Source organism: Sciurus vulgaris (assembly GCF_902686455.1).
Source record: "Sciurus vulgaris genome assembly, chromosome: 11".
In the NCBI taxonomy this organism is placed as follows: domain Eukaryota; kingdom Metazoa; phylum Chordata; class Mammalia; order Rodentia; family Sciuridae; genus Sciurus; species Sciurus vulgaris.
The window spans coordinates 19,111,120-20,264,552 of record NC_136472.1 but is presented as its reverse complement, the minus strand read 5'-3'; the positions used below and the strand labels follow the sequence as shown (position 1 = coordinate 20,264,552).

The window sequence follows — 1,153,433 nt, the reverse complement described above, 5'->3', positions numbered from 1 at the left end:
ATGATGACTTTTATGGGAAAAATTTGATCAGACAAAGGAGATAGGCATTATCTGTCATGTCAAATACTTATCATTTTTTCAACTTGGTAAAATACAAAATCATGTCTGCCAGCATTTAAAAAAACATACAATTCATTGGTTTCAATCTTGGTTATGCTAAAGTAGAAGCTATGCTGCCTATCCTAGGGCACCACTGCACCAGTTAACCATCCTCCATCTTCCTGCCACACTTTCCCCAGCCTCTGGGAACTATTATTCTACTCTCTACTTCTGTGAGAGCTGCTCATTTAGCTTCCAAATATAAGTGACAACAGGTCATTTGTTTGATATTTGCACAATTGTAATGTTTTAGATTAAAATTGGTCTTTTCAGAGCTGGGGCTATACCTCAGTGGGTAGAGTGCTTGCCTAGCATGCACAAGGTCCTGGGCTAAATCTCCAAACAACAACAACAACAACAACAACAACAACAAAAAAAAAAAAAAAGTGGTCTTTTAAGATGATGTACAAACAATGCTGATGTTTTAACCTGATAAACATAACTCTTTCAGAATTGCCACAATTTTTTGGTATTGAATGTAATATCCACTATTTCCACAACCACACTGCTAAAAAATACAGAGAAAAAAATCAAGCCTAAGAAAAAGTGACTGAGACACAGAATGGAGCCTTTAGATTTTAACTCTATCTGTTGAATTTTTCCTATGTTCATTTGATGTCATAAGTAACTTTGGGTTTTTGCCTCAGAATTGTTCAGAAAAATCTAAGTGACTAAGCTATGAACTTCTGTAGTGCTTCCTGTTGTGGTTTGTCTGTCTTAAAATGAGTCAAACCATTGCGATATCTGGAAGCACACCAGTGGAAACAAAGAAATTTTTTTCTCAAATTCCATAAGGATATCACACACGCACGCACACACACACACATTTGAAATGTATATATTATACATATATGTGTTTTGAAGTTTAGGAAAAATATCAGAAGAATCTTGAGGGGCAAACAAAGGATCTGAAATCCAAAAACTTTATCTTTTGTTGCTGAATATAACCCTGGATTAAAAATATGGTTAAAAAAATCTAAAAGTAAATAGCAGAAAGATCAGTAAATAGAGGAAAAGGAATGGGGAAGGGAGGAAAGAAAGGAAGGGGGAAGTACTAGGGACTGAATTACAGCAAATTATATTTCATGCTTTTATATTTATCTCAAAATGAATCTAAAATTTAATCAAAAAGAACAAGAAAAATGTGGTTTATTTAAAGCAATAACAGTTAGAGTATTTTCAAATAGGACTTTACTCTTTTAATTTGCAATAACAATATTTAGAAGAACGTAGGAAAATGTGACTGATATGTACATATATGTATATGTAACTACATCTGGAATTTATTGCTTGATAAATAATTACTAAACCTTATTACTAATAAGGTATTACTACTAGTGATAATGACAATCTTATTGCTAATCTCTCTTTTAGGTCTGAATGTTATATATACATATTTGAAAATTAAAGAAATATAACTTCTTTAGAATAGTGCTAAAAATATTTGTGCTGATAAAACTGATAGGAAGAAAACAGTGGTCAGTGTACATAGTTTTGCAAAGGGAAGCAAACTTCTCAAAATTCTCACCCTCACAGGTCCTGTAGCCACAGATCATGCTGGGAGGGTCCATGAGCAATCTCAGATGTGGCTCCAGCATATTGGAGAATATCGTTACTGAGACAGAAAAGATCCCAGAATGTTCCAGGACTAATACAGACACATTAAACTTATGCCTGTAGGAGAATGTAAATTTATAACTGATATCAATAAATATATAAAGGGTGGAGGGGTCTGGCATATGTAGTACCATTAGGGGAGAGCTTACAATAGGTTACAATTTTAATTTAAGATTCCCCCTTTGGTAGGGTATTACTGCCACATTTGCGAATGAATTGTCCTCAAACTTCACATCCTCTTTCTGTACTGTTCTGATAATGGTGAGTCTTTCATTGTGTTTGTTAATTATATTTAATTATAAATAATTGTCATCATAATAACCAGGTATTTATTGCAAATTAAGACTCACTGTAGTAGTTTATCTTCTGAATTGTAAGACTCTATTAAAATATCAGTACATATGAGGGGGATTTATCATATTTTTATTTCTTCTTTAAAATGTTGCAAAATGTTTTTACCTTATATTTCATTAATTATGGCTTTATTCATAGCATCATGTTACATTAATGTCATGATCTGATTTACACAGACATCTTTCTAATTGAATCTTTCTCATTGAATTCTGTTTTATGTGATATGGCAGCATTTTCCATTATAAAATGTACCTATGTCATTTTGCTTTCATTATATATTTTTAGGTTTGGAAAATTAGTCAAAAAATACAAATGCATTTATGACTCTAAAAATATTTGTCAATTTGCTTTCAAAAGGATTACATTTAAAAGGTATTTTTATTAAAATTGATAATCTTGTGATTCATGTTGTCTTTTACTTCATGGGGTGAATGTGTTGCTTAAAAATGGTGATATTAGTTTTCTTTTTTTCTATTATTTAATTATTTTAAAATTTTTACAGACTACATTTTGGTTCATTGTACACAAATGGAGTACATCATTTTGTTTCTAATGTACACAATGTAGATTCATATCATTTGTGTAATCATACATGTACACAAGGTAATGATGTCTGTCTCATTCCACCATTTTTCATACCCCCCATTTCCTTCTGCATAATCCAAAGTTCCTCCATTCTTCTCTCACTCCCCACACTTCCACCCCCGTTACATATCATTCTCCACAGGGTAAACATTCAGCCTTTATTTTTTTTGTGATTGGCTTATTTCACTTATCATGATATTCCTGTTGACTTCCACTGTGAACCCCACATTCACGATTCCTCTGTAGTCAGCTCCTTGGTCAGACAACTTGAGGCACGGGACTTTGTTAAATGGTACTTTTCTGGTAGACAATGAGGCTTGAATTGTAGGTTTTTTATACCAGAAATTGATCACTGCTTCTCTATTAACTTTTCATTTGAAGTAATATTAGATTAGCCAAAAAGATGCATGAATACAGAAAATTCATGTAGAATTCTCAATTACCTTTAATATTATTACCTTACATTTTCATGAGTCCATTTGTCAATATATGAAATGAATATATGTAAATTTTTATAAGTAAACACCACATTTTATTCATATTTCACTAATTTTGCCACTCTTGTCCTTTTAATATTCCAGGATTCAATCCAAGACAATCTTATTTAAGATAATTAGCATTTAATTATGTAAGATTCTAAACCATGTGATCATAAACCATGAGGCACAGTATATTCTCCACATCAGATTTTTAACATTAATATTGAGAATTACTTTCATTTGGGACAAAAAGGGATTGATGTGCTTATATTCAATGTTTTAATTATGCAGTGGTATTGCTCTTAGACCTCCCAGAAAACACAAGTGGAGTGATGTCTGTAATTATTCGATTACTTTGGGACCCTTTATTCAACTTGCCACTCCATTTGGTTTTCTTTCACAAGGAAGCATCTGAAGGATGAATGGATATGGGTGGGTCTGACTCCACAATAACATATTCAGGGGCTACGATGCACCTTCAAAACTGCAGTGCATAAAAAATTAATATTTCTTTACTGCTAATGAACATTGGTGTTTTTTATTTTCGTGACTTTATCTGATTTGCACAAGAAAGGTATTTATTGATATTAAACTCATAAGTACAAAAATAAACCAGAGCCTTAAAGAATTTTAAGTAACCTGATTCATGCCATACAACAAACAGAACAATCTGTATTTGAACCCATATGCACAACGTCCTCACTCATTTCCTTTCTCTTTCTTTCCTGTATTGGTCCTCGGCTAACATGTACACTTCTGGATGATGCATTGCTACTAATTTCTAATTGATCCAATGAAAAATCAGAGTTTGTTTTATATGTTCTGTTTTAAGCAGCTCTGAAGGTGAAAGTAGAGACTTTGGTCAGGAACCACCTGAGAACACAATATAAATGATGGTTTTAAAGAAAACAAACAAATACTAATTTATACAATGCATACTACTTAGTTGTAAAATGTTTAATTTGTTCTGCTTACTCTGAATGGGAATCATAAAACTTAGATGATTTTTTATTCTCTTATAAAACCCCTTATACTTCAATACATCTATTTTTAATAAACTTACATACATATAAATACAGAAATTTTTATGTAGACACACACATCAGTTACTTCACTGAAACATTTTGGTTATGCATACAGGTGAGAACACATCATTCTTGAAGTTCTGTCTGTGGACTGTGATATCAAGGGTTCAAGGAATTATCCATATGAATCATGGAGGAACTTTCTCCAGGCAAGGCAGCTGGCTCCATTAAGTGAGCACATAATAACTACAATGGGTAAAGGCCTATCATCATAAGCAACATTTCCATACTTTCAAGTTGACCTTCATGATAACCCTGGGAGATGAACAGGTAAGCTATAAATGAAAAACTCTGCCTGACAAGAAAGTCTCATCAGTTTGAAACACTTACCTTGAGTTGTACCTGATCAGAGTGAGTCATATTTTAGTAAACATTGGCAAATGATTAAGCCTCTAGTCTGTGGCTGGCTGCTAACCTGCTAACGTTCTCTTCCTTACCTGTGTGGTTGTTGCTGGTTTGCACTTTTAGGGGATCAGCCATACATTCTCACTCCTCATCATTTGTTAGATTTGCTTCATCAAAGTGCCTCATTCAAACATGAACAAAGAATCAGAGGTTTCAAGATTTATGAGTTTTGAGAGTAATTCTGGAAAGGTCAGGTTGCACTGAAGTCCTTGCAGGAAATAGAAAACCCCCATCCTTTTCCTGTTGATCCAGAGGAAAGGACATGGGTGTGGGGACAGAGGTACTGTGGGTGACATCCCATATGAAGTATCTGTTGCTTGCTTTAACTTAAGTTCTTTAAGCTTGGGTTTCCCATTAAAAAAAATCAAGATAATAGCAACTACAGAATGGCTCACAGCGAATGAGTCCTGAGCTGTGTCTGACCTGGAATACATTACTCAGGGCTCATGATAACACTCAGGAGTAGCAATCAGTTTTTTGCATGGAGTTCTATTGCATATTTACAAGATAAATTAAAAAAAAAAGTTCTACTTGTTACCTGGTTATTATAGAGCAGAATATTTTACCCAAATCTTCCTTTTTTAAAAAAGAAATGAATTAATTCATTTAAAAGCCAATTCATCTAACTTCATTCCCCTTTTTCTAATCAAATGAACTTCTGGGTCAGGGGATGGGAAACAAAAAGATAGTAGAATGAACAATGCATAATTTTCCTATGTTCTTATATGAAAACATGACCAGTGAAACTCCACATCTTGTACAACCACAATAATGGGATCCTAATTAGAATAAGTTGGACTCCATGTGTGTATGTCAAAATATACTCTACTGTCGTGTATATCAAAGAGAACCAGGAAAAAAACTTAATAAATATTAAATAAATAGCCAACTAAGAAAAAGGCCCATTCACGATTTTTAAAGAAAAAATGGTGCAGAAGTTATCATTTTTGAGTGCCTCTTAAGGTGCATATTTTTCTAATTCTTTTTATAGATTAGACTGTCTCCAGGAACAGTTGGCATGCTGGTTTTCATTCCCACAACAGACATAGTTAATAAATCACAGTACTTGTGTAGTTTTGGAAAGTTTCCCAATCACTTACCCTAGAAGTCACTGTTAAATTATCAATATCACGTGAAATTAAAAAAATATATATTCTTTTTCTTTAAACAGCGTGGATGCTTTCCTTTCCCCTTATTAAATTTCTGGCATTTTGAAGTATTCTATAGTTTACACCTACCTCAATTGTATCTGACCTCTGATAACTACTTTCAACAAACTTCTAATTTTTGTTCTCAGTGATAATAGTAAGCAGTAGTCACAATCATAATGAAAAAGTCATAAGTAGCCTGGGATGGGGCATAATCCTCTAATCACAGGGCTAGAGAGGCTCACATCTTGAAAGCAGGCCTCACCAAGATAGCAAGGCCTTGAGCCACTATTGAGACTGTCTCAAAATAAAAAGAAAACAAAAAGGACTAATAAAGTGTCTCAGTGGTTAAGCCGCCCAGACTTCCTTTCCTGGTACCATAAAACAAAACAAACAAAACCATCATGAGTGTATAGCAGCTTGTTGGTGGTGACATTTATAAACTAATCATATTTTTTTTTTATCATACTGCAGATTTGCATCATCAGTTTTACTTTAACCATTTCATTAGAAATCATGACAAACCAAAGCTTTGTAACTGAATTTGTCCTCCTGGGGCTTTCACAGAATCCCACTGTTCAGAAGATAGTACTCATTCTGTTCTTGTTGGTCTACATTGCAACTATTGTGGGCAACATGCTGATTGTAGTGACCATCCTCTGCAGCCCTGCACTGCTGGGCTCCCCCATGTACTTCTTCTTGGCAGTCCTGTCCTTCCTGGATGCCTGCTTCTCCTCTGTGATCACACCAAAGATAGTCGTGGACTCCATTCATGAAAGGAAAACCATCTCTTATGAAGGATGCATGATTCAACTTTTTGCTGAGCACTTCCTTGCTGGGGCAGAGATGATTGTCCTCACAGCCATGGCCTTTGACCGCTATGTGGCCATTTGCAAGCCCTTGCACTATTCTTCCATCATGAACTGGAGGCTCTGTGGCATTCTGGTGGGGGTGTCCTGGACAGGGGGCTTTCTGCATTCCATCATCCAGATCCTCTTTACCTTCCAGCTGCCCTTCTGTGGGCCGAATGTCATTGATCATTTCATGTGTGACCTGTACCCACTACTGGAGCTGGCCTGCACTGACACCCATATCCTAGGCCTTCTGGTGATCGCCAACAGTGGATTAATCTGCATCATCAACTTCTCCCTGTTGCTTGTCTCCTATGGTGTCATCTTGTTCTCCCTGAGGACACACAGTGCTGAAGGGCGGAGGAAAGCTCTGTCCACCTGTGGATCTCACATTACTGTTGTGGTCTTGTTATTTGTCCCTTGCATATTTATATATGCACGGCCTCCATCTGCCTTCTCTTTTGATAAAGAAGTGGAAATGTTTTACACCATCCTGACTCCCTTGCTCAATCCTTTGGTTTATACATTGAGGAACAAGGAAGTGAAAAATGCAATGAGGAAATTGTGGAAGAGATTATTGGTGGTTTCACTTAAAAAATAATGTATTTCAGTATAAAAAATATGATGTAGAGTGTAAAAACATTAGTATATTTAGTTAGACAAACAGTTGCTGTCATGGAATGAGATTACCTAATTCTAAGGCAGAGTTGTCCTGTGTTGGGGAGTGAAAACCTATGCTTTAATTTAATATCACACTTTCACTCAGAGTTACCACTCTATATCTCATATGTAAATGAAAGTTCAATTTTACAGTTTCTTACCTTCATCAAAGATTGGAAGGATTTTAACTAATAACAATGATTTCCATTCATATTATGCATTGAAAAAATACTTTGTGGAAGAAACTATTAGAAATTAGGAACATTTCAAGTGAAAAGAACATTCTTTCTGATGCTGAAATCAGTGATTCCAATGTAAAACTTCAGGAGTTAGGAAAATCAGAGAGAAGAGCTTTCAAGGCATCTGCATCATTTCACTTCTTCTGAATGATGGGTCCGTTACCATCTGCTAGAGTTTGAGTCACTTCTTGAATTTGCGAGATAGAATCTGAAATGCCCCAATTCTGCCTCTATGGGTGGGCCCTTGGATCAGGTGACCACCTAATATCAAGTGACTACAGAAGAATAGGTGGGGCAATTCCAGAGAGGAATCACTAGGGAGAGTCTCTTATTCTAGTACAAAGGCAACCCCTGAGGCAACACCTACCTGCAACACCAGGTCAAACCTGCAGGTGTAGTGAACACATTTTCCCCATGTCCCCACAGAGGGGACAGCACCCAGAGGAACCAGATGTAAAGTATATGTTCTAAAGAGTATTAATTACAGTTTATTTAGTGATTTTCATTTTCCTGATTGAATGTACTTGAGTACAAATAATTCGAGTAATTATCAATAAAGGGATCATTCAAATTTAAAAACTTATTTGGTGGTCATTTCTGTTTTGCTAGTCTCAGGTAGTCAAGTGTCATCAGTAGTAATTGGAAAATCAACAATGACGACATACCATTGAGAGTACTGTGGGCAAAGGTAGTAAAGTATCTTTTCTTTTTCCTCTGTTTAATCTTACAGGCCACCACCACAGTAGAAAAGCATATGATATTACTTTCCTCCTCAAAATAGATTGCAAAAGATACATGTAATTTCACTGATCACCCCAGAAAAAGTTCATGAAAGATTAAATTGTGAGTCAAAACCTCACCTGGACAATGCGGGTGTCCTGCAGCAGACCAAGAGTGTGACAAGGCTCAGACACTCAAGCATGTCTGCTTCACTTTTCCCTTTCTTCACACCTGCCTGTCCTCAAAGCAGGAGGAGCTTCTTCAGGTCCTCTGCCTTTCAAGGTCTACATTTTTTTCAGTTCATTTATCACTCAGAATTAGTTCAAGAAATGTGGACCTTTTAGCTTGACTCCATAAAGCTTCACTTTATGAATCTGTGAAGCCAAGATTTGAAATGTAGCTACAAGATAAAATACTATTCTGGTCAGAGCTCAGTGACCAACACCAAATCATGTCTGATCCATCATGTGCTCAAATTCAAACTTTTTAAATTATTTTGATGCTCAGCATTTCATTGTGGACCCTAGTTATATACAAGGAGAAAATGCACTAATATTCAGTGGGTGGGGTGGAGGGTAAACAAATACTGAAAGGCATCTACCCAAACTTTTTCATTCCCACTAGTTTATTGAGCAACAATACTTCAAAATTGCCTCCAAAACAATGGTAGCTTTGACTTTCCAATTTGTTTTCTGTGTTGATAACTTTAAGCATATTGAAGTACATTCCAGTGTTTTCAACTTTTAGGCCATCTAACTGTTATGCTAATTACAATTTCACCTTTTACAGTTTCTGTAGTTATTCAAAGAGTTTGCAGAAACACATTATGATAATGTAAAAAGTATGAATTTATAAAAAGGTCTTTGGATAGCTGAAAGAAGACAGTACATGTAGAACAAAATCCTAATTTTAAAAATTATTCAGAAATGGTATTTTGTGAAATCATAAGTCAGACATGTTCTTTACTTTGTTCAATGTATGGAATGGTTTTCCCTCCTAAACTTCTCTGTGGCTACCATGGATCATGGCTCACTCTTCCACTGTGGGTATTACTCTGTCTGATTCTCAGATTATCTTTCTTCTATCACTCTTAGTAAAAATTCCATTATTTTCCCTTGGCTCTGACTCCTCCCCTTATCCTCTAATCATTGAAATATTTTTGTTGCTATTATTTTTTCAAGTATGAATATAAACTGACATTCTCTTTGAGTCATCATGAAGATTACATCCATTAGGGTATTCACAAATGTGAAAAGGCAAGTGATTTCTTCTCCTATGTCTCTATGGTTTCTTGGATTTATGTTGGCACCACCTGCATGGTTGGAGCATGCCCTTTGTATGACATGTGGGACAGTATATTAGAGTCACTTCATGGAATTTGAAAACTCATGTTCTCGTCCTGGATCTCTGATGCTCCCTACAAAACTCTATCATTCAGGTTAGCCTGAGCTGTGCATGATAGTTTTAATATATTGTAAAGTATTTTAAAAAAACTGTTGAACTAAAAATGAGAACATGATACCTTCAAGATTATGTGACTCAATAAATATGGACACATTTTAATACTGGGTGACTTTAGGGAGTAAGTTACTTGTCTGGTACAATCTGGGAAGGCTTTTCTGAGGCAGTGGAATTTAAACTAGTCCTTTGTCCACAGTGGAAATGGCCAGTGGAAGTGAGAGCAGAGGAAGTGTTGATGGTGTGAGACACAGAGTGATCATGGAATGCATTCAGGAGAGACAGCAGTGGTCATACAGCAATAGGGATGAGGTCAAGCTCTATGAGGATAAATGGAAAGGCAGATGGTACTGAGAGCTTTGAACGTCATAGTAAGCATCTCAACAAGTGCATCTGAGAACTGTATAGACTATTTAATTTTGTTTACGAATCATTGTAAATTCAAGTAATTCAAATGCATTGAATTACACACACACACACACACACACACACACACACACACACACTTATTTATTTTTGATACCAGGTGTTGAACCCAGGAGTGCTTGGCGACAGAGCCTTATCTCCAACCCTTTCCATTTTTCATTTTGTTTTTTTCTTAATTTTCAAACAGTGTCTTCCTAAGTTGCTGAGGACCTCGCTAAGTTGCTGAGACTGGATTTGAACTTATGAACCTCCTGCCTTAGCCTGCCAAGCCCTTGAGATTATGGGCGTGCACCACCATGCCCAGCTTACTTTTCTTTTTCAAAATCTTATAACAAAGAATCAAACTATTAGGAGAGCTTGGAAAAACAGTGAGAATATATAATAACTGATTTTTTTCCCTTCTTTAAAAAAATAAAATAGGCATCTCAGTAAAGTGCTGTGAGGTTCTACTTAAATCATTCTAGGATCAGTGACTATCATACTGGAATTAATGACATGTTGGCCTGAATATTTGGTCCTTATGATTCTCTTAAAGCTGAGGAAGGATGTTTAGTTTTTATATACCTCCCAGAGAATATTTGAGAGTAAGGTATTTTGAGTCTTCTATAAGAAAGAAATTGGCACTGAGGGATGATATTTGGATGCTCTCCATGCCAGTGTTTATTTAGCAGGGACCACTGTTATGGGTTAAACTATATGTGTCTTCACCAAACAATCTCAATTTTACTCTGAGACTTCATTCATTTTATGTAAGAAATGCTTCTCCCATGAGAATTCATTTTATGTAAGAATACTTTCTCCCACCTCTATACCCACCAACAATTGCTTAGCATAGCATATTTGGCAAAGCAAAGTGACAAAATTGTTCCTTCTGTTCTTGTACACTTTACTTGTGCAATGTACCCTAACCCCATAGAATGTCAGAGAATGTTTGTCTAGATGTTAGCAATCATTCTTTAAATTATACTCAAATAGTGTCATTTTGACCCACTTCCCATTCTACATATGATTTAGATCTCATGATTTTTGTTAGTGATTTTGAATCAGCAACATCCCCTTATGATTAATGTATTGACATGCTCTACTTGTGGTTTTGAACTATAAAAGATGTGCTCTGACCCCTGGAGGGGGTCAAAGAGTGCAGACTTGTAGCCTGCCCTTCGGCTACCAACTAGAGATCGTTTCCATCTCTTGCTTCAAGATTGACTTGGTGATTTGTTGCAATCTTGCCTTAACATCTGCTTGTATTTTGCACTGAATTACTAAGTGCAGGAAAGAAAAAGATGGATATCTTCAGTGGGCCTCTGGCAACTGAAAGGGAGTAAGCTCTTTGTTATGGATAACCTCCAAGTCCAATTGTATGCAATTTAAGTTTGAAAGAAAGATAAAATTCAATTAAATAATTCTGACTGCTTTTTGTTCCCATATGACATAATCAAAACACTATCATTCCATACTCCAAATTTTTTACTTCACTAATTGACAGATATCAAAATTTCATAACCTTGCTTTCATGAACTACACCTAAGAAGACAACTAATTTTCAAGTTTTCCTTCTGTGACCTTGAATTCTGCCTAGAGTTTTCATGATTCTTCATCTGCCCAAGAAAGCATTTTTTTCTTTCTTCTCAAGCCAATATTCTAGATGGCATGAACTTTCAATTCATTTTTTTTATTTACTGAAGTTATTTGGAGCTCTCATTCACACCATCTGATCACTGTGAAAAAACTAGGATGATCTAAGGTACCAATATAAATTATATCACTCATCAAAGGAACATCACGTTTTAAAGCACTTTTCTAACTGTATTATTGATAAGTGAATAATTGCAATTAACATTTTTAAGAAGCAAAAATGTCCTCTTGGAAAGCCAATGCTAATAATCATAATGAATGCAATTGCCCCAATTGTACACAGTGCACAGTCACCTCCATATGTTTTGCACATATTGAATAACTTAGCCATTCTAGAGTCCCTTAAAGGTAGTTTCTAGAATCATTTATTTTCTACCGGTGAAGATCAAGGAATGGGTTGAATGACAGATCCCTGGTGGGAAGTAGGGTGTCCTCTGACAGAAGTCAATGTGGCTTCAGACTCCATGCTAATCACTGAGATAACACACTTTACAATCTCATTTTATTTGCATGTCTGAGCATCTGGTTGGGAACCTGATTATCTAAATTAAAGTTTGATTGGTTTTAAATTAGCTGACTATTCTTTTTCCCTTCTGCTTGCAGTGTGTGGCTGCAGGTTGTGAACAGTGTCAACAAACATCACATAATAGCATGCAGTGATTAATGCCTGAGGAGTCCAAGGAATAATATGGTCAGAATATGTGGTTCTTTCTTAAGAAATTCTAAATGTTACATTTGACATGAACAAGGAAGGAGTTATTATTTGCATTTTCTTACATACTTTGTTCATTTTATTTGTGCCTGTGATCATTATCAAAAAGTTTATGTAACAGAGTTCCTGGAGGACAGTAATCTTGGGCAGCCCAATAAATGATGGGTTTTCTTGAACTGATGTAACATGGAGTTTAATAAGGGTAGTAAAGGAAATTCAGAGGAATTATTTCATCAAAATAGGTTTTTCACAGAAAAGGAAGAGATGATTCCTGGGTATGATGGAGACATGCTGGCTCAGAAGGAAGAGTCTTCTTGTGCTTTGATTCATACCTCCTGTTTGCTCACTGTTCTAAATCTTCATCCATAAATCACTACATCTGACACTGTCTCAAGAATTTTAAAAATACACTCTTCTTTATTCAAATTGTTTATTATCCTTTACATCTTGCTGGTTATATAAGGAGTGTTCCCATAAGAACATTTGGCTGACCCTGCACATCATGGGAGAGGCCCTGATTTTACCAACAGTATTTTTCTGGTGAATTGATTGCCACCCATTCATTCCCCTCCTAATGACAAATTTTTTCACAGAAATTGATCAGACAATTCTAAAATATGTGCAGATGTGTACCTATGTTTGAAAAGCAGCATTGGTAATTAAAAAAAATTATTAGAAGAAATGGAAGACTGGGTCTATTCAATCTCAAAACGTCATTTTTTTGTTTATATTTGCTATAAACTGAATCTTAAAGAATTTTTTAAAAAAGAAGAAAGTATTCAAAAATTAAATGATTTGTCTCTGGAAATATTTTATAATTTTTAAATTTAATGGTAAAGATGGAATTTTAATATGATAAACAGAAGGAAGACCAGTAGGATAGAGGAAGGGAATCCGGGGAGGGAGAGGGGAGAGAAAGAGGCAGTACTGCATTTATATTGTGTCAGAATGTACTCCACTGTTCTACCTAACTACTTTGCACTAACAAAATCATAAAAAAGAAAAGGAATGCCAAAGTGATCTAACTAATAAAATATATTATCCGTGACACTAAATGTATGGGAAAGAATGGAATATAGGCTAAATCATGGAAGACCTAATTGCTACCCCACACCTCCTTTTGTTCACATTTCTCCATTTTCTGACTGAGGCTCTCTCTGTTTCTGCTTCTTTTCTGAGTCAAACTAAAAAAAATAAATTTTTCTAATTCTCCTATTTTTCACAACTGTGCATATAATATTTATTATCTTATCTGCACCATTCTCTTTGTGATTTTATTCCCAAGCTATCCAACTCTATTTTTCTAACGGAAACAAATGAAGCATTTAGCAAAGCAGGCCTAAGACTAAAGTGGGAGTTTCAGTGCAGTTTGAAGTTGAGATGTGTTGGTGGCACCTTATTACTGACTGAAATTCTTGAAATATCCCCCTCACCGGGAGTGTGATTCATGTCAGATAATTCTTCTGTGTCAGCACTCACAAGTAGAATTTCAGTTAAAAGAAAATTAAACTTGTTTCTTAATTCTATGAATGATTGATAAGGATTCTGAGCTTTAATATTCTTTTTCACAAATCACTTTTTTTCTACTTTTTTTTTTTTTCCTTTGGGAGTGAAGAGGAACAAAAATAGGACACCATGCTTGAAGACTGTAAAGTAGCAAATGGTTTGTTGTGGGTCCTCTTAAAAGAGACTGAATGGCTTCCTCTGAGTTTTCCCTCAAGCATTAGTCTCCATGCTGTGTTCCCTGACATCACACAGATCTGCCTTATCATCTCTCAGATTAGAAGAGAAAAAAATGCCTTGACTCTTCAGAAATTGTGTTTTAGTTTTAAAGTCATGGATTCTTTAGATCAGCTTTTTAAAAAAGCAATTCAAGTAATGTATACTATTCATATACTTTTATGTAAAGTTTTTTTCTCTCATACACACTCCTTGCTACCTTAGTCCACAAGCAGTATGCATTTTCTTCAAGGACTGATGAAGGATCTCTTATCCAGGACTCAGCTCTTAAGCTTAGTAATATAAGTACTTTGCCTGAATACTGCAAAGTGATACGACATCCCATCCTCTTATACACTGTACTCTATTCCTGAATAAGAGAGGAAATGAAAACATCTTAACAAAGAGAAGTTTAAAAAAAGAAGGAAAGAATCCTGTTACACAGGGACATAAATGCTTTGTAAACTCCTGAGCAAGTGAAAAGCCACATAAAATCATGTTGGTTAATCAGGGTAATGGAAAGAATTCCAATCCCCAGGGAGGCTGAGAAGCAATTCCAAAGGTTCATGGTTTCTCAGGGAGCCTCTTTAAATTCCAGTCAGAAGCCAAGGCAGAAACTTTTACTTCATTTTTCTTTTTTCCTAAGTCCATCTTGAAGGCCTCAGTTGAGCAGCAGAGGGAACATCCTCCATCTCTACTACCAGAGAAGTCATTTCTCTCTTAGGTGAAGAATGAAGACCTGAAGAAAGAAAGAGCATCATGCTTTGGCCATTATCAGAGTGTTTAAGGACCTGACAAAAGGTGAGATTACTAATTAACACTTCGGCCTTTTCAGACAGGATTTGCAATGGTGATGCACTGCTTCAAAGTGCAGGTGCTGTAGTCGGGTTCTCATGGTTAATGTCACGCACTGTCCTTTTCCTTAGTAACAGTGAACACTTGAGCTAGCTGCATAAACTTTCTGGCCCCCAGATTTCTCATCTTTAGTGGGGATTGTACCAAGATGAATGGATATAGCAGGGGTGAAACGGCATATGTGGAGCTGAGAGGACAGCACTTGACATCTAAGTACACAATGGAGAGCATTCAAATCGTTCTCTTATTTTAATTACTTTCCTTCCTTTGCTTTAGGAACTCCTATGAAAGTAAATCCATACTCAGTCTCATATCTTGAGTAAAAACTGAATAACTTAGGAATTCAAGCGAATATTTTTCTATTACTTCTCTAAAACATCTTATTTGTTCCTTCTAAATACATTCTCATTTATTCTCTAATGATACCCCCATCCTAATGCTTTATATTTAAAGGTGAATATTATGAATTCATGTCAAAGTACAGATGTAGGAACATGGAAAAATTAAGTACTCCTGTGCCAATCATGGGTAGTGATAGAGAGTTTACTATTGCCACAACCACAAACTAACAAATAGCACAGGAAATGACAATAAAGATAAGGGGACTCATAGCACAGAATGGAAGCTTGTGATTTAACTATCTATGTAGTTTGTTAAGTGTGCCTGATGTCACGGATTGCATTGGGCTCCTGCTGCAGGATTGTTCAGGAAAATCCAAGTGGCTGATGTGCAGAACTGCTTCAGGAGTAGTCTTCATAGCTTGACATCACCCTTGCAATTAGCTAAATCACTAAGACAACAGAAAAGAAGTTCAGGCATCTGCTAAGAAGGAAACCAGCAGAGAGAAAGAATATATTTTCACTCACATTTAGCAGAAATGAGAGATCTAGGAAAATGAGCATGAGTACACTGAGAAGAAAGGACCAGCAATCCGAAAAGAATATGCATCTTAGATAGTCAGGAAAGGGAATGTGCTTAATTAGATGGGGCATGTTTCATTAGACAGGACAAGAAAATAATCTTTAATTGGTGAAGAATAATCCTAGATCAAATATATGGAAAATTTAAGGAATTTAACAGAAAAGCTTATTACAAGTAGTATTTTATTTTTAAATTTGTTACAATAATTATTTAATAAGCTATATGAAAGTGTGACTGATATATACATACATGTGCATATAAATTATTTGAAATTTATTGCTTAAAGTACAGTTACAAAAAGACTGCCTGTAATGAAAATCTTATTACAGCTCTCTCTTACAGTTTGAAAGATACACATGTATATATAAATAATAAAATTTAAAACAGAAATTCTATTATTTACAGAGCAATTGATGTTAGAATTAGTTTTGTTGCTAAATAATTTGTTTTGTTAGGAAGAAAAGAGTGGGTAATGTGAAGAGTGGGGCACAGAGATGCCAACTTTACAAGATCACAGCCCAAGGTGGTGACCAGTGCCCACAAGTCATGATTTGAGGGAGCCCTGAGCAATCTCAGGAACAGGACCATCATATTCAAGAGTATACATGAAGGAAGGAGAAACCAAGGCATTTTCAAGGAGAAATGTGGATAGTAAAACATGCTACCTACATCTCAAAGTAGACCTAAACATAATTGATATTGAAGAACACATGGAAGTTAGAGAGGGTGGGTCTATGGTCACTTATGGAAAGTTTTCAATAGTTTAAAATTTTTATATAAGATGCTGGGTAAATAAATTAACCACAAACCTTACCTTCCCTTTTGAACTTCTAGGAAATTTGATGGTAAGATTTTAATCTTGATGTTTAATTCTAAATACTTCTATAATAGTAACAAAAAAATTATCATTGTTATATGTTCCCTTCTAAATTAAAAAGCTTATATTTAAAAGATTTATGAAAGGTCAGTGATTTCCTTTTTCTTCTGCCTCTCAGTATAAAACGCTTTGTGTTGTATGTCCTCATGTTATTAATGTTTTATTCTTAGTATTATGTGATGATAATTTGTAATAGTCATATTTATATGAACATCTTAATTGCTGAATAGGTTAGATATTTCTCAATTGCCATTATTAACATTGGATAATTTTCCAATATAAAATTTCCACTTTTTTTTCTCTTTTCATTATTAGAATAAATTTACATGCCTGGGGTTAGTAGTATAAGCAATACAAGCAAATTAAGATTCTGGAAACATTTACTAATATATTTTTCAGAAGTATTACATGAGTGAATCAATTTTGTTGCCATTTTAGTGTAGGAGTCATTTTTTAATGCATGAGTTTAAAAAGACATTTTTATTTTTATAAATAGTTCAGTTTTATCTCACTTTGTTTATGCAGACACTTTAAAATATTGCTGACATGAATACTCACATCTTCCTTTTGATCTATGCTTTTCATGGATCAGAAAGCTGACACACAGCTATTTACTATGAAACTGGGATTGCTATCTTTTTGATAGAAACACTGAACAGATTTATTTCTTTTTTCTTAACTATTCTGAATAATTATAGATTAAGAGATATAAGATTGTATAGAGGCTTCTAGTATGTTACTCAGTTTCCTTTCATACTGTTTTCTTATGTTACCATGGGTATGTTTGCCAAGATTAAGAGACACTTTAAAATAATATAAGACTTTGATGGACATGATGGTATATGCCTGTGATCTCAGCCACTCAGGAGGCTAAAGCAGGATGACCACAAGTTTGAGGCCAGCATCAGCAACTTAGTGAGGTCCTAAGCAATTTAGGAAGACCTGTCTCAAAGTAAAAAGGCTGGGGTTGTGGCTCAGTGATTAAGTACCCCTGGGTTCAATCCCTGGTATCAGATAATAATAAAAATAATAATAATATGAGATTTTATGTACATTTAGATTATTTACCACTTCTGTACTTTTTCCATAGTAGGATTCCATCCAGAAGAGCACAGTACATTTCAGACAATTATATTTTACATAATTTAAAATCATAAAACTTGTCATAAACCATGATCACACCCTCATGTTAGTATCTGATGAGTATTTAATCCAAAAATGGTATTGCTCTAAGAACTCCTCAAGAAAAAGATAGAGTTCCTTGATTATTTGATTAATTAGGAAATTATCTTCCTTTGAACCTGCCACTCAGTTTGGATTTCTCTGTAGAGGAAAGAGGAATGAAACCAGGGGGGGACTGAGGGCCACAGTAATACATTCAAGGAATGCTAAAGGCATTTAAAGTGTTGTGTATTTTAAAAGTATCATTTGTTCACTGCAAATAATCGTCAAAAGACTTTACGCTTATAAATCAGTAAGAGGAAAAACACTTAGCCTTGTCAAGGTGAGGCAGGAATCAGAGGCAAAGGTTGTCATTCTGCTCTGTGTCCTGGGCTGCGGTCATTCTCACGCCTCCCCACCATCTGTGCTTCTGACTGAATTGATGTTTCTAGTGGATGACTTCACTGGACTCTGCAGAAAATCCATACAGAGAGTCATTTCCTAATAACCTCATTCACTGAGCAGAAACTTGAGGCTTTTCCAATTTTTAGGATCTATGAATAAACTGATCTGAGCCTCAGAAAGATTGGAAGCCAGGTCTGCATTAGTCTGGAGCAGATGTTCTTCCTCATTCTTTGCCTTTCCTGCTTTGGTTCTTGGTTTAGCAGACCTCTGATAAATTATATATTGATCTTCCAGGGTTGTTGTCTGACCCTCTGACATTTTAGGGTTTGCTTACACTCTCATTTCCTTAGTGATAGCCTGTGAGCAGTAGACACAGAACTCAAGGAGCAGACACTAGTGAGGAATGAACTGAAGGCATGGTGACAATGGCTGCCTTCAATCTGACGGAGGACATATGCTAAGGCACACAGTTGTATATGTTAGCTTTATTAATATTCCAAGTTGTTTTTGTTGACTCAAAGGGAAGTCATTATCATTCTTGAATAAGCCCAATGATTGTTTTATTCCCCTCTTTTAACAACCAAAAATACATATGTATGCATATATGTACATATAAATATTCACAGACACAAATGCTATTTGCATTTTAGTTACATGAACAGGCCAGGATAGTCACTCTTTGAAGCTGTGTCAACCAGAGGCAAATGATTTCAAGAGTTGGGAGTATTTATCTGGAGAACTCATGGAAACACTTCCTGTGGGTGAGGCCACCTGGTTTTCATATAAGAACATTTTATCATTTATGTTTTTACATTTCCAAATTTGACCATCATTATAATCCTAGGAGATGAGTATATAAGCTATTTATAACACTTCTATCTTACAATAAATTCATATAAATTTGAAAACATGTGTTTTGAAGAATTATATCTGCTCAGATAAGGTGACATTGTATAAATAATTAACACATAATAAAGTCTCAAGACTCTAAATTATATTCACCCAGTTATTCCTTTTCTTACCTAGGGGTTGCCAATATGCACTTGTAGGTGACTGGACAATCACCTTCTAATTCTTCATGATGTGCTCATTTGCTTTGTCAAGATTCCTCATTTAAACATGAGCAATCAAATAATATACTTTAAATTTCAAGATGGACTGAAACTGTAGCGAGACCATGCCTGCTCTGAGCTTCCTCCTGGAAGAGAAAAAGTTCTATTTCTTTCTCTGCTAATCTTTCTTAAAAGAATTGAATTTTGAAGCTAGAGATTTCTCATAACATGAAATTCCCAGTGAAGAATCTGTTGTTTGATTCAAATTAAAATTTAATTACAAATTATTTTCCAATAATAGGGATCAAAAGACCTCACACAGGTTGTGGCTCCTGAGCTATTGCTTTCCCTCATTGTTCCAGTTATTCATCATAAAATAGACATTATTTTTATTGACCTTTGCTCACATTTTTAAATGATGAATTGCCAGTAAAACCTCAACACTTTGTATATATTTATGAATCCAGAGCTCTGTACTTTTTCATATCTTTCTATTTTATAAAGAATGAATCATCTCATTCAAAGGACCAATTCTTTCCAAAATTTTTTTAAAAAATTGAGGAACAACCATGGTTTTCAAAAGCCACCACAACTATTTCTTATTTCTTTTTCTAATGATAGATGAGGCCGTCCTCTGATCAAGCATGGCAGGTTACTCAACGCTACCTCATCCCATGCCTATGGAAGTTTTGGTTAATAAATAATAGTCTTTTAATTTTTTGTTTTGCAACTTGTGTGTGGCTTCAAATGCCTCTAAATAATTCACAATGGTTTTAAAGATAAACTTTGAAATACAAAGCAACTTCTCCATCAGGTTGAAAATCTGGTTTTCCTCAGTGCACAATAATGTGTCTCCACCTCAATTTTGCCTGATCTACAACAGCCTTCAATAAATGTCTAATATTATGTTCTAAGTGATAAAATTAAAAGCACTCAAGTTACGTTCAAATAATGAAGCACAAACTAGTTGATGACTATATTAAAAATAGCATGAAGCCATTTTTTATTCTAATTGTAGGTTTACATGATCACTCTTTTACCTTCATATTTTCCTTGAACATGATGTAAAACCATAGCATTGTAACTGAATTTGTCCTATTGGGCTCTCAAATATTCCAAGAGTTCAGAAAATGATATTTGCTGTGTTTTTGTCGGTCTACATTGCAACTGTTTTGGGCAACATGCTGATTGTAGTAAGCATCCTCTGCAGTCCTGCACTGCTGGGCTCCCCCATGTACCTCTTCCTGGCAGTCCTGTCCTTCCTGGATGCCTGCTTCTCCTCTGCCATCACACCAAAAATGGTAGTGGACTCTATTCGTGAAAGAAAAACCATCTCTTATAAAGGATGCATGATTCAACTTTTTGCTGAGCACTTCCTTGCTGGGGCAGAGGTAATTGTTCTCTAGGTCATGGCCTATGACCACTATCAGGCAAATAGCAAGCCCTTGCACTTCTCTTCCTCATCACCTGGAGGCGCTGTGGCATTCTGGTGGGGGTGGCCTGGACAGGGGGCTTCTTGCATTCCATCATCCAGATTCTCTTTACATTCCAGCTGCTGTTTTGTGGACCTAATGTCATTGATCATTTCATGTGTGACCTGTACCCATTACTGGGGCTGGCCTGCACTGACACCCACATCCTAGTTTTTCTGGTGATCACCAACAGTGGGTTAATCTGCATCATCATCTTCTCCCTGCTGCTTGTCTCCTATGGTGTCATCTTGTTCTCCCTGAGGATGCACAGTGCTGAAGGGCAGAGGAAAGCTCTGTCCACCTGTGGATCTCACATTGCTGTGGTGGTTTTGTTTTTTGTTCCATGCATATGTACCTATGCAAGACCTCCATTTGCCTTCACCTCTGACAAAATGGTGGCCATATTTTACACCACCCTGAGTCACTTGCTTAATCCTTTGATTTACACTTTCAGGAATCAGGAAGTGAAAAATGCTGTAAAGAAAGTGTGGAAGAGAGTGGTGGTGCTTTCTGATGAAATATAGATGTTAAAACTTGAAAAGTTAAATTTCTGAAATAATAATAAATTTTTTCTCTTTTAAAAACTTGATAGGATTTCCTTTGTATAGAAACATGATAATATTTATATGTATGAAAAAACCTTCACAGGAAATGGTTTTTATGTTCACATGAGTTATCAGATCTGAATGGGCAACTTGATATTTCATATATAAATTCAAAAGAATTGAATTTTACATTTCTTTGAATCTAAAAATGAAAGAAAGAAAGAATAGGAAGAGAGTATACCTACTGATTACTCTCCCTTCTCTCTACTCTTTGCAAAATCCTTACAGAGTGAAAACAAAATATTTTGCACATGAGAAACAGAAATTTATTCATACAATTTCATGTTATAAAATATGGATGACAGTGATCTTAGTTACTGTTGAAGAACAACCAGGACTCAAGATGGATAGAGGGTAAAGACTCACCAAACCTCTACTGTACGACTCCCTGTGTCAGGTGACTTCAGCATTCAGTGTGGGCTGCAGAATTTGAGTCCCTTCTTGTGTTTCCTGAGAGTTCTGCCTATGGATAGCTCCTCTCAGATCAGAAACCATCAGTCAGTTATGGAGGGATAGTTGGGCACACTCCATGTGGGAGTCAGCAATCAGCATTTCTTATCCAAGTAAAGTCAAAGGGAACTGTTGGAACACCTCTATACCAGCAATGCCTTATTAAGGAACATACATAGTGCTGTGAAATGTCCCTCTTGCAGAAAAAATAGTAGCCAAAAGCATCACAAAGTAAAAAGTCAATTTTAAAAGAGGATCACATTTCAATTTGTATGATTCTAATTTTCATAGCTTTGACTACCAAGTGAAAATGATTCTATTTGAACAATTATCAATAAAAAGATAATTTAAATGTAGATACATATGTCATTTCTATTGCTAAAGTTTAGTCATCTCTGGTTACCAGGTAGCTTCTATAACAAACCTATGTACTGAAATATTTCATTCTCTCTGAACCACAGATGTGGCTCTGGATTTGCATTTTGTTTTCCATGTAGATCTGCTTAGGCATGATGACACTCATTCCAATAATGTTGTTGGGCTAACACTAAGTTGGCTCCTTGGAGTTACCAGAGTTATTTAAAGAATTTGCAGGAATACAGTGCCAATGTTAAAAGTGGAGATTCGAAAAAATGTTTCTGGATATTTGAAAGAATAACAGCAGGTTTCTAACTTTAAAAGCGAAATAATTCAGGAGTGATGCTGTATTAACTCATAGGTACCATGAAAACATGACTTTGCTCATGATCTTGCAATTTTTCTCCATTTGATTAGAGGAAAACATGGAGTCCGGACAGTCACCTCCAAGACTCTACAGTTTGGGTGACTGTGACCTCCCTGACTGCTTCTTTCTCACACCCTCTCTCCCTCTGGGCTCCTTTTCTTTCACTGAACACACAGGGACATATCCTAGCTCACAGCCTATGCACCTATTTCTTGACTTGGACCCCTCTTCCATCAGTGTGCCGGCTCACTCTCTTCTGTGATTCCCCATGCATTCCACATCACCTGTGTTTTAAAAGGCAGAACTCTGCATTGTGGCTTTCATTAAGCCCCTTGTCACACTTCCTGTTCTTTGACAGCTATATCACTCTCTGATCCTCCATATAATTTGTATACTTGTATTTTTGTTTGTCTCCTTTCATAAACCCTAAGCTATGAGGAACAAAATTTCTTTCTCTTTGGTTCACTGATGCATCTCTGTCTTATTAAACATACTTTGACTGAAAGAATGCATGATATATCTTCCCTTAGAAAAGTTCAAACCTATCTCTAATATTAATTCATTGAAATGTTGGCAGAGTGCATGTAGTCATTAGCATGCAGATAGTGATAAAAACTACAGTTCATAGTTTAACATAACTTGGAATGGGATATTTCAAATAAATTTTATTTTTAGTTATTTCCTATGTCTATACTAAATTATTTTCTACAAGTCTGTTCATTCTCCATTCATCTCCCATTGCTTTCAAAAATAAAAGTTGCTTTCAGTGATCTGTAGGTGTTTTGGATCTCAATAAAATAATCTATCGCTTCAATTTTCCATTTTATTGGTTAGTTTTGATCTGAACAATTTCTTTATTATTCATTGACATGCTTACCCTAGTAAGAAGTAACATTAAATGACCAAATTTTAGAGTAAGGTCCTAATTCACTCTGAGATTTTACATAAGACAAGTGGATCAAAAGACAAAGAGTGGTCTGGTGCGGTGGAACACACCTGTAATTCCAGAGGCTTAGGAGGCTGAGGCAGGAGGAAAGTGAGTTCAAAGCCAGCCTCAGCAAAAGTGAGACACTAAGAAATTCAGGGCCAAGTGCTCCTGCATTCAATCCCTAGGAACCCCCACCCTCGAAAAAAAAGAGAGACAAAAGAGTGCTAGGTTGCAATGGTCGCAACACACCTGTAATCCCAGGGGCCTGGGAGGCTGAGGAAAGAGGATCACAATGTCCAAGGCCAGCCTCAATAATGTAGTGAGAACTTTTTTAAAAATAAAACATTTTTTAAAATGGCTAGGGGTGTGGTTCAATTGTAGAGAGCCACCCTTGGGTTTAATCCCTGGTACAAAATAAAAAAAAAAAAAAAGAAAGAAAGAAAGAAAGAAAGAAAGAAAGAAAGAAAGAAAGAAAGAAAGAAAGAAAGAAAGAAAGAAAGAAAGAAAGAAAGAAACGACAAAAGAGTACAAATATCAGTAATATCAGTTGTCATCTATTCCGACTTGCATAGTTTCTGTGATTAAATGACCAGAGTTCACTGCCCTCAATCCATCCCTGGCTAGCCCTGGTTTTGCTTTATGGGGAGTTGTTAGGTATCTCAACTCTTCTGTCCACAAGAAATATTTAATGTGCATTCACAGAATTCACTCAGTGCTTGAAGGGGTTAGGTGAGATCATTGATCCAGACTCCTGCCTAGTTGACTGATCTTGTTTTACAGGACAAGAAATCTTACGACATTACTAAAAATATCTTACTACTTTTCTTTAAAGCTTTAGACTCCTAGTTGAGAGATTTAGATTCTAAGCTCGTTCAGTTACTAATGGGTTTTGTCGCCTTGAGGGAATCTTTTCACTATCTCACCTTAATTCCTCATATTTAAGAAGGATTCATAAAAACATAATACCTACTTCTGCACCTTTTTCTGAGTCAGGGATTACTTCTTTTATGATATATCTTGAAGTCTTTATAAAATTGTATACTGGTAAAATGGTAACATTATAAATTTTTCATCACACTCCCATTTAATTGGTGGAGAAATTGAGGTCCAAAAGCTTTAGGTGACACACCAAAAAATGTTCTCAAAATTCTTCCAGTCTGTTTGCAATGAAAAAATCCAGGCTGGCAGTAATATTTTCCCTAAGATGTTTCTCTCAGGCACTTGGATTTGCTGGTTGGTGCTCAGACACATGGGCAAAAGTGTGAAGAATTGTGCAGTTTGTCTCCTGCTTCTGTCCTCCCACCACCTCTCTGGATCTGTGACATAAACCTCATTGTAGGTATTACAGAGGCAATGGCATACCTAGCAGATACATACACTAGCTAGTAAATCACAGTTTCCATCCATCATAGAAAAGTAATTTTGTTATGTCCCAACTGTAATAGCTTATGATCCGATTCAAAAGCAAAGATCTAGCCATCTTCCTTGTGTGGAAGAGAATATATCTTTACAAATAAAAAGAAAAATATGTTAAAAAAATTCAATAATTCTCATCCCTTTCTTCTCTATGCTCTATATTAAAACATAGATGGGAGTGGAAATGGGGTAAATAAATATTATTAGTTGACCTTTACACAAGATTAAATTGAAAATTGAAGAGATTAATGTAGTTGATTAAATTCAGATAGCAGGTAGTGGTAGAGCCAGGGCTCATGGTATGTGGACATCTAACTGGCTTCAATGAATCCCATGGTTCCATAAGAGAGGAACGTAAGTCATAATCACATAAAAAATGAGCAAGTTTTCCTCAGCTGCAATTAATACTGAGTTGAAATTTAACTCCAGTGCCTGCTTTGTCTTTGGACTGTGTCAACTAGGTAACTTACTGACAACCTTTGGGACTGATTGGGAGTTTGGCTTTCTTAGAGCTCCTGAGAATAAAAACTTTAGGCTTCTAAAACCTTTGTGGAATTACTATAAATATCCAATCCAATAAAAAGAAACTCATTTACTTACACTGTTACCAAAGACAAACTTGGAACAAAAGCTGGTTTCAGAGGTTTCTCCAAATGCTGGAATAGTTTGTTCCATAATGTTTTCAAGAACCAAATTAAGAAACTTCCTCCAATTTTTACAACTTTCTTCTTTGCTCCAGGAGAGAAATTGCTGTTTTCATACGACACAGTGCTTTTGGAGGAACCCTGTGTAATACATAATGTTCACTTGTAAAATCTCCTCTCTGCATAGTATCTCCACATCCCATAATTATGATAGAAAGCTGTAACCAGGCTTCATGTGATTCAGTTTCCTGTAAATAAAAGTTGAAGTTTCTTGGAAATCATCTGTTTGCTTAAAAGAAAAGAGGTAAGGGTTTTAATCTCTCTAAAAGGCTCTCTGCACTTTACCTTCTCTAGATTGATTTGATGGAACCTATACTGACTTTTTATCCTATGAAAAGTGGAGCTCCTGGGGAGTATTTCCCAAAAGAACAGTTATGGTGGTCCAGGATTCGTGATACCCCCCTGGCCTCAGCAGGAACCTGTACTATATCTTTAATGGCTTTCTGTTAACAGAAGGTGGAATTAGACATCACCATGACATTGAACCAGCATGGCTGTACTTTTAATCATAGGATCATTTCATTTGAAGAGTTTAGTGCCAGTGGTGGTGTTTCTGGGACAGAGTATATGTTTTTACCCACCTGGAGTTTCAGGACCCTTTGTCTTCCTTGCTCATTATGCACAACTTCCCTTCTCTGGTTATGGCACAAGAGCTTTGAATTGGGTTCGAAAGAAGGAGGCTAAACATTGAGATGAAATCTTGGGTCACAGACTCATTAGACCTCTCCTCTCTAGATCTTCCTTTCTCCTACCCCCTGACTCTGCTGCTCTCTCTTTGCTATCATTCTCCTCTCTGCTACTCAGATTCACTGACTCTCTGCCCTGTCTCCTTTTCACTATTATTCATTAGCTATCTAATTCATGTTTTCATACTTTTCTCAACATGAAAGTTGAAGAACTTGATTTTATGATCAAGTCAGGAAAATAAAAACACCTGGCATTTTCTGATGGCTCAAGATTTCTCTTTTTGAGGTTGCAATCGACATGGAAGATTGTGGTTTGCTATTTTACATGACAGGTGAGGCGGATGCAAAAGAGAATAACTGTTTAGTATCAGCATCCCATTCTTGTTTTGGCTCAGTAAAACTCTCTATGTTACAGGTCACAGTTAATACGCAGAAAAGAACAAGACCAGTGGCCATACTTACCTTGTAAGGAAACATTCACATCTAATGAAATAAGAAAAGTGAACTTTTGTTTAAACCATAAGGTAATGAAACAAGGAAAATATGTAATGTAGAGTATTTTATTCAAGTCAAATCAAAACACATAGTAATATCAAAGAAAAGGAATAGAGGTAGATGTTTTTCTGGACAAAAGCACAGAAGGGTTTTGTGCCCAGATATAATTTGAAATTGTTAAAATTCTAATGAGTAGAAATAAAATTTAAAGAAGAGTAAATGGTATGCTTCACTACCATGGTGGTCCCCCAATCAGAGATATAGCTTAGTTCAGGAGTTTAAGAAATAATGACTGGCTTCAATGATAAACCTGAAGCAGTATTGACCTAAGCTTATGCAAGGATCTTGACAAAGTGCTCCTTGTCCCTAAATCTTTTTTTCCTCTTATTTAAATTAAATCAAAATAGGTTTGCATGCCTGGATAGCGTGGGTGTCCATCATTTGCCCATGACTGTATTTCAAACAGCCTTTGTATGTGATGAGAATGTAGTTTTTTTCTGAAGGTCCTCTGTGTGTTCACCTGATGAAAAGCATTTTTTCTTCTTCTTGTACTTTCTCACTGGTCCTTTTCTCACACCCGCTTTCTAGTTTTCGCTCATGAGGAACCTAATGTATTGAAATTAACTAATAATTAGTTCATTTTCTTTTTTATAATTGTCAGAGAGAACTAGAATTAAAATCAGTTGTAGTTATTATAAAAACCCTAGTTTATCACATTGAGCTAATACTATTTTAGCTGGATGGCAAAGAAAGTTAATTTTTTATTTATATTATATGTGTTTATTGTAGAAGTAAATGGACAGTTTGAATTACTAATTATTAAATAATGATTTTACTTAGAGAAATCCAGTATAACCTTACTGAGTATCTATACATAAAAGGGATATTTAACAAAAACATATGTATATGAAAAATTTGAATAATATATAAAGTTACTTCTGGAGAGTGAGATCAAAAAATATGAATTGTTATCTTGTAATTCACTGTTAACTTTGGTTATTTTATTGTGAAAATACTCCTATACTATAATCAAAATATTTCTAATAAACATCAATGCAAGTAAATTGGAAGGGTATTAGAGTATGATTACCAATTCATTTGAAAATATATACATTTTATGCCTTAGAGATCCCTTTGTCTTTTTTAAATAAAATTCATAAAAATAACATATATAAATAATAAGATATTTGTGCAAAAGTTTATACATGAGAGTTAAAATTTGAAAACAACTTTGAAAATAAATCAAAAATTTATACCATGAAATTTTGAATGTTAATCTATAATTGATAAAATGAATTATTGTGTTATGGATACTCTTTGTGAACGCCAGAAAGTTAAGTATTATAGGATGATTTAAATTGCGTAGAGAAGTGTGCTTATAAAGGAAGATTGAACAAATGATGGGAAAAGGTCTATGTATTGAAATCCTTTAGGTTAATGATTTGGAAAAAACAGAGACGGGCAAATACAAACACTTCTCGAAAACTTGGTAGGAAAATCCACTTTTTCAGTTTTAGGCGTATACAAAGTGACACACTAAGTTTAATGTGTAAGGTGTGAGACTCAATCTAACATGAGTGATGGATTGTTTTAAATATGTAGTAACTTTACTTACTAATTCCAAACTTAATGATTTATTTAAAGATCTCATGTGTGCTGACTGAAAATGAAAGTAAAATTAGGACTGTGTGAACCGAAAGTGGAGGAAATAATTCCATCTTAAAGCAAAACTTGGTCAAGACACTGAAGAGGAAGAATGGGCACAAACTGCAGTGCATATCTAAAAATGTGATTTTACAAGAGGACTTCTCTAATTTAATACTTTGATATGATATATAGATAACGGTTTTAGTAATTGAGATGCATTTCCATTCTTTGCACATTTTTACCATATACATTGGTGTACGAGTCTGTTGGAATCTTTAACTTTTATAAAAATGAAAATTACAAGACATTAAGATGACCTGAGTAAGGTGCTACAACAGAGTCACTAGCTCTCAGACATGGGCGGAGACCACAATCACAAGTACGTTTTATTCTTTTCCACAAAATATTATATTCTTTGTCCCAAGTAAGAAGACCTTGCATCAATGCCTGTGGTTAGAGGGCATCGACTTAAAAATAATTTTATCAACTTTTTACAATACATGAACAAATGGAAGAGTCACTGTATTATGTTGAATGTTTTGGAACTACAAAGATGTGATTGAGTGCAGTCCACTTCTACTATCAAATTATCATTTCATCAATTTTATTTGCAGATAAACCACTTCTCAGCTGTGCCCTTTCTCTACTCACTGTAACCATGGAGTTGAATCACAGTGTGAATGAGTTCATTCTGTTTGGGTTAACACAGGATATTCTAAAGGAGAAAATAGTGTTTGTGGTCTTCTTGTTTCTCTATCTTGCAACTCTGTTGGCAAACTTGCTCATTTTGATGACCATTCGATACAGCTGGACTCTTGGGAGTCCCATGTACTTTTTCCTTTTCTACTTATCCTTTTCAGATTCCTGCTTTTCAACAAGCACTGCCCCCAGATTGATTATAGATGCTATAGCTGAGAAGAAAGTCATCTCTTACAATGAGTGCATGACACAAATCTTCGCTGTTCACTTCTTTGGCTGCATGGCAACCTTGGTTCTCATCCTCATGGCCTTTGATCGCTACATGGCCATTTGCAAGCCCCTGCGATACACAATTATCATGAACCCACAGGTTTGTGGAGCATTGGTGATTCTAGCCTGGGTTGGGTCTTGTATCCATTCTTCAGCACAGATTTTCCTGGCTTTGAAATTACCCTTTTGTGGCCCCAATGTGATTGATCACTATTTCTGTGATTTGCAACCTTTGTTGAAACTTGCCTGTATGGATACTTATGTCATCAATTTACTCATAGTATTTAACAGTGGGGCCATATGCATGGTGAGTTTCATAATCCTGCTTATCTCCTACACTTTCATTTTACATTCTCTAAGTCATCACAGTGCAGAAGGAAGAAGGAAAGCTCTCTCTACCTGCACCTCCCACATCATTGTGGTTATCTTATTCTTTGTTCCATGTATATTCACATATACTCGTCCTCCAATTACATTTCCAATCGATAAGTTGGTGGCTGTGTTTTACACAATTGGGACACCCTTGCTCAATCCTCTGATTTATACTCTGAGGAATGCAGAAGTCAAAAATGCCATCAGAAAGTTATGGTTCAACAAACTCTGAAGCAAGGCAGTGAAGAATGGTAGGCTCCTTACTGATTCTATGATTATTTAAATAAAATTGCATCCATAGAGAAAAATAAATATTCTTATTCTGATGTTATAGTATAATTCTATTTTAGTAGAATGTTTAGTAAAATAAGCAGACTGAAATTTTTATTTTAAGACCACATTACTTGTAGTGATAGAATACCAAGTGCAGCCATATTTGGGGAGCAACCGCTCACACACTTTGGCTCTCTGCATTTATTCACCTGCCCTTGGAAGCTTGGGAGACAGATCTTATTGTTTCTATAATTTTATCTTATACACTATTGTGATTGTGATTTTTATTCTTCATTTTCTTTCTCAAAATGCATTTCTAACATCAAATCTTTGAGGAAATCCATTCTGGCACTCTTAAATCTGTGTCATCTCTTATCTGCCTTAACAATCAACAACTCAAAGTTACCCCAAGAAAACTATGTTCCCAAAGGATCATAAATATCAGATAATTAATTTCTGTTTGATACTTGAGTAGTTTTGTAACAAACTTGAAAGTAGCCTTTTATTCCTCTCATGAACATAAATAGAGTGATCACTTGTTCTTTTAAAATAAGATGAATACTGGTTATAATGCACTTACTGAGTATTTAACCATAATTTCTTTCTATGTATTTATTATTTTTGTTATAATCAATGCACATTGCCCAAATCATTTTGTTGATGAGTTGAGAATCTTTTGTAAAATTATGAGAATTGTAAAGATGATCACCATCATGGAAGACACATAATTGTTAAAATAGTCACAGTAAAGAAAAAAGACCTAGTATCATCATTACTGCAAAGAATGAAGATGTCTGCCAAAGTGAAATTTTGGGCTTTAAAATACCACACAAAGTATATCATGGGAGTACAGTTTTGACTAGGTATGAGGTACGGTCCTAGTGTAAGAGAAAATGTTTCATTTTTGTCTGTCTGGCAGGCATGTTTTCATTTCAGGAAGAACCCTTCAGCCCATATACAGAAATGCCTTTTTGGCCAAATTCTGCTGGTATGAAGTCAAATTCATATAGTATTTGAGCTTCCTATGGACACTCATCTAGAGAAAGGATAGTTCCCAATGACTATAATAAACATTTTGGTGTACTGATTTATCTGTTTTGTAGTGGTTCATTTGATATACATTCTGATTCAGATACTTTTAATGGGTTTTAGACAAAAAGTGTCAGTTTAAGCAGTTGTGAACAATAAAAGGCCACTTTTGGAGCCAAGATGAAAATAATTGCTCTCCTACATGTATGACACTAAACTATGGTGGATGAATTTGCACTGTAACCCTTCAAAAGAATTTGTATGAATCTGGTTCCTCATGGACATTCAAATTCTGTTAACACAGTTTGGAAGATTTACTTAATGCCCATATTCTTTGCTGGGAAAATCTCAAAGTCCAAGTTCTACAGATGGCAAGTTCTACAAGGCAGCAATTTCCTGGATCATGACATCAGCTATCAGCAAATCACTTGCCTTGCTATAGTTTAGCTTTATGATATAAACAGGAGGGAAGATTAGGAATTGAGCACAGGAGAATGAACAAGTGGAAATTGAAATAATGTAACAGAGGAGATCCCCATACTCTGGAAAGCTCCTCTTAGCACAGCATTTGTGGGATGATTCTGTAACATCTTCCTCTGTAGACATATAAACATCTTCACAGCTGCTGAGTTACTGTCACATGCTTGCTCTATGTGCAGTCTTTCCCAGTAAACTTGTTCTTTCTGCAGTCAGAGCATTAAAGTGAAAATCAAATAAATGCAATGAAGTTATAACAGTTGATATCAAATCTCTTAGAAAGAAATAATTGGCCTTTAATATACAACCAGGATGTGGTATGTTTTCTCGTCAACCCTTCTACCACTCTTATATGAGCTCCCATCATCTCTACCTAGATTTGTGCTGATTTGCATAAGAATTTTTAATTATTAATTTTCTGTTTTCATTGAATTGATAATTTCAAAACATATAAAAGCATGATTTGGGTCATCTGATGAATACCTCAATGCAGGTATAATTGCATAATTTGAGCACCTGAATCTGATAGTTGTTACAATGGTGTCAAACACTGCTACATTGTTATTGGAGGGCAAAAGGTGGGCAGGGTTTACTAAAACAAAAATTATACTAACTTAGCCTTACTTAATTTAGTTAACATTCATTTTGTTAATTTAAAAAAATTTACCATTCTTGCTATTTTGTTAATTTTTACATTTGTGTAAGTTATAAGCATATAGCACTTATAATTAGTTTCATATTTCCACCTGTATTATTACATTAATTTAAGTGAATCATTTAAGTTAGAACTGGGGTTTATAGAAAGTGTTTTTTTTTTTCTTTCAAATAATTCTACATGTTACTTAAAAGGAAGAATATCTAGTCTCTAAAAAATAAAACTATTTGTAGTAGAAAAAAATTTGCTTAATAAAAATGTGTATGCAAATAGGAAAATACAAATGAAAAATAAGACATATCTTTATGAGATTATCTGGGCAGTAGAAAGATCTGTGGCCCAGTGTATGATGATTATCTATGGCCCCCTAATCACTGGGTGGAATCAAGATCACCTTTATTAATTATTCTTTTTTATTATATATTATCATATATTACATGTGTAACAATGCAAATAATTGTACATATTTATGAGATACAATGTGATATTTTATTCATATATCATGTATGCATTGGATAGTGATTCAGTTTGCATACTTAGAATATTTATCATTTTATCATTTCTTTGTGGTGAGTACATTCAAATTACACTTTTCTAAATATGTTGAGATATACAATTCTTTACTGTTACTTATATTCCCTGCTGTGCTATGGAACACCAAAAGTTATTCTTCTTATTAAACAATAACATTTCCTGATGATCAACCTTTCCTTCCCTCCACTCATCTCCCTAGTCTCTGGTAAATACTATTCTGCTCTCAGTTTCTAGGGTTCTCTTCCCACTCTTAAAGAGTTAGATGGTAATTTACTTTTGTGATTATTTCAAGAAATTTCCATCTTTCTCATGATTCTCCACCTTGCTGGTTTCAATAAAGCAAAGTACCAGGTTATGAGCTGTCCTTTGGAGTGTACCACACAGCAGAGAAATAAGACCTGTTTATAGTGTTGTGAAAGACCCCTGACAGACCCAGATAACTCCTGCTCAAACTCCTGACCTGGAGAAACTGAAAACATAAATGTAAGTTATTTTAAGCTGCTAAATTTGTGATCTTTTTTTTAATGATATTAAGTAGCAATATTGTATTTTGCTCTGTTCTCCAATTTAATTTTCCTAGTATATTACTAAACATGTATTCTGGTTTAAAATGTGGACCCTTTTTATCTGGCTACAATAGCTAGAGAGTGAGAGACTATCCACAACTGGACATTTATTTTCCCATCTCTCCTCAGTCCCTCTTAATTCCCTTCCTCTACTCCACTGATTCAATAGAACCAATTGTTGCCCTCCAAGTCAGAAGATTAGAATTATTTCACAGTAGAGCAACCAAGAATGAAGCTCTGAATTCTGAAATTTAAGAAATGTCTAACTTTTCTTTCCTTATATCTCTTTTGAAGACTTTCAAACTCCAACATTAGAATTCTCATGGTTAATATAAACCCATGTTCTTATGGAAAAAATAATTCAAAATGTTATGGAAGGAAAGCCATCTCTGCATGTGAGAGACCATATGGGTGATCTAAGTACCCTTCCAGGAGCAGAGTTATTGAATTAAGAGGAGAATGGTCTCAAGTACAGTTCGAGTTCTGTATATACTTAGAGTAGGGATAAACTTCTATCAAAGAGACATGCAATGATATAGTACTTTAAAAAATAAGAGGTCCATTTTTTATTATGCAACAATCCACCCATGTAAATGGTTCAACTTGGCAAACCTTTTCTTCTTCTTCATTTAGGGACCTAGATTCCTTTCAGTCCTTTGCTTGATTTGTTGCATGAACATATTGATCATGTCCAATGTGTTATCATAGCTAGAACCACTAGCATCTCCTGGGAGTTTATTAAAAATGCAGAATCCCAAGTCTTACCATGGCACTGGAGAGGATAATTTGAGTTTAACTCTAAGTGTTCCAGGTGTACTTTGCAGATTGAGAAGCTTTAGCACAGAGCACTGTATTTGTGACACCATCTGTCCAGCAGAGGAAATAAATCCAAGGAGCACACTTCAAACATTTTAGATTTCAGCCTGGAAGTTACGCATTTCTCTTCTATTTATATCCAATTGACAAAACCTGAGTCACAGAGCTACCATTATCTGTGAAGGGATCTGAGGAATATAGACACTCCTCTGGTGGCCATGAATGCTGATACTCTTTGGTTACTGCAAAGGGGGCAATTTTATTTTAGTGGACAAGTAGCAGTCTGCCACAGGCACCTCGCAGCAGGAGCATCTGAGAATCATTTCTGTTCATAATACAATTCAATTTTTGTTGACTCATTATTCTCAAGTGTTATTTTAGAAGACAATAAAAAAATTCTGTGTTCAAAGCTAACATTATAGCAGATTATGCTTTTTCTAAAAGCCTAAAAGTAAGTCCAGAATTTTTCTGAATTCCCAGGATTTGAAGACATTACCTGACTGTTTCTCCAAAAAGGGACTACCATTTTTAAGAGAATATTTTAAATTCATGGTTTAAATCTCTTATAGCAGGATAAATTTCCCCTTTTAAAATTAGAACTCTCATCCCTTAAGAGCCCCTTTCATTAGAGCTTCTTGATCTCAGGTCAGTGATGGGCAGAATCTCCTAGCTTTTCAATTTGTTTTGTGAACATTTGTTTTCTTGCCTCCCTGGTTTTCCTGGCATTGTGCTTCTACTTAAGTGAAAAGTGTTTTCTCTCTCACAGGTCTCATGCCAACATCTTAGAGGTGAGATTTTGTGATTACTTTTAACTACCACTTCTGGCTCAGGCCCCTTCTCCAGTTAGTTTTTCCTCTCAATCTGATTATGCTGAACTCCACTCTTCCTTAGAAAAGTCATCAAGGGCTTCCAGGTCATTGCACCTTGAAGGTGTTGGCTCTCTGCTCACCATCATTCAACATGGTTCTGTTCTGCATCACAGTTATTTTAACATCACAGAGAAGATCCTTCCTATGCACTGGCTCTTAAGTTGACCAGTTGGTCATGTTTCTTGCTCTTACCCTTTAATCTATCTCAGTTCCTTAGTTTAAGAGGCATAACCAATACCTTGCCATAACCATCAAATTCTATACCCATTAATTTTCAGCCACATCTCAGTTACATTCTGCTTCTTCATACTAGTGCCCCTAACTCTGTTTTTTAACCCCATCACAACGTACAAGTCATTGTGCTGCCAACTGCCAGCTTTCAACATTTCTGCTGGAGGGACTTTGAATGGTTGTTGCCTGTGTCTCGATTGTTCCTCCTCCAGATATCCACATAGTTTGCTTCGCCACTTCCTTTGGTTGAAAATCCAAATATGTCTCCTTAATAAATTTTTTACCTTATAGAAATGTAAACATATTCTGGAAATCAATAAATGTCATTCACCATATTAACAGACTAAAAGTTAAGAATCACATGATTATTTCAATAGATGCAGAAAAAGCATTCGATAAAATACAGCATCCCTTCATGCTCAAAACACTAGAAAAAATTGGGGTAGTGGGATCATTCCTTAACATTGTGAAGGCCATCTATGCTAAGTCCATGGCCAATATCATTCTAAATGGTGAAAAACTGAAAGCATTCCCCCTAAAAACTGGAACAAGGCAGGGATGCCCTCTTTCACCACTTCTATTCAACATTGTTCTTGAGACTACAGCCAGAGCAATTAAACAAACCAAAGAAATTAAAGGGATATGAATTGGAAAAGAGGAACTCAAACTATCCCTATTTGCTGATATGATTACATACTTAGAGGAACCAGGATCTTCCACCAGAAAACTCTTAGAACTCATAAGTGAATTCAGTAAAGTAGCAGGTTACAAGATCAATGCTCATAAATCCAATGCATTTTTATACGCAAGTGATGAATGTTCAGAAAGAGAAATTAGGAAAACTACCCCATTCACAATAGCATCAAAAAAAATAAAATACTTGGGAATCAATCTCACAAAAGAGGTGAAAGACCTCTACAATGAGAACTATAGAACACTAAAGAAAGAAATTAAAGAAAACCTTAGAAGATGGAAAGATCTCCCATGTTCATGGATAGGAAGAATTAATATTGTCAAAATGGCCATACTACCAAAAGTGCTATATAGATTCAATGCAATTTCAATTAAAATCCCAATGATGTACCTTACAGAAATAGAGCAAGCAATTATGAAATTCATCTGGAAGAATAAGAAACCCAGAATAGCTAAAACAATCCTCAGTAGAAAGAGTGAAGCAAGGGTTAACTCAATACCAGATCTCCAACTCTACTACAAAGCAATAGTAACAAAAACGGCATGGTATTGGTACCAAAATAGTCAGGTAGATCAATGGTACAGAATAGAGGACATGGACACAAACCCAAATAAATACAATTTTCTCATACTAGACAAAGGTGTCAAAAATATGCAATGGAGAAAAGATAGCTTCTTCAACAAATGGTGCTGGGAAAACTGGAAAACCATATGCAACAGAATGAAATTAAACCCCTATCTCTCACCCTGCACAAAACTCAACTCAAAATTGATCAAGGACCTCAGAATGAGACCAGAGACCTGGCATCTTATAGAAGAAAAAGTAGGTCCAAACCTTCAACTTGTTGGCTTAGGAGCTGACTTCCTTAACAGGACTCCTATAGCACAAGAAATAAAAGCAAGAATCAACAACTGGGATAGATTCAAACTAAAAAGATTTCTCTCAGCAAAGAAAACTATCAGTAATGTGAAGAGAGAGCCTACAGAGTGGGAGAATATCTTTGTCACTCATACTTCAGATAGAGCACTCATTTCCAGAATCTATAAAGAACTCAAAAAACTCTACACCAAGAATACAAATAGTCCAATCAACAAATGGGCTAAGGAAATGAACAGACACTTCACAGAAGAAGATGTACAAGCAATCAACAGATATATGAAAAAATGTTCAACATCTCTAGTAATAAGAGAAACGCAAATCAAAACTACCCTAAGATTTCGTCTCACACCAATTAGAATGGCGATTATCAAGAACATAAGCAACAATAGGTGTTGGCGAGAATGTGGGGAAAAAGGTACACTCATACATTGCTGGTGGGGTTGCAAATTAGTACAGCCACTCTGGAAAGCAGTGTGGAGATTCCTCAGAAAGCTTGGAATGGAACCACCATTTGACCCAGCTATTCCACTCCTTGGCCTATACCCAAAGGACTTAAAATCAGCATACTACAGAGATACAGCCACATCAATGTTCATAGCTGCTCAGTTCACCATAGCCAGATTGTGGAACCAACCTAGATGCCCTTCAGTTGATGAATGGATAAAGAAACTGTGGCATATATATACAATGGGATATTACTCCACCATGAAGAATGATAAAATTATGGCATTTTCAGGCAAATGGATGAAATTGAAGAATATCATGCTAAGTGAGATAAGCCAATCTCAAAAAACTAAAGGACGAATGATCTTGCTGATAAGTGGATGAGGACATATAAAGGGGGGGTAGGAGGGGTTAGCGTTAGGGTTAGGGTTAGGTTTAGGGTTAGGGATAAGGAGCTTGGTAAGAATGGAGGAAAGAAGGACTGTATAGAGGGAGAAAGAGGGGTGGGGGGGAAGGGAAAAAATGACAGAATGAATCAAACAACATTGCCCTATGTAAATTTATGATTTTTAATTAAAATAAAAAAAAAAAAAACCACCTTAAAAAAAAAAGACAGAAGCTGCTTCCTATGTGACAAGTGCTCCATCTCTCCCAAATAAAGCTCTTCTCAGATCTTGGTGCACAAAAAAAAAAAAAAAAAAAAAAAATATAAACATTATCCATTTTATGACTCTCATTTTTCCTTTTCTCTTATAGATTTCAATTATTTTATTACTTATTTACCTAAAGCTTATAATCTACGATGTAATACAATTAATTTATTTTGTTTATTTTTATACACATGAAGATAATTTATAAAAAAAAGTGGGGGTTTCTTGTTTTTTAATGTTTTCTCTTAAATCTGACTCCCTACCATAGTGTCTGACACATAGTGAATGGTTAACAAATACTTGTTTAATTGACAATAATATATGGGAAGTATGTGTGGTGGAATAACTTGTGATCACATGTTCTATAGTTATGAAGAACTAGAAAATCTACATACAATAGATAAATCACCTCTATGGGGTACTGGAAATCTGATAAAGCAAGCAAAACTGAAAGGAAAAGCTCTAGAGAGACAACACTTTCAATAAAGTGAGTTTAATTCTGCAATAGAAAGGAAGTAACTGTTTGTACCCTGGGAACAGTTGCTAATTTGGGGCATAAACCAGAGGTGAAGAATCTGGGTTTTGCCCAGGTACAGGGTCACTTCCAGAGACCAGTCTCTGTCCAGGGACAGAGACTCTCAGGAGCTATTTGAAGGAATTTGGAGATAGAATGCTGTAGTACTTTCCCCCCATTTCTAGGGATCTTTAGGATGCATTGTGGGTTGAATTATATTTCCTCAATGTTAAAATCCTAACTTCCAGGACCTGTGAATAGTATCTCAGTTGGAAGTAAGGTCTTTGCAGATGATCAAGTTTAGATGAGGTTATTAAGATGAATCCAATCCAACATAAACACAACCATATGAAAAGCAGACATGCATACAGATAAAATGTCTTGTAAACAGGAGTATGACATATTGAAGTTATGCATCTGTAAATCAAAGAATTCCAAAGATTGCCAGCAAACCATCAAATGCCAGTAGAGATGTGTAGAAAAGATTCTCCCTCACAGTCCTGAAAGAGAATTATACACTAAAACTACAAAATAAGGAGTAAAAGGCAAAGAACTCAAATATAAATATGAGAAGAATGCAAAATCTAAACCTAGTTCTTTGGAGAGATAAACTGATGATCACCTACATTGCGTTAGTAGTTATGTGGCTGTATAATTTTACAAAACTCACCTATTGTGCATTTGAAAGTGCTACATTTTCTTGTATGAAAATTGTGCCTTAAAAAGTTGATTTAAAATAAAAAAGTAAAAATATTTTTCTATCTAGTTGCTTTCACTTTTCCTTTCTCTACAGACTTCAAAGTATTTCAGAAATCATATAAATTTTAATGAGCAGTTTTCATGTGATTATTTCTATTATGTTATCAATATCAGTAAGATTTATAGAAAATTATTCTTACCTTTTAAAATATTGTTTCTAATGGTAATATTTTCCAGACAAAGGAAGCTAATAGAAGTTAAGAAAAGTAACTACAATCCCAGTAACACAGGCAATGGAAATACAATTCAACTACATCATGTCTATTTGAATCTTTACTTTATCTCAAAGATTTGCCTGCCATGCAAAAAGATTGACTTTAGGAACAAATTCTTTGGTAACTCTAGTAGTCTACACTTCAGTGTGACTTTAAAACAGTACTTGGATGGAACACTCAGTAATTAAAATGGCAGCTGTCCCTGAAGACAGGTCAAGAGTAGAGGCTAACAACAGATACTGCCTATTCACAGCTTTGTCTTGGGTTAACTGGCTCACATTTTGCTGTGGTCCTGGGTTCACTCTGTTAAGTAGCTCATTGAGCAAATCCTTCAGGGTCCATTGGGAAGAGCTGTGGGTTTTGTCCCTATGGAAGCTGAATATTTGTGCATTTTATGAAATAGCTATAAATATTTGATGGAGAAAAAAGAGATGTGTAATTCCCAAGTTTAACTAGGGGATTTTGAGTTTAAGTTTACTGAATTTAGAGATGTTTCTAAACAGAGTAGAGGGTATATTTTCTTTTTATTCTAGAAGACTTCAGAAACAGAAGTAAGAAATTTTCTGCCAACATTTCATATCCTTTGGTACAGTCTAACTTGAATCTTATAGGAAAATTCATCTGTGGATTATCTCCCCTCTCCATAGTTTCTGCAAGTAAAAGCCAGAATGGAAGAATCTGAGGTACAATTTACTTGTTGCAGATATACTGCACAAGATTCATATTCAATGTAAATAAGAATTGAAAAGGAGAGAGCTATATGTTCCCTGTTAGATGCTACCTCTTTATTTTATAAGACAACAAGCCCCACTGAAATATTTGATTTTTCTTCCCTCTCATTTGTGACCAGGTTCTTTGGCAGTCACAGTTCTCTGGTTTTATCTCCTGAGAAAAGTAAAATTCCAGGGACAAATTTTCCCAATGATGAAAAGATCCAATATTTCCAGCTTACATTGACCTCTGCTTCATGAAATAGCATCTCAAGTGCAATTGCAGCTGAAAAAGCACACACAGTGAAGGGAGCAATGGTGTAATATCCAACATCTACAGACTACTTATTTGCCATGTCTGAGGTCAGGACAAGGATAGGGATGCACACAGATCACGTGCAGTTGGTTTGCACTGATACTGATGACAAGGAGTGACTTTAATTCTGATAATACTAACATTGGCTATCTGGGACCTCTCATCTCCCTTCCTTAGTGTCTCCTTTTATAGGGGTTGGGGTAGGGATATGAAATGAGTGGAAGAGTGAGAAGTAAAAATCTTTAGTGAAATCCTAGAAAAAGAATCCTCCTGATTTTACCATGGTTCTTTGAGCATCCTTGCATAGCAGGATTATCCCCCATCTCCTCCCTTGGTAATTCTACTGTAATTCTTGCTCACAATAACCTTCCCTCCTTTGGCTTTGACTCCACCCATCAATTCCTAAACTTTCTACCTCTTTTTCATTATTATTTTTCAAACACCCATATAAAATGCTGATCTCTGAAGACTGTGTCCATTTGATAGGACATATTCCTGAATATGTGAGTGGTTTCATTCATTTCCTGTGTATGGTTTTTCAGGTTTACTTTGGCTCCACCTGGATGGTGGTTGGAGTGTGATTCTTTGAAAGGAAAGGGAGATGGAGTAATAGAGAGGAATTCCATGGAACACGAGTCTTGGGTTCTGGAACTGGATTTTCTCTGCCTGATCTCTGCTCACTTCTATCTCCAGCATACACTGAAGTGCACATAGAACAACAAGGCAACTCGTTTTACAAGACATCAGATAAAACAACAAAAGATATTGAAATAAAAGAGACAGAAGTGTAGATTTAGGAAATGTACATCTCAATACACACACATACACACATTGGTGGAAATGAAGAGTGGAAGTCATAGCACAGAAAATATCATCTGATTGTAAGATGTGGAACATTTGGGGAATGAGACTATTCAGGTTTACTCATGAGGGGCAGAAAGTGTCGTGTGTGGCTGGAGCACAGATGAGCAGAACACTGAGAGGACAAGTGGACAGTAAGATAGCAACGCTGGGCAAGGGTTTTGGAAGCCGAGGTGAGTATATCAACCATTGCATTGGAAACCACAGTAATTGTTTACTTGTATTTGTCAATCAATGTATTTCTAAAATGCCCACTTTTCCTGGAATAGAAAGAAGGCAAAAGGAGAAAGAGATGGGAGAAATGAGGAGACGAGGGAACACCAAATTTGGGTCCTTCTTCCCTGTTGGAGATACAGACTAGGATCTCAGTGAATGCCTGGATAATCTAAGCAAAGGATTCTAGGATTGGCCATTGATGGTATTGGCATGCACAAAATCAAGGACTGAAGTTCTTGGATATAATATCTCTTATAATAAAAACTCACATAGTTTTTTACCCAAAGTGAGATATAATATTTAATCCACTAAAATGTGTGAAACATTTTATTTATAATTTAATGAATACTAAATATTGTACAAAAGGAATTATGGTCTAAATTCTGGAAATATAAAAGTAGTTGTGTTAAAGTTGAGGGAAGATGTTTAATGTTGCTACTCTTCACAGACAATGGATGAGAGTGGGCACTTCTGATCTGTCTCAATGAAAACAATTGATAAGTCTGAAGTCTCTGGCATGTTGTATTTGAAATGCCTTCAGGGCTCTCTTTAGTTTATGGGGACCATGGTAAATATACTTTTATGTTTTACACTGAGTTTCTGAGTGCAAGGAACAGAAACCAGATGTCTACAGTGTGCCTGTAGCATCTTGAAGGAGGTAGATACTTCAGGACAGATAAGCTTTATGTCCAATCATACAATCTTCAGAAACAATAACTGATGGTTAAATTCATGTAAATTACTTAGAGTAATTCTTTTTCTTAGGTGATGATGAATCAATCTTATAAAAAGCTGATCTTACATACTTTATGCTTCCAAGTTTTATACTCTGTCAATGAAAAGATATTCAAATATTGCAACCTAGATTTCAGGGTGCTCTGTTGAAGGACAGGTTATGCTTCCAAGCTTATCTGTAATATATTTGGATTTGGCCTAACTAGTAATATCACACAGATCTCCTTGCCTGAGAAAATATTTTTCTTCTCATTTCCATTAAAATGTGGCTTCATTTCTCTGACCTTAATGTTCTCACTTCTCTGATTTTTGTATCTTTGGATTCCAACTCTTTTTATAACCAATGTCTTACTTTATTTCTATTTTTCTCTCATTCTAGGCCTTATTCATTCAAAATGTGATGTACTTTTCTTCATTTTTTTTATATTATTTAAGATATTTGGAACTGTCATTCCTAGCTTCTAACCACAGTGAAAAAACAGGAATGATCCATAATATTGGCATAATTTTAGTCACTCAACAAAAGAACTTTATGCTTTAAAACTGCTATGCAGAGACTTCCATGCCTGGGAGGCCTAGCTAGAGAACCAGGCCCAGCCCAGCCCGGCCCCTGCCCAGCCCCAGCAAGCAGTCTAAAATCTGTGCTGTGGTTGACCATCTGTCAACACAAGGAGGATTCTCTGCCCAGTAGCATGATTATAACCCACTTGGAGGCCACCGCCCTTAGAGGGCCAGCACCCTTCTTGGGTCACCGCATTATAATATTTCTCCCAGGAATCAGGCTAATGAAGACTAGAATGTTTGAACAGTACTGTGTAGTTTTATTGTAGATTTTTTATTAGTAGTAATGATTATTCCTTTTATACCTTCTATTATTCCTACTTTTCCATTCTTTAATCAATATTTTTCTCACCCTATTTTCCTCTGATCTATCTGTCTCCTTGGAGACACTCTCTCACTTTTCACATGGTAACAAACAATTTGTTTTAATTCTGCTTTCACTATTCCTATGACATAGTACCTCTATACACACAATCCTTTCTCAGTAACATTACATCGTACATTCCTCCACATCCTCTGTCCAGCATTAGAAATTGTGGTCCTTATTGCTAACCTATTGCTTAACCTGTAGATAATAATCAAACTCATAATCTCTGTTTATTCAGACAAAATAGTTAATATCTTAAAAGGGACTATTTGAGTTGAGGATGCACATTGTTTGTATGTTGTACTCTTAATATTGATCTCACACTTCAAGGTGAGGTATTAGAAACCTGCAGGGACACTATAAGTTTATAGAGGGGAAACTGATTTACCTCAGATTTGCAGTCCTAAAAGGGAAGATAGATGAAAAATATAAGAAAACAAGGGAAGAAAGTGTCAAAAAAAAAAAAACTAATGCTACATCAATAAAATCCAATGACAGCATGACAGAAGAAATGTCAGAAAGGGAGTTCAGAATGTACATAATTAAAATGATCAGAGAAGCAAATGATGAGATAAGAGATCAAATGCAGGCTTTGAATGATCACAACAATCAATAGCTAAAAGACCAAATGCAGGAAGCAAAAGATTATTTCAATAAAGAGATAGAGAGTCTGAAAATAAAAACCAAACAGAAATCCTTGAATGAAGGAAACAAACCAAATTAAAAACTCAACAGAAAGCATAACCAATAGGTTAGATCATGTGGAAGACAGAATCCCAGATACTGAAGACAGAATATTTAATAGTGAAAAAAAGTTCACCAAACAGAGAAGATAGTAAGTAATCGTGAACAGAACCTCTAAGAACTATGGGATATCATGAAAATACCAAATTTAAGAATTATTGGGATTGAGGAAGGCACAGAGATACAAACCAAAGAAATGAACAATCTATTTAATGAAATAATATCAGAAAATTTCCCAAATCTGAAGAATGAAATGGAAAAACAAATACAAAAGACTTACAGGACACAAAATGTACAAAATTACAACAGATCTACACCAAGTCACATTATAATGAAAATACCTAACATACAAAATAAAGATAGAATTTTAAAGGCTACAAGAGAGAAAAAGCAGATTACATTCAGGAGGAAATCAATACAGATATCAACAGATATCTCAACCCAGAACCTAAAAGTTTGAAGGGCCTGGAACAAAATACTTCAAGCTCTGAAAGAAAATGGATGCCAACCAAGAATCTTATACCCAGCAAAACTTACCTTTGGATATGACAACAAAATAAAATACTTCCATGATAAACAAAAGCTAAAAGAATTTATAAATAAAAAGCCAGAATTAAAGATTGTCAGCAAAATATTCCATGAGGAAGAAATAAAAAACAATGATGAAAGACAGCATAGAGAAGAACTATCCTAAAAGAATAGTCAAATAAAGGAGAAACCAAGTCAAGTTAAAAAACAAAAATAAGCCAAAATGACCAAGAATACAAATTGTATCTCAATAATAACTCTGAAAGTTAATGACCTAAACTCATCAATCAAAAACATAGATTGGCAGATTGGATTAAAATAAAGACCCCAAAATTTCCTGTCTGCATGAGACTCATCTCATAGAAAGAGATACCCACAGACTAAAGATGAAAGATGGGGAAAACATACCATGCACATGAACTCAGTAAAAAAGCAGGGATATCCATCCTCATATCAGATAAAGCAGTCTTCAAGCCAAAATTAGTTAGAAGGGATAAAGAAGAACATTTCATACTGCTTAAGGAAAGCACAAATCAGAAAAACATAACAATCATAAATATTTATGTAGCAAACAATGGCTTGTCAATGTACATCAAAGAAATCCTTCGCAATTCCAGGAACCAAATAGACCACAACACAATAATACTAGATGACTTTAAACACACATCTCTGACCACTGGACAGATCTTCCAAAAGAAAAAAATGAATAAACAAACCATTCATATCAATAACACAATCAATAATTTAGACTTTACAGACATATATAGATTATTCCATCCATCAATGAGCGAATACACTTTCTTCTCAGCAGTACATGGATCCTTCTCTAAAATAGATCATATGCTATGCCACAAAGCTACTCTTAGCAAATACAAAAAGATAAAGAAACTACCTTGTATTCTATCAGATCATAATGAAATGAAATTAGAAATCAATAACAAAATAAAAAACAAAACAAAACAGGAACTGCTCCAACACCTGAAGATTAAATAATATGCTATCAAATGATGCATGGATAACAGAGGACATGAGGGGGAAAATTTAAAAAAAAAAATCTTAGAGGTAAAGGAGAACAAAAATATAACATATCAAAATCTCTGGGACACTATGAAAGCAGTACTAAGAGGAAAATTCATTGCATGGAGCACATTCAATAAAAGAAGGAAATGTCAACAAATAAACAACCTAACATTACAACTCAAAGTCCTAGTAAAAGAACAAATCAACACCAAAAGTAGTAGAAGAGAGAAAATAGTAAAAATCAGAGCTGAAATCAATGAAATTGAAACAAAAGAAACAATCAAGAAAATTGGCAAAATAAAAACTTGGTTCTTTGAAAAAATAAACAAAACTGATAAACAGTCACACTAACAAAGAGAAGGAGAGAAAAAATTCAAATTACTAAAATTCAGGATGAAAAAGAAATAATCATGACAAACACGAGTGAAATACAAAACATAATTAGAAGCTATTTTGAAAATCTATACTCCAGCAAAGTAGAATATGTCAAAGACATCAACAGTTTCCTAGAGACATATGATCCACTCAAACTGAATCAGGAGGATGAACACAATTTAAAAGGTCAATTTCAAGCAATGAAATAGAGGAAGTCATCAAGTCTACCAACAAAGAAAAGTCCAGAACCAGATGGACTCTCAGTCGAGTTCTACAAGACCTTCAAAAAGAGCTCATGCCAATACTCCCCGAAGTATTCCATGAAATAGAAGAGGAGGGGACCCTTCCAATCTCATTCTATGAAGTTAATATCACCCTGATACTAAAACCAGACAAAGACACATCAAGGAATGAAAATTTCAGACCAATATAATTAATGAACATAGATGCAAAAATTCTTAACAAAATTTTAGCTAATCATATACAAAGATGTATTAAAAAGATAATGCACCATGATCAAGTGGGTTTTATCCCAGGCATGCAAGGTTGGTTCAACATCTGAAAATAATGAATGTAATTCACTATATCAACAGATGTAAAGTTAAGAATCACATGATTATTTCAATAGATGCAGAAAAAGCATTTGATAAAATACATCATCTCTTCATGCTCAAAACACTAGAAAAAAATAGGGATAGTAGGAATATTCCTCAGCATTGTAAAGGCTCTCTATGGTAAGATCACAGCCAACATCATACTAAAAGGAAAAAAAAAACTAAAAACATTCCCCCTAAAAAATTGGAACAAGTCAGGGATGCCCTCTTTCACCAGTTCTATTCAACATTGTCCTTGAAACTCTAGCCAGAAAAATTAGACAGACCAAAGAAATTAAAGGGGTATGAATAGGAAAAGAAGAGCTCAAACTATCTCTATTTGCCAATGACATGATTCTATATTTAGAGGAGCTGGGAAATTCCACCAGAAAACTTCTAGAACTCATAAATTAATTCAGTAAAGTAGTAGGATATAAAATCAATGCTCAGAAATTGAATGCATTTTTATTCATATGTGCTGAATACTCTGAAAGAGAAATTAGGAAACTACCCCATTCACAATAGCCTCAACAAATAAAATACTTGGGAATCTATCTAACCAAAGAGGTAAAAGACCTCTACAATGAGAACTATAGAACACTAAAGAAAGAAATTAAAGAAAACCTTAGAAGATGGAAAGATCTCCCATGTTCTTGAATAGGCAGAATTAATATTGTCAAAATGGCCATACTACCAAAAGTAGTATAAAAATTCAATGCAGTTCCAATTAAAATCCCAATGACATACCTCATAGGAATAGAGCAAGTAATCATGAAATTCATTTGGAAGAATAAGAGTACCAGATTAGCTAAAACAATCCTTAGCAGGAAGAGTGAAGCAAAGGGTATCACAATACTAGATCTTCAACCATACTACAGAGCAGTAGTAATAAAAATAGCAGGGTATTGGCACCAAAATAGACAGGTAGATCAATGATAAAGAATAGAGGACACAGAGTCAAACCTACATAAATACAATGTCCTCATACTAGACAAAGGTACCAAAAACATACAATGGAGAAAAGATAGCCTCTTCAACAATGGTGCCAGGAAAATTGGACATCAATATGCAGCAAAATGAAACAAAACTGGTATCACACTGCACAAAACTCAAATCATAATGGGTCAAAGACTTCAGAACTAGACCAGAGACCCTGCACCTAATCAAAGAAATAGTAGGTCCAAATCTTCATCAAGTCAGCTTAGGACCAGACTGCCTTAACATAACTACCAAACCATAAGAAATAAAAGCAGGAATCAATAATTGGGATAGAGTCAAACTAAAAAGCTTTTTCTCAGCAAAGGAAACAATCAACAATGTGAAGAGAGAGCCTACAGAGTGGGATAAAATCTTTGCCACACACACTTCAGATAGAGCACTAAACTCCAGAATCTGTAAAGAACTCAAAAAACTGTACACCAAGAATTCAAATAACCCAATCAATCCATGGATGCAGGAAATGAGCAGACACTTCACAGAAGAAGATCTACAGGTGATCAATAGATATATGGAAAAATGTTCAGCATCTCATGTAATAAAAGAAATGCAAATCAAAACTACCCTAGGATTCCATATCATCCCAATTAGAATGGCTATTATCAAGAACACAAACAATAATAGGTGTTGGTGAGGATGTGGGGAAAAAGGTGTACTCACATATTTCTGTTGGGGTTGCAAGTAAGTGCAACCACTCTGGACAGCAGTGTGGAGATTCCTTAGAAAACTTGGAATGGACCCACCATTTGACCCAGCTATCCCACTCCTTGGTCTATACCCAAAGGACTTAAAATCAGCATCCTACAATGATGCATACTTTTCACTCTTCATTGCTGCTCAATTCACAATAGCTAGATTGTGAAACAAGCCTAGATGCCCTTCAATTGATGAATGGATAAAGAAACTGTTATATATACACAATGAAATATTACTCAGTCATAAAGAAGAATAAAATCATGAAATACGCAGGTAAATGGATGCAGTTGGAGAATATCATGCTAAGTGAGATAAACCAATCCCAAAAACAAAAGGCTGAATGATCTGTCTGATAAATGGAGAATGGTACATAAGAGGGTGTGGGAGGGAGGCAAGAATGGAGGAAGGAAGGATTGTATAGAGGAAAAAGAGGGTTGGAGAGGGGTTGGGGGAAAGGAAAAATAGCAGAATGAGATAAAATTCATTGCCCTATGTACACGTATGAGTACACAAATGGTGCTAATCTGCTTCGTGTTCAACTGGAGGATCAACAGTTGTACCCCATTTGTGTACAATAAATCAAAAAAAAAAAACCTGTTGTGCAGCTGCATTATGAGTACACGAAGAATTGGAATTGCTTTTGAACACTGGGCAATACATTTTGGAAAGCAGGGTTGAGAGTCACAATGAAACTACTCCAATGACATAGTCCATAGCCACCTTTTCTGTATGGTATGCAGATGTATTGAAGCTTCATAGTAACAAAAAAAAGGCAGATTATCTTATTACTTATGTTTTACATGTCTATTTCAAGGACTTTCTAAGTATCAGACCACTGTTGGGCAATGGCTAGGACTTCAGACTAGGCAGTGTGTCTTCAGACCACGTCAGGCCACAGAGCTAATCCACTTCTAACTCTGGCTTTCAATGTTTGCACCTCAGGGTGGGAATGCGACTTTTTTCAGTGAAAGTTGCAGATCACCTCCTTACTTTATTTTGAATTCTTTACTGGTGAATTCATCAAATAGGAGTTGTGCTCTCTGAAGATTGTTTCTCCTGTTTTAAAACCAATCATGAACTGCCATCCATAATGAATGATCCTATTCACATTTATCTTGAAGCTCACATAAGTTGTTAATGAAAGGGAGCATTTTCTCCCATTCATTTTTTTTTCAGTATTAGAGGCAAAAGATAAATATGAAATTATGTGTGCAAACTAGATAGTTAATACAATTTTTAAAGTATTTTAAGCAAGCAATAAATTAGTTTGGAAAAGTTGACAGACTGAACTGTATAAAAAGGAAACAAGTCACAGAGAAAAAGAAAGAACAGACAGAAGAAAAGCCAAACTGTCTTACTTACCTAAAAATTATAGTGATGGTATGGGGAGATTAATATGTATTCTACTAAAATATCAAGATTGCTAAGGATGATATGATAAAAAAAAGATATATGAGGAGAAGGGCAGTATTCAGAAAAAAAACTGCAAAAAATGTAAAAATTGATAATATATGAATATGATATAACACATTTTTATAGAAGGTATATAACTTATTTTTTAAAATCTAATTTTGGAATAATCATAAAATAATACAATGACTTTTTCTTTTGCAATGTCTAAACTTTTCTGGAAAAGTGATCAAGATTGATACACTGGCCTCACCTGTACATGAGAAAAATGAATATAGAGAGGCACATACAAAATGTCTAAAAAGTTTTGAGGATTCATTAATAGAAATAAGTGTGGTTATTTCCAGAGAGGAGAAAAGAAGATTCAAATAATATAAAGAGAGATGTTAATTTTCTTCTTTCATTGTTGCCTCTGAATGTTTCATCATGATCATGAATTATTCTATAAGAACTATATATTAAAATGAAGCACAAAATATTGAAAATGATTGTGAAGAGTTATCAATAACATTGGTAATCTCTTACATTTGAGTAATAATATTGTACTTGGGAAATTTTTCTAAAGTTATTTGTAGAATTGTTATGAGAGTAAAGATCGGAAAAGGCATAAATATCTCAATTAGCAAATGATCAAATGCTTCTTAAAATATCATATGTGATCATACTATTAAACTAGCAATTATTGTATGAAAAATAAAATAAGAAGAGTTGATACAATAATTCTAAGTCAAAATAATAATATAAAATGGCATGATATGATGATTTAAATCATATAAACTATACATGCTATGAATAAGGACTTGAAATAGAAAAATTACTAGTTTAATTTTGGAACTATGGATATTTTTAAATTGTAGATATTATTTTCAAAGAAAGTGTTCTGGAGAATTCAGGATGTACATGAAACAAACAAAAAAAAAAAAAGAAAAACACTGCTTAGGTTACAAGTACATTAAAAATTTTGTACCATTTCCAATTTATGGGTCAAGAATATCAATATTCTAATGCAAAATATTTGTGTAGAGAATGAGAGTAAAATGTAGTTTCCTTAAATTATGGTGGTCTCAGGGAATTATCCAGACCTTGTTATATTATGAACTAAAATGAACTAATGTGTTAGACACAAGGGGTATAGGTAAATGGTTGTCAAAATAGATTTTTTTGTAAAGCATCTTTCTTCCAGGATACTAAGGAAATGAGAGATAATGGACACAAAAATGAGTGAACTGATCTGAGAGGATTCTTATCAGGTGGAAATTATACAAAATTATTAGTGCTGGTTGTTTTGGAATAGTGATATTTTTTCCAATTTCAGAGTACAGAGTAAAGTGCATTAATACACCATATATATGTGTTTATGTGTGCATATGTGTGGGCATAACACCATTAAATTCCTCTGAAAGCTCAGAAAGCATAGAACAACCATTTGCGTTCATTTTCATACCCAAGAACTAGGCTTCAAAAAATTTAACTCACCAAAGGAAAGAACAAGTTCTACAGTTGTAAATATAGGTAAGAATAAAATATTTGGAGTATAATTTTTTTTTTTAATTCCACAAAACCGAACACTTTTGTTCTGAGACAACAGACAAATGTTAGAGGTCTGGGAATCAGCTTATGAAGATTCATAGGGATTTTCTTTCACTCCACAGGCAGTTGGAGATGGCACAGCATGGAACAGAACCCAGGAATTCAGAAATAGGACCACAATCTCCTCAATATATAATTTCTTTAATCCGTAAATCAAACATTTGTCAACTGCTTGCTGCCCACAGGCATTGACATGGTGATGCATAATGGCAGTGTGACTGAATTCACTCTGATTGGGCTGACACAAGATGCTGGCAAGCAGAATGCAATAGTAGGGATCTTCTTGATTCTTTACCTCATGACTCAGCTGGGGAACGTTCTCACTGTGGTGGCCATTAAAAAGAACCAGACCCTTGGGAGTCCCACTTACTTTTTCCTCTTCTATCTATCCTTTGCAGATGCTTGCTTCTCTACAACCACAATCCCCAGAATCAGCGTGGATGCCCTTTCTCAGAAGAAGACCATTTCCTACAATGAGTGCATGACTCAAGATTTTGCAGCCCATTTCTTTGAATGGAGATATTTGTGCACATTCTCATGGCTTTTGATGGCCATGTGGCCATTTGTAAACCCCTGGGATACACAACCATCATGAGCCAGCATGTCTGTGGTGCCTAGTGACTCTGGCCTGGGTGGGATCATGCATCTATTCTTCAGTACAGATTTCCCTGCCTTTGAGATTGCCCTTCTGTAGACTCAATGTGATTGACCACTATTTCTGTGATATGCAACATTTGTTGAAACTTGCCTGTATGGACACTTATGTCACCAACCTATTCACGGTGTTTAATAGTGGGGTCATATGCATAGTGACTTTTTTTATTCTTACTTATCTCCTATATTTTCATCCTGTACTCTCTGAGAAATCACAAGTGCAGAAGGAAGGCAAAAAGCTCTTTGCACATGCACCTCCCACTTTATCATTGTCATTTTTTGGGGTCTGTGTGTATTTACATCCACTAGTCCACCCATGACCTTTCCAATGAACAAGACGGTGGCTGCATTTTACACAATTGGGACACGTTCACTGAATCCTTTGATACACTGAAGAATGCAGAGGTGAAAAATGTGATGAAAAAATTGTGGTGTAGCAAAGTATGACTTTAATTGATAAATTCTGTATGTATTATAATGTATACTTCCTTTCAAAAGGGAAAGAAAATGTTTTTGAATATTAAAGTATTTTAATCAAGGGGAATCATAGTGGCTAAAATACATAAAATTGCAATATTTATATGTTTTATTTGTAGCAGCTATAAAATTAACACACACTCTTAATAACTTTATTTTATAAATGCATTTCATTTAGGTTGGGAATCCTTCAAGCATGATTTAGAAGTTCCCAACATTGGGATTGATGAATTAAAAATCACAATGTCTACATTGTCATTTAAAAATATCAGCAACAAGAAAATACTCAAAATTTATATGAAATAATATATAGTGAATTGTGTTTTTTAAATAAATTCAATAAAATAAATAATATGATGACTCTGAAGACAAATTGGTTTTGACTTACATCTAGGTAATTGGTTTTGTTTCCTTTGACATTTGGGGTGATGAAGGAGTCTCCAAAGTTCTTTTCAGACTGATATTGTATTTCACTGTGGGATCCTATGACCTAAGGAGGGACTCTGTGATTCTGTGTTCCCAGAGGACTGGCTCTCCACACAATGTGCTCCATGGACTGACTCTAGACACACCATGTTGGGTCAGCCATATAGCACTGATATTACTGTCATCTCCCTATGTGGTCAGGTATGCAGCACCTTTCCCTGTTACTACACAGCAAGAACAGAAATCTTGACAAAATTTTTTTCCTCAATAGCTAGAAACCCTAGATCAATTTATATTGCAGCATACTCTGCTGCACAATATCCAAAGAGATCATTTTGGAAATGATAGTGGGTTTGAAGCATCCACAGATCTCAGGAATGAACAACTTATTTCCCAGCTTCCCAGTGACTGTGCATTTTTACATTGATCTACTGCATGGTTTGGATATGGTTTGAGTGTATCCCTAAGGGTACATGAGCTGGAAGTAAGTCCTTACTATGGAGGTATTGGGAGGTAGTGAAGCCTTGAAGAGATAATGCCTGGAGCAAAGTAATTGGGTTATGGCGGCATCACCATTGGAAAAGACAATGCTGATCTTTCAGAGTGAATTATATCCCACAGGAATGGGTTATTAGGAAGAGAACAAGCCGGATACATGAATCATTCTATTTTCCTATTTCATTATGTAATCTCTTCTGCATAGGCTTCTGCCATTGTGATGCCGTGTGTCATGAGGTACTCGCCAGAATACAAAGAGAGATAGTCACCCACTCTTGGACTTTTGGCTTCCAGAGATGGGAGCTAAATAAATCTATTTATTGCATAAAATACCTATCATAAGGTATTTTTTATAGCATCAAGTCTCATGTTTCTAACTGTTCTTTCTGCTCTTCATCTTTCCTGCTCTATCCTAGAAACATTTCTTCAACATCTCATTAGAATAAATTTTCCAGATTCCTTCTGATGGTCAACATTCTCTATGAATGTTCAAACCAAATAAAAAATTTAAATATTATTTCAATAAAAAAATCCATAAACTGTAGGGTATTGTGTGTATGTGTGTGTGTGTGTGTGTGTGTGTGTGTGTGTGCGCTCATGCATGTGCACATTCCAGTATCTGTGCAGGCTCTTTGTCTTTCAGCTTTGTATTACTTTGATGAAATACCTGAGATAATCAACTTCAAAGGAGAGGTTTGTTCTGGCTTACAGTTTTGGAAGTCTCAGTCTGTGTTTTCTTGGTTCTGTTGCTGTGGGTGTATGGTGACACAGTACATCATGGTGGGAGCAGGTGTTGGAGGAGGACTATTCATGTTTGGCATCTGTAAAGCAAAAGGAAACCAGGGGAAGGAATGGGCTTAAGTCCCAACAGTCCATTGAAGGCCACATCCCCATTGACCTAATGTATTCCACTAGGCCCACCTCCTAAAAGTTCTACCTCCTCTCAATAGTGCCACAGATTGAGACCAAGTCTTAATAACTGACGTTTTGGGTAGTCAGGTAGCACTCACACAGGCCAGAACTATGAAAACCCTACTAGGTAATCTTACTAGTTTGTTAGAGAAAGATAAAATGGGCTACCATTCTGTATCAGTCAGGTGTTAAGCTTAATAAAACAGTGCAGGAAGAAAAGATTGCACAATTTCACTTTGTGTATGATACTGTTAATATCTGTTCCTGAAGTGATATACCATCAGTTATAGCTGTGGCTGTCCTGCCTGTTTTTGCATTTCAGGAAAGAGGTTCATGTTGTAATTATTTACATTATAAGAATGTTACTCTGGCTAATATGTTATGTCCAAAGAAAACTAAAGCAGAAAACAATGAAACAGAAAAAGGAAATATTCTCTGCAAGTTACATCTGTAATGTTCACCAATATTTGAAAGTAAATATTCATGTGTTGCCAATGAATCTTATATGAATGACTAGTAATAATAGTGACATTATGCAGATTAAATGTGATGGTAGGTCATAGAGTTGCATTTACTGTAGGGCAGAAATAAGAGAAATAACTTGCATGTAGGCATTTATCTCTTTCACCTGTCAAATGTTGAGGTCTATGTGATAATTTGGAAAAAAAAAAAGACAGTGAAGTTGAACTTCAGAGCATCCCTATTTAAAAGCCTTCACCAAGAACTTAAATTTGAGAAACAATTGTCTACTTGTTACAAGGGTGTTCTCTGATGCCATGTATATGAACATTGGAAAATTCCAAGGGACATGCAAGTCAAGTGAGGACGGAGATGTGAGAAGGAATGAGAGTCATCTCAGGAAGATGTTCTTGCACAGGTAGAGAATTGGCATGAATTTATCATCAGGGAGAATGGAAAGAGGGCCTATTGACAGTTCTTGAAAAGACCAGATATTGGAGGCAGAAATATCATGCTGGTCACTGATTTAATGACTTCAGAGAATATTTTCCTGTGTTGAAGGAATTGGAATCTGCTAGTAGGACCCATTTTTGGTAGTTCAATAGTAGGATTCAGCTCCAAAGCTTCTTCCCAGAAACTGTTGGCTGCTAGAAGTTATCACTGGGGAATTGATAAACAACAATGCCCATTAGTGTAGAAATGGTTTTGGCAGCAAATATTCTGAATAATTAAAGCATTGCATCAGCCTTGGAGACTAAGGGACCATGTTGGAAAGAGCTATTGACCACAGCTTGCCATTCACCGCAGGGAATGCTCCTTTCCCTTACCAGCTTCTTGAGCCAGCAGCTGAAGCTGGTTTCAAGGGATCTGTAAGTAGGACTGATCTAAAGAATGTACCATTGACATCACCTCAGAATAGCTTATATCCCTAGGAAGGTACACCCTAGGGAACCAATAGGCACATGACTGCAATCCTCTGTATATCAGCAAATTCATCATTTTGGCTTTCTAAATTGTGAAACAGGATGAAAATAAATCTGGGAATAGACAACCACTTTGAATCTTTACTTTAAGTCATTTCTTATGGACAAAAGTATTTGCATAGTCTTCCATTAGAAGGTAGAAGGTAAGACTCAAGGTTCTGAAATGTCATCTGTTTTTCTTTCAGTTGCATAACAAATCAGTAAAAGAGTAAAGACAATACATCAAATTATCATTTTTCAAATGAGAGATATAATCCTAATCAGCTAGTCTTTTGATTCTAAGCTTTGCTCAGGAAAGAAAGAACACTATGTTCTCATATGGTATTCTAAGATTTTCCATTATTAGGCCACTGATAACTTCTGTGAGTCATCTTTTTTTAATTTAAATACATAGGAGGGGTAGAAAATTTCTCATAAATGTGCATGTCAGTAACAGAATAATTGTAAATCCTAAATCTGACTTTCTATGTCATATATTTAAAAGTATTAAAGAGATAGAGGTAAGTCTTTAGGACATAAAGAAAGGATATCTATTTTACTGTTCAAATATTTTAGACCAAATATGACACAGACCAAACAATATTTAAAAATTGATATTAGAAATATAAGTTCAAGTTTTTGTAGATTATTGATTTATACATATATCTAACTAAAACAATAAAAAATAGAGTATTTTTCAAATTAATCATCTTCTTATAGTGTGGAAGTTACAAAATTATTTCACAAATATTCTTTCTCTCTCCCTCGCTCTCTCTCTCTCTCTCTCTCCTTCTCTCCCTCTCTCCTCCCTCCCTTGCCTTCTTTTTTTTAAAATATATATTTTTATTATTTATTTTTTTAAATTAAAAATCGTAAATTTACATAGGGCAATATTGTTTGATTCATTCTGTGATTTTTTCCTTTCCCCCCACCCCTCCCACCTCTCTTTTCCCTCTATACAGTCCTTCCTTCCTCCATTCTTACCACCCTCCTTATCCCTAACCCTAACCCTAACACTAACACTAACCCCTCCTACTCCCCATTATATGTCCTCATCCGCTTATCAGGGAGATCATTCGTCCTTTAGTTTTTTGACATTGGCTTATCTCACTTAGCATGATATTCTCCAATTTCATCCATTTGCCTGCAAATGCCATAATTTTATCATTCTTCATGGCGGAGTAATATTCCATTGTATATATATGCCACAGTTTCTTTATCGATTCATCAACTAAAAGGCATCTAGGTTGGTTCCACAATCTGGCTACGGTGAACTGAACATTGATGTGGCTGTATCTCTCTAGTATGCTGATTTTAAGTCCTTTGGGTATAGGCCAAGGAGTGGGATAGCTGGGTCAAATGATGGTTCCATTCCAAGCTTTCTGAGGAATCTCCATACTGCTTTCCAGAGTGGCTGCACTAATTTGCAACCCCACCAGCAATGTATGAGTGTACCTTTTTCCCCACATCCTCGCCAACACCTATTGTTGCTTGTGCTCTTGATAATCGCCATTCTAATTGGGATGAGATGAAATCTTAGGGTAGTTTTGATTTGCATTTCTCTTATTACTAGAGATGTTGAACATTTTTTCATATATCTATTGATTGCTTGTACATCTACTTCTGTGAAGTGTCTGTTCATTTCCTTAGCCCATTTGTTGATTGGATTATTTGTCTTCTTGGTGTAGAGTTTTTGAGTTCTTTATAGATTCTGGAAATCAGTGCTCTATCTGAAGTATGAGTGGCAAAGATATTCTCCCACTCTGTAGGCTCTCTCTTCACATTACTGATAATTTCCTTTGCTGAGAGAAAGCTTTTTAGTTTGAATCTATCCCAGTGGTTGATTCTAGCTTTCATTTTTTGTCCTATGGGAGTCCTGTTAAGGAAGTCTGATCCTAAGCCAACAAGTTGAAGGTTTGGACCTACTTTTTCTTCTATAAGATGCCAGGTCTCTGGTCTCATTCCGAGGTATTTGATCAATTTTGAGTTGAGTTTTGTGCAGGGTGAGAGATAGGGATTTAGTTTCATTTTGTTGCATATGGATTTCCAGTTTTCCCAGCACCATTTGTTGAAGATGCTATCTTTTCTCCATTGCATATTTTTGGCTCCTTTGTCTAGTATGAGAAAATTGTATTTATTTGGGTTTGTGTCCATGTCCTCTATTCTGTACACATTGATCTACCTGTGTATTTTGGTACCAATACCATGCCATTTTTGTTACTATTGCTTTGTAACAAAGTTGAAGATCTGGTATTGCGTTACCCCCTGCTTCACTGTTTCTACTGAGGATTGCTTTAGCTATTCTGGGTTTCTTATTCTTCCAGATGAATTTCATAATTGCTTGCTCTATTTCCGTAAGGTACATCATTGGGATTTTAATTGGAATTGCCTTGAATCTGTATAGTACTTTTGGTAGTATGGCCACTTTGACAATATTAATTCTGCATATCCAAAAATTGGGTTAGTGGGAACATTCCTTAACATTGTAAAGGCCATCTATGCTAAGCCCATGGCCAATATCATTCTAAATAGTGAAAAACTGAAAGCATTCCCCCTAAAAACTGGAACAAGGCAGGGATGCCCTCTTTCACCACTTCTATTCAACATCGTACTTGAAATGCTAGCCAGAGCTATTAGACAGACCAAAGAAATTAAAGGAATATGAATAGGAAAAGAAGAACTCAAACTATCCCTATTTGCAGATGATATGACTATATACTTAGAGGAACCAGGAAATTCCACCAGAAAACTCTTAGAACTCATAAGTGAATTCAGTAAAGTAGCAGGTTACAAGATCAATGCTCATAAATCCAATGCATTTTTATACATAAGTGATGAATCTTCAGAAAGAGAAATTAGGAAAACTACCCCATTCACAATAGCACTGAAAAATATAAAATACTTGGGAATCAATCTCACAAAAGAAGTGAAAGACCTCTACAATGAGAACTACAGAACACTAAAGAAAGAAATTAAAGAAAACCTTAGAAGATGGAAAGATCTCCCTTACCTTCTTGATACATAGATTACATTTCCTAGACTATGGAAATATATATATTATCCTGGAAAGCTGAATATTGGCATATCCTTCAAACTATCAATTACATTCCTAGGAGACATGTTTAAAATGTTTGTAACTGTAGTTCATAGCTGCTAAATATCCACTGACAGGATATTGGATAAACACGTGTTGACATGATCACAATGGCATAAGACAACTACAGTGAAAATGATTCTGGAACTACATTCAACAACTTATACAAAACTTCAAAAGTTAATCTTGAAAACAAGAGAAATTTCCCCAAATCTGCATACTGCATGGTCAATTACTTAATATTCAAAGTTAGGTAAAACTCCAAAGATATTAATTAATGTAAATTATTTTTATGAATCAAGATAATTATGCATTAATGTCATGGTATTTGTTCTGTTTAGGATGAAGTGGGGAAAAAGTAAAAAGGACTAAATGCAGATTTAATTAGGGGTAATATTTTAAATTTTTTATGATGGGTAATTTAAGCTTACAAGTATCCTTTATATTATTTAAATACATGTGCACAAATCAACAATATCAAATGAATAAAATAAAGATGTTAAAATAGTCTGGAAATGACTGATTTCTACAGAGTTAGTTAGCACTGTTTCTTCTGATCATTGGTTGCTCTGCTTCCTCTTGTGGCTTCATATTTGATCAGCCCTTACGGTGCATGGTAAGAATATAGGCAGACATTTTGGTTTGTCCTCTCAGAGAGAAAAAAGAATGATTTTTTGTCTTTCCTCAGTAACAAACCAAGCGTTGAGTTTGCTTCTCCTTTGGTACCAGATTTACAGTCTTTGGGGAATGTTTTCTGAGTCATCAGGAGTCATAGTCCCATCCATGGGAGATATATACTGAATATGAACAGGTTGTGGTTTCTTAGAGGAAAATCAGTTTTCATTTGTTGAAGAAGAAACTGGACTTCTATTAGGTGTAAACCATCAGGGCTCATTGAGAGAATTTTAACAATTCCTCTTTAGCTATCTCTGTGAAGAAGATTGATTTCATCTACAAGTGTTCAGATATTGGAATTCATCTTTTTTTGATGATGCATTTGAGCACTACATCATGAAAAATATCACACTCTATTGTAGGAACAACCTAACACTTTCAATATTCCATTTTATGTTTCCCAGCTCTGTTCATTGTTGTTCTAAGTAAAATATCTGAGAGGGATTTCAAGAGGAATATTTGTGGTGTCCCCAAATCTGAGCTCACTTTATGTGCTGCTTTCAAAATTAGTACTACTGCAGAAAGAATCAAAAGACTTTATTTCATTCACCATGACAGAAGTAGTTATTCTGAAGAAATAATTATAAATTATCATCAAATTTGCTTTAATTTTGTTTATTTGTTTTATTGGTTCATTCACTTACTAAATAATTGATTATTAATTTTGTACTGTAAGTTACAGTTTGTAAATGCATACAATGATAAATTTGATGGTGTAAAGCTATTGTTTCATAGTTAACAGAATTTCTGAAGAATTTGAGGAACTCAGTAAGAATTCTTTCCTGATTTTCAGCCATTATGGAACACTGTCCTGTTTCAAAGTTCTCTAGTCACTGATCAGTTTCAGTCAGGATTGCATGGGTGTTTCAGACACTAGAACTTACTTGGTGTTATGCAGAAAATTCATGTATTTCTTTGTGAGAATCTAGTTATTTAGATTCTGTGTGGCTACATTTATCGTGACTCTTTGAACATGACTCTTGAGCTACTTCAGGGATTCTTTTAAATGTTGACCTAACCCTTTATTTCATTGTTGACTCTTTTCTCTGATCTCTGTTTCCTTTGAGTGACCTCATTTAATCTCAGAATTTAAAATATCATACACAGGAATGGGTTTCCAAATCAAGTATTTCAATATTGACTTTAAATTCACACTTTTAAAAATACTGCATTGTCTACTAAACATTTTCACTCATGTATCCTGTGCAAGCTGAGTTTCAACTTGCCCTCAGGACCTTACTATTAATTCTAAGCACCTCAGCCTGAGATACCAGTATTCAGCCATTGGAAAGAGCCTCATCATCATTGCCCTCTAGAACTCTCTGGTTTTCAATTCATCCTAGTAGAAACAAAACGTGTATTAAGAGGAAAAAATACAGATTGAGACAATAGCAGGGCTCTCAGTACTGAAGTTACTAAACGTGATCTGAGAGAGCTGCTTAACTTCTGTGAATTTCAGTTGCTCTTGTATGAAATGTTACTGTTAATACCTACCTCATGGAATAGTTATATAAATCAAAAGATGTAATTTATGTGATAAACACTAAACCTATTTTATAAGAGGAAGTTAATATGTATTTGTTGAAGTAAAATTGTGTCAATTAGATTTATTCCGTAAGTGTTTTTTCTTTACTGACATAAGTTAGTAAAACAAATGAGTTTAAAAAAAAATGAGATTCAGTTCTAACTCAGACCATGTATGAGATTCAGTGCTAACTCAGTCCATATGTTATGTATAAACCCGAGAATCCTTAGAAGGACGAGTCTGTAGCCTATAGAATAGAGCCTCTGTTTTGGGGGCACCACTCTGCTTTCTTTGGGTGAAATGTTGACAACATGCTCCAAGCGTATCACAGGCTCTAGAACAGTTTCCCTGAGACAGGCAGTGGCAACGTAGGACTCGGGCGGGAGCAGACCTATTGCTTGGTGGGCTGATTCCTCTTTTACCAGTGGCACTGTTGTTTCTTCTTCCTGTTCTCTATGGACCTCTCCTCCAACACATTCATTATTCTTCTTTTCCTGGTGCCTTTGATGCCTCAGGCACCTCCACACCCTTCTTTCCATCTGGTTACTGAGCATGAGGAGGATTGTTTTTCTTATAGGATTGTTTTTCTTAAGAAATAGACAAACTGAAAGTTAATTTATGATAGCATTCAAGATGCTTTTCATTAACAATTACGGGAAGCTTTAGAAACTTTAAGGAATAATACCTTTTAAGATGGTAGTGTATTACATTATCATGTGTTAATGATTCCCTCTGGAGTGCAGAAAGAACTTTTTTTTCTCTTTTAGTATTCTGTGGAAAGGCTGCTGTCAGAAGGGGATGGCAGATGCTGCTAATGTAGAAATCCTCTAAAAGGTAAGTAACACATTACGTCTGATTTTTGAGTTGAGAGAGTCATTACTGCAGGTTGATTTAATATAATTCAATGCCTTTCCATAGTCTTGTAGCTCTATCATTCCCACATGAGGAAATATAGAAAAGAGAAAGAATAACTCAAACTTTTAAAGGGTCACTGTTAATGAAGGAAATGAACTTAATGAAATAAAAGCATTAGAATAAAATTCATCCCTTGAACCCAATAAATACTTTGTAGGCATCAGGTAGATAAAAGTCATCATGTTGTGTGGAAAGAGAAGGATGTATTCCATGTGCTAAAGTTTATCATGACTTCCTGCTTTCTGAGATGGAAGGCAGGTGGGCAAGATAACTCCTCAGTCAGTGCTGTGGGCACTAGAATCTTGGAAAATATTATGCCCGATAAACATAAAGAAAAGGTTAACAGAGAGGAGTGACCTTGCCATGTTTTCTGGGAGATGCAAACATTTTAATCTCCAACTGATAAAGTTGAATACAGTGCTGTATCTCACAGTATAGAAATATTACTCTGAGAGTTTCTTAAATGACACCATGAGAACATAATTTGTAATAGGTTTACATCTAAGATTTAGTTTGAGAAGCTAAATATCTACTCAGAGAATGTTCAGAGCAAACATGAAAATAGATTAAATACCATATACACTACATGGAAGGAATATAACAATATGACTTTAGTATACTATACAATGCAACATATAATAGCATGATACTTTATTTAAATATCAGTATATGTTGAAGGTGAGAGAAAATATGTCATAGATGTACTATGGGTGATCCTGAAAATACTTTGGGTAAAATTCTTTCCTTTTCTTCAGTGTTTGGCCCTGCCCAGTTTGTTTAACTTAACTCTTCATCTACCCTCCCTCCTTCACAATGCTCCTGTTCTCTCTCTGGTAAGACTTATGCCAGACTCATGGAATTAATTAAACATTAATTTCATGACAGTAAGGCAACCAGATATACAAAGTATAGGTGATGGCATTGAGATTTTGATGGCCTCTGCTCCTCAGCTGGCATCTCTTGACCAGACAGCAGGAATCATGGGACTGAGTTACACATGGAGGAGCTCGAGGAGGGTGGATTATGTCACTCACTCATTTTGCCTTTGGAAGGATAAAGTAGGGTTTCCACCCTCAACCATCTTTTCTGGAGTGCTTTGTTTCACCTGCTGTCCATTAATTATCTCCAACACCAGCACATTATCTGTTGACTATTGTAGCCACACTAAACTTGGCCAATCTTATTTGGTGAACTAAGTTAAGTAAAGAAGTTACTAAAAGATGTGTTATGTCACTGGTACTATTCTGTGTCCAGACCTTTGTACACATTTTGTGTTTGTTTTGAGCATCTGATGAAAGGTGTTACCACACTCCTCTGGGAATAGGGAGAGAACTGGGTCTCAGTAGCAGGTGAATATGAAAAGTGTCACATCTCTCCTTGCATCCCTTAAGGGATATGGGTCCATAAAACATAACAACAAATTCTTAGGATGGATGATCATTTTGTGAGTGTCAGAATTCGAACACCATTTATAGAATGTGGTACTGTGCAGATCACAACTTCTACTTTAGGTTGTCGGGAGAATTCACCATGTCTTTTGACTCTCAGACCTTTAAAAACAATTAGAACAATACTTTTCTCTACCACACATAGTGGTTAGAAAGCTGCAGTAAATTAATGATGTGAAGATATTGTTTAATCAGTAGAGTACTAAAATAATCAGACACATATTACATTTTAAAAGGTAAGATATTTAATTTGGAAGCACTTAATGAGCACCTACTTATGAAAGACATTGGAGAAGATATTGGGTTTGATACAGTGGAGATAAAATGGTGAGAACTCATAGATTTATAGTATACTCATTCCAGGAAGCAGATGCATATACATAATCATGTGTGACAAAAAGGAGATATGAATAAAAGCCTTAGAGAGCAGAAATATTTTCCTTTATCACATGGCCATCACTGAAGGAAGTTTTTCTACAGTTGAATCTTGCAAATCATCATGGTTGAAATAGAAATAGAGTTCCAAAAAGAAAGATGGCTATTGATTATTCATTACACTATTGATTACATATATGATAAAGACTTACAATTTTTATCAAATTAATTAAATCATATGTATTTATGATTCTTAATTAATCTTAAAAATCCATAAATAATTGTGTAAAGTAAATAAGCTTGTTCTTGCAATTTATAGTCTAATGGGCTTGATAACAAATAAACCAAAACCTATACTCAAAGGAGTGGCTAAAATGAAGGATGATTGGAGGTTGAAAATCTCTTACATTTTTATTCCCCCAAGGCCTACCACATTTTCAAGTGCAACCATTTCATGATGGAACCCTCTTCCAAATGAATACAGGAAAGAATTAACTTCTTGTGATAATTATCATAGCACAAGTGTAATGATCAACTCAGATCCTTTACAGTTTAAGGTCATTTCCAAGGAGCCTAGAGTCAAAAGTGGATATTTTGATTTGATTTTTGACATTTCAAGTCTATTGAGAAGGAGAAAATTTATCAAGAAAGAAGAAGAATACACCTAAGGGTAATTTTGTGTCTCCTTTACCCATCACATCCCATACTCTGGCCAACTCACAACTCTGCACACAACATACAGACAGGATGGAAGAGAATAGGGAGGAACATAATGGACCCAATGTGTCTTCCAGATTGCATTTGAATAACTTGCACTTCTGTTTATGTTTGTACTTCCTTTTATGAGTCTTCTACAAGAAGGTCATCTTCACAAGAAGGTTCTAGAGAAAAGGTATTGTTCTTGAAAGTGAAACCTATGATAATATTTTTGCTCACATTAAAATAAATTTTTATTGAAAGAAATGCCATTTCAAAATTGAATAATCATTGATTTTTGCAGGACTGAACAAACTGAGGTTGTCAGGTAGTATCTACTATCCCTCTTCTATAAAACAACATATTCTTCCCTTTTTTTGGATTTCTGCTTTATTTCAAGGACATGGAATGTTCAGACTGGGTAATAAAATCTCTACTGGGCATTATTACAAACATGATCTGATCCTACGTCAGTTGCCTGCTGCTGTTCCTCCAAACCACTCCAGTTCAAAACTTCATATGCTAAAAACTTGAATTGGGACAATATGAGCAATGGAGTAGTCATGTGGTCCACTACCATTTTATTTAAATGTAATCAAGACTCCAAATGCTTAAAGCAGCGTTTCTAATAAAATAGAAAATAAAAATGGGGTATATTTAAGATATTACCAACTATCAAAGAATTTTCATATATGTTAATTAGTATATATCAAGTAGCAAAAATTTTAAGGCACAATAAGGAGAGAGATTATTTAGAGATTGTGTCACTTAGAACATCTTTTCCAGTTGGAGTACCTTGGAGAAAAAGTGCAAAGAGCAGAAAATATCCATTCATCAATAATGTTTATATAAATATGCAAATGATATATAAAATATGTAACATAAATTAAATACAGGGTGACAGTGGTGTGTGGCTTCATATTTCTGTCATGAAACTCAGATAACTAATAAGTATTGAGTGGTACATACATAAAACATGGGTCCTAATATTGACTGACAATGAAAAAAATGAAGTAAATATTAAATTGATCCCTACTGTTTAATTTTACATTAACTGAATTGTCAAAATATTGATTAGAATCTAAACAGCATTTAGATTTAGAAGCTAAACAGCATTTGTATTTGAAGAAGATTATAGAAAGTCATCACATACATAAGAATATTTAAGACTCATAACCAATGAAGTTAACTATTAAAATTGAGGAACGTGTGTTGAAATGACTTATGAGGAAACCATAGACAACTGGCATGGTAGTGCATGCCTGCATCCCAGAGACTCTGGAGGCTTGGATAGGAGATCACAAGTTTGAGGCCAGGCTCAGCAACTTAGTTAGACCCTCAACAAGTTAATGAGACCCCGTCTCAAAATATAAAAGAAGTTTTTGGATGCAGCTTAGTGGAAAAACAAAAGGAAGGAAGGAAGAAAGAAGAATAAAAAGAAAGAAAGAAAGAAAGAAAGAAAGAAAGAAAGAAAGAAAGAAAGAAAGAAAGAAAGAAAGAAAGAAAGAAAAGGGGGGGGGAGGGAGGAAAGAGAAGGGAAGGGAAGGGAAGGAATAAAAGGGAAGGGTAGGGAAGAAAAACAAGGAAGGAAGGGAGGAAGGGAGGAAGGGAGGAAGGAAGGAAAGAAGAAAAATGTCCCTGATGTGAAATACATATTTTGCTTTATATATTTCATAATATCACTTAGAACATCTTTAATTAATTCCTTTATTTTTGGAGATAAACCCTTTCACTTTCATCCCTTTTCTTCATTCATGAAATCATGCAACTGAACAATGTGACTGAGTTCATACTACTTTTGTTGACTCAGGATCCATTTAGGAAGAAAATAGTATTTGTCATATTTTTGCTTTTCTATTTGGGGATGTTGGTGGGTAATTTGCTGATTATCACCACCATCAAGACCAGTCGGGCACTCAGCAGTCCAATGTATTTCTTCCTTTTTCATTTATCCTTATCTGATACCTGCTTCTCTACTTCCATAGCTCCTAGAACACTTGTGGATTCCCTTTCAAAGAAGACCACTATTTCTTTCAGCAAGTGCATAATCCAAGTCTTTACATTCCATTTCTTTGGCTGCCTGGAGATCTTCATTCTCATCTTTATGGCCATTGACCGCTATGTAGTCATCTGCAAGTCCCTGCACTACATGACCATCATGAGCCGCCGGGTCTGTAGTGTGTTGGTGGCTGTGGCCTGGGTGGGGTCCTGTGTGCATTCTTTAGTTCAGATTTTTCTTGCCTTGCGTTTGCCTTTCTGTGGTCCCAGTGAAATTGATCACTACTTCTATGACTTGGAAACCTTGTTGAAGCTCGCCTGTACAAACACATATGTGACCAACCTACTCCTGGTGTCCAACAGTGGGGCCATTTGTACAGTGAGTTTTGTCATGTTGATGTTCTCCTACATCATCATCTTGCACTCTCTGAGAAACCACAGCGCAGAAGGGAGGAGAAAGGCCCTCTCCACCTGCATCTCTCACATCATTGTGGTCATCTTGTTCTTTGGCCCTTGCATATTTATATACACACGGCCTGCAACCACCTTCCCCATGGATAAGATGACAGCTGTGTTTTATACCATTGGAACACCTTTGCTGAACCCTCTGATTTACACACTGAGGAATGCAGAAGTGAAAAATGTCATGAGGAAGTTGTGGAGCAAGAAATTGATATCCGATGACAACAGATGAATATCACTGTATTCTTTATTGACCTGGAAGAAGTAAACAGAGAATATTATCTTTTTATTTTTGCTTAATGCACTAATATCTTAGCTCTTGTAGTTTAGTTCTTTGTGTAAAGCAGAGAGTGTACACACAGAAACTAATGTTTCATGTAGAGCGAGGGGTATCTTGAGGCACAGACAATTGACCCATTGTCTCTGATGTTGCTGATTGCTCAGTCTCTGCTTTTCTAAACCAGCTTGTATCACTCATGGTTTTGGTCTGTGTGTTCATTGCCTCCTTAATGTGGAGTTGTCTGATAGTGTTACCCTTCTATGTAACCAAAGCTTAGATCCAGAATTTGGCATGTTTTTTCTCTCCTAAAGAGTTTCTTTCATTAGATGCTTTGGAGTTATCAGGCCTCATCAACCTACATGTTCTTCCTGACTCAGTGAAAAGTATCAAATTCAAACAATTGTTGAGGTTTCCTATCATAAGGGGCAGTATATATATTTTGGGTAGACTCCCTTCCAATTTTAGGACACACTCTGAAATTTTATGTGTGTTTACCTAGATCCTTCTAAGACAGTGATGGAATGTGGAGAGAAAATTCATCCTGCTGAAAGGGTCCTTCATCTTAGGAGTGTTCTGTTCTTTTGTTGGGGTTGTAGAAATGTAATGATACCTTTTGTAAAATTTACATTTGCCCATAATTTCTTCCTTCAAATTTTGGGGGAGTATTAAGATTTCTCTTGAATCATCATGATTATAACAGTTTATTCATAATAAATGGCAATTGCAAATTGTAGCACATAATATTCCAATTATAGTAGAAATATGTACAAGGGCTAGAAATGAAGAGTGCAATGAGCTGATGATAGCAAAGTTCAAAATATTACAAGATTAATATTGGTCATGCTGCCCCACGCTATAATGCCAGTGGCTCAGGAGGCTGAGGAGGGGGATCCCATGTTCAAAGCAGCCTCAGTAACATAGCCAGGCTTAAAGCAGTCAGCAATACCCTGTTTCGAAATAAAATATTAAAAAGGGAAGGGGATATAGTGATTGAGTTCCCCTGGGTTTAAGCCCCAATATCAAGAAAAATTAAAGAACAGAGGCCACCCCCCTGCCGCCGGAAAGCACCGTGCACAGATACTCTTCAAACAATGCTCTGGGGCACCCTGTACAGTGGCAGAGGGCTTGGCCACCAAAGTCGAGGCCACTGGAGCACAGCCCTAAGATTCTTTTAGAAATGAGATGGGAAAGATGGCGGACTAGAGGGTGAATGTATCTCCAGTTGCTCCAGAACCCAGGATTCAAGAAGGGGAGGCATTGAGAAACTCAGACTAAGATAGAGTCACAGGGTGAGTATCCCCCACCAGGTGAAGCTCGACCAGGGTGGCAGGCCCGGATACGGGCAGCTTATTAGAGTAGGGAAGGGAAGATAGAGTCTTCCCCAGGCAGCCCTGTGCACTCTGGTGGGGGGCTCCTCCCATACGGCCAGCTTCTCAGAGCAGGCCCCCCAGTGAGAGCCATTCTACACAGAGCCAGCTCCAAGCCCTGGAACCAGTAGCAGTCTAGGGGCAGCTTTCTTCGGAAGCACTGCATTATCAAGTTACTCCAAGTCTTCAGGCTACTGAAGGCTGGGAGGTGGTACAATGGAAATCTACAGGGACACTAAAAGCAAATAGAGGAAATCTGCGATATCACAGAGTTCCACTGACATCTGACCAATATGAGAAAACAAGGGAAGAAAATGTCCCAAACAAACCTAGATAGTATATCAATAAAACCCAATGACAGCATAGCAGAAGAAATGTCAGAAAGGGAGTTCAGAATGTACATAATTAAAACAATCAGGGAAGCAAACGAGGAGATGAAAGAGCAAATGCAGGCATTGAAGGAGGAGATGAAAGAGCAAATGCAGGCATTAAATGACCGCACCAATCAACAGTTAAAACAGCAAATACAGGAAGCAAGAGATCATTTCAATAAAGAGTTAGAGATACTAAAAAAAAAAAAAAAACAGAAATCGTTGAAATGAAGGAAACAATAAACCACGTTAAAAACGCCATAGAAAGCATAACCAATAAGATAGAACACCTGGAAGACAGAACCTCAGATATTGAATAAAAAATATTTAATCTTGAAAACAAAGTTGATCAAACACAGAAGATGGTAAGAAATCATGAACAGAATCTACAAGAATTATGGGATATCATGAAAAGGCCAAATTTAAGAATTATTGGGATTGAGTAAGGCTTAGAGAAACGAAACAAAGGAATGAACAATCTATTCAATTAAATAATATCAGAAAATTTCCCAAATCTGAAGAATGAAATGGAAAACCAAGTACAAGAGGCTTATAGGACTCAAAATATACAAAATTAAAATAGACCCACACCAAGGCAAATTATTGTTAAAATACCTAACATACAAAATAAAGACAGAATTTTAAAGGCCATGAGAGAAAAGAATCAAACTACATTCAGGGGGAACCAATAAGAATATCAGCAGATTTTTCAATTCAGACCCTAAAAGCTAGAAGGGCCTGGAACAATGTTTACTAAGCCCTGAAAGAAAACGAATGCCAACCAAGATTCTTATATCCAGCAAAACTTACTTTCAGATTTGACGATGAAACAAGATCCTTCCATGATAAACAAAAACTAAAGGAATTTAAAAAAGAAAGCCGATATTACAGAATATTCTCAGCAAAATATTCCATGAGGAAGAGATGAACAACAACAATGCAAATCAGCAACAGGAGGAACTAGCCTAAAGGAATAGCCAAATAAAGAAGAAACCAATTCATGTCAAAAAACAAAAATGAGTCAAATGACTGGGAATACAAATCATATCACAATAATAATCCTGAATGTTAATGGCCTGAACTCATCAATCAAAAGACATAGACTGGCAGATTGGATTAAAAAGAAAACACCAACAAAATGCTGCCTGCAAGAGACTCATCTCATGGAAAGAGATACCCATAGACTAAAGGTGAAAGGATGGGAAAAAACATACCATGCACACGGACACAGCAAAAAGCTGAAGTATCCATCCTCATTTCAGATAATGTGGACTTCAAGCCAAAACTAGTCAGAAGGGATAAGGAAGGACATTACATGCTGCTTTAGGAAAGCATAAATCAGTAAGACTTAACAATCATAAATATCTATGCCCCGAACATTGGCTCATCCATGTACGTCAAACAAATCCTTCAAAATTCCAGAAATCAAATAGACCACAACACAATAATACTAGGTGATTTTAACACACCTCTCTCACCACTGGATAGATCTTCCAAACAAAAATTGAATAAAGAAACCATAGATCTTAATAACAGAATCAACAATTTAGACTTAACCGACTTATATAGAATATACCATCCAAAAAAGAACGAGTACACTTTCTTCTCAGCAGCACATGGATCCTTCTCTAAAATAGACCATGTTTTATGCCACAAAGCTACTCTTAGCAAATAGAAGAAGATAGAGATCTACCTTGTTTTCTATGAGATCATAATGGATTGAAGTTAAAAATAAATGAAAGAGTAAAAAACACCTGGAGATTAAACAATATGCTATTTTATGATGAACGGATAAAAGAAGATATTAGGAAGGAAATTAAAAAATTCTTAGTGGTACATGAGAACAAAGACACATCATATCAAAATCTCTGGGACACTATGAAAGCAGAAATTAGAGGAAGATTTATTTCATGGAGCCCATTCAACAAAAGAAGTAGAAATCAACAAATAAATGACAACACTACAGCTCAAAGCCCTAGAAAAAGAAGAACAGACCAACAGCAAAAGTAGTAGAAGACAGGAAATAGTTAAAATTAGAGCCAAAATCAACCAAATTGAAACAAAAGAAACAATCAGAAAAATTAACAAAATAAATAGTTGGTACTTTGAAAAAGTAAACAAAATTGATAAACCCTTAGCCACACTAACAAAGAGAAAGAGGGAGAAAACTCAAATTACTAAAATTTGGAATGAACAAGGAAATATCACAACAGACACAAGTTAAAACCAAAACATAATTAGAAGCTATTTTGAAAATCTATTCTCCAACACAACAGAAAACCTCGAAGACATCATCAAATTTCTAGAGACATATGAATTACCTAAACTGAACTAGGAGGACATACACAACTTAAATAAGCCAATTTCAAGCAATGAAATAGAAAAGGTCATCAAAAGCCTACCAGCAAAGAAAAGTCGGTACCAGATGGGTTTTCAGCCAAGTTCTACAAAACCTGTAAAGAAGAGCTCATTCCAATACTTCTCAAAGTATTCCATGAAATAGAAGAGGAGGGAACTCTCCCAAACTCATTCTATGAAGCCAATATTACCCTGATACACAAACCAGACAGAGACATATCGAGGAAAGAAAATTTCAGACCAATATCCTTAATGAACATCGACACAAAAATTCTCAACAAAATCTTAGCAAATCACATACAAAAATATATTAAAAAGATAGTGCACCACGATCAAGTGGCTTTTATCCCAGGGATGCAAGGTTGGTTCAACATCAAGAAATCAATAAATGTCATTCACCATATCAACAGACTAAAATTTAAGAATCACATGATTATATCAATAGATGCAGAAAAAGCATTCAATAAAATACAGCATCCCTTCATGCTCAAAACACTAGAGAAAATTGGGGTAGTGGGAACATTCCTTAACATTGTAAAGGCCATCTACGCTAAGCCCATGGCCAATATCATTCTAAATGGTGAAAAACTGAAAGTATTCCCCCTAAAAACTGGAAGAAGGCAGGGATGCCCTCTTTCACCACTTCTATTCAACATTGTTTTTGAGACTCTAGCCAGAGCAATTAGACAAACCAAAGAAATTAAAGGGATACGAATTGGAAAAGAAGAACTCAAACTATCCCTGTTCACTAATGACATGATTATATATTTAGAGGAACCTGGAAATTCCACCAGAAAACTCTTAGAACTCATAAGTGAATTCAGTAAAGTAGCAGGTTACAAGATCAATGCTCATAAATCCAATGCATTTTTATACATAAGTGATGAATCTTCAGAAAGAGAAATTAGGAAAACTACCACATTCACAATAGCATCAAAAGAAATAAAATATTGAGTTCAATTTCACAAAAGAGGTGAAAGAACTCTACAATGAGAACTACAGAATACTAAAGAAAGAAATTAAAAAAAAAAAAAAAACCTTAGAAGATGGATAAATCTCCCATGTTCTTGGATAGGCAGAATTAATAATGTCAAAATGGCCATACTACCAAAAGTGCTATACAGATTCAATGCAGTTCCAATTAAGATTCCAATGATGTACCTTACAGGAATAGAGCAAGCAATTATGAAATTCATCTGGAAGAATAAGAAACCCAGAATAGCTAAAGCAATCCTCAGTAGAAAGAGCGAAGCAGGGGATATCGCAATACCAGATCTTCAACTGTGTTACAAAGCAATAGTAAGAAAAGTGGCATGGTATTGGTACCAAAATAGACAGGTAGATCAATGGTAGAGAACAGAGGACATGGACACAAACTCAAATAAATACAATTTTCTCATACTAGACAGGGTGCCAAAAATATGCAATGGAGAAAAGATAACCTCTTCAACAAATGGTGCTGGGAAAACTGGAAAACCATATGTAACAGAATGAAACTAAACCCCTATCTCTCACCCTGCACAAAACTCAACTCACAATGGATCAAGGACCTAGGAATCAGACCAGAGACCCTGCAGATTATAGAAGAGAAAGTAGGTCCAAACCTTCAACTTGTTGGCTTAGGATCAGACTTCCTTAACAGGACTCCCATAGCACAAGAAATAAAAGCAAGAATCAACCACTGGGATAGATTCAAACTAAAAAGCTTTCTCTCAGCAAAGGAAACTATCAGTAGAGTGAAGAGAGAGCCTACAGAGTGGGAGAATATCTTTGCCACTCATACTTCAGATAGAGCACTAATTTCCAGAATCTATAAAGAACTCAAAAATCTCTACACCAAGATTACAAATAACCCAATCAACAAATGGGCTAAGGAAATGAACAGACACTTCACAGAAGAAGATCTACAAGCAATCAACAGATATATGAAAAAATGTTCAACATCTCTAATAATAAGAGAAATACAAATCAAAACTACCCTAAGATTCCATCTCACCCCCATTAAAATGGTGATTATCAAGAACACAAGCAACAATAGGCATTGGCGAGGATGTGGGGAGAAAGGTGCACTCATACCTTGCTGGTAGGGTTGCAAATTAGTGCAGCCACTCTGGAAAGCAGTATGGAGATTCCTCAGAAAGCTTGGAATGGAACCACCATTTGACCCAGCTATCCAACTCCTTGGCCCATACCCAAAGACTTAAAATCAGCATACTAGAGAGATACAGCCACATCAATGTTCATAGCTACTGAATTCACCATAGCCAGATTGTGGAACCAACCTAGATACCCTTCAGTTGATGAATGGATAAAGAAACTGTGGCATATATATACAATGGAATATTACTCCACCATGAAGAATGATAAAATTATGGCATTTGCAGGCAAATGGATGAAATTGGAGAATATGATGCTAAGTGAGATAAGCCAATCTCAAAAAACTAAAGGATCAATGATCTCGGTGATAAGCGGATGAGGACTAATAATGGGGGGTAGGAGGGTTTAGCATTAGGGTTAGGATTAGTTTTATTGTTAGGGATAAGGAGGGTGGTAAGAATGGAGGAAGGAAGGAATGTATAGAGGGAAAAGAGGGGTGGGAGGGGTCAGGGGAAGGGAAAAAATAACAGAATGAATCAAACAACATTGCCCTATGTAAATTTATGATTACACAAATGGTATGCCTTGACTCCATGCACAAATAGAGAAAGAACATGTATCCCATTTGTTTAAATAATTTAAAAAAATTTAAAGAAGCTAAATATTGCAATATGAGACAAAATGTGATAACCCTGGAGAATGACTTTAGGCTTTGAAACAGAAATAGTTATATTACATTTATTATATATTTAGTGAGTTATCAGTATGACACAAAAGTGTAGCTTTACCAGGCAAGAAGGAAATATTTAGATGAAAATTATGCTACTGATTCATATCACCTTTTATCATTATTCATTAACACTTCATTCTCTAATAATATGAACTCTAATAATCTTTGAATTCAGTTCATTTCATGTGTATATTTTTATCCACACAGAACATTAAACATAAGTACTTTTGTCTACTGGAGATGTCCATTTCCATTTATAAATTACTAAATTATATTAAGGTTATATGATTTTTACCATTTTGTTACAGAAATTTTAGAATTATTTTTCTCTTTTTTTCTTTTTTGTTATATATTTAGTGGCTTTATTTTTAAATGTTTTTAGTGGTGCATTATCATTATACTTATTAGTGGGTTCCTTTTGACAAAATCATACATGTATGAAATATAATTTGTTCCACCTCAGTGCCTGGGGCTTCCTTCTTTATCTTGAGAAAATGATCATCATTTCTGTGTCTGAGATGGAAATGCTATAGATTCTTCAAAGGACTGTAGTGATAGGTACACATCCCTGCTGTGTAGATTGTGTCAATTTCACAATGTGAAATCAATCTCTCTAGTTTATCATTGTACAGCATCAGTCAGTTTGGCTGTGCTGTTGCAGGATTTGTACCATAGGAGATTCCCATTAAGAGTTAGACCTGATAACTTCTTTACTTAAGACAAGGAAAATATGAAAAGGATGAATATGGAATTTAAGTGATTTCCCATATATACCCCATCTAATGTCTTTTGGAATTGTATTCCATACAGAGATCCCACTTTAACTGTCATATCCTCTACAAACCTATTGTACTACAAACAAGTTCAGTATTTATAATAAAGATGCAAAGAAGATTGAATGTGCAACTTCAACAGTCATTTTGATTGAAATTAGTGCTCTTATAGGGAATAATGAGAATCCGAGAGTTAGAGTGGAAGCATGAATGCAGGGAAGGGTAAGAACTGTGACCTGATAATGTACCTTCCATCCTCTGGATGAAAGAATAGTAGGCTCTTCTCCCTCAAAGGAGAAACAATAGTCTTCCCTTGCCTAGACAATGTTATTGCCTTATGGAAGAATGCGTCACACAGTATTTACTCTCCTTCCAAGCTTCCTCTTATGCTCCTTTTGCCTTCCAAACAGTATCAGAAAAAGTCTCAGAAAGTCAAACAGGAAAGTACAACCTTGCTCTAGGAGAAAGTGACCCATTCAAGAACATTGTAGGAATTAGCCTATATGTCCTGGTTTGAACCAGAAGAGAGCTTCAGCATGGGAATGGATCTTGAAGGTGTTAACACAGGTTGACTGAATTCAAGTCTAGAGATTGAAGAATTTTTTTACCTTGAGGTACTCACTCATAACTTGAGATTGGTGGTTTACCAAGAAAAAGGGATGTGTTCAAACACTGATCCCCAGTACTTCAGAATGTGACCTCATTTAGAGAGAGGGTATTTACATAGATAAATAGATTAAAAATGAAATTGTTAGGGTGGGTTCTAATATAATATGACTGGTTTTGTTATAAAAGTGCAAATTTGGGCATAGGGAGAATGTCATGTGGAGAGGAAAGCAATGGATCTATTATGTTATTTTTCTGTGGGCTGGAAGTCTTGCACAGATCTCACTGGACTAAAATCAAAGTCTCAGGAGGGTTGCATCCTTCCAGAAGTACAAATAACTAAGCCATGTCCTTGGATTTTCCAGGTTCTAAGTGCTTTGAGGCATGGGAGTGCTAGGCTGCAGCTTGTGGCCTCCTAACTTCATCTCCAGAGTAAACATGTTGCATCTGTTTGGCTGTCCTCCCATTCTCAAGCCTCCCTCTCTCTTCTTTCCTTTCTCTTTCTTTCACCTTCTCTTTTCTTTCTTTGGAAAAAAAAGGAAAAGAAGCTTTCTTGCTTTTCTAGAAAATGAGAAACATGGGGGATTGCTGCTTTCCTGTTCCAGAGGCTGTGAATCTGCCTATCAGGGGGAACAGGAAAAAAAAAAAGGTGATTTGAAGACTATCTCTCATGTTTTCAGTTGCAGTTGTAGTTCACTTGTCACTATGGAAGACAGTCATTTCTGAGATCTTGTGGTGCCATTCCCAAGTCTGAATTACTTCATTCATTTCATGGGTGTGTGCTCAAGGACAGATAACTCTGCCTAGGATGGGGAAGAAAGGTAATCGTGTTCCTCCAGAGATGAAGGAGGGGTAGGGAGAGATGATAAGAAAGAAACATGTATTGTTAAAAATAAGTAGCTGTGAAAGAGAAGCAAGGGTTATATTCAAAGCATAAGGTGGACCACTTTTATGTTTCCCCACTCTCAATTTCTACATTCCAGTTCTATGGAAAAATGGGTGATGACATCTTCAAGCTGCTTCCTTCTGAGAAAGAACAAAGTTGGACAAAGTGACACAAAGTCCTTTTCCTCCATCTGGTGGGGTATGGATAGCTAAGGGTGTTTAGCATGAGGGCAGTCCAGGGTCCATGGTGGCAGTTGGTGGGTGACTGGACAAGGCATACATCAGGCAGAAATCATGCTACAACAATAGTAAACAAGGCAACAACACATTCCTTTTTTTTGTAAACAATTAGCACAAAAGCAATTAGTATTTCAGCTAGCATCTGAAAGTCATGAAGATAATAACTCATAATATACCAGTGAAAAACAGATAAAGTTTATCTATGTAGGAGGTTAGGAATATTTGTAGGTCTATGAGATCAGGCTCAAATTGACTCATGAAGTTCTTCTTTCACTTATGTGACTCTCACTGTTAGATTGAACAAACCAGATACTGTGGTAAAATCTCATTTTCAGGTTAATGAATCAGGAAACCAATTTTTCTATAACCTTAATTTTCCACTGTCACGTGAACTAATATATTCACACCTTCCAGGTATTAGATCAGGAACATCTTTGGGACTATAATTTTGCTGACTCCAGTAATCCCACTAAATGAAATAAATATTTTTGGGTTCTCTGACATAGTGCTGAGAAAGAGATTATAAGAGCAGAGTTGTGAGAATGTGAATAGCTAAGACCAGAAACCCCACAAACTGTTTTCCTGGACGGTCCTCTGGACTCTCCCTTATACAATGAAATGCACTGATTAAAGAATCTCAGACTTTTTGAGAAGCTTACTGGGAATAAAAATGATGATACTTATGTATAACTTTGCTCTGTACTATGAACGGGACAGATGGCATTCCAGTAGAGCAGGTGCAGAAGGTTTAAACCTGCTAGACGTAAGGTGGGTATGATCATAGCAATGACAGAAAGACTGAAATGCAATCAAGTGCCTTTTCCTGTAGGGTTGTATGGTAATAGTAAGTAGATTGTACTATTTTTAGGGGCAACGATGATTAGATACAATGGTTAGACACAACCCTGACAGAATGGTTTATGAATTAAATGGATTTTCAGACCTAGAGCCCAATAATTGAATGGTAGGCTGAGTCAACTTGAATAAGGTCTACTGCACTGAAGACATGTAAATATTCTTTTGATCCTTTCCTTATTAGACCTGTAGGGTCACTTTCACTTTTATGATAGGGAAAAGTAAATACTAAGTTTATGAGAGACTGTAAGTTATGGGTTCAGAACTGACAATGCTATCAGGGGACCCAAAATAGTATCATTTTTCTCTCTGTCTAGAGTAAGAAACTGTGATAGAGGTAACAAAGATATGACCCAAACACATCCTCCAATCTGGTGAATGAGTTCTGGGACTTAGTTTAGTTTCACTGTAACACAGGTTTTTTTCCCCTCTTTGAATTTATTTAGAAGTGAACACAATTCTTATTCCTAAGGCATCCTTTAACCTCCATAACAGACAGTCACTTTGAAGTGACTTTTCACCCTGGAAGATATTGCTGACCCCAGTGACACTGTCACAGAAGTGAAAAATGAAGAGGTGACAATCTTGTTCTTATTCCTGCTACGATCAGTTGTCATAAGGTGGTTGATGTTGTGTCTCAGTCACAGATCCTTAATCTTTGTCTCCTACCTTTGGTATGATCACAGAACTTTTGGCACAATGTGAATGCATATTTCTCAATCTTCATAAAAAGTGGGGATAAGATCAGTTTCTTTGTACATAGCATCTACAAAAATATATAGGCACTGACAAGAAACACCAGGAGAGGTTGCAACTTGAAGTACCCATTAGGAACTGGATGTAGTAGGATTCAACGAATCTTATCTTTGAGGGTTAATCAGTATGAACTGTTAAGAACTATATGTATCTAAGAAAATCATAATGCAATAGTAATTCATGGATGAATAAGTGGTTCTGAGTCTCACATTCATTCTGTTGAATCAGTGTCTCTGGCTTACACAGATGACCTCATAGAGAATACTCTGTGGCCAATCGACAGAAGGAAAAAAGGACACTTGTTTGATTTACAGAAAAATCACCACAATATATTGATGTTAATCTATAAAGAACCGTGATGAATCATACTCTGGCTCATTGGCAGTATTGAAGGTAAATAAGCCTAGATTGCAACTGCAGCCCAAGAAGAACATGAAAACTAATGGATTGAACTTTTGGAGATAGTTTTCAGCCACCCTGTAAGCACAAAATGATGGATGCAGATCTTAACATATTCAGAGAAGCCCATTATTCATTTGTGGACTTGGGCACTGTAGGGACTCATTTTCTGGATGTGAAAATGGCCATTGGTTATAGAGGGGATTTTAGTTTTAAAGGGTACAATGATGGTAATAGATATGGAGAAAGAGAAATTCCCAAGATAATGTGGCCTGAAAAAAAAGGGAGTAGAACTGAAGGTTATGCATTGACAGCTTTCATTTCCCAAGACCAATGTTTTCCAGATGCTGGTTGCGGGCAGAGAGGAGGTGGTTTATCACCTGTAAAACAAACAGTCTCCAGGAGGCATTCATCTCCTCCAAAGTAAAACCTCTTCAGATACTGCCCACAATCTTGACCAAAAAATCTCAAATTCCTGAGTGTCCAAGGAAACTGATATGCACACTTGATGACCCCCAAAATAACCTATATAAATCCAGTCCCTTTCCACAGGCTCCATTTCATCCCTAAACTCCACTAAATAAAAAGCTGAGATGACTCATTATGTTTGTGTCCTGCCCAGTTTTTTGTCCTAACAGAGGGTGGTTTAATCATTGGAAACCATGGGCATGCCATTGAGGCAGTCAAGGACTAGTTGTGCAGTTTAAAACTTTAACTCAGGGAGGCAATTGTAAAAGTTGAAACTCATTTTTACCTGGAGGGATGAATAATTAAATCTGGTCCATTGTTTCTTTCCCTGGGATTCATTTTTTCCCAGAGTATTGATATTTACTGTGCTTCCATTTAGGACTAAATTGCAATAGAGGAAGGTCACAGTTCAGAACCCAGCATCTGCCCCCTTCCTTTAGGGTCCATTGTTTTGGGGAAAGAATTTACTGGGAGAGATTAATGCTTGGCTAATTTTGCCTCCCTCCTCCTGAGCTGCACCCTCTCTTCATTTTTTTCAGGGGTGCTGTTTTGTAGGAATATTATTTTCCATAACCTTTCACACCCCAAAAAGACAAATAATCCAAACCAGCTGAAATGCTGCTAAGGATGAGAGAGAAATTTAGAATGGGTGGTGGAAGAGGGAATTCTTCTGTATCATCTATGGTACTGAGATTCACTATGATGGTAAGGAACATATTCTAGACCGAGTTCTTCTTTAAGGTCTCATTTGGAAAAAAAAAAAAAAAAGTGACTGGTCACAATCTAAGGGCATTCTTCTGGGTTACTATCTCCCAAACATTTGGCCACCTGCTCAATTGCAACATTGAATATCAACATTCATCTCATCTTCTCACACTGCCAGTTGCTTTAACCTTCCCTGAAAGAGAACTTTCTCTTGTGGTCTCCATTGTATATTCTGTGGTAAGAACACTCAGGTCCAGAGTGCTCAGACCATGGAACTTCATTTGTACATGCTGGTATGGGATCACAGTCAAGGCGTTTATGAAAAGAAAAGTTATAGAATAGCATCTTTCCCTTCTGTGAATATAATCAATCACCCTAGGAAATAGCAAGTATATGTATATATTGGCATAAGCTTATTTATATTTTAAAAGATTGTTTTATTTTTAGTTGTAGATGGACACAATACATTTAACTTATTTATTGTATTTATTTATGTCATGATGATAATTGAACCCAGTGCCTTATGCTTGCAAAGTAAGCGCTCTACCACTGAGCTACGACACCAGCCCATAAGCTTATTTTAAATTGAGAAATCCTAAGAAGTTAAGAAAGAATATCTCTTAAAGAAAGGACGGGGAAAATATGATTATATTGCTATTCATTTGACACATTTTTGAAAGACTTGAATTTTCAAAATCTATGCATGTGGTTAGGAGGTAATAATGAGCAGTGGAATGCAAACCAATAATATGGCAGGGTCACAGGATTTCTTTAAACTGTTTTTAAAGATAATGAATAACTGAGTGACTTATAGAAAAAAAAGAATGTTTAAACTAACCCTGAGAATGAACAGTGCAAAACAAAGGGGGCAATTTAAAAATATGTCAAAAAGGAAAGACCAATGGGGTTGACTCCTGACATGGTCTACTGAGGTCAACATAAAGGGTGGATTTATGACCATAGGTTTCTTCATGTATCTCAAAAGGAAAAGTTTGTTAATAGTTCAGGTGCACTAAGATGAAATTCGCTTGGTCACTGGCTCCAGAACCCACATGAACGTAGGATTGACTTGTAGATGAAGCACTCTTGAATATGATGCTCACCATGAATTTTCCTAGAGGACCAGAAGGGATCAAAAACTCCCTGGTTCAATATAGAGAAGGAGATAAGCATCTATGGTAAAGACTACATAAGGTGGAACCTAGTTCTCCTGACAAATAGCAAACAGCAATATGTGTAGAAGCAACATTATTACCTTTGTTGTACTCTGCTGGGACACTACCAGTCTCTTCAGTGTTCTTTGCATGAGACTTACTTCACATTCACTTTACTGTCAGACTTGAAATTACATTTTCTTTCACTGGGACACAAGAAGAGAGGTTTGGAGCTTCAGTTCTCCATTCTTTTATGTCAATGTGATCCTTCATACTTTTATACAAATAGATCATCTGGATATGACATTATGTGCCTTATTATTCTGTTTCTTTTATTACATTGTGCTATGAAAAAGAAAACTAATAAATGAGTGCTTTAGGAATTATAATAACTGTTAAACAACATGATGAACTGTTCACAAAAATGTACTTTCTCTGCTGTAGTATGCTGATTTTAAGTTCCTTGACTATAGGCCAAGAAGCGGGTTACCTGAGTCAAATGGTCGTGCCATTCCACGTTTTCTGAGGAATCTCCATACTGCTTTCCATAGTGGTTGCACCATTTTGCATTCCCACAAGCAATGTATGAGTGTACCTTTTTCCCCACATCCTTGGCAACACCTATTTTTGCTTGGATGCTTGAAAATTGCCATTCTGACTGGAGTGAGATGCAATCTTAAAGTACTTTTGATTTGCATTTCTCTAATTGCTAGAGATGTTGAATATTTTTCCATAAATCTGTTATCAACTGTATATCTTCTTCTATAAAGTGGCTGTTCAGTACCTTAGCCTATTTATTGATTGGCTTTGTTTTTTGGTGTTAAGTTTTTTATATATTCTAGAGATTAAAGGTTAATCTGCTGTGATTGTGATGAAGATTTTCTCCCACTCGATAGGCTCGCTCTTCACATTATTGCCTATTTCTTTTGCTGAGAAGCTTTTTAGATTGAGTCCATCCCCTTTATTGACTCTTGATTTAACTTCTTGAGATTTAGGGGTCTTGTTAAGGATGTCAGACCCTAGGCTGACATACGGTTTGGGTCTACTTTTTCTTCTAGTAGGCACAGAGTCTGTTCTAGTGCCTAAGTCACTGATCCACTTTGAGTTGATTTTTATGCAAGGTGAGAGATAAAGGTTTAATTTCATTTTGTTACATATGGCTTTCCATTTTTCCCAGTATCATTTGTTGAATAGGCTATGTTTTCTCCAGTGAATATTTTTGGCACCTTTGCCTAGTATGAGACAACTATATTTATGTGGATTTGTCACACACACATGTAAATGCTCAATAGATGCTTTCTCTGCATCTATTGAGATAATTATGTGATTCTTGACATTGGCTCTATTTATGTGGTGAATTAAATTTATTGATTTCTCTATATTGAACCAACCTTGCAACTCTGGGGTGAAACCCACTTGACCATCTTGCACTATATCCTCACAATACCTAAACTAAGGAAACAACTTAACTGTCCTTCAATAGATCAATGGATTAAATAAGTATGGCTTATGCACACATTGGAGGATTTCTCAGTCCTAAAAAAGAATGAAATTATGGCATTTGCTAGAAAATGGATGGAACCATCATGCAAAGTGAAATAAGTCAATCCCCAAAAGGCAAAATTCAAATATTTTCTCTGACTTGAGAAAGCTAATCCAAACTAAGGTGTGTTTGGGTGATAATTTTAAGAAAGAAAGAAAGAGAAAAAAAGGAAACAAAAGAGGAAATTTTATCAAAATAGATGAAATATTAACAGAGTAGACTGATCCAGCTTGATCATGGTGTACAATTCCCTTAATATGAATTTGAATGTTGTTTGTTAATATTTTATTAAGAATTTCTGCATCTGTTAAAAACAATAAATGCTGGTGAGGATATGGGGGGAATCCTTGTGTATATTTTTTGTGAATTAGTATAGCCAAGTATGAAGTTTTCTCAAAAAAGTTAAAATGAATCTACCATAAGTTCCATCTATACACCACTCTTTAGCATTTACCAAGGCAATATATTTTTAAAATACATGTATATCCATCTTTACTGTAGCATGATTCTCAATAGTGAATTTATGGTATCAGCTTAGGTATGTCCATCAACAAATGGATAGAGAAAATTACACACACACACACACACACACACATATACAGAGTAGAGTTTTATTTAATCATAAAGAAGAATAAAATTGTGTAATTTGCAGGAAAATGGATGGAAATGGAGAACATCATGTTAAGTAACGTAAGGCAGACTTGGAAAGACAAATATTGTGTTTTCTCTCTGTTTTGGTCAGATTTTTTGCTGCTGCAACCAAAAGACATGACATGAACAATTAAAAAGGAGGAAAAATTCATTTGGCACTCATGGTTTCAGAGGTCTCAGTCCATAGTCAGCTGAACCCATTCTTTGAGGCTCAAGGTGAGACAGAACTTCATGATGGAAGAGTGTGGCAGAGGAAAGCAGATGGGGAAGTGGCACCAGAAAGGAGAGGGAGAGGGGGAGGGGGGAGAGAGAGAGAGAGAGAGAGGACCCACTCATCAGGGACAAAATATATGAAGATTTCTCAAAAAAGTTAAAAGAATGAATTTCATTCTTTTTTAGGACTGCACACTCCAAAGGCACATCCCCAATGACTCACCTCCTCTAGTCACATCCTACTGCCTATAGTTACTACCACCCAGTTAATTCTTATCAGGAGATTAATGCACTGATTAGGTTAAGGCTTCCATAATTCAATCATTTCATCTTCTGGATTTCTTGAATTTTCTCATAGATGAACTCTTGAAGGCATCATATCAAAATCATAATATCTACCCCTGGCCTCCAAAAGCTCATGCCCATCTCACAATGCAAAAAATATATTTAGTTCATTTCCAAAAATCCCAATAGTCACAATAACTCCAGTGCAGCATGTAAGAAGTCCAATCCATATGCACTTTACCTGGCCTCCTAGGCCTTTGAAATCTTGGTGGAAGCCTCCATTATCCCCTAAATTCAGCATAATGCAATCCTGAAGAAGCAGCCCCACACAATGATGCCAAGATCTGCCACCATCTTCAGCAGTAGCCAAAATTCCAGGGACCATGGTTTCAGTAACCTCCAAGTGCCTAGGTGGCTGAACATGGTGCAAAAATTTTCTAAGCCCTCTTTGTGCAAGCAGGGTGCCCCACTTGTCTCTGGCCAAGGGAATTTTTACTTTTACATCCTTGAGTTTGAGATGAGGGTGGTCTTGCCAATTCCTGAGATGTCCTCAAGCCATTTTTCTTATTGTCTCAGAGCAAATTCTTTAGTGTTTCTTTAGTAGCTATGTTATTAACAACCACATATTCCTTAGCTCAGTTTTCTGCCCTAACTGCAAATTTCTCAAATCTTTCCGTTTTGCTTTCTACTCCTAATTATCAAAATAAATTTGACTAAAAGCTGCCAGCACTGTCTTTGCCACTGCCTGAATACTATACTGCCTAGAATTTTTTTCTATCGAAGTAAGAAGGCCATCACCTTTAAATTCAGCCTTAGAGTCTCAGGACATGGGGAAAATGTAGACTACTTTCTTTCCATTAATTTTGAGACTCATGGTTTGAGACATCTCAGTAAATATGCTGAGGACTCCACTCCTCAGGGTCTGAGGTGAGGCAGAACATCATGGTGTAAGAGTGTGGCACAGGAAAGAATTTTGGGATGTTGCAGCAGGAAGCAGACAGAGTTAGAGAGAGGAGGAAGAGAGAGAGGGAGAGGGAGAGGGAAAGGGAAGGAGAGAGACAGAGAAATTCCCCTCACCAGGGACAAAATATATACCCTAAGGGAAAGCCCCTAATGACAACCTCCTCCAGTTACATTCTGTCTCCCTATAGTTACCACCCAGTTAATCCCTATCAGGGGATTAATGCACTGGCTGGGTTAAGGCTCATAACTCAAATATTTCACTTTCTTTTTTTTTTTTTAATTTATTTCGTTGAAAACAAATGGGATACATCTTGTTTCTCTGTACATGAAGCAGAGACATACTATCTGTGCAATCATATATCTACATAGGGCAATGGTGTTTGATTTATTCTGTCATTTTTTTCCTTCTCCTCCACCCATCCCACCCCTCTTTTCCCTCTATACAGTCCCTCCTTAATACATTCTTGCCTCCCTCCCACCCCCTCTTATATGTCATCATCATTTGTCCTTTTTTTTTTTGTGATTGGTCTATCTCACTTAACATGATATTCTCCAATTTCATCCATCTGCCTGCAAATGCCAAAATTGTATTATTCTTTATGACTGAGTAATATTCTATTGTATATATGTACCACAGTTTCTTTATACATTCATTAATTGAAGGGCATCTAGGTTGGTCCACAAACTGGCTATTGTGAATTGAGCAGCTATGAACACTGATGTGGCTGCATCACTGTAGTATGCTGATTTTAAGTCCTTTGGGTATAGGCCAAGGAGTTGGATAGTTGGGTCAAATGGTGGTTCCATTCCAAGCTTTCTGAGGAGTCTCCGTACTGATTTCCAGAGTGCTGCACTAATTTGCAGCCCCACCAGCAATGTATGAGTGTACCTTTTTCTCCACATCCTCTCCAACACCTATTGTTGCTTGTATTCTTGATAATCACCATTCTAATTGGGGTGAGATGGAATCTTACGGTGGTTTTGATTTGCATTTCTCTTATTACTAGAGATGTTGAATATTTCTCCATATGTTTGTTGAGTGCTTGTAGATCTTCTTCTGTGAAGTGTCTGTTCATTTCCTTAGCCCATTTGTTGATTGGGTTATTTGTATTCTTGATGTAGAGTTTTTTGAGTTCTTTATATATTCTGGAAATTAGTGCTCTATCTGAAGTAGTATTGTCTCACCTATGAGCTTTTGGAAGATACCACATATTGGAACCATAATATAAATAGAAGCCCAAGGGGAAGAAGGAAAGCATGTAATCTCATGAGTGTATAAGGAAGACCAATAAATTAAAGGAAGGAGATCAGAAGAAGGGGGAAGGAGGGGAGGACAATGGGTAGTGCTGGATGATCAAATTAAACAAATTATGTATATGCATATGTAAGTATGCCACAATAAAACCCACTATTCAGTATATTTAGTATGTAGCAATACAAATAAAGTGGAAAAATCATCTTCAAAGTTTATTATGTTCTCAGTTAAATACAGTTATATGAATAGCTCAAGAAAAAAAATTTAAATTAATCCTTCAAGTAGGGTTTATTTTGCCGTCATCACAAAAATAATGAAGATTTTCTTAGAAATGTTTTTCATTGTTGCTGAATTTCCACTAAGAATGGGCTGTATGATTTGGAGGAAAATATGTAACTTACATCTTCAATATCAGCAAATGGTGTTTGAAAGTCTTAATTTTACTTGAATCCTACCTCTATAATTCAAAATTTAAAATTGATTTTGAAATAGCTCATTATTTCATTATCATATTTTGTACTGTAAATTCATAAGTTCTTCCTATGGATCAACTCTTTATAAAGTGTGACCATTCATTTATTGTGGAAATATAGCTTTTTAGCTACATCTACTTACCTAATTACCTCCTTGTGCTTCTGTGGAAATATTAACAGTGCTATATCATACATGAAATTAAAATATATGTGTTAAAACTAATTTTATAGTGCTTTTAACAATTTCTAGCACATTTTAAAGAATGTTTGAAACTAATAGATAAAAGGCAAGAAAGAATAGATCCTAATGTCACTTGATTAATAGTAGTATGAGAGAGGAAGAGAAGAGGAATTTAATTAAAACAAAATACAGAATTTAACTGTGAAAGAACAATCAAGTGATCTAGAGATGTTTGTCATTGGGAATTCAATTCAATGACCTGGGGTATGGAATAAGGTTTTAGGGAAGGCAATATAAGAAGGAAAAATCTATGGAAATGGGAGTATTTAAGTTTTATCAGTCATGGTAACAGAAGAGGAAGATGATCAATATTTACAATGAATAGAGAAAGGTTCATTTCTCACATAAACGGTCTGAGGACTACTTTTTAAAATTATTGGTCACCATAAACCTATCTTAAATATTTAAAATATTAAGTATTTAATACAATTTAATAATTGCATTAGAAAACCCAAGCAGCAAAGTCATATGAGCTTCTGGTTACTAATTTGTCTAAGAATTACCACAGGGTTTACCAATGGACTTGTACCCCAGACCCTCTGTGCCTTTAACTACCTTTCCCAACTCCATGTGCAGTTTCTTCAGGAGCCTCTATTCCCCTGCATTTAAGGAATGGGTCTTGGTGCCCATTATTTCAAGAGAGAAAGAAAAAGCAAAAGGGCAACACGCATCCGATGTGTCTCTTGCAGTATTGTGAAAAAATTCTCATTCTGAGTACACACTGATTTTTTAAGATATATTTTTTATTTTGAATATAATTTGAGAGCCAGATACAAAGCATGAGGATTTTTTTCACTGCTTTTCTTCTTAAGATGTCTACTTCTTATTAAGGGTTAGAATTTAGAATTTTTTCATTTGTTCTTTTGAATTCAAGAATAAAGATATTGCTTCAAACTGATTGGAATTGAATAAAGACAAATGTCAGTTCTTATATTTTCATCTCATTTTTACAGCTTCCTCAGCTTTGTTTTTTCTTGCATGCCTGAGTCTATGTAAAAGTCATCATTTCAAATAATCACAGCATATGTACCATGATTTTCCTGTTTTTTGAGAACATTTTCCATTTTTCCCCATGGATAAATATTCTGAAAATATAGCTGGGTGGCAACTATTTTTTATAAGTTTTAGATTATTCTAGCTGAAGTCATCATTTTTCATTTTCATGGTTTATCACACAGTTTTAAGGAATCTGTTCTAACAGAAAATTGACAATGAGAATACTATACCAAAGTCTGAATTTCAAATGTGGGACTCCAACCTACATGCTACAAAGGAGGGTAACATAAATTTTTGAATGTTTTTGTTCTATATCTGATAGTAAGAGAAGGCTAAAAATCATAACATTTGGCAGTGTTAGCAAATAAATAAATGATCAGTAAGCAGAATAAAAACAAGAAAATTATGGAAATTCAATTTTGATTAATTGATAAATTTAACTTTCTTTACTTATTTATTCTGTGGGACTGCAGATGGAACCCAGGGTTACAAATCCTGGGTCAGTGCTCTGTCACTGAGCCACGGTCTTTCTTAATTTCTCAAGAGGAAATAGATGCCAATAGAGTTGGGGGGGTGGGCTTTTTCTACGACAAATAATGGTCATGGCAGATGAACTGAGGGTGACTGCTCCTGGTCTTAGTCAATCATTATTCTACAAAATTTTGGCATTAATGTTGATTGTGGTGTTATAGAAGAAAATTTCAGTAGCCACAACTGAAGTTCAAATCATAAAATAAATTACTATTTCTTTTTTTCTAATTTTTAGTTTTTAGTTTTTATGTATTTTTTTACTTATCTTTTAATTTTTTACAGATTGCATTTTGATTCATTGTACACAAATGTGGTACATCATTTCATTTCTATGGTTGTACACAATGTAGATTCCTACCATTCGTGTAATCATACATGTACATAGGGTAATGATGTCTGTCTCTTTTTGCCATTTTTTATACCCCCTCCCTCTCATTTCCTTCTACTTAATCTAAAATTCCCCCATTCTTCTCTCCCTCCCCACACCCCCACCCCCATTATATATCATTCTCCACTTATCAACTTTTGGTTTTTTGGTCTTGGCTTATTTCAGTTAGCATGATATTCTCCAGTTCCATCCATTTACTTGCAAATGCCATAATATTATTTTTCTTTATGGCTGAATAATATTCCATTGTGTATACATACCACAGTTTCTTTATCCATTCATCTGTTAAAGGGAATCTAGGTTGGTTCCACAATCTAGCTATTGTGAACTGAGTTGCTATAAACATTGATGTGGCTGTGTTACTGTAGTATGCTGATTTTAAGACCTTTGGGTATAAAACGAGGAGTGGTATAACTGGGTCAAAAGGTGGAACAAAATAGAATTTGTATATATAAATTCATATGGTATATATGTGTATATATGATATATATATATATATATGTATATATATCACTTCTTTAATATAGAATATAATCTATGAAATAATCTAAGTATAATATAGAGATATGATTTTGTGGAAGTGTTTGATTCTGTTATTCTTATTTATTTAAGAGAGATTCCCTGTAGATATTACATTAGAAGACTTCTCAAATAAATGTGTTAGCTTGATTTCAGTTCTTACATCTGTGAAGTCAGAAATCCTATTATATACCCCGTATTCTGATAACTTTCACTCCAGTAGTTATGAAATTAGTTTGAAATTCTGTAGAAATCTGTACTTGGTGGCGTGGCAAATGCAATGAAGAGAATTTATATTCCAGGCTTCCTTGATCTTAAAAATTTTGAGAACATTAACATTTTTTAATTTAAAAATAAAGGACAATACTTAGTTATTAAAATGCATTAAATTCACATATTTTTACCTATTTTATATGAACATTTTTATTTGTTTTTCACAAGAATCCTATGTGTTAAATCACATTTTCACTTTTTTTATTGATGAAAAAACCCAGGCTCAAAGAGTGATGTACTCTAAGATAAGGTTGTAGCTCAGTGGTAGAGCTACTTGCCTACCTTATGTGAGGCACTGGATTTGATCCTTAGTACCACATAAAAATACATAAATATAATAAAGGTATTGTATTCATATATAACTAATTTTTTTTTTCAAAAAGAGTGATTTTACCTGATTAATTATTCAATGATTAAAAGGTGAACCATACACTGGAATCCACTCAGTCTAAATCAGGCAGCACACTCACCCTCGATGATAGCCTCCCTCCCTCCCTCCTAGATAAAATTATGAATCTTGTTTTAGGAGTTAGAGGTAAATCTTGTTTCCTAAGAGGAAAATTTCTGTAGGCAACAGAAATCAAGATGACTGTTAACCTCACAGGTATTTTCTCCTTTTTCATTCCTTCCTAGAGGAATGAAACTTATTGCAGCAGAGATGGTTTAAATATGATGGTATGTCTCCTCAGTGCACAGGTGTCAGACACTGTCAGTCTTTGTAATATGCCCTGGGAATTCAGCATCCTCTCTGACCTGTTCCAAATTTATTCTCTATTCCTTTAAAACTATGATAAGAGAGAGTGTTAGTCTGACAAAAAAAAAAAAAATAGTCAAACGAGAAATTTATACACTGAGTCCTCAATGTCAGCTATTAAATTACAGAGATCAATCATGGAATTTATTCAAATCCTATTGGTAATTTAAATGTATACTGTGGTGGGCGAGACCTGGGGCCCAGGGTTATGCCACATGCATCCAAGATAGCAACTGGCAGAGAGCCAAAGGGCATGCTGAATGCGCCTTAAGAAAAACAGGAAGTGTTTACCATTGGCTGTATGATAATTAGTTCAGCCGCTTAGTGGGTGGACAGATATATCTTACATGTATGCTTGAGCTCGTGATCACTTGACCTTTAATAGGATTGGATGGAAATATCTGATTACAAGTGCTTATGCATGAGATTGCTTATATATTGAGGGTGTTATCCGAACAAAGTAGAAGCTGCTTCATGAACTTCTGAAGAGTACATGTAGTTTGTCCCGCTGGTCAGCAGCAAGCAGTAGTAGACCAAGAGTTTACTCTTGCTTACACAAAAATCAAATTCAGAAATAAGTGTGTAGTCAGATGCAGATATAAGGATATTGCCTGATTCCTTAAATCAAATATTCCCTATATATGTGTGGGGCACAGAAATGTAACTAACTAGGTATATTACATTTTATATGGTGGTTCATGAAATATAATATTTAGGTATTAGCATGTATATCTACAGTCATTTAAGTAATTAAGGAAACAATGCAGTAACTACTTAGCAACCAGTTATGTAAAGGTTCACTGAATTCCAATAAAATTTTAATGAAACAATATTAATTTAATGTTTAATTATTAATAAAGAAATTTGAACACTATATTTTGATTATAATCCCTTTTGCACATCACCCCTTTAGTTCCTCAGATGTATATGTTTCCTTCCTTACATTTTCCTAATTATTTATAAACAGGTACTCATTGAAACTCCTTGGTATTCTTTACGATTTTGGAACAAAATTGTTATCATGGTTTTTCCACCTATATGTATCTTATTTGCTTTCTTTTCAACAGTATATCTTGATGTTTCATCCAAATTATATTTTCTGTGTAGACTCACTTAACTTTCTACCTATTATTTCATAATAAAATATGTCACAGCTTATATCATCATTCTGTTATTAGGAGATATTTGGATCAATTCCCTTTTTCAAGTGTGAAGAAGGCTTCAGTAAATATTCTTGTGATGTCTTTGTGGAGTGGTTTCACTTGGTCAAAGCGTATTCTCTAAACAATTATCACATTTTTATAGATAGGCTTTTGCATTTTATTTTTACAAGGCTAATGAATGACACAATTATCTCAATGTCATTTAATTTTCTTTGCCATGATGTAATGAGTGGGAGAATTTTTATATATACTATTATGCCATTGAAATTTCCTTTCTGTTTATTACCCAAATTTTGCTGTTTTTTGAAAATTCGGTGACTAAGGTTCATTTTATAGAGATGAAGGAATTATTAAGATTAATTACCATTTTGTCATTATTCTTTTTTTTTGAGAAAAATGAAAAAGATATTTTATTGCTTTGTTAGCAAAGGAAAAATACAGGAGTCTCCTTGTCCGAAAGGCTGTGATTCTGCCCATCAGCAGGAACAGGGGGCTTTTAAAGAGGTGAGTCAAAGGCTACATTCCATGTATTCTCTGTTGGAATTGTAATTCACTTGTTAATTTTGCAGGTAGTCATTTCTGAGGTCTCCTGGTACCATTCTCAAAGTCTGGATTACTTTATTCCTAGGTGGGTGTATATTCAAGGAGACATGAATATGTCTAGGATGGGAAGAAAGGTAGTCCTGTTTCCCTTTAGATTAGGTAAGGGAAGAGATTAGGCAGGAGCAGAAAGAGAGGGAGAGAAAGAAATATGCCCATTTAAAACATAAGTTTCAATGGTGAAGCAACAAGGGCTATATTCAAAGCATAATGTGGACCACTGTTACGTTTCCCACTGTCAATTTCCACATTCCATTTCTATGGAAAAATGGGCAATGACATCTCCAAACTGGCTTCCTGCTGAAATGGAGCAAAGTTGGTGGAAGTAAACCTAAGTTCTTGTTCTCTCTTAGGCAGGACATGGACAGTTAAGGGCATTCAGCACCAGAGCAGCTCAGAGGTCCACAGTGGAAGATGGCAGGTGACTAGACAAAGAATACATTGGACAGGGATCATGCTAAGTCAACAATAAACAAGACAGCAAACATTACTTTTGCAACAATTAGCACAAAAGTAAGTAGAATTTCATCCAGTATCTGAAAACCATGAGGACAATAACTCAGTCTTATCAGTGAAAACAGATAAAGTCTATCAATGTAGGAGGTTAGGAAGATTTGTAGGTCTATGAGATCAAAACACTGATCTGCTCTTATCTATCAAAGATAATTTCTTGTATTTGTTAGGTTTTATTACTTGGGGAAACTAAGTCTTAAAGTTTAGGGTTTGTATCTGTTTTACAGTCTTAAATTATTATTTTGTAACTGGTTAAACTGTTATTTAGGTTACAACAATACAGTTGACACCCTAAATATATGACTAGGTATATGTATGCATCAGAGAACTCTGTCTAAGCCTTGTCTAAGTGTTATGTAAACATTTATAAAATGAAAGTTTATATGTTTATTTACAAGAACCAATTTATGCTGTCTTTTATACATTGCATCTGACATAAAAGGGTCACACTGTCATTTGAAGATCTGTCTTATATCTGTTTGCTTTGACTAAATAAAGTTCTCATCAACACTGTTTCCTAAATGTATAAGAGATTTCAGGCAATCCTTTGATTTTTGTTAACTCATGCAGACCTATGATTATTGTTACCATACACTCTGGATTCTAAATTATACTTTAAAAATTAAACTTAGTTAAATGAAAAGCTTAGGAGAGCACTTTGCCCAGTTGGTGTTTCTCAAACTAAAATTAGGTGCAACAAAAGTCTCAGATTTGTATAAAAATGGTAAATTCAGTTGGTATCTATTATGTCTTTTCATTTTTTATGGCTGGATAAAGAAACCTGCTGTCACAAAGTTATATATACAATTTTGTGTTACACTTCACACTGGAATTAGAATTTAAATGCATTTTAAATAAGATAATAAGGAGCGCCTAATCTGTTTAAAGGTGACATTGTAAAACATGGAATCATTCTGCCACTTTTCCACAAAAAAGAAAGTTATAAGTTTTCTTAGCCTTTGATTCATGTTTCAGATGTAATGTTATATTGTGTTATTTGTGAAGAGTCCTTCCTTACCTGAGATAAGGCCCTGCCTCCCACTTTACTCCATGTTAGAATGACTACAAAACAAACTAGACTTCAGCTCATTTAAAGTTGTGTTCAAAAGAGATGGTGGAATGAGACAGGCATCATTACCCTATTTACTTGCATGATTACACAAATGGTATAAATCCACATTGAGCACAACCATAGAAATAAAAAGTTGTACACCATTTGTGTACAATGATTCAAAATGCAGTCTGTAAAAATTTAAAAAATGAAAAATTTAAAAAGATGATTTTTTGTTGTAAATATTACTGTGATCTCAAACAGTGGATATAATGTATCACCTAAAGATTTAAGAACATTTTGTCACTTTCTTCATATGGAACTCTGTCATATATGATATGTAAGCATAATACATATTTGAATTTTTTGCTTAAAATTTGTCCTATTCTAAGATATAAATTAATTTACCTAATTACTCCTTAAATATTTGTTCTTATTCTATTTGATACATTTACATAGTTCAAGCATCTGAAAAATAATCTTTTGTGACTAATACATTTTAAAATGGAGAGTCAAGTTCTAATATTAGTTACAGAGAAATCCAGTATTTTGAGATGTTATTTTAAACATAGATTAAATCCAGTGTATTTATGTTTGTTTATTGCCTGTGTTTGAGTGATGTCATCTGTATTTCATAACACTTCTTTAATTGTCATACATTTTAATATATTTCAATATCTGAAAAGACATTTTTATTTATCCATGCTGGATATTGACTAGTGCTGAATTTGGGGAATGTACTTTTCAAATTTTACTAAAAATTTTGTCACAATTTTGGTGTTTAAATATTGACTGTATTTATTAATTGGGAACAAACTACCCTTTTTACTACATTTATCTTTCCTAATCATAAACCATAAATATGTTTACCGGTTTTAATCTGTTTATATTTCCACCAAAATTCCATGTTCAAGGATAAGTTTACCTTTTTAGGGATGGTAAAGATCAAAATAATTTTCAAGCTTTTATTGAAAAAATTCATATCACCTTTGCAATTGGATTTTCACAACACTACTACAGAATACTGCCCACCCAGCCTCCCCCAAAAGAAATTAAACTGGAAACTGTTAACTTTATGGTCATAAGTCACTTGTCCATAAAATGTCTAAAGTTCTATTGAAAATCTCTTTGTATATCAAATGCAATTTTTCCAAAACATTTTTCATAGGAACTCATTACATTACAAATGGGATAGATTCCTTGCTGTTCTAATTCTTTACAAGCTTGCTGACAAATTTTCATCAGTCAGTAGGATTCACTTTTTATAAAACTTGGCTTCAGTTTGGCAGTTGTGTGACACATTTTACATCAGGTTACTCCAGGTTGCAGAATGGAAGTAAGAGATGTAGCATGATCATTTGCATCAAATATATTTCCTCTTTTACTGACATATTCCAGGATTTGACAATGAACATGTAGCAAACCTGGAAGAAACATGATTCATTTCAGAGCTCCAAGGCAGTAAAACAGATGAAGTGAAGAAAAATCTCTGAATGCAAGTGTCTCTGCAAGTTTGCTGTTGGCAAAAGAAATGCTAGAAAATCTGACAACAGGACTCACATTATGAGAACTTGAGAACTCCTGGATGAGACAGGAAAATGAACTGGGACAAAAGGAAAAGTCCAGGAAGCACTAACCATTCTGGAGGCCCATACAATGGATCAACCCTCTTCTCCACAGATTGGCTGGTTGCTCTCCCTCTCCCTTCATTTAATAAAACACACTGTTTTAAGTCCTAAAGGGAATTTATGAGATTGCTATCCAGAGGCTTAATATTTGGCATAATGAGTTTGCTGAAATACAATGTCACTAGTCATGACCAAATTTTAAATTTAGCAGTTTAGAAGAATTGAGAATGACAGTATCCATCCTGAAGAAGAGACAACCTATTGGCTTTTTAAACAGACTGGGGATTTCAAAACTCCTATTAAGTAAATTTATGTAGTATTAAGTAATACTGAAATTTCATCTTAAAATTGAACTGAAACCTGGGTTTTGTACTTAAAATATTCACCCTGCTGTTCACGATAAGTGTGAGGGTTTGGAATTCATCACCATCACGATTGATTTTCAATGCTATCCTTATTACTATTGAGTCTGCTGCAATGACCTGCCCTCTATTTGTGAGTAAATATTTATATATTTTATCCACTTCTGTATTCTTAATGCCAATTATACTTGTGGATTCATAATAAACACTCAATATATGTATTTCCTGAACAAACACAAGATTTTGAAAATAAATCAATGATTTCCAAAGGTCTACTGTTTCAGGCATATTATCCTTTCCCTTTAAATAATCAAGCCCATGGAAAAAAATGGAATATGAAAATGTTACTGAATTTATTCTTCTGGGACTATTTACCAATGAGGATGTGAAGGCTACCTGCATTGTGATATTTTCACTTTGCTGTCTTGCAATTCTTTCAGGAAACCTGGCCATTCTTCTCATCATCAGGGGAAGCCACCTTGATGAGCAACCCATATATTTTTTCCTCAGCTACGTGTCCTTCATGGATGTATGCTTCACTTCCACAGTGGCTCCCAAACTGATCACAGACTTACTGGTTCAGTGGAACACCATCTCCTTCAGTGGCTGTGTGTCCCAGATGTTTCATTCCCACTTCTTCGGAGCCACTGAGATCTTTACCTTGGTGGCCATGGCCTATCACTATGTAGCCATCTGTAGACCCCTTTACTCTGTGGTAATCATGAGCAGATGGTGTGCTACATTCTTGTGATGGCTTCTGTCATTGGAACTTCTATCCATTCACTGATGCAGGTGTTGATCATTATTCAATTTCCCGTCTGTGGCTCCAATCAGATAGACCACTATTTCTGTGATGTCTTCCCCCTGTTGAAGTTGGCCTGCACTGACACGAGGCTCTTGAAGATCATAATCATTATCACCACAGGGGTGCTGTCCATTCTGACCTTTGTTGCCTTGGTAATTTCTTATGTCATCATCCTGTCCACCTTGAGGACCTGCTCATCTGAGGGCCGCCGCAAAGCCCTCTCCACCTGTGGCTTGTACATCATGGTTGTGCTCATGTTCTTCTTGCCCCTCATCTTCACCTATGTCCCTATGGCCGATTCTGTCACCGATGACAAAGTGTCTGCTCTTTTTTATACCATGACACCCCATTGTTCAACCCTCTCATCTACACACTGAGAAATGCAGGCATGAAGAAGGACATGAGGAAAGAGTGGGGCCCACAGAGATTGTCGGAAGGGAATTGAAGCCTTGGGGTTGGCGCCCTTGGTCTGATCTTGTTCTCTACACTGAATCAACGTCAGTAAAGAGGGCATGTGCAGAGAGGTGGTATGCATCACCCACAGCAGCACATGGAAGAGAGAAGACTTGTGGCCACTCTCCTTCTGTTGCTTTACATTTCTAAGACTGTACACAAGAGAAAGGAACCAGATGATCTCCAGGTCCTTCCTGGCTCTGACATTCTAACAGTTATTCTGCCCTTCATAAACCAAGACAAAAGGAAAATTATGTTACTGCTATTGATTCAAATTAGGAATGCTGTGTGGTTTGTAAGTTGTGCCTTGTCTTAGAAAACAGGTATTTCAACTGAGACCTCTGTTATAGATACTGAGAATTAAGAACTTCTTTTCTGAGGCTTCCACTGCAATTAAAAACTGACAAAATGTGAAAAAGATGCATCTGTTGCATATTTTAAGCTTTGAAAATAGAGGGACACAATGTAGTTTTCCTATTCACATTGTGATTGATAGAATTTATTGTAAGGGATTATTAATAACTGTAGGTGATATTTTTTTACTAATGAGAAGTTTCAAATTGAGGTAATGCCATTATAAAATTGATGAAATAGGAACTTCTATCACTCTTCCCTCCACAGAAACATTAATCTGAGTGACTGTCAATGTACAAATATCCTTTCACAGGAGTTAAGAACCAAGTGAGATTTTATGGCATCTGAGTGTAATACAGACATTAGAAAAGATGAATTGGAAAAGGCAGACACTTTCCTTCTCTGTATCACCCTTTTTCCCAACCCCAGGCATGAAGAGCAATACTCTCCCAGTCAGAAAAGAAGAGGGAAGTGAACAGTGAACGTGACCATAGACCCCTAGGCGGGGGCTGCTCAGTAAAATCTAGTGCTGTGCAGACTCTTGCAGCATCGGATTCTAGTTTCACTACCTATGGACTAGGCTCCAGCTCATCACAGCACCAGAGGCCCAGAATCTAGGCCTAACTGGGAGATCCTGGGGCTGCCTCACCTCTTGTCCAACTCTTGTAACCTGAGGCTCTTGACCAGTCACATCAAAATACTGACTTTAGCCCCAGGGACTTGAATGGTCCCAGGACCTTAGTTGCCAGGCTGGCTCCCACAATCTCAGTCCTCAAGCAGACCCTTCTGATACAAAGTCCCAGCTGGCACCCCTGGACTGAATTTCCCAGTCTGCCCTATTGCCAGGCTAGATTCTGCAGCCACAGATCCAAGCCTGTCCCACAGAACCAGGATTCAGGCCCACTCCAGCACCAGGCTGGCCCCGTGACCCTGTCCGTCAGGTCATCATCACTGAGTCAGAGTCCAGGACAAACATTACTGACACAGAGTCCAGAATGGCACCCATTTTCTGAACTTCCAAGCCCTCCCTCCTGCCAAATAGGATTCCATTGCCCCAGGTTCCAGCCCTATTTCTGTTCCAGGATCGTCCCCCTGGCCCCAAGCACCACACTGGTGCTAAGCATATAGCTCCATGTTTAATCAGTGTCAGGTCAGTCACCATGGCCTCACACTCAAGGCCTGTCCTGTCACAAACAACAGATTAAGGGGCCATTCTTGTCCTAGTAATTCCCGTCACTGGACCAGCTCTCACAATCTCAGGCCCCAGGATCATTCCTTTTGACCAGGTTTCAGTTAATCCCTGAGGGAACTAGCTTCCAGATCAGCTAACATCAGGCTCTCCTCAGTGGGCTCAGGCTTCAAGCCAATCTTCAAAGGTTCAAGTAACAGGGTAGCACCAGGCTGACCCCAGGCCATATGTCCCCAGTCTCCATACCTACTTCAGCATTTAGAGTTCATGACCTCTCCAAGGCACATAGAGTCCAAGTTAATCCCAGCAGATCTCAAACCCAGGATATTTTCCATAGACTAAAATTCCAGGATCACCCCTGTAAATCAGGCTCCAAACCAGTCACCACAGATTCACAATCTCATCTGGTGATTCAATCTGCAGGACAGGCCCTAAGCACTCAGTCTATAGGTTCATCTCAATGTTAGAAGAGCAAGGCCTAATTTAATACTTAGAAGCCCCAGTACATTAGACTGGCCCCTGTGGACACAGGCTGAAGTCCATCTACCCTGTACATAATATCTCTGTGGGGCCAGGATTCAAAACACATTTCATGGACCTAGATACTAGGTCTGCCAATTCCTGCTTACATTTCCCATCTGATCTTGCAGTCTGTGTGCTTTATCCATGAGAACCTTGCTATGGACTGAATTCATGAATTCAAAACTCACATGTTGAAATCCTAACCCACATCAGGAAGACATTAGGAGATGGAGGCTTTAGGAGGAATTCAGTTGGGAAAGCAGGGTCCTCATGTGTGGGATTGGTGCCCCATCAACAAGAGGGAATTGAGCCTGAATTCCCTCCCTCTGTGCCCTCTGCCATAAGAGGACATGGCAGAGCATGGACATCTGAAAACCAGCAAGAAGTTCTTTCCAGGAACCAAAACAAGTGGCACCTTAATAATGAATTTCCTATTCTCCATAACTGTGGAAAATAAATATTTTAGCCAAGCAATCTTATGTTTTCATTCTAAGAGATTTAAATGACTATAAGTCCTTCATATAGCAATCATATTTGTTTTAATTTCTGGTCTGAAAAAAAACTTACATCACTGCCAATCTGGTTGTTGTTCTACTGTCTACATTGTCTTTTAAACTGTGTTCTTTGTTTTTGTTTTGCTTTGCTTTTACTTTTTATTATGCTGTGTAAATTTTTCTCTATAGGCATATAAATAGCTCTTTAGCACTGTGGTTTAAGTTGCCAGGGAGCAGACGCATACTATAGTCTCAAGACAGGTCTAAGTGTAGCAGTGAGCCTGTTTCATGGACTGTGGTTCACAAGTTCTTCATAGCCCCCCTTCTGATTTGGACTAGATGGCTGAGGGGGCTGGAGTTGGATTTTTACATCTCTAGGTCAGTTTGCTCTGATAACACCCCAGCAGGTTAGCTTGTTAGCTAATTTTTCCTGAAGGCACACCTTGTTAAGGCAGACAGAATTCACTCCAGTATTCAAACTGGTTCCTTTATCATCTTTCTGACAGGAGGACAAGAGAATTTCCTCAAGTTCTTATTATGAGAAATGAATACATTTCCAGCATGTAAAACTCACAGGGGATGCCCCTGAAGTTCATCTCTTATGTACTCAGAGCCTTGAAATATTTCCAGTTAACAGCTGATGCTTTCCTGCATCAGGATTGTTAATGCTGAGATTTCCACCCTGGGTTTTCTCTCTGGTAGCTTGCAATTCCATTTCTTTAATTCTCTCCAATTATGAAATAGTAGTGTGACTTGTAACCTCATTTCTCCTAAAGATCCAAGAAGAGTTAACTTTTAAGATTATTCATATATTTATATTTGTTAGGATAGATTGGAATACCCAGCAGACTGCAAACTGGCTTCAAAATGGCACCTGTCCTTACTGTTCTTTTAGTGTTTTAGTATTTGAAATTATAATGAAATATGATTGTGACGGGTTAATAATAACATGATAAATGAAAAATAAGTCCATTTTGTATAAAATATATTGTAGGCAGAATTATTAAAATATATTGAATTAAAGTAAAACTACTCAATATGTAATAAAAGAAACTTAAGAGGTATAATTCCATTTATACTTATAAGTTGTGCTTTTATTGCATATATTTTTCTGCCATGTGTTATTTAAAATGTATAAAGCATTCTTTATTTTTCAACTTTAAGAAGTCAATGGTATTTAAAGAATTTAGGAAGAAAAATATTATGTGATTACATATATTCTAGTGCTCTCCATTTCTTCCTGGAGTTCTGAATTCCATCTGGTATGTTTTCTCTTCAACATGATGTAGTCCTTTGGTCATGTGTCTCTGTTTTTGATTAGTAGGTAAGGTCATTGTTTTAGCTAGTTTTGAAAGCTGTCTGCACTTAGTACAGGATTCTGTATTGACACTTTTTTCCTTACTTTAAATGTGCTTTTCTTTTGCATATCACCTCCACATTTTCTGATAGAAGTCAGCCATCCTTATTATCCTTGCTCATTTGTACATAATGATACAATATGATTTTTTGTCTCTGCCTAATTTTAACATTAGTTCTTTATGACTTTTTTCAATGTGATGTACCTATTTATGGCTTACTTTTATTTTCCTACTTGTGGACCACTGATATTTATAATCCAATGTGGAGATATTTCAAATATTCCTTCAAATGTATTTTCTGTGCTATTCTCTCTTTCTCTCTCTCTCTCTCTCTCTCTCTCTCTCTCTCTCTCTCACACACACACACACACACACACACACACACACACACACACATAACACACAGGTCTCTACCTTTCATAAGATGAGGTCATTTGATATAGACCTACTACATGTCACTCATCAAGCACAGTTCATTTCTCAAAAAAATTTTCTCTGTAATTCAAAAAATATTTTATTTATGTGCATGTTCTTTTGATTAGGCTTTAACTCATCCTTTATTCTGAATTGTCCACTCCTGCTGGTTATATCATTTAATTTTTACTTATTTCAGACTTTTTTTTCTTTCTAATATATGTATTTTAAGCATAAATTCCTTCTTGGTACTAGGGTTATAGCTCAGTGGTACAGATCTTGCTTAGCATGTGTGAAGCCCTGGATTCAATCTGTAGTATGTATGTATGTATGTGTATATATATATATATATATATATATATATATATATATATATATAAAAAGAAACCTTTCTTAATCCTAATTTAGTTCTGCCCAACAAGTTTTGATATGCTATATTTTCATTTTTATTTAGTGCAAATTTTCATTTTCATTCAGTGTACTCTTTTTGAAGTTGAGTTTCTCCTTGATCTGAGGGAGATTTAGGAGTGTCTCTAATTCCAAGTCTTTGGAGATGTCCAGCTGTCCTTCTGTCATTGATTTCTAGTTTATTTACCCTGTAATTGAACACAATATCGTGCATGATTTTAAACTCCTTAAAATCCATGCACTAATGTTATTTCTCATGACATAATCTATCCTTATTTATATTTTGAAGACAGATGAAAATAATGTTACTCTACTGTTATTAAATTGAGTCTTCCATAGATGTCAAATAGTAAATGGTGTTGCCTTCTATACACCTGGGGATTTTTGGACTTGTTCTATTAATTGTAAAGAAAAAAATTCTTTAAGTGTCTTTTTCTCCACTTGCCGAGTCTTTGATTTTTATATTTTGCAGTCTCTGTATAGGTACACACACATCAGGGTTCTCATGTCACATTTTATTAATGAAGTTTTCAACTACTTACAAAATTATATACTCACCTATATTTATTCAAAAAAATAAAAAGTTATGATTTTGAAGAGAAAAGTAAAACAGGCAAACATAGTAAAGGCCCTTTTTAGATATTTACATTTGAACATGCTAAAATATTCCTATGGAAAGTAGTTAATGCAAAGTAGTTTTAATGCAAATTATTCATAATTTGTACCAGCTTTCAAATTAATGCTTATGAATATTTAACACTTGTCATTATTTAAAAATGGCACACAAAAATTATAGTATTGTCCATTTAATAAAGTCATGTATGTCATCTGTGTTGTGCACTAGGGAAAACTTTGGGACGTTTGAGTGCATCGATGTGTTAATAAAAGATGTACTGATACCAATTTTTTTTTAATTTCCAATAATACATTTTGAAAACTAATAATGAGATCTTAGTCTTTCTGTTGTGAGCACAACTTTTAAAAATATACTTTATTTTTAGAGCAGTTTTAGAGTCACATGAAAATTACACAGAAAGTGCAAAGAATCCTTGATACCTGCACTTGGCCCCTTACAGGGCACTGTGCTTGTAAGGCAAGTACTTTACCAACTGAGCTATCTCCCCAGCACCATTAATTCATTTTTAATGAAATGCACAGATTATGTTGCCAATTCCTTTTAGTATGTAGAGTTTTATGACATACCTCTTGTCATGTATCTACCATTACACTGTCTTGAAAATCTTATGCACTCCACTTTTTTTTTACTCTTCTCTTCCTGAACCCCTGGCGACTACTTACTCTTTTGTATTGTCTTCAGTTCTGCTTTTTCCAGAAGGAAGTTTCATAATTCATACACTTATGGTAAATATTTGTTATGAAGCTTAAAATTCTCCTTTTGGTATAAAAAAACTTTGTTAAAATCCATTCATATTTTTAAATTCATTAACATCACCTGGTTATATATATGTATTTACTTTGCAGTACTGAGGATTGAATCAAGGGTTCATCTACCACTGAGCTACATTCATAGTCCTTTTTCAAAATTTTGAGACAGGGTCCCTCTAAATTGAGGAAGCTGTCCTTGAACTTGCGATCTTCCTATTTCAGCCTCCTGAGTCATTGGGATTGCAGGGATGCACCACTACATCTGACTTAACTACTTATATTCTTAGTTTCTAGTCCTTGTAAGTATAATCATTTTTTATTTGAGTCATCTGAGCCACAATCATAATAACACCATATTATGAGAAAATTTCCACAAATGGAATTAACAATACTTTATGACAATCCCTCAAATTATAAGGAATCATATTAGAAACATAAATTATCTTTTAGAAAATGAATGCATTTATTAGCCAAACAAAACTACTAAGTGTCCTTAAGATCTAAGGAATTCTTCAGAAAGTTGAAATTTCTGTCCATATTCTACCACAATCCCAGAAGGTTCTATGTATGAATCCAAATTATAGACCTGCAAGTATTGGTTAAGAGATTACTAGATTATCTATAAAATCCATGATAACAAGACACTTTTACCATTATTTGCATATCGTACATTCTAATGGTCAGGAAGAACAAATAAGTTATAATCAGATATAACTGGTTTAATTTTCTAATAAATCAGACTATGTGAAAGAATGAGAATCTGCCAGTCTGTGGATTGGAACATTTGGTACAATATTGAGAAGCAGAGAACACCAAGCTCTACTGTAAAAAAAGGCAAGAAAACCTCTAGATAAATTCTACAAGAGATATCAAGTGATATTAGGCAAATGAAAGAAATAGGGTCACAGATGTGAACAATATTTAAGGCACTAACCCCTACATACCTGTTTGTACATCATCCTGTCTCATTTTCTACATACATTCAATTCAAACTAGCCAGTGTCCATGTACACATCTTTTCCTAGGGACTATGCTGATAAATCTGCTATCAGAAGTTAATTTTTTCTAATTACTTCTAGTTTAATCCAAACTAATGAGGACTGAAAACCTCCATTCATCTCACATCATCTGAGACCAGTTTCTTACTCCACAACTTCCTCATGGCATTTTTCACTTCTGCATTCCTCAGTGTGTAAATCAGAGGATTCAGCAAAGGTGTTCCAATGGTATAGAACACAGCTATCATCTTATCCATGGGGAAGGTGGTTGCAGGCCGTGTGTATATAAATATGCAAGGGCCAAAGAACAAGATGACCACAATGATGTGAGAGATGCAGGTGGAGAGGGCCTTTCTCCTCCCTTCCACACTGTGGTTTCTCAGAGAATGCAAGATGATAACATAGGAGAACATCAGCATGATAAAACTCACTGTACAAATGGCCCCACTGTTGGACACCAGGAGTAGGTTGATCACATATGTGTCTGCACAGGCGAGCTTCAACAAGGGTTCCAAGTCACAGAAGTAGTGATCGATTTCATTGGGACCACAGTAAGGTAAACTCAAGGCAAGAAAAATCTGAACTAAAGAATGCACACAGGACCCCACCCAGGCCACAACTACCAACACACTACAGACCCGGAAGCTCATGATGGTCATGTAGTGCAGTGGCTTACAAATGGCCACATAACGGTCAACAGCCATAAGGATGAAGATGAAAACCTCCATACAGCCAAAGAAGTGCAATGTAAAGACTTGGATTATGCACTGGTTGAAGGAAATTGTGGTCTTCTTTGAAAGGGCATCCACAAGTGTTCTAGGAGCTATGGAAGTAGAGAAGCAGGTGTCAGATAAGGACAAGTAGAAAAGGAAGAAGTACAATGGACTGCCGAGGGCCTGACTGGTCTTGATGGTGGTGATAATCAGCAAGTTACCCACCAACATCCCCAAATAGAAAAACAAAAATATGGCAAATATTATTTTCTTCCTCAGTGGATCCTGGGTCAACCCAAGTAGGATGAATTCAGTCACATTATTGTTCAGTTGCATGATTTCATGAAAGAGAAAAGTCTAGTATAAGAAGGTTTATCTGCAAAACATAATGGATTTCATTTATGGTGTGTTCTGTTAAGTTATGAAATAGTTGAGCAAAATAGTTCATGATGCTGTATGTGATTTTATGAGATATTCAAAGCAAATATAACATTAATCTTTGGGTACTGTCCAGATATGATTTCTTAATAAGTCATCTCAACACTTGATTCCTCAATTTGTAGTGATCACTTAGTGGGATATTATTTTTAAAGATGTGCTTAACCTATTGTCTTTCCCATATCTCATTCATTCATAAACATATGAATATGATACTTTCCTACACAATTCTTCAATTACAACTCTTTCTTAGCTTTGGCATAATTCTGATTGATGCTGCTCCTTAGATATTACACCATGTTGTTATCTACTTCATTTTTTCCTTATAAAAAAATCTTAGCAGTATGTCTGCATGGTGCAACACTTAGCATTAGGACTCATTTGATTGCCCTTGGAATTTCATGAAAGAATGTGAAGTCACATGCTACCCTCAAACCCATCTAAGTGTTTCTGTGTGTAAGAGATCTCATATTTATTAAACTTAGTTACAAAAATAGATATGGTTCACAGCTACATAATATGTTCTACTTCTCTCCATTATTTTCCAGCATACATGCCAGCTTGAAAAGAGGAGAAAGAAGCACTTGATCTTGTCAATGATTTTGTTCACCCATCAAGCACCTTTATAATATTTAGTATCTGACATATGAATGAACCGTAATGAATGTTTTTCCTGTTACAGATCCAAGATCCCAGTTTTGCTTCTATTTCTCCCATTTCTGAAAACAGATCTTAGAGCCCTCAGAGTCCCCAAAGACATTTCTAACGTAAAGGGGGGGTTATTCTACTTGACAGTTAAATGTTTTCAAGGTTCAGGTTTTTAACTTAATGTGATATGAATTGGTTATGTGTGGTGGTTACTACTGATCACTTGGTTAGGACCAGGTCATGATCTTAATATTTCAAACCTCACATTTCTGGAGCATACCAGGAAGGCAGAAATCACAGGAGATGTAGCTTAAAATGAGGCACAAAAGTCAGTAACAAATTTTGTTCAATTTCTTTCCATTCCTGATATACTCAATATTCACTCACCTTTCGAATGTCACTTTAAAATAAAGTTTTCACTCATACATTATAGTTGTACATAATAGTTGAGTTCACTTTGACATTATCCCACATTCATGGAATATAATTTGGCCCATTTCAGTCCTCAGTATTTTTTCTTTTCTCCTCTCCTTCCTCCCCACTTTCCTGTCCTCCACTCTACTGGTCTACCTTCTATTTATTTATTATTTTTTTTAATTGGTGCTTTATAAATATACAGAAAGATAAAATTCACTGTGGTATATTCAGATATGTACATATACTTCTTTTAACAAAGAATTCTTTTTCTAAATTTGGAAAAAGAATATTATCATGAACTTTCTAGTCAAGATGATGTTCGAAGGAAAATTATAAGCTGAAATGCTGTGTATTTAAATAAAATACAGAAGACACACTTAACCTATTGTCTTCCCCATATCTCATTCATAATAGCAATAAATTATTTTGGAAGATGTGAGTGAATCAAAACACATACTATGATGAACTAAATTAAGACAAAATTTTACTTCTGCTTGTTTTTTTTTTTTTTTTTTTCTTTTCTCCCTTGGTAAATTTTAATTTCAATAAACGTGAATACATCTTTCTCCAAATCTAAAACACTTTTGGAAAAGTGTCTGACTTAGTTATTTTGAGAGGAAAAACCAAATAAAACCCTTTGTACTATATAACATTGGGCAAGGATTTTAACTACAAAGGACCTGAGTCCTGATACCATAACCATTAAAATAAGCTCATTTTCTCCTGCATATATTCACAAAGGGATTTATCACATATATTGACATGAGTAGTAAGTAGGCACTGGAAGTAAGATGATTTAAAAGTGCCTATCTCTTCATGATTTTAGCCATCATTATCAGTGTGTGAATATGTTTGTGTGTGTGTGTGTGTGTAAATATATAAAACTATTATATCTAACTATTTCCAAATATATGTATGTATATACATGTATGTATTTTGTATAAACAAAATATGTTCAACCATCAAGCACCTTTATAACATTTAGTATTTGACTAAATACTAACTATTTTATAACATCATGTAGTGCATGTAGTGCAGTGGCTCACAGATGGCCACATAGCGGCCAACAGCCATGTATATATATAAAACATCTTTCCCTTTAGCTTATTTATTTTCTAGAGAAGCTTATTTCTTTTTTACTTGTACATGTATTTCAAGATAAATTATGCATACATATGATCTATATGATCTATTTAAGTTTTTAATAATTTTTGGTCCTGGTCCTTTTAAAAAATGTAATCAATAGTATCAGAATAACATTAGTTCCCAGCAACAACTGTGCCCATGAAGCTCATTTCAATCCTTTTATATTCCAGACAACTATACTACATTCATCATGTATTTCTTGATATCTTTGAAAACCTTTTTCTGCAACCCCCAAATATATTTAAAGGTTCTTGACTCTTAAACAAAGATTATTTTACAATCTTCAATACCCTGCAATCCAGAAAATAGGGCACATAGCTCTCAAACCACTAAATATTTATTGAGGTATGTTTTCATCACCTTAGATTCAGCTGCATTGGAAGCATACTGAAGATTAATATGCACATCCTGTGGCATCTTTATGATGGGGAAATGAAAAATCCAAAAGCTAAAAACACAGAGTGTAGGGAATCCAAGCTGATCTTGCTCTTTGCTTTCCAGAAGTGCCTTTCAATTTCCATTTAGTTCACTTCAGGTCTTAATTTCCAAGAAAGATGTCCAAGGCAGCTATTAATAATTATATTATGATGAAGGAAATTCTCACTCCTGCTCTCTGAAACCATTCTTTACAGCTTGTAAAATAACATCACATATCACTGCTTACCACACAAGCTTCCTTCCTAGAATAAGAGTATTGGAAAAATAGGTGTTATCAGGATATTATTCCCTAAGTTCCAAACCAAGACTTGTACAATGTGGTATCTTCCAAATGTTTTTGAACTAACTACTCTTTACCACTTCTGCAAGGCAATTGCATTTGTCACTGTTGTAGTACTGCTCTCATTACAAAACACATTCACATTATTAATTTTTTGGGGTTTTCTATCTATCCTGTATGTAGAGACATAATCATCCTCTTACTTTATAAAGCCAGGAACAAAACAAAACCTAAGATTGATTTTAAATAACTTTGTAAATTAACTCCACAACCCAAAGTACAAGATTTTGAAGTTTGAAAAACACCATGATGTGATGTATGACATTGGGGATGTAAAACTCGCAAAATGACCATTTTAGATCATTTTGTTTGTCTTATTTTTGTTTGTTTTGTTTCTCAAGAAACTTTCCTCCTTAAGGATAAAGTAAGAGGTTTTACATGTCTTCCTGGTATTAATTCATATTTTCATGTTTGTATGTGTGTGTGTATACACAATGGTTTGGAGACAAATGTCACTACTAATAATGCCTGGTGCACACTTTTAATCCCAGTTACTTGGGAGGCTGAGACAGGAAGATCTCAAATGTGAGGCCAACTTGGTAACTTAGGGAGAGACACTGTCAAGATTTTATTAAAAAAAAAAAAAAAAAAAGAAAAAAGAAAAAACTTGGGATGTAGCTCAGATGTAGATTGCTCCTGTCTTCAATCCCTGGTATCATCAAAAACAAGCATCAACAAATAAATCACCTAAGAACTAATGTACTGGCCTCAAATCCTCAGTCAGAACTGGCCAAACTTAGAATGAAAAAACTTGTCACAATGACATTATTAAGCAGATAACCTGTTGGCGTGGTTGGCATCAGAAGTGCTGAAAGGAAGGGAGGCAGCATTGTGTGGAGGATGGAGCGGGGAGGGAGGTAGTGTCAGGGGTCTCCTGTGATTCCTGCTACAGAATCACAGCCAGGGGCTCTGCTGCTCCTTCCGGCCTCTCTCTCAAACTACCCAACCTGGATTCAGTCTGATACATCTGGAAAATCTCTACACTCACTTTATTCTATTCAGAATTTCCTATTCTTTGTTGGAAAACTGATATGCATTCCCATGGTGTTTTATCCCCCATAAGTCAAATTTGGGAGTAATATAATCTACTCTCCTTGAGCTCCTTACTGAATACCATAATTCCTGCTCACTGGCCAAGAGCTGCCCTGGAGAACAGCCCTGTATATGGTCCAGAGCTCATCATAACATTCAGTACCATTGTCCTTTCATTGTGTTTCTGGCTGCCCCAAATATCATCACATCAATATACTGTTATTCCTCTTTGTAAATGCCACAGACAGTGCAGGAGCACTGTGGATTAGCAAGGGTAGATTGGACAACACAGAAGAAATCCAGACATGAACAAATATCTAGGTAAAGGGAAGGCTCTTTATCCAAACTATTTTCAGGAACTTCTTCCTGTGATCTATCTATCATCTATCTATCTATCTATCTATCTATCTATCTATCTATCTATCTATCTAATCTATCATCTTTCACCTTCATTATACGGTGTTTAGTTTATAAAGCATCATCTTGTTTATTTTATGCTTCAACTTATAAGTACCGGAAATGTCTGAAGTTCAAGCTGTGCTCTTTAAATACCACTTAGGAAACTGGCAAGGAATATTAATTGCATACTGTGAAAATCAATATGTATTTATGACCCTCACTCAGAGATGGAAAGGCTGACATTCTTTAGTAGCTTGTCAAAGTCTTTATTTCTTATAGCCATTTCTCTGAGTTCTGATCAGACATAATCTCTTCTCATTTTCTAGTACCCACACACCTACTGAGGATGTATTCTGCCCAGCAACCTAATTTTAAAACATTAACACTTTTTGTAATACATCCTTCCATTTGAAGAAATAGTGCTAAATCTTAATTAAGTTATCTCTTTTCTCCCACATAATGATGACTTTACATGCCTGGTGCTCATAAATTATTAGTTGAGTTTAAAAAATCATCTATCTCCCAATACTTGTTTTTATTAATTTATTTCCTATGTAAACATTAATCTAAAAGAAGCACCATTGTGTTGTTCTTTGTTTTCAAAAATATTTTCCTTTCCCAGAATATATATCAGTACTGTAGTTAGGAGACCTATAGAACTAAAAATTGAAAGTTACATTTTATTATTTTTTCAGGATGTCTCTGTCCACAATGATGGACAAAACTCTCACTTACCTGTTAGAGAAGTCAGGTGTGCTCATTGTATTTCAAATGATAGTGGCCTTTCATAGAAAATTGGAAAGAATAATTCCTGTCTATATTCCAGGAGGGATATTTTAAGACAGAATGATGTAAAGCATTAGTATCCAAAAGAGTATTATTCCCCAAGGCTTCCTGTACTTTGCTATCCAGAGCATCTCAATTGTAATATACTTAAGTTTGGGTTTTCTACTTTAATATAAGAATAGCAAGCAGCCCGACATGGTGGTGCACACATGTAATCCCAGCAAGGCTGAGGCAAGAGGATTGTGAGTTCAAAGCCAGTCTCAGCAAAAGTGAGTCACTAAGCAACTCAGTGCAACCCTGTCTCTAAATAAAATGCGAAATAGGACTGGGAATGTGACCCAGTGGGGGAGTGTCCCTGAGTTCAATTCCCAGTACCCCCTGCAAAAAAAAAAAAAAAAGAAAGGAAAGAAAATGAAGAAAATGGAAGAAAATCCTCCTCAAAATAATTTGTCAGATACAAACAAGAGTTTTGACATATTAAGTGCTTCAGGCTGAACAGAGGTCCAGGGTACAAGAGAAAAATCACCAATGGATAATAAAGCAGGGAAAAAACAAGACTGTCATAGGTGAAAAAGGAAGTGAAAAATCAGGATAGGACTCAATCCCATCCAGTGCCCTCTGTTACTTCATCTTGCACTAAAAGACAAGTTTTCTAGGTCTTGTAATTTATTTGCAAGGTCAGTCTAGGGAAGTTAGTGTTGCATTCTGAAATCACAGGTTCCAAGCTGTGGACTCTAGACTTCCCCCACTACAAACAACAAATTTATAGCAAATATTATCAGGATTAATATGTACATTGAACATGGATTGCAAAATAATTTTCAAATTAATTTCCACTTGTTTTGCCACCTCATGTGAGTAAAAAGACACCTTATGACTAAGATTTTTGTGTTGAAATAATTTTCTTTCACCAAATATTTATTCACTGTTTTTTGTATACTATGCTCTGTATTTGTCACTTTGTATAAGTTGTAGTTTTAATTCACATACATATTCCATGAGGTATAAGTCAACAATAGTTCATGAGAGAAAAGTGAAGGTCATAGAAGTTAAGCAGCTTGCTCAGCTTACATGCTTGTAAATTCAGTAACAAGATCTGCACTAATGATTACCTCATTCCATGGTTTTTACTATTTACACATATCCTTCTATACCATTTAAAATAAAATTAAAAAAAAAAAAAAAAACACAGATAACTACAAAGCCCTAGAACACATTTCTACTGGTTGAGTGATGTAGCCTCAGGCTGTGGAGTTGAAAATCCATAGTAATTTACTGAGGACTTGTTGAAATTCAGGAAGCCATGAGTTATGCAAATTAAAATATTTAGTTGACAGATGAAGACAGAGGAAGGTTAATTTAAAAGTAAGAATTCCTGGGCAGGGCTGAAGAACTGGCTTTGGTAATAATTATTTTAAAATAGTAATTCAAATTATGATATTCGTAAGTTCATGTGAAAAACAATTTGAGATATCAGTAAATTTAGTGACCTTTATAATGTGGAATGACACCAATCTCCAGCCAAAGGGTAATTCTGGAGTGACTACCCACCTTTCCACATGACTGATCTAAAGAGAAACTAGTAATTCTAATTGTCCCTGCATTTAGGAACTTAAATTGTTTGAAAATCATCTTTGACAGAAGCCATGGTCAAAAAATCCTGTATTGGGGTTTAGGAGTGTGCATGCACATGCACGTGTGTGTATGTGTGTGCACGTGTGTGGGTGTTATGAAAGGAGAAGATCAAACAAATCTATGTTGGACTCATATTCCTGTGGTCTATTAAATCTAAGATCCTCATCATGCCTGATGTATCAGTTGTGGGACACCAATGTGAGCACTGGACTTTATTATTTCTCAGGAAACAAAAAGGAAGTGGACACAAAAACAGAAAAAGAAGCAGCTATATTTTCTTTATCCATTCATCTGTTGAAGGACACGTAGGTTGATTCCAGAGTTTAGCTTTTGTGAGTTGAGCTGCTATAAACATTGGTGTGTGACTGTGTCACTGTAGCATGCTGATTTTAAGTCCTTTGGGTATAATGAAAAATTTTACTCCATTTATGTATCATTCATAAAAATGCATAAATGCATTCTACTGTCATGTATAACTTATTAGAACAAGTAAAAAATGAAAAAGAAGATACTTAGTGAAATTAGAAATGGAAGATATTTTTATATATCAAAAGCACTAGTAGTCAAATTAAAACTGAGAAAATAAGCCAAGCATGGTGGCATACACCTATATGCCAAGGTCATCTGAAGGTTGAAAGGAAATAACTACTTTGACCAGGCGTTCCAGGAGAGCGTGGTCAACACAGAAAGACCCTGTCTTAAAAAATAAACAAAAGATCAAACTGCATACATAATGGACTTAAAATCAACATGCTACAGTGATGAAGCCATGTCAATGTTGACAGCAGCTCAACTAACAATAGTTAAATGATGGAACCAATCTAGGGGCCCTTTAACAGAGGAATGGATAAAGAAAATGTAGTATGTACACAATGGAATAATAGCCTTAAAGAAGAATGAAATGATATGGTATATATTAAGTTGATGTGAATGAAACAAGTAAAAAGTTAATCATCAACTTTGTAATACAGATCATATCATTTTATTCTAAAAACCAGCTTCTATCTCTTTAATCTTCAGTCTCTGAAAATATGTTGTATCTTCATTATATTTAAAATAAAACTTTCAATTTGGTTTGCAACATCTATTATCTTATCCTTCTATTTCTTGAGTCCCACAGTTTTGTTATTATAACATCAATGCACTAATCACTTAAATAGCTAAATATCTCAAGGTTTTTCACTAACACATTTAGGAATCTCATAAATAGTGTTCTGTTTGTCTTAATAGCCAAAGTAAACAATAGAGAAAAACAAATTTAGAATATAACAAGTAAAACCTCTGATTAAAGAGAATGTAACTTTTCAAACCCCAACTGGTAGTAAAATTAAATGTGATGCTCTGATAAAATGAATCCATCCCTTGACCCTAAAATGTTCAGGAAGAAGCCCAATACCTTGTTGGAAATCTGTTATAGAGGAAATTAAATACCAAGAACTCTACATTATTGGGGGGTGCTTACAAGTTTGAAGAGTTCTTACCCAACCCGTATTCAGACAGTGTTGTGAGATGTAGCTCACAGGCAGCAAAGCCAGAACTGAGCTCTCAGAAAAACTATAAGCCAGAATTAAGATTTCGGGGAAGCTCCTGTCTATGAATCAGGAACATAACTCATCAGTAAGAAAATCAAATGTTATATTATAGCTCAAAGGTATAATCAGGATTGTGGAAAATAAAAAGACTCTAAAAAGTCTATTAGACCAAGAGTACCTGAATACTCTACCTAGCTCTGACACACAAAAAGTGACTTAAAATTAACATGGTTTGTTAACTAAAAACATTAAGAACCTGCAATATTCAGATGAGATTGTATTTCATATATGTACTTATTCATCAAATCACAACTGAATAAGTATAAGACTTGGCCCTCAGTTCATCGCTTGCTTTCTGATGCAGTTTTAACATGCCACAGCTTTCTCATGGCATTTTTCACCTCTGTGTTCCTCAGGGTGTAGATGAGTGGGTTGAGGAAGCGTGTTCCAATGGTATAGAATACCGACACCATCTTGTCCATGGGGAAGGTGGTTGGGGGGCGTGTATATATGAATATACAGGGGCCAAAGAACAAGACTACTACAATGATGTGAGAAGTGCAAGTGGATAGGGCCTTTTTCCTCCCTTCTGCACTGTGATTTCTCAGTGAATGCAGGATAACAATGTATGAGATCATCAAAAGCATGAAGCTGCTTGAGCAAATTGCCCCACTGTTAGTCACCAATAGCAGATTAATCTTGTAAGTGTCCATGCAGGTGAGTTTCAACAAGGGCTGCAGATCACAGCAGTAATGGTCAATCAAATTGGGTCCACAGAAGGGCAATCTCAAGACCAGGATAACCTGAGCAGTGGAATGTATAAAAGACCCTATCCAGGCAAGAATAATCAAGATGAGGCAGACCTGCCTCCTCGTGATCCTTGGGTAATGCAAAGGCTTACGAATGGCCACATAGCGATCAACAGCCATGAGGATGAGGACAACGATCTCCATGCAGTCAAATAAGTGAAGAGCAAAGACCTGTGTCATGCACTCATTGTAGGATATGACTTTTTTGTAGAGAGAGCATCCACAATCAATCTAGGGGCTGTGGATGTGGAAAAGCAGGAATCAGCAAAGGACAGATAAAACAGGAAGAAGTACATGGGGCTCCCAAGAGACCAACTGCACTTGAAGGTCACAATAATGAGCATATTCCCCACTATGGTCACCACATAAAAAATTAAGAAGATTAAAAACACCATTTTCTGCCTCAGAGGGTCCTGTGTCAATCCTAGCAATGTGAACTCAGTCATGTTGTTGTTTTGCTGCATCGTCTCAGTTGATGTGGGGGCATGGCGGGTTGGAAACCCTCAATCTGCAAAGGAGAAAAGAAGAAAATGTAAAATAAATACTAAATGTTTCCTGAAAATATAAATTATCAGTCATGAAGCAGAAACTTTCCAAGGGGTTATCATCACAATTCTATGTAATTTTCTGAATAAAATTGAATTTCTAGAAGTTTTTTTAATGCATTCATCAATTGCATGTGAAAATAATGAAATATGAAAGTAATAAAAAGGTAGGGCTTCATCAAGCAAAGTGAATAAGACTCTATTAGATTTGTTATCAGAAGATAGCTTCCAATCTTAATGTGTTTCATTAGTTTTCAATAAGGACCTATCAATATTAGGACGGTGCATTGCAAACCTAGAGAAATCTTACATGATTTACTTCAATAGCCTTTCACATTCTTTGATCCTAGAGCTACAATTAAAATGCATAGTATTTTGAGCACTCCAGTGATGATTGTTTAAATACTTGAGATTGTCTTCTTTACCCCATTATATTTACTTGTCCTATATATAGGGCACCTATAAAAAGTTGAATTAAGCCATTTTGTAGATGTCCTACAAAATATTATAGTTTTTGATAGATCTCCTATATGTAAGATGATTGGACATAATAGGTTGATATAATCTAAGAGCACAGTAGGGGAAGACCAGAAGGAAGAAAAGAATAAAGAAAAAAAAAAAAAAATACCACTGTGTGACAATTCAATTAGTCTGGTCCAGCAGCTTCAAACATTTTAACCTCTTGACTAATTTTATTTTCTTAACAGTTACCTCTTGAATTATCTAGTTCTTTTCATTTCCAACTTCAACCCCTATTTAAAACATTTTTTAAAATTAGTCTTCATATTCAATGTTAAATTGACCCCTTTGTAAAATTTTGTTTGGGGTCCTCAGCAAGTATACATATGAAATAAACAGACTCTGAGACCAATATGGAGAACAGCTGACATGAACAAAAACATTTCTCTAATTTAAAGTTTATGAGTACCACTAGGTGTTTAGAAAATCATTTCTGGATACTTCATTCATTAATTAAGCTTTCAACGAAATTCTTAGTACGTATACTCCTCCTCTATCCTGACTTCAAATAAAAGAAGATAGATACAAAAAGGAAAGTAATAATTATTTTCACTCATTAAATACTGAACACATTTTCTTTATTTTATACCATAAATCCCAAATAATATCACCATCAAAAGCAAAAGATATATACCGAAAGGGTAAAATTGTATATATATTCATATATATGTATCATGTTTGACATATGAAAGCATAATTTCTTCAAATACAAATGGATCACACATCAGTCTTGAAAATCACAGTACAATTTAACAGAGGGCAAAGAAAATATTACAAAAGAGATTCTTTTTTATTAGAAAGATTAGCATATGGGTCAATGCTCAATATTATTCACACTTAGTACATTCAAATTAAAATATTAGTTGAATATCTTTTGCACCTATATCAGATCAATAAAGCAATATATGATAACTGTCTCTTAACAAAAGATGTGAAGAAATGTGTAAGAAACAGTCAATAACAACTGTCTTTGGAGGGAGTTCAAGTGCTTACAAGCTCTTAGAAAGTGATCTCAAAGTCTGTAATCTCACGACTGCATGCAGACCTTGATCCAGAGATTCCTTTCCATAGACACAGCCACTCAGGCACAAAGAATCATCTTAGAGCTGATTAACAAATTCAACTAAGTAGCCGTGATCAAAATCAGTACTGCAGCCCTTTCAGTTGTAGTAAACAGAGGAAGCAACTTCAAGAATCATCAAAATGTCAATGAAGAAATCAAGGATACTTTTATGCAGATACTGTAAAGCATACATACAAAATTGTTTCTAAAATACATTGTATATTGTAATTCAAGATATCAACACAGTATTCTCATAGGATGGTACAATTTTAATTAACAGGAAAACATGGCTTGCATACATATACATCCTTATGTAAATGAATATTATTTAAAAGACTACAAACGTATTTGTAGAGGAACACTGCTTTCTTTGGGTTCATGATGTGAGGAGGATCTATTTTTAAATTACTCACTTTAATAATACTTGGAAATATAATCATGCCACAATAAAAAAAAATTAAAAATCTTACCTGAGGAGAGAATGTTATTGATGTAAGCCTTTCACTGATTCCTCACAAATGTCTTCTGTTGTGTACAGGAGGAATATGTTAATTTCAAACAGCACTGAGCTTCAGAAGCTTGAGTACCATGGTGAGTCTGTATAGAGGTATTTGTGAAACTCAGAGCTCTTTAAGTGCATCATAAACCACCACGCTATAGGTTTGCTTCCTCAATTGGATACTTTCTAAGCATATTCTTTAAGGATTCTTAGGAAAAAGAGAAGTAGAAAATATTTTTGGCTTCTGTACATTAAGTAAAATAAAATATGTTCACCTACATCAATATATCTATTTCCCTTATGTATGTATATGGATAGATAAATTTATAGAGGTGAGCATACTAACACATTTGTATGGCACTGTGTGTGTGTGTGTGTGTGTGTGTGTGTGTGTGTGTGTGTGTGTGTTACAGGCACAAGAATGGTATACATTGGAGTAAACTAGTATGATTGAATTAAGAGATTTTCTATAGATACAAATAAATGCTGTTCCATCCCATTCTATAGATAGCTACTATTGAAGAAAAGGTTTTCCTGTATCTCACAATATCCATGATAGCATCTAAAATACCCTAAATATTATTTTTCTTTACACCATACAACCCTATATATCAGCAACCATACCTGGTAGTACCTATTTCCATCAGGAAATACTGTGCCCATTTTTCTTTTCCTTTCCTAAATTTTATTTTATTGGTACTTCTTAGCTATACATGACAGTAGAATCCCTTCTGATGAAATTATACAACCATAGATATATCTTAGTCTAATTAGTACCTCATTTTTGTGGGTGGGCACAATGGTGGATTTTACTTAGTTAATTTCAGGTGTATACATAGGAAAATTATGTTAGATTTATTCTACTCTCTCTCAGAATATCATGCTAAGTGAAAAAAGCCAGTCCCAAAAACACACAGCTCAAATGTTTTCACTGAAAATTGGAAGCTAAACCACCATAAAGGGGAGGAGGGGAAGAGAATGTCAGTACATTAGACAAAGGGGAAATAAAGGAGGGAGGATAGGAATAAGAAAGACAGTAGAATAAATGTAACAATTTTTCTTTAGAAAAAAATGTTTTAGCTGTTGATGGACCCTTATTTTATTCATTTATTCATATGAGGTGCTGAGAATCAAAGTAGCGCCTCACACATGCTGGGTAAGGTCTCTACCACTGAGTCACAACCCCAGCTCTAACATAATTTTTTTAAAACCATGTTCTCAGGTTACATTGTAAAGCACTCCTAGAAAAGACCCTAGAGGTCCTATCCTATAACAAGACCTGGAGTATGTTAGATACTGACTTTCACGTTTATCTGATTCATTTTCTGCAAGTTTAAGTACAAATAATACCAACCTTACCAATTTCAGCAAGGTTAGAATGTTCACTTGCTCTCTTTCCAAAGTAATTCAGAGGCTACTTACTCCAACGAGAATTTGAAAAGCGCTTCTAAATCAATGCCTGATTATTCTGGAATCAGGATGTGTTTGGTCTCAGTAAGAAGTTTGTGTTCCCACCTGCATGCTACAAGGCAGACTGAATTGGCTCCAGATTCATTCAGCACTTTCTGAAATCTACCCACACACAGGATTTTCACTTGGACTTTCCTCACTTTTGCCCTCATGGAGGTGTTTTCATATAAATGACGCAAACCATAGGAGTCATGGGAAGAAATTCCCTCAGAGGCCCCTACCCTCTCAGGAGAAAAACAAGTCAGATGTGATAAAGAACTTACTCTAAAATTTATTTCATATTATAGGGTAAAGAGGTGGCTTATTCTTGTAATTAAAGGTACTAATGTGGATGATAAGGACGCTTTTGACTAGGGGAAAAAACTGTAGGAACTGGATCTTTCTTTCCAATACTATTCACCAATAAAATGATCAGGACTTCTAGAAAGAGTACCTGCTTCCAGATCTGAACTGAGAATGCACTAGAGGAACTGGAGCTTGTTGTAATGGTAGAGTAGAGAGTGAGGATGTGCTGAAACACACACAGGCCCACAGTGACGGGCACGTGGGATGGGGTCATAGGTCAACTCAAAGAGCCTACAGGGGTCAAAGCTGTGAAAATGTAGCAGCAACATGAGGAAACAGTATTGAAATATAACCTGGAGTAAATCTGTGCATCCAAGAGTCCACAGTGTTATATTTGAACAAATAACTAACTAAATAGAGGAGAGGAGAGAGACTTGTTGGAATATAAATTTGAAGTATTTACAGAGAGAAGGTGCCCTGGAAGTTTTAGAGGACACCCATGCCTCTTCTTGTGGGCTGTGCATAGTGACCTCCTTCAAACAAGAGAGTATAAATGGAGGACAAGTGGCTACAGAGGGGAAGGTGATCATGCTGCCTCACCAAATGGGCCAGGTTCCCAGCAAGTGTGAATCTTACTGATAGCACATAGCCACTGATATGATGTGAATAGAGTGAAACTTTATTTGACATTCCTCCCCACAAAAGCTCATAATTCTAGGTCTGAGAAATAGCAGACAAGCAAAGGTGGAGGACTTCAGTTCAAAACATTTGACTTGCTTGTTCCCAAAAAGTGTCAAGGTCATTGAAAACGAAAACAGTGTGCCTGTCAAGCTGTGCTCTAGAAAACATAATGACTAAATCAATGTGTCATCCTGGACAGGATTCTGGAGAGAAAAAGGGCAGGATGTAAAAATCAGAGTATCTGAATAAAGTATGAATCTCAGTTAATAATCATATACTGAGTTATTCGTTTGTTTTGAAAAATACAATAATTTAACAAAATACTGCAATACATCTCAACAGAAGAAATACAAATGGAAAACAATATTTGAAAAAAAAAATGTTCAACATCTTTAGCAACCAGGAAAATGCAAATCAAAACTACTTTGATATTTTATCTCACTCCAGTGAGAATGGCAATCATCAAGAATACAAATAATAATAGATGCTGACAAGAGTGTGGGGGAAAAGGTATATTGAATCAGTGCATTTGACCCACATCAGTGCAACCACTTTGGAAAGTAGAATGGAGATTCCTTAAAAACTAGGAGTGTGAACACCATTGATCCAGCTTTCCCACTCTTTGGTATTTATTTAAAGTAACAAAAATCAGCATACTGTAGTGTTACAGGCATATAAATGATTATAGAAGTGCAATTCACAATAACCAATTTGTGGAACCAACCCAGGTTTGCACGAGCAGATGAATGGGTAAAGAAAATGTGCCATATATGCACAGTGAAGTTTTACTCAGCCCTAAAGAAGAATGAAATTATGTTATTGGGAGGCAAATGGATGGAAGTGCAGATCACCATGCTCAATTAAATAAACCATACCCAGAGTCAAGGGTTGACTCTTTTCTCTTGAATGCGAAAGTTAAGGCAAATTAAGTGGAAAAGTGGGGGAAGGAGCCCATGAAAACAGAAGGGAGATCAGTGTGGAAGGAGTTGTTGAAACTTAGACAATTGCCACTCCCTCACCCCCAAAGGCAATTCCTGCTCTGCTGCTTTCAGTTTTTTGACACCATAGATGATTTTTTTCCTGAAACTTATGTAAATTAAACTATAAATAATGCACTCTTTTTTTGCACAGGTTCTTTCACTAGCAAAATATTTTTTACTATTCATTACAGGTACTGTGTAAATCAAAGTTCCTCTCCCTTTTCTTGTGGAGGTGTATTTTATTCTAAATTGGCTCAATATTCAAAATAAATAATAAACTCAACTCAATAGCAAGAAAAAAGATAACCAGACTGAGAAATGCAAAAAAAGATCTGAATAGACATTTTTTTAAAAAATGATGTTATTGGAGGCTGGGGAGATAGCTCAGTTAGTAGAGTGCTTGCCTTGCAAGCACAAGACCCTGGGTTCAACCCCCAGCAGCCCCCCAAAGGAAAAGAAAAATAACGATGTATAAATGACCAACAAATACATGAAAAATGTGGAGCATCACTAAATATTAGAGAACTTAAAACCACAGTGATGTACTACATCACATATGTTAGAATAGCTTAAATGAAAAAGAAGTAAGGAAAATATTGGCAAGAAGTGATGCTTCATCTTTATATTTTTAAATTTGTATTGCTGGTCAAGAGTGGCACCCTGTTCTCAAAATGACTTACATTCATAATTGGACATTCAGCATTGTAAAGAACCTTATGAAACTTTTTTGTGATTGAAGCTATTCAAAATAAAAATTTAAATGAATAATATTTTTATAAAACATTGGCAAGAATATGGAGAATATGGCTAACATGTACAAAGGAAATCCTTTCACACTGGTAGGAATGTAAATTAATATGGACTTTTTGGAAAATATTTTGCAATTCTCAAAAATTTAAAACAAACTTCTTTGTTAAATTTATTTTAAGTATTTTTCTCAATTAAATTGTGAATTGGATTACACACCAACCTAAACCCATAATTATACACAATTTCAATTGTTAAAGTAAAATTAAACAGTAAATATAAATTGAGCTACCATGTGACCCTGAAAGGTGGTACTGTGTATATATCCAAAGACAATAAAAATTGTATTTCTAAGAGATATTTGAACTCTCACGTTTATTGCAACCCTATTCACAATAGTGAGAGAAGGAATCAACCTAAGTATATATGAAGGGATGAAAGAATAAATAAAATATTATGTATATACAATGGAATACTATTCAAGCCATTTGTAGCATAGTAAGTGATGTAAGTCAGACATAGAAAGACGAATATTGCATGTTCTCACCTATATGTGGAAATAAACAGGAAAAGATTTAGCAAATTATATTCCACATTTTTATAATTACATCAAAATAAATTCTATCATCACGTATAAGAAAGAACCAATAAAAATGTGAAAAAAAAATGGTTCAACATCAACAGCAAAAACAACAAATTCTGAGTAGATTTATAGTTATCAGCAGTTAGTGTGTTGGGGGGTGTAGAGTGGGAAGCATTGGTCAGAAAAGAAACAAGTGATATATATGATACACAAGTTGAAGGCATCCATTGTCCAACATGGCACCTGAAGTTACTAAGGGTGGGTAGTATTCTTGAAAAGAAAGTAGAAAGAAATGTACTGCAAGTTCTCACCTATGTGTGGAAATTAGGAGTTGAACCCAGAAGCAGTGTGTAGGCTACAAAGCAACTCTTAGAAAATCCATAAAAAATTAGATATGTATGTATATTACATATATATAAGTACATATGTATATATAATTTCTTGCCTCTTATCAGATCATAATAGAATGAAATTAGAAATCAACATGATCAAACAAATATAAAAGGAGATTGAACAAAATATTTGAATGATGAATGGATGATAGAGAAAATTCAGGGAGAAATTTAAAAAAAATCATAAATGAGAATAATGATATATCAGTTCCTCTGGGACACTACGAAGATAATCCTAAGAGGATATTGTATAGCTATGAGTCCCTGAATAAGAAAATCATAAAAATCCAAACTAAACTACCTAATGATGCACCTCAATGCCTTTAAAAAAGAAGAAAACTTTAGATTATATAGAGGGAAATGAGAGTGAGGGGGGCTATGAAAAATGGAGGACTGAGACAGACATTGTTACCCTATGTACACGTATGATTACACAAGTGGTGTGAATCTACATCGTGCACAACCATAGATATGAGAAGATGTACCCCATTTGTGTACAATGAATCAAATGCAAAGGTTAGTGTTATAGCTTGGTTGGTAGAGTGCATGCCCAGCTTGCACAAGGCCCTGGGTTCAATCCCCAGCCCCCCCCCCCACACAAAAAAATCCAAAATGCAGTCTGAAAAAATAAAACAATAATTTAAAATCCAGAACTACAGAAGGAGGAAGCAAAGAGTTCATTCTTTGAAAAGGCAAACAAAATTAATAAGCCTTTAGCCAAATTAACCAAAATACAAAAGAATATAAATTAAATTAATAAAATTAGAGATTAAAAAGGAGAAATCAACATAGACAACCCAGAAATTCAGCAAATCATTAGGGACTATTTTGAAAACTAATACTTCAATAAATTGGAAAATATAGAATAAACAGATACTTTTGTAGACAAATATAATTTGTCAAAACTGAATCAAGAGGACATAGAGAACCTAAATAGACTAATAACTTATAATGAGAAACAAGAAGTAAAACAAAACAAAACAATAAAAGCCTTTCAACAAAGAAAACCTGGGACCTGATGGAATCTAAGCTGAATTCAACCAAAGCTTTAAAGAACTAATGCCAATACTCCTCAAATTACTCCTTGAAATACAAAGGGATGGAACACTTCCAAATTCCTTCTATGAAGCCAGTATCACACTCAATTCAAAGTCAGATAAGGACACATGAAGCAAAGAAAACTAATGACAAATATCCCTGATCCCTAATTAACTCAAATGCAAAATTACTTAATAAAATATTAGCCACCTGTGTTCAATATTGTATTAAGAATATTCTATTCCATGAACAAGTTGGTTTTATTCTACAGATGCAAGGATGTTTTAATATATGCAAATCAATAAATTTAATACATCGCACTAAGAGAAGGACAAAAATTCACTTAGTCATCTCAATAGATGCAGAAAAGGCATTTGACAAAATTCAGCACCCATTCATGATAAAAAAATTAAAAAAAAACAAAAACAAAAAGCACTGAAGAGACTAGGGAGAGAAGAAACCCACCTCGACATCATAAAGGCTTTCTATAAAAACAATCAAAGTCAATTTCATAGCAAATGGGAAAACACTGAAAGCATTTTCTTTCAAAACTGAGACAAGGATGTACACTCTTATATCTTCTACTAAATATACTGCTAGAAATTCTAGTCAGAGCAATTAAGTAAGAGATAGAAATAAAAGGATAAAAATAGGAAGAAAAAGAAGTCAAACTATCACTGTTTGTACATGATATGATCCTATACCTAGAAAATCCAAAAATCTCCACCAAAAGACTGCTAGAGCTGATAACAAATTTGGCAAATATCAAGTTACAAAATCAATAGTTTTCCTGTCTACCAACAACTAATCTGCTGAGAAAAAAAAAAAAAAAAAAAAAAAAAAAAAAACAGAAAAACAATTACATTCATAATAGTCTCCAAAAACAAGAAAAAACAAAACAAAAAGAACGCCGAAATAACCATGGGAATAAATCTAACCAAGACAGTAAAAGATGTATATAATGACAACTATACAACTGAAGAAAAAAAATGAACAAGACCACAGAAGATGGAAAATCCTCCCAATTCATGAATAGGCAGAACTAATATTGCTAAAATGGCCATAATACCAAAAACAATAATGCAGATTAAATGTAATCCCTATCAAAATATCACTGGCATTCTTCACAGAACTAGAAATAATAGCCCTAAAATTAATCTGGAAATATAAAAGACCCAGACTAGCCAAAGCAATTTTAAGCCAAAAAAGCAATGCTGGAGGTACTACAATACCTGACTTCAAATTATACTACAGAGCTATAGTAAGAAAAACTGCATGGTACTGACATAGAAACAAACACATAGATGAATGGTGCAGAACTGAAAACAGAGACAAACCAACACAGATAGTCATCTCATTCTTGACAAAGGTGCCAGAAAAATGCATTAGAGAAAAGTTAGCCTTTGTAACAAATGATGCTGGGTTAACTAGTAATCCATATATAAAAGAATGAAACTAGATCCTTATCTCTAACTCTGCACAAAAATCAACTCAAAATGGGTCAAAGGCTTTTGAATTAGATCAGAAACTATGCAGCTCCTAGAAAAATCTCAGTGTGAACACTCCAGCATTTAGTCACAGGCAACAAGTTTCTCAATATAATCCCTAAAGCTCAGAAAATAATACCAAGGAGGGGTTGGGAGTGAGAGAAGAATGGAGGAATTTTAGATTATGTAGAAGGAAATGAGAGGGAGGGGTTATGAAAAATGGTGGAATGAGAGAGATATCATTACCCTATGTACATGTATGACTACATGAATGGTATGAATCTACCTTATGTAAAACCATAGAAATGGAGAGATGTACCCCATTTGTGTACAAGGAATCAAAATGCAGTCTGTGAAAAAATTTAAAAAAATAAATAATTGAAGAAAAAATATTTCAAAAGTTTACGTGACTCCAAGAGGGTGGAAAATGCTATTCAGGGCATGTAAAACCCTAACAGTTGAAGTCCTATTGACAAAGGACTTCTTGGCACTAGAGAAACACTGCTGCCTGTGTCTTTCCTCTGTATCTTTTCCTACTTGCCTGGCAAGAAGAACAGTCTGGGGAACGCTGAGGAGGTAATTCAGGAAAAAAAAGTGCCTGGGCAGAGTGAAATGTCTAGACAAATAACACCAATGTACAGAGTTGAGATTGGGTTTCATAATTGACAAAACTTGAGGGTAAAGAATAATCAGGATATTAATGTTTCCTAACTGTAAAAAATTAAGAATTAATACATTTTTATAGAAGTTTGAGTTGGCTGACTTTTATTCTTTCCCCAGAGTTGTATGGAGAAAACACATGCTAAATTTTTGGCTTCCTGACATTATCTAATTGTATAATAATGTCAAGATTGTTAATTACATAAGGAAATTTTATGGATATGTGAGAACATTGTATGCTGAAAAATAAAACTGTATCAATGAATTCAATTTAGTAAGTGCATAGTCACTTCCTAATTTGTACAAGGATCATTGATAGGAAAGAAAAATGACCCCCCCCAAAAAATAAAGAAAAGTTATAGCACATAATATTCCAGTTCAGTCAAAGAGAAACACAGTACATAAAAAAAAAACTATTGTATGGCATAAGATTATTTGATATAGAGTGAACATAGAGGAATAGTGATATAAGAATATGGGAGAAACCAGATATATTTTTGGCCTGTTGATGGTCTGCCAAATCTTCCTTTATAAGATGATGTAAGGAATGTGAATTATAAGTAAAAACTGTCCCTCCAGCATATGGTAAAGGGAGTTTTAAGTAGAGAAGCTCACAGAAGTAAAGTCCTAGAGGTGAGAGATTTTAAAATATGTTGGAGAACTTAGAGGGACCCAGGATAGCTATGCAAAAAAATTCAAGCCAAGAGAAAAACAGGAAAGAAGGAAAACACATAATATGAGCTTGTTATGCTACATGTCATGTTAAAATTTCCCCTGTTCATCAGAGGGATCTTAAATCTTTATAAAATATAATATTACTAAATGGCATAGATATTTTTCAATGGAGAATCATTACTTGATGGCATATTGCTGAGACACACTGAGAAAAATGCTGATAGGTTATTCTGTTACCCAGGTCTGCCTGAATAACCCAAAGCCTGAACAGAATTATTTATCTAGTGTAGTGAATTACAACATCAGAAAGTCAAACTTGAATCATTATTGGATGATTTATAATCAACCAGTGAGAAAGTCTGATTTTTTACCAAGAAAAATAGAATTTCATGTAAATTGTGGAGAGGAATTGGCATGAACAGAGAGGTGCTTTGATAGAAAATTTCTTGTGTTCTTCAAGTTCAAATGATCACACTTTAAACTAGTTCATCCTTCTCCAATTAATGACTGGATTCTGAATAATGGTAACTTGGTTCTTTGTTTCTTATATTACTAAGGTTCTCCAATGCAATTTCCTAAAGAAATCTTATATTCCTCCTGCAAAGTCTGAAATGATAACCCTCCTGGATCCACAGGGTTAAAGGAAACAATTGCCTTATTGGCTTTAGTTATGAATGTTCCACTCATGATTATACCTTCTGCATGACAGTGTTCATCTCCACATTTCTCAGAGTGTAAATGAGAGAACTCAACATGTTCTCACTACCTGCAGGTAGAATATGACCCACAGATCCATGGCATGAAGCAGAAAACTAGAGTTACAGGCTGAGACAGCTTTATATTTCTCTATAAAGGACACTGTGTTAGGTTATAGTTAAATATGAACAGCAGAGTGCAAACCAATAATAAGGCAGGGTCACAGGTTTTGTTTAAATTGATTTTAAGGCTAATGAACATCCAAATAACTTATGGAAAAATAACAGGTGCACGAGCACTGAGAATTCACAGGGAGAAATGAAGAGAGTCAAGTAAGGAATATGTCAAGAAGGAAAGGTCAATGGGATTAACTCCTGACAGGGTCCACTAAGGTCACTGAAGTTTGACTTTATGGCCAGAAGTTTCTTAATATATTTCAAAGGAAAATTTCTTCAGTAGCACAGGCACACTAAGGTCAGGTTTCTCCAGTCATTGACCCCAGCACCCACATTAATATAGGGTTGACTTTTAGATGAAGCCCCCTCCCCCACCAATAGGATGGTCGCCAAAACAGTTCCAGAGCGGATGAACTAGGGCCAAAAAACGTGAAGGAGTTTTCATCAGGTTGATGAAGAGAGCAGAAGGTGGAACCCAGCTCTTAATACTAATGTGAAATGGCAGCAAATCTGGAAGCATCATTGTTTTCTTTGTTGTTCTCTGCTCAGAGATATTCTCTCTCTCTCTCATTCTTTATTTCAGACTTAATTTACATTCATTTTACTCTCACTCATAGTAAAATTTTCTTCTTTGACTTTTCATGTCTGACTTTAATTTTTGTCTAGATACAAACTTCTGCTCCCCACTCTCCTGTGACACTTGTCTTATGTCAGAAGCTGATAGAACAATAAAAATTATAAGCACCACAATTTCTGAATAAATAATCACCAAGATACTAACATAGCCAATGTCTTTGCAGATATTTCAATGAGGCACCAAATACATGTGTAGTAACTTACATGATTATGACCACACAAAGTGAAACTGAGCACCATGAGAAATAGAGCAATACAGTATCAAGAAGTCCCCCACTAGTCTTGCCTGACAATCAACACTGTGCACTGCTTCTATCCATGATGACCTTGGAGTGCAGCAGCTGGACAAAGGTCACAGAGCAGTTAAAAGCCACTGAAAACAAAATGAATATCTTTATACTTGAGCAAGGGGGTGGTGCAGAGCTGGGGCATACAATAATAATGAGGCATTTCATTTTTTCTTGTAGAAGTAGTAACTTCCTGAATCGTAAGTAGTCCAAGACAGAGGTACAGCAAAGGATCACAAGGGAAAGTTGTTGGAGAAGATAGTACACTGATTATTCGACTCACTATTTGCTAATTTCTCCAAGATGATGAAGTTCCCCATTAAGACTGTCAGGCAAGAAAGCAAGAACAAGAAAAGAACAGTAGCTCTATTTGCTCATTTCCCCACAATTCCATGAAACAAATTCTGTTACACTTAAAAAACATTTCCATGAGGGTGTGACAAGCCCAAGTGTATATGACATATGGCATTAATCTGAAATAATATAAAAAGATGTTTAATACCATTTGTTATATATTGAAGAAACAAGTAGTGAAATAGCATGGTTCAGTTTATTATGCCAAAACTTAAGATATTATGTAGAAAATCTGAGATTTTAAGCAATATATGAGGACATTTTATACCCTCCAAATGTCTATTCCATGTTGTCCAGTAACCAATGGAAATCCAGATGTTTTCCATGTCTAATAGAAATAGTCTTTCTCCATCTGTATTATTAACTATTATAGAACTTGAGCAAGTCCCTGCCCTTCTCTAACCTGCATACATTTTCCTAGAGAGTCCCATTCCTTAGATCCAGATATTTATTGTTCAATTTTTTATAAAACCAGGTTTCCTAATTAGAGCACAGACTATCCCTGAATTATTTGGTAAAAGTTTCAGTGACTTTTTCTCAACATGTTTATCGAGGTTAAGAATAAGAAGACACAGCAAATAGGGAACTGGAGGGAAGGATTGTTGGGCATGTGAATATACTAACACTAATGCTGAGGGTCATACAAAGAAGGCAAGGACAGAGGGACCCAAATCCCATAAAAGCCCAGACCCTGTGTGAGCCGTGCCTTTCTCTTCATGAGGATCTGCTAAGTGTGTGTCCTGGGCACTTACCTCACTGTCTCTAATGAACTCCTAAATGTTACCCTGTGTGAATCCTTTGAAATAATTCCTGAAGGATCACAAAAACTGGTGGATGAAGACCCCCAACCTCAGCTTCTCTCCCTTATAATATCAGGAAAGGAACTTGGTGTGGATACAAGTTTGCTCTGGGTTCAAAATGTAATTTAGCAAAGTACTTTAATTATACATTGAGAATATCCAAATCTCATCTTCATTTATGTGTGGGAATCTGAGGAGGCAAAATACAAAAAGAATTAAGAGATAACACATCATTGAAATTGTGCAAAAAATCTGTAGAACAACTAGAGGATTGAAATTATAGAAAGCACAATTATATTATAAATGTACCCTAACATTGGTGCAGACTTAAATTTCAAGCTTGAACTCAACATATGGACCCAGTCCTGCCATACTTACAGAACATCAGTTAGGTAAATAGAGATCCATGCAGAGGAAGATGCTTCAAAGCACTGCCATTAGAATCTCTGCTAGGAATCCTGTGTACCCCATATTGAAATATCAACCAGTTCTATCATATCCTTTCTTTTTTTTTAATCTTTAACCACATACATGGACATAGTATAAGTATTTTATAGTTAAGAATTTTAAGCCCTCACAATGGACTATTACTCAGCTTTAAAGAAAAATGAAATTCTGGCATTTGCTAGTAAATGGATGGAGTTAGAAAATATCATGCTAAGTGAAATAAGCTAAACCCAAAAATCCAAAGGCCAAATGTTTTCTCTGGTATGTGCTGATAATTCACAATAACGGAGGAAGTAGGAAAGAATAGAGTTACTTTATATTAGGTAGAGGGGAGTGAAGGGAGGGGAAGAGGTATAGGGGAAGGAATGATAGTAGAGTGAATCAGATATTATTACCTCATGTACATGTATGACTGCATGACCAATGTGATCCTGCAATATGTATAATCAGAAAAATGACAGATTACACTCCATTTATGTATATTCTATCAAAACATATAAATGCATTCTACTGTCATATACAACTAATTTAGAACAAATAAAAATTTTGAATTAAGAATAAAAAGAAGTTTCAGGAAAAAAATTAAGCCTTCCTTTATTGTAACAACACCACTTTCAGTTAAAGATTATCATCCCACATGATATTTAAATTTCTGGATAAAGGTGCTAGTGAAGAATGGTTTGCAAAGAAAAGCCTGACAACTAAGTTTGAAAGACAAAACATGATATTATCTTTATACTAATATCATTGAGAAGCGGGATTTATCTTTAGAATCATTAGAATATATGTAAAAAATATTCAGGGGCCATTTGATATGGGCTTTCATTTATTTAGCACTATATCACATTTAAAATAAATAAAAATGTGAAATCAAAAGCAATGTGTTTAACTATGTGATGAATTTAGTGTAAAATATTTAGCTATCGCATATTGAACAATACCATTTTCTAAGCACTCTTACACATTATTCAGATATCAACCCATTTCATCTTCTCCATGACCTGATGAGGCATATATTACTTGTGTTCTTGATGTTGTTCTTCAATAAGTAAATTATAATCCAATATAATGCATGAACATATGAGAACACATATATCAAACTATGTATAATGGGGCACTCATACTTTTCCCACTGTGCTTAAAAATCTTCTCAAAAATATAATGAAAGCTTAAAATCCTAACTTTTACTTTGCTACAATCCATATTTTCCAAAATGTCTTCTTTTGAGAATAAACACATTCAAAAATATTCAGAACTCAAAATTTTGGATTTATCAAGATCATATTTTTAAATAATAATCATTGACAATATCAATGATTTATCCCAGTTAAAATTATATTAATATTATGAAGGAATTTCCCTACTACTAAAAAATATAGTAGTACCCATTTTCCAAGAGGAAGATGGCCCAAGACTCACAGTTCATGCCTGAAAGCTCAGTTAGCACCAAATCCTTACATATCATCTTTCCTATGAATACATACGCAAATTTAATGACTTTTACATTTTAACTAAGCCCTTGTCACACATTATGGTGATAACCTTTACAGTTAGAGGTGAGGCAACAAAAATATAACCCATTTCCTTTTCACAACTTTATAGATAGGCCATTCATTTTTACCCTAGATCTGAGTAACCTCAGCTAATGGTTTGTTTCCTTTATATTAAGTTGAGAACCTTCACATTTTCACAAAAAGGAATAACTTTACTACTTCTTTTGGCATATCCAAATTGTCAGGATCACTACTCTAGCATTGTCTGACCAGTATTAAATAAAACAGGTATTACTTGAGCACAAGCATGTGATACTAGGCCAGTTGATCTGGACATCCACTTACAGGGAGAGCACATACACTGCATGGATTCCTGGAGGAGTGGCGATTCATGCCTTGGACTGGACAGAAAGGGAGGACATGAGAGTCCATCAGGCTGCTCAGTACAGTGTACAATTTATATTATGAATCATTTATTTCTGGAATTTTTCTTTTAATATTTTTAATTATAATTGACTATATGTTACAGAAACCACAGAAAAGGGGACTTCCATAGAATTTATTAATAAACCTATAGATACTATTATCCTGAAGAGAATATGTCAAATTCCTCTTTAAAACAAACATGGAAACAACATGCCCATGCCTATCACCATTTTCTTTAACATAATGCAGCCCTCAACCCACACAAAGGGTCACGAGAAACCTCATATATTAAAAAATAGAAATGACAGTATTTGAGAAGGGCATGATATTTTGTAGAAAACCTAAAGAACTTATAGATATTATTGGAAGCTGCAGAGCAGAATAGTGACTGACCATGAGGTTAATATGTAGAAGCAAATTAAATTTTTTAACATTTCATAACATTTCTCCTTTACCTGGATAATTTTCATGTGTGAAATCTGCATTTTCAGAAATTAATATTTCTTTAGCTCCTTTTTCTTTAATGTTTGTGGCATATTTTTCATATCTTTACTTTTACTCATGATACTCATGTATTGAACTTTTCACTGACGTATTTAGACCACCCACACTTAGAATAAATATTCATATATTTATGTTAAAATATGCCATCTTGCTAATTTTTATTTGATGTATTCTTGCTACTTGATTTATTTTAATCTGCTGTCTTGGATATTAATAGAAACATTTTACAATCCCTTTTATCTAGTAGCTATATTTTATAATTCTTTTAAAGACGTTTTAGTGAATTCCTTAGAACTTAAAATATAATTTTAAATTCAATGATTAAACTATCAGGTAATGTGTCTGCTTCCCACTTAGTTGAAGAGCCTGATAATTGATGATTGCCAGGTCTTTTTTCACTGTCCCAGTGTCATGATATTCCATAGACTACAAGCAAACAATAAGATGTTACACTTCTAAATCAATTATATATAAGGAAAAAAATGTTAGATTGTTGGAATAATGGTTAGAAGTACCCAGTAGTACAGGAATAGGAACAAAGATTACAGACTGTGTCTGTAGTGGGGACTGTGTGCCCTTATTTCACTGTCTCTCTAATAAATTTTTCCCTGTTGCTTGAGACGCTCCTTTGAAATTCTTCCTATGGGATCATAATTATGGGTTTATGTGAATTACACAGGTTGATGTACCTGGGCAGATCTCCTTCTCCACATACCAGCATACCGTCCCAGAATTAGCTATAGAAATTACTGTGTCACTTTGGCTTAAAGGTCTAATTTTCTCTATGAATGATGACTTCATGTATTTTAAGAACAATGCAGGTGTCTTTCATGAACACTCTTTTTAACCTTTCAATTCATATGCTATCAATAATACTATATCGAAAGTTTGAGTTCAAGATGGAAAATCTAAAAACCCCGAAGGTCAACTTATTTGGTCACAGTAAGACAGGAAACAAGGGTGAAAGCTGAAGCTCCTAGCTATGTACTCTGAAAACCACTGTTCTTCATTAGTCTGGGTGCCCTTGGCGAGAAAGACAGGAAAGCATGAATCCTTCTGACCCCAGATGTCCACACTTTGTGTAGATTTCCTTGTTTCTTGTATTAATTTCCAAAGTTTTTATTTTTCAGAATTTTTTTAAAACAAAGTCCTATGGGTGGTTTAGTACAAAATGTATTTAAATAAGATTTTATTTTTCCCTAAACAATGAAATACAAATTTCCTTGTAACAAAAAATGTTATTTTCAAAATACCCACTTCATATATTTAGTCTTGGTCAAATGTCCTGTGTTGTCTTTCCAGAAGAGAAATTTACATTTGGTACTTCTGTTTTATAGTAAGTTGCCAAAAAATAATTTGTCCAATTCTGCTCCTCTGTAAGACCTTCATTTAAATACATTTTTCCCTTTGTTCTTCTGTGTACAGAAACTCTGGAATAGATTGTAAGACTTGCTTTGCCTACTCTAAAACTCCTATATTCGAATTACCATCTGCTCTTACAGTTCTGTAACCAAGTCTCTTCCTTATGTCAATTACTCTGTTTTCTTATAGATGACATTTTTAATTTTTTTTTCTTTTTTACTTCTCAGAGATGCAATAGACATATACATGTCAAACTTTATTCTGCTTTCTCTAAGAAAAAAAGATGTCTTCTTTTCATGATACTGAGATGATTGCTCATTGATTAATATTGTCATGATTTGTCATCATGAAATTTTTATTATTATTTTTTATTTTAACAGACTACATTTTGATTCCTTGTACCCAAATGGGGTACATCTCTTCTTTTCTATGGTTGTGCACAAAGTAGATTCATACCATTCATGTAATCATAGATGTACATAGGATAATTAGGTCTGTCTAATTCCACTATTTGTCATACCCCAACTCCCTCCTCCCTCCCATTTCCCACTATGAAATCTAAAATTCCTCCATTCTTCTTTCACACTCCACCCTCCAACCCCCATTTTATATCATCATCCACTTATCAGGGAAAACATTTAGCCATTGATTTTTTTTATCTTTCTTCACTTAGCATGATATTCTCCAATTCCATTTATCTGCAAATGCCATAACATTATTCTTCTTTTTGGCTGAATAAGTTTTCATTGTGTATATATACCACAGTTTCTTTATCCATTCCTCTGTTGAAGGGCATCTAGGTTGGTTCCACAATCTAGCTATTGTAAATTGAGCTGCTACAAACATTGATGTGGCTGCTTTACTACAGTATGCTAATTGTAAGTCCTTGGGGTATAAACTGAGAGGTGGGATAACTGGGTCAAAAGGTGGTCCATCGGGCTGGGGAGATAGCTCAGTTGGTAGAGTGCTTGCTTTGCAAGCAAGGGCCCTGGGTTCAATCCCCAGCACCGCAAAAATCAAAACAAACAAACAAAAAAAAATGGTGGTCCATTCCAACTTTTCCGAGCAACCTCACCACTGCTTTCCAGAGTGGCTACACCAATTTGCAACTCCACCAGCTATGTAAAACTGTGACTTTTCCCCCATATCCACACCAACATCTATTATTGTTTGTGTTCTTGATAATATGCATTCTAATTGGAGTAAGTTGAAATTTTAGAGTTGTTTTAGTTTGCCTTTCTCTAATTACTAACTAGAGATGTTGAACACATATATTTATTAATCGACTGTATGTCTTCTTCTATAAAGTGTCTGTCTAGTTCCTTGGCCCATTTGTTGCTTGGGTTCTTTGTATTTTGGGTGTAAAGTTTTGTAAGTTCTTTATAAATTTTGGAGATTAGTGCTCTATCTGAAGTACATGTGGAAAAGATTTTCTCCCACTCTGTAGGCTCTTTTCACATTATTGATTGTATCCTTTGTTGAGAAAAAGCTTTTTAGTTTGAGTCCATCCCACTTATTGATTTTTGCTTTAATTTATTGTACTTTGGGAATCTTGTTCAGGAAGTCTCATCCTAAGCCAACATGATGAAGATTTGGGCCTACTTTTCTTCTATTTCATGCAGGGTCTCTAGTATAATTCTCATGTCCTTGACCATTTTGAGTTGAGTTTTGAGCAGGGTGAGAAATAGAGGTTTAGTTTCATTTTATTGCATATGGATTTTCAGTTTTGCCAGCACCATTTGTTGAACAGGCTATCTTATTTCCATTGTATGTTTTTGGCTCTTTTGTCTAATGTGAGGTAACTGGATTTATGTGGGTTTGTCTCAGTGTCTTCTACTCTGTACCATCAGTCTGTCTGTCTATTTTAGTGCCAATAACATGCCAGTTTTCTTACTATCACTCTGTAGTATAGTTTAAGGTCTGGTATTGTGATACCTCCTGCTTAACTCTTTCTGCTCAGGATTGCTTTGGCTAATCAGTTTTCTTATTCTTCCAGATGAAGTTCATGATTGCTTTCTCTATTTCTATGAGAAATGTCTTTGTGATTTTAACTGGAATTGCATTGAATCTGTAGAGCATCTTTGGTAGAATGGTCATTTTGATAATATTAATTCTGTCTTCCAAGTACATGGGAGATTTTTCCATCTTCTAAGGTTTTCTTCAATTTCTTTCTTTAGTGTTCAGTAGTTTTTGTTGTAGAGATCTTTCACTATTTCTGTTGGATTGATTCCTAAACATTTTATTTTTTTTAGGCTATTATGAACAGAGTGGTTTTCCTAATATCTCTTCAGTGGATTCATCACTTATGAATAGAAATGCAATTAAATTTATGTGTATTGATTTTATATCCTGCTACTTTGCTGAATTCATTTATTAGTTCTAGAAGTTTTCTAGTGGAGTTTTCTTGATCATCTAAATATAGAATCATGTCATCAGCAAATAGTGACAGCTTGAGTTCTTTTCCTATTTGTATTCCTTTAATTTCTTTGGTCTGTCTAATTGCTCTGACTAATGTTTCAAGGATGATGTTGAATAGAAGTGTTGAAAGAGGGCATCCCTGTCTTGTTTCATGATTTTGAATTGTGGTTTTTAAAAAACAGTATTCTTTGCATTCTGTGTCAGTGCCAATCTGAGTTTTTCTAGCATGTTTATCATATAGTTAGAAAGCATCTTGGGTTCCCAACTCAATAAATAATAATTTTTTTCAATTTTATGTTTCATTTCCTTTGCAGGTTTAAAAGGTCTTAAACCAATATGTAAAACAATAATGAATTTGTTTTCAGTTTCCTGATTGATTTTATACTATTTTCACAATTTCATGTTGTTTCCCCTATTGGACATTCAGGGCAGTTAACATTTAAAAACTTCTTTAAATAGATTCTATTATACCAAGTTCTGACTACACACAATTCAAATTCTACTTTGGTCCTTAGGAGAACATCCTATCATAAATTAACTCTTGATGTTTAACTTATGCATTTTAATTTCACCACTGCACGAAAATATTTCACTATGTGTTCTGGTACTAAAAATCTGAATTTTAAGTTAAAAGTTTCCTTTTTGCTGTTGGTAATTCACTGTTGAACATAGAAGTGTCATAATTGCTATGGGCCAGATTACTTTTATAATATAGTCCTTTATCAGAGTATTATGTAAAATTGATCAAATTTCCAACACATTTTTGTACAATAGAATTATCATTACATATATCAATTGCTTCAAAACTTCTAAATAACTGTTTTCTCACTGGTAAAGTTTTACTGTTGACATAATTAATCTGTGAGACATTTTCATTTTCTAACTCTGAATCAATCTCTTTGATTCCACATAATCCCTCTTTATTTATTTTTTCATTAGTTATGTTGACTGACACCAGACTTTTCTCATGGCATTTTTCATTTCAGTATTTCTCAAAGTGTAGATTAAGGGATTAAACATAGGAATGATGATAGTGTAAAATAGTGCAAACACTTTATCTTCAAGAAAAGTGGATGCAGGTCTAAAGTAAGAAAAGAGTGCAGGTCCAAAAAATATAACTATCACAGTGATATGAGACCCACATGTAGAGAGGGCTTTACATCTTTCCTCAGTAGAGTGATTTCTTAATGTGAATAATATCACAACATAAGAAATATATAACATCACAAATGTCACTAAGGTAACCACTCCTGAATTACAAGCATAAGGACACCTGTGATATAGATGCTGATACAGGCAACTTTCAGCAAAGGGAAAATATCACAAAAGTAATGATCTATTTCATTAGGGCCACAGAAGGGCAATAGGATTGCAATGGAAACCTGAAGAAAGGAGTGGGCAGCCCCACCAGCCCAAGCAGCTAAAACCAGGAAATTGCATTTCATCCTGTTCATGATGATGATGTAGTGGAGAGGTTTGCAGATGGCTACGTAACGATCAAAGGCCATGTCTGTGAGGATTAGGACTTCTGTCATTCCAAAGAAGTGCATGGCAAAGACCTGTAACATGCAGTGGCCATAGGAAATGGTTTTCCTTGTCACTAGTAGGTCACTGATAAATTTGGGAGTCACACAGGAGGTAAAGCAGATATCCACAAAAGACAGGTGGCTGAGGAAATAGTACACTGGGTGGTGAAAGAGAGGGCTGCATTTAATGGAGATGAGGATCAGAAGGTTTCCCACCAAAAGGGCAACATAGCAGGTTAAGAAGAGAAAAAAGCAAAATATTTGTATGTCTTGATCATAAGAAAGTCCCAACAGAATGAATTCAGAAATATTTCTCTCAGCAAAGGAAACTATCAGCAATGCGAAGAAAGAGCCTATAGAGTGGGGGAAAATCTTTGTCACTCATACTTCAGATAGAGCACTAATTTCCAGAATATATAAAGAACTCAAAAAACTCTACATGAAGAATACAAATAACCCAATCAACAAATGGGCTAAGGAAATGAACAGACACTTCACAGAAGAAGACCTACAAGCAATCATATCAAATATATGAAAAAATGTTCAACATATGAAAAAATGTTCAACATCTTTAGTAATAAGAGAAATGCAAATCAAAACTACGCTAAGATTCCATCTCCCCCCAATTAGAATGGCGATTATCAAGAATATAAGCAACAATAGATGTTGGAGAGGATGTGGGGGAAAAAGGTATACTCATACATTTCTGGTGGGGCTGCAAATTAGTGCAGCCACTCTGGAAAGCAGTGTGGAGATTCCTTAGAAAACTTGGAATGGAACCATCATTTGACCCAGCTATTCCACTTCTTGGTCTGTACTCAAAGGACATAAAATAAGCACACTACAGAGATACAGCCACCTCAATGTTCATAGCTGCTCAATTCACAATATCTAGATTGTGGAACCAACCTAGATGTCCTTCAATAGATGAATGGATAAAGAAACTGTGGTATATATGTACAATGGAATATTACTCCGCCATGAGGAATGACAAAATTATGGCATTTGCAGGCAAATGGATGAAATTGGAGAATATCATGCTAAGTGAGATAAGTCAATCTCAAAAAAAATCAAAGGACGAATGATCTCGCTAATAAGTGGATGATGACACATAATGGGGTGGGAGGGGGGCAATAATGGAGAAAGGAGGGACTGTATAGAGGTAAAAGAGAGGTAGGAGGGGTGGGGGGAAGGAAAAAATAACAGAATGAATCAAACATCATTACCCAATGCAAATGGTATGCTATTGCTCCATGTACAAACAGAAACAACATGTATTCCATTTGTTTACAATAAAAATAAATTGAAAAAAATTTAAGATCTCTCTTTATGAGTTTTTTGATGATAGCTAGATCATCAGTAAGGCATTAAAAATGAACAAATTGTAAAAAAAATTAAATTTAATATTCAACTCTAATTTCATCAAGGAGTCAAATTTCTGCATGCTAATATTCTGACTCATAGATTGCTGAAAACTTCTTAATCTATATTTGTTTTGCTGTTTTTGTTTTATAAAACAATAATACTTATCCAGCTTATAGTGCTAAGAAATGAACAATACATAAGCAAAGTTTCTTTAGTGCTTCAATGGCCAATTTTCTCCTTACCTCATTACAAACTATGCTGAGTCTCTGTTTAGGAGACTTAATTAGGTCATAATTCTACTTTGCATACTTACTTTCTATGACAAAAAAAATTGATTTAAAGATCATTGTTACACATGTAGATATTGAACTACCTAATCTGGTTGTATCTCAATATATCCAAACCTCTGGTTTTCAATAAATAGACTAGATCAAGAGGATATAAGTAATTTCTGAGGACCACTAAATAATACAGATCGATGTGGGTTATCATGTTCAACAACTGTGAGAGAAAGTAGTTTGGATGCTCATCTCTATAGAAAATGATATGCCAGGTAGTAGATTAGCAAAACACCCACGTGGCTTTCTGAATATTTATGTCAACACTTCCTGCATTTATATAAACATGTGGTCCATCATTTTTTATTCAAAATCAGTTTGAAATAATTTTCCTTTGGTTTTAGCAATTAGTGTATTTCTTAAGTCAGGGATCTCTCTCCTTTCTGAATCATTATAGGTGAACAATCCATAGCAGCTTCTAAAATCCTCTATTCTCTATTGTGAGGAACACACTATTTTAATCAGCCTTGTTAGCAGACTTAAGGGATACATGTGACTACAGTCAGGTGTGGAGAATTATTACCGCTAAAACAGATAAGTGTCTTGTCCATGTTTTCCAAGTTCTCTCATTAATAGTGAAAAGAAGAAATGTTTTGCATTCACTCTAAAAATGGCTGAAATACTGGCAACAACAAAAAAAGAGGCAGAAAAATGCATATCAAACTAAGCGAATGGTGAGCTGTTTTGATTCAACTTGCTTTTCTTTAGCAGTAATTCTCAAGTTATTGTTAATTTTTTTAATTATACATTTTCATTTTGCAAATTATACATATATAGAGTAAAACTTATTCTATTCAGGATCCCACTCTAGGGGTTGTACATGATGCACTGTTATCTCAGACATTTTTAAGATTCAGATGTTTGATATTAAGTGAAAAGTGCTGTATTTGCTTTTTTCTCTTTACATTTAGTTATTTAAAATTGACTTAGAAGCTCAAATCTGAGCACTCTTGCCAAAATTCTGAGAGAATTTGATCACCCAGTATAAGCATAGAAAGTATTCAAACAGAATTCTCAACAATTTTATTAAAGGTTTTTTCTATAAAGCAGTAAAATTTTATAAGGAACCATAAAAGCAGAGTTAACATTCATTTTTTCCATATAACTTGGGAACCCTAGTATTTCATAAAACCTCACATTCTACTTCTATAAAAATTATGAAATTATTACATAATTCAGAAATATATTTAGGAATTCAAGAAAAAAATTAAAATGTAATGACATGCATGTTCCTAACCACACATATTAATTTCCATTTTTATATTTTCAAGTGATCAGTTATTAAAATTTTCATGGACACATACACAACTAAATCCATTTTAGGAACAACAAAGGAACTGGGGATATATATACATAGCTTAATGGTAGAACACTTGTCTAGCATGTACAAAGCCCTGGTCCTCTCCCTGGTTTTGGGGAAAAGAAAAAGCAGAACAATAAAGAAAATATCCAAAAATAAATTTAATGAGAGTGATCAGAATTAATATCAATTTTGACAATTCATTATTTCAAAGGATTAAAATTACTCTGAGAGTTTGGTTCTCATAAAATATTTCTTTATGCCATTAGCTTGACTTTTTCTTATACTGTTTCTTTGACAGTGTTGCACAAAAAACTCTGCATTAACTTTTGATTGTGCCTAAGACATTTCTTAGAACTTAAGACATTTCTTTTGAGTTTCTACCATAAGTTACAATTTTCTTCCAGTGTTATCACCAACATCTGGTATGCTAGATAATAACTTACCTTGGTGGAATCAGATAAATTTAGTTCACTTCAGGAAGACAAATGTCTTGAAAATAAAGAAATTATTCATCAATGAAGATGTTCCCGGATTCCCTGGGTTGTTCTTTGATAAGAATATGGAAGAAGATATATATAAGCACCAGAAAAGGACTTAAGATATTTATTGCAGCTTTAAGATTTCACTAGGCTGATATGACCTTTATCATTCTCAACTGGAAATCTGCTTATGAATAATGTACAATTAAAAATAAAATTTATCAGTGAATTTTAAGTTAATTAAATTTTCTCATTCAATAATAAAAATTATAGTCTTAAGAATGAAATGAAATTAAATGAATTAGTCTATCTCCAAAAGCAATTGCATAGATAATCTGTAGACAATCAGGTCTAAGAAATGGTCACATCAGTTTTCAGTTTCAACAGTAAGATACTATTAGACTGAGATATTTAGTCTAATTCTTCCTTGTATGTAAATCTGAAATAAAATGCTAAGATTTGCCAACCAGTAATTCAAACATGCATGTCCATTTTCTAAAATTATTTTGGAATTTTGACATGTTTATGACCTTTTGAAGTGTGCATGGTAATTGGAACTTACATATTCCTTAATCATTATGCAGGCAAGAAGTGGATCTTTAGTCAAAAAACAAAGTATTTTGAATACAACCAAAGAAAATGACATTTTAAGTACTAGGAGCAATTTATTTCATGAATTTCCCTGAAGAAAATTTGGTTCAAAAGAGCATAACATAAACTTTTAATATATTTTAAAGCTCTAAATTCTCAAAGGAATTCTGAAAAGGTCTTCACCACGTGATACTGTCCAATGTGAAGTCCCTGGTGCCTTGAGTTTCTTCTGCCTTTGATCTTGATTCTGACACTGTTTCTCTGGAGTTAACAAAATGTTCCAGTCAGACAATGCGGATCAGGAAACACTGCCTGCTCACTCAGCCAGCTTTTGAAAGAATGAGGAAAATAATATAGCATGAAGTAATACTGAGTTAGCAAGGCAGGCATTTGCAACCCAACTGTAAGTAATATAGGTAATTATCAAGGGAAACCTTCATACCTAGAGTAGATGGGTGATAAAAGTAGTGGCTAGTGAGATCAGAGCTGCCATCAGGTGGTCAACAGGACCTAAACTTGATGGAATATGTGGTTGGGGAGTGGAAGAGGAAAAGACAAAAACAAAAACAGCATTCTACATATGAAGGTAGAAATGGCATAAAATTGAGAACATAATAAAAACATCAGAAGAAATCAACACTCAATGTACAGATAACTGTTATTTTATCACTTTTTTCTCCTATGTCACTTCATACACACAGCTTATACAGGATGAACCCAAAACATGTTCACTGAAGTTCAGTTCACCAGTTCCCCTCCATCATATGCAATTCCATATATTATTAATCTCCTTCACACGTGTAAAATTTCAGGGAGTCTATGTTTATATTTTATCTAGCATAAAATCTTACCTATTATAGAATAATCATAACAACTTGTTGAGAAATACTGCATGATTTTAGTCGGTCATAACATCTAGTGCACACAATAATGTATATTTTGGCATAATTGCCATCAACACTACTGTGCAGATACAAACACAAGTTTCTGGAGATTGAGTGACAGCACAAACAGCTAATGCACAGGAAAAGCACAAATCTGTGTGTTCTTTGGGTGAAAGACACAGGTATTTCTAAATAAATTTCGTTTATTAAATTAATTATTTCTAAATTAATTTTGTTTATAAATTAAGTAACATGAGGAAATTGTAGATTCAAGCACTTCAGGATGAATAATGTGAGAAGACTGTGTGTTACAGGTTGTCATTTCAACAGAATGCCTGACACTGAGCAAGCATCCATGAAGCTGTAGTAGTCATACAAAGAAGAAAATAGCTGTGCATATCTCTTCCCATCACACACACACACACACACACACAGGATGCCCCTTAGGGTTAATGTGCATTTTCTAGAATTTTCTGAGCTATAAGCATATTTGCCAACCAATGGACTTGCTTTATATTTCAACCAACTTGTATAATCTGAGGCTTGGTCATGTCTTTGTGAACATCAGTGCACTTTCCTTTTCACATCTAATGTGTATTCCACTGTATAAAAGTGACATAATTTGCTTGCCATTTCCCCAGTGTCAGATTTTTCAAATTGTATCTATAGTTTGACTCCCATTGATTAGTTGCTATAACAATTTGTGTACCAATATTTTCCAGAAAAATGAATCTTTTTCTTGAGTAAATATGAAGAAGAAAACTGGTTGGTCATGTTGGAAGTGTACATTCAATATGTTAATTAAGTTCCCAAACTGTTCTCCAGAACAGTTCTACCATTTTAAATCTCCATTTCATGGGGTTGTTCAATCTGATCTCCCCACATTCTTGAAACCTCTCATAGTGTTCAGTTTTACTTTCAGGCACTCTACAGAGTAGGTAATAAGATCATAGTGCTTTAATTTGCATTAAAGTTTAATGGTGCTTTCGATCTTTATGTGTACTTTACTCTCAATGTATATATTATATTGGTAAATTAAATGTTCAAAATATTGGCTCATTTTTGTTGGCTCTTTCATTTTCTTGATGGGTTTTCTGATATGTTCATGTATACTGAATAGTTGTTTAGCAGTTATATAATTTTAAAATAGTTTCATTCAATATATAATTTGTTTTTATTCTATTAACAATCTCATTCTTACAGAAAATATTTTAATTTTGATGAAATCTATGTAGCCATTTTTTCCCCCTTTTTAGGATACTTTTGGTATACTATTTAAGAACTCTGACTAATTTAAATTCATGAAGGTGTTCTCTTATGCTTCATTCTAGAGACTTCAGACATTTGCATTTTAAGTATGTATCTGGATTCATTTTTATTATTTTCATACATGACAGGAGAAATAGGTAAAGGGTTTTGTTAGCCACATACAGAAGCTCAGTTGCTCCATCAACATTGTTTGAACAGATGATATTGTCTCACCTGAATTGCCGAAAGACCTTTGTTGAGAATTCTTGGAACATAGATGTATCAATCTGATTTTGAAATTTCTTACCTGTTGCATTGATCTACCTCCCTGCATTTATGACAATACCATATTGCTTTGAGTCCTGTAGCTTTATAGTATATTTATAGTCCTGTAGCTTTGTAGTATATTTATAGTAAATCAGGTAGTCTAAGTTCTTAATTATCACTCTTCTTGAAGTTTTTTTTTATTATTTTTTTTAATGTAAACAAATGGGATACATGTTGTTTCTCTGCACATGGCGTAAAGGCATACCATTTGTGTAATCATAAATTTACATACAGCAATGTTAATTGATTCATTCTGTTTTTTTTCCCTTCCCCCCACCCCTCCCACCCCTCTTTACCTTCTATACAGTACTTTCTTCCTCCATACTTGCCCCCCTCCCTAACCCTAACTCTAACCCTAACATTAACCCTTCCCTCCCCTCCATTATGTGTCATCCTCCACTTATTAGTGATATCATTCGTCCCTTGGCTTTTTGAGATTGGCTTATCTCACTTAGCATGATATTCTCCAATTTCATCCATTTGCCTGCAAATGCCATAATTTTGTCATTCTTTATGGCTGAGTAATATTCCATTGTATATATATATATACCACAGTTTCTCTATCCATTCATCAATTGAAGGGCATCTAGGTTGGTTCCATAGTCTGGCTATTGTGAATTGAGCAGCTATAAACATTGATGTGGCTGTATCTCTGTAGTATGCTGATTTTAAGTCCTTTGGGTATAGGCCAAGGAGTGGGATAGCTGGGTCAAATGGAGAGTCCATTCCAAGTTTTCTAAGGAATCTCCACACTGCTTTCCAGAGTGGCTGCACTAATTTGCAGCCCCACCAGCAATGTATGAGTGTACCTTTCTCCCCACATCCTCGTCAACACCTGTTGCTTGTATTTTTGATAATCGCCATTCTAATTGGGGTGAGATGGAATCTTAGGGTGGTTTTGATTTGCATTGCTCTTATTACTAGAGATGTTGAACATTTTTTCATATGTTTATTGATTGCTTGTACATCTTCTTCTGTGAAGTGTCTGTTCATTTCCTTAGCCCATTTGTCGATTGGATTATTTGTATTGTTGGTGTAGAGTTTTTTGAGTTCTTTATAGATTCTGGAGATTAGTGCTCTATCTGAAGTATGATTGGCAAAGATATTCTCCCACTCTGTAGGCTCTTTCTTCACATTACTGATAGTTTCCTTTGCTGAGAGAAAGCTTTTTAGTTTGAATCTATCCCAGTTATTGATTCTTGCTTTTATTTCTTGTGCTATGGGAGTCCTGTTGAGGAAGTCTGGTCCTAGCCCGACATGTTGAAGATCGGGACCTACTTTTTCTTCTATAATCTGCAGAGTCTCTGGTCTGATTCCAAGGTCCTTAATCCATTTTGAGTTGAGTTTTGTGCAGGGTGAGAGATATGGGTTTAGTTTCATTCTGTTGCATATGGATTTCCAATTCTCCCAGCACCATTTGTTGAAGAGGCTATCTTTTCTCCATTACATATTTTTGGCACCTTTGTCTAGGATTAGAAAGTTGTATTTATTTGGGTTTGTGTCCGTGTCCTCTATTCTGTACCATTGATCTACCTGTCTATTTTGGTACCAGTACCATGCCGTCTTTGTTACTATTGCTTTGTAATAAAGTTGAAGTTCGGGTATTGCGATACCCCCTGCTTCATTTTTCCTGCGAAGGATTGCTTTAGCTATTCTGGGTTTCTTATTCTTCCAGATGAATTTCATGATTGCTTGCTCTATTTCTGTAAGGTACGTCATTGGGATTTTAATTGGAATTGCATTGAATCTGTATAGCACTTTTGGTAGTATGGCCATTTTGACAATATTAATTCGGCCTATCCAAGAACATGGGAGATCTTTCCATCTTCTAAGGTTTTCTTTAATTTCTTTCTTTAGTGTTCTGTAGTTCTCATTGTAGAGGTCTTTCACCTCTTTCGTGAGATTGAACCCAAGTATTTTATTTTTTTCGATGCTATCATGAAAGGGGTAGTTTTCCTAATTTCTCTTTCTGAAGATTCATCACTTATGTATAAAAATGCATTGGATTTATGAGCATTGATCTTGTAACCTGCCACTTTACTGAATTCACTTATGAGTTCTAACAGTTTTCTGGTGGAATTTCCTGGTTCCTCTAAGTATATAATCATATCATCCGCAAATAGGGATAGTTTGAGTTCTTCTTTTCCTATTCGTATTCCTTTAATTTCCTTGGTCTGTCTAATTGCTCTGGCTAGAGTCTCAAGAACGATATTGAATAGGAGTGGTGAAAGAGGGCATCCCTGTCTTGTTCCAGTTTTTAGGGGGAATGCTTTCACTTTTTCACCATTTAGAATGATATTAGCCATGGGCTTAGCATAGATGGCCTTTACAATGTTAAGGAATGTTCCCACTATCCCTATTTTTTCTAGTATTTTGAGCATGAAGGGGTGCTGTATTTTATCAAATGCTTTTTCTCCATCTATTGAAATAATCATGTGATTCTTGACTTTAAGTCTATTGATATGGTGAATTACATTTATTGATTTCCGGATGTTGAACCAAACTTGCATCCCTGGGATAAAACCCATTTGAACGTGGTGCACTATCTTTTTAATATATTTTTGTATGCGATTTGCTAAAATTTTATTGAGAATTTTTGTGTCAATGTTCATTAATGATATCGGTCTGAAATTTTCTTTCCTCGATGTGTCTCTGTCTGGCTTGGGTATCAGGGTAATATTGGTTTCATAGAATGAGTTTGGGAGGGTACCCTCCTCTTCTATTTCATGGAATACTTTGAGAAGTATTGGAATGAGCTCTTCTTTAAAGGTTTTGTAGAACTCGGCTGAGAACCCATCTGGTCCTGGACTTTTCTTTGTTGGTAGGCTTTTGATGACCTCTTCTACTTCATTACTTGAAATTGTCCTACTTAAATTGTGTATGTCCTCCTCGTTCAATTTAGGCAATTCATATGTCTCTAGATACCTGTTGATGTCTTCGAAATTTTCTATTTTGTTGGAATATAGATTTTCAAAATAGCTTCTAATTATGTTTTGTATTTCAGTCGTGTCTGTTGTGATATTTCCTTGTTCATTCCGAATTTTAGTGATTTGGGTTTTCTCTCCTCTTCTCTTTGTTAGAGTGGCTAAGGGTTTATCAATTTTGTTTATTTTTTCAAAATACCAACTATTTATTTTGTCAATTTTTTGTATTGTTTCTTTTGTTTCAATTTCGTTGATTTCAGCTCTGAGTTTAACTATTTCCTGTCTTCTACTACTTTTGGTGTTTGTCTGTTCTTCTTTTTCTAGGGCTTTGAGCTGTAGTGTTAGGTTGTTTATTTGTTGATTTTTACTTATTTTATTGAATGCGCTCCATGAAATAAATTTTCCTCTAAGTACTGCTTTCATAGTGTCCCAAAGATTTTGATATGATGTTTCCTTGTTCTCATTTACCTCTAAGAATTTTTTAATTTCCTTCCTAATATCTTCTGTTATCCATTCATCATGTAATAGCATATTGTTTAATCTCCAGGTGTTGGAGTAGCTTCTGTTTTTTACTCTTTCATTTATTTCTAACTTCAATCCATTATGATCTGATAGAATACAAGGTAGTGTCTCTATCTTCTTGTATTTGCTTACATTAGCTTTGTGGCATAATATATGGTCTATTTTAGAGAAGGATCCATGTGCTGCTGAGAAGAAAGTGTATTCGCTCTTGGTTGGATGGTATATTCTATAAATGTCCATTGAGTCTAAATTATTGATTGTGTTATTGAGATCTATGGTTTCTTTGTTCAATTTTTGTTTGGAAGATCTGTCCAGTGGTGAGAGAGGCGTGTTAAAATCACCTAGTATTATTGTGTTATGGTCTATTTGGTTTCTGAAATTGAGAAGGATTTGTTTGACATACATGGATGAGCCACTGTTTGGGGCATAGATGTTTATGATTGTTATGTCTTGCTGATTTATGGTTCCCTTAAGCAGTATGTAATGTCCTTCTTTATCCCTTCTGACTAGTTTTGACTTGAAGTCCACATTATCTGAAATGAGGATGGATACCCCAGCTTTTTTGCTGAGTCCATGTGCATGGTATGTTTTTCCCCATCCTTTCACCTTTAGTCTATGGGTATCTCTTTCTACGAGATGAGTCTCTTGCAGGCAACATATTGTTGGATCTTTCTTTTTGATGCAATCTGCCAGTCTATGTCTTTTGATTGATGAGTTCAGGCCATTAATATTCAGGGTTATTATTGAGATATGATTAGTATTCCCGGTCATTTGGTTCATTTTATTTATTTATTTATTTATTTTGAGACGATTTGGTTCTTCCTTTATTTGACAATTCCTTTAGGATAGTTCCTCCCATTGCTGATTTGTTTCTTTGTTTTTCATCTCTTCCTCGTGGAATATTTTGCTGAGAATGTTCTGTAATGCTGGCTTTCTTTTTGTAAATTCTTTTAGCTTTTGTTTATCATGGAAGGATTTTATTTCATCATCAAATTTGAAGGTAAGTTTTGCTGGGTATAAGATTCTTCGTTGGCATCCATTTTCTTTCAGGGCTTGAAAAATGTTGTTCCAGGCCCTTCTAGCTTTTAGGGTCTGGATTGAAAAATCTGCTGATATGCGTATTGGTTTCCCCCTGAATGTAATTTGATTCCTCTGTCTTGCGGCCTTTAAAATTCTGTCTTTATTTTGTATGTTAGGTATTTTCATTATAATGTGCCTTGGTGTGGGTCTGTTGTAATTTTGTATATTTGGAGTCCTATAAGCCTCTTGTACTTGATCTTCCATTTCATTCTTCAGATTTGGGAAATTTTCTGATAGTATTTCATTGAATAGATTGTTCATTCCTTTGGTCTGTTTCTCTAAGCCTTCCTCAATCCCAATAATTCTTAAATTTGGCCTTTTCATGATATCCCATAGTTCTTGGAGATTCTGTTCATGATTTCTTACCATCTTCTCTGTTTTTTCAACTTTGTTTTCAAGGTTAAATATTTTATCTTCAATATCTGATGTTCTGTCTTCCAGGTGTTCTATTCTATTGGTTATGCTTTCTATGGAGTTCTTAATTTGGTTTATTGTTTCCTTCATTTCAAGGATTTCTGTTTGTTTTTTTTTTCAATATCTCTAACTCTTTATTGAAATGATCTTTTGCTTCCTGTATTTGCTCTTTTAACTGTCGATTGGTGCGATCATTCAGTGCCTGCATTTGCTCTTGCATCTCGTCATTTGCTTCCCTGATCATTTTAATTATGTACATTCTGAACTCCCTTTCTGTCATTTCTTCTGCCATGCTGTCGTTGGGTTTCATTGATGTATCATCTAGATTTGTTTGCAGCATTTTCTTTCCTTGTTTTCTCATATTGTTCAGGTATCAGTTGACCGCTGTGATAATGCAGATTTCCTCTATTGTCTTATAATATCCCTGAAGCTTTCTAGTATATCCCCTCTTAGCCTTCAGTAGCCTGAAGTCTTGGAGGAAGTTGATAATGCGGGGCTCCACAAGGAAGCTGACTCCCTAGGGGAGGTGGCCTTCCGGTGGGGTATATTCCCTGCTAGTGGGCAGAGGTACCTTCACTTCCTGATGAATAGTCATCCAAAGGGGAAGTAGGATGTGGGCTGATGCAGGACCAGTTTGGGTCTGTGTCTCTGATTTTACAGTCCTTTTGGGAGAACCTCACCCGACAGGGAGGACTCACCCAGTGGGGAGGTCTCGCTGGTCGGTTTCCCTCCCAGAGGTTCCGATCAATTCACAACTACTTCCTGGGCTGGGCAGCCTTCTTCTGCAATGTTCCCAGGGACCCGGACCTACCTCCTCAGCCTGGAAGCCTCGCCCTTCACATATGAATCTCCTTAGGCTGCCTCTCCTCAGAGAAGCTGCCTGCAGACCTGGAGCCTTCGCTCCGCCCCTCAGTTTGTCTGTGGGGCTCTTCCACCAAGAAGCCGCCTATGCCCTGGGACCCTGCTCTGCACTTTTCGCCTGGCTATGCGGCCCCTCCTCTGAGCAGGCACCTGGAGCCCCTTACAATATCGCTTCGAGTCCCAGTGACCCGCCACACGCCTTTTCCTCCAGCAGCCACCTGGTGTTCCCTGCAGTCGCTCTAAGTCCAAGTGACCCACCACGCACCTCCTTCTCCGCCAGGCAGTCACCCAGAGATCTGGTGCGTCATGAGTCCCAGGAACTCACCGTGCACCTTCTTGTCCCGACTGCCACCCGTAGCCCTGGTGCAGTCACTTCGAGCCCAAGCACCCCGCCGCGCTCCTCCTCCTTCTCCAGACAATCCCCCTGTGTTCAGGAGCGGATGCTCTGGGACCAAACCACTCACCACGCTGTTCCACCGGATAGCCGCCCAGAGCCCTGGCGCAGCTGCTCCAATTCCAAGTGACGTGCCGAGCCCGTATTTCTCCTTCTCCTCTGGGCAGCCCCCTGTGTTCAGGGGTGGTCGCTTTCAGTCCAAACAGCTCACCAAGCACCTTCTCCTTTGGGCAGCCTCCCAGAGCCCGGGTGGGTTGTGCCGAGTCCAAGCACTGTGCCGAGCGGCCTCCTTTTCGATGCTCCCAGTTGTCCGCGTTCACTGCTCCAGCGGGGGGAGGGGCGTCTCCCTGGCAGCTCTATTTCATAAAGTTCTCTCTTTTCGGGGCTACCGCCCCGTCTGGGATGCCTCCCCAATGGGAGACACTCCCCTGGCTGCTTTGAGTTGGTCCCAAGTCTCTCTATATCTCCTCTTCTTGAGTCCTGAGTCCTGGAGCAACACGAAACGCAGCCACCCTCTAGTCCGCCATCTTGAATCTCCTCTTCTTGAAGTTTTTGAGATAATTTGTATTTTTTTAAATTTGTTATAATTAGTTGTACATGACAGTAGAATGCATTTACAAATTTTGACAAATCATACATAAATGGAGTGTAATTTCACATTTTTCTGATAGTACACGTTGTAGGATCACATAAACCATGCAGTCATACACGTACATGAGGTAATAATGTCCGTTTCCCTCTACTGTGCTTCTAGCCCCATACCCCTTCCCCCCCCTAATTCTCCTCTACCTAATAAAAGTAAATCTATTCACAGCTAGTGCTCCCTGCTTATTATGAATTAGCATCTGCATATCAGAGAAAATACTCGGCCTTTGGTTTTTTGGGTTTGGTTTATTTAGATAATATATACTTTAAGCATTTCAATACAATGTTAGAATAATATTTTTATTTGAACCCATGATTTTATGCATGGCAGCTATGTGCTCTACCAGTGAACCACTTCTCCATCTCAAACAAGTCCTATTTTATTCAGAAATATAAAAAGACAAGACATTTGATTATTAAAAAGTATTTTAATTCTATAGGCATCTATGAATATCCAGATGTATGACTTCTACAGTAAAGTGTAAATGTGTAACTTTAATTTTGATGGTAATGGACAAAATTAATTTATGCATACTCTGGGTCAACTTTCAAAAGTAGAATTTGAATTCTGTTTCCAATTTCATGACACCAAGTAATAAGTGAAGTTTCCACAATATCTCTGCACTTATTTTTTGACATGTATGTCCATACTTCCCATACATTTGCTAGTAGATAGACATCCTGCCTTCCAAACACGATATCATTTCAACTCTATATTTTATTGTAATCTTATACTCATTTGTTCATGATTGAAAGTAAATTACATGCTTACCCAACCTATATCAACATCACATTTTCATTACAATACAAAGGGGAAATTTTTAGCAAGTATTTCTGTCATTAATAAAATTTTGTGATTTTTAAAATAATCTCATTAAAATGATTTTAGAAATTATTTCTATATAACCATTTCTTCCCATTTCTATATAAACATTACTATAAATACAAATAATGTATCTTTTAGAACTTATGTACATAATTTTTGCTTTTGAAATTTCTAAAATGTATATGAAATATCTTTAACAAACAGAAAATGTACTTTATAAATCTTTTTGATGTGAAACACAGAAAGCAAGGTCAATAAAGTTTAGGACAGATACAACTGGGATGAGGGCAGTTGTGTATAGCTGGAGATTCACTCCTGGACCAAAGACAAGAAAGCTGAACTGCAGGTATCAACCTGTGGAAAGGTTCTGAGAAAGGGATGTGTGTCTCAGCTGACATGCCTCCCAGTCTGTGGAAAGGTTCTGAGAAACAGATGTGTGTCTCAGATGACATGCCTCCCAGTCAGAAACGGTTTCTGGCACCAAAATTTCCTCAGGGCCTTCTTCATCTCCATGTTTCTTAGTGTGTAGATCAGAGGGTTGAACATGGGAGCAATGATGGTGTAGAAAAGAGCAAACACTTTGTCCACTGGAAAAGTGGTGGCGGGTCTAATGTAAATGAAGAGAACAGGCATGAAGAACAAAACCACAACAGTCAGGTGGGAACTGCAAGTGGAAAGAGCTTTGCGGTGGCTCTCTGCGGGGTAAGCCCTGATGGTGCATAATATCAAAAAGTAAGATAGCATCAGAACCACAAAGGTCACCAACCCCATCATGCCTGAATTGGCCACCACCAGGATTCCAACTGTGTGTGTGTCAGTGCAGGCCAGTTTCAGCAAAGGGTACACATCGCAGAAATAGCGGTCTATTTTATTGGGGCCACAGAAGGGTAGGTTGAAGATGAGGAGGCCCTGAACCAAGGAATGCGGAAGTGCACCAGCACAGCAAGCAGTGACTAGAGCATTACATTCTGCCTGCTCATGAGGCTGGTGTAGTGCAGGGGCTTGCAGATGGCCACATAGCGGTCATAGGCCATCACGGTGAGAATTAAGATCTCGATGCCCCCGAAAATGTGCATGGTAAAAAGCTGTGCCATGCAGTTATTATAGGAAATCATGTTCCCTTCTGCCAGCAAGTCTGTGATTAGCTTGGGTGTCACTGTAGAGGTGTAGCACAGGTCTGAGAGAGCAAGATAATTAAGGAAGAAGGGTATTTTCCATGATCCGGTGAAATTCAGGCACAATAGATTTGGCTGAAAAAAATGATAAACCAGCATGAGAAATATTGATTTACCTCAGTATGAATTTCAGTATTATAAAATGAATTCATTTATTTAATCATATTCCTTATATTATGAAGTAATTAGTTCATATGGCTAGGCAAGCTATGTAACTTACCATCATATTCAAGTTGTATTTTATACTGAAAGGAAATAATTTTAATGTTTGGTTTTGCTTAAGGCATAAACAAAGATGTGCAGTCACCCTCTGCATGTTACGGGAAGGTTAGCTTCATGAGAAAGCACGTCCTGTCCTGGAGTGACATGCCTGCTCACAGTTTCAGAACAGTGCAGCCCATGAAGGGCATCCTGCAAGCCAAGGTGGAATCCCATCTTTATTTAAGCTTTTAATTCTTTATTGTAAAATTTTGTTCTTTAAATATTTAGATATTATATCTTGCTTATTAAATGGTCTGATCCCAAGGTGAATATTGCATTTGCTTCTGCTCAGTCCTGATTTTGGACTAGACAACATTTATATTTATCAACAGTGTGGTAAGGAAGAAAGAGAATATAGTACTCTTTGAAGTCCAATGGAAATGATACTTCTTTTGACTTACACACACAGATTAAAAAAATAGTACTTATTAAATATTTAGAGTTGAGAAATGTATATTTCCTACTAGAGGCAGGAACAACAATAATAAAATATTATCAATGGCAATAAGCATACATAGGACTTCAATAATGACTTAAAGTATATTAGTGATTATATGACTAATTATTTTAGTTTTATTTTATAAAAAAGACTAAAGTATTGATTTTAGAAATAATGATTGTGCATATACTGCATCCCAAGGAACATTTTTTAAAATATCACATTTATTTTTAGAGTTCTATAATCAGAAAAAAATCATTTTAAAAATAGCCACAGTTCAGATTATTGATACATTCATTTCCCATTAATTTGGCAATATGTTTTTATACTATTCAGTATACCTCAGATCCTTTCCATGCGTTTATGATAACTTTAAAATTTTGTTTATATAGCTTTGAAGCATAACAATTTATATATTGATGAAAATAATAAAATTTATACTAGGGAAAATTTTATTACTTAATAGGCAGGATGATTTGAAAAACCCTCTTTCTCTCTCTCTCTGATCTTAACTAGATTCTACACCCACACAAGGGGAAAATAATTAAATGACTCACAGTTTTTCCTGTTTCTCTAACATTAATATTCTTTGAAAACAAACTTTGCTATATCAATTTATATGCCTTGTTATCCAGTTCTTTTGTAAACTCTAAACAGTCTTATTTCTTAAAAGATAAGGATTGTATCATTTTTCTGGAACTCCAAAAGGTCTGTTCATGGTTGATTACTTGAGTCTCAGAATATGATCAAAGGATGCATCAGGTAACAGACTGCTTTCCATGTCTTCTTTTCATAAATAAGTGATTTAAGTCACCTGTTAGGGTTTGGGCTTCAGAATCCCCCACTCACAGACCTTTCTCTTCCTATTAATAAGACATTATAGCACAGCCTTCAGGGCATGCCTCCTCGATTGTCACAGAGTCATTCATCTCTATTAAAATAGCCCTCTCCCCACATTTGATTCATCCAGCATACCATGCTTTTGAAACTATAAATATTTGGTTCCTTTCTGTATAGTCATGCTCAAAAGACATCACTTTCTCCTTTACCTCCAGGAAGTTTTACTGGGCTCTTCAAACTATGCAGATATTTATCCCCTTAATCCTCCCTAATACACTCCCATTAATCTCATTATGAACATTTAATTTTGAGCAGCAGGTTGATAGATAGATCTTATTTAATTATTTTAAGGTTGTTCTTCGCAAAGTAACCACAGTGCCTCATAGTGTGTGTCCTTGATGATTTGGAAACCGAATCAGTGTCTGTCATTCTGTGAATTTTGGACTCAGAGGAGAGACCAGGCGAGAGATTTTGCCATCTAATCTGGACCAAGAACTTGCCTGACATTCAGCTACTCCTTTTTGACATGAACATTTCTACTATCAATCTTCAGTGATTGCACAGACTGGATTACCTGGAGTTCACTGGGTTAAAATGCTAATTCTTTTTTCTTTCATTTTACTTTCACCTTTTTCTTCTCTTATTACTATGCATTGAATAGACAATATATATATAATGAAAAGAGAAAAAACAAAAATACACTGAACAATGAAAAGAAAGATGAAAGTGATCATCATTCATGTCAAATGGATTATTATTAAGATCTTGCACAGATCTAGAAGAGGAAAAAAATGACAATACTTACTCTTTAGTTGGTATTGACCATGTCCAAGATGCAGTTTAAAGTATTTCATATGTATTAGGTCAATGATCAAACCAAATACCCAGTGTTCTTTTTATTATCTCTATTTTGCAAGAAAGGAAAGCAAGTATTATTTATAACTTGGGTAAATACTGGCTGACAGTGAGGATTATTTTTGACATATTTTAATTTTTCTTGATGTCTTGATACGAATAAGGTGGTTGACAGGTCTAAATATTTTTAGAATTATTACAGGGATATATTTCCTTTTCTATTAGTTCTTTCTTTCAATGATGTTTTTTGACTCAAAAAGTCAAGGTCAAACTGGTGTTTCCCCCCAAGCACGGAAGTTTTATATAAAGTACAGAACCTCAGTTGAACTAATTATATTTATTTCCTCACTTACTTTTTACCTTATTATCATTTGTACACATCTGATTTGCTCCACCCCAATGTCCAGTATTGTGTGATATTATGGTATTCTGAAACATAATATTTTACACACTACACTTACAGTATATTCATCACAACTAATAAAGCCAGTAGGAAAACAAAAATAAATTTTCACTCTAATGTATTCTTTCCATTTTTTTCAACTGAATTTCTTTTTTCTGTAGATGTTTTCTGCATTAAGTTTTAGTTACTTAGCTTATCTGACAATGTCTTTTTCTTCTCTTTAAGAAATCTTATATGGGACACTGAATAGTTTTGTTATTGCCTTCATGTTCTAAAACCTAAGAAAAAAGGACTACATGATTTGCACATGTGCTGAAGGACTATGACAACATTCAATGCATTTGCCTTAAATATTGGATGGTATATGAAATATTTATAAATGCTTAAAAAGAAAATGCACACATGGAATACCGATAAATTAAAATGTAATTTATACCTTATATGTGTATGGACTTCTAATTTCCTCTCTCCATACTAGCATTTACCTCCTGTCAGCTGATTGAAATTTTACTTACCAGATAATCAATAAGCCCACATGAGGAGTCCTAGCTGTAGGACTTCCCAGTTTTGATTCAAGAAGGAAAATATTCACTATGACTTTCTAACCAAAAGGAAATAAAAGCATCCTCGGCATTTGTACTTAAAAAGTTCTGTGTTTTCTATCGTAAAGTTGCATATCCTTTATGATTTCAGGGATGCAAATGCACATATAAATTTCTGTTTAATTTCCAAGTGTCATTTAAAGTAGATTACCAGGGCCAGAATAACCACAAACCTCTCTTATTTTTCTAAGGCCTGAGACATCTCCCAGAAGAAAAGTTGGGCAATATGCAGTTAAAATTATTTAAATTCTCTCAGGTCCTTAAAAATAGCTCTGCCATGGTTATTAATCCTTTGTGCTCCAAGGAATCTGAGCACAATCAAAGGGTCCACTTTCATTCAATGTTAAGCCCTAAAGTTTGAGTTCAATGTGGAAAAAAATTTTGAGAAAAGAGTAGGAAACTAAGGTCTGAGCAGAGGAAATAAAAAGTACCAGATAAGCCTACAGCCAAGGGAATGAGAAGCAAGTTTTGCAACTCTGTTTATCCCAGGGGGGAAAAAAAAAATAAAAAGAAAAAAAAAGTTGTTTTGAAGCAGGCTACAGATGTACACCCAGAAGACACTTACCATAATTAAGCAGAAACCCCACCATATTTGTGGCATGTAAATTCCTCCTAATCTGTCAGAAAGCTTTTATCAGCACAAACTTTGATGAATGGACGTTGTGGTTGATACGTTCCTCTTTTTTGTAAATCCCAGGTTTGCAGAAAAAGAACTTGTTAAACATCCATCTAGAAGAGGGAATGAAAAGCACTTGTCATGTGACCCTCCTAGCCCCCTCACCCCCCTCACACACACTGGGTATAAAGATCACATAAATTCTATACTCTTGGTTCAGTGGAGAATTTTATTAGGTGACAGCCCCTCTGGACCTTGCAGTCAATAAACTTTCATCCTGAAAATTCTTCAGGTGTCCATCCTCTTCTGTCCCACTTCAGTTTAAAATGTGTTGCTTGTTTCTAAAATGTTATCTCAAATCTGAATGAATGAATTCCTTCATTCTCCCAGTGACAAAAAGTTTTCAGATTTAATCCTCTGTCTTAGCATCCAAGTGTTAAAAGTAATCATGGAAACTGTGGGTGTGGGAGCTAGCCTAGCATTAGGGTCTCGAGATAGGGCAGGGCCCTGGGTCCAGCTAGAGCCTGGGGTCCCGTGGGCTGGACTGTAGGGTACAGTTTCATATATACCTAGACATGAGTGTACACACACACACACACACACACACACACACACACGACCTGAAACAACTTATTGTCCGATTTTGCCAGTTTAGGAATGATGCCTTCACCTCAAAATTATACTTTTTGAGATCCAAACCAGGATCTTTATAGGCCAGAATGGGCAGGGGTCCTGCTGAGTGACAGGTGAAGGTAAGGGTCAGTGGAGTTTTCCTGCCTGTTTGATTGGTTGCTGTGTGGCGCACTGCCCTTTGCCTCAGTTGCTCCACTCTCTGTCATAAAATTGCCCAAATTCTGACCTAACAGTTTTATTTTATGAAAAACATAAAATTGATTTATATGTTCCTCTATATTTCAAGGATCCATTATTTTGTTTTTTTTTTTTTTACTAATCCACTCCAGTCATCCAAACTGTTAGAAGTTGATCTTGGTAGAAATATGTAAGAATATCACTGATGAACACAAATAATATAAGCAATTGAGTCACAGGAAATGTATGTATGCTACTGAATATTTAATCCTTATCCATTAGGTTGTGAAAATTGATATTCACAAGTAATGTTTGAGTGTTACCATACATAGAGAGCTAGAGAGTTTACTATTCTTGCTAGAACGTGACCATTCATAATTTAAATGGTCTGAGACTGGGGAAGCTGAAATTTTATTTCACTGTAGTTTCAATGTGCACTTTACATTGGACTACTTGTGCCTGTCTGTGCTAATATGACACATTATAAATTCATATGGATGTATTAAATGATGTTATCTTCAAAGGTCAATATTACATAAATGATTACATAAATGATTCAAACATAGCGTCTGTATATCAACTCTTTTTTTTCTCACAGCAGGCTGAGACTGATTAGTTTAAAAGTTCATTATCACTAAACTCAACTCTTTACACTTTCCATTATTTTAATATAAACCTAAATAAGTAGATCTTAAGTCATCCAGAGTCTCCCTACTTTGCCTAATTCATGAAATTGTACCCAACATGTTCTAGCCATGAGAAAGATAAGTTCTATAGTTATAAAGACCCCAGTGTCTACTGCCCTCTGGGGCTCCCTGACCCAATGGCTCTCACCTCACTGCTGAGTGCACCATTTAGACATGTGAGCTTCTCTGATCCTCCACTCCCCCAGAGTTCCCTTGTTCTTCTCCCATTCTGAATGCAGGTCCCCTCCCAGTTGCTGAGGATGGTCTCATGCTGGGAGAAAATTGTCCAAAAGCATCAAATAAAACTCAACAAGTATTACTGCCACCTCGAGGTCATACATTCTTTTTTCATCAACCCTGAAATTCCCATCAACACTTCATAACCAATTCCTCTTCATTTTATTCTTCAGTATAAACATGCCTTTGATTATTTCTCAGATATTTTAGAATATGCCCAATGAGTTCCATCATAGATACTACTGAGCAGCTAATTGTAATTTTATAGATTCTACATACCAGTTTTGGAGGAAATGCTTTCTATACAGCAAGCATCTCTCCATTTTGCAAAGTCTTCTATAATGTCTTCTAAACAAGTGTATACTTTTTGTGTGATTTGTGAGACTTAGTCCTGAGGTCCTAAAATGTTTGTTTTTATAGAAAAATACATCTATTTGAAGTTTTATGTTCTGCTGATTGCTAGTATATAGAAATGAATTTGGGTTTTGTTATCAGTTACAGTTATGAAAACATAAAAAAAGTAAAGTGATCCCTTAATGCTTCTTTTAACTTAAGCTATTTTTGTTGGTGATCATGGTGCTTATTTATATATTTATTTATTTTTCATACTGGGGATTTAACCTAGTGAGCTTAAACACTTAACTACATTTGCAGCCTTCCTCCCCCAATTTTTTTTCTTAATTTTGATACAGGGTCTCCCTAGGTTGCTTAATCCAAGTTGCTGAGGCTGGCCTGGAACTTGTGATCCTCCAACCTCAGCCTTCCAAGTTGCTGGGATACAGGTGCAGTAATTTTTTAACACAGTCATTCATGTAAATTGTAAATGATAGTTTATAATACACACATATATAAATTCTTGAAGCTTTTATCTTTATGTACTGAATAGGACTTAAAAGTACAATATTAAATAGAAATGATGACAGAGGTCCCTGACTTGCTTTTGTTAAGTGGAATATTTTCACCTTTCACATTAAATAGTATACTGTTTGTTCATTTTTATATAACCAATACCAGATATAAAAATTTCATCTGCCAACAATTTATATTGTTTTAAAATATCTGTTGAGATAATTACATAGGTTTTCTCCTTGTATATATGAGCACATACTAATGTAAAAAATGATGCATTCTTGGTAAACAAATATCAGTTAAGATGAGTTAGAGTACTTCATACATTGCTATATTAATTTTTCTAATAATGTGCCTAGGATTCACCTCAATATTCATATGTGAGACTGGAGTTACAACTCTTTTTTATTTACTTTATATGATAAGATCATACTACTTTTATTAAATGAAATGAATTTCCACTCTTATTTTCTGAACAAGATTTTATGGTCTTAGAATTGTCATTTCCTGTAATGTTTAATAAAGTTTTATATTAAATAATTGATTAATTTTGTTCTAAATTGACAGATCCACTTTTGTTTTAATTACTGTTTCATATTTTGCTTATATATTGTAATTTATAGTTTATTTACAAGTTCATTAATCTATTTTCAGTGTGATTTCTTATTTCATTTGTTTGTGCATCTTTAATGTCTACCTTGAATCCTTAACATCACTTTTTGTGTCTTTGTAATTCTCCTTCATTTTGTTTTAATATGAATATTTTCATTAATTATACTTCTTTTCTCAAATGTAAATCCATTCATCTCTTTCAGCATATGCATTGTTCTTGAAGTGCTCATGAGTACAGAATTTTTCATATTTTATAATGTAATGAATTCCATGAAGTATACTTTGCATAGTTCCCCAGTAAAATCTGAAGTAACACTTCATAATTGCACATGCAAATTTCCTACAGCAAAATACATGAATATTCACATTCAGAAAGATGCATACATTTTATAAGGAGAATTACTTTATTTCAGCACAGTGTTCCCACCAACACAGATATAATCATTTTTAGATAGGTCTTTTCCTTAGTTTCAGAATGACCAGTTCATATAAGAACTGTGACATTTGTTCATATTTTAAACTGAAAAATGACATTAGATGTTTCTTTCTATTTTGTTCATTCATTCACTTCTTTGCTTTTGTACAATCTATTGGTCGTCATCTAACTTCATATGCTGAATATAACGATAATTTTAGTTTTGATTTTCCAATGTAGCTACTTAATGCTTTAAATTTTTCTTTAGCTCATCAGTTATTGCTTTAATTTTATTGTACAATCATAAATCACACTCTTAGTTTTCAAGAATGGAACTTTCCCGTGCAATAGTCATAGATTTCCAGATTATGAAGGGGCATATGAGCAATCGCCCAGAGGTTACCTTCCTTGGGATTCCAGTGGTAACCAGTACCCTGACTTCTGTTAGAAGTCAGATGACTTTTACCTGTTTTTCAACTTTATATAAATGCAGTTATATGATATTACTCTTTCTGTCAGTCTTTTATTAATCAGTATATTTGTGTCATTCTTCATGTGCAGCTATGTTTCTTCATTTGATGTTCCAAGTAGTTTGTTGTTGGTTGTTCAAGTTTTCCTTCTGCCAGTAGTGCTTTCTAGTGGATCCACATTAGTGTCACCTTCTCTTAACCCTTCCATATGCTCTATTTTCTGAAGGACATCTCTATCTAGTTAGGCTTAGATTAGAAATCAAATGGAGAGGAGGAAAGACACAGGTAAGCACTCAAAATACAAAGTCACATTAAGGAGAACTTAAGGCAAGTATGTGGAAATAGAGGAAAAGGAAACATTAAAAGATAACAATAACATTGCCCAACAAACAAAGGTCTGAACAAATGCTGGAAAGACTGAACTTTGACTCACATTTTGCATGTGCTTTATATGACTTTTTTATAAAACATGATATATCTATGTATAATTATACATAGTTATGGGTACAGTGATAGTTTAATACATATATGCAATAAATCTGAGTAATTATACCATCCAATACCTTGAACATTTATTATCATCTTCCCTTCTAGCTATTTAAATAGCTACAGAAAATAATTGTTCACTGTGGTTACTTTACTGTGCCATTACATATTAGAACTTATTCCTCCTATTTACATGTAATTTTGCTTTTATTCCATACTAGTTCTCAGATTTAGGGTTCAGCTCTAAAGTGAAATTCGAAGATGCCTTTCATAGAAATTACTTCCCTTCCAGAATCACTTGATGGCACCACATTTTCCTCAAGACCTTCATCTCCCAGTTTTTCAACGAGTAGATCAGAGGACTGAACATGGGGGCCATGATGGTGTAGAAAAGAGCAAACACTTTGCCTACTGGAAAAGTTACATTTGCTCTGATATAAACAAAGAGGACAGGCACAAAGAATAGAACCACAACTGTTATGTGAGCACTGCAAGTTGAGAGAGCTTTGGCACGGCTCTTTGCAGGTTAAAACCTGATGGTGTATAATATCAGAAAATAGGACACCATCAAAACCACAAAAATTACCAAAGGAGTCAGTCCTGAATTAACAATTACCAAGAAACCAATTCTGGATGTATCAGTGCAAGCCAATTTCAACAAAGGATACACATTGTAGAAGTAGTGATCTATGTCATTGGGGCCACAGAAAAGTAAGAAAATAGTGAGAAGAAACTGACTGGCAGAGTGTACAAATCCCCCAGTCCAGCACACCAGGATGATTATGTTGCACCTCTGCCTGCTCATGATGGCAGCATAGTGCAGGGACTTGCAGATGGCTATGTAGTGGTCATAGGCCATCCCCATGAGGATGAAGATCTCCATGCTTCCAAGGAAGTGAATGATGAAGAGCTGTATCATGTAGTTATTATAGAAAATTCTCTTCCTTTCTGCTAGTAAGTCCGTAATTAGTTTGAGTGTCACTGTGGTTGTGTAGCAAAGGTCAGAGAGTGAGAGGTAATAAAGGAAAAAAATACATGGGCTGGTTGATGAGCTGAGTGCATGTGATAGAAATCATTATGAACACATTTCCCACCCAAATAGCAATGAAGCAAACTAAAAATAATACAAAGTAGAGAACTTCAATATTCCTGTTTAGAGAAAGTCCTGGGAGAATAACCACTGTGACATTATTCCTATGCCATGGTCCAGTTCAGTAAAAATACATAACAGCCACCTGAAAAGACATAGTGCATAGGTCAATGTGAGAAATTTCATGGAGAGTATGATAATGCTAACATCAGGAGGCTATGTTTCATAAAGAGGATTCCAACGTTGAAAAATGAAAATCATTTTTATTAAAAGTGTGTTATTCTCTTTGGATTATTGTCAGGTTGAGTTTCAAAGACAACCTTTCAGGAATATTATTCAATCTTGACATGATAAAAATAAATACATTCAGTCTAAAAACTTAAAAAAACACAAGCGGAGAGAAAAATAGTAATTCAGTGGATTTAAAAAAGGGGAATGAATGGAAGGGAGAGCGGATGGGAATGGGAAAGACAGTAGAATGAATCAGACATAACTTTCTTATGTTCACATTTAAATATGCAAACATCATGTACAACCACAAGAATGGAATCCTAATTAGAAAAAGTTATACACCAATATGTAGAATATGTCAAAATACACTATACTGTGAAAATATATATAAAAAGAACAAATAAAACATGCTGTTTATGAAAAATTAAAAATCACTTAAAATGGTCAAAAGCATATGTTTGACAAAAGATAGACTTTTAACAAATGGCGTAGTAAAACTGGATATTCATATTTAGAAGAATGGAACTAAGCCTCTCTCACCCTGTGCATGAATAAACTCTAAGTGGATCAAAGTCCTTGGAATTAAACAAGAAACAATGCAACTACAAAAAGAAAACTAGCGTCAATATTCCAACATATAGGCGTAAATACTGACTTCATAAGATGACGCTAAGGAAAAAGATCAAGAATCAATAAGTTCTATGGCATCAAATTCACAGGCTTCTGCACAGCAAAGTAAGTAACGATCAGCATGGAGAGAGTGCCTACAGAATACCAGATTTTTACCAGATATTTTTCCAACATTTGATCGATATACAGAACATATAAAGAACCAAAAAGAATTAACACCAAAAATAAGTTAACCAATCAAAAAATGAGTAAATGAACTACACAGATATTTCACAAAAGAAGAAATATATGAAAAAATGCTCAACATCCTTAATAAATAGGGGAATAAAATTACATCTTACCCCAGTCAGAATGACAATCATCATCAATTAAAATAAAATTGTTGGTGAAGTCTGTGGTGAGACAAGCCTGCAATACCAGCAGCTTGGCAGGCTGAGGCAGGAGCCAACCTGTCAAAGCCAGCATCCGCAAAAGTGAGGCGGTGAGCAACCCAGTGAGTCCCTACCTCAATACAAAATAGGGCTGAGAATGTGGCTCAGTGTTCAAGTGCCCCTTAGTTCAATGCCAGGTCCCTCTCCCAAAATAATAAAAATAAGAATTGCTAGTGAGGATGTGGAGGAAAGGTATACTAATCCATTATTGGTGAGTCTACTAATTAGTACACCCACTTTGGAAAACACTGAGGAGATTCTTCAAAAGACTAGGAATGGAAACATTACATGACTTAAATGCACCACTCCTTGTTTGTATCCAAAAGAAGTAAAATCAACATGTTGTACTGATATGTGAATTCCAGTGCTTTTTACAGCACAGTTCTCAATAGCCAAGTTATGGAACCAGGATAGGTGCTCAAGAACAGATTAGATTAAAAATGTGGTATACATACATAATAGAGTGTTATTCATCCATAAACAATTAAAATACATAATTTGCTGGTAAATGGATGGAACCAAAGAACATCATACTGAGTGGAATAAGACAGTCCCCTAAAATCAAGGGGCTGATGTTTATTTCATATACAGAAGATAGAGAGAAAAAAAAGTTTAAAAAGAGGGACAACATAAGTGTAAAAGGGAGACAAATAGAGCAGAGAAAGGAATCAAGAGGGAGAGAGGCAGGAGGGAATTGGGAGATACTTGGAAACAAAATCTACCAAATTAAGGTCTGTGTATGTACCAATCTACCTCAGTGAATTCCACTCATCTGTATAATGATAATGCACTAATTAAATTAATAGCAATAATACCAGAATTAAGATCAGTAGAGTAAAGCTGTGGATGAGGGGGAGAAAAAAGGAAGGTACTGGAGAAAGAGATTGAACAAATTATGTCAAGTGCATGTTCAAATATGGCAAAATCAACACCACCTACATATAATACACTAATATAAATATTATTATTCAAAATTATTATTCTGATATACAACTGAGTCCTTATAAAGGCAACATTTCAGAGGATTATCAATTCAAATATTGTTTAAGATAGAAGTATAATTCAAGTATGTGTCAAAGTATAAATATTGATCCTACACAATGTGTTTACATATTCAAAGTGTAACAGTAACAGTTTAAATAGATGGATATATTCTACCTCAAAATCACATTATAGTGAAGTAGAAAACAAAAATAAGATTAATATCATTTGTATCAATATATATGCATATGTGCGCACACACACACACACACACACACAGACACACACACAAACACACAGACACACAAGCCTTTATATTACATAGAGGGAAATGGGAGGGAGGAGTGGGTATAAGAAATGGTGGGATGAAACAGACATCATTACCCTGTGTACATGTATGATTACATGAATGGTATGAATCTACATTGTGTAAAGCCATAGAAATGAAATTTGTGTACAATGAATCAAAATGCAGTGTGGAATCAAACTAAAAAGCTTCCACAACAAAGGAAACAATCAGTAACACGTAGAGAGAGCCTATAGAATGGGAGAAAATCTTCACCACATGCACCTCAGATGGAGCATTAATCTGCAGAATATATAAAGAATTCAAAACACTAAACACCAAAAAACAAAAACAAAAACAAAAAACAATGCAATCAAGAAATGGGCCAGGAAATAAATAACATTAGCTTTTAAGGTACGTTTTATGTTTTTATTGTTTCATTATAGGTGTACATACTATTGGGATTCACGTTGACATAATCATTCTTGCATGAAATGTAATTTGCTCCACTTTGGTCCCCAGTACTTGCTCTTTGTCTCTCCTTCTCTTTCTCACTATTCACTGCTCTCTACTCTACTGGTATTCACCTTTAATTAGTGCTTTATATAAATACATAAAAGTGATATTCACAGAATTTTCATGTGTATATGTGGCATAATTTAGTCAATTTCATTTCACCATTCCTGTCTTTTCCATTCCTCCTCTGCCCTATAATCCTCCTCCTCTCTCTATTGATCTGTCCTCTATTTTCATAAGATTTTCCCCCTCCTGTTTTCCCCCTTATTTTGGTCTCCCTTCCACATATGATAGGAAACCTTCAACACTTACTCTCTGTGTCTAGATTAATTAACTTAGCATGATGTTCTCCATTTCTATCCATTTACCAGCAAATGTCATAATTTTATTCCTCTTTAGGGCTGAGCAAAATTCTGTTGTGTGTATATAACACAACTTAATTTAGCCATTCATCCACTGATAGCTAGCTGGCTTATTTATTTTAAATATGATTTCTAAACTAAATAGCAAATAGTTTTTTCATTATTTCCCCTAAAATATGTATTTCTAATTTAGAGTTAGAAATTTTTTCATTTGTTGTCGTGAGTTAAGAAACAAGTATATTCTTTGAAACTTTGATTGAAATTGACTGATATAAATATGTGTGTTCTTTGTGCCCTGTTTTTTTCTTTGTTATTGTTGTTGTTTGTTTTTCTTTTTCTCATTGCTGGAGATTGAACAGAGCCTTATACATGCAAGGCAACTGTTGTCCCACCAAGCTATATCCCCAGTCCTGTCTTATTTCAGTCTGAGTCTGTGTAAAGCCATCTCTTTGAACAGTCACAGAATCATCTATTTTGATTTTCTGGTTTTATAAGAAAAATTATATATGTATATATATATAGAATTATATATATACATTCTGAAAATATATCTAGTTAGCAAATATTTCTTCTATATCTTTTAGATTATTCTACTTAATGTCATAAATTGATCTCTCAATAGCTGACCAGTTCTTTTTTTTTTTCTTATATATTTATTTATTGAGCTGGATCTTGCCATGTTACATAGATTTGCTTGAATTCATGGGCTAAAGTGATCCTCCCTTCACCTCCTGAGTAGCTGGGAACATAGGTGCACAGTACTGTGCCAAGCTCACATCTTGTCTTAGGACCTCTTTGGAATAACAATATTTCACACCTTTTCAGACACCATTCAGGTCTCAGACACTATTTTTAAAGGATCTTATATCTTAAATCATTTTTTCTTTTGTTCTCTGATTATAAAACTAATAATACCTGTTCTTTGAGAAATCAGGAACCACAGGAAAGTTTAAGAAGAACTTAAAGCAAACATTTGATCTGTTCTAGAGAGAACCTCTCTAAGAGTGTTAGTGTTAAAACAAGAATAGGACCTTCTCTTGTCACCTACCCATGTGCCACTGTTCCCTTCTATGGATAGCATCTTGAATCTCTCCAAGGCTTTGGGGATGTGGATATTAGGCTATTGGCAAACTTGACTTGGTAACACACAAGGGTCATGCATCCACATGCACTGGCCCTGTAACAACTCCACATGGAGTTCATGAGCAGAATTTCTTTGTGAAAGTGGAAAGCATTCCCAGGTTATGGATATCAGGGACATATTCAGGAAGTCCTGAAAGGTTGCATCCTGTCTCCTTGAGGACCCTCTGAATCGTGGAGGTCACAGGAAGTGATGACCTATACTCACTTGCTCATCCACTCTTCTGCTCAGGCCCTGTTATTACCCTCCCTGGGGTACTGCTAATACGAAGGGCCACCACTGTCTGATTCTGGGATCACTTGTTTTTAAATTTATCTAATTAGGTGTACAGGACAGTAGAATGCATTTTGAAACATCATATATATAAATGGAGTATAACTTCACATTGTTCTGGTTGTACATGATGTAGAATTACACCAGTTGTGTAATCATATATACACTTAGCGTAACAAGGTCCAATTCATTCTAGTATCCTTCCTACTTCCCCCTGCCCTCCCCTTCCTTCACTCCCATTTGTCTAATCCAAAATACCTCAATCTTCCCTACCCCCCCCCCACTTATTGTGAAATAGCATCTGCATATTAGATAAAACATTTGGCCTTTGGTTCTTTGGGACTGGCTAAGCATGATATTCTCTAGTTTATCCAGTAACTGGTGAATGCCATAACTTAATTCTTCTTTAAGTGAGTAATATTCCATTGTGCACATGTACCATATTTTCTTTATCCATTCATCTGTTCAAGGGCACCTAGGTAGGTTCCATAATTTAGCTATTGTGAATTGAGCTGCTATAAACATTAATGTGACAGTGTCACTATAGTATGCTGATTTTAAGTCCTTTGGGTATAAACCTAGGAGCAGAATAGCTGGTCAAATTGTGGTTCCATTACAGGTTTTCTGAGAAATTTTCATACTGCTTTCCAGAGTGCTTGCACCAGTTTGCAGTCCAACCAGCAATGTATGAGCGTACCTTTTTTTTCCACATCCTCATCAACATTTATTGTTGTTTATATTCTTGATAATGCACTTCTGACTGTAGTGAGATGAAATTTCAGGGTAGTTTTGATTTGTATTTCTCTAATTGTTAAGGCTTTTGACATTTTTTATATATTTGTTGATCAATTGTGTTTCCTCTGTGGAAGTGTCTGTTAAGTCCCTTGACCCATTTACAGATTGGGTTATTTGTTGTTTTGGTGTTAATTTTTTTCAATTTTTATATATCCTGGAGATTAGTTTTCTATCTCAGATGCATGTAGTAAACACGTTTTCCTATTCTGTAGACTCTCTGCATGTTATTAATTGTTTCCTTTGCTGGGAAGAAGCTTTTTAACTTGATTCCATCCCATTTTTTGATTCTTGATTTTACTTCTTGTCCTTTAGGCGTCTTGTGAAGGAAGTCAGGTCCTAAGCCAACATGGTGAAGATTTGGGCCTACTCTTTCTTCTATTAGATGCAGGTTCTCTGTTCTAGTGCCTAAGTCTTCGATCCACTTGGAGTTGAGTTTCATGGAAGGTGAGAGAAAAGGATATAATTTCATTTTGTTCCCAGCAGCATTTGTTGAATAGGTTATCTTTTCTTTGTTGAATGTTTTTGGATCCTTTGTCTAGAGTGAGATAACTGTATTTATGTGGCTTTGTCTCTGTGTCTTCTGTTCTGCACCATTGGTCTATGTGTCTGTTTTGGTGCCAGTGCCATGCTGTTTTTGTTTCTGTGGCTCTGTAGCATAGTTTTAAGTTCTGGCATTATGATACTTCCTACTTTACTTTTCTTTCTAAGAATTACTAGGTTTCTATTCTAGGTTTCTTATTTTTCCAAATGAATTTCACAATTGGTTTTTCTATTTCTACTTAAATATATATTCAATTGAATGTTAATCTCATTCAATGAAAGTGAGCTTCACTTGTTTTAAAAATTCATAGAAATTCACAAACTATTTGTCTTTTTAAAAATTATTTAATGTTTCAAGTGAGGTTTTGTAGATATAAGGAGAGATGAAATACACTGAGGTATATTGATATATGTGCATAGTGTAATTTGGCCAGTTTCATTCTTCACTTTTTATGTTCCTTCTCTTTACCCCTCTATCCTCTCTGTTTGCTTCCCTTGTCTCCCTTCTATTTTTATACAATCATTCCCTTTATTCCCTTATTTTTTTCCTTATTTTGCTTACATGAAGAAAACATTTGACACTTGACTTTCTGAATCTGGTGTGATGCACTTTAGTTCCATCCGTTTACCAGTGAATGTCATAATTTCACTTTCTTTATGGTGAGTAAAACTCCACTGTTTGTCTTTTTACAGGCACCTGGGTTGGTTCTATAACTTGGCTATCGTGATTAGTGTAAGCACATTGATGAGCCTGTATCACTAGAGTATGCTGATTACAGTTCTTTAGATAAATACCAAGGAGTGGGATAGTAGTGCCATGCAGTGTTTCCATGGCTAGTCTTTTAAGGAGTACCCATAGTGCTTTCCAAAGTGGTTTAACAAATTTGCAGTCCCACCAAGAATGTGTGAGTGTATCTTTCCCCCACATTCTTGTCAGCATGTATCATTATTTTTTATTCTTGATGACTGCCATTCTGACTGGAGTGAGATGAATTCACAGTGTAGTTTTGCTTTGCATTTCCTTGATTTCTAGGAATATTGAAGACTTTTCCATATGTATGTCATTTGAATTAGTCCTTGTAAAATCAATAATAAATAGCCAAAAATTTTTTACTTCATTGTATATACATATCTTCACATGTTTTACACAAGAATCATTGTGATATGTTCTGTAATCACTGTTTGACAAGTGAAAGAATTTAAAAACCAGAAAGTTGTGGAACTTAACTAAGATCACACAAAAATGAAGCAATAGGCCATTTATTGGAAACCACATAAGGTAATTAACTCAAGCACACTCATTCCTAATAACTTGCTTTGTTGCCAAACCAATAGCCCCCTTTACTTTACAAGATGAATATTAATCTTAATTTCTAAGAAATGTTATCTTTTAAACTAAGGAATTCAAAGTGATGCTGAAAATCAGGGGCTGATATTTTTTCTTCCTTTTAGAGGCTGTGGTGAGGCAGGTTGAACACTGATGTTCTCTCTCTGTCAAGGTGCCATCCAGTGCAGATTTGACTAACAAACTTGTTGCAGCAGATATGAAAAAATCCAGTAATCAGATGCTTTGAGTAATGTGGCATTTCTGTTCAGTGCACATACATTAGAGGCCCCAGTTTCCCAACTGTACAGTTTGATCAATACTTGCCTTGGATCAGCAAGCTCAATGATACAGTACAAATGTCCATTCTGAATTCATGATTGATACAAAGAAAGCTATATTTGTCTCTTCTGGGTCTTTGGACAAACTGGCATTCAGCTGACCTAGTGGTGCTTGACTGGGTTTACTTCCAGACATCATGGTACGGCTGGTGTTTCAAGGTGACTTTTCCACCTATGCATATATTTAAAAAAATATATTTTTCTGCATGACAGATCACCTTCACAAGTAATCACCATACAGGAAGTAGAGGCATAAGAACAATGAACCAACAAGACATTCCCATTTGTAAACTGCAGACTTGAATTCTGGAGACCCTGATGTGATAAATGTGTTCACTTCTGGGTATGTTTAAATGAGAAAACCACTGGCCTATGGAGAAAGATGAAAGCTCTGTTTACATATTCCAAGGAGAATTGCTTAGAAATGTGTTTACACTAGTTTACATTGCTCTAATGGATAGTTCTACAACCTCCAGTTAGAAGATGAAGGAAGAAATGTTTTCTGTTTGTTCCACTACTAACTAAATTGTTTCACATGCAAAATAAGAAAGATTCTTATTTTTTTAATTAATGAAAGAATCAATGAAAATTATACTTTACTATCTTGTCACAGGAAGGATGGAGCACTACAGGATTGGCAGTCAGTCTTATAATCATGTCTTTGGAATATGATGCTCTTGAGAGTTAGAATTCCATGCTTGTTAAAGTATAACAGAGTCAGCCTATAGGTGTACTTTATATCTAGGTAGTGTAAACAAACCAAGCATGCCTAAGTGATTCTGCACAGCAGCAACAGGTCTAAGACAAAGGACTGGGGGTTTGGTAAACTCCTGCACACAGCATGAGGCAAGGCAGCACAGGCAAGCTCACATTACAGCTTGCTGGGATGCTTGACAGAACGAGGCCTTCCCTCAGCTCCAGCTCAGCCTCAGCAACTGCAAAGACCTTCATCCCATGGCAAGTCTTTACCATTACCTCAGTGTCTCTGTACAGACTGTTTGGCTTACTTAGACCATGGTGTCAGTGACTGCTGTCAGATAAGCTTGAGAAATGTTCCCTACAGTTGTTGTTATTGATATATTTTTCACTTACTTGACAAATGTTTAAAATGTCGAGCCAGAGTAAATTCTGGGGAATCCTCCATGACTCTGAGTTAAAAGGTAGAAAAATATCCTGAGACTCCATTTCTCCTCTTTCAAATCAAACAGGGTTTCCTTGTCTCCACAAATTTCTTCTTTTCTGTTTATTTTCTATTTTATTCTAACCTACAGGAGAAATTCACTATCAAGGTAGAAATTACAATCCCTATGGTGATAATGAAATTAAAAGCCTGTCCTTTCACAAATGAGAAAACCAAAGCTCCTCAGTGGTAAATGATCTATCCAGTATACAATAATGCCATTCCAGAGTCAGGGTTGTGTAAGAGTCCTCTTCTTTCAAACACACAATCCAGTACCGCTTCACTGTAGGAGCTTGAGCTCAGCAGGGACCTAAGTTCATCCACAGAAATACCTGAAGAAGAGCCTGCAGAAGTCACTCAGTCTTGACACACTAAGGACCCCTTAGTGAATGTAGTGACCAGGCTTGGCAGTATTCAGAAGGGACAACATGGACATGTTTTTACTTCTATGATCAAAGTAAAGGAATATCAGATATACAGTTAGCACCATATCCCCAAACAGAGTGCTTCCAAATGTTGATTATATCTTTTATAAGAAGAGAACTAAGAGAATTATTATCCACAAATAAATATTAGCAAAAATATATAAGATAAACTCTTGATTAGTTGTGACTTTTTTAACACTTAGATGTGATTTATTATTCTGTACTGGCTTCCTTATTCATAGTGAATACATTAGATATATAATTGAGGAAAAATGATCAGAATACATGCACTATAACTAGTGTAGGGATGCATGGCAATCCATAGTAGTTACCCATTTTTCAATATTCTAGTACTGTGTTCATTGGTTTATTCTGAGTTGGAAATAAGTGCTGATAGTCTTTCTAATTTTTGCTTTTCAGGTAATGTAATTCTTTTGGGAATTTGGCCTACTGAATCCATTACATGGAAAAAATAAAAAGTAGCTGAGTTTATCTTCTGAGGCCTTTTTCAGAACCCAGAAGTGGAGGAAGTCTGTTTTGTGGTGTTGTCCTTCTTCCACACAGTGATTTTGCTGGGAAGCCTCCTCATCATGCTGACAGTTTGCATGGGCAACCTGTTCAAGTCTCCCATGTATTTCTTTCTCAACTTCTTGTCTTCTTGACATTTGTTATTCTTCATTCAGAGCACCCAAGATGATTGTTGACCTGTTAGCAAAGAACAAAACTGTCTCTTATGCAGGTTGCATGCTGCTACTCTGTGGGGTGCATTTGTTAGAAAGCACTAAGGACCTACTTCTCCAAGTGGCTCTCAAAGCCTCTCCATCTGTGGCTCAGACATCACTGTGCTTTTCCTCTTCTTCAACTATGTCAGGGCTGAATCTGCCAGCAATGACAAAGTGTATGCTTTGTTGACACCATTGTTTTTCCCTCGCATAGCCACATCATTTACACACTGAGAAATACAGACATGAAAGAATGGAACAGAGAGAGAGTTGGACTAAGACAAGCTGAAGGTCATTGAATCCTCTCCTGTTGGAGCTCTTTGCCTGATCTGGTTCCCTACCCAGAATCAATGTCAGCAAACACAGAAGTGCCAAGGTGGGATGTGCTGTCACCCAAAGGAGCAAGTCTTGAGGAGAAAGGACCCCTGGCTGCTCTCTTTCTGTTGCTTTACTTTTCTGAGATTTTACACAAGAAAAATAGACCACACGACCTCTAGGTCCCTCCTAGCCCTGACATTCTTTAACTTATACTGTCCTTCAACATCCCACACAAAATGGGCTTCATGATTCTGTTATCAGGGCAAAGTTTAAGAACTATAGGTCTGCCCTGCTTTAGGAAACAAACATCTCGTCTGAAAAACCTGCTATATGTATAAGGAGCTGCTAACTGACTTCATTCATCAGTTTTCATTGCACTAAAAAAAAAATGAAACTGGCTGAGCCCACCTGCTCCCCCCCACACTGCAGACAGAACCCCCAACACCTCAGACAGACCCTGTCATTGAGCCTGCCTACCTGACCCACTGCAGAAGGACACTGTGCCCGCCTAACAACTAGAAATACTGTAAATAGTAATCGAACTCATCCTGTTAATTACAATAATGTTAAAGTCTTTAGAGGGACACTCTGGTTCAGAGATGCATTTTCTCAGTATTGGGTGTGGCTATTGTTGATCTCCCCTTCAAAGGAGAGGTACTGGAAAATTCAGGATCACATTACACCTGCAGGGGGGAAACTTCAGTACCTCTGATCTTCACTGCTAGAGGGGAAAACACAGAAACAATATGAAAAAAACAGGGGAAGAAAGTGTCCCTAACAAACTAAAATTCTAATTTGATAGCATCCAATGTCAGCATGACAGTACAAATGACAGAAACAGAATTTAGTATTTGCATAATTAAAATGATTTGTGAAGCAAAAGACAAGAAAAGAGAGCAAATGCAGGCAATGCATGATCATTATTCCAGTAAACAGTTAAAAGAGCAAATGCAGGAAGCAAAAGAACACTTCCATAAAGTGATAGAGATACTGAAAAAAAAAAAAAATTCTTGAAACAATAAAGCAAATTAAAAACTCAATAGAAAGCATCACCAACAGAATAGATCTTGTGCAAGACAGAATCTCAGATAATGAAGACAAAACATTTAATCTTGAAAATAAAGTTGAATGAACTGAGAATATGTTATGAAGTCATGAACAGAACCTCCAGGAATTATGGGATATCTTGAAAAGACTGAATTTAAGAATTATTGGGATTGAGGAAGGCACAGAGATACAAACCAAAGGAATAAACAATCTGTTCAACAACATAGTATCAGAAAATTTTCCAAACCTGAAAAATGAAATGACAAATCAAATACAAGAGACTCACAGAACACTAGGTGCACAAAATTACAATGGATCCACATCAAGACACATTATAATGAAAATGTATCATGTACAAAATAAAGATATGATTTTAAAGACTGTGAGAGAAAGACATCAGATTACATATAAGAGAAAAAACTAATACAGATATCAGCAGATTTTTCAGCCCAGACTCTAAAAGCAAGAAGGGCCTGGAACAATATATTTCAAACTCTGAAAGAACATGGAAGCCACCCAAGAATCCTATACCCAGAGAAACTAACCTTCAGATTTGATGTTGAAATAAAATCTTTCCAGATAAACAAAAGTTAAAAGGATTTACAAATAGGAAGCCTGCCTCAGAATATTCTCAGCAAAATATTTCATGAGGAGGAAGTGAAAAACAATAAAAGTCAGCAAAGGGAGGAACTACCCTAAAGGAAAAGTCAATCAAAGGGGAAACCAAGTTAAAAATTAAAAATAAGCCAAAATGACTGGGAATACAACTCATATCACAATAATAGCCATGAATGTTAATGGCCTAAACTCAATAATCAAAAGACATAGACTGGAAGATTGTATTAAAAAGAAAGACTCAACAATATGCTTCCTTCAAGAGACTCATCTCATAGAAAAAGACATCCACAGACTAAAGGCTAAAGGATGGGGAAAGACATACCATGCACATGGACCCAGTAAAAAAGTAGGAATCTCCATTCTCATATCAGATAAAGTGGACTTCAAACTGAAGTTAGTCAGAAAGGTTAAAGAAGGACATTTCATACAGCTTAAAGGAAGCATAAAACAGCAAGGCATAATGATTTTAAATATTTATGCCCCAAACAATGGAGCATCTATGTATATCAAACAAACCCTTCTTAATTTTAAGAATGAAATAGACCAAAATACAATAATAGTGGGGAACTTTAACACACTGCTCTCATGACTGGATAGATCCTCCAAACAAAAACTGAACAAAGAATCTATGGAACTAAATAATACTATCAATGATATAGACTTACTAGACATTTACAGAGTATTTCATCCATCTTTAAGTGAATATACTTTCTTCTCAGCAGCTCATTTATCTTTCTCTGAAATACACCATATGCTATGCCACAAAGAAGCCATTAATAAATACAAAAATATAGAGATGCTACCTTGTATCCTATCAGACCATAATGGAATGCAATTAGAAATGAACAATAAAATAACAAACAAAAAATACTTATACACCTGGAGACTAAACTATATGTTATTGAATGATGCAATTATAACAGAAGACATCAGGGAAGAAATAAAAAATTCTTAGAGATAATGAGAACAATGACACAACATATCAAAATCTCTGGAACACTCTGAAAGCAGTAGTAAGAGGAAAGTTAATTGCATTGAGTTCATGCATTAAAAAAATAAAAAGTCAACAAGTAAATGACCTAACATTACATCTCAAAGCCCCGGGGCGGGGGCGGGGGAAGAAATCAACACGAAAATAGTAGAAGACAGGAAATAATCAAAATCAGAGCTGAAATCAATGAAATTGAAACAAGAGAACAATTAAAAAAATTGACAAAATAGGTTGGTTCTTTGAAAAAGTAAACAAAATTGATAAACTCCTAGCCACATTAGTGAAGAGAAGGAGAGAGAAAACTCAAATTACTAGAATTTGTGATGGAAAATAAAGATCATGACAGACACCATTGAAATACATAATATAAATAGAAGCATTTCAAAAATCTATATTCCAACAAAATAGAAAATATTGAACACATTGACAAAATGACAAACGGTTAGAGACATATGATCCCTCTGAACTGAATCAGGAAGATGTACACAATTTAAATAGATCAATTTCAAGCACAAAAATAGAAGAAGCCATCAAAAGCCTACCAACCAAGAAAATCCCAGGACAAGATGGATTCTCAGTTGAATTCTACAAGACCTTTAAAGGAGAACTAATACCAATATTCCTCAAAGAATTCCAGGAAAGAGAAAAGGAGTAAACCCTTCCAAATTCACTCTATGAGTCTAGTATCACTGTGCTACCAGAACCAGAAAAAGTCTTATCAAGGAAAGAAAACTTTAGACCAATAGCCCTGATGAACATAGATGCAAAAATCCTTAACAAAATACTGGCAAATTGCATACAAAAATATATTAAAAATATAGTGCACCATGATCAAGTGGGGTTTATACCAGGGAGGCAAGGTTGCTTCAACATCCGGAAATCAATAAATGTAATTCATCACATTAATAGCCTTAAAGTTAAGAATCATATGATAATTTCAATAGATGCTGAGAAAACAATTAATAAAATACAGCACCCATTCATAATTAAAACACTGGAAAAATAGGAATAGTAGGAACACACCTCAACATTGTAAAGGCCATCTATGCTAATACCACAGTCAACATTATTCTTTTTTTTAAATTCATTTTTATTGTAAACAAATGGGATACATCTTGTTTCTCTGTTTGTACATTAAGTAGAGGCATACAATTTGTGTAATCATACATTTACCAGGGTAATAGTTTTTGATTCATTCTATTTTTTTTCTCCTCTCCCCACCCCTCCTGCCCCTCTTATCCCTCTATAGAGTCCCTCCTTCCTCCATTCCTGTCCCATTCCCACCCCCTATATGTGTCATCATCCGCTTAGCAGTGACATAATTCGTCCTTTGGTTTCTTGAGATTGGCTTATCTCACTGGCATGATATCCTTCAACTGCATCAATTTGCCTGCAATGCCATAATTTTATTATTCTTTATGGCTGAGTAATAGTCCATGGTGTGTATATATATATATATATATATATATATATATATCACAGTTTCTTTATCCATTCATCAATTGAGGGGCATCTACGTTGGTTCCACAATCTGGCTATGGTGAATTGAGCAGCTATGAACATTTTTGTGGCTGTATCTCTGAAGTACGCTGATTTTAAGTTCTTTGGATTTAGGCTGAGGAGTGGGATAGTTGGGTCAAATGGTGGGTCCATTCCAAGATATCTAAGGAATTTCCAAACTGCTTTCCAGAGTGGCTGCACTAATTTGCAGCCCCACCAGCAATGTATTAGTGTACCTTTTTCCTGACCTCCTCGCCAAAACCTATTGTTGCTTGTATTCTTGATAATCGCCATTCTAATTGGGGTGAGATAGAATCTTAAGTTAGTTTTGATTTGCATTTCTCTTATTACTGAAGATGTTGGACATATTTTCATATGTTTGTTGATTGCTTGTAGATTTTCTTCTGTGAAGTTTCTGTTCATTTCCTTAGCCCATTTGTTGATTGGGTTATTTGTATTCTTCGTGTAGAGTTTTTTGAGTACTTTATATATTCTGGAAATTAATGCTCTATCTGAAGTAGGAGTGGGAAAGATTTTCTCCCACTCTATAGGCTCTCTCTTTGCATTGCTGATAGTTTCCTTTGCTGAGAGAAAGCTATTTAGTTTGAATCTGTCCCAGTTATTGATTCTTGCTTTTATTTCTTGAGCTACGGGGGTCCTGTTAAGGAAGTCTGATCCTAAGCCAACAAGTTGAAGGTTTGGACCTACTTTTTCTTCTATAAGATGCAGGGTCTCTGGTCTGATTTCAAGGTCCTTGATCCATTGTGAGTTGATTTTTGTGCAGGGTAAGAGCTAGGGGTTTAATTTCATTCTGTTGCATATGGATTTCCAGTTTTCCCAGCACCATTTGTTGAAGAGGCTATTATTTCTCCATTGCATATTTTTGGCACCTTTGTCTAGCATGAGAAAATTGTATTTTTTTGGATTTTTGTCCATGTCCTCCATTCTGTACCATTGATCTACCTGTCTATTCTGGTGCCAATACCATGCTGTTTTTGTTACTATTGCTTTCTAGTAGATTTGAAGGTCTGGTATTGCAATAACCCCTGCTTCACTCTTCCTGCTAAGGATTGCTTTAGCTATTCTGGGTTTCTTATTCTCCCAGATAAATTTCATGATTGCTTGCTCTATTTCTGTAAGGTACATCATTGGAACTTTAATTGGAATTGCATTGAATCTGCATAGTACTTTTGGGAGCATGGCCATTTTGACAATATTAGTTCTGCCTATCCAAGAACATGGGAGATTTTTCCATCTTCTAAGGTTTTCTTTAATTTCTTTCTTTAGTGTTCTGTAGTTCTCATGGTAGAGGTCTTTCACCTCTTTTGTTAGATTGACTCCAACGTATTTTATTTTTTCAAAGCTATTAGAATGGGGTAGTTTTCCTAAAATCTCTTTCTGAAGATTCATAACTTATGTATAAAAATGCATTGGATTTATGTGCATTAATCTTATATCCTGCCACTTTACTGAATTCACTTATGAGTTCTAAAGGTTTTATGGTGAAATTTTCTGGTTCCTATAAATATATAATCATGTCATCAGCTAATAGGAATAGTTTGAGTTCTGCTTTTCCTATTCATATCCCTTTAATTTCCTTTGTCTGTTTAATTGCTCTGGCTAGAGTTTCGAGGACAATGTTGAATAGAAGTGTGAAAGAGGGCTTCCCTTCCTTGTTCCAGTTTTTAGGGGGAATGCTTTCAGTTTTTCACCATTTAGAATGATATTGGCTATGGGCTTAGCATAGATGGCCTTTACAATGTTAGGGAATGTTCCCACTATCTCTATTTTTTCCAGTGTTTATTCCCTGGAATAAAACCCACTTGATTGTGGTGCACTATCTTTTAAATATATTTTGTGTGAGCTTTACTAAGATTTTGTTGAGAATATTTGCATCAATGTTCATTAAGGATATTGGTCTGAAATTTTCTTTCCTCGAAGGGTCTCTGTCTGGTTTAGGTATCAGGGTGATATTGGCTTCATAGAATGAGTTTGGGAGGGTTCCCTCCTCTTCTATTTCATGAAATACTTTGAGACGAATTGGAATGAGCTCTTCTTTAAAGGTTTTGTAGAACTCGGCTGAGAACCCATCTGGTCCTAGGCTTTTTTTTTTTTTTTTTTTTTGTAACTTTTGCTGACTTCTTCTATTTCATTACTTGAAATTGATCTATTTAAATTGTGTATGTCCTCCTAGTTCAGTTTAGGGGATTCATATGTCTCTAGAAACCTGTTGCTGTCTTCAAGATTTTCTACTTTGTTAGAGTATAGATTTTCAAAATAGCTTCTAATTATGTTTCGTATTTCAATCATGTCTGTTTTGATATTTCCTTGTTCATTCTGAATTTTAGTAATTTGGGTTTTCTCTCTTTTCTTTGTTATTGTGGCTAAGGGTTTATTGATTTTTTTTTATTTTTTCAAAGAAACAAACTTTATTTTGTCAATTTTTCAATTGTTTCTTTTGTTTCAATTTCATTGATTTCAGCTCTGATTTTAACTATTTCCTGTCTTCTACTATTTTGGTGTTGGTCTGTTCTTCTTTTTCTAGGACTTTGAGCCTTAGTGTTAGGTCATTTATTTTTTTATTTTTTTCTTCTTTTATTGAATGTGCTCCATGAAATAAATTTTCCTCTATGTACTGCTTTCATAGTGTCCCAGAAATTTTTATACCTTGTTTCTTTGTTCTCATTTATCTCTAAGAAAAATTTTTTTAAAATTTCCTTGCTGATATCTTCTGTTATCCATTCATCATACAATAGTTTATTATTTAATCTCCATGTGTTGGAGTAGTTTCTGTTTTTTACTCAGTCATTTATTTATATTTTCAATCCATTACGATCTGATAGAATACAAAGTACTATCTCTATCTTCTTGTAGTTGCTAACAGTTGTTTTGTGGTATAAAATATGGTCTATTTTAGAGAAGAATCCATTTGATACTGAGAAGAATATGTATTCGCTGTTGGTTGGATGGTATACTCTATAAATGTCTGTTAAGTCTAAATTATTGATTATGTTTTTGAGATCATTGGTTTCTTTGCTCAATTTTTGTTTGGAGGATCTGTTCAGTGGTGGGAGAGGTGTGTTAAAATCACCTAGTATTATTGTGTTGTGGACTATTTGATTTCTGGCATTGAGAAGGATTTGTTTGACATATATGGATGAGCCAATGTTTGGGGCATAGATGCTTATGCTTGTTATATCTTGCTGATTTTTGCTTCTTTTAAGCAGTACAAAATGTCCTTCTTTATCCCTTCTGACTAACTTTGGCTAGAAGTCCATGTTATCTGATATGAGGATGGATACTCTGTTTTTTTTTTTTTTTTTTTTTTTTTTTGCTGTGTCCATGTGCATGGTATAATTTTCACCATGCTTTCACCTTTAGTCTGTGGGAATCTCTTTCTATGAGATGAGTCTCTTGCAGGCAGCAAATTATTGGATATTTCTTTTTAATCCAATCTGCCAGTCTATGTCCTTTGATTGTTGAATTCAGGCCATTAACATTCAAGGTTATTATAGAGATATGATTAAATAATCCCTGTCATTTTACTCTTTTTTTTTTTTTTTGACATGACTTGATTTCTCCTTTTTTTTGGTTGTTCCTTTAGAGTAGTTCCTCCCTTTGCTGATTTACATCATTGTTTTTCATCTCTTCCTCATGGAATATTTTGCTGAGAATGTTCTGTAATGCTGGCTTTCTTTTTGTAAATTCTTTTAGCTTTTATTTTTCATGGAAGGATTTTATTTCATCGTTAAATATGAAGGTATGTTTTTCTGGGTACAAGATTCTTGGTTGGCATACATTTTATTTCAGGGCTTGAAAAATGTTGTCCCAGGCCCTTCTAGCTTTTAGGGTCTGGACTGAAAAATCTGCTGATATTCTTATTTTTTCCCCCGAATGTAATTTGACTCTTTTCTCTTGCAGCCTTTAAAATTCTGTCTTTATTTTCTTTGTTAGGTATTTTCATTATAATGTGCCTTGGTGTGGGTCTATTGTAATTTTGTGTATTTGGAGTTCTATAAGCCTCTTGTACTTGGTTTTTCATTTTATTCTTCAGATTTGGGGAATTTTCTGATATTATTTCCTTAAATAGATTGTTCATTCCTTTGGTTTGTTTCTCTAAACCTTCATCAATCCTGATAATTCTTAAATTTGGCCTTTTCATGATATCCCATAATTCTTGTAGATTCTGTTCATAATTTCTTACCATCTTCTCTGTTTTGTCAACTTTGTTTTCAAGATTAAATATTTTGTCTTCAATGTCTGAGGTTCTGTCTTCCAGGTGTTCTATCCTATTGGTTATGCTCCCTATGGAGTTTTTAATTTGGTCTATTGTTTCCTTCATTTCAAGGATTTCTGTTTGTTTGTTTTTTTTCAGTTATCTCTAACTCTTTATTGAAATGATCTCTTGCTTCCCGTATTTGCTCTTTTAAGTGTCGATTGGTACGATCATTCAATGCCTGCATTTCCTCTTTCATTTCATCCTTCAATGCCTGCATTTGGTCTTTCATCTCCCCATTTGCTTCCCTGATTGTTTTAGTTATGTACATTCTGAACTCCCTTTCTGACATTTCTTCTGCCATGCTGTCATTGGATATTATTGCTATACCATCTAGGTTTGTTTGGGTCATTTTCTTCCCTTGTTTTCTCATTTTGTTCAGGTATTTACCCCTGTAATAGTGAAACTCTGGGGTATTTCAGAATTCCTCTATTGACTAATATTGTCTCTGCAGATTTCCAATAACTCACCTCTTAGCCTTCAGTAGCCTGAAGTCTTGGAGGAACTTGATAATGCAGTTCTCCACTAGGAAGCTGGCCTTCTACAGGTGGTGGCCTTCAGGTGGGGTATATTCCCTGGTGGCTCTGAGTTGGTCCTGAGTCTCTCAATACCTCCTCTTCTTGGCTCCTGTGTCCTCTAGCCTCCTGTAGGTGTCTCAGGAAGGAAGTTGCCCATCCATTGATGATGGCAACACCCTCAGAAGTAATTCAAAATGCCTGCACCAGCCTATAAAGAAGCCTCTGGCTAACTCCGTGATGCCAACAGACCTTGGCGTGGTGATTGGGTGGGGTTTTTCAGTGGTGGCATTTGTATTTGGCCTGGTGGTTGGGCGAGTTGGCTGCCCAGCTTCACAAGGCAGGTGTGTTGGGTGCCCGCCTGCTACCTCCACCATGCAAGTGGCCTGACTTGCCTGTCAGTTTGCTCTGCAAGTAGGACCAACCAGTGATGTCTCCAACCTAGGTGCAGGGGTCAGGTGGGATCGCTCAGTTGTGATCTCTGTCCTTGGCCTGCTGGCTGGGTGGGTTATCTCCCCGCTGCTTACCTCTGCAATGTTGGCGGCCTGACTCAGCTGCCAGCTTGCTCCACGACTGCGACCAACAAGTGATGGCACCTGCCAACATTATTCTTAATGGAGAAAATCTGAAAGCATTCCCTCTAAAAACTGGAACAAGACATGGATACTCTTCTTACCACTTCTATTCAACATCATCTTTGAAACACTTGCCAGAATAATTAGAGCAAAGAAATTAAAGGGATACAAACAGGGAAAGAAGAACTTAAGCTCTCATTATTTTGTGATGATATGATCCTATATTTAGAAGATCCAAAAAGCTCCACTAGAAAACTTCCAGAACTAATCAATGAATTCAGCAAAAAATCTTTATAATAGTTCAAAAGGACATTGTTGATAAATGTAAAGCATGGAAAATTTCCCAATCTGTGTGCTGCTCTTAAATTAGAATAAAATTATAGATTAAAAAAATGGATATTACTGGGATACAACTTGTTAATCTTTACATAAAGCATGCATATAGCACTGAATTATTATTATATTTTTTGGGGACCAGGATTGAATTCTGGCACTCAACCACTGAGCCACATCCCCAGCCCTATTTTGTATGTTACTTTCAGACAGGGTCTCACTGATTTTCTTAGCACCTCACTTTTGCTGAGGCTAACTGAACTCATGATTCTCTTGCCTCGGCCTCCAGAGCCATTGAGATTATAGGCATGAGCCTCCACACCTGGCTTGAAATTTTTATTATGACATTCAAACTATTCAAATTAATATCCTCTCCATTCATGGATAGTCTGATCTTGAATTAAGAGCTGGGAAAAGTCTGAGTTTTCATGATTCTGTTTTTTTATGTTTTTATAGATGAACAGCTTGCCTTTATTGTATTTGCCCATTTTTATGTGGTGCTGAGGATGGAACCCAGTGCCTCACAAGTGCTAGGCAAGCACTCTACCACTGAGCCCCAGCCCCAGCCCCAGTTTTCATGATTCTTATTCACCTCCTGCTGAGGAATCAACAGAAATCCACCTGATATCTCCAATAGGGACTGACTCAGAAAACTTCATGAACAAGTGTAACTTTACAAAGTAGCTGGTGAAAAATTGAATACTCTTTTATATGTTTTGATACTGGTGTCTGTGAATCAAAAATATGGCATCTACTACCTTCCCTGGGACATCAGAAAATCATTGTCATAATAATTATTGTTAATAATAATTATTATTTGAAATAATGATCATAATAATATTAAGAGTAATAATATTATTAACAATAAAAATAATCAATTATTTCATGTAAAGGCATAAAACCAAGAGTATTATGTCAAACACATGATATTTATTTATTATATAGTTTTGTAAGCTCAACTCCATTTTAGCTGTTTACTCAACAGTCTAATGTGGGGAAACATATTCAAAACACCTGTTGGTATTTATCAACTCATAGAACTTTTACATTCTAAGAACAAAAAGAATCATCAAGTTTCATTTTCCCAAATCTGTTTCCAGACATTTCACTGATGGCACAGAAATTAACAGGGAAATTTGTTTAAAATGTAGATTCTTGTAGACCTTTAACCTGAGCCTAATTTATAAGAAACTCTTTAAAACAGTCCATTTGTGCATGACAAACAAATGCTCTCAAGGTATATCATGATGAGTTTGCAAAGCATTGACCTAGTCCTTCCAAATTAAAAAAGAAAAAGAAAAAGAAATGGAGGCATATAGAGACCCAGTAAATGAAGTCTAAAGTGGGAAAATCAACATGCAATTGTATCGTTCAAGTACAATACCTAAATATGTTTTTGAATTCAGACATCTTGTGGAATTTTTTAATCTGTTTTACCTTTAGTTCTATAGCTACATCAATACCATATGTCATTTGTAAGTACTATTGTTCTTTCCATGAGTAATGTTCATACTCCACACCCAGTCAATGCCTGAAGCTCAAGAATAGTTAGTAGCATGGATAATAGATTTCAGAAAATGTCAATGAAACAGTGATAGTGGTCATTAGTTCTGTGTACAATTACTAAAGAAAAATAAATTTCAGGCTGTGGCTCATGGTAAGGGCAGAAGACCTGTGTCACTGGAACAAGTATCAATTCAAACAAAAAAGAAATAATTGTCCATGATGAGAATATTACTGAAATGTTGCAAATGAAAAGGGGACTCTTAATTGTAGGTTAATCAGTCCAATCTTCTTATTGTTTGGATACAATGAGCACCAGAGTATGGAAAAGATTCTTCCCAATACCAAATGATGAAAATGAATCATTTGTCTTTTCAGCTTGGATCTTAGTTCTTTGACATTCTGCAAACACCTCCCCTCTCAGTCCAGGTGTATTAGGTTATGTTTTCCCTGTCTTTCGAATACTTTGTATAGGAGAACATTAGCTTTGATATGTTGCTTTTTTCTGTATTCTACAATCCATGCAATATATACATATGAGAGCTTAATATGCACCAGTTCTTCCCTCAAATTTTGTGAATTTGTTCTGATTGTCTTTACTGTACAGAGGAGTTAACCACAGTGGAGAAAATTTAAGGTCATTCAAAAGATCATTTCACTTAAATTATTACTCCCAACTATTTGCCACTGGTCCAAAAAAACTTTTTGCCCCACAGTTTCTTCATAGCAATTTTTACTTCTGCATTTCTCAGTGTGTAAATTAGAGGATTCCACTTTGGAGTGATAATGGTGTACAATGCAGCCACCATCTTATCCTCTGAGAAGGTAGTGTCAGGCCTCATGTACATAAAAGTACAGGGACTGAAAAATATGATGACCACCGCAATGTGGGAGCCACAGGTGGACAGAGTTTTGCATCTTCCTTCCACTGACCGCTTTCTCAGAGACACCAGGATGACACTGTAGGAGATGAGCAAGATCACAAAGTTTCCCAGAGTAATGGTACCACTGTTGGCTGTCACAACAATACCAACAACATAGGTGTCTGTGCAGTCAAGCTTCAGCACAGGGTGTACATCACAGAAGTAGTGATCAATCTCAGTGGGTCCACAGAAGGGTGATTGGACTACCATAGCCACTTGGATAACGGAGCGTATGAACGCACCTACCCAGGTCCCCAGCAACATTTTATTGCATCTTTCCCGGTCCATGATAGTCATGTAGTTCAGGGGTTTACAGATGGCCACATAAGGATCATAGGCCATTACATTAAGGATGAAGATCTCAGTGCAACCAAAGAAATGCACCCCAAAGAGTTGCAGCATGCACCCTGCATAAGAGATAGTTTTGTTCTTTGCTAACAGGTCAGCAATCATCTTAGGTGTTGTCACCGAAGAGTAACAAATGTCTACTAAAGACAAGAAGTTGAGAAAGAAATACATAGGGACTTGAGCAGGTTGCCCATGCAAACTGTCAGCATGATGAGAAGGTTTCCCAGAAGAATAACTGTGTAGAAGAAGGAGAACACCACAAAACAGACTTCCTCCACTTCTGGGTTCTGAGAAAGGCCCCAGAAGATAAACTCAGATACATTGTTTTTTTGTTTTTTTTTTTTTCCATGGGATGAGTCCATATGCCCATCTTCCCAAGAGACAAATTACCTGAAGGACTCAAGAAAAGGACTATCATCATTTATTTCTAACTGAAAACAAATGAATAATTTTAGTTGTTGATAATAGAAAAATTGATAGCTAGTCTTGATTGGCAAACATGTTTAAAATTAAATTGCATCTTTTCCAATTATCTTACTTCTATATAATATTCATTTTTTTCACTTCAGATAAAGAAACAGTGTCCAGAGAGATAACATAAATCCCCTGAGTCTCACTATTTATCAGGTATCTTTTCTCCTTTGCTATGTATTAAGGTTTGTTTCCAAATGAATTTTTTATTTTTTTTAACTTATGATTGATACATATTATTTATACAGAATTACGAGATTCATTTTGGAATACTTACATTTACATAAAAATGCAATTTGATCAAAATAGTTTTTATTTTGCATAAGGCGCTCTAATTTTGAAAGAACATTTGTTTGGGGAAATAGTAATATTTATATATAAGAAAATGTTTTTTGATCTTACAACATGTACAATCAGAAAAATGAGGAATTTTATATCATTTATGTATGATTTATCAAAATGCCTAAATGCATTCTGTGGTCATGTGTAGCTAATTAGAACAACTAAAAAATTAATAAAAAAATTTAAAAAGAAAGTGTATAGGTCTTGAGTCCGTAACCAGACCTCTTGAATTTTAAGCAAATGTTCGCATAAATTTCATCAAGTAAACTAGAACTTCCTCCTTCCCCCCAGATGATCTAACTGACTTCAATAATTAGTTAAGCTGCTGAGTAAAGCATGTTCTGTTCCCTCTCAGTTTGAGTCTGCCACTGTCCTCTCCTCATTAGAGAGGCCAGTGTTAATTTAATACAATGGTGCCAGAACAAAGACTATCTTTCAAAATGCTTAAAAAAATGTTTTTCCTCATTTTTGATGCATAAGTAAAAATGCATGTCCTCACTTTCCTTGCTGAGTATTTCCATGCCTGTTCACAATATCTACTCATAGGTCCTCAAGGACTTGGGACTACAAACTTCCACAGGTTCTCCTTCTGAACTTAGATCTTGACTAAGTGACTGCATAGCCCCTTATTTGATTCCAAGCTCCAGATGTGGTGTGAGGTCATAGAAAGAGAACCAAAATTATAAAAGTTAGACTGAAGTGATGCTGTCGTAACATGGGTACATTGTCTAACTTGCCAGAGCTTCCATCATCTCATTTGTGAAAGGACAAGAGTTTCGCTCTATTACTTATCACTTTAGCACTTATTTCTACTATGAAATTAAGTCACTTCTGTAAGCATGGATTAATCAAAACACCATTTCTCTCTTAACTGGATCTATGTAAAAAAGAGGGGAAAAAGGCATCATTCAGTCCTTTAATGTCCACAGTTTTTGAATGTCCTTCTGGTATTTCAGTTTTATGGGCGTTGCATTAGATCTCCCAGTGTGGAAGAATACAGTATTTCAGGAAGAAATTACCATTGAATACTAATTAAAATTAATTTAAGATGAGGAGGAAGTATAAGTTAAAGAGATGAACATTCAGTGGTGGAATTCCAGGCACACTAGTAGAGATTACTAGTAGGTTTTAGTGGAAATGTGTGTGGAATAATTGTAAAAGAGTTCTTCCTCAAATCAAGCCACGGATGTAAATGTTTCCTCTAGTTTCAGACTGTGCTGCTGAGAATCCACTGAGTTTAGTGCTTACCACTACTGATCTCTGTGTTGCACCAAGCCCACCCATTCCTCTGTTGTGCTTGGCACTTCCACCTTTGGGGAAATTGCAGGTCATTGTTCCACCAAGGCTGTGTATTGGATTCGTTACTCATTACCTTCGGAAGTCATGCCTTCTATTGGGTGTTACAAAATGATGATCGTAATGATCACATTTGCAATAGCAAGAATGTAATTCAGATTTGGGATCAAGCACTTTCCCTGCTTTTATATGTTCATACACCTTTAGTTTTTTCGTTGATCTTAGAAACAACCTGTTCTCCAGTGAGCTTCCCTCAATTTAATGCAGATCACAGCATAGCAAATATCACTTAAATTGGCAAATATCACTTAAATTGCCCGGTTCTGTAGAACAAACCAGGCACATGCACACAAGTTGAGGAACTATTCCTTTACTATCCAAAACACAAGGTCCTAGAGGAAACCTTATCTCTCCTTAAACCAAGCCCCAACCCACAGATGCCTTCCTGCCTTTGCTGAGCATTTGAACTTGACACCACAATGTCCTTTGAAATGATTGGCATTTTCCTATCGTGGCATTTATAACACCCTATCTCACAGTTATTTATAGAAAACCCTTTATCTTATCATTATATAATAACTTTATTCTCCATTTATTTTAGAAAGTGGTGTATTGTATTGCAATTTTATTACAAATGTACAAAATCTAAGAATTTAAATGAATTTCCCTTTCCAACAAATACTCTGTATTCATTAAAAAAAAAAAAAAGAAAGAAAATCTCACCAGTATTTTCTAGCTCTTGAATTTGCTTTATTTTTCTCTCTCCTCCTTAGAAAATGTGAGTGCAGAAGATCAAATTAAAGAGTGATACCTGGGAAATTGCTTTGCAAATGGTTAGCACCAGAGAATCCCAGACATCTTAAATTCAAAAGCTGGTAGAAGTCAGTCTTTGTTGTTCCTGGTTATCTCACCTGCTTAAATCTGCAGTTTCACAGTACTTTTAATAATAAATGCTCTTTTATTTTCTACTTCTTGTGGAGTCTGCTTAAAATTATGGCATTTGCAGGCAAATGGATGAAATTGGAGAATATCATGCTAGGTGAGATAAGCCAATCTCCAAAAGCCAAAGGAAGAATGACATCGCTAATAAGTGGATGATGGCATATAGTGGGGGTGGGAAGGGTTAGTGTTAGGGTTAGAGTTAGGGTTAGGGAGGGGGGCATGTATGGAGGAAGGAAGGACTGTATAGAGGGAAAAGAGGGGTGGGAGGGGTGGGGGGAAGGGAAAAAATAACAGAATGAATCAAACGACATTGTTCTGTGTAAATTTATGATTACACAAATGGTATGCCTTTACGCCATGTACAAACAGAGAAACAACATGTATCCCATTTGTTTACAATAAAATAAAATTTAAAAAAATAAAAAAAATAAACTAAAACCTTAAATTTGCAAGTCAATCAATTATCAGATCAAAATGCTAACTCAAATCAATTAAGCAAACAAATAATTTTTACGATTGTATACCTTCTTCGTTGAGTCTATATGGTTCAATACATGTACTAAATAGTACACACTTAATATCCATATTAAAATATATATGTTATTAATGGAACTTTAATTTTTCTACTCTTTCTTGAAATCCCTATTTGAATATAAAAGGGTTTATTCAATTATGTTCTTGGATTTCTTTGTTTTCTCCTTAATTAAGTCTATGCTGATTTCTGCAGGAAATATGAGGTTCATTTCTGGCCTGTATTGAGATAAATAGTGGTTTTGGCTGTAATTCATTTACTTTTTTTAGAACCTTATACATAATAGTTGGGTTTATTTTGACAAAGAGGTAAATGCATATAGTTTTTTCCGTTTCAGTTCCCAGTATTGTCCCCTCCCCTTCCCTCCTGACTTCTTCTTCCTTCCCCTAATCTATTGGTCTTCATTTCACTCATTTCTTTTTAGGGGTGCATGATAGTAATATGTAAAATTGGAATGCATTGTGATATATTCACATATGTACATAGCATAATCCAGTCACCTTTATTACCCAGTTTTGTTTTGCATTTGTATCAGGAATTGAACCCAGATACAAAACCCCACACCCTAGCCCTTTGGATTTTTTTTTTTTTTTTTCTGACAGTGTTTCCATAAGTTGCTTACTCTGAACTTTCAGACCTCCTGCCTCAGCCTCTGCATTTACTTTTGACTACAAATGATTTGGTTGATTTTTGACCAATCACTCTCTTGCTTTTTCCTTTCCTACTCCTATTATTTCCTTTCCTTCCTACTCGTCCCTTTTATTTTCTCCTTCCTACATTGACCTCACTATCTCCTTCCTTTCTCACACAGCTTGCAAAATGTAAAAGACATCTTGTTCAGACCTCCACTATCCATAGAATTAGCAGAGAAATGCCTAAAACATCAAGAGCATGATGAAGGAGCAGTGTGCCCAGATTTGAGGGAACGCTCAACATGATTAAGTACTGTATAGGTTTCCTATTGCAGCTGCAACAAAGTGCTGCAAATTTAGTAGCTTAAATCAATATAATTCAATGTCTTAGAATTCTCAAGGTCAGAAATCTAAATTTGGCCTCATTGAACTAAAAATAAAAGAACTGGGAATTGCATTCTGTATAAACTGTACATAAAAATTAATTTCCTTAATTCTTGCAACTTCTGAAGACTGTCTTCTTCCTTCCAGGCCTTTCCCCCATCTTTGAAACCAGTGGTATCACTTCTTCAAGTCTCTCTAGGACTCTAACCTTCTCTTCTGCCTCTTTTTTCCACCAAGAAAATTTGTGAATAAATTGGACCCACCTGGATAATTCAGGATAATAACCTTGTTTTAAGGTTAATTGATTACTAAAAGTGGCTCCAATCTGGATCTCTCTTTTTAATGTTCTAAAAACTATTCATATGTTCTTTGAACTACATCTCAGACATTTTTGGGAGTCCACATTCTGCTTACCACAGTTCAGCATTTAGTTGGGTGGTTGGGAAAATCAATCTGCCTTCTTTTTTGCCCACTTTTTTAAAAAATATGGTTTAAGATCTTGGAGAAGTTTAAATATGTTTTTTGGATAAAATGCTAAATATTACACATAAATATAGAATATTAATGTCCATATTGAAGTTCATATTTCACACATGAAAATATGAGCAAGAAAATGATAACAGATGACAGTAATTTCTTGGATGGTAAAAGCCAATTATATGGTAAGGGATAGAGGAATGATAAAAACTATTATAATAAAGCATATTGTCAAGTACGGCACATACATAGTTGCATCAACATAAATGAACCACTCAATTAATTATATAAAATTAACCCTACTGCATCAAGGTATAGAACTTTTCAGCACACCAGAAACCTATCTTATGACCCTTCCTCATCATTACTATATTCCCACCCATAAACCTCACTTTTTTCTGCATGTACATTAATTACATTTCTATGTAAAACCTGAGTAAATAAGTCTTTTAGGTTTTCGGGTATATAAAATAGGCTTTTGAGTTAGGTGAGAGATATGTGTAAGAGTCCACTAGCTAAACAGAGACTTCCTCAAGGGAAGTTCCATGTCTTAAAATATAAGAAGAAATTTTAGAAAATCACAGGTCAGAATTTACATGATTCTTGTCATGAAAAAATCTGAGAAATCATAAAGCAAAGTCTCTGAAAAAGCAGACGAATGGTGAAATGGTGACCTGTCAATTGTTGCTCCTTTTCAATCCTCTGATGACCTAACCCCTATGTGCATCCTGAGCCTCATGCAAATGTTCTATAAGCATTATTTATTCAACTAACAAACAAATGGTGAAAATAGCTTTACACCATATTCACTATTGTTTTAGAGGTTAACTGTTCTGAACTTGGAAATAAGCAACACAGAAAATATGGATAAAACTAAGAAGATGGGAAAGTATCTTGGACATTTGAAGGAAAACAAAAATAAATAAACAAAAAAAATCTTGAGCAGATTGCATATGAAGTCATGTACGAGCTGAGCCTGGAGATGTCACATGGACCCATTGTCATTTGAAGGTTGGAAGATTGTGTTTTATTAAGTGTAGGATAAAAATCCAATGCAAGGCTGCTCTACACAGAAGAGATATGATCCAAACATGATTTCAAAAGGGACAATTGGACTACAATGCCAGAATAGTTTGTTAGGAACCCAAGTTAAAGAACAGAGAATTTTCTGGAAGATATTGTGGTATGTTGGGGGCAGGAAGTATCAAAGCAGTAATGGCAATGATGAAATTAGGAATATTTTGAAGGTATAATCCTTTAAAATATATTGTTAAATAAGATGTAAAGAGTAGTGAAAGAGATTGCACAGGCACTATGATAATGTGAGATGAAGAACACCTAGGGGAAAAAGACATTTGCGGGAAATGAACGACAGATTTTTTTAAATATGAAACTGAGATCAAATTGGAGATGTGACTTCGCTTGAATGTGCAAATTATCTTAAGTGGTACATAAGTATTATACTTATTATGAATTCATATGGAATGCATCTTTCCACCTTTTCATACTCTTGTGAATTCTCACTTCATCCACTTTAAAGCTCAGTTAGGGAATGTTTGCTCTGAGAAGCCCTCTCTGATCCCAGATTGATTAATAGTTTCCATGACCCCTTAGCACATCATGAACATATTTAAAATTGCACTTACTAAATTGAGTTGTAATTTTATGATTCCATTAACATGTTAGCAAACCAACACAGGTAAGAAATGATGTTTTATTTAATTTAGTAAACCCAAAGTCTACCATAGGTAGTTTGACAAAACACAGGTTTATTTTTACCCAGAAAATAAATAAAATACTACATTGAATGTTTCTTCTGGTCTTTTATAAGTTGAAATCCTAATATCTGAAATCTGCATCTGTGAAAAAATAGAAGGAAGAAAAGGACAATGAAACTTGTCCTCTTGGGTCTCTACATTTTGTTCTTCTGCATTTTGCCCATGGTGTGCAACCTCCTTGTGTCCCAACTGACACTGCCAGTAAGACCATGGGCTCACTGGTCTTCTTTCTTGATTTTTTATCATTTAAGCATCTATTCCCCAGTCTTTTCTCCAAAATCAATTTCAAACTTGTTCTTCTGAGAAAATGCCGTATTGTTATAATGATTTTATCTAACTGGATTTTCACAGAGCACTCTTTTGACAATTTCGTCTTTCTTCTCCTTTGAGATATTTCTTCTGTTGGTGATGGCTACGACTGCTCTGTGGACATCTGTAAGCCCTTGCATCATCTGGTTATCAGGAGGCCCTGGGTATGTGCTGAGCTGCTGGTCATGTCCTGGGCTGGAGGTTTTTTCACAAGTAGTTCAATGTATCTTAATATCACCTTAATTTTGTTCATTTATTTTTCACTCTATTTTGTCTTCTGAGTAATTTATCAGCATATAACTTCAGACCATTGATTACTTCTTAAGATACAGCTACTATGTTTTATCCCTCAAGTTTCTAATAAAAATATTCTTTTTCTTATTTATTATTATTTGTATTAGATGGTTTAGATTTTCATGCTCTGAAAATTATCTTATATTTTTATAAAATAAACATAGTCATATTAAATTTTGTGCCTAACTGCAAAAAATGCATTCTTTGTACTCTTTACTCTGACATAGCTGTTTCCAACTGCATTTCCTCCTGTGTTGAGTAATTTTTTACGGAGCATTTATATGGAAATTAAATATTTCCAACTTCATTTTTGTTTTCTTTATGAATGGTTATATTCAAATTATGCCAGAAATAGAAGCCCCTGAAAAGTTCTTATTTTTTATATGATTTCTTTGCACACGCTTGTGGGTGTTTTTGTATGGTGAGAATCTGTTTGCAGGAACACATGGCTTTCTTCCTTTACTGTGAGTCCATGTAGTAGATGTTTTCTAAGAAAACAAATACATAATTTACTCATCTTTATTTAATATGTCAAGCTGCTCCATTTGCTACAAAGAAGATCTTATTTCATAAAACATCCCAACAGTGATTATGTGTTAATGTTGGTAGCATAACTTAATGAGGCATTGCTGAAAATTATACTTTATTTTTTAGCTCCCTTGGCTATATTACACTTTTCAGAACTTTCTTCTTTTTGCCAATGAGTGACAGGCAGGTTGTGAGGTATATGTATACCTCATATCCCATTACATAGATCCTACAAGGGCCAGGGGCTTCAAGTATTTCTAAGTTTCTGATTAAATTCATCCCAGTAGTTTTCCATAAAAAAATAAATACTTTTTTTTGAGTTTAATATCTTTCATTTCATAGCAGAACATATTATGGTAGAGAATCGAAATAAATGCACACTACCTTTCTTAAAATGTTAAGTATTAATTACAATACAAAATAGATAGAAGATGCATTATCAACAAGGCATGTTCCAAAGTGTTCAAAGCAGCACTATACATAATTTCTGTAAAGGGGGAACTACTCAAGTTCTACCAATATGAAAGTGGAAATAATAATCATTATAAATTCATATAATAAGATCATACACAGTATTGAAAATAATTAGATGTTTCACAAATTTAAGGAATGACTCTCACAAATCTAATAAAGACAAGACAAATACTAAAATGCATAATCTGTGTCATTCTTATTTTACAAAGTATATGTACAAGTAAAATGAATTTAGAGATGAAGATGATGGTTACATGAAGTTATTCATTGTAAAGAGAATGAGGAGGGCTTCTAGTATAGTGACAGTTTCTGATGCAACGTGGTTGCTGATTATTTGGTAGTGTTCAGTGTGTGAAAAGTCAGAAGTGAATATTGGTGATACATACAATTGTCTGTATGTTTACGTTGCAGTGGAAAGTTTTAAAAAATGAAAGCAAGATATTGGTCAGCTTTTCAGTATGTGAAGGCATAAAAAGCATAACTTTTTCAACACATTACCATGTAATCTTTCATTTAAAAAAATCATTCATTGTTCATGTAAGCACAGCCTAATGATTAAGTAAGATGGAACAGAGTATCAATAAGAATAATGCTTAATTTGTTGGTGAAGACTTAAGGTAGAATCATGAAACAGATAAGATATGCTCTTTTTTGATCACATTTTTTCTCCAAGTCATGAGAACAGAAGAATTTCAAGAGTGGGTCTCACTCAGGATTGTTTTCTCATGGTACCATGGTATGAAAAGCAGAAATGATTCACAAATTTACTTTCTTTCCAGAACTGTCTGATGACACCAAACTTTTCTCAAAGCATCCTTCATCTCCGTGTTTCTCAGTGTGTAGATCAGAGGGTTGAACATGGGAGCAATGATGGTGTAGAAAAGAGCAAACACTTTGTCTTCTGGGAAAGTCGTGGTTGGTCTAATGTAGATGAATAGTGCAGGTGCAAAAAACAGGACCACAACAGTTATGTGGGAACTGCAAGTGGAAAGAGCTTTGCTGCGGCTCTGCATGGAGTATCCCCTTATGGTATACAATATGAAAAAATAAGAAAACATCAAGACACCAAAAGTCACCAGAGCAATTAACCCTGAATTAGCAATGACTAAGAGACCTATTATGTGTGTGTTAGAACAGGCCAATTTCAGCAAAGGATACACATCACAGAAGTAGTGGTCTATCTCATTGGGGCCACAGAATGGTAAGAATATAGTGAGAAGAAACTGACTGGCAGAGTGTACAAATCCCCCAGTCCAGCATGCCAGGATGATTGTGTTGCACCTCCGCCTGCTCATGATGGCAGCATAATGCAGGGGCTTGCAGATGGCCACGTAGCGGTCATAGGCCATCCCCGTGAGGATGAAGATTTCCATGCCTCCAAATAAATGTGTGGTAAAGAGCTGTGCCATGCAGTTATTATAGGAAATGGTCTTCTCTTCAACCAATAAGTCAGTCATTAATTTAGGAGTCACGGTGGATGTGTAGCAGAGGTCAGAGAGGGAGAGATAATTGAGGAAGAAATACATGGGCTGGTTGATGAGCTGAGTGCATGTGATAGAAACCATTATGAGCACATTTCCCATCCAAATAGCAATGTAGCAAACTAAAAATAATACAAAGCAGAGGATTTCTATGTTCTTATTGTGGGAAAGTCCCAGGAGAATAAATATAGTGATATTATTGCTTTTCTCCATGACCCAGGGTAGATGGAACACATAAAGCACCTGAAATGACACAATTGGTGAGCTTACATTTACAAGTATTTGCTGAAAAATGATCATTGTCTATTTGAGGAACTAAACTAGGTTTAATTATTTTCATTATGGTATCTAACAGAATAAAAGCCCAGTGTTCAATTAAAATGGCTCTCAAGACTCCCTGTGAATACATACTACATTATTTCTATTACCACTTTACAAAGCGCTATCAACTCCTGCCTTAGTAAGCACCAATGCTTTTTTTCAAGTAACAATATAATATTTTATTTGGGTAAAACCTACTCCTAAATCTTAATGAAACAGGCCATAACTCCCTATAATTAATGCTGCTCTGACTTTCTGAGACACAAAATGCATTAAGGAAACAGGGGTAAATCACATAGCTGATGTATTTTTCCTCATGTACCAACTATTTAACTTGTTTTATTAGTGGAATATACATTAAGTTAAAAACTAAGTAAATTTACAGGAAATATTTTAAGATGCAATGATCTTTCTCTAAGAACCTGAAACAAGCCTTAAGAAATATTTTTATTTGATTTCTTGTTATACGTTTTCTTTAAAGTTTTAGTGAAAATTCTGTGCTGACACTTTAAAACACATAAAAGCTGATTCTGATGACTAATTTTAGGAAAGTAACAAAATGTTTTGAACCACCAAATAAACCTAAACATTAAGTCCTAGAAAAGACTGTGCATTGGGTAATGTTATACTAAAGTTTGCCTTCAGGGCAGGATATTAGATTTTGGAAGTCAAATTCCTTGTGATTGGAGGGTATGGATTTTTTCTGAATACGTCCAATACAATCATTTTGTCCAGTCCCACAAACTGTCCAGTCAGTGACAAGCCCATGCAGAAATGAGGTTTAGAAGGAAACCGTTTGTGAGGTAGGCTCTATTTTTTGCATCATATGTATTTACCTTGTGGATCAAAAATTTCATCTGAGTAAAAATAATATGGAATTACATAACTTGAGCAATACATATATTTGTGGCATTCAAATAATAATGAAATGTGAAGCTATTTTGTAAATTATAGTGATATTTGTACAGATGTTATTGAAGCATTGGGAAAAACAATCTGATAGCCTTTACTCTGTCAAATACAATAACATTTAAGAAGATTAAAACATTTTGCATCTAATGTTAATCAATCAGACTCTCAATTTTCCTTTTTCCACAACTTGGAACTTTCAATTTCAAATCAATGAAAATATTTGAGTAGAGGGCATATCATCACCAGTCAGTAAAAGTCATTTCAATGCAAAAGAATTTGATCCTGTAAGCTCACAACATTTTACTGGGTGGTAAGACCCAGTGCTAAGCCACATTATGGATGTTGCTGAAATATGACATGAACATATTATCATCATGTTCCATAAACATGTTCCATCAATTTTAGTTTCTATTATTTTAAATTAAAATGCTTACAATTAATTCTTACCAAATGATCTCAAAATAACAGCCCTTTGGCAGTGTAAATTTTCTGCCCTAATCTTACAATTAATTTCTTAATCAAATTCTACTTACAATTCCTCCACAATTCTCCATGATTCTAGGCAAATTTTGTTACCAACACAGTGAAAAACTTATTTGTAATAGAGGTTGAGTTTTAAAACAAAGGCATTCATTTCCATACAAATTTTCAGAATTAGATAAAGGGCACATTTTTGAGAAATTGGTTTTGATCTTCCCCCATATTGAGCTACAATAATATTTTCCACTAAATAAGAAAAGCCATTTTATTTCATTTGAAGAAAAAGAGTATATTGAACTTATTATGTGATTTGAATTATTCTTCAAAGGGATTTGTAAGCATTTTCATTTTAATAAACCAAATATATAAATGTGATTTAAAACCTATCTGAAATATACAAGCATATACACTCTTAAATAAAATTGAACTTCAAAGTGAAGTAAAATTCAAAATGTTTTCAGGAAAAGGCACCGTATTCATCTATCTTCACTGATCTTTATTGATTCAGGTAATCAAGTCACCACGATCCACAAGGCAGTGGCTGGTGATTAATTTCCCTACCAGACAATTTTTCTATTTGAAAAATAGGTTAGTACTATGTTTTACTACCACAAAGAGTAATTTATGAGTAAAAATAGAATAAATTGGAGTTAAGACAATATAATAATTAATTATAATTTAGAGGCAATCTCTGGTTACATGTCTTAACTCAATCACTAACTTCAGATCTGATTGCAAATTTGATACTTTCTCTTTGAAAAAGAGCTTTTCTTCATTTTAAATACAGGAAAATATATTTGACTGTATAATTGGACTTCAGTGCAGAGAATCAACCTTGAAAATAGATGGGGAAGAGTATTTTAAAGAATAAAATAATGGATGAATGATAATTTCACTGTGCTAACATCAATACATCACAAAGAGAAAGAAATAAAAATTACTTCATGTTTATACAGGTGAAACATAATAACACAACAAGTACATAGTAGCACAACAAGTATTCCGGTCTTAAAAAATGATTTTTCTGACTCCGGAGCCTAAGCTCACAAACATGTCATTATGGGTCCAATTAAAAGTTAAAAATAAATAAATAAATAAATAAATAAAAATAAAACTGTACAGCAACAGTGTAAATTGGACATTAACTCTGCTGCCCACTTTTGAAATGTGTGTACATGTCTAAATCTCAGGCAAACCCAGGACTCCTCCTGAATATCAGTCAGCATTCCATGTTAGCCACCTGGATTGACCTGGGAAATTATAAAAGCGACAAACTTAACTACACAGAAACCAGTCCTAGAAATAACAAATGCAAAGCTCACACACTTCTCCAGGAAGCAATGGGTCTTTACTCCCTCAAGCATGACTACAATGCCAGTTCTCAGAGACAATTAGGGACAGGACCTTACACTCTTGCCCGTAAGTCTCCTCTCGTAAAGTGAGGAAATCAGCCTCCTTGATCTTTAAGAATCCTGCCCAAAATGTTGTGCTCTGCAGAATTCCAATAATATTCTTCTTAGCCAAGGTCTACCACCTCTTTAGAGTTGTAACAGCATGTTCCTCTTTATGTGAGTTCCCCCAAGAGAGTGGGCAGCTTTATTTTGATATTGACCTTACTTTTCTAGATTATAAAACCCCACCACCAATGGATACTCCACTCCTCCTGGAACTTCATGATTTCTTAATCTTAATCAATAGAATTTACAAACAGATCAAGTTTGAAAATGAGATGTGAATTAGTTACGTTTTCTTAATGAGGGAGTAAAACGATATTTTCAACAAATATCACATGTTTATATAAGTAATGGTAAGAAAGAAAGAAAGAAAGAAAGAAAGAAAGAAAGAGAGAGAGAGGGAGAGAGAAAAGAATTTGTGTAGGTTCTTAACTGATTTTGAATATTTTCTTTTCAAATTTTAGTCCTATCTGTTCTCTCTTTACTGAAATGACTGTCATTCCTTAACTACTTAAATTATTTCCTTGTGACTTTTGACTTGACATCTTTAGCACAGGTTTACTGATCTTTCACTTTCTGTTTTTCCCAATTTAGTCATGAACAAATACAAAATTCACATCATTTTGTAACTACTGTCATACGTCACATCACTGCATCAGATAATATACAGGAGGTCACCCCATAAGGAAAGATAAAATTTGAAGCAGGAGTACTTGGTTTTTAAAGAGAAGTTAATCATAGCTTTTAGAGAGCCAAATTAGTCCTGAGTATTATCAGTTTCAAATACAAGTAAAATTTTAGAGGTGCATTATATCCTAAAGGTACATTTTTACTTCCTTCCAGGATTTTGCTTATTTACAGAAAGTGAACTCTTTATACTAACTCACCAGTTAGCATCCTTTTAGAGTCGAGTTATCAGAGCAACTCTACATTGGGATTATAAATATATTGCAAAAAAGACAATTTGCAGAATGTGCTTCAAATCCCATTCAACACAGTACTTTTGATGACTGGGAGGTGCTGTTGATGCAATTTAAGTTCTTTTCCCCATATCCACAACCTGGTCCTCATGTTAAGAAATGATTCTCACCAATTCCCAGGCAGCATTTTATCATGTTCTCTGGGGAAGAAGTGTGTGTTTATGTGTGCTTCAAATATTCCTATTAATGTGAGTTTTCTAGAAAATTACAAACCTGTAGAACTTCCTTTCATTTCAGTTTTACCAAATACTTACCAAAATGCTCATCAACAGTACAGTCAAAAATCCTGTAATTTTCCCCTAGTTTTATATAATTAAAAAAATACTTTTTTGTAACTCTATGCTGAAAACTAGTGTTTATTTCTGATTTCCTCTGTGAGCTTTACTAAGAGAGTAAATATTTAGCAAATAAGCAAACATGTTGCTGGGCACTATGGCACACACCTGTAATCTCAACAACTTGGGAGGCTGAGGCAGGAGGATGGTAGTTCAAAACCAGTCTCAGCAAAAGCAAGGCCACTAAGCAGCTCAGTGAGACTCTGACTCTAAATAAAATACAAAATAGGGCTGGAGATGTGGCCCAGTGGTCCAGAGCCCCTGAGTTGAATTCCTGGCACAAAAGCAAAACAAAACAAAACAAAACAACAGGTAAACATGTAGCAGGCGTGAGCAAAGGGATGGTATATATCTTTAAAACATCACTAGGATCATGTAATTTAGGTTACTTTAGGTTACTTAGGCTTTCTCAGAAAACTGATGCTTTTATGATTGCACAAATTTCTCTGTACCTCTGATAGATCACACTTCCATCATGTACTTTGTTAGAAATTAATATTTCTTCAGCTTGCTTTGGTGTACTTGTGCTATACCATTCTCCATGCCTTTACTTACATTATTGTCTTTTAGTTGATGTATTTAGATCACACACACTGAAGGAAATTAGAATACATTTGGTTTAAAGTCTGTCATCCTACCAATCATTTTATAAGTTATTCAACTCTTTCTGGTCTTTGTTTTATGTAATCTGCTTCACTGATTTTGACTTATTTTAAAAATACATTTTTCTCTTCTGAATTGAATTATTATTTTTGCAGCATTTGACTGTCAAGTACACCTAATTAGAACAAATTAAAAATTAATAAAAAATGTAAGTGGTCTCTTTAGAGATAACAACATTCTTTTATGTGATTATGCTATCAAATAATACACCTACTCTCACGTGATTATGGAATCTTAGAATTTTCCCAATAACTCCCCCTTAAGGATCACTGTGGGAAGCCGTCTTTATGTACCAGAGTCAGACTAGGTTGAGCCATGTGATGCAGAGGCCTGGCTTCTAGGAACTGTGGGGAAGTGTGTGCTGCATGGGAGTGCTTCCCTGTCTCCTGGAATTTTCCCCCTAAGAGGATGGGTCCCCTAATTCCACCCTATCCTGTCCATCACAGAAGAAGCTCCTCCCAGTCCTTGCCCCTTCACCTGTGTCTATAAATAAGAGAGTTGGGCCACTGGAGGTTGAATGCTGTAAAGAGGTCAGAGCGGTATGGCCAGACCGTCACACCGGTAAAAGAGTGTTGGCCCTCGTGTGTTTATTGAGTAGATAAGTTTTTTGGGGTAATAGAGAGAAAAACCACCAATATCCTCCTCCAGCAATCAAACCTTTCCTCCTCCTCTGGATGTGGCAGAGAGGACCCTGACTGATCACACCATTTTTATTTTATCTTTTAGTTCTCACTATATGTAAGCAATATGCTTTTACTCTCATTGCTATAAATGGTCTTCTCTTAGGAGCCTATCTTTCTGAGTTTGACTTTTAGAGCAATTAAAGATAAAAAAAAGGAAAAAAATGGTAGATGCTGAGAAAACAATGTCTAGGATGGATCCTGTAGTACTGCTTTAGGGGCAGAGATTTTAGTATGAATTTATCTTTAGCTCACACATACATACATGCCTCTCTGTCTCTCTCTCTCTCTCTCTATATATATATATATATATATATGATATATATGGATATGTATAGATAGATAGATAAGCAATCATACACATACAAGAAATCAAATATACTTTTGCATACAAAGGTTAGTATACATAAGTATAGGACCTAGTTCTTAATTCTGAGAGGAGTAGAAATACTGTCATCCCATTTAAAACAAGCCTACCTGCCATGTTCACTACCTATCTTTTGGTGGCAAATACCATATTCCAATAACAGGGAAACAGGATTTGTAGGGGAAATGGTTGATTCCAAGACTCCAATAGGGGGAGAAAAAGATGAGTTTTGAGAATCTTGCAATTCTTAAAATTATGTGCTCAAAAAAACAAACAAAAAAAAATGGGTACATATCAATGAAGCAGAGGGACCAACATGATAGTGTTCCAAATGACCAAAGATGGAATAATTAAAGTAACAAAGTAAATAATGTAGCATTACATTTACACCAAAACATAGAATGAATATAAATAAGTCTATACTAATATAAATTAGCAAAGACTAAATAAATAAATAAGAGAGAAGAGAAAAATATTTCAAAATGATGATTCCAGGAATGTATGTATGTATGTAATAAATCTTTCTCTAAAATTATTTCCAAAAAATTACTTCCACCACAGGGTGTGAACTATACCATGCATAGTTCCTGCGTATCTACACTGACTATTTAGTGTGTCAATCCAAAGAAAAGATTAGGTACAGGGACTATAGTAAATTTTACTATGCAGAGACATGGTAAACAAATATTGTCTTAACCAAGTAATAACATTTACATTAATATTGAAATCATGTGAAGATGACATAACAAGTAGGATTTCTAATCTTTTTGGTATTATATCCAAAAAAACATAATTCAGATTGGGGAGTATCTGATCAGTATTCTCAAGATTCTGAGGAATAATAATAAAAAGACAAAAACAGAAGTGATCAAGGTCACTAAATGCAATATGGTTTCCTGAATTGAATCCTGGAATGCAGAGAGGTTATTAATGAAAGAACTGATAAAATCCAAATAAAGTCTGAAATTCAGTTAATAGGAATGCGTTAATGATGTTTTCTGAATATTGACAAATGAACCATGGCATTACAAATTGTTAAGAACTGGAAAAACTGTATAACTGCCATTCTGACTAGAGTGAGATGGAATCTCAGTGTAGATTTAATTTGTACTTCTCTAATTGCTAGAGATGTTGAACATTTTTTCATTTTCATTTCATTTCATTTTTGACCATTTGTATTTTTCAATGAAGTGTTTGTTCTGTTCCTTTGCCCATTTATTGATTGGGTGAGTTATTTTTCTGGTGTTAAGTTTATTGAGTTCTTTGTATATCCTGGAAATTAATGCCTTATGTGAGGTACTCCTGGTAAAGATTTTCTCCCAATCTGTAGTATCTCTGTACACATTCTTGATTGTTTTCTTTGCTATGAAGAAGATTTTCAGTTTGATACCATCCCATTTATTGATTCTTGTTTTAACTCTTTTTTAATTTTTTCCCTTCCCTCTACCCTCCCATCCCTCTTTTCCCTCTATACCGTCCTTCCTTCCTACATTCTTGCCCCCTACCTAATCCTAACTCTAACCCTAACACTAACCCCTCCCACCCCCCATTATGTTAACTCTTTACGCTTTAGGAGGTAACCTAATTTAATCTATGATAAAAATATATAATATATAATCAGTTCACAATGAAAATAAATGTTGTCTTTCTACTTTTTCAATGAACATCAATAGTTCCAAAATAAAATTAAACAAATTTACTATGATCTCTATAGAACCATAGTCAATAATATTTAATTCAAACATTCTGCATATTTTTCTCATTTTATTGTGTTTTCATGTTTGTGGTATTTATTTATAACTTTAAATCTTGCATATGATATTCAGTGTTGTATATATACTTGTTCTTATTAAAATTCTTGCTGTACATTATTTTGCTGAAGGAAGTCCAAAATTGTTGTGAGATAAGAAACAGAGTGAAGATATTTTTCAAAATAATATATTCTAACTTACATAAACAGGCTTGTACAATAAATAACACCATATTTTTATGTTCAGACAATAAATATGTATCCAAAAAAAAATAAAATCAGAATATATAGTGATAAAAGCACACCAATGTTTGCAACAGCAAGAACTAAGTTAGGGAACCAGCCAAGATGCTCACCAATAAATAATGTGAGAAAGAAAAATGATGTATATATACACTTTGGAATTTTACTCAGCCATAAAGAAGAATGAAATTATGCCAGTCGCTGGTAAATAGATGGAACTTGAGAATATTATATCCAGGCTCAGAAAGTCAAGGATCAATATTTTTCTCTTACATGTGGAAACTAGACCAAAATAAGGGGGCAAACACGAATGGGGGAGAATCCCATGAAAGAGAGATGAGTAGGGTAGAGGAAGTGGATAGATGGGGAGGGAGGAGAGATGGGAAGAGAGGACCTGCAGAATGAAATGGACCAAATTATGCTATGTTCATAAATAAATAGATCTCAGTGAATGTCACCTTTATGTACATCCATAAAGCACTAATTTTAAAAAAAATTATAAATAAATGGAAAGAAGACCAGTAGAGCAGAAGAAAGAGAGCAGGGGTAGGGAGCAGTTGAGGGAAATAGGAAGTCTTAGGGACTACTTGGATTAAAGTACTTTCCACGTCTCTAAGAGTATACCCAAATGGATCCTGATATTACATAAAAGTGTAATGTACTAATAAAAATAAGAAGAAAGGTCAAGAATGGTTGGTGTCATTAGGAAAGACTTCCTAAGGGTCAGGACATTTGAATGGCCCAAAGAAAGTTAGGCAGTATCTGATTAAGAAAATATGAAGCAGGTAGATCATTTAGATGAGGGGGGAACAGGAGGATCAAAGGTATGGAAGTAAGGTGCCCACAGTGTGAGTTCAGAAGAAAGGAAATTGCCAATTCACCTATGATCTGCTTGTGAGTGGCGGGGCATGGCTAAGGACAGGGAACTGTTTGTTTCTAACAAAGTTCCTTTACTCAGTTGAGAGGTTCATACGTTCTAACTGAATCAAGAATTTAGAAGTTCAGAAGGTGAAGCAAGTGAAAGTTGTGTCCATCACTAAATTCCTTGTTCAGGAATTGAGGGGGAATCAAAGCCATTATGTGTTCAGAGGAGTCCCAGAAATGACCACAAGACCAATTGTGCTGTTTTGGAATACAGTTTAATTCCTTGCATGAATTTCCTGTGTCTAAAGCAGAGAGGGGCTTTCTTTCATATGCACTTTATTTTATTTTTTCAGTTTCACATTAAGAACCTTATTATGTTGCAAGTTTTACTTAGAGATTTAATACTAAAAAATTACAAAAGTTAGTTGATTTAGTCAAATTGACCTAGTAAAGAAGCGGTAAAATTTGAAATACAATTTTGTACTATAAAACACTTTACTCTCCCCAAAGTTGATCTGGAATTAATCTGAGTGTCCTTTGATAATGGGAACAGAAAGTACCAATTCCTTTTAAATACATCTGGCTTCATCTTGAGTACTTTACCTTGATTCATTTATTATTTTATTAGGAAATTTTTCAATATTTATTCTTCAAGAAAGACACATGAGTTGTTTTATCTATAAACCCACATGAAAATGAAGTATTGCTGTTTTGCTTCATCATGAAATGCAAATCTGACAAAAAAAATCTGTCATTTTCAAAATGTTCCCCTCAAGCATTCAAACTTTGCCAAATGAGCCGTTATGTTGTTTTTGTTAAAGAAAAGAACTTTAAATCAGGCAATATTTTGTTTTCACAGTAACTTGACAAAATAGTAATTTACCAAGTTCTTCTACTAAAACAATTAACATCACATTTATTTTTACACCTTTTATTTTTCTGTGTATAATCACTAGAGTGAGTATTGTATTTACATGTTCTAAAACACTGCACTTTAACTATAATCCTACTCATAATCTTGTTAATTTCATCTCTCTTATTTGCCCTTTCTTCCTTCCTTTCTCCTTTCCTCTCTGTTTTTCCCCCACCCCATCTCTGTCTCTCCCTCTCCCTCTCTTTCTCCCATACCCTTTCATTTTTCCAGTACTAGAGACTGAACCCAGATACTTCACCACTGAATTATGTCTGCACCCCTTTTTACATTTTAGTATTTTAGTTTGAGATAGGGTCTTAGTAAATTACTCAGGCTGACCTCAAACTTGTAACTAATTGTAATTATATTTATAATTTATATTCATATTTATATTTATAATTTATATATACTATGTATTATATATAATTATACTAATTATATTTATAATTATTAACTAATTATTGTCTTATTAATTTCTGAAATGTTATGCTTTACTTATTTTATGCTTTATGAGATTTTTTTAATCTATCAAAAATAGAATAGCAAGGAGTAAGTTACCAACATTTTGAGTAATTAATTTTGTGTTACCTCTGCTAGTAATATTTATCCAATGCTTATCAACATAGTTAATGCTCAGGAATGACTTTAAACCAGAAATTATTATTATTACTATAGTTATATTGATTTCTTGTTATGTGATGAATAGCACTGGAGGTCTTTTAGGTAAAAATATTATCACAAATTAAAGTTCTTTATTTAATTTATAGATAACAACTTCTCCTTTGCCACAGAGAACTTGCATAACATAGCCTAGCCACTAATCTTGTAATGTATAATAAATTATCATGAAGGTTTTCCTCTTTATGTCATGATTCACTGCCCAACATTTTCCTTACTGTATCCTGAATTACTTTCACTCGGGTAACTCTACTCACAGTATCTAATTAAGCTACAAAATAACTACATTTTTGACTCAATTTTTGCACAGTAGAAATAGTGTTAGATTAGTAGTTATATTTTACCTCTAAATCTACTCTCAGCATTCATAAAATGAGACCAATGGTATAATTAAGCACTGAGATCTATTTCTAGCTCTATACTTCTCCACACAGCCCTTTTTTATTTTCAAGTTAGCTATGTGTTTGACACCAGACTTTTCTGATGGCATGCTTCATCTCTGTATTTCTCAAAGTATATACTAAGGGGTTGAACATAGGAGCGATAATGGTGTAAAACAGTGCAAACACTTTATCTTCTGGAAAAGTGGTAGGAGGTCTAAGGTAGATAAAGATGGAAGGTCCAAAAAATAAAACTATCACGGTGACATGAGACCCACAAGTAGAGAGGGCTTTGCGTCTTCCCTCAGCTGAATGATGTCTTAAAGTGCACAGTATAATGACATAAGAGACAAACAAAACCACGAATGTCACTAAGGTAACCATGCCTGAATTAGCAACCACCAGGACACCAGCAGTAGTGGTATCACTACAGGCAAGTTTTAGCAAAGGGAAAATGTCACAAAAATAGTGATCAATTTTATTAGGGCCACATAATGGCAGCTGGATTGCTATAAAAAGCTGAGGAAAGGAATGGACAGCCCCACCAGCCCAAGCAGCTAGAACCAGGAGGTGGCACCTTGCTTTGCTCATGATAATCAGGTAGTGAAGAGGTCTGCAGATGGCGACATAGCGATCGAAGGCCATGATTGTGAGGATGAAGACTTCAATACTTCCAAAAAAATGTATGGCAAAGACTTGGAACATGCAGTTACCATAGGAGATGGTTTTTCTTTTCACCAGCAGGTCACCAATCAGTTTGGGTGTCACACAGGAGGTATAGCAGATGTCCATAGAAGACAAGTGGCAGAGGAAATAGTACATTGGCTGGTGAAATAGAGGGCTGCAGCGAATCGAGATAAGGATCAGAAAGTTTCCCAGCAAAAGGGCGATGTAACAGAGTAAGAAGAGCACAAAACACAATGTTTGTGTGCTCCGTTCATCAGAAAGTCCTAGAAGAATAAATTCTGAGACGTTCCTCTGGTTTTCCATACGTCTCAGTTTGTCTTATAAACATGAGTTTAGTATCTAAAAAGAAAGGACACCTTTGCTGTGGGAAACTTATACACAAGTCATCAAATACAGTCATTCACAAATTCAAAATCTGTGCCTTTAAAATCAGCTTGGGTGAAGAAAAGATCATAAGTATGGCATTAAGTATGGTCCAGACTGTGAAAAAAAAATATTTCCAATTACATAAGTTTATTGTTATCAAGGAGATAAATTTCACCCATTTTCTAATTTTCCTCTCGTCATGACTTTAGTATTGCTATAAACTTTCCTAATACATATTATGTATTTATAATTATGATATGTATTAATGCAGATATAATATAAATATTTTGTATCAGCCATCCTAACATGTATTCCTGGATGTATTTGTATTTATATATAATATAATTGATTTGATTATTTTGATAATATTTTATAACAAAATGAAAATAATTATCAGGTTCATAGTGCTCAAGTGTTAATACGAGATAGGACTTCAATTTTTTTTTTTTTTTTTACCAAATTTTTCCTTATTCTCTTACAACTAAGAGAATTATAATGATATGAATTATTAGTAATAGATGTGTTTATCTGAAACAGATTGATGTAAAACTTATAGTTATAGAAATAGGTTAGGAAACAAATTGTCCTGTCAATTAGCATATCCAAACCCCTGATTTTCAATACAGGAGGCACAGACCAAGAGAATCCAAGTATTTCTCTGGATCATCAGGTACTCACCTGTGGATGTTAGAGGCCTGATATCCTGGTTCTCAAGTTATCCTGATTTAGGCTATTTGCATATTTGATACCAAAGCAGAGTATGGTACTATGCAGGACAGCATAAGAGTACAGGCTTCAGAATTCTCATCTTGGCCCCCAGGGACATGCAAGATGACAGATTATCACACCAGCAAAGTTCTGAAATATTATGTGACTGTATCTAGAAGTTAACAGAACCCAACATTCTTTTTGTCTTTTAATGCTTTTATTTATAACTAAGTGTGGGGTTCCATGTAGCATATCCACACATGAACACAATTTTATTCCTTAGTGACTTCTCTTTCCTTCCTTCCTACCCAAAACCTACCTATACCTTTCAGATCTCCTATTTTTGTTATTTATTTATTTATTATTCCAATCAGTTTGGTGTAACTTTTTATTTTTCAGTTTTAGATAACATGCATTCCTTAAAATGGAATTCTGATTCGTTTTGAGGTCACAGTGGATATTTAACCCACAGTTTCTCCTAAAATCCCATCTTACATTTTTAGGGATCATGCTCTGATGATCACTGCTGTTAGCAGAGGGGAAGGCATGTTGAATACAATCGGGGAGAAGAACTGCTGCCCTAAAACATATAATATTGTCTTGATCAGACTTTTCAATTTTTAAACTACTTGGCATCAAAGTTATGAAAGTACAATATTATGCATTTGCTTCGTATGTGGCTGAAAATGTGTCAACAACATTATAGATGCATGGAGAGATGTAAAATAAACTGGATGGTGAACTGTTTAAATTCAAATAGCATTTATATAGCTGTCAACATCTGAAAATATAAAGACAACCCGTACCTGAATGTTTCTAAGATTCAGAGATTTTGTATTATCCGAACTTTACCCTTATAATTATCTTATTTTCACTATTCCTATAGTTACATAGAGTTAATGTAGAAATTAGAATCAGCACAATCTTAATAATATTTTATGAGAAAATAATTATCCAATATAAGTATAGACACTGTCTAAATTTACTCGCATGAATTGTTATCTGCCTTTTAAAAGTCAGAAAAATTCAACAAGGAACTCAGAACACAGAATTAACTCTCTTCCCTTCTATACCACTCATGAACTTTGACATAATTTTTAATCTCTGTAAACTTTAATTTCTGCACCTATAAATTGGGATATTATTACACAATACAACCTTATAATGAGGAACCCAAGAATTATTATGGAACACCTCAGTCTCGTACATGATTAACAGTCAGTCACACATTAGTTTTATCTTAGGTTGTGTAACAGCAGTTTCTGACATTGCTATGCACACGTACATAAACAAGTTCAGTGAAGAAATAAGGAAAAACATATAACAAAACAGATATAATGAGGGTATTCAGAGAAATTTCCGTTTCAACAACCTATTACTAAAACTACATAAAATTACTGTGAAAGATATCTTGCTGTTGTTCTTTGAGCATTGCTTAACACTAGTCACTAGGCTGAACTTTTTCAGGCATTTTAAATTATACTCAAAAGATTATTTGACCTCTTTGGTAGGGTTGAATACAAATTCTACATTCCTCTTGATTTTACTATCAAGATAATAAGAGTCATTACTCTTGTAGTTTAAGATTCTACTTTACATAACTTCTAATTTGCTACATCTGGTGTCAGAATATGACAGGCAGCAAACTTACCTTAGATGAATCTGATGATTAGAGTGCACTTTAAGGTGGCACATTTTTGAAAGTTGGGAAATTATTTCTTCCTGTTTGGAGATGTCAAAGTTAAACCATCCTGTTCAGCATATGGATAGGCACATAAGCACTAAAGCAGGAGTCAATGAAGTTCACCGCAACTTGAAGATTTTAGTGAAATCTTTGCCTCAACTATTCTCATTCTCATCTGTAGATCTGCTTGTGAATAAAATAGATAACAAGTTTCCATAGTAACCGAATTACCTTATGTTGTAAAAGAAATCATAATGTTCAATAGAGAGGAGGAAGACAATGGCGAGGAAGGGCATGAGAAAGTGCTGGGGAAAAAAATCTACTGTGTTATGCTTGTCCTTCCACATAACTATCACAATGAATCCCACTTATGTATACAAGGATAATATACTAATTAAAATAATGGAAATTGCAACTGATAGGAGATCAGTAGAGTAGAGCAAGTAGATGGTGTGGGGCAAGAACAGGTGAAGGAAAGGCGAGATTCTGGGGAAAGAGAGTGAACAAATCGTTATGTGTATGCGTAAGTGTAATGCACCAATGAAAAAGTTTAAGAAATTATATTCTTTGGAATGAAATTAAATAAAGTACTTTTAAACAGCATGTATATCCTCCAAGGGCACTGTCAATAGTAATTTACAGACCATCAGGACTGAGTTGCTGTCAGGATAGCCTGAGAATAGGTGAGGAAGGTTGATTCCCTACCAATTCTTCTCCAGTCTCTAAATATAATAGCATACAGAGATTTGTAGACTCGTTCAGGTCAATTCTCTCAAATTACTTCTGAATGTTAGCAGTCTTAAATCTTTTGTAGGTTTTCATCCATTAATAACCATTAACCATTAGAAATACAAGCCTCATAGAACAAAAACAGATGTATTTTTAGTTTCTCATGAAAGCAAATGCTATTTTAAGTCCTAGGAGTGATTCATTTTATACCTATTCCTGAAGAAATTTTGGTTCAGAAGAGCAGAATTTAAACTTTAGGATAATGCAAGAATTAATAGCTCTTTGCAAACTCTAAGAATGTATATTCCCAGAGGCATAAACAGATAATCATCAAGTGCCTCTGAGCAACTATCAGAGGCAATGCCCTGGTGCCACTGTGCATTTTTTCACTGTAACTTTACTTTTTACTTACATTTGCCTGGATCAGGCATTGCTTCTCTGGAGAAGAAAATGCTTCTGTTATACAGAGCAGTTCAGGAAATTCTTTCTGCTTTATTTTCATCTGTATTCTAAAGGAAGGAGGAAAACAAAGGCTTGTGGAATAGTATAATGTTAGTTTTCAGAGATATATGAGATGAGGAGGAGAAAGAGCAAAGAGAATCAGAGATAGGCATTTGTAGTTCAAAAAATGGGTTATTATCAACAGTGATATTCATGCTTAAAGTAGATAGTTCATTAAAATCGATGACAAGCAAGGTCAGGACCAAGACCTAGCTTTTCTTGCCAAGAGTTAACATTTATGTCACCCATGTCTATGGAATGGATGATAGAAGTGAAAAGAAAAATGAATAATATGCTATTCCCAATGCACATACCAGGATGGAAAAAGTATATCATTAAGTGCCAACATAATGATAGTGTGATAGGAAAACTGCACTCACTGCATATTAAAACTGTATTCATTTATTTATTTTTATTTATGATGTTGGGGAAGGGTCTTGCTAGGTTTTCCAGGCTGGCTTCAAACTTGTGGTCAACCTGCCTAAGCCCCATGAGTAGTTGGAATGTCATGTGCCACTGTGCCAACTTAAACTGGGCATTTTTTTTAATGGGAATATGTGCAATACAGGACTAAGAGACAATGAAATTCACTGCCACTTTGTATGTCCTTAATGTTTACTTTTGTTCTTAATTGAAATTTTGCTTACATATAATACCCAATAAATCTTAAGTATGCTAAATATTTTATAGTAAAAAATTTTCATATGCTACAAGGTTGTTCAAATCTTTAGAATGAAATTATATAGAATCAATGACAAAAATCACATTCTCACCCAGCACAGTGGGTGGTGGAACTCTCTACAACCAGGGAAAATGGATAATACACTGACCATTAGGTCTCACTGACTGGTTGGATTTGTGTGAAGATCAGGAAATGTTCAGCCCTGAGATCCTCATTTCATCAATATAGCTAGCTCAGCATTGAAATATACAATAAATTTCAGAGAATTACACAGTAATTCAACTTACCAAGATTAGTATCCCCAAAATAATTTGCAAATCTCAAAATGTTTAAAGGATCTACAGGTTTCCAAGAAGAATGGACTTTAAACACTCACTAAAATCAGGGATGAAGGAGAAGTACACATTCATCCATCAGGGAAGCAGGCTGGAAAATCTGAATTTCAATCAAACAGCATCTTAACACAAGCACAGACCAAATGATTAAAAAGTATTTTATATTCATTCACGAACTTCTGCTCATTTTTAAGTCCTAAACTCTGTGTCTACAGAAAATTTGTTTACCTAAAGCAACATATAAACTTAAATATCAGGCCAGAATTAATAGGCCATTGAAAGCTCTAAGAAGTATATTCCTTTCTCATGAGATTTCTGAGCAGTTCCTGGTTAAATCCTTCCAAGCCACTGTCCATGGTAATGGTGCCTGATGCCTCTGTGTATGTTACTTCCACCTGTGGGCTAGTCTGGCTCTGATAGCAGTCCCCTGGAGATTCCATAATACTGTAGCCAACAGGGCACTCTGGACAATTCCTGGTCTGTGCTCTTCTAGCTTTCTGAGGAATAGGAAGGGAAATGCCATAGCCTATAATGGTATTATTTTAGCTTCCAGGAACATCTGAGTTGGGGGTGAACAAAGAGAATCAGAGACAGATGTTTGTATTTCAGACATGGTCTATTACTGACCATAAGTATAGAGATTTGATAGGTCAATAAAATCGATGAACTGCAAGATCATAACTAGTAACAAATTTACTGTTGCCAGAGAATAATATCACTGGGACATATGGTTGAGAAATGGGAGAAAAGGAAAAGGAGAAATTAAAAAAATAAAAACTCCTTTGCTCATACATTGGGCACTAGGTAAAGGATCCATCATAAGGTAAAGATCAGGTGGAATATTCAGAGGAAGATGGCACTCAAAGGGCACCAAAGCTGTATTCTACTTATTCTTTTCAGTGGACATCCATGGTTGTTGAAGCTCACCTTAGGCGCACACACTCCAGTTGGTGTCTCATTTCCAGCAAGACAAATTCGTAGATTTTAAGATTCCTCATAGTTTTAAAACTTTAGAAAATCCAATTGAATATACCTGATACTGTTGGCATTAAACTACTTAGCAAATAATAGTAATACTTTGTTAAGAGATTACTAGGTGATTTACATTAGCCATATATTCTATACTTGTACTTTAACATAACTATTACTAGCTCTATTAGATAAGAACACAGAAGCTTCTAGAGGCTTAAGAGCCAGCTTAAACAGGTAGAAAGCAGAAGGATGATAATGGGTTCTTCTACAGGGTTTACTTCAAGAATTTGAAAGCTAAGGATTACTGAGTAGATGAAAGTTTTTTACTCTAGTAAAAAAAGATTTCAAAACTCTGTGTTGTACAGTTTTTCAACTTCAACATTATGCTCATCAGTAACCAAACTTCACTCAAGCTACTCCATGGAAGATTGCCCCTCACCCCTCTAACCACTTACTTACCCTACAAACACACACTCCAGGATGCCCCTTAGAAATATGAAGGGTGTTGCATTTAAGATTTCAGATGTGGAACTCAACCAAAGTCACATACTTTTTATGTTGTAAATATTTTAATTTCAATGGAGTTCAATATATCCTTTATTAATGGTTCATACACTGAAAGTAAATAAAGGTGATCCTGTCACTAAAGTCAAACACTACTGCCTCTGTGACTTTTCCTTCATGTTGACATGACTATTGAGATGGGAATATTTCAAATCAGGAAAGTCAGTAAAATTTAATTCAGTTATTTTATTATCAATGTATGATCGTTAATGATAGTAGGAGATAATTTAGATAGATACCATTAATAAATGATAAATGAACTTAGTTTATTTAAGAACTAATTGCCTATTTAAGGGTCACAAAATCTTCTACACATAAAGTTCTAAATTTACTTTTAAATTGTACTGCATTATAATTTCTTTCTCTTTTTGAGGTGCTGGGGATCGAACTCAGGGCCTTGTGCTTGTGAGCAAGCACTCTACCAACTGAGCTACCTCCCCAGTCCTACTTTTAAGTTGTATATTCCTAAGATCTATTGTGAATTAAACTTGTACTGGCAGTGAGGCATAAAGGGGTTCCTATTTGTTTGTTTTGTATATAATAGAAAAACATCCAATACTTCTACAACACTGTGTTGCAAAAGCTACTTTTCTTTCCCAATTTGCTGACATAACTTTGCTAAAATTAATCATATAAATTCAAATCTACTTCCAAGTTCAATTGTCATCTTTTCATCATTTTCATATTTTAGAATATAGCATTTATGTAAGAAATGTAAATTCTCCAAATTTGCTCTTTTTTAGGCTGAAGAAGCTAATTTACTTCCTGTGCATTTCCATATAAATAGTATGATATGTTGTCAAAATTATACAAATTGCATATTCAGATTTTATTGAAAATTATTTCAATCCAAAGATTAACTTGAGAATGTTCACAATGTTGAGTAGTCTGGATCATAAGTTCATCTGTTTCTATTCATTAACATAATCAGATTTTCTTAGCAAGGATTTCAGTTGGTAGTGTACATGTCTTGCTTATATTATGTAACCAATGGCTGGGGATGTAGTTTACTGGTAGGGCACTTTCCTAGCATGGGTAAAGCCCTGGATTCAATCTCCAGTACTACAAAAACAAACATATTTAGTAACCATCATTCTTAAGTATTTTATATTGGTGATGACATTTTAACTTGGTTATGGTAATCATTTTGCTATGTTTATGTAAGGCAAACCATCACAGACAACTTAAATATGTACATTTTTAATTCATCTATCATATCTGAAAACATCTAAAAAAAATGAAATTTCTGGTTTTTATTTGCCAGTACAAACTATATGAATGATCTTTGTATGTTGATCTCATCCCTCAAATTCGCATTACAAACTGGAAGTCACATGTATTGAGAAAAACATACTGAAAATGTCTTTAATCACAAGAAATTGATGGTCTATGTAGAAATTCTAAGAAATATACAGGAAAAATCATATAAGTATCCGAGATTGATGAGTCCATAGGAATTCAGGAAGCTCCTCTTTAGTTCTATATTTGAAATATTTTGTAAATGATAACTATTATTTTTCATTCATGTATGGTAGATTTCACCTTTAAAGCTATCTAAAGAGAGGTTAGGAGGATGAAATTATGAACTGGGCAAAAATATAGAAGCCCAAAATCTATGTGAGACCTTGCATCCCTCTGTGGCATATGCAACTGACAGTCCAAGTTCCCTTTGTGAGATTAAACTAGATTGTGGCTCATTGTACAGTAGAAATATCATAACTCCAAATAAAATAGTACTATTTCATAAACTTTAGCTGAAGCAACAAACCAATACACATTTAGCTCTGTGGAAAAATAATACAATAAGGCAACTAAAATCAAGGTATGAATAAAGTAACTAGTCAGAACCAACTTTGTTTTAGAATGGACAGAATATTTCCTGAAGATATTCCAGAGTTTTGCAGTTTTGGGATGGGAAAAGTGAGTAGTTATATGTACCATAAATTCTAAGATTTGAAATGTGAATAAAGGCAATCCTCGGTGACTTTTCCTTCACTTTGACATGACTATTGAGACAGGATTAATTCAAATCAGGAAAGTCAGTGAAATTTAACTCAATTATTTTATTATTAATGTACAATTGTTAATGACAGAAGGAGATAATCTAGACCCTTAAGAACAACACATATCGGTAAATAAAAAGAGAAAATACTACTTTAGGAACAATTTCACGCTTGTTTACTTACTCCTTAACTTATATCAGAGTCAATTTCTAGACAAAATATATAAATTCAAAGAAATGTTAAAATACAGCACATAATCTTCTGGTTCAATCAAATGATAAAGACATAATTCATAAGAAAAAACTAGGATTATTTAATAGATAGCAAATGTACACAGAATACCAATATAATAAGAGGGAAAAATATAACTGATATATAGGCAGGTCTTCAAAAATATTCCTGGAGAGTGGCAGGTGGAGATTATCTCTAAGATGTGAACTCTCCAGCATAGGATCTGAGTCTCAAATGAAAGCAGACTGGGGACATGGTGGGAAGCAGCACAAATGTCTCCTGCTTATTCAGTTAACGATGTGACATCCGAGCCCATACCTTCTGCATGGCAATTTTCATCTCCATATTTCTGAGCGTGTAGATGAGAGGATTCAGCATGGGGGCGACCACAGTGTAAAACACGGAGATTTCCTTGTCCTTGTTCTCACTGCCGGCAGGGAGCACATAGGTGTAAATGCAGGGAACAAAAAATAGAACAACTACCGTTACATGAGAGCTACAGGTTGAGAGAGCTTTGCGCCGCCCTGCAGAAGATCTTGTCCTAAGGTGATATAAAATCAGTAGATAAGAAGCTACTAGAACAAGAAAAATCACAACTACCACCATCCCTGAATTGGCGATCACTAAGATGCTAACAATGTGAATGTCTTCGCAGACCAATTTCAAAAGAGGCTTCACGTCACAAATGTAGTGATCTATCTGATTAGGACCACAAAAAGGCAGCCTGAGCACCATGAGCAATAGGGCAATGGAGTGCCAAAAACCCACCCCCCAGGCCACCACGACCAGCAGGTTGCACTTCCTCCGGTTCATGATGGCCATGTAGTGCAGCGGCTTGACGATGGCCACATAGCGGTCAAGAGCCATGGACACCAAGATGAATATTTCCACACCTGCCAGCAAGTGGGCCGTGAAGAGCTGAGTCATGCAGCTGTTATAGGAAATGGTTTTCCTTGCTGCTGCCAAGTCCCTGATTAGCCGGGGAACCACGGTGGAGGTGTAGCACAGGTCCATGAGGGAAAGGTGGCCCAGAAAGTAGTACATGGGCTGCTCAATGAGGGGACTGCAGGTGATGGTGAGCAGAACGAGGACGTTCCCCACTAAGACCGCCAGGTAACAAAGGAGGAAGAGGACAAAGAAAAGCAGTTCTATCTCCTTATTTGCCCAAAGACCCATGAAAACAAATTCCGTGACATTTTTCTGATGCCCCATGAAGTCAACTGGAATCCACCGTGCACAGCAGAAACTTAATTCGTCTGAAATGAGACAGAACATAGTACATCTTAATAGCCACTTTTCTGTTTTGGAGACTTTTATAAATTATAAAGATATGTAGAAGTAACCAAAGTTATATAGGGTTAATCTTTCAAATCTTTTTAGATATAAATAGTCATTACATTTATAATGATATTTAGTGAAAGCATGTTTTATACTTCAGACTTTTATAAACATTTTAAATGCATTTAACTCTCATGAAAACCCAGGAAGAAAGGTTCTGGTATTCATTTTGCACATGAAGTAATAGAGGAATAAAAGGGGTCTGTTAATTACACAAAATCATTAAATTATTAAAAAGCAGACTAAAGATATGAAACTGGATCCAATGCCAGATTCCACACCTCTAAGAGGCCTGCAACATTTTCCACAGATCAAATGGAACTTCAGCTGAGTACCATCCCTGTAATAAAAGTGGGGGTATCTTTCATCATCTCTGTTATTTTTATAACTTTATCATATTGAAGAAGACTTCTCCTTCTATATTTTTCATATAATTTACCTATGAAATTTTATCTCACTACTAATTCATAAATCCAGTAGAATTAATATTTATTCTTTTTAAAGTTGCCAGACTCTTACTCATAGTAGAAAAATAGCCTGATAATAGTTTTGGTGCCTCTCCATGGTATGTTGGGTCCAAGTTCACGACATGGAGAGGCTGGAAATAAGACCATCTAAGTAGAGGAGCACAGTGTATTACTATATGCAAACTTTACCTTTTCTCTAAGATTTCTGAAGGCACATTTTAGAGGTTACTGCTAATGCACTAGAAACTGTAGGGATCTTGTAATCTTTGGATGACAGTTTGAAGGACCTCATGCACCCTACTTATTTAATCACACCTTCAGGCGATACAGCAATTCTGCTACTGTGCATCTGGGAACAGACAGCAAATACATTGAAATTTTCACCTTTAACCAGGATCTCAATGTCCTTGTAAATAAAAAAAAAAAAAAAATCATTCTTTACTTCAGACTCTGTATTCTTTCAGTAGAATAAGTGAGAGACCATTATGTTTTCATGGGCAGTCCCTCCACAAAGGAGCATGGAGTAAGTGCCCTCTCAGATGCTCTGCTACCTTCTTTGTTGTTGGCACTGAGCAAATCATCCTCTCTGAGCCTCCTTCTGCTGGTAAGCAGAAATGATGCTACTCAATCTTCTTGCTGTATGCTGAAAGCAAGAAAAAGGAGTTCATGTAATAATATGTGATACAACTTCCCAAGTCCACAGAACAGCCCTGCCCTCTGAAATCTTTTGCAGAGGAGCAAACTCGTGTAAAGGGAAGTGAATATCAATATTTTCTCTTGATGTTTCCAGCTATTGGATTTTGTATCTGCCACAAGGAGAAATGTTGAAGTATACATTTTAAACACACATTAAGCACACAGAAAAATGTGTGTTGCTGTGCTCATTTCAGATTCCAATTTTGTGGAAAAATATGTCAATTGGAAAACAAAAGAATTTCTGGATAATTTCTCATTAAAGTTATGGTTACAGAACTGTAGAAAACTAGAATATTGAAATCATAGAAAGTACAAATCTTGCTTCAAAATATTTCCTTGATTTTGACAAAAGCACCAGTATTTTTAAACATTGGTCCAGGACTCTCCTAGTTATAATGATTGAATATCAGGATACTAAGGAACTACAGGGGCAAAGATGCTTCAAAGCAGTACCCTGAGCCTTTTCTAGGAGCCCTCTGAAAAAGCCACCTCATGTTGAAATATCCCAGGTCCCATCCTGTTCATAAATCACTTCTGTTCTTACAATACTGAACTTCTCAACGTCTATGTCTCCGTCTCTGTCTACAAATACATACACACTCTCTCTCTCTCTCTCTCTCTCTCTCTCTCTCTCTCTCTCTCTCTCTCTCTCTCTCTCTCTCTGTCTCTCTCATAGAAACATAAGGGAGTAGGAGTGAAGAATTTTGAGTCCATTTGATCACATACCATTCACTTTAAGTGCATTTTCCAAAAGTTTCTCCTTTACTATGTAAATTCTTTGAGAAAGTATTTTGTGCAAAATTGTTTGCAAAGTTATGTCAACTTCCCTTTGCCAAGAAAAAAAGAGAAATCCATTGAAGTGTCAATCTTCAGAAATGGGTGCATGACTGAGGTCCAGAGAACATGTGGATAGTATGAAACTCCATCACGAACAATTTTATATGTTTTTCTGTTAACTATTTATCATATTTTCAACTATGAAAAATTAAAATGGAAAGATGTAGGCATAATTATTTGATGCAAAATGTTTATGTGGCATAATTATTAATATGTTATGGGCATGGTATTAAATATTTTTCATTCACTTATCTATTATATTTGCCCATGGCCCAAAGAGATATATATTATTGTATTGCTGTCCCTTTTTGCAAATAGGAATATTACAACCGAATTCAAATATGGAAGATTACATCTAATCTATATTTGTATGTTTCAAAAGCTCATACTTTCACAATGATTGTCATGCACAAATTCAGTGGCTTAATAACTTTTCTCTCAAATGAATTCATTCTCTAATTACCATTTAGCTTTTCCTGAATGTCTGTTGTTAAAGAAAACTATCATGGGGCTGGGGGTTTAGCTCAGTGATAGAGCACTTGCCTCACAAGTGTGAGGCACTGGGTTCCATCCTCAGTACCACACAAAATAAATAAACAAAATAAAGGCATAATGTCCATCTACACCTAAAAATAAAAACAAAGAACTAACATTAAAAATATTTCAGAAGAACTTAAAATTAAAAATCAATATTTACTAAAATTCAAGAAAGACTTAGGAAAACTACATGAAAACAAGATAACAAAAATATCCCTGAGAAGATCGAAACTGAAATCCTCCAAATAAGACTGGTAATCAAGAATCAAAAGCACATTAAATGACCATGTATCCAGATGAAATGGGTTTATCCCTGATGTGCAAAAGATGTACAAGACAATGATTTTTGCACACACCAACAGAGTGAAAGCTAAAATAATATGATCATCTTAATAAATATAAAAAATATCATTCAAAAATTCAACTTACTTTCATGATAAATTACTCATATTATTTAGGTATAGAAGGAATACTCCTCAACATTCCATATAATAAATCCTCTCTGACAAACCCTCAGCTACCACTGTCTTAAACTTAAAAAGCTATGTGCTTTTTCTGTAAGTACAAGACCAAGGAGCAGCCCCTCTCTCACTACTTCTGTGAAACAGAATCCTTGAAATTTAGGGGAAAAGAAAGAAAGAAAGAAAACAAAAGATAGGCAAGAGAAGAAGGAAGAAATGGAATAGTTTCTGTTTGTAAAGGTCTTAATCATATACAGCTAGGAATCTCCTAAGATGTCATACAAAAAAAGTCTCTTAGAACTAATAAATGGGTTAGTTCAGTGAAGTTGCAAGACAAAAAAATCATCAAAACAATGGGTCATGTTTCTATACAAAAATACCATGTACTATAGGAGCAAGAAGATTAAAATCATGTGAATAAATTTAACCAGTTGATGAAAAGACATGTGCTTTCAGAACTATAAGATAAAGAAGATACAAAGCAACTAAAAGAAACCCTGTGCTAATGGATTGGAAGAATAATATTGTTGAAATGTCCATATTACCCAAAGCAATCCAGAAATTCAGTGAAATCTTTATCAAAAGTCCAATGGTGTTTGTGGCAGAAGTAGAAAAAACAAACCCTGAAATTCATACAGAACTACAAAGGAGGCCAGAAAGCAAAAGCAATCGTGAGAATTAAGAACAAACCTGAAGGCATAGCACTGCCTGATTTTGCAATATACTATAAATCTATGCCACTCAAACACTATGATGTTGTCATTAAAATATTCACAGAGCCCAAAGAAACAAAATAGAGAGAGCAGGCATAACCATGCACATAACGGTCAGCCAATCTTTGACCAGGATATCAAGAATATACAATACAGAAAGGATATTCTCTTTTAAGTTGTTGGTGAAACTGGATTTTCATACATAAACATGAAAGTGGATCATGATCTTGTACCATTTACAAAAATCAACTTGAAATTTATTAAAAACTTAAATGTAAGACCTGAAACACTAAAACTCATAGCAGAAAATATGGAGGTAAATTTCCTTGACATTAGTCTTGGCAGTGAGTTTTTAGGTATGACACCTACCATGCAGGAAAAAGTCAAAAAAACAAACAAACAAACAAAAAAAAAAAGTGGGACCATAACAAACTAAATTTTTTTTATACATTGCAAAGAAAACAATCACCAAAATGAAAATGCACCCTAGAAAGTGGGAACAGATATTTGTGAAACTTATCTGGAAATGGTAGATCCAAAATATATGGGGAATACTTACAAATAAAAATGAAAAGAAAAATCAGTTTGATTTAAAAAGTGGAGAGAAAGAACTGGGCGCAGTGGTGCTCACACGTAATTCCAAAGACTCGTCCATTCCAGAGACTCGTAATTCCAGAGACGGTCCATTGAAAGTTCAAAGCCAACCTCAGCAAAAGTGAGGCTCTAAGCAACTCCATGAGACCCTGTTTCTAAATAAAACACAAAAAATAGGTCTGGGAATGTAGCTCAGTGGTCTAGTGCCTTTGGGTTCAATTCCTGGTACCAAGAAAAAAAAAAGAAAGAAAGATAAGAAAGAAAGAAAGAAAGAAAGAAAGAAAGAAAGAAAGAAAGAAAGAAAGAAAGAAAGAAAGAAAGAAAGAAAGAAAGAAAGAAAGAAAGAAAGAAAGAAAGAAAGAAAGAAAGAAAGAGAAAGAAAGAAAAATGAGAAATGGTCTTGAAGCAATTCTTCCAAAGAAGATATATTAATAGCCTACAGGTAGTGAAAAGAGAAAACTGCAAAGCAAAACCACAATGAGATGTCACTTCAACATAGATAGAAGGGTTACTGTCAAATGGACTAAATATAATAAGTGTGAGCAAAACTATGAAGAAAAGAGAACTCTGGCACCATGTGAGAGGGAATGTAAATTAGTACAGTCATTATGGAATCTATGTGAAGGTTACTCAAAGGCTTAAAATTAGAACTACTTTATAGCCCAACTATTCTACTACCTGGTATATATCCAAAGGAAATGAAATCAGTATGCCAGAGACATCTGCACTACCATGTTCCATACAGAACGAATTACCATAATCTAAATAGGAAACAATAGCAATATCAATCAGTTGATAAATGGATAATGAACTGTGGTACACATACACAATGGAAGCTGACTCAGCCATAGAAAGAATAAAATTCTGATTTTTGCAACAACATGGGTAGAGCTGGAGATTATCATGTTAAGTAAGATATTTAAGGCACAAAGACAAATTTATGATCTCACTTACAGATGGAATCTAAAAGTCTAGAAATTAAGAGTGGAATGGAGGTGCCCGTGGCTAAGAGAATAGAGGACAGAGAATGAAGAACTGTTGATCAAAGGATGATGAGTAGAGGGGAAGGGGCTGTTTGGGTGTGATGCAGCACCCCAAATTCTGCTAAGAAAGTAGGTCTTGTGTTGGGTGTTCTTATCACAACTATGATAATAATCAACAAAAAGATGAGAGGACATCATTGTAGGAGACTGGCTAGTTTTACAGTATAGAATGTGGTAACAGTTCCATATAGTAATACATTCATCAAATCATATATGTATAGTTTTTGACTCTGTACCTCCTAGAACAAATAAGTGGGAAATAAGTGAAAATACCAAGTGACCAAAAGGCTTAACTTTTCTGTTTTTAGTATGTCCTCAAATGTGTAGTGCTATCTCTTAACCCACACAGGACAGCACATGTGACCCAAAGATAATCGTAATGTAGAACAGTCTGGGCTTCAGGCTATTTCCCAACACTCTGAGAAACAGGAAGAGCAGCATTTGGAGGAAAGTACTCCAACATGCTACCATTAGTTTTTTGCCTCCTCTGCTTTGCTTTCAGGCAATCAACAAAGGGTTTCAGAAATGGTGAGGCATCAGTCAGCAGCAGGACTTTCCTGGACGACATGCGGCATCAGGGACACTGCACCACTGGTCTCCACACCAGGCTCCTGTTGCCATGCTTTCTAAACAAACCAGATTCAGAAAGGGAATGGGGACTCCTAAGAGCTTGTGGTCCAAAGTGCAGGAATACAGTTCCCCACCCAAGAGGGGGTGATTCTCAAAAGTTCGTTCCAGGATACCTGCTCCTCAGACAAAATCTTTTCATGGAAGGTAATTAATCCCTAGGAGAGAAAGCACAGCTACTGGCAAGGAACAAGAGTCTTTGTCAAACCTTAAATACTCACATAATGCAAGAGGAAACACCTTCTATTGCAGTCAATTCATCAAAGCATAATTCATCATGAAGAGAGCACCCACTTGAATATATTTGCTCCAAATGTTCTACCTCCTGTCCTGAAGACCAGAGCTGGGTAATGAAAATCATTTTTCCATAGTGAATCAAGTGAATCCATTCTGAATTCTAACCCTGGGTTGTTTGTGAGACATTCAAGGTTTGGTGTGAGAAGGAAAGATTTGGACTTATAGGGACACTTCCTTAGTATGTTTTGATTTGATGTAGGGTTATCTGAAAAATCTTTTTCAATTCTGTCTTATATTTTAATATTTAAAGATTCTTACTCTAAGCATAGGTCACTCTGAAAATGGGATTGCTTCTGAACACCTATAAACATCATTAAAATCCTCTAAGACTACCAAGGTAAGTTCTTCAACAGAGCTGATGCTCATTATTGTTAGATTTCATGTACTGTGATTATTACTTTTCAAGATTTTTAAATGTGATCATTGTGTATTTCACCTTCACCCTAATTTTTGGAGAGATGATATATCTCATTGACCTGATTCAAAACTCACAAAAATGAAGCAAAGTTCCTTTAGCAACTAAAGCCAGTATTTTACATGAGACACTCTTGTTAACTAAAATAATTCACTGAAGTGAAGACAAAATGTAAATGCATCTCCCACACAAAAGACTTAATGTGAATACTAGATGGTAAAGACATCAGGTGCTGAGTACAAGTAAAACATGGAGAACTCTTTCTGGGATCAATGCCTATGGTTAATATGGTTCTCTGTAGCTTCTACAGAAGTAATACAGGAGATAATTCCTTCTTCACTCAATGTGTTAATTCTGCATATCTGCTAAGTGCATATAGTTCAACATAAATCAAACCCTCAGAAAAATTGTAGGTGTGTTCATATAACAATTATCAGATCAACCTATGAAGTGATATTCTTAATTTTCATTCCATAGATAGATGACATAGATGTGTGCTTTGCCAGGAAATAGCTCAGGAAAGAAGAGTTCTAGGTGGAAAAACCAGGATTCTAAGCAGGTTTCACTGATTCTCAAGTCAAGATGTTGAACCACTGTGATAGTGGTTTTCCAACAGTACCCACAGAATCTTTGATCCACATCATAACAGTATTAGGGAAGGGAGAATAGGGTATGAGGGACAGATGAGGACAAAGGAATTCTTCTAAGAATGCAGAAAGATTTACTTTCTAAACATTTGAGGGTTCAAATGAATCATGACATGGCTATGGGTCTGCTGAAGAAATTACTTCATGTAAAGTCTCTCAGGTAGTATTTAATTAATTATAATAATTGTGTTTATGTCAAAAGAGGATTACTGGTACAACATTTGTATAACATGGCAATATAGGGTACGTAAGTAAAAGCTGATAAGTTGGAGGAAAAAAATAAATAGAATAAGAAAAACCTGAGTTCTTTTTAGCTCTGCCATTTACTTGCTGCTTGTTTTAGAGCAGAACTATTATTTTTTCTGTGTTTTATTATAAGCCAAATAAGTATAAATATACATATAAAGTGAAGGTAGTCAGTACTGACTAGTCTTGCAGTAAGAATTAAATCAACAGGCATCTGAAAAAGCACTTGGGATGCCTGAAGAGTTCAATAAGTTTTGGTTAGCATTGCCATTGGTAAACCACTGTGAACATTTATATCCAAGACCATTTCCTTACCTGTGCAATGAAGTAGTATGTACCACACAGGTTACTCTGAGTATTTAAAGAATCATGTGAGCAAAGCACCTTGTACCATGAAATATAGAGAGCAAACATTGCAAAGTAATGTGGCATTGGCTGTTATGAAGTTCTTGGGTTTAGTCACCCAGCATTATGAATTATTTCACAGGAGCTTTTTCTGCCTACATTTCCATCACTGTTGCACTGCTGTTCTTTACATCAGCTCTCAGGGAGTGTCTGCTACCTGGGGTTTCTGTATCTGGCTTCCACTATTCACTGAACCTTGATCAGCTTCTTCCAGGACACACAGGGGCATTTATAAGAGTAACACCCCAGACTCCCCCTTCCCCAAGTACCTTGCCATACTTGCACTCAAATTCTCAGTTATGATTTGTGGTTTCCCTTTCCCTAAGAATAAAGTTGAAAATTTTTAGATATGCAATGATGGCTCTTGCATCCATCGTCTGCCCCCTTTATGAGCTTCATTGCCACAATTTGATCAATCTTTTACTTATAATTAGTCTCCTAAATATTAGTTTAGTTTTCTACTTTCCACAGAAAAGCCCATGTATTCAGAAGGAAGGCCTCCTGACTTTAGGACTATAAAAGTTTCTCATGCACATGCTTCTTGCCCCATCATCAGTCAGGAGGCATTTGAATTAACTAGAGGATCCCAGAATCAATATTTTGAATCAACAAAATTTATGGAAACAAGTAGTAGAACGCATGAGATTTCACAGCTCAATACAATCCAGCCATTCTTTCTTTATTATATAGAGAAGTTTAACAAATTCAAGGTTGTACTGATGTTTTTCAGGTAATGTAATAAAGTTGCAGAGGGGGTACATGGAGAAAAGGAGCAACGTGACAGAATTTGTTCTTCTGGGACTTTCACAAAACCCAAAGATGCAGAAAATTATATTTGCTGTGTTTTTGCTCATCTACATCATCACAATGTTAGGAAATTTGCTTATTGTGGTTGCCATCATTGCCAGCTCACTCTTGGGCTCCCCCATGTACTTTTTCCTGGCTTATCTCTCCTTTATTGATGCCTGTTATTCCTCGGTCAATACTCCTAAACTGATTGCGGATTCACTCCATAAAAAGAAGACCATTCTGTTCAAAGGATGCATGGCCCAAGTGTTTGGGGAACACTTCTTCTCAGGTGCAGAGGTCATCCTACTTACAGTGATGGCTTATGACCGCTATGTGGCCATCTGCAAGCCCTTGCACTATGCAACCATCATGAACTGGAGAGTGTGCATGCTGCTAGTGGGAGTGTCCTGGATGGGAGGCTTTCTCCATGCAACCATCCAGCTCCTCTTCATCTTCCCACAACCCTTCTGTGACCCTAATGTCATAGATCACTTTATGTGTGATCTGAGCCCTTTGCTCAATCTGGCCTGCACTGATACCCACACTCTGGGGCTCTTTGTCATTGCCAACAGTGGGTTCATCTGCCTGCTAATCTTCCTCCTCCTTCTGGTCTCCTATGTGGTCATCCTGTGCTCCTTGGGGACACAGAGCATGGAGGGCAGGCTCAAAGCCCTGTCTACCTGTGTCTTCCACATCACAGTGATGGTATTATTCTTTTTTCCCTCCATGTTTGTGTACTTGAGACCTGCAGTTCCTTTACCTATTGATAAGGCAGTTGCTGTTTTGTACATGCTGATAACTCCCATGTTAAATCCTTTGATCTACACCTTGAGAAATGCCCAGATGAAAAGTACCATTAAGAAATTATTTACTAGGAAGTTTCTTTCTGTTGGACAAAATATATGCCTTAAGACCAGCATTGATTAAACTGAAAAAAGTGTCAGGATGCCCTTTGAATGATCTCACCAAGCAGCACTTTAAAGACAAAACTCCTGTTCACTCAAAGCTTCTGCTTTGTTCAATCTCATTCATCAATTCATGAGATTTATCAAATTGTTATGTGCATGTATGAACATGCCATACCCTGATTATGCATAATTATAATGTGGTAATATTTTTAAATTTTGCATTGATGGAATTACAAATGTGTGAATAAAAAGGAAGCAACAAACTCAGGACTATGTTGCATGTTGGAAAAATCTACCAAATTAAGACTTTTATTTTTTAATCTTTATCTATGACATTTATTCATAAGCTGTCCTTCTAATAACAACAATATAAACAAACATTTGTATTGATGAGGAATCTTTATAACACTCAAAGGAAGTAAGCAGAACTATTATCCCCTTTGTATCTGAATATGACTAGTTTTCTAGATTATACTATTATTTCCCATGTCACATGACAATGCAATGACAATAAATAAATACATTGTATAAATGTGCTAAATATAAATTTTTAAAAAGACTATTCTGGGTACATTCTGTTTAGTAATTGATTTTCCAAACCTAAAAATCTAATAATTTTTGTAAATATCTCTTATAAACATATATATCACATTTTATAGTAATGCATTTTGGGTAATATTATGGAATTACAGACTATGGTTATAAACCTGAGGGACGTTTAACCTTGAGTAGTAAACAACATAGATTTGATCATGTTTCTGAATTTCCTCACAGTCTTCAGAAAACATTTTGTAACTCAGGTTGTAAAATTATCAATGCTTATAACCCACTAGAATGATGGATCACACAAAAGAAACTTGAATATTGCACAGGAACTCCAATTTTATAATGCACAGCTGGACTCCATGAAGTACTTGCCTGTTAGCTAGCAGTACTTTCCCTGAAGCATCACGACGTTTGGTCCCTAACAAGCAGTAATGATTATAAAGAAACATAAATAAATTTGGTAAAATGAGTACTGGGGACTACAAGAATTTTTTTTTTTTTTTCCTACCCTCAATCTGATTCAGATTCGGGTAGAATTTGAACTTGACCACCAAGAGAAAGCACAATTTTTTTTTATCCTATAGAAATTGAGCAATGACAAAGAGCTTGACACTGACAGTCTCATGATAGGAGAAAAATATTAGACCTTGATATTCTATCAGCAAGATTTCACTATCCTATGCATGTGAGCTATTTATGAATTTTTCATGTAATTTTGAGGTATCATTTCAGTAGTAAAATCTATTTGTCAAAATATATCGCTTTCTCTACACAAAAGCAATTTCAGGATTTTTTTTTTATTCAGTGATTCCTTTGCTCATTAAAAAAACACACTAACTTGAGGAATTGCCCGGAGATGAATGAAAACAAACCAGTTTCTTCCTTCCCAGTGATTAAGATCCATGGAGAAACTCCCAGAAGGGAGTGAAAAAGTACAGCTGAGAGTTAAATATACATGTTAAGATGGACAGAGGGCTATTGAAGCATGTTCATGGTTGACAAAACACACCTCACCTGAAGAGAGGTGTAGATGGTAAAGGATTCCTATAAGGAAATATACAAAAATGGCATATTTTTTCTGGGTAAGGAAAGTGAAGAGGCAAGAGATTGGATCAAATCATCCCTATGACAGGTAATGCTTACTGGAAAAAAAAATACAGCAATCCTTGAAATGAAGGAAACAATAAACCAAGATAAAAACTCCATACAAAGCATAACCAATATGATAGAACACCTGGAAGACAGAACCTTAGATATTGAGGACAAAATATTTAACCTTAAAAACAAAGTTGAACAAACAGAGAAGATGGTAAGAAATCATGAACAGAATCTACAAGAATTATGGGACATCATGAAAAGACCAAATTTAAGAATTATTGGGATTGAGGAAGTCTTAGAGAAACAAACCAAAGGAATGAACAATCTATTCAATGAAATAATATCAGAAAATTTCCCATATCTGAAGAATGAAATGGAAAATAAAGTCCAAGAGGCTTATAGGACTCCAAGTATACAAAATTACAACAGACCCACATCAAGGCACATTATAATGAAAATACCTAACATACAAAATAAAGACAGAATTTTAAAGGCTGTGAGAGAAAAGAATCAAATTACATTCAGGGGAAAACCAATACAGATATCAGCAGATTTTTCAGTGCAGATCCTAAAAGCTAGAAGGGCCTGGAACAACATTTTTCAAGCCCTGAAAGAAAATGAAAGCCAACCAAGAATCTTACACCCAGCAAAACTTACTTTCAGATTTGACGAACAAATAAGATCTTTCCATGAAAAACAAAAGCTAAAGGAATTTACAAAAAGATAGCCAGCATTAGAGAACATTCTCAGCAAAATATTCCACGAGGAAGAGATGAAAAACAAAGAAACAAATCAGCAATGGGAGGAATTATCCTAAAGGAATTGTCAAATAAAGGAGGAACCAAGTCCTGTCAAAAAAATAAATTAATTAATTAAATTTAAAAAATGAACCAAATGACTGGGAATACAAATCATATCTCAATAATCACCCTGAATGTTAATGGCCTGAATTCATCAATCCAAAGACATAGACTGGCAGATTGGATTAAAAAGAAAGATCCAACAATATGTTGCCTGCAAGAGACTCACCTCATAGAAAGAGATAACCATACACTAAAGGTGAAATGATGGGGAAAAACATACCATGCACATGGACTTAGCAAAAATGCTGGAGTATCCATCCTCATTTCAGATAATGTGGACTTCAAGCCAAAGTTAGTCAGAAGGGATAAAGAAGGATATTTCATACTGCTTAAGAGAACCATAAATCAGCAAGACATAACAATCATAAACATCTATGCCCCAAACAGTGGCTCATCCATGTAGGTAAAACAAATCCTTCTCAATTTCAAAAACCAAATAGACCATAACACAATAATATGAGGTGATTTTAACACGCCTCTCTCACCACTGAACAGATCTTCCAAACAAAAATTGAACAAAGAAACCATAGATCTCAATAACACAATCTATAATTTAGACTTAACAGACATTTATAGAATATACCATCCAACCAAGAGCAAATACACTTTCTTCTCAGGAGCACATGGGACCTTCTCCAAAATAGACCATATATTATGCCACAAAGCTAATGTTAGCAAATACTAGAAGATAGAGACACTACCTTGTATTCTATCAGATCATAATGGATTGAAGTTAGAAATAAATGAAAAAGTAAAAAACAGAAACTACTCCAACACCTGGAGATTAAACAATATGCTTTTATATGATGAATGGATAACAGAAGATATAAAGAAGGAAATTAAAAAATTCTTAGAGGTTCATGAGAACAAAGAAACATCATATCAAAATCTCTGGGACACTATGAAAGCAGTACTTAGAGGAAACTTTATTTCATGGAACGCATTCAATAAAAGAAGTAAAAATCAACAAATAAACGACCCATCACTAAGGCTCAAAGCCCTAGAAAAAGAAGAACAGACCAACACCAAAAGTAGTAGAAAACAGGAAATAGTTAAACTCAAGAGCTGAAATCAACAAAATTGAAACAAAAGAAACAATCCAAAAAATTGACAAAATAAATAGTTGGTAATTTGAAAAAAAAAAAAAAACAAAATTGATAAACCTGTAGCTACACTAACAAAGAGAAGATGAGAGAAAACACAAATCAGTAAAATTCAAAATGAATAAGGAAATATCACAACAGACACCACTGAAATAAAAAAACATAATTAAAGCTATTTTGAAAATCTATACTCCAACAAAATAGAAAATTTCAAAGACATCAACAGGTTACTAGAGACATATGAATTGCCTAAACTGAACGAAGAGGACATACACAATTTAAATAGACCAATTTCAAGTAATAAAATAGAAGAAGTCATCAAAAGCCTACCAACAAAGAAAAGTCTGGGACCAGATGGGTTCTCAGCCAAGTTCTACAAAACCTTTACAGAAGAGCTCATTACAATACTTCTCAAAGTTTTCAATAAAATAGAAGAGGACGGAATCCTCCAAAACTTATTCTATGAAGCCAATATTACCCTGATACCTAAACCAGACAGAGACACATCAAGGAAAGAAATTTCAGACCAATATCCTTAATGAACATCGACGCAAAAATTCTCAACAAAATTTTAGCAAATCTCGTACAGAAACATATTAAAAAGATAGTGCACCATGATCAAGTGGGTTTCAGCCCAAGGATACAAGGTTGGTTCAACATCAGGAAATCAATAAATGTAACTCACCATATCAGTAGACTTAAAGTCAAGAATCACATGATTATTCCAAATGATGCAGAAAAAGCTTTTGATAAAATACAGCACCCCTTCTTGCTGAAAGCAGTAGAAAAAATAGGGATAGTGGGAACATTCCTTAACATTGTAAAGGCCATCTATGCTAATTCCATGGCTAATATCATTCTAAATGGTGAAAAACTGAAAGCATTCCCCCTAAAAACTGGAACAAGGCAAGGATGCCCTCTTTCACCACTTCTATTCAATATCGTCCTTGAAACTCTAACCAGAGCAATTAGAGAGACCAAAGAAATTAAAGGGATATGAATAGGAAAAGAAGAACTCAAACTATTCCTATTTGCTGATATGATTACATACTTAGAGGAACCAGGAAATTCCACCAGAAAACTTTTAGAACTCATAAGTGAATTCAGTAAAGTAGTGGGATATAAGATCAATGCACATAAATCTAATGCATTTTTATACATACGTGATGAATCTTTGGAAAGAATATTTAGGAAACCTACCCCATTCACAATAGCCTTGAAAAAAATAAAATACTTGGGAATCAATCTCACAAAAGAGGTGAAAGACCTCTACAATGAGAACTACAGAACACTAAAGAAAGAAATTAAAGAAAACCTTAGAAGATGGAAAGATCTCCCATGTTCTTTGATAGGCAGAATTAATATTATCAAAATGAACATACTACCAAAAGTGCTATACAGTTTCAATGCAATTCCAATTAAAATCCCAATGACGTGCCTTACAGAAATAGAGCAAGCAATTACGAAATTGATCTGGAAGAATAAGAAACCCAGAATAGCTAAAGCAATCCTTAGCAGAAAAAGTGAAGCAGGGGGTATCGCAATATCAGATCTTCAACTCTACTACAAAGAAATAGTAACAAAAACGGCATGGTATTGGTACCCAAATAGAAAAGTAGATCAATGGTACTGAATAGAGGACACAGACACAAACCCAAATAAATACAATTTTCTCATACTAGACAAAGGTGCCAAAAATATGCAATGGAGAAAAGATAGCCTCTTCAACAAATGGTGCTGGGAGAATGGAAATCCATATGCAACAGAATGAAACTAAACCCCTATCACTCACCATGCATGAAACTAAACTCAAAATGGATTAAGGACCTCAGAATCAGACCAGAGACCCTGTAGATTATAGAAGAATAAGTAGGTCCAGATCTTCAACCTGTCAGTTTAGGGCCAGACTTCCTCAACAGGCCTCCATAGCACAAGAAATAAGAGCAGGAATCAACAACTGGGATAGATTCAAACTAAAAAGTTTTCTCTCAGCAAAGGAAACTATCAGCAATCCAAAGAAAGAGCCTACAGAGTGAGAGAAAATCTTTGCCAATCATACTTCAGATAGAGCACTAATCTCCACAATCTATAAAGAACTCAAAAAACTCTACACCAAGAATGCAAATAATCCAATCGACAAATGGGCTAAGGAAATGAATAGACGCTTCACAGAAGAAGATCTACAAGCAATCAACAAACATATGGAAAAATGTACAACATCTCTAGTAATAAGAGAAATGCAAATCAAAACCACCCAAAGATTCCATCTCACCCCAATTAGAATGGTGATTATCAAGAATACAAGCAACAACAGGTGTTGGCGAGGATGTGGGGAGAAAGGTACACTCATATATTGCTGGTGGGTCTGCAAATTAGTGCAGCCACTCTGGAAAGCGGTGTGGAGATTCCTTATTAAAATTGGAATGGAACCACCATTTGACCCAGCTATCCCACTCTTTGGCCTATACCCAAAGGACTTAAAATCAGCATACTACAGAGATACAGCCACAGCAATGTTAATAGCTGCTCAATTCACAATAGCCAGATTGTGGAACCAACCTAGATGTCCTTCAATTGATGAATGGATAAAGAAACTGTGATATATATATATATATATATATATATATATATATATATATATACACACAATGGAATATTACTCAGCCATAAACCATAAAGAATGATAAAATTATGGCATTTGCAGGCAAATGGATGAAATTGGAGAATATCATGCTAAGTGAGATAAACCAATCTCAAAAAACCAAAGGACGAATGATATCGCTAATAAGTGGATGATGACACATAATGGGGGGTGTGAGGAGTTAGTGTTAAGGTTAGAGTTAGGGTTAGGGAGGGGGGCAAGAATAGAGGAAGGAAGGACTGTATAGAGGGAAAATAGGGGTGGGAGGGGTGGGAGAGGTGTGGGGAAGGGAAAAAAATAACAGAATGAATCAAACAACATTACCCTATGTAAATTTATGATTACACAAATGGTATGCCTTTATGTCATATACAGAGAAACAACATGTATCCCATTTGTATACAATAAAAAAAAAAGGCAAGGAGGAAAAATATAATTATGCAGGGAACCTAAATAATTCAACATAGGTGGGGATATTAGTTTAAATATTCATTCAGCAATTGTTTAGTGAAACTGCACACTAAGCTGCTTTGAAGGTAAATTATAAAGATCCAAGATGGCGGACTAGAGGGAGGCTGCATTCCTCGCCCCTTTTTAAATCAAGTTTCAAGTCTGAGACTAGAAAGTCAGAAATGGGCCAGATCTCAAAATCTTGTTACAGTTTAATTGTAAGGATCATGGAGAAAATGCAAGTATTTTTAAGATGGCTAGCGATGCAATTAGATTTTACAATTAGGTTAATGAAGCAATTGGATTTACAGTGAAAACTCAACCTACAGTTTAATAAATGAATTCAGGGAATGAGATCAGCAGCAGAAGAGCAGAAGGCTACTGTCATGATCTGATTGTGAAAGCCACAGATTGAACTCTGATCCTGCTGGTGAAGAGGCAGAGTGCAGTGGACACTGGAATCATGCTCCAATCCCCTCCAAAAGGCCAGTGTGCACCATACCCCGTGACTGTGACTCTGGGCTGTGAACAGTTCGCAGACCTACAATTCTCTGAACAATTACACTAAAGAAAACCGGAGCTTTGGTTCATGGATCTTCTCTACCCGCTTAGACTCCTCAAGTGGAAAGTAAAAGACTATCACAGAAGGGTAAGAATATTGGGTCCCCTTGCCTCCAGGCAGAAAAGGTTTGGAATAGAGTGAATAGTCCAGAGCAGTCAAGGCCCCAGGTTAAAGCCAAATTTACTTTGATACAACATACTTCTTCTTACCTTGTCAGTTTCCCTCAGTTCCTGCTTGTCTGTTACCTTCATAGAAATCCCCACATCAGTTTCTGTGTCTGTGCAACAGAAAATGACAGGGAGACAGACAAGCCAAGGTGAGATTCAGGTTCTGCCTCCCATGACAAGATGGATGAGGAAATTGAGAAGATGGAAGTGAGAGATCTGTGAGTCTTTGCAAGTGAATAAAGCTGCTCTATATTCTGTAGTAGTGTCCTCCTGCTACCAGTAGGTGGTCTTTCCACCTCTGTATAAGGATTATTCAACATTGCCTGAGGATTCTCTCATGGCCTCCCCTGAGGCAGTTGCCCTGAAAGTGGTCACTCTGCTTGGGACTAACCCCACCTCCTTCATTGCTTCTAGACCCATATCTAGATTCAAGTCTAAAGTTAAAGAACTACTAAGTGTGGCTCTGACTAGATGCACTACACTCCAGAAAACTACAAGATTTTTAAAATTTATGTACAAGAGGAATCCAGGAAAATATGTGTAAATGAATATCAAGTGTGGGATAATGGTGGAACAAAGTTGAATCAGGCCAAATTTATAGATGCAAGTTCACAAAGCAAATGTTCTTAGAGTCATGTGTCATAGAGTTCGGAAAGACTCTGTTTGGTTAGTTAGCTACAACAAGGACCAACATGTAGTCCTCAAGAGTGAGCTAAAAATGCTAAGCATCTAAGGATTTAGGATTAGATAGGGAAAGCTTAGAGAAATTGAAATGCACTGTGATTTGTCATTTAAGACTCACCCACCATGGATAAGTCCAATAGATAACTTTTATCACAAGTATGAATAATAGGTTTGTGAGAGGAGTCCTGACATCCTTGAAGATTTTGGTGACTGTTCTTCCCTGCTGGTGGAACCCCACAGTGGGAACTGTGGTCCCTGAACTGGAGAAACCTAGATGCAATGTTAATAATTGGGTCCACAGATGGCAGGAATCAAGTGGCAGCACTCTACCTCCAAGGTCTGGGTGGTGTGGCCACCACTGTGAACAACAGTGTTAAAGAAGAAATCTGAATAATTCTACAAGAAAAATCTATGACCTTGGCTGGTTGATTTTAGGCTTCCTAAAAGTGAAATATAACAGAAACCCTAAAGAGTTCTTACTTGCTAGATTTCAGCAGATAAGTTTTAAGTGAATCAAAGCAAAACTGAATTTAGAAAACAGAAAGTCATGTTCCCTCAATCAACTTCCTGCCTTGAGTCACTTTGCAGATTCAGAACCCCTAAAATGAAAGAGAAGTTGGGTGTGCTTGAGGTAGGAACAGGAACGCTGTCTAAAATTTATGTGAACCTTTCTCCAACCCTTATTTAAGGTACCCTAAAGCCCTTTTCAGGGTAACAGTTCATTAGACAAAGGGAAATAATTAGGTACCTCTGTGACTACTGGACCCCAAATATCAATTGGCACTAATTAAAGAACACCTCAACATTAGTATGGTCCTGAAGAGGAAAGTCTCATGAAGATTAGGAGATGAATGAAATTTTAATACAGCTTTTTCTCTCTGTGTGCTGTGTCCCAGACTCATTTGGTGGTTATTTATGCTTTTATGAAATAAAATTAAGAAGCATCTCCACACTGACATATTGACCTATAGAGATGAAAAGCTTATGGTGGGAAAGTGGTAGCCAGTTCAACTGACTCTATCTAGAAAAATAGGGGGGGGAAAAGCAAAACTTATTTTACATAGTATAGTGTTGCATGAAAAATAAAATTGCTTTCCTGGAGGCATTTCAGAGTTTATTGCCACTATGAAGACCTTGAAAGGTATACCAGGTCTGATTTTTACCACATTCACTTGAACTATTTGTCCTGTATAGAATAGAGATGGTTTTAGCAAACTTAGAGTGGAATTCCATAAGCTTAATCAGAAGGAGTCTCCATGTGTGGCTGTTGAACCAGATATGATTTCCTTGCTTGAAAAAAATTAACATATATCCCTGGTGCCTGATATGCAGCTACTGATCTGGCAAAGGCTTCTCCATACCTTTTGATAAAAGACCATCAGAAGGACTGTGGTTTCATCTAAAAATACCAGCAATGAATATTTTTTCTCTTACCCCAGGAGAAAGTCATCCAGCCCTGTGACATGGTCTGCTATGATATCATAATGATCTTCTGTGGTGTCATAATGAGCCGCTAGAGTGTCAAAATGACCTCTCTTTATGTCATAATGCCTTGCTGTGGTGTCATAAGGATCTGTTTTGATGTCATAATTACTTCCTGTGGTGCACAAATGACCTGTTGTGACATCATAATGACCAGCTGTGGTGTCATAATGACTTTCTATTTAGTCATAATCTGCCATGATGTCATAATGACCTGCTGTGATATCACAATGACCTACTGTGGTCATAATGACTAGCCATGGTGCAATAATGACCAGCTATGAGGTCATAATGACCTGATGTAATGTCATAATGATCTGCCAAGATGTCATAATGACCTGCCATGATGTCATAATCCCCTGCTGTGTTGTTATGATGATTTGTTATCCTGTTCTAATGGCCCATTATGATGTCATGATGACCTGCTATGGTTGAGAGTTCTGAGGCAGGAAGATGAGTCAGCTGGGTTGAACTGTCTTCTGGAGTATTTTGTTTTCTATATCATGGAATCACTAAGGTTACATTAGATAGTGGAACTATGGCCAAGTCATTTCCCAAATGTTGGTTTTATTTCCTCAGCAGGATGAAAACTTTGGATCTAAAATGAAAAATGCATTAGAGCTAAATATGTTTTTTGGATTTATTCTCCTTTTCTTTAGTCATTCAACACATGCCATCCATTTACCTAATATGCCCCAAGTTTTTGCTAGGCACTAGGAAAGACACACGCATGAGAATCTCAGGGCTCATACTCTGCTGTCAGTACAGATAGCAATACATTACATGTAAACCAATAATTTCAGTGACATGTGACTGGTGCTTCAACATTCAAGTGTTGTGTAAATTGGGAAGTATTGGTTTTCCTTAAACCTGTGTTTTCTTATTTATACAATGGAATAATATCTGTGTTACAATATTTTGGGGTGGGATTAAAAAGTAATAAGCAGTGTTTAAAAGGGCCTATGCACTATCCAGCACACAATAAATGTTCAATGCTTTTTTTTTTTTTTTAAAGGCTGATGATAGCAGCAGAGGGTTGAGGTAGCAAGGAAAGGGAAATGTCTGATTTTACCTGGAACTGCAAAAATCTCTGCAGAAAACTAGGTCTTGAAGGATGAGTTTGTAGGTGGTGAAGAGAATTAGAGAGTGGATAATCATGTGAAATTCAGTGTTCTAGGTGAGAATTTTGTTTGTAGTCTAATTAGTTAAGCCGTCTTGAAAGAACACTTAAGAAAGTTAGGATGAGATCAGTTTACGAATTGCTTCATGTATCATGCCAATGGAGCCATCTTTAGATAATAATGAAGAGTCTTCATAGATCTTTAGTGAGAGGAGTAAGACACTCAGAAATTATATATATCTAAAGAAGCAGCAACAAGATGGGATGGACAGAGGATATTTGGTGACCTTGCACCTAAGTAGAATGATGAAGAATCATTGTATATTATGTCTACAGCTATTGGAGAAATGGAAAGACAACACAGCAAGAAAAACAATTCTTTTGCTTCTGGAAAAAGTTGTTATATTTGTGCTACATTAAACTAGTCCAGGAGATGGAATTTACCACTCATCAGTGGTAGTATTTTATGGGAGCTGGCAGCACTAATACATGTGAGAACAGTTAATCTATTGGAGTATGGGAGTTGGAGGGAAATGTAATTCATGAGCATCTGCCTGAGTCTATTTGGCAAGAAATGGTATTGTCAACCTTCAGTTTATCAGCATGTAAAATGCTAAGATCACAGTGTATTCAGAAAGGAGTTTTCTAAAGATCTCAGAAAATGTTTTTGAACTTTTCTGGTGCTCTGGATGATTTTGTTTTTGTTTGGTTCGTTGGTTTTTAAAATCTACATTGCTTTGTTTCACCTTTAAATTCCTTTCTTGGAAAATAAAATATAGAACTTAGTCTAATATTTACCTAGTAGTCTAGTAAAATAGTGCTCCTTTAATTTTTTTAGCAGTGAACCAGTGGAAGAGACTGATTTTGACCATTTGAGTATTGGAATATATATCTTAAATTGCCTTAGATGATAAAGAAACCTGTCTATGCTTGTTTTTTCTTGTAAATGCTGCAGTATAGGTTACAATGCACTATTGTGTTGTAGTGTAGCTTGGTGCTCTGCTGTGGCAAGCATTAGTGTGCAGTCCTGCATTGGGAGTTTGTCCTCATTATGGCTGTATCTGATCACAGTAATACTAATGAAGCCAAGAGAATGAACAGAAATTGATTTGGTCTTTCATTAAATGTTTCACAGTCTACTGGATCGTAATCATTACCATTTGCCATGCAGCTCTTAAAATAAGTAAGACTCAGTCTTTTCATTCTCTGTCCCCGAATAGCCAACAGATTTTAAAAATCTGATAGATAGTGGCATATCTCAGAAGTCATGCACTCAAAATTTTTATTACAAGCTAGGTGGAGAGACAGTATCCACACTTACCCTCTCTCCATTTTCTCTCTTTATCTTCATATTTAGAAATGTCACACATCTTCCCTGCTTTATCTTGGACACCACTCTAACTGTGGTCTGATGTCTACGTCCCCTCCTTCCCTTTCATTCCTACTATTTCTCAGGTTTTTGGATTCTATGTCCAGGTATCACCAATCCCCTTTTCCTAATTTGAGTTCAATATTAAGTATATCATTCTGAATGTTGAGAGTTTCTGACCCGTTTTGAAAAACAGCAAATGGAAAATTACCGTACCACGAAAAATTCCTTTGTACATTTGGTTAAGATGTGTTTTCCTCCATTGCCTGATGAATAATTGTATAATTTCACCTATCATGCATATTCCATTCTATTAAAGAAGAAAATAGATGTTAAAACATTTTCTGAATCTTTGTAGCACCAATTTTATTATAAGATTTAGGAGTGAAATAAATTTATTAAGGATCATCTCTGCTATCCCAAAATATGGGAGAAAGGACAGGGAAGAGCAGGTCAGGGGAAGTGTCCCAGGAAAAACAATCTCTGATGTCTCTCCCAGGTGGTGGTGGAGGGGCTCACTCATGCCCAGGTGGCTCCAGATGTTCTTGTGACTGGAATCCATATGCAGAAGCCCAATGAACTTTGCTCTCCTCCCTCCTGTACCTGTTTAAATCCATGTCCGGCTGATTCTCATGCAAAAATGTTAGGATTCATGGAGCTCCGGAATCTCCTGTCTGGCTTTGTCTCTAATTCAGCTATCCACTTTAATAGGAGCTGCTTTGTTTCTGAATCCGTGCCTTCTGGGCCAATGTATGGCAAGGTGGCATGAAGTCATATATTCTTGGAGTACAGGTGACAAGCTTCCTAATCATCCCCTTTCCAGCCCTTGCTCTTTTTATGTGTAAAACACAGGCAGCTGCAGTTTCGTGATGGGGTTTCCCAGTGAAGAGGGAGTTTTCTTCTGATGATGTACCCTCAGAGGACTTATTTTCTGCTTCCCACCTCCTGTGATCACCCAGGGCCTGGGTGGAGGGACTGTGTAGGGACATGTTGGATGCTATTTTAGAAGTGGAGTTGCTGAGCTTCAGGGTGCAGCAAGAAATGGAAAGCAGGTTTGCTTTTCTGTTGCCCTTCTGCCATGACTGCTGGTTCCTCTCAGCCAACTGATGCCCAGAAAGCAAGAAAGGGAAGGCGCAGAGGGCAGATTCAATGGCACTGCTGTATTGGAGGAGATAGAGAGTGGTAGAATCTGCCTTGGGTAGGCAAGGCCCAACCTCTGGATGTGCACACCTAATTGAGAAACACACGCTGATTGCCCCCTGGGTTGCCTGGTGCTGAAGCATCAGCTATGTAGACACTGCATGTTTAGATCTTCTGTTTACCACAGATACCTAGATGTGGTATGGGCTGTAAGCCATGTCAACCCTAATTGTCATTATTGTGGGGCTGGGTTGTTGGAGAGTAGCTCACTAACTAAATCTGTGGGAATATGTTATGGCAACCTTAAGCACCTAAAACAGGCTTTTCACTTTGTAGATTGAGAGAGATGATTATCAGGATCAAGATACTTTCCAATTCAGAGATATTTAAGCAAAGATGTGAAAGCCAAGTAGAGATTTACCCAAATTACCCATGAGAAAAAGAATTCCAGGCAGAGAAAGCACATAAAAACATTGTCCATATTGTCATATTGTTGTCTGTAAAACTCCTAAATTCTAATTCTACTAGAGGAAGGCAAAATACTTGATGTCTCACACCTGTTTCTATCACACTGGCCAAGCTGAACATCAATTCCTCATCTGTATTGTTTTAATAGCTCTCTGATTGGCCTAAGATCACCAAGGCTTGCTAAAACCTAAATGGCATTCTATCATTCTTAAGCACAAAACATCCCAATGACTCTTCATTGCATTCAGAGCAACAGCCTAAAGTTCTTGAATGTTTGAAAGACACAGATAGAACTGAGGATCCCTGAGTTTTTGATGCCATCTCCTGTGACTTAGCCCTAAACTCATTTGACTTTCTTGCAATTCCTGCACATGCTGGTTATGAACCCATGGTAAGGACATTGCAATGAACACCTTTCTCTATGCCTGAAACACTTCCCACCCACATGTCTGTCTGGCCTGCTCCCTTCCTGCCTTCATATTTCTTCTCAAAGGTCAATTTATAGGCCTTTTGTGACTAAGTCATAACACCTCTTTCAGTACTTCTTTACTACATAACAGTACTAAGATTTCCCTCATAGTACTTATTATCGCCTCAGTTTTGTATTTTTATTTGTATCTTGTGTATTTTCCCTCCACTAAAGGTAAGCTTCATAAGATTAAGGCCATTATCTCCGCTGATCAGCATTGGGTGATAAGGGCTTAGGGTAGTGCTGTTGATAACATCAACAGCTTTTGAGTGAATGGATGAATATAATTGCAAAAATATTTTTGTAACTGAGAGCTTTATGAAATAAATGGAAATACTTTTAGGAGAATTTCTGGATTCATGCTGTATTTAAAAACTCAATAAATTTAACATATAATACTATAGAACAAAATCACAATTCTCACTGGCAGATTAAAAAATCTCACATTCTTTTTAACACATGTGCATACACATACACACATACACACACAACGAACAAACAAAAAAACGGGGATGGAATATAAAAATGTGGTTTTAGTATCAAGTTTCCATTTTGGAGCCTGTTCAGGGATGTTCTTGTTGCACAGGGTTATTTCTATTGGAAACTATTTTTCACACTTTCACTTTCTTGCCCTAATTCTTACTTCTTACAGTTACTCAAGGAAATAAATCATAGTAAACTGATGCGATTCTATGTTCTCTGCCCACTGTGAATAGAAAAGAAAGATTTTTGAAATGATTTCAATCTTTTCATTGACACAAAATAATTGTGCATATTTGTGGGGTATAATGTGGTATTTTGATTTGTGTACACATTGTGTAATTATCACATCATGGTAGTTTGCAAATCCATTTCATTAAACTTTTATTATTTCTTTATAGTGAGTAAGTTCAAAATTCTCTTTTAGCTATTTCTAGAAATACAATGAATTCTTGTCAACCCTGTTCACCCTATTATGCAATGAAACATCATAATCCATTCCTCCTGTCTTACTGTAATATTGAGATTATTGACCAGCCCCCCACCGTTCCTCCCCACTACTCTCCCCAGCCACCAGTAATATTATGTTCCTAACTTCTCTGAGATCAGCTTTGTCTAGCCTTAGCATAGGAGTGAAATAGTTTGGCATTTGTCTTTCTATGCCTGAGTTATTTCATTTAATATAATGTCTACCATGTCTGTCCATGCTGATGCAAATAACAGGGCTCCATCTTGCTTATGGCACAGTAGTAGTACATGATGTAACCATACCACATTTCTTCATACATTCCTCAGTTGATGGACACCAAAGTTAATTTTGTATCTGGGTTATTGTGACTGGTTTGGCAGTAAAGATGAAAGGGCAACTGTCTCTTTGACACATGGATTGCATTTCCTTTGAATGTAATCCCAGTGGTGAAATTGTTGGATCATACAGTAGTTCTAATTTAAATTTTATGAGGATCCTCCATAATTTTTCCATAATGACTGTATTAATTCACATTTCTACTAACAGTGTATACAGACTGAGAGAGATTTGGCTTTTCCACAACTGATATCCTTTCAGCTAAAAGTCTGACTTAGGAACAGTCCTCGAAAAAATAAAAATGGACAGAATGAAAATTTCTTTACATTACCCTTAGGAAATAGTCAACCAAGGCATCTTGCTTAATTCCTTCATGGCCAGTGTGCTGGACTACACAGGTGGATAATATAAATGCAAGCTTAGCCTGTTTGGGGATCACACCTGGTGAGATGATACTAAGTAGAACTGACTGCTGATGAAGAGTGGAGAGGGACAAATGTGGGGAGAGGGTGGTGTGTCAGGCACTGGGCATCTGCTTTTGTACTTATCTTATCACTTAACCACACTCCAACCTGAAGAAGAGCAGGAAACCTAAGTCTCCAAGAAGGTGAGTGGCTTGCTGAAGGTCACTTAGCTAGTGGTTAAACTCAGGTTCATTTGACTCCATGGACCCTGCTCTTTCACCTCCACTCTGTGCCTATACAATAGAAATAGATCTTGAGGGTTTTGAGCCTAAAGATTTCAAAAATAACATTAGCAGAAGAATGAAGGCAGCCCATGTTGTAGGTGAGACATAGCTAAACCTCAAGGAAGGGAGATAACCAGGCAGTGGTGAGGGCCTGGAGCCTGGCGGGGGTGTGCAACATCTGACGATATCAGTCAGACAGGTTCGCCTAACAGGACCCTGGGTGTTGGCAGCCAAGGAAAGGTTGAATATAGGCTTTTGAATCCTACAAGAAGCAGAAAATTTTGAAATCCTCTGTTTTCAGCCTAATAATTAATATTTCTAATGCTGTACTGCGTGTTGGAGACCCAGGCACTAAAGGAAAAATAGTGCATTTTATACACAATGTAAAGGTAATCTGAAATCCTGTGAGTTAGGGTTTCATTTGGATAACCTCCTCAGCTTGTTTCCCCAGAGTGATTTCTCCATGTATGCATAAGTTTATGATTAATGATAATGATGCTGTCAATAATAATTAACATCTTTTGAGCACCTGAAACTAAAACTTTGACCTGTAGTGACATGAAACCTCAAAGCAACTATAGAAAGAGGAAGCTACTTTTATTTCCCATGTTGTCATGAGGAACATAAGGCTTACAGAGGTTTAAGATCACCTCCACATGACACAGATAGCAAAGAGCAGATCCCAAGTTTGCACCCAGGATGCCTGTGTCCAGGAGCCATGTCATCTGAAAGTCTAGATGTTGTTGTGTGCTAGGTATTTGAAAGGAGGAAAGTAGGAAGTGACATTGTTCTCAGGAGGGTATGATGGTAAGATGATTTCTTCCTTCCTTCCCTCCCTTCATCATTCTCTTCCCACTTTTTTTCTGGTCTTTTCTCCCTGCTTCCTTAGGTCTTTAAAATCTCAAACTGGTTTTCTTGAGTGAAGTTGGCATGTTTTCTCAGTCACCAGATGGCATGTACTAAATCCTGGGCACAGCCAGAATCCCAAAGTCTGGAATTCTTGGTCTCAGCCTCATAATTAACTTTCTCTTCTAAAAATCATCCCAATTCTCTCTTCTCAGCTTCCCATCTAGAAATGAAGCTACCATTACAAATTACTATTGAAGATTATTGTGAAGCACTTTTTAAACATCTGCACAAAATCTATGGAGTTTTCAGAGATTTCAAGATGGAATTGGGAGATGGAAAAGCCCTCTGTGTTAGTCAGCTTTTCATTGCTGTTGCAGAAACACGTGAGATGGACACTTGAGATGAGGAAGGCTTATTTTGACTTGTGATTTCAGAGGTTTGTGTCCATGGTAAACTGAACCCATTGCCTTGGACCTGAGGTGAGGCAGAATATCATGGCAGAAGGGCATGGTGGAGGAAAGCTGTCAGCTCATGGCAACTGGAAAGCAGAGACAGAGAGGAGGAGGGGGGGGAGAAAAGGGATGGAGGGAGGGTAAGAGTGAGGGGGGATAAGGAGAAGGAGAGGAAGATCCCTGAAGAAGATAAACCCATACAGTGCACACCCCCAGTGACCTGTTTCCTCCAACTAGGTCCCAATTCCCTGTAGTCCATTCAGCCATAGCTTTTGATAACCATTTCACTTTTGAATGATGACACCTTATCAAGAGTTCCACTTCCCCCAAATTATTCAGCTACTATTACTAAATCTCAGGTCCATATTTCATTCCAAGGGTTAATATCAAATTCCATGCAGTTAGACACAATTACAGAATGCTTCTACTTGAGTTTTCTGGGATTTATTTCTTTAAGACTCTAGACTGTGACCACCTGTGGTGACACAAGTTCTGGCTCCAAGTGACAGTGCAATTGGAAAACTTCTGCCCTTCTCACCCAGAGCTTGGATGTCAATCACTTTTCACAGATAACAATTTCAGGCTCCCCCATCTTAGTGCTTGTGTAAATGCTGAATGCCAAATATTTGATTGGCTTTGAAATTATTGTTGCAAAGATATAATTTGTGTTGCCTGAGTTTTATGTCATAGAAAGTTTCAAATTGCTTTCTTGAATTTCCCTTTTGAAATATCAACATCATCTCATTCTATTTCTCTTTTTAAGTTTTTGTCTTAATCTCTCATCATTTTCTTTGTTATTGATTCCACTATTTGTAAAACTCAAATACTGCATGATGTATGCACTAGTTAGTGCAAGACAAGCTGGAAAGAGTTTAGAAGTTTGGATAGGAAATGTGGCATTATATTAATCAACCCATACAAAAAGAAACAGACTCAAGAAGATCTTAACCTTTATTGAGACAATATTCTGTGTGGGCACTGTGCTGAGTGTTCCACATGCACTATCTCATTTAACACAGTATTGCAAATAAAGCATAGTTCTCAATGCAGGAAATACAATTCCCCACACAGGAGGGGAAGATTCTCAAAACTTCTTTCCAGGATGTCTGCTCCTAAGACAAAAACTTCCCATCAAAGGAAATAATTAATCTCTCGGAGAAAGAGTACAGCTAAAGTCCAAAAAATAAAATCAAGAATCAGCAAATGGGGATGGATTCAAACTAAACTGCTTCTTCTCAGCCAATGAAACAATAACATAAAGAGAGAGACTAGAATGGGAGAAAATCATTACCACATGCACATCACAAAGAGCACTAATCTCCAGGATATATAAAACACTCAAAAAACTTGACACCAATAAAACAAAGAACCCAGTCAATAATTGGGCTAAGAAGCTGAGTAAACACTTCACAGAAAACGATATACAATCAATCAACAAATATATGGAAAAATGTTCAACATCTCTAGTAATTAGAGAAATGAAAATCAAAGCTACTCTAAGATATCACTTCACTCCAGTCGGAATGGCAATAAACTTGTAATGGAACCACCATTTGACCCAGTTTTCCCAGTCTTCCATCTCTACCCAGAAGACTTAAAATCTGAAGACTACAATGATGCAGCCACATCAATATTTACAGCAGCACAATTCACAATACCTAAACTGTGAAACCAACCTAGATGCCCTTCAAGAGAAGAACAGATTAAGAAACTGTGATATATATGCACAATGGAATATTGCTCAGTGTTAAAGGAGAATAAAGTTATAGCATTTGCAGGTAAATGGATGGAGATGGAGAATATCATGCAATGTAAAATAAACCAATCTCCCCAAAAAAACCAAATGTTCTCTCTGATGTGTAGGTGATGATCCATAATGAGAGCCGGGGGAGGAATGGAGGAACTTGGAATTGAGCAGAAGGCAGTGAGGGATCAAGGAGTGAGAAAGATGGTGGAATGAGTCAGACATCATTACCCTAGGTACTCATATGATCGCACAGAAGGTATGACACTATCGTGTACATCCAGATGAATGAATAGTCGTGCTCCATTTGTGTACAATAAATCAAAATGCATTCTGCTGTCATGTATAACTAATTAGAACAAACAAAAATTTTTAAAAATTAAAAAATAAAAAAATGCCAAAAATAAATAAATAAATAAGTAAAAAATAAGCAAATAAACAAAAATGAAATGTAGACTTCCTGGGATGGACATTTATCCGAAGAAGACAAAACTATGGTAAATATCTATATAAAAAATGTGCTCTCTGTTAGTAATCTTTAGGGAAATTGCATATCAAAATCACAGTATCTATGGAAAACTATGGAGGTTCCTTTAAAACTTTCAAAAACTAAAAGTACACTGTACCAAGATAATACCAATACTTAAAGGAATTGAAATCAGAAGCTTACAGTCATGTGCATTCCCATATCCCTTACATGCTATTCACAGTATTTTAGATTTGGAAGAAACTTAAATTTCAATCAACAGATGACTAGAAAAGAGTCTGTGATGTGTGCCTATAATTAAATATCCTTTGGTCATAAATAAGAAGAAAACCCTTCCATTTCCAAAAACATGGATAAACTCAGAGGACATTATTAAAAAAAAAAATTATGCCAGAAGCAAAAATGCAAAGGTTACCACTTACAGGATAAATGTAATGTAGACTGAGTCACAGAATCAAAGGCTGAAATGAGCTGCAGAAGGGGGATGTGGGAGATGTCAGTCAACACCTCCAGCTTGGGTTGCACAACACAAGTAAGTCCTACAGGTCTACATACCAGAGCGCTAATATTGTCGATAGAGTAGGTATGCATTACAGTTTGCTAAGAGGGTAGATCTCGTGTTAGGTGTACTTATCACAATAAAAATCATAAACAAGAAGTTGGGAAGACACTTGCAACTGAGATCAGATATGTGATTGGGGAACTTTATAGCATAGGTTATGATGACAGTTTCAAATGTGTACATGTATCCCTCAACACATCCACTCACATATTTTATGTGTGTACAGTTTTTGCCTGTGAACTATACCTCAAAGAAGTGATTTTTAGAAATGAAAAAGCAATCCACAGGGGGTGTTAACTGGAGATGAGAGGAAATAAAATTAATGTATAGTCTTTGAGAAAATTATATGTGTGTTTTCTTACATATTATGTACATAACAAAAGTCCACATGTTGAAAACATTTAAAAACATACAAGAAGGAAGTCAAAACCAATGCAGTTTAGTTATAGATAGAATCTTCACAAAAGATGGCATATAAATAGTCAGTAAATATATGAAAAAAATTTACATCTTTGGTGATCAGGAAATTTCAATTTAAGCATCAAAATTATGTATGACTATGTATCTTCTAGAACTACTGAATGAAAAATAATTAGCAATACCAAATGACAAAGTATGGAAAGCCTGGAACTCTCTCATTGTGTTTTAAATATCTTTCCAAATTCTTCATGATGACTATTAATCCACATTAACCAACCCATGAGTCCAGGGACAACTTCAATTTAGAGCCTTCTGGGATTCTGGCTATTTCAAAAACACTATGAAAATTAGGAAAAGCAGATTTTGGATCTAAGTGCTTTAAAATAACTGCCATAACATTTAGACATTCATTGCTTAGGATCTCAAGCAATTAAGAATGGGTATTCAGAAATGGCTTAAAACTGATAAGATAGAAGTCCCTCTGTGACAGGCATCATTGGGGAGCCTGGACCACTGGTCCCCAGGCTGAACTTAGGTCAGCATGCTATTTACATGGCATTCAGCTTTCCTAGCAACCCAGGTTAAGACACGGAAATGTAAGTCCCACTAGTTTATGTCCTACGTGCAGGGAATAAGATCTATATTCAAGAGTTGGTGATATTCAAACATACTGCCAGGACACCCAATTTTAAAACAAAGCCATTCCAACAAGGGCATAACTAACTCCTGGGAAAGGATGTACTGCTACAGGCAAGGCACCTGAGGTTTTACAGGAACATCTTTAAATATCCTGTTAGTGTAAGATGTAAATATTCCTTGTTGTAGTTAATGTTTCCAGAGAAAGACTCCTCTTGTGCAGTGACCCACTGAAATGCTTTTCCTCTGCACTTCCCACATCCTGACCTGATGAACCAGAACCAGGTAATGAGGATCATTTCTCCATAATAGTGAATCAAGTGACTTTGTTCTAAATTCAAACCTTGTGATTTCTGTAAAATCACTTTGTACTTTGGTGAGCACAAAGATGGAGACTTATAAAGACACTTTCTTAAAACTGGTTGATTTGAAATTGAATTATCTGAGTAAGTTTATTTTAACCCCATCTTATCTTTCATATTCATAGATGCTTATTCTAAGAGTAATTTATTTGAAGATGCATTTGTGCTTGAACACACTGAAATTTCATTAAAATCACCTGACACTGCAAAGGTAGGTTTTCAACAGTGGTGATACTTACTAAATATTGCTATTTTCCTTATACGGTTAGCTTTCTTTGCTATACTTTGCCGGGGTCCAGCTCCAGTAGGAGTCCATGGGTTCCATACTGGTAAGGGAGCACCGGGAGATAGCATCAGCGATAGATGGAGAATGAAAGACACAGACTCTAGTTCTGGTGCAATCGTTCCCACTTTATTCTGGGGAGGGCTGGGTTTATATACATTTTTCTTCAGGCTTTGATGACAGGCTTGTGACTAATAAAATCAAAGAAATTTCCAAAACATAGGCAGAAATTGTTTTTACCGAAAGATTATGAGAAAACAGTAACCTTACAGATTATCCTTACTTAATCACCAGGGCTTGCCATTGATAAAATAAGCTGGTCCATATCTAGTAGCTACTGTGGGAGGTGCTTTGTGCTTAGAACTTGGGGAAACATTGTTATCTATAAGTTTCTGTGCCCCAACAGGTTCTGGCTGTGCCAGTAAATGCAGTGTTTGGTTTTTAACATAATAAAAACATTCTGCAGTTGTGAGGTTAATCATCACAGGGTTTCAACGTGTGTTTTGTCTCCATAATGTTTTCCTGGAAATTTGTAGAATTATTCCCATCACCTCTAGCAAGATCTTCAGACTGAAGTGAGTAATATATTATTAGGAAAACTCCACAGAATAACATCCAAGCTAGGGAGGCATACACCTGGCTACAATCCTTTTAGGATGAGTCTCTGCAATCATCCTTGAGGGGAACTCTGTCAAGCACTGCAAGGAGAGCCAGGTGCTCCCGCAATACTTGTCAAAAACAGTCACAGAAAAAACTCATCCTTACCCCAAATTTTCAAATAGTTGTAAAAAAGTCATTAACCTAATTTAATATTAGACAATTTTGGACTCACACACAAAAGACCTAAATGTGAATATTAATGGACTCGAGTCATCACTTGTTAGTCCAAGCACAGACAAGTGGGACTCTTTTGGCATCAACTACTATGGATAATAAAGTTCTCTCTGGCTTCTCTAAACCTAATTTTGGAAATCATTCCTCCTCAGTTTGTTGCAGAGTCAAAAGTTTCTTTGCCGTTCCTTGAACTATCAACTGTTTCTCTGATAAGTGGGTACGCAGTTATACGAGTAGCCAGAAGTTCCTATTTGTATCCCCAGCACCATAAAGAATATGTTCATATAACAGTCAATTTTGTAACAAACAATGAGGTGGTAGTTATTCTCAGATAATAGAAGATGATGCAAGTACATGAAGTGGCAGGAAATTCACCCCAAGTAAGAAAATCTGTAATGAGGGTCTACAAAATCACTTCAAGGCAGGAAATGTTCAGAAAGATTTAGATAACATTATTATTGTTTTTTAGAACTCTAAACCTTAGTCTCTGACATCATTTCCTTACCTGTTAAATTTATAAAATAATGCCAACCACAAAGGTTATTCTAACTATTAAAATGAATCATGTGCACATAGCCCTTGGTACCTTGGAATGCATAAAATGTACATTAAATTTTTCAATAGCAGCTATTGTATAGTTATAAGATTTAGTCAGTAAGTATCATAGAATATTATGTAGTATTCCTTTTTTCACTTTCTTTAATTTCCATCATTCTCATGTCAGCTATTTTAAGTACTTCACCTGTGCTTCCTGTTTCTTTCTTCCACTCACTATTGAACCTCACACTGCTTCATCCAGGACACACAAAGTTCTTTGTGAAAATAGTAACCAAGATTCCCCCTTCCTCAAAATCCTTGTCATCTTTCAACCATTCTCAATTACCTTTTATCATTCTCCATTTTCTAACAAAAAAGAACAAAATTATTTACCTGTGTTGAAATATCAATTATACCCATCTTTTACCCCCCATTTTGGACTAGGCTGCTACAATGTGTGTAATCTCTCATGTCAACCCAGGTTTTGAGTCATTTCAGACAATTTAGTAAACTCAGATGGTAGATCACCTAGTGTGTGTACAAAAGTTCTTCATCTGCACGGTATTTGCAAAAACTCCACAGAGGAGATAATTGGAATAATCTTTAACAATTTTGAGTTCTTTATTCCACTTGAGAAAATAAAAAAAATATACAGGCAAGAAAAGAATCAATAAAACATAAGATCCCACAACTTGGAAGAATTCAGGCATATATTAATTATTAGGATGGAGGAATATAAGTAACCGAAGATTATTATTATTTTCAGGTTGTATAATTAACCTTCACATGAAGTTATGGAGAAAAAGAACAATGTGACAGAGTTTGTTCTTCTGGGACTTACAGAAAATCCAAAGATGCAGAAAATTATATTTGTTGTGTTTTTGTTCATCTACATCATCTCTGTGGTAGGAAATTTGCTCATTGTGATAACCATCATTGCCAGCTCACTCTTGGGGTCCCCCATGTACTTTTTCCTGGCCTATCTCTCCTTTATTGATGCTTGCTATTCCTCTGTCAATACTCCTAAGCTGATTAGAGATTCAATCCATCAAAAGAAGACCATTCTGTTCAATGGATGCATGGCCCAGGTCTTTGGAGAACACTTTTTTGCAGGTGCAGAGGTCATTCTACTTACAGTGATGGCCTATGACCGCTATGTGGCCATCTGCAAACCCTTGCACTATGCAACCATCATGAACTGGAGAGTGTGTGTCCTACTAGTTGGAGTGTCCTGGATGGGAGGATTTCTCCATGCCACCATCCAGCTCCTCTTTATCTTCCCACTACCCTTCTGTGGCCCTAATGTCATCGATCACTTTATGTGTGATCTGAACCCTTTGCTCAATCTGGCCTGCACTGATACCCACACTCTGGGGCTTTTTGTTGCTGCCAACAGTGGGTTCATCTGTTCATTAAACTTCCTCCTACTGCTGGTCTCCTATGTGGTCATCCTACGCTCCCTGAGAAACCACAGCTTAGAGGGCAGACACAAAGCTCTGTCCACCTGTATCTCTCACATCACAGTGGTTGTCCTGTTCTTTGTTCCCTGCATATTTGTGTACATGAGGCCACCAGTTACTTTGTCCTTCGATAAAGCAATTGCTGTATTCTATACCATGATAACTCCCATGGTAAATCCCTTTATCTACACTTTCAGAAATGCTCAGATGAAAAATGCTATTAGGAAATTATTTATCAGCAAAACTAATTCAGATAATGAATGATTGTGCCTAAAATTCAGCAGCTATTCAGCTAAGGAAAAGATGCAAAGATGTTTTAGAGCATATCAACAAAATATAATTATGACAAATACTAAACAATTGTTATTTATAAATTTTTTATTAAGAAAGTAGAAATTGGTTTGAAAAATGGAGTCAACCTAACCTAAGATCATGTCATGTATGTTTGGAAACTTTTAATAACTCTGGGCCTGGTTTTGAGCAATAATCTCTGTAACTCTCAATACAGGTAAGCTCTGCTATTTTACCTGTAGGGCTTTTTACATATAAGATACTGACAGAAAGAGACAATTATTAATATAAATATACTGATGATCCAGTAACCACAATATCACTGATTATCAGATCATTCTCTTAACTACTATGATATACTATCACATAATAATGAGGAGAAGTTCCAATAATGATACTAGGGAGCATTTTTTTAGAAAAGATTGTGCTTTGTGTATTTTAATTCCTATTGATTATCTATAACCAAAATTAAATCATTTTCATTCATATCCCTCATAATTTAATGTATCAGAATGTATGGTTTTTTTGTTTTCAATAAAATTATGGTATCTAATTACTTTTGGGCAAAGAACAAGTGGACATTTATTACCCTATTGGACATAGGAAAGATTCAACATTTTTTTTTAGTCATTAGAACTAGGATATTCCTCATGTCACTGTAGGCTGATAACCCATCAGAAACAATAATGAATAAATACAGAAACAAAACAGTTGAATGTCAAGGAGGAACTCCTTTTCATGAAAGGTGCAGCTATAATCCATAAAGTACTTGTCTGGTGGCTGCCAATACTTTCCATAAGTAGCTCAAAGTCTTGCAACTGATGGATACTGAAGAAATGAATAAATGTATAAAGTAACATATAAATTGAATAAAACTTCCAGTAAGAAAAGAGTAATAGAGACTAGAAAAATAGTTTCTACCTTTGTCTCATTTTGACTCAGTGGAAAATCCTAGACAGAATTCAAAGAAGTACCATATTTTGTTTTTATTATTTCATAAACTGAGGAATGAGAAAATCTTGGAACTTTGTTGCTCAGCATATGAAAATAAACTTTACATTGATAGTACTTCAAGAAGATTTTATTACCCTATGAATATGAGCTATTTATGTTTTTTCTGTTACTTTGTGATCATATTTCATTATTTAAAACTTTTTTTTTTAAATATGAAGGTTTGTCTACACACAGAGGGACTTTAAGATTCAATATGTTTCATTCAAATCTTCCTTACCTAATTAATAAGCACATAATTTTGGGTCTAATGTATATGCATATTGAAGGAGGGGATCTGATGCGGTTAAAATGATGATTTACTTCTTCCTTTATAGAATTTAAAATTCATTTAGAGGCTCCTGGAAAGAAGTATAAAATTAATGCTGAGTATTATAAATGTTAAGATGAATAAGATGCTATGAAAATATACAGAAGGGATCCCTAAAATCTGGTGTTGGATCAATAAAGGATTCTTGGAATAAAAGACATGAAAAATGGCACCCATGGTATGGTATCAGCAGAGGGAACAAGCAGGAGTTTGTTCAAAAGCATCCCTAGAACAGGGGATAGAAAACAGTTAAAAAAAAAAAAAAAACTGTATGGAAAAAGTAATCGATTTAACAAGCCTGGGTTTATTTATCTCTTTATTGAAAGCCCACTAGTGCCAGCCACCAAGTGCAGGCAAAGCTACTATAAAGGTAGCTCTTGTAACTCTTCATACACAGGAGACAGAAACAGACAAGATCTGCAAGGGTCTCATAATCTTGATACAGCTTAATGGTAAGGACCATGAGGAAAACATCAGAAGTATTTTTAAGTTAGTGAGTGATGCAGTTAGATTTGAGTTTTATCTAACTACCTCAGATTACAGTAAGAAGAATGTAATGAAGAGGGCAAGATCAGCAGGAGAACAGGAGACCATTGTATAGATCTGAGTGTGAAAGGGTGGATGTTTAGACTCTGGTCCTCTGGCATGGATTATGATAAACTGTTAAATCCAGCTCAGAACCCCTCCATCAGACTAGGGTGCCTGTGAACCAACTACTGAGCCCGTGAACCAGCTACTGTGAGTCTGGGCTGCCAACAGTTGACATCCCTGACACTCTCTGGACAATTACACTAAAGAAAATGCAAGATTCTGCCAGTGCTTGTGACCCACACTGCAGGGCCCTGAAGTGGACAATAAAACACTACCACAGGTCTACAGAAAGCATGGGTCCCCTGTCTCCATGTGAAACCATAGTACAATGCACACTCTAGAGTTATCATGGTCCCAGAATTACACCAGACTTCCCCTGATCTTATCAGCTTCCCTACCCCTGCTTCCAAATGACACCTTCAATAGAAATTCTCATGTCATGTTCTGCATCTATAGACTGAACACTGTTATGGAAAGAGAGAGGCAATTCCCAAATATTTGCTGGTAATTCACAAGAGAATTGATATGTTAGAAAGATAAGAAACAGTATTTATGGGTGAGATCCAGGTTCTGACTTCCATACTAGATGGATGAGGGAACTGAGAAGATGGAACAGAGAACTATGTGACTGTACAAGTCAAAGAGGCTTCTCCATGTCAAGTAGAGTGCCTTCTTACTACCAGTTGGTATTTTCTCCCCACACCCCCTCAAAGGAATATCCTACATGGCCTGAGGAAATTATAAAGGCCAAGTTGCTCTGCAAGACAATATTGTCTCCCATCTCCCTTCTTTACTTCTAGACTTATATCTAGATTCAAGTCCCAGCAGGACCCTAAAAGAGATATAAAGTGTGACCCACGAATAGGTGCATACACTCCAGAGACTTACATGATTTCATCATACAGGAACACAGGGACACATGACATAATACATATTGAGAGTGTGTGATAATATTAGAACAAACGTACACTTGGATCAGGCCAAATTTATTGTTACAGGCACAGTAATCTAAGTTTATTGTTTTACTGTTGCACTTGATAGTGTTAGGAAGGATTCATTTTGGCTATTAGCTACCAGAAGACCAAAAGGAAATTTTCCACAGTGAGTGAAACAGAAATCCTTAGACATTCTGTATCTTAATATGAGGAAGGGACTCAAAAACTTAGGGCAATTGGAATGTAGCTCAATTTACCATTTAAGATCTACTCACCCACCCTGGAACAGTCAAAAACCATATTTTGCATCACAACTATGGGAAACAAATTTGTGAAAGGAAAGCTATTATCCTTAAATAGTTCTGTAAATGTTTTTCCCTGTTGGTGAGATTCTATGGTGGGAACTATAGACCCTGAACTGAAAAACTTAAGTACAAAGTGAGTAATTATATCAAAGGTTTGCAGTGACTAAGTGGCAGTACTCAACTTTCAAAGGTACTGGGGATGTGATTACCATTATGTAAAACAGAGTTAAAGCAGAAATCAGAATAATGTGACTTAGGCAGAACTAGTTGTTTATAATATTGCCAGAAGTGAGATATATAAAAAATGTAATCTATTCTTACTTTGTTTAAGGAGAAAAATTCTGTCATAAGTAAATGAAAGCCAAAATTGAATCACAGGAACAAAAAGTCATAATCCATAAATCAACCTCCAGACTTGAACCAGTCTATAGATTCAGAACCCCTGAGTTGAGTGAAGTGGATCTACTTGAGGTAGGACCATAATATGCTGCCAAAAATTTATGTTTAAATTTTTCTCCCAGTCTTCTCCAAGAGGACCTAAAACCTTATCCACAGCAACTGAGCAGTGCAATAGTTTAGACATTGCTGGACAACTTTACTCTGGTTAAAAACCAATTCATGGACACCCAAAACATCACTGTGGTTTGCCTGTGCAAAAGTTAGGTTGGTATAGGTAAATTGAAGTCAATTACCACAAGCTTAATCAGATAGAGGCTCCAATTATAGCTGTGTACTAGACATGTTTTCATTGCTTGAACAAATTAACATATATACCTGGTCTAGCAGTCAGAAGATCTCATGGAGTTCAGGTGATTAATGGAAGTAATAACTCAGGTTATTTCTTTTCTTGGAGCAATTGGCTATTCAAACTCATTTGGTGGCTATTTCCCCAATCTTGAAATACAAAATTGAATGGACTTAGTACTGGTAGAATCTCCACACTGACATCATAAACTAAGAAGTAAAGAATATTATGGTGGGAATGGCAAAATAGAAACTAGTAGAACTTCCTCTATCTAGGAAAATAGTCCACCAAAAGAAGGACTGTATTAGGATAATAAATACACTATTGCATTACACATATAAATTGGATTCCTGGAAGAATTTCAGAGGTTGCTGTATCATCAAATCTTGAAAGATGCACCAGTAGTGATTATTACCACAAATTAATTCAACTCAACTCTTTGGCCTGTGCAAACAACAGATGGTTATGAGAAAATGTTAGTTCATTGCCATAAGCTTAATAAGGTGGAAGCTCTAATTATAGCTGCTATACCAGATGCAACTTGGTTGCTTCAACATATTAACACATTCCCCTGGTACATGGTATGTAGCTGGTGATCTGGAAAAGTCTTTTCCTTACCTTTCCATAAAGGATCACCAGAACAGTTTGGTTTCAGCTAAAAGGGTGAGCAATGCCTACTTCAGGGGTACGTTCATGCTCCAGAATAACATCATAACTTAGTTCACAGGTATCTTGTTGACTTGTTCTTCCTCAACATATCATTCTGGCCTGTCAGATAGATGATTTGATGATGATTCTATCTGTTACATAAGAAGAAGCAACTACTCTAAACTTATTGTTCACACATTTGAGTGTGAGAGAGAAATAAATCTGACTAAAATTCATGAACCACCTACCTGTGTTAAATATCTAGGAATTCAGTGGTGTGAGTTATGTCCAGAAATTCCTTCTAAAGTGAGGCATAATGATAAGTTGAGGCATCTGCCCCTCATACATGGAAAGAGGTACAATTCCTAGTGGATCACTTTAGATTTTAGAGACAACCTATTTCTCATTGGGATGGATTACATCAACCTAATTACACAGTGACTCTCCCACTCAAAAAAAAAAATTCTAGTTTTGAGTGGGGCCCAGAAGAAGAGAGGACTCTATAATAAATAGCAAATTTCTGCCACATAAACATTATTATTCAGATAATCCAATTGTAAGTGAAATGTTAGTGGTATACATGGGTCCTAAAGATGAATTTCAATATAAGACCTTAGGAACTTTGAACAGATTCTTGGTATCCTTCATTGGTAGCTGTTACACTTTTCAGATACAATTCTTGGCCACGTTCTCCTTTCCATCTCTATATTATAATACCTGATATAATCAATGTATATAGAGGAAAGTTAAGTTTTGGCTCAGAGTTTTGGAGTTTCCAGTCCATTTTTAGTTGACTGCATTACTTTGTCCCTGTATGAGGCAGTACCTCATAGGAAATGCATATAGTATAGAAACAATTGCTTAGATCATGGCTAGGAAGTAAAGAAGAAAGAGAAATAGGTTGGAATCCCATCCTTGGGTATTTATATCAAGTTAAATACCTGGTATAAACATTATACATTATGAAATATGTTTGGAAATATAACAGAGTACACCCAGTAGTATATAATATAATTTGTATAATATTTATCAGTTCAACATAAAATAATATTAAATAAATAAAAATCAAATGGGCAAAACCTTGAATCAACATTTATTTGAATAATTACAATGGTCAACAGCTAAATAAAGAGAAATCCAAGTCAGTAATTCAATAATCATAAGGAAAAGTGAAAATCCAAATCAAAACAAACTAGCAACTCAGTCTTATAGGAAGTATATTATAAAAATAGACCAAAAATCAACAAAACAAATAGAGGCAATAAAATTGTGAAAAGGAAAATATTGTCATTGTTAGTGTAAATACAATATTGGCTCTGTCTCTAGGGAAAACAATGAGGTCACTCCTCTACACTATTCCAAAAAAAAAAAAAAAAATTAAGCTATACATAATCTAGATATGCTATTTCTGGGTATGTAGTCAAATGAATTAAAATCAGGATCTCAAAGTCATATATGCACTTGAGACCATTATGTGTTGTTCATACTAGCCAAGATATGGAAGATCATTGCATAAAGAATATCCAACATTTGTTTATAATGGAATACTATTCAGACTTAAAAAAAGAATAAAATTCTTCTATTTACACAAAAAATAAATGAATGCAGAAGATAATATGTTTAGAAGAAAAGAAGGTCTGGCAGTAAAAGAATTGTATCTGAAAAGTGTAACAGCTACCAATGAAGGATGCCAAGAATCTGTTCAAAGTTCCTAAGGTCTTATATTGAAATTCATCTTCGGTACCCATCTATACCACTAACATTCCACTTACAATTGGATTATCTGAAAATAAAGGAAAAATATTACTTGACATTTATAGAATAAATCTATAATAGTCTGTCAGACTCAGAGAGTGTAATATCAGTGGTCATGAGCTGAGGGAAGGGGAAAAAGAAGTTGTTAATCAAATAATACAGGCCACTTTTGCCATTGTGTTCTGGGCTTCACTGTCATACTTCAGACTTCTGTGTTGCTCTGCTGTGTAGGTACTGAAGATCCCTAGGACTGCTCCTGGAAATGGTGCCACACAAGAAAGAAAGCATTTGACTCTGGATTTTCTTATTTGTCTCCCGTAGCATAATATTCTCTATTTCCATATGTTGACTGGCAAATGCCATAATTTAAATCTTCTTGAGGAGATCCAAGATGGTGGAATAGAGGGAGGCTGCCTTCCTTGTTGCTCCATAACTTTGGTTTCAAACAGAGGAAAACATGTTTCTCTCTGAGGCAGTCTTTGCTACTTATGTATCCCTTGCTGTTTTCCCCTTTTATCCACCTCTGATCACCTGCAATCTGCCAGCATATCAACTAATTTTTGAGTGCAGATTGCTCACTGACTGCTGCCTCTCATCCTCCATTTGCCCATTTGTCTACCTGTTGTCCGCCCATCACCTGCCTTGCACCTACCAATCACTGAATTCTCCCTGATGATCATCCCCAGTAGCCTGCAGACCTCTCACAGACTGCCAGTGGATTGGAAGCTGCCCCCTGTTGCCTGGAAGTTCACTGTAACACTACCTGCAAGTTTGGTTACACGTGGTTGCTGCCATTTTGGGAAGACAGCCAGGAACTGCAGGACCCCTGGCCTGACCAACCCCAACCCACATGTACTCAGCACCCACACCCTGCACTACAGCTCCTCATTTGCTAAAATGTTTGGAAGCCAGTGTAGTATTCTTGGATTATCCTTGAAACAAAAGCTGACATCTTTAGGTGTGGCCAATCCCATCTTGAGACACCTACTGGAGACTGCAAGCTTGTTGTCAGACACCTCTCATGCATCAGGCTACTGAAGGCTGGGAGGTTTGAATAGTATATGACTGTTATAGTGTATATTATGTTTTTCTCCATTTTGAAAATTTTTAAGTTTTTATTTCTTTATTTTTCTCACTCTATTTTCCTTTTGTTTACCTGGTTCCTCAGAGTATCTTTCTCACTTTTCCCATGCTAATGACCGACTTCTTTGGATCCCACTCTCACTCTTCCTATGATCTATTACTTCTATACACTCTTTACTTATCACATTAACTGTTACATACTACACCCCTCCCCATCCTCTTTGTCTCCATTAGAAACTGTAGACCTCATTTGCAAATATACTGGTTATACTGTCAATAATAATTGAACTTATCCTCTCTGTTTATTATGACAATATTGTTAACATCTTCATAGGGGCTATTCAGTTTAGGGCTACATATTGTCTGTATTGGGTGCTGCTAATATTGCTCTCCCTCTTAAAGAAGAGGTTTTGGAAACCTGCAGGGCTACTATATGCCTATAGGGGGAAACTGCAATACCCCATGCACACACTGCTAGAGGGGAAGATATGGGAACAACATGTAAAAACAAGGGAAGAAAGTGTTCCAAACAAGCCAAGATTCTATACCAAGAGAATCCAATGACAGCATGGTAGAAAAAGTGTCAGAAAAGGAGCTCAGAATATTCATAATTAAAATGATTTGTGAAGCAAAGGATGAGATCAGAGAGCAAATGCAGGCAATGAAATAAACAATCGAAAGAGCAACTGCAGTAAACAAAAGATTATTTCAATGAAGAGATAGAGATTCTGAAAAAAAAAAAAACAGAAATCCTTGAAATAGAGGAAACAATAAACAAAATAAAAAACTCAAATAATACAAAACTTTAGCTGCACAACATGAATAAGTTCTAGAGGTCTATACATATTAGTGTGTACGCTTATCTGTACTTTCTTCCATACTTAAAATTTTGCTAGGATAATAGATCATATGTTGGGTTTTATTATCAGAGCAATATTAATAAACAGGAGGTGAGGGACCCTTCTGAAGATAATAAAATAGGTGATTAGATGATTTTATGATTTAGATTGTGGGGACAGGTTCATATATTTATAGCCATCTTCGAACAGCAAGTTTTTTATTTTAATATGTATATTTTTCTGCATGTTAATTACACCTCAAACACGGGTTATTTGAGAAATGATAACGGGATTCTCAGTCTTTTAGTAAATTGTGTGTATATGTGTTTAAACATTATATACATGACAAAGACCTGTATCTGTGATATTGCAGAGTACTCTCAACTAAATAGGAAGAAATTAAGAACAAATACTTTAAAATTATGCAAATATATAAATAGAATTTTCACAAAATATTATCATTAATGAAAAATAAGAATATGAAAGAAATTCCTGAGTTAGTCATCTGGAAATTTTAATTTAAAGCCAAGACAATTTATACTTTTGTACTTCACAGAATGACAGAATGGAAAATAATAAACAATGCCAAGTGACAGAATATGGAGAGATCGAAACTCTCTTTCTGTGTTTCAAGTATCTTTCCAAATTTGTCATGCTGCTTATTATTCCACACTGACCAGACCATGACTAGCTTAGAGCCTTCTGGGGTTCTGTCTTCTTCCAAAACACTATGAAAATTAGGAAAAGCAGTTTTGGAGTTATCTACTTAAAATGCCTCTCATTAAAGCTATGTCTTCACTGCTTCAGCTCTCAAGCAATCAAGATGAGTTTTCAGAAAGGTTTAAAAATGGTAAGAAGAAAGAAGTCCCTCTGTGACAGGCATCATCAGGGAGCCTGCACCACTGGTCCCCAGGCTGAACTTAGGCTGCCATGCTGTTTACATGGCATTTAGCTAGCAACCCATGTTCAGACAGGGAAAGGCAACTCCCATCTGTTTATGTTCTAAGTGCAGGGAATAAGATCTATATTTAAGCGTGGGTGATTCTCAAACATAATACCAAAACATCCACTTCTAAATCAAAGCCTTTCCAACAAGGGATAACTAATTCCTGGGAGAGGATGCACAGCTATAAGCAAGATACCTGAGATTTTATGGGAACACTTTCAATATTCTGATAGTGTGAGATGAAAATATTCCTTGTTGTAGTCGATGTTTCCAGAGCAAGACTCCTCATGTGTGCAGAAATCCACTGAAATGCTTTTCCTCTGCACTTCCTACATCCTGCCCTGATGGACCAGAACCAGGTAATGAGGATCATTTCTACATGGTGAATCAAGTGAATCCATTTTGAATTCAAACCTCAGAATTTCTGTGAAGTCACATTAGGCTTATGTGAGACTAAAAGTTTTAAAGTCATAAAGACACATCCTTAAAAGTGGTTGATTTGGTATCGTATTATCTGAGCATTTTTTCTCAATTCCATTTTATCTTTGACATCAAAATATACTTATTGCAAGAGGAACTCATTTGAAGATGGATTTTTGCCTGAACACACCGAAATGCCACAAAAATCATTTAGAACTGCAAAGGTAGGTTTTCAACACTTGTGATGCTTATTAAATATTGTTATTTTTCATATATGGTTAACATTACTTTTCTATATTTGTAAAATACAGTCATAGAAAATCTCATCCTTATCCCAAATTTTCAAAACACATTCATAATACATTATTAGTCTAATTTAACATTGAACGATTTGAGACTCATAGAGATGAAGCACTTTCTAAAACCCAACTGTCTAGTACTAGGAACTTATTTAGTGAAGACACATATCAATGAAGAACCTAAATTTATCTTGAAGATGGAAACAATATTAATGCAACTCTCATATAGAAATGACCTAAATATGATTATTAATGTTCAAAAATTATCACTTGTTAGTCCAAGCACAGGCAAGTGGGACTTTTTCTGGTGTCAAATCCAGTGTATAATACAAGTCTCTCTGGCTTGTTTAAAATTAATCTTGAAAGCATTTCTCCTCAGCTTGTTGTAGGGTCAAAAGTTTCTTTGTGTCATTTTTCAAACTGTCAGGTCTGCTTCTCTGCTGAATGCATGCACATTTATAAAAGTTGATGAAATTTCCTTTAGGTATCTCCAGAACTGTGGTGTATATATTCACATAACAATCAATTCTCTTTCCAGATGATGAGGTGGTATTGTTACTCTCAGTTTATAGATGATAATATAAGTGTGTGAAGTGTCAGAAAATGCACCCCAAGTAAGAGAATCTGTAACAAGAATCTGCAAACTATCTTAAAACACTTGAAATATTCAGAAAAAAATAGATAATATTATTATTGTTTTTAGAACAGTAAACATTAGTCACTGACATCATTTCATTAACTGTTAAATGTGCAAAATAATGCTGACCACAAAGGTCATTCTAACCAATAAAATGAATCATGTGTGTATAGTACTTGGCTCTTTGGAGTATTTGGAATTATTTTCATGGGAGATGTTTTATGCTTCTTTATTTAGTTACTCAATATTTTACATATTTAGGCACTCATGGATATTTACTTTATCCCTTAAGCTATATTTCAACATTATGTTATTTATTTTGATGTCCAAATTATTTATAGCTTTGGCTGTGATGGGTTCTATCTGTTGACTCCAATTTCCCTGTCATAGATGCTCATTAATATATGTTCATTTTATAATTCCTTACTTTCTGACACTTCATAATGCTCAATCTCAAGAAACCTTGAGATTTCTATTGGGGATTGGTATTAATAACAATCCCAGGACTCTAAACAATTATTGTTTCTTATTCTATTAAATAATGGCACTTTAGTACCTTTAAATTAAATAGGCCACCTCTCTCTACCACAACTTAAGACAAATTAAAGGTTGATTCATTATCACATCTTGTTTGTGTTTCCTAATTGGGAGGGTAGGGACACTTTAGATAAGTCTTCCCACAGACTCCTGTGTTCAGCATCATTTGTGTATAAAGACTCATCCCAGGATGGCACAAAAGAAGGCCACAGCCAGTGTCTGATGCAAAGGAGGCACTTGTGGAAGACAGAATTGTTAGAGACTCCTCTGAGAGCACTACAATATAAGGGAAGAATATGAAAATAAGCATGCTCCGCAGTTGTTGGTGGATATGGGCACTACTCTGTGGGTAAGGAATACTGGGAGAGGGAAATGAGAAGCAAATGAAAACAGATATTGCTGCATTTCAGGAAAATACTTCATGGTTCACAGTGGTGATGATGTTTTCATGGAACACCATTGCATTATATCTATAAGAAATATGAACATATAAAGCCCCCTTTCTTATGTTGTTTCATTGTAATGTACATCTTTCTTATGTACCTATGAAATTTACATGTGTGTATTTATTTGATATTTATTTCTGTTTGAGTGCATGTGGAAAATCTCAGGAAGGCAAGCGAACCTGTAGGTAATGGCAATGTGGTAGTGCGTAATGTGATTAAAGAACACCTGATCTCTAAGATACCCCTGCAACTGACTCGTCATCTCCATCAAGTATCTGGATCATAATGTTGCCCTGGGAATACCACGGTGCCTCCTGCCTACACCAGAACACAATTGTTAAGGCTAAATTTTATGCCAGTGTGAATAGACCTTTTCTGAAGGTAAGAGCTTTATTTTTCATGCATCAAGAATATAACACATTTTCACACAAAAGTAGAGAATAACATGTTAAGTGCAATTAACCAAACTCAGACTCAAAGGTCAAGTGTTTTCTCTTATATGCAGAAGCCCAGAGGAAAATAAAGGAAAGGAGGGGGTGAAACAATAGGAGAATATAAAGAACCAATCAAATATAAGTTAATAGATGATCAAAAAGAAATCAGAGTAGAGAAAAGAGAACCAGAGAGGGGAGAGAATTCATGAAGGACAAGAGGTAGGGAAAAGGGGGGATTGTGAACTGAAATTGATTTTCATGTGTGTATGAGTATGTTGTGATAAACCCAATTACTATGTGTAACTATAAAGCCTTCACAGCAAAGAGTATAACACATTTTCAAATTTTACAATAGTGAGTACTTTTTAAAATTAGATCTTCTGCCAACCTTCTCTTCAACTCAGAGACTGTGAACACTTTGCTGTTTTGGGTACCCTTCTAATAGGATATACATATAGTTTGGTATATATTATTACTATATCTTCCTTATAAGGCAAATTCACTAAGAATTTATTCCTATTTTATATCACAGGCAAAGACAATATATGAAGAGTCTCCAAGTTTTAAATATTACAACACATACCCTGTTCCCAATATGCATTTCCAATGAGATATTGTAATGTAATCATAAAATAAACTATTGATGTAACCATAAAAAAGAAAAAGAAATCAGTTATGTGTGCTTTGGAGGGTAACATTGTGTTCACAGCAGAAGATTATGTTATGTAAATATAGTTTTTATGTAGTTTCTTTTTTTTTCTTTCTTTTCCCTTCTCCAGTATGGCTCCAGATTTCTTAAATTTTAATTTAGAATATTTTTAAAGACCCATGTGTGTATATGATATTTTAACATCTGCATAAAAGCATCATTCATGATTTATTTAATCTCACTGAGACATATGGGCACTAAATTATTACCTATCTCACTGCCATAGAAATGGCTATTAAGAATCTCTTTGTGACCATGAGTGGCTGTGTATATTTTAAATATTTATTATAAATAATATTATTTGTAAGTATTGAAAATTATTGCCTAAGAGATTGTTCCTACTTAAATCCCTACCAAGAATATTTAGGGTTCACTGTTTGACAGACCTTTGACATTACTGTTTATTAAAAAGACATTTAAAAAAAATCACTGTTTTAGTTTGACGACTGAAGATATATCTATTTGAACTTTAAATTTCAATGTACTTGTGAATAAAAATCAAACTTTCTTATGATTCATCCTAATAAGGGAAAGGGTGTCCTCTAAAACTGGTACTTTGCCAATTCTGTATTTGTTCTGCCTTTTTTTTTTAAAAGTTGACCTGTGGAATCCATTTAAAGTTGAAGCAAATATGCTTTCTTCTGGCAAGAGATTTTTTAATTTATATAATCCACTCGGAGTTAATTTTGCTTTTGACATTGGTATTATTTGGAGAACATATGTGACAAGGTTCATAGAAAAATTTATCCCATATTGGTATAGTCAAAATAAATGAATTGCCATTTTATTTCTACCTTTTCTTCCTTGAAGTCAGGAAATGGAACATCTGATAATATCAATTATAATTTCATTGAAAGTTTCAGCTATGACTTGGAGCATTTCCTGCTAACATTTGCAAAAATTATTATTACTTAGTCATGAGCATGAAATTTGGAAAATATTCTGATTGGTGTATTTTCTCTTTTTCCTGTATTATAATGTGTCTCCTGGGGTCTGAAGAAAATCTATTCAAATATTCTGAAATATAAAGATGTAAAAAGAATAATTTAAGTTTGGATAACAATATTATAAAAATATATAGTTTAATGATAGATGCTGGATTTGGACATGAGAAACATTAGGGTATTTTAAGAGGTAAAGTAAAAAGAGATTGCTTTAATTAAAGCAAAATATTAAACTAAGTCTTGATGGACCAGAGCAACTGTCTTATTCATTCATAAAATTTTGTTTATTGTTTTAATTATTTTCCCTTTTCTTCCCTTCTCTTCTCTTCTCTCTTTTCAGGAAGGCAATTTAAAATGTTTAGAATGCCATTTATTAAATGTTCAGAATATTTATTAAATAAATATATTAAATTGCATTAACAGATTCAAGGTACCTTCATTACCTCTCTCTGTTTCTCCCTGTTTCTCTTTCTCTATCCTTCTCATTGTGTGTGTGTGTGCATGTGTGTGTGTGTGTTTGAATGCTTGGACTCCAAGAGAGGCTATCTCAAATGTTTAAACAATAATTATTCTAATGTTCAACATGCTTATTCTATAGCTACATTTTATGAGACTACCAGGTTCAAATAATGTAAAAGTCCTTTGAGGTAAATCTAGCTTAAGTGTATTTTAGATTTGCAAAGCATGACCCTGCCATTGATAGCTTCATGCTGAAGACTAATGAACCTCATTCACTTTGGAAAGTTGTCTACTCATACCAAATCCACGAAAGCAATATTTAATTTGCTTGATGAAGCATTTGCTTTTTTATTACATTTTCTATGTCTTATTTAATTATTATCATATCCAATATGGGAAATGAGTGAAATAGTTGTTAGGAATTCCATATAATCCAGTAAAAAGAATAAAAATGTGACTGGAACCTATTGAGAGTTATCATTAATAGCATCCATTTTAAAGTTGCAATTTTATGACTGAGAATATGTATTCAACTTCAAAATTTAGTATTCATTTCACATTTTTTTTTTCATTTCTTCTTTGCAGATTGTTTCCAACCTGTGATGTCCCCATATCAACTGAAACCATGTGGGAAAACAGTAATGTGACTGAGTTCATATTGCTAGGATTAACACAGGATTCTCTGAGTCAGAAAATGGTGTTTTTAATCTTCTTAAATTTCTATGTGGGAACTGTAGTGGGGAATACACTTGTTATTGTGACCATCGAATCCAACAGGACACTTGGAAGTCCCATGTACTACTTCTTATTTTATCTGTCCTTTGCTGATTCCTGTTATTCAACATCCACAGCCTCTAAGTTAATTGTGGATGCTCTCTCTGAAAAGAAACTCATATCCTACAGTGAGTGCATGACACAGATCTTTGCATTGCACTTATTTGGATGCATGGAGATCTTTGTCCTCATCCTCATGGCTGTTGATCGCTATGTGGCCATTTGTAAGCCTTTGCATTACCAAGGATCATGAGGAGGCAGGTCTGTCTCATCTTGATTATTCTTGCCTGGATAGGGTCTTTTATGCATTCCACTGCTCAGGTTATCCTGGCCTTGAGATTGCCCTTCTGTGGACCCAATTTGATTGATCATTACTGCTGTGATCTGCAGCCCTTGTTTAAAATTGCCTGCACAGACACTTATTTGCTGAATCTTTTGTTGGTGACTAACAGTGGGGCAATTTGTTTAGTCAGTTTAACAATTTTAACAATCTCATACATTGTCATCCTGCATTCACTGAGAAATCACAGTGCAGAAGGGAGGAAAAAAGCCCTATCCACTTGCACATCTCACATCATTGTAGTGGGCTTGTTCTTTGGCCCCTGTATATTCATATATACATGCCCCCCAATCACATTCCCCATGGACAAGATGGTGACAGTATTTTATACTATTGGAACACCCTTCCTCAACCCACTGACCCACACACTGAGAAATGCAGAGGTGAAAAATGCCATGAGAAATCTCTGGCATTCTAAAATGACATCAGGAGTGAGAGCCTCTCGACACAGAGACAGCCACAAGACCCCAAGCCAGCTGAGACCTCTGACATGCAAGCAGCTTCTGGGACCAGGGCTGGGCAGCCAGAGACCTCTCCAGGCAGCCTTGTCCCCCTCCAGCTGCAGGCTTTTTCCATGGGGCGATCCCAGATGGCGGACTAGAGGATGAGTGCATCTCCACTTGCTCCAGAACCCAGGATTCAAGAAGGGGAGGCATTGAGAGACTCGAACTAAAATAGAACCACGGGGTGAGTCTCCCCCACCCAGAGAAGCTCAGTTGGGCAGCAGGCCCAGATTCAAGTGGCTTATTAGAGCAGGACAGGGCAGATAGAGTCTCACCCAGGCAGCTCTGTGCACTCTGGTGGTGAGCTACTCCCACAGGGACAGAATCTCCAGCCTCGTGGAGCAGGCCCCCCAGTGAGAGCCTTTCTGCACAGAAGCAGTGTGGCCAGCTCCGACCTGCCCCGGCCAGCTCTGGCCTGCCCCACTGCCAGCTCCGGCCCACCCGCAGTTTGCTTCAGTGACCAGCACAGGGTGCCAGGGAATTCCCCAAGCAGCCCAGCCCCCTCCGGCGGGAAGCACCTCTCTAGGCTAGCTTCTTGGGGCAAACTGCCCAGTGAGAGCCTGTCTACACAGAGCCAGCTACAAGTCCCCAAGCCAGTGGAGACCTCCAACCTACAACCAGCCTCTGGGACCAGGACTGGGCAGCAAGAGACCTCTCCAGGTCTCTCTCCCTGGAACCAGTAGCGGGCTAGGGGCAGCGTTCTTTGGAAGCACTACATTATCAAGTTAATCCAAGACTTCAGGCTATTGAAGGCTGGTAGGTGATACACTGGAAATCTACAGGGACACTATAAGCCAATAGAGGAAATCTACAATATCACAGAGTCCCACTGACATCTGACCAATATGAGAAAACAAGGGAAGAAAATGTCCGAAACAAACCTAGATACTATATCAATAAAACCCAATGACAGCACAGCAGAAGAAATGTCCAAAAGGGAGTTCAGAATGTACCTAATCAAAACAATCAGGGAAGCAAATGAGGAGATGAAAGAACAAATGCAGGCATTAAATGAACGCACCAATCAACAGTTAAAAGAGCAAATAAGGGAAGCAAAAGAACATTTCAATAAAGAGTTACAGATACTGGAAAAAAAAAAAAACAAACAAACAAACAGAAATCCCTGAAATGAAGGAAACAATAAACCAAGTTAAAAACTCCATACAAAGCATAACCAATATGATAGATCACCTGGAAGACAGAACCTCAGATATTGAAGACAAAATATTTAATCTTGAAAACAAGGTTGACCAAACAGAAAAGATGGTAAGAAATCATGAACAGAATCTACAAGAATTATGGGATATCATGAAGAGGCCAAATTTAAGAATTATTGGGATTGAGGAAGGCTTAGAGAAACAAACCAAAGGAATGAACAATCTATTCAATGAAATAATATCAGAAAATTTTCCAAATCTGAAGAATGAAATGGAAAACCAAGTACAAGAGGCTTATAGGACTTCAAATATGCGAAATTACAACTGACCTACACCAAGGCACATTATTATGAAAATACCTAACAGACAAAATAAAGACAGAATTTTAAAGGCCATGAGAGAAAAGAATCAGATTACATTCAGGTGGAAACCAATACAGATATCAGCAGATTTTTCAGTCCAGACCCTAAAAGCTAGACGTGCGTGGAACATTTACCAAGCCCTGAAAGAAAATGGATGCCAACCAAGAATTTTATTCCCAGCAAAACTTACTTTCAGATTTGACGATGAAATAAGATCTTTCCATGATAAACAAAAGCTAAAGGAATTTACTAAAAGAAAACTGGCATTACAGAACGTTCTCAGCAAAATATTCCATGAAGAAAAGAAGAAAAACAACGATGTAAATCAGCAACAGGAGGAACTAGCCTAAAGGAATAGCCAAATAAAGGAGAAACCAAATCATGTCAAAAAACAAAAATGAGTCCAATGACTAGGAATACAAATCTTATCACAATAATAACCATGAATGTTAATGGCCTGAACTCATCAATCAAAAGACATTGACTGGCAGATTGGATTAAAAAGAAAAATCCACCAATATGCTGCCTGCAAGAGACCCATCTCATAGAAAGAGATACCCATAGACTAAAGGTGAAAGGATGGGAAAAAACATACCATGCACATGGACACAGCAAAAAAGCTGGAGTATCCATCCTCATTTCAGATAATGTGGACTTCAAGCCAAAACTAGTCAGAAGGGATAAAGAAGGACATTACATACTGCTTAAGGGAAGCATAAATCAGCAAGACATAACAATCATAAATATCTATGCTCCGAACATTGGCTCATCCATGTATGTCAAACAAATCCTTATCAATTCCAGAAATCAAATAGACCACAACACAATAATAGTATGTGATTTTAACACACCTCTCTCACAGCTGGATAGATCATCCAAACAAAAATTGAATAAAGAAACCATAGATCTGAATAACACAATCAACAATTTAGACTTTACTGTCTTATACAGAATATACCATCCAACAAAGAACAAATACACTTTCTTCTCAGCAGCACATGGATCCTTCTCTAAAATAGACCACGTTTTATGCCACAAAGCTACTGTTAGCAAACACAAGAAGATAGAGATACTACTTTGTACTCATTCAGATCATAATGGACTGAAATTAGAAATAAATGACAGAATAAAAAACAGAAACTTCTCCAATACTTGGAGATTAAATAATACACTATTATACTGAAGCCAGAATTGGGGACAGGCACTTAGTGTAGAAATAGGGAATCAGGTCAGATCTAGGAAATGGAGGCCATAAAACCATCTGCCTCTGGAAGTTGGAGACTGCTGTGGGAGAATGGAATGTCAAGGACCTGCAGAACCCACTGATAACCAAATTTACCTGACCTTGTCAGAGACTACAGGCAAGAAAATGATGATTAATGCCCCCTGGGCCCTTACCTGCCTGAATCACTTTGGCCCTCCCCTGCCCCATCCGCTTTTCACTTTTTAGATCTCACCTGCAAAACCAAGCCTAATCCCATAGACAGGGAGGAAAGAGATAAGGGGGAAAGAATGGGAGAATAAAACCCATAAAAAGGGCAGGATTTGCTCATCCCATGGATTCTGCCTTTGGGTCCCCTTCTTCCACCTGGGAGATGTCTGCTTTTACTTTTCTTTAATAAAGCTGCATTTTCCACTCTACATTTGCCTCAGCGTGCTTCTCCGGCATTATACTTCAACACCTGAGGAAGCAGGACTCGTCACCGGTAAAGAGCGGTATCAATAGGACGAATGGATAACAGAAGACTTCAGGAGGGAAATTAAAAAATTCATAGAAGTAAATGAGAACAAAGACACATCATATCAAAACCTCTGGGACACTATGAAAGCAGTACTTAGAGGAAGATTTTTTTATGGGGCACATTCAACAAAAGAAGTAGAAATCAACAAGTAAATGACTTAACACTACAGCTCAAAGCCCTAGAAAAAGAAGAGCAGACCAACACCAAAAGTAGTAGAAGACAGGAAATAGTTAAAATCAGAGCCGAAATCAACAATATTGAAACAAAAGAAACAATCAGAAAAATTAACAAAAAAAATAGTTGGTTATTTGAAAAAGTAAACAAAATTGATAAACCCTTAGCCACACTAACAAAGAGAAAGAGGGACAAAACTCAAATTACTAAAATTCGGAATGAATGGGGAAATATCACAACAGACACGAGTGAAATACAAAACATAATTAGAATAATTAGATAATTAGATTTTGAAAATCTGTACTCCAACAAAACAGAAAACCTCAAAGACATCAACAAGTTTCTAGAGACTTATGAATTACGTAAACTGAATGAGGAGGACATACACAACTTAAATAAATCAATTTCAAGCAATGAAATAGAAGAGGTCATCAAAAGCCTACCAACAAAGAAAAGTCTGGGACCAGATGGGTTCTCAGCCGAGTTCTACAAAATCTTTAAAGAAGAGCTCACTCCAATACTTCTCAAAGTATTCCATAAAATAGAAGAGGAGGGAACCCTCCCAAACTCATTCTATGAAGCCAATATCACCCTGATCCCTAAACCAGACAAAGACACATCGAGGAAAGAAAATTTCAGACCAATAACCTTAATGAACATCGACACAAAAATTCTCAACAAAATTTTAGCAAATTGCATACAAAAATATATTAAAAAGATAGTGCACCACAATCAAGTGGGTTTTATCCCAGGAATGCAAGGTTGGTTCAACATCCGGAAATCAATAAATGTCATTCACCATATCAACAGACATAAAGTTGAGAATCACATGATTATTTTGATAGATGCAGAAAAAGCATTCGATAAAATACAGCATCCCTTCATGCTCAAAACACTAGAAAAAATTGGGGTAGTGGGATCATTCCTTAACATTGTGAAGGCCATCTACACTAAGCCCATGGTCAATATCATTCTAAATGGTGAAAAACTGAAAGCATTCCCCCTAAAAACTGGAACAAGGCAGGGATGCCCTCTTTCCCCACTTCTATTCAACATTGTTCTTGAGACTCTAGCCAGAGCAATTAGACAAACCAAAGAAATTAAAGGGATACGAATTGGAAAAGAGGAACTCAAACTATACCTGATCGCTGATGACATGGCTATATATTTAGAGGAACCTGGATATTCCAGCAGAAAACTCTAAGATCTCATAAGTGAATTCAGTAAAGTAGCAGGTTACAAGGTCAATGCTCATAAATCCAATGCATTTTTATACCTAAGTGATGAATCTTCAGAAGGAGAAATTAGGAAATTTACCCCATTCACAATAGCATCAAAAAAAAAAAAAAAAACTTGGGAATCAATCTCACAAAAGAGGTGAAAGACCTCTACAATGAGAACCACAGAACACAAAATAAAGAAATTAAAGAAAACCTTAGAAGACGGAAAGATCTCCCATGTTCATGGATAGGAAGAATTAATATTGTCAAAATTGCCATACTACCAAAAGTGCAATATAGATTCAATGCAATTCCAATTAAAATCCCAATGATGTACCTTACAGAAATAGAGCAAGCAATTATGAAATTCATCTGGAAGAATAAGAAACCCAGAATAGCTAAAGCAATCCTCAGTAGAAAGAGTGAAGCAGGGTGTATCACAATACCAGATCTTCAACTCTATTACAAAGAAATAGTAACAAAAACGGCATGGTATTGGTACCAAAATAGACAGGTAGATCAATGGTACAGAATAGAGGACATGGTCACAAAGCCAAATAAATACAATTTTCTCATACTAGACAAAGGTGCCAAAAATATGCAATGGGGAAATGATAGTTTCTTCAACAAATGGTGCTGGGAAAACTGGAAATCCATATGCAACAGAATGAAATTGAACCCCTATCTCTCACCCTGCACAAAACTCAACTCAAAATGGATCAAGGACCTCGGAATCAGACCAGAGACCCTGCATCGTATAGAGGAAAAAGTAGGTCCAAAATCTTCAACTTGTTGACTTAAGATCATATTTCCTTAACAGGACTCCCATAGCACAAGAAATAAAAGGAAAAAATCAACAGCTGGATAGATTCAAACTAAAAAGCTTTCTCTCAGCAAAGGAAACTATCAGTATTGTGAAGAGAGAGCCTGCAGAGTGGGAGAATATCTTTGCCACTCATACTTCAGATAGAGCACTAATATCCCGAATCTATAAAGAACTCAAAAAACCCTACACCAAGAATACAAATAATCCAATCAACAAATGGGCTAAGGAAATGAACAGACACTTCACAGAAGAAGATGTGCAAGCAATCAACAGATATATGAAAAAATGTTCAACATCTCTAGTAATAAGAGAAATGCAAATCAAAACTACCCTAAGATTTCGTCTCACATCAATTAGAATGGCGATTATCAAGAACATAAGCAACAATAGGTGTTGGCGAGGATGTGGGGAAAAAGGTACTCTCATACATTGCAGGTGGGGTTGCAAATTAGTGCAGCCACTCTGGAAAGCGGTGTGGAGATTCCTTATTAAACTTGGAATGGAACCACCATTTGACCCAGCTATCCCACTCTTTGGCCTATACCCAAAGGACTTAAAATCAGCATACTACAGAGATACAGCCACATCAAGGTTCATAGCTGCTCAATTCACTATAGCAAGATTGTGGAACCAACCTAGATGCCCTTCAGTTGATGAATGGATAAAGAAACTGTGGCATATATATATACAATGGAATATTACTCAGCCTTAAAAAATGATAAAATTATGGCATTTCCAGGCAAATGGATGAAATTGGAGGATATCATGCTAAGTGAGATAAGCCAATCTCAAAAAACTAAAGGACGAATGATCTCACTGATAAGCGGATGAGGACATATAAGGGGGGGTAGGAGGGGTTAGTGTTAAGGTTAGTTTTAGGTTTAGGGTTAGGGATAAGGAGGGTGGTAAGAATGGAGGAAGAAAGGACTGTATAAAGGGAAAAGAGGGGTGGGAGGGGAGGGGGGGAAGGGAAAAAACTAACAGAATGAATCAATCAACATTGCCCTATGTAAATTTATGATTTTTAATTAAAAAAATAAAATAAAATAAAATGACATCAGAAAGCAAGGGATGAATTGAGGGTTCAACCTCATATGTATCCAGATATGATATGACTGAATCTCTATGAATATTAAATATGATCATTTCTGATAATTGTAAGAGTAATATGTACTTACATATATATTTGTTAGTTCTTAATTTTGTTAGTTGAAAAGCCGTATGAATTCCATGGTATCTCTCTTTTTTTCTTTTTATAGAACTAATTTGGAAATTAAATCATGAAGTTAGAGAAAATATTCTCTCTCTGAAGATTCTCTTCTTTTCCAGTCACTGTTGTTCTAGGGCCTGACTACTCTACATTCTAAAATCATGTACCTGATTTCCTTAGAGTTTTCTGTGTTTTGTCCTCTGACTATAAATAACCCTCACATATTTAGTCTGACTCCTTCTTTCCCTTAGAGTTCCTTTCTGGCACTTGTGAACATTAACTACAAGTCACATCAATCTTCACTCTGGTTTGATGAGAAAACATTTATTCTATTAGAGCAGTTGAAACTTATGAGTATAGATAAATAAAGGTCAGTCAGTCCATTGTGTTTTATTCTTCACTCTGTAAGGCATTCCCAGTAAGGTAGCAAGTGTCTTTGAACACTCTCAAAGAAATTAATTGATGGTATCAGAAGAACCCATGTCATTTATGACTGGTTTGTCTTTAGAAAGTTCCATCCTTTTAAATAAGAGTCTCCTTTGATATAAAGTTATTCTAAACTATATATTTCTTTTACCTTTGCTAAACTAATCAAAACATTGTGAGTTTTTTAAGAACTGACTATAAATGGAATTGAGATATACAGGGTTTTTCTCTTTTGTTTGGCTTTTTACAAAATTAGTGAATGTGGGGAAAGAGGTACACTCTTACATTGCTGGTGGAGTGCAAATTGGTGCAGCCACATGGGAAAGTAGTATGGAGAATGCTCAGAAAACTTGGAATAGACCCACATTTTGACCCACTCCTCGGTTTATACCCAAAGGACTTAAAATCAGCAAACTACAGTAACACAGCCACATCAATGTTTATAGGAGCTCAGTTCACAATAGCTAGATTGAGGAACCAACCTAGATGCCCTTCAACAGATGAATGGATAAGGAAACCCTGGTATATCTACGCAATGGAATACTATTCAGCCATAAAGAAGAATAATATTATGGCATTTGCAAATGAATAGATGGAATTGGAAAATATCATGCTAAGTGAAATAAGTCAATTCCAAAAAACCAAAGGTCAAATGTTTTCCCTGATAAGTGGAGAATGATATATGGGGGTGGGAGGGTGGGGAGTGAGAGAAGAATGGGGGAACTTTAGATTATGCAAAAGGAAATGAGAGGGAGGGGGTATGAAAAATGGTGGAATGGGACAGATATCATTACCCTATGTACATGTATGATTACACAAATGGTATTAATCTACATTGTGTACAACCATAGCAATGAAATTATGTACCCCATTTGTGTAAAGTGAATCAAAATGCAGACTATAAAAAAATAAAAGATAAAAAATTAGTGTTCAAGACTTGTAGCAAAACTTCTCTAAATCAATTGCAAATAAAATAAAAACAGTGATTATTTTGAAAGCTAAGTAAAAATTGGAAATACAGAGATACAAGCTATTTTCTCAGACTGAGGAGCAGAAATGTAGAAACTGATGTGAGCCCCAAAATGATATGACCTATTTTCTTTCAAGTGAATGATTTTGATGAAATTACCATGGACATTCAGAAAATATAGCACTTGTGTCTAGAGAGTGGACTCAGGGAGAACCCACTACTGCCGTGGAAAGCCCCTTTCTCTATTTATATTGCTATGTCTCCTTTTTTGTTATTTCTCTATGCATCTGTTACATGGGGATTGTATAGATTCACAAATTAGAATTACCATTGAAATTTTCATGTCCAGAATGGGCAGAAGGTCAGGTGAACCCTGGTTCATTAGAGGTGCAGGTCTCAGATTATACCCTGAACTTTAAATATTCATTGATTTCAGTGTAGAAAATGGTACCACATTTTTAGTAACTGTTACCAATTTGATAACAGTTTATTTTTTATACTGCCCCTTATAATTTAATTGAAAAATTCTTACCACTATTCACCATGTCCTACTGCCACAACTGTTTTAAAGTAAATTCACACATAAAGACAGTAATATACTTTATAGAGTCTGCAATGAATTGATTATGTGGTAAACGCATCTAATCTACTCCTATGTAATACAAGCCACATACATAAAAACACACACACACATCACTGTGAGGCTCATAATGCTTTGCATTTTAGAATAATAAATCAAAATCATAGGTATAGAAAAAAATAAAATATTCTAAAATGTACCTAAAATATAGAGTAAAATGAATAGAAGATTATGCAATAAGAAATAGACATCTAGAGAAAGAAAAATGGATTTATGCAATTCAAAGCACCATAAATATGTATGATTATTATTTGTAATTTTAAAAAATGAAAAAACAAAACTGTTAAAGTGAAGTAAAATTAAAAATAAATCCAGGATACCATATACATCTGATGAAAAATTTCAAAGTGACCAGATCTCTCATATAAATACAGCTAAAACTATGAATTCAAACTATCTTTTCACTTAAAGAATAAGTAGAGAGGTTAATATGTATCCAGTTCTTTTTGTTATTGTTGTTATCATATAATTATGCCTCAGCAAACAGTACAAAGTTTTCTGTTTCTATTAAGAAATTACAAATGAAAATCTAAGGTTTAGAGAAATGTATAAATTTCTTGAGATTGCCCTGCTAATAATCAGAAAAAAGTTTTTATTTTTATTAGTTTCTAAATTATATTTTATCATTATTTATTGTGTTGTTTATTATTATTTATAATTATTTGTACACTGGGGTTGAACCCCGGGGTACTTTACCACTAGGCAACATCTCCAGTTCTTTTTATTTTTAACTTTGAGACAAGGTTTCTGTAAGTACTGAGGGTCCTACTAAGTTGTTGACATTGGCCTCAAATTTGCTATCCTCCTGCCTCAGCCTCCCAGGTTACTGGAATTACAGGTATGCCCCAAAGTGCCTGGCAGAACTAAGGTTTTAGACCACTTCTTTTAGTCTTCAGTGTGAGTGAAAATGTCTATACCCTATTTTATCCTTAATTCAAACATTATTGCAAAAGTCCTAAAAGACTAGAAACTTTAGATGAGCAGTACAGTGATTATAATTAGTGCATATTTTAACTTCAAGAAGGGTAATACAATGTAACAGTAGAACTTTTGAAGTTAGACACCTGAATGCAAATTCTATAATTCTATGTCTATGGTGTCTTAACATCTATGTTCCTTTTTTGCCTTTTTTTAGGTTTATTTTTATTTTAATGAGTGCATTAAAGTTTTACATATCAGTGGGGACCATTGTGACATAATCATATGTGCATGAAATACGTCTTGCTGCTTTTCAGTTCCCACTGCTTCTTCCTTTCCTCCTTCTCTCCCTCTTTCCCCATTTCCCTACCTGTACTCTAACTGGTCTTTCTTCTCTGCATTTATTATTTTTTAAATTGTTGTTTTATAAACATACAATGGTGGAATTTACTGATGCATTCACTTATGCTCATAGCATTATTTGGTCAACTTCATTCTGAAGTTCCTCTTTGTTTCAATCATCTCTCCTCGCCCATCAATCCACTGATTCAATTGCTCCATTGATCTCCCTTCTATTTTCATGGGATTCCCCCGTTTTCATCTTAATTTGCTATAACTTCCACATATGAAGGAAAACATTTGACTCTTGACTTTTTTGAGTCTACCTTATTTCACTTAGAATGATGTTCTCCATTTCCACCCATTTACCCACAAAAGCCATATCACAAGTACACACTTCTTAATGAGTGAGAAAAACTCCCCTGTACATATTTACCTATTTCCTTTATCTTTTAAGAATTGAAAGTAAACAGATTCCTAAATAAATAATCCTTCAATAAAAAAGAAAATCTCAAGAGAATTAAAAAAAAATGAATAAAAATGATGATGTAACAGATCAACACTGGTGGAGTATTGCTGAAACACGGCTGACTAGGAAATGTAGGGCACTAAACACGTGTAAGAAATAATAAAAGTCTGAAATGTATAATCTTTGGATAGTTTTGAGAAGAATTAGACAGTAAAGAAAAAAGAATCAGTACATTTCAAGAAAAGTCAGTAGAAAAAATACAAATTGAATACCAAGGACAAAAAGTCTTTAAAACTAAGCCACGATCCAATGTAGAACACGTCGGAATCAAAACTCTAACCTCGATAAAAATGGAGTTTCAGAAAAAGTGGAGAGGGGAACATATACCAGGTGCTCCAGGAAGAAATATGACATATGTCACTAAAGTGAACAATTGTGTATAGATAAAAACTTTGTGTAATAAAATTGAGTACAGTCAACACAACAATTAATGAAGTACTACTTAGAAAACATATGTTGCCAAAAAAAATATGACGATAGAACATAGCACATAAAAGGGTAACTGGAATCCCACTAGAGTGAGTCTTACATCACATAGAAAGTAGTGTATTTAATCAAAGATAAGAGGTGATTACTTTATATAACTACCACACTTAATTATGTTTCTTCTTTGTTATAATATTTTATCATAATCCCTGACTATATTAGTGGAAGAACAATAAGAACAAGTAAATCTTTAAACCCAGTAGGAAAGGAAGAATTAAATATAAAAATAAAAACCACTATTCAATCGTTCAATAGAATGAAAAGAACAGATGGGAGAGAAAAAAAGAAAGAAAGAAAGAAAGAAAGAAAGAAAGAAAGAAAGAAAGAAAGAAAGAAAGAAAGAGAAAGAAAGAAAGAAAGAGAAAGAAAGAAAGAAAGAAAGAAAGAAAGAAAGAAAGAAAGAAAGAAAGAAAGAAAGAAAGAAAGAAAGAAAGAGGGAGGAAGGAAGGAAGGATGGAAGGAAGGAAGGAAGGAAGGAAAGAAAAAAATAATAGTAAACTCAGATTAAAAAATCTTAATAATAATAATGTTACTGCAAATGTGCACTTTATAATCAGAAATTGTCCCATTCAATGAAACATTTTTTCAGCAAATAAAGCTAGTGCATTACTGCTACACTAACCTGATACATCTCAAAGCTAGGCACAAACCATTCAACACGGATGTTTAATATTTATGAATTTCTACAACAGCCAAAATGAATATAAAGTGATAAAAATCAGAATACTGGGTGGATTTGAGATGTTTTTACTGGAAAAGAGCAAAAATGAACTCCCTGAGTTATTGGGAATATTTTGCATCCTAAATTTTTTAATAGTTACTTGAAAATATTAAAGTAGCAAAACTAACCAAATCATATATTTCTGAGGTCTGCATTTCATTTTACAAAAATTTAATCTCAATAAAATTGTATTTTGAAAACTCACCATACATAATCTCCATGGGAAAAATGTATGCTTAATATATGAATGGGAAACATTTTTCAAAACCAATGAATCAGTGTCAGGACATAAGTATTAACTGAGATTCATGCTGTATTCAGATCTCCTTATTTTTTAACTCTTGCTCTTTCCCTCTCCAGAATCCTGTCTGAGATAACATGTTGATTTAGTCTTCACCTTTCCTTCAACATATCTTGACAGGGAAAATTGCCATACTTTGTTTTTGAAGACCACAGCAATTTTCAGGAATGCAAGCCAGATAATGTGGATGGCATCCTACAACAGCCTGGGATTATGGATGTGGGGAGAAATGTAAAAGATACAAACTCACTTTCATCACATCAGTGGGTGTGTGCTATCAGTGTGATTCACACCTACCAGGAGCCTTGCCCACTTGGTGAGGCACCATGACCACCTTCCCCTCTGTAGCCATTCCTCCTCCATTCCGTACTCTCTTGTTTGAAGGAGGTCACCATGCATACATAGTCTACAAGAAGAGGCATGTGTGTCCTCTAAACCTTCCAGGGCACCTTCTCTCTAAATACTTCAAATTTACATTCATACAAGTCTGTCTTCTCTATTTACTTAGTTATGTTTTTAATTATAACATTGTGGACTCTTGGATGCACATGTTTTACTCCAGGTTATATTTCAGTACTGTTTCCTTCTGTTGCTGCTACATTTTCACAGCTTTGACCCCTCTAGGCTCTTTGAGTTGACCCATGTCCCCTTCCCTCATGGCCATCACTGTGGGCCTGTGTGTTTCAGCACATCCTCACTCTCTACCACTGTAACATGCTCTAGTTCCTCTGTGAGCCCAGGTCTGGAAGCAGATACTCTTTCAAGAAGGCTGGGTCATTTTATTGAACAATAGTATTGGAAAGAAAGATCCAGGTCCCACATGGGTTTTGTTTTGGATTTTGGTTTTTCCTAGCCAAAAGTCTCACATCACACAAACTTGTAGGTTTAATTACAAAAATAGGCCACCCATTTACCTCGTAAATTGAAGAGTCATTCATTTTTCTTTTAATTTTTTTTTTTTTTTTTTTTTTTTGAAGAGTAGTTCTTTATCACATCTGACTTGTCTTTCTCCTGAGAGGGAAGGGACACTTGAGAGAACTTCTTTCCAGGACTCCTATGGTTTGAGTCATTCATATGGAATACACCTCCAGGGAATGGAAAGGTGAGGCAAGTCCTAGTGAAAATCCTGTGTGTGGGCAGATTTCAGAAAGTGCTGAATGATTCTGGAACAACTCAGTCTGCCTTCTTGCATGCAGATGGAAACATGAGCTTCTTGTTGAGAACAAAGACATCCTGATTCCAGAATAAACAGGCATTGATTTGGAAACACTTTTCAAATTCTCACTTGAGTTAGTGACTTCTAAATTACTTTGGAATGTGGGCAAGTGAACGGTCTACCTTGCATAATTTTGCCCAAGTTGGTATTCACTTACTTGTATTAAAACTTGCAGAAAATGAATCAGATTAACATCACAGCCAGTTTCTAACCTATCAGGCCCTTGTTGCAGGACAGGACCTTTAGGGTTTTTTCTAGGAGTGCTTTACAATATAAATACAACTACAAACAAACAGAAAACAGGCAAAGAAGATCCAGATGGAAATGAGAACTATTAGTTATGGTTGTTGATAGATGGAGCTTTAACAGATATATGGAAATAATGTCTATTTTGGGTGTTCTAGGTAATGCTGTTGGCGATGATGTTCCTATTGTTATAGTTGGATGCAGAATCTCTTTCCCTCAGTTACAACTAAGTATAGACTAGTGTGCAACACTATTGATTTATATCTTTAAAAGTCTGTTGAGCTGGGGTTGTGGTTCAGTGGTAGAGCACTTGCCTATCATGTGTGAGGCACTGGGTTTGATTCTCAGCACCATATATAAATAAATGAAAAAAAATAAAGTCTATCAACATCTAAAATAAAAAAAAAGAAATCTCTTATTTCTATGGTGCTTCTTCATGACAACATACACTATTCTTATATCTACAAAATAATTTTAAAAATGTATATATACATAATGCTATACAACTGTTTCAGCATGTTAATCTGTCTAAATGTACCAATGCATACAGATATGGATCAACACATGATGACATATTTTTCAAGTATTGCCAGAATGCATACTAATTTTAAAGTAGGTCTTCCTCACACTTCAAATGTCAAGAAAGGAATATTCTCTCAGAAGCTATAAATATGATTATAATCCAAATACAATACATTTCTGTAAGTATTTATATGTGTGTCACATGTATTTTTCCTATTAACAAATATTTTACCACTCTGAGAATACAGTACTGAAATCATAAATTTCATTTTACAACATATTTTAGAAACAAGTGTGTCTAATATATAATATACACTTAGTTCATGTTTGTGTAAAAAATGTAATATTTGATTCATTCATTGACATTTTGATGAGTTAAAATCGCTTCCTATGTTTTGCTGCCACTGAAAGGACTCCACATGTCTGTATGCCTGAGTGGCTGTGTCTGGAGAGGAAGCTCTGGATCAGGGTCTAGATGCAGTTGTGAGAATCAGGCTTTGAGATCACATTCTGAGCTTGCAAGTACTTGGACTCCCATCAAAGATAGGTGAAACTGTTTCTCACACATTGATCAGCACCATCTGTTAAGAGTCAGTTACCAAAACAAATGCTTTAACCATCCCATAGAGGAGCACAAGACATTCTATTGGAATTGGAATTGGAATATATTAACCTGGGAATGAAATTGAGCATCCATTCTTATGCTTTATATTTTGAATAAAAAAGAAAAAAAACTCTTAAAATTGAATCTTTGCCCTCTGTTGTGTCCTGTTTTTTTTTCTCTTTTTGTTTTTTTAATGACCTATGAAATCCATTTGTATTTGAAGAATTGATGCTTTAATATGGCACATAAGTTACAAATATATTTTATCATTTTTACAAATATCTTTAGCTTGAAAGTATGTTATGTTAGAAGGAAAATAAAAAGGTTTTTTAAACATTTTGCAAATTAAACTGAATATTAATTTCCTTTTTGTGTCTATATGCTCTTCCCTGAAGTTAGGGTATAGAATATGGGAGAGTTACATTTAGTAAGAATTTCTTTGAGAGTTTATGACTAAAGCAACCAGAGATCATTTTATTTTCTTCCTCTATTTCTTCTCCTCTTCCCCCAACCTCTTTCTTCATCCCCTTCTCTCTCTCTCTCTCTCTCTCTCTCTCTCTCTCTCTCTCTTTCTATTTCATGGTACTGAGGATTGAACCTAGAGGCAATCTAACCTGGAACTACATTCCCAGGCCATTTGTTTTGTGTTTTTTGATTTTTTTTTTTTTTTTTTTTTTTGAGGAAGTAGGGCTTTATTCTGCAACATGGAGGAAACATGCTTTGACCACCTGCCACAGACATAAACAGTTATAACTCAGGTACTGGTCAGCAATGTTCCTTGTGGACCGCATGCAGGGCTCTAAAAACTGTTTGGACTTTGAGACAGAATCTCACTAAATTGTTCAGAAAGATTTGGAAATTGAGATCCTCCTGTCTCAGCCAAGTTGCTGGGATTATAGGCCATTGGTACTATACCCAGAACAGAGATTATTGTTTGATTCCCTGGTGCTGCCTGTACCTGAAATTTTAAGGGTTATTTGATTTACGGTGATTGTTCTCCTTCTTCTTCCTTGGTATTAATCCCAGGGTCTCCTTAGGTCTTACAGAAACTTTCTGAAGGACTCAGAAAAATAACAAAAGGGAAAGAATTTAATTTTAAGTAACAAGTATGATTTAAAAGATGAAACCACAGTGTAATAGAGGCTGAATTTACAATTGAAAAGAACTACATAAATTGTGAGGTAAGTTTTATTCAAGGCAAGAGATAAAAATGTCCTATACTGGATCACATTGAACAGTTGGCTCTACACAAGTGTAATTTTATGTCCATTATTTCTGTCTCCCTCTCTTTCTGTGTGTGTTTAAGTTCTATTAAAAAAAACATTATCACCTTTTTTCTATAAATAGGATATCTATGAAAATATAAAATTTTGTAGGACACCTATAAATTTGCTCAAAATTATTATAGGTGTCTTATATGTGTAGGGCAAAGAGATACTGGGTTAAGGATGGCAATCTCAAATGTTTAAAAAATTCAAAATGGGATCTCCAAAATATTGTGTAAGATTGCTTGAATGCTACTACTGGGGTCCAGCAAGGTTGAAGCCCATTGCAGCCAATCCAGCATAAGTGTTCTCTCTGTTGCAAAGCACGACCCTGACACTTACAACTCCATGCTACAGACTGAGGAAACACATTCAGCTTGGAGGGTTATCTGCTCATACCAAATCCACTAAAGCAATATTTACTTTGTTTGGAGAAGCACTTACTTTTTCATTATTTCCCTGTTTCATTCATTTCATATGCAATCTGGTGAATGCATTAAATGAATTCTAGAAATTCAATTATATTCAGAAAATTTCACAGGATTGTGAATGATAACCCACTGGAAAGTTACAGATGAATGACTGAGAAAATATATTTGAACTACAAATTTAGTTATTTTACATTTTCTTCTTTCCTCCAATGCAGAATGAGGGTTTCAAATTTGTGATGTCTGCACATCAAGTGAGATGATGCACCAAAAGAACAACATGACTGAGTTCATATTGCTAGGATTGACACAGGATCCTCTGAGGCAGAAAATTGTCTTTTTAATCTTCTTAATTTTTTATGTGGGTACTGTAGCCAGGAATATGCTCATTATTGTGACCATCAGGTGCAGTCGGTCTCTTGGGAGCCCCGTGTACTTCTTCCTGTTTTATCTCTCCTTTACTGATTTCTGCTTTTCAACAACTACAGCCCCTAGACTGATTATGGATGCTCTCTCTGTGAAGGAACTCATATCCTACAGTGAGTGCATGACACAGATCTTTGCATTGCACTAATTTGGCTGCATGGAGATCTTTGTCCTCATCCTCATGGCTGTTGATTTCTATGTGGCCATTTTTAAGCCTTTTCATTACCCAAGGATCATGAGGAAGCAGGTCTGTCTCATCTTGATTATTCTTGCCTGGATAGGGTCTTTTATGCATTCCACTGCTCAGGTTATCCTGGCCTTGAGATTGCCCTTCTGTGGACCCAATTTGATTGACCATTACTGCTGTGATCTGCAGCCCTTGTTGAAACTCGCCTACGTGGAAATTTATGTCTTGAACCTGCTGGTGGTGTCTAACAGTGGGGCAATTTGCTCAAACAGCTTCATGATTTTGATGATCTCATACATTGTCATCCTGCATTCACTGAGAAATCACAGTGCAGAAGAGAGGAGAAAAGCCCTATCCACTTGCACGTCTTACATCATTGTAGTGGTCTTGTTCTTTGGTCCCTCTATATTCATATATACATGCCCCCCAACCACCTTCCCCATGGACAAGATGGTGTTGGTGTTTTATACCATTGGAACACCCTTCCTCAACCCACTCATCTACACTCTGAGAAATGCAGAGGTGAAAAATGCCATGAGAAAGCTGTGGTGTGTTAAAACTGCATCAGAAAGCAAGCGATGAATTGAGAGTCCAGTCTCTTATTTATTATGATTTGAATGACAAAACATGATCATTTGTGATAATTGTTACAGTAAAGTGTACTTATGTTTCAGGTGCGGGTTCTGAATTTTTCTACATGACAGTCATTATAAATTCTATAGCATCATCGTTTTGCAGGTAGTTAGGAGGAAATGTCTTTTCTCTCTACACTTTCACTTTTTTCCCCAACCCCTGTGTTTCCAAGACCTGCCTATTTATATACACACTACCCTGACTAGTACCTTATTTCCTTTGAATTTTCTTTGCCTCTGACATCAGACCATTAGTGTCCCTGACATCATTAGTCTAACTCTTTATTTCCTAAATTCATTCCTGCAATTCTGAGCATAAGCTGTAAATGTCAAGTCAGTCTGTACTGTGATTTCCTGACAAGAGAGACAGCTATAGCACAGAGCTCTTGAAATTTATAGTTTACAGAAAGCACACGCAGTTCATTGTGATTTTTATTTCCCTCTTTCACCCATTTTTAGTAATGTGTTGACTGTCTTGAACACACACAGGGCAAAGCAGATAACTCATGGAATCAAGAACTTACATTTAATTTTGTCACTGGTTTTTGTGTCAGAAATTTCATCTGTTTGAATTAGTGTTGTATTTCATAAAAATTATTCTAAACTGTATATTTCTTTTACTTTTGCTTGTTAAATCAAAATACTGTTTTTGTCATCTGTAAAATGTAGTACAACAATGTCTTGAGATGAGTATCATACATGATTACTGTATAGGAGTTTGAGCACCATAACTCTAAATCTAGGATAAATAAAAGTAAAACAATGGGACTGAGTATAAGCTCAACTGGTAGAGTGCTTGCATGCACAAAACCCTAGGTTCAATCTCCAGCACCAAAAAAAAAAAGCGAAACAATGGATATTGTTGCGGCTAAATAAAAACTATAAATATAGCCAGGACTGATAGTACGTGCCTGTAATTCCAGTGGCTGAGGCAGGATGATTGTGAGTTTAAAGTCAGCTTCAGCAAATGTGAGGCGCTAAGAAACTCAGAGACCCTGTCAATAAATACAAATTAGGGTTGCAGATGGGCTTCAGTGGTCAAGTGCCCCTGCTTCCAATTCCCAATACCTCAAAAAAAAAAAAAAAAATCAAAACAACACAAAAACTACGAATATGACAGTGATCCAGCATATTTTCTCAAATTGAGAAGAAGAAAAGTAGAAACTGATTTAAAAAAAAAAAAGATATGATCTTTTTTGTTTAAACTTGACTATATTGAAAAACTAAATGAAATTACCATGGGCACTGGGAGAATAGAGCACTTGTGTCAAGATAGTGGGGCCAGGGGGACTCCACTATTGCTGAAAGAAGTCACTTTCTCATATTATTTTCCTTTATATTTGATCTCTCTCTCTCTCTCTCTCTCTCTCTCTCTCTCTCTCTCTCTCTCTCTCCCCCCACACACACACACCAGTACTAAAGGGGTCGAATAGCTTTACAAATTACAATTGCCATTGAAATTTTTAGCACATATTGGGGAAAAGAACAGATGAAGAGGTGTACCTCAGAGGCACAGGTCTTAGTTATATCATGAACATTATAAATACACATTGATTTCCCTGTAGGAAATTGCACCCTTTCTTTAGTATCTGTGACTAAATTCCACTTAATTTTTTAATATGGTGTCTCATAACTTAATTAGAAATCTTTACCAGTATTAACCATATCCTTCTGTCAAAAGTTACTTTCAAGTAATCTCATTCACAAAGACACTCACATACTTTATAGACCCAGGAAATGAACTGATTCTGACATAAACTTCTCTAATGTACTCCTTTATTATACTGATCACAAAAAAATAAAAAAAAACTTATGCACATACCCATTACATAGAGGGTTCATAGTGATTTTCATTTTGTAAGAACAAAGCAAGGTCAAAGGATTAGAAGAAATGAAAATACTAAAATGTGGATAAAATGCAGAATTAAAAGTAGGATTATAAAATAAGAAGTAACTCTGTAGGAGAAAAAAAGGTTAAAAGGTTTATGTGGTTCCATATTACATAAATAGGAATGATTTTTTTTGTCCATTTTAAAAGAAAAGTAAAACTGGGAAAATAACATATTTTAAATTTCTGGGACACCATATGTATTCAATGGACACTTTCAATGAGATCAGTCCTTTCACCTAAATCAGAAACCTAATTCTAATTATCCTTTCACTTGGAGAACAAGTGTTGCTGTTTTTATAATTATGTTTCACACAAGTAACATAAAAATTGATATTTCCATGGAGAAGTTAGACATCTACACTCTAAAGTTCAGAGAAAGTACAGTTTTTGAGCTTGCTCTACCAATGCCAGAGGTTCATTAACAAGTTCTCTAAGTTTCCTAAGCCAATGTGATCAATGCTTCTGTCCTACTGTATCCATTAATTCAAACATAGCTGCTAATTGTCTAAAAGCAGGAACCTCTAGGTAGACAATGTGGTGATCAGGGACTGTGTTTATTCTAGCTTCAAGATCCGTGGGTGAACATCATGTAAAATTGCAAGCTCTGAAGTTGGATTACATGAATCCAAATCCTGGGCTAAAATCTTTGTTTGTAAACTGTATACTAAAATCAACCCTATTTTATTGATTTGTCATGAGAGTTAAAAACTATGGTGCACATAAGGAACATAATAAACAATTTAGTGTGGCTATCTGTTTTTTTTGTAAAACAGAGTTTTCAAATATATTAATGAAAGTTGGTATTTTCAGGTATAAACACTATAGGTATTTACTAATCATATTTTTATTTTATTCAGTGAACATAATTTAATATTATAATGGAAATGTAGCAAATAATAATAGTGAAGTGTGGTGTTAATGTGACAATATAAACCTAAGAAAATACTAAGTTCCTTGGTATTTATTTTTTCTTCTGGTACCAGAAATTGAACCCAGGAGTGTTTAACCACTGAGCCATACCTCAGCCCTTTTTATTTTTTATTCCGACACAGAGTCTCACTAAGTCACTGAGGTCCTACCTAAGTTGCTGAGGCTGGCTTTGAACTTGTAACCCTCCTGCCTCAGTCTCTTAAGGCACTGGGGTTACAGACATGTCCACCACACCTGGCAGTATTTCTTAAGCAAAAAAGAAGGGAATCTTTGGTCAGCCTGGCATATACCCTATACATTTTGCACATAAGGTTTGTTTAGTTGATAAAAGTTTTATATACTTATCATATGAAATAGGGTTTGAAATATGTAGACATTTAGAATAACTAATTTGATCTATTTAAATTTGTGTTATAATTAACTGATAATTTTCATTTTTTTATGAAAACAAATTCTACTGTAAGTAATTTTCAAGAATATTACACATTGTTACAAAATACTTACAGTTACACAATGGATGTCAGTAACATGTGCTTCCTATGTAAAGGAAACTTAATCCTCCTTTGACAAACATGTCCACATCTGTCCCTCCCCCTGCCCCTCCCCACCTGGTAACTCCCATGCTACAGCACTGCTTCTGAGTTCCACTCTTGATTTCCACATGTAGATGAGAACTTGCAGTATTTGTCTTTCTACTTTCTTTTCAAAAATTAAACCCACCCTTAGTAACTACAGGCATGATGCTGGACAATGGATGCCTTTAACTTGTGCCTCATATATATCACTTGTTTCTCTTTTGACCAATGCTTCCTGCTCTACACCCCCTGACACACACACCCTAACCAACTGCTGATAACTACAATTCTACTCACAACTTTTGTTGTTACATCACTTTACTTTTTATTATTTTTTAAATTTTATTGTTTTTATACATGATGATAGAATTTAATTTTGTTATAATTATAAAAATATGAAATAAAATTTGCTGAATCTTTTTTTGTTCAAGCATAGGAAAGATGAAAGAGATAGAAAGGCCAGACTATCACTCTGAGAAACAGCTCCTCACCTCCTATATTGTGTTCTCCCCATATTCACCATCCCCACGTCCTCTCGATTCTTTCTTTTTATTGAATTGTGAAAAACAGTAGGGGAGATGGGATTGAAACTCTATTCATGTTGTGATGTTACCAGCACAACTGCAGATCAATGAACTGGATCATTGAATAGTCAACCAACTTTTTTTCTGCCTCCCTTCTTTATATTGTTCAATTGAGGTTCACATTTACTCTTTCACAGCACTGTTGGAAGATAGGAAATTAGAAAAACAAGTTTTCAAATAATGGAGAGAGAAAAGAGGTGTGTGACCTTGTGGGCATATATGTGAAGTAGAAAGTTGAGGGGTGAAGACCAAGGGCTGCAATGACACACTACCTGTATGCAAGCAGTTTCTGTCTAATGGTCACTGAGGAGCATGGACAATTCGTTCAGTAATCCTCAACTGAATAAAGTGGATGACATAGTTCTGAAACGTATTCTGTACATGGACATTGCCAATCAAAAGGAAGGGGAAGTGCATTCACTACAAAGTGAATTCCTTGATTTTTAATTCAAAGCAGAAGTTAACATATAACTCCAAATGGTTGTAAATTACCCAAAGGAAGCACATGTCCTGAATTAACATGGAGGGAGAATTATTTTTCTTCCTGCTCCTTCTCTTCCTCCTCCTTCTCCTTCTCCTTTCTCCTACTGCTCCTCCTCCTTCTTTCTCTTCCTCCCTTTTCTTCTTTTCCTCCTCTTTCTCCTCAACCCTCCTTCTGCTCCTTTTTCTCCTCCTTCCTGTCTTCATCTCAAATGTGAAAAAAGAATAGTACATTAATTCCATCACTCAGGATTCATAGTGATTTATAACATGAATTCATACTCACACTGAACAGTGTAGTTTAGTGTAAATTAGATAATCAATGTACTTCATATTAAACTCTGTAAATGGTGGTGTATAAACAGGTGGATCGCTGCTTCTCCCTTCCAGAAAAGTGCTACTGAAATTGTGTGTCACTCTCACTGGAGTGAGAATAGAATCTCCTGGAAGGAGATTAGCTCCTTGTGGAGAAGTCACATGAAGTGTGAATTGTGTCTGTGTTTCTTCTGGTCCACCTCAATGTGTGCCATACGTGTAAGATGGATTGGTTGAAGGCTGAACAGTCTCATATGCATGAGACAGCTCCTTAGAGATACAAACTTCTGATCTAACTCCAAATATCTATAGTTCTAAGGTTAGGAAACCTATCCCAACAATACCAAACTGCTTATATATTCAGGGATTGGGTTCTAAGCAGATGTTGAGTTTTAAGCAGATGAAACAGCAAGTGCAAATGGGATACATTTATTCCGTGGGAAGAAAATCAAGGATCCCTTCCTTTGTGAAAAAGAAAGAGAATAATGGCAAGTGAGGTCAGAAATATAAAGAGAAAGTCATTTGTGAATTTGTGGCTTGTGCTTTTGAAGGATATCTCTGAATCCTTTAAAGAACAGAGGCTGAGCTAGTAATCAGGAGGATACTGAAATACAATAGAAAAGGGAATGTGATACTAAGGACCAGGTGAAAATCATTGCACATAGTGAGAAAAATTAGACATATATGTGGTTTGCATGATTGAAGGGAATGTAAAATGATATATCCAATAAAGTGTTCTTTTTCTGTTTTTCTTTTTTCTTTTTTTCTTTTTTCTTTTTTTTTTTTTTTTTTTTTTTTTTTGTACTGAGGAACCACCCTAGGCACTCTCAACCATTGAGACATGCTTCCAGCCCTTATTTACATTTTATTTAGAGACACGGTCATGCTGAGTTGCTTAGGGCCTCACCAAGTTGCTAAGGCTGGCATTGAATTTGCCATGCTCCTGCCTCAGCCTCCTTTGAGTTTCTGGGATTACAGGTGTGCACCACCAGGCCTGGATTCCAATAAAGTCTGACTGCTCATCAAGTAAGTAAATATGCACTTAAAACATATCCCAGCAAACCCATTCCTAGCTATTTGTCCAAGAACTACAGTGTATTTATTACTATAGAATTGCACTTTACAATTTAGGCAGCTTTGTGAATAATGAGCAAGAACTTGAGAAGACTCAAATGTCTATCAATAGAAAAAATGAGCAGACTCCAGTATACATACAATGAAATGCACCTCAGGAAGAAAATGGAGAGAACCACTGATATGCACAATACCTGTAATGAATAGCAAAAAACTATTTTGCTGGTTTAAAAAAAATCTTTCCATAAAAGAGTGCATTATTTATGGTTTCATTTATATAAGTTTCTGTAAGAGGCAAAACTAATCTATGGTGTCAAAAACCTGAGCAGAACAGCAATTGCCTATCGGGGTGAGGGAGTGGCAATTGTCTAAGCTTCAACATCTCCTTCCTCTACTCTGATCTCCCTTCTATTTTCATGGAATCCTTCCCCCACCTTTCCTCTTATTGTGCCTTAGCCTTCACATTGGAGAGAAAAGATTCAACTCTTGACTCCGGTTATGGTCTATTTGACTTATGATGTTCTGCATTTCCATCCATTTGCCACCCAATAACATAATTTCATTCTTTTTGTCTGAGTAAAACTTCACTGTGAATATGTACCACATTTTCTTTACTCATTCATCTGCTGATGGACACCTGGGCTGGTTTCATAACTTGGCCATTGTGGATTGCACATCTATAAACATTTGTGTGCCTGTGTCACTACAGGATACTGGTTTTAGTTCTTTTAGATAAACAACAAGGAGTGGGAAAGCCAAATTGATGGTGATTCCACCTTTAAAGGAGTCATTATTCTGCATTTCAAAGTGGTTTTACTCATTTTCAGTCAAATCAATGTATGAATGTACCTTTTCCACCACACTCTTGCATCTGTATTCTTGAGGATTACCATTCTTACTGTAGTGAAATGAAAGCTCAAACTAGTTTTGATTTGGATTTTCCTGATTGCTAAAGACAGTGAACGATTTTTTCATGTATTTGTTTTCTGTTTGTATTTCTTCTTTTGAGAAGAATCAGTTTAGGTCTTTGCTAATTAATTGATAACATTTTTTTCAAAACAGATGTATCAATTTTAGTACATGAACATTAGCAGAGATTCACACTTAAATCAGATAATCTTATTTTTCCAACCTCTCCTTTTACTATTCAGAATCCTATCCAGAATGACACACTAATTTAGTTATTATGTTTTCTTTAACACACCTCAACAGGGACACTTTCTCATATTTCTTTTGTTTGCAATGACTTTGATACTTTTTGGGAATGCAAGTCAAACATTTTGATCTAAAGTCCTCAATAGTTACTTGCCTGTTATTCCTTAGGCCTGGAATTATGAGCTTTTGTGAAGAGGAATATCAAAAAAGTAAAGTTTCATTTTCTTCATGTCACGTCAGTGGGTGTGTGCTATCAGTGTGACCCGCACCAGATGGGAACCTTGCCCACTTGGTGAGGCACCATGATCACCTTCCCCTCTATATCATTCACCATTCCATACTGTCTTGTTTGAAGGAGGTAACAGTGAAAATCCTGTGTGTGGACAGATTTCAGAAACTAGTGAATGAATCTGGAGCAATTTAGTTTGCCTTCTAGCAAGTGGTGAGAACATCAACTTGTTGGTGAGACAGAAGACATCCTGATTCCAGAATAATCAGGCATTGATTTAGAAGCACTTTTCAAATTCTCATTTGAGTAAGTAGCCTCTAAATTACTCAGGAAAGTGGGCAAGTGAACATACTAACCTTGCATAATCTTGCTGAAATTGGTAAAATTGGTATTATTTGTATTTAAACTTATAGAAAATGAATCAGATTAATGTAACAGCCAGTATCTAACAAAGCAGGCCCTTGTTGAAGGATAGGACCTTTAGGGTCTTTTCTAGGAGTACTTTGCAATCCAAAGTGAGAACATGGCTTAAATAAATTATGCTAGATTCATTCTACTTCTTTCCTATTCCTAACCCTCCCTGACATTCTTTGTCCTTTGTCTAACCTACTGACCTTGTCTTCTCCCATACTCCCCTTTACTGTGGTTTACATTCCACATAACAGAAAAAAAAAATTGACTTTTGTTTTTTTGGGATTGGTTTATTTCACTTAGCATGATATTCTGAAAACTGTAGAATAAATCTAACATTTTTTTCTCTGTATACACATGAAATTACCTAAGTAAACTCCCTCATTGTGCCCACCCACCAAATGGTGTCTTAGTTAATAATATATAGTCTATGCTTGTATAATTTTATCAAAATGGATTCTTGTCATGTGTAACTAGGAAGTACCAATAAACTAAAATTAGAAAAAAAAAAAAGAAAAGAAAAATAGGCACAGTATTTCCTAGGCACTAGTAGGTATGGTTGTTGATAGATTGGGTTGTACCATATAAATAGAAATAATATTTTTGATGTTTTAAATGTTTCCATGGGTATTGTGCAATATAGGAATACCTTTACTTCAATAGTAACTATGTATAGAATGGTGTGGAACAGTATGTTTGTATCTATAAAAATCTTTTAATTCTATTATACTAATTTACTCCAAAGTATAGCATACTTATGCTTATAGCATACACACACACAGATACACACTTTCACACACACAGATACACACACACAGTGCCATATGAATGTATTAGGATGCTTACTATCTAAATTTATCTGTTCATACAAACATGGAAGGAAAATAGATATACAGACATAGATGAAGATATTTTAAATTACTTAATGCATAGAAGTAAAAAATATTTTCTTTATCTCTCTTTCCTAAAGAGATCCCATAAATAATATATTTCAAAAATATCCAATGAATCAAGTGAACCTATAGTTAATGGCCGTGTGGTGGTTTATGAAGCACCTAAAGAGCCCTGAGTGTCATACCTCTATACAGACTCACCTCGTATTCAAGCTTCTGGATCTCAGTGCTGTCTAAAATTAGCACGTTCCTCCTGTACACAGCAGAAGACAGTTGTGAAGAATCAGGTAAGGTTTTTCAAATATTATTTATAGTGGCATGATTATAGTGTATTTTCAAATACTACCAAAGTGAGTAGTTTAAAAATAGATCCTCCTCACATGGATGCAGAGAAAGAAGGGTCCCCCCTACAAATATTTTTGTAGTCTTTTAAATAATATTCATTGATACAAGGATGTGTATGTATGCAAGCATATTTTCCTATTAATGAAAATTGTACTGTCCTATGAGAATACTGTGTTGACATCTTGAATTACAATTTACAATGTATTTTAGAAACAATTGTGTATGTATGCTTGATAGTGTTTGCATAAAAGTATCATCCTTGATTTCTCCATTGACATTTTGATGTTTCTTGAAGTTATTTCCTCTGTTTAACAACCATTGAAAGGGTTGCAGTACTGATTTTGTTCACTGCTACTTTCTTGGTTTTGTTTACCAACTCTAAAATGATTCTTTGTGCTCGAGTGGCTGTTTCTATGGAAAAGGAATCATTGGATCATGGAGTGCATGCAGTTGTGAGTCTGCAGGCTTTGCGATCATTTTCTAAGAGCTTGCAAGCACTTGAACTCCCACCAAAGATAGGTGTAATTGATCGTTTCTTACACATTTCTCCATACCTTTTTAAAAAGACAATTATCAAAGTTTTGCTTTATTGATCTATGTGCAAAAGATATCCAACTGGAATTTTAATCTGAATGTATTAAACTGAATGAAATTGAGCATCAGTCCAAATGCTTAATCATTTTAATAAAAATAAAAATCTCTTTGGGAATATATTCTTTGCCCTCCATTAAATTGTGCTGGGGTTTTTAAGACTGAACTGTGTTCAATTTGTACTTGAAGAAATTATGTATTTACATGTCAAAGGTGATATATATATAAACATATTTATATGTATGTGTATACATATATATTTACCATTTTGGCATGTATCTTTTGCTTTAGACTGTGCTTTTTTTTTGGGAATATATTGTATTTAGTAAAAAAATGAGTGTGTTCAGTATTGAATGAATGAAAATAAATATTAATTTGCTTTTTATATATATCTTCTCTTATTTGAAATCAGGATATAGAATACTCAGGATTATACTTACTAAGAATTCCGCTGAAAGTTTAACTTATGAATGAAGTATCCAGAAATTATTTTCTAAACCCCTAGTGCCACTCATAAACTTGAAATTTAGAGGAATATGTTAATTTATGTCATCTGTTCTCCCTCTTTTTCTCCTTATTGGTCTCAGTGTCTGCTTATATCTTATGACAACTTCCTGAAGACTTCAGAAAAAAAAAATTTAAAATGGGTGAAATTTAATGTTGAATATCAAGTATAATTTTAAAAGAAAAAAGTATTTTAAAATAGAGGCTGAAATTAGAATTTAAAAGAACTAGAGAATTCAAGAAGTAACTGTTAAGGAAAAAAAAATAATCAAGAGGTTAAAATGCTCAGTGCTGCTGGACAAGACTGATTGAATTGTCATACCCTGCTAATTTTTAATGTTCATTCTTTCTTTCCTTCCCCTCTTCACACCCGTTCTGTGCTTAGATTCTATTAACCTGTTATGCCCAATCATATTACTTGTAGAACATCTATAAAAACCTGTATTTTGTAGGAAGCCTGCAAAATTGCCCAATTCAACTTTTTATAGCTGTCCTATTATAGGACAAAGGAAGAAATGGGTTAAGGAAGGCAATCTCAAATATTTTAACAATCATCACTGGAGTGCTCAAAATACTATATATTTTAATGGTAGCTCTAGGTTCACATAATGTTAAAGGCTATTGAAGTAAAATGTGTAAGTCTTCTCTAGGTTTGCAATGCACCATCCTAATATTGATAGGTCCTTAGTGAAAACTAATGAAACACATTAAGCTTGTATAGTTCTCTTCAGATACTAAATCCAATAGTCATGTTTATTTTGCTTAAAGAAGCCCTTGCTTTTTATAAGTTTTATATTTCATTATTTTCATAGGCAACTGTAAATGCATTAAATAAATTCTGGAAATTCAATTTTATTCAGAATAAAATGTGAAATGTAAATGAAGCTGGGAGCGGTGGCCCATACCTGTAATCCCAGTGACTCTGGAGGCTGAGACAGAAGATTTGTGAGTTCAAAGGCAGCCTCAACAACAGCCAGGCACTAAGCAACACAGTGAAATGCTGTCTCTAAATAAAACACAAAATAATGTTGGGACTGTGACTCAGTGGTTGAGTGCCCCTGAATTCAATCCCCCATACTCTTCCCACCAGAAAATTGTAAATGATAATCTCTTGGAAAGTTTCAGGTTCATGGCTGAGAATTTATATTTGAAGTACATTAGTATTCATTTTACATTTTTTTCTTTCCCCCTTTGCAGAATGAGGGTTTCTAATTTGTGGTGCCCCCACATCAACTGAGATGATGCAGCGAAGAACACTGTGACTGAGTTCATATTGCTAGGATTGACACAGGACCTTCTGAGGCAGAAAATGGTATTTTTAATCTTAATTTTCTTTGTGGGAACTGTAGTGGGAAAATGCTTGTTATTGTGACCATCAAGTGCAGCTGGGCTCTTGGTAGTCCCATGTACTTCTCCCTGTTTTGTGTGTCCTTGGCTGATTTCTGCTTTTCACCTTCCACAGTCCTTAGATAGATTGTAGATGCTCTCTCTGCAAAGGAAGTCCTATCCTACAATGAGTGCATGACACAGGTCTTTGCACTTTACTTATTTGACTGCATGGAGATCTTTGTCCTCATCCTTGTTGCCACCAATTGCTAGTGACCAGTCATAAGCCTTTGCATTACCAAGGATCATGAGGAGGCAGATATCTCTCATCTTGACTATTCTTGCCTGGATAGGGTCTTTTACGCATTCCACTGCTTGGGTTATCCTGGTCGTGAGATTGCTCTTCTGTGGACCCAATATGATTGACCATTATTTCTGTGATCTGCAGCCCTTGTTAAAACTCACCTTCATGACTATTGTGTGATCAATCTGCTGTTGGTGTCAATAGTTGGGCAATTTGCTCCAGCAGCTTCATGATTTTGATGATCTCATACATTGTCATCCTGCATTAACTGAGAAACAACAGTGCAGAAGGGAGGAAAAAAGGCCTATCCACTTGCACTTCTCACATCATTGTAGTGGTCTGATTCTTTGGTCCCTGTATATTCATATATACACATCTCCCAACCATGTTCCCCATGGCCAAGCTGGTGGCAGTATTTTATACCATTGGAATGCCTTTTCTCTTCCACTCATCTACACATTGAGGAAAACAGGTGAAAAATGCCATGAGAAAGCTGTGTCATGTTAAATCTGAATCGTAAAGCAAGGGATGAATTGAGATCTAAGTCTTATACTTATTCAGTTGTGCTTTGATGAATAAGTACAGATATTGAGTATGTTCATCTTTCAATATTATGAATGTATTTTACTATCACTGCGTATGTCTGTGGTTCTTAATTTTTTTAGTTAATTGAACATATTAATTCTAAGTCATGTCAGAGATAGAGTATTCAGATAATATTTTTCCAAGACTTTTTAGAGTCTTTTGTCTTTTTATTTTCCACCATTGTGACTACTGCTTTGAACTGTAATATAACATTTGATTTCCTTACTGATGAGTCCTGACCTTTAGATAGGAGCTTCCCTGAAATCTCAATTCTGAATCGTAGTTCTCCTGAGAGCTCAGTTCTGGTGTTTCTGCCTGTGAGCTATATCTCACAACACGGTCTGAATATGGATTTGGTAAAAAGGAAAATATTTATCAAATCCCAACTGTTCAAACTTGTGAGAATCCACCAATAATGTACAGTTCTTGATATTTAATTTTCTCTATAATGGATTTCCAACAAATGTTCCTCGTGAACCTTTTAGGGCCAAGGAATGGATTCAGTGTATCAGGACTTCATGTTTCGTTTCATCACTCATTTATGTTTTAAAAATCATGCTCTTTTAAATCATATTTTACTCATTATATTCTACAAATCTAAATTTGTTTTTCTTTATTGATTCCTTTGGCTATTTAGATCAATGACACACTATTTATGAGATTCGTAAATGCACTAGTGAAAAATCTTGAGATATTCAGCTCCTTAAGTAATTAGAGCATTGAAGTTATAATCACAAAACCGTGTAACTCAAGAAATAGGAAAGTAAAATAATAGATGTTGCAAACTAATCTGAAAGTTTTTTTTTAAGTATACTGAAGATGTGGCATATTTTCAGACTGAAGGGCAAAAATGTAGAACCTGGTGTGAAGATAAAATAATATGATCTGTGTTATTAGAATTTGCTAATGTCATTGAAACAAGTGAAGTGATCACAGGTATCCAGAAGACCCTCATAATGCTTGTCTCTTCAATGAGATTAGGGAGAGCACACAACTGCTCTACGATTGAACTCAGGGGTGCTTTACCACTGAGTTACATCCCCAGCTCTCTTTATTTTTTTTTCTTTTGAGACAGGGTCTCACTAAATTGACTAATTGGCTGAGGCTGGCTTTGAACTTATGATCCTCCTACTTGGGACTCCCAAGCCACTGAAATTATAAGCATGCTATTTAAAAAGTGTTTGCATAGATTATGCACAAATTAGAATTGTTAATGGAATTTTCATGCCCAAAATGTGAACAGCAAATTAACAGCTACATGTTAGTTTTGCAAGCCTTGGGTTGTATCATGAAGAGTCAAAATTCCTAAGTTTCGGTGTGCACCCCAATTTCAGTAACTGTTAATTAGATTCCATCCCTTTTTTAATATATTTCTTCACTAGCCAGGCACAGAGGTGCACGCCTGTAATCCCTGCAACTTGAGAAACTGAGTCAGGAGGATTTCAACTTAGATGCCAAATTCAGCATTATTAAATGGGAAAATATGGCCAATTCTGACCATATCTACCTGAATATCAATGTGAACTCATTATATTACTTTGGATTTTAAGCTCCTCAACCTGAGGCTACATCACTCAGCCAACAGAAATGTATTCTAGGTCTTTCTAGTATTCCTTGCTTTTTGATTTTATCTGGTATAGAAAAATATGGGAAATTTTAAAAACCATGGAATGGGGTGATCATTAGCGCAGATTTTGTTACTGAATTTACTAAGCAGGCAAGCTGAGCAAGCCGCTTAAGTTCTATGAGCTTCACTTTTCTATCCTGAACAACTGTGGATTTCTACATCATGGGATGTGTATGCAACTTGAAACTACAATTTATGCAAAGTGACAAACAACATATTATACATAAGAGCAGTCAATAAATATTTGGTGAAATAAAATTATTTTAACACAAATGGTTTTGTCATGAGGTATTGTTTACTCATATGACCTAGCAAAACAAGTGGAAATTAATTTGAAAATTATTTTGCAATCCATGTTCAATGTAATTCTTAATCCTCAGAATATTTGTTATAAATCCATTATCAGTAACAGGGGATGTGTAGAGGCCACTGCTTGGAACCTGTGATTTCAGAATTCATCACTGACTTCCCTAGCTTGTACTTGCAAATAAATTACAAGACCTAGAAAACGTGTCTTCTGCTGCAAGATGAGACAATATAGGACACTTGGTAAGAACAGAGTCGAGCCCTGATTACTCACTTCCATTTTTACTAATATCACTTTTTTTTTCTCATCTCCCTTCTCTACTCCCTGCTTCCCTATGAATGATGATTTTTATCTTTTCCCTGGAACTTTGTTCAGCCTTGAGTACTTAACAGAATAAAACCCTTGTTTTTATTTGAGTAATTATTGTGAGGAAGATTTGCTTTCTATTCTTGTAGTCAAAGTACAAAACCAACTCTAGTGCACTGCAATTAAGATGCTGACAGGGTAGCAAAGTAGGCAAAGACTTGTAGGTAATACTCTTCTAGATACTAATGCCTTACATTATTCTGTCTTAAAATATCCCCCCTGGAATATAGAAAGGGCTCCCCCCCCCCAGTTTCCTATGAAAAGGCCACTATCAAAACAGGAGGAGCACACCTGACATTAATTCAGAGAATCCTCTAACAGGTGAGTGAGAGACTATTTCCAGCTTTGTGAACAAAGAGTCATCATTACAGAATATCCAGTGTAAATTTGAAATTTAATTCTATAGGTCTCCTGACTATACTGTTGACACATACTCTGGGAAAAGAAGAATTTTGTTTTTAAAGAACCATCTAAGCGACTTCTTTTAGATTAATGTTAATATAGAAAATAGATGAATTAAAAACAAGTTTAAGGAGAAAAATGATCTTTTGAGCTCAACTTATAATTTATAAACACTAGGCATGTGAAAACCATCATTATGTGGGGAAAAGGGGATGACTTAATTAAAATGTACCATGATTTCTAAAAGTGGAAGAATGAAAAAAAAAGTCTGTCAAGGTGCTTAAATCAGGTTTCTGAGCAGAATATGTCCTGAATAGGTGAGTGGGTACTAGAAAATGAGACTTCTTGCCTAGTCAGAACTGAGAGAAATGGGCATAATGACTCTGACAAGCTACTGAAGAATGCCAGCTTGTCCATCTCTGAGTGACAATCTTGAATGCACATTGTTTATCAGTCAAGAATTACTATTCTTTGCTTGTTTCCTAAATGGTATTACAAGAACACAACTTGTAGTTGACACATTTCTGAGACTTATAAGTTGAATCATTATTGCTCAGAGTAAACATGATGATGATTTATAGACTAAACACTATAATGAAGGTAAAAGATGATAGATGATAGATAGATGATAGATAGATAGATAGATAGATAGATAGATAGATAGATAGATAGATAAATAGATAAAGCATGTGAGGAAGTATCTGAAAATATTTTGGATAAAAAGCCTACCCTTTTCCTCAGTATTTGCTCTTGTCCAGATTTCTTCTGTGTGTTGTCCCATCTACCCTTGTTCATGCACAGTGCTTCTGCACTGTCTATGACATTTCCAAAGAGGAATAACTGTATATTGATGTGAATATATTTGGGGCAGCCAGACACACTAGTGCAAGGGCAATGGCACTAAATTTTATTAGCTCTTGGCCAGTGAGCAGGAATCATGGTATTCAGTTTCATAAAGTAAGGAGCACAAGGAGGTTATGGGGGATAAAATATGTGAGTAAATGTCAGTTTTCCCACAAAGAATGGGAAATTTTGAATAGAAATAAAGTAAGTGTAGAGATTTTCCAGATATATAGGCTGAATCAGAGAAGTTGGGTAGTTTGAGAGAGAGGCCAGAAGGAGCAGCAGAGGCCCTGGCTGTGGTCTCCCTCTGTAGCAGGAATCACAGGAGACCCCTGACACTGCCTCCCTCCCTCCTCCATCCTCCACACAATGCTGCCTCCCTTGCTTTCAGCACTTCTGGTGCCAACCATGGCAACAGGTTATCTGCTTATTAATGTCATTGTGAGAAAATTTTGCATTCAAAATTTGGTCATTTCTATCTGAAGATTTGAGGTGAGTACATTACTTCTTAGGTGATTTATTTTTTGATGCTTGTTTTTGATGATACCAGGGACTGAAGGCAGGAGCAGTCTACATCTGAATTACATCCAAATTTTTTTTTAATAAAATCTTGACAGAGTGTCTCCCTAAGTTGCCAAACTGGCCTCACACTTGCAATCTTCCTGTCTCAGCCTCCCCAGTAGCTGGGATTAAAGGTGTGCACCACTGTGCCAGGCATTAAGGACGTGCCTATCACTAGTCACATTTTGTCTCCAAACCATTATGTGTATATACACACATACACACATGAAAGTATGAATTAATCAGGAGGACTTGTTTAACCTCTTCCTTTATCCTTAATGGGAAAATATTCATGAGAAACAAGACAAACAAAAACAACACAAACACTTTAAAAAGATCATTTTGTGAGTTTTACATCCCCAATGTCCTACATTTCAACTTGATGATTTGCAAAGTTCAAAATCTTCTGCTTCGGGTTGTAGAGTTAATTTACAAAGTTATTTAAAATCTATCTATCTTAGGATTTTGTTTTACTTTCTTCCTGGCTTTATGAATTATGAGCATGTTTATGTCTCTGCATACAAGATAGATAGAAAGCCGCAGTGGATTCATGATGTCAATGTGTTTTGTAATGCGAGCAGTACTACAACACTGACAAATACTGTTGCAATTCAGAAGTGGTAAAGAGTGGTTAATTCAAAACCATTTAGAGGATACCTACATTGTACAGGTGTTGGTTTGAAACATGGATAATAATATGCTGATAACACCTATTCTATTTTCCCGATACTCTTATTCTAGGAAGGATGCTTGTGTGGTAAGCAGTAATATGTGATGTTATTTTACAAGCTATAAAGAAAGCTTTTAGAGAACAGAAATAAGAATTTCCTTCATAATAATATAATTATTAAAGGCTGCCTTGGAGATCTTTCTCAGAATATAAATCCTGGGAAGTAGTAGGGAGTAGGAAGGATAGTAGAGTGAAACAAACATTATTACCTCATATATGCTACATGACCAATGTGATGCTACAATATGTATAATCAGAGAAATAAAAGATTACACTTCAGGGTTTCAAGATGGTGGCATAGAAGGTGGCTGCATTTCATGTTGCTCCAGGACTCAGGATTCAAAAGAAGACATATTGAGACACTTGGGACCAACTCAAAGCAGCCGGGTGACTCTCACCCGTTGGGAAGGCGTCCTGGATGGGACGGTGATCCTGGAACGCAGGGAACTTTGTGAAGTAGAGCTGCCGGCGAGATGCCCCTTCCCCCGCTGGAGCAGTGAACTCGGACAACTGGGAGCGTCGTAAAGGAGGCCGCTCAGCACAGCGCTGGGACCCGGAGCAACCACTGGGGCTCCGGCGGCTGCCCAGGGGAGGAGTGGCGAGGAGAGCTGTGTGGACTCAGGACACCGGGGCCTGCCCTGGGGAGGAGGAGGAGGAGCATGGCCACTTGGACTCGGAGTGACTGCGCCAGAGCTACAGGCAGTTGCCAGAGGAGAAGCTGCGCGGCGAGCAGTTTGGACTCAGAACGACTGCTTCTGGACACCGGCACCAGCCCTGAGGACAACGAGGGGGAGGAGTGCGGCCGCTTGGATTCAGAGTGACTGCACCAGAGCTACAGGCGGTTGCCAGAGGAGGGGCTGCGTGGTGAGCTGTTTGGACTCAGACCACTTCTGAACCCCGGGGCCTGCCCGGAGGAGTAGGAGGAGGAGGAGGAGGAGGAGGAGCGAGGCGGGCGGGTCATGTGGACTCGCAATGACTGCTTTAGCGCTCCAGGCGGCTGCTCAGAGGAGAAGGCGAGTGGTGAGTTGTTTGGACTTAAAGTGACACCTCCTGAACACAGGGGGGGCTGCCTGGAGGAGAAGTGTGGTGGGTCGCTTGGTCTTGAGTGGCCGCACCAGAGCTCCGGGCGGTTGCCCAGAGGACCCGTGCAGTGGGTTTCGTGGATTCAGAGCCACTCAGAGCGACTGCTCCTGAACAGCCGGGGGGTTATCTGGAGAAGGAGGAGGAACGGGGAGGGTCACTTCGATTCGGAGTGATTGATTGCCCAGGGCTACGGGTGGTTGGTGGGAGGAGGAGGCACGCAGTGAGTTTCTTTTTCCTCCTAGTGACCGCACCGGAATACTGGGCAGCTGTCTGGAGGAAGAGGTGTGTGGCGGGTCTCTGGAACTCAGAGCGATCGTACGAGGCCCCAGGTGGCTGCTCAGAGGAGGGGCCGCATAGCCAGGCGATTAGGTGCAGAGCAGGGTCCCAGGATCTAGGAGGCTTCTTGGTGGAAGAGCCACACAGAGAAAGGCTTAGGGCAGAGCGAAGGTTCCAGGACTGCGGGCAGATTCTCTGAGGAGGGGCGGCCTAAGGAGATTCATCTGCGAAGGGTGAGGCTCCCAGGCCCAGGAGGTAGGGCCGGGTCCCTGGGAACTTTGCAGAGGAAGGCAGCCCAGCCCAGGCGGTAGCTGTAAATTGAGGGGAACCTCTAGGAGGGAACTGATCAGTGACACCTACCCACCGGGTGAGTCTTCCCTGCCGGGTGAGGTTTCCCCACAAGGACAGTAAAACCAGAGACACAGGCCCAAACAGGCCTTGCCTCAGCCCGCAGCCTAGGTCCCCTTTGGATGACCATTGGTCAACAAGTGGAGGCACCTCTGCCCACTAGCAGGAATTATACCCCACCTGAAGGCCACCACTCCTAGAGAGGCAGCTTCCTTGTGGAGCACCGCATTATCAACTTCCTCCAAGACTTCAGCCTACTGAAGGCTAAGGGGTGATATATATATAGAAATCTTCAGGGACATTGTAAGTCAATAGAGGAAATCTGCAATATCTCAGCAGTCCACTGATACCTGAACAATATGAGAAAACAAGGAAAGAAAATGCTGCAAACAAATCTAGATGTTACATCAATAAAACTCAATGACAGCATGGCAGAAGAAATGAAAGGAAAGGAGTTCAGAATGTACATAATTAAAATGATCAGAGAAGCAAACGATGAGATGAAGAGCAAATGCATGCACTGAATGATGAGATGAAAGTGCAAATGCAAGCATTGAATGATCGCACCAATCGACAATTAAAAGAGCAAATACAGGAAGCAAAAGATCATTTCAATAAAGAGTTAGAGATGTTGAAAAAAAAAACAAACAGAAATCCTTGACATGAAGGAAACAATAAACCAAATTAAGAACTCCATAGAAAGCATATCCAATAGGATAGAACACCTGGAAGACAGAACCTCAGACACTGAAGACAAAATATTTAACCTTGAAAACAAAGTTGAACAAACACAGAAGATGGTAAGAAATCATGAACAGAATCTCCAAGAACTATGGGATACCATGAAAAGGCCAAATTTAAGAATTATTGGGATTGATGAAGGCCTAGAGAAACAAGCCAAAGGAATGAACAATCTAGTCAATGAAATAATATCAGAAAATTTCCCAAATCTGAAGAATGAAATGGAAAATCAAGTTCAAGAGGCTTATAGGACTCCAAATACACAAAATTACAACAGACACAAACCAAGGCACATTATAATGAAAATAGCTAACATACAAAATAAAGACAGAATTTTAAAGGCTGTGAGAGAAAAGAACCAAATTACATTCAGGGGGAAACCAATACGGATATCAGCAGATTTTTCAATCCAGACCCTAAAAGCTAGAAGGGCCTGGAACAACATTTTTCAAGCCCTGAAAGAAAATGGATGCCAACCAAGAATCTTATACCCAGCAAAACTTACCTTCAAATTTGACGATGAAATAAAATATTTCCATGATAAACAAAAGATAAAAGAATTTACAAAAAGAAAGCCAGAATTACAGAACATTCTCAGCAAAATATTCCATGAGGAAGAGATGAAAAACAAAGAAGCAAATCAGCAAAGGGAGGAATTATCCTAAAGCAATTGTCAAATAAATGAGGAAACAAGTTGTGTCAAACAAATAAAGGAATAAAATTTAAAAAATGAATGAAACAACCGGGAAACCAAATCATATCTCTATAATAACCCTTAATGTTAATGGCCTTAATTCATCAATCAAAAGACATAGACTGGCAGATTGGATTAAAAAGAATGATCCAACAATATGTTGCCTGTAAGAGACTCACCTTATAGAAAAAGATACCCATAGACTAAAGGTGAAAGGATGGGGAAAAACATACCATGCACATGGACTCAGCAAAAAAGCTGGAGTATCCATCCTCATTTCCGATAATGTGGACTTCAAGTCAAAACTAGTCAGAAGGGATAAAGAAGGTCATTTCATACTGCTTAAGGGAAGCATAAATTAGCAAGATATAACAATCATAGACATCTATGCCCCAAACAGTGGCTCATCCATGCATGTCACACAAATCCTTCTCAATTTCAGAAACCAAATAGACCATAACACAATAATACTAGGTGATTTTAACACGCCTCTCTCACCACTGGACAGATCTTCCAAACAAAAATTGAACAAAGAAACCATAGATCTCAATAACACAATCAATAATTTAGACTTAACAGACATTTATAGAATATACCATCCAACCAAGAGCGAATACACTTTCTTCTCAGCAGCACATGGATCCTTCTCTAAAATAGATCATATATTTTGCCACAAAGCTAATGTTAGCAAATACAAGAAGATAGAGACACTACCATGTATTCTATCAGATCATAATGGATTGAAGTTAGAAATAAATGAAAGAGTAAAACACAGAAACTATTCCAATATCTGGAGATTAAACAAGATGCTATTATATGATGAATGGATAACAGAAGATATTAGGAAGGAAATTAAAAAATTCTTAGAAGTAAATGAGAACAGAGAAACATCATATCAAAATCTCTGGGACACTATGAAAGCAGTACTTAGAGGGAAATTTATTTCATGGAGCGCATTTAATAAAAGAAGTAAAACTCAACAAATAAACAACCTAACACTACAGCTCAAAGCCCTAGAAAAAGAAGAACAGAACAGCACCAAAAGTAGTAGAAGACAGGAAATAGTTAAATTCAGAGCTGAAATCAATGAAATTGAAACAAAAGAAACAATACAAAAAATTGACAAAATAAATAGTTGGTTCTTCGAAAAAATAAACAAAATTGATAAACCTTTAGCCACACTAACAAAGAGAAGACGAGAGAAAACCCAAATCACTAAAATTCGGAATGAACAAGGAAATATCACAACAGACAGCATTGAAATACAAAACATAATTAGAAGCTATTTTGAAAATCTATACTCCAACAAAATAGAAAATTTTGAAGACATCAACAGGTTTCTAGAGACATATGAATTGCCTAAACTGAACGAGGAGGACATACACAATTTAAATAGACCAATTTCAAGTACTGAAATAGAAGAAGTCATCAAAAGCCTACCAACAAAGAAAAGTCCGGGACCAGATGGGTTCTCAGCCGAGTTCTACAAAACCTTTAAAGAAGAGCTCATTCCAATACTTCTCAAAGTATTCCATAAAATAGAAGAGGAGGGAACCCTCCCAAACTCATTCTATGAAGCCAATATAACCCTGATACCTAAACAAGACAGAGACTCATCAAGGAAAGAAAATTTCAGACCAATATCATTAATGAACATCGACGCAAAAATTCTCAACCAAATTTTAGCAAAGCACATACAAAAACATATTAAAAAGATAGTGCGTCCTGATCAAATGGGTTTCATCCCAGGGATGCAAGGTTGGTTCAACATCAGGAAATCCATAAATGTAATTCACCATATCAATAGAATTAAAGTCAAGAATCACATGATTTTTCAATAGATGCAGAAAAAGCATTTGATAAAATATAGCACCCCTTCATGCTCAAAACCCTAGAAAAAATAGGGATAGTGAGAACATTCCTTAACATTGCAAAGGCCATTTATGCTATGCCCATGGCTAATATCATTCTAAATGGTGAAAAACTGAAAGCATTCCCCCTAAAAACTGGAACAAGGCAGGGATGCCTTCTTTCACCACTTCTATTCAACATCGTTTTTGAGACTCTGGCCAGAGTAATTAGACAAACCAAAGAAATTAAAGGGATACGAATTGGAAAAGAAGAACTCAAACTTCCCTGTTCGCTGATGACATGATTATATATTTAGAGGAACGTGGAAATTCCACCAGAAAACTCTTAGAACTCATAAGTGAATTCAGTAAATTAGCAGGTTACAAGATCAATGCTCATAAATCCAATGCATTTTTATACCTAAGTGATGAATCTTCAGAAAGAGAAATTAGGAAAACTACCCCATTCACAATAGCCTCGAAAAAAATAAAATACTTGGGAATCAATCTCACAAAAGAGGTGAAAGACCTCTACAATGAGAACTACAGAGCACTAAAGAAAGAAATTAAAGAAAACCTTAGAAGATGGAAAGATCTTCCATGTTCTTGGATAGGAAGAAGTAATATTGTCAAAATGTCCATACTACCTAAAGTGCTATACAAATTCAATGCAATTCCAATTTAAATTCCAATGACGTACCTTACAGAAATAGAGCAAGCAATTATGAAATTCATCTGGAAGAATAAGAAACCCAGAATAGCTAAAGCAATCCTTAGCAGGAAGAGTGAAACAGGGGGTATTGCAATACCAGATCTTCAACTCCACTACAAAGCAATAGTAACAAAAACGTCATGGTATTGGTACCAAAATAGAAAGGTAGATCAATGGTACAGAATAGAGAACACGGACACAAACCCAAATAAATACAATTTTCTCATACTAGACAAAGGGGCCAAAAATATGCAATGGAGAAAAGATAGCCTCTTCAACAAATGGTGCTGGGAGAATTGGAAATCCATATGCAACAGAATGAAACTAAACCCATATCTCTCACCATGCACAAAACTAAACTCAAAATGGATTAAGGACCTTGGAATCAGACCAGAGACCCTGCAGATTATAGAAGAAAAAGTAGGTCCAAATCTTCACCTTGTTGGTCTAGGATCAGACTTCCTTAACAGGACTCCCATAGCATAAGAAATAAAAGCTAGAATCAACCACTAGGATAGATTCAAACTAAAAAGCTTTCTCTCAGCAATGGAAACTATCAGCAATGCGAAGAAAGAGCCTACAGAGTGGGAGAATATCTTTGCCAATCATACTTCAGATAGAGCACTAATCTCCAGAATCTATAAGGAACTCAAAAAACTCTACTCCAAGAATTCAAATAATCCAGTCGACAAATGGGCTAAGGAAATGAATAGACACTTCACAGAAGAAGATCTAGAAGCAATCAACAAACATATGGAAAAATGTTCAACATCTCTAGTAATAGAGAAATGCAAATCAAAACCACCCTAAGATTCCATCTCACCCCAATTAGAATGGTGATTATCAAGAATACCAGCAACAACAGGTGTTGGCGAGGATGTGGGGAGAAAGGTACACTCATACATTGCTGGTGGAGCTGCAAATTAGTGCAGCCACTCTGGAAAGCAGTGTGGAGATTCCTTAGAAAACTTGGAATGGACCCTCCATTTGACCCAGCTATCCCACTCCTTGGCCTATCCCCAAAGGACTTAAAATCAGCATAGTACAGAGATACAGCCACATCAATGTTCATAGCTGCTCAATTCACAATAGCCAGGCTGTGGAAGCAACCTAGATGCCCTTCAATTGATGAGTGGATAAAGAAACTGTGGTATATATATACAATGGAATATTACTCAGCCATAAAGAATGATAAAATTATGGCATTTGCAGGCAAATGGATGAAATTGGAGAATATCATGCTAAGTGAGATAAGCCAATCTCAAAAAGCCAAAGGATGAATGATATCGCTAATAAGTGGAGGATGACACATAATGTGGGGGAGGGAAGGGTTAGTGTTAGGGTTAGAGTTAGGGTTAGGGAGGGGGGCAAGTATGGAGGAAGGAAGTACTGTATAGAGGGTAAAGAGGGGTGGGAGCAGTGGGGGGAAGGGAAAAAGTAACAGAATGTATCAAACAACATTACTCTATGTAAATTTATGATTACACAAATGGTATGCCTTTATGCCATCTACAAGAAGAGTAACAACATGTATCCCATTTGTTTACAATAAAAAAAAGATTACACTTCATTTACATATGATCTATCAAAATGTAGACATGCATTCTACTGTCATGTACAACAAATTAAAACAAATTTTAAAAATTAAAAACAAACAAAAAAAGAATGCAAGTCCTGCAGTTAACCAGATGGAAATTGAAAGGCACTCCTAGAAAGGAGAAACCAACATCAGCTTGGATACCCTACACTCTGTGTTTTTAACATTTGGATCCTTAGTTTCCCCATCACAGAGAACCCATGGGATGTGAATATCAACCTTCAGTATGCTTCCAAAGCAGCTGAACTTAACGTGATGAAAATGTAGTTCAGTAAATAATTGGTGATTTGAGAACTATGTTCTCTATTTTCTCAACTGCAGGTTATTGTAGATTACAATATAAGTTCTATTTCAGTGTAAAATAAATCCTTGAAATATACTTGGGGGCACAGGAAATGGTTTTCAAAGATATAAAGGAATACGTGAGGAATGTATTATGGTTTATCTATAACATAACAGGATTGAAATAGGCTTTGGGGCTACAGATGTTGCTAACAACTAAATATTATTCTGATGTTATTGATTACATATTTGAAAAGGACCAAAAATCATTAAAAAGTTAAATAAATCATATGCATTTATGATGCATAATTTATTTTAAATCATATGTGCAAGAGTAAAAAGAAATAAGCTTTCCCTAATAATAGTGATGCTAATGGGACTGATGCTATATATATATATATATGTAATGAAGAATTCCCATTTCATCTTTCTGTATACCTATAAAACACCAATTTAAAAAAAAAAAATATATATATATATATAGATATAGAGGTGATATCTGATAGAGGTGGCTAAATCTTGGAGACATAGGCATCACTTTCACTTTGTCTTACTACCAAAGCCTACTTAGTACTCAAGTGTCAATATTTGCCATAAATCCTTTTGTAAATTGATAAAGGAGAAAATGAGCTTATTGCAATGATTATGGTATTGGGACTCAGGTCCACTGTAGTTAAAATCCTTGATCAAGAGAATATATTAAGAAGGGTTTTGTTTCGTTTTGTTTTTCCTGTCAAAATGAATTCATCAAATACTTTCCTAAGAGTGCTTTTGATTTGGAGAAAATTGTATTAAAGTCTATTGAAATTAAGAGTCACCAAGAGAGAAAAAATATGCAGAAGCAAAATTTTGTGTCAATTTAGTTCATCATAGTATCTGTTTTGATCAACTCACAACTTTCAAAATAACTTATTGGTGTTATGAATGAGATATGGGGAAGACAATAGATTAAGTGCTTCTTCTGTATTTTATTTAAATACACAACATTTCAGCTTATGTCTTTACAGAATTTCCCTTCAAACATCATCTTGACTAGAAAGTTCATGATAAGATTTTTTTTTCCAAATTTGGAAAAGAAATCTTTGTTAAAAGAAGTGTATGTACATATTTCAATATCCTGCAGTAAATTTCACTTTTCTGTATATATATACAGCACCAATTTAAAACAATAAATAAATAGAAAGATGATGAATAGAGTGGAGGAGTGGGAAGTGGGGAGGGAGGAGAGGGGGAAGGAAAAGTACCTAGGACTGAAATGGACCAAATTACACTACATGCATGTGGGATAATGTCAAAGTGAGCTCCACTATTATGCACAACTATAATGTACAAGTGAAAATTTCTTCTTAAATTGACTTTTAAATGGTGGATAATCATTGAGTATGACAGGGATGGAAAGAAATTGATTGAAATTAGTTACTGATTATTGTGTCTCTTTCTAAACCACATCCCCTGTCATTTCTTCTTTTCTGGTGTGCTGCAGAAATGTGAGGTTTGGAACATTAAGATCCTTATCTGGTCCTAACCGAATGACTGGTAGTAACCATCACACATAACCCATTCATATCTAAATTAAGTTAAAAACCTGAACCATGAGAACATTTCAAAATCAAGTAGAATAATGTGCACCCTTTATGTTAGAAATGTCTTTTGGGACTCTGAGGGCTCTAACGTTACTTAGAAGAAATGGGAGAAATAAAAATATAATTGGAATCTTTGAGTTGTAACAAACCATGGAAAAGCATTCATTTCAGTTCCTTCTATATGTTAAATGCCAAATATTTTAAAGATACTTGAAGGCTGAACAGAATCATTTTCAAGCTGGCATATATTTTGGGAAATATGCAGAGAAGTAGAAATATTATGTAGCTATAAATCACACATTTTTGTAAATAAGTTTAATAAGAATCGAATCTATCATACATAAACCCACTTAAGTAATTATATGGGTTTGAGGATACTATGTGAATTTACGTTTTTATCATGAACTCCAATGACAATAAAACATGTCCTAAATGCTGTGTGTTACACCATGCAAGCATACTGCTGTGATATTGGGGGGGGGTGCTACTGGGGATTAAACTCAGGGGCACTCAACCACTGAGTCACATCATCAGTCCTATTTTATTTAGAGAGAGGGTCTCACTGAGTTGCTTATCACTGAGTTGCTTATCACCTTTCTGTTGCTGGGGCTGGCTTCGAATCAAAATTCTCTTGCCTCAGCCTCCAGGGCTGCTGGGATTACAGGTGTGCACCACCCTACCAGGCCTGCCAAGTTTTTGAGATGGAAAAAATAAAGTAAATATCAATGTGGTGAAACATATAAGGAGTAAAATCATTCAGAATTTTGCCAAAGATAAGGAAGAGTTGTATTTGAAGAATTTTGTAGGAAAGCATCATATTCAAATCTTCATTTAAAAATGATATACTACTAAGTCAAGTACTGAGGTTGAGAACCCAAGTGTTAGATGACTTATTAAGAAGTCATATCTGGAAGTTACCCAAAGATTAATGTTATATTGGCTTTGAATATCTCATAAACATACACAGCACCATGAAATATTTTGCTCAAAATATTCCATAACTTAGCAGAACTCACCATAATAGAAATCCATTCTCTTTTGCAAATAGATCATCTCACACTTGCCCCTTCTCCTCATTAATGAAATCATGCAGCTGAACAATAATGTGACTGAGTTCATCCTACTTGGGTTGACACAAGATCCATTTAGGAAGAAAATAGTGTTTGTCACATTTTTGCTTTTCTATTTGGGGGTGTTGGTGGGTAACCTGCTGATTATCACCATCATCAAGACCAGTCGGGCACTCGGCAGTCCAATGTACTTCTTCCTTTTCCATTTTTCCTTATCTGACACCTGCTTCTCTACTTCCATAGCTCCTAGAACAATTGTGGATGCCCATTTGAAGAAGACCACTATTTCTTTCAGTGAGTGCATAATCCAAGTCTTCTTGTTGCATTTCTTTGGCAGCCTGGAGATCTTCATCCTTATCCTTATGGCTGTTGACCACTATGTGGCCATCTGTAAGCCCCTGCACTACATGACCATCATGAGCCGCCGGGTCTGAAGTGTGTTGGTGGCTGCGGCCTGGGTGGGGTCCTGTGTATATTCTTTAGTTCAGATTTTTCTTGCCTTGTGTTTGCCTTTCTGTGGTCCCAATGAAATCGATCACTACTTCTGTGACTTGGAACCCTTGTTGAAGCTCACCTGTACAGACACATATGTGACCAACCTACACCTGGTGTCCAACAGTGGGGCCATTTGTACAGTGAATTTTATCATGCTGATGTTCTCCTACATCATCATCTTGCATTCTCTGAGAAATCACAGTGCAGAAGGGAGGAGAAAAGCCCTCTCCACCTGCATCTCTCACATTCTCATGGTCATCTTGTTCTTTGTCCCTTGCATATTTATATACACAACACCTGCAACCACCTTCCCCATGGATAAGATGATAGCTGTGTGGTTTTCAAGATGACGGCCTAGAGGGTGGCTGCATTTCAGGTTGCTCCAGGACTCAGGATTCAAAAGAGGAGATATTGAGAGACTTGGGACAAACTCAAAGCACCCGGGTGAGTCTCTCCTGTTGGGGAGGCGTCCCAGATGGGGCAATAGTCCCAGAATGCAGGGAACTTTGTGAAGTAGAGCTGCCTGGTGAGACACCCCTCCCCTCGCTGGAGCAGTGAACTCGGACAACTGGGAGCGTCGTAGAGGAGGCCGCTCAGCACAGCACTGGGACTAGGAGCAACCACTGGGGCTCTGGGCAGCTGCCCAGAGGAGGAGCGGCGAGGAGAGGTTTTTGGACACAGAGCAACCACTCCTGAACACTGGGGACCTGCCTGCCCGGAGGAAGGGGAGGAGGAGTGTGGCCGCTTGGATTCCTTGTGACTATACTAGAGCTACAGGCGGTTGCCAGAGGAGAAGCAGTGCGGCAAGTTGTTTGGACTCAGAGTGACTGCTTCTGAACACTAGGGCCTGCCCTGAGGAGGAGGAGGAGGAGCATGGCTGCTTGGATTCGGAGTGACTGCACCAGAGCTACAGGCAGTTGTCAGAGGAGGAGCTGCATGGCGAGCTGTTTGGACTCAGAGCGACAGCTTCTGAACACCAGGGCCTGCTCTGAGGAGTAGACGGAGGAGGAGGAGGAGGAGTGTGGCAGGTCGTTTGGACTCGCAGTGACTGCATTAGAGCTCCAGGCGGCTGCTCAGATGAGGAGGTGAGTGGTGAGTTGTTTGGACTCAAAGCGACCACTCCTGAACACCAGGGGGTTGACTGGAGGAGAGAAGCATGGTGGGTTGCTTCCTCTCAAGTGGCTGCACCAGAGCTCTGGGTGGCTGCCCGGAGGAGGCATGCAGTGGGTCACATGGATTCAAATGACTCAGAGTGACTCAGAGTGAATGCTCCTGAACACCCGGGGGGTTACTTGGAGGAGGAGGCGGAACAGGGCGGGTCACTTGGACTCGGAGTGACTGCCCAGGGCTACGGGTGGTTGGCGGGAGGAGGAGGCACACAGTGAGTTTCTTGGACTCCTAGTGACCGCACCAGAACACTGGGCAGCTGTCTGGAGGAAGAGGCGTGCGGCGGGTCTCTGGGACTCAGAGCAATTGTACGGGGACTCAGAGCAATTGTACGGGGACTCAGAGCAATTGTACGGGGCCCCAGGTGGCTGCTCAGAGGAGGGGCCGCATAGCCAGGCGATTAAGTGCAGACCTGGGTCCCAGGACCTAGGAGGCTTCTTGGTGGAAGAGCCGCACAGAGACATGCTTACGGGTGGAGCGAAGTTCCAGGACTGCGGGCAGATTCTCTGAGGAGGGGCAGCCTAAGGAGATTCATCTGCGAAGGGTGAGGCTCCCAGGCCCAGGAGGTAGGGCCAGGACCCTGAGAACTTTGCAGAGGAAGGCAGCCCAGCCCAGGTGGTAGCTGTAAATTGAGGGGAACCTCTAGGAGGGAAACTGACCAGCGAGACATCCCCACCAAGTGAATCTTCCCTGCCTGGTGAGGTTTACCCACAAGGATGGTAAAACCAGAGACACAGGCCCAAACAGGCCTTGCCTCAGCCCACAACCTAGTTCCCCTTTGGATGACCATTGGTCAACAAGTGGAGGCACCTCTGCCCACTAGAAGGGAATATACCCCACATGAAGGCCACCATTCCTAGAGAGGAAGCTTCCTTGTGGAGCACCGCATTATCAACTTCCTCCAAGACTTCAGCCTACTGAAGGCTAAGGGGTGATATATATATAGAAATCTTCAGGGACATTGTAAGTCAATAGAGGAAATCTGCAATATCTCAGCAGTCCACTGATACCTGAACAATATGAGAAAACAAGGAAAGAAAATGCCGCAAACAAATCTAGATATTACATCAATAAAACCCAATGACAGCATGGCAGATGAAATGACAGAAAAGGAGTTCAAAATGTACATAATTAAAATGATCAGGGAAGTGAACGATGAGATGAAGAGCAAATGCATGCACTGAATAATGAGATAAAAGAACAAATGCAGGCAGTGAATGATCAATCGACAGTTAAAAGAGCAAATACAGGAAGCAAAAGATCATTTCAATAAAGAGTTAGAGATGTTGAAAAAAAAACAAACAGAAATCCTTGACATGAAGGAAACAATAAACCTAATGAAGAACTACATAGAAAGCATATCCACTAGGATAGAACACCTGGAAGACAGAACCTCAGACATTGAAGACAAAATGTTTAACCTTGAAAACAAAGTTGAGCAAACAGAGAAGGTGGTAAGAAATCATGAACAGAATCTACAAGAATTATGGGATATCATGAAAAGGCCAAATTTAAGAATTATTGGGATTGAGGAAGGCTTAGAGAAACAAACCAAAGGAATGAACAATCTAGTCAATGAAATAATATCAGAAAATTTCCCAAATCTGAAGAATGAAATGGAAAATCAAGTTCAAGAGGCTTATAGGACTCCAAATACATAAAATTACAACAGACCCAAAACAAGGCACATTATAATGAAAATACCTAACATACAAAATAAAGACAGAATTTTAAAGGCTGTGAGAGAAAAGAACCAAATTACATTCAGGTGGAAACCAATACAGTTATCAGCAGATTTTTCAATCCAGACCCTAAAAGCTAGAAGGGCCTGGAACAACATTTTTCAAGCCCTGAAAGAAAATGGATGCCAACCAAGAATCTTGTACCCAGCAAAACTTACCTTCAAATTTGACGATGAAATAAAATGCTTCCATGATAAACAAAAGATAAAAGAATTTACAAAAAGAAAGCAAGCACTACAGAACATTCTCAGCAAAATATTCCATGAGGAAGAGATGAAAAACAAAGAAGCAAATCAGCAAAGGGAGGAATTATCCTAAAGGAATTGTCAAATAAGGAGGAACCAAGTCATGTCAAATAAATAAATAAATAAATAAATAAAATTTAAAAAATGAACCAAATGACAGGGAAACCAAATCATATCTCAATAATAACCCTTAATGTTAATGGCCTTAATTCATCAATCAAAAGACATAGACTGGCAGATTGGATTTAAAAGAAAGATCCAACAATATGTTGCCTAGAAGAGATGTACCTCATAGAAAAAGATACCCATAGACTAAAGGTGAAAGGATCGGAAAAAGCACACCATGCACATGGACTCAGCAAAAAAGCTGGAGTATCCATCCTCATTTCAGATAATGTGGACTTCAAGCAAAGTTAGTCAGAAGGGATAAAGAAGGTCATTTCATACTGCTTAAGGGAAGCATAAATCAGCAAAATATAACAATCATTAACATCTATGCCCCAAACAGTGGCTCATCCATGTATGTCACACAAATTATTCTCAATTTCAGAAACCAAATAGACCAGAACACAATAATACTAGGTTATTTTTAACATGCCTCTCTCACCACTGGACAGATCTTCCAAACAAAAATTGAACAAAGAAACCATAGATCACAATAACAATCAATAATTTAGACTTAATGGACTTTTATAGAATATACCATCCAACCAAGAGCGAATACACTTTCTTCTCAGCAGCACATGGATCCTTCTCTAAAATAGACTATATATTATGTCACAAAGCTAATGTTAGGAAATACAAGAAGATAGAGACACTACCTTGTATTCTATCAGATCATAATGTACTGAAGTTAGAAATAAATGAAAGAGTAAAAAACAGAAACTATTCCAACATCTGGAGATTAAACAAGATGCTATTATATGATGAATGGATAACAGAAGATATTAGGAAGGAAATTAAAAAATTCTTAGAAGTAAATGAGAACAAAGAAACATCATATCAAAATCTCTGGGACACTATGAAAGCAGTACCTGGAGGGAAATTTATTTCATGGAGCGCATTTAATAAAAGAAGTAAAACTCAACAAATAAACGACCTAACACTATAGCTCAAAGCCCTAGAAAAAGAAGAACAGAACAGCACCAAAAGTAGTAGAAGACAGGAAATAGTTAAACTCAGAGCTGAAATCAATGAAATTGAAATAAAAGAAACAATACAAAAAATTGACAAAATAAATAGTTGGTTCTTCGAAAAAATAAACAAAATTGATAAACCTTTAGCCACACTAACAAAGAGAAGAAGAGAGAAAACCCAAATCACTAAAATTCGGAATGAACAAGGAAATATCACAACAGACACGAGTGAAATACAAAACATAATTAGAAGCTATTTTCAAAATCTATACTCCAACAAAATAGAAAATCTCAAAGTCATCAACATCAAATTGCCTAAACTGAACGAGGAGGACATAAACAATTTAAATAGACCAATTTCAAGTAATGAAATAGAAGTCATCAAAGGCCAACCTACAAAGAAAAGTTCGGGACCTGACGGGTTCTCAGCCGAGTTCTACAAAACCTTTAAAGAAGAGCTCATTCCAATACTTCTCAATGTATTCCATGAAATAGAACAGGAGGGAACCCTCCCAAACACATTCTATGAAGCCAATATTACCCTGATACCCAAACCAGACCGAGACACATCGAGGAAAGAAAATTTCAGACCAATATCGTTAATGAACATTGAAGCAAAAATTGTCAACAAAATTTTAGCAAATCGCATACAAAAATATATTAAAAAGATAGTGCACCGCGATCAAGTGGGTTTTATCCCAGGGATGCAAGGTTCAACATGCGGAAATCAATAAATGTAATTCACCATATCAATAGACTTAAAGTCAAGAATCACATGATTATTTCAAATAATTATTGAAATAATAGATGCAGAAAAAGCATTTGATAAAATACAGCACCCCTTCTTGCTCAAAACACTAGAAAAAATAGGGATAGTGGGAACATTCCTTAACATTGTAAAAGCCATTTATGCTCAGCCCATGACTAATATCATTCTAAATGGTGAAAAACTGAAAGCATCCCCCCTAAAAACTGGAACAAGGCAGGGATTCCCTCGTTCACCACTTCTTTTCAACATGGTTCCTGAGACTCTAGCCAGAACAATTAGACAATCCAAAGAAATTAAAGGGATACGAATTGGAAAAGAAGAACTCAAACTATCCGTGTTCGCTGATGACATGATTATATATTTAGAGGAACATGGAAATTCCACCAGAAAACTCTTAGAACTCATAAGTGAATTCAGTAAAGTAGCAGGTTACAAGATCAATGCTCATAAATCCAATGCATTTTTATACCTAAGTGATGAATCTTCAGAAAGAGAAATTATGAAATCTACCCCATTCACAATAGCCGTAAAAAAAATAAAATACTTGGGAATCAATCTCACAAAAGAGGTGAAAGACCTCTACAATGAGAACTACAGAACACTAAAGAAAGAAATTAAAGAACACCTTAGAAGATGGAAAGATCTCCCATGTTCTTGGATAGGAAGAATTAATGTTGTCAAAATGGCCACATTACCTAAAGTATTATGCAAATTCAATGCAATTCCAAGTAAAATCCCAATGATGTACCTTACAGAAATAGAGCAAGAAATTATGAAACTCATCTGGAAGAATAAGAAACCCAGAATAGCTAAAGCAATCCTTAGCAGGAAGAGTGAAACAGAGGGAATTGCAATACCAGATCTTCAACTCTACTACAAAGCAATAGTAACAAAAATGGCATGGTATTGGTACCAAAATAGAAAGGTAGATCAATGGTACAGAATAGAGAACACGGACACAAACCCAAATAAATACAATTTTCTCATACTAGACAAAGGGGCCAAAAATATGCAATGAAGAAAAGATAGTCTCTTCAACAAATGGTGCTGGGAGAATTGGAAATCCATATGCAGCAGAATGAAACTAAACCCATATCTCTCATCATGCACAAAACTAAACTCAAAATGGATTAAGGACCTCAGAATCAGACCAGAGACCCTGCAGATTATAGAAGAAACAGTAGGTCCAGATCTTCAACATGTCGACTTAGTACCAGACTTCCTTAACAGGACTCCCATAGCACAAGAAATAAAAGCAAGAATCAATAACTGGGATAGATTCAAACTAAAAAGCTTTCTCTCAGCAAAGGAAACTATCAGCAATGTGAAGAAAGTGCCTCCAGAGTGGGAGAAAATCTTTGACAATCATACTTCAGATAGAGCACTAATCTCCAGAATCTATAAAGAACTCAAAAAACTCTACACCAAGAATACAAACAATGCAATCGACAAATGGGCTAAGGAAATGAACAGACACTTCACAGAAGAAGATCTACAAGCAATCAAGAAAGATATGGAAAAATGTTCAACATCTCTAATAATAAGAGAAATTCAAATCAAAACCACACTAAGATTCCATCTCACCCCAATTACAATGGTGATTATCAAGAATACAAGCAGCAATAGGTGTTGGAGAGGATGTGGGGAAAAAGGTACACTCATACATTGCTGGTGGGGCTGCAAATTAGTACAGCCCCTCTGGAAAGCAGTGTGGAGATTCCTTAGAAAGCTTGGAATGGAACCACCATTTGACCCATCTATCCCACTCCTTGGCCTATACCCAAAGGACTTAAAATCAGCATACTACAGAGATACAGCCACATCAATATTCATAGCTGCTCAATTCACAATAGCCAGCCTGTGGAACCAACCTAGATGTCCTTCAATTGATGAATGGATATAGAAATTGTGGTATATATATACAATGGAATATTACTCAGCCATAAAGAATGATAAAATTATGGCATTTGCAGGTAAATGGATGAAATTGGAGAATATCATGCTAAGTGAGATAAGCCAATCTCAAAAGCCAAAGGAGGAATGATATAGCTAATAAGTGGATGATGACACATAATGTGGGGGAGGGAAGGGTTAGTGTTAGGGTTAGAGTTAGGGTTAGGGAGGGGGGCAAGAATGGAGGAAGGAAGGACTGTATAGAGGGAAAAGAGGAGTGGGAGGGGTGGGGGGTAGGGAAAAAATAACAGAATGAATCAAACAACATTACTCTATGTAAGTTTATGATTACAGAAATGGCATGCCTTTATGCCATGTACAAACAAAGAAACAATATGTATCCCATTTGTTTACAATAAAAAAAAACCTGGAGCATCAAGAAAAAAGAAAAGATGATAGCTGTGTTTTTATTCCATCAGAACACCTTTGCTGAACCCTCTGATTTACACACTGAGAAATGCAAAAGTGAAAAATGCCATGAGGAAGTTGTAGAGCAAAAAACTGGTCTCAGATGACCAGTTTTAATCCTTGTTTGTGTTAAAATAGAAGAAGTAAATCAAAAAATTTATCTTCTATTTGCAGATTTAACAGAATAGTCCCTAGGGGAATGAGAATTCTTTCAGGAAATGACATGTGTATGTGTACACTGACTACTTTAAATGGACTCTGTGTAGAAAAGGAGACAGGATGAGTTGCAAACAAGTATTCAGGGGTTGCTACATTAAATGTTCACCTCTGTGTCTCTTATTTGCCTATTATCTCTTGTAGAATTTATCTAGTGTTTTTCTTGCCTTTTTTCACATTGGTGCCTGGTGTTCTCTGCTAGTAATGTTGTTCCACATGCTCAAATCCACAGAGGGGCACGTTCTCTCTCTACCAAATAGCCTTATTTGTTTGATATTTCAACCTCTTATATCTGATTATGTACCTTAACTTATTTGTTCTTCCTGACTCAGCAGAATGTACCATGTGCAGCAATTGGAAAAGCATCCTGTTATCATGGATTATAGACAATCTAGGTACTCCCCAAACCGATACTTGAAAATATATATACTTTGGACTCTTATCATGTGTTTACATAGAAACTTCAAGAACAGTGACAGAATATGGGCAGAAATTTTACCCTTCCAAAGGAGTATTTTGATCTTAGGGAGACTTTGTTGTTTTCTTTTCTTTGGCTAATAAAGTTATTCTTTTTTTCTAAAATATACTTTGTGCTCCTAATTTGAGTTCTTCTAATTTGAGGGAGTGGTTATCAAAATTGCTTAAAAATTTACAGTTATGGAAATGTGCTCATAATATGGTATTATGACAATTGTGGCACTGATGGCACAAATGAAAAATGGTATATTTACATGTAATAAAAGCAAAGAATATAAGCAGTTGAGTCAGATGTACTACTGCACCCCTGTAATCCCAGTGACTCAGGAGACTGAGACAGGATGATCACAATTTCAAGGACAGGCTTTCATTTTAGTGAGAACCTGTCTCAAAAATTTAAAAAGGACTGTATTGTAACTCAGTGGTAGCACACCTCTTAATTCAACACCCAGTTTTGCAAAGTAAAAACTATATATATAAACAGTTGATGGTAATTAATTTTGAAATATGAAGAGATTTCATCAAAGTACGAAATACCAAAGAGAGAATTCTCAAGTTATTTTTTAACATATATTTACTGTAAGTGTATGAACTATGAATTTTCCCATAGGAAAAGGCAGAACTGAGGAGACTAACAAAACAAAAAGTGGTTTCCAGGGGTTCAGGAGGAGAAGAAAAGTGATCAAGTGAAGCGTGCAGCATTTTCAGAAGAGTGAACTATTCTGTATGGTGCTGTAATGATAGATGCTCGATAAAACCTGTGTCATAAACTCAACCATACAAAGAGTAAAGAGTAACATAATCTGTGAATTTCAGTAAGCATTTATTAATATTGGTTCAACGTCTGCAACAAATGTTCCATATCAATGCAAGAGGCGTTGACAGGGAACTGTAAGGGGCAGAGTGCAGGTATTAAGGATTCTTTGTTCTTTCTGTGAAATTTTCATGTGACCCTAAAACTGCTTTAAAAATAAAGTACAGTTTTAAAAGTTATACTCACAACAGAAAACCCAACTTCCCATCATAGTATTTTAAAATGCATTATTGGAAATTTTTTTCCGAAATTTTGGTATAAGTACATCTTTTATTAACATATTGATGCCCTTGAACCACCCAAAATTTTCACTACAGTGCAAAGCAAATGATGCAAATGCCATTATTAAATGCACAATACTATAATTTCTGTGCACCATTTTTTAATATTGAGAAGTATTAAATATTCATAAGTATTGAATAATTTGCATTAAAATAATTTGATTACTTTCCAGGGGAAGATTTTAGTATGTTCAAATTTAGTTATCTAAAAAGTTCCCTTACTATGATGACTGTCTATTTTGCTTTTCTCTGTCTCAATGAATATAGATGAGTATGATTTTGTAAGTAGTTGAAGACATCAATTATAAAATATAACACAAGAACCTTGGCGTGTATATAACTATATAGAGACTGCCAGATATAAAAATCAAAGACTAGCCTAGTTGAGAAAAAGATACTTAAAGAATTGTTTCTTCGCAATTAATAGAACAAGATCAAAAATCATCAAGTGAACAGAAGGCAACACCATTGACTATTTGACACCTATAGAATGCTCAATTTAACAACATCAGAGTAACACTATTTTCATCTGTCTTCAAAATGTAAACTGGATAGATTATGAGATGAGACATAACATTAGTGGGTGGATTTTAAGGAGTTTAAAATCGTAGACAATATACTCTCCAATTGCAGGGTAAATAAACTAGAAATCAATGACAAAAGGATAGCAGGGAGTTCCAAAGTTTTGGAATAAAGACACTCCTAAATACCCTTCAGAACAAAGAGAAACTCAATTTTAAAAACAATACACTTAATGAAAATGGAAATACAGTATATCAAAACTTGTTGGCCAGAGCCAAATAGGTTTAAGAATATATATATTTTTTATGCTAGGAATTAAACCCAAGGCTTCACACATGCTAGGCAAGCTCTCTACCACTGATCTACAACCCCAATCCCAAGAAGAAAATTTATACTTTAAATACATACATTTGAAAGAAGAAATTTCTGGAATAAATAATAATCAGATAGTATAACCAGCAGTACTGGACAATTCAAAGGAAAGGATCAGTTAAATATTAATAAAAAATATGCAACTCAGTGAAATCCTGACTCTAAATAAAATACAAAGTAGGGCTGGGAATGTGGTTCAGTAGTCAAGTGTCCCTGCATTCAATCCCCAGTACCAAAACAAACAAAGTATATACACGGAAATAAAATATATTTTTTTTAAATTTCAGAGAAAAAAATTATTAACAAATAAACTGTGACTCAATAAATGACAAGTAGAACTATATCAAATGACCTAACCTTATCAAAAGTAGATTCCTATGAGAGAGAGAGAGAGAGAAAGAGAGAGAGAGAGAGAGAGAGAGACAGAGAGACAGAGAGACAGAGAGAGAAAATAGTGCAGAAAATATATTTGAAGGAATGTTTACAATATATCCTTGTTTGATTATAAATATCAGTGGTCAAAAAGAAAGAAAATAAGAGATTACTCAGAAAACTTGAAATGGAACTACCATTTGAGTCACTCCTAGGTTTATACACAAAGGGCTTAAAATCAGCATACTACACTGAGGCAGCCACATCAATGTTTATAGCAGCTCAATTCATAACAGTTAAACTATGGAACCAATCTAGGTACCCTTCAGCAGATGAATGGATAAAGAAAATGTGGTGTATATACAGAATGGGATTACTCAGTCTTATGGAAGAATGAAATTATGGTATTTACCCATGAATGAATAGAGCTGGAAAATATCATGCTAAGTGAAATAGCCAATCCCAAAGAACCAAAGGCTGAGTGTTTTCTCTGGTAGGCAGATGCTACTTCACAATAACAGGAAAGCAGGGTGGCTAGGAAAGAAAAGAGCTACTCTGGATAAGGTAGAGGGGAGTGAAGGGAAGAAATGGGCCAGAGGGGTAGGAAGGATAGTAGAATGAATCAGACATTATTACCCTATGTACATGCATTATTATAGCAGCAGTTTAATTCTACAAAATGTACAACCAGATGACCAGTTATAGTCATTTTTATGTATGATATGTCAAAATGCATTCCATGTATAACTAATTATAAAAAATTTTGTACATGACATTGAGAAACTGGAAATCTAAGTAAAAGGACTAATCTTAAAATTAGGCCAAGAAAAATTCATATTGTATTATATTATATACAAAGGAACAAAGATAATAATGATGGCTTACTTCTATTAGAAACTGGGGAGATGATATTCAAAAGAAAAGCACATTTAACATAAGGAAAAAAACAATGTCAATACAGAATTCTGTATTAATTAAAGACAGCCTGCAAAACTAGCTACAATGACCTTACCTACTAATCAAAAGCAGAGACACATGACCAAAGAACTATACAGTTTGGAATAGAAGACACACCAGATGGAAATTCAGAACTCCAGGAAAAAATAGAGAGAACTAAAATATGTAACTACTCAGTACTTTTCTTCCTGAATTTTTTATATACAGTTCACCACTTAAAGTTCAAAAGTAAAGAATGGTTTGTAAATTTTAAATCACACATGACAAACAAATATGTCAATAAAAGCATAAATTCCAAGTACAAATGGAATTATACCTTTTAAATTTCTTATATTACATATTGAGTAGTTTTCATTTAATTCAATATAAAATTTAATAATTCTAAATATAACATATTTTAAACAAAATGTACTTAATTCTTAACATTATGTTATTTATTAACCATCACAATAATATTTTATTATAATCTCAACGTCTATAAAATTCCAAAAGAACAGTAAAGACAGGTGCCATTTTAAAGCCAAAGTACTCTGGTATCTAGCTCAGCTTGTAAGGAGCTGGGCATCCCCATTCTATTTTTTTATTTATTTATTTTTCTGAAATTTTTTTTATTGATTACATATATTTTTAAATTTATTTTTATTGTAAACAAATGGGATACATGTTGTTTCTGTTTGTACATGGAGTAACAGTATACCATTTTCATATTCATAAATTTACATAGAGTAAGGATTTTTGAATCATTCCGTTATATATTTTCCTTCCCCCCACACCTCCCACCTGGCTTTTTCCTCTATACAGTCCCTCATTCCTCCATTCTTGCCCGCCCACCCCCCATTATGTGTCATCATCCGCTTATCACTGAGATCATTCGCCTTTTGGATTTTTGAGATTGGCTTATCTCACTTAACATGATATTCTCCAATTTCATCCATTTGCCTGCAAATGCCATAATTTTTATTATTCTTTATAGATGAGTAATATTCCATTGTATATATATACCACAGTTTCTTTATCCATTCATCAATTGAAGGGCATCTAGGTTGGTTCCACAGGCTGGCTATTTTAAATTGAGCAGCTATGAACATTGATGTGGCTGTATCTCTGTAGTATGCTGATTTTAAGTCCTTTGGGGATAGGCCAAGGAGTGGGAGAGCTGGGTCAAATGGTAGGTCCATTCCAAGTTTTCTAAGGAATCTCCATACTGCTTTCCATAGTGGCTGCACTAATTTGCAACCCCATCAGCAATGTATGAGTGTACCTTTTTCCCCACATCCTCTCCATCACCTATTGTTGCTTATATTCTTGATAATCACCATTTTAATTGGGGTGAGATGGAATCTTAGTGTAGTTTTGATTTGCATTTCTCTTATTACTAAAGATGGTGAACATTTTTTCATATGTTTGTGGATTGCTTGTAGATATTCTTCTCTGAAGTATCTATTCATATCCTTAGTCCATTTGTTGATTGGGTTATTTGTATCCTTGGTGTAGAGTTTTTGAGTTCTTTATATATTCTGGAAATTAGTGTTCTATCTGAAGTATGAGTGGCAAAGATATTCTCGCACTCTGTAGGCTCTCTCTTTGCATTGCTGATTGTTTCCTTTGCTGAGAGAAAGCTATTTAGTTTGACTCTATCCCAGTTATTGATTCTTGCTTTTATTTCTGGTGCTATGGGAGTCCTGTTAAGGGAGTCTGATCCTAAGCCAACAAGTTGAAGATTTTGGACCTACTTTTTCTTTGATAAGATGCAGGGACTCTGGTCTAATTTCAAGGTCCTTGATCCATTGCGAGCTGATTTTTGTGGAGGGTGAGAGATAGGGGTTTAGTTTCATTCTGTTGCATATGGATTTCAAGTTTTCCCAGCACCATTTGTTGAAAAAGTGCTCTTTTCTCCATTGCACATTATTGTCACCTTTGTCTAGTATTAGAAAATTGTATTTATTTGGGTTTGTGTACGTGTCTGCTATTCTGTTCCATTGATCGACCTGTCTATTTTGGTGCCAATACCATGCTGTTTTGGTTACTATTGCTTTGTAGTATAGTTGAAGTTCTAGTATTGTGATACCCCTGTTTCATTCTTCCTGCTAAGGATTGCTTTAGTTATTCTGGGTTTCTTTTTCTTCCAGACTAATTTCATGACTGCTTGCTCTATTTCTGTAAGGTACGTCATTGGGATTTTAATTGGAATTGCATTGAATCTGTATAACACTTTTGGTAGTATGACCATTTTGGCAATATTAATTCTGCCTATTCAAGAACATGGGAGATCTTTCCATCTTCTAAGGTCTTCCTCAATTTCTTTCTTCAATATTTTGTAGTTTTCATTGTAGAGATCTTTTACCTCTTTGGTTAGATTGATTCCCAAGTATTTTATTTATTTATTTTTTTTTTTTTGAGGCTCTTGAAAATGGGGTTCTTTTTCTCATTTCTCTTTCAGCTGTTTTGTAGCTTGCATATAAAAATGCTTTAGATTTATGTGTGTTGATTTTATAGCCTGCTATTTTGCTGAATTCATTGATGAGGTCTAGAAGTTTTCTGGAAGAGGTTTTTGGATCCTCTAAATGTAGAATCATGTCATCAGCAAATAGTGACAGCTTAAGTTCCTCTTTTCCTTTTCATATCCCTTTAATTTCTTTAGTCTGCCTAATTGCTCTGGCTAGATTTTCAAGGACAATGTTGAATAGAAGTGGTGAAAGAGGGCATCTTTGTCTTATTCCCATTTTTAAAGGGAATGGTTTCAGTTTTTCTCCATTAAGAATGATGTTGGCCATGGGCTTAGCATAAATAGCCTTTAAAATGTTCATTTATGTTCCTACTATCCTTATTTTTTCTAGTGTTTTGAGCATGAAGTGGTGTTGTATTTTGTTGAACACTTTTTCTGCATCAATTAAAATAACCATATGATTCTTATCTTGAAGTCTATTGACATGATGGATTATGTTTTTAATTAACAAATGTTGAACCATCCTTGCATTCCAGGGATGAACCCCACTTGATCTAGGAGCACAATTTTCTTATTATGTTTTTGGATACGGTTTGCCAATATTTTGTTAAGGATCTTTGCATCTAAATTCATCAAGGATATTGGTATAAAATTTTCTTTCCTTGATGTGTCTTTTCCTGGTTTGGCTATGAGAGTGATATTAGCTTCATAAAATGAGTTTGGTAGGATACCCTCCTTTTCTATTTCCTGGAATACTTTGAGAAGTATTGGAATGAGTTCTTCTTTGAAGGTCTTGTAGAACTCGGCTGAGAATTCGTCTGGTCCTGGGTTTTTCTTGGATGGTAGATTGTTAATGGCTTCTTCTATTTCATTGCTTGATATTGATCTGTTTCAATTGTGTATGTCCTCCTGGTTCAGTTTGGGAGGAGCATATGTTTCTAGAAATTTGTCAATGTCTTGGGTAGTTTCTATTTTGTTGAAATACAGATTTTCAAAGTAGCTTCTCATTATGTTCTGTATCTCAGTGGTGTCTGTCGTGATATTTCCTTTTGCATCATGTATTTTAGTAATTTGAGTCTTCTCTCTCCTTCTCTTTGTTAGTGTGGCTAAGGGTTTGTGTATTTTGTTTACTTTCTCAAAGAACCAACTTTTTGTTTTGTCAATTTTTTGAATAGTTTCTTTTGTTTCAGTTTCATTGATTTCAGCTCTGATTTTAATTATTTCCTATCTTCTACTTCTTTTACTGTTATTCTGTTCTTCTTTTTCTAGGGCTTTGAGCTGTAATGTTAGGTCATGTAGTTGTTGACTTTTCATTCTTTTCTGCAATGCGCTCAATGCAATGAATTTTCCTCTTAGTACCGCTTTCATTAAGTCCAAGAGATTTTGATATGTTGTATCATCATTCTCATTGACCTCTAAGATTTTTTAATCTCCTCCCTGATGTTTTTTGTTATCCATGTTTCATTCAATAGCATATTATTTAGTCTCCAGGTATTGGAGTAATTTCTGTTTTTATTTTGTCATTGATTTCTACTCTCAGTCCATTATGATCTGATAGAACACAAGGCGGTATCTCTATTTTTTTGCATTTCCTAAGGGATGCTTTGTGGCATAAAATATGGTCTATTTTTGGGAAGGTTCCATGTGCTGCTGAGAAAAAAGTGAGTCCTCTCGTTGATGGATGGAATATTCTGTATATGTCTACTAAGTCTAGGTTAATGATTGTGTTATTGAGTTCTATGGTTTCTTTGGTTGGATTTTGTTTGGAAGATCCATCTAGTGGTGACAGTGGTGCATTAAAGTCACCAAGAATTATTGTGTTGTGGTCTAGTGAAATTGAGAAGGATTTGTTTGATGTACAGGGATGAACGATTGTTTGGGGCATAAATATTTACTACCGTTATGTCTCTCTGATTTATGGTTCCCTTAAGCAGTATGAAATGTCCTTCTTTATCCCTCTGACTAACTTTGGCTTGCAGTCCACTTTATCTGATATAAGGATGGAAATCCCCGCTTTTTTACTGAGTCTATGTGCATGGTAGGTTTATTCTCATCCTTTCATCTTTAGTCTGTGGATTTTTTTTCCATGAGATGAGTCTCTTGCAGGTAGCATATTGTTGGGACTTTCTTTTTAATCCATTCTGCCCCTCTATGTGTTTTGTTTGATGAATTTAGGTCATTAACGTTCAGGGTTATTATTGAGAAATGATTTGTATTCCCAGTCATTTGGCTTATTTTTGGATTTTATGTTGGCTTGGTTTCTCCTTTGAGTGGTTTTTCTCTAGGGTAGTTCCTCCCTTTGCTGACCTACATTGTTGGTTTTCAATTCCTCCTCATGGAATGTTTGTTGAGAACATTCTGTAGTGCAGGCTTTCTATTTGTAAATTCTTTTAACTTTTGTTTATCATGGAAGGATTTTATTTCATCTTCAAATCTGAAGGTTAGTTTTGCTGGATATAGGATTCTTGGTTTGCAACCATGTTCTTTCAGAGCTTGAAATATGTTGGTCCAGGCCCTTCTAGCTTTTAGATCTGGGTTGAGAAGTCAGCTGCTATCTGTATTGGTGTCCCCCTATATGTAATCTGATGCTTTTCTCTCGCGGCCTTCAAAATCTTATCTTTATACTGAATGTTAGGCATGTGCACTATAATATGCCTTGGTGTGGATCTGTTGTGATTCTGTGCATTTGGTGTTCTGTAAGCCTCTTGTATTTGATTTTCCATTTCATTCTTCAGGTTTGGGGAATTTTCTGATATTATTTCATTGAATAGGTTGTTCATTCCTTTGGTTTGTATCTGTGTGCCTTCCTCAATCTTAATAATTCTTAAATTTGGTCTTTTCATGATGTCCCATAGTTCTTGGAGATTCTGTTCATGATTTCTTACCATCTCTGTTTGGGCAACTTTATTTTCAAGATTGAATATTTTGTCTTCATTGTCTGAGGTTCTGTCTTCCAAGTGGTCTAGTCTTTTGGTGATGCTTTCCATTGAGTTTTTAATTGGGTTTATTGTCTCCTTCATTTCAAGGATTTCCATTTTTTTTTTTTTTTTTAGAATCTCTATCTCTTTGTTGAAATGAACTTTTGCTTCCTGCAGATGCTCTTTCAGCTTATTGGTATTATCATGCATTGCCTGCATTTGCTCTCTTATCTCATCCTTTGCTTCCCGAATCATCTGAATCTTGTATAATCTGCAGTCCTTTTCTGACATTTCTTCTAACATACTGTCATTGGATTTTATTAATATAGAATCTAGATTTGTTTGGATCATTTTCTTTCCTTGTTTTTTCATGGTGTTCATGTATCTTCCCCTCTAGCAGTGCAGATCTAGGGTATTGAAGATTTCCCCTTATAGGCTTATAGTGGCCCTATAGGTTTCCAAAACCCTTTCTTTAAGGGGAGATCAATATTAGCAGTGCCCAAATCAGACACTATGCAATCCTAGACCAAATAGCCCCTATGGGGACAATAACAAAATTGTCTTAGTAAACAAAATGAGTTCAAATATTATCTTTGGTAAAATAAACAGGTTTGCAATAAGGTCTGCAGTTTCTAATGGAGGACAAAGAGGATGCAGAGGGATGTAGAATGTAGATGTTAATGAGATAAGAAAAGAATATGCAGAAGTTCTAGAAAATAGAAAGGGTGATAGTGTAATCAAAAGAAATTGGATGCTAGCATGCAAAAAAGGGAGAAAGAGACTCTGAGGGAACAGGTAATTAAAAGGAAAAGAGACCAAGAAAAGTAAAGAAATAAAACTTAATTTTTTTTAAAAAAAGGAGAAAAAAGAAAATCTAAAGTATAACAGTCATATATTAATGAAACCTCCCAGTGTTCAGTACCCTGATGCATGAGAGGTACTTGACAATGAGCTTCAAGCCTCCAGCAGGGGTCGCAGGATGGGTTTTGCCCCACCCAAAGATCAGAGCTATGGCTTCCAGGATTTTCCAAGATGGCTGCTCTGGCTTTGAATTGTGTTGGCAAATGTGGAGCTGCAGCTCAGGGGTGGACATGGTCAGCTGGAGGTCCTGGAGACAGGATGCGGTTGGTGAGGCAGGAGTCCTGGAAGTCCAGTGTGTTTGGTGTGGTTGTGGGATCCTGGAGGCCGGGTGCAATCAGTTAGGTCTGGGGTCCTGGTGATAGGGCATAGTCAGTTGGTCTGGGGGTCCTCGCGGCAGGGAGCAGTCAGTCGATGTGAGGGCCCCAGAGCAGGGAGTGATCAGTTGGGCTGAGGTATCCTGGAGACGGGGCTCAGGCAGTCTAGCCAGGGGTCTGATGGGGCCTGACTGTTGTCTGAAAATGGCGGCAACCATGTGTAATCAAATCTGCAGGTACTGTAACAGTGAACTTCCAGGCAACAGCAAGCACCTGGTGCTCCACTGTTGGTTGGCAATCAGTTTGCTGACTGTTGTTGGATGATCAGGAGGTGAGCCTTGTGGGTTGGGTGATGGATAGGTGTAAGGCAGGTGATGGACAGACGAGAGGCAGGCAAACGGCGGATGATAGATGCCTGACAGCAATCTGCACTCAAAAAAGGCCCCCATTCTATCTTAACAAAAGTAAATATATGAATAAGCTTAAAAGTCAATTCTTCTTGGATCCATAAGAGAAATAAGGTTACAAGTCACACTATTACTCTAAAATGGGAGAGAGTGAAATAAATGGAATCATAGGCTTCTGCTAGGGCAGAAGGCTCTGCATTAACAATGCTGTTGTAGGAAAGCATCAGTGGTTAACTGGGACATATTGGGAGGCTCAGAGTAGACAAGAGATGACCTTCAGGGGCATCCCCTGTGAGTTTTACCTGCTGAAACACTGAGGAGTTTCCACTTTAAGCATTTGAGGAAATTCCCTTGTCCTCCTGTCAGAAAGATGATAAAGGAACCAGTTTGAATACTGGAGTGAATTCTGTCTGCCTTGACAAGGTGTGCCTTCTGGAAAAATAAGCTAATAGGCTAACCTGCTGGGGTGTTATCAGAGCCAACTGATTGAGGGATGGAAACATCCAACTCCAGACCCCTCAGCCATCCACTCCAAATCAGAAGGGGGCTATGAAGCACTTGTGAACCACAGTCCATGAAACAGGCTCACTGCTACACTGAGACCTGTCATAAGGCTATAGTATGCTTCTCCTCCCTGGCAACTTAACCCACAGTGCTAAAGAGATATTTATATGCCTATAGAGAAAAATTTACACAGTGTAATAAAAAGTAAAAGCAAAGCAAAACAAAAACAAGAACACAGTTTAAAAGACAATGTAGACAGTAGAACCAGAACCAGATTGGCAGTGATGTTAGTATTTTCAAACCAGGAATCAAAACAAATATGATTAAAATGCTGAGGTCTTTTAGTCATTTCAAGCTCTTAGAACATAAGAATAATAGACTGCAGGGCTCAGATATTCATTTCCAAGAATTCTGAAGACTAAGAAAATTATTTTTAAGGTGTCAGTTTACTTGGTTCCTGGGAGGGACCTCTTGCTGGTTTTCAGATGTCCATCTTCTGCCATATCTTCTTATGGCAGAGGGCACAGAGGGAGGGAATTCAGGCTCCCTCCTCTCTTGTTGTTGGGGTACCAATCCCATGCTTGAGGACTCGGCCTTCACAACTGAATTGCTCTTTAAGCCTCCATCTTCTCATGGCATCCTGATGCGGTTAGGATTTCAACATGTGAGTTGTGAATTCATGACATTCCATCCATAGCAAGGTTCTCATGGATAAAGCACACAGACTTAAAGAATAGATGAGATATATAAGAAGGAATTGGCAGGCCTGGTATCTAGTTCCATGAAATTTTTTTTGAATCCTGGACACACTGAGATGGATCTATTGATTATATGCATAGTGGATGGACTTCAGTCTTTGTCCACAGGAGACATTCTGATCTATAGGTGATTCTAATAACTCAATTAGGCCTTGTTCTTCTAAAACTGAGATGAATCTGTGGACTCAGTGCCTATGGCTTGTCCTGGAGACTGATTCTCCAGATAGGATTGTAGGTCTGTGGTGACTGGTTTGGAGCCTGGGTCTACAGGGGTTATCCTGGAAATGTAGTTTATAGGAAACATTCTGTCTTTGGAATCTGCTGAAAAGAACTTGGACACTAGGTATTCTGGATTTGGCATAGATCCTAAATACCAAAGGATCTTGGACCATATACCATCCTGGAGCCTGAAACTGGTATGAGCTAGGCATGTAGACTGGGTACATATAGCCTAGAGCCAGTCTGATATTAGCCTGTTACCTGGACTTTGAAGATTGGCCTGAAGCCTAAGACCACTGAGGCTAGCATACATGTTAGCTGATCTGGAGGTTAGTTACCTTGGGGATAAACTGGAACATGGGCCAAAAGGATGGTCCATGAACCTGAGATTCTGGTAACTGGTCCAGGAATGGGAATTACCAGGACAAGAATGGCTCCTTAATCTGTTGTTTGTGACAGGACAGGCCTTGAGCATGAGGCCATGGTGACTGACCTGACACTGATTAAACATGGGGCTGTATGCACAGCACCAGTGTGGTGCCTGGGGCCAGGGGGACGATCCTGGACTAGAACCTGGGGTCATTGGATCCTATTTGGCAGGAGGGAAGGCTTGGAAGTTCAGACAGTGGGTAACATCCTGGAGTCTATATCTGCAGGGTTTGTCCTGCACTCAGAGATGATGATGGCCTTATGAACAGAGTCACAGGACAAATCTAGTGCTGGAGTGGGCCTGAATCCTGGTGCTATGGGACAGGCTTGGATTTGGGGCTACAGACTCCAGCCTGGCAGTTGGGTAGACTTGGAAGTTCAATCCACAGGTGCCAGCTTGGAGCTTGTATCAGAAGTATCTTCTTGAAGACTGAGTTTGTAAGAACCAGCCTGATGACTAGGATCATGGGACCATTCTAACACCTGTGGCAAAGGTCAGTCTTTTGATGTGTTTGGTCTAGAGCCATGGGCTAGTAGAGTTGGGCTAGTGGTGAGGCAGGCTCCTAGAACTTGAAGGTAGACCTAGACTCTGGACCTCTGGTGCTGTGGTGAGCTAGAGGTTAGTCCACAGGTACTGGGAATAGATTCTGATGCTAAAAGAGTCTGCACAGCACTAGATTTTACTGAGGCAGGGCCCACATAGGGGTCTATGGCCAAGTTCAGTGCTCACTTTCCTCATCTTTCTGGCTGGGAAAGTATTGCTCTTCATGCTTGGGGTTGGGAAAAAGAGTGATTCAGAGAAGGTAAAACTCTTCTTCCTGCCTTTTCCAATTCATCTTTTCTAATGTCTGTGTTCCACTCAGATGTTATAAAATCTCACATGGTTTTGAAACTCTTGTGAAAGGATATATGCACGTTGACAATTGTTCAAATTGATATTTCTGTTGGGGAAGAACTCTAGAAGTTTCTATTTCATCAATTTCATACTCGCAGCCTCAATTTGAAACTTCTGATTAGTAAAAAAGATTATTAAGAATCACTTACGGGTCCACAGGAAGCTTCAGGGACCAGGAAAGGGCAGCCATGGACTTCCTCAAGCAGCCCTACTCCCTCTGGCAGCAGGCTCCTTTCACTGCCAGCTTCTCAGAGCAGACTGCCCAGTGAGAGTCTTTCTACACAGAGCCAGCCACAAGTCCCGGAGCCAGCGGTGAGCTCCGACCTGCAGGCAGCCTCTGGGACAAGGGCAGAGTTGCCAGAGACTACTCCAAGCAGCTCTGCTTCCTCCCGTGGCAGGCTCTTTCCACGGGGTGATCCAAGATGGTGAACTAGAAGGTGACTGCATCTCCTGTCGCTCTAGAACCCAAGATTCAAGAAGGGAAGGCATTGAGAGACTCAGACTAAAATAGAGCCATGGGAGTCTCCCCCACCAGGTGAACCTCGGCCAGGGCAGCAGGCCTGGACAGGGGCAGCTTCTCAAAGCAGGGCAGGGCAGCTAGAGTCTTCCCCAGTAGCCCTGTTCCCTCTGGCAGTGGGCTCCTTCCACACAGCCAGATTCTCGGAGCAGGCCCCCCAGTGAGAACCTTTCCACACTGACCCAGCTCCAAGCCCTGGAAACAATAGTGGGCTAGGGACAGCTTTCTTTGGTAGCTCTGCATTATCAAGTTCCCCCAAGACTTCAGGCTACTGAAGGCTAGAAGGTGATATACTGGAAATCTACAGGGAAACGACAAGCCAATAGAGGAAATCTGCAATATCTCAGAGTCCCACTGACATCTGACCAATATGAGAAAACAAGAGAAGAAAATATCCCAAACAAATCTAGATACTATATCAATAAAACCCAATGACAGCACAGCAGAAGAAATGTCAGAAAGGGAGTTCAGAATGTACATAATTAAAACAATCAGGGAAGCAAACGAGAAGATAAAAGAGCAAATGCAGGCATTGAAGGAGGAGATGAAAGAGCAAATGCAGGCACTGAATGATTGCACCAATCAACGGTTAAAAGAGCAAATATGGGAAGCAAGAGATCATTTCAATAGAGTTAGAGATACTGAAAAAAAAAAAAAAAAACAAACAAACAAAAAGAAATCCTTGAAATGAAGGAAACAATAAACCAAGTTAAAAACTCCATAGAAAGCATAACCAGTAGGATAGAACACCTGAAAGACAGAACCTCAGACATTGAGGACAAAATATTTAACCTTGAAAACAAAGTTGAAGAAACAGAGAAGATGGTAAGAAATCATGAACAGACTCTACAAGAATTATGGGATATCATGAAAAGGCCAAATTTAAGAATTATTGGGATTGAGAAGGGTTAGAGAAACAAACCAAAGGAATGAACAATCTATTCAATGAAATAATATCAGAAAATTTCCGAAATCTAAAGAACAACATGGAAAACTAAGTACAAGAGGCTTATAGGACTCCAAGTATAAAAAATTACAACAGACCCACACCAAGGCATATTATTATGAAAATACTTAACATACAAAATAACGACAGAATTTTAAAGGCTGCGAGACAAAAGAATAAAATTACATTCAGAGGGAAATCAATAAGAATATCAGCAGATTTTTCAATCCAGACCCTAAAAGCTAGAGGGCCTAGAACAACATTTACCAAGCCCTGAAAGAAAACGGATGCCAACCAAGAATCTTATACCCAGCAAAACTTAGTTTCAGATTTGACGATGAAATAAGATCCTTCCATGATAAACAAAAGCTAAAGGAATTTATGAAAAGAAAGCCAGCATTACAGAACATTCTCAGCAAAATATTCCATGAGGAAGAGATGAAAAACAATGATGCAAATCAGCAACAGGGGGAACTAGCCTAAAGGAATAGCCAAATAAAGGAGAAACCAAATCATGTCAAAAAACAAAAATGAGTCAAATGACTGGGAATAAAATCATATCACAATAATAACCTTGAAAGTTAATGGCCTGAACTCATCAATCAAAAGACATTGACTGGCAGATTGGATTAAAAAGAAAAATCCAACAATATGCTCCCTGCAAGAGACTTATCTCATAGAAACAGATACCCATAGACTAAAGGTGAAAGGATGGGAAAAAACATACCATGCACATGGACACAACAAAAAAGCTGGAGTATCCATCCTCATTTCAGATAATGTGGACTTCAAGCCAAAACTAGTCAGAAGGGATAAAGAAGGTCATTACATACTGCTTAAGGGAACCATAAATCAGTAAGACATAACTGTAGTAAATATTTATGCCCCAAACAATGGTGCATCCCTGTACATCAAACAAATCCTTCTGAATTTCAGGAATCACATAGACCACAACCCAATAATACTAGGCGATTTTAACACACCTCTCTCACCACTGAATAGATCCTCCAAACAAAAATTGAATAAAGAAACCATAGATCTCAATAACACAATCAACAATTTAGACTTAATGGACATGAATAGAATATACCATCCAACAAAGAATGAATACACTTTCTTCGCAGCAGCACATGGATCCTTCTCTAAAATAGACCCTATTTTATGCCTCAAAGCTACTGTTAGCAAATACAAGAAGATAGAGATACTACCTTGTATTCTATGAAATCATAATGGATTGAAATTACAAATAAACGACAGAATAAAAAACAGAAACTTCTCCAACACCTGGAGATTAAATAATGCACTATTATATGATGAATGGACAATAGAAGACATTAGGAGTGAAATTAAAAAAAACTCTTAGAAGTAAACGAGAACAAAGACATATCATATCAAAATCTCTGTGACATTATGAAAGCAGTACTTAGAGGAAGATTTATTTCATGGGTCCCATTCAACAAAAGAAATAGAAATCAACGAATAAATGACTTAACACTAAGCTCAAAGCCCTAGAAAAGGAAGAGCAGACCAAAACCAAAAGTAGTAGAAGACAGGAAATAGTTAAAATCAGGGCCAAAATCAATGAAATTGAAACAATAGAAAAAACGAGAAAAATTAAAAAAATAAATATTTGGTTCTTAGAAAAAATTAAAAAAAAAATGGATAAACCTTAGCCACACTAAAAAAGAGAAATAGGAAGAAAACTCAAATGACTAATATTTGGAATAAACAAGGAAATATCACAACAGACATAAGTGAAATACAAAACATAATTAGAAGCTATTATGAAAATCTATACTGCAACAAACAGGAAACCTCCAAGACATCAACAAGTTTCTAGAGACATATGAATTACCTAAACTGAATGAGGAGGATATACACAAGTTAAATAAATCAATTTCAAGCAATGATAATGAAGAGGTCATCAAAGCCTACCAACAAAGAAAAGTCCGGGACCAGATGGGTTCTCAGCGGAGTTTTACAAAACCTTTAAAGAAGAGCTCATTCAAATACTCCTCAAAGTATTCCATGAAATAGAAGAGGAGGGAACCCTCCCAAACTCATTCTATGAAGACAATATCACCCTGATACCTAAACCAGACAAAGACACATCAAGGAAAGAAAATTTCAGACCAATAACCTTAATGAACATCGACGCAAAATTCTCAAGAAAATTTTAGCAAATCACACACAAAAATATAATAAAAGATAGTACACCACGATCAAGTGGGCTTTATCCCAGGGATGCAAGGTTGGTTCAACATCTGGAAATCAATAAATGTAATTCACCATATAAACAGAGTTAAAGTTGAGAATCACATGATTATTTTGATAGATGCAGAAAAAGCATTTGATAAAATACAGCACCCCTTCATGCTCAAAACACTAGAAAAAATTGGGATAGTGGGAACATTCCTTAACATCATAAAGGCCATCTACACTAAGCCCATGGCCAATATCATTCTAAATGGTGAAAAACTGAAAGCATTCCCCCTAAAAACTGGAACAAGGCAGGGATGCCCTCTTTCACCACTTCTATTCAACATTGTTCTTGACACTCTAGCCAGAGCAATTAGACAAACCAAAGAAATTAAAGGGATACAAATAGGAAAAGAAGAACTCATACTATCCCTGTTCGCTGATGACATGATTATATATTTAGAGGAACATGGAAATCCAACCAGAAAATTTTTAGAACTCATAAGTGAATAAAGTAAAATAGCACGTTACAAGAATATGCTCATAAATCCAATGCATTTTTATACATAAGTGATGAATCTTCAGAAAGAGAAGTTAGGAAAACTACCCCATTCACAATAGCCTCAAAAAAAATAAAATATTTTGGAATCAATCTCACAAAAGAGGTGAAAGACCTCTATAATGAGAACTACAGAACACAAAATAAAGAAATTAAAGAAAACCTTAGAAGATGGAAAGATCTCCCATGTTCATGGATAGGAAAAATTAATATTGTCAAAATGGCCATACTACCTAAAGTGCTATACAGATTAAATGCAATTTCAATTAAAATCCCAATGATGTACCTTACAGAAATAGAGCAAGTAATCATGAAATTCATCTGGAAGAATAAAAAACCCAGAATAGCTAAAGCAATACTCAGTAGAAAGAGCGAAGCAAGGGGTATCGCCATACCAGATCTTCAACTCTATTACAAGCAATAGTAACAAAAAAGGCATTGTATTGGTACCAAAATAGACAGGTAGATCAATGGTACAGAATAGAGGACATGGACACAAACCCAAATAAATACAATTTTCTCATACTAGACAAAGGTGCCAAAAATATGCAATGGAGAAATGATAGCCTCTTTAACAAATGATGCTGGGAAAATTGGAAAACCACATGCAACAGAATGAAATTAAACCCCTATCTCTCACCCTGCATAAAACTCAACTCAAAATGGATCAAGGACCTCAGAATCAGACCAGAGATCCTGTATCTTATAGATGAAAAAGTAAGTACAAAATCTTCAACCTGTTGGCTTAGGATCATATTTCCTTAACAGGACTCCCATAGCACAAGAAGTAAAAGGAAAAATTAACAGCTGGGTAGATTCAAACTAAAAAGCTTTCTCTCAGCAAAGGAAACTTTCAGTAATGTGAAGAGAGAGCCTACAGAATGGGAGAATATCTTTGCCATTCATACGTCAGATAGAGAGCTAATCTCCAGAATACATAAAGAACTCAAAAAACCCTACACCAAGAATACAAATAATCCAATCAACAAATGGGCTAAGGAAATGAACAGACACTTCACAGAAGAAGATGTACAAGCAATCAACAGATATATGAAAAAATGTTCAACATCCCTAGTAATAAGAGAAATGCAAACCAAAACCACCCTAAGATTCCATCTCACCCCAATTAGAATGGCAATTATCAAGAACATAAGCAACAATAGGTGTTGGCGAGGATGTGGGAAAAAGGTACACTCAAACATTGCTGGTGGGGTTACAAATTAGTGCAGCCAATCTGGAAAGCAGTGTGGAAATTCCTCAGAAAACTTGTTATGGAACCACCATTTGACCCAGCTATCCCACTCCTTGTCCTATACCCAAAGGACTAAAAATCAGCATACTACAGAGATACAGCCACACCAATGTTCATTGCTGCTCAATTCACCATTGCCAGATTGTGGAACCCATCTAGATGTCCTTCAATTGATGAATGGATAAAGAAACTGTAGCATATATATACAATGGAATATTACTCCACCATAAAGAATGATAAAATTATGGCATTTGCAGGCAAATGATGAAATTGGAGGATATCATGCTAAGTGAGATAAACCAATCTCAAAAAACTAAAGGACGAATGATCTCACTGATAAGCGGATGAGTACATACAATGGGGTTTGGGAGGGGTTAGTGTTAGGGTTAGAGTTAGGTTTAGGTTTAGGGTTAAGGAGGGTAGTAAGAATGGAGGAAAGAAGGACAGTAGAGAGGGAAAAGGGTGGGAAGGGTGGGGGGAAGTGAAAATATAACAGAATGAATCAAAAAACATTACCCTATGTAAATTTATGATTACACAAATGGTATGCATAGGCTCCATGTACAAACAGAGAAACAACAGGTATCCCATTTGTTTACAAAAAAAAAAAAAAAAAAAAAACCTCAGAATCACTTACCGTATCTTCCATCAATTACAATGTGAATAGGAAAACTACATTGCATCACACTCTTTTCAAACCTTAGAATAAGCAACAGATACATCTTTCTTTTATTTTGTCATCTTTTAATTGCAGTTGAAGCCTCAGTAAAGTTCTTAATTCTGTGTCTATAGCAGATGTCTCATTTTAGAAACCTGCTTCCTGAGACAGGGCATACTGACAAACCATGAAGCCTTTCTAATTTGAATCAATATCAGTAACATAATGTTTCTTTTGTCTTGGTTTATGAAGGACAGATTAACTGTTAGAATGTCAGAGCCAGGAAGAACCTGGAGATCATCTGGTTCCCTTCTCTTGTGTAAGGTCTCAGAAAAGTAAAGAAATGCAAGGAGAGTGGCCAGCGGTCTTCTCTCTTCAAGGCGTGCTGCTGTGGGTGATGCATACCACCTCTCTGCACCTGCCCTGTTTACTGACATTGATTCAGTGTAGAGAACAAGATCAGGCCAAGAGTGCCAACCCTGAGGCTTCAAGTCCCTTCCGATAATTTGTGTGGGCCCCACACTTTCCTCATGGCATTCTTCATGTCTGTATTTCTCAGTGTGTAGATGAGAGGGTTGAACAAGGGGGCAATCATGGTGTATAACAGAGCAAACACTTTGTCATCACTGACAGAATCAGCCATGGGGACATAGGTGAAGATGAGGGGCAAGAAGAACATGAGCACAACCATGATGTGCGAGCCACAGGTGGAGAGCGCTTTGCGGCGGCCCTCAGATGAGCGAGTCCTCAAGGTGGACAGGATGATGATGTAAGAAATTACCAAGGCAACAAAGGTCAGAATGGACAGCACCCCTGTGGTGGTAACGATTATGATCTTCAAGAGCCTCGTGTCAGTGCAGGCCAACTTCAACAGGGGGAAGACATCACAGAAATAGTGGTCTATCTGATTGGGGCCACAGAAGGGAAGTTGAACAATGATCAACACCTGCATCAGTGAATGGATAAACGCTCCAATGACAGAAGCCATCACAAGGATGTAGCACGACCTTCTGCTCATGATGACCACATAGTGAAGGGGTCTACAGATGGCTACATAGCGATCATAGGCCATGGCCACCAAGATAAAGATCTCAGTGGCTCCAAAGAAGTGGGCATGAAACATCTGGGACACACAGCCACTGAAGGAGATGGTGTTCCACTGAATCAATAAGTCTATGATCAGTTTGGGGGCCACTGTGGAAGTAAAACAGACATCCATGAAGGACAGGTAGCTGAGGAAAAAGTACATGGGTTGCTCACCAAGGTGGCTTCCCCTGATGGTGAGAAGAATGGCCAAGTTTCCTGAAAGAATTGCAAGATAGCAAAGTGAAAATATCACAGAGCAGGGAATCTTCACATCTGCATTACTAAATAGTCCCAGAAGAATAAATTTGGTAATGTTTTCATATTCCATTTTTTTTTCATGGGCTTGATTATTTAAAGGAAGAGGATAATATACCTGAAACACTAGACCATTGGAAATCATTGATTTATTTTCAAAATCATGTGTTCAGTAAATACATATATTGATTTTTTATTATGAATGAATCAGTATAATTGGCACTAGGAGTAGAGCAATGGATAAAATATGTAGAATATTTACTGTTAAGTAGAATGCAGGTCATTAGAGCAGACTCAGTAGTAACAGGAACAGCACAGAAAATCAATCCTGAATCCCAAACCCTCACACCACGAAAAATAAGGTGAATACTTTAAGCACAAAACACAGTTTTTCAGTTCAATTTAAGATGGTGTTTCAGTTTTACAACTTATTAGTAGCTTTGAAATCTCCAGTGTGTTTAAAAAGCCAATAGTTTGTTTTTCAAAGAGAGGATAGATACTCTCATTCTCAGTTCTTCTAAACTGATAAACTTAAAACTCAATCATGTCTAGTGACAACATACTTTAGCAAACTCATACAAATATTAAACCTCTGGATAACAATCTCAAGTCCTTTTAGGACTTAAGAAAATGTTTCTAAAAAATGAAGGGAGAGGGAAGCAACAGACCAATCTGTGGAGAAGAGGGTTAATCCATCGTATGGACCTCCAGAATGGTTATTACTTCCTAGACTTTTCCTTTTTTCCATGTCCATTTTCCTGTCTCATCCAGGAGTTCTCAAGTTCTCATGATGTGGGTCTGTTGTCAGATTTCCTAGCATTTCTTCTTGCAATAGCAAACTTGCAGAGACACTTGCATTCAGAGATTTTTCTGTTTTACTGCTTTGGATCTCAGAATTGAATCATGTTTTTTTCCCTCAACAGGCTGGCTATATGTTCATTGTCAAATCCTGGAATATGTCAGTAAAAAGAAAAAAAAATATTTATTTGATGCAAATGACCACCCTACATCTCTTTCTTCCTTTTTGCGACTTGGAGTAACTTGATCTAAAAGGAGTCACACAACTGCAAAACTCAAGCCTGGTTTATAGAAGATAAATCCTAATCACTGAGAAAAATTTGTCAGCAAGCTTGTAAAGAGTTAGAACAGCAAGGAAATCATGCCCTTTGCACTGTATGTGTTCCAATGAAAAATGTTTTAGAAATATCACATTTGATATACAAAGAGATTTTCAATATGACTTTAGACATATGATGGAGGTGTGGGTCTAAGTTTCTGTATGAACCTCAAGTTAACAACTTCTGGTTTAATTTCTATTTTGGGGGGTAGGTAGCACTCTCTAGAATTGTTGAAAAAGTCCAATTGCAATGGACCTGAAATGTCATATAAATTTTTTGAGTAAAAGCTTGAAAATTGTTTTTATATATACCATTGCTGAAAATGGAAACTTCTTCATAAACATGGAATTTTATTAGAAATTTTAAAAAAATTAAAACCAATTTACATGATTTATGGTTAGGAAGGATGAGTGCACTAAAAAGAAAACAATTTGTTCCCAATTAACCAATACCATCAATAATTATAAATTAAATTGTGACAAAGTTTTTACTAAAAGTTTGAAAAGTAAGCTTCCAAAATTCAGCACTAGTCAATATCCAGCACAGGTAAATAAAAATATCTTTGCAGATATTGAAGTACATTAAAAATATATGACAAAGAAGTGTCATTAAATAGAGATGACAATGCAAATACAGGCAATAAACAAGCACAGAAATACATTGGATTTAATCTATGTTTAAAGTAACATCTCAAAATACAAGATTTTTCTGTTACTAATATTAGAACTTGAGTCTCCACTTGAGAAGATGCCCTGTACCCACCCAACCCCCATAAAAAAGAAAAGAAAATTTCTTATTAGTCACAAGAAATATATTTCAGATGGTTGAACTATGCAAATGTATCAAATAAAACTAAAACAAATATTTAGGAATAAGTAGGTGAATAAGCTTAGACTAGGAAAAATTCTAAGCAAAAAAGTTCATAATAAAATGTGTAATATACTTAAATATTATATCCAACAAAATGTCATACTGGGAAAGTATTTTAAGAAGTGACAAAATGGTAATAAATCTTTATAACACCTTCATATCTATAATGTGAATCTAAGTCACTCAATTTTACTGAAAGAGCAAAATTTGAATGGGCAATATACAGAAAGGAAATTACAATGGGGTAATAACATATATAAAAATTCTCCCACTCATTAACAATCATGGCAATAAAAATTAAACAACATTTAGATAATAGTTTCACTCATCAGCCTTGTAAAAATAAAATGCAAAAGCCTATCTATAAAAATACGATAATGGTTTAGAGAATAAACTTTGATCTAGGGAAACCACAAAGAATTCACAAGAATATTCACTGAAGCCTTGGTCCTACTTGAAAAAGGGAATTGACCTAAATACCTGCTGATAATGGAATGGGAAACAAGTGGTGATATATTTTATCATAGAATAATAGATAGAAACTTAATTGTCTTAAGTGGGTCGACACAGGACACGTAACTTGGATAAAGCATTAAGAGATATAGTTGAGCATAAAGCAAACAAGATACACATAAATGGAAAAATATGACAATTTTTTTGAATAAATGAAAGGAATACTAAGGAGTTTAAATGAGTACCTGTGTGCTTGTGAATAAAAAGGAAAAAGTATGGAAGGATACATGTACATCTGAGGAATTCAGGGACTAATATCCAAATGGGAATATAATCAAAATAGATTATTTAGATTTCTTTATTAATAATTAAACATGAATGTAATATTGTTTCAAGATTATTGAAATTCAGTAAACCCTTTCTTCAATTACTTAAATGAACATAGATTAAGATGCTAATACCTAAAATTATATTTTATGAACTGCCATATAAAATATAAAATACCTAGGCAGATACATTCCTGTGCCCTACACCTATACAGGGAATATTTGATTTAAGGAAACAGGGAATATCTTTATATCTGCATCTCATTGTACACGTATATCTGAGTATGATTTTAGTATAAACAAGAGTAAACTCTCAATATACTTTGAAATTCCTAATAGGACTTGAAGCAATTTCATGAGTGATCTCTGAAATATAATAGCTGATATGGAGGACTCGATTTACAAATTTCTCTTTGTCTTTTTTTGTCAAACTGACACTATCTCTTAGCATAGTTTCAAATGCTGAATTCTCAGGGTGTATAACACAGGTTATCATTGTGGATGAATGTGCTGCTTCTTTTAGACTAAGTGGATTCCAATATATGATCCAGCCTTAGTGGTTGAATAATTAAGCAGTTTACATCACTCTTTGAGCCTGGGTTTTTCCATCTATAAGAGAGTGGTAATGTTATCTAACACTTAGGATTCTTTGAAATCAAACGAAAATGTTCACATGAAATAGGTAAAGATATGTGACTTTAACACATTATAACTACTAACTAGAATCAGTTCCTTTATTTTTAATTTTAAAAGTATTAATGTTCTCAAAATTTTTAAGACCAAGGAAGCTCAGGATATAAATTCTCTTCATTAGATTTGACATACAGATTTCTACAGAGGTTTGAATTACTTTTACAACTACTACAGTGAAAATTAATTACCAGGATATGGTATATATAATAGGATTTCTCATTTCACAGAACTGAAATCAAGCTAACACATTTATTTGAGAAGACTTCTAATATAATATCTATAGGGAATCCCTCTTTTATAAAGAAGAATAATGGAATGAAAAACTTCTAGAAAATAATATCTATATTATACTTAGGTTATTTCATAGATTATATTCTCCCTTTGTTAAAGAAGTGATACATATATATGTGTATATATATATCATATGTATGCACATTATATATATGTATATCATATATATTTATGTATATACATGTATTCTACTTTTTTTTAAATAAATAATCATTTATTTTATAATTTGAACTTCAACTATGGCTACTGAAATTTTCTTCTGTAAAACCACATTCAACCTTAATGCCAAAATTTTGTGGAATATATATTAGACTACGACCAGGAACAGACACCGTCCTTTCATCTGCCACACACATTATTTAATTTAGGAAAAGTTCACTCCTCAACTCTATTGGCCTCTCTTTTATCTTCAGAAATTAAGGAAGCAATAGCTGGGGATATGGCTCAGTGACAGGGCACTTGCCTACAATCTGCAAACTCTGGGTTCCTTATGTAACCCCACAGAATAAAGAAAGAAAGTCAAATAATTGATCAATTACCCAAAATCAAGAGTTTGCATAATTTTCTTGATTTATTCTGTTCATTGCTCATTTTATTTAATTATTTGTCAACACATTCAGGTGTTCATAATTTTTGGCATTCCTTTTCTATCTGAAAGAGAGCAAAAACATTCAACAGTTTATCTTAGTCTCCTTTGCAGGCTCTAAGAGTCCCAAATTCGAAACTAGCACTTTGCTGCAGTATTCTCATTGTCAACTTTCTGTTAGAACAGATTCCTTAAAACTGTCTGATAAACTATGAAAATTAAAAATAGTTACTTAAGTTAGAAGAATCTAAAAGTTACAAAAAGGTTGCCAAACACTTATATTTTCAGAATATTTATCCAAGAGGGAAAATGTTCTTGAAAAACGGGAGAATAAGGATACATGATGTTATGATCATTTGAAATGATGACTTTTTACATAGCAGATATTTAAGAAAAAGCAAAGGAAGATGGAAAAACAATATGAAAATAATAACTCACATTTGTCTTCATTTAATTCCATTCTTTGAAGCAATAGAATTCAATTCTTGAATTCATAACAACAACAACAAAAAACTAAGTTCTAACCTAAAGTAAGAAGCAAATATCTGATGCAGAAAATCAATGAAAAAGCTCTCATTCTCTGTATCTAGCTTTCAACTTATGTTTAACGTAAAATTGTATCTTGAAATTTCCCTCTGAGAACTCAGAATGAGAATAAGAATTTTGTCACAACACTGAAAGAGAAAAATCAGATGCATAGGGGTATTTTGCTCTTTCTTCCTTCCATGCAATAATAAGTATCCAAGATCACTTCCCTAAATGCATGGAGTCTAAAGCCTCCTAAAGTAGCTGCACAGAGAGTTAGGAGATTTATTTAAAGACACTGGAGGGATCTGGATGCAAGCCCAATGGCAATCCCTAGGGAAATTCTTGGACAAATCTAACAAGAAACTCTCATCACTTTAACTAGTTATTGTTTGACTTTTATAATGTGATTTTTAAAGTATATTAAATTGTTTTAAATATGTGATTTTAAATACTTAGAATAGGTTTTATGATTAGCAACCAAAAATTTTAAAAAGTAGTCATAATATTATTTATGCAGAAAATAAATCTTTATGCATTCATTATATGTGTTAGTAATCTTCTTCTTCTGCTATCAAGGCTGATCATATATTAATAGTGAAGGAATTTTTCTTTTTCTTATCACAGTTGAGGTCAAACTTAAATGTTCCCATTTCCATAAGGTTTTTCCTTATTATATTGCCTTCCCTAAAACCTTATTCCATACCACAAGACATTTCACTAAACTGCCAATGACTAACTCCTCCAGATCACTTGATTGTTCTTTTAGTTAAATTTTGTGTTTTGTTTCAATTAAACTGCTCCTCTTTCTTAAATGACTATTAACCAAATGAAATTAAGATCTACCCTTTCTACCTTTTTATATTAATTGTAAACATTCATTAAAATGCACTGGAAATTGTGAAAAGTCTATAAAATGATTTTGAATTTAATACACATATTTTAATTTTTTGAACTATATAGCACTGTTAATATTTCCACAGAAGCATTGGAGGTAATTTAGTAAGTCAAAGCAGCTCAGATGCTAAATTAACACCACAATAACTGTGAATGCTCACTCTTTATAAAGAATGGACACATAGAAAATATTTACAAACTTTAGTATAAAATATGATAAACAAAATAATGTGCTATTTCAAAGTCAAGTTTAAATTTTGAATCATATGGGTAGGATTCAAATAAAATTAAGATTTTGAAATATGGATCTCTGAATACAAATCAAAAGTTCACTGAGATTTCATCTCACTCTAGTCAGAATGGCAATTATGTAGAATATAAGAAACAATAAATGTTGGTGAAGATGTGGGGAAAAGGTACATTCATACATTGCTGGTGGGATGGCAACTTGGTCCAAAAACTCTGGAGAGCAGTATAGAGATTCCTCAGAAAACATGGAATGGAACCACCATTTGACCCACTATCCCACTCATCACTTTATACACAAAGGACATAAAATTAGCATACTACAGTAAGGCAGTCACATCAATGTTTGCAGCAGCTCAATTCACAATAGCTAAAGTGTGGAACCAATATAGGTGTCCTTTAACAGATGAATGTATAAAGAAACTGTGGTACATATACACAATGGAATATTATTCAGCCTTAGAGGAAATAAAATTATGGTATTTGCCAGTAAATGAATGGAGTTGGAGTATATCATGCTAAGTGAAATAAGCCAGTCTCAAAGAACAAAATGCCAATTTTTTTCTCTGATATGCAGATGATAGTTCACAATAGGGAGTGCCTAGGGAAGAATAGAGTTACTTTGGATTAGACAGAAGGGAGAAGTGAAAGGAGGGGAAGAAGGGGAGAGGATATGGGGATGGGAAGGACAATGGAATGAATCAGGCATTATTACCCTACGTGCATATATAGTACTTACATGATAATTATGTAATTATATAATTACATGAATAATTATATAATTGCATGAGGGGTGTAATTCCACATCATTATTATGGTTTGGATGTGAGGGGTACCCCAAAAGCCAATGTGTGAGAAAGTGCAAGAAAGTTCTGAGGAGAAATGATTGAGTTGTAAGAGTCTTAACACAATCAGTGATTTAATATCCTGATAAAGATTAACTAAGTGGTAAATTAAGTTGTAGAGTGTGGCTCGAGGAGATGGGAATTGGGGCATGGCTTTGGGCATATATTTGTATCTGGCCAGCGTACCCTCTCTCTGCTTACTGATCACCATGTGAGCTGATTCCCGCTGCCACACTCTTCAGCCATGATGTTCTGCCCTACCTCAAACTCTGAGGGATGGAGCCAGCCTTCTATGGACTAAGACCTCTGAAACCGTGAGCCCTCAAATAAACATTACCTCCTTTACATTTGTTCTGGTTGGGTCCTTTAGTCACAGCAGCAAAACTGACTAAAATGATGATGTACCACCAGAAGAATGAGAATTCACACTCGATTTAAGTATGCTATGTCAAAATGCATTCCACAGTCATGTATAACTAATTACAAAAAAATTACCTCATGCAATCAAAACTACAAATCAAACTAATAAGAAATTATCAGTTTTGTCCATAAAAATGTCACAGTATTTTCTGATATGCAGATGCCAATTCACAACAAGAGGGGTGGGGGATAGAAGGTCATTGGATTAGATAGAAGGGAACAAAGAGAAGGGAGGGGGAATGGGAATGGGAAAGACAGTAGAATGAATTGGTCATTGCTTTCCTGTGTTCTGTGAATACATGACCCGTGTAACTCCACATCATATACAACCAAAAAATGGAAAATTATACTCCAATAATGTATAATATGTCAAAATACAGTCTATTATCATGTATAACTGAGAACAAAAAATAAAAAAAATTAAAAAATGCTTGGTCCTCTGGTATTGAAGATATGTTACATATTTTCCTCCAAATTATAGTCCATTCATAGTGGAAATTTAGCAGCAATGTGAAAACATTCCTAAGATTTTAAACATTTTAAATTATGATGTCAAAGTGACCTACATTTAAAAACAACTTAATTTTTTGAACTGTGCATATAAATGAGAACCTAATGAGCTTTGAAGATTATTTTTTCATTTAATTTGTATTGCTGCATAGTAATTACACTGAACAGTGAGTTTTATTGTGGAATATGTATACATTCAAATAACATAATTTGATTAATTTCAATATGCAGCAGTACCCCTTGCCCTTCCCTCCTCCTCCCTTCCTCTGAACTCCTTCCTTTACTCTGTTGGTCTCCCTTCTACTTTCATGAGATTACTTGTTTTCCTTCCCCTCTGGCTTACACTTAGGAGAGTGTTATGGTACCAATATGAGGTGTCCTCCAAAGGCTCATGTGTGAGACAATACAAGAAAATTTAGAGGTGAAATATTTGAGCTATGAACCTTAACCCAAACAGTGCATTAATCCCCTGATAGGGATTAACTGGGTGATAACTATAAGTAGGTAAGGTGTACCTGGAGGAGGAGGTTCATTGGGGGCATGCCTGTAGGTTAAATTATTTATATTCTTTTCCACTGGTGAGGGAGGGGAGTATCTCTCTCTTTCTCTCTCTCTCTCTCTCTCTCTCTCTCTCTCTCTCTCTCTCTGCCTCTCCACTTCTCTCTGCTTCCAGGTGCCACATCCCCAGCTGTTTTCCTCTGGCACACTCTTCCACCATGATGATCTACCTCACTTTGAGCCCCAAATAACTGAGTCGACTGCCTATGGACTCAGATCTCTGAAACCGTGAGCCCCCAAATAAACCATTTATATTTTCTCCCATGTCATGAGACTCTGTTTAAGGCTGAATTTAAAGGTAATGGGCTTCTTAACCAGGTGGAAAACAATTTCTAGGCAGTATAGTAATAAGGCAGTGGCAATGAATGATAATATTGGCAGCTTGTAGCCAAATTCATAGTGATAATCAGGAGCAGAAGCAAACCAGAAAGATTTCAAAAACTCAAAGTTTGGCCAGAAAACTGCAAGTAAAATCGAACAAGAAATATGTGGTTGTTACTGACATTACAGCCACCACAGAAAAACCAAAGACTGCCCAAAGACAATAAGAAAGATGGCTTGAGGAATCTCATGAATTTGCAAGACCACACCCATCTCAAACTTGAAGAAATAAAAGTAAAAATTCCCTTGACCAGACAAGTGAGGCATTCTCCTTGCACAAAGGGACCTAGAAAGATATTTCACCATGTTCAGCCACCCAGGCACTTGGAGGTTACTGAAGCCACGGTCCCTGGAAGTTTGGCTATTGGTGGAAATGGTAGCCAACCTTGGCATCATCTACGTGGTGCTGGTTCTTCAGGATTGCCATACGCTGAGTTAGGGGGTCATGGGGATTTCCAACAAGATCTCAAAGGCCTGAGAGGTCAGGCAAAGTGCATCAGGGTCAGAGTCTCCACAAGCTGAACTGGAACTGTTGAGACTATTGGGACTCTTGGAAATGGACTAAATGTATTTTGCATCATAAAATGGTCATGAGGTTTTTGGTGCCAAGGGTGGAATATTTGATATGAGGTGTCCCCCAGAAGCTAATGTGTGACAAATGCAGGAAACGTGAGAGGTGACATGATTGGATTATCACAGCCTTAACCTAATCAGTACATTAATCTTCTGATGTAAGTTAACTGGGTTATAGTAACTATGAGAGGTAGAGTATGGCTGGAGGAGGTGGGTCATTGGGGTTGTTCCTTTGGGGTATATATTTGTCCCTGAGTAAGGGAGCCCTCTCTCTCTGTCTCTCTCTCTCTCTCTCTCTCTCTCTCTCTCTCTCTGGTCTCTCTCCTCCCTGCCTCCTTCCTTTGCCACATCACCAGATGATTTCTTCAGCCATACTCTTCTACAATGATGTTCTGTCTCACCTGGAGCCCCAAAGAATGGAGTGAGCTCACTACAGACTAAAACTTCTGAAACCATAAGTCCTTAAATAAACTTATCCCCCTTTAAAATTTTTCTTGTCAGGTCTTTTGATCACAGCAACAAGAAAAGCTGAACAAAACAGAAAATATAACTTTTGTCTTTCTGAGTCTGCCTTATTTTAGTTACTATGATGTTTTCCAGTTCCATCCATTTTACTCCAAATTGCACAATTTTATTCTTCTTTATGACTTAATAAAACTGTACTCTGTGTGTGTGTGTGTGTGTGTAATTTTCTCATTCATTTGTTAATAGATACACCTAAGCTGATTCCATAAATTGGCTATTGAGAATTGTGCCACAGTAAAGATGAATATACATGCATTTTTTAAAGAATGTTGCCTTGATAAGTGCTGAGGAGTCATATAGAGATGGATCATAATGTAGCTCCACTTTTTTTTTTAAGAAACATCCATACTTATTTCCATAGTGGCTATACTAATTTACAAAACAGTAAATACAGTTTTCCCCATATCCTCATCAGCATTTATTATATTTAACAGATGAAAAATCCTTAATAAAATATTAGCGAACAATAAAAAACACAAGAAGAATGTACACCATGATCAAGCATGATCAATATACTCTATTGATATTTCCTTTATTTTAATAAATTTTTTTCCTTCTTTTTCTCTTTCTTTCTTTTTCATAATTCTCACTCAGATACATCTTATTTTGATTAGTGTCATTATATCAGATAAATCATTCCATATTTGTGTTTGGGGGACTGGCTTATTTCACTTAGCATGACAGTCTCCAGTACCATCCATTTACTGGCAAATGCCATAATTTCATTCTTCTTTAGGGTTGAGTAATACTCCAGCATGTATGTATGCCATATTTTCTTTATCCATTGTTCTATTGAAGGACAGTTAGGTTGGTTTCATAGCTTAGCTATTGTGAAAAGATAGTGCACCATGACCAAGTGGATTTCACCCCAGGGTTGAAGAGTTGTTTCAACATACAAAAGTCAATAAATGTGATTCAACACATGAATAGAGTCAAGGTCAACAATCAGATAATTATCTCTATAGATACAGAAAATATATTTGAGAAAGTACAGTTCTCATTCACTTTCAATACACTAGAGAAACTAGAAGAAAATTACCTGAACAACATAAGAATATGTATGACAAACCCACAGCGAACAATTTACTGAATGGAGAAAATCTGAAAGCATTTCCTCTGAAAACAAGAACAAGACAAGGATGCCCATTTTCACCACTCCTACTCAACATAGTTCTTGAAACACTAACCAGAGCATTCAGGCAAGAGAAGGAAAGTAAAGGGATTCAAACAGAATGAAGAAGTCAAATTATCTCTGTTTGCTAATGACATTACCCTACATTAAGAAAACCCAAAACACTCTACCAAAAGGCTTCTAGAACTTGTAAATGAATATAGTAAAGTAGCAGGATACAAGATCAATATTCAAAAGTCAGTTGCATATTTTACTCCAATAATTAATCTACTTAAAAATAAATTAGGAAAACAATCCCATTCACATTAGCTGCAAAAAAATTATGAATCAGCCTATCAAAAGAGTTAAAATATGTCTACAATGAAAACTATAGAACACTAAAGAAAGTCACTAAAGAAGACCTTGAAAGATGGAAAGAACTTCCAATGCCCAAATTTACCTTTTTATAACTACAGCAGCCTATTATATTAGAACTCACCCTACAATCTCATTTTTAATCTGATTACCTATGTAAGTACCCTCTCTCTAAATGAGGTCACATTCTAAAGTACTGGGGATCAGGGTGTCAACACACCCCTTTTTCTTGGTTAACAACCAATCTCAAGTCATAAGTGAGTACCTCAATGTAAAAAAATTTTCAATCACTAGACTTAGATTCAGTCCACCTGTGTTAACAACTTCGTGATCCACTCCCCTCCTGAAGCTCTCTTCTGGTTCACACCAGGACATACTGGCTAATTCCTACAATGTCCTTGTATGTGTCACTTTCTCCTAGAGCAAGGTTTACTTTCCTCTTTGATTTTCCTGAGACTTTTCCTGGTAGGCTGTTTGGAATCAATAAGGGGCATAGGAGCAAGCTTGGAAGGAGAGCAAATACTGCATAACAATTTCGTCCAATAGGGTAATAACATTGTCTAGGAAAGGGAAGACTATTTTTTTCCCTTTGAGGGAGAAGAGTCTACTCTTCTTTCATCCAAAGAATGGTAGATACCTTATCAGTTAATGGTTCTTACCCTTCCCCATAATCATGCTTCTGCTTTAATCCTCAGATTCCCATTATATCCCTATCAGAACACTGATTTCAATCAAATTAGCTGTTGAGGTTGCACATTCGGTCTTTTCTGCATCTTTATTTTAAAATACTGAACTTGTTTGTAGTACAGTGTGTTTGGAAAGGATATGACAGTAGACACGTGGCCTCTGTGTGGAATGCAAATCCAGAACACATTAGATGGAGCATATTTTGGAAATCACTTAAATTTATATATATATATATATATATAAATTTATATATATATATATATATATATATATATACCCTTTTTATATTTTCCTTGTCTTAGATATATAAGTAAAGAAGTTATCAGGCATAACTCTTAATTGGAATCTACTGTGTTACAAATTCTGCAACCGCAAAACCAAACTGCCTCTGATGCTGTGCAATGATAAATTAGAGATGGATTTCACATTGAAATTCAAACAATCTAAAAAGCAGGGATGTATACATGTTGCTATAGTCCATTGAAGAATCTACAGCATTCTATTCCCAAATGCAGAAATGATGATCATTTTCTCAAGATGAACAAGGAAGCACTGGGCACTGAGGTGGAGCAAATTATATTTAATGCATATATGATCTTGTCAAAAAGAACCCTCTTTATATATAATGATAATGCAATCTTAAAAACATTTTAAAAACAAAGTCACTAAATAAGCAACATTAAAAAAATAAAAAAAGAAATTCTAAAATTTCTGGGATAAGAATTTGACAAAATGTAATCTTTATAGGATTTTATAATTTATAAATGGCAATAAAAATCCCCAATATAAAGCATATACAAAATATGTTTATTGTTCTATATGTGTAAATATACAAATAAAATAAGCTGAAATTCAAAGATTATTAGAGTCCATGCTACTAGAGATTGAGGTGTTATTGAATAATGACAAAAGGTGATAACTATCTCTGCTACAGTAACATACTTTTCATCTAAATATTTCCTTCTTATGTGGGAAAGCTACTGTTTTGGGATGGACTGATAATTCACTCAAATATTTGATAAATGTAATACAACTATTTGTTTCAAAACCTAAAATTGTTCTCCAGGGTTATCACAGTTTTTTCTCAAATGTTGAAATATTTTTCTTTTTTATATAAAAGGAATTAAATTCAAGGGTGTTCAATCACTGAGCTATATCCCTATCCCTTTTTTATATTTTATTTAGAGAGAGAGGTTGTCAAATTGCTCAGAGCCTCTCAAAGTTGCTGAGATTGCTTTGACCTCAGGATCCTCCTGCCTCAGCCTCCTGAGCCACTGGGATTACAGCTGTGGGACACCACACCTGACACTAATCTTATAATATTTCCAAATTTGCTACCATGAACTCATTGCACTCTACATTTCTAGCCCATGTACATATTTCTACTTTAATTGGATTATGATGTGCTACAATCATAATTGCCATTTGTTATAAACAAATTGTCATAATCATCAAAATTCAAAAGAAATAGTAATACTTCAACAAAATTAGAAGGAAGAAAATTAGGGGCAAAAATAAATTTTACAAAAGGAATCATTGCATGACTACAACCCCAAAAAGAGAACAGAGCACTCCTAAGATGAAGGTCTCTTTCAGAATGATGAATTTTCTCTCCATCTTTCATGACTATCTTAGAAGGATCCAGGTAAACACAGATAAGATTTCAGAGTGTATCCTAAAATCAGAAGAGAGTCTACCTAAAGTATAGATACTGTCCCTTATGATAGGAAACCTCAACAACTATTTGAATTTGGTACTGTTCACTGAGCCAGGAAGAACAAGAAAGTTGAAGAGGCCTGATGAGACAAAAGGATCTAATGAAGGAAACTGCTTGGAAGAGTAACAACATGCCAAGTTCTAGATGTAAGCTTCGGTTACATAAAAGGGTAGTATTATCAGAGAACTCCACACTAAGGAGGGCAGAAAACCCACAGATCAAAACCATAAGTGATGCTAGGTATTTTAGAAAGGCAGAGACACAGCAATCAGTAACATGAGAAACAAAAAATCTTATACACTTCTCTGTACCTCAAGATGCCCCTCCCTCTAATACAACTGACTCAACATTAATTAGTGTCTGTATTTACACTGCCTTCTTTCCAGAAGGAACTAATCCACAGAAGCTAAGGTTTTAGCATATTAAGAAAAAATAAAAAGATAATATGCTCTATTTACTTCTTCCAGGTAAATACAGAACACAATGATATTCATCTTATGTCATTGTAGATCATTTTCTTGCTCCACAATTTCCTCATGGCATTTTTCACTTCTGTATTCCTCAGTGTGTAAATCAGAGGGTTCAGCAAAGGTGTTCCAATGGTATAAAACACAGCTGTCATCTTATCCATGGGGAAAGTGGTTGCAGGTCTTGTGTATATAAATATGCAAGGGCCAAAGAACATGACCACAATGATGTGAGAGATGCAGGTGGAGAGGGCCTTTCTCCTCCCTTCTGCACTGTGGTTTCTCAGAGAATGCAAGATGATGATGTAGGAGAACATAAGCATGATGAAACTCACTGTACAAATGGCCCCACTGTTGGACACCAGGAGTAGGTTGGTCACATATATATCTGTACATGCAAGCTTCAACAATGGCTGCAAGTCACAAAAATAGTGGTTGATAACATTGGGACCACAAAAAGGCAAATGCAAGGTAAGAAAAACCTGAGCTAAAGAATGCACACAGGCCCCACCCAGGCCGCACCCACCAACACACTACAGACCCAGTGGCTCATGATGGTCATATAACGCAGGGGCTTACAGATGCCCACAGAGAAGTCAACAGCCATGAGGATGAGGATGAAGATTTCCAGGCAGCCAAAGAAATGCAATGAAAAGACTTGGATTATGCACTCACTGAAAGAAATTGTGGTCTTCTTCAAAAGGGCATCCACAATTGTTCTAGGAACTATGGAAGTAGAGAAGCAGGTATCAGATAAGGATAAATGTAAAAGGAAGAAGTATATTGAACTGCTGAGTGCCCAATTTGTCTTTTTTTTTTAATTTTAATTAAAAATCATAAATTTACATAGGGCAATGTTGTTTGATTCATTTTGTTATTTTTCTCCCTTCCTCCCTCCCCTCCCACCCCTCTTTTCCCTATATACATTCCTTTCTTCCTCATTCTTACCACCCTCCTTATTCCTAACCCTAAACCTAACCCTAACCCTAACACTAACCCCTCCTACCCGCCCCCATATATCCTCATCCGCTTATCAGAGAGATCATTCGTCCTTTAGTTTTTTGAGATTGGCTTATCTCACTTAGCATGATATCCTCCAATTTCATCCATTTGCCTGTGAATGCCATAATTTTGTCATTCCTCATGGCGGAGTAATATTCCATTGTATATATATGCCACAGTTTCTTTATTCATTCATCAACTGAAGGGCATCTGGGTTGGTTCCACAATCTGGCTATAGTGAATTAAGCAGCTATGAACATTGATGTGGCTGTATCTCTGTAGTATGCTGATTTTAAGTCCTTTGGGTATAGGCCAAAGAGTGGGAGAGCTGGGTCAAATGGTGGTTCCATTCCAAGCTTTCTGAGGAATCTCCATACTGCTTTCCAGAGTGGCTGCACTAGTTTGCAACCTCACCTCCAATGTATGAGTGTACCTTTTTCCCCACATCCTCACCAACACCTATTGCTGCTTATCTTCTTGATAATCGCCATTCTAATTAGGGTGAGATGAAATATTAGGGTAGTTTTGATTTGCATTTCTCTTATTACTAGAGATGTTGAACATTTTTTTCATATATCTGTTGATTGCTTGTACATCTTCTTCTGTGAAGTGTCCATTCATTTCCTTAGCCCATTTGTTGATTGGATTATTTGTATTCTTGGTGTAGAGATTTTTGAGTTCTTTATAGATTTGGGATATTAGCGCTCTATCTGAAGTATGATTGGCAAAGATATTCTCCCATTCTGTAGGCTCTCTCTTCACATTCGTGATAGTTTCCTTTGCTGAGAGAAAGCTTTTTAGTTTGAATCATTCCCAGTTGTTGATTCTTGCTTTTATTTCTTGGGCTAAGGGAGTCCTGTTAAGGAAGTCTGGTCCTAAGCCAACAAGTAGAAGGTTTGGGCCTACTTTTTCTTCTATAAGATGCAGGGTCTCTGGTCTGATTCCGAGGTCCTTGATCCATTGTGAGTTGAGTTTTATGCAGGGTGAGAGAGAGGGGTTTAATTTCATTCTGTTGCATATGGTTTTCCAGTTTTCAAAGCACCATTTGTTGAAGAGGCTATCTTTTCTCCATTGCATATTTTTGGCCCCTTTGTCTAGTATGAGAAAATTGTATTTATTTGGGTTTGTGTCCGTGTCCTCTATTCTGTACAATTGATCTACCTGTCTATTTTGGTACCAATACCATGCCATTTTTGTTACTATTGCTTTGTAATAGAGTTGAATATCTGGTATTGCGATACCCCCTGCTTTGCTCTTTCTATTGAGGATTGCTTTAGCTATTCTAGGTTTCTTATTCTTCCAGATGAATTTCATAATTGCTTGCTCTATTTCTATAAGGTACATCATTGGGATTTTAATTGGAATTGCATTGAATCTATATAGCACTTTTGGTAGTATAGCCATTTTGACAATATTAATTCTTCCTATCCATGAACATGGGAGATCTTTCCATCTTCTAAGGTTTTCTTTAATTTCTTTCTTTAGTGTTCTGTAGTTCTCATTGTAGAGGTCTTTCACCTCTTTTGTGAGATTGATTCCCAAGGTTTTTTTTTTTTTTTTTTTTTTTTTTTTTTTGATGCTATTGTGAATGGGGTAGTTTTCCTAATTTCTCTTTCTGAAGATTCATCACTTATGTATAAAAATACATTGGATTTATGAGCATTGATCTTGTAACCTGCTACTTTACTGAATTCACTTATGAGTTCTATGAGTTTTCTGGTGGAATTTCCAGGTTCCTCTAAATATATAATCATGTCATCAGCGAACAGGGACAGTTTGAGTTCCTCTTTTCCAATTCGTATCCCTTTAATTTCTTTGGTTTGTCTAATTGCTCTGGCTAGAGTCTCAAGAACAATGTTGAATAGAAGTGGTGAAAGAGGGCATCCCTGCCTTGTTCCAGAATTTAGGGGGAATGCTTTCAGTTTTTCACCATTTAAAATGATATTGGCCATGGGCTTAGCATAGATGGCCTTCACAATGTTAAGGAATGATCCCACTACCCCAATTTTTTCTAGTGTTTTGAGCATGAAAGAAGGGTGCTGTATTTTATCAAATGCTTTTTCTGCATCTATTGGAATAATCATGTGATTCTTAACTTTTAGTCTGTTGATATGGTGAATGACATTTATTTATTTCTTGATGTTGAACCAACCTTGCATCCCTGGGATAAAAGCCACTTGATCGTGGTACACTATCTTTTTAATATATTTTTGTATGTGATTTGCTAAGATTTTGTTGAGAATTTTTGCGTTGATGTTCATTAAGGATATTGGTCTGAAATTTTCTTTCCTCCATGTGTCTCTGTCTGGTTTAGGTATCAGGGTGATATTGGCTCATAGAATGAGATTGGGAGGGTTCCCTCCTCTTCTATCTTATGGAATACTTTGAGAAATATTGGAATGAGCTCTTCTTTAAAGGTTTTGTAGAACTCGGCTGAGAACTCATCTGGCCCCGGACTTTTCTTTGTTGGTGACCTCTTCTATTTCATTGCTTGAAATTGATTTATTTAAGTTATGTATGTCTTCCTCGTTCAGTTTAGGTAATTCATATGTCTCTAGAAACTTGTTGATGTCTTCGAGGTTTTCTGTTTTGTTGGAGTATAGATTTTCAAAATAGCTTCTAATTATGTTTTGTATTTCACTCGTGTCTGTTGTGATATTTCCTTGTTCTTTCCGAATTTTAGTAATTTGAGTTTTCTCCCTTTTTCTCTTTGTTAGCGTGGCTAAGGGTTTATCAATTTTGTTTATTTTTTCAAAGAACCAACTATTTATTTTGTTAATTTTTCTGATTGTTTCTTTTGTTTCAATTTCGTTGATTTCAGCTCTGATATTAACTATTTCCTGTCTTCTACTACTTTTGGTGTTGGTCTGCTCTTCTTTTTTTAGGGCTTTGAGCTGTAGTGTTAAGTCGTTTATTTGTTGATTTCTACTTCTTTTGTTGAATGTGCCCCATGAAATAAATCTTCCTCTAAGTACTGCTTTCATAGTGTCCCAGAGATTTTGATATGATGTGTCTTTGTTCTCATTTACTTCTAAGAATTTTTTAATTTCCCTCCTGATGTCTTCTGTTATCCATTCATCGTATAATAGTGTATTATTTAATCTCCAAGTATTGGAGAAGTTTCTGTTTTTTATTCTGTCATTTATTTCTAATTTCAGTCCATTATGATCTGATTGATTACAAGGTAGTATCTCTATCTTCTTGTACTTGCTAACAGTATCTTTGTGGCATAAAACATGGTCTATTTTAGAGAAGGATCCATGTGCTGCTGAGAAGAAAGTGTATTCGTTCTTTGTTGGATGGTATAGTCTATATAAGTCGGTTAAGTCTAAATTGTTGATTGTGTTATTTAGATCTATGGTTTCTTTATTCAATTTTTGTTTGGATGATCTGTCCAGCAGTGAGAGAGGTGTGTTAAAATCACCTAGTATTATTGTGTTGTGGTCTATTTGATTTCTGGAATTGAGAAGGATTTGTTTGACGTACATGGATGAGCCAATGTTCAGGGCATAGATATTTATGATTATTATGTCTTGCTGATTTATGCTTCCTTAAGCAGTATGTAATGTCCTTCTTTATCCCTTCTGACTAGTTTTGGCTTGAAGTCCACATTATCTGAAATGAGGATGGATACTCCAGCTTTTTTGCTGTGTCCGTGTGCATGGTATGTTTTTTCCCATCCTTTCACCTTTAGTCTATGGGTATCTCTTTCTATGAGATGAGTCTCTTGTAGGCAGCATATTGCTGGATTTTTCTTTTTAATCCAATCTGCCAGTCTATGTCTTTTGATTGATGAGTTCAGGCCATTAACATTCACAGTTATTATTGTGATATGATTTGTATTTGTAGTCATTGGACTCGTTTTTGTTTTTTGACATGATTTGGTTTCTCCTTTATTTGGTATTCCTTTAGGCTAGTTCCTCCTGTTGCTGATTTACGTCGTTGTTTTTCATCTCTTCTTCATGGAATATTTTGCTGAGAATGTTCTGTAATGCCGGCTTTCTTTTAGTAAATTCCTTTAGCTTTTGTTTATCGTGGAAGGATTTTATCTCATCATCAAATCTGAACGTAAGTTTTGCTGGGTATAAAATTCTTGGTTGGCATCCGTTTTCTTTCAGGGCTTGGTAAATGTTGTTCCAGGTCCTTCTAGCTTTTAGGGTCTGGACTGAAAAATCTGCTGATTATTCTTATTGGTTTCCCCCTGAATGTAATCTGATTCTTTCTCTCACGGCCTTTAAAATTCTGTCTTTATTTTGAATGTTAGGTATTTTCATAATAATGTGCCTTGGTGTAAGTCTGTTGTAATTTTGCATATTTGGAGTCCTATAAGCCTCTTGTAGTTGGTTTTCCATTTCATTCTGGAGATTTGGGAAGTTTTCTGATATTATTTCATTGAATAGATTGTTCATTCCTTTGGTTTGTTTCTGTAAGCCTTCTTCAATCCCAATTATTCTTAAATTTGGCCTTTTCATGATATCCATAATTCTTGTAGATTCTGTTCATGATTTCTTACCATCTTCTCTGTTTGGTCAACCTTGTTTTCAAATTAAATATTAAATATTTTGTCTTCAATATCAGAGGTTCTCTCTTCCAGGTGATCTATCTATTGTTTATGCTTTCTATGGCGTTTTTAACTTGGTTTATTGTTTCCTTCATTTCAAGGATTTCTGTTTGTTTTTTTTTTCAGTATCTCTAACTCTTTATTGAAATGCTCTTTTGCTTCCATTATTTGCTCTTTTAACTGTTGATTAGTGCGTTCATTTAATGCCTGCATTTGTTCTTTCATCTCCTCGTTTGCTTCCCTGATTGTTTTAATTATGTACATTCTGAACTCCCTTTCAGACATTTCTTCTGCTGTGCTGTCATTGGGTTTTATTGATATAGTATCTAGGTTTGTTTTGGACATTTTCTTCCCTTGTTTTCTCATATTGGTCAGATGTCTATGGGACTCTGTGATATTGTAGATTTCCTCTATTGGCTTATAGTGACCCTGTGGATTTCCATTGCATCACCTACCAGCCTACAGTAGCCAGAAATCTTGGATTAATTTGTTAATGCAGTGCTTCCGAAGAACGCTGCCCCTAGCCCGCTACTGGTTCCAGGGAGAGAGACCTGAAGAAGTCTCTTGTTGCACAGCCCTGGATACAGAGGCTGGTTGTAGGTCGGAGGTCTCCACTGGCTTGGGTACTTGTGGCTGGCTCTGTGTAGACAGGCTCTCACTGGGCTATTTGCCCCAAGAAGCTAGCCTACAGGGTCGCTTCCTGCTTGAGGGGGGCTGGGCTGCTTGGGGAAGTCCCTGGCGCCCTGTGCTGGTCACTGAAGCAACCTGTGGGTGGGCTGGAGCTGGCAGAGGGGCGGGCCGGAGCTGGCCACACTGCTTCTGTGCAGGAGGGCTCTCACAGGGGGGCCTGTCCTGAGAGGCTGGAGGATCTGTCCCTGTGGGCGGAGCCCACCCCCAGACTGCACAGAGCTGCCTTGGGGAGACACTATCTGCCATATCCTACTCTAATAAGCCACTTGAATCCTGGCCTGCCACCCAGCTGAGCTTCACTGGGTGGGGGAGACTCACCCCGTGGTTCTATCTTAGTCTGAGTCTCTCAATGCCTCCCCTTCTTGAATCCTGAGTTCCTGGGTGACTAGAGATGCAGTCACCCTCTAGTCCACCATCTTGGATCGCCCCGTGGAAAAAGCCTGCAGCTGGAGGGGGACAATGCTGCCTGGGGAGGTCTCTGGCTGCCCAGCCCTGGTCCCAGAAGCTGCTTGCGTGTCGAATATCTCCGCTGGCTTGGGGACTTGTGGCTGGCTCTGGGTCGAGAGGCTCTCACTGGGCGGTCTGCCCCGGGAAGCTAGCCTAGAGAGGCGCTTCCCACCAGAGGTGGCTGGGCTGCTTGGGGGAGTCCCTGGCTCCCTGTCCCCAACTTGTCTTGATGGTGGTGATAATGAGCAATTTACCCAGCAAAAACCCTAAATAGAAAAGCAAAAATATGATAAATACTATTTTCTCTCTAACTGGATCCTGTGTCAACCCAAGTAGGACAAACTCAGTCACATTATGGTTCAGCTTCATGATTTCATGAATAATGAAATCATGAAGGGGCAGGTGTGAGATGGTTAATCTGTAAAAGTAAAGGAATTAATAATGTGCTATGTTATGTAATAGAATGTTTTAAGGAAAATTTATATTTCTCATCAATGACCCTCTGACTTTGGTTTCTTTTTGTTTTCTTTTTTCCTTTCTTTTTTCTTTTTCTTTTTTTCTTTTCTTTCTCTTACTTTTCCACTGAGCTAGATCCTAAGTGTTCTTTTTTTTTTAATTTTGAGACAGGGTCTCATTAAATTGTTGAATGTCTAAGTTGCTAAGTCTGGCCTCAAACTTGCCATCCTCCTGCTTCAGACTCCAGAGTCTCTGGAATTACAGGCTTGCACTTCCATGCCCAGCTATGTTTCTTAATAACTCACTTCAGCACATGTTTTTCGATTTTATTAACCAATTCATTGTATTATGAGTATCAAATATTCTTATATATTTAATGCTTTTCCACAATCTTCCTCATACACAAATGATGCTTAGTTTTGACATGATTCTGATCAATTTTTTGCCAAATTAATGTAAATTTAAGAGGTATGGATCAATTTAATAATAACTTCATTATTTTGATAGTCAGTAAATATCAGGACCCATCTTTTACAAACATATGACTAAATATTTATATATATCTGACTACCTCAGAGTTTCATAATACAAATATTAAGCCAAAAGCTAACTGTGACCATATAAAGAGCATTTGGAGTCTCTTGGTTACGTTTAAATGAAATGGTATTGGAGCAAATGACTATTCGTTGTTCATATTGTTCTCATTGAAGTTTTTAGCATAAGATGTTTAGAACTGGAGTGGTTTCGAGGGACATCATCAGGCAGCTGGCATAGGACCAGATCATGTTTGTAATCCCAAGATTGCAAGTAGAATTTTTATTATCCAATCTGAAAACTCCATGTTCTTGGAACAGACCAGAAATCCAGAAAAAGGAAGTTATGTTGTTTTAGAAAAGAGGAATAGTAGATACTACCTGACTTCTTAGGTTTGTTTCTGTTCTGTAAAATCAATGATTATTCAATTTTGAAATGGCATTTCTTGTCATGAAAATTTATTTAAATGTGAGTGATAATATTATCATGGGTTTCATTTTCAAGAGCAAAACCTCTTCTTTAGAACCTTCTTGTCAAACGAACTTAGAAGACTGATATAGGGAAGTAAAATCATAAACTGAAGTGCAAGTTACTTAAATGCAGTATGGAAGACATATTTGGTCCATTATGTTCCTCCCTATCCCCATCTATACTGTCCATATGTTGTGTCGAGAGTTGTGAATTGTCCAGAGCATGGGGTATGATAGACAAAAGAGACAAAAAATTACCTTTAGGTAAATTTTTCCTATATCTTGGTGAATTTTCTTATTCTCAATACACTTAAAATGTCCAAAATCAAATCAAAAGTTAGTCACTTTTAACTCTGCAATCTTTGGAAAGGATCCTAAACTATAAAGAATCTGAGTCGATCACTTGTGATGGTTAATCATCACAACAAGCTAATTCTTTCCTTCACTTGTTTGAAAGAGGTTTCCATCATGAAATGATCGTACTTGAAAATGCAGTAGGCCTTGAGAGCATGAAAATGTGAGAAACTTTGAACCTCCAATAGTCCTTTGTTCTAACCACTCCTTTGTGTGTGTAACTTTTGATTTATTTCTTACCAATCCCACTAGACTATAGATTGCGAGACAAGCTTGTTTGTGTTATACAGTTAGACATGGATTTTTAAGATTAATTAAGGATAATAAATACATATGATTTAATTAACTGGTAAAGGTTGCAGACCTTTATCACATATTTACTCAATAGTTTAATCAATAACCAATAGCCATCTTTATTTCTGGAACTCTATTTCTAGCTATTTCAACCATCTTGGATCTTTAAGATTCAACTGTATAAAAGTTTCCTTCAATGATTGCCAAATGATAAAGGAAATTATTTCTACTCTTAATGGGTTTTATTCATATCTTTTTCTTTCTTTTTTTTCTTACACATATTTTGTATATGCATTTTGTACTCTCCTTCCTGGAATGAGCATATTGGAAATATAACTGTTCTCAGGATACATTTTCCACTGTATCAAACCCAATATCTTATCCAATGTCTTACATATGTAGGTGTCCATTAAGTTTGTAGGTGCCATTTCTAAGTTAAACAGTCTTACCTTTTAAAATATAATATGTATTTGATTATTTTAATACTCTTCTGATTGTAAAACAGATTCATGTCATTAATTTTCTGTGGCTTTCTAACCATTATGTATGTTAGAAAAAACAAATATGATTCAAATATTTTTAAAAGGAGTCAAATAACATGTTGAATTATCCCCACAACCTAAGTAAAACTTGTGGTCTGCACAGTACCACCCTTTATGAATGGTGCTGGGACTCTGACACCCATTAAATGAGCATTCATCCTAAGAATTTGTTGTTATATTTTATGGACCCATAACCCTTTAGAGAAGCAAGGAGCAATGTGACATTTTTCACATCCTCGTGCTACTGAGGAGCAGTTTTCTGGGTATCTATGAACATGACACTATGTCCCCCATAAGAGAGTGGTAATACCTTCTATCAGATTCTCAAAACAAACACAAAATGGGTCACAAACTTCTGGAGAGATAACAGCACCAGTAACATAACATTCTTCTAGTAACTGCTGTGCTTACCTCAGTTCACCAAATAAGACTGGCCAACTTTAGCATGGATACAGTGGTCAAAGCAATAGTCAACAGACAGTGTATGTTGTTGGAGATAATTAATGGACAGGAGCTGAAACAAAGCAATCAAGAAAAGATGGATGAGGGTGGAAACACTATTTGATCCTTCCAAGCCAAAATGAGTGAGCGACATAATCTAGCCTCCTCGATCTCCTCCCTCTGTAACTCAGTCCCATGATTCCTGCTGTCTGGTCAAGAGATGCCCAACTGAGGAGCAGAGGCCATCAAAATCTCAATGTCATTGCCTACACTTTATAGATCTGGTTGCCTTAACTGTCATGAAATTAATGTTCAATTGTTCCTGTTTCCAAGTCTTACCAGAGAGAGAACAGGAACATTATGGAGGAGGGAGGATAGATAAAGTGACAAAAATAAGCTGGGCAGGGACAAAAAAAGAGGAAAAGGGAAAAGTTACCCAAAGTATTTTCAGGATCACCCATATTACATCTATGGCATGTTTTATTTCACTCTCAATATATATTTATATTTCCATGAAGTATTATGCTATTATGTTACATTGTATAATACACTAGTCATATTATTATATTCTTTTCATATAGTGTATATTATATTTAATCTCATAATCATGTTTGCTCTGAATGTTCTCTGAGTAGTTATTCAGCCTCTCAAACTAAATCTTAGATGTAAACCATTTACAAATTCGGTTCTCATGAGGTCATTTAACAAAAAGTCAAGGAGTAATATTTTCTTGTTGTGAAATACAGCATTGTATAACTATCAGTTGAAGATGAAAAAAATTGCATCCTCCAGAAACTTGACCAGGTCACTACTGTCTGTTGACCTTTTCTTTGTTTATCAGGCATAATCTCTTCCAATATTCTGGTGCCTTATTAAGCACTTACTGAGGGGTTATCTTGTCCAGCTGCCTCACATGAAAAGCATTTGGACACTTTTCTATGCTCTGCCATCTCAGAAAGTTATGATAAATTTTAGCTCATGGAATACATCCTTCTCTTTCCACACAACATTGATGGCTTTTATCTACCTGGTGCCTACAAAGCATCTGTTGCATTCAAAGGATAGTTTTTATCCCAATGCTTTTTTCATTAAGTTTATTTTCTTCATTATCATTAAATTTTAAAGACTTGTTTTTCAAAGGGTGTGGGAATGATAGTGTTACAAGAAATATGCAAATATATTAAATTACCCTGAATTAATGTAATAATAACTCTCTCAACTCAAAAAGCAGAAATAATGTGTCACTTACCAATTAGAGGAGTTCTGAATTGGCACCATCTGTCCCCTTTTGAAAGTAGCCTTTGCATAGAATACTAAAAGAAGAAAAAAAAGTTAGTTCTAATTTCAGAGGGAATTATTAGTACAAAAAAATGTAATATATTATATCTTAAAAAGTATTATTCCTTAAAGTTTCTAAAGTTTCCCTTATTTTTATAATGAAAAGCATCTTGGATGCTATCATAAATTAAATTTAGGTCTGACCATTTAGCTTGTAAGAAAAGCAAGTCAAGCCTCCTCATACTACGGAACCAGATGGAAAGAAGGGTGTGGAGGTGCCTCAGGCATCAAAGACACCAGGGAAAGAATAATAATGAATGTGTGTGGAAGAGAGGGTGATAGAGAACAGGAAGAAGAAAAAGTAGTGCCACTGGTAAAAGAGAAATCCACTCACCAAGAAATGGATCTGCTCCCTCCAGTGTCCTAAGTTACCACTGCCTGTCTCAGGGGAACTGTTCTAGAACCTGTGATGCACTTGTAGCATATTGGTAAAGTGTCACCCAAAGAAAGCAATGTGGTGCCCTCAAACCAGAGGCTCTATTCCATAGGCTACAAACCCATCTTTCAAACGATTCTTAGGCACGTATATAACATGTGGCCCAAGGATTAATATATATATACCAAGTTAGTACTGAAACTCATATTTAAAAAAAATTCATTTCATTTGTTTTTCTAACTCATGTCAGTAAAGATAAAAAATCTTAAGGAATAAATCTAATTGATATAATTTTACTTCAACAAATATGATTACAAAATAGACAGTGTTTATAATGAAAATTACATCTTTTAATTTAACTATAAATTTATATAACTATAATTACCCTGAAGTATGTGTAAACAATAGCATTTCTTACAAGAGCAACTAAAATTCACATAAGATAAGCAGCTCTCTCAGATCACATGTTTAGTAACTTCAGTACTGAGAGCTCTGCTATTGAGTGTCTCAATCTGTATTTTTACCTCTTACCACACATTTTGCTTCTACTAGGATGAATTCAAAACCAGAGAGTTCTAGAGGTCCATGATGATGATGAGGCTCTTTCTAATGGCTGAATACTGGCATCTTGGGTTGAGGTGCTTAGAATTAACAGTAAGGCTGTGGGTCAAATTGAAACTCAGCTAGCATGGGATACATGAGCAAAAATGTTTAGTAGACAGTTCAATATTTTTAAAAGTATGAATTTAAAGTCAGTACTGAGAAAACTGACTTGGAAACCAATCTTTGTAAATAATATTTTAAATCATAAATTAGATGAAGTGGCTCAAAGGAAGCATACATTTTAAAGAATCCTTGAAGGAGCTTAGGAGTCACGATCAAAGAGTTATGATAAGATCATGAACATGTATCCTCATGGAACCTGGAGAAATAAACTCCCAGGAGGGAATAAATGAATTTTCTGCATAACACCACATAAGTTCTACTGTCTGAAACACACATGCAAGTCCTGATTGAAGTTGATCAAGACCTAGAGAACTTTAAAACAGGACAGTGTTGTGTAATGGCTGGAAACAAGGAAATAATTCTTATTTTATTCCTTAAATTCTTAAATTCTGCAAGGTATAAATGCATATTGCTCACACCACCAAATTAACCATAGTATGCATTTATAAACTATAACTTAGAGTAGGAAATTAATAATCAATTGTTTAGTAAGTGAAAGAACCAATAAAACAAATAAACCAAATTAAAACAAATTTGATGATAATGTATAATTATTCCTTCAGAAAAACTATTTCCTTAAAGGCAAATGAAATAAACTCTTCTGATTCTTTCCAAACTGCAGTAGAAGTCCTAATCTTAAAAACAGCACATGAAGTAAGTGCAGGTTTTGGGGACACCTATAAATGTTCCTCTAGTAATTTCATTCAGATATTTGACTTAGAAGCAAAAGGAACAGAACTGGAAAATATAAAATGGGATATTGAAGGTGTTAGGTTGTTTCTATAATGGAGTATGATATTTTTCATGATGTACAGTTGAAAGGCAGAATCAATAAGGATAATTAATTCAAATATTGGAACACTTTTGTAGATGCAATCAGTCTGCTTCACAGAGATAGCTAAAGACAAATTGTTAAAATTCATTCAATGAGCCCTGATGGTTTACACCTAATAGAAGTCCAGTTTCTTCTTCGATGGATGAAAACTGATTTTCCTCTAAGAAACCACAACTTCTTCATATTCAGTATGTAGGATTGGGTCATATTATCTCCCATGGATGGGAATATGACTCCTATGACTCCATCAGAAAACATTTTCCCAGGACTATAAATCCAGTATCAAAGGAGAAGCAAACTCAATACTTAGTTTGTTATTGAGAAAAGTCAAGAAAGTCATTATTTTCTCCCCCATTAATAGAGCTTCTGAGAGGACAGACCAGAAGAGCAGAAAGTACTGATCAAATGTGGAAACCCAAGAGGGAGCAGAGCAACAAACCATCAGAAGAAACAATGCTAACTTTAAAATGTCTGTAGAAATCAGCCATTTCCAGACTATTTTAACATCTTTACTTCACTTATTTGTTATTGTTGATTTTTGTACATTTGTTTAAAAAATATAAAGGATATTGTAAAAGTAGTATCCATGCTAAAAACTAAAATATTACCAAAACATATCTGATTTTACTCCTTTTTCTATTCTGCCCCCACCTCATCCTAAAAGTAACCAATATCAGGATTTTAGTGCATAATTATATTGATTCTTACAAATAAGTTAAAACATATTTATATCTTTAGACTTTCATGTAACTTATAATGTTAACTAATTGAACATGCAATATACAGAATTAGGGGAATTGCTTTCATTTTTGCTTTTGGTTTATCAATCAACATTAAGTTGTTAAGTTCTGTATCCCTTGTTGAATGTAGTTCCAGAATCATTTTCACTGTGGTTGTCTTATGCCATTGTGAGCATGTTAACACATGTTTATCCAATATCCTGTCAGTGGGTATTTAATACCTATGAACTATAGTTGCAAACATTTTAAACATGAGTACTAGGAATGTAATTGATGGCTTGCAGGATATGCCAATATTCAGCTTTGCAGTATAATAGACATTTCTACAGTCTAGGAAATGTAATCTATGTACCAAAAAGGGGGGAGAGAGAGAGAGAGAGAGAGAGAGAGAGAGAGAGAGAGAGAGAGAGAGAGACCGAGTGAAACAACTTAAAAACTTCCGCATTATGAGAAGTTACTAAATTCCTCTAGAAGTTACTAAGATTCCTCTAATTTTTGTTGTTTTAATTAGATATATGGATAAATCAGTAATCCACAAAATCCTTGAGCTTATATTTCTTATGTTAATTTTTAAATATCAGTTGATATGTATCATATTTAGCAGAAAATATTTGAGCACTGCATTACACTGATGTCCTTTGTGTCATGAAGACTACAATTATTTATTAAATACATTGAAATATGTGACCTAGAAAGTTAGATTTAGGGTTTGTGATTATCCTATTATTGACAAGCATATTCGTAAGAAATTTCCTTCTACTTCTATATATTTACATTAATAAAAGATTACTTGCATGGATTATCAGAGACATAACAATGAATCTTAGAATATAAGACAAGTTAGTATTCTTTCTTTCTTGAGCAGATCTTAGAATCAAAATTCTAGCCAAGTTAGTGTTAGAGTTAGAATCAAAAGTCTAGCCTAAGTTAGCATTAGGGTTAGGGTTAGGTTTAGGGTTAGGGTTAGGGTGGGAGGCAAGAATAGAGGAAGGAAGGACTGTAAAGAGGGAAAAGAGGGATGGGTGGGGTTGGGGAGGAAGGGGGAAAAATGGCAGAATGAATCAAGCAACATTGCCCTGTGTAAATTTATGATTACATGAATGATATGCCTTTACTCCACGTACAGAGAATCAAAATGTATCCCATTTGTTTACAATAAAATAAAACAGTATAATTTAATAGAAAAAAAAAAGCCTAGCCAAATAGAATGAGATCTCCCATTTGGAAAATGATAAAGAGATGTACTGTCTTTATTGTTTTACTGGTTTGTTATGCAATTGAAAAATAAAATAGATGAATTTTCAGAACATTGAGTCTTACCTGCTACCTTCTAATAGAAGGCTATATGCAGATACATTTGTCTATCAGAAACAACTTAAAGTAAATATTCAAAGTGGTTGTCTAATCAAAGATTTGTCTTCATACTGTTTCACAATTTAAAAACCTAAATGATGAACTTGCTGATATTCAGAAATTTGCAGCCATGTGCCAAGTGGTTTTCTAGGGTGTAATTTCCTAGGGATATAAACTATTCGGAGGCGATGACGATGATACATTCTTTAGATCGGTCCAACTTACAGATCCCTTGAAACCAGCTTTGACTGCTGGCCAGAGAAGCTGGTAAGGGAAAGAAGCATTCCCTGAGGTGAATGGCAAGCTGTGGTCATGGTCCCTTGGTCTCCAAGGCTGTTGAAATGCTTTAATTATTCAGAATATTTGCTGCCAAAACCATTTCTACACTAACAGGTACTGTTGTGTTTCAATTCCCCAGTGATAACTTCTAGCAGCCAACAGTTTCTGGCAAGAAGCTTTGGAGCTGAATCCTACTAATGAACTATTGAAAATGGGTCCTACTAGCAGACTCCAAATCCCTCAACACAGGAAAAGATTCTCTGAAGTCATTAAATCAGTGACCAGCATGACATTTCTGCCTCCAGTGTCTGGTCTCTTCAAGAACTGTCTCTGGGACCTCTTTCCATTCTCCCTGACCATAAACTCATGCCAATTCTCTGCCTCTGCAAGAGCATCTTCCTGAGATGACTCTCATCTCCATCCTCACTCAAGACTTGCATGTTCCTTGGAATTTTCCATTGTTTATATATACAGCATCAGAAAACACCTTCATAACAAGCAGACAATTGTTTCTCAAATTTAAGTTCTTGGTGACAGAATAGGGAAACTCTGAAGTTCAATTTCATCCTTTGTTTCCAAAGTGTCACATAGACCTCAACATTTGACAGGCCAAGGAGATAAATGCCTACATGATAGTTATTTCTGACATGCAGAAATACAACTGTATAGGTTACCATCATATCTAATCTGCATGATGTCACTCTTTTTACTAGTCATTCATGTAAGATTCATTGGCAATACATGAATATTCACTCTCAAGTATTGGTAAATATTACCGATGTAACTTGCAGAGAATATTTTCCTTGTTTTATTTTTCTGTTTTTGTTTCCTTTTGGATACAAAACATTAACAAGATTGACACTCTTATAATGTGAATAATTACAACATGAACCTCTTTCCTGAACTGCAAAACAGGCAGGATAGCCACAGCTGTAACTGATGGTACATCACATCAGGACCAAATATTAACAGTATCACACACAAAATGAAATTGTGCAATCTTTTCTTCCTTCACTTTGTTAAACTTAACACCTAATTGATACAGAAAGGAAGCCTGTTTTATCTTTTTGTAACAAACTAATAATATTACCTAGTAGGGCTTTTGTAGTTCTGTCCTATCTGTGTGGGTGCTATAGGTTTGAGCAGGTGACTCCCCAAAAAGTCAGGTATTAAGACTTGGTCTCAATCTGTGGCACTATTGGGAGGTTGCAGAACTTTTAGGAGGTGGGGCCTAGTGGAATAAATTAGGTCAATGGGGATGTGGCCTTCAATGGAGTGTTGGGACTTAGGCCCATTCCTTCCTCTGCTTTCCTTTTGCTTTACAGATGACAAACATGAATAGCCCTCCTCCAACACCTGCTCCCACCATGGTGTACTGTATCACCACAGGCCCACAGCAACAGGACCAAGAAAACATGGACTGAGACTTTCAAAACTATAAGCCAAAACAAACCTCTCCTTTAAAATTGATTATCTCAGGCATTTTGTCAAAGTAATGCAAAGTTGAAAAACAAAGAGCATGTACATACACTGAATCACACACATGCATGCACACACACACACACACACACACACGCACACGCACATACACAATCCCCTAAATTTATAAATTTTTGAACTTATATAGAGAATCTTCACCATTAGAAGGAATATGGAAAAATTACTCTATTGAGATGTTGGAGATATGTTTAGATATGTTTCCAGGATAGAGCAAGGATGAGAGAGAGGAGAAAGAACATTTAGAAACATGATAATTGATGCTATAACAAAATACATGATGCTAGGTATTTTATACAGTAAACAGATTTATCTGGAAGTTTAAAGTTCCTTATTGGGTGGCTTTATCTCTTTGGCCTCTGGTGAGTGCATCAGGACAGATGGCATCACAATGGCAGAAGCCTATACAGAAGAGATTACATAATGAAAACAGATTCACGTATCAGGTTTGTTCTCTTCCTAATAACCCATTCTTGTGGGATCTAACGTACTCTGTGAAATCAGCATTATCCTTCCAATGGTGATGCCACTATAACCCAAATACCGTGCTCCAGGCATTTTCTCTTCAAGGCTTTACCACCTCCCAATACCTCCACAGTGAGGACCTAGTTTCCAGTACATGCACCCTTAGGGAACACACCCAAGCCATATCCAAACCATGCCCTGGATTAGTGTAAAAATGCACAATCACTGGGAAGCTGAAAAATAAGCTCTCTATCCCTGAGATCTGTGGATGGTTTAAGTACTATTTAAGTAGTCATTTAAGTAGTATTTAAGTAGTATTAAGTAGTATTTAAGTACTAACATTATTACCCAATAATGTTTCCAATATGATTTCTTTGGATTACTTTGCAACAGAATATGCTGCAATAAGTTGATCTAGGTATTTCAGCTATTGTGGAATTAAAGGTAATCAAGGAGTCTGTTCTTGCTGTGTAGCATCAAGGAAAGGTGCTTGCACACCTGAGTACATAGGGAGATGACTGTGATATCAGTGGTATATGGCTGAACCAGCAGGGTGTGTCTGGATTCCATCTGTGAGCACACTGTGTGGAGGGGCAGCCCTCTGGGAACATGGGATCAGAGAGGCACTCATTGGGTCCTAGTAACCCACAATGAAAACACTGTCAGTCTGAAGAGGACTTTGAACACTCCTTCATCATCCCAGCTGTCAAAGAAAACAAAACCGACTGGTTACTCAGATGTAAGCCAAAACCATTTTGTCTTCAGAATTGTCATATTGTTTATTTTATTGAAATTAGTTAAAAATACAATTTGCTATGTATTCTTTCATATACATTTTGAGTACTTTCTTGTTGCTAATATTTTCATATGACAAGTGGATATTCTGTTTTGTTAATTCATCGCTCCTCAATATTGGGAATTTCTAAATTGTGCTTGAAGGATTCCCAGCCTAAATGAAGTAAATAAATAAAATTATTAAGGATAACTTTTGTTAATTTTACAGCTGCTACAAATAAAACATATAAATATTACAATTGTATCTATTCTAGCCACTATTATTCCCCTTGATTAAAATACTTCAATATTTAAAAACATTTTTCTGTCTCTTCTGAACTCAATAAAATTATTAGAATCCCTGCCTGGAGCAGCAGCTGACACATGTAAGCACGTCTGCATTTCAGTTTTGCAACCCATTCTGTAATTTGATACACTCCATCCTAAAATTTCAAGGAAGAAAAGTTACCTATGAACAATGAAATTATTAAACACATTGTACAACAATAGTGTATATAGGAATACACTATTCCATCAAAATTGTTGAATAATATATTCTTCCAGAAATTTGAGATATCATCTTAACTTTATTCAAAATACAATACCTACTTTTTCTAATTTAGGAGTTTGTGTTCAGTTTCACTGTTATGTCTATGCTGGTGATAATACCATGTGTTGGTAATCATTGCAAATTTTTTTAATACAACACAAATACCCCTCCACATTTTTTCATCTATAGTTACTCACCCATGATTTTCAAATTTGTTTTCAATTTGAACAGACTTGTCTAGTTAAAAAAAAATATGTTGATAATTTTACTGGAGAAATTTTTAATGTGTAGATTGACTTGTGGAGAGTTAAGATCTTTAGAATGTTCATATCTTTGGTCACAATGCAGGCTTAGTGACATGAAATGGAAGAATTTCTGGAGCTCCCAGAAGACCTGAACCAGGCTGTGTTTCTAACCCACAAGAAAACTTCATAATTCACAGTGCACCTAGTAGAGCACTCAGACTGACTACCTCAGCTGTAAGAAAAAAACATTGACCTAAAATAAACACTGCTCTAGTGCTGCTTAACAAAGCTTATGAACACTTATAGGAATGAAAAATCTCCAGCAAACAAACAAGGCTAAATCCACAATACCTGGGATCCTAAAAAAACAGACAAGTATGTAAAGAAACAAAATTATATAATTGAAAATCAACCAATCAAACCCAATTAATAACGATAGGATTATAGAACTAGTAAACAAGAACATTAAAGGGGTTGTGATAACTATGTTAAATATTTTCATTTTCATCAAGCACGGTATGTGAAGATACAGAAAATGAAAAATGGACTGAAGTTGAAACACTAGTGATGAAAATTAGAACACCTGAGATGAAAAACATGCTGGACAACAGACTATTGAACCCTGCAAAGTGTTGATCACAGCAACAGAAAAAAATTGGTGAACGTGCAGACAAGAATAAAAATCATCTAAATTGAAAAATAAAGAAGGGTAGAAATAAAGTCTTCAGGAAATTTTTAAACATTCTACCACATGAGTAGTGGAGTTCTTAAAGACTAGGATAGGAGAAGGGATAGAATATATATTTTAAAAAATAATGGTACTCATATTCCTGATAATTGCCATTATAACTAGAGCAAGATGGAATCTCATGTTTATAGCAGCTCAATTCACAATAGCTGAGCTATGGAAATGACTTAGATGCCTTTCTTCAGATGAATGGATAAAGAAAATGTGGTATATGTACATAATGGAGTATTTCTAAGGCATAAAGGAATGACATTTTTAAATTTATTTTTACTGTAAACAGATGTGATACATGTTGTTTCTGTTTATACATGGAGTAACAGCATACCATTTGTGCAATCATAAATTTACATAGGGTAATGATGTTTGATTCATTCTGATACTTTTTTCTTCCCTCCCACCCCTCCCACTCCTCCCACCACTCTTTTCCCTCTATAAGTACCTCCTTCCTCAATTTTGGCCCCTCCCATCCCCCATTATGTGTTATCATCCGCTTATCAGCGAGATCATTCATCCTTTGTATTTTTTAGATTGGCTTATCTCACTAAGCATGATATTCTCCAATTTCATCCATTTGCCTGCAAATGCCAAAATTTTATCATTTTTTATGGTGGAGTAATATTCCATTATATATATATACATATATATGTATATGTATATGTATATATATGTATATGTATATGTATATATATATATACATATATACATATATATATATATGTGGTATATATATATATATATACCACAGTTTCTTTATCCATTAGTCAATTGAAGGACATCCAGGGTGGTTCCTCAATCTGGCTATTTTGTGAATTGAGCAGCTATGAATATTGATGTGGCTGTACCTCTGTAGTATGCTGATTTTAAGTCCTTTGGGTATAGGCCAAGAAGTTTGATAGCTGGGTCAAATGGTGGGTCCATTCCAAGTTTTCTAAGGAATCTCCACACTGCTTTCCAGAGTGGCTGCACTCATTTTCAGCCCCACCAAAAATGTAAGAGTGTACCACTTACCCCACATCCTCTCCAACACCTACTGTTGCTTGTGTTCTTGATAATCACCATTCTAATTGGGGTGAGATGGAATCTTAGGGTAGTTTTGATTAGCATTTCTCTTATTACTAAAGATGGTGAATATTTTTTCATATGTTTGTTGATTGCTTGTAGATCTTCTTCTGTGAAGTGTCTGTTCATATCCTTAGCCCATTTGTTGATTGGGTTATTGGTATTCTTCTTGTAGAGTTTTTTGATTTCTGAAAATTAGTGCTCTATCTGAAGTATGAGTGGCAAAGATATTCTCCTACTCTGTGGGCTCTCTCTGTGCATTGCTGATTGTTTCCTTTGCTGAGAGAAAGCTATTTAGTTTGAATCTATCTCAGGTATTGATTCTTGCTTTTATTTCTGGTGCTAGTGGGGTTCTGTTAAGGCAGTCTGATCCTAAGCCAACAAGTTGAAGATTTGGACCTACTTTTGCTTCTATAAGATGTAGAGTCTCTGGTCTGATTTCAAGGTCCTTGGTCCATTGTGAGTTGAGTTTTGTGCAGGGTGAGAGATAGGGGTTAGTTTCATTCTGTTGCATATGGATTTCCAGTTTTCCCAGCACCATTTGTTGAAGAGGCTATCTTTTCTCCATTGCATATTTTTGGCCCCTTTGTCTAATACAAGGAAATTGTATTTATTTGGGTTTGTGTCTGTGTCCTCTGTTCTGTACCATTGATCTACCTGTCTATTTTGGTGCCAATACCATGCCATTTTTGTTACTATTGCTTTGTAGTATAGTTGAAGTTCTGATATTGCAATACCCCCTGTTTCACTCTTCCTGCTAAGGATTGCTTTAGCTATTCTGGGTTTCTTATTCTTCCAGATGAATTTCAAGATTGCTTCCTCTATTTCTGTAAGCTACATCATTGGGATTTTAAATGGAATTGCATTGAATCTGTATAACACTTTTGGTAGTATGGCCATTTTGACAATATTAATTCTGCCTTTCCAAGAACATGGGAGATCTTTCCATCTTGTAAGGTCTTCCTCCATTTCTTTCTTCAAAGTTTTGTAGTTTTCACTGTACGGATCTTTTACCTCTTTGGTTAGATTGATTCCCAAGTATTTTATTTTTTTTCTGAGGCTATTGCAAGTGGAGTTGTTTTTCTCATTTCCCTTACAGATGTTTCATCGCTTGCGTATAAGAATGCTTTAGATTTATGTGAGTTGATTTTATAGCCTGCTATTTTGCTGAATTCATTGATGAGGCCTAGAAGTTTTCTGGAGGAGTTTTTTGGATCCTCTAAATATGGAATCATATCATCAACACATAGTGACAGCTTAAGTTCCTCTTTTCCTATTTGTATCCCTTTAATTTTTTTAGTCTGCCTAATTGCTCTGGCTAGAGTTTCAAGGAAAATGTTGAATAGAAATGGTGAAAGAGGATATCCCTGTTTTGTTCCACTTTTAAAGGGAATGGTTTCAATTTTTCTCCATTAAGAATGATGTTGGCCATGGGTTTAGCATAAATAGCTTTTACAATGTTCAGGGATGTTACTACTATCCCTATTTTTTCAAGTTTTCCTATTTTTTCTTAGTTTTGAGCATGAAGGGGTGTTGTATTTTGTCAAATGCTTTTTCTGCAATTGAAATAACCACATAATTCTTATCCTTAAGTCTATTGACATGATGGATTATGTTTATTTATTTACAAATGTTGAACCATCCTTGCATTCCAGGGATGCACCACTTGATCATGGTGCACAATTTTCTTAATATGTTTTTGAATACGGGTTACCAATATTTTGTTAAGGATCTTTGCATCTATATTCATCAAGGATATTCGTCTAAAATTTTCTTTCTTTGATGTGTCTTTGCCTGGTTTGAGTATGAGGGTGATATTAATTTTATAAAATGAGTTTGATAGGGTACTCTCCTTTTCTATTTCCTGGAATACTTTGAGAAGTACTGGAGTGAGTTCTTATTTGAAGGTCTTGTGGAAATCACCTGAGAATTTGTCTGATCCTGGGCTTTTCTTGGATGGTAGGTTTTTAATGGCTTCTTTTATTTCATTGCTTGATATTGATCTGTTTATATTGTGTATGTCTTCCTGGTTCAGTTTGGGAGGAGCATATGTCTCTAGAAATTTGTCAATATCTTCAGTAGTTTCTATTTTGTTGGAATATAGATTTTCAAAGTAACTTCTCATTATGTTATGTATCTCAGTGGTGTCTGTCATTATATTTCTTTTCATCACAAATTTTAGTAATTTGAGTATTCTCTGTCCTTCTCTTTGTTATTGTGGCTAAGGATTTGTCTATTCTGTTTCCTTTTTCAAAGAACCAACATTTTGTTTTGTCAGTTTATTTTAATAGTTAATTTGTTTCAATTTCATTGATTTCAGCACTGATTTTAATTATTTCCTGTCTTCTACAACTTTGCTGTTATTCTGTTCTTCTTTTTCTAGGGTTTTCAGCTGTAATGTTAGGTTATTTAGTTGTTGACTTTTCATTCTTTTCTGGAATGTGCTCCATGCAATGAGTTTTCCTCTTATTACCGCTTTCATATTGTTCCAGAGATTTTGATATGTTGTATTGTCATTCTCATTGACCTCTAAGAATTTTTTAATCTCCTCCCTGATGTTTTCTGTTATCCATGTTTCATTGAATAGCATATTATTTAGTCTCTAGGTGTTGGAATAATTTCTGTTTATTATTTTGTCATTTATTTCTACTCTCAGTCCATTATGTTCTGAAAGAACACAAGGCAGTATCTCTATTTTTTCCATTTCCTAAGGGCTGCTTTATGGCATAACATATGGTGTATTTTTGAAAAGGTTCCATATGCTGCTGAGAAGAAAGTGAATCCGCTCATTGATGGATGGAATGTTCTATATCTGTCTATTAAGTCTAGGTTTTTGATTGTGTTATTGCATTCTATGTTTTCTTTGGTTGGTTTTTGCTTGCAAGAACTATCTAGTGGTGACAGCAGTGCATTAAAGTCACCCAGAATTATTGTGTTGTGGTCTATTTGATTCCTGAAATCGAGAAGTGTTTGTTTGATGTAGAAGGATGCACCATTGTTTGGGGCATAAATATTTACTCATATGTCTTCCAGATTTATGATTCCCTTAAGCAGTATGAAATGTCCTTCTTTATCCCTTTGACTAATTTTGGCTTGAAGTCTACTTTATCTGATATAAGGATGGAACCCTCCACATTTTTACTGAATCCATGAGCGTGGTAGGTTTTTTCCCATCCTTTCACCTTTAGTCTGTGGATGTCTTTTTCTAAGAATGAGCCTCTTGCAGGCAGCATATTGTTGGGTCTTTCTTTGTAATCCATTCTGCCAGTCTATGTGTTTTGATTGATGAGTTTAGGCCATTAATGTTCAGGGTTATTATTGAGATATGATTTGTATTCCCAGTCATTTGGCTTATTTTTGGTTTTTAAGTTGGCTTGGTTTCTCCTTTGAGTGGTTTTTCTCTAAGTTAGTTCCTCCCTTTGCTGATCTACATTGTCCTTTTTCATTTCCTCCTCCTGGAATATTTTGTTGAGAACATTCTGTAGTGCAGGCTTTCTATTTGTAAATTCTTTTAACTTTTGTTTATCATGGAAGGATTTTATTTCATCTTCAAATCTGAAGGTCAGTTTTGCTGGGTATAGGATTCTTGGTTTGCAACCATGTTCTTTCAGAGCTTGAAATATGTTCTTCCAGGCCCTTCTAGCTTTTAGAGTCTGGATTGAGAAGTCGGCTGCTATCTGTATTGGTCTTCCTCTATATGTAATCTGTTGCTTTTCTCCCTTGGCCTTCAAAATCCTATCTTTATTTTGAATATTAGGCATTTTCATTATAATGTGACTTGGTGTTGATCTGTTGTGATTTTGTGCATTTGGTGTTCTTTAAGCCTTTTGTATTTGATTTTCCATTTCATTCTTCAGGCTTGGGAAATTTTCTGATATTATTTCATTGAATAGGTTGTTCATTCCTTTGGTTTGTTTCTCTGTGCCTTTCTCAATCCCAATAATTCTTAAATTTGGTCTTTTCATGATGTCCCATAGTTCTTGGAGATTCTGTTCATGATTTCTTACCATCTTCTCTGATTGGGCAACTTTATTTTCAAGATTGAATATTTTCTCTTCATTGTCTGAGGTTCAGTCTTCCAAGTGGTCTAGGCTTTTGATGATGCTTCCCATTGAGTTTTTTATTTGGTTTATTGTTTCCTTCATTTCAAGTATTTCTGTTTTTTTTTTTTCCTTTTGAGAATCTCTATCTCTTTGTGGAAATGATCTTTTGCTTCCTGAAGTTGCTCTTTGAACTGCTTATTGGTATTATCATTCATTGCCTGCATTTTCTTTCTTACCTCATCCTTTGTTTCATGAATCATCTTAATCATGTATAATCTGAAGTCCTTTTCTGGCATTTCTTCTACCATTCTGTCATTGGTTCTATTAATATAGAATCTAGATTTGTTTGGATCATTTTCTTTCCTTGTTTTTTCATGTTGTTCATATGTCTTCCCCTTTAGCAGTGCAGATCTGGGGTATAGCAGATTTCCCCCTATAGGCTTATAGTGGCCCTATAGGTTTTCAATACCCTTTCTTTAAGGGGAGATCAATATTGCAGTGCCCATTTCAGACACTATGCATTCCTAGACCAAATAGCCCCTATGGGTACAATAACAAAATGGTCATAATAAACAAAATGCATTCAAATATTATCTTCGGTAAAACAAACAGGTTTGCAATAAGGTCTGCAGTTTCTAATGGAGGACAAAGAGGATGCAGAGGGATGTAGAATGTGGCTGTCAATGGAATAAGAAAAGAATATACAGAAGTTCTAGATAATAGAAAGGGCGAGAGTGTAATAAAAAAAAATCGGATGTCAGCATGCAAAACAGGGAGAAAGAGACTCTAAGGAACAGGTAAACAAAAGGAAAAGAGCAAGAAAAGTAAAGAAATAAAAACTTAATTTTTTTTAAAAAGGAGAAAAATGAAAATCTACAGTATAACAGTCATATACTAATGAAACCTCCCAGTGTTCAGTAGCCTGATGCATGAGAGGTACCTGACAATGAGCTTCAAGCCTCCAGCAGGGGTCCTAGGATGGATTTTGCCCCACCCAAAGATCAGAGCGATGGCTTCCAGGATTATCCAAGATGGCCGCTCTGGCTTCGAAATGTGTTTGCAAATGTGGAGCTGCAGCTCAGGGGTGTACGTGGTCAGCTGGAGGTCCTGGAGATGGGATGCAGTTGGTCCGGCAGGGGTCCTGGGGGTCCCATGTGTTTGGTGTTGTTGTGGGATTCTGGAGGTCAGGTTCAATCAGTCGATCTGGGGTCCTGGTGATAGGGTGCAGTCAGTTGGTCTGGGGATCCTGGCAGCAGGGAGCAGTCAGTCAATGTGAGGGCCCCAGAGGCAGGGAGTGATCGGTGGGGCTGAGGGATCCTGGAGACTGGTGTCAGTCAGTCCGTCCAGGGGTCCTATGGGGCCTGGCTGTTGTCTCCAAATGGCAGCAGTCACGTGTAATCAAACCTGCAGGTACTGTAACAATTAACTTCCAGGCAGCAGCAGGCAGCTGGTGCTCCACTGGCATTTAGCGATCAGTTTGCTGACTGTTGTTGGACGATCGGGAGGGGAACCTCCTGCGTTGGGTGATGGATAGGTGTCAGGCAGGCGATGGACAGGCAAGAGGCAGGCAAATGGCAGATGATAGGCGCCTGACAGTGAGCAATCTCAAGAGGAATGACTTTATGAAAACGATACAGTGAATCCCACCATCATGTACATCCATCAGAATAGGGTCCTAACTAGAGTAAGATGTACTCATGCTTGTAAAATTATATTAAAATATCTTATGTAATTAAGTATAACCAATGAAGAAACAAATGAAAAAACTGTGACATAACCTAAGATGAACGGAAGGGAGACAAATTAAGATTAAAGTTTTGGTGGATAGGAGAGGTTCAATATAGAAATTAAGTTCAATTATAGAAGAATAATGTTCCATATCTTGCATGACTGAATAAAAAAGAATGGCTAAAGTTTTTCCAGATTTGATGACAACTCTATGTCTATGTATCCAAGAATCTAGCAAATTCCAGTCACAAAAAATGAGAATTACACTCATTTAATCTAATCCCCAAAGATTTCCTAGATTTAACTTTATCCTCAGAACACATTAATGAATTGTGTGAACATTTCATCAAGTTGTGCTTCACTCGTCCAGTGTCATTTGGGATCACATTGATGAGACACACTTTAAATAAATAGCTGAATCTCAAGTGAACTCTGGAAGCTGACTGAGCTACACACTGTAGGCCCATACTCCACTTATTCCTTCACTGTCCTAAAGGACTGTGGCATATCTTTCTCTGAGCTTCTAAAATATGCTGCTGGAGTATGGATCTTGAAGTCCCATGAAGGTCTGTGTATTAAAACCTTGGTCACCAGCCTGTAGCACTATGGGAGGTAGTAGACCTTTGGGAAGAAGGGCATGGTTAAAGGAAGCTAGGTCGTTGGGGATATCAACCTGGAAAAGGATATTGAGACCTTGGCCCCTTACTGTTCCTCTCTTTACTTGACCTTAGCCCATTACTGTCCTTCTCTTTACTTTTTCTATGAGCACATGCTCCTATCTTAAAGAACTGTACTGCCACAGGCTCAAAGCAACAGAGCCAAGTGGCCAAGGACTGAAACCTCCAAAACTGTGAGCCAAACAAACCTTTCCTAATTTCTCAGTTATTTTATTATAGCAATGAAAAGCTAACTAACATATGCTGATTCAAGAAATATTTGAGTAAGCACTGTATGCCAGATAACATTCCAAGGGTTCCTGGAGTCTATGTCCTCTAGCAAGCTTTCCTTGATACTCCAGCTAGATTATCTAATCCTCTCCACTGATCATGTCTTGCTGCCTTTGTTCTACCTCTAACCTTGACTTTAAATAATGCATTATAATAATCTGGTTTTGTTTCTTTGGCCCTTTTTCCCTCTCTCTTCTTTCTCTCTCTCTCTATAATATAGATTTATATATAAAATAATTTTTTAAATTTTTTTTGTACCCCCAGTAACCTATTAAGCTGTTGGCTCTTTGAGGCCACAGGCCACATTTACCTATATATGTTATCTATATCATCAAGTACAGAAATTGGCAATGTAACTCTGAACTCCTCTGCCTCCTTCTATTGGAAGTGCCCTTGCAGCAGGGGTGAGATGCTTCCTTCCTGCTCTAGTGCCCCAGTAGGAGAAGACCTAAAGTGGATGGAATCTCTTGCTAAGTGGAAAGCAGTAGCAGTATCCTTAGAACTGGATGTTGAGCTAAGATTCCACCAGCTTCAGCCCCTCATCTCCTTCCCAATCCATTGGGTTCGTTCTCATCAGCAGGCAATGCCCTCAACATTGAGGGACCTTTATGTTCAAAAGCCCCATGTGGAAAAGCTTATTCAAGCACATGAGTTGTTCCTGTCCTACTGTTTTCCTTTTGGGAAACTTGTTGTTTCCTTAGTACTTTACCCAGATTACTAATGAAGGAAAGAGGAAAGGAAAGAAAGAAGTTAGGCTCTCAAAGTCTTTAGCACAATGAGTGTTTGTAAACATTTGAAAGGAAGGTGGAATGACTCAAGGGAGACTTGAGGCTGTTGATGGACTGCTGATGACTTGGGGAACATGTTCCGACCCTGGCAGAGAAAGTGCACCTGCTCCTTAGTAGTGGTTCAGGAAATAGGTTGCCCATTTGAAAAACTAAGCAAATGCAAAAGCCAAAAGAATATAAAAGAGAGGAATCACAAATACTTCCTATGAGAACTTCATTATCTATGATATGGTCTAAGTAGTTGATGGAAAATGCATTATTTTGCTAAACTCCCTCATGCCTATTTTATGGTTAGAAGTATTTTTTACTTTAATTCAATTGATAAAGTGGTAAGAGGTGAAGAACCATAACACTTAGAATGTCTAAACTTTGCAACCTGGCCTAGAGAAGCTCTGACAATCTCATACCTAGAACATTCAGTGATCCTGTCACATTGTTAAATAAAATGGGAAAAGGGAGGGAAATATAATGCTCTTTTTGAGTGGGCTCTAACTCAAATAGGCTTTTATTATGTTCTTTAAATATAATTTTACAAGAGCTGAAGAAACTTAGTTGTGTTCATCTTTATATATTCAGAGATATAGGTGTAGGTATTTAGTCACTCAGAAGGCAGAGCATTTTGAAGGTAGCCACTGGCAGTTTGATGAGCAAAGAAGGCATCAGTGATCATTATAAGGATTGTACATTTTCCTCCCACATCAAGGATCCTACAATGAGAAAAGAAAGAGATAATTTTGAAAAAGCTTATGAAAAGATCCCAAAGGAAAGGAAAGCATAAATCTGTCAACATCTGCCAGTGCTTTGACAAGTTGAACCATTTACATGGGATTATTACACCAAAAAAAAAATTAACTCCTTACTTTTTAAAGCACTAGGTCATTGCAAGACTCTTTGATAGAAGTCGATGCTTACTATATGTATTTACAAAACTCAAAATATACATGAGATTCTTCTTCTCTTTAAACAATAACTCTAGTACTGTGCAGGTACCTGGATCACAGATATGGTCTTTCACAGGCAGATGATATTCCTTCCAAAACATTTTGAATTATTTTTTGATTAAGAACATTGTTTGATTACCCATGAGAATTTGTAATGTTGGAGTCTGAAATTATTCAAAAGAGATATACAGAAAAAAAAAGTTAAGACATGTCCTCCAGATTCAGTTTGGGTGAATCATAGGTCTCTACAAACCTGTCCATGTCTTTAAGATGCTGCATTTTGTTAGAGTATAGATTTTCAAAAATAGCTTTTAATTATGTTTTATATTTCAATAATGTCTGTCATGATATTTCCTTTTTCATCACCAATAGTAGTAATTTGAGTTTTCTCTCTCCCTCTCTTTGTTAATGGGGCTCCTATACTACAGATCCATAGTAACAAAAACAACACCAAATTAGACAAGTACATCAATGGTACAGATGAGGACACAAATACAAATCCAGTTATCTCATACTAGACAAAGGTGCCAAAAACATACAATGGAGAAAGATAGCCTCTTCAACAAATGATTCTGGCAAGTGACACTAAACCCTTATCTCTCATCCTGCCCAAAAGTCAACTCAAAATGAAACAATTAGACCAGAGACACTGCACCTAATAGAAAACAAAGTAGGTCCAAACCTTCATCATGTTGGTTTAGACCAGACTTCCTTCACATGACTCCAAAAGTACAAGAATAAAAGCATGAATCAATAAGTGGGACAGATTCAAACTAAAAAGTTTTTGCTCAGCAAAGGAAACAATCAACAATGTGAAGAGAGAGACTACAGAGTGGGAGAAAATCTTTGCTACACACACTGCAGATAGAGCACTAATCTCCAGAACCTGTAAAGAACTCAAAAACTTTACACCAAGAATACAAATAACCCAATCAATAAATTGACTAAGGAAATGAGCAGACACTTCACAGAAGATCTGTAAGCAATCAACAGATATATGAAAAACTGTTCAACATTTCTACTAATAAGAGAAATGTAAGTCAAAACTACCCTAAGATTTTATCTCACCCAATTATAATGTCTATTATCAAGAGTACAAGCAACAATAGGTGTTGAAGAGGATGGGGGTGGGAAGGTAAACTTATACATTGCTGGTGGGTTTGGAAATTGGTGCAGCATTCTGGAAAGCAGTATGGAGATTCTTTAGAAAACTTGGACTGGAACCACCATTTGATCCAGCTATAGCATTCCTTTGCCTATACCCAAAGGACTTAAAATCAGCATACCAGAGTAACACAGTCACATCAATGTTCATAACTGCTCTATTCGCAATTGCTAGATTGTGGAACCAACCTGGATGCCCTTCAATAGATGAAAGGATAAAGAAAGTGTGATATATATATATATATATATATATATATATAATATATGAATATTATTAAATCATAAAGAAGAATAAAATTATGGCATTTGCAGGTGAATGAATAGAGTTGGAGAATATCATGCTAAGTGAAATAAGTCAATCCAAAAGAACCAAAGGTCGAATGATTTCTCTGATAAGTGGATGATGACACATAATGGGGGGTGTGGGAGAGGCAAGAATGTAGGAAGGATGGGTTGTATAGAGGAAAATGAGGACTGGGGAGGTGGTGGTGGCAAAAAAAAGATAATAGAATGGGGGCAAACATCATTACCTTATGTACATGTATGATTACACAAATGGTGCGACTCTATTTTGTGTACAACCAGAGAAACGAAAGTTGTACCCCATTTGTGTACAATGAATCAAAATTAAAAAATAAAATAAGATAAATAAAATAAAAAATGATAAAATAAAAGAGGACATTTGTAAAAAACTAAATATTAACCTAGGTGCACCAGATTGAAATTATGAACTTGAAAAAATAGAATTTTAAAAGTCTTTCTGGCCTCCATCCTGATGTGGTCCCGCTCATCAGTGATGAAAAGAATTAAGAGAATATAGACAAAGGTTGTACCATATCCCTCCCTGAAGGAGTTTCCCGAAGAGACAGCAAGGGAGCCTGCTTCCAATGGTCTTCTTGGGAGAGACCCCTCAGGTTGAGTTTTTGTTCTGAACTGGTTTCTCTGGTCTCTTAGATAGCAACCATCCAAATTTTGCCTGGTATTTTGGTGGACAAACTCCAATAGTTGGGAGTTCCTGCTGGCAGCAATTTACATTTTAATGCAAGCTTTAGTGAATATGATTAAAAAATCTTTTTAATTATTTTTTTTCAAATTTGAATATAAGACATTTGATCAGGATGTCAAGACTGCCCAAAGACAATTTGGTTGTCCCCTGAGGGGCCTTTCCAATTCAAAAGTTGGTCATTCTCCTTTGCAGAATTTAGAGAGAGAAAAGATGTCATGCTAGGTCCTATAGTCAGCAGCCCTTCTCTGGAATTCCTGGAAATTGCTCAATATGCATTGAAGGGAAGTACATGATGAATATGAGAGAGACTGACCCATGTCCACACTCAAGGGCAACAAAAAACAGAAAAAGATGAAAAACCACAGAACAAGTAAGGCACCAAAGACAATGATGTGACACTCCAGATTCCTGAACTGAGGGCCTGGGCAACGTCTTGCCAGTCCTGAACTTGGGAGGTAATGCTGCCTCCAGCCTTCCTCAGAGTCACCAGATATAGATCAGCTAGAAACAGACTTAAGAGAGTCTCCAGGGGGTGCGGAAACAGGCAACTCTCAGAGAATTTAGTTCAGTCCTGGGGCGGGGCTCCAGAGATCATGCAGCCTGGGGCTGAAGAATGTCTCTCAGAGGGCTTCCCCTAGGAGCAATGGTGCAGCCTCTCCCCTCCACAAGAGTGTCCAGGTCAGTGGTGAGCAGTGGCTATATACCAGGCAGCAAGGATCTCACTGGGGCCTCCAAATGTTGTGATGAGGCACAATGTAAGAACAGAACGATCACCACCAAGAATTTTGACTACCAAGAAGTCAAAATTTGAGAGTCTTTATTAGCCGTACGGCTATTTCACACAATGCCCCAAAATGGCTATTGGAAGAACAACTCTGACCATAGGTTTGCAGGGGTTTTTATACCATAAGTCAGTACATCAATCATAAGAGTCTGTTCCTATGTTTTAAAATTACAAACTAACATCATGATATCTAAAATCATTAGCAGAAGGGGGAAGGGAGTCAAAATGACCTTACTTAGGTACAAATTCAAGAATGGTTACTAACATGTAGACAATCACTGTTGACATGGTATATTGTTTAGGAAAATAGGAATCAAAAAGTGCCGGAGTCCAGCCCCAACAGGGGTCCATGGGTTCCACACTGGTAAGGGGGCGTGGGGAGACAATGTTGGCGATGGATGGAGAATGAAAGACACAGACTCTAGTTCTGGTGCAATCAATCCCACTTTATTCTGGGGAAGGCTGGGTTTATATACATTTTTCTTCAGGCTTTGATGACAGGCTTGTGACTAATAAAATCAAAGAAGTTTCCAAAGCATAGGCAGAAATTGTTTTTACCGAAAGATTGTGAGAAAACAGTAACCTTACAGATTATCCTTACTTAATCACCAGGGCTTGCCATTGATAAAATAAGCTGGTCCATATCTAGTAGCTACTGTGGGAGGTGCTTTGTGCTTAGAACTTGGGGAAACATTGTTATCTATAAGTTTCTGTGCCCCAACAGGTTCTGGCTGTGCCAGTAAATGCAGTGTTTGGTTTTGAACATAATAAAAGCATTCTGCTGTTGTGAGGTTAATCATCACAGGGTTTCAACGTGTGTTTTGTCTCCATGATGTTTTCCTGGAAATTTGTAGAATTATTCCCATCACCTCTAGCAAGATCCCCAGACTGAAGTGAGTAATATATTATTAGGAAAACTCCACAGAATAACATCCAAGCTAGGCAGGCATACATCTGGCATGCAATCCTTTTAGGATGAGTCTTTGCAATCATCCTTCAGTGGAACTCTATCAAGCACTGTAAGGAGAGCCAGGCACCCCCGCAAAAAAGAGAACAATTTTTCATTGTACAAGAATTGCCATTTTGTGTTGCTAAACATGTCATGCTAAGCTACTGATGATGGGTACAGAGGAGGGGTGTTTTCACAGGAGAAGCATTTCCTACATAACATGGAGTCTCAAGGTAAAATGGAGTCTCTTTAGTCATGTCCATAAAGCCTATAACATTTCCATGGAATCAAATATGTCAAACCATCACACTCAACAGCTCTAAGGAAGCCATATTCCCAACACAGTTCCAAAGGATGTCAATGAGTTACCTAGTTGACCCAGTCTGAAGACAATTGAAGCACTGGAGAAATGTAGTTAAATTTCAATTCACTCTGAATTACAGCTAAAAAAAAAAAAAATATTCCATTTTATAAATTGGCTTAAAATCATCTCTTCTGGAATTACGGAATTCATTGAGGCCAGTTGACCCGGGTCAATGATCTCACCGAGTTTGTTCAAACTCTGAGTGAATTCCATGAATTCTCATTAAATATTTCTTGTGGATGGTACAGTTAAGATGCCTAACAACTTCACATAAAGCGAAACCAGGGCTAGTCTAAGATTTTGTTGAGGACATTGAACTCTGGTCATTCAGTCATGGAATCTACGCAAGTCAGAAAAGATGACAACTGATGTTTGTACTCTTTTGTCTTTTTTTATTTTATTTTATTTTTGTACCAGGGGTTAAACCAAGGTGTGGCTTTCTACCACTGAGTCACAGCTCTAGCCATTTTTTTAATGGTCTAGTTTTAAATAAGTTTTCATGAAATTGGAGAGTCTTGCCTTGAACCTGTGATCCTCCTTCCTCAACATCCCAAGCCTCTGGGATTAGAGATGTGTACCATATTCCCAGAACTCTTTTGTCTTTTGATCCATGTGTGTCTCATGTAAGATCTCAAAGTGAATTAGGACCTTTCTTTAAAATCTGTTCACTTAAAATTACATCTTACTAGGGTAAACCTTCCAATGAATAATAAATAAATGGTTCACATCAAATCTAACCAATAAAATGGACATTTGAAACAATATTTTACTGAGCTCTGAAATATCTACAGATCACTAAGGCTAACATTTATTTTTGCAAAGGTTGGGAGAATGAATGGAGAATAAAAAGTCTTATAGAAAATAATGTAGTATAGATATAGGACATAACTAAAAATAGAATTTATTTGAAAGATCCCATTCTATACTATATTAAAGTATGAGCTGTAATTTTTATCAACATCTTCAGAATAATGCCCACAATAACTATATTCACTTTGCAAACCTTTCCAAGGAGTTAATATCAGAGATAGGTTTAAACTTTTCTAAGGGAAGATATAACATGCATTCATTCAGCCAAAGAATGTTTAGTAAGACAGAGATGCATCCGTGAACAAAACAGAAAGAAATCCCCTCCCATGGAGCTTAGAGTCTATCAAAGGAGACAAATAAAAATACAAGTATACAAATTATATGGAGGATCAGAGAGGGATACAGTTGTAAGAACAGATAGTTGGTGATGAGGAGGCTTAATGAAAGCCACAGTGCAGAGTTCTGCTTTTTAAAACCTAGACGATGTGGGATGAAGAGAGAGTAAGAGAGTGAGCCAGCACAGTGATGGAAGAAGGGTCTAAGGCAAGAAATATGTACAGAGGCTGCGAACTAGTAGATGCCCCTGTGTGTTCATTGAATGAAAAGGAGCCCAGAGGGAGGGAGGTGTGAGAAAGAAGCAGTCAGGGAGGTCATAGTCACCCAATTTGTAGAGCCTTGGAGGTGACTGTCAGGACTCCACTTTTTTCTCTAATGAAATGGAGACCAATTGCAAGAATATGAGCAAAGTCATGCTTTCTTACTACCTATGAGTTAATACAGCATCACTACTGAATCATTTCCTGTTTAAAGTTAGAAACTTCCTGTTACTCTTTCAAATATACAGAAAATTTTTTTTAATCCCCACATTTTACATTTGCAATGTGTTCCTGAAACTACAATGTAACTACAAGGAATCAGCTTAATGTTAGCCCAACAAAATCTCTAGGGTGAATGTCATCATGCCTAAGCATAGCTACCTAGAAAACAAAATGGCAATCTAAAGCCATAAGTGTTGGGAGGAGAAATTGAAATATTTCAGTACATAGGTTTGTTTCAGAAACTACATGGTAACCTGAGATTACTAAATGTTAGTAATGGGAATGACATATGTATCTATATTTAAATTATCTCTTCATTGATAATTTTTCCAATAGAATTATTTTCACTTGGTAGTCAAAGTCAAGAAAATTAAAATCATATAAATTGAAATGTGATTGTCTTTTAAAATTGACTTTTTTCTTTGTGGTGCCTCAGGTTATTATTTCATCTGCTAGGGGGAGAATTCACAGGACTACATATGCACCATAATAAGGTTATTGATGGTACAGTGGTGCCCCAAGAGTTCCCTTTGCTGCAAATGAATAAGAAATACTGATTGTTGACTCCCATATGGAATGTGCCCTCTGTCCCTTTGTAGCTGACTGGTGCTTTTCTGATCTGAGAGGAGCTATGCATAGGCAGAACTGGACCAATCAATTCCTACCTCTCAGGAAATGCAAAATGGGACTCAAATTCTGCAGCTCACACTGAATGCTGAAGTCACCTAACACAGTATGTCCTACAGTAGAGGTTTGGTGAGTCTCTACTCTCTGCTTGTTTTGAGTCCTGGTTGTTCTTCAACAGTCACTAAAATCACTGTCCTCAATCTTTTATAACATGAAATAGTGGGACTAAATTTCTGTTAGTAATGGGAAAAATACTTTTGTCTTCCCTCTGCAAAGATTTTGAAAAGAATAAAGTGAAAGGAAAGTAATCAGTAAGTATTTTGTCTTTTCATTCTTAATTTATTATCATATCCTAAGGAAACATAAAATTCAAACTTTTTAAATTTACATATGATATATCAAGTTGTCAGCTCAGATCTAATACCTAATGTGAAAGTAAACCAATTTCTGACCTTGACATGGAAGACTTTCTATAAATGTATATTATCATATTTCTATACAAATAAATCCTATAAAGTTTTTAATCAAAAACACTTTAAATGCTAATTCAAGAATTTGATTTTTTTAAGTGTTTGATGTCTAACTTTCACCAGAAACCAGCACCACTCTTCCACACTTTCCTCATGACATTTTCACTTCTTTCTTCCTGAAAGTGTAAATCAAAGAATTAAGCAAGAGAGTCAGAATGGTGTAAAATGTGACCACCATTTTCTCATAGGGGAAGGAAGATGGAGGCCATGCATATGTAAGTATGCAGGGAACAAATACCAAAACCACCACAGTAATGTGAGATCCACAGGTGGACAGAGCTTTTCTCCGCCCTTCAGCACTGTGTATCCTCAGGGAGAACAAGATGACACCATAGGACACAAGCAACAAGGAGTAGTTGATGATGCAGATTAACCCACTGTTGGCAATCACCAGAAGGCCTAGGATGTGAGTAAGTGGAGGCCAGCTCCAGTAATAGGTACAGGTCACACATAAAATGATCAAGACATTAGGCCCACAAAAGGGCAGCTGGAAGGTAAAGAGAATCTGGATGACAGAATGCAAGAAGCCCCCTGGGGGTCCAGGACACTCCCACCAGAAAGCCACAGAGTCTCCAATTCATGATGGAAGTGTAGTGCAAGGGCTTGCAAATGGCCACATAGAAGTCATAGGCCATACTGTGAGGGTAACCATTTCTGTCCCAGTAAGGAAGCGTTCAGCAAAATGTTGAATCATGCATTCTTTGTAAGAGATGGTTTTCTTCTCATACAGGGAGTCTATGATAACCTTTGATGTGATTACAGAGGAAAAGCAATCATCAAGGATGAATAGGACTGCCAAGAAAAAGTACATAGAGGAGTCCAGCAGTGCAGGGCTACAGAGGATGATCAGTACAATCAGCATGTTGTCTCCAATGGTTGAGATGTGGACCAACAAAAATATAACAAATAGTATTTTCAGAACTCTTGGATGATTAGAAATCCCCAAGAGGACAAATTCAGTTACAGTGCTCTGATTTTGCATGATTTCCAAGGAAAAGGCGAAGATAAAAGAGCAGTCATGAAAACATACTATTAGGATTAAAAAATTGCTTCAAGCTATTTGTAGTATTATAGTCATCAACTAGTTGGTGCATCATTATGTGAACTTATTTTGAGTGCTTTTGTTATTAATAAGAACATAATATTAGATATTTATTGAAGGCTGTTGTAGATCAGGAAAAGTTAAGGTACAGGTAAATTGCTATATACTTTGAAAAAGACATATTTTCAAAATGGTGGGCATGTTACATTTTATTTTCAAGTCCAGCTTTTACCTTTGTGTAGTACCTGCCTACAGAGAGTTACTGAAAGGCATCCTGAAGCCATACTCAAGTTGCAAACCAGGAGAGACTATTATTTATTAATCATGCTTTCCATAGGCATGGAATGAGACAGTGACGAGTAGCCTGCCATGCTTGACAAGAGGACTACCTCATCTACCATTAGAAGAAGAAATGAAAGCTTTCTTTAAGACTTTGGAAAGAATTGGTCCTTTGAATGAGATGATTCATTTTTATAAAACAAAAACTGCATAGCTCTACTATTCTAGATGCGTAAGTATATACAAAGTGTTGAGATTTTTACTTGCAACTTATCATTTAAAAATCTGAAGAAGGTTAATAAAAATAATACCTGTTTTACGATGAATTACTGGCACATTGCTCAGGATTCACATCTGTGTGGTCTTAATATCCATATTTATTGGAGAAGAATTTATAATTAAAGTTGTTAATTTGAAGCAAATGACAGATTCTTGATTTGTAATTTTAGCTTTAAAATTCAATTATTTTTAAGAAGATCAACAAAGAAATAAGTAGGACTTTTCCTTTTCCAGCAGGAATTTCAGACATGATCTCTATAGTGTCAGTCCATCTTCAGTTTAAGGTATATTATTCCTTTACTCATGTTTGAATGAGGAGTCTTGATAAAGTAAGCAGGGCACATGATGAAGAGTCAGAAGGCAATTTTCGAGCCATCTACAAATGCATATTGGCAATCTCCTTACCTTTCCTAAGTAAGGAAAGAAAGAACTGAAGGAATTGAAAGTCTTGAGACTTTATTTTATGTTAATTATACATTCAATGTGACCCTGTCTAAGCAGATATAATTCTTCAAAACACATTGTTTCAAGTTTAAGTGACTTTATTGTAAGATATAAATATTCACAAACAGCTTAAGTACTCATCTCCCAGAATTATAATGATGGTGAAATTTATAAATGTAAAAATATGAAAGATAAAAGCGTCCCTACTTGAAAACCAGATGGTCACACTCACAGGAATCTTTTCCATAAATTCTCCAGAAATACACTCCCAATTCTTGAAATCATTTACCACTGGCTGACTGTTTCAAATGTGACTGTATCCTCACCTGTCCATGTAACTGAAATGCAAATAGCGTTTGTACCTGTGGATATTTATATGAACATATATGCATACATATGCAGTTTTGGTTGTTAAAATAGGGGAATAAAACAATCATTGGGTTTTTTCAAGAATGAAAAGTGAGCTGATTTTTATGACTTCCTCTTAGAGCCAGCAGAAACAACTTGATGTTAATAAAGCTAACATACACAACTGTGTGCCTTACTTAGCATGTGTCCTCTGCCAGTCTGAAAGCAATCACTGTCACTGTGCTTTCACTTCATTCCTCACTAGTGTCTGCACCATGAGCTCTGTGTCTACCACTCACACGCTGTCACCAAGGAAACAAGAGTATAAAGCAAACCCTACAAGGTGACTCAGTCAGACAACAGTCTTAGAAGATCAATATATAATTACCAAAGCAGGAAAGAAAAAGAATGAGGAAGGATATCTTCTCCAGACTTATGCAGACCTGGGTTCCAATCTTTCTGAGGATGAGACCAGATTATTAATGGCTCTTAAAAATTCTAAAATCCTATTAAACTCATTCACAGGAAAGGATATCTGCATCATTCCTCTGCAGAGACCAGTGAGGTCAGCCACTAGAGACCTCAATGCAGTCAGAAGCACATATGGTGGGGAGGGCTGAGAATGACCTGCCACAGCCAAGGACACAGAGCAGAATGACAACCTTTGCCTCTGACTCCAGCCTCACGTTGACAAGGCTGATAAGCACTTTTCCTCTTACTGATTTACAAATGTAAAATGTTTTGATGATTGTTTGCCATAAAAAAATGATGCTTTAAAAATACACAACAATTTTAAATATCTGCATTCTTGCATCTTGCATTCTTGCATCCCTGCATTCCTTGAATGCATTACTGTGGCCCTCAATCCTACCTGGTTCCATTCCTGTTTCCTGTACCAAAAAAATCCAATCTGAGTGGAAGGTTGAAAGGAAGACAAGTCCTCATGTTAATCAAATAATTAAATAACTCATTTATTCATTACCTTTACCAGGAGGTGATCTAAGACCAATACCATTTTTGGATTAAATACTCTTCAAATAAAAACAAATTTTCTTTATTCAAAGAATGAATTTCCAGAATTAGTCCTAAAACAGCAACAATAAAAATTACAGTGTGCTCATGGTTTATGACCACAAGTTTTATGATTTTATATCATTTAAATGTAATTTCTTAAATGTACTGTGTTCTCCCAGGTTGAATCCTACTACGGAAAAGGGAAAGTAGTGGAGAATTATTTAAATATAAATTGTCATTTTTATTATTATTATTATTATTATTATTATTACTACTTAATATCAAACATTGACTGCAGGGTCACTAAACTACTAAGCCACATCCCCAGTCCTTTTTATTTTTTGACATTCTCACTATGTTGCTTAGGGCCTCACTAAGTTGCTCAGGCTGGCCTGAAATTTGTGATCCTCCTGCCTCATCCTCCCCAGTGGCTGAGATTATGGCATGTGCCACCATGCCCAGCAAAGTCTTATATTATTTACAAGTCTCTGTTGATCTTGGCAAACATACCTACGATAGCATAAGAAAACAGTGTTAAAGAAAATTGAGTGAGTAACATACTAGAACCTGCTATACCATCTTATTTCTGATAATCTAAAATTATTCCAAAGTTGAGCAAAAAGAAAATATCTGTTCCGTTTTTGTTTTGTTTTGTTTTGTTTTATCCAAAAGGCAGCAATCCCAGTTTCATTGTTAATACCTGTATACCACTGAATGACCTACCATGCCTAAACTTTCTGATTCATGAAAGGAATAAATCAAAAGGAAAATGTGAATATTCAGGTCAGCAATATTTTAGGCAGGGTCTGCATAAACAAAGTGAAGTAAAAATTAACCAGTCATAAGAATATTATGTGTCTTTTAAAAATCATGCTTTGGCAGGGCATGGTGGTGCACACCTCAAATCCCAGCTGCCTGGGAGGCTGAGGAAAGAGGATCTCAAGTTCAAAGCAAGTCTCAGCAAAAGCAAGGCCCTAAGCAACTCAAAGAAATCCTGTGTCTAAATAAAATACAAAACAAGGCTGGGGATGTGACTCAGTGGTCAAATGCCCCTGAGTTCAATCCCCGGCACCACCCCTCACAAAAAAAATGCTTTAAAAAATGACTCCTACTCTAAAATGGCAACAAAATTCATCAATTCAGGTAATAATTTCTGAAAAATATACAACTAAATAATTCCAGAATCATAAGTATGCATCTATCGCTTATACTAGTAACCCCCAGCATAAAAATTTATTCTAAAAATGAAGAGATGGGAAATATTTACATTGCAAAATTATTCAATGTTAATATTGTTAATTGAGAAATATCTAATGTATTCAGCAATTCAGATGTTGATATAAATATGACTATTACAAATTGTCATTCAGATGATACTATCAATAAAACATTAATAGCATGAGGACATAAAATAAGAAGCATTTAATAATAAGTGAGAAATGCAGAAGAAAAAAATCACTGACCATTTATAAATATTTAAATATAATATTATAATTTAGAAGGAAACATAAAACAATTAAAGACTTTTTAATTGAAATGTATGTTTGTTACTGTTATAGAAATATTTAGAATTAAACCTCAAGATTAAAACTTAAATATCAAATTTCCTTAAAGTTCAGAAGAATGTGAGGTTTATGTTTAATTTATTTGCAAAGGTGGAACTAACAGGCTAAAATAATCCAGCATCTTATATAAACATTTTAAACTATTGAAAACTTTCCATAAATGACCACACCATGGACATAGCCCTCTCTAACCTCCATATATTCTTCAATATCAATTTTAGGTCTGTATTCTGATGAGGTAGCATGTTTCTCCTAGAACACTCCTCAGCCTCTTCTTCCTTGGTAGTCTACTCTTGAATTGCTGTTCCTGTTCCTGAGATTGTTCAGGGGTCCCTCAAATCATGACTTGTGGGCACCAGACCACCTCCTTGAACAGTGGTTTTGGAAAGTTGGCCTCTCTGTGCCCCCAATATTCACATTACTCACTCTACTCTTCCTAACAAAACTAATTATTTAGCAACAAAACTATTTCTTGCATCGATTGCTCTACAAACAATAGAATTTCTGTTTTAAGTTTTATTATTTATACATATATATGGATCTTTCAAAATTGTAAGAGAGATTGGTAATAGGGCTGTCATTAGAGGTACTATTTTACTAACTGTACTTTAAGCAATAAATCTCAGATAATTTACATGTATGTGTATGTACATATCAGTAACATTTTATTAAATAATTATTACAAATTCAACAATAAATTCAAATCCCACTTGTAATTAAGTTTTCTGTTATTCTTTAAATTTACCATATATTTGATCTAGGATTATTCTTTAGCAATTAAAAATTTATCTTGTCCTAAGTAATCATATACCCTTTCCTGGCTATCTAAGGTATACATTCTTCTCAGATTGCTGGTCCTTTCCTCTTCCCACAGCATAGCTCTGCTGATTTCCCTGTATGTCTCAACATTTATACTCTTACTGTTTCTTAAATGTGGATGAAAATAATATCCTTTCTCTCTGCTGGTTTCCTTCTTAACAAATGCCTGAACTTCTCTTCTGTTGTCTTAATGATTTAACAAATTGCAAGGGTGAGACCAAGTTATGAAAACTAGACCTGAAGCAGTTCTGCACATCAGCCACATGGATTTTCCTGAACAATCCTGCAGCAGGAGCCTAATGCAATCTATGACATCAGGCACACTTAGTAAACTACACAGACAGTTAAATCAGAAGCTTCCATTCTGTATTATGAGTTCCATTGTCTTATCTTTAATGTCCTTCCCAGTACCAGATGCCATGGTCCATGCCTGTAATCCCAGGGACTCCAGAGGTGAAGCAGGAGGATTGTGAGTTCAAAGTCAGCCTAAGCAATAGCAAAGCTCTAAGCTACTCAGTGAGACCCTGTCTCTAAATTAAATACAAAATAGAGCTGGGAATGTGGCTCAGTCATTGAGTACCCTGAATTCAATTCCTGATACCCCCCAAAAAACGTATGATGCTTGATAAACATAATGAAATAGTTGCTACAGTTCTCAGATGCAATGGTTGAAATGTTCTTAATAACTTTCAAAGTTCCTTGTGCCGCCATCTGCCTTTCCATTTGTCCTCCTAGACTTGAGCTCATGCATGCTCCATGAGCTCCTGTCCCTACTGAACACATTCCCTGATCAATCCATGTTGCACACCGTAAACCCTTCCTCTGGTCTTCATTTCTAATGTGGACAGGATACCAATTTAAATACCACCACCTCAGAAAAGCCTTCCCAATTGCACCAGGAAAGTCACTTACTTCCTAAGTATTACTTTCACTATTTGTTTACCACCCTGATGAATATTAGTGGAAGTTCTCCGTGTATAGAACTATAGGTCCACAGTGAAATGTTGGGCATTAAAATAATATAAACATATTTGAATTCAGATGTATGATGGTGCAGATATGATTTGGTGTTTGTCAGCACAATCTGGCCAGAACAGTGTTTTATGTTATAGCTACATTTCAAGTCTTGGCTGCACAGGTACATAAAGCAATGAAGTCAACCTATCTGATCCATACTTCTGGAGCTAGTTCTTAGGAATAAATGAACGAAAAAGGAGGACCTTGAAAGGCAGAGGGCATGAAGAAGCTTCCCAGGCTTTGAGGACAGGAAGGCGTGAAGAAACGGAAAGGCAAAGGGGAAGCACACTCGCGTGTCTGAGCCTCATCACACTTGGTCTGCTGCAGTGCACCCACACTGTCAAAGTGAGGTGTAGACTCAGAATTCAGTTTTTCATGAATTTTTTCAAGGGTGATCAATGAAATTACATTTATCTTTTGCAGTCTATTATGAGAAAGGTAACTAATATATACTCTTCTACTTTGGGGTGGCTGGTAAGATTAAAGAAGGACAAAATGGATGATTTACTTTGAATGCCCATAATACTCAACTGGCATGTTATCAGTGTTTTTGTTTGCTAGGGCAAAGGTTAAACATTTAATTCTCAACAAACTTATCACCTGTGACTCTTGACAACCAGAGACTAACAAAACATTGTAATGACAACAAATATATTCATAACTTGGAATGATCTTTTTATTGATATTTGCTCAAATTAATTATTTGTACTTAGGTATAAGAAGTGAGGAAGATGAAAATCACCAAGTAATCTCTAATTAACCCTCTTTTGAAAATCTTCTTTTACATCTAGTTCTTCTGAGTTCTATTCCCTCTGCAGGGGCATGGGGAAGGTGTGCTCACTACACCTGTAGTTTGACCTGGTATACCTAGTAGTGTGGTATCTCAGGAGTTGTCAGTGATTGTAAGAGAATGGAAGACCTCCATTGCTGACTCCCCTGTGGAATCAGTCCAACTTCTCTGTTACAGCCAATTGGTATGAGGTGTCCACCTGATCCAAGGGGACTACCTGCATAGGCAGGAATGAGCTGATCAGATTCTATGTTTCAAATTCAAAAAGTGACTAAACTTTAACAGATGATATTAGACCCACCATTAAAATGAAGTGAAGTGATGCAGGTGCCTTGAAAACTCCTCTCTCTAATTTTTCTGTTTCCTGATGTTTTACATCAGAATCACTGATTTCATGGTCAGAGAATATGTTCTTTACACTTGAAATGTGTACTTTTTAATATTTTCTTAAACAAAGGTTTTTGTTCTTCAAACTTATGAATGGGAATCATTCTCATAATTTAAATACTTTCTAATTTTAAAAATTCAAGAAAGTATTAAAATTGAACTATCTTTAATTTACATATGAGAATACTGAGTAGGCAACTCCCAGTAAAAGTGTGATTTCCAATTGAAAACATAAGTTTTAACTTCCCATTGGTATAATTTCTCCTGAGAATTATGTAACATCTTTTCATATAAGGGAGATCCCAGAAAGTATCTGAGTGTTCATCTAAGTAAATACTAAGTTTTTTCACACTACACATTATATTTTTGAATTGTTATATATTATGTTTTAATCAGAAACCATCAATAGTCTTCAACAATTTCCTCATGGCATTTTTCACTTCCCTGTTTCTCAAAGTATAAATCAAAGGATTGAGCAAGGGAGTCAGGATGGTGTAAAATATTTCCACTGCATTATCAGAAGACAAAGCAGATGGTGGCCTTGCATATATAAATATACACGGGACAAATAACAAGACCACAACAGTAATGTGAGACCCACAGGTGGACAGAGCTTTCCTCCTCCCTTCAGCAGTGTCCTCAGGGAGAACAAGATGACACCATAGGAGACAAGCAACGGGGAGAAATTGATGATGCAGATTAATCCACTGTTGGTGATCACCAGAAGGTCTAGAATGTGGGTGTCAGTGCAGGCCAGCCCCAGTAATGGGTACAGGTCACACATGAAATGATCAATGACATTAGGCTCACAGAAAGGCAAGTGGAAGGTAAAGAGAATCTGGATGATGGAATGCAAGAAGCCCCCTGTCCAGGACACCACCACCAGAATGCCACAGAGTCTCCAGTTCATACATAATGAAAGAGTAGTGCAAAGGCTTGCAAATGGCCACAGTGGTCATAAACCATGACTGTGAGGATAATCATCTCTGCCCCACCAAAAAAGTGTTCAGCAAAAAATTGAATCATGCATCCTTCATAAGAGATGGTTTTCCTTTCATAAATGGAGTCCACTACCATTTTTGGTGTAATGGCAGAGGAGAAGCAGGCATCCAGGAAGGACAGGACTGCCAAGAAGTAGTACATGGGGGAGACCAGCAGTGCAGGGCTGCAGAGAATGGTCACTACAATCAGCATGTTGCCCACAATTGTTGCAATGTAGACCAACAAAAACATGCCAAATACAATTTCCTGAACAGTAGGATTGTGTGAAAGGCCCAGGAGGACAAATTCAGTTGTGAAGCTTTGGTTTTTCATGATTTCTAATGAAATGGTTGAAGTAAAACTGATCATGTAAATCTGCAGTACAATAAAAAAAAAAAGTTTACATGACAGTTTTTTATAAGTCACACCAACAAGCTGATACATACTCATGAGGTTTTTTTTTCTTTCTTTGTTTATTTTTCTGGGTACCAGAAATGGAAGCCTGAGGTGCTTAAACACTGACACACATTCCCAGCATTTGTTTATTTTTTATTTTGAGACAGAGTCTCACTAAGTTTCTTAGGTTCTTGCTGTGTGGCTGAGGTTAACTTTGAAATTGTGATCAACCTGCCTCAGCTTCCTGAGCCTCTGAAATTAGAAGTGTGTGCTCACGTTGTATACTGCTTATGAATATTTTATTATGATGATGAGAATTACTCATTGAGTTATTATCACTGAGAGCAAAAGCAAGAAATTTGTAGTTTTCAGAGGTCAGATAAAATTGTGATGGGGATGAATTATCCCAAATGCTTCAAAATTCCAGAGCTTTAATAAGGGGAAAAGAAAGCATGCACATATGTTAAAGAAGAATAGTTTTTGTTTCAAGTGACATTGATGAATTAACAGTGACTTCTGGGTAAATGACTGAGAACCATTCTGAAACTATGGAAGGACTTTCATTTACTGACCATGCCTGCAATGGGCATGAAGCAGTGGAGAACAGCATGCCAATTACTACTGGGGACAGTATTATCTATAAAAGAAATAGAAAAGCATTCACTTTATGAGGTACTTCTCAATATTTCTTTAAAAACTTTAAAGTGAATTGACCATTCACCTGAATTTATTCTTTCATTAATAAGAAAAATTCTTGGGAAAGTATATAGCTCTATAATAAGCATGAAACAAGTATAGATTTTTTTTCAATATTTCATTATTTAAAAGTAAGTATGCAAGTTTGTGCAAATAATGATGCCTACTGCTGTGTGTCATCATGACCCCTGAATGAGATATTCACATCCAGTCATAGCTCAGGGCTCACAGTCTGGGATCCGGTCTGTTTTACATGTTATTATCTCAATTTTACTAATGAGAAACTCAAGCTTAAAGACCCCAAGTTCAAGCAAACACAGATGCTTGACATGGGATGTCATGCACAGCACCTCTGTTCCACACCCAAGTCCTTTGTCCTGGATCAGCAGGGAAGGATGAGATTTGCCTTTTCAAGCAAGGACTTCACTGCAGTCTTACCAGTCTATAATTCCTCTAACTCATAAATCTTGAAGTGTCTGGTTCTTTGTTCATATTTGAGTGAGACACCTTGATGAAGGAAATCTAACAAGTTATCAGGAATGAGAATGTATGGCCAATCCCCTAAACATGCAAACCAGCAACAACCACATAGGTAAGGAAGAGAACATGATAGCTATCAGCCACAGTCTAGAGACTTAATCATTTGCCCATGTTTACTACTACATGACCCACTCTCATCAAGTATAACTCAAGATAAATGTTTCAAACAGATGAGACATTTCTTGTCAGGCAGAGTTGTTCTTCTATAGCTTACCTGCTCATCTTCCAGGGTTATCATGACAGTCAAATTTGAAAGTGTGAAAATGTTGCTTATCAATTGTAGTTATTATGTGCTCACTTAAAGAAGCCAGCTGTCTTGCCTTCAGAGAGCTCCTCCATGGTTCACACATATAATTACTTGAACTCTTGTTATCACAGTCCACAGACAGACACAGTTTAAAAGAACGATGTGTCCTTCCTTGTATGTATAACTGAAATGCATCAGTCAAATAGCATATGTGTGTTCATATAAAATTTTCTACATATATATGTATTCACAAAGATTAATAGGGGTTTATGTGAGAATAAAAAACAAGTTGATTTTTATGACTCCCATTTAGAGTAAACAGTACCGATTTAAAATTTTTACTTAACTAATATATATTTGTATGAATTAATACTCCTTTGTCCACTTACTTTAAAGCAATCATTTCCATTGGGATTACAGTTACTTCCTGACCAATGTCTGTACTTTGAACTTCATAGCCACTTAAAGAAAAAACAATAGTATAAAAGGAACTCTCAAAGGTCATTGGATCAGTAAGAAACCCACTGATTACAGAATAAAGAATAGTAATACATCATCAAGAAGTGTATTTCTTAGGCTAGGACCACAGCAGGAAGGCAAAGAAAGGAAATGAGTGAGAATATTGGTGGATATGCATTCAATCTCAGATCCTTCTGTTTGTTCTATGGCATGAATTTGGTTACTTAAAATCCTTAAATTTCTGTAAGCTTCCTGTTATAGTTCTTCTAGTTATGGGATTAATGCCTATAAATAGATTTCTTGTGAAAATGAGATAGTCATAGACATAAAAATACTCATTAGCAGTGAAGAAATATTATTTTAAATATACTGCATTTTGACTATCCCTAGAAGCCCCTAATTATGTTACTGTGTACTCAGACCCATCTGTATGCATTCCTCCTTCACATATTTCATTGTGAGAGAAAACCAAATGGAATGAGAGGGTGAAGACAGGGTCCTAAATTAATCTATAATTATAGACATCTTATCTTTCCACTTCTTTTTTCTGGGTGGTCTAAGAGCAATACCACTGCACAATTAAAATATTGTTGAATGTAAATGAAACAATCTTTTTTTCCCCAAATGAAAGTAATTCACAATATTAATGTCAAAAATCTGACATGGAGAATGTGCTCTGCCTTATGGTTCATGATCACATAGTTCAGAATTTTAAATCATTCAATGGTAATTATCTTAATTAAAAGTTGTTTTCTTGGATTGAACACTGGGATATCAAAAGAACAATAGTGGAAAAATTAGTGAAATATGAATAAAATTTGGTGTGTATTTATAAAAATGTGTCTATGTTTAATTCACACATTGACAAATGCACCCATAACAGTGTAATAATATTAACAAAAATTGAATATTCCACAAGAATTTTCTATATTTATGCAACTTTTTGGTTGGTTAAAATTACCCCAAATGAAAAATTAATAGAAAGAAAAGCAGTGATCAATGTCTGCTTTCAAAACCCTACAATTAATTCCATCCTCATTGTCTAACAGAAATGTGCCATTTAACAAAGACCCATATCTCTAGTTGCCTGACTATGACAAAAAACACACAGGAATTATAAATGTGGGTTCACAGTGGAAGTCAAAAGGAATATAAGAGATACTGATGTCACCATATTTGAACAGCACAAGCCTACAGTGAAATAAAGGACTGAATGAATCACAAGATTATCAATTGTAATAAAAATATCTTTTAAATGTAATGGTGTTGAAAACAAATTGGCAAATACTTTCAGAATGTAAATGTGTTTGTATTCTGTCAACTACTTTTCTAAATCCTAAAAATATATCATGAAGGTAAATGACATGGGGACAGTTCAATCATGGAAAATATCACAGTATCATATGAAAGAATTTCAGCTCAATGTGAAAGATGCCCATTTAATAATATATTTAATGACAAAATGTTATAGAAGGTAAAAGACAGCAACAGATTAAGGAAAAATCAAAATCATTATAATAATTCCCCCCATTGCTATTCACATTTTAAATAGAGTTTTAAAATCCGAAAGATAAAATATTACAGTGAGAGATTCTTAATTTGCTATAACCATCTGGTTACAATTATGAAAATATTTATAATTGAACATAATTATCAAACATCACACAAGACTCTCCATCATCAAAATGGTTCAGGAAGAGGATGTGATGTTGGAAGACCTTTTATTCGCAAAGGTGGAACAACACACTCCCAAAACAGGGAATATTAAATTAAAATTTAACCTACTGTAAACTCTCCATTAATGGCCCTACAACAGGCCCAGCCCTCCACACCCTTTATGCATTTACTAATTTTAGTTTAAATCGGATTTCCCTTGAAGATAAAAAAACTGAAAATGGGCCTCATTTCATTAGATTTGATGTTATCATTTCACCAAATATCTCCTACCAAAAAAAGATGCACTCTAAGAGCTGCTGCTTATTGGACATTTATTCTGGGCCACCTATGTGCAGTGCACTCTAAATGTAATATTTTATTGACTTCCACATCCCTTGACATTTCTATTCTTATAATTCTTGTTCAACATGACCTGAGCTCCTGAAAGTCATGCAATTATACCAAGTGCACAGTTGCTGACAGTTTCATTCTGCGCTCTGAACTAAGGCCTGCCACAACAACCACAATTTCAAGCACTGCATCACAACTTGAAATCATTCATGAAAATCCAAACCATAAATCTCACCATGCATCAGTTATTTTAAAATTCCTGTGATGGCCATCCCTGTGGAAAAATATTTTGCTCAGTGGGCTGTAAAATGTGATGTCTGTATCCACGGGTTTGCACCTAAGAAAGAGGAAGAGACCCTATGACCTCAAGGTAGAGAAAGTCCCCAGCACTTCTCAGGAGCAGTCTCATAAATAAAGTAAAAGAGAGAAGAAAAATTTTCCTCCTGGATTTCCATCTAGATTTTAAAGAGTCTTCCTCATAGGTCAGGAACTTGTAGAAATACTCTTTTGTTTCTCCTCAAGGAGAAATTTTTCATCAGTGTCATGTGCCAAGACACAATTTTCTGTGGTATTTTACTTGCTCATGTATCTGCAAAACTTTTGTCCCAAGCAATTGGAGCTTTTGTTTTCTGTTTTCCTGTCTTTTTGCTCTTGGATTTCTATCTAAAGATGCTTTCATCTCCCACCATACTCAGGAATAGAGCACTGAGCATTTGTGTATAGAATGTACTGTCTTCTGTAGGATTCAGGCTAAATGCTTGTGCATCTAGTAAATACAAAAACAGAGCTCTGTGATAAACTATCCAACCACCAGTTCATATGGAAAACATGTACTACATCAAGGAATATTTATGAAAGAAAAATATTTCATGTAAAATATGTGAAGAGGTATACATTATTTGAAATGTTAGTTTTCTCTCAGAAACTGAGCTTATAAAACACTTATTTTTAAAAACAAACAAAAATTTACAGAGGAAATTGAAGGAACTTTTCTAATTTCATTTATTTGGAAGATGGTATGGCAGATGTAATTAATGTAAAGGAACATAGTCTTTAAAATGATATTTTGGGGAAAACTAGGATATGACTGTTTAACCCCTTTCACGAAGATCCTCATCAACAATTTTCTATTTTTGCAGCATCTAAATATAACATCCTATCTAATTTTATGTCTATTCACCCACCACAGAAGTGCAAAATTTAGGTGATTCATGAGAAATGTTGAGATCTAAAAGAACCATTAATTTCACAGTCTATGGACTTAATGTACTGCATTTCATAATGTGGCCATTGCCCACAGCCTTGCAGCCACACACTGCAATCTACCAGAAGAGAGAGTGGTCGGACAATTTAAAGCCATGCAGAATTCAGTTTGGATAACCAAGTTCTTGTCTAGATTCTGAGACACAGATGAAACCAGACTAAGAAGTGTGTTTTCTCAGTGATCCCTATGAAGTTTGATGTCAAACCACATCCCACTGTCCACCAGGGATCTGTCATTTAACTAGTCCCTTGATCTTCACTTGTAGAACATAATCATTCTAAAAACTAGATTTAAGGGATGCCAGGAAGGCTAGAAAATTCAATGTAGGCAGAGCATATAGAAGATGTGGCTGTGCACCATGTGCTATTGGGGTTATTATATTCATTATGATCATTTGTACTGACTTCCCAAGAGGTAAATTTTATTGTTTAAAAACGTTAATTGCAATTGTTCACTTACCTATAAAACAGATGCCTGTACAACAGCTTTAAAACAAAAAGTTCCTTTTCTGAGTGAAATAAGTTATATTGGTACCATAGATCATCCTAGTCTTTTCAAAAAATCAGAAGGTACAAATGATAGATCCAAAAAACTTAAGTAATTATAAAAGAATTAAATGAATTTAAAGTGCATGACATCTTGAAGATTTGTATGAATATAAAATAAAAATAAAATAGGTTTTTGGTTGTGGAAAAGACTGCTATCTACATGTATGAAAACCCTAGGAATGAGGGAATTTACAATTAGAAAAATGAGACCAAACTATAATGGAAATAAGGAAAACACTTTTCTGGGCAAAAAGTTCAATGTGAAATTTCTAGTTATCCAGATTCCCATGTCATAGTCATACAATGAAAACAATAACAAAACTTGGAATAAGTCATCCTCCTAGCAGGAGGCCACAAAAACATGGTTGTGAGATTTGGGTGCCTTTTGGTTAAGCAAGTATAAAATAAAATCATGATAGAATCTTTTCAAGATTAAGTCTTCACCAAAGAACAAAGGTCATTCAAAATTATTTAATTGAATTTTATTTTATTTTTTTACCTGTTACTTACAATTGAATTTAGAAATCATTCACAATAAAGATCCTATCCCTTTTCAAATGTCAGACACCCACAGAAGACATCCATCTTTCTGTTCCCTGAATTTAGAAACTCAGTGCAAAATATACAAGCAGACTCATTGTGCTCTTCATAAAATAAAGACTGACATGCAGGGATTCCCAAATACCCTCCATCAGTGGCTTTGGACTTGCCGATTTCTTTCTCATTGAAGGCTCAGAAAAGCTTACTATCAAGTGTTATCTGTGGGTATAAAAAAAAAAAAAAAAAGAACTTCACATCTTCCCCCAGCTTTAAGAACATCTTTTTATGTTAACAAACATCAAAAACAAGCTTTGCACGATATTTATTATTATTATAAATTCTATATAAAATGTTGCACACAGTTTAATGGCAGACAAAAATCTCTCTCACTTTCTGTGAGAAAGTCATTGGAGCTTACACACCAGATATTCACAATGACATGTCATAAGTCGTAGTATGATATGGTAAATCCTACAATCCTTTCAGTAGATCCTCACAGGCTTTTATTGAGATGCTTATTTTAATTCTCTAGAGGAGAAAATTCAGATAATACCAATTATTCTTACATTTTCCAATCAGTCCCAGCTTTTCATTTCCTATCACTTGCGAAGTAAAAGAGTGTTGCTGCCCGCAGCAAGAATCCTGCTGTTGCCGCCCACAGCAACAATTCCATGGTAATTAATCGGAGGTGGACTGGAACTGAACTACTTCTATTATCTTTATCTGTACTACTTCCTTGTTTGTTTACTTGTTTATAGTTTATAGAGGAAAAGAGACTTTGCTTACTTTTAGTTTTAGAGGAAGAGAGGATTTGAGAGGAAGAAAGACTTTGCTTAGAGAAAGAGAGACTTTGCTTAGAGGAAGAAAGACTTTGCTTAGAGGAAGAGAGACTGCTTAGAGGAAGAGAAACTTTGCTTAATTTTGGAGGTGCTACTCTTCCAGAGAGGCTATGCTTATCAAAGTTCTACTGCTTCTTCTTAGAGGTGCGTCCTGCATCCTGCGTCCTAAAGGTGCATGCTAGAGGTGCATGCTATCAGAGGTGCTTTCTATCAGAGGTGCTTCTTAAAGGTGCATCCTGTGACCTGCAACCTGTGACCTAGAGATGTGGCTTTAGTCTTTCATCCTGCTATCTGTGATCTGCTATCTAGCATTCTGCAATCTTCATTCTGCCATCTCTCAGAGGTGCTGCTTATCAGAGGTGCTTCCTATAGGTGCATGTCTTATATACCTAAGGCAGCCAATCAGCTTAGAATTAAGTAGCATGGTTGGAGCATGCTGCATGGTACCAATCAAGAAAGCATGAGGAACATCTGTTGACCACTAGCACAGAGGAGACATTAACTAAACAGGCAAAAGTAGGTCACGCTGTGTTAACACTAACTATGCGCCACCTCTTGGCTCAACGCTAGCCACCATCCTAGGCTACCCAAACATGTCTCTGCAAAAGAGGGCAGTTAAAATATGATTCATAAACATAATAAAGTAATTACTACAGTTTTAGATTCACTGATTGAGATGCTTACCATGACTTTTAGAGCTCCCTGCACCACCATCCACCTTTCCACTTGTCCTTCTTGGGCTTGAGATCATCGAAATTGCAGTGTAACAAGTGTTCTCCATCCTGAATAAATTCCCTAATTGCTTGATATCTCACCATCAACCTTGCCTCTGACATCCCCCATCCCACTGTCCATTTGTACTGTGGATACAACACCAGTTTACATATCATCTCCTCAGAAAAGCCTTCCCAGATTTCTCCAAGCAAGTGACATACTTGATAAAGTCTTAAAATGTTTGGGGATATGAGTTGAATCATATAATCTTTTAATGTGTCATTCCCACATTTTTGTTTCAACAGATTTCCTTTATAAGACTTTTTAATATAACTGCTCTGCCCAGCTGGGGTCAAACTGGGTGATAGAGTTTTGTAGGGAGAAATCAGAGATCCAGGGTGAGACCCTGAGATTTAAAACTCCATGGTATGACACTCTAACACACCACCCAACATACCACACAAAGCCACATACTCTAACAATCCAGGTAGAGCCAACATAAATCCAGAAATCATAGATAATTAATTGAGGAAACTACTACCTGTTCACAAAATTTCTTGACTAATAATTATGGAGACAATCTTCAGAATGGCTCCAAGAGAATGTCAGTTTATATTTAAAAAACAATAGTAAGGAAAATATGGTAATGTTTAGAGGATAAGGAGAGGAGTCAGAGCCAAAGGGAAAATAATGACGTTTTCACTAAGAGCTACTCAAGAAAGATAATCTGGGAATCAGACATAGTAATATCTCTAGTACAAGACTGAGCAATAATCCATGGTAGCCACAGAGTAGTTTGGGAAGAGAACTATTGCAAGATAGTAAACAAAGTCAAGAAAATATCTGACTTATGATTTCATGAAGGATTATTTCTGAATAATTTTTGAAATTAGGATCTTGTTCTATATTGTCTTCTTTCAGATATTCAGAGACATTTTTCTAAATTCATGCTTTTTACATTAACAAACTCTATCTCTGAAAACCCTTTGAATAACTACGGAAACTGTAATCGTTGAACTTAGTATTAACACAAGAGTTAGATACCTAAATGCTAAAAGCATCAGAATGTGCCTTATCATGCCTAAGACAATCTACATAGAAAAGAAAATGGAAAGTTAAAGAAACAGTCATTTGGGGGAGAATTTTTACTTATTCTGTTCACCAAACCAGTGGGAATGACAAATGTTGGGTAGATAGCTTTCATACTAGTTTATTCCTCTACTGAATGTTAGCAGATTCTCCCCTTGTATATAACAACAGAGTTGGCAATGAAATGTTCGGCATTAAAATAATAAAAACCTGTTAGAATTGGAGTGTATGAATTGGTGTTGGTTAATTCAATCTGGCCAGAATAGTGTTTTCCTTTGTAGCTTCATTTCAAATCTTTGCTTCACAGATTAAAAAAGCAATGGAGCCAATCTAGCAGATCCACACTTCTTGAGCTAGTTCTTAGGGATAAATGAACTGAAATATGAGGACCTTGGAATGCAGAGGGCCTAAAGAAGCTCTGCCTACTTTGAGGACAGGCAGAGGTGAAGAAGAGGGAACACATGTCTGATTCTTGTTACAATCTTAGTAGGCTAACATCCACAAAGTCCAGCTGAAACTTTAGACTCACAACTTAAAATTTCATAGTCTTTTGAAGGGGTGGTCAGTGAAATTACATGTACCTTTTGCATGTCTGCTATGAGAAAGAAAACTAATATCATATACTCTTCTGTTTTGGGGGTGACATATAAGGTTAAAGACAGGGGAAAAAAAAAACATAATTCCCCCACAGTACTCAACTAGCAGGTCATCAGTGTTGTTTTGCCAAGGGAAACTTTGATATTGTACTCTAAATAAATGTATTGCCCATAAAACTTGACAACCTGAGACTAACAAAACAGAAATGACCACCAAATATGTTTCTAAATTTGAATGATCTCTTTATTCATAATCACATGAATTATTTGCACTTAGGTACACTAAGTCAAGAAAATGAAAATCGATGAGTAAACTAATTAATCATCTTTAGAAAAATCCGCTTTTGCTTCTCATTTCACTAGGTTCTATTCCCTCTGTTGTGGTTTGGGGAAAGTATACTCACCCCACCTGTAGCTTTGACATGGAGTTGCTAGTAGTACAGTGTCTTAGGATCTGCCTTGGTTTGTACTAGTGTATGTAAGAGACTCACATTGCTGACCTCTGTGGAAATGCCCCACCTACTCTCCCAGAGTCCATTGATATAAAGTGGGTACCTGAACCCAGGGGATCACCACCATAGGTAGAATTGGACCAATCAGGTTCTCTCAAAGTCAAGAAATAACTCTAATTCTAACAGACTTCAATGAACCCACCTGTAAGAGGAATTGAAAAGGTGTAAGCTCTTTTATCTGATTTTCCTAAGTCTTGATGTTTCACATCAGAATGACTGATACTAGTAACAAAACATTATATCTTTTTACATCATATCTTATGTTTATTTTCCTGTTCTCTAATATTTTCTTCAACAAGGGTTTTTTTCAAAGCTTTATATGATTGGAAATCATTCTGATGGGCTAAATCCCTTCCATTTTCCAAAGTAAATTTAAGAAAGTACAAAATTGAGCTATCTTTAATTTACATAACAATGACGAGTAGTAAACGCACAGAGAAGGGATGATCTCAAATTGAAAACATGAATTTTAAATCCCTCACATATTAACATCTTCTTTTTAGAAATATGTAATCTCTTTCCATAGAAGGACATTTAATTAATTATTTTGTAGATCAATAATAACTGATTTACTCTTTATATGAATCTTTGGGTAATGTTCTGTGACCTGCACAGCATCAACAAAGGATTCTCAAGTAGGGGAAAGAGGAGAGGAAGAAAAACATGACACAGATATTTTTGCAAAAAGCTGGACCAAGTAGGACACTGCACTTTGATGGAGGAACAGTGATTCAGAACTAGCTCCCCAAGTTTATCAAAAAGTTAAGCTAAGGAGCACTGTAAGTTGTTCCAGGTTTTTAAGTTGTCAGAGGCTTCTTTTTGTACTAAAATGTTACAGTGCTAGAAACATTTTTTACAACCATCCTACCATTGCAGTCTAAGAGTATTCTTCTATAATCCTTCAGTAAACAGGACACCAACTGTTATTGGACATCTCATAACTGTTGGCACCAGAGTCCAGAGTCAAGGCTGATAACATTCTCACCTTTGGCAAGAAATGTTTACCAAGTTTGATTTTTTGCCAACACAACAGATCACCCTATAACCAGGGCTTATTCAGGCTTTATGGTACAGTATTTTATTTTCCCTTAAAAACCACCACCAATCTCTTCCACACTTTCCTCATGGAATTTTTCACTTCCTTATTCCTCAGAGTATAAACCAAAGGATTGAGCAAGGGAGTTAGGATGGTGTAAACTATTTCTACTTCTTTGTCAAAGGGAAAGGAAGATGAAGGCCGTGCATATATGAATATGCACGGGACAAATAACAAAACCACCACAGTAATGTGAGATCCACAGGTGGACAGAGCTTTTTTCCTTCCCTTAGCACTGTGTCTTCTCAGGGAGAACAAGATGACACCATAGGACACAAGCAACAGAGAGAAGTTGATCATGCAGATTAACCCACTGTTGGCGATCACCAGAAGGCCAAAGATGTGTCAGTGCATGCAAGCTTCAGTAATGGGTACAACTCACACATAAAATGATCAATGACATTAGGTCCACAAAAGGGCAGCTGGAAAGTAAAGAAAATTTGTATGATGGAATGCAGAAATCCCCCTGTCCAGGACATCCCTACCAGAATTCCCAGAGCCTCCAGTTCATGATGGAAAAGTAGTGCAAGGGCTTGCAAATGGCCACATAGCGGTCATAGGCCATGGCTGTGAGGATAATCATCTCTGCCCCACCAAACAAGTGTTCAGCAAAAAGTTGAATCATGCATCCTTTATAAGAGATGGTTTTCTGCTTGTACAGGGAGTCTGCAATCATCTTTGTGTGATGGCCGAGGAGAAACCTGCATCTTGTAAGGACAGGAATACCAAGAAGAAGTACATGGGGGATCCCAGCAGTGCTGGACTGCAGAGGATGGTCACTACAATCAGCATGTTGCCCACAATAGTGGCAATGTAGACCAACAAAAACACAACAAATACTATCTTCTGTACAGTAGGATCCTGTGAAAGTCCCGCAAAGATGAATTCAGTTATGTAGCTTTGGTTTTGCATGAAATTTTAGGAAAGGGTGAAAGTACAACAGTGATCATGTAAATCTGCAAGTATGATAAATAACAGTCTCTTCAGATCAGTTCATAATATTACAATCAACAACAGGTTGATGGTTACCATGAGTGTTGTATTGTTATTTTGAGTACTACTTACTGAGTTTTTATCTTTAAACAACACAAAATAGATATATTTGAAGGTAACAGAGGTCAGAAAAAATTAAAGATTGGGAAGAAATAGTGAATACTTCAAAATGTCAGAGTTTTAATAAGGGGAAATATAAGAATCCACATGTGTTAAAGAAGAGTAGTTTTTATACCAAGTACCACCTTGATCATTTTTAGTGAATTCCAGGGTGAATTATTGAGAACCATTCTGAAACTGAACCCAAGATATGAGAAAAGGAGGACTATGATTTATTAACTTTGCTTGTCATGGGTACACAACAGTGTTTACTACCAAGCCAACTATTATCTGGAAATGGTCACATCTATGAAAACATACACTTTAATACAGTCTGAAAAATGATGACTACTCCTCCAATATTTCTTTAAAAATATGAAGCAAATTAGACTTTAAATGAGTGAATTAATTATTTTTATAAGAGGAGGATTCATGGGAAAGTGTCCAGGTTTATAGTACATGTAACAAGTTAATTATGCATAATCCTGAGTTTCCTCCTGATCCCTAAATGATATATTCAAGGCCCATCTTGGCTTAGGGATCACTCTGTAGGAGTCAGTCTTTGTTAGATTTATCATCCAAATTTTACTAATGGGAAACACAAGTTTAACAACACTATGTTCAAGCCAACAACAGATGCCTGATATGGATATTACAGAGAGCACCTCTGTCTCCACACCAATTCCTTTACCATGGATCAACATCAAAAGAATGGGGATTTTTCCTTTCCAGCAAGGAATTTGGTACAGACTGATTTTTCTAGAATTTCTCTTTGGTTTTAAACCTTAAAGTCTCTGATTCTTTGTTCATGTTTGAATGAGGCACCTTGATGAAGGAAACACAATGAATGATGAGAAATGGCAATGTATGGCCAATCCCCTAAACACGCAAACCAGCAACAACCACAAAGGTAAGGAAGAGAATGTTAGCTGTCAGTCATAGTACAGAGGCTTAGTTAGTCATTTTCCAATACTTACTCCAACATGACCCACTTTCATCAGACATATCTCATGATACATGTTTCAAAATGATGAGAGTTTCTTTTCAGGAAGAGATGTTCATTTGTAACTTACCTGTTCATCTCCCAGGGTTATCATGAGGGTCAAATTTGAAAATGTGCACAGGTTGCTTATGATGATGGGACTTTACCCATTGTAGTTATTGTGTGCTCACTTAAAGACGACAGCTGCCTTGCCTGCAGAAATCTCCTCCAGAAATCTCAAGATAATTACTTGAACTCTTGACATCACAGACACAGACAGACATAGCTTCAAAGAATGATGTGCCCTCACCTGTACATATAAATGAAATGTATCAGTGAAATAGCATACGTGTGTGTGCGTAAAACTTTTATACATACCTATGTACATAGATATATAATTATATTGGTTCTACTTACTGATACATGACAGTAGAATTTATTTTGATAGAATTATGCAAGCATGGAATATGTCCTATTCTAACTAGTACCCCATTACTATGGATATACATGATGATGTGATTCATTATGATGTATACATATAAGAACATAGAAAAATTAATTCAGATTCATTCCAATGTGTGTGTCTGTATGTGTGTGTGTGTGTCTCTGTGTGTATATAAATGAATTAAAAATCAATGAATAATGGGTTTTATATGAGAATAAAAATAAACAGTTTCATGATTCCCATTTAGAGTAAGCATAAATGATTTAAAATTTTTATAATTAACTAATATATATTTCTGTAACTTAATATTTTTGTGTTCACTTACCTTAAAACAATCATTTCCTTTTTTGTTCACAGGTTATTTCTGACCAACGTCTGTACTTTGAACTCCATAGCCACTTACAATGAAACACTAATATAAAAGAAACTCTGAAAGCTCATTGGATCAGTCGGAAACCTCTGATTACGGAACAAAGAACAGCAGTCCATCATCCAGCAGTGTACATCTTAGCCTAGGATCAAAGCAGGAAAGACAAAGAGGAAATAAGTGAGAACAACACCAGCCTTGTGTAGGCCTGGGTTCAAATCCACATCCCTCTATTTGTTTTATGAAATGGATCAGATTACCTAAAATTCTTAAAATTCTGTAAACCTCAGGTTGTACTTCTACATATGGTTTCATAAGAATTTGTATTAATAGGGTTTTTGTGGAAATCAGATAGGTCATGAACACAAAAATACTGATGGTCATTAGCAGTGAATAAATAGTATTTTTAAATGCACTACCCTTTTGAATATGTCTAGTAGTCCATGAATATGTGATTGTGGACTCAAACATACTGTGTATCCATACCTCTTTCAGATTACTTTACTGTGCAAATGAAGTGGGAAATTACAAATGAAGTGGGAAAGTGAAGATAGGGTCCTAAATTAATCTAATAATTACATAAATCTTATCTCTCTGCTTCCTTATTCTGAGTGATCTCAAAGCAATATCATTGCTTAAATAAAGTATTGTTGGATATAAACAAATGGATCCTTTTTTTTTTTTTCCTGATGAAAGCAATATTAGCATTAAAACTGATGATGGAGACTATGGTGTAGTCCATGGTTTATGATCACAAGGTTTAGGATTTTAGAACAGTTAATTGGTATTGTCTTGAATAAAAATAATTGTTATGGATCAAATCCTGCAACATCAAAGGGACAATAGGGGCAAAACTAATGAAATATGAACAAAATTTGCTATTTACTTAGAATAATGTATCTACCTTCACTTCATACATTGACAAATGTACCCAGAGTAATGTAAGGTAATAAAGTCAAGGAAAAGTGAGTAGTCCACATGAATTTTCCATCTTTATACAACCTTTTGATTAATCTAAAAGTACTCCAAACAAAAAGTTAAATAGAATGAAATATAGTGATCAATCTCTGCTATCAGAAATCTATAATTCTAGCCTCAGTGTGTGATATTGATGCAACATTAATCAAAGTCCTGTGCCTCAAGATGCCTGACCATAGGGTCAAACAGAAAGCATTTATGAACATGTTGTGTGCATTAGAGGTCAAAAAGAATATAAGGAATCCTGATGCCACTGTTTTTAAGGAGCATGTAAATACACAAAATGAAATTAAAGTTTGCATCACAAGAATGCCTTTTGAAGTTATTCTATTTTTTAAAGTTCTATTCCTACTAAAATTGTAATAAAACAACTTCATTCATGCCATCCTTTTAAAACATATTGATAGATATTTCCAGAATCATAAATGTATTTGTATTCTCTCTACTTATTACCCACGCCCTAAATATTTATTATGAAAGTGAAATGATAGTGACATTTTATAATGTGAAATGCTATAGTAACATATGAACCAGAAACATACCTAAAATATTCAGTGAGAAACACATCTATATAAATCAGACCATTGCATTAATATCACATGATGTAATGAATAGAACAATAATTAATGATATAATAAACAGTGAAACATTTTGCTATATGTTAAGTCAGAAACAGAAAATCATTGCTAATAACCCTCACCATTTATATTAATATTTTAATTACAGCTTACCACCCAGAAAATTTCTAAATGATTGAGACTTTAATTTGCAATAAATATATAATTGAACATAATTAACTAACACAACAAAATACTCTCCACTATGAGTACAGTTCAGAAAGAGGGTGTGAGGATTGAAGATAATTCTTTTGCAAAAGTGGAAACTACATACTCTCATGATAAGGAATCTTTAATTAAAATTGTAACCTATTGTAAACTTTCTATTAATGGTCCTACCATAGATCCAGCTTTCCCCATCCTTTATGCAGTTACTGATATCAGTTTTAAATTTATGTTCTCCTACAGGTAGAAATTTAATGTGTCTATATTTGTCTTCATAAATAGTGTTTTGTAATCACATCTCAAGCAGTAACTTTCAGAAGTATTTATGTATATATATGTGTGTGTGTGTGTGTGTGTGTGTGTGTGTGTGTGCTTATCAGTTGCATTTGCATACATTGTTTCTAAATACTGTAACTGCATTTTAAAACAATATAATCCTATTTGTATTACCACCCCTATAATTTATTTAATCAATTATATTTTTGATTCAGGCTAATTATTCAGAAATAAATTCTCTCAGATTTCAGATACTATTCCAAATGTAAATGTTGCTCCAAGGCTTTTCTTAAATGTCTAATTCTATATGTGTATAATGTATATTTATGTATAGTTATATGTGTATAATGTATTTCAGATGGATATCTTCATATATGTACTATATACATATACACACATATAATATACATCTAAACTTCGGGAAAAATATTCTGTTTCCACTGGTGCACTTCAAGATAAATGCCTGTGCCTTCTTCTCTTTTGTGTCAATGGTTTATTTAGTTCATTTTAAGGTGTAGGCAAAGTCAAAACATCAAATACTAGAGCAGTTTAGAGCTTAGCCACTTAGATTTTTTGAACAATTGAGGCAAGAACCTCCTGCTACTTATGATAGCAAATACAATAGGAACAATTAAACCATTAAATCTAATGACTGCATTCTGTGACTTATTCACTCCTTTTTAGCCTTAATGTTTTTCCCTGTGCTTTTTAGTAGTATGTTGTTGTGGTAATAGTGGATATTACATTTTGTATCAATGAATCTGTGAATGTTCCTGCAAGACTAATGTTCAACATGTTAATATGCCAGTATTCTTTGTATAATATCCAAAATGACCACGTTCATCTGAAACATCAGAGTGCTGCAAATATTAGCAAGCAAATGATAAATGAGATGAGTATTCATAAATGAGTATTCTCATTTATGAACCTTAATAAGTCACACAGAAGACAGATGCCACCTGATATCACAAGTATGTGGAAGTTAAAAGAGTAGTTCTCAAGCAAAGTGTAGAATTCTGGTTCCTAGAGGCTGGGAAAAGTGGAATGGGAAGATGAATAGGGCATGGTTAAATGGGATAGTGGATATGAAGAACAACACAGTGTGTGACCAGGGTTGAGACCAATTTATTGCATATTTATAAAAATCTTGAAGAGTTGATTTTTAATTTTACAAATCAAAGAAAATATAAATCTTTAATGTGACAGATAATGCCAATTACCTTGATCTGGTCAAAATGTTCCCATAAATATTAACAATCATCATGTGTCCATCAAAAATAGATAATGAAAAAATTAATTAAGAAGTATGAATAAGCATCTGTATATTTGGAATAATTCCATGTTCATTGTTTGAAAAACTCAATGAATTATAAATTCTCCCCTCTTCTCATGCACATGATGTGTTTCTAAGTGTTTGGATTTACTTTGAAGATAAAAAGTTGAATATGGGTCTATTTCTTTAGATTTAGCAGTATCAATGCACCAATCTATCCCCCCTCCCCTCCAAAATAACCAATGCACTCCAAGATGTGTTGCTTTTGGAAACTTATTCTGCCTCAACTATGTACTGTGTTCTTGACATATATTATTTTCTTAAATTCCACAACCCTTGACCCTGCTAATGTTATAAATCTCATTAAACATGAGAAGTCAGAGATTGTAAAGGTCATGCAGTTATACCAAGTGCACAATTGCTAACAGAGGCATCCTGTGGCTGAAGTTGACACTACCACAACACCCACAATTTTAAGCACTGCATCACAATGTATAATAATCATCAATGAAAATGCAAACAGTTAAACTATAAATCTCACCATGTGTCAGTTCTTTGAAAATTCTAGTGATGACCATCTCCTGTTCTCCATGGATAAAAGTTCACTCAGTGGTCCCCAAACTGTAATATCTGCACCCAGTCTTCACTCTACATTCAAGGGAGAGAGGAAGAACCTCTCTGGCAGTCACAGTAGCAAATGTCCTCACTGCTACTCAAGAGCTATATTCACCAAGGTCTCTGAAACAAAGAAAAACAGAGAAACAAAAGTTTCCTTCTGGATTTCCATCTGGACTTTTGAGAGCTTCTGTCTTAGTTCATGAACCTGTAGAATTACTGTTTGGGTTTCCCCAGGCTTTGGAAATTTTCCATCAGCACGATGTGCCAAGACACAATTTTGTGTGGTTTTTCACCTGCTCAAGTATTTACAAAACTTTTGTCCTAAGCAATTAGAAGTTTTTGTTTGTTGTTGTTGTTCTTTTCTGTTCTCTTGACTTACTGCTCTGGGGTTTCTATTTGCAGGTTCTTCATTTCCATTCATACTCAGGAATTGAGCACTGGATATTTGGGTATAGAATATACTGTCCCTTCCAAGATTCAGGCCAATTGCTTGTGCATCTTGTAAATATAAAGAGAGAGTTCCATGATAGATCATCTATTCACCAATCCATAGAGAAATGATGTTCTGTTTTGAGATAGAAGTAGCAAGGAGTACTTATTAAGGAGAAATATTTTATGTAAATGTGAAGAGGTATACATTATTTGAAATGTTACTTTTCCTTTCATAAACTGATCTTATAAAACATGAACTTTAAAAACAAAAGCAAAATTTACAAAGGAGTTTGAAGAAACTTTTCACTTAGTTGAAAGATGGTATGGCAGATGTAATTAATGTAAAGGAACATAGCATTTAAAATGATGTTTGGGGAAAACTTGTACCTAGCTCCTCAAGCCCCTTCAGAAGGATCTTCACCAATAATTTGCTATTTTGCAATATTTACATATAGCATTCTATCTATTTTTATGTTTAATCACACTCCATAAAAATTGTAACATTTAAGTGATTTGTAAGAAAAGTTAAAACCCAAAGGACCATCATTTCCATATTCTACAGACTTAAAAGGAATGTTATTTCCATTAATGGAAATTTTACATGTGTTTCCTGACAAATAATAATCACCTAACATGAATCAAACTCCAGACTATGGTGATATTTTTAAAATACCATTCAGCAATTAGACTCTATCAATATGTTCTACAACCCTGATTCTCGCTATTTAACATTCTTATCATTTTCTTATACTGTCCTGATTTATTTAATCTTTCATTGGGTATTATTTGTTTCAGTTAGATAGTGTGCCATATTATCTAAATAGTTTTGCAAGATGAAATACAACAGTTAACTAACTAAAAATATGTTGCACAATGTGAAAATAACAGGGTGAATCCACCCCCCTGAAATTCAAATCAGGAATTAGAAAAAGAGTGATAGATGGAAATCACAGCCAAGGGGATGTGAGGTACAGGGAGAGGAACTAGCAATGTGCCCTTGAGGAATTTGTCCAAAGGTCTATAACTTCCCAATAATCAAAAGTTCCATCTTCACCATTGTTAAATCACAGAAGTCTACTGAGTTTCCAGAGACACAGTGGCTTAGATGTTAGATGAGAGGTGTCCCTGAAAAGTTCAAGTGTGAGACAATGAAAGAATTTTGAGATAAAATAATTAGCTCCTCTGAAACCATGAACCAGAATACACATCTCCTTTTAGTTGGTCTCAGTTCACTTGGTCAGAATAACTAAAAGCTGAATAAAACATGTGGCCTTTGGGTTAATTTTTTTCTATGTTCTGAATGTCCTATTACTTTATTCAGTTTATAGCAAAACTTTTAAAGTACAGTTTTTATGTTTGTTCTGATAACAGGAGATATAGACGTCCACTTAGATTCACATTTTTTTAACAAGGCTGCTGTTCTGATACAGGCTGATATCTATACAAAGTTTAGAGTTGGCTTCTTGATCTTTGTGAAAACCTGTTTGTCTTTGGGGGAGAAATACTAGGGTATTAATTTATCAAAAGTTACCTCTAAAATCTGTACCTCATCTATAGCCAGTTGCAGATAACCTGTTTATATAGTCAGATTGTTTAAAGACTACATATCAGCTATGGAAGTCATCTTTTACTGTTCCCTGTAGAGCCTGTTAATGTTGAAGTGATGTCTCTGATGTTACTTAGCACCATTTACTTCACTCTATTCATGATCCTGAATTATTTATCTAGCTGCCTATATTTACTGACTTCTGATGACTGTCTCAAGGATACTTAAATCATGGTTACAGACACATATCTGATGACTAGAGTACATAAGAAAATGGAAGCAATGATTCTCTTCAGTGTAATGTTAAATCGACTGGAATTTTACAGCACAAATGCAGAACTATGCATCTTCTACCTATGTCTTCCATGGTATTGGCCATAGTTACTACACTCCTCAAGTGTGAAGTCCATTAACATGGTCCACTTTATGGCTCTCCAGATACAGTTAACATCAGGGAGGCTAGGTTGTCCAGTGAAGAATAAAAAATTATGTAACTCAATGAAATATAATGAAAGAGATTTAGATTCCAATCCTGATTCTTCCAAATGCAGATGAATCCAAAGTTAGACCATTATGAGAAAACAGTGCATAGCGTGAAGCCTCACTGCCTAGTCTCAAACTCTTTCCCTGCACAATGGTGGTCTGCCAGTTAACAAGTCCCTTGATACTCACATGTGAAACAGAAATAATAAAATTCTATCATTTTAGGGTTGCTTTAAAGGTTATATTGTCCAGTATTAGCAAAACATACAGATGCTTTGGCTATGTGCTATGAGTAAATATGTTCTGACTACCAAACATACACTCACTAGTGTGGTTCAAAGAGATCAGAATTTTATGCATATATTTGAAAATAAAAGGGGGAATAAATAAATAGAAATGTTAAAGAATGATGGGAGAATTCAAAGCCAATCCATACTTCCCTTGAGAATGAAGGATCACCAGGGTGTAAAATAAGAAAATAAGAAAAAAAATAAATAAATAAACCTACAGTGCAAAGAAGGACAAAAATCCATGAGAAGATTGAGAAAGAAAAATCGACATCTTCACTCTTCTCCTTTGAGCCTGATGTGGAAGAATAAGGAAAGAAATGAAAGATTTAGATTGTGTTCATAATAGGTATTTCATTACTGTTGACGGGCTAGAAGAAACTGAAAGATTTTGCTGTAATCATATTTATTCCAGAAGCCATATGACAACCTGAGATTGACCAGCCTTAACTGTGAGAATGACATCTAAAATGTGTCTAAATTTGAAAGATCTCTTGATCTCTTGACAATTATTCAAATATAATTATTTTTCACTTGGGCACACAGATTCACAAAATCTAAAATCATTGAGTAGATTGAAATGTAATCTTTTAAACAGTCCTTTAATTTCTGATGCCTCTAGATTTACTCATTCTTTGGTGATAGGAGGATTCAGCTCTCTACATCCACAATTGGTCCTGTTTTTGTTTGTAATACGGCATCTCAAAATTTCCCTTTGATTGTACTTGAGTAAGATATATTCATTCCTGACTCTCTCATGAAATCTTCTGCCCCTTTTCTCCCAAAGCCAATTAATTGGTAGAAGAAAGTCACCTAATCCAAGAGAAACTTTTCATAGGTATCACTGGGTAACCAGGTTTTATCTGTCAAGAAATTCAAGGAGTGACTCAAAATCTGTAGTAAATGGTACTGGACCCATGTTAAATGATACAGTTATATAGAGGAACTGCTATATGGAGGATCTATCATTGCTCTTATCTATGCCCTTCCTGAGTTTGAATTATTTTTCCCCCCAGTGTCACTGAGTTCATTGTTCTAAATCATATACTTTTTTCATTTGTTGAATCAAAGATCTAAGAATTAGACCAGAAACTGCAATTGCTAGAAGAAAATGTAGGCCCAACAATCCAAAATATTGGAAAAAGAACTGACTTCCTTAATAAGACTCCTAAAGCACAAGAAATAAAACCTAAAATCATTAAACCAATGGCATCAAATTAAAAAGCTCTGCACAGCAAGAAAAAAGAGCATGAAGAGAGAAACTACTGAATCGGAGAAGGTCTTTTCCACATGCTCCTCAGAGAGGGTATTAATATCCAGAATATATCAAGATCCAAAAAACTTCACAGACACAACGCACACACACACACATACAAAAAAATAAATAAATGAGCAAAACAACTAAACAGACACTTCTCAAAGGAAGAAATACAATTTGTCATCAAATATGTGAAAAAAATTCAACTTATCTACTAATTAGAAAAATGCAACTGAAAACTACATTTAGATTTTATCTCGCTCCAGTCAGAGTGGCAATTATCAAGAATATCAATAATAACATGTTAATGAGAATGTGGCAAAAACAAAACGTACACACCTACATTGTTGATTGGTCTGCAAATTTCTGCAATTACTCTGGAAAGCACTATGTAGATTCCTTAAAAACTAGGAAAGAAAACATCATGTAATCCAGCTATCCCACTCCTTGGTATATATCCACAGGTCTAAAATCAGCATTGTATAGTGATACAGTCACTTCAATGTGCTGGAAAAATTTACAATACCCAACTTGTGGAAACAACCAAAGTGCTGTTCAGCAAATGAATGAATAAAGAAAATGGGGTATACACACAATGGAGTATTACTCAGCCATAAAAAAGAATGAAATTATGGCATTTGCTGGTAGTGAATGGAACTGGAGACTACCCTGCTAAGTGAAATAAATCAGACTCATAAAGGCAAAATGTAAATATTTTCTCTGACATGTGGTAACTACTCCAAAATAAGAGCAAAAACATAATAAGAGAGAGAGAGAGAGAGAGAGAGACAGAGACAGAGACAGAGACAGAGAGAGACAGAGAGAAAATGTAGAACATAGACTGATGGACTAGATGAAAGGGACTGAGGGAGAGGGGAAAAGGATGGGATAAAGGAAGAACAGAGGAATGAGTCTAACCTAACTTTCCTATGCACATATATGAATATAACACAGTGTGTCCCATCAGGGTGTATATCCACAAAACACTAACTTGAAAAAAATAACTAAAAGTAAATAGCAGAAAGATCAGTAGATGGAAGGGAACAGGGAGAAGGAGGAGGGAGGGGAAAGGTAAATACTGGGGAATGATTTAAAGCAAATTATACTCCATGTTTTTTCACTTATGTCAAAAAGAATCTTGCTTTTATGTATAACTAAAAAAGAAACAATAAAAAGGGAAATAAAAGAAAACATTAATGGATAAAAAATACTCGTGCCAGCTGGGGTCATACTCAGCAGTAGATTGCTTGACTCGGGTTTACAAGGCCCTGGATTTTATCATCTGTTCTGCATAAAGTAATAATATTAATAAATATTTTAAAACTTTTTCACTTCAAATACAATGCATTTGTATCCTGAATGTTTAAGGAATTTTGTTTACCCTCCACATGTTTTAAAGCATAGAATCAATAGCCAACAACAACTATCTGACAGGTAATTTTTCTATCCTTTTTTATTGATTACTAGGTTTATATAAGGATAAAATTTATGTTTCTTTAATTCACATAACAGGATATTGAATTGCCAACATGGAATTGATGACTAATGTGAAAATAAAAGTATCATCTCTGACCCTAATAATATTGCAATTTTTATAGAATTGGCATCTCACTTCACAGATAATGAGCGTCCCAAATATTTTGGTTTAATACTATTTTTATTTCTTTATATTTTACCATTTTTTTGTAAAGTCTAAGGTTTTGCTTTTCATTGGAAACCACCTCCAGTCTCTTCCACACTTTCCTTATGGCATTATTCACTTTCTTATTCCTCAAGGTAGAAATCAAAGAATTGAGGAAGAGAGTTAAGATACTGTAGAATATGGCCACCCTTTTGTCAAAGGGGAAGGCAGAAGGTAGTCTTGCGTATATAAATATGCACAGGACAAAGAACAAAACCACAATAGCAATGTAAGATCCACAGGTAGACAGAGGATTTCTTTGGCCCTTCAGAACTGATGATTTTCAGAGAGTGCAATATGACACCATAGAAGAAAAGAAACAAGGAAAAAATCATGAAGAAAGATACACTGTTGGTAATCACCAAAAGTCCAGAGATGTGTCAGTGCAGGCCAACTGCAGTAATGGGTACAATCACATAAAAAATGATCAATGATATTGGGGCCACAAAATGGCAGCAACAGAGCCTCCAGTACATATGGAAGAGTAGTGCAAGGGCTTTAAAATGGCCACATAAGAGTCATAGACCATGGCTGGGAGGATAGTCATCTTTGCCCCAGTGAAGCAGTGTTTCGCAAAATTTCCATCATCCATCTTTATAAGGGATGGTTTTCCTCTCATACAGCAAATCCACAACTATTTTGGTGTCATGGTGAAGGAGAAGAACACACCCAGAAGGACAGGAATACCAGGAAGAAGTACACAGGGATCCCAGCAGTTCAGAGCTACAGAGGATGGTCACTACAATCAGCATATTGTCCACAATAGTCACAACATAGACTGTGTTTTCTGAACTGTGGGATACTATAAAAGCCCCAGAAGAACAAATTTATGATGCTTTCATTTTGCATAATTTTCAAAGAAATGGTGAAAATAAACAGTTATTGCAATTGCACAATCAAAATTTGTAATTATGATAAAGGAACATTTGCTTCATATCAGATTATCATTTTTTTCATTCTCAATATTTCTGTGTACCTAGCTGCACCTTTAACTTTAATGCTTCTTTTGCCATTGAGAACAGAAGTTTAGACATGTATTAAGGATGGAAGTTGAATGTAAAGGTTAATTGGGGTCCAGCTATAAGGGTTAAGAGGAGAGGAATAAAAAGGCAAGCACACAGGATGGCGAAGAGCAAGTAGTGGTTTCCGTGGGAAAGACAGTCCAGTGTTATCATCTATTCCATGGTCATATCAAGTTACCTGGGTTACATAGTACAGTTATCTCTGTACATGTGCAGATCACATAACTTGCTTGCTTCTCAGAGTCCACCACTACCAAAGGTTATTATAATAAGATAACATCTCCAGGCCTCAAGGACAGAGGAATTGCAGAGCATCTCTAAGCCATTCAAACAGTGCCTTTTGTCCTGAGGCATTTACTTGACTAGAAGGACTTTTGTTCCTCTGTATGTTGACAGTCCTGAGATCCCTACACCTCCACTCTTTTGTTTTATTTGGCTTTTGAACAGATATGACTTGTCTTCTGTTTAAGGAAGGTGGAAAGAGAAAGCAATCAAATATTGGCAAAGCAAAGCACAGCATATTAAGGCAAGTACCAATAAACATCTTCCAATGAAAACCTGTTTGATCCATGTGAAATTTAGCAGCCATGAGGTTAAAAATCTAATAAATCCCAACCTCCATCATCTTTTTGTACTTTCTTCACAATATCCTTAAGATGATCCAATTCTCTTTGAATGGGGTTATTATCAGTTAAATTGAAACAACCAATATTGTTAAAATCTTGGCATCCCTTATGATGTAATAACAACAAATAATCAATAGCAGCCCTATTATCAGGACTAGCTTGATGATACAAATTTTAGAGGAATTAAAAATTTCCACTAAGTATGGAGCCACTACCAACAGGGATACAATAACAGAGAACACAATAAGAGCCAGTATCGTTATAGAATTTTGGGTAAGTTTGGCAAACAGAGTTGTGACCAAGTTTTCTGGGGTACATTCTAAACCCATCTAGGCTACCAATTGTTGAGCAGATGTTGTTATACTCTTTATATCTCCCCAAGTCACTAGATGATTAGAAGACAGAGGGTCCCTTGGGCCTTTTGTTCTTATTGGATATTCCTTCTTTGAATCACGATTGTCTTCATCCAAGGTCAAATGGAATTTGGGAATCAGATGGTGAAGTCCTTGATGCCAACTCATCGTGATTGGTCTCACACATCTGGCAGGAATCCAGAACTGTAGGAGTAAGAACAGCATATCCTCTCCCCCATGTAATCAAAGACATAGGGTACTGCCATATTAGATCTGGTGGAACTCGTTGTTTTACATAAATCTTTGGTAGTTGTTCCTTAGGGGTAAAGTGCCTGTCCAAGGCAGAGGACCAATGATGTGTATTATCTTCATACTGTACATTAAGAACATTTATTGTGAACCAGGCAATATTGAGAGCATTATTAATATGAATAAAGCTAATTGTCCTTTATAGTTTTTGTTTTAAAAGGCAAGTTTTAAGCATGCAATGTGCACATTTAACTAAGGCCTTTCCAGTAGAATTGTGAAGAATTCCCTGGGTTAGAATTATATTCCATTGATTACAAAATGGAGCAAAGGCACTAGAAGTATAAGAGGGGGCATTGTCAGTTTTTAAACCATGAGGATTACCCATGGTGGCAATGCAAAGGAGCACATGAGAGATAAAGGCTGAGACCTTCTCTGAACAATGTGCACTGATCCATATAAGGACTGAGGAGTTATCTATAGTAACATGTATGAAGGAATAGGGATGAAAAGGAGAAAAATAAGTTACATCCATCTGCCAAAGGGCACAAGAGTGTAAACCTTGAGAGTTTACAGTTGCCCAAGTAGGGGAATGAAAGGGTGTGCAATGAGAGCAATTATTAATGGTAAAATGGGCCTGTTGAGAGGAAATAGAGAAGGTTTTCATTAAGGAATGAGCATTTCAATGAAAAAAAATATGTGTGATTCCATGGCATCTGGAAATAGAGGATAAAGTGAGTTTATAGCATCATCAGCAAGGGCATTTTGTTCAATAGCTTTAGTCAATTGGTTAACAAAATTAATGGAAGGCTCCCCTGATACTTATCTAATTACAGCAAAGATCTTGGAAGGGTCCAGAGTGTCTGGGATCCTCCTCCATCATTTACAACCTAAGGTTCTAATCTGGGCAATGGCGGCAACAGGGAACTGAGCTTGTTGTTGTAATGTCTCTCTTTGCCTCATGTGAAATAAGTCATCATAATCAATATTTTCATTTCCTTGAGCATTATCTTCAGCTTGAATGTGTGCTCAATCAGAATATTTTTGTAAAAACATTGTATTTTGGGCAGGAGAAGTAAGCATCTTCACCAATGCTTTCCAATCACTTGAACCAAAGCATAGCCCATCCCCAGCCCCTCTATCATATTGAGTGAAATTCTTGTTTCATAAGAATTAGTTTCAAATGCATTTTAAAATCTTGTTTACACTAATATAATAAATTATTTCTTTTTTTAAATTTTTAATTTCTACAGACTGCATTTTGATTCATTGTACACAAAAGGGGTACAACTTTTTATTTCTATGGTTGTATTCACACCATTCATGTAATCATGCATATACATAGGTTAATACCATCTGTCTCATTTTACTATCTTTCCTTCCCCACCCTCTCCAGCCCTATTTTCTCCAGCCCTATTTTTTCTTTACACCATCCATAGTTCTTTCATTCTTCTCTTCCCATACCAGTACCCCTCTCATTATGTATCATCGTCCACTTACCAGAGAAAACATTTGGCCTTTGGTTTTTTGGGCTTGACCTATTTCACTTAGCATGATATTCTCCAACATCTCTTGTAGTTACAGAAATGCAAATTAAACTTGAATACAAACAACAACTAGGTATTGACAAGGATGTGGGGAAAAAGGTACACTATACATTGCTGGTGGGGTTGCTAGTTGGTGTAACCACTACTGAAAGCAGTATGGGACTTGCTTAGAAAACTTGGAATGGACCCACCATTTGACTCAGCTATTCCAGTTCTTGGTTTATACCCAAAGGACTCACAATCGACATACTACAGTGATGCAGCTACATCAATGCTCATAGTTGCTCAATTCACAACAGTTAGATTGTGAAACCAACATTGATGCCCTTCAATAGATGAATGGATAAAGAAACTGTGGTATATATACACAATGGAATATTATTCAGTCATTAAGAAGAATAAAATTGTGGCATTTCCTGGTAAATGGATGGAGTAAGAGTGAAATTACTATTAATCCCACTCTCCAACACTGTCCTTCTTAATTCTTTAAACAGAGCAAAAGGCCATTGGTAATATTCTGCCTGCTCAGCATTGTTTAATTTAATGGAGTAGACAGCAAAGTCTGAGTTTCTCCCTCTGTGGTTTCCTGCCTGAGACATTCAGAAAAACAAGAGTGAACTGGAGGAGAAAAAGTTGGAGGGGGAGGAGAAGGAATGCAAGGAGAGGACTGAGAAAAAACTTCAGTCTTAGAGACTACCAGAGAAGTTTCCAGCTCTGTCAAGGCTATTTTTGAGAGAGCATCTCAACACAAATACCAAGAATGTAACACAGGTATAGGAGCCCTCGATTCCTCATGCAAATTTTTACCTATGTCTTCCCAATATTTGGGTCCTAAGGACCCACTCTCCAGGTACCATGGACAGCAAGAATCTCTTTCAGACAGTAAATGAAGAATATCAACAATACTCACAGTATGTGTAGCCTTAGGAAGCAAGAAAGTTCAGCCCGAAGACAACGTTGAGCATCAGACAGGGAATTCCCCATAGATTACCAGTGGGTTTGGTTCCAGTCAATGAGTGACATGCATCAAAGCCTGTTCCAGGCAGTAAGCTATCCCCTTCTCCCATCAACACATCCAGAATTTTCCCTGCTCAAGGCACCCACTGTAAAGGTTAATTGGGGTCCAGCTATAAGGGTTAAGGAGAGGGAAAGAAAGAGACAAGCACACAGATGGCAAAGAACAAGAGGTATCTTCCATGGGAAAGCCATGTTATTATCTATTCCAGGATCAGTCCAGTGTTATTATCTATTCCAGGATCATATCACATTACCTAGGTTACACAGTACAGTTATCAGTCCAGTGTTATTATCTATTCCAGGATCATATCACATTACCTAGGTTACACAGTACAGTTAGCTTTGTGCATGTACGGATCACATAACATGCTTGCTTCTCAGAGTCCACCACTATTAAAGATTATTATAATAAGGTAATGTCTCCAGGCCTCAAGGACAGAAGAGTTGCATAGCAGCTCTTAGCCATTCAAACAGAGTGCCTTTTGTCCTGAGGAGTTTGCTTGACTTGAAGAACTTTTGCTGCTCTGTACATTGACTGACCTGAAATCCCTACAGTTGGAGATCAGATAGAATTGATTTGGAGATAAAGTATCTGTAATTTAAATTTGCTAGAACTTCTAAATGGAGAAATGGAAGCATCCTCATGTGGTAGAGAAGTTTAATACTTTTTAACTCATATGCCAGCTTTGATAATTTACTAGTGTCTTCCCTAAGTGGTTCTTTGGGAGAGATTATGAAGTCCTACCCATATTATATGAAAATGAGGACAGTGATTGCATTAGTTCTGCATGTCATTGTCATGAAAGTGTTGACTTGCAAGCCAGTCATCGCTGATCTGGAGACCCTCATGTCTATAAGTAGAAGACATATCATTCATTTTAGAAGACACTTATAAATACTATTTATACATCAAATGTTTGTTTACAGTCTATACTGAATTTGGTCCTTCATGAATTAATTCCTTCTTTATATAAGAAAAAGTCCTAGAAAATTGTGTCTTAGTTACACACCTAACACATCACCAAATATTGAGGTCTTTTTTTACTATTCATCTTTCAAAATGAGAACAGAAATTCATGAAAAAAATAAAGCCCAAATCCCAATGTTGTACTAATGACTAAGTGAAAGAAGGCAAGGTGAGAAATCCCATAAAACCTCCTGTTTAGGAAATATTCTAAATCTTATTAATCCTGTTTTCCTGTTAGGAAACACATGCTTCAAGATATTGAGTTTAAATAGGCAAATGATGCAGGATCAGGGATCTTACACAGAACATTTGTCCCCATGCCCAGACCCTTTTAACTGGATCACAGGGAAAAAGGTAAGGATCTTTTCTTTCCATCAGGAACTTCAGAGCAGGGGTGACCTTTCTAGAGTTTGAGACCTCCTGAAACATTAAGGCTTCTCATACCTGTGTGAATGTGGCATCACAATAAAGCAAAGAGCAAACAATGAGTAATCAGTAGGTGACAGCCCAATCACCTCCATATGACATACAGCGTAAACCACAAGTGAGAAAGAGAAGCAGGTGTTGAATATCAATCAGAGTCTTAAGGCCTTCTAGTTCATTTTCCAATGTTTGATGTAATATGCCCAATCTGATCAAGTACACCTCCCCAAGATGCATCTCACATTTATACAACTTTCTTTCAAAGCAGAGATATCATACATAGCTTACCTACTCTTTTTCCAGGATTATGCTGAGGGCCAAGTGTGAAAATGTTGCTTATAATAATTTGTCCATACCAATTGTTGTTTTTCTGTGTTAAAGTTAAAAACCAGCTGCCTTACAGGCAGTTCTATCAGTCATGCAGACAATTAGCTGAATTCTCTTGTTGTTGTACCAGGGTTTGAACTCAGGGATGCTGAACTAATTAGCCATATTCCCAGTGCTTTTTTTCATTGTTTATTTTGAGTCAGGGTCTCACTAATTTGCTTAGAGCATTGCTGAGTTGCTGAGGCTGGCTTTGAACTTGTGATCCTCCTTCCTCAGCCACCCAAACTGCTGAGATTACAGGTGTGTCTCACCACACCCTGTTATTAATTACCTGAACTCTTGATGTCATATTCCCACAGATACACACAGGTTCAAAAGATGATTATGTACTCACCTGTAAAAACTACTGCAACATATCAGGCAAATAACATATATGTGTGTGAATAATTTTATATGTATATACATATACATGATTAAAATATTGTCATAAAGGAATAATAGTGTTTATAGTGAGAATTAGAAAATAAGCTTGGTTTATGAATGCTACCATTAACAAGAACAGTTTTAAATGTTCATAGAACTAACAAATATACAAATTATTACATTACTATCTGTCCTTTTGCTGACTTTAAAACAACCATTTTCACTGTGGTCTCAGGACCATTCCTAAACAATATCTGTCCTATGAACTCAATATTCTCTCACTGTCAGTAAATAAAGTATTCATTATAAAAGAAAGAGTATGAATATATGATCTTGTTCTGGTCAGTTGATTGTAGGCCTCAAGAAGTAAAGAGAATGGAAGTGAAACTAGTGAGAACACTGTCTCCAGACTCATGCAAGCCTGGGTGCATACCTAGGATCTTCTACTTGCTTTGTGGTGTAGACCAGGTTAAAATTCTTAAAGTTTTGTAAGTCTTAGTTCACAATTCTGCATCTGGGTTTAGTTAGAATGTCCATCAATAGGACTCCTGTGAGTATCAGTTTAGACACTACAGGTAGAAAACTTTTTCAGTCAATAGCACAGGGGAAGGTGATGTGTGCTTAGAACAAGCTGCCACTGTTCACCACCCAGAGCAGAAGTGACAATATGCTCATTGTTAATTCCTGCCTCACAACAACCAATGCTGATAAGTGTGCTACTCATTTTCAAATTTGCATTAAAATGTATGGTATTTATTCAGATGTATCAAAAATTTGTTTTTAAGTAATGATAACATAAATGTCCCTGATGGACTTTGAATGTCTTATTTTGCTCTCAGACCCACATATATTCACTCCTCTTTTGACAGATTCATTGTATAAGGAAAACCATATAGAGTGGGAGTCTTAAAGACAGGGCCCTATACTAATAATTAAATAAGACTATCATTCCACTTCCTTCTTACAGAGTGTTCTAAGATCAATAGTACTTAATTTTTTAAATTATTAACTATAAACAAAAAATTCCTTCTATTATCAAATGAAGGGACTTCCAACATTAGTGTCAAAACATTGACAATGGAGAATATAGTGCATTCTGTTTATGATCACAGAGTTTTATGATTTTAAATCTTTTGAAAGATAATTGTCTTGAATACAGTGAGTTATCCTACATTGAATCTTAGAACAGAAAAAGGCCAGAAGTAGAAAATAGTTAAATATCATCATATGTTAAGAGCCATGGCCTTGCCCAGCACCTGGGTTCAACTCCAGCAATGCCCCTATACAACACACTAGAGGTCTAAAGCCCATGCTGCAACTGACCATCTACCAACACACAGGGTCACCTCTGCCAGCTAGCATGGATTATTTCCAACCTGGAGGCAAAAATCCCTAGTGGGACAGCTCCCTTCTTGAAATGCCACATTATCAAGTAACTCTCAGGTATCAGGCTACTGAAGATTAGAAGGTTTGAACAGTAGAATATACTTTTATTGTAGAGTTTTTTATTAGTAATATTATTATGATTATTCCTATCATACCACTATTATTCCTACTTTTACATTCTTTTATTATTTTCCTACCTCTGTTTCCTTCTTATCTATCTGCTTCTTTGGAGACACTTTCTCCATTTTCTCATGCTAACAACCGATTTCTTTTAATTTTGTTATACTATTCCTACAACCTAATATCTCTATAGACTCACTTCTTATTTCATTAACATTACATTCTACACCCCTTCCCATCCTCTTTGTCCACCATGAGAAATTGTCCTTATTGCAAAAACTGGGTTATGCTGTAGATAATAATCAAACTCATCACCTCTGTTTATTAAGACAGTGTGGTTAATATCTTAGTAGGAACTTTTTGGGTTAAAGATGCATATTGTTTGCATGGTGTGCTGCTAATATTGATCTCCCACTTTAAGGTGAGGTATTGGAAACCTGCAGGGACACTATAAGTCTATGGGGGGGGGAATGCAATACCTCAGATTTGCACTCCTAGAAAACATAGATGAACAACATGAAAAAACAAGGGAAGAAATTTCCCCAAATAAATCTGGATGCTATTTCAATAGAATCCAATGACAGCTTGGCAGAAGACATGTCAGAAAGGGAGTTTATAATGTACATAATTAAATTGATCTGGAAGCAAAGGATGATCAGGGAGAACAAATGCAGGCAATGAATGATCACAAAAATAAGTAGTTAAAAGAGAAAATGCAGGAAGCAAAAGATTATTTCAATAAAGAAATAAAGAGATAGAGATTCTGAAAAAAATCAGATATACTTGAAACAAAGGAAACAATAAACCAAATTAAAAACTCAATAGGAAGCATAACAAACAAACTAGATCACTGGGAAGACAGAACCTCAGACAATGAAGAAAAAATGCCTAATCTTGAAAACAAAGGTGATCAAACAGAAAAGATGGTAAGAAATTATGAATGGAACCTATGGAACCTTGAAGAATTACAAAATATCATGAAAAGACAAAATTTAAAATTTTTGGATTAAGGAAGGCACAGATATACAAACCAAAAAATGAATAATCTATTCAATGAAATAATATCAAAATGTTTTCCAAATCTGAAAAATGAAATGGAAAATAAAATACAAGAGGTTTACAGGACACCAAATGTACAATTTTACAGCAGATCCACACCAAGGCACATTATAATGAAAATACCTAAAATATGAAATAAAGAATATTTTAAAGGCTGCCAGAGAAAAGCTACAGATTACATATAGGGGGAAACCAATACTGATATCAGCAGATTTTTCAGCCCAGACTCTAAAAGCTAGAAGGGCCTAGAATGACATATTTCAATCTCTGAAAGAAACTGAATGCCAACCAAGAATCCTATTCCCAAAAAAACTTACCTTGAGATTCGATAACAAAATAAAATCCATCCATGATAAACAAAAGTTAAAAGAATTTACAAATAGCCTGCACTATAAAACCTTCTCAGCAAAATATTCCATGAGGGAGAAATAAAAACAACAATGTAAGTCAGAAAAGGGAGGAACTACCAATTAAAAGAGAAACCAAGTCAAGTTAAAAACTGAAAATAAACCAAAAATAAACCAAATTGGCCAGAAATATAAGTCATACATCAGTAATAACCCTGAATATTAGTGGCATAAACTCATTAATCAAAAGACATAGACTGGCAAATTGGATTAAAAAGAAAGACCCAACAATATGCTGCCTGCAAGAGACTCATCTCATAAAGAAAGACACTCATACACTAAAAGTGAAAGGATCGGGGGGAGGAAATACCATGCACAAGATTTTGTATGAAAAAAAGTGTGGGTTTACCTCCTCATATCAGATAAAACAGACATCAAGCCAAAATTAGAAGGGAAAAGAAGGACACTTCATACTGCTTAAGGGAAGCATAAATCAGAAACACATAACAATCATAAATATTTATGCCCCAAACAATGATGCATCCATATTTTCGAACAAATCCTGCCTAATTCCAGGAACCAAATATACCACAACACGATAATACTATGTGATTTTAATTCAAACCTCACACCACTGGACAGATCTTCCAAACAAAAATTGAACAAAGCAACCATAGAACTCAGTAACACAATCAATAATTTAGACAGCACACATATATAGAATATTCCATCCATTAAGGAGGGATTACACTTTCTTCTCAACAACACATGAATTCTTCTCTAAAATAGACCATATGTTATGCCACAAGGATACTCTTAGCAAATACAAAATTTAGAGATACTACCTTGTATTCTATCAGATCAGAATGGAATTAAATTAGAAATACATGATAAAATGAGAAACAGAAACACTCCAATACCTAGAGCCTAAATAATATGACAATGAATGATACATGGAGAGCAGAAGACGGCAGGGAGGAGATAAAAAAATTATTAGAGGTAAGCAAAAACAAAGATACAACATATCAAAACATCTAGGATGCTAGGAAAGCAGCACTAAGAGGAAAATTTATTGCATGGAGTGCATTCAATAAAAGAAAAAAGTCAACAAATAAATGACATGACATTACAGCTCAAAGCCCAAGAAAAAGCAGAATAGAACAACACCAAAAGTAGTAGAAGACATGAAATAATTAAAATCAGAAGTGAAATCAATGAAACTGAAACAAAAGAAAGAATTTAAAAAATTGGCAAAACAAAGAGTTTTGATAAAACTCAAACTTTGCAACATTGATAAAACTTTAGCCACACTAATGAAGAGGAGAGAGAAAATGCAAATTATAAAAATTAGTGATGAAAAAGGAAATATTATAGTAGACACTATTTTAATACAAAACATAATTAGAAGCTACTTTGAAAATCTATATTCCAACAAAATAGAAAATCTTGTAGACATCAACAGATTTTTTGTGAAATATGATCCACCCAGATTGAATCTGGAGGACATATACAATTTAAGCAGATCAATTTCAAGCAATGAAATGGAAGACATCAAAAGCCAGGACCAGATGGATTCTAAGGTGAGTTCAACAAGACCTTCAAAGAACCCACTCCAATAATCCTCAAAGTATTTCCTGAATTAGAAAAGGAGAAAACCCTTCCAAACTCATTTTACCAAGCTAGTATCACCTTGATACCAATACCACACAAAGATACATTCCGGAAAGAAAACTTCAGACCAATATCCCTAATGCATATAGATGCAAAAATTCTTAACAAAATTTTAGCAAATCACATACAGAAACATATTAAGAAGATGTTGCAACATGATCTAGTGAGTTTTGTCCTAGGGATGCAAGGTTGGATCAACATGTGGAAATCAATATATGTAATTGACCACATCAACAGACTTAAACTTATGAATCATAAAATTATTTCAATAGATGCAGAAAATGCATTTAATATAGCACCACTTCGTGCTCAAAACACTAGAAAAAACAGGGATAGTAGGAACATACCTCAACATTGTAAAGGCTATCTGTGCTAATCTCACCACTAATATCATTCTAAATGGAATTTTAGAAAATTTGATAACATTCCCACTAAAAACTGGAACAATGCAGGGATGCCCTCTTTCACCACTTCTATTCAACATTGTCTTGAATCTCTAACCAGAGCAATTAGACAGACCAAGGAAATTAAAGGGATATGAATAGAAAAAGAACTAAAACAATCACTATTTGCCAATGACATGATTCCATACATAGAGGAACCAAAAAATTCCACCAGAATACTTTTAGAACTCATAAATGAATTCAGCAAAGTATCAAGATATAAAATCAACAATCAGACTTTCTTTCTCCTCCTCGCTTTCCACTCTCTCTCTAGTGTGCGCCCTTTCTCTTTCTCTTTCTTTTCCTCTCATTTTCTCTCTTACCCTGTAGGGAGACACTCTGTTTGCTTAATAAACTCCCTTATGTGAAAAAAAAATTAAAAAATAAAATCAACAATCATTAACCTAACGCATTTTTATTCATAAATGATGAATTCTCTGAAAGAGAAATTAAGAAAACTACCCCATTCACAATAGCCTCAAAAACAATAAAATACTTGGAATCAATCTACCAAGATAAGTGAAAGACCTCTACAATGTAAACTACAGAACACTAAAGAAAGAAATTAATGAAAACGTTAGAAGATGGAAAGATCTCCCATGTTCTTGGATGAGCAGAATTAGCATTGTCAATATGGCCATCCTAACAAAACCAGTATACAAATTCAATGCATACAAATGCAATTCCAATTAAAATCCCAATGACATACCTCATAGGAATAGATAAAGCAATCATAAAATTTATTTGTTAGAATCAGAGATCCAGAATAGACAAAGCGATCCTTAGCAGGAAGAGGGAAGCAAGTGGTATCACAATACAGACCTTAAACTAGACTACAGAGGGACAGTAAGAAAAGTGGCATGGTATTAGCACCAGAATAGATGGGTAGACCAATGGTACAGAATAGAGGACATGAAGACAGATCCACAAAAATACAGTTATCTCATACTAGAAAAAGGTGCCAAAAGCATACAATGGAGAAAAAGATAGCCTCTTCAACAAATGGTGCTGGGAAAACTGGAAATCCATATGTAGCAAAATGAAACTAAACCCATATCTCTCACCCTGCATAAAACTCAACTCAAAATGAATCAAAAACCTGGGAATTAGACCAGAGACCCTGCATCTAATAGAAGAAAAAGTAGGTCCAAATCTTCATCATGTTAGTTTAGGACTAGACTTCTGTAACATGACACCCAAAGCATAAAAAATAAAAGCAGGAATGAATAAATGAGATATATTCAAACTAAAAAGCTTTTTCTCAGCAAAGGAAACAATCAACAATGTGAATATAGAGCCTACAGAGTGGGAGAAAGTCTTTGCCACCTTTCCTTCAGATAGAGTATTAATCTCTAGAATGTATAAAACACTCAAAAAACTTTACACCAAAAATATAAATAACCCAAACAATTAATGCTCTAAGGAACTGAGCAGACACTTCACAGAAGATCTGTAAGCAATCAACAGATATATGAAAAAATGCTCAATATCTCTAGTAATAAGAGAAATGCAAATCAAAACTACCCTAAGATTTCATCTCACCCCAATTAGAATGTCTATTATCAAGAATACAAACAACAATAGGTGTTGACAAGGATGTGGGGGAAAAGATACACTCATACATTGCTAGTGGGATTCCTAGTTGGTCTAACCACTATTGAAAGCAGTATGGGAATTTCTTAGAAAACTTGGAATGGAGCCATCATTTGACCCAGCATCCCACTCCTTAGACTCTACCCAAAGGACTTAAAATAAGCATAATAATGACACAGCTACATCAATGTTGATAGTAGCTAAATTCACAATAGCTATATTGTGGAACCAACCTTGATCCCCTTCAATAGATGAGTGGATAAAGAAACTGTGGTATATATATATATACACACTGGAAAATTATTCAGACATAAAGAAGAATAAAATTATGGCATTTGCAGGCAAATGAATGAAGTTGAAGAATATCATGCTAAGTAAAATAAGCCAATCCCCAAAAAGTCAAAGATCAAATAATTTCCCTGATAAGTGGACGATGATTCATAGCCTAGGGGGTAGAGGCAAGAATGGATTATATACAGAAAAATGAGGGTTGGGTATGAGGCTGGAGGAAGGAAAGATAATAGAATGAGACAAACATCATTACTCCATGTACATGTATGATACATAAACGGTGTGACTCTACTTCATGTACAACCAGAGAAATGAAAGTTGTACCCCATTGGTGTACAATGAATCAAAATTTAACAAAATAAAAATAAAAAAGCAGAGTCTATAGAACCAAAAAACAAGAGCAATGTATCCACTATTATTTCATATTCTTGATAAATATTTTTTGTCAATTATAAGGTTACTATTTTGGTAAATGTTCTGTTAATCTAAACTTAGTCTAATGAATTAATTTAAAAAATCATTTCTTGACTCCCATCAGAAAATATAATCTCTTCAAACTTGTCTAATACTGTGCCACTAAACAAAGTACCATGCTTCCAATGCTTCAGCTATAAAACAGTTAACACTTGTCAAGCTGCCAGACCTTGAAGAATCAAGCATTTATTATTAGTGTGTTGTCAAGAGTAGAAATCAAAAGAATGATATAAAACATTGATGATAGCATTATTTTAAGCAGTTTCTACATATACAATGTGAAACACACCCCTCCCAAACCTCCCACCCCTCTTTTCCTCCATACAGTCCTTCCTTCCTTCATTCTTGCCCCCCTCCCTAACCCTAACTCTAACCCTAACACTAACACCTCCCTCCCCCCATTAAGTGTCCTCATCCACTTATTAGCGATATCATTCAACCTTTCGTTTTTTGAGATTGGCTTATCTCACTTAGCATCAAATTCTCCAATTTCATCCATTTGCCTGCAAATGCCATAATTTTATCATTCTTTATGGCTGAGTAATATTCCATTGTATATATATATATACCACAGTTTCTTTATCCATTCATCAATTGAAGGACATCTAGGTTGGTTCCACAATCTGGCTATTGTGAATTGAGCAGCTATGAACATTGATGTGGCTGTATCTCTGTAGTATGCTGATTTTAAGTCCTTTGGGTTTAGGCCGAGGAATGGGATAGCTGGTTCAAATGGTGGTTCTATTCCAAGTTTTCTAAGGAATCTCCACACTGCTTTCCAGAGTGGCTGCACTAATTTGCAGCCCCACCAGCAATGTATGAGTGTACCTTTTTCCCCACATCCTCTCCAACACCTATTGTTGCTTGTATTCTTGATAATCGCCATTCTAATTGGGTTGAGATGGAATCTTAGGGTGGTTTTGATTTGCATTTCTCTTATTACTAGAGATGTTGAACGTTTTTCCATATGTTTGTTGATTGCTTGTAGATCTTCTTCTGTGAAGTGTCTATTCATTTCCTTAGCCCATTTGTTGATTGGATTATTTGCATTCTTGGTGTAGAGTTTTTTGAGTTCTTTATAGATTCTGGAGATTAGTGCTCTATCTGAAGTATGATTGGCAAAGATTTTCTCCCGCTCTGTAGGCTCTTTATTCACATTGATGTTAGTTTCCGTTGCTGAGAGAAAGCTTTTTAGTTTGAATAAGTCCCAGTTATTGATTCTTCTTTTATTTCTTGTGCTATGGGAGTCTGTAAGGAAGACTGAACCTAAGCCAATAAACTGAAGATTTGGAACTACTTTTTCTACTATAAGATGAAGGGTCTCTGGTCTGATTCCAAAGTCCTTGATCCACTTTGAGTTGAGTTTTGTGCAGGGTGAGAGATAGGGGTTTAGTTTCATTCTCTTACATACGAATTTCCAGTTTTCACAGCTATGTATGTTGAAGAGGCTATCTTTTCTCCATTGCATATTTTGGGCACCTTTGTCTAGTATGAGAAAATTGTATTTATTTGGGTTTGTGTCCATGTCCTCTATTCTGTTCCATTGATCTGCCTGTCTATTTTGGTGCTAATACCATGCCATATTTGTTACTATTGCTATAATAGAGTTGAAGACCTGATATTGTGATACCCCTGCTGCACTCTTCCTGCTAAGGTTTGCTTTCTCTCTTCTGGGTTTCTTATTCTTCCAGATGAATTTCATGATCGCTTGCTCTATTTCTGTAAGGTACATCATTGGGACTTTAATTGGGATTGCATTGAATCTGTATAGCACTTTAGGTATTATGGCTTTTTCATAATATTAATTCTGCCTATCCAAGAACATGGGAGATCTTTCCATCTTCTAAGGTTTTCCTTAATTTCTTTCTTTAGTGTTCTGTAGTTCTCATTGTAGAGGTCTTTCATCTGTTTTGTGAGATTGATTTCCAAGTATTTTATTTTTTTCGAGGCTATTGTGAATAGGGTAGTTTTCCTCACTTCTCTTTCTGAAGATTCATTACTTATGTATAAAAATGCATTGAATTTATGAGCACTGAACTTGTAACCTGCTACTTGACTGAATTCACTTATGAGTTCTAAAAGTTTTCTGGTGGACTTTCTGGTTCCTCTAAATATAGAATCATGTCATCAGCGTACATGGATAGTTTGAGTTCTTCTTTTCCAATTTGTATCCCTTTAATTTCCTTGGTCTGTCTAATTGCTCTGGCTAGAGTTTCAAGGACAATTTTGAATAGAAGTGGTGAAAGAGGGCATCCCTGCCTTGTTCCAGTTTTTAGGGGGAATGCTTTCAGTTTTTCAACATTTAGAATGATATTGGCCATGGGGTTAGCATAGATGGTCTTTACAATGTTAAGGAATCTTCCCACTATCCCTATTTTTCCTAGTGTTTTGAGCATGAAGGGATGCTGTATTTTATCAAATGCTTTTTCTGCATCTACCAAAATCATCATGTGATTCTCAACTTTAAGTCTGTCGATATGGTGAATGATATTTATTGATTTCTGGATGTTGAACCAATCTTGCATACCTGGGATAAAGCCCACTTGATCGTGGTGAACTATATATATTTGTATGTGATTTGCTAAGATTTTGTTGATAATTTTTGTGTCGATGTTCATTAAGAATATTGGTCTGAAATTTTCTTCCCTTGATGTGTCTCTATCTGGTTTAGGTATCAGGGTGATATTGGCTTCATAGAATGAGTTTGGGAGGGATCCCTCCTCTTCTATTTCATGGAATACTTTGAGCACTGAAATTGATCTGGGTCCAGGGCTTGGGGCTGGTTCTGCATGGAAATCCTCTCACTGGGTGGTCCTGCTCCTAGAAGCTGGTTATAGACAGAGTCTTCCCCTGCCTGAGGGAGCCAGGCTGCTTGGGGAAAGCCTCTCCCTGTTCTGCCTTTGTCCTAGAAACTACCTGTGGTCCGGGGCCTACTGCTGGGTTCAGGACTTGGGGTTGGCTCTGTGTGAAAACACTCTCACTGGGCGGGCCTGCTCATAGAAGCTGGCTGTGGGTTGAGCCTGCTGCTGGAGAGAGCAGGGCTGCTTCGGGAAGACTCACTGCCCTGCCCTGCTCCGAGAAGCTGCCCCTGTATGGGCCTGCCACCCGGGCTGTGCTTCACCCTGTAGGAGAGACTCACCCCGTGGCTCTATGTTGGTCTGAGTCTCTCATTACCTCCCCTTCTTGAATCCTTAGTTCTGGAGCGACGGGAAATGCAGTCACCCTCTAGTCTCCCATCTTGGATCTCCCCCAACTGGTTTTTCCCCCTTATTTCTTGTAGATTCTGTTCATGATTTCTTACTGTCTCTCTGTTTTGTCAACTTTATTTCAAGATTAAATATTTTGTCTTCAATATCTGAGGTTCTTTCTTCCAGGTGTTTCTATCATATTGGTTATGCTTTCTTTGGAGTTTTTAATTTGGTTTATTGTTTCTTTCATTTCAAGGATTTCTGGTTGTTTTCTTTTTTTTAATATTTCTAACTCTTTATTGAAATGATCTTTTGCTTCCTGTATTTGCTCATTTAACTGTCGATTGGTGAGATCATTCAATGCCTGCATTTGCCCTTTCATCTCATCCTTCAATGCCTGCATTTGCTCTTTCATCTCCTTGTTTGCTTTCCTGATCATTTTGATTATGTACATGCTGAACTCCCTTTCAGACATTTCTTCTGCCATACTGTCATTGGATTTTATTGCTATACCATCTAGGTTTGTTTGGGACATTTTCTTCCCTTGTTTTCTCATATTGTTCAGGAATCTACCCCTCTAATAGTGAAACTCTGGAATATTGCAGAATTCCTCTATTGACTAATATTGTCTCTGTAGAATTCCAATAACTCACCTCTTAGCCTTCAGTAGCCTGAAGTCTTGGAAAAACTTGATAATGTGTGCTCCACTAGAAAGCTGGTCTTCTATGGGAGGTGGCCTTCAGGTGGGGTATATTCCCTGGTGGCTCTGAGTTGGTCCCAAGTCTCTCATTAGTTCCTCTTCTTGGCTCCTGGATCTTGCCAAAGGTCTTCTAGCTCCCTGTAGGTATCTCAGGAAGGGAGTTGCCCTTCTAATGATGATGGCCATGTCCTCAGGAGTAGTTAAAATGCCTGCACCAGCCTATAAAGGAGCCTCTGGCTAACTCCATGAAGACGACAAACTTCAGCATGGTGGTCGGCTGCGTTGTTCAGTTGTGGCGTCTGTATTTGGCCTGGTGGTTGAGGGGGTTGGTTATCTGCTGCTCAGCTCTGCAAAGCAGGTGAGTTGGGTGCCCGCCTGCCTACCTCTATGATGCAGGTGGCCTGACTTGCCCGTCAGCTTGCTCCATGACTGCCACCAACCAGTGATGGCACCGACCTAGGTGCAGGGATCAGGCAGGGTCACTCAGTTGTGACCTCTGTCCTTGGCCTGCTGGCTGGGTGGGTTGTCTGACCGCTGCTTACCTCCAAGATGTAGGCGGCCTTGCTCAGCCACCTGCTTGCTCCACGACTGCCATCAACCTAGTTACTCTTTCTTAACCTCAATGTTTTCCCCTGTGTTTTTAGTAGAGTGATATTGTGAATATTAGTAATATTACTAATGTAACATTAATGAATATTACATTCTTCATCAATGAATCTGACTGGTCCTGAAAGACTTATGTTTACCATGTTAAAATGTCAGTATTCTTTATACATCATCTGAAACACCACATTTTATTCTACCATCACAATAGTGCAAACATTAGCAAACAAATAACCTGTTTTCACTATATGTGGAAGCCAAATGAGCAGATCTCAGAGAAGTAGAGAGTAGAATAGTGTTTCCTAGAGGCTGCAGAAAGTGAGACGGGAGGTTGGAGGATGGTTAATTGGTGCTGTGATGCTTATCTTAGCTTCTACCTTAGCATAACCAGGGTTAAAACCAAAAGCTAGCAGAGAAGATTTTATATTTTCCCAAGTCAAATAAATTATAAATGTTTGTGGTGACAGATAATGCTGATTACCTTGATCTGATTAAACACTTCCCATAAATAAGTACAATCATCTTGTATCCATTAAAAGTGGATACTAAAAAAAAAATTAAAAGTTATGAAAATACCTACGTATTTGGATAGAACTTCCATATTCATGGGGTGTTGCACTCAATGAAATAGAAATTCTCCCCACTACTCTTACAAAAGAATATGTATTGATGTGCTTTTGAGTGTTTGGATTTTCCTTGAAGATAAAAATCAGAAAGTGGGTCTCATTTCATAGGCTTGATGCTATCAGTGCACCAAAACTCTCCCACAAAAACAATGCCCTGTTAGAGCCACTGCTCATTGGACACTCATTCTGTCAACTATGCACTGTCTGTTCCTCCTGTATTATTGTATGGACTTCCACATCCCTTGACCTTGCTAACCTTATAATCCTCATTCAACATGAGAATCCCGAGGTTGTAAAGGTCATGCAGTTATACCAAGTGCACAGTTGCTGACAGACTCATTTTGTGCACAGATCTCAGCTCTCCCACATGACCCACAATTTTAAGCACTGCATCACAGTTTGAAACAATCCATGAAAATCCAAAAAGTGAAAAGATAAATCTCATCATATGTCAGTTCCTTGAAAATTCTAGTGATGGCCTTTCCTGATCCCTATGGAGAAAAGTTCACTTGTGTGCCCCAAATTGTGATATCTTTATCCAGTCTTTGCTCAACACTTAAGATAGAGAGGAAGAGCCTCTGTTACGGTCAAATGTTCCCACTGTTCCTTGAGAGCAGTCTCAGGAACAAAGAAAACAAAGAGAAATAAAAGTTCCTTCTGGATTTCCATCCGGACTTTAAAAAGTGTTTGGTCATAGGTCATGCACCTGTAAAATTACTCTTTGGTTCTCCCCAGAGAGAAATTATTCGTCAGCATCATGTGCCAAGACACAATTTTGTGTGATTTTTTTACTTGCTCATGTATCTGCAAAACTTTTGTCCCAAGCAATTAGAGATTTTGTTTTGTTTTCCTGTCTTATTTCTCTTGGGTTTATATCTAAAAATGCTGTCATATTCCACCATATCCATGAATATAGCACTGGGTATTAGGGCACAGAATGCACTGTCCCCTGCAGGATTCAGGCCAAATGTTTATGTATCTACTAAATATAAAATAAGAGTTCTGTGATACTACTAAAGAAAAATATTTCATATAAAATATGTGAAGGGGTATGCATTATTTGAAATATTATATTTATCTCAAACTGAATGTGTAAAACAATTTTAAAAACAAAAATTGAATTTGCAGAGGAGATCTCTTTTCATTTATTTGGGAAGATGGTATGGTAGATGTAATGAATGTAAAGAAACATAACATTGAAAAGGATGTTTGGGGAAAACTTGGACATAGCTCCTTAAGTCCCCTCAGGAGGACCCTCACCAATAATTTTCTACTTTTCTGATATCTAAATATTGCATCCTATCTAATTTTATATCTATTCACACTCTAAAAAAATTGCCAACTTTGTAGTCTGCACACATGCAGATCTCCATTGCTGTACCACGCAGGCCCAGGTCCAGTCCCAGCTCACTGATCTCCAGCGCCTCTTGGCCAGACCACAGGCTCAGCATGTACCAAGTCAACCAACAAACATGTGAAGACTTAGAGCCACACTGAGGCTCCCCATCCACCAACATAAAAGGATGCCTCTTCCCACTATCATGGATGGTCCCTGACCCTCATTCCACCATCTTTATTTCGGGCTGCTCCCATTCTCCACTTTATCAAGTACCTTTAATGCATCAGGATACTAAAGACTGGGAGATTTGAATAGCATATTACAGTTTTGTTGTAGATTTTAATATTATTATTATTATTTTTATTTGTCCTTTTCTATTTCTTTATTATTTTTCTCACTCTCTGTGTTTTTCTCTGTGTCTTTGGAGTCTCCTTCTCCATTTTCTCATGATAATGACCAACATCTTTGATTTTAATTTCACTGTTCCTATGTTCTAGTACCTCTGTATACTCACTTCTCATCCCATTAACATTACATCTTACACCCCTTCCCATTCTCTTTGTACACTATTAGAAATTGTGGACCTTATTGCAAACAAGTTGTTGATGTGGTAGGTAATGATGAAACTCATCATCTCTTTTTATTACGTAATACTCTTACTATCTTAATTTGAGCTATTTAGGATAAGACTGAATATTGTTTGTATTGTGTGCTGCTAATATTGGTCTCCCCCCCCCTTTTTTTTTTTGTTTTTGCTCTCCTGTTCACTTTCTTTTTTTATTTTATTTTATTTTTTTTTTATTGTAAACAAATGGGATACATGTTGTTTCTCTGCTTGTACATGGCGTAAAGGCATACCATTTGTGTAATCATAAATTTACATAGAGTAATGTTGTTTGATTCATTGTTATTTTTTCCCTTCCCCCCACCCCTCCCACCCCTCTTTACCCTCTATACAGTACTTCCTTCCTCCATACTTGCCCCCCTCCCTAACTCTAACTCTAACCCTAACACTAACACTTCCCTCCCCCCCGTTATGTGTCATTCTCCACTTATTAGCGATATCATTCGTCCTTTGGCTTTTTGAGATTGGCTTATCTCACTTAGCATGATATTCTCCAATTTCATCCAGTTGCCTGCAAATGCCATAATTTCATCATTCTTTATGGATGAGTAATATTCCATTGTATATATATACCACAATTTCTTTATCCACTCATCAATTGAAGGGCATCTAGGTTGGTTCCACAGTCTGGCTATTGTGAATTGAGCAGCTATGAACATTGATGTGGCTGTATCTCTGCAGTATGCTGATTTTAAGTCCTTTGGGTTTAGGCCGAGGAATGGGATAGCTGGTTCAAATGGTGGTTCTATTCCAAGTTTTCTAAGGAATCTCCACACTGCTTTCCAGAGTGGCTGCACTAATTTGCAGCCCCACCAGCAATGTATGAGTGTACCTTTTTCCCCACATCCTCTCCAACACCTATTGTTGCTTGTATTCTTGATAATCGCCATTCTAATTGGGGTGAGATGGAATCTTAGGGTGGTTTTGATTTGCATTTCTCTTATTACTAGAGATGTTGAACATTTTTCCATATGTTTGTTTATTGCTTGTAGATCTTCTTCTGTGAAGTGTCTATTCATTTCCTTAGCCCATTTGTTGATTGGATTATTTGTATTCTTGGTGTAGTGTTTTTTGAGTTCTTTATAGATTCTGGAGATTAGTGCTCTATCTGAAGTATGATTGGCAAAGATATTCTCCCGCTCTGTAGGCTCTTTCTTCACATTGATGTTAGTTTCCGTTGCTGAGAGAAAGCTTTTTAGTTTGAATAAGTCCTAGTTATTGATTCTTCCTTTTATTTCTTGTGTTATGGGAGTCTGTAAGGAAGACTGAACCTAAGCCAATAAACTGAAGATTTGGAACTACTTTTTCTACTATAAGATGAAGGGTCTCTGGTCTGATTCCAAAGTCCTTGATCCACTTTGAGTTGAGTTTTATGCAGGGTGAGAGATAGGGGTTTAGGTTCATTCTGTTGCATATGGATTTCCAATTCTCCCAGCACCATTTGTTGAAGAGGCTATCTTTTCTCCATTGCATATTTTTGGCACATTTGTCTAGTATGAGAAAATTGTATTTATTTGGGTTTGTGTCCGTGTCTTCTATTCTGTACCATTGATCTACCTTTCTATTTTGGTACCAATACCATGCCGTTTTTGTTACTATTGCTTTGTAGTAGAGTTGAAGATCTGGTATTGCAATACCCCCTGTTTCACTCTTCCTGCTAAGGATTGCTGTAGCTATTCTGGGTTTATTATTCTTTCATATGAATTTCATAATTGCTTGCTCTATTTCTGTAAGGTACGTCATTGGGATTTTAATTGGAATTGCATTGAATTTGTATAGCACTTTAGGTAGTATGGCCATTTTGACAATATTAACTCTTCCTATCCAAGAACATGGAAGATCTTTCCATCTTCTAAGGTGTTCTTTAATTTCTTTCTTTAGTGTTGTATAGTTCTCATTGTAGAGGTCTTTCACCTCTTTTGTGAGATTGATTCCCAAGTATTTTATTTTTTGAGACGCTATTTTGAATGGGGTAGTTTTCCTAATTTCTCTTTCTGAAGATTCATCACTTATGTATAAAAATGCGTTGGATTTATGGGCATTGATCTTGTAACCTGCTACTTTCCTGAATTCACTTATTAGTTCTAAGAGTTTTCTGGTGGAATTTCCAGGTACCTCTAAATATATAATCATGTCATCAGCGAACAGGGATAGTTTGAGTTCTTCTTTTCCAATTCGTATCCCTTTAATTTCTTTGGTTTGTCTAATTACTCTGGCCAGAGTCTCAAGAACGATGTTGAATAGAAGTGGTGAAAGAGGGCATCCCTGCCTTGTTCCAGTTTTTAGGGAGAATGCTTTCAGTTTTTCACCATTTAGAATGATATTAGCCATGGGCTTAGCATAAATGACCTTTACAATGTTAAGGAATGTTCCCACTATTCCTATTTTTTCTAGTGTTTTGAGCATGAAGGGGTGCTGTATTTTATCAAATGCTTTTTCTGCATCTATTGAAATAATCATGTGATTCTTGACTTTAAGTCTATTAATATGATGAATTACGTTTATTGATTTCCTGATGTTGAACCAACCTTGCATACCTGGGATAAAACCAACTTGATCATGGTGCACTATCTTTTTAATATGTTTTTGTATGCGATTTGCTAAAATTTTGTTGAGAATTTTTGCGTCGATGTTCATTAAGGATATTGGTCTGAAATTTTCTTTCCTTGATGAGTCTCTGTCTGGTTTAGGTATCAGTGTGATATTGGCTACATAGAATGAGTTTGGGAGGGTTCCCTCCTCTTCTATTTTATGGAATACTTTGAGAAGTATTGGAATGAGCTCTTCTTTAAAGGTTTTGTAGAACTCGGCTGAGAACCCATCTGGTCCCGGACTTTTCTTTGTTGGTAGGCTTTTGATGACTTCTTCTATTTCAGTACTTCAAATTGGTCTATTTAAATTATTTATGTCCTCCTCATTCAGTTTAGGCAATTCATATGTCTCTAGAAACCTGTTGATGTTGTCGAAATTTTCTATTTTTTGGAGTATAGATTTTCAAAATAGCTTCTAATTATGTTTTGTATTTCAATCCTGTCTGTTGTGATATTTCCTTGTTCATTCCGAATTTTAGTGATTTGGGTTTTCTCTCATCTTCTCTTTGTTAGTGTGGCTAAAGGTTTATCAATTTTGTTTATTTTTTCGAAGAACCAACAATTTATTTTGTCAATTTTTTGTATTGTTTCTTTTGTTTCAATTTCATTGATTTCAGCTCTGAGTTTAACTATTTCCTGTCTTCTACTACTTTTGGTGCTGTTCTGTTCTTCTTTTTCTAGGGCTTTGAGCTGTAGTGTTAGGTCGTTTATTTGTTGAGTTTTACTTCTTTTATTAAATGCGCTCCATGAAATAAATTTCCCTCTAACTACTGCTTTCATAGTGTCCCAGAGATTTTGATATGATGTTTCTTTGTTCTCATTTATCTCTAAGAATTTTTTAATTTCCTTCCTAATATCTTCTGTTATCCATTCATCATATAATAGCATATTGTTTAATCTCCAGATGTTGGAATAGTTTCTGTGTTTTACTCTTTCATTTATTTCTAACTTCAATCCATTATGATCTGATAGAATACATGCTAGTGTCTCTATCTTCTTGTATTTGCTAACATTAGCTTTGTGGCATAATATATGGTCTATTTTAGAGAAGGATCCATGTGCTGCTGAGAAGAAAGTGTATTCACTCTTGGTTGGATGGTATATTCTATAAATGTCCGTTAAGTCTAAATTATTGATTGTGTTATTGAGATCTATGGTTTCTTTGTTCATTTTTTGTCTGGAAGATCTGTCCAGTGGTGAGAGAGGCGTGTTAAAATCACCTAGTATTATTGTGTCATGGTCTATTTGGTTTCTGAAATTGAGAAGGATTTGTTTGACATACATGGATGAGCCACTGTTTGGGGCATAGATGTTTATGATTGTTATATCTTGCTGATTTATGCTTCCCTTAAGCAGTATGAAATGACCTTCTTTATCCCTTCTGACTGACTTTGGCTTGAAGTCCACATTATCGGAAATGAGGATGGATACTCCAGCTATTTTGCTGAGTCCATGTGCATGGTATGTTTTTTCGCATCCTTTCACTTTTAGTCTATGGGTATCTTTTCTATGAGGTGAGTCTCTTGCAGGCAACATATTGTTGGATCTTTCTTTTTAATCCAGTCTGCCAGTCTATGTCTTTTGATTGATGAATTCAGGCCATTAACATTCAGGGTTATTATAGAGAAATGATTTGGTTTCCCGGTCATTTGGTTCATTTTTTAAATGTTGTTTATTTATTTGTTTGACACAACTTGTTTCCTCCTTTATTTGACAATTCCTTTAGGATAATTCCTCCCTTTGCTGATTTGCTTCTTTGTTTTTCATCTCTTAATCATGGAATATTTTCCTGAGAATGTTCTGTAATTCTGGCTTTCTTTTTGTAAATTCTTTTAGCTTTTGTTTATCATGGAAGGATTTTATTTCATCGTCAAATTTGAAGGTAAGTTTTGCTGGGTATAAGATTCTTGGTTGGCATCCATTTTCTTTCAGGGCTTGAAAAATGTTGTTCCAGGCCCTTCTAGCTTTTAGGGTCTGGATTGAAAAATCTGCTGATATTCGTATTGATTTCCCCCTGAATGTAATTTGGTTCTTTTCTCTCACAGCCTTTAAAATTCTGTCTTTATTTTGTATGTTAGGTATTTTCATTATAATGTGCCTTGGTGTGGGTCTGTTGTAATTTTGTGTATTTGGAGTCCTATAAGCCTCTTGAACTTGATTTTCCATTTCATTCTTCAGATTTGGGAAATTTTCTGATATTATTTCATTGAATAAATTGTTCATTCCTTTGGCTTGTTTCTCTAGGCCTTCCTCAATCCCAATAATTCTTAAATTTGGCCTTTTCATGATATCCCATAGTTCTTGTAGATTCTGTTCATGATTTCTTACCATCTTCTCTGTTTGTTCAACTTTGTTTTCAAGGTTAAATATTTTGTCTTCAGTGTCTGAGGTTCTGTCTTCCAGGTGTTCTATCCTACTGCATATGCTTTCTATGGAGTTCTTAATTTGGTTTATTGTTTCCTTCATGTCAAGGATTTCTGTTTGTTTTTTTCAATATCTCTAACTCTTTATTGAAATGATCTTTTGCTTCCTGTATTTGCTCTTTTAACTGTCGATTGGTGCGATCATTCAATGCTTGCATTTGCTCTTTCATCTCATTGTTTGCTTCTCTGATCATTTTAATTATGTACATTCTGAACTCCTTTTCTGTCATTTCTTCTGCCATGCTGTCATTGGGTTTTATTGATATAACATCTAGATTTGTTTGCAGCATTTTCTTTCCTTGTTTTCTCATATTGTTCAGGTATCAGTGGACCGCTGAGATATTGCAGATTTCCTCTATTGACTTACAATGTCCCTGAAGATTTCTATATATATCCCCTCTTAGCCTTCAGTAGGCTGAAGTCTTGGAGGAAGTTGATAGTGCGGTGCTCCACAAGGAAGATGCCTCTCTAGGAGTGGTGGCCTTCAGGTGGGGTATAATCCCTGCTAGTGGGCAGAGGTGCCTCCACTTGTTGACCAATGGCCATCCAAAGGGGACCTAGGCTGCGGGCTGAGCAAGGCCTGTTTGGGCCTGAGTCTCTGTTTTTACCGTACTTGTGGGGAAACCTCACCCGGCAGGGAAGACTCACCCGGTGGGGAGGTCTCGCTGGTCAGTTCCCTCCTAGAGGTTCCCCTCAATTTACAGCTACCATCTGGGCTGGGCTGCCTTCCTCTGCAAAGTTCCCAGGGGCCCGACCCTACCTCCTGGGCCTGGGAGCCTCACCCTTCGCAGATGAATCTCCTTAGGCTGCCCCTCCTCAGAGAATCTGCCCACAGGCCTGGAACCTTCGCTCCGCCCTAAGCCTGTCTCTGTGCGGCTCTTCCGCCCAGAAGCCTCCTAGATCCTGTAACCCTGCTCTGCACCTAATCGCCTGGCTATGCGGTCCCTCCTCTGAGCAGCCACCTGGGGCCCCGAACAATTGCTCTGAGTCCCAGAGACCCGCCACGTGCCTCTTCCTCCAGACAGCCGCCCAGTATTCTGGTGCGGTCACTAGGAGTCCAAGAAATTCACTTCGTGCCTCCTCCTCCCACCAACCACCCGTAGCCCTGGGCAATCAATCACTCCGAGTCGAAGTGACCCTCCCCGTTCCTCCTCCTTCTCCAGATAACCCCCCAGGTGTTCCGGAGCGGTCGCTCTGAGTGGCTCTGAATCCACGTGACCCGCTGCACAGGTCCTCTGGGCAACCGCCTGGAGCTCTGGTGCGGCCACTCAAGACCAAGCGACCCAGCACGATCCTCCTCCTGGCAGCCCCCCTGTGTTCAGGAGTTGTCACTTTAAGTCCAAACAACTCTCCACTCGCCTTCTCCTCTGAGCAGCCGCCTGGAGTGCTAATGCAGTCACTGCGAGTCCAAACGACCCGCCGCGCTCCTCCTCCTCCTCCTCCTACTCCTCCGGGCAGGTCCCGGTGTTCAGAAGTGGTCTGAGTCCAAACAGCTCACCACGCAGCCCCTCCTCTGGCAACCGCCTGTAGCTCTGGTGTAGTCACCCCAAATCCAAGCGGCCGCGTTCCTCTTCCTCCTCCTCACACTCAGGGCAGGCCCCGGGGTTCAGAAGCATCGTTCTGAGTCCAAACAGCTCGCCGTGCGGCTTCTCCTCTGGCAACCGCCTGTAGCTCTGGTGCAGTCACTCCGAATCCAAGTGGCCACGCTCCTCCTCCTCCTCCTCAGGGCAGGCCCCGGTGTCCTGAGTCCACACAGCTCTCCTCGCCACTCCTCCCCTGGGCAGCCGCCGGAGCCCCAGTGGTTGCTCCGAGTCCCAGTGCTGTGCCGAGCGGCCTCCTTTACGGCGCTCTCAGTTGTCTGAGTTCACTGCTCCAGCAGGGGGAGGGGCGTCTCGCCGGCAGCTCTACTTCACAAGTTCCCTGCGTTCCGGGACCACCGTCCCATCCGGAACGCCTCCCCAATGGGTGAGAGTCACCCGGCTGCTTTGAGTTGGTCCCAAGTCTCTCAATATCTCCTCTTTTGAATCCTGAGTCCTGGAGCAACATGAAATGCAGCCTCCCTCTAGGCCGCCATCTTGAAAACCTTGGTCTCCCCTTTTAAGGTTAGGTATTGGAAACCTGCAGGGACAAAATAAGGCTATGGGGGGAAACTACAATATATCATATATGCTCTGCTAGAGAGGGAGATGCACAAATGACATGAAGAAATAATGGAAGAAAGTGTCCCAAACAAGTCAAGGTGCTATATTAATAGAATCCAGTGACAGCATTGTAGAAGAAAAGTAAAAAAAGTAGTTTAGAATGTACATAATTAAAATTATGAAGCATAGATGAGATAAAAGATAAAATGCAGGCAATGAATGATCACTCCAATAAACAGTTAAAAGAGCAAAGGCAAGAAGCAAAAGATTACTTCAATAAAGACAGAGAGATTCTGAAAAAAAATCCTTGAGAGATTGTGAAAAAAAAAATCCTTGAAATGAAGGACACAATTGTCTAGTCCAGTCAGTACAATGAAGACTCAGCTCTCGAATGAAGTTTTAAGGTCTTTATTTTTATGGGAGAGCTTCTGAGCCAAGTGCCTGGTTCTTCCTCCTCCTCCACCACCGCCATCTTCTTTTTCTTCTCTTTTCGCGCAGCTCTCTCTCTCCTTCTTCTCTTGTCGTGCAGCTTTCATCTCCTTCTTTTCTCTCGTGCAGCTGTTACTTCTCTCTTCTTCCTCTCTCGTCGCGCCACGGCCGCCTCTCCTCTTTTTGCGTCCCGCAGCTGCTGCCTGCCCTCCTTGCCTTGCTTGCTCTGCCTTGCTTGCTCTCCCTGCCCCGCAAAGTATGCAGCTTCATGGGATATAACAGCCAATCACCTTAATGGGTCAGGCGTTTGGCTCGTGGAGACTCAATGGTGGGTAATGAGGACATGAACTGATCACGAGCTAAGCACGGACGCGGAGGAGATCAGTCAGCCAATAGAAAGCACTTGCAGCTGGGCTTCTCGGAGCCATCTTAGGGAGAAACCAGCCACCACTGCGGGCCCTACAGGGCAGCGGCCTCCAACATACAATAAACCAAATTAAAAGCTCAATAGAAAGCCTCACCAATAGACTAGATCACTGGGAAGACAGAACCTGAGACAATGAAGACAAAGTATTTAATCTTGAAAATAAAATTGACCAAACAAAGAAGATGGTTAGAAATCATAAATGAAACCTCCATGAATTATGGAATATCATGAGAAGACAAAACTTAAGAATTATCAGAATTGAGGAAGGCACAGACATACAAATCACAGGAATGAACAATCTATTCAATGAACTAATATCAGAAAATGTCCAAAACCTGACAAATGGAATGGAAAATCAAATACAAGTGATTTACAGGACACCAAATGTACAAAATTACAACAGATCCACACTAAGACACATACAAAATAAAGAAAGAATTTTAAAGGCTGCAACAGAAAAGCATCAGTTTATATATAGGGTGAAACCAGTAGGTATATCAGCAGATTGCTCAGTCCAGACCCTAATACCTAGAAAGGCCAGGAAAAACATATTTCAAGCTCTGAAAGAACATAGATGACAACCAAGAGTTTTATATGCAGTAAAACCTACCTTCAGATTTGATGATGAAATAAAATCCTTCCATGATATACAAAAGTTAAGAAAATTTACTAGTAGAAAGCCTGTGCTACAGAACATTCTCAGTATTCCATCAGGAGGAAATGAAAAAACATCAATATAAGGCATCAAAGGGAGGAACTACCCTAAAGGAAAATCCAATCAAGAAGAAACCAACTCAAGTTTTAAACTGAAAATAATCCAAAAGGACTGGGAACAAAAATCATATCTCAATAATAACCCTGAATGTTAATGGCCTAAATTCTTCAATCAAAAGACATAGACTGGCAAACTGGATAACAAAAAAATAAATAAATAAAAAATAACAATATGTTGTCCTTAAAAGACTCATCTCATAGAAAAAGACACAGCATTAAGGTGAAAAGATGAGATAAAACATACCATGAACATATACCTAGTAAAAATGTGGAGGTTTCCATCCTTGTATCAGATAAAGTGGACTTCAAGCCAAAGTTAGACATAAGGAATAAAGAAGAACATTTTATAATGCTTAAGGGAAGCATTAAATCAGCAAGACATAAAAATCATAAATATATATGCCCCAATCAATGGTGCATCCATGTACATCAGACAAATCTTTCTCAATTCCAGAAACCAAATAGATTACAAGTATGGAGATTCCTTATAGAACTTCATATGGAATCACAATTTGACCCATTTATCCCACTCCTTGGTTAGTACTCAAAGGACATAAAATCACCATGGTAGAGTGATGCAGCCACAACAATGTTTATAGCAGCTCAATTCACAATAGCTAGATTGCTAAACCCATCTAGATGCCCTTCAATAGTGAATGGATAAAGAAACTGTGGTTTATATACACAAGAGAATATTATTCAGCCATAAAGAAGAATAAAATTGTGGCATTTGGAGGTAAATGGATGGAGTTGGAGAATATCATGATAAGTGAGATAATCCAATTCCAAAAACATAAAGGGTAAATGTTTTCTCTGATAAGTGGATGATGATACATAATGGTGGTGGGTAGGGGGAAAATGGAGGAAGGATGGATTGTGTAGAGGGAAATGAGGGGTGGAGAGGGAGTGGAGAAAAGAAAGATAATGGAATGAGACAATCATTAGGACCCTATATACATGTATGATTATACTAACAGTGTGACTCTACTTTGTGTACAACCAGAGAAATGAAAATTTGTACCCCATTTGTGAATAATAAAGAGGAAAAAAAGTGCCATATTTAAGTGATTCATGAGAAAGGATGAGACACTAAAGGACCATGACCTCCAGATTCTATGGATTTAATGACTGCGTTCAGTGGTGTGATATTTGTTGATGGTGTCCACAGCCCTGCAACCACATACTGAAATCAATAGGAAGAGTGATCAGATAATTTAAAATTATGCAAACTTCAATTCATATAGTTAAGTTCTCAACTAGATTCTGAAACACAAAGATGCAACCAGACTGTGAAGTGTGTTAACTCACACTTTTGTCAGTCAAACAAAAAAAAAAAATTAAAAAAACCTGGAAAGAGGTTATCCAGGTAAGCCAAAAAAGTGAGGTTATGAAATTTGGATAATTTTTTTAAGCAAGTATAAAATTTGGATGCATAAAAAATAATAGCAGATTTTCAATATTACATCACCACCAAAGTAGAAAAGTCACTCAGAATTATTTAACTGAATTCTCTCTCTCTCTCTCTCTCTCTCTCTCTCTCTCTCTCTCTCTCTCTCTCTCTCTCTCTCTCTCTCTCTCTTTCTCTTACCTAAGTTATATACAATTGGACTTAGAAATCATCCACAATGAAGAGGCTATGCCTTTTCAGATGCCAGACACCTACTGAATGACATCCATCATTCTGTTCCCTGTATTCAGTAATTCAGGGCAAAATATACAAACTGACTCATGGTGGTCCCCATAAAATAAAGACTGGCATGAGGGATTCCAAGTGCCATCAATCAGTGGCCTTGGACTTGCCAATTTGTTTCTCATTGAATGCTCAAAAGAGCTTACTATTGAGTGTTATCTGTGAGTATAAAAATAAAAACTTAACATCTTTCCCCAACTTTAAGAGGATCATTTTTTAATCACATATAGAAAAACAAGCTTTGCACAATATTTGTTACTCATAAATTCCATACAAAATGTTGCACACAGTTCAATGGCAGACAAAAATCTCTTTCTCTTTGGGTGACATATTCTTGGTTTTCATTGTAAATGTCATGGGAGCTTACAAACCAAGTATTTACGATGACATGTCATAACAGTTAGATTGCCTAAAAGCTAAAAGCATTGGAATGTGCTTCATCATGCCTAAAACAACCTACATGGAAAACAAATTGGAAAGTTAAAGCAACAGTCATTTTGAAGAGAATTTTGATCTATTCTGTTCACCAAATCAGTGGGAATGACAAATGTTGGGTAGGTGCCTTTCATTGTTATTTATCCCTCTACTGAATGTTAGTGGATTTTTCCCTAACAGAGTCCACAATAAAATGTTGAGCATTAAAATAATTTTAAAAAGTTTGAAATTGATCATACGATGGAGCAGACATTAACTGGTTGGTGTTGATCAGTGCAATCTGGCCAGAATAGTGTTTCACTTTACAGCTTCATTTCAAATATTGACTTCACAAGTTCATAAAGCAATGGAGCCAATCTAGTAGATCCACACTTCTTGAGCTAGTTTTTAGGAATAAATGAACTTAAATAACAAGACCTATGAAGTGAAAGTACATGAAGAAGATTTCTCTGTTTGACAAATGGCTGACATGAAGAAAGGTAAACACATGTCTGAGCCTTGTCAGAATCGTGGTCTCCTGAGCACCCACATAGTCTAGGTGATGTTTTAGACTCACAATTTAATCTTTCATGGACTTTTTCATTGGTCATCAGTGAAATTACATGTATCTTTTGCATGTCTATTTTAACAATTAAAACTAATATCATAAACTCTTGTACTTTGGGGGTGGCATGTAAAATGAAAAGAGAGAAAAAAAAGATAATTTGCCCACTGTAATCCACTGGCATGTTATCAGTGTTGATTTGTCAAGGCAAAATTTAATATTTTATTATTAATACATTGATCCCCCAACACTTGACAACATGAGACTAGCAAAACAATGAAATGACCACCAAATGTGTTTCTGAATTTGAATCATTCTTTATTGGTAAATACACAAATGAAAGAATTGCACTTGGGTATATTAAGTCAAGAAGATGAAAATCACCAAGGAAACTGTAATTAATGCTCTTTAGAAAATGTACTTTTACACCTGGTTTCTCTGGGTTCTATTCCCTCCATGGGAGTGTGGGGAACGTGTGCTCACTATATCTGTAGCTTTGAACCTTGGGGTTACTACTAGTGTGTTTTTCAGGAGTTGCTTTTGTTTGTACTAAAATGAGAGACTATCATTGCTGATCCCCCAATGGAATTTCCTCACCTACTCTCTCAGAGCCTATTGATGTAAGGTGGTTTTGAAGTATGGAACATGACAAACCACACAAGTGTGGCCTAAGAAGAAGGAATGAAGAGAAAAGCAGCACATTGATGGCATTTCCATTCCCAGTTCACACTTTCCCAGTGAGAGAACAGTCCCTACAAAGGAAGTCAAAACATTGATCCTTCCTCACATAAATCCTTTCTCAGGGACAATACAATGGGACCCTGAAATGAAAGACATAAGCACTGAATACTGACCCCAGACCCTCCATTCTTCTCCAAGTAAAAAGTATTGCCCAGTGAGAACACATTTTCAAATTCTTACAAACCTGTTTCCTGAGTGTCCAAACTGACCATTGACCATAGACACCATCTGTCTCACCCAATAAACAGACCCCAAGTTCCTAAGTTTCCCAAACTGACAAGCTCATTAATTAAGTCACCTCTCAGTGTCACCTATATAAGCACAGGTGACCCCTTGGGCAGATGGCTCATTTTCAACCAGGAAAGTGGTCCTTCAGAGGTGTCACTCTGTTCCTGGATAAAAGCTGTGCAGATCTGTGAAGTGTGTGTCCAGTCCAGTCGTTTTGTGCTAACAGTGGTCACTTGATCCATCCCCATAGGTCGGATTGGACCAATCAGATTCTATCTCTCAAAATTCAAGAAATAACTCAAATTCCAACTGACATTAATGGACCCAGTGAAAAAATGTAGGTGACTGGAAAGCTCTTCTCTGATTTTCCTAAGTCTTGAAGTTTTACATTAGAATCACTAATAGTAGAATCAGAAAATTTTGTTTTCACATCAAGTTTTATACTTCTTTTCTTGATTTCTAATATCTTCTTCCAGAAGTGCTTTTTTTTTTGTTTTTTTCAAAACTTTTAGAAATAAAAATAATTCTGATGAGTTAAATTGCTTCCCTTTTTTAAAAATAAATTTCAAAAGTATTAATTGAACTATCTTTAGTTTACATATAAGAGTATTGAGTTGTAAATTCAAAGGGAATGGATAACTCAAAATGAAAACGTGAATTTTAAATCACTGGCATGTTATTGCCTTCTAATTAGAATTATGTAATCTTTTTACAAAGAAGAACAGCTGATAAACCAGTTATCTAAATAAATACTGACTTAGTTTTTACATTATACTTTTGGTACTATTCTGCCACCCCCACAACATCAACTAAGGATTCTCAAGTAGGGAAGACAGAAGGTGAAGAAAACCACAGAGACAAAGAAGACACAGAGATATTTTCATGAAAACCTGGGTCAAATGCAACACTGCACCCTGATGGAGAAGAAGTGGCCCAGAACTAGTTCTCCATGTTCGTTCTTTGGGGTCTCACAATCAGGATGTTAAACTACAGGGACAGTGTAAATTGTTCAAGGCTTTTAAGTTGTTAGAGGTTTCATTGTTCACTAAAAAGTTACAGGACTAGAAACAATTTTGGCACCTTTCCTACTATTGTGGTCCTAAGAACATTCTACTACTATCCTGCTGTATCCAGGAGACCCATTTTCCTAGGACTTGTGATAACTGCTAGTACCAGAGGTGAAAGTCAATGCTGAGAGCATCCTTGCCTTTGGCTTTTTGCTGACCCAGCAGGGCCACCTGATGAACAGAGGCTCATCTGCTCTCCATAGTAATGTATTTTATTTTCCTTTTAAAAAAACAACAAACTATTCCACACTTTCCTTATAGCATTTTTTACTTCCTTATTTCTCAAAGTATAAACCAAAGGATTGAGCAAGGGAGTTAGGATGGTGTAAACTATTTCTACTTCTTTGTCAAAGGGAAAGGAAGATGAAGGGCATGCATATATGAATATGCACGGGACAAATAACAAAACCACCACAGTAATGTGAGATCCACAGGTGGACAGTGCTTTTCTCCACCCTTCAGCACTGTGTCTTCTCAGGGAGAACAAGATGACACCATAGGACACAAGCAACAGGGAGTAGTTGATCATGCAGATTAATCCACTGTTGGTGATCACCAAAAGGTCAAAGATGTGAGTGTCAGTGCATGCAAACTTCAGTAATGGGTACAAGTTACACATGAAATGGTCAATGACATTAGGCCCACAAAAGGGCAGCTGGAAAGTAAAGAAAATTTGTATGATGGAATGCAGAAATCCCCCTGTCCAGGACACCCCCACCGGAATGCCACAGAGCCTCCAGTTCATGATGGAAGTGTAGTGCAAGGGCTTGCAAATGGCCACATAGCGGTCAAAGGCCATGGCTGTGAGAATAATCATCTCTGCCCCACCAAAGAAGTGTCCAGCAAAAAGTTGAATCATACATCCTTTATAAGAGATGGTTTTCTGCTTGTATAGGGAGTCCACAATCACTTTTGGTGTGATGGCCGAGGAGAAACCAGCATCTTGTAAGGACAGGATTGCCAGGAAGAAATACATGGGTGATCCCAGCAGTGCTGGGCTGCAGAGGATGGTCACTACAATCAGCATGTTGCCCACAATAGTTGCAATATAGACCAATAAAAACACAACAAATACTATCTTCTGAACAGTAGGATCCTGTGAAAGTCCCACAAAGATGAACTCAGTTATAAAACTTTGATTTTGCATGATTTACAAGGAAAGGTGAAAGTACAGTAGTGATCATGTAAATCTGCAACTATCATGCTAAGTGAGATAAGCCAATCTCAAAAAGCCAAAGGACGAATGATATCGCTAATAAGTGGAGGATGACACATAAAGGGGGGGAGGGAAGGGTTAATGTTAGGGTTAGAGTTAAGGTTAGGGAGGGGGGCAAGTATGGAGGAAGAAAGTACTGTATAGAGGGTAAAGAGGGGTGGGAGGGGTGGGGGGAAGGGAAAAAATAACAGAATGAATCAAACAACATTACTGTATGTAAATTTATGATTACACAAATGGTATGCCTTTACGCCATGTACAAACAGAGAAACAACATGTATCCCATTTGTTTACAATAAAAAAAAAGAAAAAAAAAAAACAGTGTCTTCAGATCAGTTTATAATATTGGAATCAACAACATGTTGATGGCTTCCATGAGTATTGTATTGTTATTATGAGAACTACTTATTGAGTTATTATCTTTAACAACACAAAATTAGATATATTTGAAGGTAACAGAGGTCAGAAAACATAAAGATTGGGAGGAACTAGTGAATACTTCAAAATGTCAGAGTTTTAATAAGAGGAATGGTAAGCATCCACATGTGTTAAAGAAGAATAGTTCCTGTAATAGTGCCATCTTGATAATTTAATGGTGACTTCCAGGGTGAATTATTGAGAACCATTCTGAAACTGAGCACAAGATATAAGAGAAGGGGGGACTGTGATTTATTAATTTTGCTTGTCATGGGTATACCACAGTGGTTACTACCAGGATAATCATCTGGAATCAGTCTCCTCTATAAAATGAAGGAGAAAAGCATGAACTTTAGAGTCTCAAAAATAATGACTACTCTTCCATTATTTCTTTAAAATATGAAGTGAATTAGCCTTTAAATAAATTATTTCATTCCTCTTTTTGTAAGAGGATTCATGGGAAAGTGTCCAGCTCTCTAGTACACATTAACAAGTTGATGATACCTCATCCTGGGTGTCCGTCTGATCCTATGATATATTCAAGGCCAGCCATGGCTTAGGGCTCACTATCTAGAAACCAGTCTTTTTAGGTGCTATCATCCCAATTTTACTAATGGGAAACACAAGCTTAACAACACTTGTTCAAGCAAACAACAGATGCTTGTTACAGAATGTCACCGACAGCACCTCTGTCCCCACACCAAATACTTTACCTTGGATCAATAAGAAATGATCCAAGGATTTTTCTATTCCTGCATGGAGTTTGGTACAGACTAATCTTTCTAGAATTTCTCTTCAGTTGTAATCCTTGAAGTCTCTGGTTCTTTGTTCATATTTGAATGAGGCACCTTGATGATGGGGAACATCAACAAATGATGGGGAATGAACATGTATGGCCAATCCCCCTTAAACATGCAAAGCAGCAACAACCACGTAGGTAAGGTAAAGAACATTAGCTGTCAGTCATTAGCTGTCCAGATGCTTAATCATTTGCCCATGTTTACTACAACAGGGATAACTCAAGATAAAATTTCCAAATTGATGAGTCTTTCTTGTCAGGCAGAGATGTTCATTTATAACTTACCTGTTCATCTCCTAGGGGTATCATGAAGGTCAAATTTGAAAGTGTGCAAAGGCTGCTTATGCTGATGGGCCTTTATCCACTGTAATTATTATGTGCTTACTTAAAGAAGTCAGTGCCAGAATATTAAAAATAAAATCATACACATATAAAAAAAAAGATGCTGGTGCCTTGCCTGGAGAAATCTCCTCCATGATCCATACAGATAATTACTTGAACTCTTAATATCACACTCCCTAGACAGAGCTTCAGAGAATGATGTGCCCTTACCTGCATGCACAACCAAAATGTATCAGTGAAATATTGTACGTGTCTGTTCACTTAAACTTTTCCACATATATATGTACATACATGGAATATACATGTATATTGATAGAATTATACAAGCATGAAATATATCTCCTTCTTATTAATACCCCATTTTTTTTGATGTACATGGTGGGATTCATTATGATGTATACATACAAGAACATAAGAAAATTCATTTGAATTCATTAGAATGTGTGTGTGTGTTTATAAAGATGAAAAATCAATAGATAATGGGTTTTATATGAGAATAAAAAATAAACAGAGTTTCATGACTCCCATTTAGAGTAAACAGAGCAATTTAAAATTTTTACAATTAGCTAATATGTATTTCTATAAATTAATATTCACTCACTTATCTTAAAATAATCATTTCCATTATGTTCACAGGTTATTTTTGATGAACATCTGTACTTTGAACTCCATAGCCATTTACAAGAAAACACTAATATACAAGAAACTCTGGAAGTTCATTGGATCAGTTGGAAACCACCGATTAAAGACTAAAGGATAGTAATCCATCATCTAATAGTGTACATCTTAGTCTAGACCAAAGCAGGAAAGACAAAGAAAACAAGTGAGTAAGAACATCAACACCAGAGTTGTGTAAAGCTCTGTTCAAATCCAGATCCCTCTATTTGTTCTATGACAAGGATCAGGTTACTTAAAATCCTTAAAATTCTATAAGCCTCAGGTTATACTCTGCTTATGGTTTAATAAGAATGTCAATCAATAGATTTCTTATGGAAATCAGATGGGTCATAACATCAAACTACTGAAGATCATTGCTGTGAAAAAATAGTATTTTTAAATGCAGTACACTGAAAGTCAATAGTAACCCCTGCATAAGTTATCCATGCCTGTATCCATGCCTCCTTCAGATGCTTCATTGTGCAATGGAAACCAAACAGAGTGGGAAGGTGAAGACAGGACCCTAAATTAATCTAATAATTACATAAATCTTACCTCTCCACTTCCTTTTTTCTGGGTGACCTAAAAGCAATATCATTGGGTAATTAAAAATGTAGTTGTAAGTAAACAAATCAAATCCCTTCTTTTCTTGATTAAAGTAATTTCAAATATTAGTATTAAAACTTTCAGTGGAATCTGTGTTCTGTGGTCTTTCTTTTCTCCATAACCATATCCTCAAACATGCTGGAGGTGCATCTGTGATAGTTCATGGCCCCTCACAGCATGAACTGTTGGCACTGGATCATCTCCTGGGGCACTGACTTGGAGAAGTTTGCTTTACTTTGCGCAACTAGGCACACTGTCTACTGTTTTTTCCTACTAATTTTATCAGCACAAATAAATTTAGGACCATTATAAAAGAAATACAATTTCTTCATTAACTTCCAAACACATACATGACATTCACACCTAAAAGAGTGATTAGAAGTAAGATTGTCATCATAGTGTTTTGTGATCATATTTCAAGCAGAAAATTTCTGATTCATTTGCATATGTGTGTGCATATCAATTACATTTACATATTGTTTCTAAATATTTTTATTGCAAATTAAAACAATAAAATCCTATTTGTATTACCTTCCCTATAATTTATTTAAATGAACTATAATTTTGATTCAGTCTAATTATTCAGAAATAAATTCTCCCAGATTTTAGATTCCTTTTTTGAATTCCTTTTTTAATCTTCTATATGTATAATGTATATTTAAGACAGATATCTGCATATATGTATATATATACATATACACACATAATATGCATCTAGAATTTGAGAAAAAAGATTCTTTATTTCCACAGGTTCACTTCCAGATGAATGCCTGAGTCTTTTCTTTCATCATCTCAATGGTTTAGCTCATTTTAAGGTAGAGACAAAGCCAAACCTGCCAGCACTAACACAGTTCAGAGCTCAGCCACTTAGATTTTTCTGAAAAATTTGGAGGCCAGAACCCAATGCTACTTATGACATCAAATGCACATAGGAAAAATTCAGCAAATAGAGTTAAAATCTAAGACTCCATTCTGTGGCTTAGTAACTTATTTTTTGCCTTACCTATTTTTCCCTGTGCTTTTTAGTGGCATGTTGTGGAAATAGGGAACGTTACATTCTGTATCAATGAATCTGTGACTGATCCTGCAAGACTTATGGTTAGCATGTTAATATATCTGTGTTCTTTCTACAGCATCTAAAAGAAATCACTTTAATCTGAAATGTCAGAGTGGTACAAACATTAGCAAGTAAATGATAAATGTGAAGATTCTCAGAAAAACACTGTCAGAGAGGTAACATAATAATATGCACTTGAAAAAAGCCAGACATAGATAGATACCACCTGTTGTCACATATATGTGGAAGCTAAAAGAATAGATCTTAAAGAAGCAGACTGTAAGATCCTATTTCTATAAGGCTGGGAAAAGTCAGCTGGGAAGACAGACAGGGCATGGTTAAATGGTACAGCGATGCCTTAGGATAGGAAGAACAGCAAAGTACGGTGACCAGGATTGAAACCAATTCATTGCGTATTTCTAAAATGCTGTTAGAGATGATTTTTTAATTTTCCAACTCAAATAAAAGATAAATGTTTGAGGTGACAGATAATGCCAATTACCTTGATCTTAACAAATTGTTCCCATATTTATAGTCACCATATGTCTATTAAAAATGGTAATTAAAAAATTAAGAAGTAAGAATAAATATCTACATATTTAGAGTAATATTACATGTTCATCATTTGGAGTACCCAACTAATTGTAAATTCCCCCCTCTCCTCTCTCTCTCTCTCTCTCTCTCTCTCTCTCTCTCTCTCTCTCTCTCTCACACACACACACACACACCCACACACCACATTTGATGTGTTTCTAAGTGTTTGGATTTACCTTGAATATAAAAAGTTGACAATGGGTCTTATTTCATTAAATTTAATGTCATCAATGCACCAAGTCACTGCCCCTCACAACAATGTATTCTGAGACCTGCTGGACACTTTCTGCATCAACTATGTACTGTGTTCTTCACATATATTATTTTATTCAATTCAACATCCTTCGACCTTTCTAACTAATAATCCTCATTAAACTCAAGAAGTCCGAGGTTGTAAAAGTCATGCAGTTATACCAAGTGCACAGTTGCTGACACAGACCTCTTGTGCATGGAAGTTGGTACCACTCCAGTACCCACAATTTTAAGCACTGTACCATAATCATCCAAAAAGTTAAACTGTAAGTCTCACCATGTGTCAGTTCCTTGAAACTTGCAGTAATAGTCATCTCCTAATCTCTATGGAGAAAATTTCACTCAGTGGGCCCCAAAGGGTAATATCCAGTCTTTGCTCTACATCTAAGAGAAAGAGGAAGGGACTCTCTGACAGTCAAAGTAGAAAATGTCCTCACTGTTACTCAAGTGCTGTTTTTACCATGTTCTCACTTCTGGCAAAGAAAAAGAGAGAAGGAAAATATTCTTATTTCCATCTGGACTTTAAAGAGTCCTCATTCACCAGTGATGTGCCTATGGAATTACTCCTCAGTTCTCCCCAGGGCTTGGGATTTTCCATCAAGATGATGTGCCAAGACACAATTTTGCATAGTTTTTCACTTGCTCAAGTATTTGCAAATCTTTTGTCTCAAGCAATTAAGAGGTTTTGTTTTTCTGTTTTCTTGTCTTGCTTTTGGGTTTCTATCTGAAGATACTTTCACTTCCCATGGTACTCAGGAATAGAGTACTGGGTATTTGGGCACAGAATATACTGTATTGTACAGGATTCAGACCAAATGCTTGTGCATTTACTAAATATAAAAACGTAGTTCTGTGATAAATCATCTATCTATCAGTCCAAATGGAAACCAAGTACTGTTCTGAGATGGAAGTAGCAAAATTACTTATTAAAAAGAAATATTTTACATAAAACATGTGAAGAGGTATTTATTATTTGAAGTGTTATTTTCCTTTAAGGAATTGATGTTGTAAAACAATAATTTTAAAAACAAACATAAAATTTACAGAGAATATTGAAGGAAGTTTTCACTTTTCATTTATCTGGATGATGGTATGGCAGACATAATTAATGTAAAGAAACATGGCATTTAAATTGAAGTTTGGAGAAAACATGGACATAGCTCTTCAAGACCCTTCAGAAGGATTCCCACCAAAAATTTGCTATTTTTTCAGTATTTAAATATTGCAGCCTGTTTTTAATGTCTATTCATACTTCACAAAAATTGTAAAATTTAAGTGACACATTAAACAAGTTGAGACCCCAAGGGACCATTACTTCCATAGTCCATAGACTTAAAAGAAGGATTATTTTACATTAATTGAAATTTTACATGCGTTTTCTGACACAGAAGATTCTCCAGGCATGAATCATACTCTAGAGTAAGTTGATATTTTAAAATTATCATTCAGCAATTAGACTCTATCAAAACTTTCTGCAACCCTGGTTCTCACTTAGTAACATCCTTAGCATCTTATTCTTATTTTCTGTCCTGCTTTGCTTAATCCTTTATTGTTTATTTGTTTCTCTTAAAGTGTGCCATAAATTTAAATAATATTGTGAAGATGAATTACAACAGTTAACTAAATATTATTTTGCATAATATGAAAACAATGGGGTGTTCTTCCCCCTCAAATTCAAATCAGGAATTAGAAAAAGAGAGATGGAGGGACTCATAGCCAAGGAGCTGTGAGGTACAGGGAGAGGAACTAGCAATTTGCCCTTCCAGAATTTGCCCAATGATCTACACTTTCCAACTGATTGAAAGTTTGTTCTTCATCATCATTAAACCACAGAACATCTAGTAAATTTCCAGAGAGATATGATGTTACGGTTTAGATATGAGGTGTCCCCCAAAAGTTCATGTGCAAGACAATGTAAGAATTTTCAGCGATAAAGTAATTATGAGAGATGGAAGCTAATCAGTGGATTAGTACAGGCACTGTGGTTATGACTTTGGGGTTTCTATTTTGTCCCTGTTGAGTAGAGTTATTTCTCTCTCTCTCCCTGCTTCCTGGCTACTATGTGAGAGCTGCTTTCCTCTGCCATGCCATTCCAACCTGACGTTCTTCTTTATTTTAAGGTTATAGAATAAACCTCTGAAACCATGAACCAGAATGAACATATTCTCCTCTTAAAGTATTCTTTTCAGGTCTTTTGGTCACAGTGACTACAAGCCAAGTAAAACATGTGACTTCCAGGGCAATTTTTTCTGTGTTCTGAATACTCTATTACTTTATTCAGTTTAAAGCAAAACTTTAAAACCAAAGCTTTAATGTTTTTTTTCTGATACAAGAGAGCTTGACCTCCATTTGTATTTACACATTTTTTTCAAACAATTCATTTGTTTAATTATTGTTCCTTTTCTTTCAAATTTCCAATATCATGTATATATTTTTAAAATTTAATTTAATTTAATTTTTATTGTAAACTTGTTTTAACAAGGCTGCTTTTCAGATACAGGCTGATAGCTACATAAAGTTTAGAGTTGGCTTATCAGTCTTTGTGAAAACTGTCATTGTGAGAGAAGTACTGATATTTAATTCATCAAAAATTATCTCTAAAATCAGTGACTCATCTATAGTCGGTCACAGGTAAAGTCAGTCATAGGTAGCTAGTTTATATAGTCAGATTGTTTAAAGATTACATATCACCTGCAGAAGTCACCTTTCACTGCTGTCTGTAGGGCTCATTCCTGTTGAAGTAATGTCTCTGAATTTCCTTGGTACCACTGATTACACTCTATTTAGTTATGATCCTCCATTATTTATTCTGATGCCTATGTTCACTGACATCTGATGACACTCTTGAAGATACTTCAGTAACAGTTACAGACACAAATCTGATGAGTATTGTACACAAAAAAATGTGAGCCATGCTTCCTTTTAGCTTTATGTTAAATTGACTGGAATTCTATAGCAAAAATATAAAACTATGCTTTTCTACTTGTGTCTTCCATTGAAATTGGCCATAATTATTGCATTCCTGAAATGTGAAGTCCTTTAACATTGTCCACTTCCCAGCTCTCCACACACTGCTAACATCAGAGAATAGGTTGTCCAATGAAGAATATAAAATTATGTAAGTCTATTAAGTATAATGAAAGAGATTCAGATTCCAATCCTGTTTCTTAGCAAATGCTTCCTCAGACAAACCAAAGATCAATATAAATACCTCCTTAACCAAATTTCAAAGTCACAATAGAAAAGCTTGGAAAGGGAAGTTTTCCTCCTAGCCAGAGGACATTGAAACCAACTTATAAAGTTGGGAAAGGTTTTCTTTGTCAAAGTTCATTCTTATTTTCCCTTTTGCATTCTCTCATCTTTCCTCATATCATGTTAAAGGGAAAGTGGGCACTTTAAATAATGGTGATTTGGAAATATAATGTATTAATTACTCAGGTTGCAAATGCAATGGTTGATATATTCACCATGGCCTTCAAAGCTTCTGACCTCATGCTGCCATCTTGATTTCCATCAACTCCCAGAGCTTCTGCTCATCTATGCTCCAGTCACACCCAACACATTGTGTTCCCCATAAATACACCTGGAAAGTCTCATTCTCCAAAAGTTCCTTGTTTCACAGTGTCTGATAATCTTTCTTTTGCTATGATCCTTTGATATAATCTTCAATTTCAATTTTTAACATAGAAATAAATTAAAGAAGCATCCCCTGAGCTGATTATACCAGTCAAAGAGTGGCCTTGCTGATAAATTTCCAGTTGAGTATGCATGCGTGTGTATTGATTGAATCATGTAATCTAAGTATATCTTTCTTCGTTATTGCTTCAAAATCTTTCACTAATTTGATTTTATCATATCATGTAAGCCAATGAATGGCATCATTTATATCATATATATTTTCATATGATTCATTTTTCATTTATATATATATATATATATACATATATATATATATATATATATAGTTGTTATTGTTTTTGTTGGTACCAGAGATTGAATGGACAGAGTGGTTAATCATTGAGCCATATTCCGAGTCCTTCAAAATCTTTTATTTTCAGAAAGAGTCTCACTAAGTTGCTGAGGTTGGCTTTGAACCATAATCCTCCTGGCTCAGCAGTTGGGATTACAGGCATGAACCACCATGACTGACTCAGGGTTTTTTTTTTAAACTTCTGTGTAGTACTTTTAATACTCTACGGTTTATTTTCTTTTATTACTTGTTCTTTTTAGATATACATAATATTGGAGTGATTTTAACACCTGTATATAAATGGAGTATAACTTACTCTAATTAGGATCCCATTCCTGTGGTTGTGTGTGATTTTTCACTGATCATATATTCATATAAGAACAAAGGAAAGTTATGTCTGATTCGTTCTACTGTCTTTCCTATTTCCATCCCCCTAATTTATCTTCATTCCCCATGTGTCAAAACCAATCAACTTCTATTCTTCTTTCTAGCCCTCTTATTGTGTGTTATCAGCCACATTAGAGAAAACATCCAGCCATTGGGCCATTGGTTTTGGGGAATGGCTTATTTCACTAAGCATTATGGACTCCAATTTCATCCATTTATTGGCAAATGCCTTAATATCATTCTTATTTATGGGTGAGAAATATTCCATTGTGCTTACAGACCACATTTCTTCATTCATTCACATGTTGAAGGGCACTTAGTTTGGTTCCATAACTTTGCTACTGTGAATGAACTTCTATAACTATTGATACCTCCTGCATCAGTTTTCTTGCTGAAGATTTCTTGGATTAATCTGGGTCTCTTATTTTTCGTATTTTTCCAAATGAATTTCATAACTGCTTTTTCTATTTCTATAAAGAATGTCATTGGAATTTTATTAGGCATTACATTAATCTGTATAGAGCTTGGCAATATTGCCATTTTGACAAAATTATTTCTGCCTATCAAGAACATGGGAGATCTTCCCATCTTCTAAGTTATTCAATTTTTTTTCTTTAGTGTTCTATAGTTTTCATTGTAGAGGACTTTAACCTCTTTCATTACCTTGACTCCTAAGTTTTTTTTTTTTTTTTTTTTTTAGGCTATTGTGAATGGAATAGTTTTCCTAATTTCCCATTCAGTTGATTCATCATTACTTTATAGGAACACAATTGATTTATTGGTGTCAATTTTATATTCTGCTACTTCATTGAAGTTATTTATGAGTTCTAGAAGCTTTCTGTGGAGTTTTTTTGGGTCTTCCAAATATAGAATTATATGTTCAGCAAATAGGGATAGATGGATACTGCAACCAGCTCAAACTCATGATAACAGCGAGGGGTGGGGGTTAGAAAATAAAGACTCACACAGGCAGCTATGAAAATAAAGCTGGGATCAGGTGGAGTGCTTCTCTTTGATGGAGAAGCAGATCTAAAGAGTTATGTCAGCAATCTTTATGTATGTCTCATGATCAAGTTAAAGACTATGCAAGAATTATTATTTGTCCACGAACATTACAGAACTAGAAACATCTATGCAGCTTTTCCACAGTTGCAGTGTGCAATAATAGTAGCTTTGTGTAGTGTTCAAGGAGATTAATTGTTTAAGTTACTGTTAAGCAGGCAGGGTCAGGAGAAGCAGAGCTGGTAAAACATGCTGGCTGTCTAGCATGAGAACTCCTCTATCCCTGGGAGCTATGTGCCTGAGACCAAGGCCAAACTAATAAGACTCTTGCACAGAGCCTCTTCAGGTCATATGTTTACCAAAACAGTTGGAAATCTTATACCCTTGAACAGAAACATTCCCAGGCAACAGGTGTGCTGGGAATGTGGTAGCTCAAGAATCCTCTCTGATTGCACTTGAGTAGGAGATACTCATTGATGACCACCTCTCAGAATCTTCTGCCCCTTTTTTGCACAAAGCTAATTGGTAGAAGAAAGTCACCTAACCAGAGGAGCTCACCTATAGGTAGCACTACTTCAACCCAGTTTCATCTGTCAAGAAATTCAAGGAGTGACTCATATTCTGCAGCAAACATACCCACATTAAATGAAAGAGTCTTGTGATACAGGAGTTCCTACAGTGGAGGGTTTGTTGTTAGATTTTAGGTGTGTTGTCCCCCAAAAACTCATGTAATACCCTGATTAGGATTAACTGAGTGGTAACTGGAGTAATGTGGTGTGGCTGGAGGAGGTGGGAATTAGGAGTGTGGCTTTGGGGTATATATTTGAATCTCATGATTGAAACCTCTCTCTGCTTCCTGATTAGGATATAAACCCCTTTTCCTCTGTCCCACTTTTCCACAATGATGTCCTTCCTCATCTTGAACCCTGAGGAATGGGGCCAGGCTTCTATGGATTAAGACTCTGAAACCATGAGACCTAAATAAACACTTTTTCATCTACAATTGTTCTGGTCAGGTCCTTTAGTTACAACAGCAAAAAAGCTGACTAGAACAACTATTATTTCTCTTCTCTATGCCCATTCCTGACCAAGGTCACCCCAGTGTCACTGAGTCCACCCTTCTAAACCAAAAATTTTACACTCAATGGATCAAAGACCTAGGAATTAGACTAGAAACTTTGAACTACTAGAAGAAGATGTATGCCCAACACATCAACATTTCAGCACAGGAAATGGGTTTCTTAACAAGACTCCTAAAGTGCAAGAAATAAAGCCAGAAATCAATAACTTGGATAACATCAAATTGAAAAACTTCTATGCGGCAATGGAAACAAGAGCATTAAGATAGCTACAGAATGGAAGCAAATCTTTGCCACCTGCTCCTCAGATAGAAAATTAATATTCAGAATATTCAAAATATTCAAAAACTTGACACCTAAATAAAATAACCCAATCAATAAACAGGCAAAAGAACTAAACAACCCCTTCTCAAAAGAAGAAATACCTTTCACCAACCATAACATTTTAAAAAAAAGTTCAGCATCTCTAGCAATCACGAAAATGCAAATCAAAACTACACTGACAGAGATTTTATGTCACTCCAGTCAAAATGACAATTATCAAGAAAAAAAATAATAAATGTTGATGAGAATGTGGTTAAGGAAATGTACACTCATACATTGTTGGTGGTACTGCAAATTAATGCAACCTCTCAAGAAAGCAGTATGGCAATTCTCCCCAAAACTAGGAATGAGATCACCACATGGTGCAGCTATCCTAGTCCTTGGTACATATCCAAAAGATCTAAAATCAGCAGACAGTAGTGATACAGTCACATCAATATTTAGATAAGCAGAATTCTCTATAGACAAGCTATGGAACAAAGCTAGGTGGCATTTAACAGATGAAAATGAAAAAAAAATAATGTGTTATATATATATATGGTGGATTATTACTTAGCCATGAAGAAGAATGAAGTATAGCATTTGCTGGTAAATGTATACAATGGAGCCTCTCTTGCTAAGTAAAATAAGTCAGACTCAGAAAACCAAGGGTTGAATATTTTTTCAAATATGCAGAAACTAGTCCAGGACACAGAAGATAGAGAAAGGGAGCGAAAGGGAAAATGGATGAAGGATTTCATCAAAATAGTAGAAAGATCCAAGAACTAGATGAAGAGACTCAGAGGGAGGAAGAAGAGATGATATAAGGGAAGAAAGAAGAATAAATCTGACATGATTTTCTTCTGTATATTTATGAATATTCCTCAGTAAATCGCACCACCACGTACATCCACAAGACTCTAATTTTAAAACAAAAATGACTAAAAGTAAACATCAAAAAAAAAATTAGTAAAGAGAAAGGAATAAAAAGGCAGAGAGAAAGGAAAGGAGAAATGTTGAAGACCTAACTACAGGAAATTATATTCCATGCTTTTTAAATTATGTCAAAAGGAACATTAATGGTATACGTAACAAAAAATAATGTATACAAAAACAGAAAAGAATAAAAGTGTTAATGGGAAAAAAGTTCTTGTGCTGACTGGGGTCATGGTTCAGCAGGAGAGTGCTTGACTAGGGTTTATGAGGCTCTGGGATTATTCACCAGCACTGCAAAAAGTAATGATAATAAATATTAATATTTTTTTGACATGAAATACACTGTGTCCTAAATATTTAACATTTTTGTCTACCTCCACATATTCTTTTCAAACTACAGAATTAATAGCCAACAATCTAATAGGTCATTTTTCTATCTCTTTTATTGATTATTAGAGTATATATAAGAATAAAACTGGATTCTCCTTAAGTTACATATTGGAATATTGAGTTGACAACTCAGAGTAGATGTCTGATACGAAAGTGAAAATATCTCTGACCCCGTGAATATTGCCACTTCTACAGAATTGCTTTCCCAATTCCCAGATAACAGGCTCTCTATAAAATTTTGGTGTAATACCATCTTGCTTTCTTTATTTTTACCCTTTTTTGTGAAGTCTAATATTTTATTTTTCACTGGAAACAACCACCAGTCTCTTCCACACTTTCCTCATGGCATTTTTCACTTTCTTATTCCTCAAAGTGTAAATTAAAGGATTGAGCAAGGGAGTCAGGATGGTGTAAAATACTGTCACCATTTTATCAGAAGGAAAGGTAGAGGGAGGTCTTGCATAGATACATATGCAGGGAACAAAGAACAAAACCACAACAGTAATGTGAGATCCACAGGTGGACAGAGCTTTCCTCTGCCCTTCAGCACTGTGTGTCCCGAGGGAGAATAAGATGACACCATAGGACACAAGCAACAAGGAGAAGTTGATGATGCAGATTAATCCACTGCTGGTGATCACCAGAAGGCCTAGGATGTGGGTGTCAGTGCAGGACAGCCCCAGTAATGGGTACAGGTCACATATGAAGTGATCAATGACATTAGGTCCACAGAAGGGCAAGTGGAAGGTAAAAAGAATCTGAATGATGGAATGCAGAAATCCCCCTGTCCAGGCCACCCCCACTAGAATGCCACAGAGCCTCCAGTTCATGATGGAAGAGTAGTGCAAGGGCTTGCAAATGGCCACATAGCGGTCATAGGCCGTGACTGTGAGGACAATCATCTCTGCCCCAGCAAGAAAGTGCTCAGCGAAAAGTTGACCACATAGGTGAGAAAGAGAAGCAAAGCATTGAATATCAATGTGAGTCTTCAGGACTTATTGATCATTTTCAAAGTTTTGACAGAATATGCCCAGTCTGATCAAGTAAAACTCCCCAAGATGCAATTCACATTTTTATGACTTTCTTTTCAAGCAAAGATGTTATATATCTTACCTGCTCATTTCCCAGGATTATGATGAGTCAAATTTGAAAATGTGAAAATGTTGCTTATGGTAATTTGCTCTTCTCAATTGTGGTTATTATGTGTTCACATTAAAAGCCAGCTGCCTTAGCCACAAAAATGTTTCCATCAGTTTGCACATAATTATCTGAACTCTGTTTTGTTTTTGTTTTTGATTTTTTTTTTTTTTTTTTTTTTTTACCAAGGATTGAACCCAAGGATGCTGAACCACTTAACCACATCCCCAGCCCTTTTTTTATTGTTTATTTTGGGACGGGGTCTCACTAATTTGCTTAGAACTTCGCAAAATTGGTGAGGCTGATTTTAAGTTTGCAGTCCTCCTGCCTCATCTACACAAGTTGCTGGGATTACAGGCATGCCCCACCATGCCTGCCTAAACTCTTGATGTCAGATTTCCACAGGTTGACACAGCTTCAAGAGGTGATTATATCTTCACCTGTAGAAACTATTGTAATGTATCAGGAAAACAGCATATATGTGTGTGAATAATTTCATATGCATAAATCTATATATATATATGTTATTTGAAAATTGTAATAAAATAAGTGTTTATTTTGAGAATTTAAAAAATAAACTTATTTTATGAATGTTACAATTTACAGAAACAATTTTAAGTGCTAATAAAACTAATAAACATGAAATATTTGCATTATTGTCTGTCCTGCTTACTTTAAAATGACCATTCACTGTGGTCTCAGGACCATTCCTAACCAATGTCTACACTATGAACTCAATATCCATTACCAATTATCAGTGAATAATTATTTATTATAAAAGAAAATGTGGATATATACAGGAGTTCTGTCTGCTTACAATAGATATAAGCATGAAAGAGAAGGAAGTGAAATCAGTGAGAATATTGGTCCCAGACTGATGCTGACATGGGTGCAAATCCAGGATCTTCTACTTGTTCTATGGTGTGGACCGTCCTGTGAGGATCAGAATAGACCCTACAGGTAGACACCTTGATGCAGTCACAGGGAAAGGTGATGTGTCATCAGAACAAGCTGCCACAGCCCCTGACCAAGATCAGAAATGACCTTATGTTCACTCCTAATCCCTGCCTCACCAGAACCAAGGATGATGAGTGTATTACTCACCTTCAAATATGCATGAAAATGAATCGTATTTGTTCAGATGTAATGAAAAATATGTTTTTAAGTACATAATAGTTTTAAATGTCCCTAGTGGACTCTGAAAGCATTATTGTGCTCTCAGACCCACATGCTTTCACTCCTGTTTTGTCAGACACATTGTACAAAGAAAACTATATGGAGTAGGAGTCTTAAAGAAAAACAGGGTCCTAAAGTAAATTAATAATTAAGCAATTCTTATTGCTCCACTTCCCTTTTTACATGGTGTTCTAAGAGCACTACTATTTAATTTTTTACGTTATTAAATGTAAACAAAAGAAGTACTTTTATCAAGTAAGGGGGTCTCCAAAATTAGTGTCAAAACATGGACAATGGAGAATAGAGTGTGCTCCTGGTTTATGATCACAGGGTTTATGATTTTAAATCTTTGAAATATAATTGTCTTTAATTTAATAGGCTATCCTGCATTGAATCTTAGAACAGAAAGAGCACAGAAGTAGAAAAAAATGAAACATCATCATATGTTTAGTTAAGAGCAATGTATTTACTATTTCATATTCTTGATAAATATTCCACTTGTCATTTAAAATTATAATGCTACTATCTTGGTACATTTTCTGTTAATCTAAACTTACTCTAATGAATGAATTTTAAGTCATTCCATATCTATCATCAGAAACTAGAATCACTGTGAACTTGTCTAATACTGTGTCATTAAGCAAAATACCATGGTTCCAACTATTTAGCTATAAAACAGTTAACACTTCTCAACTGCCTGATCTTTAAGAATCAAAAAGTTATTATTAGTGCTTTCCAAAGTATAAATCAAAAGGATAATATAAAATATTGATTTCAGCATTATTTTAAGCAGTTTCTACATTTCTACATACACAAAATAAGACATAAAGTGAATCACTCATAACAAAATTTATCTTTTTAAAATCGTGTTATTTTAAATTTTACTTCTTAAAATTACAATAAATGTATCTCCATTCATCTCTCATCCCCCAATAATACCAGATTGTCCATCATCTACATACAGCTCAATTCAGAAAAATAATATGAGGTTAAAGGAAAATCCATTTGTGTAGGTGGAACTAAGTGGCTAACATAGAATCTTGTATGAAAAAGTTCAGACTATTAACTTTCCATAAATGAACATACCGCAGATGGAGCTCTTTCCTATGTACTCACCCTGGTGTCACTTATAAACTCACATTCTCTCACAGGTGATGGCTTACTGCATCCATAATATTTCTGGTGTATTCCACAGTTCTTTCCTTCTTTATAGCTATAAAGAAGGAAAATGTGCTGGAGTTGTACCTAGGATTGCTAAGTGCTCACTCACAGCAAGACCTGTGACCATCTCCTGAGGCAGTGACCTTGGGAAATATTGCCCACTTTTTTTCTTCCTATGCTTGTTAACAGCAAAACTAATTCTAGCACCAATTTTTCTGCAACTAATGGAATTCTGTTTCTACTTCAAAGTACATATGACATTTAAATTAAAAGACGAGCTATTAGGCAGTTTTTTGTAATTCTATTCAAGCAACAAATTTCATAAACATTCAAAATGCATACATGTGCATATCAATTCCATTTGCAGCCAACTCTCTAAACAGATATTCCTATTATAAATTAAAAGAAGAAAATAATAACTTATTTGTAATTGCACATTGTTTGATTCTACAATCCACCATATTTTTGATTCAGGATTACTGTTTATCAATGAAAGTTTTTTGTTGTCTTAAGTAGCTAACTAAGCAGCTCCTTTGGATCATCTGAGAAATGTGTTTGCTTCCAATTTCAGTACCTGTTGTCTCTCTACAGTGCTGCTGAGCTGAGTTCCCTAAGTGTCTCAACTCTTATTCTCTTAGTAGAATTTGAAGAAAAAAACCTTTATTCCCATCCTTGGCCATCCTAATTGATGCATGAACCTGTGTCATTTCTGTTGTCTCTTTTCAAAGGACAGACTACACCTCTACAACTAGCAGACAACTAGCTGTAAAGCAGTTCAGATCTTCAGTGTCCACAGTCCTGAGCAATTTTTTTTTTTTTTGTAAACAAATGGGATACATATTGTTTCTCTGTTGTACATGGCATAAAGGCATACCATTTGTGTAATCATAAATTTACATAGAGTAGTGTTGTTTGATTCATTCTGTTATTTTTCCCTTCCCCCCACCCCTCCCACCCCTCTTTTCCCTCTATACAGTCCTTCCTTCCTCCATTCTTGCCCTTCTCCCTAACCCTAACACTAACCCTTCCCTCCTCTGAGCAATTTTGAGGCAGGAAATTGACACTCTTACTGGCATCAAATGAACTCAAGAAAAATCGAGAGGACACAGCAAAATCAGAAGATTATACTCTAAGACTTGAGTCACTCCTTCTTACCTTTAACATCTTCTCCTGAGGCATATCCCAACATTGGTATGCCTTATATAGCCTCAAATATTCCACTTCCTAATCTAAAACATCAAATTCTGGAAATTATTTGAGATTTAATAATAAATGAGCATATATTTTGAAAAACAAATAAAATGCTCTTTGAAAGTCAGGACAAAAAATATGCCCTTGTTGTATTTCTAATTTATTTGGTTTATTTTAACTTGACGATGAAAATCTAAATACAGGTCTAATTTTATTAGACTTGAAGGAATAAGTTCTAACCAGCACAATGCAATTGGAAACAAGATCTGAATCTTTTAAAACTGCTCTTGTTGTTTATTGGGCATTTATGTATTGAGTACTGTCCCCTGGGCTCCATACGTTTTACCCCAATTTCTTCTTTTTTTTTTTTTTTTTTTTTTTTTTTTTTTTTTTTTAGCATCACAATGTTCACTAAAGAGGAGGAGTCTGAGTCAGAAAGACTGAGTAATTAGCACAAATATACAGTTTAGGATAGGACTAAGCACTGCATTAAACTGACCACCACACCCACCGTTTTAATCACATTATAATTTGAGATTTTCCATGCAAAGTGTGAATTGTAAATCTCACCACCAATCAGTTCTTTGAAAATTTTAGTGACAACTCTCTCCTATTCTCCATGGAAAAATGTCTATTAACTTCTCCTAAGTTTCTATTTAAAGATATGTTCTTGTGGATGTGGGGATGGAAGACAGTATCTGCTTGCAGAAGTAGAATAAGATGCCCCTGTTAAGAGCTGAGTTCTGCACTAGGGCAGCATCAGCCCATAAGGACAGCACCTGGTGTTATCAGACTGTGGCAGAAAACAGTTCTTTTTTTAAAAAATTATGTATACTTAGGGAAAGACTTATGTTAATTAGAGTGATATTTCTAAATCTCAGAAATTGATTTTAAGATTCTATGACTTCAAAAGTAAGAGCGCACTTTCTAGAGATGATATTTCCTTGTCAATTTTATTTGAATAGAAGTTATGACAGGCTTTTTAATATAAAGGAATCAGGGCATTGAGACCAAAGCTGGAGGGAAAATTAGGACATAAGTCCTCAGGCCCCTGAGGAGTGACTGATAGACTCTGAGCAACATGGTCAGGTGAGTCACAACAATGGCCCCACTTCCTGGTACCAATTTCTGTTCTAGTCATCTTTGCATCACTGTGATCAAAATTCCTGACATGAACCACATAGAGGAGGAAAAGCTTATTTTGGTTCAGAGTTTCAGAGGTTCAGGCCATGGCCAGCTGACTCCATACTTCTGGGCCTGTTATGAGGTAGAACAGCATGGTGGAAGGGCATGGTAGAAGAAGCCAGCTCAGGACATTGCACCCAGCAGCACAGAGAGCTCCTGTCACTAGAGACAAAAAATAGCCCCGAAGCACACCCACTAAGGCCTACTTCCTCCTATGACTCTCTATCTGCCTATATTTATCCCCAGTTAATCCATATCAGAGGATTAATTCACTGAAATGCTTAGGGCTGTCATGACCCAATAATTTCACGTCTAAACATTTTCATTCTTCCATTGTCTCACACATGAGCTTTGGGTGGATACTTCATAACCAAACCCAAATACCTAAATAAAATAAAACTCCCTGAAAAATGATCTCTACCTCTCCATTAGCCAAAGAAAAGACAGAGGGGATAATAATGTATAATATGCTGAAAAAATAGACTTTAATGAGAATAATATTAACTTAAAATAAAGAGAAAAAGGAAATGAAGACAAGAAAGAGGAAAAAGAGAGAGGAGAACTAGTTCTAAGATGAAGAAACAAAGGAGAGAAGGGAAGGGAATTAAAATGAGATAAAAGAAAGGAAATGAAAAAAATCCAACTAATAACTTTTTTAATATGTAAGGGGCAAAACTGTGTGAAAAAACAATGAGGGGAAACAAAACCAAACAACAGAAATACAATGCAAGGGAAATAAAAGAACAAACTAGAAAGTCTAAAATTCCTCCTGGCCAACATATTTAAGATGGTGAGACCATTTTGAGAGTTTCTGGTTTTGGAACATGCCAGGTATCCAGGGGTCACAAATGTCCAGGGTACAATAGTATATCCTCTGAATGTGTCTTGGTGTGGAGGTGGTGACCATGTCAGTCCTGGAATGGAAAAGTCTATATTTATTTATTACCACATCTAAATCAGCATCCTTATTCTAAAATCGTGAGACAGTCAGGCTCAAAAGCCCATTCACAAAGTCCTGACGTGATTCCAGTAGCTCAGTGAGCTCAGTGTATACCTCCTTAGCATGAGTGGCAGCTCTGTGAAACCCACTCCTTGCCCCCACTGCATAATCCTCACTTCCCAGTGAGAAGCACAACATGTCCAGATGATAGAGAGTAGCCTAGGATCTGTTCTAGCTGCCAACTGGAGGGTGGGTTTTGGTGGCCTTGGCTCTCAACCATCTCTTTGTATATATTATTCAAAAATCTTAGGTTTTAGTCAGTTTTGCATCATTGTCATCAAAATAACTGACAGGAACAACTTAGAGGAGGAAAAATTATTTGGGACTGACAGTTCCAGAGGTCTCAGTCCACAGAAGGCCAATGACATTGCTCTGGGCCCAAGTGAGGCAGCACTTCATGGGGAAAGGGCCTAGCAGAGGAAAGCTGCTCCCCTCATGGCAGTAAAAAAGCAGAGAGCAGCAGGGAAGGACCACTGGGAAGATGCAGCCTTCCAGGAAACACCCCAGTGACCCAGCTCCTATAGGCCTAACCCAATCACCTACAGTTACCACCCAGTCATTCAAACTAAGATAGAGTGAGTGTTTCAGCTCTCACAATCCAATCATCTCTCATTTATGCATTAATACAGGAGACTGGGGTGTGGAGACTCATATTCACATCATAACATCTTGCTTCAGTGGCATTAGACCAGGGCTAAACTGAGCCACAAGGTAAAAGCTGGCTTCGTCAGCATAGAAATATCTCCTATAATCTCCAGGGAAAATGAAGATGCCGGGACTTTATGTTTCCCAAAGCAGCAAGTCCAGGCCTGACCCCACAGATTACTCACTACAGCAGCTCTCCACTCATAAGTGCTGAAACTCGGTGCACTTCTCACGTACTATTCAGCTCCCAGATCAACTAAGTTATTTACTTATTTTCTGATATGCAGATGTTTCTATACCAATTTTGTTCTCTATGTCTCTTTTTCTTCCCTTTTTGTCACCACCTTCCCCTGCATGACTCCAGATGTGACAGGACAGGAATGGTCCAGTGTGCATTACCTCCCTCTGTTCTAATAACCAGAACCTCTGACAATCTCCAAATATCTCACTGTCCAATACTGAACGTCACTGCATTCCCTTAGTCACCTGCCTTCTGAGCAGCTCCTCTCCAACTGTTTCAGTTTTGAATAGTGGAGGAAATGAGAATACTACCAGGGTTCTACTCAGCCATCTTGACCTCCACCCAAAAGAAAAGCACTGGAAATATGTATTTAAAATATTATACTGAAGAAAGCAGAAAGGTTAGAGAAAGGTGGGAGAATAAGAGTAAAAAAAAAAAAAAAAAAAAAAAATATATATATATATATATATATATATATATATATATATATATATCTCATTTTGAGCAACAGCCAGAAAGGAAGTACAGCAGGGGGTTAGATAAGGAAAACCCCACAGTCCAAAGGGGAAACAGATCTATAGACAGTAGTTGGGATGGAGAACCATTGCAAGATTTGCAGTATAATGGTGATTTTTATCTGACTTAAGAGGTAGCAGATAAAATTCCTAAATCAATTAAGTTATAAACCAGCTCTCCATTAACTTATGTCATTAACTTATGTCAAAATGCACTAATTTCCACATTTTATATTGATATAGCATTTCTAACTAAATTAATGACATTAGCCAAACTTACACTAACACAACAGTTATAATGCCAAAGATAAATACATTGGAATGAGTGTCACCATGGTTTGGCAAAGATCAATATTGAAAATGGAATGTAAAAATAACTATTATAGCCAGGGTTCTGCAAAATTCTGATAAGCAGGCTTGTGAGAATAAAAAAAAAAACATATAATGTTGGGTAGAGGTCTTTCAGTATTTATTTCTTGAATGAATATTATATCTTCTGTACACATGTATATCATTACCTAAATATACAATATGAGGTTGGGAGTTAAAGTGACAAAATGTGTTTGTATTCAAGTGCATGATGGATAAGACATGAATCTGTAGTGGTCTCTATAACCTGTCTTGAATAATGTTTTATTTTATGCTATTTCAAATATTGGATTCACAGATCCATAAATTAATTGATCCAATGATATTAGTTCCTTGTTTCTCAAGCTGGATATTAGAGATACATGAACTCCTTAATGAAGAGAACTGTGTGAAAGGAAAGAGCATGAAGCTACCCCTGCTATGAGAATGGACAACTGGTGGAGAAGAAAGGGAATGGTAGACAGGTGCATTGGCATGCCTAAAGCTTTGTGACACACCTGGTCTGCAGATCCCCACATTTTCCAGTTGGTGTTTTAGACCCAATCTGAACACCTCTTGGACTTATCCCAAAGAACAATGAAATCTTTTGTATATTTGGCTATGTCTGTTCTTACGAAGAAAACTTGTGTATGCACTCTTCTACTTTCAAACTGGCATGGATGATTATGAAAATAACAGAAAAATTCAGCATTTTTGCCCACAATACTGAACAGGCATTTTATTAGTGTTGATGGGCTAGGGGAAAATTGAAATACTTTTCTATAACTGCATTTATTCCAGAAGCCACATGGCAACCTGAGATTAAACAACCTTAACTACTAGAATGACAATTAAGATTTGTCTAAATTTGAAATATATCTTTAATGATAATTACTCAAATAGAATTATTTTCAATTGGCAACACAAACACAAAAATTTTAATCATCAGGAAATAGAGATATAATCTTTCAAAACTTTCTTTTACTTTCTAGATTCATTCTTTCTTGATTAGATTCCAGGTAAGCATAAAAATTCATATGTCTGGATATCGACCTGCCAGTTCAGATTAGACACCTGCTACAAAAAGGAAAACATCATCTTTGACTACCCAAATTTTTTTTCTATAGAAGTGTATTACCTCTTAATATGTGCTGAGCATCCCATAAAGTTTGTCTATGTTCATTTAGATTGCTTTGCTCTTTGCACTATGTTTTGAGTCTAATATCTTATTTTTCATTCGAAAACTAACACCAAAGTCTTCCACATTTTTCTTATAGCATTTTCATTTCCTTAATTCTGAAAGTATAAATCAAATGATTGAGTAAGGGAGTCAGGATGGTATAAAATATTTCCACCACTTTGTCAAAAGAGAAGGCAGAAGGAGGTCTTGCATATATAAACATACATGGGACAAAGAACAAAATCATAACAGTAATTTGGGAGCCACAGGTTGACAGAACTTTCCTCTGCCCTTCAGAACTGTGTGTTCTTAGGGAGAACAAGATGACACCAAAGGAGACAAGCAACAAGCAGAAAATTATCATGCACATAAACCCACAAGTGGCAACCACCAAGAGACCTAGGATGTGAGTGTCAGTGCAGGCCAGCTCCAGTAGTGGGTACAAGTCACATATGAAATGGTCAATGATATTGAGGTCACAAAAAGGGCAGCTGGAAAATAAAGAGAATCTGGATGATAGAATGTATGAAGCTGCCTCTCCAGGTCACCCCCACCAGAATGCCACAGAGCCTCCAGTTCATGATGGAAGAGTACTGCAAGGGCTTGCAAAATGGTCACATAGTGGTCATAGGCCATGGCTGTGAGCATAATCATCTCAGTGCCACCAAAGAAGTGTTCAGCAAAAAGTTGAATCATGCATCCTTTATAAGAGATGGTTTTCTTTTTTATGGGGAGTCCACAATCATCTTTGGGATGATGGAAGAGGAGAAACGGGCCTCCAGGAGGGATAAGAAATCCAAGAAAAAGTACATGGGGGAGCCAAAGAGTGCAGGGCTACAGATGATGGTCACTACAATCAGTATGTTGCTCACAAAAGTTGCAGTGTAGACCATGAAAAACACAATGAATCCTATTTTCTGCAAAGTAAGATTTTGTGAAACCCTCAGGAGTACAAATTCACTTACAAAGCTTTGATTGGGCATAATGTCCAAGGAAATGGTGAACACAAAACAGTTATCTTTGAAGTTTGCAATTTTGATACAGATTTGCTTCAGATCAGATTAGAGTTTTAGAGTCATCAAGTATGTCAGTGCATCCAAATGCACTATTGTCTTCAGTGCTGCTTTTATGATTGAGAACACAATTTAGACATTTATTGAGGATAGGAGCTGGAGAACAAGCAGAATTGAGGTGGTGATATAGTATTCATTACCTTGTTAGAGCATCTATAAAGATGAATGGAACCATCCTTATATAGTAGAGAAGAACAATATTGGTTTTTAATCTCAAAAGACAGATTTGATTATTTAATAGTGGCCTAAGGAGATCAATGGGAAGCATTCACCTCCCCTCTATAATGAGGAGATGAGGACTATAGCTGTAATATTCATTTTTGCCTTTGTTTTGGGAGCCAGCATGGGTGACTACTAGCCATCGTTGATCTGAAGACCCTTAAGCCTACAAGAAGAAAGAACACGCAATTGAAATGGTAGTTGTAAAGCATGGATACTCCTAGAAACTTTCTTTATGGTCTAAACTGAATTTGGTCTTTTCAGGATTCAATTTCTTCTTGATCTATGAAAAAGTACCAAGTGACAGAGAACATATCATAAGACTACACTAAATGTGTTGGCTCTTTTTAATTACCTCAATTAGATATTAGGAGAGAATTTCACAAAAACAATGCCTACCTCCAAATGTTGTAATAGTGCCTAAGTGATATAAGGAAAGGGGAGCCATTATCAATACTCACTGCCCAGGGAACATTCTAGGATTTATATTCTTGTTTCATTGACAGGAAACTCATGCTTCCAGGAGTTAAGTTCAAGCAAACACCAGATACTTGATCTGGGATTTTTCACAGAATATCTGTCTTCACACCAAGTTCTTTCCACTGGATCACTCAGGAAAGTAGTAGGAATTTCTCTTTTCTCTCAAGGATTTCAGTGCTGGGGTGACTTTTCTAGAGTTTCTGTCCACCTGAGTCATTACATGTTCTGATTCATTAATGAAAGTGCATCTTAGTGAAGCAATGAGAGAAAATAATGAGGACTCAGAAGGTGATGGCCAATCAGTTACATATGCAAATAGGCAACCACCATTGCTCAGAATCTTAGGACTCTATTAATCTTTTCCAATAACTTTTACATGTGGGTCTAATCAACTATAATTCTCCAATATACTTATATATAACTTACACATTCGTTTCCCAAGTTCATTTTGAGTATCATATTTAGAAACATGAAAATGTTGATTATGATAATATGCTCTTACTAATTACAGTTTTTATGTACTCCATGAAAAGCCAGTTGCCTTTTCCACTTAAACCTTTCCCATGAGTCTTCTAGACAATTGCTCCAAAATCTTATTTAAAATTTTGTAAGCCTACACTTCCCTGCAGGTTTAGTTAGACTTTCAGTCAATAGGACTCCTGTGGTGATCAGATTAGTCCCTACAAGTCAGAGAAGGTGATGTCAGTGAGAACAACTTTCACAGCCCCTGACCCAGAGCAGAAATGACACCATGCTTATTCTTAAATCCTCCCTCCCATGACCAAGGCGGATAAGTGTGTAACTCATCTTTAAATGTATTTAAAAATGAAAAGTATATTATTTGTCAAGTGACAGAGAAGAAATAGCCTATATAATTGTACAACATATTTAAATATATTTTGCAGACCTTGAATACATCATCAAGACCCTCAGCCCCATATGCTTCCATTCCTGTCTCAAACACATTCATTGTGCAAAGAAAACCAAGTGGAACAGGAAGGTAAAAGGAAGACAGGCCCTATGTTAATCTAATAAATAAATTTTGCTCTTTCACTTCCTTTTTAAGGGTGTTTTTAAAATAATGCAATTTTAAATTCTAAATATCCACTACATATAAAACACCAATCTACTTATTTTATCAAATTAGGAAATTTCTTAAATTAGTATTAGAAAATTGAAAACTGAGAATATAATGTGCTGATGGTTTTGATCACAAGGTTTATCATTTTAATTTTTTTGAAAGATAATTATCTTAAAGGCAATAGATAATTCTATATTGAATCATATAACAGAAAAAAGACAAGTAGAAAAATTAGTCAAATATAAACCTACTGATTAGTTAAGAGTAAGTTAGTATACATTATTATTTCATGTTCATGATAAATATTTCTTTTTTGTTTGTTTGTTTTTTGTTTGTTTGTTTGTTTGGGTGCTGGAGATCAAACCCAGGGCCTTGTGCTTGCTAGGCAAGCACGATAAATATTTCTATACTAATTTAATATGACAATATTAGCAGAAAGTGAGTAGTACACAGGATATTTCCAAACTATCTTAGCAATTTTCCCCTTACCTAAACTTACCCTAATAATAACTAATTTTTAAATTCTTTCTGTGTTTGCTACTGGAAAACTATCAATCCCAGTGAAATCATCCAGGAGTCATGTGTCATTGAAGAAAGTAGTAATCTCCCACCTCCTTGAGTCTCAAATAAAGGAATACTCATCAACTACCTGACCCCAAAGAGTTATAAATAATGTGTTTTTCAAAGTATAAATTGATAAAATGACATTAAAAATTTGCATGAGCAGTATTTTTAAGCACTGCCTATATATCCAGTGTGAGATGAAATTGGATCCCTTTAAAAATTAATCTTTTTAAATTCTGCTATTTTAAATTATACCTCTTAAAATAGCAATGAATCTGGTGCATTCATCTAACTTTTCTGGAAAACATATTGGTACAAAATTTGAGAATCATAAACATGCTAGTAATTTTGTACTAGCAACCTCAACCCTAAATGTTTATTCTGAAAGTGAAATGAGGAGAGAAAGTTTTACATTGGAATATGGTACAGTGCCCTGTATGGTGGAGAAAAGGAGACATAAAAAATATTCAACAGATAAAATATCTGTTGCATATAAAATATTTGCAACAGATGGTTGTTGCAAATCAGATGGCTACATATTAACACCATATGATGTATCAAAACTGATTAAAAATAGTTTAAGCACTTTTACAGTAAGCTAAAAGAAAAACAATAAAAGAGTTTAGCTTATTAGAATTGGTATATTGAATATAATTTTTTATCTTGAAGAAAATACATAAATGAGAGAAACTTTTAAATTGCAATATGTATCAAGTTATGGTTTTAAGAATATTAAAATAGATCCAAAGTTTAAACATACAATACCAGATTTCCAACAATCTGGACTTCAGCAAAAGAAGGCAAAGTTAAGGAAGATTTATTTGTATAGGAGGAAATAGGTGGTTCACATAGAATAACATAGAATTTATACAAAAAATTTTGACTACTGCAAACTTTCCATAAAAAGCTGTCCCATGAACAAAACCCACCCTGTCCTGTATGCCCTAATTTCCATGTCAATTTAAAACCAATTCTCTACAAATAGCAGCTTATTCACCTTATTCTGTCCATATTTCTCCTAGAATATTCTGTGGTCTTTCTTTTCTTGGTTGTCATACTATTGAATATGATGAAGCTGTACCTGAAATTTTTCAGGGCCCCTAATCTTGGAAAGTTACCTCTACCCACTACCCACATTGTCCACTGCTTCCTTCCTATTTATTTTAGCTACAAAACTAACTCTATCACCAATTCTTCCAAAAAAATAGAATTTATGTTTCAAATTAAAAGTGCATATATTCAAAACTAAAAAAGGGGTTAGTAGGGAAGTTGTTATAATAAGTAGTGTTTTGCAACTATATTCGCGCTGTAAATTTCAGATACATGTATATAAACATGTGCATCCATTTTACTATACCAAGTAATTATTGCTATTATAAATTAAGAGAATGGATTAAAGTCCTATTTGTAATTACCCTTTTGATAAGATACTCAGTCCCCATATTTTTGATTCAGGATTATTATTCATCTATAAAATATTTATTCCTTGTCTATCTAGCGAAGCATATTCATGTTTGTGACCAGCTGAGAAATATATTCTTCCCAAATGTTAATGCATTTTCTCTGTCATCATAACCCTAAATATCTCATTATCTATACACTTAATATTTCTGGAATTTGAATAAATATGTTTGTTACAATCTTTGACATTCCTTATGCATGCATGAGCCTTCTTACTCAGTACTTTAGCTTATTTTAAAGAAGACACCAAGTCATGTGACCTAGCTCTAAAGCAGTTCAGACATTCAGGCACTTAGACTTGAACAATTCTGAAAAAGGAAATTAGTTTTTCTTATTTTAGGTTTAAAAAACATGTTTAATGTCCTTATTTTCATTCAATTTACAATAACTACCAAAAAATTTAAATGAAAAAATAAGAATCTTTGCTTTATCACCAACACATCAGGACCCTGAGAATATGGGGGGGGGGGGGTTACAATTTACACACACTTGGACAATTTGGTTTATTGCTGAAAGTGAATGACAACTAATATACTATGAATTTGACTTGTAGCATATGTTCAGTTTAATGCATAAATATGTATGTGCCTATGTTTGTTCACAACTTTCTGTGGTTGAGCATTAAATGCAATGTAAACTGTCCTCAGTGACTTGAGTCTTTCTTTCTTCTTTTAATGTCCTTCCCTGTAGTTACATTCTACATCAATAATTGTGAATGATACAACAGTACTTGAAGTTACCATGTTCCTACCTCAGTATACTTTATACAAACTGAGAAATATTTTTTTTTTCATACCAGGGATTGAACTCAGGGGAACTTAACCACTGAGCCACATCCCCAGCCCTTTTTTGTATTTTATTTAGAGATAGGGTCTCACTGAGTTGCTTACTGCCTTGCTGTTGCTGAGGCTGGCTTTGAATTTGCGATCCTCTTACCTCAGCCTTCTGAGCCTCTGGGATTTTAGACATGTATCACCATGCCTGGCAAAAAATTCTACTTTTTGATCTTAAACCTCCATACAAGGACTGCATTGGAGGATAAATGATAAATGAAAATTTATTAACAAACAAAATGCTGTAGAAGAATTAGAACAAAAATGTGAAGTTATTTTTCTAACTTATTTGGCTCTAGTTTGAAGATGAAGAGCTAAATGTAGTTCCAATTTTATAATATTTGAAAGAAAAGATTCTCCTGCCACCTTTCCCTGACAGAAAGAAATAATTGAATCATTTAAATAACTGATGTTATTATCAAGCTCTATCTAACAGGATCCACATGTATTATTTTCCCCTTCACTATCAATGAGCTTGATAATATAATGTCCATTAAAGTTGAGAGTCTGATAGCCACAATGGCTAAGTAATTAGTGCATTAGGCACAGTTATTGATAGTCTTAGGCACTGCATTAAACTTGATACCCAGACCACAGCACAAAAATTTTTAAACACTGCTTCACAATTTGAAATCTCTCTGGAAAGTGTAAATTATAAATCTTACTACATATTGATTCCCTGTAAATTCTAATGATGGTCACCCCCTATTCTCTATGAAGAAAATTCCATTCAGTGATGACTAGAATGTGAAAGATTTTTCCAGTGCTTTCTCATATATATAAAATGAGGGTGGCAAATCCTCTCTGGCAGTCAAGGTGGAGAACATTCTCAGAGTTCCACAACTGTGGTCTTGAACATGGTCTCAGAATAAACAAAAATGAAGAAGTTGGTTTCCTTCTTGATTTCCAACTGGAATTTAAAGAGGTTTCTCTGAGAGCTCATGACCCTGTAGAATTGCTTCTCAGTTCTCCCGGGATTTGGAACTTTTCTATTAGCATGATTTTCATGAAAAATTTCACGTGCTTTTTCATTTGTTCAAGTGTTTACAAAGCTTTATGTCCCCCACCATAAAAGACTCCCCTGCCCCTTTTAAAAATCTTCTTGTGTTTCCGTATGAAGATGCATTCACTTTCCTTGATGCCTTGGAAAGGAACACTGTGCTTGCAGGGATAGAATACAGGGACCAATTGTAAAAGGAAGGGAAGATGCCAGGGTACTTATTACATGCAAGACTGAGATCTGAGACAAGGCAGCATCAATCCACCAGGACAATGTGTTTTGTACTGGGACTGGGGCAGCAACATGTGCTTGTTAAAGAGACACATTTCTGTATACATATGTTATGTGTAACTTTTATGTTACTCAAATTGTTATTTGTTATGTTTTCTATTTTCCTCTCTCAGAAACTGATACTGAGATTCTATGACTCTAAAACTGAAAGCACAATTATGGAGATTAAAATAATTTTCTTTTTTCATTTTACTTGAAAATAAGTTACTATAGTTCTGTTTTATAAAAAAAAGAACATAGTTTTTTAAAACTGAATCTTGAAGGGAAAATGGGACATAGTACCTCAGGCCCCTTTTTGGCGGGACCACACTAAAAGATTTACTTCTTTGCAGAGTCTTTCTATGAATATCCTACCTTTAAGAATAACCTTCTTTCATTTTACTTTAACATCTTTCATTTATTCTCTTACCATAGTTTGTGAAGCAAGATGATATCCATTCTATTTGTGCGCTTCAGCCTGAACTAGGAGATAGTCTAGCAGAGAGGAAAATTCCAAAATGAGAATTTAAGTTTTCATACAACATGGAAATCTCTAAGGCTCTGTCCCACACTGGCACTGAAAGCCTTTGAGCTCCAGGTAAATCAAACATAAACCCAAGAAACCATAGACAATGAAGGAAAACACAGTTGTGTTCAGAACACGTACTGCTTACCACGGATGCAAACTTCAGGATGAGTCAGCCTGACCAGCAAGTCATGTGTATATTTGAAAATGATAGCATGGAAGACATAGAAATATTTAAAAAAATAATGGGAACACTCTGAGCCAAAAGCAAAAAAAAAAAAAAAAAAAAAGTTATTTTTAGTGAAAGCAAGATGAGGAAGCATAATCAGGTAATGAAATAAGGAAAAACCCACAGTGCAAGGATGGGCAGAGATCCCTGGTAGGAATAAACAGTAGTTTGGAATTGGGGAACAGTATAAGATTTTAAGCAAAATCATGATTTTATCTGACTCGATATGTAACAAAATATAATTCATGAATAATTTCATTCTTTAAACTTGAAATCAAGTATCAACTTCCTTCTGGTTTCTAATTTCTTAAAATTTTCACATTTTATATTGGCATTATGTTTCTATAAATTATATTGATAATCAGAATAACTATAAGATGAATTACTATAAACAACAGTTACATTGTCAAAGAAGTAAAAATTTTGGAATGAATTTCACCACACTTAGGCAAAATCAGCATAGAATAGAATACAAAGCTAAAGCAATAACTCTGGTAAAGAGACTTCTACAAAATTCTGTTAAATAAATTAGAAAAGATGAAAACCTTATATAGATATCTTTCAGCATTTATTTATGCTTCTGCTGAATGTTTTGTTTTCTTTACTCATGTATCATTACTAGAGTACCTAATGAGGGCTTCAGAATTAAAATGAAAAATTAGTCTATTTCAAGTTCATGAATCAGATAGGAATCTGTGCTGGTCACTGCCATCAGTCCAGAATAATGTATTATGTTATAGTATTTCAAAGTTTGGATTTATAGATTCTTAAAGTACTTGAGGCAATTAGAGCAGATCCTCATTTCTTGAGCTAGCACTTAGAGATGAATGAACTGGTTAGAGTTTTTTAGATGAATGGACCTCTGTGGCATGGAAAGTACATGATACTCCTACTTCTAAATTGGAGGATATCATGCTAAGTGAAATAAGCCAATCTCAAAAAACTAAAGGACGAATAATCTCGCTGATAAGCGGAGAGGACATATAATGGGAGGTAGGAGCGGTTAGCATTAGGGTTAGGGTTAGGTTTAGTGTTAGGGATAAGGAGGGTGGTAAGAATGGAGGAAGGAAGGACTGTATAGAGGGATAAGAGGGGTGGGAGGGGTGGGAGGAAGGGAAAAAATAACAAAATGAATCAAACAACATTGCCCTATGTAAATTTATGATTTTTAATTAAAAAAAGGAAAAAAAAGAACAAACAGATGATGGAGAAGAAAAAAGTAGTGAAGGACAGGTGCACTGGAATGCCTAAACCTTTGTCACACACCTGGTCTGCTGCAGATCATTCATATTGAAGACCCTACATCTTAATACCACAGGGATTTATAACAACAGTGAAATCTTATCTATCTCCTACTATGTTTACTCTGGGGAAGAAAACTATTATCATTAACTCTTTTACTTTGGGCCTGGCCAAAGAAAAACAGAAAGATTTAACATTTTTTCCCATGTTACTCAATAGGTGTTTTATTGGTGTTGATGGGCTAAGGAAAACTGAATAATTTTTACCATAAATAGATTTATTCCAGAAGCCACATTGTTACCTGAAATCAACCAACCTTCACTATGAGAATGACATATAAGCTGTATAAATTTGAATGATCTCCTTATGGACACTTGTTGAAAAAGGATTATTTTCACTTGGATATAGAGAGCCCCAAAAATGAAAATACCAAATAAATTGAAATATCATCTTTTTTAAAGTTCCTTTTACTCTCTGGTGCCACTGAACTTCCTCTTTAGGGCTGGGAGGATTAGCTTTCTACAGTCTCAGTTGGTTCTGGTTTTGTTGGTTATGCTATATGTCAATTCCCTTTGATTGTACTTGAATAAGAAATACTCATTGTTGAGACCCTCATGAAATCTGCCTCCTCTTGCTCTTGAAAGTTGCTTGATATGAGGTGGTGTTGACTGGAGAGGAATTCACCTTAGGCAGCCATCTCTGTGTCATCAAGGTCTACCTGTCATGAAATTCAAGAAAGACTAAGCCTGTACAGATAGTAATGAACCCACCTTAAAGAACAGGGTCACAGCAAACAGGAAACCTACAGTGAAATTTCCACTAATGTTCTTCTGAATGTCCCTCCTGTGTTCCAGTTGGTTTTTCTCCAGCATCACTGAGATCAACAGCCTAAATCAAAACTTTTTCTTACTTGAAAGACTGAATAAGTTTCCATCTCTAATTTCTAAGATACTTTGCTCATCCCTCCACAAAATCTTTCAAAGCATGGAGTCAATGGACCACAGTCTGAAATGCATTTTTTTTTTCATTTAAAAATTATTAGATTTTAAGGAAGCGTAAAATGCAATTATCTTCAATTTATATTAAAAAATATTGACTTTCCACCTTGAGTGGAGGCCTGAAAAGATAGTGAAATCATCTCGAACCCCACAGTAGTGACTTTTCTATAGAATTGTGTTACCACTTTAGACATAATGAGGGTCCCATCAAGTTTTTTGTTTAAGACCATTTTGAATTTTTTACTAATTACATTATTTTTATAAAATTTAGTGCTTTTGTTTTTCATCAGAAACCACCACCAATCTCTTCTACATATTCCTCATGGTATTTTTAATTTCCATATTCCTAAAAGTATAAATCAAAAGTTTGAGCAAAGGGGTTACATGGTATACAACATTCCAACCATCTTGTCAAAGGAGAAGGCAGATGGAGGCTGTGCATATGTCAATATGTATGGAACAAAGAACAAAACCACAACAGCAATGTGAGGTCCACAGGTGGACAGAGCTTTCCTCAGCATTTCAGCACTGTGAGTTCTCAGAGAAAGCAAGATGACAACATACGAGACAAGCAACATGGTGAATATTATATCCAGAATACCCCCTGTTGACAACCACAAAAAGTGCAAAGATGTGTCAGTGCAGGCTAGCTCCAGTAATGGGTACAAGTCACATAAGAAATGATCAATGATATTGGGGCCCACAAAAGGGCAGCTGGAAAGTAAAGAGAATCTAGATGATGGAATGCAAGAAACCCCCTGTCCAGGACACCCCCACCAGAATGCCACAGAGCCTCCAGTTCATGATGGAAGAGTAGTGCAAGGGCTTGCAAATGGCCACATAGTGGTCAAAGGCCATGGCTGTGAGGACAATCACCTCTGCTCCACCAAAGAAGTGTTGGGCAAAGAGTTGAATCATACATCCATTATAGGAGATGATTTTCCTTTCATAGAGCAAATCTGTAATTAACCTTGGGGCCATGGTAGAGAAATACCACACATCCAGAAAAGACAGGATCGCCCCAGGAAGTACATGGGGAAGCCTAGCAGTGCAGGACTAAGGATAATGGTCATTATAATCAGTATACTTCCCCAACAGTCACAATGTAGACCAACATTTTCTGAACAATAGTATTCTGGAAGAAGGCAGCAAACTTTCATAGGAAGACTAGTATGGCATTGGTACTGGAGTAATAAAGATTTCTTATTAGAGAACACATATGAATATGGGGAGATTTATGTGTTAATCAAAATGTAATTTTTTTCTCTCAGAAGTTGAGTTTTGAGATTCCATACTTTAAAATTTAAATCAAAATACTAGAGGTTAATTTTTCACTTTTCATTTTTCCTTTCTATTTTTGACCCTATTGGTTTGTTGCAGATGTATATAATAGTTGAGTTCATTTTGACAAAATCATGCATGAGTAAAACTTAATTTACTCCATCTCAGTCCCCAGTATCCTCCTTTCCCTTCTCCCTCCTCCCCATATTCTACTTCTTCTACTTTATTTGTCTACCTTTCACTCATCTATGTATATTTAATTTGGGATACAGATATACATAAAGGGGGAAATCACAGTGGTATATTTATATCTGCAGTAGTGTAATTTCATCAAATTAATTCTGCATTTCCTCTCTTTTCCCTTCCCTTCTTCTTTTTTGTTGGGTAAAACTCATGTGTATAGCTCATTTCATTATCCATTCATATGTTTTTTTGGTTACCTGGTCTGGTTCCGTAATTCAGCTATTTTTAATTGTGCTGCTATAAACATATATGTGACTGTATCACTAGAGTATGCTGACTTATGTTTTTCTGAATAAAAGTAAGGGATGGGATAGGTGGGTCATATGGTGGTCCCATTCCGACTTCTTTGAGGAATCTGCATACTGTTTCCAGAGGGGTTGTACTAATTTACATTGCCACCAACAATGTATGAATGAGTGTACTATTTTTCACCAGCATTTATTATTATTTATACTATTATTATTCTTGATAATTGCTATTCTGATTGGAGTGAGATGAAATCTCAATGTAGTTATGATTTGTATTTCCCGAATGCTAGGGACACTGAACATTTTTTTATATATTATTTGGCCATTGGTGTTTATTCTTTTGAGAAATGTCTGTTTGATTCTTCTGCCCAATTGTTTTTTGTATGTGTGTGTGTGTTGTGTGTTAAGCAATTTTTAAAAGTCTTTATATATTTTGGATATTAATCTCTTGTCACAGGACTCCCTGCAAAATATTCTCCCATGAAGATAGATAGGCTCTATCTTCATGCTCTTTCTCAAGTCTTTTGCTGTGCTGAAGGTTTTCAACTTGATAACATCCTTCTTATTGATTCTTGGTTTTAGTTCTTCTCTTTGAGGGTATTGTTAAAGTCTTGAATCCTGAGCCAATATGTAGTTTTGTTCTAGCAGATGCAAAGTTTCTAGTCTAGGTCTTTTATCCACCTAGATTTGACTTTTGTACGGGGTAAGATTTAGGGATCTAGTTTCATTCTTCTACCTATAAATAAACCAGTTTTCACATCTCTATTGGTTTAAAAGGCTGTCTTTTTCTCAAATATATATTTTTGGGACCTACTTCAAGTTTGAGATGACTGTGTCTACGTGGGTTTGTCTCTGTGTCTTCTATTTCATTCCCTGATCTTCACATTGCTTGTTTTGATGCAATAGTGTGCTGGTTTTATTACAATAGCTGTATATTATAATTTGAGATCAGGTGTTATGATGCCTCCAGCATTTTTTTGTTGTTGTTATATTTATTGTTTCGTTTGTTTGTTGGCGTAGTGGGGATTGAACTCAGTGTCACTAATTACTGGACTACATCCCCATGTATGGGTGTAGAATTTTGTCAGAGGCTATTTCTACATCTATTGAGATGATCATTTGATTTTTTATGTTCATTCTATTTATGTAGTATATTACATTTATTAATTATGTTATGCTAAAGATTTTTGTACCCTAGTATGAAAACAACTAGTTCATGCTGCATAATCTTTTTAAATTGTAGTTGAATTTGATTTACAAATTTTTTTGAGGATTTTTTTCATCTATGTCCATCAGTGCTATTGGTCTCCAGCTTTCTTACTTGAACTGCCATTATCTGTTTCTGGTATCAAGGTGATACAGGCCTCATAGAATGACTTTGAGAGCATCTCTTCTATTTAATTTCAGGGAATAATTTGAGATCTTTAAAGATCTGGTAAAATTAAATTGTTATTTGATCAGACCTTGGGATTTTTGGTGGTAGGAATAGGAAGGAGACTTTTTAAAATTTGTTTACAGTCTTCATTTTTGATTCATTGTACACATATGGGGTACAAATTTTCATTTCTATGGTTGTGAATGATGTAGATTCACACCATTCATGTAATCACATATTTATTTAGGGTAATGATATTTTTCATGACTTATAATTGGTCTGTTTAGGTTTTCTATTTCCCTTTGGTTCTGTTTTGATAGATCATATATGTCTTGAAATGTGTTCATTTCCTCTAGATTTTACAACCAATTGAAATATTTATTTTCAAAGTATTCCCCAATAATTCTCTGGAAACCATGGTACCTCTTATACTATTCCCATTTTTCTCTCCAGTTTTATTGATTTGAATCTCCTTTTATGTTTTCAGTTGTGGTGAGCAGAACCCAGGGCTCAGGGTTACGCCACGTGCATCCAAAGATGGCGACTGGCAGAGAGCAAACAGCATTCTGATTATGCATGGAGAAAGGTGGAATGCATTTACAATTGGCTGTATGATAATCAGTTCAGCTACCTAGTGTGTGGACAGATATTCTTTACATGTATGCTCGAGCAAGTGATTGCTTGACCTTTAACATTATTGGATGGACATATCTGGTTACAATTGCTTATGCATAAGACTGCTTATATATTGAGGGTGTTATTTGAATAAAGGGGAAGCTCCTTGATGAACTTTTGAAGTGCATGTATCTTCTGTCCTGCTGGTCAGGCCGTAAGCACGAGAAGCGGCGGTTTTAGGTAAGCGAAAAGAGCAAGAAGCCGCACGGAACCGCTTGGAGTAAGCCAGGCAAAGAAGCTACGGTTTTCCTCCATAACCGGAGCTGCTTGAAGCAGCCAGTTGGCAAACAGCGGTCCTTGGTAATTGGTGGTCTGGACTGGGATCAAAAAAGGATCGAACTGGGAAATGGTAGAGCACTCAGGTATATAAAAAACAGTTTTGCTAGGGTAATTAATGAGAAGGTTTCCCTATTTAAGGAAACAGTTACCTTAAGGTTTTAACTGAAGGTACTGAGAAAGGGATATTAACAGAAGATTCTCCTAGAGAGAGAATATATTGAAAGGCTGTCCCAAGAGACAGCAAAGGACGTCACATAACAAATATGTGTAAATTAATGTTTGTGTTACCTTTTCTTGTTTGGTTTCTGTTTGTTGTTGTTATAGCGTTGTATACATTAGTTCGTTTTTGTCTGACTTCCAAAAAAACAAATTTTCAAAAACAGTCAAGAGAAGGGGAAAAGATATTAAAAACTGTACAAAAAGAACAATCAAGTCAAGCTTCTGAAAGAGAAAGTAGATGTTCAGACTTCTGTGCCTCCGCCAGAGCAGTATTAACTCCAGAGATGGGAGTACAACCAATACCTACTTCAGTTGTTGGCCCATTACATAAAGGAACGGTGGGACTAGTTCTGGGGAAGAGTTCTTCTGCTTTAAAAGGATTAAATATTGTCCCTGGAGTTATAAACCCTGATTTTACAGGAGAAATAAAAATCCTTGCTTCTTCACCAAGAGCTATAGCAATAATAGCTCAGGGTGATAGCATAGCACAATTGTTGGTCTTACCCATTTGCTATGATCAATATCCATCAAAAAATATTATTAGGGGAAATAAAGGGTTAGGTTCTACTGGCCAAAATATGGTCATGTTTACATGGGGTTTAAAAGATAGGCCTATGACAAAGTTAGTGATAGAAGGCAAAACTTTTGAGGGCTTATTAGATACTGGGGCTGACAAAAGTATCAAAATTACAGAATGGCCCAAAGCCTGGACACTTCAACAGGCAGATCAGACTTTAAGGGGATTGGGTATCGCTTCCAATCCTAACAAAAGCACAGCCATATTAAAATGGAAGGTGGCTGAACAGGAGTTATGTTCTGATACTGCCCAATGTAATGCAGTTGGGGGCAATCCTCAATGGAATCTACACATGCTAATAGGCCAAGGACAATATGAAGGGCCAGGTAATCAGATTAATTTCCACCCCAGTGTGTATCAACAAATTAACCCTCAACTTTTAATCTATCATTATATGGATGATATTTTTCTAGCTCATGAGGAAAAACCTGTCTTAGAGCAATGTTATAATTCCTTACTAAAGTCACTGGAAAAATGGGGCTTACATATTGCCATTAATAAAGTACAAATCACAGACACCAAAAACTTCCTGGGATCTATCATAAATACAACTATGGTTAAACCCGCAAAAATTACCGTTCAGGTGGATGAACTTAGAACTTACATGATTTTCAAAAACTTTTGGGTTATATTAATTGGATTAGACCTTACCTTCATTTACCCACCTCAAGTTTGGGCCCCCTGTTTGATATTCTTAAAGGTGATTCTGACCCTCTTTCTAAGCAAGTGCTTACCCCTAAGGCTCGAACAGCTCTCAAGCTTATTGAAACAGCTATGGAAAGGCTCATCTTGATCGTATTGACCTAACTAAGCCTTTATCATTCATTGTCTTGGCCACAAATAAGTTACCCACAGGAGTGTTTTGGCAAAAGTGTCCTATTCTATGGGTTCACATGAATTATGCCCCTAACAAGGTCTTAGCCTTGTTTACTGAATCTGTGGCACAATTAATCCTTAAGGCATTAAAAGTATCCCTTTTCACCTTTGGATCACATCCCTCGACTATTACTACTCCATATACTACTGATCAGATACAATATCTTATTAATAATTCAAATTCATGGGTACTAGTCTTTATTAGTACTTCTGCTGTGTTTGACAATCATTTGCCATCTGATCCTCTTCTCCAATTTTGGAGTCAACATCCTATAATTTTTCCTAAAGTCACCCAAAAAGAACCTATTACAGGAGCTACCCTTATATTTACTGATGGGTCAAAAAATGGTACGGGTGCTATTACTATAGATAATGTTACAGAAATACTGTTGTTTAATACTCTGTCTGCACAACAAATGGAACTTATTAATAGCTATAGAAGTATTCAAAACCCACCATGAGCCTTTTAACCTATTTTCTGATAGCAAATACGTTAATGCTATTCAAAATTTAGAATTAACTGGTATGATTTCCCTCACCTCCACTATTACTAAATATTTGCAAAGTTTACAAAAACTTATTTGTGACAGAAAAAATCCTTTTTTTATTGGGCATGTTTGGGCTCATACTGGCCTTCCAGGTCCTTTAAGTTTACACAATGATTTAACAGACATGGCCACCATAGACCCACACATCTTTAATATGCTTGAAAATGCAAAAATTTTTCATTCCAAATTTCACATAAATGCTTCCACTCTACACACACGCTATAAAATTACTAAGGCAACAGCTTGGGACATAGTCAAGTCTTGTGCTAAATGTGTTACATTTATTCCTAACCCCTCGTTAGGAGTAAATCCAAAAGGGCTTCAGCCAAATCATATTTGGCAAATGGATGTAACTCATTATTCAGAATTTGGAAAACTACAATTCATTCATGTGTCTATTGATACCTTTTCAGGATTTATTATGGCCTCTGCTCTTACTGGAGAAAAAAACAAAGATGTAATAACACACTGTTTACACTCTTTCTCCATCCTAGGAGTTCCCAGACAAATTAAAACAGATAATGGTCCTGGATATATATCCCAGGCCTTTAAACAATTTTGTTCCACCTTTGATATTCAACATGTCACAGGAATTCCCTATAATCCTATTATAATCCTACTGGACAAAGCATTGTTGAGCGTGCCCATTTAACGCTTAAAAACATGCTTTATAAACAAAAAGAGGGAATAGGGGCATCATTCATATCCCCAAAGACAAACTGTCCGTTGTCTTGTTCATTTTAAATTTTTTAAATCTTGATTCTGAGGGCCGATCGGCTGCTGAACATCATTCATTGCCTAATAAAAAGAATCTACCTCAAGTGCTCTGGAAGGACATTCTATCAGGACAATGGAAAGGCCCAGATTCGGTATTAATCTGGACCCGAGGGTCTGTTTGCGTTTTCCCACAGGACGCACAATCGCCGATTTGGGTGCCGGAGAGATTGGCCAAGGCCTCAACAGAGACCCCAAAACAGGAAGAAGATGAGGAGACTTCTCCTGAGGGTGCTGGCGAATTCTCGCCAAATTAACGGAGGAGACTCACGTGAACTGTGGGGGATAGTAGATGTGGCCCTATCCTGGACCCCTTACCAATTCCTCTATTCTATATCCTCCTATTTTTACATTTGGCCACATTTCTGCAGCCCGCTGTGCTATGGGGAAAAGAATGGTTTGGGGTTTTGTCCAGGGGAGGCCTCTTGTGTGTTGTATCTGTCCTGTGCTTATACAAAATGCATATACATCCACGCAGAAAAACAGCCATTATTCGCCAAGCTCTCGTTGCAATTGATGCCGGCCCATCTCCCCAAGTCTGGTTAAACATGCTGGACTGGTAGCCAATGATGGGTAAGATTCATGGGGAGCTCATACCAACCTAAGACAGGAAATGGGGGCTAGAGCCTCATTGTCCAATGACGGGTAAGGATGTTGCTCTGCCGTGGACAACCTAAGACAGGCACGGTCCCTTCTATAAACAGAATGGGGGAGTTGTGGTGGGCGAAACCCAGGGCCCAGGGTTACGCCATGTGCATCTAAAGATGGCACTGGCAGAGAGCAAACAGCGTCCTGATTATGCATGGAGAATGGCAGGAAGCGTTTACAATTGGCTGCATGATAATCAGTTTAGCAGCCTAGTGCGTGGACAGATATACTTTACATGTATGCTCCAGCGAGTGGTTGCTTGACCTTTAACAGGATTGGATGGACATATCTGGTTACAATTGAATTGCTTATGCATGAGACTTCTTATATATTGAGGGTGTTATGAATAAAGGGGAAGCTACTTGATGAACTTTTGAAGTGTACGTGTCTTCTGTTCTGCTGGTCGGGTTGTAAGCATGAGAAGCGGCAGTATTAGGTAAGCCAAAAGAGCAAGAAACCACGCCGAACCACTTGGAGCAAGCCAGGCAAAGAAGCCACGGTTTTCCTCCATAACCAATGCTGCTTGAAGCAGCCCATCGGAAAACAGCAGTGGTTCTCGGTATTCGGTCTTTCTTTTAACTTTAGCTACTGGTTTATTAATCTTCTTTACTTTTTCAAGCTAATTTATGTTGCCTTGATCCTTTTTATTATTATTTAATTTGCATTTCATTCATTTCAGTCCCAGTGCTTATTACTTTTTACCTTATACTAGTTTCAGAATCGCTTTGTTATTTTATTTCCTAAGACATTAAGATATATAATTTAGGTTTATGATTTGAGAGTTCCCTCTCTCTTTCTCTCTCTCTATCTGTCTAATGTAGGCACTCACAACTCTAAACTTTCTTCTTTTCCTTATTAGCATTGCCTTTGTTGTATCCCAGAGATCTGGATGTTTTGTTTCCATCTTTGTTTAATTCTGAGTATTTTTAAAATTTTCTCTTAATTTCTTCAATGACCCATTCATCATTCCAAATTATGTTGTTCAATTTCTATGTGTTTCATAGTTCTAGTAGTTATTTTTATTATTTTTCTAATGTCATTCAATTATAATATGAAAAATCAAAGAAATTATCTCAATTTTTTTTTTTTTTTTTTTTTTGCAATTTGCTAAGGCTAATTGTAAGATAAATTGTGGAGTAAGTTCCATGGGTAGCTGAAAAAAATACATTCAGTTGTTAGGGGGTAAAATATTCTGTAGATGTTTGTTCAGTCCAATTTATCTATAGCACAGTTTAAGTATAACAGGGCTTTGCTGATTTACTGTCATGAGAGAGATGCATTGATATCCCCTATTATTATTGAATTGAGAGTCTATCAGTTCCTTAATATTCAATAAAGTTTATTTAATGAAATTTGGTTCCTCAATATTTGAAGCATAATCTTTTTTGGATTATATCCTTTCCTTATATGTAATGACCTTTTTGTCTCTTGTGAATACTTTTGTTTTGAAGTCTGTTTCTTTGGATATTAGCTTTTAGATTCCATTTGCATGAAATATCATTTTCCATCCTTTCACTTTGAGTCTGTACATATGTTTGCCTGTGAAATGTGTTTATTGGAGACTAGATACAAAATTGAGTCTTGTATTTCAATATAATCTGCTAGTCTATATATTTTCATTGGTTAATTAAGATCATTCATTTCCATTGTTATTATGGAGAGGTATGTGTTATTTACTATCATTTTGTTTTATTTCTAATTTTTTAATTACTCCTAGTTCTTATTTACTTATCTATATTTCTAATATTGTTCATTCTTTCCCATGTTCTCTCAGTGATTTTTATCTTCTTCTTCTGTGTGGAGAGTTCTTTTAGAATCTTCTGATATGCTGGCTTAATGGTCATGAATTCCTTCAGTTTGTGCTCATCTTTCTCTTTCATTCAATTCAGAAGGAGAGCTTTGCTGGGTATAGTTTTCTAAATTGACTTTTCCTTTCTGTCGAGGTTTGGAGTACATCAATCCATGTCCTCTTGTTCTTTGGATCTTCTTCTGAGAAAGCTATTACTTGTCTGGTGGGTTTGCCTCTCTAAGAGATTTGGTATTTATCTCTTGAAGCTTTTAGAATTCTTTCTTTCTTCTAAATTCTTGGCATTTTAACTATTCTATGTCATGAAGAAGTTGTTTTCTTCTCCTATTTGAACTTCTATATGCCTCCAATAATGGTATGTCCATATCCTTTCTGAGATCAGCTGAAAAAAAAATTTGTTATTATTTTTCTGAATAAATGTTCTAGGTCTTTAGTCTGTTTGACTCAAGGCCTCTGTGTCCTTGAGGCCTATGACTTTTTTTAAATTTTGAATTCCCTTGGTTTAGTCAGAATTGACATCAAACTTTCCTCGAGGCCTATGATTTTTTTATTTTTAATTCCCTTGGTTTAGTCAGAATCAGCATCAAACTTTACAGTGTCATAATGCCTAAATACTAATATTTTCTTACAGAATCATATTTTGAAATATTTACTTATAAAGTTAATAACTGTCTTTGAGATTAAGCATTTCACATAGAATTATTTTTTCCACACACATTTATATTTAATTATTGCTAAAAATAAGATGTTCCCACATTTCTCCAGTTTTCATCTGAACATAAAACTTAAGATGCAGGTTCAAGTACAAGTTTTCTAGTTAGTCATATCACCCTGGACAAGCCATTGAAGATCTCTGCCTTCAACAGCAGAGATAAATATGCAGACATAAGATTATGTGGTAACATAATATGCAGACATAAGATTATGTGGTAACATGTTTCTAAAGTCATTAAACACAAATAAGGTAAAATATGTAAGATTTTTTATCAGTATTAGCTGTTTTCTAATATTTGACTGATATTTTTATAATTTAATTAAAGTAAAAATTGCAATCATTTAATACTACAAAATTCAGTAGTTATACAGGTGAAGTAAAATGGTTAATCTAGTCATAAAAATAAATCCATTCAGTCAAGTATGACTATAACAGGCAAAATCAAGAACATATTTAAAAATAACTGAAAGTTCTCCTTGCAAAGGTGTTAATATTCTTCCAGGTTCTTCCAGAGTTGAAATGAGCTAGGTATCAGAGGCATGACCAATGTATCTGAGACTTGGCAACATACCCTCTGAATGGGTCTGGAGGGAAAGGGGAGGCAGCATTCCAACCACTGGGTTCAGCATTGATGTGGGTGGTTCTGAGATTGTTTTATCCAGGATCAGGGTCTTGCTTACAAATTTGTAAAGCTCAGTCATTGCAGACTATATATCTAGTATTCTCCTCAACTTCCTCTCATCTGGAATGAACATAAGCAATTTTAGAAGTTTAGTAGTAGCCCTATCAGCCAGTAGACTTATAGCTGGGTCCCTCTCTGGTGCAGGTAGAAAATTTATTTGCTCTTGCATTTCCTTGGTGTACAGTGTGAAGCACCAATAACTGGGTTGATCAAAAGACTTCACCTGTCTTCTTGTACAGGTCTAGATGACTCCAAAAGTTCCATGGCTGCCCTGGGAACCTGTGAGTCCTCAATTATTGCAGAGGAGCTGGTGCAACAATGACATCTGCCTAGTGGAACACTCTCTGATGTATGTGTTGGTGGTAGTTTGGATGCATTTACAATCCTTCAGTTTGTGAGAAGTTGCCTATGTACTTGGATAGTGAATCAGGTCTATCTCTCTTATTCTTGCTGGTCATTGCTTTTTGCAGGCTTTAGACTTATAGCAAACACACTGGCAAAGGGAACAGTTCTGTTTTTGCTCACAAGGATTTCTTGGTGAGCAGGTAGAATTACAGTGGACTCAAGTTGATATAAGAGGAGGACTCAGGTGGCTCTAAAAGTTCAGTGACTGATCTGGGAACCCATGGGCCCCCTTGTATTGAAGAGACATTGGTGTCAGGGCATCCCCTAAGCAGCAAGCAGACTGAGTCTAGTCAGACATGGAAAGGGCCCTTTGTATGCCCTTGGGAGTCTTCATGAGTTAGGAGAAGCATTGTGCTCCTGGGCAACAGATTGGGCTTTGCTCTGTTCCCTCTGTTGGGAAGCAATGTTTGCAGACTTTAGGCTTGCAGTGGTTTCATTGTATAAATTGTTCCAATGTCTTCATAAAAGCTCATTCCTCCATGATATTATTTGCTGTTATCTCCAGAAGAGATGAAGATGCACAGGATTGTTTTCTTACGATGAAGGATTAGGGATCCCCAACAAAATTGTTTCCTGCCACAGTTCCTCATGTATGTATGGAAAAGTGGAGTATTTCCCACACAGTTCTATGCAGTTTAGTGTTCAGCAGAATCCAGACTGATTGCCCCTCTGGTACTCTTTCTGTCATAGTTTTGTCAGTGACCCTTCCCTGTAACCTGCTATTGGTTGGGGTGCCAGTTCAGACATGATCAAAAATTTCTCACTCTTTATTCTAGTAAGCATAGGGTCTGAGTTTCTCAAAGATAGCTCGAAAAGTGATTGGAAGTGGTTGAATTTGGTGTATACGCTGCAAGTTGATTCCAGAGGATTTCCTGATAGACTGGATATTAGATGTGACACAGATCAACCAAATGTGCCATTAATTGACAGAAAATGTTGTAGGTAGAATAGGCTTGGGGATAAGTGTAGATCCAGGAGTACAACCTTGGACTTATTTGAGAAATTATCTATTCCAGGGATAAAGCCACGGAGAAATTTGGATTTCCACATCATAGCATTGAGAAATAATTCTAGGCTGGAGATATTAGTTTGATAATTTTAGTGTTTTTAAGAGAGTATGTCAGAAAAATTCATTTAAAAATTGCAAATGGATTTTATTTCATAGGGTGAGAGATGAGCAATGGTTTTTCAGTTTCATGACATAGGGGTCATTTGATATTTTTCCACACAGATTTTCAGAAAGGCTTAGATAATGAAGTATGATTGAAAAAGCACTTGTAGGTAAATAGGAAAGAAATGAGAGACAAGCACTATAGAGATCTCTTGAGTTTTGCTCCAGAGGAGAGCAAACTACATGGGGTAGTTCATGACATGGGGTCATGGGAAGATTTTATCAGATAAGAGATCACTTGTTTTCAATTTTCCCCTTCCCCATCAACACTAATAAAATGCCTACTGAGTATTGTAGGCATAAATACTGATTTTTTTCTGTCATTTTCTTTATCAACACTGCTAGTTTCAAAGTAGTAGAGTCTTTTTGATGCCAGTCCTCTGTTTTAATTTAAGAATAAAATTAGACCAAATTTAAAAAGTTAAAAAAGCAAAAAACTAATGCCATTGTCTCCCAGGGCCTGGCCTGCCTTTCCTCTCTCACCTGGTACCACAGCCCCACCCCAACTCAGTGCACACTCTTCACTTCAGGATCCTCTCTGCATAACATTTTCTCTTCCCATGGATATGTTTCAGGATGGTTCTTCTCATCATTCAGATTTCAGGTTACATATTTCCCTCAGAAAGCCCCTGGCCTACCTCCATAGAGCTGCCCAGTCAACTTTGCACTACTGCATTACAATTAGCCAATCTTGTAATGGCTCTATGAGTTTTTATTTTCATTTTCAATAGTTGTCTGTTTCTTGCACTAACATAAAAAAATAAATAAATAAAAGCTCTGACACATAAGGAAGATGAGTTTTGTTATTCACTGTTGTAATGCAGCTCCTAGCAAAATATGGGAAATTTATACAAATTCACCAACTATCTTTTTTTTTTTTTTAGGATTTATTTTTTATTTAATTATTTATTTATTTTTAAATTGTTTACAGACTGCATTTTGATTCATTGTACACAAATGAGGTACATCATTTTGTTTCTATGGCTGCACATGATGTAGATTTATACCATTTGTGTAATCATCTGTGTACATAGGATAATGATGTCTGTCTCATTCCACTATTTTTAATACCCCTGGGTGGAATTGGAGAATATCATGCTAAGTGAAATAAGCCAATCCCAAAAAAACAAAGGACATATGTTTTCCCTGATAAATGGAGAATGATATATAATGGAGGTGGGGGTGTGAGGAGTGAGAGAAGAATGGAACAACTATTTTTAAATGAACAAATGAGTCTTGAACTTACAAATACAGATTTTTAAAGTTACATGCTTATTGAATATACTTGGTTTAATTCAAAATAACAGTATTTGACTTAAATGTTGTTTTATTTGAAACCATAACTCATGCTGAAATTGTTGTCCTCACATTTATCATTCATACTTGTTTTAATAAGGAAACAGTTTGCCAAATCATACTAGGACCTTAGGCTTCATCAAGAGAAGTGATGTGAAAACACCATAAGGGTCTTTTAGTTTTTTTCATAGAAGAATCTTGGCAAAAATAAATATCCTTTTGATTTGGATATAGGTATCTTGAAGGTAACAGCAAAATCGTTTTCCCATAGTCAATAAAATTAGTCCAGGTATGCATAACTAAAACGAATCCATAAAATAAATAAGTTGATACAGTTGATCCAGTTACAGAGAGAATTATTATGTCAAGACATAGACACTTGATTTTAAGGCATCCTGAATCCACAACTAGTGGCAAGAAGTAGTTGAGAATCTTGGTATATTTGTGGCCTCCTTACTACACACCACACGAACAAATAATCATGTGTCCAAAGGGACACTTGGCAGTATGCCACCTGGGGGTATCCTAACCCCCTAAAGTGCTCATATATATTTGTATTCCCCACTTTTTGTGTTTATTTGCAAATTGTTTTCATGCCTAAGTGTCTACTGGACTCAGAGTCATCCAATAAAGTTTATTAAGCACATACTGGGTGACCTCACATGTCGTAACCCTTGGGGCTACAGTTAGAAGGTGTAAAAGTAATCCCTACATTGACAAGAACTGTGATTTGGTGAGGGTAAAACAATCTGAACCTCAAGAAGTATTTCAAAGTATAATTTGTGATTGTAGATGTTGAGGTAAAAACCTGAATGTAGCTGTGGAGGACAGCTGAGGGAAGGTTTGAGGAAAGTCATCAAGAAGTAACTCTTAGTAGTTCATATTGAAATAGAAAAAAAAAAAAAAAAAAACAAAAAAAAAAACAGGGAACCAACTAAAAAAAGGCTTTAAGAAAGATCATCTCAAAAAGAAAAAAAAAAAAAATAAATTTAAAAACCTAAACTTGGGAAGACTAGGGTTGTTCAAAATAGAATTTAATTTAAAAGTGTAAGGAATTCCTGGCTTCCCCCACCACCTGTCAATCTGCATTAGCCCGCCTCTCCGGTTACAGGAATTCCCTGCCTCCCCACCACCTGTCAATCTGCGTTCTCCCTGCCTCTCACGTTATAGGAATTTCCAGCTTACCTTGTTGTAATCTTCCTGCCTCCCACATTACGTCCTAATATGTCATTGGTCCATCAATCAGTCTGTAAGAATTCTCCTCCGCAATTGGTTCCTCTCAGTCTGCGAAATTCCTATGTCTGAGAGAAACCATGTGCCATGTTTCTCTTTTTCTTTCTTCCCCTTCCCCCGTGCAGATGTGAACCATCTGCACAAAATAAAGGTTCCTTGTGTGAGACCTGTATTTGTGGAGGGTTTCTGGGAGCTAGCGAACAACTATAACTGCGCCTTTTATCGCCTAACATCTGGTACCGAAGACTCGGGGATAGGTTTTTTTTCCGCTGACTAAGCAGGCGGAATCCCATCCTATAGCAAGCTCCTGCATCCGCTTATACAGGCTCATCTTCCATTTACCTGGATGCCCAGTTTTCTGCACCAGACTCCAGAATTGGTGAGTTCCCTTAGGCAGGCCCTGACCACTTAAACACATCTCCGCAGCCCCAGGCTCCCGCCGTGGTGCAGTTCCCTCCTGCCACACACTGCAGTTTCCCGCCTGCAGCTTTTTCTTGCTGCCCTGCGGCGGCTCCCTCCCGCTGCCCTGCAGCTTCCCTCTCGTAGCTTCCGCTGCCTGGCCCATGGCTCCCGCCGCCGGACTGCTGAGGTGTGGGGGTATCTCCATGGTCCCCAGAACTGGTCCTAGTTGCTGGGTGGACTCCTGGGTTTTATGGTGCTGAGATTCTTTCTCAGGGTCTGAAGCTCTATCTCTTATTTCCCACTGCGACTCCCTCGAAATCCTGGCCAGGTCTTCAGACTCTCTTGGCTTATGCCCGGTTAAACATTGTTTTTTTTTTTTTTTTTGGTGATGATCAGCCTTTGTTCTAACCTCTTGTTGCCTGACACCGTGGTCTCAGGACGCCGAAATCACTAGCCAGGTAGGTCTCAGTTTACCATAGGATTCAGGACATCCACCCCAGCAAACTCACCCCTGAGATGTTTAAATCATCTCAAACCCCTTCACCTGTTCCCTAAATCAGAGCTAAATTGCCCTTTAGATAGTAAGTCAGAATAGTCTATTTATGGCACCCTAAATTCTAGCTTTATACTAGGTAAAATTATATGCCTAATTATACTAGTTATAATTAAGCACATATGTGGGCAACCTGGTGAATGGAAAGGAACCCTTCCCCTTTAAGTTTTTCCTTTCTTTCTTGCTGCTCCTCCTCCCCCTTTTCATCCTTTCTCTTCTAAGTTTAATGCAGCTGATGAGTCATGTCCTTACAGGTCTCCTACTGCAGAAGCTCCTGTTCATTCCTCTCCTTTGCCTCCTTCTGTTTCTCCTTCCACTCCACCATTCAGCCCACCATGTCCCCCCACCACGTGGTCTCATACACACTTTCTAGCTCCTTTACGGGAGGTGGCTGGTGCAGAGGGAGTAAAACCTGAACATGTTCTCTTCGCTGATTCCTTATTTTCAAATTTTTTCTTTCTTTCTTAGCTCTTCCTGCAGGCTCAAGAAATTAAAAGGACCTAAGCATCAAGTTTCTGCTAGAACATATTAGCCCCTTTCAGATTCAGATCTCAGTCAAGGGTTACATTGAAATGTAAATGAAGAAAGGCTCAGTAGGAAGCCAGTTTCAAACCCAAGGGGGGGAAAAAAAAAAAAAAAAACTGTAAAAGTGTCCATTTTAAATTTCTCCTCGGCTACAACTCAGAATACTTTTCTCCCTTTCAACTTTTCTCTCCTTCTCATTTTCTCATGCTTTAATTAATAACCATTATCATTTTTCTTCCAGGACTTTATTTTTCTTAAATGCTGTATTTTTGAGCTCACAATTTTGATCCTACAGACCTAGGTTAATAATTTTTGATCAGTTCTTTTTATCCAACTCTAGAGTTATTTTTGAACATCCATTATATTGCAATGGAAATAAATATTGCAAAGCCTTTGCTTTTGTGTTACATATAAGCATGCATAAAAATTAAAATTTTAAAAATGAATCCAAATATTTTTGTCATGTGATTTAATAAGGTTCAATTTAAATTGGGTAAACTAATAAAAGTAAAATGTCCTTAAAATTAACTCACAAGTCTCTAAGTGGTCAAACTAATAAAATATTAATGTTTATAAAATGTCTAACATCAATTTTTCTAGGACTTTTCTTCAACAGGAAAGAGACGGCAAATACTATTGGCACACTTGTCTGATGTCTTGGTTTTTCTACAATAAGCAACATGTATGGGATTACTCAAATGTGTTTGTTAGAGACATTTGATTAATTTATAAAGCTATTCCATGGAGTAACATACTTAAAAACATTATTCTTTGTATATTAAATGTGTTCATATTTTCCAGGTATACAAGTCTTTAAAGCAGAAAATTTATCAAGCTGCTGTTCTCCAAATTAAACTTGTCTGTAATGGTAAACCTATCATTTAATATTCTATTATAGGACCTGTCATCAATAGGGTATATATAACCTAACATTGCACACATATAAAGATTGCTGACATAACTCTTTAGATCCACGTTTCCATCAGAGAACAGAGCTCCATCTGATCTCAGCTTAATCTTCAAAATCTGTGTTTATATACTCCTTTGCCCCTCACTGAAAAGCGCCACCTTACCTGAGATAAGGCTCTGCCTCACCATCTTGCTACACATTACAATGGCTCCAAAGTAAGCCTGACTTTAACTCATTTAAAGTTGTGTTCAAAAGTTTAATGTTTGTTGTAAAGATTACTGTGATCTCAAATGGTAACTCAGCCAAAATTCAAAATAGCTATTGCACAAACTGAATGTTTTACTGTTGATGACTCCATTTTTTATTTTCCTTATAAACTTTAATTGTTGCCTGATCAATGTTTTGCAGAAGTACTGCTTCAAGAGGGAACCCCACAAATTAACTTGGAATAGTAAGCCATCACCTATATGACAGATAATGTAAACCCCAATTAGATAAAAGGGGGTAAATAACTGTAAAGTTATAGACATTAAAGCCAAAGCCCAGTACTCTTACTTTATGACTGGTGAGACTGACTTGCTTGATGGTTAAGAACAAACTTAGAAATAGAGATTTTAAATAGAGAGGTCAAGAAAAGTCCATATTTGGGTCTTGCTCTCAAAGTCAGCCTGAACCCAGGGAACAAGAGGACTTCTCCAAGGAGCTTTGCAACTCTGGGTCAAACAACCTCCTGACCAAGGAGATTGATGAGGCCGCTAGAGGTAAAGCCACTCAGTGCACCTGCTGCAGAGGAGGGTCGTGGAAAAAGGGAGACATCCCTGATGCTTTCAAAGAAAGCCACGTCATCGAGAAGACCCTGCCTAACCAAATGGCACTAATGGAGCTAAGAAGCTGCTCTTAAGTTCTCTATGAGTGACCCCTGTGGAAACTCAGCTGACTCTTTAACAGACAGGAACAGGTCACTTTGACCAGCTTGATCTTAAACACCTAGCAAATCAGTTAAAGCCAAAGTATAGCCATTCTTGGGCATTTAAAAATAATAGTAACTATCAAGAGAAACTGCCAGAGTCAGAAGTTTTTAGTCAGTTTAAGGCCTACAGACACAGGTAGGCTTAATCTATGTTTGCTAGTAACAGAAGTATAGAGATCTCTACTAAATGTTGTGTTCACATTCCTGATAACCTAGACAATGTTAAAGCTCTCAAATAAAGGCCTGTCCTCTCCAGCCTTTGCTCGGCCTTGTTATGGGAACAACTTTTCAGTTCTTCCACCCCCTGGTGAGGAATTATTGATTTCTGTCATCTTTATAATATGCATTAGCATGTTCCAGATCCTGCAATATTTATATTGTATCAATCTCATTTCAGTACTCATGTCTTTTTGTTCTTCTCCCATAGAAGCACCCATCCCCAGATGCCTTCACAGCCTGTTCTCCCCGCAACTGGACTTCTACCATAAACCCCTCAATCGACCCAATTTCTAAAAAGGAATCTCCAAACTGATTGCCCCACGCTGCCCACTTCCAGCTCAAATAAGTCAGATCGGTCATCACCCCTTTTCCCTACAGCAGTGAAGGAGTTCCTAGTATTAGAGGGGTAAATGAAGTCAGAATTGGGGACAGGCAGTTAATGCAGAAATAGGGATCAGTCAAATCGAGAAAATTAAGTCCATGAAAAGCATCTACCTTTGGAAGCCAGGGAGGAGAATGGACTTTTTACATCTCACCTGTAAAACCAACCCCAGTCACCTAGGCAGGAAGGAGAGAGAAGGCTTCAAAAAGAACTGGAGAGCAAGATTTTTTATTTTTTATATAAAATGAAATGGGGGAATGTAAGGAATTCCCAGCTTCCCCCACCACCTGTCAATCTGCGTTAGCCCGCCTCTCCAGTTACAGGAATTCCCGGCCTCCCCACCACCTGTCAATCTGCGTTCTCCCTGCCTCTCACGTTACAGGAATTTCCAGCTTACATTGCTGTAATCTTCCTGCCTCCCACGTTACATCCTAATATGTCATTGGTCCATCAGTCAGTCTGTAAGAATTCTCCTCCGCAATTGGTTCCTCTCAGTCCGTGAAATTCCTATGTCTGAGAGAAACTTTGCGCCATGTTTCTCCTTTTCTTTCTTCCCTGTCCCCTGTGCAGACGTGAATCATCTGCACAAAATAAAGGTTCCTTGTGTGAGGCCTGTATTTGTGGAGCATTTCTGGGAGCTAGCGATGAACCATCACTGCACCTTTAACGCATAACAAAAAGTGTGCCTAATGGCTTGTGTGGAAGGTAATATAGTCCAAAATGCACCCATATGAGGTCCTGGACAGGACACTGTAGTATCTTGACTTGTTTTTTAAAAAATAGATTCTGCTGTCAAGTGTAACTGAAAAGAACCAATAAAAATAAAATAAAATAAATAAAATAAAATGGTGCATCTGGTTCCCTGTGCCCACTGGATTTGAATTATGGGGAAGCTAAGACTCCACTGGCTTTGTAAGGCAAATTTGTTCCTTGAAATGCAATCTAGTGACCACCAGGGCCCCTCACTTCACCCATAGTTTCCTCATGGCACTCTTCACCTCTGCATTCCTCAAGGTGTAAATCAAGGGATTTAACATTGGTTCCACAATGGTAAAGGACACAGCCATTGCCTTGTCTATGGGGTAGGTGACCACAGGTCTCACGAATAAGAAAATACATGGCACAAAGAACAACACCACCACCGTGAGGTGGGAGATACATGTGGAGAGGGCTTTGTGCCTTCCTTCAGAGCTGTAAGACCTCAGGGAGCAGAGAATGACCACGTAGGAGGCAAGCAGGATGAGGAAGATGGTCACACACATCACTCCACTGTTGAGGATGACTAAGAGACCCAGGACGTGGGTGTCCATGCAGGCCAGCTCCAACAGTGGAAACAAGTCACACATAAAGTGATCGATGACATTGGGGCCACAGAAGGGTATTCTGTACATGAAGAGAAGCTGTATTGTTGCATGCATGGATCCGCCCACCCAGGCCCCTCCCACCATCAGGCAGCACACTCGAGGACTCATGATGCTGCTGTAGTGCAGGGGCTTGCAGATGGCCACGTAGCGGTCGCAGGCCATCACGGTGAGCAGGATGATCCCCACACCTCCAAAGAAATGCTCTGCGAAGAGCTGAGTCATGCAGCCCTCGAGGGAGATGGCAGTGCTCTCAGAGAGGGAGTCCACGATCAACTTGGGGGCAATGACGGAAGAGTAGGTGACATCCATGAGGGACAAGGAAGCAAGGAAAAAGTACATGGGAGACTTCAGACTCTGACTTGCACTTATGGTCACCACGATGAGTAGGTTTCCCAGTACTGTGACCACATACATGATTAGAAACAAACCAGAGAGCATTCTCCTAAGCTCTGGATTCTTTGTAATGCCCAAAAGGATGAATTCAGTCACGTTGTTTGGATTCTCCATTGAATGTGGGCTGAGGACAGCCTGTCACTCTGCACTGGAAAATCTGCAGAAGGATTATCATTTTTAATTAGCAACCACTAGGTGCGCTGGACATTTTTGGCATGTTGTCTTATATACTCTCTCCCTACTTTATCTGAGGTGCTCTAAAAACAGTATCATTCTGGAATTAAAATAATTGAAACATGCATCAAATCTAAACAAACCAACTCTTACATTAATCATATAAAGAAATACCTAAAGTTAGTATCAAAATATTGGCAGTGGAGAACATTGTGTGCTCCTGGTTCATGATTTCAGACCTTTAAAAAGTAATTGTCTTAAATTCAATCAGTTATCATGAAGACTCCTACGGCAAAACAAATGCAGTAGCTGAAAAAAATCACTTAAATATAAATAAAATAAGGTTATTTGAAATTATTTATAATTAATTAAGATTAACATATCCATGTTTATTTCATCATCTTGACAGATGTATCTTTGATAACATAAGAGAATAATATTAGGAGATAATGAGTGAGAGGTATTCAGGAAGTTTCTACATTCTCTGAGCAAGGTTTTTCCTGATCTGAATTTTTTAAAAATAAAATTTCAATAAAAAATTGTTCATTTTTGGCTACCAAAACACTAACAGTTTCAACTTCATCATGAAATAGTCAAGTATCCTTAAACAAACTACCCTGCTCCTCTCTCCTCTACTGGACAATAGCAATAGTACAAGTGGCCCAGCTGCCTGACCTACAAAATCAAGTGCGCAGTCATTATGAACAGTTTAACTAGGAATGGATCAAAAGAAAATTGAAATATCAATGTTGGCATTGTTTTTAGGCAGTATCAACAAACACAAATTAACTGGAAATTGGATTGGCATAAGAATGAAATATGTATCTTAAAAATCAAGTTGTTTATTAGTTATACCTACTAATATCACAATGAAACTGGTTCATTCATGTAATCATTTTCAAAACAATGTTGGTAAATACTTACAGAATCATAAACTTGTACTAGTAACCCCAATCTTAAAAATTTATTCTAAAATTGAAATGGCATGGAAAACCTTTATTCCAGAAGATAATGCATTATCTATCATATGAAACAGTGAATATCTAAAATACTCAATAAGATTGAGCTGTTTTTGCAAATTAGACTATTACACACTAATTTCACATAATGCTATGAATAAAGAAAGAATTAATAATATGAGGATAGAAAAGGTAAAGCATTTTTCAGAATGATATGTGTGTGTTAGCTACTAGGAATTGAACCCAGGGACACTTTACTACTGAGATACATCCTCTGTCCTATTTATTTATTTATTCATTTATTTTGAGACAAGGTCTTCCTAAGTTGCCCACACTATTCTTAAATTTGTGATCCTTCTGCCTCACTCTCCTGAGTCTCTGGATTACACAAAGGTGTATGCCTTTGTGCCTAGCACAGAAGAAAATCTCTAATAATTTCCCCCATTTGTACAGATATAAATATAAAAATTATAGGTTTTAAATTTACAATGCAAATTGTTTACCATTTGAAGATTATTTAAAATTGCACATAAATTTAAAAACACAGCACCAGAGTCTTCCTTTAAACAGTTCAGAAAGGAAATGAGAGGGAGGGGGTGTGAAAAATCATGGAATGAGACAGACATACATGAATGATTACACAAATGGTATGACTGTACATTGTGTAGAGTCATATAAATGAAATGAGGTACCCCATTTGTGGACAACAAATCAAAATGCAGTATGTAAAAAAAATTAATTAAATAGTTTAGAAAGTACATGAGGTTTGAAGAAAATTTGTTTGCAAAAGTGAAACTAACATGCTAATATTTAAAAGAATCATACATTTAAATGTTAAACTATTATGAACTTTTTTTTTGTAAACTTTGTATGAACAGCTATACCATGGCCCATCACTCCCCATCCTTTATGCATGTGTTTTGATATGAATTGTAAATTCACATTCTATTACATTCTGTTCATCTTTCTCCTTGAATAGCTGATGACCTTTCTCTTCTCAAAAACCATGCGCTTGGTTAGGCTGGGTCTTCCTGAGATTGCTCCGTGCCCTATGGCAGCCTGAACTGCGGGTGGTAGTCCATCTCCTAGGGCAGTGACCTTGACAAGTTCACCTGCCTGTGCTCCACTGCCCACATTGCCCATTGTTTCCTTCTCATTCATTTTAATCAAAACCCATTCTACCACCATCCCTCAAAAAATAACTGAACTTCTGTTTCAAGTTGAAGCACATACAACAGTCAAACCTAAAGCAGGGATTAGGAGTAACTTCATTACGTAAGTAGTGTTTGTAACTCTAATTCAAGCAGTAAAGTTCAGATGTATTTATATGTATATGTATATGTACCTATGTATATGTATATACATATATATGTGTGTGTGTGCGTATCATTTACATTTTCATTTGTATTCTAAATAAATGATTTCTAAATAAACATATTTACAAATTAAAAGAATAATTTAAAATCTTAATAATTTTAAATTTTTGTGATTACCCTACCTGCAAGCTTATTCAATTCACCATATTTTTAAATTCAAGACTATTATTCACCTATAAAAGGTTTATTTCTCATTTGTCTCTCACACCATATTCTTTTTCATAACTACCAGGAAATTAGGTTCCTTTCTGATTTCAGTGCCTTTCCTGTCCTTTCAATGTAGCTCTGTTGATTTCCCTCAATGTTTCAATGTTTATACTCTTAATATTTCTGGATTTTGGAAAAAGAAATCCATCTCTCTGTTTCCACCTTTTCTTCCCAATGGATGTATGAGCCTGCTTTTTTCCTCTTGTCTTATTGTTTTAAGGGAAAGACCAAGAAACAACAACTAATATCAAAAAGTTTAAAATTCCACCAACTGTAATCTTTCTTAAACAATTCTCAGGCAGGAACCTAATGCTACTTGTGATGTCAAATGCACTTAAGGAAAGTTAAAGGGACAGAGCTATATCAGAGGACTCTAATCTGTGATCTTAGTACCTCTTTCTTACCTTAGAGTCCTTCCATTTCCATTTGCCAGTTTGTGGTTGTGGAAATAATAAATACCACGTCCTACATCAATAACTGTGAAAGGTATGGTAGAAAGAGCTTGAATTTACCACACTCATATATCAGCATTCTTTTTAGGGCCTCTGAAAATTCCATATTTCAGTCTGAAATATAAGGACAGAGAAAATATTAGAAGATAAAGGATCAATGAAAGTGAGTTTAGAAAGATCAAAAAACATACTCTTGGAAAGCTAGGACAAAAAATGTGCACTTGTAACATTTCTAAGTCACTTGGATTTAACTTGAAGATGAAAAATTAAATAAACCTCTAATTTCATTACTTTTGAAGAAATAGATTCTTCTAACTACACCACCCCACTGGGACAAAGATTTGATTCTTTTAAATTAGCTGCTGTTGTGAGAATTTTTTTTTCATTGGGTAACTTTTAGGGATCAAGTGCTGTTCTGTGGGCCTCTGTGTATTGTGTCATAAGCACACACATTCTTTAAACTTGGAAATGCAGTTCCTATTAAAGATGAGGAGTCTGAGAGCCAGAAAGATTAGTAAATTAGCTCAAGTGCAAACAGTCTTGACAGGCCCATCCACTGCATTAAATATGGTACCTGGCCACAACACCCACACTTTTTAGCCCTGAATCACAGTTTGAAATCCCCATTGAAAATGCTAATCTGTGAAGTAAGAATCTCACCGCATGTCAGTTCCTTGAGAATCCTGGTGATGATAACTTCCTATCCTGAATGAAGAGAAATTCAATTCAGTGGTGCCAAAAATGTGAAGGGTTTTCCATCCCTTGCTTCTGCATCTAAGTGGGAGAGGAAGAGCATCCCTAGCAGTCAAAAGGGACAGTGTTTCACTACACTTTTAGTGCTGCCTTCAACATCTCAGGAAAAAATGAAGAAGCAAAGCCTCCTCTTGATTTCCACTAGAATATGAAGAGGTTTCCCTAAGAGATCACAAATCCATACAGCTACCTCACAAAAGCCCATGGGACTTGGAATTTTTCCATTAGCATGACTTTCCATGACAAATTTTGTGTTGTTTTACACTTCCTCAAGTGTTTGTAAATCTCTATGTCCCCAAGGAATATTTTTCTTTCTATCTTTCTTTTTAAATATCTGTATTTCTATTTGAAGATTTCTATTTGTCTGGTTCTGAAATAGAACATTGAATACACTGGGATGGAACAGTGTACCTTTGTGTAATGCCTGTGTACCTATTAAATCCAATTTAAATTTAAAAAGACCTGAGATCTGAAAGAGGGCAGTGTTTATTCATAGGATGATGGTTATTGCATTAGAATTGGGGTGGTAAAGAGTGCCTATTATAGAAGAACACATATGCATATGGAGAGACTTATGGGTCAATCTAAAAGTACTCTCAGAAGTTGATTTGAGATTCCATGATTTTAAAACTAAAATCACAAGTAGTAGAGATTAAATTTTCACTTTTCCTTTCTCTTCTTTTTCACTTCTGTTGGTGTGTTACAGTTGTACATAACAGTTGAGTTCATGTTGACATAATCATGAATAGTGAAATCTAGTTTACTCCATTTCAGTCCCCAGTGTCCCCATTTCCCTTCCCTTCTCCCTTCCCATATTCTCCTTCTTCTACTCCATTGGTCTACCTTTCACTAGTCTATGTATTTTTAATTTGGAGATAGATATAAAGGTGGACATCACTGTGGTATGTTTATATCTGCAGTAGTGTCATTTCATCAGTATCATTCTGCCTTTCCTTCCCTTTCCCTTCATGCTTTTCTCCCCCTCAATCTCCTTTTGATCTTCCTTGACTTTATGTTATCCACCCCCCCAACTTTTTCCCATAAGTTGCTCTTGCTTTTAAATATTAGAGAAAACATCTCACACTTGATTTTCAGAGTCAAGCTTTTTTCCCTAGCATGATATTCTCCGTTTCCATCTATTTAGCAACAAATACCATACTTCCATCCTTCTGTTTGTTTGAGTAAAATTCATTGTGTATATGGCCCATTTTATTATCCATTCATCTGTTGATGGTTACCTCAGCTGTGCCATAATTTGGCTACTGTGAATTGTGCTGCTTAAACATTGATGTTTTTGAACAATTACTAAGGAATGGAATAGGTGGGTCATGTGGTGGACCCATTCTGAGTTTTTTGAGGAATCTCCATACTGCTTTCCAGAGCGTTTGTATTAATTTACAGTCCCACCAACAACATATGAATTACTGTACTGTTTTTCAACAGCATTTATTATTATTTACATTCTTGATGATTGTCTTCCTGATTGGCTGGAAATGAAATCTCTGTCAGTTTGATTTGCATTCACTGAATGCTTGATGTTCTGAACATTTTTTCATATAGTATTTGCCCATTTGTGTTTATTCTTTTAAGAAATGTCTGTTTAGTTCTTCTGCCCATTTGTTGATTGGGTTTGTGTATGTGCGGGTTTGTGTGTGTGTGTGTTGTGTATTTTAAGCAATTTTTAAAATTTTTATATATTCTGATTATTAATCTCTTGTCACAGGAGTGGCTGGCACAGATTTTCTCCCATTGTATAGGCTCAGTCTTCATGGTATTTATCAAACTTTTATTGCATGGAGGGTTTTTAATTTGATGCCATTTCTCTTATTGATTCTTGATTTCTTCTCTTTGGCAGTCTAGTTTAGGAAGTTGCTTTCTGAGACAATATGTTAGAGCATAGTGTCTATGTTTTCTTCTAGCAGATGCAAAGTTTCTAGTCTAGGTCTTTAATCCACTTAGATTTGACTTTTGTAAAGGGTGAGAGTTAGGGATATAGTTTCATTCTTCTAACTATAGATATTCAGTTCTCCCATGTCCATTGGTTTAAGAGGCTATCTTCTCTCCAATATATATTTTGGGCATGTACTTCAAGTATGAGATAACTGTGTCTATGTGGGTTTGTCTCTGTGCCTTCTATTTAATTCTCTGGTCTTCACCAAGTTTGTTTTGATGCAGTACCATGCTTTTTTTTTTTCTTTTTTTTCCTATACCTCTATAGCATAATTTGAGATCAGGTACTACAATGCCTCCAGCATTGCTTTTTTGTGTTTTGCTTTGTTTCGTTTTGTTGTTTTGGTGCAGGGAGTTGAACCCAAGGCACTTAACCACTCAACCACATTTTATTATTTTTTTCTCACCAAATTGCTTAGAGCCTTGCTAAGTTTCTGTGGTTGGCTTTGAATTTGTGATCCTCCTTTCTCAGCCTCCCACGCTGCTTGGATTAGAGGCACAAGTAAACATACCCAGCTCTCGCATTGCTCTGTTTGGCCAAGATTGTATGGGTATTCTGGGTTTTTGTTCTTCTAAATGAATTTTAGTACTTTTTTTCTAGTTCTATGAATATTTTTGAAATACAAATACTTGAAAAGAAGATGTTAAGGTCTGTTTAATGTTAGAGAACACAGCATTGAGAATGAAACTTAAGGAAAAAAGTGGACATATTTCCTCAAACCCTTTCAGGAGGATCCATAACAATTTCATGATTTTTCATAGTCTGCAAACATTGTATTCTACACATTTTATGTGTATTTGCACCCCAAACAAAATTCAGAACTGATGTGATTCATAGGAAAAATTAAAGCCCAGAAGCAAAACAACGCTTACAATGTGTATATAATTGTTAGGGTTTTTTAGATTTTACATGTGTGTCCTGATACAGAATAATTCCCTAATATATGTCTCACACCTGCTCAGGGTGATATTTTAAAAATATTACTCAGCAACAGAACTTCAACACGTTATGGAACCCTGGTTCTAGCTGCAAACTGCCAAGCATCTTCTACTCTGTTCTATATCCTGCTTGCTTAATCCTTTCTTTTCTGTTTCTGTGAGGGAAACCAAGCTGGGTAACAGCGAAAATAATTTGGAAATGGAGGAGGAAAGCTAATGTAAGAAATACATTTGCTTAGTTGTGAAAAAATAATGTAGTTTTCAAAAATATTTCATCTCAGAAAAGACATATTTCAAGACCAAGGGAGCCACAGTCAAAGATCTATAACAAACTCAGGAAAAGAGACTAAACATTGCTCTTCCAGAATTTACCCAACATTCCAGTGATTACAAAATACATTATCATCATTTAGTTAATGACAAAATTACTAGTAAGTTTCCAGAGAGAGAGAGATGGTTCAACATCTGAACAATTTTCTGTTCTTTGGGATTCTTTATTATTCAGTCTATAGAAAACATTTTACACCAGAGTTTGACTCAGTATCCAATTCTCTAGTACTCATCATTGTTCTCATATTGTTTCGCTAACAAGCTTGTTCTTCAAACCCAGGCATATACCCATATAATTTTAGCATTATCATATCAATTTCTCAGAAAATAGTTTTGTTATTATGAAGGAAGTGGAGAGAGGCATTAATTTATTACAACATTATCATCTGTAAAATCAGGGTTAATCCCATGATGTGCAGAACCAGTCATTTTCTTTTCTTTTTTTCTTTTTTTTTTTTTTTTTTGCAGGAACCCTAGTTTACATTCAATTCAACATAAAAATAAACCATTAAGCTGAAGATTGTAATACAAAATTCCTGAGCCAGTGTCTCATGTAATGATTTATTAACAGAGATTTAGAATTTTAAATACAGTGGAGGCACTGATGTACATGTTCAACGTCCAGTCAGAACACAGAAAGATGCTTCCTGCTCTTCAGGCATCTCTCTCCCTATCAGGTACAACAACCTTCACTGTGGTTCTCTGCAGAGCTTGTTTATGTTAAAATGGTCCCTCTGCAGTTCCTTAGTACCACTTATTTCACTCTTATTTTAATTCAGTCTTCATCATGCTGCATCATTTATTAGATTGTCCATGTAGTTGGCTTAGCTTCCAGTGACTCTCAAAGGTACTTTATTTTCATTGTTGTTGCTTTTATGTTTAACTATCGGGTTACCCTTGCTTATTCTTATTTATGCATATTAATTATACATAATAGGAGGGATCTGTGTACATAAAAATTTTGAAACTTATAACTCCCCTATACCTCTCTTCCCTGTTTCTACCTCCCCCATCCCCTTCCTCTGCTCTACTGGTCTTCTTTCCATTTTCATGAAGGACTATTATGTTTGTTTATTTGATTTTTTTTTCTTTTATCTTCCACATCTGAGAAAAAAAAAAACATTATTCATTTCTTTCTGACTCTGTTTTTCTCAAAATTATGATCTCTACTTTTTCCCCCTTTCCTGCAAATGACACAATTTTGTCCTTCTTTAAGAATAAATAGAACTCCACTGTGCACATATACCACATTTATTTTTCTCAACTATCCATTGATGGACATATAATCTGATTGTGTAGGTTGGTCATTGTGAATTGTGCTAAAATAAACATGGATGTGCATGTATCTCTAAAATAAACTGATTTAATCCTTTTGATTAAATACTGAGGAGTGGCATAATCGAATCTTAAGGAATATCTATCTTTAATTTTTTGAGGGACCTCCACACTGATTTCCATACTGGCTACACTAATTTACATTCCCACCAGGAGTGTATTAGAGTTATTTTTTTCCCTGCATACTTGCTAGCATGTGTTGTTTGTATTCTTCATGCTTGCCATTATAACTGGAGTGAAATGAAATCTCACTACACTTTTCAAGTTCACTTTCCTATTTACTAAACCTGTTCAACAATTTTTCATATAGATATTCCTGTTCAAAAGTGCCAATTAGGTTTATTTTCCCATGTAGTGTTTGGGTTACTTGTGTTATTTTTTAATGTTGAGCTTTGTGAGTTGTTTAAATATTCTTGATGAGTCTTCTGTCAGAGGAGAATCTAGCAAAGATTTTCCCTCATTCTCTCAGTTACCCTTTTTCCTTTGCTGTGCAGTGGTTTTCAAATGTGATGACATTGAATTTATTAATTCTTTCTATTATTTCTTGAGCTTTAGAGGTCTTATTCAAGATGTCTTTGAAAGACTTTTGGTTGGAGTGGAGCAGGGGAAGACAGCATCCTAACACTGTGTTCATAATTGAAGTGGTTCTTCTATATTTGTTTTTTCCAGGATCAGGATCTTGCTTCAAAAAACTGCAAAGTTCAGTCACTGTATCTAGACTATATGTCTAGTCTTCACCTCAATTTCCTCTTATCTGGTATGAACATAGGCAATTCAAGATGTTTAACTATGGTCCTGTGAACCAGCAGACCACCTGGGGAGTATGCCCTTCCAGCTCAGCTGGATCCCTCTCTATTGCAGGCAGCAGTTTTGTCTGCCCTTGCATTTCCGTGGTGTATAGTGGGAAGCACAAAGAATTGGGTTGATCACAAAGATTTCACCCCATCCTCCTCTGGTGCAGATCTAGTGGTTCTAAATGTTCATAACTGCCCAGGAAACCTGTGGGTACCCACTTATTGCAGAGGAACTGGTGCAACAATGTCCCCTTGTAGTTTCTCTTGTGCCAGGCTAGCTCATATGTGGGGTAAGGGCACTGAGTCAAGACCCAGACTCCAGGAGTTGGATGGAAGCTGGCTTGTGGTGAGCAACCTGCAAACTCGTTTATTGCAGGAACAGCTATAGATTTTATAGGTTTCTTGCCCAATCACAATGTGCCACCAGGGGATCAGATCACCAGGTTCCTATATGGGTTCCCTTAGTGACACTGAGTCAACTTGGGGCAGTTGTTTACTTTCCAAGATAGCCAAAGCGGAACTCTCCTCCATGCGTATTTTCCTTACACACTTGAGACATTCACTGCTGCCAGCCAAGAACTAGGATTTCTCCCAACATTTCCCCCATTTTTATTAATTTGGACAAGGGATTCCTTCAGGAGGAATTGATTGACCTGAACCCTTATGATTCTTTTGTTGAAAATGGACCACAAACATTTAAGAAATGCAAGTATTACAAGGAAGAATATGCAGGCTAATCCTAACATTATAGTAGAATTTATCATATTAAGCAGGTTCTATCTAAAGGTAATAAGATATACCTGTCCCGGAAGGGAGAAGGGGGCCACGCTGATGTTCTAAAGTCCCAAGAAGTGATTGCACCCTACATTCTCTATAGGTTAAGGTCTCTTTTGTTCTCCAGTTCTCTCCCCCTTATATCTCCTTCCTGCCTATGTGACTAGGCCTGGTTTTGCAGGTGAGATGCAAAATGTGAGAAGCAAATGGGCAGGGGCAGGGCCAAAGAGATTCAGCCAGGTAAGGGCCCAGGTAGCATTAATTAGCAGCTCCTTGTCTGCAGTACTTGATAAGGGCAGGTAAATCTGATAATCAATGGGCTCTGCAGATTTTTGATATTGCATTCTACCAGGGGCAGTCTCCTACTTCCAGAGGCAGATGGCTTTCATGACCTCCATTTCCTCCATTTGACCTGATCCCATATTTCTACACTAACTGCCTGTCCCCAATTCTGGCTTCATTCCCCCCTTTTGCTTTAGGAACTCTGTATGCTATAAGGAAAGGGGGTGACAACCACTCCGGCTGCTTTGAGCTGAAAGGGGGTGGCACGAGGCAAGCAGTTTGGAGTTCCCTTTTAGAAACCATGTCAATTGAGGGGTTCATGGTAGAAGTCTCATTGGGGAAGAGCAGGTTATAAAGTCATCTGGGGGTGGGTGTTTCTATGAGAGAGAAACAAAAAGATGTGAGTATTGAAATGAAATTAATACAAAATAAATGTTGCAGAATCTGGAACATGTCAATGAATATCATGAAGATGTCAGACATCAATAATCTATCACCAGGAGGTGGAAGAAATGAGAAATTGTTCCCATAACAAGGCCTAACAAAGGCTGGGGAGGACAAGGCCTTTATGTGGGAACCTTAACATTGTCTAAGTTATCAGGAATGTAAACACAACATTTAACTCTTAATGTCATTGAAGTCCCCAGAAAATATAACTAAGCTACTTAATGTCATCTGATTTTGTAAAATACCCTTTTATTGGTATAACCTGTGTTTAGCAGAAATCTCTATATTTCAGTTACTTAGGGTAGATAATCATACTAGCAAACATAAATTAAGCCTACCTGTGCAGCTTAGGAAGGTCTGTAGGCCTCAAATGATTAAAAATTTCTGACTCTGGCAGTTTCTCTTGATAGTTATCAGGCACAATTGCCTAAGAATCTCTCTTTTGTAGCTTCCAGTCTTTATTCTAGTGGGCTATACATGAGTATTTTATAAGTTACACTTAACTATTGTTTCTTTTAAATGCCCAAGAATGGCTATGTTTTGGTTTTAACTGTTTTGCTAGATGTTTAAGATCAAGCTGGTTAAATTGATTTGTTCCTGTCTTGTTAAGAGTCAGCTGAGTTCCTACAGGGGTCACTCATACGAAACTTGAGAGCAGCTTCTTATCTCCTTTAGTGCCATTCGCATTGCTAGGTAGGGTCTCCTTGAAGAGATGGATTCCCGTGGAAGCATCAGGGATGTCTTCCTTTTCCAATGACCCTCCCCGGCAGCGTGTGCACTGATTGGCTTTTCATCCTCCAGTGGTCTCATGAATCTCCCTGATCAGGAAGTCATGTGACCCAGAGTGGCAAAGCTCCTTAGAGAAGTCCTCTTGTTCACTGGGTTCAGGCTGACACTGAGGGAAAGAACCAAATACTGTATTTTCTTGGCCTCTTTATTTACTTTGCCAGTCTCACCAGTCATAGAGTAAGAATACTGGGCTTTAACTTCAATGTCTGTAACTTCACAGTTATTTACCCTTTTCTTTAACTAGAGTGTGTATTAGTACTGGAATTTACCATTACATACTAACTGTTTTGTAGATAATGGCTTATTATCACAAGTTACCTAGGTTGTGTGTTCTTGAAGCAGTACCTCTGCAAAACTAGCAGGTAACAGTTCTTCAAAATGAAATTAGCAAGAGTAAAAATACAATAGCTATGTACAATAGCTATCTTGAATTGTGTCTGAGCATTTTGACTCTACATTATATCCCCTCTGTTTGAGATTGCACTAATTCCACAACAAGAACCAATCTTCTGACTATGTAAATAAGCTGAAGTCTGGCTTATTTTGTAGTCACACTAACCTGCAGCAAGGTGGGAGGCAGAGCCTTATCTGAGGTAAGGCATGTTCCCTCACGAATCTTAAGTGTTCTAATTCTGATGCTGATCTTTGACTTTCTTAAATACCATTTTAAGTTTACATTTATTGTTTCCTGAGTCTTTATGATCATTAGTCAACACAATTCAATATCATATCCAAAACACGAAACAAAGAAAGGCTGAGAGAACTCTTAACTTTCCTTTTGCGTGGCAAAGTGGCAAAATGTTTTTTATGTTTCATGATGTTAACCTTTAGACAAATCAGACTCACTAACTTTAGAAATATATGTCATTTAAATTTTTTTATCTCAGTGTAAAAGTAACAAATTTTACATATATCCCACTGACAACAGGTCTTATAATAGCACATTAAATGATAGAAACAAATTCCCATTAAAATTTACTCTTTAAAGTTTAAAATTACCATTACAGACAATATTAATTTGGAGAAGAGCAGCTTGATAAATTTCTGCTTTAAAGACTTGTATACCTGGAAGAAATGAGCACATTTAATATACAAATAATGACAATCCCAATTACCTTAATATCTTTATATTAACCAAATTTAGTTTTTAAAGAAAACGTTAGACTCTCTAATGTATTACAGTACTCTAACAGTTTTTTTAACCATAACTGTATAAACCCCAATTTTCAAGAGTAATTTTTTTCAAGAAGAAAACTTAACAGACATAATGTTAAGAATAAATTAGTGTTTCTAAGAAATCCTTATCATTTTAACATATAAATTAAACTTTGTTTTATATCAGTACATTAGTATTTGACCTTAGGAAAAACTTAAATAGCTTTAACTGATTGTCTCACATACATATAACCATCTTAGTTACACACAAACTTGTTGAAATTTGTCCTTTACTTACACACGGACTGTCTTAGCACTTACTTAGACCTTCATGTCTACCACATCCCCTGTCTGTGGAACCCTCTCTTATGTGGGTGTTGATGGTGCATTGTGTGCACTCAAAATCCAGTGGGTGAGTACCTTAGTACATGGATAGTGGATCTGACCTATCTCTATTCCCCCTGCTTGGCATTTTGTTTTGCAAGTTTTAGATTTGCAGTAACCTCACTGGTACAGACAGCAGTTTTGCATGCTCACAAGGATTTTCTGTTGAGCAGGGAGAATTACTGTGAACTTGGGCTTAATCAAAACTCAACACCCCTGTTTCTGTCCCAGAGGAGCATACAGGTAGCTCTGAAAATTCAGTGACTGGTCTGGGAACTCATGGGTCCCCTTCTATTGTGGAAGATTGTTATCAAGACATCCCGTAAGCAGCAGACTGAGTCTAGTCAGACATGGGAATGGCACTTTGTGTGTACTTGGGAATCTTCAGTGTGTTAGGAGAAGCATTGTGCTCCTGGGCCTTGCTCCATTGCCTCTATTGGTCAGCAGATTTTGGTAACTTTAGACTTGCAGTGATTTCACTATATAAATTACTCATAAGTATTGCTAACAGGCCATCTTTGTCTGATGCTATTGCTGTTATCTCCAGGGGAGACAAAATACAGGGAATTATATTTTTCCTAAAGTGCAGACTTAGGGATCCCCAAAAGGATTGCTCCCTGCCACAATTGTTCACTTATAAATTAGGAAAAGTGGAGTATTTCTCAATACCATTATGTAGTTCTGGTTTCAGCTGAATCCAAACTGACTTCACCTTTTGCAACTGTTTGTCATAATTTTGTCAGATGTGTCTTTCTTTATTTTTCTTTCTGTAACCACTTCCCTTTAAATTTCTCTGGCACTGGCTAGGGTACCAGTTCAGACTTGATTAAAAAGTTCTCACTCTTTATTCCTGGAACCAGAGGCTTTGAATCTCTTCAAATCTCTGACTGCCCAATATTGAACTTCAGTATATTCTGTCCATCTCCCACCTCACTGAGTAGCTATTTTCCAGCTGTTTTGATCCTGAACTACAGAGGAGCTGGGACATGCAAACTACTTCTGTGCTGCCATCTTCCAAGTCCCCTAAAAGATATTATCTTAATAATGATTGCAATGTAAATCTAATGATAGCTTAATGCAAAAAATTGTGAATTCCTTTCTAGTGATTCCTTTCTAGGTCATGTCAAGTTTAAAGGTCTTTTAATATAAAAGTATAGAACTATACATCTTTTTTGTCCTTGTCTTCCTTTGAACTTGTTAGGTCATGATCAGTTCCTAGAATGCATTTTTTTTATCTGTGTTCACATACCTGACCTCTGTGCCCTGTCACTAGCAGGTAGAATAGAGAAAAGATGAGACTGCTTTAAAAAAAAAAAAGTGTTCCAATTTATGTAAGTCATATCCCTCATCATCATGCCATCACATACAATAGAAACCAAAGAGCACATCAATTTAGGATGAGGAGAGGGATGCAAGTTAGCATCACAGAACAAATGATCCTGAAAGACCACGAAGGTGATATACACAGTCATTCCTTCACAAGTTTCTGATACTTGCCATAGGGACAGTGGAAGGGCTGGAGTGACTTCCCTCAGTGTCCATAGTAGGGACGAATAGGATAAATAATGTCTGACATAGTCCTACTACCTTCCATGGTACAGAGGTTGGCACTTAAGTCTGCGTAGAGGCAAGAGAAAGTTCATGAAAACACACACACACATGACCAATGTTAAGAGAATAAGGAACATTTGCAGCCCAGAACTTTGTGTTTCTCCTATGTGTCCCAAATCTGTATATCAATAGCACTCTAGAAACCAATGTAGAGCAATCATATCAAGAAAAAATGAACTATCCTTGAGTAGTAGTTCAGGCCATATGATCTAGGATAAATTCATAGGTACAGCAGCAAGAGCTTCTGATGACACCTGGTAGACACCATGGGTAGGATATAATGCTGGAGAACACCCTCTATGATTTGGATCTAGAATGTCCCAAAAGCTCATGTATTGGACATTTGGTTCCTAATACTGCAATGTCTGCAGGTGGGGCTTTGGGAAGAATTGGATTATGAAGGCTGTAACTTCATCGGTATATGAATTCTTTAATGGATTAACAATTTGAATGGAATACTGGGGGTAATTGGCAAATGTAGACACATGGGGCATGGTTGGAGAAAGGAGATCAATAGGGACATGACCTTGGTAAATATATCTTCCTTGCTTTCTTTCTTTCTACACTTCATTCCTAGTATGAGTTAGCCTAGTTCCTCTATCATGCCCTTCCACCATAAGGTCTTGCATTGCCTCAGGTCCAGATCAATGGAGCTGGTTTACCATGGGACAAAACCTCTGAAACCATGAGCCAAGATAAACTTTCCCTTCTGTGTTATTGTCAGGTATTTTGTTCAGAGTGATTAAAAGTTGACTAACACACCCCCCAAAAAAGAAAATCTAGGATGCTATCCAGGCCCTTGATTATTGACTGAGATACTTCATGAAAAACCACTGCCCAATTCCAGATGTATAACAAGAACTCTGAAAATTTCAACAAAATTAATCCAAGATTTGGAGTCAAGCCCATTGGTCTAGGTCTAAGGAGAGAACTGTCTGAAGTATTGTCCCTTCCAACCAGTTAACACTTAGTAAGTTAGCAATGAAAAAGGTCGAGGGGATGTATTGCAGATAGACAACAGAAAGGTCAGTGTAAAGCTCTACCTCAAGAGCATGAGCTCACACTGGTGCACACCTATAATCCCAGCAACTTGGGAGGCAGAAGCAGGGGAATCACAAGACTGAGGTCAGCCTCAGCAACTTAGTGAGACCCTAAGCAACTAGGTAATACCATCTAAAAATAAAAAATAAAAAGGGCCAGGGATGTGATTCAGTGGTAAATAATCCTGAGTTCAATTCCCAAGTACCAATTTTTTTTTTTTTTTTTTTTTTAGAATGAATAATCTTAACAGTTGGAGAGCCAGAAGTTTACCAGAGTTTTCAGGGAAAATGCCAAGGGGTCAGTTGTAAGAGAGGAGTTCAAAGAGAGAAAGGGTTAGCCATATTGTGGCAGTCAGAACTTGAATGATCATAAGGGCTTTTACCCTGACTGTCATGAAATGTGGTGTAACCTGACTTATAAGTTTGAAAGACAACTCTGAGTGCTGTGCTGAGGATCAAATATAAGAGTAGGGAATGCTGAGATAAAAGTAGAAGGAGTAGGGAATAGTTCATGTGAAAGTCAGCGGTGGCTTGGAACTAGGTGATGGCTCTAAAGGTCATTAAAAGAGATTGAATTGGGGAAATAAGTTGAAAGGTGAGTCCACAGGGTTTCCTGAGAGACTAGATATTACATGTGACATAGACCAAATGTGCCATGAACTGACAGAAAATGTTGCGTGTAGAATAGGTTTGGAAATAAAGGTAGAACCAGGAGGAGAGCTTTGGAATTGTTCAGTTTGAGAAATTATCTGTTCTGGGGAGAATGCCTTGGAGAAAGTTGGAGTTCCACATCACAGCATCAAGAAATAAGTCTGGCTGGAGATATTAATTTGAGAATCTTAACCTTGTTAAGATAGTACGTCAACAAAAACTGGGTTAAGAATTTCTAATGAATTTTTTTAAGGTGAGAAATGAACAATGGCTATTAAATTAAATGACACAGGGGTCCTTTGATATTCTTCAGAATAGACTTTCAGAAAGTCTTAAGGAAGTATGACTGAAAAGGGCTTGTAGAAAAGTAGAAGGAGAGAGATGAGAGATCAGCATTATGGCGATCTCTTGAGTTTTGTTATAAAGGAGAGGACACAACGTAGTAACTGATGGAGGAAGTGGGGTCACAGGAAGATTTTTCAAGAGAAGAGATCAATTGTTTTCTAACACAAATGATCCTGTGGAAAAGGAAATGTAAATGAAAGAAGAAACATCAAAGCAAGTGTTAGATCATTGCTGTTATGTAAGCAAGGAGGAGAAACCTAAGTCCAGTACACAGGCCAAGTGGCTTCACTGGATCTGAAGTGGGACACAGATGGTTCATGTGCAGCTTCAGGTAGGACCTAAGTGAACAGATGCTGGCAGATCAGTAGAAGCAGCTGTGGAGTGTGTACAAGTTTTTTTCGATGGCTTAAGTTTTCTTGTGAAATAGGAGGCAAGTCCACCTAATAGTTACTGTTTAAGACAATTTTTTTTTTGTCACTGTGAATAAAAACAACAAGAAGATAAAATGTTTATTTGGGGATTCATGATTTCAGAGGTTTCAGTTCATAGATGGTTGATTCCATAGCTCTGGGCTGGAGGTGAGACAGTTCATCATGGCAAATGGGCATGGTGGAGGAAAGCAGTTCATGACATATCGATCAGGATGCAGACAGTTCTTCACACCAAGGATGAAATAAGAACCCCAAGGGCAGGCCCCTAGTCATCTGCATACTCCACCTATAGCCCACCTGTCTGCAGGTACCGCTGAGTTAATCAATGTCCATGGATTAATTCACTGATTAACCCAACCTCACAACTTTCATAATCTAACCATTTCACTCCTGAACAGTCCTGAATTGTCACACTATGAACTTTGGGTGGATGCCTCATATCCAAAACAGAAGAGTTACCATTATGTTTTATGTGTGACCTTTTCAAAAGATACATACTATTGTTCCAATTAAAGTGCCCCCATGTTCCTACTTTTCTGTCTTTATATCACAAATAATATTGGATTTTTCAAATTGTAATATACAGAAAATCATATGGTTTAAAAGCTATTATTGGTAAGAGCAAGTTACTACAAAAAAAATTAAGATTTATTCCAGAAGTGAATGTGTTAGAAAAAATTAAGTGTTGAGCTACTAAGTAATGTGTATACTGAGTAAAACTATTTAATGTGAATTAACATGTGAATTAATTTTTTTTAAAAAATCCCTCCCAGAAAGACCCCTCCCCCACCTCTGTAGAGCCCCGAGTCACCTTCTCCCTACTCCATTATGATGATTTGATCACGTGATGGCTCCATGATGTCGATTTTCATCTTCATAGGTTGTCTGTCTCCAGCACTAACATATAAGATCCGAGACCCAAGGAAGGTGAGTTTTCTTATTCACTACTGTAACCCAACTCCTACCAAAATATCTGAACTTCATACAAACACAACTGTCTATCAATGAACGAATGAATCTTGAAGTTATAAATATAGCTGGGGATTATTAGAGCTAGGTTCTTCTTGCTCATACATAGTTTATTTCAAAAAAATATTTGATTTAAATGTGCTATATTTGAAACCATAACTCATGCTGAAATTGTTGCCCTCCCATATATCATGCATATTTGTTTTAATAAGGAGTTTGCTAAACCATGCTAGGACCTTAGGCTTCCCATGTACCTCATCAAGGGAAGTGGCTGTAAACCCCATCAGTGCCTTCCTCGTCCTTTTTATGGAAGCATCAGGGAGAAGATGAACATTCTTTGGATTTGGAAATACATATCTTGAAGGCAACAGCAAAATCATTTTCCCATCATTAAATAAATAGGTCTTGGTGTGCAAAACTAAAAAGAACCAATAAAATTAATAAGTAAATAAATAAAGTCTATACAGTTTCTCCAGTCTCACAGAGAATACATGACTTCAAGACATAGACCCTTGATTTTAAAGCATCTTAACTTGGTCATGAGTGAAACTTGTTATGCTTCTCTGAAGAATGTCAAGAGGTAGTTGAGAATTGTGGCACACTTTGACCTTTGTATTAAAAAGCACATTAACAAATGAAAAGTCTTTCCAAAAGGAACACTTGGCAGTATGATATCTGAGGGCATTCTAATCCTGAAATTGCTTACAAATATTTTCCTTCCCATTCTTTATGGTTATTTGCAAATATTTAAAACCTCTAACTCTCTTTTGGACATGGAGTCATCCAATAATATTTATTAAGCATATTCTGGGTGACCAGGAATGTTCTAACCACTGAGGCTACAGTGAGAAGGAATAAAAGTAATCCCTGCCTTGACAAGGATTATTATTTAGGGAGCCAGAAACAGAACCTGAATCCCAAGAAGTATTTTAAGGTATAATTTGTGATTGTAGATGTTGAGGGTACAACCTTGGTGTAGAAGTGTGGGCCAGCTGAAGGGCAGGAGTGGGGAAAGATATCAGGAAATACTTCTCTTTTCTGGCAGAAGTTCATTTGGAGGAAAAAAAAAAAAAAAAGTGCAGGGAACCTGCCAAGCAAATGCATTGGGAAAGATCATCTCAAAGAGAAAATTAAGACTAGCATGGTGGCAAAAGATTCCATTCCTAGTGGCTCAAGAGGCTGAAGGAGGATGATTGCAAGTTCAAAGCCAGATCAGCAAAAGTGAGCTATTAAGAAACTCAGTGAGACCTTGTCTCTAAACAAAAAATACAAAATAGAGCTAGGGATGTGCCTCAGTAGTCTAGTGCCCCTGAGTTCAATCCCCAGTACCAAAAAAAAAAAAAAAAAAAAAAAAAAAAAAAAAGGAGGGGATTAAATAAATTCATTAAAAAACCTAAACTTGGGAATACTAGGGTTATTCAAAATAAAATTCAATTTGAAAGTGTTCCTTTGAGGACAAGGTGAGGCAGTACAAAATGTACTTGTGTGAGGCCCTAGAAGTATATGATGGTTGGACAGGACTTGTGTGTACTATCTTGACTTGTCTGTTAAAAATGGATTCTGCTGTCAAGTATAACTAAAAACAAACAATGAATAAAATAATATTAAAAAAGATGAATCTGGTTGCCTATGCCAGTGGATTGGAATTATGGGGAGGATAAGACTCCATCAGCTTTGTAAGGAAAATGCACTGCTTGGAATGCAATCTAGTGACCACCAGGGCCCCTCACTTCACCCATAGTTTCCTCATGGCACTCTTCACCTCTGCATTCCTCAAGGTGTAAATCAAGGGATTTAACATTGGTTCCACAATGGTAAAGGACACAGCCATCGCCTTGTCTATGGGGTAGGTGACCACAGGCCTCACATACAAGAAAATACATGGCACAAAGAACAACACCACCACCTTGAGGTGGGAGATACATGTGGAGAGGACTTTGTGCCTCCCTTCAGAGCTGTAAGACCTCAGGGAGCAGAGGATGACCACGTAGGAGGCAAGAAGGATGAGGAAGAGGGTCTCACACATCACCCCACTGTTGAGGATGACTAAGAGACCCAGGACATGGGTGTCCATGCAGGCCAGTTCCAACAGTGGAAACAAGTCACACATAAAGTGATCGATGACATTGGGGCCACAGAAGGGTATTCTGTACATGAAGAGAAGCTGTATTGTTGCATGCATGGATCCACCCACCCAGGCCCCTCCCACCATCAGGCAGCACACTCGAGGACTCATGATGCTGCTGTAGTGCAGGGGCTTGCAGATGGCCACATAGCGGTCACAGGCCATCACGGTGAGCAGGATGATCCCCTCACCTCCAAAGAAATGCTCTGCGAAGAGCTGGGTCATGCAGCCCTCCAGGGAGATGGCAGTGCTCTCAGAGAGGGAGTCCACGATCAACTTGGGGGCAATGACGGAAGAGTAGGTGACATCCATGAGGGACAAGGAAGCAAGGAAAAAGTACATGGAAGACTTCAGACTCTGACTTGCACTTACGGTCACCAGGATGAGTAGGTTTCCCAGTACTGTGACCATATACATGATTAGAAACAAACCAGAGAGTATTTTCCTCAGCTGTGGATTCTTTGTAATGCTCACAAGGATGAATTCAGTCACATTGTTTGGATTTTCCATTGAATGTGGGCTGAGGACAGCATGCCACTCTGCACTGGAAAATCTGCAGAAGGATTATCATTTTTAATTAGGAACCACTAGGTGGTGCTGTCCCAGACCCTCCTAACCTGCCTTTGTCTCCAGCTGCTGCCACAGAATCCACCTAACAAAGCCTGACAGCAGCTTGGCCCTACTGATCCCTCAGCACCTCCTCCTCCCACTGGTACAACACTTGCTCTCTGTCCAGCCGCTTGTGCCTGAGACACTTAAGAAACTCTGCTTCATCCTGGTTGCACATACCTACTCCTGTGGACAAGGAGACATTAACACCGAGGGGAATCCACTGACCATGGGTAGATAGGAGTCAATGGATAAATGGAACCAGCTTAACATTCATCTATTTCCCTGTCTCATTCTCCCCAGTGCTTCCATTTAGTTTTCTAAAATAACCACCTGCATGGAAACCCTTCTCTCAGCTCCTGTTTGTCTGTTATTTGGACGATCATGCTAAGTTGTTGACTTTCATTTCTCTCACCCAAGATCTTAGAAAATATATGAATTTCCATTGATATATTTCATATATATATTGAATACTTAGAATGTGCTAGTTGAAGAACTGAAACAAGTCCTATCTGAAGGACTCTATTTATTATGGTTTATACTCTTTCCATCTACATTCAATTCAATTCAAAAATTGAATTATTATTGTATAGTTCTGATATTCAACTAGTCCCTACTATGTCTCAATATCCCATGAAATATTTCCTTTTTAGAGATTAGTTAATGAGACTTAAAAAAGGTGAAATATAATGACACTAAGTTCCTACAACTAGTAAATACTTAGGTTGAATTCTTATCCAGATTTTCCAAGTTCCAAAATTAATGCTAATAACAATCCATCTTGTTTTATCTTATTATAATTTCAAGTGCTTGGCATCTGTATTTCTATCTATCTATCATCCACTTATTCCAATTTTAATACTCAGAATTACAACCATTAACAAACTTTCCAAGTATTCTAATCATTTTTCAGATGTGCTTATAAAGAAAATTAAGACCTAAGCATCTTTATCTGCTCCAGAAACCCAGATCTACAACCTAGCTGATACCATCCCTATGCAGCCTGAGTTGGCAAATCAATGTAACTCCCAACTTTCTATTACTTCTGCCTGTGCCCTCTGTTAGCAAATCTTCTCCTTTTCCTTCTCTATCTGTTACTTCCTCCCCTCTACCAGCTTCATCACTGTTATCCTGCTCTTTATCACATGAACCTATATAGATAAATTAGCAACAATTCATTTATCTTCTTGGCTCATACTATTACAGTTGCATGTTGGATTTATCTCCTAATGGAGATGCTTAAGGATGGCTAATTTATTATGTTTTGTCATATTTCTAATACTGTGCTACATTAGTACACACTCGTCATTCAATTAAATTTAATTGAATCCATAAAATGGAGTTCATCTGAGGAAAATGGCATTTAACCATGAAGCCCAAGCACTGCTGGGTGCCAGTTCCTGCCCGCAGAAAAGAGTGTCGTTTTCTGGGCATGGCTATTATTCTGACCTCCTGACTCAAATCCTATTTACCATCTTTCATCTGTAACATTTCCTTCCTTAGATATGCTTTAACCAAATTCAAGAGCTGCACCATACCTTGGACTCTTAATTTGGTGTTGAATCACTACCATCAAATCCTCCTTGTAACATTAATTTTTGACAACTTGTCAAAAGAAATTAATGTAAATCAAAATGCAAATTGTTGACGGCTCAAGGCTCATCTTCCTGAGATCAGTTTGTGCATATAAATAGAACAAAGAGATGAAATACTGACACTTTTAAAACATAATTGTGCACATGTTAGGTGGTTTCAATTATCTCCACAACTTCAAACTCGTTCCTCAAATTAACAGGAGCATGTCTAATACTCAAGTAAAATTTCAGGACTACCTTCAAGGTTTAGTCTGGTACCTGATGATCCCAGTAAGTAGAAGGCAAAAATTGTGTGAGTCAATTGTCTAGGATCACATTAGGTTGACAAAAGACATAACCCATCCAGAATGTACTCACATGAACTTTCTCCTCCATGATTAGGAATCTCAGCAAATTAGAGGTCTGAAGTAAGTCAGGACCTGCACAGAGAACAAATACATGGGGCATTGTTTCAATAGAAACAGACTTTCTATTGAAAAAAAAAAAATTATAAAAAGATGCTCTAAGTATCCACAGACTTAAATAAGAATATCCACTGTAGTTGGCAGAGAATTTATTTCCTCTAAATAGGATAAGTTGCCAAACAAACAACAAAAAAAGGGCAAACAACAATCTGCTTACAGAATGATTGGTGGCACTGTGCCTACCATATTCCAGCACATTGAGCTTAATTTATAAACAATTTCCAGTCCACATTTTAGAAGAAACATCATCAACAAATGTTATCCTTTGGGTAACAGACCTGGGGTAAAGGAGGATAGAGCACCAGTTTCAAGTGGCAGAGAATTCCAAAATGTCCATATTTGCATCATTCCAATTGCATCCCTTGGTGGCTGTTTCTCCACTGACAGAACTAATCACTGCACCAGTAAATTCCCATCCACACTTGCAGTGATTGCTCTTTCGACAGAGGCAGAGCCTCACTAGAGCCAGGCCAAGCTGATGCTCCACAAGCAAAAAACAGACCATAGTATTAACCCTTCAGTTATTTGCTTCATGACTAAACTCTCTTCAATAGAGAATGGCCACACTGTACCATCTGTTCATAATTTTTTTTTTTTTTTTTTTTTTTTTTTTAATACCAAGAATTAAACCCAGGGGCACTTAACAACTAAACCACATCCCCGGTCCTTTTTGTAAAGTTTTTATTTTGAGAAAGGATCTCACTGAATTGCTTAGGGCCTCTCTGAGTTGCTGAGACCAGCTTTGAACTCACGATCCTTCTGCCTCAGCCTCCAGAGCCACTGGAATTACAGGCATGTACCACCATTCCTCACAAATAATATGAAATTTTAAAAAAGGAATAACTCATTTAGTCTACCTATCCAATTCCAAAATCAATTTTTTCTGTAAGTTAGTCTGCCACTCCATCTTTTCAGACTATTATTCAAACTGGGTCATATCTACCTGCAGGATAGTTTCCATTATTAAAAAAAAAAAATTTAATTACCTCAGCCCAAAAAATTCTCACTCCATAGCAGCATTCTCAAATAATACATTTTTGATGTAGGAATATTTGGACTCACAGTTCTTTAACATAAAAATCCTGAGGAGTCTTTCAGGAAAAAAAAAGAGTGATTCCATTTTATCAAATATGACCCTCAGAACTGAAAGGCTAAGCTCTGCATTTGGATTCCTTTACTAACTCTCTAAAGTTACTTCATGTTTTTACCTAACCATGTAGACATGAATTGGAGCAGGTGTCTTCAACATTATCTTTTTATTATGAACCTCTTAAGGAAGTGTTAAAGACTTCTGTTCCCCTAATCATCCTGCTTCTGGAATTTTAATATCTCAGACACACTATCTACCTGTTATGCATGTTATGTACATCTGTTCTTTAAGTGAAAAATCAGTAAGATTATTTTCATCCCCCAATATGCCATTTTTATATATGTAAGGACATGAAATATCATGTCTATTATAAATACTTGCATTAGGTAACTTATTTTTGTAAGAAATAGAAAATAATGTGGTTGTTTATTTGGGGGGGTCTAATTAAAATTCTCTAGCTATGCTTCAGAAGAAAATAAATCTATTCCCAGTTCTTAGATTCTGCATTGCAATCTAAAGCTATTTTATTTGGCATACTTATTACTGTTTTAACAAAATTATGTTATTTATTATATATTTATTTGTTTATTTTACTCCTACTTCAAGTTGAAATTTAAGTATAAATACAACTCTTGTTTGTATTGGGACATGTTGTGTATCTGGTCCATGAAATTATCTGATTTACTGCAAGCATTAAATAAAAATCAATAAAATAAGTCAAAATTTCCTGATTGTAACTGTCCATAGAACCACTTTCAAGTAACCACATTAATGCTATGGAAGAGTCTGGGGAAATCCCTGCAGACACTCATTTGTCTCTTCAAGTTCCCAACCTTATATCCATAGGTGTCAGGTCACCTCCCTGACTGCATGGCTTATCTTCCTCCAAGCGTCTCCCTCACCCATGTGTCAACTTCCTTGAAATTGAACCACTAACTATTCATTTCTGGAGTCCAGTGCATCTCACTTTTGATGATGCTCATACATGGGTGGGAACGAGATGTCCAGATGACATTTCCCTGACACAAGAGGAATGAAGAGAGGGTGCGAAACCTGGAAAGTGGAGGCCAAGGTAAAGGGAGGAAGGTCACCCCCAAAATAAATACAGAGAGAAATCTGAGAACAGCCCAGCCAGGGACCAGGTCCATGTTTTGATGTTTTACATGCCACAAGCAAGAAGTGTTGTGACAAGAATGGCAGAGGGTAGAGTTCAAAAGTTTGGAACCTCACTGAGTCTCATTTTACTCTTGTAGAAAATGGTATTCAGAGCCAGGCGTAGTGGCACATGCCTTTAATCCCAGCAGCTCGGGAGGCTGAAACAGGAGGATCTTGAGTTCATAGCCAGTCTCAGTAATGATGAAGCACAAAGCAACTCAGTTTGATCCTGTCTCTAAATAAACTACAAAATAGGGCTGGGGATGTGGCTCAGTGTTTGAATGTCCCTGAGTTCAATTCCTAGTACACCCCCCCAAACACCCCCCAAAAAACATGATATTCAGAGATACCATATGGGCCTTAAGAGAGTTAAGAGAGTTAAGATATGTAAACTACCTAACAACATATATGCCTCACAGTTGGCCTTAACTATAGGTCACTTACTCTCCTCATTGAATAATGGCTAATATTTTCACTGAATTAAGTGTCCAGATTAAACCTTATAAATAAAATTCCAATGTTGTTTCTCTTAAGAGTTTTTAGAAGAAAAACAATATGTAAATTTATATGTATATATGTAAATATATATATACTTTTTCAGGATATTTTATTTTTAGGCACTAGAAATAATCAGATGCACCATCTTCATGAGAGATTCCTGATAATGGATGCCAAGGATCATCTTAACAATCCCTAAACTATTTACAAATCAGTAATACTCTCTACTGAGGATGTCAGGCTTACTTACATCTCTTCCTTTAGTTCCTACACCTTCCAAGTTTGCTGTTGACAATTTATAATCTCACTGATCTCCTCACCCCTCAAAGACAGAAACACTGGCCTTAGTTTTCCCTTCAAACCCTTTCTTTTACCTTAGAAAAAAATTGACAATTTTCTCAGTACCACTCCCATTCTTATTCCTGGAGTATCTTTATCTCCTGTCTATTATAAGACAAAGTGAATCACAACTTATTTAGTCTGGAGTCTGTAAAAATGTTTATTTTTTACCAGCAATGAAAACTTGATCATTTTTACTAGATCAGGGGCTTACTACATCAGCTTCCAGACCTAGACTTTATGGGAAAAAGGTTCTATTTCTTAGGAATTTGAGGCATCCATGCAGAAGTCAGAACAGTCAGTCAGCCCCCAAAATAGGTGTTATATATTGACTTTTCTGCATGGCAGATTATGGGAGAAACAGCTTCAGATAACCAGTGAGTTTGAGAAAGGGAACATGTGTAGGAAGAAGCCAGAGTTGGATAGTTACAATCAGAGAAGCTTTGATTCACAAAGATATTATAGTAACATAGAATGCCCTGATATTTTCTGAGTTCATACAGGAGCATTTCTGCTGAAATACATTGCTACAAGTAAGAAAGGTTACAACAAATTTGGCATTATTTTTCGTCCAGGACAAATTAACATGTAATTTAACATGTAACATGAAATTTAACATGTAAATTTCTTATCTATAGACATTTACCTACACAAACAACTGTGTTTCATTGAGGAAAGTAGGACTGAGTGTTGGAAGACACAATTCCAAGGTCACAGGTAAAACTCTTAGATGTGTGAACTGCAGAAGGTACATTAGTCAAACTTTCTGAACTTCAGTTTGCTTCTTTGGAAATTGGGAACAGTTATAATGAAACTTACCAGTGTAGTACATGGATTAAGTCATCTAACTGAAGCAAATGAGTCCTATATTTTAAAAATAGATGTATTCATTTAAAATAAATTTATGTATGACACATATCATCCAATGGCTTTACAAACTCATGCCTTTGGGTGACATTAAATAAAAGAATGTTTACACTTGTTGCTGCAAATGGTTCCTATTGGTAAGGAAAAAAAAAAACTTTATGTTCAAGAGAAACTGTGAGCCATGAGGATATCTAAGAAAATAAGAAGATATTAAGAGTAATTTCAAAAATTCTAACGTATTCTTATGACAGGAAAAGAAATAGAGATAGGTCAGGAATAATTTCTTCTTAGATTCGGAATTGTTTCTTTCTTCCTTTGTGGGTGTTTCTTTTTCTGTGTATTCAGGTTGTAAAAAAACAAAAATGCAAAATAAAGAAAATCAACAATGGTTCTTTCACTCCCCAACTGTCAACCTTCCATAAGTTCATCTAAGAATTTCCTTCACCACAAAAGGCCAAACAAATAGTTTTTTAAAGTTCTGGAGACCAAGGTTCTGCACAAAGTCAATTTTACCCAAATAACCCATTTATGAAGAATTTACTAAAGTCCCACAAAATCTGTGGAGGAATGTACACCCCAGAATCATCAAACCAGAGATCTGCATGTAAACATCACATTCAGTAAAACACATTAAACACTACCAAAATCACCGAGCAAAAGGTCTTGCCACTATTAAGTGTCAGATGAATGTTCATTTGGGGGAGCTTTTACTTTTTTCCTAATGATCAGCAAAATGTGCTACTCCTCTTGCACTGTGTGTGCAGCAGGTTTGATATTCCCTATTTAGGGTCTTCATCACTTGGCATGATGAATGGACTACATAACTCTTTTCTTCAACAAGCTTCTCATGGCACTTTTCACCTCTGTGTTTCTCACTGTGTAAATTATAGGATTCAGCATGGGAGTGAGGATTGCAAAGAACACAGCCGCCAACTAGTCCACTGGGTAGGTGGCCACAGGATGCATGTAGGTGAATATGCAAGGCACAAAAAAGAGAACTACAACTGTGAAGTGGGAGCCACAGGTGGAGAGTGCTTTGCGCCGTCCTTCAGAGCCCTGGAATTTCAGGGAGCTCAGGATGACGATGTAGGAGACGAGAAGCATGGAGAAAATGAGCAAGCACATGGCTCCACCATTGGCTGCCACCACCATTCCAAGCCTGTAGGTGTCTCTGCAGGCCAGTTTCAATAATGGGAGGAGATCACACATGAAGTGGTCAATGGCATTGGGACCACAGAAGGGCAGGCTGATCATGAAGAGAATTTGCACAGTGGCGTGCAGGATTCCTCCAATCCAAGTTATGACAACCAGGAGGCGGCAGAGTCCCTGCCTCATGATGGTCATGTAGTGCAGGGGTTTGCAGATGGCCACATAGCGGTCATAGGCCATGACAATGAGGAGGATGATCTCTGAGCCTCCCAGGAAGTGTTCCACAAAGAGCTGAGTCAGACAGCCACCCACAGTGACTAGTCCTCCTCCGGTATAGCAGGTCGACGATCATTTTAGGGATGGTGACAGAGATGTAAGAGGCGTCTATGAAGGACAGGTAGGGGAGAAAGAAGTACATAGGAGGGGAAAGCGTGGGGCTGAGTGAGATGGTGATGATGATGAACAGATTGGCCAGCACAGTAAAGAGAAAAATCAACAAAAAAATGATAAAGAGCAGTCTCTGCAGGTGTGGATTCTGTGTGAGCCCCAGGAGAACAAATTCAGTCACATTATTGGGAGGCATGAGGTTATCCTTGCAGGAAATAACATCTTCCTGGGGCCTTACTTACCTGCAAAAAAGATAAAGATAACCCACTAGCTATAAATGTATTGCATGCTGAGTTTCATAGTATGGAGATGGGGCAGTCATTGCTACTGCGGAGCATATCCTTGCCCACAGTCCCCCACCCTAGTAACTGCCTCAGTTATTCTTTTTCACTCTCCTCCATAATGCTTTCTTCTCCTCAGATATCTACATGTCACCTGTAGCCTCCGTGGGTTGACAGTTACTGTGTAATTTACTGAGAAAACACTGGGCTAAACACAAGAGATCTCAATTCCCCTGTTTCCAACTCCATGTGATCCTGTTAATAATCCCAGTGTCCTCTGTTTTTGAGCCCCATCTGCATCTGTGAATTCACAAATTATAACTTCAGAATGTATTTTGTAAGCTGTAAAGTGCTGCACACTGATAAATGCTATTCTCTCTTCCAAAATTTACATTTGAACCCACTGCTTTACCTGTGAAAGGACATGGACAAGACATATCTACAGTGAGCAGGCAGATAGGAAATATATATAAATTATGGGAGACTCACCTCTCTGGCACCTACCATAGCAACATGCCATTCTCATCTCTTTCCTTGGTGTACTTAGTACAGCATCTGGCACAGTGTCTTCACAGTGAGGTAATGAATAAATGCACAGTGAATTCCCTCACTTCCTACATTTCCATATGTGAGGATACACAAGCTTCCATGACCATAAACCAAGAACTCAAGTATCCTTGTCTTCTCAGTCTGCTTCTCCACATCATCTACTTATGAAAAACAAACTTCTCAAACATAAACTTCAGTTCAGTTTCTGGCATACATTTTATGTAATGTTATTGGGTAATTTAACTTTCAGGATAATTATAATGTTGGTTAATTAAAAGTGCTTCTCCTTCAAAATTATGTTATACATATAATTTAATATAATCCCTTTCATTAAATTTATATTTCCAATAGACTGGAACAAAAAAAGCCTTTTTAATAGAATGTCAGTTTATTACAATCTACAAGGCAAAAAGAAAACCTTATTTACAAAGTTCTTAAAAAAGAAATTTAATGTGGAGACTAGATAGTGACTGTAGGATGGATAGATAAGATACTATGCCTCAATACACACCTATAAATACAAATACATATAATTCATAATAAATGCAAGTAACTATTAGACTCACTCCACAAATATTCACTGGACACTTGTTATGCATATTAATGTATTTTTGTGGATACAAATTATACAATCATCTCTACCAAAATCCTTTAGTGATCCCTCCCCTGTTTTTTTTTCACTACAGCAGCAACTCATCCATTCATGAGCTGGATGATCTCTTCTACTTCTCTATGTTTCTGCAATGCACAGTCTCATGTCTTCGTCTTTCCACAGCATCCATCATGCATAACTCGTGGTTAAAGAATATTTCCCCGTGAACAGAATGGGGAAAAAATCATCCCAATTTGGAGACATAAATTCCCCCAATGAAATGAACAGGAAAAAAAAAAAAAACATAAATATAATCAAATATATTTTGGGAAAAGCAAACATTTCTTTCCCTTTCAAAGTTAAGCAGATAAAGTGATTTCTTTCCTAATTTTCAAAAAATCGTGTACATAAATGGAAAGGAAATTGAACACTTTCATTGTATTCCACTATTCTGAGGTCTATTTGGTAGATCTGAAAGAGTATGGTGTAAATAAAATGAGAAAGTGGCTGAGAAATAACTCTGAAGAAATAGAAATCATTTTGTCTTTTCTTTTTGGCTTCACAATAATCTTTCTGGAAATAAATCATACAGGGAAATATTTATAGAAGTGGAGAATTCTTAGGTAAAAACACATTCAGCACAATTACAAAGAACCATGGAAGATTGGAAACTGTAAGTCCAACATTAGATAAGTTTATGCGTATAATATAGTGCATCCCATAATTGCTAGCTGTTAACAGAGATATTTCAAATAGGTATAATTTCATAATTCTTATGTTGTAATAATAAATGGGTAATATTTAGAATGCAAATTTTAATTTCTACTATAATTCTTCTTAATTTAAATATTTTCATCTAAAAGGAAAAAAAGAACCAAAATATTTTTACTTCTAAATTGGTGGGATTATAGTTGATTCAAACTTTTTTTATTTATTTATTTATTTATTTTTTGGTGATGCTGGAGATTGAACTCATGGTCTTGTGCATGCAAGCACTCTACCAACTGAGCTATATCTATATCCCCAGCCCATCAATCTTTCTTGGTGACTGACATGCCAAAGAAGAGATTAAAACCTCAGCTTGGTGAAAATGAGAGGTTGCTATATGATTTTTAAGGTGCATTAAATCCTGTGAATCTGTAATTACATGATTTCTCACCTATTATCTTGTCTGACATAGCTCCATGGCCAGGGCCCCATGAATGCTAATTCACCAAAAGGTAAAGTGAGGATAAAATTGCCACATAGTTCAGCCACAGTGAGCCCTTGTTGATTTATAAGTGCACCTCTGGATGGTGCCTTTCTCTGGAGCCTTAGCCACGTATCCTGTTTGTAGACACTTCCTGTGACCTATCTTAGCTGTGGCTAACTAGACCTCAGGGGTGTTTCACTGCCATTAGCAGAGCTTGCCAAAACTCAATTATTTCACCTTAACTGAACATTAGAGGACTTTCACAGCACTCATGCTTAATTGTTAACTTTTTCCTTAAATCCACCCGAAGTCAAATCCCTCTGTCAAGAAAAAACACAGAAAAATGAATCTGCCATTACAGAATTTGGATATTTGATAATACAGGAACTTAGTATATTAGTATTGAGTTTGAATATTTGCTGTGCTATAAATTGAACATTTGAGTAGGTAACTCTGATGTCTTAAATTTTATTATAATACTGTCTTTATCAACTGATTCTTCATTGTTATATTTTTGTTTTTGCAATGCTGGGAATGGAACCCCAGCTTTGAACATGCTAGACAAGGGCTCTACTGCTGAGCTACACTCCCAGACCTGTGACCCATGTTATAAGAACAGCACTTCACATCAGGTACAATTCATAGTAGTTCTTCAAAGCAGTCATTTCTCATGCCAACTCTGGAACTAGATTAATGTTATAATGAAAATAATTGCATTCTCAAATTATCTTTAGACTTGTAAAATACATTTTTTCAACCATTAAATTTAATCTAGTAAATTCCCTGTGGAATGGACAAAAGGCATCCTGCCTAATAGCATGGAAAACTAAGTCAGGGTATCAAAACATCATCTCCCAAGGTAACACAAAAGTATTGGACCAGGGTCTTTATTTTTAGATTGTTTAGCTTTATAACTAATGTGTGATAACACTTTTATGCTGCCACCAATTGTGAGGCCTACTGGAATCATTCACTAATATTTAAAATTATTTTTAAGAACAAACTGAATTAAATTAAAAGCAGGAATATTCCTATATAGAATTATATTCACTCATCCATGTTCAAATATATTTTCTAAAATAAGAAAAATAAATTGTACATACCTCTGAATTGGCACAAATGTCATTGCTGTGAGCAGTGTGTATCAGGGTAGAAAAACAGTTTCAGAAAACTGAAACCAAATGATCAAGCCTAGTTTGACCAGATACTTGAATTATTGTAGTGCTATTACATTTGTGATCGGTGACAAAGAAATTTGAATGAGGGATTGAAACTGTGCAAATAACTATAATGAATATGCATTTAGCTAAAGTTTCATTTGTGAAAAGTTCTTCAATTTTTCCTTCAGTTCCGGAATAAAAGAACAATCTCAGAATGGAGAAGGAGCACATACTAAAGTTTGTCATGCCCAACATAATAATGATTAAAACCCATTCTTCATAGGCTATTCATCGTTCATCATCCTCTACTGAAAAGACTGATGTGTAGAGAGTATTTTGGATTCCCCACTGCTGTCTAGTTGAGGTCCCCAGAGCATAGATTACTGTGAACTGGAGACAGGACAGAGTCTATGGAGTAAGGTCCAGATCAGTGAGTGTTGTGTATGAAGGGATCTTTTTAATAAAGTAATTCCTAGAGCTATAAGGGAAAGTCTGATTCCAGAAGAAAATCCAATGAGTGATTATACAACACTCTGAACAGACAGCACCACAGATATTTCAAACATAATGCAAACCAGAAAGAAAAATGGGAGAAATTAAATATGGATCAGATCACAGTCAGTAGGAAGGCAGTCATTGTGCTAACATGACATTTGACAGGTTCATGACAACAAAAACCACATACCTGCCTACCTGGAAGCCTTAGACATTTCCATGGCCTTTCATAGGCAGAGGAACACTCCTCAGGGCAACAAAACACCACATGCAGGGCTCATATTGCCTTAGTCCAATTCAAAACCCCTTTTGTCCCAGGAAGACACTCCTAAATGGCTTACAAAAATGAAAAAGTTTAGAAACATGGCTAATTATTCATCTATCATATATAATTTCTCAAAAACCTTCCTGTTTGACTTTTCTGATAAAGTAGAATAAACCAATAATTAAGGTAATAAACATATTAATATGGACAGAATCACTTTTACACCTTCTAAATTTCCTAAGTAACCTGCTTGTAGAAATAGGATGAGCTATTTAAGGTCATGGAATGAGATGATGACTCAGTGAGAGGTAGACCCAGGCTTCCTGGTGCTGAAGCCTGCGTTCTTCTCCAGGAAGTTTCTGCAATCAATATATGCTTGCTAAATATTGTTACATAACAGTCCACTAATTCCTCAAACAAAACATGTGGTAGCTGTGAAGTGGGAGACTGACTCTATCGAAAGTGACAACTTAGACACGTCTATAAGCATGATATTTGTATTTCTACTGTGGTCACAGACTGCAGTTTTTAAAAGACCTGAAAGTTATTCCCAACAAAGACTTTTAAGTAAGCTGAGCTGGTTAGCTGAGAAGTATTTTCTTTGGTCAATTATAGAATTTTTTTCTATATGATTATAAGCCATCTCCTAAAGTAATCGTCAAAAAGGATTCCAGATTCAAGGAACTAAATATAAAAACAACTTTTTAACAGTAGAATAGTTGTGTGGTGTACTTTTGAAAAAAATCAGAATTTTGTTACCACTGATGATTTTTAAACTAATAAATTGGCACTTCTTATGACATATGATAAAAATATTTTATGCCAAATTTTAATTAAACACTAGCCCAAGGGAATTCTATATATGGAAAATACCACAGGATATGTATTAAGAATATTTAGAATTGAGGTGAATGTATGTGTTGTATGATTTAGTTATTTAACTTTTCTGATCCTTTTTCTTGTAATATAGAACTATAGATTTCAATTTTATAAGTTCATTGTGACCATGTGAGGACATTTAAAAATTTTCACATAGGTTTACAAAAAACTCATTTTTATAATCACTGTCAATATTTACTCAGTGCAATCAAAATGAAATATAAATTTAAAATCAGATATATCAAGGTATTCCCAGGTCTCATCCTGTGTCTTTGTTTCACAATATCTTAAATGCCAGTAAGCAGTACAGCTTTCTCAAACCAATTGATTATATATTTAACAAGTTGTGCAGATCCAAATTTATAATGGAAAAATTTTCAACTAATTGCAAGTCAAGAGAGGCTCTACTGCAAACACTTTCCTTTTTCTAATGTCCTTTGGTATATTTGAAAGAACATTGATTTTGGACCTAAAAGAATGCAGATCTGAACACTAGGTCTGTCTCTGACATTGAACTATTTATTGAAACTTCTTGAACTGCATTTTTCTCCATCTATAAAACATGAATAATGATAATAAAATTTACTTTGTGAAAGTTTTTTGACAGTAAATCCATAGGTGTGAGAAAGGCTTCAAAGTACAGCAATTTTCATGTATTCATGCCATGATAAACCATATTCATAGTTTAAATTCTAAAAATAAGTCATAAATTTTCAATTAAAAGCCATCCTTAATGGTATGAAGAAATTTTACATCATCCCATACTGGTGGGACATGAATCATCCTCTTTGTCCAGCATATTCACATCTATTGTGCACTACCCACCCATTAGTCATTTTGTATGTGTCTAGGTTATCAGACAGACTGTTATGGTAGGTATCATAGTTCTTATGTTCAAACACTTATCTCACTTAATAATAATCCCAAAGTACAAAATTTCATTACATGTTATAATTGTTTTATTTTGTTATCAGTTGTTAACCTGGGACTGAACTTATAAAATGAAGTTTATCATTAATATACATGTATAAGAAAAAAAATACTATATTTATAGGGTTTAGTAATACCTCTGGTTTTAGGCATCCAATCCAGGTCTTGGAATGTATGCCCCATGATGATAAGATGGATTACTGTGATAAAATATAAAATTGCAAAGGTCATGACAGAGATAAAATATCCATGGTGGATCATTTATTGTCTGGAATCGCAATCCTGTTAAGTAACATTCTAATGGCATTTTTACCTCTGTGTTCCTCACTGTATAGATAACAGGATTTAACATGGGAGTTACAAGGGTATAAAATACAGTTACTGCTTTATCCATGGGAATTGAAGCTACTGGTCACATGTACATAAAAATACACAGCACAAAGAACAAGATTTCAACTGTGATGTGGGAGCCACAGGTAGAAAGGGCCTTCTTCTTCCCCACAGAGATGTGAGTCCTCAAGGAGCACAGGAAGACCACATAGGACACCAGCAATATCACAAAGGTGATCACGGCAATCACCCCTCCATTGACAGCAACTAAGAGACCAAGGAGGAAAGTGTCAGTGCAGGCAAGCTGTATCAGGGGGAAAATGTCACACATGAAGTGATCCAGTGTGTTGGGGCCACAGAATGGGAGGCAGAAAGTAACTAGAATCTTCCCAAAAGAGTGGAGAAAATCCACACCCAGCACAGCCCCACCAGCAGGCAGCACATGCGGTGGCTCATCGTGGTCACGTAGTACAGAGGTCTACAGATGGCCACATAGTGGTCATAGGCCATGACCACAAGAAGGACAACTCTGAACCTCCTAAGAAATGTTCAAGAAAAAGCTGCAACATGCAGTCATTGAATGAGATAGCTTTGGTCTCAGAAAAAAAAAAAAAAAATTAGATAGAATTTTAGGAATTATGGAAGAGGAATGCCATGCATCTATCAAAGACAGGAAAGCCAGGAAGAAATACATGGGGGAGTGCCAGGTCTGGCTGCAGAGGACAGTAACCACAATGAGCAGGTTTCCTATGACCATGACAGCATAGGTGATGAGAAACACCAAAAATAGAGTCTTCTGCATCTGGGGGTTCTGCATCAGTCCCAGCAGGATAAATTAGTAACATTCATTCCATTTCTTTCTTTACTGTGTTGATGATGAATTCAGAAGTTGTAGATTAATCTGTAAAGACAATATTCTTAGTAGCAAATATGATGAGCAATATATTGAATTTTCATCTTGAGAATATAAGAATATAAGAATATTTTCTTCCATCTATGCTGGAAAAAAAGAAACAAGCTACTTCTTGGATTTTGTAAAATGAGCTGATATTAAGCCTCTGCAGGTGTCTAATTCAGCTTCTTATAACAAGGATGCTGAAACCCCCTTTACAACAGCTTCTGACAGGTGGTCACTAGACCTTTGCTGGAGGACATCTAGGCATAGGGAACCTGCCTGGTAATAAACCTGATTTCTTCTCAGTTAGTACAAAATTTTAGAAGGCTTTTTTGTAAACCTCTTCTTATAATTCTGTACACTTGATACTACAGTTAATCCAGCCCCTTCTATTTAGAAACTCTTAAATAAACTACAGAGAAATGAGGCTGTTTATAACTTGTTTTATTTTTTATTGCAATATTTGGTTCAATGTCTGAATTAAAGAAGTATTCAGTAAATATTGATCAAATGAACAAATAAGTTGAAGGACTTTTTACTTATTTCTTCTGTCTTATTTTTCCCTTGCTGACTCCAAACAGGAGAGCTCATGATCCTATGCTCCTTTCATCAATCCAGATCTCCTCTCATTCTTCTCCACCTTGGGTGGCTGTGTTCCACATCCAGTTTCAACAGTGACCTTACTTCTGGCCAACATGTAGAGTCAGCTGAAGGCTAAAGGCCAGGTGGAAAGGGAAGGAGGCCAAGGAATCTGTTTGCCTGTCTCCCTTCCATGATTTGAATGATGGGTTACTTTCACCAAGACAGCAGCACTTTCGGGGGGCAGATGTTATGACATTTCCAGTTTGGGGTGCTCATAGTCGCCTTCATCTAGCTCTCTCAGGATTGGTTGTGTTAATGTGTGTAACTGGTTGCCTATTATTACTACCCTATTCCTTATCCCTGATTAGTTTGTTTTAATTTTTGGTATTTGTTCTGAATAGTTATGGATGAATTTGAAGACTATCATGCTAAGTGAAATAAGCCAAAAATCAAAGTCTGAACTTTTTCTCTGATATGTTGATGCTAACACACAATAGGGGTGCACAGCACTAGGGAAGAACAGAGTTACTTTACATTAGGTAGAAGGGAGTGAAGGGAGGGGAAGGGATATGGGGGTAGGAAGGATGGTAGAGTGAAACTGACATTATTACCTCATGTACTTGTATGACTGCGTGACCAATGTGATCCCACAATGTACATAATCAGAAAAATAAGAAAATATACTCCATTTATGCACAATTTTTCAAAATGCATTCTACTGTGATATATAACTCTAGGAATTTTATTTGGTAAGTAATCTTGATTAAACTTTTTAATGTTCCACTGTGAGTATTATACTTTGTTTCATGGACTACAATGGATGGATAAAGTTCATATTTTTTGTTTTCAAAAGAATGAGAAAATGATTTTGCTTTCCTGAAAATGCATTTTATTCAGGAGATATATATACTTCTTTTATAGCATGGCTGAAAATTAAATTTACTTTGTCAGGAAAGACTTTGAAGGCACCATTTAGAATTTCTGGTGAAAGACAAAATGTAACATAATTCATGTGCACTCCACAGTGCTCTTTAGGCCATGGAGTCTAGGATTCCATGGAGTTTTTAATCTTTCACTGCCTGGAGCTATTTTACAAACCCTTTAAGTTGTAGGGAACTGCTAATGATCCAAGTAATTCTTGCTGAAATAAATACAAATGCTGCCTGATGGAAGTTTAAGTGATTTTCCTCAGTATTGCACATAAAGCATTTTCATTTATTTGTGAATTCATTGCAAATCCCTGATTAAACAATGTGTGATATATTGCATTTTTTTACACTAATGATAATAATTTTCTAGTTCCATCACTAATAAGCAAAATAAAGTCTTCGTCATGTGTTTGCTTTACATTTTTATCAGAGTCATGACTCTGCTGCTTTTTAAAAATTCTTTTTTTTTAGGTATTAAAATTACTTATGAAAATTCAAAGAAAATTTTTTAAATCCTTATATTCTTATTTCGTGTATTTCACTATGGATTTTTCTGTTTTACTCTATTTGGAATATTTTCATTTGAAGTCAAATGGACATAAAAATGCTATTAAAGAGCATTTTTGTGAACCTCCCAACTCCACCCTCCACCCAGAGAGGCATGTGTATGTGGAGGGGAAGGGTCTGCCTCAGTGCAATATAGTTTCAGGTCTGTTTAATAATTCCATTTTATGGTCATTTCCAAAATTTTTAACTATCTATTGTGTGTCTCATAGAAAGTAGCAGTGAAAAATAGAAATGCACTCTATTTTTATGTCCTGGTAGAGAGAGAGAGAGAGGATGACAAATGAAGACAAGGAATGATAGAGTATGTCAGACTATAACACCTGCTATCAGAAAAAGAAAGCAGAATACATGAATCTTGGAGTCTGAGAAGAGAAGCCATTTCCAGAGGAAGCTTCATGGAAAAGGAATACATAACCAGACTGGAAGAGCGTAAGGAAAGAGCCAAGAAGGTATCTAGATGACGATTCCCTACAAAAGCATCAGCAAGGGCAAGTCCCCAAGGAGGAGTCAGGCTCAGTATCCGTGACCCAGGGGCCATGGGGATGGGGGCTGAGGGTAGCTCTCCCAGACTTTGTAGGTTATTGTAAGGAGCATGGCTTTCAGTGACAAGCACAGCAGTGGGTGGTTTTGCCCCACATGATGTGATTTGGATGTCAGTGGGATCCTCTGACCACTGAATGAAGAATGCAGGGAGGCTAGGTAGGATTCAGCTGAATGACTGGGATCTGGACCAGGATGGAAAAGGGTGAATACAAAGCTGGAAAAGTTGGAAAGAGTTGTAATATGAAAACTAGATCTAGTAGAATGTTCTTGACATGGGAAGCCAAAAAGAAAAAGAGTGTAAACTTCACTCCAGTTACATACCCCGAAATAAAACAAGGCCTTTAATGAGAAATTTCATGTGCAGAAGCCACAATTCACAGAGCCAACAGGCATGAGGACTTTGTCAGAGTTGCTGACCATGTTCAATCCTTACCTCACATTGAGTCAGATACCATTTTATCCTGATTTAAGGTGTGAAATGATTCTTAGAGAAGTTGCTCCCTTTGCTTAACAGTAGTAGTCCAAACCTGACATTGAAATAAATGGTTAAAGTCATTCTGTGAAATGTTTAATCCCTCAAATCCTTAAATATTTCTGTAAAGTGAAGCTAATGGGAGTAACCTTAATTAAAGGGAGATTAGCTCACTTATTGGCACAAAGTAGGCAAGTGCCAACATCAGCTATTTTAATTTGTATTGCACTTCTTAGAAGTGTAGGATATCACAACTTACTTTGAAAATGGATGACCTGTGGCCACGACCTTTAAAATTACAGTGTTAATTTTCTGAGGTACGTTGACAGATGTTACCCAAAAGCAATGAATCATCTCAAAGAGTAACTCACTTGTTTATCATTTTTCTGCATGGCTCTTGACCACCCAACATGGATCATTAATTTTTCCTTCTTAATCAGAATGAATGTTTGTAAGCTATTTAACTCACACACATACACAAACGTTGACACAATTATATTTTGACATGAGCGTCAAATATAATTTATGCAAACATATTTACTTTACAAAAGTTGATGTTCACTGACAATCTTCCCTTTAAACCCATCTTTTCTATTTTACTGCTCAGCAACCCCTCCACGACAAAACAAAAACAAAAGCAAAACAAAACAAACAAAAACTTAATTTTCTTGTTCACAGCTCTCCATCAACATGAAATGCTTTGAGGGTTTTTTATTGCAATAAAGTAAAACAGGGAAAACAGAGAATACTATTCTTTCTGCCTAATCTTTTAATTATCTACTATGTGTCTCATAGAAATACAGCAGTGAAAAATAGAAATACACTCTATTTTTATGTCCTGGTAGAGGGAAACAAGTGTTTCTCTTTTCAAAAGCAAGTGATTTATTTCTCAGGTAAAGAAAATAATAATCTGGAAGCAATAAGTCTATGATCATTTTCTGTGTTTTAACAAGAAAACCTATCTCAACTCTGGGGGAAAGAGAAGTCCATGGATTTGACTGCTTTCAACAGTGATGCCAGAAGCAACATCCTCATCAGCTGTGATGTTTTCACTAACTTCCTCACACAGCAACACACACTGACAACCAAGAGGAGCTTTCCAAGCAACCATCTCCTATTAAGAAACAAACTACACACCATGTCAAGAAGGAAAAGCTCTAATCATTCAATTTGTACAAATGTTATGCTGTTCCACTGAGTTTTAAAAGTCATTCTTTTTGCCTTCTGGAATTAAAAAGAATTTCTTCAAGAATTTTTCTTAATACAAATACAATCATTCATATTATTAAAATTTGTACTTTTCTGGAAAAGAAAGATTCAGATATATAATTATACATTGCAAAAACAAAATAAATACAGTAAAACAATCCTGCTATGTTATAATTTGCTGTAAAACTGAGACATTTTAATCTTTTTTGTTTGTATTTAATACTATTCTGTACCATATTATTCTTATTTTAGAAAAGATAATTTTAAAGAAAACGCTGCTTGGATTAGAGGCACAAGTAAACATACCCAGCTCTCGCATTGCTCTGTTGGCCAAGATTGTATGGGTATCTGGGTTTTTGTTCTTCTAAATGAATTTTAGTACTTTTTTTCTAGTTCTATGAATATTTTTGAAATACAAATACTTGAAAAGAAGATGTTAAGGTCTGTTTAATGTTAGAGAACACAGCATTGAGAATGAAACTTAAGGAAAAAAGTGGACATATTTCCTCAAACCCTTTCAGGAGGATCCATAACAATTTCATGATTTTTCATAGTCTGCAAACATTGTATTCTACACATTTTATGTGTATTTGCACCCCAAACAAAATTCAGAACTGATGTGATTCATAGGAAAAATTAAAGCCCAGAAGCAAAACAACGCTTACAATGTGTATATAATTGTTAGGGTTTTTTAGATTTTACATGTGTGTCCTGATACAGAATAATTCCCTAATATATGTCTCACACCTGCTCAGGGTGATATTTTAAAAATTACTCAGCAACAGAACTTCAACACGTTATGGAACCCTGGTTCTAGCTGCAAACTGCCAAGCATCTTCTACTCTGTTCTATATCCTGCTTGCTTAATCCTTTCTTTTCTGTTTCTGTGAGGGAAACCAAGCTGGGTAACAGCGAAAATAATTTGGAAATGGAGGAGGAAAGCTAATGTAAGAAATACATTTGCTTAGTTGTGAAAAAATAATGTAGTTTTCAAAAATATTTCATCTCAGAAAAGACATATTTCAAGACCAAGGGAGCCACAGTCAAAGATCTATAACAAACTCAGGAAAAGAGACTAAACATTGCTCTTCCAGAATTTACCCAACATTCCAGTGATTACAAATACATTATCATCATTTAGTTAATGACAAAATTACTAGTAAGTTTCCAGAGAGAGAGAGATGGTTCAACATCTGAACAATTTTCTGTTCTTTGGGATTCTTTATTATTCAGTCTATAGAAAACATTTTACACCAGAGTTTGACTCAGTATCCAATTCTCTAGTACTCATCATTGTTCTCATATTGTTTCGCTAACAAGCTTGTTCTTCAAACCCAGGCATATACCCATATAATTTTAGCATTATCATATCAATTTCTCAGAAAATAGTTTGTTATTATGAAGGAAGTGGAGAGAGGCATTAATTTATTACAACATTATCATCTGTAAAATCAGGGTTAATCCCATGATGTGCAGAACCAGTCATTTTCTTTTCTTTTTTCTTTTTTTTTTTTTTTTTGCAGGAACCCTAGTTTACATTCAATTCAACATAAAAATAAACCATTAAGCTGAAGATTGTAATACAAAATTCCTGAGCCAGTGTCTCATGTAATGATTTATTAACAGAGATTTAGAATTTTAAATACAGTGGAGGCACTGATGTACATGTTCAACGTCCAGTCAGAACACAGAAAGATGCTTCCTGCTCTTCAGGCATCTCTCTCCCTATCAGGTACAACAACCTTCACTGTGGTTCTCTGCAGAGCTTGTTTATGTTAAAATGGTCCCTCTGCAGTTCCTTAGTACCACTTATTTCACTCTTATTTTAATTCAGTCTTCATCATGCTGCATCATTTATTAGATTGTCCATGTAGTTGGCTTAGCTTCCAGTGACTCTCAAAGGTACTTTATTTTCATTGTTGTTGCTTTTATGTTTAACTATCGGGTTACCCTTGCTTATTCTTATTTATGCATATTAATTATACATAATAGGAGGGATCTGTGTACATAAAAATTTTGAAACTTATAACTCCCCTATACCTCTCTTCCCTGTTTCTACCTCCCCCATCCCCTTCCTCTGCTCTACTGGTCTTCTTTCCATTTTCATGAAGGACTATATTATGTTTGTTTATTTGATTTTTTTTCTTTTATCTTCCACATCTGAGAAAAAAAAAAACATTATTCATTTCTTTCTGACTCTGTTTTTCTCAAAATTATGATCTCTACTTTTTCCCCCTTTCCTGCAAATGACACAATTTTGTCCTTCTTTAAGAATAAATAGAACTCCACTGTGCACATATACCACATTTATTTTTCTCAACTATCCATTGATGGACATATAATCTGATTGTGTAGGTTGGTCATTGTGAATTGTGCTAAAATAAACATGGATGTGCATGTATCTCTAAAATAAACTGATTTAATCCTTTTGATTAAATACTGAGGAGTGGCATAATCGAATCTTAAGGAATATCTATCTTTAATTTTTTGAGGGACCTCCACACTGATTTCCATACTGGCTACACTAATTTACATTCCCACCAGGAGTGTATTAGAGTTATTTTTTTCCCTGCATACTTGCTAGCATGTGTTGTTTGTATTCTTCATGCTTGCCATTATAACTGGAGTGAAATGAAATCTCACTACACTTTTCAAGTTCACTTTCCTATTTACTAAACCTGTTCAACAATTTTTCATATAGATATTCCTGTTCAAAAGTGCCAATTAGGTTTATTTTCCCATGTAGTGTTTGGGTTACTTGTGTTATTTTTTAATGTTGAGCTTTGTGAGTTGTTTAAATATTCTTGATGAGTCTTCTGTCAGAGGAGAATCTAGCAAAGATTTTCCCTCATTCTCTCAGTTACCCTTTTTCCTTTGCTGTGCAGTGGTTTTCAAATGTGATGACATTGAATTTATTAATTCTTTCTATTATTTCTTGAGCTTTAGAGGTCTTATTCAAGATGTCTTTGAAAGACTTTTGGTTGGAGTGGAGCAGGGGAAGACAGCATCCTAACACTGTGTTCATAATTGAAGTGGTTCTTCTATATTTGTTTTTTCCAGGATCAGGATCTTGCTTCAAAAAACTGCAAAGTTCAGTCACTGTATCTAGACTATATGTCTAGTCTTCACCTCAATTTCCTCTTATCTGGTATGAACATAGGCAATTCAAGATGTTTAACTATGGTCCTGTGAACCAGCAGACCACCTGGGGAGTATGCCCTTCCAGCTCAGCTGGATCCCTCTCTATTGCAGGCAGCAGTTTTGTCTGCCCTTGCATTTCCGTGGTGTATAGTGGGAAGCACAAAGAATTGGGTTGATCACAAAGATTTCACCCCATCCTCCTCTGGTGCAGATCTAGTGGTTCTAAATGTTCATAACTGCCCAGGAAACCTGTGGGTACCCATTATTGCAGAGGAACTGGTGCAACAATGTCCCCTTGTAGTTTCTCTTGTGCCAGGCTAGCTCATATGTGGGGTAAGGGCACTGAGTCAAGACCCAGACTCCAGGAGTTGGATGGAAGCTGGCTTGTGGTGAGCAACCTGCAAACTCGTTTATTGCAGGAACAGCTATAGATTTTATAGGTTTCTTGCCCAATCACAATGTGCCACCAGGGGATCAGATCACCAGGTTCCTATATGGGTTCCCTTAGTGACACTGAGTCAACTTGGGGCAGTTGTTTACTTTCCAAGATAGCCAAAGCGGAACTCTCCTCCATGCGTATTTTCCTTACACACTTGAGACATTCACTGCTGCCAGCCAAGAACTAGGATTTCTCCCAACATTTCCCCCATTTTTATTAATTTGGACAAGGGATTCCTTCAGGAGGAATTGATTGACCTGAACCCTTATGATTCTTTTGTTGAAAATGGACCACAAACATTTAAGAAATGCAAGTATTACAAGGAAGAATATGCAGGCTAATCCTAACATTATAGTAGAATTTATCATATTAAGCAGGTTCTATCTAAAGGTAATAAGATATACCTGTCCCGGAAGGGAGAAGGGGGCCACGCTGATGTTCTAAAGTCCCAAGAAGTGATTGCACCCTACATTCTCTATAGGTTAAGGTCTCTTTTGTTCTCCAGTTCTCTCCCCCTTATATCTCCTTCCTGCCTATGTTACTAGGCCTGGTTTTGCAGGTGAGATGCAAAATGTGAGAAGCAAATGGGCAGGGGCAGGGCCAAAGAGATTCAGCCAGGTAAGGGCCCAGGTAGCATTAATTAGCAGCTCCTTGTCTGCAGTACTTGATAAGGGCAGGTAAATCTGATAATCAATGGGCTCTGCAGATTTTTGATATTGCATTCTACCAGGGGCAGTCTCCTACTTCCAGAGGCAGATGGCTTTCATGACCTCCATTTCCTCCATTTGACCTGATCCCATATTTCTACACTAACTGCCTGTCCCCAATTCTGGCTTCATTCCCCCCTTTTGCTTTAGGAACTCTGTATGCTATAAGGAAAGGGGGTGACAACCACTCCGGCTGCTTTGAGCTGAAAGGGGGTGGCACGAGGCAAGCAGTTTGGAGTTCCCTTTTAGAAACCATGTCAATTGAGGGGTTCATGGTAGAAGTCTCATTGGGGAAGAGCAGGTTATAAAGTCATCTGGGGGTGGGTGTTTCTATGAGAGAGAAACAAAAAGATGTGAGTATTGAAATGAAATTAATACAAATAAATGTTGCAGAATCTGGAACATGTCAATGAATATCATGAAGATGTCAGACATCAATAATCTATCACCAGGAGGTGGAAGAAATGAGAAATTGTTCCCATAACAAGGCCTAACAAAGGCTGGGGAGGACAAGGCCTTTATGTGGGAACCTTAACATTGTCTAAGTTATCAGGAATGTAAACACAACATTTAACTCTTAATGTCATTGAAGTCCCCAGAAAATATAACTAAGCTACTTAATGTCATCTGATTTTGTAAAATACCCTTTTATTGGTATAACCTGTGTTTAGCAGAAATCTCTATATTTCAGTTACTTAGGGTAGATAATCATACTAGCAAACATAAATTAAGCCTACCTGTGCAGCTTAGGAAGGTCTGTAGGCCTCAAATGATTAAAAATTTCTGACTCTGGCAGTTTCTCTTGATAGTTATCAGGCACAATTGCCTAAGAATCTCTCTTTTGTAGCTTCCAGTCTTTATTCTAGTGGGCTATACATGAGTATTTTATAAGTTACACTTAACTATTGTTTCTTTTAAATGCCCAAGAATGGCTATGTTTTGGTTTTAACTGTTTTGCTAGATGTTTAAGATCAAGCTGGTTAAATTGATTTGTTCCTGTCTTGTTAAGAGTCAGCTGAGTTCCTACAGGGGTCACTCATACGAAACTTGAGAGCAGCTTCTTATCTCCTTTAGTGCCATTCGCATTGCTAGGTAGGGTCTCCTTGAAGAGATGGATTCCCGTGGAAGCATCAGGGATGTCTTCCTTTTCCAATGACCCTCCCCGGCAGCGTGTGCACTGATTGGCTTTTCATCCTCCAGTGGTCTCATGAATCTCCCTGATCAGGAAGTCATGTGACCCAGAGTGGCAAAGCTCCTTAGAGAAGTCCTCTTGTTCACTGGGTTCAGGCTGACACTGAGGGAAAGAACCAAATACTGTATTTTCTTGGCCTCTTTATTTACTTTGCCAGTCTCACCAGTCATAGAGTAAGAATACTGGGCTTTAACTTCAATGTCTGTAACTTCACAGTATTTACCCTTTTCTTTAACTAGAGTGTGTATTAGTACTGGAATTTACCATTACATACTAACTGTTTTGTAGATAATGGCTTATTATCACAAGTTACCTAGGTTGTGTGTTCTTGAAGCAGTACCTCTGCAAAACTAGCAGGTAACAGTTCTTCAAAATGAAATTAGCAAGAGTAAAATACAATAGCTATGTACAATAGCTATCTTGAATTGTGTCTGAGCATTTTGACTCTACATTATATCCCCTCTGTTTGAGATTGCACTAATTCCACAACAAGAACCAATCTTCTGACTATGTAAATAAGCTGAAGTCTGGCTTATTTTGTAGTCACACTAACCTGCAGCAAGGTGGGAGGCAGAGCCTTATCTGAGGTAAGGCATGTTCCCTCACGAATCTTAAGTGTTTCTAATTCTGATGCTGATCTTTGACTTTCTTAACTACCATTTTAAGTTTACATTTATTGTTTCCTGAGTCTTTATGATCATTAGTCAACACAATTCAATATCATATCCAAAACACGAAACAAAGAAAGGCTGAGGAACTCTTAACTTTCCTTTGCGTGGCAAAGTGGCAAAATGTTTTTTTATGTTTCATGATGTTAACCTTTAGACAAATCAGACTCACTAACTTTAGAAATATATGTCATTTAAATTTTTGTATCTCAGTGTAAAAGTAACAAATTTTACATATATCCCACTGACAACAGGTCTTAATAGCACATTAAATGATAGAAACAAATTCCCATTAAAATTACTCTTTAAAGTTTAAAATTACCAGTACAGGACAATATTAATTTGGAGAAGAGCAGCTTGATAAATTTCTGCTTTAAAGACTTGTATACCTGGAAGAAATGAGCACATTTAATATACAAATAATGACAATCCCAATTACCTTAATATCTTTATATTAACCAAATTTAGTTTTTAAAGAAAACGTTAGACTCTCTAATGTATTACAGTACTCTACAGTTTTTTAACCATAACTGTATAAACCCCAATTTTCAAGAGTAATTTTTTTCAAGAAGAAAACTTAACAGACATAATGTTAAGAATAAATTAGTGTTCTAAGAAATCCTTATCATTTTAACATATAAATTAAACTTTGTTTTATATCAGTACATTAGTATTTGACCTTAGGAAAAAACTTAAATAGCTTTAACTGATTGTCTCACATACATATAACCATCTAGTTACACACAAACTTGTTGAAATTTGTCCTTACTTACACACGGACTGTCTTAGCACTTACTTAGACCTCATGTCTACCACATCCCCTGTCTGTGGAACCCTCTCTTATGTGGGTGTTGATGGTGCATTGTGTGCACTCAAAATCCAGTGGGTGAGTACCTTAGTACATGGATAGTGGATCTGACCTATCTCTATTCCCCCTGCTTGGCATTTTGTTTTGCAAGTTTTAGATTTGCAGTAACCTCACTGTACAGACAGCAGTTTTGCATGCTCACAAGGATTTTCTGTTGAGCAGGGAGAATTACTGTGAACTTGGGCTTAATCAAAACTCAACACCCCTGTTTCTGTCCCAGAGGAGCATACAGGTAGCTCTGAAAATTCAGTGACTGGTCTGGGAACTCATGGGTCCCCTTCTATTGTGGAAGATTGTTATCAAGACATCCCAGTAAGCAGCAGACTGAGTCTAGTCAGACATTGGGAATGGCACTTTGTGTGTACTTGGGAATCTTCATGTGTGTTAGGAGAAGCATTGTGCTCCTGGGCCTTGCTCCATTTGCCTCTATTGGTCAGCAGATTTGGTAACTTTAGACTTGCAGTGATTTCACTATATAAATTACTCATAAGTATTGCTAACAGGCCATCTTTGTCTGATGCTATTGCTGTTATCTCCAGGGGGAGACAAAATACAGGGAATTATATTTTTCCTAAAGTGCAGACTTAGGGATCCCCAAAAGGATTGCTCCCTGCCACAATTGTTCACTTATAAATTAGGAAAAGTGGAGTATTTCTCAATACCATTATGTAGTTCTGGTTTCAGCTGAATCCAAACTGACTTCACCTTTTGCAAACTGTTTGTCATAATTTTGTCAGATGTGTCTTTCTTTATTTTCTTTCTGTAACCACTTCCCTTTAAATTCTCTGGCACTGGCTAGGGTACCAGTTCAGACTTGATTAAAAGTTCTCACTCTTTATTCCTGGAACCAGAGGCTTTGAATCTCTTCAAATCTCTGACTGCCCAATATTGAACTTCAGTATATTCTGTCCATCTCCCACCTCACTGAGTAGCTATTTTCCAGCTGTTTTGATCCTGAACTACAGAGGAGCTGGGACATGCAACTACTTCTGTGCTGCCATCTTCCAAGTCCCCTAAAAGATATTATCTTAATAATGATTGCAATGTAAATCTAATGATAGCTTAATGCCAAAAAATTGTGAATTCCTTTCTAGTGATTCCTTTCTAGGTCATGTCAAGTTTAAAGGTCTTTTAATATAAAAGTATAGAACTATACATCTTTTTTGTCCCTTGTCTTCCTTTGAACTTGTTAGGTCATGATCAGTTCCTAGAATGCATTTTTTTATCTGTGTTCACATACCTGACCTCTGTGCCCTGTCACTAGCAGGTAGAATAGAGAAAAGATGAGACTGCTTTAAAAAAAAAAAGTGTTCCAATTTATGTAAGTCATATCCCTCATCATCATGCCATCACATACAATTAGAAACCAAAGAGCACATCAATTTAGGATGAGGAGAGGGATGCAAGTTAGCATCACAGAACAAATGATCCTGAAAGACCACGAAGGTGATTACACAGTCATTCCTTCACAAGTTTCTGATACTTGCCATAGGGACAGTGGAAGGGCTGGAGTGACTTCCCTCAGTGTCCATAGTAGGGACGGAATAGGATAAATAATGTCTGACATAGTCCTACTACCTTCCATGGTACAGAGGGTTGGCACTTAAGTCTGCGTAGAGGCAAGAGAAAGTTTCATGAAAACACACACACACATGACCAATGTTAAGAGAATAAGGAACATTTGCAGCCCAGAACTTTGTGTTTCTCCTATGTGTCCCAAATCTGTATATCAATAGCACTCTAGAAACCAATGTAGAGCATAATATCAAGAAAAAATGAACTATCCTTGAGTAGTAGTTCAGGCCATAGATCTAGGATAAATTCATAGGTACAGCAGCAAGAGCTTCTGATGACACCTGGTAGACACCATGGGTAGGATATATGCGGAGAACAACCTCTATGATTTTGGATCTAGAATGTCCCAAAAGCTCATGTATTGGACATTTGGTTCCTAATACCTGCCATGTCTGAGGGTGGGGCTTTGGGGAAGAATTGGATTATGAAGGCTGTAACTCATCGGTATATGAATTCTTTAATGGATTAACAATTTGAATGGAATACTGGGGGGTAATTGGCAAATGTAGACACGTGGGGCATGGTTGGAGAAAGGAGATCAATAGGGACATGACCTTGGTAAATATATCTTCCTTGCTTTCTTTTCTTTACACTTCATTCCTAGTATGAGTTAGCCTAGTTCCTCTATCATGCCCTTTCCACCATAAGGTCTTGCATTGCCTCAGGTCCAGATCAATGGAGCTGGTTTACCATGGGACAAAACCTCTGAAACCATGAGCCAAGATAAACTTCCCTTCTGTGTTATTGTCAGGTATTTTGTTCAGAGTGATAAAAGTTGACTAACACACCCCCAAAAAAGAAAATCTAGGATGCTATCCAGGCCCTTGATTATTGACTGAGATACTTCATGAAAAACCACTGCCCAATTCCAGATGTATAACAAGAACTCTGAAAATTTCAACAAAATTAATCCAAGATTTGGGAGTCAAGCCCATTGGTCTAGGTCTAAGGAGAAGAAACTGTCTGAAGTATTGTCCCTTCCAACCCCAGTTAACACTTAGTAAGTTAGCAATGAAAAAGGTCGAGGGGATGTATTGCAGATAGACAAACAGAAAGGTCAGTGTAAAGCTCTACCTCAAGAGATAGAGCTCACACTGGTGCACACTATAATCCCAGCAACTTGGGAGGCAGAAGCAGGGGAATCACAAGACTGAGGTCAGCCTCAGCAACTTAGTGAGACCCTAAGCAACTAGGTAATACCATCTAAAAATAAAAAATAAAAAGGGCCAGGGATGTGATTCAGTGGTAAATAATCCTGAGTTCAATTCCCAAGTACCAATTTTTTTTTTTTTTTTTTTTTAGAATGAATAATCTTAAACAGTTGGAGAGCCAGAAGTTTACCAGAGTTTTCAGGGAAAATGCCAAGGGGTCAGTTGTAAGAGAGGAGGTTCAAAAGAGAGAAAGGGTTAGCCATATTGGTGGCAGTCAGAACTTGAATGATCATAAGGGCTTTTACCCTGACTGTCATGAAATGTGGTGTAACCTGACTTATAAGTTTGAAAGACAACTCTGAGTGCTGTGCTGAGGATCAAATATAAGAGTAGGGATATGCTGAGATAAAAGTAGAAGGAGTAGGGAAAGTTCATGTGAAAGTCAGCGGTGGCTTGGAACTAGGTGATGGCTCTAAAGGTCATTAAAAGAGATGAATTGGGGAAATAAGTTGAAAGGTGAGTCCACAGGTTTTCCTGAGAGACTAGATATTACATGTGACATAGACCAAATGTGCCATGAACTGACAGAAATGTTGCGTGTAGAATAGGTTTGGAAATAAAGGTAGAACCAGGAGGAGAGCTTTGGAATTGTTCAGTTTTGAGAATTATCTGTTCTGGGGAGAATGCCTTGGAGAAAGTTGGAGTTCCACATCACAGCATCAAGAAATAAGTCTGGCTGGAGATATTAATTTTGAGAATCTTAACCTTGTTAAGATAGTACGTCAACAAAAACTGGGTTAAGAATTTCTAATGAATTTTTTAAGGTGAGAAATGAACAATGGCTATTAAATTAAATTGCACAGGGGTCCTTTGATATTCTTCAGAATAGACTTCAGAAAGTCTTAAGGAAGTATGACTGAAAGGGCTTGTAGAAAAGTAGAAGGAGAGAGATGAGAGATCAGCATTATGGCGATCTCTTGAGTTTTGTTATAAAGGAGAGGGACACCACGTAGTAACTGATGGAGGAAGTGGGGTCCACAGGAAGATTTTTCAGAGAAGAGATCAATTTGTTTTCTAACACAAATGATCCTGTGGAAAAGGAAATGTAAATGAAAGAAGAAACATCAAAGCAAGTGTTAGATCATTGCTGTTATGTAAGCAAGGAGGGAGAAACCTAAGTCCAGTACACAGGCCAAGTGGCTTCACTGGATCTGAAGTGGGACACAGATGGTTCATGTGCAGCTTCAGGTAGGACCTAAGTGAACAGATGCTGGCAGATCAGTAGAAGCAGCTGTGGAGTGTGTACAAGTTTTTTCGATGGCTTAAGTTTTCTTGTGAAATAGGAGGCAAGTCCACCTAATAGTTACTGTTTAAGACAATTTTTTTTTTGTCACTGTGAATAAAAACAACAAGAAGATAAAATGTTTATTTGGGGATTCATGATTTCAGAGGTTTCAGTTCATAGATGGTTGATTCATAGCTCTGGGCTGGAGGTGAGACAGTTCATCATGGCAAATGGGCATGGTGGAGGAAAGCAGTTCATGACATATCGATCAGGATGCAGACAGTTCTTCACACCAAGGATGAAATAAGAACCCCAAGGGCAGGCCCCTAGTCATCTGCATACTCCACCTATAGCCCACCTGTCTGCAGGTACCGCTGAGTTAATCAATGTCCATGGATTAATCACTGATTAACCCAACCTCACAACTTTCATAATCTAACCATTTCACTCCTGAACAGTCCTGAATTGTCACACTATGAACTTTGGGTGGATGCCTCATATCCAAAACAGAAGAGTTACCATTATGTTTTATGTGTGACCTTTCAAAAGATACATACTATTGTTCCAATTAAAGTGCCCCCATGTTCCTACTTTTCTGTCTTTATATCACAAATAATATTGGATTTTTCAAATTGTAATATACAGAAAATCATATGGTTTGAAAAGCTATTATTGGTAAGAGCAAGTTACTACAAAAAAAATTAAGATTTATTCCAGAAGTGAATGTGTTAGAAAAATTAAGTGTTGAGCTACTAGTAATGTGTATACTGAGTAAAACTATTTAATGTGAATTAACATGTGAATTAATTTTTTTTAAATAAATCCCTCCCAGAAAAGACCCCTCCCCCACCTCTGTAGAGCCCCGAGTCACCTTCTCCCTACTCCATTATGATGATTTTGATCACGTGATGGCTCCATGATGTCGATTGTCATCTTCATAGGTTGTCTGTCTCCAGCACTAACATATAAGATCCGAGACCCAAGGAAGGTGAGTTTTCTATTTCACTACTGTAACCCACTCCTACCAAAATATCTGAACTTCATACAAACACAACTGTCTATCAATGAACGAATGAATCTTGAAGTTATAAATATAGCTGGGGATTATTAGAGCTAGGTTCTTCTTGCTCATACATAGTTATTTCAAAAAAATATTTGAGTTAAATGTGCTATATTTGAAACCATAACTCATGCTGAAATTGTTTGCCCTCCCATATATCATGCATATTTGTTTTAATAAGGAGGTTTGGCTAAACCATGCTAGGACCTTAGGCTTCCCATGTACCTCATCAAGGGAAGTGGCTGTAAACCCATCAGTGCCTTCCTCGTCCTTTTTATGGAAGCATCAGGGAGAAGATGAACATTCTTTGGATTTGGAAATACATATCTTGAAGGCAACAGCAAAATCATTTTCCCATCATTAAATAATAGGTCTTGGTGTGCAAAACTAAAAAGAACCAATAAAATTAATAAGTAATAAATAAAAGTCTATACAGTTTCTCCAGTCTCACAGAGAATACATGACTTCAAGACATAGACCCTTGATTTTAAAGCATCTTAACTTGGTCATGAGTGAAACTTGTTATGCTTTCTCTGAAGAATGTCAAGAGGTAGTTGAGAATTGTGGCACACTTTGACCTTGTATTAAAAAGCACATTAACAAATGAAAGTCTTTCCAAAAGGAACACTTGGCAGTATGATATCTGAGGGCATTCTAATCCTGAAATTGCTTACAAATATTTTCCTTCCCATTCTTTATGGTTATTTGCAATATTTCAAACCTCTAACTCTCTTTTGGACATGGAGTCATCCAATAATATTTATTAAGCATATTCTGGGTGACCAGGAATGTTCTAACCACTGAGGCTACAGTGAGAAGGAATAAAAGTAATCCCTGCCTTGACAAGGATTATTATTTAGGGAGCCAGAAACAGAACCTGAATCCCAAGAAGTATTTTAAGGTATAATTTGTGATTGTAGATGTTGAGGGTACAACCTTGGTGTAGAAGTGTGGGCCAGCTGAAGGGCAGGAGTGGGGGAAAGATAGTCAGGAAATACTTCTCTTTTCTGGCAGAAGTTCATTTGAGGAAAAAAAAAAAAAAAGTGCAGGGAACCTGCCAAGCAAATGCATTGGGAAAGATCATCTCAAAGAGAAAATTAAGACTAGCATGGTGGCAAAAGATTCCATTCCTAGTGGCTCAAGAGGCTGAAGGAGGATGATTGCAAGTTCAAAGCCAGAATCAGCAAAAGTGAGCTATTAAGAAACTCAGTGAGACCTTGTCTCTAACAAAAAATACAAAATAGAGCTAGGGATGTGCCTCAGTAGTCTAGTGCCCTGAGTTCAATCCCCAGTACCAAAAAAAAAAAAAAAAAAAAAAAAAAAAAAGAAAGGAGGGGATTAAATAATTCATTAAAAAACCTAAACTTGGGAATACTAGGGTTATTCAAAATAAATTCAATTTGAAAGTGTTCCTTTGAGGACAAGGTGAGGCAGTACAAAATGTACTTGTGTGAGGCCCTAGAAGTATATGATGGTTGGACAGGACTTGTGTGTACTATCTTGACTTGTCTGTTAAAAATGGATTCTGCGTCAAGTATAACTAAAAACAAACAATGAATAAACTAATATTAAAAAAGATGAATCTGGTTGCCTATGCCAGTGGATTGGAATTATGGGGAGGATAAGACTCCATCAGCTTTGTAAGGAAAATGCACTGCTTGAGAATGCAATCTAGTGACCACCAGGGCCCCTCACTTCACCCATAGTTTCCTCATGGCACTCTTCACCTCTGCATTCCTCAAGGTGTAAATCAAGGGATTTAACATTGGTTCCACAATGGTAAAGGACACAGCATCGCCTTGTCTATGGGGTAGGTGACCACAGGCCTCACATACAAGAAATACATGGCACAAAGAACAACACCACCACCTTGAGGTGGGAGATACATGTGGAGAGGACTTTGTGCCTCCCTTCAGAGCTGTAAGACCTCAGGGAGCAGAGGATGACCACGTAGGAGGCAAGAAGGATGAGGAAGAGGTCTCACACATCACCCCACTGTTGAGGATGACTAAGAGACCCAGGACATGGGTGTCCATGCAGGCCAGTTCCAACAGTGGAAAACAAGTCACACATAAAGTGATCGATGACATTGGGGCCACAGAAGGGTATTCTGTACCATGAAGAGAAGCTGTATTGTTGCATGCATGGATCCACCCCCCAGGCCCCTCCCACCATCAGGCAGCACACTCGAGGACTCATGATGCTGCTGTAGTGCAGGGGCTTGCAGATGGCCACATAGCGGTCACAGGCCAATCACGGTGAGCAGGATGATCCCCTCACCTCCAAAGAAATGCTCTGCGAAGAGCTGGGTCATGCAGCCCTCCAGGGAGATGGCAGTGCTCTCAGAGAGGAGTCCACGATCAACTTGGGGGCAATGACGGAAGAGTAGGTGACATCCATGAGGGACAAGGAAGCAAGGAAAAAGTACATGGAAGACTTCAGACTCTGACTTGCACTTACGGTCACCAGGATGAGTAGGTTTCCCAGTACTGTGACCATATACATGATTAGAAACAAACCAGAGAGTATTTTCCTCAGCTGTGGATTCTTTGTAATGCTCACAAGGATGAATTCAGTCACATTGTTTGGATTTCCATTGAATGTGGGCTGAGGACAGCATGCCACTCTGCACTGGAAAATCTGCAGAAGGATTATCATTTTTAATTAGGAACCACTAGGTGGTGCTGTCCCAGACCCTCCTAACCTGCCTTTGTCTCCAGCTGCTTGCCACAGAATCCACCTAACAAAGCCTGACAGCAGCTTGGCCCTACTGATCCCTCAGCACCTCCTCCTCCCACTGGTACAACACTTGCTCTCTGTCCAGCCGCTTGTGCCTGAGCACTTAAGAAACTCTGCTTCATCCTGGTTGCACATACCTACTCCTGTGGACAAGGAGACATTAACACCCGAGGGGAATCCACTGACCATGGGTAGATAGGAGTCAATGGATAAATGGAACCAGCTTAACATTCATCTTATTTCCCTGTCTCATTCTCCCCAGTGCTTCCATTTAGTTTTCTAAAATAACCACCTGCATGAAACCCTTCTCTCAGCTCCTGTTTGTCTGTATTTGGACGATCATGCTAGGTTGTTGACTTTCATTTCTCTCACCCAAGATCTTAGAAAATATATGAATATTCCATTGATTATTTCATATATATATTGAATACTTAGAATGTGCTAGTTGAAGAACTGAAACAAGTCCTATCTGAAGGACTCTATTTATTATGGTTTATACTGTTTCCATCTACATTCAATTCAATTCAAAATTGAATTATATTATTGTGTAGTTCTGATATTCAACTAGTCCCTACTATGTCTCAATATCCCATGAACTATTTCCTTTTAGAGATTAGTTAATGAGACTTAAAAAGGTGAAATATAATGACTACTAAGTTCCTACAACTAGTAAATACTTAGGTTGAATTCTAATCCAGATTTTCCAAGTTCCAAAATTATGCTAATAACAATCCATCTTGTTTTATCGTATTATAATTTCAAGTGCTTTGGCATCTGTATTATCTATCTATCTATAATCCACTTTATTCCAATTGTAATACTCAGAATTACATCCATTAACAAACTTTCCAAGTATTCTAATCATTTTTCAGATGTGCTTATAAGAAAATTAAGACCTAAGCATCTTTATCTGCTCCAGAAACCCAGATCTACAACCTAGCTGATACCATCCCTATGCAGCCTGAGTTGGCAAATCAATGTAACTCCCAGCTTTCTGTTACTTCTGCCTGTGCCCTCTGTTAGCAAATCTTCTCCTTTTCCTTCTCTATCTGTTACTTCCTCCCCTCTACCAGCTTCATCACTGTTATCCTGCTCTTTATCACATGAAACCTATATAGATAAATTAGCAACAATTCATTTATCTTCTTGGCTCATACTATTACAGTTGCATGTTGGATTTATCTCCTAATGGAGATGCTTAAGGATGGCTAATTTATTATGTTTTGTCATATTTCTAATACTGTGCTACATTAGTACACACTCGTCATTTCAATTAAATTTAATTGAATCCATAAAATGGAGTTCATCTGAGGAAAATGGCATTTAACCATGAAGCCCAAGCACTGCTGGGTGCCAGTTCCTGCCAGCAGAAAAGAGTGTCGTTTTCTGGGCATGGCTATTATTCTGACCTCCTGACTCAAATCCTATTTACCATCTTTCATCTGTAACATTTCCTTCCTTAGATATGCTTTAACCAAATTCAAGAGCTGCACCATACCTTGGACTCTTAATTTGGTGTTGAATCACTACCATGAAATCCTCCGTTGTAACATTAATTTTGACAACTTGACAAAAGAGATTAATGTAAATCAAAATGCAAGTTGTTGACAGCTCAAGGCTCATCTTCCTGAGATCAGTTTGTGCATATAAATAGAACAAAGAGATGAAATACTGACGCTTTTAAAACATAATTGTGCACATGTTAGGTGGTTTCAATTATCTCCACAACTTCAAACTCGTTCCTCAAATTAACAGGAACATGTCTAATACTCAAGTAAAATTTCAGACTACCTTCAAGGTTTGAGTCTGGTACCTGATGATCCCAGTAAGTAGAAGGCAAAAATTGTGTGAGTCAATAGTCTAGGATCACATTAGGTTGACAAAAGACATAGCCCATCCAAGATGTCACTCACATGAACTTTCTCCTCCATGATTAGGAATCTCAGCAAATTAGAGGTCTGAAGTAAGTCAGGACCTGCACAGAGAACAAATACACGGGGCATTGTTTCAATAGAACAGACTTTCTATTGAAAAAAAAAATTATAAAAAGGATGCTCTAAGTATCCACAGACTTAAATAAGAACATCCACTGTAGTTGTCAGTGAATTTATTTCCTCTAAATAGGATAAGTTGCCAAACAAACAACAAAAAAAGGGCAAACAACAATCTGCTTACAGAATGATTGGTGGCACTGTGCCTACCATATTCCAGCACATTGAGCTTATTTATAAACAATTTCCAGTCCACATTTCAGAAGAAACATCATCAACAAATGTTATCCTTTGGGTAACAGACCTGGGGTAAAGGAGGATAGAGCACCAGTTTCAAGTGGCAGAGAATTCCAAAATGTCCATATTTGCATCATTCCAATTGCATCCCTTGGTGGCTGTTTCTCCACTGACAGAACTAATTACTGCACCAGTAAATTCCCATCCACACTTGTCGTGATTGCTCTTTCGACAGAGGCAGAGCCTCACTAGAGCCAGGCCAAGCTGATGCTCCACAAGCAAAAAACAGACCATAGTATTAACCCTTCAGTTATTTGCTTCATGACTAAACTCTCTTGATAGAGAATGGCCACACTGTACCATCTGTTCATAATTTTTTTTTTTTTTTTGTTTTTTTTGTTTTTTTAATACCAAGAATTAAACCCAGGGGCACTTAACAACTAAGGCCCATCCCCGGTCCTTTTTGTAAAGTTTTTATTTTGAGAAAGGATCTCACTGAATTGCTTAGGGCCTCTCTGAGCTGCTGAGACCAGCTTTGAACTCACGATCCTTCTCCCTCAGCCTCCAGAGCCACTGGAATTACAGGCATGTACCACCATTCCTGACAAATAATATGAAATTTTGAAAAAAGGAATAACTCATTTAGACTACCAATCCAATTCCAAAATCAAATTTTTCTGTCAGTTAGTCTGCCACTCCATCCTTTTCAGACTATTATTCAAACTGGGTCCATATCTACCTGCAGGATAGTTCTCCATTATTAAAAAAAAAACATTTAATTACCTCAGCCCAAAAATTTCTCACTCCATAGCAGCATTCTCAAATAATACATTTTGATGTAGGAATATTGGACTCACAGTTCTTTAACATAAAAATCCTGAGGAGTCTTTCAGGAAAAAAAAAGAGTGATTCCATTTTATCAAATATGACCCTCAGAACTGAAAGGCTAAGCTCTGCATTTGGATTCCTTTACTAACTCTCTAAAGTTACTTCATGTTTTTACCTAACCATGTAGACATGAATTGGAGCAGGTGTCTTCAACCATTATCTTTTTATTATGAACCTCTTAAGGAAGTGTTAAAGACTTCTGTTCCCCTAATCATCCTGCTTCTGGAATTTTAATATCTCAGACACACTATCTACCTGTTATGCATGTTATGTACATCTGTTCTTTAAGTGAAAAATCAGTAAGATTATTTTCATCCCCCAATATGCCATTTTTATATATGTAAGGACATGAAATATCATGTCTATTATAATACTTGCATTAGGTAACTTATTTTGTAAGAAATAGAAAATAATGTGGTTGTTTATTTGGGGGGGTCTAATTAAATTCTCTAGCTATGCTTCAGAAGAAAATAAATCTATTCCCAGTTCTTAGATTCTGCATTGCAATCTAAAGCTATTTTATTTGGCATACTTATTACTGTTTAACAAAATTATGTTATTTTATATATATTTATTTGTTTTATTTTACTCCTACTTCAAGTTGAAATTTAAGTATAAATACACTCTTGTTTGTATTGGGACATGTTGTGTATCTGGTCCATGAAATTATCTGATTTACTGCAAGCATTAAATAAAAATCAATAAAATAAGTCAAAATTTCCTGATTGTAAACTGTCCATAGAACCACTTTCAAGTAACCACATTAATGCTATGGAAGAGTCTGGGGAAATCCCTGCAGACACTCATTTGTCTCTTCAAGTTCCCAACCTTATATCCATAGGTGTCAGGTCACCTCCCTGACTGCATGGCTTATCTTCCTCCAAGCGTCTCCCTCACCCATGTGTCAACTTCCTTGAAATTGAACCACTAACTATTCATTTCTGGAGTCCAGTGCATCTCACTTTTGATGATGCTCATACATGGGTGGGAACGAGATGTCCAGATGACATTTCCCTGACACAAGAGGAATGAAGAGAGGGTGCGAAACCTGGAAAGTGGAGGCCAAGGTAAAGGGAGGAAGGTCACCCCCAAAATAAATACAGAGAGAAATCTGAGAACAGCCCAGCCAGGGACCAGGTCCATGTTTTGATGTTTTACATGCCACAAGCAAGAAGTGTTGTGACAAGAATGGCAGAGGGTAGAGTTCAAAAGTTTGGAACCTCACTGAGTCTCATTTTACTCTTGTAGAAAATGGTATTCAGAGCCAGGCGTAGTGGCACATGCCTTTAATCCCAGCAGCTCGGGAGGCTGAAACAGGAGGATCTTGAGTTCATAGCCAGTCTCAGTAATGATGAAGCACAAAGCAACTCAGTTTGATCCTGTCTCTAAATAAACTACAAAATAGGGCTGGGGATGTGGCTCAGTGTTTGAATGTCCCTGAGTTCAATTCCTAGTACACCCCCCCAAACACCCCCCAAAAAACATGATATTCAGAGATACCATATGGGCCTTAAGAGAGTTAAGAGAGTTAAGATATGTAAACTACCTAACAACATATATGCCTCACAGTTGGCCTTAACTATAGGTCACTTACTCTCCTCATTGATAATGGCTAATATTTTCACTGAATTAAGTGTCAGATTAAACCTTATAAATAAATTCCAATGTTGTTTCTCTTAAGAGTTTTAGAAGAAAAACAATATGTAAATTTATATGTATATATGTAAATATATATATACTTTTTCAGGATATTTTATTTTTAGGCACTAGAAATAATCAGATGCACCATCTTCATGAGAGATTCCTGATAATGGATGCCAAGGATCATCTTAACAATCCCTAAACTATTTACAAATCAGTAATACTCTCTACTGAGGATGTCAGGCTTACTTACATCTCTTCCTTTAGTTCCTACACCTTCCAAGTTTGCTGTTGACAATTTATAATCTCACTGATCTCCTCACCCCTCAAAGACAGAAACACTGGCCTTAGTTTTCCCTTCAAACCTTTCTTTTACCTTAGAAAAAAATTGACAATTTTCTCAGTACCACTCCCATTCTTATTCCTGGAGTATCTTTATCTCCTGTCTATTATAAGACAAAGTGAATCACAACTTATTTAGTCTGGAGTCTGTAAAAATGTTTATTTTTTACCAGCAATGAAAACTTGATCATTTTTACTAGATCAGGGGCTTACTACATCAGCTTCCAGACCTAGACTTTATGGGAAAAAGGTTCTATTTCTTAGGAATTTGAGGCATCCATGCAGAAGTCAGAACAGTCAGTCAGCCCCCAAAATAGGTGTTATATATTGACTTTTCTGCATGGCAGATTATGGGAGAAACAGCTTCAGATAACCAGTGAGTTTGAGAAAGGGAACATGTGTAGGAAGAAGCCAGAGTTGGATAGTTACAATCAGAGAAGCTTTGATTCACAAAGATATTATAGTAACATAGAATGCCCTGATATTTTCTGAGTTCATACAGGAGCATTTCTGCTGAAATACATTGCTACAAGTAAGAAAGGTTACAACAAATTTGGCATTATTTTCGTCCAGGACAAATTAACATGTAATTTAACATGTAACATGAAATTTAACATGTAATTTCTTATCTATAGACATTTACCTACACAAACAACTGTGTTTCATTGAGGAAAGTAGGACTGAGTGTTGGAAGACACAATTCCAAGGTCACAGGTAAAACTCTTAGATGTGTGAACTGCAGAAGGTACATTAGTCAAACTTTCTGAACTTCAGTTTGCTTCTTTGGAAATTGGGAACAGTTATAATGAAACTTACCAGTGTAGTACATGGATTAAGTCATCTAACTGAAGCAAATGAGTCCTATATTTTAAAAATAGATGTATTCATTTAAAATAAATTTATGTATGACACATATCATCCAATGGCTTTACAAACTCATGCCTTTGGGTGACATTAAATAAAAGAATGTTTACACTTGTTGCTGCAAATGGTTCCTATTGGTAAGGAAAAAAAAAAACTTTATGTTCAAGAGAAACTGTGAGCCATGAGGATATCTAAGAAAATAAGAAGATATTAAGAGTAATTTCAAAAATTCTAACGTATTCTTATGACAGGAAAAGAAATAGAGATAGGTCAGGAATAATTTCTTCTTAGATTCGGAATTGTTTCTTTCTTCCTTTGTGGGTGTTTCTTTTTCTGTGTATTCAGGTTGTAAAAAAACAAAAATGCAAAATAAAGAAAATCAACAATGGTTCTTTCACTCCCCAACTGTCAACCTTCCATAAGTTCATCTAAGAATTTCCTTCACCACAAAAGGCCAAACAAATAGTTTTTTAAAGTTCTGGAGACCAAGGTTCTGCACAAAGTCAATTTTACCCAAATAACCCATTTATGAAGAATTTACTAAAGTCCCACAAAATCTGTGGAGGAATGTACACCCCAGAATCATCAAACCAGAGATCTGCATGTAAACATCACATTCAGTAAAACACATTAAACACTACCAAAATCACCGAGCAAAAGGTCTTGCCACTATTAAGTGTCAGATGAATGTTCATTTGGGGGAGCTTTTACTTTTTTCCTAATGATCAGCAAAATGTGCTACTCCTCTTGCACTGTGTGTGCAGCAGGTTTGATATTCCCTATTTAGGGTCTTCATCACTTGGCATGATGAATGGACTACATAACTCTTTTCTTCAACAAGCTTCTCATGGCACTTTTCACCTCTGTGTTTCTCACTGTGTAAATTATAGGATTCAGCATGGGAGTGAGGATTGCAAAGAACACAGCCGCCAACTAGTCCACTGGGTAGGTGGCCACAGGATGCATGTAGGTGAATATGCAAGGCACAAAAAAGAGAACTACAACTGTGAAGTGGGAGCCACAGGTGGAGAGTGCTTTGCGCCGTCCTTCAGAGCCCTGGAATTTCAGGGAGCTCAGGATGACGATGTAGGAGACGAGAAGCATGGAGAAAATGAGCAAGCACATGGCTCCACCATTGGCTGCCACCACCATTCCAAGCCTGTAGGTGTCTCTGCAGGCCAGTTTCAATAATGGGAGGAGATCACACATGAAGTGGTCAATGGCATTGGGACCACAGAAGGGCAGGCTGATCATGAAGAGAATTTGCACAGTGGCGTGCAGGATTCCTCCAATCCAAGTTATGACAACCAGGAGGCGGCAGAGTCCCTGCCTCATGATGGTCATGTAGTGCAGGGGTTTGCAGATGGCCACATAGCGGTCATAGGCCATGACAATGAGGAGGATGATCTCTGAGCCTCCCAGGAAGTGTTCCACAAAGAGCTGAGTCAGACAGCCACCCACAGTGACAGTCCTCCTCCGGTATAGCAGGTCGACGATCATTTTAGGGATGGTGACAGAGATGTAAGAGGCGTCTATGAAGGACAGGTAGGGGAGAAAGAAGTACATAGGAGGGGAAAGCGTGGGGCTGAGTGAGATGGTGATGATGATGAACAGATTGGCCAGCACAGTAAAGAGAAAAATCAACAAAAAATGATAAAGAGCAGTCTCTGCAGGTGTGGATTCTGTGTGAGCCCCAGGAGAACAAATTCAGTCACATTATTGGGAGGCATGAGGTTATCCTTGCAGGAAATAACATCTTCCTGGGGCCTTACTTACCTGCAAAAAAGATAAAGATAACCCACTAGCTATAAATGTATTGCATGCTGAGTTTCATAGTATGGAGATGGGGCAGTCATTGCTACTGCGGAGCATATCCTTGCCCACAGTCCCCCACCCTAGTAACTGCCTCAGTTATTCTTTTTCACTCTCCTCCATAATGCTTTCTTCTCCTCAGATATCTACATGTCACCTGTAGCCTCCGTGGGTTGACAGTTACTGTGTAATTTACTGAGAAACACTGGGCTAAACACAAGAGATCTCAATTCCCCTGTTTCCAACTCCATGTGATCCTGTTAATAATCCCAGTGTCCTCTGTTTTTGAGCCCCATCTGCATCTGTGAATTCACAAATTATAACTTCAGAATGTATTTTGTAAGCTGTAAAGTGCTGCACACTGATAAATGCTATTCTCTCTTCCAAAATTTACATTTGAACCCACTGCTTTACCTGTGAAAGGACATGGACAAGACATATCTACAGTGAGCAGGCAGATAGGAAATATATATAAATTATGGGAGACTCACCTCTCTGGCACCTACCATAGCAACATGCCATTCTCATCTCTTTCCTTGGTGTACTTAGTACAGCATCTGGCACAGTGTCTTCACAGTGAGGTAATGAATAAATGCACAGTGAATTCCCTCACTTCCTACATTTCCATATGTGAGGATACACAAGCTTCCATGACCATAAACCAAGAACTCAAGTATCCTTGTCTTCTCAGTCTGCTTCTCCACATCATCTACTTATGAAAAACAAACTTCTCAAACATAAACTTCAGTTCAGTTTCTGGCATACATTTTATGTAATGTTATTGGGTAATTTAACTTTCAGGATAATTATAATGTTGGTTAATTAAAAGTGCTTCTCCTTCAAAATTATGTTATACATATAATTTAATATAATCCCTTTCATTAAATTTATATTTCCAATAGACTGGAACAAAAAAAGCCTTTTTAATAGAATGTCAGTTTATTACAATCTACAAGGCAAAAAGAAAACCTTATTTACAAAGTTCTTAAAAAAGAAATTTAATGTGGAGACTAGATAGTGACTGTAGGATGGATAGATAAGATACTATGCCTCAATACACACCTATAAATACAAATACATATAATTCATAATAAATGCAAGTAACTATTAGACTCACTCCACAAATATTCACTGGACACTTGTTATGCATATTAATGTATTTTTGTGGATACAAATTATACAATCATCTCTACCAAAATCCTTTAGTGATCCCTCCCCTGTTTTTTTTTCACTACAGCAGCAACTCATCCATTCATGAGCTGGATGATCTCTTCTACTTCTCTATGTTTCTGCAATGCACAGTCTCATGTCTTCGTCTTTCCACAGCATCCATCATGCATAACTCGTGGTTAAAGAATATTTCCCCGTGAACAGAATGGGGAAAAAATCATCCCAATTTGGAGACATAAATTCCCCCCAATGAAATGAACAGGAAAAAAAAAAAAACATAAATATAATCAAATATATTTTGGGAAAAGCAAACATTTCTTTCCCTTTCAAAGTTAAGCAGATAAAGTGATTTCTTTCCTAATTTTCAAAAAATCGTGTACATAAATGGAAAGGAAATTGAACACTTTCATTGTATTCCACTATTCTGAGGTCTATTTGGTAGATCTGAAAGAGTATGGTGTAAATAAAATGAGAAAGTGGCTGAGAAATAACTCTGAAGAAATAGAAATCATTTTGTCTTTTCTTTTTGGCTTCACAATAATCTTTCTGGAAATAAATCATACAGGGAAATATTTATAGAAGTGGAGAATTCTTAGGTAAAAACACATTCAGCACAATTACAAAGAACCATGGAAGATTGGAAACTGTAAGTCCAACATTAGATAAGTTTATGCGTATAATATAGTGCATCCCATAATTGCTAGCTGTTAACAGAGATATTTCAAATAGGTATAATTTCATAATTCTTATGTTGTAATAATAAATGGGTAATATTTAGAATGCAAATTTTAATTTCTACTATAATTCTTCTTAATTTAAATATTTTCATCTAAAGGAAAAAAAGAACCAAAATATTTTTACTTCTAAATTGGTGGGATTATAGTTGATTCAAACTTTTTTTATTTATTTATTTATTTATTTTTTGGTGATGCTGGAGATTGAACTCATGGTCTTGTGCATGCAAGCACTCTACCAACTGAGCTATATCTATATCCCCAGCCCATCAATCTTTCTTGGTGACTGACATGCCAAAGAAGAGATTAAAACCTCAGCTTGGTGAAAATGAGAGGTTGCTATATGATTTTTAAGGTGCATTAAATCCTGTGAATCTGTAATTACATGATTTCTCACCTATTATCTTGTCTGACATAGCTCCATGGCCAGGGCCCCATGAATGCTAATTCACCAAAAGGTAAAGTGAGGATAAAATTGCCACATAGTTCAGCCACAGTGAGCCCTTGTTGATTTATAAGTGCACCTCTGGATGGTGCCTTTCTCTGGAGCCTTAGCCACGTATCCTGTTTGTAGACACTTCCTGTGACCTATCTTAGCTGTGGCTAACTAGACCTCAGGGGTGTTTCACTGCCATTAGCAGAGCTTGCCAAAACTCAATTATTTCACCTTAACTGAACATTAGAGGACTTTCACAGCACTCATGCTTAATTGTTAACTTTTTCCTTAAATCCACCCGAAGTCAAATCCCTCTGTCAAGAAAAACACAGAAAAATGAATCTGCCATTACAGAATTTGGATATTTGATAATACAGGAACTTAGTATATTAGTATTGAGTTTGAATATTTGCTGTGCTATAAATTGAACATTTGAGTAGGTAACTCTGATGTCTTAAATTTTATTATAATACTGTCTTTATCAACTGATTCTTCATTGTTATATTTTTGTTTTTGCAATGCTGGGAATGGAACCCCAGCTTTGAACATGCTAGACAAGGGCTCTACTGCTGAGCTACACTCCCAGACCTGTGACCCATGTTATAAGAACAGCACTTCACATCAGGTACAATTCATAGTAGTTCTTCAAAGCAGTCATTTCTCATGCCAACTCTGGAACTAGATTAATGTTATAATGAAAATAATTGCATTCTCAAATTATCTTTAGACTTGTAAAATACATTTTTTCAACCATTAAATTTAATCTAGTAAATTCCCTGTGGAATGGACAAAAGGCATCCTGCCTAATAGCATGGAAAACTAAGTCAGGGTATCAAAACATCATCTCCCAAGGTAACACAAAAGTATTGGACCAGGGTCTTTATTTTTAGATTGTTTAGCTTTATAACTAATGTGTGATAACACTTTTATGCTGCCACCAATTGTGAGGCCTACTGGAATCATTCACTAATATTTAAAATTATTTTTAAGAACAAACTGAATTAAATTAAAAGCAGGAATATTCCTATATAGAATTATATTCACTCATCCATGTTCAAATATATTTTCTAAAATAAGAAAAATAAATTGTACATACCTCTGAATTGGCACAAATGTCATTGCTGTGAGCAGTGTGTATCAGGGTAGAAAAACAGTTTCAGAAAACTGAAACCAAATGATCAAGCCTAGTTTGACCAGATACTTGAATTATTGTAGTGCTATTACATTTGTGATCGGTGACAAAGAAATTTGAATGAGGGATTGAAACTGTGCAAATAACTATAATGAATATGCATTTAGCTAAAGTTTCATTTGTGAAAAGTTCTTCAATTTTTCCTTCAGTTCCGGAATAAAAGAACAATCTCAGAATGGAGAAGGAGCACATACTAAAGTTTGTCATGCCCAACATAATAATGATTAAAACCCATTCTTCATAGGCTATTCATCGTTCATCATCCTCTACTGAAAAGACTGATGTGTAGAGAGTATTTTGGATTCCCCACTGCTGTCTAGTTGAGGTCCCCAGAGCATAGATTACTGTGAACTGGAGACAGGACAGAGTCTATGGAGTAAGGTCCAGATCAGTGAGTGTTGTGTATGAAGGGATCTTTTTAATAAAGTAATTCCTAGAGCTATAAGGGAAAGTCTGATTCCAGAAGAAAATCCAATGAGTGATTATACAACACTCTGAACAGACAGCACCACAGATATTTCAAACATAATGCAAACCAGAAAGAAAAATGGGAGAAATTAAATATGGATCAGATCACAGTCAGTAGGAAGGCAGTCATTGTGCTAACATGACATTTGACAGGTTCATGACAACAAAAACCACATACCTGCCTACCTGGAAGCCTTAGACATTTCCATGGCCTTTCATAGGCAGAGGAACACTCCTCAGGGCAACAAAACACCACATGCAGGGCTCATATTGCCTTAGTCCAATTCAAAACCCCTTTTGTCCCAGGAAGACACTCCTAAATGGCTTACAAAATGAAAAAGTTTAGAAACATGGCTAATTATTCATCTATCATATATAATTTCTCAAAAACCTTCCTGTTTGACTTTTCTGATAAAGTAGAATAAACCAATAATTAAGGTAATAAACATATTAATATGGACAGAATCACTTTTACACCTTCTAAATTTCCTAAGTAACCTGCTTGTAGAAATAGGATGAGCTATTTAAGGTCATGGAATGAGATGATGACTCAGTGAGAGGTAGACCCAGGCTTCCTGGTGCTGAAGCCTGCGTTCTTCTCCAGGAAGTTTCTGCAATCAATATATGCTTGCTAAATATTGTTACATAACAGTCCACTAATTCCTCAAACAAAACATGTGGTAGCTGTGAAGTGGGAGACTGACTCTATCGAAAGTGACAACTTAGACACGTCTATAAGCATGATATTTGTATTTCTACTGTGGTCACAGACTGCAGTTTTTAAAAGACCTGAAAGTTATTCCCAACAAAGACTTTTAAGTAAGCTGAGCTGGTTAGCTGAGAAGTATTTTCTTTGGTCAATTATAGAATTTTTTTCTATATGATTATAAGCCATCTCCTAAAGTAATCGTCAAAAAGGATTCCAGATTCAAGGAACTAAATATAAAAACAACTTTTTAACAGTAGAATAGTTGTGTGGTGTACTTTTGAAAAAAATCAGAATTTTGTTACCACTGATGATTTTTAAACTAATAAATTGGCACTTCTTATGACATATGATAAAAATATTTTATGCCAAATTTTAATTAAACACTAGCCCAAGGGAATTCTATATATGGAAAATACCACAGGATATGTATTAAGAATATTTAGAATTGAGGTGAATGTATGTGTTGTATGATTTAGTTATTTAACTTTTCTGATCCTTTTTCTTGTAATATAGAACTATAGATTTCAATTTTATAAGTTCATTGTGACCATGTGAGGACATTTAAAAATTTTCACATAGGTTTACAAAAAACTCATTTTTATAATCACTGTCAATATTTACTCAGTGCAATCAAAATGAAATATAAATTTAAAATCAGATATATCAAGGTATTCCCAGGTCTCATCCTGTGTCTTTGTTTCACAATATCTTAAATGCCAGTAAGCAGTACAGCTTTCTCAAACCAATTGATTATATATTTAACAAGTTGTGCAGATCCAAATTTATAATGGAAAAATTTTCAACTAATTGCAAGTCAAGAGAGGCTCTACTGCAAACACTTTCCTTTTTCTAATGTCCTTTGGTATATTTGAAAGAACATTGATTTTGGACCTAAAAGAATGCAGATCTGAACACTAGGTCTGTCTCTGACATTGAACTATTTATTGAAACTTCTTGAACTGCATTTTTCTCCATCTATAAAACATGAATAATGATAATAAAATTTACTTTGTGAAAGTTTTTTGACAGTAAATCCATAGGTGTGAGAAAGGCTTCAAAGTACAGCAATTTTCATGTATTCATGCCATGATAAACCATATTCATAGTTTAAATTCTAAAAATAAGTCATAAATTTTCAATTAAAAGCCATCCTTAATGGTATGAAGAAATTTTACATCATCCCATACTGGTGGGACATGAATCATCCTCTTTGTCCAGCATATTCACATCTATTGTGCACTACCCACCCATTAGTCATTTTGTATGTGTCTAGGTTATCAGACAGACTGTTATGGTAGGTATCATAGTTCTTATGTTCAAACACTTATCTCACTTAATAATAATCCCAAAGTACAAAATTTCATTACATGTTATAATTGTTTTATTTTGTTATCAGTTGTTAACCTGGGACTGAACTTATAAAATGAAGTTTATCATTAATATACATGTATAAGAAAAAAAATACTATATTTATAGGGTTTAGTAATACCTCTGGTTTTAGGCATCCAATCCAGGTCTTGGAATGTATGCCCCATGATGATAAGATGGATTACTGTGATAAAATATAAAATTGCAAAGGTCATGACAGAGATAAAATATCCATGGTGGATCATTTATTGTCTGGAATCGCAATCCTGTTAAGTAACATTCTAATGGCATTTTTACCTCTGTGTTCCTCACTGTATAGATAACAGGATTTAACATGGGAGTTACAAGGGTATAAAATACAGTTACTGCTTTATCCATGGGAATTGAAGCTACTGGTCACATGTACATAAAAATACACAGCACAAAGAACAAGATTTCAACTGTGATGTGGGAGCCACAGGTAGAAAGGGCCTTCTTCTTCCCCACAGAGATGTGAGTCCTCAAGGAGCACAGGAAGACCACATAGGACACCAGCAATATCACAAAGGTGATCACGGCAATCACCCCTCCATTGACAGCAACTAAGAGACCAAGGAGGAAAGTGTCAGTGCAGGCAAGCTGTATCAGGGGGAAAATGTCACACATGAAGTGATCCAGTGTGTTGGGGCCACAGAATGGGAGGCAGAAAGTAACTAGAATCTTCCCAAAAGAGTGGAGAAAATCCACACCCAGCACAGCCCCACCAGCAGGCAGCACATGCGGTGGCTCATCGTGGTCACGTAGTACAGAGGTCTACAGATGGCCACATAGTGGTCATAGGCCATGACCACAAGAAGGACAACTCTGAACCTCCTAAGAAATGTTCAAGAAAAAGCTGCAACATGCAGTCATTGAATGAGATAGCTTTGGTCTCAGAAAAAAAAAAAAAAAAATTAGATAGAATTTTAGGAATTATGGAAGAGGAATGCCATGCATCTATCAAAGACAGGAAAGCCAGGAAGAAATACATGGGGGAGTGCCAGGTCTGGCTGCAGAGGACAGTAACCACAATGAGCAGGTTTCCTATGACCATGACAGCATAGGTGATGAGAAACACCAAAAATAGAGTCTTCTGCATCTGGGGGTTCTGCATCAGTCCCAGCAGGATAAATTAGTAACATTCATTCCATTTCTTTCTTTACTGTGTTGATGATGAATTCAGAAGTTGTAGATTAATCTGTAAAGACAATATTCTTAGTAGCAAATATGATGAGCAATATATTGAATTTTCATCTTGAGAATATAAGAATATAAGAATATTTTCTTCCATCTATGCTGGAAAAAAAGAAACAAGCTACTTCTTGGATTTTGTAAAATGAGCTGATATTAAGCCTCTGCAGGTGTCTAATTCAGCTTCTTATAACAAGGATGCTGAAACCCCCTTTACAACAGCTTCTGACAGGTGGTCACTAGACCTTTGCTGGAGGACATCTAGGCATAGGGAACCTGCCTGGTAATAAACCTGATTTCTTCTCAGTTAGTACAAAATTTTAGAAGGCTTTTTTGTAAACCTCTTCTTATAATTCTGTACACTTGATACTACAGTTAATCCAGCCCCTTCTATTTAGAAACTCTTAAATAAACTACAGAGAAATGAGGCTGTTTATAACTTGTTTTATTTTTTATTGCAATATTTGGTTCAATGTCTGAATTAAAGAAGTATTCAGTAAATATTGATCAAATGAACAAATAAGTTGAAGGACTTTTTACTTATTTCTTCTGTCTTATTTTTCCCTTGCTGACTCCAAACAGGAGAGCTCATGATCCTATGCTCCTTTCATCAATCCAGATCTCCTCTCATTCTTCTCCACCTTGGGTGGCTGTGTTCCACATCCAGTTTCAACAGTGACCTTACTTCTGGCCAACATGTAGAGTCAGCTGAAGGCTAAAGGCCAGGTGGAAAGGGAAGGAGGCCAAGGAATCTGTTTGCCTGTCTCCCTTCCATGATTTGAATGATGGGTTACTTTCACCAAGACAGCAGCACTTTCGGGGGGCAGATGTTATGACATTTCCAGTTTGGGGTGCTCATAGTCGCCTTCATCTAGCTCTCTCAGGATTGGTTGTGTTAATGTGTGTAACTGGTTGCCTATTATTACTACCCTATTCCTTATCCCTGATTAGTTTGTTTTAATTTTTGGTATTTGTTCTGAATAGTTATGGATGAATTTGAAGACTATCATGCTAAGTGAAATAAGCCAAAAATCAAAGTCTGAACTTTTTCTCTGATATGTTGATGCTAACACACAATAGGGGTGCACAGCACTAGGGAAGAACAGAGTTACTTTACATTAGGTAGAAGGGAGTGAAGGGAGGGGAAGGGATATGGGGGTAGGAAGGATGGTAGAGTGAAACTGACATTATTACCTCATGTACTTGTATGACTGCGTGACCAATGTGATCCCACAATGTACATAATCAGAAAAATAAGAAAATATACTCCATTTATGCACAATTTTTCAAAATGCATTCTACTGTGATATATAACTCTAGGAATTTTATTTGGTAAGTAATCTTGATTAAACTTTTTAATGTTCCACTGTGAGTATTATACTTTGTTTCATGGACTACAATGGATGGATAAAGTTCATATTTTTTGTTTTCAAAAGAATGAGAAAATGATTTTGCTTTCCTGAAAATGCATTTTATTCAGGAGATATATATACTTCTTTTATAGCATGGCTGAAAATTAAATTTACTTTTGTCAGGAAAGACTTTGAAGGCACCATTTAGAATTTCTGGTGAAAGACAAAATGTAACATAATTCATGTGCACTCCACAGTGCTCTTTAGGCCATGGAGTCTAGGATTCCATGGAGTTTTTAATCTTTCACTGCCTGGAGCTATTTTACAAACCCTTTAAGTTGTAGGGAACTGCTAATGATCCAAGTAATTCTTGCTGAAATAAATACAAATGCTGCCTGATGGAAGTTTAAGTGATTTTCCTCAGTATTGCACATAAAGCATTTTCATTTATTTGTGAATTCATTGCAAATCCCTGATTAAACAATGTGTGATATATTGCATTTTTTTACACTAATGATAATAATTTTCTAGTTCCATCACTAATAAGCAAAATAAAGTCTTCGTCATGTGTTTGCTTTACATTTTTATCAGAGTCATGACTCTGCTGCTTTTTAAAAATTCTTTTTTTTTTAGGTATTAAAATTACTTATGAAAATTCAAAGAAAATTTTTTAAATCCTTATATTCTTATTTCGTGTATTTCACTATGGATTTTTCTGTTTTACTCTATTTGGAATATTTTCATTTGAAGTCAAATGGACATAAAAATGCTATTAAAGAGCATTTTTGTGAACCTCCCAACTCCACCCCTCCACCCAGAGAGGCATGTGTATGTGGAGGGGAAGGGCTGCCTCAGTGCAATATAGTTTCAGGTCTGTTTAATAATTCCATTTTATGGTCATTTCCAAAATTTTTAACTATCTATTGTGTGTCTCATAGAAATGTAGCAGTGAAAAATAGAAATGCACTCTATTTTTATGTCCTGGTAGAGAGAGAGAGAGAGGATGACAAATGAAGACAAGGAATGATAGAGTATGTCAGACTATAACACCTGCTATCAGAAAAAGAAAGCAGAATACATGAATCTTGGAGTCTGAGAAGAGAAGCCATTTCCAGAGGAAGCTTCATGGAAAAGGAATACATAACCAGACTGGAAGAGCGTAAGGAAAGAGCCAAGAAGGTATCTAGATGACGATTCCCTACAAAAGCATCAGCAAGGGCAAGTCCCCAAGGAGGAGTCAGGCTCAGTATCCGTGACCCAGGGGCCATGGGGATGGGGGCTGAGGGTAGCTCTCCCAGGACTTTGTAGGTTATTGTAAGGAGCATGGCTTTCAGTGACAAGCACAGCAGTGGGTGGTTTTGCCCCACATGATGTGATTTGGATGTCAGTGGGATCCTCTGACCACTGAATGAAGAATGCAGGGAGGCTAGGTAGGATTCAGCTGAATGACTGGGATCTGGACCAGGATGGAAAAGGGTGAATACAAAGCTGGAAAAGTTGGAAAGAGTTGTAATATGAAACTAGATCTAGTAGAATGTTCTTGACATGGGAAGCCAAAAAGAAAAAGAGTGTAAACTTCACTCCAGTTACATATCCCCGAAATAAAACAAGGCCTTTAATGAGAAATTTCATGTGCAGAAGCCACAATTCACAGAGCCAACAGGCATGAGGACTTGTCAAGTTGCTGACATGTTCAATCCTTACCTCAACATTGAGTCAGATACCATTTTATCCTGATTTAAGGTGTGAAATGATTCTTAGAGAAGTTGCTCCCTTTGCTTAACAGTAGTAGTCCAAACCTGACATTGAAATAAATGGTTAAAGTCATTCTGTGAAATGTGTTTAATCCCTCAAATCCTTAAATATTTTCTGTAAAGTGAAGCTAATGGGAGTAACCTTAATTAAAGGGAGATTAGCTCACTTATTGGCACAAAGTAGGCAAGTGCCAACATCAGCTATTTTAATTTGTATTGCACTTCTTAGAAGTGTAGGATATCACAACTTACTTTGAAAATGGATGACCTGTGGCCACGACCTTTAAAATTACAGTGTTAATTTTCTGAGGTACGTTGACAGATGTTACCCAAAAGCAATGAATCATCTCAAAGAGTAACTCACTTGTTTATCATTTTTCTGCATGGCTCTTGACCACCCAACATGGATCATTAATTTTTCCTTCTTAATCAGAATGAATGTTTGTAAGCTATTTAACTCACACACATACACAAACGTTGACACAATTATATTTTGACATGAGCGTCAAATATAATTTATGCAATTACATATTTACTTTACAAAAGTTGATGTTCACTGACAATCTTCCCTTTAAACCCATCTTTTCTATTTTACTGCTCAGCAACCTCCCTCCACGACAAAACAAAAACAAAAGCAAAACAAAACAAACAAAAACTTAATTTCTTCTTGTTCACAGCTCTCCATCAACATGAAATGCTTTGAGGGTTTTTTATTGCAATAAAGTAAAACAGGGAAAACAGAGAATACTATTCTTTCTGCCTAATCTTTTAATTATCTACTATGTGTCTCATAGAAATACAGCAGTGAAAAATAGAAATACACTCTATTTTTATGTCCTGGTAGAGGGAAACAAGTGTTTCTCTTTTCAAAAGCAAGTGATTTATTTCTCAGGTAAAGAAAATAATAATCTGGAAGCAATAAGTCTATGATCATTTTCTGTGTTTTAACAAGAAAACCTATCTCAACTCTGGGGGAAAGAGAAGTCCATGGATTTGACTGCTTTCAACAGTGATGCCAGAAGCAACATCCTCATCAGCTGTGATGTTTTCACTAACTTCCTCACACAGCAACACACACTGACAACCAAGAGGAGCTTTCCAAGCAACCATCTCCTATTAAGAAACAAACTACACACCATGTCAAGAAGGAAAAGCTCTAATCATTCAATTTGTACAAATGTTATGCTGTTCCACTGAGTTTTTAAAAGTCATTCTTTTTGCCTTCTGGAATTAAAAAGAATTTCTTCAAGAATTTTTTCTTAATACAAATACAATCATTCATATATTATTAAAATTTGTACTTTTCTGGAAAAGAAAGATTCAGTTATATATAATTATACATTGCAAAAACAAAATAAATACAGTAAAACAATCCTGCTATGTTATAATTTGCTGTAAAACTGAGACATTTTAATCTTTTTTTGTTTGTATTTAATACTATTCTGTAGACTACATATTATTCTTATTTTAGAAAAGATAATTTTAAAGAAATTTTAATACACTTCTGAATGTTCCTATAGTTCTTTCTCATCTTCTCTTTACCCCCCTTTTTTGTGGCCTCATAAATACAACAAATTCTGAGAAATTTAAGAACAGAAGAAATTTTGTTTACTTCCCTCGTAAGTTATGTGAATAATTTGGAGAGGTATAAAATCCTGTGTCAAGGTTAAGCATGATCATTGTATGTGGTAATCAAAATGAATACTAATTGCTTCATTTATGCAAGCACTGTGCAAAGCACTTAACATGAATTGTTTTATTTAGTATGTTTTTAAAAGAGCTATTTGTGGCAGGATGTTTACTCCTTCTACTTCACGGATAGGAAAATTGGGACTTGGAGGGGGCAAGCCTGTGCTCAGGGCACGGAGTTATCGAGGAGCAGATCTGAGGGCAGAGTTCAGGTCTGCCTGGCCTCAAGCCCTCACTTTGACTTGGTCCCATAATGTTTCCCAAGTAACAACTTACCTGAATAGCATTATCCTTCTTCAACATCGCCTTTCACAACAGCTTTAAGAAGACTGTTTCTTAATGGAACCGATGGAAGCATTAAAAACTGAGTTTAAAAACCTCTGGGTATTTAAAATACATCAACTTCTCAGATTCTTTGTGAATTTCTCATGTACACTCTGAGGAGAATTTAGAATCACCAACTCATTCATTTACTTTTTTTTTCTAAGTCAGTTAATAGCACATTATTCTTCTGTCCTACGTTCACTATTAAAAGAAAATTTATACAGGTTATACATTATCTTTAAGCCACTTTCATATCAATTACAAGACAATTTTTAAATGAAATACATTATTTCTAATTGATAGAAAAGCTATGGCTTAGAATAATTTATCATCTCAGGATTCTGTAACTAATGAATCATAGACCTGTACTTCAATTTCTTCTCTTTCATTTGCACTATGTTGTCTGCCTGATTTATGACATCTCTAAAATGGAAAATCTCAGAAAATTACTGGGCTTGGCTTTATCTTAAACAAAAAATGCTAGGTTCCATAGTATATCGTAGCAAGAGTTTTATGAGAATTCAAGTCCATACAGATCAGACTTTGACCTGTAAATTAACAATAAAATTATTGAGGTCAGAATATGACCTATAGGTAAGTATACAAAGATTTACAGAATTAAATAAAATTTCCATGGTTATTACTGTTTAAAAGTGCTAGCTAGTGGTAAACAAGAAGTGATAACTATGGTGACTAAATAATGACTCTAAATTTCTCATTCAGTAGTTATCAACATAGGACCCAAGACATTCATGAATGGAAAGAAGAGACTTCCTTAACAGGACTCCTACTTTCAGGGGTGTAAGATAAATCTGCATGTCTAAGGAATTATCTATTTCATTATATATAAGTACTAAGAATATTTATCTATACAGGTACATATTTGGAACATATTTGAAGATGCTATTCTCATGGATTTGGTAGTGGGGAGAACATGTACAGATGAGCTTTCTCTAGAGTCCAGCTATGATGAAACTTCTACACATCTTGTTCACGTTACTTTTTCTTTCTGATTCAGGAGTTCTGTGGATGTCAAAGCTATACACTTGTAAAGGTCATTGATTATCATTGTAGGATTTCACCAGGATGAATATGCTATAGTGCCCAAACTATACTATATACACTATGTAAATGTATAAAACTCTACTACATAAATTGCATGAATGTATAGTTTACATTGTCAAAGATTTGATATTATAAACAGTGAAAATATAATATACTGTAGTTTCCACCAAAACCATGGAATTAACACTATACCATAAAAATAATTTGGTACAGTTTTAAGGAAAATATCTCTTTAAAATGATACTCATAATTTAAAGTCAACATGTGTGGTTCATTACTATAATAATTTAAAAAATCCCGGTGACAGTAGATGAGGTACTTCCCTGAGCATGGGTTTCTTTATGTACCTATCTCTGACATACATGCTGGGATAATTTCAAGACTGACACAGAAAAGTTCCTATGTGCTTCCAGGAAATAACAGACCTTTGTCCCCTTATATTATCACATTCTTGGTATGTCATACAATTTTAATTTCACTCATCTAAATGTTCTAAAAATAATTATACTTTTTTGTTTACATATCATGTAAAATATAATATCCCATAAATTCAAGTAATAAAAACAGTTGATTCTTTTTTGTACTTGTAACATATATCACTTGTCACTTGGCAAACTTTAATAAATATTAATCAGGATGTAACATTAAACCAAATATACTTGGTATATTTGAATTAATTTTTGTTTTGCCAACTCAGTTTTCCAGTTCGAATACCTCCTTTGAGAATACATGAACTATAAGACATTTGCTTTATTTAATTAGATCACAGGACTTTTCAATAAGTATTCATTTTTAGTAGTTCCATGAATTTGCATCTAGTGTCTTATCCTTGATCCACAAATCAAAGCATTCAATCACTGCATGGGTGCCTGCAGTGCCTCATATACCTATGAATCTTCATAGAACACATGGTAATATGTGGCTAACTAGTGACTCCATGAATAGTTCTAAGTTCTAAGGCTACAGCAAATATATTTCCAGAGATCTCTATTATCTCAGTCTTTCAGAGAAGCATAAATGTATCCAAGGGAATACCTTAAATATAAAAACATTTTAAAATATCAGTAGTTAAAGCACAAATGTAGTTAGATATTCTCCCCTGCTGGGAAAATGGCTTCATAGAAAATATAATGTTATGTTGGAAAAACTATCTAAAATCAAGACTTAATTACATTTGTAGGAAAGATCATGGAACTGGAGAGCATTATGTTGAGCAATATAAGCCACACTCAGGAGTCAAGGGTCATATGTTCTCTCTCATCTGTAGAAGAGAGAAAAAGCTATTTTTAAGAAATGGGACCTCATGAAAATAAAAAGGAGACCAATACAATTGAGGAAGATGGAGGAGGGAAGAGGGGAGGAAAAGGACAGTTCTGAGAAATGAAATCAATCAAATTATGTTATGTGCATTCACAAATATGTCACGATGTATCTCACTCTTATGTATAATCATAATGCACCAAAAATTGATCTAACTAGTGAAAATGAACTTGGTCAAACCCATTATTTGATGGCACAGTAAACAAATGATCAAGGAACACTAACATTAGTTACATGATATTTTTGTGTATTCTAGATAATTATTGTGAAGAAGCCAAGAAGGACTTGAGTTTGAGTGTTTATGATAATTAATTGCTTACTTATTAAACACTTTACCTACCAAAGAGTGAGATGTAACCTCACTACAAAGCTCACGATGGAGTTTTCTCACAGGTAGACACAGAACTCTTCAGTGTGTTGCTCATTCAAAAGCATCTTCCTTAGTCCCCTTCCTTACTAATTAAAACAGTCCCCATATCTGCATAATCTCATCCCAGAAAATGGAGACCTTGTGGAAACTTCTCTAAGCAGCCAAGACTATAACAAGAAAATGCGACATAAAGGACTAGATACTAAGAGAAGACATGTTCCAACTTGAGAGAATTTGAGTTTTCAGAAATCTCCTGGGTCATTCTAACAAGAAAATAATCCTTCCATTTAAATGTGTAAATACCATCTATGATTTTTTATATCATCTCTATTTCTAATAGATTAACTTGTTACCACATTTGGAATGAATTCAAATTAAGTAATCTCTCCTGAACAGTTTGCTTCCCTTGAGCAATCTCTAGAGGAAGAGAATTTGGGTCTTGCCAAGAAAGCGTTGCTGACTGCCTAGTGCTATGAAAAAAAAAAAAATCTGATTTAAAGAGAATTCAGATCCCAGGGTAATGTTATCTCATAGAATGAATCTGAAGAATTGTTTCCCTTTTATGTTTTTGGAAGAGAGAACAATGGACACTTGTTTATTCCTTAAAAGATTTATAGAGCCAGGTGCAAATGGTGCATACTTGCCATTTCAGTCACTCAGGAGGCTGAGGGAGGAGAATTGGAAGTTCAAGGCCAGCCTCTGAAACTTAGTGAGGCCCTATGTAACTTAGTGAGACCCTCTCTCAAAATTTAAAGACCAAAACAAAAGAAACAAAAAAGGGGGGGGGGGGGTCCTTGGGATAGAGCTCAGGGATCAATCTTCAGTACCAATAAATGCATAAATAAATAAAAAGTTTGATAAGATTCTATAAAGAAAACATTGAGTTCTGGGATTTAATTTTCTTTCTTGGGTGACTTTTATTACTGATTAAGTTTTGTTTCGCAATATTAGTGTATTTAGATCTTATGTGTTGTCACATATTAATCTTGGTGTCATATGTGCAGAGGGATTTATCCATGTCTTCTATTTGTTTGCAATTTGTTGGTGTGTATCGCTTTTAAGAATCATTAATGATCTTTCATATTTCCATGATGTCAGTTTTAATACCTTCATTTTCATCTCTGAGATTGTTTGTTTGGGTCTTCTTTGTTTTAATTTGGATAGTTAAAAGTTTGTTAATTTTCTATAACTTTTTAAAAATAACTTTTTATTTATTAGACTTTTAAAATATTTGTTGCATTTTTCATGCTCTGATTTTAATTATTTGAAATCATTCAAATTTTTTGTGTAAACTTTCCTGTTTTGTTTTTGCCTTCAGAGCTGGGATCCAACCCAGGGACTTGCACATGCTAGTCTAATACTCTTAACACTAAGCTGCATCCCCAGTTCTAAACTTCCATACTGCTTTTTCTCCATTCCATATGTTATGAATGTTCTCTGTCAATTTCGGGCTTTCAAGAAGTTTTTCCTTTCCTTTTTATAGCTTCATTAATCCATTTCTTGTTTTAGAGCATGGTTGATTAATTTCCATGTGTTTGCACAACTTCTACAATTTCCTTTGTTGTTGACTTCTTATTTTGTTACAGTCAGAGAAGAAAGATGATATAATTTTGATGTTTCAAAAATCTTTTGAGATTTATTTTGTGTCCTAACGTGATCTTTCCTGGAAAATGTTCTGTGTGCTGATGAAAATAACACACAATTCATAGCTGTTATATGAAATGTTCTGCAAATATCTGTTAGGTCCATTTGGTCTATAGTGTAGATTAAATCCGAAGTTTCTTGGTTGATATTCTGTCTACAAGATCTGTCCATCAATGAAAGTGGGCAATATAAGTCCTCATCTATTATTATACTAGAATTTGCATCTCCCTTCAGATCCAATATTTCTTTTGCATATTTAGATGGTCAGGTATTGGGCGCATTTGTCTTTATAGCTGTAAATAGAAGCAGGGATTATACAAAAGATCAACTTGTTTGTCTACCATCTCTCAATGTTTCCCATGAATTGTTTTCTATTGTCAAATTTGTTCAAAAGAGTTGTTTCTGGGATTGGCTTATTTCACTTAACAAGATTTTCTACAATTCCATCCATTTATTTGCAAATGCCATAATATTATTCTTCTTTATAGCTGAATAATATTTCATTGTGTATATATACCACAGTTTTTTTTATTCATTCAAAAAACCAAAGGCCAAATGTTTTCCCTGATAAGTAGAGAATGATATATAAAGAGGGTGGGGGGGTGGGATGTGAGAGAAGAATGGGGGAACTTTAGATTATGTAGAAGGAAATGAGAGGGAGGGGGGTATGAAACTGGTGGAATAAGACAGACATTATTACCCTATGTACATATATGATTACACTAATGGTATCAATATGCATCATGTACTACCATAGAAATTAAATTATGTACCCTACCCCATTTCTGTACAATGAATCAAAATGCAGTATGTAAAAAAATTTAAAAAGAGTTGTTTCTGTGTCTTTGGCTCATTAACTTCTCATAGATGTAAGTGTAAATCTCTGTGTTTTCTCATCATGGTCAAAATGAACATTCCAAGAAGAAGTATAAATGAACATTGGAAAATTTATTTATACTCATAAATAGGTCCAAAAGAAAGATGATAAGTTCATTTAATAAGTTCTTAAAGCATAATTAGTTAATGCTACATCAATTTCTGAAAAATACTTATTATTTATTATTTTTTTCTTAGCATAAAATGAAGGAATAAATCTTAAACCCAAAGTCAGTACCATGCTTAATAGAAAAATACTAAAATCAATGATTCTTTCTCTAAGTCATTTTAAAAGAGAATATATCTCCTTTTTATGTGAGTTTCATGTCAAAACAAAAATACAATAGTCATGAATGGAATTCCAGTTATTAAGGATGCTCCTGATACCCTGAGAACAGGTGGTGAGAAGAGTGTGCATCCTGCACCATGTGAACTGAGGGAACAGGACTTCATACAAGTCCTCTAGCTTCTGCCAATCCCTCCAGCTCCTCCCTCTGTAGATTTCTGCACCCACAACACACTCACTGCACAGAAGCTGCCCCTTCTACTTTTCCTGTTGGGGGAGACCTTCAAAACCTTTTCAGGCAAACATCAGTAGAAACTAGATAAAATGTTAAAATCATGAGCTGCTCATATATGGGTAGACTCATCCCTTAAAAATTCTTTGTTCAGACTTCTCTCTTTCTCTCTCTATTCCTCCCTTTCTTTTATAGTGCAATATCTAAAAGCAAGAAGAGATTATTGATAATAAATGAAGAATCAACTGAACCAGCTAACACATGGGCACACCTAGACATAATTTCCTGAAATACAAATTACATCTTTTTTTTTTTCCAGGAATTGAATCACGGGGTGCTTAACCACTAATCAAACATTCCTAGCCCTCCTTTATTTTTTAATTTGAGACTGGGTCTTGCTAACTTTCTAAGGGCCTCACTAAATTGGCTGAGGCTGGCTTTAAACTGGTAATACTCTTGCCTCAGCCTCCTGAGCTGCTGGGATTATTTTTTTTTATATATATAAAGTAAGATTTACTTAGGTACAATTTGTAAACCAAAAGCTAATTCTTTCAATGTATTCAGTTGTACAAACATCACTACAATTAATATATAAAATATTTATTTTATTTAAAAACAATTCTTTAGGGCCTTGTCATAATCAATCCCTCTCCCTACCTCAGGCCCTGGCAATCACCAATCTATTGACTATCCATATATTTTTTGCCTTTTCTAGAATGTCATGGAATCGTGTGTATGTAGCTTTTTGAATTTGTCTTCTTCAACTTAGTATAAAAAATTGATATATTCTATCCATATCATTGCTTATATCTGTGCTTTTTTCTCTTTATTATTGCAATGTATTCAATTAAATAGATAACCCCATTTTCTTATCCACTTACCAATTGAAAGACATTGAGCTATTCCCAATTTGGGGTGATCATGTAAAAAATCACAATAAAAAATTGTGTGCAGGTTATTTGTTTGTTATATTTTGTTTTTTATAGTACTGAGAATTAAGCCTAGAGTCGTTCACATGCTAGGCAAGCAGTCTACTACTGAGCTACATCCCCAAACATTTTAATTTTTATTGAGACAGAGTCTCCCTAAATTACCCAGCCTGACCTTGAATTTATGACCCTCCTGAATCATCCTCCTGAGTAGCACTACTGTGGCCAGCGATGTGCAAGTTTTTTTTTTTTTTTTTTTTTTTTATTCATTGTTCACAAATGGGGTACAACTTCCATTTCTCTGGTTGTATACAAAGTAGTGTCACACTGATTGTGTAATTATACCGTTGCTGAAATTATGTGTGTGCAACACTGTGCCTGGTATTTCCTGGAAAACAAATTATCTATAAGTTGTTTTAAGGAAGTGCCTCCAGAGTCAACTCAAAGCTGGCTCACAATTGTTTCTTGAAGAATAGGCATGCACAAAAGATATCATCATAGCCCAGTGAATAGATGTGGCATTGCAAGTAACAGTTCAGATCACAATGATGAACATGGGTGTGGTATGTAAGAGGAATTCAGGATCCCATGCAGCACCTCCTGCCAAAGGCATGACCTGAACCTCAACCTAAAGAAACAGCCCACAAATCTAAACAGGAGCACTTAGGAATTTCTCCCAAATAACTGTGATTTACTCTGCAAGTCTTTGCAGGGTGAGAAGGGGAGCTCTAGGTTTCTACTGTGCAGGCCTAAAGGTCATCCAGCCTCTTCATAGGTAGCATCATACTGCTCAAGGTGGGGGTTTCATCATGAGTCATGTGGAGGAGTTTGAGCTTAAAGCACACACACACACACACACACACACACACACACACACAGAGTTTATAATATGGACATGCAGTCTTCTATTGCCTAAGTCCACTCTTGAAATGCCCATTTGAGTGGATTCCAGAGGCAAATCCTATAAAAACAACTTAAGTATACTTGAATCCAGAAGAAAAGAAAGGATCAGGAATGTTTCCCATGAAAGGAATCCTTGCTTTGCATATGACAGGAAAATGCAATGTGTGCCTTTGTGTTCTCTTTTGCCATAAGGAGAATGTAATTGGGACAGTTGGTGAAGTAGCAATGATCTGTGTGGGTTATGTAATAACATTTTCTCAATTCAACTTCTTGATTTTGCACTATACTGTGGTTACTCAAAAGTGTCTTGAGTTTTGGACAGAGTTTTATGACTAAATGGTCATCCTGTCTACAATTGGCTCCTCAGCCTTTAAGAAAAACAAACAATAAATCTATACAAATAAATGACCAAGAGAAATGAAAAATTAAAAATGATATTCACATGTATAGTGACATATATGCAAATTTAATTATTTATATACATATATATATTTAGTAATATGTACTGATACAAAAAGAGAGACAAGATGGTAAGAAGGAAATGTGGAATAATTTTAACTCATGGGGAATCTGGGAGAAGGGTGTCCAGGATATCTTTCAACTCTTAAATGATTTTGAATTAACATCACACTTAAGGTATAAACAAACAACTATACAGGAAAAATATAGAACTAAAACACCACTAAAAATAGCAGAATCAATAGATACTTACTCTATATATGCATATAGGTCTGAAGGTCTTGTCATTATCAGGTAACCAAACCTACCATTCATTGGCCTAAGAAAGACTTCTTGGATTGGACCTGGACACTGCAGGTCATAACCTTTCACAGGGTTTTAAACCTCCATGAGCCTTTGTGCAACTGTAAAATGGCTCCAGTAAGAGTGCCTACCTCATGATGCTATTCGGGGACTTAATCATTGGAATGTTACAGGAGGAAACCCACATAACACGTATAGAACAAGTCCTGAATAGAATAAACATTTTATAATGCTGGGTGTGATTGTTACTCACAAACTTTCAAAGAGAATATCATCCCAGTGCTACTTAAGTCGTCTCAGAAAATAAATTAATTTAAATGATAAAAATATGTCCTTGAGTGCAATGGTGCATGCCTCCAATCCTAGTCACTAGGGAGGCTTAGGCAGGATGATAGCTAGTTTGAAGTCAGCATCAGAGAAAGTGAGGCACTAAGCAACTTAGCGAGACCCCTTTCTCTAAGTAAAAATACAAAATAGAGTTGGGATGTGGCTCAGTGTTCAAGAGCCCCTGAGTTCAATCCCCAGTGCCCCCCAAAATAGTATTTCTATAAAGCACTCATTCAACAATTATTTACCATGGCTAGCTCTATTAAAGGTGCCATCAATTGAGCAGTAGTTTATATTCTAGAGAGAAATAAATAATAAAAAAATTTAAAGTAAAATATATAGTGAAGTGCAGCTCAGGAGACTGAGGCAGGAGGATTGCAAGTTTAAAGCCAGCCTCAGCAACTTAGGAAGACTGTTTAAAAAATAAAGAACTGGGAATGCAGGTAGTTCCCAGTAGTGAAAAAAATAAAAATAATTAAGTCCCTCTAATGGAAAAAAAAAAAAAAACAAAGAAGCGAGCCAACCATGCTAACTTTAGATGTTGTAATTGAACTTTAGGTATGATAGGGATGTAAAATATTGGGGTGAATTTTTGAAATATGATCAAAATCTTGGTATATAACTTTCCAAAATAGTGTTACATATGTGGATATCTATACCCTTTTAAATTATACAAATTGATGCAAAAAACCTTAAAAAGAACCACAAGAATCCTTTGATATAAGGAAACAACATAATGTAACCCTACCAAAGTTTAGTCCACAAATACCAAGATAGTTTAATACAATAAAATCCTATGTAATAACTGATCACATGAATATGTATAAGGGTAAAATATTTTAATTACCTAAATAACTGCAAACAAGGTGTTTAGAAAAGCATACCATTTTCATTTTATAATGTCAATAAAAACATTGTGACATACCTCAGCTGTCTTCATCATTATTTCACATTATCCTGGATGTAGCCATCAATCCAGTTCACAAAGAGAAATCCATTAACAGTGTTAGAATTTGAAAAGAAAGAATTGCTTATGGTTAGAACAATGACCAAAGAATATAGCAAAAAAAGCAAGAAAGAATAAAGAAGTAACACCTAAATTTGAATAGGAACCACCAAATGAAAATAAAATTCATAAAGTTGGTGACATCAAAACAAAGAGAAATGGACAAACTAATAAAGTTGAAACACAATAACACAACTGTGAATCTCCACTAAAGGAAATTTATAGGCAAAAAGAACTGTAAAAAGTAGTAAATCACAGAGTAATAATCATATTTTAGCAATAATAGTAGTACCATCTTTAGTTTCCTTTAATTTTTTTAGTTCTACTGATATCTGATTGACAAATAGAATCATACAGGTTTTGGGTGGACAATGTGATATTTAATATATGTGTACATTGTGAAATGATGACTATAATAAGCATATCCATCATGTCACAAGATTAGAGTTTTCTTTAATCTTTTTGTGGTAGGGCACTTGGGAACTACCCTCTTCTCAGGAGTCCAGTATACAATAAATCAAAGTAACAATAGCTACCATGCTATCGACTCCAGAATTAGCTTCTATATGAAACTTGCTACTCCTCCACCACATCTCTAGTTTTCCCACTCTGCAGCCATGACAACCATTATTCTTCTTTCTGCTTCTGTGAGTGTGAAGATTTTAGTGTGAATGACATCATGCAGTATTTGTCTTCTGTGTCTGGCTTATATCATTTAGCATGATGTCCTCTGAGTCCACCCAGGTCACACAAATGATAAGATTTCTTAACTAAGAACCTGAGAAACACAGTGCCTGCACCTGTATCAGGACTGGGAGATGCTGGTGAGGAATTCATCATATATATTTTTTTCAGATTTACCATTTTACAAGTGTTGCATTGTTATATTCATACTTATTATGCTTTCCATGTTTATTTTAAAAATAAAACTATTGCACTAAAATTATGCATGTAATGCTAGTAAAATAAAATAAAAAACATATTTAGCACTTAATACTATAAAAGAAAAATGGGTAAGAAAGTAAACATAAAATGAGAAATGATAACATAGGTACTAAAAATAAATGAAAAAAATAAATAACCATGATTGTAATACTATAAATATTTTATCAATAAAGAAATTACATATTTTTATTGACTTACTAGTATACATGCACAAAAAATTCCTAGGTACCTCAATAAATAAGACACTAAAGAAAAAGCAATACACTAGGGAACTATGTTAATGTCAAAACTTATATTTTATTCTTTAATTAACTTAACAAAAATGCTTTAGCAAATTAGTATCAGTTTTAATTCTGAAATTAATATTGCATCCTAAGAAGACAGTTTCACAGTGAAATGTTTCTCTTCATAGTGGAAGACTCAGTGATTTATTACCTGATATGACTTATTTTCCAGAGTTTCTTCATGGCATTTGTCATCTCTGAGTTTCTCAGAGTGTAGATGAAGGGGTTCAGCATGGGGGTTACGACTGTGTAAAACACACTCAATGACTTGTCAATGGGGAAAGTCTTAGCTGGTCTGGCATACATGAAAATACAGGGAACAAAGAAGAGGACAACCACAGTGATGTGGGAGCCACAGGTGGAAAGAGCCTTCCGCCTCCCTTCCTGACTCAGGTTCTTTAGAGAGTTAAAAATGACCACATAAGACAAGAGTAAGAGCAGAAACACAATAGAGCACATCAGCCCCCCATTGGCAATCACTAAGAGGCCAGTGACATAGGTGTCAGCACAGACAAGTTGCAAAAAGGGGTACATGTCACACATAAAGTGGTCAATGATATTGGAGTCACAGAATGGGAGCCCATAAATAGTGCCCAACTGAATTACTGAGTGCAAGAAACCTCCAACCCATGAAACTACCAGCAACACAATACACACCCATGGCCTCATGGTAACTAAGTAATGCAAGGGCTTACAGATGGCCACATAGCGGTCATAGGCCATCACCAAAAGAAGACATATTTCTGACCCACCCAAAAGGTGTTCTGCAAAGAGCTGAAACATACAAAATTTGAAGGATATGATAACTTCCCCTAAGAACAAGTTTGAAATCAATTTGGGGGAAATGATTGATGAATAAATGATATCCAAAAATGATAAGTTAGCAAGAAAGAAGTACATTGGAGAGGCCAGGGTCTTACTGAAGGTTAAGGTTATGACAAGGAGCAGGCTCCCCAGAATGGTCAAAATATAGAAGAGCAAGAATATAACAAAAAGTACTTTCTGCTCCTTTGGATTTTGGGTGAGGCCCAAGAGGACAAAGTAAGATTCATTGTTCCTATGTTCTATCTGTTCATTTATCGATGCTGATTTCAAAGAGTAAAACACCTTACCTATAAAACAACCAAAAAATCCTTAGAAGCATTATAAGCACTTTTATTCATCTGCCATATATGTTAAAAGCATGTACTGGTGGCACACTACCTTCAGTAGATAGCTGGATCCAAGTAAAATAAGATAAATTTTCCTGCCCTAAGTGATTTGATATATATATTCTATGTAGTCCAACATTTAAACTTGTGAAATGTGTTGATAAATACAATTGTTGATGCCATGCTATATATTCACAATGCTGCAATTACTAAAGCTGTTGTGACTTGGGAAGGTCTCAGATGAAGTTACTCTTTAGATGAGTTTAAAGATAAGAAATAATAAGAGAGAATGAAAGGGAAATCCATGAAAAGATGTGTTAGGTAAAACCTCACACAGTGTAATACTGAAGTTTCACTCAAGGTATTTTTCCTAGGAAGGGGGATAAAATAAATTACTAACGGAAGACGACAGACCACCAGTCACTGTATCAACACTGGTTCTGGGTCTTTAGAAAATGAAGTCCTTCCTCTGCTTCCTTTGGCCTCAGGTCCACTGGAAATGTCACCTCAAGGCACCTTAGTATTCATGTTTCCAGGAACATTGTGCTCACAGTGATGTCTGTGTCCCCTAGGACAGATGCCATCTCCATCGCTCTCCTCCTTCCTTGCTGAGCCCTCACCAGTCTCACCTTTCAATGTTCACAATTCTACCCACCATCTCTTCAAGGAAACCTGGTTCTAAAATATTTCCCAAATATTTCCCAGCATCTACCCATTAATCAGTCACAAAGTTGACATCAAGCATTAGATATTTATTGCAGCAGCAACCACTTCCCAGTGCCAAAAGCCATATTCACCTGCCAGAGCTCCAGTTGGTTTAAACACAAATGTGTCTGACAGTCCTGTTGCTAGACATTTGAAATAAAGGTATGGGTAATGGTGGATCCCTAAGACCATGAGAGAAGGATCAGCCTTGGCTTCCAGATGACCAGCTTGTGTTCATGTGTTATCCTCCCTGAATCCAAATTTTTTACTCCACTAAAACATGTTATATTGGATGAAGATCCAATCTAATAAATGTATTGTTACTGCATTACACTTACAAACTCTGTATATCCAAATAGATCCCCTTTCTGAGGTACCACAGGTAGATCCTCAACAAACAAACTGGGAACAACTAAACCATAATTATTTCATGTGACAATATGAGGAACCAGTATGTACCACAGTCTCAGACAGCTTGCCAGTCACTGGAACCTCCTCCTAGCTTTTACTTGTGTATCCCTCATTTACCTAACCTGTAAATCCTTAAAGCACTCTGATTTGGCCTATCTTCAGCACTATTCTTCCCCTCCTTTCAAAAGTGATGTCTGCAACTACATACATGACATCTGCAATTAGATATTCATTTCATATTTACCAAAGAAAATTTTTAATTTTTCACAATAATTCTTTCCTTCTTAGATTTTGTCAAGCTAACTGAAGGATACCTCCTTCCATCTTATTTTTCAAGCCAAATTCTGGCAGTGTTCTACCTTCCTTTATTCCTCTCACCTTGCCTATCCATGTATTTATTCATTCCCCTGGGCTTTCTATTCATACTATCTTGAAAATGTGATCATTCTCATTCCATCCCCTTGCAACCCCTGGGTGCTGTGACAGTCCCTACCACATCTATCATTTACTCTTTGACAGATGCCAACTTCAGAGACCAGAGCAGACATCACAAACTTTAAAGCAATGGTGAGTATTGTACAAAGGATGTGGTACATTAAATATTTTCTTCATTTATCCAACCAACAAGTATTCACAGATCACTATGTTGTGTCACACTGTGCACATAAGGCAAACTTACAGTCATCACTAGAGTCCGCTAGTTCACCAAGGCTCAGGGTCTACACTGGACTCATGTCATCAGAGAGAAATCTCTATGCTGACTGAGGAATTAGTTTTTCACTTCGCACCTTCTTCCTTTCCAGATGGAAGCAATTGTGTTGAGGACATAACATGGTCCCTGACTTAAATTTTCAATTTTTAAATATATTTCTGGTTTAGGTATCAGTGTGATATTGGCTTCATAGAATGAGTTTGGGAGGGTTCCCTCCTCTTCTATTTTATGGAATACTTTGAGAAGTATTGGAATGAGCTCTTCCTTAAAGGTTTTGTAGAACTCGGCTGAGAACCCATCTGGTCCCGGACTTTTCTTTGTTGGTAGGCTTTTGATGACTTCTTCTATTTCAGTACTTGAAATTGGTCTATTTAAATTGTTTATGTCCTCCTCGTTCAGTTTAGGCAATTCATATGTCTCTAGAAACCTGTTGATGTCTTCGAAATTTTCTATTTTGTTGGAGTATAGATTTTCAAAATAGCTTCTAATTATATTTTGTATTTCCATCCTGTCTGTTGTGATATTTCCTTGTTCATTCCGAATTTTAGTGATTTGGGTTTTCTCTCGTCTTCTCTTTGTTAGTGTGGCTAAAGGTTTATCAATTTTGTTTATTTTTTCGAAGAACCAACTATTTATTTTGTCAATTTTTTGTATTGTTTCTTTTGTTTCAATTTCATTGATTTCAGCTCTGAGTTTAATTATTTCCTGTCTTCTACTACTTTTGGTGCTGTTCTGTTCTTCTTTTTCTAGGGCTTTGAGCTGTAGTGTTAGGTTGTTTATTTGTTGAGTTTTACTTCTTTTATTAAATGCACTCCATGAAATAAATTTCCCTCTAAGTACTGCTTTCATAGTTTCCCAGAGATTTTGATATGATGTTTCTTTGTTCTCATTTACCTCTAAGAATTTTTTAATTTCCTTCCTAATATCTTCTGTTATCCATTCATCATATAATAGCATGTTGTTTAATCTCCAGATGTTGGAATAGTTTCTGTGTTTTACTCTTTCATTTATTTCTAACTTCAATCCATTATGATCTGATAGAATACATGCTAGTGCCTCTATCTTCTTGTATTTGCTAACATTAGCTTTGTGGCATAATATATGGTCTATTTTAGAGAAGGATCCATGTGCTGCTGAGAAGAAAGTGTATTCACTCTTGGTTGGATGGTATATTCTATAAATGTCCGTTAAGTCTAAATTATTGATTGTGTTGTTGAGATCTATGGTTTCTTTGTTCAATTTTTGTCTGGAAGATCTGTCCAGTGGTGAGAGCGGCGTGTTAAAATCACCTAGTATTATTGTGTTGTGGTCTATTTGGTTTCTGAAATTGAGAAGGATTTGTTTGACATACATAGATGAGCCACTGTTTGGGGCATAGATGTTTATGATTGTTATATCTTGCTGATTTATGCTTCCCTTAAGCAGTATGAAATGACCTTCTTTATCCCTTCTGACTAACTTTGGCTTGAAGTCCACATTATCGGAAATGAGGATGGATACTCCAGCTTTTTTGCTGAGTCCATGTGAGACTCATCAAGGAAAGAAAATTTCAGACCAATATCCTTAATGAACATCGACGCAAAAATTCTCAACAAAATTTTAGCAAATCGCATACAAAAACATATTAAAAAGATAGTGCACCATGATCAAGTGGGTTTCATCCCAGGGATGCAAGGTTGGTTCAACATCCGGAAATCAATAAATGTAATTCACCATATTAATAGACTTAAAGTCAAGAATCACATGATTATTTCAATAGATGCAGAAAAAGCATTTGATAAAATACAGCACCCCTTCATGCTCAAAACACTAGAAAAAATAGGGATAGTGGGAACATTCCTTAACATTGTAAAGGCCATTTATGCTAAGCCCATGGCTAATATCATTCTAAATGGTGAAAAACTGAAAGCATTCCCCCTAAAAACTGGAACAAGGCAGGGATGCCCTCTTTCACCACTTCTATTCAACATTGTTCTTGAGACTCTGGCCAGAGCAATTAGACAAACCAAAGAAATTAAAGGGATACGAATTGGAAAAGAAGAACTCAAACTATCCCTGTTCGCTGATGACATGATTATATATTTAGAGGAACCTGGAAATTCCACCAGAAAACTCTTAGAACTCATAAGTGAATTCAGTCAAGTAGCAGGTTACAAGATCAATGCCCATAAATCCAACGCATTTTTATACATAAGTGATGAATCTTCAGAAAGAGAAATTAGGAAAACTACCCCATTCACAATAGCCTCGAAAAAAATAAAATACTTGGGAATCAATCTCACAAAAGAGGTGAAAGACCTCTACAATGAGAACTATACAACACTAAAGAAAGAAATTAAAGAACACCTTAGAAGATGGAAAGATCTTCCATGTTCTTGGATAGGAAGAATTAATATTGTCAAAATGGCCATACTACCTAAAGTGCTATACAAATTCAATGCAATTCCAATTAAAATCCCAATTGTGTACCTTACAGAAATAGAGCAAGCAATTATGAAATTCATCTGGAAGAATAAGAAACCCAGAATAGCTAAAGCAATCCTTAGCAGGAAGAGTGAGACAGGGGGTATTGCAATACCAGATCTTCAACTCTAGTACAAAGCAATAGTAACAAAAACGGCATGGTATTGGTACCAAAATAGACAGGTAGATCAATGGTACAGAATAGAGGACACGGACACAAACCCAAATAAATACAATTTTCTCATACTAGACAAAGGTGCCAAAAATATGCAATGGAGAAAAGATAGCCTCTTCAACAAATGGTGCTGGGAGAATTGGAAATCCATATGCAACAGAATGAAACTAAACCCATATCTCTCACCATGCACGAAACTAAACTCAAAATGGATTAAGGACCTCGGAATCAGACCAGAGACCCTGCAGTTTATAGAAGAAAAAGTAGGTCCAAATCTTCACCTTGTTGGTCTAGGACCAGACTTCCTTAACAGGACTCCCATAGCACAAGAAATAAAAGCTAGAATCAACCACTGGGATAGATTCAAACTAAAAAGCTTTCTCTCAGCAAAGGAAACTATCAGCAATGCGAAGAAAGAGCCTACAGAGTGGGAGAATATCTTTGCCAATCATACTTCAGATAGAGCACTAATCTCCAGAATCTATAAAGAACTCAAAAAACTCTACTCCAAGAATTCAAATAGTCCAGTCAACAAATGGGCTAAGGAAATGAATAGACACTTCACAGAAGAAGATCTACAAGCAATCAACAAACATATGGAAAAATGTTCAACATCTCTAGTAATAAGAGAAATGCAAATCAAAACCACCCTAAGATTCCATCTCACCCCAATTAGAATGGCGATTATCAAGAATACGAGCAACAACAGGTGTTGGCGAGGATGTGGGGAGAAAGGTACACTCATACACTGCTGGTGGGGCTGCAAATTAGTGCAGCCACTCTGGAAAGCAGTGTGGAGATTCCTTAGAAAACTTCTAATGGAACCACCATTTGACCCAGCTATCCCACTCCTTGGCCTATACCCAAAGGTCTTAAAATCTGCATACTACAGAGATACAGCCACATCAATGTTCATAGCTGCTCAATTCACAATAGCCAGACTGTGGAACCAACCTAGATGCCCTTCAATTGATGAGTGGATAAAGAAACTGTGGTATATATATACAATGGAATATTACTCAGCCATAAAGAATGATAAAATTATGACATTTGCAGGCAAATGGATGAAATTGGAGAATATCATGCTAAGTGAGCTAGGCCGATCTCAAAAAGCCAAAGGACGAATGATATCGCTGATAAGTGGAGGATGACACATAATGGGGGGGAGGGAAGGGTTAGAGTTAGGGTTAGGGAGGGAGGCAAGTATGGAGGAAGGAAGTACTGTATAGAGGGTAAAGAGGGGTGGGAGGGGTGGGGGGAAGGGAAAAATAACAGAATGAATCAAACAACATTGCTCTATGTAAATTTATGATTACACAAATGGTATGCCTTTACGCCATGTACAAACAGAGAAACAACATGTATCCCATTTGTTTACAATAAAAAAAAATATATATATATTTCTGATGACCATCTTATACAATCTGAACAGCCACTTTCTGCCTACAGAAGTTTATCAATATTTTCTTACATACTTGACTAATATGATTTTCTCCATAATGAAACATTCACATGATCTCAAATTCTGATTTCTGCTACTGACTATGAAGTCTTACCTGTGGAAGCTTGTCTGCTTGAAGGAGGAAATTTTGCCTCATCTGTAATAAGTGAGTAATCTGTCTTCCATCTAGTATGCACACAGAAGAGAAAAAGCTGTGTTACTCTTGGATAATATATTAAAATCACACATTTGTGTTTGTCAACTTTCTCCAGAGTTTTCCAAATACTGGCATTGTACATGGTATTCAAAGGATTTCCATGGTACAAATAAAACTATTTTTTCCATATTAAAATTATTTAGTAAATATTCAAACAAATAATTTTAACATAGTTATATCACATCTAGCATTTTTAAAAAAGGAAAGTTTTCTAGATTGTTGCTGGTAACTTAATAAACACCATTCAGCTTTTTAACCTGTCTCCTTTTGTTCTGGGTACAGCTAAATACTGGTGTTTGGTAGATGCAGAGTGTTGCACTGCCTTAGTCTGCAATACTGAAGGGTCGTCCTGTGTTGCACTCTCCTAGTCTGCAACACCAGGCAGCAATGAAAAAAGGAAACTCACTCTCTGCACAAAGATCTGAGGAGAAGAGCTTTATTCAGGAGAAATGGAGCTCTTGTCACATAGGAAGCTGCGTCTGTCTGTATTGCATATAACACTGTTTTTTATATGCTTGCAGTTAAGCTAGCCATATATGTCTTAAAGGTCATGCCTTGTGAAAGCAGTACTAGCCTATTTGGCAGACTACAGGTTGGTAGCAGAAAGTAAAAAACAACTGTGTGAAAACAGAATGTGGTGGTTTCACAGACCACAGAAGGACTGTTTTTCAGACTGCAGAAGAACAACCTGTTCACAGAACACAGGAGAGGAAAATGTCTCCTATCAAGGGACAGAGCCAACAGGAGCGAATACACTGTGCCCCTAAAAATCCTTCTTTAATAATAAGAAAGCATCTCTCTAAATAATTAGATATCTTACTAACAGATTGTCCACCTGACAGGATTAAAAATCACTAAAGACTTTATACCATGGGCACACATTAATCATGGAGCCCTGCAGCTGAAACACATCCAAGCTAATTCTTGCTTAATTATACTCCCTAGGACTCTCCACATAATTTTAAAAGAACATCCATGTCTCCACACATAATACATCAAACACATATGTGGGGTCACAGCGATGAAATAAGACAAAATAACTTCAGAACATTATAAGACAAATAGAAATCCAAAATGGAACAGCAGACCTCTTAGTTTGTTCCAGTGTATGTGAATCTGTCATTCATTTCTCTGCTGTGCCAGAACCATTTTGATTTTCCATTTTTCTTATGTTCAATTTTTTTTTCCCTTTTCATATGGTACTTCCTTAAAAAGATTTATGCAGATGTAGTAAGTAGCTAATTAGTTATTTTTGTGTTTAGCCTTTATTCTTTTATGAAATTACAGAATCACAGAGTGTCTAGTTGTTGTAGACAGTATCTTAGATGGCTGTACAATAGTAGATAAAATGGAAGGAAAAATAGAAATATGGCCCCTACTGCATTAGTTTTATCTTCTAATAGGACCACAAAATAATCATGGTAATAATTTAAATTATGAGTTTTAATTTGTGTTTAATATGAATAAGGAAACCAATGGGTCATTGTGAAAAAATAAATGAGACACTTTTTTTAACAAGGTAATTAGATAAGAATGTTTTAAAGGTAATATTTGAGCTGAATTCCAAAGAATGAGAAGCTGCTCCTTGGGTCCATTGATACATGTAGGAAGATCTAACATGGAACAGAGCTGGGTAATTTCAAGACAATAAACAGTCACTGTACATGAAGGAAAATAGAACATAGTTTAAGATACAAGTAAAAATCAAACCCTGCAGTAGTATTACAGATATTTCTAAAAAATTCGGATTTTGTTTAAAGTCTTTTCAAATAAGAGTATGGAGGACTTCCACTTAGTAGTCCAGCAAAAATTCCACAAAACATTTACAAACCAAATCTAACCATGCATGAAATGAATTAGACATCATGACCAACTGAGATTCATCCCAGGTATGCAATGCTGGCTCAACAGTAAAAAATCAATGTATTCTATCACACCAGAAGATAAAGAAAAATAACAGAATTACATCAATATTAGCAAGAAAAGCAGCTAATAAAATTCTACACTTCTTCATTATAAGTACTTTCTCTCTCTATGGGTAGATTCATACTTCATAAATTTAATAAAGAATATCTATAAAATAACAAAAAACTGAAATCATACTTAATAATCTATGAGTTTTTCTGCTAAGATCTAAACAAGGGAAGGATGTTCTCTCCCACCAGAGATTTTCACCATTGTACTAGATGTATCAGTCAATGTAATAAAACAAGAAAAAGAAAAAAAAATGCATGCTAATAAAAGAAAGCAAACTGTCATGTTTGCAGATGACATCATCTATGCAGAAAATCCCACAATATTCTACAAAACTCTGGAACCGATAAATGGGTTATTTAAATATGAAGTTCCTTCAAATGCTCACATGTGAAAAAATGAAAAGCATTTGGAGGCGAAATGATTGGGCTGTGAGAGCCTTACTAGTGCAATAATCCACTTATATGAAGTAACTGAGTGGTGTCTCTACACAGGTAGCACGTGACTAGGGAAGTGAATCACTGGGGGTATGCCTTTACATTTTATATTGTGTCCCTGCTGAGCTGAGCTCCTTCTTTGCTTCCTGATTGCAATCTCCTGAGCTTCACCATGATGTTCTCCCTCACCTCTGGCCCCGATGATATTGGCCACTTATTGACTGAGACCTCTGAAACTGGGAGCACCAAATAAACTTTTACTCCTCTAAATTTGTTCTTCTCATGTCTTTAGAGGTCACAACAGTGAAAAAGCTGAGTAAAACAAAATTATTTGAATAAAGTTATAACACACAAGGTTAATTATCCAATTACTCTCAGTTTAATATATACCAGTAATGAACAGGTGAAAGTTGAAGTTAAAAACACAGTTGCACTTACTTTAGTACTTCTCAAAATGAAATACTTGGGTATAACTCATAGGAAAATATTACAAGATCCTATGAGGAAAACTACAAATGCTCTGATGAACACAGAACTAACTAAATGAAAAAAAAAAAAAAATCCCATGTTCATGCATAGAAAGACTCAATATTGTCAATCAAGGTCAGTTCTTCCCAATTAGATCTTTTCCACAATCAAAATTTTTGTCTTTATGATCTTATTTTATAGATTTTGACAAATTAATTATGAAGACACATAATTACATAACAAGTGAATAGAAACAATTCTTACTTTTTAATTGTTAAAGCCAACAAGCCTATTTTTGAAACTCTTTTGTGAAGGAGAAAATCAAAACCAAAATTCTAGAAAGTATAAAATTATTCAAACAAAAATTATATGTGAAACCAAGAAATATTATAACTGAAGCTCAAAGGAAATTTAAGACCTTAATCTTTTTATTATTTAAAAACAAAAGAAATACTAGGCTAACTAATCTTCCAATTAAAAATGTTAGAATAAAACTCTAAAATTAACCTAAAGAATGTATTTATAAAGAACTTACAAAACTTTACACCAAAAATACAAAGAACCCTATCAATAAATGGGCCAAGAAAGTGGACAGACACTTTACAGAAGACGACACACAGGCAATTAATATATATATGAAAAAGTGTTCAACATCGCTAGTAATTAGAGAAATGCAATTTAAAACAACTCTAAGATTTCATCTTACACCAATTAGAATGGCTATTATCAAGAACACAAAAAATAATAGATGTTGGCGTGGATGTGGGGAAAAAGACACACTTTTACATTGATGGTGGAGTTGCAAATTGGTGCAGCCACTCTGGAAAGCAGTGTGTAGAATCCTCAGAAAACTCAGAATGTACCCACCTTTCAACCCAGTTATCCCACTCCTTGGTTTATACCCAAAGGATTTACAATCAGCATACCACAGTAACGCAGCCACATCAATGTTTATAGCAGCTCAGTTCACAATAGCTAGATTGTGGAACCAACCTAGTTGTCCTTCAACAGATAAATGGATAAAGAAACTCTGGTATATATACCCAATGGAATATTACTCAATCATAAAGAAGAATAATATTATGGCATTTGCAAATAAATGAATGGAAATGGAGAATATCATGCTAAGTGAAATCAGCCAAGCCCAAAAAACCCAAGGCTGAATGTTTTCCCTGATAAGTGGAGAATGTTATATAATGGGGTTGAGAGTGTGAGGAATGAGAGAAGAATGGGGAAACTTTAGAATATGTAGAAGGAAATGAGAGGAAGGGGTTCTGAAAAATGGTGGAATGAGACAGACATTATTACCCTTTGTACATTTACAATTACACGATTGGTATGAATCCACATTGTGTACAACCATAGAAATGAAATGATGCACTACTCCATTTGCGTAAAATGAATCAAAATACAGACTGTAAAAAATTAAAAACTAAATAAAAAAAAAAAGAATGTAGGTAGGAGAACACAATGAAAATAAAAATCTTTTCCCATGGAGCTATATTATCTGTGTTATTGTTTTCCATTACTATTACAAAGAAGGACTTAGTAAGAGAAAAGATTTACTTTGGGTCACTGTTTGGGAGGCTTCATTTCCTGACCAGGTGACCCTTTTGTTTTGGGCCTATGATAAGGCAACACATCATAGTGAGGAACATGTGCTTGAGCAGACTGTTCCCAGCATTTCTGGAACATGAAAATGAAAGAGAGGAAGAGATTAGAGGCCAGTGTCCTAACAATTCTCATCAAAAGCATCCCTGTCAGCCACCTGAAAATTTCCACTAGGCCTCATTTTTAAAAGTGTTAACCATCTTCCAAAAGCCAGAGGACCATCCTTCATGGACAATTGGAAGCATCCCAGGTTCACATGATAGCAATATATAATATGTAGTCACTTGAATTAAAAATTAAAGACAGAATGAGAAATTGAATAAATAAATCACTATTCATGAAATTAGTAAAAGAAGCATAAATCTCAAATATAGAGATGACACATAGAAACCAAAGAAAGTTTTTAAAAAGTTAATAGTAGAATTAAGTAAAATAAATTTTCATCTGGATTACATTAATGATTTCACAGGATATTATGGATCAACAAATGTTCAAATATATTTTTTATTTTATATTTAAGGCATGTTTTTTATAGGCAGCATATAAGTGAGTCTTGTTATTCTTATGGAGTCTGTAATCTTTGCATTTTATTTTGTTATTTAGACCATTTACATTTTAGGTAATTGTGCTAAGGGTAATTTAAAGCATATAATTTTCCTTTTTTTCCCATGTGCTTTGTGTTTTTTATTCTCCTTTATTCATTTTATGCTTTCTTTTGGTTTATTTATGGATTCTATCTTCTATAAAAAGGATTGAACATACCTTTTAATTTTGGGGTCTTGGAAATTACAATTTTAACTACTTACAATCTACCATGCAGTGATATCATACCATTTATGTATTTATCAAAACTTAGCATAGTAAGCTTACTATTTCCCACTCCAACCCTTATGATATTGAGACAGGAAGCTAGACCAGCTGTAGATGGATAGGAAAAAGGTCCTCAGAGGAGGGAAGGAGGGAGGTATCCAGGCCTCCTAGAAGGAGACCCAGGGCCTGGAGGACACCCTGCATCTGACCTGACAGTCTCAACTGTAAGGGCTCTTCCTTAGCTATCCCAGCAACAGTCAACCACAGTACCCACCCTTACTCCAAGCACTTCCTCTGCAAAAGAGGGACCAAATTCCAAGACTAGGTCTGTCCTCTTAATTATGTAAATAAGGTATTAAACTTCTGCAGCTCTGATTGACCTATTAAACTCAGACCCTGAAGAGCTTGACTGGTCTAGGACAGCATCCCTCATTCACAAGGCTCTACCAATCACCTGCACTGGGCCATCAGCAATGCCTTTAAATAACACCCAAAGCACCACCAGTAGTGCTTCCCTTTGGACCCCTCCTATACTCCAAAACCCTTTCTGCTTTAAATAAATGTGGTTACTCTACCCTACACTTGTGCCTGGATCTCATTCTTTGAATTCCTGAGGCAAAGAACCCACCTGACATCATGCTCCTTGTCAGTTATTGTAAACTATATGTGTGCATGTTTAAAACCCCATAAGATGATACTGCCGTTGTCTTAAACAAAAATATTTTAAAGAAATTTATATAATAAGAAAAATATTAAATATTTGCTCATGCAGTTATTATTTTTGGTTCTCTTCATTTGGTTACATAGACTGATATTTTCACCTAGGATCATTTTGTATGAGTCTGGGTGACTTCCTTATCAACCTGAATTCTTCCTTATCAACCTGATTCTCAAGTGAATTTTCTTTCTTATTAAATTTGAGAAATTTGTTTAGGAAGTGCTTTTGTATCACTGTTTTTATGTGTCTTATGTCTGGCTTCATGCAGCTACTTGGGCAGTATTTATAAAGAACTCACCAAATTTACAAAGTTTTCTTCCATTTTTTTCCACAACTCTTTTTCTATCCATTACTGTTTTCTTCAGAAACCCCATATTACATATTTATTAGGTCAAGTAAGTGGCTCCACAACTCACTGTTATGTGTTCCTGCTTTATACTTTTGCATGTATTTTATTTTTAATAGTTTTAATGTATCTGTAATAAATTCTTTTGAAATATTCAATGTGCTATTAATCCCATGCCCAATTTTTGCCTTAGATATTGTAACTTTTGTTTCTTAAGCAAGTTCAAGTCAGGTCATCTTTTATCTTTTGTATGTCTGTGTAATTTTTAAGTATGGAATATAATTATAATTCCTTATAATAGCCTTGTAGACTATTACTCCCATTTGTCACTGAGGCAGTTTCAATTGATTTATTTTCTTCTACTTAAATTGTGTCATTTTATGCTTTGGATGATAATTTACACTTTTTGCATTGGATGCCAGATTTTATTCTTTTACTGGTTATTTTTAGTTATACAAGAAAATATAATAATACACTATGACATGATCATAAAAGCCTGAAATATAATTTGTTCTAATTCAGTCCCCAGTATTTCCCCTTCCCGTCCTTTCCTCCCGCTCCCTGTTCTCTTCCCTCTACTCTACTGATCTTTCTACTATTTATATAAGAAATATGTTTTAAATTATTGTCCTGTGGATGTGCATGTTGGTGAGAATCACTGTGCTCTATTCATATGTGTACATAGGAATGTTATGTCAGATTCATTACACTGAATTTCCCTAAATTTATTGTTTTATCATATAGAATATTACGTATGATTATATTTCTAAATATTCTTGAGCATTGCTGTGGTGCAGTGAGGTAGACCGGAAATAATTTTGAGTTTGTTTCCATATATCTTTCTGAAAAATTCTTATTATATTTTATCAATCTAGAGAAATATCCATTCTAAGTCTAATAATGACACACTATTGAGTAAAGATTTTTCTAAGTACTCAACCCAAAGACTTGCCCCTGTACTGTGAGGATCCCTGTCCAACTGGTGAAAATAGACACTGTTCTCAACCCTGAGTGCCAGGCACTGTTCTCTCTAGTGGATCTGGATAGACCTTCTGCAATTCCAGGCAATTTCTTCAAATGCATGTACTATGCTGAATATTGAGAAAATTTCTCTCTCTCTCTCTCTCTCTCTTTCTCCCTCCTTCTGTCCCTTCCTCTCTCTCTCTCTCTTTTCCTTTCTGCCTCTCCCTCCCCCTTCTCCAACTCTATATCTGGAGACCTTCAACTCTCAGTAACTTTGGTCTCTTCAGACTCACACTTTCACCTTCTCAGATCAGAGCATGTCCCAGGATCTTCCTGATCGCCTTCTGTGAAGACAGCATGGAAACTTTCCAAATGTAACAAGCAGATCTGCTTGTTTGTCTCCCACCTCTCAATGATCACTGTTAATTATTTTCTGTTGTCAAGTGCATTGGAGATCATTGTTCCTTTTGTCCTGGCTTGCTTGCTTATGATAGACAGGAGGATAAATCTTCTCTGTGTTTCCCCATCATGGCCAAACATCGCATTCCAAGAACCAGTCTAAATGAATATTGGAAAATGTATATATACTTCTCTAATTATGTCAAAAATAAAAATCAGTTGTTCATTTTAATAAGTTCTTAAATATAGTCAATTCCTTATCACTTTCTGACTATATAAGGGGAGAGAATACATATCTATATTTATATATAAATAATATATGTATATTTATGTATAAATTACATATATATAAAAATTCTCAACCTGTAAATCAACTTAAGAACACTTGGATTTAGAGAAAAGAAAGGTTCAGGAATAGTTTCACATAAAAAGAATTCATGCTTTACATATGACAGGAAAATACAATGTATGACTTTGTATTTTCTTTTGCTAGAAAAAGGATATTATTGGGAGTGTTAGTTAAGTGGCAATTGAACTGTGTGGATTGTTTAATAGTATTGTCCAAATGTCAACTTCTTGATTTTTATAACCGTGTGTGGTTATTCACGAACTTTCTGGAATTTTGGAAAGGCCTCAAGTTTTAAGACTAAAAGGTCATCATGTCTACAATTTACTACTCAGACTTCAAGAAAAAACTATCAATATGTTTATACATGTAAATGACAGAATTTCAGAATGAAAAATGATATTAGCATGTCTATAATTATATATATATGTGCAAAATAAAAAGAGATAAGAGACTAAACAAATATGGAAAAATATGAATAAGTGGTAAGAAAGTGGTGGAATATTCTCCAGGATATTTTACAACTTTTATCTGAGTCTAAAAATATGTAACACTTAAAATTTTTTAAACAGGGATGGGGTTGTAGCTCAGTGGTAGAGAGCTTGCCTCAGTAGCATGAGACACTGGGTTCCATCCTCAGCATCACATAAAATCAATAAATAAAGATATTGTGCCCATCTACTATTAAACATATATTTTTAAAAATTTTAGTTAAAAAATTATATATAAACTATAAAACTTACCAAAAAAGAATCAATGGATACTATTCACTCCATTTATGCAAACAGCTCTGAAGACCTGACCATCATCACCAGGTAACAGTACCTACCACACATGCCCAGGCATAGCTTCTGGATATTGTATCTGGCATGGATGCTTTCTAAAGTCCATTACCTTATGCATGGTTTTTAACCTCCTTTAGACAAAGCCTTTAAACAAAGCCTTTAAACAAAGGTTCATAGTTTGTGCAGATGTAAAATAGATTCAATAATGATATCTGACTCAAGGTAACATTGAAAGAAATAAAAACTCACAGTACTATGAAGGAAACCTACATCAAGTTCTTGGAACAATTCCTGACAATGCCATAATTTTATTCTTCTTTATGGCTAAGCAACATTCCTCTGTATATATATACCATGGTTTCTTTATCCATTCATCTATTGAAGGGCATCTAGATTGGGTCCAAATTCTAGCTACTGTGAATTGAGCTACTATACTCTAGTATAACTGAGGAATGGGATAGTTGGGTCAAATAGTGAAATCATTCCAAGTTTTCTGATGAATTTCCATATTGTTTTGTAGAGTGACTGCACCAATTTGCAACCCCACCAGCGTTCTTGATAATAGCCATTCTAATTGAGTGAGATGAATTCTTAGGGTGGTTTTGATTTGCATTTCTCTAATTACTAGAGATGCTGAACATTTTTTATATATTTCTTGATTGATTATATATCTTCTGTGAAGTGTCTGCTCATTTTAGCACATTTACTGATTAGGTTATTTGTATTCTTGGTGTAAAGTTTTTTGAGTTCTTTATAAATTCTGGAGATTAGTACTCTGTCTGAAGTGTATGTGGTAAAGATTTTCTCCCACTCTATAGGCTTTCTCTTCACATTATTGATTGTTTCCTTTCCTGAATAAAACCTTTTCAGTTTGAATCCATCAGATTTATTGATTCTTGCTTTTATTTCTTGTGCTTTGGGAGTCTTGTTAAGGAAGTCTGGTCCTAAGCTGACTTGATGAAGATTTGGACCTACTTTTTCTTCTACTTGGTGCAGGGTTCTTGGTCTAATTCCTAGGTGCTGATCCATTTTGATTTGTGTTTTTTGTAGGTTGAGAGATAGGAGTTTAATTTCATTTTACTGCATGGGGATTTCCAGTTTTCCCAGCACCATTTGTTGAAGAGGCTGTATTTCCTCCATTGTATGTTTGTGGCATCTTTTTCTACTATAAGAAAACTGTACTTATGTGGGTTTGTCTCTGTTTCTTCTATTCTGTTCTATTGGTCTACCTGTCTATTTTGGTGCCAATACCATGCTGTTTTGTTACTGTAGCTCTGTAGTATAGTTTAAGATGTGGTATTGTAATACTGCCTGCTTCACTCTTCTTGCTAAAGATTGATTTGGGTATTCTGGGTGTCTTATTTTTCCAAATGAGTTTCATGATTGTTTTCTCTATTTCTTTGAGGTAAGTCATTGAGATTTTAGTTGGAATTGAATTCTGCCTATACAAAAACATGGGAGATCTTTCATCTTCTAAGGTTTTCTTTAAAATATTTTTACTGTTCTTTAGTTTTCATTGTAGAGGTCTTTCACCTCTTTTGTTAGATTGATTCCCAAGTATTTTTTTCCCCCCTGAGGATCTTGCGAATAGTATAGTTTTCCTAATTTTTCTTTCAGAGGATTCATCATTTATGAATAGAAATGTATTAGATTAATGAGTGTGGATTTTATATCCTGCTACTTTGCTGATTTCATTTATTAGTTCAAGAAGTTTTCTGGCAGAATTGTTTGGATCCTTTAAATATAGAATTATGTTGTTGGAAAATAGTGGTAGTTTGAGTCCTTCATTCCTATTTGTATCTCTTTAATTTCTTTGGTCCATCTTATTTCTCTGACTAGAGTTTCAAGAGTGATGTCAAATAAAAGTGATGGAAGAGGGTGTCCCTGTCTTGTTACAATTTTTAGAGGGAATGCTTTCAGTTTTTCTCCTTTTAGAATGACATTGGCCTTCGGCTTAGCATAGATAGCCTTTACAATGTTGAGGTATAATCCTAATATCCCTATTTTATCTAGTGTTTTGAGCAAGAAGGGGTGCTGTATTTTATCAAATGCTTTTAATTTATCTATTGATATGATCATATGATTTTTAACTTTAAGTTTACTGATGTGGTAAATCACATTTTTTGATTTTGGATGTTGAACCAACCCTGCCTCTCTGGGATGAACCCCACTTGATCATGTTGTACTGTCCTTTTAATATGTTTTTGTATGGAGTTTGCCAGAACTTTGTTGAGAATTTTTGCATCTATGTTCATGAGGAATAGTGGTCTGAAGTTTTCTTTCCTTCATGTGTCTTTGCCTGGTTTTGGTATCAGGGTAACACTAGCTTCATAGAATGAGTTTGGAAGGGTTCCTCCTTTTCTATGTCATGGAAGACTTTAAGGAGTATTGGAATTATTTCTTTGAAGGTCTTGTAGAACTTGACTGAGAATCCATCCAGTACTGGGTTTTTCTTGTTTGGTAGGATTTTAATGGCTTCTTCTATTTATTGCTTGAAATTGATCTGTTTAAATTGTGTATGTCCTCCTGATATAGTTTGGATGGATAATATATCTCTAGAAATTTATCGCTATCATCAAGATTTTATATTTTGTTGGAGAATAGATTTTCAAAATAGTTTCTAATTATATTTTGTATTTCAATTGTGTCTGTCTTGATCCTTCCTTTTTTCATCACAAACTTAGGTAATTTGAGTTTTCTCTGTCCTTCTCTTCATTAGTGTAGTTAAGGGTTAATCCATTTTTTTTTTCACAGAAGCAACTTTGTTGTGTTTTGTCAATACTTTCAATTGTGTCTTTCATTTCAATTTCATTAATTTCAGCTCTGAATTTAATTATATTCTGTGTTTTACTACTTTTGGTTTTAATCTGTTCTTTATCTAGGGCTTTGAACTGTAATGTTCATTTATTTGTTGATTTTTTCTTCTTTAATTGAATGCATTTCATGAAATGAATTTTTCTCATGGTGCTGTTTTCATAGTGTCTCTTCTACTCTTTAGGGTTTGAGCTGAGAAATCTGCTGATATCCATATTGGCTTCCCCCTATGTAATCTGATATATTTCTCTTGCAGTCTTTACAATTCTATCTCTAATTGTGTGTTGGGCATTTTCATTACAATGTGCCTTGGTGTGGATCTGTTGCAATTTTGTACATTTGGTATCCTGTAGGTCTCTTGTATTTGATTTTATATTTCATTCTTCAGATTTGGGAAATTTTCTGATATTATTTCATTGAAAAGATTGTTGATTCCTCTGGTTTATATCTCTGTACCTTCCTCAATCCCAATAATTCTTAAATTTAATCATTTTAGTTTGTTTGTTTTTTGGTTTTTTTTTTTTGTTAGTTGCTCCAATTTCATCAGTACATGTTGCATATATGTATTAAAATATCATACTCTACTACATAAGTATGTATAATTATTACTGTTAAAAATAAAAATGAGGTACGTTAATTTTTTAAATTTATATTTATTATAAACAAATGGGATACATCTTGTTTCTCTGTATATGAGGTAGAGGCATAATATTTGTGTAATCATACATTTACCTAGGGTAATAGTTTTTGACACATTCTGTTATTCTTTTCCTTCCCTCCACCCTTCCCACCCCTTTTTCCCTCTATACAGTCCCTCCTTCCTCCATTCTTGCTGCCCTCCCACCCCGCATTATGTGTGATCATCCACTTATTGGCGAAATCATTCCTCCTTTGGTTTTTTGAGATTGGTTTATCTCACTTAGCATGATATTCTCCAATTTCATCCATTTGCCTGCAAATGCCATAATTTTATTATTTTTTATGGCTGAGAAATATTCCATTGTGTGTGTGTGTGTGTGTGTGTGTGTGTGTGTGTGTGTGTGTATATATATATATATACCACAGTTTCATTATCCATTCATCAATCGAAGGGCATCTAGTTTGGTTCCACAATATGGCTATTGTGAATTGAGCAGCTATGAGCTTTGATATGGCTGTATCTCTGAAGTATGCTGATTTTAAGTCCTTTGGGTATAGGCCAAGGAGTGGGATAGTTGGGTCAAATAGTTGTTCCATCTCAAGTTTTCTAAGGAATCTCCACACTGCTTTCCAGAGTGGCTGCACTAATTTGCAGCCTCACCAGCAATATATGAGCGTACCTTTTCCCCACAACCTCGCCAACACTTATTGTTGCTTGTATTCTTAATAATTGCCCTTCTAATTGGGGTGAGATGGAAACTTAGGGTAGTTTTGATTTGCATTTCTCTTATTACTAGAGATGTTAAACATTTTTTCAAATATCTTTTGATTGCTTGTAGATCTTCCTCTGTGAAGTGTCTGTTCATTTCTTTACTTCATTTGTTGATTGGGTTACTTGTAATTTTGGTGTAGAGTTTTTTGAGTTCTTTATATATTCTGGAAATTCATGCTCTATCTGAAGTGTGAGTGGCAAAGATTTTCTTTCACTCTGTATGCTCTCTCTTCACATAGCTGATAGTTTCCTTTGCTGAGAGAAAGCATTTAGTTTGATTCCATCAGATTTATTGAATCTTGCTTTTATTTCTTGTGCTATGGGAGTCTTGTTAAGGAAGTCTGATCCTAAACCAACAAGTTGAAGATTTGGACCTACTTTTTCTTCTATAAGATGAAGAGTCTCTGATCTGATTCCATGGTCCTTGATTCATTTTGAGTTTATTTTTGCAGGGTGAGAGATATGGGTTTAGTTTCATTCTCTTTCATATGGATTTCCAGTTTTCCCAGCACCATTTGTTGAAGAGGCTATCTTTTCTCTATTGCATATTTTTGGCACCTTTGTCAAGTGTGAGAAAATTGTATTTATTGGGTTTCTGTCTGTGTCCTCTACTCTGCACCATTGATCTACCTGTCTATTTTGGTGTCAACACCATGCCATTTTTGTTACTATTGCTTTGAGTATAGTTGAAGTTCTTGTATTGTGATATGCCCTGCTTTACTCTTCCTGTTAAGGATTGCATTAGCTATTCTGGGTTTCTTATTCTTCCAGAAGAATTTCCTGATTACTTGATCTATTTCTGTGAAGTACATCATTGGGATTTTAATTGGAATTGCACTGAATCTGTATAGCACTTTTGGTAGTATGGCCATTTTGACAATATTAATTCTGCCTCTCCAAGAACATGGGAGATCTTTCCATCTTCTAAGGTTTTCTTTAATATTTTTTTACCATTCTGTAGTTCTTATTGTAGAGGTCTTTCACCTCTTTTGTTAGAATGATTCCCAAGTATTTTATTTTTTTTTTTTTTGAGGCTATTGTGAATGGGGTAATTTTCCTAATTTATCTTTCTGAGGATTCATCACTTATGTATAAAAAAGTAATAGATTTATGATCATTTATATCCTGCTACTTTACTGAATTCACTTATGAGTTTTAAAAGTTTTCTGGTGGAATTTCCTGGTTCCTGTAAATGTAGAATCATGTCATCAGCAAATAGGAATAGTTTGAGTTCTTTTCATATTCACATCCCTTTAATTTCCTTGGTCTGTCTAATGGCTCTGGCTTGAGGACAATGTTGAACAGAAGTGGTGAAAGAAGGCATCCCTGCCTTTTTCCAGTTTTCAAGGGGAATGCTTTCAATTTTTCACCATTTAGAATGATATTGGCCATGGGCTCTGCAGAGATGGCCTTTACAATGTTAAGGAATGTTCCCAGTATCCCTATTTTTTCTAGTGTTTTGAGCATAAAGGGATGCTTTTTCTGCATCTATCAAAATCATCATGTGATTCTTAACTTTAAGTCTGTTGATATGGTGAATGACATTTATTGATTTTCAGATGTTGAACCAACCTTGCATGCCTGGGATAAAACCACTTGATCGTGGTGCACTATCTATTTAATATATTTTTGTATGGGATTTGCTAAACTTTTGTTGAGTTTTTTTGCATCAATGTTCATTAAGGATATTGGTCTGAAATTTTCTTTCCTTGATATGTCTCTGCCTGGTTTAGGTATCAGGGTGATATTGTCTTCATAGAATGAGTTTGGGAGATTTCCCTCCTCTTCTATTTCATGAAATACTTTGAGAAGTATTGGAATGAGCTCTACTTTAAAGATTTTGTAGAACTCGGCTAAGAACCCATCTGGTCCCGGACTTCTCTTTGTTACTAGGCTTTTGATGACTTCTTCTATTACAATACTTGAAATTGATGTATTTAAATTTAGTACATCCTCCTTGTTCAGTTTAGGTAATTCATATGTCTCTAGAATCCTGTTGATGTCTTTGAGATTTTCTATTTTGTTGGAGTATATATTTTCAAAATAGCTTCTAATTATGTTTTGTAATTCACTCGTGTGTGTCGTGATATTTCCTTGTTCATTCCGAATTTTAGTAATTTGAGTTTTCTCTCTCCTTCTCTTTGGTAGTGTGGCTAAGGGTTTATCCTTTTGTTTATTGTTTCAAAGAACTAACTATTTATTTTGTCAATTTTTTCAATTGTTTCCTTTGTTTCAATTTCATTGATTTCAGCTCTGATTTTAAATATTTCCTGTCTTCTACTTCTTTCGGTGTTGCTATGTTTTTTCTTTTTCTAGGTCTTTGAGTTGTAGTGTTAGGTAGTTTATTTGTTGATTTTTTCTTCTTTTATTGAATGTGCTGCATGTAATGTTTCCCTCTAAGTACTGCTTTCATAGTTTCCCAGAGATTTTGATATGATGTATCTTTGTTTTCATTTACCTCTATTAATTTTTAATTTCCCTCCTGATTTCTTCTTATCCATTCATCATACAATTGAGTATTTTTTAATTTCCAGGTGTTGGAGTAGTTTGTGTTTTACTCTGTCATTTATTTCTAATTTCAATCTATTATGATCTGATAGAGTACAAGGTACTACCTCTATCTTCTTGTATTTGCTAACATTAATTTTGTGGCATAAAATATGGTCTATTTTAGAGTAGGATCCATGTACTGCTGAGAAGAAAGTGTATTAGCTCTTTGCTGGATGTTATATTCTATAAATGTCCATTAAGTGTAAGTTATTGATTGTGTTATTGAGATCTATATTTTCATTGTTCAAGTTTTGTTTGGAAGATCTGTGCAATGTTCAGAGGTTCGTTAAAATCACCTTGTATTATTGTGTTTTGGTCTATTTGATTTCTGTAATTGAGAAGGATTTGTTTGACGTACACGGATGAGCCACTGTTTGGGGCATAGTTATTTATGATTGTTATGTCTTGCTGATTTATGCTTCCCTTAAGCAGTATGAAATGTCCTTCTTTATCCCTTCTGACTACCTTTGGCTTGAAGTCCACATTATCTGATATGAGGATGAATACTCCAGCTTTTTTGCTTAGTCCATGTTTTTTCCCATCCTTTCACCTTTAGTCTGTGGGTATCTCTTTCTATGAGGTGAGTCTCTTGCAGGCAGCTTATTGTTGGATTTTTCTTTTTAATCCAATCTGCCAGTCTAAGTCTTTTGATTGATGAGTTCAGGCCATTAACATTCAGGGTTATTTTTGAGATGTGATTTGTAATCCCCATCATTTTACTCTTTTTTTTTTTTTTTTTTTTTTTTTGACACGACTGGGTTTCTCCTTTATTTGAAATGTTCCTTTAGGGCAGTTCCTCCCTTTGATGATTTATATCGTTATTTTTCATCTCTTCCTCATGGAATATTTTGCTGAGGATAATCTGTTGCACTGGCTTTCTATTTGTAAATTCTTTTAGCTTTTGTTTATCATGGAGGAATTTTATTTCATCGTCAAATCTGAAGGCAAGTTTTTCTGGGTATAAGATTCTTGGTTGACATCTGTTTTCAGAGCTTGAAAAATGTTGTTCCAGGCCCTCCTAGCTTTTAGGGTCTGTGTTGAAAAATCTGCTGATATCCATATTGGTTTTTCCCTGAATGTAATCGGATTTTTTTCTTTCACAGTCTTTAAAATTCTCTCTTTATTTTGTATGTTATGTATTTTCATTACAATAAGCCTTGGTGTGGATCTATTGTAATTTTGTATATTTGGAGTCATATAAACCTCATGTATGTGATTTTCTATTTCATTCTTCAGATTTGGGAAATTTTCTGATATTTTTTTCATTAAATAGATTGTGCATTCCTTTGGTTTGTTCCTCTGTGCCTTCCTCAATCCCAATAAGTCTTAAATTTGGCCTTTTCATGATATTCCATAATTATTGTAGATTCTGTTCATGGTTTCTTACCATCTTCTCTGTTTGGTCAACATTGTTTTCAACATGAAATATTTTGTCTTCAGTTTCTGAGGTTCTGTCTTTCAGGTGTCTATCCTATTGGTTATGCTTTCTCTGGAGTTTTTGATTTGGTTTACTGTTTCCTCATTTCAAGGATTTCTGTCTGTTTTTTTTTTTTTTTTTTTTCAGTATCTCTAACTCTTTATTGAAATGATCTTTTGCTTTCCGCATTTGCTCTTTTAACTGTTGATTGGTGCATTCATTCAGAGCCTGCATTTGCTCTTCCATCTCATCATTTACTTCTCTGACCATTTTAATTATGTACATTCTGAACTCCCTTTCTGACATTTCTTCTGCCATGCTGTCACTGGATTTTATTTCTGTAGCATCTAGGTTTGTTTGGGACATTTTGTTCCCTTATTTTTTCATATTGCTCAGGTATCTATCCTTCAAGTAGTGAAACTCTGAGATATTTCAGATTTCCTCTACTGACTACTATTGTCCCTGTAGATCTCCAGTAACTCACCTCCTAGCCTTCAGTAGCCTGATGTCTTGGAGGAACTTGATAATGTGGTGTTCCACATGGAAGCTGCCGTTCTATGGGTGGTGGCCTTCAGGTGGGGTGTATTCCCTGTCAATGAGCAGAGGTGCTTCCACTTATTGACTGATGATCAGCCAAAGGGGGAGTAGACCAGAGACTGGCATATCTGGTCTGGGCCTTTGTCTCTGGTTCTGTTGCCCTGGTGGAAATGCCTCCCCCAGTAGGGAAGTTTCACCCAATGGGGAAGTTTCTCAGGGCAACTCTCCTCCGAGAATTTCCCTTTTGTCCAGCACTACCATCTGGACTGAGTAGTCCTCCTCTGCAACATGTCCAGGGATCCAGAGCCATCATCTTGTCCAGGAAGCCTCACCCTGTGCCAAGCCTCTTGCTGTGTGGCCTTCTTCTGAGAAGCTGCCTGTGGTCTGGTCCTGCCCCCTGGGCCTGGGACCCCTCATTCTGTGTCGAAGACTCTCCTTGTGCAGATCTCATCTGCAATGCTCCTGGTTGACTGGGTTCACAGCTCCAGTGGGGGAGTCTCACTGGGCCACTCTACTCCACAAAGTTCCCTGCGTTTTGGTACTGCTGCCCCATCTGGGGAGCCCAAACAGTGGGAAAGACTCACCTGGTGGCTCTGAGTTGGTCCTGAATCTTTCAATACCTCCTCTTCTTGACTCCTGGGTGCTGTCAAAGGGCCTCCAATATCCTGTAGTTATCTCAGGAAGGGAGCCGCCCTTCCAATGATGATGGCCACGCCCTCAGGAATAATTCGCAATGCCTGCACCAGCCTTAAAGAAGCTGGGGAGTCCCAGTGAGGGTGCCCTGTGTCAGCACATAGACAATTGCAGTGTCCCTCAGCAGTAGGGGGGGCAGGCAGGCAGGCTCAGCAATGGTGCCTGACCTTGGTGTGGGGTCAGGCAGGGTTGCTCAGTGAAGTTGTCCAACCTCAGCGTGGGGTTTGGGTGGGTCGGCTGCCTGTTGGCTAGCTCAGCAATACAAGTGGGCTGGCTCCTCAGCAGACTTGCTCTGAAATGGCGACCTACCTCAGTGTGGGGGTTGGGCAGGCTGGCTGCCTGCCAGCTAGCTCTGCAATGCATAAATTTGATCTTTTTTATGTTATCTCATAATTCTTGGAGGTTCTATTCATGAGTTTTTACTATCTTCTCTGTATGGTCAAATTTATATTCATGGTTATATATTTTGTCTTCATTGCCTGAGGTTCTGGTTTCTGAATGATTTAGTCTGTTGGTCATGATTTCTATTGAGTTTTTAATTTGGTTTATTGTTTCTTTCCTTTCAAGAATTTCTGTTTTTTTTTTTTTCAGAATCTCTCTTTATTGAAATAATCTTTTGCTTCCTGCATTTCCTCTTTTAAATTTTTATTGAAATGATCATTCATTGTCTACATTTGCTCTTTTATATCATCCTTTATTTCATGGATTATTTTAATTATGTTCATTCTGAACTACTTTTCTGATATTTCTTCTACAGTGCTGTCAATGGATTCTATTAATATAGCATCTTGATTTGTTTGGGGTGCTTTATTTCCTTGTTTTTTCATGTTGTTCACATATCTTCCACTCTACCTGTGCAGATCTGAAGTACTACAGTTTCCCCCATAGGTTTATAGTATCCTGCAGGTTTCCAATAGAGGAGATCAATATCAACAGCACCCAATACAAACATTATAGAGTGTTAATCCAATTAGTCCCTATTTAGATGTTAACAGTATTGTCATAATAAACAGAAAGGATGAGTTTGATTATTATCTACTGCATAAACAATAGATTCACAAAAAGGTCTACAATTTCTAATAGTGGACAAAGAGGATGGGAATAGGGTGTAGTTTGTAATGTTAATTAGGTAAGAAGTGAGAATATAGAGGTACTACAGCATTGGATGAGTGAACATGTAATCAAAAGAAGTTGATTTTTAGCATGAGGAAAAGAATAAAGCAACTGAGGAAATGGATAAATGAGAGGGAAATAGAGTAAAAAAGTTTTAAAAATAAAAAATTAAAATTTAAAAAATCTACAAAACTTGTAATACACCACTCAAATCTCCTATTCTTCAGTATCTTCATTATGGAAGGTATTGATTTCAAAGATGATGGGGATGTGAGAGAAGGAAATGAAGAAAGAGAGAAAATTGGGGGAAAACAAACAAACAAAAAGTCTTGAAGGAAAATTGAACAATCATTTTTGTTGAAGTTCAATATCTTCTTTGCCTCTCTTCTCTTCTGATTGGTATGGTTGTCTGGAGTTTGCTGATAATTCCTGACAACTGGTTTGCTGGTAGCACAATCCTCAGGATGATGACAGTTACTAAGGTGGAAGGACTAGACTTAGAGGCCAAACTCCTGGAGGCAGGGTATAGCAATTGCCTGCCCCCTGGAAGATTGCACCCCAGGACTCTCCTTTGGGGTCCAACTTGTGACCCAGGAGCCTGGTCTTAGCCCTTTCTCTCAATTGTGGACCTCACAATTCTTGGTCTATAATTTAGTCACTAAAGTGTATGTCTTATGTCCCTGCGAATCAGTAACCTCTCTCCCTGGAGGTGCCAATGGTTGAGCACCAGGACCTCTGTGCATATCTTGGAAAGTTGTTCTATAGTGGGTAAATCAAGACCAAGTGTTGAAAGTTATGGGTCAGCCACAGAGCTGCAGGCACTCAACCAGTTGGTGTTTAGGGGATGGTTTGGAGACTGGAGATTGAGGAGCCAGAGGTCCGTGTTTGTTGCTAAACCTTCAGGACCAGGTGCTCGGTGGAGTCATGAATGAGGCTGATGTTGGGTCCCAACAAGTGCTCCTGGGTTGTCTCTGGGATCCCAGTGGTTGCCAGACTAATTGGCTGAACCATCCAGGATCAAGATTTCCTCAATTCCTTTTCCCACTTATTGACCCCTTGCAAGGCTTTCTCCTCCTTCTGCAGCAAGAGAGTAGCTATTGGGACAGCTAGCAGGGATACCTCAGAAGCAACCAAGTCCGTAGGGTCCTTGATGATGATCTCTCAGGACTTGGCTGATATCACTGGATATAAGTGGCCATGTCCCAAGTTGGTGGCTAACATATAGATATCTTGATAATGAGTCTTCTTCAGTATCCAGCAGGTCCCAGGATGGACACTGCCCCAACTAAAGATGGTGGCATAGGCATTGGGGATAATCTAAGCATCCCAAGGCATTGGTAGATGGGGAGCCGTAGCACCGTGGGCACAGCATGGCAGTGTTCTTGCGTGGGGCTGGGCCAGTGCCAGAGATCTGAAATTTCTTTCTTAAAGGAAAATATTAACATATATTTAGTTATGAGGTGTCCTGCCAAAACTTTTGTGTGAGACAATGCAATAATTATCAGAGTTGAAATGATTAGATTGAGAAGAATTACGGAATATGTTGATTGAGCCACTGAGAACAGTTCTTGTTCCATGGTGAGCAGTTCTTGTTCTCTATTTCCTGGTTTTCATGCCCTGAGCTGATTTCCTATGCCATGCTCTTCCACCAGGATTAAGTAATGCCTGCATTGAACCAAGATGTCCTGACTCACCTCAGTCCCAGAGATATGGAATAGGAAGACCATGGACTAGACCTCTGAAACTGTGAAGCAAATTAACTTTTCTTTCTCTAAATTGTTCTCATCAGTATTTTGGTCAGCATGAGAAAAATCTAATAAAGCAACATATATGTCAAAAATTTGGGTAATTTCTTTTTTTTGTTTTTATTTATCAGAGGAAAGTCACCATCCTGCAAGCCACAGACTGCTTCTTCAAACACAACTGTTACAGGAAATGAAAAATAATAGTTAATTTCAAAGACATTTCTTGTTACTTGAGAATCAAAACACACATGGCAGTATAAATAACTGACAAATATCTAGCTGGCTTTTTGAAGACAGCATTTTCAGTCAGGTATGTCTATGAAAGCAAATGAAGGCTGAAGGATTTCAAAAATCAAGTTACAAATAGAACATTAGAAATTTAAACAAACATAGGAAATTAACTTGTTTGCTTATATCTGGGGGAATAACTGTGAGATTGGGTGAAGAACAAAAGTTTTGAGTTAGAGACTGGAATTCTGCCTAAGCCAAGTTTTAGCTAAATAAAATTTAAGCCAATTTTAGCTAATTAGATTTTGAGAATTCTTAGCCCTGAAAGGATAATGATATGAGGTAACACATATGTTAATTATCTCAATTTATTCATTCCACAATATATGTTTATTCAAAATAATCATGCCATGTACATGATGTATGGCTTCTTCTAAAGCTCTTACTCTATGACTTCAGAGCAGCTGACACTTTCTAAATCTAAGAATTTCATTATGTTCATGATTAGGATTTTTTCTATGATCCATATTTGAGAACATTATCATTCAGTTCCATTTCAGAATTTGTCCTTTGAACACTTGTAATTTCCTGAAACAGCTCTTTTCAGAGCATTTTTCTTCTTTTTTGTGTCTAAAACCCATCTTCAGTGTTCAGATGATTTCAGCTCTAACACTCCAAGATTTATCAATTTTATTTCTGTTTCTCCAACCAATTCTGCTTCCACTTCCTTTTGTAGATAATTGTACACAAGAAGGAATGGCAGAGAAGCAATTTTCACAATAAGGGCTTTGGTGAAAATGCTATTTGTGTGATTGTGTTAAGATAAAAATTTTCTATTGCTGTCGTGGAACTTATGTTAACCTTTCAAACTCATGAAGATAAAAATGTATATTTTGATGAATGTACATTTAAAGACATTTCCTACTGCTCTTCAGTCTTTTCATGTGTAGTTTCTGTTTCTCTTTTAAAATAAACTTCACTATGGCTGTAATGAAGAGCATAAAAGGCATCAGGAATGTTGCTCTTGGTATGTGTCAACCACAATGAGGCTGGCACTACTACTCCTGTAAATCTTTGGTAGTTTTGCCCTCATATGTCTTTTCATAAAAATATTAAAATTATATTTTATGAGTACTTTGGTATAAAGATGATAATAATCTAATTTGGATTTGGATTATATTTATTCTTTTTTTTTTTTTTTTTTTGAACTCTTTATTAGCTCTAGTAGTTTTGTGTGTGTGGATTAAGATTTTCTTTTTTTTTTTTTTATTGTAAACAAATGGGATACATGTTGTTTCTCTGTTTGTACATGGCGTAAAGGCATACCATTTGTGTAATCATAAATTTACATAGAGCAATGTTGTTTGATTCATTCTGTTATTTTTTCCCTTCCCCCCACCCCTCCCACCCCTCTTTACCCTCTATACAGTACTTCCTTCCTCCATACTTGCCCCCCTCCCTAACCCTAACTCTAACCCTTCCCTCCCCCCCATTATGTGTCAACCTCCACTTATTAGCGATATCATTTGTCCTTTGGCTTTTTGAGATTGGCTTATCTCACTTAGCATGATATTCTCCAATTTCATCCATTTGCCTGCAAATGTCATAATTTTATCATTCTTTATGGCTGAGTAATATTCCATTGTATATATATACCACAGTTTCTTTATCCACTCATCAATTGAAGGGCATCTAGGTTGGTTCCACAGTCTGGCTATTGTGAATTGAGCAGCTATGAACATTGATGTGGCTGTATCTCTGTAGTATGCAGATTTTAAGTCCTTTGGGTATAGGCCAAGGAGTGGGATAGCTGGGTCAAATGGTGGTTCCATTCCAAGTTTTCTAAGGAATCTCCACACTGCTTTCCATAGTGGCTGCACTAATTTGCAGCCCCACCAGCAGTGTATGAGTGTACCTTTCTTCTTACTTTCAAGAAATGAAGCAATTGCAGGCATTCCTTAAAGTATTATGGTCTCTTGGCACTGTTCCCAACATGTCTTGACAAGTATGTCAGCCTATCTCCCTGAAGGGGTACTAATAAAAATTGATGTGTCCATCAATGGAAGATGGATAAAGAAAATATGATGTGTGCACATCATATGCATATGCAATAGTGTGTGTATATAGTGAAATATTATTCAGCCACAAAGAGAATGAAATTCTGTTATTTGTTACATGTGATGTAAGGGAAATAAAAAAGACAAATACTGTATGGTCTCACCACTGTGGAAGCTAAAAAAGCTGATCTCAAAGAAGTTGTGAGTAGAGCAGTGTTCAAGAGAGTCTAGGAAGTATGTGGAAGAGGAGGAGGAACAAAGAAGGTTGGATAATGAGAACCAAAATGAACTTTCTTATGGTTTAGATATGAGTTGTCCTTGAAAGGCTCCTTGTCAAGGCAGCAATATTCAGAGGTGAAATGATTATGAGACTGTAGCCTAGCTAGTTTCTCATAGTTCAAATGGATGGACTAAGGAGTAAGTGTAAGTAGGTGGAGTGAAGCTGGAGGAGGTGGGTCACCCAGGCAAGCCCTGGAAGGATGGATCTTCTCTGTGGCTCCTTCCTACCTTCTCTCTCTCTCTTCTTCCTACCTAGCATGATTGGGTCAGTGTTCCTCCAACATGCCTTCCACAAGGATGTCCTACCACATGTTGGGCCCAGAAAAGTAACATGAACTCAAATCAACTTTTAAACCTCTAAGTTCTTGTAAGGTATTTTGGTCACACAGATGAAAAAAATTATTAAAAGTTAATAGAAAGAATCATTTTTAATGTTCTATAGCCCAGGAGGGTGATTATAGTACATATTTTGTATATTTTATACATAATTAGAAAAGAGAGTTTAAATATTCCAAGCATGAAGAACTAATAAAGTTTAAGGAGGTGGAAATTCTAAATATACTGATTCGATTATTTTATCTACTGTACATGTACTGAATTATCACACTGTACCCCATGAATATGTATAATTGTATGCCAATTAAAATTTTGATGCAGATAGAATAATTGACCTTACCAATTTTAATCAGTCAAGGAGAACAGAGCTTTATAGACCATCACTCAATGTTCTTGCCTGAACACACTGACCACAGGGTTTATTTGTGATCTGCTTTCAGCATTTGACCCCAGAGCTTCTTCATAACCTTTTTCACATCCTCATTTCTGAAGGTGTAGATCAAAGGGTTTAACATAGGCGTCACTAGGGTACAAAACACTGTTACAGCTTTGTCACTGGGGAGGGAGACAACAGGTCTGAGGTACAGGTATGAGCAAGGAACGAAGAACAGGACAACGACGGTGACGTGAGAGGCACAGGTAGACAGGGCTTTGCGGCACCCTTCAGAGCTGTGAGTCCTCAGGGAGCACAGGATGACCACATAGGAAGCCACCAGCATGGAGAAGATGATCAAACACAGTGACTCACTGTTGGCAGCAATCAGGGGCCCCAAAGTGTGGGTGTCCATGCAGGCCAGCTCCAGGAGAGGAATCAAATCACACATAAAGTGGTCAATGACATTGGGGCCACAGAATGGTAACTGGGACATAAACAAAATCTGTATGCCCCCATGAATGAACCCCAAGACCCCAGCCGCTCCCACCAGGAAACCGCACACCTGCCGCCTCATGATGGTCATGTAGTGCAAGGGCTTACAGATGGCCACGTAGCGGTCACAGGCCATGGCCATTAGCAAGATGATCTCAGCTGCACCGAAGAAATGTTCAGCAAAGAGCTGAGTCATGCAGCCACTGAAGGATATGGTGTTCTTTTCAGAGACCAAGTCAAAGATCATTTTGGGTGCTATGGAGGAAGAGTAGAAACCATCTATAATGGACAAACAGGACAGAAAGAAGTACATGGGAGAGCCCAGGGCTGGGCTGATGAAGATGGTGACAGAGATGAGCGTATTACCTGCCAGTGTGATCACATAGGTCACCAAAAACACAGTAAATAAGAGTTTCTGCAGGTCTGGATTTTGAGTGAGACCCAGCAGCATGAATTCTGTTACATTGCCCATCTTTCCTCCCAATTTGGCTTGTATTTGGGGCATATGTTTAATTTGAAAAAACTATCACAGTATTTCAAAGTGCTGATACTTCAAAATCCTTTTTAAAGTATTCCATTGCCTGTTAGACTCGTTCTCTGCAATCGATGGATTTAGACTTTGTTCACTTCAGGTCTTTTGCAGGTAGTTTTAAAGAACAGAAGGAAGTCAGATTTCACCCAGTTCATTTTAATAAAATAGTGACAATACATTAGAGGTACCACAAGTAAGTAAGGTGTTAGGAACGGTGACTCATGAACTTTTTTCTTTCTCTAAAGCAAATCTCAAAGACAACTTTTCATTGTTTTGCTGAGGACAAATATCCTCAAAAACAGTTATTTCAAAATTATGTTTGTCTGTTGTTGTGGATATTTATAGACATGTGAACACAAGAAAAGCCAACCATATGTGATACCAAGGTGTCAGATCTCTTTGAATCTAAACCAACTATGTGATGGAGCTTCTTCTCCATCACAAATGCATGTAGCGGTAGAGCTGAGATGAAGTATTTCCTTCCTTTTTTTCTTTTTTCCAAATACAAACGAATGATCTGTATTACAGCTCAGTGAGCATGATTCGTTCAAAAGTTCTTATGTGTCTGTCTCCATAACACCCTTTCTTTCATGTTCCTTCTATACACTTTTCTGGTTTCAGATATGTAAATGGTACCAAGTTTCAAGTATTTCATAAACAAATGCCCCTTTAAGCTGAATTTTTATCACCGAGAGTATTATTCTCTGGGTTTAATAAATTTTCCCAGTCATATTTTACAAATGGAATTACATGAGACGTAGGTCACCCTGAATTTCCCATTGTTAAGACAAATGTTAGGGTGACATAAGATAATAATATTTTCATTTTATTATAAAATCATTGAGATAAGATAAACTTGCATTTATCATGGCTATTTGGTAAAAATATTCACTGTATACAAAAAAAATTCTTAAATAAGTGATCTAGGCATGCATTTGAAAGTGTCAGTCCATATTGTCACAAAAGAACATGAGCTATTTTATTCTTTCTTTATCTCTTTTCCCCCTTTCCCCCAATCCCTGACTTAAACCCATAATCACATAGTTAAAAAAAAAATTCTGGACAAAGAATTCAGCATCATATCTCGGCTTAAATAAAATTGAGGAAAATAATATCTCTGGTTTTCAGGAAGCTGAGTCCCTGGGTCACTTCCCTTTTATTCTTGGCTCATTCAGATGATAACTACAGTTATTACTTATTATTCTTAAAAGATCTAATTCACAAATTCTAATTTTAAAGCGGCAACATGGAAGAAATAAAAAGGGGAAAAATTTCAACCCATTGCAAGCATAACCATCCAGATTCAGTGAATTTAGTGAAATATAAATGTTAAACTTCGTGTTTTAAAAGTGACTTAGTCATTTTTAGCTGGATCACTTTTGCAAAAATGCAGATAGTGTTTTCTAGTGATATTTTTATGTTTTTCTGTCCAAATTCATTCTCATAGGAAAATACTAAGTTTCCAGTCCTGTATTAACTATACAAATAACTTCAGAGAAGGTAAACCTGCTAAATCAAGCTGAACTGCTTAAAATTTTGAAGAAAGATTTACCTTTCACTGACCTGGGTCTGCTTACTGTGGAATGTTCTGTCTGGAGATGGTGCTGTCACTTCTTTCTCCCCCTGTGGGCATATGCAACACAACTTGCAACAGACTCCACCAGGTGACTAGTGGAACCCTGGAATGGTAGACCGCTCTCCAGTGTGCACATTTTAGTTCATTTGGTTCCATTGTAGATCTGAATGTCCTCAGAAAAATGAACTGTTCCACTTTGTATGCATTGGTATCTCTAGTTCTTCGTTCCTACTCATTTTCTCGGTGTCCTATGAAAACATAAATGAATCTTCTATGTGTAATTCTTCAGAAAAAATATTTTCATTTTTGAACTATATTCAATGTGAATTAAAAACAAAGGGAACACAGCCTAATTATCCAAATCAGGAAAACTTATTATATTCCATACAAAGCATATAAGTGAATTCACTTGGTTGGACATGGTTTTCTTAATAAATTTGCTTCCTAATAGCCTAGGAGTGATGTCGAGGGGGACTTTGTTTATCCTAACTCAAGTTCTCTTTTCAACTCCATTACCTCTAGAAACGAACTCAGCTCACGAATGGGATCTCACAAACAAATCTCCATTTCATCAGTCATGGCTCTACTGTGATCATTTGCTCACAGACTCTTCTTTATAATTCTCCCCTCATAGACTCTAGAGAAATGTTTAAATTGACTTTCACAGACTGCATGCTTTGGAAATGCTCTGAACTTTCCAGTACCCAGAGGATCCATAATTGCTGAAATCTTTTCCAAGGCAATAGTAAAAGTCCTTTACTTACTCCCACTTGGTGCCCACAAACATCATTAGTGGCTAGTTTTAGAAATACACTTGTTGAGGCTTCAGGTATGTCCAGGCTATAGATTAGAATAGAACTTGAGAAATACAATTTGGAAAACATTTTTATAGGGTCTCTTTGTTAATTGCAGTCTTGTTGACCATGGCTTAGGATATGGGTTGGTTTTAGGCCTAGATCAGAGGCCAGAGAATGGATTTTTCTCTGAAACATGACTGGTGTCAATGGTATGGTTGCTCTGAAGGATGGAACTGCCAGTGATCAAGATTGTGTCTGAGTATGTTGGAGACTGTGCATTCTTAGTGACTAAATGAAGAGAATTAGATGACAGAATTCCCAGCTATCAAAGATCACATAATTTAAAAGTCATGTGAATATTAACTTCTTCAAGGAGATTACCTAGATGACACATTTTCATGGTTATTTCAGGGGCCTGCCTCTTTTCCTTCCAGTCCACAGAGAGAGAATACTGATAGGTAGACTTGGACACTATGCTTCCCACAGTAGCTATTGAGAACATCGCAGTCACCCAAGCACTGTGGACAGAGACAGACAGAGCACCCTGGAAGGAGACCACACCACTATCTCATCTTCCTGCATCTTCTGAGGTGATGAAGAATGGCTGCCACCTTACCTGAAAACACCTTTCTTTGCAACTGACCTTTAAACCAACCTGAAGCACTCCTACAGTCCAGGACAGAAAAGGAAAGAAGGGACATCAGCTCTGGTCTCAGTAGTTGTCAGTTACTGCCTTTGTGTGCCCCAACTACAAGTATAGTCCTCCTCCACATATTTTTTTCATTCTGTTATTTTTTCCTTCCCCCACCCCTCTTTTCCCTCTATACAGTCCCTCCTTCCTCCAGTCTTGCCCCCTCCCACCCCCATTATGTGTCATCATCTGCTTATCTGCGAGACCATTCATCCTTTGGTTTTTTTGAGATTGGCTTATCTCACTTAGCATGATATTCTCCATGGTTTTCAAGTTCCTGTCCAGCCTGACCCACCTAGTAAGACCCTGTCACAAAATAAGAATAAAAAGCACTGGGGACATGTCTCAGTGGTAAAACACACCTGAGTTCAATCCCAAGTACAAAAATATTGCAGAAACACACACATACACCCCCCCCCATAAAATGCTAATTTAATCATTTTAAGCGTAAAGTTCAGTGACATTAAGGACATTCACATTGTTGTACCACCATCTTCACCACAAATCTACAGAAATTTTCACCTTCTCAGAGGGACTCCTTACTCATTAAAGAGTTTCTTTTTTTTCTACAGTTTTTGTGGTTGTACATAATGGTGAGATTCATTGTTACATATTTGTATATGCATGTGATAAAAAAATATAATTTAGCCAATGTCATTACCCAGCATTTCCACTTTCCTCCCTTCCTTCCTACCCTGGTGCCTTTTCTCTACTCTACAGCTCTTCAGTTTTCATAAGTTCTCCTTCCTTTTATTTTACTTCCCCCTCTCTAGCTTCCACATGTGAGAGGATACATATTATCCTTGACTTTTTCAATTTAGCTTATTTTGCTTAAGAGAATGTTCTTGGGGTTCACCCAATTTCCTGCACATAATATAATTTTCTTTATGACTGAATACAACTCAATTATTTTTTATATTCTCCTTTCCATAATTCTCTGGTAACCATTGTACTGCTTTGTGCCCATATGGATTTGACTATTCTATCTACCTCATCTAGGTGGAATAGCATTATGTATGTCTGTTGTGCATGTGTCTGTGTGCCTGTGTGTTTGTGTATTGCTAGGAATCGAACCTGGGGCCTTGGTCTTATTAGGCAGTACTGTACTACTGAGCAGCCCCCCATAACCTTTGTGTATGTCTTCTTTCATGTAGTGACATGCATTCAAAGTTCATCTGCTTTGGAGCTTCTGGCAAAATTTGACTTGGTTTTGAGATTTAATTAGTCATAAAAATTTCCTGTGAAAGAGGAGACATTCCTAAACCAAATAACTTCATGTCTCAAGTATATCAAACATTCAAAGAAGAACAAATACCAGTTCTTCTCAAACACTTACAAAAAATTAACAAAAAATTTCAAAAATCACTTTTTCAGACCCTATGAGTCTAATACCAAGTCAGACATGTATACCACTAAACAATAGCAGTAGATATTTTTGATGAACATAGGTAGAAAATACTCAAGTACATGCTACCAATGTAAGTCTAACAACACATTAAAAATTATTCATCATGACCACATGGGTTTAATTGTGTATTGTTACACAATTCAATAAACAATACACACCACTTTAATAGAATAAAGAAAAATATATAGATCTTTTTTCCATGCAGAAAAAGAAGAATTTGATAAAATTTAGGTACCTTTCATCATGAAAACTTTCAGCAAATTAGATATAGAAGGAATGTACCTCAATGACAGTACAGCAAACCAATACCTAACATCATACTTAACAGTGAAAGTTTTAACTTTCAGATACTGAAAAAGACAAAGACGACCACTTACACCAATCCTTTTCAACACAATACTGGAAATTCTATTCAGAGGAAGTAGTCAAGTAAAAAAATAAAGGAATCAAGGCATACAGCCTGGAAAAGAGGAAGTCAAACTGCCAGGGTCCAGCCCTAGCAGGAGTCCCTGGGTTCCACACTGGTAAACGGGATGCAGGAGACAGCGTCAGCGATGGATGGAGAATGAAAGACACAGACTCTAGTTCTGGTGCAATCAATCCCACTTTATTCTGGGGAAGGCTGGGTTTATATACATTTTTCTTCAGGCTATGATGACAGGCTTATGATTAATAAAATCAAAGAAATTTCCAAAGCATAGGTAGAAATTGTTTTTACCGAAAGATTATGAGAAAACAGTAACCTTACAGATTATCCTTACTTAATCACAATTATTTTAAGAATATCTAACTATGTCAATGAGCTAATACAATGTTTATTTCCTTAATATCTAAACTCTATATGACCTAAGACTACTTTTACTATGTTTGCGGTAATGCGATAGACAAATAATCTCACGTGACCATTTCTACTAGGTCCATCTGGTTAATATCTAAATTGCTGAGTTAAGGGCTACAGGAGGGCAGCGGTCGCAGTGGTTCTTGTGGCCAAGTTTTTTTACTGAATAGATTACATTGTCTTATGTAGTTCTTTTTCCCAGAACAGGGCATTGTGTACCAATGTTTATTATAGGGGTGACCTATTCTTTGTAGGAAGGAAGGAATGTTGTGGAACCTTATTCTTTTACCTTACCACCACACATAAACACAACCATCATCTGGATTAAACCACCCTGTAGGAGACAGGGGGAGATCATATCTACCTTCTCTAAGGGCTTGCCTTTAGGGGGGGGGCCTAGGGCTTGCCATTGATAAAATAAGCTGGTCCATATCTAGTACCTACTGTGGGAGGTGCTTTGTGCTTAGAACTTGGGGAAACATTGTTATATATAAATTTATGTGCCCCAACAGGTTCTGGCTGTGCCAGTAAATGCAGTGTTTGATTTTTAACATAATAAAAACATTCTCCTGTAGTGAGATTAACATCACAGGGTTTCAACATGTGTTTTTGCCTCCATGATGTTTTTCTTGAAATTTGTAGAATTATTCCCATCTCCTCTAGCAAGATCCTCAGACTGAAGTGAGTAATATATTATTAGGAAAACTCCACAGAATAACATCCAAGCTAGGGAGGCATACATCTGGCTACAGTCCTTTTAGGATGAGTCTCTGCAATCATCCTTGAGTGGAACTCTGTCAAGCACTGCAAGGAGAGCCAGGTGGGTGCCCCCGCATCAAACTGTAACTGTTGGCAAATGTGTTGATCATGTATATGGAAAACCCTAAAGGACCACATAAATAACAACACTGGGGGCCATAAAATCAACAAACAGGTATCATTAATGTTTCTGTACAGTAACATCCAACTAACTGGAAAAGAAATTAAAAAGACACATGAAGTCACAATAGCCACACAGAAGATGAAATGTCTAGGGGAAAATTTATCTAAGGAGGTGAAAGATTTGTACAATGAAAACTGTAAAGCACTGATGAAAGAACATGAAGAAGACACAAATAAATAGAAATACATCCCATGTTCATGTATGACAAGAATCAATATTGTTGCAGGTCTATACTATCCAAAGAAAACTACAAATTCAATGCAACCCTCTTATAATATCAGTAACATTTTGTTCACATATCTAGAACACTCTCCTAAAATTTATATGGAATCACAGCAGGCTATGAAGAGCCAAAACAATCTTGAACAAATGCTTAAAGCATGGTACAAAGCCATAGGAACCCCAAACTGCATGGGACTGGCATAAAAATGGACACATGTGCCAATGGGACACAAAAGGGAGCTCAGAAGTAAATCCAAACATCTTCACTGAACTAACTTTTGACAAAATATGCCAAGATTACACAATGGGAAAGGCCAGTTATCAATAAATAATATTGAGAAAACCAGACATGCTCATGCAGAAGAATAAAATGTGTTCCTTATTTTATACCATATATAAAAGTCAACCCCAAATTGATTAGATATGTAAATACAAGACCTTAAACTATAACTCTAATGGAAGAAACTGTAGAGGAAGGGAATCAATCAATAGAGAAGACACGATGAATAGAAGGTGGAAAAATATTTGCATACTTATATCTAATTCAAGTGATACTATCCAAAATATAGGAGGAATTAAAATAGCTTATATCAACCAAATAAAAAATGAAAAATACCTTGAACAAACTTTTCTCAAAAGAAGATATACAGTTGACCAAGTGGTATATCAGAAATTTCTGGACACTCTAATCATCAAGGAAATGTACATTCAGACCACAATGATTACCTCACCCCAGTTAGAATATCTGTGGCCAAAAAAGAGAAAAGATAACAATTGTTGGTGAGGATGTGAGGGAAGGGGAACAATTACACACTGCTGGTGGGAATGGGAATTATCAGCCATTATGGAACTTAGTACAGAGGTTTCTCACAAAACTAAAAGGAGAATTACCATAAGATCAAGATTCCCACTTCTCAGTGTACACCCAAAGGAAATAAAATCAATATGCTGAGGAGACATCTAAACTCTCACATTTGTCACATTACTATTCTTAAGAGCCAAGATATGGAGTCAATGGAGATGTCTATGAATTGATGAATGGATACACAGTGGAAAACTGTTTAGCCATAAAAAGGAAACCCTGTCATTTTCAGCAACATTGATGAAAATGGAAGATATCATGGTAGATGAGTTAACCACATCCAGAAAGATAAATACTGCTTCATCTCACATGTAGGATCTATAAAGGAGGATCTATCAAAATGTATAAATGATTCTACTGTCATGTACAGCAAAGTAGAACAAATTAAAAAATGCTCTTCCAACAAATAAAATAAAAATTAAGTAATTAAATAAAAAGGAGAATCTCACAAATGTAGAGAATAGAATGGTGGTATTGGGGAGGCACTGGTGAATGGATAAAATCAGATAAGAAAAATAAATTCAGGAGATTTATTGTACAGCTTGGGGACTGTAGTTAATTTCAATATGTTGTATTCTTGAAAAATGCCAAGTGTAGATGTTAAAAATTCTCACCACAGAAATGACAACTATGTGGGGGTTGCCTCCTTACTTAGGTGGTTTTAACCATCCCACAATGTATGTACTGCAAAGCTCCTTATTGTACATGATAAGCATATACAATTTCACCTGTCAATTTAAATAAATAGCTAAAATTGAAAATGGCCTTCCTTTTCCTGCAGGGAACGTGTTCCAAGACCTCCAGTGGATTCCTGAAACTGGACAGCTCCAAACTCTCCCACTGAGCACCTACCTCCCTCTGTGGTCATAACTGCTGAGGTTTTAAGTGCAGCAGCCAAACTAGCCTGGGTTTCTTTTGCTTTCTTCACAATTTCATGGACAGTGATTCGCTGTGTGGTGGATCTTAGCCACGTCACCATGTGACTTCCCTTCTTTCTTGTTAAGAACTTTCATTTTTTCACTTGAAGAAAGCACTTGGTGGCTTTTCCTTGGAAGATCTGAACTGCCAGCATCACTGCTCTTGTACCCGGGTCCAGGATTAATGAAGTAGGGTTACTTGAACACAGGCATTGTGAAACTGTGACAGTCGACCAGACATCTGAGATGGCTACTGGGTGACTTGTGGGCATGTAGCTCACACAGTGGAGAATTCGCCCGTCAGGTGGGACAGAGATGGCACAGACCTCATCACACTGCCCTGAATGCCATGCAATTCAAAACTTAGTGAACTGTTTCTGAAGTTTGCATTTAGTGTTTTTAGATCTCAGTTAATCACAGTAACAAACACTATGGAAAGATAAATCATGGATAATTCTTTTTAAAGAGTGAATAATATTCAATTTTGTGTATATACAGCATTTTGTTTCTCCACTATTCCTTGCTTTTTATTGTACTACCTATTTTATTTAATCTTGAGATCCATCAGTTTAACATATTTTCAGGATGCCATGCAGTACTATTAACTATAGACACAAAGTTGTACAGTCAATCACTAGAACTTATTGATCTTGTATAGTTAAAACTTAGTAATGGTTGAATAGACACTGAACTATTCCTCTCACCCAGCCTATGATAACTAACACTCTACTCAATATTTCTGAGTTGAATATTTCAGATAGCTCGTATCAGTGGAATAATGGGGTTTTGTTCCCCTGTGATTGTTTTTCTTTTTGGTTTTGTTTTTCATCTAGCATGGTGTACACAAGGTTCATTTGAATAATTGTGTGTGACAGGATTTTCTTCTTTTATAATATTAAATATATTCATTTGTATGTATTTTCCCACAATTTATTCATCCATTCATCCATAAGTGAATGCTAAAAATTTTCATCTCTTTAATCTTGCCACAATGAACACATTAAGTGTAGGTGTTTCTTATATTTCTTATGTCAATTTCTTTATTTTATGAAGTTTTATTGTTGTTGTTATTGTCTTTGTTGTTGTCTTGCCCCCTGACCTTTTTGGGTACTGAAGAATGAACTGTGGCAGACACTGAGGTCTGGGAGGTTTGAGTGATGGATGACTATGAACCATAGATTTTTCTTAAACTTTTGGTGTTATTTTTTCTTCTTTTCTCACTCTATTTTCATTTTATTTACCTATTCCCTTGGAGTCTCTTTCCCCTTTTTCTCGTGCTAAACACCAACTTCTTTTGATCTGGCTCTCACTCTCCCTTTGATCAGGTGCCTCTATTTACTCACTTCTTATCCCATTAACAGTTACATCCTACACCCCTCCTGATCCTCTTCATTCACCACTAGGAGTAGTAGACCTCATTGCAAGCCTATTGACTGTGGATAATACTCAAACTCATCCTACCTGTTAATGTCTTTATAGGGGCTATCTGATGTAGAACAGCGTATATTTGTATGGGGTGCTGCTGATAATGACCTTCCCTCAGGGTGAGGTGTTGGAAACCTGCAGAGTAACAATAAGCCTGAAGGGGGAAAAAGCAATACCTCAGATCTTCACTGCTAGAGGGAAATATACAGAAATAATATTAAAAACAGGGGAAGATAGTTTCCCTAATAAACCAAGATACTATTTTGATAGAATCTAATGACAACCTGGCAGTAGAAATGACAGAAAAGTAGTTTAGAATCTACATAGCAAAAACGATTTGTGAATCAAAAGATGAGATAAGAGAGCAAATGTAAGCAAGTATGATCACTCCAATGAACACTTAAGAGAGAAAACGCAGGAAGCAAAAGAATATTTCAATAAAGAGATTGAGATTCAGAAAAAAAAAAAAACATAAATACTTGAAATGAAAGTAGAAATAAACCAAATTAAAAACTCAATAGAAAGCAAAACCAATAGAATAGATCTCATGGAAGACAGAATCTTAGACAATGAAGACAAAATATTTAATCTTGAAAATAAAGTTGATCAAAGTGAGAAGATGGTAAGAAATCATGAATGGAGCCTCCAAGAATTATGGGATATTATGAAAAAAAAAACAAATTTAAGAATTATTTGGATTGAGGAAGGCACAGTGATACAAACCAAAGAAATGAACAAACTGCTCAATGAAATAATATCAGAAAATTTCCAAAACCTGAATTATGAAATAGAAAATGAAATAAAAGAGGCTTACAGAACACCAAATACATAAAATTACAACAGATCAAGGCACATTATAGTGAAAATAACTCACATATAAAATAAAGATAGAATTTTAAAGACTGAGAGAAAATTGTCATATTATATATGAGAGGAAACCAAGAGCAGTATCAGCAGATTTCTCAGCCCAGACCCTAAAAGCTAGAAGGACCTGGAACAATATAGTTCAAGCTCAGAAAGAACATGAATGTCAATCAAGAAACTTATACCCAGCAAAACTAACATTCAGATTTGATGATGAAATAAAATCTTTCAGTGATAAACAAAAGTTTAAAAAATTAGGACTAGAAAGCCTGCACTACAGAATATTCTCAGCAAAATTTTTAATGATAAGGAAGTGAAAGACAGCAATACAAGTCAGCAAAGGGAGGAACTACCTTAAAGGAGATATCAATCAAAGGAGAAATCAAGCAAAGTTAAAAACCAAAATTAAGCCAATATGACCAAGAATACAGATCACATCACAATAATAACCCTTAATGTTGATAGCTTAAACTCATTAATCAAAAGACATAGAATGGCAGATTGGAATAAAAAGAAAGACCCAACAATATGTTGCCTTCAAGAGCCTCATCGAATAGAAAAAGACATCCACAGACTAAAGGTGAAAGAATGGGGGAAAACATGCCATGCACTTGGACTCAGTAAAAAAAGCAGGGTTCTCCATCCTCATATCAGATAAAGTGGACTTCAAGACTAACTTAGTCAGAAGGGATGAAGAAGGACATTTCATACTGCTACAGGGAACCATAAACCAATGATTTAAACCAAATAACAATTTTAAATATTTATGCCACAAAGGAGCAGCTGTGTACATCAAACAAAACCTTCTCAAGTGTAAGAATCAAATAGACCAAAACACAATAGTGGGTGACTTTAACACAACACTCTCACCACTGGATAGATTCTCCAAACAAAAACTGAACAAATAAACCATAGAATTACATAATATGATCAATGACATAGACTTAATTGACATGTACAGAGTATTTCACCCATTATCGAGCAAATGCTCTTTCTTTGCAGCAGCTCATGGATCCTTCTCCAAAATAGACCATATGCTATGCCACAAAGAAGCCATAAGTAAATACAAAAAAAATAGAATTACTACCTTGTAGTCCACCAGAACATAATGGAACACAATTAGAAATCAATGATAACATAAAAAAGAATAACTACTCGTATATCTTGAGACAAAATAATATGGTACTGAATAACACAATGATAACAGAAGATAACAGGGAGGAAATAAAAAAAATTCTTATTGGTAAAAGACGCAACACATCAAAATCTCTGTGACACTCTGAAAGCACTTCGAGGAAAGTTCATTGCATTGAGCTCATACATTAAATAATAATAATAATAATAATAATAATAATAATAATAATAATAATAATAATGTCAACAACTAAATGACCTAACAGTACATCTCAAAGCCCTAGAAAAAGAAGAATAGATCAATACCAAAAGTAATAGAGGACAGGAAATAATTAAAATCAGAGCTGAAATCAATGAAATTGAAACAAGAGCAAACAATTCAAAAAATTTTCAAAACGAAAAGTTTGTTGTTTGAAAAAGTAAACAAAATTGATTAACCCTTAGCCACGCTAATGAAGAGGAGAGAGAAAACTGAAATTACTAGAATTTGTGATGAAAAGGAACGATCACGACAGACACCATCAAAATACATAACATAATTAGAAGCTATTTTGAAAATCTATACTGCAACAAAATAGAAAATATCAAAGGCATTGACAAATTTTTAGAGATATATGATACTCCTAAAGTGAATCAGGAAGTCATACACAGTTTAAACACATCAATTTCAAGCAAAAAATAGAAGAATCCATCAAAAGTCTACCAACCAAGAAAAGCCCAGGACCACATGGATTCTCAGCCAAATTCGACAAAACTTTAAAGAACTAATACCAATACTCCAATATATTTCTGGAGGTAGAAAAGGAGGGAACTCCTCCAAAATCATTCTATGAAGCTAGTATCACTCTGATACCAAAACCAGACAAAGACACATCAAGGAAAGAAAAATTTAGACCAATGTCTCTGATGAATGTAGATACAAAAATCCTTAAAAAAAATTCTGGCAAATCACATACAAAATATATTTAAAAAGATAGTACACAATGATCAAGTAGTGTTCATCCCAGGGATGAATGGTTGGTTCAACATTCAGAAATAAATAAATGTAATTCATCACATCAATAGACTTAAAGTTAAGAATCATATGATGATTTCAATAGATGCTAAGAAAGCTTTTGATAAAATACAGCACCCCTTCATGCTTAAAGTACTAGAAAAATAGGGATAGTAGGAACATACCTCAACTTTGTAAAGTCTGTCTATGTTATACCCACAGCCAACATCATTCTAAATGGAAAAAAAAAAAAAAAACCTGTAAGTATTCTTTCCAAAACTAGAACAAGACAGGGTTGCTTTCTTTCACCACTTCTATTCAACACCATTTTTGAAACACTAGCCAGAGCAATTAGACAGATGAAAGAAATAAGTGGGATATGAATAGGAGAAGAAGAACTCAGGCTATTGCTATTTGCTGACAACATGATTCTATATTTAGAGGATACAAAAAGCTCCATGAGAAAACTTTTAGAACTAATACATGAATTAAGCAAAGTAACATTTCTAATGCATTTCTAGTGTATTTCTATTCATAAGTGATGAATCCTCTGAAAGAAAAATTAGGAATCCACTCCATTTACAATAGCCTCAAAAAAAAAAATCTTGGGAATCAATCTGACAAAAAAGGTGAAAAGCCTCTTCAATGAAAACTACAGAACACTAAAGAAAGAAATTAATAAAAACTTTAGAAGATGGGAAGATCGCCCATGTTCTTGGATATGCAGAATCCTGTCAAAATAGCCATTCTATACAGATTCAGTGCAATTCCAGTTAAAATCCTGATGACATTCCTCTTCAAAATACAGAAAGAAATCATGAACTTCATCTAAAATAATAAAGGAGAGATAAGTAGAGTATAGGAAAGGAAACAGGTGTGGGGAGGAGAGGAAAAGGAGAAGTACTGGGGACTGAGTTAGAGCAAATTATATTCCATCCATTTGTAAATCATATCACAATGAACCTTGATATTATGTTTAACTAAAACAAACTAATAAAAATGCAAAACAAAAAAGAAGTCAAACATATAGACAAAAACTAGAATATTTTTTTTTCTGGCAAAATGAAAGGTTATGCTTTAATGAGTATGCTTAATTTCCAGGTTTTGATGCTTGAAAAGTTCTGGAGATAGTAGTGATGATTGTGCAGCAATGTGATTTATTTCTTGTCACTAATTTGTACACTCAAAAAGTTTTAAAGTGGCCAAATCTATGTCCTGGGAAGTTTAATGAAATAAAAATTAATACTAGTAACTCAGTAATGTGAAAAACACTTTAAAATGGATGATTTTTAACAGAGATAAATTTTATGAATGGCCAGTGATCACTGAAAAGATGCTCAGAAATTGTGCTCATCACAGAAACTCAAATTAAAGTCCTAATGAGATATCACTACTCAATTGGTGAGTAATGATTTAACAAAATATTTTTAATATTTAAATATATTAAAAAAATTAAATATTATTTAATTTAACAAAATATTTTTGACCTTTAAAAGTATCAATTTCTGATGAGGATGTCGACAACTGTAGCTCAGTACCTAATATGAGGCTAAAGCATATGCAATGTCCTATGCTTGTCACTCTCCGTGGAAGTGAAGTCTTGAAAATCTGCACAAAATCTGTACACATATTTTTATTTCTATTTAAAAATATGTAATGTGTGTAGTATTCCTGAATCTAATTGGGAATTTTGTAGTGTCCATGTGAAGGTGGTTGTTATTAAAGGTTCCCTCTTACCCAATGTCAATAGAGAACTGAAATGTGCATTAGTGGTACCTAACAGCAGTTATAAGACAATTCTCTCTTTGCTCCACATTTGAAAGAGAAAGCTTGAAGAGAAGCAATAATTTTAATACAGATAGGAAATTGATGGATGGATAGATAGGTAGATGACACCTACAGATATACAAAAATAAAGTCAGAAACACAGAGAATTATATACACAAAATTACACACACACACACACACACACACACACACACACGTATATATATATTTATGTAGATACAGTAATTATATGCCTTTTTGCATTTTGTACTTCACATTTTGAAAAACTGCTCTGTATAAGGCATTGACAAACTTTTAAGCTGTGTCATTAAAAACAATGTCTGAATGTAAAAGTTTTTCAAAATACTGCAAATAATAAACACTAATTTGAACAATTGAATGTTTTTTCAGGGAAACATACCTAATTATATTAGAAAATAAAAAATAAATCTAGATCTCCAAGGTTACAGTCCATTATTCTTTCTTGTTCAATATGAAAAAAATTGGAAATTTTACCTTTGAGTTTTATTTCAGTTTGACCAAATAAGAATCAACTATTGGTTTTAATTTCCACAAATATTATCAACTTGACATGATTTGTTGTCTTATATTCAGTGAAATTATATGGCAATTGTAAATATTGCTTTCACATATTCCAGTACTAGTACAAAATACATCTACAAAACAGTAGGGGAGAAAACATTTTCTTTTTTTTTCTTTTTTTCTTTTTTTTTAATTGTAAACAAATGGGATACATGTTGTTTCTCTCTTTGTACATGGCGTAAAGGCATACCATTTGTGTAATCATAAATTTACATAGAGTAATGTTGTTTTATTCATTCTGTTATTTTTTCCCTTCCCCCACCCCTCCCACCCCTCTTTACCCTCTATACAGTACTTCCTTCCTCCATACTTGCCCCCCTCCCTAACCTTAACTCTAACCCTAACACTAACCCTTCCCTCCCCCCCATTATGTGTCATCCTCCACTTATTAGTGATATCATTCGTCCTTTGGCTTTTTGAGATTAGCTTATCTCACTTAGCATGATATTCTCCAATTTCATCCATTTGCCTGCAAATGCCATAATTTTATCATTCTTTATGGCTGAGTAATATTCCATTGTATATATATATATATACCACTGTTTCTTTATCCACTCATCAATAGAAGGGCATCTAGGTTGGTTCCACAGTCCGGCTATTGTGAATTGAGCAGCTATGAACATTGATGTGGCTGTATCTCTGTAGTATGCTGATTTTAAGTCCTTTGGGAATAGGCCAAGGAGTGGGATAGCTGGATCAAATGGAGGGTCCATTCCAAGTTTTCTAAGGAATCTCCACACTGCTTTCCAGAGTGGCTGCACTAATTTGCAGCCCCACCAGCAATGTATGAGTGTACCTTTCTCCCCACATCCTCGCCAACACCTGTTGTTGCTCGTATTCTTGATAATCGCCATTCTAATTGGGGTGAGATGGAATCTTAGGGTGGTTTTGATTTGCATTTCTCTTATTACTAGAGATGTTGAGCATTTTTCCATAAGTTTGTTGATTGCTTGTAGATCTTCTTCGGTGAAGTGTCTATTCATTTCCTTAGCCCATTTGTCCACTGGATTATTTGAAATCTTGGAGTAGAGTTTTTTGAGTTCTTTATAGATTCTGGAGATTAGTGCTCTATCTGAAGTATGATTGGCAAAGATATTCTCCCACTCTGTAGGCTCTTTCTTCACATTGCTGATAGTTTCCTTTGCTGAGAGAAAGCTTTTTAGTTTGAATCTATCCCAGTGGTTGATTCTAGCTTTTATTTCTTGTGCTATGGGAGTCCTGTTAAGGAAGTCTGATCCTAGACCAACAAGGTGAAGATTTGGACCTACTTTTTCTTCTATAATCTGCTGGGTCTCTGGTCTGATTCCGAGGTCCTTAATCCATTTTGAGTTTAGTTTCGTGCATGGTGAGAGATATAGGTTTAGTTTCATTCTGTTGCATATGGATTTCCAATTCTCCCAGCACCATTTGTTGAAGAGGCTATCTTTTCTCCATTGCATATTTTTGGCCCCTTTGTCTAGTATGAGAAAATTGTATTTATTTGGGTTTGTGTCCGTGTCCTCTATTCTGTACCATTGATCTACCTTTCTATTTTGGTACAATACCATGCCGTTTTTGTTACTATTGCTTGTAGTAGAGTTGAAGATCTGGTATTGCAATACCCCCGTGTTTCACTCTTCCTGCTAAGGATTGCTTTAGCTATTCTGGGTTTCTTATTCTTCCAGATGAATTTCATAATTGCTTGCTCTATTTCTGTAAGGTACGTCATTGGGATTTTAATTGGAATTGCATTGAATTTGTATAGCACTTTAGGTAGTATGGCCATTTTGACAATATTAATTCTTCCTATCCAAGAACATGGAAGATCTTTCCATCTTCTAAGGTGTTCTTTAATTTCTTTCTTTAGTGTTGTATAGTTCTCATTGTAGAGGTCTTTCACCTCTTTTGTGAGATTGATTCCCAAGTATTTTATTTTTTTCGAGGCTATTGTGAATGGGGTAGTTTTCCTAATTTCTCTTTCTGAAGATTCATCACTTATGTATAAAAATGCGTTGGATTTATGGGCATTGATCTTGTAACCTGCTACTTTACTGAATTCACTTATGAGTTCTAAGAGTTTTCTGGTGAAATTTCCAGGTTCCTCTAAATATATAATCATGTCATCAGCGAACAGGGATAGTTTGAGTTCTTCTTTTCCAATTCGTATCCCATTAATTTCTTTGGTTTGTCTAATTGCTCTGGCCAGAGTCTCAAGAACGATGTTGAATAGAAGTGGTGAAAGAGGGCATCCCTGCCTTGTTCCAGTTTGTAGGGGGAATGCTTTCAGTTTTTCACCATTTAGAATGATATTAGCCATGGGCTTAGCATAAATGGCCTTTACAATGTTAAGGAATGTTCCCACTATCCCTATTTTTTCTAGTGTTTTGAGCATGAAGGGGTGCTGTATTTTATCAAATGCTTTTTCTGCATCTATTGAAATAATCATGTGATTCTTGACTTTAAGTCTATTAATATGGTGAATTACGTTTATTGATTTCCTGATGTTGAACCAACCTTGCATCCCTGGGATGAAGCCCACTTGATCATGGTGCACTATCTTTTTAATATGTTTTTGTATGCGATTTGCTAAAATTTTGTTGAGAATTTTTGCGTCGATGTTCATTAAGGATATTGGTCTGAAATTTTCTTTCCTTGATGAGTCTCTGTCTGGTTTAGGTATCAGTGTGATATTGGCTTCATAGAATGAGTTTGGGAGGGTTCCCTCCTCTTCTATTTTATGGAATACTTTGAGAAGTATTGGAATGAGCTCTTCTTTAAAGGTTTTGTAGAACTCGGCTGAGAACCCATCTGGTCCTGGACTTTTCTTTGTTAGTAGGCTTTTGATGACTTCTTCTATTTCAGTTCTTGAAATTGGTCTATTTAAATTGTTTATGTCCTCCTCATTCAGTTTAGGCAATTCATATGTCTCTAGAAACCTGTTGATGTCTTCGAAATTTTCTATTTTGTTGGAGTATAGATTTTCAAAATAGCTTCTAATTATGTTTTGTATTTTAATCGTGTCTGTTGTGATATTTCCTTGTTCATTCCGAATTTTAGGGATTTAGGTTTTCTCTCGTCTTCTCTTTGTTAGTGTGGCTAAAGGTTTATCAATTTTGTTTATTTTTTCGAAGAACCAACTATTTATTTTGTCAATTTTTTGTATTGTTTCTTTTGTTTCAATTTCATTGATTTCAGCTCTGAGTTTAACTATTTCCTGTCTTCTACTACTTTTGGTGCTGTTCTGTTCTTCTTTTTCTAGGGCTTTGAGATGTAGTGTTAGGTCGTTTATTTGTTGAGTTTTACTTCTTTTATTAAATGCGCTGCATGAAATAAATTTCCCTCTAAGTACTGCTTTCATAGTGTCCCAGAGATTTTGATATGATGTTTCTTTGTTCTCATTTACCTCTAAGAATTTTTTAATTTCCTTCCTAATATCTTCTGTTATCCATTCATCATATAATAGCATATTTTTTAGTCTCCAGATGTTGGAATAGTTTCTGTGTTTTACTCTTTCATTTATTTCTAACTTCAATCCATTATGATCTGATAGAATACATGGTAGTGTCTCTATCTTCTATTATGTGCTAACATTAGCTTTGTGGCATAATATATGGTCTATTTTAGAGAAGGATCCATGTGCTGCTGAGAAGAAAGTGTATTCGCTCTTGGTTGGATGGTATATTCTATAATTGTCTGTTAAGTCTAAATTATTGATTGTGTTATTGAGATCTCTGGTTTTTTGATCAATTTTTGTCTGGAAGATCTGTCCAGTGGTGAGAGAGGCCTGTTAAAATCACCTAGTATTATTGTGTTATGGTCTATTTGGTTTCTGGAATTGAGAAGGATTTGTTTGACATACATGGATGAGCCACTGTTTGGGGCATAGATGTTTATGATTGTTATATCTTGCTGATTTATGCTTCCCTTAAGCAGTATGAAATGACCTTCTTTATCCCTTCTGACTAACTTTGGCTTCAAGTCCACATTGTCGGAAATGAGGATGGATACTCCAGCTCTATTGCTGAGTCCATGTGCATGGTATGTTTTTCCCCATCCTTTCACCTTTAGTCTATGGGTATCTTTTTCTATGAGGTGAGTCTCTTGCAGGCAACATATTGTTGGATCTTTCTTTTTAATCCAGTCTGCCAGTCTATGTCTATTGATTGATGAATTCAGGCCATTAACATTCAGGGTTATTATAGAGAAATGATTTGGTTTCCTGGTCATTTGGTTCATTTTTAAAATTTTGTTTATTTATTTGTTTGACACAACTTGTTTCCTCCTTTGTTTGACAATTCCTTTAGGATAATTCCTCCCTTTCCTGATTTGCTTCTTTGTTTTTCATCTCTTCCTCATGGAATATTTTGCTGAGAATGTTCTGTAATGCTGGCTTTCTTTTTGCAAATTCTTTTAGCTTTTGTTTATCATGGAAGGATTTTATTTCATCATCAAATTTGAAGATAAGTTTTGCTGGGTATAAGATTCTTGGTTGGCATCCATTTTCTTTCAGGGCTTGAAAAATGTTTTTCCAGGCCCTTCTAGCTTTTAGGGTCTGGATTGAAAAATCTGCTGATATCCATATGGGTTTCCCCCTGAATGTAATTTGGTTCTTTTCTCTCACAGCCTTTAAAATTCTGTCTTTACTTTGTATGTTAGGTATTTTCATTATAATGTGCCTTGGTGTGGGTCTGTTGTAATTTTGTGTATTTGGAGTCCTATAAGCCTCTTGTACTTGGTTTTCCATTTCATTCTTCAGATTTGGGAAATTTTCTGATATTATTTCATTGAATAGGTTGTTCATTCCTTTGGCTTGTTTCTCTAGGCCTTCCTCAATCCCAATAATTCTTAAATTTGGCCTTTTCATGATATCCCATAGTTCTTGTAGATTCTGTTCATGATTTCTTACCATTTTCTCTGTTTGTTCAACTTTGTTTTCAAGGTTAAATATTTTGTCTTCAATGTCTGAAGTTCTGTCTTCCAGGTGTTCTATCGTATTGGATATACTTTCTATGGAGTTCTTAATTTGGTTTATTGTTTCCTTCATGTCAAGGATTTCTGTTTGTTTTTTTTCAATATCTCTAACTCTTTATTGAAATGATCTTTTGCTTCCTGTATTTGCTCTTTTAACTGTCGATTGGTGCGATCATTCAATGCTTGCATTTGCTCTTTCATCTCATCGTTTGCTTCTCTGATCATTTTAATTATGTACATTCTGAACTCCTTTTCTGTCATTTCTTCTGCCATGCTCTCATTGGGTTTTATTGATGTAACATCTAGATTTGTTTGGGGCATTTTCTTTCCTTGTTTTCTCATATTGTTCAGGTATCAGTAGACCGCTGAGATATTGCAGATTTCCTCTATCGACTTTCAATGTCCCTGAAGATTTCTATATATATCCCCCCTTAGCCTTCAGTAGCCTGAAGTCTTGGAGGAAGTTGATAATGCAGGTGCTCCACAAGGAAGCTGCCTCTCTAGGAGTGGTGGCCTTCAGGTGGGGTATAATCCCTGGTAGTGGGCAGAGGTGCCTCCACTTGTTGACCAATGGTCATCCAAAGGGGACCTAGGCTGTGGGCTGAGGCAAGGCCTGTTTGGGCCTGAGTCTCTGGTTTTACTGTCCTTGTGGGGAAACCTCACCCAGCAGGGAAGACTCACCCGGTGGGGAGGTCTCGCTGGTCAGTTCCCTCCTAGAGGTTCCCCTCAATTTACAGCTACCGCCTGGGCTGGGCTGCCTTCCTCTGCAAAGTTCCCAGGGGCCCGGCCCTACCTCCTGGGCCTGGGAGCCTCACCCTTTGCAGATGAATCTCCTTAGGCTGCCCCTCCTCAGAGAATCTGCCCACAGGCCTGGAACCTTCGCTCCGCCCTAAGCCTGTCTCTCTGCGCCTCTTCCACCCAGAAGCCTCCTAGATCCTGGGACCCTGCTCTGTACCTAATCGCCTGGCTATGCGGCCCCTCCTCTGAGCAGCCACCTGGGGCCCTGTACAATCGCTCTGAATCCCAGAGACCCGCCACATGCCTCTTCCTCCAGACAGCCGCCCAGTATTCTGGTGCGGTCACTAGGAGTCCAAGAAACTCACTGCGTGCCTCCACCTCCACCAACCACTCGTAGCCCTGGGCAATCAATCACTCCGAGTCGAAGTGGCCCTCCCCATTCCTCCTCCTTCTCCAGATGACCCCCCGGGTGTTCAGAAGCGGTCGCTCTGAGTGGCTCTGAATCCACGTGACCCGCTGCACGGGTCCTCTGGGCAACCGCCTGGAGCTCTGGTGTGGCCACTCAAGACCAAGCGACCCACCATGCTTCTCCTCCAGGCAGCCCCCCTGTGTTCAGGAGCTGTCACTTTTAAGTCCAAACAACTCACCACTCGCCTTCTCCTCTGAGCAGCCGCCTGGAGCGCTAATGCAGTCACTGCGAGTCCAAACGCCCTGCAGCGCTCCTCCTCCTCCTCCTCCTACTCCTCCGGGCAGGCCCCGGGGTTCAGAAGTGGTCTGAGTCCAAACAGCTCGCCACGCAGCCCCTTCTCTGGCAACCGCCTGTAGCTCTGGTGTAGTCACCCGAAATCCAAGTGGCCGCGCTCCTGTTCCTCCTCCTCGTCCTCAGGGCAGGCCCCGATGTTCAGAAGCAGTTGCCCTGAGTCCAAACAGCTCGCCGCGCGGCTTCTCCTCTGGCAACCGCCTGTAGCTCTGGTGCAGTCACTCCGAATCCAAGTGGCCACATTCCTCCTCCTCCTCCTCCTCAGGGCAGGCCCTGGTGTTCTGAGTCCACACAACTCTCCTCGCCACTCCTCCCCTGGACAGCAGCTGGAGCCCGAGGGGTTGCTCCGAGTCCCAGCGCTGTGCCGAGCGGCCTCCTTTACGGCGCTCCCAGTTGTCCGAGTTCACTGCTCCAGCGGGGGGAGGGGTGTCTCGCCCGCAGTTCTACTTCACAAAGTTACCTGCGTTCCGGGACCACCGTCCCATCCGGGATGCCTTCCCAACGGGTGAGAGTCACCCGGCTGCTTTGAGTTGGTCCCAAGTCTCTCAATATCTCCTCTTTTGAATCCTGAGTCCTGGAGCAACATGAAATGCAGCCACCCTCTAGGCCGCCATCTTGAAACCTCCAGAAAACATTTTCTTTTAAGTGGTAAAAATAGAATAACCACTAGGTGGCAGGGCAATACCATAATTTAAATTTAAATCTTTTTTTTTTTCGCAGTACTAATTTGAAAAGTTCGAAATACTCAGCTGAAACATTATAAAAACCCACTTTCAACATTTTAAGGACATTGAAAAATTAATGAATAAGGCTCAGCATGATCTGCTTTAGCAAGAAAATCAGACATCAGAAAACTGAATTCTAAAAAGGAATTGCAGTTTTTCAAGTGCAAATGAGTAATCACAAAAATCAAGTATATTTTAGCACATAAGTAGAAAAATCATAAATTCAGCAAAAGTAACAGATATGTAAATAGTAAATAGTATTCCCTGAACAATATTTAATAAAACTATAAATTAGTAGTAATGTTTTTCTAAGCAATAGGCTTTCTATTTAAAAATGTAAAATGCTCTCATGAAAAAGACAAATAACATACATTACAAATGCAAAATTGAATGGGAGATATACATAGAGTGTGTATTAGGAGAAATTCTATATCCATATGCTAAAAATAAAAAAAATAAACTTTCCACATAAGAGACCTAGAAAAAAACCTTAAAGTCATAATAGCATTTAAGAGGTAATTTCAGTGTTATGTATCCTCATTCAACCATTCAAGCAAACAAAAGCAATAAATAAATCCAAATTTTTGCATCATGCACGTCAGAGGTGCCTATGAACAGAAATTTGCCTATAACTAAAGGAATATTTGTTAAAAGTGGAAAGTGCATCGCACATAAGACTATGATAATTTGAAGTGTAAAGTGTGGAGAAGTCTACAGAGACAGTTTAGAAAAAGGAAAGTGGAAAATCTTCTAGTGGTACTAAAAGATAAAATCATTAAGGAAGTTTTACTCACACAACAAAAAAAAATTGAAAAGTCTTCAGAACCTATTAAAGACAACTTTTGTAGAACAAGAAAACTATCAATTGCTTGGACTGTAGAGAAAAACTTGGGGAAAATTCTGTGTGGGGGGGTGGAGAAAGGGAGAAAGAAGAGAGCACCCTTCCACTTTGCAATGTCAAGATAAGGATGAAGAGTAAGTCGGGATTCTCTAAGAACAAGGTGGAAGTAACATAGATGCTTAATGCACCAAGCCCTCCGACAATCATAGACTGAGGTGTCCATTTATATGGGTATAAATATTAAATATACCATAAATTCGAATACATGTAGACACACATGTAGTTATACACAGAACTATAGGTGCATCTATATGCATATAACCATCAGTTTGAATGCTTACAATCAGGTATGCAGCCTTAATTCTCCTTGTACCTTCTGCAGGACTAGATGCTTTTCTAGAAATCAGAATAGTGCTCTCAGCTCCTAGTACTCAAAAACCCGCCACACTCCACTCTCATTTTAAAGGATAGAGGTCAAAAATTTTGTTCATTTAAATGAAATGAGTTCCCATAATTATTTTGTTTACTCTTATTTATACCTTGATACATTAAAATATTAAAAATAATTTAATTTCCCTAGTATTTCAAGCTTATTTGCTATAGGTACCCATAGTAATATTTTGTGTTGTCTATTTTTTGGTCCTCTTTCATTTTTGTGTGTTACCTAATAACTGATAACAAGTCATCTTTATTTGGCGGAAAATAATTAGAAAAAGTTTGTGACCAAATTGTTTTATTTCATAGGCATGTTACACTAATCTTAACAAGAAAAGTCCTGAAACAATTTTCAAGTTTTGTTTTTGGTTATACCACAGCCTGAGGTACTAGTAGTAATATAATATTTTAACATAAATACAAACTTTTCTTGATTTTCCCATAGTTTGTAACATTTGAATTTTTTAATTAAAATTTAAAAGAATCCACTTTATTAGATTTCCCACACATATAGTTGCCTATCATATTTTATATTTTTTAGCAGACAGTATGCACAAAGAAACCTATTTTTCAACAGAAGTTAATATTTAAATAGACTACAGGAAAATGTCCACACAACACATGAGAAGAGGGAAAAAAAAAAGAGAGAGAGAATATTTTCTCAGAATATTGTAAATTCTGACCAGTCATTTTTTATAATATATTACCAACACCATTTTAAGTGAAAAACTAAAATAGACTCTACATATAAGAATATATTTCCAATTTCCTTAAAATCATAATATATATATGTACTATATGTATGTACAATTCCTGGAATTCAAGGATGGTTTGTCATTAGAAGTTAATCAGTGTAATACACCAAGTTAATATGACTAATAAAACAGTAAAATAATATGTGATTATTATAGTTGACACAGAAAAATAATTTAGCAAAATATAAGATCATTCCTAACAAAAACACTTGAAATCTCAGCACAGAAGGGAACTTCTTTAACATCATGATGATGATTCAGTATAAAACCCAATACTAACATCAAATACATTACTGAGAGATTGAAAAATTTATACCCAGCATCATGATAAAAGCAAGTATGTGTACACTCAAAATTACTATTCAGCACTTCTCTGAAAATCTAGTTAGAACAACTAAAATAAGAATAAATAACAATATTTAATATAAGAAGAAAGAAGTAAAACTCTCTGTTGACTGTCACATTTTTTCAAAAAATATTCCATAAGAGGGACACTAGACTAATAAAGTCCTAAAGCTGCAAGATACAAGATCAAAGCATAAAAATCAAATGTTTCTCACTATTACAGTATGAACAATTTAATATGGATGTTAAGAAAGTGCTGGGGTCCAGCCCTAGCAGGAGTCCATGGGTTCCACACTGGTAAACGGGATGCGGCAGACAGCGTCGGCGATGGATGGAGAATGAAAGACACAGACTCTAGTTCTGGTGCAATAAATCCCACTTTATTCTGGGGAGGTCTGGGTTTATATACATTTTTCTTCAGGCTATGATGACAGGTTTATGATTAACAAAATCAAAGAAGTTTCCAAAGCATAGGCAGAAATTGTTTTTACCGAAAGATTATGAGAAAACAGTAACCTTACAGATTATCCTTAATCACAATTATTTTAAGCATATCTAACTACGTCAATGAGCTAATACAATGTTTATTTCTTTAATATCTAAACTCTATATGACCTAAGACTATTTTCATTATTTTTGCGGTAAAGCGATAGACAAATAATGTCATGTGACCATCTCTACTAGGACCTTCTGGTTAATATCTAAATTGCTGAGTTAAGGGTTACAGGAGGGCAGCGGTCCCAATGGTTATTATGTACCAACATTTATTATAGTGGTGACATATTCTTTGTAGGAAGGAAGGAATGTTGTGGAACCTTATTTTTTTACCTTACCACCACACATTAACAAAACCATCATCTGGATTAAACCACTCTGTAGGAGACAGGGGGAGATCTATATCTACCTTCTCTAAGGGCTTGCCTTTAGGGGGGTACCAGGGCTTGCGATAGATAAAATAAGCTAGTCCATATCTAGTACCTACTGTGGGAGGTGCTTTGTGTTTAGAACTTGGGGAAACATTGTTATATATAAATTTCTGTGCCCCAACAGGTTCTGGCTGTGCCAGTAAATGCAGTGTTTGATTTTTAACATAATAAAAACATTCTCCTGTAGTGAGGTTAACATCACAGGATTTCAACATGTGTTTTGTCTCCGTGATGTTTTTCTGGAAATTTGTAGAATTATTCCCATCACCTCTAACAAGATCCTCAGACTGAAGTGAGTAATATATTATTAGGAAAACTCCACAGAATAACATCCAAGCTAGGGAGGCATAATCTGGCTACAATCCTTTTAGGATGAGTCTCTGCAATCATCCTTGAGTGGAACTCTGTCAAGCACTGCAAGGAGAGCCAGGTGCCCCCACAAGAAAGCAATTACATCTCTAAGTAGCACATAAAAGGTAAATTCTTAAGAACAGATTTCACTAAGGATGAAAAATATTTTGCATTGAAAAAGCACAAAACTTTACTGAAATTAAAGACGTCAAATGAATGGAAACAGACCCAATTTTCATGAACTAAAAGACATGATATTGTTAAGTTTGCAATATTACCCGAAGCAACCTGCAGATTAATTGCAATCCCTCTCAAAATTCTAATATGCGCTTCTTTCTTTCTTTCTTTTTCTTTCTTTCTTCCTTCCTTCCTTCCTTCCTTCCTTCCTTCCTTCCTTCCTTCCTTCCTTTCTTTCTTTCTTTCTTTCTTTCTTTCTTTCTTTCTTTCTTTCTTTCTTTCTTTCTTTCTTCTTTCTTTCTTTTGTGGCAAATAAAGTGGGAATTGAAAACAGGCCACAGGCACATGACAGACAGGCACCCTACCACTGAGCCAAGTTTCCAGTCTTTCAACATTGATTTTTTTAAATAGAGAAGCCGATTATCCATTTCATTTGGAATTGCAAGGGGACATTTATAGCCAAAAGAAATAATGTTGGAAGGACTTGTAATCACCAAATTTAAACCTTAAAACAAAACTCCATGAAAAATGCATAAATCTGATTGACACTGGATTAGATGTATACACTGATGAAATAGATTGTAGAATCCATATATAAGCATGAAACACACACACACACACACACACATTCACATATTCAATTCATTTTTGCAAAGTGTGGAATGTCTATTCAATATAGAATACACTCTTCAAAATATAATGCTAAACAATTAAATATCCCCATGCAAAAAAGACTGATGTTAGACTCCTATATGACAGAATGCAAAATAGTGAACTAAAAATGGACTGATAACCTCAAATATCTAAAGTTATAAAAAATCTTAGAAGAAAATGTAGGGCTAAATCTTTATGGTCTTTATTTGTTAATGGATTCAACACTTAGAGTAAGAGCATCAAAAATACATACACAAATTGATCTCCATAAAAAATAAAAATACAGCCTGTGCATCAAAGAACACCATTAAAGAGTGAAAATATGATCTACAGAATGGGGGAAGCTATTTGTAGATGATATACATGATAAGTAACTATTATCAAGAACACAAAGAATTTGTAGAACTCAACACAAAGGACAACAATCTTACTTAAATATAATTAGAAGGCCTGAAGGCCTTTCTTCAAAGATGACATAGAAAAGGACAACAGCACATAAAAAGATTTTTAGCATCATTAGTTATTAGGGAAATGCAAGCCACAACCACAATAAAATAACATTACATGATTGCTTGAATGTTTATTAAAATCTTTAAATAAACACACACATAGAAAATAGTGCTGGTGAGGATATAAGTATTTGAAACATTTCTAGTGATGCACCATCTACAGAAAATAGTTTAGTGGATTTTTAAAGTTAAACATACAGTTGTTATATGTTTATAATTATATACTTCAAATAGTTAAAGAAATTCAAATAGATACTGGTATACCAATATTCACTGCACTTTTATTCACAATAGCCAAAAGGGGAAATCAACTAGTGTCTGTCAATAGAGAATGGATAAACAGAATATGGTGTAGAATAGAACATAATTAAACTAAAATGAGGAATGAAGTTTTGACAAGTTCACAATGGAAAACATCAAGGGTGCTAAAACACATTGGAAAAAGATAGTTTCTTTAACAAATGATGCTGGAAAAACTGGAAATCCATATGTAGTAGAATAAAATTTAGCCCCTATCTCTCACCCTGAACAAAACCCAACTCAAAGTGAATCAAAAACCTAGGAATTGGACCAGAACTCCTGTACCTCCTAGAAGAATAATTAGGCCCCAAACTGCAACATGTCAACTCAGGAACTAACTCCTTTGACAGGACTCTAAAGCACAAGATGTAAAATTTAAAAATCAATAAATGGTATGACATCAAATTAAAAAGCTTTCTCCCCAAAAAGTATACAATCAGAAGCATGAAGAGAGAGCCTATAGAATGGGACAAAATCTTGCCAACTGCTCCTCAGCTAAGGCATTAATAACCAGGATATACAAAAAACTCAAAAGATAACACACACAAAATAATAACCCAATAAATACATAGGCAAAATAACTATTCAAACAGGTCTCATAAGCACAAATAGAGTCACAAATAGATTAAACAATGTTCAACATCTCTATTCATTAGATAAACGACCAAATCAAAACGACCCTGAGATTTCATCTCATTCTAGTCAGAATGGCAATTTCAAGAACACAAGCAACAATTAATGTTAGCAAAGATGTGGGAAAAGGCAAGTTCATTAATTGCTGGTGGGACTGCAAATTGGTGCAATCACCTTGAAAAGCAGTATGAAGAATCCTTAGAAAATTTGAAATGAAACCACCATTTGATCTAGTTATCCCACTCTGTATACATACATGGAAGTTAAAATCAGCATACTATTAAGGTGCACAAGCATTAATGTTTATAACAACACAATTCACAATAGCCAAGCTATGGAAACAAACTAGATACCATTCAACAGATGAATGGATAATGTGGTATATATATATACACAATAGAGTTTCATTCATCCATAAAGAAAATGAAATTATGGCATTTTATGGTAAATGGATGGAACTGAAGACAATCAGGTTAAGTGAAATAAGCTGATCCCCCACAACTAAAGACTGAATTTTGTCTCTGATATGCAGGTGCTGACTCACAATAGGCAGGGGGAGGGGGACGGGAGTGGGAAAGACAGTAGAATGAATCCTACATAACTCTTCCATGTCCATATAGAATGTATCACTGAATCTCGACATGGTGTACATCCATCAGAAATTATTTTAAAATTTAGCTATGGGTAAATGACAAATCAGTAGAGTGGAAGGAAGGGAGAAGGAGGAGAGGGGAATGGAAGGAGAGGTACTGAGACTGAATTAGAAGATGTCTATTCCATGCTTTTATAGTTATGTCAAAATGGATTCTACTGTCATGTAAAACTAAAAAGAACCAATAATTTTTTAAAAAATTTAATCCATTAAAATTACTAATATAAAAGGTAACTAATATTTTATGATCCCTCTTATTTGAAACATCAAAAATGAGCAAATTGGCCCATGCACATCTGCAGCTCCTTGACTGGCCCAGTGCCCTCAGTCTCTTGTTGCAATCAGGCCCAGCCTGCAGTCTAGTGCTTGTTCCCCATGCTAACTAACTGATCATCTACCAACAGGTGGGGTTGCCTCTGCTACTATCATGGATCATTTCTGACCTGAAGCTCACCAGCCCTAGTGGGACAGATCCCTTCTTGGGAAACCACATTATCAATTACCTCTCAGGCATCAGGCTACTGAAGATTAGGAGGTTTGAACTGTACAGTAGAGTTTCATTGTAGAAATTTTTTTTTTATTATTGGTATTATGATTATTCCTATTATACCTACTATTTTTCCTACTTTTCTTTTTTTTCTTTATTGTATTTCTCAAGCTATTTTCCTCTTATCTATTTGTTTCCTTGAAGACATTTTCTCCAGTTTCTCATGCTAACAACCATTTTTTTAAATTCCATTTTTCTCTATTCCTATGATGGAGTACCTCTGTAGACTAACTTCTTATCTCATTTACATTACATCCTATACCCTTCCCCATCCTCTTTGTCCACCATTAGAAATTGCAGTCATTACTGCAAGCCTATTATTTATGCTGTGGATAATAATCAAACTCATTATCTCCATTTATTAAGACAATACTTTTAATAGCTTAATAGGGACTATTTGGGTTAAGGATGCATATTGTTTGTATTGTATGCTGCTACTATTGATCTTCCACTTTAAGGTCAGGTATTGGAAACCTGCAGGGACACTATAAGCATATAGAGGGGAAACTGCAATACCTCAGATTTGCACTGCTAGAGGGGAACATACATGAACAACATGAAAAAAATAGGGGAATAAAGAGTCCCAAACAAACCTAGAAGCTATATTACTAGAATCGAAAGACAGAATGGTAGAAGAACTGTCAGAAAGAAACTGCTGAATGTACATAATTAAAATGATCCAAGAAGCAAATGAGGAGAAAAGAGCAAATGCAGGCAATGAAGGATCACATCAATAAACAGTTAAAAGATCAAATGCAGGAAGCAAAAGATCATTTCAATATAGAGAGATTCTGGAAAAAAATAGAAATTCTTGAAATGAAGGAAACAATAAACCAAATTAAAAATTCACCAGAAAGCATAACCCACAAAGCAGATCACTTGGAAGACAGAACCTCAGGCAAAGAAGACAAAATATTTAATCTTGAAAACAAAATTGACCAAACAGAAAATATAGTAAGAAATCATGATCAGAACCTTCAAGAATTAAGGAATACCATGAAAATACCAAATTTAAGAATTATTGGGATTGAGGAAGGCACAGAGAAACAAACCAAAGGAATGAATAATCTATTCAATAAAATAATATCAGAAAATTTCTCAAATCTGAAGAATGAAGTGTAAAATCAAGTACAAGAGGCTTACAGGACACCAAATGCACAAAATTACAACAGACCCACACTAAAGCACATTATAATGAAAGTACCTAACATACAAAATAATCATAGAATTTTAAAGGCTGCTAGACAAAAGTATCCAATTACATATAGTGGGAAACCAATAGGGATATCAGCAGATTCCTCAGTCCAAACCCTAAGTTAGAAGGGCCTGAAACAATATATTTCAAGTTTTGAAATAAAATGGATGCCAACCAAGAATCTTATACCCAGCAAAATTTACCTTCAGAGTTGGCGATAAAATAAAATCCTTCCATGACAACCAAAAGCTTAAAGAATTTACAGATAGAATGCCTACACTACAGAACATTCTCAGCAAAATATTCCATGAGGAAGAAATGAAAAACAATAATGTATGTCAGCAAAGGGAGGCACTACCCTAAAAGAACAGTCAATTAAAGGAGAAACCAAGTCAAGTTAAAAAACAAAAAATAAGCCAAAATAACTGGGAATGCAAGTCATATCTCAATAATAACCCTGAATGTTAATGGTCTAAACTCATCAATCAAAAGCCATAGAGTGGATTGGATTAAAAAAAGGAACCAACAACATGCTGTCTTCAAGAGACTCATCTCATAGAAAGAGATACCCACAGACTAAAGATGAAAGGATGGGAAAAAACATACCATGCATATGGACTCAGTAAAACAGTGTGGGTTTCCATCCTCATATCAGATAAAGTGGACTTCTAACCAAAGTTATTCAGAAGTGATAAAGGACACTTTATGCTTAAGGGAAGCATAAACCAGCAAAACAGAGCAATCATAAATATTTATGCCCCAAACATAACACATCCATGTATGTCAGACAAATCCTTCTCAATTCTAGGAACCAAATAGACCACAACACAATAATACTAGGTGACTTTAACACACATTTTTCACTATTGGAAAGACCTTCCAAACACAAACTGAAGAAAGAAACCATAGAACTCAATAACACAATCAATAATTTAGACTCAGCACACATATATAGAATATTCCATCCATCAACAAGTGAATACACTTTCTTCTCAGCAGCACATGGATCCTTCTCTAAAATAGATCATATGTTATGCCACAAATATACTCTTAGCAAATACAAAATAGAGATACTATCTTGTATTCTATCAGATCATAACAGAACGAAATTAGAAATAAATGATAAAATTTTTTAAAGGTACTCCTGGAGGCTAAATAATATGGTGTTGAATGATGCATGGATAACAGAAGACATTAGGGGGAGATAAAAAAAAATTCTTATAGGTAAACAAGAACAATGATACAACATATCAATATCTCTGGGATGCTATGAAAGCAGTACTAAGAGGAAAATACATTGCATGGAGTGCTTTCAATAAAAGAAGAAAAAGTCAACAAATAAACAACCTAATATTACAACTGAAAGCTGTAGAAAAAGAAGAGACCAACACCAAAAGTAGTAGAAGACATGAAATGACTAAAATCAGAGCTGAAATTGATATAAAAGAAAAATTGACAAAACAAAAAATTGGTTCATAGAAAAAATAAACAAAATTGATAAACCCTTAGCCACACTAATGAGCAGAAGGAGAAAGAAAACTCAAATTACTAAAATTGTGATAAAAAAGGAAATATCACATCACACACTATTGAAATACAAAACATAATTAGAGACTATTTTAAAAATCTATACTCCAACAAAATAGGAAACCTTGAAGACATTGACCTGTTTGTAAAGACAAATGTTTCACCCAAACTGAATCTGGAGGACATACACAATATAACTGATCAATGAAATAGAAGAAGAAATCAAAAGCCTACTGACCAAGAAAAGCCCTAGACCAGATGGATTCTCAGCCAAGTTCTACAAGACCTTCAAAGAAGAACTCATTACAATACTCCTCAAAGTATTCTATGAAATAGAAAAGGAAGGAATCCTTCCAAACTCATTCTACGAAGCTCATATCACCCTGATACAAAAACCAGACAATTACAGAATAAGGAAAGAAAACTTCAGACCAATATCTCTAATGAACATAAGATACAAAAGTTCTTAACAAAATTTTAGCAAATTGCATACAAAAACATATTAAAATGATAGTGCACCATGATCAAGTGGGTTTCATCCCAGGGAAGCAAGGTTGTTTCAACTCCAGAAATCAATACACGCAATTCACTACATCAACAGATATAAAATTAAGAATCATAAGATTATTTCAACAGACGCAGAAAAAGTATTTGATAAAAATCAGCACCCTTTCATTCTCAAAACACTAGAAAAAATAGGGACAGTAGGAACATACCTCAACATTGTAAAGGCTATCTATGCTAAGCCCACAGCCAACATCATTCTAAATGGAGAAAAACTGAAAGCATTCACCCTAAAAACTTGAACAAGACAGGGTTTACCTTCTTTGACCACTTCTATTCAACATCATCCTTGAAACTCTAGGGAGAGCAATTAGACTGACCAAAGAAATTAAAGGAATATGAATAGAAAAAGAAGAATGCAAATTTTAACTGTTTACTGATGACACAATTCTTTATGTAGAGGAGCCAAATAATTCCACCAGAAAACTTCTAGAACTCATTAATCAATTCATCAAAGATGCAGGATATAAATTAACTCTCATAAATATAGTGCAGTTTTATTCATAAGTGATGAATCTACCGAAAAAGAAATTAGGAAAACTACCCCATTCACAATAGCTTCTAAAAATAAACAAATAAAATACTAGGAAATCAATCTAACAAAAGAGGCTAAAGACCTCTATAATGAGAACTACGGAACGCTAAGGGAAGAAATTAAATTAACCTTAGAAGATGGAATGATCTCCCATGTTCTTGGATAGGCAGAATTAATTTTGTCACAATGGCCATACTACCAAAAGCATTATACAAATTCAAGGTAGTTACAATTAGGATCCCAATGATGAACTTAATAGAAATAGAGATAGCTATCATGAAATTCATTTGGAGGAATAAGATACCCAGAATAGTCAAAGCAATCCTTAGCAGGAAGAGTGAAGCAGAAGTTATCACAATACCACAACTTCAACTATACTACAGAGCAATAGTAACAAAAACAGCAGGTTATTGGCATGAAAATAGACAGTTAGATCAATGGTACAGAAGAGAGGACACAGAGACAAATCCACATAAATACAGCTTTCTCATACTAGACAAAAGTGCCTAAAACATACAATGGAGAAAAGACAGGCTCTTCAATGAATGGGGCTGGGAAAACTGGGAATTCATATGCAGCAAAATTAAACTAAAACTATCTCTCATCCTGCACAAAACTCAACACAAAATGGATCAAGGACCTCGAAATCACACCAGAGATCCTGCACCTTATAGAAGTAAAAGTAGGTCCAATTCTTCATCATGTCGACTTAGGACCAGACTTCTTTAACATGACTCCCAAAGCACGAGAAATAAAATCAGGAATTAATAATTGGGATAGATTCAAACTGAAAAGCTTTTTCTGAGCAAAGGAAACTATCAATAATGTGAAGAGAGAGCGTACAGAGTGGGAGAAAAATCTGTCACTCATACTTCAGATAGAGCATTAATCTCAGGAATCTATAAAGAACTCAAAAACATTTACCAAGAATATAAATAACCCACTCAATAAATGTACTAAGGAAATGAGCAGACACTTCACAGAAGATCTACAAGCAACCAACAGATATATGAAAAAATGTTCATCATCTCTATTAATAAGAGAAATGCATAGCAATACTACCCTAAGATTCCACCTCACCCCAATTAGAATGGCTATTCTCAAGAATACAAGCAATAAGAAGTATTGGCAAGGATGTGGAGAAAAAGGTACACTCATACATTGCTGGTGGGTTTGCAAATTGGTGCAGTCACACTGGAAAGCAGTATGGAGATTCCTTAGAAAATTTGGAATGGAACCACCATTTGATCCAGCTATCTCACCCTTTGACTTTACATACAAAGGACTTAAAATTAGCATACTATAGTGACACAGTTACATCAATGTTTATAGCAGTTGAATTCCCAATAGCTAGATTGTGGAACTAATCTAGATGCCCTTCAATAGATGAATGGATTAAGAAACTATGGTATAAATACACAATGGAATATTATTCAGCCATGTAGAAAAATAAAATTATGGCATTCGAAGTTAAATGAATGGAGATGGAGAATATCATGCTAAGTAAAATAAGCCAATCTCAAAAAACAGGCCAAATGTTTTCTCTGATAAGTGGATAATTATACATAATGGGGTTTGGGGGGAGGCAAGAATGAAAGATGAATGGATTGTATAGAAGAAAATGATGGAGGGGAGGGGGTGAGAGGAAGAAAAGATAATGGAATGAGTCAAACATCATTACCCTATGTTCACATACAATTATGCAATCTGTGTGACTCTTCTTTGTGTTAAACAAGAGGAACGGAAGTTGTACCCCATTTGTGTACAATGAATCAAAATAAAATAAAAGAAAGAAAATAATTGAAACATTTAGGTACATTTTAGTGAACATTTAAAATTACTATTTGGTCTCCCGGTTGATTTCAACATACCTTAATGAAAAAATTAAAATATTTCTCAGTTAATGAAAAAATGAAACAATTCAGAGATACCAGGAGCAGATCACAGGTTACCAGCAGTAGAAAGAATGGGGAGTTATTAAATAGTTACAGTGCTTCCATTTTGGGTGATGAAAAAAAATTTCGAAAACATATTGGTGATAATTTTTTGCTTAATTCCATAAATGCAATTTATGCCAGAAATATGTAACTGGGAATGAAAAGAGAACAGATTTAAGGTATGTGATCTTTGGAGTTAGAAGAAAATGCTTTTAGAATCCATTACTGAGAAATACATCATGAGAAAAAAAAAGAAATAATCTCAAAATGATCATGCTCAGTCCCAGAAATAATAAAATCCTGGAATTTGTGACTACTTGGCCAGAAATAGAGATCAGATCATGTGTTAAGTGAAATAAGCCCAGGATAGAATGGCAAGTACCCTCAGATCTCACTTGTATGTAGAGTCCAAAAAAGTTGAGTTAGTGTAAGTTGAGAGAAGAATGTTGTTTACTTGAGAGTGGAGGGAAGGGTGGGGCTTGATCAGATTGGAGTAAGAAGTTCTGACCTTCACTTGCACAGTAGATGGTTATAAATACTAATAATGGATGGTGTATTTCAGATTTTATATATAAGAAAAATGTGAATGTTTTCACCGTAAAATGTACATGTTTGAGGAAACAATATATGTTTAATGTGTTATAAACATTACATAATACATACATGTGTTGAAATTTTACATTACACCATAAATATGTAACATTATTATGGGTCGGTTAAAATGTAGACTCCATTAAAAGAAAAAGGAAGCAAAAAAAAAAAAAAAAAAAGAGAGAGAGAGACTTGGGACTATATTTCATTACAAAGATGAAGTTTATGATGAAGTCCTTTCATTAAGTGTTGGCAGAAAAATGAACAGCCAAGGACATCAAGAAAAGGAGGGCAGTAGATTGTGCTTTCTAAAAGTTGTATTAAGTAATAAGAGATGCATGTCAAGAATTAGGCATTCTTTACTGATTATAGATTGAGACAGTGCTATCATTTTCCCCACCCTTATTAAAAAATATTTTTAGTTGTAGGTGGACATAATACCTTTATTTTATTTATTGAGTTTTTCTACATGATGCTGGAGGTAAAATCCAGTCAATAAGAAATTGATTCTAAGCTTCTGACTTCTACATTCAAATCTTCAAAAACTTTGCCACATTACCTGTCCATTAGCAAGAGTAGGAGGAGTTGTGTTAATAGTAACCTAGGGAAAGAAGCACAGGTGTTCAGTTCCCTGCATACCTGGCTGTGAGAGAAAAGAATCAGATCACATTCAGGAGGAAACCAATAGGAAGATCAGCAGATTTTTCAATCCAGACCCTAAAAGCTAGAAGGGCCTGGAACAACATTTACCAAGCCCTGAAAGAAAATGGATGCCAACCAAGAATTTTATACCCAGCAAAACTTACTTTCAGATTTGACGATGAGATAAAATCCTTCCATGATAAACAAAAGCTAAAGGAATTTACTAAAAGAAAGCCAGCATTACAGAACATTCTCAGCAAAATATTCCATGAGGAAGAGATGAAAAACAACGATGTAAATCAGCAACGTGAGGAACTAGCATAAAGGAATAGCCAAATAAAGGAGAAACCAAATCATGTCAAAAAACAAAAATGCGTCCAATGACTAGGAATACAAATCATATCACAATAATAACTGTGAATGTTAATGGCCTGAACTCATCAATCAAAAGACATAGACTGGCAGATTGGATTAAAAAGAAAAATCCAACAATATGCTGCCTGCAAGAGACCCATCTCATAGAAAGAGATACCCATAGACTAAAGGTGAAAGGATGGGAAAAAACATACCATGCACATGGACACAGCAAAAAAGCTGGAGTATCCATCCTCATTTCAGATAATGTGGACTTTAAGCCAAAACTAGTCAGAAGGGATAAAGAAGGACATTACATACTGCTTAAGGGAAGCATAAATCAGAAAGACATAACAATCATAAATATCTATGCCCCAAACATTGGCTCATCCATGTACGTCAAACAAATCCTTCTCAATTCCAGAAATCAAATAGACCACAACACAATAATACTAAGTGATTTTAACACACCTCTCTCACCACTGGATAGATCATCCAAACAAAAATTGAATAAAGAAACCATAGATCTAAATAACACAATCAACAATTTAGAGTTAACCGACTTATATAGAATATACCATCCAACAAAGAACGAATACACTGTCTTCTCAGCAGCACATGGATCCTTCTCTAAAATAGACCATGTTTTATGCCACAAAGCTACTGTTAGCAAATACAAGAAGATAGAGATACTACCTTGTACTCTATCAGATCATAATGGACAGAAATTAGAAATAAATGACAGAATAAAAAACAGAAACTTCTCCAATACTTGGAGATTAAATAATACACTATTATACGATGAATGGATAACAGAAGACATCAGGAGTGAAATTAAAAAATTCTTAGAAGTAAATGAGAAGAAAGACACATCATATCAAAATCTCTAGGATACTATGAAAGCAGTACTGAGAGGAAGATGTATTTCATGGGGCGCATTCAACAAAAGAAGTAGAAATCAACAAATAAATGACTTAACACTAGAGCTCAAAGCCCTAGAAAAAGAAGAGCAGACCAACACCAAAAGTAGTAGAAGACAGGAAATAGTTAAAATCAGAGCCGAAATCAACGAAATTGAAACAAAAGAAACAATCAGAAAAATTAACAAAATAAATAGTTGGTTCTTTGAAAAAATAAACAAAATTGATAAACCCTTAGCCACGCTAACATAGAGAAAAAGGGAGAAAACTCAAATTACTAAAATTTGGAACGAACAAGGAAATATCACAACAGACATGAGTGAAATACAAAACATAATTAGAAACTATTTTGAAAATCTATACTCCAACAAAACAGAGAACATCGAAGACATCAACAAGTTTCTAGAGACATATGAATTACCTAAACTGAACGAGGAAGACATACACAACTTAAATAAATCAATTTCAAGCAATGAAATAGAAGAGGTCATCAAAAGCCTACCAACAAAGAAAAGTCTGGGACCAGATGGGTTCTCAGCTGAGTTCTACAAAACCTTTAAAGAAGAGCTCATTCCAATACTTCTCAAAGTATTCCATAAAATAGAAGAGGAGGGAACCCTCCCAAACTCATTCTATGAAGCCAATATCACCCTGATACCTAAACCAGACAGAGATACATCGAGGAAAGAAAATTTCAGACCAATATCCTTAATGAACATCGACACAAAAATTCTCAACAAAATTTTAGCAAATCACATACAAAAATATATTTAAAAGATAGTGCATCACAATCAAGTGGGTTTTATCCCAGGAATGCAAGGTTGGTTCAACATCCGGAAATCAATAAATGTCATTCACCATATCAACAGACTAAAAGTTAAGAATCACATGATTATTTCAATAGATGCAGAAAAAGCATTCGATAAAATACAGCATCCCTTCATGCTCAAAACACTAGAAAAAATTGGGGTAGTGGGATCATTCCTTAACATTGTGAAGGCCATTTATGCTAAGCCCATGGCCAATATCATTCTAAATGGTGAAAAACTGAAAGCATTCCCCCTAAAAAATGGAATTAGGCAGGGATGCTCTCTTTCACCACTCCTATTCAACATTGTTCTTGAGACTCTAGCCGGAGCAATTAGACAAACCAAAGAAATTAAAGGGATACGAATTGGAAAAGAGGAACACAAACTATCCCTGTTCGCTGATGACATGATTATATATTTAGAGGAACCTGGAAATTCCACCAGAAAACCCTTAGAACTCATAAGTGAATTCAGTAAAGTGGCAGGTTACAAGATCAATGCTCATAAATCCAATGCATTTTTATACATAAGTGATGAATCTTTAGAAAGAGAAATTAGGAAATCTACCCCGTTCACAATAGCATCAAAAAAAATAAAATACTTGGGAATCAATCTCACAAAAGAGGTGAAAGACCTCTGCAATGAGAACTACAGAACACTAAAGAAAGAAATTAAAGAAAACCTTAGAAGATGGAAAGATCTCCCATGTTCATGGATAGGAAGAATTAATATTGTCAAAATGGCCATACTACCAAAAGTGCTATATAGACTCAATGCAATTCCAATTAAAATCCCAATGATGTACCTTACAGAAATAGAGCAAGCAATTATGAAATTCATCTGGAAGAATAAGAAACCCAGAATAGCTAAAGCAATCCTCAGTAGAAAGATCGAAACTGGGGGTATCGCAATAGCAGATCTTCAACTCTATTACAAAGCAATAGCAACAAAAATGGCATGGTATTGGTACCAAAATAGACAGGTAGATCAACGGTACAGAATAGAGGACACAGACACAAACCCAAATAAATACAATTTTCTCATACTAGACAAAGGGGCCAAAAATATGCAATGGAGAAAAGATAGCCTCTTCAACAAATGGTGCTGGGAAAACTGGAAAAGCATATGCAACAGAATGAAATTAAACCCTTATCTCTCACCCTGCACAAAACTCAACTCACAATGGATCAAGGACTTTGAAATCAGACCAGAGACCCTGCATCTTATAGAAGAAAAAGTAGGCCCAAACCTTCAACTTGTTGGCTTAGGAGCAGACTTCCTTAACAGGACTCTCATAGCCCAAGAAATAAAAGGAAGAATCAATAACTGGGATAGATTCAAACTAAAAAGCTTTCTCTCAGCAAAGGAATCTATCAGCAATGCAAAGAGAGAGCCTACAGAGTGGGAGAATATCTTTGCCAATCATACTTCAGATAGAGCGCTAATATCTCGAATCTAAAAAGAACTCAAAAAACTCTACACCAAGAATACAAATAATCCAATCAACAAATGGGCTAAGGAAATGAACAGACACTTCACAGAAGAAGATGTATAAGCAATCAACAGATATACGAAAAAATGTTCAACATCTCTAGTAATAAGAGAAATGCAAATCAAAACTACCCTAAGATTTCATCTCACCCCAATTAGAATGGCGATTATCAAGAACATAAGCAACAATAGGTGTTGGCGAGGATGTGGGGAGAAAGGTACACTCATACATTGCTGGTGGGGTTGCAAACTAGTGCAGCCACTCTGGAAAGCAGTATGGAGATTCCTCAGAAAACTTGGAATGGAACCACCATTTGACCCAGCTATCCCACTCCTTGGCCTATACCCAAGGGACTTAAAATCAGCATACTACAGAGATACAGCCACATCAATGTTCATAGCTACTCAATTCACTATAGCCAGATTGTGGAACCAACCCAGATGCCCTTCAGTTGATGAATGGATAAAGAAACTGTGGCATATATATACAATGGAATATTACTCCGCCATGAGGAATGGCAAAATTATGGCATTCGCAGGCAAATGGATGAAATTGGAGGGTATCATCCTAAGTGAGATAAGCCAATATCAAAAAACTAAAGGATGAATGATCTCGCTGATAAGCGGATGAGGATATACGGGGGTGGGGGGTAAGAGGGGTTAGTGTTAGGGTTAGGGTTAGGTTTAGGGTTAGGGATAAGGAGGGTGGTAAGAATGAGGAAGAAAGGAATGTATAGAGGGAAAAGAGGGGTGGGAGGAGAGGGGGGAAGGGAAAAAAATAACAAAATGAATCAAACAACATTGCCCTATGTAAATTTATGATTTTTAATTAAAATTTAAAATTTAAAAAAAAAAACATTTTTATAATATAACTTACTGCTCAAGCACCACCTTACTTGCTTTGGCTCAGATACATTTTATACAAGTAACTGCACATATTTCATCTCAAAAATCAACAAAATTAAGATTCCAACATTTTTGATAGGTCTGATTAATATTTCATTACATATTCCTTTAAAGGCCTAAATCCTATTGCCTTCATTCATTCTATTAAAGATCTATGACAGAGTTTCTAGCTACTTAATTCATATCTAGTTTTTTTTTTTTTTATAAGAGAATAGTTGATGATTTTTCTTTAAATTAACTATGTTTCCTTTGAGAACAGAATATGACACCAAACTTTTCTCACAGCAATTTTCATCTTGGTATTTCTCAAAGTATATATCAAGGGATTGAACATCGGAGCAATGACTGTGTAAAATAATGCAAGCACTTTATCCTCAGGGAAAAAGCAATAGGAGGTCTAAGGTAGGAAAAGATGGCTGGCATAAAAAATTAGACTACCACTGAGATATGAGATGCACAGGTAGGGAGGGCTTTACGTCTTCCTTCAGCTGAGTGATTCCTCAAAGTGAACAAAATAATGGCATAAGAGAGAAATAAAATAACAAATATGACTAATAGGATCACTCCTGAACCGACAACCACAAGGACAGCAATCACGTAGGTATTTGTACAGGCAATTTTTAGCAAAGGAAAAATATCACAAAAGTAGTGATCAATTTCATTTGGACCACAGGAAGGCAAGTGCATTTTCATAGATAATTGAGGAAAAAAATGGGCAGCCCCACCAACCCAGGCAGCTAAAATTAGGAAGTTGCATTTTGTCGAGTTCATGATCCTCATGTAGTGGAGAGGTCTGCAGATAGCAATGTAGTGATCAAAAGCCATGGTTGTAATAATGAAGATCTCAATGCTGCCAAAGAAGTGTGTGGTAAAGACGTGGAACATACAATAACCATAGGAAATGATATTGGTCCCCTCTAGCAGGTCACTGATCAATTTGAGTGTGACACTGGAGGTATAGCAGATATCCAGAAATGATAACTGGCTAAGGAAATAGTACATGGGTTGGTGGAAAAGAAGGCTCCGTAGAATGGAAATGAGAATCAGAGAGTTTCCTACCAGCAGGGCAACAAAACAGAGTAAGAACAGCATGAAGCAAAATATTTGCACATTCTTGTCATCAGAAAGCCCCAGAAAAATGAATTCTGAGATATTTCTCTGGATTTCCATATATTAAGTTGAGTAAGTAATTCCACAAATAAATTTAATATCTGGACAGAAAGAAACCAGAAATTTAAGTGAAAAAAGAGACAACCTGGATTATCATACTACAAAATGCACTAAAAATTAAATTAACATGCATGAAATCATAAAATTAAGTAACCTTGATTCATAAAAAAATGCTCTTTCTTACTTATTATGTCTTGTACAAATATAGAATGGGTTAGCAGTAACAATTGTGTATTTTACTGAATTTTATATGTAATTATTTAAATATATTTCAATCATTTTGAAAATTAAAAACATTACTGACATTCACATAATTAAAGTTTAAGCTGAATTGTTCTAATAGAAGAGAATTTTTTAAATGATATGACTTTCCTGTTAGCATAAATATGAAAAAAAATAGAAAATTCAAGTGAGAATTATTGTAATTGAAACAAGTAAGATTTTGTTGCCAATGATGATGGTAAGTAAAGAAACCTCTTAAGAAAATTAAAACTGTAAAATGAAGAAATAAAGGATATTAAGCAATGCTGAAGAAGTAAGGACAGTGGCAGCACAGAGGGTACACACCAGGAAGAAGGAAAAATGAACTGACCAATGGGATCCTCAAGCTGATCGTCAGACTCTCCTCGTTTTCCTCATCTGCACCAAGACAACATTGCAGAATTCAGAAGACAATGATGAATCCATGGAATGTTGTGAAATCCCCAAGTGTCATGCAAGTTTGATGATCCATAGCTATTCAGCTCATACACTTTTTTCTCTTTAAGTTCGTAGTTCAGCAGATAATGAAGTTGGGATGCACACACATACTCCAATGAAGAAATAAATAGAAAATAGCACAGGGTTAGCACAATGTGAATTTAATGAATGTGATCACGTAAACCTCAATATTGATATTGTGTTTGTAAATAATAGTAAGATAGACTACTGAGAGGTTATTCTAGGGCATTTCTTAAAACTAATCATAATTCTTTTCTTTCCTTCCCTCCCTCCCTTCCTTCCTTCCTTCCTTCCTTCCTTCCTTCCTTCCTTCCTTCCTTCCTTCCTCTTTCTTTCTTTCTTTCTTTCTTTCTTTCTTTCTTTCTTTCTTTCTTTCTTTCTTTTACTTGTTTATATCTTCAAACATATAGCCAAATGATTCCTTATTTTGGGGAGCACCAAAAGTTCTGAACATGTAGTTAGTTGACTATAAACATTGTAGATGCCCTTATATTTAAGGTACAGTGTCCACCATATATTTAAATACTCTTAGTGCATTTGAGTGTGACATGCGCAAGCTTACCTCAATCAGTTCAGATGAGAGTAGTCTATCATAGCCTGTATTCTGAAAAATGAGAATTTTTTCAGTGTGTAAAAATTCAAGCAGCTCTTTCTTGATATGAATATGAAAAAATACATAAAAGCCTCAGAATGGAACAGAACAAAAAACCATGACCTTCTTAAAAATGTCTTTAGCTCCAATGTTCTTAACTTAAATTGTGCTTATAATAGTGCACAATAAATAAAAACAAAGAAGATGAAAATATTTCATAGCAAAAAAAAAATCACATGCTACAAAAGCATTAGTAACATTTAGAATGAAATTGTCTAGAAAAATTTAAGAGGGTATAATAACCTAAAACTTGGTTGGTGGAACTCTCCACAAACCCAGTTGTAGGAGTAATTCACCAACCATCAGGTTTCAGTAAGTGGAGATTAGATTCAGATTTCATCAAACACAGTTCCTCTCTCAGATACTCACCTTGCCGATTTGTTCCCTCTATGAAAATCTGAAATAAAAGGCAGAAAGTTGCAACGCAGGCATTCTAACGCACCAACACTGATTCTCTGAGAATGTTTTGGAAATATTAACAAGCCAAATTTTCTATAGGTTTTGTAAGAGCCATATACTTCTGTTGTTAACTAAATCCATCTACAATATGAAAGGTAGAATTTTATCCACTAGAAAAGCAGATGGAAATTCTGAGTTCCTCGTTAACTATTTTACATGAGCTCAGATTGATGAACAAAAATTATTTGAAATTTCTTCAATAATTAACACATATATTAAGCACAAAGTGTTGTTTCTTTTATGCCTTTAACTGTGGGGATTAGTTTAGGAAGAGCAGAATATAAACTTAAGTGTCAATGCAAGAATTAATAGGTTTTGAAAACTCTAAGATCATTAGATCATTCCCAAAGGCATTTCTAAGCAAGTCCTGGACAAATACCGCCAAGACTCTGCCCTTGGTAATGTCTCTGGTGCCTCTGAGTATTTACTTTCCACTTTTGGGTTTTTGTGGCTCATGCACTATTTCCCCTAAGGCCCTAAAATGCTACAGTCAGGGCAGTGAAGCAGACTGCCCTCTCTGTGCTCCTCCAGCTTTCTGATAAATCAAAGAGAAATAATATAGCTTGTAATGTATGAGGCTGTCTTTCATAAAATCTGAGATGATGAGAGCAAAAGTCAGGCTTCAACTTTAAATCTGGATAATTATTAAAATTTTTATTGTACAAAAAGTTCAATAAACTCTGTGATCCATAAGATACTAACAGGCACCAATGATTTGTTGCTGGAAAATAGCATAGCTGGAATGGAAGACTCTGAAAAGAGAGTCAAAATAAAGGAAAAATAAAATATTAAACATTGTTTATGCATACACTGTGCATGAACAGAAAAATATATCAAGTGAAAAGATAGCCAATCAGAAGAATGCTTCAAAATATTTATTCTGTTGATCATTCAGTTTTCTGTCTCTATTCAATATCCACAGTGGTTTAACCTCAGCTTCATCTGTCCACAAGGGTGTTCAGTTATTCTCACCTTCTCTACCATATACAAATGCACAGATTTAAAGTTTCCTCACAAAATTAAGACTTCTTAAAGTTAAATTATATGGTATAAAATCTGGTTAGGATTAAACCAATTAGGAAGTTAGTGAAAAACATTCTATGAAGAGATTATTGAGTGGTTTAGATTCTTTCTTTTATTTTACCAAAAAAATTGCTTGGTTACATGAGAAGTATTTTCATTTTATAGACTAGACACACGAAAGTGTAGCTGGAACATCTAGTTAAACAATAGAAGGAGAAAAATGCGTGTTTCTAAGTTTGGGATCTGCTGTAATGCCTTGAAAGTCAAGTTATTCTGAATATTTGAATTATTCTACAATTTCAGGCTACAGTATTAAAATCTAGTATTTTAGTGGTGTTCATGTCAACATGTTTCCCAATGTTTTTGAAACTTCACTGAACCTAACCTATTATCAGTCCACACAGGAGAGCTGGATATTTAACTCACATCTACACACGTATAACAGTATTCACCTCAAGGATGTGTGCAGGTACTGCCTTCACATCCTGAAAACTGAATTCATCCCTAATCAGATAACTTGTTCTGCTGCCAAAAGTTGTAACTTTTAATTCAGTGACATTTGTCACTTTGATGGCTCATACTTTTGGTATGGCACATAATATTATTTGAATAATCCAAAATTTCAAAGATCTTTTTTTCTTGTAACTATGCATCTGTATATGAATCTGTTTTATTTAAAGTTTTGTTCAATACAACCTATATCAGAAAATTCTTCTGTTTGTGTTTTTTGTCGTGGTTTTCATTTTGCATTTATGTTTCTGATCCATCACTGTGGGGGCGCCTGGCTCTCCTTACAGTGCTTCACAGAGTTCCACTGAAGGATGATTGCAAAGACTCTTCCTAAAAGGATTGCATGCCAGATGTATGCCTCCCTAGCTTGGATGTTATTCTGGGGAGTTTTCCTATTACTCACTTCAGTCTGGGGATCTTGCTAGAGGTGATGGGAATAATTCTACAAATTTCCAGAAAAACATCATGGAGACAAAACACATGTTGAAACCCTGTGATGATTAACCTCACTACAGCAGAATGTTTTTATTATGTTAAAAACCAAACACTGCATTTACTGGCACAGCCAGAACCTGTTTGGGGCACAGAAACTTATAGATAACAATGTTTCCCCAAGTTCTAAGCACAAAGCACCTCCCACAGTAGCTACCAGATATGGACCAGCTTATTTTATCAATGGCAAGCCCTGGTGATTAAGTAAGGATAATCTGTAAGGTTACTGTTTTCTCATAATCTTTCAGTAAAAACAATTTCTGCCTATGCTTTGGAAACTTCTTTGATTTTATTAGTCACAAGCTTGTCATCATAGCCTGAAGAAAAATGTATATAAACCCAGCCTTCCCCAGAATAAAGTGGGAATGATTACACCAGAACTAGAGTCTGTGTCTTTCATTCTCCATCCATCGCCGACGCTGTCTGCCCGCGCCCCCTTACCAGAGTGGAATCCAAGGACCCCTGCTGGGGCTGGACCCCGGCACATCACCTTTTGTTGGGAGGATTTTCTTCCTTAATTGCCTATGAATTTTCAAACTTTTGTCACTATTAGTTGAGCATATATCATTTTCCTAATTTTGGATTTCTTAGTGTGTTCCATATATATTTCTTAGTCTGTTCCATATATATAGCCTCATATATATGTATGGTATGAGACTATCTTTCATGAAATCTAAGATGATGATGAGAGACAAATTCAGGCATTAAATTTTCAAATCTATTTGAAATATATATAAATATATTTGTTATATATATATATATGTAAATATATGAATATATATGTATATATCTGGTCCATATATATAGATATGTGTATATATACATATATGTGTTAAATAACATGTGCATTTTTTTAAAGAATTTAAACGTTGTTTATTTGCTTCTATGTGATGCTGATGATTAAATCCAAGGCCTCACCCATGCTAAGAAATTGCATTAGCAGTCAGTTACAATCTCAGCCCAGTCTGTTCCATTTTTGTATTTGGATATTGTATGAAAATACTACAATGCTTCAAACATAGAAACGTCACATGATACTCTGAAATAAAGTAGTATAATTCTCCAAATTTGTTCATCTTTCAAATTCTAGCTAGTTAACATAGTTCTTTTATTATTTCTGTATAAATTTATGAATTAGGAAAATTCTAAAAACAATGCTTTGCAGTAGAAATATTTCATTAATTTTATGTAGATATATAATTAGTAAGATAGAATCACACATTGTCTGAGTAGCACCAACATAATAAATGACAATATGGCTTACATGACTATCACAGCAGAACTCATTTGTAGCAAATTTCAAACAACAGAACAGCAAATTAATCTAGATGGGGGAAAAGTAAATATCATTAGACGTGAAAATGTATGTCTACAAAAATACCTTCAAGTGTCCTTCACAGCAAGTTTTAGCTTCCAGTTTTCCTTGCCCCTTTGGGGAATTCTAATACGCATCCATCCAGGTTATATATAAATCCAGTGGCTTATTTCATGTGCTTGTGCAATGAGTGGACCTCAGCTAAGTAACGGTATTCCTATAGTATAATAAAATAATGATACTTTTAAAATTACTAATAAATTCCTGTAAAAAGGAACAGAATTGCTTGAATTACCCATTTACAACAAAGATTTTATAACTCTTGTGTACATAGTCACATTCTGAGTAATATATTTTATCAATTATGTTTTTTTTTATTCATTTTACACAAATGGGGTACAACTTCATTTCTGTGGTTGTACACGAAGTACAGTCACTCCTTTTGTGTAACCATACACAATCGTTTTTCTCGTTCCTTCTCCTCCAATCCCTCACCACCCCTCATTTCCCTCTACACAATCCATCATTCCTCCATTTTTCCCTTAACCCCCAACCTGATAGAAGTTTTTTGGTGGAATTTTTTGGATCCTCTAAATATAGAATCATGTACTCTCAATTAGTGATAGTTTGAGTTCTTAGTTTCCTATTCTTATCTGTTTAATTACATGGGTCCGTCTAATTGCTCTGGCTAGAGTTTCAAGGACAATGTTGAATAGAAGTGGTGAGAGAGGGCATCCCTGCCTTGTTTCAGTTTTTAGAGGGAATGCTTTCAGTTTTTTTTTTTTTTTTCTTTTTTTCATTCAGAATAATGTTGACCTTGGGCTTAGCATAGATAGCTTTTACAATATTGAGGTATGTTCCTACTATCCTTATTTTTTTCTAGTGTTTTGAGCATGAAGGGGTGATGTATTTTATCAAATGCTTTTTCTTTATCTATTGAAATGATCATATGATTCTTAACTTTACTTCTGTTGATGTGATGAATTACATTTATTGATTTCCAGATGTTGAACCAAACTTCCATCCCTGGGATGAAACCCACTTGATCGTGATGCACTATCTTTTAAATATTTTTGTATAAAATTTTCCATAAACTTCAACATATTTTATAAATGTACTTTGGAAATATTTTTGTAGACAAACTATAATGTGGTAGAAAGTGATTCTGGAAAGATCACCTAGCCAGGAGGTATCCAAAATGGTGGCATAGGAAAAAGCTGTATTAGTATTTGCTCTATGGTTAGTATTTGCTTTATGTTTCAGGATTCAACCAGGAGTATTGCTTCTCTGTGAGGTGGGTGAAAGAGGGATCTCACTGAATCCAAATATGGAACTGTCAGTGTATCTTAGGGACTCAGAAATTTGGGTACATTGAAAAAAGAAGAAAGACTACATTGGAGCCCAGCTGGCTGTGGCACCAGCAGCAGCGGTGGTAGATTTTCCTCATTTGGGAAAGAGGAAGGGAGAACACAGAGAAATACTATGGACAGATTTTTGTTTGGAAAAACCTGAGATGAGGAAAGCAGCCTGCCCTTAGCTGATCCAGAGGCTGCACTGTGCACTGTTGCTTGAAAAGTGCCCTGTGTTTTCCAACTGGCCATGCGGAGCTGAGGAAAATCCATCTTGAAGTGGCCACACTACACCTGCTGCCACTGGAGCCAGAAGATCTGAGCAAACACACCTACGCTGTCCTGGCCAGGACCTTCCATGTAGCCCATGTTGTACCTACCACAATGGAAGTGAATGGTCACAGAGGATGTTTTACCCATGGGGATTCAAGTCAGAAAAGTGAAGGGGAGCCCCATTTTCCCATTTGAGTCTGTTGGCTCACAAGACCAGCTGAAGAGGGTCAGGAATCTGGAGAGGTGGATGGGAATATACTCAAGGACTAAGCCTCAGAAACCTAGAAAGGCTGTGTTCATGGGTAATGGAGGGGATGAAGATTGGCTTTCCTTCCCAGTAAGTGAAGTCATTGGGAGGCTCCTGAGATCCAGACTGCCAGCAGAGATCAGCAACTTCCAAGTCCTAGGGGTGGGTTGATCTCAATGTCCCAGAGCAGACACCACCCAACAAAGCACCTCAGGCCTGTTTAGATGAAACCTCTCCTGATTCAGATTCACTCATAGAACTTCACAGCAGCCCCCACCTGGGAGGGCATTGATCATGTCTGTGCAGACAGAACTCCACCTGACGGTTCTTCCCATCCCACTCTACCTCATACTGGGGGGAGGAGAAGCTGAGAATTAGTTCAGTTTTAGGCCACAAAATCTGGCAGATTAGTGAGCAACACAAAAAGAGGGAGGAAACAATCCTGCCTCTTGTTCTCATTCTTAGTTCATAGCCCAAAAAGAAATGAAAAGAATGACAACTGGGCATAAACAGTAACCATAAATTCTTATTGACTATTTTGATTACCTAAGTGGAAACAATTTCTTAATTTTTCATTAAGAATATTTTTTTCCTTTTTTTTCCTTTTGTCTGTGTGTGTGTGTTTGATGTGCTGATTGGTTCTTGGACATAGATAAATACACATTTTTTGTCATTTTCATTATTTTTAAAATGTAATTATCTTTTCTTCCCTTGTCTTTTGACAAATAGGGTTTTTGATGTTTTTTTGTATTATTTTTCATTTTTTTGTTTCTCTTTTTTTCCTTCTCTCTTTTCTTATCTAAATGCCAAATTCTGTTGCTGTCTCTTTCACTCTCCCTTATTTTGTTACTTCTATTTTTTTTTTTCTTCTCTGTCTTTATTATCCTCACATGCTTCAAAATGAGATGGACTCCAGATACTGGAGGAACTCAAAATCCCAAATAATCAAAATCAAAAAAGAAATCAGCATGACACATTACATTCAAAATGCCTAACATAAAGAATAAAGGTGGAATTTTGAAATCCTCAAGAGGAAAACATACAGTCACATTTAGAGGCAATGCAATCAGAATCACTTCTGGTTTCTCAGCATGAACACTACAAGTCAGGAGGACTTAGAATGATGTGTTCCTATCCTAAAAGTAATTAACAGTCAAATAGAACTGCTATACCAATAAAAACTACCATTTCAAATTGAAGATGAAATTAAACCGTGCAACATAAGTAGAAACCAAAGAAAAAATCAAGACTACTAAATTGGCACTACAGAACTTACTGAAGGAAATAGTGCACAAAGAAAAAATAAGCAACAAACCTCAGAGCTCACAAAAGAACAAGTATCATTTTAAGAGTAGCGAAGCATATAAAAACCCCAACAAAATTAAAGACAATGAATAAATCAAAATATCAGGACTAAATAAAATCTCTCTATAATAACATTGAATGTAAATGACCTCAACTCCCCAATTAAAAGACATTGACTGGCAGAAAGGATTAAAAAACAAGACTACCTATATGTTGTTTACAAAAGACTCACCTTACAGGCAAAAACAGATAGAGACTGAAAGTGTAAGATGGGAATTGACATACCATGTAAAAATAGCCTGAAAACAAGTAGAAGTAGCTACTCTCAAATTGACAAATGAGATTTCACACCAAAATTCATCAGTAGATAAAAAGAAGATTCCTTCCTAATAGTAAACTAGGATACAATAATAATAAGTATTTATGCCCCCAAATAGAAACTAATCAAATTGAAACCCTAAATAGGTCCCAATATTATAACACTAGGTGATTTCAACACAATTCTCTCACCTTTGGAGAGGTCATCCAGACATATACTCAGGAGAGATACTTTGGATCTAAAAAATATTATAAATCAGACGGACCTAACAGACCTCTCTCATCCAACAAGAACTAAATAAATTTTTCTCAGAGGCTCATGAAAACTTCTCTAATATAGACCATATTTTAGGCCACAAAACAACTCTTAGTTCCTGGGTTCAGCCCTGGCAGGGGTCCTGGTGATTTCAGGTGAGGAAGTAGGCATCAGCGAGGTAGAGAACAAAGCAACACAGACTCAAGGAATGGACGCTAAGTTGTGAATTTTATTTTTCCCAGTCAGCTTGTTATACATTATAAGGTTGGCAGTTACACACGTTTTTCCAGAACAGGAAAAGGTCACAAGGAGAAAAACAAAAATATTTTGTATAATCATTAGGAGACTAGACAATGAAATATTCTAGTTATTTTTAGTAATTGTTTACTTGTGATAACCTATAACTAAACAATAAGACATATTAATATTTAACTAATCATAAAGGTTAAAGCAAGTTCAGCAGGGTTGAATGAATGTCAGTCATGTGACTACTGCTGTAGTTAATAAATGTTAGACAGTTTAAGCTAACAATAATATGATATCATCTCATACTGTGTGAATTTAACATTGAGGAATCTTTTTTTTTCCCTTTATTTCTTCTGTTCCTGTTAATCCTTGCTGATGGGGTTGGAGTTATTTGCCTATGTGCTTCAGGTCACAGGGGATTGGCAGCTAGAATCTGTTTTTGTTTTTTTTCATAGCAATCTTGGCTACTCAGAGTTTCATTGCAAATGACTAAATCTGAAATCACTATTCCATTAGAAGTTTGGTTTTTATGTTTTAACCCTGGTTCTGTTAAGACCCCTGTTTTCAGGGAAAACACATAAAATATTACTAGTAAACCTACATATATTAAGGAAGCAAGGAAGGAAAGCCCACAACCCAAATTCTCAATGAGAAGAGACTTTGCAAACATCTTTATTACTCAGCAGAATCCTTGTCAAGCACTGAGGGAAATTGCAGGTGGAAAAACATCTTAGCAAGTACAAAAATATTGATATTAGTTCTTGCATCTTATTGGATCATAGTAGAATTAAATTAAAAATCAGCATGACTAAACCCTACAGAAACTATATAAACAGATGGAGATTGAATTATGAATGGGTCTTCTTAGAATAAATAAAGAGAGAAATTTTTAAAAATGCTTAGACTCAAATGAGAATAGTGATAAAACATAACAGAACTTCTGGGTTACTACAATGGCAGAAGAAACTTTGTAGCTAAGAGTACCTACTTAAGAAAATCAGAAGGATCCAAAATAAGCAACCTTATGATGCATAACAAGGCCCTTGAAAAGGAAGAATAAACCCACTACAACACCAGTAGAAGGAAGAAATAATTAGGATCAGAACCAAAATCAATGAACATGGAAATGAAAAACAAACAAACAAACAACAACAAAAACCACAAAACTACAAAGGATCAATAAAAAAAAAAAAAAGAAAAACAGAGATGATTCAAACTAAAGAAAAAGGGAGAAAAATCAAATAAATTAGAGATAAAAAGAACCAATAACTACAGACATCTCAGAAATCCAGCAAATCATTACACACTATTTTGAAAACTTACACTCTAATAAGTTGGAAAATGCAAAGAAATGGATACATTTCTAGACAATTACAATCTGCCAAAACTGAATCAAGAGGACATAGAAAACTAAACAGACCAATAATCTGTAATGAGATGAAAGAAGGAAAAAAAAAAAAAATAGAGCCTTCCAACAAAGAAAAGCCAAAATCATGTGCATTCCAAAATCTCATAAAGACATATCAAGAAAAGAAAACTAGGGCCAGGTATGGTGGCTGACACCTGTAATTCCAGTAGCTTGTGAGACTGAGGCAGGAGAATTGCAACTTCAACGCAAGCCTCAACAAAAGTGAGGCTAAGCAAATTAATCAGACCCTGTATCTAAAGAAAAACATAAAAAATTGGGCTAGTGATGTGACTCAGTGTTTGAGTGCCCCTGAGTTCAATCCCCAGTGTTCAAAAAAGGAAAAGAAAAGAAAACTAGAGACAAATATCTATGATAAACTTAGATGCAAAAGTACTTAATAAAATATTAACCAATCATTGTTCACAATATATTAAGTAGATTGTACACCATGACCAATTTGCTTTTATTCCAGATGTACAAGGAAGCTTTAATATGTGCAAGTAAATAAATGTAATCCATCAAACTAAAAGAATTAATGAAAAAACACTTTTTTATCTCAATAAATGCAGAGAAGGCTTTTCACAAAATTCAGTACCCATTCATGATAAAAAAATAAAGAAACGAGAGATGGAAGGAACTTATATCAGCATCATAGAGACTTTATGGTATTTGCCTGCAAATACCATAATTTTATTATTCTTTATCACTGAGTAATATTCCATTGTATATATATATATATACCACAGTTTCTTTATCCATTCATCAATTGAAGGATATCTAGGTTGGTTCCACAATCTAGCTATTGTGATTTGAGCAGCTACGAATATTGATGTGGCTGTATCTCTGTAGTTCACTGATTTTACGTCCTTTGGGTATAGGCCGAGGAGTGGGATAGCTGGGTCAAATGGTGGGTTCCATTCCAAGCTTTCTAAGGAATCTCCACACTGCTTTCCAGAGTGGCTGCACTAATCTGCAACCCCACCAGCAATGTATGAGTGTACCTTTTCCCCCACATCCTCTCCAACACCTATTGTTGCTAGTATGCTTGATAATTGCCATTCTAATTGGGGTGAGATGGAATCTTAGGGTAGTTTTGATTTGCATTTCTCTTATTACTAAAGATGGTAAACATTTTTCATATGTTTGTTGATTGCTTGTAGATCTTCTTCTGTGAAGCATCTGTTAATATCCTTAGTCCATTTGTTCAATGGGTCATTTGTATTCTTCATGTAGAATTTCTTGAGTTCTTTATATATTCTGGAAATTAGCACTCTATGTGAAGTATGAGTGGCAAAGATTTTCTCCCACTCTGTAGGCTCTCTCTTTGCATTGCTGATAGTTTCCTTTGTTGAGAGAAAGCTATTTAGTTTGAATCTATCCCAGTTATTGATTCTAGCTTTCATTTCTTGTGCTATGGGAGTCCTGTTAAGAAAGTCTGATCCTAAGCCAACAAGTTGAAGATTTGGACCTACTATTTCATCTATAAGATGTAGGGTCTCTGGTCTGATTTCAAAGTCCTTGATCCATTGTGAGTTGATTTTTGTGCAGGGTGAGAGATTGGGGTTTAGTTTCATTCTGTTGCATATGGATTTCCAGTTTTCCCAGCACCATTTGTTGAACAGGCTTTCTTTTCTCCATTGCATATTTTTGGAACCTTTGTCTAGTATGAGAAAATTGTATTTCTTTGGGTTTGTGTCTGTGTCCTCTATTCTGTACCATTGATCTACCTGTCTATTTTGGTGCCAATACCATGCCATTTTTGTTACTATTGCTTTGTAGTATAGTTGAACTTCTGATATTGTGATACCCCTGGTTTCATTCTTCCTGCTAAGAATTGCTTTAGCTATTCTGGGTTTCTTCTTTTTCCAGAAGAATTTCATGATTGCTTGCTCTTTTTCTGAAAGATACATCATTGGGATTTTAAATGGAATTGCACTTTTGGTAGTATGGCCATTTTGACAATACTAATTCTGCCTATTCAAGAACATGGGAGATCTTTCCATCTTCTACGGTCTTCCTCAATTTCTTTCTTCAGTGTTTTATAGTTTTCATTGTAGAGATCTTTTTCCTCTTTGGTTAGATTGATTCCCAAGTATTTTTTTTTTTTGAGGCTATTGCAAATGGAGTTGTTTTCCTCATTTCCCTTTCAGCTGTTTCATTGCTTGTGTATAAAAATGTTTTAGAGTTATGCATGTTGATTTTATAACCTGCTATTTTGCTGAATTCATTGAGGAGGTCTAGAAGTTTTCTGGAGGAGTTTTTTGGATCCTCTAAATATAGAATCTTGTCATCAGCAAATAGTGACAGCTTAAGTCCCTCTTTTCCTATTCATATCTCTTTAATTTCTTTAGTCTGCCTAATTGCTCTGGCTAGAATTTCGAGGACAATGTTGAATAGAAGTGGTGAAAGAGGACATCCCTGTCTTGTTCCCCCTTTTAAAGGGAATGGTTTCAGTTTTTCTCCATTAAGAATGATGTTGGCCATGGGCTTAGTGTAAATAGCCTTGCAATGTTCAGGTATGTTGCTAGTATACCTATTTTTTCTAGTGTTTCGAGCACGAAGGGGTATTGTATTTTGTCGAACGCTTTTTCTGCATCAATGGAAATAACCATGATTCTTATCCTTAAGCCTATTGACATGATGGATTACATTTATTGATTTACAGATGTTAAACCATCCTTGCATTCCAGGGATGAACCCCACTTGATCGTGGTGCACAATTTTCTTAATATGTTTTTGTATACGTTTTGCCAATATTTTGTTAAGGATCTTTGCATCTACATTCATCAAGGATATTGATCTAAAATTTTCTTTCCTTGATGTTTCTTTGCCTGGTTTGGGTCTGAGAGTGATATTAGCTTGATAGAATGAATTTGGTAGGGTACCCTCTTTTTCTATTTCCTGGTATACTTTGAGAAGTAATGGAATGAGTTCTTCTTTGAAGGTCTTGTAGAACTCGACTGAGAATCCTGTCTGGTCCTGGGCTTTTCTTGGATGGTAGGTTTTTAATGGCTTCTTCTATTTCATTGCTTGATATTGATCTGTTTCAATTGTGTATGTCCTCCTGGTTCAGTTTGGGAGAAGCATATATCTCTAGAAATTTGTCAATGTCTTTGGTAGTTTCTACTTTGTTGGAATACAGATTTTCAAAGTAGCTTCTCATTATGTTATGTATCTCAGTGGTGTATGTCATGATCATTCCTTTTTCATCATAAATTTTAGTACTTTGAGTTTTCTCTCTCTTTATCTATATTAGTGTGGCTAAGGGTTTCTCTATTTTGTTTACTTTCTCAAAGAACCAACTTTTAGTTTTGTCAATTTTTTAATAGTTTCTTTTGTTTCAATTTCATTGATTTCAGCTCTGATTTTAATTATTTCCTGTCTTCTACTACTTTTGCTGTTATTCTGTTCTTCTTTTTCTAGGGCTTTGAACTGTAATGTGAGGTCATTTAGTTGTTGACTTTTCATTCTTTTCTGGAATCGCTCCATGCAATGAACTTTCCTCTTAGTACTGCTTTCATAGTGTCCTAGAGATTTGATATGTTGTATCGTCATTCTCATTGAGCTCTAAGAAATTTTTTATCTCCTCCCTGATGTTTTCTGTTATCCATGTTTCATTCAATAGCATATTATTTAGTCTCCAGGTGTTGGAGTTATTTATGTTTTTTATTTTGTCATTGATTTCTACTCTCAGTCCATTATGATCTGAGAGAACACAAGCAGTATCTCTATTTTTTTTTTTGCATTCCCTAGGGCTGCTTTGTGGTATAACATATGGTCTATTTTCCAGAAGGTTCCATGTGCTGCTGAGAAGAAAGTGAATACTGCTCACTGATGGATGGAATATTCTATATATGTCTATTAAGTCTTGGTTATTGATTGTGTTATTGAGTTCTATGGTTTCTATTGTTGTTTCTTGTTTGGAAGATCTATCTAGTGGTGACAACAGTGCATTAAAGTCACCCAGAATTATTGTATTATGGTCTATGTGATTCCTGAAATTGAGAAGGATTTGTTTGATATACATGGATACACCATTGTTTGGGTCATAAATATTTATTATCGTTATGTCTCCCTGATTTATGGTTCCCTTAAGCAGTATGAAATGTCCTTCTTTATCTCTTCTGACTAACTTTGTCTTAAAGTCCACTTTATCTGATATAAGGATGGAAACCCCCTCTTTTTTACTGAGTCCATGTGCGTGGTAGGTTTTTACCCATCCATTCACATTTAGTCTGTGGATGTATTTTTCTATGAGATGAGTCTCTTGCAGACAGCATATTGTTAGGTCTTTCTTTTTAATCCATTCTGCCAGTCTATGTCTTTTGATTGATGAGTTTAGGCCATTAATGTTCAGGGTTATTATTGAGATATGATTTGTATTCCCAGTCATTTGGGCTTATTTTTGGTTTTTAATTTGGTTGGTTTCTCCTTTGACTGGTTTTTCTCTAAGGTAGTTTCCTCCCTTTGCTGACCTATACTGTTCTTTGTCATTTCCTCCTCATGGAATATTTTGTTGAGAACATTCTTTAGCACAGGTTTTCTATTTGTAAGTTCTTTTCACTTTTGTTGATCATGGAAGGATTTTATTTCCTCTTCAAATCTGAAGGTTAGTTTTGCTGGGTATAGGATTCTTGGTTGGCAACCATGTTCTTTCAGAGCTTGAAATATGTTGTTCCAGGCCCTTCTAGCTTTCAGAGTCTGGGTTGAGAAGTCTGCTGCTATCCATATTGGTCTCCACCTATATGTAATCTGATGCTTTTCTCTCATGGCCTTCAAAATCCTATTTTTATTTTGAATGTTAGGCATTTTCATTATAATGTACCTTGGTGTGGATCTGTTGTGATTTTGTGCATTTGGTGTTCTGTTACCCTCTTGTATTTTATTTCCCATTTCATTCTTCAGGTTTGGGAAATTTTCTGATATTATTTCGTTGAATAGGTTGTTCATTCCTTTGGTTTGTATCTCTGTACCTTCCTCGATCCCAATAATTCTTAAATTTGGTCTTTTCATGATGACCCATAGTTCTTTTAATTCTTGGTTCATATTTTGGTTGCAAATTTTCATTTATATTTTATTTACAACTTAATTGATCTATTTTTCATTGATTTATTTCATTCACTTGTGCATCTTTAGTATCCACCTTAAACCCCCAACTCCCCTTTTTATGTCTTTGTGACTCTCCTTCATTTGATTGAATATGAATATTTTCATTAATTGTATTCATTTTCTCAAATGAAAATCTGAAGTAGCACTTCATCATTGCACATGAAAATTTTCTTCAGGAAAGTACATGAATATTCACATTCAGAGAGGTGAATACATTTTGTAAGTAGAATTGGTTTAGTTCAGTAAAGTGTTCCCACCAATATGAATATAATGTCTTTCAGATAGGTTTTTTTCTTATTTTCAGAATGACCAGTAAGAAATTGTACACATATAAGAAACTGTTACATTTGTTCATATTTTAAATTTATAAATAATATTAGCTGTTTCTCTTTGTTTTTGTTCATTCACTTGTTTTTTGTTTTGTACAATCTGTTGGTTATCTTCTAATTCATATGATGAATTTAATTTGATAAATTTAACTTTGATTTTCCAAAGTAGCTACTTAATGCTCTTAATTTTTCTTTTGCTTCTCAGTTACTTTATTAATTTTATTGAACAATCATAGATTACATTCTGAGTTTTCAGGAATGGAACATTCACATGCACTGCCACCCATATTATGAAAGGGCATATCAGCAATCGATCAGAGTTGATTTCCTCCAGGTTCCAGAGGTAACTACTACCCTGACTTCTGTGATCATAAATGAGTTTACCTATTTTTCACTTTATATAAATGCAGTTACATATATATATACTCTTTCTGTCAATCTCATATTAATCAGTATGTTTGTGTCATTCATCTTGTGCAAGTTTCTTTAACTCAATATTCTGGAGTAGTTGGTAGTTGAATATACCAGTTTACATTCTGCCAGTAGCACTGCCTGGTGGATCCACATTAGTTTGCCTTATTTTAACCCCATCACACGCTCCACTTTTCTGGAGGACATCTCCATCTATATAGACTTGGATTAGAAACCAAAAGGACAGGAGGAAAGACATAATTAAGAACTCTAAAAAATGTCACATAAGAAAGACTTAAGGCAAGTATGTGGAAATAGAGAAAAAGCAAACATTAACAATAATAATAATAATATTGTCCAACTAAGAGTGGTGTGAGCAAATGCTGGAAGGACTGAATTTTGACTCACTTTTATCATATGCTTCATATAAATATTTTTAGAAATTGATATGTATTTACATAATTGTACATATGTATGTGTATGGTGTGATAATTTAATACACACATTCATTGTGTCATGATCAAATATGAGTACTTAGCATATTCAATGCCTTCAATATATATTATCATATCTTCCCTTCTATATATTTAAAAATTGCCAGTAAATAATTTTTCACTGGTCATTCTACTGTGCCATTGCATACTAGAACTTATTCCTCCTATTTACACGTAATTTTGCTTTTATTCCATATTAGTTCTAAGATTTAGGGCTCAGCTCTAAAGTGAAATTCTAAGATGACTTTCATAGAAATTACTTCCCTTCCAGAATCATTTGATGTAACCACATTTTCCTCAAGGTGTTTTTCATCTCCCAGTTTCTCAGCCTGTAGATCAGAGGACTAAACATGGGGCCAATGATGGTGTAGAAAAGAGCAAACACTTTGTCTACTTGAAAAGTTACATTTGCTCTGATGTAAACAAAGAGGACAGGCACAAAGAATAGAACCACAAGTGTTATGTGAGAACTGCAAGTTGAGAGAGCTTTGGCACAGCTCTCTGCAGGTTAAAATCTGATGGTGTATAATATCAGAAAATAGGACACCATCAAAACCACAAAAATTAACAAAGCAGTCAGTCCTTAATTAACAATCACCAAGAAATCAATTCTGGATGTATCAGTGAAGCCAATTTCAACAAAAGATACACATTGCAGAAGTAGTGATCTATCTCATTGGGGCCACAGAAAGGTGAGAAAATAGTGAGAAGAAACTGACTGGCAGAGTGTACAAATCCCCCAGTCCAGCACACCAGGATGATTGTGTTGCACCTCTGCCTGCTCATGATGGCAGCATAGTGCAGGGGCTTGCAGATGGCCATGTAGTGGTCATAGGCCACCCTGTGAGGATGAAGATCTCCATGCTTCCAAGGAAGTGAATGATGAAGAGCTGTATCATGCAGTTATTATAGGAAATTGTCTTCCTTTCTGCTTGTAAGTCCGTAATTAGTTTGGGTGTCACTGTGGATGTGTAGCAAAGGTCAGAGAGTGAGAGGTAGTAAGAAAAAAATACATGGGCTGTTTGATGAGCTGACTGCATGTGATAGAAATCATTATGAGCACGTTTCTCATCCAAATAGCAATGTAGCAAACTAAAAATAATAAAAAGCAGAGAACTTCAATGTTCCTGTTTTGAGAAAGTCCCAGGAGAATAAGCACAGTGACATTATTTCCATTGGCTGGTTCCAGTTCAGTAAATATACATAACAGCCATCTGAAAAGACATAGTGCAAAAGGTCAATGTCAGAAATTTCATGGAGAGTCTGGATAAGAACACTAACATTAGGAAGCTATGCTTCATAAGGAGATTCAGAAAATGAAAATTAATTTTTTAAGAAAAGTGTATTGTTTTCTTTTTCTTTTGGATTATTCTCAGGATGAGTTCAAAAGTTCATCTTTCAGAAACATTATATTAAATTTTGACACTGATAATAAATATATTACAATGAAAAAATTAAAATATAATTTTAAATGTCAAAAGTATACATTTGTGAAAGGAGAACCTTTTTAACAAATTGGACAGGAACACTGGATATTCAAATCATAAGAATCAAAGTTGATTTCTCTAATTCTGCACAGAAATCAACCCAAAGTGGTTCAAACACCTGGGAATTTAACCAGAAACACTGCAACTACCAGAACAAAACTGGCATAGCACTCCAACACATTGGCAGAGGCTCAATAAGATGACTAAAGCTCAAGAAATAAAATCAAGAATTAACAAGTGCTATGGCATCAAATTCAAAAAGTTTCTGCACATCTAAGGCAGAAATTATGAGCATGGAAGGAAAGCCTACGGAATGGCAGAGCATCTTCCAACATGGAATCAATATACAGAATACATAAATAACTAAAAACTGTGAACAGCAATAAACCAAAAAATAAATGAGCAAAGGAACTACACAGAAATTTCTTAGAGAAATACAAATAGCCATGTGTCCATAGTTATTTTATTTAATGAATTTCTTTAGAATGGTGAGTTAAGAGGTACTGTGCACTGAATTAGAAGAAGATATATTCCATGATTTTATAACCATGGAAAAATGGATTCTATTGGCATGTATAACTAATATGAATTAATAAAAAAGAAATGCAAATGGCTCTGAAATGTATAAAAAATATTCAGCATCCTTATTAAACAGGGGAATACACATTAATCAAAATTACACAGATTTCATCTCACCCCAGTCAGAATGACAATTATCAAGAATACAAATAGTAATTATTACTGGTGGGAATATGATTGGAAAAGTACACTTACCCATTGTTGGTGGAACTGCAAATTAGTACCCCCACTTTGAAAAGCACTATCGTGATTGCTCAAAAGTTTAGAGATAGAAATGTCATATGACCCAGATGTCCCACTCCTTGTATGTATCCAAAGGAACTAAAATCAACGTTCTATGGTGATATACATATACCAACGCTTATAACAGCACAGTTCACAAAGGTTAAGTTATGGAATCAGCCTAGATGTCCAACAACAAACAAATGGGTAAAGAAAATTTGGTATACATACATCATGTAGTTTTATTCATCCATAAAGAATAAAATTACATCTTTTTATGATATATGGATGGAACTAGAGAACATCGTGCTAAGTGGAATAAGCCAGTTTCACGAAGTCAATGTTCATGTCATATGCAGAAGCAAGAGAGAAAAAAATTAAATTAAATAAGGGGACGGTATCATGAATATAAAAGGGAGACAGAGCAGAGAAAGGATATCAATGGAGAAAAAACAGAGGAAATGGGGAGATACTATGAAACACAGTCTACCAAATTATGCTCTATGCAATACCAATCTTTGACAGGGTGTTCCACTTAACTGTATGATGATAATGCACTGATTTTATTGATAGAAATAATACTAGAATTGAGATCAGCAGAGTAGAGCAGTAATTCAGGAAGAAAGAGGTGGGGAGAGAAAATGATGTTTCTGGGGAAGAAGGCTGAATGACTTACGGTGTGTGTAGACAAGGATATGACACAATAAATCCCACCCTAAGTATAATTAGAATGCACCAAGACAAACATTGATTTTTAAAATTATTATTAGTTCCCAAATACCTCCAAATATGCAACTGAGTACTTGTAAAGGACATAGTATTGGAGTCTTATAAACTCAAATACCATTAAAGATAAAAATATAATTCAAGTATAAGTCAAAGAAAAAGAGTTATCATACACAATTATTTTTTCATATGTGAAGTTCAAGAGTGGTCCAAAGTAGTGGTAGACATTCTACCTCAAAAACACTGTACAGTGAGTTAGAAATAAAGTTCTAGATTAATACCACACACACACACACACACACACACACACACATACACATATATATATATAAAATCACAGGCATGTGTCCAAGGAAAGTAGAAGATAAATACTCTCCATTATTTCCTTAAGAGGTTCATGCAATTTATTTAAGTATTTTCTCACTTTTTCCCCTTTATTTTACTTATGATTTTGGTAATAAATTCTCATAATTCATAACATAAATATGTTTCCCTCTGAAGGAACTTCAATGACAATTGCATATTTAAATTAATCACATAATAACACAATAATTAAAACTAAAGGAAGGGAACATAAGGCCATTTCACTTGGATGGTTTTCTTCTTCACACAGCACATGAATTTTTGAAAATCAAGTTTTTCTCAGTTTGAAAGTGGAGACCGAATTTCTGCTTTCTATCTTGTGCACATTATGGCTCCTGTCAAACCCCATGATGAGCCCTGACACTGTGTATTTCAGTTAAAAAGCTTTTTGATAATTTATGGGAAAAGGTTTATGCCACCTGTGCCTTTGTGTAGAAACCACTTTATGTCTTTGCATTAAAGTAACCTCACCGATAAAATGGGAGAGCAGCCTGGACAAAGGGTCACAAAATGGTTATGAAAACTAAAGTAATCAAAAATGACCAACGTGTCCTTAACTTATGCGCGTGATTTTATACACACACACACACACACACATATACACACACACACATACGCATGTATATTTATTTAAATGCTAGTGTTAGCAGATTGGTACTCTTAAAAGTTGTCATTCACACAGTCCAGTAAATTTGACTCCAAGGAAAAAATGAAATTTTGGAATCATGATATTATTTAAGCAGGAAAGAAGCTTTGAGGATTGCCAGTCACATCTCCTGCTTCTCAACAAAAGGATTTCTAAACAAACACCCTTCCTAAACACCCTTTAGGAACTACATCTGTCTGTTCTCCAGGCTGAGGGTAAGGCTTAACTTTGCATTCCTCACTTTTCATCTCATTTTCTTTGCACACATGTGGTTCATCATGTATAAACTGCCACTGATTTTCTTACCTTCTTAAGTCTGGAGTTTGAGAAGGTGGTAGGTTTCTATACCTGACTCAGCTGACAATTATAAATGTGAGCTCATCATTTTCTTTCCTTCTACACTCCAAAATGTGACACATCAATCCTCTTCATCTAGTTCTAGGCTTCAAATTAAAAAATAGATGAAGAAAAACTTTGAAAAGAAAAATCACAATGCTTTACGATCACAAATGCATCATTATGTTTAACTCAGTTTGATGAATATCTAGAAGTGATATCACATTAGAAAGTGTAAAAGTTAATTAAGGATTTCCTGATAAAGTATATGCAGGCCACTGAGCAATCACTAAGCCAGTCAGAACTGTAAATTGGAATTCTATGAGTCCAGAAATGAATTTATACCTAACAGGTAAAGAGTCAAAGTAATTTGATATTTAATATGCAAATCTTTGCTGTGTTCATAATTATTTTATTCTGTACAAATCAGAGAGCCTGCAAACTTACTGGCTTGAGACCATTTAAGCCATTCTAATATTGATATAAAAATGTCAAAATGGGATGACAAATAAAGCCAAACACTCCAAGAATAGAAAAATGCAGCCAGTAAATAAAAACTACATACAAAACCTGTTCCTCTACTACAATATAAGCCTTTAGAAAAGGGTGAGCTATATCATTAACAGTTTAAAGAGCACCAAATCTCCAATTCCCAATTTCCTAAAACCACAAAATTTCCTCTGTGATTACAAAGAACTAGGAAAGAAAAGGTCAGAAATTGTGTTCTACTCTAATTCTTCATTCATTTTAATTTCTATCCTCTCTCGTGGATTTCAATTTGTAAAACAGTGAATCTAGACTTAATGATTTTTAAGAAACATTTTAGATTTTGCAATATTTTTGATCTCTTCATCATTGCAAAAAGTAAACTTTTACATAATCCTTAAATAGAGGAAAATGAAACTACTGAGACTTCATCTGTAGTTTTGCTATGGGCAAATGCATGGTCTCAGTAAGCTATTTAAGAACACCACCCATGTGTGGGTTTACTTATTATATTTTCTTATGTTTTGAGCATTCTCATAGGCTAACATTCTTCTGCACTTCATGTAGGTGTTAATTTGTAAATCCTCGCAGCCACTCTAAGAATACTTGTGAACCCACGTTATAAAAGCAAGTACAGTGTAATAAAAATATTACATAATTAGTCCGAGGCCATATCCCTAAAAAATAGGTCAAAAACTACCAACACGGGATCTTGGCAATACATTAAAATTTTGTTCACTTCCCACAGTTCTTGAAAATAACATGTAAACAAAAAACACTTGAAGTTATTATTATTTAAAACAATGTTTACTGTAACTTTACATTTTCACAATTTTTATAATCTAAACCAAAGTAAACTTGTTAGATGCTTAATTTACAAGGTCTTAACTACCTCCAGGACAGAGAGACTGTCTACACATTGTCTGAAATACTGAGATTCTTGAACAGATTTAATTTTGAATTCTAGCTTCCTCTCTAGGAACTGAGTGCTTTTGACCACATAATGCTTTTCTCATCACATCCCTGCTGATGAGTACAGTGCAAATGATCACATCTATTTCTAATTGTATCAAAAGAATTTACATTCAATATTTAATACATAAAAAAGTCATCCAGTCAATTAAGGGAACTCAACAAATTATTTTACTCAAACTTTTTGCTTCCACTTCTTGTCAAATAGAGGCTGTTATTGATTTAAACAGCAGTCATTAAATGTTGAATGAGTAAAACATACAACTTCAAAGATTTAAGACAGTACACAAATGAATCATTTGATAATGTTAATCAGTACATTAACAATCATTGCAAGCAACAAGGAAAGGCAATAAAATAACAGAGATAAGTTAAACATAGACCCAAGTTTTCAGATACTTTCATTGCTTTCTTAGTGACCTGCATAGGGCTCGGGTTAATTCTCTTTCTCTGTGTAGTAGAGAATACTGACCATGGTAGTGTCTGTTGCAAGGATCTCATTTGTCCTTTCAGTCTATGTAACCTGTCAATCACCTTTTCCTTAATTATACATTTTTACTGTGCATCAAAAGTTCTATTGATCTTTTTCTCTTATGTGAAATTTGCTACTCTGGTAAGCATCTCTCTTATGTTTGCTGGTCCCTCTGGAACATTACATCACGCCCTCAACAAAACTCTTCCAATTTATCATCAACCTAATCTCAAAACAAGTTAGTTTATCAAATTCAGACAGGATGTCTCTACTTCATTTTAACTGAGAGTCACTCTGATTTCAATAAAATGGAGACAAAACATGTATCACACGGACAGGATAAAGAAGGGGAGAAATAACTCACCACACATGTTCCCAGCCTTCAATAATTATGAATGCTTTTCTCTTTTCTCCCTTTATACAGTTTTCTCTTTTCTCTTGGAAATTGACTATTCTCCTACTGTCCAGATGATTTTATTTCAGCTTCTGGAATTTACATTTCATTCTGCAAAGACTACCAGCTATTCATAGAAAGAATAAAAAAAGAGAGTGTATCATTTTAGAAATAACTGACACCTGTCATGCATCCAAGTATTCACCCAAACAGTGCAAGATCATGTGATAAAAACAGGAGTTTGAAGGCAAGTGGAATAATTTAAAAACCCAAAGGAGTAAAGTCATAATCTACATTTGCATCCCTAAAATAATTACTAGAATATATTCAAATTCACAGGATGCTAAATACTCAATGAAGCAAACTTTTAAAGCATAATTTTTAGTGTGTATATTCTGAAGCTTTGATTGTTCCTTCTATGTCTTTTGGATTTACCTCCCCAGATCCTAATTTCACCAGGTCCATTTACTCTAGATTCAAATTAGCAGATCTGCTGAAGTTAGTCTAGGATTCAGACAATAAATAGTATGAAAAGCCAGTTAACTTTGCCGGTGATTGAGGCATCTCTCTTATTATACTTCCTCCAGGGCTCAAGTGACAGATTTCACTGATGAAAACAAATTCAAGGATTTTTTTTTTTTTTTGAACAATGTATTCTTTCAGTAATCCTCGTAAGTAGACTCAGCAGAGAGGGTTATCTTAGACTCTTATGATAGGAAATGTGCTTCATCGTTCCTCAAAAAGTGCATTTATTATACAATAAATGGTTTTAATTTGCTTATAAAATATAGAATTCAAAATTTAAAACTGACAAATATTTTTATTGTTTTATGTGGAAACAATTTAGAAATCTTCCAAAGATGTTGAAAAAAAGATACAAATATTTTAAGTTTTCCCATATCATTTTTGTTTTCATTCACTTTTTCTTCTTGAACATCTGTGCCTGAGGTTAGAGCTGACTTGCAGTGGGCTATGTGAGCAGAGCAAACCACAGAAAATGCAGCTGAGCACTGACTCTGTCTAAGCAGAGTACCAAGCATTCTCGGGCCTTCTTCCCACTGACCTGATGAGGAAGACTCCTGTTTCCTTATTTTCCCAGAAGAAATCCCTGGAAGAGAAAACATATACATTGACTTAGGTGGCAGGGAAGGAAGAGTTACCACCAACAGTCAGGAAGACAGTTAATTCTGGGGGAAAAGAAGGGGTGAGGCCAGGAGAGGACGTGGTGCAACTTTGGAGATCATGGCAGCATCTATTTCTTGATTTTGAAGGTGAATATAGGAATACCACCTTTGCTAATTCTTTTTTCTCTCCTTCCTCTTCCATTCCTTTTTCTTCTTCCTTCTTTAACTTCTTCAAGTTTCCTTATGTAATAAATTTAATAACTTGATAATGTGAAAAATATGTAAGAGACCCTAAAATATTCAAGGTACCAAAGTTACCAAAGGAGTAAGGGTCAATAGACCCCCAAAGATTTAACTTGAAGGCAATTCTAGGGGTTTGTCTTTGGACTTCCTACACTGAATGAAGCCTGCCTTGACGTTACCATACATCAAATGCCTACTCTGTCCTAGGTAGTGCTTCCACAGCTACTTCTCTCCTCAACACAGAAGACATTCTTCCCTGGCATCCCCTGTGCACCTCTTGCTCCCCTAACCTCATAAACTTTCCTGAGTCTCTGCTCTGGGACTCCTGTACCTGTCGCTGTCCAGACTCACTTTCTCACCCAGGGAGAATATTTGCATGGGTGGATTCTTTCCTCCAAAGAGAAAGCATCAAAATATGTCTTTATTTTAAATTTTATAAGAAAGTTAAATTTTTATGTGCATAAAATATAATATTTCTTGATATAACTACAAGTACCACTAAGATACTTGTAGGTATACCTTGTTTAAACAAGATCGATTCCTACTGTACATATATTTTTCAAACAATTAAAAAAATAATATGCCAGGAACTCTTGAAAGAATGAGAATAAAGAAAAAGAGTTGCTTTTTTATTTTCAATGATAATTACATGGAGCAATTAAGAATATTTTAGCATGTCTTTTAACCATTTTATTTTATATTTTTGAGTATTGCATGTAGTTTGTAAATTCATTTAATGAATTTCTCCTGATTCACCTAGATTTGGACAATGAGGGAATGATAGAATGACATTCATTTCAAAGTTTAGTGATTGAGTTATTGATCTTTTTTATTTTCACCAGTGTTTTATAACATGTGGACTTTGGACTGGACACAGGGTTGCAAGCCTGTAATCCCAGTGACTTGAAAGGTTGAGGTAGGAGGATCCTGAGTTCAAAGGCAGTCTCAGCAAAAGAGAGGAGCTAAGCAACTCAGAGACCCCATCTTTAAACGCAGTTCAAAATCATGCAGGGGGTGTGGCTCAGGGGTTGAGTGCCCCTGAGTTCAATCCCTGGTACTACCATCCCGCAAAAAGATGTGCATTTGTTATAATAAAAAATGCATTATTCATTTGTATTCTGACTTGACTCTTGAGTTTTTACAGTGATTCATCAAATGTGATGTTTTGAAACTGCTTTTAGGAGAAATGTGGAGAATTTTTGATCAAAAAGAGCATGTAGGTTGGATATATTATGAAATCAAATGAATATGAAGGTGTCATTTTCTAAATTCATAAATGGCAAAAGGACTAAGAATAATACTTATTGCTGTCATTGTTTTTATCCTGAAATGACTAGTCATTGATATATTGTCTTCTGCCATTTAATATTACAGAATGATCCAATCTGAACAATATTCATTTTGTAAAAGTAATTTTTGAAAAATATAATTTATATAATGATTTTCCGATATAAATTGGTTCAGTTTGCTTTCCATATGATTTTTTCCATTTCTTCTCCTCCAGACTCTATTACTTTTGAAATCTCATTTTGAAATTGTACTACATTTAGATGTCAAAATATTCATTATGTTTTTAAAATAAATTGTTAATATTTTGGTTTTTACCTTCTCCTATTTTACTAGGAGAAATTTTCTAGAGGATAACATAAAATTTATTTTTAATTTTTCTCTGGTTCTTTTGGAAATCTCTTTCCAAAATCTACCTTTCACTCTATTTAAAATTGATGTATTTCCTCATTATACATATTGGTATGTTTTTACTGTCACATATATTCAGTGTTTTTAGTTTCTAGTTTTCTCAAACATAAAGGAAAGAAAAAAATACACACAAAAAGAATTATGCTCCAGCAGAATTCTTTTTATATCATTTGTCTTATTTTTCTCTACAATGGTGATTGAATTCCTTTCTCTTGTCTCTGTATAGGGACAAGCTGACATGCAGTCTTTACCCAAATGAACAGTCTTGGAGCCACTCAGTAATGCAGCTCTGCTGGAAAGAGATAGTATCTAATTAATTGTTCATCCTGTCCTTCTACATTCAACTACAGTAAATTTAATAAACAACATAAAGGAAAAATCATTTTTCATTAGCCTCCTTTTTGTTTCTTAAATTGGTACATCTCAATTACACAGAATCATGTGTTTCACGTTCCATGTTAACAGAAATATGAAACAAATTTAAATCAATTTCAAGCATATCTACTGCCTCCATCATCTTGGCCTTCCTCTTTGAATTCCCTCCCTTCACCATACTGGTCACCCCTCTGCATTCATGGTGCCCTCCCTCCAGTCTTTTCCCTCCAGCCTCCACATAGAAGGAACACACAGTAATATCCTCCTGAGCCTGGCAAATTTTGCTCAAATTTATGGCTTCCAATTCCACCCATTTTCCCAAATATTGCACATTTTTTTCTTCTTTATGACTCAGTAAAACTCCATGGTATATACATACCATATTTCCTTTAGGCACTCATCAATTTACGGACACCTTGACTGGTTCCATAGGGTGGAAATTCACAATTGTTATGTGATAAACATGAGTATGCATGTATCTCTAAAGTATGCCAGAGTTTACTCTTTAAAATCTGTCCCTGCCTCTAATATTTGGTTGTAGTAGGGGCTCTAAGGTAGGACCACCACATTTTACTTATATTTCATATGAATTTCTCCATGTTCTCTTTTTCATTACATAATTGATTTTAGAATCCTATCACACAAGATTGTGTTGATACAACATCACAGAGTAAAACAATAATGCAAATTATTTTTATATCTGAAAAACACTTTTAATCCACTAAAGATCTAAGAAATGATCAAACACATATCTGGTCTCATGCATAAATCACATATTAAGTGATCCTTAAAATTCCACATTGGCATCAGAGTTGATTACATGACAAAGTCATCTATCCTTAAACCATAATATCATACGTATGTATGTGTACACACACACACACACACACACACATATATACATACACTTCCCTACTTGATTTCAGTCCTACAGTCCTACAGGTGGTATTATTTCAGTTGATAATCTCTTGACATTTATCAACAAATTGTTTCACGTCAATAATTTGAAAACCATGAGTACTCCTTGCATCAAGTAAATGTTTACAGCTGCTTACAGTTGGTTGGACATTAAATAGTACAAATCAATTATGTTGCTCTTCTGAAAATACCTTTTGACACCAAACTTTCCTCATGGCCTTTTTCATCTCTGTGTTCCTCAAGGTGTAGATGAGGGGATTGAACATAGGAGCAATAATGGTGTAAAACAGAGCAAAGATTTTGTCCTCAGGGAAAGTGGTAGGAGGTCTAAGGTAGGCAAATATGGAAGGTCCAAAGAATAAGATAACCACAGTGATGTGAGACCCACAGGTAGAGAGGGCTTTGCGTCTTCCCTCTACTGACTGATTTCTTAAAGTGAAGAGAATAATGACATAAGACCCAAACAAGAGAACAAATATTACCAAGGCAGCCATTCCTGAATTGGCAACCATAAGGACACCAGTGATATGGGTATCAGTACAGGCAACTTGCAGCAAAGGAAAAATGTCACAATAGTAGTGATCAATTTCACTGGGGCCACAGAAGGGCAACCAGATTATCATAAAGAACTGGGAAAAGGAGTGGGCAGCTCCACCAACCCAGGCAGCCAAGATCAGGACATTGCACCTGGTTCTGCTCATGATGGTCATGTAGTGCAGAGGTTTGCAGATGGCAACATAGCGATCAAAGGCCATGACTGTCAGGATTAATACTTCAATCAGTCCAAAGAAGTGCATGACAAAGACCTGCAACATGCATTTTCCAAAGGAGATGGTGTTTCTTCCCACTAACTGGTCACCAATCAGTTTGGGTGTCACACAGGAGGTATAGCAGATGTCCATAGAAGATAAGTGACTGAGGAAATAGTACATGGGTTGGTGAAACAGAGAACTGCATGCAATAGAGATTAGGATCAGAAGGTTTCCCACCAAGATGGCAAGATAACAAAGCAAAAAGAATACGAGACAAAATGTTTGTATGTTTGGATCAGAAGAAAGGCCCATGAGAGTGAATTCTGATATGTTCCTCTGATTTTCCATATACTGCATGCCCTGTGCAAACATCTGAGTATCTGTGGGAAAATGAAAAAAAAAAAAAAAAAAAAAAAAAAAAAGCATTTGCAATAGGATCACAATCATCTAAACATTATCAACAAGTCCTAGAATCCAGTCTAACCAATCACAAAAGGTAACTGATAAATCAATATCTCAATTATATTTGTTCTTCAGATACGTAACTGATTTCTTTAAAAATTCTTTTTAACTTTTTCCCAATGTTCTGTCATAATGGCAATACAAAGAATATATTTTATTAATTTTTAAATGTAAGATTTAAAATTGTCATTTACCTAAAAGATGTTCTTTTGTTACTATTTATAACATTTAAAAATCACAAAAATAATTTAGTATCATGCAAAAGTACTTTATAAGTTTAACTATATTCTTTCTTCATGACTTAGCTTTCATTTTATGTAATGTTACCTTTCCCTAAGAGGAAATAGAACAGCTCTCTGATGGATAATATTCCTTGAATCCCAGGTGAGGTCCTTGGGATTGTGGACACTGCATATTAAATATAAGATAGAAATTTTGCTGAATATAAAACAACAAATAGATAAAACTATAGCAAAAATGTATGGGTTTTTCCCATTACTCATATTGTTAAAAGTCATAAGAAAATTTATCTTATTTAAATTTTAGTGTAAAACAGAATGTCTTAAGTTAAACTATAGAATCATTAATATTAATGTCACAAATACACAAAAAAGCTACTTTAGGTTCACAGGTACTTTGATTTCAGTACATTTCATTTGTTCTACTAGAATGAATTTTGAACATAAAGAGTCAATAAAAGATGTTATACAAGGTACAGGTAAGTTGTGTTCAGGGAATTCTCAGCTGTTACGTTTTGCCTGGCTTTTAATGGATTACATCATGGATCCACATACATTGTTCCCTGTAAGATCAGGGTTGGATTCAGAAAATCAATATAAGAGTGCACTACAGATAGCATGTGCTGCTTCTGCCTTCTTGCCTCACTGGTGAGGAATTACATAGCTCCTAAGTATAATTTCTACTTTACTCCTAAGTTAAACATGGCATCCATATCTGATCCTACATATACCAGGTTTTCAGTATCACAGAAATTCTAATGCAACATATGGTGTAATAAGATCAGTATTTTTGCAATTATGTAGTTGTGTTTCTTGTGGTATTTATGACTATTTCAGGTGCTAAAGAATTATAGCTCTAAACAACCTTGCATAACACATTCTGTTCTATCTGAATATATTTGAATACATTAGCAGGGGGCAGTTTCAACCTTGTCATACTCTTTCAATATCTCATTAATACTCCAAACTTTTCCTCTTTAATATGAAGAAACAGGTCTTATCTTTGAAATTTTGTATAAGTTGTATAAGTACTTCAACAATATTTAACTTTGATTCCTTTAAGTGTATTGCCACAATCATTGTAAATGTTACATCATTTCTGAAAATAACATATTACATTCCTTTATATAAATGTACATAAAACAGAAGTGATCTTGAAAACCAATAAACCAATTATTTAAAGTTAAATAAGTTTAGCTATTAGAGTGAGTTTAGAATTAAAATACCCATCAAATTTAACCATATCAGTTTCGGTATAGAAGGAAAACATTAAGAAAAACAGTGAATTCCCCACTTCAGAGAGTTAATATTGTAAAATTAGAAAAACAAAATAGATCTTCTAGTACTTATTTATTTATGTTCCATAAGGATAGTATTATGGATCAGACACAGTAGGGGAAGAATTATTTATTTATGTTCCATAAGGATAGTATTATGGATCAGACACAGCAGGGGAAGAAACTATCACCATAATACTCATACCATGAGATCGCTTTCAACTACACCATTGCTGTTATCTGAATAAACATGCGGTACAAATTGTTTTACTTTGCAAATGTTATGCAGCATCAGGCTTTCAATTTGACTAGTATAAGCAGCAAAGTTCCAACCTGCATACTTATGGAAATAAGCAACCATCACTCCTGGAGGCACAGGAAGAAGAGCAACAGGAACAAGTTCAGTGAAAGGAAATATAGTCAGGGAAAGAAATGACATTTGAAAGAAAAAAAAAAAAACTTTTCAGGTATTAAACAGGTAAATGAAGTGGAAAACATGATAAACCAAAGTTTGAATGTTACAAAATCAATGTAGAACTAATCAGAATTTATAGAGTAAAATAAATAAATAAATAATAAATAGAAAACAAACCTTTTTCATTCAAGTGTCTGTACATTGGTTAACTTATAATACACAGAACAATGAACACTTAGATATCTCTAATATCTATGCATTTGCCATCAGATGGAATAACATGAATTGAAATGCACTTTCATTTTTTTTTTTTTCTCCTGTCTAGATATTTAGGTCTTATAAAGAATGTGCATCAAGTGAAAGCAGGTTTTCAGATAAGGAGATGACAGTCAATCACCCACTGTGGATTTATACTACATGCAAATCTTTTTCCCAGCAATCATTTTATATATTTTATTTTTGTTACTTTTTACAAGGGATTTGAGATAGCATAAGTAGGATTATTGTGAATTTCTCCATTTTTTACAGAAGCTATTCTCATCTGCACAAGATATTTAACTTCTCCAAGTTTTAGTTTCAACATTGATTAAGCTATCAAAATATAGACATCATTTAGGGAAATCATGAGACAAACCTGAAATTCTAATGTCTAATATTCTGGTATAATAAAAGGTACCTAACCAAGAATCACTTACCTTACCCCTCTCTTCTTCTTTTCTTTGAATAAAAGGTATAAGAATCATTAAACAATCCAAACAAAACTTGTGGTAGATATGGTTTGTCTGACAAAATAAAAGAAAAAAATAGCATGGCTTTATTGTTTACTTGGGGGATTTCATAACACCTAATTTTAAATGGGTTAATTTTTCCACTATCAAAGTTAAAACATCAATTTTAATCTTTTGTAGTGCTGTCCAACAGTCTTGCTTACCCCGTACAACTTACTGTCAGCATTGTTATGAATACTTCTCATTTCCCTAATTCTAACAAATGTTAAAATTATACTCTCTTATTGGTGAAATCAGAATTTGCCTTTTCTATAAACTTACTTTTTGTGATTCAAGTAAACCTAGAGAAGGTTTGAAAATAGTCTTTTGAAAGGTGAGTTTTTTTCTAAAGATGAAAGGCTGGAAGTTCTCTCACAGCCTGGAGCATTTCCTTCTTTTTAAATATAATGTACAAAAGACAGACTCTGCTTCTAAAACACACTAAAGCCAAACAGTGCAAAAAATGTATTCTACTCTCAATTAAACTTGATAGACCACATGTAAATGCATGCCCTTAAAATAACAAGAACAAATGTCAAATAGATCTAGTGATCCTAAAACAAGGATTCTGAAAGGGAATACCTGCACATCACTTGTGGATGATCTTCAAGTTGCTCTTCATGTTACCCAAAAAAATAAAAAATAAAAAAAAAAAAGACTTGTTCATACATTATACATTTATCTACCTCAGTAATACAGTTAGTTTACTTTCTCCTAACATTTCTACCTGAAATGAAAGATAAAACTATGAATCATTGATTCAAACATATTTGTGCCATTTCGTAGAAAATATCTTCAAGATTGCTTTCCTTCATGTGGAAAAGGAATGTCCAGTATTTTGCAAGAAGAGTGAAGTTTAAATCTCACTCAAAACTGTCCTGGATTCACAGTGAACTATCTGTTCATCCCACAAGAAAATGATCTAGAATTTAAATTGCCATAAAACTTTCTGACACCTGCTGATGCTCCAAGGTAAACAAAATCATCATGCCTATATATATGGTCTAGGAATCTCTTACACACAAGTTTAACAAAAAAAAAAAAAAAAAAAATGCACTGCAAGAGCCAACTACAAAACTGAGAAGAGTTCATAGCTGTTTTTTTTTTTTTAATTATGAAAGCAATGAGACATTGTTTCCCCTAAATATTTCTCAAAAGATCTTTATTTAAGAAAAAAAAAAAAAAAAAAAAAAAAACAGTTACTCACTTATCCAAAGTCATATTCTTCAATTCTCCTGGGAATTTTAAGACTAAATTTAGTTTACATTTTTGCAATAGCCACTTTCTGTGCGCTGTATCTCTGGAGGCTAGTACTGTTGTTACCCAGACCTAGTACAGCTCAGGAGTCCTGTTAGTTCTGATTAACCTCCTTCTTCTTAGAGTAGGAGAAAACTTGGGTAGCTCTATAGGACTTTTGGGTTTTTGTGGCGGGCGGAATCCGGGTCCTAGGGTTATGCCACGTGCATCTAAAGATGGAGACTGACAGAGAACAAAGGGCATCCTGATTATGCTTGGAGAACCGCAGGAAGTGTTTACAATTGGCTGCATGATAATCAGTTCAGCCACCTAGCCCATGGACAGATATACTTTACATGTATGCTTGAGCGAATGATCACTTGACCTTTAATAGGATTGGATGGACAAATCTGGTTACAATTGCTTATGCATGAGACTGCTTGTATATTGAGGGTGTTATTTGAATAAATGGGAAGCTGCTTCATGAACCTCTGAAGTGTATGTGTCTTTCTTCCCGCTGGTCGGGAGGTAAGAGGAGCGCCTGCGGAGCCCTTTGGAGCAACCCAGGCTAGAAGCGGCGGATTTCCCTAAGAGCAGCGTAAGCCGCTTGCAGCAAGCCCGGGCAAAGAAGAGAAGCGGTTTTCCGAAGGTTTTCATAGGAGAGGTCTGTATTTCTGGAGAGGAGAGAGAAAAGAAAATCACATAAGCAAATAGGTAGATACAAAGAAGATAAATAGAAGGATAGATAGGGATATGATAGAGACAGAGTAAGAGAGTAACAGAAATAGATATCCAAAATCTCAACAGGGACACTAGAAGCACAAATTCATCAGAGTAAGTTAATAAGTCAATGATCTCCTAAACTATTCTCCTGGACCAGTGGCCACACAACAGCAATGAACTCTTCTTTCTGCAATGGATGATTTGGTGTTTGAGACACAAAGGAAAAACACATAATAAAAACAAACAAAAAAAAAACAAATGTTCTGTTCCTGTTGGCAAATAGACACAGAATCCAAACATGTTGAAAATTCATTAGAAAGTTTAAGGAAGTCAAGAACCAAAAATACATTTTATATGCACATATGAGAATACATGCAAATATAAGTAGGTGTATGTACCTATGTATATATGCATGCATATATACACATACACATACATTTAAACAGTTGCATTCTGATTACTATCAATTTTCTTAAGGAACCTGCAGAGCTACAAGCTACATAGACATAAAAACATCTTCACTGAAATTTAGTTGACCTCTCTTCCTTAAATGAAGTATTTATACACCAAATATGGCTGTTATGTTTTAGATATGATTTAATTTTATACCCCAGTGCTTCATTTGTTGGTGATTTATTCCCCAGGCAGTACTACTAGAAGGTGCTAGAACATTTTCTTAAAAATGTTTTATTAGTCCATTATAGTTATACATAATAGTATGTTTCATTTCAACATAATCATAGATGCATAACATATAATTCATTCCATTTCAGTGCCTTCTCTCCCCTCCTCTCCTCCTTCACCACCCTCATTTACTGTGTGCACAGCAAGCATCCTCAGGATATCTAGGGTGCAGGTCCTTCTACTTCCCCTTCTTCTCCTGCTCCTCCTGGTCCTCCTCTTCTCCTCCTCCCCCTCCACCTCCTCCTTCTTTTTCTTCTTCTTCTTCTTTCTTCATTCTTCTTTGGTACTGGGGGGCACAGCAAGCATTCCCAGGATGTCCAAAGTGCAGTTTCTTCCTCCTCCTCGTCCTCCTCCTCATCCTCCTCCTCCTTCTTCTACTTTTTGGTTACCACTGAATCAAGTCCCAGTCCTTTCATTTGTTCTTTTTGAGTTAGGATCTCACTACATGGCTTAGGGCTTTGCTTATCCTCCTGCCTCAGCATCCTGAACTTCTGAGATTATGAGGTTACAGGTGAGTCCCATTAGGCCCAGTCAGGTCTAGATTCTTGACAACCAGAAAAGAGAACTGAGTCAGCTGTGAGACATTGGCAAGCAGAAAAACAGGTTTGTTAAAAAAGCAAAAGAACACTTTGGGAGGACAGAGTGGGCTGAGCTGCAAAGTCGCTCTAAGCATGGTCAACACAGTGGCTCTCACCATTGTTGTGCTGTGCTAGGTCTTACCCTTCTCCCATGGAGGGAGGTGATATAGAGTTGACTACACCTTGATTGATGAGAGAATTTGAATAATTCCTTCTCCACTGCCCATGCATGTTTTTTTTTTTTTTTTTTTTTTTTTCCCCTGAAAATGCAGAGAGGAGTAGCTATCCACCATGCTAGTGATGTGTAAACTAGCAACAAGTTAACTTTAGGTCAGTCCCTAGGGCTAAAAGCCCAATACCAGGGGCTTTCCCTTCAGGGTCTTGATTCCCCTTGTGGTCATCTAACTTCCTCCCTTGAACCACAAGATGACCCAGCTTTCCCCCAAGGAAGATGTTGGTGAGCTGAGGGACACTCCCCGCCCCATGCTCCAATTCCTCACACCTCCCCTGCTTCTTCCTCTCCTCTGTTGTCTCCTCCTATCATTTGTTTTTCCCATTGGTATTTTATAGAGATTCATAAAGGTGAAATTCACTGTGTTGTGTTCATTTATGTTCATGACATAATTTGGACAATTTCACTCTACAGTTTCTCCATGTCCCATCCCTCCTACCTCCCCCTCTACCCACTTCCTCTACTTGACTGATTTTTCTTCTATATTCATAGGTCCCCCGACTTGTTTCTTTCTTATTTTGCTCTAGCTTCTGTCTATGAAAGAAAACATTCAACCTTGACTTTCTGGGTCTGGCTTATTTCCCTTAGCATGATATTCTCCAGCTTCATCCCTTTACCAGCAAATGCCACAATTCCATTCTTCTTTAAGAGGTGAGATTAGTGAAGACAATTGGGGCCTGTTATAAGGAGGTGAGCTCCTCTGGGAGGGGTGTCACACAGAGGCAGGCCTGACCCCTCCTGTCTGAAGATGCAATACCTCCTCCCCACTCCTGCCATGGCTGCTATGCCCTGAGGAGGTACATGCAAGGGGAGGCCATGCAGAGCCCCCATTCTGCAGTTTGTATACTGCACCTCCAAAATGATGAGGTGTTAAAACTCTCTCTCCACATAATGAGCCTGTGCAGGTATTTTGTTACAGCGACAAAAGACTGAGTACTACTGTAGGCACCCAAGTCTTCACAGAATCAATATTTTAGAACATCCATTATAAAGCACATTTTAGTAAGATTATCACCATATTTATAACTTTTCTTGGAGATTTCCTGTATGTCAATAAATATTTTATACATCATACCTGTATAGTCTGCCATAAATGTTAAAAATATTTTTATGGGATTACTTTCCTTCATTACTCAGATGAGAAAATGAAGTTCCTGGAAATTAAATAAAGTACTCAATATCACAGGGTTTGTTTCAAAATAATACTCATCTATTTTGTGTTTATAAGTAACATAGTAGAAGTAAAAATGTGTGACTAGCACATAAAGCTATCAAGGTGAAATTGAAGTGTAGTATGGTAAGACTGATATCCTCTACATGAAATGGTATAATATCACATGAATGTAGGTGTGAGCAGTTAAAATGGTATATTGTAAACACTAAGTTAACCACTAATATAGCAAGACAGAGTGATAGTGAAAAATGAAAAGAAAACATAAACAAGATAAATATAAATAAGATAATCAGCAAATCAATTGCAAGATAAGAGATTAAATGCAATCTCATCAATAATTACATTAAATTTAAATGATCTAAATAATATTAAAAGTCAATTTGTAAAATGGGAAACAAAAATGCAATTTAACTTCATTCTGAATGTAGAAAATGTACTTAGATAATAGACAAAAATACATTAGAAGTGAAGGAACTAAACAAACACTTCTAACAAGGAGAAATGTGAACGGTGAACAAATACATGAAAAGATATTCAACATCTCTAGCAATTAGTTACATGCAAATTAAAACTACACTGAGATTTCACCTCACTCCAGTCAGAATGGCAACTATCAAGGATATAAGTAACAATATGTTGGTGAGAAAGTGGGGGAAAAAGGTACACTCATATATTGCTGGTGAGACTATAAATTATAAATTGGAACAACACTCTTCAAAAGCAGTATGAAGTTTTCTCAGAAAACTAGTACTGAAGCCCCCATGTGACCTGGTTATATCACTTTTCCATATATATCCAAAGGAATTAAAATCAGCATACTATAGTGATATAACCACATCAATGCTTATAGTTTCAACTCACAGTAGCCAAAATGTGGAACTAAACTAGAGTGCCCTTCAGTAGATGAATGGATAAATAAATTTTGGTATATATGTATATATATATATATATGCACACACACACACACACACACACTGGAATATTACTTAGCCATAAATAAGAATGATTTTATGACATGTGTCTGTAATTAGATGGATCTGGAACCCATGATGCTAGAGAATTAAGTCAATCACCAAAAACCAAAGGTCAAGTGTTCTCTCTAATATGTGGATGTTAACCACAGCAAGGGATGGGTGAGAATAGATGCTCAGTGGGATTAGAAAAAGGGGAATGAGGGGAAGGGAGGGGAATAAGAATAGGAAAAGACAGTGGAATGTATCTGACATACCTTTGCTATGTACATATGTGAATACACAATAATGAATCTGCACTTCATGTATATCCACAATCCTAGGATTCTGTATGGAATAAGGTACACTCAGATTGTAAATAATATGTCAAAATTGACTCCATTAACAGAACAAACACACATACACACACACATGCACACACACACACCTAAATTGCTTACCAGTGAAAAGAAAGTTGGAGAGGCTATCCAAATATGTACAGAAATTTTCAAAGCAAATAATATTGTCAAGGTTAGCGAACTTCATTTCTTAATGACAAAGTGATCTGGCAAACAAGGAGTGTTCACCTGTGTAAATGGTTATAGCCGAGGTTTCAAATAATATGACCAACCACTGTAGAGCCTTCAGGAAAAATAAGGAAATCCACAAATACAGTTGGGGTTCAGCACCTGACTCTCAATTGAATGAGTGGGAGAGAGGTGACTGATGATGTAGTGGACTTGAACTAGACTATCAACTTAATGTGGCTTAGTCATCCACAAAACTGGAACATGAATGGTTTCAAGTGTTTTCATTATAATTTCCAAAATTATAAACACCACAAATTTTCACCATCAGGATCCAGAAAGCCCCAGCAGCAGGTCAAAGTAAGAAGCTGTACCCAGGAAATCTATCCTTCAGACATAAAGGAGAGATAAAGAATTTTCCAGAAACATAGACTCTGATGAAGTTCATCACACCAGACCTGTTACCCAAAGGGTAAAGCAGGCTCTTCAACTTGAATGCAAAGGACACTCCTGAATATGGAAGTATGAAACCCTGGTAAGTGTGAGTGCCCGGTGGAATTCAGATTGCTCTAGCCAGGTGCAGCGGCACACTCCTGTAGTCCCAGCAGCTAGGGAGTTCAAAGCTAGCTTCCGCAAAAGTGAGGATCTAAGCAATTCAGTGAGATCCCATCTCTAAATAAAATAAAAAGAAAATAGAATTGAGGAATGTGACTTAGTGATCGTGTGCCCCTGAGTTCAATCCCCAGTATCAAAAACAACAACAAAAAATTAAATTACTCTTATATTGCAACAAGTGATGTATAAATCACTTGTGTCTTTAGTATGCAGGCTAAAAGAAAAAAGAGATTAAAATTAATGGCTACAATGATTCATTAAGGGATATAAAATACAGATTTATTCAGAGAATGTTAACAACAAATACATATGCACCCAACATTGGAGAACTTAAATCTATTAAAGAATTATTAATCTACCTAAAGTGAACAATGCCTGTCATAGAAGTCATCAATATCCCACATTCAGGAAACAACAGATCATTTAGACAGAATATCCATACCAAAACATCTTACTTGAACTACACTTTATACAAATTGACCTAAATACATGTGTGGAACATGACATACAAAGCAGTAGAGTATACATTCTTATCAAGTGCACAGAGGAATATTTTCCAGTATAAATACTACAAGTTGAACAAACTCAAGAAAGTTGAAGTAATATCAAGTATCTTTTCTCAACACAATGATATGAAGTTATAAATCAATGATAACAAGGAACTTAGAGAATTCACAAGTAAGTGGAACTGAAAAGACCCTTCAATAACTAATGGGCCCATAAACAAACTGAAACCAAATTAAAAGATATCACTGGGATTTGGAAGTGTATTTCAGTGATAGAGCATGTGCACACCATGTGCAAGGACCTGAATTCAATCCCTAGAATTCCACCAAAAGCTATCTTCAGAGCAACAGAAATAGAAACACAGCAAATGAAACATATGAGATGCAATAAAAGCAGATTCAAGAGGAAAGATTACAGCAATAAACACCTATATAAAAAATATAAAATATAAAATGCAGTGATTGTGATCTGACTCCTTCAAGGGAAGAACCCCTCAGATGGCAGGTAACTCTGCACTTACACCATAAATGTACAGTCAATTTGACATGAACAGAAAATGAATCATCACTCACATTTCCATCCATACTCTTATCATCAGACTTGGATTTGTGCTTATTTTCAAGAACATATCTTAAGAGGGTCATTGGAAGTCAGTGTTCATGGGCAGTTTAATAAACGTATGTTATCATGAGTAATGATACAGTATAGCATTCAATAACTGGAAGTGAGAACTGCAGAGGCATTATTTTCACATATACAGGTCCTGAAGACAAGCAGCAGAGATGTCTTTTGGACTGAAATTGGAAGAGAGTTGCCTTGATACTAGGAATCTGCAATCTTTGCTGCAACTAAACGACAAACAAGTACATGATATTTAGTCTCTGCTTACACCTTACATCCTTATCAAGAAAAGTCATTATATCTGATACTTTCTCATGAAGTTCTTACTATACTTTTAAGTCAAAAGTATTTTTTTAACCCTGAACTGATTATAGAAATGGTGTACCAGAAAAATAAATGAAGAAGTAACCTAGCAAACAAACAAAAAATATGTATTGGTCTGACTCTCCACACTTTAAATTAGGCCCTATTTTTAGAAATAATAATTTTATGGTGAATTAGTAACACAGAAGACAAACCATTTTTTGACAGAAATGGTTTAGCCAACTGAGTGAGTCATTCAGATGTGTGTCTGTGTGAGGATAGCAGCCCTGATACAGTGAGAGAAGCACAGTAATGTGGGGTTAGATCTACTAGATATTAGAGTATTTCTTAAATCTTTGCTTTCTAAGAATAAAGTTACTATAATCTAAGTAACAAAAATTCAAAACAAGAGAGAAACTACCCAGAAATTAAGCTCCCTGTCTTTAGAAAAGTAGTATCCATGCTGTGATTTTTAAAATGGTGAGGATGGAATTATAAACTGGTGGGAAAAATAAAAATATCGGATAACTTCTGCTTAGAAAATTGCTGTATTTACCTCTTTTACACCCTACAATTTCTCGCACTTTCTTGGCTGTGGCTTCCTCCATCTTTGTCACTCTTTTCTGCCTCACTCAGTTTTGCAGTCTTATTTCCATGTTATCTTACTCTCTTCCTCTAACATAAAAATATGGTAAATAAGAAAGAAGACCCACCGACATCTTATTCTGTCTTAATGAACAACCTGGCAGATGGGAAGGGCAGTTAGAAGTGAGAACCGGAATTCCAGAATGAGCTGCTGGAGTCTTGCTATTGAGTCACATTTTCAAAACATCATTTCCTATCAGGTGTGTCAACCAGTCCAGGTCTGTTGCTTCTTTACGTAAAAGCACACATCCAAAAATTCCCTTAAAGGAAATATGATGAAGTGATGAAGTGATGGTCCCTCGGTACCTTAAGTTTTCTGATGAATCACTTTAGTTCTGCATTTTTCTATGGGATATAAATATAAAACAGATAAGGGAAATTGTTTAAAAATGCTATGAAGTCACAAAATTTTAGTGTGGTTTTTCTCTGAAGGGTTTCAGTGAGCTAAATCCAAATGCCCCTAAAGCCTTGGTATCAATATTATATTCTAACAAAGCAAACAGACCTGCCACACCTTATTTTTTAATAAAACGAGAAGAGAAAAATTCAGTTCCTTTTTTAAAAATGTAGGTTTTTTAGTCTTGATATAATGGGATATCAGAATTTGGGGTTGAGATAAAAGCTTATATTTTGATTTAATCCTTAAATATTTGCAAATTAACATGGAAAATATATTATTCTTTAATAAGCACTCATTGCTATTCCATAAAATAATGAAAAGGGTTGTTTCAAGGTAAGATGATGTACAAATTCTAACATACATTGTGAATACAGTTTTCTATTCTGGAACATGGAGGAAAGTGAAAACATCTTCAAACTCAGAATCAATATTAAAAAAAAAAAAAGAAAAGGAAAAATAAAGAGGAACAAACTACAAACATGCCAACTAATGAAGCACACTAATTGCTCAGGAACATAAATATTTTGCAAACAAAATCCATGGAAAAGTGTGTCTTAGAAGGTCACATGAATATCCAAACCCTGGGGAAAAGCAATTCTACTGCTCCATGATCTCCCAGGGAAACCTCTTTAAAATCAGTTGGAATCTATGAAGGTACCTTGTTTCTTTTTTCCTTGAGACCACGTTGAAGGCTACACTGAGAGGCGGGGTAACATTCTTCACCTGGGCTGCAAGAGATGCTCTTCCTCTCTCTCTTGGTAGTAGAAGGAGGGGTTGTATGAAAACATCACATTTTGACCACCACCAAATAGACTTTTCTCCATAGACAACAGAGGTTATCATCACTATAATTTTAAAGGAGTTGATAAGGGTGTGATTTATAATTCAAGTGTTTTCATTTTGAGAAATGGTTTTAAATTGTGACATAAGCTTTTAAAACCATTGCTGTTGTAGTTGGGTGCCAGGTTAAATGCAATGCATGGATCTATCTATGACAGGTGAGTATCTGTGTTTAATAGTTTCAAATACTTTCTGGTTTACAGACTCCTCATCTTTAAGGAAATTATAATACTATTAAGCTCTAAATATATGGAAACAGATAAAATACATTTGGAGCCTATAGGACAGCAATTAATAATATAATAAATGCTCAATAGACAGCAGCTATTATAACACAGTAAACCACATTTTATTTAGGGACACAGATTACTTCAAATCTCATGAAACTGAAATTATGTTCAGCTTTATATTTTCAAGATAAATTCAAGTAGCTTAGAAATACCACTAATGCCTGCTATTGTTTTAGATCTCCAGTTACCTTTTACTTACACTTTTAAACATGTTCTCCTTTACCATACATCTTCTAACTCTTTTCATCCTACTGTTTTATATTAAAAAGTAGGAGATTCTGAAGATGTATAAAAGAAACTGGTGTTGAAACATGGTAAATTTAAGTCCTTCTCTGACACTGAGAGTTATAAAGGGGATCTAAAACACTATTTCCAAATCTCTGCACTAACAAATGTACCTGGAAAGTCATTAAAGGTAAGAAAGAGTGACTCAAATCACAGAAGAGTCTTCTGATTTTAAATGTGTCCCCTAAATTTTTCCTATGTTCATTTGATGTCAGTGTTACATGCCTGCCTCAGAATTGCTCAAAAAGTCTTAAATCCTTAAAGAACTGAACTACTGTGTTGCTCATCATGGTGACATTTCTTTTTAAAATGAACTGAAGCACAAAGATAGCAGAAAAGAAATCTGGAACTGTCACCAGGAAGGACAAAGTTGGAAAGAGAAAAGGTGATTTTTAAATTTTTTTTTAAATTTCCAGAAATATTAAGTGCATGGAAGTTAAGACATTTGGGGAAATCAGCAGAGTCACATTGGGAGGATAGAAAAAGACTGAAATATGAAGAAAGCCTCAAAGTCAGGGGCAGGAGAGTTTCAGCTACACAGATAAAGGACACATAATATTGCAGGGAAAAAAAAAAATCTCCAATTAAAAATACTGTGAATTTAAAAAAGCACTTCAGAGAGGATGATAAAAGAATGTAGCACTAATCTAAACCTTGTTTCTAATACCAATATTTATTTTAAAACTATATGCAAATGTGACTTATATGTACATATAAATGCATTTAAAATTTACTGTTCAAAATATAGTTATAAAATCTACTGATCATGACAATTGATTTATTTTTTCACCTCACTTTTTATGTCTTTAAAATAATGCTGATGTCAAAATTTCACAACTTGTTTTTGATCTCTAATTTGCAAAGCATGTTCAAAATAACATCTCTTCGGCTCTCAAGAGTCAGGGACTTTGAACAAGTGTTATTATTACTACTTTATAGGACAAGGGACTGAGACATAGTTGTTTGTTGAATGACAAAGGATAATTAAATTTTGAAGTTTTTTAAATTTTTAATTAATATTTTGTATTGGAGTAAATTTATAAGAAAAGTAACACAGATGATCTAAAAAATTCCAGAATATTCCTCAGTTAGTACCAATATTATCATCTTGCATTACCATGGAAACATTTGTCAAAACTGTGTCTGAAGAAAACACAAGATTTTATTCAATATTTATTTTATTTTTCACTACTGCCTTTTCTGTTTCAGGTTTCAATACAGAACAACGTATAATATTTAAACAATTATCCATTAAGTGACATAAAACCCTAAACCTTGTCACCATAAACCAAAACGACACTTTACTTTACATCATTAAAGTTTTAACAACAATTTTGTAAGTTCTTTTTCTGAACAAAGAAAGAGTTTGTTTGCTAATAACTAATAAACATTTTAATGCTAAAATATTCTTACAATTTACTAGGTAAAGAAGTTGTAAGCTTAAAAATTAATTACTCATTTAATACAGAGCTTAAGTCTTTCATAACTCAATAAGAAAAGTTTTTTTCCCTTACAACAAAATTGCATGAAATAGGACTGTGAAAATGTAAAGGGTCTGAGGCCACAAAAATGTCTTAAGGCATTATTAAGGAAATCTAAAGTGTGGTGAATATATTTGTGTCTGACACTGCATTAGTGTCTTCATGTCCATGTCCTTATCTGAGTCTCACAGAACCCTACCATAAGCACTCTTATTATACCCATTAACACAAGTGATATCTGAGGCTTTGAGAACTTCATGAATTTTCAAATAAATGGTTAATGCCAAACAAGTAGAAAGGCTTGAATCTGAGTCCAGGTTTGCAAGAGTCTGGAGCTGATATTCTTATATGTCACTTTATTCTCTTTCCTGCTGTGGCCCTGGACTAAGCAGACCACCACTGCATTATATGTTGATTTTAACTCTTTATAAATGACTGCTGTCTTGGTCTAATGACCTTGTACGGTTGGTTTACATTTCTGTTGTCTTGGTGACAATTTTTAACTGCATATGGAATACATAGTACAGGAAACTTTTAAGGGTGTCTAATACATTGGGAAATAATGAAAATGGTTGTTCTAAAGTAAGATAAAGAACAAATTCTAACATACTCAGTTCTATATTTTTAAATTTCATAGACATTTTAAGGTATTTCTGGTAACTGTCATTCATAAAATCAGCTCATTTCTAACACACTGATTCTGTCATTCTTTCATTCACCTATTCAACGGGTACATGCATACGTAACATGAGCATACCTGTACACATATACACACGCACTCTAGTGGTCACATTACTAGACACATCAGTTATAGGTACAGATGAGAACACAGTCACTCTTCAAGGTTGTGTGTTAAATTGAAAATTAAATCAAAATCTGGAATCATTATTGAGGTGAAATATGGGTGTAACTTCTGATCCCACATCATTCTCATTTTCCTTTATCAAGATACATCTTTCACACATGAACAAAGGACCCAAAGGCTCTGACTTTTACAGGTGAATGGAGCCTGCAGAAAGGTCAGCCCTACTTTGAGGTCCTTGCTGTAAATGAAACATCTCCACCTTGTTCGCTGTTGATTCTGTGACAGGCTTTGGGTAGTACTCAGGATTAAGTTTAAAATCCCAGATCTAGGAACCATTGTTGACTTGAACTTCAATCTTTAATAATGAACCTCTCATCTATGACATAAGACCTAGCACTGACAGCTTCCAGCATTGGGTTCTGAAAAATTGCTTTTCTTGAATTATTTTACTTAGTCATCAACACAACATTGAATCATTATTGCTATAAATGTTTAAAAGGACAAAAAATTAGGAAAAAAAACAACACTTAGTCTGTACTTTTTATGTATTAAACATAGAGTTAAGATCTTTTGCCTAGGTCTTTCTCTTTTAAAAGGAATGAGTTAATTCACTTAAAGACCCAATTTAGTTCAGAGGTTTCAAGAAATATTTAAGAGTAGCCATAATTTTCGATGGCATCTTAACTGCATGCTATTTCTTCTCTTTGTAGATAAGGCAGTATTCTGATTGGCGATGGTATCAACTAACCCAGCTCTTGTTCCATGCTATCCAGGGATGCTTCTCAGTAATTCACTTCATGAAGCCACTACTAATTAATCAAAGCTGGCAATTGAGATAAAGACTACTTCTCATCCTTACTGTAACTGGATGCTGCCTGTCATCCGTATTGCTGACCTTTTTCTTGAAAGTTATGAAAAACCAAAGTATTGTAACTGAGTTTGTGCTCCTGGGGCTTTCACAGAATCCAAATGTTTAGAAAATAGTATTTACGGTATTTTTGTTAGTTTATATTGCAACTGTTGTGGGCAACATGCTGATTGTAGTGACCATCTGCAGCCCTGCACTGCTGGGCTCCCCCATGTACTTTTTCTTGGCAGTCCTGTCCTTCCTGGACCCCTGCTTCTCCTCTGCCATTGCCCCCAAAATGATTGCAGACTCCCTCTATGGGAGGAAGACCATCTCCTTTGAAGGCTGCATGCTGCAGATCTTTACTGAGCACTTCCTGGCTGGGGCAGAGGTGATTGTCCTCACAGCCATGGCCAATGACCACTATGTGGCCATTTACAAGCCCTTGTACTACTCTTCCATCATGAATGGGAGGCTCCGTGGCATTCTGGTGGGGGTGGCCTGGACAGGGGGCTTCTTACATTCCATCATCTAGATTCTCTTTACTTTCCATCTGCCCTTTTGTGGCCCCAATATCATTGATCACATCATGTGTGACTTATACCCATTGCTGAAGCTGGCCTGCACTGACACATCTTCTGCCTTTTGGTGATAGCCAACAGTGGGTCTATCTGCCTCATAATCTTCTCCATGCTGCTTGTCTCCTATGGGGTCATATTTTTCTCTCTGAGGACCATCGGTTCTGAAGGGCGTCAGAAAGCTCTGTCCACCTGTGGATCTTGTTGTTGTGGATTTGTTCTTTGTGCCATGCATATTTATGTATGCAAGGCCTCCATCTGCCTTCTCCTTCGACAAAATTGTTGCAATATTTTGCACTATTCTAACATCTTTGCTCAATCCTTTGATTTATACTTTCAGGAATAAGGACATGAAAAATGCCATATGAAAAGTGTGGAATAGATGGGTTGCTCTTTGTGATGAAAAATAAAGCATTAAACTTTTTAAATATGTAAATCTAAGTTCAAAGAAGTCACAGTGGTCTCAGAAAAAATAGTTGTGTAGATCGATGTCATATAATCAGTGGAATTGCAATGTATTAGAAAAAGCATTTCCATGGGGAGTCAGGAAATAACACATTCACATTCACATTACTCAGTTGAAAACTTTGAGTTTCAACTCAGTATCCTCATTTTTAAATTAAAAAGAGTTGAATTTTATGGTACTTAGAAGGTACTCATCAAAGAAAAAACAAGTGAAAAGATAAATTGTCCTTCAATGAGTTTGCCAATAACCCAATGTTTTGACAAAGCATTGTAGAGAAAATAAAATATTTTAGAGTTAAGAAACAGAGATTTAAAATATTTAGAGTGAAATAGTGCTTATACTTAGGACACTGATGTAAACACTGAGAAAAAATAATCAATACCCAACAAAGACAGAGAGCGAAGTTTTTCTAGAACCTTATTTATAGGTCTCCATGGAACACAGGACTCCATCATTCAGTAGTTCCATTACCATCTGCTACAAAATTTGAGTCACTTTTTGAATTTTGGGAGATACTATCTGACTGGTACAGTTCTGTTCATGGATGAGTTTCTCTTGGGTCAGGTGACCACCTCTTACCAATCTGCTTGAGAGAAGAAGAGAAGGTGAAGTCCATAAAAAAGTCAGTAATGAACATCTCTTTTGTGTATAAAAAGGAGAAAACTCTTGATGAACCATATTATTAGCAAAGTCAGTACCAAACTTGTCTTTAGAGTGAACTGATGTTTTTTCTCCCGAAGAGGAGAATAGAAGCCAAGGTAATAAGTAATAAGACTTCACGTGAGAATTACATTTCAGTTTACTTGGTGATCTTAATTTTTTTACTCAAGTAAAAACAAACCTATTTGAGCAATAATCAATATAGAGATTATTGAAATTTAGATACATTACATGTCATAACCATAGCTAAATTTTGTTAGTCTCACTTTACTTAGCATCTTACAAAATACATTTATTTAAACAGCTTACCCTAGAATTTTAGCATTAATAAAATGTCCATTATGTAAAATCAAAGTATTGTTACTGAGTTTGTGGAAGAAAATATTAAATAATATTCTTTTCAGCCTTTCCTTCATCTCTCATGATAGGCCTAAAGTAGACAAGTACATAATGCTAGATTCAGAATAGGTAGAGCAGAAGTGGATTTCATTCCTGTCTCTTGGGCAAGTGAAGGAGTGATTAAGACTAGAGTCTAAAACATCCTCCAGACAAAGCATGTGCTCTGCAGCAGACCAAGAGTCCTCAGAGGCATGGGCAGGTCAGGGTGCTTTTCCTTGCTTTTGGTACTAGGGATTGAACTGAGCTGTGTCCCTAGTTTTATTTATTTATTTTTATTATGAGACAGGGTCTCACTAAGTTGCTTGGGGCCTCTCTTATCCTCCTGCTTCAACCTCCAAAGCTTCTGAGATTACAGGTGAGTCCCACCAGGCCCAGCCAGGGTCCAAATTCTTGACAACCTAAACAAAAAACTGAGTGAGATGCAAAAGGTTGGCAAGGAGAAAAAAGTGTTTATTAAAACAAAGCACACTGTGGGAGCACAGTGTTCCCTCCCACTCTTCCTTGACCTTCATCCTCCGGGTCACTGGCTTTATTTTCAGTCACACACTCAAGGCACCTTCATCGGGACTAATAAAGTTTTCCAAATCTAGAATAGATATCTTATCAATATAAGAGTTCTTTAGACATACAATTATAAGATTGGAATCTTGACTGTTGTGTTATTAACTATGGGAACATGGTGATTTAGTTCACTCTCAGGGTCTCAATTTCTCATTTTGAAGATGAACTAATGAGAACATACAAATACTTTTCTGCCCTCATCTGAACTAAAGATTTTTTTTTTCTCTTCATATGTTGTGTCTTTTAAACTTCTATGGAAATCTTGTAAGAGTATGTCTTCATGCTCCCCTTTAATTGCTGAGGAAGCTGAGACTCAGATTCTTTAGGTGACACATCACAAACCTTTCTAAAGATTCTTCCAGAACATCAGTAACAGAAACCCAGAGTTGGGGTGTGATGTTCTCTGACAAGTTTCTCTTAGACACTTGGGCTTGCTGGTTGCCTCTAGGTTCTTCAGCAAAATTATGATGCAACCTATTCATGCCATTTACCTGCCTTAATCCCTGTCTCCCTCCTCTCTTCCCTCACCTCTGGACCTCTCTCTGAGTCCTCATTGAAGACACCTTGCAGGCAATGCATACCTAGAAAGTGTGCTGGGTAGAGATGTGGTCTCCAAGGCATGCAAGCGATTTTGTAATGTAATCTTTCTAATGTTCAACACCTTGTCAGATACAGCTCTTCCCTGGAGAGTGGAAAATCACATATCTTTAAAAGTAAAATAAATATTCCCATACAAGTATTCAATAAATTCTTTCCCTCTTCATTCTGCATCTTTCCCATAGTAATTTAAAAACAAAGACAAGATTAGAAATATGAGAAATTAACATTAATATATTGAAATAAATACTTTTCTTACTAATTGCCTTTTACAAAAAATAGGAAATCAAAATTAAAGAGAGTAAGACAGTTGCTTAGATTCCCATACCAGATAAGTGGTGGGACCTGGAATCATAACCACCATGGAGATAGCATAAAACTATCTTCAAAGACTTTCTTTCATCCCGAAGAGATGAACTTAAACAAATTATATGGAGAAGTGAACAGTTTACACATCCTAAACTCAGTATGTTGGAGCTTAACTCACTGACACTAATGCCTGCCTTTGCCCTTGTTCTGTCCCAATAAAGTAGCCTACTGGATGATCTTCATGTTTGGGTTGGAGGGTAAGGTATCCTTGGGGATCCTGAGGGTAAATGCCTGCCTTAAGTATCTGCAAATTTATGGGAATTAATATGAATATTCAATGCAAAAAGAGAACAATATTAAACTCTGTTATTTCAAAAAAGAGACTATGAGAAGAGAGTGAACTTCAGAGGCCTTTCTTTCTCACATCACTAGAATAGTTTCTTCCACCAAGGGACACTTAAACACTAAGCCATTCCAAGCCCCTTTTATTTTTTATTTATAGACAGGGTGTTGCTAAGTTGCTTAGGGTCTTACTAAGTGGCTGAGGCTGGCTTTGAACTTGTGATCCTCTTACCTCAGCCTCCCAAGAGGATGGGATTGTAAGCATGCCCCACTGTGCCTGGCTCTTCCCTAATACTTTCATGAAACAAATTTAAACACATTTCTGATTTTTCCTGTCCTTTTCCCCACTTCAAGATAGACTATGTTGTTTTACTTTTCCATGTTCTGGAAGAAGCTTGTGAAGTATGCCCACATGCAAAGTCCATTCTCATAAACTACCCACAACATATAATTCCTTCTGAGAGAAAATGTTGATAAATGTCAATAAAGTACAGTTTGAATGATTTCCCGGGGGTTTCAAGATGGCGGCCTAGAGGGTGGCTGCATTTCATGATGCTCCAGGACTCAGGATTCAAAAGAGGAGATATTGAGACGCTTGGGACCAACTCAAAGCAGCCGGGTGACTCTCACCCCCTGGGGAGGCATCCTGGATGGGACGGTAGTCCCGGAACGCAGGAAACTTTGTGAAGTAGAACTGCCGGCGAGACGCCCCTCCCCCCGCTGGAGCGGTGAACTCGGACAGCTGGGAGCGCCGTAAAGGAGGCCGCTTGGCAAAGCGCTGGGACTCGGAGCAACCACTGGGGCTCCGGCGGCTGCCCAGGGGAAGAGTGGCGAGGAGAGCTGTGTGGACTCAGGACACCGGGGCCTGCCCTGAGGAGAGGGGGAGGAGCGTGGCCACTTGGATTCGGAGTGACTGCACCAGAGCTACAGGCGGTTGCCAGAGGAGAAGCTGCGCGGCGAGCTGTTTGGACTCAGAACGATGCTTCTGAACACCGGGGCCTGCCCTGAGGATGAGGAGGAGGAAGAGGAGCGCGGCCGCTTGGATTCGGGGTGACTACACACCAGAGCTACAGGCGGTTACCAGGGAAGGGGCTGCGTGGCGAGCTGTTTGGACTCAGACCACTTCTGAACCCCGGGGCCTGCCCGGAGGAGTAGGAGGAGGAGGAGGAGGAGCGCGGCGGGTCCTTTGGACTCGCAGTGACTGCATTAGCGCTCCAGGTGGCTGCTCAGAGGAGATGGCGAGTGGTGAGTTGTTTGGACTTAAAGTGACAGCTCCTGAACACAGGGGGGCTGCCTGGAGGAGAAGCGTGGTGGGACGTTTGGTCTTGAGTGGCCGCACCAGAGCTCCGGGCGGTTGCCCAGAGGACCTGTGCTGCGGGTCATGTGGACTCAGAGCCACTCAGAGCGACCGCTCCTGAACACCCCGGGAGTTATCTGGAGAAGGAGGAGAAACGGGGAGGGTCACTTCGACTCGGAGTGATTGATTGCCCAGGGCTACGGGTGGTTGGTGGAGGTGGAGGCACGCAGTGAGTTTCTTGGACTCCTAGTGACCGCACCGGAATACTGGGCGGCTGTCTGGAGGAAGAGGCGTGTGGGGGTCTCTGGGATTCAGAGCGATTGTACAGGGCCCCAGGTGGCTGCTCAGAGGAGGGGCCGCATAGCCAGGCGATTAGGTACAGAGCAGGGTCCCAGGATCTAGGAGGCTTCTTGGTGGAAGGGCCGCACAGAGACAGGCTTAGGGCGGAGTGAAGGTTCCAGGCCTGCGGGCAGATTCTCTGAGGAAGGGCAGCCTAAGGAGAGTCATCTGCAAAGGGTGAGGCTCCCAGTCCCAGGAGGTAGGGCCGGGCCTCTGGGAACTTTGCAGAGGAAGGCAGCCCAGCCCAGGCGGTAGCTGTAAATTGAGGGGAACCTCTAGGAGGGAACTGACCAGCGAGACCTCCCCACCGGGTGAGTCTTCCCTGCTGGGTGAGGTTTCCCCACAAGGATGGTAAAACCAGAGACTCAGGCCCAAACAGGCCTTGCCTCAGCCCACAGCCTAGGTCCCCTTTGGATGACCATTGGTCAACAAGTGGAGGCACCTCTGCCCACTAGCAGGGATTATACCCCACCTGAAGGCCACCACTCCTAGAGAGGCAGCTTCCTTGTGGAGTACCGCATTATCAACTTCCTCCAAGACTTCAGCCTACTGAAGGCTAAGGGGGGATATATATAGAAATCTTCAGGGACATTGTAAGTCAATAGAGGAAATCTGCAATATCTCAGCGGTCCTCTGATACCTGAACAATATGAGAAAACAAGGAAAGAAAATGCTGCAAACAAATCTAGATGTTACATCAATAAAACCCAATGACAGCATGGCAGAAGAAATGACAAAAAAGGAGTTCAGAATGTACATAATTAAAATGATCAGAGAAGCAAACGATGAGATGAAAGAGCAAATGCACGCACTGAATGATGAGATGAAAGAGCAAATGCAAGCATTGATTGATCGCACCAATCGACAGTTAAAAGAGCAAATACAGGAAGCAAAAGATCATTTCAATAAAGAGTTAGAGATGTTGAAAAAAAACCAAACAGAAATCCTTGACATGAAGGAAACAATAAACCAAATTAAGAACTCCATAGAAAGCATATCCAATAGGATAGAACACCTGGAAGACAGAACCTCAGACATTGAAGACAAAATGTTTAACCTTGAAAACAAAGTTGAACAAACAGAGAAGATGGTAAGAAATTATGAACAGAATCTACAAGAACTATGGGATATCATGAAAAGTCCAAATTTAAGAATTATTGGGATTGAGGAAGGCCTAGAGAAACAAGCCAAAGGAATGAACAATCTATTCAATGAAATAATATCAGAAAATTTCCCAAATTTGAAGAATGACATGGAAAATCAAGTTCAAGAGGCGTATAGGACTCCAAATACACAAAATTTCAACAGACCCACACCAAGGCACATTATAATGAAAATACCGAACATACAAAATAAAGACAGAATTTTAAAGGCTGTGAGAGAAAAGAACCAAATTACATTCAGGGGGAAACCAATACGGATATCAGCAGATTTTTCAATCCAGACCCTAAAAGCTAGAAGGGCGTGGGACAACATTTTTCAAGCCCTGAGAGAAAATGGATGCCAACCAAGAATCTTATACCCAGCAAAACTTACCTTCAAATTTGACGATGAAATAAAATCCTTCCATGATAAACAAAAGCTAAAAGAATTTACAAAAAGAAAGCCAGCATTACGGAACATTCTCAGCAAAATATTCCATGAGGAAGAGATGAAAAACAAAGAAGCAAATCAGCAAAGGGAGGAATTATCCTAAAGGAATTGTCAAATTAAGGAGGAAACAAGTTGTGTCAAACAAATAAATAAATAAAATTTAAAAAATGAACCAAATGACCGGGAAACCAAATCATATCTCTATAATAATCCTGAATGTTAATGGCCTGAATTCATCAATCAAAAGACATAGACTGGCAGATTGGATTAAAAAGAAAGATCCAACAATATGTTGCCTGCAAGAGACTCACCTCATAGAAAAAGATACCCATAGACTAAAGGTGAAAGGATGGGGAAAAACATACCATGCACATGGACTCAGCAAAAAAGCTGGAGTATCCATCCTCATTTCAGATAATGTGGACTTCAAGCCAAAGTTAGTCAGAAGGGATAAAGAAGGTCATTTCATACTGCTTAAGGGAAGCATAAATCAGCAAGATATAACAATCATAAACATCTATGCCCCAAACAGTGGCTCATCCATGTATGTCAAACAAATCCTTCTCAATTTCAGAGACCAAATAGACCATAACACAATAATACTAGGTGATTTTAACACGCCTCTCTCACCACTGAACAGATCTTCCAGACAAAAACTGAACAAAGAAACCATAGATCTCAATAACACAATCAATAATTTAGACTTAACGGACATTTATAGAATATACCATCCAACCAAGAGCGAATACACTTTCTTCTCAGCAGCACATGGATCCTTCTCTAAAATAGACCATATATTATGCCACAAAGCTAATGTTAGCAAATACAAGAAGATAGAGACACTACCATGTATTCTGTCAGATCATAATGGATTGAAGTTAGAAATAAATGAAAGAGTAAAACACAGAAAGTATTCCAACATCTGGAGATTAAACAATGTGCTATTATATGATGAATGGATAACAGAAGATATTAGGAAGGAAATTAAAAAATTCTTAGAGTTAAATGAGAACAAAGAAACATCATATCAAAATCTCTGGGACACTATGAAAGCAGTACTTAGAGGGAAATTTATTTCATGGAGCGCATTTAATAAAAGAAGTAAAACTCAACAAATAAACGACCTAAAACTACAGCTCAAAGCCCTAGAAAAAGAAGAACAGAACAGCACCAAAAGTAGTAGAAGACAGGAAATAGTTAAACTCAGAGCTGAAATCAATGAAATTGAAACAAAAGAAACAATACAAAAAATTGACAAAATAAATAGTTGGTTCTTCGAAAAAATAAACAAAATTGATAAACCTTTAGCCACACTAACAGAGAAGACGAGAGAAAACCCAAATCACTAAAATTCGGAATGAACAAGGAAATATCACAACAGACAGGATTGAAATACAAAACATAATTAGAAGCTATTTTGAAAATCTATACTCCAACAAAATAGAAAATTCTGAAGGCATCAACAGGTTTCTAGAGACATATGAATTGCCTAAACTGAACGAGGAGGACATAAACAATTTAAATAGACCAATTTCAAGTACTGAAATAGAAGAAGTCATCAAAAGCCTACCAAGAAAGAAAAGTCCGGGACCAGATGGGTTCTCAGCCGAGTTCTACAAAACCTTTAAAGAAGAGCTCATTCCAATACTTCTCAAAGTATTCCATAAAATAGAAGAGGAGGGAACCCTCCCAAACTCATTCTATGAAACCAATATCACACTGATACCTAAACCAGACAGAGACTCATCAAGGAAAGAAAATTTCAGACCAATATTCTCAACAAAATTTTAGCAAATCGCATACAAAAACATATTAAAAAGATAGTGCACCATGATCAAGTGGGTTTCATCCCAGGGATGCAAGGTTGGTTCAACATCCGGAAATCAATAAATGTCATTCACCATATCAATAGACTTAAAGTCAAGAATCACATGATTATTTCAATAGATGCAGAAAAAGCATTTGATAAAATACAGCACCCCTTCATGCTCAAAACACTAGAAAAAATAGGGATAGTGGGAACATTCCTTAACATTGTAAAGGCCATTTATGCTAAACTCATGGCTAATATCATTCTAAATGGTGAAAAACTGAAAGCATTCCCCGTAAAAACTGGAACAAGGCAGGGATGCCCTCTTTCACCACTTCTATTCAACATCATTCTTGAGACTCTAGCCAGAGCAATTAGACAAACCAAAGAGATTAAAGGGATATGAATTGGGAAAGAAGAACTCAAACTATCCCTGTTCCCTGATGACATGATTATATATTTAGAGGAACCTGGATATTCCACCAGAAAACTCTTAGAACTCATAAGTGAATTCAGTAAAGTTAGCAGGTTACAAGATCAATGCCCATAAATCCAACGCATTTTTATACATAAGTGATGAATCTTCAGAAAGAGAAATTAGGAAAACTACCCCATTCACAAAAGCCTCGAAAAAAATAAAATACTTGGGAATCAATCTCACAAAAGAGGTGAAAGACCTCTACAATGAGAACTATACAACACTAAAGAAAGAAATTAAAGAACACCATAGAAGATGGAAAGATCTTCCATGTTCTTGGATAGGAAGAATTAATATTGTCAAAATGGCCATACTACCTAAAGTGCTATACAAATTCAATGCAATTCCAATTAAAATCCCAATGACGTACCTTACAGAAATAGAGCAAGCAATTATGAAATTCATCTGGAAGAATAAGAAACCCAGAATAGCTAAAGCAATACTTAGCAGGAAGAGTGAAACAGGGGGTATTGCAATACCAGATCTTCAACTCTAGTACAAAGCAATAGTAACAAAAACGGCATGGTATTGGTACTAAAATAGAAAGGTAGATCAATGGTATAGAATAGAGGACATGGACACAAACCCAAATAAACACAATTTTCTCATACTAGACAAAGGTGCCAAAAATATGCAATGGAGAAAAGATAGCCTCTTCGACAAATGGTGCTGGGAGAATTGGAAATCCATATGCAACAGAATGAAACTAAACGCCTATCTCTCACCATGTATGAAACTAAACTCAAAATGGATTAAGGACCTCGGAATCAGACCAGAGACCCTGCATATTATAGAAGAAAAAGTAGGTCCAAATCTTCACCTTGTTGGTCTAGGATCAGACTTCCTTAACAGGACTCCCATAGCACAAGAAATAAAAGCTAGAATCAACCACTGGGATAGATTCAAACTAAAAAGCTTTCTCTCAGCAAAGAAAACTATCAGCAATGCGAAGAAAGAGCCTACAGAGTGGGAGAAAATCTTTGCCAATCATACTTCAGATAGAGCACTAATCTCCAAAACTACCCTAAAATTCCATCTCACCCCAATTAGAATGGCGATTGTCAAGAATACGAGCAACAACAGGTGTTGGCGAGGATGTGGGGAGAAAAGTACACTCATACATTGCTGGTGGGGCTGCAAATTAGTGCAGCCACTCTGGAAAGCAGTGTGGAGATTCCTTAGAAAACTTGGAATGGACCCGCCATTTGACCCAGCTATCCCACTCCTTGGCCTATACCCAAAGGACTTAAAATCAGCATACTACAGAGACACAGCCACAGCAATGTTCATAGCTGCTCAATTCACAATAGCCAGACTGTGTAACCAACCTAGATGCCCTTCAATTGATGAGTGGATAAAGAAACTGTGGTATATATATATATATAATGGAATATTACTCAGCCATAAAGAATGATAAAATTATGGCATTTGCAGGCAAATGGATGAAATTGGAGAATATCATGCTAAGTGAGATAAGCCAATCTCAAAAAGCCAAAGGACGAATGATATCGCTAATAAGTGGAGGATGACACATAATGGGGGGGAAGGAAGGGTTAGTGTTAGGGTTAGAGTTAGGGTTAGGGAAGGGGGCAAGTATGGAGGAAGGAAGTACTGTATAGAGGGTAAAGAGGGGTGGGAGGGGAAAAAATGATTTCCCAAATTTCATAAGATCTTTATTTAAAGTAAATTTAAGTGGAAAGTATGAGAAATGTACTTTATTCAAAGTCATTTATTTGCTCATAAGCAAAGAAGCAAGGTTTTCAACATTTTAAAAATATTTTCTTCATGTTGGTGGCTCAAGACTGAGCTCATTTTCTAATAAAATATATCTCACTGTGTCTTCCAGGAAAGTTGGAGTTCCTGGGGGATGGGGAATTCCAATGGAGAGAATGATAACCCAGAGTTGTTAATGCTTCCCTGACCTCAACACAAAGCTTCACTGTCCCTCCACATCCTCTCTGTTCTCATGAGTGGGATTAAGCTTCATCAGGGCATTGAGGCCAACCTGTAGAAGTTCCTAAGTTAGGTGAGGGGTATCTCACCATGTGGAGAGTTCATGGTCAGTGGTGAAGTTTCTGTGACAGTATGTGATAGACTCCTCTCTACACAACTGAACTTCAGGACCCTTGGTGTTGCTTCCCTCTGCGACACTCTTCCACCATGATATTCAGGGTCACCTGAAGCCCTGAGAGTTGGTGCTGGACTTCTATGAACTGAGACCTCTGAAACCATGAGCCCTTAAATAAACACTTGCTCCTTTAAAATTGTTCTGGTCAGATCTTTTAGTTGCATCAGCAAAAAAGGTGACTGAAATAATATCTCCCTTAAATTCCAAATTTCTGTAGTCACCTATTTGACATTTTCCTTTACATGTTGCATAGATATCTTCACATGCAATGATTGATTATGTTTGGTTCAAACATACTTTGTCTGTAACCTTCTCACAAGAGTCATCCTCTAAAACCAGAAAGTCAAGAGTTGAAATCACAGCTTACACCTAACATATTAGAAAAAATATGCATCAAAAATATACATACTATCCTGGTCTACTTGCCATCATCTCTTACTTATATTACAGCACATAAACTGTAAACACTCTTTCTATCTTCACCCTTCATCTGCTAAGTCTAGTTTTAGCTAAACTACGAGAGAATATTGTTATTACTAAAGCAACATCAGAGAGACTTCTTACTTAAAACCCAGCAATGGCTCCATCTCAGTCAGAGTAAAGAGGAAAATCCTGACAACGATTTGAAATTCTTTGTCTCATTGGTCTCCTGTGACACTTACACACTTGGTCCTCTCCTAGTTTCAGCCATACTGGCTTCCTTGCTGTTCCTTGATCCTTGACCACATCAGGCAGGTGTTCACCTTGAAACATCATCTCTTCCAGCTGCCTTCTCTGCTTAAAGGACTCTTGTAATAAGATTCTTGACTAGTAGTTTCAGCTACTTAAGATCTTCTAGACTACATTCAGTATGGTCTTTCTAATGGTCATATTTAATACAGCTTTTCCATCTAAAACCTGATCATCTTATTATTTATCAAACATTTTTTGTTTCCTTCTTTTCTCCCTTTTTCTTTCTTTCTTTGTTTCTTTGTTCCTTCCTTCCTTCCTTTCTTTCTTTCTTTCTTTCTTTCTTTCTTTCTTTCTTTCTTTCTTTCTTTCTTTCTTTCTTTCTTTCTTTCTTTCTTTCTTTTTCTGTTTTTTCTTCCTCTCTCTCTCTCTCTCTCTCTCTCTCTCTCTCTCTCTCTCTCTCTCTCTCTCTCTCTCTCTCCCTTTCTTCCTTCTCTGAATATCATACTACCCAGGACCTTACAACCATTGAACCAGTGTTCTACCACTAACCTGTATCCCCATTCTCCCTTTTTCTCTTTATTAGTATTTGTTATCTAACTTTTTTCCTTACTTGTTTTATTTATTATTTCCTGTCTGTTCCCACCTTCACATAACACAATCTCCAAGAAGGTAAACATTTTTGCTTATTTTGGAGGGGAATTAGAGTGCAATTGTTGAGCACATTGGACACAGTAGAAACCCCTTCTAGGAGTATAGAATTATAAAATGGAAAGGGAACTTATACGTATTTTGAGTTTTATAGTTGCTTCCACTAATATTACACTCTAACAAAGAGATCCAATGACACAACTTTGAAGTACAGGAAGTAGCAGGCATGGTGACATGTGCTTATAGTCCCAGCAGTACAGAAGACTGAGGTGGACTCATCACTGGATATCTGGAATTGGACACCAGCTTGGGCAACATAGCAAAACCACACCTCTAAAGTAAATAAATAAATAACAAAGTTTAGAAAGTGTATATTTTTTGTGGTCCAAATGTTTATGTCCTGAACAAATAAAAATGCCAGAGAGTAGAAAAAATCAGCCATATAAGGTACTGGTAAATTGCCGGGTAAACCACCATGAAAAGGGTATGACTCCAAGAAGATGAGAATTTCACTGACGTGACTTATTCTGTGGCTGGTTTTATCCTGGGAATGATTGCTGATTCTGGGCATGAACAGGTCAGGAATCAGGGCTTTGTACTGAAGCAGGGTCATATCTAGAAAAAGAGTTGAAGCAGAGAACCCAGAAGAGCTTTGGAGGAAATTTGAAGAGACCTAGTATTTTTTCTCTCAAAAAGATGTATGGATTGAACTGTATTTTCCCAAGAAGATACTGAAAACTAAATGCCTGTACCTATGAACATGCCCTTATTTGCAAATAAAGTATTTGCAGATAACCAAATTAAGAGGAAGTTATTACATTGAATTCTAATCCAACATAAATGTGCCCTTATAATGAGAAAGAATATGAACACCAAGACCAATATATGCTCAGAGAGAATGCCAAGTGAAGATGAGGTGGGGGTGGGGATGCTACTAAAATCAAAGACCTCCAAAGATTAACAGCATCCATTGATGGTAGGAAAGAATCACAGAAAGAACCATGGTCTTCAGAAAGAACCATGTAACAATAAATAAATAAATAGCAGGAGGAAAAGAAATAGAACATAAATATGAGGAGAACACAGAGCCAAAACTTGGCTCCTTTAATAGAGTAGTAAAATTGACAATTTTCCATCAGTGCAGTTGTGGTTACATGGTTCTATACATTTTTCAAAATTCATCTGTGCACTTAAAAATGCTGCATTTATTGTGTATAAATTATACTTTAAGATGCTAATTAAAAATGAAAATGTGCAAAAACACTTTTTATTGAAATCCTCTTTCTCTACTGACTTCAAAATGTTTTTAAAATTATGCAGATTTTGGGAAGTAGTTTTATTTCTAACTACTTGTATTATAATGCATATCCTCAATATTATTAGGAATAATTCAAAATTATCAATTATTAAATCATTAGTAGTAATTTATATTTAATGATAATGCATGTGTATGTGTGTGTGTGGAGGTGTGTGGTGCTGGGGATCAAGCCCAAGTCCTGTAAAAGCACTGCACCTCTCCTGTACACCACCAGTCATGATGGTAACATGTTTCAGAATGGGAATCTAGGAGAAGTTAAGAAATGTACCTACAGTCCCAGAAACACAAGCAATGAAGGTAGAATTCAATTCCATCCGGTCTACTTGTGTTTTAACTGTGCTGAGAATTGTGACTACCATTCAAAATGATTCCACTTATAGGAGAAAGCCTTTGGTAGCTTTAATAGTGTACACCTCCATGAGACTTTTAATGCATGCTGGGATGGTTCACTGGGTAACTGAAAGGGCAGTTGTCCCTAAGGACAGACCAAGAAAACAGGAAGGCAACTGAATTTGCCTCCCGCCATCCTTCCCTGGAACTAATTGGTTCATGGTTTGCTGTGTGCCTGGGTTAACCATGGTGAGTAGCTCATTGAGCAAATCCTTCAGGACTTTTTGGGAAGAGTTGTGGTACTTACCTGTGGAGGCTGCGCACTTGTGAGTTTTATGAAATATCTATAAATACTTGATGGAGGAAAATGAGATGTTCGGCAAAGAGAATATTTTGGGGTAACATAATTGACTTCAAGAGTACTTCTTCATGGAACTGTGGTGATATTTTCTTTTCATTCTAGAAATTCTTAGAAAGAGAAGTAACAAATTTTCTGTCAATATTCCAAATCCTTTGGTAGATTCTAACTTAGGCCTCCTATAAAGATCTATCTGGATCATCTCCTCTGCCATAGATTCTACAATGGAAAGCAAGAGTGAATGAATCTAAAGCATATTTTTTATGCTGCAAATTTCCTGTATGTTATTCATCTTCACAGTAAACTGGAATTGAAAAATAGAAAAGTATGATCATCTTGTTACATGTCATCTCTTTCTTACCAAGAAAATAGGTAAGTTTTCAAGTCCAGTTGAATTTTCTTTCTTTTTCTTCCCATTCAGGACCAAGTCACTGTCATCTGATTCTAAGAAATATAAAATTTCTAAGAAATATAAAATTCTGTAAATATATTTTTCCCAATTGATGTTGAAAAGTTTTCAGTATTTCAGGGTGGTTCAACTTTCACTGGCTTAGGCTCAATTCCAACTGAAGATAAAGGGGTCAAAGGGGGACCTGCACATGTCTTATTTGCAAAGACTGAAGTCAGGACAAAGATAGGGATGCACACTGATCAGATGCAGTCAGTTGGCAATGAGGCTGCTGGTACTGAGTATCTTGATATCGACCATACTAGTGTTGACTGTCCAGGGTCTCTTGTAAGCCTTCCTTTTTCTGGTGTTAGAGGAAGACATAACAGAAGGAGTGAAGTGGGGAGCAGCAAAACTCTTCAGCAAAACATCAGAAGAATACACTTTATCTGTGGTTCCTTGCTTATCTTTGCCTGGTGGGAGTATCCCTCTTTTATCTCCCAATTCTCCCTTTTCTGACTCTTGTTCATAATAACACTTTTTTTTAAAGTTTTTGTTCTGATTTCTCCTATTATTCTCTAACCTTTTTATTCCTCTCACTAATATTTTTCAGATACACCTGTAAAATGCTGGTCTCTTTGACCCATCCTGAAGACTGCAGTCCTTTAATAACTAAGAAATGTCCTGAACTTTTTACATGGTTTTTTTTTTTTTTGCTATCTGTTCATAGCTTCTTGATTCTGTGCTGGCTCCACCAGGATGGATGGAATGTGATAGTTCACATGGCAGTGAGGATGGAGTGTTAAGAGATTTCCATGCAAAAAAAAGGTCTGTGTTCCCATCCTGGGTCTTCTCTGATTACTCTGTGCTAAACTTTGTCTCCCAGATTATTCTAAAGTGTACAAATTGAAATAGCACAAGACTGCCTTACAAGGTATGGTAAAATCAAATGAATGTAAAATGGCAAAACAAAAGTGAGAGAAAGATATACTGGGGATTACATGATTCAATAAATAAAGAATTTAACAAGACTGTTAATAAGAAACTCATTTGACTGGAGAACCCTGGGAGATTTTTCTGAGGAGATGTTATTTGAATTGGGCACTCTGTCCAAAGAGAAGTAGAGAGTGGAGATTACAGAAGAGTAAAGGCCATCATACGTTGAGGTATGGAAGATTTGGGGAATGAGACTGTGGGTGTATTTATGAGGGCAGAAACTTTAGACATGACTGGAGCATGTATAAGGGGAAGCTTTGGGAGGATAAAGGACAAGTAAGTGATACAGGGAATGGGGGTTTGAAAATCATAGCAAGCACCTCACCTATTGTATTTGAAAAGCATAGCAAACATTTTATTGTATATATTAATTATTGTATTTTTAAAGTGCCCACTTTCTCAATTAGAGGATAAGAAGGAGGAAAAAAAAATAGGAGAGAATGTCAAAAGTAAGAAGATGGAATATCTGAATTTGGGTCCTTCTATACCATAGAACAGATATCCCAGTAAGGATCTTGAAGGATGCTAGGAATGGTCACTGAAAATATGGAAATTTGTGAAATTTCAGTTGCATGTGTGTTAATAATTCTCAATGAAAACTCACATAGGTATGCACCAAATTCACTTTAGAACTGAAGTACAAGATACTATGCAAAAGGAATAATATCTTGGCTTTGTGACTATAAAAATGTTCCCATTAAAGCAGATAAAATTGTGTATATGAACAAGAAATTAATTTAAAAAGTAACTAGAGATAAACAGCAGAATGATCAATTGAGGGAAAGGAGCAGAGAGTGGAGAGAAGGAAGGGGAAGGAGAGGTACTGGGATCTGAATTAGAACAAGATATATTTCATGATTCTACAATTATGTCAAAATGGCCATGTGTCACTAAAAAGAACCAATAAGTAAAAGCACATGAAAGATCTTTAATTTTGCAATGTCTTACAGAGAACAGTTGAGAGAGAGCATATCTGGTCCCCCTCTTAAGAAAGGAAGTACCAAGTCTGAAACTGTAATGGGTTATATTGTGCATGCCTGCAAGCTTCAGGGCCAGGCTATATTTTATTGGTGCCACAGTGAATTCACTGTTTTGTGTTTCACCAAGTTTTTAAGTGCAGGGGACAGAAAAAGAGATATCTTAATTTGGACTCTGAAATTTTTTAGGAGATAGAGTCTTTCTTCATTATATATAAGCTCTTCAAAGTGCCCTCAAACATAACCTGTTAAATACATTAAATAACTGGGCAATTTTTGTTTCTTGTGTTGAGTAAATCTTAATAAAAGTTGATCTCATGCTTAATGCTTCAGATTTTATAGGTTACCAATGACAAGGTATCCAATCTTCACAGTCTGGCTTTCATGTACTGTGACTAGAATGACAAATTGCTTTCAAAGCTTTTCTACTATATCTTTGGAGTCTGGATTACCAGAGATTTTGTATTGATCTATTAGTTCAAGATTTTTTTTCCTACTTATTTACATTAAAATTTGATTTGATGGCCCTCATCCTAAATTCCCACACTCTTCTGTCATAGCTCTGAATTTCACCCTTCTCCACAACAAAAGAACTGTTTAGATTTTTTTCTCTCATTATGGGTTTCCTATAGTCAAGATATTATGAACTTTTAATTCATTTGCTTTTTATATCTACTAAAAAATATTAGGTGCTGCCATTACTAGCTATAGAGGATATCTACTTTTTCTAATATCAATCATGTAGTGGCTTAAATGATTGACAAATGTATCTACATTTATTTTAGTACTCATAGAAGTTGATAAGACCAGTTGATAAGAGGAACATTTTTTCTGTTCCTCTCAGCAATTTTAGATAACTTTGATTCAGGATTTCAAAAACCAAGGTACATTGGTAAGAGGTTGTGAAAATAGATTTTAGAGAATGTGTTGAATCCAAGATACTAATGGGACAGAAGATAAAATGGACACAAAAGTGAGCAAAATTAATTGAGAAGAGTTTTGTTGGGTAGGATTCTTCAGTATTATTAATGCTTAATTTTATGGAAGAGTGTTTTAAAGATTGCAAAGTGCAGAGTTAAAATTGTGATACAAGAAAAATGTGCATAGATGAGTTTATATATGTGGATATGAAACCTTTTTTTAATTCTGAAGTTCAGAATAAAGTAGAATAAGTATTTTCATTCCAATTTTGATATAGGAAGGCTGAGTTGCAAAACAATCACTCATCCAAGGAAAGAACAAATTCTGCAGATCTCAAACTAGTTAAGAACCAATATAGTTGAAGGACATTTGTCTTTTATTTTCCAAATGCAAAAAAAAAAAAAAAAAAAAAAAAAAATTGCTCCAGTCCAGTGAGTTTTGGGGTCAACAGAGAAATCTAGAAGATTTGAGGACATCACAGTCTTAAAAGATGCCAGGGAATTTTGTCTCACCACAAATGCACATGGAGGTAACTGCATGTGGTAGAATCAAATAATTTATATATCAGCATACTGATCTTTTAAAGATGCCTGTTACTTTCTTCTTTATGCAAGCTAAACATTTGTCAACTGCATGTTGCCCACAGGCACTGACATGGTGATGTATAATGGCAGCGTGACTGAATTCATTCTGTTTGGGCTGACACAAGATGCTGCCAAACAGAAGGCGATATTTGGGATCTTCTTGATTCTTTACCTCATGACTCTGATGGGGAACTTTCTTATTGTGGTGACCATTAAAACAAGCCAGACACTTGGGAGTCCCATGTACTTTTTCCTTTTCTACCTGTCCTTTGCTGATGCTTGCTTCTCTACAACCACAGCCCCCAGACTGATTGTGGATGCCATTTCTCAGAAGAACACTATTTCCTACAATGAATGCATGACTCAAGTTTTTGCAGCACATTTCTTTGGTTGCATGGAGATATTTGTGCTCATCCTCATGGCCTTTGATCGCTATGTGGCCATTTGTAAGCCCCTGAGATACACAACCATCATGAGCCAGAGAGTCTGTGGTGTGTTGGTGACTCTGGCCTGGGTGGGATCTTGCATCCATTCCTCAGCACAGATTTTCCTGGCTTTGAGATTGCCCTTCTGTGGCCCCAATGTGATTGATCATTATTTCTGTGATTTGCAGCCCTTGTTGAAACTTGCCTGCATGGACACTTATGTAATAAATTTGCTAGTTGTTTCTAACAGTGGAGTCATTTGCATGGTGAGTTTCACAATCTTACTTATGTCCTATATTGTCATCCTATATTCTCTGAGAAATCACAATGCAGAAGGAAGGCAAAAAGCCCTTTCCACATGCACCTCCCACTTTGTTGTTGTTGTCATATTTTTTGGTCCATGTATATTTATATATACTCGTCCACCAACCACCTTTCCAATAGACAAGATGGTGGCTGTATTTTATACAATTGGGACACCTTTACTGAATCCTTTGATCTATACGCTGAGGAATGCAGAAGTGAAAAATGCCATGAAAAAATTATGGTGTAGCAAAGTATGACTTTACTTGATAAATGATATGAGAATTCTAATGTACACTCTCTCACCAGTTTAGTTTTTATTACATGTAAAAGATAAAATATTAGTGATAAACAAGATCTCTTTTATGTGTGTGTGCATAAATCATAATCTCATCCAATCCTCTGTAATATATATATTATACCTGACAAATCACAAAATAATTGTGATGTACATTTGTGTATACTAATACCTTTCCCAGATTTTATTCTAGCCCCTTTGAATGTGATCATAAGAGTAATCCAAAAGAAACTGAACAGAGTTAAAATTGTTGTCAACCTGAAGATTAGAGAGAATGCTTCTACAAAATGCTACCCTGGAAATTTGCCTGTTTCCCTGAGGAAGTATGGAATGATACATGCTCAAGCTCCTATAAAAAGATGAAAGTCCAATGGAAACCTAGGCCTTACCTAGAAAGTCTCTCAAAATTCAGTGAATACACAGGGAGAAGGAACCCATTATTTGGTTGAGATTGGCAGAGTCAGCCAGCCTGTCTCTTGGGGTGGGAGTGGGGGCATCTTTCACATTGTTCTTCACAAAAGAGAGGGAGGAGGTCCTGAGAGGGTTTGGCAACTGGAAGATGCAGAGGGAGGAGAAAGATCAATGTAAGAAGAAAGAGAAGGTGAAAGAAAAGTGGTGATTTTTCCCCAGGTAGAAAGGGCTTTGTTGGTATTCATATATGGCCGTATGAAAATATACAGGAAGTGATGGAGTTTCAGGATATCTCTGTATCACTTCCCTTAGTAGCTTAGCTTCTCAGCTGTTGTGCTTATTTAGTTTCCAGAAATGAAGAAAGAAATGCTTATTTTTCTCTCTTAATAGTTTCTTAAAATTTTAACTTTAGATAACCTGGAAGTAATGGTCCAGTGTAATGCTTCTCATCTTTGGTCTTTTAGCATTGTATAAATGTGTTTTAAGCGCTTCTCATTTTGAAGTATTTTAATTTTGAAAATAAACTAATCTGTGTGTATCATGCACACTCACCCCACCCCACCTCATAAACTCACAATCAAATATGGTCATGCTCTTTCTATACCTGAGCATAGGAGTGCGACCACATTGGCACCCAGACACACCACTCTAAGTGACGACTTAGGCTCATGAACAAAGAGCATGATGTGCTTTGTATGTAAATGGGCATTTCTGTCAACTGAACATAAAATGTCATTGTGTTCCACAAAGACTTGCAATCACTCTGACACAGGCAATTGGTGATAGAGGAGACTTTGACATGCCAAGGAGTATATCTGTGAAAGTTCTCAGTTCCATAATGGCAAGAAGTACCTTTGTTTATGCCCTTCCTAGATGAATATTCAGTTTTTTCTAATTTTAGTCTTCCAATTCTGTTTTTAAACATTTGACTCTAGTTCTATGAGGGTTATATTTAAATTTAACTGCATCTTACATAAGCAGGACATCATAAAATAAAACTATTACTTGCCTCTCTCTGATGCATCAAATAATATAGTTGAGACAATATTTTATCAATGTCTGAATGAAAATTCAGAAAGTTTCCCGAATTTTCTGTTGCTGTTAGATAGAACACAGTCCCAATTCCCGTGAATTTTGAACAAGTCCTCTATCATAAATTTAAAACCCATCCAAATGAACCCATGTATCAATGAACCACCCTCTTTCCATCCACCCTCCCCTACAGCACAGCAAGGGGACTATGGTTAACAACAATTAATTGTCTATTTCTGAATCACTAATAGGGAAGATTTTGAATGATCACAGAACAAAGGAACAATAAATGGTTGAGTGATAGATATACCAGTTACAATGTTCTGATCATTACATGTTGAGATATCACCTTGTACAATGTAATGCCATGAAATTATTATGTGTCAATTAAAAAAATAACACAAAATTTTAAAAAATAAATTAAAATGTCCAAGACATGTTATTTTCCAACTGTGAAAATTTCCTTCCACTGAGGCACAAAAGCATGACAAAGGAAAACTAGATGGTGAAGGCTGAGTGAACATAGGAAAGAGAATTATTCAGGAGGGAGAAAACTCTTATTTGTCTTGGTTTCTTAATAAGCTGACTCACTTGCCTATGCACCTGACAGATGTTAAAATTCTCTTTTTTCCCTTCCTTTTTGGGATTTTTTCCCCAAGTCTTTTTAAGATACCTGTCTTGGTGTTTCTATTATAGTTTCTTTGATGTGGAAGGAAAATGTCTACTCCATGTGATTCCTGGTGATGCCTCCTTAGGTTTTTAAAATGTTGTGACCCTTTGGGGCTGGTACCTAAAACACTCCTATGACTCCCTTTGGCAGACCATGGATGTCTTATCCTGAGAAAGTCTATCAATATAGAAACACTGTAGATGCATGTCACCAGCAACCCTCACCTGATTATTATTATTATTATTTTTACTAAATTGGCCAGTGACTCTTTCTACCTTGGTGTTTCTGATCTCAGTCTCCTGGGACAATTAGTGGGGAAGCTTCTATGCTCTCAGAACAATACACACACACATACACACACACACACACACACACACACACATACACATCAATTTGAAGTGAGTGGCAGGCACATCTCCACAGGGTTTACCAAAGCTATTTTCACAAACCATTTTCCCACTTTACACATTGACCAAGGGTTTAAATCCTTTTCCTAGTTTTGCGAACTCATCCCTGCATAAGGCCGTCTGGTATGGAAATAGGCAGTGTGATCTGGACACACTTTGTTATTTCACATGCACTATGTCTAGTCAGAATTAAAATTTTACATATTAAAACATGAGAGGTGTTGGTTCATGAATGACTTGTTTATATCAACAGTGGATCTTGAGAAAATTCATTTTCATTTAGAAAGGGGCAGTACATTATTTTAATGCAATAATCATTTCTTTGCATCCACTGTAAAGATACCTTTTAGAGACAAATTTTTGTAAACTTAAACTTATCTGAAAACAGAAAACTTCTAAGCAAATTAAACAAGGACTAATTTTAGAGGTGGAGAGGAAAGCAGAGGTGTGGGTGGAGGAAAACGATGTTTGAAGATCAGTTTCCTACTGGGTTAGAGGAAGAAGTCAAGGTGATCTCATAAAATACCCAAGGCAGCTCCAGTAAAGTCATTTGGTGAACTTTATGGTGAAAGGGACATTTTTGGTTCCCTATCTCTACATTTAGGTTTGAGGATTATTTTCAAAATAAATTAATTAACAAATAAACCTCAGGATTTAGGAAAGAATTAGAAAGAATCATTACTACAGTGTCAACAAATAATAGGAAAGGATAATTTTGAAGTAATTTCAGCACTGGTCACTTCAAATAGCTAGGTGACAGAGGGGTGATGTAGGCCCAAGAGGGTAGCAGTTGATCACGCTATTTTGGGGCACACTGCAAGAATCAGTCTCTATCCCCTTATTCCACCTGTGAGTCAGAGGAGTCCATTGCCTTAGAAGGTAGAAGGTTAGTACCTGAATAAGCAGAACAGGGCTACAGAATGAGAACAGCATCTTGCCTCCTAAGACTACCCTGGCCTCCAGGCTTGACTACGATATCAAGATTTTCTCACTTTCACCATAGGAGAAAAGGATTTTGGGTTTTCACACAGCAAATCCCACCTATTTGAAGTGAATAAGTTTAATAGGAATGATGAGCACCAGCGACTGACAAAAATGATGAAAAGGAGATGGCCATGTGAAGATTAGTGGGATAAAAATTCCAGAGAGAGAAAGCTCTGATTCTGACACAGGAACAACTGGGGCATTGTCAAGGAACTACATAAGATCAGTGAGTAGAATATAAGGATCCATTTAGAGAATGGAGAGAAGAGGGATCTCAAATGCAGGCAAGGTATTGTCAGTACATCTGTGTTCAGCCCTTCTTGAAACCCCAGAGGAAATGCAGGCTATTGTGACTGCTTTAAAGTGATCAAAAGTTAAAACATTCTTTCTGGATATAGATAGCTCTTTTGTACCATAGAAGAGTTGAGCAATGTCTTTCCATGTTCTGAAAAGGTTTTGTATTGAGCTTCCATTTTTCTCTTAACTTTCAATTGTAGAATTCACTTCGGAATAACTTCTTGAATACTTCAGAGTATAATACAACTTTGTGTTTATTTATTTTTTCCATTTATTAACAGTGAAGAAAAAAATCCACAAAAATGTGATTATTTTGATTTTTATGAAAACCATAAGATGGTTTTATATTATTATAATAATGTGAATATTATAAAGGATCTTAAAGTTCTTACATTTATATTTGTATAATCTGATAGGATTAATGACTATATAAAGATCAATAGAATAAAGAATATGACATTAGCTTTAGTTTTACATTTCTTATATTACAGTTGAAAGTTTTCCTGACTAGGTAATCCTGGTATCAAACTTTAATAGCTTGTCCTGATGAACTCTCAATAGAATAAAAAATCAGCTGAGCCTGCTAATAGAATCCTTCTCAGACTTACTCAATATGAAGTAGCCTCCAAAATGATAGCCTTCCACTTCCATAAACTTGTTCTATTGGTTTCTCTGTTTATTTTATAGTTACTTAATCATTGTCTTCTTTTCCCCCCTAACTATATGCATTCTGTTATTTTTTTTAAATGGTTCTTGTCTTTTATAAGCATTTATGAGATAGCTATTAAAAGTCTAGTCAGACCTGACATGGCAGTACTTGCCTGTAATCCCAGTGGATCAGGAGGCTGAGACAGGAGGGTTGCAAGTTCAAAGTGAGCCTCAACAACTTAGTGAGGCCCTAAACAACTTAGTAATCCCTGTCTCAAAAACAACACAATAATAAAAAAGACTGGAGATGTGGCTCAGTGATTTAGCTTCTCTGGGTTCAATCCCTGGTGAAAAACAAACACACACACACAAAAAAAATAAATTAATTAATTAAAAAAAAACTAATAGGGGACCAAGAATAAACAAATGCAAAGTTCATCTCTCATGGATATCCAGTCCTGGGGCAGGGGTGCAGACAGGTAGAAAATAGTGAAAGTCAACCATGGTCATATGAGGTATTTTTACTTTTGATCAGAGTTACTGATGCAGTGAAAGTGTTGGGTTGGAGAAGCAGGGCAGGAGGGAAGCTTCTTCAACTGAACCATGGGGGTTGGCTTCTCAAGGAAGATAAGGTTTAATTTCTTAACCGAGGACAGAAGTGAGAGAAATGACAACTGGAGGAAGATGAGGGTTCATTTTTAGACAGAGAAGCAAAACCCTAAGGAGAGGAAAGGGTTGCACAGCTTTTTGAGAGAGGAGAGGGCTCAGGATGTGCTTGGAGAGGTAGAGGCAGTAGCAAGATGGATCAGAGAATTCCAGGGCAGGGGGAGGGAATTCTAAGGTGATGGGGAACAAAGTAGGACATCAAGCAAGAGGGCATCATAAACTCCATGTTGCTCACATTGTAAGTTACAACACAGATTTTTAAAACTTTTTTAAATTTCTAAGTTCCCTGGGGAGAATGGACAGCTTAAATCTCACCATTTCTGAAAGAACCACTAGTTCTTCTGGGAAACAGGCGTGGTTCTTAGCATGAGAGTTAACTGCCATCTGAAGTCCCTTTCTTCATCCAAAGTTTCCTCATGGCAGTTTTCACCTCTGTGTCCCTCAGTGTGTAGATCAAGGGATCCAGCATGGGAGTGGTGATTGAATCAGACACGACCATTGCCTCGTCTATGGGGTAAATAGCCACAGGTCTCACATACAAGAAAATACATGGCATGAAGAACAACATGACCACCGTGAGATGGGAGCCACAGGTGGAGAGGGCTTTGTGCCTCCCTTCAGAGCTGTAAGACTTCAGGGAGCAGAGAATGGCTACATAGGAGGCGATTAGGGTGAGGAAGATGGTCATGCACATGATCCCACTGTTGAGGATGACTAAGAGACCCAGAGTCCATGTGTCCATGTAGGCAATTGTTAGTAAGTGGAACAAGTCACACATAAAGTGATTGATGACATTGGGGCCACAGAAGGGTATTCTGTACATGAAGAGAAACTGTATTGTTGCGTGCATGGATCTGCCCACCCAGGCCCCTCCCACCATCAGGCAGCACACTCGAGGACTCACTCATGATGCTGCTGTAGTGCAGGGGCTTGCAGATGGCCACGTAGCAGTCACAGGGCAACACGGTGAGCAGGATGATCCCCACACCTCCAAAGAAATGCTCTGCGAAGAGCTGGGTCATGCAGCCCTCGAGGGAGATGGTAGTGCTCTCAGAGAGGGAGTCCAAAATTTGGGGGAAATGAGAGAAGAGTAGGTGACATCCAGAAAGAACAGGAGGTGAGAAAAAAGTACATAAGCCACCTCAGACTCTGACTTGTAATCATGGTCTCCACAATGAGTAGATTTCTCAGCACTGTGATCACATACATGATTAGGAATATAGCAGAAAATATTTTCCTTGGCTCCTGGTTCTTGGTAAGACCCAAAAGGATGAATTCTGTCACATTGTTCTGATTTCCCTTCTACCTGGTGTGTGTATGAGCTTTTCTTGAAAGCTGGGGCACCTACAAAAAAGCAACATATGGTTTATAGTTCATGATTAGTTGACTTCCTAGTTGATTTCTAGGACCCCCAGGAACTTGTCTATTTATTACTAATTTGTTTGCCATCCAAGAATTTGACTTTTAGGAAAATGTGTTAAATATCAAATTTATAGATGCATACTTCATTAGTGAATGTTTACCTTGTGTCTTTTCTGTTTTCAAATTATCCTTCCATGTTTAATTGGTTTCTCTTCCTCCTTCTTCTGACTTAAAGATTCTTATTAATAGTAGCCTACATTTTTGACCACCTACCTCATTCCAAGCACTAGAATAATGATATGATTAGTTTATCTTTCAGATGAAGACACTAACTCCAACAGAGTTTAGGAAACTTAGCCAAGGTTGCATAGCTAGTCAACAGTTCAGTCAAAATATGGACTGCATGTTCTAACTCCAGACTCAGTATGCTCCAACATCAGTATGCTTTCTCTGTTACAGATGGAGCAATTATCGTGTTTTTTTCTTTAAAACCACCTAGTGAAATGAATTATTCTTCTTGTGCTCTTTTTCAAAGGCATATTTTTATGGTCACATATGAGGTGTTGCCCAAAAGGTGAAATGTTTGGTTCTGAGAGTTTTGATCTAATCAGTACATTAATTCCCTGATAGGGATTAACGAGTGGTAACTAGTGGTAACTGTAGGCAGGTAGGGTGTGGCTGGAGGAGACAGTGGTTCCTGAGGTCATGCCTTATGGTTTCTATTTTTTCTATGGTCTACAATGTTTCTCTCTCTCTCTCTCTCTCTCTCTCTTTTTCTGGTGGCCCTGTCCTAAGCCACTTCTTCTGCCAAATTCTTCTGCCATGATATTCCACCTCACGTGGGCTCCAGAGAATGGAGTCAGCCATCTATGGACTGAGATTTGTTGAAACCATTAGCCCCCAAATAATCTTTCCTCCTCTAATTGTTCTTATCATGTCTTTTAGTCACAGCAGAAAAAAAAAAAAGATTAAAACAAATATAGTATTGCAAATATACCTAAAGTGGTGATTATATAAGCCCAACTAACATTGTTTAATGATGAAAATTTAACCCAAGTTTTTCTTTAAGTTTCTCTGTCCACTAAATGCAGCAAAAGATTCCTGAACATAATTATGACAACTAAACAATTAGCTTGCAGGTTGATCTTCTTGCTGGGCACTGTGCCAGGTATGACAGGTGTATTACTTCATGTAAACTGGATGATACCACACAAGGCAGGAACCATTATTCCTCCCATGGGAAAGAAACCCTGAAACCTTGGAAGCTATGTTATAATTTTATAACTAGTGCTTTGTGGAGTCAGTGTTTTTATCACATAATTTGAATTTTTACCTATTATATTCCATTATCAGAGAAGAGAAAATCACATTATGTGGTACTTCAGGAGAATTGCTACGATAACCAAGTTGAAGCTGCAGTGGAAACATGGCTTGCCTTGCCAGGTATTTTTGTAGGAATTTTAAAGTGAAATGTAGATATATCATGGCATGATGAGGATGTGCTTGTTAATCTATGATCTACCTCAGCTCCATCCCTTACACAAAGCCCAGAGCATTCACAGGGGACTTGAAGGCCCTGCATTACAAAAGCCTCTCCCTCTTGCCCCAAACTAAGGTCTTTATTGCAAAAACCTTTGTGATTCAAGGAGCACTAGTTCAGGAGTCAGTACATGGAAAGTGGATCATATTCTAGGCTGCCTTCTTAGTGTAGTCTGTCACATGGCACCCTGCTGGCTTCCCCAAGCCTTGCTTCCTCATCTGCAGTATAAGGATGGCCCAGTGAGGAGAAGCAGCAGGAGAGTCTCTGTTCTCCTCAAACAATAACAGTCAGGTTTTTCTTTTTTTTTCTTTAACAGTGATTGCTTAGGCCTCTGGGTAAGATTTCCTTAGGGGGTGGTTCATTCATGTTCACATGATGCAAAGGCAATGCTCTGCATGGGAGTGGTTCCCTGTCTCCTTCTAAAATTTCCCCCTTAAGAGGATGGCTCCCCTAACTCCACCCTATTTCTGTCCATCACAGAAGAAGCTACTCCCAGTCCTTGCCCCCTTTAACCTGCATATGTAAATATAGGAGAGTGGGAGATCCATTTGTTTTGTAAAGAAAAACCACCAGCATCCTCCTCGGGCAGTCAACACTTTCCTCCTCCACACAGGATGCGGCAGAGAAGACTCCACCAAGTTTCTACAGCAGTGCAATTAATACACCATAGCTATCATACTTGTATTGCCTCCTAATAATTAAGGGCAATGTAAAAGGACTCTTTCCCACTTAATTATCATAGTCTTATGAAGTGTGGTATCTTTATTGATGAATTTCACAAGCAGCAACGAAGATGAGAGAAACTGTAACCGCCTCACACTTACCAGAGTCTGGTGCTATTTCTTTGGTAAGCAGGTCCAGTGAAACCATTAACTTGCTATATTGTCCTTTAGCATGTGTATTTCTAGACATGCCTGAGCTCAAACCAAACAATAAACAGTACCTTGGACTCTCAGCTGCCTCACAGTGCATCAGTGAGGAGCTGTTCTTTGAAAAGTTGTTCTGGGAGGACAGGGATAATTATAATTAATGCTTTTCTTTTCACCAGTCCACTCCCGTGCTTTGCCTAAGCATGACATCAACAGCAAGCTTTTTAAAAATTGCTGTACATGACCCATTTCCTAGCTATGAGGAAGAATTTGTGAGTTTAAAACAATGCCACTGTTATTGTCTCTGTCACTCCACTGCCACCAACACTATTAGCCATTCTTGTAGATAGAGATATGACTAAATGAGGAAGCTATGTTTTGACACATAGTGAAATATTGAAAAAAAAGATTTCAAAATTAAAACCATTCAATCTAATTTAGTACTTAATATTATACATTTTAAATTTTTAAGGGAAGCAATGCATTTTATTTTTTTAGTCAAAAATTAGAGGCCAATGGTATGGAAGGAGGGAGAGAAATTACTTTGTGGGCCTGTGTAAGGAAAGAGAGAGATGGAAAGCAATGGAAAGAGAGGGGAGAAAAAGATATGTAAGCAAAGGGGGAGAGAAAAAGGGTATGTATGAAAGGAGGGAGAAAGAGAAAAGAAAGGTTAAAGTAAAATTGAAAAAAATGCAGAAAAGTGTCTCTTAGTAACCATTTTCATGTAGGTCTTACCTTTCTTCCCGCCTGTGAGAATTTTGGAAATCATACAGTTTATTTTTTAATTTTTATTTTATTTTCTCTCTTAGAGGGGGTTTCATTGAAAAGGCAAATAGATAAAGAAAACATTGTATCAGTACATAGTGGAGTCTTAGCCACAAAGAAGAATGAAATTAATGAATGAATCATTTGCTGGAAAATGAATGGAACTGGAGAGCAACATGCCAAGGGAAATAAGCCAGACTCAGAAGTTAAGAAAGAGTGTTTTCTCTCATGTATGGAAGCTACAGAGAAATGAAGAGAAGAAAAATAAGAGAAGCTCTTGAAAGTAGAAGGGAGAACTGGGCAGTAGACAAAGTGGGATCAAGGGGGAAGGAGGAGGGTGAGAAAGGAGAGGAACTGCAGAATGAATTGACCAAACTGATAGATACATGTATGAATATGTCACCCTTCCACTTATAGGCACTGCTATAATGTATCGATCAAAAAATAAATAACGAAGAAGAAAAATCAGTAAATAAAAGATGGGGGATCAGGGAAAGGAGGTGGGAAACTACAGGATATTACTGTTATTAAATAGCAAATCATGTTACATGCACTTATAACTATGTCAAAATCTCCTACAGTATGCATAATTATAATACACTAATAAGAAAAAGAAAGTAATCTGATCTAACACAAGTTTAAGCACAAATATAAACTGAAGTCCTTCAAGTTCCTTTTCCAGAGATTTAGTAACATTTATAGATAAAGTAAACAAGTGTTGAGTATGAATGACAGACATACTTAGAATAACAGGTATATATGTACCTAAATGAAATTAATACAAATCAATTCCATTAATCATACTTTTCAGGTAATCTCTATGCTACAATTCTACACAATGATTAACCTACCTATTAAATACTTAGATGAATAAGATGATTGTTAGAGTGTGGGTTTTATAGATGTTCAAAAGTGAAGACTGTAAAATTCTGAGGTCATCTGTGATCATATAACATCCAATTTTCATTCACATGAAGTAAACTTCTTCAAAGAATCCAAGAACCAGGTGAAATTATTTCAGCTGGATTCTTCTAACTGTAAAGGAAAGATACCTAGGGAACAGGGGGGAAGTCATCTATGTATTCAATTTTGGTCAAATTCATAGAACTAGGATATTTTTATTGCTTTCCAAGAAAGGTTTAAAGCAGAAGTTTTTACAACTCTCTGAGCCTAATAAGGAAATAACCTTCCTGGTCACCAAGGGATTTGCCTTCTCTCCAATTAAGGAACAACTGCTGAAGTGTTAGCTAAGTAGAGCCTTCACTAATGCCTTTCATCTTCACTTTCAAATTTCTGTGGTCTATTTTCAAATGAAAGCAGAATGTCTTCATCCATCCTTCTTAGGAGGCACATCAGAGTATACACCCTGCTCTGGGTGCCAGACCTGGGCTGTAAGAGCACGCGGGTGGCCATTGAGGAGTGATGACACAGCACCATTTGTCACTCTGGTTGCACCCCTTGAGACTGGTTCTACCTGAAGGAGGTGCAGATCTCTAAGCCAAGCCACCTAGGTTTCTAATAGGGTATTCTCTTGGGCAGGAGTGCCCCTGGGGTCAAACCAACAGGCCTCTCCACAGGCCAAAACCTATACCTCAGTGTTAACCCTTTGTTCATTAGCTTCCTTTGCTGTGATCTGAACCTCATTTACATGATGACCACAATCTTAAAGTGACTAGAATATATGAACTGGAAGGGACCTGAGTCAAATATCATATCTATAGTCCATTTCTCACTTAGGAGGCATACTTGAGCCCAAAAAGTTGCCATTGTGATCAGAACATTTTTGTCCAGATTTAAAATTATTTAAATCATTTTCAGTTAGTTAAGAATGTCACTTGCAAATAATATTTACCATTTTCAAATGTTTATTCCTTCCAGTCATAAATTTGCCTAATGGAGTTATTGACTTGACATTTACTTTAAATTAAATTAAAATCCAGATGTTCCATCATCAGTGTCTGGTTGTGATGTACCCAGTTTGCTCCTCACTTACTGATCTACAACACAATGTACGCCAAATCTGCTGCTGACTATGATAAAACCAGTAACTATTCCATTCTTATAAATCATGAGTTCTTTCTCATGAGTTTTCCTTAAATTAGCCGACCTACACCAACTGCCCAAAAACCTAAGGAATAAAGCCCATGAACCTTAACAAAAGCACAGTCTCATATGTCCTCTTATTCTGATCCCCAGTTCAGTGTTGGGATCTCTGCTACCCCTGGATTTGCTTTCCATCTTCTATGGACACTGCTAACCTCTCTGGGACCTGTGAATAATAATTTTCTTCTGTTGCATTAATCTTGTCAATTTCTGACTGTTTTTCCTCTGACACACACTGCACACCCCAATCTGACTTTTTCCTGCTCAGGACCCTCTTAAATGGTGGCTACTATACTCAGTAAAACTCTGGACATAAATGGGACCAGAGCCTGAAGGATATCTCACAGTATGAATTTCTCTATGAGGGACACCAGCGCATAGTCAGAAAACCTAGGCATTAGGGGATCTTTCAGGATAAAGAAGTTCCCATGAAGGGTGAGCTGTAAATATTCACAAGCCTATCCATTGGGGGTGCAACCGGAGGGCTGTGGCCCTTCTCATGATAGAGATGAAGACAAAGAAATCATGACCATAGAAGCCAACAGCCCTTCACTCACCAGATTTCATTCACATTGACTCCGGTATGCTCAACATCTATAAGTCTTTCAAGAACAGAATGATCATCTCAATTTTCAGAACCTAAATCTTCAGAGTGGCACAGATTTTATATGGATTTTCTTTTTAATTAATCACATTTCATGATCACTGGAGCCACTTAGACAAGACATAGTATACCTATTCATGATGGGGGAAAATAAGGAATAATACATAAATATCTATTTACTTCTTGAAATCTCCAGGTGAGCAAGTAGAGTGCCATATCATCTAAGAATCTACCATTAGCTGGCTTTTCCTTTTTTTAAATTAGCCAATTTATATCAACTGTATATGTTTTCCAAAATGTAAATAGGATAATGGAGGAAGACTTTCACTGGGAACAAAACCATCAGTTTACTTGCTATTCCACAAGAGGAAATGAGGATGGGGAACCTGCAAAGCTGTGATCAAGTGAGAGTTAAGTGTAACGACAGTCATCCGAAATCATAGCACAAAAGGTGACTTTGACACTGTGGCCTAAGGTCATCCCTGCATTTCATATCTCAGAACCATGTAACATATCAATTTAACATTGTGGAAAGAACACAGGCACTGTCCTAAAGACATGGTAATCAATTATTCTCATATGACCTGTTTTCCTACACATGTAAAATGAGATATAAAACTAACTCATAATCCTGTTGCAAAATTTTAGAGTTAAAAGCTTGAATAGGAGAAAAAACTTGCAAACCATATACCTGATAGGAGTTAATACCAAACATAAAAGGAATGCCTACAACCTAATAGTAAATCAATAAATACAAAGAAACAACATTTTATATATCCATAAAAACTTGCTTAAAAAGTGGGCAAAGAAATGAATAGATATTACTCAAGGAAGACATAAGTAGCCATGCTCAATATGAATAAACATCAGGGAAATGCAAATCAAACCAATGTGATATCCCTTCATACAAGTTAAAATGTCTATTATCCATAGAAAGAAGAAGAAAAATATAAACATGAAGAAGACAAAGATGAAACAAAGAGAAGGAAAGGAAGAAGAGAAAGAAAAAAGGAAAGAAAACATGTTGAGCCCTTGTGAATTGTTTTTGGGCATGCAAATTGGAATAGTCATTATGGAAAAAATATGGAGTTTTCTCAAAAATTAAAAAAAAATTTCAGTAGCTCTATTTGTGGAATTTATCCATGATATTGAAATCAGTTTCAATGAGCCTTACTCACAATAGCCAAGAACTTCAATGGACCTGAATGCCCATTGATGAATGGATAAGGAAAATGTGGTATGGATACATATATGGAATATTGTTCATCCATTCAAAGGACATCCTGTCATGCTACAACATGGATGAATATTGAGTCGGTTATAAAAGCACAAATGCCTTCACAGTCCCACTTATATGAATTGTCTAAAGTAGCAAAACTCATTGAAACAGAAGGTAGTGGGGGAATGTGGGGGGTTAGGGTAAGAGAGAATTGGGAAATGCTATTCAATAGGTACAAAGTTTCAGTTGTTTCAGTATGAAATGCTCTAAAAATCTGTTGTCTATGATTAAGTTTATAATTATCAGTAACATACTCTTCAATAAAATTTTGCTACAAGTGTGGTTCTCATCTTATGGTTTGCATATTAAGTGCTGCCCAAAGACTTATGTATTAAAGTTTTTTTTTTTTTTTTTTTTTTTTTTCTTTCCCCAATTCAGCAGTTTTCTGAAATAGACATTGGGGAAGTGATTGGATCATAAGGCTCTGACCTCATCTGCAGATTAACACATTGAGGGATTCATAGTTGATGGAATTGGAGAGGTGGTGGAATCTGTAGAGGATGGGCCACTGTTGAAGGAAGTAGGTCCACTGGGGTGTGGCCTAGAAAGGCACATCATTCACCTGGCCCCCTCCCCACACCCCACTGTCTCGTTTTCCAAACCTGCCACACGTTGAGCTGCTTTCCTCATCCTCAGGCAAGCCCGTCTGCCATGATGTTCTGCCCCACCTCAGGTCCCAGAGCAATGAGGTTAGTCAAACCATGGGCTGAAACTCTGAAACCATAAGCTAGAATGATTCTTTCCTCTTTTAAGTTGTGTGTCAGGTGTTTTGGTGACAGTGATGAAAAGCTGTCAAGCTCATCTAACATTATGCCATTGAAGAAAGGGAGAGTTCAAAGGTTGTAAAGCACATTCCAAAGAGCCTGGCTCATGAGAATACTGAATGAAATTTTGTTCATCCCCTTGGTTAAGTATCCACATGAGATCACATTTCTTAATGGAATGTGCAGGTTACCCTGTGTTATTCCAAAAAGAGTCGTATGCTTCTTAATATGCATTGTTTATTTTCTCCCTTTGGAATGATTTCCTTGTAAAGTACCAGATGTCTTGGATGACCATTGCAGCCTTGAGGAGTTCTGTATCATAAGCAAAAAGAGAAACTTGATTCCTTAAGTAAATTCATGAACTAGAAACCTTTTATCCTGAGATTGTCAAAATTACTTATGTGGCCTCCTGGTGTCCTATCATTTACAGATTTGCTGTTTTGTGTGTGTGTGTGTGTGTGTGTGTGTGTGTGTTTCTCAGTTGTAATTATTTTAGCACCTTCCTCATTGAGTTCTTGGCATTTCAGTCAGACCCACATTCATTAATATTTTTTGTTAAACTTACTTATGCTTTGGATTGAATAAAGTTTTTCCAATTATTCTCCAAAGCTGACACTTGCCCTTGGTTGTATATCAACCTCCCTAGCAGGAAGTTACACTCACCATGATAAGAAATATTTTATTCCATTCATTTTGTATTATAATTAAATATTTATGATAAATTTATTTGTAAATGTAAACTTTTTACAAATATTTATATAAATAAAATATTTACATTCATTATTACATATTTATATTTATTTCATATACATATGCTCATATTTATTATTTATTTTTATTGACAAATAAAATTTATTTACTTATTGTGAACAACATGCTGTTTTGAAATATGTTCATATGGGAATTGACAACATTGAATTAAATGATAGGGTGTATGTTACCTCATATTCTTATTTCTGTTGATTCTAATTTTCAGCAACAATTGCAACTATCATCACCCTTTGATTGTTCAATTGTTGCTTATAATATTTTTCAGGATTTATAATTTCTAAAAATAAGTGGAACTGCTCTAAACTAATCAGTACAGCTATTCTTAAGCCTGCAGTTTACCCAGCAGTGGGTATGCATTAGTGGATCTTCAACAGATTCAAAAGAGGTTGAGAGACACATGGAGGTTTTGGGAAATAAGAATATTTAACAGAAGTATGAAGTTCAGGGAATCTTTACATGTTCCGTTCTGAAGTGTCTATTTTTAATTTCCATGAGAAACCATTATTGTTAGAAGACACAGAGTTTGGAGTGCTGTGACAACTTTGTCAAGATTTTCCAACAAGTTGGTCAAATTATTGTTTTATGACTAAAAATACAATTGCCATTTGGATTAGCCAAATGTAGGGAGATATACACACCAAATAAAGTGTTTATCAACATGCATAATATTGGAGTTTGAAGTAAGAACTGGAATGCTTCATCTACTCCTTAGGCTGTGGGAACTTGGGCATAAGCAACACAGTTTATAGGCAGCAGCGTTCTGTAGTAATAGGCAGGGAGACTATGTGAGTCCAGATGCTGGTGGATAGATGGGTGGTAGGTGTTTTGGAAGTTCTTGGAGTGCACACCTGCAATCCCAGTGACTCAGGAGGCTGAGGGCAACAGGACTGCAAGTTCAAAGCCAGTCTCAGGAACTTTACCAGAACTTGTCTCAAAATTTAAGAAAAACCAACCAACAAACAAACAAAGGGTAAGTGATGTGGCTCAGTAGATAAGCACCCCTGGGTTCAGTGCCTGGTATAAAGGAAAGGAAAGGAAGGAAGGAAGGAAGGAAGGAAGGAAGGAAGGAAGGAAGGAAGGAAGGAAGGAAGAAGGAAAAGGAGAAGGAAGAAGGAAGAAAATGAAAGAAGAAAGAAAAAAGAAAGAAAGAAAGAAAAAAGAAAGAAAGAAAGAAAAAAGAAAGAAAAAAGAAAGAAGAAAAATTCCTGTTCTGATTGGCTCAAGGTATCCCTATGATTTAGAAAGTGATGTCATCAGTTGGGCTTGAAGAAAAAGGCAGGCACTATTGAAGCGTAAAAGGTAGAACCAATGATGTGAAACAGTCCTTTCAGACTGGACCAAGGGTATGATCATGCTTTAGCAGCTTTAAGAGCTCACAGGAGACCCAGGTCATGATTCTAATATGAGACCAGTTATTGTCCCAAAGTAGTGCTCACAGAATTAAACTCAACTTTTTCAAAAAAAGCACACAATCTATTATCATTTTCTGAAACCAGGTAAATCGATAAAATCCTTGAATAAATTTGAAGCTGAGACTTGGCTTCATATTTGACTTGAGCGCCACCTGGCGGTAATCACATAAGGGCTAAATTAATCAAAAGGCTAGTAAAACTTCAGAAATTAACAGGGTTATTCTAATCTGATCAGGGATTAGAGGCATGATTTGTTTCATTCCTATTTAGGAAATCATGTTAAGCACTTATTATATCATATTCTTAATTTATTTATCCACAAACGTGATAAACTTCTACTTTAAAAGATGTATTGGCAACTTTCTCAATAACAAAGCTCCATTTTCCCTTCTGGTTAAGAGTCTCTCTATTTTTCTCTAAAAAGTCTGAACACTGTTGGGCTTCAACTGAGAGTAAGTGGCCTTTCTTGCACCTTTCTGATTATCTTAAATCTGGAAGCAACCTAGTAACAAAGCAGCTACTGCTGCCCTGGGAACACATCTGCTTCTGATTTTATCCTATATATTTGTTTTCCAATCTTCCTATAATTAACAAAATTCCTCTACTGTTTTGTAGCTATTGATGTAAATATGGTTCTAATCAGTTTTCATTGAAGAGATTGCTAGAGATACCTTCCTCACACGCTTTCATTTTCTCTCAGAACACTACAATTCTAGGATCCCGGCCAACCCATTAACTTCTGCTTACCCCAGGATTCTAATCTCAGAGGTTTCTAATCTCAGAGGACAGGCAGTTACCTAAGCAGATGGAGATCTGTCAAAGCAGAATTATTTAGTATGAAGCTTTCCTTAAAACTGACTTTTTTCCCTTTAAGGTAAGGATGGTTTTGAAAAATTGATGCTCATTCTCATAGTTCATGAGGTTTTAAAAATGACAAATACCACATGATCTCATGTTTATGTGGAATCAAAAAAGTTGAACTCATGGAAGAGAATAGGGTGTGGTTTCCAGAGTCTGACAGGGTTGAGAGTGTACTGGAAACCTGGACATACTGGGTAAAGGATACCAAGTGTAAATTCAACTGTAGGAACAAGTTCTGGTGAGCCAACGCATACTGTGATGAGCTAAATAATGTGTTTCAAAATGATAAAAAATGAATTTTAAATGGTCTCACCCACAGAAACTACAGGGTAAGGTAAGGGACTAGGTATGTTAATTGTGGAATTTGATCGTTTCACAATGCATGGAAACTCCACATTTGACTCGATAAATCCTACAATTTGTGTTTTCAATTGAAAATAAAAACTTAAAACTATGAAAAGCTCAATTTTTAACCCTTGTTTGGAACTGTATTAAAAGAGGTGATACACCTAGTTTTGTGTATCCAGTGGATATTACAATTTGGATATTTAGCTGGGCACTGTGGGGCACACATACGTTCCCAACTAATTGGGCGACTGAGAAAGGAGAGTTGAAAGTTCGAGGTCAGTCTGGAAACTTTTCAAGATCTTGTTTCACTAATAAAAATATAAAGGAGGGCTGTGTATGTAGCTTGGTGTTAGAGTGCCCATGGGTTCAATCCCCAGTACCATGATTACTTACAAATTTGCTTTTAATATTTGGTATGTGGTTGGGAGAATATTTGATAGACATTCCTCTATTTTGTGACAATATTTTTATATTTTTAAAGGCAAAGTGAGAGAATCAATGTTGACTTCAGCTGACAGAGGCATAGTATCTGCATTCACACCATCATTTACTTATCCAGCCTCACATTCCTTTCAGCAGATGCAGATTTCCATTTAGAATCATTTCCCTTGTGATTAGAGGACCCAGTCAGCACATCTTGTAGCACAGCCTGGTGCAGGTGTGTTCCTTGACTTTGTATGTCAGACAGTCCTTATCTTACCAGATTCTTGGAAAGACTTATCTGCTGGGTACTGATTCTAGGTTGACAAATTCATCTGAGTGCTACAGAGATGCTGGTCTTCTCGCTTCTGGTTTACATGTTTCTTCAGAGAATTCCATGCACTTCTCAGTGTTATGCCGCTGTACCTGAGCTATCCATTCTCCTTGCCTGCTTTAAAGTTTTTTTTTTCTTTTTTTTTTCTAATCGTTGTTTTACCGTTTATTATGACATGCCTTAAAGTGTATTTCTCTTCCTAGTTTATGTGCTTGGGACTTATTATTGGATTGTTGAATCTGTGGTTTTATAGTTTTCATCAAATTTTGGATAAGACCATTATTTCCTGTTTATTCTTTCCTTTCTCCATGCTATTCTTTGAGGATTTTGATGACAGCACTCATGGTAGGTTTGTTTGATATTTTCTCACAACCCACTGATGTTCTGTTCATTTGTTTTTCAGTTCATTCTTTTTTCTTTTTCAATTTTTTTATTTTACAGGATTTCTATTACTATATCTTAAATTTTACTGATCTTTTGGCTTCAGGGACCAGGCTTCTGCAGTGGCCAAGTTTATGCTCATCTGCCATCAAGTGCTTTTTAATTTTTTTTTTTTTTGTATATTTTATTGCTATAATTTCACCTTGGAAGTTCTTATATTTTTCTTATCTCTGCATGTTATGCTCACTCTATTTTTTATTTTTCTCAAAAATATTGAACAAAACGTGTTTTAATGCACTCATTTAAAAATTCTGTAATCACCATCATTTTTGCACTTATTTGAAATTATTGAATTTTCTCCTTATTACAGAATAAGTATTCCTGCTTCTTTGAATACTTGAAAAAAATATTTTTGTATGCTAGACATTATGAATTTTACATTGGTCATGGAGTACTATCAATATTCTACAGCTTAATTAAACAGGACTAGAAGAGTGTTTATTTTATGCAAAATTTCCTCCACTACCGAGACCAGACATTTCTGAATACTCTATTTTGTACGCTGTGAATTATGAAACTTTCCATTCTGTTGAGCAGAAAGTACAAGTTGATCCATGTCCTGTGTGAGTACCAGGATTTGTTCCATTTAAAATTAACTAATCTTGCCTGATTCAAAGATATCAAAATCCTCAGTTTATCAACTCTCCATAAATTAACCCACATACTAAAGAGTTCCCTAGAAAAATCATTAACAATATATGTTTTAATGGACTGAAAGTAAACACTAATATTGAAAAATAAATATTCAAAGCATGGACAATTTCAGATAAAAAAATGGGGGAAAGATCTGTGAGATGTGAACATTTATCACAAAGCTATAATAATTATAAAAACATTGTATTTACAATACAGCATACATACACCTCAGTGCAAGTGAATGCAGACCCCTGAGATGGACCATAAGAGTTAGTAGATGTTAGAAATCATTGGAAAAATTTTGTATTGTATTGAATACTTCAAAACAGCTGAAAAAGCTGGGTGCGGTGGCACACACCTTTAATCCCAGTGGCCTGGGAGGCTGAGGCAGGAAGATCACGAGTACAAACACAGCCTGAACAAGAGCCAGCCCTTAAGCAACTCAGTGAGACCCTGTCTCTAAATAAAATACAAAAAACAGGGCTGGGAATGTAGCTCAGTGGTCAAGTGCCCATGAGTTCAATCCCTGTTACTGTCCCCCCCACAAAAAATAGGGGGGAAAAAGGATTTTGAACGTGCTCCCTACCAAAAATAATGGTAAAGGCATGAGATGATAGATATGCCAAATATGCAGGTTTGGCTGCTGTTTTCCATATATGTTTACTGAAACATCACACTGTATTCCATAAATATGAACGATTATGTACCAATTAAAAAAAGGATAGAGAACAGTGGCACATATCTGCAGTCTCAGTTACCTGGAATGCTGAGACAGGAAAATTACAAGTCCCAGGCCAGCTGAACAGTTTAGCAAGACCCTGCCTCAAAATAAAAAGGGGGAACTGGGAATGTGGTTCAGTGGTGAAGCATCACTGGGCTCAATCCCACAGCTAAATCAATAAATAATAGCAAAAATGTTAATAAATACTCAAAATCATATTTTTATAACTAATAAAATTAGCCAGTGATTTTATTTCAACTTAAAATATTTAATTCACTTTAGTCAGGGTTTCTTCCAGAAAAAGCATTTTTGAGAAAATTTTTCCATTGTATAATGTTTTAATCGGCTTTTTCATTTCTGGGACCAAACAACCTAAAATGACAATTGGAGGAGGAAAAGATTATTTGGTTTATGGTTTCAGAAGTCTCGGTTCATAAATGGCTCACTTCCACAGCCCTGGGCTGGCATAAGGCAGAACATCACAGTGGATGGGCATGGCGAGGAAAGAGGTCAGAACATGGCAATCAGGAAGCAGACAGAGCTCCACTCATCAGGGTGAAAAATATGAAGTTATGCCCCCAGAGGCCACATCTCCTCCAGCCACATCCTATCTGCCTTCAGTTACCACCCAGTTAATCCTTATCAGTGGATGAATCCACTGACTAGGTTAACTAGGTTACAACTCTCATATTCTTCCTTTTACTTTGATTGTTCTTCCATCATCCCACACATGAGCTTCTGGTGGACATATACTATCTAACCCATAACATTCTATCTCTGACCCCCAAAAGTGAATGCCCATCTCACAGTGCAAATATATCCAGAATATTTTCAAGAATCCCTGTGGTCTTAACAGTTACAGCATTACACAAAAGTCAAAGTCCAAAGTTTCCTGAGCTTTAAGGCAAACTCTTATAAAAATCACAAGCAAATTAAATACATTCAAAATTTAAAGGTACAGAGTAAACACTTCCATTCCAAAGATTGAAATGAAGGTATAGAAAGGACAGATAAGATCAAAGCAAGTTTGAGATCCAAATGGGCAAACAAGTCCTGGAGCTCCATATCCAGCACTTGGGGCATCTGGCGTTTTTTTTTAATTATTATTTTTTTAATTTATCTTTTAATTTTTTACAGACTGCATTTTGATTCATTGTACACAAATGGGGTACATCATTTAATTTCTATGGCTGTATACAATTGTGTCTCCAAAAGTCTTTTACAGCTCTGCCCCTGTGGACTTGCAGGTTGTATCTTATATGGTCTCTCCTTCACTGGTTTTTGCTTGATTCCTGCAAATTTTCCCAACAATTGCTCTAAAGTATTAGCATGTTTTAATCTCAGGGGTATCCACTGTAGCTTAGGCTTTCTTCTCACATCTTCATTCATCATTTTCTCAGGGACTGCCTGGAGGGACTTCTGGCCTTTATTTTCCCTGATCTACCAGGCCTTTTTTTGAAATCTTAGTGGAAGCCTCCATAATTCCCTAACTGTAGCATCCTAAATCCTGCAGAATCAGCATCACATGGTTGATGCCAAGGTATGACACCATCTTGAGCAGTACTCACATCTCCTGATACCATGCCTTTAGAATCCTCTGAGTGCCTGGGAAACAGAGCACAGTGAAAGAACTTAAGCACCCCTTTGCAAGCCAGGTGCCCCCATATTCTTTTCACAAAGAAATTTTTTACATTTGCATTCTTGAGTCTGAAACTGGTGTGGTCTTGTCAATTCCTGAGACTCCCAAGTCATCTTTCCTATTGTTTCTGGATAACATATTTAGCATCACTTTAGTGGCTGTAATCCCTTCACCAACCACATCTTCCTTAGTCCCAGTATTACTCATACTCTTCTGACTGACTTCAGGATTTTCAAATCTCTCTGATCTGCTTTCTGCTCCTGATTATCACAGTAAACTTGGCTAAAAGCCACCAACAATACTCAAGTCACTGAATGAATGCTATGCTGCCAAGAATTTTCTTTCACCAGATCAGTCTATTACCTTCCAAAAAATGGAAAAAAATGTAGATATCTTCTTTGCCAGAATGTAACACAAATGGTCTCTAGTCCTGTTTTCAATAGAGTCCTCCATCTCCTCTAAAATCTCATGAGTCCAGTTGTTAATATCCACAGTCCTGTCAGCTTCTGTCTTTTCAAGCTTCCACCAGAATTACACATTAACCACTGTTTACAGCATTCTAAAACTTTTCCAGCTTGCATCTCTAAACTTTTCAAAATTTCTTTCCCCACAAACCACCTTCAAACACTTCTGAACCACCTGGTCAGGTTTGTCACCACAATCATCTCACTTCTCAGTACTCATTTCTGATTTAGTCAGCTTGTTTGTTCCTGTGACACAAGGACTGAAAAGAACAATGTAGAAGAAGAAAAGATTATTTGGGACTCATGGTTTCAGAGATATCTGTACATAGAAGGCTGATTTCATGGTTCAGGGCCTTAGGATAGGCAGAACATCATGGTGGACACATGTGTTGGAGGAAAGCTGTTCTGGACATGGCAATCAGGACCAGAGAGAGCACCACTCACCAGGGACAAAATATAAAGCTCAAAGTGGTCATTGCTCTCCAGCCTCATCCTACCTTCATTCACTGTTAATTCATATCAGTGGATTAATCTGCTGATTATGTTACAACTCTCACAATCTAATCATTTCACTGACACATGAGTTTTTAAGGGATGCATCATATTTAAACCATAATAGATAGTGATCAGTTAAAAATCAGAATATTCACTCTGCCATCTCACATTATCAGAAAGAAAAAAATACTGAAAGGAGTCACAACAGCACACATGATAAATTGTGTTTTTAAAAATAATTCAGAACTAATTTAAAATTGATAATAATACAATTAGAAAATCAAGTTAACTAAGGTCATTGATAAATCTTAATTCCAGATAACCAAAACTGTCAAATTGACAGGTGAAGTAGAAGTAAAAGTGACTATGTATATAATGAATGACATTTGCTTCTATACCAAGAACCCATAGGTCCTGAGGTTAAATTACATAAATTTTTTGTCAAAGCTTATATGAAAACAACCAAGAATAAACTCATAACAAATGATTCCAAATCCAACAAAAGTTCATTCTGAGAGCAATTTCATTATGGGTTCCTGTAATCTAGTGAGGGAAGCTCTAATACCATGTTCCTAGAGGCCTGGGACCTGGAACATCTGATTCACAGAAGTGATTCCAGACATCACAGTAAGGGGTTAACTTGACCATATCCACTAATCTTATGGTGGGCTCCCTATGCACTAAACAGCATTGTCTAGTGTTACACAGCAAGGATAGAAATCCGGACAATCATTGACTCTTCAGTACCATAACCATAGTTGAAAACCTTAAGTCAATATGTGGTAAAGCATGCTGTGCTGAGAATTAATCAAGAGATAATATCCTGGAAATATTTATGGATACTGAAACTAGTACACAGAGCATTTCTGTATCCATGAATAAAATGTTTGTTTTCTTCCTTTTTCCGGATACTTTATTTTCTTCTTTTTTTATTTATTTTTTAAGGGTTCAATTTATTTATTCACTTATTTTTAAGTTGATCCAGTATCCTTCTTCCAAATTCTTCTTAATCCTCTTACTGTGTCTTGCCCTCTCCTGGAAATATTATCTCAACATCTCTGGAGAAATTTACCTAGATCCTATATCAATGGTCACCATTTTCTAGAGATGTCCCAAGAAACTCTGCAAACAAATAGAAAACAAAAATATTATTAAGAGATGAATTTTATATATTTTAATGGATCACACATATATGTGTTTTAAAAACCTTAAAGAAATATGCCATAAAGATTGGAAATTTTTATTATTTTGAGGCAAAAGAAAAAAGTAGAATTTCATTCTATAGTAATAAAGTCTGAGATTAAAAATAAAAGTAAAAGGGAATTAATTGTGCAGTTTCATTTTGCTGTGTGATCCCAAACATTCTATTCCTGACTGATTTTTTTTTCCTGACAGTAGTAGCTGTGACTATCAGGTCTGTGTTTAATTTTGGAAAAAAAATTCGTATTATAATTATTGATATTATAAGAATATCAATCTGGCCAATGTTTGATATTCAAGATAAAACCAAATTGCAAAAAAGAAACAAATAAGGAAATAATTTATTCAAGTTACATATGAAATGTTCAGCAACATGTAAGAATGAATAATCAGGTATTTACAATGAATCTTGTTATTTTGACTAATTAATAGTAGCAGAACTATAAAAATTTGATATGACCATAGCGTATGCCATCATAGACCTAAGAGAAGAGATGTCAGAAGTGACACACTTGTGGATGTTTTTCCCCTTCTGAATTTCAAAGTGTGGAGTCTAAATGAATAAATGATTTTGCCTGAATGTCAAGAACAAAGTAGAACTTCAGAACAGTCTTAATTAAAAGGAAGTATTTACAAGATATTCACATTTGAGAGACAAGTGTCCACACAGTACAAAGGCACTGTCAGGTGCCCTGTATGTGAACAGTGGACATTCCCAGGGACGGACAGGTCTTGAGAGAGGATGGAGTGGTGCTCATGCTGTGAGAGAGATGAGGATAACAGTAATCTCAGGAGAGGGTCTTGCAGAGGCAGAGAATTGACATGAACTTATGGACAGGGAGTAAGGAAAGAGGTCCTAGTGACAGTTCTTGACTGGGCAGGACACTGGAGGCAGAAACACCATGCAAGGTCACTGATGTAATGACTTCAGAGAACCTTGTACTAAGGTATGGGAATTGGAGTTAGCTAGTTGGAGACATTATTCAGTAATTCAGTAATACGATTCAGCTTCAAAACTTCTTGCCAAGAAACCACTGGTTGCTGGAATTTATAACTGGAGAATATATAAACAACAGTGCCTGTTATTGTGGAAATGGTTTTGGCAGAAAACTTTCTAAATAATTAAACATTGCATCAGCCTTGGAGACCCCCATGTTAAAAGAAGCTACGGACCTCAGCTTGCCATATTCCTTGGGGAATGCTCTTTTCTCTTCCTCACTTCAACATCCAGACCAGGGGCTAGAGTTCTAAGGAACTGTAAGTAGAGCTGAGCTAAAGATCATTATTATCATTGGGACGGCTCATGATCCCAAGAAATGACAACCTAAAGGAACAGTTGGCATGTAAAACATTTATCAAATTTCTAACAAATCACAGTGGGTTTTTAAATAGGATGAAAGATTAGAAGCAGATTCATTTCACAGGCTACCAATCCCAGGGAGGACGCCTACCGAATGGCAGGTAGCAGGTGTCATCACTATGCCAACCACCAGGAACAGGAGTTCAAATGCACCAGCCTACTGTTTCTCTGACTGCAGTTTCTACCAATTACCTGGGTCTAGGGAGACAGAATACCCACAAAAGAAGTTAACTAAAGAGACTTCGTTAATCCCAGATGCCAGCAAGGGGCAGTAAAATCCCAAGATTCACAGCAACCTGCTTGTAAAGGCTCAGAAAAGCTGCCCTGAGAAGATGGTCATCCCACCTGTGTCTCCTGTTGAACTACAGCTAAGGAAACCCCAAAGTAATCTTCTCTAGGTGTTACACAACAGCCGATATTTATCTAGTATAACAAAAATATTATCAGACATCATTTGGTGCATAAGATAGATTGTATTTCCTGGATCTCTGGTGGATATACATTATAGTATTTTATAAAATTAAATATTCAAGTAATATTTAACAACCATAAATTGCCCTTCCAGAGCATATATTCAAAATTGTCAAAAATATACTGTTCATCACAGTCAAATGTTCATTGACAAAACCAGAAATACACTCATTTTGAAATAATAACATAATGCAATACAAAATGGCAATTAGAGGAGTGAAAATGAATCCAAAACTATATTCAAAAAAAAATTTAAGCAACTTTTTTTAATAACAATAAAATTACTAAAAGTGTGTATATAGTATGCTAAATTATTTTAAATCCAAAAACAAGTACAACTAAAAATAAACATATAATGGCAAATATATTGTAGTTCTAAATATCAAGGTAATTATACATTTTAAAGCTCATGATGTTGATCACTTTTAAGATGAGACAGTGGGCAGAATAGGGAAGATGTAAAAACAGGTATAAATATTGGCAATATTTTATTTCTTGGAATGGGTAGATTAGATTTTTATTTCATTTAATAAAGTATATAAAGCAATATTATTGTCTTTCTTTAAAAAAATGATCAAATGATTTGGAAATAGATGAATTCTACTTTTGAAATTGTATTATAGGAGCTGGTTTCTTCTGCTCTTTTCCATGTTGGCTTCCTTCTCTTTGATTCTCCATTTATGGTGAGATTGACAGCAGCACTGGCCTTGAACTCTCAGGAATTCTAATAGGAAAAAGTGTGGTGTTTTCAGGGATGTAGAGAAAAGTGTTGCCTTTGCACTTGCTTGCCAACAGATACCTGAGCCAATCATTAAAATCTGAGGAACATGTTTTCTGATCAAACAGGTATGAGTCATATTTTCACACTTGGGAAATTACTGTGCCCAGATCTTATGAACCAAAACACAGAAGAGATGTGATTACTTGAAGGAAAATCAGAATTCAGTTACTCAAAGATGACAGACTCATGTCAGATATGATCAGAGTCTACTAAAACAGTTTTCACAATCTGGGTTTTGTACCCTATGACACAGATTAGACACATCTGCAGAAGTGTTTATGTATTGTGCATAAAATGGTAAATGTCCACCAAATATTGAGTAATGCCTTTATTGATACTGTGTTCCACATTATATCAGGAAAATGATTGCAGCCTGCTCTGGACAGCCTGGTCTCTTCAATGTTTCATCTACTATCTCCTTGTGCTGTTGACTATAAGTGTTAAATCACAGATGGAAAGGAAATTTGAAGAAGTATTTGGTGTGTTTCAGCACCTGACCACATCTTTATGTGCTGTCCTTCTAAATGAGTGGTTTAATATTAATCCAAAGTCTTCTACTTATTTAAAGTAGCATCGTAGAGGTAATTCATCAGAAAAAAGTATAAAATATTACTCAAGATTTCTTTCAATGTGTTTTATTTGCTCATTCACTTAACTGATGAAGTGCATACTATATATTTGCAAGCATGTGTGTATGTATACACACAAACACACACACATACACACATATACCACATACTCACTTTATTTTCAGTGTTGGCAATAGAACCCAGGGACTCACCCAAGCTAGGCAATTGCTCTACCACAGATTTATAATCTAGTCCTATTTTTTTGTTATTTTTAACAATGGTAGTTATGGTGAAGATAAAAACTCATGAGTGTTACCTTCAATAAGTATTTGGAGTGTATAGAACTTTTTAAGATTCTGAGAAAAAGAAATAAAAATTGTTTGCTCATTTCTATTCTTATGCAAAAAAAAAAAATATTTGTTAGTCATTGATCATCTCAATCAATATTTGTGTGTGACTGGGCTTTAGATACCAGAACTTATGATTGTAAGGAAAGAGGTAGAACTGGGAATTTAAATGGAGGAAGTTACATTCTAAAAATGAATTGAAAATATTGTTTTAAAAGATAAAACAACACCAGAAACTAAATACGAAATATTGCAAGGGCACTAGGGAGCTAGAGTAGTGTGTTTCCTAATGCAGAGAAAGGTAATTAGGGCAGTCATTTCTTGGTGACCCAATGTTTCTGTACCAGTGACACTATCCATTCTTCTTCCTGTGCTCTTCACATTCTCCACTATCCATTTATACTTTTCTTCTTTTTTCCTGGAACTACCATGTGCCTGAGGAAGCTGACACCTTCTCATCCTTGTTTCCACCCAGTTATTGTGTATAAGGAAGGTTGTCTTGATATTCTCATAGGCTAAATAAACAAACCAAAAGTTAAATGTATCACCTCCAGGATGTTTAACACAGGAAGAGAATCTTTAGGGAAATAGTGCTAAGGTGATAATACTATTCATTCTTATGTGTTAAAATATTCCCTCTGGAAGTCAGAAATAGCTTTTTTTCATGATCCTTTGGGAAAGCTGTTATAAAAAAGAGATGAACAGATAAGGCAAATGCAGAGTTCCCTAACAAGTAAAGGAGAGATTATTCCCACGTTTGTGGCTCACAGATGGATCATTGCATGTTAATCCAATGTATTTTAAATAGATTTCTTGTGAATAAGCTACTCCTATATCCTCTGAAAAAGGAACAGAAAAAAAACACAACATTTTAAAGATTTATTGTTGTTATAGAAAATTGAGTGAAATTTAATATTTGAAGTAAAGCAAACTTTTTAATTCAACAAACACTTAGTGAACCTAGGTATGTGAAAATCTGCCCTTGTTATATGGGAAGAGGAGAGCTTCTCTCTTTAAGTTTTCACCCTTTCTTGAGATGGCAGACTTTGGAAAAGTTTCAAAACTTCATGTAAGTTGGATGAGAAGGTAAGTTTCACCAAGAGCTATGGGAACCAGAAACTTAGATTGTGTCTAAAAATAGAGAAAAGGCTCATAGAGAATAGTGGCCTTGTCAAAACTTCTGGAGAATGCTAACTTTTATATCTCCAAGTGACATATATGAGTAGAATAATACATATTACAGTAGAGAATTACTAATTTTTGCATGTTTCTAAAATGATATAAAAATGTAACTTGCAATTGATGTACACCTGAGATTTAGTTTAAGAAACTGAATAATAATTTTTCAGATAAAATTCAGATAAAATATGACAATGAGGAAACTAAAAACTGCATTATGACATATAATGAAGATGAAAGATAACATGGGTAGAGGGTGTTACTGAAAATATTTTGGATATAAATCTTCTCTTTCATGAAATATCTGTCCATTTGTGTCCTTAGTGTTCCACAATGTTCCTTCTTTCTTTCAAGGAAGTTTCAGAAAGAATAATGGTGAAATATTTATTTCATGACCTTGGGGAAATGGGATCTAGAAAGGATAGGTAGTGAATATGGAATTTATGACAACCTTTTGGTTTTCGATCCAGGCTGTTTCCCAGGGCCTCTCTGATGGGCAGCAAGAATCATGAGGCTAAATTGCATACAGTGAGAAGCTCAAGGAGGGTCAACTATATCATACTTCAAGCTTTTCAGGGTAAAAGAATTGGGACTGCCAGTTTATATTCCCAGGAAAAGGTAACTTCCACAAAGAGAGAGGGATTTTTCCAAAGATAGAAGTCTAGTGTAATTGGCTTTGGAAGGGTTGGATTCTTTAAGAGAGAGTCCTTATGGAAAGCATTCTTTCTTGCTGAGTCCTCTGTAAGCAACCTAGAGACATTGCAGGAACTCTGACACTATCTTCCACCCTTGTCTAGTCCCCACCTTTTTTTGGTTATTCTTCTTTCAGCTCTTCTCCATTACCTACAACTCCCGCATATTGTGTTTTTACTATTGGTTTGACCAATGCAGCCATCCTAAAGCTGCCTCATCTTGTTTGAAATGTTGAGGTACATGTAGTAGTTACTGGAAGATGTGCTATGATACTGGAACTCTCTTGTCTTCAGTCATTGTTATCTATTTTTCTGTTTGATTCCTTTGGAAATCTGATGAAAGGTGTTAACACTCCTCTGGGAAAAAAAGAAACACACACACACATAGAGGTCATACACATAGACATAATCATGGGTTAGTAGCTAGAATATACAAAAATGTCAAGATTCTTCTTGCGTCCCTTAAAGGTCAAAGATTCATGTTTTCTTCAAGAAATGCTTAAGTGGATCATATACAGGGGGAAGACTTCCAGTGTCTTTGACACAGCATGGGGCCAATGAAGATCACACATAATTTATTCCAGGCCATGGAGCTAATTCCCAATTCATATAAAATCAATCTCACTATAAATAAATAACAGAAAGATCAGTAAGAGTAGAGAAGGGAACATGGGGGTCGGAGGAAAAGAGGGTGCATTATGCAGGGTTCTATAGAGGACCAGAATCAATAGAAAGTACAATTATTAAAAGGGGATTTAGGGATTCCATGATGGCAGACTAGAGGGAGGCTGCATTCCTTTTCACTCCAAAATTCCAGTTTCAAGCAGAGGATATCTGTTTCTTGGTAAGGCAGTTTTTGCTGCTTATTGATCCCTTGCTGTTTATCCAATTTGTCTGCTGTGATCACCTGCAGTCTGCCAACATATTGATGCATTTTTTGAGTGCAGATTGCTCACTGTCAGGTGCCTATCATCTGCCATTTGCCTGCCTCTCGCTTGTCCATCACCTGCCTTACACCTATCCATCACCCAACACACAAGGTTCACCTCCCGATCGCCCAAAAACAGTCAGGAAACTGACTGCCAACTGCCAGTGGAGCAACAACTGCCTGCTGCTGCCTGGAAGTTCACTGTTACAGTACCAGCAGGTTTGATTACACTTGGCTGCTGCCATTTTGAGACAACAGCCAGGCCCCGTAGGGACCCCTGCCCGGACTGACTGAGCCCTGTCTCCAGGAGCCCTCAGCCCAACCGATCACTCCCTGCCTCTGGGGCTCTCACATCGACTGACTGCTCCCTGCTGACAGGACCCCCAGACCAACTAAATGCACCCTATCACTGGGACCCCAGACCAACTGATTGCACCCAGCCTCCAGGATCCCGCAACCACACCAAACACACCTGACCTCCAGGACCCCTGCCTGACCAATGGCATCCCTCTTTCAAGACCTCCTGAGGACCACGGGCACACCCTGAACTGCAGCTCCCCATTTGTCAACACATTTCGAAGCCAGAGCAGCCATCTTGGATAATCCTTGAAGCGGTAGCTCTGATCTTTAGGTGGGGCAAAACCCATCCTGAGAAGCCTGCTGGAGGCTTGAAAGCTCATTGTCAGGTACTTCTTATGCATCAGGCTACTGAACTCTGGGAGGTTTAATTACTATATGACTGTTACACTGTAGATTTTCTTTCTTCTCCTTATTGAAAAATTTTAAGATTTTATTTCTTTAATTTTCTTGCTCTCTTTTCCTTTTGTTTACCTGTTCCCTCAGAGTCTCTTTCTCCCTATTTGCATGCTAACATACAGTTTCATTTGATTACACTCTCACACTTTCTATTTTCTAGAACTTCTGTATATTCTTTTCTTATCCCATTAACAGCCACATTCTATATCCCTCTGCATCCTCTTTGACCTCCATTTGAAACTGAGACCTTATTGTAAATTTGTTTGTTTTACTGAAGATAAAATTTGAACTCATTCTGTTTATAATGAAAATTTTGTTATTGTCCTCATAGGGACTATTTGGTCTAGGATCGCATAGTGTCTGAATTGGGCACTGCTAATATTGGTCTCCCATTAAAGAAAGGGTTTTGGAAACCTATAGGGCCACTGTAAGCCTATGGGGGGAAATCTGTAATACTCCATATCTGCACTGCTAGAGGGGAAGATACATGAACAACATGAAAAAACAAGGGAAGAAAATGATCCAAACAAATCTAGATTCTATATTAATAGAATCCAATGACAGTATGTTAGAAGAAATGTCAGAAAAGGACTTCAGATTATGCATGTTTAAGATGATTCTCAAAGCAAAGGATGAGATAAGACAGCAAATGCAGGCAATGAATAATACCAATAAGCTGAAAGAGCAACTGCAGGAAGCAAAAGATCATTTCAACAAAGAGATAGAGCTTCTTAAAAAAAAAAAAAAAAAGACAAATGGAAATCATTGAAATGAAAATCTTTGAAATGAAGGAAACAATAAGCCAAATAAAAACTCAATGGAAAGCATCACCAAAAGACTAGACCACTTGGAAGACAGAACTCAGACAATGAAGACAAAATATTTAATCTTGAAAATAAAGTTGCCCAAACAGAGAAGATGGTAAGAAACCATGAACAGAATCTCCAAGAACTATGGGATGTCATGAAAAGACCAAATTTAAGAATTATTGGGATTGAGGAAGGCACAGAGATACAAACCAAAGGAATGAACAAGCTATTCAATGAAATAATATCAGAAAATTTTCCAAACCTGAAGAATGAACTGGAAAATCAAATGCAAGAGGCTTACAGAACACCAGATGCACAAAATCACAACAGATCCACACCAAGGCACATTATAATGAAAATGACTAACATTCAAAATAAAGAAAGGATTTTGAAGACCGTGAGAGAAAAGCATCAGATTAAATATAGTGGGAGAACAATACAGATAGCAGCCAACTTCTCAACCAAGACTGTAAAACATAGAAGAGCCTGGAACACTGTATTTCAAACTCTGAAAGAACATGGTTGCCAACAAAGAATCCTATATCCAGCAAAACAAACCTTCAGATTTGAAGAGGAAATAAAATCCTTCCATGATAAGCAAAAGTTAAAAGAATTTACAAAGAGAAAGCCTGTGCTACAGACTTTCCTCAACAAAATATTCCATGAGGATAAAATGAAAAATAACAATGGAGGTCAGCAAAGGGAGGAACTACCTTAGAGAAAAACCACTCAAAGGAGAAACCAAGCCAACTTAAAAACCAAAAATAAGCCCAAATGACTGGGAATACAAATCATATCTCAATAATAACCCTGAACGTTAATGGCCTAAACTCATCAATCAAAAGACATAGAATGGCAGAATGGATTAAAAAGAAAGATCCAACAATATGCTGCCTGCAAGAGACTCATCTCATAGAAAAAGACATACACAGACAAAAGGTGAAAGGATGGGAAAAAACCTACCACGCACATGGACTCAGTAAAAAAGCAGGGGTTTCCATCCTTATTTCAGATAAAGTGGACTTCAAGCCAAAGTTAGTCAGAAGAGATAAAGATGAACATTTCATACTGTTTAAGGGAACCATAAATCAGGGAGACAACAATAGTAAACATTTACACCCCAAACAATGGTGCATCCCTGTACATCAAACAAATCCTTCTCAATTTCAGGAATCACATAGACCACAACATAATAATTCTGGGTGACTGTAATGCACTGCTGTCACCACTAGATAGATCTTCTGAACAAAAACCAACCAAGGAAACCATAGAACTAATAACACAATCAATAACATAGACATAATAGACATATATAGAATATTCCATCCATCAACGAGTGGATTCACTTTCTTCTCAGCAGCACATGGAATCTTCTCAAAAATAGACCATATGTTATGCCACGAAGCACCCCTTAGGAAATGCAAAAAAATAGAGATACTGCCTTTTGTACTATGGGATCATAATTGACTGAGTGTAGAAATCAATGACAAAATAAAAAACAGAAATTACTCCAACACCTGGAGACTAAATAATATGTTATTGAATGAAACATGGATAACAAAAAAAATCAGAGAGGAGATAAAAAATTTCTTAGAGCTCAATGAGAATGATGATACAACATATCAAAATTTCTGGGACACTATGAAAGTGGTACTAAGAGGAAAATTCATTGCATGGAGCAATTCCAGAAAAGAATGAAAAGTCAACAACTAAATGACCTCACATTGCAGCTCAAAGCCCGAGAAAAAGAAGAACAGAATAACAGCAAAAGTAGTAGAAGACAGGAAATAATTAAAATCAGAGCTGAAATCAATGAAATTGAAACAAAAGAAACTATTTAAAAAATTGACAAAACTAAAAGTTGGTTCTTTGAGAAAGTAAACAAAATAGAGAAACCCTTAGCCACACTAACAAAGAGAAGGAGACAGAAGACTCAAATTACTAAAATTCATGATGAAAAAGGAAATATCATGACAGACATCACTGAGACACAGAACATAATGAGAAGCTACTTTGAAAATCTGTATTCCAACAAAATAGAAACTACCGAAGACATTGACAAATTTCTAGAGACATATGCTGCTCCCAACTGAACCAGGAGGACATACACAATTTAAACAGATCAATATCAAGCAATGAAATAGAAGAAGCCATTAAAAATCTACCACCCAAGAAAAGCCCAGGACCAGATGGATTCTCAGCTGAGTTCTACAAGACCTTCAAAGAATAACTCATTCCAATACTTCTCAAAGTATTCCAGGAAATACAAAAGGAAGGTACCCTACCAAACTCATTCTATGAAGCTAATATCACCTTCATACCCAAACCAGGAAAAGAAACATCAAGGAAAGAAAATTTTAGATCAATATCCTTGATGAATATAGATGCAAAGATCCTTAACAAAATATTGGCAAAACGTATACAAAAACATATTAAGAAAATTGTGCACCACGATCAAGTGGGGTTCATCCCTGGAATGCAAGGATGGTTTAACATCTGTAAATCAATAAACGTAATCCATCATGTCAATAGACTTAAGGATAAGAATCATATGATTATTTCAATTGACAGCGAAAAAGCATTCAACAAAATACAACACCCCTTCATGCTCAAAACACTAGAAAAATAGGTATAGTAGGAACACACCTGAACATTGTAAAATCTATTTATGCTAAGCCCATGGCCAACATCATTCTTAATGGAGAACAACTGAAACCATTCCCTTTAAAAAGAGGAACAAGACACGGATGTCTTCTTTCACCACTTCTATTCAATATTGTCCTCAAAGCTCTAGCCAGAGTAATTAGGCAGACAAAAGAAATTAAAGGCATATGAATAGGACAAGAGGAAATTAAGCTATCACTATTTGCTGATGACATGATTCTATATTTAGAGAATCCAGAAACCTCCTCCAGAACACTTCTAGACCTCATCAATGAATTCAGAGAAATAGCAGGCTATATAATCAACACGCATAAAACTAAAGCATTTTTATATGCAAGTGATGAAACAGCTGAAATGGAAATGAGGAAAACAACTCCATTTGCAATGGCCTCAAAAAAAAAAAAAAAAAAAAAAAACTTGAGAATCAATCTAACCAAAGAGGTAAAATATCTCTTCAATGAAAACTACAAAACATTGAACAAAGACATTGAGGAAGACTTTAAAAGATGGAAAGATCTCCCATGTTCTTGGATAGGCAGAATTAATATTGTCAAAATGGTCATTCTACCAAAAGTGCTATACAGATTTAATGCAATTCCAATTAAAATCCCAATGACATACCTTACAGAAATAGAGCAAGCAATTGTGAAATTCTTCTGGAAGAATAAGAAACCCAGAATAGCTAAAGCAATCCTTAGCAGGAAGAATGAAAAAGGGGGTATCACAATACCAGAAGTTCAACTGTGCTACAAAGAAATAGTAACAAAAATGGCATGGTATTGGCACCAAAATAGATAGGTAGATCAGAGGTACAGAATAGAGGACACGGACAGAAACCCAAAGAAATACAATTTTCTAATACTAGACAAAGGTGCCAAAAATATGCAATGGAGAAAAGAAAGCCTCTTCAACAAATGGTGCTGGGAAAACTGGAAATCTATATGCAACAGAATGAAACTAAACCCCTATCTCTCACCCTGCACAAAACTCAACTCACAATGGATCATGGACCTTGAAATCAGACCAGAGACCCTGTATCTTACAGAAGAAAAAGTAGGTCCAAATCTTCAACTTGTTGGCTTAGGAAAAGACTTCCTTAACAGGACTCCCATAGCACAAGAAATAAAAGCAAAAATCAATAACTGGGATAGATGCAAACTAAATAGCTTTCTCTCAGTAAAGGAAACTATCAGCAATGCGAAGAGAGAGCCTACAGAGTGGGAGAATATCTTTGCCATTCATACTTTTGTTAGAGCACTAATTTCCAGAATATATAACGAACTCAAAAAACTCTACCTGAAGAATACAATAACCCAATCAACAAATGGGCTAAGGATATGAACAGACGCTTCACAAAAGAAGTTCTCCAAGCAATCAACAAACATATGAAAAACTGTTCACCGTATTTAGTAATAAGAGAAATGCAAATCAAAACTAACTTAAGATTCCATCTCACCCCAATTAGAATGGCGATTATCAAGAATACAAGCAACAACAGGTGTTGTCGAAGATTTGGGGAAAAAGGTACACTCATACATTGCTGGTGGGACTGCAAATTAGTGCAGCCACTCTGGAAAGCAGTGTGGAGATTCCTTAGAAAACTTGAAATGGACCCACCATTTGACCGAGCTATCCCACTTCTAGGCCTATACCCAAAGGACTTAAAATCAGCATACTATAGAGATACAGCCACATCATTGTTCATAGCTGCCCAATTCACAGTAGCCAGACTGTGCAAACAACCTAGATGTCCTTCAATTGATGAATGGATAAAGAAACTGTGGTATATGTATACAATGGAATATTACTCAGTGATAAAGAATAATAAAATTATGGTATTTGTAGGCAAATGGATGAAATTGGAGAATATCATGCTAAGTGAGAAAAGCCAATCTCAAAAATCCAAAAGATGAGTGATCTTACTGATAAGCAGATGTTGACACATAATGGGGGGTTAGAGGTGGGCAAAAATGGAGGAAGGACTGTATAGAGTGAAAAGAAGGGTGGGAAAGTGTTCGGGGGAAGGAAAAAAATAACAGAATGAATCGAACATCATTACTCTATGTAAATGAATGAATATGCAAATGGTATGCTGTTATTCCATGTACAAACAGAAATAACTTGTATCCCATTTGTTTACAATAAAAATAAATTTAAAAAAGGGGGGGCGGGATTTACTAGATTGGCTTACATGACCAGATGCTGGATAGTCCACAATGACTGTCTGCAGGATGAAGAGCTGGAAGACCCAGTAGTTGCACAGTCCAAGAGGTGAACACTCCAGAATAAGAGGGATCAACAGTGCTACCCTAGTTCGAAACCAAGGCTTCTGGAAAATACCTGGAGTATCACTGGCAGAGTCTGCTTTGGATGAGTGAAGAAGCAAGAATCGGATATCCTTAGCTATTCCACAAAGTATTCAAGAACCTGTTCAAGAAGAGTCAAAGTTTGCATCTGCACCTTCCTCCTTTTTCTTCCAACTTTTATTCCATCCAAGCCACCATCCTATTGGGTGGTGTTGCCAACACTTAGGGAGGGTCTCCACTTCAGTTCACTATCCCACATTCCAGTCATCCCTAGACACACCCTCACAGACACACTCAGAAGCCTCTTAATTATTGACATCTCTTAATCCAATTGAGTTGCCATTCAAATTAACTATTACAGAGGAGAAGGGGAAATACTGGGAACCGAATTAGAACAAATCATATTCCATGCTTTTATAAATATATCATAGTATATTCTATTGTCTTATATAAGACGAACCAATAAAAATTAAAATAAAAAATGTATCTTGTTAGTTAAAAAAATCAATATCAGTTTTGTTTTTGTTTTGTTTTGGGTTCTATTCCTGGTTTTGTAAATAAAGAACACAGTAGTCACTTTACTATATATGATATATAAAAGACCTCTGCAAATTAATCATGGTTTATAATCTGACTAGCACCAAAATAACCAGATAAATACTACTTCATTTTAAGAGATAATGGACAATGATTCCTCTTTAAAAACTAACTTACTTACTAAACCACTGCATTGTTTAAAGTATTGGGTTTGGTTCTATGAAGAATAAAAACCTTAGAATTCATAGTTTTCCAAGATTCTAATTCAGGAAGGAAAAGAAGTAGAAGTACACACAAAATTACATGTAAGCATAGTGAGTAAAATTATTAGATAAACCCTGAAGAAAGGCTTTAGAGAGCAACAGATCAATATTATTTTATTTCATTTTATTATTATGTCAAATAATAGTTATAGCCATGTATTGAAGTGTTCTTGGCAGCTGGGTCCTGAAGTTTTGAGACAGTCAAAATAACTGGAAATGTAAAATCATTCTAGAAATGAAAGAGACCAATGATTAAACATTTTAATAAAGAACCATAATTTACGATATATTAGAAATCAACATCAGTTTATTAATTTATCTTAAAGTCTGCATTAGATTGTTAATTTATCTTAAAATATGTGGTCAAATACATAAAAAAAACCTTGTTGTATCAATCTAATAGGATTGATAACTAACCAAAATTATACAGTTAAAGGAAGGGCTTAATCATGAACTATTGAAGGGGAAAATCCTTTGATATTATCTGGCCTCCGATGACTACCACTTGTATGAGTACAATTACTTCATGAGAGATGGTTCTTATAAATCAATAAAAGAGAATGATATTATTTCATTATTTAGTTGTCAAGACTCATTTTCCTTACAGTTTAAGATTCTTGACAAAGATCACACATTTTAAAAATAATTTATTTTATTTGTGTTCTTGGCAGCATAAAGTAAATAACTTGATGAGACATTTTCTTAAATGCTTTTAATTTGGAAGAAGAATGATAAATTTCAAACCAATTGAGGGGAAAAAATATTTACTACAGAAAAGGGGAGATCCACATTTGAATGGAAGTTAGTATCTATTACAGTTACCAGGTTCTGCACTTAAGACTGTCTAATGGCTCTAAACACAATGTAATAAATTCATGGACAGGGCTAGGAAGATCATCATTGGATAGGTAAAGATTCCATAATGTATTAAATATAGCATGTTTCAGTTTGTAGGTTTAATTCTATGCTGGGTCCTTTGTGATAATATCATCCTGACAAGAGAGATCTAGAAAAAATGTAGCCTATGATGACATGCTCCAAAATTCTAAAAAGTAAAATATTCATTGAAGAAACAATCTTTCAAAGTTGAGTATGATCATGAATTTTCCCAGGAGAGAAAATAAATTGAATAAAAAAAAAATCAGTTACTATCGATTCCACATCCCTCTTTTGTAAAGCTCTATCTACTTTCCTCATCTGAACCTTTGCTCTGTCCTGAGAATGTGGCATTTTCATGCATCTGAATAGTAAAAATCACAGGATGTTACAAGCATGATCTGGTCCTACACCAGCTTCCTGATGACATCCCTACAAATTACCCTGGAACATAAGTACTTGAATCATGAAAATATCAACTACTGAATGGTATAATATAGCCCCTTCAATTTAGTGTAATCTCAGAGACTCAGAGTTTCTATGGGGAGTTTTACAGAAATTAGAAGATTGCTAGAATTGGAATATGTGTGTTAGATATTGCTATAAAAAACATTAATTTTGTCCATTAGTATATATCACATGCAAAATGTCATAAAGGGATTTCAGGGCAGCATCAGATTTTTTAGAGATTATCATTGTTTCATATTTCTCTTTTCACAATTCCATACTTGGGACAGAATATAGCATTTTATATGTTTTTAAAAATATATTTGAATCAATGTGTATAATTCATATGTCATGTATAAATATAAATAGAGATAAGACATTTTATGTAATAGAGATTCAGTAACTTTATATCTACACCGTGAACCTACAGGGACAGTCAAATATATCCTAAATGTAGAGTAATACACCATGGACACTCAAGATTTATTAAACATGAAAAAATAAAGGAAATAGTAAAAGGAATTGTATGTCTTACTTTTCTATTCATTTTATGGGCAGAAATGTTCACAAAAAACTAACAAGTGCTTATGTTTGAAGAATACTATAGGAGTGTATCATGCTAATAGCTTATTGCAGACCAATAATGACCTTATGAATACTCATCAAAATTTGAAGAACAAAGTATTGAGGTAAATTTTTAATAAACCACAGCTAGAATGTGTCTGATGAAGAATATTCATTTTTACTTAGGATATTCCAAAACATTTTGTAGCACAAGGTAAATTAAATCCTTTATTTTCAGGAATAAACCATCTCATACTCTCCCCTTAGTTTTATTCATGAAATCATGCAGCTGAATAATAACATGACTGAATTATTTATGCTTAGGTTGACACAGGATCCTGTTAGGAAGAAAATACTCTTTGTAATATTTTTGATTTTCTACTTGGGGAGGTTTCTGAATAACTTGATAATTATTACCACCATCAAGACCTGTTGGGCTCTTGGCAACCTGATGTACTTCTTCCTTTTCTATTTATCCATATCTGATACATGCTTGTCTAATTCCATAGCCCTTAGAGTGATGACGGATGTCCTTTCAAAGAGAACCACTATTTCTTTCAGTGAGTGCATGGTCAAAGTTTTTTCATGTCATTATTTTGACTGCCTGGAGATTATCCTCATTCTCATGGCCATTGACAGCTATGTGGCCATCTGTAAGCCCCTGCACTACATGAGGATCATGAACTGTTGGTCTATAGTCTGTTGATTGCTGTGGCCTGGGTGGCATCCTGTGTGCATTCCTTACCTTAGATTGTTCTTGCCCTGTGTTCACCTTTCTGTGGTCCCAATGTGATCAACTACCATTTCTGTGACTTGGGACCCTTGTTGAAGCTCGCCTGTGCAGAGACATATGTGACCAACCTATTTCTGCTTTCCAACAGTGGTGTCATTTTTACAGTGAGTTTTATTGTGCTGATGAACTCCTATGTCATCATCTTGGATTCTCTGAGAAACCACAGTGCAGAAGGGAGGAGAAAAGAAAAGCCCTCTCCACCTGCTTCCCTCACATCACTGTGTTCATCTTATTCTTTGACTCTTGCATGTATATATACATGTGGCCTGCAACCACTTTCTCCGTGGATAAGATTATAGCTGGTTTTATACCATTGGAACACCTTTGCTCAATCATCTGATTTGCACACTGAGGGATACAGAAGTGAAAAACTCCATGAAGAATTTTTGGAGCAAGAAATTGATCTCAGATGACATGAGATGAATGAAGGTTTGAAAACCTTTTTCATTTTTTGATGTAGAAGTCAATAAATAATATTACTTTCTTATTATGCATATAGTATAATCCTTTATTGGGATGTGAAGTTTAGTTCCTTCAAGAAAATAGGCAATACACACGTATACACTGGTTAGTAAGAAGCTGTTTTAATGTAGCAGAAGAGACAGCAATTGGTACAAATATTTGTGTAAAGCCCCTGTTATTTTTTCCTGCTGTGTGTCTCCATCTCTCCATCTTTGTAGTAACACTCAGTCTTTGGTTCAATCTAGTGTTTTCATGCCCTTCCTCATGTAGACTTCTGGTGTTTTCTACTGTCTGCATCCAGAGCCCAAAATTTCTCTCTTTCAAATGATTTTCCTTTCTTTGACATTATTTTCTCATCATTTTTCATTATGGACCTTCAATTTGTTTGTTCTTCTTCATTTAGAAGAAAGTACTAGATTCCACTGTCTGTGTGTGTGTGTGTACTCATGCATGTGTGTGTCTCAATTCTTGTGATTATATTCTAAATAGTTATTATGTATTTACTGCTGGAATAGTGACAGAAAAGTTAGAGAAAATTCATTGTCCTGGAACAATCTTTTAATTTTAGCATGTCTTCCACTGGGGTTGTACTCATTTTTTAAATATATATGTGTGTGTGTGTATATATATATATATATACATATATATATGTATATATATATATATAGTAAATTTGCTTTTTACTCCTAATTTCATATCTTTGAATTTTGGGGGAACATTAATGCTTTTCTTGAATCATGACAACTACAGTAATTTGTTCCTAATAAAAAACTATTATTATTGTAGCATGAAGGCCCAAATTAAGATAAAGATATTGATGTAGCCTACAGTTAAATAGTGCAAGCAGTGAGGATAGAAAATTTGAAAATATTAACAGATTACATATAAACACAATAAGAATATTTCTATTATTCAAACAAAAAAAAGTAGTTACACTGTTGATACTACGTTAGGGAGTTTTCAATACAACCAGAAGAGAGGAACTCGAGCAGGGAAAGAGATATTTGGTTCAAAGACACATTTCTGCAGTGGAGATGGATGTAACTCTGTCATGATCCACCAATGTCACCTTTCACAATTGCATGATCACTCATGTTGCTTCAGCTTTCTGTTTGCTTCCTTGTTTGTATTTTTTATCCATAAAGGAAATTAGCTTGTGCATTTTTGTTTATTTAGGACTTACATTTCTTTTTATAAATTGCTACATTATATTATGAGTACTAAATATGATCAATTTTACAGTACCAGGAACTTAAGAATGTTTTGACATGACAAATTTATCTGTTTCTCTGTGTGGGAGTGCAAAAGGTGTGGATTCCACAATGTGAAAAGCTGTGGATCCCATGATGAGCTATAGAGACATGTATGCATCCCTTTTTTCTTCATATTCTATGGATTTTAGGGTAAAATTTCCGAGGGGTATTAATGCTCCCAGTCACTCACTTGATAGTCTTCATTTTCACCAAGATAGAATCTTAGGTTCTGTAAAGAACGTTCCTTCCCAGGAACGTTCCTTCCCAGTGGAAATCACTGTAGTTGTGCTCTCATCCAAGTGAAACAACCGAAATAGAAGTTTGATGTTCTGGCTGAGATACTTGATTCTGATTAGTGTGAATAGCCAGAGTTGCTAGCTTAGATTAGAACAGGAATCACTCTGTTAAAAATACAAAGAATTCAGTGGATTGTTTTACACCTGTGCAAACAACAGAAAATGTCACTTTAGGTGAATAATTGCAAAAAAGATAATTCAGGGACTGATCTCTTATAGATGAACTTTATAGTTATCCATCAAGGTTCAAAGCTCAAACAACGAAAGTGCTGGCAAAGGATAAAGGAGCAATCTACAGAGGATTGTGCAAAAGAGAGACGTTCCATATCAGTTATGGTTCTGAGAATTGCTGCAAATATAGGAAATGCATTTTATTTCATTTAGTACATGCAAGGCTCAACTAAAAATGTACATGGTAGACCACTGGGTACTTTCCTCTCTGCTCCTGGGATGTCAGCAGCCAGAGCACATCATGACCTTTGGGTGGGACTGCAGATTAGTACAACCACTGTGGGAAGCAGTGTAGAGATAATGCAAAAGACTGGAAATAAAACCACCATGTGATTCAACTATCCCACTCCTCAGTATTTATTCAAAAAAACTGAAATCAGTATGCCATAGTGATACTGCCACACCAATGTTTGTAGCAGCACAACTCACTATGACCAAGATGTGAAAACAGACCAGGTGCCCCTGAATTAAAACATAGATTTTAAAAATGTGGTATATTTACACAATGTAACTTCACTTGGTCATAAAGAAGAATGAAATTATGGTATCTTCTCGTAAGTGGATGGAACTGGGGAACATCATGGTAAGTGTAAAAAGTCAGACTCTGAAAGTAAGGCATTGAATGTTTTCTTTTAAACTAGAAATCTAGACCAATATAAGATTATAAGTAGGGAGACCCATGAAAACAGAAGGAGATAAGTGGACCAGGGGAAGAGTAAGGGGAAGAGAGGAAGTACAGGAAAAGAGAGGAATGTTGGAATCAAATTGCCCAAATTAGGCTACATATGTAGTGAATTTTGTACACACACACACACACACACACACACACACACACACACACACATAGATATATAGCACTAAATTTAAAAATCTACAAATGAATAGACTAGTAGAGGAAGTGGAATAGGGAAATGAAATACTGGGAACTGATGTGGAACAAATTAAATTCCATGCTTTTATGATTATGACAAAATGAACTCCAATATAACCATAGTGCACTAATGACAACATGAACATAAATATTTATATTACTTGTTACTTTGCCATCATGAAATAATTAAAATTACAAATATTTTCTTAGTAAATCATTTTGTAGTTACTAATGAAGTGTTGTTACTATTGAATCTATAATATTAATACACTATATAATTTGAAGATAAATACATCACATAAAACTTCAGTTCCATACCATATTAGAGAGTCTTAATTGTGCTTGATGTACAATTCAATTAGAAATGTTAACATGATGTTGGAATATTCAGCATATTATTTTATTATTGCTTTTAAATTGCAAATCTAGAAATATGCATTATATCCTTGCTATAGATAAAGTAGGTTGGTACTATTCAAATTCATTGTAGTCTAAGTGAAGCATCTAAGCAGGGTGAGGTTTAAATCTACCACCTGCCTAGCTTTTTCACAATACCTCCTTGTTTTTCTTCCAAAACACTAATGGCACGAACACAGAAGATCATTATAAAATTAAAATTTAAAATCATTTTAAATTTCTTCCCCAATCACTAGCTCATTGTAGTGAATATTTGAAATTGTTGCAACATTTAGAAAATGTCAAATAATGTCAATATTAAAAGAAGATTGGTCTTTATAATGAAAGCAGCGGAAAGCTATTAAAATGTACAATGAGTGAATAAGGTTTTTCTTCCCTGGGGGAAATAAAGATATTTTAACTTTTTGATTACTGATCAAAAAATCTATCTTTGATATTTGACATCATACATTTGAAGTAATTTAAAGCATTTACAGGAGAGCACACTTGGGGCCCCCACAGGACCAAGAAAGGCCACCCTGCCCACCTTCTATGACCAGCACTGAGGGACTCATATCAGGAACTTCTCTATGGAACAGAGCATTACCACAGATGTCAATGTTTGTGAGGCCCTTAAATAAGTCTGTGAGGATGGGGAAGTGGTTTCTGAAGTTGTGACTGGTGGTGTAATCTTCAAAGTACTCCAAATGAATTTGAGGAACTGGCGTCTCAGAAAGGTGTTGGGAATGTTCTTCAGATGATGTACAAGAAACCTGAACAGTTTTTTTTTTTTTTTTAATATTCCAATTATATACCTGGCTCAATCAAATATGAGCTCAGTTTATCTCTCAATAGCAAGTGCAAATATGCAGAGAAACCTGTATTTTTTAATGATCTGTATAATAATGAGTGTATCTTTTTGCATCTAATTTGTATAAATCTGACTGTATGAATGAAAACAGTGGATAATATTCAAGACTGACATAAATGGATGACTAACCTATTTGGCCACAATCTTGATTCGGATGGAATCATTTATCTTTGAGCTACTCCTGAGAAACACTTAAGTAGAATGCATTTATGAGGAAGAACTGAAGAGCAAGGCATTTCTCTCCAATATTTAGAGAAGCTTCCCTGTAAACACTGAAGTTGGTTCCTGCATTGAGCACTGAAAACAGATTATCTCCAAGAGACAGAATCGTGACTCTGAGCGTGAATGAGTTCTTAAAAGACACACAAGGAAGTCTGGTTGAAGAGGTCAAAGAATTTTTGAGTACTTTGTGATCTTGCTGAGGAATCCAGGCAGCCCAGTGTTTCCAGACACTTCAGTTTGGTGTCTCTATGAAGCTCAATATTTTTGTTTCAAGGAGGAAAAAAAGGTGTTTGGGTTTTTGTTTTGTTTTGTTTTGTTTTGTTTCCCACTATGCAAAACCTTTTCTCCCTCACCCTTCTTTCCTTCTATGATTTAAAAAAACAAAGATATTTAATTCTCTCTTACAACAGGAAGTCTGGTGGTGGATGGTTCCAGAATGAGAACAGTGACTGAATTACGTGATGGGATGCCCCAGCCTCCACCTGTCCTTCTTTGTTCTCTTTCTTAATATGTTGACTTGGTTCCAAGGTTCTTTCATCTCAGGGATGGTCAACTTTTTAATCAGATATGCTACTGTTACATAGTAAATGGTGCTTGTCCAGTGTAAATTAGTGTACCTATTGAAAGTTGAAAAGTAGAATTTAAAGATCACTGGAATAACTAGTGTTTTTTTTTTTTTTTTTTTTTTTCCTTTTTCTTTCTATTGGTGCTCAGGTTCCTCATCCTAGGTTTATTAGGCAAGGGCTCCACCCATGACCCTTCAGGCCCTCAAATTTTATTTTGAATGTTTTTGAACAAGTGCCTGCCTTTCCACCCTAAATTTGCTGACAATAAGACCAGGTTTAGTGCTTAATAACTCCATTGGTATTTATCAATGTGTGTATAACACATTCACAGAGGAGTAGGGTAGACTTGGTTCCCAGGTTGGCAATGGCAGAATCCATCCTACAAATCATGTAATATTTTATCTTTGTTTCTTCACTTATGACATGGGCAATACTACCTTATATTTTTTATACAGAAATTTGTAGGGTTAAAGAGAAATTTTTGTACACTTAAAAGGCATCTGAAAAGTTATCATATGAGTGTAAAGATGCAAGGAGCTTAAAATAGTTACTGCTTTTCCCTTCTCAGACTATTGTTTTATAATGGATATTATTAAATAGTTTAATTATACTTAAAATAAGTTTTTAAACTATGATTTTCCTAACATCCTTTGAGGTGAAAATGCTGTTTTTCCTAAATGTATTTTCAGTGTTGTACTTTTTCTTTTGTGCTAGGGATTAATCCTAGGGCTTCTTAAGCACTACGTAGGCACTCTACCTGATCTGCATCCCCAGCCTTCTTTCCATTTTTATAGGAAATGTTAGTGGAGCACAGTGGAAAATAACACCTCCTATTTTATTTTCTGTTGTTCCTGTCCTGGGAATGGGCAGTCTTTGCCTTTAACCTGATTAAAATTCAAAAGAGAAACTGAAGTCAGAGTGAAGTGTACAGCTGTTTTGACTGATTAGTCTCACCTCTTATTTCCTATCTGATTCTTTTTTCCCTATTTCCTGAATTAATTAGGCAGGCTGTTAGTTTAAATTTTAACTAAAAAAATTAAAATTTAAAATCACATAATTCTACTTGGAAAACATTACCATAGATCTTCATTTTGTACTTTGCTTTGTAGGATATAGCATTAAGTTTTCCCTGCCTTTCCTCTGAAAGGAATCTAAAAATGATTTTGCTTTATATCATGAAAGCAGTATCATTTATTGAACCAGGGAATAAAATTAAGAAATGCAGGAGAGGTTGTGAAAGCTTCCATTAGTAAGGTACACTTCTCTATAAACTACTTCCCTTACATGAATTATAAAAATATGCATGCATACATCTCAGATCTGTACAGAAATAAGGATTTTTTTCCCTAGTTTTTTAAGTTAAGGAATGCAGCATTTTTTCAAGTAATCATCCTTTCTATTTAAAACATTGTACATTCTTTGAAAATTCAAAGTGTCACTTGCAATATAAAGCCAATACCCTGCCTCCCAACCACTTGTCAATCTGCGCTCTGCCCACCTCTTACATTACAGGAATTTCAGGCCTCCCAACCAACTTGTCAATCTGCACTCTGCCCACCTCCTACGTTACAGGAATTTCCGGCTTATGCTGCCGCCATTTTCCTGCTTCCCATGTTATGTCTTAACATGCTAGATAGCTATTGGTTCATCAGTCAGCTTGCAAGTATTCTCCTCTGCTACTGGTTCCTTCCAGCCCAGGAGATTCCAATATCTGGGAGAAGCTACAGGCCATCTTCCCTTTTTTCCTTTCTTTTCACCCTGGAGCAGACGTGTTAGTTGTCCGCATAATAAAGTCTCTTGCATCCACAGTGCATTTTTCTGGGAGCTATTGGCGAGCCGCAACTGAGATGAGTGAGCGGGTGGCAGTTCAGAGGGAGCGTGCAGTGGCAGCTAGAATGGCTGTGGGTCCCAAGCTGCCTTATATCTGGTGCCGAAACCCGGGACGGGTCCTTCCGATAACTAAGCAAGCAGAACCCCATCCAAATGTCCCAGTGCCCACAGATACAGGCTCACCTTTTATTTACCTGGACGCCCAGTTTTCTGCATGCAACACTGGACTCCAAATTGGTGAGTTCCCCTTAGGCAGGTCCCCTAGACCACTTAAACACACCTCTGCTGACCTGAGAAGAGACTGTTGAGTATCCAGGACTCTTGAGGCTGCTGAGGAGTGGGGGTACCTCCAGCCACGACTTTCAAAGTTACAGTTGGTCCCTATAAGTTGGTCCCAAATAAGTTGGTCTTATTTGCCGGATGGATTCCTGATTTTATGGTGCTGAGATTCTCTTTCAGGGTTTGAGGCTTATTTTCTCGTCACGCTCGAAATCCTGGCCAGGTCCTCAAACTCTCTCGGCTATTGCCTGGTAGACACTGGTACTGTGTGATGACCAGAACTGTGTCTCATTGCCTAACACGTGGTCGTGGGATGCCCGATCACTAACTTAGGTGTTTCTCAGTCTTCGCCATGGGATCTAGGACTTCCACCCTGGCAAACTCACCCCTAAGATGTTTATTAAACAATCTCAAACACCTTCACCTGTTCCCTGAATTAGAGCCAAACTGTCCTTTAGATAGTAAATCAGAATTGTCTATTCATGACACCTTAAATTCTAGCTTTATACTAGGTATAATTATATGTATAATTATACTAGGTATAATTAAGTACATATTTGGGCAACCTGGTGAATGGAAAGAGACTTTCCCCCTTCATGTTTTTCCTTTATTTTGTTCCAAAACTAATCTCTGCTCTCCTCAAAAACCTGAACACGTTCTCTTGGCTTCTCCTCCCCCTTTTAACCCTTCTTTCTCTTCTGAGTTTGATCCAGCTGATGAATCATCTCCTTACAGGCCTCCTACTGCAGAAGCCCCTGTTCATTCCTCTCCTTTGCCTCATTCTGTTTCTCCTTCTGCTCCTCCACTCAGTCCACCAAGTCCTCCCACCATGCGGTCTTGTGCACGTCCTAGCTCCTTTACAGGAGATGGCTGGCGTGGAGGGAGTAATCAGAGTCCATGTCCCCTTTTCACTGTCTGATCTGTCTCAAATAGAGAAGCAGCTAGGCTCCTTCACCACCAACCCTGCAACCTTCATTAAGGAATTTCAGTACCTTACCCAGTCTTATAACCTTACCTGGCATGACATTTACATGATCATGTTCAACACCCTAACCCCTGAGGAGTACAGGAGGGTTTGGGAACAGGTGTGCAATTATGCAGATGAGATTTATCAATCATCCCCAACCCACCCCATTGGAGCTGACCAGATAGGGCGCCCCTATGGAAATATAATACCGAGGCTGTGTGTCTATGGCGGGATGAGTTTCAAACCTGCATCCTTGCAGGTTTCCAAAAAGCCGCAATTAAACCCTTTAACTATGACAAACTTCAGGAAGTAATACAGGACAGAGATGAAAACCCGTCAGCATTTCTAAGTCACCTTACAGAGGCCATGCTCAGGTACACTAACTAGGATCCTGAAAACCCGGAGGGATGGCAGCTACTTATGACTTATTACTTTTTCCAAAGTTACCCTGACATAAAGGTTAAATTGAGGCAGTTGGATAGGGGGCCCCTTACCCCACAGCCACAGGTTCTAGTAGTAGCATTCAAGGTTTATAATGGAAGGAAAGAAAAAAAACAAAAATTAAAATACCAAATGCTGGCCAAAGCCTTTCAGCCAGCTAGACCTGCCCAACTGTCCATGCTAGGGGCTCCCAAGCTCCCAGAAGACCTCCAAGCTCATGCCTCAAGTGCAGGCAAGAGAGCCACTGGGCATGAGCCTGCCCCAACCCCCGGCAGCCCCCAAGTCCTTGTCCATAATGCCACCAACTGGGACATTGTGCAATGGATTACCCTGGTGCTCAGAGAAGTGCCAGGTCATCCTTGGCCCCTCCCTCTGGTGCCTTGCAGGGATTGGCAATGGATGAATGAAGGGGCCTGGGACTTCTGCACTCAATGACCATCACCACTCTGGAGCCCCAGGTGACCCTTATGGTGGCAGGCAGGCAGATCCCTTTCCTTATAGACACTGGAGCCACATTCTCAGTGCTGCGGGAGTTTTGGGGACCCACTTCCCCTGCCAAATCCTCTATTGTCAGGGTAGAGGGAAAACCATATAACCCCTTACAAACCCCTCCAATAAGCTGCCATATAGGACAAATTGGCTTTAATCATTCCTTTTTAATAATTCCTTCATGTCCCATTCCCCTTCTGGGAAGGGACATCCTAACCAAATTGGGTGCCTCTTTTTCCTTCTCACCCACCATGCACCTCAGCCAAGACTTCTCTGCTGTTCCTCTCCTTATTACTCTACAGGAATATACTGCTCAAACAGAGTCCTCATATCCCCTTCCTCCCTCCCTGGTTGACCCCAAGGTCTGGGACACTCACACACCCTCTGTAGCTACATGCTCACCTGTACTCATTCATCTAAAGGACCCCAACAACCTACCCAGCCCAGGCCCAATATCCCCTTTCCCAAAGGAGCCTTATAGGACTTCAACCAATCATCCAGGATTTAAGGCAGAAAGGCTTCCTGCGCCCTGCCAACTCACCTTATAACACTCCCATCCTGGCTGTTTGCGAAGCCTAATGGATCTTACCGTCTAGTGCAAGACCTCCGCATCATTAACTCAGCAGTGGTCCCCATCTTTCCCATTGTGTCCAATCCTTACACCCTGCTTTCTTCTATCCCTTCTTCCAGCACATACTTTCCAGTGCTAGATTTAAAGGATGCATTTTTTTTTTACTGTCCCACTTCACTCTGATTCACAGGATCTCTTTGCTTTTACTTGGACTGACCCTTTCACTCTAGTTTCTTCTCAGCTAACCTGGGCAGTTCTCCCACAGGGTTTCTGAGACAGCCCCCATCTCTTTGGCCAAACACTATCTTAGAATCTTGTCTCTCTCACATTCATTTCCTCCTTTCTCTTACAGTATGTTGATGATCTTCTTCTATGTAGTCCCTCTCTTGAGGACTCCCAAAGGGACACAATTAAGCTTTTAAACTTTCTGGCTGACAGGGTTTACAGGACTTCTCCAGCAAAAGTGCAACTTTCCCAGCCTCAGGTTGTTTACTTAGGTGTCAGCCTCTCACCTGGATTTAAGGCCATCACTGTAGAGAGCAAAGCATTAATACATGGCATGTCCACTCCATCCACCAAAGAAGAAATCCTTTCATTTCTGGGATTAGCAGAATATTTACGATCCTGGATCCCCAATTTTTCCATCCTGGAAGCTCCCCTATATGAGGCTTCAAAGGGTATTCCCACCGAACCACTCCTCAACACAGTGAAAGCCCCTTTCCAGATCTTAAGGAAAGCCCTTCTTCCAGCCCCAGCCCTACACCTCCCTGACTTAACCAAACTATTCTACCTGTTTGTCTCTGAGAAAAATGGGTTCACCCTGGGGGTCTTAGGACACATGTTTGGTCTCACTTTTGGACCAATAGCATACCTGTCAAAGAGGTTAGACCCCACTATAAGGGGCTGGGCGCCATGTCTTAGAGAATTAGCTGCAGCATTTGTCTTGATTCAGGAATCAAAGAAACTTTTCTTTGGGGCTTCCACTGAAGTGCTCTCACCTCATCATCTGTCTAAGCTTCTTACTTATAAAGGTCTGCAAACGCTACCACACTGTCAGGTGTTGGCCTTGCAAACTGCTCTTATCGAGGACTCTTCCATTTCCTTTAAAACATGCTCTCCTTTAAATCCAGCCACCCTCTTACCCCTGCCTTCCAACATACATGCTTCTGCAACCCATAGCTGCCTTGAGACCCTGGAAGAGTTACTCTGCTGCCCCTCTAACATCCAGGAAGGGGCTCTATGCAACCCTACTTTCATATGGTTCACTGATGGAAGATCTTTTCTCCATGAAGGGGTCCAATGAGCTGGATATGCCATTGTCTCTCTTAAAAAAGTGATAGAGTCAGGACCACTCCCCACAACACCACCAACCAACAGGCAGAACCAATTGCCCTTACCCGCACATTCACCCTTATAAAGGGAGAATCCCTCACAGTCTAGTCCCTCACGACTCCAGATATGCTTTTCACATCATCCTCTCTCATGCTGCTATCTGGAAAGAGAGAGGCCTTCTTACTACAAAAGGAAACTTCATCACCAACTCTAGTTACATTCTAAAACTCCTTGAGGCTATTCGCGTCCCAGCAACTATAAGCCTTGTACATTGCAGAGCCCATCAAACAAATCAATTATTCATCTCTTCAGGTAATAACAAGGCAGATGAGGAGGCTAAAAGGGCTGCCCTCTCATCCATGCCAGCCCCTATAATGGCTTTCCATGATCCCTTGCCTCCACCACCCCCAACATGGAAATACATTCCTACTTCCATTGTCTGTTTCACCCCAACCTTTCTTCACTCTTACAATTTGCTAAAACTCATCTGCAACTATCCTCCTCTGTTATCTCATTTCTGAAGGAACTCTCCTCCTCATGTGAAGTCTGCCTGCAAACAAATCCTACAACTGTCAGGCCCCCCATTTTTCCGACTCACCAAGCCCGTGGCACCATTCCAGGGGTAGACCAGCAACTTGATTTCACTCACATGCCCACAGTAAGAAAATCTAAATACCTATTTGTTATGATAGACACCTTCTCGGGATGGATTGAAGCCATCCCCACCTCCAACAAAAGGGCAATAATTGTCTCTAACCTTCATCCTTCATGAAATCATTCCTCACTTTGGAGTGCCTACTTCCTTCCAGTCAGATAATGGACCTGAATTCATTTCCCAAGTCACCCAATGACTTGCCAAGGCTCTCGGGGTCCCTTGGCATTTCCACATTCCCTTTCACCCAAAGTCATCAGGCAAAGTAGAAAGAGCAAACCGAACTCTTAAAAATGTTTTAACTAAGCTCTCTTTAGAACTTCACCTCGACTGGGTTAAACTCCTGCCCCTTGCTCTTCTGCATCTTCATTCACTCCCAAAGAAACCAACTAATATTTCCTCTTTTGAGCTAATGTACGGTCATCCCATCCTGCCCCCTGGGATAGTGCCCCTTCTTCCCTTCTTCCTTCTCAAATATCCATTCCTCTCCTAAATCACATTTGAGCATTTCTATGGTGTTATGCTGACTCCGGCTACTCCTGTGGGACCCCTTTGTCTCAAACTGAAGATCATGAAACCCTACACCCTTTCTCCCATTCCAGAAATTGGAAACCAGACATCTGAAATACCAGACAACCACGCCCAGCCATGAGGACAGGATTCCTGTTTGTAATTTTCCTAACCACTGAATTTTTTTCCAATAGAATGCCAGTCAAAAAAGGGGAGCCCCCTGTCTTTTACTTCCATGTCAACTAATCAGCTTGTATTACAGAAATATCAGAATCTTACAGAAATCGGAGCCCTGCTATAGTTATGCCCCAGAGGAACTATCAAGTCCCCAACTCTTCCTGCCATGATGATCTCTCCCCTGAATCAGCTCTACATCCACACTCAGCAGGAAGTAATTATAGAAGACTGACCTTCATCCATGTACCCAAAAAGAATTTTATAAAATCAAAAATGGGGGGATGTAATATAAAGCTGATACCTCACCTCCCAACCACTTGTCAATCTGCACTCTGCCCGCCTCTTATGTTACAGGAATTTCTAGCTTATGCTGCTGCCATTTTCCTGCTTCCCACATTATGTCCTAACATGCTAGATAGCTATTGGTTCATCAGTCAGCTTGCAAGTATTCTCCTCCACTACTGGTTCCTTCCAGCCCGGGAGATTCCAATATCTGGGAGAAGCAACAGGCCATCTTTCCTTTTTTCCTTTCTTTTCTTGGAGTGGACGTGTTAGTCGTCTGCATAATAAAGTCTCTTGCGTGAGACCTCGTGTCCACAGTGCATTTTTCTGGGAGCTATTGGCGAGCCGCAACTGAGATGAGCGAGCGGGTGGCAGTTCAGAGGGAGCGCTCAGCGGTGGCTAGAATCGTTGCGGATCCCAAGCTGCCTTACATCACTTAATTTGAAACCATAATTTTCCTTTCTGAAATGTCATCTTTTGCTTTTGGTTTCTTATTCAAAAAACTTTTTTTTTTTTTATTTTTAGTGGTAAACAGTCCTGATACACTGAGGTTTGAAAAGAGGACTTATTATTTTATTTGTAAAAACCATTCATACATAAATTATGTCATAATATATATGAGCATTTGGCTGTTTGCTATATATGAATTTGTCAAGGTGAAAGACCTCTACAATGAAAACAGCAGAACACTAAGAAAGAAATTGAAGAAGACATTAGAAGATGGATACATCTTCCATGCTCTTGGATAGGCAGAATTAATATCATCAAAATGGCCATACTACCAAAAGTATTACAGATTTAATGCAATTTCTTTTAAAATCCCATGGACCTTCTTCAGAGAAATAGAAAAAGCAATCATGAAATTTATTTGGAAAAATAAGAAAACCAGAATAGCCAAAGCAATCCTTTGCAAGAAGAGTGAAGCAGAAGGCATTACAGTATCAGACCTTAAATTATAACAAAACATTAAACATTATAACATTAAACATTAAGACAAAAATGGTATAGTATTGGTGCCAAAACAGACATGTAGACCAATGGTGCAGAACAGAAGAAACAGGGACAAAGCCACATGAATACAGTTATATATAACTAGACAAAGGTGCCAAACACATCCCCTGGAGAAAAGATACCTACAGAACAAATGGTGCTGGGAAAATTGGCAATCCATATGTAAAAAGACAAGTGAAGCAAGTATCAACCCTATCTCTCACCTGCATGAAACTCAACTCAAAGTGGATCAAATAATAGATGAAAGGCACTAGAACAGCAACCCTGCACCTAATGGAAGAAAAAGTAGGCCCAAATCTCCACCATATCAACTTAGGACTGACTTCCTTAAGAAGACTCCTAAAGCTCAAGAAATAAAATCAAGAATCAATAAGTGGGATGGATTCAAACTAAAAAGTTTCTTCACAGTAAAAGAAACAATGTGAAGAGAGAGCCTATAGAACAGGAGAAAATTTTTATGTCCTGACCTAAGATAGAGCACTAATCTCTAGGGTATATAAAGTATTAAAAAATAAAACTTAACACCAAAACAATTAATCCAATCAATAAATGGGCAAAGGAACTGAACAAACACTTCACAGAAGAAGAAATACAATTGATCAACAAATAAGTGAAAAAATCTTCAACATCTCCAGCAATTAGAGAAATGTAAATCAAAACTACCCTGAGATTTTATCTAAGTCCAGTCAGAAAGGCAATGCTCAAGAATACAAGCAATAATAAACATTGTGGGGATAAAGGTGCACTCATACATTGCTAGTAGGACTCTAGCAAACAGTATGGAAATTCCTCAGAAAACCATCATTTGATCCTGTTATCTACTCCTCAGTTTATGCCCAAAGGACTTAAAATCACATACTACAGTTACACAGCCACATCAATGTTTACAGCAGCTCAATTCACAATAGCTAAACTGTGAAACATACCTGGGTGCCTTTCAAGATGTATTGATGAAGAAAATGTGGTATATATACACAATGCAATAATACTCAGCCTTGAAGAAGAATGAAGTTATGGCATTTGCCAGTAAATGGATGAAACTAGAGGATATCATGCTAAGTGAAAAGAGCCAATACCAAAGAACCAAAGGCCAAATGTTTTCCCTGATATGGGGATGTTAATTTACAATAAGGGGGGTAGGGGAGAGAGAAAACTAGAGGTATTTTGGATTAAACATAGGTTAGTGAAGGAAGGGGAGGGCATATAAGGTAGGAAGAATACTAGAATGAATTGAACATTGTGACCCTATGTTTAAATGATTACACAACTGGTATAATTCTACAACATGTACAACCAGAAAAATGTGAAGTTATACTACATTTATGTATGATGTTTCAAAATGCATTCTACTTTCATGTATAACTAATTAGAACAATTTTTTTAAAAAAGAAGGAATCTCATAATCAGACAGTGGTGGCCTTGACTATTAGCAGCACCCCAAGGAGGGTAATGACCAGAGTAGAGCCTGAGCAGAAGAGTGGATGATTGAAAGAATACAGGTATCCTTACTTCCTGTGACCCCCACAATTCAGATGGGCCTCAAGGAGCCACCATGTAACCTTTCAGGACTTTCTGAATTGGTCCCTGGTATCCACAGCCTGGGAATGCCTGCTCCTTTCACTAAGAAATCCTGCTCGTGAATTCATTGTATAGTTGTTACAGGGCCAGTCTATGTGGATACATGACCCTTATGTGTTTTTATCAAGTAAAGTTTGCCAATAATCTGATATCCACATTCCAGTCTTGGAGAGGTTCAAGATGCTGACCACAACAGGGAACAGTGGCACACAGGCAGATGACAAGAGAAGGTCCTATTCTTGTTTTAACACTAACACTCTCACAGAACTTTTCTCTAGAAGAAATAAAATGTTTGCTTTAGGTTCTTCTTTAATAACCTAAAGCTTTCCTGATTTTTTAAAGAACATGTATTATTAGTTTTATAATGAGAGAATAAAACAAAAAAAAATGATTTAAGATAAAGATCCTTTAAAAATGGTGTCTGATACCTGAAAGGCACCTGAAAAGGTGCGAACATAGTGTTATTCCAAGAGGTCCTAAGACAAGATGTGAGCTTTCTCCCAGCTATTCAAGTGATGAAGGGCAGAAGATAACTGTAGCCCATGAATTCTAGCCAGTCTATGTAACATAGCAAGATCCATTTCAAAAAATTACTATATAAGGAAAAAAAAAAGAACTACCAACTATTTAAAGAATAATTTATGACATTAATTACAATAATCTAAAAGGTATAGAAGAAATATTTGCTAACTGGATGTATTTTCAGAATACATACACATAAAATTTTTTCTTATAAAGCAGAAGATAAAAATAGATGATTCTATGACTGTTCAAAGAGATAGCTTTACATAGACTCAGATAAAAATAAGACTGGACTGGAGATGCAGCTTGGTGAGACAACAGTTGCCTTACATATGTAAAGTCCTGGGTTCAATATCCAGCAACCAGAAAAAGAGAAACAAACAAATGACAACAACAAAAAAGGGCAGAAAGAGCACACATATTTGTGTCAGTCAATTTCAATCAAAATTTGAAAGAATATGCTTGTTTCTCGAAATCATGACAACAAATGAAAAAATCTGTAACTCCAAATTATAAATACATATTTAAGGGAAATAATGAAAAAAAAATGTTTGCTATCAAGTTTACAAATTATATTTAAAATAAATAACCCAGGTGGCTGTCAGTGGATGACTGGGTAAATAAATTACTATATATACACAATGGAAATTTGCTTGCCATAAAGAAGAATAAAATTGTGGCATTTGCTGGTACATGGATGGAACTGGAGAACATCATGCTATGTTAAATAAGCTAGACTCAGTCAACAGTTCAATGAAAATAGAGGAGAGATCAGTAGAGAGAAGAGGAGGATGGAGACATGGGAAAAGGTAGGAATGGTGGAATATAATTGACTAAATTATGTCATGTACATATATGAAAATACTATGAACTTTGCCTTTATATATTTCTATAAAGCAATAATTTAAAAAAAAACTATAAATAAATAGGAGAAAGACCAGTAGAGTAGAGGAAAGTGAACAGCAGAGAGAGAAGAAGAGAGAAAGAGCAAGTACCAGAGACTGAAGTAGAGCAAATTACATTTCATGCAAGAATGATTGTGAAAAGAAATCCCAATAGTATATACAACTATAATGCAGCAATAAAACATAAAATATACCTTAAAAGATAAAGCTATTCATTTCCTAGCTCATTTATTGATGGTATTGGCTTTTTGGTGTTAGGTTTTTTGAGTTCTTTATAGATCCTGGAGATTAATGGTCTATCTGAAGTGCATGTGGTAAAGATTTTCTCCCATTCTGTAGGCTTTCTCTTCATACTATTGATTGTTTCCTTTGTTGTGAAGTAGCTTTTCAATTTGATACCATCCCATTTATTAATTCTTGATTTTATTCTTGCACTTTAGGAGTCTTGTTGAGGAAATCAGAACCTAAGCTGACATGGTAAATATTTGGTAAATATATTACCATATTTGGTAAATACTTTTTCTTCTGTTAGGTGCAGGGTTGCTGTTGTGCCTAAGTCCTTGACCCACTTTGAGTTGAGTTTCATGCTGGATGAAAGATAGGGGTTTGATTGCATTTTGTCACATATTCATTGCCAATTTTTCCGGCACCATTTGTTGAATAGGCTATCTTTTCTTCAGTGGATGTTTTTGGCACCTTGTGTAGTAAAAGTAAAAGTTAACTGTATTTATGTGTTTTTTTTTCTCTGTGTCTTCTACTCTGTACCATTGGTGTACACGTCTTTTGGTGGCAATACCATGCCATTTTTTTTACTATTACTCTGTAGTATAGTTCAAGGTCTGGTATTGTGATGCCTCCTGTTCCATTCTTCCTCCTAAGGATTGCTTTGGCAATTCTGGGTCTTTTATTTTTTCAAATGAATTTCATGATTGTTTTTTCTGTCTCTCTGAAGAAGGTCATTGGGATTTTAAAATGGATTGCATTGAATCTGTAATACTTTTGGTAGTATGGTCATTTTGACAATATTAATTCTGCCTGTTGAATAGCATGGTAGATCTTCCCACCTTCTAAGTTCTTCTTCAATTTCTTTCTTAGTGTTCTGTTGTTTTTATTGTAGATGTCTTTCACCTCTTTTGTTAGATTGATTACCAAGTATTTTATTTTTTTAAAGAATATTGTGAATGGGGTAGTTTTCTTAATTTCTATTTCAGTAGATTCATCACTGATGTACAGGGACACATTTGATTTATGGGAGTTGATGTTATGTCCTTGCTGAATTTGACACTTCACAGAAGAAAAAAATGCAATTGATCAACAAATATATAAAAAAAAATGTTCAACATCTCCAGCAATTAGAGAAATACTCTAAGATTTCATCTCACTCCAGTCAGAATGGCAATTATGAAGAGGAAAAGCAACAATAAATGTTGGTCAGGATGTGTGGAAAAGGTACACTCATGCATTGCTGGTGGGACTGCATATTGGTACAATCATTCTGGAAAGTGGTATGGAGATTCCTCAGAAAACTTGGAATGGAACCACCATTTGGCCCAGCTATCCCACTCTTTGGTTTGGTTTATACCCAAAGGACTTAATATCAGTGTACTACAGTGATGCAGCCACATCAATGTTTATAGCAACTCATTTCACAATAGTTAATCTATGGAACCAACCTAGGTGTGCTTCAAGAGATGACACTCCTTATATCATCCTATGTGTCACTGATCAGTTTATGTACATTCTAAATTACTGCTCTGACATTTCTTCTGTGTTGTCAATAAATTACATTACTGAATTATTTTTGTTTGCTTAGGGCACTTTGTTCTCTTGTTTTTTTCATGTTGTTTGTTTGTCTGTCTGCCTGGAAGTGTGGATCTGAGGCAGTACAATTTCTACCCTGTAGACATATAGTGGCCCTGAAGGTTTCCAGTACCTCACCTTTAAGTGGGAGACCAATATTAAGAATACCCACTCCAAACAATACATAACCTTAAACCAACTAGCTCCTATTAAGATGTCTATAGTTTTGTCTCAATGAACAGAAATGGTGTGTTCAATTATTTCCTATGATATATACAATGAGTTTGCAAAAGTGTTTACAATTTCAAATCATGGACAAGAGGAAATAAAAGTGGGGTAGGATGCAATATTTATGAGGAAGAGGGAGAGAAGATAGAAGTAAAATATTATTGGAAGAGTGAAAGAATTAATAGAGGTTGGCTGTTAGCAGGAGAAGTAATAGAATCTAGGGAAAAATATGAGAGGAAAAATACATATAAATTGAAAATTAAATGAAAAAGAAAATCCTAAAAAGTAAAAATAAAAAAATACACATAAAAAACTGTAATATACTATTCAGACATCCAAGTCTTCAATAACCCAATGCATGAAAAATACTTGATTTTAAAAATGATAGAGATGTGAGAGGGAAGGGGAAAAAAGGGGGTAGATCCTGATGAAAAATTGAACAAATGTTTCCATTGAAGTTCAAAATTTTCTCAGCTTCCATTCATAGCAGTTGAGCAGGGTTGTCTGCCATTTGATGCTCTCTCCTCACTTAGGATGGTTGGGGTTGCTGGGTGAGAGAGTTCTGGAGGTGGAGTTCCTTGAGGCAGGTTGTGTACTTAGGTATGCTCCAGTCTCATTGCTGGGTGTCAATTGGACTAGAGATTTTAAGTCAGCACACCTCCAGGACACAGCAATTTCTTGTCCACTTTGGAAGACTGCACCACAGGAATCTCTTTGGGTTCCAATTGTGTGGTGTAGGAGCCTGTTCTTATCCCATTATATTGCCTGCAGACTCCAGAGTTCCTGGTCTCTGGTTCAGTCTCCAAACTATGTCTCTCTCACCCCCTGATTCTCTCACCTCCTGACTGGGAATTCACTTTGAATTCCCGGCAGTTCCTGAAAGCAGCTGGATTAGAAGAGGAGTGTGAAGCCCAGTGGGTTTCCGAGACCAGTATTCCCCTGTGTAATCCTCTCTCTGTTTGACTTTCTCTTAGTCACTTTGGCACACTCTCTGTCATGCAGCATGTGTTTGCCCTGCTCATTTTTAGGGTCAGACTCAGCTCTGCCAGTAACTGGCTGCCACAGCTGCCAAACCCCAACACCTCAGCTGCAAAATGATTCCTTTCCCTGTCCTCTGCTACAAGCTGCCAAAAGAGATGGCAGCTTCTCTCCAGTACTCAGATACTGTGTAGCAGAGTTTACTACTTTTGGGGGCACTGTCCCTGAGTTCTCTGTACCCTGACATGCCTCAGTCTTCCCAAGAATAGGGGTTCTTTTTATTCCTTTGTTGCTTTAGTACATTCATGTTGAGAAAGTTCTGGTTTGTGCCTCCAGTCAGTTGCAGCTGTGTGGCTGGCTGGGCATATTTCCCCTTATTTTATTATACAAGATCTCCTGAGTCCCTGATCTGTTTTGATGTCCAGTATTAAACTCCAGTAAATTCCCCCCTAATTCTTTATCATTCACTCACCTTGTTGAAAAGCTTCCTATCTGCTTTTCTTGGTTCACACCATAGACCCACCAGGGAAGTGACTCCTCTCTTATGCCATCTTCCCAGTATTAATGAGATCCATTTTGGTCAGGCCCTCCAGCATTCTAAGACTATATATAGGGATCGAGGTGTTGGAAAGCAGCCAAGAAGCAGCCAGTTGACCATTTGTCATAGAAGAATTGTTCTCTTGGAAAATAGACAATGAGAAAGATAAATTGAACTTCTAGTTTCAAATCTAGACAGAATAGAAACAGGGACAAGAGCCTAAAGGAAATTGAGCAATGCTTATAACTATAATACAGAAAGAAAAATAGTGATAAAATCATAAATGTTTAAATACATTATCAAATAATTAGACTGAACAATAAACACAATGATAATAGTAAATTAATTAAAAATGAATAATGGCAAATTTATTAATTAATGCTTTTATAAGTCACTTCTTAAAAATATTAGTGTTTTGCAGCTTGACAGGTCTATGAAAACTGCAGAACCTCAAAATGTAAGGAGAAAATTTTACTCGTAGAATTTGAGGGATACTTCCTAAGTGATATTCTGAGAGTGATAGATCAAAACAAGCATGTCTATAGCCTGCCTTAGACTACTGTAAATTCCATGAGTCTTTGCAATAATCCTGAACATTTGAAATGAATATGGTATTATAGGAAAGTTTCAGCAGCCACAACTAGAAATGTTCAAATTATATAATGATTGACTCTGTTTGATAAATATCTAGGTATATAACCCCAAACTGAAAGAACCTAAGTAGAGCATAGGGAAAATGATTATTTTAGAATTATACATACACATGAAAGAAACATTTTCTTTTATAAGTTTTATGGTTTAATGTTCCCTACTTGTGAAATGAAAAATCTTATCATCTACCTTATATTTGGGGATTTGCAATAAAAAGTAGTTTAAAACTTTGAAACTTTATAGATTCTACTGAAATATATATTCAATTGAATATTAAGAGCAATGAAAGTGGGCACCCCTAATTTAAAAAAAATTATTAGAAATTCACAAAATATTTGTCTTTCTAAAAATTTATTCAATGTTTTAATTGGTACTTTATAGATATAAAGAAAGATGGAATATACTGTGGCATATACATATTTGTACATAATATAATTTGGTCAATTTCATCCTGCAGTTTTCCTGTTCCTTCTCCTTCCCACTTAATCCTCTTCATTTGCTCCTCTGGTTTCCCTTCTGTCATTATGGAATTCTTCCCTTTTTCCCTTATTTTTTTCTTATTTTGCTCTAACTTCCGTATATGAAAGAAGACATTTGAACCTTGACTTTTGAGTCTGGTATGATGCTCTTGAGTTCCATCCATTTACCAGAGAATGTCCCAATTTCACTCTTCTTCATGGCTGAGTTAAACTCTATATGTGTCTACTTACAGATACCAGAGCTGGTTCCATAACTTGTCTATTGTGATTAGTGAAAGCACGTTAATGTGCCTGTATCACTAGAGTATGTTGATTTTAGTTCTTCTAGATAAAAACCAAGGAGCGGGAAAGTAGGGTCATGTGGCGGTTCCACAGCTAGTCTTTTGAGGAGTCTCCAGAGCTTTTTCCAGAGTTGTTGTACTAGTTTGCAGTCCCAAGAATGTGTGAGTGTATCATTTTCCCCACATCCTTGTCAGCTTTCATCATTATTTGTATTCTTGATGACTGTTATTCTGATTGGAGTGAGATGAAATCACAAAGTAGTTTTGATTTAAATTTCCTTGATTTCTAGAAATATTAAAAACTTTTCCATATATTTGTTCACCATTTATATTAGTCCTTTTAAAACTAATAATAAAATAACCAACCCTTGGGTAATTTTTGTATTTTATTACATACACAACAAATCTGTGCCTGTTTTACACAAGAACACTTTGTGTTATGTTCTATAATCACTGTTGGACAATTGAGGAAATTAAAAACCAGAGAGTTGTGGAAATTATCCAAGATTATGTAAAAATTAAGCCATAGGCCATTTATTGGAAATCACATAATCTAATTCAAACACACTCACTCACAATGATAACTTGCTTCCTTGCAAAAAAAAAAAAAATGCTTTTACTTTATAAGCTGAATACTAATCTTATTTTCTAAGAAAAATTATCCTTTAAACTAAGGAATAGAAAATGATGCTGAAAATCAGGGGTTGAGTTTTATTTTCTTTCTTTAGAGGCTGTGGTAAGGCAGGTTGAACACTGATGTTCTCTCTGTCAGGGTGCCATCCAGTATAGATTTGATTAACCAACTTTTGCGGCAGAGATGACAAACTCAGTAAGTAATCAGACACTTTAAGTAAGGTGTCATTTCTACTCAATGCACATATATCAGAGGCCCCAGTTTCACAACTGTACATTTTGATCAGTACTTGTCTTGGATTAGCAAGCTCAATGTTGTCATGCAAATGTCCATTCTGAAGCTCATGATTGATTAAAAAAGAAATGTATAATTGTCTCTCATGGGTCTTTGGACCAACTGGCTCTCAGCTGACCTAGTGGTGTTTGACTGGGTTTACTTCCAGACATCATGGTAAGTCTGGTGTATTCAAGGTAGCTTTCCCCTCAAAACTAAATAATAAGATTATCTTTTTCTGCATGGAAGATCACCTTCACAACTGATCACCATACAGGAAGTAGAGGCATCAGAACAATGAACTAATAAGGCATTCCCACTTGCAAACTGCAGACTTTAAATTCTGGAGACCCTGATGTGGTAAGTGTTTTCATTTCTGGGTATGTGTAAATGAGGAAATCATTGGCCTATGGAGAAAGATGAAAGCTATGTTTACATATTCCAAGGGAAATTGCTTAGAAATGTGTTTATACTAGCTTATACCACTCCAACGGATAGTTCATAAAACTCCTGTTAGAAGATAAAGAAAGAAATGTTTTCAGTTTGTTCTTCTAAAAACTAAATTAATTGTTTCACATGAAAAAAAAGTTGCTATTTTTTTAATTAATGAAAGAGTCAACCAAAATTGTAATTTACTATCTTGTCACAGGAAGGATGAAACACTTCAAGATTGACAGTCTTATAACCATATGTCTTTGGAACATAACAGTTTTGTGGGTTAGACTGTCATTACAAATGGAGAGCCTCAGTTCTCATGAATTGTGCTCATATTCTTCATAGTAATCAAGAGTAGACTCCATGAGCTTCTCCAATGGATATTAGCTGAGGAACTTTTGTAAATAGGCCTAAGTTTATGAAGGTACTCAAGCAAACTAGTGTATTCTCTATGTTCCACTTCCCGGAAGAGATTCATGGATCTAACAACTGCTGTTTTGCTTAATATCCCTCAGGACTCATGAATGTGGTACAAAGGCATGCAGGAAATAGTACTGTGAATAAAATGTATCAAATGGATGACGCATATTTATTACAGTTTCTTCTAAATGTCATCAATTGTAACCCTGAGTGAAGGACAGCAGAACTGTTGAGATTATATTTCAAAATGAACTGCTTGGTTTCTATTGGCTCACAGAGCTCTTATGCTTTATTAATAGGTACAAACATGAAACTATTACACATTTTCTTCTTTATTTTTTTTTGAGTCAACTTCTCTGCTAAAACCAGATGACAAAAATATGAACAAGATCTTTTTTATATTTTTTATTATTGTCCAAAAAAAAGATATATATATTAAGGTTTTCAGGGGAAAAATAGAAGAGGATAAGTGTGGGGAAGCCATACATATTTAGCAGACTCAAACTAGGTTGGGCCATGGGACACAGAGGCCTGGCTACTAGGAACTGCCAGGAAGTATGTGGCACTATATCAGAGTGGTTCCCTGTTTCCTTATGGAATTTTCCCCCTAAGACAATGACTTCCTTAACTCCAAACTATCCTGTCTATCACATTAGACTCTCTTCCCAGTCCTAGCCCCTTTTACCTGTATGTTATAGATAAAAGAGAGTTGGATGAGTTGTTGCAAGAGGCCAGAGCAGTCATGACCCCTCTCATATAAAAAGTATTGGTTCTAGTGTATTTATTGAGTAGATAAGTTTTTGGGGTAATTGAGTGAGTGATATACAGCCAACATCCTCCTCCAGCAGTTAACCCTTTTCTCCTCCACACAGGACGTGGCAAAGAGGACCCCCACTTTTGTTGCCTGTACATGGACTTTTCAAGAGTATTTTAGAAGAAAGAAGAAAGGTAAGGATGTCGGTCCCTTTCTGTGGGAAGTGCATGCATGCGAATAAGTTTAGTAGTAAGAAAGAAAAGATAATTTAATTGTATGATGGTAAGCCTGGGGAATTCACTCTCTACAGAAGAGAAATAAAAACAAATCTATTCAGCTATATTCAATTCTTAGCCAGAGTGAAAATTCAGTGGAAAAAATGAAGCCAGAATTAAGGACAGGTAGTTAGTGTAGAAATAGGGGATTGGGTCAATTCGAGGAAATGAAGCCATGAAGCCATCTGCCTCTGGAAGTTGGAGACTGCCCCTGGAAGAATGGAATGTCAAGGTTCTCCGGAGCCCACTGATTATCAAATTTACCTGCCTTTATCAAGGACTGCAAGCAAGGAGCTGCTAATTAATGCCCCCTGGGCCCTTACCTGCATGAATCACCTTGGCCCTCCCCCTGCCCATGGCTTTTCACTTAATGCAAAACCAGGCCTAGTCACTTAGGCAGGAAGGAGAAATAAGGGGGGAGAGAACTGGAGAACAAAAGAGAATTTAACCTATAAAAGATGGTGGGTGTGCTCACTTCTTGGGACTTTAGAACATCAGCCATGGCCCCCTTCTCCCTGCTGGAAGTGTTGTGCCCAGCAGCTCAAGACCCCACAAAGACCACCAGAGACCACGATCAATGCAAGCAACAAAGAGTCATTTATTAGCAAGCTTGAGCCTGGTCCTCCATGCACTCAGTAACTGGTGACGCTAACAGGCCCCGAGCCCTTGTTCAGCAGGGTTTTTATAATGAAAGGCAAGCAGTTTTACAGTGTTCTTTTTAATTGGTTAACATATAAAATTGTATACAATGTTATTTTAAGTTCTGAGTCACCCTGACCTCCGAGAGGAGGGTTATCATTATCTTTAAGTTTGTTTTTGTGCCAGCAAGGTTTGCTTTTGGGTCAGTCACCTGGCCTTTACAGATAAGATAAGAGATGAAAATTCTTTGCAGCTTTTATGAGGGGTTGAGGGCAGTTTGGGAAGAGCCTTGTATTTGTATTTACACAGGTGTGGGCTCTTTCTATCTTTACAGAAGAAGTCTGTATTATTACCTTTAAATAAAACCAGCTTAATATGGTTGCCTTGGTGTGCTTCTCTAGTGTTCAATCTTCAACATTAGAAGGAGCAGAACTCGTCACCGGATCAAAAACACAATTTCTACAGTCCTTGAAATGTAAATGGAGACCTGTTCCCTTTAAATCCTGCAGACTCAATCAGGCAGGTCTGCCTGCATACCTGTGAGTGTATGAGACTGGGCACTAACTTGACAGTAGGGTGCAAAAGTTTAGAATAAGAAGAAAACATCCTAATCAGGAATTCTGAGAAAATCTCTAACTTACAAGGGGAAATTTCTCAAGAAGTTTCCTAGTTTAAATATGTGTGTTCCTGCCACAGCTTCCAGCCCTCCAGAAACAGCATGGTTTCTGCTCCCTGGTGGGAAGAACAGAAGCCTACAGAAGATGGCTGCTCCCTGCTCAGGCAGAGGCCCTCAGGGCCAAGCCTCTTGATGGGAGGAGAAATAGCACAGGGATTGGAAGCCCAATGGCAGGCTATGGGAATTTAATTTGGACTGTAATAGGAACTTACTTCTATTTGGAACAAGAAATTGATTTGTGGTTTCAGAATATTTGAGCACAAGTCTTAGAAATGCTGTTTAGAGCGTTAAGTTTAAAAGTCAGAAATTGTCGTCCTCCAGGACCTCTTTATCTTTTGGGTAATTGCTGGTTGGTAAACAAGAAAAGGACTTAAAAACTAGCCCCAACTATGTTTCTGTGGACTGAGAGAGACCTGATAGTGGCAGCAAAGTTTCTATTCAGAGAACTGGAAGGCATTCAGATGTGGAGGAAGATGAACTACCATGGAACTTCTATAATTTACATTTGAAAGATCCTACTCTAGTGCCTGGCCTTGCCCCTAGAGAAGTCAGGAGACCAAGAATTCTGACCACTGTTAATAAGGCAGAAAAGGTATTAGCAAAGTTCAGGCTACACCCCATTTTTGAGCAAAATGATTCTCAAAGTTATGAAGGGACAAAAAAGAACTCATATGTCTATTCCTTTTACAACATTTAGGAAGTTAAAATCTGTATGCTCTATGTATGGAGTGAACATGGCATTCATACTAAGTCTCTTACATGTAATATATGAGGCCCTACCACTCCTACTAGGTAGCTTCTGCCTTTCTGGAGGTGGATATTTAACATGGAAATCTGATTGAACAGAGATTGTTCAGATTAGGTGGAAATTAATAAATTGAATGGAACTCAGATTACCTTGGATATGCTTACTGGCTCAGGAAAATGTGCTGATTTGGGACAACAATTGACTTATGATTTACAAACTTATGCTCAAATAAGTACATGTGTACAATGAGCATGGAGAAAGTTACCTAATCCAGGAGAAAAAACTCTAAACCGAGTCAAATTTGGCAAAGGAAATATTTCAGACTTTCTAACAATTAACCTGGACAGTGTTGCCTCAAGGATTTGGAGATAGCCCTTACCTGTCCAGACAAACCCCAGCTAAGGACTTAATAAAATTAAGAGATAAAACACTTGTAATTGTTCTCCAATATGCAGATGACATCCTGTATGTGCTACTACACAGGAGGTACATTAAGAAATTACAGAGGCTTCCTAGGGATAACTGGATACTGGGTATAGGGAATTAGCTAAGGCTCTTTACAGCCTCCTTAAAAAACTCTTCACCAAGGAACAATTGCCCTGATATGAGAACCAAAACATACTAAAGGTTTTGAAAATATCAAAAAGATACCTTACTTCAAGCCCCTGTTCTCAGCATATCTAAGGAATAAGATTTAATCTGTTTGTTACTGAGAGAAAAAAAAACCCTAAAAATATTCACCCAAAACTACTGGATAGACAGCCATGGACAAATCAGGTCCACAACCGATGGTATATATATGTAAGGAGCTTACCATAGTAGCTTAATTCTCAAAAGTGATGGAAAATAAGATCTCATAATTTTATTTGACATCCAAACCTGTACTAAAAGTGAGAAATGGTTAAAATGTCCTTGGCATCAAGTTTTTGCTGAACTCACTAATCTCCTTTAGTTCCTTACAGGTCTCAGTGAAGGCTTATATTGAGATGTAAATGGAGAAGACTTCAGGATTAGTAGGAGGATTAATTTTTTTCAGGATTATTTTTTTTGTTTTCTAAAAAAAACAAAAAAATGAAAGTAAAGACTTTTTTCCTGAAGTTGATAAAGGTTTGATTGTGCTTTTTGGTGGATTAATTTTTTGCTTTTTAAGGCATGATTTTAAAGGTGAATAACAATCATCAGGACAAAATCTGGCAACCAGAAATATTTTGAAGTTTTTCTTTTCATATCTTAAATTCTTAGAAAAATAAAATGAATGTTTAATGCATGTTTGTTCATTGCTGTGGAGCCTCACTTACATGTTTGTTCTTTGCTATGTAACTTCACTTACAAAAGTTATAAAAATTTCCTTTTCTTGACTGATCTATAAATGTTTGCACACAATGACGATAATTACCTGGCTTCAAAATTTACTTACAGTTAAGAAACATGCTTGCATTTTATAATTAAAATAAAAATGGATCCTTATAACTTTAAATCACGTGAATTAATGACTTAATTTGTATTGGGTAAACAACTAAACATAAATCATGCTTCTTTATACTTATCAACTAAGATTTTTCCAGGTAAAAAGTCTTCTTAATTAATCCACATTTTTCCAGGTGGGCAAATAAATACTAAAATTGCTAAATTCTATAATATTTATCTATGTCCCTTGTTTCTAATTTTTTAAATGGAAAGTATTAATATTATTATTTACATTTGTTTGATGTCTTGACTTTTGCAATTAAGTATAAATAAATTTAATTTGATGTAAGTGTAATTATCTAAGCTTTAATTACAGGAGATAATTGATTTACAAGGATGGAATGCTAAAAGATTGTTGATTGGAACATCATCTACTAAGTATGAAAACATCAGATACTTTTAACTAAAATATATTTAAAGGTTAGACATGTTTGTAATTTGGTTAATGTAAATAAGGTCTAATATTCCTTTTTTCTCTATGTGTTCATTGAGAAACAAAGTACTAACACTTAAACTATCAAGTGTGATATGTAAGTGTCTAAAAACATTTTTTTCACCTGATAAAATAGAAGACTACGTGTGGAATAAATTAAAACAAAATTTGTACAAAATAATTTTCAAAAGATTTACATGTAATTAAATGGTCTATATATAATTGGCTATATATATATAATTAAATTGGCTATATATAATTAACAAAATCAGCTAAGGTTATTAAAAGTTTTTATTCTTTGAATTCTACTAAGTTCTATCATAAAGGCTATTTACAAATATAGATAAAATCTTTTAACAAACACTTCTTAATTGGACCTTCAAACCAAAGGAGAGAAGAAAAATAAAGTATTTAAAACATTAATTTCTCATTATAATAAAATGATTTCTTCTGCCTGTTGAATTTCTATTATATAAAAAGACTAATTTCAAAGACATTATGGTTTATACAATTTGGTTTAACAATAACTTATTTTAAAATATCACCTTGCATCCCAAATTTCAAATTTCTCTTTAAAAGACAAATTTGATTTATATAAAAACATCAATGACTATATTTTAATTAGCCATGGTCATTAGTCCTTCTTATGTTAATTATATCCTTGTTTTCCAAAGAAAGAAATCTTTAAAATATTAGATTTGCAGGGACATGTTATTAAGCTGATGCTCCCCAAACTGAAGCTTTTCAATATGGTCTCTTGCAAATTTAAATAACAGCAAATTAATTAATAAATTAATTACATTATTTAATATTTTAAATTTAAATAAATATGTTATACACTTTATGTTATTCACTACACTAAGAATTAAACTTAGCTATATTTTTAGAGGACATTCAGGAGATACTGGTTTATGTAAAGTCTAACAATATGGAATACGGAAGTATTTTGACATTTTTCCCCAAGAGGGATGGAAGCTCTTGTCTTACCTATATGCTGGTCCCATGATAGACTCTCTGGCTGTCTAAATGCAACCTTTAAGAAAAAGACAGCATAAGGAATACCTAGGCCAGTCAATTATACTGGTCCTTGGAACTTAGGATTTTATGTTCGAACAGTTATTAGAATGAGAATTTGTCATATAAAGCCAGCCATTTCTATGAAATATCCACCAATATTTTACTGCCTTAATTGTTCTGTGATAGCATCTGGTGACTTTCCTAAATGGATAAAATATATAAATCTCTTGACAATGCTACGTATTATCTCTAAAGTTGGTGGATATGTTTTTGGATTGACCTTAAAAAATTGATGAAAGACAGTCATATCAAAATATTTTTCTTTAGAAGATTGAAAACCAGAAAAGCCTAATATGGCAACATTGCCATTAAGTATGTTTTGTTTTTAATTCTTCTTAAAAAGAATTTGCCAGCAACCATGTTAAATCTAAGTTGTTAATGCTATAAAAGATCTAAGCAGCTACACAAATAGTTAAGTTGTTTAAAAACTATTTTCAGAATATATAATAAGATTAAATATACAATCATTCTGATTTTTGAAACTCCATGTAATTTGTACTATTCCCTTTTATTTAGATATTATTTTGCACTACTGTTAACTATGTAACAAATACCAAATTAGAATTTAACAAACCAATATTAAACTAGAAAGATGAATAATTCACATTTATATTCTAACAGTTACTTCTTTTATGGTAATTTGGTTCATATTGTAATGTATAAAGCTGCTCCCCGCCCGTCAGGTGCACTAATTTTCCCCACCTCCCAACCACTTGTCAATCTGTGAACATCCTGGCTAGCTATTGGTTCATCAGTCAGCTTGCAAGTATCCTTCTCCAATATTGGTCCCCTGTTAACCCGGAGGAATTCAACTGTTTACTATGACTTCCCCGTTATTTTTTCCCATTCTTCTGTGTGTTCTACACACTTTTCTCTATCCTTCTGGCTTTCCACTCTCTCTAGTGCACACCCTTTCTTTTCCTTTCTCTTTTCCTCTCATTTTCTCTCTTACCCTGCGGGGAGACACTGTTTGCTTAGTAAATTCCCTTATGTGATTTCCTGTGTCCGGTGTGGTTTTGTGGAAATTCCCTTACAGTGGTGCCATGACTCGGGATGGGATCTTCCACTGTTTATTAAGAGAGTGGAACCCCATCTGATGATCTGATGCTCCAGTGCCCCCAGACCATCTCCACCTTCCATTCTGTCCAGTCACTCTGCTCTGCATTTATCACCAGACTTCAGGTTGGTGAGTAGGCTGATTCCCCTAGGCCAATTTATAATTATGACAGGCCCCTATAGTTGGTCTTATCTGCTGGGTGGATTCCTGATTTTATGGTGGAGATCTCTCTCAGGGTTGAGGCTCATCTGGTACTCGCATTCGCACTCAAAACCCCTGATATCAGGTCCTCAACTCTTCTCGGCTTTTGCCTGGCCCCACATTGATGTTTGTGTCATGACACGATCAATGTGCTGCTCCTTGTCTCCAGCCCAGTACTCTGGCCTTGGGATGCCCTGGCCACAGACTCAGCTGTATCAGTCCCCACCATGGAATCTGGGTCCTCCAATTTGGCAGATTCCACCCTGGGAACACTTTGCTCAACCCCCGGTACTTAAACCCATCAAAATCCATTCGTGTAATGGCACACAGCTTCCGTGAGTGAGCGGGCAGATGGAAAGGGATTCCTTATCTTCAATTATCATCTTTCTTGTTTCTTGGCTCTTCCTGCAGGCTCAAGCGTCTCCAGACCCTGCTTCTCCGTCTTCCCCTGCATCCCCATATGATATAAGCAGCCCCATTCCCCACAAGTAGTGGGAGATAATTGTTTGACAATTTTCTGCATCCAAACCTAAATTAAAAGGACCTAAGCATCAAGTTTCTGCTAGAACATTTTAGCCCCTTTTGGATTCAGATTTCAGTCAATACTCACGTTGAAATGTACATGGAGGGAAGGGGGTGAAGAGGACAGGGGGCAGGAGAGTGGGCTGCAGGGCAGGCCCAGTTGGGAGGTGACCTGGGCATGAAGGGGACAGCAACCGCCTCGTCTAGCCACTGCGCATGCCCAGTCCCACTTCACGCCCCATCCTGACCAATCCAGCCCTTACAGCCAATTCTTATCCCGAAGTTATGGATCTGGCTTGCCAACTTCCCTTACCTACTGGAGGAAGGTGCAGTGGGAGACCAGTTTCAAACCCAAGGAAAAAAAAGGTGTCCATTTTAAATTTCTCCTAGTCTACAACTCAGAATACTTTTCTCCCTTTTACCTTTTCACTCTTTCTCATTTTCTCATGCTATAATTAATGACCATTATCATTTTTCTTCTAGGACTTTTGTTTTTCTTAAATGCTGTATTTCTGAGTTCACAATTTTGATCCTACATACCTAGGTTAATAATTTTCAATCAGTTCTGTTTATCTAACTCTCTAGAGTTATTTTTGAACATCTGTTACATTGCAATATAGATAAATACTACAAGGCCTTTACTTTTGTGTTAAATATAAGCATCCATAAAAATTAAAATTTTAAAAATGGATCCAAATATTTTTAATTCACGTGATTTAAAGAGGTTCAATTTAAATTGGGTAAACTAATAGAAGTAAAATGTCTTTAAAATTAACTCACAAGTCTCTAGGTGGTCACACTAACAAAATATTAATGTTTATAAAATGTCTAACATCAATTTTTCTAGGACTTTTCTTCAACAGGAAAGAGATGGCAAATACTGTTGGTACACTTGTCTAATATCTTGGTTTTTCCACAATAAGATGAGTGAATTAGAGTCACCATATATGGGATTACTCAAATGTGTTTGCTAGAGACATCTAATTAATTTACAAAGTTATTCCATGGAATAACATACTTAAAAGCATTATTCTTTGTATATTAAATGTGTTCATATTTTCCAGGTATCCAAGCCTTTAAAGCAGAAAATGTATCAAGCTGCTATTCTCCAAATTAAACTTGTCTAAAATGGTAAACCTATCATTTAATGTTCTATTATAATACCTGTCATCAGTAGGGTATATAAAAAATTTTTCAATGTATTTCTAAAAGTTATTGAGAGGACAGTTGAAAGCTCACTCAGCTTTTCTTTAATGCTTACATACATATATAAACATTGCTGACATAACTCTTTAGATCTGCATTTCCATTAGAGAACAGAGTTCCATCTAATCTCAGCTTAATCTTCAAAATCTGTGTTTATAAACCTTTATTTTCTAATATTCTTTTGCCCCTCACTGAACTTGAGAATTTGGTCATGCTAGTCATAGCAAAAGAGGAAAAATTAGTTTCAGGAAAAGGCCCGCCTTACCTGAGATAAAGCTCTGCCTCACAACTCTGCTGCACTTCAGAATGGCTCCAAAGTAAGCCAAACTTTAACTCATTTAAAGTTGTGTTCAAAAGTCTAATGTTTGTTGTAAAGATTACTGTGATCTCAAATGGGAGCTCAGTCAAAATTCAAGATAGCTACTGCACAAACTGAATGTTTTACTGTTGATGATTCCATTTTGTATTTTCCTTGTAAACTCTAATTGTTGCCTGATCAATATTTTGCAGAAGTACTGCTTCAAGAGTGAACAATGTAAATTAACTTGGAATAGTAAGCCATCAGCTATAGGACAGATAATGTAAACCCCAATTATATAAAAGGGGGTAAATAACTGTAAAGTCATAGACATTGAAGTTAAAGCCCAGTACTCTTGCTTTATGATTGGTGAGACTGACTTGCTTGATGGTTAAGATCAAACTTAGAGATTGAGATTAAATACAGAGGTCAAGACAAGTCCGTATTTGGGTCTTGCCTTGAAAGTCATCCTGAACTCAGGGAACAAGAGGACTTCTCCAAGGAGTTTTGCAACTCTGGGTCACACAACCTCCTGACCAAGGAGATTGATGAGGCCACTAGAGGAAAAGCCACTCCATGCACCTGCTGCAGAGGAGGATCATGGAAAAAGGGAGACACCCCTAATGCTTCCAAGGGGAGCCACCTCATCGAGAAGACCCTGCCTAACCAATGGCACTAATGGAGCTAAGAAGCTGCTCTTAAATTCTCTGAGTGACCCTTGTGGGAACTCAGCTGACTCTTTAACAGACAGGAACAGGTCACTTTGACCAGCTTGATCTTAAACACCTAGAAAAACAGTTAAAACCAAAATATAGTCATTCTTGGGCATTTAAAAGAAATAATACTTAAATGTAACTTAAGATGTACACTTGTGTTAGTCCACTAGAATAAAGACTAAAAGCTACAAAAGAGAGATTCTTAGGCAAATGTGCCTAATAACTATCAAGAGAAACTGCCAGAGTCAGAAGTTTTTAGTCAGTTTAAGGCCTACAGACACAGGTAGACTTAATCTATGTTTGCTAGTATCTCTACTAAATGTTGTGTTTACATTCCTGATAACCTAGACAATGTTAAAGTTCCAAAATAATGGCCTTGTCCTCTCCAGCTTTTGCTAGCCCTTGCTATGGGAACAACTTTTCAGTTCTTCCACCCCTGGTGAGGAATTATTGACTTCTGTCATCTTTATGATATGCATTGACATGTCCCAGATTCTGCAACATTTATATTGTATCAATCTCATTTCAGTACTCATGTCTTTTTGTTCTTCTCTCATAGAAGCACCCATCCGCAGATGCCTTTGCAACCTGCTCTTCCCTAACCGGACTTCTACCTTGGACCCCTCAATTGACCCAATTTCTAAAAAGGGAACTCCAAACTGCTTGCCCCACGCTGCCCCCTTTCAGCTCAAAGAAGCCAGAGTGATCATCAACCCCCTTTCCCTACAGCAAAGGAGTTCCTAGAATTAGAGGGTGAATGAAGTCAGAATTGGGGACAGGGAGTTAGTGTAGAAATAGGGGATCAGTCAAATCGAGGAAATGAAGTCCATGAAAACCATCTGCCTTTGGAAGTCTGGAAGGAGAATGGACTTTTTACATCTTACCTGCAAAACCAGCCCCAGTCACTTAGGCAGGAAGGAGAGAGAAGTCTTCAGAAAGAACTGGAGAGCAAAAGATTTTCTTATACAAACAGAAACGGGGGAATGTAATGTATAAGCTGCTCCCCCACCCATCAGGTACACTAATTTTTCCCCACCTCCCAACCACTTGTCAATCTGTGAACATCCTAGCTAGCTATTGGTTCATCAGTCAGTTTGCAAGTATCCTTCTCCAATATTGGTCCCCTGTTAGCCCGGTGGAATTCAACTGTTTACTGTAGCTTCCCCGCCATCTTTTCCCATTCTTCTCTGTGTCCTACACACTTTTCTCTATCCTCCTGGCTTTCCACTCTCTCTAGCACACAACTTTTCTTTTCCTTTCTCTTTTTCTCTCATTTTCTCTCTTACCCTGCAGGGAGACACTGTTTGCTTAATAAATTCCCTTATGTGATTTCCCGTGTCTGGCGTGGTTTCGTGGAAATTCCCTTACACATATATATTTTAAATTATTCTTTTAGGTTTCTATCTGTTCCCACATTCATTATATCTAGGGCCATGATTTCTTATGTTAAGAAGCTATGACCCCTGAAAGTATTAAGTATTAATAGAATAATTGAAATTAAATTAAATGCTTAACAGCTACTATTACAAATATCAGTAATGAGCCTTTTGCTCTCAAATTTAAACAAAGACTTAGGTCATAATGACTGCAAGCATGTATGTTGTTACAACTAAATATCATACTTCCCAATGGGACTAAGGGATAATTAAGAATCATCTAATGAACATTTGACATAACAGTAAGAATAGCCTGGATCTTGTAAAATCATATCACCTCACACAGGATATTCAAAAGATAGAATTAATCTCATGGACTCTACCTCTACATTTCTGGTTGATCAGATATTTCCTAAACTGAATGGTATTGGAATAATATGTTTGCTACTAATTATTTTTGTGTCATGATAATAGGTGGCCATACTCTCAGAAGCAACAGCCAGAACCTTGGAGCAGCCCTCCCAACCAAGAGCAGGGACCTCAGAGCTGCTCTCAGACCCAAGATCCTAAATCTTAACACAACTGCCCATTATTTGCATCTTAAAATATTAAAAAGGGGGGAGGTGTGCGAAGCAGTCTTTATTTAGCAGAATCAGACTAGGTTGAGCCATGGGACACAGAGGCCTGGCTTCTAGGAACTGCCAGGAAGTATGTGGCACTGTATCAGAGTGGTTCCCTGTGGCCTTCTGGAATTTTTCCCTAAGACAATGGCTTCCCTAACTCCACCCTATTCTGTCCTTCACAGAAAAAGTTCCTCCCAGTCCTGGCTGCCTTTACCTGTATATTATAACTAAAAGAGAGTTGGGTGAGTTGTTGTCGTAAAAGGCCAGAGCTGGTATGATCAGACCAGTCTTGACCCCTCTCATAGAAAAAAAAAAAATATTGGCTCTTTTGTGTTTACTGAGTAGATAAATTTTTGGGGTGATTGAGTGATAAACAGCCAACATCCTCCTCCTATAGTTAACCCTTTTCTCCTCCATGCATGACATGGCAGACAGGACCCTGAAAGATAAGGGAAAAGAAAATAAAAGGACTAGGATAAGAGCCAATCTGAATAATTTAAGCTCAAAAACTAAAGGAATTGTATATAGCTCTGTATCATAAATGCATTTCATGCATATATCCGTTTAAGAAGAAAAGAAGTGAACCCCAAAAGTTCCATCAATCTAGCCATTCCATTCTAAGAGAGCTTTCTAACGATTAGACTAATTCATTTTTAATACACAGAAATTCATATTTTAGTTCATTTTATGTGAAATATATGGTATATTATGCATAGAGCAAGAGTCATTAATTCAAGAAAATATATGCAATCCTAACATTACTTATGTTTGATGAATTGCTTTATAATTAGGTAACAGTTCTAAATGTGTCAATTGAATTCAAAATGAAGCAGACACATTTAGTTTTAAAAATAATGGAAAAGAATTAAGTAGGTTACATCTCTCTTTAGGTATGTGGTTTGGTTGTAATTATGGTGAAAGGTTTTGGAAAAAACTTTCCCTAAAGTCATTACCATATTGCATCTTCTTTCTATAGTAACTTTATAAGCAGAGGAGAAAACATTTCTTTCCAATAAATATTGCAGAACAGATGATTGCATTCAGTGAAAGAACCTACAAGAAGGGATGCTAATTTTCTAGCAGGCTTTGAGTTTAGTAAGCCTGATCAGGTGTTCTCTGGAACTGATTATTCACAAAACAATTCTTCAAGCACAATCTTATTAGTACTCAAATCTGCACCCAAAATATATCAGAAAGACTCAGAAAAGTAAAAACAAATATTAGCCCTGGAGAATATGGTGAGATTATTTTCTTCTATAACTAATATAGAGTGTTATGTAACATGGGGAATTAATTCAGTGCAATGACTATATTTTGACATAGGTAATATAATTGGAAGACACTTCTCAGAAATAATAGAGAAATGAAATTTAAATAATAAATAATAAAGTGCATCAGTGCACAACCAAGAGACAGGGGAGCAGTAACGGGGATAGAAAATGTCAATCATTTCAAAGGACAGCAAGACTTTATCACATTAGAAATGATCAGAAAGGGGAGAATGGATTACACTGAGATGGGTCTTGAGTTCAGAAGACAGCAGAATTTTTCTAGGACTTTGTAGAATGAACACTAGTGGAACAGATCCCAGGTTATGGGATCATTGTCTGCTCATTGTCTCTTCCAACAGAGTCAAGCAACATTATGCACAGCTATTGAAAACCACTGTTAATTGATTTCTTGTAAAGTGAAGTGCTCTCAGTGGAGAATAGTACTATTTTCTAAGTTCAGCAGGAAAAGCAACAGGGGAAGAAACCTGTGAGGCAGGGGATGTGGCTGATTCTAGATTTGATTTGCAGTATTGCTGTTACTATTATTACCATTAGTATTACTATTTTGTAATACACAAAAGTAAGCAGACCTGTGCTGATAACTCTACAACCTCTAGTACACAGACCTGATGAAACCTGTAGTTGTCATAAAGCTGACAATGACTGGCATAGCCTGCAAAACACTAGCTGAGAGCAGATTCCACAGCAGTAGGAAGCAAGGCACTAGATAGATGTTAAGGGGATGAGATGACTATCAAAATCTAGAGGAATCCTCTAGTGGCTTGAGTTCATGAAGAACCTTGCAAACCCCTCAGTGAAAACTCCTCTGTATGCCATTCCACCAAAATGTAAAAGTAACCTCCCTAGTGTGTCTGAAATTCCAACATGGAGATTTATCCATTTACATGAAACATCATGCATTTCCTAAACCCATAATAATAATCACTAAAGGACAATCTTTTTCTACATTCACCCAAAATTAGAAAACTAAAATATTCTAGCATGAGACTTGAAAACTTGGAAGAACACATGAAGAATATTGACACAAAAAGGGAGAATCTTTCATTTTTGTGTTTTCTATATTTTTCAGTTTTGTGGAATTTGTGTGTTTTTAGTTACTACACAAATGTTTAGTAACAAATAGTGCTAGAATAAATACTGGTGAACGCTCAGACACTCCAGATTGCAGGAGCTTGAATTCAAACAGAAGCCATAAATTCACACACAGAGATCGGAAGGGGAGCCTGCAGAAGTCACCAGTCTGGACATTCCAAGGACCCATGAGTGTATGTAAACACCAGAATTGGCTGTAGTCAGAAGGGATCCTGTGGGCATGTTTTCACTTCATCAACAAAGAAAGGGAAACCTTGTCTCCAACAAAGGATTGCTTTAAATATGAATGTGTGTCTTTCATAGGAAAGAGAACTAACTAAATGTTTGTCGATAACCAGGAAAGTAAATCCTAGGAAAATGTTAGTCATGTGAGAACTTTGGTTAGATTTGTTACTTTAGGTATTTTCTTTGTCTCTCTGTCCTCTGCTTCCTCATCTGAAGTGAACAAATCAGATATATTATTAAGGTAAATGATAAGAATGGAGACACTAAAATTTCTGTAATTATTCATGTCAGTCTGCAGTCAGTACCCATTTTTCCATTTTTAACTGTGATTATTAATTTATCCTGAATTAGAAATAAATGCTGATAATCTTTCTGATGTTTTTCTTTCAGATAATTTAACTGTTTTGGTAACTTGGCCTACTTGATTCATTACATGGAAAAATGAACAATGTAACCAAAGTTATTTTGGGGGGCCTTTCTCAAAATCCAGAGGTTGAAGGAGCCAACTTGATGGTGTTCTCATTCTTCTACATCGTCATTCTTCTGGGAAACCTCCTCATTATGCTGACCATCTTCATGGGAAATCTTCTAAAGTCTCCCATGTATTTCTTCTCAACTCCTTGTCTCTTGTGGACATTTGTTTCTCAGCCACAGCACCCAAGATGATTGTTGACCTTTAGCAAAGAGCAAAACTATCTCATATGAAGGGTGCATACTGCAACTCTTTGGGGTACATTTTTTTGGAAGCACTGAGATTTTTATCCTTATAGTAATTGCCTATGCTCATTATGTGGCCATCCGCAAACCCCTGCACTATATGACCATCATGGACCAGGAGAAGTGCCATAAAATATTGCTGGGGACCTGGGTAGGTGGGTTCATACACACTGTCATCCCCGTGTCCCTAGTAGTTCAGTTACCCTTCTGTGGACCCAATGAGATTGATCACTACTTCTATGATGTCCACCCTGTGCTCAAACTTGCCGTCACAGACACACATGTTATTGGTGCTATTGTGACAGCCAACAGAGGTACCGTCACTCTGGGGAGCTTTGTGATCTTGCTCATCTCCTATACTGACATTCTGGTGTCTCTGAGAAAGCAGTCAGCAGAAGGAAGATGCAAAGCTCTGTCCACCTGTGGAGCCCACATTGAGGTGGTCATCATCGTTTTTGGTCCCTGTATTTTCACATACATATGCCCTTATGTTACATTTACAGAGGATAAGATGGTGGCTGTGTTTTACACCATTATCACTCCCATGCTAAACCCCATGATTTACACACTGAGAAGTGCAGAAGTAAAGAATGTCATGAAAAAACATGGGTTAAGAAGGCTTTTCTGGAATGCTAACAGCAAATAGTTGGAAATAATAATTCATACTGGATGAACTTAAATGTGGAAGCCTTAGTTAACTCATCTGTACAATGAACAAAATGAGAACATCAAAGGATTTTCAGAAATGAAAAATGAAAGAAATACACATCGCACAGAATTAGGGTATTCTTAATCATGATCATTATATTTACTGCTTCACAATTAGATAGTGGTCTAAATATCCAAAATCACAGGAGTCTTAATATGCTCAGAATCTCAACATGATCAGAGTAAGCATCATTGTTTTCTCCTTCTGCCTTTTGTCTTTTGTCATATTCTTTAAGTGATGAAAAACCTACTCTGAAATATTTGAGGTTATTTCTGGCATTGAAAATTTTGTTTAGATATGGCATTTGCAGGTAAATGGATGGAATCAGAGAATATCAAGCTAAGTGAAATAAACCACTCCCCAAACAACAAAGGCCAAATGTTTTATTGGATAAGCAGTTGCTGATCTACAGTGTTTGTGGGGTGGGTAAGGAAGAGCAAAGGAACTTTGGATTGTGCAGAGGGAAGTGAGGGAAGTGAGGGGAGGAAGGAGGCAGTGGGGATGGGTAGGACAGTAGAATGAGACAGATATTATATACAGGTATGATCACAAGACCAGCATGACTCTGTACCATGTACAGCCAGAGGAGTGAAAATTTATGCTCTATTTGTGTGTGTAATGTGTCAAAATGCATTCTACTGTCATGTATAACTAATTAGAACAATTTAAAAAATTATAAAAAAGAATCAATAGTGTATATTTTGGATGAATGACAGACTATATAAACACATCAAATCTTAGCTAATGAATTTTGATGTAAGTCTCACAAAACAGTGAAAACTCACCCTCGTAATCTTGGAATGAGATCAGAGGTGTGCTCAGAAAGTTAGAGATAAAACACAATCTCAAAAGATAATAAAATTTGCTTTCATTTGTTGGTCTTGGGAAAACAAGTCTTTTCTATTCTTAGGTTTGATTTTCTTTATACACACACTACTGTCTCCAACTTCTGTCAACTGTACCATCTCACTCACTTGTTTCTTCTGACTCATCTCTGCTTGCCATCTGTACCAGGTGTAAGTGACTAATAGCCAAACTCAAGAGAGTGAATGAAAACAAAATCACATATGAGAACCAGGCTACTGTGACTCAACTGAAGTGTAAATACAACCTTATTGAAAGCAAAAATGTTAAATTAAAAGTTTAAATGTTATTAAATTAAATGTCAAAAACCATGATTCCTATAATATTTGTACCAAACAGCTTTACTGCATACAGTGAGCCACTTGACATTGACTGGAAAAAACACTATTTCCATCTCTGCATTACAGAAGAATCCCATACTGGACAGATATTCTTTTCTTATTGTTAACTTTTATGTACCCTTGTGGTAGATTTTTCTCCCTCACCATGAACCATGACCTGCACACTATTCTTCATGGTAAATAAACATATCACTGATTGTCTTTCTGCCATTGTTTCCTTGTCACATCCACAAATCTAATAGTATAGATGCTGCATCAATTTAGGATTATGTTTATGGTTGGGATGGAGTATAATATGGTAAATACTGTGGTGCTCAAAAGTGATATCTAGTATGGGTGTATTACCAAAAATAAAGGTGGAAATATTTTAAATCTACAAGACATCTACATAAGTAGCTATAACAAAAGTGTAAGCCTTGCATTAAAACTATACATATCCGTGACTAGTCCCCTAGATTGGAGAAGCATTCACTGGGCTTCCATGTGCCTCTAGTAGATCAATTATAAAATGAAAAGTAGATTTATGCTTCTCACTCTATGTTGATAATTAATATCACCTTCTGGCATTTTCTGGAAATATAACAAATGATTCTAAGACAGTCGGACTCATTTAGCCAGGAATATGAGCTACACAAACATAGGTATTTTTAACTATGCCCTCTAGTTATTTTCATACCGTCAATAGAATATCTGCATACTTAGATTAAAAAACTGGGAATAGATGATTCTTGATGTACTTAGAAAACAAGAGATGTATGCATAAATGGGAATCCAACAGCACCATCTGCTCTGCTAAAACAGAACTGAATTTAGAAAATTGGGTTATAAGTATGCTTTCTATTCAATAACTTTTTCCCACACTGGTCTTTCCATTATGCCATTGAACTAATGGATTAATCTCTTGGGGGTACTTGTAATATAAGAATGCTGATGCCCCTGGAAAAGTACCAGTTTACTGATTTGTGCTTTTCAAAGACAAAGTAGAACACATAGAAGATGACTCAATTTTCCATCAGTGGCTTTATAGACTAACACTGTTTCAGAAAAGTTTCTCTGAGTCAGTCTCCATCGTAGGAGCTCATAGAGTCTTGGGTGATTCCTAAGAAGATGAATGAGACTCATGAGAACTCACACTCTCCCCAGTCTAGTGAAAGGAGGTGGTCAACAGAGCATTTGATTCTGTGACTGCAGGAGCATAAGCATGGCTGCCACCCTGGAGTATGATGGCCTTGCAGTCACAAAATGGCAGGCATGACTTTGGAGACTTTTTTTTTTTTTTAAATAGCACTTTAAAAAAAAAAAAAAGTTAATGTGTGCATTACAGGAAAAATAAAAACATAAAAACACAAGCAAGTAAAGAGATCATCCAGTCACAAGCAGTTTAGTTGGACATGTCCCTCCAGGTTGTGCGTATACATATACAACATGAGAAAAAGCATGTGTGTATCATGCTTTCACACACATCATGAATATTCACCCATTCATAATCCCAAAGCTACATGAGTACTTTTGATAACCAAGAATACACTATACCCACTCAATCTGTTATCCTTTCTTGGGGACAAAAATTTCACCAAAGACCAGTGGCAACAGACATCTAGACATTGGTAGAATTAAAACTAAAATAGTGCATTCCCTTAATGATCAATTTAAGATGAGACAAAACAACAGAAAACACCAAGATTATTTCATTACCAGATTTCTACTACTAAAATATTAGCAAGAATTCATGTTCCCAATGAATTAAAATATTCTTACAGTACAGCCAGAAGATGCACACCGAGTGGCTCACATCAAAATGTAAATCCTTGAGCACTGGCTCCCATCTTTCAGTATTTGTGTCCTTGTGCCCCTCTGCTGCTAGCCTAATGAACAAGTCCTGATACACACTGCCCAGGGTGGTGGGTGGGGGAATGAGAAAGTATGCATAGAGAAGCATTCTGTGCCCCTTACATATGTTCAGATTGTCTAGCCATTGTTATATGTGCATTTTAGTTAATTTTGCTGGGTATTAAAGGATAAAACCTAATGCCCAAAGTTTGTTAAAAGTAGCAAAATAATCCCTATATAAATATCCTCTTATTAGTTTTTAGGAAGAACTATCTTCTGGGAATGACCTTTGTTAGTTCACCTCTGGGAGCTGGGGATAGTTCTGAATTTAGTCACTTGAATGGTGAAGAGGAAGAAGAGGAAGGGTGAGGGGAAGGGCTCTTTGCTAGTATCTCCGTATCTGGACGACAGGTGTAGATTATAACCACAGATCTGTGTGTGCGTTTTTGGTAAAGTAGTTGTGTTCATTGTGCACAAAGTTCATACTGTGTTTCACAACATTAAGATTTCTAGATGTCTTGAGGTGACAGGGAAACATAAAAAGTAGAGCAAGTGAATTAGCCAACTTGTAAATATCTTTTTGTTATGATTGATAGAAAAGATGCATCTTGGTTGGAAATGTCTTTGATGAAAAGATGGAAACCATTCTAATTTTCAGGATGAAGAATATTAAGTTTTTCCTCCTGTCTTCCATTCAGTGGCTATACTCCTCTCCCCTGCAACAGCACAAACCACTGCAGAAGCTGAAGCAGAAGTCCTTGCTGTGACCCATGTGGTGCCATGTTACAGATTAGAAACAGTTGGCCTTCGTTCATGCTGTGTGTTTCATTTCCCAAAGAAAAAAACTTAGTAAGTTACTCTGTATAAATCATGTGTATTAAATTATCAAATAAAATGTTGATATTTTCAATTATAAAAATGATAACTAGGGATTTTTAATCCTTGTTATTTATCAAATTTAGCAGAATATTTTCACATCTTTCTCTCCTAGTATGACACTTTTAAATATTTTTTTTGTAGTTGAACAGAATGCCTTTATTTTATTTGATCATTTTTTATGTGGTGCTAAGAATAAAACCCAGTTCCTCATGCATGCTAGGCAAGCACTCTGCCACTGAGGTACAACCCCAGCCATGACAGTTACTCTACTCTTTAGGTTCTATGGAAGTATTCACTAGGTTTTACATTTACATATTTTCAAACCTTCCTTAAGATTTAACTCACATAGGGTAGAATTCACCTACTCCAAGTGTGCAATTAAAGGACACTTACAACACAGTGTTGTGCAGCCATCAACATAACCTAAGTTTAGAACATCATTCATCCTGTAAAGAGAAACTCATGCCCTTAGCAAGAACAATGCATTCATTACTCACAGCCAGCATCTTGCTCAGTCCTTAGTAAATCCTAATATTTCTACACTGTATGTTTTCTTTCTAGATGTTTGCCAAATAAAGAATCATACAATATATGGCCTTTTGTAACATGCTTCTTTAATCATCATTTACATAGAGTTTTCATGCATTTTGCAGCATGTTATCAGTATTTATTACTTTTTATTATCAAATAATATTCCATTTATCAGTTGACAGGTATATGGTTTCTAGATTCTAGCTATTTTGAATAATGTTTCCAGAAGCATGGTTTATAAGTTTTTGTGCAAAAGTGTGTTCATTTCTCTTGGATGTTTCCCTAAAAATGGAATTGCCAGGTCATACCACAACTACATATGTGACCTGTTGAGGAATGGTCAGACTGTTTTTCAGAGTGTAAGACCTATTCCGTGTTTCCACCAGCGATGTTTGAGAGCTCCAGTTGATCCACACCATGGCCGTCACATGCCATTTTCCATTCCTAGTGGCAAAGACTGAGAGGTCCTGTTTCTGTACACTTTTTCACTGCTTTTGGTATTGCTGTTCTTGACTTGGACATTTAATTAGGTGTCCAGTAGTATCTCATTTTTGTTTTTATTTGCATTCTCCAATGACTTACATTGAGGTGCTTCATAAGCTTACTAGTCACCTATCCTCTTTGGTGATGTGTCTGCTAAAGATTTTGACCCAATTTTAAATATGTTTGTTTGTTTTCTTATTATTGAGTTTTAAGGAATTCTTTGTGTATTCTGGATAATGGTGATTTATAAGAACTTTTTGCTAATATTGTCCCCAAGTATGTGGTTTGCTTTTTAATTTCCTTATACTATGTTTTACAGAAAGGAAAAATGTAATGTTATTTCAGATATAATCAGAACATCTGATATAATATAATCAGAATATCAACTCTTTCTTCCTTCATGAATGTCTGTTTCATCTCCATGGCAGCCCCCCAAAGGATTATGGATTTTCTCACCAAGCAGAACATCATCTCCTACAATGACTGCATAGCCCAGATATTCACGTCCTCTTCTTTGGTGCCACCAAGATATCCACCATGGTGTCCCTGCTTATGACCACTATACAGCCATCTGCAGGCCCCTCCACTCTCTGGTCATCATGATCAGATAATGTTTTTGTTATCCAGGGTTGTGTGGTGTCATCCACAGTTGCAAGCATTGAAGACTGAAGACCCCTAGACCCTCTCACTTGGTTGCTTGATGTCTCTTCAGCTATACACATCCCCAAGGTGCTCTCAGATTTGTTATTCTGTAAATTATTCTGACCTTCATGATCTCACACTTAATGGGCATTATAATACTGTTATCAGAGCAAAGTGTAAAAACTGTAGTTATCTCCTGATTTAGGAAACAGATATTGTGACTGAGATGCCTACCATAGGTAGAAATATGCCCTAAGCACTCCCATTTGGTGATTTTAATTGCAATAAAAAAAGGCAATGTCAAAAATGTATATGTTGTATATTTTAACTCTTTCATTTAACAAAGTTTGTTTCTAAAAAATGCAATTCAATGTAATTATATCATTTACATTTTGTTAATAAAAGTTAACTGTACATTAATTTTTAGTACAGTAATAGAAGATCAAGTAGGTTATGGCTTAGATGCTCAGATATTGATCTGGAAAAGATTACTTCCAGGAGGGTTTATCCAATTCAGGTAAGTGAAGGTGAACAGAAAAGTCTATAGCTGCCGGGGTATTTATATATGTAAATATATATTTACATATATACTTACATATATGTGTGTATACATATATACACATATGTATACATACATAGACACATATATATTTAATATTTATGTATATATTCAATCTACATATAGAGATTGAACCAGGGGTGGTTTACCACCACTGAGGTACATCACCAATTCTTTTTAAAATTTTGTGACAGTGTCTTGCTAATTTTCTTAAGACCTTGCTAAATCACTGAGGCCAGTCTCAAAATTGAAATCGTCCAAAGTTCCTGGGATTAGAGAGGTAAGTCACCATGCCCAGCTCTGCTGCTTATTTATAAAAAAGCATGTTCTTTTTGTGCATGTAGGAAACATTATTAACTCTCAAATTAAATTGATTTTGAAAAACTTATCATCTTTTTTCTCCCAAATATTGCAGACCTTCATCTATTTGCCCATGCATCAGAATTATCTTTTTTAACCTTCAGCTAACAATTGATCAACAAAAGAGGGACGAAAGAGCATCTTCCCAAGCATGGTCAACATTAAGTCCATCTCTTTTTACGTTTTCAAGGAAGAAATGGTTGAAGGCAAGTTAATTTATTCAACTTTTAAATGAAAAAGAAAGTCATTATTTTTATCAGCAAAGGCTCCATACTAAGCAATATCTGCCATGTCTATAACACTGCAAAACTGACAGTTGATATTGTCATCAGGTTTCTATTCAGATTGTTGATCAGACTTGCTCTTTGCAGAATGGGGTGAGTCTCTTTTCATGTACCTTGGTAATGCCCCTCACAGTAATCAAGAGGATACTCCTTGAGGACTTCCAGTGGGGAATAGCTTGGTACTTTTGTGAATGACCTAAGTTTTTGATGTCACTGATGGAAACTTGCATATTCTCATATGTTCCACTTCCTAGTTTGTGAGACTCATGTATCTGACAGCTGCCACTTTGCTAGGACACCACAACTTCCATATCATGCCTCACCCCAAAATTCAAGAATTAAGTGCAAAGGAACATAGGAAAGAGTACTCTTAATAAAATGTACCAAATTGATAACATGTATTTATTGCACAGTTTTCCAAATTTTATCAGTTTGGGCCCTGTGTAATGGACAAAAGAGGAAATATTGGGAGTAAGTATCTACATGGACTGTTGTGATTCCAACGACTGATAGAACTCTTGGACTTCATGAACTACATCATTGCCGGGGTCCAGCCCCAGCAGGGGTCCATGGGTTCCACACTGGTAAGGGGGCGTGGGGAGACAGCATCAGCAATGGATGGAGAATGAAAGACACAGACTCTAGTTCTGGTGCAATCATTCCCACTTTATTCTGGGGAAGGCTGGGTTTATATACATTTTTCTTCAGGCTTTGATGACAGGCTTGTGACTAATGAAATCAAAGAAGTTTCCAAAGCATAGGCAGAAATTGTTTTTACCGAAAGTTTATGAGAAAACAGTAACCTTACAGATTATCCTTACTTAATCACCAGGGCTTGCCATTGATAAAATAAGCTGGTCCATATCTAGTAGCTACTGTGGGAGGTGCTTTGTGCTTAGAACTTGGGGAAACATTGTTATCTATAAGTTTCTGTGCCCCAACAGGTTCTGGCTCTGCCAGTAAATGCAGTGTTTGGTTTTTAACATAATAAAAACATTCTGCTGTTGTGAGGTTAATCATGTGTTTCAACATGTGTTTTGTCTCCATGATGTTTTCCTGGGAATTTGTACAATTATTCCCATCACCCCTAATAGATCCCCAGACTGAAGTGAGTAATATATTGTTAGGAAAACTCCACAGAATAACATCCAAGCTAGGGAGGCATACATCTGGCATGCAATCCTTTTAGGATGAGTCTTTGCAATCATCCTTCAGTGGAACTCTGTCAAGCACCTTAAGGAGAGCCAGGCGCCCCCGCACATCATTTTGAAAGTTTGCACAAACTTAAACCATCACTTTTTCAGCTCTTCCTCTTCATATTTTAGAAGTCATTTCTTCAGCTAAATACAGATAATGAGAATACAAAAATATATCCTTGATTATTTATTTATTTATTTATTTATTTTGGTGAGAAAGATGAAGAATGTGAGATGGGTATTAAAGGGAAAGAAAATACAAAGAAGCAAATATAAAGTTAAATAAAATAAGAGAAATAGGAAATTAAAAATCAATGCTATTCATGGTCAAAAGTCAATATTAAGACTTTTATTTAAAAAAAAAAAAAACTTAAAGAATATTTGTCCACACTATAGTTCAGTTCAGGCAAATATCATGCCTGAAACTGAACCTACCTCATTCTCTAGAAATTGATATATACCCAATTAAGTAGAAAAGCAGTGAACTCCAAAAGTACAATTCAATCCTCACTATTTCTTTCAAGTAGAAATTTCAAAAGACAAGAATAAAATCAATATTTTTCAATGAAAGAAAAGATTCTATATTATTTTATGAAATTACTATTAAATGTGCATATCTGAGGTCATTAATTAAAGGAACAAAGTATGTAATCATAAAATTATTTGTGTTAGGTGAATTGTCTAAAATTAGGTATGGTTCTAAATGTGAGAATCAATTGGTTTTCAAACAAAGACTTTTTTTTTTTTAATTTAAAAATCTTCAAAAGAGACCTCTACCTAAAATCTCATTGTCAGGTTGATGATTTGGTTTTGATTGTGGGGAATGTCTGAGGAAAAGCTCTCCCTAAGGTCATTATGGCATTGCATCATTACTTTCAAATATACCTTCTGAGTAGAGAAATGAACATTCCTTGCCAAAGCTTCCATGGAATGGCAGGCTTCATTAGGTGAGAGAATCACAAAGTCTGATGTCTAGAACATTTTGTGTTTAGGTAATCAGATATATTTAGTTACAGATTATTTACAAAGTTATTTCTCAAGCATCCCTTATTTCACTTTGGACATCACTACCAAAATTATACTAGGAAGAGACAGAGAAATAAAGCAAAATGCAAATCCTACAAAAAACTGGTGAGATTTCTTTGTTCTCTAACAAATACGAAGTGTTTGATGACATAGGAATTAGTGCAAGATTGTGTAATATAAGTGTAAGGCAGTGTTCCAAGGAGTAATAGAGGAGAACACTAGGATGATAATATGATAAAATGCATCCAGTATGACTGAGTCAGGATAGTACAAGTACCATAAGAAGATGCCAGTCATTGCAAAGCAAAGTGTGATGCTATTCCATTGTAAATAATCAGAAAGGGGAAGGTGAATTCCTTTTAGGAGGGTCTTGATGTCAGGTGACAGAAGATTTCTAGAATTTTGTGATAAGGACACTATAGGAGCCGAACTCAGGTGTAGAGGTTTATTTTCATCTAAAGTAGTTCAGCAACATAATATATGGTTGTTAAATAATCTGTGAGTTGAGTTCTTTTTTACTGAAGTTCTTCTCAGTGGAGAATAGTACTTTTTGCTAAATTTAACAAAAAAGCAACAGAGGAAGAAGTGTGTAAATGTAGGGACATGTGCTTGATTTCAAATCTGAATTACAGTATTATTCTTATATTGTACCATTATAATTATAATTAGTGTGAAATGCACAAGAGAAGATTGACTTTAATGATTATCAACTCTAATATACAGTTCTGACTAAACCTGTAATTGTTCCAAAGCAGAAAGTCCCTGGAAAGATAGTGCTGCAGAAAGGCTAGCTGAGAGCGTCAGGTTCAATAGCAGTGGAAGCAATGAACTAGACAGGTGGTGAAGAGATGGGGTTACAGGGCACAACCTATAATGACAGGAATCATTATGTCTGTGACTTGACTTCATGAAGAACCTAACAAGCCCCTTAGTCAGAGTAACTCCATGTGCCCTTTTCCACCCAAACTTAAGTGGCCCTACTAGTGAGTCTTTAACTAAGGTCCACTTAAATTAAATCCATTTAAATAAACCAAGCATTTCCTAAACCTATAATAATAATCACTAAAGGACAATCTCCTCCTGAAATGTTGAGTTCACCCAGACAGAGAAAACTCAAATATTCTGTAAGGAGACTTTAAAAAAAATAGAAAGATACATGAGGGATACAGACATTAAAAGGTTGTATTTCCTTTGTATGTTCTGTTCTTGTTCTTTGCACATTTGCCACTTAATAGACAAAACTTTAAAATACCAGGCCATAATAAATCCTGGGGAATCCTCCATCACTCTGAGTTTGAAGGTACAGAAATACCCTGAGACTCCTCTTCTCAAATCAAACAAGGCTTCATTAGCTCCACAGACTTATTTCTTCTTTTCTCTTTATTTTCTACCTTTATTTTAAACTACATGAGGAATTCAGTGTCAAGGTAGAAATTACTATCCATATGGTGAAAATGAGATTAAAAGTCTGTGTTTTCACAAATGAGAAAACAAAAGCTCCTTAATGGTAAATGACTTACCCAGTTTACAGCAATGTCATTTCAGAGTCAGGTTTGGGTAGGAGTCCTCTTCTTTCGATTACACACTCCAGCACCTATTCACTGTAGGTACTTAAGCTCAGCAGGGACCATAAGCTCATTCACAGAAATATCTGAAGGAGAGCCTGCAGAAGTCACCCAACCTCAACATATCAGGGAAACCTAAGTGGATGTAGTGACCAGGCATGGCAGTATTCAGAAGGCACCATGTGGACATGTTTTTACTTCTATGATTCAAGTAAGGGACACTTAATCAGATATACAGATAACACCATATTCATAGAGTTCTTCCAAATGTTGATAGTATCTTTTATAGAAAGAGAACTAAGTGAATTTTTATCCACAAATAAATATATACTCAGATATCTAAGATAAACTCTTAACTAGATGTGTGACTTTCATTACATTTAGAAGTGATTTATTTCTCTGGACTTTGCTTCCTCATTTAAAGTGAATAAACTGGAAAAGGGATATTATAGAGAAAAAGGCATCAGAATAAATACACTTTAGTGCCAACCAGCAGTCAGTACCCATTTTTTTCATTTTCAAATACTCTGATCATTCATTTATTCTGAGTTAAAAATAAATCCTGAAAGTCTTTCTTTCCTTTTTTTTTTTTTTTTTCCCCCTTAGGTAATATAATTCTTTCAGTAATTTGACCTACTGGACCCATTCCATGGAAAAAATAAACGATGTAAATGAATTCATTTTCCGGGGCCTTTTTCAGAACCCAGAGGTTGAAGCAGTCTGCTTTGTGGTGTTCTCCTTCTTCTACACAGTCATTTTTCTGGGAAACCTCCTCATCATGTTGACCATCTTCATGGGGAATCTTCTGAACACTCCCATGTATTTCTTCCTCAACTCCTTGTCATTTGTGGACATTTGCTTCTCCTCGGTCACAGCCCCTAGGATGATTGTTGACTTGCTAGCAAAGAACAAAACTATCTCATTTGTGGGGTGCGTGCTGCAAGTTTTTGGGGTGCATTTCTTTGGTGGCACTGAGACCTTCATCCTCATAGTAATGGCCTACGATCGTTATGTGGCCATCTGTAAACCCCTGCACTACATGACCATCATGGACCGGGAGAGGTGCAGTAAAATATTGCTGGGGACCTGGGTAAGTGGATTCTTGCATTCCATTATCCAAGTGGCTCTGATAGTCCACCTAGCCTTCTGTGGACCCAATGAGATTGATCACTACTTTTGTGATGTCCGTCCTGTGCTCAAACTTGCCTGCACAGACACCTATGTTATTGGTGCTGTTGTGACAGCCAACAGTGGTAATGTCACTCTGGGGAGTTTTGTATTTTTGGTCATCTCCTATAGTGTCATTCTGGTGTCTCTGATAAAGCAGTCGGCAGAAGGAAGACGCAAAGCTCTGTCCACCTGCGGTGCCCACATTGCGGTGGTCATCATCTTTTTTGGTCCCTGTGTGTTCACATACATGCGCCCTAATGTGATCTTCTCAGAGGATAAGATGGTGGCTGTGTTTTACACCATCATCACTCCCATGCTAAATCCTATGATTTATACTCTGAGAAATGCAGAAGTAAAGAATGCCATGAGGAAATTGTGGAGTGGAAGGTTTTCGAGAACGCTAATGGCAAATAGTTGGAAGTAATAATTTTAGGCAGAATAATCTTAAGTTTTGTCAGTCTTGCTTATACACAGTTCACAACAAACAAAATTATGACTCAACTAAATTTTCAGAAGGAAAAAATGACACAAAAACATATTGTTAAAAACTAGGCTGTCATTCATCATTATTTAGTAATTGTTTGTTTATTTATTAATCAACCATTCTCTTAAAATATCATGACTGAAGAAATCTTACTAAGCACAGAATCTCAGTCTCACTATCTTCTCTCATTTTTACCTGCTTTCATTTTCTTTACATGATTTTAAAACCCACCCTGAATTATTTGAGTTGTTTACAGGGTTAAGAACTCTCTTGGTACATATTAGACAACTGTGACACAGTTATCAGGGTGAATATGATTTGCTGAAAAGCATGTTTTGAAAACATTAGTTCCTACAAAGTTTGAATCAAACAGCTTTCCTGTGGCTCTGCACTCTTTGTTACCCTAACACTTTTGTTTCTGTTACACACAGACAATGATACTTTGGGCAGATTAAATTCAGTTTCTTAGTGGGGACCATGTACAGGTGATAGAGCAACAGACAATATCAGGTCTGTGTCTCTTTTACTTGAAAATGGAGTGCTCTTTCCTGCACCCCCCAGGGAAATTAGGTCAAGGGACACAGAATTTCGGTGAACATGAGGAAAAAGTTCAGAAGGCCCTTTGTATAACACATTGATTGTATGTGATAACAACATTGTAGTCTAGGAAAGATTAAGACTAAGGACATCTATTTGAGGGTTCTCATTACCAAATAATAGTGTTGACAAGTACAATGTAAATGGAATAATCACATTACATTGTTGAACTTTAGAAGCATTGTTAATAAAGTATTAAATGTGCAGTAAGTACATTTTTTCATATTGTTTAATAGTATTTACTGCAGTTCAAATCTCAAAATGTGAAAGCTTAGGATCTCTCTATTTCCATAAAAGGAGTCTCATTAAATAAAGATAACAATTTCCTAAAGAAGGACACAACTATCAAAACATGATCCTTTATAATTGCCATTATAAAATATTATGATGTCAGTTATGTCTAGGGTCTAGGATTTAAGGTCTGGGAGAGATTTGCAGATTATTTTAACAATGCATTTTGATACAGGTTCACAGAAGTAAAGAAATGGACATTTACCTTTTATAATACAGGGTCAATTAACTGAGTGGTATTAGTATGGGAAGTTGGAATACATCAACTCTTTTGTTATTGATTTTATTTCTAAAATTCCTTGAAAACTTTCTCTTGATGGTGATGCAGGGGCTTCTAAAATAAAAAAAGCAATGTGACATTTCTTCCATTTATATGTTTGAAAATTAGAGAAAGAATCAGAGTAGTAACTTGCAGATACATAGAACATGCTCTGAGGAAGTTTTATGCAAAATATCAGTTCCTAATATGTTCTTCACCAGTTTTCACCTCACCTGAAGCATTATGATAGCATGTAGTTCTCATTTTATTGGTAATAAGTTGCTTATGATATCCAAGAGCCCTCAAATATCTGGTTATCCCCCAGGCCTCCACATACCATCATTTTCTCAATGAAACATTCTCAATCTTTTTCACCCCAAGGGAAACCCTGTGCCTATATATCAACTGTCATAACCCATAGTTCTGTCCAAGTTCCTAAAAGAGAGATGCTCATGGAGACTGGTCCACATCAAAATGACTACTACTTCTGTGATGTGTTCCCCATGCTGAAGCTACACTGAGCTGACATGAGGCTCCTGGACATGACAATCATTACCACAACAGGGTGATGTCCCTCTTGATCTTTGTTGCCTTTGTAATTTCTTACACCATCGCCCCTGTTCATGTTGATGAGTCATTCCTCCAAGTGTCCCTCAAAGCTCTCCATCTACCCCAGACATCACTGCGGTTTTCCTCTTCTTGTCCCTCTTCTTCACCTATGTCAGGGCTGACTCTGCCAGCAATGGCAAAGTGTGTGCTCTGTTTACACCATTGTTTTCCCCTCACTTAGTGTCCTCATTTACACACTGAGAAATACAGACATGAAGAATGGGGCCGGGAAAGAATGGGATCAAGACAAGCTGAAGGTCACTGGAGCCTCTGGTGTTGGAGCCCTTTCCTGATTCAGTTCCCTACCCAGAATCAATGCCAGCAAACACAGCAGTGCTAAGGTGGGATGTGCTGTCACCCACAGGAGCAAGCCTTGAGGAGAGAAGACCCCTGGTTGCTCACTGTTGCTTTATTTCTCTGAGATTGTACACAAGACAAATAGTTCTGATGACCTCTAGGTCCCTCCTAGCTCTGACATTCTTTAACTTACAATGCTCATCATAATCTCACACATAATGGGCTTTATAATTCTGTTATCAGGGCAAAGTGTAAGAACTGTAGTTATGTTCTGCTGTAGGAAACAAACGTCTTGACTGAAAAACCTGCTATATGTTAAAAGAGATGGAACTGCCTCCATTCATTGATTTTCATTGCAATAAAGAAAAATTAAATCAATTTCAAAATGTGAATGCATTGTATATTTTTGCTCTTTCAGTTAACATATGTTTCTAAAAATATACAAGGCAATATGATTTTATCACTCATACTTTGCTATTAGGCATTGCTCTAATTAATTCTTAGTACCCTATTGGTAGTGTATTTCAGTAATTATAACTTTGAAATTTGAAGAGGAACATGGCATTTGGTATAAAAGTAAAAAAAAAAAAATTAAAAAATTCTACAAAAATGAATGTGTAAATTCTTCCTTCCTTATATTCTTTTGAGAGAAGTCACTTCTATCATCTGTATTATAGGGGAGTTAAAATATTAGTGTCAAATTAAAGAACAACTTGAGTGTTTGTGTGTTTCTTTTCCATGGAGGACCAGTGTTTAAAAAAAAAAAAAATCCAATGTGCTCAAATGGGTACACTAAGTTTGTAGTAGAATGAATACTCCATAGCAGTCAAGTCCCTGGGCTAAAGTCAAACTTATTTTGATACCACATTCTTCTTCTCCTCACCTCATCAGTTTCCCTCAGTTCCTGCTTCTGTCTGTTACCTTCATAGAAATCCCCACATCAGGTTCTGCATCTGTGGAACACAAAATGACAGGGAAACGGATGAGTCACAGGTGAGATTCAGGTCCTGGCCCCCATCACAAGATGGATGAGGATATTGAGAATATGGAACAGAAAGACCTGTGAGTTTTTGCATGTGAACAAGCTGCTGTATATCCTGAAGAAGTGCTCTCCTGCTTCCAGTAGGTGGTCTTTCCACCCCGTCTACAGATTACTTGTCATTGCCTGAGGATTCTCTCATAGCCTCCCATAGGCTGTTGCCCTGAAAGAAAATGGAGCCTCGGCTTAGGACTAAATCCCACTTCCCTTCATTACTTCTAGACCTATATCTAGATTCAAGTCTAAAGTTACCCCAAAAGAACTACAAAGTGTGACCCTGACTAAGTGCACTACACTCCTAAAAAACTACATGATTTTTCTAATATATGGAGATAGGAATCCAGGAACATATGTGTCAATGAATATCAAATGTGGGATAATGGTGGAACAAACAAAGTTGGATCAGGCTAAATTTATAGATGCAAGTTCACAAAGCAAATGTTCTTATACTTGTGTGTCACGAAGTTAGGAAGGGCTCTTTTTGGTTAGTTAGCTGCAACAAGGACCAAAATGTAGTCCTCGTGAGCTAGAAGTGCTGAGCTTTCCGGGGTTAAGGATTAGAAAGGTATTCAAAGGCTTAGAGAAATTGCAATGCACAGTGATTTATCATTTAAGACTCACCCACCCTAGAAGAGTTCAAAGTATATCTTTTATCACAACCATGAGTAATATATTTGTGATAGGAGTCCTGACATCCTTGAGGATTTCTATGATTGCTCTTCCCTGTGGTGGGACCCCACAGTAGAAGTTGTGGTCCCTGAACAGGAAAAATCTAAATATAAATTGAATAATTGAATCCACGATGGCAGCACTCCACCTCCAAGGTCAGGGTGGTGTGGCCACACAGTGAATAACAGAGTCAAAGAAATCCAAGTAATGAAACCAGAAAAGACCTATGACATTGGCTAGTTGGTTTTAGGCTTCCTAAAAGGAAAATATTACAGAAATCCTAATGAGTTCTTACTTGATGTATTTCAGCAATTTTTTTTTTTTAATTTCAGGGGATCAAAACAAAACTGAATTTTCAAAACAAAATGTCATGTCCCTTCAATCAACTTCCAGACTCAAGCCACTCTGCAGAATCAGAATCCCTACAATGAAAGAGAAGTTGGGTGTGCTCAAGGAGGGAAGCTGGAATGCTGCTTAAAATTCATGTGAGCCTTTCTCCCACCCTTATTCAAGGTAACTTACATCCCTTTCAGTGTAACAGTGCATTAGGCAAAGGGAAATAATTGGGTATCTCTGTGACAACTGAACCTCAAATATCAATTGACACTAATTAAATAACACCCAAATATTAGTGGTCCTGAAGAGAATGGTCTCATGGAGTTTAGGTGATCAATGAAATTTTAATTCAGGTTTTCTCTCAATGTGGTATGTCCCCACACTCATTTGGTGGTCATTTGTCCTGTTCTATAATTAAAATGAGGAAAGACAAACTCAGGAGAGGTAGAATCTCCACACTGGCATCCTGACCTAAAAAGAGAAAAAGAATATGGTGGGAAAGGCCAAGTGGAAAACACTTGCCTCTAGCTAGAAAAATAGCAAATCTAAAGCAAAACTGTATTACATGGTATAGTGTTGCATTACAAATACAAATTGAATTCCTGGAGGCATTTCAGGGTCTACTGCCACCAGGAAGGACTTAAAAGATACACAGGGGTAGGGATGATTCTCAGCACATTCAACTGAACTATTTGTCCTGTGCAGAATAGAGATGGGTATAGCAAACTTAGAGTAGAATTCCGTAAGTTTAATCACAAGGAGACTCCATGTGTAGCTGCTGAACCAGATGTGACTTCCTTGCTTGAAAAGAAGTAACATATTCCCCTGGTGCCTGGTATGGAGCTACTGATCTGGCAAAGGCTTCTCCATACTTTTCAATAAGAGACCATCAATAGTACTGTGGTTTTATCCAAAAATACCAGCAATGAACATTCTTTCTCATACCACAGGGGACAATGATCCAGTCCTAAGATGTGATCTGCTATGATGTCATAATGACCAGCTGTGGTATCATAATAATGAACTGCTATGGTGTCAAAATGACCTGTGGTGTCATAAGAATCTGCTATAATGTCATAATGACCCACTGTGGTGTCATAATGCCCTGCCATGATGTAATAATGACCAGCTATGATGTCATAAAGACCTGCTCTGCTGTCACAGTGACCTGCTGTGCAGTCATGAAGACCTCCTATGGTGTCATAACAATCTGCTATGATGTCATAATTTCCCATTGTGGTGTCATAATGACTTCTCATGATGTCATCAAGACCTGCTGTGGTATCATAATGCCTTTCTATAGTGTCATGAGGATTTGTCATGATGTTATAATGATGTACCAAGATGCCATAATGACCTTCTAGTGTGTCATAAGGACCTGTAATGGTATCATAATGATTTTGCATGATGTCATACAGACCTGCTATAGGGTCATAATGATTTGCTCTAATGTCATAGATTCCTGCTATTGTGTCATAATGACCTTTAATGATATCATAATCACCTGTGGTGTTGTTATAATGATTTGTTGTCCTTTTTTAATGACCCATTATGATGTCATACTGACCTGCTATGACTGAGAGTTTTTAGGCAGGGAGAAGATAAGTCACCTGGGTTTAAATGTCTTCTAGAGTATTTTGTTTCCTATATCATGGACTCATTAAAATTACATTAGAAAGTAAGACTATGACCAAGCTATTTCCCAAATGTTGGTTCTACTTCCTCGGGAGGATGAAGACTTTGAATCTAAAATGAAAAATGCATTAGAGCTAAATTTGTTCTTGGATTTTTTATCCTTTCATTTAGTCATTCAACACATGCCATTCATGTACCTAATATGTATCAGGCTTTGTGCTGGGAAGTAGGAGAGACACAAACATGAGAATCTCAGGGATTTTACTCTTCTGTGAGTGTAGATTACAATACTTTATGTGTAAACCAGTAATTTCAATAACATGTGACTGGTGCTTTGATATTCAGTGTTGTGTAAATTGAGAAATATTGGTTTTCCTGAAGCCTGTGTTTTCTTATTTATACAGCTGGATAATGCCTTTTATATTATTTTGGGGTGGGATTAAAAAGGAATAAACAATGTCCCTCAGAATATTATTACGGTTCATGAGCATATCATTAAAGAAGGAGCTGACTGAGAGAACCTCATCCCTTCACTAAACCCACTATTCTCACTACACATTGTAAGAAGCAACAATAAGAAACAATGTTAGTTGAAAAGCAAGGAAAGAAAAAAGAATAAAGGAAAAAGGAAAAAGAAAATAAAGAATCACCTCCTCCAAAGAAATAAGATCTAAAACTCAAACCACCAAATGAGGGTATGTACTAAATCTATATATAGATAGGTGGATAGATGATATAGATATAGATATAGATATAGATATAGTCACAGCCAGGGCCTGATGTATAACTGGTGTTCTAGTGTTTGAAATTCCCCCACAATGGCCATTGTGAGGTCAGAGCAGGAAATGACCCAGTCACAACTGGCTATTAAGCACAATAATTGTCTCTCTTTCTGGCCTCCCAGACTTTTTCCACTTTTATGATAAGAATAAGAGAGGCTTGAAAAGTTGTTTCCTTAGGGGATTATGTAGACTGATGGTTACTTGTTTGTAAATTAATGTAGAATGCTTCAATGGCCTTTTCATTTTGAGTTTAAAAGTCTATAATTTTTGGCTTGTAAAGACTTTATCATATCTACACCCAAGATATTAAATTCATTTTTCATTCAACTAGGAATGACTGGTGTTGAAAGGATGGTGGCACCACACATCATGATACATGCTTTGTTCCATAAGACATAGGAACATAGGGACATTATTACCATATGTGAGGATGAGAGGGTAGGTACTTCCATCATAATTTCCCCACAAAGTCCTCATCAGAACCCTGGGACCTTGAAGGCAGTGGGTTGATATATTCAAAGTGTGAGGGACAAACATTATGCTCCAAGGAACTTTTTCTTTGGACCTTAAGTACTTACATGGGTACCTGAGTGGCAGAGGGAAGATATAGTGGCACACTGAGGTTTGTGGTCGATGTCTGGCTTGTGAACTCTGTGGCATAACTAGGCTGCCTGCAGCTTCTATGCTGCTCCCTAAGTTCCTATATCTCTTCTTGCAAAAGTTGCTGATGTAGCAAATGTGCTGATGTCAAGCTGGGGCAGGTTACCAGAGGCCCGGATGTTCCGGCATGTTCCCTGGAACTGCTTTTAAGCACTTCGGGTATAGAGGAGTTACTTGGAAAACACTGACCAATTCCTACAGCATCCAAGATGGGAAGTGATAAAATGGATTTGTGGTCTCAGGTGCAGGGAGTACAGAACCACAGAAGAGAGTTTGCCTGCTCCTCTGTTTGCTTCTGCCCTGGATTCCACCATAACTCCTGAGATTCACATAGCCATTTCCATTCCTGTCACCTTCCTGTTTCACACAAGCCTTGTGGGTTGGGTCACCCTTGCTTCATGTCTTCCATGAAGCCTTGGGCTTCTTCACTAAAGTGGTAGCCCTCTGCTTCTGTTGCTGCACTTTGCTAAGTTCAGTGGATATTTCCATCTACCCCCAGACCTAGGAGTTGGGCTCACAGTGCTGTCTCCAGTGTGCCATGAGTGGACCACTGGCAGAAGCTCTATGTGCCCTCAGAGCCAAAGCATTTGGAAAATTCCAACACCTGTCTTTTTGGATGATAACAGGAGGTTTAAACTCCTGCTGAGACTTGGCTCAATCTGCCAATATTGCATAAATCTATTGTATGGTTTGTAATTAATTTGTCCAATAAGGAGAGATTAATTATGTATTAAGGGCAGAATCTATGCTTGGAATTAGAGACAGAGATGAAAGAGATAGTCTGTATGCTTCAGAAACTCAGAGGTATTCTGTCAAACTGGCCATTTATAAAACAATCATAAAACAGTGTAATAAGTACTATATGAAGTGTGCCAGTTTTCAGAAGGAATAAGGGAGGGCCCTGTGGGGGTACAATACCAAACACAAAGTGACAGTTCCAAGTCATAAGCCCCAATGCCTGTGAATGTGACCTTATTTTGAATTAGGTCATTGCAGATGGAGTTAAGTTAAAGATTTTTGAGGTGATATCATTTTGGATTTAAGCCAGTACTAAATCTAATCATCAGTGTCACTAAAAGAAAAATGTGGTAGCAATTCCTAGGGGAAGTTCATATGACACCTGGTGAAGTGTATGTGAAGATGGAGGCAGATACTGGAGATAAGAAGACACAATCCAGGAAGTACCAGGCATTGTTCTGCCACCAGAGACAGGAGGAAGTTGTGGTTAGATTCTCCCTCAGAGCCTCCAACAGGATTCAATCCAGCCAACACCTCGATTTAATACTGTCAGATAATTAATCTTGCATTATTTTAAGTTGCCAAGTATGTGGGAATCTGTTATGTTTACTATAAGCAAGTAAAACAATCTTTCATCTAGTCTAGAGGCTAAGATGGAGATAACCATGAGGATCAAGATGCTTTCCAGTTCAGCAGACATTTAAGCAGAGTTATGAAGGCCCAGTAGGAGTTTACACAAACTAACCATGAGAAAAAGAATTCCATACAGAGAAAACACATGGAAACATACTCCATATTGTCACACTGTTGCCTGTAAAAATACTAAGTCCTAATTTTCCTAGAGGAAGCCAAGACATGATGGTCACCCATTCTTATCTAGACAAACATCTTGTCTCTACTATGTGATCGACCTGGTCCATGCTTCTTTATATACCATGGGCTGTTGGATGAGTCCTTGATGTCTCATACCTCTGTTTCTATCTTACTGGAAAGTGGAGCATCAATTTTGTATCTGAATCTTGGTAATAACTTTCTAATTGGTCTATCTACTCTCACATGGTTTGTTCCACCTCTAATGCTCCTCAGCATGGCAGTCAGAGAGATTCTGCTAAAACTTCATTGACATTCTCTGATTCTCCAGAACAAAACTTAGCAATCACTAGTCATTGCATTCTGTGGTAGTCAGCTTTTCCCTGCTGTGATTAATGAATCTGATCAAAACAACTGTAGAGGAGGAAAAGTTTATTTGAGGGCTCCTGCTTTCAGAGATGTTAGTCCATAGCAGGCTGGCTCCATTCCTCATGGCTTGAGGTGAGGCTGAACATCAGAGCAGTCAGGCAGCTAAGAGAGACTCCAGTCACCAGATACAAATATATACCCAAAGCCAGGCCCCAGTTCCCACCTCCTGCAGCCACACCCTCCCACTTCAGTTACCACTCAATTAATCCTCATCAGAGGATTAAATCACTGATTGGGTTAAGGCTCTCACAACACAATCATTTCTCCTCTGAATCTTCTTGCCTTGTCACACATGTGAGCTTTTGGGAGACACCTTACATCGAAACCATAACACATTCAGAGCAAAAACCTGAAGTACTTGAATGTTTGAAAGACACAGACAGAACTGATGATCCCTGAGTTTTTGATGCCATCTCCTGTGTCTTAGCCCTAGACTCATCTGGCCTTCTTGCAATTCCTGCACATGCTGGTTATTAACCTGTGTTAAGAATATTGCAATGAGCACCTTTCCCTTTGCCTGAAACACTCCCCACCCACGTGTCTCTCTGTCCTGTTCCCTGCCTACCTTTATATTTCTTTTTGAAGGTCAATTCATAGGCCTTTTTTGACTAAGTCATAACACCTCTTCCAGTACTTCTTATCTACTCCACAGTATTTAGATTTCCCCCATAGGACTTATTATCACTGAGTTTTGTATTTTTATTTATATCTTGTATAATTTCCCTCTACTAAATATCTGCTTCATAAGATTAATGACATTATCTTTTCTGATCAACTTTGTGTGATAAGGGCTTAGGGCAGTGCTTGATAACAAGGTTTGATTTCAGTGGACAGTTTTTGAGTGAATGGATGAATATAATTTCAAAAATATTTTTCAACTGTGAGCTTCATAAAAGAAATGGAGTATATGGAGGAAGGAGTACTGTATAGAGGGTAAAGAGGGGTAGGAGGGGTGGGGGGAAGGAAAAAATAACAGAATGAATCAAACAACATTACTCTATGTAAATTTATGATTACACAAATGGTATGCCTTTACGCCATGTACAAACAGAGAAACAATATGTATCCCATTTGTTTACAATAAAAAAAAAATAATGAAAAAAAAAAAGAAATGGAAATACTTAATGAGAATTTCTGGATTCATGCTTTATTTAAAAACTTTAAAATGTGACACTACAAGTCCACTAACAGATTGCAAAATCTCATGCTGTTTTTAACACATTGCATGCACACACACACACACAAAAAAAAAAAGAAAAAGAAAAACAAAAAATGGGAATGGAATTTAATCAATGTAATTTTAATATTGAGTTTCCATTTTGGATCCTGTTCAGTGATATTCTTGTTACATAGGATTCTTTCTATTGGAAAGTATTTTTCACACCTTCACTTTCTTGTCATAATTTTTATTTCTTACAGTTACACAAGGAAATAATATAGTTCATGAGCTCCAAGTATTACCCAATGATTTCTAGGGAAGATTGTGACTGTGTACTCTGCCAATGCTGACTGGGGCAGAGACCCCATGTCTTCCGGTCTTCCCCTCTGGGCATTTCTGTGCCTCTCCTGTCTTTGCTGGAATCATAGTACACTGATGAGATTCTATGTTCTCTGCCCACTGTGAATAGAAGAGAAAATTTTTTGAAATTATTTTAATCATTTCATTGACACAAAATGATTGTGCATATCTGGGGTATAATGTGGTATTTTGATTTATTCATACATTCTATAATTATGAAATCATGGTAGTTAGCATGTCTATTACCTTAAACTTTTACCATTCCTTTGGGGTGAGTAAATTCAAAATTCTCTTAACTATTTTTAGATATACTATAAATTCTTATCAACCCTATTCACCCTATTGTGCAATGAAACACTATAATACATTCTTCCTGTCCAATTGTAACATTGTACTTGTTTACCAGACCCCCCACCCTTCCTCCCACCTGCTCTCCCAGCCTCCAGTAATCACTATTATATTCTTAACTTCTCTGAGATCAGCTTTGTCCAGCCTCAGCATAGGAGTGAAATAATGTGACATTTGTCTTTCTATGTTTGACTTATTTAATATTATTCCTTCCATGTCTCTCCATGCTGTTGCAAATAACAGGATTTCATCTTGCTCATGGCATAGTTGTAGTCCATGAGTTACCTATACCACATTTCTTTGCTCATTCCTCACTTGATGGGCATCAAGATAGATATCTTGGTTATTATGAATAGTTTGGCAATAAAAATGGGAGGAGAGCTGTCTCTTTGACACAAGATTGTAGTTCCTTTGGAAATATTCCCAGTGGTGGAACTGCTGGATCACACAGTAGTTCTAATTTTACTTTTTTATGGAGCCTCCTTAAAAAAGGCAGTTTTAATTTACTTTCCCACAAACAGTGTATAAGAAAGACTTTTGAAAGGTTTTTACATAAGCAGATTTTCTTCCAACTGAAAGTCTGACTGAGGAACAGCTACTTTGGGGGCACAGGAAGAAACGTACATAATGAAAATTTCTTTATATTATCTTAAATTTTCTTTATATTAGGAAATAGCCAAGGCATCTTGCTTAATCCCTTCATGGCCAGTGTCCTGTGGGCTACACAGTTGAGTAATAAATAAGCAAGCTTAGCCTGTTTGGGCAACGGCACCTACTTAGAACTGGCTGCTGATAGAGTGAAGAAGAGCAAATGTGGGGGAAGGTGATGTGTCAGGCATTGTGTATCTGCTTCTATATTTACCTTATCTATCAACCACTCTTCAACTTGAAGAAAAGCAGGGAAACTGAGGCATCAAGAAGGTGAGTGACTTGCTGAAGGTCACATGGTTAGTGATTAAATCCAGGTTCGTTTGATTCCACGACCCTGCTCTTTCACCTCCATTCTGTGCCTAGATATTTGAAATAGATTTTGAGGGATTTGAACCTAAAGATTTCAAAAATAGCATTAGCAAAAGAATGAAGGCAGCCTCTTTTGTAGGCGAGATACAGCTAAACATCGAGGAAGACAGATAACTGGCAGTGGTGAGGGTCTGGAGCCTGGCAGGAGTGTGCAACGTGGGAGCATCATTAGTCAGACAGACTCACTTAAGAGGACCCTAGGTGTTGGCAGGCAAGGGAAGGTCAAATATATGTGTTTGAATCCTACAAAAGAAGATCATTCTCTTCAATAGACGTATGACTCAAATCTTTGGGGAACATTTCTTAGGAGGTGTAGAGGTTGTCCTGCTTATGGTGATGGCCTTTGACCTCTATGTGGCCATCTGCAAGCTCTTGCACTATACAACCATCATGAACCGAAGAGTTTGTATGTTGCTAGTGGGAGTGTCCTGGATGGGAGGCTTTCTCCATGCCACCACCCAGCTCCTCTTCATCTTCCCACAACCCTTCTGTGGCCCTAATGTCATTGATCACTTTATGTGTGACATGAATCTCTTGCTCAGTCTGGCCTGCATTGATACCCGTCCTCTGGGGCTCTTTGTCATTGCCAACAGTGGGCTCATCTGCCTGCTAATCCTCCTCCTGCTAGTCTCCTACGTGGTCATCCTGTGCTCTCTGAGGACACAGAGTCTAGAAGGTAGCACAAAGCCCTGTCCACCTGTGTCTCCCACATCACAGTGATCCTTTTATTCTTTCCTTCCTTATTTGTGTACCTGAGACCTGCAGGTCTACCTATTGACAAGGCAGTTGCTGCTTTCTACACTATGATAACTCCCATGTTAAAATCTTTGATCTACACCTTGAGAAATGCCCAGATGAAAAGTAGCATTAGAAAATTACGTACTAGGAAGTTTCTTTCTGTTGACAAACATGCCTGAAGAGCAACAGTGATTTAACTGAGGAAAGGCCCTTTTGCATGATCTTAGCAAGCAGCACTTATGAGATAAAAAAAAAAATTATTCAAAATTCTTTTGATCAATCTCTTGAGATTTAGCAAATTATGTTTTGTTTAGACCATGAATCCCAGTATTATTCATAAATGTAAAACACAAAGAATTAAAATCAAAAGCTAATATTCAAAACACTATTGCTTTCAAGGAAGGAAAATAACTACTTCATGACCACTCTGCATATTTGGAAACTTTTATCAAATCAGGGCTTTTTGCTGCCTTCATTTCCATACATGTATTCATATGTTGAGCCTACAAAAATTAAATAGTTACGTATGTTGGTATGTAGCAAAAATGATTATAACAATCAAAAGAAATAAGCAGAGCATAATTACTGCCCCCATTTTATTTGTCAGGAAACTAATAGAAAGAAGTTATCTGAATACATGTATCAATTATCCTGAAATCAGAATATGATAGATTTCTGGATCATACTCTTAATTCCTGTATTATAAGGCCAAGTAATTATAATAAATAGATCATGTTATTGTAGTGATTACCATTTATGAAAAAAAGATAGTATTGGACACACTGCATACACTAGTTGAATTTCATACCTAAATATCTAACGATTTTCATAAAAAAATTTCTTATAAAATTGTATATCACAATTGATGGTAATATATTTTGAGGAGTATTGTGGTAACTAATGACTTTAGAGCTACAAAACTGAAGCAACATTAACTTTTGATTGGAAGTAATGCAGACTCAACCAAATTTCCTTGTAGTCTTTAGACCGCATCTGTACACTCAATTCACTCTACTCTGATAATCCAGGAGAATGAGGGGTGAGTCAAATCAAAGAATGCTTGAATTTCAGACAGGAACTCCTAGTTGATTAATGCACAGATGGACTCCACTAAGTAGTTGCCTGATGGCAAACAATATTTTCTACAGTTTGGCAAAACATTTTGCCCATGATAAATAGTGAATAAAGAATGAATGTTAAATGTAACATAAATAAGTTCAATAAAATATACAGTAAAAAAAAAAAAATACTGAAAACTAAAGATTTTTTTTTCACTCATTCAGACTGACCTCTAAGGGAAATCACAATTTGTTTTTAACCCTGTGTAAACTGAGGAATGAGAAAGAACTTAGAATGAGTTTCTCAGTATATGAGCATATATTATATTTTGATATTTCCCCAGCAAGATTTCATGATCCTCTGCTTATGGGCTGTTTATCATTTTTCTGTTATCTGGTGGTCACATTTCATTAGTAAAACCTATTTTGTCAAGTAGGTGCATCTGTCTATACAAAACAATTTCAGGATTGTTTTTTGTTCAATACCTCCTTCACTCATTAACAAACCCCAAGATTTGATTCCAAAAGTATTAATATTTTGGGGACTTCTGAGGTGAATAAAACATGCCTGGGTTCTTCTTTTATGGTGCTTAAGTAAGAGATACCAGAAGAAAGTAGAAAAATACCACCGAGTGTTATATATACATGTTAAGATGGACAGGGTTCTATGAAAACATATTGGATGGACAACAAACAAAGACCTGGGGAGCAGGAAATGAGAGCAAAGGGTCAAGAGGTTGGATCAAAGAATTCCTATAACAGGTAAGTTAAAAACAAAATATTCAGGAAACCTAAATCATTCAACATGGCTGTGATTATTAATTTATATTTTTATTCAACATTCATTCACTGAAACCCAAGTGCCAGGCACAAAGCTGAACACCAACCTAGTGTAAAGGTAAACTAAATCCTGAGAATGAGACAAGAACAGACAAGATCAAAAAAGATCTCAAAGTCATGTTAAAGCTTAATGGTAGAAACCTTGGGCAAATATAGAAAGTATCTCTAAGGTGGTGAATGATTCAATTGTATTTCAGATTACAACAACTTGGCCCCAGTATGAGCAGGAGGAGAACAGAAGCTAGTATAATGATCTGACGGTGAAAGGCTGGGATTGAAATCTGCTCCTGCTGGTGAAGAGATAGAGTGTGGTAGACACTTGAATCGTGCTCAAATTCCACCAGCAGGCCACTGTGCACAAGACCCAGGTGCTGTGGCTCTGGGCTGCTTAGAGTTCACAGCCCTAACCTTCTCTGGACAAGTACACCAAAGAAAGTAGGAGATTTTATTCAGGGATTATTTCCACTATTTTATGGTTCTCAAGTGGAAAAATAAAAGACTATCACAAGAGTCTTAAAACGGTTGTGTGTGCCTTTCCCCCTGCAGAACAAATTATGTACTACAATTTTAACAGTGGTCAACTTCATGCTTTGAATGTAGCCCTTGCTGCTCTAAAACAGACCTATTTTTTATCTTTTCCCTCTTTCCTTTCCTCATTTATTCTCCATAATCCCTCCTCCTAATATCAGGAGAATATTGGGATCCCTTTGAATCAACTCTTTAAAATCTCTCTGTTGCCCCTGATGGAGGGAATCACAGACTCTGGGACAGGAGTCCCCTTGTATTTCTCTTTCTCTAGCAAATCAATGAGGCTTCTTTTTCTTTTTTCTCAAAAGCTTCCTTCCTTACTGGATTGGCATCAGCGATGGGGCTGAGCTTCAGGTCACACAATGAGCACTCCACAGCTGCCAAGGCCCAGGCTAGAGCCTGACTTCATGGCACCACATACTTTTCTCCCTCTCTCATCAGACTCCTTCAGTCCCTGCTTCCATTTGACACATTCATAGAAATCCCACTTCAGGTTTATTAGCACAAACTGAAATAGAGAAACAGTTCCCTATATATTTAGAAGTTATACACAAAGTGATCAATTGATTTGGAAGATTAGAAAGAGAGGAGTCATGGGTGAGATGCATGTTCTGGCTTCCATCACTAGATGGATTAGGAACTGAGGGGATAGAGTGGAGAGAACTTTGCAAGTAAAAAGGGCCTCTCCATCTCCAGTAGAGGGGCTCTGAAACCACCAGTAGGTGGTCTCCCCAGCCTGTCTAAGGAATGCTGCAACAGTGCCTGAAGAAACCACAGTGGCTGCCCCCTGAGGAAGTTTCCCTGAGGCAAGGCTGACTCCCTTTAGGACTGACTCCTAGCCCGGACCTCTTCTTGATTCCTAGACCTCTAGCTGGACTCAAGTCCCAGCAAAATCCTAGAGAAGCTCAATGTGTGACCATGAAAATGTGAAATATACTCCAAGGGCTTCAAGATCTTTCTAATCTATGAAGACATGAAGGCAGGAATACATGTGTTGATCCATGTTAAGATTATGCAAAAATGATGGAATAAATGTAAATTTGGATCAGGTCAAATTTACTGATACAGGCTCCACTAAGCAAAGATTGTTTCTTTAGCACTACAGCTCAGGGAATTGAAAGGGCCTCTATTTGGCTATTTGTAATAAGAATCAAATGAGGCTCACAGTGAGTGAACTAGAAAGGGACTCAAAGGCACAGAGAAATCAAAATGCAGTGCAATTTGTCACTTAAGAGCTACTCACCCAGTAGACTAATCCAAAAGACTAACCTCCATCACAACTGTCAGTAGTAAGTTTATGAGCGGAGCCCTGACATCCTTGAAGACTTCTGTGAGTGCTCGTCCCTGTCAGAGGAGCCCCTCAATGGAAACTGTGGTCCCTGGACTGGAAACTCTAAGTGCAAAGTGAATAATTGGCGCAGGGAAAGCAAGGGGACAAGTGGCAGCACTCCACATCCCAGGTTTTGGTGTTGTGTCTACCAGAGTTTGAGGGAGGATAGAAGGACTGAGACAGCCAGGGCAAGATGGCGAGTAAGCAGGTCAGGAAATGGGCCAGAACAAAGGAGCTTGGAGAGGATCTGCTTGATGAAAGTGCTCCTGGACACAGGGGGGATCCAGTCAGACTGACATGTTGGTACTACTGCCCCTAGTGGGAATCCAATAGAAAAACTGAAGCAGGCGAGTGGACAGAAGGAACCACCATTCAATAATAGGGAGGAGATTGTGGATGGGGAGAAGATAAGGAAAAAAGGAAATTCCAGAAACCATTTAAAAAAAAAAAGGTTGAAACTACTCCACCAGATTTCTGGGTTCTCTTTGGGGAAATGTGTCTCTGTCACTTTTTCAATAAACCTGCTGCTTGCTCACTCTGTGTCTTTTTCTTCAATTATTTGCTAAACAGAGAAAATGGACCCAACACCTCTAGATGGTAACAACTGAACATCAGAGTTAAAGAAGAAACCTGCTGACCTGAAAAGACCTCTGACCTTGGCTGGTTGATTTTAGGCTTCCTAGTAGTGAAGTACTGTAGAAATCCTAAGAAGTTTTACTTGATATATTTAAGCAGAAAAGTTCAAGTGAATGAAATAAAAACTGAATCCTCAAATCAGAAAGTCATGTTCCCTCAATCAACTTCCAGACTTGAGCCACTCTGCATATTCAGACCCCTAAAATCAAAGAGAAATTGAACATGCCTGAGGTAGGAGCCAGGAGCAACTGCTTCGGATTTATGTGAATATGTCTCCCCACCTTGTTTGATACCCGGAAGTGTTTTTCAGGTTAACCGTTCATTAGGCAAAGATAAATAATCAGGCATTTCTGTGACTACTGAACCTATGGAGAGAAGAATATTATGGTGGAAAAGGCCAAGCAGGAACTAGTAGAACTGTCTCTATCCAGGGAAATAGTGAAACAAAAGCAAACATATTTTGCATGGTAAACGTAGTATTGTATTACAATTTACAAAAATCAATTGCATTCCTAGAGAGATTTCAGAGATTGCTGCCATCATCAGGGACTTGAAAAATCCACCAAAGGTGATTCTCAGCACATTATATTGAACTACTTGTTCTGTGCAAAAGACAGATGGTTATGACAAAATTATAGTGGAATTCCATATGCTTAATCAGATGGAAACTCCAATTTCAGCTGCTGTGCCAAAAGTGGTTTCATTGCTTGAACAAATTAATACATCCCCCTTGTAGCTCATCTATAGCTAATGATCTGGCAAAGACTTCTATCCCATACCTTTCAATAAGACCATGAGAAGCAGTTTGTTGTTATACCAAAATGCCAGCAATGCACAATCTATCCCCTAATTTAAGGGATGATGTTCCAGACCTATTTCATAATTTCCTTTCCCAAACCCAAGCAACCCTTCATAGGGAAACTCAATAAGTTTTAAGAGAACACAGAAAAATCATTTGATACTCTAATGTAGACCATAAGAAATTAAAAATCAAATCCTCAAGCTCAACAAATACTATATTGAATTAATTAGAGGGCATCAATAGCAAAAATAGATCAAAAAGAGAATTACTATGATTGAATACTTATTTGAAAATACAGTCTGAGGAGTAAAAGGAAATAAGAATTAAAAGAAATTAACAAAGCTTATGGAAACTTTAAGGTAGAATTAAAAGATGAAACATTTGAATTCTTGGATTTCAAGAAGTTGAAAATGCCATATTGTAGATAACCTATTCAAATGGATCATTAAAAATATTTTCCAAACTTAGGCAAATTCTGAATAAACAGGAGGAAAAGCAGCAAAGTCATCAGTCAAGTTTAACTCTAGCAGTCACTATGAAAATCAGTATGGAAATTCCTCAAAAAACTAAAAATAGAGCAGCCATATGATCCAGTTATCCTACTCCTGGGTATATGTCAGCGTCTATTGGTAGATGAATTGATTCAAAATATATGGCTCATATACAAGATGAGCTTAATTCAGAATGAAATTCTGTCATTAGCATCAACAAGCTAGAGATCATTATGTTAAGGGAAATAAACCAGGCACAGAAAGACAGGACTGCACAACCTCAGTCAAATGTGGAACCTAAAGAGATCAATCTCATAGACATTAAAAGTCGACTGGTGATTACAAGTGACTGGGGAGATCAAGGGGTGGATATGTGGAGGGAATACTGATCTCTGGGTAGTAAGCTGCAGTTAGGGAGGAATAAGAAGCTCAGGTGTGCTATAGCACTATCAGGAGATGGTAATCACAATGTACAATGCATTTCAAAAAAACTAGAAGAAAAAAATTTGAAAGTTTACACTCTAAAGAAATGATAAATGAGGAGATATACATGATTAGCCTGATTTAAACATTATGCAATATGTATATGAATTAAATGGTGCCTCATTAATGTGTACAGCTTTTTACATTTCTATACATTAGTAAAAAAAGAAATTGGTAAGGAAAAAATGTGCTATATCTTGAATGGACATTTCTCCAAAGAAAACAAACCAGTGGCCAGCAGATAAATTCAATGGTGCATGATGCCAATATAAACATCAGAAAAATTGCAAATCAAATCACAATGAGATATCAACTCAATTCAATAGGATGGAAATTATAAAAATCAAACAAACAAAAACAAAAAGATGATAAATGTTGTTTAGGATGTGAGTAAAAGGAAATCCTTTTCCACTGCTTGGGATATAAATTGGTTCAGCCTTTACAGAAAAATAGTATGGAGTTTCCTAAAACAATTGCAAAAATAATAATGTCAATGTTTATAAAGAAGAAGATCATTATTGCTATTCTTGACAATTGCCCTTCTAACAAAAGTGACATGAAATTTCAGGATTTTTTTTTAAATTGTAAATTGACACAATTCCTTTATTTATTTTTTCACATCATGCTGAGAAACAAACCCATTGCCTCACGTGTGCTAGGCAAGCGCTCTACCACTGAGCCACACCTCCAGCTCATCAGTATCGTTTTAATTTGCCTCTGTTGGATCACTAGCAATATTGAACATTCTTTCATATATTTATTGTCCACTTGCATTTCTTCTTTTGAGTAATGTCTGCTTGTTTTTTTCATCATTTATTGATTGGTTTATTTGTTTGTCTTTTTGTTTTTGCTGTTGGTTTTTTCTTGTTGTTGTTGTTGTTGTTTTGTTTATTTGCTCTTGTTTTCTTTGGTGTCAAACTTTTAAGATTTTTAAAGGGCAAATGCAACATGACATCACTTAAGGATAAATCTAACATAGTCTAACTCAGAGATATAGGGAGTGGGACAGTGGTTCTCAAGAGCTGGGGAGAGGGGAGGAGGAGGAAGAGGCCAATCAAAGGGTATGATGATTTGGTTGCACAACATGCATAAGGTCCAGAGATTTATACACCATTGTGCCTATACTGATGGATACTGTCCAGGATATTTAAAATATTTCTCAGAGGGTCGGTTTTGTGTTAGATGTTCTCATCATCCTCATCCTCATCCTCATCCTCATCATAACAGTAAACAAGAAGTGGAGTCATTTGAAGATGATCAGATAGGTGACCAGATAGTTTCATGGTATACATTGTGGTGACATATTCACATGTGTATGTGTATCTCCCAAGACATCAGGTTGTACATTTCATATATGTACAGCCTTTTGTTTCTTAATTACCTCAAAGAAATGGTTTTTAAGAAAAAAATGCACAGACCTCCTAAAATGACGAAATGGCAAATAAGTAACAAGGGCATTTTTTACAATGGACAAAATGTGGAATGACTGGAACTCACTTACTGTGTTTTAAATGTCTCTCCAAATCTGTAATGTTGCCTATCATTCCATGCTGTTTCCCAGAGAGCACTGTTACATAGACCCTTCTTAGGTTTCTGTCTACTTCCAAAACACTGAAAATCAGGAAAAGCAGCATGTGGAGTAAAAAACTTCAAAAACAGTCATTAATATGCCTTCACTTCTTTAGTTCTCAAGTGATTCATAGTGGTTTTCAGAAAGGATTTAATATTAGTAAGAAAGAAGCTCTCTCTATGACACACATGATAGGGAAACTGAATCACTGGTACCCACACTCGATTTTTTTTTTTTCAAAATTTAAAAAGTACTTATTTATTTATTTATTTTTTATTGTAAACAAATGGGATACATGTTGTTTCTCTGTTTGTACATGGCATAAAGGCATACCATTTGTGTAATCATAAATTTACATAGAGTAATGTTGTTTGATTCATTCTGTTATTTTTTCCCTTCCCCCCACCCCTCCCACCCCTCTTTTCCCTCTATACAGTCCTTCCTTCCTCCATACTTGCCCCCCTCCCTAACCCTAACACTAACCCTTCCCTCCCCCCATTATGTGTCATCATCCACTTATTAGCGATATCATTCGTCCTTTGGCTTTTTGAGATTGGCTTATCTCACAGCATGATATTCTCCAATTTCATCCATTTGCCTGCAAATGCCATAATTATATCATTCTTTATGGCTGAGTAATATTCCATTGTATATATATACCACAGCTTCTTTATCCACTCATCAATTGAAGGGCATCTAGGTTGGTTCCACAGTCTGGCTATTGTGAATTGAGCAGCTATGAACATTGATGTGGCTGTATCTCTGTAGTATGCTGATTTTAAGTCCTTTGGGTATAGGCCAAGGAGTGGGATAGCTGGGTCAAATGGAGGGTCCATTCCAAGTTTTCTAAGGAATCTCCACACTGCTTTCCAGAGTGGCTGCACTAATTTGCAGCCCCACCAGCAATGTATGAGTGTACCTTTCTCCCCACATCCTCGCCAACACCTGTTGTTGTTCGTATTCTTGATAATCGCCATTCTAATTGGGGTGAGATGGAATCTTAGGTTAGTTTTGATTTGTATTTCTCTTATTACTAGAGATGCTGAACATTTTTTCATATATCTGTTGATTGTACAACTTCCTCTGTGAAGTGTCCGTTCATTTCCTAAGCCCATTTGTTGATTGGACTATTTGTATTCTTGGTGTACAGTTTTTTGAGTTCTTTATATATTCTGGAAATTAGTGCTCTATCTGAAGTATGATTGGCAAAGATTTTCTCGCACTCTGTAGGCTGTCTCTTCACATTACTGATAGTTTCCTTTGCTGAGAGAAAGCATTTTAGTTTGAATCTATCAAAGTTGTTGATTCTTGCTTTTATTTCTTGTGCTATGGGAGTCCTGTTAAGGAAGTCTGGTACTAAGCCGACATGTTGAAGATCTGGACCTACTTTTTCTTCTATAATCTGCAGGGTCTCTGGTCTGATTCCGAGGTACTTAATCCATTTTGAGTTTAGTTTTGTGCATGGTGAGAGATATGGGTTTAGTTTCATTCTGTTGCATATGAATTTCCAATTCTCACAGCACCATTTGTTGAAGAGGCTATCTTTTCTCCATTGCATATTTTTGGCCCCTTTGTCTAGTATGAGAAAATTGTATTTATTTGGGTTTGTGTCCGTGTCCTCTATTTTGTACCATTGATCTACCTTTCTATTTTGGTACCAATACCATGCTGTTTTTGTTACTATTGCTTTGTAGTAGAGTTGAAGTTCTGGTATTGCAATACCCCCTGTTTCACTCTTCCTGCTAAGGATTGCTTTAGCTATTCTGGCTTTATTGTTATTCCAGATGAATTTCATAATTGCTTGCTCTATTTCTGTAAGGTACATCATTGGGATTTTAATTGGAATTGCATTGAATTTGTATAGCACTTCAGGTAGTATGGCCATTTTGACAATATTAATTCTTCCTATCCAAGAACATGGAAGATCTTTCCATCTTCTAAGGTGTTCTTTAATTTCTTTCTTTAGTGTTGTATAGTTCTCACTGTAGAGGTCTTTCACCTCTTTTGTGAGATTGATTCCCAAGTATTTTATTTTTTTCGAGGCTATTGTGAATGGGGTAGTTTTCCTAATTTCTCTTTCTGAAGATTGATCACTTATGTATAAAAATGCATTGGATTTATGAGCATTGATCTTGTAACCTGCTACTTTACTGAATTCACTTATGAGTTCTAAGAGTTTTCTGGTGGAATTTTCAGGTTCCTCTAAATATATAATCATGTCATCAGCAAACAGGGATAGTTTGAGTTCTTCTTTTCCAATTCGTACCCCTTTAATTTCTTTGGATTGTCTAATTGCTCTGGCTAGAGTCTCAGAAACAATGTTGAATAGAAGTGGTGAAAGAGGGCATCCCTGCCTTGTTCCATTTTTTAGGGGGAATGCTTTCAGTTTTTCACCATTTAGAATGATATTAGCCATGGGCTTAGCATAAATGGCCTTTACAATGTTAAGGAATGTTCCCACTATCCCTATTTTTTCTAGTGTTTTGAGCATGAAGGGGTGCTGTATTTTATCAAATGCTTTTTCTGCATCTATTGAAATAATCATGTGATTCTTGAGTTTAAGTCTATTGATATGGTGAATGACATTTATTGATTTCCGGATGTTGAACCAACCTTGCATCCCTGGGATGAAACCCTCTTGATCATGGTGCACTATCTTTTTAATATGTTTTTGTATGCAATTTGCTAAAATTTTGTTGAGAATTTTTGCATTGATGTTCATTAAGGTTATTGGTCTGAAATTTTCTTTCCTTAATGAGTCTCTGTCTGGTTTAGGTATCAGTGTGATATTGGCTTCATAGAATGAGTTTGGGAGGGTTCCCTCCTCTTCTATTTTATGGAATACTTTGAGAAGTATTGGAATGAGCTCTTCTTTAAAGGTTTTGTAGAACTCGGCTGAGAATCCATCTGGTCCCAGACTTTTTTTTGTTTGTAGACTTTTGATGACTTCTTCTATTTCATTACTTGAAATTGGTCTATTTAAATTGTGTATGTCCTCCTATTCAGTTTAGGCAATTCATATTTCTCTAGAAACCTCTTGATGTCTTTGAGGTTTTCTGTTTTGTTGGAGTATAGATTTTCAAAGTAGCTTCTAATTATGTTTTATATTTCAATCCTGTCTGTTGTAATATTTCCTTATTCATTCCGAATTTTAGTGATTTGGGTTTTCTCTCTTCTTCTCTTTGTTAGTATGGCTAAAGGTTTATCAATTTTGTTTATTTTTTCGAAGAACCAACTATTTATTTTGTCAATTTTTTGTATTGTTTCTTTTGTTTCAATTTCATTGATTTCAGCTCTGAGTTTAACTATTTCCTGTCTTCTACTACTTTTGGTGCTCGTCTGTTCTTCTTTTTCTAGGGCTTTGAGCTGTAGTGTTAGGTCATTTATTTTTTGAGTTTTACTTCTTTTATTAAATGCGCTCCATGAAATAAATTTTCCTCTAAGTACTGCTTTCATAGTGTCCCAAAGATTTTGATATGATGTTTCTTTGTTCTCATTTACCTCTAAGAATTTTTTAATTTCTTTCGTAATATCTTCTGTTATCCATTCATCATATAATAGCATATTGTTTAATCTCCAGATGTTGGAATAGTTTCTGTATTTTACTCTTTCATTTATTTCTAACTTCAATCCATTATGATCTGATAGAATACAAGGTAGTCTCTCTATCTTCTTGTATTTGCTAACATTAGCTTTGTGGCATAATATATGGTCTATTTTAGAGAAGGATCCATGTGCTGCTGAGAAAAAAGTGTATCCACTCTTGGTTGGTTGGTATATTCTATAAATGTCCGTTAAGTCTAAATTATTGATTGTGTTATTGAGGTCTATGGTTTCTTTGCTCAATTTTTGTTTGAAAGATCTGTCCAGTGGTGAGAGAGGCGTGTTAAAATCATCTAGTATTATTGTGTTATGGTCTATTTGGTTTCTGAAATTGAGAAGGATTTCTTTGACATACGTGGATGAGCCACTGTTTGTTGCATAGATGTTTATGATTGCTATATCTTGGTGATTTATACTTCCCTTAAGCAGTATGAAATGACCTTCTTTATCCCTTCTGACTAACTTTGGCTTGAAGTCCACATTATCTGAAATGAGGATGGATACTCCAGCTTTTTTGCTGAGTCCATGTGCATGGAACGTTTTTCCCCATCCTTTCACCTTTAGTCTATGGGTATCTTTTTCTATGAGGTGAGTCTCTTGCAGGAAACATATTGTTGCATCTTTCTTTTTAATCCAATCTGCCAGTCTATGTCTTTTGATTGATGAATTCAGGCCGTTAACATTCAGGGTTATTACTGAGATATGATTTGGTTTCCCGGTCATTTGGTTCATTTTTAAAATTTTATTTATTTATTTGTTTGACACAACTTGGCTCCTCCTTTATTTGACAATTCCTTTAGGATAACTCCTCAATTGCTGATTTGTTTCTTTGGTTTTCATCTCCTCCTCATGGAATATTTTGCTGAGAATGTTCTGTAATGCTGGCTTTCTTTTTGTAAATTCTTTTAGCTTTTGTTTATCATGGAAGGATTTTATTTCATCGTCAAATTTGAAGGTAAGTTTTGCTGGGTATAAGATTCTTGGTTGGCATCCATTTTCTTTCAGGGCTTGAAAAATGTTGTTCCAGGCCCTTCTAGCTTTTAGGGTCTGGATTGAAAAATCTGCTGATATGCGTATTGGTTTCCCCCGGAATGTGATTTGGTTCTTTTCTCTCACAGCCTTTAAAATTCTGTCTTTATTTTGTATGTTAGGCATTTTCATTATAATGTGCCTTGGTGTGGGTCTGTTGTAATTTTGTGTATTTGGAGTCCTATAAGCCTCTTGAACTTGATTTTCCAATTCATTCTTCAGATTTGGGAAATTTTCTGATATTATTTCATTGAATAGATTGTTCATTCCTTTGGTTTGTTTCTCTAAGCCTTCCTCAATCCCAATAATTCTTAAATTTGGCCTTTTCATGATATCCCATAGTTTTTGTAGATTCTGTTCAAGATTTCTTACCATCTTCTCTGTTTGTTCAACTTTGTTTTCAAGGTTAAATATTTTGTCTTCAATGTCTGAGGTTCTGTCTTCCAGGTGTTGTATCCTACCGGATATGCTTTCAATGTTGTTCTTAATTTGGTTTATTGTTTCCTTCATTTCAAGGATTTCTGTTTGTTTTTTTTTTCAATATCTCTAACTCTTTATTGAAATGATCTTTTGCTTCCTGTATTTGCTCTTTTAACTGTCGATTGGTGCGATCATTCAATGCCTGCATTTGCTCTTTCATCTCATCGTTTGCTTCCCTGATCATTTTAATTAAGTACAATCTGAACTCCTTTTCTGTCATTTCTTCTGCCATGCTGTCATTGGGTTTTATTGATGTAACATCTAGATTTGTTTGCAGCATTTTCTTTCCTTATTTTCTCATATTGTTCAGGTATCAGTGGACCACTGAGATATTGTAGATTTCCTTTATTGACTTACAATGTCCCTGAAGATTTCTATATATCCCCTCTTAGCCTTCAGTAGGCTGAAGTCTTGGAGGAAGTTGATAATGTGGTGCTCCACAAGGAATCTGCCTCTCTCGGAGTGGTGGCCTTCAGGTGGGGTATATTCCCTGCTAGTGGGCAGAGGTGCCTCCACTTGTTGACCAATGGTCATCCAAAGGGGAACTAGGCTGCGGGCTGAGGCAAGGCCTGTTTGGGCCTGTGTCTCTGGTTTTACCGTCTTTATGGTGAAACCTCACCCGGCAGGGAAGACTCACCCGGTGGGGAGGTCTCGCTGGTCAGTTCCCTCCTGGAGGTTCCCCTAATTTACAGCTACTACCTGGGCTGGGCTGCCTTCCTCTGCAAAGTTCCCAGGGGCCCGGCCCTACCTCCTGGGCCGGGAGCCTCACCCTTCGCAGATGTATCTCCTTAGGCTGCCCCTCCTCAGAAAATCTGCCCGCAGTCCTGGAACCTTCGCTCTGCCCCTAAGCCTGTCTCTGTGCGGCTCTTCCACCAAGAAGCCTCCTAGATCCTGGGACCCTGCAGTGCACCTAATCACCTGGCTATGCGGTCCCTCCTCTGAGCAGCCACCTGGGGCCCCATACAATCGCTCTGAGTCCCAGAGACCCGCCACACGCCTCTTCCTCCAGACAGCTGCCCAGTATTCCGGTGTGGTCCCTAGGAGTCCAAGCAACTCACTGCGTGCCTCCTCCTCCCACCGACCACCCGTAGCCCGGGGCAATCAATCACTCCTATTTGAAATGACCCTCTTTGTTCCTCCTCCTCCTCCAGGTAACCCCCCGGGTGTTCAGGAGCGGTCACTCTGAGTGGTTCTGAATCCAAGTGACCCACTGCACGCGTCCTCTGGGCAACGGCCCGGAGTTCTGGTGCGGCCACTCTAGACCAAGTGACCCACCGCGCTTCTCCTCCAGGCAGCCCCTCCTGTGATCAGGAGTGGTCGCTTTATGTCCAAACAACTCACCTCTTGCCTCCTCCTCTGAGCAGCCGCCTGGAGCTCTAATGCAGTCACTGCGAGTCCAAACTCCCCGCCACGCTCCTTCTCCTCCTCCTCCTACTCCTCTGGGCAGGCCCCGGTGTTCAGAAGTGGTCTGAGTCCAAGCAGCTCGCCACGCAGCCCCTCCTCTGGCAACTGCCTGTAGCTCTGGTGTAGTCACTCTGAATCCAAGCGGCCGCGCTCCTCCTCCTCTTTGTCCTCAGGGCAGGTCCAGTGTTCAGAAGCATCGCTCTAAGTCCAAACAGCTCACCGTGTGGCTACTCCTCTGACAACCGCCTGCAGCTCTGGTGTAGTCACTCCGAATCCAAGCGGCCGCGCTCCTCCTCCTCCTCCTCAGGGCAGGCCCCGGTGTCCTGAGTCCACACAGATCTCCTCGTCGCTCCTCCCCTAGGCAGCCTCTGGAGCCCCAGAGGTTGCTCCGAGTCCCAGCGCTGTGCTGAGCGGCCTCCTTTACGACGCTCCCAGTTGTCCGAGTTCACTGCTCCAACAGGGGGAGAGGTGTCTTGCGGGCAGCTCTACTTCACAAGTTCCCTGCGTTCCGGGAGTACCGTCCCATCCCCGACGCCTCCCCAATGGAAGAGACTCACCTGGCTGCTTTGAGTTGGTTCCAAGTCTCTCAATTTCTCCTCTTTTGAATCCTGAGTCCTGGAGCAACATGAAATGCAGCCACCCTTAGGCCACCATCTTGAAACTTCACCCACACTGGATTTATGCTACAATCCTATTTACATGACATTCAGCTTTCCTAACAAACCCAGTTTCAGACTGCAAAAGAAATTATGTTCCAACTTCAGGGAATATAATTCCCCATTCAGAGCTTGGTGATTCTCAAATATATCTTTCTAGAATACCTGTTTCTATATTTCCATCAAAAGATATAATTAATTCCTGGGAGAGAAAGGACAAGTACAAGCAAGTTCTCTAAATGCTTCTGGAAAGCTTTTAAATATCCTGATATTGTGAGATGATAATATTTTTGTTCCAGTTGATTCATCCAGGATGAGATTCATCATCAGTGACCTATTTGAATACTTTTCTTCCCAACCTCCTGCCTTCTGTCCCCTTGGACCAGAGCAACAGAATGAATTTCATTTCCCCATAATGTATCGAGCAAATCCATTCTAAATTAAAATCACAGATTTTCTATTAAAATATATTAGGATTTAAGCTAAATGAAAATATTTAGTCTTTTAAAGATACATCCTTAATAACATTTGATTTGATGTTAGGTTACCTGTATAATATCTTTGGAAGTTTACTTCCAATTCATATTAAAATTCTTATTTCAAGAGGAGGTCTCTATGAAGATGAAATTGTTTCTGGACACTCAAAACCCAATTAATATCATCTAAAACTACTAAGGTAAGATTTTCAACAGTGCTGATATTTATTAATTTTGCAATTTTTCATATGCAGAGATCATTACTTTTCTAATTTGTTACATACAGTCAGAGTGTCATTTGTTGAATACTGTTATAGAATAGCTTATCCTCATCCCACTTTTTCAAAAGATATTTGGTAAATATCATTGAGAAAATTTAACATTAGACAATTTGAGACTCATAGTGATGAAACTATGTATAAAAAACAGATCTCTAACAACAAAAAATGTTAGTTTGCCTTGAGACATCTCATTTAATAACCAAGACTAATTGTGCAGATAAAAATGAAATATAAGTACAATTCTCACACACATAAGACTTAGGTATAAATATTAAATGACACAAATCATAAGCTGCAGAGCCCTAGTACAAACAGGAAGTCTTTCTGGGATCAATTGCTGTGGTTAGAACAGGTCTCTTTGTATTCTTAGATTCTTTCAACAAATGTTATGAATTATTTTATAGTTGCTCTTTTGTACATTGGTTACATTTTCCTAAGTGTCATCCTCTTCTCTTTACATCAGTTGTTATCATTAATTAGTCTGCTACATGAATTATGATCTCTGGCTTTCACCCCTTACTTAACCCCACTCTGCTTCATCCAGGACACAAAATGATGATTACAATAGTAACATCTCATTTCCCTTTCCTTAAGTTCCCATCATCCTTGACTCCTATTCTTATTAAGCTCTCACATTTCCCCATTTCCTAAGGAGAAAAGGGCAACATTCATTAGTTATACTTTGAAGACAGTCACATCCCGCTCCTACCTCTGATTTGGGGTTTACATGACACTATAAAAGCAGTAATGCAGAGGATTACTCCTGAACTGACTGGAGGCTTAAAAATATCTCTATATTCTTCTTTAAACTGTCCATTTAGCTTTTCTGAGTGCATACACAGTTATGGAAATAAATGAAAGCCCTATATGTGTCCCTAGAACTGTAATGAATGTGCTCATGTAACAATCAATTCTCAAAAAACTCAAGAGGTGATATTTTCACTCTCACTTTGTAGATGATAAAGCAGATATGTGCAGGACCAGGAAATGTACCCAGGTAAAAGAAGTTGCAAGTAGAAGAAATAGGATTTGAATCTGGTCTTACTGATTCCCAAACCAGTCTCTCTCTTAACCACCATGAGGTTGTTCACATTTTCCAGCTAATTCTGGGGTCCATATTTATCGTGGTATTAGAGAAGGAAGAACTGGGTGTGAGGGACAGGCCAAGTGAAAGGAGCCCTTCCAAAATGAAGAAACACTCATTTACTTAACATTTGGGAGTTGAAATGAATTATTATGTGTCTTTATGTCTACTGATGAAATTGCTTTGCCTAAACTTCCCTCTGAAGTTGTTCATCATTGTTTAGTATGACATAGTATGAGAATTATAGGTTAAGGAGAAAGGAACAATATATGTTAAAGAATTGGATGACAAAAAAATAAATAAAGGACTAACTTAAAGCCAGGCACATAACTACATGCTTATAAATCCCATTTACTCAGGAAGGTGAGTCAGGAAGATCACAATTTTAAAGTCAACCTGAGTAACATCATAATACCCCATTTTAGAATTTAAAAAAATCTAATAATCTAATTATTCTCTTCTTGACTATATTACTTATTAGAAACTTGTTCTGAAATGGGATCCTCAATTCCTCTGTGCATATATAAATAAGCATAAAGATGGATAAAAAGAAATGATAGCATTAGCCATTCATTAACCTTGTTTTGAGAACTAGATCTGCACGTCTATAAAATGTTTAGAACATACATAGAGTTCAGTTACTGTCAGTTAACATAATCAAGGTTATTACAGTTGTTCATGTTAGTTTCTGAGATGATTTCCTTACATGTAAGAATTATAGAATAACATCAGTCACAGAGGTTATCTCAATTATTAGGAGTAACTGTGCATGTGAAGCACTTGGTAGCATGCTATACATGGAACAAATATTACTTGCTTTATAATTAGGTATCATACAGTTATTAGATTCATTCAACAAATGCTATGAATTATTTTATAGTTGCTCTTTTGTACATTGGTTACATTTTCCTAAGTGTCATCCTCCTCTCTTTATATCAGTTGTTATCATTAATTAATCTGCTACATGAACTATGATCTCTGGCTTTCACCCCTTACTTAACCCCACTCTGCTTCATCCAGGACACAAAATGATAATTACAATAATAACATTTCATTTCCCCTTCCTTAAGCTCCCATCATCCTTTACTTCTATTCTTATTAAGCTCTCACATTTCCCCATTTCCTAAGGAAAAAAGGGCAACATTCATTAGTTATACTTTGAAGGCAGTCACATCCCGCTCCTACCTCTGATTTGGGTTTTACATGACACTATGAATGTAGTCTCTGAATTCAAATTAGTCTCTCAGTCAGTCATCTCAGACAATTAAGGATGCTCAGCCTCTGGCCTTTCTCCCATATATAGTCTTTGCAGAATCTGCACTGGGAGGGGCAGTAATCTTCAAGACTCAGAACTTTTTTCACCTCATTCAAAAATATGAATACAAAAATCTGTACATATATTCTTAGGAGTCAATAGAATCTATCCTTTATTTACTTATTAGAATGGAGAAGTTTAACAAATTCAAGGTTGGATTGTTTTTTGCAGGTGTGTGAGTAACTTTTACATCAAGTACATGGAGAATAGGAATAATGTGATGCAGTTCATTCTTCTGGGACTTACTGAAAATCCAGAGTTGCAGAAAATCATATTTGCTATGTTCTTGCTCATCTACATCATCTGCATGGTGGGAAATATGCTTATTGTGATCACCATCACGGCCAGCTCATTGTTGGGGTCCCCCATGTACTTTTTCCTGGCCTATCTCTCCTTTATTGATGCCTACTATGCATCTGTAAATACCCCTAAACCAATGGTGGATTCACTGCAAAAAAGGAAAACCATCTTGTTCCATGCATGCATGACTCAAATCATTGGGGAACATTTTTTTGGAGGTGCTGAGGTCATTCTACTTACAGTGATGGCCTATGACCGCTACGTGGCCATCTGCAAGCCCTTGCACTATGCAACCATCATGAACCGGAGAGTATGTCACCTATTAGTGGGAATGTCATGGGTGGGAGACTTTCTCCACGCAACCATCCAGATCCTCTTCATTGTCCAACTACCCTTCTGTGGCCCTAATGTCATAGATCACTTTATGTGTGATCTGAACCCTTTGCTCAATCTGGCCTGCACTGATACCCACACTCTGGGGCTCTTTGTTGCTGCCAACAGTGGGTTCATCTGCCTGTTGAACTTCCTCCTCTTGCTGGTCTCCTATGTGGTCTTCCTGAGTTCCCTGAGGTCTCACAGCCTGGAGGGTAGGCGCAAAGCCCTGTCCACCTGTGTTTCCCACATCACAGTGGTTGTCTTGTTCTTTGTTCCCTGCATATTTGTGTACATGAGACCTGCAACTACTTTACCCATTGATAAAGCCATTGCTGTATTCTATACTATGATTACTCCTATGTTAAATCCGTTAATCTATACCTTAAGAAATGCTCAGATGAAAAATACCATTAAGAAGTTGTTTAGCAGCAAAGCCATTTCAGATGACAAATGAAGATACCTCAAGTCCAATATTGATTTAACTGAAGAAAGGATCAAAATATATTGAACAATCTCAGCAAGGAATGCCTAAAGAATATAAAAAAACCATAATGTCATTCATAAATTCTTCATTGATACAACCATACATGGTTGCAAAATAGTGGAGAACACCTAATCGAGGATGATTCTCTCATATTTGTAAAATTCTTCTTAATCAGGGCTTTGTATCTCTAGCTTCAATTATGTATATGCACTCATATGCTATCCTTCTAATGAAAATAAAAAGAAATAATTACAAATAGTGGTATTGGGTAATAATCTCTATAACACTTATGAGATATATACACTGCTGTTATGATTTGGATTCAAGGAGGGTCCCCAAAGCACCTGTTAATGTAGAAATATCAGAGATAAATGATTAGATTATGAGGGAAGTGAACTGATACGCTATCCTAGTTTGAATGGACTGACTGGGTAGTAATCATAGGCAGGAGAAGCATGGCTGGAGGAGGTCATTGAAGATGTGCCCTGGAAGGCTCCCTCTTCCCTGCAGCCCTTCATCTCCCTGTCTCCTCCCCACTCGGCCATGAGCTGAGCTTTCCTTCTATGGGTTCTTCCCTCATGCTGTGCTGCCTTGGGCCAAGATCAGTAGTGTCAGATGTCTACAGATGGAGACCTTTCAAATCATGAGCCCTCAGTAGAAACATTCCCTCCTCTAAGTTGTTTTTGTCAAGTACTCTGGTCATAGCCACACTAAAGCTGACTAAAACAACTGTTATTATCTCCATTTTACCTGTGCAGATACTGGTGAATGAGGAAGCTGTCAACATAGATACAGTGATGATCCCATAACCAGAAAGCTCCTGATTTTCCAGAGTATGCTCTTAACTCCTATGTTATACTGCCAGGAAATGATGAGAAAAAGATCATATAAGTATACATGTTTCAATGCAGACAAAACTGTGCCATGCACATTAGATATACAAAGTGATCATAACTAATAATCAAACAGCTTTCTGTTTAATATTTTTATTAATATGCATATCACAACTGATGTTCCTATTTTTCCAGTAATATTACGGTATCTAAGGATTTTAGAGCTTGAAAACACATCGAGCATTTAATCTCTGTGTGGTGAGTAAAAAAGATTCAATGGTATTTCTACATTTCTTGTGTTCTTCAGAGGGGTTCTATAGTGCTAAGGTCACCCTAAGCTGATACCCTATCAAAAAGAACTATTAAAAATATAAAAACTTGAATGTCAGGCAGGAACTCTATTTACTAAATACACAGTTAAAATCTTGCTTACTTGCTAAAAATTATCTCCAGAACATACCAAAGTCTGACACCCAATAAGTATTGGATGAAAGATTAAATGTATAAAATTACATAAATAAATTGAATACACTGTAGGAAAGAGTAAGAGAGACAAGGGAATTTTTTTTTTCCTGCCTTCATCTCACTCAGACTGAGGAGAATCCCAGATAGGCCTCTTAGAGGAAGCTCATTGCATATTTACTTTTACTTAATATGAGGAATGAGAATTTTTTAAATGTGTTTCTCATCTTATGAACATGTATTTTACTTTAATATCTCTCAACAAGATTTCATTCTCCTATGGGTGTGGGGTATTTATGATTTTTCTGTTATGTGATGTTCACATTTTATTATTAAATGCTATTTTTAAAATTAAGTAACTCTGCTTATACAAAAAGAGATTTAAAAAATAGTTCACATTTACTTCTTGCCATACGTAGGTTTGAGCCAAAGGAATATTGATATTTTGAAAGCTTTGCAGGTGAATGAAAAGATACTACAAGAAAGCTACCTCCTTCACAGAGCTAAGGATATATTGAGAGCCTCCAAGGGGAGTGTAGAACCTTACTTTTGAGAGTCAAATGTGGTAAAATGGAAAGGATGTGGTGAAAGCACATTTGAGGACCACTGAACAAAGATCTGAAGAGGAGGGTCAGGAAAGTATTCCTAGTTGGAAACACATAAAAAAAATGGCACCCATAGAATAGAACGGGATCAGTAGAGTACAAAGACAAGGAATTGAGTCAAAGCATTCCTAGGACAGGTAATAGACAACAAGAGTCAGAAGGCATAAAAGACCATGCAAGAACACTAATCAACTCCACATGATTGGGATTATTAAATTAAAAAATTATTCATTTAAACACCATAGGTGTGAGCCACTAAGCTATTATAGTTGCACACTAAGCTACTGTGAAGGTAAATTATGACTCCTAACATTGGAGAGGAAATCATAGGCAAGATCATGAAGGCTCCTATAATCCTGTCAAACCCTAATGATGAAGACCATGGAGAAAACATGGAAAGTACTTTTAAACCAGTGAGTGACATGGTTAGATTTTAGTACCACAATGATAACTCAAGTTATAGTAAGAGAAACAACTTGAAGGAGAAAAAGATTGACAGCAGGTTAACAGAGGACTATTGTAATGATGAGAGTGTGAAAAACTGTGGACTCAACACTGGTCCTGCTGTGAAGGAAGTACAGTGGACCATTGAATCCACCTCAGATCTCCTCTTACAAGGCCTGAGGGCCCCACACAGCTAGCATGAGTCTGGGATGCTAACAGTTCAGAGTCTTAACTTTTTCCAAGTAATTTCACAAAATGAAAGGGAAGCTACAACCCAGGGATTATGTTCCCCCATGTTTGTAACCCAAAGCTCACAATAAAGGACTATTATAAGACCAAGAAAGTTGGGTCCCTGCCTCCAAGTGGAGTCAGCAGTGTAGTACAGTGAACACTCCAGAGCTGCCAGGTTTTCAAGCTGAAGTCAGACTTCACTTTACACAATGCACTTCCCTTCCCTACCTCATCAGCTTTCTAAGTCTTTGCCTCCATACATCACCTTCATAAAAGTTCTCACCTCTTGTTCTGCATCTATAGAACACAAACTGATTTGGAAAAAAAGAGATGGTTCCCCAAATATTTATAAGTCATAAAAAAGAAATAGCTGAGAAAGAGTGAAAGAAAAGTCATGACTCAATCATGACTCTTCTGTCACTAGATGGATGAGGGAACTGAGAAGATGGAACAGAGAACTATGAGTCTTCCTACATGGAAGGGGTTTCTCCAACTCCAGTAGAATTGCATCCCTACACCAGTAGGTGTTCTACCCACCCCTAAAGAAACTCATCACCTCCCCTGAGGCAGTTGCTCTGCAAAATAATTCTGACTCTGGATTCAAATCCACCACTCCCTTTGGCTCCTAGACCTACATCTAGACTCAAATTAAAAAAGAAACCTAAAAAAGTTACAAAGTGTGACTCATGAATAGACACAGTGGAATCCAATGGGCTACATAAAATTTGTAACTTATTTATAGGAACATGTGTGGTAGTACATATTATGAAGATGGGGTAACAGTGGAACAAACACAACGTTGGATGAGGTCAAATGATACAGGTTTATTTAGCAAAGATTCTTTTTTCAGTATTTTATCTCAGGGAACTAGAGAAGGGCTTGGTTCAGTTAGTTGGTTGCAATAAAAAAGACCCTATTAAGAAAACCTGTTTTTCTTTTTAAAGCATCTAGAATGTACCCCAAAGTCACGTTAGCTGAAGGCTTCATCTCCAAAGCAGCAATGATCAGTGATAGAGCCCTTGGGAAGTGTTTGGATTGGGAAGGCACTAACCTCATCAATGGAGTAATTCCTTAATAAGTTCATACCTGAGTGGGCTAGTAGCAGGTGGACAAAGTTGAAGGAAGTCAGTCACTGGGGGTGTGCCTTTGAAGGGTGTATTTTGTTTTAGAACCCCAACTGCTTTCTGCTTCCTGGCCTCCATGATGTGAACAGTTTTGCTTGGCATGCCTTCCCACCATGTGGTACCACAGGTCCACAAACAATGGAGCCAGTGAAGCATGGATTGAAACCTCTGAAACTGTGAGCCAAAATAAATCTTTCCTCTCTTTAAAAAAAAAAAAAAAGAAAGAAAGAAAGAAAATAAAAAGGAAAAAAAAAAAAAAAAAAAAACACTAAAATAGTGCTCATGAGTATACTAGAAATTGTGAACTTTTCCTGGTCTAACAGTGAGAAAGAGACTCAAAGTCTTAGAAAAAGTGGAATGTAGCATTATTTGTCATTTAGGACCTACTTGACCACCCTGGAAAGGTTCAGAAGACACACATTTAATCACTCCTTTGAGAAATAAATTTCTGAAGGGAGACCTGACATCCTTGAAGAATTCTGTGATTGCTCTTCCTTTGTGGTTAAGACCCTCCCAGTGGGTGCTGGGGATATAACTCAGTTGGTAGAGTGCTTGCCCTGCGTGCACAAGGCCCTGGGTTTAATTCCCAAAACCACCAAAAAAAAAAAAAAAAAAAAAAAAAAAAAAAAAGACTTTATAGTGGGAACTATGGTCCCTGAAGTAATGTAAAGAGAGTAGTTTTATGCAGGGGTAGCCAGGGCCCAGTGGCATCCCTTAACCTTCAAAAGCATTGTAGTTATAATGACAAACAGCACAGTGAATAATAAATCAGAAAAATCTGACCAGAAAACACCTATCCCCTTGGGTAATTTCAGTATTCCCAGAAATGAGATGTATTTCTAATAAATTCTCGATATTTTCAGGCTAAGAAGTTTTAAGTGAAAGAATGTCAAAATTGAGTCACTAAATCAGAAAGTCATGCACCTTCATTCAACTTCAAAACTTTACACGACTGAGAATCTCTAAAATGATTTCAAACAAACAAAATCACAGCAAACAAACACACAAAAAATGCAAACCTGTTAGTCAAGAATACTGTCAGGACCAAAGCTGTGCTTTAGTAATTAAGGAGAGATACTTGGTTGCATGGTTGCACATGCCTGTATTCACAGGAGCTCTGGAGGCTGAGACAAGTTGATCCAGAGTTCAAAGCCAGACTCAGCAACAGTGAGGTGCTAAGCAACTCAGTGAGACCCTGTCTCTAAATAAAATACAAAATAGGGCTGGGATGTGGCTCAGTGTTTGAGTGCCCCTGAGTTCAATCCCCAGTACACTCCCCTCCCCTCACAAAAAAAGGAGAAACAAAGACATTCCCAGGAAAACTATTATTATACAAACACAATAATAAATGATGATAAATAATGTGGAGAAAAAGAACACTTACTCACTGTTTTGGGGAACATGAGTACAGCCACGATGGAAAACAGCACAGAGGTTCCTCAAAAGTCTCAAAATAGATCTTTGAATGATTAAGCTATCCCATTCCTGGATACATATCAAAAGGAAATTAAGGAATAGGAAAGACAGTGGATTGATTCTGATATAACTTTCCTATACATCACAATGAATCTCTAAATCATGTACAACCATAAGACTACTGGGATCCTAACTAGAATAAGATATACTCAATGTTTGTATGATAGAGTACCATAAAAATGAAAGGCATTAAAAATTTTGGTATGACTTACATGTTGTCTCTTTACAATGGATAACTTATTACTTCTGGTGACTAAGATGTATTACAGGGCAAACATTTAAAGACAGAGGAATGTTTAGGTTTAAGAAATTATTATAGCACAATTAATTACAACTGTGGTACAGGATCACCTTAGTTGCCCTTCGACAAATGAAAGATGAGATTATGGTACATATACAGTAGAAAGAAACCCTGTTTACTGCAACAAAATAGATAAAAGTGTGTAGAAATCACTATGTTGAATGATATAGTCAGATGCAGAAAAGACAAATACCATATGATTTCACTCATATGAGAAATAAAAAATGTGCACTCATGGAAGTTGAGGGTACAATGGTGGATACCAAAGGTCAGAGAGAGTAGGGGGGCAGGTGAGAGAGATACAATGATAAATGGATACAGAGTAACAATTAGAGAGAAATGAGGGAGTGAGTACAGTTAACAATAATTTTTCACACACTTCAAAAACACTAAAAGAAATTAATTTGAGGGTTTGTGCCACAGGGAAATGCTAATTTTTAAGACTTAAATATGACAACAGCTTAAAACTTTATGCAATGTGTATATATGCACCAAAATATAACATGGTGCCCCATTAACATGTACAAATGTATGCTTTTATGTATTGTTTTAAAATAAACAGAAAATAAGCAAATAAACAAAATGACCTACAATGGATGTCTCTTCAAAGAAGACATAATAATGGCCAATATTTTTATAAAAAGGTCATTTCTACCAATAATCATTAGAAAAAATGCATATCAGAATCATGAGATAGCAACTCAACCTGATAGGATGGGAATTAATAAAAAAAAAAAAAAGATCACAAATGGTGGCAAGGGTGTGGGGAAAGGGAAAACATGTCACTGCTGGTGGCGGTGTAAATTGGTTCAGCCTCTATGGAAGAGTATGAAGGTTCCTTTTAAAAACATTCAAAAAATAAAACTAATACTAATACTAGTACTAATACCCAAAGGAATTTCAATCAGAATCTCAATCATGTGCATTCCCAAATTCATTTTATGCTATTCACAGTACAAAAAATATGGAAGACACCTAAATTTCAATTGACAGATAACTAGAGGAGAGTTTGTGATGTATTCAGGTAATGAAAAATAGTAATATATTTAATAAATATAGTAATTTTGGAAATCATTCCTCCTTAGATTTTTGTAGGGTCAGAAGTAAGAGAATCTTACCCCAAGTAAGAGAATCTGCAGGAAGGGTCTATAAAATCATTTCAAAGACAGGAAATGTTCAGAAAGCTTCAGATAGCATTATCATTGTTTCTAGAACTGTAAACATTAGTCTGTGACATCATTTCCTTACCTGTTAAATGAATAAAACAATAACAAACACAAAGGCTATTCTAACTATTAAAATGAATCAAGTGTGCATAGCCCTTGGTACCTTGGAATGCACAAAACACACCTTAAATATTTGAATATCAACAATTATATAGTAATGAGATTTAGTCAATAAGGATTGTAGATTATTATATAGTATCTCTTTTATACTTTCGTTGATTACCATCATTCTCTATATCAACTATTATAAGTACTTTGCCTGTGCTTCCTATCTCTGACTTCCACTTACTACTGAACCCCACTCAGCTACATCTACAAAGTCATTTGTGAGAATAGTAGCCAAGATTCCCCCTTCCTCAAATTCCTGTCATCCTTCCATTCATTATCAATTATCTTTTATTATTCTTCATTTTATAACAATAAAGAACAAAATTCTTTATCTGTGTTGAGAAATCTATTACATCTGTCTTTTACCTCCCTTTTTGGGCTAAGCTGCAACAGTGTGTGTAATCTATTCATGCTACACATCATTTCAGAAAATTAAGTATGCTTAGATGGTAGATAACCTAGTCTGTTTACAAAACTTCTTTATCAATATATTTGAAAAAACTCTACACAGAAAGCTATTTGAGTAGTCTTTAACAATTCAGAGTTCTTTGTCCCACTTGAAGAAATAAAAAACACATGCAAAAAAAAAAAAACAATTAAACATAAGTTTCCACATCTCGGAAGAATTCAGGCACATATTATTTATTAGGACATTAGAAGTTTAAAAGTTTAATTAAAGGTCATATCAACATTTTCAGGTTATGTAATTAACTTTCACATAAAGTTCATGGAGAATAAGAAAAGTTTGACCGAGTTTGTTCTGAGATTTACTGAAAACTCAAAGATGCAGAAAATTATATCTGTTGTGTTTTTGTTCATCTACCTCATCCTATGGCAGGAAATTTGCTCATTGTGATAACCATCATTGCCAGCTCATTCTAGGGCTCCCCCATGTAATTTTTCCTGGCCTATCTCTCCTTTATTGCTGCCTGCTATTTCTCTGTCAATACTCCTAAACCAATTGGTGGATTTACTCCATGAAAAAAAGGCCATCCTTTTCAGTGGAGGTATGTCCCAAGTCTTTGGGGAACATTTCTGTGGAGGTGCTGATATTATTCTGCTAACAGAGAAGGCCTATAACCTCTATGTGGCCACCTGCAAGCCCTTGCACTACACAACCATCATGAATTGGAGAGTATGTCGCCTGTTAGTGGGAGTGTCATGGGTGGGAGGCATTCTCCATGCAACCATCCAGATCCTCTTCATCTTTTCACTACCCTTCTGTGGTCCTAATGTCATTGATCACTTTATGTGTGATCTGAATCCTTTGCTCAATCTGGCCTGCACTGACATTCACACTCTGGGGCTCTTCATTGCTTCCAACAATGGGTTCATCTGCTTATTAAACTTTTTCCTACTGCTGGTCTCCTATGTGGTGTTCCTGTGCTTTCTGAGAACCCACAGCTTGGAGGGCAGGTGCCTAGTCCTGTCTACCTGTGCCTCCCACATCACAGTGGTTGTCCTAGTCTTTGTTGCTGGCATTTTTGTGTACATTAGATCACCAGTTACTTTAACCCTTGATAAAGCATTTGCTGTATTCTATATCAGGATAAATCCCATGATAAATTCCTTTGTCTATAGTTTCAGAAATGCTCAGATGAAAGATGCAATGAGGAAATTATTTATCAGGTATTTCAGGTCACAAATAGATGTGCCTAAAACACAGCAGTGATTTGGCTGAGGAAAAGATGCAAGATGTTTTGGAATGTATCAGCAAAGTATAATTATAAGACAAATATTAAAAAGAGTTTTACTCATAAACTTTGCATTGAGAAAGTCGAAGCTGATTTAAAAAATTGAGTCAACCTAACATAGGACCATGGCATGTATATCACATAAAGAATATCCAACATATGTAAATAACAGAACATTATTCAGACTTGCAAAAGGAAAATCCTTTCATTTACAACCGAATGGATGAACCCAGAGGACAATATGAAAAAGAAAAAAAAAAAAATAAGGTCTGGAACAGAAGGACAAATATGACACAGCAACATTTATAGGATAAATGTATAAGAGTCTAACTCATAGATTCATAGAGTGGAATATCCATAGTTATGAACTGAGGAAAGAGGGAAAGAGAAGATGTTAATGAAAGAATGCAAAAGCTTGGTTGCATGACATGAATAAGTTCTAGAAGTCTATACACCTTAGTTCTTATGCTTATCTGTACTTTTTTCCATACTTAAAATTTTGCTAAGATGGTAGATCATATGTTAGATGTTCTTATCACAGCAATAGTAACAAACAAGATGTGAGGAACAATTCTGAAGAGGATAAGATAGGTGATTGAATGGTTTTATGATTTAGATTGTGGGAACAGTTTCATATACTTATATCTATCTCCCAACAGCAAGTTTAATATATTATTTCTGTACTTTTTGGTGTGTAAATTATACCTCAAACAAGTGTTATTTGAGAAATGATAACAGAATCCACAGGCTTTGAGTAAATTGTGTATGTGTTTACACATACTGGACTTGACAAAGACTATATCTGTAATATGCTGAGCACTTATAATGAAATAGGAAGAAATCAGGAAAAAATACTTTTAAATTATGCAAACATATAAATAGAATTTTCACAATATAGTATCATTAATGAAAAATAAGAATATGAAAAAAAATTCCTGTAGTTAGTCATCAGGAAATTTAATTTAAAACCAAAACAATTTATACCTATATACTTCATAGAATGACAGAATGGAAAACAATAAACAATGCCAAGTGACAAAATATGGAGAGATTTAAACTTTCTCCCTGTGTTTCAAATATCTTTCCAAATTTGTCATGCTGCCTATTATTCATAACTGACCAGACCCTGAGACCAAGGACAACTAATTTAGAGTCATCTGGGGATTCTGGCTATTTCCAAAAGACTATGAAAATTAGGAAAAACAGCTTTGGAGTTATCTACTTAAAATGTCTCTCATTAAAGTTATGTCTTCACTGCTTTAGCTCCCAAGCAATCAAGAATGGGTTTTCATAAGTGGTTTAAAAATGGTAAGAATTAAAAAATCCCTCTGTGACAAGTATCATCAGGGAGCCTGCACCACTGGTCTCCAGGCTGGACTTAGGCCACCATGCTGTTTACATGGCATTCAGCTTTCCTATCAATTCCCACTTGTTTACCTTCAAAGTGCAGGGAACACCATCTGTGTTCAAGAGTGGGTGACACTCAGACATAATGCCAAGACAATCACTTCTAAAACAAAGCCTTTCCAACAAGCGGATAACTCATTCCTGAGAGAGGATGCACAGCTGCAAACAAGGTACCTGAGGTTTTGTGGGAACCACTTTAAATATCCGGAGAGTGTGAGATGTAAATGCTCCTTGTTGTAGAGCAGACACCTTGTGTGTGCAGTTACCCACTGAAATGCTTTTCCTCTGCACTTCCTACATCCTGCCCTGATGGACCAGAACCAGGTAATGAAGATAATTTCTCCATTGTGAATCAAGTGAATCCATTCTAAATTAAAACCTCTGTATTTCTGTGACATCACTTTAGTCTCTTATGTGAGACTGAAAGATTTAAACTTAAAAAGACACATGGTTAAAAATGTTTGATTTGATATTGAATTGAGTGTTTTTTTTTCTCAACTCCATTTTATCTTTCATATTGAAATATTCTTATTGCAAGAGGAACTCATTTGATGATGGATTTGTGCCTGAACACACCGAAATGTCACTGAAATCATCTAGATCAGCAAAAGTAGGTTTTCAACAGTGGTGATGCTCATTAAATAGTGTTATTTTTTATATACAGGTAGCATTACTTTTCTATATTTGTCAAATACAATCATAGAAAATCTCATCTGTACCCCAAATTTTCAAAGCTCATTTGCAATATAATATTAACCTAATTTAGCTTTAAACAATTTGTTACTGATAAAGATGAAGCACTTTCTAAAACCCAGGTATCTAGCACCAGGAGCCATTATTTAGTGAATAGACATATAAATTAATAACTGGGGTTAATTTTGAAAACAAAATTTAATACACCACTCACACATAAAAGACCTAAATATGAATATTAATGGACACAAATCATCACTTTTTGGTCTAAACATAAACAAGTGGGACTCTTTCTGGTGTCAAATACTGGATAATACAGGTGTCTCTAACATCTTTAAAAGTAATTTTGGAAATCATTCTTCCTTAGATTGTTGTAGGGTCAAAACTTTCTCAGTGTGATTTCTCAAACTGTCAATTCTGCTCTCTGCTGAGTGCATGCGCAGTTATAAATATGAGTGAAAGTTCCTATGTGTATCCCAAGCTCTGTGGTGGATCTGTTCACATAACAATCAATTCTCATAACAAATGATGAGGAGGTATTGTTATTCTCATTTTATAGATGTTGATGTAGGTGTGTGAATTGGCAGGAAATGCACCCCAAGTAAGAGAATCTGCAACAGGAATACATTAAATTGCTTAAAACACATGAAATGTTTAGAAAGATTCAGATAATATTGTCATTGTTTTTAGAACAGTAAACATTAGTTTCTGACATCATTTCCTTACCTGCTAAATGTACAAAATAATGCCAAACATGATGCTATTCTAATTATTAAAATGAATTGTGTGCATAGTACTTTGTCCTTGGAAAACACAGAATTCACATTAAAATATTTCATTATCAACTATTAGTAAGTTCTTGAAATTAGTCACCAAATATAGGTTATTTTGTAGTATCTTTTTATATTTTATTACATTTCCAAAATTATTTATATTAAACATTATAATACTTTTCTACCTGGGGCTCCTGCCTCTGGCTTCTACTCTACTGAACCTCACTCAGCTTCATCCAGAACACACGAGACTAGTAGCCAAGATTCCCCTTACTCAACATCCTTGTGATCCTTTCATTCATTCTCTATTCTCATTTGTCATTCTCCAGTTCCTAGTAATAAGGTGCAAAATTCTTTACCTTTAAGTAGATATCTAGTATCAACTTCTACCTCCCTTTTTTGGGCTAAGCTACTACTGGTGTATGAAATCTTTTATTTCAATTCAGGGTGAAACTCATTCCAGATACATAAGTGTACTAAGATACCTATCATCCAGTTTACAACAGTATATAGTACTTTTTTCATACTATTCATCCAGGAGCAATTTGAGAAATCCTCAAGAATTCAGTCTTTTTTTCCATCTAAAAACATAAGTGATACCACAAAAAACATACAAATATCTTAAGATTTCACAACTCAGTGTAATTCAGGCATTTAATATTTATTAGAATGGAAAAGTTGAATAAATCCAAGGTTCTGTCAACCTTTCCAGGTAATATAATAAACTGCCACGTGAAACACATGGAGTCTACAAACAATGTGACAGAGTTTGTTCTTCTGGGACTTACACAAAACCCAAAGATGCAGAAAATTATATGTGTTGTGTTTTTGCTCATCTACATCATCTCTATGGCAGGAAATTTGCTTATATTGATAACCATCGTTGCCAGCTAACTCGGGGTCCCCCATGTACTTTTTCCGGGCTTATCTCTCCTTTATTGATGCCTGCTATGCCTCTGTCAATACTCCTAAACTGATCGTGGATTCACTCCATCCTATTCAATGAATGCATGGCCCAAGTCTTTGGGGAACATTTTTTTGCAGGTGCTAAGATAATTCTGCTCACAGTGATGGCCTATGACCACTATGTGGCCATCTGCAAGCCCTTGCACTATGCAACCATCATGAACTGGAGAGTGTGCATCCTGCTAGTGGGAGTGTCGTGGGTGGGAGGCTTTTTCCATGCAACCATCCAGCTGCTCTTCATCTTCCCACTACCCTTCTGTGGCCCTAATGTCATCGATCACTTTATGGTGATCTGAACCCTTTGCTCAATCTGGCCTGCACTGATATCCACACTCTGGGGCTCTTCATTGCTGCCAACAGTGGGTTCATGTGCCTGTTAAACTTCCTCCTCCTGCTGTTCTCCTATGTGGTCATCCTGCGCTCCCTGAGGACACAGAGCATGGAGAGCAGGCACAAGGCCCTGTCCACCTGTGTCTCCCACATTACAGTGGTCATTTTATTCTTTGTTCCCTGCATATTTGTGTACATGAGACCTCCATTTAATTTATCCATTGATAAAGCAGTTGCTGTATTCTATACCATGATAACTCCCATGTTAAATCCTTTGATTTACACTTTGAGAAATGCTCAAATGGAAAGTGCCATTAGAAAATTGTTCAGCAGGAAAATTATTTGATAAATGAATGTGCTTAAATCCCAACATTGATTCAAGAGAGGAAAGGATGAATGAGCATTTTCTAATATCTCAGCAAAATATGTTGGAAGGCCATGAAAATAAAAATTGTTATTCATAAACTCTGCTTTGAAAGAAGTAGAAATAGTTACAGAAAATGGAGACAAGCTAACCCCGGACAATTTACACACATTACAAGTTTCTACCAATTCTGGTCCTGTTTTTCCTAACTTTATCTGTTTATATGGATTTATAGTGTTCCCTTCTAATAAAAGTGAAGATGTCAAAAAAACACTGGTATTGATCAATTATGTCTGTCACACTAAATCATGTAAACACTGCTATTGTTCCTGACAGAAATGGGGAGTTATCAGAACAGATGTACTGATGACCCAGTAACCAGAATATTACTGATTTTCTGGACCATCCACTTAGCTCCAGTCATATACTGACAGAAATAATGTTACTTGTTATAATTTTTGAGAAGAGGACTCTACTTAGCATATTATAATACTCTTTGATTATCTATTATTAAAATTAAGATATTTTATCATTATTCATTATTATTTTATAAGTCAGAATGGATGGTCATATATTTTTAATATTATGGTGTCTAAACTCTTTGGGTCATTCATATACTTTACAAGTAGTAAGAAAAATTCACCTGTATCTAAGTTTCCTTTTAGTCTTTAGAAACAGGGTATTGTTCATATCATTGCCTGCTGATAACTCATTAGAAAGAGTGACGAGTTAAATAATAGTGCTTAATGTCACTTTGGAATTCCTATTTACTAAAAGTGCAGTTATAATCCATAAAACACTTGCCCGCTGGCTGCCAATATTTTTCACAAGTTGCACAATATTTGAAACCTGATTACATATTGAATAAATTTTAAAAAGTATAAATCATAGAAGTGAATTCAATAAAATGTACACTAAAAATGATTACATGAGATTACAGGAAATTTTTATGCCTTTGTATTCTTCAGAGGAGAATTCTGAAGAGAATTCTTAATTGTCCTCTAAATGAAAACAAAAATTTGTGTAACCTTCACTTAAACTGAGGAATGGGAATGAATATGGAACTGAGTTTCACAACATATGAAAAGTGTTTACCTTGGTATTCCCTCAGGAGGACCTTATTATTCTACAAATGTGAGCTGCTTATAATATTCTTTTTTCTTTGTGGTTATATTTCATTATTAAAAGTTGTTTTTCATAACACATAGATCTTTCTGCACACAAAGAAATTACAGTATTAAGTATTTTTAATGCAATTCTTCCTTCACTCATTAATAAACATAATTTTGCTTCCAAGGAATATATATTGGTGGGTTTCTGGTGTGACATAAAGTACAATTAGCTTCTTCCTTTCTAAACTTGAAATCAATGAAGAGACTCTCAGAAAGGAGTAGAAAATTACTGCTGAGTATTAGAAAGAGTAAGACAGAAAGGGTGCTATGAAATGATACATGATAGGTACCAAACAGAGATCTGGGGCATGAGTCAAGAAGTTGCTCAATTCTCAATAGCTAGATTGTAGAACCAACCAAGATGCCCTTCAATTGATGAATGGATAAAGAAACTGTGCTATATATACACAATGGAATATTACTCTGCCATAAAGAATAAAATTATGTCACTTGCTGGTAAATGGATGGAGTTAGAGAATATCATGCTAAGTTAAATAGAACAAGTCCAAAAAACCAAGGACAGAATATTTTCTCTGATAGTGGATGATGATAACATAATGAAGGGGGCGGGTGGCAGGGGGGAAAAGAAGAATGAGAAAACTTTGGAGGGTTTAGAGGAAAATGGGGTGGTAGGGGTTGGGGGAAGAAAGTAGAATGAGACAGACAATATTACCCTATGTATACATATGATTACATGAATGGTGTGAATCTACATAGTGTACAACCTTAGAAATCAAAATTTGTACACCATTTACATACAATGAATCAAAATGCAGCTTGTAAAAATAAAAAATTAAAATTAAATAAAATAAATTTGACAGGGAAAGAAAAAGGATTCGTAGATGGAAAAACATTAAAAAAATGACACCCCAGGGTTAGGGTGGGATCAGTAGCGTGAATAGTCAAGATATGAGGTCAAATCATTCCTAGGACAGGTAGTAGAAACAGATTAAAAAAAACAAGAACTGCAGAAAAACTTCAATTCAACTTAGTTGTAGTTATTAAATGATCCATTCATTCACACTATTTTCATCAAAACCCCACTAGTGCCAGGCATTCCGCTGCATACTAACTTAGTATAAAGGTAAATTGTAACTTCTGAGATTTGAGAGACAGAGAAGGCCAAGATCAGGAAATGTCTCATAATACTGTTAAAGCTTAATGTTAAGGACTGTGGATCAAACATTGAAAGCATTTCAAATCTAGCAAGTGATGTAGTTAGAACCGTGTTTTATGAATCAAGGGGACAATAACAGACTATCAAAAGACTACAAAAGTTTTGTGTCCCCTGGCCTCCATGCAGACCACTTTATTCAGTACAAGGAGTACTGTAGAGCTGCAGAGGACAAAGCTAAAGCCAGACTTCACTTGAGACAACATACTTTCTTCCCTACCATATTGGCTTCCCTGACTTCCATATGCCACTTGGTAAAAATCTTCATCTCCAGTTCTGTGTTCTGTGGAACACAAACTGACACAGAGAGAGAGAGAGAGAGAGAGAGAGAGAGAGAGAGAGAGAGAGAGGAATTGTTCCCCAAATATTTTTTAAAAGCTGAAGATAACACTGATATAAGAAGGAAGATTAGAAAGAGAAGAATCATGGGTGAGATCCAAGTTTCCATCACCACATGGATGAGGGAATTGAGAAAATTGAAGAAAAAGAAATAAGAACTTTTGCAAAGTGAAAAAGGTCTGTCCATTTCCTGTAGAAATGCCCTCCCTCTACCTGAGGATTGTCTCTCCAGCCCTGCTTTAGGATTGCTCTTACACTGCCTGAAGAAACTATAATGCCTCTCCTGAGGCAGCCAGGCTCCCCTGTTCTGTAGCACCATGGCGGCCAGGGAGTCAACCACTGCAAGTTAGTGTAAGCCTTGACCATGGCGCCCAGGCTACCTGCAACCTGGATAGAGTGACCAGTGTATAGGAACCATCTGCCCAGTGACATTTTAAAAGTGGCTAAGCCTTTGGTGTCCCTTGGTTCTTGAGAAGAGCTCTAGGACTTAATCATGGAATTTTTGTCATTTGGAAAATACACATTTTTTTTAGGAGATTAAGAAGTATACCACCATGGGTTTTAATATTGGTAACAGTGCAGTGAGGTTAGGCATGTAAGCTTCAATGGTGTCTCAAGATTTGGTTTTTTAAAAGACAGATCTGTTAGGTCAGAATCAAATTATTTAAGACAAAAAATGATTTCAACAGATTCTACTTTTCCACTTTTTATTTTTTACTTTATTATTTGGTACATTATATTTATGAATAGAAATGGGATTCAAGACTCATTGAGAGTTTCTATTAGACTTTTATGTATAAAATCCCATTTAACTTTTGGCTATCAAATGTGAACATCTCAAGTTACATTTGAAAGGATCATTGGCTTTCCCCTTTAAATGCCCATATATGACTCTTCCCTTACTTTTCTTTTACCCTCACATTAATGCATTTGTCTTTGACTATCATTTCCTACTGACTGTTTAAAGACCAACTTGGTGATCCTTTCTTGGCCCAAAAGTAACCCCCCTCTTTTTCATGTGAAGGTCCTCTGAAACTTCTCAGGAGTCGCTTTTAGAAATTTGTGAGAAAACTCTTGGTTACTTCCATTTTTTTCTACCAATTCTAACATCTGCCAGGATGGGTAACAGTGGTCTTGCTGACCACATATGAATTAGCTTGGAAGCATTGGAAACATTTTCCTTCCTAGTGAACCTTCTCTTTGCAGAATATGCAGCAGTTGGCTTCCTGTTTTCTAGGTTTCTCTAGATTCCCCTGATGAGGGAGTTGGGAGGCTCACCAGATTTGCAGGACCTGAGAGGGGTCCCATTTTTCTTTAGGTCCTGGATGACCCTGGAGGACTATGACCAAAATATTGGTGGTTTTTAAAAATCTTTTATTTTCTTGTTTTTGTCCTCCAAGTCTCAGTTGTTGAACATGAAGAAAGTCAATTCCACCAGTCTTGAAATAGGTGTAATGAGTAAGAAAGTACTCTCTTGCTACATTGCTTTCTCTTTCCTGGTCCATTTGTGGACTCAAGGAGAATTTCCTATGAGGTGGAAAAACAACTTGAGCCTGATTACTGATGGTTTCACAGCATATACATGCACCACCTAAACATGGACAAATAGAGGACATCGGCCCTTGTCTGTGAAGTATCTAAAAAACAGAAAACAGATAACAAAGTCAAGTGAAGACCACAGTGCTTGATTATAGTATAATAATAAGAAATGACACATTTTTTAAATCAGGAAAGAAAGTTTTCCACATTACCCCTATCCCAACACCAAGGAACACTGCATCGAGAGGAAATCCCACCAAGCATCAAGAGAACATAGAAAAATGTTTCAATACTATACCACAGATTAAAGCAACTTAAAAGCAATAAAAATCCTGTAGCTAAAAATATACCATATGAAAATAAAAATATGATAGCATCAATAGCAGATATATCAAACAGAACAAAGAATTATAAGATCAAAGAGAGATTATTTGAAAATATACATTCAGAGGAGCAAAGGGCAAAACAGAACGGAGAGGAAGGAACAAAGTTTATGGAACCTTTGAGCCAAAGGTAAAAGAGCCAATATTTGAGCTATTAGGGTTCAAGACAAACTAGAGAATGCCAGATGGTAGACAGCTTACTCAAGGAAAACCATCCAAACTAGAGAAGAATACAAATACACAGGTACAGGAAGACCAAAGGTCACCAGCCAGACTTAATTCAACCATATCTAATCTGTGATTTCATACAATCAAGTTCTTGAAGACGAAAGATAAGAAGGTTCAAGGCAGCAAGAGGGAAGAAAAAAAAACTCCTAAAAGTGCCTAAATTGACCTAATAGAAGACATATCAGCAGGTCTTTCAAGGCCAGGAGAGATCTTTAAAAATAAAAGCACACAGAAAAACAACAGCAAAAAGCTGCCAATCCTGAACACTGTACCCAGCAAGACTATCCTTTAAAAATGAACAAGAAATAAAGACAATCCCAGGCAAACAGAAGTTAAGAGAATATATTCCCATCACAAGTGTTCTACCAGAAATGCTAATTGGAGTTCAAGGAGTTTCTCGAACTGAAAGGAAAATAAGTCAGTGTTCTAAAAGAAGCAACCAGAAGGTACAAAATTCAAAAGCAAGAGTAACTGTACAAATTCCCAAAGCTATTTTATTTTAATATGCTGCATTAATCTTTCATATCTTTAGTATGAAGATAAAGCAATAAGATAAATAATGATAGTATGTTAGAAATGGGCAAAACCAAAATACAATAATAATATAAAGATATTAAAGAGGACATCAGTACTTCATGAGTACTGATCAGAGTACAAATATTTAGGAACAGAGTACAAATATTTAGTATTTTATTAGTGTGTTTTCTCTTGTTTTTATTTCTAATCTTGTCTTTACGATCTTGTTTTGTTTACATTATTTCAAATACCTTATTATCATCAAAAGATTATTTCTCAGCCCTTATGGTAGCCACAAAGCAAAAATCCATAACAGATAAATAAAAAAGAATAGGAAAGAAATAAAAAGACTTGCAGTAAATCACTTAACTAAAAAATAAGACTGTAAGAACTACAGTAAATCTAGAAAACAAGTTATAATAAATATAGGGAAAATACTCAGTATCATTAAGCATTGGGGAGATGCAAATGGAAACTCCAGTGAAATACTATTTTATTCCTAGTAGGATCAACATTATTAACACACACACACAAACAACAAATCCTACTAAGGATGTAGAGAAAAAGGAACCCTCATATATTGTTTGTGAGAAGGTAAATTGTTGGGGGCACTATGGAGAAAAGTATGGAGGCTCATCAAAAAACTAGAAATAGAGCCACAGCAGGATACCACTCTCCCCCTCCTGGGTGTGTATTCAAAGAAAATGAAGTCAGCATACAAAAGTGATACTTGCACATGCATGCTTATTTCAGCACTATTTGCAGTAGTTAATGTTTAGAGTCATCCTCCATTTCTATAACCAGGTGAAAGGATAAAAGAAATATGGTACATATACACTGTGGAGTGCTATTCTGACATAAAAAAAATAAAATTAAATCCCTTCAGTTGGAGGCAAAGTGGATGGAAAAGAAGATTTTCAATTAAGCAAAAGTAAAATTATCCAGACAGGCTAGACTGGAATCTCATACCTATCATTCCAGTGACTTGAGAGACTGAGGCATGAGTATTCCAAGTTTAAGATCAGACTCAGTAATTTAGTGAGGCCCTATGTAAGATCCTATCTCAAAATGAAAAAATAAATAAGAAGGGCTGGGGATGTAGGTCAATGGTTAGGTGCCCCTGCATTCAATCCCCAGGGCCAAAAACAAAAACAAACAAACAAATAATAATCCACACATAGAAAGACAAATAATGTATGTTCTCTCTCATATGTGGAAACTAAATATGTATATTTTATTCAGAAAAAAATTATATATCCTAAAAGATGTTTCCTTAGGAACAAGATGGGGGTCAGTGGAGATGACACTGGGGGATAAGGGTGAATGGAGGGTAAGTGATTATTGTCAACTCACAACATTGCTTTTGTAGAAACAGCATAGTGGATTCCACAAATTTTTATAATTTAATATATGTTAAGAAGAAGAAATTGAAACTATAGTATTCAAAACAATGTATCACAACACAAAAGAGACATATTACCAATGTAAAAAAATAAAGAGCTCAGAAATAACACCAGTCAGATATCACCAAATCATTTCCATCAAAGTGCTAAAATCATTTGATGAGAAAGGGAGAATTTTCCAAATATGATGTTGAGAAAATTAAATTTTCTCATGTCAAACATGAAAGCTGGACCATTATGTTATACCATACAAAATCAACTTGAAATAGATAAAAAAATGTCAGAATTAAAACTCTAAAAATATCAGAAAAGAACATAATGAAGCACCACCACAGGATACCACTATATCCTACAATTTATATCCCCCCATATAATTTCTCATATAAAACAGCAAATATACAGGTAACAGAAGAAAAATAGATAAATTGGTATGCATCAAAATATTGAATTTCTTTACAACAAAGGGTATACCAACCCTGCTCACCAAGGGGAGGGAGGGGCCGCCACCAGTGTCATTTCTGTGTGCAAAGATGAGGGGTTGGTGCCCAGACTGAAACCTTTGCAACTTCTAAAAGACATGCTTTCTTTTTAGGAATGAAGGAATATTCTTCCATTTTGAGCCATTCTTTTGTCAATTCTACAAAATTGCATGTAACTTTATAAATATTTTTAAAAGATATAGTTTTGTAAATATTTAACATTCTGCTAATTTGATTTTGAATTGTGTCAAGTATTCTATTTTGGTTTTTTTTTTATGTTTTATTACACTTGACTAAAAAGGAAAAATTGTACATTTTTAGAATGTTTTCATGAGTAAATTTAATGTACTGGATATAAAAATTTTTTTAAAGTTAAAAAAAAGGGTATAATCAATAAAATGAAAAGGGAACTCATGGACTGGGAGAAATGCATGCAGTCATATGTGATCATAGACAATATCCAGAAATATATATACATACACACACACATATGTAAACACCTATGACTAAACATCAAATAAAATTCAATTTTTAAAAATAATCCAAGTACTAGGTAGACACTTCTCCAAAGAAGATAAAGAAATGGCTAATAAGCAGAAGAAATAATGCTCAACATCTCTGTTCATAGGGAGATGTAAATCAAAAGCATAGAGAAATAGAACATTGAATCCATTCAGGTGGCTACTATTTAAAATAAAGAATAAGAAGAATTGGAAAAGATTTGTAAAAATAGAAACATTTGTGTCCTGTTCCTAGGGATATAAAATGATTGACTTATATGAAAGACATTTCTCCTTAAAATATTAGAACTACTAGATGATCCACCATTCCATTTATATGTGTAAACGGAAGAATTGAACTCATGGACTTTAAGAGATATACATGTACAATCATGTACATTTAGTCGCATTATTTTCAATAGCCAACACACACAAGCAATTCAAGTATTCTACAGCAAATGAATGAATTTAAAAATGTGACATACACATACCATAGAATGTTATCCAGTATTAAAAGGATGTCCCAATACTTGCTACCACATGGGTAAAGCTTGAGAACATTATGTTAAGAAAAATTAGCCATTCACAAAAAGCCTAATGCTGTATGATTCTATTTATATGAAGTACCTAAAGTAGTAAAACTTGTAAAATCATTTGGAAGTTTTTCATGGGAGGTGTTTTATGTTTTCTTATTTAGTTAGTTACTCAATATTTTATATACTTGGGCACTCATGGATATTTATTTTATGGTTTAGGCTATATTTCAATATTGTGTTACTCACTTATAGTTTGATTTTGATGGATTCTATCCATTGATTCCAGTTTCTTTTTTGTATATGTTCATTAATGTATGTGCATTTTATAACTCCCTACTTTGTGCTACCACATACTGTTCAATAGATCTTATAATTTGTACCTCAGACTTAAAATCACTCATTTCATCAAGAAGCCCTTAGATTTCTATTGAAGAATGGTACTAAAAATAATAACCAGGACTCTACACCTCATTTCTTACTGTATTAAAAGTGGCACAGATAACTTTAACACCATTAAAGACAATAGGCCACCTTTGTTTCCCACAATCTAAGACAAATTGAAGTTTAATTCATTATCACATTTGTTTATGTTTATTATTTGGGAGGGAAGGGATGCTCTAGAGAAATGCCTTCCTCCAGATTACTATGTTCACCATAATTTGTGTGTAAAGACTCCTTCCAGGATGGCAAAAGAGAAGTCTTCACATCCAGAACCCTGTGTGATTATGGGTTTAAGAAATGGGTAAATGTGGAACTGACTCCTCTTCTAAAATGTATACGAGAACCAAAGCTTCTAATTGCAAGTTTGAAGTGATTCTTGTTCAGATGGAATTAGAGAAGGATTTTTAATTCTCATTTAAATAAGTGACTTCCAAAATGCCTAGAGAAGAAAAATGTGAAACTGAATATACCTAATTTGCATAAGATTTAGCAAAGCAAGAAAGAATTCACTTGGAAATAACATAGTTATACTTAATATTTGCAGGAAATTAATTGTATCAATGCCACAGTCAGTATCTAATGAACAGCAGGACTGTAGGGAAGACAGAAATTTGAAAGACTTATCTGAGAGCACTATAATCTAAGGGAAGAAGATTGAAATAAGAAACATGCACAGCAGTGGCAGATGGACATGGGCACTACTCCATGGGTAAAGAATACTAGTAGAGAGGGAGATGAGAAGTAAATGAAAATAGTACCTATTGGGGTGTTCCAGGAAAATACTTCATGGTTCACAGTGGTGATGATGTTGCCATGGATACAGTAGAATTCAAACATCCTCTCTCCTCAGTGGTTATTGAGCATAGAAGGGTATGGAACACCATTGCATTATATTCATAAGAAATATAGAGATGATGAAGCGATAAAGCCCTTGGTATGGTTTGAATGTGAGGTGTCCCCTAAAAGCTCACATATGAGACAATGCAAGAAAGTTCAGAGAAGAAATGATTGGGTTGTGAAAGCCTTTACCCAATCAGTGAATTAATCCCCTGATGGGATTGCCTGAGTGGTAACTGGAAGAGGTGAGGCCTTGGAGTATATATTTCCATCTGGTGAGTGGAGTCCTTTTATTTCCTGATCATCATGTGAGTGGGCTCCCTCTACCACACGTTTCCACCACGATGTTCTGCATCACCTCAAGCCCTGAGGAATGGAGCTGGCCTTCTATGTACTGAGACATCTGAAACTGTGAGCCCTCTAATAAACTTTTCCTCTTCTGAAATTGTTCTGGTTAGATCTTTTAGTCACAGTAGTGAAAAGGCTGATTAAAACAGCCCCCTTATGTTGCTTCATTCTAATGTACATCTTTCTTATGTATCTATGAAATTTAGTTTATTTATTTGATATTGACTTTTGTTTAAGTACATGTGGAAAATCTCATGAAGGCAAGTGAACCTTTAGGTAATGGCAATGTGGTGGTGTGTGATTATTCAAAGAACACTGAATTTCTAAGATACCCCTGCAACTGACTCACCATCTCCATCAAGTATCTAGATCATAATGCTGCCCTGGGAATATGACAGTGCCTCCTGCCTACACCAGAACACAATTGTTAAGGCCAAATTTTATGCCATTGTGAATAGACCTTCTCCTAAGATAAGGGTTTTCAGAACTTTATTTTTAATGCATCAAGAATATAACACATTTTTTTATGAAGTGGAGAATATCATGCTAAGTGAAATTAGCCAAACTCAGAAACTCAGAGGTCAAATGTTTTCTCTCCCATGCAGAAAAATAAAGGAAAGGGGGAGGGAAGAATAGAAGAACATAAAGAACGAATCATATATAAGTTAAAAGATGATCAAAAAGAAGACAGAATAGAGTACAAGAAAGATTCGGGAAAGGGGAGTGAGTTCTGGAGCGAGGGGAGTGAGTTCTGGAGTGAAGAGAGTGAGGGAAAAGTGGAAATTTTAAACTGAAATTAATTTTAATGTATTTAGAAGTATGTTGTCATGAACCCAACTACAATGTATAACTCTAAAGCCCTAAAAGAAAAAGAATATGTTTTTAAATTTTACTGAAATACTTTTTTAAACTAGATCTTCCTCCAATCTCCTGTCAAACTCAGATTTTATGAGCACTTTGTTATTTTTGATACCCTTCGAATAGGGTATGCATTTAGAAATAGGTACCAAATTATATGTATATAACATATAATCTAGTACTGTGAACAAAAAAATGTTACCCTGAAGCACACATACCTGATTTCTTTTCTTTTTCTTTCTTTCTTTTTTTTTTTTTTTATGGTCACAACAAAACTATATTTTATACTTGCATTACAATATCTCATTGAAAATGCATATTTGGAATGCTGTATATGTTGTTTAATATTTAAAACTTGGAGTCTCATCATATATTTTCTTTCCTGTGATACTGATACTTATGGTTATCAATGAGTTCTACTTCCCAGATGTGAAGATTAAACACCTGAGAAACACCAAGGCAAGTGTAGAAAGCCAGTTTATTTAAAAAATAGTAATACAGATTTCCCCTAGGAGGAAGAAGGGAGTCATATCTGGTGTCCTGAAATCCCAAAAAGTGGGAGCACCTGTCCTTTTATACATTTTAGTTTTTCTTTGTCCTCCTGCTCTCTTCTCCCTTATCGGTCTCCTTACTGTGTTTATAACTAGGCCCAGGAGATACCAGCATAATGGCCAAAAGGTGAGAAGCAAATGGGCAAAGAGGAAGGGCCAAAGGTGGAGTGATCCAGGCAGGAGAGGAGCAGCCCTGAAGGCTAATTAACAACTTGTACAACTCCCTGCAGGGAGGAACAATGCTTGGACAGGTTACCTTAGCAACAGGTTGGAGCAGGAGTAAGGGTGAAGGAAGGGTCCTGGAGGCATTAACATTTCAGTTCCCTAGAGTCATCTTCATCTTCTCTATATCTGACCCAATTGCTTACCTACACTGACCGCCTATCTTTAAATATTCCTTCAATACAACTATGATTAATTTTTTAGTGAATCTGCAATATAAGGAAATCCTTCTGATGTGAAAAATGTCAACCTCCTTCTACACTACTGTTCGAAAATTTTTATTTAGAATATATTTTAAAGGCCTATGTTTACGTATAATTTTTTAATGGTCTCATAAAAGAATCATTCCTGATTTATTCAATCTCATTGAGACTGAAGGGCTATTAGGAATCTCTTTGTGACAATGGGAGGCTACATATTTTTATAAGAAATATATTTTAAACATTTATTTTAAATAATATTACTTATGATACTGCCATTTATTGGTGATGAGTTGTCACGAGCAGTGAGTAAGAGAGGAGTCAAGTTTCATTCCAACAAGTGGATTTTATCCAAGCAATGCACACTCAACTTAACATTCCTAATAATAGCAAGTCACAAAAACATTGAAGATCCAATCCCCATGGACTTACTCAATGCAACGTCTCTTAGCCAAGAAGTCAGTCAGCAAGACCGAGGGGATTTTTCTCAGCCACTGCCTCTCTCAGCTCCTCAGATGTCTTTGGATGTCCTCAGGTGTTCAATAAGCCTGAGGCTGGGTGGCAGTTGTCACCGCGGGAGACATGGTCAGTCATCTGGGCTCCATGACAATGGTGGATCAGCAATCAGTGATGGAGTAGACAGTAGCCAGGGCAGTGAATAGACAGAGCAACATGGAGTTCTCTGGTCATGGTGCTGCTGACAGTTTGTTCCAGAAGCCAGGGGTTTAAGTAGTGATTTTCAGCCCAGTCATGCTCTTGTCTTCATTGATAAAGAGCAGAACGCATCTATACTAGGAGTCCCCACTCAAATCATAGATAAAAGTTTATATCAGCATTGTTCAGGAGTGTCATCCTGCCTCACAGCAAGCTTGTCACCAGGCATCTTTATTTGAGTTTTACAAGTTCAGGCAAATACCAAATACAGCTTAGTATTACTACATAACACACAAATATAGCAATTCTTATTATTTCCTTGTCTCATTACATGAGTTCTTCTTCCTCAGGTATTGAAGTATAACATCAGAGAAGCATTCCAAGGCAAGCATATTAAGCAGATTTTATTTCAAGTTAATAATACAGACTTCTCCCGGGAGGGAGAAGGAGGCCATGGCTGATGTTCTGAGGTCCCAAGAAGCGAGCACACTAACTGCCTGTCCTCAATTCTGGTTTCACTTTCTTCTGGCAAGAAATCTTTAAATGTATTTTATCCACTTCAGAGTTAAATTTGTTTTGATTGTGCTATTATTTGAAGTGTATATGTGACTTTAATTAGACAAGGAAATGATAATTGCTATAGTTGTGTGTTATGTAGTAATACTAAGCTGTATTTGGTATTTGCCTGAACTTGTAAAACTAAAATAAAGGCACACTTGCTGTGTGGCACGATGACCCTCCTGAACAATGCTGATATAAACTTTTATCTATGATTTGAGTGGGGACCCCTGGTATAGACGTGTTCGGGTCTTTATCAATGAAGACCAGAGCATGACTGGGCTGAAAATCACTACTTAAACCCCTGGCTTCTGGAGCAAACTGTCAGCAGCACCATGACCAGAGAACTCCATGTTGTTCTGTCTCTTCACTGCCCTGGTTGCTGTCTACTCCATCACTGATTGCTGATCCACCATTGTCATGGAGCCCAGATGACTGACCATGTCTCCCGCGGTGACAACTGCCACCCAGCCTCAGGCTTATTGAACACCTGAGGACATCCAAACACATCTGAGGAGCTGAGAGAGGCTGTGGCTGAGAAAAATCCCCTCGGTCTTGTTGACTGACTTCTTGGCTAAGAGACATTGCATTGAGTAAGTCCATGGGGATTGGATCTTCAATGTTTTTGTGACTTGCTACTGTTAGGAATGTTAAGTTGAGTGTGCATTGCTTAGATAAAATCCATTTGTTGGAATGAAACTTGAGTCCTCTCTTACTCACTTCTTGAGACACTTACCTAATTCACTCCCATGTAAATACAAACCATATACACACACTCAAGTACACAGATATACACACACACAGATACCCTATTGGATTCTTAGAGCTTTGCATTTTAAAATAATAAATCAAGATCACAGATATTAAAAAAATAAAATTCTTAAAACATAGCTAAAAATGTAGAGAAAAACTGAACAGAAGATTATACAATAAGAAATAGCTCGACAGGGAAAGAAAACTTAAATGGTTTTATGTGATTCAAAGCACCACATATGTAGAATTATTATTTGTCATTTTAAAAAATGAGAAACAAAAAAAAAAACTTGAAAAGTGAGGTAAAATTTTAAGAAAATCTAGGATACCATACACATCCAATGAATAAGTTCATAGTGACCAGGTCTCTCATATCAATACAACTAAAACTATGAATTCAAACTGTCCTTTCACTTGAATAAGAAGTCGAGGACTTAACATGTGTCTGATTCTTTTTGCTATTGTTGTTATTTCCTAATTATATCACACAAAACAGTATGGAGTTATCTGTATCTATTAAGATATTACTAATGAAGCAGAAGGGGTAAGATGATGGAATAGAGGGGTCACTTTCCAGGTAGATCCATGCAGTTAACCAGGAAAAGTCAGCAGGCAGTTTTTCAACAAGGTGAGTGAGCGATCAAGATTTAGGGGAGACTTTACTGGAATTTAATACTGGGCACTCAAAGCAGATCAGGGACTCAGGAGATCTTCTTCTTGCCAAAGGAAAAAATAATTTGAGAAGAGAGTCTATAGATTGGGAGAAAATCTCTACCACGTGAACTTCAGATAGAGCATTAATCTCCAGGATATATAAAGAACTCAAAAAACTCAACAGCAAAAAAACAAATAACCCAATCAATAAATAGGTTAAGGAACTGAACAGACACTTCACAGGAAAAGAAATACAATCCATCAACAAACATATTAAAAATGCATTTCATTTCTAGCAATTAGAGAAGTGCAAATCAAAACTAAGATTTCATCTCACTCTAGTCAGAAGGGCAATTATCAAGCATACAAGCAAAAATAAGTGTTTCCCAGGATGTGAGGAAAATGTACACTTATAAACTGTTTGCTGGTGGCACTGCAAATTGGTGCAACCATTATGGAAAGCATTATGGAGGTTCCTCAGACAACTTGGAATAGAACCACCATTTGATCCCTCCTTGGTTTATACCCAAAGGACTTAAAATCAGCATACTACAGTGATGCAGCCACATTAATGTTTATAGCAGCTCAATTCACAATATCTAATCTGTGGAACCAACTTATTCATCTTCAAGAGATGAATGTATAAAGAAAATGTGGCACATGCATGTGCAATGAAATGTTACTCATTCTTAAAGAAGAATAAAATTATGGCATTTGCTGGTAAATTGATGGAACTTGAGAAAATCATACTAAGCAAAATAAACCAATTCCAAAGAATCAAAGGCCAAATGTTTTCTCTGATATGTGGATGCTAATTCACAATAAGGGTGGTGGGGCTTGGGAAGAATAGAGATACTTTGGATTAGACAGAGGGGAATAAAGGAAGGGGAGGTGATACTGGGTAGGAAGGATAATAGAATGAATTAAAAATTATTGCCCTATGTACATCTATGTCTACATAACTAGTGTTATTCTACATCATATACAACCAAAAGAATGAGGTATGATGTATTCTATTGTCATGTATTTCTAATTAAAACAAATTTAAAAAGTTACAAAAACTCTGAAGTTAAGAAAACTGTATAAAATACTTTAGATTGCTCTGCTAATTGTCACAAATGAGTTTTTATTCTTATTTCTTTTCATTAATTATTTAATTTTATTTGTTACCATTATTTACTAATATGTTTATTTTAGTATTTATAATTATTTGTATTTTTTGGACTGAACTCAGAGGTGATTTACCACTGAGCTACATCCCCAGTACTTTCCATTTTTAATTTGGAAACAAAGTTTCACCAAGATGTTGACCACCTTGTGTAGTTGCCAAGACTTACCTCAAACTTGCTGTCCTCCTGCCTCAGCCACCCATGTTGCTGGAATTGCATATATGCATACCAGTGGCTGGCAGAAATGAGGTTTTGAACATGTTATTCTATTCTCCGATGTCAAGAATCAATGCCTCTACTCTAGTTTATTACTGAATCTAAACATTGCTGCAAAAGTGGACAGGTAATATGGCAAAGTTTTTTGAAGATTCGAATGTCAAAATCAGAGGCCTAGATACAATACCTTATTGGCCAATCAAATCCCTGATCAACTTCTTTGGACAAAACAAGTGAGTTCTCTGAAATACTAATGACGAGAGCAACTATTCTAACACCTATGATGATACACACACACGCATACACACACATGCACACATACACATGGAAAATTATAGGCATTGTGGGAAAATTCACAGATTGGACTATCATAAGTGGATCTTATAAATTTAAAAGTTAAATTTCTGATAATCACAAACACCTGGGGTGTCTTAAATGGGGATTGCTTCAAACCATGAGAATGTATGCAGTAACAAAAAGTTACAGGACACATATTCTGCAACATTCCATTATAGAGGATGTGATGAGATGATTAAGAGCTCAGAAAAGTAGTTGAAGAGGCTTTTGTATGTTTAGCAAGAAAATTAGGGGAGTACGGTGTGACCCCCAAATCACATGAAAATGTAAATGTCTTAGTAAAAAAAAAAGGGATAATTTTTGTGAAAACCAGGATATATCAAGATGAAAGTCACTGATAAAATTTATAGGAGCAGCTTCAGTCACTGAGGAGAGGTAACACTGGGGGGGAAGCTTCCCCTTAAAATAAAAACTGGGATGACAGAAACTAGTTACAGTGAGAATAGAAAAGGAAAAATCAGAAGTGAGAAATCAGGAAGGAAAAATAAAGAGAAAAGATGCTTTGTCTCAGACAAGGTTATTTTGTAAAAGAGTAGATATTAAAAAGAAAACAATTATGGCTCTCATAAAATAAAATCTATGGAAGATTTTATTTGTCTGAATTTTAGATAGAAATCAGTAAGATATTATGGTTAGTTCAGCAGGGACGCAAAGTACTACACATTTTTAGTCTGATAAGACTGCCAACATGAATTAAGAATGGCTAAAAGACTCACACTATTGGTAAACACACACAGGGGAACAGTCACTTGCATTTCCCTGGAAATAATCTGCATTTCTATGGAAAGACTGCATTGCCATGGCTATTATTTTCTATACATTAACTTCTATGTCCACAGAATTATAAATTACACTCCACAAGTTCAGTGGCATACAAGTAACCTCAATGGAAGAGCTACTCAGTACATTTCCCAAACCCAAAGGACTCAGACAATTTTTCCTGTAGTTTTTAGAGTGACATGAGTGATCCAGCAGAGAGAGGAAGACTGATGAAGAGATGTCCCTGTGAGGTGACAGGGATGAGCTCCTGTGCACAAATAAACAGCTTAAAGATAGACATTTCTGTTATTGATTGGGCTCCCACTTATGTTCCCTATATTTTAATGATTCATCCTTAAGACATTTACTCTATGAATAAAAATAAGAAATGCATGTTTTAATTTTGAAATTTTATTTTCAATAATAAAGTTACAACTGCTTAAACAGAGGCAAAATGCTATTGTGCACCAGAATGAGATCTTCCCCTTTGGTCTGGGATGCTGGCCTTTGCCATGTGTGCCACTTGGGCCTCCTCACTAGTCTCAGGAGAGTATGCAGCTGTTCTTTTTTTCTCCATCCATCTTTCTTGGGACTAATGACACATTAACTAACTCAGGCTGACTCCTTACTCCCTGGTGAGTGAGCTAGATGATAAATTGGACCACTGTCAGGGATTGGTTAACAACAGTTCTGCGAATGAGATCAGCTCGTGCTTGCCATGTAGTCCTATGGGACCCTCACCTGTGTGAACCCCCCATGCCTTGCTGACCTTTAAGCTGATTGGTTCCTGCCTAGCCTCCAACCTACATAAAAGCTGTGTGACTTCCTCAATAAACTAGATTCCTGCTGTGCCTCGTGTGCTGACAGACCTCCCGGCTCTGGTGTGTTTCCTTTGCCGCCGACACTCATCATCCTACTCGTCCCTGTATTCTCCTCAGGCAGGCCCTGAGGAGGTACATCGGACCTTGTTGCCCGACAGGGATCAACAACTGGTGCCTGTGTGAGGAAGATGAAGTCGCTGACAGGCCAATCAGACTCCGGGTGAGTGTACTCCCATAAAACATGGGACACTCCAATTCCAAGTCAGACCCCTCCTTTGACCCTCTTAGGATTCTCCTTAGAAGTAGAGGATTGGAACGCTCAGATAGCCAGGTGTTTCAGACCTGGAAGGCCCTCACTAAGGCAGTCCCTTGGCTGCCTGAAGCAAACTCATTTGACTGGTCCACATGGGATAGTGTAGAACAACTTGTTAGGAAGAGGGAAATCAGTTTAGGGGAGGGTCCCCCATTGGGAGTCTGCCCTACATTATCCACCCTTAAGGCCTGCTTCTCTCCAGGACCTCCCAAAGGGGGCTCCAAGGTTCCCCTCAAAGAGCCACTGCCTCCGGATGGTGGGAAATCTTCCCGGCAGCCATTTTATGATACTGGGAGAGAACTCACTGACTCTAACCTCCCCACTCCCTGTATGGCCTTCCCGGTAAATGCTAAAATGTTAGTATGGGAAGGAATGACTACCGATCACAAACTGGCCTGTGCAGGGATGAAAGATTGCTCCATGGGAAGGTGGGTTGTGGCTACCAAAGATATTGGCACACAGCTTCCACAAGCGAGTGGGCAGATGGAAAGGGATTCCTTATCTTCAAGTCTCTTCTTTCTTGCGCTTCTATGCTATTCCTGCAAACTCGAATGCCTCCTTCTTCTCCCCTCTTAATCCTTCTTCCTCCTCCAAATTTGACTCAGCTGTTTCTGCTTCCATTCCCCGGCCCAGCCCACCTAGTCCTCCTGCCACGAGGTGCCACATATGCCGGTGTGGAGGGAGTAACCAGCCCAACCATCAGTGTCATGTCCTAGTAAGGAGTATGATATAGTAGCCCCAGTCCCCACAAGTATTGGGAGATATTTGTTTCACAATTTTCTGCATCCAAACCTGAATTGATTACTAACCAGGAATAAGGGTTAAAATGCCCTAGGCATCAAGTTTCTGCTAGAACATTTTAGCCCCTTTCAGATCCAGATCTCAGTCAAGGCTTACATTGAAATGTACATGGAGGAAGCCAGAATGCTTAGTAGAAGACCAATCTCAAACCCAAGAAAAGAAAAAAAAAGCAAAAAGGGTCTTACCTGAACTCCAGCAAAAGTAAATTTTATGGTGTTTTACTAACCTAATTGACAGTTATATCGTTTATCCGGGACTCTTGTGTTTTTTTTTTTTTTGGATTCTACATTTTTTTTGAGCTCATGACTTTTTGATCATTTCTATTTTTTTTATTCAACTAGAGTTTTTGAACATCTGTTACATTGCAATGGAGATTCACCTATAAAGTTACAAGGCCTTTGATTTTGTGTTATTTGTATGTCATGCTGTCTGATGTAATGTTTTGTCTGTATCAAAATTGAGCGCTCCCAAAATTAAAATTTAAAAATGGATCCAAATATTTTAATTCATGTGATTTAAAAATGTTCAATTTAAATTGGGTAAACTAATAGAAGTAAAATGTCTTTACAATTAACTCACAAGTCTCTAGGTGATCAAACTAATAAAATGTTGATGTTTATAAATTGTCTAACATCAATTTTTCTAGGACATTTCTTCAACAGGAAAGAGGTGGCAAATACTGTTTACACTTGTATAACATCTTTTTTTTTTTTTTACACTTGTCTGATATCTTGGTTCTTTTACAATAAGATGAGTGAATTAGAGTTGACATGTATGGGATTACTCAAATGTGTTTGTTAGAGACATTTGATTAATTTATAAAGCTATTCCATGGAGTAACATACTTAAAAACATTATTCTTTGTATATTAAATGTGTTCATATTTTCCAGGTATACAAGCCTTTAAAGCAGAAAATTTATCGAGCTGCTAGTCTCCAAATTAAACTTGTCTGTAATGGTAAACCTGTCATTTAATATTCTGTATAGGACCTGTCATCAATAGTGTATATGTAAAATGTTAAATGTATTTCTAAAAGTTTTTGAGAGCCTGATTTGTTTAAAGGTTAAGCATGAAAACATTTTGCCACACAAAAGGAAAGTTAAAAGCTCTCTCAGTCTTTCTTTAATTCATGTTTTAGATTAGAATGTTTATAACCAAATAACTACTCTTGCAAAATCTTATTTAATACTCCCCCAAATAAAGGAATAGTTTGCCTATATATTTAAAGGTGTAAACAAGTGAAAAATGAGAAAGAAAGAAAGAAAGAAAGAAAGAAGAGAAAAAGAGAAAGAATGAAAAAGAAAAAGAAAGAATGAAAGAAACATAATTATAATTAATTTTAAGAAAGGACCTAAAATAACCTGACATTCAGTAGTCTATCTTACGATTATTTACAAACACTATGTCAATACTGAAGTTTACCCAATCACATTCATTAAATTCACATTGTGTTAACACTGTGCTATTTTCTATTTATTTCTTTACTGGAGTATTTGTAGGCATCCCAACTTCATTTGCTGCTGCACTATGAACTTAAAGAGGAAAAAGTGCAGGAACTGAATACCTACCTGTCATCACCCTCCCATGACCTTCGGGTATTTCACAACACTTCATGGATTCATCATTTCATTCTTAAATCTGCAATGTTGTCTTGGTGCAGATGAGGAAAACGAGGCTTGGAAAGCCTGACAATCAGCTGGAGGATCACATTGGTCAGTTCATTCTTCATTCTTCCTGGTTTCTAGTTCTCTGCACTGCCACTGTACTTAGTTCCTGTTCAGTGACTGCTTAATATCCTTTATTTCTTCATTTTATGATTTAATTTTCTTAAGAGTTTTCATTACCATCATCACTGGCAAGAAAATCATTTGTTTTAACTATAATAACACTTCTCACTATAGTTGCTACTTTCCATTTTGAAAAGGAATGTCACATCATTTAAAAATTATATTGTCTTGGACAAATTTAGCTTTTATTTTATCTAATTATGTGAATGACAGTCATGTTTTTAATTTTCAATATAAGATTGAAATATTTTTAAATAACTACAAGTAAAAATAAGTAAAATGCACAATTAGTTTGACCACCCATTTTAAATTTACACAAAAAAGTTTGTAAAAATGAGACATAATAAATAAGAAACAGCATATTTTCAGTAAATCAATACTACTTAATATGATGATTCTATGATGTCAAGTTAATTAATGCATTTTGTAGTATGGGGATCAGGATTTTCATTTATCATTTAAGTTTCTGATTTCTTTATTTTCACAGATATTAAATTTATTTGTGAAATATACATACCCAACTTAATACATGGAAGTCCAGAGAAACATCTCAGAATTCATTCTTCTGGGGCTTTCTGATGACAAGGATGTGCAAATGTTTTGCTTTTTGCTGTTCTTACTCTGTTTTGTTGCCCTACTGGTAGGAAACTCTCTGATTCTCATTTCCATTCTATGTAGCCCTCTTTTCCACCAACCCATGTACTATTTCCTTAGCCAGTTATCATTTCTGGATATCTGCTATACTTCCAGTGTTACACCCAAATTGATTGGTGACCTGCTGGAGGGAACCAAAACCATTACCTATGATTATTGCATGTTACAGGTCTTTGCTATGCACTTCTTTGGCAGCACTGAGATCTTCATTATTACAACCATGGCCTTTGATCGCTATGTTGCCATCTGCAGACCTCTCCACTACATGAGAATCATGAACAGGACAAAATGCAACTTCCTAATTTTAGCTGCCTGGGTTGGTGGGGCTGCCCATTCTATTCCTCAATTATCTATGACAATCCACTTGCCTTTCTGTGGTCCAAATGAAATCAATCACTACTTTTGTGACATTTTTCCTTTGCTAAAAATTGCCTGTACTGATACCTACATGACCGGTGTCCTTGTACTTGTCAGTTCAGGAGCCATCTTATTGGTTATATTTGTTATTTTATTTCTCTCTTATGCCATTATTTTACTCACTTTAAGGAATCACTCAGCTGAAGGAAGACGCAAAGCCCTCTCTACCTGTGCATCTCATATCTCCGTGGTAGTCTTGTTTTTTGGGCCTGCAATCTTTTCCTACCTTAGGCCCCCTACTGCTTTCCCTGAGGATAAAGTGCTTGCGTTATTTTACACAATCATCGCTCCCATGTTCAATCCCTTGATATACACTTTGAGAAATACTGAGATGAAAAATGCAATGAGAAAAGTTTGGTCTCATATTCTGTACCCAAAGGGAACATACAGTTAATTTAAAGATTATCAGCTGTTTACTTATAATAGAAAAAAGACTAGATTTCAATTAAGTAGCTAGAAACTCATAGGTCTTAAACAGAGTGAATGACAACAATAGGACATAGGCATTTAAAGAGTAATGCAATTTTAATCGAACCTAAAACAATATTGAAATCTTGATTTTGTGAACTTTTGAGATTACATAGGTATACTTGTGTGCATAAGAAAACATTTCAGCCAAAGCAGGTAAGGTGATGCTTGAGCAGTAAGTTATATTATAAATAAGATTTAGGGCTGGGGATATAACTCAGTTGGTAGAGTGCTTGCAAGCACAAGGCCCTGGGTTCAATCCCCAGCACTGCAAAAAAAAAAAAAAAAGTAAATATGATTTAAATGGTATTTTTCTTTAAAAAATATAAACATTGGTTTTGGAAAATAAAATGACACATATTTTGTGGTGATACGAATATTGAAACATTATTAAAATGCTCTTTTTAAGTTTAGGGTATTCACATAAACATCATGTAGTGGTATTTAGAAATCAGCTTGACAACAACAAAATCAACACAGTAGAATTTGTTATAACACAGATCCATGGGTTCAAATATCCTGAATTTCCAGTGAAAGAACAAGAATAACTAGTAAAAGAAAGGAGTCAATTGCAAATACTGAAAATCCTGTTACGGAATTGCACCTATTGTCCCAAATGAATAGCATTTCCCATAAAATCTAAGGAACTTCTTTTATAAAATGTGTTTTCCTGCCTATTTATGCCTAATAAGGAAACAAATGACTAGGCATTGGGTCTAATCCAAAAAACTTTCCTACTACTATGTAAGAAAAAAAAAATAACAGACAAAAATGCATTAGAAACACACAAATTAATTTTTAAAATATGCAAATTATCTTATAGTTATATTATTTATAGTATACTTCTTTGTAGCTCTTCCAATCTGAAGGAATCAGATTGTCATTCATTATTTCAGTGGACAAACCACCTTTAAAAAAAAAAAAAAAACAATAAATACAGGCAAAGGATTATTACTTAATGTTAATATGCAGTGGGTCATGAAGACATAAAAAGACATGCAAGAAACTTTATATGCATATTGTTAGTCAATGAAATCAGTTTCAAAGTGCTGTCATATTTAAAGTATATATAGGAAATCTCTGTACCTTCCACTGAATTTGGTTCTGAAAAATAAATGCATCTGTTAAAACAAGTTGATCCACAATAATAAGCAAATCTTCCTGTAAATATAAAAAGTCTACTGAGTGATTTTTCTAGAGAAACCAGAAGTAAATTTCATCAAACTTGTTTCTGCATTGAAAAGTGCTCCTTAGGAAAATAAGAAGATACTATTATGGAGAAGGACTGCATTATAGGATCATATGAAAAAGGAAAATAATTGAGATCCTGAAGAAATTTAGAATATGGAAACACATTATAGGAATTTAAAACAATTCTGGAGGTGTGGTAAAATAAGGATAAAAGCAGAGAAAAAAGAAGGGAGATAAAATGATATGGAGGTCTTCTAAAGAAATTTTACAAATTCCTAACACACTCACTTCTAAATATGATAAAGTTTTCTGTTTTTAAAATTATAAAAAAGTTTGGAAAAGCATACATTGAAATGAACTCCATTATTACCAATTAGGATTTCATAGTGAATGAAAGAGAAAATTGTTCCTTCATGTTTAGGAGAGTGAGTCACAACAACAACAACAACAAAAAAAAAAAAAAAAAAAAAAAAAAAAAAAACCATGCTTTTTTTCTTGCAAAATATATTAAAATATTTTTAAGAACAAATCATAGTATTTTCTCTATTTTACTTTATATGATATTCTCACAAATTGAGAACATTCACTTATGTCATTAATAGTTCAAAAGTGATGTTTGAATGGCCAAAAATTTATGCTAAACCTCCATGTGCCTATCTGAGAAAGAAATTCTTTTAACTCTTAGTTTCCATTAATGACTTTCTACTTATTCATTTTCTGCATTAAGGAATTACTAATATTTTAATTATTCTTTTCTCCCATGTCTTGTAAATCTCGTAAACTGTCTTAGCTCTGTGTCTTTGTTCTCAACATCCAATTGTCTTCCCTGGTCCAGGCACTTGTCTTTTTCCAGCAGAATTGCTGCCTTTGCATCTATACAGGTCTCCTGATTTAGTCACTCCTACCTCAGAGCTAGGGTGAAATCCAGGGAAGATGCAGAGGCAGTGATATTTTCCTTTAGAACCAGGCACTGTTGTGCCGATGTTTGACCTATCAGAATCTTTCATATCCATTGATGTTTTATTCCTCCTGAAACCTTAAAATCTTGTGGAATATCAGGAAGAAAATTCTATTCATTCCAGAAAAAAATTATCTCTAGCAATAATCCATGCAATTTATTATCATTTACTTTTGAACATAAGGAACCATGTAATCTTATTAACAGTATATGACTAAACAATATATTGAATACACACTCAAAGTTATAGAATTGACATAATCTAATTGCTAAGTATTTTAAAATTGTATCTGCTTATACTTTATGTATTTATTTATTTTCCATTATTTTACACAGTGCCCGATATCTCTCTCAAATATATTTAAAATGTTGACCCATGTTTTGCTCAGTACGTAAGTAAAGACACAAAGAACTTAAGACCTATTTATGTTTGCAAATGTGCAATCTTAGAAATAATATTCATTATCCTGTGATATTTTCATAAGCTTAAGCATCTACCATCAGCATCTTGCTTTAAAGGAATCATTTGTCCAGCACATGGACACTTACATAATATTGGCAGATTATATAAACTTCAGAGTTGATGAGATCATCCAACTAGCAGAAGAGAGAAGTATTGAATGGGCCCAGAGGAAACATGGAAGGTGAAAACTGGCTGTGAGTGACACAGTTTTACTAATACAGCAACAAATCTTTTGTAGTGGGACATAAATAAAATGTTTAAATTGAAGGTATTGTGTTCCACCTATCTTTTGTGTAATCATGGGGCCATGACATCATTACACCTATGTTCATTTACACATTTATTATGGAGTTCAAAATTTTTGAGGGATGAAAACAATACTACATGTGAAAACAGAACATATAGAACAAAATATTTGGAGATATACTTTGTTAACAGCACATGGAAATCCAAGTTGTGGATCCAGGGCGGACTTTGATATTTAGAGAATGGAGCCAGAAAAATGAGCAGAACAAACTAAAGTTTGTCAATGTCCTGTTTCCTTCCAATGAAATATGGTAGAAAAGACACAGTCTTGCTCTCAGTAAAGAAATTTCTACCTCAGTTTAGAGTTACTTTCAGAGACAAGCACCAAGTTACAAAGAGACATTTGTACTTCCCTCTTCTCATCAATAGACATCCTCAAATACTCAGGGAACCAAACACCTGTGCTTCTTTCACTAGGTTACTATTAATAACAGAACTCCTCCTGCACTTGGTAGTGGACAGGTAATGTTGCAAAGTTTTTTAAAGATTTGAACATCAAAGTCAGAGGTTTAGATAGAATTTCTTATTGACTAGCCTGAATAACTTCTCTGGAAAACACATGAAAGTTCTGTGAAATCCCAATAATGGAAGCAACTAGTACAGCAACATATATGATACATAATCTAATCTAATCTAATCTAATCTAATTTATAGGTACGTATATGTGTATGTACTTGGAACATTATATGGATTATGTCCAGAGTCACATAGTGGACTACCATAAATGGATCTTTTGTGTTGGAAAGTTAACTTCCTGACAATTACAAAACACCAGCCACATCACAAGTCCTCTGGACCACTCTCAATGAGATATATGCTAATCACAGTGGCTTTAGTGAATGAGTTAGTGGAAACAAAGAGGAAGAGTCTTAGAACCTGCACCACACACACATACACACTACACAGTATATATACAAACACACTACACAGAATACACACATGTCCATATCTAAAATGTATATGTGCACATACATATACATAATATACAAAATATATGTACAATATATATCTTGTACTTTCTGTGAGTGGGGGTAATGATTATTACTATCCAATATTGGTGTTGTGAACCCAGTTCAGTTTATGGCTCATTTTACAGTTATCACATCAGACTGTGATCTAAAAATAGTAAAACTTACTCTGCTTATCACTCAGTTTTTCATCTACGTTCCTTCAAGTCTGTATATAATAAAGTTAGTAAGGAAATATGTGTATCAACATTGAGGTAATCAATTCTCCTCTAATACACACAAATTCATACTTCAAACTTACTTGACTGTAGACAAGAAGACTTGATGAAATCAATTTATAGAATAGCTTATTTCCTACAAAATAGTGTTTTCTTGAAAGATCATGGAAAGCTATTAGGTACATTATGGATTTAATACAGTAATGAAGCTCCATATGCAGATGATAACCCAAGCCTCTAGGGGTTTCTTGACTGGTTCATCTCTTAAGTAGCCAAAACAGGACCCTGTGCTCTCTGTGATGGTTGGATTATCTGAAATAATGATACAGTCACTTACAGTCACTGCAAGAGTTGTTTGAAACATCAATCCAAGATCAAATCTCTTCTAAATTCTTGCTCTGCCGTGTTTTTCATGAGGTTTTAGTCCTTATGTTTGCAAAATGACTATTGCAGGGTTGAGGACCACAGGAAAGAAGGAAGAAAAAGAAAAGGAAACAAAAGTTAATAAGGAAGTGAAAATTTCCCGAAATTCTATGACAAACTATTTTTCAGGTTCCATTGACTTACAGGTGTGCCAGACAGCTACTATGTCTAAGGGAGACAGGTGAATTGCCTGCACAAACAAACTCGGAATTCTGATAGTAGTAAAAAATTGGTTGAAATTTGAATGAACTGCTAAGAACATCTATAGTACTTTGCATAATACGAACCCTAAAAAAGGGCTTGCTTGCTTATAAAACTGCATCATAAAATATTGGTTTGGGCATAAATATGAGTAATTTTCTGGTTATCAATATATTCTCAATGTTCTATAGTAAATGTTACTTTTATTAAATAAAAATGAATATAAATATTATGTCTTGTGTGAGATTAAGCTATTATTTTAGGTAATATTGCATGTTTGGAATTTTTGTCAGTGTATTTATTTAACTATTTATGCCTTCATGAATATATATTGACTATTTACAACATGCCAAACATTACTCTACAGGGTAAAAATATCATTGATTCTCTGCCTTCATTGAGATTGTTATTTTAATTGACAGAACTAAATAAAGTAACTGCATAACCCATAATATATTAGGTACTATAAATTCATGGTGAACAAGTGTTAATGTGGATGTGTTTGGAAATTTTAATATTGGTTTAACAGAATAGAATTGTAAAGTTGACTTTGAGTAAGAAGCTCAGCAAATAAATTGACTAGCCAAGAAAATATACCTGGAAGATGAAACCTCCAGGGCAAGGCACAAAGAGGACATTTAGGAAATTGAGCAGACCAAGGATGGTGGTCAGAATTCATGAGGTAGAAATTAGCAGGACCAGACAGTGGAGAGGCAAGGGGCATCCAAACAATGTGCAGCATTCTGGGGCTTAGACCTTGATTGCACTGAACTTGTTCAGTTTAAAACAAAAGGCAAAGAGACAAGCTCAGAAGGAAGCATGAACAGAAGGTATTACAATAGTCAGTGAGCAGTGATGGATGTGTGAGTTGGAAGAAGTGATCTGAGTGGAGCTACAAGAATTCTGGAGTCCTCTAACATGAGGAGTACTTCAAACCATGAGAGCGTATGCAGTTCCCAAAATTTAAAGCACACAGCACTCTGCAACATTCCATTATAGAGAATGTGATGAGATGATCAAGAGCCCAGAAAGGGAACTGAGAGAGGAAATTCAGCCTGAAAATTAGGAGAGTATGGTGCGACCCCCATAATCAAGTGAAATACCTTCGTGAAATAGGAGGGATCATTTTCATGAAAACCTTAATATATCAAGATGACAGCCAGTGATAGTCTTCATAAAGAGCAGCTTCAATCACTGAGGAGAGGTAACAGTGGAGGGGAAGATTTCCCCTTAAAATAAACCTGAGATGACAAAAATTAGAAATCGTGAGAACAGAAGAAGAGAAATCAGAAGTGAGGAAAGAGGGACGGCAAAGTAGAGACAAAAGATATTTTGTCTCAGAGAAGTTTATTTTGCAAAATAGTAAATTTTAAAAGGAAAACATAATTATAACACTTATACAAATAAAATATATGAAAGGGTATTTAAGTCAGAGTTTCTGGTAGACATCAATAAGATATCATAGTTAGTTTAGAAGGAACACAAAATACCACACAGTTTTAGTCTGATAAGAAATGCGAATTGAGACTGGCTAAAAGACCCACACAACTGGTAAACACACACAGGGGAATGGTCACTTGCATTTCCCTGGAAATAGTCTGCAGTGCTATGGACAGACTTGATTGACACTGCTATTATATTCTATACATTAACTTCTGTGTCCACAGAATTATTGATTACTCTCCACAAGTTCAGTGGGATATGAATAACCTCAATGGAAGAGCTACTCAGGACATTTCCCAAACTGCAAAGACTCAAACCATTTGTCCTTCAGTTTTTAGGCAGCTATCATGATCCAGCAGAGAGAGGAAAACTGATGAACAGGTGTCCCCGTGAGGTGAAAAGGATGAACTTCAGTGTACAAACAGCTTAAAGATAGAAATTTCTGTTATTGATTGGGCTTCCCACTTTTGCTCCATGTTTTTAAATAATACCTTTTAAAAAATTCATTCTAAGAATAAAAATAAGATAGAAATGTCTGTCTTAATTTGGAAATTTTATTTGTAATAATAAAGTTACAACTTCATAAAGAAAGGCAAAATGATTATTGTACATCAGAACGTGATCCTCCCCTTTTGAGCAGTGAAGCTGGTCTTTGCCTTGTGTACTGCTCGGGCCTATTCAGGAGTCTCAGGTTTGAATGTGTTTCCTTTTTATATGCTTCAGCCATCTTAGCAACTCTTAACAAATGCCATTTTATTTAGTTTTTGCCTTCTGTTTTTGCCTGAAAATAAGTTCCTGGCAATTAATTGAATATTACTGAAATTTTGTAAGAACTTCTTTCCTCCACAATCCCAACCAACTTTGAGTAATCTCTTATATTAGATCAATTTGCTTCAGGTGACATTCAATTGTCACAAGCAAAGCATTTTACTTTTACCATGACAAAAACAAAACCAATCAGTGCACCCATCTAGTTTTCAAGTGATATTTTCCAAGAGAAAACTTCTAATTTCACTTGTAACAGAAACCTAGTGAAAACATATGAGTGTTCCTTAATTTCTTTTTCTTTTTCTTCATGCACATGCTCCTGGTTTTGCTGAGGAAAGTCATCATCTAACTGTAACTTTTCTGATCATAGCAGTGCATGAGAAAATGAAATAAATTATGTGTACAAAGCAAGTTCTATGTTATAGGCAGTACTTTAACACATCACATGCCAATCCTCCACAAGATGGAGGATTGTGTTATATAAGATCATGTTGACCACTATGTGCATGGTTAGTAATCAGATCTTCATCCAGAACCTGAGCACTCAGACAATACACTGGTACCAATACTTGGTACTAGAATTGGCCAGAAAGGTGCAATTGACTTAAATATGAACAGAGTTAGAAGAGAAAGTGCCTTAGAACAAAACATGGAGTTTTCTTGGTGTCTTTGGAAAAAACTTTGGTATTGGCAAACATGAGAATCTCAAGAATGCTGCTGGTTATAAGAGTAAAAGATGAGTGTTTGGGGATATATTGTTGTGTTCCAGATCTTTGAGAATATTCTCTGAGTGTGAGAGAGTGTAAGTATGAATGTGGGTTACTTTTAAATTACTTTTGGAGGCTGAAACTGGCTTCATTGAATACAGTCATCCATAATACTGGATGATAAGTATCATCAGTGTTCATTTGGATTGCAAACTGCCTTGTCTACTCTGCTGCCAAATATCAACATTAATCACATAACCACCAGATGAAACAGAAGAGAGGCAATATGTACAAAAAAAAAAAACCCTGTAAAAAAAATAAGTACAGCAGAGATGAGTCCTACATACATCCAGAGAACAATGAACTGTTTCTGAAATAGAGACCTACACATAAGTTTGCTAGGTAGAAGACAGATAGCCAAACTTTATGCATTTTAAGGTTTCAAGGTAGCAATAACATCTTCAAGAAGCAGGGTGGTGAAATGCAGGGAAGTCTCTCAGTCTATTTCCTTTGCTTCTCAGGCTAAGGCCCCATACTTTTTGTATGGCATTCTTCATCTCCATGTTTCTTAGTGTGTAAATCAGAGGATTGAGCATGGGGGCAATGATAGTGTAAAAGAGGGCAAATACTTTGTCTTCTGGTAAAGTAGTTGCTGGTCGAATATAAATAAACAGTAAAGGAGCAAAAAACAGGACAACCACAGTGATATGTGAACTGCAGGTAGAGATGGCTTTGCGGCGATTCTCTGCAGAGTAAGACCTGACAGTATATAGGATCACAGCATAAGATATCAGCACAACCACAAAAATCACCATGCCAATCAGTCCAGAATTGGCAATGACCAAGAAACCAATCTTGCTTGTGTCAGTGCAGGCCAGTTTGAGCAAAGGATACACATCACAGAGGTAGTGATCTATTTCATTGGGGCCACAGTAGGGTAAGAAGACAGCCAGGAGAAACTGACCAAAGGAATGCAGGAATGCCCCAGCGCAGTAGGCAGCAATCATGGCATTACACTTCTGCCTGCTCATGATGACTGTGTAGTGCAGGGGCTTGCAGATGGCCACATAGCGGTCATAGGCCATCCCTGTGAGGATGAAGATCTCGATGCCCCCAAAGAAGTGCATGGAAAAGAGCTGTGTCATGCATCCAGTATAGGAAATGGACTTCTTGGTCAATAGCGAGTCCATGATGAGCTTGGGGGTAACAGTGGAGGTGTAGCAAAGATCTGAGAGTGACAGGTAGCTCAGGAAGAAATACATGGGCTGGTTAATGAGCTGACTACAGCTGATGGAGATCATGACTAGCAGGTTTCCAGTCAAAATTGCAATGTAGCAAAGTAAAAACAGGAAAAAGCAGAGAATGCCTATTTCCTTTTGCTGAGAAAGTCCTAAAAGAATAAATTCTGTGATGTTATTCTTATATTCCATGATCCAGAGCAGGTTGTGGTCACCTGTAATTAGATGAATCATGATTATTGGGCTACATTTAAATATGTTGATAGATCATATGGCCCTCCAGATAGAAGCAGAGTATGCTGGAAATGATTTAAAAGTTGAAGCAAATGGAAATTTCATTTTTATTTATGAAGAATTTCCTACAATGCCTTTTCTCACTGTTGAAATTACTAATTATTACTAAATATCTTAGATAGCTGAGATGAAGACTAGCATTGCAGAATAATGGAGAACATCTAACAGTTTTATCCTCATGTATTATGAAACATAACTGGATATTAAATACCAATAGGATGGTAGAATTGACACTTTTAGTGGGGAAAAAAATCAGATCAGAGATTTGCTCTCCTATTTGTTATTGAGGAAATAGCTACAAAATGAAACATTGAGCAAAAATACTACAGAAATACAAATATTTGAAGAATGATATGTAGGTAATATTTTAAGTGAGAAACTCCCTTCTGTATATTCTATTTAAAAATATACATAGAAAATCATCAATTTGAGATATTTGGGATCATGAGGAAGATGTACATGACTTCTCTTGTGTTTAATTTATAAATTTGTTTAAACTTCTAGATCTACTTAATTTTTCAGTAAAGAACTGTTTTTCACATTCAACTAAAACCATCATAAGAGAGGAATGTTATCTTCATTTTCAAGCATATTAGAATAATAATGTATATTTGGCATTCAACTAGGTATTTGAAAAAAATAACAGCAATTTTACTTTGCATTTTAATCTTACCTGATGTCTTACCCCCTCACACAAAAATAAACTTATTTTAATTGGTGTACCTATGTGGTCCAGCTTTTCCTCACCAGCCATCCTGACAGTGCTTAGCCCTTACATGACTAGTGCAGGAATCTTGGGCTGGTTCTTTCCTGCTCCTTCCATTATTTTTACCTCCTCCTTATCACTGTCACAAAGTAATGCAAGTTCAAGTGTGTTCATGTCTCTGTGGCTATAAAAAGGCTTAGGGTAACAAACTTGCTTACTATTTGTAGAATCTCAAATGAGATCAATGGACTAAGGAAGAACTATTGAAAATCAATATGTTGATCATTCACTTAATCACACCAGTCACTCTCTAAGATCAGCTATATAAGACAAATGATCAGCACTAGTGTAATTACATTTTACTTTCAATACTATAACTCTTTTCCCTTTCAGTAAAGTTACCATTCAAATTTGTGTATAAAAAGTGAAAAAATCAATCCCTCCAGAGTATGAAAGTCAGTAGTAACTGTGAGAAAATTACCTTTTGGCATTCCTTATCCAAAATAATCAGGAGAGGGGCTTGTATAGTGTTCAAGTAAGACATTTCAATCGATTAACTATTGCACTGTAAGCTTTTACATTAATAAAAAAATGTAAAATAATTTAGTCGGGTTCTAACTTCTCCTCAAAGTTACATCCTTCTGATTTAGTAAAAATGACTGCAAGTTAAATTTTTCATTTCAGTGTAGTCTTTTTCTCATGTGTAATTTACTGCATGAGTTTGACCAATTCACTTTTTCTCAGGCCTTTGACCTGACCTGTATATTAATATTCTGCCTGACATATTGGTTGCAGTTCTCTGATATTCTTTATCAAGTAACAGACAAAAGTGTGCTTTAAAATATAGTGCAAATGTCATTAGGTTAATGTCTTTCCAGGCCCAAACTGGAAAACAGATAAGCAAAAAATTATCCCAACAACTAACTAAGGACTTTGATAATGCAGATTATTGTTTTTGATATTTCAGACAAAACACAAAAATATTTACAAGTGATAATCACATATACATATTCAACCCCTGTTTATTAGAAAGCAGAGAATGTTAAAAGGAGCTATCATTTAATATACTTTATCAATCTTATAGAAACACCATATGTTGCATGAGTCCAAAACCTTAATCTGTGCTCCACAATTACTTGGAAGTATTGCATTCTAAATTTTCAGTTATTCTATAGAAAACTAAGAAGGCATAGCAATTATATTCTAAAAGAATAATCTCACATTTTCAGGCTTTTAAAACATATAATGTCATGTTATTATAAGCTATCCTTAAAAAACCTGGATTATTTGGGTAACAACACCAATCTTAATCTCATCTGACTGTATTACTTCCTAACTCCCTGATTTAAAATATGCTCTGTACCTTTCATTTATTTCAGTTAAATGATAAATAAATGTTAAGTGTTAAAGTAGATCTTTAATAAAGAAAATGTGGTATAAATGCATAATGGAGTTTTACTCAGTTACAAAGAAAAATGAAATTATGGCATTGCTAGTGAGTAGATGAAACGATTCTTTAAGGGAATCATAACTTGGTCAGTGTCAGGTTTATTGCCTTAACCTTTAACTGTAGACATAAGAGAAAAAAATAAAACAAGATTTCATGACTTTCATTTCTGTGTTGAATCTTGATTTAAAACAATTTCAGAAAAATTACACAAACTTTCTGAAACTCACATTTTTGTCTATTAAGTAACAAAAACAAAAATAGTTTATCAGTTTGCATAAACTCTAATTAATTAATCATTACATATTTGGGGGCAGATATTATGCCAAGTGAACAAAACCTGAAATAACTGAGGTTTAACTGAAATTTTCATGTAGTACAATCCTTATCTGGTCTTCCAAAATAAGATTGTAAATACGTCATTGTCAGATATTGCAGAAGCATTTAATCACTTAGATACATTGTAAGATTTAAAATTTAATCAGTTACATAGCCTCTGTCAACATTTTGCTTTAAAATATTAATTTCTGTTCATTTTATACAGCCCTCACAATATTTTGATCTTCTAATTAATTAATATATACTTGTCAAACTAATGAAAAAATTATTTTTATGCAATTGAAAAAATGAAATCTAAGCCAAATTTTAATGTATAGTACAATCTGTTTAAGCCTTTTGTGAAGTACTGAGCAGTTATAAATTCATACTAGACAGAACATTTGTATTTGAAGTTCCTGAAGAATGACAGACATTCAGAGATTGTCATTTAAAGTGGTCCTGATTTCTAACAGTATCCTCTGTGTTAGCAAAAGGGCCACTCGAAACTGACACTACAACCTTCTGCCTTTCCCAATCTTTTGACTTAGGGTGGCAGCCACACTCTGGAATGTAGTCTCACATGTTAAAACCCAGGTGACTCTCCCTGAAGCCCTATTGGCTTGCTGTCTTGGTGGTGCCCAAATGTGCAGAACAGAGCTGAGGGCATCTGATTCTTCACTCCATCACCCATCCTGGAAGAATATTCATGTCATCTTTTCTATTTTCCTATTTTTGACAGCTCAGGTTTAGCTGAATTGCAACAGAAAAAGTGGTGTTCATATGTATATGCAAATAGGAAATGCCTCAGCAAATGTGACACATTCAGAAGACTGATATATTCTTCATTTCCGTAACATTTTCTCCAGTTTTCACCAAAATGTAAATCATGACTTTCTTCTTGTTATGTCCCCTTCACTCTCTTGAAGTCATGAAAAAAATATTATTGCTCTGTTTGAATTTTTAAGTAATATTGAAGGATAAATGATCATATATTGATTGTATAAAAATGTATTTGCAATAAATGCTCTGTATCACCAAATAGATGGAGCAAAGTATCTATAATTTTTGTACATTAATTGTCTAAAAGTTTTTCAGTAAATATTTGTCATAATTCATCATTTGTTATTATTTTAATAATAAATTATATAACTTTAATTCTTACTGCTCTACAGATAATGATTGTGTGAGTTATTTAAATAAAACTTAACCTTTACCTATTTCACTAGGTACTTGATTTAAATCTAAGGTGCATGTAATGATACACAGTTAAAACAGACTCAGAAAAAAGCAATAAATTCAATGAATATCTATTACTAAACCCCACTATTCAAATAATTCTGAGGAATCCTAAAGGTAGAACTTACCTCAATTCTAAGGCAAAGTAGTTCCGTTTGTTTCTAAAGCAACTTCAAGAGCCTTATGGTAACATTCAACAAGGGAAGAAATTGATATCATCATCATTCACCTGAGCAGCTATTCTTCCCCCCTCTTCAAATGGTACCTTTATAAGTGCCTTTGTCAGAGCCTCTGGGGAAAATGAAAAGAACAGTGTGTGGCTTCTGTTAGAGTTACAAACAGCTTTACCTTGGTGATATTTAAGCTGTAAAAACTTATTGCAGTCTGTATGATCTGAAAATCCACACTGGGATCATTTGACCAAGGTGAGGGTGACCATTTCTAAAAAAAGACATTGTTCAAAGTCTAAAATTACTTCTATCAATCAATCACCCACCTCCATATGGGAAACTAAGATAGGATCAGCTTTCCTTTGCTGTGGATGTAGTTTAGGGGTAAAACTGATGACCTAGAAAGAAAGAACCTAATGACTACCTCTTTGCAAAGGAGAAAAATAGAATAGGCTACAATGAGTTGTTAAAAATCCAAAGAAGAAATAATAGCACTATCTCAACTATAATTAGTGAAGGATGTTGAATCCTTGGCATGGATCTCTTATTATCCAACAAATCTGTTTTTACAACTTATCACCATACACAAATGGGGAACATCATTTCATCTCCATGGCTGTACACAATGTAGACTCATATCATATATTAGACAATTAATGTACAAAAATTATAGATACTTTGCTCCATCTATTTGGTGATACAGAGCATTTATTGTAAATACATTTTTATACAATCAATATATGATCATTTATCCTTCAATATTACTTAAAAATACATACATACATGTACACAGGGCAATGATGTCTGTCTCATTCCACCATCTTTCATATATCCCTCCTCATTTCCTTCTACACAATCCAAAGTTCCTCCATTCTTCTCCCACTCTCCACCCCCCCACCCCCATTATATATCATTCTCCACTTCTCAGGAAAAACATGTGGCCTTTGGTTTTTTGGGATTGACTTTTTCACTTAGCAGAATGTGCTCCAATTTTATCCATTTATTTACAGTCTGTAAAAAATTTAGAAATAAATAAATAAATAAATAAATTTAAAAAAAGTTATCACAATCTACTGCCTTCCTTTTCTCGATGTCCTTGGCTGCTCATTTTTCAGCCAACATTTCATGTAAGGACTCCATCATAAACCTTGTACTTATAATAAAAGGTAGCCCTAAGATTTTTTTTGTTTCCCTTCTTCTTTATATTTAAATGAAGTATACTTTTTAACTGACAAATAAATCTGTATGAATTTATTGTGTAATGTGACACGTCAGCACATGTATACATTATGTAATGTTTATATCAAAGCAAATAGATCTGTATTCTCAAACATGTATATTTTTATGGTGAACATTCAAATAATTCTTCTAGCTTTTTGAAATATACCATGCATTATTAGAAAGTATAATCATCTGCTGTGCAACTGCAGGTCAGAACTTCTTCCTCTGAACTGATTAATCTCTCCCATTCCTTTTCTCCATACTCGGGTAAAATGTCATTCTTCTCTTAACTTACACCACATCAACTTTTTAGACTTCACCTAGACTGAGATCATGTGGTAATTGCCACACCATGCTTGGCTTATTTCACTTAATGTAAGATCTTTAGTTCTGTCCAAGTTGTTGCAAATGCCAGACTTTCATTCTTTCTGTGGTTAAGTCATTTGTTTTATTTCCCTTTTTCTCATGATATATTCCTCAGCAATGGAGTCTAAAAGTATTTTCTTCTAATTCCATTGACCACATGCCTAAAATTTGTTATTTCTTCACTTCCAGTTATATAGTATACATATTAATGGCATAAATTGCTTTTACAGTATTAAACAATCATCACCACTAAGTATTTGAACAGTTTTTCCTCACTCCAATGGAAACTCTATAACTATTTAATAACTCCCCATTTATTCTACTGCTGGGAACCTGTGATTTGCTCCCTATTACTATGAACTTTCTCATTTTGTATTTTTCATATAAAAAGAATCATACAATATTTGTTTCTTTGTTTTATTAATAATAGTTGGCATTGTAATTTCCTTTTTCCTTTTTCTAATTTATTGGTTCATTTTAGTTATACATAACAGTAGAATCCATTTTGACATAATTTTAAAAGCATGGAATATATCTTGTTGTAATTCAGTTCCAATACCTCTCCTTCCAATCCCTCCCCCCATTCTTTGCTCCCTTCCCTCAACTGATCTTTCTGCCATTCACTCACAGTTATTTTTAACATTAAATTCCTTGTGTATGATGGTGAGATTCACTGTGCTGTATTCATATATGTACATAGGGAAGTTATGTCAGATTCATTCCACTGTCTTTCCTTTTCTCATCTTTTCTTCCTTTCCTTCATTCCCCTTTGTTGAATCTATTGAATTTCTGCTCTTTTTCACATCACCTTATTGTGGGTTAGCTTCCCCATATCAGAGAGAACATTGACCTTTGTTTTTTGGGGGGATTGGCTTATTCATTTAGTATGATAATTTCTAGTTCCATCCATTTACCCACAAATGCCATAAAATGCCATAATTTCATTCTTCTTACAGTTGAATAATTCATTGTCAAAGACCACATTTACCCCTATATTTTTTTCTAAGATTTTTTGTAACTTTTTAAATATTTTAGGTTATCTACCCCTTTTTTTAGTTCATCATTTTGCATGGTGTCATGTAGGGATCTACCATCAGTTTTTTTTGCTTGGTGAAATTTAATCGTTCAGCATTATTTTTTGAACAGAATATTCTTTCTTCATTGAATAGACTTCCCACACTCTCCAAAAATTAACTGAATGAAAGAGGGGGGGGGGGAGAGAGAGAGAGAGAGAGAGATGTTTGTGGTATGTTTTTACCTGAGCTCTAAAATCTATTTCCTTGTCTATACATCTAACCTAATGTCATGTCACATTTATGCATTCAATCATGAGATTTTGTTGTAAGGTTTAAACTTTGTTACTGAAAGTCCTTCAACTTTCTTTTCCAAAATTATTTCTGTTATATAAGTCCCCTTACAAATCCAAATTTTCAATTTCAAATGAAATGGAGAAAAGCTTCTCTAAGTAAACACGGGATGCCAGGGAACTGGAAATGTGGCTCAGTGTCAGGGTGTGTGCCTAGCATGCTTGAGGCCTTGGGTTCCACCCCCAGTGCCATTAAAGAAAGGAAGAAAGGAAAAACATATGAATGTTAAAATCTTGAGGAGGATTGCAATGAATCTGCAGGTCATTTTGGGTAATATTGAAAACTTAAAAATATTATGTCTTTAGTTTTTGAAAATTGGGTTTGTTTCCCTTTATTTAGTTTCAATACAGTACTGAGCTTTCTCAATGTAAAACTTTTTATATTCCTAGTGAAATCTGTTCTTAAGAATTTAATTTTTATATGCTACTAGAAATGTAATTGCTTTTTTTATTGTAAACAAATGAGATACATGTTGTTTATCTGTTTCTACATGAAGTCAAGGCATACCATTTGTGTAATCATAAATATACATGGGGTAATGTTGTTTGATTCATTCTGTTATTGTTTTTTCCTTCCCCCACCTCTCCCACCCCTCTTTTCCCTCTATACAGTCCTTCCTTCCTCCATTCTTGCCCCCCTCCTTAATCCTAACCCCAAACCTTCCCCTAACTCTAACACTAACCCCTCCCACCTCCCATTATATGTCATCATCCACTTATCAGCAAGATGATTTGTCATTTAGTTTTTTGAGATTGGCTTATCTCACTTAGCATGATATTCTCCAGTTTAATCCATTTGCCTACAAATGCCATAATATTATCATTCTTTATGGCGGTTACTATTCCATTGTATATATATGCCACAGTTTCTTTATCCATTCATCAATTGAAGGACATCTAGGTTGGTTCCACAATCTGGCTATGGTGAATTGAGCAGAATACATTGATGTGGCTGTATCTCTGTAGTATGCTGATTTTAAGTCTTTGGGTATAGGCCAAGGAGTGGGACAGCTGGGTCAAATGGTGGTTCCATTCCAAGCTTTATGAGAAAACTCCATACTGCATTCCAGAGTAGCTGCACTAATTTGCAACCCCACGAGCAATGTATGAGGGTATGTTTTTCCCCCACATCCTTGCCAACTCCTATTGTTGCTTGTGTTCTTGATAATAGCCATTCTAATTGGGTGAGATGAAATCTTAGGGTAGTTTTGACTTGCATTTCTCTTATTACTAGAGATGTTGAACATTTTTTCATATATCTGTTGATTGCTTGTACATATTCTTCTGTGAAGTGTCTGTTCATTTCCTTAGCCCATTTGTTGATTGGATTATTTGTATTATTTGCATTCTTGGTGTATTGGATTATTTGTATTCTTATTTTGAGTTCTTTATATATACTGGAAATTAGCGCTCTATCTGAGGTATGAGTGGCAAAGATATTCTCCCACTCTGTAGGCTGTCTCTTCACATTACTGATAGAGTTTCCTTTGCTGAGAGAAAGCTTTTTAGTTTGAATCTATCCCAGTTGTTGATTCTTGCTTTTATTTCTTGTGCTATGGGAGTCCTGTTAGGGAAGTCTGATCCTAAGCCAACAAGTTGAAGATTTGGACCTACTTTTTCTTCTATAAGATGCAGGGTCTCTGCTCTGATTCCGAGGTTCTTGATCCATTTGATTTGAGTTTTGTGCACGGTGAGAGATAGGGGTTTGATTTCATTCTGTTGCATATGGATTTCCAGTTTTCCCAGCACCATTTGTTGAAGAGGCCATCTTTTCTCCATTGCATATTTTTGGCCCCTTTGTCTAGTATGAGAAAATTGTATTTATTTCGGTTTGTGTCTGTGTCCTCTATTCTGTACCATTGATCTATCTGTCTATTTTGGTACCAATACCATACTGTTTTTGTTACTATTGCCTTGTAATAGAGTTGAAGATCTGGTATTGCGATACCCCCTGCTTCATTCTTCCTGCTAAGTATTGCTTTAGCTATTCTGGGTTTCTTAGTCTCCCAGATGAATTTCATAATTGCTTGCTCTATTTCTGTAAGGTATGTCATTGGGATTTTAATTGGAATTGCATTGAATCTGTATAGCACTTTAGGTAGTATGGCCATTTTGATAATATTAATTCTGCCTATCCAAGAACATGGGAGATCTTTCCATCTTCTAAGGTTTACTTTAATTTCTTTCTTTAGTGTTCTGTAGTTCTCGTTGTAGAGGTCTTTCACCTCTTTTGTGAGATTGATTCCCAAGTATTTTATTTCTTTCGAGGCTATTGTGAATGGGGTAGTTTTCCTAAGTTCTCTTTCTGAAGATTCATGACTTATGTATAAAAATGCATTGGATTTATGAGCATTGGTCTTGTAACCTGCTACTTTACTGAATTCATTTATGAGTTCTAAGAGTTTTCTGGTGGAATTTCCAGGTTCCTCTAAATATATAATCATGTCACAAGTGAACAGGGATAGTTTGAGTTCTTCTTTTCCTATTCATGTTCCTTTAATTTCTTTGGTTTGCCTAATTGCTCTGGCTAGAGTTTCAAGGATGATGTTGAATAGAAGTGGTGAAAGAGGGCATCCCTGCCTTGTTCCAGTTTTTAAGGGGAATGCTTTCAGTTTTTCACCATTTAGAATTATATTGGCCATGGGCTTAGCATTGATGGCCTTTAGAATGTTATGGAATGTTCCCACTATCCCTTTTTTTTTTTTTCTAGTGTTTTGAGCATGAAGGGATTCTGTATTTTATTAAATGCTTTTTCTGCATCTATTGAAATAATCATGTGATTTTTAAGTTTAAGTCTGTTGATATGGTGAATGACATTTATTGATTTCCAGATGTTGATCCAATCTTGCATCCCTGGGATAAAACCAACTTGATCGTGGTGCACTATCTTTTTAATATATTTTTGTGTGCAATTTGCTAAAATTTTGTTGAGAATTTTTGCGTAAATGTTCATTAAGGATATTGGTCTGAAATTTTCTTTGTAGATGTGTCTCTGTCTGGTTTAGGTATCAGGTTGATATTGGTTTCATAGAATGAGTTTGGGAGGGTTCCCTCCTCTTCTATTTCATGGAATACTTTGAGGAGTATTGAAATGAGCTCTTCTTTAAAGATTTTGTAGAACTCCGCTGAGAACCCATCTGGTCCCAGACTTTTCGTTGTTGGTAGGCTTTTGATGACCTCTTCTATTTCACTGCTTGATATTGAATTATTTAAATTGTGTATATACTCCTCCTTCCGTTTAGGTAATTCATATGTTTCTAGAAACTTGTTGATGTCTTCCGGGTTTTGTGCTTTGTTGGAGTATAGATTTTCAAAATAGCTTCTAATTATGTTTTGTATTTCACTTGTGTCTGTAGTGATATTTCCTTGTTCATTCCGAATTTTAGTAATTTGAGTTTTCTCTCTCTTTCTCTTTGTTAGTGTGGCTAAAGGTTTATCAACTTTGTTTATTTTTTCATAGTACCAACTCTTTATTTTGTTAATTTTTCCAATTGTTTCTTTTGTTTCAATTTGGTTGATTTCGGCTCTGATTTTAACTATTTCCTGTCTTCTACTACTTTTGGTGTTGGTCTGCTCTTCATTTTCTAGGGCTTTGAGCTGCAGTGTTAAGTCGTATATTTGTTGATTTCTACTTCTTTTGTTGAATGCACCCCATGAAATAAATCTTCCTCTAAGTACTGCTTTCATAGTGTCCCAAAGATGTTGATATGCTGTGTCTTTGTTCTTTACTTCTAAGAATGTTTTTTATTTCTCTCCTGATGTCTTCTCTTATCCATTCATCATATAATAACGTATTATTTAATCTCCAGGTATTGGATAAGTTTCTGTTGTTTATTCTGTCATTTATTTCTATTTCAATCCATTGTGATCTGATAGAATACAAGGTACTATCTCTATCTTCTTGTATTTGCTAACAGTAGCTTTGTGGCATAAAATATGGTCTATTTTAGAGAAAGATCCATGTGCTGCTGAGAAGAATGTGTATTCGTTCTTTGTTGGATGGTACATTCTATATATGTCCATTAAGTCTAAATTGTCAATTGTGTTATTGAGATCTGCGGTTTCTTTATTCAATTTTTGTTTATCCAGTGGTGAGAGAGGTGTGTTAAAATCACCTAGTATTATTGTGTTGTGGTCTATTTGATTTCTGGAATTGAGAAGAATTTGTTTGACGTACATGGATGAGCCAATGTTTGGGGCATAGATACTTATGATTGTTATGTCTTGCTGATTTATGCTTCCCTTAAGCAGTATGTAATGTCCTTCTTTATCCCTTCTGACTAGTTTTGGCTTGAAGTTCACATTATCTTAAATGAGAATGGATACTCCAGCTTTTTTGCTGTGTTTGTGTGCATGGTATGTTTTTTCCCATCCTTTCGCCTTTAGTCTATGGGTATCTCTTTCTATGAGATGAGTCTCTTGCAGGCAGCATATTGTTGGATTTTTCTTTTTAATCCAATCTGCCAGTCTATGTCTTTTGATTGATGAGTTCAGGCCATTAACATTCAGGGTTATTATTGTGATATGATTCGTATTCCCAGTCATTTGACTCATTTTTGTTTTTTGACTTGATTTGGTTTCTTCTTTATTTGACTATTCCTTTAGGCTAGTTTCTTCTGTTGCTGATTTGCATTGTTGTTTTTCATGTCTTCCTCATGGAATATTTTGCTGAGAATGTTCTGTAATGCCAGCTTTCTTTTTGTAAATTCTTTTGGCTTTTGTTTATCATGGAAGGATCTTATTTCATCATCAATTCTGAAAGTAAGTTTTGCTGGGTAAAAGATTCTTCATTGGCATCCATTTTCTTTCAGGGCTTGGTAAGTGTTGTTCCAGGCCCTTCTAGCTTTTAGGGTCTGGATTGAAAAATCTGCTGATATTCTTATTGGTTTCCCCCTGAATATAATTTGATTCTTTCCCTCGCGGCCTTTAAAATTCTGTCTTTATATTTTATTTAGGTATTTTCATAATTATGTGCCTTGGTGTGGGTTTGTTGTAATTTTGTATATTTGGAGTCCTATAAGCCTCTTGTACATGGTTTTCCATTTCATTCTTCAGATCTAGGAAATTTTCTGTTATTATTTCATTGAATAGATTTTTCATTCCTTTGGTTTGTTTCTCTAAGCCTTCCTCAATCCCAATAATTCTCAAATTTAGCCTTTTCATGATACCCCATAATTCTTGTAGATTCTGTTCATGATTTCTTACTATCTTCTCTGTTTGTTCAACTTTGTTTTCAAGGTTAAATATTTTGTCTTCAATGTCTGAGGTTCTGTCTTCCAGGTGTTCTATCCTATTGGTTATGCTTTCTATGGAGTTTTTATCTTGGTTTATTGTTTCTTTCATTTCAAGGATTTCTGTTTTTTTTTTTTTTTCAGTGTATCTAACTCTTTATTGAAATGATCTCTTGCTTCCCATATTTGCTCTTTAACTGTTGATTGGTGCGATCATTTAATGCCTGCATTTGCTCTTTCATCTCCTCCTTCCATGCCTGCATTTGCTCTTTCATCTCCTCGTTTGCTTCCCTGATTGTTTTAATTATGTACATTCTGAACTCCCTTTCCGACATTTCTTCTGCTGTGCTGTCATTGGGTTTCATTGATATAGTATCTAGGGTTGTTTGAGACATTTTCTTCCCTTGTTTTCTCATATTGGTCAGATATCAGTGGGACTCTGAGATATTGCAGATATTCTCTCTTGGCTTATAGTGTTCCTATAGTTTTCCAGTATATCACCTCCCAGCCTTCAGTACCCTGAATTCTTGGAGGAACTTGATAATGCAGTGCTTCTGAAGAAAGCTGTCCCTAGCCTGCTACTGGTTCCAGGTCTTGGATCTGGCTCTGTGCGGAAAGATTCTCACTGGGCTGTCTCCTTCGAGGAGCTGGCCATCAATGGAGCCTGCTCCTGGAGGGAGCAGGGCTGCCTGGGGAAGACTCTAGCTGCCCTGCCCTGCTCTGAGAAGCTGCCCCTGTCCGGGCCTCCCACGCAGGCCGAGCTTCACCCAGTGGGGGAGACTCACCCCGTGGCTCTATGTTAGTCCAAGTCTCTCAATGCCTCCCGTTCTTGAACCCTGGGTTCTGGAGTGACAGGAGATGCAGTCACCCTCTAGTCTGCCATCTTGGATCCCCCATAATTGCTTTCTTAACTTCTATTTTAAATTGTTCACTGCTATAGTAGAGAAAAACAACAGATTTTATGCTTTGATCTCATATCTCGTAGTTTTGTTCAATTTGTTTATTAGCCTGGTGTCCTTCTTATGGAATATTTGTTGAAAAAACTGTGTCAGTGAATAGAGATAGTTTTACTTCTTTCTTCTAATATTAAATGTATTTATTCTAAGTGTAATTGTTCTAACAAGAACGTTTGGCAAAATATTGAACAGTAATGATGAGTGAGGACATACTTGCTTTTTTCATGATCCTGCGTATAAATTTTTTAATTCTTCAGTACTGGACTTGATGTTAGTATTGAGATTATCCTAAATCTTCTTCATCCTGTTAAAGAAGTTCCCTTCTATGCCAAGTTTTCAAGATTTTTTTAAGTAGTAATGGTGTTGGATTTTGTCAAGTACTCTTTCTGTGTCAACTGCATTGATCATGTAATATTTTTTCTTTTCCTTATTCATAAAACTTGGTGTTATACTGATTAATTTCTAATGTTGAACTACTCTTGAATTCCAAACATTTTATGTATATTTATGTAGCTATATATAAAACAGTTATGTCTATCTGATATAAAATTTTAAGAAAATTGGAAGTATAATTTTATATGTAAAGTCTCTTTTGATTTTTCACTTAAAATTGTTTTGGTAATATTTTATAAAAAATAATTGTCCAGAATTTAGAACATTCTAAGAAAACTTTATTTTGTCATTGCATATAAGAATGGACATTTTCCTGTACTCCAGTTAAATTTTAACTTGGGTTGAAAAATAGGCTTCTTTGTATACACTATCTGCTTATGAAACCTTGTATAAAATACAAATTGTCATAGGTTACTGTGTACAATCTCCAACAAAGTGCATTCTTTTGAATTTTAACAAAGAAGTTCAAATGTTATAATTATGGGGAAATTAAGAGACTTTTAGATTTATGCTAAAACATATATTACTACTAGTTTACTGCTAGTAGCTAAAGCTGTGATCACTGAAAATTTTTCTTATATTAATGAGGGCTTTTCTTATTACAATCAATATAATACATCTGTGGAATAAAATAAACAATTCAGTGGCAATTTTTTCTAATTATTTTCTACCAAATAAAATTATTTACTATTTCTGAGCACACATAGAAATTGTTACTAGGGAACACACAGAAATAAAAAAGAACCTAGAAACAAACAACACAAAATATTACTATGGGAATCTACAACAAACAATATTGAAATACAGAGGAAATCAAATTATTTTAAATATATCAAGATAGACATGAGTACAATCAGAAAAATGAGAAATTGCACCTAATTCATGTATGATATATCAAAATGTATAAATACATTGCACTGTCATGTACAACTAATTAGAACAAATTAAAAATAAAAATAATAAACAAAATATGTAAGATACTAATTTGTTTTATTGAAAAAAATCTTGTCCTCTGTTCTTTATAACTGGAGTGGGCAGTGGTGGTCTGTTGAGTACTAGGAGCTGAGACTACTAATCTGATTTCTACAAAAGCAGAAGGTAGAAGGAGATGAAACCTGCATACCTGATTTCTTTCTCCCTTTCTCCTTAACCCCCTGAAAGAATTTTTCCTAGATTTTTCCTTTATTTAAATTAAAATATTTTTTTTTATGCATTGTACACAAATTGGGTACAACTTTTAATTTCTCTGATTGTACACAATGTAGAGTCACACCATTTGTGTAATCATACATGTATCTCTGGGACATTCTGAAAGCAGTACTAAAAGGAAAATTCAGTGCATTGAGCTAATACATTAAAAAATGAAAAGTCAACAACTAAATGACCTAACATTAAATCTCAAAGCCCTAGAAAAAGAACAGATCAACACCAAAAGTAGTAGAACAGAGGAAATAATTAAAATCAGAGTTGAAATCAATGAAATTGAAACAAGAGAAACAACTCAAAAAAATTGACAAACAAAAAGTTGATTCTTTGATAAAGTAAACAAAATTGATAAACCCTTAGCCAGACTAACGAAGAGAAGGAGAAAGAAAACTCAAATTACTAAAATTATTTGTGCTGAAAAAGGAAATGTCACAATGGATGCTATTGAAATACAAAACATAATTAGAATCTATTTTGATAATCCATACTCCAACAAAATAGAAAATCTCAAAGATATCAACAGGTTTCCAGAGTCCTGTGATCCACCCAAACTGAACCTAGAGGATATACACAATTTAAACAGATCAATTTCAAGCAACACAATAGAAAAAGGTAAGAAAAACCCAGGACCAGATGGATTCTTAGACGAGTTCTACAAGAACTTCAAAGAACTAGTACCAATACTCAGTTTTCCAGGAAATAGAAAAGGAGGGAAACCTTCCAAAATCATTCTATGAAGCTAGTATCACCCTGATACCCAAACCAAAGACACATCGAAGAAAGAAAACTTCAGACCAATATCTCTGATGAACATAAATGCAAAAATCCTTCACAAAATCCTGGCAAATTGCATACAAAAACATATTTAAAAGGTAGTGCACCAAGATCAAGTGGATTTCATTCCCCAGGGTTTTCACCACAGTCCAAGCAATTGCTCATTTTTTTGTTCTATGCAAGGTTGTGTTCCAAAAGACTCTGAAGTTATTTCCCATTTTTTTGGTATGTAAGTAAAACTTTCTTATTTATTTTATCTTTTAGTACCATAGAAGGTTCTCCACTTTCCTTTTTTTCTAAACCATCTCTATAGACTTCTCCACACTTTACACTTCAAGTTATGGTAATTCTATGTGAGATTTCGTTCTTTTCACTTTTAACAAATATTTCTTTAACTATAGGCAAGTTCACTTCATAGTTCTATCTATATTGCATGATGCAAAAGCCTGGATTTATTTATTGTTTTCATTTGTTTGAATGGTTTTATGGAGGATAGGTAACACAGAAATTACATCTTAATAGCTATCATGATTTAAGAACTTCTTCCACTTTATGTGGAAGATTTATTTTTCATTTTTTGCATATTCTAATGCATACCCTATCTCCAATTTTAATTTTGAATTTGTAAACTATGTTATTTGTTTATTGTTTTTGAATAAAAATGTTTTACCTTTTTGCAGTGCTGGGGATTGAACCCAGAGCCTTGTGCACTCTACCAACTGAGCTATATCCTTAGCCCTTTGTTTTACATTTTTAAATGGAATGCTTTATTAATTCATAGTTTTAATGTATAGCATGCATTCAGGAAATAGTATTTACAAATCTGTCATTTTAGTTGAATTTTTAAATTTTCTACTTATGTGCTAAAGTATAGTCAACTTCTGTGACTGCTCATGTGCAGCTGAAAAAACTGTATTCCTTGCTAGGCTTAAGTTCTGTTAACACATTATGTGTTGATTAGGATTGTATTCCTAGTTAGTAAATGCTTGTTTTCTTTTGTCTTGAATTAAAAGTGTATGCTTATTTCTCATTTTATCTCCTATATTTTCTACTTTATGGAAATTGTTGCTATGTCCTTGGCTGCATAAATATTGATAACTGCCATAACTTCATTCTGAAACATAGCTTTCCTAATGTAAAGTATTTGTTGATTTTAATACATTTCTATCTGTATGGTCAGCATTTTCCTTTTTTCACTGGTCACAATTTTATCATCTTATGTCTTGGTATAGGCCTTTATCAAGTATCTTTATCCAATTTTAACATAATTAAAAATTAATATCCCTATTGAAATGTGCACAAAGAGTTCCATGAGTTTTCACAACTAGAGCACAGCTGTGTAAGCAGCATACAAGTCAAGAAGCAGGACATCAAAATGCAAAAACACGCTTTTGATCTATTCATTGCCTACCTTCCTCATTGAAATAAAATTGCTATCTCAACTTATAACACCACTATATTTGTCTGCTTTGAATTTCACATAAAACTAATTATACAGAAATAGAAAACACTTTTTTTTTGCAGTTGGGTTCTTTTATTCAGTATTATATGTATGACCTTTATTCACCTGTTTTCTGCAATTTTCACTCATTTTTACTGATCTGAATTCACTGCCTAAATAAACAATATCGTTTGCATAAAGATTTTGATAGTTCTTTTAGGTGTTATTTATTTTATAATTCTCATGCTCAGTTAGATTTTAGATGCAATTATAAAAATTTGGGGCCATTTATTTTGTTGAACAAACAAATATTTCTGTGGGGTAAAAATCTTGAGCAAATTTTCTCAGTCATAAGATACGTATGATTTTACCTACTGAAGATAAGGAAAAAATATATACAAAGCAACTTTACTAAAGGGGATCTCTTCAGCTCTAATCATATGGCACAACTAGGAAAGAAAGTATTAAAGGCAAAAATGAGTATTTAAAAGTTAGGAAGAAGTCTCCCTGCAAGGAGGAGGCTTCAACTCAAACTTCCATGTACCTATTAAAAGACCTTTCAAATAGATAAAGAAAAAACAACCAGAATTGTGAAAGGAAATACACAAGCTCTCTACTGCCACATTGTGGCAGGCTACCCAGGGGTCATGCCACAAAGACCAAGCTAAGATGGCGGTTGGCACAGCGCCAGTGGGCGTGTAGTTTGACTCTCGCTATAAACAGGAAGATGAGCACACTGGCTATCCCTGTCAGTCCATGCCTAAACTACCAATAGTAATATTCCAAGACTTACTTCCCGTGGCAACAAGTTTCTGATTGGTTTGTTAACTGTATATAAGTGAGTGTTCTTTCTGTAATAAAAGTCTTTCCATCCAAGCAAGTAGAGAGTGATACATGTTTCACTTTCTGTTCTGCTGGTCGGTGACACCACATGAGACTTTAGTATATTTCTTCCATTGACAGATAAAACAAGTAATACAATTCAGTTTTACAGAAGTTTAAATGATATGATTAACATTTATTGTAATTAACATATAGAATGTGGCACTCAACAATAGCAGTGCATACATATTTAGCAGTTTCCATAAAAAATTTAGCAACATTGATCCTTTTCTTGATCATATGTAAAGGCATAGTAGATTTCAAAGGCTTCAAAAAATTGAGAATATTCTCTGCTAGCAGTGAACTGAATTTACAAGTCACTAACTTATTCTTTAACTTTACTGAATCTTTTGTTTATGAATTCTTTTTTTTTATTGTAAACAAATGGGATACATGTTGTTTGTTTGTACATGGAGTAAAGGCATACATTTGGGTAATCATAAATTTACACACGGTAATGTTGTTTGATTCATTCTGTTATTTTTTCCCGTCCCCCCAACCCCTCCTCCCATCACTTTTTTCCCTCTATATAGTCCTTCAATCCTCCATTCTTGCCACTCTCCCTAACCCTAAACCTAACCCTAACACTAGCCCCTCACACCCCCCATTATTTGTCATCATCCGCTTATCAGTGAGATCATACAACCTTTGGTTTTTTGATATTGGCTTATCTCACTTAGCATGATATTCTCCAATTTCATCCATTTGCCTACAAATGCCATAATTTTACCATTCTTTATGGCTAAGTAATATCCCATTGTATATATACACCACAGTTTCTTTATCCATTCATCAATTGAAGGACATCCAGGTTGGTTCCACAATCTGACTATTGTGAATTGAGCAGCTATGAACATTGCCATGGCTGTATCTCTGTAGTATGCTGATTTTAAGTCTTTGGGTATAGGCCAAGGAGTGGGATAGCTGGGTCAAATGTTGGTTCCATTTCAAGCTTTCTGAGGAATCTCCACACTGCTTTCCAAAGTGGCTGCACTAATTTGCAACCCCACGAGCAATGTATGAGTGTACTTTTTTCCCCACATCCTCACCAACACCTGTTGTTGCTTGTGTTCTTGATAATTGTCATTCTAATTGGGGTGAGATGGAATCTTAGGTTAGTTTTGATTTGGATTTCTCTTATTACTAGAGATATTGAACATTTTTTCATATATCTGTTGATTGTTTGTACAACTTCCTCTGTGAAGTGTCTGTTCATTTCCTAAGCCCATTTGTTGATTGGACTATTTATATTCATGGAGTAGAGTTTTTTGAGTTCTTTATATATTCTGGAAATTAGTGCTCTATCTGGAGTATGAGTGACAAAGATTTTCTCCCACTCTGTAGGCTGTCTCTTCACATTACTGATAGTTTCCTTTGCTGAGAGAAAGCTTTTTAGTTTGAATCTATCCCAGTTGTTGATTCTTGCTTTTATTTCTTGTGCTATGGGAGTCCTGTTAAGGAAGTCTGATCCCAAGCCCATATGTTGAAGATTTGGACCTACATTTTCTTCTATAAGATGAAGGGTCTCTGCTCTGATTCCAAGGTCCTTGATCCATTTTGAGTTGAGTTTTGTGCAGGGTGAGAGATAGGGGTTTGATTTCATTCTGTTGCATACGGACTTCCAGTTTTCCCAGCACCATTTGTTGAAGAGGCCATCTTTTCTCCATTGCATATTTTTGGCCCCTTTGTCTAGTATGAGAAAATTATATTTATTTGGGTTTGTGTCCATGCCCTCTATTCTGTACCATTGATCTATCTGTCTATTTTGGTACCAATACCGTGCAGTTTTTGTTACTTTTGCTTTGTAATAGAGCTGAAGATCTGGTATTTGATAGCCCCTGCTTCACGCTTCCTGCTAAGAATTGCTTTAGCTATTCTGGGTTTCTTATTCTCCCAGATGAATTTCATAGTTGCTTGCTCTATTTCTGTAAGGTACATCATTGGGATTTTAATTGGAATTGCATTGAATCTGTATAGCACTTTAGGTAGTATGGCCATTTTGATAATATTAATTCTGCCTATCCAAGAACATGGGAGATCTTTCCATCTTCTAAGGTTTACTTTAATTTCTTTCTTTAGTGTTCTGTAGTTCTCGTTGTAGAGGTCTTTCACCTCTTTTATGAGATTGATTCCCAAGTATTTTATTTTTTTCGAGGCTATTGTGAATGGGGTAGTTTTCCTAATTTCTCTTTCTGAAGATTCATCACTTATGTATAAAAATGCATTGGATTTATGAGCATTGATCTTGTAACCTGCTACTTTGCTGAATTCACTTATGAGTTCTAAGAGTTTTCTGGTGGAATTTCCAGGTTCCTCTAAATATATAATCATGTCACAAGTGAACAGTGATAGTTTGAGTTCTTCTTTTCCTATTCATGTTCCTTTAATTTCTTTGGTTTGTCTAATTTCACTGGCTAGAGTCTCAAGAACAATGTTGAATAGAAGTGGTGAAAGAGGGCATCCCTGCCTTGTTCCATTTTTTAGGGGGAATGCTTTCAGTTTTTCACCATTTGGAATGATATTGGCCATCGGCTTAGAGTAGATGGCCTTTACAATGTTAAGGAATGTTCCTACTACACCAATTTTTTCTAGTGTTTTGAGCATGAAGGGATGCTGTATTTTATTGAATGATTTTTTCTGCATCTATTGAAATAATCATGTGATTCTTAACTTTAAGTCTGTTGATATGGTGAATGACATTTATTGATTTCCGGATATTGAACCAACCTTGCATCCCTGGGATAAAACCCACTTGATCGTGGTGCACTATCTTTTTAATATGTTTTTGTATGCAATTTGCTAAGATTTTGTTGAAAGCTTTTGTGTAGATCTTCATTAAGGATACTGGCCTGAAATTTTCGTTCCTCGATGTGTCTTTGTTGGGTTTAGGGATCAGAGTGATATTGGCTTCATAGAATGAGTTAGGGAGGGTTCCCTCCTCTTCTATTTCATGGAATACCTTGAGGAGCATTGAAATGAGTTCTTCTTTAAAGGATTTGTAGAACTTGGCTGAAAACCCATCTGGTCCAGGACTTTTCTTTGTTGGTAGGCTTTTGATGACCTCCTCTATTTCATTGCTTGAAATCGATCTATATAAATTGTGTATGTCCTCCTGGTTCAGTTTAGGAAATTCATAAGTCTCTAAAAACTTGTTGATATCTTCCCAGTTTTGTCTTTTGTTGGAGTATAGATTTTCAAAATAGCTTCTAATTATGTTTTGTATTACACTCGTGTCTGTAGTGATATTTTTTGTTCATTCCGAATTTTAGTAATTTGAGTTTTCTCTCTTTCTCTTTGTTAGTGTAGCTAAAGGTTTTATCAATTTTGTTTATTTTTTCAAAGAACCAACTCTTTATTTTGTTAATTTTTTCGATTGTTTCTTTTGTTTAAATTTGGTTGATTTCGGCTCTGATTTTAACTATTTCCTGTCTTCTACTACTTTTATTGTTGGTCTGTTCTTCTTTTTCTAGAGCTTTGAGCTGTACTGTTAAGTCACTTATTTATTGATTTCTACTTCTTTTGTTGAATGTACCCCATGAAATAAATCTTCCTCTAAGTAATGCTTTCATAGTGTCCCAAAGATGTTGATATGATGTGTCATTGTTCTTTACTTCTAAAAATTTTTTTTATTTCTCTCCTGATGTCTTCTCTTATCCATTCATCATATAATAACGTATTATTTAATCTCCAGGTATTGGATAAGTTTCTTTTGTTTATTGTGTCATTTATTTCTAATTTCAATCCATTGTGATCTGATAGAATACAAGGTACTATCTCTATCTTCTTGTATTTGCTAACAGTAGCTTTGTGGCATAAAATATGGTCTATTTTAGAGAAGGATCCATGTGCTGCTGAGAAGAAAGTGTATTCGTTCTTTGTTGGATGGTATATTCTATATATGTCCATTAAGTCTAAATTGTCAATTGTGTTATTGAGATCTGCGGTTTCTTTATTCAATTTTTGTTTATCCAGTGGTGAGAGAGGTGTGTTAAAATCGCCTAGTATTATTGTGTTGTGGTCTATTTGATTTCTGGAATTGAGAAGAATTTGCTTGACGTACATGGATGAGCAAATGTTTGGGGCATAGATATTTATGATTGTTATGTCTTGCTGATTTATGCTTCCCTTAAGCAGTATGTAATGTCCTTCTTGATCCCTTCTGACTAGTTTTGGCTTGAAGTTCACATTATCTTAAATGAGGATGGATACTCCAGCTTTTTTGCTGTGTTTGTGTGCATGGTATGTTTTTTCCCATCCTTTCGCCTTTAGTCTATGGGTATCTCTTTCTATGAGATGAGTCTCTTGCAGGCAGCATATTGTTGGATTTTTCTTTTTAATCCAATCTGCCAGTCTATGTCTTTTGAGTGTTGAGTTCAGGCCATTAACATTCAGGGTTATAATTATGATATGATTTGTATTCCCAGTCATTTGACTCATTTTTGTTTTTTGACTTGATTTGGTTTCTTCTTTATTTGACTATTCCTTTAGGCTAGTTTCTTCTGTTGCTGATTTGCATTGTTGTTTTTCATGTCTTCCTCATGGAATATTTTGCTGAGAATGTTCTATAATGCCAGCTTTCTTTTTGTAAATTCCTTTGGCTTTTGTTTATCATGGAAGGATCTTATTTCATCATCAAATCTGAAAGTAAGTTTTGCTGGGTAAAAGATTCTTGGTTGGCATCCGTTTTCTTTCAGGACTTGGTAAATGTTGTTCCAGGCCCTTCTAGCTTTTAGGGTCTGGATTGAAAAATCTGCTGATATTCTTATTGGTTTCCCCCTGAATGTAATTTGATTATTTTCTCTCACAGCTTTTGAAATTCTGTCTTTATTTTGTATGTTAGGTATTTTCATAATAATGTGCCTTGGTGTGGGTCTGTTGTAATTTTGTATATTTGGAGTCCTCTAAGCCTCTTGTACCTGGTTTTCCATTTCATTCTTCAGATCTAGGAAATTTTCTGATATTATTCATTGAATAGATTTTTCATTCCTTTGGTTTGTTTCTCTAAGCCTTCCTCAATCCCAATAATTCTTAAATTTGGCCTTTTCATGATGCCCTATAATTCTTGTAGATTTTGTTCATGATATTTTACCATTTTCTCTGTTTGATCAATTTTGTTTTCAAGACTAAATATTTTTTGTTCAGTGCTTCCAAAGAAAGCTGCCCCTGCCCACTACTGGATCCAGGGCTGGGGGCTGGTTGTGCGTAGAAATCCTCTCACTGGGTAGTCCTACTCCTAGAAGCTGGCTATAGACAGGTCCTGCCCCCACCTGAGGGAGCCAGGCTGCTTGGGGAAAGCCTATCCCTGTCCTGCCTTGGTCCCAGAAGCTGCCTGCAGGCCAGGGTCCACCACTGGGTTCAGGACTTGGGGCTGGCTCTGTGTGGAAAAGCTCTCACTGGGCGGGCCTGCTCTGATGAGCTGGCTGTAGATGGAGCCTGCAGCCAGAGGGAGCAGGGGTGTTTGGGGAAGTCTCTCTCTGCCCTGTCCTGGTCCCAAAAGCTGCTTGTTGGCCAGGGCCCACCGCTGGTTCTGGGACTTGGGTTTGACTCTGTGCAGAAAAGCTCTCACTGAGCCGGCCTGCTCAGAGAACCTGGCTGTGGACTGGGCCTGCCATGGGAGGGAGCAGGATTGCTTTGGGAAGTCTCTTGCTGCCCTGCCGTGGTTCAAGAAGCTGCCTGCAGGCTAGGACCCGCTGCTGGGTTCAGGGCTTGGGGTTGGCTCTGTGTGGAAAAACTCTCTCTGGGTGGGCCTGCTCCTAGAAGCTGGCTGTGGATGAGCCTGCTGCCAGAGAGAGCAGGGCTGTTTTGGGGATGATTCTTGCTGCCCTGCCCTGCTCTGAGAAGCTGCCCCTGTCTGGGCTTGCTGCCTGGGCTGAGGTTCACCAGGTGGGAGAGACTCACCCCACAGCTCTATGTTGGTCTGAGTCTCTCAATATCTCCCTTTCTTGAATCCTGAGTTCTGGAGTGACGGGAGATGCAGTCACCCTCTAGTCCACCATCTTGGATCCCCCTGAATTCTTATATAAAACCCTGTTGGATTTAACATTGCTGTTCAATATATTAATATAATCCATATATTGTGTTCCACCTCTGTAATATTTTTCATATAGATGATATTATACAGCATATGCATGTGTATGTATACATAACTCATGTATATGCCATGTAAGTAAGTGCCTAGCTTCTCAACGTTTAGTTTGGTTCGCTTGCTCCTTGCTTTTAGAAGATGTGTATTCCTTGCTCCTTGCTTTTAGAAGATGTGTTTTTGCATAAGAATTTTTTATCTTTATGCTGATATTTATGCATATTTTCATCCTCTTTTATTCACATACTGTCAGTTAAATCAATTAAAATACACAGTCAATGAACTTTAGTTTCTCTACCCCAGGAGATACTCTTCTCAAATGATTCCACTAACTGCTCACATACCACTGTCATTAAACACATTACATAGCATTACAATTGCTGCATGCCATTACTCCTTTATCATTAACAGGTGACATTTTAAGGGAAGAAATTAGGCTTAATTCACTATTTTACTCAAAAATTTCAATGTGCAGCACATTGCAATTATGCAAAGTGCACTTACTGAATGAATATAATTGATTCCTTCAGTCAACCTTGGAGATATCTAAATATATGAAATGGAAATATTATAGATTCAAAAGAACTCTTCTGGGGTATTTGTAGTTATTATTTCATAAGCAATTTGAATTTTTTTTAAGTTGGTGATGCTGTAAATGACCAGGAGCCAACAACTGAATCTATTCAAAATTTATAGTGAAAAATCAAAAATTAAAATTGACAAATAAGTATTTTTCAATGTCATCATGTTATTTTACCTCTTTTGACATTTGGCCTCCTATCTGTAAACCAAAAGGGGATGGAATGAATAGCCTTCAAACTATTTTCAAATGACAAATGGTGTTGTTTTCTATTTGTTTCTTTTTACAATTTAAACACATTGAAGTCTAAAGGAATTATAAAGCTGCAATCATTTACTGCTCCCTCACCCTTTCATTGCAGCCATTTGTCCCTCTCCCATCTCACAACCCAGATCAGCAGCCTGAAAACATCCTAGCCAACCATTGGCCCACTTGTCAGCCGGTGAACTTCCTTGTGAGCAACTGGCCTGATTGTCCTTAACCAGTGAAATTCCACAACTTAAGAGAAGCTCCCCTGCCTGCCTCTCTCTCTCTCTCTTCTCTCTCTCTCTCTCTCTCTCTCTCTCTCTCTCTCTCTCTCTCTCTCTCTCTCTCTCTGATTGCAGGCAAACATTGGCCTGTGACTCAGAGGGGACACCCCAGAGTGCTTGCTCCCCTGGATTCAAGGTTCTGAGCTATCTTGGGGCCCAAACTGAGCTGCATTTTTCTTAAAGCAATTATTTGACTTTGACAAGAAAAAATTAAATAGGTACATTCAGGGGTTGTGGCAGGCGTTTAACCATCAGCTTTAAGGGTCAGAGGAAGCACTGATTCTAGTGTGCACCAATTTCTATCATGCGAACACCAGGGCCAAAAGAATGTGGAGCTGAAAAGTAATGGTACAAATGATGGAGCAAATGCCCCAGCTCACCACTGGAGCTGTTCCACCTGCTTTTCTTTTTACAGAGTCAAAGTTTAAGTAAAAGCAATATAAAATTCAAAATTTAACTTACCACAAATGTATGTTGATTACTCTTTTCACCTATTCATATTCAATTTTAAAGCCAAAGTCCATGTACAATTTAAAGTTCAGTTTGTTTTTCTACATACTACTGTGTTGAAAATGATAAAATTATATATATATGTATATATACAAATGCTGAAATTCAAGGAACAGATTTATTTTTGTGGACCAGGAACATAAAGGCAAAAAAACAAAACAAAACAAAATATCTTCCAAACAAAAGAATAACAACAACAAAATCAACTTTTTCTGAGAGTGTCCATGTTTCTGTTACTAAAGCAGGCCTTGCTATGCCCAGTTTTTAAACTTTCCTATGTCCTTAAAATATTGGAAAAGGGTTATAATGTTTCAGCTGAATATTTCAAACTTTTCAAATTAGTACTTTGGAAAAAAATTTAAAAAATGTGATTCTTTATTCAAATGATGGTGTGGCTCTGCCATCTAGTGGATATTCTGTTTTTATCACTTGAAAGTTAAAAAAAAAAAAAAAAAAAATCCTCAGCTACTCTTACAGGTGTATTTTGTACTAGCACTGGGAGTATATGAAAACAAATTTTACCAATTGCCATAGTGTTTTGCTGAGTATTAGATGGCAAATAGGAGTCAACTTGATAGTATTTGTGGAAATTAAAACCAATTTTTGATTTTCATCATGCCAAACTAAAATAAACTTGAAAGAAAAAAGTTCCTATTTTTTTTTTTTTTTTTCACGTGAAACAAGAAGGAACAGTAACTGGGACTTGGGACATCTAAGTTTGATTTGTTAATTTCTAATATAATTAGTTATGTTTCCTTGAAAAACTATTCAAATGTTCAAATTTTGTTTTTCTCATTTGCAATACTTAAAAAAATTATTATGTTCAGATATTGTGTCTAATTACATAGCCTTAAAGTAAAGAGCAGATTTGCAAAATGTGAACTATAAAATGCAAACAGTATATGATTTCTGTATCTATGTAAATATGTATATGTAGTTTTAGTGTATATAAATCTCCATATGTTTCTGGCTGTCTTTATTTCTGTATATCTGTAGCTATCATCTACCTATCTATGCATCCATCAATTATCTATCTGTATTTAAATTATTGCTTTTCTTTACACTTTCTCTTTCAAATGTGGAGCAATGGAGGACTGTCTTAAAAATTGCTCTTAGGTACCAGTATTACACTATTGCAGATTTCAGTTCTTTATTGACATTGGGTAAGAGGGAACCTTTAATGACTGGACCACTCACACATTGACACTACAAAATTCCCAATTAAATCCAGGAGTACTACACTCATTACATATTTTTAAAATTGAAGTAAAGTTTGTGCACACATTTTGTACAGATTTTTAAGACTTCACTTCCTTTGGTAGTGATATTCATAGGACGTTTTATAGGCTTTACCCTCATATCAGGTACATCTGAGCTGCAGTTGTTTCATTTCCTTCTTAGAAATTTGTGTTTTAAAACTTAAAATATACTGTGAAATTTAAAATCCTAATGGGATATCATTACTAACCTGCCAATTGATTAGCGATATCTTGTTAGGATTTTAGTTTGAATTTCTATGATGAGCAATAATTCTGAGCATGTTTTCAGTCATCACTGGCCACTCATGTAGTCTTAGCTTTGTAAAAATCTCCCATTTTAAGAATTTATCACATTATTAAACTGTCAGTATTAACTTTTGTTTTTCTTTAAAATTCTCAGAAATAAAAATTGACCACTTTAAACACTTTTGAATGAATGAATCAGGAGCAATAAATGCACTCATATTGCTGCACAATCATAACCACCCTCTCTAGAACTTTTCCAACATCAAAAACTGGGATTCTCTACCCATTAAAAATAACAGAGTTATGCTCCATTTATGTATGATATATCAAAATGTATAAATGCATTCTACTGTCATGTACAACAAATTAGAACAAATTTTAAAAATTAAAAAAATCTTCACCTCCTTCCCACCATTCACCAGTAAAAGTATTCTAGTTTTTCTCTATATTATTTTGACTTCTTTTTTTGCATTTTTATTAGTTTGTTTTATTTATGCATTATATTAGGGTTAATTTTGATGCTATTTACACATACATGGGACATGACTTGCTGTAATAGAGTCCCCAGGACCTCTCCTTTTCCTGTCCTCCTTCTCTGCACCTGTTTTCTTTCCTCTACCCTATTTATCTTTCTTCTATTATTTTATAGTGTTTTTAAATTAATATCTTGTTTTGATTTGCATTTCCCTAATTGGTAGAGATGTTGAACATTTTTTTCATATATTTGTAGGTCATTTGTATTTCTTCTTTTGAGTGTCTGTTTAATTCTTTGGCCCATTTATTAATTGGGTTTTTCTATTTGTTGTTAATTTTTTGACATTTTTTATATATTCTGGAAATTTACAAGATTCCTGAGAAGTAGGTAGCACAGACCTCCCATTCTGTAAGCTCTCTTTGAGCCTGCCATTGTTTCCTCTGCTGTGCAGAAACTTTTAATCTGATATTGTCCCAATCAATGATTCTTGGTTTTATTATTTACACTGAATGGGTCTTGTTAATGAAATTGCTGCCTATGAAAACATGTTGGAGTGTTGAGCATAATTTTCTTCTAGCAGTTGCAGAGTATCTGGTCTAATTTCTTGGTCTTTGATCCACTTTGAGCTGACTTTTGTGCATGGTGAGAGATAGAAATCTAGTTTCATTCTTCTCAATATAGATATGTATATGTATACAGTTTCTCCCATCATTTGTTTAAATCTTTCTTTTCTCCAACATATGTTTCTGGCAGTTTTGTCAATTATCAGATGACTGTGTATGAGCAGGCTTGTCTCTGTGTCTTCTATTTGATCCCATGGGTTTTCATATCTGCTTTGGTGCCAATACCATGATGTACTATATCTCTATAGAATAATTTGAGGTCTAGTGTGGTGATGTTTTCAGTATAACTCTTCTTGATGGGGATTGTTTTGACTATTCTAAGTCTCATATTCTTCCAAATAAATTTTAGATTTTTTTTCAGTTCTCTGGAGACTTTCATTGGTATTTTGATGGGAATTGCATTGAATCTATTTATTACTTTTGGATGTATGACCATTTTTTATCTCTTTCATTTGTTCTTTTTATATATACATGACAGGAGAGTGTATCTTGACATATTATACATACATGGAGTACAGCTAATTCTAGTTAGGATCCCATTCTTGTGGGTGAACATGATGTGAAGTTACACTGGTGGTATATTCAAATATGAACAAAGGAAAGTTAGGTTCAAAGTATGACTATTTTGACAGTACTAGTTATTTCTATACAAGAACATGGTGGTCTTTCCATCTTCTAAGGTCTACTTCAATTTCTATTTTTATATTTTATGTCTTCTATCCATATTGTATTTTCTAAATTTTTTTCTGATTTTTGTCAATATGGATTTTACTATCAAAGGTATCATATATGTGGATTCATGCAATATTTACCTTTTGTGTCTTATTTCAAGTTAGCCTGATATTTTCATGGCTCATCTATATAGACATCTGTTGATGGACATTTGGGTTTTTTCCACCTTTGGCTATTGCAAATATTGCTGCTAAGAAAATCAGTTACTAAATCTGTAAGAGAATCAGCTTTTAATTAATTTGGCATTTATTGGAAGTGGAATAACTACATCAAATGGTATTTCCATATTTAGTTATTTGATGATCCATCACACATATTTCCATAGAGGCTTCAATATTTTATATTCGCATGAATAATTCAAGGGACTGATTTCTTCACATCCTTCCCAACATTTGTTATTTTCCAGTTTTCTTTCCTTTCTCCATTTTTCATTTTTTTTCCTATTGTTGTGATGTCATATCCAAGAAATCGTTAATACATACTAAGTCATGAAGTTTTTCTTCTAAGATTTTTTCTACATTTTCAGTTTTAGGTCTTTTTAAGTCCTTGATACATTTTAAGTATTTTTTTTAACATGATGCAAATCTCAAATTTATTTGCATAAAGATATCTGGCTTCCTAAATATCATTCATTTAAAAGATTATCTTTTTAACATTAAATGATCTTTGGCCATTTTCTGATATATATAGACTATATATGTATATATATATATATATAGACTATATATATGTGTATATATATGTTTATATGTTTATATATATATTTATATCTCAGATTTATATTCTATTCCATTAGTCTATGGATCATGCATCTGTTTTTATTCCAGTACCTCATCATTTAGATTACTATAGCTTTTTAGTAAGTTTGAAATGAGAAAGTGTTAGAAATTCAAATTTGTTCTTTTTTGAGATTGTTCAGTACATATCAGAGAAAACATTCAACCTTTAGTTTTTTGAGATTGGCCTATTTTGCTCATCTCCAGATCCATCCATTTATCAGTGAATGTCATAAAGTTATTCTTCTTTATGACTGAGTAATATCCCATTGTTTATATATATGATGATTTCTTTATCTATTCATCTTTGTGTACAAGCTTTGTGTCCAGATATACAGAGGACATATATATCTGGATTTCAATGTGGGTATATAATGTGTTATGCCCAATAACCAGATTTTTCATAAGATCATGGAAATTAAATTGATTATGAAAGTATTCCTCCATTTTTGGAAGAAATAACATTCAAACAAAATATCACATGGGGCTTTGTTTCCTCTAATTGCTCCAGGTATGGCTTCTGAGGCGGCACTTCAGTTTTATTCTCCTGGATCAAAATCCCCAAGGTCTTGGTGGAATATATGTGTGGCACACTGAAGCTAGGTATAAGATTTCCATCTTCTCTTTCATTCTGTCATTACTGAGTTTATTTTGAAAAGATTGAGCAGAAAAAGGCTTTTTTCTGAAGAAGGCTATTAAACTTTATAAACAAATTTTAATAAATGATTCAAATTTTAATGCATTTAGGTGGGTTGACTAAATTCTTCTTTCATTTTACTTTAGAAGGAAAAGAACATGTTCCTATAATCTTTAAGGGGTCAAACACAGGTACAAATCTAGCTGCAGTGATAACCATACAGTTCTGCTGGCTAGAAATATTTGTTTCCTTTTCTTTCACTGTATGCACTCTAAAAGGTTGACCTACATTACCAGGAAATATTTTGTTTTTCTTTATCACAAACAACTTCTTTAATGCTCAAACCTTTATTTCTAAGAAGTGATAAGAATTCTGTGGTACATTGAATCGTTTGCAATTACATACATTATTCTTCAGTTGACTCTCAGAAGAAACATTTCGGAGGATGAGACATATTTTTTTAAATTCTATGGTTTAAAATTTTTAATAGAGTAATGGATACATGGCAAATAAATAAAGAATAATGAGGGGTGCATGTCACTAGAAAGGAAAGAATTTGTAATCTGTACCTTGAGCCTTCAGTTTGTTGAATATTGTGACACTTTCTGAGACTGAATGGGAGGCTGTGAACCTCAATGAAGACTCAAGTTCATAAGTATTGGTGAATAAAAATCTAGAAGGGTGGAAAAGATGTCAGGGTAGGAGTTAGCCAAATATATAAATATCAGCATATATTTGTCTTTGAAGGCAATGATTTTGCTTTCCGCCTTGGGCTGCTCAGAATATGTAAAAACAGATTGAAAGAAAGAATAGATATTGTGAAACATTTGAAAAAATATGCAGAGTTATGGAATTTTGACTCAATGAACTTTGTGCTATATTAAAATAGATTCAGGACAAAAATTAATGTAGTAGGAAGGCAAATTATGGATATTGGATTGAAGGAAATCTAAAGGAGCAGTTGAAGAAGGAAATCTGCAGGGATGTTATTCAGGAAACACAAGTGTGTGTGTATTACCTTGGATAATAAGATAATAATAAATCAGATAACTACAAAATATTTCATTTCAGCTAATAAAGCATGCAACTCAAAGTATTCTATGTGGAATGATCTTTCCCTTGTGCCTACTTCTATTTTAGGTTTCCAAAAGTAGTTATAATGTGGATTAGAATAATTGTATTAAATTATAGAAAATCATAGTTGAAGTGATTTGAGGGAACACAAGATATATAAAATAATACAATGACCCTTTTTCAATAACTGTTTTTGGGTTATACTAATTTAGCATGCTTAGATCCATGGGATTTCACTGTAACTACTTGTTTCGTAGGACTCAAGATGTGCCTTAGAGACTTGTGTGTTTACAGTGCAGTCGTAATTCAATAGGCAATTTTAAAGTCTTTCGTAGTGTTGTAACATTTTACCTAAATGCACATATAGTGTGTTCCTAGAGTGCAGAATTGATTCACTTCACATCCATGCATCCACTTATTCAAGAAATGTTATGGAATACCTGCTATGTCCTAGTGTTCCATCCTTGCTATTGTGGATTTTTATTTTATTGTGGAACAGACAATGACACAAAGGCACATGGTAAGAAAGTGAGTGAAGTATGCTGTGTTATAGATACTGCATGAATTTTCAGGGTTTGCAGTTATTCATAAAGACAGATAATGATGTGAGCATGGCAATGGCAAATGATCAAATGCAGAAAATGTGCTGTTTCTTCAGAGATTAAGAGAATAAACTAGCGGAAGCCAGTAGAATAGAACATTGAAAGGACTATGTGGCTACCAAAACTACTGAAATCCAGAAAAAATTTCTGAACCAAACAAAATCCACTGTAATTCCTCAGGAAGCAACATCTCATCTTTGGAGGTTTTGAGGTAGACTGAACTGACCCCCTAAGAATGATGTGGTAGGAGAGTTTCAACATGCCCAGTGTGGTGTTGCACTCCTGTAATCCCAGTGGCTCCGGAGACTGAGGCAGGAGGATCTGGAGTTCAAAGCAAGCCACAGCAGAAGGGAGGAGTTAAGCAACTCAGTGAGATGCTATCTCTAAATAAAATACAAAATAGGGCTGGGGATGTTGCTCAGTGGTTGAATGCCCCTGAGTTCAATTCCTGACATCCCTCTACCCCCTAAAAAAGAAAAAGGATTCAACATAAAAAAATCGGTCAGGACTTATTGTACTTAAGTATGTTTCACCTTGAAATTGCACTAAATACATGGATTATACCAAGAGGAGGTAAGAGCATTTATAATTTTCTATAACTATGAATTATTATTTTATAGAAAAAGTGAAGAAAAGGGATGTCTGAGCATGGGAAGGACACTCGGAAAAGAAGTTCAGATATAACTATGAAACAATAGGAAAAATAACTTGATCAATTTGATGAGTCATTAATTCTCTTTTTAGAGTTTAAATTCTCAGAGATGAATAAGCGAGGCAGGGAAGAGATTGATGAAATCATGATGAGTATTTCCTTGGAAATAAGTAAGTTCACTAATTTGCATTTCATGCAAAAAGCTCACTTGGCTCTTCCCATCAGGTCAATGTTCTGTCGTGATGCTGAGTTTGCTAGTTGGGGATATGTCAGGGCCAATTGCAGTTCTATTCTCCCCTCTCAACTTGCTTTCTTATTATTCTATTGTATGAGTTTCATACTCCATTATAATTGTGGCATTAATGAAGGCTTGCTTGTAAACAAATGTAACTGTCAGATATATTTCCCATGACACTCATTGTGGACAACCACTAAGACTCTGAGTGTTTTCTCATTTCATTCTGCCTTACCCAAATTTGTCTACTTTCTTCTCTGAATCAACTTTCCCATTGTATCCACAGAACCCAAGAAAACCAGTCTGCTGGAGTGACATTCATCCTCCTGGGTTTCTCAGAGTACCCAGCGCTCCAGGTGCCCCTGTTCCTGCTCTTCCTGACCATCTACACAGTCACTGTGCTGGGCAACACAGGCATGATCCTGGTCATCAGGGTAAACCCCAAACTCCACACCCCCATGTACTTTTTCCTCAGTCATTTGTCCTTCATTGATTTCTGCTACTCTACCGTGGTGACTCCCAAACTCTTAGAAAACTTGGTGGTGAAAGACAGAACCATCTCCTTCCCTGCATCCTGCACTTCTTCTTTGCATGCATATTTGTGGTGACAGAGATGTTCATGTTGGCAGTGATGACCTATGACCAATTTGTGGCCATGTGCAATCCTCCCCTCTACATGGTTGCAATGTCCCAGAAGCTGTGTTACTTGTTAGTTGGAGCATCATACTCTTGGGGGTTAGTCTGTTCCTTGACACTTACTTACATTTTACTGAAATTATCATTCCAAGGAAATAATATCATAAATAACTTTGTGAGCATGCTGCCATTGTTGCTCTATCCCATTCAGATCCCTATATTAACCAGAAGATCATTTTATTGTCTGCTACATTGAATGAAATAAGCAGCCTGGTGATTGTTCTTGCTTCCTATGTTTTCATTTTTATCACAATCATGAAGATGCCTTCAGGTGGGGGTCGTCACAAAGCCTTCTCCACGTGTGCCTCCCATCTGACCACCATTACCATCTTCCATGGACCATCCTTTTTCTCTATTGTGTTCCAGTCACCAAAAGTTCCTGGCTCATGGTTAAGGTTGCCTCTGTCTTCTATACAGTGGTTATCCCCATGTTGAACCCCCTGATCTACAGCCTCAGGAACAAAGATGTGAAGGAGACAGAAAATTAATCAACACCAAATTACATCACATATTGTAATGTCTGTTCAAGAATATCTTGCAGAATGGTTCAAGGTATCTTGGAATGATTATCAATTTGAAAGTTCAGTTTTCAAAAACCAAGCAGTACATGTTTAATATAATCACCAGTTGATTGATAAGTCAATGTCTGTTTAAATGGAAGTTTGGAAAATAAGCTGTAAAATAATAAAAAGTACAATAATCAAGTCTATCTATTGAAATTAAAATCTCTAATCTAGTTTGTCATGGAAGAATGCTGTTAATACTTTACCATTTGGTTTCTGAAATAAGTATTTCATTCATTTTAGTTATTTTTGAGAAATGAACTTAGAGTTTTTGCAACTTTACACTTTACCATAGAGAAATATCAAGTGCAATAAACTAAGAATTCTTGAACACTCAGGCACAAAATTTAAAAGGAATATTTATTCAATCTCACATAGAGAACATTGGTACATTATAAAAGCATAATGCATATCTCTGCCCCCAAAATGCATGTTTTTATTTTGTATGTTGTATGGTGTGTATTAACATAAATGCTATTTGGTAATTGTATATAAGACATCAAAAATTAAAATAACTATACCTTTCATAAATAGATATTTCTAAATCTGAATTTGTCATGCATGCCAATATTTATTTGTGTATATGTTATACACTATGCATAACAAAATTAAAATTTCAGTGATATAACACAATTTTCATTGATTGATTAGGTAGTCCTGCCTACATCAGTCAGAAATTCTCTTGATTAACTTGATATATTCTGGTCTGATGGGAAAACTTATATCTCTTGCAGATGTGCATAGTGACTGGGTAATTCTGCTGAGTGTCTGTGATTCTCTTTGAACCATTGGAGTAGTAAGAATATTTTCTTCCAGTGTCAATCACAAATAGGTACTAAAACAAAAGCTAGCCCAAGTCTCCCTCTGCCACATTTGTGGACACAGTGTTAAACAATGGAAATCACAGTTAAACCCAAAGTGAATAGTTGAATCATTAACAGGAGCAAGTTGTGTCTGCCTATTCTGGAATTGAAAAATGATGTGGTATAGTGCACATAGGAAGACAAAAGAATTGTGCTCAATATTTCTACATTATTGCTACCTTTTCATTGTGAGAATATCCTTCCATGGTCCAGAAAAATATAATTGTCCTAGGTCTGTAAATGTTTTCCATAAATTGATAAAATCCTTGAGTTGGTGAAAATAAATGACTGTCTTAGTCACATGGTTGATTTTCCATAGGAAAGTCAAAGTCTTGGAAAAAATTCAATATAAATGATTCCAATCTAAGAACAGCTTTTAAACTCATTTCCTGGTGTCTCCTGAATTGCAAGCCTTTCATTTGCTAATGAAAAATAGAATTTCCTTAACTATAAGGCTTTCATTGCAAATAATTGCATAATCTAAACTACTAATCCAATTTTCAATGCATAACAATATTTACAGCATTTCAGCAAACTGTAGGATCATATAATTTATCTAACTTTTACAGATCTGTCAATCTGGTATCATAGAAAATTCCTTAAGTGTTCCAAATGATATTGCACAATATTAATAAAATCATTCTGAATAGAGAGAAAAAAAATCTCTGAAATATGAACACAATACTAAATGAACTATGATTGACATATTATTCAAATTCTTATATTTAAAATCCTAATTTTTTTTAAAAAATACAGGTGATAGTTATGTGGTAAATTATAATTTTGGAAGAGTAATAAGACTTCTGTCATGCTAGATAAAATAAAACTCAAAAGAAAAATAAATGGATATTTACAAACCCCTTAGAATACAATGTTTTATTTTGAAAATGCTATGAATGAACGGATATTAAATTATGCAAATGTGATACAGAAATTCTCTAGTAATTTCAAAGTTATGATTTGAACCTGCATATGTACATACTAAATGATAAAGGTGTGGTTTTTCAAGCATGTGAATCCCTTGTGTGTTCTAAAAGTAATGGTGATGGGTTACTTGTTATTATCTATAATTCTTTTTTCAAATTCTCAGTGGTTTAGACAGGGGCACCTTTTTGGTTTGTTTCTATGGTCCTATGCCAAGACTGTTGGTGAAAATATTCACCAGACTAAAGGGTGAACACATAGTATTAGCAGTGCCTTGGTGGAGGAATGTTCTTATGATGAACGTACAGCACATCAAGAAAATGTAAAATTTCATAATCAGGTTTAGTTTTTAATAGGAGCAAATATCATCACCTTTTGAAAGCTGGTTACTTTTTTATTGAAGCAAAGTTCTATTAGCCTAAAATAAACTATTTTAATGTAAAATATAAAAATTCAGTTTCTCTGATATATTGTGTTGTGTAATTTATAACGCTGCCTCATTCCAAACTACTTTTGTTGCCTCAAAGGAAAATGCTATACCCCTTAAGTAGCATCATTAGGTAGACCCAAGGTCATTAAAATCTGCCTACCACCAAGGTCCATTTGGGGACCAAGACTTCTGTAGTTACCCAGCAATTGTAAGCACCAGAACACAAATATGTCCCACCAGAGTGGCAGATGTCCTTCTCATGCTGGAACAGGTCTAAGAGCTCCATCAGTAGTTTGCAGCCTAAGATGAAGTACTATGGGTCCCCAGTGGTCTGTTTTACTACTGTGGCCCTAGTACTTGATTGCAAATCAAAGACCTCCACCCAACTTTCCTCTCCTTCCCCCAAGCAGACACTGCTTCTCTCCTTGCTGTACCTTCTGGGATTCCAGATAGGGATGACAGATTCTAGCTGGTCACTAGAGCAAGGGTTCCGTCCAGAGGGAGCAACTCGGAATCAGAAAACATGAGCTTCTGACAAGTTCCAAGATTTACTCTGGACCTAGTGCTGAGGTCTAAAGCAAAGTACCCCACGCACTCCCCTTTCTTCCCTAAAGCATATGGCACCTTTCTCCATACTATGGTATCTGGGACTGGGGGAGAAGAATGGAGGCAAGGTGAGACTGCACTTCAAGATCTCTTCGATGATTTTTTTCTTATTCTGCTAAAAGAAGATATCATGATCTCTGATTCTGGGATTTTAGTTTTTTTTTTTTTAAGTATATTTTTTACATGGATATTTTTTTCAAATTAATGTTTCTGAGTAGGGGTGATGGTTGGGGAGACCTACCCTGCCATATGGATCTGATATCTTCTCAGAAAATCTCAATAAGATGTTTAAACACAAAGAGTTATTCAGAGATTTTGAGCATGCATCATACAACATTTGGTACATTCAATAGGTCCACTAGGGTAAAACCTGGAATGCATAATTTTTATATATTGATGTTAATCTTATATAATTTGTGATTTGGCCATCCAATTAATCCTCTGTCTTTTAGTGGGAAAGAAAAGCAAGCGAGAAAAAAATGTAAAGCTACAAATGACACATTAAAACTCCTTTAAAGCGGGATGCACTTTCATTTTGGTAAATACTTGGGAATGGGCAACTTATTTACAGAAATGAAACACATTTTTTCCATAAAATTCTCAAATTTTGCTTTTAATGTAAGAGTAGAAATTTTAACTGTAAAGCTCAATGCATTTGAAGTAACAATTTACATCATTAACATTGGATTAAGTGGTGGCTATAGGCTACTTTTATTACAAATGAACGTTTGATATTCTATAAAAATTTTGGATATAGGATGGATAAATGTGAGAGGTTTTTTTTTCCCCTTTAAAGATGTGTGGCAGAACATTTTCTGAGGGTACATATAAAGATTAACAAAGTTATGCAGATTATTGTAATTGAAGTATAGAGTTAGTTTAAGAAAAAACCTAGAGAAGACCTAAAAAAATATTGTCATTAACAAAAAGAGAGACAGAGACATAACTGATACCATAGAAATACAAAGGGTCATTAGGAACTCTTATGAACAACTTTATGTCAAAAAATTGGAAAACCTAGAAGAAATTGATAACTTCATGGCACTCACAACCTACTATCACTGAACTTTGAAGAGATATAAAAACTAATTAAACCAACAATGATTAACAAAATTGAGTCAGTAGTCCAAATTACCCCATAAAAATCCCAATACTGGGTCCCTTCACTGCTTAATTTATCAAAGCTATAAAGAAGTAACATTAATTTTTCTGTAATAATTCTAATAAATTGAATGGAAAGTTATTCTTTTAAACTAATTATATGAAACATTATTATACTGATATCAAAATCAGCAGTGGGTACAACAACAATCACAAAGCTAAACAGGTGTTCCTGCTAAATAGGCAAAATTTCTCCACAAAAATTGCAAACTGAATCCAATGGTAAACTACAATCATTTATCTTGATCAAGTGGGAATTGTCCCAGGGAATTGAGGATGGGTCAACATATGCAAGTTAATATTTACAACAAATAACCTCAATAAAATGAGGAAAACAATCCATAATAACAATATGTGCATAAAAAGCATTCAGTGAAATTCAACATCATTTCATTATTAAAATTTTTAAGAGATTATGTATAAATGGAACATACCTTGACACAGTCTATAGGTATAACAGAACTACATATTACTGAATAGGGAAAAGTTAAAAACATTTTACCTAAGATAGAAAAAAAGAAGGATGCTCACTTGCAACAATTTTGTTCAAAATAGTTCTGGAAGTCCTATCCAGAGAAATTAGAGAAAAGAAAGAAATAACATGCATTCATAATGTAGAGAATGATAATATGATCTTATATGTGGTAAAACTGAAACTCCTTCAATAACTCTTGTGGGATGGCAATAAAATTCAGTATATTTAAAGTCTATTAGTGAGTGTATTATCCTTTACATAAACAGATTTTCTTGTACTAGAAATACAAAAATCATTATTTCAGACAAAATAGTATACATAAACATCTTTGCCCCCAAATTATTTCCTATTAAGAAAATAAATGATGTGGATAAAAATATAAATGAATTGTTAATTAATAAATGAAGCATTAGCAATAAAAGTTATTATGTAGGAAATTCTACATGCAGACACAGAGCTACATAAGTAAAACTCTGTGATAAAAGACAGAGAATAAATTCAAAATATATTAGCAATAGCAACCTCTGGATTATTTTTATAGCTATTTCCCCTTGTACATGTCTGTGTTTTATATACACATAAAGTCAAGGTCTAGTCATTATTGTTTTTAATGAGTAAGGTTGATATCACAAATACCCCAGGGGTTTAAAAAAGTGATCAAGATCCCACAGGGAACAGTGATTGTTATAGTTAATTGCTCAAATTGGAACCTCCTTGGCAATACTTCAGTGATATTCTCTAGTTCCAGATCCCCAAGGTTTATGATAAACATTTGTGACACTTTTGGTACTAGGATAAAGTATTTGGTATCTGGTATCTCTCAGTTTCCTTCAAAGGTAGGAAATCAACATTTTAAACATTTAATGAAATACACTTTGGACTCTACTGTTTAGGGTCTGTTCTATCAATTAAATATGGAGGATTTTTGAATTTTATTGGTGTTAGCAAAAGATTCTTCAGTAAATGCACCACTCAGGAGCTTCTGTATATAGATGAGTTCAATCAGTTCTTTTATTTCCCTTTAGTGGGAAAATGTTGAGTTATAGTAGTATTCATAGGAGACAAAGTGATTCATCAGTCCCAGGGCCCCCCAGATCCAATTCACTTCACTAAGACAAACCCCATGGCTGAATAACCTGAATTCATCTAGTTTTCTCATGAATTTGTACATGAATGAAATCAGTATTTTGGTAAATAGGGAGTAATAAAAAAATCACTTTTACAATATCCACAATTCCTGAGGAGGTAAGAGTAACACCTATATAAATGATAGGTTTCAGTCATTGATAACTGTCCATTAAAAACTTTAGTGTTTACCTGTACAGAGGAGAGAAGAAAAAGTGAGTGTAGTTTACAATGAAAGTGGAACAATAATGCATTATGAAAGTGAGAACAGGATTGGAAAACATACTTTGTGCAAACAAATGTGTGCTATTTGACAGGTTGATAAGTACAGCATTAGAGAAGAATATGTTAAGCTAGTGGTTATGAGATTGGTTATCTAGATCTGGGCCACTTTAGTAAGACAGAACACTTAAAATTCTATGTTTTCATTGATAATCATATTTGAATTCTTTAAGTCACTACCGTGAGGTTAAAATCATTGGGGAAAATTATTCTCACCATGCTCCATAAAATATTTAGATTGATAGAACTGTAGCAGGGATGTATAGCCATAAGACTAGCATTTGTTGCAAAGATGTGATATCTTTATTGCAAAGGTTTGGTGAGAAATCAGACTTTGTGTGAAACATCTTTCCTACAGGAAGGAGCCTTTGCAAGCGAAGAGAGTGTGATGGGCAACTACCTACCTAGGATGACAGAAAGACAGCTGTGTACTTAGATTAAGTGCCCAAGTGAAATCCTGCAGTGCTTCTGTTGTGTGGGTTCAGGGACGAAAAAATAATTCTACATTTCATTTCCAATGTGCCCACCTGTGCACAGCTGCCAGTCCTTGGGTCTGATTTTCACAACTCTATACAGTTTTTAAACCACACTACCTGCTCACATTGTAATGAATATAGTGTTGCCCATCTGCTATGCATCACACCATGATGTATATGCTTTAAATTCGTTACACAAGTTTCTACCTTCATCCCTAGTGATTTAAATATTAGTTTTAATTTCCTCCTTTGAGTGTTGTTGAAATGACTGTTGCATTGAGGAATAATTATGGTGTCCTGTTGGTAATGAGTCTGTATTCTGATACTTATTTTTGACAAGGCTTTAAGCTTGAGTTAAAATAGCAAAATGTATTTTTCCATGACTTAAAATACATATGAATTTCTAGCATTTCCACAGTTTCTATTGTTTCTCGCTTACCCATCTTCTGAAATTTACCATATTGGAAAACAAATAAATTTTGATTCATTATAACTGTCACTATTTTATAACTGCACAAATTTTATTATGCTGTAATCACATTTTACTGAGTAATACAAAATTCTGTGAAAAATAAGTTTTTGAAGTTTTCAAAACTAGTTCAACATGAATGGAAATGTTTAGTATATTACCACAGCACAACTCCAGAATGTGTTAAAATGTGGAGTGACTTAGAGTTACAAGACAGTGAAGAGGAAAACAAAAGGACTAATAAAATTTTAAATTCATTATTTTACAAGGAGGCTAACACTTTATAATTTTTTGGACAGTTCTAAGCTAATTCCATCAGATCTTAAGAGGTAAGTCAGTGAGGAAGCTATAGAAACCTGTTACATGTGTTCTTCCTGTTGAATTATGTTTACTAACCACTGATTCAGGCAAAAATTTAGAAGCTCTTCTCAGGAAGCCTTCTATGTATTGGAAAAGTGATTCTTACTTTGTGAGTATAGAAGAATATATTCTATTTTTGTTCTTACTGTTTTTGTTTTCAACCATTTAAATTTCAAAATTATTTGCTGTAAAGACATAAGTAAACACTGATTTTTAAAATGTAGCAGCATTAACCCAATGTTTTCAGCAACACTATTTAATGAGACTAATTACACTTCCCCACGTTTCTTCCTAACCTTTCCTACTATAATTATTAAGTCTTACTTCTTCAGATCAACTTTCCCATTGTATCTACAGAACCCAAGAAAACCAGACTGCTGGAGTGACATTCATCCTCCTGGGCTTCTCAGAATACCCAGAGCTTCAGGTGCCCCTGTTCCTGCTCTTCCTGACCATCTACACATTCACTGTGCTGGGCAACACGGGCATGATCCTGGTCAACAGGGTCAACCCCAAACTCCACACCCCCATGTACTTTTTCCTCAGTCATTTGTCCTTCATTGATTTCTGCTACTCTACCGTGGTGACTCCCAAACTCTTAGAAAACTTGGTGGTGGAAGACAGAACCATCTCCTTCCCAGGCTGCATCCTGCAGTTCTTCTTTGCATGCATATTTGTGGTGACAGAGACATTCATGTTGGCAGTGATGGCCTATGACTGATTTGTGGCCGTGTGCCATCCTCTCACTCAACACGGTTGCAATGTCCCAGAAGCTGTGTTCTTTGTTGGTGGCCACATCATACTCTTGGAGTATAGTCTGTTCTTTAACATTCACATACTTTTTGTTGACCTTGTCTTTTTGTGGGACTAAGTTTATAAATAATTTTGTCTGTGAACATGCTGCCATTGTTGCTGTGTCCTGCTCTGACCCCTCTGTTAGCCAGAAGATCCTTTTCGTCTTTGCCACATTCAATGAAATAAGCAGCCTGGTGATCATTCTTGCTTCTTATGTTTTCATTTTCATCACTGTCATGAAAATGCCTTCAACTGGGGGGCGCTACAAAGCCTTCTCCACGTGTGCTTCCCATCTGACCGCCATTACTATCTTCCATGGGACCATCCTTTTTCTCTACTGTGTCCCCACCACCAAGAATTCATGGCTCATGGTCAAGGTTGCCTCTGTCTTTTACACAGTGGTCATCCCTATGCTTAACCCCCTGATCTACAGCCTCAGGAACAAAGATGTGAAGGAGGCAGTTAGGAAGTTAATCAACACCCAATTATTTTGTCATAAAATATGACTTCAGAACCTTTTTTTTCTTCAGCGTACTGGTTTCCTTTTTCTAATAAATCAGTGCATGTATCTTTAAGCTTCCTTCACCTAACATTTCAGCATCTTCTTACTGTAATAAAGTACACTTTAAATGAAATTATGGCATCTGCAGGTAAACAGATGTACCTGGAGAACATCATGCTCATTGACATAAGCCAAATGCAAAACACCAAAGGCTGAATGTCTTCTCTGATAAGCAGATGGAATCCAAAATGGGGGGTGGGTAGGGAATAATGAAGGGACTTTGGATTGTGCAGAGGGGAGTGAGGGGAGGAAAGGGAGTGTGGGGATGGGAAGGACAGTGGAATGAGATGGACATTATTACCCTATATACATGCAGGATTACACTATCAATGTGACTCTGCACCATATTCATCCAGAAGAAGTTGTGCTCCTTTTATGTACAATGTGTCAAAATGCATTCTGCTGTCATGTATAACTAATTACAACAAATAAAAAAATAAAAATAAAGGTAAATTTTATATTTTGAATCTTATTAGAAATGAAAATTCATACCATTACTGTTACAACCAGCATGACCAAACTCTCGGGTCTGGCAAGGTTCAAAGGGGGATTGGAAAATAAAGATTCACAGACACAGATCTTGAAGATGAGACTGGGATCAGGTGGAGCCTGCTCTCTGATGGAGATGCAGATATAAAAAGTTACACCAGCAATCTTTATTTTATATGTCTCATTATCAGATTAAAAACTATGCATCCATTATTCTTTGTATTCAGGAAAGTTACAGAAATTAGGACATTCTGTGTGACTTTTCACAGTTGCAATCCACAGCTGCAAAGTACAATGTTAGGAGATTTGTGTAGCTCTCAAGAAAGTCCATTATTTAAGTTACTGTAAGGCAGGCAGGAACTGGAGAAGCAGAGCTGGTGAAAGATTGCAGTTGTCTAGCATAAGAATTTCTTCTTTCCCAGGAGCTGTGTGCCTAAGATCAAGGTTAGAACTGATAGGGCTCTTGCACAGAACATCCTGGTGCAGGGCATTGCTACAGTAGCTAGGCATCCTGTGCCCTTGCACAGAAACAGTCTCAGGAACCGGGCACGCCACAGTCATGAGGCCATCAGAGACCCCTGATCACAGTAACTGCTCTCCCATCCCTTTCTGCATTTATTGAGATGACCATATGGTTTTTGTCCTGTATTCTGTTGATAAATTGTGTCATGCTTACTCTTCTTGCTATTCTTGCACCCCTGGGTTGGATCCTACTGAAGCATGCTAAATAATGATTTTAATATGCTACTTTAATTTTAGTTGTTGATTAATAAGGAACGGGTAACCATAAAATGCTCCATTCCAATTTCTATGTATGTATGTGTGTGCAAAAGTATGTTTGCAGTTGAATAATAATACATATAAAAAATTTAAGAAGTTTGAGCATGCACCATGGAACACTTGTATATTCAATAAAGTTACTAGGATATAAGTTGGAATATGTTATATTTACATATTTATTTTGATGTTTTTATCTTTAAATTTGGTAATCTAGTGAGTTTTTCTGTAATAGTGAGATATTAACCTCATAAAATCTGGGAAAACTATCTTGTTACAGTAAGAAATATGTGTTTTTTTTTTAAACATTATGCATCTTCCTTCTGTAGTTGTTATGTGAATCTTCATTATCAAGTTAATCACTTTTCATTCCCTTAGATAAAGAATATGCACATGAGTTGATATTAAAATTTAAAATAAATAGTTCTTGAAAAATGTTTACATCATCACGTAAGTTACTCTTGAGATCAACTGGGGTTTGGAAGTGTTTAGACTACTGCTAGTCTATTACTAACTATTGCTATCACGGAACAGTTATCTAAAAGTTTACATTGCTTAAACCTTTCCTAAACCTGCATCCATTGGCTCTTCCATTCCAGTCTGCCTTGATAATTCCTTCTTTCATCCTCTCTAAGTCCTTTCAAATACAGTCAACTCTCATGTCCCAAACAAATAATAAACTTTTCCAATTTGGATCACAGCATACTTTCCTTAAAAATATGTTCTGATATCTTAACTAGTCACTCAGGTATTTTATTTCTCTTGAATGACACTATATTTGCTGTGGTGGTAAAAATGAAAAAATAAAAGCTAAAAAACCATATCCATCTTTTTATTGTTTACATGACTGAGAATATTTGACATCTTTTTTTGAATAAGTTTTATCTTTGATTATGCAGACTCTTATTGAGATAAATCTATGTTTTAATTCAAGGGTACATATCACCACAATTAAGGTGTACACTTCATATCTGTTTATATATTTCAAATATCACTTCTAGGTTGATACAACCATAGTTTACTTTATGGATCAAAAATCATGTTCACAGCTCAGGAAATAATGCCTTAAAATCCTAAGGAGACTACATATGAGATGAAAAAAATGGTTAGTATCAGATACACAGATTCCTTAACCAAAATCTACATGCTGTTTTGGAAAGTATATGTACTTTCTGTCAACTTAATAATATAGAGAATTAATGGTTTTTAAAAGGTAGAACTAATTAATTGTACATTGCTACTGTACACACATAGCTTCAGGTATCTTTATTCTTTTAGTTTTGCTGTATATGCCATAATGAGATGTAAAATAGAAAAGGAAAATGAAAGACTGTTTTCAAATGCCAATGCAGATGTGCGTTTCTCAAGATTTTTTAGTTAGTCATTAGTGTGGATGGTATGTTTATGGGTAAGTCTTTGATACCACTATCTTTTTTACCCTGTCATGCACCCTACAAGAGTAAATGCAGCAATTATAATAGATGGATTAAATACCAGTGCTATGATCTATAGGGCTGTTCTGAAGAGCATAACTAGGTCTATAGTAAAAGACCTGATAGTTAACATATGCCAATTCTGTGAACCCCCTAGCTGAAGGCATATTCAGAATACAATATTAACCCCACACTGTGTTTGCATATTAAAAAGAAGTATAATGCTAAATAGAGTTCTATCTAAATATTTGTACACATATGCAAACAAATCAAATAAGTCTGAAAATGTTTACAGCATATAATGATATTGTGGTTATTTCAATAATTATGATCCTGTTTTTACACTGATGTTTTTGTGATTGTCACAGTTTTAACCTCCATGTATAAGTCAGGTGTTTTCAAGGCATGTCAATCAACACATTACCTATTTAGAAGAAATTGTACTCTACATAACAGAAGAGGAATTTCTCTATTTTTTCTGTTTTTAGTTTTAGTTTTTCACAATAGTCAGGATTCTCTAGGGTCTGTGTCCCCAGAGGTAAGCAGATAGATATAAATAAACATCATGTTCATGGAATATAGGTTGAAGATCTGTCTTGGGGCATTGCTATGCTCCCACTGAAAGCTTTTGACAGTTGGAAAAGTGCTCTTATTTCCTTCCTTTGATTCCATTTTGCAAGAGTCACTGCGTTACAGAGAAGTGAAAATGTATAAGAACATTTCAATTGTGAGGGAGAATGTGCATGCAGTTTGTTCTTCATGGCAAGAAAGTCAGCAGTTAAAAAATGTTTATCAGGAGAATCTCTTTTGGTGACTTGCTTCAATGTTGGCATATTTTCATTTATCTATGAGGTGTGTTGAAATCCAGAAATTGTTTACACCCATGGGGGCTGAGTGAGAGAGAGTAACATCTACTTAGTTCAGCTAATTGTACATATTCAAGGTGCTAAACTCTATTTTCATTGTTCCTGGGATCATTTTGATGAACACAAAATTTTGTCCTTAATTGCTATGTCTCATACACTAGGAATTAAAGTTAAATTTTTCTCAGGCAATTAAATGAACTCAGGATACTAATGTACAGCACATGCATGCATATATATGTAAAAAATTTTAAAAAATCTATGCTATTTTTTATAAATGTGAATTATGGGTGCAAGGAAACTATAGCATGGGAAAATAATATTTGGATAATTATAAAAGTTTTCTTGGAAGAACTATGTAGGGAAATTGTGATAAAACAAGGTATAGATTAAAACACAAGTGGAGAAATGGAGTCAATTTGGTGGATTAGAAGAAATAAATATTTTCATAGAATAAAATTTTAAGATATGTATGAATTAACAGAATTGCTTGTTTGTGCATTAAGGACATAGTGTCAAAGTTCATATACAAAAGTTTCTACTTAAGCCTTTTGAAAGAGAGTGGACCCAAAATGTCAATGGTTGTATTCAAAGGTCAGTTGATAGTTTTTATTACATAGCAAAGTATGTTCTGTTGAAATGCCTGCTGGCAACAGTAGGAATGAAGAACAAGGGCCAACTTGGTATTTCCTTATTTTTCTTTAATTCTACCTGATTTTACAAGAGACCCAACCTGAGCTTCTGAAAGGATAAGCAAAAGCCAAAAGCACCAGGCAATGGTAAGGGAGCAATGTGAAGTGAGGATTATCTAAGCACTGGGCAAAGAGGCCATGGGCACTGGAATTTAATAGGGAATGTGAATTTGAAAACCAAAAGGAGTCAGAATAAAAATGCCTAGGGCTAGGTTTTCAAGAGCCTAAGGGTATAAAAATAGGGTTTGTGGCTTACCAGTAACCCATGGACAAAATTTGACATGGTAGTGAACTAACCTGACTCAGTTCAAATAACTACAAAGTGTGCCTTTTTACAGGTATGGATATAATAGTGTCCTGAGTTTTTTTCCTTCTTGGTCTTGATAAGACTTTCATGGAATAGTGAGTCTACTGTTAGTACTTGATGTTGGATAAGGAAGGTTAACGTTATAAGAATATTGATTAGATCTCAGATATATTCTAACCTGTATAAGAAAGTAAATAAATATTAAATAAATATAAAGTTGTTCATTCAGGCAAAGGAAGAAGACTGCATTAAGTGTCTTGAAATATTTGGAAGTCTATATTGTGAAAATCAGCCTATTTTTCTTTGATCCCCAGAATGAGAGATTTATGTAACGGTAATCAAAAGTTATAGTCAATACTAATAAAGAACATGGGAAGGCACATGATTAAATAAAGAATTGATTATGATGAGTAGTGTTACAAAAATAATTTCATAGCAAGATTTGAAGAGTAGCTTTTTAAATGTAAGTTCAGGATTTCTATTATCAAAATGGGTGGTAGGAGCTTTGTTAATGGAGACCGAACAGAGCTTGTAAAAACAGAATTCTCAGCTTTTTCAGATCTTCATTTAGAGACTCCTAGAATGGGCACTTGGTATGCACTAGCCACTGAGCAGAATCTCCACCCACCATCAAGGAATTATTAAACTAAGCCACCTCGTGAACTTGTACTGGGATGAAGATTTCATCAGGCTTCCCTTTATGAGCAGGAGATGGTACTGCAAAATTGTTGACTAATGTGCTGTTAGCTAAATAAAAAAGCTAAGTTCCTACATATAAAAACAAGACATTTTCTCAAACATGTCTGACCAGCTGAATGCAGTTCACAAAGGTCACTGGCTCTCCTGTGCAATGGAGAGTGCAATGGTACAGCTGGTGCTCTGTGCAGGGACTAACAGTGGTAGGTTTCATGGGAGCCTGTCACTAGGAACACATCAGCACAAAAGTTCTGCCAGTTCTCATCTGTTAAGATGCCACATCACAGTTGTTGGATTTCAGAGTCAAAATCATTTCCTCAGGTATTGTCCTGAGAAATTTTGAATACTTTGACTCCTTGTGGAGTCCAAATGTAGGACCTTTTTAATTATTCATTCTTCTATGTCCTTTCAGTCCTCCTTGGTCAGCACTCCAAAACCCATGACCAAAGAGATTTAGATATTTGTAATGAAAAATTACATTTTTCATACTCTATTTAACTGCTGATGATGGTCTATTTCTTTGTGTTTAATATAATACACACTAGAAAATGCATAAATGAAGAAAAGAATCCTTGTGAAACCTTTCAGAAGTTTTCCAAATACCTACACAGAAATCAGTTTCATTATTCAGCACTGTGAACCTTATAAATGACTATATGCTGGTATATAACAGCAACCCATTACTTATCAGTGGAAGTGTTGATGAGACTGAAAGTCCTCTCCAGTAGCAGTTTCATGATTATTTGAAAATAGGGAGAGTGGGGCACATCTGTAATACCAGCTGCTTGACTGGCTGAGGAAGGATAATTGCGAGCTCTAGGCTAGCCTCAGGAGCGCAGGGAGATTAGGCCCTCAGCAACTTAGTGAGACCCTGTCCCCCCAATAAAACAACTGGAGATGGAGTTTAGTTGTAAAGCATGAATGGATTTATTCCCAAGAACAAAATTAAAAAAAAAAAAAAGAAGGAAAGAAAGAAAGAAAGAAAAGGAAAATAGGATGTGGCTAGGATATGTACCAATTCATTATGTTGATAAAAAAAATGTGGATGAATGACAAGATACATTATGTCCCCCAAATTTTTATCCCAATCTTTTTTTTGTGTAGTAGAAGTATTTACTCATCGCAAGAACTCTCATGACATGATCATATGAATGATACGATCATCTGAATGATGGTCTGATATTTCTGCTTGTCTCTGTGGTTGTCATAAATACTTCAATGTGAAGCCTTCCATGCATCAGATGCATTTATAGACAAGTTACATAAAAATAATAATGTTGATCACTACCAATTTTCATTCCAGATTAAAAAAAAACCTGCAGTCATAAAGAACGCAGCTATGTGCTCTGAGTCAACGGTCAGTAACTGCCCACGTAGAAATGCAAACAGAAATGAAGACTTATAACTGTGAACTGTCTGCTCTCACCTCATGGGTCACACAGAACATCGCGGACATCTCTGCCAAAATGTCAAGTTCTGCTGTTCTATTTTATTTTCTTTCCTCATATTTTTAATTTAAAGAAGAATCATGGTACATGAAGTCAGAAACCAGAGCTCCGTGTCCACATTCATCCTATCAGTGTTCTCAGAATTCCCACACCTCCAGGCACCCCTCTAAATGCTGTTCCTCACCATCTACACAGTCACACTAGTGGGGAACATGGGCATAATCCTAGTGAAAAGGCTCAATCCCAAGCTGCAAACACCCATGTACTTTTTCCTCAGCCACCTATCATTTCTGGACATTTGCTACTCCAGTGTATTTATGCCCAAGCTGTTAGAGATCTGGGTTGTGGAAGAAAGAACTATCTCCTTCAATGGATGTATGACAGTTTTTCTTTGGCTGTGCATATGTGATTACAGAAATGTTCATGTTGGCAGTGATGGCCTATGACCAGTTTGTGGCCATGTGTAACCCTCTGCCCTACACAGTTGCTATGTCTCACAAGCTCTGTGCCTTCCTGGGGGCTGGAACTTACATGTGGGGTGGTCTCTTCTCCATGACACTCACCTATTCTCTGGTAGAACTGTCCTATTGTGGATCGAACATCATAAATCACTTTGGCTGTGAGTACTCTGCCATCCTCTCTTTGTCCTGCTCTGACCCCTCCTTCAGCCAGATGGCGTGTTTCATTAATTCTACATTCAATGAAGCATGTAGCCTCCTGATCATCATGGCCTCCTATGTCTTCATTGTTGCCACTTTCACCAGGATGCCTTCCAAGGGTGGCCTCCACAAAGCCTTCTCCACCTGTACCTCTCACCTGACTGCCATCAGCATCTTCCATGGGATCATCCTCCTTCCTTACTGCATGCCCCACTCCAAAAGCTCCTGGCTCCTGGTGAAAGTGGAAACTGTCCTTTTCACTGTCACCATCCCCATGCTGAATCCCCTGATCTATAGCCTCAGGAACAAAGATGTGAAAGAGACAGACAGGAGGCTAATCCATGCCAAAGTGCATTCCCTCCACATAAAATTAAGATAAATATGTTTTTTATTTTTCTTACTCATGTACTATATAAAAATGATTTTATCAGACTTATATCAGCTGAATACTTGATTATGTTTATACCCATCCATTATAGAATATGAAATGCTCTTAAATGTTCAGAGCACTTTCTAATTTTCTGTTTTGTTGAAAATATGCTGCTTTTATGTATTTCTTCTGAAGAATTTCAGAATTTCTAAACTTCCCCACTGAACACTATGAGAGTCAGAATGAGGAACTAGAAGTCCATATGAAGAACCCATTCCTTGTATTATAACCCAAATTTACCTTGTCCTTAATATCTAAGTGCTGAATACACAAATGAAACCTGCCTGCACCAGATTCATACTCATTCATACTCAAGTCTTGAGAACTCAATGTGTTGACTCATAAAATTCTTTAAGCATAACTTTTTTTTTCAGCTTAATAGAGTAAGTACCATGAGAACCTTTCATTACATATGAAAAATACTGACCGACTTTAGCAAGTAGGTATTGAAAATATAAGCTACTATTTAAATGCATCACATTTTTTCTGAGTATCAATGTAACATATTACAGTTTAATGAAATCTATTGAGATAATGCTGAGAGCAACCAAAAATTTATATTTACTTCTAACAGTACTTGGATCCTGTTTTATGGGACATGACACCATAGTTATGAAATAGTCCCTTTGATCATGCATTCTCAGTATAAATTCATCTGATGCCAGGTTTTTCAGTAAATTGTCATATATACCCACTCAGTTGCCTAAACAAAAGAGTCACTATTACATATGTTCCCTCTTCTTCCAAAAGTTGTAGGATGAAAGTCACTAAAAATGAAAATGGATAGTGCACGGATGGCTAGGAAATGTTTTAAGTAACATCTGAGTCAAGAGTCAGTGTTTCCTTGTCTCTATACCCTAAGTAAATAGAATATGCAATTGTAAGCATATCTTGAAGTTTTCATTAATCTTGAAATCATGTAGTTGGAACACCAGAAAAAATTATAAGGGTAATACATAAAGAAGGATTCACCTGTGATTTAGGAGAAGCAAAAGTGAGGTTTGATTTTTGAGGTAACATTTGGTTTTATAACCAATAACTCATAAAATTTTTGTAGAAATACTAATAATAGAGTGCTGCAATAAATTTCAACAATATATAAACAAACATTTTTTCGAGGAATCTTAGGTTGGCATATCGTTTAAAATTATTGGTGATCTATTATAGTAACATAATAAGGGGAAATCATATTTATTTTAATATACACAGTAAATATATTTCATCAATTAGTACAGGTAAACAGAACAGATAATGTGTATATGTATATCTACATAATCTCTACTATCAGATTCTGTCAATATGAGGGATTAAATTTAAAAGATCAGTTCATGTCATCATTAAATTTGACAAGTCCCAAGATCTGCAGCAGCAGGAAGTGGTTAGTCTTTATCGGAAGGTCAGAGACTAGCAGAGCCATGGGGTGTGGATCCAAGGCAAATGTGAAGATCCAACACTGAGAGAAGCCATTGGCTACATTTGAATTTCTAAAACAGAAAAATCTGGTGTCCTTGTTCTAAGGCAGTAAGTTAGAGAACTGATTTCTCGAAGAAGCAGGAGTATTTTTGTTGTTCATTTTTGTAAAACCCAGGCTTTTAATTAAGAATCCACTTTATTCAGGTTGCTGCTTTAAGTGTTAATTCCATTTGGAAATATCTTCACAGAAATCAGACAGAATCATGTTTAACCCATATGTGGGCAACCCATGTCCTAGTCAATTGATGTGCAAAATTAACCTTCACTTATTAATGGGAGAACAAAATAAAACACACTTCAACAAAATCAGGAATAGAATGAAAATGAATGAACTATTACCGCACAGTACAAAAGAAATGAAAATGGTAATCATGATGAGGATAAAGACAATAATAATGATTGTGAGATGTTCATGCTTTGTTGGAATTGAACAGAATGTGATTTATCTTGTAGGAATAAAAATGATTATAATAGTTATTTTTATAATCTATGAATATAGTACGAGTTTGTATGGTCTACATTAAATCCTCTTAAAATATTTTTGAAAATTATGTTTAGAGGAACTTGGCTTTTTTGGATATACGGTGTATTTGATACTATTATAAACAGTAGTTTCTTAAATATCATTTATCTTGCTATTATTTAAACATGCAACTCTTTATTTTGAATTTAAGAGCATTGCAAAAATTTGACCTATTTTTCCATACTCCAGTTATTTAAACATTATTGTGTATTTTTGTCTGTAAAATATCATACCTTGAGAAAAATAACAGGTATTATTCCCTTTTCTCTCATCTTAACGTGTATATGTATGTGTGCAACCACACTGTTTCTAATTGAATGACTGACAAAATAAAAACTAAGCATACTATCTTGTTAAAATTTAAAATACATGTTTTTACTGGTTATTTTTGGTTACATATGGCAGCAGGATCCTTTTTTTTTTTTTTTTTTTTTTGGTGGGGGGATACTGGGGATTGACCCCAGGGCTTTATGTGTGCCACACAAGCACTCTACCAACTGAGCTGTATACCCAGCCCATTCTTTAAAATTTTTTTTGTTGTTGGCAATGGATCATTATTTTCTTTTTTCATATGTGCCATTTTATTATGATTGTAGAAGCACGGAATGTATCTCATTCTAGTTAGAGTCCCTTTCCTGTGGATGAACATACTGGTGGAATTCCCTGTGTTGTTTTCATTTGTGTACTTGGGAAAACTATTTCAGATTCATTCCACTGTCTTTCCTTTGTTTACTCCCTCTCCCTTCCCTCCATTCCCCATTGTATACTCTACTACATTTCTCTTCTTCCCTTCATTCCACGCCTCACCTTTACTTATTGTGGGTTAGCTTCCTACTACCAGAGAAAACACTTAACCTTTGGTTTTTTGGAACAAGCTTACTTCCCTTAACATGATAGTCTCCAGATATATCCATTTGCTGGCAATATCATAAAGTCATTCTTCTTTATGGCTGAGTAAGACTCCATTGTGTATATATGCCACATTTTCTTTATCCGTTCATCTCTTGAAGGATATCTATTTTGGTTACATAATTTAGCTATTGTGAATTGAGCTGATGTAAACATTGATGTGGCCCATCATATAGTTTGCTGATTTTAACTCCTGTGGTCATACACAAGGAGTGGGAAAACAGGTTCAAAGATTGATTCCATTACAAGATTTTGAGGAACTTGTTTTCCATACTGTTTTCCGTAGTGGTTGCACCAATTTGCTGTCCAACCAGCAATGTATGAGAGTACCATTTTCTCCACATCCTCACTAACATTGATAGTTACCTGTATTCTTGATAATTGCCCTTCTGCCTGAAGTGAGATAAAATCTAAGTGTAGTCTTCATGTTCATTTCTTAATTCCTAGAGGTGTTGAAAACTATTCATATATTTGCTGACTATTCATATTTCTTCTTCTGTGAAGTGCCTGTTCATTCCTCTGCCCATTCTTTTGAATATTTGTTTTTCATTTGGTGTTGTTTTTGCAGTGCTTTATATATCCTGGAAATTAATGCTCTATGTGAGGTGCAGGTGACAAAGATTTTCTCCCATTCTCTAGGTTCTCTGTTCACATTCTAGAGTGTTTCTCTTGGTGCAAAGAAAGGATTTTAGTTAGATGTCATTCCATTTATTGATTATCGATTTTACTTTTTGAGCTTTGAGGGGTCTTATTAAGGAAGTCCATTCCCATTCTGCTATGTTGAAGTATTGGGCCTACTAGTTACTTCCAGTTGTGTAAGGTTTCTGTTCTAATACCTAGGTTCTTTTTCGACTCTGAGTTGAGTTTTGTGCAAGGTGAGGGATAGTGGTAAAATTTCATTTTACTACACATGGATTTTCAGGTTTCCTCACACCACTTGTTGAAAGGCTATCTTTTCTCCAAAGTATTTTATTGGCTCCTTTGTCTTGTGTGAGTTAACTGTATTTTTGTGTTTTTGTCTGCATGTCTTCTCTCCTATTCCCTTGGTCTTCTTCCCTGTTTTGGTGCCAATACAGTGCTGCTGTTTTTATTAGTATGGCTCAATAGTGTAAAGTCTTGTATTGCGATGCCTCCTGCTTCATTTTATTTATTCATTTTTGCTATGATTGCTTTGGCTATTCTGGGCCTCTTGTTTTTCCAGATGAACCTCACGAGTGCTTTTTCCACTTTCATAAAGAACATCATTGAATTTTTATGAAAATCGCATTGAATATGTAAAGTGCTTTTGGTAGTGTGGCTATTTTGACAATATTAGTTCTGCCTATCCAAGAACATGGGAGGTATTCCCATCTTCTAAGGTCTTCCTCAATTTTTTTATTTTGTGCTCTGTGATGTTCATCATAGAGGACTTTTACCTTTTTTAATTAAATTGATTACCAGGTTTTTGATTTTGAGGCTATTATAAGTGGTTTGGTTTTCTTCATTTCTTGTCAGCTGATTTGTCATTGGAGTATAGAAACATCTGATGTATGGGTGTTAATTTTATGTTGTGGTATTTGCTCATTCATTTATGGGATCTAGAAGCTTTCTGGAGTCGTTTTTTGAGTCCTCTAAACATAAGATCACGTTGTCTGCAAATAGAGCTAATTTTAGCTCTTTTCCTCTTTGTATCACTCTCATTTCATTCTACTGCCTAATTGCACTGGTTAGAGATTTGAGGACTATTTGAATAAAATGTGAAAGTGGCCATCCTTGCCTTGTTATTGTTTTTAAAAGGAATGTTTTCAGTTTTTCTCCATATATAGTGATGTTGGCCTTGGGTTTGTTGTACATAGCTTTTCAATATTAATGTATGATTCTTTTTTGTAAATTTGTTTTAATTAGTTATACATGATAGTAGAATGCACTTTGATACATTATATATAATGGAGTATAATATTTCATTCTTCTGGTTATACGTGATGTAGAATCCCACTGGTCATATAGTTATATATACATAGGACGATAATATCCGAATCATTCTACTATCCTTCTTACCTCCAGGTCCCCTTCTCTACCTTTACTCACTTATATCTAATCTAAAGTAACTCTATTTTTCCCTAGCCACCCACCCCCCATTGTGAATTAATGTCTGCATATCAGAGAAAACATTTGACTTTTGGTGTTTTGGGATTGGCTTATTTCACATAGTGAAAAATTTATGAACATTTTACCCCTGTTTTTTCTAGTGTTTTAAACATGAATGAATGGGGTAATTTGTCAAATGCTTTTTCTGCATCTATTGAGATAATTATGTGCTTCTTTTCTGTAAGTCTAGTGATGTGGTGCATTACATTTAGTCAAATCTTTACACAGATCAGTTTCAAGTAATGAAATTGAAGAAGTCATCAAGAGCCTACCTGTTGGGGGCTGTGCCATGTTGATGGCGCCAGAAAGGTGCCTGATCACATCGGCAGCAAGGAGGTTAATTGACATAAGCACACTCAGGTGATTTATCGTCCAGGCACACAATGTATGCGCATGTGTTCTCAAGCACTCCTCAATGTGCCTGCTCGGACATCAAGCTTCTTGCTTAATCTTTGCATAAGAGGTGTGGCCCTGCTCTGCACCTCCTGGAGGTGATATAAGCATAGGCGGAGCAAGGCAGCGGAGCAGCAGGTAGCAGAAAGAAGCAGCAAGCAGAAAGAAAAGACAGCGGAGCAGCAGCTAGCAGAAAGAAGTGCAGAGAAGCCATTAGCAGAAAGGAAGAAGAAGAAAAGGCAAGCAGATAGAAGCACTGAGTAGGGGCAGTGGCAGAAGGCAGATCGAAGTACACGGGACGCATCACTAAAGCACCTTAGATAGACGCACCTTTAGTTCACAGGATGCAGGATGCACTAGTAAGAAGCAGCAGACCTTAAGTAAGGTGTAGCAAGTCTCTCTTTCTCTAAGCTCTAAGCAAAGCCTGTCCTTCTCTCAAAGTCTTTCTCTCCGATAAGCAAAGTTTCTCTCTCTCTCTCTCCTCTCAAAGCAAGTAAGCCTCATTTCCTCTATCCTCTGTAAACAAACAAGCAAGAAAGCGGTGCACTAAAGAGAAAGATAGAAGTAGCTCAGTTTCCAGTCCACTTCCAATAAATACCCACACAATTGTTGCTGCAGGTGGTAACAAATTGCCGCGGGCGGTGACACCTACCAACAAAGAAAAGCCAAGGACCAGGTGTATTCCACCCAAGTTGTACCAAATCTTTAAAGAAGTACTATTGCCAGTCCGCCTCAAATTTTTCCACACATTAGAATGGAAGGGAACCCTTCCAAGATCATTCTCTGAGTCCAATAACACCTTGATACAAAAATCAGACAAAGATAAATCAAGAAAACTTCAGACCAATGTCCTTGATGTACAGTCATGCAAAACTTCTCAATAAAATACTAGCAAATCATATAAAAATATACATTAAAAATATTGCAGCATGTCAAGTGTGTTTCATTCCAGATATGTGTTTTTTTTTTTTTTTTTTTTTTTTTTTTTCTCACGAACTATCTTTCTTTTGTAGTTGTTGTGTGAATCCCCCTTATCATTTCCTTGGGTAAAGAATACATACCAGTGCTGATATTAATTTTTAAAATGAATAGTTTTTGATAAATGTTTACATCATTAAATGAGTTACTTTTGAAATCAACCAGCGTTTAAAAGTGTTTAAGCTACAACTAGTCAATTTTAATTAGTTTTATCATGGAACATTTATCTAAAACTTTACCTTGCTTAGACATTTGCTAAGCCTGAGTTCCTTGGCTTTTCCATTCAAGTCTACCTTTATAGTTTCTTCTTATATCCTATCGAAGTCCCTTCAAATGCAGTCAACTCTTGCAGCCTAAACAAAAAAGTGCTGCTTGCTGCCGACTAGCGGGACAAACAACACATACTCTTCAGAAGTTCACAAAGTAGCTTCCACTTTATTCGGATAACACCCTCAATATATAAGTAGTCTCATGCATAAGCAATTGTAATCAGATATGTCCATCCAATCCTATTAAAGGTCAAGCAATCACGAGCTCAAGATCAAGAGCCTGGGCCCCGGGTCTCGCCTGCCACAAATAAGAAACTTTCTCACTTTAGATCACAGCATATTTTCCTCAAAAATATATTCTGATACCTTAACCAGTCACTCAGATTTCTTTTTTAAATTTTCTTATTGATTTTCATTATATTTGCTATGATAGTAAAAATGAAAAATAAAACTATATCCATCTTTTTATGAATATTTGACATCTTTCTGCTGGACAGAATTTATCTTTGATTATTCAGAATTTTATTGAGATACTTCTATGTTTCAACTTCAGGGTACACATCACCACAATAAAGATGTACACCCCTTATCTGTTTATATATTGTAAATACCACTTTATTACTAGAGTCGTAATTTGGTTTCTGAATCAAAAAAACATGTCTGCAGCTCAGGAAAATAATGCCTGAAAAATATAACATGATTACATATGAAATGAAAAAACAGTATCAGATAGATCACATAACCAAAACCTGCATGCTTTTTGGAAAGTATATGTACTTTTTGTCCAGGTAATAATGTAATTAATTAATAGGTTTTAATACTTAGAACTAATTGTACAATTACTCTAGTGCACATATCGCTTTGGGTGTCTTTTATTTTTTTAGTTTTGATTTATATGCCATTCTGCAATTGAAGTAAAATTTGTTCCAATTACTTATACATGACAGTAGAATATGTTTATGCACTTTGATATATCATACAAAAAGGAGTATTATCTCTCATTTTTCTGATTGTACATGTTATATAATCACATGGGTCATGAAGTCATATTTGTACAAAAAGTAATAATGAATATTTCATTCTACTTTTGTCCTATTCTACTATTCTTCCCCATATCCCCTTCCTTCCATTCTCTCCCCTGTCTATCTAAAGTAACTCCATTCTTCTTTAGCACCCCCATCCCCAATATTGGGAGTTAGTATTTGAATATCAGAGAAAACATTGGCCTTTGATTTTTTTGGATTGGCTTATTTTACTTAGCATGATATTCTTTAACTTCATGCATTTACTCGTGAATGCCTTAATTTCATTCTTCTTTAAAGTTTAGTAATATTTCATTGAATACATATATATATATATATATATCACATTTTCTTTATCCATTCATTTATTGAAGGACAACTAGGTTTAGCTGTGTGAATTGAGCTGCTATAAACATTAACATTGCCATTTCACTGTAGTATGCTGATTTTAAGTCCTTTGTGTATAAACCAAGGAATGGGATACCTGGGTCAAATGGTGGTTCCATTCCAAGTTTTTTGAGGAATTTCCATACTGCTTTTCAGTGATGTTGCATCAATTTGCATTCCCACCAGCAATATGTGACTGCATTTTTGCTTCACATCCTCACCAACATTTATTGTTGCCTGTATTCTTGATGATTGCCATTCTGACTGGAGTGAGATGAAATCTTAGAGTAGTTTTGATTTGCATTTCTCTTTTGGTAAGTTTTTGACATTTTTTTTTTTTTTTTACCCTTAGATACACCCTACAGAAATAAATGCAGTGTTTATAATAAACAAATTAAAAATAGCAGTACCATGATCTATAAGGCTGTTCTGGAGAATAAAGCTAGGTCTACAGTGAAAGCCCTGAAATTTAACATATGTCAATTCTCTGAAGCCCCTAGCTTAAGGCATATCTAGTATACAATACTAAGTCCATAATGTGGTTCAATATAAAAGAACATAAAGTACAATGGAGAACCTGCTTAAATACATGTACTCATATGCAAGCAAATCAGAGAAGACTAAAAATGCTCATAGCAATAATCATATCTGGATTATTGCAGTAAATATGGTCCTGTTCTGACATTGATGCTTTTGTGATTTTTTTCAGAGCGTAACCTCCATATAGAAGTCATGTCCTTTTAAGACACACCAGTCCACATAGTACTGATTTAAAAGAAATTATATTCCAAGTAACAGAAGAGAAATGTTCTCTAATTGTGTTGTAGGTTCTTCCCACTAGTCAGGATTCTCCAGGGTCTGTGTCCCCTGAGTTGAGCTGCTAGATGTGAACAAAGAATATGGAATGTATGTTCAAGATTTGTCACTCCTTTGGGCATCTCTGTGCTCCCACCAAAAACTTGTAACAGTTAGAAAAATGTTGTTAATTTCCTCCTTTACTAAATTTTACTCTGGAAGAGTCACTGGATTTAAAAGGATGTGAAATATATAAGATCATTTTATTTGTGAGGGAGAATGTGCATGCAGCTCGTTCATCATGGCAAGGAAGGTCACAACTAAAAACGTGTATCGGGAGAATCTATCTTTTGGTAGTTTCTTTAAAGTTGGGCATCTTTTCCTTCTTCTATGAGGTGCGTTAAAATCCTGAGACTGCTTTGAGAAAGAAAAACAACAAAAATCTATGGGGAGTGAGGGAGAGTAATGTCCACTTATGTCAGTGAATGGTGTATATTCAAGGTGCAAATCTCTATTTGTATGATTCCTAGTGAAGCCAGAGTTGAGGACATGCAGTTAGTGTAGGGAATCTGGTAAAGTGGAACTGAGTACCATGAGAGTCTGGGAAGTCAGAGACTGCCCCTGGGAGATTGGAATGTCAGGGTCTCCAGAGCACTTTTGATCACCAAAGTTACCTGCCTAACTACCCCTCCCAAAATGCTGCAGGCAGGGAATTGCTGATTAATGTCCCTGGGTCCCCACCTGAATCTCCATTTTCCCCTCCCCCTGCCATCTGCTTGTCACCTTTTTTGCTATGTCACTGGCATCTGCTGGGCCTCTCCTAGGTAAGAAGGAGAGATAAGGGGGGAAGAACAAAAGAGACTCTAATCTATAAAAGATGAAGAGTCCACTCACTTCTTAGGATTCTAGAATATCAGCCATGGCCCCCTTCTCCTTCCCAGGAGAAGTCTGTATTATTACTACGTTTAAATAAAAACTGCTTAATATGCATGTCTTGGCTTGCTTCTCTAATATTCAAAATTCAACATTTGAAGAAGCAGAACTCATCACTGGTAACTGGCGTTATTAGATTTGGAGGTCCCACCAAGATCTACAACACAGTAAGCTTCTCTCCATGCTCCTCCATCTGTTTGGGGTGCATCTTTCTATTTCTGGAGGGCAAAAAAGGCATCCGTCAGCTACTTAAATCCAGTTAGTGCAGCCACCTTCCTTCAAGACACAGGTGAGGTTTCCCAGTCCAGGCAGTTCCCATTCACATGCTCTATGCAGAGCAGGCATGTTGGACTCTGCCAAAGCTACTTCCTACTTTTTCTGTCCAGGTCCGGAGTGCAATTGTTGTCAGTACACAGTGTCCCTAGTCCTGAATCTACCTTGGATGCATGGAGACAGATGAAGGGTTGGAACAAATGAGGGGTTCTCTGACATGGGTTACTGTAGGGAAGATCCCAAAGGTTTCTTATCCAAACTCTACTCCTGACTGCCCTAAGAAGTATCTAGGGTGATCAGTTGATGAATGGCACTGAGGAAAGTGCCAATGACCTTTGCCTCTGTATGGGCCACACAACACTCACCCACATCCACTCCCTTCTGGGTGCTACTCTTCCCTTGCTTGGCAGACCTTAGAAATTCAAGCTGTAGGATTAAGAAAGGTTAGTAAGAAAATGACCAGGTTCCCTTTGTTTGCATAGTTAGCCTTCACTGGTCTATCTATAATCTCCCCGTTACTGTTGCTGGGCTTAAATATGCTCACTGTGTTTTCTTTAAGTTGCAAGAGGGAGGCATTTAAAATCAACCTCTTCCATGAGACCCTCCAAGAAAAGGGCTTTATATACCCAACAACCAATAGATGTCCCCTCACCCTCCGACGATTCTTTTGGTCTGCAGAGCAAAAAATAGGCAAAAAAATGCACAGCTTTTACTTTTGTCTATTTTTTTTTTTTCATAATTAGGAGTTTATGGTGGCAGGGAGGAAAGCAGTAATGCCTTTAAGTCTAAATCCTCAAAAGGTCTCTAGCACAGGGTAAACTGGGACCCTAGCACTTTGCCAAATATGGCCAGAAATAACTTGGACAAAGCCAGGTGGTGAGAGATGGGTCTTCTGGGTAAGAAAGCCCAAACTTAGGGATATGTCCCTAATACTTCTAACTCAGATGGGAGCTTCTCTCTCAACAGTATTGCCAGGTTCACTACTAGCCTATATACTGCAAAATTACAAAGGATCAAGAAAGTGCCCTTCATATGTTAACAGTCTTGGCCACAATAATCTCTACCATGAGAGGAGAAGTCCTTGAGGAATCACCTACTAAGGGAGAAAAATCAAGGGGACCCCTAACTTAAGATAGATAGAAATAAATTTAGGGAAGATTTTGGAGAATCCAAATAAATTTCCATTCAAACAATGAGTAGGATGTCTGGAAAATTATTATGTAAGGCCTTCAGGAAAGACCTACAATTTTCATGGAGAGACTCAGGAAGGCAATAAGAAAACACACTACCCTGAATTCTGAATCCATATCCATATAGGGCCACCTACTTTTAAAGGATAAATTTATCATTCAGTCTGCCCCAAAGAGTTAGAGGAAATTACAAAAATTGGTTTATGGCCCTGATCAATCCTTAGATGATCTCCTCCAGCTTGCACCTTCCATTTTTTTTTATAATAGAGATCAAGAAGAAGAGAAAAGAGGGAGCATAAAGATGAGAAAAAGCAATTATTAAAGATCATTCAAAACCTGAAGAGAAACTTTTAATGCCTTTCAACAACCCATGCAATTCACCCATTTTAGAAGTTCAAAAGGAAACTACTTTGTCCAAAACCTTAGAGTAATCAATGAAGCAGTCATTTCCCTCCACCTTGTAATTCTCAATCCATACACTCTGTTATCTTGGATTTCAGTTGCTGCTAGGTTGATTGAGTTACATTTAAAAGATAACTTTTCTGTATATCCTAGACTCTCAATCGTGATATATGTTTACCTTTAAGGAACAAGATAGTGTATCTCAACTAACCCAGACAGTGTTGCCTCAGGGATTTAGAAATGCCCTCCCCTGTTCAGACAAAGCCTAGCTAAGGACTTAGCAAAATTCAGAGATAAAACATCTGTAATCATTCTCCAATATGTAAATGACATTCTTTATGTGCCACCACACAGGAGAAATATCAAGGCATTACAGAGTTCTTAAACTTCTTAGCTGATATGGATTATAAGATCTCAATGAAGAAAGCTGAATTATGCCATTAACAGGTTCAATACTTAGGATTGCAACTGTCTCAAGTAATTCACAAGTTAGGACAGGAAAATTAACCACCATAGAACAATATCCTCTGCCCAAGACATAAGGCAACTCAGAGGCTTCCTAGGGATAAGTGGATATTGCACACATTGAATTCCTGGGTATCGGAAATTAAGCCTCTTTACAGTCTCCTTAAAAATCTCTACACCAAGGAACAACTGCCCTAATGTGGGAACCAAAACATACCAAAGGTTTTTAAAATATCAAAAAGGGGCCTTTGATCAAGCTCCTGTCCTCAGCTTACCTATGGAGCAAGATTTAACCTGTTTGTCACTGAGAGGAAAATAACTCTAAAAATATTCACCCAAAAATACTTAATTGGCAGCCATGGACAAACCAGCTCAATAACCAAAGACATAGCTCAATAAGGAACTTAGTATAGTAACTTCATTCTTAAAAGTAATGGAAAATAAAGTCTCATAATTTTCTTTGACATCCAAATCTGTCCTGATAGAATTGGTTAAAGTACCCTAGGCATCAATTTTCTACTGGAACAAGTAATCTCAGCTCATTCCAGATCTCAGTCAAGAAGACCAATATCAAATCCAAGGAAAAAAAAAAGAAAAGGAAAAAAGAAAAAGTCTTTTACCTGAACTCCAACAAAAATAACTTGTATGGTGCTTTACTAAAATAATTAAATAATTAAAGGTCATGCCATTTTTCTAGAACTCTTGTTTTTTTCCCTTAAATTCTATATTTTTTGAGCTCCTGACAATTTTTTGATCACTTCTATTTTTTATTCAACTAGAGTTTTTTAATATCTGTTCTATTGCAATGGAGATTCACCTATAAAAATTACAAGGTCTTTGCTTCTGTGTTATGTGTATATCATGTTGTTTGATAGCATGTTGTCTATGTATGTGTGTCCAAATATCATGCACATGATATCAAAATTGATATATAATGAGCAGTTATAAACTAAAATTAAAAAATGGATCCAAATGCTTTAAATCATGTGATTTTCAAAGGTTCAATTTAAATTGGGTAAATAAATAAAGGTAAAATATCTTTAAAATTACTTAATGCACAAATCTCTCTAGGTGGTTAAACTAAAGAAATGTTGCTCTCTATAAAATGTCTAATCTATTTTTTCCAGGGCTTTTCTTCAACAGGAAAGAGGCAGCAGATACTGTTTAATAAACTTGTGTGATATCTTGGTTTTTACTGTACAATAAGTAAATTAAATTATTCAAATGTGTTTGTTAGAGACATCTGATTAATTTATAAAATTAAAATGCTAACTGTTAAGTAAAACATCAAGTACTCTTAACTCCTTAAATTACATGGGATAACATACTTAAATGTTACTGGTGTTTTCATAGATCAGTAAATAAAAAGGGTTTAAAATTGCTTTGTGTCATCACTAAAAGCAAGGTTCCTAAGAGTTAAGTCCTAACTGGTACAATTCTATATGCAAAGGGATCCAAATTTTCAACTGTTTTTCAAGTATAGTACTATAAATAACATAAGGTATTTCATCTGATTAAAATGGAGTAATTTACCTAAATTCAAAAATTTCAAAAGAGTTGTTTTAGAATGTGAACAAAAAGGGCTCAACAGGAAAGACAAAAATAAAAGTAGAAGGGAGAAGAAAATGTTTCTGGTTAAGAAAGAGTTTGCATGATGAAATACATGAGGGTCTAAGTCAGTGCAAAGAAAGTCTGTGTAAATAAAGGGAAAATTTCAACAAGTTTGTGTGCAACTAAGTTGGTAATAAGTATGTGAGACAATCAGTGAAAGCTATTTAAGATTTTTCCTAAGCTCAAATACTAATGTACTGATATAAACCAAAGTTTATTTCATATGTTAAATTGTCAAGGATTTCTTAAAAACACAAACTAACTCTTAACACTGTGTCTGTTATGTTTTATTCTTCAAAACAATTGGTCTTTAAGAAAATGGGTTTATACAATTACAGTTAAACAACTTTTAGATGTTACAAAGTCTAAATTTTTCTTTAAAGGTAAACATGGTTAATATAAAAACATCAAGATAATTGTGCTATTACTCTTCTTTTTATTTTAATTGTGTTCATATTTTCCAGGTAAACAAGTCTTTAAAGCAGAAAATTTATCAAGCTGCTCTTCTCCAAAATAAACTTGTCTGTAATGGTAATTTTAAACTTATAAGAATAATAAACTTTATTGAGCGCTTATTTATATCATTTAATGTTCAATAACAGGACCCATTATCAATAGGGTATATGTACAATTTGTTACCTTTTACACTGAGATAAAAAATGTAAATGTAAATATATTTCTAAAAGTCAGTGACAGCCTGATTTGTTTAAAGGTTAATATTGTGAAACATGAAAGCATTTTGCCTCTTTGTCACACAAAAGGAAAGTTAAAAGCTCTCTCAGTCTCTCCTTGATTTATGTTTTGGATTTAATGTCATCTTATGTTCACTAACATTCATATAGACTGAGACTACAATATATGTGAACTTTGTAAAATGATGTTTAAAGAGGAGGCAAAGATCAGCTTCAGAACTAGAACACTTTACCTAAGATTTGTGAAGAGCCCCTTACCTGAGATAAGGCTCTGCTTCCCACATTACTGCATGCTAGAATGACTCCAAAATAAGTCAGACTTCAGCTCATTTAAGGTTATATTCAAAAGATTGGTTTTCATTTTATAATTACTGTGATATCAAACAGGGGATATAATGTATAACTCAGCCAAACTTCAAGATAGCTATTACACATACTAAAATGTTTTTACTGTTGTTACTTCCATTTTGTATTTTCATTCTAAACTCTGCTGTCTGATTGTTGTTTTGCAAAAGTACTGCTTCAAGAACAAACAACCTAAATTAATTTGAGATAATAAGCTGTCACCTATAGGACAGATAAGATAATATAGACACCGATTAAACAAAAGGGGGTAAGTGACTGTAAAGACATAAATATTGAAGTTAAAGACCAGTACTATTACTTTATGACTGGTGAGATTGACTTGCTGGATATTTAAGATCAAAACTGAGACATTGAGATTAAAATACAGGGGCCAAGCAAAACAATATTTGGCTCTTGCCCTCAAAGTCAGCCTGAAACCAGGGAACAAGAGAATTTCTCTAAAGAGCTCTGCAACTCTAGGCCATGCAATCTCCCAATCAGGGAGACTGATGAGACCACTAGCCAATTACTGCACATGCTGCACAGGAGGGTCAGGGGAAAAGGGAGACATCCATGATACTTCCAAGGGAAGCTACCTTATCAAGGATTTCCTACCTAGCAAATGGCACTAAAGGAGTTAAAAAGCTGCTTTCAAGTTCCCCACAAGTGACTCCTGTGGGAACTCAGCTGACTCTTAACAATCAACAGAGACAGATCAATTTGACCAGCTTGATCTTGTACACCGAACAAAACAGTTAAAACCAAAACATAGCCTTTCTTGGACATTTTTTAAAAAGAAACAATAGTTACATGTAACTTAAGATGTACACTTGTGTTTGACCCTAGAATAAGTAAACACTGGAAGCTATAAATGAGTGATTCTTAGGCAGGTGTGCCTGATAACTATCAAGGGAATCTGCCAGAGTCAGAAATTTTTGGTAAGTTTAAGGCCTACAGACCTTCCTAACCTCCTACACAGGCAAGCTTAACCAATGTTTCTTGGTATAATTATCTGCCCTAACAGAAATCTCCAATAAACATAGGTTATACCAATAAAAAGATATTTTACGGAATGTCAGTATTTGAGCTCGAATTGAGTTTGTAGAAACAGAATTCTCAGCTTTTAAATGATGCTCAGTCATGCTCAGATCTTGGTGTACGGACACTCAGGATGGGCACTTAGTATGCACTATGCATCCAGGAATTCTCTATCCAAGTCAACATTGAGAATCTTCATTGAGATTATGGTTTCACTAGAATTCCTTTTTTGAGCAGAAATGAAGCTACAAAATTTTTGACCAGTGTAGTTTTGCTTAATAAAAGTAATCTAGGTTCCTGGATATAAAAACAATACATTTTCACCAATATGTGTGACCAGCAGAAAACTTAAAACAATGCTGATCACTGTCCCCTTTTTTTTTTTCCAGATAAGAAAATTACAGTCCTGAAGAATGCAGCTACTTTATCTGAATCAATGGTCAGTAAGTGGTCAAGTAGGAGTTCAAGGGGAAGCAAAGACTGACAATTGCAAATTGACTCTCTCATCATCACTGGACCACACTCAATGTCACCTAATTCTCTGCCACTCCACCATGTCACGTCCTGATGCTCCATTTCATTTCCTGATATTTTATCTTTAAAGAAGAATCATGGTACACAAAGTCAGTAACCAGAGCTCCGTGTCCACATTTATCCTGGTGGGATTCTCAGAATTCCCACATCTCCAGGTACCCCTCTTCCTGCTGTTACTCACCATCTACACAGCCACTCTGGTGGGGAACTTGGGCATAATCCTAGTGAGAAGGCACAATTCCAAGCTGCAAGCACCCATGTGCTTTTTCCTCAGCCACCTCTCATTTCTGGAAATTTGCTACTCCAGTGTAATCACACCCAAGCTGCTAGACACCTTGGTTGTGGAAGAAAGAACTATCTCCTTCAATGGATGCATGACACAGTTTTTCTTTGGCTGTGCATGTGTGATTACAGAAATGTTCATGTTGGCAGTGATGGCCGATGACTGGTTTGTGGCCGTGTATAACTCCCTGCTCTACACAGTTGCTATGTTTCACAAGCTCTGTGCCCTCCTGTTAGCTGGAACTTACATGCGGGGTGGTCTCTGCTCCATGACACTCACCTATTCTCTGTTAGGACTGTCCTATTGTGGATTGAACATCATAAATCACTTTGGCTGTGAGTACTCTGCCATCCTCTCTGTCTCCTCCTCTGACCCCTCCTTCAGCCAGATGGCGTGTTTCATCATTTCTACATTCAATGAAGCATGTAGCCTCCTGATCATCATGGCCTCCTATGTCTTCATTGTTGCCACTGTCATCAGATGCCTTCCAAGGGTGGTCTCCACAAAGCCTTCTCCACCTGTACCTCTCACCTGACTGCCATCAGCATCTTCTATGGGATCATCCTGCTTCTCTACTGTGTGCCCCATGACAAAAGCTCCTGGCTCCTGGTGAAAGTGGAAAGTGCACTCAATACAGCCATGATCCCCATGCTGAATCCCCTGATCTATAGCCTCAGGAACAAAGATGTGAAAGAGACAGTCAGGAGGCTAATCCATGCCAAACTGCATTCCCTCCACACAAAATTTGTATAAATGTTTTTGTATGTCTTAATCATGCACAATTTAAAAAATGTTCTTGACGGTGTGTATTTCACCTCAGTATTTGATTATGTTTACATCCATTCATTATTGAATATGAAATGTTCTTAAATATATAGAGCACTTTCTGAATTTGTTTCATTGAAATTAGGCTGCTTTTGTATATTTCTTCTGAAGATTTTCAGAAGGTAATAACCTTCTAATCTTCCCCAACGAACACTACTAATGTCAGAAGGAGGTGCTAGAATTCTACGTTTAGAATCATTCCTTGTGTTACAAACCAAATTTAGCTTGTCCTTAATATTTAAGTGCTGAAAACACAAATGAAAGCTGCCTGCACCAGATTCGTACTCAAGTCTTCAGAACTCGCTGTGTTGACTCAGAAAGTTCTGTAAAGCATAGTTTTTTGTTTGTTTCTCCTCAATGGATTAAGCACAATGAGAGCCTTTGGTGATATTATGAGAACTATTGATTGACCCTAGCAAGTAGGTAAATATAAGCTACTATTTATATGCATCACACTTTTTCTCAGTATCAATGCAACATATTTAGAGTTCAATGAAATGCACTGAGATAATGCTGATAGGAACAAAAATTTATATTTATTTCTAACAGTAACTGGATCCTCTTTTGTTGAACATGACACTATAGTTATGAAATTGTCCCTTTGATCACACATTCTCACTATAAACTCATGTCTTATGGAAGTTTCATCAGTAAATTGCCATGTATACCCATTCTGTTGCTTAAACAAAGGAGTCGCTATTACATGTGTTCCCTCTTCTTCCAAAAATTATAGGATGAAAGTCACTAAAAAAGTAAATGGATAATGCACAATTGTCTAGGAAATGAATTAAGTATCATCTGAGTTAAGAGTCTGTGTATCCTTGTCTCTGCAGCCTAAGCATATAGAATATGCAATCTTAAGTATATCTTGTAGTTTCCATTAATCTTGAATCATACAGCTGAAACATCAGAAAAAAATTATAAGGGTAATAAATTAAGAAGATTTCACCTGTGATTTAAGAGAAGGAAAACTGAGGGTTGATTTTGAGGTAACATTTGGTTTTATAGCCAATAACTCATAAATATATTTGTAGAAACACTAATAATAAAGTGCACAAATAAATTTCAATAATATATAAAAGAAAACATATGTTTATTCGAGTACTGTTAGTTGGTATATCATTTAAAATTATTGATGATCTATTACATTGACATAATAAGGGGAAATCACAGGTTTATTTCAATATACACAGTAAATATATTTCATTAATTTTTACAGGTAAACAGAACAGATAATGTATACATGTATACCTACATAATCTCTTCTATCAGATTCTATCTATATGAGGAATTAAATTTAAAATATACATTCATGTCATCATTAAATTTGACAAGTCTCGAGATCTGCAGCAGCAGGAGGTCATGAGGGCTGATGCTGAAGCTCCAGTCTTTATTGGAAGGTCTGAGACCAGCAGAGGCATGGGTGTGGATCCAAGGCAAATGTGAAGATCCAACACCTAGAGAAGCCAATGTCTACGTTTGAATCTGTAAAGCAGAAAATTCTAGTGTCCTTGTTCTAAGGCAATAAGTCAGAGGACATCTGATTACTTGAAAAGAAACAGTAGTTTTTTGTTTGTTTGTTTGTTTTATATTTTGGTAATTAAGTTATATAAAAATCTACTTTATTCAGGTTGCTGATTTAAGTGTTAATTCCATTTAGAAATATCTTCACAGAAATCAGACAGAATAATGTTTAACCCACATGTGGGCAAACCATGACCTAGTCAATTGATAAGCAAAATTAGCCTTCACCTATTAATGAGAGAACAAAAAAAAAAAAAAAAAAAAAAAAAAACTTCAACAAAATCAGGAATAGAATAAAAATAAATGAACTATTACCATACAGTACAAAAGAAATGAAAATGGTAATCATGATGAAGATAAAAACAATAATAATGTTGAGATGTTCATAATTTTTTGGAATTGAACAGAATATGATTTATTTTGTAGGAATAAATATGATTATAATGGTTATTTCTTCTAATTTATGAATATAGTATAAGTTTGTATGGGCTACATTAAATCCTCTTAAAATATTTTTGAAAATTATGTTTAGAGTGACCTGACTCATCTTGAATAATTGGCATATTTGATAATATTATGAACAGTATTTTGATAAATATATCATTTAACTGGCTCTTATGTAAGTATGCATATTTTTGTTTATTTTGAATTTAAGTGCATTGCAAAATTTTTGTCAATTTTTCCTGTATTCCCTTTTATTTCAACATGATTGTACATTTTTGTCTGTAAACTGTCATATTTGAGAAAAATAACAGGTATTATTATAATTTTCTCTCATCTTAACATCTATACATTATGTGTGCAAGTATTCAAAACTATACTGTGTCTACTTCAATGACTGGCAAAATAGAAACTGAGAATATTATCTTGTTAGAGTCAAAAATACAAGTTTTTATTGGTTATTTTTGGTTTTCTGTGGAGGCAGAATCCATTTTGTTATAATTGTAAAAGCACGGAATGTATCTTATTCTAGTTAGAGTCCCATTCCTATGGATGTACATACTGGTGGAATTCCCTGTGTTGTTTTCATATGTTTACTTGGGAAAACTATTTCAGATTTATTCCACTGTCTTTCCTTTGTTTACTCCCTCTCCCTTCCCTCCATTCCCCATTGTCTATTCTACTACACTTCTATTCTTCCCCTCATTCTACTCCTCACCTTTCCTTATTGTGGGTTAGCTTCTTACTATCAGAGAAAATATTCTACCTTTGGATTTTGGGGACTGGCTTACTTCCCTTAGAATGATGGTCTCCAGATCTAACCATTTACTGGCAAATGTCATAAAATTATTCTTCTTTATGGATGAGTAAGACTCCATTGTGTATATATGCCACATTTTCTTTATGCATTCATCACTTGAAAGATACCTATTTGGTTCCATAATTTAGCTATTGTGATTTGAGCTGATATAAACATTGATGTGGCCCATCATATAGTATGCTGACTTTAAGTCCTGTGGAAATACACCAAGAAGTGGGATAACAGGTTCAAAGAGTAGTTCCATTCCAAATTTTTTGAGGAATCTCCACACTGTTTTCCATAGTAGTTGCAAAAATTTGCTGTCCCACCAGCAATGTATGAGTGTACCATTTTCTCCACATCCTTGTCAATATTTATAGTTACTTGTATTCTTAATAATTGCATTTCTGCCTGAAGCGAGACAAAATCTTGGTGTAGTTTTAATATTCATTTCTCTAATTCCTAGAGATGTTGAACACTATTCATATATTTGCTGACTATTAATAATTCTACTTCTGTGAAGTGCCTGTTCATTCTGTTGCCCATTCTCTGATTATTTGTTTTTTTCTTTGCTGTTAAGTTTGTTTAGTTCTTTATATATGATGAAAATTAATGCTCTATGTGAGGTGTAGGTAAGACAGATTTTCTCCCATTCTGTAGGCTCTCTGTCCACATTCTTGAGTGTTTCTCTTGATCCAAAGAAGCATTTTAGTTTGATGTCACTCCATTTATTGATTATCTATTTTACTTTTTGAGCTTTGAGGATCTTATTAAGGAAGTCCGTTCCTGTTCTGATAAGTCAAAGTGTTGGGCCTACCTTTTCTTCTAGTTGTGCAAAGTTTTTGTTTTAATACCTGGATCCTTGAGCCACTCTGAGTTGATTTTTTTGTAGGGTGAGGATGGGGTAAAATTTCATTCTACTATACATGGATTTCCAGTTTTTCTTACACCATTTGTTGAATAGGCTATCTTTTCTCCAAAGTATGTTATTGGCTACTTTGTCTATTATGAGTTAGCTGTATTTTTGTGTTTTTGTCTTTGTGTCTTCTATTCTGTTCCCTTGGTCTTCTTCTCTGTTTTGGTGCCAATACAATGCTGCTGTTTTTATTATTATAGCTCTATATTATATTAGGTCTGGTATTGAGATGCCTCCTGCTTCATTTTGTTTATTTATTTTTGCTAAGGATTGCTTTGGCTATTCTGGGCCTCTTCTTTTTATAGATGAATTTCATGAGTGCTTTTTCCACTTCAGTAAAGAACATCATGAATTTTGATGAAAATTTCATGGACTATGTAAAGTGCTTTTGGTAGAACGGCCATTTTGCCATTTTGACAATATTAGTTCTGCCTATCCAAGAACATGGGAGGTATTCCCATCTTCTAATGTCTTCCTCAATTTAGGATACAATACTAAGCCCATAATGTACTTGAATATAAAAGAACATATTGTACAATGTGGAGTAGATGTCTGCTTAAATATATCTACACGCATGCAAACAAATTCAGAGAGGACTAAAAATGCTTGTAGTATATAATTATATTAGGGTTATTGCAATGCTCTTACATTAATGTTTTTGTGATTTTGTGTAATCTCCATATAGTAGTCAGATATTTCTAAGACAGGTCAATCAACATAGTACTGACTTAGAAGAAATTATATTCCAAGTAACAGACAACATATATTTTCTAATTGTATTTTTAAATTTTCCCAACAGTCAGGATTCTCCAGGGTCTGTGTCCCCTGAGTTAAGCAGCTAGATGTGAACAAACTACAAGGTCATAAAATATATGATCAAGATCTGTCACTTCTTCGGAGCACCACTGTGCTCCCACCAAGAACTTGTAACACTTGAAAATTGTGTTAATTCCCTCCCTTATTGAATTGTATTCTGAAATAGTCACACTGTCTTTAAAGGGATATGAAAATGTATAAGAACATTTTATTCACGAGGGAGAATGTGCATGCAGCATGTTCATAGTAGCAAGGAAGTCAGCAGTTAAATCTGTGTATCCGGAGAATCTGTCTTTTAGTGGGAGTTTTAATCTTGGGCATCTTTTCCTTTCTCTAAGAGGTGTGTTGAAATCCAGAGATTGCTCTGAGAGGAAAAACAACAAAATCAACAACAAAAACCTCTGGGAGTCAGGGAGAGTAATATCCACTTAGGTCAGTGAATGGTGCGTATTTAAGGTGCTAACCTCTATTTTCATGATTCCTAGGATAATTTTACTGAGTTTGAAACTTTGTTCTCAATTGCTAGGTCATACTAGAGGATTTAAATGAATTGTTAAAGGTAAGTGTTTTTCTCATTACATTTTTTGAGTTTAGCAAAATAGAGAACACATGAATGCACATTTAAAATAGTAAAACTGCTATGCTTTTCATAAATATTCTGATAATATATGTGCAAAGTAATATTTGGATAACTAGAGAAGTTTTCTTGGAAGAGCCAAGTAGGAAATATGTCACTAAACAAGATCCAGTTGAAATCATGAGTGGAGAAATGAAGTCAATTCAGTAGATTAGAAGAAATAAATATTTTCATACAATGCAGTTTTAAACACCCCATAAAAATTGACAGAATTGTTGGTTGTTGATGTATGAAAGAAATTGTGTCAAAATTCATAACTTCTACTCATGCACTTTGGAAGAAAGTGGAGTTAAAAATTCAAGGATTGTGTAGAAGGAATTGAGAGGGAGGAGGTAGGAAAAATGGAATGAGACAGACATCATTACCCTATGTACATGTATAATTATACGAATGGTATGAATATACATCGTGTACAAACATAGAAACGAAATGATGTACCCCATTTGTGTACCATGAATCAAAATGCAGTCTGTAAAAAATTAAAAGATAAATAAAAAAAAATCAATGATTATATTCAAGGGTTAGTGGGATGGTAGTTTTTATTGATTGAAAAGTATGTTCTGTCAAAATGTCTGCTGGCAACAGTAAGAGTGTAGAATGAGGGACAGTTTGATATTTCCTCATTTTTTATTAGACCTGCCTGATTTTACAAGAACTCCAACCTGAGCTTCGGAAAAGATCAGCAAAAGCAAAAAGCACCAGGCAGAGGTGAGCGAGCAATGTTAAGATTACCTAAGCACTGGGGGAAGAGGTCATGGGCACTGGAATTCAAAAGGAATGTGAATGGACATCTAGAAGGTGTTCACATGTGTATTTCTAAGGCTGTGTTTTGTTTTGTGATGCCCTAAACAGGAGCGTTGGTGAGGCGATCCCAGCAGTCCTCCAGGTACCTAAGTTAATGACTTCTAAGGAGCACCATGACTGTCACAGGGTCATCACACAATGTTATTCTAGCAATGAATGTGTTGTGTGCATTTTAATATACCTGTTTATTTGTAAATAAATCATTACACACTCCAGACCTCCTCAAATTGATAGTGAGGTGGCTAGGGAAGGAATATCTTTATGTGCTCCTAAACCCTTCCATGTTCCCATGCCTCCCTATGGTAGCATACTAAAATCATGGTGTTGACCCACTGTGGACAATATAGTTGGGATGTAAGAAAAGTCAAAAATTGCTTAAGTAATTAATTGCTCAAATCATAATGGACTGCAGAAAACTGGATTGGTCTCTAAAAGAAAAGGAAAAAAGTATGAGGGCTGAAAAAACTTTTATTATTCCATTTCTGACAATACAGAGTCAAATTATCTCAAAAGAAATAATAATGTGGTGGTTTAAGAAACATCTCTAACAATTGGAGAAATGCAAATCAAAACTAAAATTTCATCTTACTCCAGTCAGAATGGCAATTTTTAGGAATACAAGTAACAATAAATGTTGGAAAGGATGTGGGGGAAAGTTTACACTCATACATTGCTCCTGGGACTGCAAATTGGTGCAGCCATTATGGAAAGCAGTATGGAGATATCTGAGAAAACTTGGAATGGAACCAACATTTTACTCAGATATCCCATGTCTCAGTTTCTACCCAAAGGACTTAAAATCAGTCATATCAATGTTTGTAGCAGATCAATACATAATAGCTAAACTATAGAACTAACCTAGGTGCCCTTCAACAGATGAATGGATAAAGAAATTGTGGTATGTATACACAATGGAGTATTACTCAGTTTTAAAGAAGAAAGAAATCATGGCATCTGCAGGTAAATGGTGGAGCTGGAGAAGATAACAGTAAGCAAAATAAGTCAATCCTCCCCCCTCAAAAAAAAAAAAAAAAAAAAAAAAACCAAAGGCTGAATATTTTCTCTGATATGTGGATGCTAATTCTCAGTGGGGGAACCTAAGGAAAAATAGAAGTACTTTGCATTAGGCAGAGGGGAGTGAAGGGAGTGAAAGATAGTAGAATGAATTGGACATTATTACCCTATGTACATATTTGATTACATGAGCAGTGTGATTCTACATCATGTAAAACCAGAAGAATGAGAAGTTATACTCCATTTATGTATGCTGTGTCAAAATGCATTCTACTGTCATGTATAACTAATTAGAAAAAAATTAAAAATAAACTAACTTTAGAGAAATAATAAGATTGGTGGAAAGGGAAATAACAGTTCAGGATTCTAAGCAGATATAGATTTTTGATTTTACATCTTTTCCTTTAGGAGTCTTATTGAACAAGTTGGTTCCTAAGCTGACAAAGTGGAGAGCTGGTCCTACTTTTTCTTCTAGTAGGCTCAGAGTCTCTGGTGCAATGCCTAGGTCTTTGAGCCACTTTGAGTTGAGTTTTAAGTTATTTATTATTTCTTCTTATTTGCATATTAAAAGTTTTTACTATTTTCAAGGACTTTCACAGTATGATAATATAAATAATACAGTCATCTCTATAATACTCTGACATTAGTACATGTCTCCTTGTTTATCATAAAATAATATTTTAATGTGAAGTCTTCCATGCATCAGACACATTTATAGACACTTTTTATAACATAGCAGTGTTGAACACTACCACTGTTTTATTCTAGGTAAGAAAAGTCCTTAGGAATACAGTCCTGAGGAATACAGCTGCTTGCTCTGAATCAACATTCAGTAAGTTATCAAGTAAGATTCCCACAGGAAGCAGAAGACTCATCACAGTAAACTGATCACTCTCATCCTCATTGGGCTACACTGAGCATCAACTCACTGCCAGTCCACCATGTCAAATTCTGCTGCTCCATTTTATTTTCATTCCTTATATTTTTTCTTTCAAGAAGAATATGGTACATGAAGTCAGAAACCAGAGCTCTGTGTCCACATTCATCCTATCAGGGTTCTCAGAATTCCCACACCTCCAGGCACCCCTCTTCCTGCTGTTCCTAACATCTACACAGTCACTCTGGTGGGGAACTTGGGCATAATTGTGATCATAAGGATCAATCCTAAGCTTCAAACACCCATGTACTTTTTCCTCAGCCACCTCTCATTTCTGGACATTTGCTACTCCAGTGTATTTACGCCCAAGCTGTTAGAGATCTTGGTTGTGGAAGACAGAACGATCTCCTTCAATGGATGCATGACGCAGTTTTTCTTTATTTGTATGTTTGTGATTACAGAAATGTTCATGTTGGCAGTGATGGCCTATGACCGGTTTGTGGCCGTGTGTAACCCCTTGCTCTACACAGTTGCTATGTCTCACAAGCTCTGTGCCCTCCTGGTAGCTGGAACTTACATGTGGGGTGGCTTCTGCTCAGTGACACTCACTTATTCTCTAGTAAAACAGTTCTATTGTGGATCGAACATCATAAATCACTTTGGCTGTGAGTACTCTGCCATCCTCTCTTTGTCCTGCTCTGACCCCTCCTTCAGCCAGATGGTGTGTTTCATCATTTCCACATTCAATGAAGCATGTAGCCTCCTGATCATCATGGCCTCCTATGTCTTCATTGTTGCCACTGTCATCAGATGCCTTCCAAGGGTGGCCTCCACAAAGCCTTCTCCACCTGTACCTCTCACCTGACTGCCATCAGCATCTTCTATGGGATCATCCTCCTTCTTTACTGCATGCCCCACTCCAAAAGCTCCTGGCTCCTGGTGAAAGTGGAAACTGTCCTTTTCACTGTCATGATCCCCATGCTGAATCCCCTGATCTACAGCCTCAGGAACAAAGATGTGAAAGGGACAGTCAGGAGGCTAATCCACGCCAAACTGCATTCTCTCCACATAAAATTCAGATAAATATGTTTGTGTATATCTTAACCATGAACAATTTTAAAAAATGTGTTTCATGGTACTTAAGTTTCAACTGAATATATGGTTATATTTACATTCATCCATTAAAATCTTCCTAAATGTTCAGAGTGCTTTCTAATTTTCTTGTTTCATTACAAATATGCTTCTTTTGTATATTTCTTCTGAAGAATTTCAGAAGATTATGTGGTTCTAAACTTTCCCACTGGACACTACAGAATTCAAAATGAGGAGCTAGAAATCCGTATTTAGAATTCCCATCTTGTGCTATAGCCAGCCTTTACCTTGTCCTTCATATGTAAGTGGTGAAAACAAAAATGAAAGCTGCCTGTATCAGATTCATACTGAAGTCTTCAGAACCCACTGTGATGACTCAGAAAGTTCTGTAAAGTGTAACTTTTGGTTTCTCTTTAATGCTTTAAGTGCAATGAGTACCTTTGGTTATTTATGAGAAATATGGACTGACTTTAGCAAGTAGGTCTTGAAAATATGAACCACTGTTTATATGTATCACCCATTTTCTAAGAATCAATGCAATATATTACAGTTCAATGAAATGTACTGGGTTAATGCTGATAGCAATAAAAATTTGCACTTCTATCAATACTTGTATTCTATTTTGAGGGACATGACACTGTAGTTAAGAAACTGTATCTTTGATCATACATTCTCACAATAAACTCATTATTAAGTACATCTTTAACAGTAAATTGCTTAAACAAATGAGTCAATGTTAATTATGTTCCCTTTTCTTCCTTGAACATCTGTAAATTACATTTCTATGTCTCCAAAATAGATCAATTTACTCATTTCCATTCTCTCTGATTCATCATTGTAATCAATTTGGACATTAGTAATGCAACATTAATATGGTCATTTTATTTACAAAAAGTTATTAATGAGAGATTAACTATTATGTTCCTTGAAAATATAATGTCTATTTATTTCCCTCTGCTCCTTAGAATTATCTTATAGTTTTCTATTACATTTATAGTGAAAAGTTCTCTTTTTGAAAAAATGTAGTAATTGACTCTCAGATATTGTCAGTAAAATTTAAAAATCTATTATAAGATAATGTTTAAATGTCCATTGAGCTCTCAAGTAGGTGGAGATGGAATATTACCAGCAATGTAAAGCCAATCACTTGCCATTTCTCCTGACTCCCAGCAACAGTAAAAATATTGCTTTTATCATAAAGATGAACTATTTTTTTCTATTGGTATTAACTATCTTTTAAAAACTCAAATTAATATTTTCAATTTCCAGACATTATGGGAAATCATGTAGTGTGCAATCCATGTATCTTACTTTTATAAATAATCAATAAAACTTTACAAATCATTCATTTTGGTGCACAAACTTATTATTTTAAAATTTTTGTTCCCATCTAATATTTCAACAAGTGAATATTCCATATATTTTTGTAACTCCATATAGAATGAAGGACATTTGGCATGCTCCAAATTAGAAAATATATTCTGTTTTGCTGCACATAAATATGCTCATTGTAATGAAATTGCACGTGTATTTAGATCTCAATATTTTAAATTGGTCCTATCAATTTACAGTTTTAATGGTAGTGTTTGAAAGTTAAAGAGTTGTCATCTTCTTCCTCATCAGCACTCAGTATTATTAGTCATTATTTTTATCCATTTGTTGTAGATATTTCACTGTGACTTTAATTTGAATATTTATGCTTATTGAGATAAGGCACATCTAATGTGCTTATTGCTTTATTTCTTCTGAATACCTAAGTAGGATGCTTTGCCAACATTTTAAATTATTTGTGATTTGTTTATCTGAAAATTTTCATGTACATTGTGAAAATTACTCCTTTCTCAGCTGTGAACCATGAAATATTTTCACATTGTGGTTTACTTTTCTCATTACTAATAGCCTTTGACAAAGAGCAAGTTTGAATACTGACTTAGACAAATATATTTTTTCTACTGTTTTAAACATTATTTAATATCATCAATTTCTTTGAAATCAAGAAGATATTCTCTGCAGAATTCAAGATAATATTGTCTACATATTCTGTCCTATTCATTAACATTTATTTGGTAGAGTTCCCCAAATATGCTACCATTAACATAAATGTTTAATGATATATCATTTTAAAGTGACATAATTTTTTTTGCCAAAACAATTATATATTCAAAACATTTATCAGCAACTTCATTGAATGTGCATATGCAATGTGAGTTTGAATAGATTAGAAAATCACTGGGGGAAAATGTCAGAGGCACAAATTAGATCAATATGCAGATATTACTGTAATTTACAAAACAAAAACAAATGCAAGCCCCCCAAAACCAACAAAAATTTGTATGTACTAAAGCAGGATGTGATTTTCTCTTTTTTGAATTCCAAAGGCTCATATTTTCAATAAAGGATAACACATTTTCTAAAATATGGATTTAGTATTATGGGTTGGTTGTATTTTTCTAATGACCAGTGGGTCAACATCTTCATTTTTCCCATCTTATTTAGTGATTTAAATTAATTATAGTTTAAATGAGTAATAAGGAATTTTCTCCAAATTGTCTTGTTTATATTCATGGAAAACACCACCTGGTTAAGATTCTCTAGGGTATGATTCCCCAAGGTCAGGCAGTTCCTCTTAAAATACTTAACATGAGGCCTGAGTTTGACTTCTGAGTCTGACTCACACACATAGAGACTCTATGATGCTCAGGTTTGTTTATCATAAGAGACTTTTTATATTCTTGGTACCTTCCATGGTATATATTTTGAATTAAATTCTCATTGCCTAATTACAAACTAGAACAATTTGTAAAATAGCTACTTTTTTGAGAAATATTTTTTAGTAATTTGTTAAATAAAAGAAGACTTCAATAAATTAGTTTGGATTTTATTGAATTATTTAGTCTGTTATATGATGATTTTCATGGGGGAAATTCTATAAATGAACATTATAAATTTTTTTTGGTCAGTGGAAAATGTTTTTAGCCCAGTGACAGTTGTATCTATCTCCTTCAACTGAGAATAAGCATTCAAGGTATTGAACTCTCTTTCCTACATCTTTAAGACCTAGGCATGATCTTGGCTTAAGCTTCGTTTGTGTTCTTTAATAATGTTTAATAATTCTGACAGATATTAATGTAATGCTGATTACCCATTCTCAATTTTTAAAAATGTTTAAGAGGGAGATTTTAAAGAGATTATAACACTGAAGAGGAAAAATAATGTGCTTTGTGTATAATTTCTTATTTTGAAGCCATGTGGGTGGAAGCAAATCTGAACAGTTTAACTATGAAGTTCCTATTTATCATGGAAGTTTTCTGGAAGAGTGTACCCTGGAATGTGACATTAGGAGGTGATGCTTCTTAGGATTTGAGGGAAAATTTGTTGTCCTATTTGGAAGAGATATTTTGGTGAAGGTGTTGAATCATAAAAAATTGCATGCATGAGGGATCGAAAATGCTGGGTAAAAAGAAGGAACTGCAGTAGCCTATGAGTGTGAAGCTACTGTAGAGATTATGGGTCATCACACAGAAGTTCTTAGATGACAGATGTTTTGTGAGAAGATCGTTTTGTAAATGTATAAGGATTTGAGCACCACAGTAATGTAAAATTGAAATTTAATGTACAGGGTGGGAGTAGACAGGTCCCCTGAGGATCCCGTGTTATCTAGGTGATTATATGTGAGCTAGGCATTACCTTGAGAGCACATTTTGAGGCCTTTCATTTGGCTCTAAGTTGTTTTTCTTAGCCTGAAGCCAAGATGAAAAGGGAGCTGGAGGGAACCAGAGAAAGACAGGGAGCAGGGAATAAAAGAGAAAATTAATGATTAGACTTTGTATTAGGTCAACCTAAGTGGAAATTCTGACTCAGCTGCCTTTTCATAAGTGACTCTGGAAGTTATTAGTGCTCTCTGAACTCTTCTCCTTAAATATGCAAATAAAATAGTCCCACAGGCATTGAATTATTATTAATATTTTTTGTCATCATGATTATTATCATTATTATTATTAGTGTCATGAATACATTTATATGATATCATAATGTATATGGGGCATCTCAAATTAGAAAATGATGTGAAAACATCCATGACTATTCCACATTTAGGGAATGTCCCCAGAATTTAGTTTTTTTTTTTTTTTCTGTTCTTTGTAACATTATTTTTATTAATTGAATAAGAAACTAGGTTTGAAGGTTGGAGATCCTGGAGAAAATTTGTAAATAAGACCAAAGGAGCACTCAGAATGAAATCAACAAAGAGTAACTGCTTTTACAAAAACTCTGCCAAAATTTTTGTACTTCTTGTTCCCTATAGGTGTACACTGATTTCTGAAATGATATCTGGCTCAATATTACAGAATTCTTCTTCATTCATTAAAAATTATGAGTAAATTTAAAAAGACATCTTTGCAAAGAATTGGAAAAAAAAAAAAAAAAAAAAACTGAGTCCTGGGGACAAACTCTACAATGTAGAATACACCCTTGGATGCTTTAACTTCATTTTCTAATTTATGATATCCCATATATATCATTTTATCATGTAAATGAGGCAGTGACAGTAGTGATAATAATAAGGATAATCTAATGCTTGTAGATTCTATGTTTGTATAGATAAGGAGAAGAGGTGCAGAGAACATGAACAGTTTCTCAGAGCCAAATGGATATAGGCTCCTGAGGCAGAATTTCCAAGTAGGGGGATCTGATCTGAAGTCTAAGATTTTTACAAAGGTGTACATATTTTTAAGAAGATCCAGTAAGTGACCTATTAAACAAGGTTTGACTAATCAACAAAATCATTACCAATATTTGAAATACTGGTAATCTGTCAGAAGGATGTCAGGATTGTATGACCAACTAAAAGGAAGCATACTTGAAGGGAAAAAGGGGAAATAGTTCAGGTAGATTTGAAGATTCAGACAGTGTTTTATACACAGTGGGTATAAATGTTCAGCTCTAAAATCTTATGAAAGTGGTGCATATGTGCTGGATTTGTCCCTTTATAGACAATTCAATAAACAGGCTTAGGGCTATCTAATTACATTATCTAATACAATTGATTTCAAGTGTGCTTTATTGAGGAAGAATATCTTTAGTTTTGAGAGTTGCTCTGTCATTCCAAAAGGTCAAAGCACAGTACACTATTAAGAGTTTAAAGGAAATCCAGACATTAGTATGAAAAAGTTTGGAGACATGGGGTTTTAGGAGCCACCTAGTAATCTAGGCATCCTTAGCCAGGCAAAGGTGAGAGCAATAAGTACTCCCTCTTGGAATTAGATACGTGGGGACTTACCATGTGCAGGGGTGGGCCTTTTCTAAAACATCCCAATGGACAGAACAAAGCCCAAATCGAACTCTGCAGATGTGAACTTTAAGAAACAAAGGGAAAATATTACTGAGGATGTTAACACAGAAGCATCATTGTGTTTCCACCTACCTTGGCGTGGTTCCCAATCTTGTTCCACAGACTTCAACTGCTTGACTTGTTTAATTATATCACACCCATGAAAATGAAACTCAAGTTCTGCATCATGTGTTGATCTCATAGATTGGTCTACATTTCTGGGATTTCTGATAGAAATAGTGATTTATATCTCAGCCTTCCAAATCTGCAAGGATTTCCCAAACAAAGCAAATCATTTCTGTATTTGAAAAGAACTATTTGTTCAACCACATGAGCAATACAGGAAGTTGAAAATGAGCCAACCCAATGACTCCATGCCCTTGATATGGGTGCACTGTTTGTAGGGTGAATTAGCCATGGTAAAATATCTAGAACATCATGGTTTTGTACAACTGAGAAAAGTCCATGGAAGTTGCTTTTTACAGTTCTGACTAAATATTGCTCCAGATTTCAAGTGTAAAAATTTTAGAATTATTTCTGCTTGTGAACCCAAACTGTGGTATAGTCTTCAATCCTTATTACATGTGTTTATATAATAGTATTTCATATCCATCATCAAAAGTTGTTTTTTGTTAATTGGAATTTTTAAAAACTGTTTTTAGTTGTAGATTAACACAGTACTTTTATTTATTTTCATGTGGTACTGCAGATTGAACCCAGTGCCTCACATATACAATGTTTTATATGTAGTTTATGCAAACAACTTCTCTGTATATAAGAGATTATATAATTTCTATGGTTTTCGTTAATGCACATTTTATTGGTCTGAATTTCTGGGAATAAGGTATTTTCATTTTTAAAATATATAATAAATATATATTCAATAAATATGATATATAATAAAATGTATATATTTTACATAGAGAGAGTGAGACTGGCAGAAAGATAAATAGACATATGGAGTGAAATGAAGTACTACACCATCATAAACAAGATGATAATTTTCTGAAAATTAAAAGACTGCCTAACATTTTTCCTCAGAGGTGAAATTGTTTAGATACTAGAGCTTTTTCAGATGGTCAAAGGGTAACAACAGCACTGAGAAATGCGTGTCAATATTATTAGAGAACATGGATCAGTTTCTGATGACCAAAGGAGATTCTAAGCAACTTTGATTACAGGATGTTTCTAGGAATAGTAAAACTAAAATATCCATAGAGAACTGCTCAGTACCAACGAAGCTGCAGGATGCTTATCTGCTGTCTTCCCCGACTGGATTAAAAACAAGGAATATCTGGCGAAACCCGCTGGGAGGATCCCCACTGGCAGGCGTGCTTAGCCACCTGGGCTCTGTGATGTCCTGAGACATGCTCCTCTGCTCTCCTTTCATGACACCAGTCTCTCTGCTCTTTCACTGCTCAGGATGAACTCTCAGATTTCCTCCAACAAGAGCTGGATGCAGGAGGGGAACCAGAGTACAGTCTTCACCTTCGTCTTCGTGGGCTTCTCAGAATATCCGAAGCTCCAGGTGCCCCTGTTCCTGGTGTTCTTGACCATCTACACAATTTCTGTGCTGGAAAACCTTGGCATGATATTGATTATCAGGATCAACCCCAAACTCCACACTCCCATGTACTTTTTCCTCAGCCATTTATCCTTTGTCGATTTTTGCTATACCACCACAATTGCACCCAAACTTTTAGACCTCTTGATTGTGGAGGACAGAAGCATGTCCTTCAAAGGATGCATAGCACAGTTTTTCTTTGGCTGCACGTGTGTCATTACGCAAACATTTATTTTGGCAGTGATGGCTTACGACCGGTTTGTGGCTGTTTATAACCCCCTGCTGTACACGGTTGCTATGTCACGAAAGCTGTGCTCTCTCCTGGTGGCTGGAAGTTACATATGGGGTGGAATCTGTTCCTCCACGCTCACGTATTTTCTCCTGGCACTATCTTACTGTGGCTCTGGAATCATCAATCACTTTTGCTGTGAGTACTCTGCCATCATCTCCGCATCCTGCTCGGATTCCTCCAACAGCCAGCTGGCGTGTTTAGTCATCTGTATGTTCAACGAGGTTTGCAGCCTGCTGATCATCCTTACCTCCTATGTCGTCATAGTCATTACAGTCATCAAGATCCCTTCTAAGGGTGGCCTCAGAAAAGCCTTCTCCACCTGTGGCTCCCACCTGGCTGCCATCTGCTTCTGCCATGGGGTCATCCTCCTTCTCTACTGTGTGCTCAAATCTAAAAGCTCCTTGCTCCTCGTCAAATTTGCCACGGTGTTTTACAGCATGGTCATCCCCATGCTAAACCCCCTTATCTACAGCCTAAGAAATAAAGATGTCAAGGAGACCTTGAAAAAGTTGGTGCACTTAAAAGTGCTTTCTCACTCATGATAGTTACACGTATACATGTGTTTCTCTTCCAACTTCAAAATAACTTGGATTCCACATTGCATTGTTTTCAATAGTCTCTTCAAATAATGCTATGACATTGTTTAGAGAATTTGTGAGATTGTGATATATATATATGATTGTCAAATCAAGTTATAATTTAATGATCACTTATGAGTGAAGGGGAAAAAAGAGAAAGGTAATCCTGCTTTTGCCTCAGCTAAAATGTAGTAGGCTAAACCATGGTCCTCTATGATGTCCACAGTCGATATTTTAGAGCTTAAGTATTTATCTTTTATTTCAACCTTCCCTTCCTCTTCACTCTCTTCCCCTTCTCACACTTCATTTCCTTTCTGCATTTTCAGTGTTCTGTCATTCTCTCTCCCAATGTGGCATCCTTACACACAAGAACTTTTTAATAATGATCTCTGTGTATTCCTCTAACAAAGCAAAGGCAGAACACAAGCAACACTATTTAATTGGCACATAAGCACCTTCCCACTCCCTTTGTTTGCGCTGCCTGGAGATTGTGGTATCCATAATCTTTCTCTTTACAGTTACAATCTGTACTTTTTATTTTTTTCTACATTTGAAATGCATTTAAACTAAATCTTAACATAGACATTCCATTTTATCTGGCATCATTTTTAAGGATTTTGTTCACAAAATCCTTAAACACCTTTAAGTCATAAATTGTAAATATGCTTTATTTTTTTATTTCTGAATTGTGTTCCATCAAATGAATCTCCCATAATTAGCTTATTCACACTACTGTTTATTTTTATTTGGCATTGTTTCCTTTTTAGTCTTTTATTGTAAGTGCTTCTATGAATATTGTTCTGAAGGTCTGCCTTCTGTGGATTTCTGTTAATCTAATTGAGTTGTTTCCAAATTGTTAGAAAACTTGTTTGTAGAAGAAGAAATCATGTCCTCAGGATGCATTGAGTGATTCTTTGTGTGCATTCTCTTGGGGGCAGATATATTCATACCAGCAGTGGTGTGTTAGGAGTGGTTTGTAGCGGTTTGTAGCAATTTGTAACCCTCCTTTCCACACAGTTGCAATGTTCTAAAGCTCTCACCTTTCTATCGACTGTGACATACTCTAGGGCTTTCATCAGTTCCTTATTATCCATGTACTTGTGGTTGGCTTTGTCTTTGGTGCAACTATGTTGACATATAACTTTGTGAACATAGTCCTGTTGATGCTTTTCCTGCTCTGTCCCCTAGCTAATGCAGAACAGTACTTTTTCATTTGCCTTTTCTAATGAAATATGCAGGCTTTTGATCATTGTGTGCCCCATGTTTCATTTTGATCATGAAAACGCCTTCAACTGGGGGTGCTACAAACCTCCTCTACATGAGTCTTTATCATACTGTCATTGCTATGTTCATGGCACAGTCCTTTTCTTTGCTGTGTTCTTACTTCTAAAATGCAATGACTTGTTGCCAAAGTGGCCTGTCTATCATAGAGTGGCCACTCCATGCTCTGCCCACCATCTATAGCCTCAGGAGCAAGACGTGAATTGAGGCATCCGGAAGATTACCAAAACCCATTGTTACATCATAACTTTAGCGATACCATTTACTTCTGAGACTAGTAGGGCTATTGTTCAACAACAAATCAGCACATGAATCTGTGATAAATCTCCAAGCAGGATCCTGATGTCTGTTCACCCTACTCTTTAGTACAGTAACTTTCAAAAACTAAAATTATCTTGCTTAAAATCTCAGAAGACTTATATCAAATATTTGATTTAGATGTCATATTAAAGGTTTCTGTTTTACTATACCATGTCGTTGTCAGGTCAATATTAAGTTCAATTTAAATCTTGGGAAATATTAGTTTTGGGGAGTGTTATCAAAAATTATAATTTGCATAAGGACATGTGCCACATAATGTAAAACTAGTAAGCAAAGAGCTGCTTATCATAAAAGATGAAACCTCTAAAATTATTCACATTTAGTTCCACATGGGTTGCTGGCATTGAATGTTTTGGAGGCAAACAAAAACAAAATCTTACCTATCTTTAAAATTTCAGATTTTTAAGCAGCCAAATTTTATTTGGCATTTTATGTATTTATTTTTGTTCTGTTTAGTTATAAATTCCAGTACAGTCTATATGGTCCATTTGTATACAAAGAGTATATTTTATTCTAACTAGTATTCCAGTATAGAGGATGTACAAGATGTTGACATTCACTGTGGCATATTTATATATGAATACAGGGAAGTTACGTCAGATTCATCCTACTGTCTTTCCTAATTCTATCCCCCTTCCCTTCCCTTCATTCCCCTTTGTCTAATCCACTGAACTTTTATTCTCCCCCCTCTCCCTATCATGTTGTGTGTTTGCATACACATATCAGAGAGAACATTTGATCTTTGGTTTTATGGGACTGGTTTATTTCACTTAGCATGATAGTCTCCAGATCTATCCATTTACCAGCAAATGTTATAAAGGCATTCTTCTTTATGGATAAATAATATTCAATTGTGTATACATATACCACATTTTCTTTATGCATTCATCTATTGGACACCTGGGTTGGTTTAGTTGCTCACCTATTATGAATTGAGCTGCTATGAACATTGATGTGGCTGTGTCACTGTAGTAAGCTGATTTTAGCTTCTTTGCATATACATACCAAGGAGTGGTATAACTGGATCAGATGGTGGTTTTATTCCCAGTTTTTTGAGGAATCTCTATCCTGTTTTCCAGAGTGGTTGCAACAATTTGCAGTCCCCCCAGAAATGTATAAGGATTCTTTTTTTTTCTTTTTTCAAATCCTCACCAACATTTATTGTTACTTGTATCTTGGTAACTACCATTCTGACTGGCATTGTAATTCATGTTTTCTCTCTACATGCTAGTACAAGAAAATGTAGCATGTTTTATAAATATACATCTGTCACCTATTTTTTTGCCATTCATGTCAATGTGGTTGTGCATCAATTTTCCATCATTTTTGAAAATTTGACTAGAATAATTTTAGATGCATTTTCATTTGTGAAAAAATGTAATGGTCTCAATTATTTTTCACCCCATTTATTTTATAATCTTCAAGTGAAACAAGAATATTGAGGTAACACACACGTTATTCAATCATCAGCTACTTTTTATGAAAAATGTAATATGCAGTCTTTAACTACTAGATCAATGACCGAGGTAGTTCTGTTGATATAAATTGAACTGTTTTGGCTTGAGAAGGAGCTGACTCGCTCAGCTTACCTTCAACTTAGGTCTGTCTGTCATCTTTCCTGGACCATTTACCTACTTGTATTTGTTCATAGTAAAAGTTACAATAAACTTTGCCAATAAAAAATACTACAAGTTGCTGATTGGATCTCCAGGGGTAAATTCTATGAGTCTGAACAAATAACATGGTTAAGTAAAAAAAATCAAGTGGAGAGAAAGCAATCTACCTCTTGTAGAAATAGAAAGTTATATGTCAGGGTACTGGCAGGAGTGAGGAATAGACTCAAAATCTCCAAATTCATGAAAATTAGTATAACTCAACACATTCTTTCTTGATAGTGCCAGATGGCAGTATGGATAAAAGATAACCCATGATTGTAACTTGATTTACTGAAGCTTTCTATTATTTTTTTAGTTCACTTGATTGCCTTCAATTAATGGCTCATTGAGATAAAATATAAGAACTTCTCTTGTCTTTGTTTCTTGACCACCATGTTGCATAGAGAACAGGGAACATACCCATACATCTTAGGTTCACTCTAACCTATTAGGAGATACCTGTTTTCCCTGAGATTTCTTTGTTCTACCAAATAAAACTTGAAAAAATCTTCCTATAACACTATCTCAAAACACATGCCTTATACAATTTACCATTTAGATATATTCAAAACTTATTGAATATTGCAATATTTAAAAAATCACCTCAGATTTTAATTTTCAGCCAACCATGGATTACAATTTAATTTCCAGTGTATTAGATTATAAAATGCATAGGTGAGTGTACATATTTTATTAAAGATTTTTAAAATTTTTATGTCTAATTGTGTGTAATTTTACAAATTTATAGAGTAGTGTTTTTCAATACACATGTATTTAACATAGTGGTCAAATTCATGCATGTAAAGTATTTACTACTTCAAACATTTGTATAACATTAATCTTTACATTTTTATGATTTTTGTGTGTGTAAAAGGTCATGTCTTCTGATGATGATACATTTATCTACTTACATAGCATCTCCCTCCCTATCATTTGTTTAAATGTATGTATGTATTACCAGCTATTCCTCTTAAAATTTATAAGTGATCAAATATGAAAAAAAGAAAATAATATCTCATTATAATTTCAAAATTATTTGATGTTTCACTAAAACATAGTTTTAGTTTTCATGTGAATATCCTTTATCAAATTGAGGCACTTCTTATCTTTTTGACTGAAGAAATTTCTACATGGATTGCTGTTATATTTTTAAAGGAATAGTTTCTGATAATATTAATATCACATGTGTTTACAATCTCAATCTGTTTGGATTTAGTGGTGTGTAAGTTAACACTAATTGATTGATAATTATTACTGTCATGGAAAATTTATTGAAATTCCAGGAAGTTATGGACCACATGTTCTTGAGACTGAGTGTACTAGATTATCCAAGTCTACTTTCATATTTTATTTCATTAGCATCCTTTTCACTGGGGACGGATCTACTTCTTAAATATTTTCTTCCTTTTGAAAATTGTTTTCTATTGTTATAATATTTTTATCAATAAGACTGGGTCCATTTAAATTTTCTTATAATTTGAGTCATACTTCCTGGATCATATTTCTTCTTTTTTGGGGGAGGAAGGAAAGGCCTGGGATTGAACACAGGGGCACTTGAACACTGAGCCACATCCCCAGCCCTATTTTGTATTTTATTTAGAGATAGGGTCTCACTGAGTTGCTTAGCACCTCACTTTTGCTGAGGTTGACTTTGAACTCTTTATCCTCCTGCCTTGGCCTCCTGAACTGTTGGATTATAGGTGTGAGCCACCACACCCGGGTACATTTAAGTTGGTTTATTTAATGTGAAGATCAACATATAACTGATTTAGAGAGCTTATCTTCTAACTAATAGAAGAGGACACTATCTCTAATTATTTTTCATGTAGTTCATGACAACAAGCTGTCATGGATTCTCCAGGGTCTGGGTCCCCAAAGTTGAGTAGTTAGATACAAAGCAAGCAATTTGATCATGGAAAACAAATCCAATGATTGTTTCTTTATCAAAGGCATTTCTATGCTCCCTTAAAAAATGTTTAACAGTTGGATTAAAGTCAGGAGTTGGATCCTTTACTGAATTCTATTTTGCATGACTCACTCATTGCTTTAAAAGGAATGCAAAAATTTAGAGAAATTGTAATTTAGAGAATGATTGTGCATTAGCTCATTAACATTAGCAAGGAAGCCAGCAATTTAAAAGCATATATCAAGAAAATCTGGGGTTTGGTGAGTTGCTTCTATACTGGGCCTTTTTTCTTCTTCTTGTATGGGGTATTTTAAAATCAAGAAAAAATTTGTGATAAGAAAAATGTGGGATTGAGGGAGAGGAAAGTCTACAAAGTTCAGCTATAAAAGGTGTGGAAATCTACTCTCATTGTTCCAAGCACCATTTTACTGATTTTGAAACTATGTCCTTTAATATGTGAGATATGTGAGAGGTTTTTAATGAAATATGAAATGTAAACTTTGTCCTCTTTACATTAATGAATTCAGGAAAAAGAAAGTACCATGCACAAACATGAATATGCAGATAAAACAGCAAAATGTGCAAGTATTTAATAAATAGTATAATAACACAAATGCCAAATAAATAAGAGACAGAAAAGTTTGTGATATTTTGATAACTCTTAAATAAAGCCAGAAAACAAAACAAAAGAAAAGAACAAATCAAAACAGTGAGGTTTGGATAACCAGAAATGTTTTCTTGGGAAAGCAACTTAGGGATCTTGTCATTGCAGGAGGAAATGCTATAAAATACTAGAGGAAAAATTGGGGCCATTTTTGAGGGTTAAAGGAAATAACTATTTTTATAGAGTAAAATTTTCAAACAATAATATGTTTTGAGCATTATAAAGAGACCCACATAGTACAGTGTCGATTTCATGCTTTTGAGATGAAAAGCTGTCAATCACAACTAAGTTGTTGGGTTCAAGGTTAAAGTATAGCTGGGATGGATTTTCATGGGTCACAAATACCCTTGTAGCTATTTAAATGACAGATGTTCACAGAAATGAATAAGGAGATACACTTCCAAATTTCTCTGCTTTTCACTTTTTCCTGACTGAATTTACTGTAGGCACAACATGAGATCATGAATGAATGAGCAGAAAGCACTAGACATTGATTAGGAACTTTGGGAAATTAAGATTAAATACATGACTGGATTGAGGAATGAGTGGACAGTTGAGGCCCAAACTGGACATCAAGTCAGTTACAACTAAAGAGGACAGAATGTAAATTCTCTAGAACATTTATTTTTTCATATATAATGCCCTAGACATAAGGGTAATTAAAATATATTATCCCAGGAATCCTTCAAGTACTTAGCTTAATTAGCTGCAAGGAACACCTAACTACTTTCACAGAATTATCATCTCGGTGATAGATTAGCAATGATGGTGCCCATTGTTTTTATGTACCTGATCATTTATAAACAAATAAATACATAGTGCACACCTTGCACTCAAAACAACTGTGAGATGACAACCTTTATGTCATCTGGAATCCTTCCACATATTTATGCTCCTGTACTTAATAAACTAAATCACATGATTTAGACAATACAGGTATTCTTCCAAAGTAGAAATGACACAACATTTTGAAAAGGTTTCACACATTTTCAAAATCATACTTGGGTGCAGAACACTAGAATGATCACTGATGATCAGTAAGAATAAGGGAAACTGAAATTATAGTGAAGGATTCTGGGTAGACAGAGAATACCAAATTAAAGCAAGACTGGTGTCGAGTGTACCTCCAGGTTAATTGAAGGCCATGCAGGCAGCAATGGGAGACCAGAGGACATTCACAAGGCACTAAATGTAATAATAATGCACAATCCTCAATTTTGACCTCAAAATTCAAAGTGTATATGCTTGGGGTTTGTGTTGTACCAGTAAATCATTGAATAATTGTGCTGTTGCAGTGAATTGAGTTCATTATACATAGTTAACCACAAGTAGTTCTAAGTCATTAGGTATATATAGCAAATGACAGCAGTTTCCTGACTTCAACCCATCCAGACTTGGGTAGAATGCTTCATGCTGACACCTGTTTAGGAAGGTTAATTATGCACCAAGAGTATTGAGTGAACTCTATGAACAATTTCTTTTTTAATCATTGTGAAAGATAAATGACAGAAAAGCATAACCAAATGTAGATGCATCCTGAGGAAATAGTAGAAGGACCAATTAAAACATATGGAAAGTCTCTACTATGAAAAAGAGTGAATCAAATTTTTCTCCTTTTTTAATTCACTAGACTGAAACATAATTATTAGAGTCTAAAAACAGAAATGTCATTATTGACATTGACACATTAAGATAAATATTTAAATAGAGAATTGACTTTGATGATTAGGCACATGGTTTTCTTCAATTATAAGGTTTTGAAGAAGGATCACTAGATGTGAGCTCAAGAGCTTCTATGTAAGGAAAGGACAAAAGTAATATTGCTAAGGACATCTGCACAAAATATGCAGAAAGAATTAGGATTTTTCTGCTTTTAAACTGCTCCACATCTTATTCTGATCTTGGCATATGAATTTTTGGAAAGGTCACTTAATTTAACCAAAGTCAGCATTTCACAAGTTTCCTTGCTATCTTAGTAGATTGTGTCTCCAAAGTCTTCAGGTGCATAATTGTAGTGAAACAAATGTAATTTCTGTGACTAAACATAAAGACAAGCCTTTTGTGTTAACACATGATATCAAATGAATATGGTTCACCAAGGTCCACTGGTTGTTGTGTGCAATGGACGTTGTGGTGGTAGAGTTGATGATCTGCTGGGATGAGTAGCAGCAGATCCAGTGTAATAACTGAAGTTCTCAGCTATTACAGACTAGAAAAATAATTGTCAGAGTTCAGATAAGTACAAGATAACTCTATCATATTTTATGGGTCTCCACATTTATTTCAAAATTAACCTTTTATTTAAATTGTGTCATGTGAAATTTCAAATATTCATACACCTACAGATCACAATATTTTTTCTATTTTTCTACTTTTTATGTAGTTTTTCCATGGCTACCACAACAAAGTTTGCCTTGAGGACAAAAGGGCTTTTGGTTTTGTTTTGTTTTGTATGAGAGACTGATTTTTAGTGGTACCTTTTTTGTTGTTTTTAGTTGCTGATAAATAGTGGATGTTTATTACTGTTTTATAGGTTATGTACTAAAAACAAACTATGTAAGTTACCTGAAAAATTTGAAAAGGTTAAGAATATATTCAGATGTTTCCTTAGGATATTACTTGATATATTGAATTCATGATCTTATAAAAGATTATATGCTGGTGATAATTCTACTGAACATAGCTATCAGCAGAATTTGTTTATATGCAGTGCTGAGGGTGGAACCCAGGGCCTCATAGGTACCAGGGAAGTGTTCCCCCTAAGCCACTTGTCAAGTCAACCAGTGGAATGTTTTTGTTTTTGTTGTTCATACGATTTAAAGATGCTCTTGGATGTTTTATGAACCTTTGATAATAGAATATGCCTTGAAGAAGTAAAATTTCAATGAATCAATATACAATTGTGAGTGTCTGGAAAATACATTTCATACTATTTGGTGGTTTGTTCGTTTGTTTGTTTTAACTGCTGTTTGTTTCAGAAATGAGGTCTTGCTATCTTGCCATGGTAGGTCTTGAAATCATGAGCTCTAGTGATTCTCCTTCCAAACACCTCAGTTTTTTTGAGTATTCCTCCGTGACTGCTTACAAATAAGTTTTTATTTTTTAAATCCTAACTTCTTCTTCTAAAAGGATATGCCCTTCCATAACCTGATAACTGGTGCAATCTGCCCAATGAGTCCCTGAGTTTTCTCTCTGCCTTTTTTCTTTTACCTAATTATATTTATATTTATTGTAAACATTCTAAGCATCACATACATCTACAAATACTTTGTAGGAAATATTTGTAGGAAATAATAATGTTGATAGGTACTACAGTGTTTTCTAGAAAACTATAATGCTGAAGGATAACACTGATTTTCTCTTATAAAAAGTCAATGAGCATTCTAATAAGAATCCCAAGCAAAGCATAACCACTTATGAGGGTGAACTGACCACATTTGTTTACACTGGTTTATACTGAGCATCTACAGAACTTCTCCCTCTGGGAATTCTCAAGTTCTGATGCTCAATTTTATTCTCTCTCTCTCTCTCTCTCTCTCTCTCCATCTTCACAAAGGTTCATGGTACATGTGGTACATGACACAGGAAACAAGAGCTCTGTGTCCACATTCATCCTGATGGGATTCTCAGAATTTCCACACTTCCAGGCACCCCTTTTCCTGCTGTTCCTCACCATCTGGTGGGGAACATGGGCATAATCCTAGTGAGAAGAATAAATCCCCAAATGCATACACCCATGTACTTTTTCCTCAGCCACTTCTCATTTCTGGACATTTGCTACTCCAGTGTATTTACTCCCAAGCTGTTAGAGATCTTGGTTGTGGAAGACAGAATGATCTCCTTCAATGGATGCATGACACAGTTTTTCTTCGGCTGTGCATGTGTGATTACAGAAATGTTCATGTTGGCAGTGATGGCCTATGACCGGTTTGTGGCTGTGTGTAACCCCTTGCTTTACACAGTTGCTATGTCTCACAAGCTCTGTGCCTTCCTAGTGGCTGGAACTTACACATGGGGTGGACTCTGCTCCCTGATAATCACACATTCTCTTGTGCAACTATCCTACTGTGGATCAGGCCTCATGAACCACTTTGGCTGTGAGTACTCTGCCATCATCTCTGTCTCCAACTCTGACCCCTTCTTCAGCCAGAAGGCGTGTTTAGCCATTTCTATATTTAGTGAGGCATGTAGCCTCCTGATCACTCTGGCCTCCTACGTCTTCATTGTTGCCACTGTCATCAGGATGCCTTCCAAGGGTGGTCTCCGCAAAGCCTTCTTCACCTGTACCTCTCATCTGACTGCCATCAGCATCTTCCATGGGTTCATCCTGCTTCTCTACTGTGTGTCCCACTCCAGAAACTCCTGGCTCCTGGTTAAAGTGGTGACTGCACTTTATGCTGTCATGATCCCCATGCTGAATCCCCTGATCTATAGCCTCAGGAACAAAGATGTCAAAGAGACACTGAAGAGGCTGATAAACTCCAAACTGCATTTTCATCCAGTATAATTTTTAAAAAGCTTATTTATGTTCTAACCATATTAATTTTTTCATATACTTATTGATGATACTTTAGCTTAAAGTTAATCCATGGTTATACTTTAGGTCAATTGAATATTAAATATAGAGTGGTTTTCAGTGTGAAAATTGAGCTACTCTTTACTGTTTTCATACCAATATAATGCACTTATCTCTACTTCATCTGTAGATATTCTGAACAGTTATGCTTCTTCATTTCTTCAATGAACACTAGGGAAGGAAAAATGAAGATATATTTATTTTGGTATCTGCACCTTATGTCATGGCATAACTTTAAGCTGTTCTTAAAATAAAGAACAAACAGATTATAAAAGTCCTCAGTTGGAGGCATTCTGAAGTCCTTGAAAATCACATTTTTGACTCAACAAATTTTATAAAACATGACTTTTCATTTCCTCTTATATTATTTCAACTAAAATAGGAACCCTTGGTTTATATTATGAAATTGTTGTCTGATTTAAGCAAACAGGTAGAAAATATTAGCTACTATCTTCACTCATTTTTTCATGTATAAATGTAATGTATAATGCATATATTGTGATTTAATAAATGTTGAGGTATTCATATCAAGAAATAAGTCCAATTCACTTCTTTTTTTTTGCTATTTTTAAAAAATTTTTAAATATACATGAGCATAGAGTGTATTTTGACATACCACACACACGGAGCATAACTTATTCTAATTAGGATCCCATTCTTGTGGTTGTACATGATGTGAGGTTTCATTGGCCATTATTCATATATGAACATAGGAAAGTTATATCTGAGTCATTTTTCTGTCTTTCCCAATTGACTGTTCTTTATCCATTTAATCACTGAACACTAATGGCCAAATAATATCTATGGGGTTTCTACATACATGTATAGGAATAACCAGAGAGGTTTCTTACCTCAGGCTTATGATGAAGTTAAAAGGATTTACAGAGATGGTTTAAAAGTCTCTCTCTATAAAGAAAACTACATAATGATCTTTCTATAATCTATATATCTATATCTAAGTCTAGGTTTAGGGCTAGGCCTAGGTCTTGATGTCAGTTTCCTTTTTCTGTTCTCTTAGAAATTATTGCTTTCTCCAAATTATGTGAACCTGTTCTATTTAGACCTTCTTTAAGTATTTCTTATAATTCTACTTTGGGATGGAATATTTATTTCACAAAATAAGGCCATTATTACTAAGGTAAACCTAAATCAGAATAATCCATGAGGTCATCATAATGGTCAGAGCTGGCCATGACTGACTTGTTCTTGACAGTTCTCATATAATAGACAACTATAAACTCGAAAAATAAATGAGGCAACATTGTCAGATGATGAACAAAAAGTATAGAAATGCTGCAATCTCTGAAAGAATTAAAACTTCCCAGTAAATTCCACTTGTGTCACAACTCTCTGTACAGAGACAGCTTCCTGAGTACAGCAGGAAAGAAATAGAGCAGGTGGAGTAAGGTAGTCCTTTTATTAAAAAACTGATAAAGACTCTGGGGAATAACTTTACATGGATATTTTTCCTCCAATATATGGATAGATATAGATAGATTATTAGATATAAAATCTCTCTACAAAATATTATCAAGCCACATTCAGAAATTTATGGTATTTCATAACCAACTCCTATTTATCTCAGGAATGCAAGGTTGGTTCAACAATCAAACATCAACATAAACTATTATATTTGAAGAATATTAGTTGAAACCATTGTAATTAAAAACTACCTTAGTAATAAAAGTCTTATTGTGTGAAATAAGCATTCCATTCCCAATTCATTTCTAATACTTATATATATTTTTTAGTAATACTAAATGATAATTTTAAAAATTCTACCTTTGATTACACATTCTCACCATCAACTTATCTACTCTTTAAATATAAATGGCATCCCCATCTAATTAGTTATTTAAACCTGTGAAAAATGTTAACTATCCCCTAGGGTAGTTTTGATTTGTATTTCTCTTATTAGTAGAGATTTTGAACATTTTTTCATGTATCTGTTGATTGTTTGTAGATCTTCTGTGAAGTGTCAACTCATGTCCTTAACCCATTTATTGACTGGGTTATTTGTATTCTTGGTGTAAACTTTTTGAGTTCTTTATATTTTCTGGAAATTAGTGCTCTTTGAAGTGTGTGAAGCAAAGACTTTTTCCCACTCTGTAGGCTCTCTCTTCACATTGTTGATTGTTTCCTTTGCTGATTAAAAAAAAAAAAAAAAAAGCTTTTTAGTTTGAATCTATCCCAATTATTGATTCCTGCTTTTATTTCTTGTGCTTTGGGAGTCATGTTAAGGAAGTCTGGTCCTAGGCCTACATGGTGAAGATTTGGGCCTACTTTTTCTTCTGTTAGGTACAGGATTTCTGGTATAATCCCTATGTCCTTGATCCATTTGAGTTGAGTTTTGTGCAGGGTAAGAGATAGGAGTTTGGTTTCATTTTGCTGTATGTGGCTTTCCAGCTTTCCCAGCACCATTTGTTGAAGAGGCTATCTTTTCTCCATTGTATGTTTTTGGCGTCTTAGTCTAGTATGAGGTAACTGTATTTATGTGGGTTTGTCTCTGTGTCTTCTATTCTGTACCATTGATCTGCATGTGTACTTTGGTGCCAATACCATGTGGTTTTTGTTACTATTGTCTGGTATTGTGATACCACCTGTTTCGCTCTTCCTACTAAGGATTGCTTTAGCTATCGTGGGTCACTTATTCTTCCAAATGAATTTCAAGATCACTTTCTCTATTTCTTTAGGTACATCATTGTCATTGTAATTGGAATTGCATGGAATTTGTATATCATTTTTGGTAGTATGGCCATCTTGACATTATTAATTCTTCATATCAAGAACATGGGAGATCTTTCCATCTTCTAAAGTTTTTTTTTAATTTCTTTCTATAATATTCTGTAGTTCTCATTGTAGAGGTCTTTTACCTTCATCTCACCAAAATTAGAATGTCTAATATCAAGAATACACACAACAGTAGGTGTTGGTGAGGATGTGGGGATAAAGGTACACTCATACATTGCTGGTAGGGTTGCAAATTGGTGCTTCCTCTCTGGAAAGCAGTATGGAGATTCCTTAGAAAACTTGGAATGGATCCACCATTTGACCCAGCTATCCTACTACTTGGTCTATACCCAAAGGACTTAAAATCAGCATACTACAGTGACACAGCTATATCAATGTTAATAGCAGCTCAATTCACAATGGCTAGATTGTCCAACCAACCTGGATGACCTTGAGTACATGAATGGATAAAGAAACTGTGATATATATATACACAATGGAATATTATTCAGCCATAACGAAGAATGAAATTATGGCAGTTGCAGGTAAGTAGATGGAGTTGGAGAATATCATGCTAAATGAAATAAGCCAATAAAAACCAAAGGCCAAACAATTTCTCTGATAAGTGGATGATGACACATAACAGGGGTGAGAGGGAGAAAAGAATGGAGGAAGGATGACATGTATAGAGGAAAATGAGGGTGGGGGGAAGGAAAAATAATAGAATGAGACAAATATTTACCCTATGTTCATGTATGATTACACAATGGTATGACTCTACTTTGTGTACTACCAGAGACACAATATGTTGTACCCAATTTGTGTACAATGAATCAAAAGAAAATAAAAAAATAAACATCAACATAGTTATTTTAGGTATTTTAATATAACAATATTTTAATGTACTATGATATTTAAAGTTTTCTAATTTCAAACACAGGTTGTTTGCATGTTTTTGCTCTTATAAATAATACAGCTCCAAATATCTTCATTCATCTTTTTGCTTTTGTTAATTCCTTGGAAACCCCCCAGAATCTTGAATAAAGAATATGAGCATTGTTATCGGAAAAAAATGTTAACGCTTCCTACCCAACCTCTACGTATCTGCCAATAAGTCATATTGTTTATATCTACAAAATTGGGAATTTCTTCACTTTTCCATTCTCAAAACCATTATAATAATGCATTTAACTTATAGTAGTTAATATAAAATTCCCCTGCATTTCTTTTTCTTTACTTTTCATAATTAATTAATCATAGATTACCCATTGTTTTGTAAAACATACAATCTGTTTATTTCATTTTCCTAAATGGTTAGAATTATCTAACCTGTTTCTATTTTAAAATGAAAATCAGTCTCTTTGAAAACATGGCATTTGCCTTTCTTGTATCAGTAATTAAAATTTAATACATACAGAAGTGCTTTTTTAAGGAAATATTGTGTAACTCTCAAACAGATCAGAGTAAAGCTATTTCCAGTATTATAAAAATCATTGTTTGGCTATTTCTCCCCACTTGTGCATTAGCCAAAATTAAGACATTAACAATAAAGATGCACTTGCTATAGAGATTCACTGTCTAAAGATATCTCCCTCAAAATAGTAAATGTTTTGAATAGTTTTCCTATTCAAAAACTTTATAATGATATATTGCTTATTTCATGTATCATACTTTATATACTCTATGACTTTATAAATCATTCAAGATTTTGCATATATTTATAGTTTGTGCAATCTTGTCCCTGTTTAGCTTTTATTTATTTATTTATTTATTTTTTTTTGGAGGGGAAGGGCTTTCATTCTTTTTTCTTTCTTTAATTATTTTTTTAATTTCTAAAGACCACATTTTGATTCATTGTACACAAATGGAGTATATCTTTTCCTTTCTATGTTCATGCATGATGTAGATTCATACCATTCATGTACATGTACAAAGGGTAATGATTTCTGTCTCATTCCACCGTTTTTCATACCTCCCTCTTTTTTTCCTCTATGAAATCTGAAGTTACTCCATTCTTCTCTCCCCTCCTACTCACAACCCCATTATATATCATCATTCACTTGTTAGAGAAAATATTCAGGCTTTGGTTTTTTGGGATTGCCTTATTTCACTCAGCACGATATTCTCTAACTCCATCTATTCACCAGCAAATGCCAGAATTTCAATCTTCTCTAAAGCTGAGTAATATTCCATTGTGTATGTATGCATGTACCTGAGTGATAATCCTAGGCAGGTTGGGTGTGGCTGGAGGAGGTGAGTCTTTGGGGACATCTCAATTTTTGTCCATGGTGAAGGAATCTCTCTTCTTTCTGGAGATATATATATATTTTTTTTTCTCTTCCTGGAGATATATATATATATATATATATATATATATATCTCACATTATATATATATATATATCTCACATTTTCTCTTTCCATTCATACTACAAGTACTGTGCACATATATGTAGCTCCACTTTTTCAAAAAGGGTATATCAATTTATAATAAATAGCAATGTCTGAATATTTCAAAGTCATATTCTACTCCATCAGCTCTCAGTATTTTCAGACTTGTGGAAGTTGAATAATTTGCTCATTGTAGATCATGAATAAATATTTGTGATTACTGAGGTTGGGCATATTTTAATATTTCCATAGATATATTTCTTTTCCATATTGTTTTTGTATGCCATGTTACCAACCCTTTGAATTATTTTCCATTTGCAATTGTTTTATGTGTATTGTGGATATTATTCCTTTTTCTGTTTATAGCATAAGATATTTTCATATTTTGCTTTATTTTTCAATAATTAATATCCTTTGAAAAGGAGAAAGTTAAATTTCAGCTTAAAATTAAATTTAATTAAAATTAAAAATTTAACTTAGAATTAAAAGAAAACTTGTTTTAAATAATGGTTTTGTTAATTGTTTGAGAACATACTCATCTTCCCTTGAAGTTCTGGAGAATTTCTACTCTATTATATTCAAGAGTGCATTAAATTCTTTATATTTTGCCCTATGAATTTCCTCACATTCATTTTGTGGCATATGTGAGGCTTGGGTAGAGGATAATGATATAGTCACCATTATTATTTGCTCTGTTGTCTGCATTCATCCTGCAGGTTGACAGAATAATTCGATGTGACTCGCCCTAGACAATGTGAAGCTGGTGAATGTGTTGTAAGCTACTGCACAGAAGGGGCCTTAAATGTCTCTTCCTGGTTCTATTCTTTCCTCCTGGGGTGGATGCCTTCCACCTACAGATAAGCACAACACAAAGAATGAGCATTCCTTCAACCCAGGTTCTGGAATGGCATTTACAGGAAGCTAACCAACGATAGTGAACACCAGCAGAGCAGAGATGTAGTCAGCGTCAACACTGCTTAGATCCTTCATTTTTACCCAGATGCATATTCCATTGTCACATGCTATTCACTGAATAAAATATTGTTTATGTCTTGTGCTCTAAAGATGCCAAGGGATGTCATAAAGAAAGCATTTAAGTCTGTGATTCTCAGGAGCACTCGAAATTACTGCCTCAGCAACTCTTTAAAACCATTCAATAGTCAATGACTTCAGAGTCTAATTAATTATTTTTCTAGAAACTGTGGGCAACCTGATATGGGTCTGCTGTGTGCTATGTACTTTAGGAAAGCCTTGCTTCGTAACACATTGCTGCTGAGTATGGGTTTGCTCAGTCATCTCTCATCATCTTTAGAATAACTGGCTATCTATGGACTGTGGTTTAGAAGTGAGGTGTCCCGAAAGAGGTCATGTGAGAGACAATGCAAGAAAATTTAGAGGTGAAATTATTGGTCTACAGGAGTCTTAATCCAATCAATGCATTAATCCCCTGATAGGGATTACTGAGTGATAACCCCAGGCAGGTTGGGGTGGCTGGAGGAGGTGGGTCTTTGGGGGCATTCCATATTTTTGTCCATGGTGAAGGGATCTCCCCTCGCTCTCTCTCTCTCTCTCTCTCTCTCTCTCTCTCTCTCTCTCTCTCTCTCTCTCTCTCTCTGCTTCCTGTTACCATGTCCTGAGCTGCTTTCCATTGCCATACTTCTGCCATTGATATTCTGACTCACCTTAGGCCCAAAACAATGGAGTTGGCCATTTAAGGACTGAGACCTCTGAAACTGTAAGGCCCCAAGTAAACTTTTTCTCCTCTAAAATTGTTCTTGTTAGGTCTTTTGGTCACAGCATTGGAAAAAGTATCTAAAAAAGTAATGGACGTGTCAGAAAAATAATAGATCAAAAGGCAATATTCAAGGTCTTCTAAGCCTCAACTGTTCCCAAATGTCAGTCTCAGCAATTCAGTGAATACGTTTAAAAAAAAAATTAAAAATGTGGTTCTAATGGTAGGAAAGTGCCCTTGGGTCCAAAAAACAAATCCTCAGCTCACATTTTAATTGTTTTTGGTAGTTTGCATGCTATGTATATTGTAGAATTTGCCACACTTCTTACTTTTTAAGTTTGAAACAGGGTCTTGCTAGGTTAATCTTGTTGGCCTTAAACTCATAATCCTCCCATTCAGCTCCACAAATCACAGTAATTATAGGAGTGCACCACCAAATTTGGATTTGCCACCCTTCTAAAGGAAACTGATGTTGCCGGGTGTGGTGGGGAATTATGTTATCCCATTGTCTCAGGAGGCTGAGGCAGGAGGAATGCAAACTTGAGGCCAGCCTCAGTAATTTAGCAAGGCCCCAAGCAACTTAGCTAGACTCTGCCTCAAATAAGAAAAAGAGACTTAGTATTTTTATATACCTGAAATATTTATGAAGTATATGAAGTAGCATGATTTCTACCCAATTACAGTTACCATGTCCACTCAGTAGAAAAATGAATTTATATAATTCAAGGAAGAATGTACAGTAGGCCAATTTTGACAATAAGCCAGGATCCCAGAAAGATGAGCCACATAACTGCACCTGCATTCCCTGGAAACCAGTCACTGAACGTATGAGCTACAAGTTTTATGGTTACACGGACACATATAGGGAAAGGGTTAAATTTTAATGGTAACCAAAATTGAAAAATTTCCAGATTGAGACCCTGAACTAATGCCACAGGTATAAAAATGTTCATGTGATAGACCCAACTTACTGAGATGTGACTCATTTCAGTTACCAGAAAATGCTAGGCCTGAAGGTTGGGTGAAAGAGTACTGAAAAGCCTGTGCTCTAAGTAACTTAGAAGGAGAGTCATTTTCGTCCTGATTAGATGCTTTGAGACCTCAAGTTATCTTTACACCTGAGTTTTGAACATAATGTTCAGTGCTTAATCAAAGTTTGAAAAGTACATTAAAAGATAGGAGAAGGGCAGTCTCTACTGCTGGAGATGGCCTGCATTCTTATTTGAGTGTATTTTTTTGCTTCACCCCAAAAGTTTCTTTCTCTGAAGATAGCACTGGTTCTTTCTTAAATGTGTATTTCTTGCTTTACTTCAAAGATGTGTTCTCTCTTGAGAAAGCCTGCATTCTCCCTTGAATATGTGTCTATCTGTGGTACATGAATATGTGTCTCTGGAAAGAGAGAGAGAGAAGAGAGAGAGAGAGAGAGAGAGAGAGAGAGAGAGAGAGAGAGAGAGAGAGGGGAGAGAGAGAGAGAGAGAGAGAGAGAGAGAGAGAGAGAGAGAGAGAGAGAGAGAGAGAGAAAGGAGAGAGAAATGTAAAGAAGCCTGTGAAATAATATACAATATTATATACAAAATAGTATAAGGTACCTTTAGAATTCATCAAAACTTCTTCAAAACATTTCATAAATCAACTACATATTCCATGAATAAGAACATTATTTTAGTCAACTTTTTAATCACTGTGCTCAAAAGATCTGACCAGAACAATTTTAGAGGAGGAAAAATTCATTTGGGGCTCATGGTTTCAGAGGTCTGAGTCCACAGATGGCCAACTCCTTTACTCTGGGCCTGAGGTGAGACAGATGTCATGGTGGAAAGCCTGGTAGAGTAAAGCAGCTCAGGACTTGACAGTCTGAAAGCAGAAAGAAAGTTCTGCTCACCAGAGACAAAATATATACCCCAAAAGCACATCCCGGGTGAAGCACCTCATTCAGTCACACCCTAGGTGCCTATAGTATTCCCAGCTAGTCCTTATAGGTGGATTAATGCATTGTTAGTTTAAGGCTCTCATAACCCAATCATTTCACCTCTGAAGTTCTTGCATTATCTCACACATGAGCTTTTGAGGGAAGCCTAATTATCTAAACCATAAAAAAGATAAAACAAAATCAAGCATTTAAAAATATTTAGGACAGTATAAGCTGAGATAAATAAAAGGAGTGTTTTTCTTAAGAAAAAAAAAAACTAAATAAAATAAATAAAAAATAAAAATATAGTAACCAGTGTTAAAAATTCAAATGGGGACTGGGGTTGTGGTTCAGTGGTGGAGCACTTACCTAGAATGTTTGAGGCACTGGGTTTGATCCTCAGCATCATATAAAAATAAATAAATACACTAAAGCTATAAAAAATAGTTTAGTTTTGAAAAAAAGAATCCAAATGGAAATTTAAACACTGAAATAAGTATAGTTGATGAGAATAATAATCTTTGAGATTTATCAGAGAGGAAAATAGAATCAAAGAAAATATTTACAGACTTTAAATCTAATGAGAGGTTAACATCCAAAATAAATAAGGAATAAGGAGCTCCTACAATTCAATAACAAATAATGAATTAATATCACAATTTATATTGGATTAAGAGCTTGAGTAGATGTACAGAAAAGACATACAAATGACCTAAATTTCTAAGAAAAAAATGCTCTGTACTATTAATTATCAAGGAAATGCAAATCAAAATGACAGTGGGATATTATTTTTAGTTATGGACAAGCTGTGAAGTCTGTGCTTTTTCTTCAGTGAGTGAACTTTCATTATTTCATTAATTCAATACCCAAAAGCAGTTAATGGAATAAATACTGTAATGTAATCATCCCTAGTACATTCGAAGAAAACAGCTATCACAATGATGCAAAACTGTTTCAACTAATTGTATGTTTTTGCAACCCACTCCTATTATAATTCCCTGATGCCGCTATCTCCACAGTCTGGGGAAATGACTAAGACCTGGAGTTTGGCAGAGTTTAGACTATGTGTTCCACTTTCAGGTGTTTCTTTGTAAAATGCCATTTTATTGCAATTTTACTGTCCAGTTTTGTAACAAACCTCATGCATATTGCTCTGTGAAGTAATATTTACTCACTATGGACAGAAATACCTGACCTTCATTAATCTTAAGAAGAAATTCCTAATGAATTAATCAAAAACTTCAGGTTTCATGTCAGTTCATTTATTTTTGGTCTTTCAATGCAGGTGGAAAACAGGGATGCAGTTCACATAGATTTCTATAAAATTAAACAGGTCTCTTTCTATGTCCAGGGATGCCTTGATTTTCACTCACAGTGCATAAAGTGTTTCTCAGAATTAAACTGTGTACTACAGAAACTGGCAGCAGTAGTACTACCAGGGATCAATGGGGAAAGTCACAGAAAGCTTGTGGGATGTTTGTTGATTGTGAGCTCCCCTAGATCTAGTTCTGATTTGAGTACAAGCCTAATTCTGAACCATTTAAGTTTTAAAAATCCATTGAAAATTGCTAGGACTTAAGTACCAAGACTTTTTCTGAGTATCTTTTTGTTATTGACCTACAAAATATGCCGTGTATCAAGAATAGTAGTAGCTGACTTTACTAGTATATTCAAATTTTGAAGGAAAATGTATGTATTAAAATTGCCTAAAAAATAATGGATATTTCAAGTCTGCCCACCCAGGCCCACTTGCTATGGGAAAAATCTGCTCCTAATAGATGTTCTGTGTTGAGTTGCTGTCATGTAAGAGTAGGAACTCATGGGGTCAAATCTACATTGAGATACTCATTCCACGTAAAGCTGAAAAAATGGAATACAATCTAGAGATATATTTCTGCTGTTGCCTTATGTCTCTTTTTTTCATTTTTTCTTCTTTCATATCAAGACCACTCAGCAAATTGCCCATTGCTTATACTTCATCCTCTCCTCCTAGTTTACCTCATCATAAAGAAAGGGTTGTTTCTTTGGTTAAGTACCTGTGCAGTTTTTATTATACAATTTTCATTGTATCATAGAATATATTTTGTATGGAAATATTGTTGGTGACTGTAACATGTTTCTGTTCTATGTATATTTATAAATATATAAATGCTGATGTATGTATATATACATATTTCATTAATATTTAAAGAGAAATAACTATTAATGTGCTTTAAGTCAGTTCTTTAGGTTATCTCTATACATATATATGTAATCAGGTATATTAAATAATAATATACTTGACTTAAAGGATATTAATAAAGTTATTAAAAATTTAATTGAAAACCTCTAAAAAATAATAAATGTTGATTCAATGTCTCAATAAAAGACACATAAAAATCCCCAAAGAGACAGCGTGCATTGATGAAGTTTGAATGGAGACAGTGTGAACATGTTGTAGATGAGATTCTGTAGCAAATTCTACAGAATCATATAGAATGGAATCTACACTGCATCATGGAATATATACAGTCCAACGTTTAGATTCTATGGTCATTTGATTTTGTATCATGTCTAGAAGGGTATAAAATGCAAAAGCAATTAATACTAACATATCTGGGTTGCCAACAGTGATGTTGAGCCATCTCTGCGATCCTTAGTGTCATTCCTCAAATCATAACAAGGGGTTCTTTGCTTCTGTTCTGCTTCCTTTGCTTCAATTTTTGTGATTACTTTGTGTCATAAATTTATATTTCAGCAGCACAAAAACAATACTAACAAAGATTGACTTTTAAATAAGTTATTATCTAGTATTTCTCACATTTCAGTGCAGGTAGAAATCCTCTGGAGGTTTGGTAGAATCACAAAGTGTGGACAGCATCCCAGGGTTTTTGATTCAAAAGGTTGATGGGGTTGGGGAATTCCTATCTCAAGAAATTGCCAGGTGCAGCTGCTGCTGTTCATTGGGTACCAGGCCTCTTAACACATGCCACCTCTTTATTCCCTCCATTTTTTTCCTACTAATTCTGCTTTTCAGGAATAACTTGTGTGTTTTCTTCTTTTTAGCCAACAGAATTTATGACATCTTCTGAAGGAAATTGAAGCAGCAGGCCCACTTCTATTCTGTTGGGTTTCTCACAATACCCAGGTCTCCAGGTTCCACTCTTCCTGGTTATCTTGTCCATTTATGCAGTCACTGTAGTGGGAAATTTGGGGATGATAATAATCATCAAGGTCAACCCCAAACTCCATACAATCATGTGCTTTTTCCTTAGCCACCTTTCCTTTGTAGATTAATGTTATTCCACTGTAGTTACACCCAAATTGCTGGGGAATCTGGTTGTGAAAGAGAAAACCATCTCTTTCTCTGGTCGTATCATGCAATTTTCTTTTGCTTGCATTTTCACAGTGACAGAAACTTTCATGCTAGCAGCCAAGGCCTATGACCGTTTTGTGGCAGTTTGTAACCCTCTGCTATATACCACTATAATGTCTCAGAAGCTTTGTGTTCTTCTGGTGGCTGGATCTTACACTTGGAGCATGGTATGCTCCCTGACAGTCACATATTTTCTTCTTGACCTGTCGTATGGTGAATCTAACATCATAAATAACTTCATCTGTGACCACTCTGTAATTGTTTCTGCCTCCTGCTCAGACCCCCATATTAGCCAGATGCTATATTTCATTATTGCAGTATTCAATGAGGTGAGCAGCCTGATCATTATCATTATGTGTTCATTTTCATCACTGTTATGAGAATACCTTCTGCAAGTGGGCGTCAGAGAACCTTCTCCACCTGTACCTCCCACCTGACCGCCATCACCATCTTTCACTGAACCATCTTGTTCCTCTACTGCGCTCCTAGTCCCAAGACTTCTTGGCTCTCAGATAAAGTAGCCTCTGTGTTTTATACAGTGATGATTCCCATGCTGAACCCATTGATCTACAGCCTTAGGAACAGAGATGTGAAGGACACTTTCAGAAAATTAGTTGTCACCTAATCTCTTTTTGGCACTCAATATAATATTCTTATATTTATTATTTTATATTAGAAAAAAAAATGAATGATTAAAATTCAGACTCTCCAGTTAGAAAAGAACATTAATTGAAAATGAATGCAAGTGAAATTCCATGTAATGGTGAGCAACTGGAATGCTCATACATTTCAGATGAGGGTAAAAGACAAAATGACTTTGAAGACAGTTGTAAAATGCTATATGAAGTTATAGAAAATTTTCTCAAAGAACCTAGCAATTTCTTTTCTTGGTATTTGTCCATGAGAACTGAGATTAGATATTTCAGTATAAAATTCTTCTCTATGACTTTGTTCAATAATATAGGGAAAAGAGAAGGGAGATTAGTAGGAGGAGTATTGATGAGATTTTCTTAACCCAGTTCCTTTAAAAAGTGATATTCTTGGAAAATGCAACTTTTCTTTCATGAAGAACTTTTGCTGTAGACCTATTAAGGGTAAATGGACAAAAGCAGAAAAAACACTGATGCATCTTATCCTGTTATCCTAGTGAAACTGATTATAGAAAGTTAGAAATTCTTATTTAATTATATATACTGCATGTAATTACATAAAACTTAGCTTAAGTAAGCCCATATAGATATGTATATACATATTCCAACATATAGTCATAATTATGTACATTTAATATATGGTACAACATACAGGTATTCTATAATGTGTATAATCCTTTACCTGCATTGTGCTTTTTTTCTTCATAGTAACCACATACGTACACCTTGGAGAATTTGACTGATGAGGTATAATTTTCCTCCCATGTCATTGTACTATTGAGATTAAAGATAAGAATTGTAATTTGTTCATAAAGAATGGTTTGTCCATTGCTGTTAATTCTGGTAAAGATAGACTTTGTATATTAGCCAATGTTTTATCAGGACAAGAAAATAGCTACTTTTCATTGTTTAACCTAGTGGATTTAAAATAGGGATTTATCCTAAAAGTGCTGGAAGCTCTGCTGTAGTTAAAAAGGGAAGAGAGGTCTTCCATGGAGCACTGAGGATGCCATCAAAATGGAGGAACATAAGTTTTCATGACTCAGTCATCCCATAATTTATTTACGTGTCATAGGGATGGTTCTCCTGGGGTTTTCACTGATTCCTGACAGGTGCGTGCCTTCCTCAGATCTGAAAAGCTGATATAGACACATCTCTTGTAGTCATAATAACCAAGTTATTATGCCTAAACCCCTATTAATTTAAAAATGAATAAAGAAAACACGCCTATACACAGGATGGAGTACTATTTCACCACAAAGAATAACAAAACCATGTCATTTGAAGGAAAATGCATGGAACAGGAGGTCACGTTAAGTGAAATAAGTCAGACTCAAAAAAACAAGTATTGTATTTTTTTTTTTTCATTTCACATGTGGAATCTAAAATATAGCAACAGTAACAAAAACATAACATGGACATACAAGGGGACTTTTTACTGAAGCGGAAAGGGGCTTGCAGTAGGGGTGGATACAATCAAAGGATGTTACATGCATGATACATGCGTACCCATGTTTTCAGCATCACAATTCACAATGAAAAAACTATGGAACCACCCTAGGCATCCATCAATGGATGAGTGAATAAAGTAAATGTGATATGTATACACAATGCAGGAGCCCTAAAGATAAATAAAGTTATGTCATTTGCAGGAAAATGGATGGAACTAGAGATGATTGTGTTAAGTGAAGTAAGTCAAACTCAGAAGGTCCAGGGTCATATGTTTTATTTCATGTGTAGAAGATGGAGAGGAAAAAGGAAAAGAAAGATGGGGAGGCAGGGATCTCATGAGAAGCAAAGGGAAGTGAGCAGAGGAAAGGGTCCAGGGTGTGTGAGGTAGGGTGGGGAGGAAGTGCTGGGGAGAGATACTGGCCAAATTATACTGCCGTACTGTTTACTATGTGCATGTGTGAGTATGTAATAACAAATCCCATCATTATGTAGAACTATAATGCACCAATAAAAATGTGAAAACTAAAAGTACACATTGTGTAATGATTACCACAGTCAAGATAATTAACATCCCCTCATATCATCACAAATTTTTGGATGGTGAGATCCCTGATATTGCTCTGCTAGCAAATATTTAAAACAAGCTGCATTCTTGAAGGAACTTTGGATTGTACAGAGGGGAAGGAGGGGAGGGGAGGGGGGCTGTGGGGTTTGGAAGGATGGTAGAATGAGTCAGACATTATTACACTATATACCTGTATGAAAAATCTAAAAAATATATTCATCACTGTCAAAAATGTTAATAAAAAACAAATAAAAAATAAAATAAGATACATTCTTATTACAATAACTTATTGTAATACAATAGTTATTACAATAACTATTGTCAACATGTTTTACATGCAGTTCCTAGTCACCTTATAACTGAAGGCTTGTTTCAGTTGACCATTCTCTACTCTTTATCCCTAAACCCCCTTTTCATAGCTATGGTTCTATTCTCCATTACAAGTTTGACTTTTAAAATTTGTTTTAGATTCTACATGGAAGTGAGACCATGTTATGTCTAGCTTAATTTGTTGAGCAAGATTCATGTCCTCCAGGCATTTCCATATTGTTACAAATGGCAGGATCTCCTTCTTTAAAAAGGGTGAATAATCATTAGGGAGAAAATGGGAGAATGTATATCATGGCATTTATAAATAACAAGTAGGTCTGTTTCTAATTTATTCAGTAAGCACTACATTGTTTTCTACAATAAATGCCTCATGTCACTTTCCCATCAAGAGTGTATGAGGGTTCCCTGCCATCCACCTCTTTAACTTTGATTCTTTGTGATAGCCAGACTGACAAGCCTGAGGTGATATCACACTGTGGTTTTGATCTGCCTTTCCCTGGTGATTAGTTATGTTAAGCATGTTTTCATATGCCTGTTGCCTAATTGCAAGTATTCTTTGGAAAAATGTCTACTTAAGGTTTTGCCTGCTTTTTAAAAATTGTCTTATTTGCTTCAAGTGATAAACTTTCACTGGATAGTAGGGTTATTACTCTTAAAAGATTTATAGTTTACAAATATTTTCTCCCTTTCCACAGATTGCCTTTCCATTTTGTTGACTATTTCCTCTTACGTCAGAAATCTTTTGGTCTAATATATTCCCCATTGTTTAATTATGCTTTTGTTGCCTGTGTTTTTGATATAAAATCTGAAACATCATTACTGACTTCAACATCAAGAAGCTTAATTCCTATGTTTTCTCCTACACATTTCGCATTTTGCATTTAATTCTTTCAAACATTTTGAATTTATTTTGTGTGTGTGTTGTAAGAAAATGGTTGCATTATACTGAAATATGTAGAAAATATTTTCTAGTAAAAATCACGAGTTAATCCACAAAAGAAGTAAAATATCCATAAATATTGAAATATATTCATTATCTTTTCTATCCAAAAGTGTATGAAACTACATCAGTAACAGGAGAAAGTATTACATCGAAAAAATAAGGTAATTAAACTGCACATTGCCAAACACCCAATGGATCAAAGGAGAAAGTGAAAGGGAAATTAAAAAGAAATACATTGAGTCAACAGAAATGGGAATACAGCATACCAAAACTTATAGGACTCTGCAAAAGCAGCTTTAAAAGGGAAGTTTTTAAATGACAAATGCCTACCTTAATAAAGAAGACAAGTTTCGAATTAGAAACCTAAGTTCATATGTAAAGGGATGAAGGGAAGAAATAAAGGAAACAAATCAAGAAAGGAAAGAAAAGAAAGACAAACTAAATTTTGGGTTCTTAAGTTTTTATTTTATAAATATAGTTTTGTATATATTCACAAAGCATTGCTGGGTTTTGTTGTTATCCTAGTCATGACCCTTTGAAAGCACCAAACCAGAATTCCCACCTGCTAAAAGAATCAGAAAATACATGGGATGGAGCAAAATGCTAGCCACTGCCAGCTCATCAGTGAAGGTCTCAAACTTATTTAGAAACTTAATTACTTATTTCTGTTTGCTTCCAACTTCTCTTAAAAATGTGATTTTTGCAATTTGCCTTTGTACAAAATGGCAAATAATAACTGTATATCCTTAAGGTATACAATATGATGTTCAGTTGTATGCTTTCACTGTGAAATGATTGAATCAGACTGATTAATGTTGTCATCCCATAAATTAGCTACCTTTATTTTTTAGTGAAGAGATTTTTCAATAATATTCTTTGGACAATTTACAATTGTGCAATGCATTTTTGGGGATATCCTCTTAGGATTTTATCAAGGAGCATTCCGTTTGTGCAATGCATTTTATTAATCATTGCAACCATGCTGTGCATAGAATTGTATATTTCCTGTCTATCTGAAACCTCGTACCTTTTGACCAACATCTGCACTTCCTCATTTCTCTTCTTTCCCAGCTTCTGTAACCACATCTACTAGCTGAGTCTATGAGTTTGACTTTTTTTAGATTCCACTTACAACTGAGAGCATGCAGCATTTAAGGGAACCCCAGCATGCTGGTGGTGGGCATACATTTTATTATAGCAATGATGAAGAATAATTCTAAGCATCCTCAGAAAAGCAAAATTAGAATCATCATATGATCCAGCAGTTCTATTTCTGGGCATATATTTAAAGGAATTGTAATTAGTATGTGGAAGAGATATTGATCCTCCTGTGGTCATTTCAGCATTTTTTAATAATAGCCAAGGGAAAGAAATCACCTAAGTGTCCGTTGAGAAATGAGAAATAACATGTGGTTTATATATGCAATATCATACTATGCAGGCTGGAAAAAGAAGTTGTCATTTGAGATAGCATCGATGAACTGTTACCTTCCACATCCTCCCTGAGGTGGAAGACTGTGGCTGACCCTCTAGTGACAGAGGAGAAGGTAGAAGGCAAGGATTGACATTTTTCAATTGGTGAAGAAAATAGGTCGAATTTCATTCCTATATCTAAGAAATAATCTTCTAAAATAAAGATGGTACAGAGATTTTTCAGAACATAAAACTATAAAACTATGTCTTCAGTGGAATTATAGTAGAAAAAAATGTAAGTTCTTCTAATAGAAGGAAACCAGATGAGTCTTGAAGATGACTGTAGACTATGGCAAACTCAACCAAGTAGTAGATCCTAAGATGATGAATAAGGCTTAAGATATTCAGCGTGTAGTCATCTGAATTGACAAAACTAATGTTTTCTTAATTTTAATAGGAAATCAGAAACAGCTCACGTTCCCATGAGATAGATAAAAAGCATTTATTAAACATTTTTCATAGGGCTATGTTAACTCCCCAGTTCTCTTTCCTAAAATAATTTGAAGACATTGGGACCACCTGAACATGACACCAACCTATTACATTGACAGCATCAGAGTTGTTAAACTTGATAAAAATGGGGAGCTATTATCTTAAAGTCTTAGACACAGGATAGAACAGATTCAAGGACCTGACATTTTAATGATGTGTTCATACATGAAATCATTTAAGGCATTGAAACAATCCTTTCATGTTGGGAAGGACTGTGGAGAGGGAGATGAAGTGAGAAGCTAAAGGAGTTTTCTTGGATCTAAAAGTGGCTGCTGACCGATGGTTAACAAGAAAAGGTGACATTAGCCCCTGTAATAGTCAGTTGTGCATTACTTCAACAAAATGCCTGAGGCAGCTCACTTTTTATAGAGAAAAAATTTTCATTTATTTCACACTGTTGGATGTTCAAAGGCTAAGATTAGTGACCCCATTTTCTTGGCTTCTGGTGAGTGTAGTGAATGGAGAACCATGGTGGGGGTCCATAAGCAGAAGCAAGTGGTCGCATCTCCAACAGGAAGAGAAAGAAGTAGATGGGCACAAACTCAGGTTTTATAATAACCTTCTTGGAACTATCAAGGAGTCATGAGAAATACTTCATGTCCTCAAACTTTAGGACCTCCCTCAAGGCCCCACTTTTTGAAGGTCACACTACATCCCAGTGGTGCTACCCATGGGGTCAGCTTTTAATTTCAATGGGCTCTGGGTGACATTCAACATATTCAAACCATAGAGGTTCAGTATCTTCAAGAACACAAACTGTCCATAACTCAAGAGCATGGAAGAAGATCTTACCCTGGTCTCACCTCTGATTCAGACTCTAGCTGCGACTGGAAACTTAATGGCAGCTTGGTGAGACCTCACATACCAATACACAGCTTAGCTGAGACATGACTTCTACCCCACAGAAAGCGTGAAATTAAAAAAAAAAATGCATTAGATAAAGCCACTGAGCTGTGAGCAATTTGTCATGATGCATAAAAATACTGATATACAAATGACATTGAAGGCTGTCATCATTTTCTCTTTTGCAGAAGTTGACTTCACAGTGAATGCAGGGTGCAGAGGTGCCAGGGGTAGGGAAAAGATTGCTGTTCCCTTAAGAGAGAACTCTGGAACTCTGGAACGATGCTGAGTCATTCATAATAAAAGTCTTTATGTCCGGTAATTAATAATCCCTGTTTACTTCAGATTTCTGTTATGTTTACCAACTACTTAATATTTCAAGTAACTTTTAAGAAAGTGTGGGCATGAATATATCTAACTCATTGTACTGTATAAGGTTGGAAGCATAGTGTGGTTATATTTGAAAGAAAACATAAATTCATTGTAATAATGTGAATCAGTGTTTCCAAGGACACCAATGATTATTTTATCTTAAATGAAAATGTCAGAAGTCATATTTTGTCATGTATACATCCAAGGCACACATAACATGTAGAAAATGAGAAGAATAATATAGCAATTGCTAAGAGCAGTTAATATTTAATGATTGCATTACCATTTATTTACCTTTTCTTTTATAATTTATTATAGTTATTATTTTTTCCAAGTCAGTTTATACATTTTCCACAGTTAAAAGTTCTAAAATAAATTAATGGAGTAGGCTTGATGAGTCATGGTCTCAAGTGATTAAGAAGAAAATACATTCTTGCTCAATGCCACCTAAGACATTTAATCTAATTTCTGTGTTCAAAATAATTTAGTAAAAATTCTCTATGGTCTAAATCCCTCAGGTCATAGAGGTATAAGTAAGTCCTTCATTTTATTTTCTGCCTAGAAGTCAGACTAAGCTTCTAAATTTCTCTTTTTTCCTGTCTCTCTTTCTTCTCCTCCTTTCTATCCCTTTTCTCCCTGAATTTTTCTGAAACATATTCCTAGAAAATTTAATTAAAATTCATTGTGAATGCCTGATGTATTACATAAATTCTTAATATTTGAATAATATTTGAGTTCTGAGTAAGAATTCCCTGGATTCCCTGCAGTCTATCAAAAATAAGAACAAGATCTTCAGGTGAGTTGGTTTCAGATTGACCATGTGTCATTTGCTCTTTTATACTATTTAGGAGTCACTGAAGTTCTGTACCTTTTAAAGCAGGGATCGCTCCTATTCCAAAGACCATCCTACCTAGTTCATCTTCTCAGGGCTCAGATATTTAAGTTCTAATGTCTCCTTCTTTCTTTTGAGTATCAATCCTGTTTTCTTTTTGTTTTGTGCTCTCAGGATATCTGCCATGTGTCTAGTAGTCACACTGCAAATTTTTGAAAAAATGTTATAAAATCTAGGAATACTGTCAACATTTCAAAATCTTGTAGAAATAAGAGTATGCTCTGTGTAAGTAATAGCGAACAGACATCTCATGACATTGCATTCCCTGATGGTAACACCTGTAGTTACGCTAAGAAGCTATCAGTGGAGTCAAAAGGGAACACCTCTTTGTGATAGTGATTTTCATCTAAGACCTTATGTATTACAAATGCTGCATCAGTTGACCAAGGAAATAGGATATTTAGGTAAAAGTGAAAGAAAATTAAATAAACCAAGGAATAAACTGAGGATATTGGCATGATTAAAGAAGGTTGAACACTGGGGAATAGGTAGGTATAGTCTTAAGTCAAATTAAAATGATAAATTTAAATTGAATAAACTAAAGTGATAGAGAGGAATTGAAGTGTTTGAAGCCGTAGCTTGTTAAGAACCACAGGATTTGAGGGATGAGGAAAGGATGTTCTCACAGGCAGGTGGAAGAACTACAGGGAGGAGACTGAGCCTCTGCTCCCATAATCCACCAGGGAACGTTGCAGTTTTGTAAACCTTCCCCAGACAAAAACCTGAGATGAGAAGTGGAGAATCAAAAAGAGTCAGATTGTCATGAGAAAACAAAGGGGAAGTCAGAAAATGTTATTTCAGGATAGTTGTGAATTAGTAGGTGAGAGAGACCCAGGAACGAGAGTTGAACAGTTGAACTTACCTTTGAAGTACGAAACTGCACTCACGTGTTCATTGCTGCCCTCATTGATGTTTGCTCTGTTTCCTCAGTATTTTATAATAATATGAAGTGTGAAAAACAGCACCAGTTCATTACTGAACTAAAATTAAAATAGGAAAGTCTGAGGGAACCTCCATTTCCTGGGTTGCATAATTATTAGACATTAAATAAACATATTAACATCATTTCCTAATTTAATGCTTACATTCAAAATAGGTATTATCTTTCCATTATTAGTCTTGCTTTATCCATAAAGAAGGAAAATCTGAGTGAGTTACAAGAGATAACACAGCAAATACCAAAGCCTAAAATTGATTTTAAATCTCCATCTGAAGTCTGGGCTTCTCTAGTGGTGCTGTTCTGTGGTGAGCTGTTTGCACTCTCCTGATGATTTCTTTTTCCTCATAGAAGAAGTACATTTTGAGTGTAAAAAATAGCCATTAGCTATAAAGGAGGTGCAAGGTCTTTTCACCTTGAGCTGGTAGTACAAAACTAAAACTAGAGTCTTCTGCTTATGGGATTCATACTAATTATCTTGTGTCCACTTGGACATTTCAGAGTTGTGCTTATTATTGGCTCAATTTGTTTTTTATATGATGATGAAATGAACAGGGAATTTTGTGATTATGAACTCCCTGCTAACAGAACACATTTTTGCCCTCTGAAAATAACATATACAGATATAACAATTATTGCATCACTCAAACTCCTAAGATGATCACTGATGTATCTTCAATCAAACCCTTCTTCAATATGTAGAGTGAAAATGTTCCTGTCGCCAGAGAGGGTGAGGGTAGTTACCTAGCCTTCAGTCACTATTACCATATTTTCCAGCCTGTTCTGAAGAACACAGATGACTTGGGGAAAAAGCATTTTATTTTTATTTCAAATTCTGAGATTCTGCAAATATTTCACAACATAATGGGACTAGTAAAGTTGTAAGATTGAAAGTTAATGAAAAGTTTAAAAAAATGAAAATGGATCTGAGCACATTAGAAGCATCAGGGCCTGTGAGAAAACCTGTGAGGAGGAAAAGAAAAAATGGTGAAGCAATGCATGAAAAATATGTCCTCCTCTTTTTATCAGTTGCTCCCTTATTCTAGAACACTGAGGCACGTGTCGTGACACAGGGAGGGATCAACAGAGAGCTGGTTTTCTTTAATGTCCACCTGTTTTATGCCTCATAGTTTGCTGGGGCAACTCCTAAAGACTTAGGACCTCAGACGGGGCATCCCGGTCTGATTGGCCCTCTCTGCTTTTCCTCTCCAATACTTCCTTTATACATTTTAGCATTAAATGTGCAGTCATTGCTACATTCATGCTGTTAAATTTAATGAGGAACTCTGGAACATGTTTTCTATAACACTGCAGAAAAGTTTTCTCTCTTCTAAAGGAAATGGCTTCACTTAACTTCTGCCACTGAGGATCTGCTCCAAAACCCAGTTCATAGGTATTAAGCTGTCTAAATGTAAACAAGTGCCACATTTTGTATATGCCCCATTTTTCTTATATGTATGTGGAGCTACTTGTTTATAATTCATTGTTTCATTTGGAGAGCTAGATAAATATTTTTAATGTTTTGGAACATTGCCTTATATGTGGTAAATATTCTATGACTACTAGATCTTTATACTTTTATTCCTATTTCAGATTTTTCTTCCACAACAGTCATGCTGTTGTCTGAGGTGAATCAGACTTCTGAAGTTACCTTCATCCTCCTGGGCTTCTCGGAGTTCCCAGACCTTCAGGTGCCCCTGTTCCTGGTGTTCCTGATCATCTATACAGTCACAGCTGTCGGAAATCTGAGCATGATCCTGATCATCAGGATCAATCCCAAACTTCACATCCCTATGTACTATTTTCTTAGCCACTTGTCCTTTATTGATTTCTGTTATTCCACTACAGTGACCCCCAAACTTCTGGAGAACCTAGTTATGGAAGACAGAACCATCTCCTTTACAGGATGCATCACACAATTCTTCTTGGCTTGCATATTTGTGGTGGCGGAAACCTTCATGTTGGCAGTGATGTCCTACGACCGGTTTGTGGCAGTTTGTCACCCTCTCCTCTACGCAATCATTATGTCCCAGAAGCTGTGTGCATCACTAGTGGCTGGAACCTACACATGGGGTATAGTCTCCTCCCTGACACTCACCTATTTTGTCTTGGCATTATCCTTCTGTGGGTCTAATGTCATCAATAATTTTGTCTGTGAGCACTCTGCCATTGTCTCTGTCTCCTGCTCAGATCCCTCTGTCAGTCAAATGCTTTGTTTCATCATCGCCATATTTGATGAGGTGAGCAGCCTCTTCATCATCCTCAGTACTTATATATCCATCTTTGTCACTGTCCTGAAAATGCCCTCCACTGGTGGACGCCAAAAAGTCTTCTCAACCTGCACCTCCCATCTGACCGCCATCACCATTTTTCATGGGACTGTCTTGTTCCTTTACTGTGTACCCAATTCCAAAAACTCATGGCTCATTGTCAAAGTAGGTTCTGTCTTTTACACAGTGGTCATCCCCATGCTAAACCCTTTGATCTACAGCCTCAGGAACAAAGATGTGAAGGAGAGCTTTAGGAAGCTGATGAATCACCCCACACTATTCTGTTGAAGATTTAGATTTCCAAAGGAATTTGATTTACCATCCTGAAGTTCTTCAGTGGTTCTCACACTGACTTGAATGATTTATTCAGTTCACTAGTTGGAGTTTCAAATCTATGTTTTAAGACAATTATTTGATCATTTGGTTTTTGTTCATTTCAATATTAAGCAAAACAGCTCTGTGAATCAATGTGTTACAAGTTGAATAGTGTTCCCTAAAATATCCACTTAGAACCACTGAAGTGACCATATTTGGAAATAGCATCTTTGCAGTTATAATTCAGGTAAGGATCAAAATGAGATCACAGATGATTGGGGAAACTAGATCCAGAAAGTTTGTTCTTATAAGAGATAGAAAAGGAAAATACGGATACATGAGGAAGAGGGCCATGTGAAGAAGGAAGCAGATAGCAGATTGGTGTTTTAGCCACCAGCCAAGGAGTAAAGAGGGATCCTTTAAATCCATTTTAATTATGAGAATGTCAGGGATACAGTGGAAATCCGCACATATATAGAGCAGTCAGAGTTGAATAGGAATGTGTATATGGAAGAATGTGTGTACTAATGAGCAGCTTGAACACATTGTTTTAAAATTCTGCCGAATTCTTTCCTTTCTCTTCAACAGCCTGCTGTACTTTGTTAGGCTACAGGAAGTGATGTTAGACTTAACTTTCACTATCAACTGAAATGTTGATTTGGGCTGAGGATGAAGCTCAGTAATAGCTTGCACTGTAAAATCAATCAATAAATAAAACATTGAGTTTATTTGAAGTTCCTGAGAAATGACAAAAAAGAAAAAGAAGAGTGTCAAAGTTGATTGTGTAAATTCTACTTACTAATAGAGCAGATAGTACAATAAAGTTAAGAATCAATTTGTATAAACTTTGCAACATTTTAGTTGATTACACATTAACTCTTCATGGAATGACTTTGTTTGCTAGATAATTATGGCATGATTGCAACTGTTTTGATTCAAATATCCTCTGAACCGATTATTCACAGGTTTGGTTTAAACCAGAGATTTTCTGACTCTGAAAAAAGATCAAAATTTGATCTCTCTATTCCCTTACTAATTACACTTTGTGTTGCCAAGGTCTCTCAGGATATGTCCTGTGCACACATCTGATACGTTACTCTGCAGAATCTTAATGATGAAATATTAATTATTTCCCTAGAGTAAACTCTATTCATGGCAAATAAAGCCTTTAACTTCATTTTGCTATAAATACATATCACCAAACCTTTTATATGATAGTAGATCATTTTAAAGCATAAACCTAATAGGTACATCACTTGTATTTTAGTTGTAATGCAGGGGTCACACACACATCACCATGATTCTGGGCAATTACTGTTATACTGTATTACACATTCTCCAGATAATGTAACTGAAGATTGGTTCACTCTGGGAAACAAAATGGGAACCTTCAGTCTTAATTCCACTACTAAACTCTGTGCTTCTGTGTGTGTGGCAGAGTTAGGGATTTGACATTTTTGTTATTGAAGATTGAGAAACATGATTTTCCTCTTCTGGCACATTTATGATAAATTGATCATTATTAATGAATATCCTTGACAATAAACTAGTTTGTTAAGTACTTTGTGATACATTGGCATGTATAAGGTGAGAGTATGAATTTCTTTTGATCTTGGGGTTGTGAATACAATAAGAAAGAAGATGATAAAGGATAATATAGAAAAAAAAAATAAGAAAAAACTGAGTGTGATTATTTATTAATAGCACAATATCTTACCAAATCAGCAGAAAGTCTGTCAGACATAAGGTAATCAAAATCAGTAATTGTCAATTAAATTATTATATGTATTAAAATATTTTTCTACAGTTTTGAAAGTACATGAATTAGGTAAGAGAATAACAATTTGTTAGATTGTCAGAGAAGAATTCTGTGAAAAGGAGACATTTGAATAGAAATATACAGAATTTCACAAAAAAATATATTTACTCAAAATATATGTAGTGCTAAAATGTTTTGGAGTTTACTAACTTCTATGCAGACTATCTCAAATTTTCATACCTCTTGTTAAATGTGTGTGAGTTCAACATGGGTATAAGCACTCAGAGACTCCACTGCGCCCTGGAAGGAGGTGTCTTAGGGACTGAATTGAAAATGAAAGTGAAGAAGCAATGGCTGGGAGCTTCTTTAATTCAACAAAATTGGTTCAAGTTAAAAATCTGAAGCTATTTGGATGAGGTTAACAACGTCCAAAAGGTCAACAGAATATTTACATCAAACATATAACGTGCTGGACATAAAATAGGCAACGAATAAAAGAATAAATATCAGGAAACAGACCCACAGGCCTAGATGTGCTGTTTGGTGTAGCATGGCAACTGTGTAAGCATTTTCTTTTAATTAAACTTCTAAAAGGTAGAAGTTAGTAAATGTTAGTAAGTAGAAGCACTAATCAAGACATGGATGATCCCACTAACTGCAGAGAATAAGGTAAGAACAGAAGCCAATCTAAGGTAACCTGAATGACATGAAGAGTGTCTGCTCCTACCACTCCATGACAGGATTTTAAAAATAGCTCTCCACTACTTCGTCTGACCTCCACCTGGGAAAAACATGAAGAAAGTGGAGAATGGCCTCTTGAAGAGGTGTGGAGCAAGTCCCTGTTCCTGTGAAGAGCACCAGGCGGTAGTTATGCCAGAGAGGAATCATCAGACCATGACAGAAAACGGGCAGAGAAGTCTAATTGCTCAATTAATATCATCAATCAGAAAACACTTCAAACTTTGTTTGATATGTAAAATAAATACGGTTGAATATTATTCAAAGCATACAAGCAATTAAAAAAATAACTCAGAAACAAATAAAAAGCAAGATAAGGTTTCATTGAGCAGGCAAAAAAAATATTTGAGCTGCATCAAAGTAAAATGCATTAGTTCTTGGATGTATTGTGCAAAGTAGATGAAAGAATAAATAACAGGGAAATCGAAGATGGCGGACTAGAGGGTGGCTGCATTTCATGTTGCTCAAGGACTCAAGATTCAAAAGAGGAGATATTGAGAGACTTGGGACCAACTCAAAGCAGCCAGGTGAGTCTCTCCCATTGGGGAGGCGTCCCGGATGGGGCGGTAGTCCAGGAATGCAGGGAACTTTGTGAAGTAGAGCTGCCTGGTGAGACACCCCTCCCCCCACTGGAGCAGTGAGCTCAGACAACTGGGAGCATCGTAGAGGACGCCGCTCAGCACAGCACTGGGACTCAGAGCAACCACTGGGGCTCCGGTGGCTGCCCAGGGGAGGAGCAGCAAGGAGAGCTGTTTGGACTCAGAACGAACACTCCTCAACACCAGGGCCTGCACGGAGGAGGAGAAGGAGGAGGAGCATGGCCGCTTGGACTCGGACTGGCTATAACTGAGCTACAGGCGGTTGCCAGAGGAGGAGCTGCGCAGTGAGCTGTTTGGACTCAGAGCGACCGCTTCTAAACACCGGGGCCTGCCCGGAGGAGAAGGAGGAGGAGGAGAAGTGTGACAGGTCACTTGGACTCGCAGTGACTGCATTAGAGCTCCAGGCAGCTGCTCAGAGGAGGAGGCGACTGGTGAGTTGTTTGGACTCAAAGCAACCGCTCCTAAACCCCAGGGGGCTGCCTGGAGGAGAAGCACAGTAGGTCGCTTGGTCTCGAGTGGCTGCACCAGAGCTCCGGGTGGTTGCCCGGAGGAGGTGCAGTGGGTCACGTGGATTCAGAGCCACTCACAGCAACCACTCCTGAACACCTGGGGTTACCTGGGGGAGGAGGAGGAACGGGGCGGGTCACTTGGACTCAGAGTGATTGCCCAGGGCTATGGGCGGTTGGTGGGAGGAGGAGGCACGCAGTGAGTTACTTGGACACCTAGTGACCACACTGGAACACTGGGTGGCTGTCTGGAGGAAGAGGCATGCGGTGGGTCTCTGAGACTCAGAGTAATTGTATGGGGCACCAGGTGGCTGCTCACAGGAGGGGCCGCATTGTCAGGCGATTAGGTGCAGAGCAGGGTCCCAGGATCTAGGAGGCTTCTTGGTGGAAGAGTCACACAGAGACATGCTTAGGGGTGGAGCGAAGGTTCCAGGACTGCAGGCAGATTCTCTGAGGAGAGGCATCCTAAGGAGATTCGTCTGTGAAGGCGAGGCTCCCAGCCCCTGGAGGTAGGTCTGGGCCCCTGGGAACATTGCAGAGGAAGGCAGCCCAGCCCAGGCGGTAGCTGTAAATTGAGGGGAACCTCTAGGAGGGGAACTGACCAGCAAGACCTCCCCATCGGGTGAGTCTTCCCTGCAGGGTGAGGTTTCACTACAAGGATGGTAAAACCAGAGACACAGGCCCAAACAGGCCTTGCCTCAGCCCACAGCCTAGTTCCCCTTTGGATGACCATTGGTCAACAAGTGGAGGCACCTCTGCCAACTAGCAGGGAATATACCCAACCTGAAGGCCACCACTCCTAGAGAGGCAGCTTCCTTGTGGAGCACAGCATTATCAACTTCCTCCAAGACTTCAGCCTACTGAAGGCTAAGAGGGGATATATATAGAAATCTTCAGAGACATTATAAGTCAAGAGAGGAAATCTGCAATATCTCAGCGGTCCACTGATACCTGAACAATATGAGAAAACAAGGGAAGAAAATGCCCCAAACAAATATAGATGTTACATCAATAAAACCCAATGACAGCATGGCAGAAGAAATGACAGAAAAAGAGTACAGAATGTACATAATTAAAATGATCAGGGAAGCAAACGATGAGATGAAAGAGCAAATGCAGGCACTGAATGATGAGATGAAAGAGCAAATGCAGGCATTGAATGATCACACCAATCGACAGTTAAAAGAGCAAATACAGGAAGCAAAAGATCATTTCAATAAAGAGTTAGAGATATGGAAAAAAAAAAAACAAACAGAAATTCTTGACATGAAGGAAACAATAAACCAAATTAAGAACTCCATAGAAAGCATATCCAGTAGGATAGAACACCTGTAAGACAGAACCTCAGACATTGAAGACAAAATATTTAACCTTGAAAACGAAGTTGAACAAACAGAGAAGATGGTAAGAAATCATGAACAGAATCTCCAAGAACTATGGGATATCATGAAAAGGCCAAATTTAAGAATTATTAGGATTGAGGAAGGCTTAGAGAAACAAACCAAAGGAATGAACAATCTATTCAATGAAATAATATCAGAAAATTTAGCAAATCTGAAGAATGAAATGGAAAATCAAGTTCAAGAGGCTTATAGGACTCCAAATGCACAAAATTACAACAGACCCAAACCAAGGCACATTATAATGAAAATACCTAACATACAAAATAAAGACAGAATTTTAAAGGCTGTGGGAGAAAAGAACCAAATAGAAGAGGAGGGAACCCTCCCTAACTCATTCTATGAAGCCAATATCACACTGATACCTAAACCAGACAGAGACTCATCAAGGAAAGAAAATTTCAGACCAATATCCTTAATGAACATCGACGTAAAAATTCTCAACAAAATTTTAGCAAATCTCATACAAAAACATATTAAAAAGATAGTGCACCATGATGAAGCCGGTTTCATCCCAGGGATGCAAGGTGGGTTCAACATCAGGAAATCAATAAATGTAATTCACCATATCAATAGACTTAAACTCAAGAATCACATGATTATTTCAATAGATGCAGAAAAAGCATTTGATAAAATACAACACCCCTTCATGCTCAAAACACTAGAAAAAATAGGGATAGTGGGAACATTCCTTAACATTGTAAAGGCCATTTATGCTAAGCCCATGGCCAATATCATTCTAAATGGTGAAAAACTGAAAGCATTCCCCCTAAAAACTGGAACAAGGCAGGGATGCCCTCTTTCACCACTTTTATTCAACATCATTCTTGAGACTCTAGCCAGAGCAATTAGACAAACCAAAGAAATTAAAGGGACACAAATTGGAAAAGAAGAACTCAAACTATCCCTGTTTACTGATGACATGATTATATATTTAGAGGAACCTGGAAATTCCACCAGAAAACTCTTAGAACTCATAAGTGAATTCAGTAAAGTAGCAGGTTACAAGATCAATGCCCATAAATCCAACGCATTTTTATACATAAGTGATGAATCTTCAGAAAGAGAAATTAGGAAACTACCCCATTCACAATAGCCTTGAAAAAATAAAATACTTGGGAATCAATATCACAAAAGAAGTGAAAGACCTCTACAATGAGAACTACAGAACACTAAAGAAAGAAATTAAAGAACACCTTAGAAGATGGAAAGATCTTCCATCTTCTTGGATAGGAAGAATTAATATTGTCAAAATGGCCATACTACCTAAAGTGCTATACAAATTCAATGCAATTCCAATTAAAATCCCATTGATGTACCTTACAGAAATAGAGCAAGCAATTATGAAATTCATCTGGAAGAATAAGAAACCCAGAATAGCTAAAGCAATCCTTAGCAGGAAGAGTGAAACAGGGGATATTGCAATAACAGATCTTCAACTCTACTACAAAGCAATAGTAACAAAAATGGCATGGTATTGGTACCAAAATAGAAAGGTGGATCAATGGTACAGAATAGAGGACATGGACACAAACCCAAATAAATACAATTTTCTCATACTAGACAAAGGTGCCAAAAATATGCAATGGAGAAAAGATAGCCTCTTCAACAAATGGTGCTGGGAAAATTGGAAATCCATATGCATCAGAATGAAACTAAAACCATATCTCTCACCATGCACGAAACTAAACTCAAAATGCATTAAGGACCTCAGAATCAGACCAGAGACCCTGCAGATTACAGAAGAAAAAGTAGGTCCAGATCTTCCACTTGTCGGCTTAGGACCAGACTTCCTTAACAGGACTCCCATAGCACAAGAAATAAAAGCAAGAATCAATAACTGGGATAGATTCAAACTAAAAAGCTTTCTCTCAGCAAAGGAAACTATCAGGAATGAGAAGAAAGAGCCTACAGAGTGGGAGAAAATCTTTGCCAATCATACTTCAGATAGAGCACTAATCTCCAGAATCTATAAAGAACTCAAAAAACTCTACACCAAGAATACCAATAATCCAATCAACAAATGGGCTAAGGAAATGAATAGACACTTCACAGAAGAAGATCTACAAGCCATCAACAAACATATGGAAAAATGTTCAACATCTCTAGTAATAAGAGAAATGCAAACCAAAACCACCCTAAGATTCCCTCTCACCCCAATTAGAATGGCGATCATCAAGAATACAAGCAACAACAGGTGTTGGCATGTATGTGGGGATAAAGGTAGACTCATACATTGCTGGTGGGGCTACAAATTAGTGCAGCCACTCTGGAAAGCAGTGTGGATATTCCTTAGAAAACTTGGAATTGAACCAGCATTTGACCCAGCTATTCCACTCCTTGGCTTATACCCAAAGGACTTAAAATCAGCATACTACAGAGATACAGCCACATCAGTGTTCATAGCTGCTCAATTCACAATAGCCAGACTGTGGAACCAACCTAGATGCCCTTCAGTTGATGAATGGATAAAGAAACTGTGGTATATGTATACAATGGAATATTACTCAGCCATAAAGAATGATAAAATGATGGCATTTGCAGGCAAATGGATGAAATTGGAGAATATCATGCTAAGTACGATAAGCCAATCTCAAAAAGTCAAAGGAAGAATGATATCGCTAATAATTGGATGATGACATATAATGGGGTGAGGGAAGGGTTAGTGTTAGGGTTAGAGTTAGGGTTAGGGAGGGGGGCAAGAATGGAGGAAGTAAGAACTCTATAGAGGGAAAAGAGTGGTGGGGGGAAGGGAAAAAATAACAGAATGAATCAAACAACATTACTCTATGTAAATTTATGATTACACAAATGGTATGCCTTTACGCCATGTACAAACAGAGAAACAACATGTATCCCATTTGTTTACAATAAAAAAAAGTAGAAAAAAAAATAAAGTGAAGGATGAGGAAAAAAAAGAATAAATAACAGGGAGTTCATCTATGAAGGCAGTGATAACTAATATTGTGTTATTTTCTGATTCCACTTAGATGGAAAGGAAGTATGAATGGTTCCATTGCTCAAGAACCTACTGACACAGAAGGGCTTGCTTTGAGTTCTTTTATGTTTTGGTTGGTTTAAATACTTTCTCTCTCTCTCTCTCTCTCTCTCTCTCTCTCTCTCTCTCTCTCTCTCTCTCTCTCTCTCCCTCTCTCTCTCTCACCCCCGTTTCACACACACACACACACATATACCCACACACCACACACGCACACATCCCTGGCCAAATATTATTTATGAAAATACAAACACATCAGTACACACATTGGATGTGTTAAAGGTATAAGTTATTAGGTATTTGTTTATCTCAGTTTTATAAAATTATAATCTTAGTTTTCCATAATTTTCTAATGACAAGAAATGGTTTGCATAGTCTTCTTTACATTCTGATTCTTGTTTCTCAATATGTATACTTGAATATGTAAATATGCATGTGTGAGTGTGTGGGTACACGTGGTCATCCAATACACTTGATGCTTTTGAAATCTGCCTCATGAACATTATTATTTTTTTAAACCAATGAATTCATTGAAATGTACCTTAGCATATATTTTAATTATGTTTAACTTTAATGATACATTTATTCAACCTAATATTTGTAAAATATTATGTCGACATAAAATCAGAAAATAAATTTGCAATATTTTACATTACCTTTTCCTTACTATGTTTTTAAAAGCAAGTATGCAGTGCCTGAGTTCAGAGTTGTCACTTCACAAGATATCAGAAGCCACCTGTGATAAGTGGCCACCATATCGCACAGAGTAAACTTAAGATTTCCCCCCTGTGACCTCTCCTGCTTTCCTCTCTCCTACCCAGTGGATGCCCTGCTTCTTTTTTTCTTTCTCTGGGGCAGTCACACTTTTGTGAAAGTCCTCTAATAAATAAAATCCAGTTATTATTTGATGAGGGGAAAAAATAAATGGAACTCAGTAACTAAAAAGTATTTCTTGCATTCCGTAAGCTGACTGGCTAGATCTTCCGCCAGTACCACTAGGACGCCTGCACACTGCTGCGCTTATGGGAACACAGCCTGTGCTCACACTTTGTCACCCCAAGACAGCATCAGCTCATGTCAGGTGAACTGGTGCTGGCTGTTGGCGGTGCTGCCTCTGTTCTCTTCAGCAGCCACTTACCTGCTTGTAAGTTCCACTGGCCTCCTTACGTGGAGCTCTCAGAGTTTAAGGAGAGTGAAAGTAGAAGCCACAAGGCATCCTGCTGCCTCCTTCTGGAATCTGCCAGGTACTCCTACCGCACTTTCTTGATCAAGCAAGTCATAATTCTGATTTATTGCTTCCAATGCTTACTGTGTTCCCAGCAGGAGCATGTCCCCAGAGAGAAGAGACCTCCTAACTACTGAAGTTCATGGCTTCACTCACAGGAAGCAATTTTCAGCAGCTGGATCATCAATAGGTGGAAGAGCCACTTCCTTTACACTCCGGGCTCATATATCCTGGTCTCATAAAATATTACAGAAACCACATGAATTCTGGAGGCAGAGTCTATATATGTTGAGCCTATAGAGAGCACATTCCACAGGATAGTATTCTGAATTTTTTCATTCTATCCTTCTAAAATATTGCCATGGAACTTGTCTGAGCCCTATTTGAAAAGATGACCACCATTTTAGATTTCTGGTTCTTAATGTAAGTATTTTTTTTTTTTTTTCATTGCTGTCCTTCAGGGTCACTGCAGAGCAGGATGATGGTGCTGCAGCTATCTCTGTTCTGTCAGTATGTCATGGGGAATCATCTGAAAAGAAGGTCTCAATATTGTCTTCATATTCACATTGTCAAGGAAGTGAGTTCATGAACTCCTGAGCTTATGAGTTCTGTCTGAGCAGAAGGAAGCAATGAGGCAAGACTGCAAACTCTGGATATTGGTTCCACATTCTATTGTGACATCAGGGAGAGGACTGTGGTTGACTGCTGCCATGCCTATTGTGATAGACTGGTAGGGTCACCAACACCCTCTTCGAAATGGGAAATGCAGGTTGCACGGTAACTTGGGAACCACTTGCCAATCACTGTTTCCAGTGGGATCTGTTAAAATGACAGAGGCTATTTCTCAAATAGTGAATAATTATTTGGAGGATGTTACTGATTTTCCTTAAAACTCTTAACGTCTGATCTGTAATTGATTATGTGGCCTATGCAACATTCAGAAAACCTCTACTTGCCATTTACCTTTCAAGGACAATCGTATACACCGGGTTATGTGGATTAAATAATTTAAGAGCCTGTATGGCGGGTTGGACTTGTTAGAGTTTTCTCTTGTTATGGAACCCACACCAAAGAGATCACATTTTGGTGAGTTTTGTAGGCTGGCTAGAATAACCTGCCTGAATCTGTTATATGTTTCCTTCAAAATCTAAGAGATGCACTGATTTTTAAGTAGACAAGGTAGTATTTCATCTTTATTTTGTTAATTATAGAGTGCATTTTAATTATATATAAACAAAGTATCCTAGTTAACATTATGATGCAATATTTCTTTGTAATTTCAAGAAAAGTCCAGTTATTAAGGATGGTATAAGAGACCTGGAATTTGCCTTAATTAACTGTTTGGATATTTGTAAGGAATAATTTGCCATTGATTCTCTAGAGTAACAGTCCCCAGAGTTATAGAGTTAGATATAAGGTCTTTGATGTCCCAGTTTTACTTATCCTACAGAGAAACAGGAGAGCGGTGGCCTGTTTCTCTGTGGTAGGTAAGTTTATTCAGGTTTCTTAGGAAATCGTGAAAATATTATTTTCCTAATATTGTAATTGGGATTCTCTTTGACTTTTTCTTTTTATTCTAAGTTGATATCAATGCAATTCAACTCTCATGCATGAGAAAATTTGAAAGCCATGTAAATTTTTGGCTTCAGTTCCACTGACAACCATTTCAGAAAGAGAAGAATGAACTTGCTATACTCTCTGCATATGTACCATAAACTGGTATACAGGCTGTTATACGAATGAAAATTAGTTAATTTTGAGAGATCTCCTACTGAATACATCTTGAGATATTAACAAAATGTTTCTTTGGTGTGTGAGCTAAAATGGAAGCTAACACATAGGTCATAGGCCCTAATAAGGTATATGTTCCTCTCAGGTGGAAAGTGGGCCATCCTTCTCCTGGATCACTTAGCAAGTAAGATATTTCATTAAGGAAGTAAACTTACCATGGGCAAAAGCTGCTGACATGGGATTGTTCCTGTTTATCTACATTCCCCTAAATAGTTTCTTTAAGAGTAGAGTATATTCTTTCACTGGCTTTAATTGATTTGTGCAAATAAACAAAATGCAATTGAAATGTATATCATATTTTGACACAAATAATTCATATTTTCTCACAGACCCTTCATTGGTTTGTGTATTTATGCCCATTTCCCATCAGTTCTGTGCCTTTCATGCTCAGAGACAGTCATGACATAATGGTCACTCACTTCCACACACCTCATATTTGACAGGAGCAAGTGTCTTCAACCACACTCTCCCTCCTAAAGGAGCTACGGTGATGGCGGTAAGAAATCTGAGTGTGGAGACAACCTTCGCCCTCTTAGGCTTCACAGACCACCCAGAGCTTCAGGTTCCTCTCTTTCTTGTGTTTCTACTCATGTACATCATCACCGTGGTGGGAAACCTTGGGATGATCGTGCTCATCAAGATCAACCCCAAATTTCACACCCCCATGTACTTCTTCCTCAGTCACCTCTCCTTTGTTGACTTCTGTTACTCCTCCATCGTCACCCCCAAGCTGCTGGAGAACCTGGTCTTGGCAGATAAAAGCATCTTCTACTTCAGCTGCATGCTGCAGTACTTCCTGTCCTGCACGGCTGTAGTGACTGAGTCTTTTTTATTGGCAGTGATGGCCTATGACCGCTTTGTGGCCATTTGTAATCCCCTGCTGTATACAGTAGTCATGTCACAGAGACTCTGTGCCCTGCTGGTGGCAGGGTCATATATCTGGGGTATGTTTGGCCCCTTGGTGCTCCTGTGCTATGCTCTTCGACTGAGTTTTTCTGGATTTAATGTCATCAACCACTTTTTCTGTGAGTACACGGCCCTCATTGCTGTCTCCAGCTCTGACATCCACCTCCCCCACCTGCTGCTCTTTGGCTTTGCCACCTTCAATGAGGTGAGTACCCTACTGATCATCCTCACCTCCTATGTGTTTATTGTTGTGACTGTGTTAAAAATCCGTTCTGCCAGTGGGCGTCGCAAAGCCTTCTCCACCTGTGCCTCCCACCTGACCGCCATCACCATCTTCCACGGGACCATCCTTTCCCTCTACTGTGTGCCCAACTCCAAAAACTCCAGGCAAACTGTCAAAGTGGCTTCTGTGTTTTACACGGTCGTAAACCCCATGCTGAACCCCCTGATCTACAGCCTGAGGAACAAAGATGTCAAAGAGGCTGTCTGGAAGTTGGTAGACAAAAAAGTCCTGTTTCACTGAAACAGTCGCAAGAGATGGTTTCATCCTAATAAATAACAGAACAGAACAGAACCTAACATGTTTCTAAACCTATAGCATGTGTTTCTGTGAGGTTTGTATAGGTGATTGGGAAGCATGGACTGATGAATTCAAACTCCATGAAGAAACCAAAGAAGTTTAATACTGAGATGAATTCCATAAGATTTTGATGCATTAAACAACTACTTCTTTGAAGTCTCTGAACTCAGATATAAAATAGGCACAAAACATGATCAATCATGTAGTGTGGGGGATACAGTCACTCTAAGAATGATTGTAACTACCAAAGAATCTTTTTTTTTCTGATTGGTTCATTTGTATGCCAATGAGTGCCTGACTTTTAAGGTCATTTGGTTGTGTCACAGAAGTATTGTGTCAGTGTTGGGAGATAAAGGCAGATATGCTCTGTGATTAAAACAAAATGAAACAAAACAAAAAACACCCAAATAAAAAACCATTCCTTCCTGTTACCTTCATTCCTTGGTTCTGTGAATTTTCTGTGTGTAAGGTCTGGCACTTAAAAGAGTCATCTTCTGTTGATACACTTGATAAGAACGATTACATCTGTTGCATAGATGGCTAAACCGACCTTGAAGGAACTAGTTGAGAAATGACTAATGTGACTTGGTACAGGAACTGAATTCTCTCTCTGACTACAAATTTAGTGCTCTTTCTGTACAGCACTGCTGAGGCTCTTAGTGGAAGAGGGCATAAAAATTAATTTTGTCTTTCAGAAAAGACTAACATGAGAATCTTTTCAATATTTCTAGATAGCACACTGGTATTATTAGCCAAAAGGTTGCACTCCCTGAATTATCATACCTAGACATCTCTACTAGCAGTTTCTACTATAGTCCATATAGAATGTAGGGAAGGAAGGAATCATTTCGTTATTATGAAAGTTGGTGGGATAGCAATTCATTACTCTGAAAATTGTTAAATAGAGAAAATGTATTCAGTGTATCTTTCCTGTATGAATTACATTTTAAAGTCATTTAACAGTTAACAATGAGGTCGTTCAGAAGAAATCATGGTTGGAAAAGCATGAAATTAGAAAATCACAACTTTAGGACTATTAATTTGGGGAAAAAAAGACCATGGTGATGATTTCAATGGTTATTAAAATCATTAGGCAAATAAATGTGGGTAATTTTAAAATGAAATAATCAGCCTGACACTACCTGAACCCATGGGTAGGGATGATTATTACTGCTAGCCAAAGAACCAGTTAAAAGTTGGTTCCCAAAGGGATGTACCTTGCACTGCTCAGAACCAACTGCCAGAATTCTTGCTGAAAAGAAACTAAGAGTGAATCTGAACAAAGTAAAGTTATTTTATCTGAATAGCCCTTTAAAAGAATAGGTGGAGGAAAAATTCAATGACATCAAATATAGCAGTTAGCTAAATACAGAGAAAGCAACACTCCACAAATGGTCCGTTTCCCACCTCCCACAAAACTCATGAACATGCACGCACACACACACACACACACACACACACACACACACACACACACACATGCTCTTGCACACAGATTGGTGACATGATAAAGGGGACATAACGGTAACAATCAAATTTGACTTGCTTCAACCTAACAGGAAATAAATAAATTTTGGACAAGTAGGAGAATTCAAAATGGTTTGAATTTTGAGTATTATTAAGAAGGTATTTTTATATTTGGTAGGTTCAACCTTGACAGGAGCTATTTTTGTACATTTGTTCTGGTTTTGGTGTAGAGAATGAACCCTGATCCTTGCACAGGCTACATAAATGCCCGCCCATGACCTACACCCCAGCCAGGTGGTGTGAGTGTTCAATCAAATGTCTAGTTCTGTGAATGGTTACACTTTTTCATAAACTATCATTGATTAAGTCCTTTCTGTTTTTCTTATACTTTTGGTACCACATGTTTAACCAAGAGGCACCTCCCCAGGACCCCTCCACAGTACTTTTTTTTTTTTTTTTTTTTTTTTTTTTGAAGACAGGGCCTCACAAATTGCATAGGTCCTTACTATGTTGCTGAGGCTCACTTTCAATTTGTAATCCAACTGCCTCAGTCTCCTCAGCAGCTGTCATTACAAGACTGTGCCACCAAACTGGGTTGATTTAGTCTTCTTAGTGAGATAAATTGAGAAAGAAATATTATTTTATGCAATATGACTGTGTTTTAAATGATCCAATTTTTTAAATTAAATCATCCAAACTTATAAGACTTCAGGTGCTCACTGCCCCTACATGTAAAGTTCATTTCACATAGGCTTCATATAGGAATGCTCAAGAAATTCATTCAGGACAGGGAAAATTAATGTATTCTTCAACAATTCCCATAGTTCCTCCTTTGGCACTTGCGGTATTGACAACAGTATTTTACTGTCATTTCCTTGTAAGTCTTCAAATGACTGAAAGTTTTACTGTAACAATTGATAATACTGTCTCTGGTTTTATAATTTAAGATTATTTCTGCTGATCTGAAATTTTTACCAGTAATGGATTAACAAAAGTGTACCACAATAGAAGTCTACTAATGCCATGCAATATTTCTTCATTGTCCTGTGAAAAACTAACTTAGTGGCATAAATGCAGCCTCAAAGGACAAACACAGATATATCCTGTATTGTCCTTTCATATATTTACAAAGGGACTCAAGAAATGCACAGCAGGCTTACTTACTCCAGAGTTGTTGAAATACATCAACAAAAGACCTTCTATTTCAAAATAAATGGGTTTGTTCTTCTCTTTGTAACAAACTAGAAACTCTTCTCCTGCACAAAGGCACCTTCCTATGGGCTTGCATGACCTTTCTCATTAAAATGACAACAAAGTTAGCATGTATTTTAGCACTAAGGGAAATGATCACATATTTACTTATTTCTACATCTTACTTTAAATATAACTTTCATGAGCATAGGAACACTATCTCACCAATTTTTCAAACAGGATCTGGCTTGTAAGCCTGTCTTAAATATTTATTTAATGAAAAGTTCAATGAAAAATTAAATGAATAATTACAGATCTTCAATGTGAACTCAATCTCCTTTCTCTGATTCCTGTACCAAGAAAACAGTGATCATGAAATAGTAAATGTTGTAATCCTGATTGTGAAATTTATACACTTAAAACAATCTGTGCTCAATGATTTTGCTTATTACTACAGAAGGATTAGCTATCTTTGGAGAGGAATGTTTCAGTGAGATTCCATTTTTGTATTCTTACATCAATAGCATATCCTTAGACATAATTGGTATGCTAGCATGGTTGCTCAGTGAATGGACATGAAAATATTCTGATGAAGTTATTTTAAGATTTTCTAGAAGAGAATAATTGAGATATCAGTTTCCATTTTCAAGTAATTTCTCCATGCTCTATATTTGTTAAAAATACTGAGATGCCACAAAAAATCATACAGGTGTGGGGAGTGGGTTGGCAAAGAATGATTGTACTTCTGCAGAAGGGTAAACTCCCAAAGGGAATCTGGAGGGCAAGCACACCTAGGCAGGCAGTAGGACAATATTCATCCCTAAAGAGATGTTGCCCATCATTCCTGGCTCCTGATAAGAATAGTTCCATGTACCCTCCACAAGTTTAGCTAATTTAAAATTGGGGGCCAGCCTGAAAAAGGGCTTCAGTTGTGATTGGACACTTGTCAGGGAATTTTAAACATGGCTCCATTCTGACCACAGAGTTCCCAAACTTAAGATGGCTCCTTTCTGCAGATGAAACTTAAGTTCCAGAAAGCATGCCTATATTACCTTGCAGGTACAACTTTAATCGAAAAGATAACATAAATCCTATATGTTATTTTGAAGATAAAATATTTCTATTGTAAGGAACTTGATTAATTTATTACTTGATTAATTTATTACTTGAATATTGGTGAGAAATAGAAATATCAATATAGAAGTTTTTTTTTTAATTTTGACTCCCCACCTTATAATAAGTAATTTATAATTGTATATATTTACTTTAAATAATCATTTCATGTAGAAGTATTCAGAATTTCTTTTTGGGAACTCCCTTCTCTCTGCCCTCTACATTCCCACAGTTCTGGTAGGTTTGATCTACCACAGTTGCATGAAAGGTCGTATTTATTGTTCAATAATTATTCATGGTACACTTTGTGCTAGTTATTAGTCTAGCAGCTTATAATATATCACTGAACTCATTTCTTGCTTTCACAGTAAATTTAGTTTAGCAGGGAAACAAAACTAAAACTAAGTATATTAAAACTGAAGTACAAAATGATTCAAGAAATATATTTTCCTGTACTAAGTACTTCAAATGGTAATATTCAGAAATAGGGTAATGCCTTCAGTATAATAGTGCATTCATATATCATTTCACTGTAAAAACCGTATGGACATAAGTTTAAAGGAAAGTATTCCAGTCAGAGGTAGTATAATAGGCAACAATGAAGGAGTATGCATTTATTTTAAGAAACAATGAGGAGGTCAGCATCTCTGCAGGGCACATATGGTGTATTAGTTACCTTTTAGTCACTGTGACCTACAAGGAAAATTTACAGGATGAAAAGTTCATTAGGGTTGTGGTTTCAGAGGATCCGTCCATGGTTGGCCAACTCTGCACTGAGGGCCTAAGATAAGGCAAGAGATCATGGTGGTAGGGTACAGGGGAGGGAAGGATCTCAGAACAAGGCACCCAGGAAGCAGAGAGCTCTGCTCACCTAAGACAAAATGTAAACTCCCAGGGACCACCCCACTGACCCCCTTCCTCTAGCCATACCATACCTGTTTACTCTTACTGCCCAGTTAATCCATAGCAGTGGATTAACCACCATTTAAATCACATCTCTCATGATCTAATCTTTTCACCTTTGAAAAGTTTGACATTGTGTCACACATAACCTTTTGAGCACACTCCACATTTGAACCATAACAGTTGGGGAAAGAATTAACAAACAGCCAAGATTTAACAAGGACTTGATCATTTATCCATTTGAATGTTGACCTTTGTAACAACTTTCTGGATTAACTTTCAATGGAGCATTACAACCTGAAAAGTTGGGTACTCACACTTTTCCAATATGAACAAACTCTTTAAAATGGTAGAAAAGCATTTAAGCCTCATGAATATTAGCAAATTATTGATAGTGAGTGTTGCTAACTATGTGGCCAAACTTGCAGTTATCATGAGGGGTGAAGGGAGATTTGAAAAATAAAGACTCACACACACAGACTGTGAAGATTAAACTGGAGTTGGTAAAGTGCTGCTCTCTGGTGGAGAAGCAGATCTAAAGAGTTACTCCAACAATCTTTATTTATATTTGGGGAAGTGGTGAAACACTGTGGATGTCTGGCAGGAGAATTCATCTATCCCAGGGAGCTATGTGCCTGAGCAAGGTCGAAGCTGATGCAGTTCTTGGGCAGAACCTCCTCAGCCAGGGCTTTCCCATAGCAGCTAGGCATCCTATGCCCCTGCCCAAATACTTTCCCAGGCACCAAGCCCACCACAGCCATGAGGTCATTGGAGACTCCTAATTTCAGTCACTTCTCTCCCATTCTCTGTCACCACTCTCCAGAAATGAGGATTCTTATGTGTATTTACACAAATGGAATTTATGGTGCATAAAATTTATGAAATTTATACAGCATAGGGCAGTGATTAGGTATGGGAAAGGTGAATTCAATATATATTATATATGAAAAGGTCACGATGCTGCTATATTTTTCTCTAAATTTTCTCAGGTGTTAAAATGGCATTAAATTGAAGTGATTAATTTTAATTGTTCATGTGCGACCTCAAGAGACTGAAGCAGTTGATAGTCTCTAGGGTTCTTACCTCCAAGACTAACTGTACATAAAAGAATACTTCATCACCCCAACCAGGAGAGCTCCTGCCTTAGCCATCAGCACGTTTGTTTTAACATTCAAAAAACAGATGGATTTAAATTTTATTATGGGAAACTGACCCTGTTAAAACTAGAAATATTTTGAAGATATAGATGTGAGTGAGCCAGGAACAGTGAGTGTACTCTTTCTGCAAAGGTTCATTTTAGAGAGCTAGCTCAGCTAAGCCCCTCAACAGTATCACAAAAAAAAGTTACCAGGGAGGGAAAAAAACCTCTGAGGATTTGGTGTTATGTGTTGTCTCATTTTTGCAAATTCTGAAGGAGTTGTCAAGATAGAATATTTAGCTAAAATGAAATAGACTAGTAAAAAAATAAAGAACACTATTTGATTAAGGTTATAAGAGTGTATCCACTGACAGCAAAAATAAAAACCACAACTGGGAAAAAATACTGGGAGACATATTTCAGCTATCAATTTTGCCTGGAGTAAAAGTTAATACATTTTTTTCCAGAGATTTAATGATATCATTTGTGATAAGATTCATTTCATTAAATGTCAAAATATTTTTAAATGAAATTTTAAATTCTTTAGATAAATAAAATGTGGTAGTAAGAAAATATGTGCTAATTAGACTGGCTTCTGGGTTGTTTTTAATAGGTAAATTTATAAGTACAGGAACAAATATGGTCATTGAAAGTCTCAATATTACATGTGATGAGATATCTTTATTGATGGACTATATGATAAATATTTCTTAGATTGTGAGACTGCAATAACTTTTCTACAAATAAAAGAGAAAGTTTGCTGGCGTGGATAGACATGAGAGGTTTTGTGTAGCAATAACAGAAATATGTTTCTTTTATATTATCCTTCCCATCCCTTATGACATGTATTCACAGTATAGTACTAACTAAAATTGTTAATCCTCCTCTTTAACAGGTAAGATAGGGACAGAATGAAAATACAGGGTATCTTACAGGTAGAGAAAGAGAAAAGAGAGTCAGTGAGCGTGGTATCCAGTAAAGGGATATTTCTATGTCAGTGTTTTATTTTAGTTAATTATTTCCTTGCTGAGAAAATTACCTACTTCCCACTTGTGACTTATCTTGATCCTGTTTCCAGGTACATTGCTAGTGCATACAGGTTATCACAGAACTACTTCCTATAAGATTTTAGAATCTCCAGTTACTCACTAGATGAAAATATGATTATTAATAAAAGAAAGAGATCATCAGTCATCCCTTGATAATTCAATTTCTCTTGTATGAATTTACAATTTTCAATGATGGTTTACAGTTTTATGTGAAGATTTATTAAAATGACCATTAATAAGTTGATCTCTGTTTTTCATATTTGTAAATTTTAAAAATTACTTTTATAACTCATAATTTAATTCAATAATCATGTTTTTAATGTTAAAAAGGGTGTGATGCTTTTAAATTGTATACATTTTGTCTATCTCATATAAATAAATACCCAGATTCTGAAAGATGTACTTTATGAACTTGGACAGGGCAGTGAAATCCATTGCATCTGTCCACACTCACCTTAATGTTTTTGTTTTCAGGATTAACGCTCAGATTTCGACCGAAAGAAGCATGATATTCACAGACAGAAATAAAAGTGGGGTCACATTCACCCTCCTGGGGTTCTCAGATTATCCAGAACTGAAAGTTCCACTGTTAATGGTTTTTCTGGCCATCTACAGTGTCACCGTGGTAGGGAATATTGAGATGATGGCCATAATCAAAATTAATCCCAAACTGCACACCCCCATGTACTTTTTCCTCAGCCACCTCTCTTTTGTGGATTTCTGCTATTCCTCCACCATTGCTCCCAAGATGCTGGCAAACCTACTTGCAGAAGACAGAAGCATCTCTTTTTCAGAGTGTATAGTACAATACTCTTTGTTTTGTACCTTTGTGGTAACCGAAGCCTTTCTGCTGGCAGTGATGGCCTATGACCGCTTTGTGGCCATCTGCAACCCTCTGATGGCCATCTCCATCTTCCATGGCATCATCCTGTTCCTCTACTGTGTGCCCAACTCCAAGAACTCCAGGCACATGGTCAAAGTGGCCTACATGTTTTACACAGTGGTGATCCCCATGCTGAACCCCCTCGTCTACAGTCTGAGAAATAAGGATGTCAAGGACACTGTCAGCAAACTACTGGGCAGTAAAGTCTCTTCTTTTTGAGCATCATGTTAGCATGACATTTGTTCCTGACATATAAATTGTGTTCATGAAAGTTGGTCTTAAGGATAGCATTAAAATGAATAGAGTTAATATTGTATAGTGAAATGGAAATGAATTTTTCCTTTAAGGGAGTAAACTTGACTCTTTCTTTTTATTGCTTAAAAGCATCAGTAATCTTTTTCATTATCCATCTTGAACCTTCAATGTGGAATAATATGAGATAACTTAAAATCATATTGTGAAGATTAAGGAAAAACCTATATATCATATGGGATGCTGTTTGTAGCTCAATAAATATTTCTTCCTTATTTATTTCTTATATCTGACATAACTAAGCTGTCAATAAGCCTATACAATAAGAGGCTAATTCATAAGACAGAAAATAATAACTATCGTAGGGTGTTTCAGAAAAAGAAATGTTTAAATGCACTAAAAACTTGAAAGGGATATTTTTGTAAAATAGATATTATGTGAACTTGTCAAAAGAAAAGAGAAAGACAGGATTTTGGAGGTGTAGTTCAGTGAGGAAGGAGTTTTAGTCAGAAAAAAAAAAAAAAAGAACAGTATATACATAAAACCAAAGCCGTAAGAATGCAATACTAACTCAAAGGTTTAATAAATATTTTATTGACATAATATGACACAAGTATATATTTACAGCTATGTGTGTATGTGTGTTGAGTAGTGTAAACAATTTTCTTGTTGTGATAGAAATTTGAATTAAAGGTACTTTATTTCCTGACATAGTTTTAAAGTAGCTCTGCAAGGTAGTGTGATAATCTATGACATATTCCCCCAGAGGATTTGAAATGGTAGGCTGGATCTTAGAAAATCTGTTATTTTAAGCCATAAAAGACTGGGTTGAGTTCCTGCTTAGCATGTATTTTGAGCTGTTATTCTGTCTTTGATGATATCACACACATTGTCGATTTTACAGAAACTTTTTGTTCTGAGCATGAACATAAACTCTGAATTCTTCTCAGCAACAAGTTCATTTATCTTGTTGTAAGAGTTAAACCTAACCACCTACATAATCTTCTTCAAAATGAATTTAAAAGCTATGCAATAATTTATGTAATATCACTAATTAAATTATACAGATTCTGGGGTTAATAACTAGTTTTTTGAATAGCCACATTTTCCTTCTTTTTATTCAGTTTTTCTAGGTAAAATTCCAATTACTCATCAATGCAATGCAAAAAATAAATTTCCATATATTTTATTAAATGAGAAAAAATAACCTGGGCTATACTTTTAAGTAGATTCATAGAGTTATTTGTCATTGTGATACTATTTTAAATGCTTTAGCAATACTAAAAGTGTTTGTTTCATGTACACTATTTGATTAGGAATAAAATGGTTCTTCTTTAGCTCAAGTGGTTGTTTCCTCAAGCCAAATTTTCTATCCCATAAGGAATCAAATAATTCTTGTGACCTGGGCACAATGCCACATACCTGTAATTCCAGGAATTTGGTACACTGTGGCTAGGGATCACAAGTTTAAAGCCAGCCTGGGCAACTTAGTATGGCCCCATTTCAATATAATATTTAAAACTGACTGGGAATGTAGCTCAATTTGCAAGTTGGTTTCAATCCTCAGTACCACATACATGAAATAAATCATACTTTCATGAGCAGACACATTTTAAATGTATTAAAGAGCATTTTGAATATTTGCATATCTTATATAGATAAACAAACCAAGCCAATACCAGCCACGTCCAGATCAGATCTGCATTAAATTATTCGGTTGCCACACTCATTAAATGATTGCTCTTTCTAACCAGTGACTTTTGGAGGGTCTTGGGATACACTCTTTACAGTCACTCGCTTTCTGAAATTTGGGAAGCCAGCTACAAAGAGTTTTTCAAACCTAATGACATACCTATTAAAGATATATGATATCTCACTTTATTTAATTAGTTATTTTTTATTACATTTAGTGCATTTTAATTATATATGATAGTTCTGTTTTTGTGACATATTCAAACACACGAGTTCAAGATTTACCCCACTCCATTCTTTGGTATTTTGTCTTTCCCTCCTGCTAATCCCCTTCCTCTATTCTACTGGTTTCTCTTCTATTTCATTTTTTAAATTGCTGCTTTATAATTATATATAAAAATGTGATTCACTGTAATATATTCACTTATGCACCCAGCATAGTTTGGTTGATGTAGTTCCCAAGTGCCAACCTGTTTCTTCCCCTCTTCCCTAAACACGGTTCCACTTCCTCTGTTCTCCTGCTCTTCTATTTTCATTCATCACATTTTTTAAATCCTTTTTTCCCTTCACCTTCCACATATGAGAGAAAACATTTGACCCTTCATTATTCAACATATCATGATTCTCAAATTCATCAGAAAATGATATGATTTCATTCTTTATGGATGAGCAGAACCTTATAATGTATACATACATTTTCTTGATCCATTCATGTGTTTTACTATAACTTTGCCAATATAATATTTTATTAATAAGGTATCACATTATGTGGCTCACTCTATTTCATCCAACACTGTCGTCTGCAACACAGATCTGCAGGGCTTTTGTTAAGTTAAATAAGGAAGAACAGTGAAGCAAAATCTTTATAATCAAATTCACATGTAGAATATTAAGCAGTTGATTCCATGGTAGTTAAGAATAGAAGAGCAACTGACACTTGCTGGGTAGTGTAAAGAGGGAGGAGCTTTTATCACTCAGTAGGAGGATGAAGTCCTGGAGCTCTATGGCACAGAAGAGGGAGTATAATCAAAAACAAAGTACTGTATTTCTCCAAATAGTTAGAAGAGAGTGTTACCAAATGCACTCACTATGAAGAAATGATGAAAGGTGATGGAGACGAACATTAGCTGGTTTGATCTCCACCCAGTATGAACATGAACAAAAGCTTCACATTGCACCTCATAAATACATACAGATAAAATGTGAGAGAATCAAAAATTAAATACAATGAGAAATTTTAAAGCTACACCTTCATATTATTCCCTCTATGCATAGGGACCATGAAATAAATTCAGATAGTATGTTCTGTGCTGGGCTAGGGAGAGTAGTGGGAAGGAACAGAAGTGCACAGTGAGGAGGTGGGCACCATTGCACCCAGGCATCAGTATCCCTTCCTCCCTGCTGTGGGAACAAAACTCTCCCAGACACTGACAACTTTCCCCATTGCAATCAGATTCTCCTGGGAAAGAGCAGTGCTCTATGGGGAACCAGCAGTCCAATACTCCAATTTTAGTCCTGAAAATATGAATGAATTTTAAAAATTATGTTCTGCATTGAACTTAGGGAACACCAAACAACCTACTTTCCTCTCCACTGGATATTAGAAAAAAACATGAAATCAGGAAAAGTGTATATATTTATTTTCCAACAGGAATTTATTGATTGATTTATTTATTCTGCAAACCTTAAAATCAGCTTATGAACTGGGAAGTGTTGGTCTCTAGTCCAGATTGTGTTTCCATGGCTGCAGTATCTATAGTCATGGGTGTTTCTACCAAGGGCAGGGGAGAGAGAATAAAGGTAAGGCGTCTCACCCTCTTTGCATCTGTCATGTCAAAAACCATGAAGCTGTGTGTCCCTCACTCAAAAAATAAATAAATAAATAAACCCTCCTTCTCCATTCTACATCATAGATATTTTATTCAAATTAAATTTACTTTTAACTTATACAGAAAAACATAAAAATTGCAGATATAATAAGATACCATGAGTATATTGTGTAATGTTTAAATCATGTTAAATATATCTGTCTCCTCAAGCTTTTATTATTATTCTTAATATTGAACTCTTCAAAATTCTTTTTCTATAAAAAAAAGTGATTATTAGATATGTGAGGAACACCTCCGCACCAACAAATCGAAGGCCTAGAATAAATGGATACATTTGTAGACACATATAACTGCACAAAATTGAACGATTAGTATGCAGAAAAACCACAGAACTCTAGTAATTACCAAAATTGTGTCAGGAATACAAACTTCCTCAGCAAATAACACTCAGGATCAGATAGACAGCTTTATGGCTGAATTGTACAAGAAATATTCAGAATGCTACTGGAATGAGTGTAGACACGTAAGAAGCACCACAGAGACCACAAACATAAGTCCATGTATTTACAGCTGACTGACGTTTGGTAAAGACAGAAAAAAAAAAAAAAAACTACATTAGAGAAAGGAAATTCTCTTTAATACATGGTGCTGGGGTCACCAGACATCCATGTGCAGAAACAAATTTAACAAGATACCTGATTTGGATCTTTTACTCTGATCTTTTATACTAGCATCAAGTGAAAATTCATTAATATCTCAGAGATCCCAAACTATAAAAGTAGTAGAAGGAAGTATAGGGGACTTCTTGTAGATATTGATCTGGTTGAAGGTTTTCTTGTTATGACCCCCAAAGCACAGCAAGACAAGGAAAAAATTGACCAATGACATGACATAAAGTGAAAAGCCATCTGTAGAGCAAAGGAAATCACCAACAGAGTAAAGAGACAACCCACCAAATGGGAAAAAAAAAATAGGGACAAACTATTCTTCCAACAAAGGATTACTATCAACAATGTATAAGCAACTTGAATGACTCAGTAAAACCCCATAACCACCCAATTACCTCTGAGTGAATTATGTGAATATTTCAATAACTTTATCAGAAAATACAAATGAAAATCACAATGATATATTATCTCACTTCATTTGGAATGATAATTATCAAAAAGGTGAGAAGGAATAAATATGGGTGAGCCTGAGAAGTACAAGAAGGTCTTGTACACTGTTGGTATAACCCAAAACACCAGAAATAGAACTACCATGTGCTGAGCAATCCCACTACTGGAAAATGAATTCAAAAACTTAATTCAGGATGTAGAAGCAATTTCTGCACTCACATGTTTCCTGCAGCACTATGTATAATAGTCAAGATATGGAATCAAACTAAGTATCCATTGATGGATGAGGCAGGCAAAGAAAACAATGGCGTAACATTCAGTCGTAAAAAGAATGAAATTCTAAAATTTGCAGCAACATGAATGGAAGTGAAAAATATACTAAGTAAAATTAACCAGTACAGAAAAAGTACTACAGGTTTTTACCTACATGTGGAAACTAAAGAGTTGATGCAGTAGTAAAGAACAAAATAGGGTTACCAGAGCCTGGGACAGGTGTCGGGGAAGCAGAGTATGGAGAAGCTGGTTCATAGATTGAAGCTGGGTGGGAGAAATAACATAATGTTCCCTTGCAGACTAGAATAACTATAGTTGATAATAATTAGTGAACATTTCCTAAGCTTTAGAGTGTTTTGGATGTTCCCAAGATAAAGAAATTATAACTGATGAGGTGATAGGTTTGACCTCTACCGTAATCTGATCATTACATATTGTATACACATTGAAATGTCACAGAGTAGCTCAATAAAATGCAGAATTTATATGTGCTCATCAAAAAACACATAATTAAAACAATAACTATCAGATAAGATGATTAGTTTAGTTGCTTGCTTTGTGCCCTCTAGAGAGTGGGGCAATACCTGGTCTCTAGGGCTCAGGTCTCCCAGGTTTTATCTACAGGTGTAAAAACACAGGTTTCCCTCCCAATCAGGAGAGATCTTAACTTTGGTTTATCAGGTTTAAAATTCAAAAGAAAGATTGAAATTTATTTCAATCAGAAGGACATCTGAAGAGGGAAGAAAGTGACTCTAGAACTACATTGAGAAATAAAGGTGAGTTTGCAGGAAACAAGAAAGCACTGCATGCCACGCTTTGTATTGAGGCTCTGGCTCAGCCTAGCTCCTCAAAGCAGGTATGGTGCAAGGAGGAAGAGCAGCACTGGAAAGCGGGGGGATGTGGGCTCTTTCACTTCTGCAAATTGTGGAGGCATAGCCAATGTAGACTAGGCAAGGATATAAGTAAATGAAATATATTCTGGTATAATACACTTTAGTGGAAAAAAGTAAACTTACCAACATCATTATGATTATGAAACAGGAAGCATGTGTGACTTCTGTGAGCAAATGTAATAAGCAAACTGGATAGAAAAAGCCAATAGAGTAGAAGATTCGCAGTATTGTGTTCCCTGAACACAGAGATGTATAAATTTAATAGCAAAATAACAATAGCATTTGGATCACAGGAGTCATTGTCTTCTATGTAACATGGGTTTAAAATGAATTTTTAAAGGCCTTAGATAAATGAAATGTCATGAAAAATGTGATAGAGTGTTTGTGATTGCTTTGTTTCTTGAGGTCACACTTAATACTTACATTTGAGTCTGCCATAAATATTCATATTTATGAATGTAAGAAAGCTCAGAGACTTTGAATGTCTTTGCATATATTTTGCCAATTTTACTGATGCACCACCTGAAAACTGTTTCTTGTTTTATGTGATCACAGACTACTTTACCAGAAAAAAAGTCAGACATTTATGGTACAATAGGAACTAAGAGATACTGTGTGCCAATGAGAGACAGAGAGACAAAGAGACAGAAACAGAAACAAGGAAACAGAGAGAGATAGTGAGACACACAGAGACGCATAGAAAACCGATTGCCTTTGTAATCAGAAGTGTTTGGCCGATTCTTCAGGACAGTTAATTACTCTGGATATTCCCAGTGAAAACATTCCCTTGATCTCATTCTGTAGCTTCCTTTGATGCTCTGAGGCATGTTCAGTGCCGTGTGTTTATTTCTGATGTATTTGAAGTCATTGGTTTTGCTCACAAATTAAAAGTGTGATTATTAACAAAGAAAATGTGCTAGCATCTAGACCTAAAATACAGATTAGAGTCTAGTGTAGGGAATGGGCTCATGGCTAGGAGTCTGAGGATAAGAGCTCAAGGCAGATGAAAAGATTGGGCTGTGTCATTGGTAAGGTCGAATTTTCTCTGGCTTCTCTCTTGTCAACTCTAAAACAATGTAGTCAACTAGACCATCTTTAAAATTCATTCTAATTTTATTATCTATTTTATTCAGAGGCAATGTGAAAAGAGTTGAAAAGAACACCCTCTGAAATCTTGATTCTGATATATTTTGGTATAAGTATTTATTGGGTCAGACAGATTAAAGTGCTCAAATATGGAATTCACAATGCAGACACAGAAGTGTTAAGGGTGCTGGCAGTAAACAGTACCATGTAAACAAAATGTAAAATTAATTTGGTTGCAGTGATGACCTGATCAACCATTAAACTATATTAGGCTTTACTTTTGTGAATTTACAAAATTCAATGGCAGCTGAAGTTTTTATGCCAAGATCTGTTTAATATAGTCATACATATTTTTATATTATTTTCCCATACATCTTAAGGTTCTGAATTGCTTTTGAGAAGTTAGGATTCAGTTCAATAATTGCATTCTTAAGAAAATTGAAAAAATGGTTCCTGCATTTTAAACTTTAAACATGTGGTCTCCTTTGAACATTAAAAATCTAGATCCTGAAGTGATTTTGTTTTATTCTACAGGCTCTGTAAAGGAGTGAATCAAGTTTCCTGTTTTCTCACATCGTTCTTCACTATTTTCATTTCCAGACTTACTTTATTATTACAGACAAAGGAAACATGGTACTATTAGACAGAAATAAAAGTGGGGTCACATTCACCCTCCTGGGGTTCTCAGATTATCCAGAACTAAAAGTCCCACGGTTCATGGTTTTTCTGGCTATCTACAATAGATAGGTGGTGGTAGGGAATATTGGGATGACGGCCATAATCAAAATTAATCCCAAACTGCACACCCCCATGTACTTTTTCCTCAGCCACCTCTCTTTTGTGGATTTCTGCTATTCCTCCACCATTGCTCCCAAGATGCTGGCAAACCTACTTGCAGAAGACAGAAGCATCTCTTTTTCAGAGTGTATAGTACAATACTCTTTGTTTTGTACCTTTGTGGTAACCAAAGCCTTTCTGCTGGCAGTGATGGCCTATGACCGCTTTGTGGCCATCTGCAACCCTCTGCTCTACACAGTGGCCATGTCCCAGAAACTCTGTGCTGTGCTGGTGGCGGGATCCTATGCATGAGGGGCGGCCTGTTCCCTGATACTAACGTGCTCTGCTCTGCACCTGTCTTTTCATGGCTCCAACACAATCGATCACTTCTTCTGTGAGTTCTCCTCCCTGCTCTCTCTCTCATGCTCAGATCCCCACATCATCTCTTTGCTACTCTTTGTTTTTGCCACATTCAACGAAGTCAGCACCCTGCTCATCTTCCTCACGTCTTACGTGCTCATCCTGGTTACCATCCTCAAGATGCCATCAGCCAGGGGGCGTCACAAGGCCTTCTCCACCTGTGCCTCTCACCTGATGGCCATCTCCATCTTCCATGGCACCATCCTGTTCCTCTACTGTGTGCCCAACTCCAAGAACTCCAGGCACACGGTCAAAGTGGCCTCTGTGTTTTACACAGTGGTGATCCCCATGCTGAACCCCCTGATCTACAGCCTGAGAAACAAGGATGTCAAGGACACTGTCAGCAAAGTATTGGGCAGTAAAGTCTCTTCTTTTTGAGCATCATATTAGCATGACATTTGTTCCTGATATTTAGATTTTGTTCTTTAAGTTTGGTTTTAGGAATAACATTAAAATTAATAGAATCATATTGTACAAGAGAATAGAAATGGAATTTTTTTTCAAGGAAATAAACTTGACTCTCTTTTTGTAAAAATTCACCAATCTCTCTTATCATTAATATATTTAATCACAAATTGTGATAGCACAATATAGTTTGTAATCTGATCGTGAAAATTAAAAGACAACATTCATGCCATCTCTGATACCTATGTATAACTCAATATTAGTTTCATCCCCCTTTTTATAAGATATGTATTGTATACAATCCTATTAATAAACATAGGAATTTTACTTACAACATAGAAATAATAGTTACAGTGAGGCATAGTACAGCAATGAGGTATATTATCAATGAATAATGGTGGAAATAATAAGAACCATAAAGGTTATCATGAAGAGAATGCTAAAATGCATGAAGGTTTTTTGAAGTGTGTTTTTATAAACTAGGTGTAATTTGAACTTGACCTTGGAAAAGAGAATGAATAGAGTTTTGCTGATTCTTTTCAGTGAAAAAATAATTTTATTAAAGGGAAAATAGCATAAATAAATTCTGGTTGGCAAAAACTATACTGAATCTAAGAACCAACAAATATTTTATTGAGCTAATTCGATATAACTTGCATGTATGAGTATATGCGTGTGCATCTCCTGTGTAGTGTGGTTACTGAGCATGAAATTTCAGAAAAATCTGGTCTACATGCTAACTGTATTTTTGAAGATGCACCGGTGTGGCAGTGTGACATCCATCTTATACTTCACCATAGGTTTAAGACACACAGCTTGGATATGAGATGATCTTATCTGCAAAACAATGTTGATACCCACCTGTCCAACTTGTCATTCATGCTTTCTTTCTGTGTGTGAAGATGTCACAGTTATTATCAATGCTTTGGCACGTTTTTGTTGAGAAATGGCATAATTCCTGAGTCCTTCTCAACAGAATTCTCATTCACCTGAAACAAAATTATATGGACTTTGCTTAAATGTTGAAAGATAACTAGTATCAACATATACTTATTCAAAATGAAATTAAAAAATTCATATCCTATTCATCATTCAGATTAAAAATACCATATCTCTACTTTAATAAACTCACTTTTGCTTCATAAACGTGTGTGTCATTTTTCTCCTCTTTACTGAATATGCTTAGATAAATTTCTGAACAATTATTAATAGAGGGAAAGAATCAATTTGCATTTATTTTAGGGAGGGAAAAACGTAATTTGGTGCACAATTTTATATGGACCGAAGAAAGTATTTCCTCTGATCATATTATTTTGGCTCTTACAGTGTTTGTTTTTTGATATTTTAATAAGAATCACACCACAAATTAAAATATAAGAACACTATATATTTTGATAAAATATAACTAACTAAACTTTTCGAATATTCCTGAAAATATTTCTTTTCCTGGGCATATGGGCTTGGATTTCTAATTCCAATTAAATAATGTATTTGTAGAAAAATCTCAATTCTAGATCAAGAGGTCTCAGTATCATTTCTGTATCAATGTTTTAATAAATAAACATATTGCAGCTAATTCAATAAGGATTATTTTTAACAAATAGATTTTAGAGCAGTTTGTTTTGAAGTCAATAGAGGTAATCACTTTTTCAAATTCAGGCAAGTTTACTGCAAATATTTTCTCAGGTCTTATCATATATAAATTAAAGATATCCATCATTCTTCTACTAGCAAGTTTATTGATCAAAGTAATATCATTAAACAGTTTATAAAATGTAATATCTGTGTTTAAACTTGCCAACACACTATTTACCAATATGATATTGCATAGTATTATATTATGTGGTTGAAATTATAACATGAGAGACTTTCATCTGCTAATGAAATTCACAATATTACGTGAAGTGGAAAAGCAGGATAAGGAAAAACGGATATCACATAATCCCATTTCTATGTGGAATTTCAAAAGTTGGTCTTAGAGAAATTGAGAGTAGAATAATGGTTATCAGAGACTGGGGAGAATAGAAAGCAGAGGAGAGGAAGAAAAGTCAGAGAGGAGAAATAAATATTCATGTTTTGAAGACACATACAATAAGTGTAATGTATTATATATCTCAAAATAGTTAAAAGAGATGATTTCTAAATGCACGAACCACAAAGAAATGATAAAAATTTAGGGCAATATATGGAAAAATTAACCTGTGCTGATCATTACTCTGTACATACATGGATCAAAATTATGGCATTTGGCAGTTTATGTATGGAACTGGAGAATGTCGTGCTAAGAGAAATAAGTCAATCACGAAGAACCAATGGCCAAATGTTTTCTCTGATAGGCAGTTGCTAATTCACAATAAGGGGGATGCTAGGGAGCAATAGAGGTACTTTTGATTAGGCAGAGGGAAGGGAAAGGAGGGCAGGAAATGTGGGAGTAGGAAGTATAGTAGAATGAATCAGTCATCATCACCCTATGTATTTATGGGATTACATGACCTGTGTAACTCTACATCATGTACAACCATAAGAATGAGAAGTTATAGTCCATTTATGTATGATGTGTCAAAATACATTCTACTGTCCTGTAAAACTAATTAGAACAAATTAAAATACATATCACATTGTACCTCATGAATAGGTGCCTATATTATGTGAATTAAAAATCAAATATTATTAAAAGTTTAAAGTTTCATGTGTATATTATTCAAAATATGGAGTGACCATAAGATAAAATTCTGATAAACCTTTTCTATATCAACTACCTTTACTTTCTACTTAATGCTCACTTTTTATAGTTTTAGAATTTTTATTAGTTTGTTTAACTCCTGTGTAAGGGTTCATTTTTAACACAATTATACATGCATGGAATATAATTTGCTCTAATTTGGTCCACAATACACCCCCTTCCCCTTCCCTCTTCCCTCCTTTTGCTCCCTTTCCTCTAGTATACTAATCTTTTTTTCTATTTATTTACAGTTGTTTTTTTTTTTTCTACTAAATTAGTACCTCATGGATATGCAAAATGGCGAGATTCACTGTGGTGACTTTCAGAGGAAAGTTTGGTCAGATACAGTTCATCATTTCCCCCCTTTTTCATCCCTCCTCCCTCCCTCACAAATCCTTTTCTCTACTCCAATGATCCCACTTCTAATTTTATAGGATTCCCTTCTCTATTTTCTTTTTTTGGTCTATTTTCTGCATATTATTTGACCCTTGATTTTCTGAGTCTAGTTTATTTCAAGTAGCATCATAATCTCCATTCCATTCATTTACCAAATGAATGCCATAAAGTGTCTTCATTATGGCTGAGTAATACTCCATTTTCTATATATATCCAATTTTCTTTATCTGTTCATCTGTCGAAGGGCACCTAGGTTGGTTCTATAGCTTGGCTATTGTGAATTGTGCTACTATAAACATTGATGTGATTGTGTCTCTGTAGTATGCTGATTTTAAATCCTTTGGAAATATACCAAAGAGTGGAATAGCTAGGTCAAAAGGTGATCTAGTGTTTTTTGAGAAGTCTTCTGTTTCCCAAAGGGTTTATACTAATTGATAGCTATACCAACAATATAGAAATGATAAAAATTTAAGGTGATATATGGAAAAATTAACCGGTGTTGACCATTACTCTGTACATATATGGATCAAAATTATGGCATTTGGTGGTAAATGTGTGGAAATGGAGAATGTCATGCTAAGAGAAATAAGGCAATCACAAAGAACCAATGGCCAAATATTTTCTCTGACAGGCAGATGCTAATTCACAATAAGGGGGATGCTAAGGAGCAATAGAGGTACTTCTGATTAGGCAGAGGGGAGGAAGTGTACTTTTATCCCCAAATCCTCACCAGCATATATTATTTTTGTATTCTTGATAATTGTCATTCTGCCCTAAGTGAGATGAAATCTCAAGGTGGTTTTGATTTGCACTTTCCTGCTTGCTAGAAATGTTGATTTTTTTTTTTTCATGTGTCTGTTGACCATTTGTATTTTTTCTTTGGAGATGTGTGTATTTAGTACTTTTGCCCATTTATTAATTGAATTATTTTCTGGTTTTGTGTTGTTTATTTTTAGTTCTTTATATATTCTATATATTAACCTCTTGCATATCGGGTGCTAAAGATTTTCTCCCATTCTACAGTCTCTCTTTCCATGCTCTTACTTGTTTTCTACAGTCTCTCTCTTTCCATGCTCTTACTTGTTTTCCTTGCTGTGAAGAAGGATTTTGGTTTCATTCCATTCCATTTATTGAGTGTTGGTTTTCTATCATGCACTTTAGGAGTCTTGTTAAAGAAGTTGATGTTTGTTTGAATATGATGGAGTGTTGAACCTACCTTTCTCTTGCAGAAATAAAAATCTACCAACTTTTACAAATGCCTCACAAATCTTTCAGTATAAGATGAATTGAAAATCAAATAGCTTTCTGCATGGCGTTTGCTGGATGACATTCATCATGGACAACCATGTTCTTTGCAAATGCTCTTTTAGCTTTGCTGTCATGGGATCTTCTCTTCAATAGGAATTCATCTTGTGACAAAGCTGTATGGTTTACATGGAGCACACTGAATTAGTATTAAACAAATATGCCCATCAGTCTACTTTATATCTGATTTCAAAATATTCCTCCATGGACTATAATACATGTAAAATGTTCTTTTCCATGAAAATACATTTGTATATACCACAGAAAATAAGAATTGATTTGTCTTGATGAAAAAGACTCCAGGACTCATGGATAACATTTAAAGTTGTCCTTTGCCATAGGTTTTGGATGTTGGTTTTATTCATTTCCTGATTAGAGTAATTCACAGAGAAAATCGAATGGATAAGAGAAAGTCCTTGAATTTGAAGAAATGGAGAAAAGGCATGTGGGAATGCTAGTTGTAAAATGAAACCCAAGATTCCTTAAATTCAGAAACTCTTTAGATAAACCTAGGAAGTTTTTTGAGAATTTAGGAATGGTTTATCTGAAACTATTTACTTCTATGAAACTTTAAAATGTTTGCTGTATCTAGGGGCACACAGACTGTGGTTTGAACACTGAGTTCATGTCAAAGTTCAGTAGTCAGGAAAGGAGCAGACATGGAGCAATGTTGAGACATCCCAGTACAAAAGCCTCCAGCTTTGCACAGGGACTCTGACCTCCCAGGGACCTTGCAACTATGTTCTTTCCATAGTCATGTGGTGGTGCAAATTGAAAAGCAGCGTGTGTCCCACCTCCAACAGGGATTCTCTGTGTTACTTTGGACAAATTATACCTATCTATGCCCTAGTAACCTCATTTGTAAAGGACATAAAATTATTTATATCATTTATTTTTGTAAAGAGGAAATATGTTATAGTTGGATTTAGAAAAGTACATAGCACATAGTAAGTGCCCAATAAATGTGACCAATGGCTATTATTCTCACTATAGGACGTTCACTGTCCCCACTCTGTGGAGAATAATGTGTCTTTAGACCCTATACCTTGCAGGAAGGAGCTGTTGCATATAAAGTAGACAAACTTAAAAGATGCATCCATATATTTCAAAATGACAATATGAGAACTCAAAGACAAAATTATTGGATGTAGCTTTCCATGTCTCAAATTCATCATAAACTCTGAATGAATGGAGTTAGCTTATAATTATCTATGCATAAAAGAGAAATATAAAGTGTACCTACTGCATTATTTATTTTCCCCAGTTCATATCCCATAGTGAAGATAGTTGCTTCCCATAGTGAAAATAGTTGTTTGAATCCGAAGTTTTCTTCATATTTTGTTGATGTCCCACAGAGATCAGTAATTGTTTTTAGTAGCTTAGGGAACATAGATCCCAGAGAAACATCCACAAACACATTTTCCATCACAACAATTTCAGAAACAAGGAAAGCAATTGAGTACCTACTCCACAGGTGAGTTGAAATACATGCTTATTATTTTTGGAGGGGATGTTTGGATATGAATAATATTTTCTGGGAACTGGAAACGATTTTTTTTCCATGTTTGAAATTTCTTATAGTCATAAGTGAGAGAAGAATGAGGGGTAAAAGAGGGAAATAGTATTATAGATTTTTTAAAAAATTCTGAGTAGTATTCTTCTCAAAGAATTCTTTGATAAATGCCAAGATTTAAGCACTGCTTTAAGAAAATATACTTCTCCTTTAGAGGTAAAGGATATTCTCAATGGCAAATGGGACAATTTTATCTGCAGAAGCACATATCTCATAAGAAATGCTAGTAGGAGAGGAAAATCAACAAGAAAAATGGGGATAAATGTATTTTCAGTTTTTCTTTTACATCTCTCTCTCACAACAACTCCATCTGTGCAACCTGGTCAAGCCTGCATGGAAAAGCTCCGTCACCCCAATGCTGAGGGTGGCAATGAAACACCCATGAGAATTTCCATGGAGGGACACAAACATGTGAACCATCTCTGAAGTAGAAAAGGGAGGGATTGCTTTAGCTCTGTACAAAGCACTTTAGAATGTCAATTGAAAGCAGGTTTCTCAGCGACTTACAGTATCATCCTGGTGGCGTTTGGCTCGGTTGGAGGTGAGGGTGAGGGAGAGGGATGGTAGAGTTTTAGCAGCATCCTTACTAGATGTAATAAGTACACACACCTACCATGGTGACCACCAAAAATATCACTGACCAATGTGACATAGTGGTCATATTCAACTCCTGGTAAAGGAGCAGTGCTCTGTGAACCCCTGACCACCTGATTCTTTTTCAGACTTGAAAACAGGAAAAAAAGTTCAAAATTTTGTATTACTTTGAACCCAGAGGAGGACAACTCATTTTTCCTGGTCATTTAGAGAAAGAAAACCATATAATTACATAAGGATACTATTTTACCTGTCCCTCGGCTTTATTGTTCACTGTCTCATTTTATCAGCATCAATTCTAATATCTTTAAAATTATTTGTCATGATATTTTAAAGAGAAGCATATTTTCCTTCATAATACTTTTGAACATTTTTATCATTTTGAACTTAAAAAATAATTTTGAATGTTTCCTGTGATACTTCATTTCTAATTTTTTTATCATAAAAAATGCTACAATGTTAAGTGGTTGTTTTTCTCAGTAATATTCTATGCACATCTTTGATTAGCTCTTGAGATAGAATCAGAGAAGTAAATTAATTGTCAAGCAGATCATCCTAAATTTAAAATGTTGTAAATATAGGAAGGCTGTTCTCAAGAGTACTAATTACCTAAGTGTGGAAAACATTAGGCACTTAATTAAACTGAAAAACTAGGTTAATTTATAGAAGAAATGGTGATATGGAGATACTTTCCCATATAAAATACATCAACAAAACCTAAACACTTGGGGGATAGTAATTATAAATAAGCCTATCTCAACAGTTTTCAGAATGGAAAACTCAGAAAATTTTACCATATGTTTTAAAATTTATTTCCTTTGATAACAATATTTGGAATATTGATTATAGAGTCAAGTAGAGTAAAATGGCTTTGAAAGTTATACAGAAATTTTGCTAATCAAATAACATGATGACATCACCCTTCCTGATTCAATGCCAATCTTGCAATTTTGAAAACCTAATCAAACATACAGAAAAGTTTTTATAAATATTAATGATTTCATGTGATCTCTGAAGTAGACTAAAGGCTTTATGCATCTCCATTATGCGATGCCTTAATTTTTGCTAAATTGAATAGCACAGATAACAATTCTTTATGGATAAAATTAACTAACTTATTGATTCTGTTGTTTTTTATTTATTTTTAAGTTTTTAAATTTTTTATCCAGTAAAAACTAAATTTCATCACATAATGAAGAATAGCTTTTAATTTTTGTCCCCCACCCCCCAGCCACATGTAAAGTGGGTACATGGATGAGGAAAACTGTTCCACTGTGACTGAGTTTATTCTCCTGGGATTGTCAGGTGTCCCCGAGCTGAGAGTCCCTCTCTCTCTGGTGTTCCTTCTCATCTATGGAGTCACCGTTCTGGCCAACCTGGGCATGGTTGCACTGATCCAGCTCAGCTCTCACCTGCACACTCCCATGTACTTTTTCCTCAGTCACTTGTCCTTTGTGGACTTCTGCTACTCCTCAGTCATAGTGCCCAAAATGCTGGCCAGCATCTTTACCAAGAACAAAACCATCTCCTTCCCAGCCTGCATGGTACAATTCTATTTGTTTTGCACTTGTGTGGTCACAGAGGTATTCCTGCTGGCAGTGATGGCCTATGACCACTTTGTGGCCATCTGCAGCCCATTGCTGTACATGGTCATCATGTCCCAGAAGCTCTGTGCAGAGCTGGTCTCTGGCTGTTACCTCTTAGCATCAGTGTGTGCTGTCGTTCACTTGTGCTTAACTCTTGAGATCCCAGGCTACAAGTCAAATGTGATCAACCATTTCTTCTGTGACCTACCCCCTCTCCTAAGTCTTGCCTGCTCTGATGTCAGTGTGAACGAGGTGCTGCTGTTCATCGTGGCTACTTTCAATGAATCTATGACCATTGTGATCCTCCTCACCTCCTACCTGTTCATCCTCATCACCATCGTGATACACTCTGCAGAGGGGAGGTGCAAAGCTTTTTCCACCTGTGCCTCCCACCTCATAGCGGTTGTGGTCTTTCATGGAACGATCCTTTCCATTTATTGCAGACCCCCTTCAGGCAATGGTGGAGATGCTGACAAAGTGGCCACAGTGTTATACACTGTGGTCATCCCCACACTGAACCCCCTGATCTATAGCCTGAGGAACAAGGATGTAAAAGAAGCTTTCAGAAAAGCTCTCAGTTCTAAAACACATTCCTAGAGAATATGTGTTTGCCAGGACTTAGGTCGCAATGTTGACGCAGGTGGAGGGGTGGATAGGTGGGCTGCAGTGTTGGAGCACAGGGAATAGGAACAAGCTAAGTAGTCATGAGTGAGCTTTTCAGTTCATTTGTATTTGTATCTTTTCTATTTACAACTGTGGGATTAAACATCTTTCAAAAATATCAAAACTTTTTAATTTTAAAATAATTAGTGATATTTAAATGAATATGGTTAATGGTACTTCTAAGACACACATATTTGGTTTGGTATGAAATATTTGCAAGTTAAAGAAGAACATAAGGATCACATTTCCTATCAGTCTCCCTGATCCATGAAAGTAAGATTATTGTCATAGTAGAATCTCTGTAATTTCACAATGAAGATCACACAATTGACACTGTGTCCAAAGAATGATAAATCTATTTGTCACTATATACTTCTATGATTTTTTTTTTGCTTTATATGTTATTTACTATATTTTTTCCATTTTTTCTGCAGTTGTCCTAATGCCCAGTGCTTGAACTTTGGATAATACCTCATTTCATGTATAATATGACAGTAATTTCACAATTATATTAGAAATATTGAGTTACAGAACCTGAAAGCATCAGCTTAGACTGATCCCTAGTAGATAATTATCCCCCCAAGTCTGTCTCTCTCTCTCTCCTACTTATACATTTACAAAAACATTATTAGGGGTAACAGTTTCTGAAGTGTCTCTTTTTTCACTTTGTTTTCTTCTTATTTTCATGCAAAAACTTCAATGTAGATGAAATGATTAATGAAACAAGTATAATTTCTAAGCTCTGTTCATGTTCTTTGCATGCATCTTGGTGTCTTGCATGTATCTAAATCATATGTCTTCATTCATTCCTGATTGATGTACACCACTGGCGCTTTGAGGTTGCGTTATTATTTCAGTTTCTAAATTGCATTCACATGTTTAAATGAAGTGTATCCTTGTTGGGGGCTATGCCATGCAGACTGCAGAGGACGCCAAGATGGCACCTGGCAGCCAGCCAGAGGTTGTTTTGATCACATGGGTGGTGAGGAGGTTGATTACATAACACCCAGGTGATTTATCATTGGCCTTATTCAATTAAGTCCACGCATACAACACATGCACAGGTGTTCCTGAGTGCTCCTGATCGTGCCTGCTCGTTTTGACCTTTACGGTGATTGGACAGCTAGCTCCTCGCCTAATCTTTGCATAATTGGCATCAGCCCTACCCTTCACCTCCTGGAGGCCATATAAGCTGTCTCTCCTCAAGCACTGGTGTCCCAGGTTTCATGAATATTCAATAAACCGCTTCGAATTCAAGAGCCTAGCTACTCGTTTGTCTCCTGTGCCAAATTGACTCCCCTGGACAGCATCATATCCTTGTGTGTAATAATGTTTGAAAAACAATGGACTTTATTTCATGAAAGCCTGAACTGGTACTTTGACTCTGACTTTTTCAGTTTGGAAGATTTTTAACACCTTCAATCCTCTGTTTCTTTCATCCTAACGTAGACTATCTTTACTAACCTTACAATACTTCATTAAAACTAAACTTTGAGAGTGTGTATTACTCGCTAAATTCAGAAAAGTGTATCAATGCAGGTATGGATGTATTTCTGGGGCTATTTAACTTTTTATCTATTTCACTATCATTTGTTTAAGAATTAAAATAACTCAGAATAGTTCTAAGAACAACAATATTTGAAACTCTCCCTCTTTGGACTCACAGGAGTTTACACATGGGCATATATATGGTTTCATCAGAGCTTCTCATCAGAGCTTCTCTTTTGTAAAGTGTGAAAAATAATATTTAGATGTTTCTTCAGCCTTCTGTGAAGTTCCTAGAGGATCATTTTAGAACTATTTTGATAGTGGGAATTTAATTTATCTGAAATGACCTTTTGAACATATGCACGTTGTATAGTCATGGTGTACACCAGTGATACACAGAGGCGGCACAAAACTTGCCTACATTGACATTATGAGGTCAAAGTGCAGGCCTACAAAAGATGGGTAATGGGGCTCCCACACGATGTCTTCTGGTACCGGATATTCATTCATGAAAATGGCGTCACCTGTCGTCCTGTATCATCCATAAACACCAAGTCTCTGGATGCCTCCTTTCTGTTCCCAAAACAACTAACCATGTAAAGGGAACATCGAGAGCAAGCCTGGACCACAAAGTGTAGACCCATGCTGGCTTTCACTTAGGCACACAGGGAAGAAGGGCAAGTTAATGTTGTCTGCAGAAATCTACCTTTTGGCATGTATAACAAGACAGTTGCTCCTTGGTTGGGAGCAGCTAATTAATTATAGGTTTTTTTGAACCATCCCAAGGCAGAGGCGATGCCCTTCTGAGAACTCTTGGTGGTATCTCGCCAGTTTGAGACTGCTCAGTCACTGGTGATGCCCTGCCCATGGAGGATTCTGTGCCTCACAGAATTTACTGGCTTTGGGTTCAAATGCCAGTTGTTCACTGTCTTCGGGTAGAAGAGTGTACCCAATGTCCTTGAGATGCCAAGCTGCCTGGAGCTACGAGAGATATGGGCACTAACTCATGAGCTTTTAATTGAGCTGTTCCTGCTCACAAGCTTTCCTATATTGCTTGTTTGTCTTTCTTTCCTTTATTACTTTTATTTCTCATCCTCTCACCTGCCCTAGAGTTTGGGGACCAATCAAAGTTGTGCTAGTTCATGACACTCCTTCGACTGCTGGTCAGACATGCAGGCCAAGCAAAGGAATGATGATAACGTCATTGCACCTGCAGCCCAACTTACAGAGACCCTCTCTGAGTGGAAAGGATGCATGCCACTCATCCCGGTAGCTGCCACTGGACAAAACTCCCGCAGGGACAGGAGGCACTGCCTGACAAGGGACAAGAGGGATGGAGGTGCTGTCTGCTGTTGCCACTACTCTTCCTAGAGCAGTCAGTGATCTCCTGTAAGCTTTCTCCAACATACTGAAGCCAGAATTAAGGACAGGTAGTTAGTGTAGAAATAGGGAATAGGGTCAATTCAAGGAAATGAAGCCATGAAGCCATCTGCCTCTGGAAGTTGGAGATTGCCCCTGGAAGAATGGAAAGTCAAGGATCTCCGGAGCCCATTGATTACCAAATTTACCTGCCTTTATCAAGGACTGCAAGCAAGGAGCTGCTAATTAATGTCCCATGGGCCCTTACCTGCCTGAATCACCTTGGCCCTCCCCCTGCCCATGGCTTTTCACTTAATGCAAAACCAGGCCTAGTCACATAGGCAGAAAGGAGAGATAAGGGGGGAGAGAACTGGAGAACAAAAGAGAATTTAACCTATTAAAGATGTAGGGTGCACTCACTTCTGGGGACTTTAGAACATCAGCCATGGCCCCCACTTCCTGCTGGGAGAAGTCTGTATCATTACCTTTAAATAAAACCTGCTTAATATGCTTGCCTTGGCGTGCTTCTCTAGTGTTCAATCTTCAACATTAGAAGGAGCAGAAATCATCACCAGTAAACGGTGGTATCGATACTATGTGTCTCCCATGCTGTCTCCAGGCAGTTTCTTTGACCTCTCTGCATCCAAACTCACTCCTTTGGCACAGTTGGGCTGGATCAGACAGGTCTTAACACTGGCTCTGGGACTGGGGATATAGTTCACTTTGTTGAGTGCCTGCCTTGCAAGCACAAGTTCCTGGTTCAATCCCCAGCACTGCAAAAAAAGAAAAAAAAAAAAAAAAAAAAAAAAAAAAAAACCACTGGCTCTGAATCTCTGCTTTTCTCCATACAGTCATGTAGGTGGGAAAAACAGGAATCTGTGGCCTTCTCCAGCAGCTTACTTCAAGGTTGTTCAAATTAGGACTGGTTGTGCTTCCATCACCTTCTTTGCAAATCGTGCATGAAAACAAAATTGTCTCTTGACTGGTTATTAGGAAGATTAAAAAAGACAATGTTTAGATAAGATTTAGATAGATTCTAACACACAATGTGTGCCCAATAAATGTGTCCCACCATTAGAGCTATCTGGCCAGCAGATTCATTACCTTTACTGTATTTGAAGAAGCTCCAGTGTGACTTTACACAGTCTGCCCTCCTGGAAGCTGAGGGATTTTGTAATCTTATGAGAAAGGGAAAGTTCATCAGAAATTTTCATGGTAATTTCAAATGGCAATACAAGCTGTGCTTCACATATCTGATACTAGGATGCAGAAGTGCAATTACCCAAAAATTCTGGAAGTAGGTAAATTTGGATTTAAACAATTTTTTTCCCAATGTAGAATATTTTTATTTCTTTTTCATTGGCACATAGTACTCATACTTACTTATAGGGCACAGTGTGCTGTTTCTGTATGTGTACATGATGATGATAAAATCAGGGTAATTTGTATAACTATCACCTCAAACATTCATCATGTTAATTTTTTGTGGTGAAAACATTGAAAATTGTTTCTTCTGACCATTTAAAGTGTAGAGTGCATTATTGTTAACTATGTTCACCCCACTCTGCAATAGAATACCAAGTTACATTGTTTCTAAAAACTATTTCTGATCACATTCCACAGGGATTAATTATTTTTAAACCTTCTATGACATCAATTTCTACTTCAATTTTTTCCTCACTTTGTTATACCATAGAGATTAATATTTTTTTAGCTAAGGCATTCATTTCCCAGGGGCATAATTTATAATATAAGGTCTTTTATTTCATTCTATTCACATCTAACACCTTGAGTTCAATTCCAGGGAAGAAAAGTCCATACCACAGGTTTGTTCACTACAACTAGACTCTAGGTACTTGAAAAATGAAAAGACATGTATTTTCTGAGGAAAAAATATGTCTAACTCATCTGTCTTTGACTTAGAGAATGTTTATGATAATACTTATCTCATGCCCTTACTTTTCAAAACTTTTTATTTTATTTAAGAGACAGGGGAGAGATTACAACTATTTCTTCTGCATCATCAAACACTGATGCATATAAAAATTACAAAGTAAAAATGTTAAACTTTCTCTCTTTCTCTTTCTCCCCCACCTTTGCCACATCAGCAGTCTTCATGAGACCTGCAGTGACCACAGATGAGCTGATGATTTCCACTGCTACCCCAGTCTTGGGGTTGTGTGAGTTGTGAGGTGGTCATAAACGTCCTCTGCTCAGTGTAGGAGGATACTTTAGGATTTTCTTTGGATTTATCATAGACTAGTTCCCTGTTAGCATAGAATATTGGGAACAAATTGTTCAAAGACGATTTTCCTCTTTTATCCAGGCAAGAGTCTTAGCTTTTTTAAATGGTCTTCAATTCATGAGAATAGTTTGTTTTAATTACTTTAAAACTGACTCATAATACAGAGAAACGATCAGACTGTTTGGGTCCAGACGGTCTTCACTCAGTTTTCTTTACAATATGTTAATGAAGTATCTGTTCTTACAATTTAGAGAGGGCAGAGAGTAAAATTACTTAAATTCCATTGGCTTCTTCCTTAAGGGAAAGATCTGGATGGTAGTTTCCACTTTCATGAAATATACAATTTACCCTCTTTACACAAATAAAACTTTGAGGGACCTTACAAAATTTTCACTTACCTTTTTAAATGTGAATAAACTACTTATATATAAGGATCATAGTCAAATTAAGTTGAAGACATATGGGGTATCTATCTGTTTTCATGTTTCTACATATATACCCTCACTTACAATTAAAAAGTTTGCATCCTATGTACTGCTGGTGTCTCCTTTTTAAAATTTTTAAAAACAATTTGAAAGTAAATTTCCACAGTCGATATATTGAATCAGGAGGGCAACAGATCAGGGAAAACCCTTTCTGATCACCAGAAACCAGGTTTTGGTTTGAGAGTAAACCATGCTGATGAATCTATGGATAACTACATCACTCCAAGGTCTGAGTGGTGGTTAAATAAGCACAAATTCAGAGAAATTGTGAATATTGGAGAATAAAGAATGCAGTCTGGAGGAATCAGATCACATCGCATGGAAGGTTCTCCTGGTCCTGTTTTCTTCTTCTTCTTTTTTTTTTCCCTGATCTCTCTTTCACATATCTGAATGAGACAGATCCTATCATTGACTCTGAGTCTCATTTTTTCCTCTGTACAGTCATGTCATTGGGAAAATCCATGCCTATAATCCCAGTGCTCAGCAGACTGAGGAAAGAGGATCACTATTTCAAATCCAGCCTCAGCAACTTAGTGAGACCCCCAGCAATTTAATGAGACCCTGTCTCAAAATACAAAATAAGAATAATAGCAATAATAATAAAACACAGAAAATAGGCTGAGGATGTGGTTCCATAGTTAAGAACCTCTGAGTTCACTCCATGGTACAAAAACAATTAGATCTTGTACATACTTATAGGGCACGGTGTGTTTTCTATGCATATATACATGATATGATGATCAAAGCAGGATGATTTGCATATGCATCACCTCAAAGATTTGTCATTTGATTTTTGTGGTGAAAATATTAAAAAAATTTTTCTTGCTATTTAAAATATGCAATGCATTAGTTTTAATTATGTTTACCCTATTCTGTAATAGAATACCAAGTTATGTTGGTTTTAAAACAGATTTTCTGATCACAATCCACAGAGATTAATTATTTTGAGCCATCTAGGACATCAATTTTTATTTATATTGTTATGCCACAGAGATCAGTTATTGTTTTAGGTAAGGCATTGATTTCCATGGAGCATAATTTATAGTATAAAGTCTTTTATTGTATTTTATCCATGGAGGAAATACCCATACCACGGTTTTGCTCACTAAAACTAGTCTCTAGGTATTTGAAAATGAAAAGACATATGTTTTCTGAGCAAACAATAATAATTATTGATTTGTCTAACTCATCTATCTTTGACCTAGAGAATGTTTATGAGAACACATATCTGAAGCCCTTGTTTTCCAACTCTTTTTCTTTTAGTTAAGAAATAGGAGAGAAATTACAACCATTTCTTCTGCAATATCAAATAGTAATATATATTGAAAATAGAAACTACAAATGGTAGACTTTCTGTTTTTTCTCTTTCTCCCCCACTTTTACTACACCAGCATCCTTTTTAAGAGCTTTAATGACAGAAGATGAGCTCCTGATTGCCTCCAATTTAATTTTTTTTTTCTTTTTAATTGACACGTAATATTTATACTTACCTAGAGGGCACAGAGTGCTATTTCTATAGTGTGTATGATATGATGATAAAATCAAGGTGATTTGTATAACTATCACCTCAAACATTTGTCAGTTTTTTAAAATATATTCTTTTGTGGTGAAAACATTGAACATTCTTTTTTTTCTGGCCACTGAAAATATAAGATACATTTTTATTAACTATGTTCACTCTACTCTGCAGTAGAACACCAAGTGATGGTGGTTTAAAACAGATTTTCTGATCACATTCCACAGAGATTAATTATTTGTGAGCCATCTATGACTTCAATTTTTACTTCCATTTTTTAAAACTTTCTTATGCCATGGAGAATAGTAATTGTTTTATGTAAGGGATCCATTTCCCAAGAGCTTAATTTATAATATAAAGTCTTTTATTTCATTCTATCCACATCTAATACCTTCAGTTCCAGGGAAGAAACATCTATACCACAGGTTTGTTCACTAAAACTAGACTCTACTTAAAAATAAAAAGACATGTATTTTTTGAGGAAAAAATAATTAATATGTCTAACTCACTCTTTGACTTAGAGAATGTTTATGAGAACACTTATCTCATGCCCTTACTTTTCAAAAGTTTTTTTTTTCTTTTGTTTAAGAGACAGGGAAGAGATTACATCTATTTATTCTGCAACATCAAACACTAATGCATACAAAAATTTGAAAGTAAAAATGGTAAACATTCCTTTTTTCTCTTTCTCCCCCACTTTTGCCACAGCAACATTCTTCGAGATCTATAATGACCAAAGATGATCTGATGATTGCCACGGCTACCCCAATCTTGAAGGTCTTATGAAGGTGCCTGCAAGGTGGTCATGATGTCCTCTGCTCAGCATAGGAGGATACTTTTGAATTTTCGATGGATTTATCATAGACTTGTTCCTTTTACCATAGAACATTAGGAAGAGAATTTTTAAAGAGGATTTTTCATTTCCATTCCCACAAATATCTTAAATTTTTAAATAAATGAGACGCAAGAAAACCATGAATTCAGAAGAATATTTTTTCCATTTCCTCAGAATTGATTCAAGATACAGAAAAAACATCAGACTTTTCTCTTGCAGACCACCTTCAGTCAATTTTTATTATAATGGTTTAATGAAGTAAGCATCTATTCCTACAAGGTAAGAAGGAAGGCAGAGAGTATGATCATTCAACTTCCATAGGCCTCTTCCTTAAGGGAAAGATCTGAGGGTAGTTTCCACTTACATGAAATACACAATGTTTCCCCTTTACACAAATAACTCTGTGGGGACCTGAGAAAGTTTTCACTTACCTATTTTTTAATGTGGTTAAAATATTTTTATATCGGGGTCATAGCCAAATAAAGTTGATGACACATTGTGTGTCTATCTGTATTCCCTGCATACATTCTCATTTACAAATAAAACCTCACACTCTATTTATTATTGGTGTCTGTTCTTTAAAATTGATCATTTTAAAACATAATTTAAAAGTACATTTCTACCAAAGATATGATGAATCATAGTTTAAACAAATTTAGTTTTGACTATTGTCAAAACAATCACAAACAATAATGTACCCTTGAACATAGATTTTTCTGGTTTTTTTCAATATAATTAGTTCTGATATCATCTTACTAGGAATAAAATATCTAATTAAAAATCATTTAGTATTGTTCAAAATGTTAAGACTCAATAAGTGTTGTGTAATGGATTAAAAAATTATACAAGTGTTTCTTCTTTTTGAGACATTATAGTACTTTATAATTAATATTACAATGAAATCATAGCTTCACTAATTTGATAAACTATGTATCTTTGAATATATATGTTAAGCCTCCTTTTCCATTCTGAATTATTATAATTTTAAATGGGCTTCATGAACCACAAGTTTCATAGAAACCACATTTCCCAACAATTGAATTGAGATAAATTTTGGTGTAAATTTATGCTATTGATAGATTTTTAAAAAATAATAAAAAGTGTATTGTATCTTTTACACTACTAGGACATAGCTTTTAACATTTTTATATATTGAAGTAAATTTCCATGTAGCTAAGAGCACGTCATTGAATCTCTTTCACAGTCTGCCAAACCACCAAATTCAAAGGATCATCAGAACTGTACAGGGTAGTTAATGACTAAGAATCATTTCATATTACTCTTGATGGTTAAATTCATTTCAACAGTGAACTCTTCTGAGATACACAATTTAGATTATTTGCATAATTATGTAATATTTCCAAATTTAGCAGTTATGTTTCTTTCACAATCCATGAATACATGTGTTTAAGAGTATGATAATTTCTTTTCTCTCCTGAACTAGCAAAAAATTACCATGTTTTTCTAAACCTGATTTCTGGTAAAATGGCCAAGGAAAACTGTTCCACTATGACAGAGTTCATTCTCCTGGGATTGTCAGATGTCCCCGAGCTGAGAGTCCCTCTCTTCCTGGTGTTCCTTCTCATCTACGGAGTCACAGTTCTGGCCAACCTGGGCATGGTTGCACTGATCCAGCTCAGCTCTCACCTGCACACTCCCATGTACTTTTTCCTCAGCCACTTGTCCTTTGTGGACTTCTGCTATTCCTCAATCATAGTGCCCGAAATGCTGGCCAACATCTTTACCAAGGACAAAGCCATTTCTTTCCAGGGCTGCATGGTGCAACTCTATTTATTTTGTACTTATGCAATCACAGAGGTCTTCCTGCTGGCAGTGATGGCCTATGACCGCTTTGTGGCCATCTGCAACCCACTGCTGTACATGGTCATCATGTCCCAGAAGCTCTGTGCAGAGCTGGTTTCTGGTTGTTATCTCTATGCATCTATTTGCTCTATGATTCACCTGTGCTTAACTCTTGAGATCCCAGGTTACAAGTCAAATGTGATCAACCACTTCTGTGATCTACCCCCACTCTTGAATCTTGCTTGCTCTGATGTCACTGTGAATGAAGTGCTGCTCTTCATTGTGGTCAATTTCAATGAGGTCATTACCATCACCATCATCCTCACCTCCTACCTGTTCATCCTCATCACCATTCTGAAGATGCGCTCTGCAGAGGGGAGGTGCAAAGCTTTTTCCACCTGTGCCTCCCACCTCACAGCCATCGTCATCTTCCATGGAACAATCCTGTTCATTTATTGCCAGCCCAGTTCTGGTGCGAGTCTGGACATTGACAAAGTGACCACAGTCTTCTACACTGTGGTGATCCCCATGCTGAACCCCCTAATCTACAGCCTCAGAAACAAGGATGTGAAAGAAGCTCTCAGAAAAGTGGTGGACTCCAAAATATTATGCCAGGCAATTTAATAAAGCATAATTTGTAATCAGGGTGAATAGATGGGCCTAGGAGTTGGAAAGCGGAAGATGAGGGGGTGGTAGGCAGGTATGAGAGAGTCTTTTGGTTCTCTAATCTTTGTGCATTTTCAATTCATAAAGACAGGATTCAGCATTTTCAAAAGTTGCAGATTATTGATATGTTTGTCTTCAATTTGTAATATTGTAAAGTGGTATAAGTAGTAGCACTCTTAGGACATGAATGTTTAACTTGTTTTGATCTATCATGTACTTTAATGAAGAACTCACAAGTCATTTGTTTCAGGAATCTTTAGGGAAAACATAATATTTTAGAAACTTAAATTCCTGATATCTATAATAAAGAACAACTTCTTGTCAACTAGTTTATGCAAGCATGAGAATTCCATACATTCACATATTTTGTTAATTGTTATTTTTTTCTTCTTATTTCCTTTATTGCCGTGGTAGTTCTTGCAATGTCCATTATTTTTAGAACTCCACACATTATTTTATTTGATAAATGGAGACAATATTCATTTCACAAGAATATTAGAATAAATAAATTATGTGTCTTCTGCAAGCATCTATTATAACTCCTTATATATAATTCATTCTATCTCTTTCTCTGTGGGTTCTGCCTCATGTCTCTTCCTCATTATTAGTCACTGAATCACCATTATTATGAGCAGGTGCATCTATTACTTAGCCTTCTTTTTCACTTTTTCTTACCTTCTGATTTTCATGCTACCCCTTCAATATATTGTGGATTAAATGTGTACTGTACCTTGTAAGCGCATAACCCTAACTTTCTTTCTGTTTCTTCCATGTGTATTTATTCTTCATCTAAAGATCTTTTATCACTATTTTCTGTGTACCTAAGCAGCATTTCTTAATTCATACTTGACTCATATGCAGCATTGAATCTTCCTTTATAAATACATTATGATTTACTTAAATTTGTACTTCGCACTCACTTGTTTAAGATTCTCCCAGTCATAAAACATTAAAAAGTCACAAGATCCAGTTCATAAAAACTAGGATTGGTTTTTCTATCTTAATTATATAACTTGGAACTTAATTTCTTTAATTCTTGGTTTCTTACATTTTAACAATAACAAATTCTGCCTAACTCATAGAATTTTATTGATATTAAATATTTTCAATTTTTTAAAAATTGTCATTGGATCTCTATTTTGTTTATTTATATGTGTTATTAAAACTGAAACCCAGTATCTCACACATGCTAGGAAATGAGCTACAATGCGAGCCCCTATTGACATTAAATTTTAACATGTATTCAGTGGTGTTCACATGGTCACAAGAAATATATTTTGCTAATTAATAATTAGAAATCAGAGTGATTTCCTTACTATTAATTATAAGATACAGTCTACCATAGAGATCTTTAAACAAATGAAACTGTCTTAAACTAGATAAAATTTGGTAGAGATTCCAATATCAGTGCTCTTATTTAAAATCTCATCAGGAGGAAGAGCAGCAAGTGAGTCCACAATATCATCCTTTTTATACTGAATTTTCACATTTCACTCAAGATTTTATGATTCACAACTATAAGATCTTTACACCAAAAACCTAAGGTCAACATACGGTAAGCAAAACCAAAAAGAGTAGAAGATAAGATTTGTGATCTAGAGTGGCTTTGGCAATTAATAAATGAACTTTAACTGTATGCACATCCTTATTCCTGACAACTCAGAGCTCAGATCAAGGGCAAACATTCCAGATGAAGGGAATGAAGACAAGTGTTCTGCTTGAAACTTTCCTATGTAAGTGTCCCTTCTAGAGAGGACATGGGAATGTGTGAAGAGGGCAACAGATCAGGGGAAACCCTTTCTGATCACCAGAAATCCACATTTTGGATGGGAGAGAAAACCATGCTGACGTATATATGAATAACTAAGTTACACTGAGATGCTAACATCAGTGAAACAAGAGCTAATTCACAAAAATTGTGACTATTACATAATAATGAACATGGTCTGGAGGAATCAGGAAACATTGCATGGAAGGTTCCTCTGGTTCACTTTTTTCATTTTCATTCTTTTTTTTTTTTCTTTCTTTCTTTCTTATTCTGCCCTGTAGTCCAAATACCTGCATGAGACAGGTCCTAACACTGGCACTGAGTCTGTTCTTTGCTCCATACAGTCATATGGTTGTGAAAAAACAGGAAGCAGTTGCCTTCTCCAGCAACTCTTTGCCTTGTTCAAACTTCAACAGATAGACATGATTTAGAGCTGGGTGCGTTAGCCCACTTCTGTAATTCCTGTGGCTCAAGCGTCTGAGGCTGGAGAATTGAAAATTCAAAGCCAGACTCAGCAACTTAGCGAGGCCCTAAGCAACTCACGGAGACCCTGTCTCAAAATTAATAAGCCCATGAGAGCATGGGCTTGGCATTTTATTAGATAATTAAGCACCCTGGGTTCAATACCTGATCCCTCCCCCCACAAAAAAAAAAAAAAAAAAAAAAGAAAGAAAATATTTAGATAGATTCTGACACACAATGCCTGCCCAATAAGTGTGTCCTATGATTAGAGTGATATGGCCAGCAGATCCATTACCTTTACTGTGTGGGAAGAAACTCGAGTGTAGCTGTACACAGTCTGCCCTCCTGGAACTAAGGGATGTTGTAATCTTATGAGAAAGGGAAAGTTCGTCAGAAATATTCATCGTAATTCCAATGCAATACAAGCTGTGCCTCACATATCAGATACTAGGATACAGAATTCCAGTCACCCATAAAGTCTAGAAAAAAGAAGGTTTGGTGTCAAATTATTTTTTCCCCACTCAGGATATGTTTTTCTTTTTTATTGGCCCAAAATTGTGCATATTTATAAGACACAGTATGCTGCTTCTATGCATGTATACATGATGCAATGATCATATCAGGGCAATTATATATCTTTGATCACAAACATTTGTCATTTTATTGTCATGAAAACATTGAACATTCTCTTTTCTGGCCATTTAAAATATCCAATGTATTATTGTTAACTATGTTCACCCTACTCTGTAATGTAGCACCAGATTTTCTGATCACATTCCACAGAGATTCATTATTTTTGAGCCTTCAGTGACACCAATTTTTACTTCGATTTTCATTTATTTTCTTATGCCATAGAGATTAGTAATTATTTTAAGTAAGGGATCCATTTCCCAGGAGTTTAATTCATAGTATAATAGCATTCTATAAACATCTAACACATTCAGTTTCAGTTCCAGTGAGGAAACATCTATATCACAGGTTTGTTCTCTAAAACTAGACTCTAGGTACTTGAAAATGAAAAGACATGTATTTTCTGAGCAACCAATCATAATTAATGATATGTCTAACTCATTTGTCTTAGACTTAAAGAATTTTCATGAGAGCACTTATCTCATGCCCTTACTTTTAAAATATTTGTTTCTTGTATTTAAGACAGGAGAGAAATTAGAACCATTTCTTCTGCAACATAAAACATCAATGCATATAAAAACACAAACTAAAAAATGGTAGACTTTCTCTTTTCCTCTTATTTTCCCAACTTTTGCCACACCAGCATCCTTCATAAGGTGTTTAATGATCAAACATGAGCTCATGATTACCACTGCCACCCTAATTTTGAAGGTTTTATTAATATTCCTGCAAGCTGGTAATGAACTACCTCTGCTTAGCAGAGGATACTTTTAGATTTTCTACGGAGTTGTTGTCCTTTAGTTCCCTCTTACCACAGAACATTGAAATAGAATTTTTAAAGAGGATTTTTCATTTGCATTCAGGCAAATATCTTAACTTTCTTTTCTTTTCTTTTCCTTTCTTTTCTTTTCTGTTCTCTTTCTCATTCTCCTTCTTCTTTATTTAATGTTTAACACACAAGAAAACCATGATTTCAGGAGAATAATTTATTTCCATTTCGTGAAAATTGATTAAAGATACAGAGAAAACATCAGGCTGTTTCTCTTCCAGACCATCTTCAGTCAATTTGGACTACAATGGCGTAGCAAAGTCTCCATTTCTACAAGGTAAGAAGGAAGGCATAGAGTAAGATCTTTCAACTTCCGTAGGCCTCTTTCTTAAGGGAAAGGTCTGTATGGTAGTTTCCATTTACATGAAATATAAAATTTTACCCCTTTACCAAATAACTCTTTGAGGGACCTTAGAAAGTTTTCACTTACCTCTATTTTAATGTGATTAAAATATTTTATATCAGGATTATAGTCAAATTAATTTGATGACATATGGTGTATCTACCTGTATTAACTTCTACACATAATTCTCATTTACAAGTAAAACCTTGCTCTCTAGGTATTACTGGTGTCTGTTCTTTAAAATTTATCATTTTAAAACAATTTGAAAGTACATTTCTACCATAGATATGATAAAGCATAGTTTAAACAACTTTATTTTTGAATATTATCAAAACAGTCAAAGACAATAATGTGCCATTGAACAAAACTTTCCATAACTTTTCAATATAATCATTTCAGATATTGTTTTACTAAGAATAAAATATCTAATTAAAATAACAACTTTTACTATTTGAAATGATAAGACTTTCAGTAAATGTTACTGAATTTATTAAAAAATGTGCAATTTTTTTGTGACATTATAGGACTTCATAATTATTGTTACAATAAAATCATAACTTTGCTAATTCAATAATAAAAACTATTGTGTCTTTGAGTGTATATGTTAAGGCCCTTTTTCATTGACTAATTCCAATTATAGAGAGTCTTCATGAACTACAAGTTTCAAAGAAAATGTTCACACACTACAATAGAATTTTAGGTAAATTGTACGTGCAGATTTAGGTTAATGAAAGATTTTAAACCCCAACAAAAAAGTATACCAAAAATTTTATACTAGTTTTACAATTCATGATCATAACTTCTTAGTGAATCCAAGCTAATTTCTAAGCAGCATTAAAGTATGTCTTTGAATCTATTCAAAGTCTGCTAAACCACCTAATTCAACGAATCATCTTAACTGTACAGGGTTGTAGTTAACTGAGAATCATTCAAGATTGTTGCTCATGCTTAAATTATTTTTCACTAGTAAGATCTATGGAGATACATATTTTATATTATTCATAAAACTCGAACATTTTGAAAACATGAGTTATGTTTCTCTTACAATCCATGAATAAGTTTAATATTAATATATTTTCTCTTTGATCTCCTCCCTTAACTAGCTAAAAACTCATATGTATTCCTTAACTTGACTTGTTGTGACAATGACTGAGAAAAACTGCACAACTGTGACTGAGTTTATTCTCCTGGGATTGTCAGATGTCCCCGAGCTGAGAGTCCCTCTCTTTCTGGTGTTCCTTCTCATCTATGGAGTCACAGTTCTGGCCAACCTGGGCATGGTTGCACTGATCCAGCTCAGCTCTCACCTGCACACTCCCATGTACTTTTTCCTCAGCCACTTGTCCTTTGTGGACTTCTGCTACTCCTCAGTCATAGTGCCCAAAATGCTGGCCAACATCTTTACCAAGGATAAAGCCATTTCTTTCCAGGGCTGCATGGTGCAACTCTATTTATTTTGTACTTATGCAATCACAGAGGTCTTCCTGCTGGCAGTGATGGCCTATGACCGCTTTGTGGCTATCTGCAACCCACTGCTGTACATGGTCATTATGTCCCAGAAGCTCTGTGCAGAGATGGTCTCTGGCTGTTACCTCTTAGCATCAGTGTCTGCTCTCATTCATCTCTGCTTAACTCTTGAGATCCCAGGCTACAAGTCAAATGTGATCAACCACTTCTTCTGTGACCTACCTCCACTCTTGAATCTTGCTTGCTCTGATGTCTCTGTGAATGAGGTGCTGCTCTTCATTGTGGTCAATTTCAATGAGGTCATTACCATCACCATCATCCTCACCTCCTACCTGTTCATCCTCATCACCATCCTGAAGATGCGCTCTGCAGAGGGGAGGCGCAAAGCTTTTTCCACCTGTGCCTCCCACCTCACAGCCATCGTCGTCTTCCATGGAACAATCCTGTTCATTTATTGCCATCCCAGTTCTGGCGCTAGTCTGGACATTGACAAAGTGACCACAGTCTTCTACACTGTGGTGATCCCCATGCTGAACCCCCTAATCTACAGCCTCAGAAACAAGGATGTGAAAGAAGCTCTCAGAAAAGTGGTGGACTCCAAAATGTTATCCAGGGTGTTGAAATAATTTGGGTTAAGGGATGAAAAATGTGTATCATAATAATAATAATTTCATAAAAATCTTAGGAGAACAGTTTTATGTCATGGGTAAACACTTTTTATAATCACTTATTTATAATACATTCTATAGTTGTTTCTATGGATTCTGTATCTGTTCTTATTCATCACTGTTAATCAGGTAAATGCCAGTGTTATGAGTAGCAGACTACTGCTTTTACCATGCCTGAACTTCTTATATTCATGTGACACCTATTGTACACTGAGGATAAAATACTTTTTCGCTTGTAAGTAGATTTCTAACCTTCATCTTGCATGTGTATTTTGTCTTCATAAGATAATCTTTGTCACTTTTTGTGTTTCTCAGGAACACTTCTTGATTCAGCCTTTTCTCCTGTGGAACATCGATTCTTCCTTTATAAATACACATGAATTATGACCATTTCTACTTGGACTTGCTTTTAAAATGAAGTTTCTAACCTTGTATTTATAAAAAGTTAGAAAATCAATAGACGCAATTCAAAAAAACTAAAATTGGTGTTTCAACGTTCATTTATTAATTTGGAAATTTTATCTTCACTTTTTCAATCCTTGTTTCCCTACATTTCAACACTTACTCATTTTTCTAATCTCCCAAGATTTTATTGAGCTTAAATTTTGACAAGGTATATTCAGTACTGTTCACATGCTCACAAAAAGTAAACTTTGCTAATCAATGATTTGAGATTACAATGACATCTTTACTATTAATTATAAAATATCTTCAACTATAGAGATTTCATAAGAAATGAAACTGTCTTAGAATAGATAAATTGTGGTACAGATTCATGTTGTCAATGTTCTTATGTAGAATTTTGTCAGGAGAAAGAATTTGAGTCCATATTGAGTCCATATTAACACTCTTTTTATACTGAATTTCCACATTTCACTCATACTTTCCAGTTCATCACTATTTATACAGTAATACCAAAACCCTAAGGGCACTATTAGATAAGGTAAACCTAGAATTATAGAAGATAAGTTTTGTGATCCTGAGTAGCTTTGACTATTAATAAATAAACTTTAACTTTGGACACATTCTTATTCCTAACAAGGTGAGAACAGAGTGAGAGCAAACATTACAGATGAAGGGAATAAAGACAAGTGTCCTGCTTGATACTTTCCTCTGTAATGTCCAGTCTTGAGAGACCACATGGATATGTGAGGACAGACACAGGGGAAACCTTTTCTGATCACAAGAAATCTACATTTTGGTTGGACAGAAAACCACACCACTGTACATATAGACAACCACACCTCACCAAGGTCTGAGTGATGGATAAGTATGGGTTAATTTGCAGAAATTGTGACAATATGCATAAAATGAATGTAGTCAGGAGGAATCATAAAGTGTTTCATAGAAGTTTCCCTACCTCAGTAATATTTTGATGTATAAATAACATAAATGATACTCTAAAGATAGGTGAGATATCTCACAAATCTGTTTGACAATAGATACATAAAAAGTTACTGCTAATTACAGGAACTAAAATTTGTGAAGAAAATTGAGATATATTAAATTCACTAGACTAGACATGGGGAGCCAGTATTAGGATCTTAAATATGCACTCCATTTACTAACTGGAGAATAACTTGGTCTCTATATAATGTATTCACTGATTTATTTTGATTTAATTTGAACATATTTATTTTGGTAACATGTGATATGATTGCATTTTACATTCCCTTTTTTCTCAAACATGTGAAAAAAAAGTGTATCCATCCAATGATATTTATGTATATCAAAAAAGATATATGTTGCTTTTTGTAAAGAGTGATTATAGGACAGCATCTTAGGCATATATGAAAACACATGTATGAATATAAAAGTAACAAAAGCATAATCAAAACAAATATCACTGGAGATGGAAAAAGAACCAAGAATTTTGACTTCTGTAGATATTTGTGATTGCAAAATATTCAGGATAAATTTCTGAAAGTCATGTTCTAAATCAGAAGCAAAGAAGAAATCATTCTATGAATAATAGCATATATTTTATAGGATATTGAGATATTATAATAACATTAGACATCAGGAGATCCTGGTTCTAGTCATATTTAGCTCCTGGGACAGGAAGAAACAAATTCCAAGCATCTGTAGTCTTATACTGAACATATATGAAGAAAGATATCCACATAGTATCTTTGGCAAGAATGTAACCAAGTAGTCAAGGGACATAATGGCAGAATCTACCTGCTGCTGGTTAGAGTAATAAAAGGGCACTGAAACTTTGCAATGAAGAGAGACATAGCAGAAATTTGAGGCAATTGTTGAATAAATAAAAAATTATAATCTCTGCTCTACTTGTCATTCTAAAAAAAATTGTGGAGTGGGAGAATAATCATGGAGCAGAGGGAGATGGTATTCAACTCAGTTAACTTTCACATAAAATTTTTCTAAAGCTGCTGTTGACTTCATTTACATTTTCCATGAAACAAGAATTACATCAGAAATGAGTCCTTAGTGTTAATTGCTGTTTTGAGGCCCCTGGAGAGTAAGGCAACCAATTTCCTCTAGGACAAGACACCAAAGGGAGATGGAATAGAAATAAGGGTACTGTGTCTACCCAAATGAGCTCTCTCAAGACCAGAGGGGCCGCCTTTGCCACAGGGAGGCAAGTTCACAGATCTGAGAAAGTGCAGATGATGTTTTCTAAGGAAGGCTTTTAGAAGATGACCTAGGTTTTGTCAGATTTTCATGGGAAAACAATTTCGGGAAATTTTGAGCCACTGCACAAGCTATGTATGGGGTTACTGAGGGAATAGGAAGCATGCTCTTTCTTGAGAGCTTTGTATGGAGAAATTCGCTTTGAAGAAGTACACTGTGAGTGGGAGAAGTTAGGCCACTGTGAGTTTTCAGGAATATATATCTCCTTGTGTGTGGTAGAATTTAAAGGAGTTTGCAAGAGAAATAGGTATTTAAATGAAATGTATTTGAAAGGACTAAGTGAACCTTCTAAGGAAATCTAACAAAGAGAACATGATCTAAATATGTTTTTAGAGCATGGACATAAAGCTGATTAATGAGGGACAAAACAAGAACTATCAGAAAAAAATTATAAGAAGTATTTTTAAATATCACATTTACCCATATTTAAAGAAAATATAAATTGTTCGATCTGTAAAATATTATCATTTGAGGGAAAAGGAAACCTGATATGGAAATTGTACATTAGTCTTAAGTAACAATCAGAAGAAACACAAAAAGCTATCCAAATCAGGGAAATAAAGAAATAGTTCTTTACAGAAGATTATGAATCTTTCTTCTTCAAATAAATTTGGAGATTTTTGTTTTTCACGAATGGGTGGAGTCAGTGAGATGCTTCTAGTGAACAGAGGCCAGAGATTCTGCCGTACCTGGTACATTTCACAAGTTAGCTTCCTATTACACAGAATAATGCAGCACAGAAGATAAGTCCTACTGAAGTTTAGAAATAGTAAGATGAAGCAATCAGAAATAATTTTAAACAGAATTGACTACAAAAAGATTGTCTTCCCAAAGATATTTAAGTCCTTGGATATCTGAATACAGGCCCATAGAGAGTCCTCCATGTTGGAACTCTGGAAACTGTCTCTTGATTATAGAACCAAAGAAGTTTTACCAGAAATGATAGTACGAGAAAGGGTCCTCATTAAAGGAAATGTGGTTGAGGGAGCCCTGCTCACAGTACTAAAGAAAGGTCTCAGGTGAACTGGTTGTACTGATTGCCATAAAATACTAAGTTGTTCTGGATATAGGGTTGCTAGATTTAGAAAAAATAGAGGATACCAAATTGAATTTGAATGTCAGATAAACAAATATTTCCTCTGAGTATACACCATGCAATATTTAAGACATACAGAAAAAATTCATCATTTATCTGAGACTCAAATTTAACTAGGGTTCTCTAATTTATCTGACAATGATACCTGAGCACCCATCAGAGAAAGCCCTACAATCTCTCTGTGTCAATAACCCTTTGCTCCTGAATGTCTTCTCAATTTAGTGACAACATCTTACCATTTTCTTCCAATTTTTTCAGAGGGTTGAAGCAGACAGGTATTAGAGGGGCAGAATGAGGGTTTCAGATGACTTAATGGGATGAAGAAGAGAGGATCCAAGAAAGAGAAAATGTCTTTGTGGGTGATTAAGGATTTTCATCATGCCTATTCATATCCAAGTGAGACATTTCTGTGATCTCCAGTCTGTATGTTTCACCTTGGGGCCAACATTCAAAACATCTCTGAGACTCTCATCACTTTCTTTCCCATTTGACATTCTAAAGATTCTCTAAAAGGTAATCAGAATAGTTAGAGCAGCTCAGGAGTCTGAGACAAGAAGGATCACAGATTCAAAGATAGCCTCAGCAAAAGCAGAGCACCAAGCAACTCAGTGAGACGCTGTCTCTAAATAAAATATAAAACAGAGGTGGGGATATGGCTCAGTGGTCAATTGCCCCTGAGTTCAATCCCCAGTCCCCACCTCAAAATAATAATAATTAGAAAAATAAGTATGAAATGTGACATTTATAAATTAAAATGCTAAATTTTCTATCTCCAATGCAAATCAAAATAGCAGTGGAGACCAGATAACAATTTGATAGGGATTCAAGAAAGCTCGGTTCATTGATGATCTAATATTAGTAAGTTTTTGGTCAAGTCATGGTGGTATTTTTGTGGGCGGTGTGGGTAGTGCTAGGGATGGAGCCTATGGGCTTGTGCATGCAAGGTTAGTGCTCTGCCACTGAGTTATATCCCTATGCCCTGTATTTATTTTAAAAATATGAGACAGTGTCTATAAGTTACTGAGGCTAGGGTCAAACTTGCAATACTCCTGCCTCAGCTAATTATGGCTTCTTCAAGTTTCCTTTTGTTCATCCAGAGAGCAGAGCAGTTTAACAGATAATTTTTGATACTAAAAAAAGGAAATTACAGTCTTCTATGTCTGATATATTTAATTAAGGCAGAATAATGATTAAGATGCTAAATGAATAATTAATCCATGGATATAAATGAAAATTAGATGGACTATTCTTTTGGAGTGTCATAATGTAAGCAAAAATCATTATTAGATAAACTAGTTATAGAATCTATTTCAAATGCTTGCACTTTTTATGAGTAATCACAGAACCAAAATAACTATTTCATTTTGCTAGACATTATTCTTGAAGAGTTAATGAAGCTCACTGAGATTTGAATATTGTACATGAGGAATTGATCACATGTTTCTGTTCAAACTGCTGATCTAATGATGATTATCTTTGCATATTTTCAAATTACATTGCAGAATATGAGAATAATTAGTAGTACAGTTTCTGAGAAAGTAAAATTCACTCAAATCATATTTCTGAAACTTCAATTCTTTCTGTCTTGATACTGGATACTTTTGGGGGTCATAAAAGAGATTCATCTTGTTTCACCTCATATACTGCTTAGGGGGTGTTTAAGCATGATTTTGGTGTCAATCGCTTTCCTTCTTTTATTTCCAAGACAATTTTCAGATCTCACTGAAAGAAAACATGTTTCTGAAAGAGAGAAATGTAACCTCCCAAGCCACCTTCACCCTCTTGGGCTTCTTGGATCACCCAGAACTGCAGGTTCCCCTCTTCTTGGTATTTCTGGCAGTCTACACCTTCAGTGTGGTAGGGAACCTTGGGATGATTGTGATCATCAGAATTAACCCAAAATTGCACACTCCCATGTATTTTTTCCTCAGTCACCTCTCATTTCGGATTTCTGCTATTCCTCTATCATTGCTCCTAAGATGCTGGTGAATCTACTGGTAGAAGACTGAACCATTTCGCTTTCAGGGTGCATGGTGCAGTTCTCTTTATTTTGCACCTTTGTAGTTACTGAATTGATTCTATTTGCTGTGATGGCCTATGACTGCTTTGTGGCCATTTGTAACCCACTGCTCTACACAGTGGTCATGTCCCAGAGACTCTGTGCCATGCTGGTGTTTGGATCTTATGCATGGGGAGTTGCGTGTTCCTTGACCCTTACATGTTCTGCTTTAAGATTATATTTTCAGGGCTTCAATGTAATCAATCACTTCTTCTGTGAGTTATCCTCCCTGATATCCCTCTCTTGCTCTGATTCTTATCTCAGTCAGTTGCTGCTTTTCACTGTTGCCACTTTTAATGAGATAAGCACATTGCTCATCATTCTTACCTCTTACATCACCACTGCCTTGAAGATGCGATCAGCCAGTGGGCATCGCAAAGTCTTCTCCACCTGTGCCTCTCACCTGACGGCCATCTCCATCTTCCACAGCACCATCCTGTTCCTCTACTGTGTGCCCAACTCCAAGAACTCCAGGCACACAGTCAAAGTGGCCTCTCTGTTTTACACAGTGGTGATCCCCATGTTGAACCCCCTGATCTACAGCCTGAGAAATAAGGATGTCAAAGACACAGTCAATAAATTAATGCACACCACACTTTTTTAATATTAACTATATATATTTAATATGGTTTTCATACCACAATTTTTTGAATGAATTCTGTTATGTTTCTTTTTCTTAAAATCACTTTAGATTTCAAAAGGAGAAAACATTTTGCAATGGAAAACATTTTAATATGAACTTTAAATCAGTGAGCCTATACTTGGGTTGACTTATATAAGCCAGATAAAACTAATTGATCTTGACTTCTGTCTTTGTCCACAAAATTATATAATGTTATTTAGTTCACAAGTTGATTATGCGTGGCAAATGAAAATGTACATGATGTATCTCCCATATTATGTATGTGTAGCACAGGCTAAAGCTGCCCTTCTCTCATTCCTGGTGACTCCTAGAGTTAAAGTGCTAAATTACCAGTTGCTTTTGTAAAATTAGTGAAATAAAAGGGAAAGGTTGTTGAACCTTCCAAGAAACTCAAAATTTATTCCTGAAGATAAATACAGTAAGTGAGTTTGTTGTGATATCCTTTTCAAATTTAGCTGATAAATGATGATGATGTTGTATTTCCTTGCTATTTACCTTGACCTTGAAAGTTGGGCATATTTTTAAGAGAAACAAAAAAGCAAGACAGACATTTTATTCTGGAGTGAAGTCTTATTCATCCAGTGCTTCATGAAGGGATGAAGTTTTATTTGGGAGCAAGAAAAATGTTCAGGAGGTGATTAGAATTATGGCATTGAAATAATAAGTATTTTGAGCTATTATTTTATGCTACCTGCATACAAGTTATATTGTAAGTTAATCCAAGGAAGACACATTTGAATAAGATATGGGTGGTATTCTAAATTATTTCAGAAAAGGGTTTCACTGCAAAGAATAAAAGGACATAAGAGGCTCATAGCATTGCTACTTAGAATAGGGAAAATGCAGAAACGATGTGCTCATTTTTAATGTCTATTCCTCTTTTCTATGGCCAACTATTCAGGATAAATATTCACAGGAAAACTTGAACAAGGGTGTTTGAGAATTCTCTTCATCTTGACTGTTTAGATAGTCTTTATACAATGTTTCAGTGTAGATGTAAATATTGAGAGCTAATTACCTTGGTTGGACTTCAATGTAACTTTAAGGTCACTGTCACTTTTAATTGTAGCCTAGATAAACAAATGAAGACCAAGCCTATTGTGTGTATTAGGAAAGTTGGATATTCCTTTAATAATTGTAATGTTAATAATAAGAAGCTCTCACAGAGAAGGTTGCCTAATTTGGAAATCTTACATTTATCTTATCTTCTGTCATGAATTTTACTTGTCTTATATAATCTGTGTTCTATACATTTTGTTTGGATAAAATTCTAAATAGGTTGGAAAATTATTAATACAAGAAATTCTGGGTCTTTTGGGGTAACTAAAACGAAAAATGAGCTTATGTCTATTCAATGAAAGAGAAGTAATTTACAGTAGTTTTATAATTGTAAACTTATAAATTAAAAATCACTTATTAATATTGCATTATTAATGACATAGAATAGTTTCATCTATGCACAATGAACTATTCTCTGGAATGCATTGCTACCTTCATTTTTATTTGTTTGTTTATTTTTGCTAGACTTGAGATTAATCCATGGATCTTTCATGAGGTAGGCAAACATTTTACCACTGATGGTTGCTTTTTTGATATTTAACTTCCCTAGAACAATGGTGAGAAAGTATCATTTAAAGGTTATATCAATCTTTCTTGAAACCAGTGATGAATAATCCACTTTCAAAGAGCAAACCCTTATATTTCTTTCCTTATTTGATAAAGGGCAATTACTTTCTTGTTCAGTTAGAGACACTACCTCATTAACCTTTAATATGAGGAAGTGGAAATACATATTATTTAATGCTCTGATCAATGATTTAAAATATTAGAGTCACAAAATAAAGATAAAATTTGGTGATTCAACCAGAGCCACAATATTGAAGTAAAATTGTGCATTTGCCTTTGTATTTTAACTTAGGATTTCAAAGTGACTCTGATAGTTGTGATATTTGTTATAAGGAACTTAATTTATATTTATGTTTTATAATATTTTACTCATGTGCCTTTTAAAATATTCAGTTCTGAGAATATATAAAATTTTAGCATTTTTATACAATTTTAAAAATTATTCATTATAAAATTAAAATGTGAAATAAATTATTTATAATTTACATTGTGTACCACAGTTAGCATATGTCCATCATAATTAATCTGAAATGGACAAATGTTTCTTTTCTGTATTCCTGAACTCACATTAAAATTGTACAAATTCTTCACAACAGTATTTCTTATCAACATATGCTTATATAACTTTGTCACCTAAAACATGTCTGTTAATTGACCTTATATTTCCTGTGGTAATAAAGTTGTTTGAGTTTTACTCACAAATAATCAATATGATAATTACTACACTACTTCTTGGTATAACTTATATTGCATATTTTTTGGTAAAATATTCAGAGAAACTATATAATGTCACTGGAATTACACCTCTTAATTATATTATTAAAAAGAATTGTATTTTAAAATGATTTAATTATTAAAAATATCCACAGGTGCTGTTTCCATTATTAGAACAACAGAGTTCTTAGCATCCTTAAACTGGATCACATTGAAACAAAAATGGAAAGAGAAGTGTATTTTAATTTTTTTGACAAGTAATGTTAATATTTTTTAACATCACCAACACAATGTGTCAGAATACTCATGAATGCTTGTCATCAATAATTACTTTAATAGCTGATTATGATTATATTATTCTAATTATTGATAAAAACAAAAAGCAGAAAGACAGGAGGATTCCTATAAACCTATGTATAATAAAGGGGCTAATGTGTTCAATTAAACAAAGGTGACCTGAGGCCAACTGGAGTATACGTAAGCTCCCCCCCGCAACAAACAACTATTAATAAATCAAACATCAGCTAAGAAATAGTCCAATAATCTGCCTCAGTGGCTAGCATGAAATACTATCATCCTATAGGATCCTATTTGATCACCAAATAGGTACGATGACACATATCAAGACAGTTATTGTCATATTGAGGAGGATTCTTACATTCTACTCCTTAAAATTTCCCTTAAAATCCTACAGCCTTCCCCTGTGCAATGTGCCCTGAGCCAGTGAGGGTTTATCATTTTGTTGGTGGTATCCTACAAAGCCATCTGTCTATACTGCTAACAGGTTCTAAAGCAGCAGTTGAGGCACATGCAGGAAAAGAAAGAACAGTAAACTAAGGAGGATAACAATCAATGTTTTTCCACCGAGAGATCTAGGATTGAGACCAAAAAATTAGCTTTTCTCCCAAAGATAATACAGAGACAGAAAGGGTGGTGGTTGGGGTCTTATGTGACATGAGGTTGGCATATTGTTGTTATGAGATTCGTACACACAGCCTTTTGTTTTGATAATAGCACACCTTCCCCTCATTCTGTTTTTAAGTCAAGGGCCATGTAATTTTTAAGTACTGCTTCATTATTTGAAAACAGGGTAAACAGCAAATGTATGTAACCATGGGTTAAAAAAAAAAAAAAAAAAGAAAGAAAGAAAAATAATTATAGCAATGGCTAATCTGCACCATCCAGTAAAACAATAATTACAAGTGGCACCATATTTGCTAGATAATAGGGCAGCAGCCGCTGATGCATAGGGTAAACTGCACATATAATTGATGGTGTGGTGTCCATTAATAAATCCTAAAACTAAGAATAAAAAGCCATGCTCCATCTAGAAGCTGACAATAGTACCCTAAGTTTGCTTAGATGACCCAGGGCTTAAAGCCATGACCAGGGATCCAGAATCCAACAGGATGAACATGGAAAACATGAACCAATTCAGATGGCCAGAAACACCACACACCAGGAGAAGGAATACCCAAAACACCATGGGGGAACAGACCATTTGAGTTCTCATCTAAGAGTCTCCTCCCCTGGATTTAGAATTTGTGTGTTTGTGAAGTTATCACTCTGTTAGTCTATCACCTTGGACAGAATCTGCATGCATAGATTAGAAAACTGTGGTATTTGTGGCAGGTAACAATATCCCCAGGTACTAATAAGGGGAAGGCACACCAGCCTTATGAATGTTGAAATTTTCTTTTTTGCTTTTATTTTGATGGGAAGGGGTATTGGTACTGGGAATTCTTTACTACTAAGCCACATTCCCAGACCTTTTTAATTATTATTATTTTTTGTTTTGATATAGGGTCTCACGATGTTACTTCGGGTTTTACTAAGTTGCACAGAATGGTCTTGAACTTATGATCTTCTGGTTTCAGTCTCCTGAGTCGCTGGGAATTCAGGCATGAGCCACCTGAATAAGTGAGATTGGCTTATCTCACTTAGCATGATATCCTTCAATTTCATCCATTTGCCTACAAATGCCATAATTTTATCATTCTTCATGGCTGAGTAATATTCCATTGTATATATATGCCACAGTTTCTTTACTCATTCATCAACTGAAGGGCATCTAGGTTGGTTACACAATCTGGCTATGGTGAATTGAGCAGCTATGAACACTGATGTGGCTGTATCTCTGTAGTATGCTGCTTTTAAGTCCTTTGGGTATAGGCCAAGGAGTGGGATAGCTGGGTCAAATGATGGTTCCATTCCAAACTTTCTGAGGAATCTCCATACTGCTTTCCACAGTGGCTGCACTAATTTGCAACCCCACCAGCAATGTATGAGTGTACCTTTTTCCCCACATCCTCCCCAACACCTATTATTGCTTATGTTCTTGATAATCGCAATTCTAATTGGAGTGAGATGAAATCTTAGGGTAGTTTTGATTTGCATTTCTCTTATTACTAGAGATGTTGAAATTTTTTCATATATATGTTGATTGCTTGTACTCTTCTGTGAAGTGTCTGTTCATTTCCTTAGCCCATTTGCTGATTGGACTATTTGTATTTTTGGTGTAGAGTTTTTTGAGTTCTTTATAGATTCTGGAAGTTAGCGCTCTATCTGAAGTATGAGTGGCAAATATATTCTCCCACTCTATAGGCTCTCTCTTCACATTACTGATAGCTTTCTTTGCTGAGAGAAAGCTTTTTAGTTTGAATCTATCCCAGTTGTTGATTCTTGCTTTTATTTCTTGTGCTATGGGAGTCCTGTTAAGGAAGTCTGATCCTAAGCCAACAAGTTGAAGGTTTGGACCTACTTTTTTCTATAAGATGCAGGTCTCTGGTCTGATTTCGAGTTCTTTGATCCATTTTGAGTTGAGTTTTGTGCAGGGTGAGAGATAGGAGTTTAGTTTCATTCTCTTGCATATGGATTTCCAGTTTTCCCAGCACCATTTGTTGAAGAAACTATCATTTCCCCATTGCATATTTTTGGACCCTTTGTCTAGTATGAGAAAATTGTATTTATTTGGGTTTGTGTCCATGTCCTCTATTCTGTACCATTGATCTACCTGTCTATTTTGGTACCAATACCATGCTGTTTTTGTTACTATTGGTTTGTAATAGAGTTGAAGATCTGGTATTGCAATATCCCCTGCTTCACTCTTTCTACTGATGATTGCTTTAGCTATTCTGGGTTTCTTATTCTTCCAGATGAATTTCATAATTGCTTGCTCTATTTCTGTAAGGTACATCTTTGGGATTTTAATTGGAATTGCATTGAATCTGTATAACACTTTTGGTAGTATGGCCATTTTGACAATATTAATTCTTCCTATCCATGAACATGGGAGATCTTTCCATCTTCTAAGGTTTTCTTTAATTTCTTTCTTTAGTGTTCTGTAGTTCTCATTGTAGAGGTCTTTCACCTCTTTTATGAGATTGATTCCCAAGTATTTTATTTTTTTCGAGGCTATTGTGAATGGGGTAGTTTTCCTAATTTCTCTTTCTGAAGATTCATCACTTATGTATAAAAATGCATTGGATTTATGAGCATTGATCTTGTAACCTGCTACTAACTGAATTCACTTATGAGTTCTAAGAGTTTTCTGGTGGAGTTTCTAGGTTCCTTAAAATATATAATCATGTCATAAGCAAACAGGGATAGTTTGAGTTCTTCTTTTCCAAATCGTATCCCTTTAATTTCTTTGTTGTCTAATTGCTCTGGCCAGAGTCTCAAGAACGATGTTGAATAGAAGTGGTGAAAGAGGGAATCCCTGCCTTGTTCCAGTTTTTAGGGGGAATGCTTTCAGTTTTTCACCATTTAAAATGATATTGGCCATGGGTTTAGCATAGATGGCCTTCACAATGTTACGGAATGTTCCCACTATCCCTATTTTTTCTAGTGTTTTGAGCATGAAGGGGTGCTGTATTTTATCAAATGCTTTTTCTGCATCTATTGAAAAAATCATGTGATTCTTAACTTTTAGTCTGTTGATATGGTGAATGACATTTATTGATTTCTGGATGTTGAACCAACCTTGTATCCCTGGGATAAAACCCACTTGATCGTGGTGCACTATCTATTTAATATATATTTGTATGCGACTTGTTAAAATTTTGTTGAGAATTTTTGCCTCGATCTTCATTAAGGATATTTGTCTGAAATTTTCTTTCCTCAATGTGTCTCTGTCTGGCTTACGTATCAGGGTGATATTGGCTTCATAGAATGAGATTGGGAGGGATCCCTCCTTTTCTATTTCATGGAATACTTTGAGAAGTATTGGAATGAGCTCCTCTTTAAAGTTTTTGTAGAACTTGGCTGAGAACCCATCCGGTCCTGGACTTTTCTTTGTTGGTAGGCTTTTGATGACCTCTTCAATTTCATTGCTTGAAATTCATTTATTTAAGTGGCGTATGTCCTCCTCCTTCAGTTTAGGTAATTCATGTGTCTCTAGAAACTTGTTGATGTCTTCAAGGTTTTCTGTTTTGTTGGAGTATAGATTTTCAAAATAGCTTCTAATTATGTTTTGTATTTCACTCGTGTCTGTTGTGATATTTCCTTGTTCATTCCGAATTTTAGTAATTTGAGTTTTCTCCCTCTTTCTCTTTGTTAGTTAGTGTGGCTAAGGGTTTATCAATTTTGTTTATTTTTCAAAGAACCAACTATTTATTTTGTTAATTTTTCTGATTGTTTCTTTTATTTCAATTTCGTTGATTTCAGGTCTGATTTTAACAATTTCCTGTCTTCTACTACTTTTGGTGTTGGTCTGCTCTTCTTTTTCTAGAGCTTTGAGTTGTAGTGTTAATTCATTTATTTGTTGATTTCTACTTCTTTTGTTGAATGCGCCCCATGAAATAAATCATCCTCTAAGTACTGCTTTCACAGTGTCTGAGAGATTTTGATATGATGTGTCTTTGTTCACATTTACTTGTAAGAATTTTTTAATTTCCCTCCTGAAGTCTTCTGTTATCCATTCATTGTATAATAGTGTATTATTTAATCTCCAAGTATTGGAGATGTTTCTGTTTTTTATTCTGTCATTTATTTCTAATTTCAGTCCATTATCATCTGATAGAGTACAAGGTTGTATCTCTATCTTCTTGTATTTGCTAACAGTAGCTTTGTGGCATAAAACATGGTCTATTTTAGAGAAGGATTCATGTGCTGCTGAGAAGAAAGTGTATTTGTTCTTTGGTGGATGGTATATTCTATATAAGTTGGTTAAGTCTAAATTGTTGACTGTGTTATTGAGATCTATGATTTCTTTATTCAATTTTTGTTTGGACGATCTATCCAGTGGTGAGAGAGGTGTGTTAAAATCGCCTAGTATTATTGTGTTGTGGTCTATTTGATTTCTGGAATTGAGAAGGATTTGTTTGACATACATGGATGAGCCACTGTTTGGGGTATAGATGTTTATGATTGTTATATCTTGCTGATTTATGCTTCCCTTAAGCAGTGTGTAATGTCCTTCTTTGTCCCTTCTGACTAGTTTTGGCTTGAAGTCCACATTATCTGAAATGAGGATGGATACTCCAGCTTTTTTGCTGCGTCCGTGTGCATGGTATGTGTTTTCCCATCCTTTCACCTTTAGTCTGTGGGAATCTCTTTCGAAGAGACGAGTCTCTTACAGGCAGCATATTGTAGGATTTTTCTTTTTAATCCAATCTGCCAGTCTATGACTTTTGATTGATGAGTTCAGGCCATTAACATTCATGGTTATTATTGTAATATGATTTGTATTACCAGTCATTGAACTCATTTTTGTTTTTTGTCATGATTTGGTTTCTCCTTTATTTGGCTGTTCCTTTAGGCTAGTTCCTCCCATTGCTGATTTGCATTGTTGTTTTTCATCTCTTCCTCATGGAATATTTTGCTGAGAATGTTCTGTAATGCCGGTTTTCTTTTTGTAAATTCCTTTAGCTTTTGTTTATCACGGAAGGATCTTATCTCATCGTCAAATCTGAAAGTAAGTTTTGCTGGGTATAAGATTATTGGTTGGCATCCATTTTCTCTCAGTGCTTGGTAAATGTTGTTCCAAGCCCTTCTAGGTTTTAGGGTCTGGATTGAAAAATCTGCTGATATTCTTATTGGTTTCTCCCTGAGTGTAATCTGATTCTTTTCTCTCGCAGCCTTTAAAATTCTGTCTTTATTTCGTATGTTAGGTAGTTTCATAATAATGTGCCTTGGTGAAGTTCTGTTGTAATTTTGTATATTTGGAGTCCTATAAGCCTCTTGTACTTGGTTTTCCATTTCATTCTTCAGATTTGGGAAATTTTCTGATATTATTTCATTGAATAGATTGTTCATTCCTTTGGTTTGTTTCTCTAAGCCTTCCTCAATTCCAATAATTCTTAAATTTGGCCTCTTCATGATATCCCATAATTCTTGTAGATTCTGTTCATGATTTCTTACCATCTTTTCTCTTTGGCCAACCTTGTTTTCAAGATTAAATATTTTGTCTTCAGTATCTGAGGTTCTGTCTTCCAGGTGATCTATCCTATTTCTAATGCTTTCTATGGAGTTTTTAACTTGGTTTATTGTTTCCTTCATTTCAAGGATTTGTTTTTTTTTTTTTTTTTTTCAGTATCTCTAACTCTTTATTGAAATGCTCTTTTGCTTCCCATATTTGCTCTTTTAACTGTTGATTGGTGTGATCATTTAATGCCTGCATTTGTTCTTTCATCTCCTCTTTTGCTTCCCTGATTGTTTTAATTTATGTACATTCTGAACTCCCTTTCTGACATTTCTTCTGCTGTGCTGTCATTGGGTTTTATTGATATACTATCTAGGTTTGTTTGGGACACTTTTTTCCCTTGTTTTCTCATATTGGTCAGATGTCAGTGGGACTCTGTGATATTGCAGATTTCCTCTATTGGCTTATAGTGTCCCTGTAGATTTCCAGTGTATCACCTACCAGCCTTTTGTAGCCTGAAGTCTTGGATTAACTTGATAATGCAGTGCTTCTGAAGAACGCTGCCCTAGCCCGCTACTGGTTCCAGGGAGAGAGACCTGGAAATCTGGCTGCCCTACCCTGGTCCCAGAGGCTGCTTGGAGGTTGGAGGTCTCCACTGGCTTGGGGACTTGTAGCTGGCTCTGCATCAAAAGGCTCTCAATGGACGGTCTGCCCTGAGAAGCTAGCCTAGAAAGGCGCTTCTCCCTGGAGGGGGCTGGGCTGCTTGGGGAAGTCCCTGGCTGCCCTGTGCTGGTCTCTGATGCAACCTGTGGGTAGGCCGGAGCTGGCAGCGAGGTGGGCCAGAGCTGGCCACGTGCTGGTTCTGTGCAGAAAGGCTCTCACTTGGGGGCCTGCTCTGCAAGGGTGGAGAATCTGGCCCTGTGGGAGGAGCCCACCGCCAGAGTGCTCAGAGCTGCCTGGGGGAGACTCTATCTGCCCTGTCCTACTCTAATAAGCCACCCGAATCCAGGCCTGCCGCCCAGCTGAGCTTCACTGGGTGGGAGAGACTCACCCTGTGGTTCTATTGTAGTCCGAGTCTCTCAATGCCTCCCCTTCTTGAATCCTGGGTTCTGGAGCAACTGGACATGCCGTCACCCTCTAGTCCACCATCTTGGATTGCCCCGTGGAAAAAGCCTGCAGCTGGGGGTGGGGGCAAGGCTGACTGGAGATGTCTCTGGCTGCCCAGCCCTGGTCCCAGAAGCTGCTTGCGGTTCGGAGGTCTCCACTGGCTTGGGGACTTGTGGCTGCCTCTGCATCAAAAGGCTCTCAATGGACGGTCTGCCCCGAGAAGCTAGCCTAGAAAGGCGCTTCCCACCGGAGGGGGCTGGGCTGCTTGTGGAAGTCCTGTAATTTTTTTAATCCTGAGAAAAATTTGGTCATGTGTTCTACTCTACAAAAATACATTGTATGCTTCTGACAGGAAGACATAAATAGATAGTAGGTAAGAAGTTTTGAATTCATGAGTTATTTGACTTTCTACATCTTTAATATCTCTGGATCTTACCTTTCATTTATTATGAAATAAGTTTTGATACACTAAATTTCAGTAAATCCTTATAAATATATTTAATAAACTGTCTTAGATTTCTTAGATTAGTCAGGGATATAAAGGGTTAAAGATTTACTATGTTTTGAAACATCCATCTGGTTGTAAAAAAATTGGCAGTTTTTACAAACCAAACCTAAAGATGGGTTTCAAAGACCATTGTGTGAGTTCTAGAATCATTAAGTACAATGCTTCATCTATGTGATCTTTAGTATTTGATGAGACACAATATAAGTGTTCTTTTCTTTACTTTCCAAAAAATGTATTGTATTGACATAAAGCACACTACCTATTTGTAGATACAGTCTGGAGACAAAGGGGAAGTCTTCCTCATCATTGAAAAGCAATGCTCAAACAGAAATTATGGGACCCTCATATTTTAACACAAATCTTGTATTATACCAGATTTTTAGAAGGACTTATTTAAAAAGTGAAAACAGTATGAGGGTCAGTTAATACTTCATACATGTATAGGATTCTTTTCTTTAAGCATCTGTATTTATGAATATGTAATCATTGTGCATGTGTGTATGATTCTTAATTGTACTAAGATATGTAGAAAGTGGAGAATGGATATATGCAGATTTTTTATTTGTATGTTTTCTTATTACTGTGGTGCTTCTATTATCAATTAATTAATTGATCAAAAAATTTTCAAAAATACCTTACATTCCTGTATATCCCTATTCAATGACAAATTAAGTCTTGCTTATGATCCTATGCAGAATTTAAATAAATATAATGCTATTGTATGAATACTATCAAGTTCACTCAGAATTTTCCAGTTCTGAGAACGCATTATTTTTTATCATTATACTTCACAACTCACGAAACTACATAAGAAGGCAAGAACTGGTTCATTCACAAAACATCCATTTATTTCCAAAGAGATCAATTTTTTTTTAACCCTAGAGTTTAAAATTTGGAAACAAAGAAGCTTACCTGAGATGAGCTGTTCATTTGTAACTGAGCTTCAAGCAAATACCATTGTATTATAACAGGCAGTATTTGGGACTGGAACTCTCTGAACTTATTTCCCTCAGGCTTTGAAATTATGCAACCATGCAATTACATTTCTGGTAGTGTGTTGTCCCCTGTGAATATGTGAGCATCTTTAGTAAATTTTGAACCGAAATCTGAAGTCACTATATGGTGTATGTCAGAATGAAAACTGCAAATTAGTTTGACCTGTAGAATATAAGAATATATGCATATTTTATATTATAAAATGTAATGTGCATAATCCTTGTCCAGCTGAAGCAGAATCAATGAACCTAATAATCCCTCATTTAATTAATTCCAACTTTTCTCTGTGGTCCATCTTTTCCTTCATTTCTGCAGCACTATCCTTCACCCTCTAAATGTTTTTCATTGAAATACAATTCATATACTATACCTTTCACAGTTTAAAGTAAGCACAGCTGTGGATTTGACTGTGTTTGGAAGGCTGAGTACTCTAACACTGCACTTGAAAAACAGTTTTCATTCCCTCCATGGGAAACTCAGGGCCATTAGTTGTCACTCCTCTGGTCCCTCCCCTCAGTTCCTGGAACCTTATATTTACTTTCAGTAAATTAGGTGTGTTCACCTAATCTGATTGTCAACTACAAACAGAGCCACATAATACATGGCCTTTTTTATTGCTATTTATTTGTTTTACCATATTTTTGAAATCTATTCTTTGCATAGCGAGTAACAGAATTTCCTTCCCTTTCATAGCTAAATAATTTTTCATTTTATGTGTGTAGTACATTTTATTTGCTCATTCATCAATTTAAAGAGATCCAAGTTGTTTCTGTGTTTTGTCTGTTATAAATAGTAGTGGTGTGGACATTCTTATTCATGGAAGCTTTGAGGTTCACTTTTCACCCAGTATTGTCATATTCCCCTTCCCCATCCACATGCCGTCAATCACATTTCTATGATTGTGTGACTATTTCACATTCTCTACTTTAGTACTTGTTCTTGTTTGGATGTGCAGTGTCCCTCAAAAGCTCACATGTGAGACAATGCAAGAAGACTGAGAGGAGAAATGATTGCATTATGGAGTCTTAACCCAATCAGGGAATCATCCTCTGATGGGATTAACTGAGTGATAAATTAAGTTGCTTTAGGTGTAGCTTGAGAAGGTGCCTAGAATGTGCCTTTGAGGTATATATTTTGTACTGGGAAAGTGAAGTCTCTTTCTCTGCTTCGTGATCATTACATGAGCGGCTTCCCTCCACCATATTTTTCTGCCATGATGTTCTGCCTCACACTGCTGAATGTCAATTTGTGCAAGACTGGAAAGTCATACATAATATCATTCAAGATATTCACCTCATAGTACCTAACTCTTATACCCTATTGGCAATGATGCCAGGAAACTACAGCTAGTTCACAGTACTAGATTTGAAGGATGAATTCTTGTGTATCCCCCTGGAAAGGAAGTCCCAATTATGGTTTGCTTTTAAATGGCAGGACCCAAATACTAAAGTAACTATGCAGTATTGTTGGACTGTCCTTCCTCAGTGTTTTAAAACTCTCCCAGTTTGTTTAATAAGATTCTGGCAAAAGACTTATGAGGGTTACAGCTGTATAGAGGTATAGATATGGAAAATGAAAAAAAAATCCCCAAGATAATGAGTCCTGAGAAAAGGGAGTGGAAAAGAAGACCACACACTGACAGCCTTCATCTCCTAAGACAAATGTTTTCCAAGTGCCAGCTGCAGAAAGGGAAGATGTGTCTTCTCACCTCTGAAATAACAGTCTCTAGGAGACATTAATATTCTTCAAAGGAAATCCTCTCCAAACACTGCCTCAGACCCCCAACCTAACATTCAAATTCCTGAGTGCCCAAGGAAAAACTGATACATTCACTAGACCACACCTCAAAATAAATTATATAAACCTAGTCCCTTTCTTTCTTCAGTGACTCATTTACCACCAGGAAAGTGGTTCCACTGAGGCTACTTCATCCCTGCATCCCCTGTTTTGGTGTGAAATTTCATTTCTGAATAAACAGCAAAGATGATTCCTGAGGTTTGCGTCCTGCCCAGTCTTTTTGTGCTGGCAAAAGGAGCCTTTTTACAATATGTGGATGACCTGCTGGTAGCTAGCCCAGACTATGAACATTGTCTTTCAGATACTATTACTGTACTGAACCATTTTTCCTTATGTGGACACAAAGTGTCCACTAAAAAACCTCAGACTTACAAACAATAAATCACTTATCTGGCATTCCAAATTAGCCAAGGAACTTGAAGTTTGATGTCAGATGGAAAACTGGCTATCTTGAATCTTAGAGAATCCAGGAAACAGAGGCATTTACATGAGTTCCTAGGAATGTCTGAATTCTGCATATTTGGATCTCTAACTTTGGACTAATAGCCAAAATGACTGCAAGAGGAAAAAAAAAAAAAACACATTTATTGGGCTTTGATACCTCAGCTTGAACTGGACCAGTACAAACCCTTTTATACTGAGGAGGATGAAAAATGGGCAAGTTTTGACTCTCGGAACAAAACTTCAGGTGGAAACAAAATTCCCATGGACTCATTTTTATGCCTGAAAGACTGGTTTGGACCCAGGTAAAACAGCTACATGACAGTATACACCATAGGAGGGATGTCTTGGCAAATTTTATTAAACCCCATCTCCAGAAAACTATTCAGCAGGTGACACAAAAATGTGTCCTATGTGCCTGAAATAATACAAAGACTGAAAGGCAATCCCTTAGGAGGGGAACACAGCATGTAGGAATACAGCCTTTTGATGACCAGCAAATAGATTTTACTCAAATGCACGGTGCCACAGGAAACTTTAGATATTTGCTTGTATTGGTAGATACCTTCTCCAGTTGGTCAGAGGCCTATCCTACCACAACAGAAAAGGCCTCAGAAATAGCTAGAGTTCTCTTGAAGGAGTTGATCCCAAGATATGCGTTTCCCTCCTTTATTCAAAGTGACAGAGGACAGTCTTATTGTAAAGGTAACCCAATGGGAGAGCAAGGCATTAGATGTCCAGTGGAAACGGCATGAATCCTGGAGATCCCAATCAATAGGAGAAATGAAAAAAAATGAACCACACCTTAAAGAATACCGTGGCTAAATTATGCCAAGAATCCCACCTGCAGTGGGATCAGGCGTTGCCAATTGCTCTTCTCCAAATATGGGGGGTGCCCAGAAGTGGCCTCAGATTAAACCTCTATGAAATATTCTATGGGAGACCCTTCCTGGCACCCAAGAGAAAGAGGAGGATATGGTTATAGCAGGAGATGTAGACTAAAAGAGTATTACAACAGGTCAGACAGATATTAACCAGTGAGCATGGGTTTGCTTCTTGCAGGTCCCCTCAAGTTTGGAATCACCCCTTCATCCCTTCCAGTCCGGGGACCAGCTGCTACTCAAGACTTGGAAAGAACAGGGACCAGAGTAACAACTGGGGGAGAAATGGACAGGACCTTACAACGTGCTTCTGACAAATCACACGTCTCTGAAACTTGCTATAATATAACCTTGTGTCTAACACACCAGAGTGAAGAAGTGCCCCAGAGACTGACTGGAAGTTACCTGTCCTGCATGGGCATCACAACCATTAGAGGACTTAAAATACCTGTTCAGGAAAACCCAATGAGAGGTTTTATGTTTTTATTAATTCTCTTGTTTTCCCCTATTCCCGCTCTAGGCTGGCGGACAACATACGGTCAGAAGAGCATAGACCTTGTCTACCTTGACTCATGCAGTTAATTGCTGGATCTGTCTTCCCTGGGCCTAATCCTCTGTGGACCAAAGTGATGCCTTTGTACATCCAGTGATGAACTTTACTCCAATCACAGATGGAGACCGGATGGCAACATGGGACCTCAGAACCTGCACCACTGTACATGGGGTTCCAGTAATGCATGAGCCAGCTGAAACTGTTTCCAATGTTCGCTGTCTCACTCTTCCTCTTATTGCCACTCATACCACTTACCTGGCCCACAGGGGAGTATGAATTCCAGAGTACCTTGAAATGATATCCCCTCTTGAACAAGAACAACTACCTCTGTGTACACAAAAGGTTACCCAATTTTCTACAAAGAAAATTACAGTAGTAACTGCTTATTCCTTCCCGGATTACTCTTGGATGGAACAAATAGGAATTAAAATCAGGGATTACTTCCTCCTTGGGGACCCATTGCATTTCTTTAAAGAAACAAAGGTCTTTTGTGTCCCTGCAGGACATGTTTCTCTCTGAAGATTAATAATTATCCATGGGCTACAGAATGCCTCAGAAACTTCATAACAGTCACCCAATGTTTTCTAGGAAATTTAGTGACACCATTCTCGATTCACTCTTTTTTTTAAATTTATTTTATTTTATTTGATCTAAATAATAGTACGTGACAGTAATTCTCTTTTTAATTGAATCTGCTCATCGGAGGAGTTTGTTAAAGATCTTTACTCCAATGGCCAGGGACCTCCCCAAGGGGATCCCTGATGGCTGTGAATATTTCTTTGACTACATTTTTTTACCATGGTGGGGGCTTGTGGTGAATCATTGGGTCCTCTAAAATCTTTCTACCACTTTAATCACTCTGACCAAGGAAACAGCCCTGTCCCTTTCAAATTTACAAATGTCTCTGAACTCCTTGGCCAAAGTAGTTTTAGATAACTGGGTGACTTTAGACTATTAGCCCAACAAGGGGTAGTTTGTGCTATAGCTAACACATCCTACTCTGTTAATACTGACACCTCTTCAAAGTGGATACTGGTAGTGAAAAGATCAGGTAACAAGCAAACAAGCTGCAACAAACCCTTGACCACCACACATCCCTTTTGGATGGAATGGAAATAGGCCTAACTAACGTTCTCTGGAGTCTTCTCCAGGACACCAAGAAGGATTACGTCTATTTTACTAGGCTGCCTCCTCCTCCTTCTGACTATCCTATTCATCATTGCCTCTGTGTATGTACCTTTCCATTTACTTTTCTGTTACTGTTCCTCCTTTTGCAAATACACAACCAAAGACAGGAAAAAATAACGGCAATAAGTAAAAACCTTCCACTGTAAAGATGCCAGTCATCACCCTTTCTCTGTAGGAAGCAGCTTGGAGAGGTCTCTTGCCCATTTTTCCATAGAAATGGAAGGTAGAAATTGACAGTAGGGAAATATAGCAGTGGTCCACTCACATTTTGAATATAGTTCTTTTTGCTCTGAGGCTTATTTTTAAAAGGACATATTTTTGTTTTTGGTGGTGATGTTCTTTCTCTTCTCCCCTGTCTCCTACCTTAATAAGATTAGGGAGACACTATTATCTTTTTCTTCCCCTAGTTAATTGTCTTTTAACACACCCACCACAGGAAGGAGATATCTGCCAGAAGATCTAAGAATTGAATATCTAACATACCATCAGAGCACCTTGGTACTCCTTACCAGAGCCCTTCTGAAATGCAACCTTTAAAGAGTTCCTTTAAAATCTCCCTGTTCCTCCTGATGGGTACAATCAAAGTCTTTGGGACAAAAGTCCCCGGTGTTTCCTTTGCTAGCAAAGCAATAAATCTTCCTTTTCCCCTCTTCTCAAAACTGTGTCTTCATTATTGGATTGGCACTGGGGACAATGACCAAACTTCTGGCAACAGTATCCAGTCCTGAATTTTGATGATATAATGGCTCAACCTCTTGCCTGGAAGTTGGTACAAAGGCAGTCTACTGTCTTCTGTAAGAGAGCATGACCTTCTCAGAAAAATGTCATCCGTATAATGAAATTAGACAACATCAGTAGGAAACACACTGAGGGCAAGACTGCAGATTGAACGGAGGGGCACTCTAACACTTGGCTGCATTCTCAACTTTCCTTTATTTTGAGACAGTGTCTCTACATCACCAAGCCTGGGCTTGAGATTATGATTCTCCTGCTTGAGCTTCCCAAGTACAATTACAGGCAGTCACCAGTGCATCTGGCATTCAAAGTGAGGTCTTGAACCAATATGCAATGATATTCTCCATAATAATCGAAACAGCAGTCATGAATTCACTTAGAAGAACAAGATGTCCAGAATAGCCGAAGCAATTCTTAGTGACAAAAGTGAAGCAGGAGGCATCTAAATATCAGACCCTAAATTATAGTACAGACCTATAGTAACAAAAACAGCATGGTACTGGTATCAACACAAAGATGAAGAAAAATGGAATGAAATAAAAGATACAGAGACAAGATCAAATAAGTAGAGTTATCTCATACCAGATAAAGGTGCCATAAATATACATTGGACAAAAACACAGTCTCTTCAACAAACAGTGCTGGGAAAACTGGAAATCCTTATGTAATAGAGTGAAATTTAATTTTGTTTCACTCTCTGAACAGTTTGCACTACCTTGTACATACTTCCCACCTAGAGGGCAGGGGGTGGCTAGGACCCCACTTTGCTTCTCTCTTCAACACAACCTGTATCACTCTGATTTAAGCCAAAATTCTCCCACAGATTTTTTTCAGCCACCAACAGGTCACTGGGTGGGGCCGATTACCTATCTTTGAAACATCAGTGAGTATGAAGATTAAACATTTGTTTTGCAGCTTTCCAGACTGGTCCCTATTTTCCCCCTTTTATGCAGACTTGTTTGTTCTCCCCACTTAGATATATTTAATACCCAGGCACATGCTATGAGAGCCACTTTATCTCTGAAACAGCTATGGCTTCCCCAGTATCATACAAAAACTGCTTTATAACTACAAAAAGGAAAGAGAGAAGGGGACTAAATCATAAACAAAAGGCTGAAGAAACAGAAAGAAACCACACATTTATCAAGAGTCTAGGAAAAAGAAGGGGACAATGCCCTTTTCAAGGAACTGGGAGAGGAGGAGACCACATCATCCTCAAGGACAAAGAGAGAAAGGACCCAGACCATTCCAAATGGGCTATGTAGTAGAATGAAATTTAACCCCTATCTGTCACCCTGAACAAAACTCAACCAAAGACCCAGAAATTAGACCAGAAATGCCTACATACTAAAAGAAAATATAGGTCCAACACTCCAATACATTGACTCAGGAACTGACTTCCTTGACAAGACTCCTGAAGTGTAAGTAGTAAAATCAAAAATCAATAAATGAGATGACATCAAACAAAAAAATTTATTCACAGCAAAGGAAACAATCAAGAATGTAAAGAAAGAGTCTAAGGAATGAGTGAAAATCTTTGCCACTTGTTCCTCACATAGGGTGTTAATTTCTAGGATATACAAATAACTCAAAAGACTTAACACCAAAAAACAAATAACCAAATCAGATATAGGCAAAGGAACTAAACAGACACTTCTCAGAAGCAGAAATATATACAGTTAGCAAATATATGAAAAAATGTTCATTATCTCTAGTAATTACAGAGATGCAAATTCAAACTGCACTGAGATTTCACCTCAGTGCAGTCAGAATTGCAATTATTGAGAATACAAATAATAGTAAATATTGGCAAGCATGTGGGTAAAAGGGCACACTCATACATTGCTGTTAGGAGTGCAAATTGGTGGAACCACTCTGGAAAGCAATGTGGAGATTCCTCAAAAATCTAGAAATGAAACCATCACTTGACCTGGTTATAACACTCCTCAGTATATATCCAAAGCAGTTAAAGTCCACATACTACAAAGTTGCAGTCATATCAATATTTACAGCAGTTCAACTCACAATAGCTAAGGTGTGGAGACAACCAACGTGCCCTTCAACCGATAAATAGATTTAAAAAGTGTGACATATATACACAACAGACTATTATTCAGCCATTACAAAGAATTACTTTATGACAATTGCCAGTACATGGATGGACCTGGAGACTATCAAGCTAAGTGAAATAAGCCAATCTCCAATAAGCAAAGGTCAAATGTTTTTACTGATATGTGTGAGTTAACCCTCAACAACTAGGGGGAGAGGCAGACGAGAAATTTTGTGGATTAGACAAAGGGAAATAAAGGGATAGGAGGGGGATAGGAAAACAAAGACAGTGGAATGATTCTGACATAACTTTACTATGTACATATATGTATATACCCTGGTGAATCCCACCATTATGTACATCCACAAGAATGGGGTACTAATTAGAATAAGATATAGTCTATGCTTATATAATTATATCAGATGGATTCTATTGTCATATATAACTAAAAAAAAAGAACATTAATTTATTAATTAATTAATTTTAAAAACTGGGTGTAGTTGTCCCATCCCTTTCTGGTTCCTCCAGAAATCTCTGGTCTTCTTTGCTCTCTGGGAGAGCATCTGCCTTGTCCTTCATTTGTATCATGATTCCTTTACTGCCAAGTGGTCTAGCATTTAAGGCAATGGGCTCCCTGTAGGGAACTCAAGAAATGTGTCACCTTGCCTAAGTGCCAAGTCCATTGTGATATTAATCCATTTTTTTCAATAATTATTTTTTGCTCCTGCAAAGAAAATCTTCCACATCCCAGAGACTCACCGTTCAGGCAGGCAGACTCTTGTAGGAAGATGTTTCAGTTTTTGCAGTGTCTATCAATTCCGCTGATGATTATGGCTGGATTAGTAAGGTTTCTTTCTCTTTTCTTTTAATTTTTTTAGTTGTCAATGGACCTTTATTTTATTTAGTTATATGCGGTGCTGAGAATCTAATCTAGTGCCTCACATAGGCTAGGCAAGTGCTCTAGCTCTGAGCTACAACCCCAGCCCAAGTACGGTTTCTTGCATGGTGGTTGTTCCAGGCTAAGCTCACTGCTGTCTGAAATTTTGTCTTCCACAGCAGTCAATCACAGGTGCAATGAAAAGTTTGGTTCATAAGACAGAAAATCTTCTTAGTCCAATCTTTCCTGTTCCCAGGAATTCCATTTTGTTGTATCTCACTCAGATCAAGAGAGGTCAAGAGACAGTAGCTCTCTCTTGTTTCTTCCATTGTTTTCCCTCCTAGCCTGAAAAATCCACAAGCTAATATCTCCAATTTAGAATTTTGTTCCTCTACTTTTTCTTTACAGTTGGAGGACAGAAGGTAGGTGGAACAATGCACATTTCTCTGTAGCTACAATTCCTCTTCCATCCATTTTATTCTGGCCTCTGCAGCCAGTTTTGCATCAGTAACAAACTACAGCTGCAACAATAGTGCCTACAGCCATTCAATAGTGGCACAAATTTCAGCCCTCCCTCACCACAATGGATTAGACACATTTCTGTCAACAGTTGCTCCAAACACAGCCAATTTTCAGAGTGTCCCTGTACTCATATGGCAGTCCTCTAGGATATGGCATTTAGTCCACCCTTTCCACATACACATAAGTAGATGCTCAGAATTTCCCCTGCAGAATGTTCTTTCTCCTTCATCAGTTTCCAAAGCTCCTGGCTGACTCATCAATTATTTCAGGAAAATCAGGTGTATGCAAACCAGCCATAAAAGGTAGAAGGTGCAGAGATTGATGAAAGAGTCAGTTAAACAGAATTACACAGAGTCCAATTCATTAGGTATTTATGAATGGAGGAAGTCTTGGATGGCAGCAAGTCACTCTGCAGGACAAAAGCATTCATACACTAAAAAAGACATAGGTTGTTCAGCTACATTCCAGCCAAACAGAATGTAGCTGTAATTCCTCAAAACAGAACAAATACTATTAATAGGTTAAAAGTCAGTTAAGAAAAATCCAAGACTTCAGTTGTGGTCATGAATGTTTTCATGAATATCTTAACTTATATTTCTTATCCAATACAGTTTGAAATGCATGCCAGGGATACCTGAAGGGCAAGTTGACAGTTCCAAGCAAGATAGCTATATGCACATCAAGCTGGATACCAACAGCTGAGGCAATCACAGTGTCATCTAGGCTGAAGCTCAGCTCAATCTCCATACTTAACATTGAGCAAAGGAAAGAAGAAATTTCTGGACAGAAATACCAAATTCCCTATTAGTCCCATAATAATATCTATTCTTCCTTCTTCCCATCCTTCCTTCCTTTCCTTTTCTTTTCTTTCCTTTTTTTTTTCTTTTTCTTTTTCTCTTTTCCTATGTGGGCTCTCACTATGTTGTCCAGGCTGATCTCAAACTGCTGGGCTCAAGAGATACTCCTGATCCAAGTCTGGAACTCCAAGTCCATGCCTCCATTTTGAGCCATCAATATCCATTCTTAATCCGAATTTTAAGGTATACATACAAGCAAGAGATAGTAACTTGCTGTCAAAAAGCACAAACAAAAATTAAAAGAACCAGATTCAGATACAACATATATGTTAGAAATATATGACAATCAATCTAAAAATACTTATAATTTCTGTATGCACTAATGAAACAGGTAGGCATCATGCATGAGTATATAGGGAATTTCAAAAAATAGTCATGAAAATTATAATTAGAAATTAAACTAAAAAGAAAACCAAGAAAGAAAGCATTGAAGGAGAACAGTAGTAGTTCCAACATAACTAAGCATTATTTTAATGAAATTAAAGACAGATCAATATGGCCCATTTCAAATGAAAAAGAGGAAAAAAAGAGTAAAGACCACACCTAAGTGCAGTGTAGTAACATCAAGGAATAAGAATAACTATAATTGGTTTTCCTTCAAGGTAAAGAGGTCATGACAGAGGAAATGTATGAAGAAACTCAGCTAAGAGTTTTTCTCAAATAATTAATCAAAAACAAAACAAAATAAAAAAAAGCAAAAATCAACAAGATAAGCAGTAAGAGCTCAGAGACAAGCAGAAAGAATACACTCACAAACTCAGGAAGAAGTTTTAAATAAAAATAGGAAATATTGAAAGGAAGAATCATGACATAGACAGTAGGACTTGTCACTCATAACACTATTGATGTTTCACACTGGACAGTTTTCCATGGGGACCACTACACCATATTCTTTGAATATGAGCTGCATCCCTGACTTCTACACACTAGATGACAGCAGAAGGAAATGTAGGAACTAGAGAAAGGCAGAAACATTATTAGATAAGTTTATGACATGTGCAATGAAGACTCAAAAATTAGCCCCAATACAATATTTCAAGTTGCCCTTTTGTTTAGTCTACAGATTTTTACTCAAGGTGATAATTCACTGTACGCTGGATTTACGTAAGCTTTCTTTTGTATGTGAAAATGAAATAGGTGTTTGAATAGATAAACAAACTGTCTCCTTAGTTTTGTGTGAAAACTTTGGCAGATCAACTTTAGAAATATATTGTATAGAAATTGAAAATAAAAATATTTTTATATGAAATTGCTTTTGGATCATGTATATCTTGAAAACCCACATGTATATCCAGTGATACATAAAGACAAGTACAACAGACGCCTCGCTTGCCCTTATCAAGTGTGAAGGGCGTTCACCAGGCAGAGTTCACCGAGTGATTCCCCTGGATACCTTCCAGCATTGGACAGCCTCTAGGGAAAATGCAGTTCCTACGCTGGTGCTGGTCCTGTGCTTCCCCCATATTCAGCCATGAAGTGTAAAACCAGAAACCAGAAGAGCAAAACTTGTACCTCATGATTTAGAGTAGTTTTAGACACATTATGATCCCAAAGTGTGATTTTTAATTAGAATTTCTTATTAGTAAGTTCATTATGACAGTGGAAGGAATTTTGGTGTGATTTAAAGCACCTGACCTGCTGGAAAGTAAAGGACTTTAATAATATAATAAGAAAGTGAATGATTATAAGAAATACACATGTTACTTCAGAATGGAAGCATAAACTCTGACTCACATATTTGATATGTGGTTGTAGAATTCCAAAAAAGGATCATGACGTCTGAAAGGAGGCATGTTTGGGTTTAAACAGTTATTTCTTGAATTAGAGTAACTTGATGAAATACTCAGCTAATTCCACAGAGATTAATTATACGTCCTGTCTTACTGCGCATGCCCTTTGTGCCATTTGTATTTTGTTAAACCATAGACATTCATAACAGATTTACTTCAGGGACCCATTTCCCAGGAGTTTAAAGTGTAGTATAAATCTCTAACCATATACTATTCACCTACCATCCTTAGGACCTAGGAGGAAATGCTGGTACTTCAGGTGTGTTAGCTGAAACTAGATTCTGGATATTTGAAAAGGAAATTAAAATATTTTCTGAGGAAAAAAAAAATTATTTTGAAATATGTTGAACTCATCTTTCATAAAAATAGAATGTTTATGAGAACTACTTCCTGTGCGCTTAATATACAAAATGTGTTTGTCTTTTAGTTTTAGAGGAAGCTGATGGGAATGATTTTCTGTGTAACATCAAGCATTGAAATATATGAAAGATAGCATAGTAAATGGTAGACTTTGTCATATCCCTTTCTCTGTCTCTCCTTTTAATACACCTAAACCTTTACTAAGAATAATAGTTCTTCTAAACAAAAGGATGACGTATCTTTTATTATTTTCTGGATTAAGACTTCAGATGCATATTGCCTAGTTACTTTCCAAATACGTTTATAAAATAATTCATCTTTATGAGTCATTAGCAATATTGAACATTAATTAATAAAAATACTCCTCAGCCACTTGTCCTTCGTAGACTTTTGCTACTCCACCACAATTGTACCAAAGATGTTAGCCAACATCTTCAGCAAGGACAAAGCCATCTCTTTCCTAGGGTGCTTGGTGCAGTTCTACTTCTTTTGTACATGTGTGGTCACTGAGGTCTTCCTCTTGGCAGTTATGGCTTATGACCGCTTCTTGGCCATCTGCAACCCTCTCCTCTATATGGTGACCATGTCCCAGAAGCTCCGCGTGGAGTTGATTTCCAGTTGCTACCTCTGTGGAATGGTGTGTTCTCTGATCCACCTGTGTTTAGTTCTTGAAATCTCATCCTACAAATCGAATGTGATTGATCATTTCTTTTGTGATCTACCACCTATCTTTTCTCTTGCTTGCTCTGATGTATCAATCAATGAACTCATGGCATTCATTGTGCCCACTGTGAATGAGGTCATTACCATCATGATCATCCTCACCTCCTACCTGTTCATCCTCATCACCATCCTGAAGATGCGCTCTGCAGAGGGGAGGCACAAAGCTTTTTCCACCTGTGCCTCCCATCTCACAGCCATCATAGTCTTCCATGGAACCATCCTGTTCACTTATTGCCAGCCCAGTCTAGGCCATGGTTGGGATGCTGACAAATGGCCACAGTGTTCGAAACATAGACCTTTGTTACTGTAGTGAATTGGGAAGAGCATTTGACAAGAGGTTCAAGACCTGTGACCATGTTCTGACACCTGATGAATGACTTTGCGCAAGATGCTTAAACTCAACCTAAGTTCTCTCACATATAATCTGCAAATAAGCGCTAGCTTCAGACTGCTATTTTGAACTTAAATACTACAATAATAATAATAATAATAATAACAACAATGACAATAATAATGCCTTCAAATATCTGACCCAAAAACTGCACTCTAATTGATGATTCTTTATAAGAAATATTTAAGGTTCAGGGTCATTTGTTAACTATTTAAAAGATTTCCATCCCTGGAATACAGAGCTACTCATTTTTTCTTTCCTGAAAATATTTATATATTAAAATAAAATTCACAAAGATTGTGTATCTTTAAGGTGTACAACTTGATAGTATAATATACATACAGAGTATAAAGTAACCACCATAATGGAGATTACTTTACACATAATTCATACATCATTAACTCACATAATTGTGATTTTTTTAAATTTTCCTTTTTTCTTTTCTTTTTCTCTTCTTTCTGTTCTATGGTGAAAACAGTTTGTGCCCATTAAGCAAATTTCAAGTATGCAATGTAATACTATTTACTATATGACTCTTATACATAAATAATCACTGACTGAAAGAATGAGTTAGGTTCTGGTTATGATGAGAATTTAGCATTCAATTCATTTTCAAATATTTGAACTAGGATGAGATTTTATATATCCCTTGTGAGACCTTGCACGTAAAGATTAATAAAAGAGAAACTTTTTACCTTTTCTTCTCTAAAAAGGACAGTGTTTCTCTGCCTTGACACTACTGACATTTTGAACCAGACCATTCTGTGCTGTGGGAATTGATCCTATGCTTTATAGGATGTCTAGCTGAATCCCTGACCCCTTCTCATCAGATGCCAGGGCACAGCAGCACACACACTTGTGACAAGCAAGGAAATCTCCGCAGACACTGCCACATCTCTCCTACAGCACAAGTGCCCTTGCACCAGTGGAGGGCCACTGGTCTAGAGAGCATCGAAATGTGTTCCTGAAAGCTCAGTCCATGTCCCCAGTGCCAATTCAGGTCCATTTAATAAGGAGGACATGGTTTAGAGAAAAAGGAAAAAGGTGTTCTATTGATTTGCTAGAAAAGGAGAAAATAGGGGGACTCCGGTCCCAGAGGCTGTGATTCTGCCCATCAGGAGGAACAGGGGGTTTAAAGGATCTCTTCTAGGTTGCATTCCAGGTGTGCTCTGGTGCGGGTCCCAGGGCGACCTGAGCCTGATAAGTGTATGTGTAAGCCTGATAAGTCAATGTGTAAGACATTGACTTCTTAGATCCCCTGGCAGACATCATCTTCCTGTGGTGCTTGTGTTCAAGGACCATTAGCTGGGGGAAGAAAGATAACACTGTGTGCCTAATCTTGTTAGGGCAGGAGAGAGGGGAGAAGAGAGAGAGAGGAAAACAAACAAAAAAAACACTTCCTTTTAAAAAGCAGCAATGAGGTATATTCAAAAAGTGAAGTGGCAACCATTACAAGTGGAAGAATTCCACAGTCTCTTCAGAGGAACCCTCAACATTGAATTCCCTATGTTTTAGAAGCCTTGCAGCTATCCAGCCACCATCATTTTAGCCGTTAGAATTTAGATATTATAATTTGTAGATTTTTCTCCTAAATCTACAATGCTAGTATCAGAGATCTTTGATTTTAGTGAAACTGGAGTTTTCACGTGAGACTAGATTCCCATTTCACCAATTTCCCTCTGGGTTCTTGTCTTGCAAACTTTGAAGAATAAAATCCACAGGTAGGTTAGGGAAGAGTAAATGAAGCAGGATTTATTTAAGAAAGAAGAGATAGAACTCTGGCCATGTGAGAAGAGGCCTGATAGCAGAAAAACCCCTTTTGCTGTGCCAGTTTATGAGTTTTTGTGTGGTTCTGGGCAGACCATGGAGAAAATGTATGTTAAACAGGCCTTGAAAAGTATTAGGGCTATCACCTTCTTTTCCTTCCAGGTTCATCCTACCTCTGTTTTCTACCTCTGAGGTAAAGGAGTTGGCTGGAGGTGTTTCTACACGTGAGTCTCAAGGTCTTTCATGTAACAATGTCCACTTTATGCTTCAAATGCAGCCCTTGCTGCTCTGCCTCTGCAACTTATTTTTAAATGGACATGTTTCTTTCTCTTCCTCTCTCCCTGCTCCTCCCTAATCTCTGCCCCTTCCTAATCCCAGGGGGAAACAGAATCACTTTTCTTCCCCATCCTAGGCAGAATTATCTGTCCCTGAGCACACACCCACCATAGGAAACGATTTATCCAGATTTTGGAGATGGTACCAGAAGACCTCAGAAATGACTATCTCCCAAGTTAACAAGTGAATTACAACTCCCAAGAGAGAACATGTGGAATGTACCCTTTGAGTCACCTCTTTAAAAGCCACCTGTCCCTGCTGATGGACAGAATCACAGCCTTTAGGACAGGAGTCCTCTGTGTTTCTTCTTTGCTAGCAAAGCACTAACTTCTTTTTCCTTTTTCTCAAAACCATGTCCTCATTATTGGATTGGCACTGGGGACAAGGACCAAGTTTTCAGCAATATTTACATTTGAAGTAGGCCTTGATGGGGTTCACTGAAAGCAAGGAATGACCCAAAGGGGAGTAGATCTCTACAGAAGGGATGAAGGATGCCTTTTATTAATCAGCAGAATGAAGCAATCAAGTATCAGAGGGGCACATTTTCAGGAGAGAAAGGGGAGATTGATAACAACTGGGGTGGGTCTGATTTTTATACGGTTAAAGTAAGAAGTGAATCATGGCAAAAAATGCCTCAGTTGGGTAGTCATAGGGAACTAGTTGTGCAAGTTCAAATCTCAAATCAGGAGGAAAAGTTGAAATAGTTCAAAACCCAATGTTGCTAGGAAAAGGTGAATGTCCAGAACCAGAGTCCATCGTTTGCCTTCTCCCACCCCAGTCTCCCCACCCAGTCCCATTGTCTTCCTTTCTCCTTGGGGATTGTTTTTCCCCTTTTTCTTGGGGGTTGCTATTTTTCATAGCCTTCACTCATTAATACATCTGCTGCTTAGCTCACAGGCATGGTAGAAAGAGGCACTGTATCAGAACTACCTGATCATTTTGCCATGAATTCTGTTTTACCTTCATTCATTAGGACTTCAGGCAAACCTCATTTAAATGTGAATAATAATCAGTCTCCATATCCTATGAAGGTATGTGTTAGCACATAAAGACCAGGACAGTCACAAACCTCATGAATCATCTCAGCTGTTTTTTCAGGAACTATGTTTCACACCAAAACAGGGGGTGTGGGGATGAAATGGCACCAGTGGACCCACTTTCCTGATGGAAAACTGAACAAATAAAGGGACTGGATTAATATAAGTTCTTTTGAGGGGTGGTCTAGTGAGCATACCAGTTTTCTTGGGCACTCCAGAATTTAAACATTTTGGGTTGGGAATCTGTCTGGGGAGGATTTACTTTGAAGGAGATGAATGCCCCCTAGAGACTGTTACTTTAGGGGTGATAAAACACCCCCTCCCTTTCTGGAGCCAGCACCTGGAAAACATTTTTCTTGGGAGATGAAGGCTGTCACTACACGGCTGCCTTTTCACTCCCTTTTCTCAGGTCACATTGTCTTGGGGACTTTTTCATTTTCCATATTACTGAAGCCAGAACTGGGGACAGGCAGTTCGTGTAGAAATAGGGGATCTGGTCAAATTGAGGAAATGAAGGCCATGAAAACCATCTGCCTCTGGAAGTTGGAGACTGCATCTGGGAGAATGGAATATCAAAGATCTGCAGAGCCCATTGATTATGAAATTTACCTGCCCTTGTCAGGAACTACAGACAAGGAGCTGCTAATTAATGCTCCCTGGGCCCTTGCCTGACCGAATCACTTTGGTCCGCCCCCTGCCCCATCCCCTTATCACTTTTCACATCTCAGCTGCAAAAACAGGCCTAGTCACATAGGCAGGAAGGAGAGATAAGGCCGGAGAGAACTGGAAGATGTAGGGTGGCTCACTTCTTGGGACTTTAGAGCATCAGCCATGGCCCCCTTCTCCCTCCTGGGAGAAGTCTGTATTATTACTACTTTTAAATAAAACCTGCTTAATATGTTTGCCTTGGCATGCTTCTCTAGTGTTCAAACTTCAACATTAGAGGGAGCAGAACTCATCACCGGTCAAAGGTGATATCATTACTTGCCATGGCATTTCTTGGGTGTTCATTATTTGGAAGATTCCCAACAATGTCTTAGCGGTATTGACTCAGACTGCTAAAATTTGCATACTGCCTTGTTAGGTAGTAGGTAGCAGTGAGCAGTAAATGCTTGATAAAGTCATAAATTGTTCTTAAAATTGCTTTAGGGTCCTTCTCTAAACTCTTAAGAAGTCAAATGGTGGTAGTTAACTTGTAGAAAATTAACAGAAGTAAGGGAGCTAGATGGAAATCACACCAAGAGAACAGGGTTAATGGGACTTACTATTAACAGGTCCACTGAGGTTGGTCTGAACTTAGGAGTTATGGCTATAAGTGTCTCCAATTGTCTGGGAAGGAAGATTCCTTTACTAGTGCAGGTGCACAAATGTAACTTCTGACTAGTTGTTGACCCCATGGCCCACATTAATTTAGGATTGCCTTCTAGATGAAGCCCACCTAAATAGGATGGCCACCATAACAGTTCTGGAGAGGACCAATTAAGGTCAAATTCTCTCCTGACCAACATGAAGGAGGAGTTGAATACCTGATTGGCAAAGAATACAGAAGGTGGTCCCCAGCTCTGCTGGTAAATAACAAACAGTAACAAATTTGGAGATATCATTATCTCCTTTGTCACTATCTGCTTGGAGATGGCCCACTCTCTTGCCTACTTAAGCCTCACTTTGCTTTTACTTCCCTTTCACTTATAAGAAAGTTCTCTTGCAGGACTTCTGGTGTCTGACTTTAAATTTTTTTTTATGGGAACACAAGAACCGAGGTTTGAATTTTCAACTTTGCTTTCCTATGAAAACCTGGGTTTTTTTGCTTCATTTTTTTGCCTTTTCTTTAAAATTTCTACTCATATTCAGAGATTTTGGAATGGAACATTCAAAACAATGAAGTTTCTTCTGTTTTCCTTCAAATCTGGCTTGAATTTAAACTTCTTATCTACCAACTTGACTTTGAATAGAGCAGTGAGCACTATTGTTACTGAAAGCTCAGCCCTTGTCCCTGATGCCAATTTAATAACAAGCAGTTTTAAGAAAAAGGAAAAAGAACTTATTATTTTGCTAGCAAAGTGAAGCACAAGGGACTACTGGCCCAGAGACTGTGATTCTACTCATTAGGGAGAAGAGAATTTTTAAAGAAGTGACCCATTCTCGGTGTTCCCTTTGTGGGGTTATGATTCACTTGTTAATTTTGGAGACAGCCATTCCTTAGATTTTCTGGTGCCAACCCTGAGGTCTGAATTACTTGGTTCCTCTGATGGGTATGTGCTCAGAGATATATAATTCAGCCTAGGATGGGAAAAAGGTAATATTGTTCCCCACCCTACCCCCAGGTTAGGGAGAGGGAGTGGGAGAAGAGGATAAGAAAACACCCTGTTCATTTTAAAATAATGTCAGTGGCAGAGCAGCGAGGACTACATTTAAAGCATGAGATGGACCAAAGTTACACTATGGCCCAGACCCTTTCTTTCCTGGGCAGAATCTTGTACTGCCAAATACCAAAGATGGATATAAGCTGTCTTTTCTGCCAGTAAAAGTTAATAATCAGTTTGTGGATGTGAAAAGAATGACCATATACAATGGATATGGAAAATGAAAAAAATCCCCAAGATAATATGGCCTGAGAAAAGGGAGTGAAAATTTAGCCACACTGACAGCCTTCATCTCCCAAGACAAATGTTTTCCAGATGCTGGCTGCAGAAAGGGAGGAGGTGTTTTATCACCTCTAAAGTAACAGTCTCTAAAAGGCATTCATCTTCAAAGTAAATCCTCCCCAGACACTGCCCACAGATTCCTGACCCAAAAAGTTCTAAAAATTCTAGAGTGTCCAAGAAAACTGGTATGCTCAGTAGACCACCCTTCAAAATAATTTGTATTAACCCAGTCCCTTTCTTTGTTCAGTGGTTCATTTTCTACCAGGAAAGTGAATCCACTGGTGCCTTTCACCCTGCATCCCCCATTATGGTTTGGATGTGAGGTGTCCCCCAAAAGCTCACATGCGAGATAATGCAGGAGGGTTCAGAGAAGAAATGATTGGATTGTAAAAGTCTTAACCCAATCAGTTAATTAATCCATGATGGGATTCACTGAAGTTGAGGAGGTGGGAATTGGGGCGTGACTACGGGGTATACATTTTGTATCTGGAGAGTGGAGTCTCTCTCTGCTTCCTGTTCATTGTGACATAAACTCCGTCCCTCCACCACCCTCTCCTGCCATGATATTCTGCCTTACCTTGAGCCCCAAAGAATGGACCCAGCTTCCTATGGACTAAGACCTCTGTAACTGTGAGCCCTCCAATAAACTTTTCCTCCTCTATAATTGTGCTGGTCAGATCCTTTTAGTCACAGCAGTGAAACAGCTCGCTAGAACACATATTTCGATATGAAACTTAATTCCTTAATAAACAGCTGAGATGATTTGTGAGGTTTGTGTTTGCCCTGGTCTTTTTGTGCTAACGGTTTGTTCACTGACCTGGAATCAAGAGCAAGGTAATATCCCCACAACCCCTTCCCTTCCCCTCCAAATAAACAACTGATGAGGCCTGGAGAGTGACTGTGACCTGCCAGCACCTCTAAGGTCCTCTGAAGGTTGGGAGGACTTCCAGCCACTGCTCACAGGAACTATGGTTGAATCTCCAAACTGACCACATTTCCCTTTCCTGTTGAAATCAGGCCTCTCCTGCCTTTTGCTTTCTAATCTATGCAGAAGACCTTTGATGCAAGATGCAGATGGAGGGCCCAAGACACCAGTGCTATATGAAGATCTCAGGTCTGAAATCTAACTCTGACAGCCCTTAGGGGTACCAGATATCATTCACTGTGTGGGAGAGGTTTGGTGCCTGAGACAGGAGGAAGTCTCAAAAGCAACTGAAGGCATCTGTCTGGGGCAACTCCTAGTGTTGCAGGAAGGCTTTGAGTCTGAAATCTGAAACCAACAGCCCTCAGGGGTACCAGATATCAACCACCTACTAAATTTTGCAGCTTTGTGCCATGTGAACAGTAAAGGGATTTGTAACAAACTTGTTGTTGGCATTACAGGAGGCCTACTTCTCTCCCTCCCCAATCCTCTCTTCCCTTGGGCACTCAGTAAATTTCATGAATCAGGGACCTACTAGCCATTTTGCTTCTGCATCCACCACTGGCCTTCTCATCTCTTCAGAGAGGTAAGACTCCATTTATTAATCAGGACCATGTCCCTTATTCATTTCCTATCTTCTGGACAGAGGCTCTGCCCTTAGGCTAACCAGGACCCTGTTCCTTACCACTGGGATTGAGGAAAAGACTTTTTTCAGTCACTCATGGGGAAGTCCAGTCCAAGACTGGCACATACAGAGGCATAGAGTTCAGGGGACACTTTGCTCTTCATTGTCACCTCCTCTGTCAAAACTCTCCAAAGATGGGAACTACCCATTAGGTTCTCAGAGACACCCTCATGGGCTGTCTCCACCAATTTTAAAACCCTTTCTTCCCATACTGATCTCGAAATTAAATGCCTCATTGGACTCAGTACTCACATCTGACCACAGTACAGATTTGATAGCCAGCACACATGGCCCAAATAGGGAACACTCAATAAAGAGAATTTACAAGCTTTAGAAAAATATTTAACCCCAAATGGCAGGTATTTGGAACTCCTGTATTTCCAGGCCTTTTTCCTTCTCCACTTAAACCTCTCCCTATATCAACCTTGTACTACTTTGGAGTTACCAGGTACAAATTGACAATCCCTTTCATCCTTCACAGTTCTGGAGATGGTGGATGAACCCTCCCCTTACAGATTCTGGGTCCCTATAGCCTTCCCTAAGGCCTCCATCTCCCCGTTGGGTTTCCCACCCCAAAGCCCCATCACTTCCCCATCAGATCCTTCTCAAAGTCCTACAACTCCTCCATTAGACTCTTCTTCACAAACTCCACACTCTCCCTTCCCTTTGTCATCCCTTTCCTGTATGTGGTCAAGATTACTACCAGCAGGGCTTTTGTTCCCTTTCTGGGAAATAACAGGGGATGAAGGATCTGTCAGAGTTCATATCCCTTTCTCCATGACAGATATATCCCAAATAGAAGACAAATTAGGTTCCTTTTCTGAAAATCCTGCCAAGTATAGGAAGGAATTTACCCATCTGACTCAGGTCTATCATCTCACTTGGGCAGACATATATTATATATTAACTTCCACCCTGAACCATGAGGGGCAGGCCTGTATCTGGCAGACTACTATAGATCATGCAAATATCTTGCATGGAGAAACCCTGAAATCCAACCCACAGTCAACATTGCTCTTCCCTCAGTTGAACCTGATTGGACTTACCAACTTCAAGATCTGGGAATTATCAGGATACAGCATATGGTCACTTGTCTCCTTGAGGGAATGTCAAAAAATTCTCACACCCAAGTAAGCTGGGAGAAAAAGAAAATTACCCAGAGACTCAATGAAAAGTCTGCCTTATTTTTGCCCAACTTACTGAGGCAGTCACTAAATATACAAATTTGTATATTGATAGCCCTGGTGACTGACACCCTTTACATTTTAACTTCATCAGAGGGTCTACACCTGACATCCACAAGAAACTGAGACACTTAGAGAAGGGTGTCAAAGCTTTCTAGAAGCAGTTTCTAAATACTCCTTTCAAGATCTTTAGCAATAGGGAAGATAAGGTCAAACAGTAGAAAGAAAAGCATCAGTTCCTAGCCTCAGTCACCCTAGACCACCCCCTCAAAAAAAAAAAAAAAAAGCCATGCTGTTCATGGCCCCAGCAGACCATCTAATACATCTCCAGCACCCTGCTTCCAATGTTGACAAACTGGACATTGGACAAAAGCTTGTCAAAATTCAAGGTCCTCCACCAAGTCATGTCTTAAATGTGGGCAGAGGGGACACTGGACAGTGGACTGTCCCCAGGGCATAACACCCCTCCCCTCATTATAGCCAGATTCCCAAGTCCCCTAATACCTCCAAGGAACTTAAATTACAGGGATGGTGAATGGCCAAGCAGCAGGTAAATATTCCCCTTCTGAAGAGAATTTTAAGGGCACAACTTACTGGTAAATATCCTCCCTTAACTCTAACTAACCCAAGAGCCAGTGACATGTCTCAATAAGGAGTATAATAATGTTTCATAATTTTTTGCATCCTTACCTAACCTGATACCAACCAGGGGAGATAAAAAAGATGTTAAAAATCCCTAGGCAGCAATTTCCCTGGTCAAGCCACACTGAAGCCAGCCTTGGAATGTAAATTGCAAATGTCAGCAGGCCCAGCAGTGTCCCAACCTGAGACTAAAGAGAGGAAAAACAGTGTCCCTTTTAACTTTTGGGCTGCAACACAAAAAAATGTTTGCAAGACTTTCTCACTCTTGCTCTCCTTTTCTCCCTCTCTCTCTTCTTGCTCTCTCGTGCTACTTTTACTGAAATAATTAATGACCTTATCTGTTTTCCCCCTTGTTTTTTTTTAAATTCCATATTTTTTGAGCTCATGATTTTGATCCTACACACTTAGGTTAACGTTTTTCTGATCAGTCCTATTTTTAATCAATTCTAGAGTTTTTTAAACCTCTATAATATTGCTACGGAGATTCACCTCAAAAAGCTACAAGATCTTTACTTTTATGTTATGTGTATACTGTGTTATCTATCAATATACATGTGCTTGCATCCATATATCATGTACATAATATCAAAATTGGCATATAGATAATGAGAGGTCATAAATTAAAATTCAAAAATATGGATCCAAATACCTTTAAATCATGTGATTTAAAAGGTTCAAATTAAATTGGGTAAACAAATGAAGTTAAGATTAGTTAACTCACAAGTCTGTCTTGGTGGTCAAACTAATATGATATTTATTTTAAAATGTCTAATATCTATTGTTTCTAAGACTTTTCTTAAACAAGGAAGATATGGCAAATACTGTTCAATCCATTTGTCTAATATCTTAGGTTTTATAGGAAAAATAAGCAAATTAGATTTGACATATATGGTATTAATTATGAATGTGTTTGCTAGAGACATCTCATAATTTTCAAAGTTAAAATGCTAATGGTTAATGTAACATCAAGTACTCCTAAATTCTTGAATTCTATGGGGTGATGTACTTGAACATTGTGTTTTCATAAATTGATGAACAATCAGATGTAATTCTATGTACAAAGGATCCAAATGTTTCAACTGTTTCAATTAGTATTTTATGAATAATAGAAAACATTTCTTATTAAAACAAAGTAATATATCTAAATTCAAAAATTTTGTAAGGGTTATTTCAGAGTGTAAACAAAAAGGAGGGTCAACAGATAGGAAAGAGATATTAGAAGGTTCTAAGTATAAAAGTACAGTTAATAGAAGGGAAATGTTTCTGGGTAAAAATGTATTTGTGTTATAAAATAAACAACGTGAAGATCTATGTAAGTAAAAGGCAACTTTAAACAAGTTTATATGTAAATAAGTTGGTTATATTATATGAACATTCAGTTAAATCTTTTAAAGATTTTTCCCTAAGGTCAAATACTAATGTACTGATATAAAACCAAGGTTTAATCTATATGTTAAACTGACAAAAGTTTTCTTACAACATTAATTTACATTTAACATTGTATCTAATAAATTTTATTCTTGAGAGCAACTAGTCTTCAAGATATTAGAGTTTTATACAACTCTGGTTAAACAGCAACTTCTTTGAGTATTACACTACATTACAGTCTAATTTTTCCTTTAAAAGATAAACTTTTAATATAAAATCACCAATATACTCTTCTTTGTATATTGAATGTGTTTATATCTTCCAGGTATACAAGCCTTGAAAGCAGGAAATTTAAAATAGCATCTTAATCAAGCTGATGGTTTTAAAGTTATAAGAATAACAAATTTAATTGGGGATTTTGTCATATAATTGAATGTTCTGTAACTGTAACATTTTACACTGGGATAAAACTACAAATGTATTTATAAAAGATAATAAGAGCCTAATCTGTTTAAAGTTTAGTATCATAAAACATGAAAGCATTTTGCCAATTTTCCACATGAAAGGAAAGTTAAAAGTTCTCTCAGTCTTTCCTTACTTTATGTTCTAAATATAAAGTTGTATTATGTTAACGAATGTTCATACAGACTCTGGAAACAATATATGCAAACTTTTTCAATGGCATTTAAGAAAGAGACAAAGATCAGTTTCAGAACTAGAACACTAAAAATTAACCAAGAGCCACACCTAACCTAACATCAGACTCTGCCTGTCACCTTACTACATGTTTGAATTACATTAAAACAGGCCAGACTTCAACTCATTTAAGGTTGTGTTCAGAAGATTGATGTTTGTTGTAAAGATTACTGTGATCTTAAACAGGTATATATTGTATAATTCAGCAAAAATTCAAGATAACTCTTACACAAACTGAAAATGTTTTTACCCTTGTTAATTGTATCTTGTATTTTCCTTGTAAACTCTGTAACTGATGCTTGTTAATGTTTTGCAGAGGTATACCTCAAGAACACCCAATCTAGACTAATTGGAGATAACAAGTAATCACCTAAAGACAGGTAGGATATAAGGCTCACTTCTAGTACTAATAAATACCCCAATTAAATATAAATAAATGACTGTGACATTATTGACATTGAAGTTAACCCAGTACTTTTACTTTAAGACTGGTGAAAGTGGCTTGCTAGATGTTTAACACCAAGGCTTAAATTTTGAGGTTAAAATAAAAGGGAAAGAAAACTAATATTTGGCTTTTGCCCTCTGTGTCAGCCTGAACCCAGGGAACAAGAGAACTTCTCTACGAAGCTTTGCAACTTTGGGTCACATGACACTCCAATCAGGCAGATTAATGAAACCACTGGAGAACAGAAAGTCAAACAGTGCACCTGCTGCAAAGAGAAGGGACATTGGAGAAGGGAGACATCCCTGATACTTCCAAGAGACGTAATCTCATCAAAGAGACCTTAACTCATTCAAGCAAGCAGATGACACTAATAGAGCTAAGAAGCTGCTCTTAAGTTCACCAAGAGTGACCCCTATGGGAACTTAGCTGACTCTTAACAACAGATATGAACAAGGTCAATTGACCCACTTGCTCCTAAACATCTAGTAAAAATAGTTATAATCAAAATACAGCCATACCTGGATATTTAGAAGAAAAACAATAGTTCTTTTAAATAAACTCAAGATGTACACTAGTGTCAGTCCCACAGTCCTGATGCTTCCAAATTTCTGAGGTTTTTCTCTTTGAAAGGCTCATATTTATCCCTACCTACTAAAATTATACTAGCCTCTGAACCTTAAATTTCCTTATTCCTCAAACTGCTATTTAACCCCACAACCAAAGCCTATCCATTGCAGTTACAGCACACACTAGACTAGGAGAGCCCCCAAATTATTCCCTTACTAATAAGACTAGAACCAACCACCAGGATTAAAGAATTCTTGCTCAGAGCATGTGTATTAAATCCTTATATTTTATTGTCTGAACCTATTCAGGTACAACATAGTACAATAATATAATGCCCCATAAAACATGCATTACATTAAATATGAGAATCTTATTGGTTCTTGACTAGAAATAACAGAGCCCTCAATTTTGTTACATGCTAAAATCATTTTCTTAACATTGATAAATTATTCTTCTATGCTAGAATTAAGCTATAATAGCATACCATCAGTAAGCTATTAGTCTTCATTGTATGTGCTACAATTATTTCCCCTAACCTAACAAACTAGTTAATCTTTATGTAAAACTATAATATTTGTCTTCTCCCTATTTTACTTCTACAGTTTTTCAACAAAATAGTCAGCTTAGCTGCAACTGCTGGGAGACATCTCAGAACATCCTTCCTCCTACCATTCATCGCCTGAACTCCTGGAGCAGCATAAAAAGAACTAACGTTACTGGAGATGACCTCAGTATTTCCCTCACACATGCCCCTCTGCAAGACTCCATATTCACTTTCAGAACTCTGAAAGGTCATCCATTCCTCCACATCATCTCCTCCCACCTTTAGGAAGTTAAAAAGTCTTTGTCTGAATTCATTTTTCATTTCAGAGTCTGAAATAATAGACATGGAAAATGACCACTCCTCAAAATAAATTATATAAACCAGTCCTTTCCTTTGTCAATGATTTATTTTCCACAGGAAAGTGGATCCACTGGTGCCATTTCATCCCTGCATCCCCTGTTTTGGTGCGAAACATTGTTCCTGAATAAACAACTGAGATGATTTGTGAGGTTTGCATCCTGTTGGTCTTTTTGTGTTAACAACAAGTACAGCAAAGAAGCTTTATTTAAAGGACAGGACAGAGAGAAGATCCAAAATGGTGGACTAGAGGGAGGCTGCGAATGGGTGTGAGGGCCACTTGCTGTGGCTCACCAAGCCAACGTGTCTGGCTCTTGCTGAACTGGAGCTAACATCAAACTTCAAAAGACCCCATCTACCAGCAGAGATGGGTAACTGAGAAATTTTGAAAGCCCAAAGACACAATTGTTCAGTTTTCCTTTGAGGCATTCCTTTTACTATCTGTTTTCTCACATCTCTACCATCTTTGAAACCAAATATTTTTTATGCATTAATTTATTGGAGAATGGGATATCTGAATAGTATATTACAGTTTTGTTGTTATTATTATATTTTTACTTTTTAAAAAAATCTGTACATATTTTTTTCTTCCACTAATCTGTCTCCCTGGATTCTCTTTCTCACTTCTCTCATGCTTACTGCCAACCTCTACTAATTTCTTTTTCACTCTCACTATAATTTTTTACCTCTATCTGTTTGCCTTCTCTTTCCTAAACATCACATGCTTCACTACTTCTGTTCTCTCTCTGTCAATCATTCAAAACTGTAAACCCATTTAGCAAACTTACTATTTATATTGTAGAAAATAATAGAATGCATCATTTCTGCTTATTGAGAAAAAACTGTAGATGCCTTAATAGCAGATATTTGGTATAAGGCTGTATATTGTTTGCATTGAGTGTTGCTAATATTGGTCTCCCCCTTAAAGGTGAGGTACTGGAAGCATTCAGGAAACACTGAGTAAAATGTGTAGAAAATGTGCTGCCTCAGATCCAGAGCACTAGATGGGAAAACACACAAACAACATGAAAAAACAAGGGAACAAAGTGCCTCAAACAAACCAAGGTGTTCCAACAATAGAATCCAAAGACAATAGAGAAAAAAGTTTAGAAAAGGAGTTTAGAATGTACAGAGTTAAACTAATCTTTGAAATAAAAGATGGAATCAAAGGGAAAATACAGGAAGTGAATCACTTTAATAAAGAAAGAGACGTTACCAAAAGGAATGAAGGAGAAATCCTCAAAATGAAGGAAACAATAAACTAAATTAAAAATTCAGTGGGGAGTATCATCAACAGAGAAGATCACATGGAAGACAGAACCTCAGGCAATGAAGACAAAATATAAATCTTGAAAATGAAGTTGACCATGCAGAGAAGATGGTAAGAAACCATGAACAGGAATTCCAAGAACTTTGAGATAATATGCAAAAACTAAATTTAAGATTTACTGGGATAGATGAAGGTATGGAGATACAAACCAAAGAAATGTGCAATCTTTTCAATGATATAATATCAGAAAATTTCCCAAATCTAAAGAATGAAATGAAAAATCAACTACAAGAGGCTTTCAGAACACCAAATGTACAAAATTACAGCAGACCCACACTAAGGCACATTATAGTGAGAAAGAGTAACATATTGAATAAGGATAGAATTTTAAAGACTGTAAGAGAAAAATATCAAATTATTTGTAAGGGGAAACCAATTTGGATCACTGCTGACTTCTCAACCCAGACTCTCGATGCCAGGAAGTCCTGGAATAATATGTATCAACTCTGAAAGAAAATAGATGCCAAACAAGAAATTTATATCCAACAAAACTAAGCTTCAGATTTGGAAATGAAATAAAAAACTGTCATTATAAACAATAGTTAAGAGAATTTACAACAGGAAAGCCTGCACTACAGAACATTCTCAGCAAAATATTCCAGGAGGAGAAAAGGAAAAAAAAAAAAAAAAAAAAATGGAAAAGTCAGTTAAAGGAAAAATTAAATCAAGTTAAAAACCAAAAATACATAAAAATACCAGCAATACAAATCATACTTCAATAATAACCCTGAAGGTTAATGATCTAAATTCATCAATCAAAAGAAATACAATGACAGACCAGTTAAAAAAAGAAAAGAAAAAAAAATACCCAATAATATGCTGCATTCAAGAAACTCACCTCCTAGGGAAAAACCCACAGCCTGAAGGTGAAAGGTTGGGAAGAAACATAGCCTGCACATGAACTGTGTAAACAAGCAGGGGTTTCCATCCTCATATCAGAAAAAATTGACTTCAAGTCCAAGCTAGTCAGAAGGGATAAAGAAGGACATTTTGTATTCTTTAAGGGAATCATACATCAACAAGACATAACAATCATAAATATTAGGCCCCCAAACAATGGAGAATCTAGGTACATTAAATAAACCCTTCTCAATTTCAAGAATCAAATAGAACACAACACAATAATACTGGATGATTTTAACAAACCTTTCTCACCACTGAATAAATCTTCCAAACTAAAACTAAACAAAGAAATTATAGAACTAAATAATGCAGTTAATAATTTATATTTAATGGACACATATAGAGTATTTCATCTATCATCAAACAAATATACTTTCTTCTCAGCAGCACATGAATCATTCTCTAAATAAACCATAAGTTATGTCACAAAGCAACTCTTAGCAAATACAAAAAAAAAAAGAAAAATGGAAATACTGGCCTGCATTCTATCAGATCATAATGGAATAAAACCACAAATCAAAGATAAAATATAAAAATAGAAGCTAAAACAAAACATGTAGACTAAATAAGACAATATTGAATGACTATGGATAGCAAAGGAATCAGTGAGGAAATTAAAAAGAAAAATTAGAGGTAATAACACCAATACAACATACCAAATTCTCTGGGATACCATGAAGGCAGTGCTAAGAGGAAAGTTCATTGTATTGAGCTCATTTATTAAAAAGAATAAAAGTCAACAAATAAATGACCTGACATTACATCTCAAAGCCCTAGAAAAAGAAGAACAAATCAACACCAAAGGTGGAATAAAACAGGAAATAATTAAAATCACAGCTGAAATCAATGAAATTGATTTCATTTCATTTTTCAAAGAACAATTGAAAAAATTGACACAATCAAAAGTTGGTTCTTTGGAAAATAAATAAAATTGATAAATCCATAGCTATGCTGACAAGAAAGAGAAAATTCAAATTACAAAAATGATTAATGAAACAGGAAAAATCACAATGGACAAAGATATTTAGAAATTATTTTGAAAATTTATATTCTAATAAAATAGAAAATCTCAAAGATGTCTACAAATTTCTACAGACATATGATCTACCCAAACTGAATCAGGAGGACATACACCATTTGAACATATGGATTTCAAGAAATGAAAGAGAAGATACCATCAAAAGCCTACCAACCAAGAAAAGCCCAGGACCAGACAGATTCTGAGCCATGTTATACAAGTTCCTCAAAGAAGAACTAGCACTAATACTACTTACCTTATTCCTTGAAATTGAAAAGAAGGGAACCCTTCGAAACTCATTCCACGATGCTAGTATCGCCCTGTACCAAAACCAGAAAAAGACACATCAAGAAAAAGCAACTTCAGACCAATATTCCTGATGATCATAGATGCAAAAATCTCAATAAAATTCAGGCAAATTGCATATAAAAACACATTAAAAAGATAGTACACCACAATCAATGGGGTTCAACCCAAGGATGCAAGGTTGGTTCAACATATGGAAATTAACATATGTAATTCATCATATCAAAAGACAACAATCATATGAGAATCTCAATAGATGCATCAAAAGCATTTGACAAAATATAGCACCCCTTTATTTTCAAAACACTAGAAATACTGGTGATAGTAGGAATTTACCTAAACGTTGTAAAAGCTATCTATGCTAAGCCCGCAGCCAACATCATTCCAAATGGAGAAAAATTGAAAGCATTTTCTCTAAAAACTGGAACAAGAAAGGGATACCCTTTTTCACCTCTTCTATTCAATATAATCCTGGAAACTCTAGCCAGAGCAATTAGAGAAATGAAAGAAATTAAATGGATATGAATAGGAAAAGAAGAACTCAAACTACAACTACTGCTTACAACATGATTCTATATTTCGAGGACCCAAAAAATCCCACCAGAATACTTCTAGAACTAATAAATGGAATATGAAATTAACATTCATAAATCAAACCCATTTCTATACATCAATATAAATCCTCCGAAAGAGAAATTAGGAAAACTATCCCATTCATACCAGCCTAAAAAAAAAAAAAAAAAACAAAAAAAAAACTTGGGAATCAATCTAACAAAAAAAGGTGAAATAACTCTACAGTGAAAACAACTAAACACTAAAGAAAGAAATTAAAGACCTTTGAAGATGGAAAGATCTCCCATGTTCTTGGATAGGCAGAATTAATATTTCTCAAATGGCCATACTACCACGGTGTTATACAAACTTAATACAATTTCAATTCAAATCTCAATGACATTCCTTATAGAAATAGAAAAAGCAGTAATGAAATTCATTTGGAAAAATTAGAGACCCAGAATAGCCAAAGCAATCCTTAGCAAGAAGAGTGAAGCAGGAGGCACCACAATAACAGATCTTAAATTAAACTTCAGAGCTATTGTAACAAAACAGCATGGTACTGGCACCAAAATAGATATGTAGACCAGTGATACAGAGTAGAAGACACAGAGATATTCCCACATAAATACAGTTATCTCTAGTATACAGTTATATACTAGACGAAGATGCCAAAAACGTACATTAAAGAAAAGATAGGCTCTTCAACAAGTGGTGCTGGGAAAACTGGAAATCCATATGAAATGAAATGAAATTAAACCTCTATCTCTCACCCTGCACAGAAATCAACTCAGAGTGGATCAAAGACTTAGGCACTAGAACAGAGAACCTGTACCTAATAGATGGAATAGCAGGCTCAAATCTTCATCATGTCAGCTTAGGACCCAAATTTCTTAAACAGATTCCTAAAGTGCAAGAAGTAAAATAAAAAAAATCAATAAATGGATGGATTCAAATTAAAAAGCTTCTTTTCAGCTAATGAAACAATCAAGAATGTGAAGAGAGAGCCTATAGAATTAGAGAAAATCTTTACCACATACACATCAGATAAAGCACTAATCTCCAGGACATATAAAGAACTCAAAAAAGCCCAACACCAAAAATAAAATCAATAACCCAATCAATAAGTGAGCTAGGGAACTGAGCAGACACCTCACAGAAGAAGAAATACAATTGATCAACAAATATGTGAAAAAATGTTCAACATCTCTAGCAAACAGAGAAATGTAAATCAAAACTACTCTAAGATTTCATCTCACTCCAGACAGAATGGCAGTTACCGAAAATAGAAGCAACAATAAATGTTGATGAGGGTGTGTGAAATGGAAGGTTTATACATTGCTGGTGGGTGTGCAAATTGGTGCATCCATTGTGGAAAGCAGAGATTCCTCAGAAAACTTATAATGGAACCAAAATTTGACCCAGCTATCACACCCCTAGGTTTATTCCCAAAGGACTTAAAATTAGCGTACTATAATGATGCAGACACATCAATATTTGTAGTTGCTCATTTCACAATAGCTAAACTATGGAACCAATTTATATGCCCTTCAACATATGAATGGATAAACAAAATGTGGTATATATACAGAATGGAATATTACTCAGCCTTAAATAAAAATGAAATTATAGCATTTTCAGGTAAATGAGCGGAGTTGAAGAATATCATGCTAAGGGAAATAAGTCAAACCCTAAATACCAAATGCTGAGTATTTTCTCTGATGCTGATCCATAATGCAGAGATAGGGAAGAATGGAGGTACTTTGGATTGTGCAGAGGGAGTGAGAGTAGCAGGTGGGGTTTGGGGGTGGAAAGATGGTGGAATGAGACAGACTTTATTAACCTATATTACTTGTATGATTACATGACCCATGAGACTTCACCATTTAGAGCCAGAAGGATGAGAAGTTGTGTTTCATTTGTTTACGATGTGTCAAAATGCATTCTACTGCCATGTACAACTAATTAGAACAAGGTTTTAAAAATTAAAAACAGAAAAATCCATCAATAAATGAAGGATAGAACAGAGACAGACTTCTCTTCAGAGGAAGAAGGGAATACAGAGCTGGTATTCATGAAAGTGGGGTCTTTTTCCCCTTTTATCCTTTTCTCCTCATGCCCCCTCTTTCCCTTGTCTTGTTTTTGTGACCAAAATAAGGGAAAGAAGCCTTCCAGGGATGCCTTTCCCTGTCTGCCCAAATAGGCAGGAAAGAAGCTGCACAGGAACTACTTCATTAACAATTTCTTGGGAGGAACAGTTCCCTATAGGCAGGTAACTTTAACCACTGTTTCAGGGGGAGGGAGAGTATACTGAAGATATTAGCATCTTATATCCTTTTTCTTTCAAACCAGCTTCCACCTTCCCAATCTGACTGTATCATCTGTCTACACCAACTGCCTGTCCTTTGTTCTGTTGTCAGTCAAAAGTTAAGAGATGGACCTGGATTGTAGAGGTGCCCCCTCCTCCACCAAAGAATCTTAATTAAACTTTTTCAGAGACCCTCACCATAATTGTTTTTAATAATAGAATATCAGCAAAATTTTCACAAAAGGGGTCAAATGCAGTTAGACTGCCTATTTTCTGCTGCTCTGTCTTGTGAGAGCTAAATTTGACCTGGAACTTCATGGTGTTACTTCCGTTTTCATGGTAAGATGTATAAAAATTCCCTCTGCAGAGGGAATTGAGGTTCATAGTTTCCTCTTTTTGTAGATGCCAGGTTTGCAGAAAAAAAAATTGCAAAAATCTCTGACTAGTTTAACATTGTGACAAAAAAGCACTGTGAACTCAAAGGAAAAAAATATTTTTATGTACACTTCTGCAAAAATGTAAACCTTCGAGTCCTTCCCACCCTCACCGAGTATAAAGTCTAAAGAATTTCTATAGTCAGGATTCAGAGGAAATTTTAGGCATGAGCCACTCTGAAACCGTTGCAGTCAATAACCCTGCTTCCTGCTAGTTCCTCTGGTGTCCAGCCTCATCTGTCCTACATCAGGGTGAGACTTTCTATAAACCTCCCTGGGAAATCAAATAACCCTGAGGGGGAGCATGGTCTCTCTCCTCTCCTAGAAGATCCACTCTCCCCCTGGGGAACATTCCTTTTTCCCTTTTCCTACCTCTTTTAATAAATTCATGCTAATCCTCTGAATGATGTCTGAAATCTTTCCAGTGTGATCTCAAGAACCAGTAAATGAGGACACATGGCCCCCTGGGCTCCATGATAGACCCTTACTATGTAGCACTAGAATCCTGAGACTAACCAGATCACCAGAAACTGTCTTGAGATCACCATATTGATATCATTCCTACTGACCAGCAAATGATGTGGAGGAGGGGGTAGGGCTCTGGAGGTATTAATATTTTATTTCTTTTCCTTTCAAACCAGCTCCATTCTTATCAATCTACACTGACTGTCTTTTGGCCCTCCCCCTCAATATTATGTACTGACAGGCTCACCATTTTTCTTTAAAAGAACGTCCTGGGACCTTCATAATAAGTCTCTAATTCATGAAATTGCCTGCATCTTCACCTGAATGTGTATGATTTGCTTTACCCCTAAAGACATTTCTCTTGAGATTGCCCACATTCTACTTTTAACATATACCTACTTTCTTAAGTAAAATTCTGTCTATGCCTCTGATGGTGCATAGCTGAAGTTCTTTCTATCATGTAAACCCAGAACAACGCAGCTGATCTCACAAGAAAGCAGGGACTGAAACTTCAAACCTTGGTTCTCCTCTTCTCATGAAAGAAAATTTAAAGTCAGACACCAACAGTCATGCAAGAGATCTTTACTACAAGTGAAAGTAAAATGAAAGTGAAGTGAAAAGAAAGTAAAAGCAAAGTGAGGCTTAAGCAGCTATCTCCAAGCAGAGAATGATGAAGGAGATCATGATGTCTTCAAATTTATTACTATTAGATATGAAAGGGCTTCTCTTCAATTACTCTTTGATGTTTACCAGGAGTGTTGGGGACCACCTTCTGTACTCTTTGCCAATCAGGTGTTCATCTCTTCCTTCACATTGGTTGGTGGATATTTTGACCTTACTTGGTCCTCTCCAGAACTGCATGGTGGACATTCTATTTAGGGGGACTTCATCTACGGTCAGTCACATGCTAATGTAGGCACTGGGGTCAATAGCTGGTCAGAACTTATCTTAGGGCATCTGCACTACTATTAGAGATCTTCCTTATATGCAAATTTTAAAATCTTGCATTACACTACATTCAGCCAATAGACATATATACCTACTCTTTTGGTTTGTATATAACATAGACCTCAAAAGTTCCTACAATAATGCAGGGAAGTTCACAGGTGAAATGATTAAAATGTGAAGACTATCAATTCCTTAGTCCACTTTAGTTTGAATGAACTGACTGGGTGATAACTCTAAGCAGGTGGGGTCTGATGGGAAGACGTAGGTCACTGGGGGCATGCCCAGGAAGCATTCATCTTCCCTGTGGCTCTTCCCCCTCTATCAGCTTCCTGGTCTACATGAAAAGACACCTTTTCTACACCACTCTTCCACTAAATGTGCTGCCTCATCTTGGGTCCAGAGTAATGGAGTTGGCCATCTGTGGAGAGAAAACTCTGGAACCACAAGCCAAAATAAATTTCCTCCACTAACTAGTTGTTAGGCACTGTGTTCATAGTAACATAAAGCTACAGTCAGTATCTTCTTGATTAATTAAAATATATTCAATTTCCTTGAAGTAGATTTGAAGACATTTAAAATATTTTTAGCTACATGTTTGTGTGTGTATGTTTGTGTGTGCGTGTGTGTGTGTGTGTGTCTGCGTGATTGTTTTCCCATTATTACTTTATTAGACAACATATTCTTTATTGATCTCATTCTCAAGCCTCTAATCATGCTGAGACAGGGCAAAGGACTGTTCAATTATATCAAAGGAAAGGAAATGGGTAGATAGCTCTTCCCCATCAACTGGTTGCCAAAACCTCCATGGGAGAAAAGAATTGCACTTGCCATCAGAAGCAATCACCCCACTGAAAGGGTCTCTTCCTGCCTTTTGGTCCTACTTTAGGCATGAGAAGAAAGGAAACCTCAAATCTATAAAGGGGCAAGACATCCCCATCCCATGGGCACCAGCTCTGGGGCTCTCCTCTCTGGAAGAGGCTCTTTTTCTCTCTTTTCTGTTTCTTAAATAAAGTTTACTTTTTGCTCTTCCCTCTGCATTTCTCAGGTGTTTAATATTCCACTGCAGGGGAACAAAGAAGGGGAACAAGGATCTGATCTTAATTTTTTCAGACTGATATGAATGACATGGAGTGTACAATCTTCATGTAAATTTTTATATTATTCCATCCCTCTCACAAAATTGCTCTGTACTTGATAAAATTACTAAAGCATGTCTCAAGTTATTCTCTTCTCTTTTGAACTTTGTTTCTGAAACAACTTCTATTCATAGAGTGACTGTATTTGTTGAATGAAGATATTATGATCTAAAATTTAACTTTAAAATAGATGCAAATATATAATATGTATCAGATTTATTAAATCCATTTATAATTGGTTTTTATTTGACATATTGATTTTTAAGATCCTATACTTCTAAATTGACAAGTCACTATTGTTTAGTTACACTTTTGTTCATTCTTCCTTGTCTTTGCATAGAATATTCTACTAGTTGTTTGATAAATTGATTTGTCTTTTAAGTCAAGTGAGATAATAAATACCATAATTCAGCTTTCCATATAAACTGCCATTTTGACAGTCAAAATGTTTCCCTACGGTATTCCCAAGTTATAGACAAACACATTATATCACTTGGTTTTGTGTTTAATCAGTTCCTGGGTGGAAATGTTTAATTGCTCACATATCTTTTCCCATGGGAGATTTGGATATTAGAGTTAGGGTTCTTGTGAGATTAATCTAATGTGAAATTGAAAGCTGACTTGAAAAATCTCACAGCAAACTATAAAACGTCTCACTTCTCCCCAGAAACAGCCTTCCTAAAGGAGGCATAGATTTCTCCTATGAACCTTCCTTAAATGTACTATGACCAATACTACAATGGATAATGTTGTTGTTTTCCTTGAACTGTTGACCTTAATTTTTCTGGAGAATTGACTGGGGCTCACAGCAGTGAAGTAAGAAAGTGAGAGAAATAAAGGCAGTGAGCCGGTAAGTGTTCTTGTTATATTTCTGGGAGATCTTAGGCACTTCTCACTCATTTTACACCTTTCTAGTCAGTGGTTTGGTAGCAAACATGCCTAGAACCTAGTGGGTTTTCAATCTTCCAGGTGCATCCAATAAAATTGACAGTAACAGATCATCTTATTGAACACATGATATTCTTGAAACTATTGAAATTATTAGACCCTAACTAGAAATCTAAGTGTAAACACAATTTTTATTATGTTATTATTTTTTTATTTGGGAATAGTCATAGATATCAATGAAGGCTGAGTTAATTTTATATACAACTTATTCTAACATCATATTGGTGCTGCCAGTTTTCAATAAACAAGTAACAGGCCTGGGATGAGGGCTGTATGTTAATAGTAAGGAGAAATTTTTAAAAATAAAGTATTATAATTTAATTTACAGAACTTACTATAACATCATTTTATGGAACACATGCACAAACCTCGATCCTCACCTGCTGATTGCATAGCATGTTTCCTGGTTTCAAGGTTTTTTTTTTTTTTTTTTCATATTGAAGCCTGTAACATCCTTCAAGATTATTACTAACAGTATTCTTTTTATGAATCTGTTTCTTTATCATCTTTAATTTGTGATCAGAAAAAAGATTTCTTAATAAAAAGCATTTTCAGAAGAGAAGTGGCTATTTCCTAATAGTCCAGACCAGAAGTTCATTTAAGCATTGTCCCTAATGATGAACACATCTTCTTAAGAGTCATTCTTTGAAATTGCCAAAATAGAGGATGGCACAGCACAGAAGCACTTCCATCTGAAGCTCACTTTCTAGAGACAACCATATCTTTCTCTTGCCTTCATGTCATGGCCATTGCTCCAGGACTCCACCAGTTTGTAGTCTGTATTCCATGTGTGTAGACAGGAATGGGAGGGTTGCCACTCTATGAGAGTTGATATTTTCTACGGAGGAAATGAATTGCATTGAAGGCAAGGAGGAATTCAAAGAGTTGGTCAGAAGATCAGGGATGCTTTCTTTCTCCGATTGACTCATCCTTTTAATTTTTCTCTTTTTCTTTCTTTTACATTTTATTTTTTAATATGTCTGAAAGTCACACATATTTATGGAGATCTTGCTTCATAATAAGATAACATATTAATGTCTAATGATGCTCAAACTTGTCCCAATAGTTGAATATTAGTAGCTAATATTTATTGAATATTTGATATTTGAAGTGCAAATTTCAAAGAACTTTACATGAGTTAACTCATTTAATCCTTATAACCCTGTAGACAAGGGCTACTATATGATACAATTTATATATCAGAGTGAAACTATAGAGTATAGCAAATGTACCTAATGTCTCACAACACAGGTGCCAGAGGAGGGGTGCGAGCCCAGGCAATCTGGCTCCAGGTCTGTGAGCATGATACTGTTACTGAATGAATGAAGCAAAACTGACAGCTCCAGGAAGACCCTGAATGGACATTTAAGATGGTAATTTAATACTCCTGTATCAAATTTAGCACATTGCTTTTTCAGGAAACAATGAAAGTATTTAATCATTTTGCCAACTTCATCATCTCTGTGTCACTATCTCTCTTGGGAAGCTGTGCTTATTGGAGAGTGCACTAGCCCAGTGATACAGAACTGCCAATCTCTTGCCCTGGTTCCTTTGTAAGTAAACTCCATAATCATGGACTGATTAATTCACCTGCAAACATCAGCTCCTTTTCCAAAAAAAAAAAAAAAAAAAAGTGATAATTAGTCTTATCATATTTTAAAAATGGTGAGAATTTAATTAGATTTGACAGTCTTTTGAAAATTACAAAATGAAAATAATAATTCTAGGTATATCACACTCATCCACAAATCATTTGATTTAGCTAGACTTTTTAGAAAAAGAACAAATGTAGAAAAGAATAACTTTGATGATAATGCCAAAACCATAATCATCTTGGTATTTATTACACTCTTTGTGCCCAGAGATTAACTTTTTAGATAGTTACAATTTGCTTATTTACTCTTAACTATATACAGGGATTTAAAAAAGAAATTAAAGTTTATTAAATAGCTGTACCAGTGTAAGGAAAATCAAGTAACAAGGCCACGGTGAGTGTTGTCAACTCTGGGCTGAGAGTTATATGTTGATTATAAGGGCAATTTTTTTTGGATAAAGTATTACAATTTAATTTATAGAACGTAATATAACAGCATAATTTTATAAAACTCATTCAGAAGCATTTTGAAATTTTTGTAATATTAGATTAGGTCATGATATAGAATGAAGCATATGAGATATAAATGGAAATTAATGCAAATATGAAGATATTTGAATGTAAGTTTATTGGAGACAGAGAATCTTGGCAGTGGTAGAGACACCTATAAGATAGGGATGACAGCACAGGTATATGTATGTGTGCCTGGTCCATAGTCATTTAATGCAGGACAGATGATTTTGAAATGGATACAGGAAAGTTGAAGTAAAGAAAAGATGCAGTTCCCCTTAGGAAGAGTATATTCCATAAGGAGAGAAGGAGGTTGAAAAGGCAGTCACAAGATGCAGAGGTTGAGCGGGGACACATCAGGATTAGAGAGGAAGCAAGAGGTGACAGGAGCCAGCAGCAGTGGCAGTTTTGAGGATAGAGTTCTGTCATGTCATACTTAAAAACAAAACATATTTAAAAATGTTTGATTTTGACAGTGAAGATGTAATTTATAATGTTGAAGAAATTAACTTTCTTTAAATTATTGGAACAAAAAATCCTCTCTCAGGAGTTTGACCTATGAGTGGGGACATCCCTGTAAATACCCCTAGGGGAACATTTATGTGAAATGAGAGGAAATATGAGTAAATAGATGCAGGACTGAATTTTTAAAGAAGAAATTGACAAACATTATCATATGCTAAACGTGTATGAAAGATAATTAGTAGAAGTAACTTAACTGAAACAAAATGGTTAATAGGATCAACTTCTGAGAGAAGGGGCACATTTTCCCCAGGGAAGAAAGGGAGAGAGTAGGGTCACTGATATGTTCAAATGCCAATTAGATGACTTGATCAGAAAGAGCAGGGTAAACTTATTTTCTATTTAATATTTTCTCCATAAATTAGAAATTATTTTCTGGGAGTCAGAAGAAGGTGGAAAAGTAGGGTCATAAGTAGAATTGTAAAGGTTTAAGATTGGTATTCCGTAAAGGAAAGAATAAAAAAAGGACCTGTCTTTATGTACATGGATAAACACACACACACACACACACACACACACACATCCATAACTTAAAATTCTGACTCATACAAATGTAAAATGTGCATGCTCGATGACCTTTCTCAGTTTATTTGCTAGTTAAACTTTTATAATTGGCACAAAAGAGAATTCAAAAACCATATTTTTAAATATCAGAGATTCTGAAATTAATTATCAATAGATAAAAATCTGGGCTTTTCCATGGAAGAGAGAGAAATCACTTGTCCCTAAGCTGGACAAAATCCACACAGAAAAGAATCATTTGTAATGCAAATGTGGATATACAGCTTATAGAGTTATGGATAAGGTCAAGGATAATCAAAAGTAGAAATAAAGGAAAAGTAGGTAAGCTTATTTCAAAACTTACAGAATTATTCCCTGCAAAGGGCATGGAAACATTCCTGTTTACATTTAATATAACTTCCTGAATTAGATATAGTACATTTTTAAGTATGACAAATTGTTATTTAGTATCTAGATTTCAGATTTGAAAAAACAATAGGCATCTGGATTTATCCAGAATTATTATAGTGACACTCAATGATAAGAGTGAGTGACCAAGACCGGGAGTGTACTGAGGGTGTGGAAGCAAACTAATTCAGCACGTGCTTTTGATAAAAGGTGCTCTCTTTCTCATATTGCAGATGAAGAAACTGAAACTTGGGAAGTACTTGTGCTGCCAAGGTCTTGTAACTACTGAGGCACGGTCGTTATTGAAGTAATTGTTCAGAATCTTTGTTCTTTCTATGTTGTCAGTTGACTTAAGACATGAAGGAGGAACTCCGTGGTTCCTCAAAGAGGACACCACATCTCAAAGTGAAAAATACAAATCTACTCCTCCACCCACCAGGCTACTCTTAGAACAGCAGCACTTTTATGTTATAGAAAGAAACAAGACAACACAAAGGAGAACCCAGGCACTTAATTCAGTTTAACAAAATGAGGGGCTTAGACATGATCACTCGACATTGACATTACAAGGGAAAAAAAAAGAAAGAGCATTAAAGCTCATGCAGAATCTTAGAGCCCTCAAATGGTTTGGTGATGGCCCTATTGAGTGTGGGAAACAATACCTTTAAAAAGGTAGATGGTAAATCTGATTTAATTTAGAAAAGTTAAAACTATAAGCAATAAACCACACTCACTGTAGTCATGCCTGTTTGCTATCTATAGACTCAAGTGGATTTTGAATCATTATTGTCATTATTTTTACTGTGTTCTTGTTTTATTTTTATATTTTCCTTCGTCAGTGTCCAGGCTGTAATTAATACTTCCATCTTTACTCTGTTAGGGCTCCAGAAAACCAGATGCACCCCAGATAATGAGGTTGGAGAATGGCACTGTGAAGGCGGAGTTCCTTCTCCTGGGATTCAGTGACCATCCAGAACTTCAGAGTCTTCTTTTCACTGTGTTCTTTTCCATCTACTCTGTTACCCTGATGGGAAATCTTGGGATGATTTTACTAATCACCACCAGCTCCCACCTGCATACCCCAATGTACTTTTTCATCGGCATGCTGTCCTTCATAGATTCCTGCTACTCCTCCGTCATTGCCCCCAAGTTACTTGTGGACTTGATTTCTGCTGAAAAGACCATTTCTTACAATGGTTGTGCTGCACAGTTATATTTTTTCTGCTCTTTGGTTGACACAGAATCCTTCCTCTTGGCCGCCATGGCTTATGACAGGTACATAGCAATCTGCAACCCCCTGCTTTATACTGTTATTATGTCCCAGAGGGCATGTTGTCAGTTTGCACTTGGAGCATTTGTGGGGGGAACTTTGAGCTCAATTATTCACACCACTAATACATTCCATCTGTCATTCTGTTCCAACAAAATTAACCATTTCTTCTGTGATATCTCCCCACTCTTCTCTCTGTCCTGCACTGACACTCACATGCATGACATTATTCTGGTGGTCTTTGCTAGCTTGGTGGAGGCTATCTGTCTTCTAACTGTTCTCCTTTCCTATGTCTGTATTATAGCAGCCATCCTTAGAACAGGGTCAGCAGAGGCAAGAAGGAAAGGCTTCTCCACCTGTGCTTCCCACCTGATAGTGGTCACTATCTACCATGGCACCCTGATCTTCATTTATTTGCGCCCCAGCACAAATCATTCACTGGATATTGACAAAGTAACCTCTGTGTTCTACACGTTGATTATCCCTATGTTGAACCCCCTAATTTACAGTCTGAGGAACAAAGATGTCAAAAATGCCTTTAGAAAAATGATTCACCAAAAATTGGTTTCTTAAGATGACATGAAAAGGGCCAGCTGACTTCAATAAGGTCTGTTCTTTGATCTGTGGTTCTAACTGTTGGAAATGTCAATTTAACTTGGATATTCCTCAGATCTGTAGATTATGAAGTATCAGCCGCAGAATAGGGTTGAAAGTTAACTTGTGACTGGAATCTCTCATATTACTAATGTGGTATCTGCCTGCTTATTGTTTTATAGCTGAAATAAGAAACATCAATGTAAGAGAATATTTACCCCTCAATTTCTATATATCATCTTTTATTCTTTATCTCCTCTTTCTCTAATTTTTTTCCAATTCCTTTAAAAAATTGGGTAAATCAACCACATTCCATAATCCTGCTTTTGTGAAAGAAAACACATTCAATTCATAAAGAATATGTATCAATTAATCTTGATTCCTATGTAAATATGTCCTCATCTATTCAAACAGCTCACTTGTCTAAATCCTCCATATTCTAAAAGATGTCATCAAGTATCAATTCCGACATATTTGTTTTCTGAATATCCCAACAATTTCAGATGATAACTTATATATGGAATCTCATTGGAATCCTTGATGTAATACTTCAAAGATTGTTGTTTTGTTTGTTTCTGTTTCCTTATCTTGTAGCTGTTTAGGGTCTCTCAATCTTCCAAATTCATTAATTAAATCTTATTCATTATTTAATTTCATGCCTCAGTATAGTATCTTCCCCAGTGTACATGTTGGAGGAAATTTTAACAGATTGATGTGAGTTTACCATTGACTACTTTTAGTTTCGATTACATGCCTTCAGTCTGCAGATACTAGCTATTTCTAGTGCAGTACTTTGCATTCATTCTCCAGAGTGGTACTTGTATATACAAGTGGTGACCATTACAAAATATTACCTAGATCATTGTTTTTCTTATTTTTTTTAATTGCAAACTGCTGTCAAATATTTACTAAATTAAAGTCTGGTTCAAAGATATCTTCTCAAAGACTACTGAGTAAAAAACCTCTTGATTCATAAGCATGTAGTTAAAATTTCCAAGGGAAGGAATGCTCTGAGAGCCAGGGGTAGGAACGGTAACATATGCACGGTGGGATGATGGGTTAGTTTACAGCTACAGCATGACACATGAAGCGTGCCTGGAAAGTAAAAAAATGAAAATAAAAGAAGAAAAACATGTATTAACACCAAAGATGAGGTTAAATGGTGTGAGAGAGGATAACTAATGAGGGAAGCCTTCTGACAGTGAGTTGTAATTCTAGAGCTCCATGTCCCTAGAGTGGAAAGTATACCTAAAAAAAGAAATTTGTCCAACCAGATCAGTAGGGAAATAGGGCTCTGGAGCACGTGGATTTTTCAATACTGAAGACAGAAAAGGCACCCTGAGATTGAAGGAAACTGAAGTACTTCTACCTGAACAATCAATAGAAAAATGTTCTCTGAACATTTGATTGTTGCATTGATTCATCAAAACTGATAGCTATTGATTCCTTTTACTTGACATTCCAGCCATGGCCCTTGGGATCGGGCCCCCAGTGCAATATAAAACAAAGTGCTCTGGGATTAATTAATGAACTCACTTTTTGAGAATGTGAAGTCTGGGAATGAAGATAGTAATGTAGCTTCAGGCAGCTGAATTAAGCAGGTGATGATAGGGTTTGCAGGGGTAGCCATGGAGAAACCTCCGCTGAGCTCTAACCAGGAGTGAAGGTGGAATCAGGAAAACTAAGTCCTAGGGTGACTGGGAAGAGATGCACAAGCAAGACCTGAGGCTAGAATCTGAAACCGGATTTTGACTAGCTAGGGGAACAGGCCTTCAACTATAATTCCAGTGATTAGGGAGTCTGAGAAAAGAGAATCATAAGTTCAAAATCATCCTGTGGAACTTAATGAGAGCTTGCATGAAAATTTTAAAAAATAATTCTGTTACTAGGAGGTTAGTCCCTGTAGTTGACCTAGTATGAGTTGTAGTTAGCTTTTTTTGTCACTTTGGGCAAAATACCTGGCAAGAACAATGCAGAGGAGGAAAAGATTATTTTGTTTCATGGTTTCCAAGTTCTCAGTGTCTAGAGACAGTTGACTCCAAAGCTCTGGGAGTAAGGTGAGGGAGAACATTAGGATGGAACATTATGGATGAAAGGCTTGGCAGAGAAAGGAGCTCAGGACATGGCAAAGCAGGAAGCAGAGTGAATGCTCTTCTCAGGAGGGACAACATGTAAACCCCAACGCATACCTGAGTGACCTACCTCCTCCAACCATAACCTACCTGCCTACAGTTACTACCCAGTTAATCCTTACCAGTGGACTAATCCGCTGTTTACATTACAGCTCTCATAATCTCTTTCACCTCCTGATCTCTTGCTTTATCTCATACATGAGCTTTTGGGGGACTTCTCATATCTAAACCAAAAGAGTATCATTACAGAAATTCTATTGAACAACTTCAGTTATATCTCTGTATAAATGATAGATACAGACGAAATCTTATAATGTTTTTCTAAAGCTCCATTTAAGAGATGACAGAATGAAGGACTGATTGTTGTCATAAAATTAATAAGTAATGACCGCATACAGATTCAAAACCATATCTGTCTTCCTTCAAAGTTCAAATCCTTTCACTAAACACTCTTTTGTCATTATTACATTCTTGAAAGGAAAACAAAACCAGAAGGAGAAGCAAATATCCAGTTTCAGGTTGTACAGAACAAATAAGAGATAAAATAATATTTTCTATTTCTTTTCAACTCTGTCAGATCAATAATGCAAGACAATATCCTGTTGAAATCACATATTTTATAAATTGCTTCATTACTATGATGATTTGGAATATGTAACAGTTCCTTTTCTCTCTTTCCACATTTATTGGCTCATTATAGTTGTAATAATGATGGGTTTTGCTAGTACATATTAGTGCATATACACAATATAACAATATAATTTGGCCAATATCACTCTCCAGCACATCCCCCATCATTAAGTGCATTTTATAACTTAAAGTATATATAAAATTTGGAAGAGGTCTTAAATGGGAAACCCTGTATCACACTCCTTGTTCCTTACATGACAACAAAGTAAAATTAGATGAATGTTTTTGAAAGTAGAAAGCCACAATATTCATCAGTAAGAAGTTCAGTGACATTAATATATTTTTAATTTTTGGAAAAGTGTCCCCCCCCCATTTGATACTGGGAATTGAACTCAAGGGTGTTTTACCACTGGGCTGCATACTCAGTCATATACATGTATGTACTTTGAGACAAGATCTCACTAAGGTGCTAAGGCTGGCTTCAAACTTGCAATCCTCCTGCCTCAACCTCTCAAGTCACTGAGATTACAAGCATTCACCACATTTCCTGGTGGTAAAATATTCTTATTGGGAGCGGGATTGTGGCTCAGTGATAGTGCTCTTGTCTAGCACATGTGAGGCACTCGGCTCACTTCTTCATGGTGCATAAAAATAAATAAATAATAAAATAAAGATAATGTATCAATCTACAACTTTAAAAATTTTTTAAAAATTCTTATTGATGATTTTTCAGGTCTTTTTGTGTTTCATTTTCATTTTTGTAAGACGATTCTAATACTAAAATACCAAATCCACTTTTGTGGGAGAGATTATTCATAGAGGCACAGCTCTCTGTGCTAAGTTATTGCCAATCTCTTTCCCACAGGCTCACTCATGGTTCTGATGAAGCTTTATTAGTTCTCAGGTGTGTATTTGGAGGAGTTGGAGGCATCCTCAGGCACCTGCTAGTTGCTCTCCTCATTTTCCCCTCAGGTGCTCCCCTGTCTCCAAGGATGCCTCATTTCCTCAGGCTACACTCTGCTCAGTCTGGGTCCAAACACCAACTTCATAAACAGAGTCATCTCTGCAGGCCATGTGTCCCAGCTCCCGCTCCCCATTAAAATGACAGCATAGGCTGCAATATGTTGTGAAAAATTGATTTATCTGAATTATCCTGCAAAATTTATGTTTTAAAAGAGAACGGCTCTTTTTAAATATTTCTTTTTGGGGAGGAACAGGAGACTTACGGTAGATTTTGAAACAATAAAAACAAGTGAGAATAAAAAACAAGACATCTGTACCTAAACAGCTTTCCTAGTATTACTGGTACCCTTAAATATAACTATAGGCAACTGTCTACTTCTAAGGGCCTTCCTTCTTAAGACGGCTGCCTGGCCTTATCAAGAGCCGTTATCACATGTTCAATGCACGGTAGTGGTCAAAGGAAAATCAGGTTCATGGATCTCTGCTGCTCAAAGCCAGAAAAGCAGGGCCTGGGAATGCTAGCATCTCTGTTGTATAAGCATGACTGCACATTCTTGTGAACTTAAAGGATATTTGTCTTATGAAATATCATATGAGGGATTTGTACTTTATTAATTTCACAAGCATAGCTTCAATATGCTTTGTGTAGCAGAACTGCTAAAGATTTATAAAGGGGTAACAAAGTCCTAAAACCCAACAGTAAACAGTGTTTGTTTTCTGAAAATCTTATAATACATGTGCACATAAACATTTTAAACTCTATATGTTTAATAGAAACATATGCATTTTTAAAAAACATCGTAAACACAGCAAGGGGATTTTTAGAAATGTAAACACTTCTGTACTTCAAAGCTGAGCCAAAAACCCCAGAATGGAGTTAGCATTTCAGAGAATTTTTGTTAGTCCAAACAAAAGCTGATATACAATTTGATGGTTAGTTTTGTATAATTTTGAAATTAATATTGAAAAGGAATCATTTACATTGTGTTCTTTTATGCCTGTGTTCTTTAACTTTCCTAGGAGATTCCTCCAAACTGTTATGTGCAGTGATATTTCATTTTCATTAATGTGCAGCATTCCTCGGTCACTGAGCATTATTGCAGTTGTTTTCTAATAGATGCAGTTATACAGCCCATCCCCAGTACATATCTGTGCTTTCACTATGTTATACAGACATCAAACCTACCATTAGGTGCTATTGTTATGTTCAGGTATTTTAATGTTGAAGAAAATATAGCAAAATAGAGGAACATACCTGTAGTTTAATTCCTGAAACATAGTCATTGGCAATATCATGTGACAATACAATTTTCCATTAGTCAAATTCAGGGAGATGAAGACTATAACTTATCAACTGGTTTCCTTATACCTTTAGATAACTATCGTTGAGCCTAAGATTTCACACTTGTTAGGGTTAGAATTTCCTTCTGTTTGTTTCATGCTTACCACATGTGATTGCACAATTTTAATGGATAATTAACAATTTCTTAGAGTTGTAAAAATCCTTCCAACTTGTGGCCATATTTGCATTTTCTCAACAAGATTCTCTTACTGTTTGGACAACATAAGCTTAAGCAGAAGCAGATGCACTAGCTAAGCATCAATTAAGTACTTAGATGAATGCTCTCTACTTAATTTGCACATTTGGATTTATTCACTAACTTAGAATATGCAATTATTTTATTTGTTTTTAAAAACGTTATACAATATTTATTCAAAGTACATTTTATTTATTCAAAGTACAATTCATTTTAATTTTATATCTAATAAGCACTCAAATGTTACCCTACAGATTGATTTTTTATTATTTACTGTGTTTTCATTCTGTGTCTCAGTCACAATGCTGTGACTTCAACAAAGAATGCTCACAGTTCACCTGAAGTTGAAGATTTAATAAACATAGCAATGGAAAGAATAATGCCTTTAGGAGAATATTATTTGTGAATCACAATGGTACCCATTTAACTAGGCCTGAGACACGGAAGGAAGAAAGGAAGAAAAGCTGAGTGGAAGTGACAAGAGTTGAGAATTTCAGTACAAGGTGAACTTTATTGATGTCCTTCATTTACAATTTTTCTTCATTTCATTTTATTGTTGTTCGACACATAATTGACAAATTTATGGGGTACAATATGACATCAAGTCATATAATGAAAAATGAAACATTGAAACACATAACTCTAATGAAATCTTTTCTTTCATTGTTAGATAATGGCCATTTTTGAAATTAATACTATACAATCAGTAACATATGGAATGTGTTTTAGTTATTCAGACAATACCCTTTTAGTCCTAAATCATGTCAAAAGCTCTTTACTCTGAAATGCATAGACTTATCCTTCTGCCTAATATTGTTTTCCTGGGTAACTGGAAAAAAGTACAGATTTACCTGGTATTTAGTATGTATTATTCTATACATCATAAAACACAAAACTGAAAAAATGCATTGTTACTTACACTTTTGTAATCTTTACATAGTGGTCTGGAGTCATGGAAATTTTTCTCAATAGACTGAACATAGTGAAATAAATCTTGACTCTGAGATATGGAATATTGCTCTTAATCATTGAAGTTTTGCAATTATTATAATAGCAGCTCACCCTATAATTACTTAGAAATACTATATTTTTAATAATTAAAAGATTTATACAAAAAATAAAAATTTCATCAATTCAAAACAGTCATATATACATTGCATAATAACAAAAGCAAACTATTATATCCAATATCTCAAAGAAGGTGATTACCATATACATTAACTCAAAAACTTATGATTTCCTTATTGTACAATAGTCAAAATCTTTTCTTCTACTTATTTTGAAATACACAATCTATTATCATTGACTACAGTAACCCTACCATGCAAAAGAATACCAAATTTATTTCTCCTTTGGTACTCAAACAACTCAGAAAACAAGGGAAAAAAAATGAATAAAAAGTTCTAGAGAAGATTGAATAGCCATTTATTTAAAGAAGATATACAAATTATCAAGTATGTGAAAAAAATATTCAACTTCACTAAATATTAGGGGAAAACAGATCAAAAGCACTTGGCTCCATATTCCTTCCATCTTGGACTTCCTTTTATCTAGAGTCCTTTTCCGGGCCACCTATGAAGCTCTAATTCTCATCTCCATCTGGAATCCTTCCTTCTCCCCACCACACCTCCATTGTTTCTTTACTTATTGCTTAGATCTGAATCTAAACCTCTCCATTACAAGGAACCATTTCTTCATTGAAATCTAGACTCAGACATTTGCTTTTAAATAGCTGAACTTTTGACTTCATGGTGTCTTATGGTTCAATGTGAATTATTTGTAAGTTAAATTAATTAGTGTTTCTAATTTCCAATACAATATATAGCTCATTTAGATGGAAATTATTTTGCCATGAAAATCAAGGCACACAGTAATGTGAAAGACACACATTGAAACCCCAATAACTCTTAAAATAATTAAATGCATAAAATCTACATAAAACTAATGACACTTTCTTACCCTGAAACAGGCTGAAAAGTTTTCCAAAACCAAAGAAAACCATATTTGAATTGAAGACATATAATGAAGTATAGGATACTTGATAAGCTAGAAACTATTGGTATGTGATATTCAATAAACTAAATATTATATGATGATACTAGAGATGATCTCACATTATGTGTTTGGAAGAAAACAAAATGATAATGAATTTCTGTATAAATATATATTTGTAGAATACTTAAGAAAACGAAATTTTATTTTTCAGTTTTCTAATGCTGACTTTCACATCTTTGTTCCGTAGGCTATAAATCAGAGGGTTCAACATGGGAATCACAAGGGTGTAGAACAGTGAGCTCATTTTATCTTGATCTAAAGAGTAGGAAGAACTTGGACGGAAATACATGAAGAGCATAGTTCCCTGGAAAATCACAACTACAGTTAAATGGGAGGCACAGGTGGAGAAAGCTTTGAGCCTCCCCTCAGCAGAGCGGATCTTTAAGACGGATGAGATGATGTAGCAGTAAGAGACCAGGACTCCGGAGATGGTACTCAGTTCAATGAAACCAAAAATGGTAAATATCACTAACTCATTGACCTGTGTGTCAGAGCAAGACAGTAACAGGAGAGGAGGGACATCACAGAAGAAATGATTAACCTCATTAGACCCACAGAAACATAAGCGGAATGTTAATGTTGTGTGTATCAAAGCATCTCCCAGCCCCACCAGGTAAACTCCAGCCAGCAGCAGGGAGCGCACCCTGCTGGACATGTCCACTGCATAGCTCAAGGGCCTGCTGATGGCTTTGTACCGATCAAAGGCCATCACTGCCAGCAGCATGCACTCAGCATCTGTAAAGGTACAGAAGATGAAAAATTGCAGAGTACAGCCAAGAAAGGGAATTGATGTGCTCTTGGACAAAAGGTCAACCAACATCTTGGGCCCAACTGCAGTGGAATAGCAGAGGTCAGAGAAGGAGAGGTGGCTCAGAAAAATGTACATTGGAGTGTGAAGCTGGGAATCCACTCTGATTAAAACTATCATTCCAAGATTGGCAAGGAGAATAATGAGATAAACAACTAGAAATGCAGGGAATAGAATCACTTTCATCTGAGGGTTATTGGTGATTCCCAAGAGAAAGAATTGATTTAGTGCTGAGCAATTTCCATTGTCCATTATTCTTGGTTCTTGTTAATAATCTGTTACAGAAGTCAATAAAGGAATGATAAATTAGGGATCACTTTTTTATGCATACTTGAAAAATGTTATCATGAAGCAGAACATGATTACATGATTTTTTTCTGTACATTGATTTCTTTTTTCTTTACTCTCAGAAAATAGCCTACACAATGTCATTGATAAGAAGCATTATACTGTTAAAAAAAGAAACTAAAAAGGTCTAACATATGAACTTGCTTAACTTTCTTCAAAATTTATATATAATTTCTGAATATGTGATTTTAACAGTAGATTGTCTACACAGCCTTGAATTTACATATACTGGCATTTGTAATGTTACCTCTGTTAATTTTTTGAATAAAAGTAAAAGAAACTTAAATTTGCATGTACCACATCCCTTGTATAATGATTTTGTGAAGAAGTGGATTTCTATGAATCTTGACTAAAACATGAATAACTAAATGCTCTACAATCCTTATTCAAATGACAAATAAAGTCAGTAAAACTCACCTAGTTCTATCAGGAAAATATCATTGGTCATTAGACTGAGGTTTTTATTTACTTGAATAAGAAGGTATAAAACCATTCACTCACATATCTGTGAAGACTGGATTCCTAATTGGAAAATCAAATCATATGTTTCCATTACTTTTTAAGCATAGTCACTCAGAGACTTACCTGAGATGATAAAGTCTGTCTGTCCTTATCTCTGGTGCCCGAATGATAAGTAGATTGCATTTTATTTTCACCTAGTGACTGTTGGGAGTTAAATCTCCTAAGTCACTGCCATCACTTTTTTTTGGTTGTTCAAATACAATTAATTAATTCTTGTCTGAGTATTTTCTCCTGAGAATACTGACACAACTTCAGCAAAGACTGAACTTTCAATTCTTTGCCCTTAACGTGAAATTAATTAATGTCAGAAATGAACCAGGACTTATTTAACAGTTTGCTTCATGGCCCTCATAACCCTACTGGCTATCTGATGAAGTCAGACTTCTACAAAACTGAAATGCATTCCTTACTTGACTTTTGGGTCCTTTCCATTGTCCACCTGCTTCTTCATTTCTGAGACAGTCTCCTGCACTATCGTTTAGACAGATAGTCCACAGGCTACTTCCTTCATTGACCATTTTCTGATCCCTCCTCACCTCCACACCAACCACACTCACTTCAACTCACTGTCTCCTCTACACCCTGGTTCTTTCTCAAGTTCATACATCTCATCTCACGTGAGTGTCTCTACATTACCACAGACAGAAGCACATGAGTAATGAATCAGTAAATGTGTGTTTTAAAAATCATTTTAATGTTAGGCTGTAGATATTAAACCACCGGCAGTGAATATGTTTCAGGTTTATTTCTGCTAACTTAGTTCACGTGTATAATGAGACTCTTTCAAATAATGCATGTTGGTATGATGTTTTCAAGGAAAACATAAGAAGATTCATTATTTTTCCAAAATTACTTTTGTATTATCATTTATAGTTGGAAATGGAAGTATAATATTTTGTGCACACAGATCCATCCTGTACAGCCACCAATGAATTTTCTCCCTCCTTCAATCTTATTTTGTCATCTCAGTCTTTGACTTCATTTGACTCCTTCTTAGGGTCAGAGATCTCAATCTTATAATAAAGTCTTCCCACCCTAAGAATATCTCTATTCTCCTTTCTGTCAGTGTGCTTTCTAAGTCCATTTTCTTTCAGCACTGGATTTATGAGAGAAAAAGTTATTAATTTAAATATATACCATTGTGGATATCGTGCAAAATGCCATTCATCTGCATGCATTATTCAACTTATTTACATATACAATATTTTGCATACTATTTTGTCTTTCCATCTCTGAACAACCTCATTATACAGATTCTAAAAGTGGGATCCAGAAATAATCAGTAAACTTCTGGATTACCAGAAGCATCATATTTGGACTCCAAAACACCTATTCTCAGTAGGTTTCTCACTACAGCATAATAGAATAAAAGGATACCTCCTTGAAAAAAATTCTTCATGGCTATCATGAAAAGTTAGAGTGTGTTTGTACAGAGGTTCAGATTTCTAAGATGATGAAAATTGTCATCCAAGTCTCACTTCTACACCTAAGCAAAATTCTCCCAGGGAATAAATACAGAGGGGAACAGTAGGAAAAACTGACAGATTGATGTATAATCTGTGTTATACATTTTGACTGGATACTTCCATATTATTAATGTTGGATTGCATAGAAATCTCAGAAAATTCCAAGAATCACATACAACATATAAAAACAATGATCCAAGGTTTGTGCCATATTTGGAGTGATATTTTATAATGTGTCAGTGATTGCAGGATGAACAGATTTCTATGTGTTGATTAAAGATGTTGACTCTAATGTACAATTACATACAGTATACATATATAACATATATATTTTAAATCATATTTAGTACAATACCTTATTTTTTACTAAAACCAATGACAATTTTATATGCTCAAAATTAATACAATCTGATAGGTATAAGGCAGTGTATTTACACAGAAACTGCAAGTAATTTCAGTTTATTCTCAAGTTTCACCAGACAGTAGACTGGGACAGTATTTCCTGAAACCTTGACTATACATTAAGCAAAACAAAGTTTGAATGGAGGAATCACTCTTGGTTCTGTAGCACAGTAGAGTATTCATTGGGCAATGATGTATTTCGAAATGACTGGAAGAGTACAAACTTCACAACACATAAAAATGATTAACTTTTGAAGCTATGTAAATGTTTGATATCCTTATTTTATTACTATAAATTATATATATATATATATATATATATATATATATACACCAGTTAAACTGCTATAATGGACCATGAAAAGATTCATTATTTTTATTTATTTTAAATAAAATTAAAATCATTAAAATATTTTTGATTTGTGTAAAGGGTTATGGTTACTTAGTATTACATTTCAATCTCTTTTCATGTTTCATTGTTATTGTTTGAGTGAGGTAGTGATACAAATATACTAACTCTACTGGTATAGGGGGTATTGTTGAGGTCAAGCCCTAATTAAAAACTTGTGATTACTAGACACTCATTCATCTAAAGACACTGACACAATTGTGCTACCCAAAAACTTTACCAGTCCTATCATTTTCTCTGTTGCACATTTGAAGGAGTGGGGATCATTCTTGGTAATCACCCCTATCTTTTTCTGTGTTGCACATTTGAAGGAGTGGGGAATTATCCCTGGTCTATACCCATTTTCCTATCAGATGATGGATTTCTAGTCTCCATGGATGGCAATTTATCCAGATTGCACTTGGCTTAGGCAGAACCTAAATTTACCTTCCTAAATATGACTGCCCTTCAGACAATGTAATATAAATTCTCTTCAATTCTTTCTTTTAAAACCTGAGTACAGCAGCTTCATTGTGATTATTAAAAATTAAACCATTACATTTCTAAAGAGATTTGTAAGTCACTGAACA

At 36.0% G+C, this 1,153,433-nt stretch overlaps 30 protein-coding genes and 28 pseudogenes across 58 annotated transcripts; 30 read left to right on the top strand and 28 right to left on the bottom strand.

Moving 5' to 3' along the window:
- Nucleotides 1–6,288: 6,288 nt before the first annotated feature.
- Nucleotides 6,289–30,163, top strand: LOC306639731 (uncharacterized protein; the record flags this gene model as incomplete). The annotated part of the gene is given in 6 exon segments (XM_079103496.1): nucleotides 6,289–7,210; nucleotides 20,536–20,559; nucleotides 20,562–20,866; nucleotides 20,870–20,921; nucleotides 20,924–21,457; nucleotides 29,205–30,163. Coding segments are annotated over 6 exon segments (2,796 nt in total).
- A 21,290-nt stretch (nucleotides 30,164–51,453) lies between these two features.
- LOC306639730 (olfactory receptor 4C16-like) lies at nucleotides 51,454–67,062 on the top strand (annotated as a pseudogene). The gene is made up of 2 exons: nucleotides 51,454–52,063; nucleotides 66,124–67,062. The product of its transcript is annotated as an olfactory receptor 4C16-like (transcript).
- A 28,542-nt stretch (nucleotides 67,063–95,604) lies between these two features.
- Nucleotides 95,605–96,526, top strand: LOC306639729 (olfactory receptor 4P4-like; annotated as a pseudogene). Its single transcript has one exon. The product of its transcript is annotated as an olfactory receptor 4P4-like (transcript).
- Nucleotides 96,527–103,250: 6,724 nt separating this feature from the next.
- Nucleotides 103,251–104,706, bottom strand: LOC306639036 (olfactory receptor 4C16-like; the record flags this gene model as incomplete). Its single annotated transcript, XM_079102480.1, has 1 exon — nucleotides 103,251–104,706. One exon carries the CDS (start codon nucleotides 104,704–104,706, stop codon nucleotides 103,774–103,776), a length of 933 nt encoding a protein of 310 aa, XP_078958606.1. The 3' UTR covers nucleotides 103,251–103,773.
- Nucleotides 104,707–113,522: 8,816 nt separating this feature from the next.
- On the bottom strand, nucleotides 113,523–114,454 carry LOC306639040 (olfactory receptor 4C11-like; annotated as a pseudogene). The gene has a single exon. The product of its transcript is annotated as an olfactory receptor 4C11-like (transcript).
- Nucleotides 114,455–136,152: 21,698 nt separating this feature from the next.
- LOC306639728 (olfactory receptor 4P4-like) lies at nucleotides 136,153–136,721 on the bottom strand (annotated as a pseudogene). Its single transcript has one exon. The product of its transcript is annotated as an olfactory receptor 4P4-like (transcript).
- Nucleotides 136,722–151,381: 14,660 nt separating this feature from the next.
- On the bottom strand, nucleotides 151,382–181,606 carry LOC306639727 (olfactory receptor 4P4-like; the record flags this gene model as incomplete). The annotated part of the gene is given in 4 exon segments (XM_079103495.1): nucleotides 151,382–151,908; nucleotides 151,911–152,149; nucleotides 161,732–161,890; nucleotides 181,482–181,606. Coding segments are annotated over 4 exon segments (1,050 nt in total).
- Nucleotides 181,607–184,317: 2,711 nt separating this feature from the next.
- LOC306638906 (olfactory receptor 4S2-like) lies at nucleotides 184,318–185,281 on the bottom strand (annotated as a pseudogene). Its single transcript has one exon. The product of its transcript is annotated as an olfactory receptor 4S2-like (transcript).
- Nucleotides 185,282–194,134: 8,853 nt separating this feature from the next.
- On the bottom strand, nucleotides 194,135–195,064 carry LOC306639079 (olfactory receptor 4P4; the record flags this gene model as incomplete). The annotated part of the gene is made up of 1 exon (XM_079102513.1): nucleotides 194,135–195,064. The coding sequence occupies one exon, from the start codon at nucleotides 195,062–195,064 to the stop codon at nucleotides 194,135–194,137; it is 930 nt and encodes a 309-aa protein (XP_078958639.1).
- Nucleotides 195,065–205,943: 10,879 nt separating this feature from the next.
- LOC306639726 (olfactory receptor 4P4-like) lies at nucleotides 205,944–206,861 on the bottom strand (the record flags this gene model as incomplete). The annotated part of the gene is made up of 1 exon (XM_079103494.1): nucleotides 205,944–206,861. One exon carries the CDS (start codon nucleotides 206,859–206,861, stop codon nucleotides 205,944–205,946), a length of 918 nt encoding a protein of 305 aa, XP_078959620.1.
- Nucleotides 206,862–215,624: 8,763 nt separating this feature from the next.
- On the bottom strand, nucleotides 215,625–216,545 carry LOC306639136 (olfactory receptor 4P4-like; the record flags this gene model as incomplete). The annotated part of the gene is made up of 1 exon (XM_079102553.1): nucleotides 215,625–216,545. The coding sequence occupies one exon, from the start codon at nucleotides 216,543–216,545 to the stop codon at nucleotides 215,625–215,627; it is 921 nt and encodes a 306-aa protein (XP_078958679.1).
- An 8,870-nt stretch (nucleotides 216,546–225,415) lies between these two features.
- LOC306639725 (olfactory receptor 4C46-like) lies at nucleotides 225,416–226,372 on the top strand (the record flags this gene model as incomplete). Its single annotated transcript, XM_079103493.1, has 1 exon — nucleotides 225,416–226,372. The coding sequence occupies one exon, from the start codon at nucleotides 225,416–225,418 to the stop codon at nucleotides 226,370–226,372; it is 957 nt and encodes a 318-aa protein (XP_078959619.1).
- Nucleotides 226,373–250,448: 24,076 nt separating this feature from the next.
- Nucleotides 250,449–284,572, top strand: LOC306639724 (uncharacterized protein; the record flags this gene model as incomplete). The annotated part of the gene is given in 4 exon segments (XM_079103492.1): nucleotides 250,449–251,352; nucleotides 266,310–266,456; nucleotides 283,602–283,948; nucleotides 283,952–284,572. Coding segments are annotated over 4 exon segments (2,019 nt in total).
- A 27,331-nt stretch (nucleotides 284,573–311,903) lies between these two features.
- Nucleotides 311,904–781,166, top strand: LOC306639149 (olfactory receptor 4C16-like; annotated as a pseudogene). The gene is made up of 2 exons: nucleotides 311,904–312,715; nucleotides 781,043–781,166. The product of its transcript is annotated as an olfactory receptor 4C16-like (transcript).
- Nucleotides 340,176–341,108, bottom strand: LOC306639107 (olfactory receptor 4P4-like; the record flags this gene model as incomplete). Its single annotated transcript, XM_079102533.1, has 1 exon — nucleotides 340,176–341,108. One exon carries the CDS (start codon nucleotides 341,106–341,108, stop codon nucleotides 340,182–340,184), a length of 927 nt encoding a protein of 308 aa, XP_078958659.1. The 3' UTR covers nucleotides 340,176–340,181.
- Nucleotides 355,233–392,346, bottom strand: LOC306638440 (olfactory receptor 4C15-like; annotated as a pseudogene). The gene is made up of 2 exons: nucleotides 391,723–392,346; nucleotides 355,233–355,424 (listed from the first exon to the last, which is right to left on the bottom strand). The product of its transcript is annotated as an olfactory receptor 4C15-like (transcript).
- On the bottom strand, nucleotides 399,861–400,782 carry LOC306638439 (olfactory receptor 4C15-like; annotated as a pseudogene). Its single transcript has one exon. The product of its transcript is annotated as an olfactory receptor 4C15-like (transcript).
- LOC306639041 (olfactory receptor 4C15-like) lies at nucleotides 411,975–412,904 on the bottom strand (annotated as a pseudogene). Its single transcript has one exon. The product of its transcript is annotated as an olfactory receptor 4C15-like (transcript).
- LOC306638438 (olfactory receptor 4C15-like) lies at nucleotides 424,425–460,545 on the bottom strand (the record flags this gene model as incomplete). The annotated part of the gene is made up of 2 exons (XM_079101718.1): nucleotides 424,425–424,571; nucleotides 459,670–460,545. 2 exons carry the CDS (start codon nucleotides 460,543–460,545, stop codon nucleotides 424,425–424,427), a joined length of 1,023 nt encoding a protein of 340 aa, XP_078957844.1.
- On the bottom strand, nucleotides 473,702–484,167 carry LOC306639174 (olfactory receptor 4C15-like; annotated as a pseudogene). Its single transcript has 2 exons — nucleotides 483,850–484,167; nucleotides 473,702–474,309 (listed from the first exon to the last, which is right to left on the bottom strand). The product of its transcript is annotated as an olfactory receptor 4C15-like (transcript).
- On the bottom strand, nucleotides 493,428–494,233 carry LOC306638437 (olfactory receptor 4C15-like; annotated as a pseudogene). Its single transcript has one exon. The product of its transcript is annotated as an olfactory receptor 4C15-like (transcript).
- Nucleotides 513,136–514,044, bottom strand: LOC306639162 (olfactory receptor 4C6-like; the record flags this gene model as incomplete). The annotated part of the gene is made up of 1 exon (XM_079102569.1): nucleotides 513,136–514,044. One exon carries the CDS (start codon nucleotides 514,042–514,044, stop codon nucleotides 513,136–513,138), a length of 909 nt encoding a protein of 302 aa, XP_078958695.1.
- On the bottom strand, nucleotides 533,804–534,712 carry LOC306639167 (olfactory receptor 4C6-like; the record flags this gene model as incomplete). The annotated part of the gene is made up of 1 exon (XM_079102572.1): nucleotides 533,804–534,712. One exon carries the CDS (start codon nucleotides 534,710–534,712, stop codon nucleotides 533,804–533,806), a length of 909 nt encoding a protein of 302 aa, XP_078958698.1.
- On the bottom strand, nucleotides 541,636–542,551 carry LOC306639152 (olfactory receptor 4C3D-like; annotated as a pseudogene). Its single transcript has one exon. The product of its transcript is annotated as an olfactory receptor 4C3D-like (transcript).
- On the bottom strand, nucleotides 548,956–549,877 carry LOC306638436 (olfactory receptor 4C46-like; annotated as a pseudogene). The gene has a single exon. The product of its transcript is annotated as an olfactory receptor 4C46-like (transcript).
- Nucleotides 568,003–568,816, bottom strand: LOC306638434 (olfactory receptor 4C6-like; annotated as a pseudogene). Its single transcript has one exon. The product of its transcript is annotated as an olfactory receptor 4C6-like (transcript).
- LOC306639153 (olfactory receptor 4C3D-like) lies at nucleotides 575,830–576,743 on the bottom strand (annotated as a pseudogene). The gene has a single exon. The product of its transcript is annotated as an olfactory receptor 4C3D-like (transcript).
- On the bottom strand, nucleotides 583,144–584,066 carry LOC306638433 (olfactory receptor 4C46-like; annotated as a pseudogene). Its single transcript has one exon. The product of its transcript is annotated as an olfactory receptor 4C46-like (transcript).
- LOC306638432 (olfactory receptor 4P4-like) lies at nucleotides 583,299–692,686 on the bottom strand (the record flags this gene model as incomplete). Its single annotated transcript, XM_079101717.1, is given in 6 exon segments — nucleotides 583,299–583,520; nucleotides 583,631–583,754; nucleotides 600,331–600,559; nucleotides 674,178–674,346; nucleotides 692,448–692,629; nucleotides 692,632–692,686. Coding segments are annotated over 6 exon segments (981 nt in total).
- LOC306639127 (olfactory receptor 4C45-like) lies at nucleotides 631,911–632,831 on the bottom strand (the record flags this gene model as incomplete). The annotated part of the gene is made up of 1 exon (XM_079102546.1): nucleotides 631,911–632,831. One exon carries the CDS (start codon nucleotides 632,829–632,831, stop codon nucleotides 631,911–631,913), a length of 921 nt encoding a protein of 306 aa, XP_078958672.1.
- On the bottom strand, nucleotides 702,993–703,928 carry LOC306639026 (olfactory receptor 4P4-like; the record flags this gene model as incomplete). Its single annotated transcript, XM_079102468.1, has 1 exon — nucleotides 702,993–703,928. The coding sequence occupies one exon, from the start codon at nucleotides 703,926–703,928 to the stop codon at nucleotides 702,993–702,995; it is 936 nt and encodes a 311-aa protein (XP_078958594.1).
- On the top strand, nucleotides 720,548–721,429 carry LOC306639184 (olfactory receptor 4C15-like; annotated as a pseudogene). Its single transcript has one exon. The product of its transcript is annotated as an olfactory receptor 4C15-like (transcript).
- On the top strand, nucleotides 739,309–740,220 carry LOC306639157 (olfactory receptor 4C11-like; the record flags this gene model as incomplete). The annotated part of the gene is made up of 1 exon (XM_079102565.1): nucleotides 739,309–740,220. One exon carries the CDS (start codon nucleotides 739,309–739,311, stop codon nucleotides 740,218–740,220), a length of 912 nt encoding a protein of 303 aa, XP_078958691.1.
- LOC306638431 (olfactory receptor 4C6-like) lies at nucleotides 745,747–763,198 on the bottom strand (annotated as a pseudogene). The gene is made up of 2 exons: nucleotides 763,151–763,198; nucleotides 745,747–746,675 (listed from the first exon to the last, which is right to left on the bottom strand). The product of its transcript is annotated as an olfactory receptor 4C6-like (transcript).
- A 38,126-nt stretch (nucleotides 781,167–819,292) lies between the features above and the next one.
- Nucleotides 819,293–820,214, top strand: LOC306639722 (olfactory receptor 4S2-like; annotated as a pseudogene). Its single transcript has one exon. The product of its transcript is annotated as an olfactory receptor 4S2-like (transcript).
- Nucleotides 820,215–831,486: 11,272 nt separating this feature from the next.
- LOC306639010 (olfactory receptor 4S2-like) lies at nucleotides 831,487–832,421 on the top strand (the record flags this gene model as incomplete). Its single annotated transcript, XM_079102454.1, is given in 2 exon segments — nucleotides 831,487–832,381; nucleotides 832,384–832,421. Coding segments are annotated over 2 exon segments (933 nt in total).
- Nucleotides 832,422–863,532: 31,111 nt separating this feature from the next.
- LOC306639072 (olfactory receptor 4C46-like) lies at nucleotides 863,533–864,462 on the top strand (the record flags this gene model as incomplete). The annotated part of the gene is made up of 1 exon (XM_079102510.1): nucleotides 863,533–864,462. The coding sequence occupies one exon, from the start codon at nucleotides 863,533–863,535 to the stop codon at nucleotides 864,460–864,462; it is 930 nt and encodes a 309-aa protein (XP_078958636.1).
- Nucleotides 864,463–876,610: 12,148 nt separating this feature from the next.
- LOC306639721 (olfactory receptor 4C46-like) lies at nucleotides 876,611–877,511 on the top strand (annotated as a pseudogene). Its single transcript has one exon. The product of its transcript is annotated as an olfactory receptor 4C46-like (transcript).
- A 21,116-nt stretch (nucleotides 877,512–898,627) lies between these two features.
- On the top strand, nucleotides 898,628–899,563 carry LOC306639720 (olfactory receptor 4P4-like; the record flags this gene model as incomplete). Its single annotated transcript, XM_079103490.1, has 1 exon — nucleotides 898,628–899,563. The coding sequence occupies one exon, from the start codon at nucleotides 898,628–898,630 to the stop codon at nucleotides 899,561–899,563; it is 936 nt and encodes a 311-aa protein (XP_078959616.1).
- A 7,286-nt stretch (nucleotides 899,564–906,849) lies between these two features.
- Nucleotides 906,850–908,940, bottom strand: LOC306638895 (olfactory receptor 4P4-like). The gene has a single exon (XM_079102345.1). The coding sequence runs from the start codon at nucleotides 908,753–908,755 to the stop codon at nucleotides 907,745–907,747; it is 1,011 nt and encodes a 336-aa protein (XP_078958471.1). The 5' UTR covers nucleotides 908,756–908,940; the 3' UTR covers nucleotides 906,850–907,744.
- Nucleotides 908,941–941,207: 32,267 nt separating this feature from the next.
- LOC306639719 (olfactory receptor 5D18-like) lies at nucleotides 941,208–942,725 on the top strand (annotated as a pseudogene). Its single transcript has 2 exons — nucleotides 941,208–941,227; nucleotides 941,828–942,725. The product of its transcript is annotated as an olfactory receptor 5D18-like (transcript).
- Nucleotides 942,726–945,680: 2,955 nt separating this feature from the next.
- Nucleotides 945,681–976,517, top strand: LOC306639718 (olfactory receptor 1165-like; annotated as a pseudogene). Its single transcript has 3 exons — nucleotides 945,681–945,691; nucleotides 950,329–950,551; nucleotides 975,790–976,517. The product of its transcript is annotated as an olfactory receptor 1165-like (transcript).
- LOC306638430 (olfactory receptor 1165-like) lies at nucleotides 958,067–959,071 on the top strand (annotated as a pseudogene). The gene has a single exon. The product of its transcript is annotated as an olfactory receptor 1165-like (transcript).
- An 8,025-nt stretch (nucleotides 976,518–984,542) lies between the features above and the next one.
- On the top strand, nucleotides 984,543–985,604 carry LOC306638909 (olfactory receptor 1165-like; annotated as a pseudogene). Its single transcript has one exon. The product of its transcript is annotated as an olfactory receptor 1165-like (transcript).
- Nucleotides 985,605–992,093: 6,489 nt separating this feature from the next.
- On the top strand, nucleotides 992,094–993,254 carry LOC306638902 (olfactory receptor 1165-like). Its single transcript, XM_079102353.1, has one exon. The coding sequence runs from the start codon at nucleotides 992,262–992,264 to the stop codon at nucleotides 993,234–993,236; it is 975 nt and encodes a 324-aa protein (XP_078958479.1). The 5' UTR covers nucleotides 992,094–992,261; the 3' UTR covers nucleotides 993,237–993,254.
- A 9,405-nt stretch (nucleotides 993,255–1,002,659) lies between these two features.
- LOC306639717 (olfactory receptor 1165-like) lies at nucleotides 1,002,660–1,003,606 on the top strand (annotated as a pseudogene). The gene has a single exon. The product of its transcript is annotated as an olfactory receptor 1165-like (transcript).
- Nucleotides 1,003,607–1,015,493: 11,887 nt separating this feature from the next.
- On the top strand, nucleotides 1,015,494–1,016,416 carry LOC306639120 (olfactory receptor 5D13-like; annotated as a pseudogene). The gene has a single exon. The product of its transcript is annotated as an olfactory receptor 5D13-like (transcript).
- A 9,937-nt stretch (nucleotides 1,016,417–1,026,353) lies between these two features.
- Nucleotides 1,026,354–1,027,298, top strand: LOC306639716 (olfactory receptor 5D13-like; the record flags this gene model as incomplete). The annotated part of the gene is made up of 1 exon (XM_079103489.1): nucleotides 1,026,354–1,027,298. The coding sequence occupies one exon, from the start codon at nucleotides 1,026,354–1,026,356 to the stop codon at nucleotides 1,027,296–1,027,298; it is 945 nt and encodes a 314-aa protein (XP_078959615.1).
- Nucleotides 1,027,299–1,038,831: 11,533 nt separating this feature from the next.
- Nucleotides 1,038,832–1,039,770, top strand: LOC306638979 (olfactory receptor 5D14; the record flags this gene model as incomplete). Its single annotated transcript, XM_079102428.1, has 1 exon — nucleotides 1,038,832–1,039,770. The coding sequence occupies one exon, from the start codon at nucleotides 1,038,832–1,038,834 to the stop codon at nucleotides 1,039,768–1,039,770; it is 939 nt and encodes a 312-aa protein (XP_078958554.1).
- A 7,315-nt stretch (nucleotides 1,039,771–1,047,085) lies between these two features.
- Nucleotides 1,047,086–1,047,790, top strand: LOC306639715 (olfactory receptor 5D18-like; the record flags this gene model as incomplete). The annotated part of the gene is made up of 1 exon (XM_079103488.1): nucleotides 1,047,086–1,047,790. The coding sequence occupies one exon, from the start codon at nucleotides 1,047,086–1,047,088 to the stop codon at nucleotides 1,047,788–1,047,790; it is 705 nt and encodes a 234-aa protein (XP_078959614.1).
- Nucleotides 1,047,791–1,055,344: 7,554 nt separating this feature from the next.
- LOC306638948 (olfactory receptor 5D18-like) lies at nucleotides 1,055,345–1,056,289 on the top strand (annotated as a pseudogene). The gene has a single exon. The product of its transcript is annotated as an olfactory receptor 5D18-like (transcript).
- A 7,867-nt stretch (nucleotides 1,056,290–1,064,156) lies between these two features.
- Nucleotides 1,064,157–1,065,089, top strand: LOC306639049 (olfactory receptor 5L1-like; the record flags this gene model as incomplete). Its single annotated transcript, XM_079102490.1, has 1 exon — nucleotides 1,064,157–1,065,089. One exon carries the CDS (start codon nucleotides 1,064,157–1,064,159, stop codon nucleotides 1,065,087–1,065,089), a length of 933 nt encoding a protein of 310 aa, XP_078958616.1.
- Nucleotides 1,065,090–1,074,568: 9,479 nt separating this feature from the next.
- On the top strand, nucleotides 1,074,569–1,075,510 carry LOC306638429 (olfactory receptor 5L1-like; the record flags this gene model as incomplete). The annotated part of the gene is made up of 1 exon (XM_079101716.1): nucleotides 1,074,569–1,075,510. One exon carries the CDS (start codon nucleotides 1,074,569–1,074,571, stop codon nucleotides 1,075,508–1,075,510), a length of 942 nt encoding a protein of 313 aa, XP_078957842.1.
- Nucleotides 1,075,511–1,080,729: 5,219 nt separating this feature from the next.
- On the top strand, nucleotides 1,080,730–1,081,677 carry LOC306638428 (olfactory receptor 5L1-like; the record flags this gene model as incomplete). The annotated part of the gene is made up of 1 exon (XM_079101715.1): nucleotides 1,080,730–1,081,677. The coding sequence occupies one exon, from the start codon at nucleotides 1,080,730–1,080,732 to the stop codon at nucleotides 1,081,675–1,081,677; it is 948 nt and encodes a 315-aa protein (XP_078957841.1).
- Nucleotides 1,081,678–1,087,204: 5,527 nt separating this feature from the next.
- LOC306638427 (olfactory receptor 5D16-like) lies at nucleotides 1,087,205–1,088,133 on the top strand (annotated as a pseudogene). The gene has a single exon. The product of its transcript is annotated as an olfactory receptor 5D16-like (transcript).
- Nucleotides 1,088,134–1,102,765: 14,632 nt separating this feature from the next.
- Nucleotides 1,102,766–1,112,568, top strand: LOC306638426 (olfactory receptor 5L1-like; the record flags this gene model as incomplete). Its single annotated transcript, XM_079101714.1, has 4 exons — nucleotides 1,102,766–1,103,075; nucleotides 1,108,415–1,108,428; nucleotides 1,109,459–1,109,568; nucleotides 1,111,905–1,112,568. 4 exons carry the CDS (start codon nucleotides 1,102,766–1,102,768, stop codon nucleotides 1,112,566–1,112,568), a joined length of 1,098 nt encoding a protein of 365 aa, XP_078957840.1.
- A 28,069-nt stretch (nucleotides 1,112,569–1,140,637) lies between these two features.
- On the top strand, nucleotides 1,140,638–1,141,570 carry LOC306639054 (olfactory receptor 5AP2-like; the record flags this gene model as incomplete). Its single annotated transcript, XM_079102495.1, has 1 exon — nucleotides 1,140,638–1,141,570. One exon carries the CDS (start codon nucleotides 1,140,638–1,140,640, stop codon nucleotides 1,141,568–1,141,570), a length of 933 nt encoding a protein of 310 aa, XP_078958621.1.
- Nucleotides 1,141,571–1,149,033: 7,463 nt separating this feature from the next.
- On the bottom strand, nucleotides 1,149,034–1,149,969 carry LOC306638425 (olfactory receptor 5W2-like; the record flags this gene model as incomplete). The annotated part of the gene is made up of 1 exon (XM_079101713.1): nucleotides 1,149,034–1,149,969. The coding sequence occupies one exon, from the start codon at nucleotides 1,149,967–1,149,969 to the stop codon at nucleotides 1,149,034–1,149,036; it is 936 nt and encodes a 311-aa protein (XP_078957839.1).
- Between the last annotated feature and the right edge of the window lie 3,464 nt (nucleotides 1,149,970–1,153,433).

What these genes read in the sequence shown, in the direction of transcription:
- LOC306638895 (XM_079102345.1), bottom strand. Translation starts at nt 908,755, where the DNA reads ATGATTCATCTAATTACAGGTGACCACAACCTGCTCTGGATCATGGAA.
- LOC306638902 (XM_079102353.1), top strand. Translation starts at nt 992,262, where the DNA reads ATGAACTCTCAGATTTCCTCCAACAAGAGCTGGATGCAGGAGGGGAAC.